This window comes from Aedes albopictus, chromosome 2, assembly GCF_035046485.1.
Source record: "Aedes albopictus strain Foshan chromosome 2, AalbF5, whole genome shotgun sequence".
Lineage (NCBI taxonomy): Eukaryota > Metazoa > Arthropoda > Insecta > Diptera > Culicidae > Aedes > Aedes albopictus.
In genome coordinates, this window is record NC_085137.1 from 70,274,100 (window position 1) to 71,272,857 (window position 998,758).

Consider the following 998,758-nt stretch of genomic DNA (forward strand, 5'->3'; position numbering starts at 1 on the left):
ATCATCCTGGTCTACATCTCTTCCTTTGATAAGAACGTCCAGCCAGGCGGAACAGTCTGTCGCAACGACAGCCAAGGAAGTAAGTAATCAGCTAACATCTCCGGAAAGGGAGAATACCCGCTAAATCTTATTTTTTCAACTTTCAGCAGAACAGCATTACCGTTTCCGATTACGAACGTCGAGAATAACCCGATGTATTCCGGTACAGCGGAATAACCATCCGAAGCAGAAGCGCCTACGAATAAGATCCTACCCCGGTTCGTTCGACGGAACAACCTCCAGTCCAGCGGAACAAAAGCATTCCCATCGACATCCCTTCCTCTGACTAGACGTCTAGCTAAGCGGAACAATCCACCGCGACGATAGCAAAGGAAGTAAGTATTCAGCAAACACCTCCGGAAAGGGAGAATTCCCTCTAAAGCTTTGCTTAAAATGGGTCTCATTACCTTAAATAAACGAGAGACAAAAAATATTTTTTTCATGTTTTCTCCGTGGTTTTTATCCGAAATAATTGGTGTCTGATTTTATTAAACTTCTCCCTAGCAATTCTGAAACAGCGTTTTTTTACCCAAATTTGCGTGAAGTTTACTCAAAATTTAAAAACTCATATATGAGTGAATATTACCTATATCCAGCTTTCCACGCTCGCCATAATGGCGGATGCTATAAAAATATTTGACAGTATCTGTGCCCCAGCTAACGCAACGACTTATTTCATCCATAGCAACCATTGATAAACACATTTTTCAACGGAAAACAAACCAGGCACATGACTCGTTATAATAGGCAAACAAAATTATCTCTTTTTAAACATGTATTTTTTCTTCTAGCCTGAAAACTGAACAATTTAAGGGTTTGGTCAAGAATTTTATAAAATGCAAAATGACGTAGATATCGGTGAGGCGATTTCAACGATGAGGAGGGCCAGCAATGGAAGCCGACGGCGAAGGCTGGCACAAACACAAACCGACAACGGTGCCCAAGGTTGATAAGCGGTGCCGAAGAGAACCATGGTCAGTCAAGGAGATCGTCGCCGGGGACCAAAACGTAGGCCAGCGAGGACTGCCGCCCAAGGAAGTCGGCGAGGGAGGCCGGCGGTAGGAGGCCGAGAACAGTGGTTACCGTAGAAATTTGATGGTAGCGTGGAGACTTGAGCACGAGGGCGGAAAATTCTATCCGGATTGACAGTCCATGGACAGCAAAGAACAGCCCCGGAGCCAAAATGTAAGCCAATGAGGGCGACCGCCGAAGGAGGGCGGCAATGGAAATCCAGCGATTGCCGTAGAATTAGAACGTCTATGGCGGTGCGACGGCACAACTCTCCACGCGGAGACGTGTTCACAAGGGCGGAAGACTGTATCCGTCAGCCAGTACCGGGGTAGTTCTTCGGAAGAACTGGTGAGCTGAAATCACAGATTTATTAAGATGGGTAGCTCCAATCCTACGCTATGGACGTTCGTCTACTGCGTTTCGGTACTTGGCAAACACCGTACACACATTTCTTACTCGCTCACTTGACACGGCGTGTGTATGGGAAAGGTTTATAACAAAAAAATAGTAATCGTCAAATTTGTAATAAATTTCTTCTACCAGACACAGCGTATTGATAATTAAGTTCCAAAAGGGTGAAGTTGGGAATATGCGAAAGTATTGTTTCATATCAAACCTCATTATCATCTAGGGTATGTGTGCCATCAGTAATCTCACGCTCCCATATTCATCCTATTCGAAAACAAGCGATTACGGCACCGATTGATTCCGTTCTTTTTGTTTTCATGGGTGCGCACTTCTAACAAAAAATACAAAAATAAGAAACAAAACAAACAACGCTTCAATCCTTTGTTTTTCGTAGGATGAAAATGGGAGCCACATGCTTAATAAGGGAACCAGTACCCTATTTGATATCTAACCAATGCTTGTTAAGACGTCCCATCTGTTGAGTGTGCAGTGATCGCCTTACATTTAGATAAACTGGCAGCACTGCCATTAGCGAATGAAGACACATCCGAGTGTATGTTGTGATTTGTTTATGTTTAGCTTTTAGTATTAAGAGAACCGTTTCACAAGAAACTTCAATATACAATCTTTCCTATCACTATTTCGTGTAGTATTTCTTTTGCGGTTGAGCGAGAGTTCCTCATTTCGGTGGTCGGCCAACAGGTAATGGGCCCAGTGGCGCGGCGCGAGTGAGAGGAAACTGCAGTGAATCGAAAAGAAAATAGTGATATTCGCGTTGACCGTTGGAGGAATCCCTGTTTAACAACAGAATGGCGGAGGCGAAAATCCAATTCGAACGGTTAAATAACTTCAACTGGGCAAGTTGGAAGTTTCGAATGGAGTTGCTGCTGGTAAAAGATGATTTGTTTGAAGTGGTGACGACGCAAAAGCCAGCTGAGCCCCCCGCCGGATGGACAACGAGAGATGGTAAAGCAAGGGCTACGATCGGTTTGGCGTTGGACAACGATCAGCTGTGCCATGTGATGGGTGCTGCCACGGCATATGATATGTGGAATTCGTTGAAAGGATATCACGAGCGCGGTTCTCTCACGAACAAAATTTACGTTTTCCGGAAGCTCTGTTCGTTGAAGCTGGCGGAAGGCGGAAACATGGCCCAGCATTTGATGGAAGTAGCAGAGTTAGTGCACCGGCTAGTGGCTTTAGGCGAGGGGCTACAGGAGCACTGGATAGTGGCCATCATTCTGTCAAGTCTTCCTGCAAGCTACGATGCTCTCATTACAGCGTTGGAGAGTCGTCCAGTAGAAGAGCTGAAACAGGACTATGTGAAGGGTAAGCTGCTGGACGAGTGGAAACGGAAGAGCGAAAATATGGATTCGGACATGGCCGATGATAAGGCATTGAAAGCAGCTGTTCGTGGCCGGGGAGCTCGTACAAAAGGTGAAAGCTATGATAAAAATGAGAAGCGTTAGAAGAAGTGTTACTGTTGCCAACAATTGGGACATTTTTGGCGGGACTGCCCAAAACTTCATGTGAGCGACGATGAGGACGAAGAAGAAGCAAAAGTGTCGATGGCGCGCAAGATACGGCAGCAGATTCATGATGAGCGGAATATTTGTTTTGCTGCGACTGGAGGACGTGAACAGAGTGCGAATAAGATCAATGAAGAAGAGTGGTGTTTGGACTCTGGATGCACTTTGCACCTGACTGGAAAGGCTGAACTGTTGAAAGGACTAGTAGCTTGTGTGATGGGCGAAATATCTCGGCTACAGCTGTAGGTACAGGAATGCTAAAAGTTACCAAGAAAGACGGAACACAAAATATGGTCAAGATTGAAAAAGTGTTTTTTGTACCCGGTTTGGCTAGAAATTTGTTGTCCGTACGCAGAATTGCGGAAAAGGGCTTTAGTGTGCAATTTAGCTCAAATGTATGTGTTATTAAGAAAGAAGGTAGTATCACAGTGGTAGGCAAGAAACAGAATGGGTTATACGTTATTCAATAAACTGTATCCGTACGTTTTGTCAAGAAGTTATTTAGAAAGATTTCCAGAATAGGAGGAGGCATGTGGAAGCGAGAAATGTGACCAAATTTTAATGAGTATTGTAGAATGCGTTGTATGTGTTGACAACGGAAGAAAATGTAAAAGACAGGGCTCACACTGAGGAGGAGTGTTGAGTGTGCAGTGATCGCCTTACATTTAGATAAACTGGCAGCACTGCCATTAGCGAATGAAGACACATCCGAGTGTATGTTGTGATTTGTTTATGTTTAGCTTTTAGTATTAAGAGAACCGTTTCACAAGAAACTTCAATATACAATCTTTCCTATCACTATTTCGTGTAGTATTTCTTTTGCGGTTGAGCGAGAGTTCCTCATTTCGGTGGTCGGCCAACACCATCATCTCTATCGTATTAATTTTCATTTTGTCAATAATCTTTATAAGACAGTGCCTGAAGTCCAAGTTGAAGTAACTTGTCTTTTAAAACCATTAAAAATCGAATTTAATCCACAATTGCATAAATATTTGAAGAAAAAAAAACATCCATATTCATTTGGTGTAGCATGAATGTAGACTTTGTCTGATGCAATGCCACTAGTAGTTAATTCGAGGAAAGCTTCCCTATCTCCGGGACCCGGCCTACACACACGTGGCTAGCGCCGTGTACTATGAGATGAGACCACTGATACCACTTGTGCGGTCAGGAATTGCTCTGGGACATCGCCTGCCAGCCTTCCGTTGTTGATGCGGTGTTCGCAACTTCGGAATTCATCTCATCCGCTGTCGACTAACATTTCCTCACCATCGAGGAGACTCGCTAACGCTACTTGGAATATCGCAAAGGACAAGAAGAACTCTCCCGCAAAAGACACTTCTGAGCGAAGGCTGATTATATTTCGACGTGCCGACGGAACTGCCCAGCCCAGCCTTAAACAACACACATAGAGTCGTCCATCCAGCATCTGGATTGCTTAAAGCCATTGTCGACGATGTCTTCCGATCGTCCGTCGGCCCGCGCCGCCGCCACTGCTGAACGGGAACTTTAGCTTAATGTGATGATCTACAAAAATACAGCCGAATTTTAGGCATATTCAGAGAACATGGATGATGTCGTCAGTAAATCCATATTTGCTTTACCCAAGGCTTTCCCGGATAAAAAATTACCATTCATTACATGGTAAATATTATTAACATATGACTGGTTTTATTGTTCACAATAAAACACATAGTAGATATATTGTTACTTTTTACAATAGAAATCAAGCCCATATAGTTCGTACAATAAGTGAACATTAGCTTTATTAGTGACTAATTGATTCGATTGTTTTTCAATAGTTCTATAATAATTTAAAGTTACTATCAGTAAAATTCATTTAAGTTGTTTTTATATAGTTGCAAACGTGCCTGCAAAGTTCTCATGGACTTTTTATTAAAAAAGAGTTTATTTCTCAATTACACTTAAAAACAATTCGTAACAAATAAATAACAATAAATATTATTGTTGCTTGGATCATGTTTGTATAATCAAATACAAAATCACTTGACATATTTTTTTTATAGCTTTCGTTTTAAATTTGAGTACAGATGTTTCGGTTATCGAATGTTATTCGCTAAAACTTCAACGACTTGTTGGGCAGAGGTGGACAAAGCACAACGGAAACGAAATAACCGAAGAAAGGGAACCGGACTCGGAATGAAACACTTCGTGTGAATTAAACTAGAAAATACTTTAATGCACGTCTGAACGGGTTTAACGTAGGGGACTGAATGAAATGCCACTCATTGATGCGCGCGTGGCGCGCTCGCTCGGCTATGCTGTGGAGAGTTTTCGCAGGGTTGATCTCGCCTTCAATCTCGCCAAATGCCACACTGAGAGGAAACAGTATTGCATACTCCAACACTCCTCCTCAATGCTGGATCCTTGAACCGCTCGGCGATCTAATCTCCTCCTGACTGCTTGCTCTTCCGCTTCCGAACCTTCTCCGTATTGGCTCTCGCTATGCCAACAACGTAATCCGACAAATGACCGGGTGGAACTCCCCGATTACTCCTCCTGGATCGTTGCACTTCTCCAGAACGTTCTTCCGGACTGACGATCCGATCTTCTTCCTTCACTTCTAGCGGGTCTGTATCTGCACCTGCATCGTCCATGTCGAAATAGTCTTCTTCTTCGCTTCTGCCGCAATCGGATCCTTCTTCGAATTCCTCGGCTCCGGAAGTCCCTGCCTCCGAATACCACTCGACTTCGCTACCTGCTGATCTACCTTCGGCCACCTTCTCCTGAGTTGAACGCTTCGGATCCTGTAGCTCCAAAAACTTCGCTTCTCGGCTTATCGTCACCATATCCGTACCAGTATCCACGAACCGGTAGCCTTCATTCTCCTCCGAATAGCCGATGAACGTTAACTTCTTCGCTCGCTTTACTCCTGGAACTCGAACGTATGCCGGGCACCCGTAAACTTGCAGATGGTCCAGCTCTGGCTTTCGCCCACACCACTTCTCGTACGGTGTCGTATCCACTGACCGGGTTGGAAGCCTGTTCTGCAAGTATGCAGCAGCAACACAAGCCTCTCCCCAGTACCGCTTGTCCAGTCCAGCATCTAACAGCATCGTTGTCGCCATCTCCTGCAGCGACCTGTTCTTCCTCTCGGCAACTCCGTTTTGCTGAGGCGTATAGGCAGTCGTGTATTGCGCTCTGATTCCCTGGTCCGCAAAGAACCGACGCAACTCGTCATTGACGTACTCACCGCCGCTGTCCGACCGGATCACTTTCGGTTTCCGTCCAAATAAGTTCTTCACGTTCCTCACGTATTCCTTTATCCTGCCGGCCGCTTCTGATTTCCTCCTCAGCAGATAGACGACCGTGTATCGACTGAAGTCGTCGATCATTGTCATCAAAAATCGTTTTCCACCAGGCGTAGTCGTCCGCATTGGCCCACAGAGATCTGTATGGACCAAATCCAAAACTTGCTCCGATTTCCTTTCCGCTACTTTCGGAATCGGATTCCTCGACGACATAGCTTTCACTTTTCTCGCGTCCTCCGCCAGCTTCAACTTGTACAACGACCCTGATTGCTCACCGACAACCACTACCTTCCCGCTGGCATCACAAATCGAACACCCATCCTTTCGGAACTTCACTTTGAACCCCTTTGCCGTCAGTTTGTCTACCGACACCAGTCCACTGGTTAGTGACGGAACGTACAGTACATCACACAATTTCACTTTAATTGCTTCTCCGTTCCCATCCACACACATCACTACACCTTCGCCGCGCCCCGCAGTGGCGGCAATCTTTCCATCAGCCAGAATCACATTCGGACCGGCCTTCTCGTCCAACGACACAAAAAAGTTCCTATCACTCGTCATGTGGCTGCTTGCTCCACTGTCTATGAACCAGCATTCGCGCTGTTCACGTCCTGCCACCATGAAGCACACGCTAGCACCACACTTTTCGTCTTCTACTTTCTTAACACTCTGCCGACCACGCCGAGGACCACGCGCCCTGCCGTCTGGCTTTTTCTCATCTTCGTTCTTCTGCTTCGCCAGGTACAGTCGGCAGTTGCGTCGCACGTGACCGGGCTTTTTGCAAAAATAGCACACTCTGTCCGAACCACCGTCGTCACTTTGCACCGCACTTTTCATCGCTTTCATGTCGAACGATTCACCTGATCGTTCCCGCCGCCGCTCGAACTCGTCAAGTAACTTCGATTTGACCAGCTGCATGGTGATGTCAGCATCGGCACGACTCTCCAGGGCCGTGACCAATCCACCGTAGGAATCGGGCAAGCTGCGCAGGATCATCGCAATCCGCAGTGATTCTTCCAGCTCTTGGCCCGCATTCGCCAGACGATCGAACAAATCCTCTAACACTACCAGATGGCCTTCGACGTCACCACCCTCCGCGAGATTCAAACTGCAAAGTTTCTTTAACAACGACACACGCGACGTTACCGTGCTCTTCTCGTGGTACGCTTTGAGCTGATTCCAAAAATCACTCGCACTGTTCGCGGTTTTCACCAACCCAAACTGATTGTCTTCAATGCACAACCCCATTGTAGCACGTGCTTTACTGTCGTCCTTCTTCCACTGCTCGGTGACCGGCTCCGGCTTCGCACCGATGACGACGTACCAGAGCTCCTCCCTGGTCAGGAGCATCTCCATCCGGAACTTCCAGATTTGCCAATTATTGTTCCCCAATCTGGCAAACGCAAACTTGTTCGGCTCCGCCATTTTGTCTCCGCACTGAATCACCACAGTCGAAAACGAAATCAATTAACTCGCGGCGCGAACACCCGAAACAGGAACACAGTTTCTCACAGTTTCTTCCTACACTATCCGGAAGATTTCTTTCGGATTTCCTCTGGGCCCATAACCTGTTGGGCAGAGGTGGACAAAGCACAACGGAAACGAAATAACCGAAGAAAGGGAACCGGACTCGGAATGAAACACTTCGTGTGAATTAAACTAGAAAATACTTTAATGCACGTCTGAACGGGTTTAACGTAGGGGACTGAATGAAATGCCACTCATTGATGCGCGCGTGGCGCGCTCGCTCGGCTATGCTGTGGAGAGTTTTCGCAGGGTTGATCTCGCCTTCAATCTCGCCAAATGCCACACTGAGAGGAAACAGTATTGCATACTCCAACACGACTGACAGACGTCAAGCCGTGTTGGCAGAGGAAGCTCTCAATGAATAACTGAGGAACTAGCTGAAAAGCAGGTTTTAGCCAAGTGAGGACGTTACGACAAAAAAAAGATGAACAATGATTTTTCTAATGTTTTCCAATAAATTAAAGGAATCTAGTAAATAGTAAACGACAATTGATAACAATATAAATACAATTTGTTTAATGGGGTCAATTGAACCGATGGTTAAATAAACATGCAATAATATTTGTTGTTCTGTAAACAGATTTCGCCTTTGAAAAACCAAAGAATTCATATTTCTCGGTAACATTTTTCATCAGCATTTACAGATACTAATGGCCACATGAATTGTGAACGATTTATGGTATGGATCATACGACCTGAGGTCTGACTTGTGATATTTGGCAGTTATTTGAAAAGATTGATGATAGATCTTATCAACAGCTGCCAAGCAACACATACCAGACAGACATCAGAGTGTTTGACTCTTAGGGTTCATTCACAAATGTCATAACGCTAAAATTGGTCGTTTTCAACACCCACCCACCCCTTCGTAACACTGTTTATATGGGGCAAATTTTATTTTGTTCGAGTTGTAACACCATGAAGGACACCCACCCACCCCCTCCAGCGTTATGACATTTGTGAACAAGCCCTTATCATAAAATGTGCATATCATTCTGGCGGCCGTTAGTGCTCGTAAATGCTGGATATAAATGATAGCGGAAAATATAAATTCTATGGATTTTCAAAAGCGGAAACTGCTTACAAATAACAACAAATATTATTGTATTTTTATTGTAAAAACGATTCATTTGACGCCATTCAATTAATTGTAATTGTATTGTAAGAACAATGAAAAAACATTAAGATATATTGTTTTCTTTTGAAAATTGCCCTAAAAATGTCTCATAAAAACACAATACATTCTATTGTTTTTCGCGAAAAAGTGTATGAAAATTTTCTCAAAATTTTATGGTTAAGATACATAACGACCACCATTTTTTATTGTAAAAGTGCCATTTACCATTCGCCGAATGGTATAGAACAATAGGGGTGATGGTGAGTGTGCTGTGAAAATTTCAATACGTTTAATGGTGAATATTTTGCGAAAAAATGGTGTTGTAACAATAAAATTTATCGTATTTTTATGATATTTTTTATCAGGGTTACCTTACGAAGTCGAATTTGTTTTATCGAGATTGTTTTTCGATGACAATGAAAAAATTTGTTTGTTACAGGTTGCTATGTTGCTATGGGCGAAATAAGTCGTCGCGTTAGCTGGGGCACAGATATTGTCAAATTGTTTTATAGCATCCGCCATTATGGCGAGCGTGGAAAGCTGGATTAATCGTAGACGCATCATACCCAAATATGGGTAAAGTGCCTTTCCCCATAAAATGCGAATGTGCACTTTTCCACGATTATGGGTAAACTTTACCCATATTTGGGTAAACTGACCTTAGCGTGTACCTCGCCGTCTACACGCTCGCGTCAGAATACCCATTTTTTCATTGCTATCTCTGTCGCTCTTCAAGAGGCTCCATTTAAAAATACCCATTTTCAAGTTGGGCGGCCCAACTCATAAATGGGTATTTTTAAATGGAGCCTCTTGAAGAGCGACAGAGATAGCAATGAAAAAATGGGTATTCTGACGCGAGCGTGTACATTACGGTCCGTATACAGCGTTATCAGATCTACGGAAATTTCCGTAAATCTACGGAAAGCTACGGGAAATCTACGGATTTTCAACCTGAATCTACGGAATAAAAATTTTGAAATTCTCCCCCCCGCTCATCAATTTTCATCTACGGAAGCACTTGTGAAAAAATCTGACATCACTGTCCGTATATGGTGTTGGTTTATTACGGAGCAAAGTTGGATTTTTCTCAAAATCCATGCGTTGGACCTAACTTCGGGAGTGATGCGCTGTATAGCGGACCAGGTTTACTATACTCCGCACTACTTCCGAAGTTAGGTCCGACGCATGGATTTGGAGAAAAATCCAAGGAAAAATCCAACTTCGCTAGTCGAAAACTTCGATTTTCAACTAAGTTAAGAATAGGGAACGTTCAAAAATTACGTCCAACATTTGGGGGAGGGGGGTCTACAAAAGTGTGACACTACGTGTATTAGGTATAGGCAAAATGCGTGACAGAGGGGGGAGGGGGGTCTAGAAATCCCAAAAATTGATGGACGTTATATTTGAATCTTCCCATACTGCGCAATGCGCATTAATTGAAAATGTTCCATAATTTTTAAAATGACACCCTAACTCTATTATAGCGTGTTACAAAAGGCACTCATTTTGTGTAATTTACACTTACAGTGTAGCACAACTGTCAAACCGGTCGAAACCGCTGTAAAGAAAATCTTATTTCCAAACAAAACAAAACAACATAACCTAAAACTTGTGAGTTCAAAAAATAAATACGTGCGCTGCATCGTAGTCGCGTAAAATTGTGATTTTTCAATAGTTTTCCGAGAAATACTGGTGTAAAATAGTGTGTTGCTATTCAAACCGGTAAGCAGGTATGTTACTGCAGTATTATTAACACTGTGAGGTTGTTAGTTCTATTGTAATCGTAGAATTTCAGCTTCACTTAGGTAAGCCGGAAAACGCGCTCCGGACATTGCTTGTTGACGCCCTGCATTATTATCCTTCGTGAATAAAAAAATATGTTTATTTTTAGTGGAATTTATAGATATTTCTTTTTTGTAATTATTTGAGCATTTATAACTTTTTAATATGCAGGAGGGCAAATTTATAGTTTATGTTCAGTTGCTTAGATACCATTAATCATACGAAACTGTCGCCTTGGTTCCCACCTGTTATCGATTCTAAACGTTCTGGACGGAGAATAACTTTAATCCTTTCTTCTCCCAGGATAATTTCCACCACAAAAAAAAAAACACAATAATGGCTGAGCTTGACAAAATTGAAGTTCGAGACATCACCCGGATCGAGCGGATTGGGGCCCACTCGCACATCCGTGGGCTCGGGTTGGACGATGTGCTGGAAGCTCGTGCCGTGTCCCAGGGCATGGTGGGCCAGAAGGACGCTCGGCGGGCCGCCGGCTTGGTGGTGCAGATTGTCCGCGAAGGCAAAATTGCCGGCCGGTGCATTCTGCTAGCCGGGGAGCCTAGTACGGGAAAGACGGCCATAGCCGTGGGGATGGCACAGGTGAGTTACTTTTCTCATGACTGAAAAATGAGTAAAAATGGGAATGTGTAAACAATAAAGTTTGAAACCCTTCTAGGCTCTTGGCAATGAAACGCCCTTCACGAGCATGTCCGGTTCGGAGATCTACTCGTTGGAAATGAACAAAACGGAAGCGCTGTCGCAAGCACTGCGTAAAAGTATTGGAGTTCGCATCAAGGAAGAGACGGAGATCATCGAGGGTGAAGTTGTAGAAATTCAGATTGATCGTCCGGCTTCCGGCACAGGACAGAAGGTTGGCAAGGTGACGATCAAGACCACGGATATGGAGACGAACTATGATTTGGGAAACAAGATCATCGAGTGCTTCATGAAGGAGAAGATACAAGCTGGAGATGTAATTACAATTGATAAGGCTTCCGGTAAGGTCAGCAAACTGGGTCGGAGCTTTACCCGGGCAAGGGATTACGATGCCACAGGAGCTCAAACGAGATTTGTTCAGTGCCCGGAAGGAGAGCTGCAGAAGCGCAAGGAAGTGGTTCATACGGTCACGCTTCACGAAATCGATGTCATCAACAGCAGGACACACGGATTCTTGGCGCTGTTTGCCGGCGACACCGGTGAGATCAAGCAGGAAGTCCGCGATCAAATCAACAGCAAGGTCATGGAATGGCGCGAAGAAGGCAAAGCGGAAATCAATCCCGGCGTTCTGTTCATCGACGAGGCCCACATGCTGGACATTGAGTGCTTTTCATTCTTGAACAGAGCTTTGGAAAGCGATATGGCCCCAGTCGTAATCATGGCCACCAATCGAGGCATTACCAAAATCCGCGGAACCAACTATCGCAGCCCGCACGGAATCCCCATTGATCTGCTCGACCGAATGATCATCATCCGAACGGTTCCCTACTCGGCGAAAGAAATCAAAGAAATCTTGAAGATTCGCTGCGAAGAAGAGGACTGTCAAATCAACAACGAAGCGCTGATGGTTCTTGGAAGGATCGCCACCGAGACCAGTTTGCGCTACGCTATTCAGTCGATTACGACCGCCAGTTTGGTCAGCAAGCGGCGCAAGGCGGCGGAAATCACGGTTGAGGATATCCGGAAAGTGTATTCCCTGTTCCTGGACGAAAAGCGTTCCAGCAAAATCATGAAGGAGTATCAGGACGAGTATCTCTTCTACGACGACAGCTTGTCCCAGGCGGAACAACAGGCGATGGAAGTGGAGACGAACTAAAACTTATATAAGGTAAGAAACTTTGCAACCATTTGGAAAGATGTGTGTTTTACGTATGGATTCCATTCTAATTATAACGATGCTTACAAGTTACATACATTCATGCGTGCTGATAGTCGTACAAAGCCAATAAACTACGAATAATATAAAAATATTACATTATTTCAACGCTTCGAACGTTCCCCTTTAGTTACGTTATCATTATCAAAATTTCCTACTTCTCACGTGTACATAAATGCATAATAGCGAGTCTGTCGCCTAAATGTTTCCTAGTTTTTCAAAATCGCTGAGATTCACAAAAAATCTGCTAATGCATGCTACATAGGCGAATACCACATGGGGAGACTAGTGTCATCCGCTCCTGCCTGGTAAAGATAAGGTACACCGGGGCAAGTTGAAACGCGATGCTTTGAAACAGAATACAACACTATTTGGAAAATATTTCTTTACTATAAGATGGATTCGATCAAAAACTCCCTTCCCATGGATATTCGATCTTGACGCGATGGGAGGGCTTAACCCATTAGCACTTTGTGCGCCAATTTATTCATTTCTGATTCAGCCTTAAGATAGATGTGAATCTGGTTTATGAGCTGAGCAGAGGTGAAAAAATCGGCCGTAAATGCTAATGGGGACCAGAGGAGTATCCGCAGTGAGCCTATCACAATTTCCAAAGCAATGTCATAGGTCAGCTTGCATAGACCCAATATTTTAGGAATTTGCAGTTAGATTTTGAGGAACGTTACGTAAAATTGGGTGTGGGTGGTATCTGCGTTACACTTACTACTCATCATTATTGCTCTTGGAATCTAGAAGACAATTGACGCTAGAAACTGCACTACCAGTTGAGCCTAGACAATAGTAGCTAGTAATAGGAAACTATGGGCAGGATAACAGTATTAAACATCGATTTCTTTTCATTATTATTTATACATATCTTCCAAACGGGTGCATAGAATTTGGAACCTTTTGAGCAGGAGCTCCTATTTTGAGTGTTAGTAGTACAGGTCGGACTCAAATGTCCGGAGTCGGGTTCTGAAGCTTCGGAAACGTGTGACTGGGGAACGAAATGTTGTATGTATAAAGCTAAAATTTTGACATTTTGTCAAGCTAATTTTGATTAGTAGCCAGTAAATATTTCAGCTTTATACATCATTCCGTTTGCCAGATGTGGTTTTAGGAGGCTTCAGAGTTTGAATCCGGATAGTCGAGTCCGACCTGTACTGTATTTTCAGTAATTTTCAACGTAATAGCCATCCGAAAGACCATACGTGTTTTTGTTTATCTCCTAGTTCTTATTGTGGCATAACCTAACAGGTAGGAATTAGGATATGAAGACGTTAACGACATGCCAGGATTACAACACATTCAATTAAATTGGTATTTGAATTTTCTTGGGTCTAGAAAAGAAGGTTTAGTCTTTGAATTTTCATTTTTTTTTTTATTTTTAAATTTAGACAGCTAAAATGGTTTCATTGTTTTGTTATTTATTTATTTTCAAGTCAAAATTAATTTGCATATTTTTCATCTAAAGATAACCATTCAAACCCTTCCCTTCCCACGACTTTAAACGACTATTTCTATGCCAAAAAAGCGTTTTTTTCGGAATCAATGAACTTTGTTTTGTTGTAAACCAATAGGTCCTTGATTGTTTATCAATAGTTCTACTATTGAAACAAGTAGTTAGTAGTTGGGTTAAACTTATGAGGTTACAGTCATATTCTAAAAAATATTGCAACATACTTATCTAATTCCGTTTGTCCAGATTTCGTCGAAAATCGATGGTGCTCTCTAGCTAGAACAACCATGGGAAGTGGAGAGTTAAACCCATGTTTCATTGAATTTCGCCGTATTATTTACATAATTGTGTCAAGTCCACTCCAATTCCTTCCCCCAACCCATACCATTACCCCTCCGATGGTGTTCATGTGGTCCGCACGGACTATTACGGCCATTATCCCTCCTTGATCTTCAGCTTTGGATTGACTTGCGCTCTTATTGCCCCACCAAATGCTGCAAAATGAAAATGAAAATATAAGATGGATTCGATCAAAAACTATGTGTTATGGTTTACATATTTGTTTATATAGATTAGATATCGTCACGTTAACCCGCTGCACAATGGAAAAATAGGTATAAAACGCGAATAAATTCAATATCTGCTCGGAGTGGATGGATTCGAATGAATTTTTGACACAAACTGCAGAAATCAGTGTGTCGCGGTCGTTTTACCCTACTATATCTCGTTTTTGAGTGCAAAATAAATGATTTATTTAATTCGTGTTTGTGTAAAAACTTCCGTAGTATCGAATGGACCTGGTTTGATTCACCGCACGGCCTGGATCTCCAAATAACCCCGATATCCCCTATTTCTTTAAACTTTCACATGCATCTCCACCCGGAGTGGAACGCAATCAATAAAAGCAGGACCAACCTTATGTCAAATTACGGATACTATGGAAGTTTTTACACAAATCCGAGTTATATAAGTCATTTATTTTGCACACCAGTCGGGAATAGATGAGGATTTTCTCAAAAAAGGTGTGTGAGCACGGGGTAAAACGAGCACAATACACTGATTTCCATTTCGTGCGACGAATGCCACTCTCCTTATCTGAAAGTATAGAGATTTTTGCAGTTTGTGCCAACATTCATTCGAATCCATCCACTTCGAGCAGAGGTATTGAATTTATTCGTGTTTTATAGCTATTTTTCCCACTGTGCGCTGTTTCAACTTGTCCCGGTGTACCAGTATGTACCATATCTAAGGTGAAGCGTTTCCAAACGATGGCGAGCTGGTATGCTTTCTCTACATAACTGCTGGAGTAGGTACATATACAGTTAAAATAGTCATCGAAAAAGCAGTCGAGAATCGATTTTGTATGAGAAGAATGCATAAAACCTGGGTGAACGTGGAACGATACAAAAAGAAGCGGTACCAACTGAGATACCTTCTTTTGCGAGACGAAATGGAACTGCTGTACTGTTCTCAAGAAACACGGAAGTTCTACCAGAAGCTCAACGTTTTCCGCGACGGCTTCGTGCAGCGAGCCGAAATACGATGGGATAACGACGGAAACCTCTTGATGAACGGATTTGAGGTGATTGAAAGGTGGAACCAGTACTTCGATGTGCATCTGAACAACGCGTAGATTGTTGGCATGGGAGAGCAAGGCAACGAAAGAAACGACAATGTAGGTATGTCAGTGCAGCAGAGGACGGAAATGATTCAACTCCCACGCCAACGGATGCTAGAGATGCCATTCCTTAGCTCGGAACCAAAGCAGATGGCATGGATGGAATCGCAGCGAAAGAGACCAATAATAAATCATGTACCCATACCTTAAGGGGGAGGGGGCATGTATCTGGCCAAAGTGACAACATCGATGGCCAATCAAATCGACAAAGAATCAGATCTTCACCGTACGACTACAAATTCTTCAGAAATGCCGCGTGTATCAGGTCCCGTTGCATCACCTGTCATCACCTGGTGGTATACGACTGTTACAGTGCCCACCGTACACAGCTACACACTAAGATTCAGATGTTCCAGCTCAGTAATTTTTTCACTGAGTTCAGTATTTTTTCCATCATTTTACTGAGTTTTCAACAGCAGATTTATTTCGGTACACTCGGTAATCGTATTTACCGTTCACCAGTAACGATATTTACCGTGTTTCAGTAACTTTTGACAGTTTGTGAGCTGAGCTCGGTAACTCATTTACAGAATATCCGCAAAATAAATAACCGAACGTACCGAGTTAAATCTGCTGTTGAGAACTCAGTAAAAAGATGGGGAAAATACCGAGCTGATCTTAGTGTGTATGGCAAAGCATAGACGAAAGCGGTTTTCTGGGAAGCTGACTCAGCAGCGATGGACGGTGTGCAAAACTACGAAGTTCCTTATAAGAAATATGCGGAGAAATATTCAAAGAAATCCAAGTGACATCCAGTGAGAAAGTCCGCAAAATCTTATTGAAGAAATTTTGACAGGAACTTCAAGAAAAACTTAAAAAAAATGAGACATCTCGGAAAAAAGTTCAAAGAGTAATCCCGAGTGGAAATATTAAGGACATCCCAAGAGGAACCCTGAAAATCTCATGGAATCCTGGGAGTAGCTAAGCTACAAGCGAAATTCCGTGCGGAAATCTAAGAGAGATATTGAAAAACTATCCGAAAAAATCCCGAGACTGTTTGAAAGCTATCCTGGAAGAACACTAAGTGACATGCGTGTAGAAACTTTGAATAATTTTGAATGGATCTTCAGAAGGAATCCAGCTGGAAACTCTGGAAGCCTATCGGAATCCTCTGGAAGAAATATCGGGAGGTACTCCAACAGATAGGATAGGGCGGGGCAAGATGGGTCGCATAAGGATGGATCACCATAACTTTGTAAATACAAATCGTATTGGTTTGTATTCGTCCGCTACTCTTTAATACACTAGTTAGCTATGCTAAAAGTCGATAAAAAGTTCATTAAATACAAAATATGATGTTAAACGAGCAGTTTTAAAAAAAGAATCGATTTTGCACCGTGAAAAAAGTGCGGGGCAAGATGGATCACCTTTTAAGTAATTCACATTTTCTCGACGAAAAACGTCAAAATATAAGATTTGTTCCGCATTCATATATGCTCCATATTAAGGTGGCCCACACTTATATGAAAAACAAAAATTTCGAATAATGCCAAGTCTTACCTCCTAAATCAGTTGTTTTGGACTCCCAGAAGCTACGTTCAAAATTTGAGCAAAATCGGCTGAGTTTAAGGGGGCGCTCAAAACGCTTGAAGTTTGTATGGGAAAACTTGGACAAATGTATGCAGAAATTTTAAGTTTTCGAATTTTGCCGCTAGGTGGCGCTGTAAGCGTTCAATAATCAAACCCTTTGGTATTATTGTAGGTGACTATATGCCAGACAACTTTGTCGAAGACCGCAAGGTGATCCAACGTCTGTGAAAAAAGTTATACCCTAGGTAAGGTGAGGTGAAACATTATTGATATTTTTCCAGTACATGTAAAGGAATAACATCAATAATGAAATCTCAATTCTTTGCCTCACTTTGCCTAGGGTATAACTTTTTTCACAGACGTTGGATCACTTTACGGTCTTCGACAAAGTTGTTTGGTATATAGTCACTGTGGTAGTTTAGCACATCAATAAGTAGGCTGAGGTCTTGGAATTATCATTATTAGTCGAGACGTCAACTGGATAAGTACCACATTGGCGACGAACGAACCCCGTTTGCTTTTGAGCCTTCGAAACGATTATCGGAGCGTTTAGCAAAACGACTCAGCGATTTTGGAGATCCAGACCATGAAAAAATCAAGATCCGTTTTCCGTGAAAGGACGTGCATGTGCTGCAAGTGAAGCTGATCATCAAGAAGGAACTCTCCTGCTCTGCCGAAAACATTGGACATCCTGCTGAAAAAAAAAAAATCAAGCCAAACAAGTTGTTGCCTAGGTAACGAACTATGGTTCCCTGAATCGGACAAAAAAATAACAAGTTCCTTTGCAAGGGACTGCCTAAGGATCGGATTCAATCCGTTGTGTTAGGCGAAAAAAAAAAACAATGAAGTTCACCTCAGAGGTGGACTGCCTCAGGAACGGTTTAAATCCGTTGAGTTAGGCGACAACATTCAAGTTCCTATGCAAGGGACTGCCTCAGGAACGGATTCCATCCGTTGAGTTAGGCGAAACAATTTTCAAGTTCACCTTAAAGGTAAACTGCCTCGGGAGCGGATTCAATCCGTTGAGTTAGGCGAAAAATATTGAAGTTCACCGCAAAAGTGGACTGCCTCAGGAACGGATTATATCCGTTGAGTAAGGCGACATCATTACCAAGTTCAGCCCTAGAGGTGAACTGCCTCAGGAACGGCATATGTCCGTTGAGTTAGGCGACAAGAATTCCAAGTTTGCGTCAAAGGTAGACTGCCTCAGGAACGGAGGTTTCCGTTGAGTAAGGCGATTCTCGAAACGAGATAGATCTGCTACGTTTTGCATTCCGGGCATATTTACAATTCTAAATTCAAACGTTTGTAGTCAAAGCACCCATCTCTAAGTACAACTGAGAGGAAGTGACATCGGCAAAGATTGTGGTTAACGGACGATGGTCGGTTTCGAATGCAAAGTCTCTCTCAAGTAAGAATATCGCGCTTATTCAAGTTATATCTATCGGATATCCATGTGATTCTATTAGTGACGGCGTTGCCTTGGAAAGATATTTCTATTATAAACACTACTAAAAACGCAAAAGCATCAAATGTTGAGGCTCTACGTCTCTAATTAACGCCAATGTCTGCTAAACTTTATTTGCTGCTAAAGAAAAGGAGATGTGGTAGTTTAGCACATCAATAAGTAGGCTGAGGTCTTGGAATTATCATTATTAGTCGAGACGTCAACTGGATAAGTACCACAGTCACCTACAAAAATGCCAAAGGGTTTATTTATTGAACGCTTACAGCGCTACCTAGCGGCAAAATTCGAATACTTAAAATTTCTGCATACATTTGACCAAGTTTTCTCATACAAACTTCAAGCGTTTTGAGCGCCCCCTTAGGCTCAACCGATTTTGCTCAAATTTTGAACGTAGCTTCTGGGAGTCCAGCACAACTGATTTAGGAGGTAAGACTTGGTATTTTTCAAAATTTTTGTTTTTCATATAAGTGTGGGCCACCCTACTCCATATCCATACTGAATAAACATTGATAGTCTTGTAATAAAAAATAAATAACTTTTGAATGCTCCAAAAATACGTTCAAAATTGAAGGTGACCCATCTTGCCCCGCGGCCGTTTATATGGAGATTATATGGAATGTATCGCAAAAGAAAAATGGCTAAAAACCATTTTATTTTTTATTTCCAATGAGAGTGAATAATTTTTCAATCAATGCCCCAAACTTTTGTATATTCATGCTGGTCATCTAACAAAATTATAAATCTAAACAAAACATGAGTAATGCGCCCAAAAATGGCACTGACCCATCTTACCCCGCCCCACCCTACCTCGTGAAAAACTTCTGCAGAATCCAGGCAGGAACTTTGATAGAAATCCCAATTTTTTAGAAAATTTGGTTTATTTTTTGAATTATAAACTTTCAAAATTTCCCCTGGAAAAACCTGGAAAACTCAAGGAATTTTATTTTGAGTTATGAGTAGACACCCTGTGAGGCCATCATGCACGAATTTTGTACCACGGTATCTATTGATGAAGCCCTGCAGCCGTTGAGTGTTCTCCACTGATGCACACCAGGTTTCACTGGCGTATGGCAGCACAGATTTTACGTTCGAGTTGAAAATTTGGATTTTGGTGCGTCGACTAATCTGGTCGTTTTTCCATACATTTTTTAACTCGCAAAAGCAGCCCTCGCCTTCTTGATCCGTGCACCTATGTCGATCTTGGTGCCGCCATTTGGCTACTAAGATATTGAAAGCTTTCAACATTCTCCACTGATTGCCCAGCTACCGTACAACTGGAAGGGTTGACCGTGTTTACATTCAACGATTTGGTCTTGTTGACGTTGAGATCTGCCACTGAGGAGCGGTAGACAAGATCATCGAGCTTGCTCTGCATATCAGAGCGCCGTTGAGCTAGGAGAGCAACATCATCAGCCAGTTCTAAGTGATTTAGGTGCTCCATGGTAATAGGTTGCCAGTGCCACAGCAATCCACGATTTGGCTTACGGTCAATCGCACCAACCAGGATCTTGCGATTACGATGAAGAACAGTAGCGATTATAGTATGCATCCTTGCCTCACTCCAGCAACGACCCGGATGGGATCGGACAAAACACCGTTGTGCAGTATTCTGCACGAAAATGCCCTGTACTGTGCTTCAATGAGGCCGATGATTTTCTCAGGGACACCTTTGCGCCTGAGGGCTTCCCACATGTTTCCGTGATTGAGACAATCGAAAGGTTTTACGTAATCAATGGTAGAGAGACTCCAGATTGATACGTAGCGTGACAATATGGTCCACACAGAATCGTCCGGCACGAAATCTTGCTTGCTGCCATCGGAGAGTTGCGTCAATCTTCTTCTGTATCCGGTTTAGGATCACTTTGCAGAGGACTTAGAGAACGATACACAGTAACATGATGCCCCGCCAATTATCGCATACAGTCAGGTCACCCTTTTTGGGCACCTTTACTAAGACGCCTTGCATCCAGCCAGTCGTAAATGCTGCTGTTTCCCATATGTTGCAGAATAGATGCAGTAGTTGTGCGGATACTACGGGGTCAGCTTATTGGGACCTTATTGGTCGAGCCCATAACCTCTTAGGGCGCCGTTATAGTAACGTGAGAGAGTGGGAGTGCGCGGGCTATCTTGATTGCTCAGAATAGACTGTAGTGAAGTTGAGCTGTTTTTTTAGTCACACTGAATAAATATTGGGGTACGTATCGGTCATCTATTCAAGCTCCGAATTTCGGATATCAAACAACAGTGATTTTTTGACATTCTATGTTTATTTAGATCTAATCACTTAAAGTACATATCCTTGGTTTTTCGATACCTGTAGATAGATTCCAGCTACCAGGTCATTCCTCTACTTTCCTTTCGCTATTGCTATGTCGTTCCACTAGCGAAGACTACTATTTCCTTTTTGGAATATTGCGTACAAATCACCTAAACTTGCTTGGACTAACACCGTCGTCGTTCTGTTCTACTTTCTTACTCATTCAATATCCAATCGGCCGGTACACTGAGCTTAGACATACAATTATCCTACGACTACAAGTCTGGTCTGAGGGAGTAACATTCAAAATGTAAATCTACTACATTATTTCAATTACTAATACTTTCCTAATTCGGTGCAAAACTTTAACTATTTTCGTGCGTTTGGATTTTATGGTTGATGTTACGTCTCTTTAAGTTTCAAATTTTCAATGCAAAATGGAAAACAAGTCTTCATTTCAACTCATACCTCTAAGTAGGCCAAGGGCCACATGGCCTACTCTGCAACTTATAAATTACTCGATGTCTTAAACAAAGTCTCTGGTGGAGGGCATCATCGTTGTATGCTGCCGAGTAGTAGGTAATTAAACATGCTGCAATCGGGAGCTAAATCTACTGCAGCAGCAGCAGTATGGAGCGCTGGATGTGCGCTGGAATTTGCCGGAACTCGCCATACATCTCGCGCGTGAACCGATTTATCGAGTAGAGAACCATCTGCTATCATTCGCACTCCGCCGGTTTCGGTCCCCGTCCGGAGGCAATCTTGCACACTTCGCCGAAGAGGTCCTTCAGGATGGAAGCTTGCCGGCCCTGTTGCCCATCCAGGGTGATGGTCGGAATGAAGGTGACCGGTGGCCGCAGCGCATGGGTTGCCTCACCGTGCAGCTTGAGCAGTTCGGCGCCGTGGGGGCTGTCGTAGCATTTTTGGATGGACTCGATTTCCACTCCGTGCTCTTTGGCACAGCGGTAGAATGCGTCCTTCGGAATCATGTTGTCCCGGATCATACAGGCCACCATGTCCAGCCGAGTTTTAGCATCATGTACGGCTTCCACCACGCAGGCGTGGATGATGTTTGCTTCGCACTCGATCGGGCCGTGCTGGCAGTCGAATGATAGTGAGCCGTCGGATAATGTGCTGGTCTGTTAAAAAAGAGAAGGAAAAAAGAATTAAATGTGCATTATATAATGTTTCTGATGACAATGTATAGTTACTGATGACGTAGCAACCCGGAAGTCAGAAGCAATCGTTAAACCAATCACAGCAATCCTGCTTCTTTGACTTTTACTTATTCTTGTCATTCTCAAACCAACTATTCAATAAACCACACGTTGTTAATACAAGCTCTGCGTTTATAAAAGGTTATGGGCACCTCTACGAGAGAAGCTGTGTGTGGTATTCCACAATTCGACGGTGGTGCAGGTTTCCAGCACTGGAGCTTCCGAGTCAAAATGTTTTTGGACTCCGTGGGCGTTTTGAACACGATTACGGAGGATGTACCCGAAGCACCGGCTGAGAAGATCAAGTTTGAGGATCAAGATCGGAAGGCGAAGTCGTTCATCGTCAGTTTCTTGGCAAACGAATGTCTGGCGATTGTCTGTGAGAAGCGTACGGCCAAGGAAATGTGGAAGGCGCTCGAGAACACTTTTGCGAAACGGTCGATCAGCACTCAAAACCTGGTGAGGAAGCAACTGAATCGTTTGAAGCTCAAGGACGGTGATTCCGTGAGGGCGCATCTCCTGGTGTTTGAAGACCTGATCCGGCAATTGAAGACTGCAGGCGCAAGAATCGAGGAAGCCGACCTGGTCATTCTGCTTTTCCAAACCCTTCCGGATACGTTTGACCCCTTGGTGACAGCACTTGAAAACATCCCTGAGGAAGAGCTGAGTTTGGAGGTCGTGAAGCAACGCTTATTGGCGGAGGAGCTCAAGCGAACCGAACGTCACGAAGTCTCGGCCGATGTCAAGTTGGCAGCGTTTTCTGGAGAAAAGAATCGGAAGCCAACGAAGTTTCAAGGCAAGTGTCACAAGTGCGGTAAGCGAGGGCATCTGAAGAAAGATTGTCGACAGAAAGGTGGTGAAGCTAATTCGGCGGATCAACGGAAGGCGGTCAGTTTCGTAGCAAGTCGCAAGACGGAGAAACCACGAACCGGTAAGCTGGTGTTCAAGCTCGATTCGGGTTCAAGCGACCACCTGGTGAATGATGTTGCCGTGTTCTCGGAAAGCCGCCGACTCAAGCAACCAATAGAAATTCAAGTCGCAAAAGACGGAGAAACGTTGGTGTCCAAGTTTGTGGGAACTATCGCTGGAAGCAGTAACAAGAACACCCCGCTGATCATGAAGGATGTACTCTTTGTTCCTGAGTTACGAGACAACCTGATGTCAGTGAAGAAACTGGTGAAGGCGGGCGTTGTGGTCATCTTCTGCGGTTCCGTAGCGGTTCTCAAAAAGGACAACGAGGTCATTGCTACTGCGAATTTGAGAGGAAATCTTTACGAGATCGAGGTGGACATCCCAGTACCTTCGGCGAATATGTGTCAAACTGAAGCGACCGATTTGTGGCACCGCAGGCTCGGACACTTGAGTCAACAAGGAATGAAATCGATTGTAAGTAACAACCTTGCAGATGGTGTTGATTTTAAGGCGGACAAGCTGGAGTTTTGTGACGCGTGCGTAAAGGGGAAACAATGCCGTGAACCTTTCAACGGAACCCGTCCTGTATCATCGAGGCCATTGGAAAGAATCCATTCAGATGTTTGCGGACCAATCGAGCCGACGGCGTGGGATGGATCAAAGTACTTTGTCTCCTTCATAGACGACCATACCCACTTTGCTATGCTGTTCCTGATGAAAAGGAAGTCGGAGGTGTTTGCCCGCTTTCGCGAATACGAGGCGCTGGTGACAGCAAAATTCAATCTGAAGATTTCGAAGCTAACGATTGATCAAGGCCGTGAGTATCTTTCTAACATCCAGAAGCAATTCTATTCGCAGAAAGGCATTCAGATCGAGCCAACGGTTGCTTATACGCCACAGCAAAATGGCGTCGCGGAAAGGTTCAACCGAACCATTGTTGAGAAGGTCCGCACTATGCTGATTGATTCGCATGTTCCGAAAGCGTTGTGGTCAGAAGCTGTACTTACTGCCGTGTACCTGGTGAACCGAAGTCCTACCGTTGCCCTATCGAGAAGCTTAACCCCGGCGGAGTGCTGGTACAACGAGAAGCCAAACTTGGAGAAACTCCGTGTATTCGGATGCAAGGCGTTTTCTTGGATTCCCGGACAGCGAAGGAAGAAACTGGATGCCAAAAGTTGTGAAATGGTCATGCTTGGATATGCCCCGAACGGTTATCGTCTATGGGACAGAACAACGAAGAGAATTTCAATCGCTCGTGACGTCAAGTTTCAAGAAACATGTTACCCCTTTGAACAAAACTGCGAGCAAGATGAAAATGGTCCACTAGTCGTTATACCTTATAGTCACGCGGAGGAAGTCACTCAGGATCTACACGAACCGTTAATCGAAGGACGCCAAGGACCTGATACCGATATCGAAACTGAAGAGCCGTTGATTGAAGCTCGTAATGATGAAATCCTCACTGATGACGAAGACGTTTCCGATGTGGATGATACTGGGGCGCTCCCTTCGCATTCAGAACAACTCGAGTCCGAAGGACAACCGACGTTGAGGCGCAGCGAACGGGAGCGCAAGCTCCCCGGTAAGTTGTTGAATTTTTTCACTGGTTACAGAGCAACTTCTGTTGGCTCGTATTCTTCAGATGTACCCAAGTGCTTCAGCGAAATCGAGAGGCGGAGCGATCGTGATAACTGGCTGGAGGCAATCGATGATGAGCTACGGTCCATGAAGGCAAATAACGTGTGGAAGATGACGTCCTGTCCACGCGGCGTGAAGCCCCTAAAGTCCAAGTGGGTATTTCGAGTGAAGGAAGACGAGAATGGCCAGGCCGTACGTTACAAGGCTCGACTGGTAGCGAAGGGCTTCCTACAACGTCAAGGTGTGGATTTTGAAGAAACGTATGCACCAGTTGCCAAGCTATCAACCATCCGGACTGTGTTGGCGGTAGGCGTCCACAAGCGATTCTATTTTCACCAATTGGACGTCAAAACTGCGTTTTTACATGGAGAACTCAAGGAGGAAATCTACATCGAAGTCCCTGAAGGCGTCCAGGCTCCTCCGAACATGGCATGCAAGCTCCTCAAGTCATTGTACGGGCTGAAGCAGTCACCGCGCTGCTGGAACGAGAAATTCAACAGCCAAATGGTCAAGCTGGGTTTCCACCGATCTCGTCACGATTACTGTTTGTACATCAGAAGCGATGAAGAAGATGAGCTATACGTTGTCCTGTATGTCGACGATTTACTAATCGCGGGGAGGAAATTGAAGTCCATCATTCGTTTGAAGCAGCAACTTTCAACCGTTTTCTGTATGACCGACTGCGGGGAGGCACGCCACTTCCTTGGGATGAAAATTGCATACAATCGTGAAGCTGGAACTCTACAACTCTCGCAGCAGGCGCATGTGGCAAGGATCGTGCAGAATTTCGGATTGGTTGAATGTAATCCAGCAAAGTCACCCATGGAGAAAGGATTGCAACTACAACGAGATGGAACACCTACAAGACAACCGTACAGGGAGCTGCTAGGCAGCCTAATGTACATCATGCTGTGTGTCCGACCGGACATATGCTTTCCAGTCGGGTACCTAGGCCGGTATCAACAAAACCCAATGGAATCGCACTGGCAATGTTTAAAGAGAGTCGTCCGATACCTGAAGGGAAGCGCCAACGCCGTATTGGAGTTTCGACGACAAGACACCGAGCCGCTAATTGGATTTGCTGATGCTGACTGGGCTGCTGATACTGAAGACCGGAAATCGGTAACCGGATATGTATTCAAAGTTTTTGGATCAACGGTTTCATGGTGCAGCAAGAAACAAACTACGGTGGCCATATCTTCAAGTGAATCGGAATACGTCGCCTTGAGTGCAGCCACTGCAGAGGCGCTTTGGTTGGCCGGAGTTCTTGAAGACATGAAGATTAAAGATCCGAAGACACCAGTAACCATTTTTGAGGACAATAGAGGCTGCATCGGCATGGCCAACAATTTGGAAACGAAACGAAGCAAGCACATAGATGTCAAACACCATTTCATCAGGGATCATATTGCTGCAGGGCGAATCCAAGTGAAGGCTGTCGGTACCCAAGAACAATTAGCTGACGTTTTCACCAAGTCCCTGGACCCTGGACGGCTCAACGAGATGCGAAGGAATCTAGGGCTCAACGATTGAGAGGGGGTGATGACGTAGCAACCCGGAAGTCAGAAGCAATCGTTAAACCAATCACAGCAATCCTGCTTCTTTGACTTTTACTTATTCTTGTCATTCTCAAACCAACTATTCAATAAACCACACGTTGTTAATACAAGCTCTGCGTTTATAAAAGTTACATATTTAGCCAATTAGGGCAGACTAAAGTTTTCGACGCTGGGTTTATGACCATAAAGGTTACAGAAAACATATTTATAACACTAATTATAAGTCCGGATTTTTTTTTTTTAGTAATTCTCCCAGAGATTCTTCTCTCTCTCTCTTCTTGGCGTAACGTCCTCGTTGGGACAAAGCCTGCTTCTCAGCTTAGTGTTCTATGAGCACTTCCACAGTTATTAACTGAGAGCTTCCTCTGCCAATGACCATTTTGCATGCGTATATCGTGTGGCAGGCACGAAGATACTCTATGCCCAAGGAAGTCAAGGAAATTTCCTTTACGAAAAGATCCTGGACCGACCGGGAATCGAACCCGTCACCCTCAGCATGGTCATGCTGAATACCCGTGCGTTTACCGCCTCGGCTATACGGGCCCAGAGATTCTTAAGGAAATCTTTTTAAATAGTTACATCTAGTAATTCTTTGAAAACAAAATCCAAGTTTCTTCAGGAATGTTCTCAGCTTCCCTCAGGAAATCCTCGAGGGATTCCTTTAAACATTTATCATGAAATTTCTGCTGGAGATAATTTAGTTAATAGGTACTTTGGATGGAGATACCTCCAGGAGTTTCGATTTTTTTTAAGAACTCCATCGAACATTAATCAAGCGAATCCTTTAGGAATAGGACGCAATCGGTGGTTGTATGGTATGTGGGGGCAAGATGGGTCAGGGGGCAAGATGGGTCAGTACCGTTTTCAACCGTACTATATATTTTTTGAATCTTTCAATAATTTTCCCAGATGAACGAAGTGGATACACAAAAAAGTGATATATTGTTTTAAAAATTCTTTACGTTCCTTGCACAGAAAAAAATAAAATATTTTTTCGTTATATGTACTCCTTATGCTATACATTCCATATAACTACGTGTATTGTGTAGACGGGGCAAGATGGGTCACCCTAATTTTTCGGTATGTTTGCATAGTTTTTGAAAATGTTTTATTCTTCATTGAAAGGCTATTCTGTGACCTACATTATCGAAGCAATTAGAGCACTGAGAGTTTGTGAAACTATTTTTAAATTTTTTCTACAAAAAATATAAGTTTTCAAAGTCCGTTCATGGCTACCTGAACAAAAATCTTCTAGTTCTGAGAATAATCTACCGATATGTTTCAACACTTTTTTCATGTAATCTGTACGTCTGTGAAGCTTAGATGTATAGAGAAAAAATAGAAGATATAGTATTTTTTGTTGGAGAAAAATCGAGTTTTCTGATAGCTGACCCATCTTGCCCCCGTAAAAATGAGGTGGGGCAAGATGGGTCATGTTTTGAAAATTGCTTGTCAAGAAGCAGGTTTCAAACTTTATGACCTTTCTATACTTTTATATCATAGATGACTAGTGTATCTGAGAGTCGTGGTAGAATACAGAGAAATGCGATTTATATTCAGACAGTTATAGGGGTCCATTTCTTAGGTGACCCATCCTGCCCCCACTTACCATACTAGATTGAAAGTAGTGAGCTGGGTTTTTGTATGGTGAGATGATCAGTTCTCCATTTCTGCAATGAAATGGTGCAAAGAGCGTGGGTTATATGATTTCTTGTCTAATTTGATGCTGTTTGAGCACAATTTTGGGTAGCTGTATTTTTGAATTATTTTTTTATTGCAACTGCAACAACACTCGGCTTTCCAAATTGGATTACCGAGTGGGTTTTGTCATACCTATCCGAGCGTACCGCGTATGTAGTGGTTAACTCGACCGAATCTCGCATGTTTCCCATTACGTCCGGAGTCCCACAGGGAAGTGTGCTTGGACCGCTGATTTTTAACATATTTGTTAACGATTTGTGTTTGCTGCTTTCGTCTTTTAAACTTTCGTTTGCTGAAGACCTTAAATTCTTCCGTGTGGTGTGTTCACCGCTAGACTCTGCCGACCTTCAAGAGGACATCAACACCGTGTTGGTTTGGTGTAGCGATAACGGCATGCGTGTAAATAGTCAAAAATGTAAAATCTTATCGTTTACTCGCTCTCACAATCCCCATCACTATCGTTACAATATGGATAAAGAACAATTGGAACGCGTAACGTCAATCTGCGACCTTGGAGTCATCGTGGACGAAAAGCTGAACTTCAACGAACATGTGGGAACTGTAACAGCGAAAGCGTTTTCTGTGCTAGGATTCATACACCGGCATGGTTCGGAATTCACCGACGTGTACGTCCTAAAAACACTTTATTGATCGTTAGTGCGAAACATACTAGAGTATGCATCACAGGTTTGGTCTCCATACTATGTACATCATATCGCCAGCGTAGAACGTGTGCAGAAGAAATTTCTCCGTTTTGCACTGCGGCTACTACCGTGGAACGATCCAGTTAATCTTCCTCCTTATTCGGCAAGATGCAAACTGATAGGGTTGGAACCACTATCGACCAGGCGAGAGAACATGCAGCGTTTATTCGTCTTCGACATAATCACGGGAGCAATCGACTGCTCTTCGCTTCTTGAGCAGATACCGTTTAATATTCCACCTCGGCGGTTCCGGTACTCTTCTCTTTTGGCTGGCCCCTATCACCGAACAAATTACGGATATAATAACCCACTTGACTCTTGCATTCGCTTGTTTAATAATGTTTGTGAAGTGTTCGATTTTAAAACATATGTCCAAATCTGTTTTTAAAACCCGACTGAAGAGAATTGTTTAGATCCTAAGATAATTTAATTGTGTTAGTTTATAAGTACAGTATGTACGATGTATGTCGAAGACGATGTAATAAAATAAATAAAATAAACACAGTTACCCAAACTTTTGCTCGAACAGCATTAAATTAGGCAAGAAATCATATAGCCCACGCTGTTTGCACCATTTCATTGCAAAAATGGAGAACTGATCATCTCAGCATACAAAAATCCAGCTCACTACTTTCAATCTAGTACTTCACTAATTGCGTCCTGTAGGAAGCAAACGATAAAGTACTAGATTGAAAGTAGTGAGCTGGATTTTGGTATAGTGAGATGATCAATTCTCCATTTCTGCAATGAAATAGTGCAAACAGCGTGGGTATTATGATTCATAGACTAATTTGATGCTGTTTAGGCAAAATTTTAGGTAACCGTGTTGTTGTTCTCTCCATTTCTTCAATTTAAACAACACAGTTACCCAGAGTTTTGCTCAAACAGCATCAAATTAGGCAAGGAATCATAATACCCACGCTTTAAGAACCATTTCATTGCAGAAACAGATAATTGATCTTCTCACCATACTAAAATTAAGCTCATTACTTCAACTATAAGACTTCTCCGATTGTGCCCAATTCATTCAGTAACTCTTTCGGAAATCACTTATAAAGCTCCTCTGAGAAAGCTTTTTTGTGTATTATTTTCAGAATTTGACTCTACACCGTGTCCAATAAGTTCTCATACAAAATCATATTGAATTCATTTCACACCTGCAATTAGGATTTTCAAAGTAAATTTATTTATTGAAAGGCCAACTAACACTGGACCAAATACAGCCTATATTAGAGTGGGTCAACGTTGTATGGAGAAAGTTTAAATTTGATCGCATCAACCCGGAACAAAGCTTTTTTAATCTATATTAACGTCCAAAACAACTGTGCAAAATTTGGGAGCGATTGGTTGCGTCCCCGTATTCCGCATTGCGATTGAAATTTGTATGGAAGTTAGTATGGGAAAACGTACTTTTTTGCATTATTGTCATAAATTGAAATTTTTTGTCTGAAACCATCTAACTAATGACGTTAAAGTATAGCCTAGGATATGCCAAAAAAACTTTGCCCAAGACCGCAAAGTGACCCAACGCTTGTGAAAAAAGTTATTCGCTTGGTAACTGAGGCCAAAAATTGAGATTTTATTATTGATGTTATTCCTTTACATGTTAAACTTTAAGCACCACCGGGCAATATGTACGCTATAACCTTTTTCACAAGTGTCGGATCACTTTGCAGTCTTCGGCAAAGTTTTTCGGCATATCCTAGGCTACACTTTAACGTCATTAGTTAGATGGTTTTAGACAAAAAAATCGAATTTATGACAAAAATGCAAAAAAGCACGTTTTCCCATAGTAAATTCCATACAAATTTCAATCGCAATGCGGAATACGGGGATGCAACCAATCGCTCCCAAATTTTGCACAGTTGTTTTGGACGCTAAAGGGAATCGAAAAAGCTTTGTTCCAAAATATCGACTTTGTTGACCCAGTCTAGCCTATATATATATATATATATATTTTTATTATTATTATTATTGCATTATTGAAAGCATTAGGGGGAATTTCGAAATGCGTCTAAAAAAGAATCCCGTACTTCGGGTAAACTGAGCGGTTAAAAACTTGCCTATTGTTGCACACATCATAAGAAAAGCGTGGAGTGTGCATCAATAGATGATTTATCCAACTAGAATTATTCATGAAGGGTACTTTATCACCGTAAACTCTTTTCATAAATTCTCCATAAATTCGTTTTAAAAATGTCGGTTATTTTTTAAACAAATTTAAATTTGCAGTTATTTTAACAGGCTCGGTAGAGAGTCACTGTTTCGTGACTTAGTTACTTCTTTTGGGCCAGTCTGTTTTACGGCGTTTCAACTAAAGCAACTTTTCCGTTATAAAGTCACTACATATTATCTACTATATTGAACTTGTTTCGGAGAGCCAAGATTACTGCTAGCGGATATTTCTATGAGAACTTCCAACTTTTAGCCTAAAATCCAATTTTACTTGTGAAACTTGATAACTACTTAATATTTTTTCAGTCAGGAAAAATAGATTTTCTAAACTCTTGATAAAAACCTTGGGATATTCAGCAAGACCATGCTGAGTAGTTCGATTCCCTGTCGGTCAAGGGACTTCACGTAATGAAATTTTCCTTGACTTCCTTATGGGCATAGAGTACAAGACAATTGGTTTCAAGAATTATATTCCGTATAAATATTTTCGGCTTAGCTATTCTATCCATAAGGGCATCCAGATTAACAAGGACCAACAAATCAATGGAACAATTGTATATTCCTGAACAGGTTCCGATTGGGAGTGAGAAGAACATTTGTTGAACACCTTGTACTGCTATCTTCCTATAGCTCAAAATTCATGATTTTTCAATCAAAATAGATTCTACATCCAGGAGTGGCTTAAACATTTTTGCATTTTGCAAATTTTGCATTTTTTCGTAAATTTATTTTTGGAATTCCTACAGATTCTTCCAGGAATTCTTTTAGAAATTTTGTAAAAATATTATTAAAAAAACTTCTGGGAGTTTACAAAAAATCCTTCAGAGATTTCTACAGATCCTTCTCCAGAGATTCATATAAGAATGTTTCCTTATGATTTCTGCAGGGACTGCTTCAGAATATCCTCCAGGGATTTTTTCCAGAAATGTCTCTAGATCTTCCTTCTGAAATTCTTACAGGAACTCTCCTAGCTATTCCAGTATGTGTTGGATATGTTCCTTTAGAAATTTCTTTAAGAATTCAGGATTTCTATTTAGTTCATCTATGTATTCCTCTACGTATTATTCAAGAAATTCCTAAAGGTTTTTAGCAGAAATTCCTTCAAAGATACCTTTAAAAATTCTTATCCTAACAAGGCTCTAAGCCTAACATCTATAAAAATCAAATTAAAATGGTAATATCTCTCTTTATATGAAATTCCCTGGGCTTGGATTATATATTCCAGGAAGCTTTGATTTCAGGCATGTGGCCGATGTGCTTTGCAGTAATGATTAGAATAGCTGAATATATAATCAATGGCAAACAATTCTGTAAAATCAGATCTTCAAGTCATCTGATATAGTTATACTGATCATGTTGCTGCATAGTATATCGAACATTTGTCGAAGACATTTATGTGCCGGGAAAATATTTTTCCAAGTTGGTGAGAATATTACAAACTGATGGAGGGTAATAGGCCCAGTCAGACCCCTGAATGGGCAATGTGGGTTAGTGTGTGGGAATGCAATTGAAGGTTTTTAATATTCTCCGAGGCCTTCGAAATCCAACAGGGCGCGTCCCCGGGTTGCGGATAGGGGGAAAAGGAAGATTTTTCGCATTTGTACTGTAATCAGCAAATGTGATATTATCTTCTATGGTATTGTAGTGCATTCATTCTCATTCTATGGGAATTCGAACCTTGTAATGTATTGTTTATTAACTTCAATTTTCTATACTAGACAAGGTTTTGAAGACAAACATGAGATGAGAGAATTGCCTAATAGGAAAATCACATCAGTAAAGCTTTTACATATGCAAATGCTATCCATGGGGTCATGTCTAGCATTTAATATGTATGGCAATGACTGGTTCTTACCTAGAAGGGGTACTACAAGACCACGCGGACAATTCGATCAAAGACTTAATTGGGAATAATATATTTTCCAGAACTGAAGGGACATTTTTTCCGGGGTGACTATGGCGAGTCGGAAAGGGTAGCAGTGTCCGTTTGTTATAATTGACAAAATAAACAATCGGGCGCTTTTGATTTCTGTGACTTGCTAGGCATTTTGTGGATTATTGTATTTTTGGTTTTGGAAGGTATACGATTCACTATTGAGCCTAAAAATTATTTTGCATCTGAATAGCATTGATATTGTCAAGTCTATACCAACACCCTAATCCCACACCAAAATACCCTTTTCCTATCCCATGGCGTTTATGTGGTCAGCAAAGACTATTCAGCCATTACCCCTCCTTATCATCGGCTTTGGACTGACTTGCGCTCTCATTGCCCCACCAAATGCTGCAAAATGAAAATGAAAGAATTGCTCCAGGTATTTGTTGTTCGAAATTTAAGCATGAACTTCCGCAGCAGTTTCTTCAGAGATTGCTTCAGAAATTCCTTCATGGATTACATCCGGAATTGCTCCAGCGTTTCATTCGCTTACAAATAAATCCAGGAATTATTTCAGAAGCTCGTCCAGACATATCTCTATAGGAATTTCTACAGTGATTGCTCTTGAAACTTTTGAAACTTGAGATGCTTATAGAAATTTCTTTAGAGATTCTTGGAGGGTTTTTTTCTGTGGTGTTTCTTCACGAATTCCTGTATCAATTTTTCATGGTGTTCTTGTAGGAAATGCGCCTATATCATTCCTACAAAAATTAAAATAGTTTCAAGTATTCTTCAAAAGCTAAACCAGGTTTTCGTCCAGAGATGACTTTATTAATTCTTATATTTCGCCGATTGTTTCCTGCAGCAATTTCTTCAGATATTGCTTCGGAAATCTTTCAAGGATTACATCCACAATTGCTCCAGGGATTGAATAGTTCGTTCATGAATTCATCCGGGGATTCCTTCAGAAGCCCCAGAGATATCTTCTAGAATTCCTTCCTTGAATTTTTACAGAAAATTTCGAGAATTCCTCTAGAGATAATAACAGAAATTTCTTTAGAGAATCTTTCTGGATTTACTTGTACTATTTTCAAATACAACCTATGACAATCATACAAAAAATCTTCGACGGATTTTGCAAGAAATCTAGATTCCTTCAAAAAATCATCTAGAGTTTCTTCTCTCCGTTTTCCTACATATATTTTTCCGTGAATTATTAGATTCCTTCAGGATTTTTTTCCAAAAATTTCAGAAAGAAATTTTTCTAGGATTTACATATTTAGGGATTTTTCAATAGATTCTCTAGGAATTCTTCCAGTGGTTTCTCCAGAAGTTCATCTAGGTAATTTTATAGAAATTCCTTGAAATTTTTTTCCTGGGCTTTATTCAGAAGTTTCTTCAGTAATTTTTACAGAGATTACATTAGAAAATCTCTGGTATTTTCTGAAGAAATTCTTTCGGAAATTCCTCTAAACAGTGTTGGGAATACTCACTTGCGAAAAGTTATACTCACTTGCTTCTATCTCGAGAGAGCTGTGAGCACAAGGTGAGTATGAATTACACGTACTCACAGCTCTCTCACAACTTTGGTATGCGTCTGCGATCTTTACTTTATTCGGCAACTTTTAGATTAAACTACAATCTAAAAGTCCTTCAAAAATCATTTTTTGATAGCATGCTTCTGGACTAAGATAGAAGCAAGTGAGTATTACTCTTGCAAGTGAGTATTCTCAACACTGCCTCTAAATGCTCTTTTTGGAATTCCTCAAAGGATTCCTAGAGTCGATAGATCTTTTCTATGAGTTCCTCTACGAATTAACCCCGTACACATCAGCATCCTCTCCTCTCGCTTTACTAATAAAAAGTTTGTAATTAATAACGATAGGGTAAATGTACCAATAGTGGTGCTATTAGTAGCTCCTTGTAGTAAAATAATTGAAAAAAATTGATAATACCACAAAATAAAAAGTCTGAAAACGTTGATCGGTAGTTTCTCACTTAAATTTGCTAGGAAAAATGTAAAAACTATTGTTTGTTTCTGTTTTTGCCAATAAATCACTTACATCAACTATAGGTACACGGTTCCTATAATGGAGGTAAAATTTAACATTGGTTCCTATAGTGGCGCATCCCATTGAATTCTTATGGGACCCACCACTATAGGAACACTACCACCACTATAGGCGCAAAGGAGCTAAAAAATTAAGGAAAATAATTGTTTAAAATAGGTTTTCCGGCAAATCCTGACTACAAAATTGAATTTATGTTATTAATTAGGTATGATGCATCTATTAAAAATGTCATTTGCAAGCATTTTGGTCGAAATAGTGCTGAATTGCCACTACCACCACTATTGGTACTACCTCCACTAAGGGAGCTTTTACCCTAGTTGGATTGTTCAAGCTTGCATAAGGTATCAACCTTCGATAAACTAAATATCATCACTTGTGCAAATAAAACTTGAAAACAATTCGAATTGAACTCCTTCCGGCGCCCACTTACTTATAGCTTATACAGGTAGGTACATATGCCGAGAGAGAGAGAAAAGTACTCACCGACGCTTTGCCGTACGGCACGAATTGTATTTCCAGCAGATGTGGTGCCCTCACAAATGCCGGCTGCAACTGCTTGATGATGAAATTTTTCGAATCCGGGCAAAGGGCCTCGTAGAAGACCATAGTGTAGATGGGTGCATCAGCCGGTCGGGCCAGGGAGTCATCCTTGAAACAAAAAAGTAAGAATTGATCAAAAAACCGCAAAACTAGTATTTTCCAATCGTTTCTGCCTACTTGGATTGGGCTGGATTCCGGCGCACTGGTGAAGCTCTTGTACAGCAATATCACTACCACCACAAATAGAATCAGGTAGATGATTCGCATCAAGCGTTTTTGGTACATTTTGCCACCCGCTTGCTTTGCTTCTTTTCTTCTGTACGAACGGGACTTATCGGTTTTTGGGAATTTCGATTACGCCAGTCGCCGGGCTCAATAAATCGCGATCAATGTGCAGACTAATCACCTTTTATGCTTACTGATTGTGATTATAGAGCCACATTCGCCACCACCATTGGCATGTTGAAATTTGAGATTGATTTTTATCGTCGCTATACAATAACACCTTGCAGAGTAGGAACTGGAAACGACACTTTATAGCTTTGCGTTGATACGAACGATTTGAATGTATGGATGCGAACAGGAGAAAAATCTTCACTTATCAGTAGCTACGTGAAAAAATTCACTCAAGCATTTAGAATAGGATAAAATTACGTAGATTTATAACAGGTTCAGAAGCACATAAGTACACGCACGCGATTAATCATCGAACCTAAAGCTTATCACTTACAACGCATTATAAAGTAATGTTTTCGCGAACCTGAGCAATTCATTAAACTATACGACGAGTATTGAACAATGGTGTTTCCTGTAGCATAATTGTACTGTAGGATAAAGGAAAAGATGTATACCTATGCACTAAATACGGTATATCTAAAACTACTCGCTTCAGCTATCAAGCTATAGAATTATTGCGCTGCCGAGCCGAGCCGAGAATGTCCTTATCACTGCGAGCGAAGCGAATGTGACAGTCGTAAAGCTGATGGTTTGCTTGGGGGTGGATTGAAATTAGGGTGGGTCATCGTTGTGCAGAAATGTTGAAATTGGCTTTTTTAACGGTGTTGAGATAATTCGATGTTCTAAATCTGCATGTCAAACTGAGCCGAAATCCAAATTTTCATGAATTTTGGAGTCCGGGAACCTATTTTAAAATCAATTTGAAGTTTGTATGGGAGCGATTTGTCGAATCACCCCTCTTCGCAATTTCTACTGGGCGGAGCTGTCAAACAGCTAGCTGTCAAAAGGGGATTTCAAAAAATCTCTTTGAAATAGATTTTAGGTACCAAAACAAAATTTTAAAAATCTTAAAAAAATCATAGTGACATTTTTTAAAATTTTAAAACCCAATTGGTTATATCATGAGGAATTACAACAACATGTTCATACAAAACAAAACAGCATTTAGACCCATATAGCCACGCAGTACAGGCGTGCGTGTTCTGCATGACCATGCTGAGGGTGACGAGTACGATTTCCGGTCTGACCAGGAACTTTTTGTAATGGAAATTGCCTGACTGCCTTGGGCATCGAGTATCTAGGTGCCTGCCACACAATATAAACATGCAAAATAATCATTGGCAGAGGAATCTCTCAGATAATAACTGTGTAAAAGCTCATCAAATACTTAGCTGAAAAAAAAAACGGTCAACAGAAATAATAATAAAATTCAAAATATTTGAATGAATATAGTTGGCAGTGGAGAAAATGTCACGTAAAATGCAGAAAAACACGATACTGAGCATAGATGACCGTACCTCCAAGATTGAGCAGAATAATCGATGTTGCAGAAGTATCCGACAAACGGAGTTCGGAGTAGCATACCGTTTTCCATGTGTGATTGTGATTTGGAGAATTACAAACTCTATCATATCAAGAGCGTAGCATTTTACGGTTAGCAAAGAAGGGAATCAATGTAAGTATGATTGTACGTCGCTCCTAGCAACCGGGATCACCTCAGCGTATCCACGACTGTCACAAAAAGGAATATTTGTCAGTGGAGAGGGAAACAGTCACGTGATCTCGATTCACTTTGGTAAGCGTTCTTGCGACCTTCATGATTTCATTTCGACTTAAATATACAACATGTCGATACCAAAGATGACGAACGTTTCAGTTTTTTGTATGTTAGTGTAAAAATTGACGAATAATTTTGGTTTAAAATAAAAAGTGGCTATCAGCTAAACAAGCAGCATTTTTCGAATTTTTATTGTACAAGAAAATGTATTTCCAAACAACACTGATGCACCCTATGCTTTTTCTATTTGACGTCGTTAGTTTGGTTTTGCTTCTTTCGCAGAACAGCGGACCCGCAGCACAGTGAGCGCGTGAGCAACTGAGTATGAGAAATATGAGAAGTGGCAATGCTAGGCAGACTCGTATTTATTTGAACAGCGGTTGTATGATTGAAATGTGATTGGTTCATATAATAATTTCCTTTTAAAGGATATAATGTCGTAAAGTCTATCGATTAGCGCGTTTGTGTCCTCCTTCATAGTTTTATTCAATGTATTTACTATCAGCAGTGAACTCTTTTCAAAACTTTTGTACAACTAGCGATGGAGAGAAAGATGGGTACACATAAATGGGTGCGCTCGTTCCATGCGTTTCAATGTGAAAATTGAATGAATTGGTTTCAAAAATAATATAATGTATTTGGAAAATATTATTTTTAATCGTAAATAGGGTGACGAAGGGTATTATCGACAGGTTTGTCATAGAGGGTTCTTGTGGGCCAAATTGCCTGAAATTTGGGCATATAACTCAGCTTGGTTGGGAAGGATTTGAGGCCAAATCAGAGATCAATGGGTTTCAAAAAACCCCCCATGACGAAGAGAACAAAACTGTCGAAAATACCTAAGTTCCCCTATATTTCGTTGAATAGGGTAGAAGCTTCAGTTTTGGCCAGTCCGGAGTTTTGGCCATAGTGCGGTATTGAGCCTGTTGCGATCTAAATCGGTGTAAATTTATTTTTTACCAGTAGATCCTAATACAATATGATGATTACAGCTGTGAAAACCACACATTTTGATTAAAAACTGGAAGAAAAAAATATATTTCCTTTAAAAATCTGCTCCCATATATCTATTTTGGCCAGGGTGCTTCTAATTTGGCCACTCCCATAAGAAATACACGTGATTGGCCAAAATAGAAACCAAACATAAGAATATGGCCAAAACTGCGGCAGAGCTTCTATTTTGGCCAGTGCCTCTTGTAATACAAAAATCAAGTATTGGCTTGATTTCTGCATTTTTCCTTCAAAATATAGATTGAAACCTTCCTTTTGACGCATTGGTTGTTTTCATAGGATTATTGGTTATTTTTATAAAAATGATTTCCCTTAGACTGGCCAAAACCGGTGCCCGCACCCTATATGGAAAACATCTTTTGACTCCGTCATATCCAGTGATAGCGATATTCCATTCTGATTGTTCCGATTACATTTTATATTTACGAAAATATTTAAATGGTTTGTCATTACAGATGTCGAGTCGATGTATACATAATTCGATTACCGTGATTTCGGGTGAAATTGATTACTTTTCACAGTTTTTGGCTTCTATTTTGTGAAAAGTTATCAATATGGACAAACTTAATGCTTTAAAACAAATACGACCACGGTTTTCATCAATCTTTTACTACAGGTTGAAACTTTTACTGCTAATCATTTTATTACAATAAATATAATTTTAATAAAAAAAAATTTGTTCCGGGGTGAAATTGATTAGTCAGTGAAATGCCTTCGTAAGTGCTCAAATTATTTTTCCACCTGAATTAATCAACCCAGAATGCGAAAAAACTATGCAAAACTTCTACAAGTTTAGTAAATTTTTAATTATTTAAGTTAAAAGTTTGATAAATCCAAAGAAAACGCCTGATGTAGTATGAAAATTGCGTGCGATATTTTTGTAATCGTAATCATAAAACACGTTTTAAAAATAATTCGACAATAGATCTATACTAAATGATTTTTTCGCCAACAATTGTGATTATTACAATGATTTAGGAAGAAAAAAGTGGTCCTAATATCGATAACCTTTTTTGAACGATCCTGAGAACCGCTGCAAGTCCGTTTTAGTGTTGTTCTCTATATTTTGGTCAACAATTGTGTTATTTTAGGTAAAACTAGAATATTTTTTTGTACGAGGAGCTCCAATGGTATCATCGTTATGTGTGCCGTTCAAAAAATATCCCATAAATTTGAAAAAGAGGTTTCTAGAAGACGAAAATGCGAACAACTTGAGTATAAATATATGGAGCAGCTGCATACTATCTGCATTTTCTCAGCTGTCAAGAACGCTATGAAGCTGATTTTTTCAGCGTAGTTACCTACAAAAAACTACATCGCTGGAATGGAAGATAGCGGAGAAATAACTGGAAGAAGTCGGAAATTCTAATTTGAGCAATGGTATTCTACTAGGGCTGCTCAAACATTTATGAGAAAATTTAAAACTAAAATATCCTAAGTCTGACCACCTCAATTTGCTGTTTTAGACTCCCATAAGCTACAGCACAAATTTGAGCTGAATTGATAAGGTCTTAGGTATCGCTCGACTAGTCTGAAGTTTATATGGTAAAACTGGTACAAATATGTGCAGGAATGGCGTAGTTTTAGTTTTCTGCCACTAGATGGCACTGGAAGCGTTCAATAACCCTTATTTTTAGTATTATTATGGGGAATTCTATGCGGAACATCTTTGTTGAAGACCGCTAAGTGATCCGATGCTTGCTAAAAAAAAGTTGTACCCTAGACTTAGTGTATCGAAAAAACAACCAGTTTTTATTGATGCTTTTCCATAATGTGTTAAAATCACCACGTCAAAATTATTTAAATTATTTTTTTTTATCTGTATTAACGAGATTTTTAGCCCTAGGCTAGTTCATCTCGGGACCCACGCTTTACTTCCCTTCCGAAGGAAGAACTCACATTTTGCAAGTTTGTTGGGAGTGGGATTCGATCCCAGGTCCTCGGCGTGATAGTCAAGTGTTCTAACCATCACACCAGGTCCGCTCCACTATATTTTAAATTTAAATTATAATTTTTGAAGCATATCTGTATCATTACGTCTCGTGTATCATTATCGGGCTTTTACACATTACATTTTACTGATTTCGTCTTATTTACACAACAAATAGTAGAACCCGAAATGTTATTGGGCGCGCTAGTGTAAAACATAGGATCTGAAAATATTCTCATACCACCACGTTTTTGATTATTAATGGTTTTATATTTTTCACAGTTCACTAGAAATATGGTGCATTTGATGATGTGGGATTTATATTTTTATTGCAACCCTTTGATGAAATATTCCTGTTTGAAGGTTAGTGCAAAATTACCGCACGCACCCTGTATACATGTCATAACTTCAGGAATAGTACAGTCTTATGCATTAATTTCAATAGAACTTTTATAGAACTTTTTATGACGAAATCGGGTTTAGCGAATACTGGGCAGCTATAAACATTCATTCGAAATTTCATTACATGTGCTATACAGCTATGGTAACAGAAGTTTAAAAGTGGTTTTGAAGTTCGCCTAACATATGTATATACACTTTCAGAAAATATTGTATTTAATACAGAAATATTTGACTAATCGTCTGTAAAACATGTAAACTCATCATTCAATAACCCTTTAGCCTGATGATGGTCATTTTCCACAAATTGTTTTTAGTTTAAAGCGTTATTTTTAAAAAATAAAAATGACCCTCCGTCGTAATTGTAATCCAGATTATGTAATTTTTCATGAGGCTGTCCCAAAAAAATCGATGTTCGAAAAGCCAAGATGCTCGATACTTAAATGAAAGATATGCATATTCGAAGCATTTTTGTAGAACGTTTAGATTTTCTAAAATACCTGTCGGAGGATTCGCCAGGGCGATTTTTGAAAAATGACCCTTTTGGTTGCTTCCTACTGAATAAAAAGGGCCGCAGTAGTCGGGGAATCCATGAAATAATCTCGAACCTACTGCGTTACTACCAGTAATCACGACACCCGTCATTGTTGTAGCTATTCACAAAAAAAAGCATTTCATGAATATACATACACACAAAAACCAAAGTTTTGTAAATATTTGAAATATTGTTAATTCATTTATTACGCCTCTTCAGCTTCTAGACAAGATATTTTAGTATATTTTTTTTAAGAAATGGCGCGTATGAATAGTACTAAAGAATGGTAAGGTCAAAATTCGGTCAAACAATTTTTTTCATAACTTTGGACTGCGTACACCAAAATAGCTGATTTTTGGACCAGTAAGGGTGCATTATATGTAGCTAATGCCATAAAATTTTCATCAAAATCGGTTTGAATTTTGCGGAGATATTGTTGAATCCTGAGATCTGCAATTTTAAAATTTTGTTCAAAGAGGCTTCAAAAATAAGAACATATTTTTATTGTTTTATTTATAGAGCCAGAAATACTGAACCGAATTCAATGATTTTTTTCTGTACTAGCTGTCCCGGCAAACTTTGTCTTGCCAATCTGTAGTGAGTTTTGTTGCCTCAAAGGGACTTCAAACTCATTTATATATATATATATATATATATATATATATATATATATATATATATATATATATATATATATATATATATATAGATATAAAGAATGCATGTCCAAATGTTGTGTAAAAATTTCATTCAATTTGATTTTGCCGTTTTTCAAAGTTATATTTGTTTAAGTGGCACCCTGTCAGTTTGTTTCATATTAAAACTGCCACAGCTTTGGAAGTATTCATACATAATGGCTCCAAATTTTACTTAGATCATATTTGTATAATAGTATCATACTGTAAAATTTTCAAATAAATCGGAGCAGTATTAGTAGTTTTATAACCAAAAGTGGGCTTTACTGATCTTAAATTGTCAAAGATTTACTATGGAGCGCCTTTGTACAAAATTCTAAAAAGCCAGGTCGTTGGTTTTATCTATATAAATATCAACCAATACTTAATAGATTTTGATGAAAATTTTATGGCATGAGCTACACATAATGTACCATTACTGGTCCGAAAATCAGCTGTTTTAGTGTACTCAGTCTGACGTTATGAAAAAAATTGTGTGACCAAATTTTGACCGTACCACCGTTTATATACCTTACGATAATTCCTGCATCATTTGAAAAACTTTCTTGAATCCTCCCGAAACAAAATGTTCCTTATCAGTAAACACTTAACACACAAACAGAGAAACAGAACGAAAAACTACATCAAATCTTGATCCTGGAAGATTTTGTCAGCCCCATTTTGCGACAAACTTTTTACTCTCATTAGCTAACGGTCAAATATTGATCAATTCATTTAAGATCATCATCAAACTACTGCTGAAAGGCAGAACATAGAGGGATAAAAAGTAAGAATATCTGTTTAAATTTTTGAGGGGAGCAAAAAATGTGTTCCAGAATAAGGGGCTGACAAAATCGGGTCACTTATGTATTCCTACAGGAGCCTGGCTGCATTTGTTAGGAAAATTGCAAGATCAAAGATCAATGTGGTAAATCTTACGCCGTAACGCACCTTTCCAAGGTGATTTACCCACGTTACGGGACAACACATTTTCTATGTTCATCTATATAAATAAAAATGGAATGGTGTTTGTATGTCACGAGTAGGCTCGGGAGCGGGTCAACAGATCAACATGGTTCTTTCACTGTTGCATTCCACCAGACCTCCGACGTGTTCGTACGAAAAAATAATTAGAAAAAGTGACCGAGAAGGCAAGAAAACGGGAACATATGAAATTCCATTTTGATGGGCATTTCTTCAAGGAACCGGATGTCAAAAAACAGAGTAGGCAGGCAGGACGACGTTTGCCGGGACTGCTAGTATGTAATATAAAAAAAGTCTTGAGTGGACTGGTGTACTGGTTAAAGCACGTGACTTGTACACCGATGACCTGGGATCGAATCCCACTCCCGACAAGCATAGCATAGCATAGGCGATAGTACACATCGTGGGTGGCTATACATGTGAAATATGTGAAAAATCTAACACAAACGTTTGGGATTAACGTTTTTCTTCTACGTGTTAGAGTTTGTCGAAACAAGCATCATATGTATTGTATACCTGGCCACGTCCTTACAATCACTAGGAAAGGGTAGAGTCTACTTGAAAAGATACAGCGCACCCAAACTATCTCCATAGACGTTAAGAAAAAAGAATTTGTGTTAGTATGGTAGGTTTGATATGAGGAGAAGAGATCTATTCGTCAGTCAGTCAACATTACAAAAAAACTTTCAATCCATGCTTTGATTTTAGACAAGAAAGGGGGCATCCATTTAGTACGTCACGCAAATTTCTAGAATTTTCGACCCCCCATACCCTTAAAATATACCGTTTTAAGTTGGTCTATCCACGTTACGGGTCAAAGGGATCGAATCGCGGTCCCGACAAACTCGCAAAATGTGAGTTTTTTCTTCGGAAAGGAAGTATAGAGCGTGGGTTTCGAGTTGACCTAGCCCTGGGGTAAAAATCTCGTCAATAAAGATAAAAAATAGAGCAGCAAGTTTGAATTCAATGATCATCACACTAATGATCACTAAGTATAATCAATCCTTCGAGCGTGTTGCCCACCTAGCTGCAGTTTCATTTTCGGATACCTCCAAGTCAAACACCGTGCTTTATAGTTTTTATTAAACGTTATATCGTTTTTCTTTTATTTCTGATATCTTTTCTTCTTCTCCCATATTTCAAAAAGAGTACATTTTCTTTCGCTTATACAATCTGTGTGTGTGTGGATTTTCTGTTTTATACAAATGGATAGCTAATTTTCTGTTTCCGTTTACTCTCATTGCTATACTGTCTCGCAACCATTCGCGCATATATTCTTCTCGGCGTCTCCAGTGATCATCAAATTGCAATGAACTGGTTGATTTTTTTTTCGTATTCACACAGTTTAAGCAGTTGCACAAAAATCACAAAAAATAATCCGTATCGGGTTTTTCTTTTCTAGTTTGTGAGTGTGTGTGTGTATGCGTGTGATTATGGTTATTTTTCTTTACTGAAGACTTGAATTGCTTGTCGGAAAAATATATTCTTGTATTTAATATTCAGGAAGAAACCACTTTCTCTGGTGTGACTCATTCCACATCCACATTTCTTTTTTCCGTGGATGATTCTCATCGTACGAAGAAAAACTAATAGAATCAATTTATCTACTTTACAAATAAATTATTCGGTTATGGGCTGCTTTCCGTTGGATTTGCCTGTTTCTTTTTTAACTAAATTAAATGCTTTACAGTAATTGTATGTGGGTGTGTGTGTGTTTATGGAGGGGTTAAATAATTAGGAATAATGGTGAGAGCTTCGTGTTTACAGCTCTGCTTCTTGACATGTTCGTCATGAACAATAGTCAATTGGGTTTGCGAATGCAAGCTTTTTTTCTATATGTAATAGGAAATGTATACGTTAAAAATAATCCTACAAAAAAAAAAACAATCAAACAAACGATAAAACAGATGGCGTTGTTGCAGTATTGTTGCGTTCCTAAAACTGTAGAGGAAGATAATTTTCCAAACCTATGTTCTATTGCTGTTTAACCTGTTACAATCTGTGGGATGAAAATATAATCATTTTTTATTAGGAATCATTCAGCATCTTCTAGATTTACACAAACTCACTCGCTCCCGCACCTCGCGTTAGAATTAAATTAAGTTAATGGTTGTTTCATTAAGCCTACAATTTATAATAATCTAAGCGGTTCATTGAAAAATTAAATTGTTTTAGTTTTCCTTACACTTGCCGTTTGCTCCCGATGAATCGCCGTTGTTTCGAACTTTTTTTTATAATAAAATTTAAAGACTTATCCGCTAGCGTTTTTAGACCTAGCAATTCATGGGGGTTGCCTTGTGTTTGTGTTCAGAGCTTAAAGAGTAATCATTTCTTACAGTTTAGATAACGAATGCTGCACGCGGCTTTTTTTTTTTAATTTTTTCGATGTTCCAAACGTCTGATCATACTTAATAGGAATTTTGTCTTGATTTTTTTTACTTTAATGATATAGGGGTTTCCTCTCTTATGGTAAAATGAAGTTTTGTTGTTTTTCTCTCTTTATACAAAGTGTTTTTTCAATGAAGTGGTCTTTCTCCTCGTGTTTCCATTTGCAAAATTAGCAAGATTCATGACTGATTAGTTTTGGAATACCTAATGATGTCGAGTGAGATGGAGAAGAAAATGGATTTAAACAAATTTTATATGAATTGATAATTCCTATGCAAGCATTGATTCGCTCTTGCGATGTATTTCCTAGATACTCATGGGCACAAATGTTGCTGAAAATAATAACTTCCAAAGTCTGTTTACAAATTTATAAAAATATCGAAATTGTCTGTAGTTTTTTTTCTGTTTAGGGATCAAGTGAATGTAGGGTACAGAGAAATGTAGAATCTAGACAACGAGGCATATTCTAATAGAACCGGCGAAAAAACACACAAAAACAGAAAGTGTAAAAACAATCAGAAAACCGTACCCCCGAGGGGTACAACCTAAAACCCCTGTTGGTTTTGACATCAGTTGCTGACAGTGTTGCAATCTGAGCATTTTAATTTTGTAGCTGTTTTTAAGTTCATTTGTTATGCAAAATCTAAAAAGTACAGCTGCACAATACCACGTTACTTTCGCTGCATATCCTGTCGCAGCTGTGCTTCTACTAAATATGCATTGTTCACTACTTTATCAAGTCTCTGTATCCCTTTATCAGATCCCTACTCCGAACTGTTGAATGACAAAATCTGTCTGTGACTATTGTATGTAAGCTTTGCTTGGAACTGAACACAATGCGTATTTTTTCAATCCGTCATTTCAAATGTTTACCCTTACTTTTGAACCAAACTTATCTAACAAAAAAAAAACAAATTTACCTGCTTGTTTTCTTCTGGTTCCCAAAAAGACGTTAAAAGGAAAGTCTAACAATTAAAAAACAAATACAATTACAGCTATATAAGTTTCCTCAACTTCGATTTCGCCCCCTCCTCTCTTTTTCTGCTCCCTCCCTGCTTACACTTCTAATAATAGCCTTAAACATCTGTGTTCTTGTTTTTTTTTTTGTTTTGTTTGTTTCAGTTTCGTTGATTTTGATTTTGCTTCTATTTTCTATGAACCTCGAAAAGTCCCGAATGAAATTTCACCAAAAATTGATTTGAAATTAGATTTAGATTTACATTCCCCTTGACCACGCCTCCAAGGGGCTACCAAAAAACAATATTTAAGTCATCGTCGTCCACTTCTCTATAGTTCCCTCTCTCTCTATGTGTGAGTGTGTTGATTGGCAGATCTTTGTCGTTGTTGTTCGTTAGTAGAGAGACGTTATACACGAAAATCACGGCGTTGAGTTGTATGTGTGTGGATGTATGTGTTTAAAAAACAGTGAGATAGAATTGTTCTATATGGTTTGACGAAGGGGACATCTATTGAGCGTGTGTTGGTGTACGAGGGACTTTCCAAATTAGGTCGCCATTTGCTGAAAGTCTCTGGTTTCTTTTTTTGTGCCCAAACGTTAAAGAGAGGTATGAAAAGGATGAAATCCATTATCCTTATCCTGGGATTCAAAGCTCGACAAGCTTGTTTTGGGAAACTTTTCAGGAGAAAATTTATTCTAGCTTTCAACAAATACTCCTGAATTACCAAAAACTGGAATTCACCATATGAAAATCTAAAAAAAGTTAACATTTATGAAATTTCTATTATATTTCCAACGCTGTGAAATCTTCTTCCGCAATATTCAGAGAATTTCAAGAAAATCTTTCGAGAAATTGTAGATTATATTCTAAATATTTCAAGAATATACAAAATGTTTCAAAACTTTTTTGGATACTCAGAAAATGTCCAGAGTTTACCGAAAATCTCTCCAATATCCTGGAAACCCTGAAAACATCATGGGCAGTGGTATCATGGTAAACCCAGAGCTGGATATTCAAGGTTTCCAAATTTCAGCGCCCCCTGACTCCCCTTTAGGGGTTTTCTATTGAAATTCAGATTTTTTTTCCAAAAACTTTATTTTTTAGAAATTATTGCTTGAATTTCAATAGACGTATCCTGGGATTTACTCGTGTCTTTATTTGGAAATTCCTCTAGAAAATTATCAAGAGATTCTCCTGAAAGTTTTTACAAAAGTTTCTCCAATGGCTCTTTCAGGCATTGCTTTGGATTTATTCAGACCGTCCTTCGGAAATTCTCTTAGAATTGTATTCCAAAGAATCTCTAAAAAAATCCTGCATAAGTTACTCCAGAATCTATTCCTTGGCATTTTTCACCAAATTTTCCAAGATTTTTTTCTATGAATACTTACAGAGGTTTTTCCAGTTCTTCCAGGTATTATTTTTAAAATTGTTTCAAAAGTTCATTATTTTATGTCATCAATGATATTCAAAAAAAAAATCCTCCTCGTTATGTTTTATTGTTTATGCAGAATTTCGTTCAGATTTTTTGCAGGTAGTAGGTTAGTGATATCTGTGTACAAATCCCTTCAGAAATGCTTTCAGACATATTTCTAGAAGTTCTTCCAAGGATTCTGTTGTGGACAACCCGATTGCGGTGTACCGCGCCGCTGAGCTCGCACAAGACAGAGAACTACTGTCGTGCGCGATGCAATGGAAGCGCATCAATGTATTTTAATTTGGTTGTCGTTTGTGCTCTATGTCTGTGTATTGTTGTTCATTCAGTTAGTTTGTTTACGTCTCGCGAATAAATATGTTGTACCCCTTTTAACGTGTCGCGAATAAAGCTGTTTTAATTAGTTAAATCGTGCGCGTTATCATTCCCTGATGTAGGGACACCGGTCCGAACACCGTCCGGTTACCGCGGTACAAAAGTGGCGACGAGAATTCGCGAGTGAGTGTTTCCCCGCAGTGCAAAATTCGTTCGCACAATTTCGTCACCGCCGCGAAAGAAACGCAAACGGAGTGCGATGGCTGACGACGAACGTGAACAGATTGGAAGAAATGGTGTCGACCCCCCGGGAGTGAATAATCATCGGCAGTTAATTAATCAGCCGACCAACCCGGCGCCGGCAACGGTCCATCATCAGCAGCAGCAGCAGCATCCAATCTACGTCCCCGTCGTGTCAACACACCAGCAGCAGCCGTTCATTCCCGTTTCTACCGCCCAGCAGCATCAACAGTATGTACCCTTCCCACCCCACCAACCGCAACCGCAAGCCCCCCACTCCGGTAATGAAGCTCTGCTCATTCAAATCGTGCAAATGATGCAGCAGCAGTTGTCGCAGCATAACGAGTTGATGGCCCAGCTCGTCCAGCGGCAAAATCATACCGACGACCAGCAGCAACAGCTCCTTCGTGGCATGACGTCACCAATCAATGTGCAGGTACCACCCAACCCGGAACAAATCCTTGATTCCCTGGCGAGCAACATTAAGGAATTCCGGTACGAGGCCGAAAGCAACGTCACTTTCGCGGCGTGGTACTCGAGATATGACGACCTCTTCGAGAAGGATGCTGCTAGACGCGACGACGAAGCAAAAGTACGCCTACTAGGGTAACCAATATAATTTGGACCCCCATATATTTTGGACCCCCTGGGACGTATTATCACAACTTACACAGGTTTAATGATGAGATGACGGAAAATTTTAGAATCATTCGCTAAATAAGATTGCTCTGCACGGGCTGCAATCATTTCCTCACTGGAAATATCCTTATTTGCCTTGAAATTAAATTTTGCCAATCTCGTCATCCGTGCGAGTGTCGCATCATGTTTACAAAAAGAGATTGCGGTGCTGAGGAAACTTGCAGATGTAAACAATAACGTTTATCATTCTAGCGCACTAAATTCGCAAAGTTCGACTAATCAGCCTTTGTCAATCAAGGAATTAGGATGTGATCCAGCATATTCAAGCGGCATAATCTTCCAAAATAGTTTCTAACGAGTTTAAACACCGGGTGTCCAAAATATATACTGAAGAGGGTCCAAAATATATTGGGGTGTCCAAAACAGTGAAAACTAATGCTTCAAAAATTAGTTATTTTCATCAAATTTTCAGCCAGAAATGACCTTTTGGGTATTTTTAACGCACAGTGGAGGCTTTTGCGAATATACTAACATCATCATTATGTGTAAATACCCTCTGAATCTGTTTGATTTTGACTTAAATTCAAACTAATGTCCTCTAGGGGTCCAAAATTCAACCGTTACCCTAATGCGTAAATTGGGCTTAGCGGAGCACGAAAGGTATGTTAGCTACATTTTACCTAAACTACCGAAGGAATTCACCTTCGAGCAAACGGTGAGTAAGCTCAAGTGCCTTTTCGGTGCGAAAGAATCGGTAATCAGCCGACGATACCGATGCCTGCAAATTGCGAGAAATCCCTCTGAGGATCATGTAGCTTTCGCATGCAGGGTCAACAAAGCTTGCGTCGAGTTCGAGCTAGGCAAGCTCAGCGAAGAGCAATTCAAGTGCTTGATCTATGTGTGCGGCCTGAAGTCGGAGAATGACGTCGAGATTCGAACGCGCCTCCTCACCAAGATTGAGGACAACAACGACGTCACACTAGAGCAACTCTCCGAGGAGTGTCAGCGGCTTTTTAACCTGAAGCATGACAGCGCGATGATCGAATCGGCGACTCCTTACGGCCAAGTCCAAGCAGTGCGCAAGTTTGGTGGGAAGCGGTTCAACAAGCGTGACCGAGAAGTGAAGCGTTCTTCCAGCGACACCGGGAAGAAGCCAAATACTCCGTGCTGGCTTTGTGGTGCGCTCCATTACGTCCGGGACTGCAGTTATAGGAATCACAAGTGCTCCGATTGTGGCCAATTCGGACATCGTGAGGGATACTGCGAGAGTGCCAAGCCCCGGAAACCAGGACACCGACGCTTCAGGAAACCCGACGTGTCGAGCAAGGTGGTCGTCGTCGACGTGTGCAGCGTGCAGCAGCGACGCCGTTTCGTCTCCGTTGGCCTTTCAGGAACGGACATTCGGCTGCAACTCGACACCGCCTCCGACATCACCGTCATCAACCGAGAAACATGGCGGAAACTCGGCAGCCCGGCTCTAACGCCGGCCACAGTGAACCCGAGGACAGCCTCCGGCAACATCCTATCCCTCGATGGAGAATTCGAGTGCGACGTCACCATCGGAGAAAGCACGCGGCGCGAAGTGATCCGCGTCACCGAGAAACAAATTCTTCTGCTCGGTTCCAATCTGGTGGACAGTTTCAACCTCTGGTCCGTTCCCATGGACACCTTCTGTTGTCACGTGTCAGGCTCTCCCACGTCTACCGCTGCACTCAAGTCGACCTTTCCCAAGGTTTTCAGCGACCAGCTCGGCTTGTGCAGTAAAACCAAAGTGAAGTTGGAGCTGAAAGAAAGCGTCCGACCCGTCTTCTGCCCGAAGCGTCCGGTGGCGTACGCAATGTACGATGCCGTCGACCAGAAGCTCGACCGACGGGAGAAACTCGACATCATCACTCCGGTCGACTATTCCGAGTGGGCAGCTCCCATCGTCGTAGTCCGCAAAGCCAACGGGTCGATCCGAATTTGCGGAGACTACTCCACGGGTTTGAACGCCGCTCTCCAACCAAACCAATACCCGCTTCCACTTCCGGACGATATCTTCGCCAAGCTTTCCGGCTGCACGGTCTTCAGCCAAATCGATTTGTCCGACGCCTTCTTGCAAGTGGAAGTCGACGAACAGCACCGCAAGTTGCTCACGATCAACACGCACCGTGGCCTCTACTCCTACAACCGCCTCCCGCCGGGTGTGAAAGTTGCACCTGGTGCCTTCCAGCAGCTCATCGACACCATGCTAGCCGGCCTGGAGTGTACTTCCGGCTATCTCGATGACGTCATTATCGGCGGTAAGACAGAGGAAGAGCACGATCGCAACCTGCGGGCCGCCTTGAAGCGAATCCAAGAGTTCGGCTTCACCATTCGAGAGGACAAGTGCACGTTTCGGAAGCAGCAAGTGCAGTACGTCGGGCATGTCGTGGACAGTCGCGGGCTCCGTCCGGATCCAGCTAAAATCGAGGCGATCACCAAGCTTCCGCCTCCCACCGACGTTTCCGGAGTACGGTCCTTCCTGGGGGCCATCAACTATTACGGCAAGCTCGTCCCCAACATGCGCAAGCTACGATACCCGCTCGACAATCTCCTCAAGGCAGACGCGAAGTTCAAGTGGACTCCGGAGTGCCAGCAAGAGTTCGAGCAGTTCAAGCGAATCCTCTCCTCGGATCTTCTCCTCACGCACTACGATCCGAAGCGGGAGATCATCGTTTCCGCCGACGCTTCTTCCGTTGAACTAGGGGCAACGATCAGCCACAAGTTCCCCGACGGCACCGTCAAGGTCGTCCAACACGCATCCCGAGCACTCACGAAAGCAGAGCAAGGCTACAGTCAGCCCGACCGTGAAGGTTTGGCCATCGTCTTCGCCGTTACGAAGTTCCATAAGATGCTCTTCGGCCGGCATTTCCGGCTCCAAACCGACCATCAGCCTCTGCTCCGGATCTTCGGGTCCAAGAAAGGTATACCAGTCTACACTGCCAACCGCCTTCAACGCTTCGCCCTCCATCTGCTGCTGTACGACTTCGACATCGAATACGTTCGGCAACGCGGACCTGCTTTCCCGGTTGATCAACCAGCACGCGAAGCCCGACGAGGATTACGTTATCGCTAGCGTCAACCTGGAAGAGGATCTCAGGTCAGTTATTTCTAGTTCCCGCAAAATGTTGCCTCTCCATTTCAGAGCCGTCGCGCAAAGCACCCAAGCAGACCCGCTGCTTCGCCAAGTCTACCACCACGTCCAAAACGGTTGGCCCCAGTCCAAACTGGCCGGGCCCGATCTGCAACGGTTCCAATCCAGGCAGGAATCGCTCTCCGTGGTGTCTCATGTTTGCGGAACGGCTCGTCATCCGTCGCTGCATCGTAAGCGCTGCTTGGAACAGTTCCATCGCGGCCATCCCGGAATGCAGCGAATGAAGGCCCTCGCTCGAAGCTACGCCTACTGGCCCAGCATGGACACCGACATCACCGACTTCGTCCGAGCATGCCAGCAGTGTGCGTCCGTAGCAAGATCACCTCCCCACTCTCCGCCGATGCCGTGGCCCAAAGCGACCGCTCCGTGGCAACGCGTCCACGTCGACTACGCCGGTCCGATCGAAGGCGAGTACTACCTCCTCGCAGTCGACTCGTTCTCCAAATGGCCAGAGATCGTCCAGACAACCCGTATCACCTCAGCGGTGACAGTTTCCATTCTTCGTGGGTTGTTCGCTCGGCTGGGTATGCCCGCTACGTTGGTCAGCGACAACGGTACCCAATTCACCAGCGCTGAATTCGCCGAGTTCTGCACCTCCAACGGCATCGAACATCTCACGACGGCCCCGTTCCATCCGCAATCGAACGGCCAGGCGGAACGTTTCGTGGACACTTTCAAGCGGGCCGTGAAGAAAATTCGAGAGGGGAGAGGATCGATGCAAGAGGCACTGGATATTTTCCTCCTGACGTACCGAAGCACGCCCAACCGGGCTCTTCCAGACCAGAAGTCGCCATCCGAGGTCATGTTCGGGCGCAAAATCCGCACGTGCCTCGAGCTTCTGCGTCCTCCGCCGGTACGGACACCGGTGCCCACATCGAACAACAGCAAGCAACCGAGATCCTTCCACCGAGACGACCCCGTTTACGCCAAACTCCACATTCGTAACGGTTGGAAGTGGGTTCCCGGTAAAATCATCGAGAAGATTGGAGACGTGATGTACAACGTGTGGGTCGAGAACCGCCGAATGTTGCGCTCGCACATCAACCAGCTCCGGAGTCGTATGGCCACTGACACGACGCCGAAGCAATCCGCTGGTCAGGTCACCTCTCGCCACCTCTCGACATCCTGTTGGGTGCCTGGAACTTGCCAAGCCATTCGCCAAGCACACCGACGTCAGCCACACCTTCGATCGCGCCAAGATCTGTGTCTGTCTCCAGTCCCGAGCCTACCCTGATAGGTTCCGAGCCGGCTTGTGCCTCGTCTACGCCACGGCACGAGCTCCCGGCAGTCCCGTCAACGTCATTGTCATCGCCAACATCAACATCGACCGATTTCGAGTCCGCTATTGAAGTGGAACCGATGGTAGAGCTACCTAGGCGTTCTTCGCGTACCAGAAGGCCGCCAGTCAGGTTCGACCCCTACCAACTCTATTAAGAGGGGAGATGTTGTGGACAACCCGATTGCGGTGTACCGCGCCGCTGAGCTCGCACAAGACAGAGAACTACTGTCGTGCGCGATGCAATGGAAGCGCATCAATGTATTTTAATTTGGTTGTCGTTTGTGCTCTATGTCTGTGTATTGTTGTTCATTCAGTTAGTTTGTTTACGTCTCGCGAATAAATATGTTGTACCCCTTTTAACGTGTCGCGAATAAAGCTGTTTTAATTAGTTAAATCGTGCGCGTTATCATTCCCTGATGTAGGGACACCGGTCCGAACACCGTCCGGTTACCGCGGTACAAAAGATTCCTTCTGAAAATCCTCCTTGGAACTCTCAGTATTTTATCAAAGGACTTCCTCAAGAATTGTACCAATACCTGCGTTGCGATTTCTGTTGATTCTTTTTTCGAGATATCTTCAGAACGTCCTCTATGGATTTTTTTTCAGGAACCCCTCCAATGGTTTCTCAAGCAATTTTTCTTGGAATTGCTTGCAGAGTTCCTCCATAAGCCTATACTGATTTTTTCAGAGATTATAAGGGGTATCTTAAGGTATTTTATCAGGTATTTCCCTAGGTATTATCCTAGATATTATCCATGGCATTCGACAAGCAATTGCTCACAAGATAACAGAAACTACTTCAGGAATTTTTGTCCAGGAATTCCTTCGAAAAAAATCTAGATTTACATTCAGGAGTTTCCGTAGGTATTTCCAGGAATTTCTTAAGAAATTTCTTGAGGCAAACCGCCAGGAATTTCGGGAAATTCTTCACGGGTTCCTTAAAGACTTGGTTGTTAGATTTCAAAGATACCACAATTGTCGCCTTGCTATTCTTTCCGATTTTCGATAGCAAGCAAATAGGACAGAAAACGCTACTTGTTACATGGAAGAACTTTTGAAGAAATCTCTTGTCGAAATTCTTGAAGAAGTCTCACAGGAATTTCAGATGGAATTCCAGCAGGAATTTCTGAAACAAACTCTGAAGAGTTCCGTGGCCAGGAAGACGGACCCTTCCCTGAAGAGTCAGCTCATTCTATGAACGTATGAGTACACTTAAGCGAAACTTCTGATTCAGATAAAAGGAGTTTTAGTGTAAAGAAATCTTCAGTGAAATCCCTGTAGAAAGCATAGGAAGTACTTTTGAATTAATCTCTGGATGAATATTTGGAGAAATCTCCGGGAAGTTCTTAAAAGAATCCCAGGGGGAATTCCTGTAAACTCCAGGTATTTAGGAGAAACACATAGATAAGCGTCTGCGAAAAATCATAGAAAAGTAACTCTTGAGATATGTCTAAAGCAATGTTCGTAGAAATTACTAGAAAATATTTCTCAATTAATCTCTTACACAATCCGTGGGGAAACTATTGCAGTTATCCTTATTGGAAATGCAGGATAAATTACTGTGATAATACATCGATAAATATCTGGAGGAAATCCTGAAGGAATCTCTGGAGGTATTCCAGCCGGAAACACTGAAAGTACTAATACTGCAAGAATCTCTGGAGGAATTCCTGCAGGATTTCCTGGATGAGTCCGTGAAAAAAAATATGAAATTTTCAATGGAATTCCCGGAACAGTTTCTAAACAAATCTCTGTTGGAATTCCTGATCTGGAAAATTATCTGTTGAAGAATGTTTAAAGAATCTTCGAGAGCATTTACAAAGATTACAGGGATAAACGTTTAAAGAAATCCCTGGAGAAATTTCCGATGGATGGTTTAAGCGAATCCCCAGAAGAATTTCTAAAGTAATTCCTGGTGGAGGTTCACAGTAATCTATGGGTTTGAGGTTTGAGTAATCTACCTACAAGAATTGTTGGAGAGGGAACCAAGCCCTGGACAGGGTGTCTACTACCTGGAAAAACCTGGAAACATGGAAGCCTCAACGAACAGGGAGATTTCCGGGATACTCAGAGAATATCTTGAATACCCAGGGAAATTACTTCGTGATTATACTTAGACACAAAATAAAACATTTTATGGTAAGATTAATAAGTAGTAAACTTTACTGCTTCTAGATCTACTCAGAAGTAGAGTACACAGAGTTTACTACATTATTGATATCAATCTGATTCTTTAAATTAATCTAGAAATACCGCAACTAAGTTTTCCAGAAATTCCGTCAAAGTTTTTCTCTGAAACTTCTTTAAAATACCTCTATGAATGCCTCTCAGGATTTCTCGCAGGATTTCTTCCGTATTTTTTCATGCCATTTTTCTGGGTATTCTTTTTTGCATTTTTCCAAGATTCGAATTCATTCCTGGATTCCTCGGAATCTTCCGAGAATTTTGTATTTATACCGATTTCTGCTAAAGCTTTTCATGGGGATCCTACAAAAAAACCAAAAAAAATCCAGAGGTTTTTTCGGTATTGCATCCAGAGTGCCTCCTTTGATTTTCCCAAAGTTCCTCTTGTTATTTACCCAAAAAAAATCCGCAGGATTTCTTCCACGATTAATTCCGAGACCTCTTAAAGAGTTTCTCTCAAGATATATCGCCGGTGCTTTTTTACAGAATTCATCCTAAGGTTTCTCTCGGGATTCCTGTTGAAAAATCTCCACGATTTCTTCCAGTGATTCTCAAGAGACTTCTCCAGTAGATCTCCGCGGGATTTCTTCCAAAGTTGCAGCAGGAGATATTTTTGGGATTTATACTAGAGCTCCTGCAAAGATTTCTTGAGGAGTTTTTCACGAATTTTCTACAAGAGTTCCTCCAGGAATTTCTTCCGTTCCAGGAATTTCTTTGTCCTACTATTTCTTCAAGAAATTTTAGCGAGCCTTCTTCAGAGTTTCGCTCTGGATTACTACAGAAGTTTCAGTTTTTTCTTTACTTAAGCTGAGATTTCTTTCGGAATTTCTCCCGGTACTTTTCTCAGAAGATTGCTTCCAGTGTGGGTCCTGGGATGTCTCTCAGAATTTTTTTTCGTTCCGATTTTTTCCTAAGTTTTTGTTGATGCCTTTTGAGATTTTTGCTGGACCTATTGCTGATATTTCTCATGAAGTTCTTCTCGTGATTTCTTTAAGTTTCCCATCTCCGAATTGGCGATCCATAGCCTTAACCAATACACTGAAAAACGACTTGCAGTTGAAATTACTATTCTGAGGGTCAATTTAAATACACAACGCCACTAAATTTGTGCAGAATGAATTTCGTTTCAATTCAATAGATTACCCAAGTAACCAGTAAGCATTTAAAATAGCATTCCTTCAGCATTATAGTAGCCTTTACGACAAGGCGTTTAATGCTAATTAGCCGTATATGCGCCTATTGTGCTACCTCACAGCAGGTTTTGGCAAAATAACGGGCTGTCTTAGTGCTATCCCTTCAGGAACGTCGTCACGAAATGTCAAAGAAGCGTAACGCCTCGTCGAGCAAAAAAAAAAACAAAAATAGATTGACGTCTGCTTCTCGTTCTCTCAGCCTGCTTCCGCGCTTCATCGACCTTCCATATTCCAGCCGGTGCGAGGTGGTATTTTTTTGCTGATTTTAGTAGTGATGTAGGTTTGAACTTACGATCCGGAGATTGACTAATCATATCTGCTTCGGATTCTGTTGCTCCTGATCCACGATGCTAAAGCTGTCCCGGTGGCGTGCGTTGATTTAATCGCCAATATATAGAATGACTCGATAACAGCTTCAGATTCAACATCCAAAACTTGTTTTCATTGAGATATTTCATTGTGGTAGAGCATTACGATCCCTTCTTTTAAATATCTGTGGAATAAGATTGTTTCTTCCCTCTTTCAAACAATCCTATGATCCACCAAAGCATCCACCTATTCGGCACATATTTTCCGACGAAATGATAAATAATTGGTGATTTTTTGATGGATAAGTTCCCAATCCAACCCAGCTGCAGTAATGTTTTCTTTGGTGCTTTTGGATGAGTAGGAGAAAATGAAGAAACAAATAAGATACACAAATTTGTAAACAGAAGCATAGGCTCTGTAAGAGAGAGACAAAATGTATTGCCAAATGCGTAACATATCTCCCAACCTTTTTGCTCCTAGCATTTAAAGAGCAGTTGAAAAGCATTCTGTATGCTCCCAAGTGCAACCACTTCAAGCAGTTGAAATGCTAATTAACAGCCGAAAGCTTTTGAGCAGCACAGCTTATGCTAACTCAAGGCAGCTATGCATTCGCACTGCTTATGTAGGGCAGCAAGCAGTTGAAATGCGTGATGCGGGCTGATACACGGCTTATTCAAATGCTTAGTGGTTACCTGGGTAATGTTTTCAATTTTACCATAGACCCGATTTACAAGTTTCCATTTGCAACCGGACTCGAACCAAGAATCTTGAAATCACCAGGCTCACACGCTACCACTCGCTAATCACGTTTTGCCATGGTAAATTTAAAAACATGTTTATGCTGGTCATAACCGCAAGCCGTCTTTCAGTGTAGGCTAACTGAAAACCCCCTTAGAAGGATTAAACATTGAATCTTTAGTTTGATTTTTGAAAACTATCTGAAAATTACACGATTTGAATTGAAAAACTTCTTGAATATTCCGTGGACTTTACTCGTGTGTTTCGATAGATTTCGATAGATTTCAATAACTTCTTGAAAATTCTTTAAACTTTTGAGACAATTTTTGAAACACTACAGACGAGAAGTTTTTGTTTGGATATCTTCTGGGGTTTCCCGGGGATTTCTCCCAGTGTTTGTGGAATTCCATCAGGATTTACTTCTAAGATTCGTCAAGCTTCTGCTTGTAGATTTTTACACGAAAAACCTTCTACGAAATCACACTGCAGACTGTTGCAAAACCCTAAATTTCTCCAATAGTTTCTTATGAATTTACTCCACAGATTTCTACCGGAACCCTTTTTGGAATTCCTGCAAGAGTTCCTTCTAGAACCCATCCATAAATGCGTCATTGAATTCAATTAAGAGAAGCTGGATTACAGGCCCTACAGAATATTTTTTTTTTCAAAATTCTCCAGGATTTCCTACTGAGAGTTCATTTGACAAATTCTCTCGGGAGTTTCTTTTGGAAATCTTCCTAATGTTCCTGGATTGATCCCCAAAAAGAATTCTTGGGGGTATTCAAGACTAAAACTGTTGTAGGAATCACTAAATCAACATCTGATACAATTCCTGGAGAAAACACCAGAAGTAGTTCATAAATATGGAAGAATCTGTAAAAGAAATTCCTGAAAAAAAAAACCCTTTTTGAAAAAAATCCAAGAGGGAGATTCCTCAGAGAATTCCCCAGCAAAAATCTTGAAAGAATGGCATTCTGTAAAAATCCCCAGAACGCATTTGTGGAAGAGTTCACAGATGAAATTACCCATCTTTAATTCTAGTATGACTTTCCAATTTCAAATTAAAGATTCAGTAAAGGTAAGGTAAAGAAAAAAATCAAAGATTTTCAGCAACAGGCGACCTGATTTTCTAGAACCCCCCTAACATTTTAATTTAACAAATAAATTAAAGTTCTCCTAATCGCTGCCGTTTACAAGCTACTATGTATAAATCTCGTGGACGAGGACGCTTCCTTCCCGCAAAACAAAAGATCCCGCTTCGCGCACAGAACACTACTATACTTCTGCTATTTACATTTGTTCATTGAGATAGCCCCCGAAGCCGGCCAGACCACCGGCAGCAGCCGTCGCCGTGACCCCGTGGTGATTCCCATTAGTGATTCCGCCGAGGCCCCCGACAAACCCACCTCCCCCCAACCCTCCGTTACCGAGCCCGCTTGCAGCACCCAGTCCGTTTCCGCTTCCGCCTCCACCGCCGCTGCCGCTCCCGCTGTGGTAGGATGCCGCCGCCGCTGCCGTCTGGTTATAGTTGTTATAACCATAGTACAACAAATTTCATTCGAATGGCGTGTTGAACATGTGGATGTTCAGATCCTCGAACGAGGTGGCCCCGCTCTGGTCCAGCATCTGCAGCATGTCGGACAGTTCGTGCCCCTGGCCGGGGTGGTGCTGGCCCGGATGGTGTCCCGGGTGATGCACCTGGTGTGCCGCCGCTACCGCATGGTGCGGATGATGGGGATGGTGCTGCGGGTGGCCCGGATGGTGCCCGTGGTGCTGCTGAGCGTGGCTATGCTGTAGCGCCGCGTGGTGCTGCTGCATGTGCTGTGCATGCTCCGGCGGAATGTCCTGCTGCGAGAGGTGTGGCGGGGCGGTACTGGCGGAACTATTGCTACTGCTACCGCCTCCGCCGGCCCCACTAGCGCTACTACTGCTGGTTTGCATGGGTTCCGGGGCGGCCGGGTGGTGCGCCTGCCAACCGGTCCAGAGACCTGTGGGTGAGGAAGAAGGTGGCAAAGGAAAATTAGTTCGATGAATACGTACGTGTTTAATTCTCGCGCTTAGTATCATACGGGCGTATCTACATTGATCGATTTCTCTTCATCGATTTTCTCTTTTGTTAATAGCATGGCCGGTAAATCTTTTTCGGTTGTTTGTGTTGTTTTAGATGCTAGTCCTAGTCATCCTTTATTGAAGCACGCCGAGAGATCATCCGAATATTGGTCGTATTTCCCGGAAAAATCCGAAGAGAGAATCGATGAAGAGAAATCGATCATTGTAGATACGCCTGTATGATACTAAACGCGAGAATTTGTCAGGTATGAAATGTAATGAAAGGTTAATAATGATAGAACATAGTTTTCTGGCGAAACTGGCAGGGGTTCCCAAACTTTTTGCTACCGCGGCGCCTTTTGAAATTTTCAAAAATGTTGCGGCGCACCAACAACTTTTTATAAAGAATTTTAACAATTTTAACAACTTCAGTTCAAAATTTCAAATACAAATCGTTAAAAAATCTTTCAATGTCATATTTTCTTATAACTGATTTTTAAAATGCTTCATAAAAAAAATGCTTGAAGATTCACAGAACTTAACACAAATTTTGGGTTTCTGGAGGACTGCATTGCAAAGCTTTTAAAATTGTTAAATATAGCACGTAGATTACCAAATTTTGGGGAAAATATATATAAAAATGTTCAGAAGCTGTCAAGACGGCTGACAGTGACGGTGTGGGTAATTTTTTTGTATGCGGAGGAACACAACACAAAAAGGGCGGTTTTCAGAATCATGGGCAAAATCGACATATAAATTGTCACAGATTTTGTTTACGATAAGTGGTATATGATAGTGATGTAAGTAAAAATATCGTCCCAGTACGTTTGAGACAGCACGAAGACCTGGAGATTGACAGTAATAATAGATGACAATATTATGGAAAGAACTTCAAAAAAGTTTATTGAAATATTAACTTTGAATTACAAATCATTGAAAAAATCGAAAACTAAGCAGAAAAAAATGAAAAGTTTAACAATTTGAGAGTCTTTACAAAAATTTTCGAAATGCCGAAAATTTATTTTTTTTTTGTAAAAATCTAGATGTTTCATGATAATATAAGAAATTCCGGAAAACACGCGTAGGCTATGGAATGTTTACTTTTTAATTGAAAATTTAGAAGAGGGAAAATCACTTTCCAGTTTTCCTCAAAAAGGCAGTACATTGGTATATAATACAAAAAAAGGCTGTGAGGTGACACTAGTTTTACTAAATAAAACATAAACAACAAAAAATATGTTCTGCCTTCAATAATAAGAGTTTATTCTTTGTGTTTTGGCTCAAGAGCCTGCGGCGCACCTGAGAGATGTTCACGGCGCACCAGGGCGCCGCGGCGCACAGTTTGGGAAGCACTGTAGCGGCTAGACTGAATCGTGCATCGCTTGATATGCGCGTCTTAATCACAGTAAAATCCCTTATACTATGAGTAGAAAAAGACCGATATAGCCATAAAATGATTAAGTTATTAATAGAACACGGTCGATAAATCAGAATAGGAAAGTAGAATTAGAGCAGCGCTTTTTAATTTGCAATTCATTATTGCTGATGAAGAGGGCTGTAAAATGGTGACAACCTGAAAAGAGCGTCCAACATTGCTCTGATCGAGGCGGATTTCTACCTTCGTTAACGGAGTCTATAGGGTACCTGGGCACCTCTCACAATAATTTGTCCCTTACCGCGTTAATACAGGGTTCTGGTGTGGCGAACTTATATTCCCGTGCTACTCGGAGGATTCCAATATACAAATCAATAATCAATTAGTATCGGTAGTGAGAAGGATGTCCTTTTCGCGGGTAGCCCGAAGGGTACGCCAGAAGCAATTGCTTACGGCAATCAACCGCAGAAGCGTGCGAGACAGCACTCACATGAGGAGCTAGGCCAGGAGATTGTTAACCCCGAGAGTGGAGGGCAGAAATGCCGGCAGGTCGAACTCCGGCAAGTCATCCTGAAAAGCTGGTATAGGTGGGCCTGAAAAGACCGGCGCGTCCCGGATCGAACGGAGCTGGATGTTGCGACCATTTGTAGGTCCTTAGCCACCACAGGTTAGGGCGCTTCAGGGGGACCATAGCAAGAAAAAGAAAAGAAAATGGAAGAGGAACAGGAGCGCAGGCCAAATCAATGAAACGTAGAAGGGCAGGTGCCAAGCGTGAGAAGGATGATACGCTCGTCACCAAGACGGACGAGTCTAAGTACTTGGAAGTTTGGTAGGCAACGAGGAGAGATACCATGTTCGTAAATATTGAAGCCGACGTATTGGACGTACTCGTACAGGCGATCCTTGAGCTTAAGCGCGATAAAAACACTTAAGGGCGCCGCCTACAAATGTTTGGTAGAACAGGTTCTTGGTGAGGGTACCAAATTCATGGATGACAGTGCTGGTTTCGGAAAGGCCCGACAGGGACACAGATGCATTTGGTTCAGCTGCCTGTAGCGGACGTTAATAAATTCATTAAAATAGAGACGCTCAAGGTAGTCTGGTCGGTATGTTCGCTGGGCATACACGAGCCACTGGGGATTTGCTTGAAGTTTCTTGAACCGGAACACAACTCATGGGATGGTAACGGCCCTGAAAGAAGCAAGCTTTGTGCAGGTGAAGTCCATAAGGCACAAAGCTACACAAATCCTTTGCCGAAGTATTTGATATGTTCCGAGTAATCCGACAACAGCAAGCACAAAGGTGCCCAAGAGCCGCAGTCGACAAGTCACAGTTCAGGCAACGTAGCTTAACCTGAACTACTGTCACGCAGTCCACCAACTGCTGTGTCAGACATACGTTGAATGGTGGCGGATGTTGCCTTCATAGCGAATCCATGCCGAGTACCCCCTAGTAACGACATTGGGTCGTTGATGGGTCCAAAATTAAGGCGATATGGATAATGGAGAAATACCCAGTTCAGGAGTTGGTGTCTATATCCTACGAGGGCTTTGTGGTCGCCAAGGTCAACAGTCTTTTTTGTAGCTGCTATGCGCCTCCATGGTAGTCGATACTGCTAATAGGGCGAAGGCCGGTCGTAATAACAGACGATTTCATTGTCCAGGGCGTGGAATGGGGAAGCCGCTGAACGAATCAGCGGAGTTAGATCCTGCTAAAGGCACTGACCATGCTCGATGTCGATGTGGCTTGTTGGTGCTACACGGTCCTTTTTGTTGTTCTGGCCTAACTAGCAGTTTGAACTGGAGGGTAGATAGTGTCATAACGATTAACTGGCGGTTCGCTACAGCATCTACTACAATAACAGCGGGCGGAGGAAGGGAAGACTAGATCAAGGGCTAGTCTTCGAAGTTGGAAGACATCAGACTTCAACGACGGAGTATATAGCCCCGGACTATTCGAAGGTGCTGCCCGGTGGTCTAAGCGATGGCCAGCTGGCAGCGGTGCCCTTGCGTGTATGCGATACCACTATGCCGAGATAAGGGCAACCAAAAGGGCCTGCTACGAAAGCCTCTGGCAGAGTTTCAATACGACCCCGTGAGGTGATACTCACAGCGCCGTGATGGCTCCCACCAAGCAGTCTCTAGAAATGCAGGATACGATCATCGAGGTGCTCTCCCCGAGTCCTTCTTTCGTAGGTCCCCTGAGTAGTGGAGCTGGTTATGAGGGGAAGGCCATCGACGAGGAATTTGCGAAGATTGCAAAATTCTTTAACGTAGAAAAGGCCTCAGATTCAGACGGAGTTTCAAACCTGGCCTTGAAAGTAGTCATCACAGAGGCTCCCGGGATGTTCTGATCTGCTATGCAGAAATGACTGGACAAAGCAATCTTCTCTGAGGCTTAGAATCGGCAGAACCGGGTCCTTTTAACAAAAGTGGGGAAACCATCCGGTAATCCTTCTTCTTCTTTTTTTCTACTTCTTCTTCTTCTATTTTATTCCTATATCCCCATTAGAACTAGACCTGCTTCTCTTCAACTTAGTGTTCTTTGAGCACTTCCTTAGTTATTAAATGAAGACTGCCTTTGCTTGCCATTGCATGAATTTGTAAATTGTGAGGCAAGTACAATAAAACACTATGCCCAGGGAAGCCTAGAAAAGTTCCCGACTCGAACGAGAATCGGACCCGCCGCCTCCGGATTGGCAACCTAAAGCCTTATCCACAAGGCTAACTGGAGACCCTTCGTAGACCAATATGCTTAATTACTCGATACGGTGTGGTATCTTCCCCGGATGACCCGAGAAGATCATCCTTAGCATACAGGTATGTACAACCGAGGGTGTAGATGGTCTCTCGAGTAACCATTTGGCTTTCGCAAGGGGAGGTCGATGCAGTAGCGGGCCAGTATGTAAGAAATGCATTCAATAGTGCCAGTTGGTTCGAAGAGCTTTGACATAATCTCAGGAGCTCCGCCATCTTGGGTTCGGTGTTATGGAATGTCATATACGACGGGACGTTGAGGTTAAAATTTCCGGTGATCGTGGCAATTGTCCGTTTCGCTGAAGTCTGTGGTGAAGCGATTGAAGAAGTGGAATTGACAGCAGTCCACTCGATCGTTGATGTGAATGAGTAGATGAGCTCCAGGAGTCTGGAATTCTCTATCTACACCGGAGGGACACGACTCCGAACAATTTTGTCCAGAGGATGTGTAAAGACGAGCTTGGCTAGAATGCGGTATCATCAGCTATTGCCCTAATAGTCTCGGAGCTACAGAAGAGGTGGCGTGTCCGTTAGAGGAGTGGCTAGTTCAAGAGTTAGTCCAAGAATTCGAAATCGGTTACGAAGGTCATACCGGTGAACTGCGGTCGAATTCGACCCTTCTATCGAATAAGAGAGCGCGAAGAATATCCTGGTAGTGGTATCGTCGCTGTCGTGGCGTTGGACTTTTGGGTTGGATCCGTGCCAGCGGATAATAGGGGTACCTGGCAAGGTTCGGGACAGGTGAAGGCCATATGTCCGTCAAGTCCTTCAGTGTACTAGCTGATAGGCTCTCACCTTAAGGAAGTCGAATTGCGGTTAACCCGGTATCAGTTCTGAAACTCGCTGGGAAGTAGGTGTGGTGTCGGTCGACCCTTCCTCGCCTTCCGAGGACAAAAAGAGTGGTAAGGCAATTCGGAAAACAAGCAATGCGTTATCACCATACCTTGGTTATAAGATCTACGTAAGTTTTGTCGCTGCAAGGTTGCGCAGCTTGAGGGTCGATGCGCACTAGCCCCTCTCCGAATACCTTCTAGGAGGTCCCGGCGAGACGTAGGGCTTGCCGGCAATGGGTTTAGTGGGTCGTTGGCTGTTGGTGGTGGTCACCAACCCTACACAACCTGATTCTCCCGCTCAGGTGTCTGATGAGTAGATCAAAATCTTATTGTTTAAAGAAGAATAGGGGATGGGCGCATTAGGCGCGGAGTCACAATACGAGATCCTCAGGCATATGGATTGACTCAAACGGAGAACATTATCCATGGGAAACTGAGGTGATAGCTCGAAGAAAGTTTTGAAGAAAGTTTGATGACCGGATGTAACTCAAAGGTCGATAGGTTGGCGGAAAAACAGTGATCCGGATCCGGACAACAGTACGAAAGTGCTCGAAGACGGACGGATCTGGTAGGAGCTCGAAATATTGGTGAAATATTGGGATGAAGAGGATCTTCGAGCTACAGTGCTTGAAATCGAGTGAATATGAATGGTACGATCAGTCATCAGCGCCAACCATCACTACGAACGAACACGCACAGGGAGCAAAGAAAATCCAAACCAACCGCGACCACTATTCCTCATCGGTCGGTTGGCTGGTGAAGCATATTGACTGGTAACGATTATTTCTCACTTGCTGCGGTGAGGCTGAAGATACGTAAATGATTCAGTGGGTTTATTTTTTGCTCAAAACTTGTAAAAACAATCAATTTGTCCATAAGAGCATGATGGACGTGACTATAATAATCGATTTAATTCGAGTTTATGTCATTTGCACTGTAATAACGAGATATAAATCAAATATATTCATTGCCGTATACACCGGCGAAGAGAGAGATTCAGAGAGCCGCACGGCGCTGAATCGTCGTTCCTCACTCTCACTCATATTTTTTATTGCTCCCGCTTCCACTTGCTTCAGAAGCATGTTAGACAATGAAGGCATATTGCTACCGCTTTGGGTTGAAAAGCGCCGGTCAAAGAAGAGCAAATTTTGATTCGTCTGAGGTAAAACGCTTCAATTTTCAAGCGCTGTCGAGCTAAGAGGATATGACCGTATTTCGAAAGTTGCGCCACAAGCCATATGTTGCAAAGCAGTGCACGATTCGGTAAAAGGAAACTCGTTATGGTAGATAATGGTGGTAAGACATGGTATTCAGACGAAACTGATTAGACTAATTCGTACAGCACTGGAGACGTATACGCATTCCGCAACCTTTGACGGATTTAAGCATGGTGATACGCTTTCAAATTAGTTGCATACTGGACATTTTAGGGCTCAGAATTCCAGTTGACGCCTCGTAGTTTGCAGAGGACAAAATTCGCTTCGCATAAGATACTGATCCTTTCTGTTGTTCTATACGGCCAAGCGTTTTTGGCGCTGAAGAAAGTTGTGAGGGGCTACGAACAACATTTGGGTTTGGATATCGAGTGTACCTACAAGTTAATCTCAACCTCCGAATCATCAAACACAATAGTTTGTTATCAATTGCTTGAAAAAGAAATAAAAAATAAATTTACGTACTCCGGTGAGAATCGAACCCACGACTTCCAATTCGCTGAAAGGGCGCCACTGTTCCAGGCTACGGGGAGCTACCACTTGACTATCTCAACCGCTTGGGGGTGTAGAACTGAACTCAATTCCATTACCTCCGATTGTTTTTTGCACGGGTCTGTTTTTTGCTATAACTCAGTCAATTTTGAACCGATTCTCATGAAATTTTATACACTGATAGTACTAATCGTGCCTACTACATGTGTACAAAATTTCATGAGAAACGGTTCATCGGGTGTATAGCACATGGTTTGCTTCTTTTCACAATCCAAATCTCTTTTGGGATGGAATCTGATGAAAACCGTCATCACCTGTTGTGTACAAACTACAAGTATGACAAAGCGGGAGAGAATTTATTTTTAAATTGTTTAAAAGTTTAACGGTAATTACACAGTCTAAACCCGATAAGTCATCTGTAGACAACGCTCGAAGCTAATGAGAGTTGAAAAATAATCAAATGGCTCCTTAAAAGGGAAGGTTACGATGGTGTCCCTCGGGGATTTCAACCGGACTATTTTTGTTGCATTCTACATGTGGAAATATGAATAAATCCAAAGCCTTTCGGGTGATGGGCCAGTGGTGTAGTCAGGAGGGGCCCTCATAGGGGCAAATTAGGCAAAATATAACATTATTGAAACTGCTCAAACGTCATCAAAATGCAAATTTCAAAATGTATTGTTAGAGAATCAGGCAGAGTATGCATGAAAACATGATTTCATATCAAATTTAATTTACCATAGGCATTTCCAGGGTAAGAATCAGTTGAAGTTATTTTAGTAAAAATGTATCACCTTGTTTATCACCCATTTCACCCATTTCAACGCCTATGGGAAATTAAATTTATTACTAAATCATGTATTCATGCATATTCTGTCTGTTTCTACTGAAATACATTTTGAAATTTGTATTTTGATGACGTTTGAGTATTTTTAATAATGTTGTATTTTGCATAATTTGCCCCTTTGAGGGCCCTTCCTGACTACACCACTGGCCCATCACTCGAAAGGCTTTGGATTTATTCATATTTCCACATGTAGAATTCAACAAAAATAGTTCGGTTGAAATCCCCGGGGGACACCATCGTAACCTTCCCTTGTTAGCTTGGAGGAATAGAAGCACCCGTCTGGCGAATTGGAAGTCGTGGGTTCAATTCCCACCGGAGCACGTGGACTTCTCTTCGCAATTATCCCAATTTGTTCATCAAACACGTGTGGCTGTTGTGTACATTAATGTCAACGTACGCATTTCAACATAATAGTGTGTTTTTTAATTAGAGAATATATCATAATGTGTTATTCGTACATACTTACCAGAGGTAACAGTGATTTCAAACGAAGAAGATTCTGCGATGAGTTGCTTTCTGAAATAAAATGTAGGGGTAAGTAGGTGAACCTGACATAATTCCAAGTCACCAAAACTTCCTCTACCAGTTAATAATTGTAATATTTATCACTACTGAGTAGCATACTTTTGTGGGGTTACTGGGTACATTGATTTTAATTTCAAAGATCTTCTGATCAAACTCAGTGATAGGTTCCCTTACTAAACACCCTTAAAATCACCATTAGAAATTTTTATTCTCAAAACCGATACAATAAACACATGCAAACAATGACGATGAACACAATCGCCAACATCATCGGAGTAAAGACATCGCAGTCCCACATTTCTTGTTCTTCAATGCTTCTTCTTCTACCATAGACAGTTGGCACTATCTCCCTGTGGCTAACCACAGGAGAGGCCACCCAACTGGACGCAGGTCCATCCGTTACAATGGTTTCAACGTACGTTGGTGATGTACCATAACCGCCACCACCACCTATCGTATGACAATAGCTACTGCACCCACTGGGGTCGCACTTTCTTGAACAGACCCACGACGCTTGAGAGCTTGATTCTTGATTCACCGAATACAAAGGAGATTTATGAGTGAACTTAAGCGACTAAATATGAACAAAATGGAATGATGATTGAGCGGAAAGTTATATCAAGTTGATTTACCCGAACCAGGCTGGGCGGAGGATGGCGTGTACGTCGACGTTTGCCGGGATCCGGTCGCACTGAGCTGCGTGTACGTGGGCCCCGTCGGCGACCGGTTCGGGCTGAGCTCACTGTACTGGTAACCTTCGGTAACGGGTTGGGGCTAGAGGATGGGGGAAAAGAAACGCAATTAGAATAAGTAATTCTGGGTAACCAGAAGTTCCGCTTCCCATGACACTTTTAAGTTCCACAAAGTTCAGATAAAGTTCCAAACAGAACTTTCTGGCTGCGGGTTTAGTTCAGGGGAGATCTTAAGTAACTTTCAAGCTCATTGCTAGTATCTTCAGTAGCTTGAAACCTTGAAATGCTTTCAAGTTCATCAAAGTTTATTTGGTTGCTTATCCGAACTTCTGGTTACTTATTGGGTCGTGCTTCTGACGATTCTTACCTGTCGTAGTGACCATGCGGTCGCTGCAGGCGTTGGCGAGGTGTTGTTAGTTTTGGAGATGTGTCCCAGCGAACCGGATGCTCCGGGCGTTCCGGGAGAACCGTATCTGCGGAAAAGAGGAAGCAATTGGTATGAGTGATGAAAGATCCTTAGTCTCACCGTCTAAGTACGGCACTCACTGGATAGGAGAAGGCGTTGGATTATAGCTATATTGCACCGGGTTGTGCGCACTGTCGGGCCGTTGGAGCGAGGCGTTCGCTACCACGGCGGCCGCGGCTGTCGCTGCTGATGGCGGTTGTTGTTGTGATGGCAAGTGTGAAATCAAATTGTGAGGATTGTATATACTACTAGAGGGCGTCGTTTCGCGCCGGCTTGGCATCGAGTAGTCCAGCCCGGGGGCCTGGTAGGAGACAGGCGTGTCGGCCGGATCGGCCGCCCCCACGGCGTCGTGCGTCGAATGGAGGGATCTGGAGGGAAGTTTGTAGATTAGAACAGTTTGCATGACCTAGTCTTCTTTTTCAAATTTAATGTATTTGAGCGTAGAAGCGCATGGAATATGATGCCAAGTCCTCTGTATTCCCACTTATCAATTGGTACTCACTTTGCCGAACTGTTGGTACACACTACGTACTCAATGTCGTCCGTGTAAGGATTGAGAAAGGCGTACGCTTGCGTCCTCATCCACACCCATTCTTTGTTTTTCGCCCGGAACCTGTACATCACCGAGAACATCTGTCCCTTCTGCTTCAGCACTGCAATAAGAAGAACCAAAAAGTTAGTTTAATGAACAGTCTCGGAGATTCAGATAACCTACCCTGTTCAAAGTTCTCCTTCATGTGCGCTATGTCGTCCGGGTGGAAAAAGTCGTAGCAGCTCTTGTTGAGCAGATCCACCGGTTGGTAGCCGAGAACGCCGATCACCCGTTGGTCCACAAAAGTGAACTTCCCGCACATGGCGTGCCGCGAGATGAACTCGTTCGGGTTGTTTGCGTTCAGGTCGTTGGCCGTGGTCGAGGAGGTAATCTGAAGCCGCGCTATCGCCACCAGGCAGCAGTGGGTGTTGTGCAGGTCGTCGTCCTGGCCCCGATCGATCGTGACGCCTGGAAACATATCTGAATTGACGCGATCATGGACACAGGTTCCAGGTTTGATTCCGGGGTGTGTGAATGTGTGAAATGATCCTTTTTTTATGATTAGCAGGGTGTCGACGGAAAATTTCTTATTTCATTTTAGTCTAAAAACTGTTTCTTGTCATAACGTTCCCACTGGGATAGCGTCTACTTCTCAAGTTGTTCTATGACTATGAGCCCTTCCTATGAGCTATTATCGAGGAGTTATCAATTCAGGAAGAATTTCATGGAAAACTATGTGATGTTTGTATACATTTTTGAATGAATTTCTACGAATGTGCTTGGGTAATCTACAACAGAATTCCTGGACAAAATTTTTGTGGTGAATTAAATGGAAACTACTAGTGAAACTCCCACATGTAGGATGAACAAAAAAGTTCATATGAAAGCATCAAATGATTTTCTGAATGAGCTGTTGGAAGATGGTCTGGGAAAATTTTCGATACTGGTGGAATTTCAATGAAAAGCTCTTGAAGTTTCCCGATCCCGATCAGCCTAGATAGCTGTGCAGTGTCGGTAGCATTGCTTCAACTGGCTAAGAATATTACTACGGATCGCTTGTTTCAGTAGTAGAAGTCCACTAGTTAGGTGACCCCTAATTCATGGGGTTATGCGGCTTTATGCTTATCGTGCCTGAGAATGAATGGTTAGGGGGATCTAATAAAAACCTAATCGCAAACGAAGCCTGTGGGGTACCAGGCACCCTCCACAGTATTTTTTCGTTACCGCGCAAACCAGAGCAGTCATGCAGTGAGCCTTGTGTTTATCCGAGACAAACAGCTTTTTTTTATTTAGTTTCAAACTTGGGAATGAGGGCGGGTTTATGAAGATATCATTGATGCTATTTATTGGAGGCTTGACTGTACGATTTCAGCTTTTTCTTAGAAAAAGGCTACACATTCTTTTAATGATAAAACGGTGTTTATAAACTGCCCAACGTTTCGACACGGGGTTAGTGTTTTCTTCAGGGGACATTAACTTAGTCGTTCTGGTCTTCTGTTTCAGCCAACTGTAACTGCCCTGGGAATGTTTTGTTGGCACATGACTCAGTGGATTGTTTTGATTGACAATTGGCCTTTTTAATAAATATTGTTTCGATAATGAATGATTGCATAGCAGTTTCTACGAGAAACATATCACTGAAAAATTAGAACACGTTGAAAAAAAAATTCGCTTTTTGTATTTAGCATTTGCGTGGGCCAACCGCGCGAGTTACGGAGGGTTCAATTTTTATCAATATTTCGTATTATGCAATTTACACAGTGTATTCTGTGTATCCTCGTCTTCGGCGTTTTACAATCGATATCGATCTAGTTTTATTACTGCTGTTCTTTGTTCCTGGAGGAATCTCTAGGTAAATTCCTGGAGGAACCCCCGGAGGAATTCTTGGAAGAATCTCCGGAGAAATTCCTGGAGGAATCTCCGGAGGAATTCTTGGAGGAATCTTCGGAGGAATTCCTGGAGAAATCTCTGGAGGAATCTCCGGAGGATTTCCTGGAAGAATCTCCGGAGAAATTCTGGAGGAATCTTCGGAGAAATTCAGGAGGAATTTCTGGAGGATTTCGTGGAGGAATCTCCGGAGGAATCTCTGGAAAGAATACCTGGAGGAAACTCCGAAGGAATCCCTGAAGAAATTCCTGGAGGAATCTCCGAAGAAGTTACTGCAGGAATCCCCAGAGGAATTTCGGAAGAAATCTACGGAGGAATTCCGGGAAGAATTTCTGGAGGAATCTACGGCTTTTTTTTTTGAGTAATCTTCGGAGAAATTTCTTAAGAAATCTCCGAAAGAATTCCTGGAGGAATCTCCGAAGGAATTCCTGGCGGAAACTCCGAAGGATCTCTGGAAGGAATTCCTGGAGGAATCTCCGAAGACGTTACTGCAGGATTCCGCGGAGGAATTCCGGGAGAAATCTACGGAAGAATTCCGGGAGGAATCTCCGGAAGAATTTTTGGAGTAATTTCCGGAAGAATATCTGAAAGAAATCTTTGAAGAAATTATTGGAGAAATTCCAGGAGGAATTTCTAGAGGAATCTCTGGAAGGAATTCCTGGAGGAAACTCCGAAGGAATTCTTGGAGGAATCTCCGAAGAAGTTACTGCAGGAATCCCCGGAGGAGTTCCGGGAGAAATCTACGGAGGAATTCCGGGAGAAATCTACGGAAGAATTCCGGGAGGAATTTCTGGAGGAATCTCCGGAAGAATTTTTGGAGTAATTTCCGGAAGAATATCTGAAAGAAATCTTTGAAGAAATTATTGGAGAAATTCCAGGAGGAATTTCTAGAGGAATCTCTGGAAGGAATTCCTGGAGGAAACTCCGAAGGAATTCCTGGAGGAATCTCCGAAGAAGTTACTGCAGGAATCCCCGGAGGAGTTCCGGGAGAAATCTACGGAGGAATTCCGGGAGAAATCTACGGAGGGATTCCGGGAGGAATTTCTAGAAGAATTTTCGGAAACATTTTTTGAGTAATCTTCGGAGAAATTTCTTGAGGAATCTCTGGAAACTCCGAAGGATCTCTGGAAGGAATTCTTGGAGGAATCTCCGATGGAATTTCTGGATGAATCTCGTGAGGTATTCCTGGAGGAATACCTGAAGGAATTTCTGGAGGAATATCCAGAAGAGTTTGTCGCGGAATCTTTAGAGGAATTATTGTTGAAATCTGTGGAGGAATCTCCGGAAGAATTTTTGGAGGAATCTCCGGAGAAATTCCTGGAGGAGTACCTGGAGGAATCTTCGGAAGAGTTCCTGGAAAAATCAGCAAAGATAATCCGGAGGAATCTCCAAAAGAAATCCTGAAGGAATCCTCTGAGGAATTTCTGGAAGATTTGGCGAAGATAATCCGGGAAAAAACCTTGGAGGAATTCCTGGAGGAATCTCCGGAGGAATTCCTGGAGGAATTTCCAGAGGAATTCCTGGAGGACTCTCTGGAGGAATTCCTGGAGGAATCTCCGGAGGAATTCCGGGAGGAATCTCCAAAGAAACCTCCGGAGGAATTTCTGGAGAAATCTCCGGAGGAATTCCTGGAGGAATTTTTAGAGGAATTTCTGGAGGAATCTCCGGAAGGTTTTTCCCGAGGAATTTCCGAAAAAATCTACTGTAGGAATTTCCGGAGAATATCTGGAGGAATTTCTGAAGGAATTTTCAGAGGATTTTCTGGAGGAATCTTTGGAGGAATTGTTGGAGAAATCTCAGGAAGAATTTCTGGAGGAATCTCCGGAGAAATTTCTGGTGGAATCTTTGGAGGAATCAATTATTAGAGAAATCTCCCTGATGCCACTCCTGGTGTAATCTTAAAAGAAAATCCTGGAATACAAGAAGAAACAATGAAAAGAACCCATAAAGTTACTCGTAGAGGAGACCTAGAAGGAGCTTCTGGAGTAATCCCGGAAGAAATTCCTGGAGGAAGGATTTCCCAGATAAATCTAACAAACAATTCCTGGAGAAATCCCAAAAGGAATTCTTTGAGGATTCACATAAGAAACGCCCAGAGAAAACCTAGAGGAATCCCAAATCATTCTATTTTAGAAAAAAAACTCCTGTAGAAATCCTAGAAGGAACTCTTGGAATGATCCAGGAAGGAATTCCTGCGGGAACCTCCGAATAAATATCTGAGTAAACCCCGAAAAAAAAAAATACTAGGGAACTCCCGGTTGAAATTACTGGAGGATGAAAATCCCTCTGGAGAAAACTCTTGAAGAACTCCTAGAAGATCCTATGCTATAAAATCCTGGAAAAGCATTAGAAGGAACTCATGGATTGATTCTTTATAGAAGTTCTAATGAAAATTTCAGAGACATTTTATGAGATTTCCTGGCAAACTTCTGGTGGATTTTCCGGTGCAACACCTGGAAGAATTTCAAGAAGATTTTCCGCGAAAACCCAAAGAAAATCCTTTGTACGGAATGCCAGAAGATTCATCACTAGGAATTCTTCGTGGATCTTCATTAAATTTCCATTGAATTCCCCGTGAAGCTTTGTCCCAATATTTCTTTAAGAACTCCATAAAGTAACCATCAGAGTCCCAGCAGAATTTCTCCCACCGTGGTCCGAACCCCAATATAGCAGAAATTATAATAAGTATCTAACCATAGTTCTCGTTGTAATACCATTAAAAGTTCCCCCAGAATCCCAGCGTAATGTCTCTCATCAGTTTTTCCCTTGGAACACTGCACAATGGTCCACGAACCAGATTTACGAGGAAAGATGCATGCAGCGCCTTCAAAAGATTTTTTAGACAAATATGGTCTTCTACAAAGTTGTTCCTAAAAATAAGGCCCTCTTCTCAATATAAATGAAAATTAGGGTGGTCCATATTTTCAATTAAATTGGTAAGCAAACTTTTTGATTGGCAAGTATAACTGAATACATCCTTCGGGAAAGTTCAATTCTGAGCAAGTTTGCCGAAGATACTTTTTATGTAGCTTTAAAATCGACCGATCTAGACGTATTTTTCTGAATAAGCTTAGGGTGGTTCAAGAAAAACCGGTTTTCTGGCGTTAACTTTTTCAGTTTCGATTTTTCATCAAAGTCGCCCAAGAGACACTTGTAGAGCATTTGCAGACGCGTCGTTTCGTGCGCTGAGATGATCGTTATCTTTTTTGGTTCAAAAGTTATAGCACAGAACAGATGTGTATCTCCGAACAAATTTGATGGTTTCGAGGTGGAAGTCGTGAAATTGTCACTTGGAGAACTAGATTGGAATAAATTTCCATGGAAAAATAAAAAATCATCAAAGCGTGCTACGCCGTCTCCCTATGCTCGCTGTAGGCAAAAGCTTGCCTTCCACCACCAGGTTCGCTAGTGTTGAGCTATCAAACGAGCAGTGCTTTTCGCGACGAAGATTCACCCCCGTGGTTATAGGCATTTTTCTTGAAAAATCATAGTTTTTTATAAAGGTGTTATGACGGGTTGGGGCAAACATAAAAATATCTTTTGCCCGCATTCAAAAGAAGAAATGTTGTAATAAAACATATCAAAAAATTAGAGGGGTGTTATTTTTGTAACTCAAGTGAAAAATACTTGAAAAGTGCCTATTTTTTCTAGAAAATCATCAATATCTTTTGAACGGAATGACGTAGCAACATTCTCAGCGCACGAAAATGTGCGTTTTTTAAAACTCTAAAACTGGTTCGTAGACAACTTTGATGAGAAATTTGAAACACGCACGAAACGACGCGTCTTCAAATGCTCTACAAGTGGTTCTTGGGCGACTGTGATGAAAAATCGAAACTGAATAAGTTAACGCCAGAAAACCGGTTTTTCTTAAACCACCCTAAGCTTATTCAGAATAATACGTCTAGATCGGTCAATTTTAAAGCTACATAAAAAGTGTCTTCGGCAAGTTTGCTCAGAATTGATAGATCTACAACTTTCCCGAAGAAAGTATACAGTTATTCTTGCCAATAAAAAAGTTTGCTTGCCGATTTCTTTGAAAATATGGACCACCCTAATTTTCATGCCCATTTTAAAGAGGGCCTTATTATTAGGGACAACTTTGTAGAAGACCATATTTGCCTAAAAACTCATTTCAAGGCGTTGGATGCATCTTTCCTCGTAAATCTGGTTCGCGGACCACTGTGCACTGGGGCAGGACTGAAAATGTATGGAAAAAACCTCTAGCTCGTCGAGATGTCGAGATCCTCATTTGGTGTCTTTAGAGAAAATAATTCTTTGAACAAGGTCGATATTCTGAGCGGCAGTCAATTTTTCTTACGTTATTGCTAATTTAGAGGAACTTTCCGTTTTACGGTAGAACGAAAAGCTACCGCATCTGTCAGACTACTGATTTTCACTGAGGTATCATCGATCTACCCTAGCGATGCCTTGGATAGCCTTGGATACGACGCCGATGATCATTGTTTGTAGTTGGTTTTCAGTGCAATTCACCTTGCAAGCATACTTTGATTTGGCCTTCAGTTTCAATGATAGGATGATTTGCTCGCTGTACAAAAAAGCTTGCTTTCCACCACCAGGTTCGCTAGTGTCCAGCAATCAAACGAGCGGTTCTTTTCGCGATGAAGATTCACCCCCGTGATGATTTTCAAGTCTGCGGTAGGACTTTGACAGCTGCTGTAGAACTCGGCGGCTACCGCAGAGTGGAAATTTTTCTAAAAATTCGCAATATTCCCATAGAAGTCCTATAAATCATTTTGGTCAAATTGCATTTCAGCGATATGGTGTCTTCGGCAAAGTTGGTCGGCTATTTATGCTGAAAAAGTTTGCTTGAAATTTCCAAACTCTACTATTTTTGAAATATAGACCGTTGTATAAAATATGTACCTAAAATTGGTTTTGTTCATTAAAATACGTTTTTAAACAAATTCAATGTCGTTTTTAGAGTTTTAATAATGAAAAATACTAAAATGAAGCATATATCGAGGAAATTAGTTGAAAAAAAAAAAACAAAATATGCATTGATTTTATATAGAATGTTCCCTGAAATCATACAAAATGTATATAGGACGTTCTTGCAGTCGGGCATGTTCGGGCAAGTTTTTTTATCGGTAATCACCTAAAAATATATTAGCTCTCATGTAATTTTTTTCACATACGTAAAAGAGTAAAAAATAGTAAAATAGTAGGTATTAAATTTTAGCTGATAAATTACTACGTTGTAAGATGCCAAGTGAACCATGAAAAGTATAGATGCAGAGTCACAGGTTTAGTTAGGGGCCGTCCATATACCACGTGGACAGAAAATTCATGGTTTTTGACACCCTCCCCCCTCCCCGTGGACATGCGTGGACTTTTCATTGACCCCTACCCCCCTCCCCCAATGTCCACGTGGATATCCGAAAAAATGTTTTTTTTTATATATTTATAAAACAAACGGAAAATTCTTCATTGGTTGTTTTTCGTGTTATGTCCATCGCCTAATGTTAGTGATTGTTCAATGTTTAGTCTGTACAGCCTCTGGTGGAAGACGGTGTTAGCTGTTAGAATGTTTCTTTTATCTATGGTTGTCTGATTGTTTTATTGAGATAAGGTAATTTTAAATCTCAGATTTTTGTTGAGATAACATTACATTTCTTAGATTGTTACAAAAAAAAACAAGATTTACAGCAACTAAATTGTATTGCTGAGGTTTAGACTTTATTATCCATTAGAAACATCTTAAATTTTGAGGGAACATAAAAAAAAAAGTTTTTGAGATAAGCCTACATGTATTTTGAAACTTTGAATAGTCTAAAAGTTTTATATGAAACTTCGGAAAATCCATACAGAACTTCAATGAAAATTTTCTGACTGAAACACGAACATTTGCATGATCTACACTCCATTTTAAAATTCCAGAATATTCCTCGATGAACAAAACTAAGTAATTAGAAATTCTGATAATTTAAAACAAATTAGTCTGTGAATCAATACCATGATTTTTTTCCTAACTAACTAACTAACAACTAAAAGACAATGTATAATAAAATAAAATGTATGGAAGAACTGTTGAAGAAAATCTCATCAATAATGCGATATAATTTGTTTCGTTTGTAGATTTTTGTTTCCTAATTTATATGCTAATGTTGTCCACGTGGACATTTGACGAACCCCCACCCCCCTCTCCGTGGACAAGCGTGGACTTTTCGCTAACCCCCTCCCCCCTCCAAGCTGTCCACGTGGTATATGGACGGCCCCTTATTTTTAAGCTTCAAACAAGTGGTAAAAAACATAAAAATGTCCGATATGCCAATAAAAGTACGCTTTGCTTTTACCATTCAGGCATATGCAAGGTACATACGCTTTTGAATTTACAAGAAATCCGATATTTCATCATATTTAGCCTAATAGGTTAACTATAGATTTGATAGCTATTTCATTTAAGGCGAAACTGGAAGCATTTCCTCACTTTTTGGTTTTTGATTTTTTTTAAATAACGAAGCAATATTTTCAAAATCGGTTTTCGTGCACATGTAGAGTATAGATCAAGGTATCTTCTGAATTTTTTGTAGTGGAAAATGTTTTTCGTTCTTGCAGAAACCATTTTTTAACAAAATTTCACAAAAAAATGGTTTCTGCAAAAATGGAAAACATTTTCCAACTCAAAAAAAATACAGAAGATACCTTGATCCATACCCTACATGTGCACGAAAACCGATTTTGAAAATATTGCTTCGTTATTTAATAAAAAATTAAAAACCGAAAAAATGAGAAAATGCTTCCTGTTTCGCCTTAAATATATCCGTGAAAAATACAGTCATTCACATATTTTAATCTTTCAAAGGCCGCAATACAACAATTTGCTCAAAAATTTACTTGTTTAACAAAGCACCAACGTGATACTACCTCAAGAGATCGATTAGGCGACCGTCAACAGGTTAAAACCCCACCCCTATCTATTCTACCTAAGTGGTTTTGCAACATATCAATATACCACAATGAGTTTCGTATTCTGGACATGTATTTTAATAGTTATTTATTTTATGCAATGATTTTTTCATAATGCAACTCATTTGAGTTGCATAATATTCATAATGCAACTCAAATGAGTTGCATTATGAACATTATGCAATTATTTTTCATTATGCAACTCATTTCAGTTGCATAATGAACCGGTACGGAAAAGTTGGTCATTATGATACTGAAATGGGTAGTATTAAATAGAAATTATGATACTGAATTGCATAAAAGATATTTCATATGTTCACGGTAAAAAATAATAATAATAAATTTTCGAATTTTGCGCAACTATGCGTCTCCATAACATTTTTTTTTTCTAAAAACCTTTTTTTTTCGTTCTTAGCGCAGTTTTGCGCAGACAGTGACGTATATTCTCAAAAACTAGACAAGATTTGGGGTGAGATGCAATACACCTGATCATTCCGAACTGTTTCTATAAAAAGTACTAGATCAATTTATGTTATACAGTGCGTCATTGAAATTGTGGTTTGAAATAAAAGTGATAAAAACAAATTACTTTATTTTTCATCTTTGTAAAATGCCCCTGGACACAATTTTTATTCAATTGACTTGAAAATTTGTATTTTTCTTAGTTAAAGTAGGGGAACTTACGTATTTTCGGCCGTTTTGTTCTCTTCGTCATGGGGTGTTTTTTGAAATCTATCGAACTCAAAATTGGCATCAAATCTTTCCCAACCTAGCTGAATGATATGACCAAGTCTCAGGCAATTTGGCCGACAAAACCCCCTCATGACGAAGAGAACGAACCTGCCGATAATACCCTTTGTCACCCTATTTATAGTAAGAGAAAAATATTAAAGCAATGAAATTTTGACATCTATTTTCAAGGTTTTGTCCGGCCTTCAGCCACTGTGCAATGGTTTGACCATATGCAATGAGCTTCAAAGAGTTGTTAAAATATTCTCTATCATTTTTTCACCTTAGTCGACACCCTGCACATGTGAGGATTTATGATGAATTTTGAAAGAACCAAACTTTTATTTGCAAGTAGAAAGGATACCACAATACTTACCAGTTGGAGGCCAGTTCTTGATATAGCCGGTACAGTGCATGACCGCGTAGTTGTGACCGTCGGGGGAGGGACCTAACGAGTTTTTCCGCCGTAACCGATTCAGATGGCCGAGGGCCATCGATTCCGGCGTCAGGGGACCGATTCGCATCCGACAGATAAAGCCTCGCCTCGAACCCATACATAATCTCATTGATGCTGCTTGAGAAGGCGAAAGAAATCAGTGATCGGTGGAAGAGATTCACAGAACGCGTCGAAACTTACATTGGTGTCCTTCCTTCTTGACGGTGCCCGTCTTGAGATCCAATATCCGGCCGCTGTTGGAGGGTTCCTGCGTCGAGAGCTGCTCCCGCACCTTCTCGATGTCGTCCGGGTGGATGTGATCGAAGAAGCTCCCGCTGTACCACTCGTTTTGGGTGTAGTTCAGCACCGGTGTCACCGAGTCGGACACGTAGATTATACGGCCCGTATCACAGCCAGCCTGTGTTGAAGAGACACAAAAAAAAAAACACAAGACAATGAACAAACCATTATAATTTGATTGAACAGGCACGCACGACGGACGGTCGGGAATTATGATTCATTAAAGTGCATTAAGAACCGATAAAACCGCACCGATTTCCGCCTAACGGAATTGTTTGCAAATGCACCGATTATATGCACTCCCGCGAAACAATTGATTCCTCGCGTTATTCAACTGTTTTTTTTTTGGGTACAGAGATAATATCCAATGCAACAGACAGCAAACGGGAAAGCAAGGAATGAGTAGAATTAATTTCTTCGGACAAGGACCACCGAAAAAATCGTTTATCATTCCGCGGCATCCGACCGGACCGACCGGGGGCGAGCGATGTGACAAGGGGACGGCCAAAGGGAGAGGATGGTATGGCGAGAAATTAATTTCACTACTTGATAATAATTTACGACCTATCCGGAATTCAGCTCACGGCGCGATACGAGAAGTGGTTACTAAGAGCTGTTTTAAACCTACAATGCTTTGTACCATTAAATTTTGTATGCTTACTTGCTGTAAGTATGATTTATATGATTGCAATAAATTTTCATTATACATACATTGAAGAAACAAGCTATGACTATACTTCTTCAACCAAAACAATGAAAGTCTTCGAAAAGTGATAAAAGGCATAAAGGCTTTGGTGGTTTTCCCATTATCATCAGGAGATAACTGAAACCGTTGCGGTTTATTATTTTCATGGAATACACTTCATGTATACATGGATAAAAGGAAATTTTCGCAGCTGTCATTCGTAGATTTTCTGGAAGATTAGAGATTTTTGGAAGAATTTTTTTTATTTTTTTTAATCTGTATTAACGAGGTTTTTAGCCCTAGGCTAGTTCATCTCGGGACCCACGCTCTACTTCCCTTCCGAAGGAAGAACTCACATTTTGCGAGTTTGTCGGGAGTGGGATTCGATCCCAGGTCCTCGGCGTGATAGTCAAGTGTTCTAACCATCACACCAGGTCCGCTCCACTTTTTGGAAGAACATATTTCAGATTTTTTCTTTTCAAAACTTATATTCGATGTTTGAAGATCGTCCAATGGATTTTTAGAACATTTTCTTTCAAAACTTTTTAAGAAGCTTCGGGCAAATCTCATTACAATAAATTTACACCGAATCTATGGTGCAATTTCTAGCAAAATTCTTACTAAAATGGATGCTGTAAACATGGTGCAATTAATTCAGAAGGAATTGTTGAATGTTTTCCTAAAAAAAGATTTATGGGATTTTTTATAACACATAGAAAGGAAATCCTAATTTTTTATTTGAATAGGGTTTTTAGGGATGCTTTGAGCACCTCGTTTCTTTCCTTGTTTTTAAACTCCTGATAGATTCTCAGAAAGAACTTCTGGAAAAGTTTTAGAAAAAAAAAACTTCTGGAAGATTTCCATAAAGAATTCTTGAAGGATTCCTACAAGGCACTCGTGAAAAATTTTCAGAAGGAACTTCTTACTAGTAGCACATATATTTTACAAGAGCTAATATAACCCCTATATGACTAAATTTGGCCATGTAAGAGTCACATAAACCAATGTAGAACAAGTGTGTTACTAGGGCAGGAGATTTGGCTTCTTTAACGGTGTTGAGATAATCCCATATTTAAAATCTGCGCGTCAAACTGAGCCGAAATCAAAATATTCATGAATTCTGGGGACCGGGAACCTATTTTAACAGACAAAATAAAATTCCCTGAGTTTTCTAGGTTTTTTCCAGGGAAAAATTTTAAAAGTTGACCAAAATTTTATAAAAATTTATTCTATACAGAAATATCCTGATAAATTTGCTAATTTTCTCATGGGAAAATGCATAGGATTTATTTTCCATAAAAAAATCCACCAAATCGCTGAATGCTTCCAATTTTTTGCAAGACTCCTTTTAAAATAAAACAAAAATCGGTTAAGAAGGAATAACTAGGTTTTTAACAGAGTTCTTTTGAATCAATTGCAGGAAATTGAGTCTATCGTTTCGACCACAAATTTCTTTAAAATACAAAATGACAACCAAACCCTCTAGAAAATCAGGAAAAATTATTTCGTTCATCGGATAATTCTCCACTGGGTGTTTCGTGTGTTGTCTCATGTTAGTTATCTTTCAGTCTGTTTAACCTCTGGTCGAAGACAGTGCAGTATTTTTTTTAAACATTCATGAGTCCAATCAGTAATTCAAAATAAAACATATGAACGTTAATTTCCTTACACAGTTTTGAAACTGGACTTGGATGTTTGTTCTCTGTGCTGTTGGTACATTTTGAGATTTTGTTCAAAATTCTACGTAGCACATAAACAATTTTGAATAAAACCAGGTGGTACCGGGTTTTATTCTTGGCTGTACTTCTCAAGTTTGTTTTTTAAGAATTAGGAATTTCTTCATAGATTTTTTTTAAATTTGATTGGAAATCTATCCAGAATTTCCTAGCTTCTTTGGAGGTTTTCTCTCGATATTCTTTTCATGAAGTCCTTTGGGAATCCTCCTTAAATTTTTTAAATTCTTTCCCAGTTTCTTACAGTTTTTCTTTAAATGTAATAAAGGTTTATTTTCCTGACGGGTTTCCGGAGTTTTCTTTCTAGTTTTTTCTAGTTCTAGCAAGTTTCCATTTTTTCAATGTATTTGGTCCTATAAATAGTTCCTTCCGGCTGTTTTTGTTCGTTCGGGATTTCTACCAGAGATCCCCCCAGGATTTCTACACGAGTTTTTCACGCGGTTTTTGGATTTCCAAAGTTCATTTCGATGTTTGTGCAATAGGTCTTTGCGAAGTTTCTCGCAAGCTTTAAATATTTCTCCAGCAATTTCTTACTAATGATTTTCGTAAGTTATCCCAGGAGATACCCCGAAAAAAAAAACTCCTGAAAAGAACTCCGGGCAACTATTAAAGCAATCCCAAAAGGAACACCCACAATCTCGGGTCAATTTCCTTTAGGGATTCCGGAAAGAGCTCTGGAAGTAATCCCAACAAAATCTGTAAAAAAAAAAGGCTCAGAAGGAACACTGCCATAAACCTGTAAATGACTAAGAGGAAAGCATGAAATCCTATAAACAACTACGAGGAGCCTGGAAAAAGCTCTGAAAGAAATTACAGGAAGAACTCCATGAGGCGCTGTCCATAAACTACGTAGACTCATTTTTGGCAATCTTAGACCACCCTCCCCCCCTCCGTAGACTTTCGTTCATACAAAAATTTGAAAATTTGTATGGACCGTAGACTTTGACCAGAAGCACCCCCCCCCCCCCCCATTAGAGTCTACGTAGTTTGTGGACAGGCCCTGAGAAATATTAGCTATATCTCCTGCAGGAATCCCAAAAGGTACCCTGGAAAAAATCTTCGGAGAAAGTCCAGGATAAATTCAGAAAAAAAATCTGGGATTCCAGGACCAACATCGGAACGAACCTCCTGAGAAAAATTTCAGGTGGAACTTCAAATGAAATCGCCTGAGAACCTTAAGGAAATGTCTCGGCTAAAAACTCCTGTGGAAATCCAAGGAGAAACTCTAGAAGAAAATTCACGGAAATTTCTTGAAGGAATTACAGGAGATAGGGAAGTGGAACCATCTCGGCAGGGGTCCTATTTTGGGCACTTTTCTGCTATACTGCCTATGATCGCATAATTGTCCCATATGAATAGGAAACCCAGCAAAGATGGGACTGATATGCGATCATGGGTAGTATAACTCAGCCAATTGTGAACCAATTGATACAATTTTTGGAACGCGATGAGATACGTATAGTATCAAGCCGTGTACAAAATTTCAAGTCAATTGATTTGAAATTGACTGAGTTATAGCGAAGAGTGTCCAAAATACCGGCCGCTGCCCAAGTGGTTCGCTACCAAACTTCGAAAGAAAAACCCATCGAGGAGCTCTAGTTGAATTCCCGGGAGTAACTCTGAGAGAAATTCCAGGACGATCTCCTGGGGAAGTCCCAAGTGGAACACTGGAAGGAATCAAGGAAAATCTTCACGAGGAATCCCGAGAGAAACTCTAGAGGAAATTCTGAGGAAATTTGAGGAATAGGAAATATGATAAACATCCTGAGAAAATCTTGTGGTCATACGCTTGGTGACACTAACCACACGGCCACCGCTAACCACAAATCTTGTGAGAAATCAATTTGCATTTTGTATGGAAGTGATTTTTACTATATGGAGCTGTCATTGCTTAGCTGTCAAAAGGAGATATCAAAAAATCTACTGGAAATTTATTTTAGGTATGAGAAGTTCTTAACACTTAAAAATATAGTGGCGCCTAGAAGGGTTCCAGAATAAATTCCAGGAGGAATTCCAGATGGAATCCCTGGCGGATTCTTAGATAAAAGTCCTAGAGGATTCGCAAGAGGAACTCCTAAGGGATTCCCAGAAAGAACCCAAGTAACAGAACTATGTAGTTGATTGACAGTTTCGGGGATAAACGAACATCAGGCTGAATTTGAATGGATAATAAAGAGCTAATAATAATAATAATAATAATAATCAACAGTTTCTTAAACTGAAGTTTGCTTAAGATGGGTTTGTTCCACTCTTATACAGGCTTCGTGGCCTGTTAGCGGCGTCAGTCGTTTAGGTGTCTCGTAAGCCTCGGAGTGTGGGTTCGATTCCCGCTCCAGTCGGGGAAAACTTTTCGTCAAACGGAAAGGTCTCCACTGGGCCTGTGGGTGTTATATATGTTGTCCAGTGAAGAGAATTGTCAGACAAAAGGGGCACAACACAAGCAACAAAGAAGACGCGGTGATTACTCTTTATCCCAACTGGTAACAGATAATGACATGATCCCGAAATTTTTTGTTGCAGACAAAACGGAGCCCGAATTTGTTGCGTACTTTTCAACTCGTGAATAATCAATTATTACCAACCCAAAATCGAAACTTTTTGATCATAGGGTAACGGTTGAATTTTGGACCCCTAGAGGACATTGGTTTGAATTTAATTCAAAATCAAACAGATTCAGAGGGTATTTACACATAATGATGATGTTAGTATGTTCGTAAAAGCCTCCACTGTCCGTTAAAAATCCCCACAAGGTCATTTCTGGCTGAAAATTTGATGAAAATAACTGATTTTTGAAGCATCAGTTTTCACTGTTTTGGACACCCCAATATATTTTGGACCCTCTTCAGTATATATTTTGGACACCCGGTGCTTAAACTCGTTTGAAACTATTTTGGAAGAACTTGCCGCTTGAATATGCTGGGTCACATCCTAATTACTTGATTGACAAAGGCTGATTAGACGAACTTTGCGAATTTAATGCGCTAGAATGATAAACGTTTTTGTTTACATCTACAAGTTTCCTCAGCACCGCAATCTCTTTTTGTAAACATGATGCGACACTCGCACGGATGATGAGCTTGGCAAAAAATAATTTCAAGGCAAATAATAATATTTTCAGTGAGGAAATGATTGCTGCCCGTGCAGAGCGATCTTATTTGGCGAATGATTCTAAAAATTTTCGTCATCTCATCATTAAACCTGTGTAAGTTGTGGTAAAAGGACACAGGGGGTCCAAAATATATGGGGGTCCAAATTATATTGGTTACCCTACATCTTCAGCAGCGTTGCAGTGTTTACCAACTCGAAGTTACCGCTCGAAAATCACAATGCGAGCCTTAAAAATCTCTAAACTCAAGCTGCACGATCTTTGTCATATTCTGTTCAACTTGGGACAAACGTATTTATGTCGCATTGGGTAGAATGTCGCAACAAATTCAGGTTGCGACATTGTCGTTATTGTTGCGCGATGGTTGAATTTTGATTCACTGGTGTTGTCCGTTGTCAAATGTTTGTAATGTTCAGTCTGTAGAGGCCGCAAGGTCGAAGACGGTGTAATTGTCTTTTTCATGGTCTTTTTTTTTTTAATGTTTGTTGGGAACTCTTGGAGTGGGCCAAAAGAAACTCCTGAATGATTCGAGGAAAAAAATATTTGAGGATTCACCGAAAAAACTAAACGAGAAAATCTGAATGGATGAAATCTGAATAGAATAGTTCTAGGAATTCTATGTTAGATTCTATTCATATTATAGATGAATTCCAGTTTCTTTGAAAACTTGGACCACCCTAATTTTTAAGTACATTCGAAAGTGGGTCTTATTATTGGATCAATCTTCTAGAAAACCATATTTATCAAAAAAAAAAATCATTTGAAGGTGCTGTATGCATCTTTCCCTAGCGCACGTTGGTCCTGAATCATTGTGCACTTGGAGAAAAAAAAAACTCAGGAAAATTACGTAAATAAAGTCCGAAAACTTTCAACGCCCACAGCAAACGTCTCCTGAGTCCTGTATTCTATCATCTGCCAAAAGCCTGAAAAACTGGGAGGAGTTTCGTTTCCTTCAGTCTAGCCACCGTTGTCTATCGTTCTTGATTGTTTACCGAGGCTGGGGCGACCGGCCTTCTCCTAGATGATTAGTATGCGGTCCGCACCACTGACATTAAAGTATGTAGATACCAGAGAATAAGTAGGTATGTACCGTAAAATGGGGTAACTTTGATAGTTTTTCAGCGAATTTTCTCAATATTTTTACATGTATCAGTATTTTCCTGAGTTTTATATTTTTAAAACAAGTACTGGGGTATCAGTCATCAATTGCAGTTAAAAGATTCGACAATTTGAAATATTTTGGATAACTTTTAGTTTTTCATAAAACCGAAAATCAGATTTTCATTTTGGGGTAACTTTGATAATGCCCTAAAAACACATCAAATCTCAAAAAGTAATCACAGATTGACATCTTAGGAGTATGAACATGATGAGAGAAGGCTTGTGGAATATATTAGATAGAATTTTTATATCAAAACATTGAATTTTTACTAAATTCTACATATAAAAATGAGTTTGTGGAGTATTGAGTGCAAAACACAATAAATTTAGCTACCAAAAATCATTATCTTTGTAATAATAAATGCTTAACGGTACATCAACATATGATTACATGCTATCCATCGTTAGTTTCTTTTTTGGGTAGTTTTGAATGTTTTATTAACAAATTTTGAACAACACGGATTTATCTACATAAAATTACAAGGGCATTGCATACTTTTAGGCGTTTATCGATGTATGTAGATTTTTGTCGCAATTTACAAAATTGGTTCCAGTTCGTAAAAACGCACTTCGTTAAGAGATTTAAGGCCTGATTTGGAATCTACTATGATGGATCTATCGAGAATAAAAGTCCGTTCATTGAAAAAATAGTTGAAACAAAGTCGTATAGCAGATTGTTTGAAGAGGTTGACAAATGACAAAAATATCAACAAGTTTTAATTTTTGTCCAAAAAGTTGTATATAAACTAGGTTTTAATGAAAACACGTCTAAGATGAGCTTTCATATGTATAGTATTGATCTACGTTTGCCTTTTTCTTAACTGGTTGAAGGAATCATAGTTATAAGATAAACTATACGATGCTTGTCGCAGTATCAAAGTTACCCGCATTATCAAAGATACCCCGTTTTACGGTACCTACTGAAGTCGCGGTCTCGACTCCGACTTTCCCAAGAAAGCTGCTGCATTACTTTGGTGTACCATTCTAATTACCATAATGCAATAATTTATTTCGTATTTATTCTTCCTGTCTGGATGTTGAGGAGGGCGGTGGAGGAGTCATGTGGCGACTCTGATTTTGAAAGATTCCAACGGTTAGGACCAGCTGACGGCTCTGAAACAAAAGTTCACCTCAAATGCAAACTCTACTGACTGAATGAATCAATGTCCCACGCAGTAGTGATGATGATCATCGTCGTCTGGTGGGGTTACCAACCACAGCCGCAGCGGTCAAATCCAGTGGCATTGTTCTGTCAATCAAGCGATTGATTGCGGATCAAAATTCGACGAAATTGAGTTGTCCCACAGAGCTGTTCTCTTGAAGCGTGGGGTGGTGACATATGTGACATACGGCAAACGAAACATTAAGATGCTATTCCATGAATCAATTAACATTTTTCAACGGTATCGCGACAGCAAATCAGTTGTTTGAATATAATTTGCGCAGACAATATAACTTTCTCTTACTATTTTCGAGATCTTGTCTTTTACTGGTGAAAAGTACTACTTTGAAAATTTCGTGCTACATTCTGTGTTGAAACTGAAGTTTTCTTTTAAATCATTGGTTGAAACTCTTGGGAATCTGGCAAGATTTTTTGCAGAATATATCGTGGAATTTCATCAAATGTCATACCCAAGTTAAGTTCATTTAAAAGCTCTGACGTAAATGCATCCAGAAGATTCTAAAACATCTTTCGTATTACAAGTTAGAATCAATTATCCAAGAATCCGCCGGAAATACGAGATGTCGTCAATGTTCAGTAACGATTTTTGTTATGCAAATGGAATGATGCGAATTGCACATAACTCAGATGTTTTATTGATCATGATCAGGAATATTTGGTTGGGCCGAAAAAGCAGTACGATTGTAAATTGAGGAGGAAACTACGGGTTAAATTAGTCGGAAGGAATGAAAGTAGATGATTTATCGAAAAAAAAAACTGATATTGATAGAAACGGTTGATAAAAAGTAATGGAATGAACTTCTGGAGGAATCCTGGAAGAAATCACGGATAAAATTCCTGAAATATCTCAGAAGGAACTCTAGGTGTAATCTTAAAAATATATGTATATGGAGGAATCCTAGAAGTATGGGAGGAATCCGTGAAGGAATCATAGAAAAGGATCCTTAAGGAATTCCAGAAGAAATGAAGCAATTCCAGAAAAAGTTGCTAGAGGAATCCGGGAAATAATTCCTGAACGAATCCCAGAAGAAACTTCTAGAGGAATCACAGAAGGAACTCTTGGACGAAATTAAGAAAAACAGTCTGGAGTTTTCGATGCAATTCCAGGATGAAACCAGGAAAGAATTTCTCCTCATAGTAATTGAGTCAATGTCATTATGAGTTCCTGCAAGAATTGCCGAATGCACTCCTGAAACAATCACGGAAAAAACTTCTAGAGAAATGTCGGTTGAAATTTACGCAGGGATGTAAGTACAACTCCTGGATGAATCTCAGAACAGGTACGTGGAGGACAATCTGAAAGAACTTCCGATTTTCTGATAAAATCGTGGAGAAATTTTAGAAGGAGCTACGGAAGGAATCCTGCAAGGAACTTCTACATGAACCCCGGATAACGATCTCAGTAGCAGGAACCCTTAAAAGGATGAATCTCCGAAGGATCTACTTAAGGAATCACAGAGGAAACTCTTGGAAATGTCCCAGAACAAACACTTGGAGCAATCCTAGAAGAAACAAATCTTCTTCAAAGAAATTACCTTTTGAGGAATTACAGGAGAAAAGCCTAGAGGAATCACATAAGGAATCCCAGAAGGAAGAATTTTAAAGAGGCGGAAACTCAAATGAAAGAATTCCTGAAGATATTGCTGGAGGAATCGCTGCATCTGCTCCTGGACAAAACTCTTCAGTATAAGTTTCAAATTCGCACTCTCTTCCACGCTAGTGAACTACACTGCGAGCTCAATAACATTTCCTACTCATGAAAAGCCTACGAAGCTTTTTTAAGGCCAAATCGTAATCAATAAGAGCACAAAAGGTCAAAGATTTTCTCATAGCAACCGCAGCGTGCAGTGCCTTATACTAAATTCAGCAACCAAGTGATATCATTGCCCTTGAATGATGGAAACATCATAAGCTTGGGTACCATGATCCAAACACCGTTGTCCAAATGAAGGAGCGAAAGCTGGTCAACGGATTGAAGATCCGCCAATACAATGTCAACCGAGAATGCTGCTGCAAGAGTAAAAACTGCCGAAGAATCGTAATCCTTTTTGAAGGCGCGTCAGGAAAAAGTGGTACGCTTTGATGAAGGAGGAGAGTGCACAAGCGATCGACCATTTTCAATATACATATGTACCAACGAAAAGGTATCAAGGTGCACTACACGGCAGCCTTCAGTCTGCATCGGAAGGCATAGCAGAGCTACGGAACCGTCGTCAATATGAGCAGTTCGATACCATATCGTTGTCAAGATCCTCCAAATATACGGATCCCGTGCAAAGGTACACATTCCAAAAGAGAAAATGAAAAAGCTGAAAATCGTCCAATATTCTCAAGAACACAAGTGTGTACATCAGCTGGAATGCAAGATTTGTCGGGGGTGAACAGGAAGAACCCATCCAAAACGATAAAAAGGAAAATACGGTTCCAATCGACATCAAATCCCAGCGTAGTGAATACTCTTAAGAATGAGGTCACCGATCTCCCGATCAGAGTGAAGCCGACGACGTTGCGGATACGATACGACTTCCAGTGGATAAGGTGAAGTGTTCACTGAGACTGATGACGAAGCACCCACATGGGACCTGGTTCCACGCCAACCTAATGGAGGACAGTTGGATGCAAGAACACGTTCAAGAAGAAACAGTACGGCATGGACATATCGCGCGGCAAACCTCCCTTCGTACGCTGCTGGCTGACCATTGCCAGCCGAGACGATATACTGGCGCATTATTCAGACATTAAGATCAACCTTCTATATGACAATATCAAGGAAGAATTGTTAATTGTATATGCAACTACCGCCAGACTTAAGACGGTAAGGCGTGCTGGTAGAAACGGACTGAAGCAACCAGCTCATTTCTGAAATCTGGAAATAGACAACACATTCAAGAGAATGGGGTATCATACTTCGTCGTCTAACCACTGGCCGTAAGTAAAGGAGTTGAACGGTAAGCGTCGCTACATACTGATATATCGTCGCGTCGGTTTCCTGCAATAGGGGCACAACTCAAAAAATGTGATTTTCCAGAATGGGTGTTTGAAAATTGAGAATCTTGGAGCACCTTCTACAAGTTCACTTATTTCTCTCATCATGTGACAACACTAAACAAATTTTGATTGTTGTATTATAGAAAGGGACTGAAGGACTATCTGTTTCATGAATTTTGGATTACTATTTTTCAACGACTATTGAAAAAGTTGACTGATTTTGAGTTGTGCCCTTATTGCGGAAAATTGGTGAAAATGCGAAAATCTCGAGTTTCTCAACGAATTTCGGAACGGGTCTTTGTGAGATGAAAGTTTACATAGTTTTACGTCATTTGCCTTCAAAACCTCAAAAATGACTAATTTTGAGTTGTGCCCCTATTGCAGGAAACCGACGATATGTCGACGACATGGTGATGTGTTGCCATTCAAGGCAAAAAGCAATGCACAGGCAGAGCAGTTCATGATTTCAAATATGTGACAGCTAAAACTGTTTCTTGGAATCCGTATCGACTAGTAAGATAGGCACAACATCTTGTATCAAGCCTGGCACATCGACAAGATCGTCAATCGGTTCGGGAACAAAAACGCCAAACTGTCACTCGAACCTACTTTAGAACCAAAGTTCCACTTGAACCTGCTTACGTAAAGTGGAAGGAGAAGGAAAAGCAGCCTTCACTAACAAATCGTACCATAGATTGATGGGAATTTTTCTCTACGTTGCGGTCATTTCACGATCTAACACTCCAACTGAAGTCCAAAAATGAAAACTGAGAGTCAAAGCTGACCGGGCCGGAAATGAAGGGGACCAAAAATTTAGTTCTGAATTCCTGATCGAATTCTAACGACTACAGAAAAAGTTCATTATCAATACCAAACATGTCTCCACCCGGGATCTTCATCAGCAAGGTATCATTGACCTGCAGTATCTATCAACAGACAAAGTGGAAGTCAATTCACTGGAAGTTAGTTAGTTAGTTCATTTATTTTCGACACTTTACACATTAAATCCATTGGAAGGTGTGAACGTAGAGCGACCTCGGGATGCAAATTGGACGCCGAGCGATTGTTCAATCCGTTAAGAACGATATTGATCTCATCAGCTTTAATCCTATGGCAGCAAAGGAAGTTTTTGCTCCTCTGAAGAAGAGACATCACAGATACACAATACACTCGACCAAGATAAAGTATACGAAAGCGGGAAGGCCTAGTTGTGTTGGTTAGAGCAGAGGTAGAGGATGTGCAATATCCCGGGGAGGTGCGGATCGACGACGACGGGCAGGCTGTGGAACCTCGTAGACCAGACGAGATCAAGAAAGCCATAGAAGCCTGAAGAACAACAAGACTGCTGACACGAACTCCCAGTAGAGCTTCTGAAGTACGGTAGTGAGCAGCTGTATCAACTCTTACACTGTATTATATTGAAGATATTAGATAGAGGTTATAGTTGGTTGGATGCTCTCATTTGCCCTCTATACAAGAAAGGACATCCACTGGAGTGTGGGAATTGCAGAGGAATAACACTTCTCAATTCAGCGTACAACATTTTATCCAGAGTTTTATTTAACAGGCTGAGGCCGATTGAGGAGTCTCCGTCAGCGAATATCAGGCAACATTTCGTGACGGCCGATCAACGACAAATCAGATGTTCACGCTGCGGTAGATTCTCGACACATTTAGAAAGTACAGTAATGATTTCAAGCCGGCGTTCGATCCAATGAACATAAACGAGTTATAGCAGATAATCACCGAGCATGGTTTTCCGGAGAAGCTGATTAGACTGATTTGTGCAACGCTTGACGGATCGAAATCAAGTATACGGATGACGAATGAAATTTCGCCGGCGTTTGTAACCCTGCTTAGACGAACTTACTGTTTACTGGAAGAAGCGATAGGGAGCATCCATTTTTTTCATTCCTGTTCGGGTTTGTCACTGCGACCAGCTTTTAGATCTATTGTGACATTACCCGTATCCTTAGTGTAGTGCATGTCGCATTACTCAATTGCAATTGAGGGGCAATAAAGTATCGATTTTGATACAGTTTTTGTTTTGTTTTCTTAGAAAGCAAAACAAGAGTACTGATATTGGCCATGCATCGGAAACCTAGCATCACCCTTGTTTTACTGCTAAATTCTCCCCAGTAGGAAGTTTAGGACCCGGGTTTTAACATTAGCATAGGACGACACTAGATTTCGGTTTGGTAGATCTATCACCGCAACGCAACCCAAAAAGGCGATCTACCCACGTTACGGGCTCCGTTAAAGATCGAGCATCTTTTAAACCCCCTCAACCATTCATCCCTCAGCACGGGTCGCCTGACACCTTGGATTGGGGTTACCTGTTTGGTGGACTTTTACCCCCGGAACAGGTGGTCCGTAGTGCTATTCTAAGCCGGCAGCTACACAGGCGAAGCATCCATTTAGTACGTCACTCTAAAATTTGGATTCTTAAACCCCCCTCCCCCTTTCGTACGGGTTTTCTCTATACTTAATACATTGCTTGTCACACTTTTACAAACCTTTTTGTAAAAGGTTACACCCTCTAAACGTGACGTATTGTTGAGCAAAGGGCGTAACCATTGTCACGCGGTCGCATATGCTGCTGGGCTTCACGAACGAAATCGAAAACATCGAGATTGACCGTCGGGCCGTGGAAGACCTTTTAAAAGAGAGACTGCGAGGATTGGGCCACTAACCAATCCATTGGACGATTAACGTCAATGTGGTCATAGTGCTAGGTTGTGAAAATTTTGACGGTGTATCTTGGTACTTTAGTGACGTACGATAGTGTTACCCGCGAGTACCATAGGCAGCAAAAGAAGACAAAACTCACGTAGTATAAGACTCTGATTCTTCCGATCGCTTTATAATATCATAAATCGTGGACGTTGAGAGAAGTTGATCGGAGAGCTTTTGAAGTGTTCAAAAGTAAAGTGCGGGGGACAATACTTAGCGGTAAACTGGAGGACGGCAACTGGCGGCGTCGCATGAACTACGAGTTGTGCCAAGTATGCAAAGAGATGGATATAGTAAAACAAATAAAACACAGCAGACTGCGGTGGGCTTGGCACTTAGCTTGAATGCCGGAGGAACAACAAGCTAAAACCATATTCAGCAGAAACCCAGGAAGGGGGCCGTTGGCTTCGTGGTAGGCCACGCACACGTTGGCTTTTTGCAGTTGAAGAGGATCCAAGGACTCTATACGTTCAGGGCCACTAGAAGCGATTGGTCCAGGACCGAGACCAGAGAAGACGATTGCTTTTTTTTCGGCGTAGACTCACAACTACGAGTTGTTGTATAAAGTATCATATTCGATGGTGTTGATGAATTCATGACTTATCGAAGGCTTGTACCACATAAACTTTCGCGTGAAATGAAAAAGCGTATTGCAGTTGACAATAATGGCCTTCTATGGACTGCATTTTTCCTGGTGGTCCCCGGTGATTCTTAGCATTTGAGAAAAAAAAACTCCAGAAAAATATCTAGAAGTAGGTATTCAACTTACCACAAACAGAAATCCGTCTGCAGCTTCCAGAATCAGGTGCTTGAGCTCCTGGTCCGTTAGAAACGAAGGCTTGTAGGATCCATCGGTATTGGTATTTCCGGTCCCTGTGGAGGATAAGAAAATAAAACAATGGTTAATATTGCGGTAAATTGATACGTGTCAGTGCCTGTAATAGTTCACTAAATGCAAACAATCATTGAAGAGGAAATCATGGGAATATTGTTCTGTCTCAATTAGGCCCCCCTTTGGATTCAAGACCGCAAACCATGTCATCATCCGATCATCGTTGAAGAAACAATGACAACTCCAGTTGACGAATTTATCGTCGGAGGATGGAGTAACGGATGACTCGACGACGATTCGAAGATGACGACTTAGCGGCCAAAAGAAATGTGGAAACAAAGTGCTGACACATTCCGGCTTATTATATTCCATTCAATTTCATCATTGATTTCGGTCAGTAGCGGTTTGTGTTGTGGAGCGCTGCGCTTGTTGGGCTTGGTGGACCCCCGAAAAGGAAGGTGGTGATTTGGTAAACTACCCGTGGGAACGGACAAATCGGACTCGCATTGGTGCTTTGTCATCCCCCTTCCCCGATGATGGGGAGAGCTATTTTCGTGTTGCAACGAGTAATAATTGATGAATCCGGCAGAGAAGATTTCGGTTTTAGATTGATCAACTCGTGGTGTTGGCGGAACTAACTCAACTGCCGCGGAGTTCGATACTAATCGGTCGTGAAAAGGATATAATAATAAATCTTCAAGCTAATGAAGCGTGAGTAGCTGCCGTTGTTGATTTGTGCGGAAAGATAAGCATATGGGATTAGCAGGGTACAATAACGCCCTTGGTGGTGACATGAAACCCATTGTTAGATAGGCAATCGAATGCAGTCAATATATGACGCTAATTGTTCATAAAGGTGGGTTGTAACACTTGCATTGCGACAGCAATGTTTGCATTGACAGGGTTGATTAAACATTGCTGTAATACCGCTTAGAATGGTCTGAATAAAATGTGCATTATTCGTGTTACATGCTACCACCAGCTATAACAGGATCCGTAGCAGCAAGAACTACTAAATTGGAACTCACTTAAAAAGTAAAAGTAGGTAAATAATTAGGGTTGAAATAAGTAAATTGGCTAGTAACCTAAAATGTGAATGAGAAAAAAATAGTAAGAAAGTAATTGAGTAGGAGTAAATAAGTGTTAGTAAGTAAATACAAGGAAGAAATTAAATAAGTAAGAAAGTAAGTAATTAAGTAAGCAATTAAGTTAGCGATAAGTAATTAACTGGGAATGTTATGTAATTTAATAATTTCTATACCATCCTGTACACATGCACGATAGGAAAGATAAACAACACCGGGTATGATTTGAGCTGCAGAATGCACCTCGATGGCAATAAAAAAAATGGTACAACGCTGCTTTGTTTCCACTGTTGCTTCTGTTGCTGCTGCTGCTGTTTGTTACATAGGTTTTCCTGCTGTGTAATTATGCAGATAAAGCAACCCTTTCTTCCACCCTGGGTGTCCCTTCCACCCAATAATCGTTGCCATCCAACTTGGATGCATGCGGTGACTTCGGACTTGTTTGTGTCCCTTTTCCGAAGGAATGCTTCAATGTATACACCATACCGCGCCACGATAGAAGGCAGCAAAAAGAATAAATCACCACCAACCAACAGACCAACCAGCCCCAGTCGGGCCATGTGCCCTCTGTGAGGGCTGGTTGTCGTTCGTTACTGGAATCGCGTCGCGTTCGTCGCGTTGCGGATGATGAAGGTGGAGTCGCGCTCACGCCAGAGAACTTGGAAATTGTGCTGTACTTTACTGTACAACTGCTTGTTTTTTCCTCTCATCTGTACTTCAACTTTTAAACTTTTGAATTTGCATATTTTCTTATCTTGGGTCATTTTATCGATCACTTGGTTGTAATCGGTTTATGAGAGAGCGAAAAAAGTCGTGTTCGCGGTGCACAGTAGGAGGACACCACAGGGCTGGCTGGGACCAGGTGGCTGGGCTGGAACAGATACAATAATGTCACCAACAACAGGCAGTGTGGTATGGCGGCGTGGTCAGCCAAACAAGATAGTGTTGTATCCATTTTGATTAAATGCAACTCGGTGGTATGACATCATTTTCATTGGTTTTATAGGCAGTTGAAGTTAATTGTTGATAACGATGGTATAACTGGCCATGAAGGCGACTTGATTGCATTCTTTCTACTCTACTGGTATTTAAAGGCTGTTTGAAATGTTATGTAACATTTTTAAAGTTACATATCTTTCTGGATTGTATACAGAGTCCTTCTGGATTGTATCCAGAATCCTTCTGGATTGTATCCAAAATCCTTCTTGATTGTATCCAGAATTCTTCTGGATTGTATCCAGAATTCTTCTGGATTGTATCCAGAATCCTTCTGGATTGTATCCAGAATCCTTCTGGATTGTATCCACAATCCTTCTGGATTGTATCCACAATTCTTCTGGATTGTATCCAGAATCCTTCTGGATTGTATCCAGATTTTTTCTGGATTGTATCCAGAATTCTCTGGATTGTATTCAGAATTCTTCTGGATTGTATCCAGAATTCTTCTGGATGATATCCAGAATTCTTCTGGATTGTATCCAGAATCCTTCTTCATTATATCCCGAATCCTTCTGGATTTTATACACGAAATTTCGAAAGAAATATTGATTCGATAAATAAAAAATGTAGTAAATACTTATCACCTCTTCACCTACATATTGTACGGTATTACTATTTCAGAAATAGTAATAGGTTTGTTCGAATATATGTAAAAAAACTCATCGGCTCACAAATACTCTACAAGCGTTTATCCACAAATCAAAACCCGAAATCATCCCCCAGCCAGGCCCTGAACAATACATCTCATAAACCACGCACTTCGGAGGCCGCGTTGACAAGTAAATAAAACCAAATATACTATATTAACAATATAGGTCACTCTTACGATTTTTTGGCGACACCTTTTTAGTGAATGTGGCGCCACCAAGCGTCAGAAGAGGTACTACTACACACTAAATGCATGCGCTATCCGAATGACGTTTATTCTGTCGAACTGTCATTGCATGATGGGGATGCCCATTTCTTCTGAAATAATCGATTAACATTAATCGATTTTTTTTTCAACTATACTCAAATTAGAACAAATTTAATTCTCTCTTCTTAAACAATTTTAGGCGTATATTATCGTTGCAGCACCAAATCGAAGTCGCGACTCGCGACATGCGAAATAACTTTAAACTGATAAACATACATAACAGACTAAAACCCAGAAGACCCTAAACGAGCTCTCCGTTAGCGAGTTATGAACGATATTTTCTCCGGAAATTACACAAGAATTTTCTTGTGGTATCCCTTTAAGAATTGCACCCTGGATTGTTTTTCTCCAAGATTCCTACAGAAGCTCTTGGGGGATTCCTCCTAGAAATAATTCTGGAATTATTTTAGGAACTCCTTTCGGGATTGCTTGGGGAGAGCGTTCCAGCGTTCCTCCTTAATCCTCCAACATTTTTTTATCAAATTTCTCCAGCAGTTTTGAAAAAAAAAATCCTCCAGATATTCGTTCTGGTTTTTTTTTCCAAAAGTTCCTTCTGGGATTACATATCTCCATGAATAAAACGCAATCAGTGAAGTACTAGATTTGTAGTAATAAGCTGATATTTTGTATAATGAGAAAGTAAATTCTCCGTTACTGCAATAAAATGGTAACTGCAATAATGGTAATGAAAAAGCAAGGGTTTTATGACTGCTAGACTGATTTGATGTTGTTTGAGCAAAAATTTGGGTAACTGTGTTGTTGTATTCTCATTTATTGCAACTTCAACAACATAGTTCCCCAAAGTTTTGCTGAGGCAGCATCACCGTTTCAATGCAGTAACGGAGAGTTTAGCATCTCACCATACAAAAAACCAACTCATTACTACAAATCTAGTATTCACTTATTCCTCCTGGGAATCCCCGATAAAATACTTCTGAAGACATTCCAAATTTATAGAAATCTCGGAAGGAATCACAAAAATAATTCTTGGAGGATTTCTGATACTTCAAAGAGAAAACTTCTGAAGGAATCCTGGAAAGATCCCTCGAAAAATATTAATTAAATTGTTCATATAAAATCGCGTTGGAGATTTACAGAGTCACTTCATCCCAGAAGACCTTGTGGAAATCCTTAAAGGACGGAGTGAATTCCAGAAGGAACTTTTGGAGGAATACTGGTATAAATCCCGGTTGAAATTCCCAGAAGGAGGAATTTTTGAAGGAACTCTTGGATAAATCACTGAAATAACTTTGGAGGAATTCAAGAAGGAACTCCGGGAGGTATTCGTAAAAAAACTCCTGAGGGAATCGTTGAAGGAGCTTCTGCAGGAATCCAAGAAAGACTCCAAGAAACTCCTATAAGGAAATCCTATAAGGAACTTCTTAACGAATCAAAGAAGAGAATTCTTGAGGATTCCTAAAATTAATTGTTAAAGGAACATCAGAAGAAATTGCTGGAGTAATTTCGGTAGGAACTTCTGGGGGTCCCTCGAATGAATCTCTGAAAAAAACACTCTAGGAGGAAACCAAGGGGAATGACATATCCTTTTTCTAATTGGAAAATCCGCATTTATCCGTTCCTAACCGTCGCTAACCGCTGCTAACTGAGCCGCCGGTGCAAGGAAACCGATTAGTCCGGAATGAAACTATCAGTATTCGAATAAACTGACAGTTCACTTCGGAAGAACACGAAATTAATCGAAATTACATATTGTCATTCTCAGGTCCGGTCCCGGAGCTTATTTTTATAAGCGCGAGAAGTGCACCTCAAATTTCTTGTGGCAGAGTGCAAGACATTGCATCCATTCCGTGCTTACAAGTATCATACAGGCGTATCTACAATGATCGATTTCTTTTCATCGACTTTCTCTTTAATCAATAAATTGACCAGCAAATCATTTTCGGCTGTTTTTGTTGTTTTAGATGCTAGTTCTAGTAGTCCTTTACTGAAACACGCCCAGAGATCATCCGAATATAGCTCGTATTTCCCGGAATAATCCGAAGGGAAAATCGATGAAGAGAAATCGATCATTGTAGATACACCTGTATGATACTAAAGCCTGCGCACTTTAGAATCGGTACACTTTCAACAGGCTGCCGCTCAAAAACGGTGTAACTTGGAAAAAAGTGTTGTTAGAAGCAATTGAAGCTTATCTATTGTAGTTTATAGGAAAAAAAAATAAAATTTGCTGTTTTTATATTTCAAGATGAACTATTGATCTAAATTCGTAAATAGTGCCCGTTTTTTTCTGCACACATTGAGCAAAAACCAATCATTGTCAGATTCAAGATTTATATAGGGATATATAATTACCTAATACACCAATTACGCAGTATATAATAGTTGTTGGTATTATGATTGTTGATTAAGGAAGGTAAAACATTCCATGGGTATTTTTAAATTTCAAATATAGCTATGGTAAACCTTTGAAGGGTTTAATGGAAAATCAAAGGCTTGTATAGATATTTAAGGTCAAAAAAGTTGTTTTCGCATAAACTTTAGTTCGACAAATACGCATACGTGACGGATACTAAACGAATGGTATTGGTATACAAGAAATCAATGATTTGATGCAGAACAATATAAATAATCGTGGCTCGAAAGCTGTATGGACTATTGCTGACGAAATTCATTGGATGTGTTTTGATGGCGTGAAATATCTAACGTTTTTTTCAATAAAACTGAATCTACTCAGATTTTTTTTTATTTGTGATTATAGAATCACATCTATAGTTCCATAATCTATATGGTTTTCAGTGTTTTCCCAAGTAACAGAACTAGCTGAACAGCAATTTCTTAAGCAAAAGTTTGCTTAAGAGTGGTTTGTTCCACTCTTATACAGCAAAATAATGTTTGTTGGGTTATCCATGAAAACTATTTTATTTTGGGCTTATTATGAGGAGTTAGCCTTATGACTGTTAATTTCCGACTACTGTGAGGTAAAACTGCTAATAATTCCAAAAATAATCCAGGTTTCGATATGAATTAAGTTGGGCCACTTGAACTGGGGAATTATAGATCCAAAAAACGATCCCAGGAAATATTTTTTCGAAAAAAATTACTTTGAGTAAAATTATGTTTTGAATATAGCGTGAATGAACAATAAGGCTATAACCCAGCCAGCAATTTGGTTGCTATATCGAAATTGCAACTGAAATAATCACACATATATAGCACCAAAGAAATCGTAATCAATGCACGAAACAGGCATATACATACTAAAGTGGAGGCCATATCGAAACATGTATACGATTACTGCGATTCCATCCAACATAATTTACGATTTCTCGAAAAGTTTCTACGATTTTGTCGATTTTATCCGTCTAAATATACGATTATGCAAGATCTTATAGATCTTATTACGATAAAAAAAAATTGGTGTTAAGTGGGAATCGAACTTAGGTCCTTTGATTGAGAGCTGCTCGTTATCTCTACTGGCTATATTGCCAGTTGAAAATAGAGAGTCCAAATTGAATGGCATGAAACGAATAAAAATTAGCATGATACGGTGCGAGACTTGTGGTGGGAGCGTTGTTGTTGTGCATTGAGTGGCACCAATAGTGGTGCCGTGCAAGAGGCCCGGAATTCACATCGTTGTGGGAATCTATACATCACTTATTGTAAGTGATCTGCTAGTATGAAAACCTATCATTTGGTTGAAATTATTGCTACCATGGTTGGAATGTGTCAACAACAACAAAAATACAACTTTGTGATGAATACCATTTTTCTCCATCATGCAAATATGTAAACAAAACCATTTTCGATTTCCGAGATTAAGATTCGACTATTAAAAGTGTAGTAACAATCATATGCGACTGTAAAAATGAATATACGATTTCTACGATTTCATTCACTTCGTATACGACGCAAGTGTAACGTTAACGATCAATATACAACATTGTTATAGTTGTATACGATTTCATCGATTTTCATCATACCTTTAGGTAGCAAGCTCGATTTAGCAGATTCATATACGATGTGAAGCGACGATTTCCACGATTCAAAGAAATCATATTTACGATGCTAGCGAACTTGCAGCTTGACACTAAGCATGTATGTTTTTCTCACGATTTTATTCGTTTCTGTGCGATCGTACCGATAGTATCTCGCACCTTTTATGATCGGAGACGACTATATGAAACAAAATCGCCATTTAAATTAAATTTGGCATGAAATGCGATTTTACGCAATCATTGTCAATAAATATACATATTATCATACAATTCTGATTCAATATATGAAAATATACGATTTTTTCCACACAATGATTTACGATATGTGGTTGGCTGGGAAGTTTATTATGGTCTTGTGAACCATATTTGTCAAGAGTTTAATGTCGTAACTTGTTTTGAGCATATCTTTGATGAATATAATTTTGTCTCTTGTGGAAATATCAGCCCGTAATCTGTGAAATTTGCGAATGTAGACGATCATTGGTTTGTGCAGAATAAAACGGCATGAATTTCACAATCAGGTCTAAATGTTATCTTGAAGAAATAAAAACTGAATTTTTCATATTTTTCCTACAAAAAACAAAAAATAAGCTTCATTTGCTTCTTACAACATTTTTTTCTAGGTTAAACCGTTTTTTCTCTGCGGTCGGTTGAAAGTATACCGATTCTAAAGTGCGCAGGCTTTAAACGCGAGACTTGGTTGGTGATCATCCGGATTTTTTGTAAGCTATCCAATCCGATGTATGTATGTCAGCGTGGACATTAAGAAAGATGACATTAAAAGCCAATGTCAAAGGAAAATAGCAACCACCAGGGCAAAATATAAGTTAATTTTGTTGGAGTAAAGTAGTAACAGCCCCCTTGTACTAGAATTATAATAACGATGAATGATGATGACTGATGAGATCTGTCTGAGTGTGTATGTGTACGAGTATCGACGAAGCATATTGCTGAATAATTGTGTTGATTGTTTTGTTTTTATCATTAGTCCGTACTAGCCCGTTGGCAAATAAACAAATGTAAAAACGCACTCTGAGAGTTAATCAATTTCTTCTTGGTTACGCGAATCCCGGGACGGTAGTGATGTGATAGATCGGTTGGAATTATGTATAACCGTGTCCACTGCGAGGCCAAGTTCAACAAATTTTGAGGGTTAAAATTTTAAATTTCGAAGTTAAACGATTTCGGTGACTTTACAATGAGGGAGCATTCAAATTCTTCTACAGATATTGAGTATTTTAGAGCTAAGTAGACTATTTATATTCGTAGATGTCATCTAATGAAATATTATTTTGTTTGTGTACCTATATTGTAAATCGATTATTTATTAATCGATTATTTGGGAACAAAAAACTTCGACACCCCTAACATCTTTTTCCGAGAAATGTCACCTTGCACGGTAAACTAAAATTGATCAAAATTCAATTATTGACTTTTTCTGACAACAGGTGGTGCTGTAATCATTCGTAAACGGCGTCTCCATGTCGTTGTATGTGAAAACACAAAGTGACCTATATTGTTAATATAGTATATTTGATAAAACGGTTGGTAATTTTATTTCATTTTTTTTATCTCTCCAGAAGCCACTTTACACTTATTCTGGAGGATGCGGCGCGGCCGGTGTCGTTTGGGCTTCTGGGGAACATTTTTATTATTTATGATAATTTGAAAATTATACAACAAGAACTACAAACAACCAACGGCGGGAGCGCTCCTCGGCCACAACAGACAGACACAATCCCGATTTTGAATCTTTCCACTGAAAACACAAATTCAACCCACTCCTGGGCTGAGCTGAGCTTGAGCGAAGATCTGGATTGCATTCAGAATCCGTCTGGATTGTATCAAGAACCCTTCTGAATTGTTTTATGGATAAAACCCAGAATCCTTCTGGATTGCATCCAGAATCATTTTGGATTTCATCCAGAATCCTTCTAGATGGTATCCAGAATCCTCCAAGATGGTATCCAGAATCCTTCTGGGTTGTATCCGGAATCCTTCTGGATTGTATCCAGAATCCTTCTGGATTGTATCCAGAATCCTTCTGGATTGTATCCAGAATCCTTCTGGATTGTATCCAGAATCCTTCTGGATTGTATCCAGAATCCTTCTGGATTGTATCCAGAATCCTTCTGGATTGTATCCAGAATCCTTCTGGATTGTATCCAGAATCCTTCTGGATTGTATCCAGAATCCTTCTGGATTGTATCCAGAATCCTTCTGGACTGTATCCAGAATCCTTCTAGATTGTATCCAGAATCCTTCTGGATTGTATCCAGAATCCTTCTGGATTGTATCCAGAATCCTCCTGGATTGTATTCACGAAATCTCAAAGAAATTTTGATTTGATAAATAAAAAAAACTAGTAAATAATATTAAGATTACTTATCACCTCTTCACCATTGTACGATATTACCTACTTCAGAAATTGCAATCGGTTTGTCCGAATGTATGTAAAAAAAATTAAAAAAAATCATCTGCTCACAGATACTCTACAAGTGTTTATCCACAAATCAAAACCCAAAATCATCCCCCAACCAGGCGCTGAACAATACATCTCATAAACCACGCACTTCGGAGGCCGCGTTGACAAGTAAATAAAACGGTTGGTAATTTTATTTCATTTTTTATATCTCTCCAGAAGCCACTTTACACTTATTCTGGAGGATGCGGCGCGGCCGGTGTCGTTTGGGCTTCTGGGGAACATTTTTATTATTTATGATAATTTGAAAATTATTCAACAAGAACTACAAACAACCAACGGCGGGAGCGCTCCTCGGCTACAACAGACAGACACAATCCCGATTTTGAATCTTTCCACTGAAAACACAAATTCATCCCACTCCCGGTCGCTGCTCGTTCACTTTCTTTCGTCTCATTCATAATCCCGACACACCGCATCATTTGGTTGGACGACCGCCGACAACGACTTGAATTCAGACTCCGAGATTGGGGCGATGATCTCTTCGCGATGGCTGAATCCGCATCCGTCCGTCCGTCGCAACATCTCCATATCTTTATTTCTTATTCAACGCCCGGAACAACGCACGTTCCCGACTGAAGAGAAATGACCATTGGCGTAGCTAGGGGGGTTCCAGGGGTGCCTGGCACCCCCTAGAATGAATTTGGCACCCCCTAGAATTTTTCCTTGATAGTAGCTTAAAATTAAAACTTCACACGATAATTCAAACATTTATTAATGGCGCATTTGAACAAAACTAAAGCTACAAATGAAATGACTTCATTAATTATTTTACGTATTAGCGTTTTGGACTTATATTTTATAATTAAAACACTAAAAAATATGTTTTTGCTGATCTATTACTTCAGGACCCTTCAAATAGGATTATCTTGAGACGCTTAATGAAATGTGTATCAGTTTTTCGGTTCTAACAATGGTCTGGGTGATTTATTTTAACCATTGACCCTAAAACCGCACCGCACTCGCACTGTATAAGACGAGCATGGTTTTTGTATCAGCAATATCATTGGAAATTTGTTCTGAAATTTCAACGGCAACTCATCTGAATTTCCTTCCACATTTTTTTTCGATTTCTTTACAAACTTCTTTGGCAATTTTGTTTTGTAGTTATTAATAATTTCATTGTATTTATAATTATTGCTTCTAAAAATTGCTTCGGCAATATGTCCATATCATATTTTTTCGGCATTGTTTTTTTTTTTATTTATTCGGAAATTTCTTTGGGAATTCCTATGGCTGCATCATCGATGATTTTTTCGGTGATTCCTCTGAGAATTACTTCGGTGTTCAGCACTTTCTTTGAACATTTCTTTTGTTAATTGTGTGGAAAATCTTACAGTAATTCCTGTCAGATCTTCGGCAATTTCATTGGAAGCTTTTTCGGTAATTCCTCTGGAAATTCCCCAGACAGTTAATTTAGAAGTTTCTTAAACGATTATTTTTGAAATTCCATGGGAATTTCTTTCACAATTTCTTTTGTATATTCTTTGGAGATTTTTTCGGCTATTTTTTGTGATTTTCTTCGCCCATTCCTTTGCAAATCCTCTGACAGTTCCTCTGGAAATTCAAAAATTCACAATTTAGAACGGAATTGTGATTTCCAAAACAATAGTCGAAAAATTTTAAAATTGAGATTCCGAATCAATTTACAAAGACATTCTCCAATGGATTCTCAATTAAAAAAAAAACAAAACTAAGAAATTCCCAAAGAAATTGCTGAATACATTTCCATCAAAATATGATAAGAAGTTTCCAAAACATTGGCAACTGTTTTAGAAATTTCTCAGGTAATTTTGATAGGAATTTATTCAGCATTTCTTTTGGGAATATCCCAATAACTCTGAGAAGAACGATTAAAGCCACTCCTGAAGAAATTATGGAAGCTTTTCGAAAAAAATGGGAGCTGAACCAATGCTAAATTAAATTTCCTAAATATATTCCAAAGGAAATTCCGATGGAATTTCCATGAAACTTTCCACAAGTATTATCAAAAACATTTTTTTCTCAAAGGGATTCTCAGAAAATATGCCGCGAAAATTTTGGAATAAATTTTCAAAGAAATTACCGAACAATTTTCCAAATACCATGCCAGCAAAATTCTTAATGGAATTGTTGCCAAAATCATCAAAAGAATTTGTGACGGAATTGCAGAGGGAGCAAATTTTGAAGGGATGTTCGAAATAATTCTGAAAAAATTGCCGAAAATGTTTTCAAAGAAATTCTTGAGCGATATCTATAAAAAACTTGCCGAAGAAATATCCAAAGCATTACCGAAAAAGTTCCCAAAGCAGTAAAAGAGCCGTAGCGTGGTCTCATGGCACCCTTGGCAAGCGTCCAGGTTGGCGCCCCACGACAACTAAACATTGTTAATTTGTCTAAATATGTAGTTTTTTTTATTCAAATTTTCTTCAAAAGTTATATGTTGGTGTTTCGAAAAAACGTATTCCCTTCGATTTTGTATCAATTTTCTTATAGTTTTTTTCATTCGTGTAGTTTCTGTAGGATTTTCAATTGGAGTTACCCAAAAAATATTTGAAATCTTTTTCTCTTATGCAAGTATAAGTACAAACACATTTTGCATTTCAAGAATCTCACTGAGACCAGCTCAATAATTAGAAATAATATTTCAGATTCATAATATAAATAAATTATGCATATTTTTTACTGGAAATCTTACAGTATTTTTTAAATTTTTGTTTGTTTTGTACTCAATTGAGCTTCACTGGTGTTCAGGAAAACTTAAGGACAAGGTATTTGGAGTACATTGTTCAAAATTTCTAGAGCACCGTTTTTTAGAACCGTTGAACGGATTTGGATTAAAATGCATCACGCTGTTGACAAACACTGAACAATTAGCGTGATGCATTTTCATCCAAATCCGTTCAACGGTTCTAAAAAACAGTGCTCTAGAAATTTAGAGCTATGTACTCCAAATACCTTGTCCTTAAACGAACTATTTTACCAATTTTCGGCGATTAGTAAAATTGGTTTTACCTGACTTTTTCCATAAAAATTACCAAAGGTTTCTTCTGAAGTTAAATCAAAATATTTCTCAGAAGATCTGTGAGAAAGATTTCAGTAATCATTGGACAAACCATGGATATGGAAGAATACCAGGAGAAATTCCTGAAGGAATCTCTACAGAGGTTTTTGTTCTCTGGAAGAATTCCTGCTGGAATCATTGGATTAAATTATGCAAGAATTTCTAAAGAAGTTTCAGCAAAAACATCCAGAGGAATACTGGATGAAAATCCTGGAGAAATTTCAGCAAGAATTTCCAATGGGATTCATGGAGAAACTCTTGCATGAATTCGTGGAGCAGTTTATGAAGAAATGCCTGATAGAATGCCTGTAAGAATCTGTAAAGAACATCTGAAAGAATTTAAGAAAGAACACATGTACTTGGAAGAATTTTAAAGGCATCACTAAAAAAGTTTCTTAAGTATTTTTTTGAGAATTAGAAAAAAAAATCCTAAAAGGTTTTATGAGGAAATCCCTGGAGAAAGTTTCGAAGGAATCCAAGAAGGCTTTCAAAAAAAGCATTGAAGACATTTTGGATGGAATCAAAGGCAGATTTTCTTATGGAATATCTGGAGAAATTTCTGAATGAATTCCAAATTTACGGTTTTTTGGAGGAATTTATAAGGAAATTCATGAAGAATCCTTTTCTCGGAATTCTAGCAGAAATATATGGAGCGTTTCTTAGTAAGCATGAAACAATTTCGGAACGGAATAGTTTCTAAGCGATGTGATAGATTTCTTGTTTTTAAAGAAATTTATAGATGACTTTCAGAAGAAAACTTTAGTCGAATTTCTAAAGAAAGTCATAGAAGATTTTCTAGAAAAATCCCTGGAAGAATTTCTAAAGGGATTCTTCGGACACTTGATATACAGGGGATGGCCAAAATGTTTGGGATATGCCACTTTTTTTTCTCCCACAAAAAAAATCAACATGCTGTAACTTTTCATAGAGTACATCAAAAAATCTCTAATTTCGACTGTTTGTCAACCTATTACATGTGCATCATACAAATTTGGGCTCGATTGATCAATTTTTCGCGAAGTTAGAACCGTTCGGGTAAAACACTATTTTTTAGACAACTAATTTTTGAACTGTAATATTTCGGAAACCAGTGAACCGAATTGAATGAATTTTTTAACGTTTATCCACAATATGCTGATACTTAATACGACGTTATAAAATGTATTATTTTCTCACGGCGAATTAAGTTATACCGGGTTGAAATGTTTACCCATATAGAGGAAAATAAGTCAAATTTACAATATCACACAAAAATTATTAAATGTGTTCTTCCTTCAATCTAAATAGGCTCTAATATATCTGATAAGAGGTAATTTGAGAACAGAATTGGAAAATCTTTCGATACTAACACTAAAATTTATTGACATTGATGTAAAAAAATTACATTTTTTCGAGAAAAATCCAAAAAGTGTCAATCTATGATAACTTTTTTCAACGTTTACAAAGTACCTATGTTTTAATAGTTAGTGAAGCATTTACATATTGTTAGTGTACGTTCAAAATTTCATTCAATTCGGTTCAATGGTTTCCGAGATATGACAGCTCAAAAATGGGTTGTCTAGAAAATAGTGTTTTATGCGATCGGTTCTAACTTCGCGAAATATTAATCAATCGAACCCAAATTTGTACCAATGATGCACATATAGTAGGTTGACAAACAGTCAAAATTTGAGATTTTTTGATGCGCTCTATGAAAAGTTATAGCACGTTGAACTTTTTTTGTAGGAGAAAAAAAAGTTGCCTATCCCAAACATTTTGGCCATCCCCTGTATGTTGCCCTTTACTGGCATTTGCCAGATTAGCTGGTATGTCATAAACATACAGAAAAACTTGTAGTTAGAAGACACAGAATGTTGCTAATTGACAAATTGAGGGATGAATTTTTGAAAAAAATCGCGTTCTGGTGGGATTCGAACCCACGACCCCGTATTCGCTAGACCGGTGCTTTAACCATCTAAGCCACAGAACAGGTGATAATTCTGCGGAATAGAAAGCCAAACTGAACCCGAGCCCGATTTTTTTTTCAAAAATTCATCCCTCAATTTGTCAATTAGCAACATTCTGTGTCTTCTAACTACAAGTTTTTCTGTATGGATTCTTCGGATTTCTAACGGAATCTCTGCAAGGGTTTCCTTAGGAATTTATGGCGGAATTATTGAGAAAATCTATTGAAGTGTTCCTAGGCACCTAATCCTTAAAGATACTTTTGCAGGTATCTCTAGGAGAATTCCTAAGAAATATCTGAAAATTCTTGGAAATATTTCGGGACAAATCCTTTGACTAATTTCTGAATAAACTCCTAGATAACTGCCTGAAAGCCTCCCTGGAAGAATTTCTGATATAGTTTAGAAATTCCTTTGAGAAATTTCAAGAAAATCTGCAGAAGATTTTTTTATTGTTTTTTTTTAAGGATCCCTGAATGAGTTTCTGAGATTTTTTTAGAGGAATTCTAGAAAAATTGTTCAAAGAAATCCCAAGAGAAAATTACTGCAATATTTTTTAAAAGATTTTCTGAATTCAACTCAGCAAAACATTCTGGTAAAATTGATGAAATAATTTCTGGAATATAAAATTTTGTTTGGGGGAATAGGAATAGAAAAAAAAATCAATGGTATTTTTTTGGGGTGAAAATGGTGCAAAAAAATCTGCTAGATTTGCAAGAGACTAAGCGCAAACAGACATTTACTGGAAATAACAGTTTTATGAACTGAAAGAGCATCGTCTGATTTGTTTTTCATTTAAAATACTGAAAAATATTCCATTAAATAAATGCGAAGAAAATCCTCGAACGTAACCTCAAGACTACACACGTAACCACAACTCTCTGTGTCAGGACTTTTCCCAGTGCGAATGTTTTGGAATTTACAGAAAGAAGCTTTCACTAATCTGCCGAAAGCTTATTGATTATGTTTTGCTCAATACAAAATACTAAAATAGCTTCTCAAAACAAAAAAGCATTCAAACTCCCATGTAACATAAAAATTCAAAATAATCTAGAGAGATCTGACTTTTTGAAGAATACGGAGGAACATAAAAACATATGATCATTCTAAAATATTGTTAATGATGAAATCTTGATAACAGTCAATAAAACAATAGCATACTCCTGTTTCCTTCAAGCTTTAGGTTCTTTCGGCGCCTCTTTGAGGCTGGTGCCCTTGGCGGGAACAACCTGGCCAACGCAACGGCTCTGAGCAGTAATCGGAAATCGGAAAGGTTTGCCAGATAATTTTTCAAAGGAATTGTTAATGAAATTCCAAAGAGTTTTTCGAAACAAGTAACATTAGAATTGCCGGATGTATTCTGAAAGAATCTGCTGTAGGAATTCCTTACTACAATTACTGAAGAAATCTTGAAGAAAATGCCGAAGTAAACTGAATTCAAACATTAAAAAAATACGACGAATTTCCTAAAAAAAAAATAGATGGAAATTCCGAAGATATTTGCAAAGGAATTTGCGAGGAAGTTGCTAGAATCATTGTCGAATGAATTACCAAAAAAAAAAAAAAAAGCTGACGTAATTGAATAATGCTTGAGAGGTTCTTAAAAATCCGAATGATTTGCTGATGAAATTGGAAAAAAAATCCAAACAAACTTCTCATGGGATTGCCACAAAAGTTTCCATGGTAATTAATTACCAATAAAATTATCACAGGATGTGTCGAAAGGTATGTTGTAAAAAAATCAAACATATTGCCGAAGAAAGTCTCAAAGAAATTGCCGAAGGGAGTTAAAATAAAATGCATAAGAAATTTTCCAATTCCAAAGAATTTACTGAGAAAATTCCAAAATGTATCTAAATTGGCATACAAATGGTAATACAATTTCCAAATAAATTGCCGGGAATATTCCCTGAGGAATTTTCGAGAGAATGTTTTGCCGAAAACAAAAAATAAACTCGATTATCTGGTCGAGTTTTGTAACTTCCCAAAACATGTGTCTTGCTAACAGAATGTTGTTAGAAGCAGAAATTGTGACACTGATTACTAATCAAAGTTTTACAAACGTGAAAATTTCAGCTTCATACAGCATTTCATTTACCAGATACATGTTTGTGAAGCTTAACAACGCGACTCAGGATTGATTTTAAATTGGTGTCTTTTACAAAAAGTTTGTAATTTAGCTCAAGAATAATGCGTTGATGTCACCAACATGATTTGACGCAGTCGCGCACATCTATTTACGATTGCGATTAAATTTACGGGTTATATTATTAAAGAAGGTAATTGAGGGTAGATCGGTATTTCCTTTTACAAAAAAAAACAAAAGCAAACTGGAAGCTTCTGAAACTGGCACTCCCTAGGCACCCCCTAGGAAAAAATCCTAGATACGCCAATGGAAATGACAAAAATATTATTTGAAAAAGTATGTTAAAGTTTGGTACAATGTGTCCAGAAACTTTACAGAATTGTTCTGGACTGTATTCAAAAAGCCTCCGGAATGTATCCACAACTCATTTGGAATGTTTCCCGTATCTTCCAGGCATTTTCCTTAATATCTTCTGTAATGTTTATAAAATTCTTATGGAGGGTTTGCCACATTCGCCTAAAATATTTAGAGAATTCTTGTGGAGTGTTTACGCAGCACTTCATAACTGTTTTCGGAATACTCCTGGAATATATCCAGATTCCTTTGGAAAAAGTAACTGTATCATTCCAGATTGTATACCAAATCATTCTAAAATCATTCAAGAATTATTTCTAAATGTTTCTACAATTATTTTGAAGTGCTTCGAGAAATTATATGGAATCCGTAATGCTTTCGAAATCCCTTCGGAATATTTTCATGATATTTCTGGAATATTGCCACAACTTTACTGGAACATTTCCAAAACCTTCCAGGGTTGTTTACAAAAACATGTTTGAATTTTTCAAGAATTTTTCTAGAATGTTTCCAAAATTCTTCTGTAATATATCCAGATTGTTCTATGAATGACGCCAAAACCCTTTTAAAACTTTGTTGGAATTCTTCCAGAATACTGCTATACCTTTTCTGGAATGTTTTCAGCATCTTTCTGAAATATTTTCAGAAACTATCTGAAATGTTTTCAGTATTCTTTTAAAATGTTTCCAGAGCTTCACTAAAGTTTTCTCGCAATTTTTCTGAAATGTTCCGGGAAATTTCCAGTAATGTTTGCTAAATATTCATGAAATATGTCAAGATTCCTTCTAGAAAGTATACTGCATTTTTCTGGATTATAGTCAAAACACTTCCACATTCCATTTTTTCAGTGTTTCCAGGAATTATTTGGAATCTGAATGTTTTCATAACCTATCTGGAATGTTTCCAGAATCTTCCGGAAATGTTTCAGGGAACATTCCGGAATGTTTCATGAATCATCCCAGAATGTTTCTGGAATCTTTCCAGACTGTTTCTACAATTCTTCTGTGGTAGTCCCAGAATCTTCCTGGAATATTTCGAAATACCTTCTGGAAAGTTTTCAGAATTCTTCACAAACTTTTTTTGGAATGTATGCAGAATCTTCCTGGGATGTTTTCAGAAACCATATGAAGTATCTGTAGAACCTTTCGGGTATGCTTCTAGAATTCTTACGGAATATTAACAGAAGATTGCTGGAATATATCCAATTCCACTGTCGGACATTTTTTCGCGCATTCCATTTTCGAGATTTAACAAATATTAAAAATTTCATACAATTATGATATGTTACCCAAGTCGAGCACTTACGAAGACTCCAACCAACCGGTAGCCCTGATCCAAAATGCTCTGACACTGCGCGCCCGGTCTTCCATATAACCATGTCCGAGCAGCAGCAGCAGCAGTTTGTAGGAGCAGATATCAGATTTTGATTAATATTTAAATAATTCCTACATCTTGTGTTTCTGCTTCTGACCGCGGTTTCTCGCGCGCGCGTTCCCTTTTTTTTCTTCTCTGTATCGTAGCTATATTCAGTCTGGATTCAGTCTGACTCACAGCGAGCGCATCAGAATAACACGGCCGCTCCGCATCAGGAGGTGACTACATGTTGCAAATTCGCCCTTCCCTTGGTTATGGTTTTTAAGGTAGCACCAGTCGAAAGGATTCAAATGGGGGTGAAGGGCTGGCGAGCATCCGAAAGCCAAAGCGATGCAATTTTGTTTTCGCTGCTCGGTTGCTATTTCGAGAATGCTTGTTTACAACCGTCGGAAGAATGTTAATATCTGCCGATAAATCGTCGATTATCGGATCGGATTTTTGTGGCTTGTTTCAGTCTTGGAGATTTGGCAATTTATAGGCCATTGGGTTACATTTGTTTGCCGTTTTGGGACAGGTAACCAGCAGACGGAATTTCTTCCGATCGACTATCGCGGTTTCGAATTTCATCGGTTGAGGGAGGAGGAAAAATGCACATGCTTTTAATGTCCTGAATACACAATCTGATAGCATTTCAATGGGAAATGCACGTTGAGGTTAACTCCTACTGTTTACACTAGGGAAATTTATCAAAACAATTCTGGAAATATACCAAAAAGATTCTGGAAACAATCCCGAAAGGTTCTACTAATAGAACTCTAATAATATTCCAATACGATTCTGGATGCAATCCAGAATGATTTTGATAACCTTGTAAAAATCCAAGAGGGATTCCTGAAGGATTCTGGGAACATTCCCTATGAATTCCACAAACATTTCGAATGAACTTTGACACATTTCAAATGACATTTTTCTCTGAGGATTCTGGACATCATCCAAAAGGATTCTGGATACAATCGAGAAGGATTCTGAATACAATTCATGAATATTTTGGATACAATCCAGAAGGATTCTGAATACAATTCATGAAGATTTTGGATACAATCCAGAAGGATTCTGAATACAAACCAGAAGGATTCTGAGTACAAACTATAAGGATTCTGGATACAATCCAGAAGAATTCTAGATACAAACCAGTCCAGAAGAATTCTGGATACAATCCAGAAGAATTCTGGATACAATCCAGAAGAATTCTGCATACAATCCAGAAGAATTCTGCATACAATCCAGAAGAATTCTGGATACAATCCAGAAGAATTCTGGATACAATCCAGAAGAATTCTGGATACAATCCAGAAGAATTCTGGATACAATCCAGAAGAATTCTGGATACAATCCAGAAGAATTCTGGATACAATCCAGAAGGATTCTGGATACAACCCAGAAGAATTCTGGGTACAATCCAGAAGGATTCTGGATACAAGCCAGAAGGATTCTGGATACAATCCAGAAGAATTCTGGATACAATCCAGAAGAATTCTGGATACAATCCAGAAGAATTCTGGATACAATCCAGAAGAATTCTGAATACAATCCAGAAGAATTCTGGATACAATCCAGAAGGATTCTGGATACAACCCAGAAGAATTCTGGGTACAATCCAGAAGGATTCTGGATACAAGCCAGAAGGATTCTGGATACAAGCCAGAAGGATTCTGGATACAATCCAGAAGGATTCTGGATACAATCCAGAAGGATTCTCGATACAAGCCAGAAGGATTCTCGATACAAGCCAGAAGGATTCTGGATACAATCCAGAAGGATTCTGGATACAATCCAGAAGGATTCTGGATACAATCCAGAAGCATTCTGTATACAATCCAGAAGGATTCTGGATACAAACCAGAGTCCAGAAGAATTCTGGATACAATCCAGAATGGTTCTGGATACAATCCAAAAGAATTCTGGATACAATCCAGAAGAATTCTGGGTACAATCCAGAAGAATTCTGGGTACAATCCAGAAGGATTTTGGGTACAATCCAGAAGGATTCTGGATACAATCCAGAAGGATTCCGGTTACAATCCAGATGGATTCTGGTTACAATCTAGATGGATTCTGGATGCAATCCAGAAGGATTCTGGATACAATCCAAAAGGATTCTGGATACAATCCAGAAGGATTCTGGATACAACTTTACTAGGACTTCTCTTGTGGTATCAGGCGGGGTACAGGGTCATTTAAGAAAGTATCAGTATGCTTGAGGGGCGTTTTAGAGGGAATCAGGGAGTTTCAGGGGGAACGCTCGAAGGGGTTTCAAATACGTTTCAGGGATTTTCAGGAGCGTTTTTGAGGGATACAGGAGGAACTTTAAATTTTTCAAGCAACTAAAAAGGTTTCAGAGGGGTTCAGGAGCTTTTCTGGCAGTTCTAGGAGGTTTCATGGGCCTTGCAATAGTATTTCAGAGCTGTTCAGGATATTCGGGGGTTTTCAAAAACGTTTCATTAAGGTCTCTGGAATTTGTTTTGTGGGGCCTTCATTACAAAGTTTACATGCAACCCCCTAAAGCCCTTGAAGCCCATAACATTCCACCTGAAGCCAGTTTAACTTCTCTGATATCCCTTGGAACCCTCAGAATACCGAAGACCATCCCTAAAACCCTTGAAATCCTTTGAAACGCCCCTGAATTTCCTCTAAAAAAATGTTATGGTTTAATCCTACCAGGTTTCAAAAGTATATGTTTCTATATCAATTAAATGATTTATCAAGCACTAACAAATTTTCCCAAAGTAGCAAATGCTTGACACCACGCAGGTAATCACCGCAAACCCTTTCAGAATCACCATCCCTTAAACCGACGATCGATTAACCAATTAATCACATCGATTACCCAGGCATTCTCAATCACGACTCCATCCATCGTATACAGCCGCAGCAGCCGCCGTCATTTGCGCGCGACGAGATGACGGATCAACTAGAACGTCATGAGCGCGAGCGCCCGCAAAAATACCCGTTCAGTAACGACGTCATAGTGGAAGCGAAGAGCAAAGCATGTGTGCTTTCCGGTTATCTTTTCCAGAAGATCGATAGATAGCCTGAACTTCCTACTTGTTACTTATGACTCTAGGTATCAGTCATCTGAATTGGCGATGAAATCGGTTGAGAAGGATTTCCCGTAAAGCCTTGAACCACAGCACCGTCAGTAGTAGTATAACGGTGATGTCCGGGTGACCGGCACCGAAGTTGTAAGATTAATTTCCCCTTCGTTCGGTTTTGTTATTTTTCGAGAATTGGTATCCAGCATCCTAGCCAATGGAAAAGGTTTCCAACGAGATACAATATTGATTGGTTTCGTCGTATCGCGTGTGTAGTCTCTAACTCGGTTGCTTCCGCTCTCATCCTTACAAGGAGCCATTGCCGGTCGTCACCCCCAGCCACCACCCCTATGGGAAAGGTAATGAAGCCGATTGGTGATGGACGGTTGGAAAAAGTCTTAATTTAATTACCGGTCTGGAGGCGGTGGATCCCCTATCAACAACAATTTCTGTAAATGAGGGTTAATTTTACTGGTCAGTCGTTGTCGTTGGTGCGTCGTTACTAGTTGTCTGGTTCGATTGAAATCGATGAAACTTCGGTTTCCGTGCGAAACTTTTCAGAAACAATTACAGGGCTGGTAGCGAAGTGTTCGGTATGAATAAATGAATACAAGTAGTGTTTACTACATTGAAATAGTTAGCTCCAGAGGTAGCTACTGATGATGTCTCTAGTGAGTTTAGCTTACCCTGCTATAATCATCATCATCATCATCATAAGTCAAACATGTTTATAAAACTTTTCTAGGAATGTCTTTTCTTTTTTTTTCAGAAATCTTTATTAGGGAGATTTTTAGAAATCTTTATTAAGAAAACATTATTAAGAAGATTTTCAGCCTTAGTATGGTTTATTACCGGTTTCCGGTTTTTGGTATTATTGTTCCGGTTCTAATGGTTTTGAATTGTTCTTAGCTTAGCTGCCTGCAAGTATGGTGACTCAGTTACCATATTCGTTTGTATTCGAAAGATTTTTTAAAATGATAAAATGCCAACAACGTCGGTTACCCACCACAATTACGTCGATGACACATCTTCCATGTGTTTCCCAACATTTGTTTGTGTATTTTCTTCGCGAAGCTAGATGGAGAGATACCGAAGTAATCCTTTGTTGAAAGTCCAAGAAAGATACAAAAGAAGTGGTAGAAAATAACACTTGTCACCGTTTTCGACACTTTGTGCGGCACTCCTTTGGCTTAAGTCATAACTTTTTGTGAACTTCAACATTCTGAACCCAGAAAAAAGGCAAAAAGAAAAGAAGTTCTTCCTCAAACTGAGACATCCTCCTAAGAGACAAACCGTCTCCAAAGCCAAACCACATCTCTCCATCTAATCTCCGGAAAACCGACGACGCCACCGAACAACAGAAGCCAACGGAACGTCAACCTCGTCCGTCGTTGCCGGAGACCAACATCGCAAGATAATGGCCATCCCAAAGCATGAAATAATTTATTTCCTTCCTTCTCTTATGATTTCTCACTCCGTTCGTACCCCATTCCGTCGCGTCATCTCAGAAAATTCAATAGGAGGAAACCCAACTCGACACTATCGCTTTATCGTTTTTTAATGAAAATTATGTGTCATATCGTTTTCAGTTTCTCCAATTTCATCTCCGCGCTGCGCTGCTCTGGCTAGGGTCCCTCCGCCGGAACCTTCCAACTCGCGTCGCGATCCTCGCCCCATTTGGTGTCGCACTTCGTTTGCTCAGCAGAGATTTCAACGACCAGCGATAATCATCTTCATCACCTTTTTCAACCGCTCAATACCACCTCGTAGCGAGCGAGCGAGAATAGCGATTGTTGTCTCTGCGCGTCTCTACCGTGTCGACGAGAGCCAACATAATGGACCCCTTTCTTCATTGAGATGTGTGTTGCACCTTTCCTTGTTTTCAGTGATACATCCGAAAATCGCGGAAGAGGTCGAACCACTTATTTTGGGGGTTATGATGAAGATGCTGAAAGGCGACAACGACGGAGACGACACCATCGGCTGAGGTTGATGAGATTGAAATTGATTAAATCGGTTCGGGATGCTGGCAGGCGCATCATCAGGGCGACAACAAAACGAGACAAATTAATCGTGATTCATCGAGTGACATTCGGATTGAGATTCGAATGTCATTTCGGTTGTAACACAATGATATTTTTGTCTGCAGTGAAAAATCAGAATTATGGAACACAAACATAAACGCCAGGACCTATCGTGGGACTAACATCGGCTCTGATGACCACTTGATGATGGTAAAAATGCGCCAAAAATTCTTCGTGAATAACAACATACGGTACCGACGGCCGCCTCGATATAACCTGGAGTGACTGAAGCCAGCCGCGAAGAAGCAGCGTTGCCGGACAAAAACGAGCTCTATAAAGTCCCTCTCGAGGAATGCTGGAGTAGGTACACAAACCGCACAACAAACAGCAACCGTCAACAACGTAGCCGAGACAACGTTGGGTATGTGGAATAAATGACTACGTCAGTACGGCAGGACGTCCAGTCCAAGTAATAAAAATGAAAAAGAGAACCCGCTCTGAGAATCCTCGGCAGGGTATCTCTCAAGAATTTTATTTAGTTCACTTCAACAAAAGTGATCTAAATAACTTGAAATATTTGGAAAAGGCGAAGAAAATGTTTCTTGTCCAAGTGACATGGGAACATTTTCGTAAGCCTGGGGGAAATTTCCAGAACCCAACTCAGTGCCGTCAGTGCCAAGGTTGGGGGCATGGAACGAAACATTGCCACATGGATGCTAAATGCATGATTTGTGGAGGTTCTTCTCACGCCAAGGACGACTGTCCGGTAAGGGAAGATACCAGAAAGTTTAAATGTACGAATTGCGGTGGCAACCATAAGTCAAACTTTTGGGATTGCCCTATCCGCAAAAAAGTTGTCGAATCACGTGCCCGGCAGATGAATGGGAACGCTAGTCGTACCCAAAACTCTGCAGGTAGAATTTCTAACAACACAAATTCTTCCATCAATGATCGGTTGAACAATTTTCATACCGCTCGTACCTATTCGCCGGAGGTAGTTAACCACCAAACAAACTTTCGAGCGAATAATCTACCCTCCAGCAGTGGAGTGAGTAATATTTCTAATTTTGTTCAAACGAATCGAGCTACCTATGCCCATGTGGCTGCGGGTAAGCAAAATTCAAATAATTCCTATCACCAAACATCAAATTCGGAAAATGCACGTGATTCAGGCATGTCTGCTTCCGATTTTGACTTTTTATCTGAACAATTGCAACAAATGATTGATGCAATGTTCAAAACTCAAACTATGGCTGAAGCAGTCCAGGTTGGAGTTAAATTTACAAATAAAATAGTAATTGGATTACGTTTTGGTAATGGATCCAAATAAATTTTTGAACATTTTAAATTGGAATGCTCGTTCTCTAAATGGCAAAGAGGATGAGCTATTCCATTTTTTAACAGTTAATAATGTGCATATTGCAGTTATTACTGAAACTTATCTAAAACCTGGGTATTCAATCAAACGAAACCCAAACTATTTTATTTATAGAAATGATCGCCTAGATGGAGCATGTGGTGGAGTTGCTATTATCGTTGACAGGCGCATCAAGCACCAAATTTTTTCATCATTCGAAACCAAAGTTTTTGAAACTTTGGGTGTTTCTGTTGAAACAAACTTTGGTAAACATACTTTCATTGCGGCCTACTTGCCTTTTCAATGCACTGGCCAGCAAATAGATTTTCTTAAATCTGATTTGCGAAAACTAACTCGCAACAGGACCAAGTTTTTCATAATTGGTGATTTTAATGCGAAACACCGTTCGTGGAACAATCTTCAGTCCAATTCAAACGGCAGGATTTTATTTGATCAGTGCTCTTCAGGATATTTTTCTATTCTATATCCCGATAGCCCCACTTGTTTTTCTTCTGCTAGAAATCCCTCAACAATTGATTTGGTCTTAACTGACTCAAGTCAGCATTGTAGCCAATTGATTACTCATGCTGACTTTGATTCTGACCATCTTCCTGTAACATTTCAAATTTCCCATGAAGCGATTTTTAATCCCATCAGCTCTATTTTCAATTATCACAGAGCTGACTGGGATTCATATAAAACATACATCGATAGCCATTTAGATGTCAATGTTTCATTGGAAACACATTTTGATATTGACAATGCCCTCGTAACTTTGACTAGTACTATAGTCGAAGCTAGAAGCGCATCAATACCAAAGTGTGAAGTCAAATTCGACTCAGTTATTATTGACGACGATCTGAAACTTCTGATCCGTCTTAAAAACGTGAGAAGAAGACAATTCCAACGAACTCGAGATCCTGCTTTGAAAGTAATCTGGCAGGATCTTCAGAAGGAAATTGAAAAACGTTTCACTGAATTGAGAAACAAAAATTTTGCAAATAAAGTTTCTCAATTAAACCCCGGCTCTAAGCCGTTTTGGAAATTGACAAAAATTTTGAAAAAACCTCAGAAGCCTATTCCTGCGCTGAAAGAGGATAACAAAATATTATTAACTAATTCTGAAAAAAGCACAAAAACTTGCCAAACAGTTTGAAAGTGCGCATAATTTCAGTATAGGTCTCACTAGTCCAATAGAACATCAGGTTGCTCGCGAATTCGAAAACATTCTCAATCATGAGAACATTTTCGACAATTCATTGGGCACTGATTTGGACGAAGTGAGATCTATTATAAAGTAGTTTAAGAATATGAAAGCTCCGGGTGATGACGGAATTTTCTATATTCTCATCAAAAAACTTCCAGAAAGTTGCTTATCATTTTTGGTTAATATATTTAACAAATGTTTTCAGTTAGCATATTTTCCTGAAAAATGGAAAAATGCTAAAGTTGTTCCAATTTTGAAGCCTGACAAAAATCCTGCCGAAGCTTCTAGTTATCGTCCAATTAGCTTACTGTCATCTATCAGTAAACTTTTTGAAAAGCTTATTTTAAATAGAATGATGATTCATATTGATGAAAATTCTATTTTTGCCAATGAGCAGTTCGGATTTCGCCATGGACATTCGACTACTCATCAACTTTTACGGGTAACGAATTTCATTCGTGCCAATAAATCTGAAGGTTACTCCACTGGTGTAGCACTTCTTGACATAGAAAAAGCATTCGATAGTGTTTGGCATGAAGGCTTGATCGTAAAATTGAAACATTTTAGATTTTCACTATATATTATTAAAATTATTCAAAACTATTTATCGGATCGAACACTTCAGGTAAACTATCAAAATTCCAAGTCAGATAGATTACCTGTAAGAGCTGGTGTTCCACAAGGCAGCATACTGGGACCAATCTTATACAATATTTTTACCTCCGACTTACCTGATTTGCCACAGGGATGTCAAAAATCGTTATTTGCAGATGACACGGGTATCTCAGCCAAGGGGCGAAGTTTGCGTGTCATTTGTAGTAGATTGCAAAAAAGTTTAGATATTTTTTCTTCTTATTTGCAAAAATGGAAGATTTCTCCAAATGCTTCCAAAACTCAACTTATCATATTCCCACATAAGCCAAGAGCTCTTTATTTGAAACCCTCAAGTAGACATGTTGTCACTATGAGGGGAACTCCAATAAATTGGTCGGAAGAAGTTAAGTATCTAGGGCTCTTACTAGATAAAAACTTAACTTTTAAAAACCACATAGAAAGTATTCAAACAAAGTGCAATAAATACATTAAGTGTATATACCCACTTATTAATAGAAAATCAAAACTTTGTCGCAAAAACAAATTTTTGATTTATAAACAAATTTTCAGACCGGCCATGTTGTACGCTGTCCCAATATGGTCGAGCTGTTGCAATACCAGAAAGAAGCAACTTCAGAGGATTCAAAATAAAATTTTGAAAATGATTCTGAAGTTGCCTCCCTGGTATAGCACTAATGAGTTGCATCAAATTTCTAATATTGAAACATTGGAACAGATGTCAACTAAAATCATTGAAAACTTTCGTCAAAAATCGTTGCAGTCTTCTATTGCTACGATTAGTTCTTTGTATAATTAGTTTAAGTTGGGTTAGGGTTAGGATAAGTTAAAAAAATGTATTTCTGACACGCAGGTGAAAAATAAAGCCTGCAAAAAATCTTAACTGCTACAGCAAATGAAATGTAATATGTTATTAATTGGTATTGATAATAGCTTAAATTTATTTCACCAAATTAGGATGATAGTGTGTTATAATACACAGAACACCTAGATTGAGTTGAAGAATGTAAAAAATGATTGAGATACTAATAAAGATTATTAAAAAAAAAAAAAAAAAAAGTACGGCAGGACGCAACAACGAGCCATAGCTCCCACGTTGAGGATGCTATTCAGTAGCTCATGTTGTGACGATTAATTTGTAATAGCGATGTGAATATTATATTTATATGTGATTCTAAATGAATGAATGATTGAATGTATGGGTGAAGTTCTTACCCGCACTGAATATATATACTATGTTTATGCTGTGCATGTCTTTCGTCCGAATGAACATATTTAGTAACGGACAAGTCTGATAAAAAAGTCTCAATCAAAGATTCTACGTAGGAGAAATATCCATTTATGTCCTACAATATGTTTAAATAATCTCAATGCTTGAGGTGACCTCTTTCTTCTTCGCTGTTTTTTTTTTGGTTAGGCAGCAAACAGAATTTGAGATATTGCTTGTTAAATATCATCTAAGAATAGATTTTTTTCCCTTCCGCCATAATTTTGTTTGCCCTCTGTTTAAGGACAAACTTCTTGAAATCCCGCTTCAACATTGCATCGAAACTTCAGACGCACAAATCTCAAGAAATAAGCTTCAAACAACAATGTATGTCATTATTCTGTTCTTGCTCACTTGTAATTAGCTTAACATAAAAAGCTCAGATGCACTGGTTTTGTTTACGAAGAGATCTGTCCCCTCGAAATCGTGAGTAGGTGCCAAAGTCGGCCATTGTGGCGGCCACTTTGGGATTCTAACAAGTATGTCCTTAAAGGCACTGCGGACCATTACAATGCTCCATACAATATTAATCAAACTTTGTTAGCCCCTCTTTGTGACGAAATTCGTGGTTTCATTCTTCAGGAATGAAGATTCTGAAAATCTGTTTAAAAATTCATTATATTTCGGCTGTTCGAGCCCGTATGAAGTTGATGATCAATATTATCTTCTTTTCACAATCAGCCTAGATAGCTGTGTAGTATAGCGATTGTTGCAATTGAATTCAGAGGGGTTAAATAAAAACCTATTCACTAACGGAGCCTGTGGAGTACCATGGATCCTGCCAGGGAGCCTTCCACAGTATTATGCCCTTACTGCGCTAACCGGAGCAATGGTGCAGTGGACCTTATGTTTCTCCGAAACAATCAGCTGCCCTTCTTTAGTCTCAAACTTAAGATAAATGCACTATGCGATTTACACAGTGTATTCTGTGTATCCTCGCCTTTGGCGTTTACCAAACGACACCGATCTGGTTTTATTGTTGCTGTTCTTTGTTGTGCTGTGATTCGCGAGCAGAGGAAAAAAAACTCAATAAAAGCATATTTTGATATGGAGATCAATAAGTGATATTGATTTGTTTGACATAAGAGGTAGAAGTATCGAAAATTATAGTTAAAATTTACTCCTCGGTCAACTTCAGCATATCATATTTCGCACTTATATAATAGCAGCCAGCAATTTGGTTGATCTTCAAATATCTATTTTTTCTATTGGTCAGAAGTTTCAAGAACAATTTTTTGCTATTATTTTCAATTTTTTTACCTCTTATATCAATCAAACTAATATCACGTTTTGATTGGTAGTACATGACCTCTGCTCGGGTTGTGAAGAGATTAATCTTGCCTGGTTTGGGAAGTTACTACGATGAGGATAGTTCAGATCAATCTTCAGCATAAAAGAACAGCAACGATCAACCTTTGCAGACCTATGCAAAATGGTCCAGCTCAAGTGGCCTTAGTCCATGCTAATGATGATAATGCTCACCATATTATCTGGGGTAGCTCAGACATTAAATTAAGAGTCTCCAGTTTGATGGAGTACTTAAGTAGTACAAATCTTGGATTACTTTAAACGAACTTTGGTCTGGCTTGCAGTTTCATGAATTGGCCTACAGATTTATTTTCTTCGCTTCAACGTTTCGATCCAAATTTGGATCTTCATCAGGGATCTATTTTTATTTGTTTGACAGACAAAAACATAAATTATTAATAGTCGTTTTTACATATAACATAAACTTACAAAGAATTATTCGTAGCTGTCCAAAAACATTCAGCCTGTAGTGTTGTCTAAATTTTGTTGTTGGGAAGTCCTATGAAAAGTCTCTTTTTTAAGTGTCATACTATGTGGTTTGCGTTCGAATTTAAACTTACGGTTTGGTAATCTAGTACTACCATATGTACGCCTCCACTGTCCTATGTTTTTCGCCCACAATTCGATATAACACTCAGGGCCGATTTCTTCACCTCGGCTTAACTCGTAAGCCAGGCTTACCCATATAGTTAAACCTGGCTTAACACCTAAGCCAGGGTAAAGAAATACTAACTATCAAGCTCTTTAACTTTACTCGTCTTTACTGTCTACGCTACGTTATCCGTCATTGTGATTAATTTGTGCTTCTATTGTATTATATTGTCAAGATCGTTTGTTTGTTTCTGTGAGATCATTTATTCAATGTATAATGTATAACATGTGCAGGGATGCCAGATGATTTTTTGAAAAATCTGTATTGCTATTTCCAAAAAACTGTATCCCATACACAATTAGGGTGAAAAACCTGTATCCCATACAAAAATAAAAAAGCTCCTCTAGCTCAAAAATCTTTATTTCATATAAAACAAAATCTGTACGAATGCTCAAGAATTTGTATAATACAGATAAATCTGTATATATGGCATTCCTGAACATGTGTGTAACCCATCTACATCTGTCCGTTTGTTTATATTTTGTGTTGGCGTATCTCTAGTATCGGTAGTCTATTTGTTTTCAAGCTACAATCTAATAAACTGGAGTTCTGCAGATCGAATCTGTGTCCTGTGCTCACACAGTGGTTCATCATTGCTGTCCTTTCCTTGAGACTGCTCAGTTTGTGTAGTTTGTCTGAAGTGTTTTCTAATTTCATTATTTTGTCCAGGAGATTTACATCAGATTTAGGTCCGTTTGTAATGTCATGATGAAGATCCAAATTGGGATCGAAACGTTGGAGCCAAGAAAATAAATTTGTAGCCCAATTTATAAGACTGTAAGCCAGACCAAAGTTCGTTTAAAGTAAGCTTCACAGTCGAAAATCGCAAGATCTTGGATTATTTAACATAGGCAACCAACCTTCATGGTATCTGCCAGAGATGAAGTGTTAGACATAACACGAGTTGACCAATTGGCATGTGTCAAATGAGAATCTTTATCTGATCATCGCTACATATTTTTTGAACATTTAAATGTTACTTCGCAAACTCTGCGTTTCAGGAATCCCCGGTCAACCAACTGGGATCTCTTCACTGATTTAGTTGCGGCCAAATTTCATGGATACTCACCATCCATTGACACTTTAAGTGCTTTAAGTGATGCCGTTGATACTACAACGGGCTTCATCATGGAAGCTTTTGAATAAGCTTGCCCTTTACGGTCTGTGAAGACCACAAGGGAAACCCCTAGGTGGAAATCTGATCTGGCCAAGTTCAGGAAACAATGTAGAAAGAGTTGGAACAGACGACGTTCAGCTGGATCGGAGGCATTCAGGTTGGCTCGCAAGGCCTACCAGAAAGCTCTTCGGTCTGCTGAACGATCCCTGCTAGAAAGACCTTTGTACAAATGTTTCCAGTTTGAGTGAAGTAAGTCGGTTAAATAAAATCCTTGCGAAATCTAAGGATTTCCGAGTGAACGAACTTCGTTTGCCAAATGGCGATCTGACTTCCTCTGATGAGGAAGTTTTGGAGTGTTTATTCAGTACACACTTTCCCGGATGTGTGGATATTTCATCTTCGGATGAACCTGATGTCTTTTCTTGTAATTATGATTCCCTGGGCTCGGCTCGGTGTATCATAACTTTAGAATCGATTGAATGGGCACTAAATAGCTTTGCTCCTTTCAAGTCTCCTGGGGCAGATGGGGTTTATCCTATTCTTCTTCAGAATGGATTTGATTTTTTCAAACATGTTTGCAGCTTTGCTACAGGGTATATTCCCAAATCTTGGCGGGATATTACTGTAAAGTTTATTTCGAAAGTGAGTCGCACGTCGTATGAAGAAGCAAAGAGTTTCAGACCTATCAGTTTGACCTCTTTTCTTCTGAAATGCTTAGAACGCTTTGTCGATCATCACATCCGTGATGTTCAACTTGCCAATGTGCCTCTTCATGTGAACCAATATGCTTACCAATCTGAAAAGTCACTGTGACCCTTTTACACAAAATGGTTTACGATATCGAGAAAGCATTCGCTCAAAAGCAATCCTGCTTGGGTGTTTTCTTAGATATCGAGGGTGCCTTTGACAACGTGCCTTTCGATGCCATATTGGAAGCCGCAGGGGGTCATGGTGTATCTCTAATGTTTTCCAATTGGATTCACCAAATGCTCAAAAACCGACATCTCTTCTCGACATTACGTCAAGCGGCGATTAGGAAATTGAGTGTTTGTGGATGCCCCCAGGGGGGGAGTCTTGTCACCACTTTTGTGGAATCTCGTAGCAGATACGCTATTGAGGCAACTCAACAATAGCGATTTTCCTACTTATGGATTTGCCGACGACTACCTAACATTCATAGTCGGTATGTGCATCAACACCCTTTTCGACCTGGTGCAAAACGCTCTTCGGTAGTTGAGGGTTGGTGTCGCCAATATGGCCTTTCGGTAAATACGAGTAAAACATCTATTGTTCTTTCACGGAAAAGCGAACCCGTAATGGCGTTCGACCTTACCGTTACTTTGATTCGGAAATCAATGTGACTGAACAGGTAAAATACGTTTGAGTTCAGAATCGAGAAAGCTTGTATGGCCTTCGGACAATGCCGGCGAACCTTTGGTACAACTTGATGGTCTAAAACCTAAGTATATCAAATGAATTTACAAAACTGTTGTTCGTCCAATATTGGCCTATGGATGTCTGGTGTGCTGACAAAAGGGTGAATTGAGACGATCCAATCAAAGTAAGGCCATCTCCAAAGGATGTGCTTAATGGCGATGTCTGGAGCGTTCTCTTCGACTCCTACGGCAGCGCTCGAAGTTCTCTTTGACGTTGCCCCACTACATACTCATCTCAAACAAGAAACACTTTCTTGCACTTACCGTCTACGGGTACTCGGTCTACTAGAGGAAACTCGTGTAAACCGCACATCAACACACACCTCGTTGTTTCCACTTTTGGTGAATTGGGACCAAATTGCCCTTGCTCCAAGTGATCTTACAATTGCTTCCACGAAATTCCCTTCCCGGGAAGAGTGGACATCTGGATTTTTTTTAGTCTTACTCACTTGGTAGATACTGCATCGTTTTTCAGGCCGAAATCTTTGCTCTTATGTGCGGAGTGCAATGAGCACTTCAGCAGCACATAATGGGCAAAGTAATATACTTCTGCTCAGATAGCCAGGCTGCAATTCTGCGTCGGCCAACTCCAGTTCGAAGTTAATTATCGCTTGTCGAACTCAAATCGAGGAGCTGAATTTAGCAAACGCTGTTCACCTGGCCATTCTTCCATCGCTCTAAATGAACTGGCTGATAAGTTAGCTCGCAATGGAGCATCACATGACTTCATTGGCCCTGAGCCAGCTATTCCGGTATCGAAGTGTTGGGTAAAGCATCAGATTGACACCTGGGCTGCCACTCAGCACAAACAATACTGGAATAGTTTGGAGTCATGTCGTCAAAGAAAATTGTATTGTACTGAGTCATTTCTAAGGGTGGCGAAGTATCTAACAAATTTGTCAAAACAGAATTGCAGCATGCTGGTCAAAGCATTAACTGGTCATTGCCGACTCAGCTATCACATGGCGAATATTCAGCAAGCTGATTCATTTGCATGTGATACCTGTGAATCCGATTACGAAACTTCGTACTATTAGTTATGTAACTGCGTTTCCGAGAACTCGTCAAATACTTCAGAAACCTGAATCTCCAGGATATTCTGTTGATCTTGACCCGCTGTGGTAAAGAGCTATAGGCTCTCTTTACGCTTGATGCGTTATCACAGTGCCCCTTTTCAGGGCGCTGTTTAAACCCATTGTTGTAGGCTTATGCGTGTATGACGGTCTTCTCCTTTGCCCGTTCTTTTCGCTGTCCCATTTTTTTTCCTTCTCTTCTCCCTCGAGTAAATGATGAATAGGCTCGTGTTCCCGGAATTTTGTGGAGGAGAACATGCCTCTGGAGCCGACCCACTGATACCTGATACATACAGCTGTAAAGTACTGCAGTGGGTAGTTTTACTCACAAGATCACCATTATCTGTAGAAATGCCACAAACCTGAAACAAAAAGGAAAAAGTTGTTGAAATTCCAGTGTTTTTTTTTGTATTGCATGATATAAAATATCATAGGATGTACGAAATGGATTGAATAATGCTGTAAAATGCAAATAACTTCAAGTTTTATACAAAGTGTCATGGCACACACTGTCACCCACATCACACCTATCATAGTTTTTAAGTTGACCTCCAACGAAATTTGATTTTTTTTTTGCTAGAAGTTAGCTTCACTTAACTGAATTGATTGTTTCGATCGTTTCGGATTGAACTGAATTCAACCTAGACGAATTGTTTATTACGCAGCTGTAAGCTGAACCCAATTTCAATACTTATGATATGTTCAATAACTTAAACGGATGGAAAATCATGATATGTATTCATCCGTTGTTCAGAATTTACAATATTAGAAAACTTGGAATAGCGGTATTGCGGAATACTTTAGACAAGATAAATAACAGACTAATTCAATTATTGAACGTTTTAACAACATTCACATTCCATAATTACTGACTACTAAACAACAATCCAATTACACTGAAACCAACCACAAACGAAGATGAGCCAAATCGTTCCGAAGATCGGAGACAACAGATAAAAGGCGACACGTAAAATGGAAACCTACCCATTGAAAGTACACCACAACCGTACAGCACCCAACCAACCAACCAACCGGCTTAATATACATATTGATACATTGATTATTTATGGTTTATTGCTATTATTATACCACTGACTGACTGTGTGATTCGACCTCCCGTACTCCCATGCTCAGAGGTGGCTCCAGGAGAAGACGGAGGGGGAGACTCCCAACCCTAAACGCGTTTGTTGCCGCCGTGTGCTTGCAAGCAAGAGGATCCAAGCCGACTGGCTCGAGCCAAGCCTATGGGCAAGTTGGGGTGACGCTTTTGCTTTATTAAAATTATTTATTAGATAGGTACAGAGTGTGTTTGTGCGCGAGCGCCCGTTGTCGTCGTCGTCGGTATTATTTGCGTTCGTTCAGCACCACCATCGTATCCCTGCAATTATGATGTGGTGCGAGAGGGTGGGATGGGGACGTGTGGCTATGATTATCGTAGGACAGAGTCCGTGTTGTGTTTACTTAGAAATGCATGTCATGTATCGAAATCTCTATTATATTGTTAATTACAGAATGCTGACATCTTTATTTATGCTTGTATTGTGTGTTGTGTTTGATTTTCGTTTCGATTCGCCTCGGTTCGATGGAATCGTATTGGCGAAGGCGACAACGGCGATGAACGGGGAAACAGTATCTAGTCTTTGTCGCCAAGTGCGATCTGTTCGAATGGGGGTTAAACGATTTCGTGGAATAGGGCGCGAGCGCGATGAAAGATTACTGACTGATGACAACGTTGTTGGTGTCGCCTTAGAACAGTTTATTTCAAGAAAAAGTCACTTCATTCCGAATGCAACAGAATTACAAGATCACGTCAAGATTTTTAACCAAACCGTTTTTTCCCAGGAAACATAACTAACCATGCGTCTCCATTCTTTTCACATCGATTGTGCACCGGATTGCCATCACCAGCATCGCCATTATCATCATCATCCGCTCGATCTTAATTCGCTTCATCTGGCTGAGCTGAGCGCGCCCAACATTAATGGGAGCCTGATGGCAGCAGCTTCCCATTAGATAATGGCTTTACTGTTATGGCAAACCATTTTCCGGCACATTTACAATTCCGATTGCCTGCCTAGTCGACGTCGTCGTCGTCGTCGTCGTTGGAACACTTGTTGTCATCGTCAGCGTTGAACAGCTTATAGTTAAAGGCATTCGCATTACCGTCGACACTTTTATCGCCAATATCCATCGCGCCCGGGAAGCGTCAAGATGGTGACACTTTAAAAGCGCGTTGTCGTTTTGCTGGTCTTCCCCGATATGTTTCGATCGATTATTATGCGACTTAGTAGTACTGAGTTATGGAAAATTAAGTTTCGCTCCAGTTTCCCTGTACTGCTTGCAGCAGCAGCAGTGACTATACGGAGGTGGTGCTCCACAAGATCGTTTCTTGGAACGCGGCCCTGGCAGCGAAGTCGGATGAGACGACGATGACAACAAGTTGTAAAATTGAACGACGTTTAGCATTTCTTCGATTTTAATTTGCATAACAATTTGAAAATAGTAATAAAAATAAAGAGAACGCTCGGTGACTGGTTGTTTTGACTTGTGAAGGGATCTTCGCGTCGGGTGAAGCTGGTGTAGCCATTAACAGCACAAAGTCGAGACAGTGTAAGTACAGTGTTATTGCCATCTAGCAAAGTTATTTCTTTACATGGTGGTGAAGTGATTACAGGAAACATTTAAATATTTGAGAATAGGCTTTCAAATTGTTGTAAAAAACCTTGTAAAAAACTGTTTTCAATATAAATGCAAATTATTCACTGAAACAATTTTGAAATGGTTCTCGGAGTAGCATTGTGCAATTATCACGATAATTTGAAAGTAATTCCTTCCTAGTTTTGACATACATGTAGACTAATTAGCAATGACAGGCGCGTAGACAACAGAAATGTGTGTACAGTCGAGTCTCCTATTAAACGCTGCCACCCACTTTACGCCCAACGCAATTTATCAGCTGTCTTGCATCCAATCCGTCTGATTTTTTTAGTGCAGTTAGTACCTACTATAGACTCATCACTTACAATAAAATGAACTAAATTGGTTAGAAAACAGCCTGGAAAACGCGGTGGGCGTAAAATGGATGACAACGTCTAATAGGAGACTGTAGATATTCATCTTATTCCATCCGAAGCAGATTTGTATTGTGAAAAAAAAAACCATGTGCGTTAGTGGTATCCGAGTTCAGTTCTGCGCTTTCAGGGCACGAAGATGGTCAAGTGGTCCCGTAGCTTGGAGGAAAGAAGCGTCTGTCCAGCGAATTGATAGTTGTGGGTTTGATTCCCATCATAGCACAATTTTAAATCTCATTTGTTAATCCAACACGTGTTTCAGTTGTGTACATGGATGTCGAGATATTTAAACATTATGCAACTTCAGTGGGTCGGTCATGTAGTGCAACTGTCGGAAGAAAGAATTAGATTCAGGCCGATGACTTCGTAGACGAACTGGCTGCAGACGGTTGAAGAAGATCTGGAAACTCTTTTAAACGTTCGTAAAAACTGATGGTGTTGGCCGTGTTCTTACGTGGTAATTTTCAGATATTTCAACATGATCAGAATATGATATTATATCACTATGAGTTATTTGTGTGATATTCATTGAATCATTGAATAACACTTCGAATCACATTAAGATATGACGAAAAAACTTGTTCGCTTTGAGATATGATTTAGATATGTTCGTTTATCAGGGAGAGATAGGGATGGAGAGTTACATTCACTTGCTATTCTCTCAGTTCATATGCATGCTATCATTAAACAGTATATGAAGGACTTTTGGCTTATAGTTTCATCTAAAGGTTTTCCGAAAACATTAAGGATCGCACACGTATACCAAAGTCGTGAGAGAACTACGGCATTGTCCATTTAGAATCCGAATATGGAATAACAAACAGAAAAGTAAAAATGGTACATACTATTGTAAATTTTAGCATCAACTCCTTCGACGTATTTATTTCGCAAACGGGTCATCTCTGTAGAGTCCTGAGACTCTCCACCAGTCTGATTATGATTCCAATGAAACTTTATCAAACATTTCTTATGTTGCGAAATTAGAGGAAAGCTCAGTAAATTCAGAAGCGGCGAAATTTGAGTGTTTTTTTGTTAATAAAAACTATTTATCCATCATGATACCATTGAACATCTCCGGCAGTCGTGGCAGCTCACCATAATTCACGCAGATGGCGCTTGTTTAAAACAATAATGGTTGATTTTCAAACTGAGAATTTACATATTCCAAAGTTATATTTAATTGTTTTCATTTAGAGTTTATCGATAAAAATAACCGATTACTATCATTTCATATAATGTCAAAAATTTTATTTGTTTCAACAAAATAAAAACCATAAACATGGTCCGAAAACACTCACACATCTATAAAATGCTTACCCCAACATCGCCACAACGAAGAAGGTGTAGCAAATCCATCACGCCAACTTCCAAGTGCAGCTTTGGCCGTGATGAATAACGCGCAGGTACTCACGACAGCATCCACAAAAAGTTTATCGGTTTCGCCTTTTTTGTCTTTTTTGAGTCGTTCTCCTCCCCATCCGCTTACCAACGCTCTAAAAATAGATTTCCGAACTGCCGCAGCTGCTGCTGTCACCAACACAATCACATTCCGGGTTTGTTAGTGGCAAAAGTGCAGTTGTTTGAATCAATCCATTATTTCATGTTGAAAATACTTTATCTCTGTTTGTTTTAACAAACTGTCAAAAATTTCGACAAATGAAAATATTTGTATTATCAAACAATAGAACAGGTCAGTTTAATAGAAATCAGTTTGTCGCTATAGTAAACTGAAAAATCGGTTGATTTGAACTAGAATTTAATTGTGTTTACTAATTTATTTTTCTGCGTGTAGTTCAAACCTCTACAGATCCCTCGTGTGCATTTTTGAGAAGCAGCATGCGATTCTTGGGGCTATCATCCTTGTATGTACACATTTGGTGTCATCATCGCGATGGGAGAAAACGATGCCTAGAGCTCAAACTGCCAAATCTTGGATTTCCTAGATTTATGCACGAAAGCAAACTTTAATCTTCTGGGGACACTTCCTCATGACATGGCTAACAAAAGCTGAGCACATCACACATAATGGCTTTGAAAATATTAACATTTTTGTGACTGTCGTACTTGACTACGCTAAATTTACAACGTATTTGTGCAAGATTTTTTTCTTTCTCTTGTCTTTAATCTGCAATAACTTTTCACTCGTTGCTAGAAAATCGATGACATTTTTACCATTAACCCTTTGGAGTCAGAGGGGCCATATTTGACCCTAACAAAGAAACGGCTGTATAAATTCACACATTCAATAAAACAGAATACTGTCTTCGGCAAAGTTGTTGCAAATTGAGTACTCTATTAAGGAATAATGGGAATATTTGTATTTCAGACTTCACTGACAACCTAGAACATCCTGAACACCATAAAGTTTGGAGCAACGAAATAATTGACATATTAGTTGTTCTAAAAGATAAATATGAATATGGGTTACGTACATTCATTAAATTTTGTGGGTCTCCAGTTAGTCTAGTGGTTAAGGCTATGGGTTGCCAATCCGGAGACGACGGGTTCAATTCCCGTTCCGGTCGGGAAAATTTTCTCGACTTCCTGGGCATAGTGTATCATTGTGCTTGCCACACAATATACAAAATCATGCAATGGCAGGCAGAGAGCGCCTTTCAATTAATAACTGTGGAAGCGCTCAATAGAACACTAAGTTGAAGCAAGGCAGGCCAAGTCCTAGTGGGGACGTAGAGCCATAAAGAAGAAGAAGATATTCATTCATTCGTCAAGAATATTAAAAGGTGTTTTGTACTCTGGGATGATTTAAGTGATCCAAACTGCCCTGAAGTATAGTCCTTCAAACCTACAAGAATAATTTTGAATGTTTTCGCCATAAATAATAACATTGCATAATCTTCTGGGATCCATGAAGCTATTGAAATCTCAAATGTCATTTATAGACACTATAGGGATATTCCAGGTCAGCCAAACTATCTTGGAGTTAAAAACTTCAGGTCTACACTCGTAACAGCAGCCTTATCTGATATACTGAGTATCGTTGCTTAATCAATTGCGGTTACTGGACCAACCTTAAGTCTACTTTATGTTATTATGAACATTTGGGACATTAAGGACCGCCCAAACTGTCCTGAAGTTTAGCTCTTGTCAGTAACAGTAGATATTCTCAAAATGAACTGAACTGTAATATTACACATCGAACTGTAATCTGTAATCCGCCTGGCATTTCATGAGTCATTCCAATATAGATTAAGAATATTTCAGATCAACCAAACTACTTCGGAGACCATCGCTTCAGGTCTACACTTGTGATAACAGTTTTTGCCAGTATTTTTGTTAGTAGAGTTACATCCACTGTATTTACCAAAGAAGTTCGAGGAACAATAAGCGTTGGTATATACTTTTGGGATTTTATGGGCCATCTTTATAGTTATGGAGCTTAGTTGATAAAAATAACCACCTGTAGCATTGTATAATGAAGGAAATTACAGTTACACTGGTAGACTATAGGAACAGTTTGGATGATCTAGGATATCCCAACTGATCTGATACTTTTTTTTGAACTTTTAAAAATTTTACTATACATGATGGCAGGGGTTTTCAGATCGTGCACCGCGGTGCACTTGGTGCACTGCGAAGTTATGACAAATTCACCACAGCACTTCATAAAAGTTTTGCATATTTAAATTCTTTACCCGTTTAATGAAAAATAATTAGACTTAATTAAAACAAATCAACCTTGCTCCAAGGGATTGAGATTGAAATTCCCATTATTCCAGCAAGCGAGTGAACCTTGAATCCAGTAAAACCATCTCAGATATTCGCGAAGAATCATGGAACAATTCTGCAAAAAATCTCCTCAGAAATATCATACTTTTTCAAAAACCTGAAAAAGTCTCAGTATTGCTAATATTTTTTAGGCTTGGATTAATATCAGAAAAGGAATCAATGATAACGTATTTATGATTTTCAATATGCCTTTTGAAAATAAAGCTTCCAAATTTTTCAAAAATCCAATAAAAGTCTGTGAAAAAAGTCTATCAAAAAAACCATACAAAAAACCACACTTGAAATCTTACAGTAGTCTTTGAAAGACTTTACCGAGCTTCTTGAATTCAAAATACCACTAATTCGGCAAGAATTTTACTACGAATTTGCTCAAGATTTCGCTCAAAATTTGTAACGAAATTTCTGAAAAATTCCAGAAATATTCTCAGCAAGAAATATTCCAAGTTCTTTCCTTGTCAAATATTTGACCCTGTGTACTTCAAGCCTTATGATCAGTGTGGGGAAAATACTGCAGCTTTATTTTAACGAATTTGCAATTGATTTTGTTTAAACAATAATGAACATGTGCACCGCGGAGCGATTTATTTCTGCACCGCAAGCCGAAATGTCTAAAAACCTCTGCATGATGGAATACAAATCGTATCTTTGTATAATGAAAGAAGTTACCGTTACAAACGTAGACTTCAGGATCTTAACTCAAGAACAGTTTGGATGGCCTAGGATATCGTAACTGATCTGATACTGTCTGTTGAACTTTCAGAAGACTTGCTGAACATGATGGAACATAAATGTAGCTTTGTTTAATGAAAGAAGTTACCGTTACACATGTAGACTTCAAGACCTGAACTCAATTTGAATAAAACATTCCAGACTTTATGTTTATGACCAGTGTTGCAAAAATTCAATTCATTCATTTGAACACTAACCAACCAATCTGTTCAGTCATTTTTCCTTCTAGTTATGTTCAAAACGATTTCATTCAATCAGAGCACCTATCAAATGAGAAGCGAATCCTTGTCAATTGAATAAATTGTCACTCGAATGAGTAGCTGAACTCGAAACACGAAAAACCCCGCAAAATTCCGCCAGACGGAAAAAATGTCGAATGTCGGGTCAAAGTCGGGTCAATTTTTATCGAATGTTGGGCCACTGTTGGACCAACATCGATCAACTATTGGGTTCAAGTTGGGTTTGGTGGCCAAAATAAAAATAGGTGAATGATAGGTTGATGTCGGGTTTGACGTCATCAACGATGGTAAAAGCTTTGAACCTACAACACCACACATTTATGCTTCCTAGCTGGGGCTCAATTGAATGATGTGTGCCTTGATTGAGGCTGGAGCTGATGTCAATTGAATGATCAGAGGCTATTCAATTGATATTCCGATAGTAAATGGAAAAATGAGTGGTTACCATTCTCAAGTTCAGCTTTAAATGTCGGTTGATACTGACACTTTGCACCACTGTTTATGACCGCCCAGGCCACATACTGGGCAAGTAACATGTTTACTGGAACAGTTGGTAAAACAATATTAAACAAGAAAAATATTTAAAATGGAAAACTCTCACCAAATGTCAAGCTGGACACCAAACTCTTTGATTTAAACTCTTATATTGCATTCTATTTTAAAAACAACCTTTCCAATGTCAGTTCAATTTGACTGTGTAATTTTAAAGATTCTCATTGACCGAAGCGCGTATGAAACGTTCCAAAATTACATTCTTTCCACAGCCTTCGAATCGCCTCTTGCACTAAAACAATGGCCCTGTCCCCGTTATCGCCGGTTGTGCGTGAATGAAATCATCCATCTCCTCCTCCGCTGTCCATCATCAGGATTCCGCTTTTGGCCATAAGAAACATGTTGTGTTCTGCCACCGCATGGTGCGTAGACACCTCCAGTAGGTATTGTGTGCCCCGCGACATCACACAATAAGATCCCGGCCGAGTAAAACGGACTATTGAAATAACAATAAAAATAAATATAAATGTTATTTACCGGATGCCACCAAATGCACACCTGAGCTGAATGCCTAATGGTGACACTTATTCTTTTCATTCAGTGATGACGATTGGATTGGTAGGAACCAGCAGGGAGAGGCCATTTGAGTATTGGGAAATTAGATAGGCATCATCAGATTTCGGGGGTGTTTTAACTATACTGTGTCGAGAAAACTGTGGTCAGTGACTTTGGAACCCGAATCGATCTGGATCCGGTAATAACGGTTTGGCTATGTCTATCCCAAGAGGTCTTTTCTAAAGCATATCGCTTCTCGCCAAATGCGACCTCCAAGCCGTTATAATGCAGCATAATCATTACATAATTATCACACTGTCTAAATCTCATAGGAACTTTTAACGAGCGCTGCTGGTGCTTAAATAAGATTTGCTCCCCAAAGCCCGACGGTCTCAACATCGCTAAAATTAACACAATCCATTGGAATTAACCCACACCCCCTATCCGATGATACCGCGGAGCAGATCACCCCAACCACCACCCTGTTGTCGCTCGTTGTTGGCTGACTGGTTGGTTGGGTCTGATGGAAGATAAATGATTATAATATACCTTTTTGCGAAAATCCCCTGCCGCGCTCGCCGTCAAATTTGGCCCTCGACAAACGCGTTGATGGGACCGTGCAGTGCCTTTGTTTCCCAGCCAGCCAGCCAACCACCGAGCAAGCTAAACCAGTGAAATTTTCACGTGGATTTTCCCCGGTGCGGTAAACAGACGAACGCTCATCCGAGCAACAACACACAACACAACTTATGAGAATCGCGTGCAGAATCTTTTGCATCTTTGCCTTGGCGTTTTTCCCCGGTACGGTCGGTACCTAGCAGGTCTGGTCTGGCTGGTGGTACCATAACTCTAGGAACATCTAGAGCCCAGGTCTGCCTTCCGAGAGATTCGTTGCAATGTTGTGATAATGCTTCTCATCTATTCTCTATAAATGGAGGTAGTATCACAGCGGAACAGGGGTTCTCAAACTCGTTCTGGTATTGTTGGGAAATTTGTCAGCCATTCAAAAATGTAGTAAAAATGTGAAAATTTTCAGGAGTGTTTCAAAAGATTTCAGGAGGTTTCCTAGATCCTGGATTTAGAGAGGCTACAGGAGTTTTTATGAAATGTCATCTTAAAATGATTCAAGGTGGTGCTGGTAGCGGTGAGCAATTTCTGGAAGATTAGGGATTTTAAGGACTAGAATTTCCTGGTTCCTGTATAAGTCCTTTTTTAATTATCTTCCCATTCTGGAGGAATTCCTTAGAAATTCTTGAAATAATTAAAAATAAATCATCAGGTAAACCTGGAGAAATTTTTGGGTACAACTCTGAAAAGATTATTGAAGGATTTCTTAAATTTCCGAAGGAACTCCTGAATGAATTTTCGAAGAGAACCTGAGAGGAATTTCTGAAGAAATAATTTGAGGAATTCCCGGAGCAGTCCCTGAAAGACTTCTTGGATAAATCACTGGAGCGATTCCTACAGGAATGCTCGGAGGAAGCCCTATAGAATCTCTGGAGGAATTCCCGGAGGAATTCCCAGAGAAATTCCCGAAGAAATTCCCGGAGGAATCCCAGGCAGAATTTCTGAAAGTATACCTGGAGGAATTCCCGTATAAATAATGGGACGAATACCTAGAGAAATATCTGAAGAGATCTCAGGAGGAAATCCTAGGAAGTTCTGGAGAAATTCAAGGAGGAATTCTGGGAGGAATCCCTAGAAAAAAATCAGAATAAATCTCTTGAGGAAATCTTAGAGAAATTAAAAAAAAATCCTTAGGGGAGTTCTTGGAGAAATCCCTGAAGGAATTCCAGGACGGACTGTGCTTATCTTCGTACGGAGCAGTTTAGTGTGATTTTGGAGGCAAAGTGAAAAGCCGCTTCTTTTCATTCGGGCCGGCCGCGTCATCGTCGTCGTCAATTTGAATGTGCACATCGTCGTACCCTTGTATAGTTGTAGCGGTTCAGTGTAATTTCGGAGAAGAGGCCAGTTAGTGAAAGATGCTGCAGCACATACGTACTGGACACTTCGAAGGATGTTTATTGGTGAGCTTGTTCCATTTTATCATAATAATTACTGCTAAAGGATGTATAAAATTCTGCTCTGTTTTTTGTGTATTTATCTAACAAATATTGAAAAGTTCGTCACGTCATGTGTCGGCGCTAGTTTCCAATGCACATTCAGTTGATAATAAATATTTTTCTTTCATTTTTCGTATTTACACAAAAATTTGAATGGTTCGTCATCTTCGGTGTTGACATCTGTAATATTTTAGTCAAAGTGGATAAATGTTTTGATTCAAGTAAAGGTTGCATGAATCACATCACTTACCAAAGTGAATCCAAATCATGTGACTTCCCCCTCCCCACTAACAAAAACTCCTTCCCGTTACCAGTCGTGGAGAAAATGAGGTGATCTCGGTCTCAAGTAGCAACGTACGTCACACTAACATTCTTTTACTTCCTCGATGACCGTAAGGACGTGGCCGGCGCCGTTATTGACTAATAAAGTCTGGAATTCTCAAACTGTGCACATTGAGAGCGGTAGTTACTCCCAAGCTCCGTTTGTTGATTCCTTGTGCAATTTCGAATGTTCTGGTCAATCACGGATTAGCAACTACGAATTGTACGGTCATCTATGCTCATGCTCATGCTCATGCTCAAATCCCTGAAGGAATTCCAGGAGGAATCCCAGAAGCAATTCTTGGAAAAATCTCTAGAGAGAATCCTGGAGAAATGCCTGGAGCAACTTCTAAACAAATTCCTGACGTAATACCTGGAAGAATTATTGGAATCCTGAAGAATTTCCTGGAGAAACTTCTTGGATGAATTCTTGGAGCAATATCTGGAAAAAATAATGGATAAATCTCCAGAGGACTTCTGGGAGAAATTTCTGAAAAAAATCCCTTGAGAAATTCCAGGAGGGTTTCCTGGGAGAACCCTTGGAGAAATTTCTGGTGGATCCCCGGGAGGAATCTCTGGGAATATCCCTGAAGAAATTTCTAGATAAATCTCTGACAGAATTCCTGGAGGAATGTCTGGAGGAATCCCTTGAAAAATTTTGAAAGTATTCCTGAAGAATCTCTGAAGAAATCTCTTAAGGATTTCCTGAATTGCTGACATAGTTTCTGAAGGATGTCCAGGAGCAATTCCTGGAAAATTTCCTGGAGGAGTTTCTAAAGAATTTCCTGGAGAAATACCTGGGGGAATCCCTGAAAAAATCCTGTACGTTTTCCAAGAAGATCTCCTCCTAGAAGAATTTCTGAAGAAATCCTTAGAATCTTTGGAAGAACTTCTGAAGGATTTCCTGGAGGAATCTTCGCAGGATTTTCTGGAGAAATCCATGGGAAAATCCCTGGAGAAATTTGTGCAGAAATCTCGGAGGAATTCCTGAAGCACATTCTGATGGATTCTCAGTAGAAACTCATGTAGAAATTCCTGGAGAAATCCCTAGAGGAATTGCTAACAAAATTTATGAAGGATGTCCTGGATTAATTTCTGGAGGAATTCCTGGAGAAGTTCCTGGAGAAATTCCTGTATTAAATCCTGGAGGAATGCCTGGAGGAATACCTAGAGTTATTCCTGTGGGTATTGCTGGAGGATTCCATGATGAAATTCCTGGAAGAATCTCTAGATGAATTCTTAAAAAAAAAACTGGATAAGTTTCTAGAGGAATCTTCAGAGGAATTCTGGAAGATTTATATTATATTTCAATTCTGGAGGAATTCCCGGAGAAATCCTCCGAGGAATTCCTGAAGGAATCCCTGTGGGAATCCTTGAAGAAAATTGTGAAGAAATCCCTGGAGGAATCTCTAAGCAAATTCCTGGAGGAATCCCTGAAAAATTACTGAAGATATTTCTGGAGAATTTCCTGTAAGAATTTAGAGGAACTTCCTGGAGAAATTCTCGAAAGATTTCCTGGAGGAATCCCAGGGAAAATTACTGGAGAAATTCGTGGAGAAATCCCTGGAGGAATTCCTGAAGCAATTCATGAAGGAATATCAGGAGAAATTCCTGGGAAAATGCCTGGAGGAATCCCTGAAAAATTCCTGAGGGTATTCCTGGAGAATTTCCTGGAAGAACTTCTGAAAAAAATCTCAGAAGATTTTCTGGAAAAAATCCTGGAGAAATTGCTAACATAATTTCTGAAGGATGTGAAGGGGCAACTCCTAGATCAATTCCTTGAGTAATGATGAATCCCTGAAGAAATTCATGGAGTAATTCCTGGAGAATTTCCTGGAGGAGTTCATGGAGAAATTCCGGGATTAAAACCGGAATGCCTGGAGGAATTTCTGGAGGTTTTTCTTTGAAAATTGCTGCAGGAATCCTTGAAGAAATTCCTTTGTAGAAATTCTTGCAACAATTACTGGATGAATTTCTGGGGGAATCTCTAGGGGCACTCTGGGAGGAATTTCTGAAAAAAAATCATATGAGATATTCCTGGAGGAATTTCTAGTGAAATATCTGAAGAAATTCCTGGAAAATCCCTCGAAAGAATTTCTGAAGGAATCCTTGGGGGAATTCTTCGGTAAATTCGTGAAGAAATCCCTGGAAAAATCCCCGAAGATGTTCCTGGAGGAGTTTTCAGTGAAATTCCTAAAGGAATCCATGCCTGGAGGCATTCCTGAAAAAAAAATCTAGAAGCTATTTGTAGAGAAAACCCTGGTAGAATTATTGAAGGAATCCCTGAAGGATTTCCTAGAGAAATTCCTGGATGAATTACTGACATAACTTATGATGTAGTTTTTCGATTATTCCCTGGTGAAATTCCTGGAGGAATCCCTGAAGAAATTCCTGAAGAGGAGACCCTGGAGAAATTCATGGATGAAATCCTGGAGGAATGCCTGCGTGGATTTCTGAAGGAATCCCAATATGAATTCCTGAAACAATCCCAGAAGAAACTCCTCGAACAACTCCTGGGGAATTCCTGGAGGAATTCCTGAAGCAACTCGTGGAGGAATATCTGGTTGAATTGCTGGAGGAATCGCTTAAAAAAATCCTGGAGAAATCTCTGCAAGAATGCCTGGAAAATTTCCTGGAAAAATGCCTAGGAGTATTCCTAGTGGAATTCTTGGAGGATTCCCTGAAGTAATTCCTTCAGAAATTTTTGGATGAATTCCTGTAGGAGTCTCTGGAAATAACCCTTAGAGGAATCCCTTTAAGATTTCCTGGATAATTTTCTGTAGCAATACTTGATGGAATTCTTGGAAGAATCCCGGAAGCAATTATTAGAGGAATCTCTGAAGGAATGCTTTGAGGAAGTCCTCAAGGAATGCATTGAGGAAAACCTGTAGGATTTCTTAGAGGAATCTCTAAAAAAACTCTTGTAGGAATTCTTGGAGGGACCCTGGAGGATATCCTAGAGGCATGTGTGTAGAAATTCTTGAAGGAATCTTCAGAAGAATTCCCGGAGAAATCTCTTAATAGAGGAATTTCTGTCGGAGTTTCTGGAGGAATCTCAAGATGAAATGAAATTCCCAGAGGAATTCCTGAGGAAATTCACCTATCAGGTATCTATTTTGCATTTTCGAAGCAAGTTTACCAGGAAAGTACGAATCCACTCATTATTTTTATTGAAACAAAAGGGCACGGTAAATGGGTACCCTAAAACTCATTGTGACATTCACCGTGACCTATGTTGCCCCATATAAGTAGAAAAAAAAATTAAAATTTGGAAATTAGTTTTTCTAAATAAATCTTGCAAGTTATTACTTAAAATGAATATAAACGATGAGAATTGACTGGTTTTGAACAAAAGAAATAAAAATCTTCTGAAACACTGTGAATGGTGACCTACCACGGAATCAGGCGACCTTTTCATCCTCTACTAAATGTACTACATCATCCATTTTTGTGAAAAATTTTCTTCTCTTGCGGTTATTACTTCAATTCTAACCTATAATGAAGGCAATTAACAACGACAGCCTTTATTCGCCTCAAATTTTCTTAGATCCACGGTGAATGGTGATTTGACGGTATTAAATTTGTAAAAAATCTTTGGTGTAAATTCCGGACGAATTTGGAAATTATCCACAAATTTCTTCTACGATCATTGAAGTAGTTTACCATAAACTCAAGACTCATCAGGAGTTACCATTTGTCATAATGTCAGGAGTTCGCCATATTTTAATTGTTGTCATAACAAACGCGTTCGAGACTTGCGAGGTTGACAATACGGCTCTAAAGGGTTAAGGAAGGGAAATTCTCAAGATTATCAAAAATACGGTCAGAAATTCTTCAAAATAAGTTAACTTAAAATCCCTGCTAGAGTTTTTCTAAAAAAAATGTTTCAACAGTTCTGGGATTTCCGATTTGAATAAGTTGTGAGCTGTCGCTCTGCCCGAGCAGAGTTGCAGTGTTATTGTTAACTTATCCAAATAATTCTTTTTAATAACATGTTTTGTTGACCAATCTTGTTTTTTTATGTTGAAGTATTGTGATATATCCACAAGATAACATTTCAATAATATATTTTGATATAGAACAGGTTTAGTTATTTTTCTGCTATAGAGAATATACAAAAATGTGATGAAGAATAACACAACAGTATATATTAGAGTGGGTCAACGTTGTATGGAGAATTTTTGAATTTAATCGCATCAACCTGGAACAAAGCTTCTTCAATCTATTTTAGCGTCCAAAACAACTGTGCAAAATTTGGTAGCGATTGGTTGCGTCCCCGTATTCCGCATTGCGATTGAAATTTGTATGGAAGTTAGTATGGGAAAACGTACTTTTTTGCATTTTATTCATAAGTTGAATTCGTTTGTCTAATACCACGTAACTAATGACGTTAAAGTATAGCCTAGGATATGCCGAAAAACTTTGCCGAAGACCGCAAAGTGATCCGACGCTTGTGAAATAAGTTATTCGCTTGGTAACTTGGGCCAAAAATTGAGATTTTATTATTGATGTTATTCCTTTACATGTTAAACGTTAAGCACCACCTGGCAATCTGTACGTTATAACTTTTTTCACAAGTGTCGGATCACTTTGCGGTCTTCGGCAAAGTTTTTCGGCATATCCTAAACTATACTTTACCGTCATTAGTTAGATGGTTTCAGACAAAAAATTTCAATTTATGAGAAAAATGCAAAAAAGCAAGTTTTCCCATAGTAAATTCCATACAAATTTCAATCGCAATGCGGAATACGGGGATGCAACCAATCACTCCCAAATTTTGCACAGTTGTTTTGGACGCTAAAAGGAATCGAAAAAGCTTTGTTCCAAAAAATCGACTTTGTTGACCCAGTCTAGTATATATGTTATGATATTTGTTATTTTGCCGCTTATGACAGACAAGTTTATAACATAATATGTTATGCTAATAACATAAAAATTACTGATTCCATTATACAGTTATTAGGCCAAAATAACATATTTTATTATGCTGTTGATATTTTCTTCTGCTCGGGTGTACAAAATTCTTCAAAATGTCCCCATTTTCTACCAAAACTTTCGAAAAATATTGTATCGTTCTTAATCAAAGATCCAGGATTTAATTTTAGGATGTTTAATGTCTAACGACACACACTGAGAAGAAAGGGTTACAGAAAAGAACCATGTCAAAGGAACTGAAACTAACTCATCAACAGCAGCGGTTGACCTTTCAGCTTAAACCACACGATGAAATACGAAGCTCTGACTGCATGATTCTTTATTCTACGCCTCACAGCCATATTCATATGGCGCGCTAAATATTTGTGTTCGTAGCGCTATGCACTAATAATACTAAACCAATTGACCCTCATTCAGACCAAGCTTGATAACGGTCATCTGGTAGTGAGTGTCACTAATTCTGCGTTGGAGCGGCGACAAATTAGCAAAGAATGAGCGGAGTGAGATGTCTCTTCGTATCAATGTGCTGGTCAGCGACATAGACGGTTGGGTGCGGCTAGACCAGTTCGACAAGAAAGTCACGGGAAAAAAACACTCTATTTCCAATATTTTAGGTAAATGTCATCGACTTCCTTCGAAAAATGTCAATTGATATTCATCATGAATATCAATTGACATTTTTCGAAGATAGTCGATGTCATTAAGTTTAAAGCGGTGCTGCCCGTGACTGTCTTATAGAACTAATGGAGCTGTAGGCGATTGAATCTAGATATGTCGAAATGATATTTTCAGCACTGATATTTACTCATGCATTGAGAACCACTGGATTATTTGGCAAGCTCTTCACAATTACGATAAGGTGAAACACACGAAAGTTATAGCCACCACCTCCCCCTATCATCCCGGTACATACACCCAAACAGCATCCTCCTAGACCTAGATGCTGCCACATGCATCACTGGGAAAATTTTAAGGAGACATAAATACGCTCGTAAAATGGAAAATCACCCCGGGGTTTTCCGCTATCTTAAGCTGTGAAAACTTTGCCACTGCACCAACCAACCCACCCACCTTACTTCTGTCCAACAAACTTTCGGTCGCATGGGAAGCCGTTTTCCGTGTTTTGAAACAATTTGATCTCACAGGTTGGTCTATACTACTAGCGGTTGCTGCAACTCTACGTGGTATGTGTTTGAGACACAAACAACCCACCGCCATCATAATACCGTCCAAATTTTCGACTTAAAGACGAAACCGTCAAATCCATTTGATCCGAATGCCTAACAAACGGCTAATCCTCCGCGGAGCCATCATCGCATCCTTGGCTTGGCTTGGCAGTATCACCAGAAAACGTGCACGCAGACGTGTGTGCAACCCTCTTTTTCATACCTGTGCTGTGCAGAGTATGTATAAGCACCGTGATGATAATGCGTGTATGTTAATGTCTTGTCCCGTCCCTCCACGTCCTTTGCCGTCGTCGCAAAAGGTGAGCATCATAAAACTTTTGAATATCTGGCGTGGGAGAGATATTGAACCCCCATATAACATACATCCTCGAAAGCACCGGCGAGGACGGCGATGGTGTCGTCCCAGCAAGAATAAGCGGAGGTACAAAGTTTACCGAGAAGATTTTCGTCATTACCACGCTCCGGAGCAGCAGAAAACACACTCATAAGTAAATTTTCACCTCGTACGTGTTCGACCGATATCGGGTGGGAAATATTTTAAGCTCTGTTGCGTTTCGTTGGCTTTTTGGGGGGAGTCCCGTGCCATTACAGTTATTCAGACGGGAAGTTTTGCAGTACTTAATCGAACTTTGAGTACACGGTATCGGGCGGGGTTGCGTTATCTGCGACAAAAAAGGATTGACTAGCAGATATTTTTTCGGGAAAAAGGTAAACGATTTTCGATGGCAAATAATTCCCTGTAAAAGAAAACTGTCTTATCACCATGAGCTTCGAATTTATTGTGGGAGTATACCCTTTAGCATATTGATGTAACGATTATGATTATGTATACCTAGTTGTAACATGCAATGCATATCTTAAGTATTTATTTATATTTGTCACGTTAGTGCAATCATTTTGGTGAAATATTTGGAGTAGTGTTAGAATAATGCTTATTCACTGTATAAAACTCATTGACTCATCTAAAATTCTTGGACTTAATAGAATGATTGATGATTGCCGTCTTAAAAAAGTATATTTGAATATTAAGAACGCATGGATCAGAATGATATGCAGAGATTTTATGCAACGATAGAGACGTTTTTTTTATCAAAGAGTTCCCAAATCGCATCTCCCGACAACTGATAGCGGCAAACGATAACACCAATTTATAAGTCGTGGTTTCAAATCCCATCAATGCGTGTGACTTAGCAACTCAAATTTTCTTTTTAGAGAAACTTCGAACGTTCTAACGTTCTACACAAGCCAACTGAATGAAATTCTCCAGTAGTTACTTCAGGAATTCCTCCAAGACTTCTTTCGGGAGTTTCTTGGGAAATTCATTTGAAAATCCCCTTCTGGATTTTCTTCGACATTCTTTTTTCAAGCTCCAAGAGTTCATTCGTTAATACCTCTAGGAGTTCTTTATCAAATTTATCTTGAAATTACTGAATTACTATGTTCTTTCAATAATTCATTCGGGAATTCAACCTGTAATTTCTCCTGGACTTACTTCGGGAATTATTCCAAGAGTTCCTTTGAAAACTCCCTCGGGATGTCTTCATTAGACTCGTTTGATAAATCCTCCAGGTATTTTCCAGGCATTTATCCAGGAGTTCCTTTGGGATTTCCTCCAAGAGTTTCTTAGAGAGCTCTTTCGGAATTTCCTCTATAAGTTCTTTGAGAATTCCTCAAGTCATTTACTAAAGTTTCTCCAGCAATCCATCCGAGAATTGCTCCAAGATTTTCATCTTAAACTTTTTTTTTAATTTCTTTATATTTGTGAATTTTAAGTTAATGTTAATTCTTCGCACTTCATCTTAAACTCTTTCAGATGTTCATCCGGGAATTTTCCAGAATTTTTTTAGGAGTTTCCCAAAGCAATTTCTTCGGAAATACAAGTTGCTAAGAAATCCTTAGGGAAGATTCCCAGAAATTGATTCGGAAGATCTACCAGCAGTTTCGACGAGAATTCCTCCTTGAGTTCCTTCAGTAGTTTTCCCCTTTGGAAATTCTTCTAGGAGTGATCTGGGGAATTCCTCCTTGAATTCATTCAGCAATGTATTTGTAAGTTTCTTAAAGAGTTCCTTCGGGAATTTCCCCAGGAGTTGCTTCTTGAACTCCTTCAGGAATTCGGTATTTTGGGAATTCTTTTGGAAATCCTTCTAGAATTCCCGAATGTTTGCAGAAGTTTAATTGGCAGTTCTGCCAGCAGTTTCTTCGGGAATTCCTTCTCCAGGTGTTTCCTCGGAATTCGTCCTATATTTTCTTGTGCAATTCTTTCTGGAGTTTTTTTTTTTGGGAATTTCTCCAGAACGTTCTTAAGAGTTCCATCGTAAATTTCCAAAAAAGTTCTTTATGGAATTCATCCAGAATTCCTCAAAGATTTCCGTCGGGAAATTCTTTGGGAGTTCATCTGGGAATTCATCTAGATTTTTTTCGGAAATGTCTCTAGAAAAGCAAATAGTTGATGGAATTCTCAATGAAATTGCAGAACAGATTTTCGAGGAATTTGCTGATGGGATGTACAAAAGAATTGCCGAAGAATTTAGTAAAAGAATTTCCGAAAAACTCATGTTGTTCTTCAAGAAAAATAAGAAGCTCCCTAAGGAGTTCCAGATGATATAATTTCATATTAATTGCCCAAGAAATTCCCAAACAAAATTGCTGAAGGATTCCCAAAGAAATTATCAGAGAAGTTTTCAGATGAATTGTCGAAGTAGTTTCCAAAAAAGTTGCAGAAAAACCAAAAAGAATTACAGAACTAGTTTCCTTAGAAATTATATGAAATGCCCCAATGTCCCAAAACATTCAAAGGATGTCTGAAACAAATTGTCGAAGAAGGTCAAAAATAAAGAACCGAATCAATTTGCAAAGGAATTCCCGAACGTCTTCCAAAAGAATATCCCAAGAAATTTCTGTGTTACCGATCCAATTCTGAAGAAATTGTTAAATGTTTTTATAAAATTTGCATTAAGAATTTTTAAATTAATTACTTAAAGAAATGCGGAATAAATTTCCAAAGAAATTTTTGAAAATATTTTTCGAAAGGATTTACAAACAAATTTCCGAAGAAAATACTAAGAACTTTCCGATGATATTTCCAAATGCATTCCCTAATGAGATGTGAGGAATGTAACAAATATTTCATAAAAATGACAAAGAAATTCCAAAAACTACATCAGGAATTCTCAGAGAAAATGAAGTTTCCAAACAACTTTCCGAAGTAGTTACATAACAAAGGTTTAAAACATTCCCAAAGATGTTACAGAATAAGTTTCCAAAGAATAAAATCCCTTTACGAATTCACAAACAAATGCTTTTTGCAAACTATTGAGCTTTTTTTGAGTTTCCATAAGAATTAAAAATGGAATTCCCCAAACATTCTTGAAGATTTCTCAAAGATGTTACACGAAGAATTCTAAAAGGAATTTTTGAAGCAATTTGCAAACAATGTGTCTGAAATGTTTTAAAATGAGTTGAGAAAGTAGTTGCCAAAAAAAAATCCAAAGAAATTACCAAAACAGTTTTCCAACAGAAAGCCTGAGATATCCTGAAAGTGAATGCCGAAGAAAATTTTTAACTCAATTTTCCAAAGGATTTTATAAAGAAATTGTTCAAAAAATTGCGGAATGAATTCCAATGGAACTGTTGAGGAAATTTCCAAATACATTACCAAAACAAAAGCCAATGGAATTATCGAAGCAATTACCTGTTCCGTTTCCAAACATATTGCCAAAGCAGTTTTTGAAAGAATTTCCGAGAGAATTTCTTGAAAAATTAACTGAGGAACATATAAATATGTTAAATAAATTTATAAATTTCATGACTTGCCCTGAATAAATGCCGAAAACGCTTGAAAAAAGCAAAGGTTGTCTTGAACAAATTGGCGAAGAAGTTCAAAAATGAAGTACTGAAACTGAAACAATTTACAAAAAATAACCAAACGAACTTTCAAATTAATTTGCTAAAGAACTCTAAATTTGTCGCATAATTTTTTTGAGAAATTCTCAATAGAATTGCCGAAAATATTTTCCAAAAATAAAAGCTGAAATAAAAAATTAGAAGTTGAGGAGCCTGAAAAACAACCAAAGGCATTTCGAAAGGAATTCACAAAGAAATTGATGGAGGAATTCCCAAAAATATTTTTTCAACAAAATAACCTGAAACTTGATATAAAAAAATATCGAAAGAGTTTCAAACGAAATAGCCTAAATAATTTAAAAAGGAAGTGCCTCAGACATTCCAGAGTAATTAACAAAAGGATTCACAAAATAATGCTGAAATACTTCCCAAAGCTATTACATAAAGAATTGATGAAACAAATTTTAAAGGACTTACTTTAACAGTTTTGAAAAGATATGCCGTAGAATTTATCCAAGAAATTACCAAAGAATATTCTAAAGAAAATGCCGAAGGAGTTTCCTAAAAATTGCTTGAGAAATTCCAGAAGTAAATGCCGAAGAAAATTTCAATGAAATTTCCCAAATGATTTCTCAAGAATTTCAATGAACTTCCTCGGGAAGAATTTCAATGAAATTGTGGAAGAAATTACAAAAGTTTATTCCTAATGGAATGGCCAATGCAATAAGTCAGTCTTCAGATGATAAATTCATGTTTCTATGGCAGACGTTTTTTTAGGTTTTCAGGTTTTCAAAATTGAATGAAATCTTTTTCACAGGTAGAGTTCATCTATGTTTTAACAAAAACTAAATTGAAGAAATAAGTGTCGTCTAATTTTTCGGAAAACTCCAGTGGAAAGCAAATATTTCCACAGACACCACCTACATTGAAAAATCATACCTGAAGAACGAAGCATCGTAGACACATTGTTTTTCGTGAAATCATAAGCAAATTTTCTCAGCAAGTGAAAAAAAAAATAATACAAAATGAAAATTGTTTTCCACAAAATTTACCAGGGAAATCGTTTGGAAGAGTATTGAGGAAGTCCAGGAAATTTCTCAAAAAAATATTTTTGGAAGGGAACTACGTAAGCTATATTCTGTGAAAATGTCAAAATGTGGATTTTCTCCGTTCCTGAGTTATGACCAGTTTTGTGGAAATTGTCCAGATGTGCCATATAAGTCGTTTTCTTTGAAAAAAACCCGATTTAATCCACCTATGGTGAACAGAACCCTTCTTACAGTTATTAAAATTATTATTGAATTATTTGTATTTAACATATTTATTTTGTGTAATTGACCAAAAGTTCTAGAAAATATTGTGGATTTGGCATCTAGTGGATTGGTTTCCAAAATAGCAACATGGACCATGGACAAAACTACCAGAAATGCCAGACACCTCCTAGAATCTTGTATGGAATATTTAAAAAATAGCTTACATATTCTGGAATATTGTATCTTTTGTTAACTGCCAGAGATCTTGAATCGATTAACAAATGGGTAAGAAAATCAGCGAGATACACTTTGTCTAATATCTCATAATCAGTCGATTAAATTAGCTCCGAAGTACTTGGTATTCATGGTTATGGTGTAGAAAGGACCAAAATGATATATCTACTAAGTTAATCAGTTTAGGCATTAGCTAGTTATTTTGGCTGTCCGGTTCTTGCATTTTTCCCACAATATATAAATTCAAAGCTTTCATTTAACATATTGTTAGTTTTCATAGAAATCTTGTGTATTTGTAATTTGTTATTTATAATTTCGTTGAAAACAATAACCTGCTAGTATGAGGTCAGGATTACTTATTGAAAAATAATTTCCCTTAGACTGGTCAAAAACTAATGCAAGATAACAAGTGAATATAATAATAAAAAAAGAATTTATTGAAATACTCTTCGTAAGATATCTCAGTAATCAAATGTCGAATCAAAATAAAATTTCAGGGCCTTTTACAAGGATATTGTAGCTTTCATTTGGTGCTAAGAGAACTCAAATCGGTTGACAGACGGCTGAGATATTTATTATGGTACCCTTGGTCAAAAATCTCTAAAAAGTTAACCTGTATTACTCCCAAATACATACTCTTTGAAAGATATCTCGGTAACCAAATGTCCAATCCTAATGAAATTGTATAGCGTTCTACATGAATGTTGTAGCTTTCATTTGGTGCCAGGAGAAACGAAATCGGTTGACAGACGGCTAAGATATTTATTATGATACACTTGGTCAAAAATCTCAAAAGGTTTAGTTGTATAAATCCTAGTACTCTTCGAAAGATATCTCTGTAACCAAATGTCCAATCGAAATAAAATTTCTGGGCGATCTACTAGGATGCTGTAGCTTTCATTTGGTGCCAAGAGAATCCAAATCGGTTGACAAACGGCCGAGATATTTATTATGATACACTTGGTCAAAAATCTTAAAAAGTTTAGATGTATGACTCATAAGTACTCTTCGAGAGATATCTCGGTAACCAAACGTCCAATCGAAAAAAAATTCAATAGCGTTCTACTAGGATGTAGTAGCTTTCATTTGCTTCCAAGAGAACTCAAATCGGTGGACAGACGGCTGAGAAACGTGCGTGACTTTTTTTTGTAACGCACATACACACACACACATACACACATACAGACATTTGCTCAGTTCGTCGAGCTGAGTTCATTGGTATATGAGACTCGGCCCTCCGGGCCTCGGATCGAAAGTCGGTTTTTCGAGCGATATTTATACCCTTCTTATGGGTGTAAGAAGGGTAAAAAGATTTTTTTGAAATACTCTTCGTAAGATATCTCAGTAATGAAATGTCGAATCGAAATAAAATTTCAGGGCCTTATACAAGGATATTGTAGCTTTTATTTGGTGCTTAGAGAACTCAAATCGGTTGACAGATGGCTGAGATATTTATTATGGTACCCTTGGTCCAAAATCTCTCAAAAAGTTAACCTGTATTACTCCCAAGTACTCTTTGAAAGATATCTCGGTAATCAAATGTCCAATCCTAATGAAATTGTATAGGATTCTAATAGAATGTTCTAGCTTTCATATGATGCCAGGATAACCGAAATCGGTTGACAGACGGCTAAGATATTTATTATTATACAATTGGTCAAAAATCTCAACAAGTTTAGTTGTATAAATCCTAAGTACTCTTCGAAAGATATCTCTGCAACCAAATGTCCAATCGAAATAAAATTTCTGGGTGATCTACTAGGATGCTGTAGCTTTCATTTGGTGCCAAGAGAACTTAAATCGATTGACAAACGCCGAAATATTTATTATGATACAATTGGTCAAAAATCTTAAAAAGTTTAGAAATATGACTCATAAGTACTCTTCGAGAGATATCTCGGTAACCAAACGTCCAATCGAAAAAAAATTCAATAGCGTTCTACTAGGATGTAGTAGCTTTCATTTGCTTCCAAGAGAACTCAAATCGGTTGACAGACGGCTGAGAAACGCGCGTGACTTTTTTTTGTAACGCACATACACACACACATACAAACATACACACACACACATACAGACATTTGCTCAGTTCGTCGAGCTGAGTTCATTGGTATATGAGACTCGGCCCTCCGGGCCTCGGATCGAAAGTCGGTTTTTCGAGCGATATTTATACCCTTCTTATGGGTGTAAGAAGGGTAAAAATACAATTCATATTTAAATATTTTATTTACTGATTCATATGCATATATATTCTGTATACCCATGTCCTGCCAAAAAAACTTTGTCGTAGGCACCATCTTTAAAATAATAAGCATCCCGATGCACAACCGATATAAAATGTACATGCTCATAAGCGCAACCAAGTGGCTGAGTTCCGAATCAAATCGCTTATCGACTGTAAATTTTTAACCTACCGAACAACTATGCCGAAGACACTATCGTTATAAGTAATCAAGATCCTGAGATATATGGGATATAAAATTTGTATGCTCTCCAGCTCCACCTAGTGGTGGAATATCAAATCAAACGGGTCATTATCTGTGAGTTCTTGACCAACCAAACAACTTTTCCGAAGACACCAACTCTATAACTTATCAGGATCTTGCGATATGTGAGATGGTTATTCCATCAGCGCTAACCCCCTTGCTCCCCCATAGCATTACGTAATATTTGAACGAAGCTTTTTGGGTCGCCGGACATATATGTATGTTTACTCATCTACAGAAGTGCGATTTACCCTATTGCTTGTACGCCTTCCCCGCTTGCTTAGGTACGTTCCACTGGGTTGATTAGAGGCATTTTGGAATGCTCTCTAGCGCTGCCTAGTGGGAATTTCCCGCACTTAATTTTTCATCACTAAATAGGCATTGACTTATCCAACATCTTTACTGAAAACATAACCCTTTAAAAAAGTAAGGATCACGAGATACGCGAGAATATATGTTGGGGTCCAATGTACCCCAGAGTCCCAAAAGGGACCATTATTTTAGGGATCCTGTTTAGGGTTAAATTTCTTTTTTTAGTTTGAAAGTTTTTGAATTTTAGTATAGATTTATGGAACACGGTTCTAAAGAGATGTAATTTTTAAAGATGTTGTAGGTAATCCAAGAACTTCCGCAAGTAAGGCCTAAAGATCAATAAGTCAATGAATTATTGTTACATTACTGACGCGTTGCAACATCCTACAAATTTATGGAGCATGGTTCTGTAGAGAACTACTTTCCAAAGATGTTCTAGGTCTACAAAGCCTAATCGATGGATTTTTGTTGCATAACTGATAAGGTGCATACCATGCTCCATGGACCTGTGGGTGTTTTACACGGTACGTATCCCCCGAGTAAAAAGACCTTAGTGTACATGATGGTGATAATTGGATTGTTGGCTTCAGTTACATTGCATCAGGCATCTTTTCTAATCCAACCTGCATCTAAATCACACATAATTAAACTTGACTGAGCCATTAATTCACCAACTCCACACAACCCGTTAACGATTCATAAAAAAAAGAATCACCCACAGTCTATAATTTTCCGGCTCACTGATAAGCGCACTGAAACGGTCCACCGCCACCAAATGCCACCCGCCAAGCTTCAGGCCCTCAATCAACCGACCGACCAACCGACCAGCGACGATGGACGTTTCAATGCTCCCCGGAGAATGCACCCTCGCGCTCCAGCTCCAGCTCCATAAACTTGCTAAATTTACGAGGATGTTCAAGCTGATAATTGGATGCGCGTCCTCAGCAGCAGCAGAGAGAGAGGTGGGTACGCCGCTGGCAAGCCCAATCTCAGACAACGCCACCCGCCGCGTGCTCCCACAGCTTCCTCTGTATGGCCGGCCATCGCACCGACTGATCGACTGAGGGAGCATCGGCAGCTAAGGTTTTATTGCACTTTTCCGTTTGCATCTAGCTGTAGAGCTAGAGCCATACCTGATGCGGCGATGGTTTTTATTGAATCTAATTGAGTGTTTATTTCATCAACACATGCTTCCCACCCACCCACGACCGCACTTGCACTGATGGTGGCGGGGCGCCGACCATCTCTGTGAAAAGCGTTTCCGCTCCATCTCATTCTACCAAGTTGGTGATCGGAAATGCAATTGGTTTTTGTCTGGGTGCACTTTGCTGGGTGATTTACACTTGTTGCCGCTGCCGTTTGTTCAGTGTGCCAACAGCCTTCGCCGGCAAAGCCGGCTCAATGATAAAAAATAAATAATTTTCGCTATTACACTCGAACACAGTTATTAATGTTTGTTCGTTTTTGTTTTTTCCGTGCTCCAGGCAGCAAGCACGCATCGCACTTTTTTGCAGCTCATTATCGAGTTGGGTGAGCTTTAATAAAAAAAAAAAATAAAATTGCAAAGTGCTTGCAAAAAATGATAATAGTGGAAAAAGAGTGTGGCGATTCCGGCTGTTGTTGAGCATGCCAATCATCGCCGGCAATCGCAATGCAACTCTCAACGTGCAATTCTACCGTTTGCCTTTTGCTCTTTATTTATGACAATCAATCAGTTCGGTAAACAGTTCGAATCTCCCTGCCTGCTGCCCACCTCACAGCAGCTGACTGACACACAAGCTGTCAGTCACGCCCGCTGTTGCCCCCATCCCTTCTTGTGAGCCAACTACTGAGAGGTGGCTCTCAAATCAATAAATCGAATAAATTGTATTTGACAAATGTCTCGAAGCAGCGAGCTTTGTGTCCCCTTTCTTATGTTCTTCAACTGCCGCGGGAAACCGATGGTACCTGAGCGAAATACGAAACCGTTGCGGTGTCACCTAGTCGGTTCCAGCAGATATACACTCCCGTTCAAAAGTTTGGGGTCACCCCCTTAAAAACATGTCATTTTTTTAGGCCCATATCTCCCCCAATTTGCGTCCAATTTCAAAACCCTAGGTTTCATTCAAAAGATAATAAGTCAAAGAAACTTTGAACATGATTTAAAAGAAACTTTTTCAAAAAATTTTGTATGTAAACTTAACCCAAAGTTGCCAAATTTTCTAAAAAATGAATATAAACTTACGGCAATGTCGCTGGAATTTGCGTCGACCAAATTTTAAGATGAGAGCGGTAATGTGACCCATTTTCTATTAGCTTTCAACTGCTTTTTACAGAACTTAGCTAAAAAATCTAGAAAAAAAGTTATTAAGTAAATTAATCCTTGATGTCATCGACCAAAAGTTTGGGGTCACTATCGTAAAACATGGAAAAGTGATTTGTTGATATCTTTGTCATCTTTCATTCAATTTTAATTCTTCTTGGCTTATTTGAAACAAAATGAATGATACTTACTGCATAGACATTAAACCACACATATTTGTTGAAATTCACATACTAAAACTTAACGTAAGGTTGCCTCATTTTTTGAAGCGTGGTAAAATGTGCTAACTTTACATGACATTTTTATATACAAAAATCGTTAAATACGTTAAGTTGAAGACATCAAACGTAAATTTAGTTAATTATCTTTGAAATGAGCCAAAAATAATTAAAATTGAACTATAGATGACGAAGATATCACCAAATCACTTTTCCATGTTTTACGAAGGAGACCCCAAACTTTTGGCCGATACAGCATATTGAGGGGTGACCCCAAACTTTTGGTCGATGACATCAAGGATTAATTTACTTAATAACTTTTTTTCTAGATTTTTTAGCTAAGTTCTGTAAAAAGCAGTTGAAAGCTAATGGAAAATGAACCATATTGCCGCTCTCATCTTAAAATTTGGTCGACCCAATTTCCAGCGACACTGCCGTAAGTTTATATTCATTTTTTAGAAAATTTGGCAACTTTGGGTTAAGTTTACATACAAAATTTTTTGAAAAAGTTTCTTTTAAATCATGTTCAAAGTTTCTTTGACTTATTATCTTTTGAATGAAACCTAGGGTTTCGAAATCGGACGCAAATTGGCGGAGATATGGGCCTAAAAAAATGACATGTTTTTGAGGGGGTGACCCCAAACTTTTGAACGGGAGTGTATACTGTGCGTCGAGCCAGTGGGGGGTACGCAGCTCGCGAAGACGTCTTAATTCACAAATTTGACACACGTGTGAAAGCTCTCTTTCTCCTGAGTCCCGCTGCCGCTGCTGTCTGTCGCACGGCCAAATTTGATGAACGCATTGGGACGACCGCGCGCGGTCCCCGACAATCCTGCAGAGTTGAGTTATGGTCACAAACGCCCAAGATCATTGGCGTTGGGTTGGAGTACGCATTCAGCATTCATGCTTCATGCTGTGCTCGTTGGAGTTCTTTTCATTGCAATGCTGCGCAGTGGATTTGATAAATTTTCTTGAAGGTGGCTTCGCCCGTCACCGCTTCCACGGCAACGAGGTTATCTGCTCGTCGCGATCGTAACTCTATCAATCTTGTCGAATTTATAAGCTTTTTTTCGCTTTTTGTGGCGATGAAGTATTGAAATGAATCAATAAAGAACTCATTGGATATTTGAGTTTAATGTATTGGCCATGCATGTAGACCTTCAAGATTTAAGCGGCTCGTGAACTAATTTTAAAATGAATTAGAATGTGGCCCGCTATCATTATTATTATATATTATACTATGGTTTAGGTCATGCAGATTTTTTCAACAGAGGCTTGAATAAACTACAAAACTTTTCTTAATGCCTTCAAAAGTTTCATAGTTTATTTTGAGTTTTGTTCACATTAATATGCCTTATATGTATGATCCTCAGAGATCCTCAACATTGAGACGATGTTTGTACGGCCAAGGCAGTAGGAGAACTGCCTTACGTCAGTGTAACAGTGAGCATCAAGGAGCCAACTCCCACGTTGAGGGAAGTAAAGGTTGCTATCAAACAGCACACGAATAATAAGTCAGCTGGAAAGGATGGAATCGGAGCTGGGCATGGAAAAGTTGACCACCTGCCGCCTTTCAAGGATTTATTCAGAAATTCCTACATGGATTTCATCTACAACTTGCTCAGAAATTCCCTCAGAAATATCATTAAAAACTCCTTCAGTAGATTGAGGAATTTTCCCTCAGAAATATCATTAAAAACTCCTTCAGTATTGGAGCGGACCTGGTGTGATGGTTAGAACACTTGAATATCACGCCGAGAAACTGGGATCGAATCCCACTCCCGACAAACTCGCAAAACATGTGAGTTCTTCCTTCGGAAGGGAAGTAAAGCGTGGGTCCCGAGATGAACTAGCCAAGGGCTAAAAATCTCGTTAATACAGATAAAAAAAACTCCTTCAGTAGTTTGGAGAATTTTTAGCGATTTCTTTTGTAAATTCTTCTAAAGGTTTCTTCCGGGAATCGTTTGGAAAATTTCGTCAGGAGCTACCGAAGAAACGTCTAAAAGGATGCTTTTTGGAATTCTTCCTGCGGTACCTTCAGAAATCTAGCGTAACATGTGATAAGGGCCTAAGTCGAAAATGTAAACAAACGATATTTTCCGTTATTCCTTTCAAGTTTCAAGTAATCTATCGATACACTTCCTCACCCACGCCAAAAACCCCTTTTTAACATGACTTTTCTGACGATTTTTAAAAAGGCCTAAGTAAATTCATAGTTTCTTTTGGGCCTAAGTCGAAGTAAAAGGGCTCAAGTTGGACTAGATCTCAATTTTACTTAGACCCTTTGGCACGTTATTTAGATTTTTCATGGTTTTTATTTGAATTTGATTCTTTCTTGCATAATCACGTAAAATATAGGAAAACTTATGTAAACTAATTTCTTTTTACTCAAAATTAGCTCAATTCAAAAGGGCCTAAGTCGATTCATAGTTGCTCACAGGGCCAATGTACTAGGGCCTAAGTCATTTGCTTGTTGTCAAAGGGCCAAAGTATTGGGGCCCAAGTCAATGAAAATTTTCAAAAAGGCCAATATCCATTGCTGTTCGAAAATTTAATTTTTAAACGAATTTCTATGTAGTATGCTATTTTAGCGCTAGGCAGCATGTAGGGAGCAGTCATGCGCATCATTTGCTGCATAAAAGTAACTAATACAGTATTTGATTTCTAAACACGGTTTATGAATATATATGAAAACCTTCTCAAGCAGATTTCTCAATGTTTACATTTTGGACTTAGGCCCTTATCACATGTAACGCTAGAAATGTCTCCTGGGATTCCTTTAGATAGGGTAAAAAAACTAGACTTCGCCCCCCTAAAATTTTGCTCTAGTTTTCGCCACTTCATACATAAAAAATGGAATATGTATAGAGGGGCGAAGACTGAAGCAGTGGCGAAGTCTAGTGCTTTTACCCGATTCCTCCAGATATTCTTCCAGATATTTCTCTTACAGAAGTATTTTATAAAATTACATAAGAAAAAAGTTTTGAAGTATTTTTTTTAGGGTAACCTGAAGGAATTTCCAAAGCAATGTTTGAAAATTTCCTGGATAAATTTCATTGAAGCAATCTAAGAAACAATCGTTGAAGGATTTCTTGAATCCCTGGGTGATGCCTGGAAAAACTTTTTCAGATGGATTTCGACCAATCTCCAAAAAAAAATTTATGAGAAACTTTTGGATAAGGTTTTAGGAAAAATCCTTGAGAAGTTTCTGAAACGATTTTTAAAGGACATTCTTGGGGAATTTCTGAACAAGATATCAAAAAAGTTTCTGAAAAAAATCTTTGTACAAAAATTAAAGGCAAAGGTACTGAAGGAATTCTTGAATAAATGTCTTAATAAATGTCTTTCAGAGAATTTATTGAAAGAATTTCTTGCACAATGTCTGAAAGGTATTCACGGATAAACAACCCTAAAGCAATTTACCTAAAGGAATTTTCGAGCAAATATTACTTAATTGGAAGGAATCACAAAAATTAATTTCATAGTCAAATGTTTTTTTTTTGAACGAAACTCTGAAGCAATGGCTGGAAAACAGGATAATGCTGTGCAGTAATTCAAAGAAGAAATTCTTGAGATATTTCTGGAGAAACGCCAAGAAATAAATTCTGAATGGGCTTATGAAAAAATCCCAAAAGAAGTCCCAAGAGTAGTTTACTTTCCATCCAGAAGAAATTCTTGAAAAATTTCTGGATAAATTCCTGAATCCTAAAGGAATGTATAGAGAAATTAATTAAGGAACCCCTCGAGGAGTTCTAATAATTTCAGAAATCTGAATTTCTCAAGGAATGGAAGAAATTTTATTCTAAAGAATTTTCATACTGATAAGAAAGAAGCATCCATATATTTTTTTTTAAGAATTTCTCAAAATTATCAGAATTCATTATATTTTTTTGAATCTTTCTGGAGCTGAAGCATAACCGTACCGTACCGTAGTAACCGAGCATAACAAACGTGTTCGTAGCTAGCCGTAGGTTGCGGCAGTAGCGGCGAAGGATCCGGCATCAAAAGGTTAAATTAAAGCTTTAATTAACCCTCTTTTTTTGCATTAGGGTCAAAAATGCCCAAACAGTACGCTACGTCAACGAACTGCGTGATGTGATTTTTTTTTCTAATTTAACAATATCAACGGAAACTCAAAAATCTCATCATCAATTTCTTCGACAATTTGTATGTAAATCACATCGACATTATTTCAAAATCTGATCAGCAATTTCATTGAGAATTTCATCGGCAATCGACTTTTTCACGGAATTTCCGAAGAAAAATCGCAAGGAATTTCCGAATAAATTTCAGAAGAAATCTTGAGGAATTACCAACTGGATTTGGAAGAATACCATAGATATCTCTTGTGGTGATTCACGAAGGGGTTCCTAGAGAATGTTCTGGAAAAATTCTGAACGAACTTTAGGAAAAAAGCTTAAGAAAAACTTGAAGGAATTTTCGGACGAATTTCTAAAGAAACTCCTGGAGAAAGTCCTGAAGGAACTCAAGGAAGAAATCCTGAAGAAACTACTAAGAGAACTCGTGCAGGAATTTTCGAACCAATTCCCGAAGAATTAAATGAGGACATTCTGGAAAAAAATCCAAAGATACCTTTTTAGGCATTTCTCGGAGGAATTCCAGAACCAAATCTTCAAGGAGAAACTTTCGATAGAACTCAAGGAGGAATTTCCGGAGAAACTGCTGGGCGAATTTTCTATTAAACTTCTGGAAATGTTCCCTAAGGAACTCGTAGAAGAATTTCCGGAGGAAATCACTGAGGAGAAGTTTCCGAAACAGTTCTTTGATTGATTGATTTAGCTATATTATAGAGACTTTCAGCCCTTGGTTGATTCGTCTCTTTAAAGAGTTCTCTAAGGAACTCCTGGTGGAATTCCCAGCTGAGTTCCCGAGGGAACTCTTGGAAGAATCGCCGTATGAATTCTCGAAAGAACTCTTAAAGAAGGTATTTCCGAATAAATTATTGCAAAAAACTCATATCATGGAGGAATTTCAGGATTAATTTCATGAAGAACGTCTGAAGTGATCCAGAAGATCCCGAATGAAATCCAGAAAAAAATTGCCGAAGAAAATCCGGGAAGAATTTCCGGATGTATTCCCGAAGGAGCTCCAAGAGAAATTTCCGAAAGAGGAGCTCCTTTTTTTCCTATGCCTAAGACCCTGGCTTCCTCAGAAAGTCAAACAAAGGATTCCCATAGGTATTAACAACTCTGTCTCTGAACTGTCCCAAAAAAGTCAAAGTTCGAAATGTACATATATAAAATACATATTTAAAGCATTTCTGTGGAATATTTCGATTTTTCCAAGAATAATTTAGAGATCTCACCAGGGCGGTTTCTAAAAATAACATAAAAAACTCGCAGAGATTTTTATCTTTTTTGTTAACTTCCGATTTTTGTTTTCAATATTTTTTGTATTGTTTGATGGACCTCTGGACTCTGGACCGTTCTTGAAGAGTATGGATTTATTCCAATCACTTTGAACCTGTTTTGAATTACTTAAAACTATTATTTTTGTCATATTAACCCTAGTAGGATGTTGGAGTCAATATGACCCTGACAGGCATGCTGAACGTGCACTACGCCATCGTGGTGCGAGAAACCTAACATTTTAGGAGGGTTTAACAAAATCCGCGAAAAATGGCGTATATTTTAAATCGGGAAAGCTATGTCTGTCAATATTTTTCATGAAAAAAAAGAAGATAAAGATTTGAAATCTTTGTTGGAAAAGGGAAATTACCTATGCTCGGCCGTTTTGTTCTCTTCGTCTTTGGGGGTTTTTTGAAACCTATTGAACTCAGAGTTGGTCTCAAATCCTTCCCAACTAAGCTGAATTATATGACCAAGTTTCAGGCAATTTGGCTGACAAAAACCCCCCTTGACGAAGAGAACAAACCTGCCGATAATACCCATTGTCACCCTATTACCCAATAAAAGGGTATGTTTCAATTTTTTACAAAACTTTGTGTATTGATCTCTAAAGACGACACTCGTGAGTATGAATATTGAAGAGGCTTTTGTTCATGCATACAATCAAGACTGTATTTGGTGAATGGTCAAGGTTGATCACACTTGAAATATATAGTGAGACAGAACAAGATGAGTCACATATGGATCATTATAACTTTCTAAATATAAACCGAATTTCTCTGTTTTCAACCACGACTTTCAGATACGCTTGTCGGCTATGACAAGCGGTTCTTGACAAGCAAATTTGAAAACATGACCTATCTTACCCTACCTAATTTTTATGGGGGCAGGATAGGTCAGGTAACAGAACATTAGATTTTTATCCAACAGAAAATAGTATATCATCATTTTTTCTTTGTACATCTAAGCAAAACACGCTATGTCCAAAGGGAAGTATTATGAAAAGTGAATGTACCTCAAAGTTTATTCGCTAGAACCGTATTTTTGGACCACTAGATTCAGAATATGTGCGATTTAAAATAATCCATCTTGGGTTTTTTTCCCATACATTTTTATATGGGATGAAAATAACCTTAAAATGACTTTTTTCGCCATTTGTATGGGAAAATAGGAAAAAAATAAAAAAAATCGAAAAACCCAAGATGAAATATTTTAAACCGCACAGATTCTGAAACTAGAGGTCCAAACCTACGATCCTATGGAATAACATTTGAGGTACATTCGATTTTTATAATACTTCTCTTTGGACATAGCGTGCAAAACTCTTAGAGTTTTATATTGTTCAACAGGGTGCGGTAGGAAAAAATGCAAACATTTCAAAATAGGTTTATATGGAAATTACTATAAGGAATTTCAGAAAAGGTTCTCCGCGCTGTAGAATATTTATCTATATATATAAAAATGCAGTGGCATACGTGGGACCGCGCATAGCTTGCGAACGGAAAGTCTGATTTTGGTCGTCTCAGTTTTGTTCGGTTAGTTTTCCCCCAAGGAAGGTTTATGAGGCAAAAAACATGGAAAAAATAAGTTTTTTTTTTTAAATCAATCTTCAATTCATTTTGACCGAGGACATGGCCTTGGCTAGAAACTTGAAACGTCAAAAAAGCAGTAGGCAAGACAAAATCTGCCGGGTACAGCTAGTTATTTATACAAGGATGAAGACATAAGGTCAAAGTCGAATTGAATTCTTGAAATCTCATTTATTTAAAAAAAATGGTTGAAAATCAACCGTACATTCCAAATAAGAAACCATGCGTCTCCATAATGTTGATTCCTTTATTATTATTTTTTTTGGAAACGCATGGTTTTATTTAAGTCCATGGAGAAAATTTATTATATTCCTGAAGCACGGTGCTTGAAATCAACTGTCATAACAGTAATGACCTACGGATATAATATAATCAAATAGGATTTATTATGACTAAAATATTAACGCGCACTGAAACGGCAAAAACTAGCAATAGGCAATATCTTACAAAAATATTGATGAAATCTATCTAAGTCTTTTATAATAAAGAGATGTTCCTTCTTTTTATCATTTGCACGAAAAACTATTGAAAAATCTCTATAGGATTTCGAATAATTCAATAAAAACCTGATTTTTTATTGCTTCGTCCATACAAAGTGTTAGGCGAATTTGATCAAGTTTATTGCTAATTTTTAATTTTTAATTGTGCGATAATATAGCTGCCGATTTATGATCCTTTTGGAATCTCAAGAGGCATACTAAAAAACTTCAGGGATTATCCTCGTTAGGTAAACTTTTCATAAGGTCAGAGCTACTACACCACACTTATGAAAACTGGCCTTTTTGTGGTATTGAGTATCGTTACAATGATGACAATGCTCTCAATTGGGGTATTTAACATGAACGTAATACGCTACAAAACACGGTGTACGTCACATATGTAAAACAACTCGCTAGGCTGAAGAAATCGTTTACGACCCTTTGAATGAAAAGAGGCTATGTTCAGTTAGCCTATACACCTGGTCACCAATAATGTATCCATCTCAGTTATTGAGTTATTTAAAAAATCATAATTAATCACATGGATTGGTAAACCGAAGATTTGAACTTCTAGTGAGTCGTTATTTTTAACACTCTAGTATTTTTGATAATGCTTGAATATGGTATACTCTACAGTGATAGACATTCGTTTAGCCGAGGCTAAAACAATTTCAAAAAAGTGCCAAAAAGTTTTTTATCGTAGTGATAGTATATCTAGTACTGTTTTATAAAAATTTGATACATCACACTTACATATACACTGAAACAAAAACGAGGGTAAAAACTCTTCAAATGTCATGTTTTGCCTAGACATTCGTTTAGCCGAATTGTACAATTTTTAGAATTCCATAATAAAAAACTATCAAATTTCGAAAAATATCCAACAAAGTCATTTTGTATGGTGATCTGCATTATAGATCAACTTGTAAATCATGAATTAGATCGTATTTGGAAGTGTTGCCATATTAATTTTGCATGCATCTCATATAAATATGTCATAATATTTTAAATGTTTCTCAGTTGAGATTTGATGTAGTTATTTTTATCGGAAGTGTTTCAAAAGAATCTAATGAAAGTTCCATGACCAAAGCAGGTTGAAATATTGCGAAAAACAACGTTTTTAACAGAAAAAATAACATAAACCATCATAAAATCACGTATTTAAGTACACTGAAGTTTTTTTTTACGACGGTAATGGTCCCGCGTAAAAAAACCGCGTAAAAAAAACCGCGTTATTTCAAGACCCGTCGTAAAAAAAAAACCGCGTTATTTCAAGACCCGTCGTAAAAAAACCGCGTTATTTCAAAAAACGTCGTAAAAAAAGTCAAGTCCCGTTAGATGTGGTGCTGAGTATTTCACGCGTGTTTTTGAAAAAAACGCGGATTTTTTTTACGACGGTTTTTGAAATAACGCGTTTTTTTTACGACGGGTCTTGAAATAACGCGGTTTTTTTAGGACGGACCGCGTAAAAAAACCGCGTAAAAAACTTCAGTGTATTGTTTTGATGAACTATGATGGTTTCACTTGCATAAATCACAGCGTTTACTACTATTACGTCTTCTAATAGCTCCCAATATCTTCTAGACTGTATTTTGGCTGAAATAATATACATTGGACGGCTCATATTTCGAGGAATGGCACCGTAAGTATTCAAATTTCTAGCATGAACTACTTGTTTCATAATTTAGACATTATTTTCAAATAAATCATGTTAAAAATAAATGTCACAACTAAGACTCATTTATAATATATTTCTTCAGATTGAATGAAATAAGCCAATTATTTAACCAAATCTTGCATTTTTGTATGAGCATCTGCTTTTGAATAAACAGGGTACACAAAATCTGACACTTCTTGCAGTTCTTTCACTTTGCAGTCTTCTAACTCATTTAGTAATGGTAGTATCAAACAGGTATACTCCACAGGCATCAGGGCACGTATTTATTTCAATGCAGAACTATTTATTTTAGCTTTTATCAATCACATTTTAAAGTTTAACCAACCAAAACCAATATACATATTTTTTTCATGACATTTTATGCAATAACTTGAACATTTCTGACAATAATTCTGTGCCTAATTTTCAAAACTGCTAATCTAGCTTACGTTTGAGTGTTTACAGAAATCAGTTTTCTTAAATAAATTTATTTATCGTCGCTTCTCCTTATCGGGACATTTTTTTTATAATATTTCTCTGAATTTCACAAATAAATAAACTTTCAAGGTCAAATATCTTGCTAACACGTCATAAACTAAATGCCTTGGAGTATATTCTCGAAATATACTCACGAAATTGCAAAAAAAAAAATCTAATGAAAACCAATTTTTCATTTACCTCGGCTAAACAAATGTCTAGGCAAAAAATGAAATTTGAAGGGTTTTTACCCTCGGTTTTGTTTCAATGTATATGTAAGTTTAATGTATCACATTTTTATAAAACTGTACTAGATATACTATTACTACGATAAAAAAGTTTTATCATAAAATCTTTTGTATGAGTTTCCTGACACTTTTTTTGTTCTCGGCTAAACGAATGTCTATCACTGTAGTATCTTTGGATAAAAATGTTTATGTCCAGCCTACACAACAACTCTGTGGGAATCTGTCCCAGAATTCGCTCAAGTCCTTGTCGCATCCCGGAGCTCACCGGTCTCCAAGTCGCGGAAAGTATTTATCATCATCAACGTTATTATTGCCATTACGTAAGAAAGGGCACAAAAACAGCAGCAAAACAACGCGGATAAGCGAATTCGCTGCCGCCGTACATCGAGCTACTGGTTGGTAGTGGCCCTTTTCCTGCAGCAAAGAGCAGCAAATGACAGCAGCAGTATGAAAACGGCGCAGAAAAGAGTTATTATTTATTTGCCTTCTTAAGGCTTTAGCTGCTGAAGCCGCCGCCGCCGTTGCCGATGTGCCTTGCATTTGCATTGCGGATTTTCAACTTTGCGATTCCGAATGATGGCAACGAGCGCAGCGACGACAGCCAGCGCCGTCGTTGTCGTCGCCGTCCTCTTGGTTGGAGACAAGATTTATGTCTTTTCTCGCATTGCAATAATTTTATGAAATTATTTCTATTTAATTGGAATCTTACCCTTTATCCCTTTTGGTTCTGGGCCGAGCTCTCTCTCTGTCTTTATTATTTTCGCTTCTGCACTTCCGCTGGCTGGCGTTGGAGCGCGCGACGGAGCCCGGCAGCCCGGGTGTGCAATCAAGTTCAACTTTTTCCTTGCAGAGGGCTGGCAGAGGGCTTGGAGGGGATAAATGATGACCGTCATAATGGTTGGAAAATTAAAATTAAACTATTTTATTATGAACAACAATAAATTAGAACAATGCGCTGGAGCATACCGAGATCAGAAGTGGGAATAAATGAACACAACAAACAGATTTTATGGCAATATTGGAAAACGACGATGTGAGCTAGAAAGTAGAAGTTTTAAATTATAGTAATTTTATCCATACTTAATTGAAGTCAACGACAACGAGATTCAATCAATTCCAACGCACAAGACAAGATGATGTGTAAAGTGGCATCAGCGAATGATGAATGTTCTGATTAACATAATGAGAGTATAATAGGTCATTTTGCGCCGGAGTAACATGGTCGCACTGAATGATTTTCCGCACAAGCGAAGGAGAGCAGACTGTGAGATGACAAAGAGCACTGAAGACTATTGAATTTTGCCCACCAGCAGAGCCGTAGCGTGGTCCTATGGCGCCCTTGGCAAGCAACCAGATTGGCGCCCCACGACAATTAAATATTGTTAATTTGCAAAAAAAAAAAAAAAATGTGGTAATTCATTTTTTATTTTCAAAGTATGTTTAATTGGATTTTGATGTTTTGAAAAACAAATTCCCCTCGTTGCCTGAAGGAATGTTGGAAAAAATGTGAAAAACCATTGAAAGTATTTCTGAAAGAAGACTTTTTGAAGAAATCTCTAAAAAAAGCTTCTTAAGGAATCTCTTTCAAAAAAAATCTTTAAAAAGAGAAACCCATGCAAGGATTTCAAAAGGAACCTTTGGAAACATTTTGAAAAGTTTCCTAGAGGAGTTTTAGCAGAAATTTATGGAGCAATCTCCAATGGACATGGGGCAGTTTCGAAATAAATGGAAGATTTTCTAAGCGATATGGAAGATTTATTCTTTCCAAAGGAAGAATTTCTGAAGGAACTCTCGGAGGAATCTATGAAGAATCGCTGGAGGGATTTCTAAAGAAATATCTCTCGCAGAAAATCTCTGAAAGATTTTTTTAAATAATATCTGCGGAAGTTTCTTAAGGAAACTATGTAATATATACATTAAAACCCGGATAATATCCGGCGGAATCCTTCGAATATTTTTTTTAATAAATTCATAGGTAACTTCCTGAAAGCCTCCCTGGAGGAATTTCTAAGAATATCCTTCAAAAAAATTTCAAGAGATAAAAAAGCTCTTCTGGAGGCTTTTGATTTAGTTTTTTTTTTAATCCTGAAGAAGTTTCCGTAAGAATTTTGGGAGAAATTCATCGAGATTTTTTCAAAGACATCCCTAGAAGAATTTCTGAAAGAGTCTTGAAAAAATTTTGTGAAAGAAACTTCGAAGAAAGATCAGGAGAAATTTAGTGAGGACTGCTAGAAGATTTAATTTGTTTTGAGGAAAAAAAATAAATACAAACTCACTGATACGGCTTAAAGGGTTTGTGCTAGATTTACAAAAGTTTAAACCCATAATAAACAAAAAGTTCTTCCCAACAATCGTAAAAACTGAAAGATATTTAAAATAGTTTTTGTCAACTCTGTAAAATACTTTAACCATAAGACATTCCCCAGTGAGAATGTTTAGGAATTCTCAGAAAAAGAACTTTTACTAGAAAGCATATCTATTGTGCTTTATTCATTAAAAAAAATCTAAAATAGTTTCTCAAATAAATATACCTAGTAGACAAATGTCCAGGTAACATCGTTGTAAATATTCGAAACAATCTAGAAATATCTGAATTTTTGAGAAGTCGAAAGAACGTTAATACACACGATCAAACCTAGATGCTTTAAACCGTGAAATTTTGATAGCATTCAATTCCTGTTTGTTTTTAGGCTTAGGCCTTTTCGGCGCCCCTCTGAGGCTGGCGCCCTTGGCGAAGGCCAACCTGGCCAACGGCTCTGCTGATATTGTAGATCTCAAGTGGTTCCGGTAGGCAGGAATTTGGAACGTGTTGGCAGTTCAAGGAAGCAGTAGAATCGACGAAAAGAATACAGATTAGATCAGCTCAGACTCCAGGTTGTCACGAATCGGAAGGACGCAAACGAAATGGCCCTCTGATACTCGCCGTCCTGGGCCTGCACAGTAACAACGCGTATGTTGCCATCTGAACCGGGATGGATCTGAATGACGCAGACCAATTTCCACTTTGGTGGAAGCTTGTCTTCCTTGAGTAGTACTAGAGTCCCAACAGAGGTCATTTGGTCCGGTTAAGGAGATCGGACAGATACTGAGTGGACCACTTGGTCCGGATTTGTTGAACGTAGTCTTGCGCTCGCTGCCACATGGACAGCCGATTCCGCTGCAGATCTTCTAGAGATGGCTTTGGAACTGCTGTCAACGGTCGCTGAACCAAGAAGTGACCTGGCGTCAACGCTTCGAAGTCCGACGGATCGTTACTAACCGGCGTGAGTGGCCGAGAATTGAGGATTGCTTCAACTTGTGGCAACACGGTGATCACCTCGTCGTACTGTAGCACACGGTCGCCGATGGTACGCTTGAGATGACCCTGAAGGACTTCACGGCGGCCTCCCAAAGACCACCAAAGTTGGGAGATCTTGCTGGAATGAAGCGGAATTCTATGCCGTCCTCGATCGATCCATGGACGATAGACTCATGGAACGTTTGGTCGATGAACAGCTGCCGTAATTCATCCAGTTGGCACTTGGCTCCCACGAAGTTTGTGGCGTTGTCGCATATGACGAGAATCGGTTTTCCTCTGCGAGCCACGAACCTTTTGAAGGCGGCAAAGAAGGCTTCGCTAGTGAGATCGCTTGCCAATTCGAGATGGACTGCCTTCGTAACGAGGCAGATGAAAATGGCAACGCAACGTAATGTTTCGTGGGAGTCGCGCGACGAACAGGGTATTTGATCATCAGGAACGGTCTGCAATAATCCACGCCTACTCTAAGGAATGAAGGTGCCGGAGAGACTCGTTCACGAACGGTGGACACGGTGAAGCTGCAATCCGGAATGGAAGTGCTTGCAATGGTAGTGGTGCAGGACCAACCTTGCCAGTGGATGATGATAGCTCAAAATCATTAGATGTTTCCGACTCGCTGACACTGGCGCCTTGGCTAATCGGCATCCCATACAGAGGATTCCACTGACGAGGACTGGGTTCAACCTGCTAATCGAAGATGATGAACTGACTGGATTGTTCTTGTTCAACGCTGCTATCTCAAGCGCTGTTTGCAGATCAGAAGGAATTTCTCAGCCTATCTTGATGCATGGGAAATTCCTTGCCTGAATTGCTCAAGAAACCGGTTTTTCTTCCATCGCAGTACGCAGTTGCGAAGAAATGACAATTTAAATGGCAGTCACCGTAGAAAGTTTCTGCCAGGAATCGCTCAAGAAGTTTCTTGAGCAATTCCTTTTGAACTCGAAACTGCGCTTCAGCTGGAAAAGCTTCTCGTTGCGCCAGCTGAACCAGAAATGTCAAGGCCTGCTCGTGTTCGGGGAACGTCAGAAACCCTGTGCGTCTGTCTTGTCTGTGCTGTGTATTCTAATCTAATCTAATCTAATCTAACACACACGCAGCCAGTACGAGAAAGCATCCTGGAAAATAATTGGGTTAGATTATGCCCAATTATTTTTCTTGTCAATATTGATACTTGCAGCATATCAGAGATATGTTACAAGCATCAAAGCGGCCAGGCCTACTGCGTTGTGTTTGCCGCAAAGATGATTCTTTGAATTGTCTCGAGTTCAAATATATGTACTACTACTAAGTAGAATTAAACTTCGAAACAATTCTTGAATCTACAGGGGAGGAGGGATGCGTGGACATACCGTACCAAACGCTCCGTTTGAGTTTTGAAAAAAGCAATATATAATACATGTAATTAGAACAATAATGCATAAGTTACCTGTTTTGCTCCTGAAAATGAAATCATATATATGTAAAATAGGTACAATATTAATGCCATTACACCCCAAATATGACACAATAGAATAAACTCAATTTACAACAGCTTAAGACTTTAAAATACTCTGTGTAAGTAAAATAAATCTGATTGCGCTGCTGATTTTCTTCTTCCGCTAGAACGATATCGTCTTCTCCATGGTTACGATCACTAAATAGCAGCAAACAACCACGATACCCACAACTCGTCCCTACATAAAGTGTGCATATATGCATTGTATTTTTTAGAAATTTTCACTATGCACTTGATTTTTTTATCCGTGGTCATCAGCGAATCTAATATAAATCACTTCCGATAAAAACGAGACGTCAAACGCCAAAGAAACACGCAAATTATTGATTAAATTTCCACACCGAGTTTACCGTAACTCTTGGTACCCTTCTTAAAGCAAAATTTCAACACTAAACTCCCAATAAGCATATTCAAGGCACTCTTCACTCGAAGAAGTTCGTCCAAATACGAAAGAGCAGCTTCGTCCCGGTATTATTCCTAGAACCGTTAGCCAAAGGTGCCACTAGTGACGATATCACCAATGCTAGTTCACAGAAACTCAAATCACGCTGAAGAACTTCAGAACTATGTTTCAATAATAATGAAGTTCAAAACCAATTCACTAAAAACACACCGAACGCGGAACTTTTTTTCGAATCGAATTTTTTCGGATACGAGAAAAATTGTGACAGGAAAAAATAAAACCGTCCACCCGCACGCGTGGCTAGCTGCGATCCCTGTCTTGTCTGTGCTGTGTATTGTGCACAAAACTAACATCCAACTTCAACAAAGAAACTCTTAAATCGAAGACCTTAAAGTTGGCTCGGCTAGACCTACGACAACAAAAGTGCAACACCGCAACTTAACCTTTCAGGACGCGCGTCATCAAGTAACCGAAACTGCATAGCGCTCGTGCTGTATACGACGAGCGAGGTTTTTAGTAGTGTTGTACTTTTTATAACTACACGAGCAGAGTCTGACAACAAAATGATATAGCAAATCGAAAACTCGATTTGTATTCAACAGCAAATTGATATCACATTTTGATATCATTTGATCTTGACTATACCCACCTCGGAATGTTTCGATACACCAGATTGATGTTTGGGATCTTCTTCAGTGCTTTAGAACATTTCCAACGCATAATCGATTTTAAGCAGCTGCGAAAACTCCTTCAACTTCCAAGACGATATATTCATACACGGAAAGACAGAGGCAGAGCATGACGCTGCTCTTGAGCGTGTTTTGCGTATACTGGAGGCACACAATGTCGTTTTGAACACCAAGAAATGCAAATTCAAGGTCACGGAAACAGAATTCTTGGGTCATGACATTTCTCAGCAAGGCGATAGACCAACGGAGGACAAAGTAATGGTGGTGCAGCAATTTAGATCGCCTACGTCTGCCGAAGAAGTCCGCAGTTTTTTGGGTCTCGTTGGCTATGTTGGAAGATTTATTCCCGATTTAGCTACCAAAACATTCGATCTACGACAATTAACAATTAGCAGTCACAAGTTCGACTGGGCGACGAAACACGAAATAGCGTTCAACAATTTGAAACGAGCAGTATGTTCAGCCCCAACACTCGGATTCTTCGATAACAAACGTCGGACAAGAGTGATTGCGGATGCGTCGCCGGTCGGTTTAGGTGCTGTATTAATACAGTTTGAAGACGAATGTGATGATAAACCAATTGTCATTTCCTACGCCAGTAGAAGCCTTTCATCAACAGAACGTCGATATTGCCAAACAGAAAAAGAAGCGCTGGCGATAGTTTGGAGCGTTGAAAAGTTCAAGTTATTCTTACTTGGGAGAGACTTCGAACTTGAAACCGACCATCGTCCGTTAACCGCAATTTTCAAGCCGACGTCACTACCTCCAGGCTGCATTGAGAGATGGGTGCTTAGACTACAACCTTTCAAATTTAGTATAGAGGCCCGGAAAGCAGAACATAGCAGATCCGCTATCTCGTCTCTCTCTCTGACGGCAGATAACGAAGACGTAGACAAATGCGATGATCAAATGTACATAAGCGCTATCACGGAATCTGTAGCTGTAGATGTTTCGGAGATCAAGAATGCACTGGAAACAGATCCTGAGCTACTTCTCGTCAAGGATGCTTTGTTGACTTCGGGCTGGGCTGATGATGCTGTTAGAAGCGGTGCCAAGAAGTACATACCCTTTCAAAATGACCTAACTCTCCTCGAAGGCAACGTGGTCCGTGGATGCAGAATCGTCATTCCTCAAGATCTACGTGGTAGAATGCTGCAGCTGGCTCATGAAGGTCATCCAGGGGAGACATTGATGATATCGCGACTACGTAACAGGGTTTGGTGGCCAGGCATTGATGAAGACGTAAGAAAGACGGTCAGAAGCTGCGAAGGTTGTCGTTTGGTAAACAGGCCCTCAGCACCCGAACCGATGCGCCGCCGTCTAATGCCAAAAGAACCTTGGGTAGACGTTACGATGGATTTTCTAGGACCTTTACCATCACACGAGTACCTCCTAGTGATCGTAGACTACTACAGTCGGTACAAAGAAGTGTGCATCATGAAGAAAATTACATCTGAAGAGACCATCAGTAAGATAGAGCCAATCTTCGTCCGACTGGGTTATCCGAGGACGATCACTCTTGACAATGGTCGTCAATTTATAAGTACAGAGTTCGAAGAAAATTGTCATTCAAGAAATATAACTCTGAATCACACTGCTCCATACTGGCCGCAAGCGAATGGTGAAGTTGAAAGGCAAAACAGTTCACTTTTGAAGCGGCTCAAAATCAGTCATTCGATGAATCGTGACTGGAAAGTGGATTTGCTCCACTACCTTATGATGAATAACACCACTGCACATTCCGTCACAGGTAAGGCTCCTTCTGTTTTGTTACTGAACCGTGTGAATCGTTCCAAAATTCCATTTAACGATTTTTCCATTTTTTTGTACTGATAGCAAAAACAGTTATCAATTTGCTATCACTGATAGCAGGAATTGTTTTCAACTCTCTGTTACGGGAACATTTTTCTGCTCTCATTTTTGATGTTATAACCGTTAAAACGACCAAAGAGACAACAACCTAAGTTATCGTAATTTGCAATATCAAAACATCAAAATTTGTTTCCAATTTGCTATCAGACTTTGCTCGGGTATGCAACACTGCAACTTAACCTATTCGCAACACTGCAACTGAACTGTATGTAGGCTCCAAAATCGAACAGAGAATCTACCAATATAATTAGACTTTCGATGTTGGCGGAACTAGTACGAAAGCAAACAAATCGTTCAGAGAAATTCCAATTTTGGACCATCGATCTTGGAATAACTGAATAATCACAAAGCAGATGATATCTTTCTTAACAATGGCCTACTGCACGAATTTATGCTGGTCTGCTTACTCTCACAGAAAATTTGACGTTTGAGCCGGTACCGCTCAAACGTCAGATTTACTGTGAGAGTAAGTATGCCAGCATAAATTCGTGCAGTGGACCATGTAGTTGTGCAGATCACTGCTAGTGTTCATGGCCGTAACGTATTTACACTATTTACAATGCCCGCATGGGTTTTGCGGTTGGGTGCCATTTTACGAATTCTTTATTAATTAAACCTTAACATAAGTTTTTTTTATCTGTACTTACGAGATTTTGGCCCTATGCTAGTTCATCTCGGGACCCATCCGGAGGAAAAACTCACATTCTGTGAGTTTGTCGGAAGTAGGATTCGATCCCAGGTCCTCGGCGTCATAGTCAGGTGATTTAACCATCACACCAGATTAAAAGTTCACTTCACTTCGGAAAAAGTTTTCACTTTATTTTGAAGAAGTGTTTTAAATCAAGGATGTTTTTTTTTCAATTTTCTTTCATGCTTCAATCAGTCATATGTTCTTCGTATTTATTACCTTGTAAAAAGTAAATTCACATTGCTAAAAACAATAAACCCTCCTCTCTGTAGAAACGCAACCGTCAAACAAAGCCATCAACTCACGTCCTTTCAACCCACGATATCAAAAGCAACGGCAACGCGAATGACGGTTGTCATTTCGATCTGATAACCAGCTACTGGTGTTCGACCATGGCACTCCAGGCCAGAAGCCTAACCCTCCTGGTGACCACTCTTTTGCTTCTTTCTTCTGATGGTTTCAGTATGCTAAATAAAAGCAGAGGAGTCACGGTGGTGGTGCCGGCGATAAAACGCGTGTGTGTCTCAATATGTCACATGAATTTCCCTCCACCGTCCGACGATGCGATGCGATGGATAGCAACGGTCACACACACGAGACTTTTGCAAAGTGATTCACACATATAATGGGCACAGGGATTCCTCCATATGGGAGGCTTGTTTTGGACAGGAATCACTGAACACTTTTAACTTTTCCATCAAAAATGACGCTTTTACATGAGAACGCAGGACAGTAAGGGAAAACGAAAGAAATGATATTGGTTTGTTGTGAATAAGAGCTAAAAGAACAAAAATAAACTAACTTTGTACCGGAAAATAACTCAATAATAACTTATTGTGTCCTTATAAGAACAAACCAAGGACAAAATATTTCAAAATGAAGAATAACTGAATAAGTTATTATCGAGTTATTGAGAACAAAGTAAGAACAAAATAAGTTATTTCAAATAAGATCTTCATAATTGTAAATTTTGTTCTTATGATTGAAAAAACTGTATTGTAAGTTCTGAAATGTTTTGTCTTTGGTTTGATCTTATAATAACAAAATAAGTTATTATTTACTTTTTTCTGAAACAAAGTGAGTTATTATTTTTTGTGCTTTTAGCTCTTATACCTAACAAACCAAAAACAAAATTTGCTCTTCATCAATATTCTATTTAAAATAAAATAAATACTAAATAACTCATCAATAACAAAACAAGTTATGATTGCAAAATATGCAATTAGGATGTTGTTTCACTTAGGATGCTCAGAATAACTTATTTTGCTATGATAACATATTTTGTTATTACTCAGTTATTTATTGTTATTCAATAACAACTCAGAAATATCAAATTTTGCAATGATAATATTTTTTTGTTCTTAGCAAGTTAGTTAGTGTTATTCATAAATAACATAAGAATGATAAAATGAGATATGATAGCAAAATTTGTTATTTTTTTGTCCTTGGTTTGTTCTTTGCCTCTACCCGGGTTCGCTTGCTCACTACCCGGGTAGAGCTTAATGGCAAAGGAATGGCAAATTTTACTATTAAAACAGAATGTTTGAATGGCAAAATGTGTTATTTGTTTGTTTGAAATAAGAGTTAAAATAACAAAAATAATAACAAAATTTTGGTAGCAGAAAAACTTAAAAATAACCATTGTAATAACAAAGTAATGGTAAGGCATGCGGATTAAATTGAAGAACAAAATAAGTTATTATTGAGATATTGATAACAAAATAAGACCCAAATTAACTGTTATCGGTGAATAACAAAATATGACATTCTTGAGTTATTGGTAACAGAATAAGAACAAATTTATCTGTTTATGTGGCGATCAAAATAATGGTAGGTTTAGTTGCTCAAATTCTATTTTAAAATAATGGTAGATTCAGTTATTATTTCAAAGTAGCAGAAGAAAGGTAAAATGAGCTATTTCTATTAATTGTTTGAGTTCTAAATTAACATAAATTGATGTGCATCAAATAGAATCCATTGCGAATCAAACACACAGCTGAGAATCCGGATTTGTTTACTTTTGCGAGATACGTCGAATTGAAAAGTTATGCTTGAAATATACAACATAATAGTTAATGGTATATTAAGAGTAAAATATGTTATGGTGCTTAATGTTTATAAATAATTTCTCACAATATCAAAATAATGGCAAATTTAGCTAGGAATGTAAATTATGTTATTGTTTTGATATTTTATACAATTCATTATAAAATATGCTAAATTGCAAGTTTTACCATGATAGTAATTTTTGTTATTGTTGTGTTATTTAGCATTATTCATGAATAACATATCAATGACAAGATTTGCTATGATTGTATATTTTCAATTGATTTGTCATTTTAGGTTTTTCATAATAACAGAAGAATGGCAAAACGAGATATGATGGCAAAACCAGTTATTATTTTGTCCTTTGTTTGCCATTAGCCTCTACCCGGGTACAGACCGTGGAATCCACTGCATCTGTGCGGCTTATTTCAATTCAATTTCACAGGTTCGCTTTTGTTAGTGGATTGCCGATTGTAAAGCATCATATGGTGAGAGATTGGTTGAAGTTGCAGAACAGGTTGCCGATGTGTTTGACGCACAAAAGTTTGATTCGTCACCAATATAGATGAGATATTTTTATGGAAATGTGGGCAAGAAAAACCGCGTACACGGAAGGACTACCGTGTACGCACCTTCCTCAAGTGAGCCACCAGCAGTAATCTGCCGGATCGCGCGGCCACTATTTTGCATAAGTCCGCCGGTCACAGAAAGCCTGGTCACAGAAAACCAAAACGGGGGTACATTTAAATCAAATTACACGGACGGTCGAACGGTTCCTCCGACCGTCCATCCGTCCGACCCTCAGAGCCGGAGCCCATCTCACCTAATTTCTTCGGCTTCCTCGGTTTTGCGGTTTTTCAATCTGCCACCACCAGTCAGTGACATGCCCAAAGAAGTAAATACGCATTTTTTTTTCGCCCTCGTCGATGTGTTGTACCACGATTAGACTGCGGCGGCTTCGTCGACGAGTTTTTGGGGAAGCTTCTACTGGTGTGCTCTTGGCGGGCTCTTGTCGTCGGCGTACACACGGACGGGGGAGAACCGTGAAAGTCTTTTTGTCGAGAATCGTATGTAGGAGAAAACTGTTCAGAAATAATTAAAATAATTCATGTTGGGAATATTAAATAAGGCTTTAATTTAATAAAATGACCACTACTGTGGGGAGTGGATGGAGGGATGATTGTCAGCAGCGATGGTTGTAATGTTGGTGAAGAAATGTGCGGTGCGATATTGTGATGTGCCTCTTGATTCTTTTTAAGTCATTGTTTTGTGAATTTTGAAAATTTTATTTTCCGTGTAATTACAAGGAAAATAATTTTAGAGTGTATTCAACTCTTCTAAACTCTTTCACTATAATGGAATGGTTGTGCAAAAATTTAGAATATGTTATTTGTTGCGATTCCATACAAAAGAAACAAATGTCAAAAGGTGACCAGAACATTGATTTTCGATAATTAAAAAAAAATGTAAATATGCTTCAAAAGACACCAAAAACCATTTTGACATATACAGAGCAATCCTAAATATCAACTAAAAATTAAAAAAAAAATCCAGTGAATAAAAAATACAAAACCGCTCAAACTAAATGGTTAAGGAGGGTGAGTGACTACGAAAATTCCAGATGATGCCACAGGGGATTATATCAGGGAGACTTAGAGCTTCAGATGGTTTTAGAGATGTTTCAAGGTCTTTCGGTAGATTTGTGTACACGAAAACCCCCTATTCAAGACGTTTCTGGGGGTTCGATAGGGGTTCCCAGAGGCATCAAGCATCTTCAATAGAGCTTCAGGAAGTTTTCGAGTAATTACAACGCGTTTCAATACGGTTCAGGGCGTTTTGGAAGATAGCAAAGAGCTTTCAAAAGATTTTTGAACTTTCATGAGAGCGCTAGAGAGGAAGACGAGGATGGTGGTCTAATGGCTATCGCTTCTGAATCGTATGCAGAAGGTCCTGGGTTCAATTCCTGCCCAAGTAGCACACATGTTGCAAAGATGTGTCAACAGCGCAGGTTTTTGGTTGGATGCGAGTCTTTTTCAAGTATTTTTTCCTTTGGGTTAGAATTACATGAATGTAACTCCTATATAACCAAAAATTGGCGCTGTCGACACTTCTTCATGACATGTGTGCTGCTTGAGTGGCTCGCCCCTTTCCTCCTCATTTGTATCTTTCTATCTACTGTCTCTATATGTGACGAACTAGCGAAAGTTAAATAAAATAAACTTTCTTAATCTTATGTATAAACGTATGTGATGGCTTATGCACTAGAACTATAAACGAACTTTACGCTTGGCATCCACGCATCAACGCGTGAACCCCTATCAGGTATCAGGTATCAGTAGGTCGGCTCTAGAGGCACGTTCTCCTCCATTTGGGAAATTTGTGCCATCGCCATGAACACGAGCCTATTCATCATTTACCTCAAGGGAAGGAAAAACGATAGGACAGGGGAAAGGACAGGTAAGGGAATATGATCATCATACTCGCAAAAGCGTTCCACAATAGGTTCACATAGCGCCCTGAGAAGGACACTGTGATAACGCATAAAGCGTACAGAAAGCCTATAGCTTTTTACCACAGCGGGTCAAGAACAGCAGAACGTCCTGAAGATTCAGGTTTCTGAAGTCAGTTTCACTTAATAAGTGTTTTCCGAGTACTCGGAAACGCAGTTGCGCAAACACTGGGCAGTTACATATTAAATGATACGAAGTTCCATAATCGGATTCACAGCTATTACAGGCAAATGAATCAGCTTGCTGAATATTCGCCATATGATAGCTGAGTCAGCAGTGGCCAGTCAATGCTTTGACCAGAATGCTGCAATTCTGCTTTGACAGATCTGTAAGATACTTCGCCACCCTTGGAGATGGCTCAGTACAATACAATTTTGTTTGACGACATGACTCCAAACTATTCCAGTATTGTTTGTGCTGAGTGGCAGCCCAGGTGTCAATCTGAAGCTTTACCCAATACATGGATACCGGAATAGCTGGCTCAGGGCCAATGAAGTCATGTGATGCTCCAGTGCGAGCAAACTCATCAGCCAATTCATTTCCAGCGATGGAACAATGGCCAGGTACCCATACAAGGTGAACAGCGTTTGCTGAATTCAGCTCCTCGATTTCAGTTCGACAAGCGATAACTATCTTCGACCTGGAGTTGACCGAAGCAAGTGCTTTAATAGCAGCCTGGCTATCTGAACAGAAGAATATTACTTTGCCCATTACGTGCTGCTGAAGTGCTGATTGCACTCCGCACATAAGAGCAAAGATTTCGGCCTGAAAAACGGTGCAGTGTCTACCAAGTCAGTAAGACTGATACAGCCTTAGCTCACGAGAATAAACACCAGCACCTGCTCGACCTTCGAGAAGGGAGCCATCAGTGTAACATACGATGCCGTCTGAAATATTTCTCTCCAGATAACCAGATGTCCACTCTTCCCGGGAAGGGAAATTCGTGGAAAATGTTCTATATAGAAAATTACAAGCAATTGTTAGATCACTTGGAGCAAGGACAACTTTGTCCCAATTCACCAAAAGTGGAAACAACGAGGTGTGTGTTGAACTGCGGTTCACAGGAGTTTCCTCTAGTAAACCGAGTACCCGTAGACGGTAAGTGCAAGAAAGTGCTTCTTGTTTGAGATGAATGTGTAGTGGGTGTTCGCAACCATTGCGAAGAGTTAGCATTTCTACATAAATCATAGATTTCGACACATTAAATAGACGTAATTATCTGCCTCTTTCCATGCACTAATAGCTTATCAAGTTTAATCAATGAATCATCACAGTAGACTGTCGCCCTGTATAAACGAACCAAAAGAGAATACGCAACCTAACAACTGATAAGGTTAGGACCCTACTGCACCACGCAGTCGTAGGCTGATCACGTGATTCAGAAAGAAAGCATGATAAGGTGTCGATGTGTGATTCCTTTAGGTTTAGAATTAGTATATAAGCACTACTTGAACCAACGAAATACATGATCTTTTGTCAGTCGAAATAGTGCGTTTCACTGTGAAAGAACTCATCCTCGGGAAGTGACTCCTCTACCAAGGTGGATTTCAATCCTCTAAGAAAGCCAGGACTTCTAATGCAAGTAACCAGCTCTTAGGTTTTGAATTTTCATCTCAGAAGTTTCACTTCACCTTTTCGACAATATTTTATCTGAGCCACTTCAGTAACCTTACGCTCTCAAACCATTAGAGCAATCGGCCTGAAGTTTCGCAAGGATACAATATTTCGAAAGGTTCGAGATTCTTCCGCCAAACTGCAAACGTAGCAGTGTGTCCGTCTCAATCAGCCGATTGAGACGATTTCATCGGCCATCCATCAAGGCCACTCATCGAGGCCACCTTCAGCCGAAGGTTCCGCCAGTTTCCACCAATGGTCAAGTAGCGACCATTTTTTGGTCCTTCGAGCCGGATATCTGATCCACAACCGTGTGAGCGGAGACACCCATCCGCTAAAGGTTGCTGCTAGCCACAGGGGTTAGTCCAGTCCAACCACATTCCAGGAGGAATACAAGGATTCCTCTGCACAGCTACATCTATAGTTAGGACATAAATCCACAATTGTAGGTGGATGATCGGTCCACTCCGTTCCCAGACCGTTGCTTCCGGAAACAAGTTGGTGACAATCAGCCGATTGTACCATCAAACCTCTAAACCGTGATAACACCCAAGAAAGGAAAGCATCGTCGTAAAGAAGTACATTATCAGTGAAAGGAAATCAAAGAAATTTCGTGGTAATCTCTGTGTCCAGCTACAAAGCTGTAGCAAATGAACAATATTAGGGAAAGACGTGTCCCCAGAAAACAGTAAAAGTGACCCATTACAAAGTGCAAGAACTATAACCTAACGATCGGAACAAACTTTCTACATTAAGTACATTAAAACCTGAAGTAAAAAAAGTGTTTTACCAATGCCGATTGAACATACTCCAGTGAAAGAAGTAAATACCGCACAGAAGATGTCGGATATGAAAACCTCAGTTCATCTACGTGGCCAAGTCAAGGCCAAAATAACGCGCATTCGTAAAGCGATTGAGGAGGCTAACGCGACAAATGCTCAATATGACTCCGCGCAATTGAAAATGTTTTCCCACAATCTGGAAAATCATTACAAAGAGTTCTTGAACATCCATCATCATGTGGTGGCAGTGTGCCCTCCCGAGAGAATTGATGAGCAAGATCAAGTATACCTGGTGTTCGAAACACAATTCAATGAAACCTATGTGTTGCTGGAACGAGCAATACAGGCAAGCCGTGACCGTTCCGTGGTCCAACCGCAAGTGCAAACCAACGAAAGCCCTCGCATCATTGTTCAGCAGCAGCCATTAAAGGCTCCAATTCCAACTTTCGATGGCAAACCAGAAAATTGGCCTCGCTTTAAAACCATGTTTTCGGATGTGATGCGATCCTCCACCGACTCAGATTGCATCAAGCTGTACCATCTCGAACGCTCTCTAGTAGGAGCAGCTGCTGGCATTATCGACGCACGCACTCTCAATAACAACAATTACGCCCACGCTTGGGAAATTCTCGAAGACCGTTTCGAGAACAAACGGGTAATCGTTGATATCCATATCCAAGGTTTATTAAGTCTCCGTCGTCTGAACCGGGAAAATCAAAAAGAGCTACGAGAACTCATCGATGAAGTGACTCGGCACGTCGATGGGTTAGCACTTATCGACAACGAGTTGGATGGAGTCGGAGAGAGATTTGTAGTTAATCTTGTGTCTGGAGCATTAGATAAGGATACCAGGAAAGAATGGGAAGCATCCATCCCGCATAAGGAAATTCCATCCTACGAAGACACCATTGAATTTCTAAAGAAACGGTGTGCCATCCTCGAACGCTGTGAAGGTTCATCGAAAATTCCATCAATCATGAAGCCATATATCCCTGTAAAGAATGCTGCCAACCAAATGAAGAACGCACAAGCCAAATCATGTGCTATTACCAGAAGTTCCGAGACAATTTGTGATATATGTTCTGGTATGCATTCCAATTTCAAATGTGAGGTTTTCCGTGCCATGTCCATTCCTCAACGCCAAGCAAAGGTTCGAGAGCTGCGAATGTGCTACAATTGTCTACAAAAAGGTCATCCAGTCAGTTCCTGTAGTTCATCCAGAACCTGCCAGAAATGCCAAGGTCAACATAACACACTTTTACATGTTGAGAAAACATCCTTTGTGAATACGAAACCTGTGCCATTCAAACAAGAGCTTGGACAAATCCCAAAAGTTCCTGAAGAAAAACCTATTACAACATCTTGTTCAATAAGTAAGGCTCCTCTTGATAATAGCCTTTTGATGACGGCTGTTGTTAATATTCTGGATAGTAATGGCAAATTTCATCCATGCCGAGCATTTTTGGATTGTGGATCGCAGGCTCACTTGATATCGGCAAGACTTCTGCAAATGCTAAAGCTTCCACACATTCCTGCCAAGGTTGAGATTATTGGGGCCAATGGAAAAAAGACAACTCTCAACAATATGGCCAAAACTGAAATACGTTCCATACATTCCGATTATCATGCAAAAATAGAGTGCCTCGTTACAGATCGGATCACAGGTGTGATGCCATCTCGAAAAATCAACACGCAATTCTGGTCAATTCCTCCCGGATTACCACTTGCAGATCCAACGTTCCACATTCCAGGGGAAATAGATCTCTTGATAGGAATCAAGCTATTTTTCCAATTACTGATGCCAAATCAGCTGAAGATTTCCAACGATCTTCCTATACTTCAAGAAACTCGTCTAGGATGGGTTGTCGCTGGAGCTATGGACGACGAAAACGTGGATTTAATCTACAACCGACAACAGTGCCATGCTGTCATTCTTGAACCACTGAATAAAACCATGGAAAAGTTTTGGTTTCTGGAATCCGTCGGATCATCTCCATTGCTATCTAACGAAGAGCAGCAATGCGAATCCAAATACTGTTCAACAACTACTCGTGATATCAACGGTCGCTACATCGTCCAGCTACCTTTGAAGGACACAGCATCTAACCTAAAGAGCAATCGATCCCTTGCTCTCCGTCGATTTTTTATGCTAGAACAGAGACTTAAGAAAAAATACGAGATGAAGGAGTTATACGGCAAATTTATTGATGAATACAAACAACTTGGTCATTGCCAGCGAGTGAATGAGCTTGACGACACTCCAGGAAAGATAACTTATTATCTACCACATCACGCAGTCCTCAAACCATCAAGTTCCACAACAAAGCTTAGAGTTGTGTTTGATGCCTCAGCGAAATCCTCGGGTGTTTCCCTCAACGAGACATTGATGATTGGTCCAACAGTCCAAGATGACCTCTTTTCAATTCTTTTAAGATTTCGTAGGCATCGCTATGCCTTTACTGCAGACATTTCCAAAATGTATCGCCAAATCCGCATCGACCCAAGCCAGACATCCTTGCAACGAATTTTCTGGCGAAAAGAACCAACCGATCCGCTGGAAGTTCTAGAAATGACAACCGTCACCTACGGGACATCCAGTGCACCATTTCTAGCCACGCGAACTTTGAAGCAATTGGCCATCGATGAAACAAAACGCTATCCCGTAGCGGCGAAAATTGTGGAAGAGGATTTCTACGTTGATGATGTCCTTTCTGGTGCCGATACCGTCGAAGATGCTATTCAATCCCGATTGGAGCTGACCCATCTTTTGCATTCCGGAGGTTTTCCCATACACAAATGGTGTGCTAACGACGAAGCCATCATTGAAACAGTTCCAGAAGGGGAAAGAGAAAAATTCCTTACCTTTGAAGATGCTGATATAAACGAATCCATAAAAACGCTAGGATTACTATGGGATCCAAAAAAGGACATTTTCCTCTTTGTTCCTGATTGTTTTTCATCAAACCAAGAACCTCCGACCAAACGTCGTGTTCTTTCCGAAATTGCAAGGCTTTTCGATCCCCTTGGTTTGGTGTCTCCCGTAATAGTGAACGCCAAGGCTATAATGCAGCAGGTATGGTTAAGCAAGTTAGATTGGGACGATATACTTGAAGGTGATTTATTTACGGAATGGCAAATATTTCGTGATTCACTTCATCAAATCCAACAAATCAGAATTCCAAGATATATGGCACTACATGCAGCTATTCATTACGAAATTCATGGGTTCGCCGACGCGTCCAACCTGGCATACGGTGCGTGTATTTATATTCGTGCAGTATCAAATCAAATCGTGAAAACTACGTTGATATGCAGTAAATCCAAAATAGCGCCAATAAATGGTCTAACCATGCCAAGAATGGAGCTCTGTGCTGCGCTATTGCTATCTCGATTAGCCTCAAAGGTTGTTCCTGCCCTCAAGATGAATTTCAACCAAATCACATATTATTCTGATAGCCAAATCTTCCTTGGGTGGCTAAGAAAGTCTCCCATTCAACTAGAATTATTCGTTCGCAACCGTATCATGGAGATTAACAATCAGACACAAAACGCCCAATGGAGGTATGTACGAACAGATGAGAATCCAGCTGATGTGGTATCCCGCGGCCAACTACCACAACAGCTTGCCGTGAACTATTTGTGGTGGAATGGACCATCATTCCTCCGCAACCATGTGATCCAGAATGAAGAACCTGAACCTATTCCAGATTGCGAGTTACCAGAATGGAAGCCCACTGTGATTGTTACGCCTGTCGTTCGACTCGAGACTCTTCCATTTATGACCAAATTTAGTTCCTTCCGACGACTCCAAAGAATTGTCGGATATATTTTGCGATTTATAAGGAACACTAAATTGCCTAGGTCCCTAAGAAATATTTCAAAATTTCTCACCATTCCTGAGATGAGACAATCATTGGAAGTCATCGTCAGATATATCCAACAAACCGAACTATTTGAAGATATCCATTCCCTGAAATCTGGTCAACCTACTCGTCGACTTGCAAACCTTTGTCCCATCATAGATAACGATCTTCTGCGTGTTGGAGGTCGGTTGCAAAATTCACGATTATCATACAATGCTAAACACCAACTAATTCTTCCAAACAAAAATCCTATAACGGAGTCCCTTGTGAGAGCATTACATGAGGAGAATTTACACGTTGGTCCGTCCGGCTTAATATCCCTCATTAGACAACGGTTTTGGCTCCTCAACGCCAGAAACACAGTACGTAAGGTAACGAGATCCTGTATTATTTGTTTCCGATCCAACCCAAAACTGCTTCAACCACCAATGGGTAACTTGCCCGAAGCCAGAGTGGTTCCTTCCGCTCCATTTTCCAGAACAGGAGTTGATTTTGCAGGGCCGATTTTTATTCGTCGAGGAGGAAGAAAATCAGTACCGGTCAAGGCCTATATCTCGCTATTCATCTGTTTGTCTACAAAGGCAATACATTTCGAAGTCGTATCGGATCTGACTGCAGCAGCATTCATAGCAGCACTCCATCGATTTGTGGCCCGACGCGGTCTTGTCGAAGAAATACATTCAGACAATGGAACTAATTTCGCCGGTGCTAGAACTGAACTACACGATTTATATCTGTTGTTTCAAAAGGATCAAATACAAGGAAAGTTGAATGATTTCTGTCAACCACGGGAGATAATATGGAGATTCATTCCACCTCGCGCTCCAAACTTTGGTGGACTATGGGAAGCCGGAGTGAAGAGCACAAAAACACACTTGAAGAAAATATTACGCAATGCTTCCCTAACATTCGAAGAATACTACACTGTGTTGACCCAGATTGAGGCTATCCTCAATTCACGCCCTCTCTTTTCCCACTCCACTGATCCTACTGAACTCGAGGTGATTACACCAGCGCATTTCCTCATAGGTCGTCAATTAACTGCTATTCCTGAACCTACCTTGGAAGATGTCCCAGAAAATCGGTTGACCCGTTGGCAACATCTACAGAAATTACGGGACCACTTTTGGAAACGCTGGTCAAATGAATATTTGAACACATTGCAAACTCGTCAAAAATGGACCAAACATTCAAAAAACATTACTCCAGGAGTTGTAGTTTTGTTAAAGGAAGAAAATACGCCGCCCCAGTCGTGGAAATTAGGCAAAATTGTGACAGTGTATCCAGGTGCTGACTGCACTATTCGTGTTGCTGATGTCCAGACTGCCGCTGGTCTGTATCGCCGACCAGTATCCAAGTTGGCCCCACTTCCCTTTGAGTCTAATGTCCCACAATCCAATAACGCTTTAGATTTAAGCGCGGGGGGTGAATGTTCGCAACCATTGCGAAGAGTTAGCATTTCTACATAAATCATAGATTTCGACACATTAAATAGACGTAATTATCTGCCTCTTTCCATGCACTAATAGCTTATCAAGTTTAATCAATGAATCATCACAGTAGACTGTCGCCCTGTATAAACGAACCAAAAGAGAATACGCAACCTAACAACTGATAAGGTTAGGACCCTACTGCACCACGCAGTCGTAGGCTGATCACGTGATTCAGAAAGAAAGCATGATAAGGTGTCGATGTGTGATTCCTTTAGGTTTAGAATTAGTATATAAGCACTACTTGAACCAACGAAATACATGATCTTTTGTCAGTCGAAATAGTGCGTTTCACTGTGAAAGAACTCATCCTCGGGAAGTGACTCCTCTACCAAGGTGGATTTCAATCCTCTAAGAAAGCCAGGACTTCTAATGCAAGTAACCAGCTCTTAGGTTTTGAATTTTCATCTCAGAAGTTTCACTTCACCTTTTCGACAATATTTTATCTGAGCCACTTCAGTAACCTTACGCTCTCAAACCATTAGAGCAATCGGCCTGAAGTTTCGCAAGGATACAATATTTCGAAAGGTTCGAGATTCTTCCGCCAAACTGCAAACGTAGCAGTGTGTCCGTCTCAATCAGCCGATTGAGACGATTTCATCGGCCATCCATCAAGGCCACTCATCGAGGCCACCTTCAGCCGAAGGTTCCGCCAGTTTCCACCAATGGTCAAGTAGCGACCAGTGGGGCAACGTCAAAGAGAACTTCGAGCGCTGCCGTGGGAGTTGAAGAGAACGCTCCAGACATCACCATTAAGCACATCCTTTGGAGATGGCCTAACTTTTATTGGATCGTTCTCATTTCGCCCTTTTGCCACCACACAAGATATCCATAGGCCAATATTGTCCGAACAACAGTTGTGTAGATCGATTTGTGGGTTTTAGACCCCAAGTTGTACCAAAGGTTCACCGGCATTGCCCGAAGGCCATACAAGCTTTCTTGATTCTGAACTCAACATGAGGTGTCCAGGAAAGCTTGGAATCAAGAATGACTCCAACGTACTTTACCTGTTCATTCACATTGATTTCAGAATCAAAGAGACGTAAAGGTCGAACACTATTACGGTTTCGCTTTTCCGTGAAAAGAACAATAGATGTTTTACTCGGATTTACCGAAAGGCCATATTGGCGACACCAACCCTCAACAACCTGAAGAGCGTTTTGCATCAGGTCGAAAAGGGTGCTGATGCACATACCGACTAACAATGTTAGGTAGTCGTCGGCAAAACCATAAGTAGGAAAACCGCTATTATTAAGTTGCCTCAATAGCGTATCTGCTACGAGATTCCACAACGAGACTCCCCCTTGGAGGCATCCACAAACACTCAATTTCCTAATCGCCGCTTGACGCAATGTCGTGAAGAGATGTCGGTTTTTGAGCATTTGGTGAATCCAATTGGAAATCATTGGAGATATACCATGACCCCGTGCGGCTTCCAATATGGCATCGAAAGGCACGTTGTCAAAGGCGCCCTCGATATCTAAGAAAACACCCAAGCAGGATTGCTTTTCAGCGAATGCCTTCTCGATATCGTAAACAACTTTGTGTAAAAGAGTCACAGTGGACTTTCCAGATTGGTAAGCATGTTGGTTCACATGAAGAGGCACATTGGCCAGATGAACATCACGGATGTGATGATCGACTATGCGTTCTAAGCATTTCAGAAGAAAAGAGGTCAAACTGATAGATCTGAAGCTCTTTGCTTCTTCATACGACGCACGACCCACTTTCGGAATAAACTTTACAGTAATATCCCGCCAGGATTTGGGAATATACCCTGTAGCAAAACTGCAAACTAGTAGTTGTTTCAAAACATGTTTGAAATGATCAAATCCCTTCTGAAGCAAAATAGGATAAATCCCATCTGCCCCAGGAGATTTGAAAGGAGCAAAGCTATTAAGTGGCCATTCAATCGATTCTAAAGTTATGATACTCCGAGCCAAAGCTGAATCATATGCCAAAAATAAACATTGATCATCAATACTAAAACACTGGCGATACTACATGAGAGCTCTAGAAGGGTTTCAGTAGAGTATGAATCCGTTTTCAAGTGTCTTCAGAAGAGTTAAAGGGAAGACTATGGTTATGGGAGTCTTATGAAAGTTTTCTGATAGTTTTCAAGACTTGCCGAGGCGTTTCAGTGGGTTTCAGATAGTTTTAGGGGGCTTCATGAGCTGTTCAGTTATTTAAGGAAAGTCTACGGGTTTTTTTTTGCGAGATTTCGAGACACTTCGAATGGCTTTTTAGGGTTTCCAGTTTTAGAGTTCTCAGGGAGGTTTTCTGAGGGGTTCAAGACGTTTTAGTGGATTTCAGCAGGTCCATTTAGAATCAAATCAAAAGGGGTCTCATGGGGTTTGTCGGAGCGGTGCCAAGGCGCTTCAAGGAGTTCCTCAATCGAAATACAGCGAGAAATCACCCTTGTAGATTTGATTACCTCTTTCTGTTTTGACTATAGACCTTTGTAATACTCTCTAGCAGAGTGTATGCAAAATGGACACTTTTGGACTGGACAAATTTGTGAAGAAAGCAATTTACCATTTAAAAAAATGTTATTGACAAATAAGCTTAAAAACTTAATTTTTAAATTTTTCTTGCTTTTACAGTCTAGGGGCTCAAAAAGGATATTTTTCGCTGTGCTGATTAAAGTGGTAAATAATTAATACTTAACAGATTATTTTCTACCTTTAATGATAGAAATAATAGTGATAGATATCAAATGCAACTCGACGTTAAAGCTGTCGAAAGTGTGCAGACATGAAGTTTAAAATTAAGTCAAGTATGGGACCAAAGGAGTAAATTGAGGAATAGCTTAATGGAGTAGTTGTACATCTAATGTTCACAGGTTCATAAAGATGAATCTTGGATTTCCCGAGCAGAGTAAAATAGCTCTATAATAGCATATTTTGATACGGAGATCAAAAAGTGACATTTGTTTGTTTGAGATAAGAGGTAAAAGTACTGAAAATAATTTCTCAATTTTACTCCTGGGACATCATCATCATAGCACATCTAGCTCTTGGTAAGATCTAACCAATAGCAGTGAGCTATTTGATTGATCTTCAAATATCAAATTTGGCTATTGGTTAGATGGTTCAAGCACAAATTTTTGTTTTCATTTTCAGTACTTTTACCTCTTATTTCAAACAAACCACTATCACATTTTGATCGTCAGTACTTGACCTTTGCTCGGGTTAAGACGATCATTTTTTTTCCTAAGCAAGTACTACTTACGAAGAGATTGAAACTCGAATGTATGCGATTGTTTACCTGAAAAGAGGAAAACAAAGTTGAAAATTTGTTAGTATTTGTGTAATAAAAGAATCGTCTGAAAAAAAAAATCAAAGCGGTTCTCAGAATACACTACACTCCAGAAAGATCGGTGACAGCGGTGACTCCACTAGAAATCCAGTACATCTATGCAACTTCACGTTTCGCCAGGTTTTAGTTGGGTTTTAAACAGTTTTAGGGAAGAATTTTCTAAAATTTGATGATGTTTCTGATATTCCTAGACAACCCAGAATCCGGCAAAAGAACAAAAAACCTGCTGCTGTTCATAAATAAACTACAACTTAATAACAGAACTTTGACGTTGAGTACAGCCCCAAGAAACCTAGGAGTTTCGCGAACTCACTCGATTGACGGTTTCCTTCCCGGGCAATTGTATTCCGGGCGGAGCCAAAATGTTTCGTGCTTCTTCTATTCGATTCAGTTTCGTTCAGTCAATCGCTCGATTTATGTTCGTTAACTAACAATTAGGCTCAGTGTACCAGTTATGGCTATAGTACCTCAAATTGGCTAAAGTTAATTTCCAATCTTTAACGATGAAAAACAACATGAAACATTGTGTGAATACAAGATTACACTAACAAAAGATGATTGCAATCATTCAAATTTCACAATTTGCTAAAATTGTTATAGAAATAAATCATTTTCCTTATAATTTCGGCTTCCTTGCACCCTATTTCGCAATAGTGTACCAGTTATGGCTAATCCCATAAGGAATGCATGCGAATAGTGCGAAGTAGAACCGAAATAAGAAAATGTGTCCATAACTGGTACAGGGTTCCTATCATTGCCACACGCCGTAATAAATACTAAAAGTAGTTTTGGCTCGGTTTATTTATTTTTCCTGTAAAGTATGGAAACTACAGACTCATATACTATCATACTATTCTTGTGCTTTGTGTATTAGATGTATTAGAGTGGCCCAAACTGAACCAAACTATTTATAAATACTAGGGTGGCCCACACTTCTATGAAAAACTTGAAATTCGAAAAATGCCAAGTCTTACCTTAGTTGTTTTGGATTGTAGAAGCTAGGTACAAAATTTGAGTGGAATCGATTAAGTCTAAGGGGCGCTCAACGAGCTTGAAGTTTGTATGGTAAAGCTTGACCAAATATATTTATTTCGATATTTCGGAGAAAATATGTGTGTGCTGTAAAATCAACGGAGACGAAAGGACGAGCTGAAAAATCTCCAGGATCTGAGGGAACCATCTTTACCAACTCAATGGCACAATTTGATGAGCTTGTTCCATGTTTTATATTTGATTATATTTTATCTGTATTATTTTGCACGCTGTCATAACTATATAACTTATTCAACTCGGAGCGTTTGGTACGGTATGTCCACGCATCCTTCCTTCCCTGTAGATTCTAGAAGTATTTCGATTTTTAGAAATCCTTACGATATCGAAGCATTTCAAAGAATCATCTTTGCGGTAAACACAACGTAGTAGGCCTGGCCGCTTTGATGATTGTGTCATATCTATGATAAGCCACAATCATCAATATTGACAAGAAAAATAATTGGGCGTAATCTAACCCAATTGTTTTCCAGGATGCTTTCTCGTACTGGCTACGTTTGTGTTAGATTAGATTAGATTAAAGTATGGAAACTACAGACTCATTTGACATATTGGAAACATTCGTCGGTCTTCTTCTTATTTTTATAGAATTTCCTTAGGTAGTGCGATAATTGGTACAGGCACCCTAGTTTCGTAAAGTCTTCATGCCCGTTTTCTCTCTCTCAGTGTTATTACATGGTTGGTGAGAAGTTCTGTAAAAACGTTATATACAACCAACGACCGGAAACTAGAACGAAGAGATAAATGATGGGATATAAATTGGTGAGCTCGTTTCAAGTAATTGTTTTGTTGTGAAAACTCAAATATATTTTGCTTACAGTTAATATATTCAGGTTGTATATTTATCAACACCTACTTTGTTGAGTTTGCCACTAAAAAACTGATTTAATAACAAAAATTTCTGATTGAATGGTTCGTCATAAACTATGTCGACATAAACAAATAAATTTAAAAAGAAATAAAAATAATATAATGAAAAACAACCTAAATAAATGCTTGGAGTAGCAAATATGAATTGTGTGGCCATCTATGCTCATGTAAATTACAGACACTGGGAACCCAGACTCATTCGAATATTACTTCATAAATACCAAACTGTCTTCTGGGAACACTTTGAACATTGTGATATCGCTTTCTCCAAACCCCTGGGATAATTTCAAAGTGATATCATTTCTGGATCCATTGCCATCTAATAATCTGCACAACACGCATGCTTAAGCATTTTACAATCGTTTAACCGGGTTCTTATTATTTTATGAATTCATCAGTAATTAAGTGCGTAGTAAATTTTTTAACAAACATGTTAATTAATCCGAGTCTCCAAGTATAACATTAACTGTACAGTGCACACCAATTATATTCACCAACAGAGACATGCATGCTCGTTGGCATATATGCACACACACAATTCCATCTCCCAGAAGTATTAAAATTGCATAAAATTGCCCAAGCCCAACCGTCCGTCGTGGCCATTAAACGCAAACAAGTCGTTTATTTTATTGGCAAAAACATTATCCGCCAGCCAGCGTTTGTCGTTGATCCAGCACACATCTCCGGGAAGAAACTCATTTCCCCACCGTTAATGAAAGTCAATCGATACCTACCACTTTTCATGGTATATGAATGCCTGCTCACTGTCTTGCCCAATTTAGCCTTTTAACCAGCAGTTAATCAGCAGCTCCTAAAAAAAGTTTTTACAACTGACAATTTGAACTCTTACGGGGCAACTTTACAAAAGGGCGATGCCATCTCCTCTGTCTGAACAGTCTGAACAGTTGTTGATGATGCAGGGGTCGAACCTTTTTGCACAAATAAATTAAGATGCAAAAAGCCTCAGCAGACAAACCGCAGCGCAGAGGTCGGTATCGGTTACGAGCTGCATTAAACGCTGAGTTTATGATTTATGGAGCTTTTTAAGGATTCTTTTCTCCTGCACTACTTGTGATGGGGAGTAGAATGCACTCAACCCGTTCGCTTTCGGACCCATTCGGTCTGAGTCTTTCCAGACTGCGAGTGAGACAGCATATGGACACGCAATGGGTCTGGGTTTTATTGCGGCGGCTATTTAAGGGCTAAACTGTTTTATTTGAATGCGTTTGTTCTGTAAATGTTCTTCTTGGTGGAAAGCATAGGTGTAAAAAGGTGTTCTCGTTGAGAAAAATCAATACAATGTTCAGTGCATATAACGACTCCAGAGTAGCTTAAGGCTTTGATAAAACCAAAACCCCTTGTGGCCTTTGTTTGTCATAATAAAACTACAATCAGTTTACTTCTCTAGTTAATGCAATCAATAGTCAGTAACTGATCAAAAATTTATTTTCCAATTTTGTTCAATCTATACTTCACTATATCCGCTTTAAGACAATTTTAGGTTTTATTGTGGTTCTATGTTAGGCTTCAAAACTATGAGATACTTGCCAAACCATGATAAAACCTTTAACATTTACATGTCCAAGAGTCAACTTAAAAAGTGTTGATCAAATGTGACTTTGAATTGTGATGCTGTTTTAGTGAAATACCAAAATGGTTTTATTGTAGTCGCATGAAGGTTCTGAAGAACAAATATGTGTTTTGGGGTGGCATATCTTTTTTTTTGCGACATTTTAAGGAACCTTACATCCGCAAAACCTCCAGTAAGTTCTTCTAGAGCAAAGCAATGCACATCCATCAGAACAGTGTTCCTAAACGGGTGCAAGAACCGGTCAGCTTAAGTGTTGACATGGGCTCGGATGCAAAACTGCCAAGAATGGCCGTCTGCAAATTCAACCCTGACAGAAAAACAAATGATTCCAGAACATTTTCCTTGTCGAACGCCAGACGGCTGAGGATAAAACTGATTTTAATTAGCTCATTATTGCTTAATTTCCAGGTGCTGCTGCTGCAGCAGCAGCAACAGCAGCCATCACTTGATCAGTTAGCTGTAGTGAGTGGAATGATCCCTCTTCGACGAAGTCCAAGTCCAACTCCAATTCATCGTCGTGAGCAGCTTGGTCATTAATATGTAATTTAATTTAATCCATTTATAAGAGCTTTGTTCCAGCCATGGGGCTCGGTTACGGGCTCTTGGCCATCTTCATCTCGAATTGAAATTCATTCTGCAAAACGGACCAATTCCGAACACCTTTGATGGTTTAGCTACAGCTCGGAGTCTTGGTCGGTCTCAGTCAGTCGTTGGTTCGTTCGTTCACTTCTGTCGATCTGAGTCGGTGTTTAATTACCTCTTCTCCTGAAGGAGAGGGTTTTCAACTCTTTTGGTTGTGGCCGTATGATGATGATGTCGTTTTATCGGCGTAGAAGCATCGTATTAATGAGCTGGTTTTACGAGCCGAATGCAACTGGCCTCCGTACGACGTATGATTAGTAAATTAATCGAAAAATTATGTCGGTTTTATGTAGAATTGTTTTACGGTCTTGTAAGAGCAGGAAGGCCTCATGTTACGAAATGTATCTTGTTTTTGAGATATTGCAAACTTCTGGAATTATGTGAATCATGCGTTGTGAAAATGTTGATTCCTCTTCTGGCTTTAATGACGTTTTAAAACTCGATTCAGCCTTGAAGGTTTTTTTGCATGAAGTTTTGGAATTTCCGAAACTATTTATTTTAATATCAGTATATATTATGGTTTGCATTTGAATTGTATTGTATTGGATTTGTAGCAATCAAAGAAACAATTTGCAATCGATACTTAGGTTTGAAAAAAACTTGGTTTTAAGACAGCTTTAAAACCAAGCTCTTTTTGTTTCGATTTATGGTGACCCGAAACATTTTCATTTACATATATGTAAAAAAGGCATTTCAGGATAGGCGTATTAGATTTATAATAGATACATGGCCGTAAGAACGTTTCGTTCAAATTTTTTCTTAGAACCCTAATAAAACCATATTAAATCAATTGGTAAAAAAATGCATAGCTTTTTAAAGGGGTTTATTCTCATGCTTATTGTTTGTATAAAAGTTATGATCGTAAATCAAAACATATTTTATTTAGCTGTACGCTCTATCAATTTTGGTAATGTTCTGGTTTTATGATGGTTTTATAAGCAATACGATTTGTGAGTTAGGAGTCAACATCAACTTCCTTTGGATTCTGTTTTGCAGAACCCTTTCCAGATTATTTTCCGCATTGCCAGCGACCGAATTTCATCCTTACTGTATATTCCACCAAAGCCGCACATCATCAGCCATCCAGAGAAGCCTTTACATACCGGGCTACCACTGCAGCAGTAGCAGCAGCAGTTAAATTATTCAAATTGACCATTTCCAGTGTTAGTTTATCTCCCTGCCACCACCGTTTCTCCCTCAACTCTCTCAATCGTGGCGGACATCGACTCCCAGGCGACCGACGTCGTCGTCCTTGTTGACGGCGTGCGATTGCAATCCGAAAAGGAAACCAATTTCTCCTAATTTAGCTTTCTTTATTACGCTCAACCTTCTTTATGAACAGTACGACCGTTGTATTTTAATCCTCACGATGCGATGGACAGCAGTGCCACCACTGACTGCCGCGTTATATGTCGCCGCCAGGATCGAGGAAGGGAAGAGTTGATTAAGATTATGTAATTCATGCTGCTTTCAACCAGGAGGGGGGATGAATCCTTGCCTGCTTAACAGTAGTGGGGGTACTTTATGCATTTCTCTAGCCCGATTCAACCCGAAGCATGCGTCGAGTTCGCCGACTAGAGAAGATATAATTGAATTTCACTATTTGCATAAATCTGAATTTCTAATTCAGCCATCACTCGCGAGCCGCACCGTCGTCGTCGTCGTCAGTCGCTCATCTCAAGTAGCTCAAGGCAGGATGGGTTGGAAAACTTGTAAGATTTGCGGTGAACAAGCAAGCATCAATAAACAAAGCGAATCTGTCTCGGACGATATTGCTAGAATTGCGGGGTAAACAAATCTTCACAAGTAGTCAAGAGTGTTACAAAACCATGGTAAAACCATGGTAAAACCAACGGTAATTATGCTGATCAAGAACTTTCATGCTCTACTTTCAGAAATGATTTTTGCGGTATAAAACAAACAGCAATGATGGTATTATAACTAATTCTTCAAAAAAAAAAAAAAAACATGTGATTAAACCATGTTAAAACTAAAAAAATGCTCGAGGTTTCCATACACTTTTTTTTTTTTTAATTTTAAGGTAAAAGCAGTAGTTTTGGTTTTACTGCAGTTTTATGACGTAATTTTGAATAAACGATTTCAAAAACTGCTTTATTTAGTATTGAATTTTGTAAGTATGACTTCAATAACCCAGGTCTTGTCTGGTTCTGTTACACTTGTATAATAAAACTAGTTTTAAGTCTCCTTAAAATCTGAAGTTGCAATGAGTTAGTTTATTCGTTTCTAAGTCGACGAGGAATTTACAACTACAATCAATAGTATGAAGTGAGAAATACACTTAAAGCCATCGTAGAATCGAAAACATTTTGTTTTGGTTTAATGGTGGCTCTGAGGAGGAACAAGGGTATTTGATTCAAAACTGTTGATTAGGATGCTAAGCAAGACCGTTTAAGACTTGTTCATAGATGCACATGAGATATGCTTGGCACTTCTGGAAATCTGAGAAATCTGCTCGATTATTCAAATACTGTAAAGATAGCATCTTTAACACCACATGTTTAAATAGCGATTGATTAGGTCATCTGCATCATTAAAGTTCTCTAAACCATCCGTAAGATCAAGTAATCTACCAAAGGGCAACACAAGCCATCACGGTGTTCACAGCAGGGATGCCAGATGATTTTTTGAAAAATCTGTGTCGCACTTTTCAAAAATCTGTATCCCATACAAAATCTGTATACAAAAAAAAAATTGCAACTCTAGCTAGAAAATCTGTATTTCATATAAAACGTAATCTGTACGGATGCTCAAAAATCTGTATAATACAGATAAATCTGTATATATGGCATCCCTGGTTCACAGCAACATCAAATAATGTATTTTTAGTGGAATTACTTCAAGGAGGACCTCAGAACTACTATACAACCAAAATAGGATAGTTTAAGCTTATAGACGATCCAGAACATTCTCCAAACCGTCCGAGATATTAGGCCTAGAGTTTAATTAGTTCAACTAAAACTCTCAAAATGTTCTCGAGAATCCAGACTATCGTATTAAGGCAAACGCATCGAGAAGGATATTAGAAATATAATTCGAGAAGGTTGAAAAATAAAACAAAATATTTTGAAGCACAGAACCTCATCTAAGCTACCTACGCTTTTAAGTTAAAAGTTTTTTAAATCCACCCAAAATCTCAAGGTGTCCTTAGCAGTTCCAAAACAAATTGTGCAATCAATATGACGAGAGAAGAACGTTAGAACCCTCATATCATAAAAAAAACGAAATGGTTTGAAACTGTTCTGAGAACCTCCAACAAACTGTCTTATTCTAATATATCACATCAATACTTATATTAGATCAACCAAAACTCTTCTCAGCAATCCAACATATCGTTTTAATGACAAATAGCTTTGAGAATGTCCTAAAAACTGCTACAAAAATAAATTGAAAAATTGATAATAAAGGCGAAACTGAAAGCATTTCCTTATTTTTTTGGTTTATGATTTTTTATAAAATAACGAAGCAATATTTTCAAAATCGGTTTTCGTGCACATGTAAAGTATGGATCAAGTTATCTCCTGATTTTTTTTGCAGGTGGAAAATGTTTTTCGTTTTTGCAAAAACCATTTTTTTTATTAAGTTTTGTTTAAAAATGGTTTCTTCAAAAACTGACAACATTTTCCATCTGGAAAAAAATCAGAAGATACCTTCCCAGTAAACCACACATCGTAAAAGGATGTGCAAGCGAAATCGCATTTTTATCTAACCAAAATCAAAATCATAAAAAATGGTGAATCTTGCGATAAGAATGATAAATGTAGTAGTATATCAATCAGCCTTGCGATTTATGAACGACAGCCGTATATAGCACAAATCAAAATCATCACTGGTTCTATAAACTAAACAAATCGTAGTCAAGTCAGCAAAGTATGAAATGGAATCGTAAAGTCTTAAATAGGAAACCATTGAAAAGCCGAGATTTTTCTATGAACAATGTTTGTGTCATTTATTCCTGATTTTCACGCCATAGGGATCTTTATTTCGGATCATATAGGAAGAAGGAAACGACTCTTGGAAGTCATCCTTGAAGATGAAATAAATGTTTTATTGCCACTATTTTTCATGCACAGTTTTACACCTTGTCCTTTTTTTACGTCCATGCTTGGCTGAGCGACAAAAAATTCTACCGCTAAGACAATGAGCAAACTCAACAGTTTTATATTTTTTAAAACATCTTCGTGATTAGGAAAAGTGTACAAAAATATAAAAATGTGTATTTTGATCATTATTTTGTCGGTAGAATTTTTTTTCGCTATGCCAATAGTGGACGTAAATCAAGGTTTAGGTGTACTCACTTTTAACATCCCCACATCACAACAGCTTGGTAAAATTTCACACTGTTTTCACGGATACCGTAATGGTCCGGTCCGTCTAGCCACCTCACAGTCATTTGTGATTCCACTCGCACGATTCAAAATTCTAATAGGGTGCGGGCACCGGTTTTGGCCAGTCTAAGGGAAATCATTTTTATAAAAATAACCAATAATCCTATGCAAACAACCAATGCGTCAAATGAAAGGTTTCAATCTGTATTTTGAAGGAAAAATGCAGAAATCAAACCAATACGTGATTTTTGTATTAAAAGTGGCACTGGCCAAAATAGAAGCTCTGCCGCAGTTTTGGCCATATTCTTAAGTTTGGTTTCTATTTTGGCCAATCACGTGTATTTCTTATGGGAGTGGCCAATTTAGAAGCACCCTGGCCAAAATAGATATATGGGAGCTGATTTTTTAAGGAAATATATTTTTTCTTCCAGTTTTTAATCAAAATGTGTGGTTTTCACAGCTGTAATCATCATATTGGATTTGGATCTACCAGTAAAAAATAAATTTACGTCGATTTAGATTGCAACAGGCTCAATACCGCACTATGGCCAAAACTCCGGACTGGCCAAAACTGAAGCTTCTACCCTATCAAATTGCCAACCTATGGCAGCAAACCACGATATTTTCTCCTGACCGTGCCCGGTATTTGATGTGGGAATCTCCTTTCCATCCTTGGTGATACGTTGCTCCAGTTTTCAATCTTCCTATGGCTATTTTCTTCGTTGCAGTGGCCTTGCCCCATGATGCTCCAGATGGTAGTTAATTCAATCAGGTATCAACTATAAAACGAATTTCGCGAGGAACTTTTCGTCGCGACGACGTTGACGACGTGTAGGCGAGACGGAACTGTTGTGATGTAAACAAAATATGCCGAAATACACGAAATCTGAAGTCAGATTAAGTCGTATAGACTGACAGAAATCATTGTGGCATATATCATGTTAGAAAAGTATTGAAAGGAATCGCAATTCTTCATTACACCAACAAAGCTAGCCATGAAAATGTTTGACAATTCTCAGGTCATTTTGACAGACCACACACATGCACGAAAAAGACGGATCATATAATCTACTTTATCGATCATGTTGCCGTGCTTTTCATGCTCATATTAAATCTGTCAAAATGACCTCACAATTGTCAGTCATTTTGAGGTTAGGTTCGTTGGAGTAATGGATCACTGCACGAATTGTTGCTGGCGTACTTACTCTCACACGAAATTTGACGTTTGAGAGGTGTCGGCACCGCTCAAACGTCAAATTTCGGGTGAGAGTAACCAGGCCAGCAAAAATTCGTGCAGTGGACCATAAAGAATGGCTTAGGAAATAAATGCCAACCAATCTTTGTATATTTATGATAAGGCTACTGAAGTGTATTAGTTTTAAATTTATATTGGGCAAAATTCACATCCTGTTCAAGAAAGACAGGTTGGTACAGTGGTAAAGAGTTGGACCAGGAATCGAAGGGTCCCGTGTTCGAGGCTTTTTGGATATCATCAACTTATTATTTTTTTTTCATTTCTTCAGCAATCGTATAAAAATCAGATCTCGTCGTATTTGTTCACTTTTTATCGATGATTTGGGACATCGTATTACTAGTTATGAGGAATCAAGAAAAGCAATCAAGAGTATGTATATGGCCTCCACTTTGGTACGTATATAGCAGTTTTGTGCATTTTATACGATGGATTTGGCTCTTATATGGTTGTGTATATTATAAATTATACAGACCAAAATGTTTACTGGGTTGATTCATACTTTACATGTGCACGAAAAGTGATTTTGAAAATATTGCTTCGCTATTTTATAAAAAAATCAAACACCAAAAAGTGAGGAAATTGATCCAGTTTCGCCTTAAAGCATTATGATGAATCACAAATTGTTCATGCCATAAACCTGGAGGAAAACTAGAGCAAAGTGTTTCTACCGCAAGCAGACAAAAGTATAATGAAACCCATAATAAATCTTGAAGAGAATTTATTGTGAAATTTCTTGGATTTTCAGGAGACTTTTATTATTATTTTGTTTTAAGGACACTTTAACTGAATAGAAGTCATTCGGGCCCGGTTTATGGGAGATTTTTTCATTAGTTAGCTTGTTTTAAAAACGGGTTTCTATAAATCTCTCAGAAATCTTGGAAACATGTTTGCATAAAATCATTGCAGCGGATGAGGTTCAACACAGGGCCTGGTCGAAGGTTTTTTCCAGAAATTCACTGAAATTTGACTTGAAACCAGGCGCTACCCAAGTAATAATGAATGCTGAATAGTGAGAGTATTGGCTGAACATTGACTGGTTAATGGTGTCAGCGGCTGAATACAATGATAGCTGACTATTGATGTGATGTATGGTTTGTTCAACTTCTTCAAACAGCACTACATAGACGGCTGATTATCAAGTTAAATAGAATATTATTCATCTGTGAAACCAGCTTCATATCAGAATTAACCATCTATTGTTCAGCCTTTAATCAAATAACTTTTATCAGCTGTACTCCAGCAAATTTTCGTAGAGTACGCATCGCTTCTTCAGCCTCAGTACAGGCTTAGCTCAATGTTTGTTTTTGATTATTCAGACACAACAAGTAATGCTGTCGTTTTCAAGGATATGTATACAATTGTGTGTGTAGTGTAGGTGCTAAGGTGAGTGGCTATACATCAGGAGAACCGAGTTCAATTACCAGTTTTCCCATAGATTAATTTATACTTTCCTAAATATCTGTTCTGGAAAAAGGAAACTCAGCTTTTGTTCAAACGAAGGTTGCTTTAAAAATGCTGGAAAAATGCATCAAATGGTTACCTGGGTAATTTCACCAGAAACCAGATCATGACTTCGATAAGGATTTAGTCCAAAAGTTTACAAAAGAAATAAAAATCAGTGTCTAAATCATTTCGACGTGCAAAGAACCTTGAAACTGGCATCAAAAAACACATTTACATTTTTAACAAACATCAAATCCCATCTACAATTTTTTGATTTAGTGCACCACGTCGCTGTTTATTCTCAAAAAGTGCACCGTGAGACAATAGGTCTGAAAACCCCTTCGTTAGGCTTACTTAAACTCTTAACGTACCCTCAGCCATCACAGATAATCTTCTGAAGTCCAGCAATTTCAAGAAGGTTCGTGAAATAAGCACAAGACCAAAATACAAAAAAATAGGTGAACAATCCTTGAATGGTCTTTTTAGATATCAGGATGCACAAAAAAAAACTAGAATTGAATTAAATAGGAAAATTAAAAAAAAGAATTATAATATAAAACAAATAGAATGAAATGGAATGGAATTTATCGCAACAAAATCTCTTTTAACGATTTGTAGGACTTCTTCTAAAACGATCAAGCAAATAAATCTAGCTGTTTTTACCAGCACTAATAATTAATGATAGAGTTGCATTAGCTCAATTATAACTTTTAACGAGCACTCTGCCATCTCAAATAGCTTTCTGAAGTAAAAAAGGTCCGAAAAATAATCATGAAACCAAAGTAAAATGATATTGATAAATATTAAATATTGTTTCAGACACTAGATCAAGATTCAGGTGGAAGTCTTGAATAATGTGTTAGGTAAAATAGCTTTGAAAGCGTGATTGAAATCGTCATAAAACTAAAATAAAAAATATATAAAAACGAAATAAATAAAATAAAATAAAACTAAAAAAAAATAAAACAGTAATGTAAAGGAAAGAAAAGGTAAAGAAAGGAAAGGTAAAGAAAGGAAAGGTAAAGAAAGGAAAGGTAAAGAAAGGAATGGAAAGGAAAGGAAAGGAACGGAAAGGAAAAGAAAGGAAAGCAAAGGAAAGGAAAGAAAAAGAAAGGAAAGGAAACCAAAGGGAAATCAAGGAAATGAAAGGACAGGAAAGCACAGGAAAGGAACTCAAGCAGCACACAAGTCACAAAGGAGTATCGACAGCGCAGCTTTTGGATGGACACGAGTCATTTGCGAGTTAATTTGCCTTTGAGTTAGAATTACGTGAATGTAGCTCCTGTACAACTATAAATCTGCGCAGTCGACACTGCTTTGTGACTTGTGTGCTGCTTGGGAAAGGAAAGGTCAGGAAAGGAAATGAAAGGAAAGGAAAAGAATGGAAATGAAAGGGAAGGAAAGGAATGGAAATGAAAGGAAAGGAAAGGAAGGAAAGTAAAAGTAATGTAGGGAAAGGAAAAAAAAGTAAAGTAAAAAGTAAGCAAAATAAGTGACCATCAGATCAGAAGTTCTATGAGATCAAGCAAATTTCTTCAGCTGTCTTTAGCTATCACAAGCCATACTTTCAAGCCCTAAAGTTATTGAGAAGTTTGTTAGAACTATCTACGCCCTGGAAGAAAAAAAGGGCTTGAATTTCAAAAGTGACTTCCGTAAACCTAGTGCATCTTTTAATCATGTGATACTTCTGACGAATTCCAGTTTTTTTCTACAAAGTCTTGAGGCTTTTTTAATCTTGTTTGGTCTGGTAGTCCGATCGATCTGCATTCAAGGATGGTTTGAAGAATCTGAAATGTTTGAAAACTAACAATAAGTTAACAACAGTTTCCACTTTGGCCTGGAAGAACTGTTAACAAACAAAAAAAAAAAAAAGAAAATAAAAAAATGAAAATAAAAAAAAGGAAAATAAAAAAAATAAAAAAAATCCCGTACGCCTGATACATTTTACAGATTACACAATCCAGGGATGAGAGAAGATTTTTTGAAAAATCTGTACGATTCTTTTGGAACATCTGTATCCCATACAAAATTCGTTTAAAAAATCTGTATCCTATATAGAAAATAAACAACTCTTCTAGCTCTGAGTCCGTCCCATCCTATAATGGGTCTATTTGGTCATTTTGTAATGAAAAAGTAAACAGTGTCAATTAATAACAAATGTTAAGCAATTATAAACCGTCACAATAGCGAGACGAATCAACTACGTCCAAGAATTTTAATGTGTCAGTAAGATTTGTGGTCGTGGGAAAATAAGGTAGAGTCGATAGGACCATGTCATTTATAGGCTCAGTAGCTTCGTGGTGAAGAATTTGTCTAACATACAAGGATCGTGAGTTCGAATCTAACCTGAGCACACATTGTTGCCTGTAAGGTTGGAAATTAAAAAAAAATCACTTTATGGAAGTAATGAGAATTTGATTAGGAGTATACATTGCTATTTGTCCTTTTTTGTTGAGCTGGCTTCGGCCACGTCCTTGCAGCTATCTTGATAAAAAAAAGTGAGAGCTTTTGAAAAATATAAAAATGGAAACGTAGAGATCTTTCATTTTTACGAAACTCAAAAATATGCACTAATGCTTTCTTTTACGGTCATCCTTATTCGATAAGAATTGTCGAATTAAAACAAAAAAACTGAATATTTTAATATTCGTTGTTATTATCTTTGATGGAAAAAATTAGTTTTATTTTATTTTTTCATTGTTTTGGCGATAGAAATTGTCTCTGATCAACCAATAATATATGTAAAATGAGGTAAAATGGCATGATTAAGAGTGAAATCTTGTTTAATCAGCGACAAAGCGATTCTTCGGAAAATAATGCTTGCATACTTTGAAATCTTCCCAAATAATTGAGGGTGCTACAAAACCATGATAAAACTAACACTGGTTCCGAAAACCAAAAATTCTCATATTCAGCTTCCTGAACTAATAAGCATGAACATAAATCTAGCAAAACATAATTCCATTACAAACAGAACAAAATATTTCACATAATTATTCTCAATGTGGAAAACTGCAGGTGCTTTTGAAGTGTTTTCTTTTTTGAGTTGTAAAGGAACTATATAAATAAAAATTTAAAAATTATCATCTCAAAAGAAACAAAAAATCTGATTTTTTTTTTGTAGTATCTGAGTTATGTTCCCATTGTGGAAATTAAACAATTAATTTAATTTCAAAAAAACAAAATTCAAGAAAAAACGCATTGAAGAAACAAAGCTTTTTTTGGCAAAAACTAGAAAAAGCTTTCCAACATTTCTTTTATTCTTAAAAAATCAGGAAAAAAACAAAAAAAAATCAGAAAGATGCCAGAAATAGTTAACAATTTGAAAAAAAAAAATTAAAAAGCATAGAAAATTATATAAACATTTAACTATGAATTTTGGGATACACACTTTTTCGCTTCTATGTACACTCCCGTTCAAAAGTTTGGGGTCACCCCCTCAAAAACATGTCATTTTTTTAGGCCCATATCTCCGCCACTTTGTGTCCGATTTCAAAACCCTAGGTTTCATTCAAAAGATAATAAGTCAAAGAAACTTTGAACATGATTTAAAAGAAACTTTTTCAAAAAAATTTGTGTGTAAACTTAACCCAAACTTTCCAAATTTTCTAAAAAATGAATATAAACTTACGGCAGTGTCGCTGGAAGTTGGGTCGACCAAATTTTAAGATGAGAGCGGTAATATGACCCATTTTCTATTAGCTTTCAACTGATTTTTACAGAACTCAGCCAAAAAATCTAGAAAAAAAGTTATTAAGTAAATTAATCCTTGATGTCATCGACCAAAAGTTTGGCGTCACCCCTCAAAATGCTGTATCGGCCAAAAGTTTGGGGTCACTATCGTAAAACATGGAAAAGTGATTTGTTGATATCTTTGTCATCTTTCATTCAATTTTAATTCTTCTTGGCTTATTTGAAACAAAATGAATGATACTTACTGCATAGACATTGAACCACACATATATGTTGAAATTTACATACTAAAACTAACTAAAACTAAAAACGTAAAGTTGCCTCTTTTTTTGAAGCGTGGTAAAATGTGCTAACTTTACATAACATTTTTATATACAAATATCGTGAAATACGTTAAGTTGAAGACATCAAACGTAAATTTAGTTAATTATCTTTGAAATGAGCCAAACATAATTAAAATTGAACTGTAGATGACGAAGATATCACCAAATCACTTTTCCATGTTTTACGAAAGTGACCCTAACCTTTTGGCCGATACATCATATTGAGGGGTGACCCCAAACTTTTGGTCGATGACATCAAGGATTAATTTACTTAATAACTTTTTTTCTAGATTTTTTGGCTGAGTTCTGTAAAAATCAGTTGAAAGCTAATAGAAAATGGGTCATATTACCACTCTCATCTTAAAATTTGGTCGACCCAACTTCCAGCGACACTGCCGTAAGTTTGTATTCATTTTTTAGAACATTTGGCAAGTTTGGGTTAAGTTTACATACAAATTTTTTTGAAAAAGTTTCTTTTAAATCAGTTTCTTTGACTTATTATCTTTTGAATGGAACCTAGGGTTTTGAAATCGGACGCAAATTGGCGGAGACATGGGCCTAAAAAAATGACATGTTTTTGAGGGGGTGACCCCAAACTTTTGAACGGGAGTGTATAATGCCAAAATTTTCCCAAAATATTTTTTTTTCTAAAAAATTGAGCTGAAGCGAAACTGGATGTATTTTCTTTTTTTTAATAACGAAATACTATTGGATTGATGGATCAAGGAATCGACTTTTTTTTCCTTATGTTACAGATACCATTGTTTTCGATATTTCGTTAAAAAATGTGTTAAAACCCGATTTTGATATTTTGTTTAAAAAAAAATAAAAATAAATAATAGAAAAATCAAACCAACAAAAAATATTGAAAATTCATTCAGTTTTGTCTTAAGACGAAACGTTATTTTTTTTGGAAATTATGTGCCATTTTTCCAGATAACTTGGAAATTTTGCGATTCCACCAAATAAAAATGCTTCAAAGATACATAGTTCTTGAGTTATGATATTATCTGGAAAACCGAAAATTTTAACTGGAGTTTCCTGGGAAATAAGTATTCTATTTTAATTTCATTTGTTTATTATCCATAAACTTTTCAGTAGTGGAAAATATATGAAAATGTATTACGTTAACTCAAAGAAAGTTAGGTGGGCATGGAATGTCTTGGCCACGTCCTAGCAGTTTGCCTGAACAAAATAGGTTAATTACTGTGAAAATTTTAAAAATACAAGGAAAATATGGCGATATCAGTATGAGCTATTTGTTAGACCAGTTTTTATTCCAATAAGACGTGAGATTTGAAAGAAATCAAAATATAACAGTATATAACAAGCTCCCCCAAAGTATACTTTATGTATGATGGAACTTTTCACAACTTTTTTATAAAAAAAATAAAAAAAACTTAAACCTAAGAAAATAACGATACTTTTTGGTTAAGCACGCTTCAATAGAAAACCTTTCTATCTCTTATTTGATTGAAATCGTTGTTATTTGCATTTCTATCAACACATCCTGTAAATGCTGCTTCTGCCACTCATTCCGTCTTGTCAATCTCAAAAATTACTTCGTTGAAACAAACGAACAACGACAACATTCAACGACATTGTCGCATCCATTTCCCTCTAGTCCTTCCTCAGTGTGGTTGAAGAAACTCACCCTCTCCCTCCCACCACCGTCCCTCGAAAAGATGATTGTTTATGATCTGATCATTTGTTTTGTGTGACTTTGAGGCGAAATTGGATCAAATTTGCATAACTCATTTGTCTGGGATTTTTATGTCATCATCAAAGGCCCCCGTCCGTTCGTCCGTCCGTTTGACTTCAGTCTTCGAACTTTGTAGAACCGGCGCGCCGGCGGAGATAAGCCAAATGAAAAGGATTCCGGCACCGGAGGACGATTGCGTCTTGCGATCAGAGCTTCTGCTGAGCTGGTGGTACATCATTTTCTCGTCTTGGCCTGGCTACTGACTGAAGGTCCTTCAACGGGAGTAGTGGGGTGTCAGAGATTTTTCCTCGGATGCAAAGATTTCTTTATCCTCTCTCTCGGACGAAGGGATCGAATCGAAAGACGGAAAGTCATGCGTGCATACACAATTGATGAAATGAGATTGAATATTTAAACGTTTCATTTTCACTCAGTTGGGTGCATTTGTGTCCTTTCGAGCTATTCCAGCGGCTAGCTCTTGGCAGAAGGGCCATTGGGATCGTCTCCGTCGTCGAAGAAATCAAACGGAATGCAATGAAATTTACATCAGCTCCATTGAAGCTGGAGAATGCTCAGTTATGCAGCAGTATATCAGCAGTAGCTAGTTCTAGTTGGTCATTCCATTGGGCGTCTTTTTCTTTGCGAATGCAGAAGACAATGTGGAGGAAAGTTCCTGCTTTTTTCTTCTGATTTTCAGTATTGCATGAAGGCATAAATTATCCAGTTGAATGTAGAGCGAGAGCAAAGCAACGGAAAACGATTTCTTATTCGGAAGCTCTCAGTTATCAGCGTATAAGAGTGTTCAAGAACGAAATTTAAAAATAAAGCAACGATGTTGTTTTCTTTATAGAATAGGTTAAATTTGCTCAATTATTATTATTATTCCTTTATTACACAGAATTTCAGCCCCAAACAGGTTTATCTCTTATTCAAACTTTATGAAATCTGATCCCAACACTAAAATAATAAACTCTTTTGTGAACATAATACATGTTTGCTGTATTATTTTTGGAGATTAATAAACTGTGGGCTGAAAATCTCTGTAATGCTTAAAATAATAATAGAGTCTAGAAAACAAGTTATCAACTTTTAAAGATGAATTCACCTTGATAGACAATTACATACTGACACACGTCAAAGTCCTCGTAAGAACATTCAAATCCATCAGCATAAGCAGCTTTAACAGGACGAAGCTGCCTCTCAATTACTGTCTGTAATTCAATCACACAATTCCTAACACGGTTTAACCACTTAATAATGAATATGGGAAAAAATGGCTATGCATCGAGAGAAAAAAAAACAGCAACAACGAGAAAACATGAACACGAAATATTTCCCTCGATCAACAACGCCGCCACCTCGCCATGCTCTCCACACTTACTCGACTCGACTACCAAGAGGCGCCTCCTGCTCGTTAAATTATGCGGAAGCTTTACTTACCTACTAGGTAGGTACTCGCCCATTCTTGACCAGACCCAAAACTCGCCGCCGCCCCGCTCGATTACCCGGACTTTTGCGAAAACCCGTCCCGGAATTAACTACCGAATAAAAAACCGATTTAAATGCAAGTGTAAAGAAATATAATTGTTATTTACAGCAGACAGCAGCCGAAGGAAAGCTCTTAAAAACTATACCTCCCCATCAGCTTAGGCTGGCTTTCCTTCACTCGGAAAATGAATTAAATTATGACTAAAAGTCGTCGCTCTTCGTCAGCCAGTCAGTCAGTCAGTCAATCGATGCGATGGGAGCCCTATATCCCCCCTCTTTATTCCCCGCCATCAGATATGCAATGGGAGCTGTTTGTGATATCTTGATCTATATCTTGGGCACAATTACCGCGCTTGGTTAGTGGAAGCAGTAATAAATTTATCGGGATAGAGAGAGAGAGCAGCAGAGGCGGCGGCAAGAGCTTCTAAGAAGAAGCCGAGGAAAGGTAAAAAAACAGCAACGAGCAACAAATGCACTATTTTGCAGAGTTATTATGCACCTCGTCGCTGGTGTTCATTGACCACCACTTCCCCTGTCGGAAGGGGATTGCAATTGCTTGGATGCCCGAGTAGGGAAACGTACCATGGTTGTATCAGAAATACGATCAATATTAAAAAATATTATAAACATTGATGGTAATCCATCAATTTTTATTTTACTTTTTTGTTTTTTTTTTGTCAATTTATTAGGTAAAAGAAGACATCGAATTGATTTTTTTTAAAGATTAACACTTCCTGTTTTTTTTCAAAATATGTAACAAGATTATTCAAGTTGATGAAACTGAATAATAATGCAAAAAGTAAATCTATCTACATAAAAAGGAATGGAGAATCTGTATAAAATCTATGGAACTTTTTGTAAAAAAAAACGAAGTGGGCGACGTTTGCCGGGACAGCTAGTGAATAAAATAAAAAATATCTCGGCTCCGTAATGTTTAATGACAGTTGAGCCAACCAAATTAATAAATTAAGAAATGCACAAAACGGTGCTACTTTTTGTTCTAAATTTTGTCATTATTCAAAAAAAAAAAATCTAATTTTTACTCAAATAAATATATTTTAAAGTTTTGACACGTATCACCTTAATGACTTGAAGGAAGTGCAGAACACCATTTTTATTTGTTCATGAATCTATGTTTAATCAAAGTTTTAGAAAGTTCAATGATGACCAATAAATGCACAAAGGGAGCGGATTCATTCGCCTCAAAAAAAAAAAAAAACAAAACAAAACAAAACAAAATCTGGTAAACATTGTTTTTAAAATGAGGATATTTTTAAGGGGAAACCTCACTGAATCCAAGGCCACCACGGTACATGACAACTTGAACCTTTATTAAGTTTATCGAATGCACTAGTTTCAAAAACTGATAGACACCTTATCGTGATTTTTGAATGCTTTCTACTTGCCAGCCTATCGGAAAAAACAAATTAACATTTGTACGTCAAATTGACATAGCAAAGGTAATTACAACCAGATATTTTTGGCACCTTCACGGAACGCTGTTAACACAACTAGGGATAACCTTCAAAATGCATGACAAAGTTTTGAAAATTTCCACCTCGAAATTTTGATAACTAGGGTATTTTTTTTAAATACCTCCGAAAAGTGTTTCGACTGCAGTAAGCTTTAAAATTCAGCAAATTTTCAAAAAAATTATCCAGAATTTTGCATCTCAACATCTATCAAAGAAAGCTTCATCTCTAGGTATTCCTAAAGAATTATAGAAATTATATAGAAGTTTTTGCTGGACTTCATTTAGAATTTCTACTTCTAGGAGTTCTTTTACTTATTCCTTCGGAAAGTTTACAAATAATTCTTTCTCAACTTCCATCGGAAGCCCCTCCAAGAGTTCAACTTGGATTTTATTTTCTAGGAGCTATTGCACCTATTTGTCTCTTGAAATTCTTCTGAAAATCCTCTGGAAATTCCTCTGGAATTTGTCTGACAATTAGTCTGGAATTCCTTTGGAAATTCCTATGGAAATCCTCTAAAAATTACTCTGGATATTCCTCTGAAATTTCTCTGGAAAGACCTCTGGAATTCTTCTAAAAATTTCTCTGCAAATTTCTCACGTATTACTCTGGGAATTCCGGCTGAAATTCCGCTGGGAATCACTGCTGAAATTCCTCTGGGAATCCCTTGTAGAATTCCTATGAGAATTCCTATGAGAATTCCTTTTCGAATTCCTCTGGGAATTATTTCTGGAATCCCTCTGGAAATTTCTTCTGAAATTCTTTCTGGAATTTCTTCTGGAATTCCTCTGGAAATTCCTCTGGAAATCCTCCGCAACTTCCTCTGGAATTGCTCTGGAAATTCATCTGGAATTCATCTGGAAATTCCTCTGGAATTCCCCTGGAATTCCTTCTGGAATTCCTGTGGAATGCCTTCTGGAATTCCTCTGGAATTCCTTCTGGAATTCCTCTGGAATTCCCTCTGGAATTCCTCTGGAATTCCCTCTGGAATTCCTCTGGAATTTCCTCTGGAATTCCTCTGGAATTCCCTCTAGAATTCCTCTGGAATTCCCTCTGGGATTCCCTCTGGAATTCCTCTGGAATTCCCTCTGGAATTCCCTCTGGTATTCCTCTGGAATTCCCTCTGGAATTCCCTCTGGAATTCCTCTGGAATTCCCTCTGGAATTCCTCTGGAATTCCCTCTGGAATTCCTCTGGAATTCCCTCTGGAATTCCTCTGGAATTCCCTCTGGAATTCCTCTGGGATTCCCTCTGGAATTCCTCTGGAATTCCCTCTGGAATTCCTCTGGAATTCCCTCTGGAATTCCCTCTGGAATTCCCTCTGGAATTCCCTCTGGAATTCCCTCTGGAATTCCCTCTGGAATTCCCTCTGGAATTCCCTCTGGAATTCCTCTGGAATTCCCTCTGGAATTCCCTCTGGAATTCCCTCTGGAATTCCCTCTGGAATTCCTTCTGGAATGTGTCTGGAATTCCTCCTGGAATTCCTCTGGAATTCCTTCTGGAATTCCTCTGGAATTCCTTCTGGAATTCCTCTGGAATTCCTTCTGGAATTCCTCTGGAATTCCTTCTGGAATTCCTCTGGAATTCCTTCTGGAATTCCTCTGGAATTCCTTCTGGAATTCCTCTGGAATTCCTTCTGGAATTCCTCTGGAATTCCTTCTGGAATTCCTCTGGAATTCCTTCTGGAATTCCTCTGGAATTCCTTCTGGAATTCCTCTGGAATTCCTTCTGGAATTCCTCTGGAATTCCTTCTGGAATTCCTCTGGAATTCCTTCTGGAATTCCTCTGGAATTCCTCCTGGAATTCCTCTGGAATTCCTTCTGGAAATCCTCTGGAATTCCTCTGGAATTCCTTCTGGAATTCCTCTGGAATTCCTTCTGGAATTCCTCTGGAATTCCTTCTGGAATTCCTCTGGAATTCCTTCTGGAATTCCTCTGGAATTCTTTCTGGAATTCCTCTGGAATTCCTTCTGGAATTCCTCTGGAATTCCTTCTGGAATTCCTCTGGAATTCCTTCTGGAATTCCTCTGGAATTCCTTCTGGAATTCCTCTGGAATTCCTTCTGAAATTCCTCTGGAATTCCTTCTGGAATTCCTCTGGAATTCCTTCTGGAATTCCTCTGGAATTCCTTCTGGAATTCCTCTGGAATTCCTTCTGGAATTCCTCTGGAATTCCTTCTGGAATTCCTCTGGAATTCCTTCTGGAATTCCTCTGGAATTCCTTCTGGAATTCCTCTGGAATTCCTTCTGGAATTCCTCTGGAATTCCTTCTGGAATTCCTCTGGAATTCCTTCTGGAATTCCTCTGGAATTCCTCCTGGAATTCCTCTGGAATTCCTTCTGGAAATCCTCTGGAATTCCTCTGGAATTCCTTCTGGAATTCCTCTGGAATTCCTTCTGGAATTCCTCTGGAATTCCTTCTGGAATTCCTCTGGAATTCCTTCTGGAATTCCTCTGGAATTCTTTCTGGAATTCCTCTGGAATTCCTTCTGGAATTCCTCTGGAATTCCTTCTGGAATTCCTCTGGAATTCCTTCTGGAATTCCTCTGGAATTCCTTCTGGAATTCCTCTGGAATTCCTTCTGAAATTCCTCTGGAATTCCTTCTGGAATTCCTCTGGAATTCCTTCTGGAATTCCTCTGGAATTCCTTCTGGAATTCCTCTGGAATTCCTTCTGGAATTCCTCTGGAATTCCTTCTGGAATTCCTCTGGAATTCCTTCTGGAATTCCTCTGGAATTCCTTCTGGAATTCCTCTGGAATTCCTTCTGGAATTCCTCTGGAATTCCTTCTGGAATTCCTCTGGAATTCCTTCTGGAATTCCTCTGGAATTCCTTCTGGAATTCCTCTGGAATTCCTTCTGGAATTCCTCTGAAATTCCTTCTGGAATTCCTCTGGAATTCCTTCTGGAATTCCTCTGGAATTCCTTCTGGAATTCCTCTGGAATTCCTTCTGGAATTCCTCTGGAATTCCTTCTGGAATTCCTCTGGAATTCCTTCTGGAATTCCTCTGGAATTCCTTCTGGAATTCCTCTGGAATTCCTTCTGGAATTCCTCTGGAATTCCTTCTGGAATTCCTCTGGAATTCCTTCTGGAATTCCTCTGGAATTCCTTCTGGAATTCCTCTGGAATTCCTTCTGGAATTCCTCTGGAATTCCTTCTGGAATTCCTCTGGAATTCCTTCTGGAATTCCTCTGGAATTCCTTCTGGAATTCCTCTGGAATTCCTTCTGGAATTCCTCTGGAATTCCTTCTGGAATTCCTCTGGAATTCCTTCTGGAATTCCTCTGGAATTCCTTCTGGAATTCCTCTGGAATTCCTTCTGGAATTCCTCTGGAATTCCTTCTGGAATTCCTCTGGAATTCCTTCTGGAATTCCTCTGGAATTCCCTCTGGAATTCCTCTGGAATTCCTTCTGGAATTCCTCTGGAATTCCTTCTGGAATTCCTCTGGAATTCCTTCTGGAATTCCTCTGGAATTCCTTCTGGAATTCCTCTGGAATTCCTTCTGGAATTCCTCTGGAATTCCTTCTGGAATTCCTCTGGAATTCCTTCTGGAATTCCTCTGGAATTCCTTCTGGAATTCCTCTGGAATTCCTTCTGGAATTCCTCTGGAATTCCTTCTGGAATTCTTCTGGAATTCCTTCTGGAATTCTTCTGGAATTCCTTCTGGAATTCCTCTGGAATTCCTTCTGGAATTCCTCTGGAATTCCTTCTGGAATTCCTCTGGAATTCCTTCTGGAATTCCTCTGGAATTCCTTCTGGAATTCCTCTGGAATTCCTTCTGGAATTCCTCTGGAATTCCTTCTGGAATTCCTCTGGAATTCCTTCTGGAATTCCTCTGGAATTCCTTCTGGAATTCCTCTGGAATTCCTTCTGGAATTTCTCTGAAATCCCTTCTGAAATTACTCTGGAATTCCGTCTGGAATTCCTCTGGAATTCCGACTGGAATGCCTCTGGAATTCCTTCTGGAATTCCTCTGGAATTCCTTCTGGAATTCCTCTGGAATTCCTTCTGGAATTCCTCTGGAATTCCTTCTGGAATTCCTCTGGAATTCCTTCTGGAATTCCTCTGGAATTCCTTCTGTAATTCCTCTGGAATTCCAATGGAATTCCTTCTGGAATTCCTCTGGAATTCCTTCTGGAATTCCTCTGGAATTCCCTCTGGAATTCCTCTGGAATTCCCTCTGGAATTCCCTCTGGAATTCCTCTGGAATTCCTTCTGGAATTCCTCTGGAATTCCTTCTGGAATTCCTCTGGAATTCCTTCTGGAATTCCTCTGGAATTCATTCTGGAATTCCTCTGGAATTCCTTCTGGAATTCCTCTGGAATTCCTTCTGGAATTCCTCTGGAATTCCTTCTGGAATTCCTCTGGAATTCCTTCTGGAATTCCTCTGGAATTCCTTCTGGAATTCCTCTGGAATTCCTTCTGGAATTCCTCTGGAATTCCTTCTGGAATTCCTCTGGAATTCCTTCTGGAATTCCTCTGGAATTCCTTCTGGAATTCCTCTGGAATTCCTTCTGGAATTCCTCTGGAATTCCTTCTGGAATTCCTCTGGAATTCCTTCTGGAATTCCTCTGGAATTCCTTCTGGAATTCCTCTGGAATTCCTTCTGGAATTCCTCTGGAATTCCTTCTGGAATTCCTCTGCAATTCCTTCTGATCCCTCTGGAATTCCTTCTGGAATTCCTCTGGAATTCCTTCTGAAATTCCTCTGGAATTCCTTGTGGAATTCCTCTGGAATTTCTTCTGGAATTCCTCTGGAATTCCTTCTGGAATTCCAATGGAATTCCTTCTGGAATTCCTTCTGGAATTCCTTCTGGAATTCCTCTGGAATTCCTTCTGGAATTCCTCTGGAATTCCTTCTGGAATTCCTCTGGAATTCTTTCTGGAATTCCTCTGGAATTCCTTCTGGAATTGCTCTGGAATCCCACTGGAAATTTATCTGCAATTCAACCGTTAATTCCTCCATATTTCCTCTGGAAATTCCTCTGGAATTCCTCTGGAAATTCCTCTAGAATTCCTCCGGAAATTCCTCTAGAATTCCTCCGGAAATTCCTCTGGAATTCCTCTGGAAATTTCTCTGGAATTCCTCTGGAATTACTCTGGAATTCCACTGGAAATTTATCTGCAATTCAACCGTTAATTCCTCCATATTTCCTCTGGAAATTCCTCTGGAATTCCTCTGGAGATTCCTCTAGAATTCCTCCGGAAATTCCTCTGGAATTCCTCTGGAAATTCCTCTGGAAATTCCTCTGGAAATTCCTCTGGAAATTCCTCTGGAATTCCTCTGGAAATTCCTCTGGAATTCCTCTGGAAATTCCTCTGGAATTCCTCTGGAAATTCCTCTGGAATTCCTCTGGAAATTCCTCTGGAATTCCTCTGGAAATTCCTCTGGAATTCCTCTGGAAATTCCTCTGGAATTCCTCTGGAAATTCCTCTGGAATTCCTCTGGAAATTCCTCTGGAATTCCTCTGGAAATTCCTCTGGAATTCCTCTGGAAATTCCTCTGGAATTCCTCTGGAAATTCCTCTGGAATTCCTCTGGAATTCCTCTGGAATTCTTCTGGAATTTCTCTGGAAATTCCTCTGGAATTTCTCTGGAAATTCCTCTGGAATTTCTCTCGAAATTCCTCTGGAATTTCTCTGGAAATTCCTCTGGAATTTCTCTGTAAATTCCTCTGGAATTCCTCTGGAATTTCTCTGGAATTCCTCTGGAATTCCTCTGGAATTCCTCTGGAAATTCCTCTGGAATTCCTCTGGAAATTCCTCTGGAATTCCTCTGGAAATTCCTCTGGAATTTCTCTGGAAATTCCTCTGGAATTCCTCTGGAAATTCCACTGGAATTCCTCTGGAAATTCCTCTGGAATTCCTCTGGAAATTCCTCTGGAATTCCTCTGGAAATTCCTCTGGAATTCCTCTGGAAATTCCTCTGGAATTCCTTCGGAAATTCCTCTGGAAATTCCTCTGGAATTCCTTCGGAAATTCCTCTGGAATTCCTCTGGAAATTCCTCTGGATTTCCTCTGGAAATTCCTCTGGAATTCCTCTGGAAATTCCTCTGGAATTCCTCTGGAAATTCCTCTGGAATTCCTCTGGAAATTCCTCTGGAATTCCTCTGGAAATTCCTCTGGAATTCCTCTGGAAATTCCTCTGGAATTCCTCTGGTAATGCCTCTGGAATTCCTCTGGTAATTCCTCTGGAATTCCTCTGGTAATTCCTCTGGAATTCCTCTGGTAATTCCTCTGGAATTCCTCTGGTAATTCCTCTGAAATTCCTCTGGTAATTCCTCTGGAATTCCTCAGGTAATTCCTCTGGAATTCCTCTGGTAATTCCTCTGGAATTCCTCTGGAATTCCTCTGGAATACCTCTGGAAATTCCTCTGGAATTCCTCCGGAAATTCCTCTGGAATTCCTCAGGAAATTCCTCTGGAATTCCTCTGGAAATTCCTCTGAAATTTCTCTGGAAATTCCTCTGAAATTTCTCTGGAAATTCCTCTGGAAATTCCGCTGGTATTCCTTCTAAAAAAATCTCTGGAAATTTCTCTGGGGATTCCTTCTGGAACTCCTCTGGGAATACCAACTGGAGTTCCTCTGGGAATTCATTCTGGAATTCCTCTGGAAATTTCTTCTGGAATTCCTCTGGGAATTCCTTCTAGAATTCCTCCGGGAATTTTTCCTGGAATTCCTCCGAAAATTTCTTTGGAATTTCTCTTGTATTTCTTCTAGAATTATACTGGTAATTCCTCTGGAATTTACTAGGAAGTTCCTCCGGAAATTCCTCTGGAAATTCTTTTGGAACTCCTCTGGAATTTCAGAAAATTACGCTGGGATTCATCTGAAAATTTCTCTGAAATTCCTCTGGAAATTCCTCTAAAATTCCTCTGAAAATTTCTCTAGATATTCCTATAGAATTCTTGTAAAAATTCCTCTGGAATTCATCTGGAAATTTCTCAGGCGTTCCTCTGAGAATACCTGCTGGAATTCCTCTGGGAATTTCTTATGGAATTTCTCTGGGAATTCCTTCTGGAACTTCTCTGGGAATTCCTCTGGGAATACATTTTGCAATTCCTCTGAAATTCTTCTGGGAATTTCAATGCAATTCCTCTGGAATCTACTCTAAAGTTTCTCCGTAAATTCTTACGGAATTCCTCTGGAAATTCCTCTGGAATGCCTCTGAAATTCCTCTGGAATACCTCTGTAAATTTCTCTGGAATTCCTCTAGAAATTCCTCTGGAATTCCTCTTGAAACTCCTCTGGAGTTTTGCTGCAATTCCTATGGAATTCTTTTGGAAATTACTCTGGAAACCCTCTGGAAATTCCTTTGTAATTTCTCTGGAAATTACTCTGGGATTACTCTGGAAATTACTCTAGAATTCTTTTGGAAATTCCTTCGGAAATTTCTATGGATTTCATCTGGAAATTCCTCTGGAATTCCTTTAAAAAAATTCAGGAATTCATCTGGAAATTTCTCAGGTATGGGTCTGGCAATTCTTCTGGTATTTCTCTGAGAATTCCTCCTGGAATTCCTCTGGGAACTCCTCCTGGAATTCCACTGAGAATTCCTCCTGGAATTCATTCTGGAATTTCTTCGGGATTTCTTCTGGAATTCATTTAGGAATTCCTACTGGAATTTGTCCATGAATATTTTCGCAAATTACTAAGATTTTTCTGGAAATTTCTCCTGAAACTATAATTCCCACAGGAATCATTCTTGGAATTCCTCCTGGAATCCCTTTAGGAACTCTTTCTGGAATGCATTTGAGAATTCCTCTTAGAATTCCTCCCGAAATTCCTGTGGTAATTCATTCTAGAATTCCTTCCGGAATCACTATGGAAATTGGCACTGGAATCCCTCTGGAAAATCCTCTGGGAATTTCTCCTGACATTCCTCTGTCAATTCCTTTTGAAATCCCTTTGGCAATTAATCCTGCAATTTCTCCTGAAATCCCTGTGGTAAATAATCTCCAAATTCCGCTGGGAATTCCTGTGGGAATTCATTCTGAAATTCCTCTGGAAATTCTTTCTGGAGCTCCTCTGGGAATTTCTTCTGGAATTCGTTTGCAATTTCTCTGGAAATTTGTTCTTGAATTTCACTGAATATTCCTCCGCAAAATCCTTTTGGAGTTCCTCTGGGAATTCCTACTAGTATTCCTCTGAGAATTTCTCTGCGATTTCTCTGAGAATTCCTTCTGGATTAATTTTTGGAATGTCTTCTGGAATTATTCTGGAATTCCTCTGGGAATTCTTTCTAGAATTCCTCCGGGAATTTTTCCTGGAATTTCCTTCGAAATTCTTGCTGGAATTCCCCTGAGAATTTCTTCTGGAATTCGTCTGAGAATTTCTTCTGGAATTCATCTGGAAATGGCTTCTGGAATTTATCTAGGAATTCCTACTTGAATTACTCTGGGAGTTCCTTCTGGAATTCCTCCTGGAATTTCTCTGGAAATTTTTCCTGGAATTTCTCCTGGAATCTTTTTGGGAATTCCTCTTAGATTTTCTCTGGAATTTTTTTCCTGGAATTTCTTCTGGAATTCCTCAGGTAAACCCTCCTCTGGGATTTCCTCTGAGAATTCCTATGGGAATTTATCCTGCAATCACACTGAGAATTCCCGCTGGAATATTTCTAGGAATTCCTCCTAGAATTCCTCTGGGAATTGCTCCTAGAATTCCTTTGGGAATTCATCCTAGAATTTCTCTGGGAAATCCTCCTGGAATTTCTCTGGAAATTGCTCCTGGAACTCCTTCTGGTATTTCCCACGGAATTCTTTCTGGAATTCTTCTGAAAATTCTTTCTGGAATTCTTCTGAGAATTCTTTGTGGAATTCTTCTGAGAATTCCTTCTGGTATTTCCCTGGGAATTCCTCCTGGAGTTCCCATGAGAATTCTTGGTGGAATTCCTATCGGAATTCCTTCTGGCATTCCTCTGCGAATTTATTTTTGAAATCCTCTTGAAATTACTTCTGGAACTCCTCTGGCATTTCTTTTTCTGGAATTCCTCTGGCAATTCCTTCTGGAGTTCCTCTGGAAATTCCTCCGAATACTGCCTCTGAAATTCCTCTGTGAATTTCTTCCAGATTTCTTGTAAGAATTCTTTCTGGAATATCTTCTGAAATTCCTCTGAAAATTTCTTCTAGGGTTCCTCTGGGAATTCCTTAGGAAATATCTCCTATAATTTCTTAAGGAACTTTTCCTGGAATTACTCTGAAAATTTCCTGGGAATTCCTAATGTAATTTCTTCCAAAGTTTCTCTGGGACACTTTCCTGGAGTTCCTCTGGAATTTCTTTTTTTTTTAACTCCTCTGGTTATCCTCTCCCACTCGGGGCGATCCTCATTCGCTGACCAAACACTCCAACAGCAAGCAACCGGGGGAGCCGACACTGGCAACGGTGCAAAAAATTGAATAATTTATTTATGCTCACATCCGTCGAAAATATTTATGTTCGACTCTCCTGACTATCGTGTGTTGATGTGTAGGCAGGTAGGTTTATGCACAAAATGCAGGCGAGGCCCCGCGTGCGCTTTATAAAAGCTACTATTAATTATATGCACTCGGTGCAACCCTTCCCCACTACCATCACCTTATCCGACCACAACAAGGTTCGCTCCAGAAAAAAGCTACACAGAAACTCGGACGGGACGGAGACTCATTCGGCGCTATTATTTATGCATTCTTGCTGGACTTCTGACGCCTCTGCTGCATTTATGTGACCATACCAGCTCGATCACCGAAAAAACGCAAGCTTCGCGGTGCAAAACCGCTATCGCTATCGCTGGGTTAATATTATTGAAACATTAAAATGCCTATAATATCATTAGCATTTATGAATTTGGAACGATGCGGATGGAGCGTGTGCAGATCGATTACTGCCCGTCGTATCCCATAGGTGCGCGCCAATCGAGGTCGAGTGGAGTACCGGTAGCTCAGTTTTCAATTTTCTCCAAACTACCACCGGGAATGTGTGCTAGGATATGGCTGGAAGCACCTGTAGCTGTTTGTTGGTCGGCCAATAACAGCAGGTTACCTATACTCTAGGAACTATCACTCGTCGGTATGACCCACGGAATGTGATAATATCGTGTAAACTAACAATTAGGAAGTCTCCCTTAGAGGAGGGAGGTGGATTTTACACCGTGCGAAACAAAAGCGCAACTATCGGTTAGCCTAGAAGGAGGCCCAGTAAACATTTTAGTTTATATAATTTGTGCTATACATCACCATATGCGAACCAACTCAATCGCATAGAGTGCACAAAACAGCTATATACGTACCAAAGTGGAGGCCATATAGATACCTGTGACGACTTATCTCGATTTCTTTTAGTTGATAATACGATGTTCGAAATTATCGAAGAAAAGAGAGGAAAACCGACTTCTAGTGAATAGTAATATGATGCCCCGTTATATCCATGAAAACAAAAAAAAACAAGTGCACGTCCAGACTCGAACACAGTACCTCGGGATCACGAGTCAGATGCCTTACCACTGTGCTAACTAATCTTTGCTACATAGAGAGTGAATTTTAACCAACATAAATAAAAGTAGAGGGTCTTGTTTCCCGGACTGAAAAAAATCCCGGGATTCGGGATTTTTATTTTCCAAATCCCGGGATTTCCCGGGATCCCGGGAAAAAACTAAATTTTCTAAAAAACGATTTAAAAGCTAATGGAACGATTTCTTAAGCACTTTTAATTAATTTCGATCAACTAATAACCATTATATTCGAAAGAAAATACATATTTCATAGACATATGATTGTGTGAGGGCAGTTGGAGACATTCAAAGGTATTTGAAAATTTTCAAACAAAGTTCATCTTCTTCCGCAATAGGTTAACTTGGGCTATAGGTTAACTTCTGCCTTACTAATCCGAAGGAATTTTTTGACAGAACTTGATGATATTTCTAGAGTAATCCCTTATAATTTACCCTGAGACGTGAATCAATTCTGTGTGAGAATTTTATGACGGAGCTAAAATGGCAGTATTAGAATGATGATTTGAAAATTTCAAACGGCAATTTCTTAAGATATTATTTGTCCGCATTTTGTTTTTTTTTTTTCTTTAAGAAAATGTGTGACTATTTCAATTATAATTGGATATACATTCATGTTAACATTTTAGAATTTCGATTAGTTTTTTTTTTTGGTGAAATACATTGAAGAAACTGTGGAAAAAATCCAGAATAATTCAAGACGGACCCTCTCAACAAACTTCTTGTTAAACTGATATGAATATCTTCAAAAAATCCTTATAAAATTCTTTCAAAAATTTTATTTATGATTTCCCTTTTAACATTTCTATCCCGAAAGTCCATTGATCTTTTTTTTTCTCGATTTATTTGGCAGGATGACAACTTAAACAATTTCTTCAGATGTTTTTTTGTGGTTTTTACAACTTTTCTTTTATATTTCTATTATTCCTATTATATAGTATTAAATTATATTCTTCGATTTTATTGTACGATTCGCTTTATTTCTTATTTTTTTGCAATTCGATATTGCTCTGTTTTTAACCATAAATCATCACAGAAATATCTGCAGAAGATCTAAAAACGGTGTGCTGTTCCTTCTTGTAAATAAATTCCTGATTTCTCTTAGAAATTTCGTCAAAATCATAATTTGTATTATCTCTAGTGATTGTTGAAATGAGCTCCGCAGAAAATTTCGCCTGGACTTAAGAACAAAATGTCTCAACGAATTTTATCGGAAATATCTTTACGAAATCGTCAACAAATATTTCAAAGATTGTCAAAGTCCTGCAGAGGTTAGGGGTTGTTTATCCGTTTTCTTTTGAAAATTCTGCGAATTTTCCTCATAATTTAAACGTAAATGTGCAAGCAATTGATCAGGGCTGTTGAATATTATATAACAACACAGTATTCTTAACGGATAACTCAGGAAACATCTAAAAATATTTGCAACAGTTTACATATTTCACATATTGTAAGAATGTTGAACATTGCCATAAATTCCAAGAATACTACCAGAACAATCTAGCTTAAAATAAATCATTTTATTTTACATTCCGATATTCTGTCTGTTGATTCAGTTTGATAATAATTGTAATGTAACGCCACATAAATGAAAAATGGAAAGGCAGTAATAAATTGTAAAATGTAAAATCAATGTAAAAACAAAAGATTTCGGCTCAGTTATGCCCATGTGGCGCCCGAGCCTTCCAAATAAACGAATAAGTAAAAAAAAATGCAAAATGAATGACATAAATTCAGCCAAAATATCTTTGGTATAATTAGTTGGACTTTCATCTAAACTGGATTTAAGTAGAAATAAACTATACCTGACAGATAGCGTAGAATTGGATGGAAAAAAAGGAAACATTGATAAAGAGAAGATTTCAAAGTGAAAACATTAGTTTTAATATTGCCATTTTTTAATTTTCGGGAAATCCCGGGAATTTTTTAAAAATATCCCGGGAATCGGGATTTCTCAGATCCCGGGATATCCCGGGATTTTTGTCCCGGGAAATCCCGGGCAAGACCCTCTAAATAAAAGGCTTGAAATCCGTGATACTTGACCTTAGTGTGTTTCCATGTCAGCTCTCAAGCGTTAATTGGGTCGCAACTCTTCCTAAGTCATTGCGATTCTGTTCAATGCGTTTGTAACCTGATATACATTACATCCATATGTACGATTCATGGTCTGTCATTTTATACAACTTGTCGCGAGTTTGATTAGCTAAACAATAAAAACGTCGTCGTCGTCGTCGTGGTAGCAACAAATTTGCGGAGCGGACCTGGTGTGGTGGTTAGAACACAAGACTATCACGCCGAGGACCTGGGATCGAATCCCACTCCCGACATACTTACAAAATGTGAGTTCTTCCTTCGGAAGGGAAGTAAAGCGTGGGTCCCGAGATGAACTAGCCTAGGGTTAAAAATCTCGTTAATACAGACAAAAAAAAAAAAAAAAAAAGCAACAAATTTGCTAAGTGTCCATTCTTTAGTGTAAATTCGGTAGTGTATCTTAAATTATTGAATATGCAGTGCGTTGTTTGTCAGCTGCAGTGAAAAATAACAAATCCATACACTGGAACATTTCCCCGAGGAGCGCGTTGTGGATCTGATACTCATGAAGGTAAATATCATGTTCCTACATCAAAATCGGTATGATTCCTACGATTGCGGAAGGCGCAACGCACCAAAGCATCCTGCCAAGACGTTCCTCCCCGTGGTGAACCGATATGGGTATGGAAAAACGGGACTAGCACGAAAAAACGTTTTGTACCACCCACATCAATCAAGGATACGATTATTTCGAAGGATTTCAGCATTCTTACGAATCGGTTTATTGGGGAGTGTTCTTTGGGAATGTGTAGTGTACGACCAGTGAAATGAAGCGATGTGTTTGAATTGTTGCATACGGTTGAGTGGCATAAGTAGTGCAAAATAGTAATACAGTTTAGTTTTCGTGAGGATCAACATAATTAGTCCCTTTTATTTTCGTGAATTGGTCAATGCTCATCGCTTGATACTAGCGTAGAGGAAAGTGTACTCTAAGTCCTTGCGACTGCGGTCAATGATTTTCTGACAAGATATGAGATCTGCCAGTGAATACAACTGGATGTGAATCTAAATAGCTGTATGTACAATTTGTAGTAATAACAGTGCGAGATGTCTTAACTCAATCGCACTGTTGATTTATTTACAATAAATTTTGACAATTCTGCAACAAGATGAATCAATTTATGCGATTTTGATTTTTGATGCATGGATTTGCGATATCATGTGCACATCCTTATGCGATATATGGTTAACTGGGGGGATGGATTGTGTGGATTGAGGACGTGAAGCAACAATTTCCTTAGCGCAAATTTTTCAGTAAAACTGAAACTCAAGCTACAAAATTTAAACGATCATACTCGCTAAAGCTTGCACTACAACTTAATGTATTACTTGGATGTGCTCCAATCTATACAATCAAAGAGAAAAAAACATAGAGAACTTGCTCTGAAAAATCTCAAACATATTCTTAAAACCAATTTAGATTATAAAAAAAGGAAAACGGCGTAGCTAATGTTCCACGTTGAAGTCTGGAGGAACCCTACTAAGTGCTGGTATTGTCAGGGCTGGTTCCATAAAATTAGACATTGCCACATGGATGCTAAATGGAGGATATGTGGTAGTACTTCTCACGTCAAGGGCAGCTGTCTGGTGAAGGAAGATACCAGAAAATGTAAATGATAGAATTATGGAGATAACCACAAGTCAATTAAGAATGAGCAACTATATAGCAAACCTATTTGTGAAAAAGTTGTTGAATTTCGTGCCCGGCAGATGAATGGGAATGCCAATCGTATCCTTGACTCGGCAGGTAAGATTGTAACAACGAACAAGCAACGTATGAAGCATTGATAAATATCCATATCCCATATCCTTCTACTTCTTCATCTTTTGTTGGCGGAACGTCCCAACTGAGACAAAGCTTGCTTCTCAGCTTGTGTTATATGAGCACTTCCACAGTTATTAACTGAGAGCTTCCTCTGCCAATGATCATATGTGCCAATGTGGCAAGAAGTCAAGGAAATTTTCATCACGAAAAGTATCTAAACCTACTAGAAATCAGCTAGCTGAATACCCATATGTATACGGCTTCAGCTATATAAGCCCATGCCTTTCACAATTATACAAACGAATTGATAAACTTCATTTGTCACAGCATAATCGATGACACGGCTCGTTAACACACCCGTTGTTGCAATCCCGAAGGGTCAAGTGATTTCCTATATTATCGCAAACGACATCACATTAGCTGTTCATTACTCGTATCGCTAACTGCGCGCATCAATGTCGCCCGAATCGAACCGTGTAGTAAAATAGTCACAACGTGCACCGCACCACACCACCGCAGGTTAACCGACTCCTCCTGTACTAGGTGTTAATGATCGTCAATCATGCACCGTTTCCCCCAAGGGCCAGAAGTACTTAGCTAGCTAGGAAAAAAAAAATCTCATCGATATTGACAGGCAACCACTTGACGAAATGGTCATTAACCATCCACCACCCGACGACGGCAACCCTAGCAGCATGTACGATACGTAATGTACATCTACACACAGAGGAGAACTAGAATCCCACGGAAGCCAGTCGCAGTCAGTCAGTGACCACCCAAGATCGATGGCCTGACAGAGCGCCATTATGGGGCCCTAAATTTAATTTGTTGCTCTATTAACCCTCACGGATGACGGCGGCGGCGGCTTTGGTCTAGGACGGCACTCGAAGTCTTGCACAAATTAACACATTAGCGCCAACTAATTGAACATCCCGCGCCCGCGCGCGCTTGGAACGAATGTGCGCGAGCTTGTCTAGCCTTCCCCCCCAGCCGTCTGATACCACGGCGTGGCAGTGGAAATAAACGAATTGAGCTAGGCAAGTACCGCCAGTGTCGATTGTCGAATCGTCATCTTTTGTTCCGCTGCTGGTCCCCCAACATTAACTACTAATGAGCACGCGGGAGGATTTGCTTATAACACTTTTAATCGCCCCCAGAAACGAAAGCGAATTTATTAAATGTGGTAATCAAGTCGCGGCTGGTCGATGGCGGGGGCAGTCGAAGCCGCCGACCACAGCTGTTTCTTGAAGGGCATGTCGTCGCGTCGTCGAGGGATATTATGTAACCCTCAGAAAAGCCTCCTCTGACTAAGGATTCGCAATTGCTTTCACCTATTGAACTGTTTATTGGACGCTAATTTTCGCTTCCAAAAGTTAAGGTTAGAACCGGAGCACTAATGGACCTCTGGTAGTGGATTTTCACGGGTAGGGATGTAATCGATACCACATCCCACGTTATTAGCATCTGGAGTTGCTCATCAGAAGGAGAACTTCTGAAGAAACAGTGCCGGATTTTTTTGTTTCGTGTCAGAAACCAATCGACGGATTAGGATTTGTGTATTATACGGTTGAAGGTTGGCATAAATGCTCTGTATGTTACGCTATGAAGCATTCCGTTACATTATAACGCTACAGCAATAGTCCATCGATAATAATAGCATGAAATAGAACTAAGAACAGCTGGATAAGGTCGTCGCAAATTGATCATATTTTCATTGATACAACTCACTTCTCTGCTATTGCATTATCGCGAAACTAATCATCACATACTGGAAAAAGCTTGTAATTAGAAGGGACGAAATGTTGCTTATTTACAAATTTAGGGATGAAATTTGTGAAAAAGATCGCGTTCTGGTGGGATTCGAACCCACGACTCCGTATTCGCTAGACCGGCGCTTTAACTAACTAAGCCACAGAACAGGTTATGTTTCTGCGGAATAGAAAGCAAAACTGACTCCGAAGCCACACCGTGAACACTACTTTTTCACAAATCCATATCTTTTTCGGCTTAGATACCAATCCACAACACACTCGCGGTTGTGTCCACTAAGTATAAGTGAGAGCGAATTGTTTTTATGATGCCGAGACTTACTCTCGTACTCCGCATACCTAGCCACCAAGCAGTTTGTTTTGCTGGTGTCTAATTAGTATACTTCGAGCACTCGGCACGGTCCAGTATGTTTCAGACATACCAGCAAATCTGATGAAATACCAGTAAAGGGCAATATGTATTCACGGTGTGTCTAAAACCGTTATTAACAAAATAAAATAAGTACCCATCTAAGCGGTACCCGCCATTCGAAAGATATGGTATCCAGGTATCATCTCTGAAATTTTGGAAATGTTTCATCGAGGGAATTGATAGTTTAGCGATTTGAAATTTTAGGGTGATTTTCAATGAAATTCTCTTTTGGAATTAAACATTCGAAACGTATAGTATTCGAGTATTCTTACTGAAAATTTGAGAACATTTTATCTACGAAATCAAAAGTTATCGTGAATTGAATTTATAGTCCAAATCCATAGGTTTTTACAGTATTTATGGCAAATAAACGGCTACCATTTACTACAAATAACCAAAATCAGTTCAAATGCCCGCTATTGTAGTCAATCACAGAGTTCTTTAAAACAAATTCGGATGCGATTTCTACAAGGATTTTTATTTCCCTCGGAATCCTTTAAATTCTTCCTGAGATTACCTCAACCATTGCTCTAAGTCTAAGTATTATTTAAGCATTTTTAAATCTTTCTTTCAGACATTGTTTGAAGAAAGCCCAAAGCTATTTTTCCAAGGATTAACGTAGAAGTTCCTTTAAGGTTATCTGTAGGCATTTTTCCAAGACTTTCTGCAGAAGTTTACCCAAAGACTCAATTAGGAATTCCTCCGAGGGTTTCGTCAGGAATTCCTTATCGAATTCTTTAAGCGATTTCTTCAAGGATTCCTATAGAATCCCTCCAATAAAACTTTGAGAGATTCTAGTGAGGCTATCACCTAGTTTTTTTTTTGAAATTATTGCTTCAGGATTTTATCCATGGGTTCTGCTTTAAATACCTCTAGGGGTTTCTCGAAGGATTTTTCAAATTAACGAGAATTCTCTACAATTTCTCAAGAAATTCGTCCAGGAATTTCTTTAAATACTTCCCCTATGTTTCTTTAAAAACTTCTACTATGTTCACTGATGAAATTTTTCTTTAAAAATCCTTCAAAAAAATTCTCAAAAAATTGGCAAATCCTTCCCTTACTTAGAAGAGTCTAAGTTTTCTTTCAGGATTTCCCCAAGTGTTCAACTAACAGTTCAATCAAGCATATCTTAGGAAATTATTGCAAAAATTTAATCAACACTTCCTTTAAGGTTTCTATAAAAATGTTTTAAAGGATTTCTTAAGGAATCTCTCCATGAATTCTTCAAGAATTCCTCCATAGAATCCTCTAGCGTAAGACTGCCTCTAAGTATTCTCTCAGTAATTTTATGTTAGGATGCCTCTAAGTATTCTCTATGAATTCATTGAGAAGTTCCTTGAGAGATTGTTAATGGTCAAAATAAGTCCCACCAAAATTCAATAATTTCTTCACGAATTTCTCAATGATTTCCTTCCAAATATTCCTCTTAAGATTTTTAAAAAGATTCTTAAAGAATTAAGGAATTCCTTCAAGTATTTTCCTAAGTATTCCTGTAGAAAAGTCTTCAATGGTTTCCTCAGGATGAATCATCAAGCATTTCCATGGAATTTGTTCAGGAATTTTTACATGCACTCTTCAGGAATTTCGCCAAGGTTCCTATCTTGGAAATCTCTCATGAATTCCTCAAGGATCTTCTTCTTCTTCTTCTTTATGACTCTACGTCCCCACTGGGATTTGACCTGCCTTGCTTCAACTTAGTGTTCTTTGAGCACTTCCACAGTTATTAATTTAAGGGCTTTCTTTGCCTGCCATTGCATGAATTTGTATATTGTGAGGCAAGTACAATGATACACTATGCCCAGGGAATTGAGAAAATTTTCCCGACCGGAACGGGAATCGAACCCGCCGTCTCCGGATTGGCGATCCATAGCCTTAACCACTAGGCTAACTGGAGACTCATGAATTCCTTCTAAGATTCATTTAAGCGTTCGTTTCAATTCCTCCAAGAAACCCTTCAGAAAGCTCTGCAATGAACCCTCTGGGAATTCTTTCAAAGTTTTATAGAGAAAATGTTCAAAGAATTTCTGAATAAATTCCATATTTTTTTTCGAGAATTCCTCCAAGGATTCCTTTAGCAATTCCTAAATCGGTGTTTTTTCCAATGATTTTCTAGGGACAATTTGAATAGCTTTAAAAATTCCATAAAGTTTGTTTCCAAATATTTCATCGGCAATTTCAGCAAGGACTCTTGCAGAAGGTTTTCTAAGAAAATAACTACAAGAACTTTTTTTAGGAATTCCCCATAAATATGTTTTCAGGATTCTTGCGAGATATCTCTCAAGTTTTCATTCATTGATTTCTCGAAGAAATAATCCAAGAATTCATACATAAACTTCTACAAGGATTTATCCAGGAGCTCCTACAAAGGTATCTTAAAAATCCAAGAATATCTTCAGAAGTTTTTCCAAAGAAGGCCATTAAAAAGTCCTTCAAAGATTTGTTTAGCGATTTCTTCAAGGATAATTTATTCCTTACATAATTTCAAAGCATATCATCAAGTTTTTCTCTAATTAATTATTCAGGATTTTTTTCAAAGAATTCGTCAATATTTGTTCCAATGATTTATCTGGTGTTTCTACAATTTATTTAAGACATTTCTCCATATACCATAATAATGCCTTGAACACATTAAGTAACACACGAAAGCCACTCTACTGGTAAAGTGTCTTTATTAAACTAAAAATAATTACATTAAGTAATGAATGAATGGCTAGGATTTTTTGGGAATTTCTTTTGGGTTTCATACAGGATTTTTTCAAGGGTTTTAAGGCGTTTCTAACAAAAACCAATCGCAATTTATTCAAAGATTTTTTTTTCAGAACTTTTTTAAGAAATCGTTTAGAAAACCCTTCAAAATTTGTTGTAATTGTAATACTACGAGGGTTTCTCCAAGTTCTTCAAGCATTTTTTTTTCCAAATATTCTATAAGAAATACATTTAATGACGTCTTAAGGAATTCAACCAGGAGATGTACCAAAGATTGATATACGGCATTTATCCAGGATTTTGTCAGGAAATCTACCAAGGGTTCCTCCATTAATTTCTTCAAGAATTGTTTCATTTTTTTACAAGAATTGCTTGAGAAGTTCTTCCAATATTTTTTTTTCAAATCCTTTTTTCAGGATTATCTCAAAGAAGTTCTTTTGGAATTGCTTCAAGGATAGATCTTGGAGCAGAATTTTTTCAAGAATTTCTCTAGATGTATATCCAAAGGAATTCCATCAGGAGTATATCCGCAGATTTTCTCAAAGTATTTTGAGTATTTTTTCTTAAGAAACTTCTCAAATAATTGCTCCAGGAACTTTTCCATATTTTACTCTAGGAGTATTCTCAGGGACTCATGTTGGAGTTAATGTAATGGTATCTTCAGAAATTCTTCAATGATTGAATTGCCGAAAAAAACCCTTCTTCCAGGAATAATTGAAAAAATATTTCATGAAATCTTTGCAAGACTTTCTTACAATTCCAAATTCCTGAAAATATTATTTGTTGAATTCCTGAATGGTCTTTGAATGAATCCCTTACGGAATCGTTGAAGGATGTTTCAATGGAATGGAAAATGTAGAAATTTTTAAAGAAATTTTCGAAGAAACTTCTGATTTCTTGAAGGATTTCCTGGAGGAATCCTTGAAGAAATACTTAATGAATGTCTTGAAGGATTTTTTAGAAAAATTCTGAAAGAATCCTTTACGATAACCTTGGGGGGTTTTTAAAGGAATTATTTTTAAAATACTTGGAGGAATCTCTTAGTAAATTTTAGAGAAAATTCTTAAGAAATCATGTGTGGAAGGTCTGGGAACATCTTAAGAAGAAACAGTTCTTCTCGGCGGAGCGAACGAAATTATATCTGCTTGTGAATGGAAATTTCGAGCACCGTCAGCTAGTATTCGTGCTGCAGCAAGATTCGAAGACAGTTTATTAAATTCTTGGTGAAGTAGTTCATCAGAATCGGTATTATGATTTTTAACAGATGTATGTCTCAATATAAGTGTTTATTACGCGCTTTTATTAACATGACTCTTCGAAAGAATTAATTGACTACAGGAACAACGAACGGAAGCCAAAAAACTGGGTCGAATAACACTCGTGAAGTGTGTGTGAAAGTGAAGGATTCATGAAATTGAAAACAGTCAAATTTAGATTTATCACATCATAGGGCTCTGTATTGGCGTCTCCTTCCTTTACGGATCGAACTCCATATCCAGTTCATCAGCAGATAGCCCTTTTTGGTTCTTTTGCAGGGCATCTTTGGAAAGCGCGGCCATTTGGAGACAAAATTTAGTGCAAAAATAAAAACATACCCAAAGGAAATGCCCCCCTTCTACCGTTCCTCAACGACTCCATCGATCGTTCGGGTGCGCAGTAAAAATCAAAAATAAAAGAGCTGCAAGACAGTGGCGATGGGAGCAACCAAACAGCAAAATCCCGTCGTAAATTTACCCCGAACGCTCGAAATCAAAATAAGTAAGAGTTCATGAAACATTCGTAAAAGTGATCCGAAATTGAAATGTCTCATTCGGGAGCTGGAGGGGCATTCCGGCCGGAAAGAAGAAAGTGGCGATGGCGACCATAAATGTATTATTTACAAATGGGATTTTATCTCGACGCAGTGACACTTTAGCGAGAGAGAGAGGGGGGCAAAGGCGAGAGGTCTTTGATGGAACACAAGTGGAGGACCCATCAGGATAAAAGAAAGTGTCGCATTATTTTATTTCCCCCCGAAAACGAATGGGTACGATACAAGCAAGAGTATCGACTGCGTGAGGCTGTGCATATGACACCGACCGACGACGGATTCCGAAAGAAGTCGACTCGGTGGTAATTCGAGAAAGTGAGCCATAAAGTTCGCACTCAAGTACCCGATCTTAAGCCAAATGGAGCCCCCGGCCGTTCGGCCTGCTGCCCGGCTACCGCCGGGCGTTTGATTTGAATAGAGGCAAAAAATGAGTGAAGTGTAAACATTATGTTTATTCGCACTTTTTTGCGGGTTTTATCGCGTGCGCGACAGACCGTTGCGTTCTTTGGCGCAAAGTGTTTGGTTCGGATCGGATCGTATCTGGCTTCTCGAGGTGCGGAAAACCAGTGGCGTTTGGTTTACGCTTATGGTATATGGCAGGCGGCCATGTCTTAAATATTTAAGCGAAAATGTAGCACAGTAATGCACGCATGAGGTAGGCTGGGGTTAGTTGACTTTTTGAGTTTTTTTTTTCGAGTAGAGATTAGAAGTGGTTTTTTATACGAAATAATTTGTATCTCTTTCGAACTGGATTCAAGATGCCGTCATTCGAGATTTAGAAGATCAAGGCAGAACAAGGTTTTTGCTAATAAAGTTGAAAAATATTTCATATTTCATTTACTTTGGTTTTGGTATATTTTAATAGTAAAGATATTCTTAATTTACCAATCCCAAATGGGTACCAACATTTCATAAGGGCGTAGCTGTTTTTTTTATAAACTTGCCTTCTTGTAAAGCTGGGCATCATCCTTTTTTCCCCTCACGTCATTCATCCACACTATCAGAAAGAGAAGGATCTAATCTTTCTATTAGTGCTAATCGATTACCTGGAAAAAATGTATTCCGACCAACAGCTTTATCAGAAGGTATTATTTGCAGAAGCAGTTACGTCCTTTTGAAAAGTGGGTTTGTCATAACAAAATTTAATAACACTGAATAGCCAATCCAGCGTTTCTGAAACTATGAGTCGCGACCATAAATAACTTATGTCGAGTGCTAGCCATTTTCTAATTTTAAAATACTCCCTTGGAGAATCCATTTCTAGAATAGTTATTTCTAGAATTTCTTCACATTTCTCCTAATTCTTAATTCGGTTTCTCTTAAGTTCTATTCAAAATTTTGTATTATACTTCTTGACTGGAGTATATTGAATACTGAAACTACTGTCTGCATTCTGAAATTGATTCTAGAACTATGAGTATTCGATCGGAAGTTTTAAGATGAGGATAAAATTTTAGATTTTATTTGTGTTCGAAAAAAAAAATGAGTTCAAGTTGTTGCTTGCAGTTAGCATTTTCTGTTAAACTTACATGTCAGTTTCAGCAGTGAAAATATATAAAAAAATAGAAATACCAAAAGTTAGCAAAAAATTATCAAACTGCGACAAGAAACCTTACCTTTACCGAACTTCAGTAAAGCTAAACTTCTGTGAAATTCAGATGAATTGCGTTGCGTTGCGTTGCGTGGTAACGGAGTAATTCGTAGATTGCATACTGAAGTTGCCATGTTAAAACTTTAATACTCATATTCTAACTGCTTATAGAATGCTATTTGGGAGGGAATAGCTATCCAATTAGAAGTAAAAAAGACATGAAAACTTCCATTGCCGGCCACGCCCATCTTCTCCGTTACGAGGATAGGAAAGGATGTGATGATATGACACTTACTTTATGATAGGCCAGCGACCCCCATAGATGTCAAGGAGTTGGATATTTGGAATGGGTTGATTTGGGATTCACTATAAAATTAATCTGAGTTTGAACGGAAAAACTGAAAAGTGATTCAAATAAAAATAGAAATAAAATAAGTGTGTATAAAGGATATCATTAAAAATTTCAAGAGGACTCATCTCATCATAATTCTAAAAACTGCTTGATGTTCACTCGTCTTGCTGTGAATATCTACAGGATTTTCATTAGATATTTAATTTCAAAGTAGTTTTCAAAGTTCTGCAGAAGCATGAAATTACCTTTGTATCACTGGAGCCAGACTGGTTTAATATATTAGAAAATTCTGAGAACCCCTGAGCTAATCGATTGAAAAACTACCTTTGCGTGTACTCAGCTGATTGAATTCCAGCATTTGAAGAAAATTCCATGAAAAGTTCATTGTAATGCTTCGGCAGAATACTGAAAAGATGTGTGATAAATTATTTCCAGTGCTGCCATGGTAAAATCAGAGCAAGTTAGTGAAGGTTCCCCGATTTCACTGGTACATTCCCATGAATGAGTTCCTGGAGGAATCTCTAAAGGAACCGCTTGAGCAAAACCCTTAAAGAACTACTGGAACAACTTCTGAAAGAAGTCCTGAAACAACTTTTGAAGAAATCCATGCTGAATTTGCTGAAGTAATTCTAGGAATATTGAAGAAGTCTCTATAGATATTTCTGAAAGTATCACTGAAGAAATTTTAGAAGCAATTTCAAAAATATTCTGCAGAAAATTCTAAATGAAATCCTAAAAGAATTTCTGAAAAAAAACAGGAATATTTTAAGAATCCATAGATGGAATTTCTGAAGAAATTCCAGGAGGAATACCTAAAAAAAACGCCTGGAAGCCTCTGGCGGAATACCTCAAAAAATCTATTGATATTTTTGAAATAAAAAAACCTGTAGAAATTCTCTTATAAAATTCCAAAACAATTTTTGTAATAAACTCCTGGAACAATCCATAGAACAATCCCTAGAGATACGCTTGGTGGAAATCCTGGAGGAATTTCTGATAGAATACATAAAAGAATACCCGTTGAAATTTCTGATGAAATCTCTGTGTGAATTTCTGCAGGAATCTGCAAAATTGTCTTCCAGCCTTTCCGTAAGAACCCTTATAAAAATCTCTGAAAGAATCTGTAGAAAATTTTCAGGAAGAATCCTGGGAGAATTTTCTGAGATTTTTTTAAAGAAATCTTTGGAGCAATTTCTGTAGGAGAAAAATCTTGAAGGAATATCTAGAAGAATGCCAAGAAATTTTGGGAATTTTCCTTATTCAGTAGAATTTCTAAAACAATCCTTGAAGAAAATTCTTTAACCTTCCGTAACTCACGCGGTTAACTACCTGCGTCAGCACCACGCTAATGCTGAGTACAAAAAGCGAGATTTTTTCAACGTGTTGTACAAAATACAACAGCGCGATCGCTCGAGGGTTAAACTACTGAGAAAATTTTAAAGGAGTTTTGAATTTTGGATTCTTAATGAATCAGTGAATAATTTTCTAAAAAAAGATGAAGTGGTCGGGGTTCTGCTAAACCGAACCAAAGACCATTTTTTGAAAAATTGAGTTTTCTTAACCATTAAGTGAAGAAAATGATGATCTTCCTTCCATGTAAAAATCCAGTAAGTCTGCCAGCTCTTCGTGGAGTAAATTCAAATTTTCTGTTTGGCGGAACATACAAAAAATCATTTTGCATCCAACCAGAGTGAACTGTAAACCATTCGATAGAATCAGCGAAATATTTTAGTTTTGATCCAGGCGATGAACATTTCAAGTTCTCCTCATCGCCGTCAGATTTATAACTTCTAACCGACTCATAGAAACAATCTGTGAGAGAAATGAACACGTTATTAGAAATATGGGTGTGGGAGGAACCAATTATGTTTCGATGGCGCTGATTGCCATTTTTCCAAATCACATTCAGCCAGACCGAACCAAGTCCACAATATTTTAGAATCAATTTATTCTCAACAATACAAAAACCAACTGGTTTTTAATACCAGCGTTATATCGATACACCTCATACTGGTAATTTAACACAGGAGCCGTCATTGAACAACAAGCCCAATTAGATTAATAAAGCTTGAAAAAAAATCAAACACTTGGTTCGCTTTGGCTGAACGAAAAATGGCGTTTTCACGAAAACCATCCTTGAGAAGAATGTTTAGAACTTGATTCAGACTTAACGACTGACCTTCAGCAAGGTATTATGACCTAGAGGTAACGCGCTTGGTTATCACTCAGATGATCCAAGTTCGAATCTATTTCATATTTTTGAAAACTTTTTTGTACTTAGTGCACTTTGGCAGAACATTTTCATGGTTTTCTTCGACCGGCGGAGTACACAAATTGCTCCACATTCACATCTCAGGACCTCAGGGTATGCAAGGACATCGTTTGACATAATTACTCTTGGTCTGTGCCTCCACATGCACCGCTTATGAAGAAAAAACATGGGTGGGAAAAGCTGAGCTGGGAGGGCTTCCGCCGTTCATATTTCAAACTATTTTGAGACCTTCGTGCTACCATACTATACGCGTCCTTTTTGATTCATGTAAAGGATTGTGAGTGATATCGATTTCAACTTGATAGACGATGAAAAATCGAGATTTTTTTCTCTGTCCAACTGGTTTTACCTGAAACAAAAAATCACATTCAGCCAAACTGAACTATTAACCATTTTCTGATGTTTTTGATCAGCCAGAGTGAACTGAGTGCAAAGTACCAAGAAATAAAATGTAATTATATCAATGATTCCAAATAATTTACATGTATTCTTAATTTCTGATGGTTAATGAAGGCTTGTAAGTTACATGTGTGCGGAAAAGTTTCAAATAATCTCCGCTCTTGTTTATTTGTGGGTGGTTGAACTTTAAGCTTAATTATCTCGGAATTATCTTTTTGGCGCTTAGTTCGGTTTAGCAGAACCCCGGCCAAGTATTCTCAAGAAAGAATTGAAAAATTCCTGGAGGGATCCTAATGAAAAAAAATATTGAAGAAATACGTAGCTGAATTTCTGGAACAATCTGTGCAAGGTTTTTTGAAAGGAATTCTTTTCTAAATGAATTCATGCAACATGTTTGGAAGTCATTCGTGCAAGACTTTCTTAAGGAGTTCTTGAAGAAATTTTTGGAGGACTCTAAAGTCTAGATGAATCTCTAGAAGAATTTGTGAAAGAATTTCTGACTGAATTTCTTTAGGATTTCTGAGATGATTTTTTTAAAATGTAAATCTACAAGGAGTTTTTAAAGGAGTCCCTGAAATGATTTCTGTAAGAGTCCCTGGAAGGTGTTTTCAGGAAGTCGTGAAAAATGTTTTAAATGAATCCTTGAATGGATTTCAGCAAGGAGCCATGAAAGAATTATCCAAAAATCTGTTGAAGATTTTTCAAACTAATCCTTGAAGAAATTAGTAAAGACATCTTTAGAGGAAAATCTGGAGATATTTCTGGCGAAATTATTAGTCGAATCTATATATATATATATAAATGAGTTTGAAGTTCCTTTGAGGCAACAAAACTCAAGAACGGGTGGACCGATCAGCATAAGTCTTGCATGGTTCGATTCGTATTCGTGGTGGCTGTGTTTATATGTACAAAAAGCTACGAATATTGACTAGAAAGGTAAAAAAATGATAAAGTACTGATTTTGCATAAGCCGGGAAGAAAATCAACACGATCGAAATAAAACCAATCTAGAGTGCGGTGCTGTTCTGAGCCCTACTGTTGTTAAACCACCACAGCTTGGCAAGACAACGTTTGCCGGGACAGCTAGTTTATAATAAAAGCCATGGGAGATTTTCAGGAAGAAACCCTCGAGAAAGTTTTGAAGGGGCAGTTTCTAGAGGAATCGCTGCAGAAAATCCGCGAATGCATCTACTTCTTCTTCTTCTTCTTTTTCTTTATGGCTCTACGCCCCCACTGGGACTTGGCCTGCCTAACTTCAACTTAGTGTTCCGCAGTTATTAATTGGAGGGCTTTCTTTGCCTGCCATTGCATGAATTTGTATATTGTGAGGCAAGTACAATGATACTCTATGCCCAGGGAGTCGAGAAAATTTACCCGACTGGAACGGGAATCGAACCCGCCGTCTCCGGATTGGCGATCCATAGCCTTGACCACTAGGCTAACTGGAGACCCCACAAATGCATCTCACTATTATTTTTTTAAAGGAATTTCTGAAGAAATCCCTTTTAGAAGCAAACCCTGGAGAAAGTTTTGGAATAAATCGTTGAAGGATCGTTTGAGAGAGTGCTCAAAAGAATTTCCGCAGGATGTTTCGGAATAAAATCTAGAGAAAAGTTTCGAAATAAATGAAAGATTTTCTAAAGCAATCCTCAGAGGAATTTCTGCAGAAACTCACACACAACTTTCTTACACAACAGTTTGGTGGAATTTCTAGAGGGATCTTAGTTGAATTTCTGAAGAAATTGGAAGCTGCTTGGAATTTCTGGTGAAATCCTGGGAAGAATTTTCAAAGTAACTCCAGTACAAATTTTTAAAGGAGCTTTTGAAACATTTTCTCAAAAACTCTGGAATAGTTTCTAAGGGGATCACTGAAAGTTTTTTAAAGGAAATTTTTGAGGAATTTCTGTATAAATGTCTAAGAAATAATTTCAGAAGGAATCTCTGAGCGATTTTTTTCAAAGAATACCTGGAGCGATTTCTGCTCAAATTCATGAATAGTTTTTTTTTTGGAGAAAAAAAGATTGAGGAATTTTAGAAGTAAATCATGCAAGACGCTTCGAAAGAATTCTTTGTGGATTTTGTAGAATTGGAGTAATTTATAAACGAATCCCGGAAGAAAACTTCCGAATAAATCCATGGAAGATTTTTTTTAATTTGTGAGGGAATTTTTGGCCGAATACACAAAAAAAATACCAAAAAACTTTTTTAAGAAAATTTTCTAGAAAATTTTCTGAAGAAATTTTTGGTAGATTTCCCAAAGGAATCTCCAATACATTCTCAAAATGAATGCCTTAAGGAATTGCCGAATAAATATCCAGAGGAATTTCTGAAGTAATTTCTAGGCGAATGTCTCAAACAATCTCTGAAATGATTTGTGAAAAATCATGGAGGAATTGGTGAAGCAATTCATGCCAGATTTCGTAAAAGAATTCTTTGTGACACTTCTGGAGGAACACATGGGAGATTTTCTGAAATAATCTTTAACATAATTTGATTTGGGAAGTTATCTTAGGAAACCGTCGTAATAAAGTTGAAAGTTCACTTACTTTTATTTAACACCGCAGAATTGCAACAAAAGGCAACCGAGCAGATATCGGTACGAACCTACACAGAAAGATCATTAGGCAAAAACAGCACAGCCAGTAATCACGCTCTATCAAGTGCTTGTCACAAATCTCTGAATTTCCGAAGGAACACCTTGAGGAATTTCAGAAGGGATCCATGGCATCCGAGCATTTCATTAAAAACTCTGTTTTCATGCAGTTTTTATAAGTTTTGATGCATTTTGGTATACAAATTGAACGGAAAAATTCAAACTTTTAACAACATTTTAAACCTCTCAAATTTTTAATTATTCTCATTACTTATTTCAATTTGTTGCCAGCTATTTTGTTACTGTCAATTAGAACAGATTTATATTCAAGTCATAAGAGGAAATTAAAGTGACCGCACTTTACTGGTGTTTTGACACAATGTTGTAGTTTTCGATAATTTTTGGTTATTAAAAAAAAATCGCTATATGTTATTCCTCGCTCACAAATTTAATGTTAAGTCAAAAGTTTTACAAAGCTTATTGTACAGGGGATAGACAAAATGCTCGGGACGGGCAAAATTTTCAATTCTCAAAAAAGGTCCAATTAGCTGTAACTTTTGGAAAAGTGCATCAAATATTCTCAAATTTTCACTGTAAGTTGATCAACTAGCTGTGTATCAGTTGACAAAATTTGAAAAAGATCGGGCTATTCTGCACGAAGTTAAAAGCATTTTAGAAAAAAAGGTAGAATTATCCGATAGCCAACTTTGTGCTGTTATATCTCCGGATTTAATGAACCGAATACAATGAAATTTTGTCCATTTATGACTTATATAATGAGATTTGAAAAACGTTTGACTCAGCTTCAAATTATTAACTATAGAAAAAGTTATAGCCATTTCATTAATTTTATGATTTTTTAGTAAATTGGTCTACTATTAATATGCATCCCATTACTTTTTCAATAAATTGCCGTCTATGGTGTTACTTTCTTTCAAAACATGTCTGTATTCAAGACAATTAGAGGGAATTTAAATGAACTATAATTGGCGTTTTGAATTTTGAAACGATGTTGAAATTTAAGAAAATTTGGTGTTTTATTAGAGAAATAATCTAATCGTTATAATTTTCTTCCATGTTAAAAATTTCATGTTACGTCAAAAGCTTTTCAAAGCTCATTATATAAGTCATAAATGGTCAAAATTTCATTGCATTCGGTTCATTGAATCCAAATATATAACAGCTCAAATTTTGCGCAATCGGATAATTATACCTTTTCTAGAATCTTTATAACTTCGTGCAGAATTGTCCGATCTTTTCCAAATTTTGTCCACTGTTACACATCTAGTTGATTAACTTACAGTGAAATTTTGAGAATATTTGATGCACTTTTCGAAAAGTTACAGCTATTTGATTTTTTTTTTTGAGAAAGTAAAATTTTGCCTATCCCCTGTATTGGTTATCAATGAATCATTTTTAGTTTTGAACTATTTAAAAGTATAACATTCCAAAAATTTAATATATTCTGTGGTGAGCTTATTTCAAATCTTTTAGTATCAATAAAAAATTGAACATTATATCTTGTGATTATTAGAACATAGTGATGGTGCATCAGATTGATGAATGTCGTGTTATTAACAAGGTCATGGGGACCATTTCCTTATATTTTTTTTTTAGAATTTTCCTTTTTTCCGCTTCATGTTAATATTTCCAAAATCAGATTTATTAAAAGTCACTTTTAAAACTTTTTTCTTAAGTTTTATGAAACAACTTTTAAAGTAAAATTAAAAAAAAATGTTGTTTAATGATAAATTTGATGGTGTGATGGTTAGAACACTTGACTATCACGCCGAGAACCTCGGAACGAATCCCACTCCCGAGAAACTCGCAACATGTGAGTTCTTCCTTCGAAAGGGAAGTAAAAATGTGAGTCCCGTGATGGACTAGCCAAGGGCTAAAAATGTCGTTAATACAGATAAAAATAAAAATAAAAGAAAGAATATTTTTCTACATTACTCCAATATTCTCAGTGTTATAATATCCCAATTTGCTTCAATGTACCCTGCTGGTATTTTGGAAGATTCACTGAAGTGACGTACTTGACGCATTTCTAGGTTATAAATACCAAACGAGACACAATCTGTCGGATCACAATTTACAGCCTATTCCAATAATGCGACGTTTCTTGCCTCGTTTGAGTTACGTTTACGTTGTCGGCGGTGTAGATTTACGACGCAACTATTTTGTCAAATTGACTTGTCCGAATCCGGCAGGGGAGGAGGAATTGAATCCACCACTAGTTTACTGCTCTGCCTACCTACCTAGTGCGCCCGCAATCGCTCCAGTCCGATTCTTATCTGACCATCGGCGATATAAAATTTTTAAATTATAACTTTTATTTCAGAATTTACTGCTTTCGGGCTTGGAATCGGCCAGCCAGCCACTCACAGTCCAGCTGGCTGGTGACTTTTTGTAACGATATTCAGTGCACATACCAAGAGGAGGGTAAGTACCTTCCCCTCTTTCACTCCGTTCAGGAGCCACAACAAGCCCGGGGAGGGCGGCTTCGCCCGACGACTGTAAAAAATTTACAGCGTCACAAAATTTAAATTAACAAGAACAAATAAAACAACGGCGAACCCTTTTAGCCTGCTGCCGCGCTGACCCCGGACCTGATGCTCGTGACGATTGCCATAATGGTCGTTGGTTGGCTGGAGGAAGGATTGCTTTCGTAGACGATGGCGCTTTCGCTTTGGCTCGGCATTGCAACTTAATCTCGCTGATTGCAAGAAGCAATAACACCACGCGGAACAATTGTATCGCCGTGCACACATACATATGTGCCATTCGGTTCATGATTTCTTTGGTTTTATGGTTGGACTTTATAATCACATGCGATGCTTGTTCCCGCCCACCACATATGCGGGGGACGGAACGAGAAAATATGAATCCGTGGAATTGGATTCAATAAAAAAAGAAAATGGAACGTCCAATAATTCTTTAAAAATGTTAATTTAAAAGCATTCAAAGCTTGAAAAAATAAAAAAAAATACATAAAATTGAATAATACATAAACTTTTAAATTTTCGTTAATGCATTTGGATGGACCTTATTTGTAGCAGTTCAAATTACAGTGTTGCCAAAAAGGCCATTTATATGTTTAACGCAACGTGACGTGATAATTTCTGAAAACCTCATTTCGTAAGTTGTAAACATTTAAATTTTAATTTTTCTCAATCACGTGCTTGTTTAAACACAAATGGGTATCAAGATACATTTGTAATAGTGTATCTTTCCTTATTTAATCTAAGGTTTTATCAAAGTCTGAATGATGGAAAGTCAGCTCTAATACCAAGGGTTTACGTTAAACCTAAAAAAAAAATATATATATATAATAAACATCATAAATATTTAAAAATTTGTAATACATCCCGAATTTTTGTGGATTCCTTTTGAACCTCTTAAAGTAACGGTGTTTCCAAATATGGCATTTTTATTTGAATGAAATTCAAATATTGTTTATGTTTGGAAAAATACTTATCATGAATTATGTATAGAATATTTGGTAAATTGCTGTCAAAATTATATTGAAAATTGGTTATAGGGTATTGGTTCCCTTATTAAGCATGTGGCTCCCATTTTCATCCCACGAAAAACAAAGGATTGAAGCGCTGTTTGTTTTGTTTCTTATTTTTGTATTTTTTGTTAGAAGTGAGCACCCATGAAAACAAAAAGAACGGAGTCAATCGGTGCCGTAATCGCTTGTTTTCGAATAGGATGAAAATGGGATCATGAGATTACTGATGGCACACATACCCTAATAAGGTTTGAATATTTGTAATGATTGTATCATCAAAATATTCATGGTAATGGCTCGACTACATTTCTTAAATAATAGTTATTTGATTTTATCGTGAAGTGTGAAGAGTAAGCAGTAAATTAAAATTCACGAATAAAAAAAATTAAAAAAATTTAATTACCGTGAACAAGATAATTGTTGCGAAAAATGGAAGCCGATTTTTGAATGCATGGAAAAAGAATTTGATTCGTGTTCAACACGGATTCCGAAATATTGTATGCTCAAAACTACACACTATTCATTACTTACAAAAACACTACGTTGAACTCTTACCTGTAAAAAAAGAGAAAAAGAAATATGTTAGTTGAAATGTTTTCTAAATGGTGATGACAGAGTTCAAAGTTGACGTGTGATAAATATAAAAAAGATCCCTAATGCTTTCGCGCCCATAAACAACAATTTAAGAAATTTAATTACTCAAATACCGCAGCGATGTTTTCCTCTACCACTTTAAACAAGAACATTAAAATACCGTTGCCGCCCCAGTTTAATTCCATTCCGGTCCACCTACACCAAGCAAATTCCAGTCAACACAGCACAGGTCAGTCTCTTCCGGTGCGATTCCGAAGACGAGTCCATCCACCGATAAAATTAAAAAAAAAAAATACTTGAAATCTTTCCGACGTTCCGACGGTCGGTGGGAGCTCGAGTCGACTGACTTTTCGCACCTTTTCCTTTTGAATTTTAGTGCGGCGAGCAGTTCAACCGGAGAAGGATCGAAAGAATCCTCGTTTTCCTTGCACATTGCTGCTAACTCGTCGCTATCTCACTTTAATGTAAATTATGTTGAATTCGGATTGTGGCATCCTTCGCTTCTTTCTTGGCTCTTGGAGAAGCAGTCCGTCCTGGATTTGGTAGGAACGGAGAAAGAGAGAGGGACCCAGAGAAGGAACTAGACGACGGACACGGTCATTAATCATTTGCGAGGGAATTTTTTATTATTTTCCTATGTGCCCTTTTTTTCTTGCTCTCGAGGTGGATACCTACTACTGACTGTCGGGAAATCTACTGCCAGTGCCACTTAGGGTTCGTTTCTCCATTTCTCAACACACGAAGACGGCGATGGGACGCGACGACGGTTGGGATAGAGCGGGCAGGCGGTGGTTACTTTCTTCAGGAAAAGGATCTTGGTTCCGGTGCAAGGTGGACGGAGTTTTGAAATGGGTGGTCTGGGGGAAGAGACCATAGAATACAAGGTACGCCACGAATTCAGAAAACATGAACAACCAAATGAATTGTCCCAAGCGCATTTTAAACTTGAGAAATTTCAGTATGTTGTTTTGTTTTATTTTATTCTTTACTAAAATTTCATTTGTTTGTTTTCGGTACAATTTCTGCGGTTCATAGCATAATTTTTACAATTCTGTAAAAAAATAAATAATAATAAAAAAAATATAGCAAAACGAAATCAGTTATCAGTGCCTTTTAAATTGCATACATGACGTGCCTTGTATTCAATGAATTCATTTCACAGATCAATATTTCAATACTACTTTCAACAAATTCGGGAAACTGCGCCGTAGAAAATTTGTAACAGTAAAACGCCAAATAACAAATAAATAATAATTAAAAATAAATGTTGAAAAAAACAATAGAGGATTGCAAGTTAAACTCCGTTGTCGATTTTTCCTTGTTAATTTTACGACAAATTGCTGCAAAATCTGGAGGATTTAAGTTTTTGATTTTAAAAAAGAGAAAGACATTTATATATTTTTTTATCTTAATTCAAGAGATTTTCAGCACTAGGCTATACATTTTAATACTAGCTACTCTTAAAGTGTAAATCCTCATAAAACTATGCATTGTATTACATTTTTGAGTGATCCCCGGTTTGAATTTTGTATCCATAGTTGCAAATAAGAGCATTAAGTATAAGCCTTACCACAAAAAATGGAAATGCTTTATCCTGTAACTATTGGGATATAACGTTTTGAAAATTTGTTCAAAAATCGTCTAGGTTGTATTATGAGTTCTATAACTTTTTTAAACTTTTTTCTGATTATACTCAAAGTTTCAGCAAATCACCTCCAATATATAGGTAGCTTACGGTAAACATTTTAGCGGATTTGATCTACGTATAAAAAAGTTGTAAGCATTTGAACAAAACAAAAAATTGACGAAAAAATCGCTGTGCGGACAATTGTTTGATACACCGTATGTCGAAACATTTTTAAATTATTTTTTTCCTAATTTTAAAATAAATATGCATCCTAAAAAAACTTTGAAAATTCTAAGAAAATGTAAAGAGACCGGCCCAATAAACTCGTTAATAATAAGACTTTCATCAATCTGACGCACCATGACTATGTTCTAATGATGGCAAGATATATCTTGTTATTGATGCTATATGATTTGAAATTAGTTTACCACGAAATATCTTCAAATTTAGGAATCTCATATTTTAAAACAGTTTAAAACTAAATTTTTAGTTATTATCCAAAAACGATTAGTTGATTACTAATGTAATGAGTTTTGGAAAACGTTTGACTTAACATTAAAATGTTCTATTTTTCTATTTTTTCGTATCATAAATTGAATCGTTTTTTAAAAACAAATTCAAGTTAGGCTAAAGATTTTAAAAAGTTTGGTCATGATTATTCAAAATTTCATTACATTTGATTCATTGAATAAAATAGTTTAAAAATTGATTTCAGTTAAATTATGCATGTTGCTACAATCGCAAAAAATAATAAAACAATTTTACATTTTTGAGTGATCCCCGGTTTTAATTTTGTATCCATAGTTTTACAACGATTCAATGTATAGTCAAATTTCAAAAAGACGATGCAAGACACGAGAATATTTGGCCTTTTATTTTCATAAAATCGTAACTCAAAAACTAAAAACAACACATATCTTTGATTTTTTTTATATATTACGCCAATTTTTTTTTAATATTCTGATTAAAACATAAAACCAGGGTACCTCTTTGGTCCCGAGACCATGAAAACGTAAAAAAACTAATATATTATTAGAATTCTGCACTTCATTACAATTTCGCACATTCAAAGTACTTTTTTTTCTGAAAACTACGATTCAATATCCTTCAAAAATTAAAAAAAAGAAGTTTAAAATCAGTCAACTGGTTCAAAAGTTGTGATTTTTTGGAAATTTTTAGTTTTGATAAACTTTGATGTTTTGGACTGCCCTTTCTGAAAATGGTGAAATAAAAAAAAATACGGGTCAGGTTTTCAAAAAATTCCGGTTACACTTTTTTGGTAAAATTGCTGAACGCCTTTTTGAAAAATGTCGATCGAAAAGAACTGCCAACAATTTTGGATCGTAGTTTTGATGTAGCTCAAATAGATTTCCAAAAATACAACCGTTCTTTATGGAGGAGTTACCGCCAAGAATTCAGGTGATTTTGGTATAATTTTACTAAAAATGCTTACCAAACTTGGGCAGCATAAACTTCCCTTAAGCCTGTCGGACTGGTTTTTTTTAATGTAAAATCCACAAGAAATGTCTGGATTCGTTTCTAACAAGGTTTCTAAGAAACATGTTGCTCAAATTTCTTGATTTTCTACTGAAACTACTTTGGAAACATCACGGAATTTACTAGAAGTTTCACCTTTTTTAGAAGTCCCAACAAACAATTCTCGGCATTATTAAGGTTTAAGAAAACTCCTACATTTTGTGCCCTATTATATTTGGATGTTTCCGGAAAATCATGCCTAGCCAAAGATGAACCAACCACGGGATGAAAGTTTCTTTTATAAAGATAATAATAAACAAATCTTCCCTATTTTTTCCTCCATTACGTCTATCGAATATTTGTTCAAATCTTCTCATACTTCGACCCGGAATTTGAAAACCTAAAAGCTGAAAAATGTCTCCAATTTTTTCATAAATTGGACACCAAAATTTCAAAATGGCATAACTGCTTTTTAAAGCAAATCCCTTTTGATTGTATAGAAAAATTCATCCAGAATACGTTCACATTATCAAAAAAAAAAAAAGGAAAATAAACCAACTTTCTTTCGTTGCTTTCATTTGAGTACTTTTTTTTTTTTTGAGTACTTGTTTGGACACGATTGAGCTGAAAACTCCCAATGATTATTTTTTACTAATATAATATTGAAGCGAAATTTTCTGAAGTAATATCATGTAAAATATATGAAACAACTGCCTTTGAAGCTTAACCTCTTGTAGATAATGCATAAAACAATGGTAGATATTTTTTTGGTTATTCCAGATGCAGTGCCCAGAGTCATTTCTGATAAATGCAAAAATCCTTCATTATGATAAAATTCAGGATTTTTTTTTTTTAATTTTTCAGGATTCAATTAAAATCTAAGAAAGTTCTGATGAAACTCATTAAGGATTTCTTGTGATTTATTTTGGGAAGCATTTCATGAGTAAATTCTTCAAAAATACTTGCAGCAGTTCTGATTTTTTTTAAATTCAAGAGTGTCTGAACACTATGAAGATTCTTTCAAAAATTGTTTCCAAAATATGTCCTTCCAAAAATGTACAAGGAATTTCAATTTACAGAAATTTTTCCAGAGAAAAGTATATTTGTATTGGCGTCAGAATGTGTTATATGTGCATCATTGGTACAAATTTGAGCTCGATTGGTAAATCTTTCACGAAGTTTGAATCGTTCTCGTAATACACTATTTTTTAGACAACCCATTTTTGAACGGTCATATCTCCGAAACCAGTGAACCAAATTTAATGAAATTTTGAACGTTTATCAATAAAATATTAGTGCATCACAAGTTATTTAAACATAGGTACTTTTCAAATGTTTAAAAAGGATATCATGGATTAACACTTTTTGGATCTTTTTCGAAAAAGTGTAAATTTTTTACATCAATGTCATTAGATTTTAATTTTGATTCCAAAGATTTTCTACTTCTGTTCTCAAGATATCTCTAATTAGATATATTAGAGCCTATTTTGATTGAAGGAAGAACACATTAAGTAATTTTTGTGTGGCATTGTACATTTGACTTATTTTCCTCTATATGGGTGAAAATATCAAACCGGTATAACTTTATTCGTCGTGAGAAAATATTACTTTTTAAAATTTCGCATGATGTATCAATATATTGTTGATAAACGTTCAAAATTTCATTCAATTCGGTTCACTGGTTTCGGAGATATGACCGTTCAAAAATGGGTTGTCTAAAAAATAGTGTTTTACGAGAACGATTCTAGCTTCGCGAAAGATTAATAAATCGAGCCCAAATTTGTACCAATGATGCACATATAATAGGTTGATAAACAGTCAAAATTTGAGATTTTTTTATGCACTCTATGAAAAGTTACAGCTTGTTGAACTTTTTTGCTAGAGAAAAAAAGTTGCCTATCCCAAACATTTTGGCCACTCCCTGTATATATTTTTTTCAATTTTGAAACACGATTCCATACAAACATTTATGAGAGAATTTACACTTTACCGTTCAAAAACTAGTTCTTAGCCAATATAAATAGATATTTGCCAAGAGATTAATCAGCTTTCTTCTTCTTTATGGCTCTACGTCCCCACTGGGACTTGGCCTGCCTCGCTTCAACCTAGTATTCTTTGAGCACTTCTACAGTTTTTAATTGAAGCGCTTTTTTTGCCTGCCATTGCATGAACTTGTATATTGTGAGGCAAGCACAATGATACACTATGCCCAGGGAGTCGAGAAAATTTTCCCGACCGGAACGGGTATCGAACCTGCCGTCTCCGGATTGGCGATCCATAACCTTAACCATTAGGCTAACTGGAGACCCAAATAACATTTTGAAGACTAATAAGTCTTGAAGAGGTTTTGAGAACCGTCATAGAACCTTATACGCTTTTTTTTTTATTTTATGATAATTCTAAGAAACTCCTCTAGTCTATTTGGCTTAAAAATCTTGCTTGGGAGGAATAGTATCAGATTCTCAGCCAGAATAATTATCGAATCACTTCTCAGTCAACATTGATAACGATTTGTACAAATTAAGATACATTACTTATAAGAATTAGTAGAATTTTTCATCATTATTTTTTTCGCGGAACCCGTATAAGGATTTTTGGAAATGAAGCGAAGCAAATAATTCTTCCACAAACGTTCAAGAAATAATACTATTTCTAGTTTCTATTTTCTAAAAAAAACAGCTAAAAACAAAGTTTTTAAAAATTGATGAAAATTCTCGAATTAATGTTAATATTTTTCACACAAATTTTGCTCAAAACTTAGTTCTTCTTAAATTATTCTATATGTATTGTTATTGCCAGAATATCTCTAGAACTGCAAAGAAAAATTTCTATTGAATTTTAGATTTCAATTACATATAATATTGTATCAGTTGCCCTGTACAAAATTCTAGAAAATCTTACCTATATTTCTTCAGAATTTCTCCAGAAAATCCGTGTAAATTTATCTAGAAATCATCAATACTTTATGCTTATATTTACACAAGCCAATGCACTTCTTGATTTCTGTTGTTGTGTTATGGTGTTCTACTAGTCGCATCACATTTTTCCCCGCTTAAAGGTGTTGCCAGACACTCCACGGGGCAACTTCAAACAAACTCTAACGAATCTGGCAACCGCAAAAGTGGAACACAATTTTCCTCAAAATTCAAGCGCAGCCCTGTCCTAAGCGTCAGAGAAAAGGGGAACCTCGGGTGGTGTCCGTGAGCGGAAAAAGATAAAAATAAAATTATGATAAATGAAGGTACTCTAATGGTCACATTAAATGATTTCTCGCTTTCGGGAGACTCTAGTTTGTGCGAATGTGCCTGGGTCCACGCCGCACCGCACCGATGGTCCGACGATCCAGTTCGGTCGTCGTTATTCGTCGTCGGTGATGATGTACTGCTATGAACCCGTCTCTTGTAGGGAAACCCGTCGCCGTCGGTCGTCAGGATGAAGTTACTTTGATCGGGTATGCGTGTGGGTGGCTGTGTGTGTATGTGACGACCGGTTGCAATCAATGTAATGGATTCCCATCCTGGCATGGCAGCGAAAGACACACGGTCCCGGGGTCCAGAAACCCCCAGAAGAAAACAACCCAACGAATTTTCCTATGTTTGTTTTCGTTTCCTGTCGTCACCACCTTTCTTCATCAACAACACCCACATCCGTGTGTTGGATGACCACCGACCGACCAACCGACCGACCGAACACCCCTCTCGTTGTAAGTCACACAGGCAGGCAGCCAGCGAGCCCAGGAGCCAGGAAGATTGATGAAATATTTGCCATTTTCTTAAATTTAGTGCCTTTCGGCCCCTTCCACCAAGCATCCGGTCGTCGGTACCCAGCAACAACACACGAGTGAGAATGTGTGCCATTTCAGTGAAATTGGCTTTATATCTATCCGGGGCGATCATCGGGCGTTGGTGACGACGGGTGGGAAACTTCTGTCGGTGGAAGGGTGGAAAACGGTGATGCTCGGTAGGACACACGACACTCTGGTCACTACTGGAATTGGACTAACGAAAGCACGCTTTTACCGAGAAAATCAATTAACTGTCTTTAATGATGTTTTCGGACGGTGCTGTGTCTTGTCCGGTGTTCCAGTTCCTAGAGTGCGGTTGTGGTACATAGGGCGTCTTTTAATATTATTTTGTTTTAGGATTATGTACTGTTCCAATGAAAGTTTAATCATTCGGTACAGATCTTCTTGAATTTTGTTTCTCTGGCATTACAAGCTTGGAACATTGCTCACCCGCATGGAATTCCTCGTTTCGAATGATTATTTGGGAAAACTTTTTCCAGTGACTAGGACTTTTAAGTAACAAAAACTTAGAGGTAACTCTGCCGAAATCAAGTTACCATTTCAATTATGATCGATTTCGTTAACATGAAACTTAAAATTAATGCATACTAAATCGTTATAAAACGATAAACTTGCTCAGAACAGAGAAACCTTCCCTGGTGTTCCGAACCGATCAACCCCCCCATGATGCCTATCATTCATCCTACCGCGCCAAATGTGTTCATAATTACACCACGCCGTAATCCATCACCGAAAATGCAAGTAAATAAATAAATAAAGCGCTAACCATGACCAGAAAGTAATTACGCAAAACACAGTTTTGATATCTTAATTACCAATTTGGCTGAAGGTAGGAAGAGGTTCAGGTACCCCAATGCCAGTCAGTGTCTGGAAGGTAGGCCATAAATCGGGTCGGGGTCTCACTGCAACTCCAACAGAGACGACGTCGACGACCACTCGACCGCTGGACGAGTAAATTAAAATTTTGTGCTCCTACATACATCCGTCATTAACGTCGCCGAAATGGGCGCATTTCACTTGCAAATTTTTCAAACAGCCCTGCAACCAAGGGAGTAGTTGTTTGCAGAGAGCCAGCAACTATACCTACGAGCCACCCAGCAGTGCAACATTTAACACATTGTGTGTGTTTGAGTTCGGGGTGGTGGCGCCGCGGCGCGGCAGTTGGATGGCTAAGAGAAGCGATGGTACCTAGTACCTATATTTTGTTGTTGGCTGTTAATAACATGTGAGAAAATCGGTTGGGTTTATCGCTGGTGACGCCAGACACGGTGGTGGTAGCCCGATCCGAAAATAACCAATTAATTTTGGTAAAAAAATATGGAATTATTTGACAAAAAATTGCAAACACTAATTTGCAAAGAATAAGTATACAAAACGCCAAGTAGCATTATGTAAAACAAAAACATAAAAATGTGATTTTTGGTAAATTGTTTTATAATTATTTTTGAACTAGCAAACCCAACGTGGCTAGCCACGTTCCTAAAAAAGTACTTTTTTTGCCCATTCAAGAAAATTCCAGAATCTCATGGAAGGAAAATTTCTAGAAGATTCCCTAAAGGCTAATGTATCAATGCATATGTGAAATATATCACTCAGGATGGTGCATCAAGCGCCAGAAGGTATACTATTATGTATCCAACCTTGGTAAGTATATGACTGTTGAAGGGTTCTAATTCATGGAATGAAAGAAACTTCTAGATCTTTCTAAAGGATTGATGCAGCAATGCAAAAATGCAGCGATGCAAGAATACGATACACCAATGCATCAATGCAGCGATGCACCAATGCACGACGGAACAATGCAAAGATAATACTTGTGTAACTGTCATACCGTGTGAAACATTTCAACGAAACATTTCAAAGCGTGACGTAAGAACAGACAACTCTGTGATTTTTATTCACAGAATATTCTAGAAGAAAATCTTTTAAAAGATTTCACGAAAGCTATTGCATCAATGCATATGTGACATATTTCATAGCATTGGGCATCTCATTGATTAGTGCCAGAAGGTATACATCCTTTTGACCTTTTGACTGTAAGTGACTGTTGTAAGGTTCTGATCCATGGAATGGAAAGAAAATTCTAAAAACTGCTGAATTGATTTAGCAAAATATTGCTTTACAAATCCTACGACGCATTGATGTACGACCAATGCACAATGGGGAAAAACTCATGAAAACCAGGAAAAAAATCAATATCTTTTGTCGCAGTGGAGTGAAAATTACAAACAAAATCATTTCTGCTTGGAAAATGTCTGATAAATCGAATGGAACTAGTGTCGTTCACCGCACGAAACTGTATGTCGACCTACAGAGTCGATTTATCATCGGATTCTTGATTTTTCATACCAAAAGATGCGTTTTAACAGTATATCTCATACAATATATTGAAATTATAAGTTTACTCTGTCATACAAATGCTTTAGAATGTACACAAGTAGTATTCGACATAAATAATTTTTTATGTCGACTCAAATTAATTATTTTAGCGAAAATGATCGATTTTCAAACAAAAAATTCATAATTCTGTCGTCGTTAACTAGGAAAACTAAATTATTTCCGCAAAGAAAATGTCTGGTAAATCGACTAGTCGAAACTAGTGTCGTTTACCGGACGAAACTGTATGTCGACCTACAGAGACGATTTATGACCGGATTCTTGATTTTTGGTCATAAAAGATGCGTTTTGTCAGTATTTCTCATACCATTTATGAAATTACTCTGGCATACAAATCCTTTAGAATGTACTCAAGTAGTATTCGGTTTAAATATTGCTTTATGTCGACTCAAGTATTATTTTGGCGAAAATGATCGATTTTCATGCAAAAACTCATAATTCTGTCGTTGTTAACTAGAATATTATGAATTTACTCTGACATATAATTCCATTAGAATGTACACAGGTAGTATTCGTTATAAATATTTTTTTATGTCGACTCAAATTTGTTATTTTGGCGAAAATGATCGGTTTTCATATAAAAATTCATAATTCTGTCGTTGTTAACTAGGAATACTAGATCGTTTCCGCTAAGAAAACGGCTGGTAAATCGACTAGAACTAGTGTCGTTCACCGGACGAAACTGTATGTCGACCAACAGAGTCGATTTATCATCAGATTCTTGATTTTTCGTACTAAAAGATGCGTTTTGTATTAAAATTATGAATTTATTTTGACATACAAATACTTTTGAATGTACATGAGTAGTATTCGGTTCAATTTTCTTTATGTCGACTCAAGTAGGTTGTTTTGGTGAAAATGATGAATTTTCTAACAAATGATTAATTTTCATACAAATTAATACTTGTAATAGTTAACAAAGAAGTAAATTTTTGAATTTTGAACATATGTACACTGTAATTATTTCTGTACTCCAAATTCCTCCATGAATTCCTCCGGAAATTCCTCCAGGAGTTCCTCCGGAAATACCTCCAGGAATTCCTCCGGAAATATCTCCAGGAATACCTCTGGAAATACCTCCAGGAATTCCTCCGGAAATACCTCCAGGAATTCCTCCGGAAATTCCTCCAGGAATTTCTCCGGAAATTCCTCCATGAACTTCTCCGGAAATTCCTCCAGGAATTCCTTCGGAAATACCCATGTCATGCTGGATACCCATGTTGTTACAGCTGTGGCTATATGGGCCTAAATACTGTATTCCAAATTTATTTTTATATCGTAAACAGCTATTTTATAACTCGAGTCGATTAAATCGATTCGCCTGCTATCACAGTAGAGTCGAGCAGAAAAGCTAGTACAGAAATCGACTAGCTCGATAGCCGACAGAAGAAGAGTGGTCGATTCGTGATTTTGACAGTTTAGTGAGAGAAATTCCTCAAGGATTTCCTCCGAAAATTCCTCCAAGAATTCCTCCGCAAATTCCTCCAAGAATTCCTCCGGAAATTCCTCATGGACTCCCTCCGGAAATTCCTCAAGGATTTTCTCCGCAAATTCCTCAAAGATTTCCTCCGGAAATTCCTCTCAAAGATTTCCTCCGGAAATTCTTCAAGGGTTTTCTCCCGAAATTCCTTAAGGATTTACCACCAAATACCTCCAGGAATTCCTCCGGGATTCCTCCGAAATTCCTCCGGAATTCCTCCAAGGATTGCTCTGGTAATTCCTCATGGACTGCCTCCGGAAATTCCTCATGGACTCCCTCCGGGAATTCCTCCAGGAATTCCTTCGGAAATTCCTCCAGGATTTCATCTGGAAAGTCCTCCAGGAAATACTCCGGGAATTTCTCCAGGAATTCCTCCGGAAATTCCTCCAGGAATTCCTCCGAAAAATTCCCCCAGGAGTTCCTCCGGAAATACCTCAAGGAATTCCTCCGGAAATACCTCCAGGAATTCCTCCGCAAACTCCTCCGAGTTAGGCGAAAAACTATCCAAGTTCCTTGACAAGGTACTGCCTCAGGAACGGATTCTGTCCGTTGAGATAGGCGACGATATTACCAAGTTCACCAAGGTGAACTGCCTCAGGAATGGATTTCTTCCGGGAATTCCTGAAAGAATTTCCGAAGGAATTCCTGAAGGAATTCCCGAAGGAATTCCTGGAGGAATTTCCGAAGGAATTGCTGGAGGAATTTCCGAAGGAATTCCTGGAGGAATTTCCGAAGGAATTTCTGGAGGAATTTCCTAAGGAATTCCTGGAGGAATTTCCGAAGGAATTCCTGGAGGAATATCCGAAGGAATTCCTGGAGGAATTTCCGAAGGAATTCCTGGAGGAATTTCCGAAGGAATCTCGGAGGAATTTCCGAAGAAATTCCTGGAGGAATTTCCGAAGGAATTCCTGGAGGAATTTCCGAAGGAATTCCTGGAGGAATTTCCGAAGGAATTCCTGGAGGAATTTCCGGAGAAGTTCATGGAGGAATTTCCGGAGAAATTCCTGGAGGAATTTCCGGAAGAATTCCTGGAGGTATTTCCGGAGGAATTCCTGGAGGTATTTCCGGAGGAATTCCTGGAGGTATTTCCGGAGGAATTCCTGGAGATATTTCCGGAGGAATTCCTGGAGGTATTTCCGGAGGAACTCCTGGAGGAATTTCCGGAGGAATTCATGGAGGAATTTCCGGAGGAATTCATGGAGGAATTTCCGAAGGAAATTCTGGAGGAATTTCCGAAGAAAATCCTGGAGGAATTTCCGGATGGAGTCCATGAGGAATTTCCGGAGGAATTCTTGGAGGAATTCCTGGAGGAAATCCTTGAGGAATTTCTCTCACTAAACTGTCAAAATCACGAATCGACCACTCTTCTTCTGTCGGCTATCGAGGTAGTCGATTTCTGTGCTAGCTTTTCTGCTCGACTCTACTGTGATAGCAGGCGAGCCGATTTAATCGACTCGAGTTGTAAAATAACTGTTTACGATATAAAAATAAATTTGGAATACAGTATTTAGGCCCATATAGCCACAGCTGTAAAGACATGAGTATCCAGCATGACCATGCAGGGGGGAAGGGTTCGATTCCAGATCGCTCCAGGAACTTTCCGTAAAGGAAATGTCCTTGACTTCCTTGGGCATAGAGTATCTTCGTGCCTGCCACACGATATACACATGCAAAAAGGTCATTGGCAGAGGAAGCTCTCAGTTAATAACTGTGGAAATGCTCATATAACACTAAGCTGAGAACAGGCTTCGTCCCAGTGAGGACGTTACGCCAAGAAGATAGTGAGAGAGAGAAATTTGGAGTACAGAAATAATTACAGTGTACATATGTTCAAAATTCAAAAATTTACTTCTTTGTTAACTATTACAAGTATTAATTTGTATGAAAATTAATCATTTGTAAGAAAATTCATCATTTTCACCAAAACAACCTACTTGAATCGACATAAAGAAAATTGTACCGAATACTACTCGTGTACATTCAAAAGTATTTGTATGTCAAAATAAATTCATAATTTTAATACAAAACGCATCTTTTAGTACGAAAAATCAAGAATCTGATGATAAATCGACTCTGTTGGTCGACATACAGTTTCGTCCGGTGAACGACACTAGTTCTAGTCGATTTACCAGTTGCTTTCTTAGCGGAAACGATCTAGTGTTCCTAGTTAACAACGATAGAATTATGAATTTTTATGTGAAACCGATCATTTTCGCCAAAATAACAAATTTGAGTCGACATAAAAAAAAATATTTATATCGAATACTACCTGTGTACATTCTAATGGAATTGTATGGCAGAGTAAATTCATAATATCCTAGTTAACAACGACAGAATTATAAGTTTTTTGTATGAAAATCGATCATTTTCGCCAAAATAATACTTGAGTCGGCATAATGTAATATTTATACCGAATACTACTTGTGAACATTCTAAAGGATTTGTATGCCAGAGTAATTTCATAAATGGTATGAGAAATACTGACAAAACGCATCTTTTATAACAAAAAATCAAGAATCCGGTCATAAATCGTCTCTGTAGGTCGACATACAGTTTCGTCCGGTGAACGACACTAGTTTCAGTCGATTTACCAGACATTTTCTTTGCGGAAATAATTTAGTTTTTCTAGTTAACTACTACAGAATTATGAATTTTTGTTTGAAAATCGATCATTTTCTCCAAAATAATCAATTTGAGTCGACATAAAAAATTATTTATGTCGAATACTACTTGTGTACATTCTAAAGCATTTGTATGACAGAGTAAACTTATAATTTCAATATATTGTATGAGATATACTATTAAAACGCATCTTTTGGTATGAAAAATCAAGAATCCGATGATAAATCGACTCTGTAGGTCGACATACAGTTTCGTGCGGTGAACGACACTAGTTCCATTCGATTTATCAGACATTTTCCAAGCGGAAATGATTTTGTTTGTAATTTTCACTCCACTGCGACAAAAGATATTGATTTTTTTCCTGGTTTTCATGGGTTTTTCCCCATTGTGAATGTAATGATGCTCCAATGCAACGATGTACCTATGCTATGATGCTTCCATTATGTGAAACATTTCAATGAAAAATTTCAAAGCGTGACGGAAGGACAGAAAACTCTGGGATGAAGAACCAAACACTACATGGAGACCGTGAAAAAATAACGTGCCTACCACATTATATACATAAGGAGTGTATCGTAAAGTAGTTGAAAATGTTTACAAAAGCCTCAAAAATAGTTTAATACAACTTTTAAGTAATTTTATTTTTGGAGATACTGTATAAATCCTTGAAAAAAGAAATGGCTTTCATGATTTTCTAAAAATGTTCTTTTAACTGGGTTTTTAACCTAGATTACTAAACGCATGTTTTTAAATTTTTGCACACCTTCTAAAAATTGAAATTGCGAAAAAAGTTCGATAATGTTCGAAAATTGTTAACTTTTTTGTGCAAATATAATAAGCTCCAGAATCCTCATGATATAGGAAATTTATTTTTTTCAAGATAATTCTCCACTGCATTTAAGCGCAATTCTTAAAAATGAAAAAAAGGCCATTTTTGAGCAACCCCTTTTTTATGCTCCTCCAAATCATGTTTACGCAAATAAAAAATACATAAAATGAAAAATTCGCATTTTTTTAAAAAGGGTATGTTTTTTAATTTATGCACGAGTAAGTTAGAGCAAAAAATAGAATTTTATAGCATATTAAATATTAAAAGCAGAACTTCAAAGTTTGACCAAAAAATATACGTTTTTTGGAGTGGACCATTTTGTACATATAGGAGATTTTTCTATCGAAAATATGAATTTTGAAAGTCGGTGTTGAATGATATGTTATGTGTACATAACTGTTAACAAGCATCAATATTTTACAGATTTTTTATCGTACAAATTTTATTCGCTACAGATTTTTGAAATGTTGACAAATATTAACAAAATTGCATTTTGTGCAGATTTTCATTTTATGAGGTGTGTTCATTTCATCATATTTTCAATAATACTAAACATTTTTCAAATTTTTCCAAGCTGTTCTAAACTTAACTATATTGTGAAGATTTCATAGAAGAACCGAAATGAAAAGACCAACCCAGCTTCTAGATAGAGCATCCTGAACATTTTCAACTACTTTCCGATAAACTCCTTATGCAAAATGGTCACAGGCAGAAAAAGCTCTCAGTTAATAACTGTGGAAATGCTCATAGAACAGGCTTTGTCCCGGTAGGGACGTAATAGTAAGAAGAAAAAAAATAAGAAGATAAAGCATCTTCGTGATTCACACATACAATAATGAGGTAGAAATTACAAAGTTGGAAAAGAAATGCAAACGTGGTAGTACTTACGGAACAACTTGAATAAAATAAATTGAATAAAATTTAATAAAAAAAAATCAAGAATAACACGACAAGCCACCTACTTAGGGGAACACTCCAAATGCAAAAATCCCAAAAAAAAATCAACTATTGGAAAATTATAGTTGCCGATTTTTTTTTGTTCGTGAAATTGAACTAGAGCTAATTATTCATACAATTGCCAACCCTGAATGCTCACGTTAAAAAGCCAAACAAGTACTTTATTCATACTTATTCAAACGATAGAAAAAAATAGGTTTCGAAAACATGTCAACATTGTAGATCATGCTTGTACACAAAAACTTGGAGAAAAAATTATAAAAAGGTAATAGTTAATGTGAAACCAAATTTTGTATAACTACAAAATCTGATAAACACTTTCTCACATCTATTTTTCGTAATCGAACTAGAAAAACTTACAAAATTAATATTCTTTGGTAATCATTTTGGCTGATAGTTTGGGTAATATCAAAGATCAGAATTATGTTTTTACCCTTCTTACACCCATAAGAAGGGTATAAATATCGCTCGAAAAACCGACTTTCGATCCGAGGCCCGGAGGGCCGAGTCTCATATACCAATGAACTCAGCTCGACGAACTGAGCAAATGTCTGTATGTGTGTGTGTGTGTGTATGTGTGTATGTGTGTATGTGTGTGTGTGTGTATGTGCGTTACAAAAAAAAGTCACGCACGTTTCTCAGCCGCCTGTCAACCGATTTGAGTTCTCTTGGAAGCAAATGAAAGCTGCTACATCCTAGTAGAACGCTATTGAATTTTTTTTCGATTGGACGTTTGGTTACCGAGATATCTCTCGAAGAGTACTTATGAGTCATATTTCTAAACTTTTTGAGATTTTTGACCAAGTGTATCATAATAAATATTTCAGCCGTTTGTCAATCGATTTAAGTTCTCTTGGCACCAAATGAAAGCTACAGCATCCTAGTAGATCACCCAGAAATTTTATTTCGATTGGACATTTGGTTACAGAGATATCTTTCGAAGAGTACTTAGGATTTATACAACTAAACTTTTTGAGATTTTTGACCAATTGTATAATAATAAATATCTTAGCCGTCTGTCAACCGATTTCGGTTATCCTGGCACCAAATGAAAGCTACAACATTCTAGTATAACCCTATACAATTTCAATAGGATTGGACATTTGATTACCGAGATATCTTTCAAAGAGTACTTGGGAGTAATACAGGTTAACTTTTTGAGAGATTTTGGACCAAGGGTACCATAATAAATATCTCAGCCATCTGTCAACCGATTTGGGTTCTCTAAGCACCAAATGAAAGCTACAATATCCTTGTATAAGGCCCTGAAATTTTATTTCGATTCGACATTTGATTACTGAGATATCTTACGTAGAGTATTTCAATAAATTCTTTTTTATTATTGTTTTCACTTGTTATCTTGCATTAGTTTTGCAACAGTCTATGGGAAATTATTTTTAAATAAATTATGCTGATATCATACAATGTGTATTCTAGCAGGTTATTGTTTTCAACAAAATTATAATTAACAAATTACAAATACATATGAATTTTATGAAAACTAACAATATGTTAAATGAAAGCTTTGAATTTATATATTGTGGGAAAAATGCAAGAACCGGACAGCCAAAATAACTAGCTAATTCCAAAACTGATTAGCATAGTAGATATATTATTTTTGTCCTTTTTACACCATAACCATGAATACCAAGTACTTCGGAGCTAATTAATTCGACTGATTAAGAGATATTAGACAAAGTGTATTTCGCTGATTTTCTTATCCATTTGTTAATTGATTCAAGATTATTTGGCAGTTAACAAAAGATACAATATTCCATAATATGAAAGCTATTTTTTAACATTCCATATCAGATTCTAGGAGGTGTCTGGCATTTCTGGTAAGTCCATGGTCTGATGCTATTTTGGGAACCAATTCGCTAGATGTCAAATCCACAATATTTTCTAGAACTTTTGGTCAATCACACAAAATGAATTTGCTTAATACGCATAATACAACAATATTTTTAATAAGTGTAAGAAGGGTTCTGTTCACCATAGGTGGATTAAATCGGGTTTTTAAAATTGTTATTGTTATTTATTTTTGACCACAAATTTTGAAAGAGAGAAAAACCTCTGAGTAGTTTGCACAATTTCGAAATCTTTCTCAAAAAGGCACAAAACCTCTTTATTTTTTCCCAAAAATACCGTATTAAAATAAACTTAAAGGCTTTTCCGAAAACGTAACCATAGTTAAGCCACGATCTTGATGGGGATTCGTCTAGGGATAAACGAGATGTTTTTGAAAATATCCATATTTTTTGTACTGTTTTCTAATTATAAAAAAGTTTTCAAATCATATCGCAACGCTGCTTACATCATTTAGAGAAAATCAACTTAAAAGCAGTTTTCATGCTGTTTTGAAGTGGCTTCATGTTTTCAAAATACTTTTATGGATTATCGAAAAAATCATGATGTTTATGAAATGACTTTGATTTTTTGTTTTTTTTTAACTACGTCCGCCGAAAAATCATAAACTCTTTTCTATACGTGAAAATATCATCTGATAGTACAATTTTTTGGAAAATTTCTGTACATTTTTGAAATATTTTGTCAGCGTCACTATCTCTTTTTTGGCGGTTTAGGCCTATCTATTCAAGTAATTTGCCTGCTCTTACTACTCTAATGTGTAATGAATTTGTGTATCTTTTAACCTTCCAGGACGCGCGCCATCAAGCAGGTGAAACTGCACCGCGCTCGCGCTGTATACGACGAGCGAGGTTTTTTGGTAGTGTTGTACTTTGGCGCGCGAGCTGAAGGGTTAATTACACTCTCTAAGTCTGTAGAGCGGAATTAAAAGGTACAAAAACACATAATTAAAGAGGGTATTCTGCGCATAAGCTTAAAAAAGTCGGTACAAAATCGACCTGGCTAGTTTTTCCATTTTCTTTTCTTTAATATCTGTTTAACTTTTACTCTTGCAAAATTGAAACAAATTTCTTTTGTTTTTTTTAAACTAGTAATTCGGGTCAATATTTCAAACTTCATAAAAACGATGTATGAGTTAACCTAAGTTTGCACAATGTATCTTTTTCAATCTAAAACAATTTGTGTTTGTGGCTACCAATTTCTTAAAAAAACACGTTTGACAATTGAGCAATGAAGATTTATGGAAACAACTTAATCTTTTAGAAACCAAAATGGCGCTTCTTAAATAGATATTGAGACTAACTATGGAGACGCTCCTTGTCCGTAAATGATGTATAAATTATAAATACAATATTTTTAAAAACATATCTTTCACTTTGAACTTTTGCAATAAAACTTCGTAATATTTTTTTAATGATCACCACAAAATTTCATCACATGTTTTTTACAGGACCAGCAGAAATTACACAGCAACTTCCAAATTAATTTTACAGAGGATTTTATCTAGAAATATTTCTAAGATACCAATAATTCATGATTTTAAATAGATTTTTTAAATTTTTCATATAATTCTTGAACTTAGGATAAAAATGGACGCGTTTTTAATTTTTTCGGTTTTTATTTTTTATTAAATACAAAGCAATATCTTCAATATTGGTTTTAAAAGACAAGACAATTACACCGTCTTCGACCTTGCGGCCTCTACAGACTGAACATTACAAACATTCGACAACGGACAACACATATACTTAACACCCAGTGCACAATGGTCCGAATCCACGTTTTAGCAGGAAAAAAATCCGTATCTCTGTTTTCGTTAATTTTAGGCGTTTGGTGTCTTCAAAGAAGTTGTTTGCATTTGTTTGTTGCATCTTTTTCAAAAATTGTTGATTAGGGTGGTCCTCGTCTTAGCTCATATCTGGAATAGAACTTTTTAATTTTAAGTCATACGCGTTCGAGTTCTTCAGCAAAGTTGTAGGCAATGCTATTTCGAGCAACTTTGCCGAATACGCCGTTGATCTAGCTCTTAATTTGAACATAGTAGGTCAATTTTAAGTTTTGACTTAGGGTGAGCCACCCAAAAACGGTTTTTTTGCAATAACTTTTTTATTTGATTTTTTTCGAAGATGTGAGCTTCGGAGCATTTGAAGAGCAAGTAATGACGCATATTTGTTCTGAACATTGCATGTTGCTAGGTCTTGTCATTCAAATGTTATGGGCAATTTTGATTTAAAAACAACGATGTTTTAAAATGCTTATATCTCATAGAGCTGGTAAAATAAAAAAAGTTCTTTAAGCGGCATTTGGAAGGTCACATATAAAGCCAAATTTGGAGCAAAAATTACAAGAACGTTATTTTTTTAATTGGAATAAATCGACTCCAAAAATCGCCTTAAAAAATCGAAAAACTACATAAAACTCATACAATTTTAAAGATAGAGTTTAACTGTCTTCGGAAAAAATGTGGGGTTTTACCATACCTAAAAGTTTCCCATACACGACATTTTTGTAAAACGTGAAACAAAAGCTTGAAATTGATAATTTGTTTTTAAAGGTTATAATTGTTCTGATTTCCTAGAAAAACATAGCATGTACCCCTAAGAATCAAATTATAAATTTCAAGCTTTTGTTTCAGGTTTTGCAAAAAACTCGTGTATGGAAAACTTGTAGGCATGGTGAAAACCTACATTATTTCCAAAGACAGTTTGATTGTATCTTTGAAATTGTATGAGTTATGTGTACTTTTTTTCGATTTTTAAGGAGATTTTCGGAGTCGATTTATTCCAATTTAAAAATAACGTTCTTGTAATTTTTGCTCCAAATTTGGCTCTATATGTGCCCTTCTAAATGCCGCTTAAAGAACTTTTTTTTATTTTACCAGCTCTATGAGATATAAGCATTTTAAGACATCGTTGTTTTTAAGTCAAAATTGCCCATAACATTTGAATGACAAGACCTAGCAACATGCAATGTTCAGAACAAATGTGCGTCATTACTTGCTTTTCAAATGTTCCGAAGCTCACATCTTCGAAAAAAATCAAATAAAAAAGTTATTGCAAAAAAACCGTTTTTGGGTGGCTCACCCTAAGTCAAAACTTAAAATTGACCTACTTTGTTCAAATTAAGAGCTAGATAAACGGCGTATTCGGCAAAGTTGCTCGAAATAGCATTGCCTACAACTTTGCTGAAGAACTCGATTGCGTATGACTTTAAATTAAAAAGTTCTATTCCAGATTTGAGTTAAGACGCGGACCACCCTAAGTAATCAAAAATTTTTGGATAAGATGCAGCAAACAAATGCAAACAACTTCTCTGAAGACACCAAACGCCTAAAATTAACGAAAACAGAGATACGAATTTTTTTCCTGCTAAAACGTGGATTCGGACCATTGTGCAGTGGCCCAGTGGAGAATTTTCCGTTTGTCGAAAAGTTTTCCCCGACTGGAGCGGGAATCGAACCCACACTCCGAGGCTTACGAGACACCTAAACGACTGACGCCGCTAACCGCTCGGCCACGAAGCCCACAAATACCTTGACCCTTCTTCCTTTTTTTGGAAAATAAATTTAAAAAATATGGCTGCGTTATCTAAGGCTGATACAAATTTATTTTAGACTTTTTGTCTCCCCCCCCTTCAAAAATTTTTGACTGGATTTCGCATGTTGAGGGGGCAGATGAAAAATATTTATCAAAATACTAGCTGACCCGGCAAACTTCGTCTTGCCCGGTTGTGGTGGTTTGACAACTGTTGAAGTCATCGCTGCACCGCACTCTAGATTGGTTTCATTTCGATCGTGTTGATTTTCTCCCAGCTCATGAAAAATCAGCACTTTTTCAATTTTCGTACTTTTTTAGAAGATTTTCGTAACTTTTTGTACATATAAACACAGCCACCATGAATACGAATCGAACCGTGCAAGAATCGAGCTGATCGGTTCATCCGTTCGTGAGTTTTGTTGCCTCAAAGGGAACTCGAACTCATTTTTATATATATAGATCAGGTCTTGCTGGAAATTCTTTAACAAATCCGATGAGATTTTAATATTTTTCAGAATAAATGCTTTATTATTTTTATCCCCCCCCCCCTCGACCAGCCAAAGAGTGGTGGGACAAAAAGTGAAATAAATATTTGTAACGGTCTAATGAAAAAAAAAAAAAAAATAAAACATCTGAATATGAGAAAATGCATCTTGTTTGACCCAAATACATCATTTCATATTGAGGTAAAACTTATGAAGCTGCTTCCTGATGATTTCCAGTATAACTTAAAGACAAAGACCATAGTGTAATTCATAGAAAACATTTAAATGGTGTTTATTAAGATGTTTCTTGAAGGAACTTATATAACACATCCTACAGGAGTTCCAGGAGTTCGGGCGCAGGAAGCTTGAAACGAAATTTTAAGAGTTATTTAGCGGAAAGCTTCTCGATTGAATTCTAAGGCTGTCTAAAATTAGCATTATTCGTATGCTTTTAGCGTGCTTCCGTGTGCACCTACAAAGGATAGACAAAATGATCGGGACCAGTGAAGAGAATTGTCAGACAAAAGAGGCACAAAACAAGCAACAAAGAAGACGCGGCGATTACTCTTTGTCCCAACTGGTAACAGATAATGACATGATCTCGAAAATTTTTGTTGCAGACAAAACGGAGCCTGAATTTGTTTCGTAATTTTCAACTTGTGAATAATCGATTATTACCAACCCAAAATCGAAACTTTTTGATGATACATCTTCAGCAGCGTTGCAGTGGTTACCGATTCAAAGTTACCGCTCGAAAATCACAATGCAAGCCTTAAAAATATCTAAACTCGTGGTGTACGATCTTTGTCCTATTCTGTTCAAGTTGGGACAAACGTATGTCGCATTGGGTAGAATGTCGCAACAAATTCAGGTTGCGACATTGTCGTTATTGTTGCGCGATGCTTGAATTTTGATTCACTGATCGGGACAGCAAAATTTTCACTTTTCAAAAACTTCAGGTAGGTGTTACTTTTCATAATGTGCATTAAAAATTTTCTAATTTTCACTATTAGTAAATATTTTTGTAGTTTATTCATGGTCCAAATTTGAGCAAGACTATTCTTCAGCAAATTACATCAATTCAAGTTAAATAGATATTTATCTGATAACCTTTTTTGATTGTTGTTTCTCCACATTGAATGAACCGAATGTAAAGCAATTTTGAACAATTATGACTCATATAAAAATCTTCACCTGGTTTAGCCAAAAAATTGTAAACAAGGAAATAACTTATAGCGATTGGTTTATTTTTCTAACATAATAAAAATTAAGCTAAAATTTCTTTATCGTGTTAAAATTTAGAATGGCAATTTCAGTTCAATTTCTAACTGATTTGAATATAAATATGTTTTGAACGACAGTAGCAGAACAGCCTGATAAAAATGATGAAATAATTCAACTCATGTGAAAATAAGACAAATTTTTTTTATTTCTTTTTATTTGGGAATTTTAACTAATGCTACTTCTTCACACACAAATTTTTAACAAAATAAATTAAATTGCTATAACTTTTTTCTTCTTACATGCCATTTTAAGTGGTGTCAACGTTTTTCAATGTGCATTATGTGAGTCTTAATTGTTCGAAATTTCATTCCATTCTGTTAATTGAATCCGGAGATATAAAAATTCAAAATTGGCTATCAGAAAATTGGGTCTTTTACTACAATTGCTCATACTTAATGTAGAATAACCCAATCATGTCCAAATTTGCACCATTATTAGACAACTGGTTGGCCCGTTTACCATGAAAGTTTGAGAACTTTTGATGCATACTACGAAAAGTTACTCCTATTTAAACTATCTTTGAAAAATGAAAATAAAACTTCAAGCTTTTGTGTTGTTATTTGGAATGAAATCGCCAACTTGAGCAAAAAAAAAAAAAAAAATACACAAAACACGATCCACATTCAGTATGAATGAGTTTATGTTTAAGGCTACTGTGTACATTTTCAACTAAGGTACACCGCGGCAAGTTGAAACGGATGGTAAGATGAAACAGCGGGTTAACATGATGGATCTAATAATGGTAAACAGTTTGAATGCCATAACGCATAGTTTTTGATTCAAACAATCTTTTGGCGAAGGATACATTTCAAAATTGTTTAGATATCTATTTCAATACTTAGCGTTTCAACTTGCTCCGGTATACCTTACTTTACATGTTACACTCCTTACAATGCAATGGCACAGAAATTCATTCATAGGATTTGGATTTTTTTCTTTTCAACATTAAATATTCAATTTGCTAATGGGGCACAAATTATTATGATTATGAATTAATGCTAAACCATTTCTTTAAAAAAATAATTTTGAGAAACATTTTTTAATTATAAGTTTTCCTCTCAAAGTCGTGTTGTAAAGATTGTGAGCTCAGATTTTATTATTTATCATCCCCCCCTTGACGAGTTAACGAGTAAAGTGACAAAAGAAGAAAATAAAATTTGTTTCGGCCTAAGATATTTTATTAAAATATTGGATTTTGTGAAGAAAGAAGAATGGGTAAATATCAACATGAAAGTTTTAACTCCCCCTTAGAAACATAATAGAAAACAAATTAAAGTATCCAAAGAACTTTCATCAAAATTTGGTTCAGGATTCCCTTTTTACACCCATATTTCTTCTTGAAAAGCATGCAAAACAAAAGAAAAAAATAGCTGTTCAAGTTTTACATTTTTTTTTTTGCAAATTTAAATGATCAAATTTCTGTTTGATGTAAGATGTCTAATTTTGCTGGAGAATTCTAGTAACGTTTCTCGAAAAAATATCAATGAGTTCCCATATTTTTTTAAACATCGCTTCAGAAAATACCCCATGATGGCAGAAGTTGCAAAATTCTGACAGTGTACACCCTTAAATCAAACTAAATTCTAGAAAATGTCTGCCAAAAATCTCACAGGTCGTAAATAAAGTTCATTCAAACATTATAGAGAAATAATTACATTTGTTCATGAATTTCTGTAGAAATAATGCTAAAATTACTGTTTTCCAGATTTTACTTAAAAAATGATGAACAAAGTTCGACTGAAGTCCTTCATGGATCTCCGCCACACAGATAAAAATAATGAGATTTACACGTCATGTAAACTTCAGTTAAGTCTAATATATAATGTAAATTTGTGTTATATGTCATGTAAACACACAGAGTCATGTTGAATTACATGACATATAATGGAAGTTTACATGATATTTTATGACTTTTACATGATATGCCATGTAAACTTCTGTGATATCCCACGCTTCAATCATGTGCATCATATGTCACAGAATTTTACACTCTTTTTTCGATCTGTGCAGTCCTGCTGTTAGATTGCTTTGAAAAACAGTCAACTGCCACCCTGAACATACGTTAAAACTTTTTTCGGAATTTCCCTTAAGGCGAAGCTGGAAGCATTTTCTAACTTTTTGGTTTTTGATTTTTTATTAAATAACGAAGTAATATATTCAAAATCGGTTTTCGTGCACATGTAGAGTATGGATGAAGGTATCTTCTGATTTTTTTTTGTAGTGGAAAATGTTTTTCGTTTTTGCAGAAACCATTTTTGAACAAAATTTCACAAAAAAATGGTTTTTGCAAAAATGGAAAACATTCTCCACCTCAAAAAAATTCAGAAGATACCTTGATCCATACTCTACGTATGCACGAAAACCGATTTTGAAAATATTGCTTCGTTTTTTAATGAAAAATCAAAAACCGAAAAAATGAGAAAATGCTTCCAGTTTCGCCTTAAACTCACGTCTTGAAATATTTGTCAATTGTTCTTAGAGGAATCCACAGAAGAATTGCAGAGGAATTCTCAGAGGAACTCCCAGAGGAATGCCAATCCCAGATGAATTTCCAAAGAAATTCCAGAGAAATTAAAAAACAATTTCCAGAGGAATAACAGAGCAATGCCCAAAGAAATTCCAGAGCAGTCATCAAATAAAATCCCAAAGCAATTCTTGAGAAATAACCAAAGCAATTCAGAGGAATTCGCGAAGGTATTTCAGAGGAAACCCCAATGAAATTTCAGGAAAACTCCCAATTAAATTATAGAGGAATTCCCAAAAAAATTCAAAGCAATTCCGAGAGGGATTCCAGAAGCATTAAAAATCCAGAGGAATTCGCAAAGGAACTCCTGAAGACTTCCCAAAGGCATTCCAGAGGAGTTCCCAAAGAAATATTAAAGAACTTTCCAAAGCAATTTCCAAAGGAATTCTATCCGAATTTGAAAGAAATTACAAAGGAATTTCTAAGGGAAATCCTAAAGGAATTCCGGTACAATTTAAAAAGATATTCTAGAGCCATTCCCAAGGAAACGCAGAGAAATTTTCATAAAAAATCCTGAGCAATCTTCAAAAGAATTCAAAAGCGATTCCCAGAGAAAATCCAGAGGAATTCCTACAAGAATTCCAGGGGAGTTCCCTGAGGAGTCCCTAGAGAAATTAGCAGAGGAATTCGTAGAAAAATTCCAGGGGAATTCACAGAAGATTTTTTTTATTATTTCAGAAATTATTCAACTGGCAGTGTTGCCAAATATTCAATTTCAGTGTTATATAGAAATTGTATATTCAATTTTATTTACTTTTCCAACATTTATTTTCATTAAAGCTTTAACTCTTCTAACAAAATTTTAGTATGCACTAGGGTGGCCCATACTTATGTAGGTGAAAAACATAAAATTTTAATAATACAAATCTTACTAAATTTGAAGCTACTTACAAAATTTAAGCAAAATCGACTAGATCTAAGAGGACGCTCAACGAACTTTAAGTTTGTATGGGAAAGCATGGGAAATAGTCTCATACAAAAATAGGAAAGGTTTTGATTATTGAACGCTTACCTAGCGGTAACAATCGAAAACTACAGATTTTTGCATACATTTGTCCAAGTTTCCCCATACAAACTTCAAGCTCGTTGAGCGCTCCTTTAGACTTAATTAATTTCGCTCAAATTTCGAACGTAGCTTCTGGCATTCCGAAACAACTGAATCAGCAGGTAAGACTAACCATTTTATGTTTTTCATATAAGTGTGTGCCACCCTAGTAGGCATTGTTGCTAAATGTTCAATTTCAGTTTTAGGAAACCTAAATGACAAAAAGTTTATTACAAAATTCATTCAACTGGCAAAAAAGAGACTCAAATTCAACATTAATTTCACAAATTTTTTTAAATCGAAACATCTTCCCGATTTATCTCAAAACTTTTGCTCGGGTCACCAAACTGCACCATGCACCACCGCACCGGTCTGAGAGACTTCCGAGGCGGCGACAAACCGTCGAACGCTGCCATTAAGTAAATAAAGTACTTAAAGCGTGTTACATTGTTTTTGAGTAAGTTGATTATTGTTCACCATAAAACCGAAAAGCTGCACGCTGAGATCCGGCCTACGCTACAACTGCAGGCTGGTAGTCGTCATCAGCCAGCCAGCGCGGCAGCGACTCAATTTTATGACACATTTGTGTGAAATCGATTCAGTGAGGTCCCGAGATCCAGGTCGCGTCAGGTGGAAATTCGTCGAGGGAGTGGAAGGCGGAGCTTGAGCTCGAGCTCAGAGAGTCATTGACGCGCAAAAGGCAAATAATTTGCATAATAGTTCTGGTGCTAGAGCGATCGGTGGTAATTTATCAGCATGGCGAGAAAGCTGCTTTTGGGTTCGGTTGTTTTGCGAGTGGCAGAAAATTGGATTAGAAATTAAGTTAATGCGCTCGGCTTGTTCCGTCTGTAAGGCTGGCTGGACGAGTACAGCGAGAAGTGACCACCTGAAAAGAGGTGGTGCTAGGAGGTGGAGAGCTGGCAGTAAGAACATGGGGGCTGTGGAACATTAGACGTGATCAATCACTGTCTTATTAAGCGACTTCGAGGTTTAACATTCAGAGTGAGAGATGTATTTTCTCATAATATAGATGAATAATGCAAATTGTTGTTTACTTAGTTAATAATGAATTAAACCAACATTTAAAGCTCTTATAGATTTTGAAAAGATTAACAAATTTATAATAAAAACGATAAAAAGACCAACACAAATTTAGACCAAAGCAAATGATGAAGTTCAGGTATTTATTTATAAATCCATCTAATTGATATCTCAATAATAAGTTTCAGTTTAAACCTTCGAACTTAACGGTAATAACTCAAAAACTAGCTTTGCGCAGTGGCGATATCGTAACCAATGAGGTACAACCGAGGTGCGATTATTGCTAGTTGAAACTCAAAAACTGAAAATTTATTCCCATAGCTTCAGTCTCCTATCAAATCACCAAACTCAAAAAGCGAAAACCATTCACTCAATCACAAATCCCTCCTCACTTCCACGGAAATCAAATCAAAGGAAAGAACAGAAATCAATTTCAAAAATCGCTCTTATCAGCCATAAATCCTTCGTCTGAAGCAGATTGAAAAGAAACTAGGTGGAACAGAAAATGCATCCACTTTCCGTCGACTCCCTCCACATGACTGCGAAAAGCTTTCGCCTCCACCAACTGTAAACTATACTTATTGGAAATCATATAGCTACTTCCTATTTATTCCTCGCTCGATTTGATCGGATGTAGTTCAGGTTCGTTCGTTCGATTCGCTTCGAAGCTACCTCTATTACTACAGTCATCGTCATTCCATCATTTGTTCCAAAGGAATTCCTCCTTGCATCGGATGGCACCAACAACAACGCCAAAGGAATCGAAATCCATTCCTCGGCGTCTTGGTTTCCAATTTTGCCACCTTCTCTTGCTTGCTTGGTCTTGGTTCCGATTCCTCCCAACAGCAGCAGAGCGATCGATTGCCCGTACATTTTACTATCGATTCCGATTGGAATCGGTGCTGCTGCTGCTCCGGGAGCGAGAAGGACCGAAGAGTGAGCAGACGGTGCGGTAGCACCCAGCGCCGACCGTAGCGGAAAGATAATTTATTCACTGAATTCTACATTGGAGACGAAGACGACGACGGCGACATGGCAAAATCCTCCTAGGAAGTTGTCCTCGTCGTCCTCGTTGTCGTCGACGACGACGTTTGGATGGCGTTAAAAAATGTACCCTCTTCGGAATGTGTATTTATATTTTTTGTCTTCCTCAGCTTCCTGGCTTCTCTCTTTCCGACCACCATCACCAACGATGCGAGCGATGGCGCATACTTTTATTTGGTGAATGAGAAATTCAAATGCGGAAAAACGTCAATTCGAGGTATGGCATCGATTTTTTTTTTCACTTGGAAATTCGAATTTCCGATACAGCTCACTGGTTTGGAGTGCATGATGTGAAACACAGGATTTCCTGGAGAAAAGTCAGAATAATATCGATAAGGGCTTTCCTGCAAAATTCCAGAAGAATTCTTAAGGGAATTCTCAAGGATATCCTCAAACAAATCCCAGTGAAAGATGCAGAAAAAATTTCAAGTGATATTCCAAGAGAATTTCGAGAAGATTTCTCAAAAGATATCTGAGAAAATTCAAAATTCCCAAAAAAAAAATAACAAAGCAATTTCAAACAAAAAAATACTCGAGAATACTTGTGACGGTTATTGGGACCGCGACGGTACGTCGCCGCCGCACTCTGCATTGGGACTTTATTGCGATGACGTTTAGGTAGCAGATAAGGAGAAAAGAAGAATGGAAATACTGATTGTCATTTTGTGAAAGATAACTACACGTTGAACTGGTGCCACATTTATATTAAAATATTATGATAATTGCAGTCTCTATGCTTAATGTTAATGCTAAGTAGTGCTAGCCCTCGTTGCCTATGATATCTTAGTGTTTTTTCCTGAACAGAACTGTGAGTTAGCTAGCTTCTAAGAATGATTTTCCCATATGTCGCTCATATGCTTTGTTCTATATATTTTAGCTAATACATTCATAGAATCTGCTACTAGCATAGGAGGTGGATTAGGTAGTACGTTTGACTTAGTAGCACGTAGGTATTCTATGAATTTGTCCATGAATTTGCAAAACCCTAAATGAATTATATTGTAGCTAGATCCTAACCTCACACGGCCTTGGTTCGTATGCGAAGCATCGGCAGGGTAATGAGAACTAATTTGTAAGTAGAATTCTATATGTTAGTTGGAATTTCTGGTAATAAATCTATATTTCAGTTGAGTCTCTCTCACACCACACGAAAGGACTACAAAAAGTTTCTCAACAAACTCAAAAATTACGATGAGTAGCAGGAATCCCATTGGCCGTGATGCCCTTTCCACAACGGTGGCTACACACAGCTGTACCGGCTGTAGAAAAACGGATTCCAACCAGACGATAGTGACGTGTAACAAGTGCTGCGCTCTGTGGCACTACATCTGTGCCGGATTACCAGATGGCTTCGACGGTCCTTGGCGATGCAATAATTGCTCAACGTTCTGTGGCTCCGTCGCGGGTTCTGTTTCGTCAGTGAGGTCAACATCTAGTGCGCGACTAAGGCTTAAACAGTTACAAGAGCTAAAGGCATTGGAAGACAAGATTGAGCTCGAGAAAGCTGAGAGGGAACGCCGTTTTTTGATGGAAAAGCATAGCTTGGAAGCCGAAGCGGAAGCTGAGCAGACTGGAGGTGGCAGTATCAAAAGCGGTGTCAGTCGTAGTCACAATCGTCAACGTGATGTTAATGCTTGGGTTGAATCCACGAAAGATGTTAAACAAGGTCTGCAGCATTCAGACGGGTTTGAACGACCACCGGCAGGAGTGCACACGTCAACACCAGTTAGCGGTACTGGAGCTGTGCCCAAGGTGCATCCTCCGGACACAAGAGTAGATAGTCAACAGCAGCAACAGGTGGACCAATGTCAGCAGGAAAAGCTCAACGTTTTCAACACGCCTCTCGGATTGCCAAAGCACATGCTTCCCCCGAAGAAACCATCGGGCATACTGGAGCCAACGCTTTCTGCGATTCCATCATCGGCGCACGCTGGGTTTGAAGCGCCTGCCAATCTAAACATTGGCCACCATGTTCCGCAGTCATCGACGCATGCTGCTTCAGGACTAGCATACCCGCCTGGAATTGCCGCTCACGTCCCTCTAACGGTGCCGACTGCATTCGATAAATCGTCTCACCCGACTGTGCATGGGCTATTGCCGCAACAAACGCAGAACAACGTCGTCATCCAATCATCCGCGCAGCTGTCATATCCGACTACGACAGTCCAATCGCAGTTTAGATACGTACCCCAGCCAATTCCAGTACCGCCCCCCGTGCCAAACGTAACCATGTTCTCGAATTCACGTCCAATCAACCAATCAGAAACTGCGCCATGGAATCAGCAAACCAGCATGTACGGCTACATGCCCCATTCGGTATCGGTACCACTACCGCCTCCAATCGGCGGAATCATCAATGCTCAGCAGCTAGCAGCGAGGCAGGTAGTATCGAAGGAACTACCAAAGTTTGCTGGCGATCCTCTCGAATGGCCAATGTTTTTGAGTGCATTCGAGTCAACGACAGCGATTTGCGGCATTCAACCCGACGAAAATCTGGCCCGGCTTCAGAAAAGCCTGGTTGGAAAAGCCAGAGAGATGGTACAAAGTATTCTCACTCTACCATCTGCGATTCCAGAAATCATCGCCACTCTACGCGATGAGTGCGGCCGTCTGGAACAGTTGGTTCACTGTTTGTTATCAAAGGTCAGGAATGCACCTCTACCTAATGTTAACAAGCTCGAAACGATAGTCACGTTCGGACGAGAAGTTCGCAATCTCGTGACGTACATCGAAGCTGCGAATTTGCAAATGCATCTAGCTAATCCTATGCTGCTCTCGGAACTTGTTGCAAAGCTGCCACCGAGCATTCGTCTGGACTGGGGCTTGCACACACAGCGCATCCAGAGTGTTACAATAAAAGCATTCAGTGATTATGTGTCGTCCCTGAAGACAGCAGCGTGCCAAGTTAGTCTCCCGTCTGACACAAACCGTGCGGAAGATCCAAGAAGGGCAAAGAAGGAGAAGAGCGGGTTTATCAACGCCCACACGTCAGAACAAGAACCTTTGAAGCTCGCCAGTAAGGAGAAGGAAAAGTTTGTGGCCAAACCGTGTCTCGGTTGTAATCGGACTGATCACAAGGTGCGGTACTGCGACAGATTCAAGAACCTCTCCATTCCAGATCGGTGGTCTTTTGTCGAGAAAAACGGTATGTGCCAGCGCTGCCTAATTGCGCATGGCAAATGGCCGTGTCGTACGAAACAGCCTTGCGGGATCGACGGTTGCAATGACTTGCACCACAAGCTGTTGCACCCTGGCAAAATCACACAATCCAACAGCAGCATTCCTGCAACACCTGCATTAGTTACCACGCATAATCAGAAGCAAACTTCTACACTGTTCAAAGTCCTGCCGGTGAAACTCTTCGGAAATGGTAAATCGTTGAATGTTTTCGCGTTTCTAGATGACGGATCCAATAAAACTCTACTGGAAAACCGTATCGCCAACGAGTTGGGACTAGAAGGTATAAACCATTCTCTCGTGCTTCAATGGACCTCTAACGTTACTCGAAGAGAAGCAGCATCAAGAAGGGTAGAAGTGGAAATCTCTGGTATTGGAAGTTCTCGTAAATACCATTTGATGGATGTATGCACCGTTGAAGAACTTGGACTGCCCATACAGAGTTTGGACTATAAAGAGCTAGCCAAACAGTACCCGCATCTACAAGGACTACCAGTTAGTAGCTACCAAGAAGCGAAGCCGCAAATACTCATCGGTCTAGCGGATGCCAGGTTAAAGCTAGCTCTGAAGTCTAGGGAGCGAAGGGATGGAGAACCTATTGCATCGAAGACTCGGCTAGGATGGACTGTGTTCGGCGGCCGCCGGTCTTGCCCAGATGTGCAGGTCATGGTTCATGAAATCAGCGATTCGGATCAAAGCGTTCATGATGCCGTAAAAGAGTACTTCGACAGTGAAGATTTTGGAATCACCGGAGCATGTCCACCAGAATCTCCCGAAGACCAGCGCGCACACAGAATTCTTCGCGAAACAACTGTAAGAACGGAGACTGGCAGGTTCGAAACTGGTCTGCTATGGAGAAGCGACGATGTGGAACTGCCAAATAGCTTCCCAATGGCAGAACGCAGGATGAAGTGTCTGGAGCGTCGTTTGAGAAATGATCCAGGGTTGAAGAAAATTGTGGATGGTCAACTGCAGGAGTACTTGGAACGGGGATATGCGCATATTGCCACGGAAGACGAGTTACGGAACGCAGACCCAAAGCGCGTTTGGTATCTACCGTTAGGAATCGTTCGTAACCCACGCAAGCCTGATAAGGTGCGAGTTGTTTGGGACGCTGCTGCAAAAGTTGGGGACATTTCGCTGAATTCCGCGTTGCTCAAGGGACCAGACCTTCTGGTGTCCCTCCCTGCGGTCATTTGCAGATTCCGGCAGCGAGAATATGCCGTTGCTGGTGACGTCAAGCAAATGTTCCACCAGCTTCAAATAAGGAAGGAAGATCGCCAATCGCAGAGGTTCTTATATCGGGAAGATGCAGCGAGTCCACCAACTACTTATGTAATGGACGTCGCTACCTTTGGAGCCGCGTGCTCCCCATGCTCGGCACAATATGCGAAGAACGTGAACGCAAACGAATATCTGAATACGTTCCCAGAGGCCGCCCAAGCGATTATTGAGAATACGTATGTGGATGACTTTTTGGACAGTCGGGATACAGCGGAACAAGCTGCTCGGTTGGTGATCGATGTTCGCGAGGTCTTCAGCAAAGCATGCTTCGAAATCCGGAACTGGCAATCAAACTCTGTGGATGTCCTGAGATGGATCGGGGAAGGAAATCCCGAATCGGTGAAGAAGTTTTTAGTGGAAAAAACTACAGCGTCAGAACGTGTTTTGGGAATAACGTGGATGCCCGAAGCAGATGTATTCATCTTTAGCCTTCAAGTTCGTGACGATCTCCAGCATTTGTTATATGGCGACATAATACCAACGAAGCGTGACGTACTCCGAGTGGTAATGAGTGTTTTTGATCCACTAGGATTCATTGCCACATACACCATCCACGGCAAACTCTTAATTCAGGATATCTGGCGGTCTGGAGTCGGCTGGGACGATAAAATCATCCCCAGAGACTTCGCCAACTGGCAGCGGTGGATCCAGCTGTCTGCCGAGTTGAATAAAGTGCGCATTACGAGATGCTACTTTCCTGGTTATGCCCCGACGAGTCTTGAATCAATTGAGCTAATAATGTTCACAGATGCAAGCGAGGTAGCTTATTGTTGCGTTGCATATTTTCGTATTAACGACCGAGGAGTTACAAGGTGTACGCTAGTATCTGCGAAATCAAAAGTTACTCCTTTGAAGCCGCATTCCATCCCTCGAAACGAGTTAAACGCTGCTGTTATGGGAGTACGAATGGCAAAAACCATAACCGAAAGTCACACTTTGCCTATTTCGAAACGAACTTTTCTAACCGATTCCAAATGCGTCATATCGTGGCTACGATCAGACCCGAGAAAGTATCGGCAATATGTATCATTCCGGGTTGCAGAAATCCTGGAATCAAGTCAACCTTCGGAGTGGAAGTGGATATCAACCCAGCTTAATGTGGCGGATAAAGGCACGAAATGGGGAAAGTGTGGACCATCACTTGATCCTTGCAGTGAATGGTTCACTGGTCCTGAGTTCCTATTCCATTCAGCAACTTGTTGGTCAACGGAAACCCCGGATGCAAGCGAGACTGAAGAAGAACTGAGGGCAGTATTCTGCTACCACGCGATTGCGGACAGTCCAGTAGTGAAGTTTGAGAACTTTTCTACTTTCCGAGGTCTACTGCGAAGAATAGCGATGCTGTATCATTTTGTCCATCGATGTCAACACCGTGAACGCATTTCGGCACCTGCTAGAATGCTGACTCAGGAGGATTACGTGGCTGCAGAAATCGCCTTGTGGCGAATGGTACAGATGGAATGCCTTTCCGACGAAGTTGTCACTCTTCGAACAAATAGTCAGCGTTCACCTAATAATCAAAATAAGCTTGAGAAATCCAGCCCGATATTCAAGCTTTCACCGTTTTTAGATGACAAAGGAGTCCTTAGGATGGATAGTCGAATTGATCCTGAGGCGGCCTACTTTGCCTATGACTTTCGTAGACCGATCATCGTTCCAAAGGAACATCACGTCACCAATCTGCTAATAAGCCATTTCCACCAACGTTACGGACATGCCAATAGGGGAAAAGCGGGTAACACCGTCAGGGTGGGTAAGCCCGTCACCCCAATGATTTTACCAGAAAACAGTGATTTAGTAGCTTTTTGGCCACACGCCTCATTTGTTTTTACCATTTTTACTCTTTCGAGACAAATGATACCAAAATTGACCTGTCAAACACGAAGAAAATAAACAAAACAAACGCACGCGTCGTTGTACCAACGGCGGATGTAATATTTCCTCGGTGGTATTTAGCTTCTGAAATACAAAAGAAGTGCAAAAAATAACTTTCATCAATCATGTATTCTCATCTGTACTATTCTTTAGTGCCAAGATTCATTGAATAGTCAGTTTCAACAATTATTCAGAAATTTCGGTGTAATTTAAGAAAAGTGGCCTTTTCGGGTAAGCCCGTCACTCATCGGCGGGGGTAACACCGTCATGCTCTTCGGATGACCGGATGTTTGTTGAACTGGCTAGGCATTTCTATTAGATGCCATGCAACTAAAACTGATGACAAACCAGGAAAATTTCTATAGGGGTCGCCCATAAATGACGTAGCATTTTATGGGGGGGATGAGTTGAAGTCTCAAATTATGCTATGTATTATCTAGCTATGTACGTATTGGAAAGTAGACTACGAGGGGTGGAAAGGGGTGTCAAAAATCGTCAAAAATGCTACGTCATTTATGGACGACCCCATATGGGTTTCTCCTGGAATTCCTGCGGGTTTTTTTTTCTAAGGCTTCTTTCAGTATTTCCTACGATTTATCCAACTAGATCTACTAGGAATTCTCCAGGAGTTCCTGCTTGGACTCTTCCTGTTCCTTTCTGGACCTTCTAAGGGCATAATATGTGGATTATTTTTTCAGCGATTGCAAATTCACTAGCGCCGCCTAGTGGCAGAATTCTGAACCACGTGTCCCGTTTTATGTAAGTCTATGTCATACTGATCAACTTTGCGGAAGACACCAAATCATTGGATTCTGAGATATGAGGTTTGGAAAATTTACATGCCCACTAGCGCCGCCTAGTGGAGGAATTTCGAACTTTGTAACTCATCATCTGTAAGTTATTAGCGTATCCAATATTTTTTCCGAAGACGCTATTTCTAATTATCAGGGTCTTGAGCTGTCGCACATCGTAACGTTTGCTTGACAACCTAATGGTTCCTGTAGAGCAATTTAGTATCAAACTGTTGGTGGCGCCTCTGGCGGCCAAGTTACCAAGTAATCATATGAACCTAAGTTCTAAATGGTAGATCTTTTCAAACCCTAAAGCTTTGCCGGAGAAAGTATTGCGCTCTCTGTTAACACACCCGGGATAATTGGCCACACCCCCATAAGCCCAAATCCCATAAGCTTAGTCCCCTATTAGGCGAATTCCAATTGCGCCCCCCGACCAGTGTTTTTACAAGAGTATCGACTGTAGAATGATTGGTAAACCATCACTGCACTTTAAAAATGTATTGAAAATATTTAAAAATTGAAATCTTCAAAAGTATTACTATAAAAATATATATGACGGACTTACCCCATAGGGGTGACGGACTTACCCGCACTGAAATAAAAACATGAATATTTATTATGGTTGTGTTATGTGCATTGTTCGCCAGAATTAACATAATTTGACAATTCCAATGCACAAGTCTTTTAAAAAACTAATGAATCAAATAATCTGCGTACTGAAAATATCAATTTTTGCCCTACATTTATTTTGAAAAATCTAAATGCTTAGGGTGACGGGGTTACCCCTTCCTCCCCTACAGAAACCGTTCTTAACGAATTACGATTGAAGTACCACATCCCCAAGATGCGATCAGCTGTTAAAAAGGCAATCGGCCAATGTCAATGGTGCCGCGTTTATCGTGCTAAACCAGCGGCCCCCAAGATGTCACCTCTACCTTCGCCAAGGGTAAGTCCTTACGTTCGTCCTTTTACGTTTGTGGGCCTTGATTATTTTGGACCTATGATTGTGAAGAGAGGCCGCACCAACATCAAACGGTGGGTCGCACTCCTCACATGTTTGACTGTAAGAGCTGTGCATTTGGAAGTGGTGCACACTTTGACTACGGAGTCATGCAAAATGGCTATTCGGCGCTTCGTGGCGAGGCGTGGTGCACCACAAAGGATATACAGCGACAACGGTACCAACTTTCGAGGAGCTGCCAAGGAGTTGTCGGAAGAGATGAACGCTATCAACCGTGAGATTGCTGGAACATTTACAAATGTCGACACGGAATGGATTTTCAACCCACCGTCAGCCCCCCACATGGGCGGAGTGTGGGAACGGAAAGTTCGGTCAGTGAAGGAAGGATTCAAGGTACTTTCGCATAGAAAGCGGCTGGACGACGAGAGCTTCGTAACGTTATTAGCAGAGGTGGAAATGATGGTTAATTCGCATCCTTTAACCTTCGTACCGTTAGAGTCACCTGAACAACCGGTCCTCACGCCAAATCATTTTTTAATGATGAGTTCCAGTGGAGTGAATGCTGAACCGAGGATCCCAGTTGAAGAGTCTACTGCGTTAAGAACGAATTGGAAATTGATGCTGCACTTAACAGACCAGTTCTGGAAGCAGTGGATTAAGTCGTATCTGCCCACGATCGCCAGGAGGACCAAATGGTTTTCGAATGTACGACCGTTAGAGGAAGGAGATCTTGTGATCATCGTGGATGAGTCGGTACGAAATGGATGGCAACGCGGTCGTATCGTACGAGCATATTCGTCACCGGATGGACAGGTCCGCAAGGTAGATGTGCAAACTGCCTGCGGTGTAGTAAGGCGTCCAGCTATAAAGGTTGCTTTGCTTGACTTATTAGAGGACGGTAAGACCACCTAGCCAGGTGGCATTACGGGTCGGGGTGTGACGGTTATTGGGACCGCGACGGTACGTCGCCGCCGCACTCTGCATTGGGACTTTATTGCGATGACGTTTAGGTAGCAGATAAGGAGAAAAGAAGAATGGAAATACTGATTGTCATTTTGTGAAAGATAACTACACGTTGAACTGGTGCCACATTTATATTAAAATATTATGATAATTGCAGTCTCTATGCTTAATGTTAATGCTAAGTAGTGCTAGCCCTCGTTGCCTATGATATCTTAGTGTTTTTTCCTGAACAGAACTGTGAGTTAGCTAGCTTCTAAGAATGATTTTCCCATATGTCGCTCATATGCTTTGTTCTATATATTTTAGCTAATACATTCATAGAATCTGCTACTAGCATAGGAGGTGGATTAGGTAGTACGTTTGACTTAGTAGCACGTAGGTATTCTATGAATTTGTCCATGAATTTGCAAAACCCTAAATGAATTATATTGTAGCTAGATCCTAACCTCACACGGCCTTGGTTCGTATGCGAAGCATCGGCAGGGTAATGAGAACTAATTTGTAAGTAGAATTCTATATGTTAGTTGGAATTTCTGGTAATAAATCTATATTTCAGTTGAGTCTCTCTCACACCACACGAAAGGACTACAAAAAGTTTCTCAACAATACTCGAAGAATTTTGAAAGGAATTCTCGAGGAATTCCCAAAGGAAACCAAGCCTAATTCTTAAAAAAATGTTCAAAGTAATTACAGAAGGATTTTAAGAGCAATTCCAGAGGAATTTCCAGAGAGATTACAGAGGAATTCCCGAAGGATTTTCCAGAGGAATTCCCAGAGGAATTCCCAGAGGAATTCTCAGAGTAGTTCCAGACGAATTGTGAGTGGAAATCCCAGAAAAATTCCAGAGGAATTCCTAGAAAAATGCTAAAGAAATTCCCGGAAATTTCCAGAGAAATTGTAGAGGAATTCCCAAAGGTATTCCAGAGGAATTTTCTAGGAATCTCCAGAGGAATTCTAGCAAAATTTCCGGTGATATTCCAGAGAAAATTACCGGAGGAATTCCAGAGGACCCGTAGGTATCAACAGTTTTTCTCTCGAGAATTTCTCTGGGATTCCAATTGGTATTCTTCTGGAATGCTTTCGAAAATCCCTCTGGAAACGATGTAAATTTCCTCTGGAATTTCTCCGAGAATTTTCGAAACAATTCCAGCGGAATTCTCAATAGAATTCCAGGAGAATTCTCTATAGAATTCTAGAGGAATTCTAAGAAGAATTCCAAAAGAATTCTAAGAAGAATTCCAGAAGAATTCTCTATAGAATTCCAGAAGAATTCTCGAAAGAATTTCGGAGAATTTCTCGAAAAAAATCCAGAAGAAATCTCGAAAGAATTCCAGAGGCATTCTCGAAAGAATTCCAAAGGAATTCTCGATAGAGTTTCCGAGGAATTCTCAAGGAAATTTCAGAGGAATTCTCAAAGGAATTTCAGTGGAATTCGCGTAAGAATTTCAGAGGAATTCTCGAAAGAATTCCTGAGGAATTCTCGAAAGTATTCCAGAGGAAATCTCTATAGAGTTCCAGAAAAATTCTCTATAGAATTCCAGAAGAATTCTCGAAAGACTTCCAGATAAAATCTCTAAAGAATTCCAGAGGAATTCTCGAAAGAATTCCAGAAGAATTCTCGAAAGAATTCCAGAGGAATTCTCGAAAGAATTCCAGAGAAATTCTCGAACGAATTCCAGAGGAATTCTCGAAAGAATTCCAGGGGAATTGTCAAAAGAATTCCAGAGGAATTCTCGAAAGAATTCTTGAAAGAATTCCAGAGGAATTCTCGAAAGAATATCAGAGGAATTCTCGAAAAAATACCAGAGGAATTCTCGAAAGAATTCCAGAGGAATTCTCGAGAAAGAATTCCAGAGGAATTCTAGAAAGAATTCCAGAGGAATTCTCGAAAGAATTCCAGAGGAATTCTCGAAAGAATTCCAGAGGAATTCTCGAAAGAATTCCAGAGGAATTCTCGAAAGAATTCCAGTAGAATTCTCTAAAGAATTCCAGAGGAATTCTCGAAAGAATTCCAGAGGAACTCTCAAAAGAAATCCAAAGGAATTCTCAAAAGAATTCCAGAGGAGTTTTCGGAAAAAAATCCTGAGCAATTCTCGAAAGAATTCATGAGAAATTCTCGAAAGAATTTCAGCGAAATTCTCGAAAGGATTCCATAAAAATTCTCGAAAGAATTCCAGAGGAATTCTCTAAAGAATCCCAGAGGAATTCTCGAAAAAACTCCAGAGGAGTTCTCGAAAGAATTCCAGATAAATTCTCGAAAGAATTCCAGATGAATTCTCGAAAGAATTCCAGAGGAATTTTCGAAAGAATACCAGAGGAATTCTCGAAAGAATACCACAGGAATTCTCGAAAAAATTCCAGAGGAATTCTCGAAAGAATTCCAGAGGAAATTTCGAAAGAATTCCAGAGGAATTCTTGAAAGAATTCCTGAGGAATTTTCGAATAAATATCAGAGGAATTCTCGAAAGAATACCAGAGGAATTCTCGAAAGAATTCCAGAGGAATTCTCGAAAGAATACCAGAGGAGTTCTCGAAAGAATTCCAGAGGAATTCTCGAAAGAATTCCTTAAGTGTTCTCGAAAGAATTCCAGAGGAATTCTCGAAAGAATTTCAGAGGAATTCTTGAAAGAATTCCAGAGGAATTCTCGAAAGAAATGCAGAGGAATTCTCGAAAGAATTCCAGAGGAATTCTTGAAAGAATTCCAGAGGAATTCTCGAACGAATTCCAGAGGAATTCTCGAAAAAATTCTAGAGGAATTCTCGAAAGAATTCCAGAGAATTCTCGAAAAAATTCCAGAGGAATTCTCTAAATAATTCCAGAGGAATACTCGAAAGAATTTCAGAGGAATTCTCGAAAGAATTTCAGAAGAATTCTCGAGAAATTCCAGAGGAATTCTTTAAAAAAATCCAGAGGAATTCTCGAAAGAATTTCAGAGGAATTCTCGAAAAAATCCAGAGGAATTCTTAAAAAAAATCCAGAGAAATTCTCAAAAGAATTCCAGAGAAATTCCCAAAGAAAATCTACAAAATACCTTTCTGATTTCTTCAGGAGTTTCCAAAGCAATTCCTGAGGATTTCCCAAAAGAATTACAGAGGATTTTCCATAGGAATTTCAGAGGACTGCCTAAAGTAATTCTAGGTAATTAACCTTAAAAGGGATACCTGGGGTCCATTGGACCCCAGGCGTCTTTCAGAGCTCGTCTTTGATGGAACACACTCACCGAGGTGACGAAACTGAAGCCATGAAGGTATCCCTTTTAGGGTTAAAAGAGGAATTACGGAGATAGAAAAACACAAAGGATGGGTCAGGGATTGAACCCAGAACCTTCTGCATACGAATCGAAAGTGGCAGCTACAAGATCACCAAGCCATCATTTTTCCATATCATCTGTACAAAAAATCTACAAACTCCTTACAAAAACCTACTTGTTTCCGTTTAAGCTTCTCCCCTTTTAACACTACCAGAGAAAATAAAAGCGCTTCTGTTCAAAATTACCACACTTTAAGATAATCCTCTCAAGCAAAAAAGAAAACAGCAAAACATCCAGTAGCCATCGGCGGCTACCGCGAACGCGCAGCAGTAACCATCGAGTTACCATCGCAAAACACAGAAGCACCTCGGAGAATACGAATACGAAGACGAAAAAAATGCACCTCATTTAAATTTATATCCCCCTATTAATCTTTAAGCCATAGGAACCACCGATGCCTGAAATATACACCGAACCATTGGCCAGCGGCGGGAACAACAGTAGAAATTAACGATGGCTCGTTAGATAACGACGACGATGAAGACGACGACGAAGGAACGCGCGAACGCCTTCTCGGCCTTCATCGAAGCCGATCCTCCTTGGAGCCACCCTCCCTCCCATCACAAAATCCAATAAAAGGAGTATGGATGGACAACAGTAGTCACCGTCGCCGTCGCCACCACCACCGTCACCAAGGAGCAGATGAGTGGGCGAACGACGACGACGACAACGACTTACTTACTAAAAATGCGTGTTTTTGTTTGAATTATAAACTGCGTTGGATCCAACCAAAATGAAGAAAGGGGTTATCAGCAACAGTAGCCATGAGGATGTGCCAGGCAGCTGGTGGAGCGCTGTCAATTGATTAAATTATTATGATGAGAAATGGTAAAGTTGTTCCACGCTGAGTCGACGATCGTCTTCATCTGAACGAGCGTCGAAAACAAGCGAGCTTCCAGACAAAGTCATTATTTTAACGGGTGTAGAGATAACGATAATAATTAGAAAAAGAGTTTTCTTGTCTCGCAGTGCTAGGCTAGGCGACACGACGAAACCGACTGCCGAATCTCGTTGTGTGGTCCTTGGCCCTTGGGGATGGATGGTGGTATACCATGGTAAGGGGTGGATGCCCGAGTGAGAGAATGTGCCAGAATTGGTGATCGGAATTCAAGGATCTTCATGAATATCTCAAAATCCTGAAGATGAAATCTGGAGATTCTTGCCGAAGGAATCCGGAGATCTTCGCCGAAGGAATCCGGAGATCTTCGCCTAAGGAATCCAGAGATTCCTTTCGCAAGAATCCGGGGATTCCCATCGGAGGAATCCGGGAGATTCCCATCAGAGGAATCCGGGAGATACCCATCGGAGGAATCCGGGAGATTCCTATCGGAGGAATCCGGGAGATTCCTATCGGAGGAATCCGGAGATTCCCATCGGAGGAATCCGGAGATTCCCATCGGAGGAATCCGGTAGATTCCCATCGGAGGAATCCGGGAGATTCTTTTCGGAGGAATCCGGGAGATTCCCATCGGAGGAATCCGGGAGATTCCCATCGGAGGAATCCGGGAGATTCCCATCGGAGGAGTCCGGGAGATTCCCATCGGAGGAATCCGGGAGATTCCCATCGGAGGAATCCGGGAGGTTCCCATCGGAGTAATCCGGGAGATTCCCATCGGAGGAATCCAGAGACTGGGGATTCCTACCGGAGGAATCTGAGGATTCCTACCGGAGAAATCTGTGGATTCCAACCAGAGGAATCTGAGGATTCCTACCAGAGGAATCTGATGATTCCTACCAGAGGAATCTGAGGATTCCAACCAGAGGAATCTGAGGATTCCAACCAGAGGAATCTGAGGATTCCAACCAGAGGAATCTCAGTATTCCTACCGGAGGATTTTGGGGATTCCTACCGGAGGAATCTGAGGATTCCTACCGGAGAAATCTGTGGATTCCAACCAGAGGAATCTGAGGATTCCTACCAGAGGAATCTGAGGATTCCTACCAGAGGAATCTGAGGATTCCAACCAGAGGAATCTGAGGATTCCAACCAGAGGAATCTCAAGATTCCAACCAGAGGAATCTCAGGATTACAACCAGAGGAATCTGAGGATTCCAACCAGATGAATCTCAGGATTCCTATCGGAGGAATCTGGGGATTCCTACCGGAGAAATCTGAGGATTCTTACCGGAGAAATCTGTGGATTCCAACCAGAGGAATCTGAGGATTCCTACCAGAGGAATCTGAGGAATCCAACCAGAGGAATCTGAGGATTCCAACCAGAGGAATCTCAAGATTCCAACCAGAGGAATCTCAGGATTCCAACCAGAGGAATCTCAGGATTCCAACCAGAGGAATCTCAGGATTCCTACCGGAGGATTCTGGGGATTCCTACCGGAGAAATCTGGTGATTTTTACCGGAGGAATCTGGGGATTCCTACCGGATTAATCTGGGGATTCCTACCGAAGGATTCTTACCGGAAAAATCCGAAGATTCCTACCGGAGGAATCCGGAGGTAAGTAGGAGAGGAATCCGGAGATTCCCATCGGAGGAATCCGGAGATTCCCATCGGAGGAATCCGGAGATTCCCATCGGAGGAATCCGGAGATTCCCATCGGAGGAATCCGGAGATTCCCATCGGAGGAATCCGGAGATTCCCATCGGAGGAATCCGGAGATTCCCATCGGAGGAATCCGGAGATTCCCATCGGAGGAATCCGGAGATTCCCATCGGAGGAATCCGGAGATTCCCATCGGAGGAATCCGGAGATTCCAATCGGAGGAATCCGGAGATTCCCATCGGAGGAATCCGGAGATTCCCATCGGAGGAATCCGGAGATTCCCATCGGAGGAATCCGGAGATTCCCATCGGAGGAATCCGGAGATTCCCATCGGAGGAATCCGAAGATTCCCATCGGAGGAATCCGGAGATTCCCATCGGAGGAATCCGAAGATTCCCATCGGAGGGACTGGGGATTCCTTCCGGAGGAATCTGGGGATTCCTACCGGAGGAATCTGGGGATTCCTACCGGAGAAATCTGAGGATTCCTATCAGAGGAATCTGAGGATTCCAACCAAAGAAATCTGAGGATTTTAACCAGAGGAATCTGAGGATTCCTACCGGAGGATTCTGGGGATTCCAACCAGAGGAATCTGGGGATTCGTACCGTAGGAATCTGGGGATTCCTACCGGAGGAATCTGGGGATTCCTACCGGAGGAATTTGGGGATTCCTACCGGAGGAATCTGGGGATTCCTATCGGAGGAATCTGGGGATTCCTACCGGAGGAATCTGGGGATTCCTACCGGAGGAATCTGGGGATTCCTACCGGAGGAATCTGGGGATTCCTACCGGAGGAATCTGGGGATTCCTACCGGAGGAATCTGGGGATTCCTACCGGAGGAATCTGGGGATTCCTACCGGAGGAATCTGGGGATTCCTACCGGAGGAATCTGGGGATTCCTACCGGAGGAATCTGGGGATTCCTACCGGAGGAATCTGGGGATTCCTACCGGAGGAATCTGGGGATTCCTACCGGAGGAATCTGGGGATTCCTACCGGAGGAATTTGGGGATTCCTACCGGAGGAATCTGGGGATTCCTACCGGAGTGATCTGAGGATTCCTACCGGAGTGATCTGGAGATTCCTCTCGGAGGAATCCGGAGATCGGACAATCTAGGGATTCCTACCGGAAGAATCCGGGGATTCCTACTGGAGGAATCTGAGGATTTCTACTGCAGGAATCTGGAGATTCCTAGCGAACGAATCTGGAGATTCCTACCCGAAGAATCTGGGAATTCCTACCGGAGGAATCCCCAGATTTCTATGAAAGTTTTTATAACGCAGAAAGTCAAGGATTCCTTGCAGAGGAGTCTTAGAACTTCTAATACAGAAACTTAAGGTGTTATGACTCGGAAATCTAAGGATAACTATCATAGGTATCTGAGGAACTCCAACATAAGAACCTCAGAACTTCTGACATAGAATTCATAGTACGTTACCAAAGTAACCTTCTCCAATTCGGGATCCCGGAGCCATCCGCCTCGACAGGATCTACGTAGTTATAAATTCTCCGCTAATTATTTGAATAAATTATCCATTTCTTATCCCGGTTCCATTCTTTTCGGAAGTGCTTTCGCGCGTGGGAGGTGTGGCAGCCATTGCGAGGACACAAAAAGTTGGAAAGTACCCTCTCCCCTTCGCTCCAGCCCTCTGCTTTCCTGCTCTCGGAACAAGTTGTCTCCAAGTGGCATCATCGTTTGGCTTAAGTTTAACCCGCTAACCACCCCTTTGGGGGTGAAATGGCATCCGTTGAGGAGTGTCCCATCCAGAGGTAGACGCAGATTTTTCACGTCGAATTTTTATTGAAAAAGCATATAGTTAAATTAAATGAAATTGAAGCGCTATTCGCCGAGGAAGGGGAAAATAAATTATGACAAAATAAATAACAAAAGTTTTTCTCATTTTCACCTCTTGTTTCATAATGCCATGCCCTCCAGAGGAAAACGGAGAAAAACTTGGCGCAGGCTGAAATGTGAAAAGTCAGCACCAGCCGGGCCATACTTTGTGAAGGCAATGATAGTAGTAGGGAAATACTCCAACACACTAAATAAAGGCAAAGAGTATAACTTTGTTTCGCTGCGCGCCACACCGCCGAAGTGGAAAACCGGAGAAAAACTAGAACTCAACTCGCAGCGAAAAAAAACTGCAGCAAAGTCTGTGGCGGACATCGTCGTCACCACATTCGGACCAGCCAGCAGCAGAGACCCCCGAAGTTGGACGACGCCTTCCCCAACCACCGCAGCACCGGTCGCCGCCATCACCACTGACTGCCAAGTACATATTTTTTATTTTAATCACAATAATTTTATTGCAGCATTTCTGTATAATTACAGCGCAGTTTTTTATGCGCCGCATCATCACTCCGGTTGGTAGGGGGGTCGGTCTCGGGCAGAGGAGGGAACGACACAGACAGCAGCAGGGTTGTCCGCTGGATAAAACTTTGTTTGTACAAGGTCGATAAGAATGTTAACAACAACGACTGGCCAACGGGCCAGGCCAGCAAGTCAGTGAAAATGAGACAACGTTTCAACCTTTTTGGTCGCACCAGAATGTGCTATTGCTGGCGCTGGCTGATGTTGTTGGTTTGGTCATTACCTCGTAAAAAAAGTATAACAACAGTAACAACACACACAGTAGTGTGCTTGGTGTGGTGGGGGTAGTGGACTCATTCGGATCACTATCCAGGGCTAACTAACCTTGGATGGAGGGTTGGTTGGGCGCCAGGATGGGTGGCTGCTATTAGCTAATGGATAATTTCACTTAGCGGAAAAGCAGTGAGTAATGATTATTACCCGAAAAAAAAGCTGCGAATAAATTATACACGTTGTTGAGGTACATAAGAGGATTGTACGACATTTCCCCGAAAACCAGTTCCCCGAATGAAGTTTCCCCGAATTTTTTTTCCACGAATGTACCGTTTCCCCGAAAAGATTATTGCATATGCCATTTAACTTCACCCAATGCACTACTAGAGGGATCCGATCTTTAGGTAAAAATACGCTTAGCCAAAGAACGTCAGACCGAAGTATCTTAACCAGAATGGGTTGCTAAGCTGAAGTTTATAGGGTAGAACGGGTCAGTAGGCCGTCTTCCTAATTTTCTTCATTAACGATGTTAAAATTTGTTTTTTTTTATCTGTATTAACGAGATTTTTAGCCCTAGGCTAGTTCATCTCGGGACCCACGCTTTACTTCCCTTCCGAAGGAAGAACTCTCATTTTGCGAGTTTGTCGGGAGTGGGATTCGACTCCAGGTCCTCGGCGTGATAATCAAGTGTTCTAACCATCACACCAGGTCCGCTCCGTTAAAATTTGTTATTGAATTCCTAGAATATATTTGATTCTCTTGAGATTTTCTTTTTTTACATTATTTAAATCTAGGGCATTCTCTGGATACTGGTATATACTTTCATGATTTTACAATATTATTTTATCCTTTTCCCTTTTCTCACATAGATGATTTTTTATGTTTATGTTATACTGCTACTGAAGTACTAATCATTAATTGATCACTCTGCCTACATTCCAACTGAAAATTTCGCTTCTTTTTATAATAGGCAGTTGTTTTTAGTTGTAATATTGCATAGCTTATTGACAGTGGTAATTTAATAAACCACTGACTGTCTCATGACAGATTTTCCTTCTTTGAGATGTCGGCTATACTTTTGAGTATTGGGTTTTATATATGATCAAATTGGGTTTTTCATGGCTTTCAACTCAACCGGACTGCGGCCTAACTTACTTCGGCCTGACATACTTCTGCCAAAAGATCCAGCACCGTCTTTTTGGCTCTATTGATAGACTTTCATTCAATACAAATTTCCCTTCTTTCAAACATAGGCTGTTCTTTTAAGTTGAGCTGCTCAATTAATCATCAGTTATTTGACTGCTGATATATTTGTTTTCTTGTACCGACTTTTCGAACCCTCTAAGCAGAATACCCTCTTCGAATGAGTGTAATCCGTCTTGTACCTGGGCGGAATTAAAAGGTACAAAACTGATTACACTCATTCGAAGAAATTTGTTTTATTTTTTTGGTTTTGTGACCAACTGTTCTAGTATCTATTGACGTTATAGTAGAAATCTCCCTTCTTTCATCATATACTGTTCTTTCAAAATATTGTCGGTAGTCTAACTACTAATATGTTCTGTAGAAATGTCAATCTCAAATGCTACTTCGGTCATGATCCATTCATTTACAACAAAAAATCTGAAGAGTGCTGAGCTTCAAACCTATTTGTCAATCAAATTGAGTTCTATTGACTTTTCGTTTTAAATACCCATTAAAATTATGCTCATTGACTTCCTTCGCAAGCAAGGATAATTTAAGACTTCAAGTTTAAGTTATCTGGATCATGTGTTTTACAATGACAAAGAACTTTAGCAGATTACTACCACAATCTTGATGACTTGTTTTAAAGGGTGTTTTCATCGATTGAATATTCAAAAATAAATAGAAAGAATAGCCTATGAATAAAAGAAGGGAAAATTATGATGAGCGTGTTTTTAGCTGAGTGCCATATAATTTTCAGTCAGTACAACAGAAAAGAACGACCCATATTTAAAAGAAGAGCAAACCTAATTGAAGCATTATGAAGAACATTAATGTTCTTAATAATAAACTAATTAATTAAATTAATTTTAATTATTAATATTAATTAAATTAATATTAAATCTCTAAAAATTAAGAAAAAAAATAAGAGGGAATGCACAATATCAATGAGATGTGAAAGTTCCATGATCTTGATATCTTTCTAAAGACTACATATCGACAGACTTTGTACTAAGGCTAACTTTCCGCTATTTCGTTTCAATGACTAGTTCAGACTATGGAATTAATCAAGAAAATGGTCAGAAACCAGTACTAAAAATAGATTTATAAATATTTCGGGGAAACGGTCCATTCGGGGAAACGCTTCGTTCGGGGAATTGTTTTTCGGGGAAAAAACTCTCGGGGAAACTTCATTCGGGGAACTGGTTTTCGGGGAAATGTCGTACAATCACATAGGAGATACGTAATTCATCTGTAATTTTCGCTACGAATTTCACTGGGAATTCTTTTAAAACTCCACTGGAAAACCCTCTAGAATTCCTCTGAAAACTCCTCTGGAATTCTCCTGAAAATTCTCTGGAATTTTCTCTAGAATTTGGAGTTAAGCAGAAAATGCCTCTGGGAATTCTTCAAAAATTCCTCAGAAATTCTTCAGGGGAATCCTCTGGGAGTTCCTCTGCAATTGCTTTGGAATTATTCAGACATTTCTCTGCGACTTCCTTAGAAATTTATCAGAAAATCCTCTGGAAATTTCTCTGTAGTTCCTGTATGAATTCCACTGATTCTCCTCTTGAGATTCCTCTGGAAAATTTTCTGGAATTCCTCCGGGAGTTTCTCTGGAATTCATATGGAAATTTCTCTGGAAAATTCTAGGAATTCCTTCGGATGTTTTCCAAGAATTCCTCTCAAATACTTAGAGAAATTCCTTTTTGAAAATTTCACTGAATTAGGGAATTTTTCTGGAATTTCATAGAGATTTAGTTTGGAATTCCTTTACTGCTCTTGAAAATCCTCTGGAATTCCTCTTAAAATTCCTCCGGAATTCGTCTGGAAACATCTCTTAAATGCTTCTGGCCTCAAGAAATTCCTCTGGAATTGTTCTAAAAATTCCTCTGGAATTGCTCTGGAAATTCTTCTGAAATTCATCTGGAAATACGTCTAGAATTCCTTTGGAAATTACGCTGTAGTTTCTCTGGTAATTCCTCTGGATTTTCTCTGCAATTCCTATGAAATTTCACTAAAAGTTGCTCTGGAATTTCTCTGTACATTCCTCTGGGAATTCTTCTGAGAATTTCTCTGGAATCCCTCTGGAAATTCATCTGTAATTGCTCTTGGAATACTTCTGGAATAACTTTGAAAATTTCTCTGGAATTTCTTTGGAAATTCTTTTGGTACTCCTCTTGAATTTCTCTGGAAATTCCTCTGGGATTGCTCTGGAAAATCCTCTTGAATTCCTCTGGAAATTTCTCTCGAATTTATCTGGAAATTCTTCTGGAAACTCCTCTGGAATAGCTCTGGAAATTCCTCTGGAATTGCTTTGGAAATTCTTTCGGAATTCCTCTGGACATACCTCTAGAATTTCTTTGTAAATTCCTTTGGAATTCCTCTGGAGTTTCTCTGAAAATTCCTCTGAAATTTCTATGAAATTCCTCTGAAATTTCTATGCATTTCCTCTGGAAATTTCTCTGGAAATTCATCTAGGAATTCCTTTGGAATCCCTCTGAGAATTCCTCAAGAAATTGCTTCGGGAATCCCTCTGGGAATTCCTCTTGGAATTCCTCTGGGAATCCCTCTGGAAATTCATCAGGAATCGCACTTGGAATCCTTCTAGGATAACCTTGAAAATTTCTCTGGAATTTCTTTGGAAATTCTTTTGGTACTCCTCTGGAATTTCTCTGGAAATCTCTCTGAGAATTAATCTGAAAACTGGGGAATACCTCGGAGAATTCCTCTGGAATCGCTCTTGGAATCCTGCTGGGATTCTTTCTGCAAATTTCTCTGGCATTCTTCTGGAAAATCCTCTTGAAATTCCTCTGGAAATTTCTCTGGAATTGTTCTGGAAATTCCTCTGGAAAGTTCCTTTGGAATTCCTCTGGAATTCCTCTGGAAAAGCCTCTGGAATTTCTCTGGAAATTCCTCTGGAATTTTTCTGGAAATTCCTCTGGAATTTCTCTGGAAATTCCTCTGGAATTTCCTCTGGAATTTCTCTGGAAATTCCTCTAGAATTTCTCTGGAAATTCCTCTAGAATTTCTCTGGAAATTCCTCTGGAATTCCTCTGGAAATTCCTCTGGAATTCCTCCGGAAATTCCTCTGCAATTTCTCTGGAAATTCCTCTGCAATTCCTCTGGAAATTTTCTACAATTCCTCTGGCAATTTTCTACAATTCCTCTGGCAATTCCTCTGGAAATTACTCTGGAATTCCTCTGAAAATTCCTCTGCAATTCCTCTGGAAATTCCTCTGGAAATTCTTCTGGAAATTCCTCGAGAATTCCTCTGGAAATTCCTCTGGAATTCCTCTGGAAATTCCTCTGGAATTCCTCTGGAAAATCCTCTGGAATTCCTCTGGAAAATCCTCTGGAATTCCTCTGGAAAATCCTCTGGAATTCCTCTGGAAATTCCTCTGGAATTCCTCTGAAAATTCCTCCGGAATTCCTCTGGAAATTCCTCTGGAATTCCTCTGAAAATTCCTCCGGAATTCCTCTGGAAATTCCCCTGGAATTCCTCTGGAAATTCCTCTGGAAATTCCTCTGGAATTTCCTCTGGAATTCCTCTGGAAATTCCTCTGGAATTCCTCTGGAAATTCCTCTGGAATTCCTCTGGAAATTCCTCTGGAATTCCTCTGGAAATTCCTCTGGAATTCCTCTGGAAATTCCTCTGGAATTCCTCTGGAAATTCCTCTGCAATTCCTCTGGAAATTCCTCTGGAAATTCTTCTGGAAATTCCTCTGGAATTCCTCTGGAAATTCCTCTGGAATTCCTCTGGAAATTCCTCTGCAATTCCTCTGGAAAATCCTCTGGAATTCCTCTGGAAATTCCTCTGGAATTCCTCTGGAAATTCCTCTGGAATTCCTCTGGAAATTCCTCTGGAAATTTCTCTGGAATTCCTCTGGAATTCCTCTGGAAATTCCTCTGGAATTCCTCTGGAAATTCCTCTGGGATTCCTCTGGAAATTCCTCTGGAATTCCTCAAGAAATTCCTCTGGAATTCCTCTGGAATCCCACTGGAAATTCCTCTGGAATTCCTCTGGAAATTCCTCTGGAAATTCCTCTGGAATTCCTCTGGAATTCCTCTGGAAATTCCTCTGGAATTCCTCTGGAAATTCCTCTGGAATTCCTCTGGAAATTCCTCTGGAATTCCTCTGGAAATTCCTCTGGAATTCCTCTGGAAATTCTTCTGGGATTCCTCTAGAAATTCCTCTGGAATTCCTCAAGAAATTCCTCTGGAATTCCTCTGGAATCCCACTGGAAATTCCTCTGGAAATTCCTCTGGAATTTCTCTGGAAATTCCTCTGGAATTCCTCTGGAAATTCCTCTGGAATTCCTCTGGAAATTCCTCTGCAATTCCTCTGGAAATCCCTCTGGAAATTCCTCTGGAAATTCCTCTGGAAATTCCTCTGGAATTCCTCTGGAATTCCTATGGAAATTCCTCTGGAATTCCTCTGGATATTTCTTTGGAATTCCTCTGTAAATTCCTCTGGAATTCCTCTGTACATTCCTCTGGAATTCCTCTGTAAATTCCTCTGGAATACCTCTGGAATTCCTCTGGGAATTCCTCTGGAATTCCTCTGGAATTCCTCTGGAATTCCTCTGGAAATTCCTCTGGGATTCCTCTGGAAATTCCTCTGGAATTCCTCTAGAAATTCCTCTGGAATTCCTCTGGAATTCCTCTGGAATTCCTCTGGAATCCCACTGGAAATTCCTCTGGAATCCCACTGGAAATTCCTCTGGAAATTCCTCTGGAATTTCTCTGGAAATTCCTCTGGAATTCCTCTGGAAATTCCTCTGGAAATTCCTCTGGAATTCCTCTGGAAATTTCTCTGGAATTCCTCTGGAAATTCCTCTGGAATTCCTCTGGAAATTCCTCTGGGATTCCTCTGGAAATTCCTCTGGAATTCCTCTGGAAATTTCTCTGGAAATTCATCTAGGAATTCCTTTGGAATCCCTCTGAGAATTCCTCAAGAAATTGCTTCGGGAATCCCTCTGGGAATTCCTCTTGGAATTCCTCTGGGAATCCCTCTGGAAATTCATCAGGAATCGCACTTGGAATCCTTCTAGGATAACCTTGAAAATTTCTCTGGAATTTCTTTGGAAATTCTTTTGGTACTCCTCTGGAATTTCTCTGGAAATCTCTCTGAGAATTAATCTGAAAACTGGGGAATACCTCGGAGAATTCCTCTGGAATCGCTCTTGGAATCCTGCTGGGATTCTTTCTGCAAATTTCTCTGGCATTCTTCTGGAAAATCCTCTTGAAATTCCTCTGGAAATATCTCTGGAATTGTTCTGGAAATTCCTCTGGAAAGTTCCTTTGGAATTCCTCTGGAATTCCTCTGGAAAAGCCTCTGGAATTTCTCTGGAAATTCCTCAGGAATTTCTCTGGAAATTCCTCAGGAATTTCTCTGGAAATTCCTCTGGAATTTCCTCTGGAATTTCTCTGGAAATTCCTCTAGAATTTCTCTGGAAATTCCTCTAGAATTTCTCTGGAAATTCCTCTGGAATTCCTCTGGAAATTCCTCTGGAATTCCTCCGGAAATTCCTCTGCAATTTCTCTGGAAATTCCTCTGCAATTCCTCTGGAAATTTTCTACAATTCCTCTGGCAATTCCTCTGGAAATTACTCTGGAATTCCTCTGGAAATTCCTCTGCAATTCCTCTGGAAATTCCTCTGGAAATTCTTCTGGAAATTCCTCTTGAATTCCTCTGGAAATTCCTCTGGAATTCCTCTGGAAAATCCTCTGGAATTCCTCTGGAAAATCCTCTGGAATTCCTCTGGAAAATCCTCTGGAATTCCTCTGGAAATTCCTCTGGAATTCCACTGAAAATTCCTCCGGAATTCCTCTGGAAATTCCTCTGGAATTCCTCTGAAAATTCCTCCGGAATTCCTCTGGAAATTCCCCTGGAATTCCTCTGGAAATTCCTCTGGAAATTCCTCTGGAATTTCTTCTGGAATTTCTCTGGAAATTCCTCTGGAATTCCTCTGGAAATTCCTCTGGAATTCCTCTGGAAATTCCTCTGGAATTCCTCTGGAAATTCCTCTGGAATTCCTCTGGAATTCCTCTGGAAATTCCTCTGCAATTCCTCTGGAAATTCCTCTGGAAATTCTTCTGGAAATTCCTCTGGAATTCCTCTGGAAATTCCTCTGGAATTCCTCTGGAAATTCCTCTGGAATTCCTCTGGAAAATCCTCTGGAATTCCTCTGGAAATTCCTCTGGAATTCCTCTGGAAATTCCTCTGGAATTCCTCTGGAAATTCCTCTGGAAATTTCTCTGGAATTCCTCTAGAATTCCTCTGGAAATTCCTCTGGAATTTCCTCTGGAATTCCTCTGGAATTCCTCTAGAATTCCTCTGGAAATTCCTCTGGAATTCCTCTGGAAATTCCTCTGGAATTCCTCTGGAAATTCCTCTGGAATTCCTCTGGAAATTTCTCTGGGATTCCTCTGGAAATTCCTCTGGAATTCCTCAAGAAATTCCTCTGGAATTCCTCTGAAATCCCACTGGAAATTCCTCTGGAATTCCTCTGGAAATTCCTCTGGAAATTCCTCTGGAATTCCTCTGGAATTCCTCTGGAAATTCCTCTGGAATTCCTCTGGAAATTCCTCTGGAATTCCTCTGGAAATTCTTCTGGGATTCCTCTGGAAATTCCTCTGGAATTCCTCAAGAAATTCCTCTGGAATTCCTCTGGAATCCCACTGGAAATTCCTCTGGAAATTCCTCTGGAATTTCTCTGGAAATTCCTCTGGAATTCCTCTGGAAATTCCTCTGGAATTCCTCTGGAAATTCCTCTGCAATTCCTCTGGAAATTCCTCTGGAAATTCCTCTGGAAATTCCCCTGGAATTCCTCTGGAATTCCTATGGAAATTCCTCTGGAATTCCTCTGGATATTTCTTTGGAATTCCTCTGTAAATTCCTCTGGAATTCCTCTGTACATTCCTCTGGAATTCCTCTGTAAATTCCTCTGGAATTCCTCTGGAATTCCTTTGGGAATTCCTCTGGAATTCCTCTGGAATTCCTCTGGAATTCCTCTGGAAATTCCTCTGGGATTCCTCTGGAAATTCCTCTGGAATTCCTCTAGAAATTCCTCTGGAATTCCTCTGGAATTCCTCTGGAATTCCTCTGGAATCCCACTGGAAATTCATCTGGAAATTCCTCTGGAATTTCTCTGGAAATTCCTCTGGAATTCCTCTGGAAATTCCTCTGGAAATTCCTCTGGAATTCCTCTGGAAATTTCTCTGGAATTCCTCTGGAAATTCCTCTGGAATTCCTCTGGAAATTCCTCTGGAATTCCTCTGGAAATTCCTCTGGAATTCCTCTGGAAATTCTTCTGGAATTCCTCTGGAAATTCTTCTGGAATTCCTCTGGAAATTCCTCTTGAATTCCTCTGGAAATTCCTCTGGAATTCCTCTGTAAATTCCTCTGGAATTCCTCTGTACATTCCTCTGGAATTCCTCTGTAAATTTCTCTGGAATTCCTCTGGAAATTCCTCTGGAATTCCTCTGGAAATTCCTCTGGAATTCCTCTGGAAATTCCTCTGCAATTCCTCTGGAAATTCCTCTGGAAATTCCTCTGGAAATTCCTCTGGAATTCCTCTGGAATTCCTATGGAAATTCCTCTGGAATTCCTCTGGATATTTCTTTGGAATTCCTCTGTAAATTCCTCTGGAATTCCTCTGTACATTCCTCTGGAATTCCTCTGTAAATTCCTCTGGAATTCCTCTGGAATTCCTCTGGGAATTCCTCTCGAATTCCTCTGGAATTCCTCTGGAATTCCTCTGGAAATTCCTCTGGGATTCCTCTGGAAATTCCTCTGGAATTCCTCTAGAAATTCCTCTGGAATTCCTCTGGAATTCCTCTGGAATCCCACTGGAAATTCATCTGGAAATTCCTCTGGAATTTCTCTGGAAATTCCTCTGGAATTCCTCTGGAAATTCCTCTGGAAATTCCTCTGGAATTCCTCTGGAAATTTCTCTGGAATTCCTCTGGAAATTCCTCTTGAATTCCTCTGGAAATTCCTCTGGAATTCCTCTGTAAATTCCTCTGGAATTCCTCTGTACATTCCTCTGGAATTCCTCTGTAAATTTCTCTGGAATTCCTCTGGAAATTCCTCTGGAATTCCTCTGGAAATTCTTCTGGAATTCCTCTGGAAATTCCTCTTGAATTCCTCTGGAAATTCCTCTGGAATTCCTCTGTAAATTCCTCTGGAATTCCTCTGTAAATTCCTCTGGAATTCCTCTGTACATTCCTCTGGAATTCCTCTGTAAATTTCTCTGGAATTCCTCTGGAATTCCTCTGGAATTCCTCTGGAAATTCCTCTGGGATTCCTCTGGAAATTCCTCTGGAATTCCTCTGGAAATTCCTCTGGAAATTCCTCTGGAATTCTTCTGGAAATTCCTCTGGAATTCCTCTGGAAATTCCTCTGGAATCCCAATGGAAATTCATCTGGAAATTCCTCTGGAATTTCTCTGGAAATTCCTCTGGAATTCCTCTGGAAATTCCTCTGAAATTCCTCTGGAAATTCCTCTGGAATTCCTCTGGAAATTTCTCTGGAATTCCTCTGGAAATTCCTCTGGAAATTCCTCTGGAATTCTTCTGGAAATTCCTCTGGAATTCTTCTGGAAATTCCTCTGGAATTCCTCTGGAAATTCCTCTGGAATTCCTCTGGAAATTCCTCTGGCATTCCTCCGGAAATTCCTCTGGAAATTCCTCTGGAATTCCTCTGGAAATTCCTCTGGAAATTCCTCTGGCATTCCTCTGGAAATTCCTCTGGAAATTCCTCTGGAATTCCTCTGGAAATTCCTCTGGAATTTCTCTGGAAATTTCTCTGGAATTTCTCTGGAAATTCCTCTGGAATTCCTCTGGAAATTCCTCTGGAATTCCTCTGGAAATTCCTCTGGAATTCCTCTGGAAATTCCTCTGGAATTCCTCTGGAAATTCCTCTGGAATTCCTCTGGAAATTCCTCTGGAATTCCTCTGGAAATTCCTCTGGAATTCCTCTTGAAATTCCTCTGGAATTCCTCTTGTAATTCCTCTGGAATTCCTCTTGAAATTCCTCTGGAATTCTACTGGAAATTCCTCTGGAAATTCCTCTGGAAATCCTCTGGAAATTCCTCTGAAATTCCTCTGGAAATTCCTCTGGAAATTCCTCTGGAAATTCCTCTGGAATTCCTCTGGAAATTCCTCTGGAATTCTTCTGGAAATTCCTCTGGAATTCCTCTGGAAATTCCTCTGGAATTCCTCTGGAAATTCCTTTGGAACTTCTCTGGAAATTCCTCTGGAATTCCTCTGGAAATTCCTCTGGAAATTTCTCTGGAATTCCTCTGGAATTCCTCTGGAAATTCCTCTGGAATTCCTCTGGAAATTCCTCTGGAAATTTCTCTGGAATTCCTCTGGAATTCCTCTGGAAATTCCTCTGGAATTCCTCTGGAAATTCCTCTGCAATTCCTCTGGAAATTCCTCTGGAAATTCTTCTGGAAATTCCTCTGGAATTCCTCTGGAAATTCCTCTGGAATTCCTCTGGAAATTCCTCTGCAATTCCTCTGGAAAATCCTCTGGAATTCCTCTGGAAATTCCTCTGGAATTCCTCTGGAAATTCCTCTGGAATTCCTCTGGAAATTCCTCTGGAATTCCTCTGGAAATTCCTCTGGAAATTTCTCTGGAATTCCTCTGGAATTCCTCTGGAAATTCCTCTGGAATTCCTCTGGAAATTCCTCTGGGATTCCTCTGGAAATTCCTCTGGAATTCCTCAAGAAATTCCTCTGGAATTCCTCTGGAATCCCACTGGAAATTCCTCTGGAATTCCTCTGGAAATTCCTCTGGAAATTCCTCTGGAATTCCTCTGGAATTCCTCTGGAAATTCCTCTGGAATACCTCTGTACATTCCTCTGGAATTCCTCTGTAAATTCCTCTGGAATACCTCTGGAATTCCTCTGGGAATTCCTCTGGAATTCCTCTGGAATTCCTCTGGAATTCCTCTGGAAATTCCTCTGGGATTCCTCTGGAAATTCCTCTGGAATTCCTCTAGAAATTCCTCTGGAATTCCTCTGGAATTCCTCTGGAATTCCTCTGGAATCCCACTGGAAATTCCTCTGGAATCCCACTGGAAATTCCTCTGGAAATTCCTCTGGAATTTCTCTGGAAATTCCTCTGGAATTCCTCTGGAAATTCCTCTGGAAATTCCTCTGGAATTCCTCTGGAAATTTCTCTGGAATTCCTCTGGAAATTCCTCTGGAATTCCTCTGGAAATTCCTCTGGGATTCCTCTGGAAATTCCTCTGGAATTCCTCTGGAAATTTCTCTGGAAATTCATCTAGGAATTCCTTTGGAATCCCTCTGAGAATTCCTCAAGAAATTGCTTCGGGAATCCCTCTGGGAATTCCTCTTGGAATTCCTCTGGGAATCCCTCTGGAAATTCATCAGGAATCGCACTTGGAATCCTTCTAGGATAACCTTGAAAATTTCTCTGGAATTTCTTTGGAAATTCTTTTGGTACTCCTCTGGAATTTCTCTGGAAATCTCTCTGAGAATTAATCTGAAAACTGGGGAATACCTCGGAGAATTCCTCTGGAATCGCTCTTGGAATCCTGCTGGGATTCTTTCTGCAAATTTCTCTGGCATTCTTCTGGAAAATCCTCTTGAAATTCCTCTGGAAATATCTCTGGAATTGTTCTGGAAATTCCTCTGGAAAGTTCCTTTGGAATTCCTCTGGAATTCCTCTGGAAAAGCCTCTGGAATTTCTCTGGAAATTCCTCAGGAATTTCTCTGGAAATTCCTCTGGAATTTCCTCTGGAATTTCTCTGGAAATTCCTCTAGAATTTCTCTGGAAATTCCTCTAGAATTTCTCTGGAAATTCCTCTGGAATTCCTCTGGAAATTCCTCTGGAATTCCTCCGGAAATTCCTCTGCAATTTCTCTGGAAATTCCTCTGCAATTCCTCTGGAAATTTTCTACAATTCCTCTGGCAATTCCTCTGGAAATTACTCTGGAATTCCTCTGGAAATTCCTCTGCAATTCCTCTGGAAATTCCTCTGGAAATTCTTCTGGAAATTCCTCTTGAATTCCTCTGGAAATTCCTCTGGAATTCCTCTGGAAAATCCTCTGGAATTCCTCTGGAAAATCCTCTGGAATTCCTCTGGAAAATCCTCTGGAATTCCTCTGGAAATTCCTCTGGAATTCCACTGAAAATTCCTCCGGAATTCCTCTGGAAATTCCTCTGGAATTCCTCTGAAAATTCCTCCGGAATTCCTCTGGAAATTCCCCTGGAATTCCTCTGGAAATTCCTCTGGAAATTCCTCTGGAATTTCTTCTGGAATTTCTCTGGAAATTCCTCTGGAATTCCTCTGGAAATTCCTCTGGAATTCCTCTGGAAATTCCTCAGGAATTCCTCTGGAAATTCCTCTGGAATTCCTCTGGAATTCCTCTGGAAATTCCTCTGCAATTCCTCTGGAAATTCCTCTGGAAATTCTTCTGGAAATTCCTCTGGAATTCCTCTGGAAATTCCTCTGGAATTCCTCTGGAAATTCCTCTGGAATTCCTCTGGAAAATCCTCTGGAATTCCTCTGGAAATTCCTCTGGAATTCCTCTGGAAATTCCTCTGGAATTCCTCTGGAAATTCCTCTGGAAATTCCTCTGGAATTCCTCTAGAATTCCTCTGGAAATTCCTCTGGAATATCCTCTGGAATTCCTCTGGAATTCCTCTAGAATTCCTCTGGAAATTCCTCTGGAATTCCTCTGGAAATTCCTCTGGAATTCCTTTGGAAATTCCTCTGGAATTCCTCTGGAAATTTCTCTGGGATTCCTCTGGAAATTCCTCTGGAATTCCTCAAGAAATTCCTCTGGAATTCCTCTGAAATCCCACTGGAAATTCCTCTGGAATTCCTCTGGAAATTCCTCTGGAAATTCCTCTGGAATTCCTCTGGAATTCCTCTGGAAATTCCTCTGGAATTCCTCTGGAAATTCCTCTGGAATTCCTCTGGAAATTCTTCTGGGATTCCTCTGGAAATTCCTCTGGAATTCCTCAAGAAATTCCTCTGGAATTCCTCTGGAATCCCACTGGAAATTCCTCTGGAAATTCCTCTGGAATTTCTCTGGAAATTCCTCTGGAATTCCTCTGGAAATTCCTCTGGAATTCCTCTGGAAATTCCTCTGCAATTCCTCTGGAAATTCCTCTGGAAATTCCTCTGGAAATTCCCCTGGAATTCCTCTGGAATTCCTATGGAAATTCCTCTGGAATTCCTCTGGATATTTCTTTGGAATTCCTCTGTAAATTCCTCTGGAATTCCTCTGTACATTCCTCTGGAATTCCTCTGTAAATTCCTCTGGAATTCCTCTGGAATTCCTTTGGGAATTCCTCTGGAATTCCTCTGGAATTCCTCTGGAATTCCTCTGGAAATTCCTCTGGGATTCCTCTGGAAATTCCTCTGGAATTCCTCTAGAAATTCCTCTGGAATTCCTCTGGAATTCCTCTGGAATTCCTCTGGAATCCCACTGGAAATTCATCTGGAAATTCCTCTGGAATTTCTCTGGAAATTCCTCTGGAATTCCTCTGGAAATTCCTCTGGAAATTCCTCTGGAATTCCTCTGGAAATTTCTCTGGAATTCCTCTGGAAATTCCTCTGGAATTCCTCTGGAAATTCCTCTGGAATTCCTCTGGAAATTCCTCTGGAATTCCTCTGGAAATTCTTCTGGAATTCCTCTGGAAATTCTTCTGGAATTCCTCTGGAAATTCCTCTTGAATTCCTCTGGAAATTCCTCTGGAATTCCTCTGTAAATTCCTCTGGAATTCCTCTGTACATTCCTCTGGAATTCCTCTGTAAATTTCTCTGGAATTCCTCTGGAAATTCCTCTGGAATTCCTCTGGAAATTCCTCTGGAATTCCTCTGGAAATTCCTCTGCAATTCCTCTGGAAATTCCTCTGGAAATTCCTCTGGAAATTCCTCTGGAATTCCTCTGGAATTCCTATGGAAATTCCTCTGGAATTCCTCTGGATATTTCTTTGGAATTCCTCTGTAAATTCCTCTGGAATTCCTCTGTACATTCCTCTGGAATTCCTCTGTAAATTCCTCTGGAATTCCTCTGGAATTCCTCTGGGAATTCCTCTCGAATTCCTCTGGAATTCCTCTGGAATTCCTCTGGAAATTCCTCTGGGATTCCTCTGGAAATTCCTCTGGAATTCCTCTAGAAATTCCTCTGGAATTCCTCTGGAATTCCTCTGGAATCCCACTGGAAATTCATCTGGAAATTCCTCTGGAATTTCTCTGGAAATTCCTCTGGAATTCCTCTGGAAATTCCTCTGGAAATTCCTCTGGAATTCCTCTGGAAATTTCTCTGGAATTCCTCTGGAAATTCCTCTGGAATTCCTCTGGATATTCCTCTGGAATTCCTCTGGAAATTCTTCTGGAATTCCTCTGGAAATTCCTCTTGAATTCCTCTGGAAATTCCTCTGGAATTCCTCTGTAAATTCCTCTGGAATTCCTCTGTACATTCCTCTGGAATTCCTCTGTAAATTTCTCTGGAATTCCTCTGGAAATTCCTCTGGAATTCCTCTGGAAATTCTTCTGGAATTCCTCTGGAAATTCCTCTTGAATTCCTCTGGAAATTCCTCTGGAATTCCTCTGTAAATTCCTCTGGAATTCCTCTGTAAATTCCTCTGTACATTCCTCTGGAATTCCTCTGTAAATTTCTCTGGAATTCCTCTGGAATTCCTCTGGAATTCCTCTGGAAATTCCTCTGGGATTCCTCTGGAAATTCCTCTGGAATTCCTCTGGAAATTCCTCTGGAAATTCCTCTGGAATTCTTCTGGAAATTCCTCTGGAATTCCTCTGGAAATTCCTCTGGAATCCCAATGGAAATTCATCTGGAAATTCCTCTGGAATTTCTCTGGAAATTCCTCTGGAATTCCTCTGGAAATTCCTCTGAAATTCCTCTGGAAATTCCTCTGGAATTCCTCTGGAAATTTCTCTGGAATTCCTCTGGAAATTCCTCTGGAAATTCCTCTGGAATTCTTCTGGAAATTCCTCTGGAATTCTTCTGGAAATTCCTCTGGAATTCCTCTGGAAATTCCTCTGGAATTCCTCTGGAAATTCCTCTGGCATTCCTCCGGAAATTCCTCTGGAAATTCCTCTGGAATTCCTCTGGAAATTCCTCTGGAAATTCCTCTGGCATTCCTCTGGAAATTCCTCTGGAAATTCCTCTGGAATTCCTCTGGAAATTCCTCTGGAATTCCTCTGGAAATTCCTCTGGAATTCCTCTGGAAATTCCTCTGGAATTCCTCTGGAAATTCCTCTGGAATTCCTCTTGAAATTCCTCTGGAATTCCTCTTGTAATTCCTCTGGAATTCCTCTTGAAATTCCTCTGGAATTCTACTGGAAATTCCTCTGGAAATTCCTCTGGAAATCCTCTGGAAATTCCTCTGAAATTCCTCTGGAAATTCCTCTGGAAATTCCTCTGGAAATTCCTCTGGAATTCCTCTGGAAATTCCTCTGGAATTCTTCTGGAAATTCCTCTGGAATTCCTCTGGAAATTCCTCTGGAATTCCTCTGGAAATTCCTTTGGAACTTCTCTGGAAATTCCTCTGGAATTCCTCTGGAAATTCCTCTGGAATTCCTCTGGAAATTCCTCTGGAATTCCTCTGGAAATTCCTCTGGAATTCCTCTGGAAATTCCTCTGGCATTCCTCCGGAAATTCCTCTGGAAATTCCTCTGGAATTCCTCTGGAAATTCCTCTGGAAATTCCTCTGGCATTCCTCTGGAAATTCCTCTGGAAATTCCTCTGGAATTCCTCTGGAAATTCCTCTGGAATTCCTCTGGAAATTCCTCTGGAATTCCTCTGGAAATTCCTCTGGAATTCCTCTGGAAATTCCTCTGGAATTCCTCTTGAAATTCCTCTGGAATTCCTCTTGTAATTCCTCTGGAATTCCTCTTGAAATTCCTCTGGAATTCTACTGGAAATTCCTCTGGAAATTCCTCTGGAAATCCTCTGGAAATTCCTCTGAAATTCCTCTGGAAATTCCTCTGGAAATTCCTCTGGAAATTCCTCTGGAATTCCTCTGGAAATTCCTCTGGAATTCTTCTGGAAATTCCTCTGGAATTCCTCTGGAAATTCCTCTGGAATTCCTCTGGAAATTCCTTTGGAACTTCTCTGGAAATTCCTCTGGAATTCCTCTGGAAATTCCTCTGGAATTCCTCTGGAAATTCCTCTGGAATTCCTCTGGAAATTCCACTGGAATTCCTCTGGAAATTCCTCTGGAATTCCTCTGGAAATTCCTCTGGAATTCCTCTGGAAATTCCTCTGAAATTCCTCTGGAAATTCCTCTGAAATTCCTCTGGAAATTCCTCTGAAATTCCTCTGGAAATTCCTCTGGAATTCCTCTGGAAATTCCTCTGGAATTCCTCTGGAAATTTCTCTGGAATTCCTCTGGAAATTCCTCTGGAATTCCTCTGGAAATTCCTCTGGAATTCCTCTGGAAATTCCTCTGGCATTCATCTGCAAATTCCTCTGGAATTCCTCTGGAAATTCCTCTGGAATTCCTTTGGAAATTCCTCTGGAATTCCTTTGGAAATTTCTCTGGAATTCCTTTGGAAATTCCTCTAGAATGCCTCTGGAAATTCCTCTGGAATTCCTTTGGAAATACCTCTGGAATTCCTTTGGAAAGTCCTTTGGAATTCCTCTGGAAATTCCTCTGAAATGCCTCTGGAATTCCTCTGGAAATTCCTCTGGAATTCCTCTGGAAATTCCTCTTGAATTCCTCTGGAAATTCCTCTGGAATTCCTCTGGAAATTCCTCTGAAATTCCTCTGGAAATTCCTCTGGAATTCCTCTGGAAATTCTTCTGGAATTCCTCTGGAATTCCTTTGGAAATTCCTCTGGAATTCCTCTGGAAATTCCTCTGGAAATTTCTCTGGAATTCCTCTGGAAATTCCTGTGGAATTCCTCTGGAAATTCCTCTGGAATTCCTCTGGAAATTCCTCTGGAATTTCTCTAGAAATTCCTCTGGAATTCCTCTGGAAATTCCTCTGGAATTCCTCAGGAAATTCCTCTGGAATTCCTCTAGAAAATCCTCTGGAATTCCTCTGGAAATTCCTCTGGAATTCCTCTGGAAATTCCTCTGGAAATTCCTCTGGAGTTCCTCTGGAAATTCCTCTTGACATTTAGCCGGGAATTTATCTGCGAATATCACCAGTAGAGGAAATGATGATGCAATCGCTCGCCCACTGATTTTAGACCGAATATACCACTGCATCTCGGCCAGAGTTGGAACATTGTGATACGTTTGTCTTAGTTTGCCGATTTGTGGGTGGTAGATTACATGATATGCTGACGGTTTGTATGGTGAAAAAAGGAGAGCGTGGTTTGGCTCCTTAATGACGTTAAATGAAATCGTTTAACGAGATAAAAGAACGAAACGTGGTAGGTTTTGTGATTACTACACTCAGTATTTTGTGATAAATCCGATACCTAGATTATAACAAATCCTTTAGATTTAAGCCGTTGAATGACTGCGAATACTCAGGACTCAAGAAAACTAAGAATCAGCTAGATACCGAACGATCCATTATCATCATCGATGGAATCTAAACAACCGGGGCGTTCTTTCCCTAATTCGTGTACCTTTAATCAGTACAATCAGAACAAAACGGCCACAATTATGATAGGTGCTGCCGCACGATGGCACAAGTAACAGCGTGAATGTCCCCCAACAGCAGCAAATGTTGTCTCAACGCTAGATAGCAAGCTCTCTGATAACTCTCCACGAGATAGTTGCTGTAACAGCCCAGAACATCCCCGACGCTCGTTCCGAGAATCCGCCCACGCCACCGCACCGCCGACGGCCAGTTTAATCTGCTGTAACATGCGATAGGAAATAGCTTTTACATCGATCCACTACTCCCTTGCCTTTCCCCACTTCCAGCCTTGTGGGTAGTGGTTGAACAGCAAACGCAACCCTATCTAATCCTAATAATGGGTGCTCCTGTGGACAGGCGGCAGTGGACACGTGTGGTGAAGGTGATAAAGGCCATTCGGGATCAACCATCCATAACAGGTGGTGCGCTAGCTTCCAACTGCTGCCGGCCTCGCCGCCGGTGTGATGGTCAGCAGACCAGAGGAGAAGAAAGGCTTCATCTCTCTTTTGTATCCTCTTTGTGTGCCTGCTCGGGAGATCCCAAGAAGAATGCGTATAGACACCGACACCATTGCCCACCATCAGCCACTAGTGGAAAGCAAACGATAATCACTGACCACCGACGACGACGTCGCCCATGAAGAAAAGGAAGCAACTTCCAGTTAAAGTTTCCTTCGTCCGCTCTGCTGCCAGTCAGGGTTCAGGATAATAGCGCACCTTCCACACGGCGTGGCGGTGCTGGTGCTGCTGGCCCGAAGGATGAATAGCGCAGCATGAAACTAAAACGGAGACAAAACACATTTTGCTGGGCAAGGATCATTTTTCACCTTCTATTTCTGCTGGCGCGCCGGCTGGCTGCTCCTTTGGATGCCCTCTGCTGGCTCTATCTCTGATTGCTCCTCTCTCGCCAGGAATCCTAGCTTCCTCCATGTTGTAGGACGACACTGAACTGGCAGGATCAACGGATGGGGAATCGCTTTAATAATGGTTTAATAAAAATGGAAAGAAGGTAATCTACTGCGTTACAGCTAAACAGAAGAATGGCGTATAGTCAGCATGGACGACATCTACCAGAAGATTCGCACAACTATCCAACACAAAGTCTGCATACATGTAGGCGTGGGAGGAAAAGTCCAAACCCGCCATCAGCGTCGTCGTCGTCGGTGGGTAGCGAAGATAAGACACGGCGTGTGTATGGGAAAGGTTTATAACAAAAAAATAGGCATCGTCAAATTTTTCGCTATTCAAAAATAGAGGCTTTCAGCTTTCATTTGCACGCTCCCTCAAAAAAATCCACCGAGGGATCTCGAACAACTTTTTCAGAATACTGTTTTTCCCCATACAAAATGAACGGTTCCAAATTAATCCCTATTTCTACTTAACAAACGTAGCCAATTTTTGTATGAAAAAGTTCCCCCGATGGAATATTTCGATGTTGGGCTTGAATGAAAGCTAGAAGCGTCAACTTTCACGTAACGTAAAAATTAGCGATGCCTATTTTTTTGTAATAAATTTCTTCTACCAGACACACCGTGAAGAAGGACTACTTTTTTTCTTCCTTTTCGGTGATGGTAGGTATGTGAATGTGCGCCTCGTTTGGTCGAATAAAAATGGCAATAATACTGCGCTGCCTAATCTTACTCGTTCATTTCTAGCCAGCCAGTAGCTCTGCTCCAGAGTAGTAGTGCTTCCCGAGCAGGAATGAATAACTGCCACATAACTAGAGCATAACAAAGTCAGGTATCATACCAAGACAAGGTATTGGTCGGTTGTCCAGGTATTGAAAATAACTTGTTTTGGTATTTTGTAGGTATTGATACAATACCTCAACGAGTTATTGTTTTGGTGTTGAGGACTGCTTGAGGTATTATTAAATTATGGAAAAATCACTATTTGTATGGAAATATCGCCGATTATTATTTAGGTATTGCCATACCTGATATCATTATTCACGCGTTATGCACAGAATACACACCAGTTATTATTTTAGGTATTTTACCTCTTATGCAGGGCTACTTAATAACTTATTCAGGTTGTAGGTATTCGGTTTTCCATACCTGTGTTAGTTATTCTTCAGCTATTTTCTCCTGCTCGGGTTGCGAGCGAAAGCGGCAGTCTGTGACTTGAGGTTCCAAGCTAAGCTCTCGCCACCGCCGCGCCGCGCCGTTGTTGAAGGTGGATGTGTTTCTTTTGCAGTCAGTACCCTGGCCAGTACCTAGTACACATAGTGGAAGATATCATAAATCTTGCCGCTGTTAGAGCCACATGACACCTATCGGACGGTTTGAGAAATGTTCGGGGTTTGCGCTTCTTCGCTTTCGCGAGCAGAAGCGAATGGTTACATTTCGGCTAAGGTCACACGACTAGCTGTGACCTCGTAGACTAGGGATTGTCTGTTTTCGGAACATCGTTGGCAAGTTAGATTGGCAATTTAAAAAAAAATACAGATATAAAAAATGTATAAAATTATTATTTTGTTGAACTTCTGTTGAATCAGGTACTGAAAATTCGATATATTTTATTTGAGAAGCATCCCCTTAAAAAATGCCTTGTGAAATTGCTTAAGAAGCTTTTAGAGGGAAACCTGGTGAAATTCTGGTATGTTTTTCTCTATTGGTTCATCAATAGATTCAATCGTACAGTTGATTTCCAACAACAGAAATATTTTTTTTGAACATCTAAATTTCTGGGGGAATTTCAAGAAGAATAATCGAATGAACGGTTGAATAGGGCCCTAAATTTAAAATTTGTTTCCTGATTTTTCGTATAACATAATAAAGCATGTTATTCTGATTGCAACAGCAATTTTTCCGAACATAAATTATGGCAGGATAGATAATAAACCCAAACATAGTTCTTGTTTGACATTTGAGGTCAACCTTGACGTTTCGAAAGTGGAACGGCGGGTTGCAAAATACATCACATTGATTCACTTTTGACAACAAGTCTTCTTATTTGACATACACCGTAAAACAAATTTAACCCGAAATTGAGTGCTAAACAAGGAGTGTTGGAATTCCTGGTGAAATCTGTATTTCACTAACTGGTAGAGTTCTCAAAGGAATTCCCAATGGAATTCTCGAAGGTATTCCCAGAGACATTCTTGGAAGAATTCCCGGGCGAGTTCCAGCTGGAATTTCCGGAGGTATTTCTGGTGCAATTTCTAATACTTTGATGAATTTCTTGAAAAAAAAATCGCAGGAAACTCCTGTCGGATTTCAAATAAGGATTCCTAGTGGAATTTCCTGGAGGAATTCGTAGATAAGAAGAAATACCAAAAGGAATTATTGGTGAAATTTTTGGCGGAATTTCCAGAAGAATTCCTAGTGATCCTGAGAAAATCGTGGAAAAGAAAACATTCATGAGGGGCTCTATCCCATTTGGCATAATGACCATTTGGCTAACAAATATTATGCACATTCTTACCAAGAAGGTTGTTCTTCGTATCATGCCAAACGGCATTATGCCAAATGGCCATTACGCCAAATGGCCTTCATGCCAAGTGGTATTATGCCAAACGGCATTATGCCAAATGGGTTAGAGCCGGAGAAATTAGTGGCGAAATTCCATCAAGAATTCCGCTGGAAATTTCCAAGAAATTCATGGTGGAATTCCTTGAAGGCTGAGGCTTACTGAGGAATTAATTTTAATAGTCCTTGTGAAATCATCTGAGCAATTCATATTTGAGTTCCCTAAAGAATTCCTTTTAGAATTTCCTGATAAATTCCTGTTTGAATTAACTGAGAAATTCCTAAAGGAATTCCCTGAGGAATACCATATGGAGATCTATGGGGAACTTGCTTAGGAATTCCCAGAGAAATTTTTTTGATATTCTCAATGTTCCCTGATGATTTTCTTCCCTGAGGAATTCCTGGTGATGATCCCTGTAAAATTCCCTGAAGAATTCTTTGATGAGTTTTTCAAATTCACTGGGGAATTCGGTTTGAAATTCTCTTTGGAATTCCCTGAATAATTCTTTTTGGAATTCCAGAGGAATCGAATTTTGAGTTCCCTTACGTAATCCTTTTGGGATTCCCTGACGAATTCCTGGTGAAATTCTCTGAGGAATTTCTTTCTGTGTTCTCCGACAAATTCCATTCGGAATTACCTGGGGAATTCCTAGAAGAATTCCTGGTGGCAATCCCTGGAGAATTCCTGATGGAATTCTCTGAGGAATTTCTGTTATAGTTGGCTGAGAAATTCCTGGTAGAATTCACAGAGGAACTTGGTGGAAGACCTTTAAGATTTGTGGTAGAATTTTTGAGATCCCTAACAAATTTCTCTTGGAATTCCTTAAGGAATTCCTAATGAAATTCTCTGAGGGATTTCTAGTAAAGTTCACTGAGAAATTCTTGGTGGAATTCCCAAAGGAACACCTTTGGAAATTCCATAACGAATTCATTTTGGAATTCCCAGAGGAAATCCTGGTCGCATTCTCTAAGAAATTTCTGGTAAAGTTCCCTGCGAAATTACTGGTGGAATTCCCAGAGCCTGGTGGAGTTTCTTGAAGAATTTCTGGCGCTATTCTCTGAAGAATTCCTGGTTGAATTCCCTGAGGAATTCTTGGAGGAATTCTCTGAGAAATTCCTGGTAAAATCCCCTGAAAAATTCCTGGTGTAATTCCCTGAGAAAAACCTGGTGAAATTCTCTGAGGAATCTCTGGAAAAGTTCCCTGAGAAATTCCTTGCGAAATTCCAAAGGAACTCCTGATCAATTCCCTTTGGAATGCCTTGAGTGATTCCTTTCAGAGTTTCATGACGAATTCGTTTTGGAATTTTCTGAGAAAATCCTGGTAGAATTCTCTAAGGGATTTCTGGTTAAGTTTCCCGAGAAATTTCTGGTGGAAGTTCCAAAGCAACTCCTTATCAATTTCCTGAGCTATTCCTTTTTGAGCTCCAGCCGAATTCCCTTTGGAATACCCAAAGGAAATCTTGGTGGAATTCTCTGAGTAATTCTTCGTTAAGTTTCCCGAGAAATTACTTATGGAATTCCCAGAGGAATGCATGGTGGAATTTCTTGAGGAATTCTCGGTGGAATTCCTGAGGAAATAATGATGATATTCTTTGAAGCATTCCTAATAAAGTTTCCTGAGAAATTCCTGGTTTAACTCCTAGAGGAATTCCCTGAGGAATTCCTGGTGGAATTCTCTGAGGAAAACTTTTTGGAATTTCCAAAGGAATTCGATTTGGTTTTCCATGGGGAAATCCTTTTGGAGTTCCCTTTGGAATGCTTTGAGTTATTCTATTTTCAGTTCCCTGACGAAGTTCATTTTGAATTCCCAGAGGAAATCCTGGTGGAATCCCCTGAGGAACATCTGCTGGCATCCCTTGAAGAGTTCCTGGTATAATTCCCTAGAAAGTTCCTGATAGAGCACCTACAGAAAGCCCTGGTAGAATTCCAAAAGTTTTTCTTGAACAATGCTAATTCCAGTGGATTGCCTAGAGGAGATAATGGTAGCATCCTTGTGGATTTCAACGAAGAATTCGTGATTGACTTCTCAGAGGAATTTCTGATGGATTCCTTAGAGTTACTGCTGCTGGAATTTTCAGAGAAATTATTGGTGAAATTTGTTAGAGAATTTTCTGATTAAATTCCTGAGTGGATTCCAGAAAAAAATACCGATGTCGTTCTCGAAATAAAATTTGGTGCAATGTCTGCAGGAAAGCCTGATCGGTGTCTCCTCCGGTGAAATTTCGAGTGGAATTTCTGGCCAAATTTTTTTTTTAAATAATTCCAGGATTGGTGCAAATCCTATAACATTTCATCGTTAAATTCTTGAGTAAATTTATTCCTTCCGAATGAACAGCTGACAGAATATGCCATAGTAATTCTAAAAAAAAGTCCTGAAGAAATCATTAGAGGCCCTCCTAACCCGAGCAAAGGAAAATATCAAAATAATAACAACGGAATCACAAAACCTGTTTTTGTATCTCGGTGTGTTATTATTAACTTATTAAGTCATCACCGTTCCATAACATATTCTGTTGGGCAATCTTATTTTGTTATGATCGTGCTCTTGGTATATTTTCTTTAAATTACATTTCAATAACATGTTTTGTTGTAGTACAAGTTCAGTTATTATTGTGTCATTGAGACTGTACAAATATTTGATCATTAATATTACAACATAACTAGCTTTGCAATCAAAACTACACCATTCGAGATTTTCGTTGTACACAGCATTCCGTGAGGAACTGTAAGAGAAAATATTATTTTGTCATCAGTTTCTCTTCTTACTGACATTACGTTTAAACTGTGACAGTGCCAACTTATCAGCCTTTTTGTTTTATAAGCACTTTGAAAAGTATACCTGTTTTTTTGTCCCAGTTTCAATAAGATATGAATACGAAAATAGAAAGTGTAATAGCGTGTTAGGCATTTTATGAAACATTTTGGATCAACTGGTGGAATTCAACGACGAACAACACATTTTCGACAAAATTGTAAAAAAATAAGTCATCAAGAATTCCATTGATTATTTTTTGACATTTTATTTTTATTGATTTCACTGTATCGAGCCCACTTAGATTCACTTGGATAAATGTGTCAATAAATGAGGTAATAATGTAAATAAATCTTATAAACAATGAACCACCTAATAAAGGGTTTCTAAACGACGATAGTTTTTCATCGTAAGTTGTTTAGAAAATAAACGAAAACTATTGTTTCTCTCTGTTTTCGATAATAAACCGTTTGCGACAGCAATAGCGTCCCAATTATGAAAGAAAAATTTAACAATAGATCCTATTGTTGCGTATCCCGTTGAATGCATATGGGACTTTGGAGGAGTTCCTATCCGAATCAGAAAAAAAGCAAATTTTGTTTTCGGATTGTTATCAATAACGTATTCATATCAAAATTTGTTATTGAAATATTTTAAAAATTCGCTATTATTAAGTTGTTATTGAAACTAACAAAACATGTTATTACACAGGTCTTCCAGGAACATTTTTTTGTTATAATTTTTGTTATTTTGCCGCTTATGACATACAAGTGTATAACAGGATGTGTTATGTAAATAACATAAAAATAACTCTTTCCGCTACTCAGTTATTTTTACAAAATAATACATTTTATTATGCTGTTGCTATTCCCTTCTGCTCGGGAATGGAATTCTCACGGGGAAATTCTAGTGACACTCCTTGAGGAATTCCTGAATAGATTTTTTGAAATAATTAAAGAGGAAATACTAGTTGGTGTCCTGGTGATATTCTGTAAAATCTCATTTAAGTGCTTGGAGAAATTTCTAGAAAACTAAAATACCTTTCGTCCAAATTCTGGAAGCAGATATTTTCAAATTTCTGGAAAAAATGCAAGATAATTTCCCTAAAAAATTGATTGACTTATCTTAATAGAGACTTTCAGTCTTTAATTAAAAAGTAGCTTATGCAATCCCAGAAAAAAATTCTTGAACAATCTAGTTATTGTTAATTTAAAAAAAAACACACAAAAAAAACAAGAAATTCGTAAATAAAATTTCTTATTAGTTCTCTCATTTACATCCTGTTTTATTTTTATGTCATGGTCACTGAGATTTAAAAAAAGTTTTTGAATAACTTTCCACATCCTTTCAGGTCAATTTTTTCAACGAGCTTCCGATTCAACTTCTGTAGGACTTTCTGTTCATAAATATAGCTGAGACATTTTGTTAAAAGGAACTGAATCAAAACTGGAACATTTCTTGATAAGTTTGGTGGATCTTTTGGAAATTCTAAAAAAAAAGTATACTCGATGAGAAATGCCACTGATACGTTTTTCCTTATTTCGGACTGGAATGGAAAATTGGTTGGGAAACTTCAGCAAAGGTTTCTTAAATATTTAGTAGCACAACTTTCTTTAAAGTTAAAAAAAAGGTGCGTACAGTAGTTTTCGATCTACATACAAATATTATCTCGAGAATTCATTTTTCCAAGGTAAATCTAACAAATGGTGTAGTGGTATCCCAGCAAACTGTATAAAAATGTTTGTAGAATTCTATGTATTACTCTTTATGTACTTCGAAAAACTTCTATTAAGTTTCATAAACCGTTCTTCAGTAAATCTACACTTATTTTTTCTCACTTTTTCAACATGAATGTTTTGGTTAGAAATTTAATTTTTCCAGAATTCATTTTTTTTCTAAAATATTTCCACCACGAGATCTTCCAGTAATTCAAATTTTGCCAACTTTAAATTAAATTTCACAAATATTTTCCTCAATTGTTTGATACTGTAGAGTTTTTTGCAGCAATTCTTTGAGCACGACTGGTGAGAAGATATCTCGAGACTGGCGTGAAGAGAAATATTTGAAATTTTCAAACAATATTTGTTAGGATGTTTCTTGTAGATAAATGATGACATCTTCGAGGTTTTTTGAAAAATTTTTTGAAGACTTATTTCGTAGTTTTTTGTATAATTAAAAAAAAAGTTTCAAGAAGCACATTTAAATAATTAACAAATTCTTCTTAGTGCATTTGGAAAAAACAATGTACTATTCCTTAAAGGCACGTCTTAGCAGTTTTTTTTTGATAATCTAAAGAAATAAGAAATTCGTAAACACCAAAATAAACGACTTGAAAAGTGTAATAAGTTCCTTACAAATAAGAAACAAATAGGAGTTTTTCAAGGAATTCGAAAGGAACAGAATATTTCTGGAACTATTGAAAAAATGCGCAATACGGATGGCCACACACTTACTGAAATACCGGAAAAATTCTCAAATATTTAGCCGAGAAAATCCGAAGAAATTTTGCAACGAACTTTTCCAAAAAAAAAATGTCTGAAAGGCTCCTGAGAAGCTTTTTTATATCTTTCTGCATAGTCTGGAGAGACAATTGCATTTTGAAAGTTCTTAGAAGAAGCATTTGCAAAATATTTATATAAAGCTCCCATAAAAATAAATGGTAATGATTTTTGTAAAATTTTAGAAAAAAATAAAAATCGCCATTTTTTAAGAATTTTCTCTTACAAGTTTGTGTAGCATTTTGAGTATTTTTTTCCGAACCTTCTGATAACAGAATCGATGAAGTTTTGGAAACACTGTGGACACAAAGTTCCCGTCAAACGCAAGGGAGGATTATTAGGCAAAATTACCAAAAAATAAGACTTCCGAAAAAATCCCCACAACAACCAATTGCCCGTGCGTCAAAGATTAGAAACTAAACTCATCAAACTTGTCTACTTTTATGACGAGACGACTCCTTCCTCGGGCCATCGCGCCGTCACTTTTTTTCCCTACCGCCATGCGTCATTTTTATTTCCCTCGTTAAATTATCCACTCCGGTTTCCAATCCGTGGATTGCAGCGCCAAACAGCCTTCAGCCGAAAAGTTTTATTTTCTCATTTTCCGGAGAAATGACTTCTCCCCTTCCGGTGGTGGTGGTGGCTCCATGTCGAAACCCACCTGCTTTTACCTCTGAAGCAGTAGCAGCGGCAGCAGCAGAACACATAAACAACTTCAACTTCAACCAGAGATTATCATAATTCCTCGGACGCGCAGTGAAACTGCAGTGAAATGATATCCTGCCGGTTGTTGGTGGTGTTTTTGCTGTTCCCGTTGTCAAAGTCGTTAAAAATTTGTCTCACTTTCTCTGGGTTTATGACCGACCACTGCTGACAACTGACGACGGCTGACTTTTTCTAATGGGTAGATGACAAACCATAAAGCTACACGTGCCTTATGAGGGGTCGTTAAAAACATTGCCTGGAATGTGTGACTAATCATCCACATTTTGAAAACCAAACAATCAAAGCTGCAATCATCAGAAGATTACTGAATAGAAATTGTGATTCGCCATAACAATGTTCTGCTATGTTTATGGAAATAAATAGAAAAGACGCAAACAAACAAAAAACTGAAAAAAAAATATGCAAATAAAAGCAGTAAATAATAAAAAGGAAATAAACAGAAGGTAGGTAAGAGAATAACTAAATGTAAACGTAAGTAAATAAGTAAGTATGTAAAAAACTAAAGAAGTTAGTGAGTTAGTAATTAAGAAAATGAGGAATTAAGTTAGTAAAAAAATAAGTAAAAAGGTGGGTAAGAAAACGAATAATGACCAATAAAGTAAGTGAGAATTTTTTTTTAAATTTTTGTCTATTTTTTTTTTAATTGTTGTTTCGTTAGGCCATTTTAAATATTTGTTTCACTTTTTGTCCTACCCTTCCTTGACTGGTCGAGGGAGGGGGATAAAAACCTGGCCTCTAGTTGTCGTTGGGGTGGGAGGGCAGTATCTGACCTCGAGTTGCGTCCTCAATATTCAATAGAAAAATACACCAAAGAAATGGAATGAACTCACCTCGTAATGCCTTCATGTGCGCCACCGCCATCCGCAGGATCGTCAGTTTGTCCGGCTTGCGCGCGAGGGCGCTGCACGTCGGCACCATATCCGACAGCTCGGTGATGTAGGCGGTCATTTTGTTTCGCCTCCGCCGTTCGATCTCGCAGTGGTTTTCCCGGCTGTAAGAGTAGAAGAGAACAAAAAAACGAAACAACGTTATAGAAACAGACAAACAGAGAGTGTACAGGGAAACAAGTGCGATAAAAAGGGAACAAATATTAAATGAAAGGGAGGGTATCTGAAATTGAGCAGTAAATTCGGTATATTTTCATTATGATACTGAGCTGCAATGTATTCTTATACGTGAATTACCATTAGCTTACGATTAAATATGTGCAATGGATTGCAAAAGTATTTTTGGTTTTGAATTGGCTTCGAAATGGTCTTAAATTGGTCTCAGATTAGCTATGAGGTAGCTTTTAGTTAGTTTTGAAGTTGCGATCAACTTCAGTTTGGATGTGAATGGCATTGGAATGGGCTTGGGTTAGCTTTGACGTTTCGAATCGAATTGCTTAGGATTGGCTTTGTAATGATCTTAAATTGGCATTTATTTAGCCTCGAGATTTGTTTTTAGCTGGTTTTGGGTTGAATTGTTATTAGCATTTATTCTATTGGGATTCAGTTTCGGAGTCTTCGATTGGCCTTAGATTATCTTTGCGCAGATCGTTTTCAGTAAGATTAGTCTTGGATAAGCTTTGAGTTTAAAATTTTAATTCAGTTACGATAAACTTTGTACAGAGGTACAGTGGCATTGAAATGGTCTCAAGTTTTGGTTTGAATTGCGATTTACTTCGGCTTTGTTTAAGATTGGCTATGGAAAGGTCTTGGATTGATCTCAAATAAGCTTTAAGATAGCTTTGAACTCAATTAACTCTTGGGATTCTCCACAGAATCCACTTGGGATTCTCCACAGAATCCTCTTGGGATTCTCCACAGAATCCTCTTGGGATTCTCCACAGAATCCTCTAGGGATTCTCCACAGAAACCTCTTGGGATTCTCCACAGAATCCTCTTGGGATTCTCCACAGAATCCTCTTGGGATTCTCCACAGAATCCTCTTGGAATTCTCCACAGAATCCTCTTGGGATTCTCCACAGAATCCTCTTGGGATTCTCCACAGAATCCTCTTGGGATTCTCCACAGAATCCTCATGGGATTCTCCACAGAATCCTCTTGGGATTCTCCACAGAATCCTCTTGGGATTCTCCACAGAATCCTCTTGGGATTCTCCACAGAAACCTCTTGGGATTCTCCACAGAATCCTCTTGGGATTCTCCACAGAATCCTCTTGGGATTCTCCACAGAATCCTTTGGGATTCTCCACAGAATCCTCTTGGGATTCTCCACAGAATCCTCTTGGGATTCTCCACAGAATCCTCTTGGGATTCTCCACAGAATCCTCTTGGGATTCTCCACAGAATCCTCTTGGGATTCTCCACAGAATCCTCTTGGGATTCTCCACAGAATCCTCTTGGGATTCTCCACAGAATCCTCTTGGGATTCTCCACAGAATCCTCTTGGGATTCTCCACAGAATCCTCTTGGGATTCTCCACAGAATCCTCTTAGGATTCTCCACAGAATCCTCTTGGGATTCTCCACAGAATCCTCTTGGGATTCTCCACAGAATCCTCTTGGGATTCTCCACAGAATCCTCTTGGGATTCTCCACAGAATCCTCTTGGGATTCTCCACAGAATCCTCTTGGGATTCTCCACAGAATCCTCTTGGGATTCTCCACAGAATCCTCTTGGGATTCTCCACAGAATCCTCTTGGGATTCTCCACAGAATCCTCTTGGGATTCTCCACAGAATCCTCTTGGGATTCTCCACAGAATCCTCTTGGGATTCTCCACAGAATCCTCTTGGGATTCTCCACAGAATCCTCTTGGGATTCTCCACAGAATCCTCTTGGGATTCTCCACAGAATCCTATTGGGATTCTCCACAGAATCCTCTTGGGATTATCCACAGAATCCTCTTGGGATTCTCCACAGAATCTTCTTGGGATTCTGCACAGAATCCTCTTGGAATTCTCCACAGAATCCTCTTGGGATTCTCCACAGAATCCTCTTGGGATTCTCCACAGAATCCTCTTGGGATTCTCCACAGAATCCTCTTGGGATTCTCCACAGAATCCTCTTGGGATTCTCCACAGAATCCTCTTGGGATTCTCCACAGAATCCTCTTGGGATTCTCCACAGAATCCTCTTGGGATTCTCCACAGAATCCTCTTGGGATTCTCCACAGAATCCTATTGGGATTCTCCACAGAATCCTCTTGGGATTCTCCACAGAATCCTCTTGGGATTCTCCACAGAATCTTCTTGGGATTCTGCACAGAATCCTCTTGGAATTCTCCACAGAATCCTCTTGGGATTGTCCACAGAATCCTCTTGGGATTCTCCACAGAATCCTCTTGGGATTCTCCACAGAATCCTCTTGGGATTCTCCACAGAATCCTCTTGGGATTCTCCACAGAATCCTCTTGGGATTCTCCACAGAATCCTCTTGGGATTCTCCACAGAATCCTCTTGGGATTCTCCACAGAATCCTCTTGGGATTCTCCACAGAATCCTCTTGGGATTCTCCACAGAATCCTCTTGGGATTCTCCACAGAATCCTCTTGGGATTCTCCACAGAATCCTCTTGGGATTCTCCACAGAATCCTCTTGGGATTCTCCACAGAATCCTCTTGGGATTCTCCACAGAATCCTCTTGGGATTCTCCACAGAATCCTCTTGGGATTCTGCACAGAATTCTCTTGGGATTCTGCACAGAATTCTCTTGGGATTCTCCACAGAATCCTCTTGGGATTCTCCACAGAATCCTCTTGGGATTCTCCACAGAATCCTCTTGGGATTCTCCACAGAATCCTCTTGGGATTCTCCACAGAATCCTCTTGGGATTCTCCACAGAATCCTCTTGGGATTCTCCACAGAATCCTCTTGGGATTCTCTACAGAATCCTCTTGGGATTCTCTACAGAATCCTCTTGGGATTCTCCACAGAATCTTCTTAGGATTCTCCACAGAATCCTCGTAGGATTCTCCACAGAATCCTCTTAGGATTCTCCACACAATTCTCTTGGGATTCTCCACAGAATTCTCTTGGGATTCTCCACAGAATCCTCTTGGGATTCTCCACAGAATCCTCTTGGGATTCTCCACAGAATCCTCTTGTGATTCTCTACAGAATGCTCTTGAGGTTCTCCACAGAGTCCTCTTGGGATTCTCCGGTTTTGCATTTTTAAGGCCTTGGATTGAACTTTATCGGCTAGCATTAAAGTTCCAAATTCTTCAATCGATTGGTTTGAAATGGTCTTGAAGTGGCATAGAACGCGCCTCGAGCTGTCTCTTATTATATTGAAGTGTTATTGGCATTCGCCTTGATTTGGATTGACTTTTGAGGGAAGTTTCAGTTGGCTTTGAATTGGTTTTGGAATGGTCTTGAATTTATCTTAGAATAGCTTTGAGTTAGCTTTGCATTTAGTAGCGATTGATCTCGATTGAGATGTGTGATAGTATTGGACAGATCTTGGATAAGCATTGAGTGGACTTTCAGCAGAGCGTTCATGATTAATAAAATTTCTAATCATGATTAATCATTGATGATTAAAATTCTAATTTCGGTGATTATGGATTATGATTAATGATTAATTTGATTTTTAGGATGATTAAAGATTATGATTAATGATTAAAATTGTTTTTATCTGTGATTATTGATTATGATTATTGATTAAAAACGGCTCATTGATTAAAAATCATGATTAATCATGATTAATCAATCACAAAAACTTTAAATGATTTAAAGGTATTTGATGCTAAAAATATTTTTGAAGTTTCAAAAGTAAAAGTTACTTTGTCTGGGAGATTTTTGAAAAAAGAATCACACTTAGAACAGCATTTGGACCAATTCTAGTTGGATCAAATTTTTTATATGATGAATCATTTTTTGGTGATGAATGATTAATGATTGATTAATTATTTTTTCTTATGATTATGATTACTGATTAATGATTAAATTGCGAAATCAGTGTGATTAAGATTAATGATTAATGATTAAATAAGAAATTTTAGTGATTATGATTAATGATTTTTGATTAATCTTAATTATTAATCATTAATCATGATTAAATTTATGATTAATCATTAACGCTCTGACTTTCAGTCGGTTTTGTATTGAATTGTAATTCGCTTTAGTTTAGTTCAGGATTTGCTTTAGTATCATCGTGGATTCGCCTTCAACTAGCTTCTGATTAGTCTTAGGTTGAATTTCATTAGGTGTGATTTAGTTGTTTATGAGCTTTGGTCATGAAAAAGCCTTGAATTAGCTGTGAGTTGACTCTTAAATGAGCTATTTTTGTTTACATATGAATGGTAATGGATTGATCTTAGCTGAGCTTTAAGTAAGTTCTTAGTTGGGTTTAGGTTGAACTGAGAGTAGCTCCGTATTTTTTTCTTGCATCGAAGCTCCACATCCTCTGATCGAATTGGTTCTGGATTGGCTTTGGAATGGTCTTGGATTGGATTAGAATTACCGTCGAGTTGACTTTCAACAGGTTCTGAATTTAATTATAATTAACATTTGTTTTATATCAAACTGACGTTGGAATAGTCTTCGATTGGTTTTCGTTTGGCTTTAAATGGGCTTTCAGTTTTTTTTTGGACTAAATTGCGATGAACTACAGTTTGGTTTCAGATTGGCTTTATAATAGTCTTGAATTGGCCTCAGAATACCGTTAAGTTAATATAGGGTGCAATTTCGTTAGCTTCGGTTTAGTTTTTTTGGGACTATGTGTAGTTCTAGTTTAGCCTTAGTTAAGCGTTTTGAGTTGTCCTTCAGTTAATTTTGGAATTATTGATATTGGATTAATTGCAATAGGATTCGTTTCACATTGGCTACAAAATAGTCTTGAATTGGACTTGGAATCCCAAGTAACATGTTTTAGTTAAATGGATTAGAAGAGGTTCTTAGAACCATCATAAAACCAAAATAAACTGTTCACAAAACCTCTACAAGACTAATTGGTCACCAAGTATTACTTGGGATGGTACTGGATTGGCCATAGATTAGTTTTTGGCTGGTTTCAGTTGATTTTGGATTATATTGCCATAAGCCTTGGTTTAGATTTGGATTGGTTCCGGAATTGCTTTGGATTGGCATTAGATTGCCTTTGAATTGGATTGTAAATTGATTCTTATTTGGCCTAGAATTGAAAATAGAAGGGCTTTGGATTAGTTCAAGGTTGGCTTTGAAAAGTATTCGAAAATAATAAGTTGATTGATTTTGACTTATCATTGCATCGGTTTTTCAATGACATTAGTATAGCGTTTTGTAAGTGATTTTCCAATTGGCTTTATTTTGGATTCGATTTGGTTTTAATTGGTATAGGATTGATCTTGAATAGGCTTTGAGTTGGTTTAAACCAACTTCAGGTCTTGAACTTGCATTTCGTTGACCTAGGATACTCCTTGAAATGGTTTAAGAAAAGATTTGCATAGGCTTCAGATTGGCTTTAAATTGCCTTTGTTTGACCTCACACTAGTCTTAGATAGGCCCCAGATAAGCTTGGATTGATTCAATCCAAACACGGGATTGTTTTTAAAAAGACTTCAACTAGTCAACTTGTTTTAGAGTGGTTTTAAATTGGTTCTGGATTGGCATTGGAATTGAATTCAATTATAGGCCTAGAAGGTTTTATTATGGCATTGTTGCATGGAACATAGAAAATCCCCACTTTTCCAGCTGGTATCACCCGTTCCACCTAGAGAAATCGTTCGAAATCGATGAAGTCGAACTGACACCGCCTGATTGCCATTTCCCACTCACCCTCACGCACACACACACACATCTCCTAATTAACCGGCATAACTCAATAATTTCCGTATCGGAGATTGCGTGTCACACCTTTCCGATGATGGGCGAATCGTAATCGTTTATTAATTCATACGCCCTGGAGCCCTCTCTCTCTTTGGGTACCTAGTGCGGACTGCGGAGTGGCCAACGAGCAATCGACTGCAATCGCTCCACAACAGTACCACATATGAATACTGACTGCAGACTGCAACAACAGCGATTATAAGTTTCACGTTTTGATTGGACGAATGACTGCAAAATCGCTTTTCCCCACTTCACCTCATTTCCCAGTGCCTGTGCTCGAGAAGTGGAAAAACAACTCCGGAGTTTTGCTGCTCGACAGAAAGACAATAAGCATCGATGACGACTATCGGTTTGCCGCACGCGGGAGGTATGCCACATATATTTTTATGTGGAATCAATCCTTTTCGTCGGCGGCGGTGCCGGCATTTTTTTTTTTCGTTCAGGTTTTGATTCGGTTTTATTGACGGTGGTACACATTGTGGGAAGAGTGGTCAAATTTCTGAGGTACTTTTTGCTTAAAACCATGGTAAAACCCCGTTGAGTCTTCAATGCATCTTAATCAAGTTACAGAGATGATGCCCAAGTGACATTTTATAGTCAAATAGACTAGAACCCAACAAACATTTTTGCTGTACAATAGTGAAACAAACCAGTCTTAAGCAAACTTCAGCCTAAGAAACTGTTGTTCAGCTACTTCTGTTCCTTGGGAAGTTCTTAATACCGTCAAAAAATCAAAATAAAAGGTATTAGGTTTTATAACGGTTGTCAAAACCTCTACAAGACTAATTGACTATCAAAATGTGGCTTGGAGGCTATACACGAGTTTGTATGATTCAATCATTCCTAGTTAAAATAATAAACAAAAATCTCTTTGCATATATTGATAACCGATTTAAGATTTATGAAGGTTTTAAGGTAGTCTTAAGGCCTTAATCTGGTCAAAACAACCGAAATAATACTTGATTGTAACAAAGGATGAATTATATGTGTTGAACAAACCCTTTACCATGCAATTCGGACCAACTTCACGCATACTGAGGACTACCACCTCTGAAATTCTACAATTATCATGGGAAGAAATAGCGCAGAACGTATAAGATAAATAATTCTGGTCTTTTTACGTAATTCGGGATTGATTTCCTTGCAAATTATTTTGAGATATCTAAGAAATAAAATCAAATACAAATTTATAGAAATACACCTCTGTATTTCCACAAATATCACAGAAGAAAACAGCACAGTTAAGAAAGGATTCTCCGACAAAATTTTGTCCATCTCATCATCATTCAACACACTGTGCCTCCCCTCCGGCCTGGGCTTCCTTTCAAATCGTTCCGCAATAAAGAAAAATAAAGTAAAATAACAATAATAATAATTGTTATTATTATTATCATTATTATTACCGATACACTGCGGTCTTTTTGATACTGTTTCTTCGAGCGGCCTGGTCGATCCTTGTCCTACTCCTCTTCCTCCTTCTCGGGTCGCGATTACGTCATTCCTGGGGCCCATATTTTTTCCCACATAAGCTCACCAGTCACACAACAACTCCAACTTTTCCCATATTGCTCTCTGAGTCGGTCTGCCAGCTTGCCCGACCAACCCGCCTGTACTTGGTTTCCTCTCTTATTTTTTACGATTATGAATTCCTCTATATTTATGATTCATTTCTTACTCTGTTGGGCGTACCGATCCGACCGTTCCACCACCGATTTGTTGGACGGTATGCCATGAATCGATCCGGGATTCAATTTATCGATGGCTGGCTCCTCTTGGAGGAACCCAGGGAAATAATGATGACGATGACGACGACCAAGATGCCCTTTTGAACCTGGCTCCGCTGCTAGTGAGGTTCTTCCGATTGATCTTCCGGATTGGGCCGATCTGTTGACTGCGGGATCGCGAGACAAGATCCAACGTCGAAGAAATTACGCTCAATTTGGGGGCCCATTATGGGCCCAAAGGGCAGTCAATCGGGCTGAACTTGAGCTGAGTGGGAAATCATGATGTTCACACATTTGCTGGGACCTCCATCGGCGATTGTGAAGTTGGGCGGATTAAAAGTGACGGGAATGAGTGACCTTTGACAGCGGAGAAATTTTCTGCAGGAAGCTTCTGGTGTGAATTTATTGTTAAAACCGATGAAAAAGCTATTCTAAGGCCTATTTAAAACCATTCCAATGCCAAATTTAAATCAAAGCTAATCGAAAACCAAACAAAATTTTGCCAATCTTAAATTAATTCATAAGACAGTGAAAAGCCAGTTTTAAAGCTGATCGAAATCCAATCCGTTACTGAATAATTCTATACAGGGCAACCATAAAACCTTATCAAAGCAAGTCTACAGTCATTCCAAATTCATGTCAAATCAAACCCAAATCCGATCTAAAACTAATTTGGAGTCAATCCATCACTAACCAAACTAGTTTAGAACCAATCTTAAGCCAGTTTAAAACCATTCTAGGTCCAATTCGATGCTAATATATGTACTGTAAAGTACCAATGCAAGGTGATTTAAAGCCACTTCAGGGCTAATTCAATTTGAGTCGGAAGTCAATCCAAAACCACTTTTAACCTCATAAAACAATCTCAATCCTGTTGATCCTTTATCAAACTAAACAATTGTCAACCTTATTAAAACGATTTTAAACCAATGCAAAGCCAATCCAATCCCATGAAATAGTTAAGCTAATGCCAATCCAGGGCCAAACCAAAACCTATTTGAAGCTAAGCAAACCGATTTTAGATTAGCGGTACACAATCAATCCTTAGCTGATTAGTTGCCTATCCAAGAATAAATACACATCCAGTTCATCCCTAACTAAGCTAACTAAGAACCAATATGAAGCCAGTTTAAAACCATTCCAGAGCCAATTCAAAGCAAATCTTTGTACAGTAAATAACCAATACAAGTTAATTAAAAGCCAATCAGGGCTAATCCAATGCCAATCCAAAATCAATTCAAAACCACATTCAACCTTATTAAAACAATCTTGAATCTATATGAAACCAATTCAAAGTTACAACATGGGTAATCTAATGCTAATTCAGGGTCAATTCAAAGCCTTTTTGAAGCTTACAAAACCAATCTTAGCTTGATGGTACACAATCAATTCCAAACTGAACCGTTGCTAATCCAAGAATCAATACAAATCCAGTTCATCCCTAACCAAATAAATTTAGAACTAATATAAACCCAATTTTGAAACCATTCCAAAGCCAGTTTATAGCTTACCTATGTACAACTTTGTGGAGTTTATGTCACCGTCGAACCACACTGGTGGTGATCGATTGATGCAGTAAATATCTGATGATGGCTGAAGTTGAGTAGGCCGAAACGTTATGTATAATCGAGTTTTAGTGTGTGTTTTCACCGAAAATAATCAATAATCGTAATATATATATTACCTATGTACAGTTAAGTACCAATGCAAGTCATTTCATGCCTAATCCAACGCATATCCAAAACTACTTTAAACCATATTAAAACAATCATAAACCAATACGAAGCCAATCAAAAGTAACAACATGGGTAATCTAAAGCCGATTCAGGGCCAAACCAAATCCAATTTATTGCTTAGCAAATCGATACAGCTTCACTACACAATCAATCTCAAGCAAGTCTGTTGCCAATCCAAGATTAAATTGAAAGTCAGCTCAAAGCCATTTTAGAACTAATTCAAAGTCGGTCCGAAGCAAATCAAAACCACTTGGAACCTTTTTGAACGATTCTTAAACGGTAAATCAATTCTTCTTGGTAAATCAAAGCCAATCCAATAGACAACACTATACTAAACCAACCTTATGACACTATACTAATCCAACCTTATAACACAGTCCAATTTTTTTACAGCTATTTCAAGGCTAACTTAGAGCCAATTTAAGGCCAGTTCAAAACAAACGCAAAGCTAGTTCCATATGGCTATTTAGCCAATCATCACCAAATATAGTTCAGATCAAAGCAACATTTTTAAGTCAAATAGACTTGAAGAGGTTCTTAGATCTATCATAAAACCAAAATGAAATGTATTAGGTTTTATAAAGGTTCTCAAAATCCCAACAAGACTAATTGGTCATAGAAATGCTACTTGGGGAGTCATACATACTTAAAAAGAGCAGAAAAACGAAAGTGTGTAGCAATAATAAAACCAGTTCAATGCCTTTTGGTTTTATCACAGAGAAAACCCCACATTTTTCGCCATTGAATGGAATTTTCAGATCCCTACTTTGTTGTAACCATCCCCGACCCGAGAGCCCCAAATAATCGAGTCGCAAGTAATCGCCGACGACGACCCGGGACTCGGTACGGCACCAAGCGCGGCGTGAATTGACTTTACACCACCGTACCGTGTGGAATTTGCCCGCGCAACTCCGCGAAGAAGATGATCCAAATCAAGAACGAAGGAAAATTAACAACAAGCAAGTTCAACGGGTTTCGAAGGGGGTGCACCACTTTTTTCGGCCTTCCTTGCCTTGAAGAAGTTGTAGTAATAACCAATAAGTTTCGCTTCCATCCAGTCAGTGCAATGGCAATGGCCATGTCCAGACGGCGACCCTTGGTGATCACAAATCTGGGAAGAAGAAGCACTGGACGGAGTCGATGCGCCGCCGCGAGTACGTCCTACCTAGTGAGCGGTGCGGGTAAATTTATTGTATTTGCCCGGAGGCAGCTCGTGCTCATAATGCCGTGAGAATTTTGCTGCTTATGTGCAGCAGGCTGTTAAAATACGATAAGAAAATGGAAAGAAGAGTCGGAGAAGTGTATGTGTACTGAACAGGCAGCCAGCGAGCGCACTGATCAGGACAGGGTCAGAGTTCACCTGGGTGACCACGAAGCGATGACCGTGCGTTTAGTGGATTGGTAGGTGGAATAAGATCACTTCATTGTGATGGCTTTCTTCTCTTATTTATAAAGTTAAAACTTTGCATGATTCTTTGTAGTTTTTCTCATTAATTATTATTTTGAAGCTATCTCTCAAATTTTATTTTCAATTTTTAACTTTTTAATTCCTATCTTCAATGTTATAGCTTCTGTCTTTTATTCTTCAAATCTTCTGTCTTTTTTCTTCTACCTTCTAAGTTTTCTCTTCTGTTTCCTCTTTGACACCTTTTCTTCCTCTTCTTACAACTTTTCATCATTCAAAGTTTCTATCTTCTTATCTTCCAGTTATGCTTCGTATCTACATTTCCACTTATTTTTCAATCGCCCTATCCTCTTGTCTTTCTATCTTCCTATCTTCTTACCATCCTGGCTTGCTATCTTCTAATTCGAGTTATTATTACATTCTTGTTTTCCAAACATACTACCCTCCTAATCTTAATGGCTTCCTATCTTCGTTTCATCCCGGCCTTCTATCTCCCTATCCTTCTGTCTTTTTATCATATCATCCTATCTTCTTAAACATCTGTTTTCCTATCTTCCTGTTCCCTATCTATTTATCTTCCTATCCTAATACCTTCATGTCTTCTTGTCTTTCTATCTTCTTATCACCCTTTCATTTTATATTCTGGCCTTCCTATCTTCCTGTCTTAGTATCTTCTTGTTGTACTGTCTCCCTGACTTCCTATCTTATTTTTTTCTAATCTAAATACCATTTGTACTTGCTTCCAGTACTCCTATTTCCCTGCATTATAATCTTCCTTTTTATCATGCTGTCCCATCTTCCTATTTCTAATTTTAATATTTCCTGTCTTCCAACTGAAATGTCTCCCTATCTTCCTATCATCCTATCTTCCTGCCGTTATATCTGCCTATCTTTCTATCATTTTATCTGCCTATCTTCCAGTCTGTTTCCTATCTAGCCTGTTTCTTAGCCTGTTTTCCTATCTTACCACCTTCCTACTTTCTGATCTTTCTACCATCCTGTATTAGGATGTCTTTCTATCTTACTGAGTTCATGACTTAAGTCCATCTCATCATTCTGTTTTTCTATCTTTCTGTCTTTATATCTTCCTATCTTACTGCCTTACTATCTTCCTATCTTTCTATCATTTTATCTGCCTGTCATCTTATCTTCTTGTATTCCTACCTTTCTCTCTTACGATCTTGTTATCATCCAATCTTCTTATCTTCCTGTCCTTATTTCTTATATATCTGCCTATCATCCTACCTTTCTGCCTTCCTATCCTGTCTTCCAGTATTCTATCTGTCTGTATTGTTATCTTCTTACCTTTATCTCTTGCTGTCTTCTTATTCTCCAATCTTCCTATCTTCCTCTCTTTATATCTTACAATCTTTTTGTCTTCTTATCATCCTATTTCCTTGCCTTCTTCAGTTTTTCATTTTCGCTATCCACTTTTTTCTAATTTTCTAAATAAATAAATTTAACACAAAGGATTCAAGCAAGTAAATATATTACACTTTGTTTTTCCACGTATGGAAAAACCACCATCCGTCGTCCCATCAGATTTATTCCGGTCATATATATTGTAATCACCGCCACCACCACTACCGTTGCTCTACTATACCCCTTATTGTTGTTGTTGTCGCGGTGGAGAGGTGGCTAATACGTGTGATTTGCATAAAGCAACATGAAATATCCATTATTCAAAAAAGCACCACAAAACCGCATCTCTCCAGAGCCATCCCCACTCTGCCACACTGCACTTCCTATCCTGCCCAGTGCCCATCCCTAAACCACTTCGGAACACAAGGGAGGAGAGTGAAACCGAGAAAGGAACGAGTGGGTGGAAATAATCAAACACCAAAGCTCGACAATTGCCAACACTGACTGACTGAGTGGGGAAATCTGCTAGCAGTGCACATGCATGCTTGCATGCATGCAACCAGAAGAGGTCGGGCGTCATCATGCAATCGGCTCTGGTTCAAGCCCCGCGAACCGGGGTGTAAACATTCCACCGGCCGGCAGCCGGTCAGCCTGGCTGGTCAGTTCGCACGACATTGTTTGACCATTGAGTCCATTGAGTGGACGAGCGAGCGAGTGTGTTTGTAGGCGCGCAAATGTGTCCGCAATATGTCGTCCATCACGCCAAAGCGTGGTTCACTACGCGGTGAGGTTCGATTCGCTCGGAAATGGCTGGGGAATGTACTTTTTTCGAGCGCTGAGGAGGTATTTCAGCTGATAACGTTGTAGGAATGTTTACTGTATCTTCCTAACCATAAACAAAAAAGTAAAAAAAACTTCCTATCACTGACTTTACTGATCTTAAGTATTTTTAAAATTCTGTCTTATTTTCTACCTATTTCTCCGAATATATTGTTTAATCTTCCTTTATAATCTTCTTATCTTCTTGTTATCCTATCTTCCAATCTATTCTTATTTAATTTTTGTAATATTTTCTTATCTAGCTATTGTCATTCATGTCTGTTTTCCTGTATTCCAATCCTCCTCTTCTAGTTATTCTACCATACCATCTTTCAATCTGTTACAAAAATAACAGAAATTAATTATTACAAAGGATTAACGCATCACGACACGCATAGAACCTTACAAATGCACAAATAAGAGACATCACAAGTTGACGCAAGACAACACAGAACATAAATGTGCCCTGTTATCCAAATGGGTAACTCCTTCCGATCACAGGATGACGAGGTTTCATTTATTGATTTGGGTCCATCAGTCATCCTGGATTTGTATTTTAGTTGGCAGTATGCCTTTTAGTTCACAGAATTTGATGCTGTATTCATAGCTTGGTTTTGTCTAGGAAAACTAATCCTAATCGGGCATCCCGTTTCGGGTTTCGATACTAGAGCTCTATGACTTGAAGTCTGTGTCAGGGAAAGGTTGACGTATCTAGTTCTTAATCGCGGCCCGAAATGGCCTGAATGTTGGCAATCGAAATAGGATTTCACTTCATTGGCCTCTATCCTGCCAGAACCCTATAAATGTTAATTAATACTAGGGTAATATTTACAAGTTAAAATTCAACATGTAGCACAAGGAACGAACGAATATTGAACTTTAAACACATCAAACAATTATTCTGTCTTATTATTGTAACAAATATTTATACCCGTAACACAATCCAACGTTTGAGCAAGAATTTTTCGTGAATCGTTCACCGATTCACGAAAAAATTCAGCTCCCATATGCTTCGTATCCTTTATAACAATAGTGTTAAGGCCATACACTTAACACTACGATAAAGATAAATAACTTAACCTAAACTCAAAACAAAACCAAAATGAGTTGTGCTACCCGAAAGCCACAATGCTTTCCAGAAACGTAGCGGTGAACAGGACTAACAAGTCCCCAGAAAACACCTTTACTCAAAAAAAAAGATTGTTACCCGAAAGCCAAACTGCTCTCCAAATCACGTAACGAATAAATCTAACCTAAACTAAACTTTACTTTTATGGAGGTTAACTGTCCACAAAAATAAAATGGTCTCAAGACTGAAGTTATAATCCTTCCGGCTAGCTGTACGGGGTTTTTCAGTTGGGCGCCATGTTACAAAATCTTCCTTTGTTCCAATCTAATTCAGTTGAAAACACTGTAAGAGTGTTCACTGTATCTTCCTAACCATAAACAAAAAAGCAAAATTAACTTCCTATTACTCTACTGATCTTAAGTATTTGCAACATTCTGTCTTATTTAGAACCTATTTTTCGAAATTTATTGTTTAATCGTCCTTTATAATCTTTTTATCTTCCTGGCATCCTACCTTCCAATCATCTTATTTTACTATTTTTAAATTTTCTTATCTAGCCATCTTCATTCATTCCCATTTTCCTGTCTTCTTCTTGTAGTCTTTCTATCATTTTATTTTTCAAAATTTCTACCTTCCCATCAAATTCAGCTGAAAATACTGAAAAAGTGTTCACTGTATCTTCCTAACCACTAACAAAATAGTTAAAATAACTTCCTGGCACTCTACTGGTCTTAAGTATTTTCATTCTGTCTGTGAAGACTTCCTATTTTTTTCAAATAAATTTTTAATCTTCTTATCTTCCTGTAGTCCTACATTCCAATCATCTTATTTCACCATTTTTTTTTATTTTCATATCTAGCTATCTTCATCAACTCCTGTTTTCCTGTATTCATATCTTCCTCTTCTAGTCCTTCTTTCATTCTATCTTTCAATCCTTCTACCTTTCAATCAAATTCAGCTGAAAATACTTTGTTCACTGTATCTTCCTAACCAAATAGTAAAATTAACTTCCTATCATTCTAATGATCTTAAGTATTTTCAACATTCTGTCTATGTATAGACTTCCTATTTTTTTCGAATTTATTGTTAATCTTCTTTATAATCTTATTATCTTCTTGTAGTACTACCTTCCAATCATCTTATTTTACTATTTTTTTATTGTCATATCTAGCTATCTTCATCAATTCCTGTTTTCCTTCCACTTCTAGTCATTCTATCATTCTATCTTTCAATCTTTCTACCTTGCAATCTAATTAAGCTGAAAATACTATTAGAGTGTTCACTGTATCTTCCTAACTATGAACATAAAAGTATAGTTAACTTCCTATCACTCTACTGATCTCAAGTATTTTAAACATTTTGTCTTTATTACTTTCTTTTTCCGAATATATTGTTCAATTTTATTTTATAATCTTTTTATCTTCCTACTATCGTACCTTCCAATCATCTTATTTAACTATTTTTAAATTATCTTATTTACCCATCTTCATTCATTTCTGTTTTCCTGTATTCCTTTCCTCTATTCCTGTCTTCTTCTTGAAGTCCTTCTATCATTTTATTTATCAATATTTCTACCTTACAATCAAATTCAGCTGAAATACTGTAAAAGTGTTCACTGTATCTTCCTAACCACCAAAACAATAGTAAAATCAACTTTCTATCACTCTACTGATCTTAAGTATTTTTTTGCAATTTCTCATCGTAATAGGCTGTTTTACTTCACGCAAATCTGCCAGGAAAAGGCCTACTTTCCCACACCAAAATAGCAGTGCTGTAATGGTTCATTACCGCACTGATTTGCGTTGCGTAATGAACCATTACAGCACTCTTTTCTGTTTTGATCAACTTCTTGCTGCTTTCTGGACGCAGGCTTGAAAAGTTGTGACAACAGCACAGCATTACCTATGATCAGACTTTCTTAAACATGGCTATAAACACCAGTGTGCAGTTTGACGAAAAAGATTTGTTACAAACTATCCTCAAGTGGTAATTTATGAAATTGCAAAAAACGTTGTACGCAACTCTTTGCAGAACTCGATTTTTACAGCACTCATCGTAAGTATCCAACTCGGCAAGCCTCGTTGGATAAATATACGACTCGTGCTGTAAAAATCCTCATTCTGCACCTTGTTGCGTAAACTACTATTAACATTCCGTCTGTGTATAGACTTCCTATTTCTTTTCAAATAAATTTTTAATCTTCCTTGATAATCTTCTTATCTTCCTGTAGTTCCAATCATCTTATTTTACTATTTTTTTTATATTCATAGCAAGCTATTTTCATTAGTTCCTGTTTTTCTGTATTCCTATCTTACTCTTCTAGTCCTTCTATCATTCCATTTTTCAGTATTTCTACCTTCAAATCAAATTCAGCTGAAAATACTATGAGAGTGCTCATTGTATCTTCTGATCTTCCTATTTTCCAATCTACCAATTATTTTTTTCATTGTATATTCATGGCTCTCTATCTTCGTATAATCCTATGTTTCTATCTTCCAATCTTTTTACCCTATCTTACTATCTTTCTGCCTCTCTCTCTTCCTGTCTTCCTCTTCGGGTAGGATAATAACCTTTCAATCTTTCCAAAGTTCATCTGGCTAAATTTCTGTCATTCTTTCATTCTGACTTTCTGTTATTCTTACCTACTCATCGTCCTATGTTGCTACCATCTAATATTACGTCTTATCTTCCTAACAGTTATGTCTTTTTGACTTCTAATATCCCTCTTCTTTCCCTGTCTTTCCATCTATGTATCTTTCTGTCTTTCTTTTTCTTCTTTTCTTTCCCTCATACTATCATCTAGTGTATCTTCCTTTCTAGATAAACGTTCTATCTTTCTATCGTTGTATCTCCGTATCACTGTATCGTCTGCCTAGCTTCCTACCTTCCTTTCTTTTTTATCGTCTCATGTTCATATCTTCCTTTCTTTCTATCATCCAGTCTTTCTGTATTCCTACCTTCCCCGTCCTATATTGCTATCTTCCTACCTTTTGTTTTATCTTCCCAACTATTATGCCTTCCTTACTTTTTATTTCTCTATCATCTCATTTTGCTTCCCTTTCTTTCCATCATCCAATGTTTCTGTTTCCCCAACTTACTTATTTTATCCTCTTCTTGCCTCCCTCTTTTCCTTCCATCCAATATTTCTATCTATGTTGTTAAACGTTTTATCTTTCTATCGTTCAATCTCCGTAACATTGTATGTTCTACCTTACTTCCTATCTTTCTATCTTTTTATCGCCTCATCTTCATAACTTCCTTTCTTTATATCTTCCTGTATTTCTGTGTTCTTACCATCTCTTCGTCCTATCTTCATATCTACCTATCTTTCGTCTTATCTTCCTATGGATCTGCCTTCATATCTGATTATTTTTCTATCTACCTTTCTTCCTTCCCTGTCTTTCCATCTTTCTATCTTACTGTCTCTCTATATGTTCTTCTCTTCATATCTTCCTACCATCAACATTTATATTTTCTTTTCTAGATAGAATGAAAAACATTCTATGATTCTATCGTAGTATCTCCTATCTTACTTTCTCTGTATCTATCTTTCCCAGTGTTTCTGTGTTTCTATTGTCTTAAAATTGCTTCTCACTACTCACCTGTTTGTATATCTTTCATTTTTCGTATCGACTTGTCTTGTTACGTATCTTTCTGCCGCCCAATATTTATATCATTCGATTATACAATCCATCTATCCACCTAAGTTCTTTTCTTTTAGCTTACTATCCACATATACATATCTTCCTAACTTCATGTCCTATTAGCTTCCCATCTTTCTCTGTTTTCCTTTCTTTTTATTTTTCTATATATTTGCTTTCCTATTTACAATTTTTGAATTTTCTATCTTATATTTTTCCATCTTCCTGTCATCCTATCTTCCGTATACTGTTATTTCAATCTTCCTATATTTCTATCATCTCGTTTAGTCAAATAACTTGCTTTTCAGACTGCCTCTTTTGCTTCTTTTCTATTATTTTTTTTAACTTTTACTCCTGGCCTAACTGCATCGTCCAACCATCAAACTGTTGCAGGGTGAGAAACGACAGGTTCATTGGTTACCGCTTTTGCGTGGAACTTCGTAGCGTTGGGCCAGGAAGCCAAGTGTGCAGAGCAATCCAGGAACCAGGAACTACCGGACATGCAACAAGAACATCGGGGAGCACCGCACCGAGGAGCCCCGAGAAATGTGCATTGCATATCGGGAGCTGATTACCATAATCACCATCCTCACCCAATCGTCCACCACCGCGCACCGTCAGCGAGTGACTGACTGGCTGAGTGGAGTGGCGTGGTGTACCCTGATGGAAAGAGGTTAATGAAAGAACCATACATTGTTTTGTTGCATTGCAGTACAGTTTATTGTGGCTAACATACAATGAACAGTTAAATAACCATATAACTAAAGGTTATAGACCATATGATATATCAGATTTGCATCTCTATATCATATATTTGCGTTTATCTCTAACGAATTGGGAACACAATGTTTTTTTATATATTGTTCGGATTATATATACAATAAAGTTAATGGTTCTATTACCATACAATAAGAATTACATCCATTGTGAGGGCAAAAACTTATTGGGGTATCATAAAATACCATTCGGCGTTTTTGGCATTCAAAATTTTGTTCCACGATTTGTTACTAAACCGTTTTTGGATTTCAATTTCGTTTTTTTGAGGCTATGGGCAATAGAAATAGAATCACAATATAACATATGGTTATGAACCATACGATGTATCATAAATAAACATCTTGAAACTTATATTGTAAGGTTATCGTTATTTTTAAACATGTGCAAAACAACAATACATGTACTTTTTATTATTGTGATTTTGTTTTAACTGCGTATAAAATAGAATGCATTGTTGTATGACCATACAATAACAATAGTATTCACTGTGAATATAAAAAAAATCATTGTCGCTTAATTATTTTGAATTTCATTCATATGCAAATTTTTACCCGGGCAGAACCACCAGATCAACAAAAGTACCATACATTGTTTTGTTACATTGCTTTGCTTTTTATTGTGACTACCATACAAGCCACAATATTAAATACAATTAAATAACAAACATGAGGTAATGGACCATACGATATATCATATATGATTTTTTTTCTGAAACTGATCCGTAATAAAAACAATACATTTTATGTTTTGATACTGTTTGAACTATATATACCACAGAATTTATTGGTGCATTACCATAAAATAACTATAATGTTCATTGTAAGAACAAAATCTAATGATCATAACACTCATAACCACTGTTCTTAAGCCGTTTTGTTGCATTACCATTCAGTTAATTGTTGCTAGTATACCAAGACAATGAAATATCAATATAATTTATGGTATAGCACCATAAGATACATATATCATAAATGAACAATCCATAATCTAAATACATTGTAATATTATCGTTTTTCAAAGCATGTGAACGACAAAATTCATGTTATCGTTTTTATATTATTGTAACTATACATGCAATAGAATGCATTGTAGTTTTACCATATAATAACCATAACGTTACCATTTAGTATTGCAATTTTTACCCGGGCAGTGCCACCGCGGTAAATGGATGGACGACGGTGCACCAGTTGATGTGACCAGTGGCCACTACCGGTTATAATTGATTTGACTACTAGAGCCTAGGTACTGGGCTGGTTTGAGGACCAAACAAACCTCCCTCGATTGCGGTTGATCGACGACGACCACGAAGAAGCAGAAGAACACGAGAGAAAGGGTTGGGTTGAGGGGGTCGGGGGTACCAACATGATTCATATGGTGCAGTGGCTCGGAACCAAAAGTGGCCATAAATTAATGACAACGATTATTGCGGGTTCCTGCATGCAGTTCAGGACGGCGGCAGCGTCACATGCATCAGGTAATATATGTGCTGGCGTGTAGCTGAGGTGTGCAGATTTGGGTCACTACGGAAGAGGACAACAGCGCGGGCAATGCGCATACTAATTTCTTTATTTGTCTTTACTTTCAATTAATCCCGGAGGCAAACTGGAGGAAGGAAGGTACCACTCATCGTTCGTGTTGAAACAGGCTGGAGCTCAAAATTTCCCTTTTCCATTGGAAGAAAGTATCGAAAAGAGGCTTTGCTTGCTCGGACTAATGCTTGAGTATACATTCAGGCGAAATTGCTTGTCGAGCGTTGGAAGCTGGATTCTGTTCTATCGTTGGAATGTTGACTCATTTCAGGAATGTCATCGCCCTTGCTAGCAGTGATGATACTCTAGGTTTTATTACGGCTTCGCGACTCAAGAAAGGTTATTTACAGTTTTAAAACTTTAATCAATCCAAAAACGCGGCTTGAAGAATCATTTTAGTTTTAAAACGGTTTTATCACCCAGCATAAAGATTTTTATTTTATCTAGCCATTAACACAACCAGGAATACTCTGAGAAACATTTCCAGTTTTGTCATGGTTGTAATGGTCAAAATTAGGTTTTAAAACTACCCCAAAACTTTAATAAAACCAGACCCCAAAAACCAGACAAAATCTTGATAAACTACCCCAAAATCTTGATAAACTCAAAGTTGTTTTATTGTTTCAAGTTAAACATACAGTATGCGGCAGGAAAAAATGCGAAAGTGTTTTTCAACTTTAAACCTCATTTTCGTCCATTTGACATTAACCAATCTATGTTTCAACGTTCCATGATCTATAATAGGCTAGTTTTCTGAAAAGTTAAATAAAAAATTCCCCATTTTGGTCACTAACCTTTACAGGGCGGCGCCTGAAGATGAAGACAACCAGAATTTTCAAACCGCAGAAAATCACACAGGTCGCTAAATTTCGCATCTGATAAAACAACATTTTTGATTTTCTCTACAATATCAACAAATATATGTACTTATTTCATCTGGTATGTGAAACTACATGGCTCTGGATCAGTGTGGACTGGTTGTTAATCGAATTTGAGCTAATTTTGTTACTGTTATAGTCATTTTGCTTAATGACCATTGGGCGCGCAGTTTATTGATATCCGCTTATTAGGCCTACATTATCACATGTTAAACATCAAATATGTTCATTTTTATTTTTCAGTGCTAGAATATAGACATTGACTGATACACTGTCATGAAAAAATAGTCATATATATCTCATATTTAGCGTGTAATAGTGCCTTGAACTTTTCGCATTTTTTCCTGCCGCACCCTGTATGTACCAAGAAAATGTGGTGAGCTCGTTCCACCAAATTGTTGTTTTTTTTCTAAATTAAACTTACTCAAGTCGCAGGACATTTAAAATTTTATTACCCTTGTAGCAATCTTAATTTGGTTTTAAAACTTCTTCAATACCTTGATAAAACCTGGAATGCTACTAGTTCATCTATAATACACTCATGGAACAACTACTTTTAGATATTTTGAAGGGCACAACCTCAGAGTTGTTTTACCATTTCAAGTAAAATAGGTGTACCGAGAAAATGTGATGAGCTCGTTCCACATTATTATTGTTTTTTTTAATATAAACTGACTCGAGTCGCTTGCGAAGATGTACCATAGACTTGTGGAAAAGTCAGCTGGTCATCTAAATCCATCATCGCCGATGCAAGATAAAAACGAAACATATCAGAGAATGAAAAAACGCCATTCAAACCAAACAACAAGGCTAATTAGTTTGTTATTACCATTACATTTTTCCCGGTGGTGGCTTCATTCGTCAAACTTAACCAAGGTAGGAAAGTGTTTCGTTGTACTCACACACGTTAGTATGACCGTCAACGACCGCCCCGTCGCCGACCATCACGGAGACTCCAGCAGTTATGGGACCCTTGGATCAACCACCGTCGCCATTAGCCGACTTCCCTGACGATGATGATGATGATGATTATTATTGCGATACTATTAAAAAATAATGAGATTTTAATATTAAATAACTGGTAGCACCCGGCCACCCGACGAATGGATCAACCATGGCAGAATCGGTATAATGGATCCCCTGTATTAGTGTGCAAGTTTTGCATTTGGGCCCGGGAGAAAGCTGAGACCACAGCCCCCGACGAGTAATCAAAGAGTAATTAAAAGCAAAGTTAGAAGCATATAAAGTTTAATTAGAAACTCCTTCCCTCGTTTCCCCTCTTTCGTGCCCAAGCCAAAGTAGCCAGCCGTCCATCCATCGCTGCTTCCCAAAAGTGTCAGAAGGTGCAGGCCGTCGCACCGGTATCCTGATCCCAGGACGCGGGAATAACAGCTGCTCAGTTAGCTGTAAAACTTTTCCCGTTTCCCGAAAATCCTGACAGTTATCCGGAAATTTCTTCCCCTCGCCTCCCACCCCCCGTGCATGGACTGGGCTAAAGCTAAGGGCGACTCCCTCGTCCGTCCGAATCCATCGAACAGAAATAAAAGAAGCAGTATTTAAATTCTCTTCCTGCTGCGAAACATATCGGTACCGTGCAGTGGTGGTGGCATTGAATATGAGACAATTAAAAGCCTTTTTCGTTTTTAGAAGGCTCTAAAAACTGCCATACAACCAAAACGAATAATTTTGGTTTTATGATGGAGTTTATAGCCTCTTAAAGTCTGTTTGGTTTAAAATTGTGCTTTTGAGCCTTTTAAACGATTTGGAGACACAATTTAAATTATCATCGCTATTAGGAGGTTATTAAACCACCGTAAAGCCAAATAAAAATTATGAGGTTTTAGAATAGTTTTGATAGGCTCTTAATGTCTGCCTGACATAAAATTGTTCTTGATGGTTTTATTGTTATTTTTTTAATCCTCTTAAAATCAATCGAGATACAATTTAAAGTTTTCGTTACTTTTAGGATACTTTAAAAACCACCATAAAGCCAAACATGTTCATTTTGGTTTTATTATGGTTTTGATAGTATTTCAAATCTGTTTGATTTAAAATTGTTCCTTTGATATTTTATGGATGTTTCTTAGGCCTCTAACGATGGTCGTTTAAGCATTTTAAGAATATTTGACTTAAAATTGTTTCTTGAAAGCTTTATTAGGGTTTTAAAACTTTCTTGAAAAAAATGGAGACTTTCAAATGGAGCATCACTTTAAATCTACTTTTTCACTACTCCGAAGATATGAAATGATAACGCATCACAGTCACCCCACCCCACGGTATCCATTCGCTCAGTAGACCTCAACGATTAAGCCCAACAACGTGCGCTGGTCATTGACACTCTCCAATCGGTTGTTGTGCAGAGTTGTTGCCCCGTTTTTTTTTTTCGCTGTATTTGGCATCTGACCAACATCATCATCATCATCAGTATGTAGCAACAGCAAGAACAACATCCGTCGACGATGACGACGAGGACGAGTGATACAGTTCCACGCCGAACGCAGCACCGGGCTTCAACCACCAGGACCAGACACATTCATTATGCTGGGTGCCGCTGACTGAACGAGGAGAGCTGCGCGCCTTAATCAAGGATAACTAATCGTGGAAACTGGAGCGTGGTGGTGGTGATGGTGATGGTTGAGCTGCATTTTTATCAGCGCTTAATGGTTTTTGTTTTCAGCATATTGCTATTCTTTGAGGTATCGTCCCGGCGCGGCGGTGAGGACGATGGGCGATGACCGATGACCATTATTGGTCGTGGTTCTGGTTCTGATTGGTTGCGAACTATGGTATGCAATTAGCGTATCACATGTCATTACGGATAAGTTTGAAACTTCAATCCTTCAAAAACATCAGTGTAATTCATATACACTGAAACCTATATTTAAGTAAATTCCATTTGGAAAACCTCCGGGATGGATGGGCTTTAAGATCCATTGAAGTAACGTTACTCAAATAGAAATTGACTGAATTCAGTGCAAAACATATGTTCATAGGTTGGCTGCCTTTTTCAAAAACATCTGTTCTCTGGAAGGCTGTGATGGAAGTCGTTCACTCGAATAGGTCATTTGGCCGAATAGGTCATTAGAGCGAAAAAGCTATAAGGCTGAATAGATCATAAGATCGAATAGGTCATTAGACCGAACAGGTCATTAGGTTGAAAAACCATGGTTTGGTACATCAGTTTCCGGGTTCGACTTCGATAGAATTTACCTTTAAAATATATTTTTCAGTCTTGAGAAAATTCAAATATAGATATTTGATTTTGTCCGACGTTTCGGTCACATTTGGAACCTTCTTCAGGGGACCTGGGATCGAATCCCACTCTCGACAAACTCACAAAATGTGAGTTCTTCCTTCAGAAGGGAAGTAAAGTGTGGGTCCCGAGATGAACTAGCCTAGGTCTAAAAATCTCGTTAATACAGATAAAAAAAACCTTCCTCAAGCACTTAGGAATCCGAAAACTGAAGAGATCATTAGGCCGAGGTTATTAGATCAAATAGGTTATTAGGCTAGACAGCTCATCAGGCCAAAAAGGTCATACGACCGATTCGGCCCAATGACATATTCGTCCTAACTTTTTTTTCTAACCAAACGATATATTAGCCTGGCGATGTTTTCGACCTAACAACATTATCGGCCTAATGACCTCTTCGACCTAAAAATGTTTTCGGCCAAACGAACTACTGGCTTTTTTTAATTTATCTGATATAGGGAAGTGTAACCATCTCGGCAGGGCTCCTATTTTGGGCGTTTTCCTGCTATAACTCAGCCAATTTTGAACGAATTGACACAATTTTTGGAACACGGTGAGACACCTATAGAAACAAAACTTCAAGTCAATTATTAAGTTAGAGTGAATATTGTCCAAAATACCGGCCACCCTATTTCTTTAAGGACTAGAATTCAAAGGCAAAGCAAACTTTCATGTAAGTTTGGTATAAATATAGTTTAAGGAGATTCTGAAGACTTTTCGTTGAATGATCGAAAATATGGTGCCAATTAATGGGTGACGTTGAAAGACAAAACGTCGAATGCCCAAACGTCGAAAGGACAAATTGTCGAAGGACAAAATGTCGTAAGGACAAAACGTTGAACAGTGAAATAATGGATGGCTCTTAAAACAGTAAAGAGCTTACTATTTGCTTATAGTACTCATTTTCGACGTTTTGTCCTTTCGACGTTCTGTCGTTGGACCTTTTGGCATTCGACGCGTTGACATTTGACGTTTTGTTTTTCGACAATTTATGCCTAAGCAGACAAAACGTCAAATGCCAAAATGTCGAATACCTAAACGCCCTGTTGACAAAACGTCGAAAACGAGTAATCTAAGATAACATTGAGTTCATAATTTTTTGAAAGGAAACCCATTCTTTCACTTTTCGACGTTTTGCCCTCTCGACTTTTTGTTCCACCGGCGTTTTGGCATTCATCGTTTTTTCTATCGATGTTTTGTCACCCATTCGCCAATAGCGATGGCTTTGGGCATTTAGATGTGATGCTGATTTTAACAAGTTGAAGGCACAAGACTGAAATTATGGAATTGCTTTATAACAATAAACTTACAAAAAGCAGAGAATTGAAAAGGATGAAAACACACACATTCTAAAGAAACTATTGGGCTCAGGGACAAAACGTCGAAAGACAAAATGGCGAATGCCAAAACGTCGAAAGGGACAAGACGTCCAAAAGCAATTAGTGTATGTTTTTTTTAAAGTAAACCCATTCTTTCCCCTTTCGATGTTTTGGCATTCGACGTTTTGGCATTCAGTCTTTTGATATTTTCATCCTTTCGAAATTTAGCTTTACGTATTTTCAGTAGCGTTGGGCAATTTTGAATCGATGTTCGCAACATCGATGTTTTTGTTCCGCTAAATCGATTTTTTGAATCGATTTTGATGTTGACGCCCCACGAAATCGACCGAATCGATTTTTCTTTCGATTAAAAATTAAAAAAATATTTTTACCATTAAAAAAAGTACATAAAATCGAGGTATACCTGTATATCTCGGGATTCTTGGGCAACCCTTCCCAGGAGTCTAAGTGAATCTTTCTCAGGATTCTGGAGGAATCCTTCTTATGGTCTAGAAAGTCCCTATCAGGGATCAAGCGCATCCTTCTCAGCATTCCGAACAATTTTTTTTTAAGAATCCCTCTCAGGATTCTAGATGAATTTCTCTTAATAATGTGGAAGATCCTTTCTTAGGATGCCTTTCAATAGTACAAGAGAATTTCTCTCAGGATTCTGGAAGAATCCACCAGGGAGTTTTAGGAAATCTGTCTTAGCATTCTGGGAGAGTCACGAGGAAAAACTTCTCTCAGAATTCTAAGGCAATCCATGTTGGTAGAACCACGCGAGACACACATTTCTACACCAATCTCCTGTAAATTTCGTTTGCATCATTCAGGAACGTGTACACTAGCAAACGCCAAAGCGATCGAACTCTAGCACCTCCGATGGAAGGATCGCGGAAATCAAACGAAATTTAAATTCATCGTTCAATCCGTGTTCCAAGGCCTTTCGAAGAGTGTTACGTCTGTTTGTCTGTGATTCTGGGGAATCTCTCTCTAGATTCTAAGGGATTTCATTTCAGGATTTTGGGGTATTCCCTACCAAGGATGATATTCCTTTCAGGATTATAAGTAATTTCCGGATGTTCTGGGTTGATCGCTTTAACCCTCTAATACCCAATCCCGCCTTTAGACGGGGTATAGTTTGAGCATTTTTGTAATTTTTGTTTCGTGGAAAATCAAAATTTTTATATTTTTGGCTGATATTCAGGACTGTTTTGTACATCTCAAAATATTGTTTGGCATATTTTGAAGCATACTTACATTTTTTAAAAATCATTGAAAAATTGATGTTTTAGTCACCTTCTAGAAGTCATTGTTTATTTTGCATTGAATCGCTACAATTAACATATTTTAAATTTTTCCCAAATCATTCTATCCTAGTTTAATAATAGGGAATCGAATACACTCTAAAATTATTTTCCTTAAAGTTACACGGAAAATAAAATTTTCCATGAAAAAAAATTAAAATAAAAATATTTCAACAATAATCATAAAATCTCAAAATGTTTTCATCTCAAAAAATCCGTACCCCAAATAGGCTTCCAGGAAAAATATAAAAGTGTGGGAATGTTCAAAAATAAAAATTAGAAAAATCAAAAACTGAAATTCACGAAATCGAGAATTAAAAAGAATCATCTTCCAAAACATGTTTAAATCGATTTTAGATGACAAAAAACGATATTTAAATCAAAATCAAAAATTTGGGTATTAGAGGGTTAAGGATTCTGGAATACCCTCAGTTAGGATGCTCCTCAGAATTCTGAGGAAATTTTTCTTAGCATTCTCAGAAACTTCTCCCAGAATTCTTGAAGAATCAAACTCAGCATTCTCAGACTTGTGGTGAAATCCCTCTCTGAATTCTGTGGGAATATTTCCTAGGATTCTGAGGGAATCCCACACAGGATTCTAGTGGTATCCCTTCTCAGGATTCTGTGTAAGATCATTTTAAGATTCTGGAGGAATACCACTAAGTACTCTTCCCAAGATTCACTGAAAATTCGGCTGACTAGTGTAATGCCACCAGGATTCAATGAAAATTTCTCTCAAGATTCTGGGGAATTCGTCTCATGATTCTGGAAAAAGCCCTGGGATTCTGGGGCTATATTTTTCAAGATTCTAGGGCACTTTCTCTCAGAATTATCAATTATTGAAGAATATCTCACGAGATTCTGGTCAGAGTTCTCTAGAGAAATAAGGATTTTGAAAAATCCCTCGCATAGATTTTGTGATTCCTCTTAGGGTTCGGAAGAAATCCTTCTCAGCATTTTACGAGAATTCCAATAGAATTCTGTTTTCTATATTCTGGAGCAATTGCTCCCATAAATCCCTTTTAGGATACTGGAAGAATCCCTCTTAGTTATCAGGGAAAATCCCTGACTTGATTATAGGAAGACTCTGTTGAGATACTGGTGTAATAATTTAAAGTATCTTTGAAGATCCCTTTCAGGAGTTTAGGGGAGTCCTTTCAAAGATTCTGGGCAATGTCTTCCAGGATCTGCGGTAATTTTTCTGTTTTATGTGGGAATAGCTCTCATAATTCCGGGAAATTCTTCTCAGGATGCTGGAGAAGTCCATTCTAGAAGTTTTCGTAATCCCTTCCAGGGAGAATCCTCATTAGATTTTCGGAAAAAAATCCTTCTAAGGTTTCTAGATACATATATTTCTCTCAAAAATCTGGAAGAATCCCTCTAATGATCTCTCTCAGAATTCTGGAGGAATCACTCGTAGAATTCTAGAGAATACCTTTCGGGATTATTGCAGACTTTTTCGCAGCATTCTATAGGATTCCACGCAGAATTTTTGGGGAATTCTGGGAGAATACTTGAAAGAATTCTGGAGGAATTCTTCTCCAGTTTCTGGGGGAATCCTATCTTCTAGAATTTCTCAGGTTTCTTTAGCAAACTCGCCCATTATTTCGAGACAACCTTTCTCAGAATTCTGGGATCCTTCTTAGGATTCAAAGCTACGCTTTTTAGGTTTCTGGGTCATTTCTTAGGGAATTCTTCTTAGAATTCCGAAAACCTTTTTTGTTTTGCGGGAATCTCTCTCACAATTCTTGATAAATTTATCTCAAGAATGTGGAAGAAAAGGTCTTGGAATTCCTCTCATGATTTTGGGAGGATTCTTCTAAGGATTCTAGAATAATCCTATTAACGATTCTGGAACATTTCGAGAGAATCCCAAGGGAAATATTCTCTTAGGATTCTTAGACTATCTATCACAGAATTCTGGGAGAATTCCTCTCGGGACTCTGAAACAATCCGTCTCATAGACATGGAGTAATCTCTCTCAGAATTCCAGGAAAATCCTTAATAGAATTCAATTTGAACTCCTTCAAGATACCGAAAGAGTCTTGTTTTCTTTTCTGGATAATGTAGCTCAGGATTCCGGTGTAATCATTTTCAGAATTCTGAAGAAATCTCTCTAATAATTCTAGAGAAACAACTTTCAGAATTCTGGAGGAGTCTCTTTAAATATTCTGGGGGAATTTCTCTTAGCAGTCTGCGGGAATTTTTTTCAATACTATATGGGAATACTTTTCAATGTTCTGGGGATTTTTTCTTTCGATTCAAAAATGTTAAATTTCATTTTTTTCTCTGAATGCACTTTTTTAACGTTACATTCATTTTCAAATCAGAGTCGTGAAGTGTTTTAATAATTTGATATTGAATTTATTAAGACAAATAAACGAATTATTTTATAGTTTTGTAATATTTTATAATATCGAATCGATGTGAAAACATCGATCCAAAGCATTCGATTAAATCGATGAAACGATTCTGCTGATCCGATTCGAATCGATTCACAAAAATCGATGTTTCAGCCAAATTTGCCCAATGCTAATTTTCAGTCATTGTTAGGTAATCCCATTGAGAGGCTAACATAAGGTTCAATCTCGAAAGGCTGAAGGTTGAAATAATAAAAGTCTGAAAGTTAAAAAGGCAAAAATTTAGAAAATTTATGAAAATGGATAATGTTTCAATAACAGATTTTACTTCCTTAAACATAGGATGTTCTTTCAAGTTATGCTGATATTGCGATTATGGACACAATTTCTGCTGGCAATATCATCAGAGATTTTTTGTTTAATTAACTCTGTTGAATAATGAGTGAAGATATGTATATCAGTAGAGCCTAATCCTGTTCGTGAGTGATCTTGAGCATAGAAAATCACTGTCAATTTCAGTGTAACCGGTGTTCAACGTCGTCCATCCACGATACACTGCAATAATTGCAATAAAAAATCAATACTTAAATAACAAATGTTAACATCATGTACCATCCTTTCCCTTTGGATGCGTAAAAGTGTCACCGGCAGCGCACTGCTGGCTGCAGGTGGTCGACAGTTTTGTTTTTTTTTTGTGTGTTCATATCAGCAACGTGCTGGACAAAATTACCCGGCCGGCACAGCAGCCTCTTCTCGTCGATTGGACCTGCGGAGCTGATGATGATCGCAATTTTCTTGGCGCGCGATGATTGCCTTCAAAGGGAAATACTCACAGAGAGCGTAATGTGTTGTTGTCGTTTCGATTCCCACTGTTCCACCGCTTTTGAAAAGTTTGTGAACTTGGTTTCGCATCGCAATACCCTTAGGGTACGATGTCGAACGTCCCTTGAACCATAAGGAACGCCACCTTTTTGCCGGTTGTTGTGACAGCCATCAAGCCATCAGCGCGCTGACATGTTGGACTGATTCCGGGGCCCCGCATTTGATGGATTGATGACGGATCGATGAGCGTCGTCGGACGACGGTGCGGCGCGGCGGTGCCTTGGAAGACCATCAACTATAAAATGACAGTCAGTCAGAGGCAGAGCCATTAGGGACGGCCGGTGGTGGTGGCAACGCGGCCGGATTCCGCAGTGTCCTTGGTCCGTGGGCTCGGGAAAATTGCTTCGAAGAAAGTACTTGACGATTGATGTAATTACATCAATTTTATTAAGCGAGATTTATTTGAATTTAATGGTTGGCCAGTGCAATGCAATTTAAATAGTTTTGGGTCGAAATGGAGCGCGGTTGAATTCGTCCGGTGGAATTTCGATTGGGAAGGCTGGAAGGCAGTTAAGATTGTTGAGCGGGAAAGAGAAACCTCAAATTCTGAAGGCAATTCTCTGTTATTCTGATTAAACTCAATTTAACTGCTATTAAAGATCTTTTCAAAGCTGCTACAATTATACAAGTCTATGTGAGGTATTTTAAAAGTATAGTTTTTCATTATTTTGGAATTTTTATATAGGTTGTGTTAAAAAATGGTTATTTTTCAGATCATTCAGATCGAGTAATAAGAATTTTGAAGACAATTTATGGGTCCAAACCTGGAAACATAATTATAGGTTTACAGTTTTGTTTTAAAACAAAAAAAAATATTGCGACATTTGCACCCATTTAGACTCGGCCGAAATTCATTATCATCACAGTCGAATTTCGCACACGACTTCGCAGCGGCTGGCATGCACAAGTTCGGTTGAGTTCAAAATAGGAGCGTCGGATGCACAACAGGTAAACAAAATAAGCTTGATTAATGTGAAATTTCGCTGGGAAATGATGATTCAGTGGATTCTCTAATTAAAACAGTAGTTTAAACATTAATGAGAAACCCAATAAAAAAAAACATAAAGATAATCCAGTACATAGAGAAAGTTCTCATGGATTCTAAAGTTATTGCACAATTATTAGTAATCCGCAATCATTGATAATTGTTCATTTGCATTTCAATAACATAACGGTTAAAGAATGAGAATATTATGGAACTCTAAGTGGTAATTTATTCGTATATAAAACAGCGAAATATACAGAGAGTGGCCAAAATGTTTGGAATAGGAAACTTTTTTTTTCTCTCACAAAAAAATCAACATGCTGCAACTTTTCATAGAGTGCATAAAAAATTCTCAAATTTTGACTGTTTGTTTGAATAATCTTTCGCGAAGCAAGAACCGTTCTCGTAAACACTATTTTTAGACAACTAATTTTTGAACTGTCATATCTCGGAGACCAGTGAACCGAATTGAATGAAATTTTGAACGATTATCAACAATATATTATTTCTGGGAAATTCTTCAAAACATGTTGAACTTTTTTATGAGAGAAAAAAATGTTGCCTATCCCAAACATTTTGGCCACCCCCTGTAAATTAACTTTTGGTCCGTCTTCAAAAAAAAAAACCTTATGTGTCTCCAACAAATGTTTGGTCGCTGATTTCGAGTCCGGGATCAGATCACATTTATATCAGCGACCCAGAACCTGTCAGAGACCCATAAGTTTGCTATGAAGTTTAAAAAAAATGTTTTGCTGTGTAATTTTGAAACACAGATTTCATGGAGGAAATAAATCAATCCTTCTAAAGTTCAGAGATGAACCAGATGCAGCCTGGGGCAAAAAATCTCAAAAATAAAAAATAAATTATATTTATTGAAAATTCTTCAGATTTTAAACTCTCAGACACTTGCCCTCTGGTAAACGTTGAAAAACAAGCCACCTATATGGGAGGGTCTTGCTCGGATTTTCCCTGGGAATTCCAAGATCTAAAAATATCTTGAAAATCTAAATGCCCGGGATATTCCAAAAATTTTAAAAATGACAAGAGTGTATTCTATTTAAAAATAACTGTTCACTTTAAATTTTGTTTATCAATGTTTCCATTTTTCTTTAGATTCTTAATTGCTTTGGAATACTAGCACCACACATGGAGAAAATCAATCAATCTTTCTACAGTTCTGAAGTGAACCAGGCAGGTGCTAAAAATCTCCATAAGAAAATTATAAAAAAATTATATTTTTTTTCGCATTTTCGGTTTTTAGACACTTGGGCAAACGTTGAAAAACAAGCTAGAGGGATTTCCCAAGAAATTTCGGGATTTAAAAAACCTCAAATTCGAAAAAAAAATCCTGGAATTTTCTAAAAAAAATTAAAAAAAATGGCATAGGTGCAGTTTCTTCCTTTGTTTTCGATTTTTTACTATCTAGCAGGCCCAGTGACAATCTTGTTTTTTTAGAGAAATCATTTTTTTTTATGGAAATTCTTGTAAATTTACTACTGATTTTTCGACAAAATATCAGATTGCGGATGTGGAGCCAATACTGGGTTGATCTGGTAGTATTCCAGGAATTTATGATATTGTTAGCAACTTTTTTGGTATCAGAGTTTGTTACGATTTTTTACGAAATATGTGAAACATTTTCAGGTGAAGATTATTTAGAATTTTCTGAGGATATCTTGTATCCATTTGTAATAGACCTCTTTAAAAAAGCGGGTGTTAGAGAAGACGGCTCTACTGAAGTGCTATTTACACCTTTTTATATGTTTCTGGATGGATCCCATAAAGCGAAACTGGAAGCAATTCCTCATGTTTTGTTTTTTTTTTAATTAAATAACGAAGCAATATTTTTAAAATCGGTTTAAGTATTGATCAAATCGCATTGGGTTGACAACCCACTGCTATCGGGCTTAGCATCGTGCTACAATGAGACCTTGTCACCATCATTATCATCATTATTATCATCATAATTACATGTGGAGTATTGATCAAGGTATCTTCTGATTTGTTTTTCGTGGTGGAAAATGTTTTCCATTTTTGCAGAAACCTTTTTTTGCGAAAATTTGCTTAAAAATGGTTTCTGCAAAAACGAAAATTATTTTCCACCAGGAAAAAAATCAGTAGATATCTTGATCAATACTCTACATGTGTACGAAAACCGATTTTGAAAATATAAAAAAAAAACAAAAAAAAAAATAGAAAATGCTTGCAGTTTCGCCTTAAAGTGATTTTTGTGATATTTTGCTTAAAAATGGTTTCAGCAAAATGGGAAAACAGTTTCCACCAGGAAAAAAAATCAGGAGATAACTTGATCCATACTCTACATGTGTACGAGACCCGGTTTTGAAAAAAATGCTCCGTTAGTTAAAATAGAAAAAAAAAATCAAAAAAATGGGGAATAAGGAGGGATCTCATGGATTTACGTAATGATTTTTCCAGGAACTCTGTTGAGTCTTTTTTTATTATATCCTCTAGGAATGTGAAGTTCATCAGAAGTCAATTCATAAAATGCGACGACAACTTGTCTTGAAATTCCACCTTGCACTGCTGCATGTCCTACATTCTTAAAACGATCACGGTTATTAAGTTTTACCCCTGAAACTTTGTCAACAATTCCTAAAAAGTTCTGTTAAAAACTGGATCTTTTCTAAAAAAATCCAGCTACGCAATGTCTACATCACCCTTTTTTATAGAATTAATATAGGGGGCATGAATACTCATATCTCGAGTAATAATGAAAAACAATATTCACAATTTCTCATGGTGTAGTTTGAGCATCGGTAAATTGGACGTTTTTATTAGCCGAGAAAATGTTTGAGAGTTTGTTTTGATTTTGGATTCCTGAAATCCCAGGATATAAAAAAAAATTTCAGTCCCTGAAACAAGAGCTTCTATAAATTTCACAAAATCGATCATAACTCAGAAAGGAGAAGTAACTTCATCTTCGAAATTCTTCAAAAACATACGATTGTAAGATTCAATAAAATTAATTTACACATTTTTTTCTGAAAGTTTACCTTGAATTATTAAAAAAAAACATTTTTTCACTCTTATTTTTTTTACATCATAATTCAAACCAAACTGCCAAAAATATACTATTCGAAAAAAGTTTGTTGGATTGAAATGATATCTTCGAAGATGTTTGGGGATATTTGGAAAACTTTTGGAAAAAGAAATACACTGAGAGTTATAATCATCGCGGATCTATGTTAGATGTCATATAATTTCAATTTTTCATAAACCTTACCCTTCGTTTTTTTAGGAGAAAACTGACATTCAGGCTCATAATTTGTAAAGTAGTCCAGGATAGTCAAATGCTTCTTACATTTTTTCTAGAATTTATTATTTTTCATCAATTTTTAAAACAAGCAAAAGTTAACTATTTTTGAGGTTTTTTGAATCAAAAATAGATTCTACGTGCAGGTGTGCAGGGATGGGAACACTCACTTCGAAAGAGTTACACTCACTTGCTATTTTCTCAGCTCAGAAGCATGCAATCAAGAAACGTTGTATGGAAGACTTTTGCCTTGTGGTTTTGTCTAAAATTTTGCCGAATAGAGTAGGGGTCGTACACGAATCTCAAAGTCGTGACAGAACCGTGAAAGAAACTCTCCACGAGATGAGTGTAATTTACATTCACCTCGTGGAGAGTTGCCTTCGCAGCTTCCTCACGACATCAGTATGCGTGTGCGACCCCTATTATATTTGGCAAACTTTTAGACAAAACCACAAGGCATAAGTCGTCCATACACCGTTTTTCGATTGCATGCTTCTGAGCTGAGAAAACAGCAAGTGAGTGTAACTTTTTCGAAGTGAGTGTTCCCATCCCTGCAGGTGTGAATGAAAAATCTATGCATATTTTTTTCCACATCTATCCATACTTAGTAACAGCGAATTAAAAAAAAGGAAAATGCATGGGAAGCCATGAAATAGTTTTGGAGATTTTTTTTCTTTTTTACAGTTTTTATCAATAGGGGTCATTCAAAAATAACGTCCATAGTTTAGGGGGGAGGGGGGGGGGGGGGTTTGAGAAAGTGTGACACTCCACGTATAAGGTATACGAAAAAGCGTGACAGAGGGGGGAGGGGGGATCTAAAATTCCCGAGAAATGTGAGTTTTCAGACCGTCTCGAATAACATTGAACAAGATCCTTTTGTTTTTCTTTTTTTCAATTTGCTGCTATCCAACCATATGTGGGAGAAAAAAATGCAAACTTTTTTGATTGTAACTTGTACGTAGAATCTATTTTTAATAAAAAAAAAATCCCAAAACTTGTATCATATTTACCGTTTTGGAAAACGATGGAAAAATAGTTATCATTTTACTATCCTGGAGAACTTGACAAAATTTTGAGGCTGTAAGTTAGCTTTCCACAGAAAAAAAAAAATAAAAAAAATCGTAGGATGAGGTTTATGGAAAATTGAAATTATATGACATCTAACATTGATCTGCGATGAATATGACTCTAAGTGTATTGTTTCTATAAGTCCTTTAAACATAGGGGATAGACCAAAACGTTAAGGATTGGCAACTTTTTTTTTCTATCTCAAAAAAGTTCAACATGCTGTAACTTTTCATAGAGTGCATCAAAAATTCTCAAATTTTGACTGCTTGTTAAATTATAGGTTATGTGCATCATTGGTACATTAACGACGCAAAGGTATATTCGGTCAGATGTGGAAACATATCCTTCCCCATATTGACCTGCAACCTGACGTGGCAGGCGCCATTGTCGCCTAAAAATAGAAGATCACTAACGCTCATACATTAGATAAAGATGCCTGCTAGTCCCCGGCAGATATCTCACTGGTTCCTTGTGTGAGTGTAGCTGGTCTGGCAATACTGGAATAGCATCTACTGGCGGTTAATTAAGCTCAAGTCAATATTTAACCCGGGGGCGGTCGCGACTTGTACTGAGTAAGTACACGCATCATGAAAAATACACGCTTGTGATACACACTGTAAACGTAGGTAGGGCAGTTGCAGGTAGCTGAAGACGCGACTGCTCGAAGATTCACTATTACAGGTCGGACTCGATTATCTGGAGTCTGGTTCCGGCACGTCTCAAAATAATATCTCACAAACGGAATGTTGTAAGAAGCTGGAATTTTGAGTGATCACTAATCAAAATAGGCTTGAGAAAATGTCAAAATTGCAGCTTTATAGAACATACCGTTTGAGAGATATTATTTTGGGAATCATCAGAATCTGACTTCGGATATTCGAGTCCGACCAGCACTCGACCTGTACCTGTCCGAAGAATTTATAAAAGGCAAATATTTTTTAAATACTCTCAAATGATAGTTTAACTGAATTAACTAAAATCGAAATAAAATATTTGGTGAGCTCGTTCCATACTATTTGCACTAGAGAATCTGTACGTTCAAATTCAAATTGTATCAGTTTTATCATAGAAGGCAAAGAACATAACCCCTTTGAAGGCGAATAACCGACATTCTAAACCATTCATTTCGGTTACCTTTTCAATGGAGCCAACCATTGTAACCATTGAAAATTTAGTGGTTTACATTGTTGTTGTGAGTATGCCATACCATCCACCACCGTTTACCAGCACCGTGGTATCGATTTCAATGATACAACAATAGGTTTTCCCCGAAAAGAGCGCGGACCAGTCGCGAGTTTTAGGAAGAGGAAAAAGGGTGGAACCTGAAAAAAAAAAAAATACACGGCTGTTACTGCTGCTGCTGTTGCTGGCTGCCACTCAACAAAACAACAAAACAACACAAAACATCACAAAATTACTAAATTACAGATAATTGTTTGATCCAATTTAATATAAATATGGCCTTTTTTCCCCTCTCGGATCCCTCGGGTCCCCCCGGCCGCTGACCCGCCTAGTGTGTGTGTCATTTCCATTCATTCATTTGAATTCGGTCGGCTCGGCTGTGGCTGGGTCAGCAGCGGCGGGTTGTTCTGATTTTTGTCGTTTTTAGCCCTCCTCCTTCTCATAGCCGTCGTCGACGTCGTCGTCGACAGAAAAAAGGCCCAGCTTTGCGGCATAACTCCGCCAAGAGGCCACGAGGGAAGGACAGGAAAACAATATTTAATAACTAATAATGATATTAGATAGAGAATCCGGAAAGCTTGTTTTGGGCCGCCGGCCGCGGCTGCTGCTGTTTTGTATGCTTGGCTTGGCCCCGAAAAAAGAGGAAAAAATTGAAACGAAAAGAAAAACAAAGAAACACAGAGAGATACCCACTTTAATAAGGGGGTGAAAAATTACTGGACCGAACCCCGAGTGGTTAACTTTGGCGGTTGTCCGGGGGAACTTTGTATCGAGGCGCGGTTCCATACTGGCAAACAATGACCAAATTTTAAGATTCAAAAATAAAATAAAATAATTCAAATATTTGAATGAGCATTATGAGCTGCCAATGTGTTTCTACGATAAAAACCGCTACTCTACGATCCACAATCACTTGTTGCGTGTTTTTCTGGTATTCTCTACGACTACTTTTCTAAAGCTGTTTAAATTTGATCACTAATACGATAGATAATACATGCACTTATATGAGTTAATTTGGGCTTTTCATACACAAATGCATACATGAAGTATGTATATATGTCGTAATACGAATAAATTCGAATATTATTAATATAACTTTATTATTGAAATATTCAGCTCTAGGCTGGTTTATTTCTTCCCAATAAATCCGATTTATAATAAACATAGCTTGACATGTCTCGTACATTTATACGATTTTAAATGTTATTTGTTATTTAAATACAGTATGACATTGAAGTTGCGATTACTGCGATGAAATTGCTACTTTGTTCAATTCTATCAACTACAGATTTAGCAGGTTTAGCTTAAAAATCTAATTATATGAGAAACTGTAGAATGATCCGACAGAATTCTGACCCAACTCTGACGCATCACCGAACTCGGGACTACCACTAGCACTGACTGACTGGTAGCTCCGGAACGAAAATTATGAAAAATTCCAATTCCCAGAAATGTGATCCCCGCCCGGAGGTGTGTATTTAAATGTGTTTTGTTTCCATTCCTCGTCAAAGTGGTTGGTAGTAGTCACCTAGTGATGGCGGCGGTTGTCTTTGCACCGGGTTGTAAATCCATCAGCCGACCGGGGCTACTGTTGGCTGTCTCCGTCGCTGCCCGGTGGATTTGGGATTGGATTTTAGGATTGTTTTATTTGTCTCGGACCAGCTAAACCAATCTCAATTAGCGCCGCACCGCCAGGAGGAAGTCGGTGAGGAATTTGGAGGTTGATTAACCGTTCGTTGCTCCGAAACCGAAACCGTTCCGAGAAGATAATTTATTGTGTTTGTGATAACTGCCAGCAGCGCGAAGCGCGGAAGGGGTGCAGTGGCCAGTTTTAGTGGGACTCATTATTTTTTGACAAAGTTGATAAGAAGAATGTGTGTGATTATAATAATTACGGCGTTTTCTAGGTGGAGCTTCGTTGATTGGCTTTGCCTAACCTATAGTTACAGATGGGGTTTGCAGTCACATGGTTCAGGTCAATCTAGCAAAAACCAGAACCAACTAACCAATTTGTCAGGTATTCATATCCTTAGAGTAGTTCTTCCACATTCTCAGATCATGAAATAAATATGATAAATACGTTGTAATATGAACTAAGTTTTCAAATGTGCGAAATAAGGACTGTTCATTAAAGAAAGTGGACATCTGTTTACCAATAGTTTAGAGTTAAAACTAAACAAAAAATTGTGAATTTTTGCTCAGTGTGTAAAAACATTGTTCACTTCGGCAACACATTCAAATAAAACGAAAAAAGTGAGAAATTTTGAGCGATGGGTTGGATTAGCTTAGCGACTAGCAGATACATTCTGCACAAATGGTGTTCCAAAAAGTTGTCGTTTCGAGCATTGGCATACTAGTACACTTACGGGACCGCAATTTTTCAACGCTGAGCAGGGGACAGATGTGCTGGATGATGTAAGGTACATCAGAACCAAAAAAATTGGGAAAAAGTTTTTGGTGTGGCAAGCCAATTGTTCATGCGGCTTAAACAGTTCTTCGTATTTCACAACAGGAACAATCAACGGTAAAAATTACATAAAGGAATGCATCAAAAAACGACTTCTACCCAGCTATCGAAAACATACGGATCCTCCATTGTTATGGCCGGATCTGACATCCGCTTATTACGTTGCTTCTACACTAGAGATGTTCAAGACGGAAAAAGTCGATTTTGTCGAAAAATGGCAAAATCCACCAAACTTCCCTGAACTGCGTGCTGTGAAAAGATACTGGACAATAATAAGGCGGCATCTCAAAAAAGATGGAAGAGAAGCAAGATCTGTTGATTGTTTCAAGAAAATTTGGTCTACTGCACAACGAAAGGTTACGGAGAAAGTTGTGCAGAATCTAATGGGAGGTATCAAGAGGAAAGTTCAAGCGTTCTCCAAAAATGCGAAGTAAATGTTCAAACTCACGTGAATTCGGCCACATTTATGTTGATTGTCTTATATAAAAAATAAACTTATGAATTTGTTCGAAAATAAATATTTTCTATTGAAAAACAGGTGTCCACTTTCTTTAATGAACAGTCCTTATAGAAAAAAATGAGATAGAACGAGCTCACCAATTGTTGTGATACTATCTATATTCATCATATAGAAACAAGTTCTTTGATATTGAACAAGGAACTTCCAATATTATTGAACATGGACATGTAACGATGACTCTGTGCATTTTGCTACGGCCTTGTCCGTGCAGCCAGACTGAGTGATGACAAAATTATAGTGCGACTATTCAAAAGTATATTCGTAGCGTGTGCAGCTCTCCAGAGTTTCAGTTATCTTTTTAAAGAATCTTTTCTTCACGACGGGCTTGGTGGTCTAGTGGCTACCACTACTGATTCATATGAAGAAGGTCCTGGGTTCAATCCCTGGCCCGTCCCTTTCCTTCTACTTTGTATCTTTCTATTAACTTTCTCTATACTCACCTGACTCTATATATGCAACTCATGTATATTCATATGTTCATAGCCATCGCTAGAACCAGAAACGGTTGAAAAGCCGTTTACCTTCCTTCCAACTTGAGTGAGTGTAGCTGGTCTGGCGATACTGGAGTAGCATCTACGGGCGGTCAATCAAGCTCAAGCGCAAGCTCAAGCTATTTTTTAAAAATGTTTTCTTCAATTTTGCCGTGACATGGCTCTCAGATTTTCTAAACGATACTTCCAGAATTTCCTATAGGCATTCTACATCAATACTATATGGATTGAGCCTCTAAAATGACCGATTAAGCAAAAATACTATATGGAATCTATATATCTATCCGTATGGAGGCCTTCATATAAAATTAATTCAAGATATTATTTAAAAAACATCGACGATGTTATAACATTCCTGAAGAGGTTCCAGAGAATATCCGCGAAGCAGTTCGCAATGACATCTTTGAAAGTATTTTCGGAAAAACCCTCAGAGGACTTGCCGAGGGAATCTCCACAGTAATTTTCAGAGCAATTTATTGATAAATCTCCGAAATGAGTTGTGTCGAAGTTCTGAATAAAATTGCCAGGACAAATGAGAAACTCTTAGAGATGGGTCTGAGGAAATCTCAGAAAAAATTCTGGAAAGATTGTCTAAGGAAATCCAGAAAGAATCCAAAAAAGAATCGTAGAATAATATTCCAGAAAAACCCTTGGGAAGAATTTGTTGACGATAATTTCTAGCGAAGGCTTCTAAGAAATTTCTTCTGGAATTGTTGGGGTAATTTAGGAGTTCTTCTCAGAGATTACTAGATTCCTATAACAAATTTTAAAAGAAATTATTTTGCAAGAATCCTTGCAGATATTTTTAGGGAGGATTCGTGGGATTTTCTGGAGTGATTTCTGGGGGAATACCTTCCACAATTTTTTTTTTCTAAAATTTTTAGTAAATATTTTCCGAAGAACTTGTCGAAGCAATTTCTTGAGAATTTCTCGAAGAAATTTCAGCAGCATGTTTCTGTAAATTTATGGGAAAACTCTCACTAAATTATGAAGAAATCTACGCAGAAGATTTTAAATGAATTCTCGGAGTTATTTCTAGAGGATTGTGTAAAAAAATTCCCGAAAGAATGTATGAGCGAATTTCTGAAAGAAATTACGAAACATTTTTGGAAGAACGCTGGACGCAATTCTAGAGAAAAAAAAAACATAAATTTATTTCTTAGGAGGAATCTTTAAACGAATTTCCGGAAGAATCTTTGATGAATTTCTGAAGGAATCCTTAGAGAGCATCCACTGAGTATGTCACGCTAGAATATGGAATTTTCGATCCCCTTGGATGGATGATCCCTTTGAATCCTTTGGGTAATTTTTCAAGGAATCCTACCATGAATTTCTGAAGGATAAACTGTTAGATGAATCAAAAAGAAAAAGTCTAAAAAACACAGACATTCAGCATTTGTCGAAGAAATTTAAGAAAGAATGAGACTCGCAGATGAAGTCTTGAATTTATAAGAAAAAACCCACTCAAGTTTCCTTGAAGGTGGAACGTCTGCACAAAATTTCCGGGCACATCCACGAAGTAATTTCTATCACTATCATCTGAAAATTTCTGCTGCAATTTACAAAGTCATTTCTTGATGAAACGACGAAGACATTTGTTTATAAATTCTTGGAGAAATCTTCAGCGGACTTGTATAACAAATCTTCGGATGAAAATGTTTCCGTTTCCTGGAAATTTCTTTGAACCAATCTTGAAGAAGAATTTGCAGGGAGAATCTCAAATAAATTGGGCTTGAATCTTTAAAATAATTTTCAAAAAAATATATGGGCAATTTCTTGGAAGAATATCTTGAGAAACTATTAGGGGAATACCTAAAAGTGGTCTCGAAGAAATTCTCAGACAAAAAAAAACCTCGTGATCTTCAAAAAAAAATAATGAAAGAACTCAGACAAATTCTTAAATCCTGTTTTAATGCTATCAACATTATTTAAACTGAAGCGTTTTAATAACCTAATTTCTGACGTTTAGAACCCTTTAATGCGATCATTATCACCTTCATGACTCTACTAATACCCCACTCGTCAATCAACCAGCTACTTATATCTTTCTATTCCCAACAACTCCGATAGAAATGAAATTGATCCACTATAAGCCGTCCCGCAGCCTTTGAAAAGCAAGGAGCAATAAAGTAGCACTCATCTCCTGTCGATTTCCAATTCCCATGTTTTCCCATATTGCCATTACACATCCCGACCACCGCCGCAACACTCAAAACGACGATGATGCCGTCACAAGTAGGTATCCCCACAGATCGAGAAAGTTCAACCTCACACGGTTGCTCCAGTTCCAGCGAGCTTATGGTCAACAACGCACGGTGGCGTTCAACGTGTGCGAGATGTGCGCGAGTTTTGAAGTTCAAGTCCGACTGGCGTATGGACACCGTAAAAAATGTAAAAATCTCTTAGCCACTTTTTTTTACAAAAAATGAAGGAGAACATGTTCTCGAAAGAGACCAGAAAAGTTGAAAAAAGGGAACAGACAAGTGGAAGTGAGATTGAGTTAAAAAAAAACAAAAAATGAGTCTGAAATGAGTCGAAAGTGAGAATGGGTTGAGTGTGAGTCAGGAATGAGAGTCATCAGCTAGTCAAGAAAGAGCCTGCATTCACTTCACTCAAGACTTGACTCCAGAGTTGGCTTCCAAAAAGTTTAGGCGTTTAGGGTAAGTCGACAGTGAGTAAACAATGATTTAAGTGTGAGTTGAGCATGAGTGGAGAAGGAGATGAATGAGTTAGGAATGAGAGTTAGAGTTTGTCGAGGGTGAGTCGAAAGTCCGTAATGAGTCGCGAATGACCGGGCGAGTCGCGAATGACCCTGCATTAAGTTCAAAGTGATTCAAGAGCGAGCTTAAATGAAGACCAGAGTAAGACGACGGTGGCTTGGGAATGAGTTGAGTGTGTGTCGAGAATGAATGTAGAATAAGGTGAGAGTGATTCCGGAATGAGATACAATAGTCGAGAATGAGTGGAGAAGGAGATGAGTGAGTCAAGAATGAGATGAGTATGTGTAGAGTATAAGTGAAAAGTGAGATGAGAGTGAGTCAGGAATGAGTTAAGCATGAGAGTCAACGTCAACATTTAGTTGAGAGTGATACGGAAGTGAGTCGCCAACGAGCCTGTATTGAGTCGAAGTACGTCTAGAGTTAGCTGAGATTGAGTCCAGAGAAAGTCAACATTGAGTCTAGAGTGAATCACAAAGGTGAGCCGGGCTCTTTAAAGACGCATGAGTTAGAATTGTGAGTTGTGTACATATCGGGATCGACAATCACTCCGAGGAACAGTGTTCAAATGTCCATGATATTTGTTTGCCAAATTTTTAAACTTCCAGCTTTTCTTACATCTCAGGTTGGTCTGAATAACAAACTTTGTATTTTTTTTTACTGTGCAATAAAACGCACATATAGGCTTTAACCAATGGTTCAGATACCGCTGCCACCGTCCGAGCGAGAAGTAAGACGCCTTCGCGGGATGGGACGCGGGACACATTGCTTGCTTTTTTCTCATTTTAAACCTCAGTCACGACTAAATTGTAATCAGACCAGGGGGCTTACCGACCACCACCAGTAGAAGGGATCGCGCGCGCAAACGACGAAGACGACGACAACGACCGATATGCGCTCGGCGCGTCGGCGGTCACTGGACTCAGGAATTGGAGCTTCAAGACTGCGAGTCCGCAACAACAATATTGAGATCAACAAGAGTGGATTTGTCTCGAAAAAATAATCGCCCAGCTTGACCTCGCTGACGACCGTGTACACGAGGGTTCCTTTTTGACTGGGGGAGTCAATCGCCGAATGATAATGTTAATTCTAGAACAATAACCATTTAAAGAGAGCAATACATTTTCAAACGTTTTTCTCGGGAAATTTATTGCTTCCCAGTCTGCGGAGAGCCATTGTTGGAACTCCTGAAACAAAGTAAAAAGATTTCATAAAATATTGTACTTAATCTTTTTACAATATTTATACAGCACTCGCTTCGTTCCCATTCGGACGGACGCCAAGGTACATTTCTCCTTCCTTTCGACGAAAAAAAACGAAACGCGATTGCATATATCTCCCTCACCGAGGAGAAAAGAGCAATAAGAACACATAAAACCAGTGAGTGCAATTTACTTTCAAAGCAACATAAATTTTCGCCACCAACCAGTTCAGTACCTCGACACCACCCTGCAACAGAGTGTACAGAAGAACGGAGCAACATTGAAAAGTTTCCCATATTTTTCCAACGATTCTCACCATTTTTCTTCCGGTTTTTTTTCTTGCCCCTCACCTCACAAGATCGCTTTCCCGTGGCCCACCATGTGAGAAAAAGGTACTTACTTCCCACCAACTCAACTGCTGCTGCATGGCACAAGGAAATGGATTTTCCTCATCTCATCTCTCGTGCCACCCACACCCAAGCGCAGATACATTTTGGTTTGGATTTCGTTTCAATTTTTCTTAACCAACCCGACCACCATGCCCGGCCAGATAAAAGGTGCTTACCTCACATTGCTGGTGCGGGGTGGTAGATTTCCTTCACCTACCTATCAGAACTCCGCGCTGGAAAATGGGGACATAAATCACTTTTTCCCTCATCAGAAGGATAGTCACCTTCCGTGGTGTTTGTTGTAATTGAAAACTTTTCAGGGACAATGATCACTGTTTTATCTGAAGGATATAAAGATCATGTGGATAATCTTACGTCTTGTACAAAAAGAATTTCGAATGGACAAATAGATTGGAAAATATTAAAAACATCTTCATATATTTAAAGTCAAAAGCTTATTTATTTTTATTTATTTTTTATTTTTTTTTTATTTGAGGCCAAATTTTGTTGTCATTTAGGTCTCAAAAGTTTTTTGTAAGTTCATTACATAAGTCATAAAAGCTCAAAATATTAAAAACATCTGCATATATCTAAAATCAAAAGTTTATTTATTTTTTTTTATTTTATTTGAGACCTTTTAATTTTGTTGGCATTCAGATCTCAAAAGTTTTTTTTTCTGAAGTTCATTATTATTGAACCCAGAGATATAACAGTTCAAATTTGGCTATCTATTAATTATGCCTTCTACCAGAATCTTCCGTACTTCATCTAGAATAACCCGATCTATCCCAAATTTGAACCATAGATAGACAACTAGTTGATCAACTTGCTGAAAAAATTGAAATTTTACAGCTAGTTGACCATTTTTGGAAAAAAGCAAAATGGAATGTCCCGACCATTTTGTCTATCCTTAAAAATTTGAATATTTGAGATAAGAAAAAATTAAGAAATGTGGGCAAAAATTTTAAAATTGGTGATTTATTGTAGATTTTGGAAAATTGGGATGATTTTGCTTGTAAATCGTCTGTTTTAAATAAACATTCAATGATATTTATATTAATTGGTAAGCAGATTTCAACCTACTTGGTCTACGAATGATGTCATGTCATGTTTGACATATACACATTTGAATATTTAAGATTGAAGATAAAACAAAAACTTAAAATAATTGAATAATAAAAAAATGTGGTGAATCTTTTGTAGAAAAGTTGTTCCGCATTGCATCTTAGTCAAACGAACAATTTAAGAATCAAGAACAGTATCTACTAGATCTACTCATATTCGTTGTGTTGTTAAAATAATCAATTTGATCTTAAGGCTCAATTGAAAAAGGCTAATGTTCCAGAACTAAAAAAGCACTTTTTCTCAAAACGATTCATAAAGCGAAGAAAATAAGAACGTCCGATTGTTTATTCAGTCAATTATGACAATCGGACACGAGGGTTTTGTTCGCTTTTTTGTCAATCTGGAGAAAAGTGCTTTTTCAGTTTTGGATAATGTGGGATTCTCATTTGAGCCTTAAATTGACGTTTATAATTGATTTGTCTTTATTTCAGAGACTTTCAGCCCTTAGCTGGTTCGTCTCTCGTTTATAAGAATATCAAACTAAACAAACATTGAAATAAGTAAAGAGATATATAACTTAAAGCAAAAAAAAAAATATAAAAATTAATTTACTTTTCAGATAAAAAAATTAAAAAAATATTGACAAAAATTTGAAAATTGGTGGTTTAATGTAGATTCTGGGAAACTGAGAAATCTGTTGAAAAAATAATGAGGTAAAATGATCTTTTTTAATCAGGAACCTGTGATCCATAAGGTCTTGCATTTCATTCTGTTCGTAACATTAACCTTACGTAACTCGGGCGGTTGACTACCTGCGTCAGCACCACGCTCATGCTGAGTACAAAAAACGAGATTTTTTCAACGTGTTGTACAAAATACAACAGCGCGATTGTTCGAGGGTTAAAAAAACTCTTGATTATAAATTAAAAAATTGATAAATAATTTAAAATTGCAGGTTAAATTGAGGTTTTAGTTATGTGTGATAATTCTACTTGTAGATGAGCTCTTCCGCATTGCATCTCTAGGTCAAATGTGCTTTTTAACCTTCACATACCCGCTCCTCGACAACTCATTATGAAAATGCTAGCATTTCGTCAGTTTTCATCCGATTTTTTTGAATTCACCCTTAATCGATCATAAATTGGTGCAAGTTTATTACACTCGAGTGGTCATGTAATATCCGGAATCATTCCGGAGATATTCCGGATTGTACTGGGGTCAGGGGGTGGGTGAGGTGTATGTTTAGTCAAAAGGCTGAAAGTGATTATTTCGTGTGTTACTGTGTTCGAGAGGCTCCCGCGGAACCTGTTTCAGGTGTTCCGGAGCGGCCATATTAGTTGCTACACACTTCAGACATTTTTTTCTGTTCTAATCTCTTGAAATCATGAAGTTTGATACGTCGCACGGCATGTTTTGGTTGCAAACCAGAAATGTCCCCAATGTCACCCCCGTGGAACCTATGCTAGATGTTCCGGGGTGGCCATATTAGTTTATACAGACTTCAGGGTATCGTTTCTGACTCAGTCATTCGAAATCATGAAGTTTGATATGTTGCACGACATGTTTTTAATGAAAACCAGAAGTGTCCCCAATGAGACCCCTGCGGAACCTGTCACGGTGATCCGGATGGGTCAACTTATTCAAATCTGATTATCGCAGTTGTGTTTTATTGTTCGCGATGAAAATTCAACTGAAAATCGATGGTTCAAACACAATAACACATGAAATAATCATGTTAAGCCATTTCGGCACCCTCCCTGACCCCAGTACAATCCGGAATATCTCCGAAATGGTTCCGGATATTGCATGACCACTTGGGTGTAATAAACTTGTACCAATTTATGATCGATTGAGGGCGACTTCAAAAAAATTGGATGAAAATTGACGAAATGCCAGCATTTTGAAAATAAAATGTTGGGGGTCGGGTACGTGAAGGTTAATAATCAGGAATAAGACCTTAATTCACGGGGTTTACTGATGTTCAATAAAATCTTAAAATTAGTACAAAATCCGGCATATCCCTTTACCCTTGTACCATCGAGCGTCCACTTTCGCGCTCCACCATTTACCATCCCCCATCGTATGACTTACTTTCCTATAATAGCATCCACCGAAAGCCCGGACCCGAAACCCATTAGCCACAATATGTGATAATTACCGATTCGGTGAACCACACACCAGAGCGGCATCATCGGAGCGAAAAGGCTACCGTTTACCTACTGCTTGTGCCGGATCATTAAAACTTCCTGTACCGTTATTCGTAAGCCACCACCACGGACGGCCACGGTCCACCGATGGGCGACGACTTGGGCTTGGACTTGGCTTGGCCTGGACGCAGGTCTAAACCAACACAAATTATTCTTTTGCCTACCTACCCCCCACTACCTTCCCCTTCTGTGAGGGAGCTCCAGGTGATCAGAACGTACAACTAAACATTAAGCGAAATTATCCGGACACCACCTCGGCCGACGTCCACGTCGTCATCGCGCCACCGTGGAACGAAAGCAAGGAGAAAGTGAAAAGAGTGCAGCGAGAAATTGCGCCCTACCCACTAATTAGTGTTCTTGCAGTTCTGGGTCTGAAACTCGGTTAACAGCTACAACAACATCGACGTTGAGAGCGGAACTGTGCACTCCAACAGAGGGATCCCTTTATGAAAAATTTGAAAATAGTTGTTGTTTGCGCTGGACATGGGTCGATTTCGATTAACGTAATAATTATTGGCGCACCAGTCACTCACTGCGACTGGACTGAATGTAGTGTACAATGTCCGTTCGACCCGGTTACTTTCTTTCTCAATGGTAGCCTCCCAGCTAGTGTTGAAGACTAATGGTTGGAAAGAACTGGGGTCAAGTCTCCGACGCCGTGGAGACGGAGAGAGTACGAGGGAATTGAAACCGACGCTATTTGGCGAGACTTTTAATTTGGTTTCCTTCCCCCAGCCAGTTTTGGTCGAAGCTCTGCGGCGCTAAGCTCGGTTTGGTGAGCAGGGTTATCAATCATTCCGGTCCGTTTCCAATAAACTTGGAGCTTTTGGAGTGGGGAGAATTTTAGACGTGGAACAACATGGGTTAGAATCGGACATTTCATGACAAAATTTGCAACAACTATGAAATTTACGTTTATTGATAGTGTTTCAATAATATTTTTATTATGTCATCATTTTCTAAATTTTTATTTTTTACTAGCTGTCCCGGCAAACTTTGTCTTGCCGTCTTGTGGTGGTTTGACAACTGTTGAACTCAAAATATCACCGCACTCTAGATTGATTTTATTTTGGTCGTGTTGATTTCCTTCCCAGTTCATCAAAAATCAGGTATTTATCAATTTTCTTACTTTTTTAGATGATTTTCTCAACTTTTACTACTTATAAACACAGCCACCATGAACACGAAGCAAACCATGCAAGAGTCAACCCGATCGGTTCGGCCGTTCGTGAGTTTTGTTGCCTCAAAGGGACTTCAAACTCATTTTTATATATATAGATTGACTAGTATGTTGTAAATGAAGATATAAGCTCCAATTGAAATGATCTTTTTGAACTTTACTGACGTTTATAGGAACATCAAGCTGGAAGAGTAAAATAATTGAAATAAGTAAAATAAAATTTAAAAAAATAAAAAATTGAAAAAAATACGTTTAAATTATAAGAGATGAGCAAGCGTGCTGAAAATCTCTCTAGATAAACCCTAACAAATTCAATTTTCAAAACGAAGAAATATAAAAAAAAAATCTTAGCTAAAAATTAAAAAAAAAATCTCAGAGAAATTCCCAGATGAATTCTCAGAAGAATTCTCAGAGGAATTCCCAGAGGAATTCTCAGAGGAATTCCAGAGGGATTCCCAGAGGAATTCCAGAGAAATTTTCAGAGAAATTTCAGAGGAATTTTCAGAAGGAATTCCAGAGGAATTCCCAGAAGGAATTCCAGAGGAATTCTTAGAAGCAATTCCAGAGGAATCCGCAGAGGAATTCCCAGGGAAATTCGCAGAGGAATTCCCAGAGAAATTCGCAGAGGAATTCCTAGAGAAATTCGCGAGAAATTCCCAGAGAAATTCGCAGAGCAATTCCCAGAGGAATTCCAGAAGAGTTCCAGAGGAATTCCAGAAGAGTTCAAAGAGGAATTCCGTAGGGATTCCAAGAGGAATTCCAGAGGAATTCGCGGAGGAATTCCAGAGGAATTCCCAGATGGATTCCCAGAGGAATTCCCAGAAGAATTCCCAGAGAAATTCCCAGAGGAATACCCAGGATAATTCCAGAGGAATTGCAGAGGAATTCCAAAAGGAATTGCAGAGGAATTCCCAAAGGAATTCCAGAGGAATTCCCAAAGGAACTCCAGAGGAATTCCCAGAGTTATTCCAGAGTAATTCGTGAAGAAATTCCAGGAGAATTCCCAGAGGAATTCCCAGAGAAAATCGCAGAGGAATTCCCAGAGAAATTCCCAGAGGAATACCCAGGATAATTCCAGAGGAATTGCAGAGGAATTCCAAAAGGAATTGCAGAGGAATTCCCAAAGGAATTCCAGAGGAATTCCCAAAGGAACTCCAGAGGAATACCCAGGATAATTCCAGAGGAATTGCAGAGGAATTCCAAAAGGAATTGCAGAGGAATTCCCAAAGGAATTCCAGAGGAATTCCCAAAGGAACTCCAGAGGAATTCCCAGAGTTATTCCAGAGTAATTCGTGAAGAAATTCCAGGAGAATTCCCAGAGGAATTCCCAGAGAAAATCGCAGAGGAATTCCCAGAGAAATTCCCAGAGGAATACCCAGGATAATTCCAGAGGAATTGCAGAGGAATTCCAAAAGGAATTGCAGAGGAATTCCCAAAGGAATTCCAGAGGAATTCCCAAAGGAACTCCAGAGGAATACCCAGGATAATTCCAGAGAAATTGCATAGGAATTCCAAAAGGAATTGAAGAGGAATTCCCAAAGGAATTCCAGAGGAATTCCCAAAGGAACTCCAGAGGAATTCCCAGAGTTATTCCAGAGTAATTCGTGAAAAAATTCCAGGAGAATTCCCAGAGGAATTCCCAGAGAAAATCGCAGAGGAATTCCCAGAGAAATTCCCAGAGGAATATCCAGGATAATTCCAGAGGAATTGCAGAGGAATTCCAAAAGGAATTGCAGAGGAATTCCCAAAGGAATTCCAGAGGAATTCCCAAAGGAACTCCAGAGGAATTTCCAGAGTTATTCCAGAGTAATTCGTGAAGAAATTTCAGGAGAATTCCCAGAGGAATTCCCAGAGAAAATCGCAGAGAAATTCCCAGAGAAATTCCACAAGAAATCCAAGAGGACTTCCAGAGAAATTCTTAGAGGAATTTCAGAGGAATTGCCAGAGTAATTCCACAGAAATTGCCAGAGTAATCCCAGAGGAATTCCAACAGGAATTCCAGAGAAATTCTCAGAGGAATTTCAGAGGAATTCCCAGAGTAATTTCAGACGAATTCTCAGAGGAATTCCATAAGAACTCCAAGAGGAATTCCAGAAGAATTCCAAGAGGAATTCCAGAAGAATTCCAAGAGGAATTCCAGAAGAATTCCAAGAGGAATTCCAGAGGAATTCCAAGAGGAATTCCAGAGGAATTCCAAGAGGAATTCCAGAGGAATTCCAAGAGGAATTCCAGAGGAATTCCAAGAGGAATTCCAGAGGAATTCCAAGAGGAATTCCAGAGGAATTCCAAGAGGAATTCCAGACGAATTCCAAGAGGAATTCCAGAGGAATTCCAAGAGGAATTCCAGAGGAATTCCAAGAATAATTCCAGAGGAATTCCAAGAGGAATTCCAGAGGAATTCCCAGAGGGATTCCAGAGGAATTCCAAGAGGAATTCCAGAGGAATTCCAAGAGGAATTCCAGAGGAATTCCAAGAGGAATTCCAGAGGAATTCCAAGAGGAATTCCAGAGGAATTCCAAGAGGAATTCCAGAGGAATTCCAAGAGGAATTCCAGAGGAATTCCAAGAGGAATTCCAGAGGAATTCCAAGAATAATTCCAGAGGAATTCCAAGAGGAATTCCAGAGGAATTCCCAGAGGGATTCCAGAGGAATTCCAAGAGGAATTCCAGAGGAATTCCAAGAGGAATTCCAGAGGAATTCCAAGAGGAATTCCAGAGGAATTCCAAGAGGAATTCCAGAGGAATTCCAAGAGGAATTCCAGAGGAATTCCAAGAGGAATTCCAGAAGAATTCCAAGAGGAATTCCAGAGGAATTCCAAGAGGAATTCCAGAAGAATTCCAAGAGGAATTCCAGAGGAATTCCAAGAGGAATTCCAGAGGAATTCCAAGAGGAATTCCAGAGGAATTCCAAGAGGAATTCCAGAGGAATTCCAAGAGGAATTCCAGAGGAATTCGAAGAGGAATTCCAGAGGAATTCCAAGAGGAATTCCAGAGGAATTCCAAGAGGAATTCCAGAGGAATTCCAAGAGGAATTCCAGAGGAATTCCAAGAGGAATTCCAGAGGAACTCCAAAAAGAATTCCAGAGGAATTCCAAGAGAAATTCCAGAGGAATTCCAAGAGGAATTCCAGAGGAATTCCAATAGGAATTCCAGAGGAATTTCAAGAGGAATTCCAGAGGAATTTTAAAAGGAATTCCAGAGGAATTGCAAGAGGAATTCCAGAGGAGTTCCAAGAATAATTCCAGATGAATTCCCAGAGGTATTCCAGAGAAATTCCCAAAGGAATTCCAGAGGAACTCCCAGAGGAATTCCAGAGGAATTCCAGAGGAATTCCCAGAGGAATTCCAGAGGAATTCTCAGAGGTATTCCAGAGAAATTTCAGAGGAATTTCCAGAGGGATTCCAGAGGAATTCCCTGAGGGATTCCAGAGGAATTCCCTGAGGGATTCCAGAGGAATTCCCAGATGGATTCCAGAGGAACTCCCAGAGGGATTCCAGAGGAATTCCCAGAGGGATTCCAGAGGAATTCCCAGAGGGATTCCAGAAGAATTCCCAGAGGGATTCCAGAAGAATTCCCAGAGGGATTCCAGAAGAATTCCCAGAGGGATTCCAGAAGAATTCCCAGAATTCGGAATTCGCAGAGGAATTCCAGAGGAATTCCCAGAGAAATTCCCAGAGGAATAACAGAGGGATTCCCAGAGGAATTACAGAGGAATTACAGAGGAATTACAGAGGAATTCTCAGAGGAATTTCCAGAGCAATTCCCAGAGGAATTCCAGAGAAATTTCCATAGGAATTCCCAGAGGGATTCCCAGAGGAATTACAGAGGGATTCCCAGAGGAATTACAGAAGAATTCCAGAGAAATTTCCAGAGTAAATCCAGAGGAATTTCCAGAGTAATTCCAGAGGAATTTCCAGAATAATTCCAGAGGAATTTCCAGAAGAATTCCAGAGGAATTCCCAGATGAATTCCAGAGGAATTCCAGAGAAATTTCAGAGGAATTCCCAAAGAAATTGCCAGAGGAATTCCAAGATTAATTTCAGAGGAATTTCCAGAGGAATTCCCAGAGGAATTCCAGAGGAATTCCAGAGGAATTCCAGAGGAATTCCAGAGGAATTCCAGAGGAATTTCCATAGTAAATCCAGAGGAATTTTCAGAGTAATTCCAGAGGAATTTCCAGAAGAATTCCAGAGGAATTCCCAGATGAATTCCAGAGGAATTCCCAGATGAACTCCAGAGGAATTCCCAGATGAATTCCAGAGGAATTCCAGAGAAATTTCAGAGGAATTCCCAAAGAAATTTCCAGACAAATTCCCAGAGGAATTCCAGAGAAATTCCCAGAGGAATTCCCAGGAGAATTACAGAGGAATTCCCAGAGGTATAACAGATGAATTCCCAGATGAATTCCCAGGGGAATCAAAGAGGAATTCCCAGAGGAATTCCAGAGAAATTCCCAGAGGATTTCCCAGGAGAATTACAGAGGAATTCCCAGAGGTATAACAGATGAATTCCCAGAGGAATTCCAGAGGAATTCCAAGAGGAATTCCAAGAGTAATTCCAGATGAATTCCCAGAGGTTTTCCAGGGGAATTCCCAAAGGAATTCCAGAGGAACTCCCAGAGGAATTCCAGAGGAATTCCAGAGGAATTCCAGAAGAATTCGCAGAGGAATTCCAGAGGAATTCCCAGAGGTATTCCAGAAGAATTCGCAGAGGAATTCCAGAGGAATTCCCAGAGGTATTCCAGAGAAATTTCAGAGGAGTTTCCAGAGGAATTCCCAGAGGGATTCCAGAGGAATTTCCAGAGGGATTCCAGAGGAATTCCCAGAGGGATTCCAGAGGAACTCCTAGAGGGATTCCAGAGGAATTCCCAGAGGGATTCAAGAAGAATTCCCAGAGGGATTCCAGAAGAATTCCCAGAATTCGGAATTCGCAGAGGAATTCCAGAGGAATTTCCAGAGGGATTCCAGAGGAATTCCCAGAGGGATTCCAGAGGAATTCCCAGAGGGATTCCAGAGGAATTCCCAGAGGGATTCCAGAGGAATTCCCAGAGGGATTCCAGAGGAATTTCCAGAGGGATTCCAGAGGAATTCCCAGAGGGATTCCAGAGGAATTCCCAGAGGGATTCCAGAGGAATTCCCAGAGGGATTCCAGAGGAATTCCCAGAGGGATTCCAGAGGGATTCCAGAGGAATTCTCAGAGGGATTCCAGAGGAATTCCCCGAGGGATTCCAGACGAATTCCCAGTGGGATTCCAGACGAATTCCCAGTGGGATTCCAGACGAATTCCCAGTGGGATTCCAGACGAATTCCCAGTGGGATTCCAGACGAATTCCCAGTGGGATTACAGACGAATTCCCAGTGGGATTCCAGACGAATTCTCAGTGGGATTCCAGACGAATTCCCAGTGGGATTCCAGACGAATTCCCAGTGGGATTCCAGACGAATTCCCAGTGGGATTCCAGACGAATTCTTAGTGGGATTCCAGACGAATTCCCAGTGAGATTCCAGAGGAATTCCCAGTGGGATTCCAGACGAATTCCCAGTGGGATTCCAGACGAACTCCCAGTGGGATTCCAGACGAATTCCCAGTGGGATTCCAGACGAATTCCCAGTGGGATTCCAGACGAATTCCCAGTGGGATTCCAGACGAATTCCCAGTGGGATTCCAGACGAATTCCCAGTGAGATTCCAGAGGAATTCCCAGTGGGATTCCAGAGGAATTCCCAGTGGGATTCCAGAGGAATTCCCAGTGGGATTTCAGAGGAGTTCCAAGTGGGATTCCAGAGGAATTCCCAGTGGGATTCCAGAGGAATTCCCAGTGGGATTCCAGAGGAATTCCCGGTGGGATTCCAGAGGAATTCCCAGTGGGATTGCAGAGGAATTCCCAGTGGGATTGCAGAGGAATTCCCAGTGGGATTGCAGAGGAATTCCCAGTGGGATTCCAGAGGAATTCCCAGTGGGATTCCAGAGGAATTCCCAGTGGGATTCCAGAGGAATTCCCAGTGGGATTCCAGAGGAATTCCCAGTGGGATTCCTGAGGAATTCCCAGTGGGATTCCAGAGGAATTCCCAGTGGGATTCCAGAGGAATTCCCAGTGGGATTCCAGAGGAATTCCCAGTGGGATTCCAGAGGAATTCCCAGTGGGATTCCAGAGGAATTCCCAGTGGGATTCCAGAGGAATTCCCAGTGGGATTCCAGAGGAATTCCCAGTGGGATTCCAGAGGAATTCCCAGTGGGATTCCAGAGGAATTCCCAGTGGGATTCCAGAGGAATTCCCAATGGGATTCCAGAGGAATTCCCAGTGGGATTCCAGAGGAATTCCCAGTGGGATTCCAGAGGAATTCCCAGTGGGATTCCAGAGGAATTCCCAGTGGGATTCCAGAGGAATTCCCAGTGGGATTCCAGAGGAATTCCCAGTGGGATTCCAGAGGAATTCCCAGTGGGATTCCAGAGGAATTCCCAGTGGGATTCCAGAGGAATTCCCAGTGGGATTCCAGAGGAATTCCCAGATGGATTCCAGAGGAATTCCCAGATGGATTCCAGAGGAATTCCTAGATGGATTCCAGAGGAATTCCCAGATGGATTCCAGAGGAATTCCCAGATGGATTCCAAATTAATTCCCAGATGGATTCCAAATTAATTCCCAGATGGATTCCAGAGGAATTCCCAGAGTTATTCCAGAGGAATTGCCAGAGGGATTACAAAGGTATTTTCAGAGGGATCCTAGAAGAATTCTCAGAGGGATTCCAGAGGAATTCCCAGTGGGACTCCAGAGGAATTGCGAGTGGGATTCCAGAGGAATTTGCAGTGGGATTCCAGAGGAATTCCCAGAGGGATTCCAGAGGAATTCCCAGAGGGATTCCAGAGGAATTCCCAGAGGGATTCCAGAGGAATTCCCAGAGGGATTCCAGAGGAATTCCCAGAGGAATTCCTAGGGGAATTCCAGAGGAATTTCCAGAGGAATTCCAGAGCAATTCCCAGAGGAACTCCCAGAGGGATTCCAGAGGAACTCCCAGAGGGATTCCAGAGGAACTCCCAGAGGGATTCCAGAGAAACTTCCAGAGGGATTCCAAAGGAATTCCCAGAGGAATTCTAAAGGAATTGCCCAGTCAACCAGTCATCGTATAAGATGGTGTATAAGATGTTAAAGTGGAGGCGATATGCGTACATTGTACATGCGCCTAAATGGAGGCATGCACGCATATGGCCTCCACTTTATCATCTTATGCAACATCTTATACGATGACTGGTTGTCTGGGTGATGATTCCAGAGAAATTCCCAGGATGATTCCAGAGGAATTTTCAGAGGGATTTCAAAAGAATTTCCAGAGGGATTCCAGAGGTATTCACAGAAAAATTCTGGAGGAACTCAAAGAGCAATTGCAGTAGAATTTCCAAGCAAATTGATTCAAAAGGAATTATCAAAGGAATTCCAAAGGTATTCCAGAAAAAAATACGATTGAATGTCAGAGGAACTCCAGAGGAATTCTTAAAGAAATTTCCGAGGAATTCTCAAAGGAATTCCAGAAAAGTTCCCAAATGAATTCCAGAGGAATTCTTTAAAGAATTCCAAACAATCCAGAGGAATACACAAAAGGGTTTCAGAAAAAAATCATGAATGGATTCCAGAGAAATTCTCTAAAGGATTACAGCAAGCTCCAGAGAAAATTTCAGATGAATTTCCAAGATAACTTAGAGGAATTCCCAGAGGATTTAAGTAGCTTGTTTATTTCCACAGTCCTCTGCTCGAGTCAATAGTGATGCTTGAAATTTTCGTATCCTGCAACACTTGTCGCACTTTTGAAGCATTTTTGTATCGCGTGACAAATTTGAATGCTACATTTTTGTGTCGTACTACATTGCTCATCTGGTGCAACATCTTTATGATATCCTATGTTGCACCTGCTTGTCGCACAACAATTGTTGCATCATGCACAACAATTGAGATGTTTGGCAGTGTATGTTGCGCAACAAATTTTGTGTTGTGCAACATCAGCAGTCCATCGATGCAACATTTCGTTGTGCGTCAAATTTTCTTGCAACTTTTTTCACAATTCGGGAACGTTGCGAGATCATGTTGGGTCCATTATATGCAACATTTTGTTTTGTTTCGTGCATTGTTTTTTCTTCGAAGAAAAGTTTTATTCGCAAAATCCCAACTCCTAAACCATAGTACAGATAAATTCACCAATCAGGTGACTACCTACCTACCGACCCACCTAGATCGATGGGAATGTGAGGAGGTCCGTGGTGTCTGCCTGCGTCGAGCAACAACCGAAGGAGGGGGGTTGCGTCATTCGATGAAAATTGACTCGACCAAATCCCTTCGGAGCAATTGGTTTGGTTGGAAGTTTACGCTAGTCGGCGGCGCGGTACTATATGGATTAACGCAACGAAAGCCAATAATGATGCGACATGGAACGTTTCGTAGTTCCAAGTCAGCTATAATAGTTTGATTGGTGATGGCGGTAGTCTGTATGAAACAATAACGGGAATCGGGAATGGATTTCGATAATCGCTCCACCGCGTCGGATTAAGGCCTAGAGTTGGGGAAATGAGCTGTCGGAAAAACGTGGATTTCCGTCAAAATCGTTGACGCCTCAGACAGCATAGCGCGAACCATCGCCCGACTTCCACATCAAACGGTTGAGTGACGGCTTCGACAGATTCCCCGATGACGACCACGGAACAGCGCGAACGCGGGAAAACAAAAGTTTAGAGCCATCAGTACTCAAAGCAAAAAACCCGCACAAGGAATTCTTTAATTACAAACATTTCTCGAACAATTATAGGGCATGTGTTTTATCTTTTTCCGTGGTCCCGAGTCCGGACTCTTGGATCCATCATCCTTTTCCCCAGCCTTCGTGGTGGGAAGGCAGCTGAACTGAACGGTTGTGGTTGTTCGTCGGCACTTGGTTCGTCGGTACGGATCGGAACGGGCCACTAACCTGTTCTGCATTTTGTTACTTTTTTGTGGTTCTCGTAACATCTCGGCAGGATCATTGGAATTGTTTTTGTGGGGGAAAATAAGCGGGGAAAATTTGTAAAAATCTACCGAAGGTATGGTCGAACTTCTCTTATTCTTAAAAAAAAGTACCTAATTTCAGATTTTTTCTTAAATTCAAAAATTTTGAAACCGAAAAACCAAAATTCATTTATGTGGTTTTAAAATAGCTTTAGTAATCACTTCGATGAACTTTGACTTAAAATATTCCTTCGATAGTCCAGTATCAAACATGTGTGAATCATTCTAGAAGAGGTCCTTTTAGTCATCATCTGAGCGTGCACCTACATATTATTTGGTTTTAATATAGCTTTTCAAAAGCTGTTTTTCTCTAAGTGCCCATAAAACTTTAAAAGATTGTGAATCATTTTAGCTAAGTGACCAGACGAGAACCCAAGTAACATTTTGATGGCCAACTAGTCTTGTAGAGGTTTTGATAGCCGTCTCAAAGCCTAATACCATTTTGGTTTTATGATGGTTTTAAGAATTTCTTCTGGACCAGAAATATTATGACGGAAGTTGAAGAACTAGAATTATATGTTTGGCTGATGATATTCCGAATTGGTTTTATTGCACTCTTAAAAACAGCCATTTGTAAAGCTCATCAGAAAAACATGTTATAGCTGTTAAAATCTGCACCTAAAACTTTTAGAATCATTTCGAAATCAAAAATAATGCCAAGAAATGCTCATGGCTTTTATAAGACCATATCAAAACTTCAATCAATATTTGATGCCGAGCAATCTTGTTCTTAAGTGATATTAAGTCTTTTCTGCTTTTTGTCTTCAACAGAGACTGAAAAAATCAAAGCATAATGACGACTCCCCGATGCCGGTGTGCCGGCTTGGTTCTTATGCGCCTTTTTGCAGTTGATGAAGACACTCTCGATATTCGCAAAAAAAAAGAAAAAAAATCCTCCAACTTCGAGGAAAGACCGAAGACCGGGGAAGCTGAGAGAAGTTCATCATCATTATCGGCTGCGTTCCTTCGGGGTCTTTGTTGTCGTCGACTGAGCTGAGTTGAGCTGAGCCGTGCCCCGTGAGAGGCTCCAAAGGGGGGGGCATTTCGACCGTTTTCTGAGTATGTGTTTCTGGGAGGAGAGGATTCCGAGTTTTTTGAGGAATTGCAGTGAAAGAAGAAATGTGTTCAACATTAATCACATCGAATTAAATGATGGTTTACGCGGGGTCCGAAGAGAAGGAGCCGGAATTTTCGTGACGAAAGATTTTCGGTTTGGCACAGAGTCGGTACGCTGCTCAACGGTCCGTTTGTGCTCAAGTTATTCGATGATTGTTTTTTTTTTTTTTGTTTCTCCGCGTTCGAAACGATATTGTTAACATTGTTGTAATTGCACCTGTGGAGGGCAAAGGATTTTCGAATGGAGCTGCTGTTGATTTATTGCAAGAGAGGAATGTATCGACACTTATTTTGGTTGTTCTCAGCTTTCGTCAGATTTTTTTTACCTGGGCTTTTATTTGATGACAGAAGAACTTTTATGAAACGCCTGGTATCAATACAATTTACACTTAATTCATAAAGAAAAACAAGCAAGAATTCAACTAAATTTTTTTTATTGCATACAGATTCGACAAAACGTGTTGAAACTATGTTTAAATATGGTTTTATTAAGGTTTTAATAGATTTTTGTCTTCATTAACGAATTGCTTCTTCCCTTTTGGCCTGAACTAAGAGAAGGGCTGGGGCCGTACCCTAGGGCTAAATTCGATCGAAATAGTTCAGGTTACTATTCAAAGCTTTCCTAAAACCTTCATAAAACCTGAAATGCAGTTTAGAGAGAAAGGTTAACTAGAGCATAAAAATGTACCATTTTAACCAAGCAGACATAAGGATGTGCTAACAAATACAATAAACCAAAAAATTATTGGTTTCATGAAAGCATTCAAAACCTCATTAAAACTTGGAGAACTTTAAAGTGTTTCTTCGGAAAAAAATGCACTTTTTCCTGTTATAATTGTTTCGTTATGCTATGATGTTAAGTCTGCAGTGTGAACAAAGAATTATTCGATACCCGTTTTCATAATTAACCACCTCCAAGCACAGGTTCCTCCACTCAGTTCAGTCTCCAACTGGCAGATCTAATCTTCTTTGGTTGGAGTTTAGGCTCTTGGCGGTCTCAAAGTTTCTAGTTTTATTGCTGCTGTATGTAAGTTTTATAATCGCTATTGGCGTATTGATAGTGAAGCAAATAAAAAAATGAAGTTATCATTTTAATATTTGCTTCACTATCAATATGCCAATAGCGATTATAAAACTTACATACAGCAGCAATAAACTTGAAACTTGAAGACCATCAAGAGCCTAAACTCCAAAGGAGATTAGATATGCCAGTCGGAGACCGAACTGAGTGAAGAAACGTGTCCTTGGAGATGTTTAAGGGTTAATTACGGTGGACATGGTAAGCATCATGTTTCAAAACTATCTTAAAACCTTAATAAACCATGAACACTTGATTGTCATGTATTGTTGAATTTACCTACATCATAGATGACAGCATTTTACAACATACATTTTAGCCTAATAGACCTTAGAGTACTCCTTACATCCAACATAAAACCAAAATAAACCAGTTTTTATTTAATGATACGTTTGAAACCTTCTTAAAACTAAATTGGTCTAAAAAGTGTTGCTTTGGTAAGGAAGGCAAATAAAACGTCTCAATTAGTTTGATTTGGTTACTAATTCCCACCTTTAAGTTTAAAGAAAAGTAAAGTCGAGATGAACTAGCCTAGGGTTAAAAATCTTGTTAATGCAGACAAAAAAAAAAAAAAAAGAAAAGTAAAGTTTGATTTTTTTTTGTTTATAAAACAAGCGGACAGGTTTTAAAGTTTTTTTTTCGATACAGGATTTCTTACGAACTTTAAGACTTCAAGAACTTTACATTCAAACCAATTGAGACGTTTTAGTTTTCTTTCTCAATAAGCAGTAATTTGGAGTCAATTTAGTTTTAAAAAGGTTTTTTCAAATGCTTTTTTTTATATTTTTTTAATCAGAACGTAACAATCACCAATCCAAAAAATATTTCAAGAAGCATCGCTAATGTGTGGAAGCCCCACCATATAATTTCCCACAGTTATCGGTTGTCAATCTTCCGAAACGATCCAAATTTTCGAATAACAAGTCATAAAGAGCTTTTTACAAGAAACGAAATTACAACCATATAATTTTCAACTTTATGTCTTGCACCCATTTCCAAAACAAATAATCATTTATCAGTTCCTCAATCCGCCGTACCTGCCGCAATCAAATTACAAAAACAATGCACATTACCACAAAGCCTGTCCATTTTCTCCCTTCAACGACCTTGATAATAACCGTCCCAACTTGCCGCATTTGGGTCCCACTTGGCATCATCGCAGAGTTGAAGACCAACGGCAATTATCGATACTTCTAAGAACTAAGAGAAGGGCTGGGGCCGTACCCTAGGGCTAAATTCGATCGAAATAGTTCAGGTTACTATTCAAAGCTTTCCTAAAACCTTCATAAAACCTGAAATGCAGTTTAGAGAGAAAGGTTAACTAGATCATAAAAATGTACCATTTTAACCAAGCAGACATAAGGATGTGCTAACAAATACAATAAACCAAAAAATTATTGGTTTCATGAAAGCATTCAAAACCTCATTAAAACTTGGAGAACTTTAAAGTGTTTCTTCGGAAAAAAAATGCACTTTTTCCTGTTATAATTGTTTCGTTATGCTATGATGTTAAGTCTGCAGTGTGAACAAAGAATTATTCGATACCCGTTTTCATAATTAACCACCTCCAAGCACAGGTTCCTCCACTCAGTTCAGTCTCCAACTGGCAGATCTAATCTTCTTTGGTTGGAGTTTAGGCTCTTGGCGGTCTCAAAGTTTCTAGTTTTATTGCTGCTGTATGTAAGTTTTATAATCGCTATTGGCGTATTGATAGTGAAGCAAATAAAAAAAATGAAGTTATCGTTTTAATATTTGCTTCACTATCAATATGCCAATAGCGATTATAAAACTTACATACAGCAGCAATAAACTTGAAACTTGAAGACCATCAAGAGCCTAAACTCCAAAGGAGATTAGATATGCCAGTCGGAGACCGAACTGAGTGAAGAAACGTGTCCTTGGAGATGTTTAAGGGTTAATTACGGTGGACATGGTAAGCATCATGTTTCAAAACTATCTTAAAACCTTAATAAACCATGAACACTTGATTGTCATGTATTGTTGAATTTACCTACATCATAGATGACAGCATTTTACAACATACATTTTAGCCTAATAGACCTAAGAGTACTCTTACATCCAACATAAAACCAAAATAAACCAGTTTTTATTTAATGATACGTTTGAAACCTTCTTAAAACTAAATTGGTCTAAAAAGTGTTGCTTTGGTAAGGAAGGCAAATAAAACGTCTCAATTAGTTTGATTTGGTTACTAATCCCCACTTTTAAGTTTAAAGAAAAGTAAAGTCGAGATGAACTAGCCTAGGGTTAAAAATCTTGTTAATGCAGACAAAAAAAAAAGAAAAAAAAAGAAAAGTAAAGTTTGATTTTTTTTTTGTTTATAAAACAAGCGGACAGGTTTTAAAGTTTTTCGATACAGGATTTCTTACGAACTTTAAGACTTCAAGAACTTTACATTCAAACCAATTGAGACGTTTTAGTTTTCTTTCTCAATAAGCAGTAATTTGGAGTCAATTTAGTTTTAAAAAGGTTTTTTCAAATGCTTTTTTTTATATTTTTTTAATCAGAACGTAACAATCACCAATCCAAAAAATATTTCAAGAAGCATCGCTAATGTGTGGAAGCCCCACCATATAATTTCCCACAGTTATCGGTTGTCAATCTTCCGAAACGATCCAAATTTTCGAATAACAAGTCATAAAGAGCTTTTTACAAGAAACGAAATTACAACCATATAATTTTCAACTTTATGTCTTGCACCCATTTCCAAAACAAATAACAATCCGCCGTACCTGCCGCAATCAAATTACAAAAACAATGCACATTACCACAAAACCTGTCCATTTTCTCCCTTCAACGACCTTGATAATAACCGTCCCAACTTGCCGCATTTGGGTCCCACTTGGCATCATCGCAGAGTTGAAGACCAACGGCAATTATCGATACTTCTAAGAACTAAGAGAAGGGCTGGGGCCGTACCCTAGGGCTAAATTCGATCGAAATAGTTCAGGTTACTATTCAAAGCTTTCCTAAAACCTTCATAAAACCTGAAATGCAGTTTAGAGAGAAAGGTTAACTAGATCATAAAAATGTACCATTTTAACCAAGCAGACATAAGGATGTGCTAACAAATACAATAAACCAAAAAATTATTGGTTTCATGAAAGTATTCAAAACCTCATTAAAACTTGGAGAACTTTAAAGTGTTTCTTCGGAAAAAAATGCACTTTTTCCTGTTATAATTGTTTCGTTATGCTATGATGTCAGTGGCGTAGCCAGAAATTGTCTCTGGGAGGGGTTTTCAACGGTCAATGATACCTTTTTTGATTTGACACTTACATTTTGTAAACAGTAACGAGCAATCGTATTCGAAGTTTAAAAATAGCGGCGCAGCCGAAAATTTTTTTCGTCGCAAAGCGTTTTATACTGAAAATTTGTTCCACAAATTTTGGCTCTGGGGGGGGGTTTTAACCCTGAAACCCCCCCGTGGCTACGCCAGTGTATGATGTTAAGTCTGCAGTGTGAACAAAGAATTATTCGATACCCGTTTTCATAATTAACCACCTCCAAGCACAGGTTCCTCCACTCAGTTCAGTCTCCAACTGGCAGATCTAATCTTCTTTGGTTGGAGTTTAGGCTCTTGGCGGTCTCAAAGTTTCTAGTTTTATTGCTGCTGTATGTAAGTTTTATAATCGCTATTGGCGTATTGATAGTGAAGCAAATAAAAAAAAATGAAGTTATCGTTTTAATATTTGCTTCACTATCAATATGCCAATAGCGATTATAAAACTTACATACAGCAGCAATAAACTTGAAACTTGAAGACCATCAAGAGCCTAAACTCCAAAGGAGATTAGATATGCCAGTCGGAGACCGAACTGAGTGAAGAAACGTGTCCTTGGAGATGTTTAAGGGTTAATTACGGTGGACATGGTAAGCATCATGTTTCAAAACTATCTTAAAACCTTAATAAACCATGAACACTTGATTGTCATGTATTGTTGAATTTACCTACATCATAGATGACAGCATTTTACAACATACATTTTAGCCTAATAGACCTAAGAGTACTCTTACATCCAACATAAAACCAAAATAAACCAGTTTTTATTTAATGATACGTTTGAAACCTTCTTAAAACTAAATTGGTCTAAAAAGTGTTGCTTTGGTAAGGAAGGCAAATAAAACGTCTCAATTAGTTTGATTTGATTACTAATCCCCACTTTTAAGTTTAAAGAAAAGTAAAGTCGAGATGAACTAGCCTAGGGTTAAAAATCTTGTTAATGCAGACAAAAAAAAAGAAAAAAAAAGAAAAGTAAAGTTTGATTTTTTTTTTGTTTATAAAACAAGCGGACAGGTTTTAAAGTTTTTCGATACAGGATTTCTTACGAACTTTAAGACTTCAAGAACTTTACATTCAAACCAATTGAGACGTTTTAGTTTTCTTTCTCAATAAGCAGTAATTTGGAGTCAATTTAGTTTTAAAAAGGTTTTTTTAAATGTTTTTTTTTTATATTTTTTTAATCAGAACGTAACAATCACCAATCCAAAAAATATTTCAAGAAGCATCGCTAATGTGTGGAAGCCCCACCATATAATTTCCCACAGTTATCGGTTGTCAATCTTCCGAAACGATCCAAATTTTCGAATAACAAGTCATAAAGAGCTTTTTACAAGAAACGAAATTACAACCATATAATTTTCAACTTTATGTCTTGCACCCATTTCCAAAACAAATAATCATTTATCAGTTCCTCAATCCGCCGTACCTGCCGCAATCAAATTACAAAAACAATGCACATTACCACAAAACCTGTCCATTTTCTCCCTTCAACGACCTTGATAATAACCGTCCCAACTTGCCGCATTTGGGTCCCACTTGGCATCATCGCAGAGTTGAAGACCAACGGCAATTATCGATACTTCAATTATACGCAAGTCGCAACCCGGTGCTGATCGAATTAAATCGGAAATTAGTGCGAGACGCCCCTTGATTGAAAAATTATTGACCCCTCAATCATTCTCCAGTCGTTCAGTCGGTGGATCTACATCTCGTGCCCTCAGGCCCCAGTCAGACAACGTCCAAAACAAATTCTGCTGGGTGGACCCCCATTTTGTCCCGATGTGCCGCACGGGTAATAACATCTATAATTCTTCCCTCCTCATCTTTCTGTACTTGTTCGTAGTAGATTTTTTTCTTCGTTGTCGATCTGAGACGGAGTAGGAATAATTAGCATGAAATCAAGCCTTTTTGTCTCACTGGATTCGATCTCTCGAGACTGCAAAACGGTTTCTGGCCGTTTTCGACGAATAATGTCTTGATACGTCGTCAGCGATACGTCGTCAATTACCTTCGCAGTGTGGCCAGTTGTACAGTTTTTCGAAATTTATAGGACTCAAGTATTAGAAATTTTAAAACCCACATTTTTTCAACATTTTTAAATTATTAGAATTACAAATTAATCAAACGTGGTTTGAAAATCCCGTCGATAAAGTGAATAATAATAAAACCTTTGCAATTTGAAGTTTATTTTAAAAATTTCTGTTTAAAATCTTGCAGCTCATTATCGAAAAGTTCCATATTCCGTTTTTTTTTAATTTTTTTTTCCAATACTAAGTTGTGGGTATAATAACTGCAATAATGCAAATTTTCTTCATAATTCTTCTCCAGCTTCATCGTTAATTATCTCCCCGAAGATGCCAATTGTACATTTTTCGAACTATACAGGGTACGAGTTATTTTGAAAATTTCAAAATATTGGCCACCATGTTTTTAAAACATTTTGTAACTATTTTAATTGAAATTATCCAAAAATTGGCTGAAAATCATGCCAATAATGGTGATAATAATATAAGTTACTGTTATTATACGTTCATTTTTATAATTTCTGCCTAAAGTCGCTCAGTTTAATGAGTCTATCAATCTGATGAAAATTTTTCAAAAATTATTCCAGCATCCGTGATTATTCCCGAACCATCAGCAACAGATTCGACGTCTTTCTACAGCGGTACAGTTTGCCTGCGGGACGAATCAATCAATCAGAGCTGTTCAATCGAGCAGTTTTTGAACAATTTTTGACATTGTTGATCATCACAGTTTTTTTTTGCATCGAAGCTGTTTTCGTTTTTTTTTTTTTTTTGAGAATCGCCTTTACTCGACTGCCGAGATTGCTCCCTCCGGCCACTTCAGTCAGGAAGCAACTGACACCCCTGATCTGCTCCGAACTCCGAGTCAACTCCATCTCCGATAGATGCGATCATGGAATTAAAATATAATGAGATAATCGTCCGGGGGTCGGAGCCACTCCGGTTGCGAAGGGAAATTATTGACAGATTTTTGAGAATACCTATATTTAGACAGATTTTATTTTCTTCTTTTTTTCGGCTAATGCCTGCACCACCTCGTCTTCTGGTGCCCGATTTCTGCAGAAGTAACGGGAGGAAGTGGTTGGAGATGAGTTTTTTTTTGTTTCTTGGCTTGTCTTCTAATCATTTCTCGCCGTCCGTCCTCAGTGTTGTGTCGGATCTGTCGTGCTCGGAAAGGTCGACGATAATTGATCCACAGACAAATGGTTTTGCCGGAAGAGCACAGCAAGAAGACTGCGTCCAGGTTTGTCGGCTGCGGAATTCAGTGAATTGGGAGTAATTATTCTAGATTTGATGTCGGTTGGTAACTACTTGAATTGAAATAGGTTGATTGGCGGAAAAGGGGTCCGCCTGGAAGGACGATTCGAATGTTATTCATTCATAAAGTTAGATTTTCATGGAAACAGTGGGTATTGCATGTTATACAAGATCTTTTTTGGTGATGTTCCGTTGGTTCTACACATATTAGAACATTTTAAAACGATGTTACAAAAATGCTCAAACACAACCATTTTCGTTTGCAAAGCTTTTTTTTTTAACATTTATTGTACATTCCCGAATGTTAAAAAAAAAACTTTTCCAACGAAAATGGTTGGGCATGTTCCTGTGACATTTTTTTTGTCTATATAGAAACGACGGAAGATCATCGAAAGAGATCTTGCATGGTCTTCTGACGAAACTTATTCGGATAAAATTGAAATCAATAATACGAACGTTTCTTGAAAATAGTTCCAAGAGAACCAGCTCCTCGAGAGTTCGTGAAATAATTTAACCATTGATTTCCTAATATGTTTTTGTGGAAGCCATCAAACACTCTCTCTTAAAAAAAAGCAATTTCCAGAAAAAAGAAGTTTTTGTTAAAAATACCCAAAATTTTTGTACATTTTTTGAAGTTCTTGCGAGAGAGAGATTCACAAACTTATCCAGTTCGCCATTCACTTAACCCTTAACCGCCCGGGACGATTCTTTCTGACTTCAAATGGCTCGTTCTCCGAAACTAGGGCACCAAATTGCATTCGGTTTGAAGTATCATCAAGGGGAAGAGTGTAGCTTTACAATGGTTTGGCGGGGATCCCCCTATGACCCTCCCCCCTTTTCTGCGGGGCGGATCTAGGTGTGGCATGATCCGTAATATTACCATATGATCATAATTTCGACTGAAAAACAGCATGATATTGCAGATTATTCTAAACATGTAATTTCGGACCTGATTAGGTCACCCGGTCATCCGGTGACCTCGGAACAGGTTCTGGGGACCTTGGAATCTCCGGTAGAAATGGCCATTTTTCGATTCTAAACGAATCCCATCATGCGACACCTCAAATTTCGCAGAATGCCGCGCGTAATCCAGTAAAACAAAGAAAAACTTTATTGATCGATTCTGGTCACCCGGTGACCTCGGAACAGGTTCTGGGGACCTTGGAATCTTCGATAGAAATGACCATTTTTCGATTCTAAAAGAATGCCATCTGGATGAATTTCTGGATGAATTGATGAGGAATTTCTGAAGATGTTCATGGATGAATCCATGGAGGAATTCCTGAAGAAATTCCTGAAAAATAAATTCTGAAGAAATTCCTGGAGAAATGCCTAGAGCAATTTCTCGAGAAATTCCAAGAGAATTTCCTAGAAGACTTCCGGGATTTTTTTAGGATTTTCTGGAGTAATCCGTAGACAAAATCTTGGAGGAATTTTGGCGAGAATTCCTATAGGATTTTTTATGGAGAATTATCTGGAGGAATTCCTGGAAGTATTTCTAGAGGAATTCCTGAAGGATTTTCAGGAGGAATTTTTGGAGGAATTCCTTGAACAATTTCTGGAGGATTTACTGGAGAAATTTCTAGAGGCATTCCTTGAGAAACTCCTTGAGGAATTTCTGAAGGAATTCCTAAAAGAATATATGTACGATTTTTTTTTTGAGGGATCCTGAAGATATTCTTGAATGAGTTTCGGGAGAAAAGTTTTTAGGGTTTTCTGGAGGAATCCGTGAAGGAATTCCTGGAGGAATCCCTAGGGGAAATCTGGGAGGGATTATTGCAGAAATTTCTAGTGGATTTTCTGGAGAAATACCTGAAAAAATCCCTGAAGGAATTACGGGAGGAACTCCTTGAGGAATTTATTGAGGAATTTCTGGAATAATATTTGAGGCTTCTTGAAGGAGTTTTTGGAAAAAAGAAATTCCTGGAGAAATTTGTGGTGGAATTTCTGAAGAAATTCATGGATAATCCCTGGAGGAATTCCTTTAGAAATTCCTGGAAAAAATCCCTGGAGAAACTCCTGGAGGATTTTATGGAGGAATTCCTGTCAGAGTTCCGGGAGAAGCTCCTTCAGGATTGTCTGTAGGAATCCGTGGAGATATGAAAACAAAGAAAAATAATTTTGATCGATTCTGGTCACCCGGTGACCTCGGCATAGGTTCTGGGGACCTTGGAATCTCCGATAGAAATGATTATTTTTTGAGTCTAAAAGAATCCCTTCTGGATGAATTTCTGGAGGAATTGATGAGGAATTTCTGAATATGTTCATGGATGAATCCATGGAGGAATTCCTGAAGAAATTCCTGAAGAATAAATCCTGGAGAAATGCCTAGAGCAATTTCTCGAGAAATTCCAAGAGAATTTCCTAGAAGACTTCCGGGATTTTTTTAGGATTTTCTAGAGTAATCCGTAGACGAAATTTTGGAGGAATTTTGGCGAAAATTCCTTTAGGATTTTTTATGGAGAATTATCTGGAAGAATTACTGGAGAAATTTCTAGAGGCATTCTTTGAGGAATTTCTGGAGAAATATTTGAGGTTTCCTTGAGGAACTCCTTGAGGAATTTCTGAAGGAATTCCTAGAAGAATATATGTACGATTTTTTTTTTTGAGGAATCCTGAAGATATTCTTGAATGAGTTTCGGGAGAAAAGTCTTTAGGGTTTTCTGGAGGAATCCGTGGAGGAATTCCTAAAGGAATCCCTAGAGGAAATCTGGGAGGAATTCTTGCAGAAATATCTAGTGGATTTTCTGGAGAAATACCTGAAAAATCCCTGGAGAAATTCCTGGTACAATTACGGAAGGAACTCCTTGAGGAATTTATTGAGGAATTTCTGGAATAATATTTGAGGCTTCTTGAAGGAGTTTTTGGAAAAAAAAACTCCAAAAAAGAAATTCCTGGAGAAATTTGTGGTGGAATTTCTGAAGAAATTCATGGATAATCCCTGGAGGAATTCCTTTAGAAATTCCTGGAAAAAATCCTGGAGAAATTCATGGAGGAATTTATGGAGGGATTCCTGTCAGAGTTCCGGAAGAAGTTCCTTCAGGATTTTCTTTAGGAATCCGTGGAGGGGTGGAAATCTTGAAGGAACTCTGGCAGAAATTTCTAGAAAATTTTCTGGATGAATCCCTGGAGGAATTCCTGGAGGTAATTCTGGAGGAATTTATCAAGGAATTTCTCCTGTAACCCTTCCTGGATTTTTTCAGGAATTCCTCGAGGAATTCCCCCAGGAATACCTCCAGTAATTCCTCCAAAACCTCCTTCAGGAATTTATCAAGGAATTTCTCCATAAACTACTCCAAAAGCTGCTTCAGAAATTCCTGCAGAAATACAACCAGGAACTCCTCCAGGGATTCCTCCAGAAATTTTTTCAAAAAAAATCGTCTAGTAATTCCTTCGGGACCCTCCGTAAACCCCTTCAAAAGTTCCTTCAGAAACTCCTCCATAAATTTCTCCAGGAATTCCTCCAAAAAATCCTCTTAAAATTTCTACCAGAATTCCTCCAGAAAGCCTCTGAAGGAATTTTTGGAGGGGTTTATGGAGGGTCCCGAAAATATTATTTACAGTGACCCCACAATTTATAAATCGGCAAAAATGACCACAGTTTATGGATCACTCCATTTGATCAACATGTTGATTCATAAATAGTTGTAGTTAAGCTTGGTGACCAAACAACATATATTTGCACAACATTTGAATTTCATTTTTCAATCATTGTCTTAGTTTTTTTGCCAATTGCTAGGTCATATTTTCCTACTCAAAACAATGCATTGATACCTAAGGTATAGGATATAGAGTAAAGTGGGGCAAAAGTTCGAGTGGGGCAAGAGTTTCTTTTGAAGTTTTTGAGATCAATTCAAATTATTTCTTTCGGGTGTCAAGGTTGTTCGAACCCTTTTTGGAAAAGTCTTTCACTCCAAAAATTATGAAAATTGATCAATATTTCGAAAAGTTATGACAAAATGTTGGTTTTTGATCAAAAAATTGTAACATGAGATGGTCCTTCCAACGCATAGGGTGGAATTGTAATGAAATCGAATCCAATATTTTATTTTGGGGCGTAACCAGGTATATTTTGAAGATGCTTTAGAATGTATAACTTTTTGCAAAAAAGATTTGGAAATCATATTTTACACATAGTGGGGCAAAAGTTCGAGTCATTTGGCAACTTTAGGTATAAACCTAAAATTCTGCAGAATGTACATATCATCTCTAAGAGTGATGGAATTAGTGAGGAAATTCGATTGAAATTGAAAAAAAAGGTTGTTTTATCTGAATTTGGCGGAAAACTACTAATTTTTGATGTAGTAAATTTAACCCTGATGTAAGTAAAATCCAGATCGAATTTTAAAGTGTATTCCAGTTCCAACATCAAATATTAAGTGGTTTCATGTATTCCTATTATCAAAGTATCAAAATAGTTTGCTACGGTTAGCGAAATCCCACAAACACTAGATTCGAACTTTTGCCCCAGTGGTGGGGCAAAAGTTCGAATAAAACACACACATACAAAAAGTGTTGTAACTCAAAATTGAAAAGACATTTGGCGTAACTTTGTTCAGCAAATTTTTAGCTCATGGATGGTAGAATCATCACACGGTATTTATTTATTTTTATCTTCTTCAATTTTTTGAAGTAGGTTGAATTTTCAACTAGGGTCGAACTTTTGCCCCACCTTACTCTACTGTTGATTTCAAGGATTTGACATATGTTTGAAATTTTTCTGATACGAACTCTACTTATTTTGTTGAATTCTAGTAGTATTTATTGCATGGGGCTGGAATGGCTTCATGCATATTTAAGATTTTTGGCGACTTTTTTTGTAGAAACCATTTCAAAACTTTGCCTAGAATTTTTTCTAATATTTTTTTAAGAAATTCCTTCTGTAAATTTCAATATTTTGTGCAGGATATTTGCAGAAGTTTACAATTTCTGCAGAATTTTTATCCAGAGATTTCATGAGGGAGCAAGTATTCACGCAGGCATTCTGTTCAACAGAAATTGGTCAACGATTTCTTAAGATATGTATTGATAAAGTTCGTAAAACTCCAAAAATTATTTTCAAAAAAAAACACAATTTGTAAAAAAAGAATTTAGGATGGGGATTTAGGGCCCATATAGCCGAGGCGGTAAACGCACGGGTATTCAGCATGACCATGCTGAGGGTGACGGGTTCGATTCCCGGTCGGTCCAGGATCTTTTCGTAAAGGAAATTTCCTTGACTTCCTTGGGCATAGAGTATCTTCGTGCCTGCCACACGATATACACATGCAAAATGGTCATTGGCAGAGGAAGCTCTCAGTTAAAAACTGTGGAAGTGCTCATTGAACACTAAGCTGAGAAGCAGGCTTTGTCCCAGTGAGGACGTTACGCCAAGAAGAGGAAAGGAGGATTTAGGGCTTTTTGAAAAATATTTTGAATGAAATTGTGAAGAAAATTAAAAATAATTCCGTGCGAAAAAAATCAGGGAAAGGTATTTTTAAAAATTTTTAAATTATTTCTTCAAGCATTTAAATCAAACCTACAGATACAAAAGATTGCGTCGAGAAAAACATAAATTTTGCGCTCGTTTAAAATGGTTGAATGGTTTTGGAAGAAGTAAGCCCATTCATTAAAGTCTGATTGAAAGAGCTCCTGTAAATTAATCAGAAATTTACAGAAAGAGTTTCTCTTAACATAATATTTGAATGTCCCCCTAAAAATGTTTCTCAAAATTAACTTTGGTGTATCCCCCAAGAAGTGTTTTGAAAACTTTCCTAACGAATTCCTGCATATTTTGGCAACTGGTACAAATCAATCACTCACAAATCAATGATCACTAAGAGGAAGATCTAAGCCACTAAAAATTCTAAGAAATCTTATTGTAACTACCTATTGCAGTAACCTTTCAAAAAAAAAAAAAAATTTCAATATTTTTCCTAAAATTTTTTCTCACATTTTGTGATAATTTTCCCTGTTCCCAAACAAAATTGAGTCCTTGAGAAATTGAACTAGAAGAACTTCTAGAGAAAGCTCAGAAAGATTATCTGAATTAATTCCTGGAGGAATCTATGACGCAATCCCCATAGGATATTTTCGAAGGAATATATGTAACCATTTCTGAAAGAATCCTTGTTGGAATTTTTGCAGGAAACACTTAGGGAATTTCCTGGAGTGATCCTCGGAAGAATTTGTGGAGAAATCTTTGGATGGTTCTTGGAAAAATCCCTAGAGAAACTTCGGAAAATTCCGCGGAAGAGTTTCTGAAAAAAAAATCTCAGCTGAAATTTCTATTGCAAGCTTTGGGATACTGAGGAGTTTCTAGAGATATATCTGAAAGAATACCTGAAGGAATTTCTGAAGCAATCTCTAGCCAAATTGAGGGATTTTCAAAAATAAAAAAAAAATGGCTGGGAAAATACCTTAATGAAATTACAAAAGGATTTCCTAAAGAGTTACCTGCAGGAATCCGTGTACGTATTTCCGAAGGAAACTTAGGAAAGATACCTGGATAACCCTCTGTAAAAAGTCCTCGAAAAAGTTTTTCAAAGAAACTCCTGTAGAAATTCCTAGTAAGTATTATAATGCAATTTGGAAAAATTTTGAATAAATTCCTAACTGAAACCGTGCAGAAATTCTTAGAAAATACTCGACCTAATGACAGGGAGGAATACCCGGAGCTAAACTCGGGGCAATGCCTGATGGAATCTCTATACGATTTTTTGTAGGAATCTTCGAAAGAGTTCCTCCAAAGAAGAGTCCCTGGAGAAATTCCGGGGAACATTCCTGCGAGAATTTCTAAAGGGATCCATGGAAAAACCTTGAAAGGTTTTCCTGGCGGAATCTCTGCAGAACTTTTGAAAGGAATCCCTGTAGAATAAAAAAAATCTCTAGAAGACTTAATGAAGAAAGCCCTGGAGAACATTCTGAGTTCTCAAAGAAATTTTCACAGAAAATAATGAAGCTTTTTTGTATGGAATCAATGAAATATTTTTTAGCGAAATCCTTGCAGAAATTTCTTAAGGAATTCATTATTTATGATTTTCTGAACAACAGATCGCCGGAGGTATTTCTACAGGAATCTATGTGAGAATTTATGAGTAAGTTCATGGAAGATTTCTAGAGAAATTTTTGAGGAAAATTGTGAAGTAATCTCAAGTGAAATTTCTGAAGGACACTCTAATGGAATCTCTGGAAAAAAAATCATTGAGTAATTCCTGAAACAATCCATGCAAGACTTTTGGAAAGAATTCCTATAGAATTTTTTGAAGAACTTCGTCTTAAAATTTCAAAAGGGAACAATTGGAAGATTTTCAGCGCAAGTTCTTGGAAGGACTCCTCAGATATTCTGAAAAAAATCTTGAAGAAAATTTGCAATTTAATTCTTGAAAGATTATTTGAAAGAATCCGTGCTGAAAATTCCTAAGAAAGCTATGTATATTTTTTTTAATAAAATCTAGGCAGAATCCTTAGAGAATTTTCTGAAGAAATCACTAGAAAACTTTCTGAAAGCATTAGCATTACAAATTTCTAAAGGAGCCCATGGAAAATGTTCCGAGAGAATCCTTCGAGAGATGTCAGAAGGGGTCTCTAGGCACTAAAGAACCTTCAACAGAGATTGTACAGACTGAACAACATTAGGCAACAGACAGCACATATAACCCCCAGTGGCCTAATGAAGAATTTTGCGTTTGACGAAAAAAAATTCCACGACTAAAGCAGGAAACACCCTGAGGCTTACGACAAGAGATGCCAGATTATTTTATTAAAAATTCTGTATCAATACAGAATTTTCTGTATCGCAGTATTTGAGCATACAGTAGAAACTGAGAGTCCTAGATTTCAATAGAAACTATTAAAATTGTACTACATTCTGTCGGTTTTTAATTTTTAATGGTATTTTTTTTTTTGCTTAACCTTCCGTAACTCGCGCGGTTGACTACCTGCGTCAGCACCACGCTAATGCTGAGTACAAAAAGCGAGATTTTTTCAACGTGTTGTACAAAATACAACAGCGCGATCGCTCGTGGGTTAAACATGAGTGAAAATGCACACATGTACATAAACTCTTTTAAGGTTAAGCAGCAATTTATAAAGTTTTCATGAAATTTATTGAAAATAACTTCAATTTTCGAGTATTTTATGCTTTCTGGAGAAATTTGTATCGCATTTAAAAACCCTGTATTTTTTCTGTTCTCTGTATCTTGTCGGTATAGAAGGTCAAAATCTGTATAATACAGAAAAATCTGTATATCTGGTATCTTTGCTTACGACTGACGCCCCGACTAGATGCAAAAAAACAAAATTATTACAGGTTGTGTTATTTTGCTACAATGTTTTCTATAACAACGGTTGTTATAAAACATGTACCGTTAGTAGTTAAAATATCAAAAATTCTAACAAAACTCGTTCCAATTTAAACAAATATATAACAAGTTGAGATATAATCATAACAAGATTATATCAAAATTTGTGAGACTGAACATGCGAAATCATAACGAAATCATAACAAGTTTTGTTATATACAGTTTCTTACCGATGTTGGCAACACGAGGTGAATTTTATGTTGCTAAATTGGGGTGTTGCCAAAATCGGTAAATTTTTTTGTGGATTATTTTCAACTTTTATATGTCAATTTGACTTATATTTCAGATATGGACTATTCACAAATTATAAAACGATCCCTGTAGGAGACGTTCATAAATTACGTCATGATTTGTAAAATTGTTGATTTTGGAAATTCAATGAATTTCGTTTTTTTGAAGAAGAGTAAGACTAAAATATAAATACATTTACAAATTTACATTTAAAAATTGTTGGTCAAAATTTTTTGTTGCCAAAATCGATAAAAAATGTTTCCAAAATCGGTAAGAAACTGTATTTCAGTACAAATTTGTTACGAGTATTGTTATAAATCCCTTTATAACCGAATTATATCAACTATTGTTATTTCTAACAGCAGTTGTTATAACTTTGTTATGATATTGCTATGTGCCGTTAGCCTCACGGTCACGAAGCCCACTGAAGATTTTCTGATGAAATCCCTGAGAAAAAAAGGTTTCCGAAGAAATTTAAGAAATTTGTGAAGCAAGCTATGCAAGATTTTCTTAAAGAATCTTATGGGAAACTTCTGGTGGAATCTCAAGCAAAACTTTTGAAGAAAATCTCCAACTTTCTTCGAGCCCAAAAATCTTATCTTTTGGTTCGAGATTTAGATTATGACATGTGCGCGGTTTCATAGCAATCACTGATTTCTCACAATTAACGAGCTCATCTATTCGGTTTTTGGGAATAGCTCAAACAAAAACAAGTCGCCTGACAAAGGGATTAGCGCAAAGCTTTCAATCAAAACACTCTGTAAAAGTGAATGGGGCCACGAAAGTTACTCAACCGTGAGCCAAGCCGCGAGCTTGCTTTGAAAGACGCCGTCAGAGTTCGAAAGACTTAGAAATGGAGCGTTGTTGACTCCCTATATGAAGCTGAAGAAAATGTGCATTAATTAACGATATGAAATTTGCGAAAATCAGCTGAATTCACTTTCATTTTTGACTAGGTTGTGATGGCAACTTCTGGCAACTCCAACTGATGCAATGTGAGATACTTGCCAGCAACAAGGGCTCTCCCCAACCGAGACCGTGCAGTACCTACCGTGTATGAATGAATATTTAATAATCATTATTCATACATGCCTTGCTGGTTTATGTGCACAGCCGCGAGTGCGGGAAGCGCATACTGATGCCAGACCGGAGCCACTCGACTTTCCCATGGCTTACCAAAGTCTGTGGCCAAAAGTGTAACAGATTGTGCGCTTTCGGGACATCGACGAGCAACACAACAACCACCCCCGCGCATATCACTGCACTGTGCTGGAACCACTTTGGAATTTCTTTTGTTTCGCGATGCACATTGCTCTCCTCTTTTACCTACTTATGCATTAAAGGCGAGCTCGTGTCCACCCGCCACACAGGCCTCGCGTTACAGCATCCTGCATAGGCGGCACCACACACATTCTCGCTGACACTGACTACTGGCTACATACTCTGTATCTACCTCCAGTCAGCGCAGCGCAGCGGAGAAGAAATATGCAACCATACACCATTCACAGGACAGGAAGAACAACTCAGCAGCAGCAGCAGCATCATCCCCGCGAGGTTCACCAACTGAACTGGAGCACAAAAAGGGAGCACTTTTAAAAAACAACCACTATGGAAGGAGATACCCCACCAGCTACCATCGCCACCGTCATCACTGTGTTCAGGGATGGTTGGTGTGCATGCGTGGTGGTGGGGGAAGGTTGAAAATTTCCCACGATCAACGACGCGGAAGGACTGACTGCTGGCTGCAACGTGGCTGTTGTTGGCTGGCCGTGTGGTGTCGGCGGCAGACTTGCAAATGCAGTCCATATTGGACGGGCGCGGCGGCGATCGAAACATAATGCCTTACAATAGCAGGCGATTGGGTGTACGGTAGCAGAAACAACAACGTTAATTTTTAAGTATTGGAGTCGAATGAAGTGATTTTTTTGGAACTTATGAGAACTAAGGCAAGAAAGAAACTGTCAGTGAGGTTCTATTACTTCTACTATGCAGCAACATTTCGTGAACAATACCCAAGCAGCAATCAATGCTGAACAGTAAGAGTATTAGCTGAACAATAGCTGATTAATGGTGTCAATGGCTGAACACAATGATAGCTGAATATTGGTCTGAAGCATGGCTTGTTCAACCTATTTAATCAGCATTACCTAGATGGCTAAATACCAAGTTGAATAGAATATTATTCATCTGGGTAAAACATACATCAACATGCAGAATTATTCATCTGTTGTTCAGCCTTTAATCAAATAATTATTGATAGCATACTCAAGCATGGTTTTCGTGAAGTCCACATCGCTTCTTCAGCCTCAACACATAATTAGTTCAACTTATGTCCTTGACTATTTAGACACAACAAGTAATGCTCTAGTTTTCGAGGATATGTAGGGTGGAGCGGGGCAAGATGGGTCACCTAAGGATGGATCATCATGACTTTGTAAATACCAATCGTATTGGTTTGAATTCGTCCGCTACTCTTTAATACACTAGTTAGCTATGCTAAAAGTCGATAAAAAGTTCATTAAAACAAAATGTGATGTTAAACAAGCAGTTTTAAAAAGTGATCGATTTGGCGCCGTGAAAAAAGTTCGGGGCAAGATGGGTCACTTTTTAAGTATGTAATTCACATTTTGTCAACGAAAAACGTCAAAATATAAAATTTGTTCCGCATTCATATTTGCTCCATATCCATACTGAGTAAGCAAGAGCTACTAGTACACATTTTAAAAAAATATTGGGAATATAAAAAACTTTACGATTTGAGTGGTCCTGAGGCGACTTGAAAATCGATGTTTTCACTAAAAAATTTTAGGTTATAGTTTTGAGCGTTCATTCCGCTTGATTGAAGTCGTTTATGAGATAGCCTTGTAATAAAAAAATAAATAACTTTTGAATGCTCCAGAAATACGTTCAAAATTGAAGGTGACCCATCTTGCCCCGCGGCCGTTTATATGGAGATTATATGGAATGTATCGCATAAGAAAAATGGCTAAAAACCATTTAATTTTTTATTTGTAATGAGAGTGAATAATTTTTCAATCAATGCCCCAAACTTTTGCATATTCATGTTGGCCATCCAACAAAATTATTAACATCATCAAAACATGAGTAATGCCCCTGAAAATGGTACTGACCCATCTTGCCCCGCGATCCATCTTGCCCCGCCCCACCCTATACGAGTGTGTGTGGTGCAGATGCTAAGGTGAGTGACTATAAATCAGGAGGTCCTAATTCAATTCCCAGTTTTCCCACAGAATAATTTATACATTCCTAAACATCTCTCTGGAAATAGATGCAGCTAATGGTTGAAAATAGGCTCACGAAAGTGTTTTTATTTTATTTAAACACTACATATTAATAAACTTAATTGATTACTGATTAAGCGTATATTAAGCCTTAAATCAGCCTTCCAATGAACCTCAAATCAGCTAAAGGTTGAATAAAATCACCAAAATTAGATGTTTAGGAGCTGAATAAAGGATTGTACCTTTTGTGCTCAGCTTTTGTTCAAATGAAGGCTGATTTAAAATAGTTGGAGAAACGTTTGTACAGCATCAAATTGTTACCTGGGTATCACATCGTGTAGTCAGAAACAATAATTTAACAACAGAATGAGAAAATGATGTTTTCTTTAATAAAGTACAACGGAAATATGAAAATCCCTCCAGAGATTTCATGGCATTTTTTCCATGGATGTTTGATTAAAATTCATCAATGATTTCCTCTAGAATTCGTCCTGGGATTCCTAAGGACTCATTTGGGACATTTTTCGATTTTTTTTTCGGGAATTCGTCTAGAAATTCCATCGGAAATTGTTGTAAGCATTCCTGTGGAAATTTCTACAACGATTCTATCAAGGTTCCACCGGAATTCTAAAAATTATTCAGGGTATTTTTCCAGACAATTATTTGAGATTTTCTCCAGGACTATTTTTAAGGTATTCTTTGGGGTATATTCGAACTAATTTTTGGGGGATTGCTAAATTTAAATTTTCAAGAGAATTGTTGATTTTTTTTCTGAAGTTGTTTGTGAACTTCGTCATCGGAAATTTCTCAAAGAATTTCAATGATTTTTTTTATCGACGAGATTTTTCCAGAAACTTCTTTGAGGCATTCCTCCAATAATTTCATCTGGAACTTCTTCAACGATTCACTGGGGATTTATTTGCAGGACTGATTGGGCAATTTTTCAAAGGATTTATTACTTCCTATGATACATATTGCCCTTTTACTGGCATTTGCCAGATTTGCTGGAAAAACTTATAATTAGAAGGCACGAAATGTTGCTAATTGACAAATTAAGGCAAAACTGGGTCCATTTCCTCACTTTTTGGTTTTTGATTTTTAATAAGATAACGAAGCAATATTTTCAAAATCGGTTTTCGTACACATGTAGGGTGTGGATCAAGGTATCTCCTGAATTTTTTCCTGGTGGAAAATGTTTTTTGTTTTTTGCAGAAACCATTTTTAATAAAATTTTACAAAAAAAAATTGAAAATATTACTTTGTTATTTTATAAAACACAAAAACCTTGAAAATGAGGAAATGCTTCCAGTTTCGCCTTAAGAGATGAAATTTGTTGAAAACAAAATCGCGTTCTGGTGGGACTCGAACCCACGACTTCGTATTTGCTAGACCGGCGCTTTCATCAACTAAACCACAGAACAAGTAACAATTCTGCGGAATAGAAAGCCAAACTGACTCCGAAGCCACACCGTGAACACTCCTGTTTTTCACAAACCAATCTCTCTTTCGAATTAGTAGCCAATCCACAACACACTCGCATTTGTGCCCACTAACTATAAGTCAGAGGGTTTGTGAAAAAGGAGTGTTCACGGTGTGGCTTCGGAGTCAGTTTGGCTTTCTATTCCGCAGAATGATTACCTGTTCTATGACTTAGTTGGTTAAAGCGCCGGTTTAGCAAATACAGAGTCCTGGGTTCGAATCCCACCAGAACGCGATTTTTTTTTCAGAAATTTCATCTCTCAACTTGTCAATTAGCAACATTTCGTGCCTTTTAATTACAAGTTTTTCCAGTATACTTCCTACATTTTGATGTGTTCAGCGAGTATTCATGAAGAACTCTTTCAGGAATCCTGGAGATTTATTTAAAAAAAAAATCTTGCAGACTTTACTTCAGGAGTTCATTTAGGTTTCTCAAGGTATCCACCGAAATTTCTCCAAAGATTTCATTTAGAGATTTATGATGATTTTTGGAATGGAATGGTTGAGCAAGCTCTAGATATACTTATGAGGATTCTTCTTAGAATGTTTTCGGAAATTTCCTCTAGGCAGTCTTTTGTAAATCCTTTCAGAAAATTATAGGGAAATTCTCCAGAGATTAACTTTATTGAAATTCTCAGCAGTTACTTTGTAGAATTCCCCCAAAGCATCCTCTTAGGGGGATTCCTTCAGAGATGTCCATTACATAGGAATTATTTGGCGAAATTTCTGGAGGAATTTCTTGAAAAACTCGTCCAAGAATTGTTCAAGACACTTCTTCAGGAATTCAGCTGCTGGTTCCATTAGCAAATTCCTACAGGTATTTACACGAGAATTTCTCCTGGAATTCGTTGAGAAATCATGTGTGGGAAGTTCCTTCAATGCCAAGAAGAATTCCTTGAATGGTTCTTCCAGAAATTCTGCGATTAATTCTCCCAGTCTTTCATTGGAAAATTAATTCCATAGGGAATTTTTCCGGGAATTTTATTAAATTTTTAATGTGATTCTTTGAAAATTTTCTCTATAGATCCTTGAAAATGTTTTCAAACATTTTGCAGAACAATTATTTTCAAGATTTGTTCAGGATTTCGTCCAAGAGTTCTTTTGTGAACTTCTCCAGGTTTTCAGCCGATATTTTTTATTATTCTTTGCAGAAGTTTTACAGCAATTACATGTCTTTTTTTAGAGATTCATAGGGGATTTCTTCAGGCATTTTTTTCGGTTTACCCATTGAGAAAATCATTAGAAATTTCTACAGGGACTTTTCATGGAATTTATCCAGATACTTTATTACGGAATTCACCTTATCATATCCATCAGAATTTCCTTAACATATTCTGGAAAAATATTTTTTACATTTTGAACGCCTTGTCACGTCCAGACCATTTATCAAAACGTAAAATTCAGCATATTTATAGCTTCGTCTCAAAAATTGAGCTCAATCCACCAAAGCAAACCATAGTTACAGCATCTCAAAGTTGGCTATTTTGTATGAAAATCAGCGTTTGTCCGATCAATTATGCGCCACAGAGTATTTCTCCAAGAAAACCAAGAAGAACTTCTCAAGGGTGTCGTTGTAAATGTTACCAGAGATTCCATCGGAAGTATTACCAAGTTTTCCAACAAGAATTTCTGTAAGGATTTGTTGAAGCATTTTTAGATATTGCTGGTATTTTTTGAGGAATTTTTGAAGAATTTTCAAAGGGGTTCAAGGGATTCGTTGCTGAGCTGCTCCAGAGATTCCTGGAAAAGTTTATTCAAGAATTATATGGAGAATTATCCGAAGGATTTTATCCCGAATTTCTTCAGCCATTTTTCGAGGAATTTCTCCATATAGCCTAAGAGATTTGCCAAAGGTTTCATTGGAGACTTTTTGCAGAGGCTCCATCAAGAATTCATCCAAGAATTTAATCGGATACCTCTCAATTTATTTTATAGAAAGTTTATGTAGGGATTGCTTTGGGAATTTCTCCTGGAATAACTTAACTCTCTAGGATATATCTCGAAAAATTTCGTCTTAAGTTATTCAAGGGGTCCTTCAGGGGTCTTCCATACCGATTTTTTGCTGAGATGCCATCGAAAATTCTAATAGAAATTTCATCAAGTAACTCTTTGAGAAATTTATCCAAAGATTCCTAGTGGCATTTTGTAAGGGATTGGTTGGAAGATTCTGCCAGTAATTCCTTCAGGAATTCATCCACGGATTTCAAGGGCAATTTTTTTCAACATGATATTCTGTAAGGGTTTTAGTGAGAAACATATTCAAGAATAGTTTTGGGAATTCTTCCTGGACTCCATCGGGAATTTCTTCAAGTATTTCGTGGGAAATTTCTCGAAAAAATCGTTGGAGAATACATTCAGAGAAACAATCGAGAGCTTCTCCAAATGTTTTGACCAAGAATTTCTTCATGAATTCTTTGCGAGATATCTCCAGCGAACCACTCAGGAAACTATTGGAACATCCTAAACGATTCTATTGACAAATTTTCTAGGGATGACTTCCGAAATTTTCACCGGAAATCCTTAGAAATTTTCTCCAGGAAATACTTTTTCCACTAGAAATGCTGTCAGGCGGGAAGTCTACTGGCAATATCAACGAGGATTCCTTTGCTTTGAAAATTCGTTCGTGCGTGCTTTCTAAAATCACTTCACAAACATTTCTCCAAGGATTAATTCACAAATTATCATATAATTTCTCCTAAGACCATAACGAAACTTCCTAAAAGATTTATTAAAGAACCCCGGCCAGAGTATTTTTTATTGTTTTACTGGAACTGTTTTGGATTCGCTTTCTGAAGTTTTCTGAAGATTTCTAGAATTGCTTTGTGTTTTCCTCCAAGAAATCGTCAAAGAAATTCCGGAAACAATGTCCACAGCAAAATAAAAATCCCAGAATGTATTATGTTGAGGATTGATTTGGAGATTCTGAATCAATTTTCAAAACGATTCCTTGAAGAAGCCTTTTTAGCTTCTTCTTCTTCTTCTTCTTCTTCTTCTGCTTCTTCTTTATGGCTCGATGTCCTCACTGGAATTTGGCCTGCCTCGCTTCAACTTAGTGTTCTTTGAGCACTTCCACAGTTATTAATTGAAGGGCTTTCTTTGCCTGCCATTGCATGAATTTGTATATTGTGAGGCAAGTACAATGATACACTATACCCAGGGAGTCGCGAAAATTTTCCCGACCGGAACGGGAATCGAACCCGCCGTCTCCGGATTGGCGATCCATAGCCTTAACCACTAGACTAACTGGAGACCCCTTTAGCTTCTTCTTTATCCCTTCTAAACTCTGAATGGATCCCTGAAGAAATTTTCACTGTGAATAACTTCCAATTCAATATTTGGCGTTTTCAGACTATTCTACGCAAGTTTTTTTAATTATTGCAAATCTCAAGTTAAAAATAAATTATTCTGAAATAATTTTGAAATGTGAATTTTTAGATAAATAGATTCATTTACAAAGTTGTTTATTATGCCTAATATGTACCTTTTCTAAGAAAATCATCCATTTAAGACATGTTTTTTATTATCTGTACTAACGAGATTTTTAGCCCTGGTCTAGTTCATCTCGGGACCCACGCTTTACTTCCCTTCCGAAGGAAGAACTCACATTTTGCGAGTTTGTGGGATTCGATCCCAGGTCCTCGGCGTGATCTTCAAGATAATTTGTTTTCCAAATATTTCAAAACAAAAAAAAAATGGAAATTTCTCACAAATGGGAATTTGAATAAATTTTGACTTTTTTTTGCGTAGTTTTTTCATGTCTGACATTTTCACAGACAACTTTTCATGTTATTATTAATGTCAAACAATTACGATTTAATTTGAGAGCTATCGATGCTTTAGAAGCTGAAATGGAGGCCTGGATCCCATCTCAACTTAAGGAATTTCTATGCAAAAAGGTATATGCACAGTTGATTCTGTCCAGTACTAAATATGAATTAATGATAAAAATGCTTTGACATCCATGTTTTTTTATTTTATTTTTTTATTTCTTTGTATTTGTGAATTTTAACTTAATGCTAATTCTTCACACTGACATCCATGTGCACAACAGAAACTTGAGATCGATGAGCGAATTGTGATTTGGATTATGAAAAAATAATCCACGTACTCCGGTAGGAAACGAACCCACGACTCCGAATTCGCAAGATGGGCGCTTCTATTCCTTCAAGGTATGGAGTCACTTGACTATCTCCATCGCCAGTAGGCGTAGAAATAATAGTTAATAACAAAACTTCCATATTTTTTTTTCGTAGAATGAGTAAATTTTCTGTGTTTAAATTCTGTTTTTCACAAGAAACGCCTGAAGTTAGTCCAAAAGGCAATTTCAACATATGTTTGTGCTTTTAACAGTTAAATTCACTAGTTGTAGAAACTCTGACGTGTCATTCAGTTTGGAAGATCAAAATAAGCAAATGTTGTATTAAAGTGATGAACTTAACCTCGGATTACGAAATCGTTTTTTTAATATTCTTTGCTGTTTTATTGAGTGTTACTTTAAAACTTTGATTTGAGTAATTTTTCGGTAAACCAGGATTTATTTGTAACCACTCAATTTCAGTGCTCACATTTAGATAGACCAAAAGGATATGAATACACGGTGTGAATCCACATAAACATGGTAAACAACATCTGATGACTAACCTGGCGAATCGCTCCTTCTCTTGAACGTTGTCTTCTTCCATTCTGTTGTATTTGTTACCACTAGCACTATCCTCATCAGATCTGCAAAAAAGAGACGAAAAAAAGAAACATTGATTAGCATTGAAACCAAACGCGCTAGATAACAATGTAAACTCAGTCAGTCAGTTGCAGTAACAATTCGGATTATGCACTTTCCGAACAAGTGTCTCTTCTTCATCAGACGGACGAACCAACAACAACCAACGGACGGACAGTTCGGGAACGCGTGAGATCACATCGACCGTCGCGGGACGTGTGCAGACTACCGTAGGAGGATGTACGGGCTAAGCCACGTTCCATCGCCGCTGAAGCTTGCCGGTGTCGTCGTCTGATGGTGGTCTGCTGGTCCTTAATACCGGCGCGGCAGACGGACCATCTACAGCGATGTTTGTTGACACCGGTCGGATAACATCGCTGACCTACATTCATTTCCGAGTCCGTGTCCACGGACACTGACTGGCTCTCATCGTCATCGTCGTAAGGGAGATTTGGTGGAATACGATCGGACAAGTGGGAAATTTGCTTATCTCGATTAAAAAATACTTTTATGATTTTTGTGTGAAGAAAATATGGTTTACAATACGTTTTTGGCGTAATACTCAACATCTCTCTTCAAAACTCTAAAACAGTCGTCCATTGGAATTTGTATTTGAAACATTTCAAATGTTGAAAGTTATATCGACTAAAACGCCTCAGTGTATGCTACACTCAATACAAAAATGAATTAGCAAATCTTTCGATAAATGTAACGCGAAGGAATACATTTAGTCTTTTTATAAAAACTTGTTCTAATCATACGACCGGGAAAACATCATGATTATTTTAAAAACTGTGATTTTTTAGAACATTGATCTGCTCCATTTCACCCCCATCTGCCCTAGTAAACCGATGCATCCAAAACAAGACCCGACGGAAGCGCAGAGCAACCGGCCGGTAAACATTAGGAAAATACAGCCAGCAGCAAACGGAAGAATCCCTCCGCCCGCCCCCATCGAAGAGGAGCAATCGGGAAAGGGTAACAAAAACGCGCCCGTCGCGCGTTCGCCCCGGTCGAGTACGTGGCAGACCTGAGCGGAAAGTCAAAATCGAATCGTCCGGCTCGTCTTTGTCGTCGTCATCATCAATGTGTGGGGGAATGTAATCCATGTGCGGTCGGTCGGTCGGTCTGTCGTCACCGGTATCCTCGTTGGTCTTAGGTCGTGCCCGTGCGAGAGTTTTTACGCCGATTTCCAAAGGCATTCTTAGGGAAACGTCATCGATGAAGTTAACGGATGAAGGCACGCGCGTATTTGCACGAGATTCTTCACTGCCAAGGAGCATCTACAGAACACGCACTGCAGCAGCAGCGCACGACCAACAAACGTTTGAACATGCCATGCATACACAAAGAACAAAACTATGGGGGATGCCCTCCCGGGTAGCACCATTGTATACTTCAATGAACCAAGGTCGGGAATGAGTTACACGTGCTCAATGAATTGCTATACGATTATGAGTTGCTGAACTCTAGTTGACATTTTCATTACACACGCTTAATAACACAAATAATGATGGATAGAAAAAATGTAAAAGAAACCTGGAACGCACTCACCCAATTTGGGTTGCGGAATACAATGAATCATCAACAATTTTAGGGGTCGTTCATAACCACGGACATATTTAGGAGGAGTGGAGGAGTCTGGACGTTGCAAGTACCGAAGGTGGCGTGGTAACAAATCTAGGAGTATGTGCACAGAACGAAAGACTTCCGGCCCCTGACCTTCAAGAGATTGAGGAGGAGGTTGGCCGGTTGAAAAACAACAAAGCCGCTGGAGCAGATCAACTACCAAGCGAGCTTCTAAAATACGGTGGAGAAGCACTGGTGAGAGCACTACACTGGGGCATTACCAAGATTTGGGAGGAGGAAGTATTACCGGAGGAATGGATCGTGTGTCCCATCTACAAAAAGGGCGACAAGTTGGATTGCGGGAACTACCGCGCGATCACACTACTGAGCGCTGCCTACAAGATACTCTCTCAAATTTTATGCCGCCGTCTTTCACCGATTGCAAGAGAGTTCGTGGGGCAATATCAGGCTGGATTTATGGGTGAACGCGCTACAACGGACCAGATGTTCGCCATCCGCCAGGTGTTGCAGAAATGCCGCGAATACAACGTGCCCACACATCACTTGTTCATCGATTTCAAATCGGCGTATGACACAATCGATCGAGAACAGCTATGGCAGATTATGCACGAATACGGATTCCCGGATAAACTGATACGGTTGATCAAGGCGACGATGGATCGAGTGATGTGCGTAGTTCGAGTATCAGGGACACTTTCGAGTCCCTTCGAATCTCGCAGAGGGTTACGGCAAGGTGATGGTCTTTCGTGCTTGCTGTTTAACATTGCTTTGGAGGGTGTAATACGAAGAGCGGGGATAAACACGAGTGGGACGATTTTCACGAAGTCCGTTCAGCTGCTTGGTTTCGCCGATGATATTGATATTATTGCTCGTAAATTTGAGACGATGGCGGAATCGTACATCCGACTAAAGAGTGAAGCCAAGCGAATCGGATTAGTCATTAATGTGTCGAAGACAAAGTACATGATGGCAAAGGGCTCCAGGGAGGAATCACCGCGCCCGCCACCCCGAATTCATATCGACGGTGATGAAATCGAGGCGGTTGAAGAATTCGTGTACTTGGGCTCACTGGTGACCGACGACAACGCACCAGCAGAGAAATTCAGAGGCGCATTGTGGCAGGAAATCGTGCCTACTTTGGACTCCGCAGAACTCTACGATCGAATAAAGTTCGCCGTAACACGAAGTTAACCATCTACAAAACGTTGATTAGACCGGTCGTCCTCTATGGGCACGAAACATGGACCCTACGTGCAGAGGACCAACGCGCCCTTGGAGTTTTCGAATGGAAGGTGCTGCGTACCATCTACGGCCGAGTGCAGATGGAAGACGGGACTTGGAGAAGGCGAATGAACCACGAGCTGCATCAGCTGCTGGGAGAACCAACCATCGTCCATACCGCGAAAATCGGGAGGCTACGGTGGGCGGGTCACGTCATCAGGATGTCGGATAGCAACCCGACTAAAATGGTTCTCGAGAGTCATCCGACCAGTACAAGAAGACGTGGTGCGTTGCGAGCTAGGTTGGTCAACCAAGTGGAAGACGATCTGCGGACCCTACGCAGAGTGCGGAACTGGAGACAAACAGCCATGGACCAAGTGGAATGGAGGCGGCTACTATGTACAGCAGAGGCCACCCGGCCTTAGCCTGACCGGTAAGGTAAGGTAAGGATGAGTCTGGACACAATTTATCCACGAAAAGTCAATCATGCTGTGCGTCGTTGGGTTTGAGAAAAATACTGTTTTTTTCTTCAGGACAACGCCATCGGCAACACGAGTGAATATTTATTGGTGAGCTTGTTCCATATTATGCAATTTGACAAATTTTGAAGATGTCCAATGGTATAGTTCAAGATATATCCCACTCTGGGCTGAATATCTCTCTATAACAGAGAAATGGTTATGAAAATAAATGTTGTCTCTGTGAAGTAGAAATTTACAACTTTCTCAGAAGCTTTGATTCTTAATTGTCATTAAGTGATAATCCTGAGAGCATTTAGAACAAGTACTCAGGCGAAAATCCACGGTTAGTATGTTTTACTGGTACTACACTAGAAGAAGAAACATAATCTGAAACAAAAGCGTAAAGAACAACCCAGTTTACGGCAGTATTCCGCCAGCTCGCAGTTCAATACCGGTCCAGAACGTGTCTGACCTCATTCTCAGTTTTTCTTACACAATATTTAAGCCAAGCCAAGCCAGCCGTCCAATGCGGCCACTACCGGCCGATGACAAATGAGAACGTGCCTATCACCGACACAACATTGTTGTGTTTGGGTGCCCTGGTGTTGTTTTGTTCCAGTTTGCAGATTTCCTAGCGAGCGGGAACGCGACTTTTAAGATGGTCAGCTGCCGCTGACAGCAGCCCCGTTCGGTTCGATGACGATGATGGATTCGGCGCAGCCAACGCCGGTGAGTGGTTGGAGGAAGAAAACCCTCGACGAGTGGCCACCATCGAAAACCACCGAGCCGAGGGTTCGAACGACCGACCGACCGACTGACTGCCTGCACATAAGTCAAAACAAATTAATTGTGGTATAAATAATAACAATCGGCTCAAAATGTAATTACTAACCCTGTACAGACGGTGGAGGGGAGCGGGGTTCCGTTGGATGGTTTGCGCGGGAATCGCGCCAGTGGCCTTCAACTATGTGCAAATAAATTGTTAGTTACCATGAAATTCTGTTGAAGTTTTCATTAAAATACAGTTAAATGTGGCTAACAAACAAAGTACAATAAAGTAACTATAAAATGGTTATGTACCATACGATGTATCTTAAACAGACAATTTTCTACATTAGGTATACACAGTTTGGTATGAACACGCAAAATAAATAGAACAAATAAAATAAATGAAACAAAAGCCATTCATTTTATGGATTTGATATTGTTTGACCAATTTTATTGTAATTCAATCAATTTTATCGTAATTATATGATTATATCATTTATTTTATTGTATATATACAATAAAATAAATTATATTACCATATACAGTGTATCAAACAATTGTCCGTACAGCAATTTTTTGGTCAAAATAATTTTCATTCAAACGTTCATAACTTTTATATACGTCAGTTGAAAACGCTGAAATTTTGACCAATCATGAATCATATATTAAAGCTTCGTTGGTAAAATTTTGAGTGGTATCGAATAAGTTTTCTGAAGGTTATAAAACTTTGAGAAAAACTTATGATATTTTTGAACACATTTTTAAAACATTATATCTCAGTATGTACTCGATGAAGCTTTTTCATTTTTTTTTGTGTGTTACAGCTGATACCTAAGGTTTTCATATGCAGCTACTTTTAATATTTTATATTCACTACAAAAAAAATATGAAAAATGTGCTTATGTAGTTGACGATGTTTAAAAATTTACCTTATTTTGCACATATAATCTGCCAAACGTTTTCCACCAATAAAAGTGCATTGACTGAACAAAAAATACATAGGACCTACTCTTCATATGTAGTTTGGTAGGTCCTGTATAAAAATATTACATTAAGAGAGTTTAAAAACGTTGAAAACACTTGGCACTTTCATTGATCAAAATATGATAAATTTCCAAATGACACTCTGAACGTATACAGATTTTTCATATTTATTGTAGTGAATATAAAACCTCAAACGAGGCTGCATATGAAAGCCTTAGGTATCAGCTGTATCACAAAAAAATGCAAAAAGTTTCATCGAGTGCATATTGAGATATAATGTTTTAAAAATGTGTTCAAAAATCTTATAAGTTTTACTAAAAGTTCTATAACTTTGAGAAAACTTATTCTATCTCGCTTAAAATTTTACCAATGGAGCTTTAATATATAGTTTATGATTGATCAAAATTTCAGTGTATGCGATTGATGTATAAAAAAGTTATGATCATATGAATGAAAAATTATTTTGACCAAAAAATTGCTGTACGGACAATTGTTTGATACACTGTATTTACAATAAAATTGATTTTTGGCAATTTAATTTCTTATAAAAATCCTATAAAATAAATATACTTTTTTCAGTGAATCAAAATTCAACCATCGCGCAACAATAATGACAATGTCGCAACCTGTATTTGTTGCGACAAACAAACCCATGCGACATAAGTTTGTCCCAACTTGAAAATAATGGGATTAACATCGTACACCATGAGTTTAGAGATTTTTAAGCCTTGCATTGCGATTTTCGAACGGTAACTTCGAGTCGGTAAACACTGCAACTCTGGTGAAGCTCTCTCATCAAACAGTTTCGACTTTGGGTTAGCAATAATTGATTATTCACGAGTTGAAAAGTACGCAACAAATTCAGCTTCCGTTTTGTCTGCAACAAAAAATTTCGAGATCATGTCATTATCTGTTACCAGTAGGGATAAAGAGTAATCGTCGCACCTTCTTTGTTGCTTGTTTTGTGCTTCTTTTGTCTGACAATTCTCTTCACTGCTTTTTATTGTAACATGACAATACAGGTTATTGTGGTTACCACACAAATGACAATAAAACTCAATGTTAGTTATGGATATGCATCATACAATGTATAGTAATTTAACGTTTAACACTATTGTTGAATTATCATTTAACAATACCTAGGTATACCTCGATTTAGTAGACCCTCGCTTATGTAGACCCTCGATTTTATGTACATACCTTGATTAAATGTGCATTTTTTAAAAAAGTTTCTTTTTTATGAATAGCCAATCATTTTAAAACTTGCAGTCCGTATTATGATGACTTATGAAGTAGGGATTTTCAGACTTTTGACAGCCCGGGACATACTTAGTTTTATATATTAACCTTAAAGTCATACTTTCCTTTCTGACATTTTTTTATAAATTTTTCGCACATTGTCGATATGCAGTATATGAGTTGCCCATTCGTCAGACTTTTCCTCAAAGCTTTCTAACAAACTTCTTATTCAACATTTCTTATGACTTCCTCACCGAGAATTGTAATGTATTCCCGATATTTTGGTAGATGCCTTATACTATCTTGGCGTGTACACAGCTGATTGAATTCCAAAGTATGTCGCAAACTTTAGAAGAAGGTCATTATTGTAATGCTTCGGCAGATTACTGACAAGATGTGTGCTGAACTGTTTCCAGTGCTGTCAATGTAAAATCAGAGCTAGTTAGTCCAGGTTCCCTGATATCAGGGCCCCTTTACTGGTACATTCCCATGGATGTTTTCATGTAGGAATCTCTGTAGGAACCGCTTGAGCAATTTCTGAAGGAACTGTTGGAACAACTTCTGAAAGAATCCATGGAACAACTTTTGAATAAATCCCCACGGAAATTTCTGAAGCAATTCCAGGAATATTGAAGAAGATATTTTCGAAAGTATCGCTGAAGAAATTTTAGAAGGAATTAAAAAAATTCTAAATGAATTTCTGATAAAACAGGAATATTTTAAGAATTTATAGATTGATTTTCCTAAAAAATTCCAGAAGGAAAACCTTAAGGAAACACCTTGGAACCCCTGGAGGAATACCTATCAAACGCTCTTGAGATATTTTTGGGAAAAAATACCGAGGAAATTCCCTTGATAAAAATCTTAAACATTTTATTTATTGAATTCCTGGAGGAAATTCATATAGGTACGAGGAAATCCTGTAGATTTTTTTAAGAAAATACATAGAGGAATATCCGGCGAAATTTCTGATGAAATCCCTGTGTAAATGTCTGCAGGAATCTCTGCTCTTCAATAATGTCTTCCAGCCATTCCTTAAGAAACCTTGTAAGAATGTCTGAAAATTTCTAGAGAAGTTTCTGGAAGGAATATGTAAAGCTGTATGAAGTAATCTTGAGAATTTCCTTAAGGACAAACGTCTTGAAATCCCGCTTAAAAAATTGCATCAGAAATTCCGGCGCACAAATCTCAAAAAGCAAGCTTCAGGTGCGCTGGGCTTGTTCATGAAGTGATTTGTGTGCTAAAAATCGTGAGTAGGTGCCAAAGTCGGCCATTGTGGCGGCCATGTTGAGATTCTAACAAGTATGTTCTTAACAATCTTTTGAAGAATTTCTAAAGCAATCCTTGGAGAAAATACTTTAGAAAAATTCTGAGAACATTTTGAAGCAGAATGGTTTTCTAAAAAAAATCCATGGAGTATTTTTAAGAAAGCTCATTGAAGGTTTTCTAGCCGAATACTTTGGAAAATTTCTAGAGGAGTCTCTATGAAAAAAAAAATCTGAAAAATTACGTGGATGAATTTCTGGAACAATCTATGCAAGATTTTGAAAGGAATTTTCGAAGGGTTTTCTAAAGGAATCCATGGAACATTTTTGGAAGCTATGCGTGCAAGACTTTCTTAAGGAATTCTTGGAGTTTTGGAGGACATTCTTAAGCCTAAAGAAATCCCTAGAAGATGTTGTGAAAAAAAAATCTGACTGAATTTCTTTAAGTGTTGCTGGATGATCTTTCAAAGTAAACCTACGAAAAATTTTCAAAGGAGTCCATGAAAGAATTTCTTCAAGAATCCCTGGGAGTTTTTTTTTCTTCAGAAACTCGTGACAGATTTTTATTTGAATCCTAGGATGGATTTTAGCAAGCGTTCATGGCAGAACTATCGAAAAATCTGTGGAAGTTTTATCAAAGCAACACTTGGAGAAATTTGTAAAGAAATTCCCGGTGGAACAGCTGGAGATGTTTCTGCACAAATTATTGGTCGACTTTATAATAAAAGCCATGGGAGATTTTATTGAATAATTGTGAAGGAACCCCTTGGGCAGTTTCTATAGGAACTTTTGAAGAAAAATCCTGAATAAATCTCACAATTTTATTAAGAAGAGTTCCTGGAGAAATTTCTAAAGAAATCCCAAGAAGATGTTCTGACAAAAATTCAGATTAAAAAAAACCCTGAAGTAACTTCTAAAGCAAACTCTGGAGAAAATTCTTGAAAAAATCCTTGGAAGATCGTTTGAGAGAAAATTCCTTTCCGAAGACATTTTTCGAAAAAAAAAATAGAAAAGTCCCGCAAATTGAAACATTTTCTGTAAATTTTCTGATTTTTTCTGAAAATTTTTACTTCTGAAACATTTTCTGAAAAACTCTGGAAAAGTATCTGAAGGCATCGCTGAAAGTTTTATTAAAGGAACCGAAATGAATGTCTAAAGAAATTTCTGAAGGAACATTTGAACGAATTCCCTGGAGGAATTTCTGCTCAAATTCATGGATAATTGAATGAAATAAATGGAGGAATTTCAGATGTAAATCATGCAAGTCGCTTTGAAAGAGTTCTTTGTGGAGTTTAAAGAACTTCCATTTCCATTTACTGAAGAAAATTACCATATGAATGGAAGATTTTTAGAAAGAATCCGTGAGGAAATTGTTGGCCAAACACTCGGACAAGTTTCCTAAAGATTTTTTAAGGAAGATTTTTTTGAAGAATTTCTGAAGGAATTTTTGGTAGATTTTCTAAAGGAATCTGCAATAGATTCTCGGTATGAATGCCGAGAGGAATTTCTGAATAAATATCCACAGGAATTTCTCAAGTAATCCCTGGGCAAATTTCCCAAATAATCTCTGAAATGATTTGTGAAAAATCATTGAGGCATTGGTGAAGCAATTCATGCCAGATTTCTTAAAAGAATTCGTTGTGACACTTCTGGAGGATCACATGGAAAATTTTCTGAAATAATCTGTAACATGATGATTTGAATAGGGTAAATAAATACCCGAAGACATTTTCAAAAGAAACCCTGAATGAATTTCAGAACTTAATGATTTTTTTTGGGAATTTTGTCTTTGAACCATACGTATTTTAGGAGATGGAAGGTTTTGATGGTAATAAGCTAGCGACATAGTGGTTTAATCGTTAGTTAGAGAGAAGTACTAATTTATGCCAAAAACTCCGAGCCTTTTATCGAAAACTCAGTTGTAATGCAATTTTTATATGTTTTGTTTTGTTACATTTTGGTATATAATTTAAATTAAAATAAAACAAAAAAATGCCTCAATTAATTAAATAAACTTCGATTTTATGGACATCTCTAAAATAGAAAATCGATGTATTACCTAGTAGTGTTATTGTTTTGCATTGTATTTGTATGAACATTTTTGAAGAGTACTTTTAAGTGATCTAATCAGAGTTCTGGTGTTTAGAGTTCAGAGTCTATCAAGTTTAGCCTGGGCTGTTGATGTGAAAATATTTCACCGAAAAAGATCAACATTCCAAAATTATATGGTAACTGGAAATTTACAGGGTGGAACAAAAATAATATCTGTTTGTGTGAACGTAACAAATAATATCACATAAATTTCTGTTGGCAAATTTAAGCTTTATCTGTTACGAGTCATCAAAATTGTTTATCTGGATTGGATGTATCATTAGAGATACCCTAATGAAATCCAACGAAAATACAATACTTTGTTTTGTAACGTTACCATAAAGTTTATCGTGGGGACTACACAAAAACATTACCATAACAATATAACATATGGTTCTACAACACCACGAATTGTGAACGATCATATGCGATCATTTGCGCCACTCAGATTATTACGTATATCATAATATAAAAACATTTTTTTCTTGAAAAAATCTCATACAAAAATCATATACATATGTTGTATTTGAAGTAATGCTGAATAACCTTACAAAACCGTATAGTTCTTTGTTGGAAATAGAGTACATTGTAGGGTTCTTACTAGGCATCGCATATGTGTGATAATCTTTTTCCGATAATTCTTTTGACATACAAGGAGAATCGTTTCAAATAAAATTAATTTAATACTGGAGCAGAGTTGCACAACAAGAGTTGAGAATCACTGCTCGGCTGCAATATGGGATATGGCAGGGCGCGCAGAAACGAGAGCTAATAAGCGAGGAAATATTTTTCGGCGGATTCTTTTCCCTTCGGTTCGAACTGGCTGCGCGGTCTAATGACGGCCGGCCGCAGCGGTGATGATGAGTTTCGTCTTCGTCTCGGATCGGATCGCTATGAAGGCTTCAGTGCGCTACCCGTTCGCTCCTCGCTCGACTTGACTTAACTGCTGTTGCATCCCCGGCCGCCGCGCCGAATGTGTTTACGAATAAAGGCACGTTCCGCGTACGCTATATTATTCTACCGTATCGGTGAAAATAATAACAATAGCTCTGACTGACTGACTTGGCTTGACTTGAGTGAGCTCTCTTCTGGGGTAATAGCATCCAGGCAAATGGCGACGGGTTTCGGGGTCAGCCTTTGAGTGGCTGGCTGGCCTGATGGTGACCGATCCCGATCTGATCGCGTCATCATCATCATAGGCGGAAGACACATGTGAGTGAACGATTTTGCTTCCTCCTACTCTGGCCTCTTCATCGCCGTTCAGTGTTCGTAGGGTGGAGGTGCAACCCAAGCGGGTTTCCATGTCGAATCCATTTGGCCCAGAAATCACCGTTGAACTCACATCTACAGCATTGATGAATAGTTGTGGAACTTTCTCGATGTGTCATTCAAAATTTTCAGAAAAGCTAAATTTTTAAACATTTTTTTTAAAAAAATTTCATATAATTTGAATAAAATTTAAATGATAGTTTTGAACACAAACATAAATGTTATTACGATAACATCGAGCTGCATAGTTTGTAAACAGTTTAACTTACAACATATCATCTTTGTAGAAGATTTCTGATTTTAAATCTCCGCAATACATATACTGAAAAATCTAAAACTACAAAAAAAAAACAAATACAAAAGTGTGCTGAAAGTATGCTTGGTTTTAACCTTTTAGATGTTTGCATATTTGTTTCTAACTTTTTACCTTGGTAAATCTCCCATAATTTTAAAGTTCCCGTTGATAATTGTAAAAAAACTATTTCGTTTAAATTTTAATCAAATGGACAAAAAAAACTAAAATATGACGATTTTCGTCAAGAATCTAGGATCGAATACCACTCTCGCTAATTTCATTCGAGTTCTTCTTTAAAAAAGGATGTACATAATGCCGTAGGTTCTAAGAAACGATAGGTTGACCATAAAAATATCATTAGGGAAAAAAATGAAAAAAAAATCATACAAAAAGGATAAAGTTACGTATCTTCTGGCCAGCACTGTATACATACTGTATTCGTATTCTTCAGAGATCGGTACCGCACCACTCTCTCATCATCCACCAAGATCGGTGGCGCAGTACCGGTTTCATCGGGTACCCGGCACATTCCGCCGTCATCATCACACTACTGTAGGTACCGAGTGAACCACTAATTTAGAATTCAGGACCACGGTGTGGCGGAACATAGTGTTTTTAAAGCGGAAAGGCACCGCCATCGCCACTTTTGTTACTGCTGCTGCTATTTGCGGTTGATGTTGCGCTTGAATGTTTTATTTTGCGGCGCGATGGACAATAACAAATGCCGCCGGTCGCGCGGTGACCGCGGTAAGATATTAAACAAAAAGTAATTACCTACCTACCCATCAGCCACCAACTTACTACACCGCACCGTGGCGAAATGTCCGTCATATTGTGGTCGTCTTATTCTTCGGAAGGAATGTGAAAGTACCATTCCGTTGGAAAACGCGGTTGGAACTTTTAACTACATTACAGCTGTGGCGGCGATGGAGGATGGTGATTTCCCGGCACGTAATATGAAATCAATGTGCGGGTTGAGCTTGTTCAGAGCACAATTTTGAAGGACATACTGTGTTAGATAAGGCGGATACAAATTTAATTTTGACTTTTTGTCCCCCCCCCCCCTTAAAACATTTTTGGCAGAATTTTGCATTTTGAGGGGGCAGATAAAAAAATATTTATCAAAATATCGAGTCTAGCTAAAAGTTTTATAACAAATCCGATGAGTTTTTAATATTTTTCAGATTAAATGCTCTATTAGTTTTATCCCCCCCCCCCCCCCCCCCCCCGACCAGCCCAAGAGTGGTGGGACAAAAAGTGAAATATGTAAATATTTGTAACGGCCTAACATTAAACTTAACATTAAATTTCGGGGTCTCCAGAGTTTTGTGGATAAGACTAAGGATAGCCAATCCGGAGACGGTGGGTTCGATTCCCGTTCTGGTCGGAAACTTTTCTCGACTTCCCTGGGCACAGTGTCTCATTGTACAAAACGATTGGGACAGGCAAAATTTTCACTTTTTGAAAAATGGTCAAAATGCTGTAAATTCTTGAAAAAAATGCATCAAAAAATCTCAAATTTACTGTAAGTTGATCAACTATGGTTATCAACGCGGCGAACTGGTAAATGTGAAAACTGGGTATTTCGGTTAACTCGCGGAAAACTTGGTTTGAACGGTGACCGGCGTGATTTTATTGATCGTTGTGCGGAGAGTACAGTAAAACGCGACCGACAGAGGCGAGGATCAATTTCTAAAAGTGGTTGTGTAAAAGTGGTCCAAATTTTGAAAAAATAGGGCTATTCTACGCGAAGTGGTAAAGATTCTTAGAAAAAAGTATATTTATCCAGCCATATTAGCCAAATTTGAGCTGTTATAGGGTAAGTGTTCCATTCCAATTATGGTTATAGTATCAATTATTCGCCATTGTTGGTTTTCGCCCTTTAACGATGTTTTTTTATCTGTGTTAACGAGATTTTTAGCCCTAGGCTAGTTCATCCCGGGACCCACGCTTTACTTCCCTTTCGAAGGAGGAAATCACATTTTGTGAGTTTGTCGGTTGTGGGATTGATCCCAGGTTCTCGGCATGATAGTCAAATGTTCTAACAATCACACCAGGTCCGCTCCACATTTAAACGATGTGAATCAACTAGAAAAAAAAATGTGAACAACAGATAACGTTCACAAAAGATAGTTGCACTCATTTAAACTTCATATTTTGCTCAAACTATGGTAGATATAAATCATTTTCCTTAAAATTTCGGCTTCCTTGCACCCTTTTTCGTCATAGTTTTCCATAAGGAATGCATGCGAATAGTGCGAAAAGGAGCCGAAATCATTGGCACACGCTGTAAGGAATACTGAAAGTAGCTTTGTCACCGTTTCTATATTTTTCCTGTAAAGTATGGAAACTAAACTAACTTTTAACATATTGATAGCATTCGTTGGTCTTCTCGTTATTTTTGTACAAATAGTTTTCCTTAGGTAGTGCCATAATTGGTACAGGCACTTTATCTCCGGATTCATTGAACCAAATGCAATGAAATTTTGAGCATTGGGGTAGGTAATCAAAAGTTGAACCAAATTGCGGTTTTCCGAAGTAGCGCAAATTTTGAGAGATTTTTTCTCCCACATGGCAATAATTTACTACGGCAAAAACTTATGTACATGAAAGCCACGAGTATAACCATCGTAATCATAATTTGAACCAATTTTAATCTTAATTTGATCTACTGGCGGCAGCAGCTCGAAAATCTCCCACAACAGCCAATTTCGTGCTGAACAATAGAAAAACACATGGATTTGCTAATTCCCATAACTATTTTTCATTAGGCAGTGGAATTTCAACTAAGAATGTTCTAAACTCTTCAGGAACTTGGAAACTAAATTTGGATTTTTTAATCCCTCAAGAGTAAACAAAACAACCACTAGCGCAGTCTGCTGGCCAACACTGGAAGCTCGCCCCCGTTTACTAGTTCAAATTTAGATTACAAATGGTTCAACTTAAGGTGAAACTGGAAGCATTTCCTAATTTTTTTGGTTTTTGATTTTTTATTAAATAACGAATCAATATATTCAAATTCGGTTTTCGTGCACATGTAGAGTATGGATCAAGGTATCTTCTGATTTTTTTTGAAGTGGAAAATGTTTTCCATTTTTTTGTGAAATTTTGTTCAAAAATGGTTTATGCAAAAACTAAAAACGTTTTCCACTACAAAAAAAATCAGAAGATACCTTGATCAATACTCTACATGTGCACGAAAACCAATTTTGAAAATGTTGCTTCGTTATTTAATAAAAAATCAAAAACCAAAAAGTGAGGAAATGCTTCCAGTTTCGCCTTAAGATAACATTCTCCAAGTAAGAATTACTTAAAATTGATAATTTTATGACAAATAATGAATATTATTCGGTTGGTCGATTCTACGATAAATAAGCTTTCATTTGACGTGTTCACATATTGCATGTGATACAATGCATGAGCTGTACGAGTGCACCGAAAATGTGCTTTCTCTGGGGGGAAACGGGTGAAATCACAGTGATTTTTCAATTGCCTGTTTTCCATGACAAAAACGCTTTTTTCAATGCTTTTAAAGTCCATGTTATCAGGTTATATTACGGAAAGCTGTTTAAAATCTTTATCGGGACAATATTTTCCTAAAAAGTACGTCGTTTTAATGAATTTTGAAATGGTTCAAATTAAGATTACAATTTGACTAGTTCAAAGTTTGATTTCTTACCCTAATGACTGATATAATGAGCTACGTATATGATGTTTTACGTTTTACGGTTTTATGGTAAAACTATTGACTTAACTTAAATTTTTTAACACGGAAGATAATTATGACGATTAGATTATATTTCTAATATAACACCAAATCATCCTAAACTTCAAAATCGTTTCAAAATTGGAGATGGTAATTCAAGTTCATTTGAACTCCCTCTAATTGACTTGAATATAAATATGTTATGATGGAAAGTAACTTAATAACCAGCAAAAAATTTAAAAAAAGTAATGGGATGCATGTTGAAAATAGACCAATTTATTAAAAAGTCATAAAATTAATGAAATCGCTATAACTTTTCTCATTAATTTCTTCAAGTTTTTTAAGCTCATTTTATAAGTCTTAAATTCTCAAAATTCACAGAATCCGGAGCAGTGCAGAGAAATGTCAGACAAAAGAGGCACAAAACTAGCAACAAAGAAGGTGCGACGATTAGTCATTATCCTTACTGGTGACAGATAATGACATGATCTCGAAATTTTTTGTTGCAGACAAAACGGAAGCTGAATTTGTTGCGTACTTTTCAACTCGCGAATAATCAATTATTACTAACCCAAAGTCGAAACTGTTTGATGATAGAGCTTCACCAGAGTTGCAGTGTTTACCGACTCAAAGTTACCGTTCGAAAATCGCAATGCAAGGCTTAAAAATCTCTAAACTCGTGATGTACGATGTTAATCCCATTATTTTCAAGTTGGGACAAACTTATGTCGCATGGGTTGTTTTGTCGCAACAAATACGGGTTGCGACATTGTCATTATTGTTGCGCGATGGTTGAATTTTGATTCACTGATCCGGAGATATAAAAGCTCAGAGTTGGCTATAGGATAATTACACCGTTTTCTAGAATCTTTAATACTTCGTGTAGAATAGCTCGATCTTTTCCAAATTTGGACCACTAATACACAATGGTTGAGTGTTGATTACAGTGAAAATTTGAGAATATTTGATACACTTTTCGAAAAGTTACAGCTAGTTACCCATGTTTTGAAAAGTAAAAAAGGAGGTTCGTAAAAAATAATTTAAAAAAGAGAAATGCTCATGAATGTTAATAACATGAAGGAAGAAGATTCGGCAAGATATTAATTAGTTCAAAATATTTATTAGAAAAATGGTCTATAGAAAACAGCACTTCGGTCCAGCTTTTTTCATGCAGTTCCAAATTAAAAATTAAAATTTAGAATGTGTGTGGGACCTACCAACATGTTTTTCGAGATTTTTCAATTTTTTTTCTGTGAAGTCAAAACATTTATTTTTGTATATTTTCAAGTTATTTGTTCGAAATTTGTGTTACATCGAACGATCTGACGCAGGCAAAAATTGTGTACATTTTTTTCGTTGGAAATTGCTTGTAGAATTTATTTTTAGTATCAAAAGTTGTTTCTTTATAATCGTGTTAAAAATTGATTCAAATTCAAAATTTGAGAAAAAAAAAGTTACAAACATTTGACCATCCTAGGCTACTGGAAAATTTTAAAACTGGAAGTCAGCTATATAGGCAAAAAAACATAAAAAAATCGAAGGTTAAGGTTATTAGAAAATTTAAATTATGACATCTAACATAGATCCGCGACGAATACTAATCTCAGTGCATTTTTTTTTTCAAGAGTCTTTCAAGTATTCTGAAACATTTTTGAAAACCTTCTTTCAATTACATTTTTCGAGTTACATTTGTTTCTTCTTCGGTTTTTTTTCACACGCCCTTTTCAAAAGTCAAATGAAGAATGTTTCAGAATAAATAACAGCGGATCGGACAGAAGTGCATACATGAGCAACATTTTCTTTTTAATTGAAAAAGGTCGCATGTACTTGATTTGTGCATTGAGCTGGAAATGTCTGGAAATTAGGGAACTAATATTTCGAGTAGTATTGCCACTTCTCAGACAAACAAAAACTCAGCAAAACTATGTATTCCAAATTTTTCTAGGAGCGAGCCTTAGAATTTTTTAAAATGAAAGTATACCATGCTCTACAAATTTATTTACTATATCCGCGCTTCCCAAACTCTGTTTTTGCGGCGCACCAGTCTCTTGCAGGCTCGCCGAAACGAGTAGAAAAAGCGAGCCTGTGACGCGTTGGGGCGCCGCGAAAACCGAGTTTGGAAAGCTCTGTACTATATTAATGTAGCATAGCTGACATCAACGAATGTACGGAAAAAATCTAATTGTCCAATGTTTTTCTACGAGTAAATAAAATTCATATACATAAATCAACAAGAATTTTTTACTTTGCAGTTTTCCTAGGATTTCATTTCTTTTAACGAAACCCTTTCAAACGAAAACAGAAATTGTTCAAGGAATATTGCTATATATTACAGTTAGGATAAGAACTACAAATTACTTTGACATTCATACCAAAAATGGAAGAACATGAACATTTTTCTAAAATTCATATTAAATTCTTTCAACACCTTGATTAGTAATAATTTCGCCTACAAATAAAGAAATTGACGAGTTTTTCCTGGGTTTTCCGATGGCTTTCCGCAATCTTCCCCGATTCTGAAGTGCCTCCATTTGAAGTGGAAATTCAATGTAACGTTTTCATGAAAAATTGAAAGAATCAAAATTTCTGATTTTTTTAAAACTTTTTAGGAAAACTGACGAGTTTGACCATAAAGATACAAAATCATACTTACTGCAGGAAGCCTGTAAGCTAATTTCTTCCAGATGAACTGAATTGGTTGAAAGACAACAGAAAAATTGGGGTGGGCGTGAAGTGGGTGGCACCACGTATAACGAATCCTGACTGTAAGTCGTAGATTCTGTCTGCTATTCGTCCAGCATTCTGTCATTTCATCAGCGATTACAATATGATATTTTTAGATTTTTTTTAGAAAATTTCCCATGAATTCCTTTGGGAATTATAATAAGCTTTGTTTTAAGTAAGTACAGTGTCGGACAAACCAATAAGTTCATCAGCCGTTATTCATACAAAATGGCCAAATGAAGCTGAATATTGACAGTGCCATGGAATTGCGTAGTTTTTATATGTACTAAATTGATTGAGCTCTTTTCACGACATCAAAAGTTTCAGATATACGATACGACAAAATAATAGGATCAAGAGCCGGATTTACAAATGTGGGGGCCCTATCTCCAAGTATATTTTTGCTTATAGAGAATATTAATAATTCTTATTCTTTTAATAAAGTACTAATGCCGTTGTGGAGGAATTTGAAGCTAGAATAATAAGCTTAGCTAAAAAACGAGAACACCAAAGAAAATTTCTGGCGGAATACCTAGACCAATCTCTTGAGGAGTTACTGGTCGACTACCACGATTTTTTTGTGAAACTTTAGCAGAAAAAAATCTAACGCAGCTGCCAGAGGGTTCTCTGGCGACTTCCCGGAAAAAATCTAACAAAATTCTGAAATTAACTTATGGAGAAACCTCATCTTGCAATGGAAATTCCGCTATTTTAGAAGGTTTTCAAATAAAAGTCTCTATTTTTGCGAAAATCCAGGAGAAGTTTCTTATGTAATTACTAACTGTATTTCTTGTAGAATGTCCTGTGAAACTTATAGAAAACCTGTGAGGAAACTCGCAGACGAATTTTTTGCCTGATTTTTACAAAAAATATTTTCAGAACTTTTAAAGTTTTCTCAGATTTTTGTTAGGATTTCGCCACAAATTTCTTTTGCTATATCCTCAAGAAATCTATGGATTTCTTGAAAATGAAAATGCTGCAAGAATTCAACCATATCATTCCAATTACCTTTCCGAATGTTTCCGAAAAAAAAAACATAACAAGAATATCCCTGCAATTCTACTAAGAATTCCGTGGCAAATTTTTCCAAAATATTTCTAGAATTTTCAACAGAAATAAACACGAATATAGAGCAGGAGCTTTTTGACTCTACACTACATTCTACAGAGTTTTAGAGTTCCTCTTGAGTTCAAGCGAAGTTTTACTCCAGGATTGCACAAGATTTACTAGTTTGAATAAAAAATTGAGGAGCTATGAAAGCTGCAACCCTTCAAATATATGACATTCCACCAGTAGATAGTACATTGGTGACCCGATTTTCTCAGCCCCTTTGCGGAACACGTGTTTTGCTCTCCTTAAAAATTTAAAAACTATTTCGAACTATCCTCTATCTTCTGTTTTTTGGTGTAATACATATTTTTTTGTTTCACATTTTTATTCGTGAAGTGGGATTTTATGGAGGCCCCTGAGGCCGTGGCCCTCCTCTACATCCGGCCCTTATAGGATCACTTCCAGATTGCCATTGCGAAAGGGTATTCATATATGAATGTCTGATGTTCAATCCTGCAAATGGATTGATATTTAAAAAAAAATCCTTAAATGCCTTACCGGCAGTACACATCTTCATAAAACTAATTATTGGCACGCATAGACAGTTAGGCTAAAGGTCACTGTTCTAGAACTATTTTCAGAACGCGCTTGAAATACAGCATGTAGCTATTACCGACGGAGATTCTCAGAATTAAAAATAATTATGTTTATTCCATTTATCGATTTCGGTAATTTGGTTTTAAAATGTGAGAAGTATTAAAATATCAAGACAGATTTTTATTACACGAAAAGGTTTCAAAATCCTCATAGACATCCTAGACATATGTATTTATCCAGTTAGGTAAATAACATTTGAGTCTAAGCTAAATTACATCTATCTATCTATCTATATATAAATGCAGTGGCATGTGTGGGACCGCGCATAACTTGCGAACAGAACGTCCAATTTGGGTCGTCTTAGTTTTATTCTATTAGTTTTCACCCTTAGAAGGATTATGAAGCCAAAAACAGTGAAAAGTTAAAAAAAATGATTTTCATGCATTTTGAACGGGGAGGCTTCAACTCGAAACATTAAAAACACAGTAGGCAAGACAAAGTTTGCCGGGGACAGCTAGTTACTTGGCTAGTTAAGTACCTAATAGTAAATTATCTTTGAAAGCATATCTCACAGATTCTCGTCACAATGCTTCCAGAGCTTCCTTTTTCAGTTAAAAAGAACTTACCCTACCTTTCTACATCAATACTAATTCAATATGAAGGTTTAAGCATTAAGAGTCGCTGAACGGTTACACTTTGCAAATACCCGGTGACTAACAAGAATTCCTAAGCAATTTCCTACTTACTTCCAGTGATTTCAAATTCCCTAACTTTTCCTGCTTTTCTCAACATTCCCGACCAAAAATTGATTAGAACTACCTCAAGATTTTTTTTTATTATAACGAGAGTTTATCTGGACTTTACATTAGTCATTCCGACACTCTAAGCTCTGGAAATTAGAAAAAGTAAAAAAAAATCAGCACCTAATTCTCTTGTGAAGACTAATTCAAATTTAATCACGAATACTGTTGAACTCTGCAATAAATTTCATGTGATTTTCGATGGCAAGATTTTTTTTGTCACAAAGAGTTCGAAGAAATGCCGCAAAAAAAAAACAGATTTACTGAAAAGAAAAATCACATCTTTCATACATTATTGAGCTGTGCCTCATCATACTATTCCATATCAGTAGTATTATCAGAAATCATCATTCGAAACAACTATTTCCACGGCAAAGGTCAGCATTTGATGCACCTATCCCCATCGAACCGCCTCGCCGGTACACTATCGTGCTAGTCATTCCGTAGAAGAAAACTAATCGCTTGATCCAGCCAGCAGTGAAAGCAGACTGTGTGACGACAGGTTGAACACATATGCCGCCCTGGGTATCTGCTCCCGTTGTTTGTTGAGTATCTTGTTTATGGCTATTATGATATTGTTATTCCTGGACAAATACCCGGTTCCGTTCGTAGTCGTTCGTAGTCGATGACGACGACGGCGTCTCATGGGAAGGCAGGCCGTTACGCATATCAGACCCAGACTGGCGACCGACCGGTGTGGTGTCATAGTCATCCAAGCAAAAAGGTTGCTATCATAAGCTGTGATTCAACCCACATAGAGGCGTTCAACGGGGCAGTCCTATCCAGGCTATTGCATTGTGGCACCTCTTGTATGGGTGAACTGCAACTGCATACGCGGATCGTTGCCGCCTCGGTGTGGATGCGTTTCGGTTCAGACACCACACTGACTGGTCAACGGTGCCTCAGCTCATAGGTTTTATGGTTCAACGCGCGAACGAATGTCAACCGCTTGCTGACACCTTCCCGACTAGAAGATTCTAACAAAAATATAACATAATTATATCAAACCATGATATGTTTAACCCTTTGTGATATAATCATGTTCAACATCTTTGGTGTTTAAAAAAATTATAACTCAATTGTATCATATTATGTTATAAAATTCTTCACAATTCAGTTTCGATTCTATGACATTCAGAAAATCATTTTACACAATTGTATCAAAATATGATAGAAAGTAGTTTTCTTGAAGCTAAAATTAATATCATATTGTTTTATGATTTTGATCTGATTATAACAAAATAGGTTATTAATTTGATTAGACTGGTGTACTTTTTGTTACAGTTTTAGTTATTTTAACATCATCCTGCATCTAGTTTATAACATGACAAGTTATAGAAAAAATTCATAACATCATAACACAATGAGTTATTAAGTTGATATATTTTTCTAGTCGGGTTGTCCGCCGGATTTAATACTTGGTTGCAAACATGTCCAACCTCGTGCGGTCGGCTCTCTTTTCCCGTATGGTTTGACAGTTTTCAACCACGGCAACGCAGCTGTGTGTAGCGACACTGCTGTTAATCAGAAAAGTGAGCTTGACGGTGAAGCTGAATCGGCGAATTCGAATCGACAATTACCGCCCCATACGCCGCCGTATCGGAGCGGGCAGAGTTCGTATCCGTGGCTAATGTGTGGCATTCAACCAGGCTCAAAGGATCATATACAGAACAGACACATGTACAGACAGACAGAGATAATCACTAATAAAAATGATGATATCTCTCGGAATCGATTTCGATTTCAAGCCTTGTACAGTGGGTAAAAAAAAAGATTTTTCAACTTACACAAGAAAATCAATAACAAAAGTAAACTATATGAAACAAGCTCATTAAAGAAACAATTTACAAGCTAAGAAAAAGTTACTCAAAATGAGCAAAATTCGCACAAATCTGATCAAAAATGGGGCAAGTCAAATAATGAGTAAATCGTTTTCCAGTGCTAGTGCTGGACTAGGAGCTGAAATCCAATCCTGCGATTTATTAATTTTTGAGTTATCTTTAGCTCAGAAATGGGTGAAAAATAACAGTTTAAACGAGTTCAATTGCTCAGCCGTATTACCAAGACAATTGTATTGATAGAAACTATATAAAACGAGCTCACCAATTCAATTTTATACTGGATAAAATGAGCTCACCTATTCAGTAACAACATTGTATGGAACGAGCTCACTAGCGTTTTTAATAGAATAAAATTTTTACTTTAAATAAATACTGTTAAACCCACCAATAAACTCAACTGTGGAAAGGTGAAAATAAAAAATTGCAATCATTTTTTGATGAAAAAACTATTTTTAAGTTTTTGTCGCACAGCTCAAGTAAATGACCTATTGTGACCCGCCGCTCTGTCTTCGCCCGAGTCGATCCTGGCGCGGTAATGATGATGACCATGATGAAGTGGAATGAGAGAGACAGTGCCGACGGACGGTTTGCCGAGAAAATAGGTGGAAAAATGTGTACATGTGGCAGACTGGCCCATCCATGGAACCTCGCCAACGACGCAAGAAGAAGCATCATAATTGCATCCCACAGTCAGCCAGCAGCACCACCAGCGTTTGGATTCACCCGTTGCTTATTTCGATTTCGATCCAATTCGATCCGGCATAGTTACGTCCGGGAGAAGGGTGAGAGACAGAGAATCGAGTGGAATTCCATAAGGTCCTTTTCGGATTGGTGTGATTCCCTCTACTCGATGGAATCGCCAGGGTTGGTCCCCGAAATGGGTTGTTATCGTGGAGCCAATTCTACCGAAACAGCAAAAAATCACCCGCAGTTGGGGTTGTGATGCGAGAGGATATCTTGCGGGAAAATGTGCGAGCTAAGTGAAATGGAAGAAATTGGTTACTGTCTGGGCTGGGAGATGATGCTCTCTGTGTCGATACTGTATTGAGTGGGTGGAAAGAGATGATTCGATCTTATCTATTTTCAATTTTCTGTCAGCAATTACCTAAGTTGCCTATTCGGGAAACGGATAGAATTAGTTCGGAAAAATAAGAGGCGCTTCGTTTTGCTGGTTGTCTAACTAATGTCAAAATTGACTCGTGTGTACCCGCCATTGTAGGGTATAAGAGTAAGTTAGAAGAAATGGCACTTTTTGAGCTCTACAAAATCAGTCATTTTTCGTTAAATAGATATCGAATTATGTAGAGTGGATAGATATAATTCATGGGATATTTATGGTATAAATGGTTCTGACAAGTGACAGATAGAATGGTCAAAAGAAAAAAAGCTCGAAATCAAACAGGTGAGCCCGTTCCATGTTATTATGTTTTCAGTTTTGTGCTCTGTCTTTTTCAAAACTCAACCACATGAAAATGTGTAGTAAAACTGGTAACACTGAAGAAGTTGCGTTAGCTAGAGTTGGGATCCATATAGCCGCTGAGCGCATGGATATTCAGCAAGGCCATGCTAAGGGTGACGAGTTCGATTCATGAATTTTTCGTAATGAACATTTCCTTGACTTCGTTGGGCTGATACTCTATCATGGTGCCTGGTGTATACCCATGCAAAATGATCATTGACAGTGGAAGATCTCAGATAATAGCTGTGGAAGTGCTCATCGAACACAAAACTGAGTAATAGGCTCTGTCCCAGTATGGACGTTACGCCAGGAAGAAGCTTTTTTATGTTCCCACAATCCGAATAGTAATTCTACATGTGTGAAATATGATTTTCAAATCCATTTTGTAAATATTGGCACATGCCAAAGCATATTCGAAATAAACCTTCTAGCACCCAACCATTATAGAACGAATTCAAGATAACTCCATTTGTTGAAAGGACTATTGTTTTTTTTGGTCTAAAGCCAACATTATTGTCATACATTTTTGAAAACCTCTATCGATTTGCATGATTTCTGCAGAGAAAGAATCTTATTCAGAAAAGTTGCCGACAACTTTGGCATCCGAAAGAAATTCGAAATTTCCGAAGGAAATTTGACACAGTAATCGTGAAAGTATGTGTCCTTCTGAATTTAAATTAACGGGTCACCTTTAGTTAATGACCCAAGGTGTCTCATAATTGAAATTTTCATAAAAGTTTGTTATCAACAGTCACGTTCCAATAAAATAAACATGATTTCACGAAAAAAATGGAAGTTAATGGCGTGGTTCCCAAAAAAAAATCTTCAGTGTGGATCCTCTACATTTGATAATTTTATCAAGCTCTGTTTTGAACAACTTTTATACTATCAGTGTATTCTGATCGTACTAGAAACAATGCATCTATATTTAGTGATGGAAAGGATAACTATTCAAGAAGAATAAGAAAATGACTGTCAGATGACGTCATGGTTCACTGAAGATATCTAGGTGCATCAAAATGCATATTTCTCTCTTTTTCTCTTATATTCCCACTCTCATTAGCTGTAACTCACGCTGGAGGAAGTTTTCCTGTAGAGATCTCAGGAGAAATCCCTGAAAGTCCCAATATCAGTCCCACTCACTGAAAGAGTAATTGAAGAAACCCCGGGTGAAATCCCTTGAGAAATATCTAAAAACAGCTAAGAAATTTCGAAGGGACCACAGCAAGAATTCTGGCATGAATACCTAAAAGACTCCCGCAAGATTCCCTGATGGAGGAATCCAAGGAGCTATCCTAGCAGATGCAGGGGTTTGGGGATCTTTGAAGGAATTTCAGCAGTATTCCTTGAAGGAATGCCGAGAACATTTGTAAAGCAATCCCGGCAGAAATCCCTAAAGGAATATCGGGAGGATTTTCTAAAGGAATTCTTTCAGTCATATCTGGTAGAATCCCGAGAGGGATCTCACCTGGATGATCGACTGAAAGAATTACAGAAGGAAACTCGGCAGGAATTACTAGAGAAACTCCGGGAGAAGTTCCGAGAGAAATCCCTGAAAAAAGATCCGAGAAGAATCTTTCAAGGAATACCAGTAGGAATCCCGGCGTGTATACCTGAAAGAATCACACAAAAATTCTGTAAATATAAAAAAAAAATCTTTGAAAGAATACCAGGAGGAATCTGTGAAGTAACTTCAGCAGAATCCCAGAAGGAATGCCGGCTAGAATTTATGAAATAATCATTTCAAGATTGTCTAAATCAGGGATTACTTTATTCCTGAAGAAATCCCGTAGAGCATACCCGATGGAATCTTTAGAGTAATCATGGCAGGAATCTCGGATGGAAGCTCACCAGTAATCCCTCAAAGAACCATAGAAGAAATCCCGGAAGGAATTACTGAAGAAATCCTTGAAAAAAAAACTCCCATCAGAAATTCCTGCACGAGTACCTAAAAAATCTAAGGTTGCCTGAAGAAATCTTGGCAGAAATCTATATTCTTTCATATTCTTTTTCGGGGGGAATCCCTCACGGAATAGCAGCAGGAATTCCGGAAATAATCTTTGAAGGAGTTCAGTCTTTGTGGGAATGCCTAATAGAATAACTAATAGAATCCTTCCAGGATTTTTCAACCTTTCAGGATGCGCGCCATCAAGCAACCGAAACTGCACCGCGCTCGCGCTGCATACGACGAGCGAAGTTTTTTGGTAGTGTTGTACTTTTTACAACAGCGCGCGTTCTGAAGGGTTAAAGCAATCCCTGCAGAAATCCCTGAATAGATCTCAGGAACAATCCCTGCAGCAATTCTGGAAAGAACATCAGAAGAAATCCCGGGAGGAATCCTGGGAAGATTCTCGAGAGGAATGCCTGATGAAAGCCCGGAAAAAACTCTGAAGGTATCTTGAGAAAATCTCATTTTATCTAATCCTTACCGTCTTACCATCCACCTAACCGTCTTCACTGCCCTTTATCCTAAACTTCTATCCTACGCTCCTATTGCATAGCATGCGAAGCCGCTTTGTCGATAAATAGCATACATTCAGGAGTTTTGGCAGCCATCTTGGACCCTAAACCACCATCTTGAATTCCATTTTTTCTATAACCACCTCGACAAACCTAAGGGATGTGTATGCAAAGCTTGATTGAAATTGCTTGACGCATTCCAGAGTTCTGCCGGAACATACATACACATTTTCAAATTGATCAGATTAGATCAAGGTTTTTCAGATGCTTATTGAGGTCCCAAACAACTACTGTGCAAAATTTGGACATGATTGGTTAAGTCTTCGGCAAAGTTTTTCAGGACCCTTAGATGTCCTGAAACTCCTATACTTTAAGCTGTTCAAGCATTCTAAAATGTTGCTTAATTCTGGAGATGTTCACATCAAAAGGACAGTTCTATTCAGCGGGGCAGCGCGGACGTCGACCAGGAATAGATGTGCCATAGTCCACATGAATTTGACATGTTTGGGAAATTGACACTTTTGGGCACTCCGACAGGGCCCATATAGCCGAGGCGGTAAACGCACGGGTATTCAGCACGACCATGCTGAGGGTGACGGGTCCGATTCCCGGTCGGTCCAGGATCTTTTCGTAAAGGAAGTTTCCTTGACTTCCTTGGGCATAGAGTATCTTCGTGCCTGCCACACGATATACACATGCAAAATGGTCATGGGCAGAGGAAGCCCTCAGTTAATAACTGTGGAAGTGCTCATAGAACACTAAGCTGAGAAGCAGGCTTTGTCCCAGTGAGGACGTTACGCCATGAAGAGGAGAGGAGGAGGCACTCTGACAGATCTGGGATGCGCACGACGTTTGCGAATTATTCATTACCATAAGTTATTACTTAAGTAAAACGTGTAAAACTAGCAAAAGGTTATCTAAATTTTAGCGTGTAATCGTTCGAAATTACACGACAACGCGGAGATAGCAAATAAATCAGTAAGAAATTGTGTAATGTATTAATTTTCAGCACAAACAATTTTGAACGTGTTTTTGTTGTGAGCTACAGGGATTTTGTTGTTCGCTGGCCCCCTGATTCTACTTGTAGGACGCTGGGCGTTCGGAGCATTTGTCCTATAAATATTAAGGACGCTGGGCGGATATGGGTGAAATACGCTTGATTTATTTAAGCTGTGCGTGTTTGAAGTTTGCCATGTACATACCTACTGGAGTAAAAAACGACTGAGTGTGATTTCCCGCACAGTTTAAGCTACCACTTTCTGGCTAACGCCACCCATATCTTATTATGGCCACGAAAACAGAAATGATGACTTTGTAATCATAATGACAACTGATCACTTTCCGTCCTAGCTTTTTGGCATTGCGTCTGCGCAGTCAAGCAGCAGCTCCCTCATTATTAACACTCGAAGTACTAATAATCATTGCAGTACGTAATAATGTGAATTTATTTGACAATTTTAAATTCGCTCACAAGCTTATGCGAAAAAATTCTGTTCATAGCAATACAACATGGGCCCATATAGCCGAGGCGGTAAACGCACGGGTATTCAGCATGACCATGCTGAGGGTGACGGGTTCGATTCCCGGTCGGTCCAGGATCTTTTCGTAAAGGAAATTTCCTTGACTTCCTTGGGCATAGAGTATCTTCGTGCCTGCCACACGATATACACATGCAAAATGGTCATTGGCAGAGGAAGCTCTCAGTTAAAAACTGTGGAAGTGCTCATAGAACACTAAGCTGAGAAGCAGGCTTTGTCCCAGTGAGGACGTTACGCCAAGAAGAAGAAGAAGAAGCAATACAACATAAGAATATCGTTTATTGCAATATAGTCATGCTGTTTGGGTGTTACATGAACCGCTGTTGAGGAACCCCTAGATGTCGATCTAATAGGGAAATCCGGAACAAATCAAACCACCGATAATAGTTTAAGATTAGGAATAGAAATTTAAGATCAGTGTTCATAACTAGACCGAACAGCTCAGACCGAGCATATTACAATGGAAATTGACAAAATACAGGGGATGGCCAAAAAGTTTGGGATAGGCAACTTTTTTTTCTCTCACAAAAAAGTTCAACAAGCTGTAACTTTTCAAAACGTGCATCAAAAAATCTCAAATTTTGACTATTTGTCAACCTGTGCATCATTGGTACAAATTTGGACTCGGTTTATTAGTATTTCGCGAAGCAAAACCCGTTCTCGTAAAACACTATTTTTTAGACATCTTATTTTTGAGCTGCCATATCTTGGAAACCAATGAACCGAATTGAATGAAATTTTAAACGTTTATTCACAATATATTAATGCTTCAAAAGTTATAAAAACATAGGTACTTTTTGAACGTTGAAAAAAGTTATCATGGGTTGACACTTTTTGGAGTTTTCTCGAAAAAATGTATTTTTTTTCATCAATGTCAATAAATTTTAGTTTTGATATCTAAACATTTTCCACATTTGCTCACAAGATATCTATAGAAAGATAAATTAGAGCCTATTTGAATTGAAGGAAGAACACATTTAGTAATTTTTGTGTGGTATTGTAAATTTGACTTATTTTCCTCTATATGGGTAAAAAATTTAACCTGGTATAACTTAATTTATAGTGAGAAAATATAACATTTTATAACGTTGTATGAAGGACTAATATATTGTTGATAAACGTTGAAAAAAATATTCAATTCGGATCACTAGTTCCTGAGATACGACAGTTCAAAAATTAGTTGTCTAAAAAATAGTGTTTTACCAAATCGATTCTAACTTTGCGAAAGATTAACCATTCAAGCCCCAATTTGTACCAATAATGCACATATAATAGGTGGACAAACATTCAAAATTTGGTATTTTTTGTTGAACTTTTTTGTGAGAGAAAAAAAGTTGCCTATCCCAAACATTTTGGCCATCCCCTGCATATGTAGTTTATTAAGTAGAGTAAATGTAACTTGTGTGTCAATAAATAGTCTGTATGTGAAGCTGTTGTAATGGACTATTGTAAATTAATTGTGAATGGTGTCGCAATTGGCAAATCCCGAGGAAGCTACTGCCCGATCAGAAGAAAATAACAAGTGAATAACATATCAAGGTATTTATCTTGAATACTACTATACCTTGATATGCCCTTCATTAGGTGGTAATAAGTGGCAAAATAACAAAAATGAATACCAAAATTTAGTATAAATAACACCTAGAAAATATCAAGTCTTGTTATTTCAATAATATATGCATACCTAAAATTTCAAGTGCTGTATTTGTTATTCCAAAGTTATTGAATAACAAATTAATAACATTTCTTGTTATTAAATGTTTCATTTGTTCGATAACTTCATGATGTAATAGCAAATCTTGATATTCGATTATTTTCACTGCTAAACCAACAAATACTACATCAATATCAAACTCTGCTCAAATACCTCCAACTGTTATTGTGATGTTCTCATAACATTTCGTAGAATAACGCAGCAATAACAATTTTAGGTATTAGAGCACATGTTGCTCTTCGCATGGTATTTGTAAGGTATGCACTTCTGCTCGGGTGCAAATGCGCTAAGGGAATCCCAAGGAAACGATTGTATCCCCCTCAAATAGAACCAGAGACGAACCAGCCAAGGGCTGAAAGTCTCTCTAATAAAGACAAATCAATCAATCAAATAGAACCCAGGAATCACTATCGTCAACCTCAAGCAAATACAGTCCACATCGGAAGGCACTAGTCCCAGAACACATGCCTTATACAAGTTTATTTGTATTATTTTACGACTCTTCCAGATACATCGCTATATAGTTAAAAAACCACAGCATATGCAATGGAAGTTGTCCCCCCATCCTAACATATATGCGATAGCAACTTAACCCTGGGGTCTATATGACCCAGACAGGCTCGTTGAACGTACACTACGCTATCGTGGTGCGTCTAGCTTAACATCTTAGGAAGGTTAAACTAGTACTTTATACGATGTAATGCGAGCATCATTATGCAACTCCAGGTGGTCTAGAATATAGACTCATTACATCAATTGAGTGTGTAATGGAGTAATTGCATGGACTAGTAAGCGAATGGTAAATGAATACATAAATGAAATAGTGTTGTTGTCTTCACAAAAAAAAACGCTGTTATTTTGTTTTGTTCAACGTTTCGGTTCGTTTGGGATCTTCTTCAGGGTCTCAACAGTTACACACAAAATCAAGTCAAGACTGTTAAGCCACAAAACATGAAGTTCCAAATATAGTCGAGCACACCAACGGTACTAAGTTCTAGACAATAAATTTCTGATTGACTGTTCTCAAACTGAAAAACACATCAGAATTTGTGGGAACGAAGCAGCGAACCCAGCCACGCGGTGGTCAATCCCAATCATTACTTTCCGCCCTTTTTGGGGTGTTATTTTTACCATTTATCCCGGCACCCCGGTACGCTGATTACACGTATGAAATACATATTAATAATCATCATTACGATAAAATTATTCCGCACCATTATTCTCCCATCAGAGAGCGACGACGGCGACGACGCGCGGCCTGACCCAAAATGAACTACGCGTACGCACAAAGGTCCCCGCCGAATCAGAGGGCCCAGAGCCTCCGAGAAGAGCCGTCGTGGTCCCTCATACTAAATAAATATATGCATTACCCGCAAAACTGCCCCAGGCCTCATTCAAGTCCGCCAACCATTTCCCGCGAGGTCTTCCTCGTTCAACCAAACCAAACTGCAAGGTAGTGATTTGGTGAATTCCGCTTTCGGTTCAACCTCAGAGCAAAACAGAAAAAACCTGCGCGACCCAAGAGAATGACGCACTCAAATGTGGGTCCATCACAGGCCCCGGCGCAGGGCCTTGCCCAAGCGATGCGATGGACGACGCGAACGACGGTGATGACGATAATGATGACCACCAACACAATCTGCGGCAGCAGCCGAGGCAGCGGCAGCAGCGCGCGGTGCAATTGCAACGATTATGCATTTACAAAAATTGCACAAAATTACAAATTACAAATGACGTGGTCTCCGGTCGGCTTTCGGCAGCGCAGCGGCGGCATCGGCAGCGACGTGCCTGAGTAGAATGGGACACATCATGTAATGATAATAAATATCGACAAAATGTGAATAATAAACCAATTTGCGATCTGTTAAAGTTAATTGGAATGGTTGGAATTTAATTTGGATGGCACACCGATTTGGCCCCCAGGGCCCCAGGTGGATGCGTCTGTCGTATGGGTCGAGGCTTTTACAGTTCGTTGGATGGAAGTTGCATTACAATGATGTTGAATGTGGGTAAACTGTATGCTATAGGTATTGAGTATCATAGGTTTGCTAAAGTTGCAGCAATCCAAGAGCCAACACTCTTTGGATAACTTATATATTGACAACAGTATCACCTTGTATCCTTGCAGACTCGACCAACGTTACACGGTGTGTTGAAACAGGATTATTATCGCACTTTCATGAACCTAAAATATTTTTTCGTTATAAGTTAGCCTTAGCTGTATATATTAAGATTCAGGAGGTTAAAAAATCTTTCATCGGGGAAAATTAAAATAAATTCGATTTTAGTAGTTTACCACTTTTCTCATATGATATGGTATCACGAAAATCTGATGAACCTAAGCTTCGCTAGAAAGAGACCCCTTTGTAATAATAAATTTGAAATCATTTAGAGAGAAACGAATGCAAAAGTCTTTAAAACGAGTTTAAATGTGTTTGGCGTCCGTTTCATGTGTCCAGCCCACTACAGTCTGCCGAAAGTCATAAATCATAAAAGTCTGCATTCCTTCCGTACATATGTTTGGTACATATATATTTATAATGGAGGAAAACGTATACTTCCCATTAGTGCGACTCATACATTTGAGGAAACACCATACACCTGTGACTCATACCATTTGCAGCACACACTCTTTATGTGCTAATTTGCTTGAAATGACGGGTATTAGTTGCACATGCTTTGCATGTCAAACCATGTAACAATAAACCGAAACGACGATCACACGGCCACGAAAGATGATTCGATTGCGAAATTAACTGTAAATCCCGTGGCGAACTCGCCTAGGGCAAAAAGCCACGTTAATAAAAAAAAAAAGAAAAAAAAAATTGATTTGAGCTAGTTTAGCAGAAATACTGATAGCTCTTCGAATATAGTAATAAGAGTTTTTATGTATATTATGGTCTGATTTTGCAGGGCTCGATGTTTTACTTGTGAAAATTTTGCCTATGAATACTTTTGTTCGCATGTAAAATACATAGGGCCGATTTCTTACCGTGACCTAAGCGTTAAAGCAGGTTTAACCAGGTTTACCTATTAATCCGAGGTGAAGAAATCAGCCCTTAGAGAATAGCTTTTAATTATTCTTTCGGTACACGCTCTTGATACTCGTACTTTAATTAATTTATTTATTTATTTGATCACTATCTTCGTCATGGACGCACAGATTGTTTGATTATCCTATATACCTAATACTATTCTTAAATTCTAAATTTGACATGTAGACATCAGTGAACTCCTATGCATGTCGACGAATGAAGCCTAACGCTAACCATGCTTCAGCAGTGACTATTGAGATGTGGTTCTTCCAGCCAGTTTTTATCAAGACCAAATTGTCTTATAAAATAAAACTACAGATAACTCAGACGAACATAGAAAAAAAATCACTACACGAGACTACTATTGCAAATTGATATGTTTCCAATATAATTTAGGCTTATACTATAAGATGTCATTCACATTGACATATATTAAGCATGCGTTTCATTCGGTAAGGTAAATTCTAAATAAAAATTATGATGTTTTGAAAAAGATTTCAATACCATTTGTATAATTAGATACCCTTGACCAAATGATTGTTTGATGTTATGACATTCAAATTGCTTATCATGATTAGATAATATCATGTTAACCCGCTGTTTCATCTTACTCCACCCGATTCAACTTGCCCCGGTGTACCTTATTTTGTAAGCCCCTCGGCTGCTCCGACGGGAAATAATCTTGTTGTGGGTGGGATTATGTAGAACACTGGGTCGTCTATTCAAAATAGCACCGTTTTAAACACTAGAACACCCTAGTCCACTTACCTGAGCGGGAACTAAATTTGATAATCAACTCACGGTTCGGGTGGAGGGGGGTACAACCAATTTCCGAAACCAAAGCAGAAAATTTATAAGCGGACCGCTAAGAATGAGGCATTAGAACCCCTTTCTGGGTACGAAACAGCGAAATAAGAGTGTATATGACGTAATCAGGGCAATGCGTCTTAAAAGAATACTCTAACTACCATTTCATTTGAACTACATACTATATGGTTTTATTTGCCCTTTTTGGGGCTTTTGAGAGAGACGATACATGTGAGGAGGGTACTTGCGGTTTTGGGGTCCTGATCAGCGATCTGTGGGTGGCTCGGTGACGAAACTACGGCGGGGCGGTGGCCCGGCGGCGACACTGTGGCGAGGCAGTGGCCCAGCGGCGAATGGAAACTGCGGCGGGGCGGTGCACAGTGGCCGGAAGCCGGACAAAACCTCAAAAATCGACTTCAATATTTTATTTTTCTAATATTTTTCTTCCATTATAGATACTTCAACTAAGGAAACCCCAAATTTTCAAGTCATTTGGTCGAAAATTGAGTCTTGCAGATTTTTACAAAGTTGAAGTTTTATGTGGTACAATATTAGTATTTATGGCCTTTATTTTATGAGCTTCCTTCATGAGTTCGTTGTAAAAGTTAGGAAGACTTGAATAATGTGACAATATTTTTTGTGTTTTTGGGTATGAATAACCATTACATTTCAGGGATTGTTTGGAATTTAATCACAAAATTATTATGTTTTTAGAATATGCAAACATATTGGCTTTTATGAAATTTTGGAGAAAAACTTCGTATTAAAGAGATCCAGTACTTGTTTAGGAAACATCAGAAAACGACGCCGTACCCCGGATCTGCCGTGCAATTTTGTCTAGTTTTTGGCTATATAGGTCACTGTTTGCGCATTTTTGCGCTAAGCGCGAAAAATTTTATTTTTTTTTCTATTATGTCACAATGGGGCCGCATGGTTGTGGAGGAAGTGATATTGTTTGAAGTTTAAATTTTATCTTCACATAGTTCAAATTGACTTCAGAATACTAACAATTTAGTGTTATTTTCATTCTTGTAAGAAACTTTCACTAAGTCAGATGGTCATAAGGTGGGGGGGGGGGGGGGTGTTTCTTAAAATTTAATGGCCACAGCTTCAATTTTTTATTATTATTATTTTTTAATATTATTTTATTTTTTGACAGAAAAACACAAGAAGGTGGGTGCTCCAGTTAAAAACAGTAGTAAGCTGGAGAGGAAAGGAGTGATGACTAAGTATGAATAAGCCTTTATTTTCTTAGACTCTAACCACATGTTGCTTCACCAGACCAGATACAACTAACTCTTTCAACCTTCAAAATAAAAAAAAGGCAAAAACAACCGTGAAATACATGTAAAAATAACTACAAACCATTGATTTTCTTAAACTGGTCGTTTCTTCGATTCTTCTTAATCGTTAGAATTGCTCAACAACCTTGGAAGCAATCACTTCACAAACTCCTATCGAAGTTTCAATATATAGTGACACAAATTCGTCGACATCTACGCGTTTCTTTTCCACACGCACATCGCTACAGTTCAAAGCAAGAGACGAACCAGCCAAGGGCTGAAAGTCTCTCTAATAAAGACAAATCAATCAATCAACAGTTCAAAGCAACAATAAGCTATAAAATTCAAAAGGAATTCACTAAATGGCGTTGAACGCTACGTTAAATATTTTTCTGCGTAAACGTCGCGATCACCAAGGCAATCTTTGAATATTTTAATCGTAATTTTATTAAAAAAAGAACATTTTACGCTCTTCAGTAAACCCCTTATATTGGTTTTTTAAACTTGAAGTTTTATTGTATGTTATTCATGCAGTTTCGTTAAACACATTTCTACTGAACGACACACAGAGTGATAAAGATTTTTAAAATATTTGCTGGAACTCTACTGTTCATAAATATGATGACCGATCTCTGATGACCGTTTACCAAAAACTCCCTTCAATATTGCGAATATGAATTGCCAAATCTTTATAGACAGGGTTGTTTCGGTTGCTTCGACAAGTGATAGCAGGGATCGATGTACCTTACAACCCTAACTCGGAAGAGCATGTATGAAGTTGTTGACACGAGATTGATAAAAAGCAGTTCAAATTTTACGCAGCTCACTATATTAGACTATGTGACCCCATAACGATTGAATTACACACCTCCGTGCACCCACCGTAAAATGTCATGGGCAGTCCTTGAGAATAGACCTCGTCTAGTCAGCCAACATTGGTGTGTATCTGAATTGATCCATTGAAAGAAAACGTAGATAAACTATTTTTTTTCTAATGATTTATGTAGTTTTGAAGACTTTGGACCACCCTAACAGCAACAAATACACAATTAAAGTTTATTTCAATACCAATACATGATTTAAGAACCCCCTAATTAAAAAGTTAATCAAAACCAACGTTCAGAAAGCACATCGTGATAGCTTATTGTCGATTATTTTCCATAATCAGCAGATTTCCAAATTTTGAACCATCCTAATACAGTAAAATCAAAATATATGATAAGTTCCATATCAGAAATAGATTTTGGGAACTAAAATGATCATAACCTATGAATTTTAGCAATTTCGGTTAACATTTGAGGTTTTGTCCGACTTTTGTATGGAGGCCCGCCACTGTGCGGTGGCCCGGCGGCGAAGCTGCGACGAAACTGCGACGGGGCAGTGGCCCGGCGGCGAAACTGCGGCGGGGCGCTGGAGATACGTTGGTAAGCCGTATTACAGGGTGGCAGGCTTGGCTACGGTACCGGTTCCCAACCGGTTCTATGTTGGCGGGAATCACTGGCGGCTGACCGGTTCGATTGTTGGCTTCGGGACGGTCAATTGACACAACGGATGGCTTGGCATGCACGGATGATGAATGGCGTCGGAATTCATTGCCGGGTCCGACGATGGCGGGGATCACCGGTTCCTAACCGGTTTGATTGGAGATTTCAGTGGGTGGCTGGACCAGATCGGGAATCACATGCGTTAGTGACCGTTTCCAAAATGGAGGACTTTCGATGGCATGCAGTCGTCCTTCTGTCCGTGGATAGCCTCCAAAATGGCGGAGGGGATGGCTATCGAGTCCCAGCCGGTGAATGGTGGGGGATTCGAGCGTGAATCCGGTTCTTGGCGTCGTGCAATCTGTGGGTAGGAACAACGGCTTCGAGGTTTCCACCCGGAAAGCCCAAAAGAAAAGGCCCGAGCTCGGACCTGATCCCGAAGATTAGTAACCATCACTTCAAATCGTCTCCCCCCCCCCCCCCCTCACTGTCTCTCTTTTATAGTTTAGCACAAATATAGTTACCTTTTCTTACAATAGCTGTTCTTTCTTAACTGGTACAGGTGGTGGATTTTCTTCTATTTAACACATGCGGCTATATAGATAGATTATCAAATTTCACATTAGGCATACACAATTACAAATTAGATATAAGAAACTAACCGTACTATAGTTTTTTTTAAGCACAAACAATTAGCTTTAGGAAAACTTCAATAACTGTAACTGTGAAATAGATCTTTAAGAACGCAAAACTAGAATTACTTATATACACTTTTACCCTAAATCTGGGCTTTTAGATTTACTTTTAAGGTTTCACGACGCGCACTACGATCTTCTTGGCGGTCACGGACAGAAAGAAAGACCTTCTGCAATGGCGTATTATTAAAAGGCATTCAGAAAAGCCGAACTATCCCGAGGCTGGACACCCAGTTCATTTGCAATGGTTGGCATCCCTTCCTAGAACTCTGAGTTGCATGTTTTACCTTAACGTTTCAAACCGCTGTTCATAAATGACAGGTGTGAGCATCCACTACGAGTGCCATAGGAGTAGCCAGCCTGCGCATTCCACCGACAGCTGTGAGTACTACACCAGTAAGGCTGTCAGTTTGTTTGTTCAGGGTCGGATTTGGGTTTAGGGTGCTTACTGGCGTGTGGGGGTTTTGGGGAAAGGATGCTTGTGGAGGAGCCATCAAGCTTATAAATTGGAACCTACGGTTACAATTTTAAACCAAATGTTGAATAATAATTTTTGTATGCATTAACATAATATAATATGACAACGCGAATCTAATGTATTTTGTCCTCAACAGATCAGAGGCTGAACTTTACAAATAAGTCACGCACACTCAGTATAGTCGACTCATACTTTTTGGCTAATATCCATGTGGATGTGGTTTGACATGCAAACTATGTGCAACTAATACCCGCCATTTCAGGCAAATTAGCTCATGAAGGGTATGTGTCACAGGTGTATGGTGCTTTCTCAAACGTATGAGTCGCACTAATGGGAAGTATTTGTTTACTTCCATTACAAATATCTATGTGCCAGATAAATGGAAGGAATGTGGACTTTAATGATTTATGACTTTCGGCAGACTGTAGTGGGCTGGACACATGAAACGAACGTCAAACATATTTAAACTCGTTGTAAAGACTTTTGCATTTGTTTCTCTCTAAATGGTTTCAAATTTATTATTAGAAAGGGGACACTTTCTAACGGAGTTTAGGTTTAACAGATTTTTGTAATACCATATCATATGAGAAAAGTGGTAAACTACTAAAATCGAATTTATTTTAATTTTCCCCGATGAAAGATTTTTTAACCTCCAGAATCTTAATATATACAGCTAAGGCTAACTTATAACGAAAAAATATTTTAGGTTCATGAAAGTGCGATAATAATCCTGTTTCAACACACCGTGCGTTACCTTGATGAAATCAAGCCTAACTTTACCAAACACCGTATGTAACGTATGTAAACAAAGAGATTTTCACATGAGGAGCTGAATTTCGTTAATTTGCGAAAAAAATACCCGGATTTTTCACGTTTCTAAAACGCTCAATGCATAAGTTGCTATAGTAAAAACGATTGCCTAGAGGAATTCCTGCAGGAATTCATGGAGGAATTCCTGGAACAATTCCAGGAGGAAATTTTGGAGAAATGCCTGAACTTCCTGAAGGAAATGATAAATTGCTGTTGGGTTTTTTGAGGGAATACGTGGAAGAATTCCTGGGATAATTCCTACAGGCATTCTTGGAGTAATTCCTGGAGATGTCCCTGGGGGAATCCTTGGATAAGATCCTGGAGAAAAGTCTTGAATAATTTCTGGAGGAGCTCTTCCAAGAGGAATGCCTAGAGGAATTCCTGGAGGGACGAATTCTTAAGGGAATGCCTGGAGGATTTTTGAAGAAATTACTAAAGGAATCTCCAAAGGAATGCCTGCTGGAATCCCTGGAGGAATTCTTGTAATTATTCCTGGAGTAATAGCTGGAGGAATCCCTGGTACAATTCGTGGAGTTTGCAGATGAATCAGCCTCGGGCTGAAAATCTCCCTAATAAAGCTAATAATAATAATTCGTGGAGTATTTTTTTTATTGTTTTTTGTTTTGTTATTTAATGTTAAATGTGGCTGTTCTTCACCCTGGAGAAATTCCTGAAAGTTTTTCTGCAGAAATTCCCGGAGGAATCCCTGGATAATTTTTTGAAGGAATTCCTGGGGAAATCTATGCAGGAATTTCTGGAGGAAGTACTGAAGAAATCGCAAAAAGCATTCTTGGACAATTCCTGATGGAATCCTAAAAAGAGTTCATTGAGGAAATCCTAGAGGAATTGCTGAATGTATTTCTGCAGGCACCTCTGGAGGATTTCTTGGAGAATTTCCTGAAGAAATTTGTTTAGGAATTTAGTAAGGTATGCCTAGAGGAATTCTTGAAGGAATTCTTGTAGGAATTCCTGGAGAAGTTCTTGGAGGTTCTAGAAGTTCTAGATGAATTCCTAGAGGAAATCGTGGAAAAATGCCTGAAGGTATTCCTGAAAGAGTTACTGAAGAAATTTCTTAAGGAATTGCTGTGGTAATTTTGAAGGAATTTTTGGTGTAATTTCTGGAGGGGTTTATGGGGGAATGCCTGGATTAATCTTGGAGGAATGCTTTGAGAAATCCCTAGAGAAATCCTTTGAGGATTTCCTGGAGAAATCTCTGAAAGAACTCCTAAGGAAAACCTAGAGGAATTCCGGTAGGAATTCCTGGAGGAACCCTTGAATAAATTTCTGGAGAAAACTCTGGTGGACTTTTTCGTTAAGGAATCTGATTTTGACTGAAAAATGAGCGTGTCAAAAGCGGAACCTATCAATAAGAATATCTTCCTTGCGATTAAGTTGAACATTACTACTGTAACAAAACCGAATACTTTATAACTTCTCAATAGTGATAAAGTACTACAACATGCACTATACAAAGGACACGGGATAAACCACAATAGATCAAATATTGGTCGCAGTGGTTATGTCCCGAACAGAGAAAAAAAATCTGGTGGAATCCCTGGAGGAATTCATGGAGGAATTCTTTAATCAATTCTGGGAGAGCTCCTCTGTAGGTATCGGTGAAGAGTACTCCGGAGGAATTCTTGAAGGAATCCCTGGACAAATTCCTGAAATTTGTGGAAGGATCCCTCAAAAAATCCATGAAAGAATTCCTGAATAAATGCTGAGAGAAATCCCTAGAAGATTCCCTACAGTAATTTATTAAGGATGTACTGAAGAAGGAACCCCTGGAGAAATGCCTGGAAGAATTCCTGGAGGAATTTTCGAAGGAAGCCCTGGAGAAATCTATGGAGACATGTCTGTAAGCATTCCTAGAGAAATCTCTAAAATAATTTCCCTGCAGGGATCCCTGCAGGAATTCCTGGAGAAATCGAGGAAGGAGTACTTTCAGAAATACCCGGAGGATTTTTTTAGCTATCCTTGGAGCAATTCCTGAAGGAATTTCTGAAGGAAGATTTTCTGGAGGAATCCCAGGAGCAATTTTCTAATTTTCTGAAAAAAACAATCCGGAAGGATGCACTGATGAAATTCCTTGGAAAATCCTGAAGGAATCCGAGGACAAGTTCGAGGAAATAATCCCTGGAGTTGTTCCTAAAAGAATCATAGAAAAAATTTCCGTGTGAATCCCTGGAGGAATTCTTTGAGAAATACCTGGAAGATTTTCTGAGGAAACCCCAGGAGGAATGCCGGAAGAAATCTCATGATGAATTCCTTAGGAAATTCCAGGAGAGCTTTCTAAACGAATTCCTGGAAGAATTTCCGTAGCAATCCCTGAAAGAAATCTGAAGGAATTCATGTGTGCAGTCTCTCAAAGAATTTTTTGTACCAAATTTTGAAGGAATTTTTGGGATAATTTTTGAAGAATCTCTGGTAAAATTTTCGAAGAGAATTCCTGGAAAAAAATCATCAAATAGTTCCAGATGGAATTATTGTAACAATTTATAGCGAAACTCTTGTAGGAATATATGCAGAAATCCCTGAAAATATCTCTGAAACAATATCTGCAGAAATTGAATAAAGGAATGCTGGGAGAAATTCCTGAAGGAACACTAAAAAAAATGGAACAATCACTGGAGAAACCTCGAAAGATATGCCAGGAGAAATGCCCAGAGGATTGTTAGGTAAAATCCCTAGAGGAATTTTTGAAGGAATCTCTTGCAAAATCCGTGATGAAATCACAGATGGAAGCTATGGGAAAATTTCTGGAGGAATTCATTGATGCATCTTTGCTAATGTATCGGGAAATATGTCTGAAGAAATCGTGTAAGGAATTCCTGAAGCGTTTCTGGGAGTAAGCTCTGAAATTATCACTATGGGAACCCCGCAAGTCCTGGAGAAGTTCCTGCAGAAATACCTGAGAGGAATTCATAAAGAAATTCCAGGTTTTTTGAGCTTTTGTTTGAATTAAATACTAGTGAAAATCCTTTAATTTAAAGTTACTACCCGGGTAGAGGTAAAATACTGACGATCAAAACATGATATTGGTTTGATTGATATAAGAGATAAAAGATCTGAAAATAATATCTGAAAAATGTTCCTGGAACATCTGAACAATATCAAAATTTGATATTTCAAGATCATACGAATAGCTCGCTGCTATTGGTTAGATCTTACAAAATCTAAATATGATTTGATGATGATATTGCAGGAGTAAATTTTTGATTTTATTTTTAGATCTTTTATCTCTTATGTCAATCTAACCCATATCACTTTTTGATCTCCATATCCAAATATAATATTATTGAGCTCTTTTCCTCTACTCGGTGTATACACTCTATAGCAGCATGTGGTTCTAAAGAGTATTTCTCTTTCCCTACCGGAACCGGTTCCAGCATATCCGGAAAATTTGTCATGTGGTAAAATTCTATGAAAAGATTGAAGGGGGGCTCTTAGAGAAATACTTGACAAAATTTCTTGTGGATCTCGAGAAAAAAAAGTTTGACAATTTAGGACAAAACCCTAGTTTATTAGAATATATTATATAATATATATTATTGAAATATCTTTTATTAATAATCTCGAGTTGGCTCGAATCTCAAAAAAAAATTCTGTCGGCCAGGGGGGGGGGGGGAGGCAAGCCCCTCCCCCTGCCCCCCTTTGGCTACGCCCATAAGTACAGACTCCCTCCGTGATGATGTTTAGACAATTTCGCAGCCGTCGTATGCACATAGCCATTGCTAGAACACAGTCATCATCCTCGTTGTCATCGTCTGACATACAATTCGTGCAAAAATGCCCCTAGTTTTCCTACACTTCCGGAAGCTGTGCTATGCTGCGCGCGATGCAGGAATTGAACTCAATTGTCTTCCTGAAATTTTGGCTCTGCTGCTGCGACTAAAACTAGTGCATTGCATACAGCTGTAGAACGTACCTCCGATGACCACCAACCGATGCGAATTGTTCGAAACATTGAGTTTCAACTGCGGGAGGGTAGCAGGCAGCAGCATGAGCCCGACATTATATCGAGAAAACATGTGTTCTCTCCGTTGTCGTAGTTTTTGTTGCTACGACGACTCTGACGGGTTCACGTCTCTCCGAAGTCGTTCTAGAAATGGCACGCTACAACGCGTTCGAGTATCCCAGTGCATTCGATGCGCCCGGTTGTCGGGCGGAGTCCGCCTATTAATTCATTAGGTCGTTGTTTTGTCCGATTTCCATGTAGATTTTTTTTCCGCCTTCTGTTGCTAGTCGCGAGATTTTCCCAAGTGTGTGCGATCAGCACACGCCGACTGGCTCGCCGCCGATAGGGGCACACACTCTGGAACTGTGGGGGGTAAGATGCAACTGCGAGTGAGTGTAAGCAAAAAAACTCTCCCCTTCCAATTTTCCGATCGAAGTCCGTCCGTCACTTGGGTCGGTCGGCTGGACGACGCGGTGCGTACCTACCTACACTTATTTGAATGTTCAACAGAGGAGAAAAATGGTGTTATTGTCTGACTGGCTGACTGTGCCTGCCGGTAATTATCCGCGCGCTGCCAGCTCTAGCTAGAGGTACGTGTGGGACTCTTCCGACCTGACTGCCGATGCGGCGACGCATCTAGGAAGTTGCACTTTTGCACATGGGTTCCGACCGGCAAAAACAATTTCCGACGGGGCCCTTGTGTTCCAGGGGTCGAGCTGCTGCTAGTTTTGACATTGATCATTGTGTGCAAATTGTACGATGATTCACTAGTCATCACTTGTCATCGTTGATCGTATGGAAAGCAGCTGTGTTGAACAAGTGTGATGAGCTGGATATCTTTGCGTTAACGGGTTGTAACACATGTTTAACTGTCTTGATCATACCAACAGTTTTCTTTGAATAATGAAATAGGTGTTTCTATGAATAACTTCAAATCTTATTTGAGTATTGTTGCCTATGTTTTTGGATTTGACTGCGATAGAATTCAGCCTCAAAATGGCTTTTCCAGTATTGACAAAATTAAAATGCAGCTATTTGATCCCTGAGGAAGATCCTAAATGTGACCGAAACGTCGGACAAGAATAAATAGCTGGATTTGAATTATATCAAGACTCAAAAAGCAATTTTCAAACAAAAAAACTTCCTGATGGTCACAATTTTTTGTGTAAAACTTCTGAAACAATTGTCATGTATTCTGCTAAATAATGTTTGAATACTTTTCTGTGAGTTCTTCCAGGAGTGTACTCAAGAAATCTATCAGAAATTAATTAAGCGTCTACAAACTTCATTTTGACTATGTGTCTACTCTCCCCCACCCCTCTTTCAAAAATTTTTGGCAAGCTTTTGTATTTTGAAGGAGCAGATAAAAAAAATCAAAATATGGGGTCTTGCTAAAAATTCTTAAACAAATCCATTGAGTATTTAACATTTTTCAGATTAAATGATTTATTATTTTTATCACCCTCTCGACCAGCCGAAGAGTGGTGGGACAAAGAGTAAAATAAAAATAAAAAGCTTTTCCAAAACTTCCATCGTTGAGTTTTTCTCAGAATTTTCTTAAGTTTCGCCTAAAAATCCTCTAAATATTCTGCCCAGAAGATACTTCTCTAGGAATTAAGTTATTCATTCCACAAGAGATTTCTTCTGGTTTTCTGCCAAAGGGATAAGACTTATAAGGGATCAGACAGAAAAACTTAGTGTTCCTCTTAGAAGATCTCAGAATTTCTCCAGGAACTACTATATTGTTTTTGTAATTATCTAATGTCTCGTTTTGACCTTAAGGCGAAACTGGATGCATTGCCTCATTTTTTGGTTTTTGTATTTTTCATTAAATAACGTAGCAACAATTCCAAAATCGGTGTCCATACACATTTGAAGGAAGGATCAAGGTATCCCCTGAAAATTTTCGCTTGTAGAAATGGTTTTCGTTTTTACAAAAACCAATTTTGATCAAAAATTCTATAAAAAGATGTTTTTTCGGTAAAAACGAAAATATTTTCCACCAGGAAAAAATATCAGGAGATACTTTATTTCTTCCTCTGAGTGCGGATGAAAACCAATTTTAGAAATATAGCGCCATTTTTAAATAAAAAATCAAAAACCAGAAAATGAGGAAATACATCCTGTTTCGCCTTAAGTTTTTTTTATAACTTTCTGCACAAACAACTCTGTAAGATTTTACCTAACAAAAACTTAAAAAACTTTTTTGAGAAATCTTCCAGAAATCTGAAAATTCCGTTGAAACAGTATTTAGAATTTTTTAACGTTCTCGAGTTCTGGTCGAGAAAACTGTCAGAAATCCTGTGCATTCCAAAAATAAAATAAAAAACTGAAAAGCGCATGATAATGAATATGTACTATTGAATTTTCAAAAAAAAAAAAAAATCCATATCATCAAAATTTTTCTGATTAATTGAATAATTTTTGAAAATTTTCAGAATTTTTTCAACCGAAATCAAATTGCCTGATAATCTCACCTTTCCTGTTTTTTCGCATTGAAGAAACCCTAACCTAACGCTTTTATAATTTCGAACAACTTTTAATTCAGACCGGCGTTCTTATTATGCAATACCAAAATATATATAATAAATATATATAGAACAAATAAACAATAAAATAGAACACACTATCAATTTGGAAAATGAATTGACATACGCATGGGCAAACAGATGATTGAAATCCGAGAAATATATAGTACACACAGAGAGGTCTTTATCAGTTAGCCTAGTGGTTAAGGCTATGGAATCCGGAGACGGCGGGTTCGATTCTCGTACCGGTCGGGAAAATTTTTCTGGAGTCCCTGAGCTTAGTGTGTCATTGTGCTTGCCTCACAATATACAAATTCATGCAATGGCAGACAATTCAATTAGTAACTGTGGAAGTGCTCGAACAACACTAAGTTGAAGCGAGGAAGGCCAATTCCCAGTAGGGACGTAGAGCCATAAAGAAGAAGAAGAAAACGTCCTAACCCTCCTAAGATGTTAGGATTTTGGCACCACGATGGTATAGTGTACTTTCAGCGTGCCTGTCTGAGTCACATTGACCCCAACATCCTACTAGGGTTAAGACGCTCGAAGGGGTTTCAGGGGGTCTCATGGAGGTTCTAGAGGGACTCAAGGACGCTTCAAGCACTCTTAATGGATAACTGACACTGAGGAAGATTACAAGTGGTAGTCGAAATACGCGTATCTGTCAAAGGATAAGCAACATAGGGCGGAATTAAAAGGTACGAAACTGATTATACTCATTCGAAGAGGGTATTCTGCTTCGAGGGTTCGAAAAGTCGGTACAAGACTCTTAATGGGTTTCAGGGCAGTTCCAGAGGGTTTCAGGGGCGTTTAATGGGGATTTAGAGGTACCACGAGATCTCAGGTGCACTTCAAGAGGGGTTTCAGGAGGTTTCGGGGGATACCGAGTGGTCCTATGGGCGTTTAAAAGAGTCTCAAGGACGTTTCCGGAGGTTCCAAGCAGCTTCAGGGGGATTTCGGAGGATTTCAGGGGCGTCTCAGGGGTCCTCGTAGGCACATCAAGGGGTCACAAGTTGACAATGGTTTTATTACCCTTTTTCCGGCTGTACCAGTGTCGGCCAGTATGTCTGGAATAGACGTAAAATCTTGAAGAATTTATAGGCAAAGTACGTTTAGTTGGCAAATAGAGAGATAAATTTGTGAAAAAAATACCACTTGTTTTGGTGGTATTCGAACCCACGACTCCGTATCGCTAGTCCGGCGCTTCAACCAACTAAGCCAGGGTCAGAAGTTCTCAAGGGGTTCCAGGAAGTTTCTGGGGCGCTTCAATGGGTCTCAGGGGCGTTTAGGGGTTCCAGGGCGATTTTAGGGATCCAAGGGGGTTTTAGGGGATACATGAAGATCCCAGGAGCATTTCAGGGGGCTCAGATGCGTTTTAGGCGGTCTCAGGTGAGTTTATGGGAATCCAAAGAGGGGGTACCTGTAGGTCTTAGGCACGTTTCAGAGGGTTTTAGAAGCGTTTCCATGGCTCCCAGTCATAGTTTATGCTGCATACTGCCTTTACACACTACATTTATGCTACATTCGATGCAGGGATTTGCCTTGATTACAGCATATGGCACCACCATCATTGTAACGCGCATTAATATAATGGGAATTCGTTATGACAGTTTCGCAGTGTAGACTTGAAGTTATCCAGTGATTCCTAAAACTGTGAGAGAGTTACGCGTGTAACTCGAGAACCGGAAGTGTTAAAGTGAGGTGACATTGATTCTCGAAACTGGTTTCAGGGAGGTTTTCAAAGGCATTGCAGAGAGTTTCAGAGGATTTTAAGCGGGTTTTAAAGGCGTTGCAGCTACGTTTTCGGTGGTTTCGGAGGGCCTCAGGTACGTTACATGGAGTCCGAGGGGGTTTGGGGGGATTTTGGAGAATTTTCAGGAAGTTGCAGATGATTTTCGGCGGTTTTAGAGGTGTTACGCAAGCGCTTTTGAGGGTTTCGGTGGGCCTCAGGTGCGTTACATGGGGTTCAAGGATGTTTAAGGGCTTTTTAGGAAGTTTCAGAGGATTTTCCGTGGGTTTCAGAGGCGTTACGCAAGTGTTTTCGGGGGTTTTAGAGGGTGCGTTGCATAGGGTCCGAGGGGGCTTTAGGAGGCATTTCAAGAAGTTTCAGAGGATTTCCAGACACGCTAAACAAACGCCCATGAAATCTGCATAATCTTATTAAAATGAACTTGAAACTATTATAATCAATTTGAAATGCCCCTGAAACCCCTTGGAACGCCCTTTGAAGGCTCTTGAGGCCCCCTCTCTCTGAATTACTCTTAAATCCCCTTGAAACCTTCTGGAATGCTACTTAAAAATCTTTGAAATGTCGCTGCAATGCGGCTTAAACCTCGCGAAGCACCCTTAAAAAGTTCCTAAAATCCCCAGCAACTCTCTGAAATTCCTTGAAATGCCCCTGGAACCTCTCGTATCGCCTTTTGAAGGCTCTTGAGACCCCCTCCCCTGAATCATATGTAAAGATTTTGCAGGAATACCTTCAGGATGTTTGCCCAGGTATTCTTTCAAGTATGTCTCAGAACTCTGCTATGGATTTTTCCAAGAATCCTTGTCGGGAGTTTCCAAGAATTCCTTGAGGGATTTTTTAGGATTTCTTCCAGAGATTTCTTCAAGAATTTCTTTATGAATTTTCTAGGAACTCATCAAGGCATTTCTTCAAGAATTATTCTTGGGATTCGTTGAGGAATTCGTTCAGGTCCATACTCAAAGGTGTAGACAGGGCATTCATCGAGAAATCTTCTAGAGATTCCTTTAGGAATTCCTACATGAAGATCTGGCGGTACTTCTGCTGGGATTCTGCAGATATCCTTTCAGGATTTTTCTTTCAGGAACGTCCCGGAGCTCTGCTAGGGATTCCTTCAAGAATCTTCATTATGACTTTCCATGAATTTCTCAAGAGATTTCTTCACGAATTCCTAAATTAATTTTCCGGAAACTTTTTAAGTGATTCCCCCAAGAATTTCTCTAGAGATTCCTTTGGAAATTCCTCCAGATACATCTCCAGAGATGCATTTGCAGAGATGAGATTTCTTCAGGGAATCTTCTAGAGATTCTGTAAGTATTTTCATCATGGAGGTCTGGGTGTACAGCTCCAGGAATTCCTTAAGGACTATCAAAATATTACTTCAAGGAGTTCTACAGTTCTACAGAGATGCTTTCAGGATTTTTCTCAAGAATTCTTTCAGGGATTTCCAAAAAGTCTGCTAAAGATTCCTCCTAGAATTCCTGTGCGAATTCTTTCAGAAATCTATCTGCGAAATTCTTTAGAAATTCCCCCAGGTACTTCTCTAGATAGGAAGGATTTTTTTGTAGTTTCGTTTTTTGAGATTCATATAGGAGTTCCTTTATGGATTCCTTCAGGAAATCCTTCAAAGATTCTTCCAACGATTCCGTTAGGATTTTTCTTGGTATGCATTGAAGAATTGCTCTCAGGAATTCTTACAGCGCATTCTTCGAGAATTTCTGGAAGGACTTCTCCAGAGTTTTCTTTTTCTAGGGTTTCCTCCATGAATTCCTTGGGGATTCTTCCAGGAATACCTCTAAAAAGCAGCGTAGTAATCCTGCAACAGAACATGCCAGAGCATAGCACTCGACAATAAAAACCCTTCGGAAGACAACGAATTGTTCTTCAATTTAGCCACATTAGTCACCACAAGGGTATCAAATTGAATAATAACCCACCGCAGCGACAACCACTCGCAGTAGTGAGCACGAGTAGTCGAGTAGGCCAGTGACGACGGTTGTTGTTTCGCATAAATGTATGTTGGTATCATTGCGCGACGAAAGTTAGTCGACCACTGGCACCACACCGCCGACAGCATACCATTGATTAATTGGTTAATTCGGGGGCCCCCGGAATCAGAGAATGCAAAAGTAACGAAAAAGGGTGGAGTCACTTGCCGCAAATTTCAGTGCCAGTGCCAGTTCGCCTCTCGGTTGTTTGAATTTCAAATTTCCAAAGTACTGGTAAAGGGGCACCAGGCAGCCGTCCAGCCGATGAATTGCGCAACCGCAAGCATTTTTCTGGACGTAACGCAACGACTACTGTAAGGCCTATTGAGTGCAATTGCATTGTGCTACCGGCGGCGGCGGCGGCCGTCGGTGGTCGACCGATCGTCGAGTCGTGCCAGTGTCGTGGGCTTTGTCGATACGAGAGAGAGAGGTGCCATGCCAGCCATTGTAATGGGTAATTAGTGGCGACGACGACGACGGGCAAATTCAATTATTCACGTATTGATTATCGTTGAACAATGAGCAGTAAAAAAGGGTGACGATCCACTTAACCTGTCAACGCAGAAAGCGAGAAATTCAGTTGATAAGGTTTGCTGTGGGAAGCGTGTTTGGGGTTGCTGAAAGCGTCGGAAGATGCAATCAGTACCTGAATCAAAAAATCTCGGTTTCGTGAAATTTATTTATGACTTTAAATCAGACAAACGATGCGGTGAGCACTCCACATTTTTGCTTTTGATTTCTTTATGTTCAATGAAGAACAGCTTCATTGGCGTCGATATTAGTCTAGCATTTTTAATATTGATAAAAGGTAAATTCGAGACAAGCGTAGAATCATAATTTTTTCTGTGGCTCAGCTGGTCGAAGCGCTGGAATAGTGATACTGAATCATAGGTTCGAAACTCACTTGAACCTTAAAGGTTTTTTTTCCACAAATGTATCTTTCATTTTTTAATTTATCGCACTCCACGCTTTCAAATTTCATATCTCTAATCGTTCGATTTAGAATCTTTCAAAAAAGTCATCAAATCGATATGAGTTTTGGGGTTTAGGTGGCTCTGTGGAACTCATAGAACCTATTTGATTTAAAAATGTTACTTTAGATGTATCCGTGGTGCACCTTGCAGACCAAAATTCGTTCATCTTAGAACCCCCCTGACACATTAATTGCTTTGGGACTATCAACTATATGCCAATTTATGTTCACTACCGTGTCATAACGACCAATTCGGAGAATTAACTGTGGTTCTAGCAGCTCATATAACTGCAGATGACAAATAAGGCACACCCTTACTTGTCCCAATTAATCAAACCGACGTGTTTCCAAAAAAATCGCACGTCTACGTCCAATTTCGGCACTAGGCGCCAACAACTGCTAACTTGTTGGTCCCAACAACGATTGGCGGCGACCTGTCCATGATTGGAACCTAAATCAGAACCTCGCGCGTACCAGTATATCTCGGTCAACATCAGCAAACAAGAGGTGGACGGACACCTTTAAGGTACTCCCTATGCATTCCCTTACATCAAAATGAATATGAATGAACGAACAAACGATGATACCGCTCAACGGAGCACATATGTGGGCTCAAGAAAAAAAAAAGGCGAGAACTCCATCCTTGATTGACGACGACGACGACGATCGCCGTTTCTACGGATGATGATGGTGGTGAAGATGCACCTCTGCTGCCCCCAATATCGTCTTCAAACGACCACCGTCCGTAGTCGTCGTTCGGTCGGAAGCCAATTCGCGAAAGCGCACAAAACACTAAAAGGACAAGCTCAACGCCCAAAAAGGAAGCTGCTAGTTATGGTGATTGATGGCGACGACGACGACAAACGCTTCTTGTCCGTGTGCGCACTCCCGCGGTAGCAAGTTGGTTGATGTGCCGCACTGAGGCCGGCGGTAGTCTGCTTGAGATTTGGTTTGGGAAGAATCGAGCGAACCTTTTGCCGGCGGCGGCGGCGGCCGAGCGATCCGAGTCCGGATACCGGAGCCGCGTCAGAATCGCATTAATTATGAATATAAGCCGCCGCATCGCGGAGTGTGGTGCCACCGGTGCCGCGGATTGTTTACCCGTGCTCTTACTCAGGGATGCCAGATATACCTACCCAGTCAACCAGTGAACGTAAATGATGTTGCATAAGATGTTAAAGTGGAGGCGATATGCGTACATTTTACTTGCACCTAAATGGAGGCATGCACGCATATCGCCTCCACTTTTTCCTCTTATGCAACATTTTATACGATTACTGGTTGTCTGGGTGATTTATAGAAGATAAATAAAATTTACAAAAACAAGTTCGAAGTGGAAAGTATCCACAGCCTCTGCCAAAGTTTACACATTCTTCCATTAAAATCTCTCAAGGGGACCAAAATCCATTAAAAATACTTCAGAAAGAAGACACAGTTGATCAATAGTTATATTGTCCCACACGGATAAAAGCTAACGATAGTATGTTTTGTGAAAACCATTGCTGCACCATACAGTGTACAAACTACAATAAAATGTATTGTAATTGAATGATTTATCAAAAGCTTCACACATTGTACATTTGCATCAGATCTTTATGCAACAACTGTTTTTCTTACGTTTGAACCATTAACATTTCCAAAATAATATTTTCCGTACATTTTTAGTTATTGTTTTTCAATATAAGATTTTTCCGTGCTTTGTTTTAGCTTAAGTTAACTACCATATATTCCGACATTAAAGTCATTCCAAGCTTCAGTCAAACGGGTGTCTCCTAGGTGTCTCAAATATTGCAATAATAGTTAGACGCGCTGTAATGTTACTTATGTACCTCGTCACCAACTTCATGCAACTACATTAATGGTCTAATAGAACATAGCGCACTCGGCATATTTCCATCATGCCGCTCAAAGTGTTGCCACAAATAATGCTTAATTTGCAAATGCAATTATAGATCATTCATACAAATTTCCAAAGCGCATTTTAATAATGTTGAACTTGACAGGTCCGACCTATCAAAGAGAGTTCTATTTATCTTTATTTTTAGGCTCGTTACTCTAGAAAGCCTAATTTGCCATTAACAGGAACAAAATGACAAGATAACATAATATTATATGGTTTATGTAACGTAAAACAATACAACAAAACAAAATGGAATCGTTCGCAAACCATTTAATTTAATGTATACCCAGTACTGAAATAACAGTTCAAAACTATATATTCACTGTACTTTTTATAGTTTGAAACCATACATATACCATACAATGTATGGTTTATTTGAACCCAGGTATCGATTTTAAGAATAATTTATTACAATAAAATGTATAGTTTTGTAAAAAATAAAGATGGGAATATTTTGTTTTTTTTTGTATTGTTACGATACTTAATCTCCCAAGTAACACACATGTTATATATAAGTTACGACAGCGCAAGTTTTGGTTGTATAGAAGTTTATTTTACGTTATTTCAACACAATGTTAGAATTACGTAAAATAAACTTCTATACAACCAAAACTTGCGCTGTCGTAACTCTAATATAACATGTGTGTTGCTTGGGCTATACCTTTCATTGTAAAAATCTCATTCACAATTCAATGTATTGTTGACTGCATATTATCTTATTGTTATTGTATTTTTTATTCTTACTATTGTGTTTATTGTAAATATATGGTTCAAAATAGAATTGTTACAATAAAATATTCGTTTTTTCTATTGTACTGTTTATTTGGGCTCTTTACCACGGAAATTCACCAGAGATACTCTTCTGCACTTTGTCATGGTATTTTCTCAAGTATTTCTTCCTTATGCTGCTTGATAAGGTCTGTATCCGCAATAATCCGGACACAGAAACACGGCTGTAACTCTGCAATGGATCGATGAAATTGGCCAAAATTTTCACTGGAAACTCTTTGGTGTATGTTTATTATTTGAGAAAAAAATGATGAAGATCGGTGCGATACTTTTTGTTGTAGCAATGTAACAGTAAAACGTGCGCAAATGAATGTTGTACAGCACCTGGTTTAGCATGTCAGCGCTGTAACTTTTGAAATTCGCAAAGGAAATGGCTGAAACTTTGAGCACAAACCTTTCAATATACATCTACTGCATCGGCAAAATTTCAAAAAAAAAAACGATGCACTATCAATAATTTATAGTCGAAACACGTATTGGGACTAACCGTGGTTTTAGCCCTTTCGACAGCAATTAGTGAGCACCTCTTATTGTTCCGATTGTACTGTTGAAAGTACTATTCCAATAATCATGAAATTTTGCGGACATAATATATACATGATTAACTAACTTCTGTGAAAATTTCATAAAAATTGGTAGATGTATTCGATAGTTATGAATAGGCATATATAGCATATGAAAAATACGGAAAATATTCGTAAATACATCAGCAGTTATAGCTTTCCAACCAATTGATTAAAATTGATGAAATTTTGCAAGAAAGAGTATGAATGTATATCATAACTGCTCACGAAATTCAATCATTATCCTAACTGTACTTTGGAATGCAGCGGAAAAGAACCATCAGTCATGCAGATGAAAATTGATCATGGTAGTACAAAATGCTTGAATGTACCTCTTTTTGTTTTTGAGCTACAATTAAAAGTATCGCACCGATCTTCATCAAATTTTTCTCAAATAATAAACATACTCCAAAGAGTTTCCAGTGAAAACTTTCACCAATTTTATCGATCCATTGCAGAGTTATAGCCGTGTTTCTGTGTCCGGATTATTGCGGATACAGACCATATTTCAACTTTGAAATCTTTAAATTGTATAATAAACTTTTCAATATAACATTTTTTATAAAAATCTTTCAGTAGAATACATTTTCCATACCTTGTGTAAGTGTGTATTTTCAATTTAAAAAATAGAAACATGGAGAAACCTCTTTGAGCTATTTCTTTTGCAGAAGCTTTCTCAAAGTGTCATTACAAAGAAAAACGTATTGAAAGTTTGAAGAGATATTCGTTAACAGCAAGCATAACCAAGCTTTGGTCAGAAAGTACTTTGAATTCTTAATATACACTAAGAATAGCTGAAACTTTTCGAAAGCATTAGATAACAAAAACCTCAAACGTTTGTGGACCACCAGGAATACATTTTAAACATTAATAAGCCTAGAATGACTCTAAGAAGAAATTTTTGGAAGTATCCCGCCAAATATTTCTAAAACACTTTCTTGAAGAATTTCTGAAAAAAAAGATTTTTGGAAAATTATCTTGATGTATCAAATTTTTTGAAACAGCTGAACTTAAATTAACCGAAAAAAAATCCGGCTAGCAAAGTTTTGTTTTTCTGCGTGTTCAATAAATTCCAAAATTTCCATAGAAAATCATTCGTGGATGGAATCCTCATGATATTTTCACAGAGGTTGTCAAGGAATATAAGAAGGTTTGAACAGAGTTCCTGAAAACTATTTTCAAAATCTTTTGTCTGAATTTGCTACAGTTAGGATGGAAATTGATAGATTTGTTTCGTAACTCTTGATTTTTTTTAATTTCTCAAAAAAATTTCTCAGGATTGCCTCAAAAATAGCTTATGAGTTTAAAATAATGTTTACTTCTGGATAAAATAACATAATTCTGAGGAAAAGAATTCCATGAAAAATACCTTGTGCAAATCTGCCAGAACTTTTATGGGGAGTGTTTCCAAAAAATGTCTAGCCGTATTTTGAAAATCTTTTATAATAATTGAAATAATATGAAAAAATTTAGCAGGAACTTTTAAAGTCTAAATTTAGTGAAGCTTTGGATTAATGAGGAAATTTGTCGTATAGTTTCATAGGAAACCATCCAGAAATAAAAAAAATTGAACTTAAGGACACTTAATTTCTATTTTTACGCCAAACTATGACAGAGTATAAAGGATGATCAGAGAGAACTCTAGTGGAAATGCAGGCCCCGCCGGAAAACAATAGCGGCCAGCAGTGTAAAAAATCATGTAATAAAACCACTTAAAAAGCAATGTGAAAAAGAATTTAATGTAGTAACTTTAATCGAAGTTTAGTACTTCGAGATTTGAAACACAAAAAAAAATAAATAAAAAAAATTGCAAATCGATCAATTAGTTTTAAAGATATCACCGTCACGGAACTTTTTAAAAACAAAATGTCGAGATAATCCCGTATGCAGTGTCGTAATGAAGGGTGCGCGTAACAATGGGCTGTAGCTTTGGTTCTAGTGCTCTAATCTATATGAAATTTGGAATGTATATTATTAAGCTATGTAGTTCAATCTTCTTTTCTCCTCGCAAGGTACGCAACCCCTTCAAACAGAAGCTTTTCATTCAAAAATGATATAAGACACAAAGCATCACCCGAGTTTCCTGTTTTAAACTCCTATAAGCTACAATAAAAATTTGGGCGACATTTATGAGGTCTAATAGGACGCTTGAAGAGTTTGAAGTTTGTATGAAAAAGCTGACAAAAATATATGCATAACTGACTTAATGATGCACATTGCCCTTTACTGGCATTTTACCAGATTTTCGGGTATGTCTGAAATATACTGGAAAACTTGTAATCAATTAGTAGGCACGAAATGTTGCTTATTGACAAATTGAGAGATGAAATTTGTGAAAAAAAAATCGCGTTCTGGTGGGATTCGAACCTACGACTCCGTATTTGCTAGTATGTGGCTTAGTTGTTTTCTGGGATAGCTTTCCAAGAGATTCTCTCGGGACTTTTGGGAGATTCTTGCCGAAGTTCTTCCAGAGAGGTTTCCGATATTTCCCTTGAATTTCCTTGCGAAATTTCGCTCTTAGTTGTTCCCGAGATTTCACTTAGGGGTTTTCAGTTCTTACTTGAATTTCCTTAAAATTTCCACCCGGGTTTACTAACAGAACTTTTTTTTCTGAGGTATTCCAGTTTTTCCCAGGATATCTTCCTCTCGAGATTTCTTCAACAGGTCTGGTAAATTTTCTTGTAGAATTTCACCTGGATTCCTTCCGATATTTCTCTAGGAATTTCTTACAGTAAATTCTGTATGTTTCTGGTATTGGTATTGATCATTGAAAAAAAATCCTGGAAAAAATCCCTACACGAACTTCGGGAGCAACTTTTAAAGAAATCCATGAAGGAATACTCAGAATCTAGGGACAATTTCCATTTGGGAAAAATCCAAGATAAATCTCCAATGAAACTTCAAACGAAATCCCGCGACAAGCTTCACTCATATCGGGTGAAACTCCTGTTGGAATCCTAGGAGAAATACCAAAAGATAGCTAACGGAAATTTCCAGAAGAAATTACAGGAAAAACTTTCGACAAAATCCTGAGAGGAACTCCTGCAGAAAATTCGTTAAAAAAACTCCTTAAGAATTTCCTGGTTTAGTAGAAACTTCTGTTGAAACTCTGGAAAATCCCTGGAAGATCTCCTGGGGAAGTACCAAAAGAAACACCAAAAGGAATTGCGGAAGGGTTTCAAGAGATATCTTGAGAAAAACTCTAGGAGAAATTCCACGACAAATTCTGACTGATATTCTGCGAGCAATTCTTGTGAAGATCTCGAGATAAATCTTGGAAGAAATATCACGAAAATTTCTTTGGGGAAAATGCAGGAAGAACTCCAGGAAACATCCCACGATGGACTCTGGGAGCAACACCGGAAAACTGCCAACCGGAAGGAATTTTGAAAAGAATGTGAAAATCGAATATTTCTGAAGAATAAGTTCTGAAAATTTTAATAAAAATACCTTGGACATTCAATGGGAGTTCCGCCACATTTAAATAACTCAGATTTAACATTTTCTAAGATAGATTCATCAGGAAATATTGAGCTTACTCAAAAAAAAAAAATATTCCAGAATTTCAACAAAAGTTTTTTCGGAAATTATCATAAAATGTCATCTAGACACAAACTGAAAATTCTTGTAGGATTCTTGTTGAAAAGTTTAAGAATTTTTCAAAAAAAAAAACTGCAGACATTTCTCTTTAGCACTAAATTTAGAAATTTCACTGATAAAATAATGCATAATATGTTTACTCATTAATTATTATACCTCAATTACGTTAGAATATTGACCAGAAAAGCCACGAAAAAAGCATCAAATCATTTTTATGCAAATGCAGTATGTATCATAATATCTATATAACTCATTTCGGTATCATAATGGCCCACTTTTCCGTACTGATTCATTATGCAACTGAAATGAGTTGCATAATGAAAAATAGTTGCATAATGTTCATTATGCAACTCATTTGAGCTGCATTATGAACATCATGCAACCCAAATGAGTTGTATAATGAAAAAAAGAAAACAATTTTGTATGTAACTCTTTGCAAAACTCGATTTTTCAGCACTTTTCGTATTTCTCTCTCTCTCGTCTTGGCGTAACGTCCTCATTTGGGACAAAGCCTGCTTCTCAGCTTAGTGTTCTATGAGCACTTCCACAGTTATTAACTGAGAGCTTCCTCTGCCAATGACCATTTTGCATGCGTGTATCGTGTGGCAGGCACGAAGATACTCTATGCCCAAGGAAGTCAAGGAAATTTCCTTTACGAAAAGATCCTGGACCGACCGGGAATCGAACCCGTCACCCTCAGCATGGTCATGCTGAATACTTTTCGTATTTATCCAACTCGAATAACTTTTAAATGTTCGTTTTGGTTTCGAATGCAGTCGAATCATATGCCAACCCGACTATTACTGGACATTACAAAATTATAACAAGCTGTGTTATTTTGTAACATTAAATTTTTATAACAAGGGTTGTTACAAAACATGTACCGTTAGTAGTTAAGTTAACAAAAATTCTAACCATGTTCCCACAAGAAAAGAACAAAAATGTGATAACTTTAGTTATGATCATAACAAAAATATTACAAAACTTGTTCCATGAAATATGATAGAATTTAACAAAATTATAACATATTGTATTATAATTCCTTGGCAACCTTTTAGGATAAAAACTAAATTTTTGTACTCTTATTCTGGGTAAATATTTTAAAGTGTGTTATTCTATTCTAAGAACAAGTAGGTAACATAAAAAAATAGTTTCCAGTAAGTTATAAAATTTTCGGATCCGAACGAGATTTGAACAACGACACCTACCATCGGTAGCAATCTGACGCCATTGCCAATGAGGCCATCACAACTGCGAATGATAGAAGCTTCACTGGTTCTACGTATTTTCAGTTTCCTCATTCAAATCCTTGTTTGTCAGACGCACACAAGCGGGGTAGTATGACGTCACATTGAGCTCGGACTCGGATGTATAATAGACTTGATTTGTCGTTAGTGATTTTGTTTAAATCTATCACAATTATATCATATGCAGATATGATAACAGCTGTAGATTTAATTTAGTCATATTCCACATTTTTTTTATTTTAAGGAATGAAATGGAATCTATCGCATAAGGGGTCATCCACTTTATCATAGAATAAACAAATTCCTTGTTATAATTCTCGCGCTTAGTATCATACAGGCGTATCTACAATGATCGCTTTCTCTTCATCGATTATCTCTTTGGTTAATAACTTGGACGGCAAATAATTTTCGGTTGTTTTTGTTGTTGTAGATGCTGGCCTTAGTCGTCCTTCATCCAAATACACCGAGAGATCATCCGAATATTGAACGTATTTCCCGTAATAATCCGAAGAGAAAATCGATGAAGAGAAGATCATTGTAGATACGCCCGTATGATACTAAGCGCGAGAATTATTTAGTTCCACTTTCGCTTTCTCCATGTTCAATAACATTCACTACTTGGTATACTTTTTGGCGAAATTAGAACAGTAGTACTGTTTTGGTATTTATTGTAATCGACCTAATGTTTTCGCGTGAAAAGATACGTAATTTGTGTAAAACTCAACTCAAAAGTAAAGGCATACAAAACGTAGTTCCATGTAACGGAAACGTCCGGTCGCAAATTGCAGCACATGCAATATCCATCGTTTTAGATAGGATGACTTTGGGTATTATCGACAGGATTGTTCTATTTGTCTTGAGGATTTTATCGGCCAAATTGCCTGAAACATCCCGGTCAACCAGTGAGAGATTTTCGATATCGATGGATATCGATTTGTATTGAATCGATGCCCAACTAAAAGATTCTAACAAAAATATAACATTATTATAACAAACCTTGATATTTATAACTCATTGTGATATAATCAAGTTTTAATATGTTAGGGGTTTAAAAATATTATATCTCAATTATATCATATTATGTTATAAATGTTGTTTAATAACTCATTGTGAAATAATTAAGTTTCAATTACTTGAAATTCAGAAAATCATTTTGTACAATTGTATCAAAATATGATAGGAACTAGTTTTCTTGAAGCTAAAACTTATATCATATTTTGTTATAATATTGATCAGATCATAACAAAATAGGTTATTATTTTGATTAGACCGGTGTACTTTTTGTTACAATTTTAGTTATTTTAACATCATCCTGCACCTAGTTTATAACATAATAAGTTATAGATTTTTTTTATAATATCATAACACAATGTATTATAAACTTGATAGATTTTTCTAGTCGGGTGGCGAACACTATCGTCAGATAAAGCACTATAAAGGAAATCCGAATCTGGATGATGGGGATGCTCACGCAGAAATGACACTTGTTTAAAACAATAAAACGCATGATTGATTTACAAACTGAGAATTCACATATTCCAAAGTTGTATTTCTTTGTTCTTACTTAGAGTTTCTCGATAAAAACAGCCCATTATCATCATTTCACGTTAGAAACTTCATTTGTTTCTACATAATGAAGTTCACAATAAGTTCCTATAACTTTCGAACTGTTCATCCAATCAAGTGAGTGATTGTTTTTGGGGTATACAAATGTGGTGGAAATAACACATAATGTTGTTGATGGAGCATCGAATAACTTATGAAAATGTAATCTCATGAAGTTCAATTCCGAATATCTCGGAAACGGTTACTTTCAGAAAGGTTATTACAGTAGACGTTCGGTCGGGGCAAGTGGTTTAACTGCAGTGCTTTTTAACTGCAAGCACCTGCAAATGTCAAAATGGTGCGCCATGTTAGCCCAAATGAACAGACGGATGAAGTTCACGTTCATTTAACGTCAGTTGATGGTTTGTTGATACTGTCAGGCGTTCCATTTATGGGTTTTTGTTCGCTAAGTGAAACGTAAACATGTTGCAGTTATCGAACGTCTACTGTATCTTTGATATTCTACTAAAATTTGAAAACGGTCTGATAAAAAGTTCCAAACCTTTATTCACGTTGTTTACTCAACTACCTATCGCGTAAGAATACAAAACTAAGGTTAACAGAGAAGAAAGATAAGCTAATGATCTGATGAAGGGGAAGATTGTCAATGTTTACCTACTTGTTTTGTTTCACACCAAACAAGACTTAACAATTGTGCCACAAAACTAACCCAACATCATCTATATTCTAGAAAATACTGTGCTGTAGTGTTGCGTCAACAGGTTCTTCGCCACAGCTTTCAGCAAAAAGTATGTTCTTTAAAACGCTACAAAGCACTGCTGGTTTGGGAAGAATTTGGCAGATTATAACTAAATGATAACTCTGTTGCAGTTTTTTTTAAACAAAAATGACGCTGTCCCCAAATTACGCGTCGCTAAAGGGAGAGGGAAAAGTACAACCGAACGTTACGGTCCATACAAAAATTTTAGGACTTTCATACAAAAAAGCGTAACGGAAAAGGGTGGGTTGTTAAAACATGACGATTTTAGCGTTGCGTTCTAAATGAATGCTATAAGTTTTGTTTTATGGCTTTTGACTCAAGTGGTCAGTATTACAAAAATGATCAAACTATTTCGCGTCAATATAAAAAACCGAACACATTTTGAAATTATTTTTTTACAAACAATGTTGCAAATACTACAATAAATGTGTTACGATATTTTATTATAGGCAAGTATTTTGATATGCATAATGTAACTAATGCTGTTATATATCTGTTTAAATAAATAATACAAGTTTTGTTACAGTTTTGTTTCAAAAATAATAACATTTTGTTACAATTTTGTTATAGTTATTCACATATACGAATCCTTCGAACAAAATTATATCAAATTGTGTTATTTCTAACAACGGTTGTAATAATTTTGTTATAATCTTGTTAGGAGCTTCTGGTCGGGAATACAGACAGCAGTAGGTATACATCACAGCCATTCTGGAAACTCAATTGGTGGATTTGCTAACGCACCTAGTAGAAAAGTTTGTCTGTTCAGAAAAATGAATCGTGATTTACACTATTCACCTCATCTAAACGCATTTTACTCATTAACTAGATTATCAATCGGCGAAAAATTGAGCCAATGTAATGTAATAGTGATCAAGGTCTTAAATTGTAACCTGCTATCAAGCCATTTACCCAGAGTAAATTGTACAAAACAAAAATGACACAAAACCTTCAAATAATCTTAAAACGTTTGAAATCCTAAAATTCTGGCATCCCTGCCACTTGTTTACAAGCTTTCCCTGAAAAGTGCATCTTCCGACTTTGTGTTAAGCTTTTGCGCCGTCGTACGTACGTTCGTACGTACGTAATGATGAAAACAGTGGCGGCACTTATGATGATGATCTTCTCCCAAAGTGGCGATGGCGCGGCGGTAGCTTCTTTTCCCCGGCGTAAACGAGCCGGTTGCTGTTTGGTTGGTGATGGTGCTGCTGCACAGAATGTGCTAATTTAAAGAGCGAAAATAAAAACTGGCGCGCGCACTTTGAGTAAACGAGCCCCTCCATAACAGTAGGTAACTCCGACGAACACACACCGGAATTAATGATGACAATTTACAGGTAATTAATCATCGTGGCGGTGGCGATGTGAGAATCGGATTGGCATCCTTTAAGACTTCTCGTAGCTAACTCCATCGTTGCGTTGCTCCAAATTTATTCTCACACATCGTTTGTTTGCGTCTTCAATGACTCGCCACTTCGCGCTGCTCCCCAAAAAGCTTAAAAGAGTAGATCGTTATCGGCTCAAAAATGATGGCCCATTCGTCAGCTCCAAATTGAATTAAATCTAGCATAATATAACAGAAATTGATTCTTTATAAGCCTCGGTGCAAGAGGGAGTCCATTCGCTCCAAAGACGACTTCCCTCACGGGTAGATCCCAGCTGGTGGTCCCGTCTCCGCCGCGCCCCGAAACCGTCGTCGTCCGGTCGCGACCTACTGAATTATTAATTCTAAGGTTTTACAACCAGAAGAAAGGAAACGCGCCGTGAAAACGGCCCAATTAAAACATGTCTACTCATCACATCGTCCATCATCCGATCCGACGCGATCCGTGTGCGTCTGCCAGCCGGTTGGATCGTTGGTTGGACTTCGCGAGCTCTCCACGCCGCGCTCTTCTACCGGCTGATGGCAGGCTGAAGCGAAACCATCAAATTAAATCCAGAACCAGAGAGAGAGCGCGCCGCGCGGCGAGGTTCTGTTTTGTTGTGTCCGGCAATTTGCTACGCCATCATCATCATCATCATGATCCTCATCGGCATCAACATCATACGAACCGGGTGGAGGTCTATTCTAGTGGTCGCCAGTCACCTCTATAGACGCATAGGTATAATAGGAACAAACGGTCGAGAAAACGGACCGACGACGACGGCGAGGAGATAGAGCCCATAATGATGATGAGCCAAATTTGAGTCTCCCACCGAAACAAGCTGCGAACTGCTAATGCTAGTGGAGTGGACGGGTAGGTATCATACGGAATTGCGTCGGTCGTCGTCGTTGTCAGTGACCAACAGTCCGTTAAATTCGTTTACGCAAGACTGGGCGCAAAAGTGGCTTAAAGTGTTTCAAACGGAATAGCTGAGATAAGAGTAGTTTAAGGGGTTTTGGAAAGGGGATGAACTTCGAACTGGGTTGGGATCTTTGAAAATCTACAATGGTTCACAATTGGGATTTAACCCCTAATTTAACACATTTATTTATCATAATGATGAAATTGAAATGCTGGTACAAGATCATGATAGAATTCTCTGTGGAATTCGTGATGCAGTTTCCAAAGGAATTTCAGATGCAATTCCTAGAGGAATTCCTGGTGCTATTACCAGAGAAATTGCTGGTGGATTTCCGAGAGGAATTTCTGGTAAAATTCCGAAAGAAATTGCTGGTGGTATTCCTGTTGGAATTGCTGGTGGAATTCCTAAAGGAATTTCCAGAGGAATTCTTGGTGGAATTCCCAGAAGAATTCCTGGTGGAATTCTCAGAGTATTTCCTAGTGGAATCACCACAGGAGTTGCTGGTGAAATTTCCAGAGGAATTTCTACTGCAATTTCCAGAGGAATTGTAAGAGAAAATTCTAGAGGAATTCCTAGTGGAATTTTCAGAGGAATTCCTAGTGGAATTTCGAGTGGAATTGCTAGTGGAATTCCCAGAGGAATTCCTAGTGGAATTTCCAGAGGAATTCCTAGTGGAATTTAGAGAAGAATTCCTGTTGGAATTCCTACGGGAATTCCTAGTGGAATTTCCGGATGACTTCCTAGTGGAATTTACAGAAGAATTCCTAGTGGAATTCCCAGAGGAATTCCCACAGGATTTCTTAGTGAAAATCCTACAGACATTCCTAGTGAAACTCTCAGAGAAATTCCTAGTGGAATACCCAGAGAAATTCCTAGTGGAATTCCCACGGAAACTCTTAGTGGAATTTCCGGAGAAATGCAAAGTGGAATTTACAGAAGAATTCCTGGTGAAATTCCCTAAGTGTAATTTCCGGAGGAATTCCTAGTAGAATTTACATAATTCCTAGTGGAATTTCCAGAGGAATCCCTAGTGGAACTTTCAAAGGAATTCCTATTGGAATTCCCACGGGAATTCCTAGTGAAATTTTCAGAGGAATTCCTAGTGGAATTTACAGAAGAACTCCTTGTGAAATTCCCACAGGATTTGCTAGTGGAATTCGCACAGGAATTCCTAGTGGAATATACAGAAGAATTTCTGGTTAAATTCCCGGAAGAATTCCGAGTGGAATTCCAAGTGGAATTTCTAATGAAATTTAGAGAGAAATATCTAGTGGAATTCCCAGAGGTATTTCTAGTAGTGATTGCAGATGAATTTCTAGTAGAATTCCTAGAGAAACTGCTGGTGGAATTCTCATGGGAACCCTTTGTGGAATTCTCAGAGGAATTCCTAGAAAAATTCTCTGAGGAAATTCAAGTGGAATTCCATGACGAATTCCTAATAGATTTTGAGAGAAATATCTAGTGGAACTCTCAGAAGTATTTCTAGTTGAGATGCCAGAGGAATATCCAGAGGAATTACTAGTGGAGTTCCCAGAGCAATTTCTAGTGGAATTCCAAAAGGAATTCCTAGTAAAATTGTCAGAGCAATTCCAAGAAAAATTCTTAATGGAATTTCGAAAAAAATATCCAAATGAAATTCCCAGAGAAAACTCCCAGAGCAATTCCTTATTCCTGGAGGCATTTATAGTGGAATGCTTGGGATCATTCCAAGACAGATCTCTGGTAGGATTGCCAGAGAATTTACTGGTGAAATTCTCAGGGAAATTCCTAGTGGAATTCCCGAAGGAATTCCTGGCAGAATTCCCAGAGGAATTCCTAGTGGAATTCCAAGAGGGATTTGCAGTGGAACTCCCGGAAGAATTCCAAGTGGAATTCCTAGTGGAATTCCTAGTGTAATTCCTAGTGGAATTCCTAGTGGAATTCCCAAAGGAATTCCTAGTGGAATTCCCAAAGGAATTCGTAGTGGATCTCCCAAAGGAATTCCTAGTGTAATTCCCAAAGGAATTTCTAGTGGAATTCCCAAAGGAATTCATAGTGGAATTCTCAAAGGAATTCCTAGTGGAATTCCCAAAGGAATTCCTAGTGGAATTCCCAAAGGAATTCCTAGTGGAATTCCCAAAGGAATTCCTAGTGGAAGTCCCAAAGAAATTGATAGTGGAATTCCCAAAGGATTTCCTAGTGGAATTTCCAAAGGAATTCCTAGTGGAATTTCCAAGGACGGGCTTGGTGGTCTAGTGGCTACCGCTTCTGATTCATATGCAGAAGGTCATGGGTTCAATCCCTGGCCCGTCCTTTTCATCCTACTTTGTATCTTTCTATCCACTTTCTCTCGCTCTCTTTTCTCTACATATACAACTCATGTATATTCATATGTTCATAGCCATCGCTAGAACCAGAAACGAATTGGAAAAAAAAAACGTTTCCCTCCCTTCCATCTTCCACTCACAGCACAGTGTATATAACGCCTGCAAGTTATGCAACCAAAGCGTGCTGTGCTGCTTGACCTTATTCACCTTATTCACCATACAATCTATCACCTTACGAACACTATAAATAACCCCCAATCCATGGATCGCATCTTCGACCCAACGGTGACTCCCAGAACTCCCATCCTTTCCATCTAACAAATACCCCAGTCCGTGCTGATTGTGGGGATGCAGAGGTGATCTCGGTCTTTAGTAGCAACAACCAGTACTTACACTCTAACATTCCTTTCCTTTCCCAACTGACTATAAGGACGTGGCCAGCGCCGTTATTGATCCAAAATGTATGAGCTGCTTAAATTGCACTTTGAGAATAAGTGGAGTGTCCCAGCCCTTATTCATTTGGATCTCAGTGCAATTGGAACGAGCTCAGATCAATCACGGAGTAGCAACCATTGACATGTATAGTCAGATTTGATCGATTTTAATCGAATTCCTAGTGGGATTTCCAAAGGAATTCCTAGTGTAATTTTCAAAGGAACTCCTAACGCAATTTCCAAAGCAATTCATAGTTTAATTTCCAAAGCAATTTCTAGTGGAATTTCCAAAGGAATTCCTAGTGGAATTTCCAAAGGAATTCCTAGTGGAAATTCTCAAAGGAATTCCTAGTGGAATTCCCAAAGGAATTCCTAGTGGAATTCCCAAAGGAATTCCCAAAGGAATTCCTAGTGGAATTCCCAAAGGAATTCCTAGTGGAATTTCCAAAGGAATTCCTAGTGGAATTTCCAAAGAAATTCCTAATGTAATTCCCAAAGAAATTCCTAACGGAATTCCCAAAGAAATTCCTAATGGAATTCCCAAAGGAATTCCGGGTGGAATTCCCAAAGGAATTCCGGGTGGAATTCCCAAAGGAATTTCTAGTGAATTTCCCAAAGGAATTCCTTGTGGAATTCCCAAAGGAATTCCTAGTGGAATTCCAAAAGCAATTCCTGGTGGAATTCCCAAAGGAATTCCTAGTGAAATTCCGAGAGGAATTCCTAGTGGAATTCCGAGAGGAATTTCTAGAGGAATTCTCAAAGGAATTCCTAGTAGAATTCCCAAAGGAATTCCTTGTGGAATTCCCAAAGGTATTCCTTGTGGAATTCCCAGTGGAATTCCTAGTGGAATTTGCAGTAAAATGCCTAGAAAAATGTCCAAAGGAATTCGTGGTGGAATTCCTAGAGGATGTCTTGGTGGAATTCCCAGAGAAATTCCAAGAGAAATTTGCTAGTGGAGTTTCCAGAGGAATCCCTAGTGGAATTTCCATGGGGATTCCTATGGAAATTCTCTAGGAATTCCTCTGGAAACTCTACTAGAATTCCAAGCGGAATTTTCATAGGAATTCCTGGTAAAATTTCCAGAGGATTTCCTATAGGAATTCCCAGAGGATTTCCTAGTGAAATTCAAAGAGGATTTCCTATTGGTATTCAAAGAAGTTATCCTATTGGAATTCCCAGAGGAATTTCTGGTAGGTGTCACAGATGAATTTCTGGTAGATGTCCCAGAGGAATTTCTGGTGGAATTCCTAGAGGAATTCCTAGTGGAACTCCCTGAGGAATTCCTACTGCAATTCCTAGTGGAACTCCCAGAGGAATTCCTAGTGGAATTTCAAGAAGAATTACTAGTGAAATTCCCAGACGAATTCCTAGTGGAATTTCCATTTTTATTAATCCTAGTGGAATTTTCAGAGGAATTCCTAGAGGAATTTTCAGAGGAATTCCTAGTGGAATTTCCATTAGAATTCCTAGTGGAATTCCCAGAGGAGGAATTCCTAGAGGAATTCAAAGAGGAATTCCTAGAGGAATTCAAAGAGGAATTCCTAGAGGAATTCAAAGAGGAATTCCTAGTGAAATTCCCAGAGGAATTCCTAGTGGAATTTCCATTTTTATTAATCCTAGTGGAATTTTCAGAGGAATTCCTAGAGGAATTTTCAGAGGAATTCCTAGTGGAATTTTCATTAGAATTCCTAGTGGAATTCCCAGAGGATTTCCTAGTGGAATTCAAAGAGGATTTCCTATTGGAATTCAAAGAGTATTTCGTATTGGGATTTCCAGAGGAATTTTTGGTGGATGTCCTAGAGGAATTTCTGGTGGAGTTCTCAGAGGAATTCCTAGAGGAATTCATAGGGGAACTCCCAGAGGAATTCCATGTGGAACTCCCAGAGGAATTCCAAGTGGAATTCCCAGAGGAATTCCTAGTGGAATTCCCAGAGGAATTCCTAGTGGAATTCCCAGAGGAATTCCTAGTGGAATTCCCAGAGAAATTCCTAGTGGAATTACCAGAGGAATTCCTAGTGGATTTCCTAGTGGAATTCCAAGGGGAATTACTAGTGAAATTCCCAGAGGAAATCCTAGTGGAATTCTAAGAGGAATTCCTAGTGGAATTCCCAGAGGAATTCCTAGTGGAATTCCCAGAGGAATTCCTAGTGGAATTCCCAGAGGAATTCCTTGTGGAATTCCATGGGGAATTCCTTGTGGAATTCCCAGAGGAATTCCTTGTGGAATTCCCAGAGGAATTCCTTGTGGAATTTCCAGAGGAATTCCTTGTGGAATTCCCAGAGGAATTCCTTGTGGAATTCCCAGAGGAATTCCTTGTGGAATTCCTAGTGGAATTCCAAGGAGAATTACTAGTGAAATTCCCAGAGGAATTCCTAGTGGAATTCTAAGAGGAATTCCTAGTGGAAATCCTAGTGGAATTTCCAGAGGAATTCCTATTGGAATTCCCAGAGGAATTCCTATTGGAATTACCAGAGGAATTCCTAGTGGAATTCCTAGTGGAATTCCAAGGGAAATTACTAGTGAAATTCCCAGAGGAATTCCTAGTGGAATTCTAAGAGGAATTCCTATTGGAATTCCTAGTGGAATTCCCAGAGGAATTCCAAGTGGAATTCCCAGAGGAATTCCAAGTGGAATTCCCAGAGGAATTCCTAGTGGAATTCCCAGAGGAATTCCTAGTGAAATTCCCAGAGGAATTCCTAGTGGAATTCCCAGAGGAATTCCTAGTGGAATTCCCAGAGGAATTCCTTGTGGAATTCCAAGGGGAATTACTAGTGAAATTCCCAGAGGAATTCCTAGTGGAATTCTAAGAGGAATTCCTAGTGGCAATCCTAGTGGAACTCCCAGAGGAATTCCTAGTGGAATTCCCAGAGGAATTCCTAGTGGAATTATCAGAGGAATTCCTAGTGGAATTCCAAGGGGAATTACTAGTGAAATTCCCAGAGGAATTTCTAGTGGAATTCTAGGAGGAATTCCTAGTGGAATTCCCAGAGGAATTCCCAAGTGATTTTCTAGTAGAATTCCTGGTGGATTTTAAAAATTTTAAATTTTTACTGAAATTGCCGGAAAAGTTTCTGATGGAATTCTTTGTGTAATTCTGTGTGGGTTTCCTGAAGGATTTCCTGGTAAAATACTTAGCAAAATTTTGAAGATATAATTCTGATTTAATTCTCAGAAGAATGTTCAGTGTATTTTTGTTGAAAATCTCAATGAGTTCAATCATAACATGTTGCTTAGTGTTATAATATCGAAAACAGCTTTTTGTCTAACCTGACATGATACTGAAACTGAACCAAACTGGTGGAAACACAACACACCGGTACGGATTGATCCCAAACACACACATTAGATATTTGATTGTCAACCAGAGTGTATCCATAGAACAAACAGTAGCAACAGCAACCTGGCTCTTCATATTGATGCCATCGTCATATGACAGACAGAAGGTATCTGCAGTCCGTTCCAGAATGACCACCAAGCCCGACACAGGCCCCCAACGTTCATCAGCAGGTGAGGGCATCAAACAGCTCTGCAAATCCTCTCGACGTGATAATAGCGCTGATTGAGGACTCATTAATAAATACACCCAACACAACACACAGAGATCGGGATCAAATTGAATCAATAGGTACCAGGACCACACCAAGAGCAGCCAACGTCTGCTGGTCTTTCTACCTGCCGGTCAGTCGGCTTCAAGCGCAGCTGTATGGTTATGCCAGAGGAGAGTTTATAGAGCGATTAGGGCTTCAGCCGTTTCCCTTGATACTGGGTACTGAACTTGTTGGGCAGATATGTACAATGTTGTCGATATAAGTGAGGTACTGTCCTTGTGGGCTACTGGCGACAGACAAACTGGAACTGACCGAAAGCTATTGGTATAGCATGGACTGCGAACCAGCGGTTTTCAACCGGTTTCAAGCGGCACACTTGACAAGCGTGCAAACTGCTTCTATACTTCAAATTTGCTGTCGTGAAATGATAATACCAGATCGGTATCCATTGAAAGACTCCAAAGACGAAGAAGCACAGAATACACTCTGGAGGACGTTTGATGCAGTCTGACCGACATATCGCCATAACAGGCATTAACTTAGTTTGTAAACCGCTCGACTCGACTTTCAACATTGAACAGTAGGTATGTATTCGTCGCCATGAATCGTAGTGCTTGATGTTCACTCTGAAACAACAAAAAAACAACAACAGGTGCTGGATTGGTCAACTCCTGAGGCGAAAAAAAAGAAATCTCTGATAGAAAAGCACTCCTGCTCCGACCGAACCCTGACTCATCAATATTTATCTATTTACATACCATCAAAGACTGACAAATTGGATGAATTTAAATGATTAAAGAGCAACTTTCCTTGGCCTCGACTACATGGAACGTCGACGATGACAAGGTAGAAACCGTAGACGCGCCAGAACGCAGGATACAGACTGGATCTACGCTTCGAAGGGCTGCTGCCCGTAAAAGAAGTGACTCGAGAGAAAATCCAATAAATATTAGCATAATTTCACAAAATCCCTCTCCTCCGGCTAAGACAAGAACCAACTCACACACACAGACCATCACACGTCACAAAAGGACCAACGCAACAACAGACGGATAGGTAAAAGGTAACAGCAGACGACGGACGGGACCCGAACTCCTCGTCAATGTCGAGTTCTTTTCTTGTTTCGTTCTTATTTTTCATCTCAGCCTGGCGGCTGACGTCGACGGTGCAGTTTCTCTGCTTGTCTTGTCCTCTGGTGGTATAGTGCGCGATGCCTTTTTATGTTGTGGATTTCCAAGCAGTAAATATGATTTATGGTGCCGTCCCTTTGCCCGCCTTCTTTTCGCACCTTTGCAAGGGATGGGACACAGGCACAGGAGGGCGGATGGACGGGTGCTTCCCAGAGTTAGTAAAGCTCTGTGCACCCAGCCCTAGCTCAAGCTTCGGGGTGCAGTGTGAGTGCGAGTAAGCCTTTGAGCGATGGTTGGGCACTTGCTTATATTATGGACGTTGTACTTAGAGAATGGTCTCTGTCTCTGACGGTGGCGGAGATTCGTTGACAAAATATGTGAAATAAAGGAGTAACAAAGACGACGGGAAAGGTTTTAGAACAAATTTTTCACCTCGACAACAGGACATATTCGATATTAAATAACGAAAACTTCTCTGAAATTCTGATAACTCACGCACTTTGTATGAGTAAACGTATTAAATGAGAGGTTACCATTCATGCATGAGTTTGAACGTCAATTAGTTTTGGAGTGATCCTGAGAACCATAATTCACTATTGACTTTGTTTTTTTATAGTTTAAGGTAAAAATTTTTTGACAATCTTTTTCAACTTAGAATGAACAACAGTGTCAGGGTTAAAGTGGTCCGAAAATTCAAACTTGGAAATGCTTGAGTGATTTTTTCTAGATTTGTTTTTTTTTGTCACCCAGAAACTTTAGCAATTTTGGTTTAAATTAATCAAGTCAAAGGTTAAGATTTTTTAGGTATAAGGTCGGTGCACTTTCGAAATTTTGTTGCCCATTTCATCCTGGGACATTTTCACTGAAAATGACGATTGATTTTAAGAATTAAATATTTATATTTTTTTATTGCTGTCTTTTGAAGACAACATTGTAGACAATGCATTGGGCTATATAAAGAACATAAACACTGTATAAAATTTTTATTTTATTCGAAAAATAAAATAAAAAAATATTTATCTCAAAAAAGGCTTTTTTTTACTTTTTTATGTTGTAGAGAACATATCAGTGACAAATGCTACACCATTGATTATACGTCGTTTTCAAAATTTGTTACTGATATAATGCAATTTATTGCACTATGTGTCAACATAGAGTCATATGAACGGCAAGAAAGTTGTTTTGTTAAAAAAGAAAATGAACTTATAAACATTGTTGAAGTGATCTCCAACTTTTTGTTCGATTCGATTTTATGAAAGGAGGCATATTTTGCAATAACAGGCGACACCAACCAAATATCTAAATTTCCCGTTGATCTTTCGTAAGGTTTCGGGACTCGTTGAACTCCTCTGCTGCTGTAATTTTTATGTTTGATTGATGTCCTAGTTCCATATATTAAATTGATTTACATACAGTTCGTAAATTGTTTGCTTTTTATTAGTGCGTCAATTATATTGTACTCTTTTAAAATATTGTCCATATTTTTAAATGTTTTACCCACAGTGCAATAACTAGTATTGGATCTTCCCGAAATAAATTAAAAACATTCGAAAACATCCAAAAGCTGGATATTTTCAGTAAATTATATAGTCAACTTGATGTATCTCGGATATGGTAGCATTTAGGTAAATTGTGCCAAAAAACAAACTGTTTGAATTTGCTCAAAAAAAAAAATGCGTAGTTTTTTAATATCGGACAGAAAATATTGTTAAAATCGCATTTCAACTTTTCAAACAAAAATAAATTTTTGTCCATCATTTCTTCAAAGTGCATTACATAAACTGCATAATATGTCCGCTGTTACGTATAAAAAAAAAATACTGGTTTTTGAGATGATTGATTTTTAAATTTTATTTTCTCAAACACAACTTTTTCACAGTGCATACACATTCCATATACCCAGGTAGAGGCGAAGAACAAACCAAGGATAAAATAATAACAAATTTTGCCATCATATCTCATTTTATCATTCTTATGTTATTTATAGATAACACTAAATAACTCGCTAAGAACAAAAATACATATTATCATTGCAAAATTGGTTATTTCTTAATTATTTTTGAATAACAATAAATAACTGAATAATAACAAAATATGCAATCATAGCAAAATAAATTATTCTGAGCATCCTAAGTAAAATAACATCCTAATTGCATATTTTGCAGTCATAACTTGTTTTGTTATTGATGAGTTATTTAGTATTTATTTTATTTCAAATAGAATATTGATGAAGAGCAAATTTTGTCATTGGTTTGTTAGGAATAAAGAGCTAAAGGAACAAAAAATAATAACTCGCTTTGTTTCAGAAAAAAGTAAATAATAACTTATTTTGTTATTATAAGATCAAACCAACGACAAAACATTTCAGAACTTACAATACAGTTTTTTTTTTCAATCATAGGAACAAAATTTACAATTATGATGATCTTATTTGAAATAACTTATTGTGTTCTTATCTTGCTCTCAACAACTCGCTAATAACTTATTCAGTTATTCTTCATTTAAAAATATTTTGTCCTTGGTTTGTTCGTATAAGGACAAAATTAGTTATTATTGAGTTATTTTCCGGTACAAAGTCAGTTATTATTTTTGTTGTTTTAGCTCTTATTTCCAGTTAATGCTCAGCTTCTGAGTCGCGCGGACGTGTTTTTCGACTACGCGCTTTGAAAGTCAAGCTTTTAGTTTCGGTGGTTCTACCTTCTTTTTCGCCGTGCCGCGTCGCGCGCTGAAGTGTTTCGCGATGAGGCGAGAAAACACCTTTCGTATAGACTACTCGTGCTTCCCGGTGAAGCCATCTTTCGAAAAGGTGCACGGCTTCTGCCGTTCAGTGCTTGGGCTGAAGAAAGAAGACGTCGAAAGACTACAGTGTCACAAGGGTGAACAATGTGCGTTCGTCAAGGTCAGTAACCTGGCGATCGCACAAAAAATTGTGGACGAACACGACGGCCGTCATGAGGTAGACATAAATGGGAAGAAGCACAAGCTTCGTATTACCATGGAAGATGGAAGTGTGGAAGTGAAAGTGTACGACCTGCCCGAAAACGTGTCCGAAGAGAGGATCGTCGAGTTTCTGTGCGGGTTCGGTGATGTGATCTCGATTCGTGAGTTGACATGGGGAGAAGGCTACGACTTCGCCGGCGTACCACTCGGTATATGGTCGGCTCGTATGCTGATCCGACGTAACATCGACTCGTGGGTCACCATCGACGGACAGCAGGCTTTTGTTGTTTACAAAGGCCAGTTGCAGTCATGTAAACACTGCAAAGAGCAGGCACATACTGGCATTTCTTGTGTCCAAAACAAGAAACTGCTAGTTCAGAAAAGCTACGCAAATGTAGCGAAGCAAGGTGGAACAACACGCCATCAACCGCAAAAATCAGCCGCTGAGAAGCCACCGAGCAAGAAACCGGTCGGGAAAAAAAACTCCGCTCCGCCACCACCTTCCTTGCACGAGTTTCCCGAGCTTGCGAAGCCGTCGAGCCAGACCGAACCAGCTGTTTCGACCTCCGAAAATCAACCGGTAAGAGTTGATCTCACGTCGTCCCCCCACTCACAAACTCAACGAGCGCATGCTTCGTCGTCGTCGCTGCGACCACCACAAAACGACGAGTCCGCCACAGCCACCGTTCTCCTGGTGGACTGTTTCAAAAAGCCGAGTGTCGCAACACGATCGCAGAGCAAGAGCGGCAATGGCAACGAAACCGACGATTCATCTACATCCACGAGTAGCAAACGAAGCATGCGAGGTCGACCTCCAGGCAAAAAACCCCGCCGGGAAGATAACGACGACGATCAGGGTGAGGACTACCGCTTATAAATGGCTCTCATGTCCTACAATATCGCGTCGATCAACATCGGCACAATCACCAGCCCCACAAAACTGAATGCGCTTCGTAATTTTATCAACAGTCAGAGCCTCGACATCGTGTGTCTGCAAGAAGTGGAAAACGACCAGCTCTCCTTGCCTGGCTTCGCCGTATACACTAATGTAGACCACACGAGACGAGGTACAGCCACTGCAGTGAAGGAGTACATACAGGTCTCTCACGTCGAGAAGAGCCTGGATAGCCGTCTACTTGCGCTGAGAGTGAACGACACGACAATTTGCAACGTTTACGCTCCCTCCGGTACCGCACAGCGAGCCACTCGTGAGGAGTTTTTCAACGGAACTCTCGCGTACTACCTACGTCACCGTACCGCACACGTCATTCTCGTTGGCGACTTCAACTGCGTGCTGCGCGCATGCGATTCCTCCAGCCCAAACACAAGTCCTGCTCTTAAAACGGCTGTGCAGCAGCTGCAATTGCATGATGCATGGGAAAAGCTGTGTCCCCGAGATGCCGGTTACACGTACGTTTGCCGGAATGCACGGTCGCGTCTTGACCGTATGTACGTCAGCGGTGGTTTGCGAGAAAATCTGCGTACTGCACACACTCACGTCTGCTCGTTCACGGACCACAAAGCATTGACCGTTCGGCTCTGTCTCCCCCAGCTGGGACATGAGCCCGGGCGTGGTTTTTGGTCACTGCGGCCTCATCTTCTGACCATCGAGAACATTGCGGAGTTCCAGTATAAGTGGCAATATTGGACCCGCCAGCGCAGACACTACAACTCATGGATCGAATGGTGGATCTCATACGTTAAGCCGAAGATCAAAAGTTTCTTCAAGTGGAAGTCTCGAGCCGTTTTCGACGAGTTTCACCACCAACACCAGCGTCTTTATGCTGAACTACGGCTGGCGTATGATGATTACTACCAACATCCAGAGTTGTTACCTACAATAAACCGCCTAAAAGGGGAAATGCTGGCGCTACAGAGAAATTTCTCCCAAATGTTCATACGCGCCAATGAAACACATGTAGCGGGCGAGCCCATGTCAATTTTTCACCTTGGGGAAAGACGGCGGAAGAAAACCATCATCACGCAGCTACGGACAGGGGAGAACGAAACCATCGACGAGCCACAAGCGATCGAGACAAGCTTGCTAAACTTCTTCTCGAGCCTCTACTCGGAAGAGGGTGCACAAAATAATGAGAACGATTTTGCCTGCGATCGCGTCATCCCGCCGAACGATCCGTTGAATGAAAGCTGTATGGACGAGATCACCACGGCAGAAATTTTGTCTGCTATCAGAGCAAGCGCACCGAAGAGATCCCCAGGCTGCGATGGCATACCACGTGAGTTTTATCTTCGCGTGTTCGACGTCATCCACCGGGAGTTAAATCTGATTCTCAACGAAGCACTCACCGGCAATCTTCCCCCTGCGTTTGTGGAAGGCATCATCGTTCTGGTGAGGAAGAAAGGGGGCGACAACACACCACGGTCGTTTAGGCCCATCTCGCTGCTAAATAGCGACTACAAGTTGCTCTCCCGCATTCTGAAAAACAGGCTGGAGGGTGTGATGAGAGCCCACGGTGTTTTGAGCGACGGACAGAAATGTTCGAACTCAGAGCGCAACATCTTCCAAGCCACTCTTGCTCTCAAAGATCGGATTGCCAGCCTTCGTCGTCACCGGCGTGCGGGTAAGCTCATTAGCTTCGATTTGGAAAATGCCTTCGATCGGGTTCGGCATTCTTTTCTCTTCGAGACCATGCGTTCGCTCGGGTTTAAGCAGGATCTCATTGCTCTGCTTTCTCGAATCGCCAGCCGATCAATCTCGCGGCTGTTAATCAATGGGCACCTTTCTCGCTCGTTGGAAATACAACGCTCGGTCCGGCAGGGGGACCCGTTGTCTATGCACCTCTTTGTGCTATACCTCCATCCGCTGGTGCGCAGGCTTGAGCAGACGTGCGGAGAGGACCTCTTGGTTGCGTATGCTGATGACATCAGCGTGATAGTGACGTCAACGGCGCAAATCGAGGCGATGCAGGAAATATTTACTCGCTTTGGAACTGCCTCCGGAGCGAAATTAAATCTGCAAAAGACGGTTTCGACAAACGTTGGCTTTTGCGAGGGCAACGTGATTGATGCCCCCTGGCTACGAACAGCCAATACCGTCAAAATCTTGGGTGTTGTCTTCGCAAATTCAGTACGGTTGATGACGACTCTCAACTGGAATGCGATGATAGGAAAGTTCACGCAACAATTGTGGCTGCAGTCTTTGCGTACGCTGACGTTGCAGCAAAAAGTTGTCATGCTGAACACATTCGGCACGTCAAAATTGTGGTATCTGTCGTCTGTTCTGCCACCCCTTGGAGTACACACGGCGAAAATTACTTCGACGATGGGGGCTTTTCTGTGGCGAGGTATAGTTGCACGCATCCCGATAATGCAGCTTGCTCGTCGCAAAGAGTATGGGGGTCTAAATCTGCATCTACCAGCTTTGAAAGGGAAGTCCCTCGCCATCAACCGTTTCATTCGAGAGATCGATTCCACTCCTTTTTATAGTTCCTTTCTTCACCACGTTAATCCTCGCCCAGCAATTCCAATAGATCATCCCGACATCAAAATTATCCTCTCAAATTATTCCCAAATCCCAAACCAAATCCAAGAAAACCCCTCCGCCGATCAAATCCATCAGCACTTCGTTCAGCAAACGGAGCCGCCAAAAGTGGAACGGAATAGCCCAGCTGTAAACTGGAAACGTGTCTGGCGAAACATAGGTGATAAACGACTAACATCTACGCAACGCACCCAGCTGTACCTGCTAGTAAACGGCAAAACCGAACATCGCAAGCTGCTCTTCGTGATGCAGAGAGTGGAGGACGAGTACTGCACACACTGTGGGAACCAGACGATAGAAACACTCCAACACAAATTCTCTACCTGTGCTCGTGTCGCGCCGGCCTGGACGGTCCTACAGCAGAAGCTTGCAGTGATTTTGAATGGATGGAGACGACTCTCTTACGAAGATCTCGTGAGACCTGCTCTGGAAGGAATAGGGCGAACTAGAAGAGTGCAAATTTTGCGAATTTTCATAAATTACATCTGCTTTGTTAACTCGTGTAACGCTAGAATTGATGTAGGTGCTTTGAATTTTCATCTAAACGTAGAATTTTAATTTGTAACTAAGGAATTGACCAAAATAAACCAAATTTTAAAACCAAAAAAAAAAAAACAAACCAATAACAAATTTTGCCATTCAGCTATTCAATTTTAACGGCAAAATTTGATCTTCGTTAGTTATTTTCCTCTACCCGGGTATGTAGTTCCATAAATTGGCTAAAATATTGCCAAAGGCAGCTCATCAATCGAACAATCCATTTCTCAGATTTTTTTTTCAAAAATTTTGGCTTTTTAAAATTGAAGCTAGTGTCAATTTTGTAGGCTTTAAGTGATAATTCTAGATAGATTTAGCAAATTGAATGAAAGTCAAACATGAACATAAACAACATGTTGGAAGAAACTTTTTTTTAATTCGTGACGGCAATCCAAGAGAAATTTTCGGCTGAACTTGTGAACAAATAAAATAGCTTCTGAAACAAATTTCAGAAGTAGTTCCTAGATGAAATATGCTAGAACTTCAAACAAAATTAGGTCTAATAAAGTGCAGTTAAAATTCATTGAAACTTCGAGAAGTTTTGTTACAAATTTGAAAAATTTGAGATGGCAAATGTGGAAAAGTTATTGGAGAAACTAACTGTAAAATCTTTTCTCGTCAAAAAGAAAAACGCACAGAGAAAATAAAACGATTTTTTTTTGCATGAACCACTAACATGGGCATTCTTACTTTTTTGCTGTCGACATCCTTAAAAAAATCTTTACTAATTCCATCTTCTTCAAAAAATTGTTCAGAAATTTCCCAAAACATATGATTCTAAATTTCACCATCTTATATTTTAGCAAGTTATCCTCAAAAAAAAAACTATAAATTATTATTAAAAACTACATTTTAGTTTTTAATTACTTCTAGAGAATCTTCTATTTTTTCCACCACCTATAAGTAAAGTTTCCTTTTACGAAGTGGTTGTGGATTTTTGATTTTTTTTTCATGAAATTTTTTTGAAAGTGTGCTCAGGTATTCTGGTACATAATTCTGTATGAATTCTGTTAGGAGTTTAGCAAGACGTTTTCCTGGACTTCTGCTGAAAATTATTCTATAGTAGAGGTTCTCAAACTTCTCCATCGTGACTCACCTGCATCTTATTGTCAAAAAATAGACAATGGGAGACTTTTAGGATAACATATTGAAGCAAACAAGTATTTTTTTTATCTGTATTAACGAGATTTTTAGCCATAGGCTAGTTCATCTCGGGACCCACGCTTTACTTCCCTTCCGAAGGAAGAACTCACATTTTGTGAGTTTGTCGGGAGTGGGATTCGATCCCAGGTCCTCGGCGTGATAGTCAAGTGTTCTAACCATCACACCAGATCCGCTCCACCAGCAAACAAGTAAGCTAAAAGATGTTATGAAGCAAATGCGAGCCTAAGTCTAAATAAAGATTATTTTATCTTCATTAACGAGATTTTTATGGCCCCCTAAACGCTCCTAAGGCCTCCTGAAACCCCCCTGAGGCCCCATGAGACCCCCTGAGCATCCTGGAATTCCCTGAAACACCCTCAAGACCACCTAAAACGCCTCTAAAACTCACTTGAGTCTCCCATCTAAACCCTCTCAGATGACCAGAAGTCTCCCCAAAAGCCCCTCAAACCGCCCTGATAGTGCGTGAGATCCTTTGAAATGCCCTTGAGATCCCATGGAGCCTACTGCAAACCCCCCACCCCCCTGGAACTCCTAGACACGCTTATGAGAATCTCAGAAACGACCCTGAAGCCTCCTGCGATCCTCTGACACTCCTCTTAGATCTCCTAAAACACTATGAGACCCCCTGAAACGGCTCTAAAACCTTCTGGTACTCCTGAAACAGCCCCGGAAACGAGATTCTCTGGGGCACCTTGAGTCTCCCTAAAACGGCCCTGAAATCTTCTGATACCCCCTGTAGTGCCCCAAATACCCCTGAAAAGCGCATGAGCCCCCTGAAACTCCCCTGGAGCCTTCTGGTACCCCTTCTATGACCTACTGGAACGCCCCTGAAATCATCTGGGATCCTCTAAAACTCCTCTCAGATTTCCTTAAACACTCATAAGACCCCTAAAACACCCCTGAGGCCCCTTGGAGCTGAAGAAGAAGAAAAAAGGCTCATTTCAGTTATTCAATCAGATCCAGATCGTTCAATCTAGTGAACCGGATCTTTTGAACAAATTTGATGCTCAGTCATGATTGACCGAACCGCACCGAACGAATAACATTGCTTGCAGTTCATTCTCCCAGACACAGCATGTGACACTCACTCTCTTGATGTGTTGTAGCACGGCCGCGTACCCCTTTCATAACACATTGCTGATGAACCGATAGAGAGAAGTAATAATGTGTGAGTAGTAGCAGCATTATTCGAATAACGTCTGAGACTGCCTGGACTGCTTGATTTGCTTCCCCAGTTGAACATTGCATCGTGTGCGTTGTTTGAGAACTGTATGTATGAAGCCCTGATTAGAAGGCAGAAAGCGGTTGATAAGAGATCATTCTGAAACGCCTCTGAAACGCCCCTGACGTTTTCTCGTACCCTCCTGAAACCCCCTCAGACCTCCTGAAACGTTCCTGAGACGCCCTGGAATCTCCTAGAAACTCCATGAGTCCCTCTGAAACGCCCCCAGAGTTCTCCCGAAATACTCCTGAGGCGTCCTCAGATCTGTCTGAGACCCCCTGAGACGCCCTGAAACGCCCCTGAAACCTCTTGAGATCTTCTGAAACGCTTCGAAGACTCCCAGAAATCTCCTTGAAAACTGCCCAAAACCCCTTGAGACACCCTAAATCGCCCATGAAACCCCCTGAAATGTCCCTAAGACCACTTAAAACTTTCTATGCTTGAGAAAATTGCGTAGCCCGTGACACCATATTGGGAACCACTGAGATATATTTTAGTATGTGCTCCCTGAGATTAGAAACCGAATAAATTTTCACTACGTCCTAACACTTTCAGTTCTTAAGAAAATCCCGTAGCACGAATATTGATTGGGAATAACAGAACTTTGCAGAACTGAAAAATTATTGGCTGTAACTGAGTAAATGTTATAATCCCTTTTACGCCCCAAACCCCGAATATTTCTCACCCAATTTGAGCTTAAACTCATATCACGCTAACGATCAGTTCGACAAATTGAGATGATGTCTGTATGTGTGTATGTCTGTGCGCAAAAGCAGATTACTCACTTTTAAAATACTTCCCATCGGACGATTTCACGGATTTTAGCACGAATCAAGCCATAATTAAACCGCATTGTATGCTATTGAAAATGGTCCGGATTGGTCAAGGCATTCGGGAGTTATGGCCATTTTAGTGATCCGGACCAGCACCGGTGGTCATAAATAAAACTGAACCAAACACATCACACATCAAATTGCTACGATTTTTGTAACCTTCAGCTTACAGGTTAACGAAGACGGCGGCTGTTTTGAGAAATTCGAGACTCTAAAACCATATGATATTCGGAATGGGACGATATCTGGCATTCAGAAAATGACACCAGAATATTCAAGACGGCAGCCCAATATCCAAGATAACGGCCCACAATTCAAAATGGCGGCTGTTTAAAAGAGTATTAGGCTCTAAAACTATGTCATATGGATATATATGATATGGAGACCGTATCGAGTATATTCGTATGGAGAAGAGGATCTGAGTTGCAAAAATGGCGACAAGAATATACAAGGTGGCGGCTCAAATTCCAAGACGGTGGCTGAAAATTCTGTTTTAATGAGTTTTAAGCTCTGAAATAACGCAATATGGGTACATTCTCCTAAATAATACACTAGGTTGAAGGCGGTGTCAACCAGAGGTTGCACAGACTGAACGAGCACAAACATGAGACAATACACGAAATACCCAGTGGTTCGGAGAATGTTCCGTTAAACTAAAAGTTTTCACCAAAGGTTTTAATCGACTGAAGCGGGAATCGAACTCACACACCGAGGCTTACAAAACGCGTAGACGGCTGGCACCGCCAACCGCACGGCCACAAAGCCCACAATTTCAGGTTATGATGATTCTGTTAACCTGCTCGAATTTCATTTTGGCTTTAACATGTTTTTTTTTAATCTTTGTTAGTATTTTGATAGCTCTGTAAACCATCATAAAACCTTAAGCGGTAGTTTTGAGTTTTCATTTGGCTATTATGATTCTAAAAAGCTCTTCAAACCAGTTTGACAGGAAAACGCATTTACATACATACATGTCTAGCGACATTTTAAACTAAATAGATTTGAAGAGGTATTCAGAATCATCATAAAACTAAAATTAAATCAATTAGGTTTTATAACGGTTCTTGAAACATTTCCCAATCTGTAAGGTCATTGTAATATTGCTTTGGATGAACAAAACTAGTTATTCATTATCAAAATATTTAAGACACGAATGCCACTTAAGTGGTAAAGTGTCTTAAATATATAGTAATAATAATAATAATAAAAATTATCAAAATTTGTCCATAATGAAGTTGGTAATATCGTGAGTGACCTGCATCTAATGAAAATTCTCAGCTCAGTGCTCACATGAAAAGCAGCCATCCGGATTCTTCTGACGGAGAGATGAGTTTCGCGCGCGCAGTAACACACGTCTTCGACTAATGGCAAGTCGTGAACTATATTCACCGCGAAGACGACCAATGACCCATGTTAGAAGAAAGGAACAGACAGAGCATTCCCAGCGGGTGAGATTTATTATAAGGTGCTTTAAATTGAACGATACATACGTTGTCTTTCTTATAAACTGAGGACCGCGCGCGTTAGCTTGCTCACGTGTTACCCGCTGTTCGATGGTTTAATGTACGAGAAACTGCATGGAGCGTTTAAAATTTTGAATTGCAACATGTTGTAGTCAACCAGCGTACATGGCAACATGTTAGCAAGATGTTTGGCATTCTGGGTTCGTTGTCTGTTCTATCTAAATCTGAGGGGGTCTCCGGATAAGCCTTGAGACTTTTACCCGTATCCTAGTATTATGATACAATTATTAGGGTAAATCGCCAATTGTTGCACACCTTATCAGAAAAGCATAAAGTGTGTTACAATTGGCGAGTTTTTAAGGTGTGCAATAATTGGCGACATACCCTATTGTTAAGGTACACCGGGGCAGGTTGAAACGGGTGGGGTAAGATGAAACGCGAAGTTTTAAGATAGGTTTTAATACAATTTGGAAATTTATCCTTCCCTAAAAGATTGATTGAATCAAAAACAACATGTTATGGCAATCAAACTGTTTATCATCATTAGTAAACATCATGTTAACCCGCTGTTTCATCTTGCCCCACCCGTTTCAACTTGCCCCGGTGTACCTTAATAGTTTTATAACGGTTATCGAGAGCAGAATCTTGGATTAAAATTTATCCAAATCTATGATAAACCAAGAATGGCAGTTGACGGCAGAATGGTCAGATGCACAAAAGCGCAAATGGCAATTTGAATTGATGTTTTATTTATTGGTTTGATGATAGTTCTGTAGACCTGATCGAGCCTATTTAACTTACAAATGTTGGGTGTTAAACCCTGTAAGGCTGGGTAAACACTGATAAACTCAGAAACAAAACAACGCCATCGCACCCTCTGCGGGACAACAATGGCGATAACCACGATTATCACCTCCCAGATCATCAACATTATTAACGAACAACAACAACTTACTTCCCATGCTGCCATCGCCCTTAACTCTGCGACCATTCCCTTACTCTCCTCTGCCACCGTCAAACAACAGACACATTCATTATTTATGTATGAACTGTGCTCTCCTTCGATCCATCCTCCTGCCCAGTCCTCAAACCGGCCAGCATCCCACCCCCACAGGACTTGAGTAGCTGACCAACGGAGAAACCGGACCGAATGAAGCGACCACAATGTATAAGGAAAATAATGCCCCAACCTGTGGACCTGTGACGGTTTCCTCATGTTCCACGGGATGACCCCCGAAGGCCTCCTCACTAAACATCACCGCCGGCCGTGTCAGGTCATACAACATGTACATAAAAAATGTGTGTTTGTTCCTCTCATCTTGTCCCGCACGTTTCCCCATTATTTCAGGCCAAACATTTCAATAGGTCCTATCTGCATTTGAGAGGCTCTCTTTGTTTACTTTCTCTTTCAATTATTGCAATGTAATGGTACACTTTTCAACTATTTTTGCAGTAAAATCAAAAGACGATTGTTTTGACCATCGTTCAATGCAAGGAGATAATCATAATACAAATAAACAGCTGAGATATTAACGAAAGAGAGGGAAACCAAAGAGAGCCTCTCTTCTGCAGATTGGACCTTTAGACATGTTTGGCCTGATTTGCCTTCTCGGTTAGAACTCTCAGTATGCGTCGTTCCTCCTCGAAGTGCAGCACGAATTATTTTTGGGATAATCTCATTACACACACGTCGCCGTCGTCCCTGTCCCGGCAGGATGCGGCGGCTACAATCAGATAAGGACGTCACTTTCCGAAGTCTGCTGCGAGGAAGATGCACTTCCCTGATGCCCGTTGGTTGCTTACCTGAAACGAGAACAAAAAACCGAGCAAACGAAAATCCCAATTAGAACCTTTTATTTTACAGAAAAGAAGTCTTTGATGTAAATAAGTGATTAGCACCGCGCGCAACTACCGAAGCTTAGTAAACAATCTTTCCTCGCTGCCCGCCACCAAAGGAGGCACCAAGAGTCTTCCACCACTGTTTCTGGTCTCTTCTCTGGTGTGTACACAAGTGGGATGTGTGTGCAGGTCGACGGAGCGGAAGCCGAATCCAACTTAAACTGGATCAAGCTCGGTCCACTGGACAGTGGGATATTAGGGGGGAGAAGATTCCAAAATCTACAGAATTGAGTATAAACTTTGTCAAAAACTTGGTTTTTTTTTGCTCAACAGAATCTTGAGACATAGAGGTAAAAAAAACTATCGATCTTGTCGTCATAACCGAGGTTATTTCGACCAGCACTAAGAAACTCTCCTGGGGTCTCCAGTTAGCCTAGTGGTAAGGCTATGGATCGCCAATCCGGAGACGGCGGGTTCGATTCCCGTTCCGGTCGGGAAAATTTTCTCGACTCCCTGGGCATAGTGTATCATTGTACGGGTTACGTACAAAAGGCTGAATCACATAAGGCTGAATGATCAAAAGGCTGAAACACATAAGGCTGAATGATCAAAAGGCTGAAAGCATCAAAAGGCTGAAAGATATCAAAAGGCTGAAAGATATCAACATGTTGAAAAGTTTTGAAAGTTGTGGAGAATCGAATGAAATGACATTTTTGAAATTTATGGCTAATCTATTGGTCTTTGATAAACATTTGACTCGACTTGAAAATTATCATAGGAAACAAAAGAATCTTTGCTCGAAAGTACATTTGGTCAAACGGTCATTTGGTCAAAACCCATTTTACGGAAGAGGAAGTATATGACATTCAATCGATTTGACTATTCATCGAATGGACATCTGGTCACGTGAGCTAACTCTAACTGATGAAAAGACATTCAAGTGGAACATCATCTTATGGATTTCGGTATCATAATGTCTATGTTATTGTACATACTTTCTTCAGACTATATCGGCCAATACCCCGCTAATACTAAACTATTTTAGCTCAAATTGACAAAGGATTTCGCCAACAATTTATTTCCACTCGTTTGAAGTATTATGTGTGTCAACTCGGAAACTAGGTTGAATGAGTCTTAGATGTAAACAATTGTTCGGGTAATTCGGGTAATAATCGGTAGTGGAGGCAAAAACTATTGTGTCTAACTGTTGCTCAAAAATAATTGAACTTTGTTCAGTTCTAAATTTATAACACGTGCGAGCTCTAAATTGAACACTAGCGAAATCCGCGAAACTGAACTGGCCATACCTCCACCATGTTTCCACAGATTTCAAACATTTTGAGCTTATTCGATTCAGAAATTCTTCTGCTATTGAAATCATATCTGAGCGTACCAGTCCAGTCAACAAGGGTTTTGGAAAATCCGGATTTCCAATCATATGATTTAATACAATACAGTAACGGAGTTATTGGCATGAATTATCGAAAATCATAAAATTGCCTAAAACAATAGAGTCTGATCGTCGGTCCATCAGTTGGCCATTCCTGATTAAGTTTCTCAAGGAACTCCGGGTGACTAAACAGGTTTATTAGCATCACATATCGACAGAAACTATTTCCCCCAATGTTGTGCGCATAATAATTCAGAACCGAATTGCAGCACTGCAGTGTGAACACGTTAAAGTTTGCATTGAAGTTCATACTCGGCACACTGCGATCAAATATATTTGAACATGCAAATTGAACGCGGCATTAACTGGAAAGTACTGAACCCGTAGCATGCTGATTAACATGTTACCCTGGTATCTGTGATACTAAAATGGTCATATTTGCGCCATTTAACCCTTCAATTTTGGCAATTTTTTGGGCTAATTCAATCTCCTTTTATTGAATAGTGAACCAGTCCGACCATCGTGTGTTTTGAAAAATCTAAATTCCTGGAGCTGTATTTCAATATCCGAGACCACAATGTCGTACCAAAGGATCTATGATGCATTTCCCTGTGACATAACATAATAACGTCCAAACATGTAGACGAGGCACAAGGTTCTAGTCCTAGGAAAGAAGACACATAGGATTTAATGATGAAGATAAGCGCATGTAAACTCAGAGTCGAATGGGAACCGAGCGGGCGCTCTTAAGCAGCAAAAGCTCAGACAGGCAAGCTCAATGCTTTGTCGACCAAAACATTTAAAGTGTTCAGTTCATTTTTGGCTCACGTTCTGTTCGAATACAATACTGCTTGAAAGAATAGCCTATTTTATAAGAAGGAGAAACATCTGGTAAAAAGTAAGCAGCTTCAACACCAGAACTTCAGTTATGATTCTTTCAACATTTTAAAAGAAGGAAAACCTTTGATAAAAAAAAAGATGCAGCTATAACATTCAAACACAGTAAGAACAGCCTATGTTCAAAAGAAGGGGAAATCTCCGATGAATCGTTTTTAAGAAATATGCGCACGCATAAGCTCGCTGCATTTTACACATTTAATAAGAATGCCAACACTGAATATATGCAAATACCTCTAAAGAACAGCCTATTTTTAATAGAAGGAAAAATCACTCACGGGAGAGTTATTAGTATGCAGATATTATCATCAAACCTTTCCGCTTGGTCGTTATACTGTACTATTTGCGGCCACAATACTTACTCTTCCATCAGAGATTTTTCCCGCTTTTTTAGAAAGGCTGTTCTTTCGAGGTAAATGCATAGATCATAATTTAACCATTCAACTACCTTAGCATTAAAATCATTATAACCCATTCGCCTTAGTGGCATTTGAGCATTTGAGGCATGATATCCTTCGGCATAATGACACAGCACCAACGGGAACGACATTTCGGCAAATGCCACTTCGGGGAATAGCATTCCGGAAAATATAATACCTTGTGTAATACCATCTTTTAAATCATTAAACCCTCAACTCAGTTTCTATAGAGTTCATTATTATGCATATTTTAAGTTTTGGAATTTGCCATGTTTTCAGCCTTTTGTTATTTCAGCCTTTTGTAATTTCACCCTTTTGTTACATACCCATAGTTTCAGCCTTTTGTATTCAGCCTTATGTGTATTCAGCCTTATGTGTATTCAGCCTTTTGAAATTCAGCCTTATGTTACCATCCCGTGTAAACATACAGTAGTGGGATGTGTGCGCAGGTCGATGGAGCAGGAGCCGGAGCCGAATCCAACTTAAACTGGATCAAGCTCGGTCCAGTGGACAGTGGGATATTGGGGTGAAAAAGCGTCAAAAAATATAGTTGTTTGTTGAAAACTTCATAAAACTCGGTTTTGCTCAACAAAATCTGTAGAAATTGAGGTCAACAAAATTATTGACTCTACCGTCATAACCGAGGTGATTCAGATCACCAGTAAAGAAAATATTGCCTGCATAAACAGCTATAGGAAGCCTTCCTGTGACTTGGCATACGTGGGACCGCCCAACTATTACAAAAATTATAGCTGAATAACAGCTTATTCAGCCAAACTTCTAGAAATTAAGCTTAAGAGCGGCTGTAAGTTGAGAACGAAACGTCAAATTTGAGCCTTTTTTGTTTTGTTCCATTAGTTTTCACCCAAGGATGGCTGAAATACAGAAATTCATATTTCAAAATACACCTAGCAGTTAAAATCTAAAAAAAAAGTTTTTTGAATCTCTTTGAAATTAATATCCAAATTAATTTGTAGAACATAGAACATTTTTCAAAATCACACAAAATATTAGTTTTTTATGATAGTCTATTATTTTTTCTAGTTTTTACTCAAAATTAAATTAAATTAAAGCCCGATAACCTTTCAACTGCTCGACCAATTTTTGTTGAATAAAAATATAATGAATAAACATTGATGGAAAACTGAAACTGAAAAAGATACAGCCAGAAAACCGTTTTTTCTTGAACCATCCTAAACTAATTCATAAAAATATCTCTATATCAGTCATTTTCAAAGCTACATAAAAACTATCTTGAGCAAACTTGCTCAAAAATGATAGGTCTACAACTTTGCCGAAGAATGTATATAGATACTCTTGCAAATAAAAAAGTTCTGTTTCCTATTTATTTGAAAATATGGAACATCCCAATTTTCATGTACATTGAAAAGACGGCCAAGTACATAGGAGCAACTTTATAGAAGACCATGTTTGTCCACAAAATCATTGGAAAGCGCTGAATGCGTCTTTCCTCGTAAATCTGGGTTCTGGCCCACTGTGCAATGGCTACTTTAAATGACAAAAATATCTTTTGAGTTAAATGTCTATCAGACTCAAATCAATATTTTTATCTTTATTTTCAAGATTTTTATGCTGGTTCATATCAAAGGTTGAAAATATACTTAAAAAAATACATCGACTGGAAATTAGATTTTTTTGGGAAAAATTTTATTTAAAAAAATAAATAAATACTCCAAAATCTGCAAATGTTCTTTGAAATGATAAGTATTTAAAAAAATCGGATTTTGAAATAGTTTTTTGACTTGTTTTGATACAACTTGTTTTTTTTTTTCACAAATTAAAAGTAAATAAGGCAACTTTTGGTATTATCATTTTAGAGGATTTTGAATAACCTAAACAAAAATTCATCAGCTGGAAATTTATTTTTATAATAGGGGCTCTTTTTTTCCAATATTTCAATCAAAAAAAATAAATAAATAAACATTCCGAAGTCTACGTATGTTCTTCGAAATTTCTAGTATTTTCATGAAGCTTTTCAATTTTTACCGAATATCAAAATTTTTGCGCCAATTCAGAAAAAAATCGGATTTTAAAATTGTTTTTTTTTATCTTTTTTCATTACTTCTTATGATTCACTTGGTTTTTGATTTCACCAATTTAAAGCAAATAAGGTGACTTTGGGTGTTATCGGCAGGTTTGTTCTCTTCGGCAGGAGGGTTTTTTTATCGGTCAGGTTGCCTGAAACTTGGTCGTATAATTCAGCTATGTTGGGGAAGATTTGAGACCAAAATTGAGTTCAATAATGCATTTCATTTATTTATTTTATTTTATTATATTTTATTTCAAAGTCAAATTGAAATTTGTATCAGCCTAACTTTAAAACAAAAAAAAAACCATGACGAAGAGAACACAACGACCGAAAATACGTAAGTTTTCCTAGTTCAATAGTCAAATGAAAGTTTCTTTTAGGTTAGTTGTCTAAATAAGCGAGATTTTCAGTCAAAGGCTGGTTCGCCTTTTAGAACAACAAAAAAAAACCAGAAGGGTACCTTCCAGCGATATAGAGTTAAAAAAATCAAAACAAAATATCTTAAAGCTGCGCTGTCAGTCAAGCAAGACCACGAAAGTCCTTACTTCAAGGTCTTTTTTTCTCTTAAGAATGGTAGCTGTCAAACTCCTGGTCTTCAAGCTGTCTCAATCGTTTCAAAACGCCGTTTTTTTCTGAACATTATCAAATCATCGGTTTCTTAGAAGATTCTGAAATTTGTTTTAGTTCCTCTTGCACGAAAATGACGAAATGATCAATAACTAACCGTCAAGATAGATTCTAAACAATTTAATTTTATAACTATTCTTTTCTGAAATTTGTTACTTGATATTTCTAATATTTTCAATCCTAAAATTTTAAAATTTTGTAAAGTTCTGTAAATCTCATAGCGTTTTTTACTTCAGGATGATAAGATATGACGAAGCCACCTCCCGAATATTTCAAAAGTTTGGAAACCCCTGGTTTAAACAACGATCAATTCTCAGTTTTCGACATGAAGACTTCAAAGAGCTTCTTCAATAGCTTACCATTTTAGAACTTTTCACTAAAACCTCCACTCCTGAGTATTTAAATTTTTTTTTCATGAGATTTCCTTTAGAATCCTTTCTGAGAAATTTAATTGAAAATTATCCGGATATTCCGCACGACCTTTATTCAGATAGATTTCTTATGCTTGTTTCGCATTTCCTGTATGAAAATACTCGAAGTATTTTAAATTAATTTGTATAGAAAACAAGATTTTTTTCAAAAGTTAATTAGATTTTTGTTAGCAACCTGTTTACATTTCATGTTTTGATTCTACATGAAACTTTTTCAACTCCTTCGAGAGGTGGCAGCTGTTTTCAAAGAGAATACTTGTAACAAATTTCATCAAAAATCGGTTTTATAGTTCGAGAACTTACGTATTTTCGGCAGTTTTGTTCTCTTCGGTATGGGAAGTTTTTTGAAACTTCCTGAACCCAGAGATGGTCTGAAATCCTTCCCAACCAAGGTTAATTATATGGCCAAGTTTCAGGAAATTTGGCCGACAAAAACTTCCCATGACGAAGATAATAATCCTGCCGATAATACCCTAGGTACCACTATTTTAGGTTTTTATTTTTAGCATATTATGTACCTTAATTCAACCAAATTTCTTGTTTTGTTGCTACTTCAACGACTTTTGCAGAATTTCTCTCAGTGCTTCAGTAGTTGTTTTAGCATTTTCATGATCTCCTAAATATTGTATTAAACTTCAAAATTTAATTTTATTTTCTTCGATTTCTATTTCGTTGATTTACCCTTGTCAGAGATTTTCTTCAGAACATTACCATGGAGCTGCTCTATTCCCGGAAATTCGGAAAATGATAATAGCTGATGCTTTTCAAATACTGCATGCTTTAAGACGATAAAAAGTTAGTATAAAAAGTCAGTAGTAAATAGAAGAGTTCTGAAGATACTTCTGATGCACACGGTATGTCTTGGATAGACTCAATCGTCTTTCGGCCCAAGCAGAAGGGAATAACAGAAGCATAAGAAAATGTGTTAATTTGGCAAAACAACTGAGTAACAATATCAGATATTTTTGTGTTATTAACATAACAGAACATAATATGTAATGTTATAAACTTGACTGTCATAAGCGGCAAAATGTTCCTGGAAGATCAATTCAATAACATGTTTTGTTAGTTTCAATAACAACTTAATAACTGTTAACTTGGAAAATATTAAAAAACAAATTTTGAACTTAAAAAGTTATTGATAATAATCCAAAGGCAAATTTAGTTATAATATCAAACTCATAACAAAGTAAGTAACAAAGTAATAAGTCTAAAACATGTAACATAAAAAGTAAGGTAAGAACGAGTGCTTGAAGTACCCTATATGTGTCGCTCAATACGAGGGACTTAAAATCTGGTCATAATTGCCCAAATACTAAAATTCCCAAGCTGAGAAGTTGGCTCTGTATCAGCTTTTAAATGTAACGCCAGACAGAAGAAAAGAGGTACTGATAAGAGAATACGCACACGCTCCTCATCACGCAATGCTCTAAACAACGGAGTTCTCGAATGATGTAAATTTCAAAATATGTCATTGTTGTGCTATTGTTGATAAACTATTTGTACACTGCCAATAATACAATAATAACTGAGCTTGGCCTGCAATTAAACATATTACTGGAATGTCATTAAACGGATGTACACCAATAGCTTGATCATAACAAAATAAGATTGTCAAACAAAATATGTTATGGAAAGGTAATGTCTTTTTCGGAAAATAATAACAAAAACAGATATAGAAAAACAAGTTGTGTGATTCCGTAGTTATCAATTTGATATTCTCCTCTGCTCGGGGGAGCCTCACGGATCCGAAATTTGTAGTTACAATTTAATAAAATTAAAAACTCTAAAATATTAAAAAAATAAAATAAAATAAAAGCAATTTAGTAATCCATATGAATAAGAAAATCTCTCACTGTTCAGCGTTCGTCGTCATTGTCGTCGTCGTCGAACATGCTAATTGATGAGCACATGAGTAAACAATACACACCGAACCTCGCCTGCACCTCTCCGACGAACAATCGAGAAGCCGGGAAACAGTTTCGATGTTTGTTTAAAAAATCCCACCTAAAGACTCACAAATAAACAGAAGCCGAACCAACCTACTCCGAAACCACTTCATTCATCCCGTCTATATAGCTCGGTTAGGTATGTATATTTGAACGACTTGATTACCCTCTGCGCCGGTTTTAACAGTCGCAGTTCTCCTCAGACGACGCAAGTTCCCTTAGTCCTAGGTAGGTACACAACAAAACTAGTGTGGGCCCCAGAGTCGCAACGCATAAGATTAATGCTGAGTAAATATTATTGTTTACCCATCACCTCGCCGCCGCGACCGTCGGCAGCTACCGATAGGAACTATCGCCACAGTTTTGTGATCGTCGTTGTCATAGTCTTTTGGGTGACAAGTTTATAGCTGCTGGCAGCTACTACTATACACGGAGCTGCCGCGCCGCTGCGAGACAACAATGCGCATCAATAAAATCACCGAGTGCCCTTCATTTCGTGAAATAAAATCGTCATAATATAGCGACACGGCGGCGTGAGATATTTTCCTGGTTGTGATTACCCGAGCTCTAAGTTTTACTTCTGATAAACTCAAAATGTAAGTTCTGCCTTCGTCAGAGAAAAACTTCTTAGCCAGAAGGTCTAAACAAGTCGATAATAAAGATATATTAATAATAATAGTGGAGCGGGCTTGATGAGTTGGTTAGAACACGTGACTATCAATCCGAGAACCTCGGATCGAATCTCACACCCGACAAGCTCACAAAATGTGAGTTCTTCCTTCGGAAGGAAAGTAAAGCGTGGTTCCCGAGATGAACTAGCCTAGGGCTAAAAATCTCGTTAATAAAGATAAAAAACATAATAATAATAAGCTGAAAATTTTAAAAAGAGGGTTTTGCTACTTCTTGGCGTAACGTCCCCACTGAAACTGAGTATGCTTCTCAGCATTGAGGTTCTATGAGCACTCCCACAGTTATTAATTGAGAGACTTATATGATATTTATGTGTCAGCTAATAAATCGTGACGAAAATTGACCCGTTCACATTTGGATTTCAATTTGTTCTTGACTTCCACACGGGATCGTTGTTTCCGGGAGGAGGGTTGAACCAGGGTGGTAAACATCGCCGACGACAGCGTCGAGCAAACAGGGAATATAACCAAACGCCACCAGCAGATCAAATATTGATTTTGACAATTGCTGTTTGCATAAGTCCAATCATTTTGTCTCGTTTCTCGTTTGTTTTATTTTTTTGCTGTATTTTTCCCTCGATGTTCTTTTACCGATTCCAGTGCACTTTCGAGCCACGCATTAAGTCATCAACCAGTAGTGTCACTACTGGTACTACTGACTGGTGGCAATAAAACAACGCACAAATGAATAATGGAATGCATACAAAGGAGGACACAAATGGATGAGAAGAGCGATGACAAACAATGTAGTTAAAATCGAGAATTTATTTCCGACAAAGTTCCAACACGAAGGAAAGCATGAATAATTATAGATTGATTTTGAACATGTAAAACGATTGAAACAATGTAAAGTGCACCATCCCAAGTATTTTTTTAGTGAACTGTACTAGAAGAGGTTGTTATAACCATCATAAAACAAAATAAAAGGTGTTAGGTTTTATGACGGTTGTCAAAACTTCCACAAGACTAATTGGTCATCAAAATGTTACTTAGGCAGTCAGTTCTATTTATTTTTTATAAAAAAAAAACTTATGTAAAGAGTAAAAAGGCCTACTAGTCTTTGCGGAACATTTAAAGAATCTCTTAGAATGCTATTCCACTAGAGGTGCCTCAGGATTCTCGACAACGACACCACAAAAAGGGCAACCAGGGAAAAAGGCCAACACACATGCAACAGTATAAATTATCTCATAATTTCGAAAGAAATATTTGCTTCGCGCCATTCTGTAGCAGAACGGAACCGCGTTCGTTAGTGTAGTTTCTTGGTTTCATCTGCTGCCCAAACGGCTGCCGGCCGCACAGCATCCCACACTGGCACTGGTCATGGGAGCAACAGCAGCATCAGCAGCCTCCATTCTGCCCTTGTCTATATATCATCGTCATCTTTGGGGTTGATTTTCCGCTGTTGTGGAGCGTACACACAGACTGGCGAAGAAAAGCCCCAGAACATAATTTGCTCCCAGCGAGAGGGCGCTTGCTCCTCCTTTGCTTGGACCCATCCTTCCAGCATGTCTACCGAGTACACCGACCAACCGACAGTACCGAAGATGGCCCGGCCCGGGCTGACACCCTATTAAGACCGTGTAGCGGCGCGGCTGTTTATCATCGATTTTGACAATCATTATTTGTTTCTCTCGAGGAAATAATCTTGTTACCCGGCGACCCTGCACTCACTGGCACTAGTGGCTTCGACGGACGGGCTGGTTATGGTGCGTACGTACATTTCTCGGAGGCACATATGATGCGGCAGATTGGCAGTGGGAGGCTGTGAAGTAGGAGGGTAAACGAATCACTTTGTACGCGTCGGGTACCGGAGACAAGAACGAAAGGAAGACTGCGAGCATACGGAAGGTGCGACGAACCCTCGATACGCAACGACCTCCGTCGCACAGTGGGATATTTACAAATGAGCTGGTGATCAAAAGTATTTTTTATAATTTCACTAACGCCTGCCAGAATCCACACAAATTGGAAATGGAAATTGATTGACCGTCCGGTATATGGTACTACGGTATCGCCAGACCAGCTACACTATTGTATTTTGACAGACAGACAGACAGACAGACAGACAGACAGACAGACAGACAGACAGACAGACAGACAGACAGACAGACAGACAGACAGACAGACAGACAGACAGACAGACAGACAGACAGACAGACAGACAGACAGACAGACAGACAGACAGACAGACAGACAGACAGACAGACAGACAGACAGACAGACAGACAGACAGACAGACAGACAGACAGACAGACAGACAGACAGACAGACAGACAGACAGACAGACAGACAGACAGACAGACAGACAGACAGACAGACAGACAGACAGACAGACAGACAGACAGACAGACAGACAGACAGACAGACAGACAGACAGACAGACAGACAGACAGACAGACAGACAGACAGACAGACAGACAGACAGACAGACAGACAGACAGACAGACAGACAGACAGACAGACAGACAGACAGACAGACAGACAGACAGACAGACAGACAGACAGACAGACAGACAGACAGACAGACAGACAGACAGACAGACAGACAGACAGACAGACAGACAGACAGACAGACAGACAGACAGACAGACAGACAGACAGACAGACAGACAGACAGACAGACAGACAGACAGACAGACAGACAGACAGACAGACAGACAGACAGACAGACAGACAGACAGACAGACAGACAGACAGACAGACAGACAGACAGACAGACAGACAGACAGACAGACAGACAGACAGACAGACAGACAGACAGACAGACAGACAGACAGACAGACAGACAGACAGACAGACAGACAGACAGACAGACAGACAGACAGACAGACAGACAGACAGACAGACAGACAGACAGACAGACAGACAGACAGACAGACAGACAGACAGACAGACAGACAGACAGACAGACAGACAGACAGACAAATGCCACAAAGGTATCAGCTGGGAGTTACAGGAAATCCAAAAAAATGCTTCTAGAAGTCAGAACTTGTTTCTTAAAGCGGTTCATTTATGAATATTGTTTTTTTTTTAAATAAAAATACACTGTCTATCCTCAAATTTAATTGAGAATATCTGTTTTTTTTTCTAATTCAAGTAAAAGACGACCTGTTCCTAAAAGGATTCTTGATGAAATACCGTCAAGGCGCCATTCACCGTGGGGGCTCCATTCACCGTGTGCCTTCGAATATTTTTTCATTATTTCCATATTATGATTGAATGATATGACAATTTCCCTTCAATTTCACCAATACATCACTAATGTATTGTTACCATGTCAAAATGCTCATTAAAAACATTTAAAAGTATCATTTTGACACTAAAGTGTGTTTACATGAAGCGGGTTTCTGCTCGATCACTGCATTCATAGTGAAAAAACGAAAACTGCGCTAAGGTGATTTAAGCGATAAACTAAATGCAGTAACGTTTTTATTCCATCAAGAAGCGATTAAATTCACATATCAGGTATGTATTTTGCATTACCGAAGTAAGTTTAACAAGAAAGTACGATTACTCGTACTTTTTAATTGAAACAAAAAGGCACGGTAAATGGGTACCCTAAAAATCAATGGTCTCCATTCACCGTGCCCCATATTGTCCCATATATCTATAAAAATCGAAAATTTGAACATTCGTTTTTCTAATGAAATCTTGCAAGTTATTATTTGAAATGAATTTAAACTAAGAAAATTCCCTTGGCTGGGTTGGTTTGATCATTTTTAAACAAAGTAGAATATTTTTTTTCATACACGGTGAATGGGTCCCTACTACCACGGTGAATGGTGACCTACCACGGAATTAGGCGACCCTACTATTCTTTACTAATTGTACTATATCACCAAATTTTGCGAAAAATTTTCTACTTCTGTGGATATTACTTTAATTTTAACCTATAATGAAGGCAATTAAAAGCGGCACCAACAATGTTTATAAGACTGGTGTCAAATGACAGACCTTATTTGCCCCGAATCATCTTAGATCCACGGTGAATGGTGCCTTGACGGTACCTGAAAGTTATTTTGAAGGATTGCTAGTACTGGATAGATTTCTAAAGTATATTTGGAGAGATTCCGGAAAAATAACAAATAACTGAAGAAATGATTACTAATGTAGTTATTTTAGCAAAATATATGTAAATGAAGATGAAACAGTAAATGAGAGAGACTAATAAGTGACTCTGGACAAGGAAAAAATAAAAAAGAACTAAATTTTCGCATGGAAAGAATTATTTGAATGAAAGTACAAACTTTTGCATCTTTTAATTCCACCTTCTAATGCATACCCTTTGACAGATATGCGTATTTTGACTACCTTGATTACATACCACTTACAGTCTTCCCCAATGTCAGTTATCCAAGTGAATGTTGATGACGTCCTTGATTTTTTGCAGAAATTCAGAAAAAAAAATCTTAACCCACTAATACCCAAATTTTAAATTTTTTTATCATAATATCATTTTTCTTTATCTAAAATCGATTTAAACATCTTAGTACCGACTTTTCGAACCCTCTAAGCAGAATACCCGCCTTATTAAAAGGTACGAAACTGATTACACTCATTCGAAGATTTAAACATGTTTTGGAAGGTGATTCTTTTTAAGTCTTGATTTGTGAATTTCGGTTTTTGATTTTTCCAATTTTTATTTTTGAACATCCAAACACTTTTATATTTTTCCTGAAAGCATATTCGGTTTTTGAAAAATTTTATTTTCCGTCTTATTTTAAGGAAAATATTTTAAGGGTGTATTTAACTCCCTTAAACTATTTTACTATGATAGAATGATTTGGGATAAATTAAAATGTGTAAATTGTAGCTATTCAATGTAAAATAAACAATGCCTTCTGAGAGGTGCCCTAAACATACATTTTTAAAATGATTTAAAAAAATGTAAATACGTTATAAAATACACTGAAAACTATTTGGAATAAACAGAATAGTCCTAAATATCAGCCAAAAATATAAAAAAAATTGATTGTTCATGAAACAAACATTATAAAAAGGCACAAACCATACCCGTCTAAAGGCGGGGTTGGGTATTAGAGGATTAAATGTGTATAAACGAAATACAGAATATTATCTTAAATCTTTTAAATATTTAGTTCCTTAATAATTTCGAATGGAAAAAAAAACATGTTTTAGGTTTTTTGGCGTTATTTTAAACAGTTTTCCGCTAAGCTCATGGAAAAACTCTTAGATTCGAATTTCATCAAAATTATTAGAAGAAAATATGGAAAAGTTTCCAAAAAGGGGATTGCGATATACTTACAAAATCTTCTCAAACTGTTTTTATATTTTTTTGCTTTCGATCATGTTGTGATAAGATTGATTGAAATAATTAAAAATAATACCCGCAGACCTTCGAGAAATGATTTTGGGAGCCTTATGGCACTTTTTTTTTATAGCTACAGGTAATTTAGGAGAAAAATCACGTTAAAATAGAAAAAAAGTAATTGATAATTATGTTTGTAGAGAGAATGTTATTGAATTTTTGTTTTTTTTTTTTACGATATTCTTTTAGTAGTTTGCTGTTTAACACTAGTTCACTGTAATATTGAGCTCGGTACACTGATGATTATTTTAAGTGTAGAATGATGTCCTTGTTCCAAACTTCGAACACGTCAAGGAAAACAGGCTGATGTTTTGAAATCGATGTTCGTTCTCTTTTTAAGCAAGGTTGTTCACTTCGTTTATATCAGTCTCTGAAACTAATGCTCCGAATAAGCTGAATTTTTACTGTAATTCGCTAACGTCTTATATAACAAATGATAGTTGAGAAAAAAATCTCAATTGTTGTTTTCTTGTTGAAAAAAAAAATCTCCAATTGTTTTTAAAATTAAAAAAAATAATAAAAAGAGTTGTCTCATATTCTCGATAATAACACGACTTTATAAATTTGAGGAAAAAATTGTGGTCAGATGAACGAAAAATAGTATATTCAGCTTTCAAATCAAGCCAAAGGATTAAAAACTGGATCAGTACAACGCAAAATATTTGAATTTAGAAAAAAAAAAAAAAAAAACAAAATTTTAAATAGGTATATCGTGTAAAACTCGAATTTTAGCTATATGTAATTCGAAAACCGTTCTACCTAAAATTAGAGCACGATTCTAAAGCTAGGACAAGGTTACGCAATAAAAAATGTGATCATTGGTAGAAGTTTTTGATTTTCGTTTCATATTGTAAACTATTGTTATTTATGGAAATCCTTTTTTTTTTCTTTTTTATCTGTATTAACGAGATTTTCAGCCATAAGCTAGTTCATCTCGGGACCCACACTTTACTTCCCTTTCGAAGGAAGAACCCACATTTTGTGAGTTTGTCGGGAGTGGGGATCGATCCCAGGTCCTCGGCGTGATAGTCAAGTGTCCTAACCATCACAGAAGGTTCACTCCACACGATTTTAGTTATTTTAACATCATCATCCTACAACTAGATTGTAGCACAATAAGATATGAAAAATTATTATTACATCATAACACAATATGATACAAACTTGATATAATTCTCTAGTCTTGAATGCTGTACAAAGCTGATTTTTTTTTCATTGTGTTAAACCAATATAAATTATTAATCAGTCAAAATTTCAGTATTCTAGAGTCTTATACCATTTGGGCACTTGCCGTTATATAACTAAGTTAATGTTAAACCTAATAACTTAATTTTTGGCTCGCGTTTAGATACAAAAGATTAACCGAATTAGTTATAGTGGCAAGTGCCCTAATGGTGCCTAATTATTATAGCATTCCATTTGAAAAATATATGCTTGGGAAGTACCGAAACCCGACTCCGCATAACCGTGTTCGACATGTACTTAAGTATCCTAGGTCAACCGAGAATCGATTCCAGACAACCTCAGCCTGGTGTTGCTGCTATATGCTAAAGCAGGGGTTTTCAGAGTTTCAGACCCTTTGCCTCGCGATGCACTTATTCGGAAAATGATTTGCTTAACGGTGCACCTGTCCAAGACCTGTCATTCTCAAACAATGCATTATAAAGCATAACAAGAACTCTGTTATTCCTTCTTGAAAAAACCGACATGATTATGACACTGGCTTATTTTTTTTTAGATACTTGTAGATACCAATTTTCTCATATTTTTCTAGTTTCTTGTTGGGGATATTCTTTAAAATCTAGGACAGCATCCACCGAAATGCTAGAAGAGATCATAAGCCAATTACTAGGACGAGTTTCCTAGCTAGCTTATAAGTTGCTTGCGAGTTCTATACTTATTCAACTAAAGGGGCCCTAAAGCATAAGAAATTTTTTGAAATGGGTGCCCAAATTTTCTAGAATCTCATTTTATGATATCGACAATATCTGCGCCAATACTCAACCGATTTTATTGAAAATTTTATGGTATTAGCTACACATGATACACTACCCAAGTAACAATTTCAATTCCTTTTAGATTTGACTATTTTTATGGAAGCTTTATCACAGCATGACCAATTCATGGAACATTTGTAGTTGTTTTTATCAAGAGAAAACAATCTTCGTTCGTTTGCGGTTTTTAAGTTGTCTTCAAGTTAATGTTGAAATTCGCGCATAAAACAACTGAATTTACAAGAGCATTGAATCTTATAATAAGTTTTAAGGCGTATTTGAAGTTATTTTCAACACATAACATCAACATATTTTATTAAAAGTTTATGCTTCGTTAATTCAAGTGCATTTTATCTGACTAATCCTCCTTTAAAAACTTCTTGAAGCCTTCTGTTCTTGAGCTAGAGCCATTACTCTGGAACAAGAACTATGCGAAATAATGATAAGACAACGAACTATTTTTCAATCCAAATAATGAATGTAACAAATTGGTTGAAAAACCGCGTTCTCATGCAAATATAAACACATAAACATGTTTGCTCACTGATAATTTAGCCATTCTTGTGCTAAAAAGTAATCATGTCAACGAAATAATGATTTTACGGCCAATCAAAAATGCGAGTAGCTGGCTGCTGTCGTCCTGCCTTCAACCAGTTCCTCACACAGGCCACAGCTATGCGAATCGAAAATGGAATGGGTACTTACTGTGACTCTGCTGAAGCTCATGCCAAATAGTGTAGTTTTAGTAAGTTGCACTTCATTATTAATTGTAAAAATACAGGGAAACAAAATAGAAATAGCACACCTTGACGCGAAATATACAGAGACAACTTTCTAGCATCGAAAACGTAAACAAACATTTGTCAAAGGCTGTTACTCTTGAATAAAATGAATAAGTTTCATTTAAGACGAACAAATCTGCCTTAAGATCATAACTAGTAAAAACAATCTTCAATAAAGGCTGTAGCTTTCATGCAAGGTGACTCGGTTCCATCATTGTTTTGAGGGGGTTTGGATTAAAGGTAATAACAATTGATGGCGGCTGCATGAGATTTGTTCGCTTGGAACGGCAGCCATGTTTAGATAGAATTGAAAAAGTGGCGTAGCCTTTTGTTTTTATAGGAAATTTATGTCTTCGTATATTAATGATTGATATTATTTTTGGGGCGCTTTGTTATTTTCGTATGTTTTGGGCGGCATATCAACGAAAAAATGGGTATGGCACGGAATATTTTGATTCCCTGTCATCAATGACCTGTCAGGCAATTTTAATGCATTAGCCATTTCAATTTGATAAAAATTAATTTGCAGTTCAATTAACATTTCATCCATGAAACAAAATTTGTTTGCATCTGCATAATGCTTGGGTAAAAAATTTCATTTATTATGCACTGTTGACACTTTTGAGAAAGACAGCTATAAGATCAACATGCTTTAAGCTATTCTTGTTAAAGTTTCATGAAGTTCTTATAATCAATCATCAGTGCAAGTACATAAATACAACTAGTTTCAAAGCAGTCTTCGAAAGCAGCTTTGAAGATCTCCTGAAGAGTGGGCCAGATTAGTCTGCAGAACAAAGATTAGATTGCAGAACAAAGAGCTTTATTGCTAAGTTTTATTATTCTATCTTAAAAATTACTTCAGGATTGCCACAAAAGTATAATTGTTACTTGGGTATTCACAGTCAAAAAATTCGCTATTTTGGCGAACGCAATCAAAAATAATACAATATTTTCTGTGTGCCAATTTCATCGCGGACACCCTTTAATTTTCAGCCAAAGTTTTTGAAAATTAATTGACGATTTCTTTTAGGATTTCTTTAGTTCCGGATGTTCTGGAAAATTTTTAAGCAGATCGTTCCAAAAAATACTGACAAGATTTTTAGAAAATTTCTTTCAATATTCTTTGCGATTATCTGGGAGAGCCCCGCAGTATTCCTTTTTAACTCAAAGTTGCTTCTTGATGAAAACAAGATAATTGATAAAAAAGATGATATGATATTAGTTATTTATGCAACGAGTTGCAAAATGATGATTTTTACAGCACGAGTCGTACATTTATCCAACGAGGCTTGCCGAGTTGGATAAATACGAAGAGTGCTGTAAAAATCGAGTTTTGCAACGAGTTGCATACAACATTTTTTGCAATGATCAAAATTATTCACTAGAATATGATCATTTCCAATCAATATCATTGTGCTTCTCGGTGGTTGAATGGGAACGACCACGTGCTCCCATACGAAATCTGAATCAAGCAAGCCGTGCTATAACCATCACAGTTTTTCAAGTTTTTACTGTGGTAACACAGGTTGTCAATCAAACAAATGCATTATGATTCATAATGTTACCCAAATGAGATGCATTATGAACCATAATGCATTTGTTTGGATAGTACGGGAAAGTAGGCCGTTAGGATATTGAAACGGCAAGTATAAAATGAGTTTTATAGTGCCAAATTGCAAAAAATTTGTTTTATTAACCCACCCGAGGGTTGCGGTCGAATTCTACACTAGAATCGAGGTGATTTTTTATACCAGTTTTACCGTGCACTTCTCTGGTTTTTATTTGTAATTCATTGGACTTAATGATTTAATATTTTTCAGCATTCATGAAGCTTATTGAATACGAAACCATAGAGAAGGTAGAATTTTGAAGTGTCACGGCGCACTTGTCGAGGCTTTGTGGTGCACCAAGCGCACTGCGGTGAACGATTTGAAAACCCCAGCACTAAAGATTCTTGCTGGTTCTAAATAATGAACCCGTCGATTCCTTGCATCAGATCAGCTGATCTTACGATACTCGAATAGCAACTATCAAACTTATACCCAGCTTCTTATAAAATGACTGCCTTGAACTCTACTGAAACTTTCGAACCTTGAAACCTTTTTAGTTTTCCGACGATTGTCAACACAACTTCGAATGTAGCGTTCGATATTTCACGAAATTTCAGCAGAAGTTTTCTTGGAAATTTTCTAAACTATACATTTTATCTATACTATTCGTTTAAACTCTCATAGGGATTTCTCAAGGTACAGGGGTTTCTCATGAAATTCTGAAATAAATTCACCTTTCATCAAAAACCACCGATTCGAGCAACCCTGGTAAATATTTCAACAAAAATGCTTGAAATCTTTACTGATATTATCACAACACAATGAAAGAAGAGAAGACTTAAAAGTAACGTTCTACAAAAAAAAAGGAAAAAAAAAATAAAAAAAAACTTAATTTGTTCGATTGAGTGTAATAAGTTTTTGTACCTCCCAAGTAACATTTTTAGTTAAATAAGTGAAAACATCATTAAAACAAATTAAAATGTATAAGGTTTTATGACGGTTCTCAACACCTCTACAAGACTAACTGGTCATTAAAATGTTACTAGGGTTTTAATCCGGCCTTAAATGCCAAACTTTTAACAGATACGCTTATTTCGATTACCATTTGCAGTCTTCCTCAGTATCAATCATTCAGATGGACGTAAATTTAAGAGTTATCCTAGATTTTTGCGGAATTTTAGTTAAAAAAAGTAGAAATAATGTCGAAAGAATGTGAAATATTTTTAAACGAAATTCGGTAACATTATCTTTGATACCTGAAATAGTAAAGAAACCTAGTCTCTGTAGACTTTTAAGGACAAACGTCTTAAAATCCCGCTTCAACAGTGCATCAGAACTTTAGACGCACAAATCTCAAGAAGCAAGCTTCAAACAACTGTGCATTTTATTATTCTGTTCATGTTCACTTGTAATAAGCCCAAAATAAGAAGATCAGGTACGCTGGTTTTGTTTACAAAGAGATTTGTGCGCTCGAAATCGTGAGTAGGTGCCAAAGTCGGCCATATTGGGATTCTAACAAGTCTGTCCTTAAGAAGAAGTTTTAAAAGCCTTTGAAAAGTTTTGAAAAGAATTAGTAAAATTTACCGTTACACTTCTGTTTTTTCTCTGGCGAAATTGTTTTGGTACTCGTCAGTTAAGTTTATGGAGAATATCTGTGTAAAATTGATAGAAAAAAAGGATAATTGTTCAAGAAGTGGCTTGTACAATTTTCATACGAACTTCCCAAGCTTTTTCGATAATTTCTCGCAAAATATCATTCATATCTAGATAATAAATAAAACGGTTTGAGGATATCCTGCCTGGAGCATTCCCTCGAAATAAACTCTGAAGATTTTCAGGAAAATATTTGATAAGTATTTCACAATTTATTTTCTATTTTTATTTTGACTATTTATGGCAAGATCTTGTAAAAAATTTCGCGTGAACACCTTATGAAGTGCCGACTAAAACCCCGTTCTTATTCCACTCCGTCATTTCGTCTGTATTTCCGAAAAATAGTTAACAAATTACTGATTAGAGAAAATCAGTAGATGTCCTTAAATATTTTGGCGACAACATAGATTTGTAGAATTCCTTAAACAAACTTTCAATATGATGGAAAAGTTTAAAATACATGTCGTTTATTTGAATGGAATACTTGAATATTGTTTACGGAAGTTATTAAGAAAAATACCCGCAGACCTTTGAGAAATAATTTTGGGAGTCTTCGGGCACTATTATTAAAATAACTTCTGTTAAATAATTTTAGAAAAAGGTAAAATTGCAAAAAAAAAATGTTTTGGATGTTGCTGCTTGTGGTGAGAATTCTGTTAACCATCAGTCTACTTTTCCGAAAATATTCTCTTGGATTGCTTATAATTCATAAAGCAAAACAATAAATTCACCAAAAAAACTAAGATGAACTTTTGGTGAAATTATTGCAGAAAATATGGATCAGTTGTCCAAGAAAATTACGTAAAACTTCCCAAAAACTTATTTGTTTATATTTTTGAAAATATGAAACAGAAGTAAGAAATCGTGACTAGAACAATTCTTTTGGAAAAATCTAGGAAAAATATTGAATAAGTCTTGTTTTTTTTATATCTTATTCTCCTTTCGACTATTGTATGGTAAAATAGTGAAACGCTGTTCTTTTTTCAATCGCAATTTCTTATGTTTGTGTATGAATAAAAGAACTAATGCTTTTGGGTTTATTTGGAATGAAAAAAAAATTAAAATTTCCAAACGAACTCAAGTTTTCTTCAGCTTTGGAAGATTTTTTTTTGTAGAATTTATAAAAATCCACGGTAAACATATTTCTGAAGTTCATAATCAATCTCCTCAAAATTTCCAGAATTTTTTTTAGGAAATTCGTGAAGTTAGCAAATAGTGATCCCAGATATTCCAATATGTGTGTTAGGCTTTCAATTTACACAAATAACATTTTTTAGTCAAATAAACAAAAGGTTATTAGAAACATAAAAAAACAAAATAAAAGGTATTGGGCTGTATGACGGTTCTAAAAACCTTTACAAGACAAATTGGTCATCAAAATTTTATCTGGAAATGCTAATGCAGCAAAAAAAAATCCAAAATTCCTTGAAGATTTATATCAGGAGATGGAATATTTTTGGAAAAAGTTAAAATTGCAAAAAAAATATGTTCTGGATGTTGCTGCTTGTGGTGAGAATTCCGTTAGCCATCAGTCTACTTTTCAGAAAATATTCTCTTGGATAAGTTATAAATCAAGTTAGGGACAACTTTCTCGGAAACGAGGATACCGCTCGATAGCAGCTTTCTATTGCAGCAGCTTTGAGACTGCAAGAAATCAACATTTATTTCAAGAATTCATCACTATTATCAAAATAACTAGAGTAACTTACATTATACACTGCAAAATATTTTTGCTGGTAATCAGCAAACTTTGCTGATTTTAGGCGTGCTGATTGCATTCAGCAATACAAATTACTGAGTATCAGCAATTATTTTTCAACTTGCTGAACCATCCAGAAATTTTGACAGTTGATCAGCAAAGTTGTGCTGAAATTCAGCAAAAATGTTGCTGAAATTCAGCAATTTCTTTTGCTGATTTTTGGCGTGCTGGAAGTATTTCAAAAATTTTGGTGTGTAGTATCATCACTTAGTTTATTATTAGGTTTATTTGGAATGAAAAAAAAAATTAAAATTTCCAAACGAACTCGAGTTTACTTCAGCTTTAGAAGAATTTTTTACTGTAGAATTCCTAAAAATCCACGGTAAACATATTTCTGAAGTTCATTATCAATCTCATCAAAATTTCCAGAAAGATTTCTTTTTTCATTATTAGTGAGGCTTTCAGCCACAGGCTGGTTCACCTCCTAAAAGATTTTTAGGAAATCCGTGAAGTTAGCAAATAGTGATCCCAGATATTTCAATATTTGTGATTGGCTATAAAATTTAGAAAAATTGTACATTAAATTTTCCCAAATAACAAGAGGTTATTAGAATCATCAAAAACAACCAAAATAAAAGGTATTAGGTTCTATAACGGTTCCAAAAACCTTTACAAGACTAATTGGTCATCAAAATGTTATCTGGGAATGCTAATGCAGTAAAAAAATCCAAAATTCTTTGAAGATTTTTATCAGGAGATGCTTCTGAAAATGTTTTGTTGATGTTTTGAACTCTTAAAAAATTTACGCAAGGAACTTTCCTACTTACTTCATGTGATAGTAAGGAACACAGTAAGTAAATTGTTAACAAAAACAGCACTTCTCTAACAATGTAATGGTAAATAACTAAAAATATTGTATTTGTTCAAAGCATAAACAGTGACTTTTTCTCAACTATCACCTTTAAGCTGCTCAGTAGAACTTGTTAGATTTAGAACATTAGTTAATGCTGTCAGAAACAACACTTCACTTTTTTCAGTCAGTGCCAAAAAAAATCAAATTAATTAATTTAAAAATGGAAAACTAGTAATGACGAGTAAATTTCATTTAATTACACTTCCACTTGTACTTGTACTAAATTACATAAATTTACTTCTTGAAATCTTTTTGAAATTGATTTTAGATAGGTATCGAAATAAAGTTAGAAGAATCTGGAAAAATCAAAACGTCAAAAAGGTCAAAATTTTGAAAATAATGTGTTTTTTATTAAAAAAAAAAATTGCGGTTCTGAGGCTGAGGAAGACCGTAAAATAGTTACTAGGAAAACATGATTTTAGCCGTTGTCAGTACCACTGTGCATCATCCCGCGATGCTCTCGTTTCGTTCGCGCTTCTCGTACCACAAAAGAAAAGATCGCAGCCAAAAGAAAAGCTTTACAAATATTATTTTTATGATAATGAAACATTTGTCATATGTATCACCCATGTGTGTACAAACCCAAACGCGGGTAGGCCATCGGATGGAGCGTTCCGGGGCCCAACGCGCTCATCGCGAAACGCACAAATCGGCGTTATTTTGATGAAGTTGTATGTTGCGACGAGAGGAGGAAAAAAAGCAGTTCGTCCAAAAGTGGAACGAATTCCGGATACCTACATTGGGAGTACGGCGGCGGAAAAGGAACCAGAGGGGTGTCGTTCTTGGCGTACCTACAGACTGACTTGAGGCCGACAGACACGATGGGCCATTGGGCCAAGCTGCTGTCCTCGGGGCGTGTGCCGATGAATGAGCGACACATGAAGTGTCCGTAATGGGATGGCATTAATCTTGATTTGATCGTTTATCTGCGGCTGTATTGTGTGAATAATTTGGGGCATTTTTCAAAAATGTTAAGTGCCAGACTTGATGCCGTTGATGATAAGATGAATTTGAGAGAGAATCTACGGATTTCTGGGAGACTTTTAAGGCGAAGACTTAGAAAAAGAAAAGTTGCTTTAAAATAAATAGATTGCTCAAGATTGAAAAGTTCCCTGCCCACATTTTTACATGAATTATTTTATTTTTTTGTTTGTTTTAAGATTTTTACAGTTGCATCAGCTTGCCAGCGTGTTTTATCAGCATTTTCATCTCTCTCATGTAGTTTGTCTGTGACTGTGAGTTTTAGCAACAGGCCACATTTTTAAATACATAATCTTTCTTTTTTTTTTCTTTTCTTTTTTTTTTAATTTTGAACATATATCCATATTTTTTTTATCTCGTCAGCGTGGTTTTACCAAAAATTTCATTCCTTCTACACTATTTGTCGGAGAATAAGATTTCTTTGCAACAGCTCATATATATTTTAAACATATCATTCTTAAAACTCAAATTTTAAATTATTTTTTTTTATTTTGCATTTTTTGTTTTTTTTTTTAATTTTTATTTTTTTGGGAAATGTTATGTTTAATAAACAGTACTCCTTGATGAAGGTCTTCAAAGTGATCAGGGGGTAGATTAAACAAGAATGCAAATTTCCATTTTTCAATTATTTTTTAGGAAATCCGTACAAGGTTAGAAAAGATTCCTACATTTTGAAATTATCCAATCGACGTGTTGTTTTTTTTTTATTTTTATCATATTTATCCAGATTGTCAGCTCTTTATTATTGGTTGATCTCGCCGGAATGTTGTTATCTGCATTCTTATTTCTCTCACGCGATTTGTCTGCATATACTTCTTTACAATAACTCACATTAAAGTTTTATGTTTTTATTTTTATTTTTTTGACCATTTTCAAATTATTACTGAAAAACCCGTTAGTAAGAAAATAAAAGATGCTAAAGCATATCAGAAAGAACACATCCCAAAAAGAGTCTCATTTGTTCCCGAAACAATTTACACAGCCAGTCATTATTTTTCATCTGTCGTGTTGTTCTACCTCCTGGATGCGAAGATACCGTGGTTTGCCCAGCAGCTCCCACGGCAAATCCTTTCGTTCCCATTGATTCACTCCCAACATCTGCAACTGTTCTCACTGTTTCAGGACCAGAAACTAAGAGCTTCGCCAAGCGTTCCTGAGCATCAACAGAGAACCTTGTAGAGGATAGTGCCACGGCTGAAACTGGATGAATCGCTCTTGTCAGATGCGATGACGACGGTACGATGCCTGAACAGGCAAGAGAGGTGCAAAATACCAAATACCAGCGCGCAAAAGTTCCAGATCTAGTCGTCGCTACACACGGTCGGTCGGTGCTGAATCCTTCTTGTCTTGAAATATCTGGTAGAGAAAAAGCGAACGTTGCTCTCGAGATACACGTTAAGGTACTGCCGCTACTACGCCGTACCATCATAGGAATAGAAAAAGAAAGACCGGAGTTGCCGCACCAAGCGCGCGCGAGCACGAGTGAGGGTGGAATTGATTTATGCTTTTTTATTGTAGATATATATGCTTCGCTCATAATGTATATCATTTGGATGTTCGTTTCAGTATGTTTTTTTTTTCTTAGCTTGGTCTTTCTTGGTTCATTCATATGTTGCCTACCGACGGCGCTGGCGGGGGCTGGAAGAAAAGTAGCATCTCAGCGTCAGCAGACTGTGCTTTGTGCTTGGCTGCAGAACGGTCTTGGTGTTTATTGGAAGACAGGAGGCGCTACGGCCACCTTAAATATTTTGGGAAGGGGAACCTTGGTAGAAGAAGAGTTCTTCTGAAGCTATGGAGTAGAAGGGACCTAGGGGAGAACCGATGCGAGCTGATAACGATCGATAGCGACAGCGGTGAAGTGGGAAATACTCTTCTTGTGAAATAATATTGGAAAGATGTTTTTCGACATATCTGATGATGGGTGATGATGATGCCGACGCTGAGAAGGATTTCTTCTAAATGGGGACGTTTTGGCATGAAGATGATAAATTTTGGCTTCAATAAAGAAGATGGCATGATTCTAATATATGGAACAATGTTCTAAAAGTTTTGAAAACCCTTTTTTTTGAATTGGAAAGATACTTATTATTTCGAATGACAATCAAAGGTCATAATTTCTTGCCCAATGTTTTTTTTTTAATTTTGAAACTTTCATTAAATTTGCAATAAAACTTGTGAAAAAAGGCTTAACGTTTTCCAAAATTTGGAAGTCTTACTCATAACTTGAAGAAGTCATGCACTTTACCATCTATGCTTTGCCAGATGGTAGTCAATTCATACAAGAAAAAAAAAAGAAAAAGAAAAAAAAAACAATCTAGAACAAGCTCACCACTTTCGTCCGCTCCCAAATGGAGACTCATACTTTATAGCTCTGAGATTCAAACACGTGTGTAACATAATGTGTCTTGAGATCGTTGAATAACCCATACGATGACCAGGTCTATCTACGTTCTCCGTACATGTAACTGCTGGCAAGCAACTTACAAATTCAACCGATCATCAAAATAAAAAATTTCAAAAATAGCACCAAATAGTTGATACACTGTCAAAACTCAAACTATGTCTGAAGCAGAGGGTTGAAATTTACAATAAAACTGTTATTGGGTAACGAACTCAAGATCCTACATTGAAAATCAGAGAAAAAAAATAAAAATGTTTCACAGAACTTAAAAATGCCGATTTTTTGCAAATGAAATTATTCTAGGGTATGTGTTCCATCAGTAATCTCACGCTCCCATGTTCATCCTATTCGAAAACAAGCGATTACGGCACCGATTGATTCCGTTCTTTTTGTTTTCATGGGTGCTCACTTCTAACAAAAAATACAAAAATAAGAAACAAAACAAACAGCGCCTCAATCCTTCGTTTTACGTAGGATGAAAATGGGAGCCACATGCTTAAGAAGGGAACCAATACCCTATATCCCCGGCTATGGGCCCTCTTAAAAACTGAAAAAATAATGGGAAAGCCTTAGATGTTTAATCTGGCAATGAAACGGGATTCCAAAATAAATATATATATATATATATATATATATATATATATATATATATATATATATATATATATATATATATATATATATATATATATATATATATATATATATATATATATATATATATATATATATATATATATATATATATATATATATATATATATATATATATATATATATATATATATATATAAAACAAAACAAAATATTATTCACTAGTCCTATGAAACAGCAGGTTTCTCTCCTATTCTAAAACATTTCTCATCAATACATAACAACAACAAAAAATCTAACGAACATCTTGCAGGAAAAATGTAGCAATATGATATGAAAAATCGGAAGTTACACTTAAGATTTCAAGAAAACACATCAAAGTTTTTTTTTCGGTAGTCTTCGAATTCCGTTGAAGATTCTGTCCACAACAGTATGGTCAAGTTGTTCAGAAGAATCAACTATATTGACAGCAACACTCGACGATTCCAAAAGGAAATAAATCTACCTGAAAGGTATCTTACTCTACTCTTCTAGAAAGAAAGTACCAGAAAAAAATCTAAATTTTCTAAAATTGGTAATGTTAGCAACACTTTTCGGACTTTGGCACAAACATCTCGGGAGTTACCCTTAAGGCGAAACTGGGAGCATTTCCTCATTTTTTGTTTTTTGTTTCATTTATTAAATAAGGGAGCAATATTTTCAAAATCGGTTTTCATACACATGTATTAGTTTTTGTTTCCTGGTAGTTTTTTTTTTATTTTTGCACACACCATTTTTTTATTTTATTAAAAAAAAAATTTGAAAAACTGAAAAACATTTGTCTATCAAGAAGCAAATTCAGATGAAAGCTTGCTCCTTTCTCTACAACCGATTTTTTTTAAATTTGATAGAATAAAAAAATAAAAAAAAAACAAAAATTGGAAATGCTTCCAGTTTTGCCTTGATGTTATCATGTTTATGTTTCATAATTCCAAAAAAGTCATCCAAAAGACAGGATACTTTGATATGTTGATATCAGAAAGAAGACAAAAAAATGTATAAGGTTCTTGCCAACAACAACTAGCAAACCCTCCGATTTCAACAAAATTCTGATTAACAATAAACAAATCTGTTTGAAACAAATCTATCAAAGTCGTCGAGTATGATTGAAGGTTTTAAAAATATACTTTCAATAGTGTCTGTAGGAAATCGTCAATTGCGACATTGATGTTCTACTTTTTCTAAGAGTTTTGTCCTAACTGCGACAATGAACTTTTTACATTTTCATATGAGCATTTTCTTATTATCGTACAAATTGAGCCAAAGGGTCTCAGATTTTCATGAAACTTTTTCCACAGGCAGGGTTCATGGATATATGAACAAAAAAAAAATTGAGGAAAATTCAGGGTCGCCTATTTTCCCGGAAAACACGTGGAAATCTTTTTTTTTTGTTTTCCCCTGACACTTTGAAAAACCATAACTCAAGAACGAAGCATCGTAGAAACAAAGTTTTTTTCAGAAAATGAAAGCAAATTTTCTCAAAAAAAAATAAGAACTAAAAAAAGTTTCCCACAAAATTTTCCACAGTTGAGTAAATTCGTAAAGAAAAGCCGGAAAAACTATGCCCGAACTCGTGGAAAATTTTCGAAAAAATATTTTCAGGAAGGTTTTTTCATAAGCTTTTATCGCTGAAATTCACTTTTTTTTCGTTTTTGAGTTATGGCCAATTTTGTGAAAAATGTCCAAATGTATCATATAAGCCTTTTCTTTGAAAAAATATAACTCAAAACAAAGCATCGTAGAAACAAAGTTTTTAAATGAAAATGAAAACAAGTTTTCTCAGGAATAAAAAAAAATATGAAGTGGAAAAAGTTTTCCACAATATTTTCCACCGTTGAGAAAATTCGTAAAGAAAAGCCGGAAAACTATGTCCGAACTCGTGGAAAATTTTCAAAAAAATATTTTTGGGAATGTTATTTTATAGCTTTTGATCGCTGAAATTTTTGGAATGTACTTTTTTCTCGTTTCTGAGTTATGGTCAATTATGTGAAAATGACCATGTAAGCCTATATTATATGGCCATTTTTCACAAAATTTGCCATAACAAAGGAACGAAAATTAAGTGCATTCCAAAAATTTCAGCAATCAAAGCTTATGAAATTACTTTCCCAAAAATATTTTTTTTTAATTTTCCACGAGTTCGGATATAGTTTTTCCGGCTTTTTTCTATGAATTTTCTCAACGGTGAAAAATTGTGTGGAAAACTTTTTCCATTTCATATTAGAAGATTTGCTTTCATTATCATTAAAAAAAAACTTTGTTTCTACGATTATTCGTTCTTGAGTTATGATTTTTCAAAGAAAAGACTTTTATGGCACATTTGGACATTTTTCAACAAAATTGGCTATAACTCAAAAACGAAAAAAAAAGCATTCCAAAAATTTCAGCAATAAAAGCTTTTAAAATAACCTTCTCAAAAATATTTTTTCGAAAATTTTCCACGAGTTCGGGCATAGTTTTTCCTGCTTTTCTTTTGTGGAAACTTTTTTCCAGTTCATATTTTTTTTTTTGGATTTCTGAGAAAATTTGCTTTCGTTTTCTCTGAAATTATTCGGGGAAAAATCTATTGAAAAATCTCGAGAGAAATCCCTGAAGAAAGCCGGCGAAGAATTCCAGAAGGAATAGCTGAACGACTTAAAAAAAAATAAGGAAAAATCCATGTACAAATCCCAGAAAAAATATCATTTGAAATCCCGTAAGGAGAATGATCCCAGGAAACCTATCTGAGAGAATACCAGGAACTATTCCTGAAATCTAATCCATAAAGGAAACCCAAAAGGAATCCGTGAACTAATCCCAAAAGGAATCGCAGAAATAATTTTGGGAGAAATCCTGGGTGAAAACTAGGAAGAATACAGAAATTCGTGAAGGAATCCCGGTTGGAATCCGAGATGAAATTGAGGAAGAAATTCAAGAGAAATCTTGAGAAAAAAATTCTGATGATTCCTTGGGGGAGTATTGGGAGGAATCCCTGAAGGAATCCGGATAGAAATTTCTAAAGATATTCAAGAAGGAATCCATAAAAGCATCTCGGAAGAAATCTCTGAGGAAATCTCGAGAAGAATCCCGGGAGGAATCTCTGCAGGCCTTTATGATGAAATTTTGAGAGAAAACTGTGCACGAAACCCGGAAGAATCCTTATTTGGGATCCCAGAAGGAACCTTGAACAAATCCAGAAGGAATCGCAGGAGGAATCCTGAGGTCAATCTCTGGAATCCACATAGGAATCCCGAAAGGCATCCGTGAAGTAATTCCGAGAAGAAAATCTGAAGAAATTTTCGATAGCATCCTGTGTAGTAATCTCGGGAATAGAACCAGAAGAAACCTCGTTTGGACTTCTGGAAGGAATCCCTGAAGCAGCTTCAAAACAAATCCGTGAAGGAATCCTGGGAAGAACCCCTGAAGAAATTTCGGGAGAAATCCTGGGCGAAACCATTAAAGAATTCTGAAGAATCTTTGGTAAAATTCTGGATGAAATTCGAAACGGAATCCCGATAAGAATCAGTAGAGAAATCTCAAAAAAAAAACTTAAGACAAATCAGTAGAGAAATTTCATAAGGATCCTTGGATAAATGCCTGAACGAATCCATGAAGGAATCCAGAGAAATATCTGAAATTATTCCGGAAGGAATCCAAAACGGCTTCTTCGAAGAAATCCCTGAAGAAATCTCGAGAATCCCGGGAGGAACCCCTGATGGGCTTTCTAAAGCAATTTTCAGAGAAAACTGTCCACGAATTCCAGAAGGAATCTCTTTGGAAGTCCCGAAAGGAATCCTTGAAGCAAATCCGAGTAGAATCCGTGGAGAAATGCCTGAAAGATTTCTGGAGGAATCTCTGAAGAAATTATGGGCGGAATCCCGGAAGGAATCTGTGAAGTAATCCCAAGAAAAAAAATCGAAAATAAATGAATTTCGAAAAAAACGAAAAGAATCTCTGAAGGAATCCCAAGAGAAATAAAAAAAAATCGAAAGGATCCTTTGGAGTAGTCCAAGAAGAAATCTCATTTTTATTCCCGAAAGAAATCCCGGGAAGAATCTCTGAAAAATATTCAGAAAAATTCTGGGAAATCTGTACAAAAAAAAAATCAAAAGATATTTCAGAAGAATTTACAAATTCTTCTCTGGATTCCTCTAGAGTCCCGAGAAGAATTCCTAAAAGAATCTCAAGAGGATTATCTGGAGAAATTTTGGAAGAATCCCTGGGGCAGCTCCGGGAGGAATCCCTGAAGGAATCCTGTGAGATATCTCAGAAGTTATTCCGGGAGAAATCCCTAAAGGAATCTCGGAAGAAATCCCTGAAGAAATCTCGAGAAGAATCCCGGGAGAAATCCCGGAAGGACTTTGTCCAGTTAGAATCCGGACGCAGATAATCACTTATATCTCAGAGGTGGAATAACAAACATAAAAGGTTAAGCCCTCAAAACAAAGATAATTTACTGTAGCTTCATGGTAAAATATCATTAAAATTATTAAATTTGATTTTTAATACATTTTCTCATTTTTTCCGTGTTAACTTCCTTAAAAATCTGCACAATGGTAGTAAATTTTAACATCAACCCCTTCGGCGTATTTGTTTAACAATCGGGTCATCTCTGTAGTGTCCTGAGACCCTCTACCAGTCTGATTAGGAATCCAAAGAAACTTTACCAAATATTTCTCTTCTTGCGAAATTACGGGCTTATCAGTGAATTCAGAAGCGAAATTTGAGTGTTTTTTCGTTAATAAACACTATCCAACAGTGATGACACCACTGCACATCTCAAGCTGTCGTGATAGCTCACCAAAGTAGCTCAAACCTCTTCAGATCCCTTGTGGGTATTTTTGAAAAGCAGCACGCGATTCTTGAGGTTATCATCTTTGTACACATTTGGTGTCAAAATCGTGATGTGAGAAAACGATGTCCAGAGCTCGAACTTCCTGCCAAATCTTGGAATTCCAAGCAGATTTATCCATGAACATAAACTTTAATCTTCCTTGGACACTTCCTCATGGCATGGTTAACAACATCTGAGCACATCACACATAATGGTTTAGGAGATATTAACATTTTTCGCGACTGTCGTACCTGACCACCCTAAATTTTCAGCGTGTTAGTGCAACATTTTTTTCCTTCGCATGTCTTCAATCTGAAATAACTTTTCACTCGTAGCAAGAAAATCGATGAAATTTTCACCGTCAATAGAGGACTTGTTTATGATCAGACTGCAGTGAAAAAAATATGATTATGATCATTTAGAGCGTCACAATAAATTATCCTTTGCCTCCGGATTCTAACTGGACAATGCTTTACACGAACATCAGAAAGGTTCTCATTTGGAATTCTGGAAGGAATCCTTGCAACAATCCCAGGAAGAAACCCTGAAGGAATACCGGGAGCATACCTTGGAATCTCGGAAGGTATCCGTGAGGTAAATAATACCGAGAGAAATCTCAGAAGAAATTTTAAGAAGATCCCGAAATGAACCCCGAAAGTTATCTCTAAAGAAATCACAAAAAGAATCCCGGAAGAAATTTCAGAGAGATCTTCTGGAAAAACTCCGGGAAGAGTCCCTGAAGACTTCAATTCTTGTGATTTGCCCTAACGTAAGAACCCTGACAACACTAATAAGACGGGACGCGACGTGAGGCAGGGCACAACACTTATTATACTTACAACGTTAAAAGGGAGATAAAACTACTTTTTTGAGTCGACCGGTGTTGGGCTTATTACCCATCGACCTGGGTCGGACATCGTCCTGTCGATGGGCAATAACGAGCCCGAAACCGGTCGACTCAAACAGGTAATTTTAACGTTTTTTTTTAACGTTGTAAGAATAATAAGTGTTGTGTCCTGTCTCGCGTTACGTCTTGTTAGAGGAGTCCTCAAAGAACTTTCTTTAAAAATATTGTGAGGAATTCTTTGAGAAATCTCAGAAGAAATCTCGTTTGGAAGTCCAGAAAAAAATCCCTGAAGCAGTTCCTGGAGGAATCCTGAGAATTCCTGAAAATTTTCCGGGAGAAATCTCTGAAAGAATTTTGAAGACAGCTCTGGAGAAATTACAGAAGAAATTTCGGAAGGATCCCTTATTGAATCCCGAGAGCATTCCTGAAAGAATCCCAAAAGTGATTTCGGAAGGATCGCTAGAGGAGTCCCGAGAAAAATCCCAGATATAATCCCCGGAGGATTTCCTTAAGAAATTTCGTGAAGAATCCGGGGAAGAATCACAGAATAATCCCGTTTAGAATCCCTGAAGCAGTCTTGGGTGGAACCCGAGATGGAATTTCGAGAATAAACTCTGAAGAAGTCCGTGAAAAATTCTGTGAGTAACCTCGGGTAAAATCTCTGAAGGAATCCCTGAAGTAATCGGAAGGTCAAGAGGATAGGAGTAACTTGTTGCACTTGTTCCATTCAAAACCGTTGAGCCATTACCAAACCAATCGCCCTCCCTGTAAATTTGTTGCACAAGGCAGCCAGCCCTTCCAAACATAGCCACCGAACCCTTCAGAGCTGCTGGCTGCTGTACCAAACGTGCATGCCACCAAACAATGAATAAGTAATTAATTAACTATTTGATTAGCCGAAAATAACGCGAGTTCAATTGCCGTCCCTTTTGTCGTTGTGGTCGTCGTCGTCGTCATCGTCTTAGTGGTCGACCGACATTACTCGACGTTGTAATCCTCCTCCATAAGCCATAAGGTAGGTATGTGCGTGAAACTACCTAGATTAAGCTCGAAGAAAACGGTTGTTACCGGTGGGTCGTGACTAATCTTCCACGCACATTTCGGGAACTATGGCGGGTTGAAATCATGAATATCCATGAATCATCGATGAGCTATCGGTTGTGGCGAGTGGCGACGGTGAAGCCGGGGAGGTTGCGGGTTCCTTTCGGGGTCCCAATGCTTGGTGTACCGAAACTGAATACTAATTTGCTTATTGGATTGGATTTGGTTGCTCGCGCTTCGCATTACCTCCACATGTTCCATGGAGTGGTGTGACCTGTGGCGACGAATGGGTGGTAGTGGAGGTACCTACCTCTCTAGTCGCATAGTTAGTGCGCGCTGTTTCCACGTCCACACGGTGATTGTTGTAGGTGCGTACGAGCGCGCTCGGTTCGGTCAAACTGATTACAATAAAATGCTTGCCTCAACCCATCAAAATACTAATTACCAATGGGTGCCCAGCCCCTGATGGTCACAGCGAAATGCAGCAGTTAATGGGGAACTGGGGGGAGAAATGCGTCACAGGAGAAGAAACAACTCACGCTGCTCACTCCTGCTTTTGCTCATGCTTTTTTTCTGCATTTGCTCCTGTTTTACTCCTGCTTTTGCTCTTGCTTTTGCTCCTGACAGACCCGTACATAGAAAAGGTATCAAGGGAGGGGTTTTTCGTAATTTAGGCAAAGGGCGGAGGGGCGCCTAGTATATGAATCAGCAATGGGAGGGGTTTAACCCCCAGAACCCCTCCCTTGTGCACGGGTTTGGCTCCTGCTTTTGCTTCTGCTTTTGCTCCTGCTGTAGCTGCTGCTTTTGCTCCTGCTTTAGCTCCTGCTTTTGCTTCTGCTTTTTCTCTGCTTTAACTCCTGATTTTGCTCCTGCTTTTGCTCCTGCTTTTGCTCCTGCTTTTGCTTCTGCTTTTTCTCTGCTTCTACTCTGCTTTTGCTCCTGTTTTTTGCTCCTACTTTTGCTCCTACTTTTGCTCATGCTTTTGCTCCTGCATTTGCTCTAGCTTTTGCTCCTGTGTTTGCTCATGCTTTTGTTTCTGCTTTTGCTCCTGCTTTTACTCCTGCTTTGATTCCTGCGTTTGCTTCTGCTTTTGCTTCTGCTTTTGCTCTACTTTTCTCTGCTTTTGCTCCTGCTTTTACTCCTGCTTTTGCTTCTGCGTTTGCTCCTGCTTTTGCTCCTGCTTTAGGTCCTGCTTTTGTTCCTGCTTGAGCTCCTGCTTTTGCTCCTGCTTTCGCTTCTGCTTTTTCTCTGTTTCTACTCTGCCTTCACTCCTGCTTTTGCTCTGCTTTTGCTCCTGCTTGAGCTCCTGCTTTTGCTTCTCCTTTTTCTCTGCTTCTACTCTGCTTTTGCTCCTGTTTATGCTCCTGCTTTTGGACCTGCTTTAGCTCCTGCTTTTGCTCCTGCTTTTTCTCTGCTTCTACTCTGCTTTTGCTCCTGTGGTTGCTCCTGCTTTTGCTCCTGCTTTAGCTCCTGCTTTTGCTTCTGCTTTTTCTCTGCTTCTACTCTGCTTTTGCTCCAGCTTTTGCTCTGCTTTTGCTCCTGATTTTGCTCCTGCTTTTGCTTCAGTTTTTGCTCCTGCTTTTGCTCCTGCTTTTGCTTCTGCTTTTTCTCTGCTTCTACTCTGCTTTTGCTCCTGTTTTTTGCTCCTACTTTTGCTCATGCTTTTGCTCCTGCGTTTGCTGATGCTTTTGCTTCTGCTTTTGCTCCTGCTTTGATTCCTGCGTTTGCTTCTGCTTTTGATCTATTTTTCTTTGCTTTTGCTCCTGCTTTTACTCCTGCTTTTGCTCCTGCTTTTACTCCTGCTTTTGCTCCTGCTATTGCTCCTGCTTGAGCTCCTGCTTTTGCTCCTGCTTTTGCTCCTGCTTGAGCTCCTGCTTTTGCTCCTGCTTTTGCTTCTGCTTTTGCTCTGCTTTTGCTCCTGCTTGAGCTCCTGCTTTTGCTCTGCTTTTGCTCCTGCTTGAGCTCCTGCTTTTGCTCCTGCTTGAGCTCCTGCTTTTGCTCCTGCTTGAGCTCCTGCTTTTGCTCCTGCTTGAGCTCCTGCTTTTGCTCCTGCTTTCTACTCTGCTTTTGCTCCTGTTTATGCTCCTGCTTTTGGTCCTGCTTTAGCTCCTGCTTTTTCTCTGCTTCTACTCTGCTTTTGCTCCTGCTTTAGCTCCTGCTTTTGCTTCTGCTTTTTCTCTGCTTCTACTCTGCTTTTGCTCCAGCTTTTGCACTGCTTTTGCTCCTGATTTTGCTCCTGCTTTTGCTCCAGTTTTTGCTCCTGCTTTTGCTCCTGCTTTTGCTTCTGCTTTTTCTCTGCTTCTACTCTGCTTTTGCTCCTGTTTTTGCTCCTACTTTTGCTCATGCTTTTGCTCCTGCGTTTGCTCATGCTTTTGCTTCTGCTTTTGCTCCTGCTTTGATTCCTGCGTTTGCTTCTGCTTTTGATCTATTTTTCTTTGCTTTTGCTCCTGCTTTTGCTCTGCTTTTGCTTTGCTTTAGCTCCTGCTTTTGCTCCTGCTTGAGCTCCTGCTTTTGCTCCTGCTTGAACTCCTGCTTTTGCTCCTGCTTTTGCTTCTGATTTTTCTCTGCTTCTACTCTGCTTTTACTCCTGCTTTTGCTCTGCTTTTGCTCTGCTTTAGCTCCTGCTTTTGCTCCTGCTTTTGCAACTGCTTGAGCTCCTGCTTTTGCTCCAGCTTTTGCTTCTGATTTATCTCTGCTTCTACTCTGCTTTTGCTCCTGTTTATGCTCCTGCTTTTGCTCCTGCTTTAGCTCCTGCTTTTGCTTCTGCCTTTTCTCTGTTTCTATTCTGCTTTTTCTCCTGTTGTTGCTCCTGCTTTCGCTCCTGCTTTAGCTTATGCTTTTGCTCCTGCGTTTGCTCATGCTTTTGCTTCTGCTTTGCTCCTGCTTTTACTCCTGCTTTTGCACTTTTGCCAACTAAGTTACACAGGAAGCTGTATTAGTTTTCCTAGGAAACAGCCTTTTGTAACTTCTTCGTGGAAATTCATAATAGTGACGGAAAAATCCATATGGATAAAGTGCTAGCGCAGATTTTCTGGAAATTAGCAGATGTTTTTTTTTGACAAAGTCTCTAAAGGAAGGGTGTTTTTACTTATTGCAGCAATTGACGTGGTGGAACTCTTTTGGTTGGAATTTGTGATAGACTTGCTTAAGCAAACCATATAATTATGTCAAGAATTCCTTTGGAAAACATCAAGCGAAAGTTCTGATGGAATAGTATGTGCAGAAATCGGACATAAATTTTTAATTACATTACTGCGGAAATTTTTGGCAAAATCTGTCGAAAACTTCTAACGAAATGCCAGAGAACATTTTTAGCCATGATTGTGGAGAAAAATCAGTACACAAAGAATAACCTCCAAAGGAGTTTCAGAAACAATTAGACCACGTGCACAGATGTTTTTTTTAGGGAAACGCGGAAAATTATTTACAGGATTACTCAGGATTTGGTTCCGTCACGAGCCTGTTGGCCTACAGTTTATCTAGGTTTTTCACACACTGGATCAGAACGATCGCTAGGTATTCAGATATTTTTTTTGACGTTTGTTTCAAAACTTTTACATGTTCTTTTACTTTTGGTTCCGGCATTTTTCAATAAAACCCATCAGGAATGTTTCAAAAATGTTTTAACAAACAAGACATTCCAAAACAAACTTCTCGGAATCAAATCTCAAAAATTTCCGCATCACCTCATGTAAACTATGAATTTCTCTTTAAGAATATTTTTCATGAATCCCATCAGAAACAAATCCGCGAATTCCACTAGAAATAACTTTACAAATCCTACCATGAATAATATCAGAAGCATCAAAACTTCCATCACAATTTTCCACAAAAATATCTCATGAATTTCCCGAGAAATTCTTTCGGACCCACCCAGACGATCTTCCTGGGATGAATTCAGAAAATGTTCCGAAAATTTCAGATTGGTTATGATTTTTTCAATAAATTCCGAAATGAGAAATATTCTGGATTTTTCGTAACACCAGCAGACATTTTCATAAAATCCACTGGATTTTTTTCCATTAATTTCTCTTACAATTTCCCAAAAAAAATACCAAAGAGAATGTTCAACATTTTCGGGACTATTGGAAATTTCTTCGTAAGTTTTCAATAAAAAAAATTTCTAAAAACTTTTACCAAAACATAAGTTTTCGTAAAATTTTTAAAGTAATTCTTGAAGTAAACTGAAAAAAACATGTTCTCGAAAAGCACCCGAGCACCAGAAATTTCACTATAATATTCCACAAAAAATTCCCATGAGTTTCTCCTGAGATTCTTTTGGATGTTTATGAAATCTGAATGCATCTTGGAATTATCCGACATAATGTTTCAAAAATTCTACTTAATATATTAGAAATCGCTCTTTAATGTTGACACAGAACTATTTCCAGAAAATTCCACATTAAATTTTAAGAATTTCTAATTCTAAGAATTCCTTCCTGAGGTCCTCCCTACAATTCAAACAGGTCTAGGTGAACTAGACAATTTTCCAGGGATAAATTTAGCAGATCTACTACGAAAATTTCTCCAAGAGATTTATTGGTAAATATACCTGGAATTCTCTCAGGTCTATCGCCAGACATTTTCTTCAAATTTCACTAGATTTCCAGAATGTTGTTTTATGTATTTAAAACTTTTTTTTCATAGGGATCCCACTAGAAGTTCACCCAGATAATTTTCTTGGGATGTATTCAAAAAATCTACTATGAGATAATATAAAATTTTTCACATACGATCTTTGTGGGAATATTCAGGATTTTTTTTTCAAGAACACCGCCAGACATTTATTTTCAATTCCAATAAGTTCTAGTTATTCCATGAATTTCTCTCGCTATTCGCCAAAATATTTACCGTAGAGAATTTACAGCACTTTCTGAATTATTGAGTGATTTAAAAATGTGTCTATTGGGATACTTTTCAGAAATTTCTTCACAAGTTTTCCTAAAAATGTCTAAAAATGTTCACAAAAACTTTTTTTTTTAATTTGTATAGTAGTTCTTGAAATTGACTGAAATTTAATGCTCTCAGATATAATAAGAGCATAAAAAAATTAATCATATCATCAAAAACTTTTCGTTAGCTTCAAGTTTCTGTAGAAATTATTTCGGAACTTTTTGAATTCTGAATGCATTTAAAGATTTTCCGACAAAATCTTCCACAAATTCTGCCCGCTTTAAATGCACGTAAAACTATCTTTCACAACTTCTAATTGAAATTTTTTCTCAAATTTTATTCCCGAAATGCTCCCTGTAATCCAAACACGTCGAAGTGAACTTGAAAAACTTCCAAAAATAAATTCAGAAAATCTGCTACGGGATTATTATTATTACATTACTATAGAGATTTTCAGCCCTAGACTCGTTCATCTCTTTTGCTCCGAGATGATTCCGGCATTTCGCCATGAGATCTGTTGGTAAATAGGCCGAGAATTTTTAAGGGACACCACCAGACTTATACTGTAAATTCCACTAGCAATTTTTCCATGAATTTCCCTTCTCCAAAGAATTTTATATTCTTCAGCGAATATATCCAAGAATTAATTAATAATTTCTGAATACTTGAATAATTATGTTATACATTATTGAGGAAACATTTTTAAGAAATTTCAAGAAAAAAATCTTGATAAACTCAAAAAAATATGTTCACGGATCTAGAAATAAAGTAATGTTTTTTCTTCACAAATACTTCAAGAAATTCTCCAGCTAATATTTTAACAATTAGCAGATTGCTCTAGAAGTACAGCAGTATTTTTTAAAATAAATAAAAAACGATCTGAAATTTCACTCAAAAACTTTCAAAGAATTGTACCAGAAATTTAAAAAAAAACTTACGACAATTTTTCAATGAATGCTACCAAAGAAAATCTGTTCAACAAAAATTTAAAAAAATCTCTAATAGTTCTAAGGAAAATTAGTCTCGGGGACCAAAACTACTCCAGAAATTCCGACTATATTTTCTCAAGAAATTTACCAATAAATCTTTTAAAAGGATTTCATCCAGCATTGCGACATGGATTACTACATGAAATTTCACGAATTATTTTATCCGGCGAACCGAGAAAACATTTTCAGAAATTCCATGAATATACCAAACTTTTATTACGAACTCTTTCAGAAACTTTGACAGAATTATCGTCAGGATTTTTACCGAAATTTTGTCTAGAATTTTTCCGAAATATTCTCTTGAAATTTAAGCCGGAAAATTTCTCACATTTTTTTAAGAACCAAAGAAATTTCAACGCGAAATTTTCTATAAAAATTCTTTCAGCATGCCTTCTACACACTTTTGGAATATAAGTAGGGAGTGTATCGTAAAGTAGTCGAAAATGTTCACAACAGCCCAATAAATAATCTCATTAGATATTCAAGTAATTTTATCAATGAAGATACTGTATACATCTTTGAAAATAGAAATGCCAGGGTTGACTTTTTAATAATATTCATTTAACCAGGACTACAACCAAGAATATTGAATACATGTTTTTAAAATTTTGCACACCTTCAAAAAAATTAAATTTGAAAAACATGTGCGAAAATGTTCGAAAGTCAACAAGATATACCTTGAGTACTTGTCTTTGTTAAATTTGGTTCTTCAAAATAATCTCTGCAAGCGCCAACACTGCATAATGTCAAACATCTATCAACACGATTTTGAGATAATAAATCGAATTCGATTGTTCAGTTAAGATTATGTAGAAGTCAAGTGGCATCTTTGGCGTAATTTTAAAATACAGAAATTTTTGACGTCATTTAATAACACATATTGTTTTAAACTAGCTGGCAACACTGGTCATGTAGATTTAAATATACATAGCTCAATATCACAGATCCGATGTGAGATAGGCCATTCGCATGTTCAACAATGTTATAATACACCTCAAGTGCAGAACATTGTTTTACGTTTGGATACAAAAAATATTATTGCTGGCAACACTGGTCATACAGACTCAAAAATAGCTCAATATCTTTGATATGGTGCGCGATAGGGAAATCGAATGTTCTACAATGTTATAGTGCACCTCAAGTGCAAGACATTGTTTCATGTTGGGACAAAAAATAATAATATTATTGCTGGCAACACTGGTCATACAGATTCAAATATAGCTCTATATATTTGAAATGGTGTGAGATAGGCATTCGAATGTTCTACAATGTAATAGTGCACCTCAAGTGCAGTACATTGTTTCACGTTGAGACAAAAAATAAGATTATTGCTGGCAACACTGATCATACAGATTCAAATATAGCTCAATATCTCTGATATGTTGTGAGATAGACAATTCGAATGTTCGACAATGTTATAATGCACCTCAAGTGCAGTACGTTATTTCTCGTTGGGATACAAAAAAAATATTATTGCTGGTAACACTGATCAAACAAAATTCAAATGTAACTCAATATCTTTGATATGGTGTGAGATAGGCAATTCGAATGTTCTACAATGTTATACTGCACCTCAAGTGCAGTACATTGCTTCACGTTGGGACAGAAAAAAATAATATTATTGCTGGCAACACTGGTCATACAGATTCAAATATAGCTCTATATATTTGAAATGTTGTGAGATAGGCAATTCGAATGTTCGGCAATATTATAGTGCACCTCAAGTGCAGTACATTGTTTCACGTTGAGACAAAAAATAACAATTATCGCTGGCAAACACTGGGCATACAGATTCAAATGTAGCACAATATCTCTGATATGATGTGAGATAGGCAACTCGAATGTTCTACAATGTTGTAGTGCACCTCAAGTGCAGTACATTGTTTCCCGTTGGGACACAAAAATAATATTGCTGGCAACACTGGTCATGCAGGTTTAAATAAAGCTCCGACTTGATCATCTAGATGACTCCCAAAAAAAACTTTTTTTTTCTTTTATTGTTGATGTTCTTCAATCAAAATAGTTCAATAAAAATAGAAAACAAATAGTGTGATGTTAAAGTACTTAAATTCAATGGCTGACAACATTGTTATCATATATTTTGAGAATAGAGTTTTAGCAGAAAAATTTGCATAATATAAATAATTCTTGTTGTTTTTGAAATTCCTATATCTTTTGACATGTTGCCATCTCAAATTGTGCATACAAAGCAAACAATTATTAGATCGCCGGATAAGAATAATTTAGTCATTTTTGCCAGATAATTGAATCACGGATAATCGAGCTCCCGGGTAATCGAATCTGATCCGTATGTCAGATCCGGTATTAGATAGGCAAATCGAATGTACGACAAAGCTATAGTACATTGTTTCACACTGTGACACAAAAAATGTGTTATATCAGGCAAATAATATTAGAACATCTCTGGAGGGAATCCCAGATTCCTCAGAAAAAATTGAAAGGCATCCCGGAAATAATCCTGAAATCCCCTGAAGGCATGAAACACTGGACAAATTAGCAGAAAATCATGATGGAAGAATACCTGAATGTTTACCAGAAGAAGAATAATGAAAAATTCCTGAGTAACGTTTACATAAATCCTGAAAAAAAAACCCCGGAGAATGTTTAGGATGAAGCTTTGAAAAAAAAATGGAAATAATCCTAGGAAGTGGATTTCAGCTTGAATCACGTGAATCCCTTGGAGGCACAAAAGAAGCAAACCTTGGAGAAACTCTGAAAAACATTCCTGGTGGATTCCCGAAAAAAAATCTGTCAAGAATTCTTAAGAGAGTTACTAATTCTTGGAAGGAATATATATTTTTTTAACGAAATCTGAAGTGAAACAGAGAAATACCTCTAAGAATTAGGGAAAATTAATGAAAATATCGTGATTCCCTGGAAAAATCCTCTTAGTTTAATAGTGTGGAAGTACTCACGAAACACTAAACAAAAAGCAGGATTTGTACAACTGGGTATGTTACGCCAAGAAGAAGAAGAAACATCCTGAAGAATCCCAGAAGGAATCCATGGAAAAATCACTTAGAAAATCCCTACAGAAATTCCAAGAGAAATCTGTGGAGGAGCATCTGCAGAATAAACAATATTATGGAGAATACCCGTAAATTACAAGAAAATAATGAGTGCGTTACGATCCTTGGAAATCCTGTGAAGCACTTATAAAAAAGTGTGACAATTTATATATTTTCGTGATATAATTTATGGACGTCCCCCTGTCAGACAGTCCGTTAAGCATACTACTTTGAATATTGAGCCAAAAACTGCTTTAAATTAATGATAAAGTTCAAATGTAAAAATAAAAATATTTTCCGATTTTATAACTATTCCTGTCCTATCATCCCAAAATTGACAAGGGGGGTGATAAATCGGGGCATTACTGTATTGCCGGAAATGTCCGATGAAAATTCCGTAAAATCTCTGATGAAAATACTTTCAGTAATTTTTTTGCTGATAGCCTGGAATTGTCAATGGTTTAGAATTTCCGTTTAATCATAAGCACCAGCACATTTGACCTGATGGCATTTGGGAAAATGGCATTCGGCCAAACACGTGAACGATTCCTTAAGGTGAAACATCAAATAATACAAATACGGCTGCCACACTGGTCGGCTTGAACCTTTACTGACGTTTTCATGAGCACTAATCTTGAAAATTCGTAAACAAATGCGTCTGATTTGGATTATCTGCCTCTTTTTACAAGTGAGCAGAACAAGAATAAACAAATGCAGCGTGGTCCAATGCTTCGTTCATCAGATATGTGCCTCTTAAATTGAAATAAGATTTCTCGATTTTTTTCCGTTAATGGGCTTGGTGGTCTAGTGGCTGCGGATTCTGACTCATATGCAGAAGGTCATGGGTTCAATCCCTGGCCCGTCGCTTTCATCCTACTTTGTATCTTTCTATCCACTTTCTCTCTCTCTCTCTCTTCTCTACATATACAACTCATGTATATTTATATGTTCATAGCCATCGCTAGAACCAGAAACGAATTGGAAAAAAGTCGTTTCCCTCCCTTCCATCTTCCACTCACAGCACAGTGTATATAACGCCTACAAGTTGCAACCAAAGCGTGCTGTGCCGCTTGACCTTATTCACCTTATTCACCACACAATCTATCACCTTACGAACACTATAAATAACCCCCAATCCATGGATCGCATCACCGACCCAGCGGTGGTGACTCCCAGATCTCCCATCCTTTCCATCTAACAAATACCCCAGTCCGTGCTGATTGTGGGGATGCAGAGGTGATCTCGGTCTCCAGAAGCAACAACCAGCACACTCTAACATTCCTTTCCCTTCCCAACTGACTATAAGGACGTGGCCGGCGCCGTTATTGATCCAAAATGTATGAGCTGCTTAAATTGCACTTTCAGAATAAGTGGAGTGTCCCAGCCCTTATTCATTTGGATCTCAGTGCAATTGGAACCAGCTCAGATCAATCACGGAGTAGCAACCATTGACATGTATAGTCAGATTTGATCGTTGATCGTTGATTGATAAGATTTCTTGATTTTTCTCCTTAAGTGATTTCAGAGAGGAGTTTTCAAGATTGTTGAGGAATTTATTACATTCGAGAGAATGTTACATTGGGGTTAATGATTTTCGGATGTTTGTTACTTTCGGGCATTTGTCATTCGGGCGCTTGGAATTCGGGAGAATGCGACATAACCCGGGTAGACGAGAATATCTAAATCATATCTCAAATCGAACACTTTTTGCTGTCATAGCACAGAGAACAGACATTTAAGCTCGAACAAAAATACGTCGAAATCGTGTGTAAACGATTTCAGTGTATCTCAACGCCACCAACGGAGACTGCCCCACTTATAAAGTCGATTTGACCCAACGATGGCAGTGTTCATCGTTGAAATACACTAGCCCACAAAGCGACACGAGCGCCAAACGGCCAAAAACGGTGAGCACTGGAGACAAAAATGACAACACAACAATGTAAGTGATGGGACGCTGGCGCCACGCAACGGGAGCATAACCACATACTCTGAAGTGACCGTTACAAAGTTTTACACAAGGCAGAAAGCAAAGATAGACGTCTGTTCTCTGTGGTCATAGCTCGATGTGATTTTGATGAGTTATTCAAAAACCTAATGAATATCGCACGAATAGCTAAAAGTGATATGATATCAGTTTTTATTCTTGTCGAAATAGCTGAAAATTTCTACATAAGAATAAGTTTAGCTCTTCTGCACGAAATGGAACACATACACCCATAGAGATGGCTCAATGTTAGTGAAATGCTATGTGCCCCTTTCTGAGCTGTGGAAACGAAGATCAACATGCTCTTATTCCCATCTTATTTACAACAGCGAGCCACAGTTGAGTGGTGAGCATCGCCGCCTGTGAATCCTAAGGTCGTAGGTTCGATGCTGAATGCTGACATTTTTTTATTTTTTTTTTCTAGAAAAAAGTGACAAATCTTGTCTGCTATTGTTTTGATCTTGTAATATCTTAACGAGCTATTATTGAGTAGTTCACCATATAAGATTTTGCTATCATTTCTGTTCTTTTACCTCTTATATCAATCAAATGAATATCAGTTTTTGCCCTTCAGTTATTCAATCAATCATATCTGAATATGCTATTCATCAGATTTTTTCACCTACTCGGGAACCAATCGGTGAATCACCAGAATATTCTCGTGCTTCTGAACAACTTTGCCGAAGACGACACATCTCTATCTGCTTTGGTATCCAAGATAGAGAAGTCTAAAATTTTACTTTATGATTAGCGCCACCTAGCGGCGAAATCACCAACTAATTGGTGAATCACCAAAATATTCTTGTCCTTATAAACAACTTTGCCGAAGACGACACATTTCTATCTGCTTTGGTTTCCAAGATAGAGAAGTAATGGTATTAACTATAGAATCAAAAACATATCTATTGGTGGATCGACTGAGAAGTTTATCCTGGAATATAAACGCCTACGCAGTCTTTACTGTGGGAAAATCAGGCTTATTATTTGCCCGACGTTTCGACATGACATATTGCGTCTTCTTCAGGTATACCAAGGAGGAAAAAATAGTTACTTCTGAAGAAGACACAAAGCTTCGGTAGCAAAACATCTGTCAAAAAATGAACCTCGTAACCACATTAAAGACTTCGTAGCCGTTCATAACCCAGATTAACCCCACGTCTCCACTAGATAGAAATGTCTTGCCATTTTGCTGCCAGAAAGAGAAAACGTAACAGAAATGATCAACACCGCTGCTTTCCATGCAAATAGCGAGAGAACATTCTGTCATGACGGGATTGTAACATAAGGCTGAATTTCAAAAGGCTGAATGCACAAAAGGCTGAATACGAAAGGCTGAAATCAAGAAAGTGTAACATAAGGCTGAAATTACAAAAGGCTGAAATTTGAAAAGGTTGAAAATACGAAAATTCATATATAAGTTATATCACTTCTTTCTTTGCATGGAGTAACGCCCGAACTGAGATCGAGCCTGCTTCTCAGAGTTGTCATATCGTGTATCAGGCACAAAGATATTCAATGCCAAAGGGAGTCAAGAAAATTCTCATGATGAAAAGTTCTTGGTCTGATTGCTATTCGTACGCGTAATCCTCAAAATGGGCCTTAGTTTCGAACCTGAGCTTATAGTGAAAAAGCTAATGGTGCATACCAACGAACGCAAGAAGGAACTGATTATGTTCATATCGTTAATTTATCCTTCTATTCTATCGCGTCATGTTGTTTTGGAGATTGTTATCATTGCGGCTTCTAAAACAATATCATAAGGAATTTTCCCTTCTTTGAAATGTATGCTATTCTTTGGAAATACTGTTTTAATAATGTAGGCTTTCAATAGTCCATAGCATTATGGCCAGCCGTAAAATTTTCCGATTCAGAACATAGTAACTGAAGCATGTTCCTCCAAAATGGCTTAGTTTGGTCAACCATGAACTAGGGACGGTAGGACGGCCAATCGTCAAGCTCAAGTAAAATCAATGCGAGTGCCACGGCTGGGTAATCGACCAACAAGCAAATTTTCAAATAGATCGTAAAATCAATGAACGTATGTAATCTTTTCCAATTGGAGTGATCTGTTTATCTGAGTTGTTAGTGTTGAGGATAGCCTATAGACTGGTGCGTTTGAAACATTGTCGAATCACTGTTTCAGCCTTATGTTAATTCAGCCTTTTGATGCATTTTAGCCTTCTGTATTTTCAGCCTTACGTGTTTCAGCCTTTTGTTATTTCAGCCTTTCGAAATTCAGCCTTTGGCACGTAACCCGTCATGACACATCTGTCCAGCAAAATGGCAAGACATTTCTGTCTAGTGGAGACGTCGGGTAATATAACGTAAGGAAAGTAAAGAGTCTCAAAGACTTTCCTGAGGCAACGTATTTTACCCATGCTACCCCACATTGTAAAAGGGTCCACCCTCACGATCCGCGGCAGAAATTGTGCAGTCACAAACCTATTTGGTCCACAACAACCGCCGTCGTCGCGATATTCAATCGCGTAATTGTTGCTGCTGGTGAACGTCAACGCACGACGACAACAACGACGACGACGCCGACGTGGACCGTTGTCAGCGAGGCGCACAGTTTGCCGAATGTGGGACGTGTTTACAAATAAATTCATTTAAATCATTGCCAATTTACATGGCCGCGCCGGATTTGGTCGACCACGGGCCCGGTCCGGTCCAACTATCTAGGTAGGTACCTAGATAACGTGGAAGTCATGGCGATGCGGTGGCGCATTGAGGCGGGTAGCGCAGCAGTTAGTTGGTCAGTCAGTCGATGCTGATGAAATGGATGTTTTCGGGTGATTGGTGGTTCCTCGCTTGGATGGAAATGTATTTTACGGCGCGGGCGTTTGCAAACGTGTGTATGTGTGTGTGTGTGTGTGTTCAGGATGATCATCGATGTGCGGCTGGCGTACCACCGATGAATTCCGCCAGATTTGACAATCAACACACCGCACCGGTTGACGGAATTGTGGGATGGAAAAGACTGGCACTGTGGGAAATTTCAGGCGTGGAAGGTATTTGTTCAGCTGAACCTGTACTACAACATCGATTATTCTGGACCATCTTGCACCACATTGTGCCTAGCAATCAGTAATCCATGAATCAAAGTGAACCAGTGTTGCAGTGTTACAGCATGAATAAACACTGGTAAATACGATCTACAGCGGGCGAGCGAATGCATCATCAATTCCTTTCTTTCCCCTCATTGGCCTGCACCCTAACGTAGCATGTGTCCTTGCTGACTTGCTGACTAGAAGAGAAGGAACCAGTTCCTTTCAAACGTGTTGGTAGGTGCTGGTAAGCAAGACTCAAACTCTACCTATCATCAAACTGAAAACTTTCCAAAATGCACGAGATTGGGGTGACATGTAGGCTTCAATTTATGAATTTTTGACTTGAGAAATGTTGTTGGATTATGCTTTTATAATCGAGCCTAATAAAATTTCGAACAATTTTGATTGTTCTGTTATTTGTAAAGAGGACGAGATATTCATTTTGTTTTTCAAATAATGGTACATGATGGTGCAGATCATCATTTACGGGTGCATTCAACAGATTTTTTTTTATGTTATGAAACCAAAATTTTGGAAGTAATGTGTCATGTGTTGCTGTTGAAATACACTTACATTTCTATTTTCACGGTACCATTCAGTGTTCCACAATTACGTCAATGAATCACATTGCTGTCCCATCTAACACTTCTTCCGTCCTCAAACCGCCATCCACCCTTACCGTCTTATCAAAGCTAAGTAGCGACCAACCAAACCAATCCGTATTATGTTACAAATTGTAGCCAGGAGATTAGGAAATCGGTGCTAGCGGATTTGCTAATTTCCACTCGCACAGACCGACTGGCTGGTTGGTTTGCTGGTTGAGCACCAAATGGGTTGAGCAGCCGGAAAATTACCCCTTGGCACTTAGGTATAAGTGGATTACAAGTGAAACCACACCAGGTCGACGGTGTTGGTGACCGACCGACCAACCGACCTAACGCGACGACTGCTGCAGCCGTCAAAGTCTTGTGGTGCCAATGGACGATGTTGGTAAGTGATTATAGCGGATTTGCAAAGGTGCTTCTGTTGTGGGTGGTCCGGGCAATCGCTACTGTGCTTGCCCTTGTTCACTCAGTCGTAATCAGATGAAATTTAAAACCAGAACCCGCTGGCGCTGGCTGGAGAATCACGGGAAAGGTTGAAAGAAAAGGGTTGAACGTTGGATGTGGGCGCCTACCAGTAGGAAAAGTAATGTCCTTGGGAAGAATCATCACATTCAGGAAGAATGCTAAAATTAGAACATCTGCAGTAGGGAAGAAGTTTACTTCGTCATATGAGCTAATTCCCGTCATATCAAATGGAAAATAAGGAATAATTAGAGATATTCCAACTTACATTTGCCAATGACTCATTAGATCACGGGTTCCCAACCGGTGGTCCGCGGCCCCCTAGGGAGTCAACCTAGGGGGGCCGCGATGTTACCAAAAAATTGTTAAATTTTAATTCTATTTTGTGCAAATTTAACAAATTTTTAATTTTGTATACCGCCACCCCCAGAAACCACAATTTGAGGAACAAATTTTCAGTATAAAAAGCCTTTAGAAGAAAATTTTTTTCGGTTGCGCCGCTATTTTTCAGCTATGGCTTAAATTTAAAGTTCATAACGTCAATGTTTACGAAATGTGAGCGTCCAATAAAAAAAGTAACATTGATCGTGGAAAATCGCTCCCACAGTCGATTTCTGGCTACGTCACTGTACTTAAAAAATCGGTTTCGTACACTTAATTCATATATTTTTCTAAAAATTTTTATTGGGCCCCAGATGTTTTGACAATTCTTAAAGAGGGTCGCCACCTGAAAAAGGTTGGGAACCCCTGCATTAGATGGAAGCAAAAAGATGTAAACTATCAATGATCAGCCTCTATAGCACAGGAAATCGAATAATTACGTAAAAGTTCACGTTTCAATTTCACTTGTTATGACTTCACATTTTTCTCGTTTTTCGTATGCCGAAGGCAACCACACCAAAGCAGCAGCTAGCCGAATTTTTCTTCATCATCATTTAATTTTCACTTCGCCAGATTCACTTATAGAACTGTTCTTCAATTCACACCCCCACAAAAGCAGCAAAAGCTGCTCAATTATTGAAATAAATTGTTTTTTCCCCGTTGGTAATTTGTAAACAAACAGTTCTCTTCATCCTAGGGAAGAGGCAGACAAATTTGTGCCTGGATTTTCTGCATACGAAACGTCGTATTTCACAACCACAAAGGAAGATTTCGTCGTTGCACTGTGATGGCATTTTATGATCTGGTGGGCAAAAATATTAACTGAAATATTTTGGTCGAAATTCTAAAGCTACATCCTTCTCAATCTGAGAGCATTCTGCTCAATAGTATTTTGAACACATTTAATTTGGATTGCGAAGAGTTAGATCGACTTCTCGAATACACAACTACGGTCAAATCATAATTTTTGACCAACCTTTGTACCATAGTGTCACGTAGAATGTGTGACGGGAATTAAACTCATGTGGTGCCCAAAATAGACGTTGACTAGACGAAAATAGAGTTCGAGGGAAAATTATGCAATCTTATTATTTTTAGAAGTTTTGTAATCATTTTTAACATGATTAGAAAACTAATTTATGAATTAGTCATTAAAACCAAACTGGTCCTTAGGCATTAGGCGAGGTGCAAGAATAAGCTCGATCATTATTGATCGGTGCTTAGCTAGACGGGAATTGGTTAAAAACCCTAATTGAAAGAATTTGTACTTTGAAATGTAAAACAACTAAGCTGGAAGATCGAAATCTTCGTGTGGCCGTTGATCGTCACTTGCTACCGTCCGGTACAGAGGCACATAACTCACCGTTCCCGCACTCCCGTAATCATTATCTCCGGAGCTCCGCCGGAGTCCGGACCCAGCAGCAGCAGCAGCAGCAGTGCTTTCAACTCTTTCCCCGTGCTCGCGCTTTCTAGGTTTATTCCGAATAATTTGAATTTCAAATACAAAATTGTAAAATACCTAAAAAAAACTTTTTATTGCCAATGTGTGAGCTGCATAATAAATATCCACAGCGAGAGCAGAAATGAGCAACAGTGACTTTCATTACCTACTGTTGTGTGTGTCGTCGTCATCGTCCCATTCGACCCAGTGTCCCGCGCGCTACTTTCCCTGTTGCATTACGTACGCCCCCACTGACTGGCACTGACTGACTGCTAGCGACATCGCGTCAGGCCATTACTTTGGCTGACCAACAACAACACGCCGACCGTGCCGAGTCCTCATTCCCGTTTTCCACGAACTGGCCGGAACGGTTATGGAGCTGTAATCGGAGGCACAGTGCGCTGCTGCTGGGTCTAATTTGAATATTTGGATTCTCTCCCGGGTCGACCCGGTTCGGAGGAGGCGCAGGCAAATGCGTTAAACTCCCGAGTAGAGGAAAATAATAATTTAACCATTACAATTTATTAATCGCACAAGCAACGTTGCCAACTTTCCAGATTCATCGGGATTTCCCAGATTTTTTAGTTACGATTTTACAAAAATCTGGAAGATCCAATCCATTTTATCCGGAATTTGTAGGGTATCGCATAGCATTTGTAAGGTTTCACCCAGAATTTGTAAGGCGTGTAAGAATTTGATCTAAAGAATTTCCGAAAAATCTGGATGATTTGAGAAGTTTTGTCTAGAAAAGTCTGGATCGTGTGGAAAAAAACTTGCAAATTGTGGCCGACGGCATACTAATTAGACACCAGCAAAACAAACTGCCTGGTGGCTAGGTATGCGGAGTGCGAGAGTAAGTCTCGGCTTCATATAAATAATTCGCTCGCACTTGTAGTTAGTGGGCACAAATAGGAGTGTGTTGTGGATTGGCATTTAAGCCGAAAAGAGAGATGAGTTTGTGAAATAGGAGTGTTCATGGTGCGGCTTCGGAGTCAGTTTGGCTTTCTATTCCGCAGAACCATTACCTGTTCTGTGGCTTAGTTGGTTAAAGCGCCGGTCTAGCGAATACGGAGTCGTGGGTTCGAATCCCACCAGAACGCGATTTTTTCACAAATTTCATCTCCCAATTTGCCAATTAGCAACATTTCGTGCCTTCTTAATTACAAGTTTTTCCAGTAGCAGGTTATTGTTTCCAATAAAATTATAAATAACAAATTACAAACAAACAGGAAATCTATGAAAACTAACAATATGTGAAATGAAAGCTTTGAATTTATGTATTGTTGGAAAAATGCAAGAACTGGACAGCCAAAATAACTAGCTAATTCAAAAACTGATTAGCATAGTAGATATATTATTTTTGTCCTCTTTACACCATAACCATGAATACCAAGTACTTCGGAGCTAATTTATTCGACTGATTAAGAGATATTAGACAAAGTGTATCTCGCTGATTTTCTTATCCATTTGTTAATCGATTCAAGATCTTTTGCCAGTTAACAAAAGATACAATATTCCAGAATATGTAAGCTATTTTTTTTAAAATTTCACACAAGATTCTAGAAGGTATCTGACATTTCTGGTAGTTTAGTCCATGGTCCATGATGCTATTGGAAACCAATCCACTAGATGCCAAATCCACAATATTTTCTAGAACTTTTGGTCCATCAGACAAAATAAATATGTTAAATACAATTAATAATACAACAATAGTTTTAATAAGTGTAGGAAGGGTTCTGTTCACCATAGGTGGATTAAATCGGGTTTTTCTTGTAAATCTTTGGCATATAAATCTAGAGATCTTTTACGAATCTTTTGCAATATTCTTTATGACTTCTGTAAATGATTTCTTACAGCAATACTTTGAAGATCCTCGTTTATTTATTTTTTTCAGAAGTCCTAAGCGAGTTTGTTTTGTAAACCTAAACAGATTATCAACAAAATTATTGACGGTTTCTCAAAAGGTCCATAAGGCCCACATTTTCCTACAAGTGTTTGACATACTTATCTCTTCGAAGATTTCTATGGCAACATACATATGACATAAAAGATGTAAGCCGTCAATATTTTTGGAAACTTCTTTACAAATCCCTCGACAAATACCCGGTTAAATTTCTGTTAGCCTAATAGTTGAGGTGTTGGATCACCTATGCGATCGCCTATTCTCGATCCTACGGAATATTTAATATCATTCAGGGTTTTTTTTTCGGGAAGTTTTCTAGAGATTCTTCCAGAAATTCCATTCAGAAAATTTCCCATGGGTTCTCTCAAAAATTCCTTCGGAAATTCCTCTAGAGGAATCTCCCAAAATTTCACCAACAATTCTTCTAAAAAACCTGTAATTTATATGTTTCATTTCCAGGAAATCTAGAGTTAACCTTGTATTTCGTCTGAAATGGCTTAGAAAGTCCAAAAATTTCATCACGAAAAAAGTGTCTATTTTAAAACCCACCCCTCACCCTTCATACGGCATAATCTTTGTTTGTTTTTTTTTTTTTTTTTTTTTGGTAAGGGACCACTTAAATATTGGTATGGGTTGTCACACTTTGCTGCCCCCTCCTTTAGAATAACCAACCAACCCACCCACCCCCTCCCCGTCACAAATAATTCCAGGAATTCCTTTATAAAGTTATCCAGGCTTTCCTCCATCGGCTCCTATAAAAATTCTATCAGGAGCAATAACAATAATATGAACTTAATAATAATAAATAAAAATTTCGTTAAGGCTATCTTCATATACCCAAGAATTTATTCAGATTTTTTTTTCAAGAATTCCTTCAGGTGTCTTCAATGCCATCCATTAGAAACTCGGCCAGAGATTACTTCAGAATTTTTTTTTTTTTTTTTCAAGAAACCCTGCAGAGGTTCCTTCAAAAGTTTCTCCAGCGATGACTTCAGATGTATCTCTAGGGATTCCTTCAGTATTTCTTTCAGATATTCCTTCAACAGTCTCTTAAGAAAATGTTCGTAGAATTCCTTCAGAAACGTGTACGTGAAATTCAACGAACTTCTCCAGAGGTTTCCTAAGGAATATCTTCAGGGATTTTATATTATTATGGGATTCTTCTCGAAATTAATTCGTGATTATTCCAGCAGGTATTCCTCCAGGGATTCCTTCAGGAGTTCTTCCGATTTTTTCCACTGATACATCTAGGAATTTCCACTCGGATTTTTAAAGAAATTCTAAAATTTTTTTGAAAAATTTTGTCAGAGTTAACTGAAGAAATTTCAAGAAGGTTTTTTTTTGGATCGCTGTTCCTTCAGAACTATATCCTGGGATTCCGTCAGTGATTCCTCCAGGAATTTATATTTTATTCCTTCACGGATTCTTGCAGAAGTAATTTATGTAAATAACACAAACACTTACTGGAGAAATTCTTCAAGGGTTCCCTGAAGGAATATCTAAAGGAATCCCTGGAGATACCTCTGGAGACTCCAAGAAAAAAAAATGCTTGAAATTTTCCTAAATTTTCCTTGCTACCTGAAGAAATTACTATAAAAAAATGAATAAATTCAAAGAAAAATTCCTGCAGCAGTTACTGAAAACATCTCTGAAGGAATTTCTAGAGCACACCTCTGAGGAATTTTTTAACCAAACCTCGTAGAAGTTTCTGAGAATATCTATGAAAAACATTCTGCAAGAATCTGTGCTAAAATTGCAGACAAAGTTACTGGAGAAGTGCTTGAATAAATCTCAAAATAAATTTCTGAAGGGAATCCAGGAGGAGGCTCTGAAGCAAGCCCTGGAGGCACTCCTGGAGATACCTCTGGAGGAATTCTTTAAAAGAATTCATGGATGTTTTTTAGAAAATTCCTGGAGGGACATTTGGATGAATTCTTGATGAACTAAAAAAAAAGAATGCCTGCAAAAAATCCAGAAATCCGGTCTATAACTATGCTTATTTGTTTTTAAGGAAACTAAAAAGTTTATGAAATACAATATGGTTGTCATATCAACGATGGATGAGAAGTTTAGGTCAGAGTTGTAAAAATGTACATGATCAATATTAAAAATATAGCTACAGGAGTTTTTCTTTGGGAATTCTTCTAAAATTTTTCGGGAATTTTTCAGGGATTCCTCCAACGATTTTTTCAAAAGTGCATTTTTTTCACAGAGACTCGGAGACTTTTTCAGAGATTCCTCTAGAGTTTTTATTTCGAAATAAATAATTTTCTCACACTCTTTCAGAAATTATTGTTAGAATGTCTCCTGGTATATTCAGGGATCTCTCAGGTATTTGTTTTGAAATTCCTTTCGAAAACTCACAAGAGATTCTTGTGGAAGCTCCTCCAGGAGTTTCTCCAGAAGTTCCTCCAGATATTCCGCCAAAGCTTGCTTCGGATTTTTTTCAAACCACTCTTCTGGAATTCTTTCAGAAATTTTACTGATAATGCATCAGGAATTTCACCGAAGAACCTCTCAGCAACGCCCGCAGAAATTACAACAGAATCTATCCCTTGGCCTTTCTCAAAGTATTTGTCTAAAAATTATTTTATGATTACCATGCAGAGGGTTCTCCAGTTCTTTTCTCTTCAGAAATGTCTTCAGAGGATCCAGATTTGTTGTTTTTTGTTTCTGCAGGATTTCTTTCAAAAATTTCTTCCTACAGTGATTGTTTGTATACAACTCGATTCAGAAATTGTTTAAAAATTGTATAAGAGGGACATTGTCCCATATATGGGCTAGATCACGCCCGAAACCGGTCGACGTGAAGGTAATTTTTAATCTTTACTTGACGATTGTAAGAACGAAAAGTGTTTTCTTGTCTAGCGACGCGTGTTATGTGTGTTGTATAAGATATTCTTCTAAGAATTCCTCCAGAGATATCTCTAGGAGTTCTTCCAAGGAATCAATCAGAAAATCCGCCAGGCAATCAAAAATTTCTTGCAGAATTTCCTCCATCATCTGCTGGGATTTCAGCAGACATTTTATGCAAGATTCTTTAAGAAATTCCTTTACGAATTTCTCCAAGAATCTCTCCAAAACTTTCTCAAGCAATTTTTCCTTGGAATTACTTCCAGAGTTCCTCCGAAAGTTTCTCATGACTTGAGTACAAGGAGATCACTTAAAGAGAGTTTTTTCAGGTTTACTCGCAGACATTCATCCTTAAAATATTGCAGAAATTGTTTCAAGATTTCGTCTAGAAAATAGTCAAGAATATACCAGAAATTCTGAAAAAAAAAACCTTCGAAGAATATCTGAAGCGATTTTCTGAAAGAATTCATGGGTCAATCTGTGAACGTCTTTCTGAAGAAATTCCTTTAGCCATTCGTGCACAAGCTTCTGTAAAGATTCCTAGAAAAAACCCGGATTAATCCACCTAGTGGTGATAGTGCCTTTCTCGTCGAATATGTACTCATGATCTTTCCGTCGACGTAAGCATCCTGAAACCCATGAATACTTTATTTATAAAAGCAAGAATTTTATCCAAGCCATCATCGAGTTGGGAAACTTATTGATGGCACAAATTTCCGACGTTATGTTCAATGTATAGGCAGAGCTGAAAAATATCAGACCTCTTAGTTGACTGAGTGACCACCTTTACTGTTACTGGAGGCCGACCAATACCTAGACGATAATAACAAGCTAAAATTTAATTTATTTCACAATCAAAAATCACTTTACAGTCTTCGATAAACTTTTTCCTGCACACTTTACTGATTACGAGATTCATAAAATTTTTTTTTTTTTTTTTTGCTAGGTTTCTAGCTGCACTCTGAATAGAGTTGAAACCTCTACACTAGACCTGAAGATAGGAAAGAGTACGTAATCTTTCAGAAGCAGTTTACCAGCCGTACGCGGAAAATGATATCCATTAAGACACTGTTGCAAACTGACTCAGAAAGTTACGGTAGAAGATTGGAAAGTTTTCAATTGGTCAGTCAGTCAGGATTTTCCTATGTAGTGTTATGGTCACACGGTTAGTATTTGCCTTCTTGTTTGGATTTATGGTATGGTTCAATATGTTTTTCTCCTCGTTAAGTCAGTTATCGTATGTTTGTTTTTTTATCGAATCAGTCTAACCCCGTATGTTTAAATATAGTCAATCCTGCGTCAAATTGTTTTCCTAATTGATTTCGCTCTTCGTTTCCTACTTCTCTGTGTTCATCTCTTGTGTCCTTAAATTGTCATCGGTCCAAAACCCACAGAAACATGTAACTGAACTTCTGATATTTTTCTGTTAGTGTCATGATACCATCTAAGAGGTAAACAAAAATGCGCCAAGTTGGTCAGTTGATTGCACTAAATTTTTAAATAATAAAGATTGCTTGTCAACTATTATGTATTCATCCCCCTACAAATACTATGAAAAATATTCAAATTCGTTCAATTATCCTATCGGTCTTACCTCGATAAACCATGTCATTTTCTCAAGCGTGGCCACATAAAAAGCAGTCAGTTTTTGTCCAAAATGTCACGTCGAACGCATTGACGTCAACAATGCGTTTAAGTGTTCGCACGTTAGCTTCGAATCTATCAGCACAATTAAGTACTGCAAATCTCCTTCCCACTATTAATTCTTCGGTCGATTTTAATTGCTTTATTTAAAGAAAATATGACCAACTAACATTGTAAAAAATCGAAAAAGCAACTATGACATCAATAAATTACTAATCAAAATCAACCGAGAAACGTGGGAAATAGAGCCCAAACAACATTTTGAAGTCAGCTGGCTGTAAAAGGTTCCAAAACCTGTCACAAATCCTATAATGCTTTTATTAGGATTTGTAACGATCATCAAAACCTTCTCAAATCCAACTGACTTGGAATTGTTGCTTGGGAATAGACTCTACTAAGCCCCAGCGGATCCTCCGTGTTTATCGAGCATGTCTGATGCATATGATCAGCCATACTCCATCTGCAGCAGCCGGTTCGTGATGAACCGTTGGAGGCGCATTAAAGTGTTAAAAAGGTGATATGTTTCACTAAAGAACACTACATTCCAATAATCAAAATGAAACTCCTTCACTTTAATACCGTCAACCCCTGCGAACTTGGCCAGGGATTACGAGATTCATAAAATTTGGAAAGAAATATGGAAGCAAGTGAAAATTTTCATACTGAATCCAATTTCAATTTGAACCATATCACAGAGCGCGAGGAGCAACCAGTCGGATCAAAATTTTGCGCAGTGATTTTAGGCGCAAAAGGGGATTGAAAAATTTTGTTTGAGGTTGATGCAATTAAATTTCAATTTTCCCATGCAACCTCCATTCTACTGTATATTTACACCTCAGGAATTTGAAAAGGAGTGATTTGATGAGCCTGCTTCAGTTTTGTCAAGATTTTGTTCTTTTACACGTATTTATCGCTTGCATTGATTATTTTCACTGTTTTCACCACTTCCTATGAGATAGCCGGAATCGGTTCCAAGATTGTACCTATTGTCTCAAATATGGTCTGAGACTAGTTTCTTGCTAACTGTTCAACAGGTTTTCTGAAATGCTGAAAATTGATGTGCATGCATGAATTTGATTCATTTTAAATTTTGGTCATTCTGGCGGGACATACAAAACGGGATCTGGAACACTACCGGTAGTCTGTAATGTGATCTGTGACTATTTTCTTGTTAACCGTTCATCAGGTTATCGAAAAAGCCGTGGTTTGATGTGAACTGGTTCTGGAACACTACCGGTAGTCTCTGATGTGATCAAAGGCTGTGTTGTTGAAAACCGTTCATCAGGTTATCAAAAAAAGTCGCGATTTAATGTGTCGCATGCATGGATTTGGCTCCCATATGGATTTGACTACTTCCAACGGGACACCCGGAACCGGTTCCGGAATACTGCTGGTTGTACTAAATATAGGCTGAAACCATTTTCTTGGGTTCACTTTTATATTTGACCACTTCCGGCGGGACATCCGGAACCGTTTCCAGAGCACTACTAGTAGTCTCTGCTGTGATCTTAGGCTATTTTCCTGCTTACCGTTCACCAGGTTATCGAAAAAGCCGCTATTTGATGTGTCGCATGCATATGGGTTTGGTTCACTTTTATATTTGACCATTTCCGGCGGGGCACCCGGAATTGGTTCCGGAATACTACCGGTGGTCTCTGCTGTGATCTAAGGCTATTTTGTTGCTTACCGTTCACCAGGTTATCGGAAAAGCTGCTATTTAATGTGTCGCATGCATGGGTTTGGTTCACATCTACATTTGACCACTTCCGGCGGAACACACGGAACTGGTTCCGGAATACTACTGGTTTTCCTAAATATAGTCTGATTCAATTTTATTGCTAACCGTTCATCAGGTCATCTAAAGAGCCGTGAATTGATGTGTCGCATGCATAGGTTTGGTTCAATTTTATATTTTACCACTTCCGACGGGGCACCCGGAACCGGTTCCGGAACACTACCGGTAGTATCTGCTGGATCAAAGGCTATTTTCCTGTTCACTATTCATCAGGTTATCGGAAAAGCCGCTATTTGATGTGTCGCATGCATGGATTTGGCTCACTTTTACATTTGGCCACTTCCGGCGGGACATCCGGAACCGATTCTGGAACATTACCGGTTCAGAGATGCCCTGAGATTATTTTCCTGCTTTCCGTTCGTCAGGTTATAGAAAAAGCCGCTGTCTGATGTGTCGCATGCATGGTTTTGTAGCATTTTCATATCTGGCCCCTTCCTGGGGTACCGGTCCGGAACACCTAAATGGCCATAACTCCGGAACGGCTGAACCGATTCGAACCCTTTTCAATAGGAAACAATGGGACCAGATTCCGCGTCGAATGAACCGTCGGTCATTAAAATCGGTTGAGGTTTACTGCCAAAAAGTGATGTGAGTTTTTTTGTACACACTCACACATACACACACACACGCACACACATACACACGCACACACATACACACACACATACATCACCTCAATTCGTCGAGCTGAGTCGATTGGTATATGTGACTCGACCCTCCGAGCCTTCTATCAAAAAGTCATTTTTGGAGTGAACACATAGCCTTTCCAGTACACTTAGTGTACGAGAAAGGCAAAACGCTTGAGATATTTCTAAAGGAATACCTGTAGAAATGCACAGGGAATATATATCTGAATGAATTCCTTAAAGTATAGAATTAGCTCATAAGTTAAAATACAGATTAATAAAAATTAAATACAAAAACACAGGATGACTTAGAAGACATGCAGGAGAAATTTACGGGGAAAAAGGGAAATCTCTGGAGGAATTCCTGCTGGATTTTCTGGATTAATGTCATCAATCCATAGAGCCATTCTGAACTAATCTCTGATGGCCTTCTCTAACATTTTTTTTTTAAACTTTTTTTCTAACAGGTGTCGTTAAACATTTCACTAGAATTTGTTTATTAAATTCTTAAAATAAATTAGAAAAAAAGTTGTGAATTTCTCTACCAATTATTTCGCAAGGAAATAGGGTTTTTTTCAAGAGTGCATTAGAAAATTCTTAACAAGTGAGTAATTTGTTTAATGGTCTTGAAAGAATATTTTCGGGGAATTTATCAATTTCCAACAGCTATCGCCCCAAATTTAACTAGAAGTTGTTGCAGAAATTGTTGTAGAAATTCTTGAAAGGGACAGTAAAAAAGTTCCCTGTTCTGGAAACAAAGTTATGCATTTACCTATGTAATCTTTGAGATTTTTTTTTATCTGCATTAACGAGATTTTTAGCCCTAGGCTAGTTCATCTCGGGACCCACGCTTTACTTCCCTTCCGAAGGAAGAACTCACATTTTGTGAGTTTGTCGGGAGTGGGATTCGATCCCAGGTCCTCGGCGTGATAGTCAAGTGTTCTAACCATCACACCAGGTCCGCTCCACATTGAGAAATTTATTTGGTAGTTTTACAGGATATTGGCTGGAATAGCATCGCAGGTGTCTTCAGTAATTCTACAATATTTCACAATATAAATAAGTAAAAAAAATTCTGATATTTCACCAAAAAATGCTGAAATAATTGTAGCAGTATTGTGTTTATTCTTCATCTTCAACAGTTTTGAAAAAGAACTACTCTCGGGAATCAACCAAAAACGACTCCATTAGTGATTCCGACTTGATTTTCTCCAAAAATTTGTTAATACATGTTTTCTGAGGACTTATTGTTTTTGCGATTTCTGCTGTAATATTTCTAATTATTTCCCGTCCGGCGATTTTTTTTTAAATATGGGAATGAATTCCAAGAACACACCAAACTACTTTGTTTGGAGTTTTAACCGATTTCTTCTCTTGAAAATGTAGCCAAAATTCTCTCGGTTTTTATCATCAGAAAAAAACCCTGTTGATTGTTTGTCGTCACTTTAACTAACTTCCAGATTTTATTGTACAACAAAAGCAGTGAAGCAAATAACGCAAGACTTCGCCTGACAATGCACCCTTAACCGCCTTTGATTTTGTCTGTTCAGAGTGTGCTTCGTCAGAATACAATCTTTTTTTTTTAAGAATAACATATAGGGAGTTAATATCGGTAAAATGTGATTGATATCTTAAACCAAAGCTTACTAGAATCTGGTATCACTGGTCGTTCCATTACGATACAATGTTGCGTATTGCAGTTAAATGATTCTTACCTGAAATTGAAAAAAAAAGAATATGAAGAAAATTAGTTTTACTTAATTTGCTTATGCATTATTAATATGAAATTAGACAAGTACTGTCGAGCAGTACTTGACAGAAGTATCTGTTGAACATGATGAACGAGCTTAGGCTTGCACTCTTGAAGCATTCTGCTCAGAATACAGATGCTGTAGTCATCGGATTTCATCCATTTTCCAAATTTAAAAATAAAGTTTGATAGTTTCTTGACTTCAATAAAAGAAACAAAAAACTTTGACAGCCCTTGAGGGCGTAGAACTCACAATTTGAATTGAAACTATAAGATGAGAACACATTATTACTACATAGGTGGGTCTCGAAGTCTTGAGAGCAGTGCCGAGAACCATCAACATCCTAGTCACATCGACGTTGATAAAAACTAGAGTATCATCTGGTCTAGTCTGTCGGTAACAACTTGTCTTTCCGCTGTTTGATTCATTCTCTCCACAATCGCAAACACCAGAAAAGGCAGAATCCCTCGCACGTTGACCTTCATCCTCATGTTGTGACCATGATATGGATATGACTGTCATGAGACCATCGATATGAATATGACTGTGAGAAGCCCTCACAACGGTATGCGAAACGACGCATACTGATGAGCACAGGTACATACGACTACGACATGATGTCACAAATCCCCGTTTGTTGCTTACAGCGTCGTTGGAACGCATACATGAAGCGCACACAGTCTACGGTAAACTCTCTCACTTTGCCCGTTTTATGTAAATCAATGCTCAGAGAGATTGACTATCCCGCAATGCGTCTGAAGCATACTCAGCAACTGCATCTCAGCAAGAAGGCGAATTCCACAAAATGAGTGTCATATCTGGCAATCCATGCATGATATACAAGCTGGTTTGTATCACTTAAGAAGTGTAACATTAGAAATCAGATCTAACGATGGGATCTCGTGATGGTCGTGATAAATCTCAGCACTGCTGAGGATTACTTTCACACAATGAGGGGATGATCTTCGAATATTGAATATTTGTAAGCGTTTTGAAGAGTGTAATTTGATCGATAATATTTTACATGTTTTTGTCGCACAAAAATATTTTCTGTGATTCTATAATGACAAATGAAAAACTAAGTAGGTGAAGAGGGGATAATTTCACTTTTCTTTGGAATATTCAGAGCAGCGTTATTCAGAGTCATATTCGAACTGATTTGTTTCAATGACAGTAAATATTTTGTGCCTTGAATACAATATTGACGTCAAGTGCAGCACCACCACAAAGTTAATGCAAAATTCTCAACGAAATATTCAATAATATTTTACGACACCATTAGAACTGCTGCTGCAACTGCCGTTGCGCGAATTGCACAGCAGCAGATGCTTCTAATTGCATTCCACGCTCCGGCTGCCACCAACTTCGGCATGGCGGCAGTAGGTAGGTACAAAGTTACGAAGGTGATGGTGACAAGGGCGGCTGCTGTAGCGGCGCCTGTCAATGTTCTCGTAAAATAACATTTGCAAGAAATCAAAGTTTCAGTACACCAACGGAGGAAAATTCCCTGCTACTGTGCAAATAAATGTAAGTCTAGGTGTAGTCGATGTTCCTTTGTTCTCGCGAAATTCCTGAATCTCGTTAGCACCCGCCGATTTAGCTATGCTATGCAGAGTTCTCCACTTCATATGAAGGGGAGCGACGACATTAGACGAGGATGAGCTCCGCGTTGTGGTTGCGCTTCTACCGCGCGACCGTCATGACATGACAGCAACAACAACAACGATGGAATATGACAGCCACCAGTACCCCTGTCATCGTAGTCCTCGTCGACGCGCGGTTGTCATGGCAAGTAATCAATGCTAATGTATGCATGCATACACAAATTGTTATGATGATAACGCTTGGCACGCATTTGTGTAGCTCTAGGTAGGGTACTATTGGAGCGATACGATGGATAATCCTTGTAGCCAGGATTGGGCCTTTCCTACGTGTTGTTAATACAGTCAAATCTTCGAAAGTCGACATTGAGGAGAGCAATGAGTTGTGTGGAGTGTCGAATTTTCTTGATAAAAATAGCCACAATATTAAAAAATGGTAAAATTTTGAAGAATTTAAATCAAGTTTTCAAAATATCGGATTGTGGAGAGTTACCTGTAAATTCATTCAATTGATAATTAAACAGGGTATTTCAAGATTTTACAACCAAGTTTACATTAGATTTGCATTTTTATACAGACAACTCACGGTAGCATGAAATGAAAAGCTTTATAAATAGATGAACTTTAAAATGTTCTTATCTACTGATTGGTGAGCTCGTTTTATACTATTTTTTTTTCAACAAAATCCCAGGGCAACTCAATTTGTAATGCCGAGCTACACATAACTAACCCTGCTGGGAATTTTCCTTGCAAAAGCTTATGCCAGAAAAAAAGGTTTTGAATTACCCGATTTATGATAGCGCGGACGCCTCTAAAAGGCAAGTAACGCCGATAAGTTAACTCTCTGTTGACCGGATGACACTCTCAGCATTCACCTCTCACTAACATGCGTACAGAAAGATAAAGATTATGGTCATACATAAATATTTTATTGTTTCGGCCAAAGATGCTGCCTGGTGCACGGCAGTGGATCATCGGGATGTTTGGAATGACCTATTAGACGAGCTTTTATATCTATTGCCTTCGGGACGGAGGCTTCAATGTATTTGGGTCGCGGGTAAATCCAAGGGAAGAGAGGAATCGTAGATTAATGTGTTGGACTGGTGTTGCCCCGTGGTGTTGCCCATAAACACTTCGTCATCTTTCGCCTCCCAAAAGGATCGTCATCAACTTGGCAGTAAAATTTCTAAACCAGGGCGCGCTCGCTGGCTGGGCTCGACTGGGCGGTCGACATCAAAAGTGCGCGGGTCGTTTTATGGTGTCGCAGAGGAAGTATTTTGTATGACATATGAGGCAATGCAGCTAAACACTGAGGGACGGCTGGGGATTTCGATTATTGAATATAAATATCTTGACAAATTATCGATATCCTGGTGTCAAGAGTACTGTCTGTGTCCATTTGCCGAATATGAAGCTTTTAACAGTGATACCACATTATTTTCAAACAAGATGATCGAGTCTAGAAATGACTTGAGTCAAAACAGTTTCATAAATACGATAAGCTGGCATCGATAGGTTAACTGTTTTCCGCGAGCATCTCCACATCTCTAATTAGAGCTGCCATTTTTTTTCCGCGAATCCGCATCAAATCAGCACAACTTCTAATGAGCACCGGCGGCGCGCCCGTCATCATCTGCGACATCAACGACATCGTCGGCGGCCGCAGACGTCGTCGTTGTCGCCGTCATCAACCTATTAAGATTCATTAGCACTATGTAAACATCGACACAACGACACACGCCGTGCGACGCCCAACCTCTTCAGAGTGTTCCCCCTTCTTATAGAGCTGCCTATCCCTGGTGAACAATTTTGTGCATATTGTATAATACAGCATCCGATATCGTCAGACAAGCTATGTAGGGGAGATTCCGATCCGACATTTCCTTGCGAATAACAAACCTCCGACGATGACAACCGAGGATGACGACGACGACAGCGACGGCGGAGAATGTCAATTTGACAATGATTTTAATTTATAATTTCAACGACAATCAACAACGATGGGAATGGCGTATCTTCATAGGTCGTACAACGGCGGCGGTTGACTGAAAAAGAGATACTCTAGGATACTCGAGGAGCTGCTGGAACTGAAGGCATCAACCTTTATGTCGCCACTACATACATACAAAAGAGGTCATATGAAATCATAAGTGACAGTGACATTAAATTTGCAGCATTTTCTTACGTTTTGCCTTTTTACTAATAAGTTTATCAGTAAATAGGAAAAGGATTCTTGTACACAAAAAAGAAATAAATAGCAGTAGCATAAAGACAGGTAAACTATGTTTAATAGCTGCATATGGAGATGGAAAATGTCGCGAAATTTCATGAAAAAAAAATGTCATGACATTTTTCTATTTACACCACTTTAGATGTAAATTTCTGTTCGTACACATCACCAGTTCATTATGCATGACATTTTAGCAGCTTAGTTGTCCCATGTTTTATGGAAATCCCTATTAACATGGGACAACTATGCTGCTGGATGTGATAATTATTACTTCTAGAAACCGTGAGAACCTCTGTACATCCAAAAGGTATTATTATCGAAGAAGGATGGGTGATCAACAGATATGCTTTTTGTATTAATTTTCAGGTGCCGGTGCTTAACATTTGAGATACATTATTTTTTTCGAAACATCATATATTCTTCGTATTGTATTCATATAAAAACTTTGTGTACTTCGCCAAACATATAAAATAATAAATCGTGATGTAACAAATCATGGTTTTCTTTCACGGATAAAATGCTCAGGTGAGGTATTTCTAAGAAGAATTACAAACCATGGCCGGAACTAGGTAAAGCAGTAATAAGGGGCAATTCTTTGAATTTTTTTTTTTTTTTTTTTTCATAGTGATTACGGCGGTAGCACACTGTGCTTATGTTCTAACACCGCACCCTTTCCCTACGTTTGCTTCTATGAGCCTCTATTTTTGTTTCAACACACAGAAGTACGTAGGCATATCGTGGCCCAAGTCGACACTGTTTTGGCCTGCGTTGAACAAAAATAGCTTTAATAAAAGTTTCCCCTTTTTTCTTTTTGTCAATTGTTTTTTTTTTGTAGTATGGTCCATGTAATTAGTTAGGTTCTTGTCAGTTTGTCAGTTATTCGAAGTAGATCTCCAATATGTAGTTAATAAGTCAATTAAGTCATTCTGATCTGTTCTATCATAGCAGCTTTAGTCTTTGCTTTATTGTAGTGTAGTTTTATTGGAAATATGCTGAATGTCGTTATTGAAAAGATACGTCTAGAACTGTGTCCTGCTAGTTGTTCCGTCATGCACATACGTCATGTCTTAATAATGCCTAGGAGATTAACGAAAACACGTGTGCTCAGTCAGCTGTCCACAGCGTAGAAAGTCAAGGAAAATAGGTTTCTTTATTGTCAGTTGTTATGTAAGCCTCGCTTGAAGCACTGCCCGTGAGAACCCTGTCATCTGTACACCAACCGATCCGTATCTTCGTACACAGCTAAATACTGTACTGTCAACCGGCGAAAAGCCTACGGGTAAATTAAAAAAAATGAATAATAATGCTGTCTAGCGCATTGTTTCCTATCGGCCATTATTGTAGTCTAGTCCCAACTGCAAGCTTTTTTCCAATCTTAGCGTCAATTGTCTTCTAGATACTTCTAGACAGATTCATCGAATCAGTCGAACCCGTATGTTAAAATATAGTCGATTCTGTGTCAAATCGTTTTCTTGATTTTTACTTCTCTGTGTTCATCTCTTGTGTCCTTAAAATGTCATCGGTCCAAAACCTACAGAAACATGTAACTGAACTTCTGATATTTTTTTCTGTTGGTGGCATAACATCATCTAAGAGATAAACAAAAATTGCTTGTCAACTATTATGTATTCATCCCCCTACAAATACTATGAAAAATATTCAAATTCGTTCTGTCCTATCGGTCCTATCAAAATAAACCATGTCATTTTCTCATGCGTGGCCTAGAAATGTCAACCTAGTCATACAAAAGTAATGTTGTTCAATTAATAAAAAGCAGTCAGTTTTTTGTCCAGTCCAAACTGTCACGTCAAGTGTTCGCACGTTAGCTTCGAATCTATCAGCACAATTAAGTGCTGCAAATCTCCTTCCCACTATTAATTTTGTCGGTTGATTTTAATTGCTTTATTTAAATAAAATATAATAAAGTATAACATTGTAGAAATTCGAAAAAGCGACTATGACATTAATAAATTACTAATCAAAATCAACCGAGAAACGTGGGAAATAGAGCCCAAACAACATTTTGAAGTCAGCTGGCTGTAAAAGGTTCCAAAACCAGTCACAAATCCTATAAAACTTTTATTAGGATATGTAACGATCATCAAAACCTTCTCAAATCCAACCGAATTGGAACTATTGCTTGGGAATAGACTCTACTGAGCCCTGGCGGTTCCTCCGTGTTTATCGAGCATGTCTGATGCATACGATCAGCCATACTCCATCTGCAGCAGCCGGTTCGTGATGAACCGTTGGAGGCGCATTAAAGTGTTAAAAAGGTGATATGTTTCACTAAAGAACACTACATTACAATAATCAAAATGAAACTCCTTCACTTTAATACCGTCAACCCCTGCGAACTTGGCCAGGGAATAAGGGGCAATTCTTTGAAAATTGCCCAAAAATTTCAAAAAATCATAATTTTACCATAAATTAACAAAAAAAAAAACAATTTGCTCACACTCATAAGAAACGAATTATCTTACCGTATTGAGAAAAATATCACACATAGTTGTAATGGAACAGCTCCAGAAATTCTCATGGAAAGTCTGCTAGGAATTCCCTAAGGGATTGCAGACGTTCCTTCATAAATATTTTTTATAAATTTCATCAAAATATTGATATAAATTTCATCAAACCATCGCATAAGCGAAATTCCATCAAAGATTTCCACCTATTACGAGGGGGTCTTTGGAGATATTTCTGCAGAGATTTTTTGAAGAACTTCTCAAGGGAACCGTGGGAAATTTCTAATAGAGATTTCCTTTTATCGTTTCCTTTTTCCTTCGATGATTCCTTGCGGAATTTCTTGATTAATTCTTTCAGGAATTCAGTGATTAATTGTTCCAGCAATTTATTGGGGAATTAATCCACGAATTCCATCGGGAATTCCACCAGAAATTTCACCGGAGTTTCCTTGAGGATTCTTTGGGAAATTTCTCTATTGATCCTTGGAGTATTCCTTGGGTAACTAGTAGAATAATTCTTCTAGAGAGTTGTTCAGAAATTCGTACTGAGCTTCTTTTGCTATTTCACCGATATTTTTTAAGGTATTCTCTACAGAAATGTTACAGCGATTCCTTGTAAACGTTAATTTAGAGATTTTTTAGCGAATATTTAGAGAGATCTTCTTTGGGAATTTATCCAAGCATTTTTACGATAAACCATTTGGAAAATCAGGAAATTTCTAAAGGGATTCTTTGGAAAAACTCATCTAGTCAATTTTTTGTGCAATTTATGCGAGGGCTCCGTCAGGATTGCCGTTGCATATTCTATCATCAATTTCGCAAGAATTTCTACAGGGATTTGTTGAAGCATTTTTTATAGATACTTTTCTGGGATTTCTCCAGGAATCTTTGAAGAATTACCGCAGGGGGTTATTTGGGGTTTTTCCAAGAGACTTCATTTAGGAATTCCAGCAGGAATTCTTCGGGAATCTTGATTTTTTTTTCAGAGATTCGTCGAGGAATTTCTCCACATATCATTAAGGAATTTGTTTTAAGGAATTTTTCAAAGGATTTCAAAGATTTTGCTCAAGATTTCTTCAGGAATTCGTCCAACCGAAAATTCTCCATTAATTTTGTTCAAAAGTTTCTATGGGGATCAGTTGGGAATTTCTCTTGGAAATCCTTGGTGATTCTTTTTAGAGTTTTCGCCTCGGTAAATTTCTCCAGGAATCCAGAGAAAACACCAAAGACTCCTTGAGGAATTCGTCCAGATAGGCTTTGAGGAAGTTCATCATAAAATACACTCCATCATAAAATTTCTCAAAAAAAAAATCCATAAAAAATTGCCCAAACGATTCTTTAGGGAATTCTCCTTACAAAAATATCATTCGGGAACTTCGTCAAGGATTTCTTGAGGGGATCCGGAGATTCCATTTGGACATGTTCTAAATGTTTTAAATCACATTGATTTCATTGATTCTTTGGGGGATTTCTTCAGGGATTTTCCATTAAAAAAAATGTATTATACACTGGTGATTGGGTGAATGATTGTATCATTCCGTGCATGATCAAGATGATTGCCCGAAAGGGTTGCTAAGGATGGTAATTTCGCCAATGCAGTTCATAAAGGGATTTCATTGGGTATTTCTTCAAGAAACCCTTGGAGATTTTCTCCAGGAAATCCCTGAAAAAATACTCCAGGGATTTCATTGGAAATCTCTAGAAATTATATCGGAAAGTCATTTGGGTATTTCTTAAAGTATTTCTTTGGGAAGCTCTTCATACGCACTTTCTGGGGTACCTTCGAAAAAGTTTCCCCTAAAATTTATTTAAAAAAAAATCAAAAAGTTCCTCGAAAAAATTCTTCGTAAACTACTACCGAAGTTGCTACGGGAACTTCCTGAGTGATTTATTCAAAAATTCTGCTCAGGATTTTTTTTATTTTACAGGAACGGTTCAGGATATGCTTTGGACATTTTCAAGAAATATCTAGAATTACTTTGATTTTTCCCTAAGAAATCCAAAAATTTATTCGGGGTAATGGCTTTCAGTCTGTTGCAATTAAAAACGGATTCTGATGCTTTCATCCTACGTTTCGGACACATTTATGGTGCCTTCTTCTTAGGAATTAACAATGTACAACAATTCACCAACTTTGTTCTAGCCGAGAGCTGGATGGGCTGATTTTTCGAAATCGATCCGGCTCACAGAAATGAGGTACTACGACGGTGTCTAATTCTTGCAAGGTGTGTTCAGTGCGAATGGTTTTGCTGAAGATTCCCTCCAAAATAATTCTAGCTGACCCTCCATTCGAAGAACCTGGTTTTACATATAATGACAATCGAGGCAAAGTTCTACTTCGACGTGCTGCCGACCGAAAGAAGAAAGTTATTTGATAGTGGTCCGCCGCTGTAGGTAATTTGGACACACGACAACACGACTTGGACGTGGCTGGTAATCTAGAAATACATGAGTTCAACAGTGAAACTACAAGAATAGAACGCCACTTGTGCAATTTTATCTAATCCATCAAAACAGAATCGAACCACGCCAAAGCTAATTCAAGCTAACGTATCTTCTTTTTGAAACACACGATGAAACACGAAGCTCTGCCTGCTTGATTTTTTTCTCTATGGTTTTCACTCATATTCATACGATGAGCTCTGTGTATGTGTGTTGCTCAATGGCAGTCATCTAGCAGTGAGCGACAAATTTCCGCGTCGGAGTGACTGCACAGATCGAACAAACAGTGTAAATTTCTGTCACATATAATGCACATAATTAGAGCGTGGGATTTCACAGAAGTTTACATGACATGACATCGTGAAGTATCATGTGAACTTCCATTGTATGTCATGTAATTCAGCATGACTCAGAGTATGTTCATGACATATAACATACAGTGGCGTAGCTAGGAATTTGGGGGCCCGGTGCGGTACCAAATTTGTGGGCCCCATGATAATTACAGATATACATATTTTACAATGTTAAATCTATTCTTCTAACTCTCAAATAATCACGCCGTTGTATTTTGTACAAAGCGTTAAAAATATATTGACTTCTCAGCATTAGCGTGATGCTGGCAGTGGTGGCCAACTGACTGACTGAAGGTTAAAAAATATTTTCTGTATTCCTTTAAGAATTTCTTCGAAGATTTTTGCAAGGATACATCCCGGAGTTCCATCAATGAACGTAAAATTTTTTCTAAGAATAATGACGATTTTTTAACAATTTATTTATGAATTGCATCAAGTAATCCTTCATGAATTCTTTCAAAGATTGCTTTATCATTTTCTTTGAAAAAATCTTTCTTGAATAATAATTTGTCTTCAAGAATGTTTCAAGTAATTCATGAATGGGTGTCATTCAATATTTCTCTAAACACTCTTTCATGTATTCTTACAGTGTTGTCTCCGAGGATGTTTTCAAAAGTACTTCAGAGTGTTTCAAAACATTCTTGCAAAGGCTTCAAAGTCCTTTTAGAATTTTAGTATTATTAGCTTTATTGGGGAGATTTTCAGCCCGAGGCAGGTTCATCTCCATTTTAGATTTTTTTCAAACATTTCTCCATAGTTTCTATCAGGAGTTTCTCCAAATATCCCCTAAATGATTTTTCCACGGATGTAAATCATTTCTCCATTGATTTATCCAAGAAGTTATCTTGACATTTCCTCAAGTATTCATTACTTATCTTGGCGTTCCTTTGAAGATTTCTTATGATTTTTTTCCAAAGATTCTTTTAGAAATTTCTCCAAGAATTCCATCAAAAATTACTGCAACGCTTTTTTTTTTTAATCTGCAAGGGCTCTTCAAGGAGTTTCTCTATAGTTTTATTATTTGATTCATCCTAGAAATCCTCCAAGAAATTTCAAAAGAATCCATTGGATAATAATTTTTAAAAAATCTACCAAGGATCCCTACAGAAGTTCCTCTAAGAAAATTCTGATAAAATTCTTTCCAAAAATCCTTCTGGATTTCTTCCACAGAATTCTTTAGAATTCATCTACTCCCCAATGATTCCTTCAGGAATTTTTGCTAGCATTCCTCTAAGAACTCTTCTAAAAATTTCTATTGTGACTTTTGATCAGACTCCTTAGAAATTCTTTCGAAAAACTCTCATTCTCATTCCGAAAAAAAAACATTCAAAGCTACCTTCAACATCTCAGTCAACCATTTCTCCAGGATTTATTATTGATTCCTCCAGAAGTTCCTCTGAAATTTCGTCCAAAAAAATCTTCGAGGATTCCTGGTAGGGTCAACGTGTCTTAGTAATCCTACAATCCCAAATTCATCCTATTCGAAAACAAAGCAATTACCGCGCCGATTGATTACGTAATTTTTGTTATCATTCGTGCTCACTTTTAACAAAAATATAAAAAAAGCGCTTCATTCCTTTGTTTTCAGTAGGATGAAAATAGGAGCGTGTATTCTTACATAATAAATGATTTGATGAGATAAAATCAAATGATTTCTTCAGAAGTTTCTACGTGGATTCCTCCTAAGACTGTTTTGCCACTTTCTTCGAGACTTCTTTAAGAATGCCTAGAAGCATCTTTTAAGTGATTAATGCAAGTTTAAGATTTCATATAGGGTACCCATCGAGAATTCTTCAGGAATCGCTTCAAAAATTCCTACGGGATTTTTTCCAAGAATTTCTTAAATTTTTCTTCAAACAAATCTTTTGGAATTTCTTCAAATATTTTATTAGGGACCTCTGCGAAGGTTTTATCAATCGGATAAAGCATTCTTTGCTTAATTTATTCAATAATTTCTCCAAGAGCTCTATAAAAGATTACTTTTGGGCTTTTTACAGGGATTGCTTTAGGAATTCAACCTAGGATTTATTGAAAATTCTAAAAGAATTCCTTCAAAGATGCTTCAGAAACTCCTCCCAAACTTTCTTCAGGAGTTTTTCCAAAGATTTATTTATTAGTTCATCCAATAAATTCTCTTGTGATTTCTTCAAAGATTCAACTGATTCAAATAAAAAAAATGAAAGAATTCTTTCAAGAATTCTCACAGAAACTCCCAAAAGAACAGTGACAAATAAAAAAAATCTACTGGTATTCCTTCAAGCAATTTTTGTGTTTTTTTAGGAAACTGTTTGTGAACTTCCTTAGATTTTCGGAAATTCCTTAGATAATTCGTTTAGATTTTCTTCGGCCGTTCCATTGTAAATGCTTGTTTTTTTTTTAATTCGCAAGATTGTATCTCATTAAATCTCAAAACTAATAATAGACGGAAATCCGTAAGGAATTATCAAATGAAATTTCCACAGGAATTACCAAAGAAATTTTTTGAGAAATTAATAAAGGAATTTTCTAAAATTGCCGCCTCAATTTACGGATCAACTAAGGAATTTTCAAAGCAGGTACTAATGAATTTCGAAAGGAACTATTGAAAGAATTACAAAAGTCAAGTATATTAGCAAACGGACTGCCAGTGAAACTTCCAAAGAAATTGCTGAGGGAATATCGTAGGGTTTGCCTGATAAATTTCTAGAGCTATTGCCCAAAGAATTTCGAAAAGTTATGTCGTAGATATCTTGAAAAATTGAAAACCTTAATTAATTTCGAATATTATTGCCCAGAAACTTTCGAATGAGTTACTGAACCAAATTTCAAACGAACTGCCGATAAAGTTTTCAAAAAAAATCAAAAAAAAAAAAACAAAAATAATCTTATAGCAATTTTAGGAACAAATCCAATAAAAATGGCTAGAAGGATTTCCAAAAGCTTTGACAAAAAAAATTCACCAAAGGTAATATGAAAGTTTTCCACGGGGTAGCTCACAGGAAATTCACCGAATGCATTGCCAAAGTAAGTTATTCCCAAAGTAATTCAACCAGAAGATTTTTCAAACGAATTGTCAAAAAAAAAAAACGAGAAGTTGTAAATGGAATTTCCAAAGAAATTTCTGTAGAAAAAATATTCTGGAGAAGTTCGTAAAGCCATTTCTGAAGCATTGCCGAGAACTGATCAAAGAAGTTTCCAAAGGAATTGCCTAACAATTTCTCAAAAGAATTGCCGTAGGAATTTTCAATGAAACTTGTAACAGAGTTCCTAAAAAAATCTCGATAGTTTTTACCAAAGGATTTGCGTACACAATAGCTGAGACAATTGCCAAAGAATTTGTTTAAAAATAATGAAGGATGTCGAAGGAGTTTCCAAATAAATTTTAAAAGATATTCCCTAACGAATGGGCCTTTTCATTTGACGTCTTGAATCAGCTGATTCCTCGGGCCTTTGACATTTTTCCAATGAGAATGACAGTTTAGCGTTTGCGCCTTTGTTCAGCAGTTGTGACATACACATACTTGTCAGCTGAAAAGGCCTATTGCTGCACGGATTTCCAAAGCAATTACTGAAATAGATCCAAAAGAAATTTTCAAAGGAAAATTCTAATAAAAAATGTAAGAGTTCTTTCAGGAATTATCAATAAAATTCGTCCAAGAAATTTTATTGGAATTTTTTTTTATGAATTCTTAAGGCATTCTTCCGAGGTTTCCATCTATTGAGACCATTAAAGATTAACTTAGCGATAACACCAATTTCGTTCGAATTTTCTCAATGAAGCTTCTAAGATTTGTTTCTAAGGATTTCATCTAGCATTTGTTCCAAATGAGGAACTCCAAGAACTTTTTCTTAGATATCTTTTACGATTCATCTAGGAATAACTTCAAGGACTTCTTTACAAATTCCTCCAAGATTTGTTTCGAAAGTTGCTACAGCTTTTCTGAAGGAATTTATGTATTCCCTAGAATTCCCAAGAATTCCATAAAGAGTTTCTCAAATATTTCAACAAACGATTGCTTTGAGGCTACCCCACATGATCCCTCGAGCAAATTTCCCAGAGAAATTATTGAGGAATTCTTTTAACATTTGTTTTTAGAAATTTCTGCAAGAATTCTTTATGCAATGCCACAAATGGTTTTCTTGAAGTCCTTTCAAGGATTTCTGACGAAGCATTGTTCAAGCATTTCAAAGATTTCTTCAGAAGTTCTTCCAATAATTGCTGTATGAAATCGTCCAAAAATTCCTTAGGCATTTTTTTCAATTGCCTTTAAGAAATTCCAGAGAAGACTTCTTTTTCTCCAAGGATTTTTTCAAGCTACGTTAAAAAGATTCCTTCAGGGATTTCTCAACGTTTTCCTTCAGATAACCCTGCAAGGGTGAACACATTCATCTCCAAAGGATTCTTGCACAAATTCCCTCAGGGGGTCTTAAAGAGAATCCACCAAGGCTTCCATCAGAAATTTCTCCACGGAAATCTATAGAAATTGTTTTGAAAATCAACATTAACGAATTTGAGAGGAATTCTTTGGGGTTTATGCCACTGATTTCTTTGAAAAATAATCTAGGCATTCTTCCAAACATTCCTTTGCCTACAATTTTTTTTCAGGAATCCTTTACGTGATTCCTCATAGTACTTCTAGTAGTTCAACTACTACTTCACAGTACTGTAGTAATCCGTCGAGAATGTCATCAAAGATATCTCCAAAATCAACCCAATGATTCTTTCCGAATACATCTTAGAATTCATCTAGAAGATTCTTCGAGGATTCCTTAAAAAATTCCCACAAAACTTCCTGCAAGCATTTTTACAAGGATTCTTTCGGGAATTCTTCCAAAATTCCTTCAGAAAATCTCACAAGAATCCATTGAAGAGCCATACCTGATAAAGCGTGATCTCAGAAATTCATCAAAGGTATTTTCCATGAGGAACTTCTGCAAGATTCCTTCTTGGAGAAGTCTCTAAAAGAATCTTGGAAATCCCTTAAGGTTCATCTGCAGAATTCGTTGAAGGACTTCATGACATAATCCTCGAAGGACTTTATGAAGGGATCCAAAGAGGTATTCCCGAAGGAATTCTTGGAGGTGTTCCTGAAGGAATCAATTCAAGTATTCCAAAATCAATACTAAGAAGAATTCCTGAAGCAATCCATGAAAAAGTTCTGAAGTAAATCTTACAGGAATTTTTGTAGAAGTCTTTGAAGTAACTGCTAGATAAATCGTAATACATATTCCCGAAGGCAATCTCGCAGAACCCTTCAAGGAATACTTGGGAAGAAATACTTCATGAAATCGTTGGATACATTGATTTCACTTATTTTTCATACGAAAGCAAAAAAATCGACAAACTATTGTTATTACGGTTTTGACCTGACATGTGTTCAGATCTTAATTTCCATAACTGCGGCCCCTGAATTTCAGCTGCTACCTTAAGCTAAGTCAACAACTATGTTTGGTCCTGTACAGGGACGTTTTCACAATGCTCATGAATTTTACTTCCATATCGATACTGAATTTCGTAAAATTCAATTTAAATTCTAACACATATTTCCTTTAATTTTGGGGCCATCTGTGTGCCCCATTCCAAAAAACTCTTGATAATCACGAAGGGGCTCCCACATACCTATTAAAAGTTCTGCGAGGTGTTGAACTTATAGGAATCTTTCGCTATTTAAAGTACTTTATTCAAACTAATGCAGCTGTAACTTTCAATTTTATACTCCTATCCTTATGAAATTTGGAATTTTAATTGTCTTGTAGTATTCTCCGGTGCATTTTCATTTGTGTATAATAATAGTTCCTAACACGATTCAAACCAATTTGTCAAGCTAAATTCCCCTAAAGATTCGTTAGTAGAGTTGACTACCGTCCTTACCTTAACGCTCAAAACAAACCACCAAGCTGTGTAAAGGTAGAGCAAGCAACAGTCTTTCTATTCTACAGTTTCAACTACCTCTCTCCATCCTTTTAGATGGAATGTTATCACCCACATATCCCACCACCCATAACATCCATTTTCACCGAGTCAAGTAACAAGTGCCTAAACAGGAGGCAACCAGCAGCAAGCTCCAACCATAGGCCACCTCCAAGGAGTCCCAGCGAACCAATTTGCCATGTTTGCAGGACTCGTTTCGGCCTATCGCCGCCGACGTGTACAACAAGTAGCCCCCAGCAGCAGCAGCGAGCACAAAAGGCGATTCAAATGAACCGCACCCCTATGACCAATATACAAATTCGTTTCCTGATCCCATTCATTTTCCTAATACCCAGAATCGCTTTTCGGCCGTCCAGGTTCCGTCGTCCTGGTTCTGCCGTGCCATGGTCGGCAGCAGGAGCCAGATCTAGCAGTCGTCTGCTTCCATGCCTGTGCCGTGCTGCCGTGATGGTGGTGGACACCACCAGCAGCAAATATACCCAGGAGTATCGGGTTAAATGAAAAAGGATAAACTCCCCCTCCGTCCGTCCGAGTTGCTTGCTCGGGTTAGTGCTGCCGTGTGTATGCTTGCTTACATGCCGGCTCGACACAAGTTCTGCTAGCTGTTGTTGTAGGTATGTACCTACCTACAGCGCGTTATAGTCCTTTGGTGGTGGCCCGTGAAGTACAACGCAACGCAACAACAACGAACGGTGAGTAACAAAGCCCCGGGGACGACGGTCGGTCGGCGGCGGTATGTAATAACACACCGGTCGTCGTCGTTGGCGTAGTCGGGGTCGTACCGCACTGACTGGGTGATGGTGGTGGGGGGAGTTCAAGGCTACCCCGAAGAACGCGCTGATATGGGAGATTCTTCGGTTGCCGGGTCCGGCGGGTGGCGGCAATGAGGGCGGTGGGACAACAATAGCTTCGGAAGTGAACGAAAAAGTTCCCATAAAAACCGGAATAGAAATCAATTTCTCATGCCTTGACGCCACCGCCACCATCGTCGTCGTCGTTGTCGACAACGGAGTAGTCGTCGATGAGAGCGGGAGAGTTAGGACAGTCAGTCAGTGGGCTCTCGGTTGATCCGTGGCCGTGGGACGGGACGGAACGGGACGGTGAAGGCTCGTTTGGTGCGTTGTTTTATTTCCTTCCGGTTGTTTGGGCAAACACTTTAGCGGCGCATAAATTCGAGCTCCCGTTAATCCGTGGGATCGTCGTCGTCGGGCTCGGTACCACTGCCGCCGTCGAGAAGGCCGCCGCTTTTGGGATGTCTTTATTGCTTCTTGCTCGGAGGTTGGAAGGTGGGTGAGGGTAGACCGATGATAGCCGTTTTTCGGAACAGCCCATCGAACCTTGACAAATGACCCGTATTTCAATATTTTAATCCAATCGAACGGCCGGGTTGGTGTCGAGAATGAAAGATGAAAGGTTCAGTCAATATTTGCTTTGTTGTGGGAAAGTGGGAGCGGTACCATGGGTAGATCATCCATTAATAAGGTTGCGTTGCTGAGCATTACCATTTCGGGCTCCCTGGAGATTTACGGGAATATTCTCACGAGCGAGCGTGAGGTGGTCGAGAAGTGGCGGCAGCATTACGATGAGCACCTCAATGGCGACGTTGCAAGTACCGAAGGTGGCGTGGTAACAGATCTAGGAGTATGTGCACAGGACGAAAGACTTCCGGCCCCTAACCTCCAAGAGATTGAGGAGGAGGTTGGCCGTTTGAAAAACAACAAAGCCGCTGGAGCAGATCAACTACCAAGCGAGCTTCTAAAATACGGTGGAGAAGCACTGGTGAGAGCACTACACTGGGTCATTACCAAGATTTGGGAGGAGGAAGTATTACCGGAGGAATGGATGGAAGGTATCGTGTGTCCCATCTACAAAAAGGGCGACAAGTTGGATTGCGGGAACTACCGCGCGATCACACTACTGAGCGCTGCCTACAAGATACTCTCTCAAATTTTATGCCGCCGTCTATCACCGATTGCAAGAGAGTTCGTGGGGCAATATCAGGCTGGATTTATGGGTGAACGCGCTACAACGGACCAGATGTTCGCCATCCGCCAGGTGTTGCAGAAATGCCGCGAATACAACGTGCCCACACATCACTTGTTCATCGATTTCAAATCGGCGTATGATACAATCGATCGAGAACAGCTATGGCAGATTATGCACGAATACGGATTCCCGGATAAACTGAAACGGTTGATCAAGGCGACGATGGATCGAGTGATGTGCGTAGTTCGAGTATCAGGGACACTCTCGAGTCCCTTCGAATCTCGCAGATGGTTACGGCAAGGTGATGGTCTATCGTGCTTGCTGTTCAACATTGCTTTGGAGGGTGTAATAAGAAGAGCGGGGATAAACACGAATGGGACGATTTTCACGAAGTCCGTTCAGCTGCTTGGTTTCGCCGATGATATTGAAATTATTGCTCGTAAATTTGAGACGATGGCGGTACATCCGACTAAAGAGTGAAGCCAGGCGAATCGGATTAGTCATTAATGTGTCGAAGACAAAGTACATGATGGCAAAGGGCTCCAGGGAGGAATCACCGCGCCCGCCACCCCGAATTCATATCGACGGTGATGAAATCGAGGCGGTTGAAGAATTCGTGTACTTGGGCTCACTGGTGACCGACGACAACGACACCAGCAGAGAAATTCAGAGGCGCATTGTGGCAGGAAATCGTGCCTACTTTGGACTCCGCAGAACTCTACGATCGAATAAAGTTCGCCGTAACACGAAGTTAACCATCTACAAAACGTTGATTAGACCGGTCGTCCTCTATGGGCACGAAACATGGACCCTACGTGCAGAGGACCAACGCGCCCTTGGAGTTTTCGAACGGAAGGTGTTGCGTACCATCTACGGCGGAGTGCAGATGAAAGACGGGACTTGGAGAAGGCGAATGAACCACGAGCTGCATCAGCTGCTGGGAGTACCAACCATCGTCCATACCGCGAAAATCGGGAGGCTACGGTGGGCGGGTCACGTCATCAGGATGTCGGATAGCAACCCGACTAAAATGGTTCTCGAGAGTCATCCGACCGGTATAAGAAGACGTGGAGCGCAGCGAGCTAGGTGGGTCGACCAAGTGGAGGACGATCTGCGGACCCTACGCAGAGTGCGGAACTGGAGACAAACAGCCATGGACCGAGTGGAATGGAGGCGGCTACTATGTACAGCAGAGGCCACCCCGGCCTTAGCCTGACCGGTATGGTATGGTATGGAGATTTACTTGAAGGAATTTGTACAGAAATCCCTGAAAGAACCCCTAAAAATGCAAAGAATTTTCCGGGAGAGATCTCCAAAAGAAACCTGGAAGAACCCCTGAAGGAGTCCTATGAGAAATCCCTGAAACAATAGGGTATCGCGCCACTTGGACGGTGGCTTCTATATTCGTCTGTTTTCCACTATAACTCAGTCAATTTTGAACCAATTGACTTGAAATGTTGTACACGGGTAGATACTATACCTATCTCACTGCATTCCAAAAATTGTGTAAATTGGTTCAAATTTGACTGAGTTATAGCGGAAACAGATGATAATAGAAGCCACCGCCCAAGTGGCGCGATTCTCTAATTGAAGAAAGAATGTTAGAACCCCAGGAGAAACCTTTGATGGGATTCCGGAAAAAAATCTCTGAATCAGAAGGCGAACCAGCTCTCAAGCTGAAAACCTCTGAAATTAAGATAAAAAAAATCTCTGAATATTTCCTGGAGGAATCCTTGTCGGAAAATCAGGGGAAATTTGGGGTAATTTGCCAATTGTTGAACGGTTAGTACAGAAATTTTTGTTTTCATTTGTTTTTGCAATCATTATTCCACTTTAGTTGAAAAGTATTCAGTGAACTTATAGTTCCACTTATTTCTTATACTTCTCATTGAATTTGATTTCCCTTAAATTTCATTTTTTAGAGGAAATAGAACATTTGTATTGGAATTCTGTAACCTAAATGTTGAACGCTTACATTAACTAGCTCATCCTAATATTGGACGATTCTCGGTAATTGTTAATCGGGTTAGGCTTTGTTCGTGACTGATGAGGTATAACTCGACATAAACCTATCATTGGCCTGCTTTTATTTTGGCCACCAACCCCAACATAGACCCAAAAGTAATCCGATGTTGGTCAAACAGTAGTCACACATTCGATAAAACACCCCTGGAATGCCCATGAAACCCATTGGGATCCCCTTGGAACGCCACTGAAACCTCATGAAACCCCCTGAAACATCCTGGGACCCACTGAAAGCTCCTGAAGCCCATTGAAACCCCCCTAGAACCCAAGGGGATCCCAATGGGTTTCCTGAACCCCATGAAACGCTTCAGAAAGGCCCTAGAACATCCATGGGAACCCCTTAACCTCCTAAAACAACCCTGAAAACGCCTCTAAAACCTATTGAAAACTCCTGAATCGCTCTTGAAACACCCCTGGGTCTCCTTTAACCCTCTGAACCCCACTGTAGCACCCCTGAAACACCATTAAAAACCCCTTGAAAACCTCTGGAACGTTTATTACGCCCTCTGGAACACTCCTGGAACATCCCTGAAATGCACGTGAATCCAATAGTTAAAGATTGAGTAACACTTTGTTGGGAGGGTCTGGGTTCAGAGTCTCTGATAACACCAGGAGATATCCGGGAAGAAAGGAATCCTGGGCGCATTCCATGGAGGAAGTTTGAAAGGATTGCCTGAGAAATTATTTAAAGAATCGCAGGATTATCTAAAAAAAAAATCTCGGGTGAAGTCTATGAAAGCATTCTGAGTGAAATGCCTACAAGAAAATCGCGAATGTTTGTGGAGTTTATGAAGAAATCCTGTAAGAACTCCCTAAAGAAGGAATTCCTAATAAAAAAAAAACCTGATAGTGATCCCTGAAAGAATCTAAAAAAAAAACGTCCTTTTGAATATCCTAGAGGAATCTCTGATGGAATTTTGGGAGATACCTTCAAAAGAAACCTGGAAGAACCTCTGAAGAAGCTCCAGGAGAAACCCCTGAAATAATCATTGAATCCCAATGAAAAATTATGCAGGAACTCCAGGAGAAATTCTGGAACGGTTCCTAAAGAAATCAGTGAAGAAATCTCGGGAGGAATCACAGGAGAAATCCCAGGAGGAATCCGAGGAATCTGTTATGAAATCCAGCGTGGAATCCTTGAAGAAGCTATCCTCAAAAGAGTCATATGAAAAATCAATGAATAAAATCCCTGAATACATCCAGAAATCTCTAGAGGAAAGAATCCCTGAATGAATCTTGGGGGGAATTTCTAATGGAATCATTGAGAAAATCCCTGAAGGAATCCCAGAAGAAAACCCAGGGAGAATCCTGGAACAATCGCTGATGCAGTTTCACACATAACTCGTGGAAAAATCCCGGTGGAAATCCCGAGAGATATCAGTGAAAGAACCCCAGGAGAATTCCCAGAAGGCATTCCAAGAGGAATCCCAGGAAGAATATGTAAAGGAGTTTTGGGAAAAAATACCTACAGGAATGTCAGAATAATCCCGGGCGAAATTAACCAAAGAACCCCGGGAACAAATCCTTAAAATTAATTTCGAGAGGAATCTCTAGAGGAAACCTTGGAGAAAACAAATAAGGAATTAAAGAAGCAATCAATGAAGAAAGCCTGGCAGAAATACTTTGATAAATTACTGAAGGAATCCCAAATGCAGTTTTGGTAATAATTAGTAAAAACCGCAATGAATCCCGGAAAAATCCTAAGGAATTCCTGGAACGAATACAAGAATAAATCCCGAGAGAAACCTCTGATAGAATGTTGAAAAATATTCCAGAAGGAATCCCGGGGGAACTCCAAAAAACTGAAAAGAATAGATGAAAAAATATAGAAAAAGATCCCGGGTTGTCCACTGAAGGAATCTCGGGAAAAATGCCAAAAGAAATCTATACAAGAATGTCTAGAGAAATTCAGAAAAAAAAAACTCTTAAGAAATCCCGGGAGGGTCTGGAGGAATTTCTGACAATGTCTAAGAGGAATTCCCAAATAAAGCTCAGGTGGAATTACTGGATTAAATGCCGGAAGGAATCCCGGGAAAATCTCTTAAAGGAATCCCGTTAGAAATCTATGAAGAAATGATGTAAGAAATTTTTAACGGAATCCCCTGAAGATCCCTGGAGTCCCTAAATGAACCTTGGGAGACATTTTTTAAGGTAGCCCGGAATTAATACCTGGAGAAAGCCCAGAAGCATTCTGGAGTAATCCCTGATGCAGTCTTGGAAAAAAATGCGTAAAAAAATCTCCGAAGAAATCAGTAAATGAATCCCGGGAAGAATCCTTGAAAAATCTTTTATGGAATGCCGTACAATATCCTTGAAGGAATCCCGGGAAGAGTCATTAAAGAAATCCCAGGAGAAGTTCAGGAAGGAAGTCCGGGAGAAATACCTAAAGGAATCCCTGGAGTAGACCCAGGAAAAATCCTGATGCAGTTTCGGAAATAATCTGTGAAAGAATCCTGGAAGAAATGCGCAAACGAATCCCGGGAGAAAACAATGAAGAAATCCCCGGAGATAACCCTATTAGAATCACGGGAGAAGATCCAGGAAGAACCACAAAAGAACCACTGATGCAGTCTCGTCTTGATCTGTGAGAGAATCCCGGAAGAAACCCGTAAAGGAATCCCGGGAGAAATTAATGGTAAAATCCCGGTTAAAATGCCGAAAGAAATTCCGGAAGTAATGTTAGAAGAAATTCCGTGAGAAATCCCTGATAAAAACCCAGCAATGAGTAAGTAACATATATTTTAAAACAATATTTAAAAAATTAAAAAAAAAATCAAAAATTTTGGAAAAACGTTTAGAAGATTTTTTTAAATTTTTTTTCCACAAAGAGGATGCTATGCTGAATTTCTGAAGATTATTTGATAGATTCCTGGGAGAATTTTTTCAATTATTAGAAGGACTAGTGAGAAAATTTCGGATAAGAAACATGTTATATACATTGTGAGAGTTTTGAAAGAGTTAAAAAATGTTATTGATTGTTGCAAGAATAAAAAAAAAAACACGGTGACCCTTCCCTTTCTCAAAGTTGTATACAAGGCACGGCATTTGAGCTTATCGGTTCTAAAACATGATGCGACGTACGGGCGTGCAACTCATGGTTGATGTTGTTTGCTCATAATTTTCCTATAATGGATTACCGCGCCGCGCCAGTTACAGTCCATGCTGAGCTGGCTACGCAAATGCGCATGCGCAAATGCGCGAAGTAATATTAACAACTTCAGCTTCGGCGTGGTGGCGGCAACTACTATATGGTAGACTTACTGACTGACTGACTGACTTAGTGAGTGAGTGCGAACCACCAGCCGGCATTGACTGGCGCAGACTGGCAGGCAGCAAGTGTAAATCATTAGTTACAACAATCTATTTTCCTGCAGCCGGCGAGACGACGCGACGATGGTTTAGTCTTAGTGTTTTGGGGTGCCGCTGGCTGGGAAGTTCTCAAGAAACCGGAAAATTATTCGAGACGGTGGGATAGTGCCGTTGGAGATGTATGTGAGGGAGGTGAAGGTGTGGATATGATGTTAACTCGAACCTTGTAGACTGTGTAATTTCTCAGGTTAAAAAGTGTTTAATTATCAGCAGTAGGGTATCGGCGTAGTGCGATAGAAAAATATGTGGAACACGATGGATGTGATCCGGTGATTGCTACGAATTTGTGGAAAACACTTGATTGTGATGTGCTTTTTTTTTAACTTACATGGAATGAGCTCACCAAATTGTACACACTCGGTCGTCGAGATTAGTTTCCATTATTTTTGCCAAATAGGGTAGTGGACGTATTTTGGCCAAGGGCAGGTATTTTGGCCCAACTTGGAAATTTCATTACATTTGTCATTAATCTCTACAAAATCTAGGCAGATTATTATTGGAACTTCCAAAAAAAAATCCAAGATTTTGTGGAGATTATATGGTAATATAATAAAATTACCAAGGTGGGCCATAATACCCCCGGGCCAAAATACGTCCACTACCCTACATGGAACAGTCGAGCATCTATAAATGCTCTTCTACCGAATGTAATGGTAAAGTACTAATTTATTTATTTTTTATTCTGCAATCACTTAACCTAATTTACAGCTCATTTGTCCACTACGGCACTGCGTAAGCGATTTCAATTCGCAGCTGCACTTAAACTTTGTACAGCGCCTAAATGTATTCTATTCTAATTCTACTATATCGAACTGGATGCCTTTGCGCAGCTGTCACTTTTTACCCTGTCCATGGTAGAATGATGAGCACGAGCATGTTGATGTGTGGCTCTAGTTCCTTTTCCAGTCCAATTGGGGGTCCATTATGAGATGCCATTTCGCCGATATCCAATTATCCGGATCCATTAGAGCTATGAGAGCTCAGAAGAGGGTCAAGTGCCAGCCACTCTCGAGGGGAAAGAGCAACTGACAAAGTACCGGGGCTGGGATCGAACCCATGACCATCCACTTATGAAGTGAACGTGTAGCCACTACGCCATGGGCCCCGGCCAACTACTAATTTATTGGTGAGGTCGTTTCATGCTATTCTATTTTTTAAAACATAATTTTAGCATTGCTAATATTTTTGTTATTACAGGAAGCGCGTTTATGTATATTGGTGAGCTCGTTCCATATTATTTAATTTTAACAAATATGTTATTAATGCTGGTGGCATATTTTCAGAACCTGGAGCACTACATAATGTTCATCAGATCACGAAAATGTAGATTACAACTTAACTTCGTTTCTCACAATTTCAAGTGATGAAATTAGTTTGGTATTTTCCTAGCATGACAGAAAAAAAAACTAGTTTACAACGTTTCTTGCACCATTACATTATTATGAAATATACAATGACTTTTTGTTTTTACACTACCTGTTCTGAATCCCCATTCGAACATTATTAAATAAAAAAAGAACAACAACAGGCCATTCTGCCAATTCAACACCATTGCAAACAAGGGTTTAATTAGTTATAATTACTGACAGACGACGCGCCGCAGCACCAGCAAAGCAAAAAATACAATCATTCAGATATGCGAACCTCGAAGGGCTAGGATTGTTAAAAGTGAGGGTAGCGAAATAAAAAAAAAAAAAAAAACAACAACAACGCCATACCTGAGTGCGTAACGTAAACAAATATCCCCGGGAGAAGATCCAAAGGGCAGAGGGGGTACTGCGGGGTACCAACCAGTCAGCAGTCAGACACCCAGACCCAGACCTAGACCGGTTGTCGTCGTCGTCATCCATATCGTGGACGTCATTTGGCTTCGGTCGACCAAGGGATCGAGGGAAAAAGTCGGAAAATGTAATTAACATTCCCACCTTCGTCGTCGTCCTAACTAACTGAAGCTCGCGCGAAGCATATGGAACGCGCGCGAACCCTGCACCGTTTTTTTTCTGCATCCCCTGGTGCCGCGGTACGCTGTCAAATAGGCGAAACGGACTTTGTAGTTACAAAGTTGCGTCGCTGGTTTTGTTTGTGATGCCGCGTGAGGGAAAATTAAGCAGAAAAAAGTGTGAGCGTTCGCTAGAAGAAATGGGTACCCGGGAAATAAAGAATGTATTACTTCAGACATTTCCGAACTAATTCTTCCAGAAATTTTGTCAGAATTTCTCAAGGAGTTTTTTTTGTAATTTCTTCTAGAATTTTCTGAAGAAGTTCTTCAAAGAATCTTTCCAGGGGTTTCTCCAGGGATTCCTCCAAACGTTGCTTTAAAAGATGCGATTTCGGGAGGAAGATTTTCAAAAAGATTCAGAGATTCTCCCATAAATTTCTCTAGGGTTTTCCTTTAGAAATCAAGATTTTTTCCAGAAACTTTTTCAGAAATTACTGCTTGAATATAGAATTTATGTTTTGAACATCCTTCGGGGATTTTCTCGGACATTCCTCTAGCAAATTATTGAAAGATTCTTCTGGATGTTGTTCCATGAATTTCTCCAATAGATCCTTCAGGTATTCCTCCAATGGCTCTCTCAACAATTCCGGCAGAGATTACACCAGAGTCTATTCTTTAGCATTTTTCAAAGTATTTTTTTAGTGAAATCCTGCAGTGTTTCGTTGATGTTTAAATATACTAAAACCTTTACACTCACACCAACACACATACATGATCTACTCAAATACATACACTTACACAATCTGAATATTGTCGCATCACTTGCTTATAGTGAATCCCAAATCAACCCATTCCAAATATCCAAATCCTTGACACCTACAGGGTGCGGCAGGAAAAAATGCGAAAAGTTCAAGGCACTATTACACGCTAAATATGGGATATATATGACTATTTTTTCATGACAGTGTATCAGTCAATGTCTATATTCTAGCACTGAAAAATAAAAATGAACACATTTGATGTTTAACATGTGATAATGTAGGCCTAATAAGCGGATATCAATAAACTGCGCGCCCAATGGTCATTAAACAAAATGACTATAACAGTAACAAAATTAGCTCAAATTCGATGAACAACCAGACCACACTGATCCAGAGCCATGTAGTTTCACATACCAGATGAAATAAGTACATATATTTGATGATATTGTAGAGAAAATCAAAAATTTTGTTTTATCAGATGCGAAATTTAGCCACCTGTGCGATTTTCTGCGGTTTTAAAATTCTGTTTGTCTTCATCTTCAGGCGCCGCCCTGTAAAGGTTAGTGACCAAAATGGGAAATTTTTTAATTAACTTTTCAGAAAACTAGCCTATTATAGATCATGGAACGTTGAAACATAGATTGGTTAATGTCAAATGGACGAAAATAAGGTTTGAAGTTGAAAAACACTTTCGCATTTTTTCCTGCCGCATACTGTATGGGGCGGTGAGTCGCTGACCTTTCATAAAGTAGGTGTCATATCATCATATCCTTTCCTATCCTCGTAACGGAGAAGATGGGCGTGGCCGGCAATGGAAGTTTTCATGTCTTTTTTACTTCAACCTCTGATTGGATAGCTTTTAGATTAGATAGATAGATAGCAATTAGAATAGAAGTATTAAAGTTTCAACATGACAACTTTCAGTATGCAATCTACGAATTACTCCGTTACCACGCAACGCAACGCAACGCAATGCATGATTTTTAAATAACTGCTGGCATGATTTTGCAAAGGAATTTGGCAAAGAATTTTCCACTCACTATGGACATCACACTGCAGACTCAACTCAATTGCCAACTCATTCGCGATTAATGTTCAACTTATTCTTGTCTCACTTTCCACTCACTATTCATTTGTACTCCATACAGTTGCCACTTATCCTGATTATAGTTAATTCTCGGTGCTCATTCTTATCTCATCCTCGACTATTTATCAATTCACTATTGTCTAATATTCAACGCAGCTCAGGCTTTATTTTTGACTCACTTTCGATACCTCTCTGACCTATCTCTCGACACACTTTCCATTCACTCTTGACTGTCTCTTCAACACATTTATGACAAAGTTTTGACGTATTCTCATTCTTTATTTCTCTCTCTCTTTTTTTCTATTTATTATCTACTCATTTTCCACTCATCCATTTTTTACTCACACTTATCTCATATGGACTCACTTCCAATTCATTCTTGACTCACTTTTGGATCATTATTGAACAGGGTCATAAAAAAATGTCATTTCGTTATTTACACATTTCACTGCCACTGATAAAAAAAAATGTATCGACGATGTCGTTATTTTACCATTTCTAACTAGCATTATTGAAGGATTGTATTAACGGGCAGAAATTTGCACTGGAATTGGTTCGTTCCGATGCACTTTATAAACGCACTGGAAATGGTAGAACTGGAAAATGTCATGACATTTTTTTTCCATGACATTTCCGTGACATTTCACAACCCAGGTATTGAATTCGTTTTAAGGCAAGTGCATTCAAAAAGATCACAACCATGTTTGCAGGGAGTCGGTTGAAAAGAATTGATTAGTGGGACACGTGATCGTGACATACGAATATTGGTGAGCTCGTTTTATACTATTTTCTTCCATGACCAGGCTTAAAATGTAGGTGCGACATAAAGATCTGTATTTTTTTTAGTTTCATTTGTATAAGAATGAAAAATGAATTCGTTGTTTTTAATGGATCAAAATTCGTAATGAGCGAATATACATTACGATTACACAGTCTAGACGTTTCGTGTAGGATATCCCATAGATGACGCAACTTTAATAATATCACCATACAGTATATGGTTTTACTATAACACAATTTTCCCAGGGAACCCCATTCATAAACGAACGCGATGAGCGAAAGGTCGGAACGTCAATGACCCAATTATCATCGGAGACGCAGCCAGAGCAAAATTCTGCATGGGGAGGAAAACATGTTTGTGCTCCTTTGGGCCGCTCTCGATGCAGTGAAGCATGTTACACACAACATAAAGTATGCACCCGCCTCAGACAACCAAACGGACAGACAGACAGACAGACAGGATGACATGTGAATTGTCGGATTAATTAGTGAAATGCTGACAGTCAGTGTCAGTGCTACAAGGTCTCCAGTCGGGCTAAACTGTAACTTTTGTGTTTTAATGATGACGCTCCGTGTTCCAATCTAAATAGCAAATTCGTTCTTTTTGACAAGAAAGTTGGTCCCGAGATGAACTAGCCTAGAGCTAAAAATCTCGTTAATACAGATAAAAAAAAAAAAAAGAAAGTTGGTCCTGTGAAATCGATACCCCAAGAGGTCAGTTGTCTAATTCTCGTTCAGGTGCTAACCAAGTCATCATCGAGGAAGCACGCCAGCTTTCGACACTACGACGGTGCTAACATACAGTGCAAACAGACATGCCTTTCGTTTAAACCCTTCCAGTACATCCCCACGTCAAAGTCAGAGTCAGAACGCAAAGACGGCTTCCTATAGGAAATTGTGTCTTCAACTCTACCAACACCGAAACGGTTGTTCCGAAATATCAAGCAATAATTACCGGTGATGTATAATCTACTTTCTTATTTCATGTTTACTCTTTCCCCACTCGACTTCAGCAGGAGTTACCGTACGGACAGGAAAGTAAGCCTTTCTCTACAGTCACAAAGTCATCGGAACGATAATTAGCTATGCATATGAGGAAATTTTGCGCCACTCGTAAATGAAGCAATTTAATATTCTATGTTCACAAAGATATAAATTCGTACTGGAGAGAGGTTCATAGGTGGCGGGAATGGGGAACGAACGTTCAACGTCCTCTCATATTGATACCAGTTGAAGGGTGAACGGAAAGAAGCTAACTTTAGAGCTCCAATGTTAATAGCTAAAAGGATAAGTTTTGCTTGATTTGGCTTGAATTAAGACCCAGCTTTTGGAATAGACAAAATCCTTTGTTGAAACCTTGGGGTAACATGTATTTATAATAATAAGTTTACTTGTCGTTTTGTGCGAACATTCGAGGGTATGGCCTTAAGTAAGTAAATGATAATCAATTTTGTACAATATCCACATATTTTTGCCTTTCTCGTACACTAAGTGTACTGGAAAGGTGAGCCGTTCATGAACCACGAAGACTTTTTGGGGTGAGGGGGGGGGGGGTCTGACCAAAGTCTACGCTCCATACAAATCTCAAAATTTTTGTATGGACAAAAGTCGACGAAGGGGGGGGGGGGTTTGGGTCTACGTGGTTTATGAACAGCCCCAAGGCTATATGTTCACTCCAAAAATGACTTATTGATAGAAGGCCCGGAGGGTCGAGTCATATATACCAATCAATTCAGCTCGACGAGTTGAGGTGATGTCTGTGTGTGCGTATGTGTGTATGTGTGTGTACAAAATAAACTCACATCACTTTTAGGCAGTAAACCTCAACCGATTTTATTGACCGATAGTTCATTCGACGCGGAATCTGGTCTCATTGTTTCCTATTGAAAATGGTACGGATCGGTCCAGCGGTTCCGAAGTTATGGCCATTTAGGTGTTCCGGACCGGTACCCCAGGAAGGAACCAGTTATGAAAACGCTACAAACCCATTCATGCGACACATCAAATCGCGGATTTTTAGGTATCTTGATTTGGCAAAAAACAAAGCTTCCGGCGTTATTTGGGACATAAATCAAATCGTGTTTTTAGGTAACCATATGAATTAAGGCAATAAAAGAGTCACATACTATATTTGGGAGACCTGGTAGTGCTCTGGAACCTGTTCCGTGTTCCGGTACCGCATCGAAAATAACCGAAATGTATCATTCGACACATCACATTTCGGCTTTTTTGATAACCTGAGGAACGGTTAACTAGAACCTAGGCTCATACTCCACATTAGAGACTATCGGTAGGGTTGCACAGCCAGCGTTTGGTGCTTCGCCAGAAGCGATAAAAGCGATAAAAATGAGTAAGAGAACAAAACCTTGACAAATTAAATCAACATACATACAGACTAGGGTGTCCCAAAATAGAAAAAGTGTCAAAAAGTTAACTTGCTCACCCTTAGAATGATAGATTAGGGTCTTAGAAACAATAGTTCCATGCATGAAAACTCAATCAAAAAATATTTAGAGGTTGCACGCATCGATTCTATGAAAAATGGACGATTTTTGGTGTTTTTACCAAAAAAATGCTAATATGAGTTGAAAAATAAAAGAAATAAAAGTCATCAATCAAAGTAAATCATAGTTCTGGGTCCCGCAAACAAAGTTTGGAGGGAGTTTAGGTCGAAAAAGCTGATTTTCTATATTTGGTATAGGTTAAAATATCAAGAATTCGCGATTTTTTTCACCAAATTTTTCAAAAATGCTCATTTTATAAGGATTTTGAATTTTTTCCTGTGACTCGCAATTCCCTTATTTTATAGCAAATTTTGTGTAGATTATTTCGGCTGAAAACAGTTTTGAGCTATCTCCTTCATGAGTTGAGATATCGGCATAATAATGATAACACAATCAATGAAAAAATCGGATTTTCTTATGTTATTTGTTTTTGTTCATTAGTTTCTATGGCTACCATGCATAAAAAAGCAAATAACAAGTGTTTGACATGTTATGTTATGCACGTACACATTTTTGAAGATTTTCAGAAAAAAAAATTAGGTTACTTTGATAATTTTACATTGATTGTCCTTACTGATTCAAACAAAGACTCAAGAAGTGACTCGTTGCGAAATTTTAATAATATAAGTGATCGCAAGTCAGACAATCAAATCCCATGTGTGCAGTTCTATGATATATTTTGAGTGATGTGTAGATCGCTCAACAATGTTTACCTTTTTAAATAGGTGTTGATACTCTTGTTAAGCTAACATATAGGTTCTTTCTAGTTATACCAGAACTACTGCTCCAACATTGAAAACCACTAAAATTCAAGGGTGTTTTCGATCACCTGGTAATCATTTGACTCATTTATCCATAACTCAGTTCAGAAGCATAATAGTGAAATGAGATGTAAATGCAGGAGTTTTTACGAATACTAGGATATTTTTTCTTCTTTTTTTTCGCGAATTGTAACTAAAGCAGATTCTTTACATAATATTGAGATCTATTATATAATTTGATTTTGAAAACAAACCATTAGCGCACATACTTGCAGCAAGGGTTGGATTTTAGAAAGCATCAGGATGTTTACATTCTACTATTATTTAAAAATAAATAAATATAACTTAGTGACTGGTCTAATATGTTACAAGAGGTGTTAACCTAAGAAATGTCAATGCTAAAATCTTTCTGCTGCGCAGCTTACTTGTTAAAACATAATTTGCAACCAAAATTACAAGTTTTGAATCGGTAGCTTACTACTGTTTTCTGATCAATAGATGAAATCTAAGAAAAAAAATTCTTCTCGTGTTCACAAAGCGGGTGTGAAAAGTTATGTTCAGCATATGTATAACAATGATTAACTCTCAAAGCCTTTACATATTGTTGCTGTCATGCAGTATAAATCAGTAATGATCAAAGCAACCCAATAGTTCCTGACATTCTTCAAAAATGTACACTTGCACGTACTATTATGTCAAACATTTGTCGTGTGTTGTTTTAATTGCATGGTAGCCATGGAAACTAGTGAACAAAATCGATTAACTTAAGAAAACACGATTTTTTCATTGATTGTGTAATCATTATCATACCGATAGCTCAGCTCATGAAAGAGATAGCTCAAAACTGTCTTCAGCCGAAATAATCTACACAAAATTTGCTATAAAATAAGGGAAACGCAAATCACAGGAAAATTTTCAAAATCCTTATAACTTGAGCATTTTTGAAAAATTTGGTGAAAAAAATCGCGATTTCTTGATATTTTAACCTTTGCCAAACATATAAAATCAGCTTTGTCGACCTAAACTCCCTCCAAACTTTGTTTGCGGGACCCAGAACTATGATTTACTTTGATTGATGACTTTTATTTCTTTTATTTTTCAACTCATATTAGCATTTTTTTGGTAAAAATACCAAAAATCGTCCATTTTTCATAAAATCGATGCGTGCAACCTCTAAATATTTTTTGATTGAGTTTTCATGTATGGAACTATTGTTTCAAAGACCCTAATCTACCATTCTAAGGGTGAGCAAGTTAACTTTTTCTATTTTGGGACACCCTAACACAGACGTCTCACTATACTCACTACCTATCGTTCTTGTTTTCAACTGTCATTTAAATATAGCCTAAAATGTGCAGAAAAAACTTTGTCCAAAACCGCAAAGTGATCTGTGATTGTGTAAAAAGTTATACTTTAGCTTGTTAGTATCGTCTTGCTATTGATCAGTCTCCAGTGCTAGTGAAGGTGCTCAAGCAGTCAAATGAGAAGTCTGATATTATTCAGCTCTGCTTATACGTTGTGCCATCATAAGTTATACGGACTATGTGCCATCATAAGTTTTCAATTCAATGATGGCGATAAAATACTTGCTTTTCTTAAAAAAAAATATCAGCATTCAGGAATACTTTGACTTACTTCGACGGAAAGATCGTGAGAACATATTCGACGAGAAAGGCACTATCACCACTAGGTGGATTAATTTGGGTTTTTTTAAGTTTTTAAAAATGTTTTACTTTCATATGACGCACGTGATTTCTTTGCGTCCTGCATCTTATACGGTAACGTTTAAAATGCTTGGAAATTAGTATTCACAGCAGAAACACGTGTTTGATGAAAACAATTAAGATTTAAATTGCGTGCTCCAGTGAGAATCGAACCTACGACTTCCAGTCCCTGGTATATTTGTGAAATAATCCATGTGCTGTTTTAAAATTGCATTAAACAAGTTAAAAAAATACCAGATGCAGTAACTTTTAAAAATTCCACGATCTCCGTTAGGAATCTCTTGAAATGTTTTTGTTTTTTTGTATGTGAACAAATTATTTTGAAAAGCACAACATAAACACAATATATGGCTGTCTAAAATAGCCCAAGAAACAATCCATCGGTGAAACGTTTTGAATATTCATTGCCGGCGTAGCCGCCGGCTGAGCTGCTGCCCTAACAAGATCGCACTTTTCCGCACTTGTTGGCAAATAATGTGTACTAACTTCGGCGGAACCGGCAATTTTCGTCGTCATCGTAAAGAACGCTGCCAGTACTGTAGCTCAGCAGCATTGCAATGCCTCCTAGTGTGGAGATTGCCGGGCTCGGCTGGCGTTTGTGTAAAGTGCATCGAAACGAACCAATTAGCTTGCTGAGGCTAAGGCTAGGCAGTCAGTTGTACACACCTCCAAGAATTACTCACATGTGGCTGCTATGGAGGTTGTCTTAATCAGTTCCGTTCGCCGGGATTTACGTGGCGGCTTCGTCGCGACTTCAAGATTTACAATGTTGTGAACTTTTTCGTCAAGATTGCAGGTTTTCTTTTTTCGCTGGCGACGAGGTTCTCATAAAATGTGAGAAAAGGTGGATCAGCAAGAGCCGTTAAAGTGTTCGGTTGATGGAGTTAAACGATCACTGCCACGGGTCGTACCGCTACGGCGGAGAATGGGTTGAGGTGATAACTCAATAACGATTATGTTCTTGGTGGTGTGGGAAATCTCCGGAGGTTTTGCTGATTATGTCGATTACCTGACATGATGATTTTTTTATATGACTTTCCGCAAGATATAGAATTAGAATTATGAGGTACATGATTCTTCTTCTTGGCCTAACGTCCCAACTGAGACAAAGGCTGATTCTTAGCTTAGTATTCTATGAGCATTTCCAAAATTATTAGCTAAGGGCTTTTTAAGGTAAGTATGCAACATGATCAGTGGCCATTTTGCATACTTACCTTACCGATCAGGCTAAGGCCGGGGTGGCCTCTGCTGTACATAGTAGACGCCTCCATTCCACTCGGTCCATGGCTGTTTGTCTCCAGTTCCGCACTCTGCGTAGGGTCCGCAGATCGTCCTCCACTTGGTCGACCCACCTAGCTCGCTGCGCTCCACGTCTTCTTGTACCGGTTGGATGACTCTCGAGAACCATTTTGGTCGGGTTGCTATCCGACATCCTGATGACGTGACCCGTCCACCGTAGCCTCCCGATTTTCGCGGTATGAACGATGGTTGGTTCTCTCAGCAGCTGATGCAGTTTGTGGTTCATTCACCTTCTCTAAGTCCCGTCTTCCATCTGCACTCCGCCGTAGATGGTACGCAACACCTTCCGTTCGAAAACTGAATTTCTCTGCTGGTGTCGTTGTCGGCGATCACCAGTGAGCCCAAGTACACGAATTCTTCAACCGCCTCGATTTCATCACCGTCGATATAAATTCGGGGTGGCGGGCGCGGTGATTCCTCCCTGGAGCCCTTTGCCATCATGTACTTTGTCTTCGACACATTAATGACTAATCCGATTCGCCTGGCTTCACTCTTTAGTCTGATGTACGTTTCCGCCATCGTCTCAAATTTACGAGCAATAATATCAATATCATCAGCGAAACCAAGCAGCTAAACGGACTTCGTGAAAATCGTTCAACTCGTGTTTATCCCCGCTCTCCTAATTACACCCTCTAAAGCAATGTTGAACAGCAAGCACGAAAGACCATCACCTTGCCGTAACGCTCTGCGAGAATCGAAGGGACTCGAGAGTGTCCCTGATACTCGAACTACGCACATCACTCGATCCATCGTCGCCTTGATCAATCGTATCAGCTTATTCGGGAATCCGTATTCGTGCATAATCTGCCATAGCTGTTCTCGATCGATTGTATCATACGCCGATTTCAAATCGATGAACAAGTGATGTGTGGGCACGTTGTATTCGCGGCACTTCTGCAACACCTGGCGGATGGCGAACATCTGGTCCGTTGTAGCACGTTCACCCATGCATTCAGCCTGATATTGCCCCACGAACTCTCTTGCAATCGGTGATAGACGGCGGCATAGATCATTTTGCATGTGTATGTCGTATGGCAAGCACGAGATACTCTATACCCAAAGAAGTCAAGGAAATTTCGTTCAGAATATTTAAAACTAACCTGACAGTTGAACTCCAAGCTACCTTTAGGGTTCTGAAGTTGACCTCACATGACGTCTGGCCTTCTTGTTAGTGTCTTCTGTTCCCATTGCTCTATTCCCATTACTCAATGACAACAACGACGCAATGCAAAGACAATGACACAAAAATGTCAGCGATGATGATGGGCGCTGATAAACTCACTTATAATTAAATTTTATTTGCTCTTGTCCCGAAATAAGGGGTCTTCGTACACCCTCACCAGCGACTTTTGAGAGCAAACAACATTCCAAGCCGTCGTCTGCATTCAAAACCGAAAGGGTATGAGTAACGACGACGACGCGACAACAACACTCCAACTGGCGACGACGACCCGGCTAAATTGTATCAATCTATTTATTAGGTACAGGTCCGTCCATGTCGCAATTGGATTGGATTGTCGTAGTCGTTGAACCCCACCTCCCTGCGGCCTCCCCGCCCGCCCAGTAGAGAACGGAAGTGTCACTGTGTACAATCAAACGGGATCTGATGCTAACAAGTGCAAAGAACAATCCGTATACCCGAAAGGGGTAAGGAGGGTTCCGGGGGGAATGGTGTGTATGTGTGTAAATTATACATCTGGTCTGGAAGAGTAACACACCGAGTGTAATTAGCGCACAGCCAACTCGTCAGCGTTCAACTCAGCAGCACTATGATTCCACCTGATAGCAGCACACTCGGGGTAATTATCCCTTCGGTTGGTTACGCTCATCTACCTACTATACTCGCATTCGCCACACCACGTGTGTAACTGTGTAGTGTGATATTGAGCCCAAGCCTGAGTGCTGGTGTAATGGTAGTTTCATGTATCTTGATTGGCACAGCGCTACACTGTGATGGGCAAATCTGATTTTTGAGCTTGGCGAGTCGCCAATTGGCAGTCAATTAATTCAAAATGTTTGCACTATCTCACGAACAATTGTGTCGAAAGTTCTAGCTTTTAAAAAAAATTAACAACTTATCATACCAGTCCAACGGTGTAACTACAAACGATACAACTCGCACATCGAGTGACCACCACTCGAGACGAAACACCTTTTGGCGAAAATTGGCGGGTCCGGGCTGTATAATCATCCGGAACGAAAATTTCAACAAGCTGCACCCAGCAGAGCTCAGCTCATCCGATCAACGCGAATCAATATCATTTAGAAACGTGTGCACTTGACTCAACTAGTAGGAACAACAACAACATCGACCCTGCATCGTCGTTGGTCGAATTTGCATACCGTAATTATTCCACAAAATTGAAACATTTACATAGAAATCCAATAATTGAATATCCACACAATTTACATATCGACGACGGCTATATCATCCACACTGACTGGGTCGGGACTGGCTGATCTTTCCTCTCAAAACTCATCGAAAGTCGGTCATAATGACTGGCGAAATATGCGCGTATTGGCCGTAAGGGTTCGCGAGGCATACCTTCAATTAACTAAATACGCATTTGTTTGCTCGCCTTTTATCAATATCATAAAACTAAACTGAGCGGACGGGTGAGAAAGATCGGAAGGAGCTGCTGAACTGTTGGATGAGTGGAAAATTTTGCATCAGCTGAATATCCGGGTTGTTGCAAACTTTAGCTGCTTTTACGTTATGAAAAATACTCTGGAAAACAGTCGGATGATAATTATTTATCAGTGTGTTTTATGGTTAGAGCAGGGATGCCAGATGATTTTTTGAAAAATCTGTATCACTCTTTTCCAAAATCTGTATCCCATACAAAATTTGGGAGAAAAATCTGTATCCCATACAAAAATAAAATGGCTCCTCTAGCTCAAAAATCTGTGTTTCACATAAAACGAAATCTGTATGGAAGCTCAAAAATCTGTGTAATACAGATAAATCTGTATATACGGCATCCGTAGTTAGCAGTAACATTGGTGAGCTCGTTTCTATTTTTTTTTTATTAATTAAATAAAATTTCATGGAATGTCTGCATATCTCATGTTCTATTATCAATAAGCTCACTGGTGAGTTCGTTTCATTTGTTTTTTTTTTATCTGTATGGTCCGGATTTTCAGCCCTAGGCTTGCTCATCTCCGAAACCACTCTTAACTACCCTTTCGAAAGAAAAACTCACATCTGGTGAGATTTTCGGGATTGGGATTCGATCCCAGGTCCTCGGTGTGATAGTCACGTGCTTTAACCAGCACCCTAAGTCCGCTTCACAGTTTGATTTTTTATAAATTCAGTTCTTTTCCATGGAATAGTATTTTTGGTACTTTAGGCATAGTAGAAAGATACTTAGAGAAACGAAAGAGGTCATTAAGAAAGATAAGGCGTTAAAGGCTGGTTACTCCCAGTTACTCCCTAAGTAATCTGCTTTTGAGATAAAACAATAACTCCCAATCCTAAAACCCCCCACATATTTCTTTAAAAAAAAATCCTCCAGCAGTTCCTTCAGAAAATCTGCCAGGGATTTTTTAAGAACTTCTTCCATGAATAACTTCGAATATTTTTTTTGATCCTTCAGGAATACATACTTCTATTGATATCTAGTAAAAAATCTTGGTTTCCTGTAGAATTTTCTCTTAAGTTTTCTACAGGTAATTCCAGAAAATAATTGAGGAACTTTTTTTTAAACCTTGCCTGGATTCTTTCCGGATTTCTCCATAGAATCTTTTATAAAATCCTCCAGCAATTCCTCACGTAAAGCCTTCCAAAGATTTCTTACGGAAGTTCTTTAGAACGTCTTCCATGGATTGCGTCCAAATTGCCTCTAGAATTTCCTTCGAAATATTCGTTAGAAAATTCTCCATAAATTTATTCGAAAATTCTTCTAGAAAAACTTCTATGTATAGGATTCTTTAAAAACTACTCAATATATTTTTTCAGTAAACAGTATGAGAAATCTTTCAGGAAAGCATCCACGGATTATTTTAGAAATGCTTTCGACGATTCTTTATGAAAATCAAAGGTTCCTCCAGAAATTTCTCCAAAGATGTATTAAGAAAATCTTTCACAGACTTCTTCAGAAAGGCATTCAAAGATTCTCTCAGAAACTCTTCCATGGATTTATTGCATAAATTTTCCTGAAGACTCCTTCACAAATTCCTAATGAATTTGTCTAAGGATTCCAAGGAAATCTTCATTCATTCAGAAATCACTCCAGGAATTCGGTCTAAAAATCTACAAAAGTTCCTTTCAGAGGGTCTTCCGGTGTGTGTGTGTTTTTTTTAGAAATTCTTGCAGGGAGTATTTAAAAAAAAACTCCAGTAAAATAAATAGATTTCTATGGATTTCGTCTAAAACTCCACCAGGAATCACTTCGCCAGGTTTTTTTTTCAGAATTTATTTCATAGATTCTTTAAAATTTTTCTCCAGTGGTTTCTTCAGCAAATGTTCCAGATATTCCTTCAGAAATACTGGTATTTTTTTTTTTCAGGCATTCCACAAGAAATTTTTTCAGGAATTATTCTAGGTAATTGCATTTCAAATTCTCGTATTCTGAGAATTCATTCAGGGTTTCATCCAGAAAATCCTGCATAAATTCTTGTAGACCTTCTGGCATTATTACTTTCGGTGATTCAGGAACCCCGGTGGAAGGAACCCCTCCACAGATTCTTGTAGGAGTTCATACTGAGATTCTTTCAGGATATCCTTCAGATATTCCACAATGTATAAGCCCAGAAATTTATCCGGTATTTTCTCGAAGGATGACATTAATAAGTTCTTCACGAATTCTTCAGGATATTTGTTTCAAAATATTTCCAAGTAGTTTCTACACAAATTTCTTCAGAAATATCACAAGAGCTTTTTCTATGGAACTTTCTCTAGCATTTGTTTCAGAAATTCGTCACCAATATTTTTTTCTAGGAACTTCATCAAGGGTTTCCTGCGTGTCTCTAGGAAGTTCTTGAGAAATACCTCCTTAAATTTTATCAAGAATTTCTTTGGGGTTTCATCGAATATTCCTCCTGAGATTCACTCAAAAGTACTTCCTATGTTTTCTACAGTGATTCAACTGAAGATTTCTTAAGGAGATCTTTCAGAAATCCTTGTTGGGGAACCTTCTAAAATTTCTTTGAGAATGTATTTTTATCTCCAGAGACTTATTTATAGAATTCTAGGAATTTCTTCAGGGATTTCAGCAAGGGATTTGTTTTGAAGTTCTTTCATGCGATACAATATGCAAAACTAGTTTATAGACTGCTTCAGAAATTATAAATACACTTTGTTTATTCAATTGAATGAACTGTTCTAATGATTTTTACCAACTTGTTCCAGAGTATAGCATATTGTACTCCATATTTTAATATTTCCTTTCAATTGTCTTGATATTCTCAAATAACTTAATTTTTCAAATTTATATTTGCACAAAGGTGTTTTCAATGATTTCTACATTATTTATCACTAAATATCAAAAAATATCTAAATTTTTATCACATCCGCTTTCTCAACAAGTTGTCTAAATAATGCCTTGATCAAAATTCGAGAAAAATCGATAAAGGCATTCCCACAACATTTTTTCGGAGATCAAGTTTCTTATTTTTTAAGGATTTCTACGGAACATAAGAACTACCACACAGTTTCTTAGCTTTCCTGAACGCATTTAATCTAAACAAACTTATTTTCTCAGCTCATTCGATCCTTCAGATGGCAAAGCTTGTCATACAATAAAAACGAATGCAGTAAGCAGTAAGCAGTAATTAAGACATTCATTTGCTTAACGTTTGTTGCTACTGGTGTTGTTGAGAAATTTGAAACAAAAAATTTTGTATTGAGAAGGCCCGTAATGGTGGTTCTTGATGAAATATTCCAGTAAAAATTACTCTTACCAATCGAGAAATATCTTTTATTATCGATACAGCCATTTTTATTGTGTTTGGAAATAAAATATTTTATCTGTGAGATTTTTTTCTTTTCTACTATGCTACATTTTTTGACCACTTTGTGCAACTTCAAATTTTAATCATCTAGTTTACAGAACCCTATTTTTTAACTTTTACCAGAAACATCAACAAAATTGGTATTATTTGCTTCGTTAGCATGTTTACTATAAGAGCTAGAAGAAACGTTTTTTGGATATTATGCTCAAATTGAAATGGCAGTTAATCGTTAGTGTATTTATAATTTCTGAAACAGTCTATATTACTTGCCAAAAGTGTCCGCACGGAGTTAGTGTCTACACATAAGACAAAATAAAAATCCCTGTGTTTTCCAGGGGATAATTTTGAAAGTTCATAATTAAAAAATTGATGAAAATTTTTAAAAATGTATGTATTTTTCAAAACTATTGAGAAATATCCTTAAAAATGAGAAGTGGCTTAATTTTTCCAAGACTTTTTTTGCTCAACTACTTCGAAAATAAAATAAAAATCGATCAAGGAATACTTCTGGATTCTATTCAATATTCTTTTGGGTCAATTGCAAAAAATATCTTTGAATGACATTCAAATACTCTAAATATGAAGAAAAAAAAAAACAATCAAAAGTTCAATCCGTAATAATTCCATAGACCATATATGACGTCGTCAAACTCTTTACACAGTTTTGAAACTGTGAAGATGAAAACTCAATGGAAGACGTTAAATAAACGATAGTATATCAACAATTTCGAATGAAAACTGTTGATTCCGATTATCTAAGCCATTGCGATGAATACTTCTAAAGAACTGTTTCAAAATTCTGAATTCCATCAAAGATTTGTTTAGAAATTTGATTAGAAATCTGTCCAGGGCTCGTTCCGAAAATCTTTCGAGGATTTTTCTCAAAATTCTTTCCATGATTCTTCCTTGAAATCCTTCCAAGGTTTCTTCTTCGTTTTATACCTATCATTTTTCGGCTTTCTTCTTCAGTCCTTCCAAGTTTCTATCCAGAGGTTTTTATGCATTTGCTTACAAAATTTCTGCAGGAGTCTGCCACGGCGTCTCAGCTGAAATACCTCCTGGAATTTATTCCAAAGATTTTTCCTATATGGTTTCAGAATTTCTCTCCGAATTCCTCCCAGAGATGCTTCGGAAATGTATTCAAAATTCTTTCAGGAATGTCTCTTATTGGTTTTCCGAGATAGCTTTCCAACAGTTTCTCTCAAGATTTTCAGGAGGCTCCTGCAGAAGTTCTTCTAGAAATCTAGAGGTTCAACTGCAATTGGACATCAGAGATAGTTTCAGCTTTGCAGTCTTGTCCGACGTTTCGATACCGGGTTCGGTGTCCTCTTCAGGGAAACTGTAGTATCCATGTATTATTTAGTGTGGTTACAATTTTTTTATTTTATTACTGGTTGTTCTTTGTTTTAGGGACTGTAGCAGAACAACTACTCCCTAAGACAAAAAATAACCAGTAATTTTTAAGTAAAATAAGATTAAAAATAATACATTCACACTAAATAATACATCAATACTACAGCTCAGTTTCCCTGAAGAAGGCGGCGAACCCGGATTCGAAACGTCGGAAAAAAATAAATAGTTTGCTCAACAAAAACAAGGCTGCAAAGCCAAAACTATCTTTGTTCTTCTAGAGATTTCTTCCAAAATGTTTTCGGACATTTCTCTTGGATTTCCTCGAAGGATTCCGCCCGTTGATTCTCCCGGGATTTCTTTTAGAGTGTCCCACGCTTCGAGATTTAGATTTTCCAATGATTCATTGCGGGGGTTCTCGCAAATTTTCAACCGAATTTCTTTCAGTATCTTTCAGTATCTCCGGGAAATTCTTAAAACGAATTTTGTAAGTTACCCCAGGAGACATTCCGAAAAAAACTGCTGGAAAATCCCTGCAAAACCTCCGGAAGCAACTATTAAAGAAATCTTAAAAAGAGCATCCAGAATCTCTGGACGCGATCTCCGGTAGGGATTCCGGGTTGAGCTCAAGGATGGTAACACTCACTTGAAGTTGTCTCAGCTCAGAAGCGTGCAATCAAAAAACGATGTATAAACGACTTTTGCCTTGTGATTTTGTCCAAAAGTTTACCGAATAGAGTAGGGGTCGCACACGCATACCAAATTCGTAAGTGAGCTGCGAAGGCAACTCTCCACGAGGTGAATGTAATTTACACTCACCTCGTGGAGAGTCGCTTTCACAGGTCTGTCATGACTTTGGGATTCGTGAGCGACCCCTACTCTATTCGACAAAGTTTAAGACAAAATCACAAGGCAAAAGTCGTCCATACAACGTTTCTTGATTGCACGCTTCTGAACTGAGAAAATAGCAAGTGAGCGTAATTCTTTGCAAGTGAGTGTTCCCATCCTTGGTTGAGCCACGGAAACAATCCAGAGAAAATCTGGAAAACTCAGGATGATCACTGTAAGAAATGTTGTAAACAACTACGAGGAAAAGTCTGGGAAAAGCTCTGGAAGAAATCACGAATGAATTCCATGCGAAATTAAATAGCTGAAAAGGCTCCTGTAGAAATCGTAAAAGGCACTCTGGAACAAATCTTAGGAGAAAAATGGATGAATTCAGATAAATTTTGAGAGACATCCTAGAACCAACAATGCAACGGAAGGAATCTCCTGAGAGAAGTTTCGTGGGAGCCAGAAATCTAAAGCGAAACTTCAAAAACAGTTCCAGCGAGAGAATGTCTAAGAAATATCTTCGCTGAAATTCCTGTAGAAAACCAGAGAGAAACTCTGGAAAAAGCTTCCTGAAATCCCTAAAAAATCTACCGGAGAAACTACAAAACAAATCCCGGGAGCAACTCCTGAACTTCGAAAAAACGTCTCAATATTTTTTGGAGGAGCTCTAACTAGTAGAAATCCCAGAAACAACTCCAGTAGCAACTCTGGAAGAATTTCCTGGATGATCTTACAGGGAACACCATAAGAAACACAGTCGAATGAATCGCGGAAAATTTTGTTCAAATCTTGGAAGGAGTACTACGAAAATTTCTTTGGGCACAACGCAGAATGAACTCCGGAAGAAATCACACGAGGGACTCAGGAATTCTTGAGAAAAAAAATCTTTAGCACCTCCGTGAAAAACTTCAAGAGAAATCGGTCGAAATTAAGAAATCCTTGAAGAATCTCAATGAAAAAAGAATTGTTTGAATCTAGGAAATATGCCGGTAGGAATCCGGAAGAATCTTCAGACTTTATCAGGTTCTTATGTTAAAAACCTACTATTTGAACAGAGTTTAAAAGTAAATATGTAGAAAGGAGAATTACAGCCCCTAACCTCCAAGAGATTGAGGAGGAGGTTGGCCGATTGAACAACAACAAAGCCCCTGGAGCAGATCAACTACCAAGCGGGCTTCTAAAATACGGTGATGAAGCACTACATTGGGTCATTACCAAGATTTGGAAGGAGGACGTATTACCAGAGGAGCGGATGGAAGGTATCGTGTGTCCCATCTACAAAAAGGGCGACAAGTTGGATTGCGGAAACTATCGCGCGATCACATTACTGAGCAATGCCTATAAGATACTCTGTCAAATTTTATGCCACCGTCTATCACCGATTGCAAGAGAGTTCATGGGGCAATATCAGGCTGTATTCATGGGTGAACGCGCTACAACGAACATGTTCGCCATCCGCCAGGTGTTGCAGAAATGCCACGAATACAACGTGACTACACATCACTTGTTCATCAATTTCAAATCGGACTATGATACAGTCGATCAAGAACAGTTATGGCAGATTATGCACGATTACGGATTCCCGGATAAACTGATACGATTGATCAAGGCTACAATGGATCGAGTGATGTGCGTAGTTCGAGTACCAGGGACACTCTCGAGTCCCTTCGAATCTCGTAGAGGGTCACGGCAAAATGATGGTCTTTCGTGCTAGCTGTTTAATATCGAATATATTTAGAATACTTCTTTAAATCATAACTCTGTAGTCTAGTAAAACCTTGATATCTCAATACAACCTATTTTTTTTTCAATTAACTCCAGCATAAATTGTTTTAAATTGCATCTGACATCTTACGAAAAGCACCAATCGGTTTTAGCTGTCATTTCCGTTATCAACATCATAGGATCGCTAAACGTCGCTTCGTCGTTATCCTTCCAACATTTAATTACCACCTACAACAGGGCACAACAACAGCAGGTTGCTTCTGGCATTGTTGTTGTGTCAATGGAAATCGTCGTAATCATCCCTCATTATGGTGGACACCATGTACCAAGGAGGACGAGCGCAATGGTCGATCACAATCGCTGCTGTCCGTCGACCGTTCATCGTTTGTGTGTAACATTACTTTCATCCATTGACATTGTTCAACCTGAACTCAGTAACAAATTTTGAAAACGACGTATAATCAATGCTACACCATTGATTATACGTCGTTTTCAAAATTTGTTACTGAACTAAAAATTGCACCACCGACGTCTCCCATATCCCTCCTAAGGGCCATTGCAGTACTGGACGCCTCTCCGTTACATTCCAGTCAACCGAGTGAGGATTTACATCGAACTCATACACGTTCCGATGAAATTGTTCGCATAAATAATGACGACGAGCCTCAATTGTCCGTTGTTGCTGCACAGTTGCATGTCACCCGCGTGTCGCGTCATCGCTTGGGATGGGATTGGGATTGTGTAAAAATCGCAGCACCACAATCCAGACACCAGGCAGAAGGAGACCCGCGCTGCGCGCGTCGCGTTACAACAATATGGGATGTGATTGGTGAAATTAATTGTGTTTGTACTGTTGATGGCGTGGCGTTGGTATTGCATTGTATTGGCGACCAGCAGCGACTCGACGTGATTTCCAACAAAGTGTAGGTATGCGCGGCGCATTACTGCAATTGTTATTAGTCTGCACGGAAAGTTCGCACGCATGCACGCAGGGCCAAAGCGTCATCGATGTGGCTGCTACAAAAACGGAGAATTGAAGTGTTCTGGAGGAATCGTCCACGTTCCCATGATTTAGCTGTTCGTGTGTCATGTGGTATGTCAAGAATTAGACTATTTGTTTCAAACCAGGTGCGCTCGTTTGTCGGCAATTGCGAAATATTTGAAAGTTGGAGCACAACAAGAACGTCGTTGTTTGTCAGTCCAGCATTATGATACTACATCATTAGTTTCCGATGTCTTGAAAACAGAAATGAACCGGTGATGCAGCTGGATATGTAAATGTAATGATTACTGCTGGCTGCTAGTCATGCAAAAGGTCTTGGTGGCAGAAGTATACAACGATGGCAACCAACCGATAAAATCGAACTTGTGTCGCCACCAACCTCTCTTTCGTAGTAGTATACCATGCAGTGCTGAAAATGTTATTTGAACATATCTAGATTCAATCACTTACATTTCAGAAGCTGAACCGGAAAATACGGTATATGAAAATCGTGTGCGGCTAAACCAGTTCTAAAAGAAGATCACGGAAAACCACTTTATTTCCAACATTTAAGCATCATCGACTACCTTCGAAAAATTACCTTGGTTCTTCCCTTGACATACACGCATCAAGATCCCGGCTCGATAATGGATACCTTTCTGGAGGAGCCTTTAGTTATAAATTTATATTATAACGATTTTTTGAAAAGATAAAAAGGTTTTGTGCCTTTGAGAAAGATTTCATAGTTAGGGAAATCACTTAAAGGAGCTTTTCCCACTTTCAAAATGTTTAATCAAAAATAAAGAACAAATAATAAATAACCTTCGGAAAATGCCAATTCATCATGAATATCAATTGACATTTTTCGAAGATAATCGATGACATTGGCCTTAAAGAGGGTTGGAAAATGTCACAGAATTTCAAAATGTAAAGACATTTTTTAATCTCTCACATTTCCGTTGTAAATTTGCATCCGTTGACAGCACCAATCCATAATGGTGATTAGTTATGGAAAATTAATGTTATCGTCAATAAAAATTTTTGACTAGGGACAGAGAAATGACAAAATAACAAAATTACATTTTTGTTATTACGTTGTGAAAACGTCAACTTTTCACTGAACAAAAGAGCGCTAAAACGGCCTACTTTTTTTCATCAAAACAAAATTGCCCAAAAGTACTTGTTGACACTTGTGCTGAAAAGTAGCTTTTTCGGCACTTTTGCCAACATACATTTTTCATTCATTTTCGTGTGTGTAATCAACAGTAGGATGAACTGCATGTTAAATAAGGTTGATTGACCATGATAGTCAGTCGTAGATCATTCTGCAGAAGTATGTAACCTAAACAAATCCAGTTGAAACCTCATTTTTCGTAAAAACAAAAAATATTGTATGCAATTTGTTGTAATACTCTATTTTTTCAGCACTCATCGTATCCAACTAGGCAAACCTCGTTGTACAATGTACGACTCGTGCTGAAAAAATCATCATTTTAAAACTTGTCGCATAAATAACTATTTAATGGCATTTCCCATCCCTGGCCTTAAATATTAAAGTGAGGGCGGTTTTCTCGTGACTTTCTTGTAAAACTGGTCTAGCCGCATATACATATCATAGTTTCAAGTTCAGCTTCTGAAATGAACTGTAGGTGATTGAATCTAAATATGTCGAAATGACATTTTCACCATGTATCGTGCTACGCCAGTACCATATCTGTAAACCGCTAATCAAAGCGCATCTGTAGTTCAGCCAGCCGTTTCGCCTATACTCTCATGCAGATGCAGTTAAAGTACGTGCATTCGAGAATGCAATATGCAATGTTTTTCGAAATTTCATCGACAATGGCTAATCCATTGGAAATTTCTTAGGAAATTTATTTGAGAATTCCTTTGGCAATTGATGTATAGGCGAATAAAATATTGCTGTTTTGTTATAGCTCATCAAAGAGACACATTTTTGCTGAGTAATTAAACCATTTATTTGCATTTCAATATCTTTGTTTTGTTAGTCAAATAAATAAAACAGATTGAATTTCCGTGAACAAAATGACATTCCAAACGATGACAGCTCATCATTTTGCTTATATAAATTCAAATAGATTTCTGATCAAATTGTATGTATTCTTTGGAAGTTGATTTATGAATACTTTAGGAATTTATTTTGTAAATTCCTCCACGCATTTATTTGGAAATTATTTGACAATTCTTTGGAAGTTCGTAAGGTAAATTCTTAGGCCTGATATTCATCTGTAATTTTTTTTTCGAAATTTTTCGCTATTTGTTTGAGAGTATATTCAAGAAACACATCGTCAATTTCATTGCGAATTCCTTCAGCAATATCTGTGGAAATCCTATCTTCAAATACATTTCAAAAATAGTTCCAGAATATCAAAAAAGATAAAATTTCGGGTTTCGATTCTTTTTCAATTAAGGTTAAGATTATGAAATAACCCAGATATCATTAAAGAACCTCATTCCATTAGAACGAAAACCGAAAGGATTTTTTTTTGGTATTTCCTTCAAAAAAATCTTTTGGAAATTCATCCGTTTTTTTTTTAACCCTCAAAAGGATACCTTAAATAAAGGTCCGTTTCGGGACCCTGGGGTCTATTGGACCCCAACATATATTCTCGCGTATCTCGTGATCCTTACATTTTGAAAGGGTGATGTTTTCAGCAAATATGTTAGGTAAATCAAGGCCTATCTAGTGATGAACTATTTAGTTCGGGAAATTCCCGATAGGTCGCGCTAGGAAGCATTCCAAAATGCCATTAATCAATAGCATGAAACGTACCTAAAAAGCGTACAAGTTGCACATAACTATAATGTAAATCGAACTTCTGTAGATGGGTAGTCATTGCATGTCCGGCATCTCAAAAGGGTTCCTTCAAATATTACGTTACGCTAGGGGGAGCAAGGAAGTCTAGCGCTGTGTTACGGTTTATACAAAAATCAAAATTTCCCATACAAAAGTGGTTACGTGAAGTAGGGAGGGAATCTAAAATTGTAAATTTTTGCGTCACGTATTATTTGAATGAACTCAAAGAGAAAACACAGACCATGAGACATAAGATTGATGAAATTAACATCTCATATACCGCAAGATCCTGATTACTTATAGAGTTGGTGTCTTCGGCAAAGATGTTTGGTTGGTAAAGGACTTACAAATGATGAACCGTTTGTTTTGATATTCCACCACCAGGCGGCGCTAGTGAGCATACACATTTTATATCTTATATATTGCAGGATATAGTTCTTGATGTATTGAACACGTTTGCCGAAGACACAAACAATCTATACATTCAGATAATCAAGATATTCAAGTTAAATATAGCTTCTAATCCGTTATTTGAAAACACACTAGCGCCATCTACTGGGCTAATTTTGATTCAATTTATCTATCATAAGATTACCCTTGGATTATTGAACAATTTTGTCGAAGACAGCATTATCCTAGGAAGTCATGATCAAAAATACAATCATTCATGCCGTGGGGTCCAATGGACCCCAGGGGTACAAAATCGCTCGGTTCAACTTTGACTTCGAAAATAATCCATAGTACGCCATGAAACTATTAGTATTTTTGCACAAATGACTTACCGTGGTGTAGTTTGAAGGTACCGTAAAAATGGGGCCGATATGTCAATCCAAACTTTTCTGCCACCACTTCAAAGTGGCTCTGGGGTCCAATGGACCCCAGGTATCCATTAGAGGGTTAAATATTTCTTTGCTCGTTGATTTGAAAATTCCTTTAGGCATTTATTCGGAATAATTCTTTAGAAATTCGCTTAATCCACCCTTCTGGTCCTTGCCTTGTACTTTCCTTTTGAAGACTTCTTCAGGTAAATTTCATTGCTATTTCCTTCAGCAATATTTTTGAAAATTCCATCGGCAATTCTTAGGCAACAATTTTTGGAATTTCATGAGTTTTAAATTTTTAAAGTTATTTTCAAATTCCTTTGGCTGTAATACAGATCGATTTTTTTTTTCTCAAAAGTAAACGTATTAAATATTACAGATAGAATTTGCAAGTATTGTTTTGAGGAGGAATAATAAAGTGAATGAAACTCATACAGTAATATTTTATGGAAATTCCTTCAATAGTTTTTGAGATAGAATACATCAGTACCAGGCAAAAAAGAGGAAAATTTCAGAGGAACCTATTGTTAAAACGTTAAGTTTTGTTTTTTAACAGAATTCCAAAAACAAATATATTGAAGAAATATTGGAAGCAAATCCCCAAAGAATGTCACCCAGATTTTGACTAAGAAAATGTTACAAAAAATATATAAATACTTCAAATGAAAAATATTTGAAAAAATCAAAATAATAACAGAATGAAATGCCGACAGGATTACAAAGAAAAAAATCCAAAATCGATTTTCTAAAAATATTACAGCTCTCTACAGGAACTTTTGACGACATCCTTGATATTCTATGATAAAATTGAAAAAGAAAAGTTCGGATTTCAAACATAAAAACTTAAAAAAATAGAAATAATTGATCAGTTTTTTTATGAAATTATTTGCAAAAATCTTAAACTTAGAGAGCTTTACAGGAAATCATAGAACAAATCTCTGACGAAATTCGCTTGCATTGGAATTCAGTATAATACCTCACAAAAATTCATGAGAATATTTTGTTTCTAACGAAATTCTTGAAGAAATTCCTAACGAAAACTGGTGCACAATGGAACCATTCTAAAAAAGACTATCAAAACCTTTAAGGGCCGTAAGGTGAGCGTAGGTATTTTTGGAAGATATGTACAGAAAAACCTTCTCTTTTTTAAACCAAAAATCAAAACATTTTTTTTAATTTTTTAGAAGGTAAATTTTTTCAGCAGAACATAGTTATAAGTCACTTTGCTGAAGAAACCATATAGGGCGCCATCCACAAATTACGTAACGCTCTAGGGGAGGGGGGGGGAATCCGGCCTAGCGTTACAGTTTATACAAAAAATTTAAAATTTTCATACAAAAAGCGTTACGGAGGGGGAAGGAGGAGTAAAAAAATGCCGATTTTAGCGTTACGTAATAAATGGATGCTGCCTGGCTAGGACTTCGTTTTTGGGAAAAAATATAGTTATATGAAACAACCTTAAATTAGGTTTCCGAACTCTTACTTTTACTTGACTCGTAAAGTTTAAACCTGGTATGTTCATCAAGTTTGTAAGTACTACTAAAATTCACTATTTTGACACCAACTCTGAGAAATTCAACATTGCAACAGTAAAGTCAAAATCATTTTTCTCACTATTGAATATTTTTAATGGTCACTTTACGGCAGCCTTGCTATCAATATATAAGTGCTTATGTCCGGAATAGATCAAAAGTGGACTCAACAATCAATGCTCATAAGACACTTTGATTTCTGATGTTTCTTTGTTAGTCATTTTTCCTTTACTTTTTTTTTAAGATTTTTGTTAGGATGAACTGAAAATAACATCGTGAGGTTTTCGTAAGCCTTCCATTTTTGTATGGAATGATTTATATGAGAGTTATAAACATTTTCTTAAAGAAATACACATGAATAAAATAAATAGCATCAGAATAAATAAATTTCGATATAAAAACCATCCAAAATTAAGTCTCTTTTGGTGTATTCTGAAGCACTAAAATTTTGAAGGCAAAAATGAAAATAGTGAAAAATAAAAAAAAAAAAAACTCTATTAACTAATGCAATATTCGATTTGACAGAGTTAGTGTCTTCGAAAAAATAGTGTATTTTAGTGGTACATACAAACTTGTGGAACATGTCAGGTTAAAATTTTATAATGGAAAAGTTCAAAAAACTGATAAGATAAGATAAGATTGTTTTATAAAACATACATATTTTCTCCCAAAAAACAACAAGGCTCTTAAATGTTTTGCCTTTCCCTGAATGACCCCACTGTGCGACGTTTTTAAATTCATCCAAAAAATATTCAGGCTATTTCAGTAAAATTTTCTTCCTAAGTTTCGATCAAAGTATTCTAAATTTTATCTTCTTTTAATATTTTCAAAGTTAAAAAATATCTAGTTCTTTCTTCAAAAACACTTGTTATAAATCATTTATAATTTTTTGTCACAAAAAAAAACAGAAAAATTTCCGGTGAGAATTGTTTTATGTAAAATTACAAGAGTGTGCTAAAGTAACAAATCTGGAACATTTTACAAAAAAAAAATCGAAATCCTTCAAATGCATAAATGGTTTTTAATTTGGTTTCTTTCGGAAACCCCGCTATATTTTCTTTGTAGTTCTCGCTGTTGAGGAATTTTCCTGAATTTCAATGTCAATTTTATATTACCGCTTTTGAAAGCAAACTGTTACGAAGACGGTTACGTATTACATTAAGATTTTCAGAAATAAGTTTAAGATTTTAAGATTTCTTCAACTTTGTTATGAAGGTGTTTGCGAACATTTAAAGAATATTCACTATAAATACAGTCGAAAATTCCCTAAAAGGATTGCATACGAATACTCTCTGAAGATGTTGTAAGAGCTCTTCTAAAAATAATAAAAACGCTTTTAAATTTTAAGAATTCGAATGAAATTTCAGTAAACAACTCAGTTTAATATTTCAGGACGCGTGCCTCTTCGAGGCTTCTTCACCGCGCTCGCGTTGTATACGACGAGCGAGGTGTTTCGGTTGTGTTGTACTTTTTACAACGACGCGCATCCTGAAGGTTGAAAAATTCAAATTTAAAGACTAAAAAGCTTTAAGAAGCTCGACCTTCTGCGAAGTTTTAGCAAGAAGCCCATCCCGAGGATTTTTACAGGTGAAATGAAATTCCTAGTTTTCAAAGTTTTCCCCAAGTAATAGTCAACCTCAAAAATATTTTCAGATATTAAAATTGGGGAAAATTCTGTTCCTAGGTTTTTTTCGTGTACTATCAATTGGGTAATTTTATGATACTTGGATAAAACTTTGGATCAGTATTTCTGAAATTATGACTGTCAGCGTGTATAGAAAACCGTTTTGCATAGTTGATTAAAACATCTCAAATCAAATTTCTCATAAAAGTTTTGAGAAAAAATCTGAGAAATTTCTGTTCAGTTAAAAATAAACAAAAAATTCTTGTAAAATGTGTAGAGATTTACAAGCACTCAAGGAGATTGCTAGATTCTTACTAAAAATTACTACACGATTTCATATTTCAAAATTTATTTATTTATTTATTCCAATAATCCAACTGATTTCATATTTCAAAATTTATTTATTTATTTATTTATTTATTCCAATAATCCAACTGACTTTGTTAGTCTTATTGAATATCTTAAAAAAATACAACAATCAACTGATAAAAAAAAATTACACAACATTATCAGCACAGATTTTACAAGCATCAACACATTAGAAATAAAAAACCAGCATACATCAACTCACATAAACGCGCACATTGAAAAACAATCAATTTTAGCATATTACAGGTCTCCAAGTATCGTTATGTCTATTGATGAATTCTCTAATTTTAACATTGATTGGCTAAGTACAAGGATCTAACGCACGAGATTTCCATTTATTGTCTAGTACTATCCTAAACGATGCGAAATCCACAGTCCTACGATTATACCATTTTGGAGCTAACTTTGTTACATCGATGCGTTTGGGTTCATGTATACAAAGAGAATGAGAAACCAATCCATGGATGTCTTGCAAGTTATTGCAAATGTGCTGAACGGTGGATCTTAATGAACGTAGAACACTTTGTTCGATTATCACTGCATGTGAACTGCGAAAACTACCAATCAAATACGAGGCGAAAACAGAACGTTGTTCATCACACGATACACAAATGGAAAACTCCGTGTAAATCATGATGAAAATGCATTGATAATTTCTGCTCAAAGTTCTTGTAGGGGAATTTTAGGTGTAATATAAAAAGCATCCTTTGGAAAACTAATAAAACGAAATATTCGAATAATTCCTCTGACAAACTCAAAAGAGAAATTGTTGAAATAAATTCTGGAAGAACTTTTCTTTTTTTTTTTTTGAAATTCGGTATAAAAAACGGAATCTTTTGTAAAACTGGATTGAGGTATGACAGAGATGCTTAGAAATGCTAACAAACGCCAGAAAGTCAACCTTTAGGAAAGTTGGGCAAAGTATTACAAACACTTTACTCAATAAAACCTCCTTTTTAATAGCTCTACAAACACCCTCTCGACCCAGTCGATTCAGTTGGACTTCATCCCAAAAAAAAGGACGCGTCCGCCTAATTGAGATTGATGTCTCTAAATGAGCAACGACCTCGGCAGAAAGAGCTCCTTCAGTGCCACAATAGCAGCTTGTCGGGCTAATTTGACCAATGACGACAACTGCAACAGCAGCACCAGCAGCACCAGCCACAACAACAACAACCCAACTCTTTTCCAAGGGTTGAACAGAGAAATTATTTTCCATTTACCGCTTCTTGCCATTCCAAATAACAATGATTAATGAGTTTGATCGTCCCGCCGCCGGCCGGTGACGTTGGCCGTTGGCCATTTTTCCGCCGAAGGACGGGGGGTTCCTTATCGTAATCCGACTTCAAAGTAATACTTTGTGGGCACAAATTAAATTTATTGCGACGGACTTACGGTCTGGCAGCCCACACTCTCTGTGAAGAAATTGATCGACGCTTACCTGGAAAGAGAAGAAAACATAAAATTGGAATTAATTCACCGATTTGAATGCGCAACTAATTAAAGTTCAGTCCAGCAATGGACACGGGTTCCGGACGTCGCCGACCACGCCACCGGGACCAACAACAACGGTTCATGAGTACGGAGTACACCGAGGCTCCTCCTTCTTTTTCCCAGGCCGCGACGGGAGGAACCTCTCTAACTAGAGGAAGGTATCACCGCACCAGTCAGTAGTAGGTACTAGCAAACTTCGTAATGTATTCATTCATTTGCACAAACTCATCTAATTTGCATATCAATCGTCCAGTAAGTAAGTGCATGCAATGGCTCTTTCGCCCACAAATCCCGAGAATCGAGGCCTAAACTTTGTACCTTCCGGGGAAGGGTCTATGCAGTGCGAGAGGAGGCAGCTGTCACACACATGCGGACAGGGTTGCCAGATTCATGGGAATTTCGGTGCAATGCTTGTACAATGCCGCATTACAAGGTCCAACCCAACTAACATTTTTGCTGGATAAGAGCTTAAATAGCTTCCTTTCGAATTCGTTTGCTGCATAAGCTCTTATGCAGCTACTTTTGTTAATAGGGAAGTGACGGACGAATTTTACAGAATCCTTTTGGAATTGCCCTACTCGTAAACAAGTTGTTGAATAACGTGCCCGGCAGATGAATGGCAACGTCAATCAATGCTGGTAGTGAACATTTCAAAAATTTGACTGCGAAACTGGCACCAGAACTAGAGATCATCTGGCATCGCTGCGACACAACCTGTTGTTGCCAGACGATCCAACTGAGCTCCACCGCTTGAGGTAGGAGGGTGTCAAGTTCCGGAAAAGTCTCATTTCTCTGTTACGGAACATGCACATGCCTACCAACCACACAACTGGGACATTCGAGGGCGCACAATTCTCCGGGAGCTTTCCGTGATAAGCGGCGGCGGCACAAACAGCGCGCAAACTAGACCGCCCGCCGTCGCCGACGCCGCCACCAATTCTGCACGAAAAGGGGGTCAGGCTACCTTTCTGCCAGGCGTTACGTGATCCAACGACGGCGGCGGACTCCATGACTCGCAGCCGAGGTTACAACAAGTGGTCAATTATTATCCACCGCCACGCCACGCCGAAACCGAAACCGAACAGCCAAACGCGCGCGTCATCATCATCATAGGGACGCTGCTGCGCTTCAACCTGCCCGAAAGACGGAAGAGGTGCCACTCATGAATTCACGCGACGACTTCAGAACAACACCTTCACCACGCTTCCCCCCTTCCGAGGGGAAAACCTTTCCCTTCCGACGACGCGGCGTGGTGAATGCATGCATTTCGTACACAAACCCCCCGTCTCCACCCTCGTTGGTCGCCGAAAGAGGCGGGTTCCGCATTCTTGAAAAGAATCTTGCAGGACTGTGCGCCTCCGTTGTAGTCGTCGTCCGTGATTCCGTTTGTGCCCACGTACCAGGTTAATGGTATCGACTGTGGTGGAATATTAAAATCGCCGGATCACACGCATCCCTCCGACCGACCGACCGACCGACGGGTAGGTATTGGACGGGACTCGGTGACGTTGTTTCTGCTGCTAGCTGCTACTGCTCAGCAACTGCTTTCATCCTAACACAAACACATACTCCAACCAAGTTCGTGTTCAGAAAGGAAAACGTCCTCGTCTTCGATGGACGTTGTTGGTTGAAGAGATGAAGGAATTGAGGGAGAACAGTGGCGTAGCTAGAAACTTGATGGCCCAGATGTACATAACCAAGGGCGTAGCCAGCTTTTTGGTTATTGAAATTATACCTGAAGAAATTCCTGGAGCAATCCCTGGAAGAAAACCTGAAGGAATCCCTGGATGAACTCTGGGAGAAATTTCTAAAGAAATCTTTTGAAGAGTTTCTAGAGGAATCCTTGAAAGAATTTCTGCAGGAATTGTTGGAGAAATCTCTGTAGGACTTCCTGCAGGAATCCCTGAAGCAATTTCTGTAAGAATCTCAAAAAGAAGTCCCAGAACAATACCTGGAAGAACTTCTGGACAAATTCCTGGCAAAAATCCCTGACGCTGCCCATGGAGGACTCGTTAAAAGAATTCCTTGAGAAATCCCTAGAGGAGTTCTTGGAGAAATCTCTAGAGAAGGAATCTCTGGAGGAATTCCTCAATGAATTTCTGGAGGAATGCCTGGAGAAATTCTTAGAGGAATCCTTAGGAGAAATTCCCGAAAACATGCCTTGAGAAATACCTAAAGGAATTCCTAGAAGAATACCTGGAGGAATTCTTGGCGAAATCCTAGGGGGAATCCCTAGAAGAATTTCCAGAGGAATCCCTGGCGAGAGATTTTTGTAAAAAAATATGGTGGAATTGTCGGAGAAATCCCTGAAAAAAACCTGGAGAAATTCCTGAACAAATAGAGTATATCCTAGAGGAATTACTGTAGGAATTTCTGAAGCAATTCCTGAAGAAAATCCTGGAGTAATTCCTGGAAGATTTCAAGAAGGAATTCTGGAGGAGTCCCTGGAATTCCTGAATGAAATCTTGGAGGAATGCCTGAATAAATTCCTGGAGGAATGCCTAGAGGAATTCTTGGAGGAATCCCCGTAGGAATCCCCAGAGGAATCCATAGAGAAATCCCTTGAGGCATTTCTAGAAGAGCTCATGGAAGATCTCCTTAGAGGAATGCCTAGAGGAATACCTGGAGGAATTCCTGTAGGTATGACTGCAAGAGTTCCTGTAGGAATTTCTGGACGAATTTCTGAAGAAACCTCCAAAGGAATTTCAAGAGGAATCTGTGGAGGAATTCTTGCAAAAATCTCAGGAGGAAATTTTGGAAGAATTCCTGGATAACTTCCTGGTGAAATTCCTGGGAAATTTTCTGAATGAATCCTTGGAGCGTATCCTGGAGAAATTGCCGTAGAAATTTCTGGAGGAATGCCTTGATCAATTCCTGAAGAAATTCCTTGATCAAATCCTGGAGGAATTAATGGAGGAATGCCTAGAGGAATCCCTATAGAAATCTCTGGATAAATTCCTGGAAAAATCCAAGAAGGAATCCGTAGACGAATGCCTGGAGGAATCTCTAGAAGAACTCCTGCAGGAATCACTAGAATTCCCGGAGTTCCATCAATAAGCTTAACCTTTCAGGACGCGCGCCATCAATCAACCGAAACTACACCGCGCTCGCGCTGTATACGACGAGCGAGGTTTTTTGGTAGTGTTGTACTTTTTACAACAGCGCGCGCGCTGAAGGGTTAAGATTTGTTCTAAGAATTATGTAGATTTTTTAAACAATTTATTTGAGAATTCCACCTTGTAATCCTTTAGGAAATCTTTCGATGATTGCCTTACTGTTTCCTTCAACCTCTTAGGACGCGCGCCTATTTGATCCTGCATACGACTGGCGAGGTTTTTTGATAGTGTTGTACATTTTACAACGGCGCGCGTTCTGAATGGTTAAAAAATCTTCATGAAGAATATTTGTCTTCAAGATTATGTTAACTAATTAATGCAAGGATATCATTCAGTATTTCGCTAAGCACTCCATCAGGAATTCCTAGAGTGTTGTCTCCCCGAGGATGTTTTCTAAAGCCCTTCAGAGTACTTCAAAAGCTTCTAGCAAAGGCTTCAACAAGTTGTTGACACTTCAACAAGTGTTTCTCGAAATATTTGTTCAGAAAGCCCACCAAGGATTCTACCAATAATAGCTCTATAAGATCCTCCAAAGAACTCTTAAGAAATTCCAGAAAGAATACCAACAAAAAATTCTCCAATGTGTTTTTTTTTTTTGGAACCAGATATTATTCCAATAAATAGCATCGGAATTTTGCTAATTATTTAAACATTCCTCGATTATTACTATTACTAATATTTATTAAAGACACTTTATCACTTATGTGGCATTCGTATCTATTCCTCGATAGTTTCTGGAAGATCTTCCAAATATTTCTTAAATGGTTATTCACGGAAGCCAAGTATTTCTCCAAAGACTCTTCAAGGATTTCTCAACTAATCCCTCACATAACTCTTTCAGAGATTTCCAGAAGGATTTATCTTGGTATTTTCCCAAGCATTCATCACTCATTTTGGCGTCCTCTGGATGATTTCTTAATTTTTTTCTAGGAATTCCTTAAGAAATTCCTCCAAGGATTCCTTCAAGAATTACTGCAAAGATTTCTTCGACAAATTTCTGCAAGGATCCTTGAGCATTCTTTAAGGTTTTACTATGAAATCCATGCTATAATTCCTCTAGCAAATTTCCAAAGAATCCATTGGATAATAATTCAAGAATTTCTTCAAGAATTCCTACAGCCTCTAATGGGGAATCTTTCGAAAAATCCTTCTGAAATCCCTGTAAAGAATTCTTTAATATCCATCAACTCTTGGAGTTCCCCCAAGGATTCCTTCAGGAATTTTTGTTAGTATTCCTCTAGTCCAAGAGCTGGAAGAGTCTTTAAAAAGACAAATCAATCAATCAATCAATCATTCCTCTAGTAAATCCTCTAAAAATTTCTATAGCGATTTTTGTTAACACTTGGTCTGTGCAACGGGCCTGCTCTACATGCTTGTGTAAATTGAAAATAAGAAGGCAAGGAATGTTGATTAATTGGCAAATTAAGATAGGAAATTGTGAAAAAATCTCAGAATTGTTAACTGTTCTGTGGCTTAGTAGGTCAAAGCGCCGGTCTAACGAATACGGAGCAGTATGTTCGAATCCCACCACAACGCGATTTTTTTTTTCATAACTTCATCTCTCAATTTGCCAATTAATCAACACTTGTTTCAAGTTTTTTCCAGTACGTTTCAACGTATCAGCAAACAGGATGACGAGGTTTTATTTATTGGTTTTGGTACATTAGTCATCCTGGAATTGCAATTTGTTTGGCTGTGCGCCTTAACCCTATGAAGCCGAATTGTTTCGCCGCTGCTGTCGCAACCTTGCTGGTCTCGAACATGGTTGTTATACTCGGTTTCATCGCCGGGGTCATATATGACCCCTCCGGCTTCAAAGGGTTAAAGCTCGCAGCATATGTTGCTGCTATCATTCTTCATTACACCAACAAAGCTAGCCATGAAAATGTTTGACACTTCTCAGGTCATTTTGACAGACCATACACAATACATGCATGAATCAGACGGATCATATATTTTACTTTATCAATCTAGTTGCCGTCCTTTTCATGCTCATGTTACATCTGTCATAATGACCTGAGAATTGCCAGTCATTTTGAGGTTAGGTTCATTGGTGTAATAAAGAATAGCTTGTTTTTGTTTAGGAATTCTAATCCTATTTGGGCCCTCGATTCGAGATCTCATATGAGCGGTCTACATTTTAACGTCCCTGTTAAGGAACGGTCTGCATGTCTGTAGATTAGTCATTGCCCGAAAATGCCTGAAAATATGCAATCAGATTGTGACTACATTTCATGAGCCCACATACATCTACTAAAACATGTAAAACAAGATATTTTCGTTCATTTCACTTATAACACATAAAATCAAATAAACAAAATAAAATCCGTAACATTGTTACCTGTTCTGTGGCTTAGTTGGTCTAGCGAATACGGAGTCGAAGGTTCGAATCCCACCAAAACGGGATTTTTTTTACAATTCATCTCTCAATTTTCCAATTGTTCAACATTTTGTGTCTGTTAGTTTTCTCAGGGCAGATACCCTATTATAAACAAGATCAAATAATGGTGTCAGAGATCTTCCCAAGGATTCCTTCAGGAATTCCTCCTAAGGCTGCTTTGCCACTTCCTTCAGGAATTCTTTAAGAATGCCTAGGAGCGTCTTTTAAGTGGTTAATGCAAGTCTTCAGGAATCGCTTCAAGAATTCCTCCGGGAATTTTCCCCAGGGATTCTTAAGTATTTCTTCCAAAAAATCTCTTTGAACTTACCCAAAGATTCTTTCCGAATTTCTTCAAAAATCCTGTGAAAAACTCCTGCGAAGGTTTCATCAATTGGCAAAAATATTCCTTGCTTTTTTATTTAAAAATTTCTCCAAGGATTCTTTCGATGATTACTTTTGGGTTTTTTTTTTCAGGAATTGCTTTAAGAATTCTTCTAAGGTTTCATTCAAATTTCTAAGATACCTGTAGAAATTCCTCCCAAACTTCCTTCAGGATTTCCAAAGATTTCTTTAGTAGTTTATCAAAAAAATCCTATTGCGATTTCTCCATGGATTTGTTCAAAATTTATTCAAGTATTCTCTTAGAACATCTTAAAATGATTTGATCAAACAGTTTCCAAGTATTCCACTAGAAATTTCATACATGATTTCCCCTACGTATTTTAGAAATAATTTTGTACAAGAAATCCTCCGGGAATTCTTTCATGCAAGGATTTTTTCATGTATTTCTATAACTACTCCAGCAAGATTCTTTCGAAGATTCTTACACAAATTACACAGCGCAACATTTTTTTGTCTCAAGAGCAAACTTATGTGTCTCCGAAGGATTTTGGGCCGCTGAATCCGAATCCGGGCTCAGATTTGCTCTAACACGTCACAATTTTGAGCTATACCTCAATTTATAGGGCAAAATATGCGATTTTGGGCTTTTTTGACTGCAAGCCATTAAGCTTGGAAATACTTTTTTTAAGCAATCAAAATGTTAATTGGTCAATTAACATCTAAATTAACGACTTATGCAAAATATTTCGTTTTACATAATCAAATTTGATAGATTTAAGCATTTTATGTTAGTATGAAAACTTGCATGCAACTTTTGGAGGATGACTTGTATGGGAAATGTCGTACCTAACATAAATCGTTTAAAACTATCAAATTCGATTTGGTAAAACGAAATATTTTGCATGAGTCGTTAATTTAGATGTTAATTGACTAATTAACCTTTTGATTGCTTAAAAAAAATATTTCCTTACTTTATGACTTGCAGTTAAAAAAGCCCAAAATCGCATATTATGCCCCATAAATTGAGGTATAGCTCAAAATTGTGACGTGTTAGAGCAAATCTGAGCCCGAATTCGGATTCAGCGGCCCAAAATGCTTCGGAGACACATAAGTTTGCTCTTGAGACAGACAAAAAGTTAATTTTTGTTACGCTGTGTTATTTCAATTCTATAGGAATTCCTACAGAAGATCCTTTTTTTTGTCAAAAAAGCTTTAGAAATTCATCCAATAAGCCTTTCAATACTTCAGGAATTCCTTTTATTAAATACATTAGAAATACAAAAAAAAATATTTTGTTTTATCTGTATTAACGAGATTTTTAGCCCTAGGCTAGTTCATCTCGGACCCACGCTTTACTTCTTTTCCGAAGGAAGATCCCACATTTAGCGAGTTTGTCGGGAGTGGGATTCGATCCCAGGTTCTCCCAACTCTCACAGAAACTCCTCCAAGAAATTCTACTGGAATTCCTTCAATGAATCCTTTAGATATTCTTCAAAGATTTGTTTAGCAATAACACCTTCTAATTTCGCCTGGATTTCATTCACGAATCTTCGAAGAAATTTTTCTAACGATTTCATCAAGCATTTATTCCAAGTGAGGAAGTGTAAGAACTCTTTTTTGGATATCTTTTACGATTCATCTAGGAATAACTTCAAGGACTTACACAATCCTCCAAAATTTCCTTCAATAGTTGCTCCAGTGATTGCCTCGGGAACTCCTCCAAGTGTTTCTGAAGGAATTTTTTCAGTAATATTCTCAAAAATTCCATAAAGACAATGATTTCAAACCGTCAAAGTTTTATAAAAATCGGGATAGTATTGCCAGTTCTACAGTCAAAATAATGCACACAAATTTGAAAATGGTAAAAAATGCCCAAAACAAAAAAAACGTTTTTTTACGTTTGAATTGTGAAAAAAGTACTGAATCGATTATGGTAAAACTTTCACCACTTATTATGCCTTACTTGGAGAATTTACAGTCAAATTTTCAGATGTTTTGTTGAACCAACATCAAAGTTATAGCCTAAACCATTTTTAAATGAATGCCCCATTTTAATCACATTTTATTGTATCAATATATGCGCCAATACTTAACCGATTTTGATGTAATTTTTATGGTATTAACTACACATAATATGCTATTCCTGGATAAAAATCAGATATTTTTGTGCACGCCATCAAAAGATATACATTATTTTGTGTATCTCACTTTTCCGTGTCAAGTTTTTAGAAGTACACAACTTTCGCTTTATTATGTAAACTACTGTTATTGTAAGGACAACTTTTCTAACTTATAAAACAGGCAGATTAAGGCGAAACTGGAAGCATTTCCTCATTTTTTTTTGGTTTTTGAATTTTCATTAAATAACGAAGCAATATTTTCAAAATCGGTTTTCGTACACATGTAGAGTATGGATCAAGGTATCTTCTGATTTTTTTTAAGGTGGAAAATGTTTTCCATTTTTGCAAAAAATATTTTTTTTGTGAAATTTTGTTCAAAAATGGCGAAAACGAAAAACATTTTCCACCACAAAAAAAAAATCAGAAGATACCTTGATCCATACTCTACATGTACACGAAAACCGATTTGGAAAATATTGCTTCGTTATTTAATAAAAAATCAAAAACCAAAAAGTGAGGAAATGCTTCCAGTTTTGCCTTAAATTCGGGACTTATTACATCTTCAATTCCGTTAATACTGGTAATCCCAAAACTGTTCAGTGGGTTGCATTTCATAGCACAAAACATCATATTTTTCGTTTGATATTAGGCTCAGTGTACCAGTTATGGCTATAGTACCTCAAATTGGCTATAGTTGATTTTCAACTTTTAACGATGAAAAACAACATGAAATATTTTGTGAATACAAGGTCACACTCAATAAAGATGATTGCAATCATTGAAACTTCACAATTTGCAAAAATTGGTATAGAAATAAATAATTTTCCTTATAATTTCGGCTCCCTTGCACCCTATTTCGCCATAGTGTACCAGTTATGGCTAATCCCATAAGGAATGCATGCAAATAGTGCGAAGTGGAACCGAAATAAGAAAATGTGTCCATAACTGGTACAGGGTTCCTATCATTGCTACACTCCGTAATAAATACTAAAAGTAGTTTTGGCTCAGTTTGTTTATTTTTCCTGTAAAGTATGGAAACTACACTATCATTTGACATATTGGAAACATTCGTCGGTCTTCTTCTTATTTTTGTAGAAATAGTTTTCCTTAGGTAGTGCGATAACTGGTACACGCACCCTAGATAAATTAGTCGCATTTGCATTGCATTTGCCAGATGCAACCTTCAATCAGAATCGGAGCGATTTCCGAGTTGAAAATTTACCGTCGTGATCCAAGAATTAGAGCGGAAAATTTATGACTTGTTCAAGATTTATTTCTCCATTAACGGATTTCGTTGTCCGGGTTTTGGAATGCCGGTTGCGAAGTGAAGATTGATGTGGCTTTTTGGAAAATGATTTGCATTTCTGGCTAAATTGAGGATTTGGTCATGGAGGAGTCTTCAACATTTTACTGGAATGTTGATCTGATCTTGATGGTTCTTGTAAGCGTTAATATAATTGTTTTTATTTATTTTTTTTATTTATGAACTTTCTAAATCTGCGATTGCGTGGATTTAGAGAATGTATCCCTGAGACAAACCAACCAACAGCTAAAAGTCCTTATAAAGCGATTGAAATTGAATTGAATGTTTTCTAACCAAACAGTAAATAGACCAAACTGGAAATTTTACCCGTTGTTTCCGGATTGGCAATTCGAATCCTTGTTCTCTAGGCTAACTAATAATCGCACCTTATAATCTTTGAGGGCCCATATAGCCGAGGCGGTAAACGCACGGGTATTCAGCATGACCATGCTGAGGGTGACGGGTTCGATTCCCGGTCGGTCCAGGATCTTTTCGTAAAGGAAATTTCCTTGACTTCCTTGGGCATAGAGTATCTTCGTGCCTGCCACACGATATACACATGCAAAATGGTCATTGGCAGAGGAAGCTCTCAGTTAATAACCGTGGAAGTGCTCATAGAACACTAAGCTGAGAAGCAGGCTTTGTCCCAGTGAGGACGTTACGCCAAGAAGAAGAAGAAGAAGAATCTTTGAAATCTCGCTGGATCCAGTCGAATCTTAGGTAAAACCAGGTCAAACCTGTTCTCTTCCACACGTGATTAAACATTTGGAAAACATCTGAGGATCTTGAACACCGAAGTGCCAATCATTTCAGCTCTTCTACGTTACATAAGCAGTAATAATTGAGCTTAACTGTTCCGGCCTCCGTGTCTGTTATTGGCAACGGTCCACTGCGCGTGCGATAATTACCACCGAGAAATCCTACTAAACATCCGCTTTTCGCCACTTTCAACCGCTCAGCATCCTTCTCTCCGACGGTCGGTCGTTGAAGATGGCCACCGGCGGCGCCTTTCTAGAGGTTGGGGAAAGCCCAACGTGCGTGCCTCCGCCAACCAGCTAGCCAGCCAGGTCACCTGTTCGTTTAACACCTGTTGGCGAAAATTGCCACCTGATGGAGTGGAGACATGAGCGAAAAATCACTCATTAGCAAACGCCAGCTAGCCAGACAGTCCCGGCCAATTGCGGGTCATTTTTTCGCAGATTTTCTGCACGTGAACTCCCCATCAATTGCGCACGCTGCCTGCGACTGCTAGTCATGTGTACTGTGTAGTGTAGTCGCGCGACCAACACGACATGCAACTGTCTCTCGACCCCTCCCTCTACCCTTTATCCAGTCCACAGTGCAACCACCCCGGCATGAATGACTCTCGTCGTTCGCTAGTTAGTGTACCCGTTGTTGGGTTCGGTCGTACTAAGCCCCCGGACGGAGTTCCCAGACGTTCTCGGGACGTTTCGGATGTGACTCCGCTGAAAGCAAGGCAGACAACGAACGGCGGCCGGCGGTGCGGAGACACGCCGAAGTCGTGCGTTCCGTGGACGTGTGCCATTGCCGGCCGCGTGCGGCCCCCAATCAGCTGATATAGGTAAAAGCAACCCGTAGCACGAAGGAAGCAGAGCAAAAAAAAACTCATCGGAACACACCTCCATGTCCGTGTCGTCCGTGCAGCGGTTGGCTGATGATGATGATGTCCGCCGCGCCGTCCATTGTGTATGCCAGAAGAAACGCCAATTCGGCACGCCACCCTACTACACTCGATGATGACGCCCGGCCGGCGTCGTCGTCCGTGGCGTGGACTAGTACCACGCCGCCGGAGAATGCGAAAAACTCGGCGAATTCATTCATGGAGGTGTGCAGTTTATTTTCTTCTGCGAAAACGCGTCCGCCATGAAAACTTACTCGTTCGCACACTTGTTCGCACATAGATACCGACTGGTACAGGTACGAGCCGGTTATCGGTAGCAACAGGATCAGGAAGAAAGTGCTAAGTCAGAGACGTAGCAAGGAGTTGATATTATATGAGTATATGAGTTCCAGGAAACATAATAGGTTCAATTACGGTTTTTAATCGTTTTGGGAGGTCTATTTAGAATCCAAATTTTACTCTTAAAGGCGTCATAAAACTTCAAATGCTGCAGCTACGTATACAACTTTTCGCGTCTCCAGTTTCATACCTCTGAACCAATAGAAATCAGATTAGGGGGCATCCATTAAGTACGTCACGGTCCTAGGAGGGAGGGGGGGGGGGTTTGTGAAAGTGTGACAAGCAATGTATTAAGTATAGGAAAAACCCGTACGAAGGGGGGAGGGGGGGTTGAAAATTCCCAATTTTAGCGTGACGTACTTAATGGATGCTCCCTTAGTTTCTTGGACAAAAAGTTGAAAAAAATGAGAAATAAAAATAAAATTTGGGAAATTTAAACGCAGAAGTCGCTTACAAGCTCTTAGACAGAATTTTAGATGGGACTGGAAAGCCAGAACGAGTTTTGTGGAGATATTCTTGGCAAGACAACGTTGCTATCTTCCGATTAAGAAAATGTAGTTTACTGAACTTTAAAAAAATTTAAGGACAAGGTATTTGGCTCACATTTTCTAGAGCACCCTTTTAAAGAACCGTTCAACGGAATTGACACGAAATGCAGTATGATGGTTGTTCAGTCCAGGTTATCAACATCGGGATACATTTCCAGCAAAATCAGTTTAACAGTTCTTTAAAACGAAATTTGGACACTGTATACCAGCTTTAGAAAAAAGTTTTTGTGTAAGTCTCGAGTGATTCCCTTAAAAATAACTTCGGAAAAAAAAACAAGAAATAAACAATGGTAATTTTTGAAAAAAAAGGCTAGGAAAATTTAAGCAAATGGAGATATACGTATAATATTTGAAAGGAGAGATCCCTGAACAACTACCTGCCAGATGTTCTCTTCTTTGACGATATATCAGTAATACATACATGAAGAAATTTTAGATAAATTTTCGGATGGTTTGCTGGGGTCATAATCAGAAGATATTCTAAAAAAAAATAATCCACCTAGCGGAGATGGCACCTTTTTCGTGCTTTCAAAAACCAATTTCAACAAAACTCAAGTGATATGTTGATGAATATCGCACTTTCATACATTAAACACAAATCCATTTCATGACACCAAAAATCATATAGTTTATCTGGATTTTTATTCTCTTTTTTTAATCTTTTTTTATGTGTATTTCAACGTTATTGCTAATTTAACTCTCCTGGATTTCTATGTTTGAGCCTCAAAATCTTAAGAAAAAGCCGGTATATTGAATTTTGAGTAGACATTTTGGATTTAAGTAATCTTTTATCGAAATCTCGACCGTTAAGTTTGTTTTACAGGAAAAAAATCGGTAAAAGCATCCACTTTTACCGAATTTCGTTAGAATTTGACAGATAAACGATCACATTTTACCGGAATTTGTTTTTTTTTTTGCAGAACTTCGTTAAAAACTCGTTACCGAACGCTCAGCAGTTGAGATTCTGGCTTCCAATGTGGATTTCCGTACAAAATTCGTCAACCATGCTAAAGGTTACAAAAATCGTCGCAGTTCGATGTGTCTCATAATGGGGCTTGGTTCAGTTTTATATACGGGCAGTTCTACCGATGCTGATCCAGATCACTGAAATGGCCATAACTCCGGAACACCTTGACCGATCCGAACCATTTTTGATAGCAAACTTATGCGGTACAATTCCGGTTCGATTCGAGCTATAATTCGAAAAATCAGCCAGTGGGAAGTGCCTTAAAAGTTAGTGACTAGGTTAGTGAACTTTTTTGCGCACAGACATACATACATACACACATACACACATTCAGACATCATCTCAATTCTTCGAACTGAGTTGATTGGTCTGATCCTCCGAGCCTTCTATCGAAAATTCGTTTTTTGAGTGAATATTGTGTATAATAGCCTTTCAGTACACTTTGGTGTACGAGAAAGGCAAAAATCTGGGAGTTCCATACTGTCCAATAGTGAAGTCATTCAAATCTACTATATTTTTTCGCCATAAATAATAATATTGCATAATCTACTGGAATCCGCGAAGTTCTTGAAATCTTTAATGTCTTTTATAGACAATATAGCGATATTCCAAATCAGCCAAACTATCTTGGAATTCAGAACTTCAGGGCTACACTCGTAACAGTAGCCATATCTGATATACTGAGTAACGGTGCATAGTCAATCGCGTTTACTGGACCAACTTGAAGTCCACTAAATATTATTATAAATCTTTGGGAGTAAATCTTAAATCTTGACTGTAGCAGTTGTTATTCTCACAATGAACTGCAACATTACACATCCAACTGTAATATGTAATCCCCCTGGCATTTTATGAGTCATTCCAAGATACTTTTGAGATATTCCAGATCAACCAAACTACTCCGGAGATCATAACTTCAGTACATTTGTGATAATAGCATTTGTCACTACGTTAAGTAGTGTTACATAACAATCAGCTGTATTTACTAAAGTAGTTCGGGAAACAATAAGCGTTGTTATATGTTTTTGGGATATTATCGGTCATCCTTTCTGTTATGGAGCTTAGTTGATAAAAACAACCATTGTAAAATGAGGTGATTTTGTTTTAGATGGTAACGTTAAACATCCAAATAGGATCCATGAACTTCTTAACACTTAAGGGTCACTCCATTACAGTTCTGCGATATTTAGGTTATCAAATCTTTTATGAAGTACACAACTTTATATCTAAACTTACAATAGTAGGCCGCTAGACTCAAAAATAATACATAATGAACAATATTTATGTACTAATATTCTTCAAATACTAGTAGGAATTCTTCCATACCTTCGAAATATCTAAAGTTTTTCAAACTTTTTTGAAACTTATATTTTGAAATCTGCATTCGTTGTAGTCATTGTGAAGAATTGCTGATTCAGTTTTACTATAAATGAATTAGATACAATCATTACGGTTGGTACTGTTGTGTAACTCAAAACAGCAAAACTATTATTACGACTGTAGACTCCATGTTATATATTGCAGGGCAGTGTGTACGCTTCTTCTGAATATCACGAAGCTACGTTATAGTCTCTGATAATATTTTGTGAGCTCCAGCCCTTTAGATTATGCTACATAGCCAAAACAGAAACATTAATTGCTGTAGATGATAGATTTTAAACAACATAATCGTTTGGATGACCCCAGCTGATCTGATAATATCCATTGAACAGTCAGAAGATTTACTGAGCATGATATCGATACATATCGTAGCTTTGTATAATGAAAAAAAGTTACAATCGTAGACTTTAGGATCTAAGCTCAAGAATGGTTTGGATGACCTAGGATATTCCTAGGTCATCTGATACCGTCTATTGAACTTTAAGAAAAGTTACTGGACACGATAGATTACAAATCGTAGCTTTGTATATTGACCATTTTATTAAAAGTAAAACAAGAAAGAAAACAGGACTAATCTATGTTGAAAATGACAGCGATTACTTCAACGCAACATTGGTTGAGGGCAAAGAGTTTAGTCAAATGGCGCAGCACCCTACACAGTCTTATGGCTATGATCAGTTAAGTTTGAGGAAAGTTTTTAAGTGTTGGGTTTGGCTCATTTTTCCCATACTCTTACTTTATAGATCGTATAACACTTTTGAAGAAAATTGTGTAATTTACATACAAAACATAACAAATGCTTGGCGAGTGCACACTTTCGCCGTTCAGACATTATAACCGAATGAGCAATAAAAACCCTCGAACAATGTTCCATAGAACAGTCAGAATAAACTCCATCATTATTGACTCGACCCAATCAATCAAGATTCCTACCATAAACGATCACATGTATCTTCCTTACTAAGCAACAACCCTTTCCCGGTCTCTTACCGTAATGATCCAGCAGCAAACAACTCAAGTTGCTCCCCAAAGCGCGAAAAACCCCTCGAAACAAGCGAAGCAAACCAAAACAAAACCCAAACTACAAAAAAAATCCCGAAAAACTGCCAAATGGGCGGAGCGTTCGCAATAAACAGCACAGCTTTCGCGGCTGATTGAACTTCCCGCGCTGCTCGGTGCTCCTCGCTCCATCACACTAACCGGTGGCGTTCGATGAGTGAGTGCACCATTCTCGCTCTCACTCATTCACTTTGGCTGGGCCCGGTCACTACCGACCGGCTCCGATAATGCAGCACGCCATTGCCATATCTCAGCAGCAGAGGCAGCAGCACCAGTCAGCCCCGCGGGCCCAACAGCAGCGACCAGCAGCGAGGCGAGCCGGTTTGTTAGTAGTCGCACTTCGCGCGCGTCGTCGAGTGTTCCATTCGAATTCGAAGCCGGACGGCGCGCGCGGTCGGTGGGTGGAGCTTATACACTATGCTTGTACACACTAATATCACAATCGCGGCGTCTCCACCGCGGCACGGCGCCGCCCGGCCCAGCAACTTGATAATAATCAGTCGAACTCGCTCCTCTCACTCGAGTCCGATCCTAGTGGCTAGGCTAGAGTTTTTATTGTATTTCATTATTTGCTATTGCTGGTAGTTATTAATAATGGGCCAGGTTTGGTTGCGAATAGTGGTGGGGCATCGCGCATTTCATTACGCGAAGATGGGGGCTGAGTGCAATTAAAATCACGTCTATTGTTGGGGCTTTCAGAGAGTGAGAGTAGTGTGATTGCTGGGCGACTGAGCTTTTGAGAAGAGTATCGTTGTGCGAGTGCGCTTAGCCTGGAATAGTTGGTTCATATTTATGTTTTTTTTTCTGTGTAGCCTACGGCAATATTGTACGAACCAACTTTTTACACACTATTTTAGAAACTATAAATATGTACCTCCGGAATGCAGCACGACATAAGTCGTCTAGGAATTAATGTCACGATGGATGAGAATACTTTAGAGGTATTGAAGAGAATTGTTTACCTTGAACTCTTACAGGAAACTGCGGACTAAAAAGATTCATTCCGCACCACCTAAAACATTCACAAAACACTCATAAGACCGCTGGTCCTTTAAGGACACGAACCCATGGACGAACACGAGCTACGGATGATCTACGGTGCAGTTCCAGAGAACGGAGTGGCGGGGAAGGATGAACCACGAGCTCGCGGCACTCTACGATGAACCCAGCATCCAGAAGGTGGCCAACGCCGGAAGGATACGGTGGGCAGGGCATGTTGCAAGAATGCCGGACAACAACCTTGTAAAGTTGGTGTTCGCTACTGATTCGGTTGGCACAAGAAGGCTTGGAGCGCAGAGACCGCAGATGGGGGGACCAGGTGGAGCGCGATCGTGCGAGCTTTGGACGTGACAGAGGATGGAGAGCGCCAGTCACGAACCAAGTATTTTGGCGTATTTGATAATGATTGCTTTTGAAAGCTTCCTTTCAAGTATCGTTTTGTTGGAATCAGATATTAAATTAAACAAAATTTGTAAAGAAACTATTAAAGGATGCTTAATCTAACGGAAATTCGTCTGATCAATTTAGACCCGGAGATCACCCCGCTTTACGGCATTATATAAATGTTATGTTGAGCAAATCAATGTATTCACCGATTTATGTAAGTATGTATGTGTAAAGGCATTTTCAGCAATATTGTTCAAAATAATATTGGAAATTTATCCATCGCTAAAAGATTGTTTGAATCAAAAACTATGTGTTATGGCGATCAAACTGTTTATCATTATTAGAAAACATCATGTAAACCCGCTGTTTCATCTTGCCCCACCCGTTTCAACTTACCCCGGTGTACCTTAAGGACAAACGTCATTAAATCCCGCTTCAAAAGTGCATAAGAACTTCCACCGCACAAATCTCAAGAAGCCAGCTTCATACAACAGTGCATTTGATTATTCTGTCCTTGCTCACTTGTAATAAGCTTAAAATAAGAAGATCAGGTGCGCTGGTTTTGATTACGAAGAGATTTGTGCGCTCGAAATCGTGATCAGGTGACAAAGTGTAGCGGCTATTTTGGGATTCTAACAAGTCTGTCCTTGATAGCATATTGTAAAACAAGTAGGGTATCGCGACACTTGGGCGGTGGCTTCTATATTCGTCTGTTTCCCACTATAACTCAGTCAATGAACCAATAGGGTCCTAAAATGAAAAATATTTCCCCGGTTTTGCTGCATAACACGAAAGAGCATGGTTTTCTGATCTCAATGGTAATTTTTCCGAACTTAAACAATAACAGAATAGTTAATAAACTTGAAAATAAAATAATGATGAGCAGTTCTTGTTTGACATTCGAGGTCAACCTTGACGTAACGAAAATGAAACGGCGGGTTGCAAAAGACACCACATTGGCTCACTTTTGACAATAAATGTTCCTGTTTGACATACACGGTAAACAAAATTTACCCAAAATTTAGTGCTAAACAAGGAGTGTTGCAAAAATTATTAAAATTTTTGAAAATATATTTTATGGGCTTTACCTAATAGGAATACTTAAAAAATGAGTAAACATGTCGTTTTAATCAATGCCTGATCGAATTATGCAGAAATTGAGATAGGCCTTTAGATAGCCTATTGACTTGAAATGTTGTACACGGGTAGATACTATACCTATCTCACCGCATTCCAAAACTTGTGTCAATTGGTTCAAATTTGACTGAGTTATAGCGGAAAACAGACGAAAATAGAAGCCACCGCCCAAGTGGCGCGATTCCCTACCATTTCGTTGGACAAAAAAGATTGAAAAACTGTCCCTCGAATTATATTTCCATCTAGTCCACGTCTATTTCAGGTACAACCTGAATTTAATTCCCGGCACACCTTCTACGTGATACTATGGTACAAAAGATGGTCAAACATCATGATTTGACTGTAGTTGTACATTCCAAAAGTCGGTGAGATTCTTCACATTCCAAATCAAATCATGTGTTACTACGAAGGAAACTCGTTCGTTTACAATTTACCTATGGGAAAAAGCAGTATATTTCAATAACTGAGCAGCTTTTACTGCATTCTGCAGCAGTAAAACCCAACTTTGTAGTGCCACAGAGCTTTTCGTGGGGTGTGGATTGAAGGACAGCTCAATAAGTGAATCTGGCGAAGTGAAAATTGAACGGTGATGCAGAACAATTCGGCTAGCTGCTACTTTGGTGCGGATGCCTTTGTCAGAGTGGAGTGAAATTGAAACGTAATTGTTGAAATTTTGCGTAATTGTTCGATTTCAAGTGCTATAAAGCTATTCTACAACGTATTGTTTCCATCTAATGAGTCATTATAAGGGTATGTTGGAATATCGTTAATTATTGGCTATTTGCCATCTGATATGACGGAAACTAGCGCTTAAGACTAAGTCAATTTCTACCATATCAATATTTTTATTCATATTTGAGCCGAACGAGGACCATCCTAATCAACAGAAAAAATGCAACAATGAATCGCAAACAACTTCCCTAAAGATATTAAGTATCTCAAATTAACTAGAACTGAGGAAGAAAGGTTTTTCTCGCTAAATTAAAGATTTGGACCATTATTGAACAGTGAGCGACAACATTCAGAAGATTTCTTACCGGGAGTATAACTGCAAGTTAACATTTGCATGAACACGGCTAATTTTAGTGGCTGGATTCCTTAACAAAAATGTTTGAAAATATATCCATAATTCTGTTCCTGGAATTTTCCGGGATTTCTCCTTAGATTTCTCCGGATGTATTTCCGGCTCCCAGAGTTCCTTCCAAGAGAGGGGTTTTGAGAGTTGTTGCTGGCAGTTTCGCGAGAGTTCCACTCAGGATATCTGTCAAGAATTTTTCACTTGGTTTGCATTGCAAAAGTAATACCTGAGATTTCTTTTACATGTTTTTTTCCGATATGCTCCGCAGATCCTTCAAAACCTTTATCTGTTTTAACAAGATTTTTAGCCCAGAGCTTAATTATCTCGGGATGCACGGCTTTACTTCCCTTCAGAAATTCAGAAGTGGGTCTTCACGGAGATTTCAGTAGGATTGTTGTCGATATTTATTCGGAAATTCCTTACAAGGAATTTTGTAGGTCATCCCTCGAGGTATGCCACAAAATTTCAACTGATTCGACGCAGTGGCTTAATTTCCCCAACAGGGGAGGAAAACAAATTCCGAAAAAATATCTCCTGGCAAAATCCCTGAAAAAGCTTCGGGAGCAGCCAACACTCATTTTTAATGTGAAACCAGTAGGCATTCCGAATAGAATTCTGGAGTAGTCCAGGGACAAACAAAAATATCTGGGGAGAATTATTTATTGCAGTAAAGAACTACTACGAAGAAAAACCTAGAAAAGCCTGTAAAAGAAATCGCGAGAAAAGCTCCATGAGAAACATCAGTAACTCACCTGGAGAAATCCCAACAGGAACTCTGGAATAAACCCCGAAAAAAAAGGAGGCGGGAGTTCAGAAAAAATCTGAGAGACTGGAAACACTGGAGACACTGGAAAGAATCTTCAAGAATTTCCGAAAAAAAAGTTCGTGAGAAATCTCTGGTAAAGCTTCAATAAAAAAAAAAACTGCGAGAACCTATAAAAATATCTCAGCAGTAACTACAGTCTAGTCTACACATACACAGCCATCTCTTGGGAGAGTTCGGAAAAATGATAAAACTGACTATTTTTATCATATTTCTTTTCATTATTAATATTTGCAAGGTAGCAGAGATGCATCACAAGTATTGAAGTGACTAAGCCTGCTGTATCATTGAGCGAAATCATAGAACGGCGACATCTCAAACAAACATTGGAAGTGACGTTGCTGAGAAAGTTACATGTCATTCCATATAAGCGTTTCTTCCTGGGATCGGACATAGGAATTTCCACCTAATGTCCTGGCGCGAGAGTCTGGGCTTATACACTATTTCCCGCTCTCTGAAATAAGAAAAAGTGTTGCTTCTATCCGCTTTTACACGTCTGCTTCCTGACTAAATCTCTCGGTACTACGTAGACCCGGCGCACAAAAACTAATACGGGCTCCGCTGTTGTTCCGAGTTATTATCAGCAACGAAGTGCAGCGGCACCACCCAGCTGTACTTCTTTTCTTTCACCGAAACCAAATACATTTGTACACCACTGCACACACACTCTAGATGAAATCTGTTAACAGAAATGCTGCTGCCATTATAGGCTCTTCCATACGTTTGGGCCCAACAAGAAAATCGATAAATATCATCACTGTTTTTACTGTAGTTTTCACAGAAATATCACGGGAGAAACTCTAAAAGAAAGCTTAGGGAAATTTCTTGAACAAATTATGTACAAGAGGAACTACGGGAAAACTCTGGGAGAAATCGCGAAAAGAGCTCCGGTGAAATTCCCAAGAGGAACTCCAATATAAGTCGCGGAAAATTATTCAAGAGGAATCCCAAGAGCGACTTTAAGAGAAATTCCGCGAAAAATTCCAAGAAATATCCTGAGAGAAACTCTTAAAGAGATGCCAGAATAAATCCTAGCAGACTTTGGGTAAAACGCTGGATGAGCTGCTAGAGATGAACCAGCCAAAGTCTCTATAATAAAGAAAAATCAAAAATGGATGAGCTTCTTGCACGGTTATCCAGATTCATTGCTTTACGAATAATCATCCGCAGAAATGTTATGTTTCTTCACAGCGCCACACGCTTTTAGTGATAACATTTAACCTGAGTATGTAGGTGCTAAAAGTAGTACTGTTTGCTACTTTTCATTCATATGATCCAATGCCTCCTGAACCATAAGATATAGAAATATTACTTCTTCGGCAAAGTAATTTTAAATGAGGGCCCCAGATGCAATGGGGCACGTTCGGTGAAGTACTAGATTTGTAGTAATGAGCTGAATTTTAGTTTGGTGAGAAGGTCAATAGGAGGCAATCAATGAAGTACTAGATTGAAAGTAGTGAGCTGGATTTTTGTATGGTGAGATGTTCAATTCTCCATTTCTGCAATGAAATGATTCAAACAGCGTGGGTATTATGATTCCTTGCCTAATTTGATGCTGTTTGAGCAAAAGTTTGGGTAACTGTGTTGTTGAAGTTGCATGAAATAAATAATACAACAACAAAGTAACCCAAACTTTTGCTCAAACAGCATCAAATTAGCCAAGAAATCATATAACCCACACTGTTTTCACCAATTCATTGCAAAAATAGAGAATTGAACATCTCACCATACAAAAATCCAGCTCACTACTTTCATTCTAGTACTTCACTGATTGCCTCCTATTCTCCGTTTATGCAGTGAAATGGTGCAAAAAGCGTGGGTATAATGATTCCTTGCCTAATTTGATGCTGTTTGAGCAAAACTTTGGGCAACGGTGTTATTGTTTTCTTCATTTCTTGCAACATAAATAACATAGTTATCCAAAGTTTTGCTCAAGCAGCATCAAATTAGGCAAGGAATCATTATACCCACGCGTTTTGTACCATTTCATTGCAGAAACAGACAACTGACCTTCTCAGCATACTAAAATTCAGCTCATTACTACAAATCTAGTACTACACCGATCTGTCCTATTGGGGGTAAGTGAACATTTTGTTGATTTGGAGCTGAGCATATCAAATAGTTGTATATAAACACTCCTGTCAAAATCAACACAATTTGACGAAATATCTTAACCCACCTTATTTCGATGTCTTTCCGAAGGTAATTAATTTTACAAATCGCGAGAGCAAGCCGGCTAATTGAATTTCGCTCTTGCTGATCCTCAATCGTGACTTGGAATGGAACATCTCAAGGCCTTATCATCTTATATTAAACAACTGAACCCAGCGCAACACATCGCCACATATCTGCCATATCTCATCTTCTTTCCCAGCACCCTTCCTCGTAATATCCCCGTACCCTCGTAGATGTTGGCCTCCATTGCACCATGTCGTGAATTGTCATTTTTTCTGTTTTAAATTAAACGTTGATATATTGCAAAAATTATTAAAAATTTACAAGTCCTGCTTGCGCGGCTGGCGGCATCATTGTCGCTGCCAGGGCTGCTGACGCACAGACACACACATCCCTTGGTTGCGTTGCGTTGTTACGTTGTAGGGCTGCAAGCAGAGCCCATCAGCGAGGTTTTCATCGACACGCCGGGGCCATCCCGGCAGGATACGCGCTCAATCGTGCCCTCTGTGAGCTGCGACGAAGACGCGCTCTTGGGCGCACGCCCCAATCATGTGGCGTTTGTGCGGTTTTGCCTTGCTGCGCTGGCTGCGGTTGCTGCCCGGACCCGGTCCAAGATAACATAACATTAAATTTAATTTATTACAGATTTAAGAGCGGAGCAGTAGGTGAGCGCAAGTGCGCGAGCAAGAGCACTCGACTCACGTTCGTCCTGCGTTTTCTTATTTTTGTTCTTTTGGAGGACCCGGAGAAAGGAAGGATTCAGCTTCAGGCAAGTTCAGGCTTGATTTTGAACATTTATTGAAATACTGAATATTTTTTAGATGATTTTTTAGAGTTTTGTTCTAGAATAACACAGTGTTATAAATTAAAAAAAAATATACAAAAAATCTAATAATAGGAATAGCCTTTTTGCGTTGTGACCATCGTGTAATAAGTTCACGTCGCTTTGCCCATTGTGCCCCATTCTCCCCGCCACCAAAATGGCTAGTGAAGGATTAAGTTACGCACTGGCGCAGATGATCCGGTGACCCGGCGGTCAGCCGGTTGCATAGCGCCAAAGATCTTTCACGTCCTATAAATCGATCGATCGCGAAAAAGTTATAGCTATGTAAAGCTTGTAGAAATTGGTGCGCACCGCCTCTGGAACCCCGCTGCGCGTCCAAACTTTGCGCGGCCCTCGCTCGAACTGATGGGTGCTCATAAATTAGTGTCACGTGGGGGTAATTGATACCGCGTCTTGTTGTTTTGTCTTGATCGCTTGGCTTGGCTTGGATGCCCATGTGCAAGTGAACGCTTAACCTCGATCGCAATTGCGAGCGATGATCGCGTCGTGGATAAGTGAGCATGAGCATTGGTCCACTCATTGCAATGGTACGTAAACGCTTAAGTTACGTGAAATGAAAGGCTTTCGCATCCTCGCTCTATCGCAGCGAGTGATTGATGGCTTTATTCTGGAGGAGGGCGATTAACCTCCTGGTTGGCAGGTGGATAAGTTCGGTGCGAAAAATACCGTTTGCTGCTGTCGGGATAAAATTGAGTTATTTTGCTGTCCATGTGAAATTAATGGTTAGCGCGGAAAATGTATCGATTGTGAGTGTGATAAATTTGAACGATTCAGGGGGAAATGCGTGCAAAACGCGTAACATTTGGATGCCCTTCGTTTTCTTTTTATTTAGTATTACATTCCCAAAGAGTCAGTGCCTGCTTCTTTATACAAATTCTACAAAAGGTATCAGAAGGCCGGCTCCAGAGGCACGTTATCCTCCATTTGGGACATTTGTGCCATCGCCAAAATAACAGCCTATTTCATCATCTACCTGAGGGAAAAGGAAGGAAAAAGGATTTGGATGAGGATAGGGACAGGTAGGGAAATAGGAAAAATACCCTGGAAGAGGGTACTAACGCACAAGCGTACCACAATGGGTTCAAACAGCGCCCTGAAAAGGGCACTGTAATAACGCATAAAGCGAAAGAGAGCCTATAGCTCTTTCCACAGCAGCGGGCTAAGAACAACAGAATATCCTGAATATTCAGGTTTCTGAAGTCAGTTTCACTTAATAAGTGTTTACCGAATACTCGGAAACGCAGTTGCGCGAAAACTGGACAGTTACATATCAAATGATACGAAGTTCCATAATCGTATTCACAGCTATCACATACAAATGAATCAGCTTGCTGAATATTCGCCATGTGATAGCTGAGTCGGCAGTGGCCAGTCAATGCTTTGACCAGCATGCTGCAATTCTGCTTAGACAGATTAGTTAGATACTTCGCCACCCGTACGACATGACTCCAAACTATTCCAATATTGTCTGTGTTGAGTGACAGCCCAGGTGTGAATCTGAAGCTTTATCCAACACTTCGATACCGGAATAGCTGGCTCAAGGCCAATGAAGTCATGTGATGCTCCAGAGCGAGCTAACTCATCAGCCAATTCATTTCCAGCGATGGAAGAATGGCCAGGCACCCATACAAGGTGAACATCGTTTGCTGAATTCAGCTCCTCGAGTTGAGTTCGACAAGCGATAACTATCTTCGACCTGGAGTTGATCGACGCAAGTGCCTGGCTATCTGAATAGAAGTATATTACTTTACCCATTACGTGCTGCTGAAGTACTGATTGCACTCCGTACATAAGAGCAAAGATTTTGGCCTAAAAAACGGTGCAGTATCTACCAAGTGAGTAAGATTGATACAGCCTTAGCTCACGAGAATAAACACCAGCACCTACTCGATCTTGACGTTGCAAGCACCGAAAGTGGCGCGGTAACAGATCTAGGAGTACGTGCGCAGGACGAAAGATTTCCAGCCCCTAACCTCCAAGAGATTGAAGAGGAAATTAGCCGGTTGAAAAACAACAAAGCCGCTGGAGCAGATCAACTACCATGCGAGTTACTAAAACACGGTGGAGAAGTGCTGGTGAGAGCACTACACTGGGTCATTACCAAGATCTGGGAGGAAGAAATATTACCAGAGGAGTGGATGGAAGGTATCGTGTGTCCCATCTACAAAAAGAGCGATAAGTTAGATTGCGGGAACTATCGCGCGATCACACTACTGAGCGCTGCCTACAAGGTACTCTCTCAAAGTTTATGCCGCCGTCTATCACCGATTGCAAGAGAGTTCGTGGGGCAATATCAGGCTGTATTCATGGGTGAACGCGCTACAACGGACCAGATGTTCGCCATCCGCCAGGTGTTGCAGAAATGCCCCGAATACAACGTGCCCACACATCACTTGTTCATCGATTTCAAATCGACATATGATACAATCGATCAAGAACAGCTATGGCAGATTATGCACGAATACGGATTCCCGGATAAACTGATACGATTAATCAAGGCGACGATGGATCGAGTGATGTGCGTAGTTCGAGTTCGAGTTCGAGTATCAGGGACACTCTCGAGTCCCTTCGAATCTCGCAGAGGGTTACGGCAAGGTGATGATTGCTGTTCAACATTGCGTCAGAAGGTGTAATAAGGAGAGCGGGGATAAATACGAGTGGAACGATTTTTACGAAGTCCGTTCAGCTGCTTGGTTTTGCTGATGATATTGAGACTCGTAAATTTGAGACGATGACGGAAACGTACATCCGACTGAAGAGTGAAGTCAGGTGAATCGGATAAGTCATTAATGTGTCGAAGACAAAGTACATGATGGCAAAGGGCTCCAGAGAGGAATCACTGCGCCACCCCGAATTTATATCGACGGTGATGAAATCGAGGCGGTTGAAGAATTTGTGTACTTGGGCTCACTGGCGACCGCCGACAACGACACCAGCAGAGAAATTCAGAGGCGCATTGTGGCAGGAAATCGTGCTTACTTTGGACTCCGCAGAACTCAACGATTGAATAAAGTTCGCCGTAACCCGAAGTTAAATATCTACAAAACGCTAAGTAGAACGGTAGTCCTTTATGGGCACGAAACATGGACCCTACGTGCAGAAGACCAACACGCCCTTGAAGTTTCCGAACGGAAGGTGCTGCGTACCATCTACGGCGGGGTGCAGATGGAAGACGGGACTTGGAGAAAGCGAATGAACCACGAGCTGCATCAACTGCTGAGAGAACCAACCATCGTCCATACCGCGGAAATCGGGAGGCTACGGTGGGCGGGATGCAAATGCGCAGATCGGCAGAGAAAGTTTCTTTCGGCCTGTCATTGTAACAAAAAGCCTTCATTCTGTTACCAACGATAATGGTCTTCGCCTTGTGACATTCGCTGTTGCTAGAGGGATGGCAATCAGCAGTATGTACCTACTTCGCACGTGAGAATATCCGAAAACACACCTGGCGACACCCGAGTGGTGACACTTGCTCCCAGATAGACCATGTGGTGGTCGAGGGGATACATTTTCGGACGTCATAGATGTGAGGTCCTACAGAGGCCCGAACATCGACTCGGATCGTTATCTTGTAGCCGCTAAAATTCGTGCGCGATTATCCAGCGTGACGAGTTCAAAAAACAACAGGACGATGCGTTTCAATATCCAGCGCTTGTCAGCCGAAGGGGTTGCTGCACAGTACCATCAGAAGCAAGACGAGAGGATAGGAGAGACCAACGGATCTGGAGATGTCAACAGCTTACGGGGAATTATTCACGAAGCAGTGACAACAACAGCGCAAGAGGTGATTTGTACCGCTCAGCGACGCCAACGCACACTGGGCCAGGAACAGAGATCAGCAAGACAAAACCTCTAGCACATTGGGGTTACGTCCTATCAAGTTAGTGTCTTCGGCAAAGTTGTTGGGTTTTATCTGCGCCTCAAATTGCGCTTGGAATTTAGTTCGCAAAATCGCCGCATAGATGGCACTGCGGTGCTAACTTTTTTATTTCACATCCTAGAGCTTTGGCGTCTTCGTCAAAGTTGTTGAACAGGCAAAAATATGAAAAGTTGTCGAAGACACCAAAACTGTAGCTCTCGAAATAACAAAGTTACATTGAATTTTATAAACGAACAACTTAAATTTTCTGGTTTTATGTCATTCCCTTGTTTTTCAGCCTACATGTTGCCATGGTAACAGAAAACAATAATCGCAGTAGTCGGACAAGATCGTACATTTGAAATTGTATTTCACTCTTCCAACAATCATGCATTTTGAGGAATAATACATACATTTGTCTAGGTATTAGTAGAAGAAATTCCTGTTTTAGTGTATATGAGAGATATAGTATTTGATAAGTCTAAAGAGGAGCCTAATTTGAGCCCAAACAAATTTAAAAAATAAAATGAATCGGATATAAGGTAGCTCCCAAGCAACACACATGTTATAATAGAGTTACGACAGCGCAAGTTTTGGTTGTATAGAAGTTTATTTTACGTCATTCTAGCATTGTGTTGAAATAACGTAAAATAAACTTCTATACAACCAAAACTTGCGCTGTCGTTACTTTTATATAACATGTGTGTTACTTGGGCTGAGATATTGTGGTTGGCGTAAAGTGGTTGACAGCGTCTTATAGGAGTCCCAACTTTACCTTTGTTTTATCCGTTTTCACGTCAAATCTGAAACAATATCAACTGCAACAGAAAATCTAAAAGATTTGTCAGAGAAAAGTTTCCGTATTGTAAAAGTTTAATTTTACAGTTTTTGTGTGATTTCAAAATAGCAGAATGGCTAAAGGTAGATTTTGTTATTTCACTAATAAAGTATTCGTACCCTTTTTAAGCATATGGCACCCTTTTTATCTTACAAAGATCACGGGTTTGAAGCGTTGTTTGTTCCTTATTTTTGTATTTTAGTTAGAAGTGAGCACACAAAAAAAAAGAACGGAATCAAACAGTGCCGTAATCGCTTGTTTTCAAATAGGATGAATTTGGATGCGTGAGATTACTTATGACACTCACACCCTAATTATTATATCAAGCGTAATGCGTTTGCTGAGAAATTTCATGAGTATCTTTTAAAACATTTCACCATCGAGGCAATTGATTTTAATTTTCATTTAAGATTCCACCTACTTCATCGATAGTTTTATGTTCAACAAAATCGCGCACTATTCCGCATGCTAATGTTGCTTATTTCAATCATACTTAAGTCGAAACTGGAAGCATTTCCTCATTTTTTCAGTTTTCGATTTTTTTGAAAATAACGAAGCAATCTTTTCAAAAACGGGTTTCGTACACATGTAGAGTATGGATCAGTGTATCTTCTGATTTTTTTTTCGTGTTGAAAAAGTTTTTCATTTTTTCAAAAACCATTTTTTTGTGAAATTTTGTTCAAAAATGGTTTCTGCAAAAACGAAAAACATTTTCCACTATGAAAAAAATCAGAAGATGCCTTGAAAATATTGCTTCGCTACTTAATAAAAAATCAAAAACCAAAAAGTGAGGAAATGCTTCCAGTTTCGCCTTAATATAATAAATATTTTAGTGAATTAAAATTATATACCTTTTGTGCGCTATCTTGACAACCCACAAAGGCTGATAAATTCTTCAGTTTTGCTGTTGATATTGCTGACGATTTGATGTTAAAATGCATGAAACAAAAGTATAAAAGTATACTAGAAGTGAATTCACCTACGAAAAATGCGTTTGATTCGGGCAAAATCAGGAAAGTGCACATCGACAGCTAGCGATATAACATTCATAGGGTGGGGCAAGATGGGTCACCTAAGGATGGATCACCATAACTTTGTAAATACAAATCGTATTGGTTTGTATTCGCCCGCTACTCTTTAATACACTAGTTAGCTATGCTAAAAGTCGATAAAAAGTTTATTAAATACAACATATGATGTTAAACAAGCAGTTTTAAAAAGTGATCGATTTTGCGCCGTGAAAAAAGTGCGGGGCAAGATGGGTCACCTTTTAAGAAATTCACATTTTCTCAACGAAAAACGTCAAAATATAAGATTTGTTCCGTATTCATATATGCTTCATATCCATACTGAGTAAACAAGAGCTACTAGTAAACATTTTATAAATTTATTTGGAATATAAAAGACTTAACAATTTGAGTGGTCCTAAGGCGACTTGAAAATCGATGTTTTTACTAAAAAATTATCATAATTTTATGTTTTGATTTTGAGCATTCATTCCGTTTGATTGAAGTCATTTATGAGATAGTCTTGTAATAAAAAATAATTATCATTTGAATGCTCTAAAAATACGCTCAAAATTGAAGGTGACCCATCTTGCCCCGCGGCCGTTTATATGGAGATTATATGGAATGTATCGCTTAAGGAAAATGGCTAAAAACCATTTTATTTTTTATTTCCAATGAGAGTGAATAATTTTTCAATCAATGCCCCAAGCTTTTGTATATTCATGCTGGTCATCTAACAAAATTATTAACATAATCAAAACAAGTGTAATGCGCCCGAAAATGGCACTGACCCATCTTGCCCCGCGACCCATCTTGCCCCGCCCCACCCTATACATTAAACAGGAATTTCTACTAGTAATACGAATGTAAAGATTATTCCTAAAAACGCATGATTGTTGCAAGAGTGAAATACAATTTGAAATGTACGATTTTGTTCGACTACTGCGATTGTTGTTTTCTGTTGCCATGGCAACATGTAGGCTGAAAACAAGGGAATGACATAAAACCGAAAATTTAAGTCGTTCGTGTATAAAATTCTATGTAACTTTGTTATTTTGAGAGCTACAGTTTTGGTGTCTTCCACAACTTTTCATATTTTTGCCTGTTCTACAACTTTGCCGAAGACGCCGAAGCTCTAGGATGTAAAATAAAAAAGTTAGCACCGCAGCGCCACCTATGCGGCGGTTTTACGAACTAAATTCCAAGCGCAATTTGAGGCGCAGATAAAACCCAACAACTTTGCCGAAGACACTAACTTGATAGGACGTAACCTCAATGTGCTAGAGGTTTTGTCTTGCTAATTTCTGTTCCTGGCCCAGTGTGCAACGTAATGGTTGGTTTCACGAGGACTGCCAACGAGTGACGAACGAAAAGAATGCCGCCAGAAGTCGAATGCTAGTGGCCGGTACCCGGCAGAACAGAGAGCGGTTACAGGGTTGCAAGAGCAGAAGAGAAACGAATCCACCGCAGGAAAAAACGGCAACACGAAGAGAGTGTTATTGCTGAAGCGCAGGAAAGTATGGACAGGAACGATATGCGGAGGTTTTATGCAACTGTCAATGGCGCGTGGCACAAGACTGCGCCAGTGCCCACCATGTGCAATGACCGGGAAGGAAATTTGCTGACAGACAAAACAATGGTGGCAGCCAGGTGGAAGGAGCACTTCGAAGATTTGGTGAATGGTAGCAGCGAAGGAGCACCCAGGAACAGGATTAACATAATGGATGACAGTCAAGCAGTGGAACCATCAACACTGGATGAGGTTAAAAAGGCCCTTAAGGAGCTGAAAAACAGCAAGGCTGCTGGGAAGGACGAGATCCCGGTCGAACTTCTTAAGCACGGAAGAAAGCAGCTACATCAATCAATCCACCAGATTATTATAAAGATTTGGGAGGATGAAAAATTGCCCACCAGTTGGTTGGATGGCCTCATATGCCCAATCTACAAGAAGAGGCACAGACTGGAGTATGCCAATTACAGAGGGATTACCCTTTTAAATTCGGCGTATAAGATACTGTCGCGTGTCCTGTTCAACAGACTGCGACCTCTTGAGGAGTCCTTCGTCGGCGAATATAACTTGCAAACTCACCATCTGTTCATTGATTTTAAAGCAGCGTACGATTCAGTGAAAAGAAATGAGCTTTGGCAGATAATGTCAGAACATGGTTTTCCGGCGAAACTAATTAGGCTGATACGCGCAACGCTGGATGGATCAAAATCAAGTATTCGGATCGCGGACGAAGTGTCTACGTCGTTTGTGACCTTGGATGGATTGAAGCAGGGGGATGCTCTTTCAAATTTATTGTTCAACATTGCACTCGAAGGAGCGATTAGGAGGTCAGGCGTGCAGAGGAATGGCTCTATCATCACACGGTCGCACATGCTCCTCGGTTTTGCGGACGATTGATTGATTTGTCTTTATTAGAGAGACTTTCAGCCCTTGGCTGGTTCGTCTCTAACTTTGCGGACGATATTGATCTCATCGGCATCGATTTTATGCTCCTCTGAAGAGAGAGACAGCGAGGATAGGCTTGACGATTAACTCTACCAAGACGAAGTATATGATAGCGGGTAGATACAGAAGCAGGCCTAGTGGTGTTAGTGCTGAGGTAGTAATTGACGGGGAAATGTTTGAAGTTGTTGAAGAATTTGTTTATCTTGGAACATTTGTGACATGTGTCAATGACGTTTCCCGTGAAGTGAAAAGGCGTATTACAGCTGCGAATAGGGCCTTTTACGGATTGCGTAGCCAGCTTAGGTTCCGTAACTTGCAAACGCAAACAAAATTCGCTCTGTATAATACGCTGATCCTTCCGGTTGCCCTCTACGGTCACGAAGCGTGGACGTTAAAGGAGGTAGACCGAAAAGCTTTTGGAGTTTTTGAGCGCAAAGTGCTGCGGACAATTCTCGGTGGGAATCAAAAAAATGGAGTGTGGCGCAGACGGATGAATCACGAGTTGTACCAAGTGTACGAAGATGCGAATATTGTGAAACGTATAAAATACGGCAGACTTCAGTGGGCTGGACACGTAGTGCGAATGTCGGAAAAAAGAATAGCGAAAACAATATTCAGCAGAGAACCCGGTAGAGGTGAGCGACTTCGTGGGCGGCTGCACGCGGTTGAAGAAGATCTACGATCCCTACACGGTCGGGGAAACTGAAGGAACATCGCCCAAGACCGACGAAGATGGTGCTCTACTATACGCTCGGCGTTGGAGTAAAGTTACTTTGTATCAAGGTAGGTACGGTGGGCGGGTCATCCGACCGGTACAAGAAGACGTGGAGTACAGCGAGCTAGGTGGGTCGACCAAGTGGAGGACGATCTGCGGACCCTACGCAGAGTGCGGAACTGGAGACAAACAGTCTTGGACCGAGTGGAATGGAGACGGCTACTATGTTCAACAAAGGCCACCCAGGTTTTAGCCTGATCGGTAAGGTAAGTATGTCATGAGGTACGCTTTGGTGCTATTATGGGTGCTCCACAAAACTATTTATTGATATGAAGTGCTCCGTGTGTCAAAAGGCTGAAAACCCCTGCATTATAAGTCATCATAATACAAACTGCGTTTTAAACTGATCGGATGTTGAAAATTTTACCATTAAAAAATGTACATAAAATCGAAGTACATAAAATCGAGGGTCTATATATAATCTATGGTCCACTAAATCGAGGTATACCATGACAATTCAGGCAACAATGCATCAAAATCTTACCTTCTCCGTTTAGGTATCCCCAGCTGCGCGTTCAGCTCCGTCAGTTGCGCGTCCGTCTGCATCGGGCTGACACCGGCCGCCGCGGCTGCTGCGGCGGCTGCTGCTGCTGCCGCGGCCGCTGCCGCCGCCGACGAACCATGCGCCGTCGATCCTATGGGCGGCGGTGGCGGTGGCATGTGATGCGGCGAAGCGTAATGGTGCCCCAGCAGGGACGATGGACCGGCCACATTGTTGTACGAGGTGATGGTCGCCGGCGGTGTCGACGGACCCGGATGATACGGCGGGTACGCCGGGTGGTGACTGGCCGGCAGGTACGCTTGACTAGGCGTAGCGTAGTGTGGCGGACCTTGCGACCCACCCTGCGCGTACGCGTACATCGTGCTTACGTCATATGGTTCCAGTTTGCAGAATTTTTGTGGAACCGTGCGGGCGTCGAGTAGGGCGGAAATTTTCGCGGTTTTTTGCTCCTGGCGGTTCTGGGTTCGAAAGTGTTCCGTTGCGGGTGATGGGTGCCGGTGCCGCCTTCGACTGCGTTCGTGTGGCTTATTGGATAATTACACGATACCGGCACGCCGCACTGCAAAAGCCCTCTCTTCGTTTCGCACTAATCAGATTCTAGCCAAGCACTCGATAATTAATCTGTTTAATTCGTTATTTGCTTTATGGCCTTTTTGCTCTTTCTTCTCTCTCTCACCGCGTCGTTATGGGTTCACACAATTACGCACCAGCAAGCGAACAGTCATAAAGCTCCTCCACGAGTGCTTCAATTATGCGATCTGAATTTGATTACAATACAATATTTCTCAATAAAAATTTATTATCAAAAATTATACACATGGAATCATAACCTCGCACAATTTATTTCTGCACCTATTTTCGCTCGCTCTTCGGCACTTCTTTACGCCAATCCTCTCCCACACTCATTTAACCCGAATGTTCACTTGTTCTGCGTCGGAGGGGCTCTTTATTAATATTTAATTTTATGATAACTATTTTTATACAAACAATACAGCCCAGTCCGTGGTGCACTTTTATTACTTGGCTGCGCTACGAACTTCACCACTCTCGGGAAATCTGCGTCCAGATCCAGATAAGGGACCAAGGGTTCAGCCGACGACGAAGCCCTTGACGCACACACAAATGATCGTAAAATTATTTATTTTCGCTTCACTGTGCCTTCCTTTGCCGTTAGTTTAGTCAGTCTCAGCCAGCAGCCGTCCGTCTGCTGCACTGATAGCGTGCTTAGAACCTCCGGTGGTTGATCACAAACCCCTTGCTCCGAACTCAACTCTCCTGGAGCGGCCCCCGCGCGATGCACTGCACACTCGCTCTCTCTCCCTAATAGGATTTTAAGCTGCGTTCTCCTCGATGCTCCTGCACCTCGTCAACTGCACAAATCTGCACCACTCTTGCACACCTTGCTCATCGCACCACAGACACTTGGCTCACTCGGTGTTTCTTTCGTTTGTATTTTTTCGTCAGCCTTAACTTCCCTAACAACGCTCTCTTCACCTCACACTCTTCCGAACCATTATCATAATTTCATTTTATTTTAATTTTTCCATCATTATTATAATCTCTTTCTTCGTCTGATCTGCACAGATCCACTGACTCGAAAAAAAAGAGCGCGGCGAATATTATTCGCTCATTCGGTTCGGGTTTCTTCCTCGCGCGGGCGTCTTCGTCGTAGTCGCTGTTTTCCACACTTCACTACCACTGCTAATGCTCCTGATGCTGCTGCTGCTGCTACTTCTGCAAGTTGCAAGAGTTATTTCACTTCACTTCTGAATCAGTTTTTCCTCTGATGATCTCGACATCGGCTCCGAAATCCGCACACACTCACTGGCACTGGACCAGAAACGAGAAAACGAAAACTTATTTTTTTGCTTGTTTTTGCGCTAGTGGAAGAAATCGACACATTATTTTTCAGTTTGGAAGCACCCTTCGGTCCTCCCTAATCACTATCCACAACGTGTCCTTCCAAGTGGTACAAGTGATCACTTTGGTGAAGCTGTTCATAGGGAAGCACGGTGAGCGGAAAATGATGAAAACCTTGGGAAGATTTTGTAACTTTTGACGTTGTTCAATGCGACTGACGAGAACGACTATTTCCTCTAGTAAATGCGGCACATTTTGCGAAAGTATAATTAAAAATTGAAAGTGGTGTACTTTTCTAGAATTTCAATAACATAAAAAAGGTAAATCTCCGAGTTGGGACCTAAAATGTTATAATTTGTAGATGGAGCAAGCAATAAATTCCCTAAACTTTTGACCAATTCCTTGCATAATTGCCTTTAAAAAAGATTTCTGCTGCAAGCATCGTTTTTTTTTTACCGGTACAAACTTTGGGCTTTGAGCATTTCCACCGACAATTTTTTTTTTTTTATCTCCAATTTTTCATAATCATTTTTCATGACCAAAGAGAACAATTTGCATCATCAGTTTGCCATTTTGACTTCTGAGTTGAGTTACTTCTGGCTTCTATATTCGTCTGTTTTCCACTATAACTTAGTAAATTTTGTACCAATTGACTTGAAATGTTGTACACGGGTAGATACTATACCTATCTCACCACATTCCAAAAGTTGTATCAATTGGTTTAAATTTGACTGAGTTATAGTGGAAAACAGACGAATATAGAAGCCACCGCCCAAGTAGCGCGATTCCCTATATCATAAAAACGCTTTATCAGATTGATAAGCTGTCTTCAGAAATATTTCGGGCCAGTGCTTCCCAAACTGTCTTAAGCCAAAACAAAAATAACAAGCTCTTATTATTCAAAGCGTCTTGTCTTTTTTAATTATTTTTTTGTTTCTTCTTCTTCTTTATGGCTCTACGTCCCCACTGGGACTTGGCCTACCTCGCTTCAACTTAGTGTTCTTCGAGCACTACCGCAGCTGTTAATTGAAGGGCTTCCTTTGCCTGCCATTGCATGAATTTGTATATTGTGAGGCAAGTACAATGATACACTATGCCCAGGGAGTCAAGAAAATTTCACCGACTGCAACGGGAATCGAACCCGCCGTCTCCGGATTGGCGATCCATAGCCTTAACCACTAGGCTAACTGGAGACCCCATTTTTTTGATTATATAACTTTTTTTCTCTGTCTTACCTTAAAAAAAACACTTCGAAAGGGGTTTTTCCTCTTTCTTATTTTGAGTTAAAAAACCAAATAAATAAACCAAAGTTTTCGAATATTTTATGAAAATTCTAGTATCCTCACGAAACTTTTCGACTTTTACCGATTTTTTTTAAATTTACGAAGCTATGAACAGCTTACTTCTTGACATTACCGAAACCTTGTCATTCAAAGTAAAAATTTCAAGAATCTTTTGAAAGAACAACTATGTACTGATGGTCTTCATACTGTCTCAAACGTTTCGGGGCAATATTTCTACAGACATCAATCGTAAAATAATTCTGCGATCAACAAATTTTCGGTTTCATGGAGGATTCTGAAAAAAATCAAATTTTTGGTTTGGGCTCTTCTTGCATCTAACGACGAAATGACCCAACACCAACCGTCCAACGGGTTGGATTTTCCACCTTTTTTTAAATACAACTTTAAAATCACCTGCCTCAAAAAAGGTATTTTTGATTTTTTTTTTTAATTTTTTGATATGTTATAGCAAGCATATTGGGCAATTAATTGCCACAAAGTCTTGCTAAATGCTACCGTATCCGAGATGTAACGATTTTACAACTTTCGGTCGTTTCGATTTTTTTTTCCAAGTCATGACAATTGTTTTCTGGAAGATCCAATATTATTTATTGCTGCATGAGCAAAAACGTCAAAAATATGGTAAAAACTATTATAAGTTTGCAAAATTATGTTGCCGAAGACAGCTTATCCATCGGGCAAGTCGCTTCTCAGACATATATGTTTTTTTTAAATTTTCATTGATTTTTTGCTTTGGCCCTTCTTAAAAGTAAGGCTAGAGGCAAATTTATCCAACTGAATATTCAAATTGTTCTTTTTGGTAGTTAAAAATGCTTAGGTAAAATTTGTAAAAAATACAAAAAAGTTGATCACCGAATGTTGTTTAATGTTTTTTTTTCTACTTTAAATTAAATTTTAAACTTAAGGGTGTTTTGAACGTAAGGGCGTTATAACCACGTTATGGCCACGGAAGAAAACAAAAACCTTATTCCATATTTTTAACAAAGATTTCTATTTTTTTTTTTGTTTTGATTCTCCAGATATAGTTTCATTTTGGTGTCAAAGAATAATATTTTTACTTTCTAGACCAGGGGTTCTCAGGCTTTCCCCTCTTGCGACCCACTTTTTATTTTCACCAAATTTGGCGATCCAAGCAAATTTTTGAAACATATAAGTCATTTCAGAAAATCGAACGAAAATCGACGAATCTTTTGAATTTTACAGCGTTTTTTCGTTTTCTGAAAAATGTCAATCAATCAGTCTTAGCTAACTTTTTGTCTCAAGAATTTTAGATAAGTGGACATGTTACATATTTAATTATTTCATACAATACTGAACCACAGATAATAAAAAATATGTCAAATATTTTACGATTAAATAAAAAATAAGAAACTACAAGAGCATCAGATATTTAATTAATGTCAATTTAATATTTCAAAAATATAGACTGTTTCAGAAATTATAAATACACTAACGATTAACTGCCATTTCAATTTGAGCACAATATCCAAAAAAAGTTTCTTTTAGCTCTTATAGTAAACATACTAACGAAGCAAATAATACTAATTTCGTTGATGTTTCTGGTAAAAGTTAAAAAATAGGGCTCTGTAAACTAGATGATTAAAATTTCAAGTTGCACAAAGTGGTCAAAAAATGTAGCATAGTAGAAAAGAAAAACATTTCACAGATAAAATATTTAATTCCGAAACACAAAATTTTTATTGTATCGATAATAAAATATATTTCTCGAGTGGTAAGAGTAATTTTTACTGGAATATTTGATCAAGAACCACCATTACGGGCCTTCTCAATACAAAATGTTTTGTTTCAAATTTCTCAACAACACCAGTAGCAACAAACGTTAAGCAAACCAATGTCTTAATTACATTCGTTGCATTGCATTCGTTTTTATGGTATGACAAGCTTTGCCATCTGAAGGATCGAATGAACTGAAAAAATAAGTTTCTAAGAAACTGTGTGGTAGTTCTTATGTTCCGTAGAAAACCTTAAAACGCCTTTAGCGATTATTTCCAAATTTTGATCAAGGCATTCCAACTTGTTAAGAAAGCGAATGTGATAAATATTTAGATAATTTCTAGTATTTAATGAAAATAATGTTGAAATCATTAAAAAACACCTTTGTGCAAATTCAAATTTGAAAAATTAAGTTATTTGTTAGAGAACTCTACTGATCTTTAAAATATCAAGACAATTGAAAGGAAATATAAAAATAAGGAGTACAATATGCTATACTCTGAAAAAAGTTGGTAAAAATCATCAGAACAGTTCATTTAATTGAATAAACAAAGTGTATTTATAATTTCTGAAACAGTCTATAAGAATTTCCATCCAAATGTAGGCGCATAAACATCAGTACAATTTTTGATATTCTAGTACTGATGAATGTTTAGATAAGCCCTCCTCAAAATGTGATCCACTCCTGGATACACACCTATTATACCGGTATTTTATTTAGGTCACTTTTTAAATGTTCTAATTTTGATAAAGGTTCACCGAAACTCAGCATCGATGTTAAGCTTTACCGAAGTTTGATAAAATGCACAAATAATTTTGTGGAGACTACTGGGCGCTAGTTTCTGGTGAAAATGAACTCATCTTTTGCAAAACAAAAGACAAAATTTTAAATTTTGCAAGAAACCCTTTTGAAATTTCCAGAACCAATATCAGAACGCAGACAGAAGCTCCAATATATACCAAAATAAGACTCGTAATATAGAATAGAATAGAATTAAGGTCGTCTCAATTCCGAGATCAACTTAGATTGGAACATGCTCGTACACTGAATGGAAGTTTTCTTTAAAAACATACTAAAAAAAAGCACTTTTCTTTCCTCATTTTTTAGAACATTTTTTTTTTATTTTATTTTTTTCAAATTTCTAAGCATGACCTCAACCATGATTCAAACACATCTTTTGAATTCCATATACTGATGTTCCAACAGAGCCAGATTTACAAAAGTGGCTGCCTCGAAAGCACAAAGAAACAAACGTCACACTTTACTCTTTGTGACAAGTTTTCACTGTAATTTGCTGCAAGTATTCCATCAGCTTTATTGTGAAAAAGTGTTAGTTTTGTCGTAGAATCTTTTAGCACATTCGCTGGGGTCGTTTCTGCGAAATCTCCAAAGAGCATTTCTAGTGAAATCCACGGTGTAGTTGCTGGGCAACTGATTGGTGAGCTTCTAGTTCCGACCTCCCAAAAGAAAACAAAATTATGACATCAACTTCTAGTGAAAGTTCTTGGAGGAATGAAAATTTTCCAGTGCAATTTCTAGCGATAATGGTTAGCTATGAGATTTTTATGTTCTACGGAAATCCATGATGAGTTCTAATTGAATTTCAAGCTTTATTTCTGACAGGTTTTCTTGTGATGTTTCGAGAAAATGTTTGACGTAAATCACGAACGAATTAAGGCTTTTTTGGTGAAACTCTCAAATTGCCTCAAGATTTATTGGAGTTTATTCACAAAGTTCTACTAGAATAAACTGGTGATCTAACGACTGTATGGTTTAATCTTAAGATTTTCGGCTACGCAGTCTTTATAAAGTTGAACGATAATTAAGTTATTTTCTCGACTTTTCGACGCTGGTTCTAAGTCATTTCCAGGGAATAAATATTCGTTTCACTAGCATTGAACAAATAACGAAACGTAAATATTCGTTCCCCCTGAGCATGACACAAAACCAGTGTCGGGCAAATAGCTTTTATATCATTTCATTTACTATAAAAGACTACGTAGCCGAAAATCATAAGCTCTTACAGATTTTATTTTTCATGGAAAATATGAATTTTATCGGGAATTTTTCAATAAATAAAATCTATTATTCAGGCAGAAAAACAATATTTTTTTAAATCATTTTTAAAGAATTCTTAAAAAAATTGTCCAATCTTTCCTAAGACTCCCTTTATGCCACAAAAGTTCAGCTTATTGGACGCAGTGGCTAAATTTTCTCAACAGCGGGGAGGAAAATAAAATCTCTTTAGCAAGTGCTCCAACAATTCTTGGATTCTTTGATTTGAATAGGTCAAGTACCAAACTTCCAAAAGAACTATATTCCGCTAAAAAATCCTCAATTTCATTTCAAAATATTTGAAAGATTCTAAAAGCATAACAAGTTCCACAAAGAATTCAACTTCCCTTTATTTCTGGTAAAATTTCTAAATAATTTCCAATTCTTATTTTTTAAAGAATTTTGCCAGCAAATTCTGTGAAACTTTTTTCTATATTTGTGAACTTTAATGTAAAACTTAATGCATTTCCTAATTTTTTTGGTTTTATTTTATTTTTTTCAAATAGCGGAGCAATATTTTCAAATTCAGTTTTAATACACATGCAGAGAAAGATCTAGGTTTCTCCTAATTGATTTACTAGTGGAAAATGTATTTCGTTTTTACAAAAATATTTTTTTAACAAAATTTCGTAAAAAAATGATTTTTACAAAAACGAAAAATGTTTTCTATTAGGAAAAAAAATCAGAAGGTAGTTTGATTCTTTCCTCTTCATGTGTATAAAATCCGATTAAAAAAATATCGCACCGTTATTTAAAAAAAAATATTAAACAATGAGGAAATCAGGCCAAACATGTCCAAAGGTCCTATCTGCAGAAGAGAGGCTCTCTTTGGTTTCCCGCCCTTTCGTTAATATCTCAGCTATTTATTTGTATTATGATTGTCTACTTGCATTGAACGATGGTCAAAACAATCGTCTTTTAATTTGTACTGCAAAAATTGTTGAAAAGTGTATCATTACATTGCAATAATTGAAAGAGAAAGTGAACAAAGAGAGCCTCCCAAATGCAGATAGGACCTATTGAAATGTTTGGCCTGAAATGCTTCCAGTTTTGCCTTAAGGGCTTTTCACAAAAATTCTGTTAAACAAAAAATTGAAAGTTCTTGAGGATTTCTTCTGAGAGTTTATGTTTGAGAAAAGGCGTTATCATTAATAGAGATAAATGATACAGATTGTCCTTGAGTTTTCATTAATTTGAGCTCACTGTGCGCCGATTTGATTTATTGCCCGCTTCGCCGATTTATAGTTGCTGCTGCTGCTGCTGATACTGCTACTAATGCTGTTTGATACCATGTGTCGGTCGATACAGTTGGTTAGGTGGCGAGAACTGAGTACATTCGGCGTTTATCACTGCACAAACCCACCCTAAAAGTGTCATTATTGGTTCGTTCTGTTCACATGATCTAGCATTGCACCGAGCGCAATGTCAGCAAAGGAATGTTCCATTCCATAGTTTACAGCAAACTTAACCTTCACAACAACGACGGCGACGGCGACGATGGGTGGATTTTAGATTTCAGTTAAGCCACTGCACTGAATGAAACAGAAAGGGTTAGACAACTACACGGTACGGTGCGGTGGTGGCTGCTGGTGACAAAGACTACAGCGACAAGACAAAACAAATGTTACTAACAAACAAACAGACAAAGCTGAGTGGCGAAAATTTCATGTCCGCGGTAAATATGGAAGCTTACTTCTCCACCTGTGAGTCAACTGAACGTTTAACGATTTGTGTTTGAGGTAGTAATAACCTACTAGCAGATATTCCTTCGAATGAGTGTAATCAGTTTCGTACCTTTTGATTCCGCCCTACTTTGCTTATCCTTTGACAGATACGCGTATTTCAACTACCACTTGTAATCTTCCTCAGTGTCAGTTATCCACTGACTATCCACTGCGTATCAGTGGATAACTGACACTGAGGAAGATTACAAGTGGTAGTCGAAATTCGCGTATCTGTCAAAGGAGAAGTAAAATAGGGCGGAATTAAAAAGTACGAAACTGATTACACTCATTCGAAGAGGGTATTCTGCTTAGAGGGCCCATATAGCCGAGGCGGTAAACGCACGGGTATTCAGCATGACCATGCTGAGGGTGACGGGTTCGATTCCCGGTCGGTCCAGGATCTTTTCGTAAAGGAAATTTCCTTGACTTCCTTGGGCATAGAGTATCTTCGTGCCTGCCACACGATATACGCATGCAAAATGGTCATTGGCAGAGGAAGCTCTCAGTTAATAACTGTGGAAGTGCTCATAGAACACTAAGCTGAGAAGCAGGCTTTGTCCCAATGAGGACGTTACGCCAAGAAGAGAGAGAGAGAGATTCTGCTTAGAGGGATCGAAAAGTCGGTACAAGATACTAGCAGGTAGATTGGTACCGTGAAATATCCGGAACAATTTCCCCGTTCCGGCTTTCATCCCAAAACTGAAATGCAGGTAGGACGTTTGTGTCATATTCTGTCATCCTTTCATTGAAAACTGAAGCAAATGGAATGTGCAGGTCAAAGAAAGAGAAAAAAATGCTTTCTGCTAAGGGGATTCCCTGTAACGCTAGAAACCGACAGTGAATAGAAATTTAGCTGAGCGATAGCAGTACAGTTTGTTAGGCATTCAATTAAACCTTACTTATATTGTCAAAGTGGGGCTGTGACGTAGTTGAGGGGCGAAGCTCTTCAAATTTGGACAATATTCAACTTTTTTCTGCTCAATGTACTAGGTTTCTCGTGAATGTGACTAAATAATATAAACTGCGTCGATATTTTCCGAATTTCTTTGATTTTGAGAGGCCTACGTCACAAATTGGCACGTATACTGAATTAACTAAAAAAAATTGTGCGATTTATATACAACCATTAACCAGAAGTTGTTTACTTGAAACGTACTGAAGTTCCAACACTTAAGCATTGAATTGTAAACACTTAATAAACAATTAGTAAAAAACGAGCTCACCAATTCGTTGACTGATCAATAATGTTTATAAAATCTCCAACTACACCCCTGTGCTATTTCCAGAGAAGAGGAATGCCGGACAAAAAAGACACAAAAAAGCAACAAATAAAGCGCAAAAATTACTCTTCATCCCAAATGATAACAGATAATGACATGATCTCGAAAATTTTGGTGACAAAACAGAAGCTAAATTTGTTGCATACTTTTCAACTCGTAAACAATCGACAGCGTTCCAGTGTTTACCGACTCGCAGTTACCCCTCAATAATCGCAATTCAATCTCCAAACTCGTGGTGCACGATCTTTATCCTATTCTGTTCAAGTTGGGTCAAACCAATGCAACATTGGGTGGATTGTCACAACAAATGCAGGTTGCAACATTGTCATTATTGTTGTGCGATGGTTGAAATTTGATTCAGTAGTTATTTTCATTAAAATTTCGAACATTTTCTTGCATATGTAAAACCAGAAAGATTTGAAAATTTATGAAAATCAAGTATTTCAGAGCTACGAGTATGCGTAAGTTGTCATTGTGTATTATCTTCCAAAAATGAAACAATAAATATATTTTGTGTATTATTTTTCGAAACGTTTTTTAACGTGCGTATTTACGTTACTGTTGTTTATGAAGTGGTTCTCCCTTTGCACATTTCAACCAGAAAATCCTTCAGGAAGAACATCAAAAAGTTATGTAAACAAAGATAAAAAGTATTATTATTATTATTATTACTCATCAACAGACTATACAAAGTCCCAATGATGTCTAACTTAAAATTATAACAAAACAGTACAATTTGAAACTATCAACCTTATCACAAACAATTAGAATAAAATCGACACGTATCTTACAAATCAAGTATTATTTGAAAAAAAAAGTTCTAAAATGGCGACGAAGCGCCTCTCTTGGTAGATGATAATCAAATACAGCCGCTACACTATTGAACAAACGCTGAAGTCCGGTAATGACGTTACCATAATTGTTTCGACGAAAAGGAATCCTAAACATAGCATTATTGCCCAGCAGTCGATGTTGAACATTGATGTCTAGTTGCTCCAACAAAGCCTGGCACTCAATTCTCCCTTGAAAAATATCTGCGACGGTCAGTGCTCTACATACGTCCCGTCGAATCTGCAGAGGTCCAGGTCGATCAATCTGCAGCGATCTTCGTATCTTGGTAGACGAATTAGATCCCTCCAAGGCAACCTACGCAACGCGAAACGGAGAAAGCGCCGTTGTATTTTCTCAATGCGGTCGCTCCCATTGTTGTAGTCCGGGCTCCAGACTGCAGAACAGTATTCTAGTGTTGATCGCACCAAAGCACAATACAGCGACTTGAGGCAATAGACATCGGTAAACTTCTTCGCAGCCTTGAAAACAAAGCCGAGAGCTCGTGACGCTTTGTCAAGTATGCATAAATTAAATCAAATTACTTTGAAAATTCCTCCAAAACATTGTTAGCATGTTTGCCAAAAAAATGAACTCCATGAGAATGATTATAAGAATAATTTACAAGAATTACACCAAGACCTTCTTTGGATATTCCGTTGAAAATTCTGACAGGAAGCTTCAACAATTCAATAAATAATTCAGCCATAATAGGTGCCAACAGTATCATGATTTTTAACGAAAATTCTTCCAAAAATTTCTCAAAATTCCTCAAGGAGTTTCGCAAGAAATATTTCACAACACACTTCGATACTGTCCGACAGTATCGATAATCACTAAAGTCATTCTGCAAAAAAAACTCCAAAAGAAGTCTATAAAACTACCAATACCGGATCAATCAAGAAGCATTTCAAAAATTGTATCGAGAACAATTTCAAGATTTGATTTTCAAGTATTGCCATAAAATTGTGGACTGAATCCGGCAGAAATTCTGTCTAGTCCATTGGAATAAGCTACTGAATACAATCAAATTATATCAGAAATATCTGCAAGATGCCTCCCAGAATTCTGTCCAGTCCGCATGAAAGCCCACTGACATTTTTTCTTGATATTTCACCAGAATTATTTCTTAAAATTCCAGAAGTTTTCAGAAAATCTTATAGAAGTGTCAAAACAACACATTTTCATTTAGCTGTAAATTGTGCACAATTCAAGCTTTCTTTCCGACATGATTTTACTTCTTTATCCCTTTGGAGCCGGATTGTATCTCCACAGCTGCCGCAACCTCGCTCGCCTCGAACACGTTTGTGATGCTCTATTTCATCGCCGGGGTCATATTGACCCCTCCGGCTCCAAAGGGTTATTGTATCTTAGGAAAATTGAACCAGTTTAGTTTTCAAGTGTAAAACAAGCTGCTAGTCATAAGAGATCAATAAAAGGTAGGATATGCATTAAAACCATCAAGATTTGGACTCAATTATCCAGGACTTGGAAAAAATCACCCCGGATAATCGATTTCAAATTAATTTCATTATCTTTTTGTACTAGTGTACCTTCGTTGGTGTTCCTTCCGGGGATTTCTTCTGTGTATTCCTCTAGAAACTTCATTCTCAAGATTCTTAGAATGTTTTTATCTGTGATTTCATCATTCGATTGCTGCTCCAGTACCTCCTGCTAGACATTTTACCTTGTATGTCTCCTGTGCTTTTTTCAAAATCTCTAATGATTTTTTTCAAGGGGTTTAACCAGGAAACAATTCAGAGATTCTTTTAGGGAATTTAGGAGTTGGTCTGGCATCGAGAATTTCGATCTAGAGAACCTCCAGGAACACCTAAAGGATTCCCAGGTGAACTCCTGAGAAAATCCTATGAATCCTACATTTTTCCCTCAAAGAACACTTGGAGTAAGAACTCCTGCAGGATTTTAGGACGAAACTTCTTCAGAATTCCCATAAGGAGCTCAAGGGTGCACACAAGGAACTCCTTGAGAATTTTCAGGAGAAACTTCTGCAAGATTTCCAGAAATAAATCTCGAAGGATTTCTGTAAGAAACACCAGGAGGGCTTTCAGAAGGAAATCCTGGATGATTTGCAGCGGGAACGTCTGGAGAATTCCCAAAAGCATCTCTCGTCCTTCCCAGACGGAACTCTTGGAGCAAACTCACTAAGAAACCCTGGAAAAATCCAAAGACGAATAAAGATAAAACCCAGTATAATCTCTTGGAAGTATTCAAAATCAAAGTTCCCGAAAGAACTCCTGTTGCACAAATGCCATAAAGAACTCGTACAGGAATTTTACAAGAAACTCGTAGATAGTTTTTGAATGAACCCTAGAAGGATTTCCTGAAAAAATACCAGAACAAACTATTTGAAGAATCCTATCATAGGAACTCCAAAAGAGATCCTAGAAAACCATTAAAAGGAATCCAAGAATGAAATTTTGGGGGAAGCCCAGAAGTGATTCTGGAGGAATATAGGAAAAAAATCTGTAGGAATTTCAGTAAATAATCTTGAAAGAATTCCCATAGGAAATTCTGAAGAATTGGAGGAACGACTGCAAAAATTTCAGAAGAAAAAATATTGGTGAATCTCAACAGGAGCCGTTCATAAACCAAGTAGACTTGTTGGGGAGAGGGGGGGGGGGGTGTCTGACCAAGTCTACGCTCCATACAAATGTCTAAATTTTTGTATGGACGAAAGTCTACGAGGGCGAGGGGGGTCTGAGATGGCCAAAATTTGGTCCCCCAAGAAACTTCAACAGGAATTTGAAAAGGGGCATCTGGATTATTACGAGCAGAAACTCCTAAAGAAATCCCAGGGGTCAGAAACTCTTTCGAAAAATTCGCATCAAATTCTGAGAGATAATCAAGGGAAATGATTCAATATAACCTAGCAAAACCTCAGAAAAAGCTTCTTGGGGAAACTAAACAGAAGTTCTGTAGAATCTAGAACACTTTCTAGAACAATTATCTATATTTCCGCTCTCGAAAAATAACTGTCTAGAATGGATTTCGAATATTTCCAGAAACCTACCATGCATTGTAGCCATTCATATATATTTTTCTTTATTTTTGGAAGACTCCTAATATTTCGAATATATTCATTTTCATCAAACTAAATTTCCCTGAGTTCTCTAGAAATTCCTCGAGTAGTATTCCAAGTTTCTTCCTGGTAAATAAAATTCCCTGAGGATTCCAGATTATTCCAGATAGAAGACACGCTGGATTAAACAAATATGAGAATACAGAATTAACCCTCTAATACCCAGCCCCGCCTTTAGACGGGTTATAGTTTGGGCATTTTTGTAATTTTTGTTTCGTGAACAATCATTTTTTTTTAATTTTTGGCTGATATTTAGGACTATTCTGTATATCTCAAAGTGGTTTTTGGTGTCTTTTAAAGCGTATTTACACTTTTTAAGATCGTTGAAATATTGATGTTTTAGTCACCTTTCAGAAGTCATTGTTTATTTTGTATTGAATCGCTAGAATTATCATATTTTAATTTTTTTTCCCAAATCTGATTGGGCAAACGTATCGTCTCTATTTGCTACCTTAGATGTGGATGTCAGCAGTGTGATATTTGTACATGTATTTATCCCATACTTTGAGACCAATATAAAAATAAATCAGTTGCTTTACCTCCGCCATGGCAGGATGGTCGTAATTCGGTGTTCTTAATTTATTACATAAAAAACGACACAACGTAAAGTCCACTGTTGCACAAACACATTCTATCATAGAAGAATAGTTTAAGGGAGTCGAATACACTCTAAAATTATTTTCCTTAAAATTACACGGAAAATAAAATATTCCATGAAAAAAAAAATAAAAATAAAAATATTTTAACAATAATAATAAAATCTCAAAATGTTTTCATCTCAGAAAATCCGTATCCCGAATAGGCTTCCAGGAAAAAATGGGGATGTTCAAACATAGCATTACAAAAATTAGAAAAATCAAAAACCGAAATTCACAAAATCGAGAATTAAAAACAATTCCAAAACATGTTTAAATCGATTTTAGATGACGAAAAATGATAATCAGATCAAACTCAAAAATTTGGGTATTAGAGGGTAATTTGTAAAATATGTGTATGTTCTGAGTATCAGAACAATTCCATGGAAGCAGTCCAAAATGCTGTCTTACACGACCTTGTTCGCATATTAGCCGAAGAACTTCACACCCTAACTAATCTTCCAATCCACCCACAATCCGACCGATTACCCACCGCCCTCAACCTTCAAGCCAGAGATAAAAGCAAAATTGTCATGGATGAAAGTCAAACAAAACAGAGTGCGAATCGAAGTGCCGGGGCACTTGGAAACGAAGACTAATGGCCATTTGAATATTTCTGTTGTCTTTTGTTCTTGGCCTCCGCTTTTTGTGTCCGCACTGACTGACTTCGTCGTCGTTGTGAAATTGCGCCTGAATCCCCGGATTGCCCCCGGTCCTACCCATGCATACAATGTAGCACACAGTGCACTACAATCACTATTTAAGGACAAGCGCGCGCGAGCGGTCAATTGTCCGTCCTTGCAAAGAAGCAACATAAGGGAAGAAAAATCCGTAACACGGGGACCATCAGAAGCGAGAGCTGTATCAGGAGTGACATCCGCTAGCTCGTGTGCACGAGTGGGACCGGGGTGCTGACACGTGTGCGACGTCGTCGTTCGTAGATCGTCTTCCTCGTTGATGTTTTCTTGTGTTCCGCACCGCACCCGTTTTGCTTGGGTAGGTGAAGTCAAAGTTTAAAGTGAAAAGTCTCCGTGTGGTAAACTTTTTCTCTTTCCTAGGTAGTGTCAAAACAGCCGTAGGTTGTCGGTTGAGGGAGAACAAAGCTAGGAGCTGGATACCTTTTCGAGCATTGTTCCAGCTCCCGGTATGTTGAAAGGATTAATTTTTCAAGACAACTGGACCCTGAACTGTTCGCTAGCGTAGCTGCCCGTCGACAACTGCTCTTTCGACTCTGACACTGGGTCCAGTTGTTTGCTGTAGTTTGTCGGAAGAATCACTCGCCGGAAAGGGAAAATCCTTCAGCTGTTGTGCTTTGTGAAGATTGAGGCTCCAAAAAGTGGCGCATCGTCACTTCGCCTTCATCGCCACTACTGGCTGGCAGCAGCTGTTTTCCTTCACATCTATAAATGTTGCAACTTGTACCACGACGACGGCGATCCGTACGGGCGGCGTTTGAACCAACTGGTGATGGTGACTAGCCCTGTGTACATATGCGGCGGATAAAAGTTCCACCGTTTCCTTGAACAATTTGCGCAGTTGTTGATGGGCGGCCGAAGCCGAAGAAAGCGAACTTATCTTCGCCAAAAGAAATAACTTTTTTACGAAATTACTTTTTTTTCGGCAAGTTCTAATTGCTAAAATGTCAAAAAGCTTATCAGCACACGGAACGGCTCCGCCGTCGAAGGTCCGTCTTTCGTTCGTTCATCGGTCGACGTTCTCGTATGCCAAGTTTAATTGGGCTGACTTTTTCGGTGTTGCGGAGATCCATCCACCCCGCCGCCCATCATCGTCACCGGGTCTGGTGTGTCGTCGTATGTTTTGACGTTCCCTTGAGATATTATTGAACCCGGTCGACGAATGCAGCTGGCCTTCTCGAAGACGACGACGACGACGGCCAAAGTCGAAGGTTTGAGCGACGATAATTGTAAGCGACTTGGACTTGGCGGGTGTCGTCTTCGTTTGATCTGAGCTGGGGCTGGTCTGTTCTCAGGTTGTTTTAGACTTAGAGTCAAGATCACCAAGCAACATAGAAGAACAGAGTACCGTTACAGTGTGAGTTAGATGCCGACTTTTGGCAGCAAGAGATTAGCATCGTTTACCAGTTCTAATGGCTCACGTGATGGGGTTTCAGTGTTTAGATGAAAATTGGGTTTGCCGTAAACTTTTTTGAACCAATTTCGAAAAAGCAATTGGGAAAATATGCGCATATAACGATTTCTACGTATTTATATTCTTTCTAATGCTTTTTGTTTGACAGATACACGTATTTTAAGTACCACTTGTAGTCGGTGTCCGGTCATTTGACCAAATGCTATTTGGCCGAATGCCATCTGGCCGAATCGATCGTTTAGACGAATTATTATGAAAAGAATTGATAGTAAGTTTTTGGCATTTGGCAGTTGGACAATATTTTCTTCTTTCAATCATATTCTTTCTAGTTTACCCGACTTCAGGTTCTAACAAAAATATAACATAATTATAACAAACCATGATATTTATAACTCATTGTGATATAATCATGTTCAACATCCTTAGTGTATTTCAAAATCAACTCAATTATAACACATTATGTTATAAATGTTGTTTGACAACTCATTGTAATATAATTTAGTTTTGATTCTTTGACATTTGGACAATAATGATACAAAATTTTATCACATTTTGATAGGAACTAGAAATCCTGAAGCTAATATTCATATCAGATTCTGTTATAATGTTGATCTGATTACAAAATAGGTTATTATCTTGATAAGACCAGTGTGGTTTTAGTTACAACTTTAGTTATTTTAACCTCATCCTGCATTTAGTTTATGACACAATAAGTTATTGAAAAATATTATAACATCATAACACAATATGATATTATCTTGATATAATTTTCTAGTCGGGTAGCCATTTAGGGATTAGTTGGCGCTGAAACTGCAAAGATTTTATCAAAGATTGTTTTGTCTTTGAGTCATAGGCTGTTCTTTCGAGCTATATGATGAAGAGGGGCATGGTAACTTAAGTTCATTTTTGGCCCTAACGGCATTAGTCCAAATGACCCAGAACCGTCGCAATGTACTCTAATGAACTTTTATTGGGAAATTTGATACGTCACAGACTGGATTTCAGAATCAATTGAGTAGGTGCCACTTCCCCGGGAGAACCAGGTTTCCGGAACATCCTTGAAAGTGGCCAACGTCACCAAAGAAATTCTAGAAGTCATCCTATCAACTAATTCTTTGAAATTAAAAAAAAAATACGATCTTCTGTTAATTTTGTCAAAATTCAACCCGAAAAAAAGAGAAGAGGGTCAAGGAGGTTCCCCATACATCATCTGTTGGTAGAACTTTTCCTCTTGAAGTAACTTCAAACAGATTGTAATTCCATGCAGGAATTCCTCCTGGGATTTCTTAGAGTTTCTCCTGGAATTTCTCCACCACTTCCTTCTAAGATTCCTGGAGAAGTTCTCTGTGAGACTCCTACTGGAATTCCAACAATTTATTCTTCCGGTAATTTCTTGTGGCTTTTCTTCTAGATTTTCTAGGATTTTTTCCAGGAATTCGCTCTGGGAAGTTTCTTCTGAGAGTCTTTAAGGAGTTCGTTCTTGAATTTCATTTTGAATTATTCTGGTCATTCTCATAGAGTTGATAAATTCCTCCAAGAACTCAACAAGACAATTCATGCAGACAATCGAGGATTGATTCTTAAAGGCCATTCTGATCAGGAAATTCTTCACAAAGTTCTCCAGATATATCACCTGGGATTCCTACCGCAGTTTCGCAAGGAATGCCGTCTGGGCTTTCTCCTGGAGAACTGATCCCTCCTGGAATTTCTTCTGAGACTTTTGTTTTTCAAACCATCTATCAAAGATTTATCAAGGATTATTTTTCTGGAATTCTGGAATTTCTGTTTTGGGGGCTGTTCGGGCTCGTTTGGAAGTTAACCATTAATGTTAACTTCTTTTCCCGATCAGCCAAGATAGCTGTGTAGTGTCGGTAGCGGTTGCCTTCAATTTGCTAAGAATAACGCTACGAAACGCCTGATCAAGTGGTAAGAGTCCACTAAACAGGTGGCCCCTAATTCATGGTATTATGCGACTTTATGCTTACCGTGCCAAGGAATAAATGGTTAGGGGGGTCTAATAAAAACCTAACCACAAACGGAGCCTGTGGAGGGGGTCCTGCACAGTATTACGCCCTTACTGCGCTAACCGGAGCAATGGTGCAGTGGAAATTGCGTCTCTCCGAGATAATCAGTTGCCCTTCGTAAGTCTCAAATTTGAGGCTTAGGGGCGAGATTATTCAAATGATGTAAATTAGCTTACATTACTACCTATATGGTTTCGCTTAATGCGTTTTCGCCATTGGCGTTTTTTAATTGACACCGATTTGGTTTGTCGTTGATGTTCCCTTTTTGTGCTGTGATTGTGAAGAGTGTAATCCTGTCTAGTTTGGGTAGTGGCTACGGCTAGGAAACCTCAGATCAATTTTCAGCAAGCGTGTGCAGCCCAAGTGGCTCTTCTTCAAAAAGTTCATTTTTCTAGGGTGACTTTTGTATAAGTTACCTTGAGAACCCAGTTATGCTTCTTTCATTATAAATGAAGTGTCGTGCCTCGAGCATGCTATATTTCAGAATAACGTTGACAGTATGTTTCAACCTTTTCTTATAGATGCCTTCAAGCAAGCTCTTGTTTTCAGCATCTTTTCGCTGATATTTGGCAGTATGTATTGCTACGATGATTATATCATCTGAAGTAGCTCAAACATTAATTTGAGATGCTTCAGTTTGATGGAATACTTATGTAGTACAGTTCATTAATAACTTAGTATAGAATTGCACCTAACCCAACGCTGCATGAGCAGAATTTGTCATGAGTTGACTGATTGGCATGTGTCAGATGAAGAGCCTCCATTCGATCTTCTTTGCACTTTTGAGTGTTCATTCGCAAACTGTGAGTATTCAGGCGTCACTGCTCAGCAAACTAGGGAACCTGTACTAATTGGTTGCGACCACATTTTATGGATAACTCGCTTCCATTGCTACTCGAAAAGAGTTTCATTGTGGTTTTGTTACTACAACGCCCTCCATTGTGGTATACCATACCTATTGCTTTGAAAGAAGCTTGTCCTCTGCGGTCTGTACGGACCGCAAGAAGTATTTCTGAATAGAACTCTGATTTGTTCAAGTTCAAAATATCTTCAGATAAACCAATCTTTTGTATACCTACAAATCTATCACTTCTGCCCGAGGATTGAAGCTATACAATCGATTTAGTTGGCACTGAAAAGCTCTGCCTACTTCAAATCTCCAGGAGAAAATGGGGTTTTGTCCTATTTTTCTCCAGAGGGATTTGAGCATATCAAACATGTTTTGAGCTCTTGTAGTTTTCTATTGGGTATTTTCATGGCGTGAAATTACTCTATAGTTTTATCCCGAAAGGGTGCGTGCGTTGTATGAAGAAGGAATGAGTTCCAGATTTATCTGGTTAACTCGTTCTTTCTGAAATGCTTGAAACGCATTGTCGATTATCACATTTTGATGTTCGTCTGGCTAACATGCCTATTCATGTGAACTCACATGCCTCCCAATTTGGGATGTCCACAGTGACTCTTTTCCCGAGCAGAGCAAAATATCAAATTCATAACAATCGAATCAATTAGCCTGTTTTTTATATCATAATTTGTTATTATTAAATTATCAAAGTATTACTTTTGTATAACATGTTTTGTTGGGCAATCTTATTTTGTAATGATCAAGTTATTGAGATTTATCCACTAGATAACATTTCAATAATATATTGTGTTGTAGACCATGTTTTGTTATTATTCTACTATTGAAAATGTGAACATATTATTCAAACGTAGTTTTGCTTGGGTGATTTCTTGAATATTGAGAATGCTTTCGATGACGTGCCTTTCAATGTCATATTGAAAGTCGCATGACGTCACAAGCTACCTCCAATGAGCCATAGGCTCTCTTTCTGCTTATGCGTTTTACAGTGTCCTTTTCAGGGCACTGATTAAACCCGTTGTGGTATGGGCTATGAGCTCTCGTTGCGCTTATGCGTTCATTCCCTCTTCTAGGGCACCCCTTCCTATTTCATCACCTTTCCCTTTCCTAATTCCCATCCCTTGTCCCATTCTCCCTCAGGTAAATGATGAAATAGGCTTATATGTATGGCGATGGCATAAATGTCCCAAATGTAGGATAACGTGCCTATGGAGCCGGCCTTCTGATACCTGATACCGAAGGAATGCCGTCTGGGCTTTCTTCTGGAGAACTGATCCCTCCTGGAATTTCTTCTGAGGTTTTTGTTTCTCAAAAGATCTATCAAAGATTTATCAAGGATTATTTTTCTGGAATTTCTTTTCGACTATCTTTAGGTATTAAGTATTTAGGTCCTGCAGTTTATTTTATGATATTTGCAGAGATTTTTTCTGAGGTTCCTTCAGAACTAGTCTAGAAAGTCCTTCCGGGATTTCACAAGGATTAACTTCTGGTATTTCTCCTGCTGGAGTTGTTTTTGCGATTTAATCAGGAATGCCTTGTGTGATTCCTCCCAATCGTTTCTTCTGGAATACCTACAGAAGGTCATTCTGAGATTCCACAAAGAGATTTCTCTGGAATTTCCGCTGAACTTTCTTCTGGTATAACTCTTGGAGATTCGTTTTAACAGTTTCTCCTGAGATTTTTCCTGATTTTTTTTCTAAGATTCTTCCAGAAAGCCGTTCTGAGATCCCTCAAGGAGTTCTTTCTGAGTTTTTTTCTGAGATTTTTTTAGTTTTTTTTTTTCAGAGATATATGCTAGAGTTCCCATATAGCCGAGGTGATAAACGCACGGGTATTCAGCATGACCATGCTGAGGGTGACGGGTTCGATTCCCGGTCGGTCCAGGATCTTTTCGTAAAGGAAATTTCCTTGACTTCCTTGGGCATAGAGTATCTTCGTGCCTGCCACACGATATACGCATGCAAAATGGTCATTGGCAGAGGAAGCTCTCAGTTAATAACTGTGGAAGTGCTCATAGAACACTAAGCTGAGAAGCAGGCTTTGTCCCAATGAGGACGTTACGCCAAGAAGAGAGAGAGAGATGCTAGAGTTCCTTTTGGGATTTTTTAGGGTTACTCCAGAAGATCATTTTGAGAGTCCTTAACGAATTTTTATTCTAACACTATCTATGGACTGTGGACTATCTCCTGGCTTTCCAAAAAAATCGTTTTGTTTTTTTTTTCACAAAGTGATTTCTCCGAGATTCTACAAGATCTTTTTCTGGGATTTCTTCTGGAGTTCCTCCTGCTATCTTTTCAGAAATTCCATTGAAATTCCTTCAGAGGTCATTTAGAACTTCCTTCTGCAATTCCAGAAAGACCTCCAGGTGACATACCAAAAGAAAACCCAGGAGACCATGGATTCCATAAGGAACTCCAGGAGAAGTTTAAGAAGGAAATTTGGGAAGAATCCCAAAAACAATATCAGGAAAAATCCAAAAAATATGTTCGTCTTGGAAGATTCCAGCAGGAACTTCTTGAAGATAGTAAGAATATAGCTTTGTTTGATGTGAAATCTAAGGGAATCAAATGAGGAAATCTAAGGCTACTCAAGAGCCCATATGTATAAATAAATAAAAGATATATACAGAATGAACATTTTTGTTTCACGGACACTTCAAATTATTCTAGATGTAAATGCCCTTAATATAGTAACATAAGATAATTGGGGCACTGTATTAAGCTTCGCTTTTCGGAACAATGATGGAGCTGATATTTTGTTTCTTCGTAAGACAAAATCGAGGCTTAAACAGATGGTTCGCATTATGCGTTTTACACAGTATACACACTTAATTCAGATTGCCGGTATTTCAGCACTTGTTCAAACTTTTGCTGAGATTCCCCGCGCAATCAACAAACAATCATGTTTCCGAGTTCTCAGCAATTTTGACAGCTTATTGCTGAGATTCTGCAATCGTTTTGCTGAAAGTCAACTAACAAACGTCACTTTTTTTTTTGCTGAGGTACCAGATGAAGATTTTGCTGAACATACGGTTGTGCGCGACTTTTCCGAGAGCGCGATTCTGTTTTGAGTGTGTATTTACTCGATAATAAAAAAAAGGCTGATTTGCAGTTTTGCTTCTGGGTACATTTCAAAACCTATCAGTTTGACATTTCTTATGTAATGCATTGGACGCGTTGGCGATCATTACATTCGTGATGTTCATATGGCTAACATGCCTCTTCATGTGAACCAACGGGCTTACAAAAAAACTGTAGAAAGTCCACAGTGCCTTTTGAACACAAAATTGTTAACGGAGTTGCTCAAAAGCAATCTTGCTTGGGTCTGGATGCATTCTAAGATAACGATTGAGCTTATGACAATGTACCTTTCTTACTTTATAAGGCTACGAAATGCAGCAAAGTTCCGTAATCAACTTTTTATAGTTTGATAGTAAGAAATAACTTATAAATTGTTTAACTCCACAATTATGTGCTAATTTATCTAGAAGGTTTTCTCAGCATGCAAAAATACTTATAAATGAATGATAGTTCTAACAAATATTTTAAAAAGCTCGGCTGAACGATTGTCTACCCCGGTATGTAAGTTCAAATCTTACTCCTCCCAGCCATGTTCAGCGCACGCCATTCACACCGTTCTGATTTGCATGAAATTGACAATTTCGATTCGTTTGGTTCTCGTTCACTTTGTTCATTCCAGTTCCAGTGCTAGCTGGTCGGTCGCGTCGGCCGTCTGCCATCATCCGGAGAAACACTCACCGAGGCGCGTCTGTGCGACACTTTTTCGCTTCAATGACTAGTAGAATGCACTCCAAAACAACGTTCCTTCCCCCGACCCGATTCTGATCCCACTCCCAACCGAACCGATACCGACACCCGGTTCATCGCAAGTGGCGATCATCGTCGTCGTCGTTGTCTCTCCTTCGACGAACGAGCCATAGAAAAAAAAACGTAATCCGTTTTTCCTCAAGAGCAGTAAAATCCCATGCTTCACTTCGTCACTTTTGTGTGCATATCTGCATACACCCGGCTTGGAACGGCGGGCGCGTTTGCGTTCGCTCGTTCATGTGGTATGTGCAGCAGTGCACTGACTGTGTCCCAACATGACTACGATGCGCTGGTCGCTCGCGTACCACCTTCTGGAAGAATTCAATCACAGACTGGCCCGCTCGCTCGCTCGCTCGCTCCCACACGTGTCCCCATCCAGACCAGAAGGGAAGATTCATTCAGTCTGCTGGCTGGCTGGTGTCTTTGGCGGAGTCACCACCGTCACCAACGCCGCCAAGAACGCGCACGGGGTACAAACTTGCATTGCGCTGCACTTTTTTTTTGCTCTCGCCAGATTTTGTGTTTTTTTTTCTGCTACATTCTTGCTCAGTAGGGAAAAATCCTTTATGTATGCACTGACTGACTGGAGCACTCGCACACATACTTGGGTTCGAATGGCCAGCTTTGCTGGGGGAAATCGGTGTGGAATGCACAGTTGAAGGAAACAATTTTCTACTAGCGTCATACCCCCTTTTCCATCCATTGATTATACAGTGCAAAGTCGTAGACGTTTCTGTACGTACACAACTTGAAACATCGATGATGTATAAATCAAAGAAAATAGTTTACCATGTGCTCCGGTGGGAATCGAACTCACGGTTCAATTCACTCTAGACTGTCGCTTCTACCCTCCAAGCTACGAAGACGCCGTGGAAGACTCCGTCACCTGAAGAGACAAAACACTGACTTTTTTCGAGATTTTTAGCCCTGGGCTAGTTCCTCTCGGGACCCACGTTTTACTTCCCTTCCGAAGGAAGAACTCACATTTTGTGAGTATGTCGGGAGTGGGATTCAATCCCCGGTCGTGGGCGTGGTAGTCACGTGCTTAAACCATCACACCAGATCCGCTCCGCAAATAATCTAGAAATTATTAACTGTTCAATTATTCATTTGTTTCAAAAATAGTAAAAAAATAACCAACAGTGTCATCAGCTCACCAATTTTGAATTTGAAAGGTAGAAAGGTTTCATGCGTACGAACACATATGGGCATGTGAAATTGTCGCATAATCGTTGAAAAAAAATTAAAAAAAAATAAACAAAAAAAAAAGGAAAAAAAATACATATTCAATTCAGTAGTGGTTCTTTCTGGTACAACCTTGTGTACCAGTGTTGCCAAAAATGCTTTTTCCATTTCCTAGTGTGACTCTCAACACTGTTTAATGGTTAAAACGATTCCTATAGCCATCAGACACTACCAACCAGAAGCGCTTTATATTTTATTACAACTTTGTGCTTCCCACGCCAGTCTTCCCACACATTGAATTGCACATTAGGGAGAGAGCAGGCGGATCATGCGGGGGTAGGTGGACGGCGGTTAGGACACCAGGACTTGCGAAGCAAATCAGAGCGCGTTACGCTGACATTTTGATAAGAATTTGAGATTTGAATTCGAATCCTGCCCTTGGAGGAGTCTGTCCGCGTGTTTTAGTGTGAATTCTTCAAATCAATATCAACTTGACAGTGTAATGGAAATGAATAAAAAAAAATGTGTGGGAGAATCTAATCGACCAATAGAATGGTTAAAAAGAGAAAAAGGGCTACGCTACAAAAAAAACATCTAGTACCAACTGCAGGTAGCCCATCAAGTTCAAGAGCAAGCTAAGGAATGATTAACCCTTTAATAACCCATTTTTGATTTTGATCTTACTATTTTTCGTCATCTAAAATCGACATAAACATGTTTTGGAAGGTGATTCTTTTCAATTCGCGATTTTGTAAATTTTGTTTTTTTTTTTTTAATTTATAAAATTTTTATTTGGAACATCCCTACACTTTTATATTTTTCTTGGAAGCCTATTGAGGATATAGATTTATTTTTCAAGATTGTAATATTTTGAGATTTTATGATTATTGTTGAAATATTTATTTTATTTAATTCAGGAAAATTTTATTTTCCGTGTAACTTAAGGGAAAATAATGTTGAATGCTCAATTTCACTATTTTTTTACTTTATAGAATAATTGGTGAGCATTTAAAATATGTAAATTGTTACGATTCAATACAAAACAAACAATGACATCTAAATGGTTGCCAAAACATCATTTTTTTTTATTGATTTAAAAATGTTAATGTAAAATTTTTGAGATATGCCGAATAATCCTAAATATCAATAATATAAAAGTGTTTATGGCTCAGGAATGAAAAAAAATACAAAAATACTCCCTTGAAAACTATAGATAGAGTCCTTTTCCGTAGCAATCTCTTTAGATTGCCGTCCAAGGCTTTATTCAGGCAGTTCCCTATTCCCTGTACCCTCTATTCCCCTCAAGTCAATAACCTTTGTCCAATCGAAAAGGATTGAATTTGTAGGAGTGTGAACTTTGATCTAAATCTAAGTAAATTCACTTAGATTGTAAACGGTCTCTCAGAGAGACGTGGCGTCTTGCTCTAAAGACACAAAACTTAAACTTGAAAATTAACGATATTTCTAGATTTTTTTTATTTTACAATTAAAATCAGCTTAGAGAAATAAATAAAGTTCAAGTTCGGTCTCTTGGTCACGAAGTGTGCTCTAAAACCCGTTGAATGTAAATGTTTCGCAGAAATTTCGTGGTAAAAACCAGGAAATCTATGGAGTGACATTTCCCGGAATTAAAAAAAAAAAGAAAACTACTGCCGAAAGTGTTTCCGAAAACTTCGTCTACCATTAATTCTCCAATGAATTTTACTAGCAAATTCTACATAAAAATTTGAAATTTCGTCAGATAACAATACTTCATAGAAATTTTGTTGGGTTTTATGCAAGACTTTTACAGTTCTTATAAAACTATTTCAGAAAAGTTTTGGAAAACTAAGAAACTGTGTTTGGGACTAGCTTACTATTCTCAATGTACACTGTTCGAGAGCTCTTAACTTTAGTAAGGTCAAAAACGGCGCTGGCCACGTCCTTGTGGTCACCGAAGATGGGAGGGAATGTTAGTAAGACAAACGTTGTTATAAAGACCGCGAATCGCTGCATCTCCACGTTTGTCTCAGGAAGGATTTTTTGCTTGATTAGAGAAGGGTACATTGTCATTCTGGGAGTCATCTATGGTTGGTGCTGTGATTTGACAATGGATCAATAAACACTAACTTTCGCGCACAATCGTCCACTTTTCTATACGAAAACATATCTAATAAAAGAAATCCTGTCGCGTGTTTTTATTAATTTCAAAGTAGAAGACTCAAATTTAAGTGAATGTGGAGATTTTTAAGAACATATTGATCACATCGTGTTTTCTTGCTCAAAATTTGTTCATACCAGAAGTAAATTTGTCAGTGCTTTAAAAAATTCGAATCCATCTATTCCTGAATCTGTTCGAGATATTCTTGGTAACAAATGTTCTCCTATTTTAAAAATATTGTACAACTTTTTGCGAGAAATCTCCTTTTCTTTTTGATTCTGCTCTTGTTTTTTTTTTCAGGCTCCAAAATTTGGATTCTTTGATGATTACTATTCTGGATAACTCGGACGTTCCAGGATTCTGGGTCAGATATGGAGCACTTCCGCAAGAGGATTTAGTATTAAATAATTTATTACATATAACGTTTTTGGAAAAGATGAAGAGATTTTGTGCCTTTTTGAGAAAGATTTCGAAAGGAAATCACTCAAAGGTTTTTTTATTTCTAGTTCAAAATAAATAAATAATAACAATAACATCCCTAAAATTTCATATTTTTCTTAGGAGCCTATTAGGGATTTGTTAAGATTAAAACATTTGGAGATTTTATGATTATCGTTTTTTTTTTTCAGAAAAATTCAATTTTCCGTGTAACTTTGAGAAACATCATTTTTGATTGTATTCAACTCCACTACACTCTTTTACTCTAATACAATGATCAGCCAGTGTTATAAAAGTTTTGATGGCTTAGGAATGAAAAATATACAAAAATGCTCAAATTATACCAATTCATAAGGCGGGGTTGGGTTTTAAAGGGTTAAGGTCAAATAGATTTGAGGAGGTTCTCAAACCCAACATAAATACTTATGGTAATATGGGGCCCCTTGAAAACTTTGGATAAAGTCTTTATCCATAGCAATCTCTTTAGACTGCCCTCCAAGGCTTTATTCAGGCAGTGCAATATTCAGAAAAGCTTTCGAAATTCGTGGTGTTAAAAGATGGTGTTTCGTGGGATGTTTACAAACCACCACGTTGTTTAACGGGTGGCCACTAAATAACGGGAATGCTTTTGGCAGCTGATTAAAAACAATAGAAGCGTCCATAGAGTAAACATTTTTTAGACAAAACCATCGTCTATCTATCCACAAAGTCAGCGTATTTTTTATTTTGTGTCAACTTATTCTGTTCTGCAGAAAACGACATTGAAACAGGAAGCACTACCAAAACGCCTTGGACGGCTCTACTGATTGCTCAAAACAACCGTAAAAAAAAGTTAATAGTAAACCATTATAAAACTAGAACCCGCCCGGTTTTGAATGAATTCCACATTTTGGCATCCCAAGAAACAGATCCTGAAGGAAATAGAGGAAAACTAGCAAAACCAATAAGCATGATATCATTTCACATAATAAAATCTTCTTTTGTGACATGGGCTGGATAAATCAATAGAATGCCTTGTTAAATAACAAATATTTACATCAAATCACATTTACACATTGAACAACATGTAAATGGTTCGTTATAAAAAAAATAGCACAAAAAAAGTTCAACAATGAACCGCAGTGCACAAATTACATCGACACGTTTCGGTGATACAGAAAAATAGCATTTTTTGGAAATTTCTATAAATGTCATTTACAGGAAAAGGCTGCAACCGAAGCAAAAAAAAAAACAAGTCAGTATCCCCATTTTTTCTTATTACTGTTTGAGTGTGTAGATGCTAAAGGTAGCTGAGAAACCATTGATTTCAACCAACGATTTCACAGACGCGGAAAATGCGTGAAAGTAAACTCTGAAAAGTCGTACAAAGCAGTTGCTCCAACATCACTGCAAAAAAATACTGTACAAATTACTACGTTCAATTTTCTTAAATTTTATATTTTCCATGAAAGTACATTATTAAACCTTTATGATAGTTAAATTCAGATTGCCATTTTTAAAGATCATATATTTTTAAGAGCACATTCAAAGCATTCCCGTTATTTAGTGGCCACCCGTTACATTGTAGATTTCACATATCTCTTTCTATTCCCTTCAAAAATCTTTGTCCATTCAGAAATTACTGAATTTGTGGAAACGTGGACTTTGATCTAAGTGTATTCACTTAGATTATGAACGGCCTCTTAAAGAAATTCAGAGACGTTGCGCCTTTTTCCAAAGACACAAAAAATACCCTTGAAGGTTAAAGATTTTTCCGCAGAGTTTTGAAATTTTCTAATTGATCGTGCTCTTTGTCACGGAGTATTTTCTAAAACCGAACAAAAATGTAAGAACAAATCATGACGAAGAAACTGCAAAGAATTCCCAAAGCCATCCTTGTTTTTTTTTTATTTTTTTTCCACTTTCTAATTTTTTTGAACAGCTTCGATGTAAAAAATATTAGATGACTATTTTTTTTTTCCAATAAATTAAATGAATATTCTAATCGTCTGTCTTTTATTCTTGACAAACATATTTTGCTATACAAAAAATTTCCAATAAAAACCGGTGTTCTTTTCTGACTAATTGATTTAGGGCTTGAGTAGTTTTCAAAATTTATGTTTTTTTTTTAGAAAATGTGTTTGTGAATTTTCGATGAACTCCCGGAATATTTTCCAGGTGTAATTCTGTTATTAATAAAATAACAAGTTCCATGCAGGTGTCAAGAAATTCGTAAAGGTTTTAGAAATAAAAACCTAACACATTGAAATTCCCAAAATATTTGCTGATGACGTTTTTTATTCAAAAAAAAAATGAAGAGGAAATTTTAAAATAAATGCACTAGTTAACAAATAAAACGAAAGCCATAAGCTTCTATCAACGAACAAAATTTTTAATGAATATGTGATTCAAAAAATTTAAGTGGAACAGTAGAATATTGAATTTACTAAAATTTAAATATCTTGCGATGCAGTAAACAAGTTCTAATCTTCTTGTACAAATATGAAACTGATACGTGCTTCGATCATCTGAACACCATTTTTACGACAGATTGATGGAAGTCAAGATATTGGTGAGTATATGGGGCAATCTCCATAAATTTTAGCAAAATTTTTGAAATTTTATGAAGATTTGTATTTTTTTGTCAGTACGAAAAAAAAAACATTTGAGATTTTTTTTTTCCAAAGTACATTTGAAGTATAAGAGTTTGTGCGAGTTACACAGTAAAAATTTATGCTCAATTAGAAAAATATTTGAGAAAAAAATATAATAAAAAATAAGTTTGGACGAAACTGGATGCATTTCCTCATTTTTTGGTTTATGATTTTTTTTTTAATAACGTAGCAGTATTTTCAAAATATCTCCTGAAGGTTTTTCCTGGTGGAAAATGATTTTCGCTTTGCAAAAACTATTTTTAAGCAAAACTTTGCAAAAAAATGGTCTCTGCAAAAATGGAAAACGTTTTAAACCACGAAAAAAAAATCAGAAGATACCTCGATCTATACTCTACATGAGTACGAAAACCGATTTTGAGTATACATGCATTGATATTTAATGAAAAATCAAAAACCAAAAAAATTAGGAAATGCTTCCAGTTTCGCCTTAATATTAAAATATCCAGAATTATTTCAGTAACCATATTTCAAATATTTTCCGCAGAAATTTCGCAGTTAAATACCAGGAAATCCATGGAACAACATTTACCGGAATTTTTAATAAGAAAAATCCTGTCGAAAATGTTTCCAAAAACTTCATCTTTCAGGAATTTCCCAAAGAATTTCACCAGCAAATTCTACGGGGAATCTGTACGGACAATCTGTTAGAAATTTCTTCAGAAATCAAATAGCAATGTTTTATAGAAACTTTGTTAGGTTTCTTGCAAGAAGTTGCAAGTTTTTAGAAAACTATTTCAGGACAGGTATAGGCATTCTCTCGGCTTTTGCAGCCGGGAGAATCCCTATACCCATTCATACCTACAGTCGATAAGCAACCAGATTATTTCAGGACAGTTCTAGGAATTTCATAAGAAACAATTTAATAAATTGTTTAACAGATATTTTGACTCGCCAAGTATCAATTCGATGGTCAGTTGGTTTGAGAAGTTTATTAGATTGAACTTGAAAAATTTAATTATGGTCCAACAATGACTTTAAGGACCTCTTCAAATCTCTTTGGCGACGTGTAGTTTGAGCAATTTTGTATGTTTTATTTCCTGAACAATTGAAATTTAGTTTGCTGATATTTTTAAGTCTATTGAGCATATCTTAAAATGGTGTTTGATGTCTTCAAAAATTGCGTTTTGGACACCTTGAAGATATGATTGTTTCTATTTCATTCATAAATCACCACAATTTACACATTAAAAAATCCCAATTATTCTATTACAGTTGAAAAGTTTGGGCCATCCAATAATCAGGTGAATATTTCTAAGGAAAAATGGCGGGAATTGAGAGGTCTGCATGTCGTCATTTTTTGGTTTTTGATATTTAATTAAGCTACGGATCAGTCTCCATGCACATTTAGGGGAAGGTTCAAGGTATCTTCTGAGTTTTTCCCGGGTGAAAATGTTTTTCAGTTATACAAAAACCATTTTTAAACGAAATTTTGAAAAACCAGGGCAAAATAAATTCCTTCCTCTAATTGTGTATGGAAACCGAATTAAATAAAATTAGGAAATGCATTCACAAACCTGAAGAGGAATTCCTGGATGCATTCTGGTAGTATTATTTATTCAAGTTTTCGAGAGAAAAAAAAACTCCAGTAAACGATTTTTCAAGCCATTTCAACTAATTCAAAACCGTTGAAATAAAATTAAAAAAAAGGAAAGTATCAAGAAAGTTTGTGGAGATTTTTAAGATTCCACCACAGCAAGTTAAAACATAAATAATTTAAAAAAATCCGAAAAATTTCATGAGCAAATTCCAATGAAAACATACGAGAATTCTATAAAACAAATTTTGAAAATGTTTGAAAAGCACTCAGCTTCAATTTTTTCCAAAGTTTCTACAGATGTTTATAAAAATAATGGTGACATTCATTAAGAAATTGTCTGAAACCAACATCGAAAAAGGGCATCTGTTGAATTTATAATGAAAAATTGAGTTTTTGGCGAATCCTTTAAATAAATTTTAAATGGCGTTCTACAGGAATCAGTGGAATGATTTTAAAAAATTCTACTTTCTGGTTGAATTCTAAAGCCCTATCAATTCGAACTTATCGTTTGAACTCCGCCGATTTCTTCTGGGCAGGGAGGGTGTCTTGCAGGAGTTGAAATCAAATGTTGTTCAAATTTTAAGAAATTTATAAAATTTTCCCGAATTTTTCCTCTTAAGTTCAAAAATGTGTTCTTTCATCAAAAATTCAAAAATTAACCTGGATTTTCATGAAATTATTTGATAAACTCAAACAAAGCTTCACAGAAAAAAATATGTAATTAAAATTCAGCGAGATATCATGCACATAAAGGGAATGCTAGAGTAAGCGCACTTTTACATTACATATAATGTAAAATTACATTACCATCGTGTAAATTTCCGCCAACCATCGCGTAAACCATCATGGACACCAACCAGTCACGCGACTATTAGCAGAAATTTGCACGAACGTAACGTAATTTTACATGATATCTCATGTAAATATGCACTAACTCTAGCATTCCCTTTTATGTGCATGATTTTTCGCTGAATTTTACATGAATATTTTTTTTTCTGTGTTTCTACAGATTTATTTCAAGGAATGTCTACAATGTCTATTCCATTCTACTCAGATACTTCGCAAACCTAAAATTTTGCCATAAATTTCTGCAGACAATCTATCTATATATATAAAAATGCAGTGGCATACGTGGGACCGCGCATAACTTGCGAACGGATGGTCCGATTCGGGTCGTTTGAGTTTTGTTCTGTTAGTTTTCACCCAAGGAAGGTTTATGAGACAAAGAACATGGAAAAATAGAGAGTTTTTTAAAAATCGGGTTTTCGTGCATTTTGAACGGGGACTTGGACTTGACTAGGGACTTGAAACGTCAAAAAACGCAGTAGGCAAGACAAAGTTTGCCGGGTACAGCTAGTATATATATAAAAATGTAGGGGCATACGTGGGACCGCGCATAACTTGCGAACGGAAGGTCCGATTTTGATCGTCTTAGTTTTGTTTTGTTAGTTTTCACCCAAGGAAGGTTTATGAGGCAAAAAACATGGAAAATTTGAGAGTTTTTGATAATCGATTTTCCATACATTTTGACCGGGGACTTGGTTCTTGGCTAGAAACTTAAAACGTCAAAAACGCTGTAGGCAAGACAAAGTTTGCCGGGTACAGCTAGTATCTTATAAATTTCTACAGATAGGGTCTTCTACCACTCCGACAGGTGTACCTAATTTGGGCACTTGCGGCTGTAAATAAGTCAATTTCATACCAATAGGGTTAGATGCTGTACGTATCTCACCGTGTACCAAAAATTAGGTTGTTAGGTGTAAAATTGACTTAGTTATAACGGCAAGTGCCCAAAATAGATGAACCTGCCCAAATAGTACAAGACCCTATTAGAACGAATTTCCTACGTTTAATTATTCGGGCATTTTGAAAGAAAGATTTGTCATTAGGTGTGTGACATGCGATGTATTAGTAAAACACTGCAAGATATCTGACGGATAGCTTAAACCAAAACAGGTATCACTAAAAGCGTTACTCTCTGTAGTCATAATTAAGCACAACAGTATTTTTTGGAAAAAAAATCTATTCAATTTGTTGTTTGTCTACATTTAACCATCCACAGCTTTCAGAATCTAAATATACTCTGAGATTTGTTAATGAATTCAATAGTTTTGAAATGATTTCTAAAATCTGAAGGATGAATATATTATAACATAGAACGAGCTCACCAATTAATAGTTCCATATCGTTTCACTCGTTGAAATTGCAACATTTTTTTACCAATCTCGGCGACGATAGTTCATTTGGTGACTCCATGCAATCTGGTAGGCAGTGTCGGTATTTTGCTCACTTGAGCTTTGTTCAAAGCAAGTTTTACACTCGGACATAAATCTACAAACACAGTGAAAATGTTTGCATTACGATTGTGCATTTATTTCCACCACAATCAAAATCAATTCATTCACATTTTCAAAATTCGCCGGGTATGACACCATCATGCAGCAACAGCTCACGCAATGCCCTTTACACTGCACTGGCACTGGACAGTCGCAATTAATTCCCTGCTTATCGCAAAAAGAGACCAAATTTATCACAGCACACTATCCTCGCACAATCTATGCATATAGGTAGTAGAGAATGATCGCAATAAGAGGCTATTCCATCAAACAAACGACGAACAAATGCCCGTACTTTCACACAAATGCACCCCGTTCGGTAGGTTGGATCAAAAAGGTGGAAGAGAGGCGACAGAGAGACACTCGCTGTTGCTGTTGCAGTGTAAAGGGTAATGCAATTTATTTAATTTTTAATTTAAATTTCATTAAGCCTCTTCCACTTCCGTTTCATGCCGCAACCCCGCTCAAAAAGAGTCCCCCCGAATGCATTGGACACCTTGATGGGTGACTTAAAATGCAAAAATAAATTAAAATTAAAGCAGATAAAAATTGGACGTTTTTATTTTCTGCGGGGTTCTTTTGCGACTGGATGGGATCATAGTAGGCTGCGAGTGGATTGCTGGTTACACACTTGCAGTACTACCAATCATTATGGCAAAAGCACATGGCCGACCTAGATACTACGATTCACTAGATGGCGACCGATGCTAGAGCCGTCGGAGAAACGATCAACTTCGAAGAGATAAAAATTTCTTAGGCCTTTTTGTCACTACGATTGTTGAAAATTTTTAAAATAGTAATTCTTTTTTCTCCATTGCAAGCAGAACCGCAGAGTATCGCGAAAAAACACAGCACTGAATGATTATTCGTAAGCGTAGATAATACAAAAAACACTGTTGATTTTGTAGAAATCCAAGCACGGAATTTCATGAACTCAGCGTTTTGACACATAGTATTTGAATGTAAGCATTGATGCAAGTCTCAAATATTCATCGACATCACTGTATGATTTACGGAAGGTTTGTTCTGCTTTTATGCCGGAAAATTTTGATGTGTCAACTAATTATCACTTCATTTGATTTCTGTGTTTTCCATCAAACTATATTATAACTTTCACTACATAATGTACCACACGAATGAAATAATTTGGGTCTGAGAGCAGTTTTTCAAAAAAACAAGTTTTATAAGAGTTTTATCGAGTATTTGCAGGCTAACAAAAGGAAGGGTGATTTCAGAAAGGCTTCTCATCGCAAACCTGTGACCAGATTGACTATGGATCCTTTAACATCGTTCAGAACTAATTTAATGAAGTCCCAAATTACAAAGGTTTGCAATGATGGTTTTAACAATGGCCTAATGAAGCTATTATACAGCCCTAACTCCTTAACATGAAATTGTTCTCATGTTGAGTTGTGATGAATCAAGTGGCTCGAGAACTAACACATAAACGCAAAACATAAACGAGTTTCACATGATTATGTAGATGCCATTATTAGTTTGAAGAACAATAATTTAAATTTCTTAAAGCTTTGATAAAACCTAGCATGTTAATCCACATTTTTTAAAGCTTCAAAATTCCTTTCATGTCCGCATTGAACAACCATAGTATGAAACAAGGATAATACGTAGGTTCCGCAAGTCTCCAGTCTAGGACGGCGAAACGTATTTCGCTCGATGAAAGGCGCAGAAAATATTTACGAGAATGTCTATTTACTCTAATGTTAAGGTTACTTCCACCCACCCAGACAACGGAGCGAAGGAAACGACGACGAAAAAAATAACAGAATATCCGGCACTGACTGACTGCTTCAATACCAAACCAGCACAACAACCACGACCACCGCCATCACGTCACCGGCCACCACCGACGACAGACACGTGTTCCACGTGAAAACTTCTCCAAAATATAACCGCTGGCTGTTGGCTGCCACAACACCATATTCCACCAAATAAAAAAAAACACCGAAAAAAAAACTATATTCACTCTTGTTGGTCGCCACCACCAACACACACATTAGTTCACCTCCTGTCAAGGACCTCGTTCTTCGGTAAGCCGTAGCATTGTAGCATAGCAGTAGCAGTAGCAGCAGCAGCAACGTAGAACACCAGAAAAAAAAAAATAACACAGTGAGATATGAAAAATCGACACCGCGATTTTTCCACTTCATCCAAATCCAGACAGCTCCGTTCTTTTTTATTTCGATCCTGCTTCACTCCCCAACAGAAAAAAAAAAACTGCACACAAACCATCAATCGAGTTACCGGAGCAGATTTTCCACACTCTACGTCAAACACCGTAGATACTATGTGTCACACACTTGGGATCAACAACTGACCGGAAAAAAGTCGGAAAACAACCGATACGCGAATTAAAAACTATCAATCGCGCGTTTCAGCTCCTCCACGGAGCAAAAAATCTGCTCCCCTTTTGACGCCGAACGCACACTAGCACCTCCACATACACGTAGTAGGTATTCCTGCGGCTCTGACAATCCTGTGTGAGGATTTTCACGATTTTTCCGATTACCGACCGACTCGACTCCACTATTTCAACAACTGTGCTAGTGCGAGAGTTTTCCTAACAACCGATCACACATCAAAAATCAGAAAGAAAAAAAAAACTTTCGCTCACTCTCGAGACAGAATTCTCCACTGCGCCACAACACACACGAACTCTCGGTCTAAGATAACGTCCGTTCACGACGAATGCTTCTTACTCACTGAAAAACCGAACGCCCCCCGATGGCCGTCAAACGCCCGCTCACTCACCGCCCGCGCACTCGAGAGAGAGAGCGAACGCTCCTCGCTCTCCACCTCCGATGATCGACCGAGAGCTCGCGGTGCAACCGTTTTTTATCCCTCGCTCTGAACAGCACTCACTGTGCATCGCTCTCGCGCTCTCTCTCGCGAGATAACAAACTGCATCCATCCTGGTCTGACCGTTTGTTTGCTGCATTTCGGCGGCGCATCCTCACGCGACCAACCACCATAATGGATTATCATCACTCATTCTCTCGCAACAAACGGAAAACGTCAAAAACACTGCTATTCAACCCCTCGTTTGGACTTGGAACTTGGACGGACCGATGCAAACTCTCACTGCTTTGTGGCTCTCTCACGGCGAACCAAACGATGAGTGAAGAAAACACCAGGTAAGCAAATCCACTCTAGGCTAGCGAGAAGCGAGAACGAACAATCAAGCTGAAGCGAAGAATGTAAAGGAAGGTTTTTCCATAAGTAACAACCCTTTGCGAGGAGGCATCAGGGGCGGCGCCAGGTTTGCGTTTGAGGGGTTGGAGAAACTGTGCTTCGAAAGTTTACTTGCCGAAAAATTAGCAATACATCTGATGTAATTAACCTTGGGTTCTTGACAGAATTCCTTAACATTATAATTATTTATCAAATTCATTAAAGATTTTCCAGAAATTATGGAAGAATTCCTGAAAAAAAAATCAGTTGTATAAGTGAAAATTCTCAGTAGAAAAAAAAATACGATAAAATCATAGTATGTATACAATCAGTGCTAAAAAATGTCAATTCGACATATCTATATACAATAACCTACAGCTCATTTCAGAAGCGGATCCTGAAAATATGGCATATGAAACACTTGTGCGGCTAGACTACTTGTAGAAGTCATGGAACACCCGCACTATTTCCAAATTTCAAAATATTAAAGTGAGTGCGGTTTTAAATGACATTCTTGGTCAGGGTCAGCTTCTGAAATAAGTTGTTGAAAGTTATTGAATCTAGATATGTCGAAATGACATTTGAGCACTGAACACTGGGCCAGATCATGAGTTTATGAGGTTATTAATTAATTTGACCATTAAGGTGATGTTTTAGAGGTTAAGTGTCTTCACTCATCAGCAATATTGTTACTATTAATTGTAAATATTTGATCTATATTGAAATTCGAGTGGTCCCGAAAAATATCAAAAGATTTTTTTTAACATTTTCAGTTTTCATGCAATATTCCAGAAAGTTTATCATCATTCTATTAGAAACTTTGCCGAAGACACCGACTTCGACAAAAATACGATTTTTTCAAAATAACTTTTTTTGTTTTAAACACTACCCAGGTAACCACTAAGCATTTGAATAAGCCGCAGTTCGAATGCATAGCTGCTTTGAATTAGCATAAGCTATGCTGCTTAGAAGCGTTGAGCTTTTAATTAGCATTTCGACTGCCTGAGATGTTTTCGCTCGGAAGCAATAAAAATGCTTTTTAAAGGCTCTGTAAATGCTACGAGCAAAGAGCATGGAAGATATGTTATGCATTTGACAGCTCATGCCGTCTCTTTTACATGGTATTAACCTTTGTTGACAAATTTGGACCTGAGTTGCATATTTGTTTTTCCCTCCCATCAGAAATCACCGGCGGAAACATTGCTGTAGCTAGTTTTAATTGAGAGCACGGACATCCAAAAGTTACCGTTTCACATTGCTTCGGAAGTGCGCGGAAGGATCCAGTTTCTTGGGCGTATAATAAGTTATAGATCGAAAGAGGGAAGGGGAATATGATGTAGATCGAAAAGGGAAGGAAAATGCTTTATGCGAAAGAAAATATCTCTTCGAAAACAATTTGTTTTTATGTTTGGAATTGGAGCCGCATTCAAGTCATTCATTATATTGGGGATATATTTAGCACACCACATTGCTACATATGTAGCGTTCCCTGCAGCGTGAAAGCAGCACAAATTTAATTAGTCATCTCTGGATCATAAGTTCAAATCCCAAATGCTACTAAACAAGCAAAAAAGTGTACAACAAGCAGGAGCAGGAGCTGGAGTGGGAAGGGAGGAAGAAACGGAAACGCTAAGAGAGCAAGAAGAAACAAGTGTAAATCTATTTTTATTTTGTTTTGTTCGACGACGAGGCGTTACGATTTTTTTGACATTTTAAAGCGACGTTCCTGAAGGGGTAGCACTAAGACAGCCCGTTATTTCGCCAAAACCTGCTGTTGAGCAGCACTAAAAGCGTATATACGGCTAATAAGCATTAAAAGCGTTGTCGTAAATACTACTATAATGCTGAAGGAATGCTATTTTAAATGCTTGTTGGTTACTTGGGTACGCAACATGCGTATTCTACAAAGTTTTAGATTTAAAAACTACGATTATTTTCAGGCAAAAATTTTAAAATCCATAAATTCTGATGAGTTATGCTTGTTTTTCTACAAAAAAGGAAGATTTTTTTTAATACCGTCAAGGCGCCATTCACCGTGGGGGCTCCATTCACCGTGTGCCTTCGAATATTTTTTCATTATTTCCATATTATGATTTAATGATATGACAATTTCCTTTCAATTTCACCAATACAACACTAATGTATTGTTACCATCTCAAAACGCTCATTAGAAACATTTAAGGTGAAGATATGACGAAGCCACAGCTCAAATGTTTAAGAGCACAAATCTGAAGAACCGAATATCGTATTACGCTGAAAAGATCGATTAGTCACCACCAGCGGGTAACCAATCGATCAAATTTTCAGCGCAATCCGACATACGGTTTTCTAGATTTGTGCTCTTGAAAATTCGAGCTGTGGCTTCGTAATATCTTCACCTTAAAAGTATCATTTTGACACTAAAGTGTGTTTACATGAAGCAGGTTTTTGCTCGTTCACTGCATTTTTAGTGAAAAAACGAAAACTGCACTAAGGTGATTTAAGCGATAAACTAAATGTAGTAACGCTTTTATTTCACCAAGAAGCAATTAAATTCACATATCAGGTATGTATTTTGCATTACCGAAGTAAGTTTAACAAGAAAGTACGATTACTCGTACTTTTTAATTGAAACAAAAAGGCACGGTAAATGGGTACTCTAAAAATCAATGGTCTCCATTCACCGTGCCCCATATTGTCCCATATATCTAGAAAAAATCAAAAATTTGAACATTCGTTTTTCTAATAAAATCTTGCAAGTTATTACTTGAAATGAATTTAAACGAAGAAAATTCCCTTGGCTGGGTTGTTGTGATCATTTTTAAACAAAGTAGAATAAAATTCCTCATACACGGTGAATGGGTCCCTACTACCACGGTGAATGGTGACCTACCACGGAATTAGGCGTCCCTACTACCCTTTACTAATTGTACTATATCACCAAATTTTGTGAAAATTTTTCTACTTCTGTGGATATTGCTTTAATTTTAACCTATAATGAAGGCAATTAAAAGCGGCACCAACAATGTTTATAAGACTGGTGTCAAATGACAGCCCTTTTTTGCCCTGAATCCTCTTAGATCCACGGTGAATGGTGCCTTGACGGTACCGTTGTTTTTAATACGGGGAAAACAGCGATAACTCCTATAGAGTTTGAAAGATGAATCATGAGGCTTACACTGCAACTATTTTTAGTGGATCTTGATGGTAACCTTGTGCAATATTGCATTAAAAATACGATTTTTGTATGGAAAATAAAAATTTTATTAAGTAATTCGCTGTTTAATGTGCACTGTTTACAATATTTCAGAAAAAAACATATAACAGCATTTTTAATAAAAGTTTTTTATCGATAAATCGCCTAGTTTTGGTAAAAATTCCAAAGTTAATTGATAGCAATTCTTATTATAAATTATTTGTGACGAAGTTACTTCAATTCATGCAGAATTATTTTTGGAACGCTTCCACAAGTTTGCCCGGAAATATCAGGGTTGTTTTAAGAATTTCTCCAGAATTCCGAGAAAGATGTATGCATGAATTCTGATAAAGAACTCGGAAAAAGTTTTCCAGCAAATTCTGTAACAATTCCTAAAAGAAATCTCAGTAGTAGGAAATGATGGTAAAATCATAGAATGTTTACAACATTTCAGAGAAAAAAATTGAAAAACATAACGTATAACAACAACTTTGGTGATCGTTTTTGTTTTTTTACGGCTCGTTTTGCTGTGGCGAAAATTCAGAGAAAATTACCAGCAATCTTGTTGATGACGAAACTACTTTAATTCTTGCAGAATTATTTTTGAAACGCTTACAGAAGTTTTTCCGAAAATGTTAGGGATGTTTTAGGAATTTCTTCAAAATTATGTGAAAGATTTCTTTAAGTGTTGCGATAAAAAATTTTCCAGGATTCTACAAATGAACTCGTTACATATTTTCTAGAAAAAATAAAAAAAACAGTAGAAAGACAAGGCGGTAAAATTAAAGAACGTTTACGATATATCAAAAAAAAAAAAATACAATATTTTTGATGATTAGGTAAATTAAGTTTCCCCTAAAATACCAGGAATGTTCTAGGATTTTTCCCAGAATTTTGTGAAAGATTTCTTCGAGAAGTCTTATGAAAACATGTAAGAAACTCCTGGAAACCAGCAAATATGGCAAGTATCCACTCCGAACATATCCGTTTTTTCCTAATTGAATCGCAAAAACGGGCTTCGAATGAACAGTTAAAAACTGTGGAAAACGGTATTGGAGTAAGAATATTTAGAGGTTAAGAAAAAAAGAGAATGAGACGAAGAATGCTTTTAAAAACTCTCTGTAAAAAAATCTCACAAAAATCGTAAAGATTTTTTTTTTTGAAAGTTTTACCTGAACCTAATGTCAAAAAAAAAAAAATCTACCAGAAACCATTTTTTCAACTGTTTAAGATACTTCCCGAGGAGTTGCACACAGTTAACACCAACAGTACCTGAAAATGTAGGATTTTTAATAGGAGAAATGCGACTTCTTCCTAATTTTGGATTGTTCTAAAAAGTTGACAGCCTTATTTCTGAGGCTTACCGTAATCTGGAGCGAGAGAATGATCACTTTTTCTCTATTCTCTTCAATAAAATCAGTTGAAATACATATGATTCTAAACAAATATTATTAAAACATGTACTGAGTGGACCTATATCAAGTTGTTTAGACAAAATTCTTACAAGAAAAAGCAACATTTTGTAAAAAAATGTTCAAATGACCAAATTTGAAAATTGTCAATCCGGACTGAAGTTGATCAACCAATGACATAACTTTTTTTTTTTGTTTTTTTTTATGACATAACATTCTACACTCAGTAGCAAAAAAAAAGCCGAGCTGATTTTTTCTCCAAAAAACCGTTATGTTCAATCTGCTGTAACTTTGGCAATTATCAATATTTTTTGCAGAAAATTTTACCACTTTATCATCAATATATTTGTAATGTATGGTCAAAATTTCAAATTGATAGAAATTATACATTTTGAGTTATTATAACTTATATGAAAAAAAAAAACATTTCTGGACATAATTTTTTTTAAACCCATATTTCAGTGAAAAATTTAAGTAGCTTCATGAAAATTTCACTGCAGCGTCAGAAAATATAGGGAATGTTGTGGTCAAAATTTAAAACGTTTTCATCCAGTGGTTTGGGCCACAGAAATCATCAAAGTTGAAGTACTAATGTGGGTGCCTACAGTTTTTACTCCATGTTGACCATGCTGAAACACCGGTGCAGAAAAAAAGCCGAGGTCAATTCGTTCCATTATTAGATTGATAATTTATTATTAGATTTGATCTAAGTTTTAATAAACAATCCATATTATGACATATTTGTTTTAAATTTTCGTGTGTTATGCTAGTTATTTATGACATCCTACACGTAACACATAGTGTGTTATGCGTTACGCGTATGCGTAATGATAATTGCCAAAGTTACAGCAGATTAAACGTGACGGTTTTTGGAGAAAAAATCAGCTCGGCTTTTTTTTGATACTGAGTGTAAAATTGGAAAAATATATTGAACAAACTAAATTTGATGGCATACACAAAAAAATCTTCAAATTTCAAGCTTCCGGAACTTTTTAATTTCAATTTGTAGTGTCGATTAGAACTGAAAAGTTCGCTTATTTTTGAAAATTCATACACTTTGCATGAAATAAAACCCAAAAAAAATGGTTGAAAATTTTGTACCTGATTTACTTGAAAGCAGGATTTTGTCGCTTAGGGGTCGTCCATAAATGACGTAGCTTTTTTGAGGGAAAAGGGGTCTTTATGATTTTGTGACAAAGTGTGACGATAGGGGGTAGGAGTTTATAATATGCTACGTAGCATTGTAAACTCATTGAAAAAAAAAGTATTTCGTAATTAGCAAAATTTATACTTGCTTAAGTATTGCATGATCTCTTTTTTCCATCACATTAATGTAAATAACAAATAATGGACATAAATGCCGGCTTCCTTTCATAAGACATGCAGCTATTGGACGCAATAACTGTATCTGGGAGAATGGTTTTGAAATCCTGCGTAAAAAAATAATGAATAATGAAAGAATAACGTGTATGAAAATCAATTTCGCTCAAATGCTTCTCACGACAAATAGTGTGCTGCTTGCTTTAAGGCACTGCACGCCTGTTTCCCTAACAGGAGAAGGATAACATTTGCATAGGAATTCCTATTAGGAATCCTAGAAAAAGCTTTTAAAACATCCCAATAGGATTTGTAGGAATCTCAAAAGGAATCCCTCAAGGAACTTCCTGAAGAATTTCAGAAGAAACTCCTAGAGGAATCTTGAAAGGAAATCATTGAGGAGTTCCAAAAGAAATCCCCTGGGGAGTTGCTGGAGCAAATCTAGATGGAACGTATGGAGAAATCTTGGATTGATTCCTAGAAGAATCTCAGAAGGAGCTATTTGTAGAGTCCCTGGTTCAATTTCTGAAGAAAACACGGAAGAAATTATTGAAGGAATCCCGGAAGGAATTTCTAAAGGAATCTCTAAAATAACTTTCGGGGAATCTCGAAAGATATCTAGATAGAACTCCTGGTGAAATATAAGAATCAATCAAAGATCCTGGAGGAATTCCAGATGGAGTAAATGGATGGATGCCGGAAAAACTTCCAGGAGGAGACTTTAAAAACCTGGATAAACCCTAAAAGAAAATCCTCCATGAGTCCCAGAAGAAACTCTCAGAAAAATCTTGGAAAGTATTCCTGAAGGAATCCGAAAAAGAACTCCTGGAGGAATCCCAGAAGCAACTCCTGGAGGGGTCTTGAAAGAATGTCGCGTCGATGGGCTTCCCTGCAGAGATCTATGAATGAATATTTGAGTGAATTCCTGAAGGAAACCAAGAAGGAACTCCTGGAGGAATCCCGATAGGGGCTTCTTTAGGAAACCCAGAAAGAATTTCTGATGGAATCTCAAAATAAATTCTGGTCAAACTCCCTGAAGAGATGTTCGAAGAAACTGCTGGTGGAACAAAGGAGAAGAAAACCTCTAAAGAACTCCAGAAGAAAATCATGGATGAACTTGAAGAAAAACCTTAGAAAAAAACTCCCGGAGAAATCTCAAAAGGAACTTTTGGTGGAATCTAAGCAGGACTACCCGAGCAGGAGAAAATAGCTGAAGAATAACTAACTGAGGTAAGGAAAACCGAATACCTACAACCTGAATGAGGTATTAAGTAGCCCTGCATAAGAGGTAAAATACCTATAATAATAACTGGTGTGTATTCTGTGCATAACGCGTGAATAATGACATCAGGTATGGCAATACCTAAGTAATAATCGGCGATTTTCCCATATAAATAGCGCTTTTTCCATAATTGAATAATACCTCAAGCAGTCCTCAACACCAAACCAATAACTCGTTGAGGTATTGTATCAATACCTACAAAATACCAAAATAAGTTATTTTCAATACCTGGACAACCGACCAATACCTTGTCTTGGAATGATACCTGACTTTGGTATGCTTTAGTTATGTGGCAGTTATCCATTCCTGCTCGGGTACGGAAGAAGTTCTTGGAGCGATCTCTGAAGGAACCCTTAAAGGAATACAAAAAAAGGAGGAAATCTCAAATGGAATCCTAAAGGAAATACTTGGAGAAATCCTAGAAGCAAGTGCTGGAGAAATTAAAAAGGAAGGATGAAACCAAATTGATCCCACGCCCAACGATCCCAGGTCCTCGGCGTGATATTCACGTGCTTTAACCAAATGAGTGACAAAATGCTACGAGGGGGGTGGGGGGAATTAAAAATCGGTTAAAAAAAGCTACGTTATTACGCAGTGAAAAATATGATTTGTTGTACATGTATTTTTAAAAGCTCGGTTTTCCAAACCACAATCATATATTGTTGACCAAACTATGTATTTCTTGCCAAACTTCGATTATTTCTTGGTCTAAAATTAATCAGCATCCTTTCCACGTTGTAATGATGTACAGAACCAAATACTTGAAAGCTAACTAAAGCCTGTTGAAACGTTCGTTTTATCGTACATTTTCAGATCTTCAGCACGTTTATGCAAAAACTTTTCGAGGACTTCTTGTTCCTTTGACTCTATTTCAAACACTATGTCAAAATATCATCCGAAGTAAACATTTTTCGATTCCTTACACAATACGCTTTCATTTTTTCCACGATTGAATATAAATTGTAATTTATATTCAATATGCGGTGGCTAGATTTTGCTATGCGTATACCTTAGTTCAGCGTTTCTCAAACCATGGGTCACGGAGCGGACCTGGTGTGATGGTTAGAACACTTGACTACCACGCCGAGGACCTGGGATCGAATCCCACTCCCGACAAGCTCGCAATGTGAGTTCTTCCTTCGGAAGGGAAGTACAATGTGGGTCCCGAGATGAACTAGCCTAGGGCTAAAAATCTCGTTAATACAGATAAAAAAAAAAAAACTATGGGTCACGACCCACTGCACAATGGGTCCAGAGCCGTGTTTACGAAGACAAAAATGTTTGTGCCTAAACCATAAGTTTTAGATACATGGTGTCTTTGGGAAACTTTCTTCCTATTTTTCGACCTTTTTTTTTCATTATTGTGAAATTAGGGTGGTCCCTCTAGTATCGCTGATCTAAACATCTGCTTTTTAATAGTTTTATGTACGTTCACAAAATGTTCTACAAAGTTGTAAAAGAAATTATTTGGAGCAAATTTGCCGAAGAAACCATTATTCTATCTCTTATGGTTCCTAACTTATATTTTTTTTAAAAGATTCATGTTAGGGTGATCCATGAATTTCAGTTTTCCTGAAATAACTTTTAATTCGTTCGTTTCTCGTAAACACTTTGTTCCGAGCACTTTTAGAACTATCAACGACGCATATTTTTTTCCAAAGAGCTCAAAGTTCTAACTCTCATAGTTAAAAAGATATTGGCATTTTTCTTCGAAAAATCACTTTTTTTTAAAATGTCATATCTCAAAAAGGAGCAAACGGATTTTCAATCTCCCGGTTGCATTGGAAAGATCGTTTTCTGTTCTATTTATGGTGAAAAAACTGTAGGTACCTTTTTTGTTTAAAGCATTTTATTGAATTTTGAAAATACGATTTTTTTCATGGAAAAGCAGTTGTAACTTTGAAAATCGATGAGATACAAACTTGGCGTCTTCGACAAAATTGTGAGTTTTTGGCTGCTATAAAAGTGCCCAGAAAAAAGTATTGCGAAAAAATCAACACATAAAATTATATTGAGTAAAAACAGATTTTCATATGGAAAGCGGAACAATTTCAGCAAACTCGACTAGTCTTTGTTAGATAGATCGAAGTAACCATGTCGAAAATGTTTAAATTTGCATATAATCCATAATTCGTCAATGAACTCAACTTAAAATGTAATTTTGAGCTGATTTCCATCAATTTAATTTCAATTTCATCACTTCAATGTATGGATAGTGAAAATGTCAATCACTAGTATATGTTTAGGTTAACGTAAAAGCCTATCAAAGTTACATGATTTACAATATCTTATCAACATTGTGCCTAAATGGTAATGACAGTATAAATAAACATTGGTTCTACAATGAAATGGATGACCATTTACCAAGCTACTTTGATCTATCCAACAAAGTCGAGTTGAATTTGCTTGAAATGTGTCATTTTTCATATGAAAATCTGTTTTTACTAAATATAATTTTATGTGTTGATTTTTTCGCAATACTTTGTTCTGGGCACTTTTATAGCAGCCAAAAACTCACAATTTTGTCGAAGACGCCAAGTTTGTATCTCATCGATTTTCAAAGTTACAACTGCTTTTCCATGAAAAAAATCGTATTTTCAAAATTCAATAAAAAGCTTTAAACAAAAAAGGTACCTACAGTTTTTTCACCATAAATAGAACAGAGCACGATCTTTCTAATGCAACCGGCAGATTGAAAATCCATTTGCTCCTTTTTGAGATATGACATTTTGAAAAAAAGTGATTTTTCGAAGAAAAATGCCAATATCTTTTTAACTATGAGAGTTAGAACTTTGAGCTCTTTGGAAAAAAATATGCGTCGTTGATAGTTCTAAAAGTGCTTGGAACAAAGTATTTACTAAAAACGAACGAATTAAAAAATATTTCAGGAAAACTGAAATTCATGGATCACCCTAACATGAATCTTTAAAAAAATTATAAGTTAGGAACCATAAGAGATAGAATAGTGGTTTCTTCGGCAAACTTGCTCCAAATAAGTTCTTTTACAACTTTGTAGAACATTTTGTGAACGTACATAAAACTATTAAAAAGCAGATGTTTGGATCAGCGAAACTAGAGGGACCACCCTAATTTCACAATGATGAGAAAAAAGGTCGAAAAATAAGAAGAAACTATCCCAAAGACACCATGTATCTAAAACTTATGGTTTAGGCACAAACATTTTTGTCTTCGTAAATACAGCTCTGGACCCATTGTGCACTGGTGGATCGTGGGATGATTTTTGATGGGTCGCAATACCATACTGAACTTCGTCAAATTATTCTCTCATAGTGGGATTATTTCTAGAAATATGGTTTCTCCTTATTTCTATCAAAACTTTTGGATTAGTAATCGTATTCCCAAATATATTAAAGATACTGTCCGTGTTCTGATATAGATTATAGAACTATGAGGCTACTGCAAAAAGGTTTAAGGATCTGATATTTTTTTATTTTTCCCCTCTGAAAGACATGAGTTTACATTTTTTTGCATTTGTCGTTAGATTTAAGTTGACGAAATTCAGTAATGGCGCCACAGCTGTTGCCCTTTATTGAGCCCAAATTTTCAAAAACTCTACATCAGTACTACACTTTTGAGCACACTTCTTAATGCGGACCTCAGGAGCTCTGGAGTATTGTATGACGATGGAATGGTTATATTTGTATTGGAAACCTAGCAAATTTAAAATTCTAAAGACTGAGAGTTCACTGAAACTGATAGCATGGCAATTTCACATCTCGAAAAAAAAATTAAAAACTTTTTAGCATAAGTGTTACGTAATGCAAGCATTTCACAACTCTTATTCGCTCAATTTTGCCATAATTAAACTTAAACTTATCACAATCAAAATGATGAATTGTTTTCAATTTAAAAACCAGTACATTTTTTTCAAACGACTTATGTTAAGAAAATGCGTACTGGTGGGTCGCCAAACTTTATTACAATCAAAAGTGGGTCGCCAGCTGGAAACGTTTGAGAACCCCTGCCTTAGTTGAAAATGTTCAGATGCTCTACTTCGAAGCAGATTTGGTCATTTCATTTTGATTTTTCTGCCAAATCTTCATTACATAGTTAATTTTAAAATAGCCTGATGCAATAAGGAAAAAGCACGGAGAAACAGACGTAACACTTAGAACAAATTTCATTAAAAAAGATCGTCACGAAAACGCCATCGCCCAATGCTAAACATACTGTGCTTGGCCGGATCACCACTAGGTGGCGGTAGTGAACGAATGTCAAACAGGAACAAAAATGATGCCAGCGCCGTGAGTGGCCAATCAACCTACTTTTTATTTTTGTATCAACCGTTAAAAAGGTGATCGATGGGTAGCGAGCAGAGTGTGACGTCTGTTTATCTGTGGAAAAAGGTTAGTATTTTTTAAACTATGGTTGAATGAACACACCTCAGAAATTATCTGTACGATATGGAATTTCTAGCGTTTCAATAAATTGTGTCGAACAAAATTTGTACAGTAGAAAATCTGGAAATAATGTAGATTTTTGATACCAATTGATAGGGTTAGAAGCAAAAGGGTGTAAGTGAAAATCCCCGCTTTCGAGTAAATGAGGCTTAAAGTTATTCATCAAATTTTCATCCCATAAGTTGCGGGCACCGGTTTTAGCCAGTTTAATAGAAATCATTTTCATGTCAAATGAAAGGTATCAATCTATATTTTGAAGGAAAAATGCAGAAATCAAGTTAATACTTGATTTTTGTATTAAAAGTGGCACTGGCCAAAATAGAAGAACTGCATCAGTTTAGGACATATTCTTAACTTCGATTTCTATTTTGGCCAATCACGTGTATTTCTTATGGGAGTGGCCAAAATAGAAGTACCCTGGCCAAAAAAAAAATATTATTATTATTACTATTTATTAACGACACTTTACCATTATTGTGGCATGCGTGTCATAAAATAGATATATGAAAGCTGACTTTTTAAGGAAAATTATGTTTTCTACCATTTTTTAATCAATATCTATAGTTTTCACAGCTGTAATCATCATACTATTTTAGAATCTACTTAGAATTTTAGAAGTACCAAAACTATGCAAACTATCATAGAACAGCTCAGTTGGTAAAGTGTCATTAGTAGTGCAAAATAAGCTACGAAAAAATTGAAGAATTTAGAAGTGGAGCGGACCTGGTTCTAACCATCACAGAACACTTGACTATCATGCCGAGGACCTGGGATCGAATCCCACTCCCAACAAACTCACACAATGTGAGTTCTTCCTTCGGAAGGGAAGTAAAGCGTGGCTCCTGAGATGAACCAGCCTACGGCTAAAACTCTCGTTAATACAGATAAAAAAAAGAATTTAGACAAATAGAAAACTGCAAAACCAATGAATACTCCTGTGAAATTCTCACGCCTCTGAAAACACTAAGTTTAAAAGTAGTATTAGTGAAGCGCTCGTTTCTCATCCAGCAAGCTCCACTGCCTAGCCCTCTAACGAGCTTAAACCACCCCCACCCACATCGAGTTTTATCATTATCCTTCGTTCTTAAGTACAACAGTAGTCAGTAAGTTCTCGGAATCTCGCGGAAAACAACATTGGACTATTTTCTTCGGAACAGTAGTAGCCGTACCATTGCATTGCTCCCTGTGTTTCTTGTGACGTCTAAGGATGGACGAACCAAACAACCAAGTGATAATGTCATTTCCGCTCTGTTCTTGTCTTCGTGCCGTCAGTAGAGAATGAGACTAAGGGGAAAATAGGAAACCCCCCGCGCACGCTGACAGGTTGCTCGAATATGTAAGGAATGCGGTATCCTGGTTCCTCCATTCCTGTGCGAAGGAACTGTCTGTGTAGAAAGGACGCAAGGACGCAAGGGATGGATTTCGAGTGTCGGTCGACGGATGGATGCGATGGCAGCAAAAGTTTTTCCGAGCTTTTCTTTTATTTTTCCGTCGAAAAAGCAAAAGAGTGGGAGTTTAACTAGTTTTCAAAGGAAAGCACCACCACCCCGCCGTAATGAGATGTGCATTTTGGATGGTGGATGAGCGAGGTAGGCGCACTTGACACACGAGAAAGTTGAAAGTGAGGCGGGGTGCGGCGGTGATGGAACGGAATGATAGTAATTTGAGGATGACCTACTAAAAGGTGAGTGTAGTTTCGGTGTGGAAAATGTTTGGCATTGAAGAGGTAAAGGGTGACTTTGGTAGGTATACACATTCATTAGAATATCATAAAAGAACTTTTGGTCAAAACTCCAAGAGAATTTGAGGAATGGCTCCAGGGATTCCTCCAGTAATTCCTTCAGAAATTCCCCAGAGATTCCTTCAGGAATTTCTCCAGGTATTTCTTCAGGAATTTCTCCAGGGATTCCTTCAGGAATTCCTACAGGGATTCCTTCAGGAATTTCTCCAAAGATTCCTTCAGGAATTCCTCCAGAGATTCCTTCTGGAATTCCTCCAGAGATTCCTTCAGGAATTCCTCCAGGGATTCCTTCAGGAATTTCTCTAGGGATTCCTTTAAGAATTTCTCCAGGGATTCCTTCAGGAATTCCTCCAGGGATTCCTTCAGGAATTCCTCCAGGGATTCCTTCAGGAATTCCTACAGGGATTCCTTCAGGAATTTCTCCAAAGATTCCTTCAGGAATTCCTCCAGAGATTCCTTCAGAAATTCATTCAGAAATTCCTCCAGAGATTCCATCTGGAATTCCTCCAGAGATTCCTTCAGGAATTCCTCCAGGGATTCCTTCAGGAATTTCTCTAGGGATTCCTTTAAGAATTTCTCTAGGGATTCCTTCAGGAATTCCTTCAGGAATTCCTCCAGGGATTCCTTCAGGAATTCCTCCAGGGATTGCTTCAGGAATTCCTCCAGGGATTGCTTCAGGAATTCCTCCAGGGATTGCTTCAGGAATTCCTCCAGCGATTCCTTCAGGAATTCCTCCAGGGATTCTTTCAGGGATTTTTTTTTCAAGTATTCCTCCAGGGATTCTTTCAGGAATACTTTTAGCAATTCCTTCAGGGTTTCCTTCAAGAATTTCTCCAGGGATTCCTTCAGGAATTCATCCAGGGATTCCTTCAGGAATTCCTCCAGGGATTCCTTCAGGAATTCCTCCAGGGATTCCTTCAGGAATTCCTCCAGGGATTGCTTCAGAAATTCCTCCATGGATTCCTTCAGGAATTCCTCCAGGGATTCCTTCAGGAATTCCTCCAGGGATTCCTTCAGGAATTCCTCCAGGGATTCCTTCAGGAATTCCTCCAGGGATTCCTTCAGGAATTCCTCCAGGGATTCCTTCAGGAATTCCTCCAGGGATTCCTTCAGGAATTCCTCCAGGGATTCCTTCAGAAATTCCTCCAGGGATTCCTTCAGGAATTCCTCCAGGGATTCCTTCAGGAATTCCTCCAGGGATTCCTTCAGGAAATCCTCCAGGGATTCCTTCAGGAATTCCTCCAAGGATTCCTTCAGGAATTCCTCCAGCGATTCCTTCAGGAATTCCTCCAGGGATTGCTTCAGGAATTCCTCCAGGGATTCCTTCAGGAATTCCTCCAGCGATTCCTTCAGGAATTCCTCCAGGGATTCCTTCAGGGATTTTTTTTTCAGGTATTCCTCCAGGGATTCTTTCAGGAATACTTTCAGCAATTCCTTCAGGGATTCCTTCAGGGTTTCCTTCAGGAATTTCTCCAGGGATTGCTTCAGAAATTCCTTCATGGATTCCTTCAGGAATTCCTTCAGGGATTCCTTCAGGAATTCCTCCAGGGATTCCTTCAGGAATTCCTCCAGGGATTCCTTCAGTAATTCCTCCAGGGATTGCTTCAGAAATTCCTCCATGGATTCCTTCAGGAATTCCTCCAGGGATTCATTCAGGAATTCCTCCAGGGATTCCTTCAGGAATTCCTCTAGGGATTCCTTCAGGAATTCCTCCAGGGATTCCTTCAGGAATTCTTCCAGGGATTCCTCCAGGGTTTCCATTAGGAACTGCTCCAGTGATTTTATGCAGGAATTTCTCCAGGGATTCTTTCAGGATTTTTTTCAGGAATTCCTCTATGGATTCCTTCAGGAATTCCCTCAGGGATTCCCTCAGCGATTCCTTCAGGAACTTCTTTACGAGTTTCTTTAGGATTCATTCAAGAATTCCTTTAGGATTCTTCCAGGGATTCCTACAGGAATTCCTCCAGGGATTCCTTCAGGAATACCTCCAGGTATTCCTTCAGGAATAAAATCTTCCAGGAATTACTCCAGAAATTTTCCAAAGGCTTTCTTCAGAGAAATATCAGTAAAATTCACAGGAAAATTTCAGCAGATTCTTCAGGGAAAATAAATGTAAGGACTGTGAAACTCCAAAGGGAAGTTCTAGAACAAATTCTAGAAAAAGAAGATTCCTTTGTCTCTTTCTGCATTCAAAGAAATTCCTTTGGCCAACATCGCTCTCCCAGCTGCAGCTGGTACCATTCTTTTCCTAATGTGTGCAAATTTCATCTATTTTCTTCAATGGAGGAAAATTGTTTTCTTCGCATTTACCATCCCTACCAAGAGGAGGAAACAGCACGGTGGATTTGAGAACGGACGAGAAGAACACGGAACAACTAGTGCAAATGGATGAACTTTGCCATTGCTGTACGTCCGTCCGTCCGCCGCTGTGGCAATTCCACAACTGCCATCACCATTAACTTAGTTTGAGAAGTGTTCTCGCTCTTTTTCTTTGTGCTTTGACGATTTTCAGTTTTTGGGAAAAAAACTTTTTGAAACTTTCTATCGGGTAAAACTTTTAGAAAATAAAGAATCGTTAAATACTTGATGATTTTCACCATACTAAGAACGAAATTTTCTAAATAAAGTGAATAAAGCCATGAACTGGCACATCTTCCTATTGACACCGAAATAGAATTACTCTTAAAACAGCAGAAGAACAAACGTCTAAGAAAAGGATAACCAACCATTTTAACGATTCACTGGGGACTGCAGAAGAAGCGAAGTGACTTCTGCACTACGACCACCTCACAGCCAGTTAGGGAGGGGGTGCGTAAAGTCAAACATCCAGCCAGAAGAAAAAGAAGCACTTGGTAGGAATCGAAAGAAATGCGCTCCTTCGTCCATCCTCTTCAACCAAACATAGTTCCAGGACGAAAGGACCTTGGGTGATTGTGTTCGACTGCGTCGCCGTCTATTGCGCTCCACTTTCCATGTTTGGCGACCCGGGTAGAAGATGATTACTTAAGAAGATCAAGTTTTGTTATTACGTGAAAAAGGTGAATATCAAGGCTTGATATTGATTCGCTACTGAAAAATGACTTCAGTTATATCTAATTTTGGTACCTTGAAACCAAATTTAAAAAAAATCAAAACAAGCAGACCTGAAAAAGGGATAACAACATTTTAATTCGAAGATCAAAGCAAGAACAACATTTGGTACAGCCTATCAAAGTTTGCCTTAATAGCCTTTTTCTTTTCAGTAACTAGTTTGCTATTAGGTATTTAGGAATTCATAAGACATAACAAATTCTTTGATAATATCTAGTTTTGTTATCGTTATGATATGTCGGGTCTTAATACGAGGTAAGACTACAGAACTTGTTCACGGTTTGTTTTAGACCGGCCATCACTATTAACTCGGACTAAGAAGCTCTTGCTCTTTATCCAGTTTCACTTCGTCTTGATGGGTTTCCTTCCTTTTTGCGGTCCAGTGGGTGGGAGTAAAAGATAAAGAGAGAGATATTCGGACAGACAGACAGTCAGCCAGCGCACTTGCCACTACTTGGTGAAAGAACATAAAATATTTTGACATGACATAACTCTTACTTCGGGTTGTTCAGAGAAACAGGGACGACGAGCTCACGCGTACGGCAGGCACCGAAAACGGAAAATGCTTTGCTCTCTAATGATACCAACCACTTTGTTCGGTCTTTTGGGAATAGCTCCCACCAAGCGGAACCCTTATATCCAGTGCCAAATTGCACAAACGGGAATCGATCTGTATCCGTCCATCCGAGTGCCTGGCGGCTGGCAGTAAGATTGAATTACTCACCTGTAAAGAAAAAAAAAGAGAGGGAAAACGGCATTAACACAAAAGTATCGCACATCATAAAAATACAATTATTGCTTATTTATAGAAAATCATTAGCGGACGAGATGCTCGAACCCGTGTTGCCATAAAATATGACGATAACGTATACCTTTCGACAGCAGCTGCCCAACCGACAAACGTTGAATCCCTCATCGTCCGTAAAGGGCGAATGGCTCCCAAACTGACCCCAGCTCCCCACGTTCCCCACCACCATCAACCACCATTCCTTCAACAAGAGTGTTATCATTAATTTTACATCGGTCATACATCAGCGGGGCTGGCTGCCGGATTCCTCTACAACTCTGTATCTATAGGAAGAGCATTAACACCTGAAAAGTGCTTTCTTTCAACAGACCTAGAAGAAGAAGATACTTTACAGAAGAGCCAGTGCCTAATAAAATAATAAAATTAACAACTTTACAAAACTCGTAAAGTAGTGCATTAACTTATGGGGATGGGCCGAGATTTGCCACTCCGCTAAGTGTGGAATGAGTGAGTCTTTGATAGTTTATTTATATATTAAGAAAGATAACTTGTTGCTTCATTATCGGAGTTTTTAAGATTTTGAAAATTTCTATTGGAATGCACTTTGGGCTACAGCTGAAAATTGACCTCTTAAAATGTTTGCAACATTTGTAAAAAAAAACAAAAATATTAAGTCAATTTCTCGATTCAATTTAGGCTAATCAAGACAAATGGAAATCACAACGTCTAAATGCTTTTCCATTCATGTACATAACAGAAAAAGATGTTTGATAAACAAATTGAAATTTAAATACAAAAAAAAAAGATCAACGCGCTGCGATGGGAGTCGAACCCATGACTCCCAATTCGGTAGACGGGCGCTTTATTCCTCCAAGCTACCGAGCCACTTGACCATTACCGTTGTGTTCACTTGTATGCCTCCCGTGGACGGAGATAGTTAAGTGGTTTAGTAGCTTGGTGGAAAAAATTGAAAATCGTGGGTGTGATTCCCATCGGAGCAAGTAGATTTTTTTTTCGTAATTTAAATCTAATTTCGTGATAAGCACGTGTTTATGTAATGTCTATGGATGTCAAAGCATTTAAACATAGAAATGTGAATTTTGTTTTTCGGTGTGAAAAATACAATAAGATTTTTTTTTCTCAACGTACTTTTAAAATATGAGAGGTAAGCGAGTTAAAGAAAAAAAAATACAACTCAATCGGAACATTGATAACGCGGAAATAAATGTATAAAGTAAGCAATTTTACTTAAAAATAGAACGAAAATTGCACGATTTGCAATCGTCAGCGTTGTATGAGAAGTCGGCAAAGTTCTCGTCCTATTGTATTTTTTCTTCCCCGTTTAAGAACTCAGAGTATAATTCTACACTGAAAATTCTTCCGGGTAAAAAGTGTCTTTATGCAAAATACTTTAAAAAGTGTATACAACTTTTTATTTTACATAATTCAGAAAAGAACTTCGAAGTTACTGTAGAATGCAGAAGAATGTCAACCAGAAATCCTTGACAACACCTTGACGAAACCCCTTGAAATTCCCGAATTCTTAGCACAATTTTTGAAGAGTTTTTGAGTGATATCGTTAAAGGATTATTTTTTTTTGCAAACACGAAGTAAGATTAGATACCTGTTAAAAGTGTCGAAAAAAATATCGGCACCAAGATTTCAAAAGTGTGTAATTGCAATTTAAAACAACAACTGTGGATCGTATTCCTTTGCTCTCACGCAATTCACCGCCAGTATCGGAAAGAGGAGTAATTTCTCTGTCTAGTAATGTTTGTGAATGACGTGGGAAATATAAAAAACGATCCACAACTTTGAAAGAAGTTGATATATCCAAAAGCAGTTACGGCTTTTTCAAATATTGGTACCGATTCATGCATTTAATTGAGAAGCATGTAATCTGCTACTTGAAGACCTAAAAAACGTGGAATTGTCAAAGATTTCAATTTCACAAAAAAAAAACTTGAACTTTCAGGAAATTCAGAAAAAAAATCAGTAACTTGCAACGATTGGGAAAAACTTTAAAATTAGAAGACACAGACAATTGTGAAAAAAATCCTGTTCTGGTGGGATTCGAACCCACGTCTACGTATTCGCTAGACCGGCACTTAAACCAACTAAGCCACAGAACAGGTCACAATTCTGCGGAATAAAAAGCCAAACTGATTCCGAGCCCACACCATGAACACTATTTTCACAATTATATCTCTCTTTCGGCGTAGATTCCAACCTCTCAACACAACACGCTCGCGATTGTGCCTTCCAAGTATACAAGTGAGAACGAATTGTTTTTATAGTACCGAGACTTACTCTCGCACTCCGCCTACCTAGGCACCGAACCGTATGTGTTGCCGGTGTCTATTTGTCTAATTAGTATGCAACAATTCTTGGGATTCCATTATATCTTCTGTAGTTTTTTTTTTAGTTTAGATTGTTTCTGTAGTAAAAGTTTAGTTAAGTGTGTGTGTGTCTGTTTCTGTAGTTCTTTTTAGTTTTGATTTGTTGTTATAATATTAATGGAAGATCCAAATAAAAACAATGGGAATATTTTATTTAATTTTATAAAAAAACATTTCATTTCAATTCCTGGAGAATTTTGTTTTGTAAAATTTTGATTTTTGAATGCAACTTGAAGAAACTCTAGTCAGGATTTAACTAGGGGCTTCCACCTGTAATTGGGAGTTACTGAAAAATCTGCATTAAAAATATAACCGAAATCAAAATTTTCATGATTTTTAGTGCCCTGAAACTGGTATGTTTATGATTAGTTTTAAGTTTGCATGTTTGTTTGTTAATGTTGTAAAATATTGTAAGTTACGCAATGCAGTAAAAATAAATAATTGTGGGCTTATGAATTATTATATTTCTTGTATTACAGGCAAAATTTATAAGTTTTTGCCTTGTATTTAAACCACCTTTCCCACTATTGCCCACGAGGGTTTCTACCTAGTGATAGTGAAAAGTCTAATCTTTCAACTGCCGAAGGAGACATCTGCGTCATTTTGCGCCAGTAATAGTTACTTGAGACGAAAGTTTACCTAAAAATAAAGATACATTTTCTCATAACTTTTTTTTTATTTTTAGCCATTCCATAGAAAATCGATATAGTGCATCTCCGATTGTCGTGAAACTTGGTGGGCTTGTAGTTCTTTGGAAATAATTAGACCCGTATTATTTATTTCGTCATTAGGGTGACCAATTTTCATATAGGATGGTCCAAAAAATCAAGGTTTTTCAAAACTAAAAATTTTCAAAAAACCGTAACTTTTGAACCATTTGACAGATTTTAAACTTCTTTTCTTTTTTGTTTGAAAGCTATTGAATTGTAGTTTTCAGGAAAAATACGTTAAAGGGGCTAAAATGTAAAGAGTACTATAAAATATGCAAATATATTGGTTTTTTTAACGTTTTCATGGACTCGGGACCAAAGAGGTACCCTGGTGTTATATTTTTATCAGAAAACTCTGGAAATTTGGCGTAACATTTAAAAAAATCAGAAATGTATGTTGTTTTGTTTTTGAGATATGATTTTTTTAATATAGAGAGTCATATATTTTAGTACTAGCTACTCTAAAATTGCATAGTATTGCTTTTTAAAGTGATTCCTGGTGGTTTTGGTATCCATAATATTATAAGGAATCAAAATATAATCAAATTTAAAAAAGTGTCTTGTATGGGAAAATTTTGCCTTTTATTTTCAAAAAATCATATCTCAAAAACTAAAAAACATAAATTTCTGATTTTTTGATATGTTACGCCTAATTTCCTGAATTTATTGATAAAAATATAAAACCAGGGTACCTCTTTGGTCCCGAGACCATCAAAACGTGAAAAAACTAATATATTTGCATATTTTATAGTACTCTTTACATTTTAGCCCCTTTAACGTATTTTTCCTGAAAACTACAATTCAATAGCTTTCAAACAAAAAAAAGAAGTTTAAAATCGGTCAAATGGTTCAAAACCTTGATTTTTTGGACCACCTTCTATGAAAATTGATCACCCTAATGACGAAATAAAAAATACGGGTCTAATTATTTCCGAAGAACTACAAGCCCACCAAGTTTCACGACAATCGGAGATGCACTATATCGTTTTTCTATGGAATGGCTGAGAAAATCTTGCATGAATGGGGCACGTTCGGTGTAGTACTAGATTTGTAGTAATGAGCTGAATTTTAGTATGGTGAGAAGGTCAATTCTCCGTTTCTGCAGAGATGGTGCAAAAAGCGTGGATATTATGATTCCTTGCCTAATTTGATGCTGTTTGAGCAAAACTTTGGATAACTGTGTTGTTTATGTTGCAAGAAATGGAGAAAACAACAACACTGTTGCCCAAAGTTTTGCTCAAACAGCATCAAATTATTGCACCATTTTATTGCAAAAACGGAGAATTGACCTTCTCACCATACTAAAATTCAGCTCATTACTACAAATCTAGTACTTCACCGATCTGTCCTATTGGGTCAGAAATTCTTCCATGAATAGCAACCTAAATTCCTTCAATGGATCTTGCAGGTTTTTTTTTCTTAAAATTCCTCCAGATATTTATTGGGAAATTTCTCCAGAAGGGGTTTTTTAAAATCTTCCAAAAACTATTTCAAAAATTCCTTTAGGGATTTCTTTGGAAATTTTTCCAAAGAATCCTGCCGAAATTTCCACAAAAACTCTTTTATGGATGTTTTCAAAATATCCTACTTTGATTCATATGGAAATTTTCTTCACGGACTATTGCAGAAATTCCCCCAGGGGTTCCGTCGATAATATCACAAAGAATTTTGTAAGTAATTTTGCCTGGGTTATTTCATTAGTTCTTGTATGAAATTCATCAGATATCCAAGGATTTAGAAATTTCACCAGGGTTATTTTGCGAACAGAAATCAAAAGATTTCTTCAGAAATTTACACCTGTTATTTTAGAAAACTTTACAACAAATAATTAAAAAAAACAAGCGATTCCTTTTATAAATGTCCAAGGATTTATCGAAAAATTTCTTCAGGGATTGCTTTGGAAATTACTCCAGTGACTCCTTAGGAAATTCAAATAGACATTACTCCAAAAATATCACAAATTCCTCCAGGGATTCCACAAGAAATTCTTCAACAGATTCATTAAAAAATCCTTCGCGATCATCTTTTAGAAAATCTCACAAGGATTTTTCACAAATTCCACCAGAGTTGTTTCCAGGAAATTTATTCAGAAATAAGTCTAAATATTTCTCAAAAAATGGCTACAAGTATTCCACTAGAAAATCTTCCATGGATGCCTTAGGAATTTTCTCCATCTTCCTGAAATTTCTTCAGAAATCTACAACACCCCCCACCTCCCCTCCCCCCCCCCCATGCTTCTTTCACAACATTTTTTTTTAGAAATTCCACGAAAGTTTCCTCTAGAAAATCATGCACACCAACTTTAAACATCATTCCTCATTAATTACTTTTGTGAAATCTTCAACGGATGTCTTCAGAACTCCTTTAAAAAATCTTCCTTGGTTTGCTTCCACAATTGCGACAAGAATTCCTTAAAAAATTTTAGCATAACCTTGAGGAGGGTAACGATTTCGATTCCCGGTCAGTTTTTGTAATGGAAATTTCCTTGGCTTGCTTAGGCATAGAGTATCTTCGTACCTACCACACAAAATACGCATGCAAAATGGTCCTTGGTAAAGGAAGCTCTCAGTTAATAGGTGCTCTAAGAACACATAACTGCAAAAAGCAGGCTTTGCCCCAGTTGGGACGTTACACCAAGAGTAAAAGAAGAAGAAAATACTGAGGCTAGCTCCAATCTCAAGCATCTCAAGCAAAAACAGAGGTGCAACCACGGGCGGTTAAAAATGCTCATGCTCAAAATGATGAGCTCATTCCATGTTACTTTAAACAATAATCTAAATCATAAGTCCCAGCCATCATCATATAATTTGAGAAGATTTACCTTGTATTTCGTTTGTAAATTGAGACTGTATGTAGGGTAGAAGTCATAGTTTTGGCCAGTTGTCTATTTTGGTCATATTCATGTAACATTTTTAGTCGAATAGGCTAGGAAAGGTTCATAAAACCATTATAAACCAAAATGAAAGGTATTAGGTTTCATGACGGTTCTGAAAACCTCTATAGACTAATTGGTCATGAAAATGCTACGTGGGTAGTGCGTTATACAGTCTATGAAGATCTCAATCGCCATAATTGTTTTTTTAAACTCGTTGACTTAATTGTAACAATATATTATTACTGCTGTAAAAATCAACAAATTTGATCGAAAAATAGTAGACAAAAAATCGCTTGAGAAATCAGTTCATAAGAAATGTTTATCGACGACATTATTAATTTTTCATAACTGATCATCATTATGGATTGGTGATGTTTGGGAACGGATTTTACACCGAAAATGATGAAAATTGATAATGTCATGACATTTTTTATGACAATTATCATGCTTAACTCTAGCAGTTTGATGGAAAGTCAAACCTAAGTAAAATCGTTCTACCCAAAGTCCACATAATCTAAGAATCCCTACAATCTTAAACTATGTGTGCTTTGTTTGCCTAAGTACACATGTATGTTGAACCGAAATAGCCTTCCTCTCAAATTAGTAGCACTGCAGATATCCTTTCTAATAGGCTTTCTAGTCCTCATTTTTACGACACTTCACTCGCCATGAATATGTAATTTCAGCTTCCTCATTTGATGCCCCCAGCCAGAAGCACCATTTCCTCTGCATTCATTTACGTTGCTCAATTCGGCATAATATTCACTCTATTTGTGGCAGTTCTGCAGTGTCGAAGGACGTCAACTTTCTCCAGCTGCCTCCACGACGTTGGCTGCCAAACGCCCTGCCTAGCAAACTCAAATCGCTTTATTTATTGACATCTTCGCGGCATAATTTGGTTCTTGTATTCAGCCAAACAGAGGAGAAAAGTCGACATGCTATGCTACAGCCTTGTCTCTTCGGTCGAAATCTATATTTTTCCGACTAGGAAAGCACCGACAAGACACAACTGCCGCCCGGACGCCCAAGCCGACCTGGCAAATTTATCCGAACATCCATCTGAATTGTTTATTGCGTAAATATTTAGCTAAAACATTTTGATCAAATTTACCTTCTTCGACGACGATGAACAGCCGTCCGTCGTTGGCTTCGGGGAATCCTTCGACAACAGATAGAACCATACGAAAAAAAAGCCACCATTCTGATTATGACGCTTGTCTCACTTTCTTCGTCTGGCTATATGTGTTATAGCAGGTACCTTGTATAGGACCGTATGATGACGACAACGGCGGCGGGTGAGGACGTAAATATTTGCCCATCAGCTACTACAACAACAGCTATGGAGTACCTGGCACTTCCTGCCACCACCACCTTCGCCTACGCGACGTTGACGACGCCAATATGTCCTAAGAGACTGGTATGATGACGGTGAAAAACAGGGAAAATCAAAAACTAACCCAGACAGAAAAAATGTAGTCTTACCGCAATCGTCTTCGTCATTTTTTTTTTCTTTTGCTTTTTGTTGGTAGTCATTCACCACCATTTTTGACTCGCAAAACAGCCATCGCAGAAAAGACGGATGGACCCTTAGTTTTGTGTATGTACCTATTGGCGGGGCTTTGCGCCCCGAAAGCGAGGAAACCCCGGAGGAAAATTTCTTTATTCCGAAGCGTCGTCGTAAAACTGAGAGGAAAACCGAACGAATAAAAATTGTAGCACGCACGTCGTAAAGTATTTTGGGTGGTAGTTCACCTTTTTGGCTGGGATTTTTTCTGTGGTAGTCTTTTTTTCTCTTCTGTCTAGAATGATAGTTGGGAAATATTTGAAAACTTAGTGGCGATTTTCTTTTACTATCGTACAAATTGGTGCCAAGGTTCTCAAAATTCAATTAATTTTTTTTTCACAGGTAGAGTCCATATATATGAACAAAACAAAATTTAAAAAAATCAGGGTCGCCTAATTTTCCGGAAAACCAACATTTGCCACAGACACCACCTACTTTGAAAAATCATAACTCAAGAACGAAGCATCGTAGACACAATGTATTTTTTTTTTTGTGAAATCAAAAGCAATTTTTTTCAGCAATTGAAAACAAATACAAAATGAAATTGATTTTCACAAAATTATCCACTGTTGGAAAAGTCAGAAAATCTATTTTCGCACTCCAGGAAAATTCGAAAAAAAAATATATTTTTGAAAGGTATATTCTGTGAAATTTTCAGGATGTGGTTTTTCTCGGTTCCTGAGTTATGACCAATTTTGTGTAAATTTTCCAGATATTCTATATGAGCCTTTTTCTTTTGAAAAATCATAACTTAAGAACGAAGCATCGTAGACACAATGTTTTTTTTGTGAAATCGTAAGCAAATTTTCTCAGCAATTAAAAAAAGATACAAATTGCGAATTGTATTCCACAAAATTTTCCACTGTTGAGGGACGTCGGTTGGAAAAGTCGGAAAAACTATTTTTGAAGTTTGGAAAAATTCCCAAAAAAAATATTTTTAAAAGGAAATTTTATAAGCAATATCCTGTAAAATTTTCAAGATAAACCACCCGTTCCTGAGTTATGACAAACTTTGTGCAAATTAATAATAGAGACGGTCGAAAATCAAACAACATTTGGACAATTCCCCCAAGATTTTAGAAACGAAACTAGAGAGCTTTTAAAGGAGGTTACATGTGAGGGGGTTCGAAGCAAAAGGGTGTAAGTGACAGAAACTTACTTTCGAGTTAATGAGGTTTAAAAATTTTCATCCCATACAAAATGTATGGAGTTTTAAAATGAACCCAATTTTCTCCGATATATTGTAATTTTTCTAATCACCGTGAAAATTATCTTAAGAAAGTTCCTGAAAGCTTGAAATCTGAAGTATTTTTCGTTATGCTCAGCTCAAAACCGACAAAATGGTCACTTATACCCCTTTGAATCTAGGCCCCTCATGTATGCTTCAGAGACGTACCAAGTAATTCCAGGATGGTTCCGAAGAGATTCCCCTTTTATAGAGAGAATGTCCTGAAATCCGTCGAAATTCTCTGGAACGCCCCTGACACTCACATAGACCACTAGAACATCTCTGGACGACTCTTGAAACCTTTCGGAACCTCCTGAAACGCCCCTGGAACTTGTCTGACCCATTGTAAGTTTCCTATAAAATATTCCTGGAAACTCCCAGAAATTCTGAAACTCATCGAAAACCCAAAAAACGCCTTTGAATCTTCTTGAAAAACCTGCAACGACCCTGAACCCCCCCCCCCCTGTAACGCCCCTGAAACTCCCTGAAACGTTGTGGAACACCTCTGAAACCCCTTGAAACCCTATAAAACACTGCTTAAACCTCCTGGAACGTCACTGAAACCCTCTGGAACACCTCGGAAGCCTCTAGAACGTCCTTACATCCCTTGAAACCCACTGTAACGCCCCGGGAATGCAACTGAAACTCTCTGGAACACCCCTGAAGACCCTAGACTGCCGCTTAAATCCCCTGAAACGCTCTGATTTACTCCTGAGACCCGTGAAATCTCCTGGAACGCTGCGGAAACCCCTTGAGAGCCTCCAAAACCCTCTAGAACACCCCCGACGTCGCAGGAACGCCACTACAATTCCCTGGAACGCCCCTGAAACACTTGAAATTCTATTAAAATCCCAGTAACGTTTCTAAAACCCCCTGAAAAAAAACTAGAAAACATCTGGAACAACACTGGACTGTCCCTAAAATCCATTTAAAACTCCAATCCCTGAAACGCCCCTGAAACACCATGGAACGCATCTGAAACTCCCTGAAACAAACAGCATCCTGAGAACATCTGGAATGCTCATGGAACTGTAACCCCTCTGAAACACCCGTGAAATTAAAAGCAGTCAGGTTAGGTGATGCCAGTGTTCAACAAATGGATTATAGATGCATATTTAAATTATGACGAAAAAAAAGCTTATTCAATAAAATCATGCAAGAATCTCTGGAAAGATCCCAGAAGGAATTTCTGGATATAATCCTGAAAAATGTAAAAAGAAATCCATTCAAGATTTCCTCACCAGAATTCATAGGAAAATTTCTTAAGGAATCTGTGAAGCACTTTTGTAAGCAATCCAAAAATGTTTTTTCTAAGGATTTATTTTAAAAATCTCTAAAGGAATCCATAAGAGGTTTCGTAAAAAAGAGCACGTGTGAAATTTTTCAAATAATCTCTGTAGAGGCCTCTCTGAAAGTTTTTCTAAAAGAAACTTTCAATGAATTAAAAAAGAAAAGATTTCATGAAAGAAAATCGGTGGAATTTCTGAAGGAGTCCGAGGTATATTTTCTGAAAGGAATTCCTAGAGAAAATTCCTAATAAATCTATGGAAGAGTTCTCAATGGAATACTTGAACAAGCTTTTGGAGGATAAATATTATAATTTTTGAATAAAATTCTTAGAAAATTTCCTGAAAACCACTATGGAAGAGTTTCTAAAACAATCCCAGTAGTACCGTAATCCGGGGTCAAGTTGATCACTTCAAAACAACTTTTGCGGATAACATTAGTGGTTATTGAAACATTGCCAAAATAATTTCTGCTAAATCAGTGGATCTCCATGAAGCCATGTGACAGAATTTTGATCAACAAATTTAAATTATAAGTTTAATAACTTCAAAAATCAAAAAATGGAAAAGCCAGTTTGGGGCGAAATTGATTAGCATACAATTAAGCAGCGGTTAGAAAGGAAATTTTCCTTCTCCGCTTAATTTTGCTCTTCTAAAACCGAAAAACACGTTTAAACTCTTACAACTAGTGAATTTGATACTTAAAATGGAAAATTAAATAATGAAATTTCCCCCTTGAACGCCTAAAGGTAGGCAATTTCATTTGAAATAAGTGATTTATATAACAATTAATGACTATTTCATCATAAAATGAACTTTTTTTAACCAATTCATGTTCAGAATAGCAACATAACTTCCCAACAAAGGCTCCACAAAAATGATAAAACAGAAAATTTACGGAAAGTCCTATTGGCAATCGATTGTGTAGTAGCAATGATTTCAGCTCAATGAGAAATACAGAGCAAAATCCTAAAAAATAAGGCAAAATTAACTTTTTTCTAAAAAATTAAAAGCCAACACTCATCTCTAGACATCTATGAACTAGATGGCTTAAAAAGTTTAAGATCATTACGACGCTTAAGAGTTCATAGTAATGGAATTACAACGTAGTACTCGAATGATCAATTTCACCCCGCTGATCAATTCGACAGCGGTTTACGGTATTTACGTAAGGAGTTGAGATGAGCCTCCTTACAGAATTCTTTGTGAAATTTTCAAAGGAATCTCTGCAAGAACTTCTTCAGTAGTCCCTGAAGAAAATGTCGAAATGAATCATTGAACGATATTTTGAAAGAATTTATAAAAGAGTTCCTGTGAAAATTTCTAAAGAATTCATAAAGAAAAGCCGGAAAAACTTTGCACGAACTCGCGGAAAATATTCAAAAAAATATTTTTGAGAAGGTAATTTCATAAGCTTTGATCGCTGAAATTTTTGGAATGCACATTTTTTTCGTTCCTTAATTATGGCCAATTTTGTGAAAAATTACCATATAACACATATAGGCTTACATGGTCATTTTCACAAAATTGGCCATAACTCAGGAAAGAAAAAAAGTGTATTCCAAAAGTTTCAGCGATCAAAGCTTATGAAATCACCTTCTCAAAAATATTTTTTTTGAAAATTTTCCGCGAATTCGGGCATAGTTTTTACGACTTTTCTTAATGAATTTCATCAATTGTGGAAAATTTTGTGGAAAACTTTTTTCAGTTCATTTTTTTTTTGGATTTCTGAGAAAATAAGCTTTCATTTTCATTACAAAACTTTGTTTCTACGATGCTTCATTCTTGAGTTATGATTTTTCAAAAAAGGCTTATATGGCACATTTGGACATTTTTCAACAAAATTGGCCATAACTCAAAAACGAAAAAAGTGCATTCCGAAAATTCAGCGATCAAAGCTTATGAAATCACCTTCTCAAAAAATTTGTTTTGAAAATTTTCCGCGAATTCGGGCATAATTTTTTCCGGCTTTTCCTAATGAATTTTATCAACTGTGGAAAATTTTGTGAATAACTTGTTACAGTTCATTTTTTTTTTGGATTTCTGAGATGTTTCTACGATGCTTTGTTCTTGAGTTATGATTTTTCAAAATAAGAAGTGTCAGGGGAAAACGAAAAATTTCCACCTAAGTTTTCCGGGAAAATAGGCGACCCTGAATTTTTCTCATTTTTTGTTTGTTCATATATCCATGAGCCCTGCCTGTAAAAAAGTTTCATGAAAATCTGAGACCCTTCGGCGTAATTTGTACGATTATAAAAAAAATCCCCATTAGTTCCTGGAGAAAATTTCGAAATGAATCATTGCAGGATAGTTTGAAAGAATCCATAAAAGAGTTCCTGTGGAAATTTATAAGGAATTCTTAGGAAAAAAAATGAAAAGAATATCTTGAGGAATTTCTGAAAGAATTTTTAGACGATTTTCTATAAAACCCTCCGGAAAATTTCTCAATGAACCTTTGAAGTATATTCTAAAGGAGTCTCTGGAGAAGATTTTGAATAAATATCCGGAGGAATATTTAAACATTCAGAAGGCGAAACTGGATGCATTTCCTCATTTTTTGGTTTTTACAACTTAGAGGAAGGATCAAGGTATCTCCTTTTATTTTTCTAGTAAAAATAACTTAATACTTCATAGAAAATAAGATTTTTACAGATCCATGCTCCATGAACCTGTAGGATGTTACAGCACATCAGTAATGTAACAATAGCCTCTTGAATGCACTTGTAGATCTTTAGGCCTTAACTCGTGGAAGCTCTTGGATATCCTGAAAATTTTTTGAACATTACTTCTTTACAGAACAATGCTCCATGCACCTTCAGGATGGTACAACAATCCTTTTATTACGCTTATAGTGCCGTTTTACGCATAGTTGTCCAGTGTTATATTGGATTCCCATATAACATGGGATAATTATGCGTAGTATAGATCTTAAGGGGCTGACACGCTAAAGTTCTTGGATAACCTAGAACATCTTTGAAAAACTAGTTCGCTACAGAATTATGCTTGTAGATTTTCAGGTCTTTACTCGCGAGAAACTGGAAGCTAGTTCTTTACAGAACCATACTCTAGGAACCCCAGACACCATCTCCTGTTTTTTTTTTCTGGTGGAAAATGTTTATCAGTTTTTCAGAAACCATTTTTTTAGAAATTTTCTTTTAGAATGGTGTCAGTGTGGCCATAAGATAACTTGGTTTGGTGAGGTCGTTCCATTATTGTTATCTGTTTTTTTTCCTAATTTTGACTACCAGGAAAAAACAGGAGATACCTTGGTCCTTTCTCTAACATTGACCCGTCATTTAGTTATTAACAAAAAATCGAACAATAAGGAAATGCATCCAGTTTTACCAAAAATTTAAATTTATTATAATTAAAATAGATAAACACAATCTTTTCCTCTGTTGAATGACTTACTTTGTGTTCAATTGTTGTGATTGTGCCTTATTGACCCGTCTCCCGTAACGAAAATTTCATTGCCTACAAACGTTGAACCTAAATTATCAAATCACGAAATTTTGGCAAACAATCCACAGATTAATGAAGGTTTAATGTTTTCTCCGACGGAGCGCTGTCGCATTTGCGCGGAAAAGGCTCCAAAAGAGCCCAACCATACGCACGTGTGGTCCTAAAACCGACTCCACTGCAGTGCACTGTATGCCAAATTTTACTACATGACGACTTATCTCCTTAGCAGCGTCATCCATTCTGGAGTGCCCTCGAGGAAAATCAATTTCGACTTTCATCAAACAACATCCAGCAGCAAAGTAAGTAGCGCTAGCTGTTCGCGCCCTGGCATACACTGCTCTCCAAGTCAAAAAGTCGTAGAATAATAAATTAGCCAAGCTGATGAACCGGAGTGCTGTATAGTCTGTCCAGAGGCTAGAGTCTGCTTATTTAGAGCAGGGGGGAAGCCAACGCCGATTTAGCAACTGTTGTTGTCGTAGCTCGTTGTCCGTTTCCCTCTGGCCACCGGCCAACAACGCAACAACGGTTGATGCCATTCTTGTTTGTTTTTACGACCGAAAACTACACTAATAAAAATCCCTATAACTAATGAATATTTAAGTATATCAATTTGTGCGCGTCGTTTTAAAGCGATGGTTTTATGCGAGTGCTGTATTCTGCTTTCTTCGGTTTCTACTGGATGAGAGTAAAATCGCTGTACTGAGAATAAACTAATGACGAACAAAAACCGATATCAGGGTGATTGGTTTGGAAGTTGAATGAGATTCAGCACACGTGTGGTGTTAATGTTGCTTCCATTTGTCGTTTTTCTAAACAAAGGACAACAAATTATTTAAACAGCTCGTTTATGAAAAATTTAATGGACTTCTTCAATTTTATATAATGCTTACCTAAGGCATAGAATCAAATTAGCAGGGTTGCACAAAATATTCCATGAAATGAGTTCACCAATTCCTGATCAATTCTCCGAATCACTGAAATATCAACTTCTGTTTTCGTCTCACCGCCACGACTGATATTCAGTGAAAAAATGGCATAAGGTGTTCAAAATCAAAATAAATTTAAAGAAATAATAAATACTATGGAACCAAAATCGCACCAAAATCAAGCTCAACTAAATCGATGAACAAGAAATATACGGATATCTGACTGAAGTTTAACAGCGTTCCTAAGCAGTAAGCAAAAATACATACTCTTCTGTTCTTGGCGTGACGTCCCAAATTGGACACAGGTTGTTTCTCAGCTTTTCCATCATTCCAGAAATTCCCATTTATGCAGAGTTCCTGGATCAACAGAACACCCGTGCTTTTACCCTTCCAAAGGACGTTCATATTCTTCCCGAACTGCCACGGGATTTCCAAAATACCATGTGATTGATGGCAGTTGTACTCGATGAACCGCTCCGTAGCTCAGCCACAGCCGTCCCAATCCCTAGTGTTCTCAACCGACCCCATCAGGTCCATTCGTCCATCACCTCGCACTGCCATCGCACAAAGACCAAAGGGAACATCACTTCGATAAACGCACTTTGGTTCACTTCTTCCACCTCCCACAAGAACGACGACGAGGCGACGAGTACGACCGCATACAAACGATGCGATGTAGGTACATATAGGTATCAAATCAACTGAAATGGGGAAAATGTGCGTATCGAATAGAGTAGAAAGCATCCTCCTGATGGATTCAGGCGGTCGGTCGGTGGTGAGAGACCTCAACTAGGGTAAGTGTACCAATTATGGCTATAGTACCAAACATTCGCCATAGTTGATTTTCACCATTTAACGATGTAAATCAACAAGAAAAATTTTGTGAACAACAGATCACGTTCACAAAAGATGGTCGCACTCATTTAAATTCCACATTTTGCTCAAATCATGGTAGAAATAAATCAGTTTCCTTAAAATTTCAGCTTCCTTGCACCCTATTTCGCCATAGTGTACCAATTATGGCTAATCCCATAAGGAATGCATACGAATAGAGCGAAAACGAACCGAAGTTAACAAATGTAGCCATAACTGGTACAGGGTTCCTATCATTGGCACACGCTTTATTAAATTCTGAAAGTAGTTTTGGCTCCGTTTCTATATTTTTCCTGTAAAGTATGCTAGCTCAGCTATCTTTTAACATATTGGTGACATTCGTTGATCCTCTCGTTATTTTTGTATAAATAGCTTTCCTTAGGTAGTGCCATAATTGGTACACGCACCCTAGCTGCCAACATTTGGGAAATAACTGCATAATTAAGTTGCGTATAAACTGCGTTATTTAGAACGGTCGAATAGTGCGTAAAGGACCGAGAACCTATATGTAGCTGAAGTGCGTAGAGCTCACGTATAGCTAGTACTTCACCGTCACTCCATCCAATCCAGAGAGGGTCTTCGTCGGGGCGAGCGAGCGCGAACCCGAAATGATTGATCTATTCGAAATGGGCTAGTTATAATTCTGACAATAAATTAGGTTAGCAACATATGGTTTACTTCGGTCCGTGCCATCGCATCGGTCGTCGTTGCGTTAGATTGGTGTTGGTACCCAGTCCCAAACGGGATGGTGATGATGAAGTGCGGCCTGGTCTAGGTTGTTTACCAAGTGAGAACAGTCAGTAGTGCAGTGGCGAAGGGGATATGGATGGATGTAATTTTTCCTCCCGTGCAAATTTATCGACAATCCCACGGGATCAACATCAACGAGAATGTGGAGTGCTTTCTTCCTGTGCTTCCTGTCGATTAAAACGTATGGGTTGTATACCCATGTAGGAGGAAGAATATTTGTGGCAAGGACTAAAGCAAGAATATGAAAGTACTGTGGGTGGCAAACAGGAAATTTGAAACTCCGATCCTTGTTTTTGTTCCGTTATCGATGAAAAACATTAGCAAAGCATGATCAGATTCTCACGGTTTAGATTAACTTTAGCATTCTTCGTTTAAATCCTGGGTAGGAAAATGTCATGAAAATGTCATTTCACTTCCCCTTTTCTTTATCGACGACATCATTATTTAGATAGACAATTTTAGACATAGATATTTACAGATTCCATTCACATCTTCGAGTAATCCCAAGGAATAAGTAAGTAACGTTTTCGAGGAGATTTTTAAGAGTCTCATAAAACATCGTAAGGGGGTCTCCAGTTAGCCTAGTGGTTAAGGCTACGGATCGCCAATCCAGAGACGGCGGGTTCGATTCCCGATCCAGTCGGGAAAATTTTCTCGACTCCCTGGGCATAGTGTATCATTGTACTTGCCTCACAATATACAAATTCATGCATTGACAGGCAAAGAAAGCCCTTCAATTAATAACTGTGGAAGTGCTCAAACAACACTAAGTTGAAGCGAGGCAAGCCAAGTCCCAGTGGGGACGTAGAGCCATAAAGAAGGAGAAGGAAACATCGTAAGGAAGACATTGGAAACTATTATTGCAGAAATTCTTGAAAGGCATTTTTGCACAAATCCAGAAGTCACTCTTAAAGGAGTTTCAGGAGAACTCGACCGGGTAGTCTACTGTAAATATTTTTTTAGACATCCGTCAACAATATCATAAATGATTTTTGATTTTTGGTGAATATCCGGCAAAAACTACTTAGTTAACCTTTGGTATAAAAAAAAACTTGTATTTATGAAAAAAAAATCTCTGAAAAAAATGTGGAGAAACTATAAAAAATTTCTGGCTTCCTGTAGAAAAAGCCTTGAGAAAATTCCAGGGAGTAAATTTTGAATTGTTTCTGCATTCAAATATTGCGTCAAGGAATTCTTTGACACTTGTTATCAGAGCTACCGTAGAGATTCCAAGCAAAGGAAAATGCGAGGAGCGCGAAGTGTATTAATATTACTATCAGGAAAGGGGTATAACTAAAGACCCCTAGTGTTATACCTAAAATACTTTCCTTGAGCAAGGGCATATGCAATGTACAGATTATAATGTATAAAAATAGTGTAAAATATCAAAATATAAGAGAAGTATGGAAAACCATTAATTTTAATTAGAGCCGAGTGGCACTTGGCATGTATATAAGAAGTTTCATCAATGCATGTGATAGGTTCTACAATAATAATCATTGCTGCATTGCTGTACCAAAAGAATTGTGTGGACCCTAGGTAGACCAAAAGACAATACTTTTATCTAATAGCAAGCTATTTTTCTTGGCATGTTGGGTCCCAGGGACAGCCATGTAATCCCGAAAACACTAAATGTACTCAATGGGAATATTCTAAAAATAAAATGGGAATTCAGCAAAAGCTCATTGAAGAAGCTGACGAATTGAGCAAAAAGCTCATTGCTCTAGCAGGACGTGTAAGATTATGGGAAGCAGCTGATGAATTCTAGAGATGTAGAGAAGAATCTGTAGGATCTTTAAGAAAACTGAAATGCTGTTGATTTGAGCAGAAACTGATGATTTCTGGGAAATTAGGGAAAATATGGGCTAAAAAAACAATCTGTGGATTCCAGCAGTAAGCTTATGATATCTGCAAGAATAAGTTATTAAAAAGACTGATGAGAACAAGAAGCTGGGGTTCCTGTGGGCAAGCTGTAAACTATGTGAAGAAACTAACGACTCCTATTGATGTCGATAGACATAATAAGGATATTTAAAGAACCTTTGGGCTGTTGTAACGTGACACTGATTCTTGTATTTCGTTTAGAGATACCTTCAAGATTTTTTTCAAAGATTCTTCCAGAAACCCTCTAAATATTTCTTCTAGAATCCCTCATATGGCGCATTGAGGAAATCTTTCTAGATTTCTTCAGGATTACCTCTATAGATTACTGCAAGAACACTTCTAGAAATTTCTCCGACAACTTATTCTGAGACTTAAAAAAAATACAGTCGCTTAGGGAATTCTCCCATAAATTCCCTTTCAGAAATTTCTTTAGGAATTTCTTTAGAAATTTTATTACAAAGGATTTTTTTAGAGATATTTTTTGCATAGATTCTTCTAGAAACTTATTCTTAGATCCTGTCTAAAATATGAAAAAAAAAATCTCTAAGTAGGTATTGCTCAAAGAATTCCTCCAGCGTTTTCTCTAAAAAATGCTTCAGAAAGTCTTTCACATGTTACTCCAGATAAGCTTCCAGAAATTCTTTCAGATATCCGTTAAGGAATTTTCCAGAGGCTTACAGGAATTCAATTCGAGATGCTTCCACGAATTCTTCCATCAACTCCTCTAGAGATCTTATCACGTAGTAATACAGGAGTTCCTGGAAAGATTTTACCAGGAATTCTCCAAGGAGTTCTTCCAGAGATGCACTCAGGAATTACTTCAGATATTCTTCTGGAAACTCATACAGAGAATCTTCCAAAAATTCTACAACAATTCCTCTAGAAAATCATCCAGACTTTTCTCTAAAAGTGGCTTCAAGAATTGTTCAAGGTTGGAATAACACCTTCTTTTGGATTTCTTGGACTACCCAGCCAACACTCGATCGCATATGCTGTTGAATATGTTGTGGAGCCTCGTAGCCGTGCGGTTAGGGTCACCAAGCTTATAATCGCACCACGCTATGGGGTGAGGGTTCGATTCCCGCTTCGGACGTTGAAACTTTTCGTGAGAATAGTTTCTTCCCCGTTTCCACTGGTGCATGCTCCGTTGTCCGTTGTCTAATGTTAAGTCTGTACAGCCGAAAGCTGAAGACGTTGTCCGTGTTTTTTTTTTTAATAGGATGCTACATGGAGGCGATATGCGTACATTTTACAGGCGGTTAAATGAAAGCATGTTCGCATATGGCCTCCATTTTAGCATCCTATTCTACATTATATACGACTTCGTGTTGGCCGGGTAGCATAACATGTGAAAAGGGCGTAAGTGTTTCTTTGTAAACATCTTGCTTTCATATATCGCTCATATCTGTATTGTATTAAAAAGACCATTTAAAAAGGTTGTGATGAAAATAAGGTTATAATGACCATGCATACAGTTTTACTGAAATTTTTGTCTTAAGAACTTAACTTTGTTTTAAAAGCTTAGCCTGAATTCAAATGATAAGCGATCCATGCAATAGGAGAAAACTCCACAGATTTTAGGGTTTGACGAGTTTGTAATCATCAAATAGTAGAACTGTTGCAGTATCAGAAGGAAGAAATTCCAGAAGAAAAAAAGAATCTGGTTAAGTACTTTTTTCTTATAATTCTACTTAACAATTTGCATCCTTTGACAGATATGTATTTCGACCTCAACTGTAAGGTCGTCTTCAGCGTCTCGTACTTAGCTCGACTAGTCGAGTCGAGTTACAGTTGAGATCGAAATACGTATCTGTCAAAGGATGCAAATTCTTAAGTGAAAATTAAAGATACAATACTTAACCCGATATTTTTTTATTTACAGGTATTCCATTAACACGACCAGGATCATGATCAACTTCAGAGGATTCACAATAAAATTTTGAAAATAATTTTGATGTTGACTCTCTGGTATATTACTGATAAGTTGCATCAAATTTTAAATATGTCAACGAAAATCATTGCAAATTGTCGTCAAAAATCGTTGAAATCGTTCAAGCAAATGAATATTACATCTATTAATTTATCTATATAAAAATGAGTTTGAAGTCACTTTGAGGCAACAAAACTCACGAACGGTTGAACCGATCACCATGACTTCAGAATGGTTTGATTCGTATTTATAGTGGCTGTGTTGTAAACGAAAGTAAAGACGAGTAAATATCCTGCCGAACCCCAAGAGATAATTTTCGACGGAATCCTCAGAGGGAACTCCTGGGGAAATCCCATAAGGGAATTTCTATCAGAATCCCCCGAAAGGCCAAATTACCAGAAAGAACTCTTGACGGATAGCATCCAGGAAACATCCAAATCTTTAAGGTTGACTTTCCTGTTTTTCAGAACATTAAATTCAAAAATGGGTTATCTTGATTTTTCGTGCAATAATCATGCATCCAAGGAAAAACGAATTTTATTTAACGATGTCGCTGGTGGTTTGGCCGGTTTTACGCTCCCTGTCAGTTTTCCGCGTGTGAAAGTGTAATTCTTCAGCGTTTCGTTGTGATGCCAGTAATCGCTGACTCGGTTAATCGCTCCACGTCGTTTAAAGTGTACACGGTAATGAAATCAATCTAATTTCGGTCGTTGCTGCACCGGTGAGGAAATACAACTACATGACTGCCGGTGGTGAGATCTTTCTAATTAAAAAACGTCATTTTATTCATACATGGGATATTTACCATACCAAATACACGCCAGAAACAAAAATGCAAATTTTTGATTCAGTAAGTGTTAATGCATTTCAGATGTCCAATTGATATCCGGATGCATTAATGCGGGGCTTACTGTTTCAGAAAACGACCTCAAGATGTACGTGGAAGTCCTGTCATACTTGAAATGGGTCGCTGGACGTGCAGTAGAGCTATCACCTTCCATCTCCAGGACTAAAACAGTTTGCGTCTATGGATAAAAGTTAAAAAAAAAAAAAAAAGACGCAGACATTTTTCTTCCATAACAGCACTGTCGGTCAGTGAGAGATGCATTGTACATACATACATACATACAATAATTATGTATCCAAGCATGCAATATTCGAATGATTCACGGGCAACAAAAACTGGCAGCGCAACCCATCAAAACTACTCATTAAAGGCGTTTTATAAATTAAGCAACACTAAAATATTAATAATAGCTTAAATTAAGTTCACCTTATTAGGATGATAGTGTGATAATACATACACAGAACACCTAATTTAAGTGCCAATGAATGTAATTAATAATTAATTGAAATACCAATAAAAAAAAGAAAAAAACTTTAGGAAGTATTTTCTAAAAAAGAAATGTTGTTGAAGCCAGGGTTGGTAACCATCTGTTTCGTCACTGACCAATGAGAGTCTAATGAAGGTGGGGAAGAAGATACTTCGTGTGCGTGAGATCCGTATCTGGAGCAAAACATGTCACTACTACAAGCAAAGCGAGCTCCCATAAGAACGCGTGTCAAATAGTGACATCACTATTTGTGTTTACATTTTTCTTTCCTTACTAATACATAGCCATCTCTTCTTCTTCCCCACCTGTAATATACTCTCATTGGTCACTGACCATTGACGAAAAACTAAAAAAGTTCGTCACCAAATAAAACTCCGTCACTTCCATCATCATCAGCGACCGACAAAGAAACCACGACGAGAATGAACCGAAAATAAAACAGAGAGCTATAGTGGTAATCACCTTCAAATGTATTAGCGTGCATTTGCGAATTAGCGTGCAATTTTGTGTCTAGTCTAGTCTACACATACACAGCCATTCATTGAAAGAATCCTGAAAAATGATAGAACCGACTAATTCTACCATTTTTCTTGTCATTATTAATGATTGCAGTACATCATAGATGCATTACAAGCATTAAAGCGGCCAGGCCTACTGTGCAACATTATTGATTCAACAAAGAAGCCATTGAGTGGGGACATCTCGTATCAACCTCTCAGCTTGAAATAAAAAATAAACGTTAAAAACGGTGGGGAGACGATGCTAAGAAGGTTAATGTCTCCCCTTGGTCCTTCGTCCTTGGTCCTGGGATGGAACACAGGTATTTACTCCGTGTCCTGGCCCTAGTGCCTAGGCTTAAGCGCCTTTACTCGCTCTCTGGAAAGAAACTAAATATTATGTCCCCGCTTAATAAATATCAATTAGTGTCAATCAATCACGCAACATGAATGTAAAACGTTCTCACATATTTTCATTTTTCACTATTAGTTCGATAAGATTCCACTGAAAAGCTCATCAGCCGGATTTCAATTTCGGCTTATTAACCAAAAATCCATGCAAAAAATGAGATAGACCAATTTGCACATGGATATACGATCAGATCGCTTGCTAAAGCAGATCATTTTCATTTCAGAAACATATGATTAATAGTAATATTAGATAGATCTCACCATGTAAATGTCTTGCTCCAGCTAATCCAGCAATCTCAAATAGTAAATAAGAGCCATGAATTGCTGTCATATTTCCGCAGCGTAGCGGTTGCAGCGGCAAGCAAAACGGTCCTTCTCAGAAACATTTCATGCCGCGGCATACACAATAAGATCCAAAAGCAGCGAATTTCACCAAACAGAGCGAACGCAATGTTGTCTATAGGCTGGCTGACCACTGTTATCCTGCTTTTCTTTAATGAATCCGGAGGCCTCATCCGGCCTTAGAAGTGGGAGTCACTCACAGGCAATCTTCAGGCTCTAATTCATCTTCCTTTTTTTTCGCCTCCCGGAACAAACACACTTTCATACACGCGAAAATTACTTGGTTGTTGTAGTTCCAGTGGAATCACGAAAAAAATAAACTGATTTGGGGACAACAAAGTTACCCGAAGTAAGGGATCTTTCACATCGAACTCAAATTAAGAGGAAACTTCCAAATTTATCAGAAACAAATAGTCCAAATGGCGTAGCGCTATCATCCGATTAGCGATTAGACCGTCGGAATTGAATTGAACGCGGAAACGACCACCCGCGGAGCAGCCACCCGCGCGCAAAGCCTACTCTTAAAAATACGGGTCTAACTATTTTCAATAAACTACAAAACCACCAAGTATTTTCTATGGAATGGCTGAATATTACTTTAAGAGAAAAATAGTGAAAAATATCAAAATATAACAGAAAAATGGGATTTTTTTCAATTAGGGTCAAGTGACACTTGGCATGCTTATGAGAAGTTTCATCAATATATACAGTGTATCAAACAATTGTCCGTACAGTAATTTTTTGGTCAAAATAATGTATTATTCAAATGTTCATAACATCAATCAAAAACGCTGAAAATTTGACCAATCATGAATCATATATTGAAGCTCCGTTGGTAAAATTTTGAGCGAGATCAAATAAGTTTTCTGAAAGTTTTAGAACTTTTAGAAAAAAATTTTTTGAACACATTTTTAAAACATTATATCTCAGTATGTACTCGATGAAACTTTTTCAATTTTTTTTGTGTTACAACTGATACCTAAGGCTTCCATATGCAGCTACTTTTGAGGTTTTATAATCAATACAAAAAATATGAAAAATTTGCTTATGTAGTTGACGATGTTTAAAAAATTACCATATTTTGCACATATAATATGCCACACGATTTCCACCCATAAACGTACATTAAGTAAACAAAAATACATAGGACCTACTCTTCATATGTAGTTTAGTAGGTCGCTCAAAATTTTACCAATGGAGCTTCAATGTATGCTTCATGATTGATCAAAATTTCAGCGTATTTAATTGATGATTTTTTGAAATGGACACCCAAATTTTCTAAAATAAAATGATGATATCGACAATATCTGCGCCAATACTCTATCGATTTTAATGAATTAGCTGATATTAGCTACAGATAATATACTATTCATAATCAAAAAATGAGCTATTTTGGCGAACGCAATCAAAAGTTATACAATATTTTCTGTGTGCCAATTTCATCGTGAACACCCTTTAAGGTGCACCATGAATTCCGAAATAAGTTTCTACATGAACACCTGGAAAATATCGCCTGCATTTCTGTGAGAATTCCAAAAGAAACAAGCCAAAGACTGGAGAGATTTCTAAAAAAATCAAGAAAAATTCTAGATGGCATTAAAAAAAAACATTTAAAAAATAATATGCAAGGATCTTCTGGATACGGTGTCAGGCCATTCGGCCGAAGGTCATTAGGCCGAAGGCCATTCGGCCGAAGGTCATTAGGCCGAATGGTCATTAGGCCGAATGGTCATCAGGCCGAATGGTCATTGGGTCTTCTTCTTGCCGTTACGTCCCCACTGAGACAAAGCCTGCTGCTCAGCTTATTAACTGAGAGCTTCCTCTGCAAATGACCATTTTGCATGTGTGTATCGTGTGACAGGCACGAAGATACTTTATTGATGCTGAATCTACTGATATTTTACCCATGAATTTTTCCTTCTTTTAAATATAGGCTGTTCTTTCTAGTATCATTGCTGAAATAGTTTTTGGCGCTGAAACTGCTGATATTCAATTCATAAATTTTTCCTTCTTTAAAACATAGGCTATTCTTTCTAGTTCCATTGTTAAACTAGTTGTTGTCAAAAATTGTTGGAAAAGGTAAAAACAACGGCTAACTTTCAATTCGTCCTGATGACCATTCGGCCTAATGACCATTCGGCCTAATGACCATTCGGCCTAATGACCTTCGGCCTAATGGCCTTCGGCCTAATGACCTTCGGCCTAATGACCCAGCATCAAATAAATCTAGAATTGCTTGCTTGAGATGCATGAAGAGATTCTGCGACAAATTTCTGAATATATTTTTTGTGGATTACTAAGACGAATTTCTGTGACAAAACCTGGATGAATTGTTGGAGTAATATTTACATACACCATCACAACTCTGTTCCCTTGGGGCACCTAAAAAAAACTAATGGTATTCAGATAGATTTCTCCACATATTCTCCTAGTTATACTTTCAGGCGCCTCGTGGCCGTCAATGTGGCCGGTTAAAGCCATCAAGCTTTTAATCGCACCATGCTGTGGCATGAGGATTCGTTTCCCACTCCGGGCGATGAAACTTTTCGCAACAATAGTTTTTTCTCTACATTCATTATTACATTTTATGTATATCCGTTATCAATTGTTAAGATTCATTGTCTTTACAGCCTCTTGCTGAAGACGTAGTCCGTGTCTTTTTTGGATTCCCTCAGAATTTTCTCCAAGGAAAACTCCATGAATTTCTCCAGGAATACCTTCAATATGTATTCTTAAGATTCGAACATTGGGGATTTTCCTTCAAAAGTTCTGATTTTCTGATGAATTCTCATTTTCCTTTGAATTGCTCTACGTTATTACTTCAGAGATTTGGGAACTTGTAGATGATGTACCGACTTTTCGAACCCTCTAAAAAGAAAACCCTTTTCAATTGATAATCTTTAAAGATCTGTATGCACAAAACAAAGTTTAGTTTAGTATACAAACTCTTAAATATCACGCAAAACACCTAACACTCGTGTCTCTTAATTTTGTTGTGACAAAAATACATATTTTACGTTCCATATTGTCATCATTACACGTATATCTAGCACTGTTCTTTGCTTCCTCTCCACAAAACCCCCAACTTCCTTCCACATAAATTGAATTTCCCATCTTTGCCTTCGTCGTCGTCGTCGTCGCCGCACCGTGTTCCATTTCACCTCGAACTTTTTTCGCACCTCATCCACGATGCAGCTACTTCTGGTTTCTTCATTAGAAATACTTCAAAACAAATAATAGACTTGTCAAACCAGAGAGGAAAATGTAGTACTGCGCTCCTGCCTTGGGTACACTACCACCGTAAATCCCCGAGGACTCGAGGAGACAGCAAACCAGCCAGCCCAGCGCCAGCGGCGGAGAAGGATTCCACGAGACGGAAAACAAATAGACTCGCGCGTCCCATATCCAACTACTGCCTTTGGAGTTTATCTTTGGGGGTGTTTGGGTGTGTCCTAGAAGGAGCATCGGCGGAGGAACAACATTGGAACAAAGTCAATTATTCTACGCCATAGCTCTGGCGGTGTAGTCAGACTAGGCACAGCAGGCAACAGCGGCGATGGTGACGGTGGAGGCGGCAATAAGTGTGACTTCCCAGCGCTCAGCTTCTTCCACGATGGTTCCTTCTCGCCCACCCATGTAGGTACTAGCAAGCAGGTGGATAAAAGTTTGCGCTCCCATGGCGGAATGGTGCAATGCTGGTTCAGAAACTGTTGGGAAACTCTCGCTCGACGGAAAAAAAGTTTTCCCCCGCGGAGTCCTAAGACGCCTGACGGTGACTTTGGTGCCGTCCTGGTCTCCAGCTTTGAAACAACGAAAGAAATGGCAAAGGACATCTTCTACAAGATCGGAAGAAAATATCACACCAATATCAAGTTGTGTTATTGATACCAAAATATGCTATAAACTTGGCATCAGAGACAGAATAACAAAAATAAATAACAAATTGTACACCCATAACAACAAATTCATAACAAAAGAGAATATTACCAGAGAAGAGAATAGAACCAATAACAAACTTGTTTTTTATTTGTTATTAAAACTGAAGTTGTTTTAAGCTCAGTATTGCGTGCAAATTTTTGGTATAAGGTTTTTGTATTTCATCTCTCCGCTCCGAGTAGCATGTTCGTTGAAGTACATTTGAGGAGCTCTTTAGAACCGTCATAAAATTAAAACTAAAACAATGAAGTTTTATGATGATCCTGAAAGCCTCCTTGAAACTAACTGGAAATAAAATTGTTATTCGGGCTGATTTCTATATAACTCCCAACAGCTTTTGGTATCCTTCTCTGATCGGGTCAGCCGGCAAATATCAACAACTTTGTCTGTGTAATGGCCTGTCGTCCTTCGTAGGAGAATCCTACAAACAGGAGACTGTAACACATTTAAATTCCATACCAATAAGGCATTACAGTTCAATTTTTTGTTCCACCGTCGCATTCAAGTTCTTGCTGCAGATTCGTCCAGAATTCGCCAGGAAGCGTGCCCTATCGCCGTTTCCGAGGACCTTGATCACTAGCAACATCGCATTAATGCACAAAAAAGAATGCCTTGATCACCCTCCCTAAAAACCTAGTGTCAATCCTGGAACCGAGGAGTTCAGAGCCAAGTGACAGCTCAACAGCCTGTGTCCGGGTTTAAATTATTAACGACGAACCCCCGCCGCCGCCACCACCGCAAAAGCCAGGTGGAGTCACAGTTTGTGTGCAGTAACAAACCGAGTGATTCGATGACGACGACAATGCGGGGACGGACGATGATTTTCAACCCCCAATGCCACCACCGGCACCGCACCGCCATCCGACCGACCAGACTCAAAAGCCCGGGAGAAAGAGGGTGGCTGAAGTTTGTGAGGAATTTGCATGAACCCATGGGTGGAGAATTTATGCAAATTTATGAGTTCGTTTTCGGAATTCTTTTCGCGAGTTTGGTGATTGCGCTGGGACCCGGGGCGGCAGGGTGGTAGACTTTCGCTAATTCGAGGTAAGGCTATGTCCGGAGTGCGCGCAGTTGAAGGTTCGCTGATGTATTTTTTTTAGCTTTAGTACTTTCGAATGTTACCGGCCTTGCCTCTCTATCCGTCGTCGCTGGTTGTTTTCTTTATTAGGTCTCGCAGTTCTTGTTGGTGTATTTTTTTTCTCCTGTTTTATTCCGATAGGAATTTGAAACGTTGCTTTTGCTAGTATTTTGATGGCAATTACTCCAAAAGGGTATATTTATGGGCCGTGGTTGTATTTATTGTTATACGCTGCTGCTGGTTTGCCTACGTCCCTCCTCGGCTATCAAAGTCAAAATGCTGCCCTGCGGGGAGGTCAAGCAAGGAATGGCCTGAAAAGCTGCGCGTCGGTTGAGCGATTTATAAATTGGGCCGCTAATGTTATGCTTGTTGGGTTTGTAAATATGGTCCCGCACCGAGCCTGAGTGGCGTCCGAGATAGATTGTAGGACAGCAGGTATACAAAAGGAGAATACCTACATGTTTCTTACTTGGTTTGGCAAGTAACTAACATCAAACATTTTAGAAATATAATGTGGACTCGAAAAATGAGAAACAAACAATGAGAAATAGCAAAAAAATGTATAAATTTTGATTGCGCGCATAAAATAGCGGTCGCGTCGTATACTGAGTACACGCACCATGAAAAATGCACGCTTGTGTTACACAGCGTGAGCACGGCGTCGCTGCAGGTAGTCAAAGACGCGACTGCTCGAGGGTTAACCAAGAATCAGTAGTCCAAATTTGGAAAAGATCGATGATAGAAATACTCTAAGAAAAGGTATAATTATCCGATAGCCAACTTTGAGCTGTTATATCTCCGGATTCAATGAACAGAATGTAATGAAATTTTGAGCATTTATGACTTGTACAATGAGCTATGAAAAACTTTTAACTAAACTTAAAATTGTCAACGCGGAAGAAAAATATAACAATTAGATTATGTTTTTCTAATATAATACCAAATTATCCAAAACTTCAACATCGTTTTAAAATTCAAGATGGCAATTATAGTTCATTCAAATCCCCTATATTTGGCTTGAATATAAACACCTGGGATGATTTTCGGCATGGCAGTCGCAATTGCAATCAAACAATCAGATTTTCTCCTTCATGCGACGTTTCGATGTGCATTACATCTTCTTCAGGGAATTAGAAGTGTTAATCGCTTTCGCCACAAAGCCTTTCAAAACGAAAGCGACTAACACTTCTAATTCCCTGAAGAAGATGTAATGCACATCGAAACGTCGGATGAAGGAGAATATCTGATCGTTTGATTGCAATAGGAAGCAATCAGTGAAGTACTAGATTGAAAGTAGTGAGCTGGATTTTTGTATGGTGAGATGATCAATTCTCCGTTTCTGCAATGAAATGGTGCAAATAGCGTGGGTTATATGATTTCTTGCCTAATTTAATGCTATTTGAGCAAAACTTTGGGTAAATTAGGCAAGAAATCATATAACCCACGCTGTTTGCACCATTTCATTGCAGAAACGGAGAATTGATCATCTCACCATACAAAAATCCAGCTCACTACTTTCAATCTAGTACTTCACTGATTGCTTCCTATTGCGACTGCCACGTCGAAAATCATCCCAGGTATCCAGATACCTCAGACGAAAGCCCCTCCAAATAGACGTGTGCGCCGCCGCGCCACGCCACCGTCGCCGACGTTTTTTCCACGCCGCCGCCACCAGTTAATTTGACCCGGCGCGCCGCTGCTCATATTTTTCCACGCCGCCGAACAATATTTCCCACGCCGATGAGAAAATGACGAAAAAAGTTTTTTTCGCCAGCACTTTACGAACTACCTGTTCAGGCCTAATAGTAAAGTTCAACGCATTTTGAGATCTTTTAAGAATCGTTTACAATATTTTTCATGATTTCTGGTAATGTTGTTGTTGTTGTTTGTTTGTTTATTACCAGGGACTTTAACCTTTTATGGGTCATTCATCCCGCTTTTTGGTAATGATTTCTCACTGTAACTTTTCAAAGATCTGGAGGAAAATTCTTCGCTTCATTTTATTTTTCTTTAGAAGTACTACGCGAGTTTTTTTTTGTAATTCTTACGGGTTGTCAACAAAATTCTTGACGGTATTCTCATGAGATCTACAAGCGCATTCCCCTACATATTATTGGCATATCTCTTGGGAGGGTGTTCGGTCTTTTGGCCTATTGCCGGTTGGCCGAATGTCATTTAGCCGAACGCTATTTGGCCGGATGCCATCTGGTCAAATACGGTTTGGCCGAATTATGAACCGAAGATTTTTTTTTCAGAAATAATTTTTAGGGATTCCTTAACTCCCTCCTTAAATTCTCTTAAGTATTTCTAAAGCGAGCCTTCTATGGATTCCTTCCTAAATGGATCCATTGATTTATAAAAAAAAATCCCTCAATTTCGTCACGCAAAAAATTGTCCAATTTCATTCCCACTTCCCCAATGATTCACTTTTTGTATGGGACCTCTAAAATACTTGTATGGGGTTGTCACATTTTGCTGAACCCCTCCTCCCTTCCCGAAGCGTTGCGCATTTTATGGAAATAACTCCAGAAATTCCTGTATAAAGTAATCCAAGCTTTTTTATTCAATAATTCTTCCTTCATAAATTTTTTCAGCGATTCTTCAATAAATTTCTTCAAGGCTTCCTGCGATTTTATTTCCAATAATTTCGTCAGATTTTTAAGAGTTTTTTTCTTATATGATACTATCAAAAATTCGACCAGAGATTTTTTTCTAGCATATTTAGAATAGGGACTTTTTAAAGAAAATTCCCCAAAGGTTCCTTCAAAAAAATTTTCCTGGGTTTTCTTCAGATGTAACTCTAGCGATTCTAGAAATTCCTCCAGCGGTTTCTTGAAATAATCTTCCACGGATTCCTTCAGTAATGCATACTAATATTTTTTTCAGGAACTCCTCCAGAGATATCTTCAAGACTTTCTCCAAGGATATTATTAAAAATTATTAAAGGACTCCAGAAATTCCTTCAGAAGTTCATTTGTGTTTTTTTGTTTCAGTCATTCCACCAGGTTTCTCTAGAGATTTCTGCAGAAAGATTCCTTTAGAAGTTGGTCCAGGTATTTATTCAGAAATTCCAACAGGATTTAAACCAAGTATACCTTTAGGATTTTTACTTGGATTTGTTAATAAATTCTGAAATTTATTCAGAAGTAATTCCTCGTTATTTTTACAGCAAATTCCTTTGGAAAATTCTCATGAGATTTTCTAGATTTTTTTTGTAGAGTTAAAGTGTTTTCCTTCCAAAAGGAATTCACGAGTTCCTCCGGGAATAGTTTCAGAATATTCCCCAGGAATTTTGATAAAGGATTTTCTTCAGGACTTATTCCTAATATTTATTATAAATTCTTATAAAAATTCCACCATGCGTGTTTCCAGGTATTCCTCCAGGAATTTCTTCAGCAACTTAAGTTATTTCTTCAATGATTAAAAAAAATATCTCCGAAAAATTTCAACAGAATAACCTCTACAATATTTCTGAGGAGATTCCTGAAACAGTTATAGAAGAAATCAAACTGCTTCAGGAATTTCCTCAGAATTATCTCCTGAGACTCCATTAGTAGCTTAAGAAATTCTTCATGAATGTCAGCAAGGGATTTCTTAAGGAAATTTTCCATAGTTTTATTTTTTACAGAAATTCATCTAAAAAATTTTTTTGATTTTAGCGTTTCTTTTGTAAATTTTTCCAGGGGTTCTTCCAGGAATCCCATGAAGATTTCATCAGGCCTAACTGAAGAAATCTCTAGAAGATTTTTTAAAATTTCTTTTGCGGTTCCTTTATAATTATCTCCTGAGGTTCCTTCGGAAATGCCTCTGAAAATTCTTTCAGATTTTTGCGGAAGTATGTTATGAATTTTCATAAAGAATACTGGAAAAATTTTGCAAGGATTTCCAGAAAGAATTTCCAAAGAATTCCCTGGAAAGATTAGAATTTCATGAAAAAATCTTTGAAAAACAAATCTAAAGCAATTCGTGCAGAAATTGCAGTCAAAGCTATGGATGGAATTCATGAATACATTTCATTTCTCAATAAATTTCTAGGAAGATGCCTGGAGGAAGCTCTGATGCAAACCCTTGCAGAGTTTCTGGAGATTTTTTTGAAGAATTTCTTGCAAAGGCTGAAAGGTATTGGTGGACAAAAATCCCAGTTTCTGAAGCAATCCTTAGAGCTCAGAGGAATTTTAGAAGAAATATTTAGCAGCAGGAATTTAACCCTCGAGCAGTCGCGTCTTCGGGCACCCTCAGCGACACCACGCAGACGCTGTGTACCACGAGCGAGCTTTTTTCATGATGCGTATACTCAGTACACGACGCGTCCGCTCCCGGGTTAAACATATGTGGAAGAATTCTTGAAAGATTTACCAAAATTAATTTCTTAAGAAATTGAATTTTATGATAGAAACTCTGAAGCAATGCCTGAGAAACTGAAGAATGCACTGTAATTAAATAAAATCTTGAGGTATTCCTGGAATAGCACCAAGAAAAAAATCCTAAAGGGACTTCAGAAAGAATATATTGAAGAATCTCTGAAAGGATTCCTAAAGAATCTCGAGATAATTTCTGAAATAATCCCTGAAGAAAGGATTAAATAACTCCCAAGAGAAGTATATGATGTAACCCCAGGATAATCTTCTGAATACAATCTCTTGAGGAATTACTGAAATAATAAATGGAGCAATCTCTGATGAAGCATGTGAAGTAATCGCTAGAACTCCTCTTCAATCTATTTTCTACATGAATTGATTTTTAAAGGAAAATCTGGAGGAATATCTGAACAATTGCAGGGATATCTTGAGGATTTCTAGATGAATTCCTGAAAAAAATCTTGAAGGAAATTCTTTAGGAGTTTCTGGAAGAATATTTGAAGGTACTCATAAAAAATGTTCCTGCAATAATTTCACAAAAGTCGTAAAAATATTCCACTCAGGAATGATGTCCTCATTACTTTTAACAGTATTTTTGAGGAATTTTTAGAGGAATTTAAGAAGTCATGTCTAAGCAGCTCCTTGGTCCCTTGGTCCTAGATCCACAAACTTACTGGTCCATGGATTGATGTTTTCCTCTATCTAGAATGAAAACTACAAAATATTTAAGAGCAGCCAAATTTTCACATACATGATTTTTAAATTATGGTAACCACGGTTTCATCCAAAGAATCTTTCAAAATTCTGTAGCGGAAATTCTCGTAAGGATTATTTTCATTGAAATCCTTGATTTCCTTTCGTTCAAACCTTACGCACAAGGTAAGGCAATAATTATACTTTGGGTATAGAAAACAAATAATTCTGTTTTGACAGATGCAATTCACGAAAATAAATATTAAAAAAAATAAATCACGCCGATTACGCCACGAGTGCCGCCGCATCGTCGCCGAGGGCATCGAGAATACTTTCCGGAATCCCGTACAGCTGCGGCCGTGGGTCCCCGTATGCTGGGCAGGCACAGACGATGTGCTCAGCAGAGTTGTTAACTCCGCAAATTTCACAGGTCCGGTGGAATGGACCACCTCCGAAGTCATGGGACATCCTGGTGTGCCTAGTTCGCAGTCTAGAAATGATGATCTGATTCTTCATGGACTTGAGGTCAGTCCACGTCCACGGATCCACGCTTCTCTTTATTTTCTTCAAATACGCTCTGCTAGGCTGAATCCATTCCCTCTGTCCAGCATCATGTAATATTGAGCGAATCCAGCGTTTGGCGTCGATTGATGGTACTGTACGAGTGTAGCGACAGTCGGAGGCGCAGTGCCCTGGGACCCAGAGAAATATCACACCAGGTGGGGCGCATTGCGCATTTAATTATTCGCTGAATCCATGAATTTAAACTTGGACCCACGCCAGTTGCGATTTCCGGACCAGTGGGACTTGGCGATTGGTGGTAGTGTGACACCGGAAATGTTCTGGAGTAGACTGTTAGCCATTTCTAGTAGGTAGGCTCTGGCATTTCCTGCGGTATTCTCTGCTATAGCGACAGCCTTACAGCAGAGGGCCGCAACTATTCGATAGCGGGAGAGCAGAAGGCCTGCTTCGACACAAGCGGTGTCCGCCGGCATGGAAGGTAGAAGACCAGAGATTATTCTTTAGTACCAGTTGTACATCGGCGAGAATGTTCTGATCAAGGTATCAATGGACAAGCTGGTAATCTCCAGACCATACAGTAAACGGCTGTCGACGGTGGCGGCGGCTACGCGGAAACGAAGTTTCCGTCCGATTGTTGCTCCGGTGGGAACTGGAAAGCGGTTTTATTATATTAAGGCGGCTCTGGCAGCTAGTCTTGACGCCGTCGAAGTGTGGTTTGAAGGTTAGACTGCGATCGATAGTAATCCCTAGGATCCTAACAGTTTGGTGTAACGGAATCGGCAGGTTGTTTATACTGCTGGGTGGTCATTTTACCCGATGACCGAAGTTGCAAATGTGGCAGCGAACCTAGCAGCGAACACTCTTTGCAGCGAACACTCTTTGCAGCGAACACTCTTTGCAGCTAACATAGTAAAACCTACAGACGCAGCCCATTTGGCTACCCTGGTAACGGCTGTCTGTGCCTTCCTGCGAGCGGCGAGGATGATGGGGCCAGACACGACAATGACGATGTCATCGGCGTACACGAAGATTTGGAAGCTATTTGGAAGGTCCTCGAAGACACCATTCATCAAGATGAGAAATAACGAGATTACAGATCCTTGTGGAAAGCCAGTTTCCTATCTGAAGGACTCCGATTTGCTGCCCCCTATTATGACTCTAAAGGTACGATCATTTAAATAGTTTTTAATGAATTGGAGAATGCAACCAGCGAGGCCCCAGCGTACTAATTTACAGATAATTGAAGGCGTCCAAGTTCTGTTGAACGCCTTCGAGATATCCAAGGAAATGATCTCGTTATGGTGGCAAAAGCTTATAGCTTTCTGTAAAGTTTTCCCTAGGGCAGCAAAATACGTGTTGATTCCGTACCCTGATCTGAAGGAGTGTTGACGATGATCGAGGAACCTATGTGCTTGCAGATAATGTGTTAACCGCCTATTGAACATGCGTTCGGCTACCTTCAAAAGGCAACACGTGAGGGAGATGGGCCGAAAACCGGATGGGCAACGTCGCCGCGTAGAGTAGTAAATTCGACCATGTATTTCGGACTGGAGGTTTGTAACGAAGCACAGACTATTTTGTTGTACTCTGTCTAATTAGCAAGATCGTATACCCAGCCAGGACGCCTCGTCGTGGCAGGTGCTTCAGTTGCCACCGAGATTTGTAACGGGTGGTGGTTGCTACCGTGTAGATCCGAGTTACGAATCCAAAAAAAAGGGTTGGGTTTCGGACCGACTGACGACGGAAACATCAATCGCGGTTGAGTGAGGTCCGCTGAAATACGTTGGCGATCCATCGTTGAAGATGGTTAGATCACCAGCCTCGAAGGCCTCAAAAAGTGTCGTCCCCTTGTGGTCAGAATGCTTTCCGTCCCAAGCTGGGTTGCGTGAGTTGAAATCACCAAGGATCATTCTCGGCTCTGGGATTTGATTGAGTAAACTTTCTAGCTCACTATGAAGATTCGGTATAGCCCCGCATGGCTATACCGTTATGCTTGAACTACTAATGCTGCAAACTATGTACTTGACTGTTTTTGTAGAGCGAAAATCTTATTATAAGTGGGATGTTAAATATGCATTGAAACTGTATTTGAAAACTATCACATTAGCCTCGCAACTTCATAAGTAGCATAAAATTACAAAAAAAAAGATGTTTTTGAAAAATATGATTTTTTTTTCTTTTTTCTGTAGTGCGATTAGAGTCTTCTATGGATAGTGTAACCATCCAAGGACTCGTTTCCGGTGACCGTAATTGGTTACGAAGCGTGAATGCTTGGAGGCGCAGACTGGACATCTTTCGGAGATTATAGGAAATTTTGTGTGACAAGGCGCTTGAATCACGAAGAGTGTCAATGGTAGAGTTTCTTTTTACAAAAAGCTCAGTATCCAATGACAGACATGCATTTCGACCTTAACATATTTTTCTTGACGTAGCGTTCCAACGGGAGCAAAGTCTACTTTTCAGCTTATAGACTGTTTCAGAAATTATAAATACACTAACGATTAACTGCCATTTCAATTTGAGCATAATATCCAAAAAAGTTTCTTCTAGCTCTTATAGTAAACATGCTAACGAAGCAAATAATACCAATTTTGTTGATGTTTCTGGTAAAAGTTAAAAAATAGGGCTCTGTAAACTAAATGATTAAAATTTAAAGTTGCACAAAGTGGTAAAAAAATGTAGCATAGTAGAAAAAAAAAATCTCACAGATAAAATATTTAATTTCCAAACACAATAAAAATGGCTGTATCTTTTATTATCGATATTTCTCGATTGGTAAGAGTAATTTTTACTGGAATATTTGATCAAGAACCACCATTACGGGCCTTCTCAATACAATTTTTTTTTGTTTCAAATTTCTCAACAACACCAGTAGCAACAAACGTTAAGCAAACGAATGTCTTAATTACTGCTTACTGCATTCGTTTTTATGGTATGACAAGCTTTGCCATCTGAAGGATCGGATGAGCTGAAAAAATAAGTTTGTTTAGATTAAATGCGTTCAGGAAAGCTAAGAAACTGTGTGGTAGTTCTTATGTTCCGTAGAAAACCTTAAAAAATAAGAAACTTGATCTCCGAAAAAATGTTGTGGGAATGCCTTTATCGATTTTTCCCAAATTTTAATCAAGGCATTACTTAGACAACTTGTTGCGAAAGCGAATGTGATAAAAATTTAGATAATTTTTGGTATTTAGTTATAAATAATGTTGAAATCATTAAAAAACACCTTTGTGCAAATGCAAATATGAAAAATTAAGTTATTTGTTAGAAAACTCGACTGTTCTTTAAAATATCAAGACAATTGAAAGGAAATATAAAAATATGGAGTGCAATATGCTATACTCTGAAACAAGTTGGTAAAACAGTTCATTTAATTGAATAAACAAAGTGTATTTATAATTTCTGAAACAGTCTATAGTGTATCATGAGCACTCCCATTCTCTTTGAAACCATCATAACCCTGCGCTCTGTGTCTCGATGACATTCAAGTAAACGTCAACACTCAGAGAAATGTTTTTGATAAATCCAGCAAGTTTGTAGGTTTCCCTTAATGTTTGATACCAAAGTCTAAAATCGATTGGAAACAATGGAATCTAACATTTTCACTGTTTTCACGAATAAAAAGAAATTTAAGAAAAATGTTTTCATCACACCAACGAACGTCAGCACAGTGTCCTTGAAATTCTCCGTTTTTCTTCTTCTTGGCTAATGTTCCAAAATGCCTGCTTCTCCGCTTAGTGTTTTACAACACTTCCATAATTATTTATAGAGAGCTTCATAGGAAGAATGACCACTTTGCATGCGTATATCATGTGACAAGCACGAAGATACTCTTTCCCCAAGGAAGTCAAGAAAATTTCCATTATGAAAAGTTCCTGGACCATCCGGAAATCGAAACCGTCATCCTCACCATGGTATTGTTGAATCCCTGCGCGATTACCGCCTCGGCTATGTGGCCCCTTAGAAATACTCCGTTACTTTGTACGAATTCTTTATCTACTTTCCCGTGTAATAAAGATTGAATTCCTTCAGAGCTTACTGCTGCTGCATAATGGGGTATCATCATTCAGTTTCCCTTCTTCCTGTGAACAAAAGAAACCCAAGAAAGCATAAAACGCTTACAGAGTACTCAACCGCCACCACCCGGTTCCATCCATCCACCCATTTCACACCAAAACCACCATCCATCTGAATCCTTTTTCGAAGACAATGACGACGACGAGGACTCGGAAAGCGACGAGAACTTCTACGGCGACGGTGTAAAGTAGAACACACTCTCGAGTGAAGTGAACCACCCCCGCCAGCCGTCGGTCCCAAACTGACTAGACTGCTGGCAGTCAGTGTCCTGCTCCGAAATCCTTCCCCGAAAACAACACACCTGGAAGCGGCGATCATCCGTCGTCGTCGTTGTCTGTTGGAGCGAGCTCTCGCCGCTCGAACTCCCGTCCAACACCACCCACGCGCATCCGACGACAAACAACAAATTCGCTTCGTTACTCCACTGCTGGAACTGCCGTCGCCGCGACACAAGGACGGAGACCGGGGTCTCAAGCAACAAAATATGTATTTTTTGTTTGCAATTCCAATAATAATAATCGCACATTTTCTCCTCCACTGAAGAAGGGACGGGAGAGTTCTCACCGTGAGAGTGCGAATTTCGAAAGGGGGAGTAAGAGTTACTTCGATTCTTGTAAACGGAACCATCGCGAGCAGCAAGCGATCTAAAAAGGACATGCGCCGTGAGTTGATGGTGAGGTTATAACTCGAGTGTCCTTAGCGCGGGATTTTGAGTGTTTCTGCAACCCCCGAAGGGGTGTAACTTGTTGTCACCGATGACGCGACGGTGGTGGCGAGCCGGTTCAGTAACTGAGGCACCAACACTGCGACATCAAGTGGGATTGTCTGTGTGCGGAAGTGACAACGCATGCCGCCGTGTCCACCCCGTACCAACCACATACCAACAATAGGTAATGTACCGCTGGCACCGCTGAACTGAGTTATCCTTCTTGGTGCGTGAATGGAACGAAACGAAAAGACACAATGCGCCATATGGTTATCATTTCGCTTTGATCGTCATCATCATCAACGTTGATGTCGGAGGGTTTACATTTCGTGAGAGGAAGAAACGTCAGATATGAGAAAGGATAAATGTACACACACATTAATGTGGGTGTTGTGAGGTGCCATGGACGTATTTAGGAATTAATAAATTAGATCTCCACCAAAATTATTAGGACCTCGTAACCGATTGATGCTGAAATGTAGATCGATCAGTTACAAACTGCAAAACAACCAATGGACGCCAAAGCACAGGAAATCATGGATCGAACGGATATGCGGAGGTTGTATGCTGCCGTTAGTAGTACACGACACACAAAACTGCGCCGGTGTCCGCCATGTGCAATCATTGCACTGCAATGATCGGACAGAAAATTTGTTGACAGACAAAATAGTGTTAGCAGCAAGATTGAAGGAGCACTTCTAAGATTGTTCTTAAGATAACAACGAACACCGAGAAAAATTTCTACTCAGTGGCTGAGTTGGTTTTACTTAGAAATCGAAAAATCCTTGTTTTCTTACGCAGTTTCAGCTAAAATTTTAATAGAAACTGAGTAAGAAATCAAAGGATTTTTCGATTTCTGAGTAAGGCTAACTCAGTCACTGAGCAGAAATATTTTTCGGTGAAGGCCTGGGTGTTCACAGGAACATGATGAGAGTCATGCAGTGGAACCATCAACACTGTAGGAGGTTGAGAAGTAACTATTGACTATCTAACGCGCAATTAATAAGCGCAAGTAGTGCTTTTCTTAAATAGTAGTTTTACGCACCCTAGACTAGTGAATCATAAAGGAATTTCATCAGAGATTCCTCCAGCAGTTCCTGCAAGGATTCATACAGGAATTTGTCTAACAATTCCTTTGAGGATTTTCTCTTGAAGTTCTTTGAGGTATTTCTGCTGGTGCTCCTTGGGGATTTCTACAGGAACTCCTCAGAGATTCCTGCAGGTGCTCCGTGGGGAATTTCTCCAAGAATTCTTTGTGCGATTTTTCCCGGAGTTCCTAGAAGGATTTATTCATTCACTTCTTCGTGCATCCGATTCCAGAAATTCCTTCAGTGATTCTTCGGGGATTCCTTTGAGAATTTCTTCTTAAATTCCTCCAGAAAATGCTTCTAAAAAGACAATTACACCGTCTTCGGCCAGAGGTTGCACAGACTGAACATTACTAACATTAGACAACGGACAACACATATAACACCCTGTGTCAGAAATATCCGTTTGAAGAACAGTTTTCCCCGACTGGAGTAGGAATCGAACCCACACTCCCGAGGCTTACGAGACACCTAAACGACTGACGCCACTAACCGCTCGGTCACGAAGCCCAGGGATTGTCCTGAAAATTTCTGAGAAATTTCTCTTGGACTTGCTGGAGAGATTTATCCTGGAACTCCTGCAGGAATTTATTCTCAAATTCCTTCAGGGATTTCTCCAAAAACTACATTGGGGATCTGCTGGAGCTTAATGGATTTACGAAGGAAATGTTCCATGATTTTTAGAAAGAGCTAGGAACTCTTTCAGAGATTTCTCCAGAAACTTCTCTAGATATTTCTGCAGGAACTCATCAGAGATTCCTGCAGGATTTTTTCCTAGATTTCTTTGTATGATATTTCCTAAAATTCTTTGCGGAATTTCTTCGTGAGCTTCTTCAGGGATTACTCCAGGAACTCTTTTTTGATTCCTCTACGAATTTATTCTAAGATTTTCCTAAAAAACTTTGAAAGACTTGTCCAGGAATTGATAGAGATATTCCTCCAGAAACTCGATCAAGAATTTCTCCATGAGCTCTTTCAGAGATTTCTCAAGGCTCTTCTTCCGGGAATTCTACAGGAACTCGTCTATGATTTTTTCAGGAACTATTTTAGGGATACTTCAAGGAATACCTTCAGAAATTTCTCAAAGAACTCCTTAATGAATTTCAGAAGGAACTAGGAATAACTTCAGAGATTTCTCCAGGAACTCTTCCAGGAAGGGTTCCTGCATTTCTTTTTATTTGTGAATTATACCTATGGTTAATTCTTCACAAGGTATTCCTGCAGGAACTTCTCCTAGAATTCATTGGTAGATATTTTCATAGAATACTATGAGCTTCTTCATAAACTCCTCCAGGATTTCCTTCGGTGATTTCTCTAGGGGTTTCTTCGGATATCCCTCAAGGAACTATTTTTTTATATACTCTTCGAATTTATTCAATGATTTTCCTGGAAATATTTGAAGGACTTCTCATGCAGTTGATGGGTAAATTTCTCAAGGAACTCCAAGATCTCCTTCAGGGATTTCTCTTCAGGGATTCCTACAGGAACATCTCCTAGAATTCTTTGTGAGATTTTTTCTAGAATTCTTTGAGGGATTTCTTCACAAAGTTCTTCAGGTATTGCTTCAGGAAATCCTCCAGTGATTTCTCCAGGGTATCTTCGGGGATCCCTCTAGGAACTTCTTCTTGATATCTTCCACAAAATTATTCAATGCTTTTCTTGAAAATCTTTGAGCGACTTTTTCTGGAATTGATGGAGATATTTCTCCGGAAACTTTATCAAGGATATCTCCATTTACTCCTTCTGGGGTTAGTCCAAGAACTCCTTTATGGAGAAGAGTTCCTGGTCTTCTGGGGATTCTTCAAGGAGTTTCTTCAGAAATTTCTCCAGGAACTCCTCCAATAATTTCTTTTCAAATTCCTTCAGTAATTTCTCCAAGAACTACTTCAGAGAATTTCTCCAGGAGTTCCTTCATGGATATCTAAAGGAACCAGGCACTCCTTCAGAGATTTCTCCAGCGATTCCTCCAGAAACTCCTTCAGGGGATTCTACAGGATCTCCTTTATGGATTTCTCCAGGAACTCTTTTAAGGATTCTTCAAGGAGTTCCTTCAGAAACTCTATCAGGAATTTCTTCTCGAATTTCTTCAGGTATTTCTCCAAAAACTTCTTTGAGAGAGTTCCCCAGGAGCTACTTCATGGATTTCTGAAGGAATTTTATGATTTTTTGAAGGAACTAGGATCTCCTTCAGAGATTTCTCCAGAAACATCTCCAGGAACTCCTCGGGGCTTCCTGCAAGAATTACACCTAGAATTCTTTGTGGGATTTTTCCCAAAAAAAAAAAATGCAGGATTTCTTCATAAACTCCTCAAGGGGTTGCTACGGGAGCTCCTTCAGTGATTTTTCCAGGGATCTTTCGGGGATTCCTCTAGGAACTCCTTGAATTCCTGCACAAATTAATTCAACGATTCTCCTGGAAATCTTTGACGGACTTCTTCTGGAATTGATGGAGATATTTCTCCAGAAACTCCATCAAGGATTTCTCTGTGATCTCCTTCAGGGAATTGTCCAGGAACTTTTTTAATGAATTCTACAGGATCTCTTCCATGGATTTTTCCAGGAACTCTTCTAGGGATTTCTCAAATCATTCCTTCAGATATTTATCCAGGAACTCTTCCAGGAATTTCTCCATGAACTATTCAGGAATTCCTCTCAGAATTCCTTCAGGAATTTCTCCGTGATTTTAATGAGAATTTTGAAGAATATCTTGGGGAATTTCTTCTTAAACTCTTTCAGCGATACCTACAGAACCTCCTTCAGTGATTTATCCAGAAATTATTTCAGGGATTCCTCCAGGAATTTCACCTTAAATTCCTCTAGGAATTTCTACAGATTTTTTCCTGGTATTCCTAGAGAAAATTTTCCTTCAAGGGTTCCTTTAAGATAAGAACTGCTTCATGTAATTGTTTTCTAATTTCCTCGGGGACTTTTTCAAGAGACCGTTGAGGGACTCCTTCCACGACTTCTTAACTTGGTTTTTACCAGGTTTTTATTTTCAAGAATTCCTCATGAAGTTTCTACCTGGATTTTTTCGTAATTTTTTTTCAGGAGTTCTTCCAGGAATTTCTTCAGAGTTTTCTCCAGGACTACTTTCAAGGATTTTTTTCAAAAATTCCTCTAAAAGTTTCATTAGGAATTCCTCCAGCAGTTCTTTCATGAATTCCTCCAGGACTTTCTGCAAAAATTCCTTAAGAGATTTCTCCCGGGAATTCATCTTGGGATTTCTCCTGGGACGCCAATAGGGATTTTCCCCAGAATGCATAGCAGAGTTTTTTTTCCTGGAATTCCTTGATAGTTTGTTTCATAAACTTGTTCAGGGAATCCTCTAGGAACCTTTTTCGGTGATTTCTGTAGGAATTCATTCAGAAATTTTGCCTGGATTCCTCCAGGAATTTCTTCAGGATTTTTCCTGGAATACATTGAGGGATTTCTCCTGGAATTGTGGGCGTGATTTCTTCAGGAATTTCTTCAAGAGTTTCTTCGATGATTCGTGGATTTCTGCATGAAGTTTTTCGGGGACTTCTCCAGGAATTTCTCCTTGAAATCTCTCAGTAATGTCAGATTTCCCTTGGCGTTCGTTCAAGGGTTCCTATCACTAGCGTGCACAGGGGGGGGCAAGGGGGGGGCACTTGCCCCCCCTTCTATAAAAAAATCTATGCACCATTTTTTGCAATTCTTGCACCTTACCACGCAATGTTAAGAATCATTGAGCTATGGTGCACCATTGACACATACAATTTCTTAGTATCTCATGCACAACCATGATGTTCTCAAAATCATCTAGGCTAAACTCACGCACCATCTTCTAACTAACTAACTAATGCCGACATCACCACATTTGAAAAACATGCACCATTTTGGCATTTTGTATTCCAAAACTGTATTCCATGTACGTGAACCATGGTGACTTCGGCACCACATTGAATTCTGAGCACCATTTTTGCAATTCGTGCACCTAGCCATACAAAATAACGAGTATCACTGAATAACAGTGACGATTAATACAGCACACTAACATCATGCACCTTCTTCAAAACTTTCAATGCACCATCATGATGTCCACAGAATGATCTAGATATCCACGCATTATGATGATCGCATGAAATGTCTTTTTATCAGTTAGATATCTAATACCTCATACTGATATGCACCATCATGAAATTTCATGCACCATTACAGCTCTTCAAGCACCATTTCAGCGCTTATCATATTATCTAGGCATCTAAAGCATCACACAAAATACATTTTTTGTATGCTATGCACCATTTTTCCAATTCGTGCACCTAAGCATAAGCTTTGAAAAACGGTGACAACTAATGCATCATCTAGTATCATGCACCTTCTTCAAAGCTTTCCAACCACCATTTTGGCATTCACTATATCATCTAGGCATCTTATGCACCATTATGATGTGGTTCACAAGTGAATTTGATACACCATTTTGGCATTTCGCATACAAAATAGCATTCCTTGTACCTGGACTATGTTGATTTCTGTGCCGCATTGAGTTTCCCGCACCATGTTTGCAATTCGTGCTAGGTGGAATTTGTTGAGTATAATTGAATCATGGTAAAACTAATGCACCATACAAACATCATGTAGCTCCTTTGCATTCCATGTACCACCACGCTGATCACATAAATATCTAAGCACCATCTCACGCGTCATCTAAGCATTTAATTCACATTTGAATTTAATAAGCTCCATTTTGCCATATCATGCACCCAATTGTATTCCATGTACCTGTTGACTTCCGCACCACATTAAATTCTATGCATCATTTTTGCAATTCTTAATTTTAGATCTAACCACCCAATGTTGAGAATCATTAAATCATGGTGGCAACAAATGCACCCCTGATACATACAATTTCTTAGTGTCTCATGCACAACCGTGATGTTCTCACAATCATTTTTAGGCTAATCTCACGCACCATCTTTTAACTAATCAGTGATGTGAGCACCATATTCGAATAACATGCACCATTTTGGCATTTCGTTTTCCAAAACTGTAATCCATGTACGTGAACCATGGTGACTTTGGCACTACATTGAATTCCAAGCACCATTTTTGCAATTCGTGCACCTAGCCATACACAATGTCGAGTGTCGCTGAATAACGGTGACAACTAATACAGCACACTAACATCATGTACCTTGTTCAAAGCATCCACAGAATGATCTAGGTATCCACGCATTATGCTGATCTCATGCACTATCTTTGAATCAACTAGGAATCTAATGCATCATACTGATATGCACCATCATTAAATTTCATGCACCATCAAAGCTTTCCAAGCACCATTTCAGCGTTTATTATATCATCTAGGCATCTGATGCACCATTATGTTGTAAGCATCACATAAAAAACTTTTATTTTGTATTCTATGCACCATTTTTGCAATTCGTGCACCTAACCATGCAACATGTTGATAATCTTTGAATAACGGAGACAACTAATGTAGCTCACAAGCATCATACGCCTTCTTCCAAGCCTTCCATGCACCATTTTGGCATTCATTATACCATCTAGGTATCTTATGTACCATTATGATGTGGTTTACATTTGAATTTGATGCACCATTTTGGCATTCATTATACCATCTAGGTATCTTATGCACCATTATGATGTGGTTTGCATTTGAATTTGATGCACCATTTTGCTATTTCGCATACAAAATAGTATTCCACGTACCTGGAACATGTTGATTTCTGTGCCACATTGAGTTTCCTGCACCTTTGCACGAATTGCAAGTGCACCTTAATATGAAACATGACGAGTATAACAGAATCATGGTGAAGCTAATGCACCATACAGACATCATGCACCACCATGATGTTCACAGAATCATCTAGGCAACATTTCACGCACCATCTTTGAATCAAATATGTATCTAATTGCGAAATAAGGCACCATCGTTAAATTTCATGCATTACTAAAGCATTTAATGCGTAATCGCGGCGTTCACTATATCATCTAAGCATCTATTGCACCATTATTATTGTATGTAGCTTCGTACATCGAAATAGCATTTCTTGTACGATGTCAACTCTAATGCATCATACTGACATCAAGCACCATCTTTGAATGACATGCTCCATATCAGCATTCAATGCACCATACCAATGAACTCAGTGTTATCAGAAGATCCTATACACTACGGTGGCATCATGCACCTTTATTGCCGCACGCAATTTAATGTTCACGCAGCACCAACATTTTTATGTTTACACCATCTCCAAATCTCATGTTTTATCTTAGCATTCTATAAATCAAATTGCAATTACTTGCCACGCATGCATTATCTCGACGTTCCCTTGACCATTAAGGTATGTAATGAACCATACTCACATCACACACCTTTTTAAAATTCTATACACCTTCTTGGTATTCATTGTATCATCCACAATTGAATTTATTCATGGAGGCATTCTAGGAGAAATCCCTGGAGAAATTTCAGGGGGAATCCTTGAAGGACTTTCTGGAGGAATCCCTGAAGACATTACAAAAGAAGTACTTGAAAAAATTCTTGAAAAAAGCTCTCAAAAACTGGAAGAGGAGTAGAATTTGCAGGAGGAGCTACTAAAGGAATTACTGGAAAAATTATTGAAAGGAATTCTCTGGAGGCATTCCTAAAGGAATCCTTGAAGAATTTGCTGGGGGAATCCGTAGAGGAATTCGTGAAACAATTCATATAGGAATTTGTGGAGAAATATTTCGAAAAACTCTTGGACAAATTTCTCGAAGAGTTCCAGCAAGGGCTCATTGACGAACCCCTGGAAGATTTCTGGAGGCGTTCCTGGAAGAAACCCTGGAGGAATTCCTGGAAGAATTTCTGGAGGAATCTCTGAAGGCATTCCTGAAGGAACCCTTGGAAGAATGCCTGGAGGAACTTCTGGAAGAATGTCCGGAGGAATTTCTGCAGGAATCCCTGAGGAAATTTCTGGAGAGACATTTAGAGGAGTTTCTAAGAATTCCTGGAGGAAGCTATGAGAAATTCCTGGTGAAATCCCTGATGAAATACCTGGAGGAATTTCTGAAGGAATACGTGAAGGAATTACAGGATGAAACACCGGAGGGGTAACAGAAGGAATCCATGAAGGAATCCATGAAAAAATCCATGGAGGAATTCCAGGATGATTTCCTGAAGGATTTTTTGGAAAATTTCCTGCATGAATTTGTGGAAGAATTACTCGAGGAATTCAATGACGAATCCTTGCAGAAATTACTGGAGAAATCTCTGGAGGAATTTGTGGAGCAATTTCTGGAGGAATCAGTGGAAGCATTCCTGAAGGAATTTTTGGAAGAATCCGTGAAAAATTTCTTGGAGGAATTTCTGGAGGCATTCTTTCAAGAATTATTGGAAGAATTTCTGGAGGATTTTCAGGAGGAGTACTTGGCTGAATCCCTGGAGACATTCATAGAGGAAATCATAGAGAAAGCTTTGGAAAATTCCTGGAAAAATCCCTGCTGTAATCCTAGGAGGAATTCCTGAAGGAATCCGTAAAGGAATTCAAGGATGAATCCCTGGAGAATTACTACTTCTGCAAGAATCCCTAGAGGTTTTTCTGGAGAAATCCTTTAAAAATGTAGGAATTCCTGGAAGAATTTCTGGAGAATTTCCTGAAGGAATTCTTTGAAAAATTTCTGGAAAAATATTTGCGGCTTCCTGGAAGGATTACCCAACTAACATTTTTGATGATTAAGAGTTTAAGCGAGCTGTCTTCCAAGAGCGTTTGTAGGGTAACGAACTCCTCGAGCAAAAGAATTCCTAGAGGGATTTTTGAGGAATATCTGAAGAAATTCATTGAAGAATCCCTGGAGGAATTCCTGATGAAATTCCTGGAGAAATTCCTGGCAAAATCTATGGAGGAATACCTGAAGAAGTTTTTCGAGGAATTCCTGGAACAGTTCCAGGAGAAGTTTTTTTCTGGAGAAATTCATGTCATGTACTGATTTATCGACCGTATTCTATAATTAACTTGATGATTTTGTGGCTATATCGGTCTCTTTCTACTCATAAGTATAAGGGAGTAGAGATCAAAGTGGATAATGAAATGATAGATATGATAGAACTCGCTAGGTAGCGAACTAGTGTGAAAATTGTATAGAAGGTGAAATTAGGCAAGTAGGCCATGTATTGAACGAATACATCGAATGCGTGAAACTTCTGCCGTGCGACCTGTGCTTTTAAACAGATCGGCTTGGTTGGCAGTCGGGTGCCTGAAACTTTTGCCAGTCTAGGTAAGGTGGTATGAACTACCAACCAAGCCGATCTGTTTAAAAGCACAGGTCGCACGGCAGAAGTTTCACGCATTCGATGTATTCGTTCAATACATGGCCTACTTGCCTAATTTCACCTTCTATCCAATTTTCACACTTGTTCGCTACCTAGCGAAATCTATCATATCTATCATTTCATTATCCACTTTGATCTCTACTCCCTTATACTTATGAGTAGAAAGAGACCGATATAGCCACAAAATCATCAAGTTGAGAAATTCATGGATAAATTCTTGTAGGAATACCTAGAGGAATTCTTGCAGGAATCCATGAAGAATTTTTTAGATGATTTTCTGGAGCAATTAAAAGAGAAATATTTATAGTTGTCCCAGGAGAAATTTCTGGAGATTCCTTGAAAAATTCCAGGAAAAAAATCCTGAAAAAAATGTCTGTAGAAATCCCTGGAGAAATTTGTCGAGGAATTCCTGGAAGAGTTCCGGGAGAAATTTCTTCAGGATTTTCTGGAGAAATCCGAGCAGGAATTCCTATAGGAGTCCTTGCAGAAATCCCTGGAGGAATCTCTGTAGAAATTCCCGGAGGTATTCAAGATGAAATTAACGAATGAATTTTAGAAGTAATAATGGAGGAATTCCTGGAGCAATTTCCGAAAGAATTCTTTGAGGTATTTTTTGCGAAACATTCCTGGAGAAATTCCTGGAAGATTTTATTGAGGAATCTTTGGAGAAATTCCTGGAGGAATCCATGTTTGCATTCCGGGAGGTATTTCTGGATAAATTCCTGAAGATTTTTTTGGTGGAATATCTAGAGAAATTCCTGGATGAATTCTTTAAGGAATTTCTGGACAAATATTTAAGGCTTCCTGGAGGAATTTCTAGAGGAACTCTTCGAGGAATTGTGAAGGATTTTTTTAAGTAATTTCTGAAGAAACTCGTGGATAGACTCCTGGATGAATTCCCGAAGAAATTCCTGGAGGAATCCATGGAGAAATCCCTAAAGAAATTCCTTGAGAAATACCCAGAAAAGTTCCGGGAAAAATCCCTGCTGTAATCCTAGGAGGGATTCCTAAAGGAATCTGTGAAGGAATTCAAGGATGAATCCCTGGAGAATTCATAGAGAAATTTCTGGAAGAATCCTTAAATTCTTGAAAAATGAAGGAATCCCTGGAAAAATTTCTGCAGGATTTCCTGAAGGAATTTTTTGAAAAAAAATCTGGAAAAATATTTGCGGCTTCCTGGAGGAATAAGGAACTCCTCGAGCAATTTCTGAAAGATTTCCTAGAGAGATTTTTGAGGAATATCTGAAGAAATTCATTGATGGAATTCCTGGCGAAATTCATGGAGGAATCCCTGGAGAAATTCTTCGAAGAATTCCTAGAGGAATTCCTGGAACAGTTCCAGGAGATTTTTTTTTCTGGAGAAATCCGTGGATAAACTCTTGGAGGAATACCTAGAGGAATTCTTGGGGGTATCCATGAAGATTTTTTTTTGAGAATTTTCTGGAGCAAAAACTAAGGAATTTATTTTATAGTTGTCACAGGACAAATTTCTGGAGAGATTCATGGAAAAATTCCAGATATGAAAATTCTGCAGAAATCCCTGGAAAAAATTCTCGAGGAATTCCTGGAAGAGTTCCGGGAGAAATTTTTTCAGGATTTTCTGGAGAAATCCGAGCAGGAATTCCTTAAGGTATCCTTGATGAAAATCATGGAGGAATCCCTGTAGAAATTCAAGATGGAATTACTGAAGAAATTTTTGAAGGAATGAATGGAGGAATTCCCGAAGGAATTCTTTGAGGTATTTTTTTGCGAAACATTCCTGGAGGAATTCCCGGAGAAGTTCCTGGATGATTTTCTTCAGGAATCTCTGGAGAAATTTCTGGAAGAATCCATGTTTGCATTCCGGGAGGTATTTCTGTATAAATTCCTTCAGAATTTTTTGGAGGAATTCATTTATGAATTCTTAGAGGAATAACTAGAAATTCCTGGATGAATTCTTTAAGGCATTTCTGGACAAATATTTAAAGCTTCCTGGAGGAATGTCTAGAGTAGCTCCTCAAGTAATTAATAAAGGATTTTTTTAGCAATTTCTGAAGAAACTCATGGATGAATTCCCGAAGAAATTTCGGAGGAATCCATGGAGAAATCTCTGGAGAAATTCCTAGAGAAATTCCCGGAAAAGATCCGGGAAATATTCTTTTAGGATTTTCTGGAGGAATTAGTCGAGGAATTGCTGAAAGAACCCCTGGAGACAATATTGGAGGAATTCTGGCAGAAATTCTTAGAGAATTTTCTGTAGGAATTCCGGCAGCAATCCCTGGGGGTATTTCATGAGGATTCCATGGAAGTATCCCCGGAGGAATTCTTAGAAGAGTTCTGGGAGAAATTGATTGAGGATTATGTGGAGGATTCCGTGAAGGATTTCCTGGAAAAACCCCTGGGTGAATGTCTTGAGAAATTTCTGGTGGAATCCATGGAGGAAGGAATTTCTGAAGGAGTTCCTGAAAAAAATCCTTGAGAAATTCCTGGAGGAATCCATGGAGGTATCCCTGACGGAATTCTTGGAAGGGTTCCGGGAGACATTCCTTTAAGATTCTCTGGAGGAATTCTAACAGAAATTCCTAGAGGATTTTCTGGAGAAATTCCTGGAGGTATTTCTGGATGAATTTTTGAAGAAATTCATGAATAAATCGTTGAAGGAATGAATCCCTGAAGAAGTCCTTGAGAATTTCCTGTAGAATTTCCTGGAGGAATCCATTGAAGAATTGCTCGAGAAATTCCAGGAGGAAATCCTGGAAGAGTTCCGGTAGAAATTCCTTTAGGATTTTCTGGAGGAATCTGTAGAGCAATTCCTTGAAGAATCCCTGGAGGAAATATTGAAGAAATTCTGGCAGACATTCCTAGAGGATTTTCTCTACAAGAAATTTCATGAGGAATCTCTGGAGGAATTCCTGGGGGTTATTCTGGACGAATTCCTGAAGGTAATTCTGAAGAAATTTCTGGAGTATTTACTGGAGGAATTCCTGGAGGAATTATTTGGGGAAATTCTGGAGAAATATATGAGGCTTCATGGAGAAATTTCTGAAGGAACTCCTCGAGAAATTTCTGAAGGAATTTCTGGAGGAATTTCTGCAGGATTTTTTAAAATAATTTCTGAAGAGATTTTTTAACGACCCTGCAGGAACTCCTTGAGAAACTCCAAGAAAAAGTTCTGGAGGAATTCTTTGAGGAATGCAAGGAGAAATCCCTGTAGTTTTGGTGAAAATTCCCGGAGGATTTTTTTGGAGGAATCCCTGGAGGAGTTCCTGGTAGAATTCCTGGCGCTCTTCCTTAAGAAATTTCTGAAAGAATTCCCGGAGGAATTTTTGCGGAATTTCTGAAGAAATTCATGGATGAATCCTCGGAGGAATTTCTGAAGAAATGCTTTGAGAATTTCCTGGAGGAATCCATGGGGGAATTTTACGAGGAACTCTAGGAGGAATTCCTGGAAGAGTTCCGTTAAAAATTCATCTAGGATTATCTGGAGGAATGATCAGGATCGAGGATCAATTCTTAGAGAAATCCCTAGGAGAAAAATTGTAGGAATTCTGACAGTCATTCCTAAAAGAAAATTTCAAGAGTATTCTCTGGAGAAATTATTGGAGTATTTACCAGAGGAATTATTTGAGGAATTTCTGGTGAAATATATGAGGCTTCCTGGAAAATTAATGGAGGAATGTCTGAAGAAACTTCTCGAGGAATTTCTGAAGGAATATCTGGAGGAATTTCTGAAGACATTCATTATTGCATCCCTGGAGGAATTCCGGAAGAAATTTCAGGAAAAAATCCTGGAGAAATTCCTAGGGGATTCCGTGGAGGATTCCCTCGTGGAATTTCTCGCGGAATCATTCGAGGAACTCCTGGAGGAATTCCTGGAAGAGTTTCGGGTGAAATTACTTTAGGATTTTCTGGTGGAGTTCACGGATGAATTTCGGGGAGAAATCCCTGGAGGCATCTCGGAGAAATTTCTGGATGAATGTCTGAAAGAACTACTCGAGCAAATTCTGAAGGAATACCTGGAGGAATTTTTTGAGGAATTTCTGAAGAAATTTATGAATGAAATCCTGCATGAATTCTTGGATAAATTGCTGGAAAAAATCCTGAAGAAATTCCTGAAGGAATCCGTGGAGGATTTCCTGGACAAATTTCTTGTGGAATTCCCCGAGAAATTCTTGGAAGGGTTCCGGGAGACATTCTTGGGGAACTCAGGCAGAAATTCCTAGAGGAGTTGCTTAAGGAATTTCAGGAGTTCTTCCTCGACAAATTTCTGAAAGGATTCCTGGTGGAATTTCTGGAGGATTTTTTGTGGAATTTCTGAAAAAAAAATCATGGGTGGATCCCTGGAGGAATTCCTGATGAAATTGTTTGATAATTTCCTGGAGGAATCCATGGAAGAATCCTTGGAGAAATTTCTTGAGGAATACCTGGAAGAATTCCGTGAGAAATTCCTTTAGCATGTTATGGAGGCATCCGTGGAGGAAATATTGGGGAAATTCTGACAGGCAGACATTCAGGATTTTTCCTAGAAAAATGTCAGGAGGGATCTTTGGAGGAATTTTAGGAGTATTTACTGGAGGAATTCCTGGAGGATTTCTTTAAGTAATTTCTGGAGAAATATATGAGGCTTCCTGAGGAAATGTCTGAAAGAACTCCTCGAGGAATTCCTAAAGGAAACTACTGAAGAAATTTCTGAAAAAAAAATCTAAAGAAATTCCTGGAAGAGTTTTGGAAGAAATTACTTTAAGATTTTCTGCAGGAATCCGTGGAGGAATTCCTGGAAGAAATCACTAGTTGCAACTCCAATTATAGCATCACTAATTGTCCAGGATCAAAATTCTTTCACAACGATAATATTTTTTTTCTATAATTGATAATTTTCTCGATATTCTCCATTTTATTTGAAACGTTTATAAAATTTTATAAGAGTCGAGATAATGACTTCATATCAAAGTTTCGTAATGCCTTGAAATCATCACCATCCGAAGCTTTCTCCAGAATCTCATTATGAAGTACTTGGCGATGTTAGCACCACCACCATATTGCGTGTAACACCATAATTCTATTTTGCACCATGATCATACATATATTGCACCATTATTATGGTGCCCCCCCCTAAGCAAGAACCCTGCGCACGCTAGTGGTTCCTATAAATGTTTTGTTTTCAGCGATTCCTCCATGAATACCTTCAGGGATTTTTCCTGATATTCTTCGAGGAATTTTTCCTGAAATTGGTGGAGTTTTCTTACAGGAACTCCAGTAAGGATTCCATTCAGGGATATTCTTCCAAGAATTTATTTTTGAAATTCATCAGCAATTTCCTCTGGAATTCATTCAGTGTTTCTTCAATGATACCTTCAGAAAATCCGACAGAGGTTTCTCCAGAATTCACTCAGGGATTCCTGTAGATGTTTCTTCAGGGATTTCTACGGTTTCAGGAACTCCTCCGGGAATTCTTTCAACCTTCCGACAGTCGCAACGTTAGCTACTACCTGCAGCACCACGCTAATGCGGAGTACTAAAAGCGAGATTTTTTCAACGTGTTGTACAAAATACAACAGCGCGATCGCTCGAGGGTTAAATATTCCTTCAGGAATTCATTCTGGGCTTCCTTATAAAGCTGATTCAGCCATTCCTCCTGAAATTTATTTTGTGACTTCATCCAGGAATTCTAACGTGGTTACTCCTGAAGTTCCTTCAGTGATTCCTCCATAAGTTTTTCCAGGGTTTCTTTTCTTCAGGGATTCTCCCAGGAGTTCCATTGATGATTCCTCCAAGAGTTTTTCCAAAACTTCCCTCCAGTACTCCTTTAGAGATGGCTTCAGCTTCTTCGGAATGTTCTACGATATTTACTTCGGGACTTCCCAGCATGACTATAACATTCAACCTTTGACAGATCCATCTCGTTTGCATTGCGCAGAAACAAACTCCAACGCATACGAAAACGCTTTTCGATTTTCTTCAAAAGATTATTGTACAGCTTCTCTACAAGCGTTCGTCATGAAATTTGTTCAGTGATTCCACCTGAAGTATCGTGAAGTTTGCGATTCCTCCAGGAGTTCCTCATCTGGTTTCTCCTGAAATTCCGTCAGTGAGATTCCTCCAGGAATTCCTTCAAGGAGTCTTCCAGGAGTCCCTTGCAGAAATTCATACAGAAGCATTTTTTACAGGAGATTCTTCAGAGATTTCTTCAGGAGTTCCTTCAAGGATCATGTCTCACGGTGTCAACATTTTGATTATTATCGAACATTCATGTACCTCGGATTTTTCTTCGAAAATGATTAGTATTTGGGCTATACATTCATAATCGGAAAACTAGAAAATATTTCACCGGCGAAAATTTTTCCATACATTTTGTATGGGACGTTTTTTGAACTTAAATAGTAATTATTGATTTTTAGTATGGAAAATAGCTAAAAACTCATCTAACTCAAATTTTCCCCGATAGAATATTTTCAAATTTCGCATTTATAAATTATAGCCGAAATTCTAACATTCTTTGAAGAAAAATTCGAGGTACATGAAAGTTCGATTATAATCAAAATTTTGACACCGTGTGTCTCCTGGAGTACACTCAGGGATTCCTCAAGGAGTCTCTTCAGGAGAGACGAACCAGCCAAGGGCTGAAAGTCTCTTAAATAAAGACAAATCAATCAATCAATGTCTTCAAGGATTCCTGCAGCAGTTTTTGCAATGCGCAGAAACAAACTTCGACGCAAACGGAAACTATATATCCGTGTAAACAGATTTTTTTTTGCACAATATTATCATCCAGCTACACAGCTTCCTCTTCCGTAAATAGCATTTGTTCAGAATTATCTAGAGCATGCGTCAGTACCTCCCAGATAACCCCTTCGTACGTATAATGAAGTATATGTCCATGTTGTACGTACTTTTATGCAGTAAAGTTACATCGCATAAGATGCAGTAAAAGTGCCTTATGCGTAAAAAGGTGGAGACGCTATTCGTTCATTGACGAAACAATAATAACGCTATATGACTTGAAGCGATATCTTCTGTGATGCACGATGTGTACTATTGCGACGTAATATAGCATCTTATGCGACTTTATAGTGGCACATTCTACAGTGACGTTACAACGTTTTTACGCCTTTTCTGTCATATTTTCCACTATAGCTCGTAAATTCGACCGTAAACCCTCAACTATTTTTACATATTCAGATTCCTTGTAAAATTTCCAAAAAGTATGATCAGTTCAACAGCTAGTTTTCATTGGGGATTAGTAGTGTGACGTTACAGCGTTGCAACGTCACACTATTCATTCTCATTTTTAACATACAGGGGATGGCCAAAATGTTTGGGATAGGCAACTTTTTTTTCTCTCACAAAAAAGTTCAACATGCTATAACTTTTCATGGAGCGCATCAAAAAACCTCAAATTTTGACTGTTTGTCAACCTATTATATGTGCATCATTGGTACAAATTTGGGCTCGATTGATTAATCTTTCGCAAAGTTAGAACCGCTCGGGTAAAACACTATTTTTCAGACAACTCATTTTTGAGCTGTCATATCTCGGAAACCAGTGAACCGAATTGAATGAAATTTTGAACGTACACTAACAATATCTCAATGCTTCACAAACTATCAAAACATAGGTACTTTTCAAAGGCGGAAAAAAGTGATCATGGATTGACACTTTTTGGATTTTTCTCGAAAAAATGTAATTTTTTCACATCAATGTCAATAAATTTTAGTGTTGATATCCAAAGATTTTCCACTTCTGTTCTCAAATTATCTCTAAACAGATACAGTGTCGGACAAAACAATAAGACCACCAGCCATTTTTCATACAAAATAGCCAAGTTCGACGATGTGATGCTCGGTTTCTAGTGGATCGATTTGGCTAAAATTTTGGCAGTCGCCATGGAGTTACGTGAATTTCGATATGTATTTAGTTGATTCAGTTCTGTTCACTGCATCAAAAGTTACTGATATACGAAACGACAAAATAATAGGACCATTTTCAGATTGCCATGATCAAAGGATATATGAGATTATCTGATACTTTATGATTGATAAACAAGTACTAACATTAAGGATGCCATTTAAATTTGGGGACATTTTTATTTATTTGACCACAAATAACCATCATGAAAATCTGGTGTTAGAATTTTGTCGCACCGTATATCTGTAACTTTGGAAGTAGTGAACAGAACTTAATCAATTTGATACAAATCAAAATTTCAGTAATTTAAAGTCGGCTGTCAAAATTTCAGCCAAATCGGTTTACTAGAAACCGAGTACCACATCGTCAAACTTGGCCATTTTGTATGAAATAGGACCGGTGGTCTTATTGTTTTGTCCGACACTGTATATTAGAGCCTATTTAGATTGAAGGAAGAGCACTTTGAATAATTTTTGTGTGGTATTGTAAATTTGACTTATTTTCCTCTATATGGGTAAAAATTTCAACCCGGTATAACTTAATTCGCCGTGAGAAAATATAACATTTTATAACGTCGTATTAAGTATCAATATATTGTTGATAAACGATTGAAAATTTATTCAATTCGGTTCACTGGTTTCCGAGATATGACAGTTCAAAAATGAGTTGTCTAAAAAATAGTGTTTTACCGGAACGGTTCTAACTTTGCGAAATAATAATCAATCGAGCTCAAATTTGTACCAATGATGCACATATAATAGGTTGAGAAACAGTCAAAATTTGAGACTTTTTGATGTACTCTATGAAAAGTTACTGCATGTTGAATTTTTTGTGGGAGAAAAAAAAGTTGCCTATCCCAAACATTTTGGCCATCCCCTGTACTTTCCCAATGAAAACTAACTGTTTAACTGAGCATACTTATTGGAAATTTTACAAGAAATCCGAATATGTAAAAATAGTTGAGGGTTTACGGTCGAATTTACGAGCTATAGTGGAAAATATGACAGAAAAGGCGTCAAAACGTTGTAACGTCACGGTAGAATGTGTTTTATATTTAAAAAAAACAGTTTTTGTCACCATGATGTCAACATAAACGATATTAGCTTATGCGCACACTATAGTATATGCACACTATAGCGAGTTTAGGTATTTTACTTTTATGCGATATCATTCGTACACCAATGCGAGTTAATCCGACATAACAAGAAAAGTTCCAAGCGAAGTCGTATAAGCATCGCAGTACGCAATTATGCGAATTCAATTAACACATTGCGAGTTTTGTCCAGGGAAAACAATTTTCGCGCTGAACTTATAAATATATTCACCTAGAAATTACATAAAAAAAAGGTCACAAAGCAATAAATCTAAAACTTATTTGCTTTAAAGACGCGGCCATAAAACTCAAACCTTTAACATACGTTTGCAAAGACCTTCTTGAAATTTCCTATTTTTCTCTGTTTGCCCCATAGTTAAACCAACCCCTTCCTAGAAAAGGTTAAATAAACGCACGTGTTCCGTCACTGTATTTCAAGAATACCAGTTCCAGCAATAGCCAACCGATAGTTGTGGTCACCAGAAAGAAAGCAGAAGCTCTCACGCTGAATAAATTAATTAACTTATAATCAAAATAGCAGACACTGACGTCTGCATATGTATAATGACGTAGCAGTAAGTAACATCATGGTCGGTAGGCGAAATGAAAATACACTAATACAAATAATAGCCTCGAACAACGAAGAAACGAAACAAGCCTAAATGAGAAACGCACTCCAACGCTTGGACGTTCCACTACATACCGTTTTCGTCGTCGTCGTCCGTAAGGATATCACACTCGGCAGCCGGTTGTTGGCCACAGTCAGTGAATGAAATGAAACCAACCGAAAGGAAGGATATAATCAAACCGAAAGGAAAACATATATCACCGCGTCGGTAATGAAACCGAGCGAGTGGCCGAAACAGCATTCAGTGAAGAAAGCCTTCCCATGACGACAACCACGGTCTCCGCGCGTAGTTCACACATAGCCCACAGAAGAAAAGCATAAGGTACCAAGCAACCGTCCAACCAACGGAGAAGATGTTCTTGATTTTCGATAGAGTTAAACAAAGAAAACGAAACAAGTGAAGCAAACACGTTTCTTAGATCGACCGGAGCTTTAATTTGTCTTCATATATGTATGTACGTTGCGGGCGGGGGACATTGGCTTCTTTCCGAAGAAAACGGAACAAAGAAAAGCTGGGGTTCTACGAATTGTTCCATTATTGTGCCGTGAAAAAGATGTCGAAGATATTCAAATTGAATTACCTAACGTAATGGCCCGGAGTCCAGCCAGAGTACGCTCCATTTAAATCACACGCACTCGGAGTCGACCCGGAGTGTAAAAGAGTACTAGATTTTTATTGTCACACAGTAATTCATGTTTATTCAACTCCCACCACCGCCGGACCAACCGAGTCCACTAGTCCGTCCAGACACATCGCACCCAAAACTACCGTTAGTGCCGCTACGACTTTGACGACTTCGACGCGGGTTTCGACCAAGCCGAGAGAGACCTAACCAGGTGAATACGTGATTAAAATAAAGTGGCAAACTGTTGCCCATCGTTTGCCCTTGCCGTTGTGTGATTACTCCCGCTTCAGCGCACAGTGGTTGTTCTAGTGGTCATAACTTATGAGATGTCTGAGAATTTGTTGTTTGAGTTGTTCTTTTGCCGTTTTCCCGACCAGAAGCAGCTAACAAGATAATAACAAAATTATAGCAACCATTGTTAGAAATAACAGAAGTTGATATAAAATTGTTCTAAGGATTTAGGCCGTTACAAATATTTATTTCACTTTTTGTCCCACCACTCTTTGACTGATCGAGGGGGGGATAAAAATAATAAAGCATTTAATTTGAAAAATATTAAAAACTCGTCGGATTTGTTAAAGAATTTTGAGCAAGACCCAAAATTTTGATAAATATTTTTTTATCTGCCCCCTCAAAATGCAAAATCCAGCCAAAAATTTTTGAAGGGGGGGGAGACAAAAAGTCAAAATAAAATTTGTATCAGCCTTATATAGGTGAATAATCATAACAAAATTGTATCAAAATTTGTTATTATTTTAGAAACAGAATTATAACAAAACTCGATATATTTAATCAAACAGATGTATAACAACATTTGTTATATTATGCATTATAATATTATTGCCTCTAACATAATTTCGCAACACGTTTATTGTAATTCTTGATATATATTTTGTAACAAAAATATTTCAGAATTTGTAAGATTTTTTGTGTTGTTCCGATAGAGGTTAATATTTTTTGTTATTTTGGTCACCTAAGCCAAGAGATTTATAACAAAACTTGTAACAAATTTGGTCTGAAATATATAACAGAACTTGTTATAATTTTGTTCTGATTTCGCATGTTATGTCTAACAAAATTTGATATAATCTTGTTATGATTATATCTCAACTTATTCTATCTTTGTCTAAATCGGAACAAGTTTTGTTAATTTTTTTGTTATTTTAACTACTGACGGTACATGTTTTATAACAACCGTTGTTACACAAACCATTGTAACAAAATAACACAACCTGTAATGATTTTGTTTTTCCCATCTAGTCGGGTCTAATCACGTATGACCAATAGGGTCCTGACCAGAAGTACATAACAAGATCATAACAAATTTATAACAACTGTTGTTAGGAATAACTATAGATGATATAATTCTGTTATAAAGATTTCCATGTGAATTTCCATAACAAAATTATATTAACATTTGTAATAATTTTAGTAACTAAATTATAACAATACAAGTTTCATTTATTCATTCAGATGTATAACAACATTTGTCATATTATGCATAATTAATTGCCTCTAACATAATTTCGTAACACGTATAATGCAATTTTTGTTATAGTTTTTGTAACAAAATTATTTCAAAATGTATGAGATGTCGCGAAAAAGATTAATATTTTTTGTTATTTTGGTCACTCGTGCCAAGAGATTTATAACAAAATTTGTAACAGATTTGTACTGAAAAATATAACAGAACTTGTTATAATTTTGTTACGATTTCGCAAGTTCAGTCAAAAAAAAATCTGATATAATCTTGTTATGATTATATCTCAACTTGTTATAGGAGAACATTTTCGGCAGTTTTGTTCTTTTCGTTATGGTTTTTTTTTTAAACCTGTTGAACTCGGAATTGGCCCCAAATCCTTCCCAACCAAGCTGAGTTATATGCCCAAATTTCAGGCAATTCGGCCCACAAAAACCCCCCTTGACGAAGAAAACAAACCTGTCGATAATACCCTTCGTCACCCTATTTTTGTTTTAATTGAAACGAGTTTTGTTAGAATTTTTGTTATTTTAACTACTAACGGTACTTGTTTTATAACAACCGTTGCTATTATAAAAATCATTGTAACAAAATAACACAACCTGTAATGATTTTGTTTTTCCCATCTAGTCGGGGAGACTTTGGGTATTATCGACAGTATTGTTCTCTTCTCTTTTTGTCGGCCAAATTTCATAAAACTTGGTCGTATAACTCAGTTTGGTTGGGAAAAATTTGAGGCCTACTTTAAATTCAATAGGCTTTAAAAAAAAAACATGAGGGGGCGTCCATAAATGACGTAGCTTGGGGGGGGGGGTGTTTGTGATTTTGTGACGATATATCGTCATATAGGGGGGTAGGGGTTTATGATATCCTATGTAGCTTTCTAGTAAGTCTATTGAAAAAAGTACTTCTTAATTGATATTTTTACTTGTATTAAGTATCATTATCCAGTAAATCCGATAAAAAATATATTTCGCATGAATTATTTTTTTCATTCACATTAATGTAAATAACAAATAATGGACATAAATGCCGGCCTTCTTTCATAAAACATGCAGCTACCGAACGCAACAACTGTATCTGAGAAAATTGGTTTTGAAATCCTACGGGAAGAATGAAGAATAATGAAAGAATAATGGGTATGCAGAAAAAAAATAAATTTCGCTCAAATGCTTCTCACGACCAATAGCATGTTGCTTGCTATAGGGCACTGCAAGCCGCTAAGGTTACAAAGGAAAAAAAATTGTAAGCTTTTAGCATTACGGCATTATTCCAGGAGTTCTTTATATAGTTTCTACAGGACTTCGAAAAATTCCTCCAACAATTTCTTAAGGGGCTCCTCTAGCAGCTTTATAAGGAACTTCTCATGGTGTTCGTTTCCCCACCAGGAGAAGAATAACATTTCCACAGGAATTCCTACTGGGAATCCAAAAAAAAAAACTTCTTAAAACATTCCAAAAGGATTTAGAGGAACCTCAAAAGGAATCCCTGGAGGAACTTCCAGAAGAATTTCAGAAGGAACTCCAGGAGCAATTTTATATGGAACTTTTGGAGAAATCTTGAATAAACTTCTTGAAGAATCTCAGAAGGAGCTACTTGTATAGTCTCAGAAGAAACTCCTGGTTCAATTTGTGAAGAAAACACGGAAGAAATTTTTTAAGGAATCCTGGATAGAATTTTTGAAATTAACTTCTGTGGAATCCCGGAAGATATCCAAATAGAACTCCTGGTGAAATCTAAGAAAGAAAATCCTGGAGTTATTCCAGAACGAATTAATGGGAGGAATCCATGAAGGGATTCCTCGCGGAATTCTTAGAGATTCTGGAAGGAGCAAATGGAGGGATGCCGGAAAAACTTCCTGGAGGAGTCCCGAGAAAAAAATCCTGGATAAATCCTAGAAGGAAGTCTTCGAGGAATCCCAGAAGAAACTTCTTGAAGAATCCAGGAAAAAAAAAGAAAAAGAACTCCTGAAGGAATCCCTGATGCAATTCCTGGAGGGGTTTCCTGCAGAGATCTCGGAATGAATATCTGAGTAAATTCCTAAAGGAAACCAAGAAGGAACTTCGGGAGGAATCCCGAAGAAACTTCTTTGGGAAACCCTGAAATCTACAAAAAAAATCCGGATGTCCGAAGAAACTGCTAGTGGAAGAGAGGTGAATAATACCAGGAAAGAACTTCTAAAAGAAACCATGGATAAACTTTTAGAAAAACCTTAGAAAAAAAAACTCCCGGAGAAATCTCAGAAGTATATCTTTGTGGAATCTAAGAAGGAGTTCCGGAAGTAATTTTTGGAGGGATCTCTGAAGGAACCCCTGAAGGAAAACAAGAAGGAGGAGTTCTCAAATGGAATCCCTAGGGAATTTTTTGGGAAATCCCAGAAGGAAGTGCTTGAGGAATTGAAAAGGGAAGAATTCTCAAAAATAAGAATCTCAATAGAAACTCCTTGAGGAATTCCAGAATGAACTTCTGAAAGAATTTTAGAAGAAACTCCTTTAGGGTCCTTCAAATATCGTGGTGAATTTTATTCAAATAATATCAATTTCATATTATTAACAGATTTATTAGTGAGCAAACTAATATCTTCAAAAGAGCTATTAGGCTAATATGGCATTTAACTGTATTGGGAGCATCAACTTCCTGTTCTTCGAAATTTGGATTAACTTCTGGAGAATTCCCTAGGGTCCATTACAAATGCAAATAATTACCACTTTCTTTAGCAAAAACTCCCACTGTCACATCGGAGGCATTGTTGCCGGTTAGTTAAACTTATCCAAAGTAGTCGTTGACGGTCTGTAGATGGCTTCTAGCGAAACCATCAAACTCATTGACGATGGCGTATTCGTCGTCGTTGTAAAGGTGCTGCGCGACGGCGCGGTCACATCAAACCCGGGGCCGAAAATTTGTATCCGTTACCAACTTTCTCTGCAAGACGAGTGCGCGCTGAGCGCGCAAGCAAACTCACTCAACAAAAATCACGGTTCACTCATTTGGTTCGAGCTGGGGTACTTGACACCAGCAGACCCTTCCGATGCACCTTCCCGCCCGGCTCTGTATAAAGTTCACACTCGGTTGTAATCACAGACGGGCACAAACGGTGCCGGGGCGTGCAACAGCCGGAGCAACATTAAGTAGCATGTATGTTGGTTGGCTTCTGGAACCGCTCCGTGTCTGGTGTTGCAGAGGTACACATTTTTGCTTTATAATTGAATCAGATAACATTTTTCTGTCGCGCGGTTTGGCATGGTAAATTGCTACCGAGTTTAATTTGACCAGCCATTCTCACCGTTGGTGCCGCCAACACACACCGTCTCGTAGGCAGTGCCAGGTAGACCGTCCCGTCCCACGTTGTACCCAGGGCAGAAGAAGGAAAGCGCATTTGCGCCAGAATGTGGAGCACGAGTGTTTGTAGAATTGTGTGAGCACTTATCTGGATAAAGGTGACACCTCTTTACCAAGGAAATCACTGAAGTTACGCGTCAGGATAGTCTGGCTGAATACTCGCATCATTTTGGTTATATGGGCATTCTGTGGAACAGTAATCCGAAATCCGAACAGCAATATCTGGCCCAGTTGGGACGTAATGCCAGAAATAACAAAACGAAGAGGCTTCGTACCTTTTAATTCCGCCCTAATTGCTTATCCTTTGACAGATAAAAAAAAACAAGAAATTTCCAGAAAGCTGGCTTTCTCAGTCTTGGGTAAATCAAAACGGCTAATTTTGCACTGCCCGACGTTTTGGGCCTTTTTCGGTCTATCCTGAAAAAGGCCCAATAAAAGAGTCGAAACGTCGGGCAAAGCAAAACTAGTTGTTTTGATTCCGGCTGTTCGAGCCCGTATGAAGTTGATCATCAATATTAACTTCTTTTCTCCATTAGCCTAGATAGCTGTGTAGTGTCGGTAGCGATTGTCTGTATTGGCTAAGAATAACACTACGGACCGCCTGACCCAGTGCACAATGGTCCACGAAACAGATTTACGAGGGAAGATGCATTTAGCACCTTCAAATGATTTTCTAGATTAACATGGTCTTCTACAAAGTTGTTCCTAAAAATAAGGCCCTCTTTTCAATATACATGAAAATTAGGGTGGTCCATATTTTCAAAGAAATTGGAAATCAAACTTTTTTATTTGCAAGAATAACTATAAACATTATTCGGGAAAGTTGTAGATCTATCAATTTTGAGCAAGTTTGCTGAAGACACTTTTTATGTAGCTTTAGAATTGACCAATCAGGAGGTATTTTTCTGAATAAGCTTACGGTGGTTCCAGAAAAACCGGTTTCTGGCGTTAACTTTTTCAGTTTCGGTTTTTCATCAAAGTCGCCCAAGAAACACTTGTAGAGCATTTGAAGACGCGCCAGAAACCGGTTTTTCTGGAACCACCCTAAGCTTATTCAGATAAATACCTCCTGATTGGTCAATTTTAAAGCTACATAAAAAGAGTCTTCAGCAAACTTGCTCAAAATTGATAGATCTACAACTTTCCCGAAGAGTGTATACAGTTTTTCTTGCAAATAAAAAAGTTTGATTTCCAATTTCTTTGAAAATATGGACCACCCGCAGCCTTTACTGCGCTAACCGGAGCAATGGTGCAGTGGATCTTGGCAAAAGTGCTACTTTTCAGCACAAGTGTCGAAAAGTAGTACTTATGAAAAAAGTAGGCCGTTTTAGCGCTCTTTTGCTTAGTAAAAAGTTGACGTTTTCAAAACGTAGTGGAAAAAAACTCAAATTCCTCTAATAACTTTTCAAAAAATACTGTAAAAAAGAAATGCGGATAAAACTCCTGACTGTAATATTTTCACGATTTCTTCTGAAAAAAATTGCAAGTACTTTTTTATATTTCCTCTAAAGACACCTCCAAGAATTCCTAAAGAATTTCCTTCAACATTTTTTCAGGAATTCATCTAGAACTTTCTCTGGAAACTCTTCAAGATATTCCTCCAGCTCTTTGTTCAGCTATTCATCCAGATTTTCCTTCAAAAAATCAATTCGCGCAGAAAACAGATTGAAGAGGAGTTTTTCTAGCGATTACTTCAGATGTTTCATCAAAGATTGCTCCAATCAATATTTCAGCAACTCAAGAGATTCATGCAGGAAAATCTTTAGTGGTTCCTCCGGGCGTTTATTCCAAAAATTCCTCTATCGATTCCTTCAGAAATTCATGTTCTTGTAGAACGGCTTTCTGAAATATTGTTGGAGTTTCTAGAAAGATTACTTCAGGAATTCCTCCAGGGTTCTTTTCAGAAATTTTCCAGAAGTTTGTCGGATATTCCTCCTGAGGTTACATCACATTCTTTCAAAAAATATTTCGGGGATTCTTCAGGAGATTCCATCAATTCTTTCAAAAATCTCTTTAAGATTTTTTTTCTTAGTGTTTCTCCAGGAATGCCTAAACATTTTCTTAAAATTACTGCAGAGCATTCTTCAGTTTTACAGTTCAGAGTGTCCATAAAAAAATCAATTTCTTTAGAAATTAATTTTGACAATTCCGTCAAGAATTCTTCCAGATTTGTTTAAATTTCTGCTGTTAAATTTTCTTCCGAAAATTCTTCTAGGCTCTAAGGATTGCTTCAGAAACCGCTTCAGGCATTTTTGTCCACTAATACTTTTCAGCCATTTTGCAAGAAATTCTTTCAAGAAATATCCTGGAATTCTTCCAGGGTTTGCTTCAGAACTGCCATGTGTAAAAACCTGAAAGAATTTCTAAAGGCATTTCCGAAGGAATCTTAGGAGATATTTCCGAAGGAACCACAAAAGAAATTTCAAAAAGAAACCTATTAGAGATATCTTCGGTTAGCCCCGACGAAATTTAGGGTGATCTCTGGGGTTCCTTGGAAGAATTTCCAAAAGAAACGCTGATATTAAAATATATTCTAGAATATTCTCGGAAAAAAACCCATGGAAAATTTTACAAATTTTCTGCTGACATTCATGCAATATATCTTAAACTACTGAAGAAGTTTCATGAGATTTTTCTGAAGAGATTCCTGAAGCAGTTTTAGACGGAATCCATGGAGGAGTTTCTGAGGGAATCCTTTGGAGATATTTTTTTTAATCCTTGGAGGGATATTTGAAAGAATCCCAGGAAAATCCCTGAAGAAGGAATTCCGGAAGAAGTTGCTAAAGAAATTTCTGGAGGAATACCTGGAAACACCCCTGGTGTAATTACTATAAAAATTTATGATAAATATTAAGAAAAGGTCCTGAAGCAATCCTATACCAAACATCATGGAGGATATTCTGAAACATTTCCCGGAAAAAATCGTGAACGTGTTTTTAAAGAAATTCCTAGAAGAATGTCTGTGTAAACACTAGAGTCCTTGGAGAATCCCAGAAAAAAAAAATCAATAAAAAAAATCAATAAATATTCCAAATACACTAGAGAAAATCGGTTTTATAAGTAATCACTGGCCGAGTTTTTAGAAGAATTGATTGATTGATTTGTCTTTATTTCTAAAAGTCTCGCCCTTGGCTTTTAGAAGAAGAAACTCTTAAAAAACAATCTGAAAATCTATGATTTGAGATTTGATCGAAGGTAGCCTTGAAGCAATTTATTGAAGAATCGTTGAAATAAATATCGGAAAACTTCTTACAGGAATTCGTGGAGTTATTTCTGAAAGAAAATTACGTTACGCTCTGGGAAGGGAGGGGGTTCAGCATAGTGTGACAAGCCCATACAAAATTTGAGAGGTCCCATACAAAAAGTGTACCATTGGGGGAGTGGGGTTGAAAACGCACTATTTTTGAGAAATTTATGGAAATTCTAATGAATCATTGTAGCCCTTTAGGGAGGAATACTTAGGCGGTTCGCTATACAAAAATATTTTAGAAAATTTTAGGAGGAACTTAAGGCATTCATTAAAATAACTCTGAAGCAATATTTGGAAGATTTTTTTAGGGAAATATTTGGAGAAATTTCACAAATATTTCTACAGTTTTTATTTTCTGAAAAAAAATGCTGTCAGAATGTCTAGAATTCATGGATGGTTTTCTGGAAGAAACCCCGGGGAAATTTCCAAAATAATCCTTCGTGGATTTTCTCAAGCATGAATGGTTTTCTTGAAAAATTCTTGTTGAAATTTATGGAGATACCTCTAGAGGAATTTCTGAAGAAAATACAGGAAAGTTTCTTTAAAATAATGGAAATTTTTTGAATGAATGCGTGCAAAATGTTTTGAAAGGAATCTTTGGATGAATCTCTAGAAGAATTCCTGAAAAATTGCTACATTAAGTTGAGCGTTTTCTTCTTTATGGCTCTACGATCCCTCTGGAACTTGGCCCGTCTCTCTCCAACTTAGTGTTCTTTGAGCACTTCCACATTTATTAATTGAAGGGCATTCTTTGCCTGCCATAACATGAATTTGTACATTGTGTGGCAAGCACCTAGGGAGTCGAGGAAATTTTCCCGACCGGAACGGGAATCGCACCCGCCGTCTCCGGATTGCCGATCCAAAGCTAGGCTAATTGGAGACCCCCACAACTATAAATGCTCATGCTCAATAGCGCCACCTACGTGTGGAGTTCTGAATTTATCATCCCATCATCTGTAAATCCTTGACCTACTCAATAACTTTGCGCAAAACTCCATTGATCTTTTAGTGGTTGATAGGAATCCTATATGTTTGAAATTTTCAATCAAATGGTTCATCATTAGCGAACACTTATTATAAACAATTTTGCCGAAGACACCACATTTCTATGTAGTCAGGATCTAGATATATACAGTGATAGACATTCGTTTAGCCGAGGCCAAAAAAAAATCAAAAAAGTGTCAGGAAACTCATACAAAAGATTTTATGATAAAACTTTTTTATCGTAGTGATAGTATATCTAGTACTGTTTTATAAAAATGTGATACATCACACTTACATACACACTGAAACAAGAAACGAGGGTAAAAACCTTCAAATGTCATTTTTTGCCTAGACATTCGTTTAGCCGAGGTAAATAAAAAATTGGTTTTCAATAGATTTTTTGCAATTCCATGACTATATTTCGAGGGTATACCCCAATGCATTTAGTTTATGACGTGTTGGCAAGATAATTGACCTTAAAAGTTTATTTATTTGTGAAATTCAGAGAAATATTACAAAAAAATGTCCCGATAAAGAGAAGCGATGATAAACAAATTTATTTAAGAAAAATGATTTCTGTAAACACTCAAACGTAAGCTAGATTAGCAGTTTTGAAAATATGGCACAGAATTATTGTTAGAAATGTTCAAATTATTGCATAAAATGTCATGAAAAAATTAAGTATATTGGTTTTTGAATAGTTTAACCTTAAATTGGGATTGATAAAAGCTAAAATAAATAGTTTTGCGTTGAAATAAAGACGTGTTCTAATGCCTGTGGAGTACACCTGTTTGATACTAGCGTAACTAAATGAGTTAGAAGACTGTTAAGTGAAAGAACTGCATGTAATGTCAGTATTTTTGTACCCTGTTTATTTAAAAGCAGATGCTCATACAAAACTGCAAGATATGGTCAAACAATCGGCTTATTTCATTCAATCTGAAGAAATATATTATAAATGAGTATTAATCTTGAACCACATTCATTTTTAACATAATTTATTTGAAAAGAATATCTAAACTATGAAACAAGTAGTTCATGCTAGAAATTTGAATACTTTTGGTGCCATTTCTCGAAATGTGAGCCGTCCAATGTATGTTATTTCAGCCAGAACACAGTCTAGAAGATATTGGGCGCTATTAGAAAACGTAATGGTAGTAAACACTGTGATTTATGCAAGTGAAACCATCATATTTCATCAAAACAATACCTAAATACGTGATTTTTTGATGGTTTGCGTTATATTTTTCTGATAAAAACATTGTTTTTCGTAAATTTTCAACCTGCACTCGTCATGAAACTTTCATTAGATTCTTTTGAAACACTTTCGATAAAAATAACTACATCAAATCTCAATTTGGAAACATTTATAATATTGCGACATATTTTTATGAGATGCATGTAAAATGATTATGGCAACACTTCCGAATACGATCAAATTCATGATTTACATGCCGATCTATAATGCAGGTCACCATACAAAATGATTTTGTTGGATATTTTTCGAAATTTGTTACTTTTTTATTATGGAGTTCTAAAAATTGTACGATTCGGCTAAACGAATGTCTAGGCAAAAAATGACATTTGAAAGGTTTTTACCTTCGTTTTTGTTTCAGTGTATATGTAAGTGTAATATATCACATTTTTATAAAACAGTACCAGATATACTATCACTACGATAAAAAAGTTTTATCATAAAATCTTTTGTATGAGTTTCCTGACACTTTTTTGAAAATTTTTTGGCCTCGGCTAAACGAATGTCTATCACTGTATGTGATGAAATACTTAATATTTACATGAAACTAGTTCCACCTATATGTGAAGGTCCGAATTAAACTGTCCACCCTCTGTAAGTCCTTGACCTTCCCAACAACTTTGCTGAAGACACCGATCTTCCAACAACTCAGGATCATGAAATATAGAAGATCAAATTTGGGGTCCAAACGGACCGCAGATATCCGAAATGAACCATCATCAGGCTGCCTGTAGAAGGTTAAACAACTCAGCCTCAGAACAGGTAACGACTCTGCGCAGTAGAAAGCCAACCTGAATCCAACGTCCAAATCACCCCACGTTCTTCTTCGCCGGAAATCTGTAATTTACTTGTTTTTCGCCGGTAAGAGGATCAATCGTATTCTTCCCGAGAGTCACCGTACCAGGAAAAACCAAATAAATGACACAATTAAATTTGCAATATTATTCAAGTGCACGCAGATATAATATCAATAAAAAAAATCAATGTTGCTCGACAATGGGGAAGTATAACTACCGACGCGACGACAATGGCAGTTCCAGCGTCACGATAATGTGTTTGACAACCGTGTAGGTTATAAACGTTACAACATTGTAGCTAATGTTTTGAAGGTTTAGTACACAGTGAAAAAAATGTGTTTTATTTATATTTATGTAAATTTTAATTTGATGAAATTTCTTCACTCGGCATTAACAAAAATGAAAAGCACACTTACAACTTTGGCGTAACATCACAACTGGAGCAAAGACTGCTTCTCAGCTTAGTGCCCTTGGAGCATTCCCTCTCACAGATATTGACTGAGAGCTCTCTTTGTCAATTAAGCAGTTTGCATTCATCATCGTGTGGTACTGTTAGCCAGATAGATATTTATTGCTCATGAAAGTAGAGGAATTTCCTTATGGCTAAACACTAGCTCAGAAGTAACAAGTAACATTCAGTCATTAAAACATTGCTAAAATTCAAGATTCAAAGATTTCCGTAATATATTTCTTACTGTGAGGAAGACAATTGCCTGCGGCAATTCGCTGCGATCACCATGGACTTAGCAGCATTAGAAGAGGGAGTCGCATCAACATCACCCAACCCAGAGTTCCCGAATGGCATGCGTCTCCCATCTCGGTGCTCGTCATTTCCCAACAGCACCGCTGCGGAATGGAAATGTGATCCCGTCATGTTGTTGGCTGGGTGAGAGCGGGCGATTTTGTCGAAAATAACGGTGATTGAATTCTTGATAACGAAAATTTTGCAATTTGCGAAACATGGAATATGTAAGCGTATTGTTCAATCGTTGCAGCGATCCAGCTTGGCGGCTGGCACAGACTAGGTATTGAAAAGACGATTTTCTTTGACAGCTGTTTTTTTTTTCTTAGCTGTAGTTCGATGGTTGGTTTTTATTTTTGCAATTCAAATTGTGCCCGCGTGTGCTGATGATGATTAGCTAATGGAGGAGACGTCCAGCAATCCAGCCAGCGATGCCCGGAGTGCAGCAGCGCCCAGCCAGTAATGTGTTGTTGTGCTGGAGTGCATACAAGCGCAAGGCGGTTGGGCCAAGAAAGATTATAATTAAGGCATAAAAATTTAACTTGATAATGATGTGAGCGTAGCCGATCCAATCTCACCGTAAATAGGTAATTGAAAATTCTGACAGCTGAGTTAAGCAGGCAAACAACATTGCCCGGAGGGAAATCGATTAGTTTGATATCAGGGTTCCGGAGGGAAAATTGTCGACAAGAATCGTCGGACGGTAACGACTGCCTGACTGGCTGGGTGCCGTACGATATGCAATCTTCAATATCAAGCCATTAAATGGAATTTGCGAAACCACACTTGCTGCGTTTGGTTGCGGAAAATTGGGCAAAATTTAGACATATTTTGCTACATTGTTGAGTGGAAGTCTGTGTACAACGAAATCTTGATCGTAACGCCAAAAATTATCAAAATCTATCTCGATAGCCTGTCATCTAATTAGCCGGAAATGTGTATTCACTTACCCTAAACCAGGAACACGACGCTTTTGCTGCGCAACTACCACTTGATTTGGGTCAGATACTGGAATAAATGGAGAAGAAAGATATGATTGAAATTAGAAACATTTGTGTTTTTCAAATAATTACTGTACATGTGCCCAAATCTCTATGATATGAAAATGAGTAGCCAAACCACCACAACTTCAAAGGGCAATACAACGTCCCGACTAGGAAATTGTAACAAAAATATAACATAATTAAAACATATCATGATATTTATAACTCATTGTGATATAATCATGTTCAACATCCACATACTATAACTCAATTATATCACATTATGTTATAAATGTTGTTTAATAACTTAGGTTTGAGTCTTCGACATTTGGAAAAAAATGTAACAAAATTATATCATGCTTTGATAGAAACTGGTAATCTTGAGGCTAAAATATATAACACATTTTGTTAAAATTTTGATCTTATTATAACAAAGTAGGTTATTATCTTGATTAGACCGATGTACTTTATGTTACAATTTTAGTTATTTTAACATCATCCTGCATCTAGTTTATAACATAATAAGAAATAAAAAAATATTATAACATCATAACACAATATGATATGAACTTGATATAATTTTCTAGTCGGGGTGTAACAGAATAAAAAAAATGTGGGAAACAGCAGATTAAAGCAAAAAGAGAAAAAAACAAAAAAAAGATACAAGACATGATACAGATAGAAAAGAAAAGATGGAAGAAAAGAGAAAAGAATAGACGACAGAATATAAAAACAAGGAAATAGGAGCCCAAAAATAAACTTATCAGATTAATAACACAAAATTCAACGTAGCAGACAAAAAATGAGAAACAGAAGACAAAAGATATAGAGTTTACAAGATACAAGAAATAAAATAACAAATCAAACTATCGATCAGCTCATTTCTACCACGATTCATTTCATTACTGTATATTGATAATTTAATCTATTCAAAGCCTCCTTATAACATCTCAAATCTAAATTTAAATCAGTATTTATATATCACATAGTCCTTACAGGCGCACATATCAAATCCATAGAATCCGTAATTCCACATGGTCATATGGCAACCGTTGCAGCTGTTTCAACTTTTCACTAAACTGGATCGAAGAGGAAGAAACCTCTCCTATAATGGCTCTTTTTATAGCTCCAATATAACATCCACAACAACACTATTCTATCCTTCTGAAAACACCTTTCCCACTCCCGTTTCAGAACCGCAACAAAGCACCGTAGAATTGCGGGCGTAGGAAACGAAGCAAACTTATCACAATCGAAGTGTTATCCTTTTGCACACTGTATCCAAAAACAGTTCAAACTATCGTTTCCGAACGGAGGCAATGGCACACAATTGAAAACGATTTTTTTCTTCGCCTCTGTTTGGGACTAATTAAAAGTGACTCGACTTAAATCCCGGAGTAATCGTCACCTTTCCGTAGTAGGTAGGACCGAAAGAAAAAAGCACCCCCGTAGCACACCTCAACAGCTCTGAGCGCGACGACCAGCGACGAAGCCAAAAGATAAGACGGAGATGAATCCTTGCAAAATACTGAGGCTGCGGTTGCTGCCTGCCTGCTGACCGAGAGCTCCTCAAACAACCCAAAAAGCGCTACACACACCCAACCAGAGTGGAGTGCGGAGATAAAATTGAACGCGATAAGACTCTTCTCGGGCGATGATGGAGCCACTCACACTCGCAGCTGAGCTGAGATGGTGTCCCGTTGGCGTTCGTTGGATGCTGCTGTTCGATGAAAGCTGTACTCTCGAGGATCATACATACCTACACACTCGTCATTCATCCTTCGCTGACCGCTTCCTAGAAGAAGTTGCTATTGCATTTGCTTTTGGCCTCAACGGATCACAGTGGTCTTTTATTTATTTACTTCGTGCCGCGAGTCGAAATCTGTAGGAATAAGGACGCAAGGTAATTGACAGGTAATTGAAAGGTGGAAGCAGTAGTTTGATAAACAAGGGAGACCAAGACAGCGGCGAAAATTAAACTTCAGTGCAGCAGAGGAGAAAATGATCTTACTCCTACTTTGAAGGATGTTTTGGATACCATCCACGCGCTCCAAACCCACAAACCAACTGGTGAAGACGGTATTGCAGATTCAGTTCAGTCAGGTTCTGAGGCTGTAAGACTTACTCACTCACTAATTTACTCACCAGTTTACTTACTTATCAACTCACTCTTTCATTTACCTTTTGACTCAACTCACCACAAGACTCACTGCATCATCCACATACTCAATAGCACACTTATTTACTCATATGTTCACTCAGTAACTACCTCTCTCACTCACCAATTCATTAACTCATTACCAGACCTCCACCTAACTTACTTACTAAATCAGTTATTATGTACCTCCCTACATCACTCACTAATCCACTGAATCATTCATTTATTCATTGAAACACTCCATAATTCACTAAATCACTAATTGACTGGCTCACTCACTAACTCACGCACTTAACAACTCACTCACTCTTTAAATTACCAACTCACTATGCCACTCACTGACACACTCATTTACCCATGCGTTCACTCACTTATTCACTGTCTTGTTAGCTCAATAGGTAACTCACTCGCTCTCTGACTCATTAACTCATTACCTCACTACATCACTCCCGAATTCACAATAGCACTGACCAATTCACTAACTCACTATATCACTCACTAGCTGGCTCTTTTATTTGATGACATAACGACCGTCTTTGATAATTAATTAGCGATTGCTGGCGCGTTTTCGGTTCTCGAGTTGCTTATAAAACAACGTTTATTTACTCATCTTCAGCGCAAACTACAATTTACATACAAAGTACTCAAGCTTTGTGATACAAAAAAAGATACTCACATCAAAAGTTGTTTTAGGTCAAGTGAGTTTGGACATAGGCCGGTGGAACGGCTAACAACATTACGCTGTAATTATACATAAAAAATCGAACATAGTTTTAGTTAAAAAGAAAACAAGTTATTATTTCCGAAATTAGTAAGTATAATTACATTGTAATGTTGTTAGCCGTTCCTACAGTTCATGTCTAAACGCACTTGAAAAACTTTAGATGTATTTTTTTTAATAACAAATGACTTGACTTCTCAAACTTTGTGTGTAAATTGTAGTTTACCCTGAAGATGAGTAAATAAACGCTCGCAACGTCGGCTTCAACCCAAATAGTTGTTTTATAAGCAACCCGAGAACCGAAAACGCGCCAGCACTCGCTAATAAATCTCTCTTTTACTTATTAGCAGGCTCACTCACTTGCTCACTAACAAACAGGTTCACTCACTCACTAAATTCGTAGCTCTCTCACTCACTTATTAGCTATCTTCGTAATTCACTACCCTACTACATCAGTCACTAAATTTCTCACTCACTTGCTAATAAACTAACTTACTAGCTCACTCCTTCACTCACTGAATCATTAACTTGCTTTTTAACTCACTAACTTACCAACTAACTTACTCACTAGCTCTCAAACTCACTATCTCATTTTACAAGCTCACTCATTTTCTCCCATTCACTCACTCATTTCCTCATCAACTCACTCATTAGCGAATATACTCACTTGCTAATTAACTATCTCATTTACCAACCTTCTCATTTGGATGAGCGAAATACCTCCGAAAACTGTTGCCCAAAAATTGCTCCCGATATTCCTCAAGAAACTCATTTGGGAATTACTCCAGGAATTCCTCTAGGAACTCTTTAAGGCATTGCTTAATAAATTCTTCTTGGAACTTCACCAGGAACTGCTCCAAGAATTCCCCAAGAATTCATAGAGGAATTCCTCCAGACATCTGCCTAGAATTATTTCAAGAATCCCTCCAGGAATCACTCTAAAAAATCCTACAGAGCCTTCCTCAAGAATTTCCCCAGGGGTCCATTTAAGACTACTGCCAAGAATCCCTTCAGGTATTTCGCCAGGAATCTTCTTCTTCTTCTTCTTTATGGCTCTACGTCCCCATTGGAACTTGGCCTGCCTCACTTTAACTTAGTGTTCTTTGAGCACTTCCACAATTATTAATCGAAGGGCTTTCTTTGCCTGCCATTGCATGGATTTGTACATTGTGTGGCAAGTACAATGATACACTATGCCCAGGGAGTCGAGAAAATTTTTCCGACTGGAACGGGAATCGAACCCACCGTCTCTGGATTGGCGATCCATAGCCTTAACCACTATGCTAACAGGAGACCCCTTTGGCTATTTCGCCAGGAATATAGCCAAAGATTTTTTCAACCCCAGGGATTCCTCCGATAATTCTTTCAGGTAATTCTCCAGGAACTGCTCCGAGGCTTCTTCCCAGAATTCCTCCAAGAATCCCATCAGGAATTTCTCCAAGAATTTCTTCAAAAATTCTTCCAGCAAATTTCTCCAGGTATTCCTCTAAAACTTCTGCTAAGAATTTCTCCAAGAGTCCGTCCAGGAATACCTCCAGGATATATTCCAGAAATTTGTCCAGCAAGTACTCTAGTAATTCCATCAGGAATTCCTCCAGGAATTACTCTACGAATTCCTCCTGGAATTACTACAAGAATTCCTACAAGAAATATTCCAGGAATTTTCTCCAGGATTTCCTCCAAGATATAATCCAGGAAGTACTCCAGGAATTCCTACAAGGAATATTCCAGGAATTTCTCCTGGAAATACTCCAGGAAATAAAAATTACAAAAAAATAACTTCGAAAATTCCCCTAGAAGTTCCTTCAGGACTTCTTCAAGTAACTCCTTCAGGAATTCATCTAAGAGTTCCCCCAGGATGTTCTATTAAAATTCCTTCACACTACATGAATTCTTCCAGAAAGTACTCCAGGAATTCCTGCAGGATTTTATTCAGAAATTTCATCGAGAAATTCTTGGACAAATTCCTGGTAGAATTCTTGGAGGAATTTTTTCAAAGAATTCCTGTAGAAATTCCAAGAGAAAATCTTGGTGGAATTCTCAAAACAAGTCTTGAAGGTATTCCTGAAATGATTCATGGAAGGGAATTCTGGCAGGAATTTTGGATTGTTGGAGGAATTCCTGGAGGAGTTCTTGGATGATTTCCTGATGGAATTTCCTGCAGGCATTTCTGGAGGAATTTCACAAGGATTTCCTGGAAGAATTCCTGAAAGTATTTATTGAAAAATTCCTAGAGGTATTCCTAGAGTATTTTTTAAAGAAATCCCTGCCCAAATTTCTGAAGGGATTCTTGGAGGCATTTTTGACAGAAGCATTGGAGCAGATTTTGGAGAAATTCTTAACAGAGTTACTGTCGGCATTCTTGAAAGAATTTCTGGAGGAATTCCTGGACGGATTCTTGAAGAAATTCTTGGCAGAAGTTTTTTTAGGAATAACTGAAGCAATTCTTGGAAAAGTTCCTGGAGGAATTTTTGGAGAAATTTCTGGAGAAGTCTCGGAGCAGTTCCTCGGAGGAATGCCTGGAGTTGTCCCAGGAGTATTTTCTTAAAGAATTTCTGAAGGTTTCCTGAAGAATCTTGGTGGTATTCATGAAGAAATTGATGGTAGATTTTTTGGATGAGTTCTTGAAGGAATTTCTTGGAAAAATCTTTGGAGGTATTTGTGGAGAAATTGCTGAAGGGATTCCAGCGCGTCGTCGGTCTCAGTGTTAGTGTGAGATTTAATGATTTTTTCAACGGGATTCCGAACCGAATTAGTGGCTAGTTCCAGCCAGTACTCGTCGTTCCTCCACCGCGCGTCGTCGGTTTTAGTGTTAGTGTGGGATTAGGTGATTTTTCAGCGGGAAGCCGAACCGAATTAGTGGCTAGTTCCAGCCAGTATTCGTCGTCCCTCCACCGCGCGTCATCGGTCCCAGTATTAGTGTGGAATTAAATGTGATTTTTTCAGCGGGAATCCGAACTGAGTGTGTTTTGGGAGGCAAAGTGGAAGTGCCGCTTTTTACATTCGGGTTGGCCGCGTCGTCGTCGATTTGGCTGAGCGCAGCGTCGTTTCTCGGGTGTAATCGGAGCGGTTGCGTGTTATTTCGGAGACGGAGCCAGTTAGTTGAAGATGCTGCAGTGGACACTTGGATGGATATTTATCGGTGAGCTCGTTCCATTTGAATTTTATTTTTATTATAATAGTTAATGCTGATGATAAAATTCACCATTATAATATAAAATTATGCTGTTTTTTGTGTATTTAATTAGCTAATTTTGGAAAGTTCGTGACGTCATGTTTCGGCGCTAGTTCCCAGAGCACTTTTTGTTGATAATAAATATTTTTATTTTATTTAATTTTTTTTTTTTGCACTCACATAATAATTTGAATGGTTCGTCATCTTCGGTGTCGACATTTGTAATATTTTAGTCAAAATGAATAAATGGTTTAATTCGAATAAAGGTTGCATGAATCACATCACTTACCAAAGTGAATCCAAATCATGTGACTCTCCCCTCCCCACTAACAAAAACTCCTTCCCGTGACAGTCGTGGAGAAGATGAGGTGATCTCGGTCTCTAGTAGCAACGTACGTCACACTACCATTCCTTCCCTTCGTCGATGACCGTAAGGACGTGGCCGGCGCCGTTATTGACCTAAAAAAGTCTGGAATTCTCGAACTGTGCACACTGAGAGCGGTAGATACTCCCAAGCTCCGTTTGTTGGTTCCTTGTGCAATTTCGATTGTTCCGGTCAATCACGGAGTAGCAACTACGAATTGTACGGTCATCTATGCTCATGCTCATGCTCATGCTCAAATTGCTGAAGGGATTCTTGGCAGAAGTCATAGAAGGACCCTTGTTAAATTCTTGGGAAAGGTCCTGTTAGGGTTTTTGGAAGAATTCCTGGAAGAATTCTTGGAAGAATTCCAGGAAGATGTCCTGGAGGAATTCCTGGATGAATTCTTGGAAAAATGTCTTGAGGAATTATTGGTGGAATTCCTGGAGGAATTCTTCTTCTTCTTCTTGGCGTAACGTCCTCACTGGAACAAAGCCTGCTTCTCAGCTTAGTGTTCTATGAGCACTTCCACAGTTATTAACTGAGAGCTTCCTCTGCCAATGACCATTTTGCATGCGTATATCGTGTGGCAGGCAAGAAGATACTCTATGCCCAAGGAAGTTAAGGAAATTTTCTTTACGAAAAGATCCTGGACCGACCGGGAATCGAACCCGTCACCCTCAGCATGGTCATGCTGAAAACCCGTGCGTTTACCGCCTCGGCTATATGGGCCCTGGAGGAATTCTTGGGAGAATTCCTGAAGATATTATAAGAGGAATTCCTGAAGAACTTCCTACTGGAATTCCAGGAAGAATTTATCAAAGAATTCCACAGAGTTTCTGGAGTAATTCCTGAAGGAGTTCCTTGAGTAATTTTGGGAGGAATTTTTCCGTAATTCCTTAAGAACTTCTGGAGAAATTTCTGAGGATATCTCTGAAGGAATTCTCGTACGAATTCTTAGAGTAATCTCAGGAGCATTTTCTTGTGGAATTACTAAAGGTTTCCTGAACAATCCTGGAGGTATTCCTGAAGGAATTTCTGGAGGAACATTTGAAATTTCCTAAAAAATCCATGGAGGATTTCCTAAAGTAATTTTTGTTGGAATTCCTTAAAAAATTTCTTCACGAATTCCAGGTGGAATTTCTGGAGAAATGCCCGAAAGTAATCTCGGATGAATCTCTGAAGTAAATTTTGGAAGAATTTCTGGAGGTTTACCTGCGGATTACTAGATAATTTCTTTGAAGAATTCCTGGAGAAACTCTTGGAGTTTCCTGTAGGAATGTTTGGAGAATTTCTTGGCCGAAGTCTATGAGGAATTCCTAGAGAAATTGTTGGAAGAATACCTAGAGGTATTCTTTGAGGAATTCTTGGCATAATTTTTAGAGAGAAATTCGGAAAAATTCTTGCAGAAATTCGTGGTGGAATTCTTGATTTCTTGAGGGAATCTTGTAGGAATTTCTGTTAGAATACTTGGAGGAACTCCTGGAAGAATTTTCGAAGAATTTCTTGAAAAAATCCTGTAAGAATTCTTCCTGAAATACCTGGAGGAACCGATAAAGTAAAGAGATTCAGTAGAGCTTGTGGAGCTTGAAGGTCTTAATTCAAGAATAATTTGAATAACCTATACTACCAAGTGAATATTGTTTGTTTGTTAATGTATTTACGACACTTTACACCTGAAGGGTGCATTCGTGTCGCAAGTGAATATTGCTAAGTTATCAGAATTGCACTCCGAGGCTCTAAGAGGAGTGAAGATTATATTCGGCGAACATTCGCTACAATAAAAATATCATAAGATTTACAGATATTACGACCCATCTTCAAAATACATTGGGTATATTTGAATACCAGTGGACACCCAAAAAGCAACACATAGAGATACTCGCAATATTATGAGGTGCAATAGACACAATCGTGAAAGAATTATGCTGATAGAGTGAACAGAAACAAGAATATAGCCTGTAGAACTTAAAGGTCCTAATTCCAAATAGTTTGGAAAGCCTGGAATACCCCATGAAAAGAATGTGCACTGAGGCTCCATCAGCAGTATGGACTACATCCCACGATTTATTTTTACAATTAAAGCATGATACAGTATGTAGATATCGTAACCCAAACTTCAAAGTGTGTTGGAGGCCATTTGTATTTCACGGAATGTCCAACTACCACAATATCGAGTTGCTCGTAGCATTGCGAGGTCTAATGGACATCAACGTGACTAAATTTCATGAATAGAGTGAACACAAATGATGGTAGATGTTGTAGATCTTAAGAAAATAAATTCCAGATTAGTTTGGATGACCTAGATCACCCAATTCATGTACCATGAATATTCTAGTAGTGCTTTGAGGCTTTCTGAGTACTGTAGACTATGTTCTGTGATGATTCATCGTGTATAAAATTTGATATAGGATGTTTTTTTTTTCCTCCCCTGTTGGGGAAATTAAGCCACTGCGTCCAATAGGCTGAACTTTTGTGGCATGTCCCGTTTTGATATTCGCATCTAGCCAGCTAATTACCATGTGTCAAGTAATCAGCTACTGCCACGACGCGTCGTCGTGATAAACTCCAAGACCTTCCCAGGTTTTGCAGACCAGATCTCACTGGGTTGCAAGCAACCACTATTTAGAAATCTTTGCCTGCGCGTGTATAAAGCACCACAACTGCAAAGCAGATGTTCCGAGGTTTCACGTTCCGTATTACAGAAACGACAGATATCACTCTGAATATGGCCAATATTTTTCAAGTGATACTTGATCGGGCAGTGTCCAGTTACTAGGCCAGTGTATGGACATAGAGCTCTCTTGTTGAGCTCTAAGAGCTTTTTGGTTTTATAAGCATTTGGTGTTATAAATCGTTTTGACTACAGTACAGTTTGATATACCACAGAATGGTTCTGGGCCAGCAAACTGTAAATTGGAACCACTTTTAGCAAGCTCGTCTGCCATTTCATTCCCTTCAATGCCACAGTGACCTGGAACCCAGTATAAGTTTACTGAATTCCCTTGGCACAGCCTGCGCAGTGAAAGAATGCATTCCCAGACAAGCTTTGAAGTACATTTGTAAGCGCACAATGCTTTTAGTGCAGCTTGACTATCTGAGAAAATACAAATATTTGCATATCTGTATTTTCTCTCAAGGCAGATATTTGTGCATTTCAAAATAGCAAGAATCTCTGCTTGAAACACCGTAGGATAGTGTCCCATCGCCACTGAAATTTGTATTCCAGGGCCGTAGATTCCTGCTCCTGTTTTTATTCCAACTTTTGAGCCATCTATATAGAATTTGATTGATCCTTGACGAACAGTGGGACCTCGGACTTCCCAATCTGCACGAGTTGTTAGGATGTTAGATTTGTGGCACAAACTTCGGAGTACTTTGGAGGCCTTAGAATAGCTCTGGGATCAAAACTTCATAGTCTGTTGATGGGGGGTAATACATTGCATGTCAAGGATCAGTGAAAACTATTGATGATTAGCAAAAAGGTGAAATTTGAGTAAAAAAATGTAGAATTTATAAAAAATACAAAAAAGCCACAAATTTTGCTACCAGCTAAAGGGGGAGGGTGTAAAAGGGGGAGGTACCATGTATTTCTTAGCACAACTATTCCTCTTGACTATAAAAAAGTTCCAGGGTAAAATGTTTAAAAACAAAGAAGATATTGCATTTCTGCCAAAAGTAGATCGTCCCGAGTGTTTACGGGTTAACTATCTCATTTACCAACCTTCTCATTCGCTCATCTATTGATTCACTCATTCATTCATTCAACCAGTAACATCCACTAACTCACTCATTAACTCCCTCGGTAACTCACTTCACTTACTAACTTACTTATTCACTCACTAATACACATACTCCCCCAGAAAAGAGCTCTTATACTCATTAAACCACCAACTCACTTACTCATTAACTCATTTACTCAGTAACTCATGTATACTTACTCATCAATTTAATAATTATCTTACTAACACACTAAAATTAACAGCATAGCTCTCTGCCCTACGCCAGCTTTCTTAGTCTGCGACTAACTCACTCGGTTTTGAGGCAGCTAACACTCTACTAATGCCGGGGCCCGTGGCGTAGTTGGTCGCACGTTCGCTTCATATGCGGATGGTCATGGGTTTGATTCCCAGCCCCGGCACTTGCAATTTTTCGTCAGTTGCTTTTCCCCCGAGAGCAACTGGCACTGACCCTCTTCTGAGCCCCATGGCTCAAACGGACCCGGATACCTGGACATCGGCGAACTGCTACTCATAATGGACCCCCAATCGGACTGGAAAGGAACAACGGCCATCCATCATCATCCTTGTGCTCATCATTCTACTAGGCATAAAGTAGAAAAAGTGAAAGCAGCAGAAAGGCACCAGTTCGATAAAATAGAATAAGAATCTAGGCGCTGTACAAAATGTAAGTGCAGTTGTCAATTGAAATTGCTCACGTAGTGCCCCAGTGGACAATAGAGCTGTAAATTAGGTTAAGTGATTAAGAATAAAAAACACTCTACTACTCATCAACCTACTAGCTCATTCACCAACTTACTCACTCACCAGTTTTCTACTAAGTCGATTATTAGGAATGTGTTGAAGTGTGAAGCCACTGGAAGCCATATGTCATGTTTCGGCTCCGTTTTGGCTCAAGACATTCGAGTGCATTTATTTGAGACATCGAATGCTTAATTGACCAACACTTCTACTCCCTCGAACCACTGTGTCACCCGTTGTTACAACACATTGCACATTTCAGCAGCTTACGGTGGAATGCGCATGACTTGCCTCTCGTGGTGGTTGGGAAGCATCGGTCGGTACGAACCTTCTCTTCCCAATCTTCCAAAAACATCTCGCAACACATCCTTCATCATCGGAACGAACAACGTCGTCGTCGTCCTCGTCCTCGTCGCCCATAGACGTTGGAGGAGCACAATGTGGAGCAACACTGAAACTTCTCTTCGGCAACAACAACGGGCCAAGGCGACGAGGACAACGACGACTACGACGACGGTTGATTAGATTAGGTCCATTAGTATGCAAACGTTGTGCACTTGAATCCCCGTCCCACTCCTTAACACCACAGAAGCAGAAGCACCAGCAGTATCACCATCGCCGGTCGGAGAGCATACCTACCCGGTAGCACAGCGTCCATCCGCGCGCGCTACCTTACATCAAAAACCTTAGAAGCACAGCTATAGTAGGACTCGTCGTCGTCGTTGGGGCTGCTGCTGCTATGCTGCTCCTCGGCAGTTTTGCATGCACATTGCAAGATCGATACGTATACATAGGTAGGCAGGTAGGTTGGTGGGTAGTAAGGTACATACAGCAAGCAACAACGGTCGGACAAATGCAAATTTGCCGTGTTGTGCACACTGAACTGGCGAATGAGGCGAATTCTCGCGTTACATTTGAAAAGGGCCTATCCCTAAAATGTAAACAAATCGATTTTGATACCTTTCCATAGCATCCCCCAACAGTAACATACTGTGCAAACATCACCCGCCTAACCGTTAATCTAATCAGAATAAACCCCACCTTCAAAACGGCCGATCATTGCTTTTTTTCCCAATCATTCATAAGCCCGTGCTCCAAATGGGCCAGTAACGGTAAAATTTTGTTTTCATTTGTTGGTCCTCTCGTTTAAAGGGCCGACACCCGAAAATTTTACGAACGGCTCTCGGCCCGAGCACCGAGAGAGAAAATTCTCTCTCTCAAAAACGGCCAAGCCTTGATACGATGTCAACAACGGACTCACTCGGGGGACCAACCCACGCTAAGAAAATTTTAGAAAGGCTCACAATTAGGCTTACACCGGGTGAAATTTTTCAAATTAGCTTAACATGTTTATCTATAATTTTTCATACTTTTTTGATAATTTTTGATGCAAACTTGATTATTGAAGCATAGATACATCTATTCTTGTGTCATTAAAACGAAAAGCATGTTAAAAAATCCGAAAACTTTGAAATACGAATAGGAAATGTGATGGAAAATGTTTGCATCGATTTTTCTCAATGTTTACGTTCTGGGGATAGGCCCTTTTCAAATGTAACGCGAGAATTGGGACCACAAGGGGAGCAATCACAAGACTCTGGGCCGCGGGGAGTTGGGCTGCACAATTTGGATAGATTCTGCTGCAGATGCTAGGCTATTGTTTTGGGATTCTTTTTTTTTTCTCGCATAGAGCACCGTTTCAATTACATTGTTGTGTACATCTTCGTTGTAGAACAAGTGGTGTTGACGGAATCCATGATTTGGAGGGTTTTTATTGACCAGTTTTCCGATTTATTGCTAAAATTTCTGAACAGCACAATCACAACAACTATACAACGAACATTTGTAATGTCGGAACTTCCAAGCGATCATCATTTTGAATGCTGTCTACAAAGAGCTTTCCCAGATCATCTTTCATCGTCTACTTCCTAAAACAAAATATTTCGTGGGGAGTTATCAAATCAGCTTCATCGACGGTCGGTCGACAATAGATCTGATCTTCTCTGTACGGCAAATCCTCCAGAAATGCCGTGAATACCAGGCCCAAACACATAACCCGTTCATCGACTTCAAGGCGGCATACGACAGTATCCACCGCCTCGTACAAAACGCTAATTAAACCGGACTCGAAACATAGACCATGGTCGAGGAAGACCTGCAAGCATTTCAAGCGAAGCGTGGCGAGCTTACGGTGATATCACGGATATATATTATATACTCCCTGGAATACTCCTCAAACCCCTTGAAACCCTTGGAACGCTTCTGAAACACCCTGACACCCGCTGAAATACCCTGGAACGCTCTTGAAACTCTCTGAAACCCGCTGGAACATCCTGGAAGACCCTTGAAATTCGCTGAAACGCCATTGAAACCCTCTGAACACCTCCAACATCCTTGGAGCATCTCCCCTTGAAAACCTCTGAAACGCTCATGAAAACAGGGGAGCATCGTGGAAGCTCCCGCAATCCCCCAGGAACATCCCTGAATCTCTCAAGAACGCCATGGATCGCCTCTGAAACCCATAAAGCCCCATGAAACAACAACTCTGGAACGCCTCTAAAACCTCATAAACCTCATGGAACGCACACGAAACCCACTGAAACCCTTGAGCACTTCAGGAACACCCCTGGGACCCCTGTAACCCCCCCGAAATACCCATAAAAACCTCGAGAACCTCCTGAAATTCGCTAACACATCCCTGGGACGTCTCAAAAATCTCATGGAACACCCATGGAACTCCGTGGAGCATCCTTGATACTCCTTAAGAACCTGGGGAACGTCCCTAGGATCTTAAATTCTTGGATTTTCGGCTTAGTCTAAAAAAAATGCGTTGACTGATTTCAGATCATCGCTGACGTTTCGGTCCAGGTATGTGACCTTCCTCAGAGCTCGATACAACAATCAATCTGTCACAGAACTTTTATCAAAGCAAAAACCACAGACAAACAGACGTAACACTCTCACATTTCCCATCGTACACCGATTTAACGGTCCATTCAAAAATTTGATAGTTGGCCAACTGCCCACCCGTGGCGCTCGCATCATTTTTGTTCGAGTTTGACGTTTGCTCACTACCGCCACCTAGATGATGGTCGGCCAAACTCAGTCCTTTTAGTATTGGGCGAACAGGTTTCCGGTACTATGATTTGAACCGAAAAATGCTCGAAGTGTTACGTCTGTTTGTCTGTGCAAAAACTGTCGGGTCGTAATGTTTCACGCTGTCTGCTACACTTGTGGGCCATCCGTTATGATTCGGTCCAGGGAGATCGCAGCTCGGTCTTATATGAAAAACTAGAATTTCAAAAAGTACCAAGTGTTACCTCCTGAATCAGCTGTTTTGGACTCCCAGAAGCTACGTTAAAAATTTTCAATTTTAGCAGCCGTGCCACCTGGCTGTTCAACAATTAAACCCTTGGTATTATTGTAGGTACCTATATACCAAACAACTTCCAAACAAATCTCCAGAAAGAACTTTTGAAGGAATCCCCCAAGAGAGAACTCCTACACTCTGGAGGAATCCCCAGAGGAAACTCCTGGATGCTTCTCTGGAGGATTTCCCAGAAGGAACTCCCGAATGAAGTCCATGAGGAATCCCCAGAAGGAACTCCTGCAGACATTCCTAGAAGAAACCCTAAAGCAAACACCTGGATGAATACCCCAAGAAAGCTCCCGCAATCTCCAAGAGAGAATTGCAAGAGAAATTCCCACAGGGAACTCCTGGAGGAATCCCCAGAGGGAACTTTTGGAAAAATTCCCAAAAAAGAATCTCTGGTGGGATTCGCAGAGAGAACTCTTGGAGGAATCCCCAGACTGAACTTCTGGTGAAATCCCTAGAGAGAACTCCTGGACTCTAGAAGAATCTTCGGAGTAAACTCCTGGAGGAATCATCACAACAAAATCCTTGAGAATCCCCAGAAGGAACTCCTGTAGAAATTACTGGAGGAATCCCCAGAGAGAAGTCCTGAAGGAATATCCAGAGGAAACTCCTGGATGAAACCCAGGAGAGAACTCCTAGAGTAATTCCCAAAGAGAATTGCTGTAGGAAATTCTCAGAAGAAACTTTTGGAGGAATCCCAAGGGGGGACTTCTGGTGGAACTTGCAGAGAGAACTCCTGGAGGGAACTGCTGGAGGAATCCTCAGAGAAAACTTTTGAAGGAATCTTAAGAGGAATCTTTTAGTGGAATTCGCAGAGTGAATTCCTGGAGAAATACCCAGATGGAACTCCTGGGGGAATCCCCTGAGAGAAATCCTGGAGGAAGCCCTAGAAGGAATGCTAGAGAAAACTTTTGGAGAAATCCCCAGTTATTTCCTGCAGAAACTTCAATTGAAATCTTCAGAGTCTAAAGATGTCATAGAAGTCATAGTAGAATTCCTTGAGAAACATTTGCTGTAAAAAGGATGCATTTGGTCCCAGATACACTTAAGAAACTCTTCTAGATTACTGTTAACGGAATAGCTTTCTCCAAAAATTCTAACAGAGGTTTTTTTTAATACAATCTGGAACTCTTCGAGCCAAGCGGTCTATAGAGAGATTCTCCTTAGAATTTCACCACATTTACTCTAGAAATCCCTCCATGCATTCTTCTAGTGTTCCTTTCACAAATGCTTCAGAAAATCCTCCAATCTGTCAAAGAATTCCAAGAAGTATCCCCAGAAGTAATTCTGAAGGAATTCTCTGATAAATTCATGAGAGAATTCTGAAAAAAATCTACTATTTCTTGAGTAATTCTTGGAGAAATCTTTTTTGAGTAATTTCTGAACGAGTTTTTGAAGGAAGCTTTGAAGAATTACTGGATGAATCTCTGGAGAAGAATTCCTAGAGGAATCTCTAAACGTTTCTTGGAGGCATTTATAACGCTTTCCTGGAGGAATCTTTGAGAAGATCGTTTTAGATTCTTTGGAGTAATTCCTGAAAAAATTCTGGAGGAAGTTCTGGCAAAAACCCGCTGGAGGAAATCTTGCACAAAGCTTTAAAAAATCCTGAAGGTATCTCTGCATAAGTAAACCTTGGAGGAAGCTTAGAAAAAAAAAACTTCTGGATCATATTTTGTAGTAACTATTGGAGGATTGCTACTTTCAGTAAAATAGAAATGGCAATCTCGCATGTCATGCCTCGAGCCCCAAAATGTTTTGATAAAACTACTTGTTTGCAGCCTTGCTATTCCCAAATCTTGGTGGGATTATACTGTCAAGTTCATTCCGTAAGTGGATAATGCATCGTATGAAGATCAGACCTATCCATTTGACCTCTTTCTTCTGAAATTATTAGAACGCTTTGTTGAGCATCACACCCGTGATGTTTTTCTGGCAAACATGCCTCTCCATGAGAACCAACATACTTACCAAAATGGAAAATCCACTGTGATTTGTTTATACAATGTTGTTTACGATATCGGAAAAGCATTCATTCAAAAACAATTTTGTTTGGGTGTTTTCTTGGATTTCCAGAATACTTTTGAACACGCACCTTTCGAATCCATATTGGAAGCCGCACGGATTGTCCTATTTATCTTTCAATGATTTCCAATTGGATTTACCAAATGCTCAAAAACTAACATCTCTTCTCGGCATGACGTCAAGCAGCGATTAGGAAATTGAGTGTTTGTGGATGTCCCCATGCGGGAGTCTTGTCACCACTTTTGAGGAATCTTGTAGCAGAAACGCAATTGAGATAACTCAATGTGGTTTTCCTACTTATGATTTGGTCCATCACAAGCCTCAACAGGCTGCTTCATTTGTATATTTAGCTGAGAATCCGACTGTGAAACTTTGAATCTTTTGATATGTAACTACCCAGTTTTTACGCAACTGCATTTCCGAGTATTCGGTAAACACTTGATTAAGTGAAAATGACCTAAGACGCCTGAATCTTCAGGATGTTCTGTTGTTCTGAACCCGTTGTGGCAAGTAGCTATAGGCTTACTTTACGCTTTATGCGTTTTTTACAGTGCCCTTTTCAGGGCGCGTTTTGAACCCGTTGTGGTACGCTTATGCGATTATGTCGACCCTATCCCCTTACCTTCCCTTTCCCTATCCCATCCCTTATTCCTCCCTTCCCTCTCCCTCAGGTAAATGATGAATAGGCTCGTATTCATGGCGATGGCACAAATTTCCCAAATGGAGCAGAAGGTGCCTCTGGAGTCGACCTACTGATACCTGATACCTAGTCCAGGAGTTCCTTAGAAGATTTTTCGAGAAGTTCCTTTAGGGTTTCTCCAGGGATCGCTCCTGGATTTCTTTCGGAAATTTTTCCAAGAGGTTTCACGGATGCCTCCAGGAGATACATCACAGATTTCTCCAGAAGCTCCTTCAAAAATTCTTACAGGAATTCCGTCAGGAATTCTTCTAGGAGTTCCTTGAAGAATTTCCTTAGGACATATCTCCAGGGTTATCTTGAAGGATCTCTCATGAAGCTCCTAGAAGAATTTCTCCAGGATTTCTATTAAAGAATATTCAACGATATTCTTTTGAAATTCCTCCTTGAATTCATTCGGAAATACCTCCTGAAAATCCTTCTCTTTTCTTGAAAAGATTCTCACTGGAAATCTTTCAATGATTTCTTCAAATATTCCTCTTGAAAAAATCCTTCGGAGATTCCTCCTGGACTTCCTCCGAGAATTTCTCCTGGAATTTCTTCGGGGAATGTTTCTGGGCTTCCTCCGAGAGTTTCTCCTGGAATTCCTTCAGGAATTCCTCATGAAATTCATTCGGCGATTTTTCTTAAATTCCAGTCAGGGATTTCTTCATAAGTTTCTGCAGGGATTTCTCTAAGAGAGATTCTTGAACCACCAGGGATTCCTGCAGAAGTTCCTGCAGGGATTTCTCCACAAGTTCTTGCAGATATTCCTCCAGGAGTTTCTTCAGGAATTCCTCTTGAAGTTCCTTGAAGGTTCCCCTTAGAATTCCTTCGAGGATTCCTCCTGGAAATCCTTCGGGACTTTCTAAGTGTAAATAGTGCGATCATAATTTGATAGGTTCTGAAGCTTCTAAGAAAACAAAGCAAAAACTGTATCCAAATCAATACTGCCCTATTTCTTAAAAATAGTAAAAATATTGAACTCACTGCAATCATTTGAAGTATTCATAACTATCTCAGAACAAATGCTAATGACTTGGAAATGGAAATGTGCAAACCCTCCATAAATATGAAAGGTTTTGAAAACTATTCATGATACAACAATTCTAAACCAACTTTGAATGTCTGGTTGAAATAGGAATTATACAATGCTTCAGCAGTGATCACTTATGACCCTACAATCTGTAGTGAATCGTTTGCAAAATATGTATATTGTTCATTAATTTCAATAACATTGTTACTGAAATATAATAAAAATAAATAAAATTAGAAGCTTTAATCAATGAAAACTCTAACGACACAATATCCAAGGTTAATATTTGAAACGCTCAAATCAGCTGATAGAACAGATTCTTTTAACCCCTACCATTACCCAGAAACCAGTTGCTATTCTTTGGAGCTACTCAACACAAAACGACCATGCCAACAGCCAACAGCGAGCAGCGTTCCGAGACACGGCAAACCCGGGAGCAACCTAATTTTTATTATAATTCCAATCATGTGTTCCGCGTACCGAAACGTAACATGGGACGGGCGGACGTGGACATCTAGCAAAGCAGGTAGGTAGCTCTAGCTAGCAGCCTAACACTGCTGTTTCGGGTTCGGTTGGTCGCCACGTCGTCGGTCGGTTGGTGGGGCGGGCGATTTGGTGATGTCACGCGCCGTTTCGAGACACACGTAACAGCCTCCTGCCAAAACGGGACCCGTGGAAGGATAGGGGGTGGGGGATGGGCAGTGGCAGTTGGAGGAGACCAAGCACTAGAGTAGGTAAGAAAAAGTGTACATAACCAAATGTTAAAACCGTAAAACACGCCCAATCAACAGCTTTATATCGAACCGCCTGCACATATGAAATCATATTTCCGGCTGTGCTATCCAAACAACCCGGAAAGAAGTGAATGGAAAATTAGGAATAAAATTGTTACAAATTTCCTGATCTTAAAACATACAAACATCAAAGTAACAAGTAAAGTATTTTCGAAGCAAATCTTTTAATCTCTTAATAAATAATTAGCAGTTTTAACTTTTGTTCGATTCCTTAGTAGTACTTTGTGAAAACAATATTTTTTCTCAATTCTTCTAAGGATCAATTCGTTATCTCTGAACCTTGAGGTCTAAGCGGAGAAGAAGAAATCAGGGTTAAACCCAGAAAATTCTTCCGGTCGGAAATTATCACCCAATAATGTCCCCCTCAGTTTGGGGTTTCATTCAGCAACAAAAAGGTTTAGCTGGTACATGACTTTTCTGGCCGTTGCTCGGTCTCGGTGCAACCGAACGCGCAAACACGGGATTCACATATCAATTTGGCCACGTTTTTGTCGCAGGTCGTGAAAGTGAATTGAGGAGGTGTCATCTAGGTATATAGACACCGAAAGCAGCGAACAAATGTGTATGCGTTTTGGAGAGTGAAAACAAGTGCCAGCAACAGCAGCACAGTCAATTTGCCTCGCCACCACCAGAAAACCAAATGACACACACCCAAGGTGCCCAGCGATATAGCTGGGGAGGTTCGGTTTTGCGTGTTCGATCCAAGGATGGATTAAATTAATCGAGTTTGTTGCAGCCGGTCTTGCGCGCTTGGTCCTAAATTCGATTTAAATTAAACTGTTGATTCACACTAGGTAGGTACATACTGTGTACACCGCTGCCGCCGCCGCCACTGCGCTGAAGCCGGCTTATCTGAGGGGCAGTGGATTTCGATGCAAGCAATGTGCAACGGAAGCAATAATTAGGGCTTTGTTACGACGAAGCTTCGAACTCGGTTCGGTTTGCATTGGTTGAATATTAAATTGTGAAACAAGCGCGGTTGGACAGGTGAACTCTAGATGATGAAATGATTATTCATATTTATATATGTAATTAAACTAATTAAAACAAGAAAGTAAACTTAGAAATAACAAATGATGGATTATACACGTTTTAGTGGATTCGATTAGTAAGGTTTAAGCAATGTGATTCAATGTTGTTAAGTGTAGCTCAAAATAACAACTGTTCCAGGAGCCCACTTAGATTTATTTGGCACTTCTAAAACCAATTACTTTTCATTATACGCCGCCTAGTGACTTTTGTACCTAGTTACGATTTTGAGCGCACAAATCTCAAAATAAACTGAACTAACCGGATCTTCGTATTTTAGTATTATTTATCACAAGTGAACAAGAGCAAAATAAAACTTACAGTGCCGTTAGAAGTTTATTTCCTGAGATTTGTGCATTTGAAATTCTGGGAAATATTGAATTGGGATTCTATGATGTTTGTCCTTAACTCGTCGACACCCAAGGTGTCTCACAATTCAAATCTTAAAATAAATAGATTTGTAATCAATAATCAAGTTCCACGAAAAGGAAGAAAGTCTATGGCACAGATAAGATATAAGATATAGATCTTTCATAAGGGCGAATCCATTAATGATGTTGTATTTTTATCAATTTTTTACATTCTCCTGCCACTTTTATCATATTTTGCATTGCAATTTATATCTCGTTGCACTTATATCCCCCACCACTCCCAATCTTTGTAGTAGTCCCGGGAACACTATCTGGAGAAATCTGGTCTCAGGAAAAATCCCGAGAGAAATCCTAAAAGAAATATAAGAAAATCAACGAATTACGGTAAAATCTCTGATGGAAAAAAAATCTGAAAAAATCCCATGCCATTTGAATAGCCGAATGGAACCCTAGAGGAATTCCAGCACAAATCCTTGAAAGAATCCTACGAGCAATACACGAAATAATTGTTGAGTAATCCGTGAAAAAAACTCAAGGCGAGTCCTTAAGAGAATCCAGAAGAAATCCCTAGAAAAAAGTCAGTAGAAATTCCTGAAAAAACACTGAGGGAACCTCTGGGAATACTCACAGGAACTAAAATCCCAAGGAATCCCAGAAGAAATCCTCAAAAGAATCCCAAAAAAAACAAGAATCCTGGAGGAGCTCCTGATGCAATCCCGAGAATAATCCGTGAGAAATTCACGAAATAATCCTGGGCAAAATAATGGAGGAATGATTCTTAACAGAATTTCAGAAAGAATTTCTTGAGAGATCCTTGACCGAATTTTGGAATTATCCCTGAAAGAATTAAAGGAGCGAGATCTAAGGAAAACTCGAGAAGCATGAATAACGGAATCCCGATAAAAATCAAGAAGAAATCCCTTAAAAAATGAGGTAAATAAATAAATAAACCTCGGTAGGGGAGAATTAGCTGAAGAAATCTTGGAAAGAGTCCTGATGAACTCTGTAGAGGAATCTCTGAAAAAAAAAATCTGAAGGAATATCCCTAACCAAATTCTCTGATGAAACCCGGGAGAAATGTCGGAAGGAATCCCGGTAGAAATCCCAAAAGGATTCCCGGAGGAATGTAAAAAGCAATATCGGAAGGAATCTCGGGGTATATCACTAATGAATATTGAGAGAAGTCCCTAAAAAAATCCGGTTAAATCAACGAAAAAAGGAATATTATTGTAGAAATTCTGGAAGGATTTTTTGCATGAATGTCCGAGAATATCCTCAAAGAAATCCCGAGAGCAATTCCTGATCTCTGGAATAATTCGTGGAAAAACCCGGAAGGAATCCAGGAAAAAATCCCCAAGAAAATCCCGGGAGGAATCAATGGAAACATCCTAAAAGGAATTTATAATGAAGTTCCAGAAAAAATCCTGGACGAATCCTTGATAGAATCTTGAAAGAATCGCTGAAGGAATAACGGAAGCCAGGGGAAATCAGGACTTCAGGAAAAATGCCGGAAAAATCCCTGAAATAATTCCGGAAGAAACAATTGAAGAAATCCCGGGAAGACTCTTGGAAGGAATCCCGCGGCAAATTCTTGATGGAAACTGAAATAAAAAAAAATAAAAAAAAAACGGGTGGAATTCCTGGGAGGAGCCCGGTAGGAATCATGGAAGGAATTCCTGAAAGATTTCCTTGAAAGAAGAACCCATGAAATCCCACGACCTTGAGTGGAATATCGGAAGGAATTCCAGGAGAAATCCTGGAACTAATTCTCGGGAGAAATTACAAGATGATTTTGTGTTGAAAATAGTGGAAAAATTGGAATGGAGAAATTACGAAAAAAAAATTCACGTAGTTATCACAAGATTTGAACACAAGACTCCCAAAATCGGTAGGAATGACGTATTAACCAACTACACCACAGAACAGGTAACTTTTCCTTGTGCAGAGTAGAAGGCCAATCTTTAAATCAATACCCACCACACCCTACACTCTTCTCAACGCTTATGAACAACTGCAGGCTTTACTCATACTAGAAACATCCGAATTCGGCCGTGCGTATGTTCATAGCACCGTCATTCCCCCGAAAACAACACCATTCGAGTCTAAAATGATTATAGATAGAACGTTTGTTGAAATTCTCCAAAAACTAGCATCGGAGCTCATGTGAGCATTTTTGGTAAATTTCTTAAACAATTCAATAGAGAAAATATAGATCTATCATCACCGGATGCTATTTCAACAGAATAAAGAAAGACATTTGTTAGGATATTGTCGCCTCCGGAACTGAAACAACCTATCGATAGCAGCTTTCGTTTTACGCAGCTTCAATGCTGTAAATTTATTGCTTATTACTAACTAAATATGTACAAAAATGATAATCTTACATTGCAGTATCGGTTCCTATTTTCGAGTAGACAATACTCCTAACCGTCTTGCTTAACTCACTGTTAACCACTGCCGAAGCTTTTCAAAACAATCTACTTCTTCGGTCCTACTACACATTTGATTCAGGGTTGCCAGTTCCACTAATGACTAGCGTATTGCAATCGTACGCAACAACATTTGTAATGCGTCAGTTTCCCAAATTCTTGAGGATTTTTTTGGAGAAAAGTTCATAGCAAATAGTAGTACTACTTCCGATGGAATTTGTAGAAGATCGTTTTTTTACGCTCCACGAGTTTCTGGAGAATTTCAAACACATTCCTCATCGCCAGAGTTCTAAGAGAACTGATTTTGGATTTTCTTTAAATTCCATTTGGCATGTCCTAGATGCCATGAACAAATCTGACAGGATAAACATTGAAATTTCTAAAAAAAAAAAAAACAGATGATCAAAATCGCGTGCTGAAAGCCAGAAGAAATTTCAGTAGGAATTATAAATACTAAAAATTCTTTCATCCCACAGACAATTCTTTCAGGAATTGAAATCTTAAGTCAAATAGGCCTGCACTGAAACTCTATCCATCAATTCCGTCATGGATGGAAATATACAACAAGTACCACCAAGCATTAAAGAACCTTCTATGTGTTTTGGAAGATTCACAAGTAAATTCTTCAGGCTTTTGGGAACTTTATTTGGATCATTCTTTGTTTCTAAAGGAGCCGCTGATACTCTCTCTAAGAACTAACTTTAGAGATAACTCAAGAGATTTTACCTCCTGTTTTTCAAGAAATTCTTATATAAGCCGTGAAGAAAAACATGAATGCTACTTACAGGGGATAGACAAAATCATCGGGACAGGCAAAATTTTCATTTTTCAAAAAATGTTCCACTAGCTGTAACTTTTCGAAAAGTGCATCAAATATTCTTATTATTTTTACTGTAAGTTCATCAACTAGTTGTGTATCAGTGGTTGAAGAAGATCGGGTCATTCTTCACGAATTTACAAAGATTCTTGAAAAAGGTAAGATTATCCGATAGCCAACTTTGAGCTGTTGTATCTCCGGATTCAATAAATCGATTGCAATGAAATTTTGATCATTCATGACTTATATAATGAGCTCTGGAAAACATTTGACTTAACTTGAAATTTTAAGCAAGAGAAAAAGTTATAGCGATTTTTTTTCACGGTTTTTTAGTAAATTGGTCTATTTTTAATATGCATTCCATTATTTTTTTCAATTTATTGGCAACTATGTTGTTACTTTCCCTCAAAACACATTTATATATAAGTCAATAAGAGGGAAATTAAATGAACTATAATTTGCATCTTGAATTTTGAAACGATGTTGAAGTTTTGGATAATTTGGCTAAAACGCCAGAAAAATAATCTAATCGTTATAATTTTCTTCTGTGTTAAGAATTTTAAGTTAAGTCAAAGGTTTTTCATAGCTCATTATACAAGTCATAAATGGTCAAAATTTCATTGCATTCGGTTCATTGAATCCGGAGATATAACAGCTCAAAGTTGACTATCGGATAATTTTACCATTTTTAAGAATCTTTATAACTCCGTAGAGAATAGCCCGATCTTTTCCAAAATTGGACCACTGATACACAACTAGTTGTTGCACTTGCAGTAAAAATTTGAGAATATTTGATGCACTTTTCGAAAAGATACAGCTAGTTGAACATTTTTTGAAAAGTGAAAATTTTGCCTGTCCCGATCATTTTGTCTATCCCCTGTAATAGAAAAAAAAATCCCCTTGAATTTCATTAGATGTTAACTCTCTTATATGTACCAATTTTTTTTATTTTGATATATAATTTTTCATAATCTAAAATCGATTTAAATATGTTTTAGGGACGAACCAGATGAACGGGATGAACCTGCCTACGGCAGAAAATCCCTAAAAAAAGAAAAAAAAAGGACGAACCAGCCAAGGACTGAATGTCTCTATAATGAAGACAAATCAATCAATCTATCAAATATGATTTCTTTTCAATTCGCTATTTTTTGAATTTTGGTTTTTGATGTTTCTAATTGTTATTACCGATTTTTTAAGGCAAAACATTTTGAGATTTTATGATTATTGTGAAAATATTTTTATTTTAAATTTTTTTCACGGTCAATTTTATTTTCCGTGTAAATTTAAGGAAAATAATTTTGGAGTGTATTTAACTTCTCAAACCATTTTTACTATCAAAGAATAATTGTGGAAAATTGTTTATTGTTGCGAATAAATACAATAGAAACATTTACATCTGAAAGGTGACCAAAACATCAATTTTTCAATGATTAAAAAAAATGCAACAGTCCTAAATATCAGCCAAAAACATGAATGTTTTGATTACCACGGAGAGAAAAAAAAATAAAAATTAAATGCTCGAGCTATATTCTGTCTAAAGACGGCAATGAGTATTAGAGGGTTAAACATTCAAAATTTTACATCAGGCAGACGCTTCGAGACTGCTATACCAATTTTAAGAAAAAATAGAAACTAAAATATCAGAAAAATTTAAATTTTTAAACCAGTTAGGCTGATATAAATTTCATTTTGACTTTTCGACCAACCAACCAGAAAAATACAAAAATCTAATTGCAGCTTTCAATGGCAACTGCTCAATAGATTTTTTTCTCAAACGTATTCCAAAAGAATTCGCTCTGGAATGTCGTCAAAAAGTTTGTCGAAAATCGCTCTGTCTCATTCGCCCGAATGTTACAAATTTCTTAGACTATTCCTTATGCTATTCTATTGGCAATTTGTTGGACAATTTATTTAAAAATTGCATGCAATTCTTCTGGAAAATCCATTGGCAATGCCTTTCGAAATTCATTCAAAAATGCCTTTGTAAATTCGTTCGGAATTGTCTTTAGAGTTCTTCAACAACTTTTATCGAGAATTTCTTAGACATTTTCCAAATAAATCCCTCAATTCCATTGGGAATAACTTGAGTGTTTCCTTTGAGGAGTCTTCTGCAAATTTATTTGAAAAGTCCTTCAACAGAGTCTCAGGAAAGAGACGAACCAGCCAAGGGCTAAAAGTCTCTCTAATAAAGACAAATCAATCAATCAAAATCCTTCAACAGAGCTTTTATAAATTCTCTCTGTAGTAAATCCAATGAGGATTCCCAAGACAATTTCTTCGTAAATATTTCAGCATAGCTTCTAGGCGTTCCTTCCGCATTTATTTGAAGATGTCTTTGAAAACTTCTTTAGGAATCTTCCACCTCTAATATTGAGGACTATTATATACAGGGGAGAGACAAAATGATCAAGAACATGTAAAATTTTCACTTTCAGAAAATGGTCAACTAGCTGCAACTTTTAGGAAAGTGCATCAAATATTCTCAAATTTTTACTGACAGTTGATCAACTAGTTGTCTATCAATGGTGTAAATTTGGTAAAGATCAGAATAGTCAAATCTCAATGTAGCTATCCTGATTTTTGGGTGAAATTAATAGCACCATGAACATTAACCTTCCAGGACGCGCGCCATCAAGCAACCGAAACTGCACCGCGCTAGTGCTGTGTACGGTTTTTTGGTAGTGTTGTACTTTTTACAACAGCGCGCGCTGAAGGGTTGAACAAAATGTCAAAATAATTGTTTTTATGATCTGATAAATGGTTGTCGTGATACTCATGTGTCCACTCCACACGAATGGTCTTATTTTGTTATGATTTAAAGATCTTGTATTGACCCCTTAGAACTTGAAGTATTGATTTTACTGATATTTTGGATGACGTACAATATCTAATGACTTAGGAACACATGGAAGGGTATCATGCGAGATTCAGGGTCAAGTGGTCATGATATTCTGGAAGGATTTGTTTTTATGCTCCATGCTTCAATTGTGATTTGAATTACTTGTTTACAATTCGAGTCTTTTTTCTTATTTTTGATGTAATATCCTAAGTAAGTAGGATGAAGCCTGCTGCTCAGCTTAGTGTTTCATTAAAACTAACAGATATTAACCTCCAAACCTCGGGTAATTTTGGATTTCATTCCGTAGTCAACTTTTTTAAAAGTCATTCGCGCAGAGTTATAGATACACCCGAACTTCCATTTAGGTAATGGATTTTAAGGTTGTAAAGAAGTTTAAGAAGGGCAAGTGCAAAAAAGGACATTAAAGCTTTCTGATGTAAAGGAAGAGGATCAGAGGGATTTCAAGCGAGTTTTAAGGGGAGGGGCACAGCGGCGTTCTCAGGCGATTCAGGAGGTTTCAGAGGGTTTTGCGGGGGCTTCACAGGTTCCCAGGTGAGCTTTACGATGATTTCAATGGGGTTTCAGAAACGTTTTAAAACGTTTCAGGGCGTTTCAGGACGTTTGAGAGGTGTATTAGGGTAGGTTTTCATACTAGTTTCGTGGTGGTTGCAGAAGAGTTCCAAAGCGTTTCTATGCGTTTGCTTGCGGGCATTATAAGAAGTTTTATATGGATTTTAGGGTGCTTCAGAGATTCTCAGGTGGATTTCACGGAGATTTCATGGAGGTTTAAGAAGAGCTTCAAAGCGTTAGTGGAGAAAATGGCCTACATTCCAGGTGATTCTTGGATACTCTTATACTACAACAGAACTTGATAGAACATAGATGCCTGATGCAGTGTGAGCAGGGTGCAAAATGTGCATAGTCATTGACTGAAAACAGCACGAATTTGAATGGTTCTGCACTGAATATTCAAAACAAATTCATTATCGCTCTCAATCTTCACACAGTTAGTCAATTCGTAGTCATTGAATACGAAGCCGATCGAGAAACATCTTTACCTATGTTTATGACTACGATTCCTTCCAAAAACACTCCACAACAATCAAATGGGAAAAGATCTGTGTAAAGCACCGTTAAATGTAATCGAAACGTTAATGTTTTATCAGCAATTTAACACTTTGTAAAATGTTTACAAATATCCATTGACTATCATTCAGTTGACATCAAGCAGCTGAAGATGAATATGAATGAAAACTGCCGCACGGCGAACTTCAGTTCGTCTGCTCGAAAATTTTGCTCCCAGAGTGTGAGTATGACCCTTAGTCATAAAACTCTTCGAGACAACAAATTACGTTGGTTGATCCGATGACCTGTACTCAAGGCAGCTCTTGGAATTAATAAATTTCATTCATAATGCTCCAATAGATCACTGATTACACTTGTAGATCAGATGACTCAAACTCCAGGGAGTTCTCGGATACTCTTATACAACCATAGTACTTTAGACTTGATAGAACATATATACCAGAGGCTCTGTTAGTGTGAACCTTATTCATAATCCTAATAGGTACAATTAGTAGCTCTCGCGGATAAGATGCGCATTATTCAAGGGAGGCCCTTTAAGATTCATTGAACTCACCACTTGATAGATACTTGGTACCTGAGTATGTACCTTGGTCATAAAGTTCTTAGAGACAACCAAATACGTTGGTACATCCGATGTCCTATACTCGAGGGAGTTCTTGAGGTCCTCAAGCAGAAAATAAACTCACCACTTGACATGCTCTAGTAGATCACTGATTACTCAAGTAGATCAGATGACCGAAACATCAGGGAGTTCTCTGATACTCTAAAACTTTAACTAGTTTAACTGGATTTATTAATGTTCCACCTTAAACTAAAACGGAGAGATTCACGACTTTGTATCAACCGCGGTAGTACCGCAGCTGCATCAAAAGTACGACGACTCACGTACCCAGATTCCAATCACCAATTCACCCGTGCCTGAGCAGAGTCGATTAGGAGAAAACTTCCTCCTTATAGAGCAGCCAAAGTGGAGTCCTCCGGTTCATTCATCGCATCGCTTCATTTCGGAACTGGCTCACACACGCCAACGACCTGTTGTTTCACTCCGGGCCGGGCCGGGCCGGGGCCTGCACTTGATTCGTCCCGTCCCGCACACTTACCCGCGGTGAGCATCGGGGGGCGGCGGACGTGGACCAATCAACCCCGGCCCGGCCGCGTGCTGAATGTGAATGTGAGTGAAGCATGACAGCGAAATAAAAATTGACTTCCAACAACTAACTATCGGGTTCCATACACCCGTGTCCGTCCGTCCGCTCCTGGTCCCGCATAGCAATTGCAAGGGGTGTCGTACCTGACCTTGAACCACATTCCGACGTTTCCATTGGCCGTGTCGTCGTCGGTCGGTTGGTTAGGATTCACGTCCGCCACGCCGCGAGTAACACAGAGTAGCTTCCCCCGGGTTGGTCGGTCCTAGTCGTCATCGTCGTCGTCGTCGTCGTCGACGACGGTGTGTGTTTGGTTGCAATTCAGGTCGGGATCAGAACGTGCGGTCGTCGTTGAGCATACCTATAGCCGCTCCGGTTCTTTTTCCCGTTCCAAGCTTTGATCGTCGTCGGCAGACGGGACGTGTGTTCTACGCCGTGATGATTTTGTCCCGTTCCTGTCTGGAAATTTAATGAAATCGATAATTTTCTTGTGTTGTGCCCGGTTAGCTCATGTTTGCTTACACTCCGTAGAGCGTGCGATTTGGACGCCGGCAACTCTATAAGGTGGGGAAACTCATATTTTTGGGAAGGTTCCGTGCTGGGGTCAGATTAGCAATTGTATGTATAAAATACGCAGCTGTTCATTGATGGAAGTAAGACTTGGTTACAGCGGGGTAACTGTAACAAGAGCAAAGCATGCCTCACATGAAGGAGAATAAGTTGAATTTCATCGAGTAGTTAAACCGTTTAACGACTTATGAGTCGCATAAAAAAGCTTGTGGCGTAACCACGGACGCCACATAGTATTACATATATTACATAGTATGTAAAAGTAGGTACCGTCGTTGGGGGTGAGAATGGGTCAAAAAAGGATACTCAAAGATTGTTTGTTAAATAACAAATGCAATTGAAGTCGGAATAACTTTTTATTTGGTATGTATACTCTCCTATGTGGTAATGATAGTTTAGCAAGAAAGTATCACGTTATATGAATTGCTTAGTAACCTACAAATGATTGAAAATTGACCCAATCTCACCCCTTAGAGGGGGTGAGAATGGGTCAAAGTATTCGAAATTACCTTTCTAAGAATATAAATTAATTTTATTGATCATATCTACCTAAAACACAATGTTATCATGACGAATGAAAGCTTTGGTAATTTTAAAAGATGATTAATCCACCTAAAAGGGCTAATACAGCCGAAAAAATGGTTGAAATTTGATAAAATAACGTTTATATACTGTATCACCATTTTTAGCCATCATAATCATCCTCATTAAGAGTTTCAACCTCCATGAGAGGAGGGGAGATTATAATGAGGGAGGGGCGAAGAAAGAATGAATGATTGATTGTAAAAAAACATGCTAGTTTTTGTATACTGCATAAGAAATGTTTAACCAAACCCTCCGTTATAAACTCTTATGTACATGATCATTGGCCTCTATATTGCCAAAGCAAATCACTCCATCTCAAGATAGAGGGTCGTTCAAATATTATGTTAAGTCTATTTTGTGAGCTTACGATATTGCAGTACACTAAAGATTAGCTGATTATTAGAGGAGCTGTTCACACGCATGGGTGTAAATGATTTTAGGCACTAAACGTATTAACACACTCGTTTGACGCTTCTCGACATATTTTTGAAAGAAAGCGTATTTTAGTGAAAATACGGTGAACATGGCACCACTCTAACGTCAAATGGGGACTGGATAACAAATTGAATTTTTAGTTAAGGTTATGTGCACTCGATAACTTGCTTGACCCAATCTCACCCCCATTCTTAATATTTAGACATAGGGTCGAAAATATTGAATTTTTTAATAAAAAGTGCATTGACAGTCCGCTTTTTTCGTTGCATCAACCAGATAATACCTACAGCTAACCACTTATAAGAAAATTTATAGTTAGGTACTTGTGTGAAACATTACAAAGGAGAAATTTTTTCAGAGTGATTTACTAGTAGTTTCATCTAAGTTTGGCCACAAATTTAACAAAAAAACGATTATTGCTAAACATCTTTTTCTGCATCATGATGTGTAAAAACAACTTCTCTTTGAAATAAGGACTGTTCAATTTATAGAACGGACAACTTGCTTAAGCGATATCTTTTTTATTGTTCAGTAAAATAATTATCGTTTTTTCGCATAACTTTCTAAAGCTATTTTCAAATGTAGGAAAAATATAACATAAAGCAAAATGTTCTTTATTGTGTAACTGAAACGGTTTTCATAAAACATCAATAAAAACCCATTTCTCAAAATTCGACATAACTTTCCACATACTTAACATGCCCATTTTCATAAAGTTTTTAATGTATTGGAATCTTATACTATTCTACTAAAGGTAAAGCTCAAAAGTTGGTCAGTGATAATGCACCAAGCATTCTCTAGCTTGATATAGTGAGTTGTCTTGTTTTCATAGAAATTATTAAAAAATGTTCACTCAAGTCCTGTGTTGCAATACTATTACGGATTCGGCGAAAAATTTGTCCAGAGTAGTAGAATATTGCTCTCTGAATGATACAGAAGAAAAAATCACTTTTAATTGCATTTTTTATCAAAAATTTAATCCATAAAGATGGTCATATTAAAAAACATCATTCTTTTTGCTCCATTTATGCAGATTTTCGACTCTAGCGAATCTTGTTATTATTTATTTTCAACAAAGTTGGTCCTATGTTTTTTGTATACCTTATTTATTAATAATCGGATGCAAAGTTTTTATTTTCAACATCATTGTTATGCAAAATTTGCATTAGGTTGCATTGTTATTTGAAAGAACCTTCAAAAAACGAAACTGTTTTGATTACTGTGCCTGTAATGGCGTTCAGTAACCAAACCAGCAATGCTATTAAGAAGTAGTATTCTGCATTGAAAACCACATTATTCCTACTTTCGACTGCATGCATACAAAAATTGTTTATTTAATATTTTCATGCCCTTCTTGTTTTACAATTGAATTTTATTCAAAAAATCGAATCTCACTTGAGACTTTAATATCTCAACAACTAATTATCTAATTGAGTTTAAATTTCGCCAGAATGTTTATTACTCATGCTGCTGCAGCATAGCACACACTTTTCTGATATTCAAAATGATATACCATATGTGAACAGTAATTTTATACATATTTTCAATTTTCAGCAATCGAAAAATTTACCTCATTTAACACCTGGGCGATTTTCTATAAAATAAAACTATTTTTATTCGATTCAAAAATTAGTACTGTAATGAATGATGATGTACTGAACTACGAAGCAAGGGTGGTTAAATTTGAAGTACACGTTTTGTTTTGTTTTTTTTTTAAATAATTTTTATTAGTATCTCAATCAATTTTTACATTCTTCAACTTAATCTAGGTGTTCTGTGTATTAAAACACACTATCATCCTAATTTGGTGAAACAAATTTAAGCTATTATCAATACTAATTAATGACATATTACATTTAATTTGCTGTAGCAGTTAAGATTTTTTGCAGGCTTTATTTATATACGCGTTTTGTTTTTATAGCCTTGTAAAGTTGTCCGTTTTATAAATTGAACAGTCCTTAATATAAAGTTTTCAATATAAATTAGTGATAGTTGATGAACTATTTCAAATTTTATGTTTCTCCGTTTTGACCCAATCTCACCCCCCAGACCCATTGTCACCCCCATCACTTCACGGTACTTTTACCTCTTATTTCAAACAAACGAATATCACTTTTTGATCTCCATATGAAAATATGCTATTATTGAGCTAGTTTCCTCTGCTCGGGTACTGATACGAGTGTGTCCTGAATTTCTGAACTCCAAGGTAGTTTGGCTGACCTGGAATATGCCTTGCCTATAGTGTCTCTAAATTACATTTTAGATTTCCAGAGCTTCGCGAATCCCAGCAGATTATGCAATGCTATTATTTATGGCGAAAACATGAAACATTATTCTTGTAGATTTGAAGGACTTGACTATATGACATTTGATATGTCGTCCTAGGACATCCCAGACTACAAAACACCTGTTGACATTTTTACGAAGGTTAAATGAATGCACATGTACGTAATCGATATCCAAATTCAGCATTTAGAACAACTGATATGTCAATTATTTTGTTTCTACACATTTTATGGTGTTCAGGATGTTCTAGGTTGTCAATAAAATATCAAATACAAATATTCCCATTTTTACTTAATAGAGGACTCAATTTGCAACAACTTTGCCGAAGACAGTGTTCTGTTTTATTAAATGTGTGAACACATACAGCCGTTTCTATGTTGCAGTTATATATGACCACTCCGGCTCCAAAGGGTTAAAATCCCTCAGGAAACCCCTCTGAAGCCCCGTAAACTTCCCTTAAACTTTACTGAAGTCGTCTGAATCCTTATGAAACTTCTAAAATCGTCTTAAACACCCTGTGAAACCCTTCGAGACCCCTGCAGACTTTGCTTTTTTTTATCTTTAATAACGGAATTTTTAACTCGGAGCTAGTTCATCTCTGTTATAGTTTGCTTAAACTGCACTAAAATTTCCTGAGACCCATTAAAAGCCTTAAAATCCCTTAGAAGACTTCATGAGACTCTCGTAGACTTCCCTCAAAATCTACTGAAACCCTCGAAACCCCCCTGAAATCTCTCAAATCACCTTGTTACATCTTAAAACCCTTCTGATACTTTTGTAGTCTTCCCTTAATGTCCTTGAACCCCCCCGAATCAGGCTTGTAATAAAACCCTAAAATCCGTTGGAACGCTTTGAAATACCTACCTGAAAAGTTCCTGCCGTCCCTTGAAATCCCCTGAAACCTTTTTAAGTCTTAAAATGCATTGAAACCCCTCAGAAAGCTCCCATCATACCCACGTAGTCTTTCATTGAACTCTACTGAAGCCCCCTGAAACCCCCGGATGTTCCCTGAAATCCCCGGATGCCCCTTAAAACTCCCGGAAGTCTCGTGAAACCACTGGAATCCACAGAAATACTTTGAAACCCCTTTGAGACCCCTGTTGACTTCCCTCAAACTCTACTAAAGCCCCCTGAATCTCTATTTAACCTCCTGAGACCTCTTAAATACAATACGATTACGCTTACAAGATGTGGACGTTTGAGGCAGACCAAAAAGCTTTCGGAGATTTGAGTGCCACGGATCTAAAAACTGTATCAAGTGTTAAACGAAACGAAGACTTTTAGATCTTTGATGCTGAACCGTTTCACCAACAAATGCCAATCCTTTTGACCACCGGAGAATAAAATCGAGAGGAACTGTGCAACATCTCATACTGCCTGACAATCGATAAAACAGGGTGATTTAAGTCTCCTAATGACTCGAATCTACAGTCTCCCATCCACCAATCCACAGGTTTTGCTAAATTAAAAACCTTCCCATAAATTACCAGAATCTACAATTTTAATGCAATTTCTTTTCGATCGATATCAACACATCATCAGTCGGATTCACCTGGCTACAAGAGGTCGACTGGCCAACGCTAGCGGCAGATCTTGCATCCATCCAACCTCACCCAGTGCCATCGCAGCCGACATTAATGACGGCAAATTTGTCAGCGCTTATCACCTTTAGTTCGCGCGCATAGCCAATAAATAATTTTTGGATCGAAAAAATATGTGCAATTTATCAACGACCGCATCTTTTTGTTTCGTTTTTTTTTTTTCGCGGAACGCTCACACACATTTCCTCCTGGGTGCTCTCCTAAATTCTTATAATCGCTTTATTATTTTACACTTAAAGCCCGGCGAGTGCGTTCGGGCAAAAACTGAATTACAAATTTCTACCACTTCCTCACACAACAACAAAAAAAAACTGCCTCCCATATGACAAACCGATCGAGCTCCTCCACTTTGGCGGCATCAGCCGGCTCGGTTCTTTGACTTATGGGATTCCTTCTGGTCGGTCGTCACCAACCGAACCAGGGAGCATCAAGATCGCGCGACTTTTGGCGCGGCGGCACTGCGCTGGCTGCTCCGGCTGGCTGTGGGCAGATAAATTAAAAACTACTCCCATTACCTGGTATCATCGTGCACCTCATAAATAATAAAAATTGCGTTTTTGCAATTCACAATCATAATTCGCAAGTTAACTCAATAGGAATGAGTGGCGTAACGGCCTACTTTTCCTAGTGTATAGAAGTGTTGCATAATGAAGCACATTATGCAACAGAAAAGTGTTGCATAATAATGTATATTATGCAACACTTTTCAATGCCCAAATATAAATCGTGAAAAGGAGCAGTTATTGACCTGCACACGTCTTTCGTCGATTCTCACGCCGCCTCTATGTCTATTGCGCAGTTCAAATCTAAATTGTATGCAATCGAAGGATTTGTATCGATGAAAAGAATTCGTAACAGCAACTGAAGCTACTCTTGATTACGCGACGAGACCGCGAAAACTTTTGACAACTCTGCTGTGCCTGCTATGCCACAGCCTACCTGATCATAAAAAGCGCAGGTGGATGCTCACACGTGGTTTCCCTTGAAACATGTTTGTGCTACATACTAGACAATATCATTCTCAGTGAATATTTTTGTCATTGCAAAAAATGTTGTATGCAACTCGTTGCAAAACTCGATTTTTACAGCACTCGTCATATTTATCCAACTCGGCAAGCCTCGTTGGATAAATGTATGACTCGTGCTGTAAAAATCTTCATTCTGCAACTTGTTGCATAAATAACTATTTTGCGCGCTCTCCTCCCCGGTAGCACGCGCTCTACCTCGGCGGCGACGGCGGGAATGGTTTGTGGGTCCCGAAAGCCGAAAGCAACAGTCCAGAACAGAGCCCAACAGTGGACTGAGCTGGGCTGTTGTTCCAAGTGAATACCAATAAAGGAATTTTGGAGCGATTCACTTAGCAGGGCGGACTTGGAGCTCAAATTTCATTCATTTCCAAAAAGTCGTTTCCAAATAGGAAACAATTTATTGTCAAATGAATTGATAATCAATCAAGCAGAGCAAGGACTACGAGAAGTGTGCAAAGAAAATAGATCATCCTATTGAATGCCAGTGCACTGCTCAGTTTAGTTATAAAATACCAAATGTTAGGTCAAAGCCCAGTAAATGTACGAGAGTTACAAATTCATTCACTGGAAAATAGGCTTAAAGTTTACTTCGTCATAGGCGCTAGTTCCCGTCACATCAGACGGCAAATAGTCAATCATTACAGATATTCCGACTTACTTTTGTCAACGCCTAATGAGATGGAAGCAATAAAATGTAGACTATCGATAACCAGCACAGGAAATCGAATGATTCCACTAAACTTCACGTTTTAAATTCACTCCATTTACGAGTTGACTGTTTTTCCGGTTTTGCGTACGACGAAGGTAACCGTACCAAAGGAGCAGCTAGTCGAATTGTTCTTTATCACTGCTCGCCACTTCGCCAGACTTCCTTGTTGTACCAACCTTCAATTTTGCACAAAGGCTCTTTCCAAATTTGGATTTCGCTGCCGCAGAATGCAGCAAAAGCTGCTCAATTTTTTAAAATAAATGGTTTTTTCCCGTCGGTAAATTGTAAACAAACCGTTGTCTTCGTGCCAGAGAAAATGCAGGCAAATGTGTGCGTGGATTTTCTACATACAAAACATCATATTTCACAACCACAGAAAAAGATTTCTTCGTTGCACTGATTATGGTGGCGTTTTACGATCTGGTGGGCAAAAATATTTTGGACATTATTCTACAGCTATATCTGATCTCAATTTAAAATCTGACTACTCAATAGTACTTCGAACACATGATTTGATTTAGATTGCGAAGAATTTGACCGACTTTTCGAATCCACAACCATGGCCAAATTTTGTGACGGAAATAAAGTTCATGTTGTGCCCGAAATAGACGTGGGCTTGATGGAAATAGAATTAAGGACTGTTCATTAAAGAAAGTGGACATCTGTTTACCAATAGTTTAGAATTAAAACTAAACAAAAAATTGTGAATTCTTTCTCAGTGTGTAAAAACATTGTTCACTTTGGCAACACACTCAAAGAAAACGGAAAAAGTAAGAAATTTCGAGCGATAGGTCGTATTAGCTTTGCGACTAGCAGATTAATTCTGCACAAATGGTGTTCCAAAAAGTTGTCGTTTTGAGAATTAGCTTACTAATACACTTCCGGGACCGCAATTTTTTAACGCTAAGCAGGGGACAGATGGGCCAGATGATGTAGGGTACATCAGAACTAAAAAAAATTGGGAAAAAGTTTTTGGTGTGGCAAGCCAATTGTTCATGTGGCTTGAAGAGTTCTTCGTATTTCACAACGGGAACAATCAACGGTAAAAATAACAGAAAGGAATGCATCAAAAACGACTTCTACCCATCTACCGAAAACATACGGATCCCCTTTTGTTTTAGGCGGATCTGTCATGCGCTTATTACGCTTCTTCTACACTAGAGATGCTCAAGACGGAAAAAGTCGATTTTGTCGAAAAATGGCAAAATCCACAAAACTACTCTGAACAGCGTCCTGTGGAAAGATACTGGACAATAATTAAGCGGCATCTCAAGAAAGATGAAAGAGAAGCAAGTTCTGTTGATTGCTTCAAAAAAATTGGTCTGTGGCACAACGAAAAATTACAGAGAAAGTTGTGCAGAATCTAATGGGAGGTATCAAGAGGAAAGTCCGAGCGTTCTTCCGAAAAGCGAAGCAAATGTTCAAACTCACGTGAATTCGGCCACATGTATGTTGATTGTCATTTATAAAACATAAACTTTTGAATTTGTTCGAAAATACATATTTTCTATTGAAAAACAGGTGTCCACTTTCTGTAATGAACAGTCCTTAGAGGGACAACTATTCAATCTTATTATTTTAAGGAAATTGCAGTTCTTTTACAATATGTTTTTACATTATATGAAAGCTAATTTATGAATTAGTCATTGAAATCAAACTGGTCATAAAGCATTGAGTGCAAGAATGACTATTATTGGTCGGTGCTTAGTATGATGGGAATTAGATAAAACACTAATAGTGTTTTATTTTTATCAATGAACTATTCCAAGAATATTAGAAAAAAATTCTTTCGAAAGTAGACCCATGACGTCAAGCACTTCTGTTAGAATATCACCACAGAAATTCCATTAGCATCTTCAAGAGACTCATACAAAATTTTAAATATCGTAAGTTCTACCGCAAATTATGGAAACTCCTGCTTGAAAATTTAATGAATAGTTTGCAAACTTAGGTTACACTAGTTTACAAAATAAAACAAAAGTCTTGAACTTCTTTCAACGACCAACATTTTTTATGCATAATTAAGTGCTGATTTCGAGACCGTGCTGCATAAAAATTTAAGCGGAACAATTTTTATGTTTTACCTAAAAATAGAGTTTTACAGTTTTCAAAAATATGGATTTTACTAAAATACAAATATCTTGCATTGCAGTCAACCAATTATCAATCTATTTTTATGAATAGAAAGCTAATTATAATATGTTTTGATCGTATGAACACAGTTTTTGCGTCAGATTGGTAGACGTCGAGATATTGGAGATTATATGGGACAATCTACTTAAATTATGTCAAAATTTTCAAAAAAATATGAAGATTTGTTTTTCTTTTAATAAGAAAAAACAACTTGACAACTTTCTCAACTTACTATTGAAAATATAAGATGTGTAAGCAAGTTACATAAAAAATCAGCTCAATCGGTGCATTGGTTACGGAGCATGAGGTGTATGAAGAAAGCAACTTTGCTTAAAAATAGAACAAAAATCGATTTCAAATCGTCAGCCTTGTATGGAAAATCGAAAAAAAAATCCGCTCTACTGTATTTTTTTACTTCACGTTTTCGAACTCAGGGCATGATTCTACACTAAAACTATCATCAGCTTACCGAGTTCAAAAATGCTGTGTTATCTTGTAACGACTTTTCGAACACTCTAAACAGAATACCCTCATCGAATGAGGGTGTGATAAGTTTTGTACCTTCCACTCTCTAATGCTTATCTTTTGACAGATACTATTGCTACCTAAAAGCGTTAGACCCCCCATTGGTTCGTCTCAAAAGGGTTTCAACGGGTTCCATAAAGCTCCACTGGTCTCAGGGGCGCTTCGGAGGTCTCAGAGGGGTTTTAAGGGCCACCGAGGCGCTTCAAGACGTCGAAGCAGGTTCCAGGGGAGTTCCATAGGGTCTCAAAGGCGTTTCAGGGGTCTCAGGGGGTTTCAAGGGGTACCAAGAGATCTCAGGGGCGTTTTAGGGAGTCAAGGTGGTTTTTCTGAAATTTAGCAGAACTGAAAAATCTTGTCATTCACTTTCACTTTCGCCGTGAGATACTTGAAAATAAACGCAGAAATATTCAACTACCTCGCGGAGGTAATGACTGTACCATCATCACGCGCACTCTACGCTGATGCATGCTTCATTTCGAGGAACTAAGTCCAAAATGCCAGGGTGGACTACAATGATCCAACTCATTCCTGAAAGTGATTTTTCATTTCTATAGGTTGACACGAAAGCAGTCTTAGTGTAAAGGCGGGTAAAAATTCCTTTTGGCTTTTTTCTCCCACCCTTCAAATTATTTTAGTAGGACGTGGAATTTTGAGCGGGCAGATAAAAAAAATATTTTTTTAAATATTGGGTCTTGCCAAAAATTCTTTACCAAATGCGATGAGTTTTTAATAGTTTTCAGATTAAATGCTTTACTATGTTAATCCAGATAGAGGCAAAGAACGAACCAAGGACAAAATAATAACAAATTTTGCCATCATATCTTATTTTATCATTCATATGTTATTTATGAATAACATTAAATTACTCGCTAAGAACAAAAATATTATCATTGCAAAATTTGTTATTTCAGTAAATAATTGAATATGCAATCATAGCAAAATAAGTTCTCCTGCGCATCCTAAGTGAAGCAACATCCCAATAGCATATTTTGTAATCATAACTTGTTTTGTTATTGATCAGATATTTATTATTTATTTAATTTTAAATAAAATATTGATGAAGTGCAAATTTTGTTATTGGTCTGTTAGAAATAAGAGCTAAAAGAACAGAAAATAATAACTCACTTTGTTCCAGAAAAAGGTAAGTAATAACTAATTTTGTTATTATAAGATCAAACTAAGGACAAAACATTTCTGAGCTTACAATACAGTTTTTTTCAATCAGAAGAACAAAATTTACAATTATGATGATTTTTTCAAATAACTTATTTTGTACTTACTTTGTTCTCAATAACTCGATAATAACCTATTCAGTTATTCTCCATTTTGAAACAGTTTGCCCTTGGTTTGTTCTTATAAGGATAAAATTAGTTATTATTGATTTATTTTCCGGTAAAAAGTCAGTTATTAATTTTGTTCTTTTAGCTCTTATCTCCAACAAACCAATAACAAATGATGCCATTCAGCAGTTCATTTTTAATGGCGAAATTTGATCTTCGTTAGTTATTTTCTTCTACCCAAATATGCCCCATCGACCAGCCAAAGAATGGTGGAACAAGAAATGAAATAAATATTTGTAATGGCCTAAATAAAAAAATACTATAGGTGAATAGTGTCAAGATATGTTTGCATAAAACATCCTTCTAGAAATCAGGCAAGCAACCTAACGAAAAATCTTTCGATTTAGCAATGAATATGGACAGCTTCCGGTTTTTCTTGCTTGTAATTAACCGTTATGTGTCCGACAATTTTATTTTTTTTTTTTTGCTTTTTTCTACACCTCCTCTCCTCCTCCTCTTCTTGGCGTAACGTCCTCACTAGGACAAAGCCTGCTTCTCAGCTTAGTGTTCTATGAGCACTTCCACAGTTATTAACTGAGAGCTTCCTCTGCCAATGACCATTTTGCATGTGTATATCGTGTGGCAGGCACGAAGATACTCTATGCCCAAGGAAGTCAAGGAAATCTCCTTTACGAAAAGATTCTGGACCGACCGGGAATCGAACCCGTCACCCTCAACATGGTCATGCTGAAAACCCGTGCGTTTACCGCCTCGGCTATATGGGCCCCAATTTCTACACCGTGCTTTTTAAATGGGCGCTGGGTACCCGGGTACCCTGTCGGCCACATAAGGGTTAAGGTTTTCTGGCGATTCTATCAGCTATGTGTTTCCAAGGAAATTCAGAAACACATGGAGGAGCATGGTTGATAATGCCTACGCTATCCAAATATGACGACCATCGTTTAAGGGGAGAGGGTCTTTAAAAATTTGACACTCTATATATTGAGTATACGAAAGAGTTAGACAGAGTGGGGGAATGGACTGAAATGCCCGAAAAATGATGGACGTGATTTTTTAATGTTTTCATTAAGTGTCATCTTACCCCATGGCAGATGACCTTTTTGCACCACTTTCGTTTTACGAACCCGTTTTAAAATCGCTAAAAATCGATGAAAATGCATTAGTTTTGAGAATATCTCTGCTGAAGTATCAAGCAAATATTATTTAGTTGCTGATACCACTATGAATGCCTAACAATTGAGGCTATTTATCATTGAAAACGATGAAAGTTTGAAAAAAATGGCATCTTATCCTACCTTACCCAAAAAACCGGCCGCATGAATATTTTTTTGTTCTAACCGCTTCAATGTAAAAACCGGTACGGTGATAAAACAAAAACTCACGTTCGTGGAGTGCTTCGGATTTTTTATTATCGTGATCCCGAGGTTTCGGGAGCGTTTTCTGGGGGTATCCGGAGGTAACTGGAGGTCTTAGGGGCACTTCAGGGAGTCTCAGGGGATTTCAAGGTGTCTCAGGAGAGCTCCATGTTGCTTCAGAGGGTCTCAGGAGCGTTCCAGGTGGTCACAAGGGAGTTTTCTCCGAGGTACCTGGGGGGTTTTTCAGCGTGTCCCAGGGGAGTTCAGGGGGTTACGAGGATTTTTCAGGAGGGTACCTGCCAGCGTACCTGGAAGGCTCAGGAGCCTTTCAGAAGGTCTCGAAGAATACCTAGAGGTCTCAAGTGCGTTTCAAGAGGTCTCAGGTGGTTTCAGCGGCTCTCATGGAATTTCATTTCAGCGTGGTTCCATGGGTTCTCAAGGGTGCTTCAGAGGTTCTCAGGGGTGTACCAGAGAGTCTCAGGAGACTTCAGGGGGTGTCTGGAAATCTTAGGGGCGTTTCAGATTGTTTTAGGAGATTCAGTGGCGCTTCAAAGTTTTGAAACGCACCCAAAACCCATTGAAACTACCTCAAAAGGTTTCAGAGATTCCTCCAGAAAAAAAAAACTTGAATCCACTTATCGCCTCTAGAATGCCTTGAAGCGCCCTTGAAACCTGCTCCATAATTCTATTGAAATGCCCTTTAAATCCCCGCAATCCATGTGGAATCCCTCTGAAAACCCATGGAACGCCTTAAAAAGCTCCTGAAACCTCCTAAAACGCTCCTGGAAACCCTCGTAACGCTCTGAAATGCTATCAAACGCACCTAAAACTTCTCGGAATGCCCTCAAAACGTTTCTGAAGCCCCCTAAAACTCTTGACTTGAAACGCCACTGTATTGCCCTTTAAAAGTTTCTGAGACCCCTCTTGAATCGCCCTTCAAACCCCTTGAAACGTCCGTACTACTGTTGAATCGCCCTTGAAATCTCCGTAATCCCATTGAAACGCTAACGAAACCCATGGGAACGAATCCCCTTTTTTTGGGCTCTATGGGAACTTTCTGGAAACCCCCTTGGGCCCATCTTGAATGGCCAGGAGAAAAACCTGTTCTCATGAACAAAGTTTTCTTGATTGTTTCTGACATAATTTATGCAGAAAATTTCCTCTTTAATTCCCTTTTTAATTTATGCACATTTTTAATGTATGCTCCATGACATAAAAAGAGTTTCCAGTGCATCGTCTTTTAAATAAGGATTTCCTACTGCGATTACTCAAATGCTTTCTTTAAATTATTTTTGAAATTACAAATATTTTTCAGACATTTATTAAAGTACAACTCCAAATTTAAATTGTTGCCATTCTTAATCTTGTATTGATTTTTTCAACCCTCTAAGCAGAATACCCTCTTTCAATGAGAGTAATCAGTTTTGTACCTTTTAATTCCGCCCATATTTGCTTATGCTTTGACAGATACGCGAATTTTGACTACCACTTGTAATCTTCCTCAGTGTCTGTTATCCACTTCAATACAAATTTTCATTATAAATTTTTTGTGGCATTCAGTGGCGTCTTGTAACCGCATTTTTCACCTGTTCAACCCATAAACTAGCCTGTTTCACCCATAAACTAGTAACTACAAAGAATTTACAATTAAAAAAATCGGAAAAGGGGAAAATCAATATTATACTCAAAACTTATCTTAAGAATTTTCTCCAAGTAATTCACTTATCACTTCGTCTTAAGGCTTTACCAAAAATTATGTTAAAGATTCATGGAATTTGTTCTAAAATTCCGTGGCTATTTGTTGTTGAAACGTTTTATATATATTTTATGTTCATTGGGTTTTCAGCTTAAAAAATAGTATTCAAGTCCATAAATCTAAATGCAGCTTACTTGAGCTTGAGCTTGATTGATTGCCCGCGGATGCTACTCCAGAATCGCCAGATCAGCTACACTCACACAAGGAACCAATGAGATTATCTGCTGGGGACTAAGCAGGCATCTTCAGTGTGTGTGTGGGTGTTGGTGGTCTTCTATTTTAGGCGACAATGGCGCCTGTCACGTCAGGTTGTAGGTCAATGTGGGGAAGGAGAAGGAAGTGATGTGGATATTGATGTGGGATATGGTTTTCAGAGGGGTCACACATTGGTGCGTGGATGCCAAGCGTAAGGTGAAAGATTAGTGTGTTTATAACTTTGATGATAATGCGGCAAGGTTCGCTTGATTGCATAACTCGTAGGCGTTATATGACAGGTTGGCACTGTGTTGTGAAAATTGGAAGGAAGGGAAACGGCTTTTTCAACCCGTTTCTGTTCTAGCGATGGCTATGAACATGAGAATTATACATGAGTTAAGTATGTAGAGAGGAGGGAGAAGGTATATAGAGAGATTAAAATTATGATGAAATGGACGGGCCAGGGATTGAACCCAGGATCTTCTACATACGTATCAAAAGCGGTAGTCACTTGACCAACATGCCCGTCCCATAAATCTACATGCAGCTTACCACATGAAACATATCTTCAAAAATTACTTTCAGATGATTCTGAAATTTACGAAATGGTACCAAAAGTACTCAGCTTAATGTATAGAAAGAGCTCACTGACAGCTGTCAGCTTAAATGAAGTAATGCACAAATTTCTTATATAGCGCAAAACTTTTGAGTTTTTTTTAACATTCTAAAAATCCAAATACTTTCCGTCATTCAAGAAGAAAAGTAAAAGCGTAAGCACTATTTTCTGCCAAAAATTGCGCGACCACTACGATGGGTACCAACACTTCCACAAAGCCAAGCAGGGAACGATGTAGAAGCCAGTCCGCAAAACCGACAACGTTTGTCCATAGAGTAGGTATTGTACAATGCTGTTGGCCACGCAGCAGTCGCAGTAGTGCCGCTTGTATCAAGATCAATTATTTTGATAAAAACAAAGTCTGACACTTTTTTAATTTATTGCCTCCCTCGTTTATCGGGGCATGATGGGGTTGGTTGGGGTTTCAGTATGTGCATGCCAAAAACATTACGGCAACGCTACAGCGGTGGTGGTGGTGGTGGTGGTGGACACAATGGAAAGTGTTTAAGCTTTGGGAGTTGGTGGTACAATAACGCCGCGTTTGCCTACTAAGCAACACAATAATGGCTTTATCTGGAGAATAATACGTAGTGCCAATGCTCACTATACCCCAACCCCACCTCACCAATCACACTTTACTGTTGTTTGAATCAATAAAAAATCATTCCTGATAATCCAGCGTTCGTTGCCAGGGTAAAATCTATATAACTGCATTCTTCGTGTTACAACCAACATGACAGCTATGACGTCAAAGTAGTAGGTATCCTAAACAACTTCGTCATCACTGCCGCCACAACCGCAACAACCTTCGTGTCGTCAACTCATGCAAGTAGTATGGCCGGTATAAACAAAATCCATTGAATTGGATTGGAATGTCCGCGTTGTCGTCGTCGTCGCTGTAGTCGCGTGCAAAAGTGAATTTCACAACGAGGACCGGACGCCAAGGCGCAAACCATTCAGAAATTGAAGGAGGACTGAATGGGTTGATGGCAAGGGTGGGCGGAGTAGAAGGGACCGAATGCGTGATCTTTGCAACAACAACCCGAAGCCGAGCTTGAGCACAAATGAAAACAAGATTCCATTTCACTCGCAGCTTTGGGCCGCTTTAGTGGACAAAAGTCATGCAATTTTTGTTTTTGTGCTGCAAACAAGTTGGTGGGTAAGTGATGATTTGCCTACTGGCTGAATGGTGGCATAGCGTCCGATCCGGCAGTATTTATCCATAACGAAGAAATATACAGTGCATGCATCAACCTTGACTTAGAAGCGAGTAACTACGTCATATGTAGCGGTGGTGGTGGTGGATAAGCGCTGTCGGAAGGAGTAACAGTGGAACAGTCAAGGTGAGACTGCCTTGCTCAGTTGCATACCTACTGCAGCGCGCCTTCGGCGAAAAATGTGACAGACTAATAGCATCAGTGTTGCCAGTAGTAAGCGGTTTCTTCAAATGAGGATATTTTATTTACAGTATCTAAAGTTGATTACACAAAACAAAATAGGGTTTCCGTGCTACACTGCAACTCAAGCATAATTTTTCAAATCGACGTATCTAACTTTTTCACTGATCTGAGTAAATTCATGGTCAATGTTGACGACCATTTCACTAAAATAGTTTTTTTATAAAAAAGACTTCATAAGTTTTTTCGTGCTTAACATCACCAGGGCCCATATAGCCGAGGCGGTAAACGCACGGGTATTCAGCATGACCATGCTGAGGGCGACGGGTTCGATTCCCGGTCGGTCCAGGATCTTTTCGTAAAGGAAATTTCCTTGACTTCCTTGGGCATTGAGTATCTTCGTGCCTGCCACGCGATATACGTATGCAAAATGGTCATTGGCAGAGGAAGCTCTCAGTTAATAACTGTGGAAGTGCTCATAGAAGCAGGCTTTGTCCCAATGAGGACGTTACGCCAAAAAGAGAGAGAGAGATCACCAGGGATATAGCACGCACTAGGTAAGAAACAAAACCTACTCATTCCATATCATTTTCACAATGAATTTTGATAAAAATACACATACACCGGGTTGGTTAGAGATGCATGCCAGATACGTCGCTTTTGTATGGTGCCAGTTTGGTGTATCTGTTACTTTTGATTTTGGCTAGATACGTCGTTGGGTTTTCTCATATATCAAAACGGTGTATCTATCAGTAAAGTTGTAAACATCAAAATAGTTAGATACGTCGTTTCGAAAAATATGCTTAGTTAGCCATGCCTCCCGAACAGTGGGAACGGTAATTTTAACTTGGCCATATTTTATCCGATTTTCAAAATGTTGGAAACACTCAATCTTCCCTAGAGGGCTGAATATAGAATGTTTGAAATATAGATATCGGACCAAAGTTGTATTTTTTTAATTTTCTTTTTTTCTGGAGTAATTCCAAACGAACTCTAAAGACTGTAAAATCTTACGTAAAAATACGTATAATACTGGAAGTTTGTATTTACGGTTCGAACTCATGAATGAATACATCGAGACAACTTTTATGTTTTATTTTCTGAAAATTCTTAGAGAAATAGAGAAATTTTTCTATAACCTACAAAATTTCCACAAAATTACGTATAATACAGGAAATTTGTATTTTCAGTTTGAGCTTCACGTTCATTACGATAACCCCTACATTTTATTATTTAAAAACAACCATCAATATATAAGAATACTTTTCCAGAGCGATTGTGCGAAGCATAATGTTTAGAAATTATAACACAAACTATAGCTTAACTAAAACTTTACAATATGCACACTTAATTTTGTATATCGTATTCGGTAAATTTTTGACGAAACTAAAACAGCTGAATACAGTAATAATGAATTGTTTACCTTTTGCACCCATATTTGATAGTTGGTGTACTGAGCCTCAGTAAAATCGATTACCGAAACTACCGAAATAATTCTACTGTTATATTTTCGTCAAAAAAAAGTACCGAACAGGCAATAGGCTCCTGATGGCCTATCTCAGTTTTTGCATAAATCTGTCAAGCATTGATTAATATGACATATTTACTCAATTTTCATGTAGGTATCAGGTAAAGCCCATAAAATAACCTTGTTGAAAAATTTAATCATTTTTAACTTTCCTTGTTTAGCACTCAATTTTGAATAAATTTTGTTTACCGTGTATGTCAGATGAGTTCATAATAGCATGCTTCTTCGTGTTATACAACAAAATCGGGAAAATATTTTTCATTTTAGAAGCCTATTCAGGATTGAGTGTGTGGGTGTATTTGGTATGGAGAAGATGTTCGTAGTCCAAAAATAATGACCAGAAAACTGGCCTCCTAAGGATGAGAGATTATGTATTGTTAAATCCCATTTCGTATTTTACTGATGGAGTCGTTCCAGATAATCTTTTTTTTTTGTGAAAACCGGGTAGTAAATATTGATTCACCGGTAAATTTATCAAAAAATTGATGATTAAGCTGATACAGAACTAGTATCTACCTTTCAAACTTCCAAATTTTCATAACATAACCTCTACTTTTAATCGCCAATCCTAGATGGCGGTCCTAAATCCAAGATGGTCGACAAAAAATCAATATGGTGGCTGTTTGTGAAGTTTTGAGTTCCAAAACTCTACTATAGGGTATATTTGGTATGGTGAAAATGCTCGGAGCTAATTGATTATGACCAGGAAATCCAAGATGGTGATCTATAATTCAAGATGGCAAACAACAATTCGAGATGGCGGCTGTTTTGTGGATTTTTGAGCTTAAAATATTCAATAGGGGTATATTTGGTGGGCAAGATGTTCGGAGTACAAAAATGATGACCAAAGAATCTAATGCAGAGGTTCGAAATACAAGATAGCGACTGTTTTATACAGGTTTGAGTTTCAAAAATTAAAACTATGCTAGATGAGTGTATTTGGTATGGAGAAGATGTTCTTAGTACAAAAATTGTCACCGGAGAATCCAAAATGGCGGTCCAAAATCCAAGATAATAACTCGTCTCTCAAGTTAGATCCTATTCAGTAGGGTTTCCAAACCTTGCAATTTATTTTTTCCATCAACCAGCGTAGACTAGTGCATATATATGGAACGACTTTTCAATTATGCGAAGTGAAACTAACTTTTCTACTAAACCAATTTCACTTATATATAAATAAGCTGCGATTTCGTAGTTGCCTTGAAGGAGCGTAGAAATTTAATTTTGACAAAATAGCAGTAGAATCAACATCGTTTATAAACGAAACCTTTGCGATTTCACGTCACGCTTTCAAAGTTTTTATGTCGATGACCATGTAGCGTGCTTCATATGGTGGAAAGTTGAATTGATGATGCCCAACCTAATTTACGAAGAGCAAATAATAGAAATTGTATACAATATGGGCAAAGTGCCTGGTAACTAAAAAATCCTGGACGGCGTTCCAAATTCAATACGGCGACTATTTTATGTAATTTAAGGTGCTAAAACCAAGCAATATGGGTATATTTAGCATGAGAAATACGTCCGGAGTCCAAGAATAAGTATCAGAAAATCCGAGATGGCGATTGTTATCAAGAGTTTATGCTCTGAAACCATGAAATATGGATCTTTTTAATAGTTGGGAAAGATATTTTATGTCCAGAAATAATTACCTGAAAATCCTAAATGACTTGAGTATTGTAGAAAGGACATTTTAAGGCACGACAAAGGCATCATCACCTATGTGAATTAATTAGGGTTTTATAGCTTCAGTAGTTTTCTATGCAATCGTTTTTGCCATACTATTTATGGAATTCAATCAGCAACCTTTTTGAGAATTCCTTCGGTAATGCCTTCAGTAATACATTCGGCAATGCTTTTGGGATTTTTTTTTCGTAAATTTGTTTGTTTTTTTTTCGGCAATTTCTTTGGAGCTCCATAAGCAATTATTCCGGGCATATATTTTTTTGTAAATTCTTTGGGAATTTTCACATTAATGCCTTTTGAAAATCCGTCGGCAATTAATATGAGGAACCTTTCACATTCTTTGATAAATTCTTTCTGCAATTCCTACGAATTCTTTAGACAATTTGTGCGTGAACTCTTCAGAGATGCTTTAGCAAATTTTTACGGAAGTTTCTATGAGAATGGCCTCGGCAATTTCATTCGTACTTACTTTAAAACTTTCTTTGGGAATTTCATTAATTAAGCTAAGTTTCCTGTTGCCCGGTAGAGCACTTAAGTAAAATTCCGCAAGTAATTTTGGCAACTGATCCAATATGGGGAGAAACGTTACTTTTCCTTCCACGAACTCTTTTTCCGCACGAAAAAGTGACAGCTCCATTTGATTCACATGGGAGGTGTTACGAGTGTTACATTTTTTTCCTTACTTGCCATCTGCGAACTGCTCAAGTAATTTTGAAGCGGAATCATTACTTGACCATTACTTGTCCTATCTTTATGCACAGTACGTACGAACGGAAACTTTCACATCAATGCCTTTCGGAAATTCATCGGAAATATATTTAAGGAATCTTTTGGTAATTTATTTAAAAAAAATACAGAAGGAATTTACTAAATACGTTTGCGAATTCCTTCTGCAAGTCCTACGAACTCTTTAGATAAATTCTTCGTTGATTCTTCAGAGATGCTTTCGGACATGTCCTCGGTCATTCTTTTCGACCTTGCTTTAAAACTTTCTATAGAAATTTCAGCGGTAAATTCTCACGAGTTTTTGTCGGGAATTTCTTTAGAAATTCTTCGTCTATTCTTTCCGGATTCCTGCCATCAAATGCTAGGAGAAATTATTTGGAAAAATTCCAATGGGGCACGTTTGGTGTAGTACTAGATTTGTAGTAATGATCTGAATTTTAGTATGGTGAGAAGGTCAATTCTCTGATTCTACAATAAAATGGTGCATAAAGCGTGGGTATTATGATTCCTTGCTTAATTTGATGCTGTTTGAGCAAAACTTTGGATAACTATGTTGTTTATGTTGCAAGATATGGAGAAAACAACAACACTGTTGCCCAAAGTTTTGCTCAAACAGCATCAAATTATGCAAGGAATCATAATACCCACGCTTTCTACACCATTTCACTGCAGAAACGGAGAATTGACCTTCTCACCATACTAAAATTCAGCTCATTACTACAAATCTAGTACTTCACCGATCTGTCCTATCATTGTAATAATTCACTGTTTGCAAGATTCCTGGATATAATTTGAGGATTTTATGGTCATTCTTGTCTGAATTTTTAAGGGATTTCAGATGGACTACCTTCTACTTATTGGCTTCTCTGAATCTATACATGAATGGATTCTCTACTTAACGATCTCCCTTTGATATACTTGGTAAATTTTCCATGAAATTACTGATGCAGTCTACTCTCTGGAGAAATTCGCGGCGATGTTTTTGAGGGTATATTTCCTTATTAAATCGTTATAGAGCCATTGGAGGAATTTTTTCATGCATATCTACGAAAATGCGGATTTGCTAGAAAACAAAACATATATAGAAATAATTACAATCCCATGAATAAAAAAATACCTGGCGAAACCTGTGGGCGCATTTATGGATAAATACTTGGAGCGTATTCTTAGAAGAGCCCACTGTGGCATCCCTTAATAGATTCTTCGTGAAATCTTCAAACAACGATTTTTATTTTCATGTTGAAAAATCACTAGCAGGACGCCGTTTTTCGGTATTTTTTAGGATTTTTAGGAATCTTTCTGCTGATATCTACAGGAATACCTCCCTAACTACTCTTTCGACAATTCTCTTAGGAGTCGCAATACAAACTTCGTCTGCATTTGCCCTTTTTTTTGCAGTAATACCCCCAAAAAGTACACGCTTTAAGTTTTTCCAATAATTCTACCAATAATTTCCAATAGGATATCTATCTGAGAGTTTTTATTAGAAAACTACTTCGAGAGTTCACCTAGGAATTCATTTGAAAGTTCCTTCAGATGTTCCTCTGGGACTTTCCTAATAATTCCTGCGGGGGTTCGCTATGAATGCCTTCGATAGGTATTCAATGAATGCATACTATTCACAGAGAATCTCAAGAAGAAATCCCTGTCGAGACTCCCAATTCCACAGGAACTCCCAAAGGAATTCCTAGAACTCCCAGACAAATTTCTAGAAAATCTCCTGAAGGAATATCCAATGAACTACCACCGAAATGTGAAAAGATACTGACGGATAATTTCCTAGAGAAACTGTCGGAGAAATTTTAAGAGGAATTCTTACGCCTAGAGTTACTCCCCAATAAATTCTTAGAGGAACTTCCGAATGATTTCCTAAAGTAACTCGCACAGGAATTCCAAAGTAAGTACCAGAAGAAGTTTCGCTTGAACTCCGCAACTCTGGGAAGAATTCCTATAAATATTCGCAGAGTACATGCTAGAGAAACTACTTGAAGAATTCTTTGTACTAATCTCGAAAAAAAAACATACAGAAAATCCTGGATGAGTTTCAATGAAACTCCCGGACAAAGCCCTAGATGAACTTCTGAGGAATTCCTTGAGAAACTCCCTGAGGGATTCCTTGTACAAATCTCGGAAAAAATCATACATATACTTCTAGAAATTCCTAGACGAACTCCTGATGAACTCCTTGAGAAACCAGAAGGAGTTTTCAAAGTAACTCCCGGAGATCATTAATAAACAACCGGAGGTATTCTGCAGGGAAGAATTTCTAGACAAAATTCTAGAGGATTTTCTGGAACAACTCTTGGAGGAATGCCTCAAAGAACTCCCGGAGGAACTCCTGGAGAGCCTCCCGGAGCTATTCGCAGAAAAACTGCCGGATGATTTCCTAGAGAAACTCCAGGAACAATTCTTTGAAATATTCCCGAAGAAATTTCTAGAAAAACCACCGAAGGAGTTCCTAGAAGGACTCTTCTACGAATTACTCCGGGAATTTCTGAGGAAAATTCTGTTGGAAAGTTTCGGCAGGAATTCCTTTAGAAATTTTCCAGGGAGCTTATATTTCGGGAATCTGTAGGTATTTCTGAAGATTTTTTTGAATCATACCCTGGGTTCGAAGGAATTACTTCTGCTGATGGGCTGATGGAGCCCTCTGAGGAATTCCTGTAGGAAGCACTGAAAAATACTTGGTTGAACCTCTGGATGTGATCCTGGAGGAAATTTCTAAAGGAGTTAGAAACAATTGAAAGAACTTTTGGAAGACCCCTAGAGACACGTCCGAAGAATTTGCTGAAGGAACTCCCACACGAACTCCTGCAGAAGCCTCTCTCTAAAGGAATTTCTGGAAGATCCGACTGAGAAATCCCTTGGGGCACCCTGGAGCAACTTTTTGAGAAATTCATGGAAAAACTCTCGGGATTATTCCTGGAGTAGAGTTCTATACAGATCCCTTGAAATAGAATTTAAAAGGGAACTACTGGAAAATTATTTTATCAACTACTGAAAAGTACTGAGGGGTTGGAGTAACTAATGGAGAAGGATTTCCTGAATAGGTTTTGAAGAGTGTTCCCTGAGGAAGCATTAAAAAAGTTTTCGTCAAGGTATTCGTTAAGAAAGTATTGAAGAATAATCCTAAAGGAGAATACTTTGAGGAATTTTTGAAAGTCAATTCCTAGGGATCGTCCAGGACAAGTATTTCTTAAGAGCATCTAAAGTATTTTTTTAGAAAAACTCATAAAAAAGATTTTTTTGAGAATTTACGAAATTTACGAAAGAATTTCTTCTGTTTCAAAACGCAATTCATTGAGGCACTGGTGAAGCAAAATTCCAAGGGGTGCTCCTATAGAAATACATAAAATTTCCAGAGCAGAATTTTACAATCAGATTTTTGCGCGATTTTTATTTACGCGGCCGCGTAGATGAAAACTCCATACAAAAAAAAACTTCCATCATCTTATTTTTGCATGATTTGTCGAGAAATGGTGAGACTTTCTTTACGCGGTTTTTTTTTTGTTTGAACTGAGTTTTTTTACGCGGTACGTATCCCCCGCGTAAAAAAAACTTGACTGTACTATAGTATACATACTATTGCATGGATTTATGACCTTTTTTTACTAACTTTAGCAGTATGAATTTATTGTTTTCAAAAATTACAAAGTGCACTGACTGGCAACACTGCCTTCCTTGCAGCAATTATGGAGTGGGAGGACAAGAAACTACAAACAACATTGTTCGACAAGCTGTGTTGGTACTCAAATGAAAATAATTTCAACAAAAATATTATTGCAGGAAATCTGGCTATTGCTTTCAAATTTCATTACGCCAACAGCAGCAACTAAGCGTCACCTCAAAACAGCCGGGTCTGCTACGGGGTGAAGCATTTATTGTTTACATAACAAAAACCACCCAGCAATGCACCGAAAATGCAATCTCAGCAAACCGGAAAGCAGTTCGCGTTTCCAAATTTCATGGCTTGCTAAATAGGAATTCACGGAATGTTTCTTTGTCGTTTACCATGGATAATCCACCGTCGTCTTCGACAAATCAAAGCACCCATTGAGGATGACATTTTCCATACAGCACTCTCGTCGTCGCCGCGGACCGCGGTCACCACCGCCAACTGCGTTCGCACATTCTTACACCCCCTTAATCCAAAAGTTTGCGTAAAAACGTTCGCCTGTGTGCGTGTTTCTCCACTACCACCACGCCACTTCAAGGAGAAACATGAACAAAAAAAAGTGTTTCTGGATCCTCTCCGCGCTTACCTGGATCTAGATGCGACGATAAATAATCCACTGTCCGACACGAGCCACAAAACCAAAACACCACCGTTCACTCGCCTGTCCACTGGCACTCCACGGTCCACTAGGGCCACTGCCGAAATCACGAGTTTTCACTGAGAAATTCAAGCCACAAAAACAACACTCGAAAAACACCACCGCGAACTAGGAATGAGACGAACCGAGATTCACGTCCGAATCGATTTTCACGACCGCCCGACGACACACGGACAAAAGCTAATACAAGTGTTGTTATACATCATCACGGCTCAGATAGATGGCATATAAAAACGCTGGTGTAGGTACGGTTCACCGAAGAATATGCGGGTCGGGTCGCTTCCACACCGCGAACGGATAATATTTCGCGTTGTTAGCCTCGCGACGTACACCACACGAACAAAGCCTCTTCAGCACACCGAGAAGAACGTGCAAGTTGGACGAGCGACCGCTACCACCGGAGAGCATCACCACTACTACCGCATCCGACGGGCTGGCTGTCACTTTCGAACGGGACTGTTTGTTGTTTACATCCGCCGTCGCTGCCGCCGCATGAATGCTGCTGCTGCAGTAGTAGCGCCATCTTGAATGGTACCGTTGTGGTAGTAGGCCGCCCTAGCGGTGGTGGTTGTGTTTCGCATACTGTTGCGAAGCGGTTGAATGGTGTGTCGCCCACCATTCATGAAGCGCATGACGTCAGGGGTTCTCACTGCTCACGTGTTTTGTGGCGCAACCTGATGCGTAAATGCCAACTTCTCTCACATGCACGCTGTTTGAATTGGATGTTGATATGCAAATTATTCATTGATTAAGGAGGAGGATGAAGCCACACATCGAATTTCTAAGAGCACTAATAGGTATCGTCAAATCGCTATAGTACCGTATAGATACAATGCATCTCTAATTAGTGGAAGAGAGGACAACTATTAAAAACAAATTAGAAAAATGACTGTCAGATGACATCATGGTTTACTAATGATATCAAAAAGCCTATTTCTCCCTGTTACCCTATTTTTCTCTTACTCTCCCACTCTGTAACTCACGCTCGGAAGGAATCCATGAAAGTCACAAAAGAAATCCCGTACAGAATCCCTGATATGATCCTTAAAGAAATCGCGGCTGGAAGCTCGGCGGGACTTCCTGAAAGAATAATTGAAGATGTCCCGGGAGGAATGTAAAAACAGGAAGAATCTTTGGAGGAACCCCGGCCCCGGCAGGAATCCTGGCACGAATACCTAAAAGAATCCCGCAAGATTCTCAAGATTAACATAAATCTTTGAAAGAATACAAGTTGGAGCCCCTGGCAAGATCCCTGGAGCAATTGAACCTCTAAAGGAATCCTTTACGCATTCCCAGAAGGGATCTTTGAAGGAACTTCAGCAGCAATCCCTGAAAGAATGCTGACTAGAACAATTGAAAGAAACCTTTCAAGATCTTCCAAAACAATCCCGATAAATTTCTGAAGAAAATCTGGAAAGATTTATAGAAGGAATCCCGGGAGGCATACCTGGTAGAATCCTGAGAGGAATCTCAGCTGATAGCTTGGTAGGAATCCCTAAAATAATCACAGAAGAATTGCTGTATAAATCCCGAGAGGAATGCCTGAAACACTCCCGAGAAGCCAACAAGGCACGTATACCTGAAAGAATCCCACTAGGATTCTCTGAACATATTCCGACAGAACATTTCAAAAGTATACTAGGGTGAATCTGTGAAGTAATTCCAGCAGAAATCCATGAAAGAATTTTGGCTACAATTTCTGACAGAGTCCCTTCGTAATTTTCTAAGCAATTCTGGCAGAAATCCCTGAAGTTATTCCTGACGAAATCTCGTAAAAAATACCTAATGGAATACTTAGAGGGATCATGACAGGAATGTCGACTGGAAGCTGAGCAGGAATTCCTGCAAGAACCATAGAAGATGTCTCTATGATCTAGGATTGCCTGAAAAAAAATCTCGGCAGAAATCAATATTTTTCATAGTTTTTTTTTCCGGGAGGAATCCCTTAAGGAATCACAGCAGTAATCCCGGAAGAAATCTTTGAAGGAATTCCAGCCCGCATCCCTGAAGGAATACAGAAAAGAATAACTAAAAGAATCCTTCCATGATTTTCTAAAACAACCCCTGCAAAACCCTGAAGAGAAACCCGGAGCAATCCGTACAGCAATTCCGGAGGCAATATCTGAAGGAATCCCGGGAGACAACCTGGGAAGATTCTCGAAAGGAATGCCTGAAGATATCCTTACTGCGATGTATCTGGTAAAATCATATAAGAGTGCAAATTAACTTTAATGATGTATGACTACATCGTAGTAGACGATATTCCTATGTTTTGTTGCGACGAACTTGCGACACTCGACGCAAAAGCGTTCGAGTGAACTCATTTCTATAGTCATACCCGAGAATCTGCTAGAGGAATTCCCGAGAAACTCTCTGAGGAATTTCCGAGCGACTCCTAGAAGAATTCCCGTGGAGCTCCTAGAAGGATTCCCGAGGAACTCCTGGAGAAATTCCAGAGGAACTTCAAGAGACATTCTGAATGAACTTCTGGAGAAATGCCCGGATAATTTTTTTTTTAACTCGTGGAAATAAACACGAGAAGCTTCTTTATAAAATTTTGGGAAGCCTGGAAATATCCTGGAGAGAATCATGCATTATCGCTGGAGGATTTTTTGGCGAATTTTGTGGAAATCCAGGAGGGAGTTTTCGAATAATTTATGTAGTCATTTCCAGGGAAATCCTGGAGGGATTATACCACAAACGCTACTGGAATTGTTGGGACGCTTCTAAAGGAATTCCCGTGGTATTCATGGGGAAGCCATGGAGGGATTTCCGGGGAATTCCTGGAGGAATTCTCGGGAAAAATTCCCCGTGGAACTCGTAGAAGAATTCTCGGGAAACCCTGGAGGAATGTCTGAAGAGCTCCAAGATAGATTCTTTGGGAACTCCAGGAGGACTTCTCGGTGAACAGAGGAAATTCTAGGGAAGCTCCTGGAGGAATTCCGGAAATTTTTTCAGAGTTATTTTAGTAGTATTTCCGGAGTATACTTGTGGAACTACTGGAGAAAGTTTAAGAAGTAATTCCCACATGTATCACAGATGGAATTCTGAGAGAATTCCAGGAAGAAACCCTGACTGAGCTCCTTGAGAAATCTCAGAAAGAACTCTTGGAAGAAACTCAAATAGAACTCTTCAATATATACCTCAAGAACCGATTTGAGGAGGAACTCCTGGCTGTGACGAATTAGGGTAGTTAGTTAAAATTCACAAATCAAAAAAAAAATAAAAAATAAACAAAAAGAAACTCCTAAAAGAATCCCAGATGGCACTCCAAGAGTAATCCCAGAGGAAACTACTGAAGGAATTCCAGACTCCTGGAGGAATTATATAATAAACTATTGGTGGAATTCAAACAGGAATGACGATATTACAAGAATGATTTAGCATTTTCACCAAAGTTTACCTGAAATCCAACAAACATCCGAATTGAACAATAATTGAGGGGCCCAGAATCAATAAAGGGGTGTAAGTGACCATTTTTGTCGATTTTGAGCTGAGCATATCATAAAATTCTTCAGATTTTAAGCTTTCAGGAACTTTTTTAAGATTGTTTTTACGATTATTAGAAAAGTTACAATAAATCAGAGAAAATTGGTTGATTTTGAAACTCCATACATTTTGTATGGGATGAAAAATTGGTCAAAAACTTTAAACCACATTTACTCGAAAGTGGGTTTTTGTCACTTACACCCCTTTGCTGCTAACCCCCTCAATTACCACAATTCTCACCAGAACCTTACTAAAGCTTTTCTAAAATACAGTTATTTTTTCCTGAGGATCCATGAAAATTTCTAGAAAATCATTGCAAGAATTCCCAGTTTTTAAACAGAATGTAATAAGCCAAAATTTCTAGGAATGCCGTCATAGTTTCTTTAGTAATCTGTTGACGTTGGCACCGGGGCGCAATCTTCCAATTGGCAGCACGATCGGGGTGTGGTGTTCCTCTTGTGGTGGGACTAGACCAAATACTTACTGAATCCAGCAGCACTCTTGTCCACAGCTATCGCGATGATGAATCGACGATGATCAGGATGACGAAACCCACAATCGTTTCACGGTACCGTTGCGAAGGGATACGGTATTACATTCCGTGCGTGCCAACCAACAGACTAGACGGAACGCGTTACTTTCGAACACCGATACTACTCACTCAGGGTAGGAGATTCAAGAAGGAGAATAGTTAAAATCGAACGTCCAAATCGTGTGTGATAGGATTTAGGCCTTTCTAGACTCATGCCAACGTTACTCGCATTCGGAACCTTGGCGTACCAGAGTGAGAAATAAATGCCTTCACACTTGAATCTAAATCGAACTGGCCTTTTCTAGACTCATGCCAACGTTTCTCGCATTCGGAACCTTGGCTTACCAGAGTGAGAAAAAGTTCGATAGATTCAATGATTGGGGACTCGTCTAAAATCGTGTGTAGAGCACTTAGGCCTTTCTAGACTCATGCCAACGTTACTCGCATTCGGAACCTTGGCTTACCAGAGTGAGAAATAAGTGCCTCTACACTTGGATCAAAATCAAACTGGCCTTTTCTAGACTCATGCCAACGTTTCTCGCATTCGGAACCTTGGCTTACCAGAGTGAGAAAAAGTTTGACCGATCCAATGATTTAGACTTCCACGATTCTAAGTATCAACACTTTTGAAGGATTGAATTATCCAATCAAGTGATCAGAATAATTTAAGCTTCGCAAGTGCAAGTTCAGGATCAAAGGAATTTGAGTAGCAAAATACTTATCCGGGAGGTATCCAGTGTGGAGTCCAAAAACAAAACTGACTGTCGTCTTCAAGGATGTTTTCGATCACCTGGCATTCATTTCACTCATTTGTCTATAACTTAATTCACAAGCCTAATATTAAAATGTGATGTTCGGCAAACTTATAGCTTAGTGTTTTTCCTACAATTATCACCAAGGACGTCATATTCTAACTCTAATATTTACGGCGTGAGAGTGCTAGTACCATCTTCTCATACTAAACGATCGGATTTTTCGATCGTTTAGTATGAGTAGGTGGTACTAGCACTCTCACGCCGTAAATATTAGAGTTAGAATATGACGTCCTTGGTGATAATTGTAGGAAAAACACTAAGCTACAAGTTTGCCGAACATCACATTTTAATATCATGCTTCTGAATTGAGTTAGATTCAAATGAGTGAAACGATTGCCAGATGATCGAAAACATCCTTGGTCGTCTTTATTGATCTTCCTCTTTTATAGCCGCAGGGCCTACCAAAAATTACACATGATCTTTCCTGAAAGGATGATGAAATAGCGGCTCTCGTTACGATCTATACATTTACACTTTCAGTACGTGTTTTACCATGAATATATGAGCGGCCAGATTTCTAGAATGATCTTTCGCGGGTACATGGTTTTTCGTGTTTTCACAGGAGAAATATTTTCTTCTCCGAAGAGAGAATTTTCCTGAATTTGAGCAATCTCTCTAGCTACATGATTTGATTGTATTTGTACAGAATTAGATCTACCATTCATATTTTGCACGATCCCGATGCTCAGCTGGCCTAATTTTCAAGATCAAGTTCAATGATGGATTTTGATTACATTTAGAATGCTGCCGATCTGCTAGGCTATTGGTATGGTTTCCATCGGGCGTCGCTTCAGATTGTTTATTTTATCATGCTGCTCAAAGTCAGTCGAGTCCCTCAGCCGCATAGCTTTTGCTTTGTTATGCTGATAAACATTGCCGCTCTGCTATACGTTTATAATCGCGGGCCCTATTATATTGTGGTAGGTCATGATTGTTCGAATTTGATTGGGGTTTTATGATGCGGCTCGCTTGGTTAGTTGTAGGAAATGGTTGGAAAGGATTTCGTTCCGAATTGTGTGAATTCAAATGTACTTCACGCTTCGCGTTCGTAACAGTAATCTGATAAAAAATTTTGTGGAAACTTTGATTTGCCTCGTTCTTTCATTGAAATCTTCACCATATCGACAAAAAAAATAATTCATCATAAACATAAACGTCATGCTATATCTGTTTATTTATGTTATGAGTCATATCCGTCCTCTGCTGCACTGGCGTAGTCATTTCCTCCGTTCACGTGGTCTTCCATGCCTACATTCTCGACGTCATTCAAGTGCTCATCGAAGTGCTGCGTCCACCTTTCGCCCGTGCTCCTCGTCGAACTATTCGTTTCGTCGACTCCTTTCCGCGTATCCGGTGATGCTCTCGGCTACGCCGTTGATGGCTGCTTTTACTGTACTCCATCAGTCCTCTGGAGGAGTCTAGCAAGGTTGCCTTGAGATTTCCAGGAATGTCGTCCTCGTCCAAGGTTTTCCATAGCTCCGAGGTTGGTCCATTGTCGACCGGCCGTCGACGAAGCTGGCTTGATAACTCCCCACGAACTCATTTGCCTTACGTGACAGGACGATGGAAGATAAACTGGGATACTGTTTTGGAGAAGGCAACATTAACTTGTAATCTTTCCCGTGAACAGCGGCTTTTAAACTAATTCAACCACAACTAAAAAATGTACATCAGATAAAAAAAGGTCTTTTACTCTGTAATAAACATAGCTAGGCTTCGGGTGTCTATCGTTAATGGCTTTCTCAATAAGTAATTAAAATCACAATAATAAACGGACGGTTGAATTAAAAAATGAAGACATATTCCTTTATTCACTTCGGTTCGATTCAAGTTTGAGGACGGGAAATACTTTTACGGTTTCACATGCTGGACATTATTGGACTGGATTTTAAGACATATTTTTTTCACCGACAAGGATCGTTTAGTTTAGTTTTAGTTTTCTTTGTTAAGGAGGGACAATTTCTAATTAATGTCTAAATTTTCGATAATTTGTTAAAAAATCTACCCAACAAAACAAATCCACTAGCGTTTTTTTTTTCCTTTTTGGTATCATTAGTTTATGTTTTACAGTTTACTTGTTCCGTATTGGTTGTTACAACTTTAAACTCGAATAAATTCTTTTTTCTGTAGTGTATTGCAGTTTAACAATTGGTACCATCTGCTTTTGTTTGTTTCATGATTAGCTTCGGAGTTTTTAAATTTTCTAGTTAACTGTCATCTCCGCAATCGATTGAACAATAGAAACTTGTTGCTTGATTTAAAACGTGTGTTTGCGTGAATGCTTGTGTTCGTCTCTATTAGTACAGTTGCTTTTGCTTGGTGCTGTTGATTTGAATGAATTTCAAAAAATGTCTATCCTACACTCACTTTGATTGGTAAAAGCATTTGAAAATGTTTTAAAATTTTAAAAGAGACATTTAAAAGCGACTCTAATTGTCCAAGGATACCGACGATAGCTGCTGTCTCAGATTGTTGACCACGTTCAGACTAGAAAAGCAACTGCATAGCTCATGATTATTATTTTTTTCTAAAAGTTGTTTGAATTTAACTAATTCAAAAATGTCTTTTGATTTTGACTAATTATACTTTTGCTCTCCGTCGTGCGTTTCCCAAACACCCGGATCGACTCAGAAGGTGTCTTTTCCAGCCACCGTCCAGCGGTAGAAGAACGTCATCGTGGCATAAGGGACATCGAGCTGCCCCATTTGTAAGCTCTAGAGATCATATGAATTTTGTTAAATCAGATAAGCGTATGCTAGCAATACATAATGGTGGAAATCGCAAAAACACAACCGGCGGAACTTTCAGTTAACAAAAAATAAATAAAGGAAAAAATTAGATAAAATACCAATTTTTTAAAACAAAAAGTCAATATACCTAACTATAGAGGGTGTTCAGCAAAGTTTTAGTTATTGTCATAGGAAATTAGTTTATTTCAGAATCCTGAAAAAGTTTCTGGCACATTTGAAGCAGCGGAAACATCATCAGAATTAGATACATATACTGAATTTGGTAATAATTTAATGTTACGAAATTTAAAAAAAATAAAAATTTTCTTTAATTTTTGCGTGTTTTGCGCATTTTTAACCACTGTGCAATATGTAATACGTACCTCGGCAGAAATCTTCCATCATGTGATACTCGTAGAGGTCCTTATGCACCGACTCCGTACATCGTTCACAGCTTACGTAACTTGCTTTCGCCTCACATTCATCTATAAAGGAAATAACATGTAGTTTTCAAAAATATAGCTTTCATACAAGTTTGCCCTACTTATAAGATGTGGCGACAGTGCTGCCACCTCCAGAATTTGGCTACACTGTGGACATTTGGTCAACACGGGACACGCCTTCCAGTAGTGCTTATCAAGCTGGGCAGGATCCCCATGACAAATCCAATCACAGAACGGACAGCGTCTGGAATGTTCAAAACACCAACTTTAGAGGTCCCAACTAGCCAAGACACCCACCACAGAGTCCATCTTACATCTCATTGTCGATCCCTTCGAACGAATCCGAGTTCGAACTCTTCCTGGAGCCGCCTCCATTTTCCGACGACCCCAGGAACCCAACCGTGCTGTCGTAGATCATCGTTTTGGGTTGACTCAACTTCTGATCCTTTCCGTTACAGCTCGGCTTCTCATAGTAGGATCTTTCGCATTTATCCTCACTGGCCCAATGGTGGTGACCGATCGCATGGCCGCTCTTGCTCTTGATGATCCCTGCCGAATCGGGTCGCCTCACCGGACTCAAGTGGGAATCCTGCAATTTCAGTGAATTGAAATTTGACTGCCAACTTGCGTTCTTGTCGTCGGAGAAACTGACGATCGCGCGCCCTGCACTTCCGGCACTGTCGTATCGCATCGCCCGACTGCGAATCTCAACCGGTGGGGAGTTCTTCGAACTGTTCGAATTCGGCGGAGAACAAATCCCACCAAAGGCGTTCGGACCACTGTATTGCTTGCATTCCAACATTTCCTTTTTACGCTGAAACAAATACATCGTTAAAATCATACTCGCGATCATCCACGATCACACATACTTGCAAATCAATCTTATCGAACTCGGTAAACAACTGTCGGTATAGAAGATTCCGTCTCGTAATATCGTCATCCGGAGGCAGCTGTTTTCTTACCAACCTAGGATTTACCTTGTACACCAAAAGCAAAACCCGTTCTGCGACCTTACGTACGGACTCCGCCGGATGGTGGATCCCAGAGCAGCCTGCTTCAGACAATGTTCGACACGCCAATCCACTCTGTTTGTCGTTAGATATTCCTTGACTCAGTACCAACTGTTCCAGCATCTGCATTCTGCTCAGTGCTAACCGTGGATGAGTTCCGTTACCGACCGGCCTCGACAGGGCCGGTGCGATCAGGTGTTGATCTCGCACCTCCTGACACGCTGCAATACTAAGGATCGTATGCTGAGCTAGGGTGTGAACCCTTGCTGAAGGATCTCCAGTTTTGGACAGTAGCTCCGGTAGAAGGCGATCAACCGATCGCGACACTTCACTCGGTGATACCCTGTTGGAAAAACTCGGAGTTACTCTTCCTAATGAAGCATCATAACTAACCTGAAACTCACCGATTTGGCACAAACTCCATGAACAACGACCGGACCGTTTCCGTAGCCTGGCTGAACACCGAAAACACCGCGTCGCGAACTCCTCGATGCAACAACAGCGTTGCGCTTCGGCAGATCTTATTCGGTCCAGCCGACTGATCTTCTTCGCCTTCCCGTTTCAGAATACTCCTCAGTCGTGCCAGGCCTTCTTCCCGGTCGGTAAACTGGCGAGAGTAGATCAGTTCCACCAGCTCCATGCCGTAGATTAGTATTGGCAGCGCAGCCTGGCGCCTTTCACGATCGTTCAGCTTGCAGCGAACCTTGCCTGAATCGTTCTCGAGCATGGCCGTACCCTGACACTCCCGGAAGAAATCGTGCGTGTGGGAGCTGTAAGATTTTGGATTGTAATCAAATCATCCCAACTCTGTACATCAATTCTTACCTCAACGTATTTATCGCCCGTTCATCGTAGTCTTCGTAGCTGTTGCGCGGTGCACTCTTGTTCCTTCGCCGTAGCGAACCCGTATTCGTTGGCGATCGCATCGGACTTCGGCCCTTGTGACTCAGCAGCGGCGAGTTCGGAATATCATCGGGCCTGGACAGACTACTGTGCGGATGTTTGCTAGGAGTGGCTTCGTGGGGTTTTCCAGCGCTGGTGGCCCCTCCACTGGAAGCCGAAGTCGTTGAATTGGTGGTAGTTGTTGCGGTAGAATCAGTCGTATCGTGTAGGATTTGCTGCTTGGAGACAGCTTCCGCCACAGTCGGCAGACAGGTTTCCGATAAAGCACTTGCTACGTCCTGCAGGCTAGGCGGTGAAGGCAACGTCGGTTTGGATGCGTACAGCTCCGAGCAGCTGTCGTTACTGGTTATGGTCTTGTCGCTCTGGAGAAGCGTGTTCACCCGGAGCTGATCGAACACGGCCTTCCGGTACATTTCTATTTGTTCCTTGCGCAGCCGAGCCGTGTTGAAGTCTTCCTGTTGAACGGCTTGTCTTTTCGCCAGCGCGTAACGACCTAGGCGTTCCCCAGCTGTACGCAGTGCGGTCATGCACAGCTTCAGCTTCCGAGCGTATTCAAAGCGTTCGTCTACAAAGAATACAAATGCTAGGTATTCTACGTCAACCAATTGTTAAAACTTACCTTGAACAGCCTGCACCTTCAACAGCTCCATCTTGCGAACCACATCGCAAATACCCTCCTCAACGTACATGGAATAGGACAGATCGTCGCACGCCGACGCCAGCGAGCAATTCAACGCCTCAATGTTGGCCGGCGTGGCATTCAGTAGCGCCGCATTGGACTGTATGGAAGCCAACTCCTCGGAAGTCAACTCTTCCCCCAGAATGTTGATGGCCAGCAGGGCTACCTGATTGTCCGGATTGTACTTGTTGGCATACGGTGGGCCGAGGCGTAGCTTCAGGTGCGAGCCAACCTTGGGCGTAACGGTTACGCTTTGGAGCTCGCGGGACGTGAAGTTGGTGCCGGAATTGTCCGACAGGGCCACAAAGCCCATGTACTCAAAGCTCTGGCTGGACGGGGTGCTGGGGGCGCTTCTGCTCGAGTAGTGCAGCCACAGCTCGATGCGCTCCGCTGGAATGGAGGATAATTTCTGAGTAAAATTTCTGGCAGCAGTCCAGGCGAAATTTTAGCTTATGGTTTTTATAATTTTTATTTCTGAATATCCCAACACTTTTATATTTTTCCTTGAACCCTATTTGGGCTACCGATTTTGTTGGACGATAAAAATTTGTGATTAGTGCCGAAACATTTTGATTTCCATTAATTTTAAAGAATTTTTTTTAATGTTTTATAGGATTTTTTAGAGTGTTGTTAAATTCACTAAAATCTTTTATTTTTATTGAACGATTGGAAGTTGTAGAGATTTTATATGAAAGGTTCAATTATGACTAACTGATGACCAAAACATAAATTTTAAGATGATTTTTTGAAAAAATATACATAAAACGTAAAAATGCGCAAACTATAGTTGTAAAACAGAGTTGAATACTTCTTGAGAAAAAATAACGAACTTATAGAGAAATTTCTGTTGAAATAGGAAAGTGGAACCTTTTCGGAAGGGCTCCTATTTTGGGCACTTTTCTGCTTAAACTCAGCCAATTTTGAACAAATTGACACAATTTTAGGAAAGCGGTGAGATACATATAGTATCTACAGTGTACAAAATTTCAAGTCAATTAATTTATAATTGACTGAGTTATAACGAAAAGTGCTCAAAATACCGGTCACTGCCCAAGTGGCTTGCTACCCTATTTAGACGAATTTCTGTATGACCTACAACAAAACCCTTAAAAAAATCGTAGTGGAATAAATCAGATTTATCACAATAAATCATTGTAAACTCATATAGATATTTTTCGCAGTGTGTATGATTTCTGACAGAATTTCTTGATTTTTTGTATAGTTTTCGTAAGAAACAATGATAATTATTTTAAGCATTCTTGTTTGAGACCTTTGCACTTAAGATTTTCATAAATGCTTATAGATACTATTCCATTCATTCATTATATATTCATTATAAGAAACTCTCAAATTCTTGTCAATAATGTTCAATCTGATTTTTTATTTATTTCCTGATTTGTTAAGCTTTTTTCTCAGAAGTTATTGCATTGCACCGAATGTTATTCTTTCCAATCACTTCAGAAACGAGTGATCGTGAGTGATATTGCCAAAAGTATCTTCAAAACTCTTTCAAGCAGTGCTGAAAATGTCATTTTGACCTATCTATATTTAAACACCTAGAAGCTAAACCTGAAAATATGGTAGGGGAGACTGGGTAGACTTGATCCATTTTTCTTAATTTTCAGGTAAATTCTATTGCAAGTTTGTATACAACAAAACGACTTTTAATTATTATAAAAGTTCTCTTGTATTTTTGATAAATATAGTGTATTTTAAATTGTAATATTTCTATAAAATTTGATGAATCGTATTTCGAAAATGGGGAGACTTGATCCCTCTTTCCATGGTGTGTACTAAAATAATAATTATCTGACACATTTTGTCATTGAATATACTAGAACTTCAAGTCAACAGGCTTCAGAATAGAATTTCATTTTTTTTTTCGCACATATAATGTGTGTGTGTGATCCTCGAGGGATCAAGTCTCCCCATGTCACTGTGGTGTATACTTAGCGGCAATCATTAAAATAGTTTTATAAATACTTTATTTCGATAAATATGTTTGATAGTGATGATTAACCTGAGCTTGTTAGGGGAATGTCTGTAAATAAAAGAAAATCGCGTTAAGTACTGTTCCTTTGAATTCCACTAAGAATTTGCATCCTTTGACAGATACGTATTTCGACCTCAACTGTAAGGTCGTCTTCAGTGTCTTGTACTTGACTCGAGTCAAGTACAAGACACTGAAGACGACCTTAAAGTTGAGGTCGAAATACGTATCTGTCAAAGGATGCAAATTCTTAGTGGAATTCAAAGGAACAGTACTTAACGCGATTTTCTTTTATTTATGTTTGATAGTGTTTTCTTCAAACTATGAGCTGTGAATTTTTTTATGAAAGATTTCTGAAGGACTGAAAATCAATGCAATGCACAATCGAAATCACTTGTAGCATAAAAATAGTCTTTTCAGATGTTTGGGAAAAACATGCTAGAAGAAATCTGTTTTTGTTTCCGAGAAAACATGGGGGGAACAAGCCTCCCCAGGAATCAAGTCTCCTCAGTCTCCCCTATATGAAAAACTTGGCAGCTAGACCAGTTTAACAAGCAAGTCACAAAAAACCCGGTCTAACTTCAATCATGTCATCGACTGTCTTCAAAAAATGTCATTTGATATTCATGATAAATATCAATTGGCATTTTTCGAGGATGACATTTACTCTACATATTGAAGATAGAACAGGTTTTCTTGTAGATCTGGTCTAGCTGCACAAGTTAATCATATACCATATTTTCAGGTTCACCTACTGAAATGAGCTGTAGGTGATTGAATCTAAATATATTGAAATTACATTTTCAGCACTGCTTTCATGAAATATTCAACAATTCTTCCAGATAGCTTAGAAAAAAACATTTTTTGAATCTTTTCAAGAGTATATCGTTTATAATTTTCAAAAATCTTAACACACTCTTCTCAAATCTGGTTTCTAATCATTTTTTTCTCAAATTTTAAAACAACTTAGTCACGAAATCTATTCAGATATAAGTGCCAATTCCAATAGATTTTTTTTATTTTATAGAAATTCGTCAAATAGTTCTAACATCATAAGAAAGAAAATCATGAGAACCTTCACCCTACAGGAATTATTTATTGAAATGATTAAACTTTTTCTTTCAGTTTTGAAGAATTTTGAAAAGGCTACTGGCGAACATCGCACTGCCTGTCGATAGATTGTTTTTACATGCAGAACCGTAGAAAAATGCGCCGAAAACCAAGGGGAACGACATATCCTTTTCTAACCGGAATATCCGCATTTATCCTTTTCTAACCGTCGCTAACCGCGTCTAACTTCTGCTCACTTAACAGCTCGCTTAGCAACGGTTAGCGACGGTTAGAAGCGGATATTCCGGTTAGAAAAGGATATGTCATTCCCCTTGCCGAAAACATTGTTTTCAAAATTGTTCGTTTTCCTTGGAATTTCGTTAATTCGTGCTGGCACCTCTGGATCTCTTCTGAAGGTCTCCTGAAAGCCTTTGAAACCTACGGCAACGCTCTGAAACGTCTTGATGCCCTTCTGAAACACCGTGAACTGCTGTGAAACACTCCTGGAGCTCACCTAAAAGCCAGTGAAGCCAACTCCCGACAACTATTCTGAAATTCCTTTAACGCTTCTGAAACCATCTTTGAAGTTCACCTGAAAGGCTGTAAAATCCCCCAAACCTTCTGGGAATCCCTTTAAAATCCACTGAAACACACCGAACCTCCTTGAAATGCATAATAAATTACCCTGAAACTTTTCTGAAACTCACCTGAGAGCCTGTGAAGTCCCCTAAACCCCCAGGAACCGCTCTGAACTCTCTTAAGCCTCCTGAAATTCCCTTGAAACGCCTTGAAGCCACTGTGAAGCACTTCTGGATCTCTTCTGATGATCACCGGAAAGCCTGTGAACCCCTTAACATACATGGATATGCCAAAAACGTCTTGAAACCCGTATGAAACACCGTGAAACACCCTTGAAATGTCTTGAAATCCTCTTGGAGCTCACCCAATAGCCTGTGAAGTCCCCGCTCTGAAACTCCTTTGCAACACCCTGAAGCCTCGTGAAACTCTTAGAAAACCATTCCCAACAGATCGAATGAACAAAAGGACTGATAGGGCAATAGGTTGAAAAAACTGAACACATTTGGAAGACATGAAAAAGTGATCAGATTTTGACAGAAAAATGACAATTTAAATTCCGATAAAAATAATTGAAACAGTTTGTGAAAATTATTCAACAACTTCAAAAAAATCATTATTGAAATATATAAAAATGTCTACTTAAACTTGCAATATTGTCATTTGAATCTTCAATCATTACAGCTAAACTGTCTATGAATTAGACAAGGACAAATCTCTGGGTATTATATGAGCAAACAAAACGAAATTTTTTACTTATTCAGTATAATTTGTAGGAACTACCTATCAATCAAAGAGGAGATGACCACTAGACACAAGTAGTCAATGAATATTTTCTCAGTATTGTGATTGAAATGTAAGTACCAGAGAGTCAATAATCATTTCAGTAACAGAAGTTAAAAGAACAACCCAAAAAAATGAGAAGGAAACATCCTTGAACAAAAAATCAAACTGAATTGACATTAAATACTACATTAATACAACTTGGAAGATACACCAGCTGGTAACTTGGTCAACTAAAATTATTGTTCATTCGATCTTTTGTCCCATTCGGCCTTTTGTCCCATATGACCTTTTGTTTCTTCGACCTTTTGTTCATTCGACCAATCGTGCTACCAATTGAAAGATTGTGCAGACTCCAATATTTGGTGGCTCCAAGGAGGAGCTACTGCCACCAAAAAAATCATGGTTGGATTTATTTATAAAAAAATGGATGGATTCCTTGAGCAAATCCTTGTAATTGACTAGCCTCTGATCATTCGATTGATATCAGCTCCAGCATCAGTCAAGTGACATGCATTCAATTGAGCCCCGGCTAGGAAGCATAATTCGCAGTGTTGTGGCCCAACATACGGTAAAAATTGACCCGCCATTCGAAAATAATCTCAGTCTGGCGGAATTTTACAGGATTTTTCGTGTTTCGTGCCCAGCTATAGGAAACCCTCTGAAAAGCTAATGAAACTTTTTAAAATGCCTCCAAAAACTCCTTGAATCCCCCTCGGACCCCATGTAACGTACCTGAGACCCTCCAAACCTCCCAAAAATGCCTCTAAAGCCCCTACCCACCTGAAACTCCCTAGAAAGCCCACTGAAGCTTCGTACGACTCCCTATAATTCTCCTAGTTACCCCCCCTCCCCCCCTACTTAAACTTCCTGCAACCTTGTACTCCATTTAGATAACAAACTGAATCCATTTAGGTTATGAAAACGTTTAGATAAAAATTCCCTCATTACTTATATGGAGGTTTGGGTGTAACATTTTTCAAAATAAAAAAAAACTGAAAACATTATAGCTTTGATTTTTGAAAAGCACCTGGAAGGACCGATGAATATTTCATGGTAGGAATCATTCAGGGGCACTTGGAAGGTTTTTTGTAAATATTTTTGGAGATATTAAAAAATATAAAAGTATCACTCGTTTCTGGAATGCAATAACTTCTGGAAAAATGCTTTAAAAAAAGAAAACTTCGTTGAAGATTATAAGGATTCAAAAGTTTCTGTCACAAATTCTGGTAGAAAAATATTGAGATGAATAAATGGAATAGTTTGTATAAGCGTTTATTGAAAAAAAATTGTTTTCATGCGTATTCACTTCCAACAAAAAAATCCAAAAATAAGAAACATTTTTCATAGGATGAAAATGGGAGCCACATGCTCAATAAGGGAATAAAAACCCTTTTTTTCAGAAGCCTACAGCTACCAGCCATCAGCCAGGATCGGCCAAATAGTCAAAGAAATTATGGCTCGGATTTCACACATTCCTGGAAGATTTTAATCAATGTATCTTACGAAAACTCGGGAGAAAATGTTTCGTACGACTCATGGCTGCAAGAATTCTTGGAAACATATTTGAGACAATCCTAGGAATTGATGGCTTCCAGGGAAATTCATTACGTATTGCGTGTTGAAACCTATCAAGTTAAAATCTTAAACTTTTTTGACACAACTTTATGAAAATATTCTAATTTTTAAAGATTTTTTTTTCAATCTCTAAATTCCTTGACGTAAATTTCTAGAGAATAAAAACGTTTTTTTAGGAAAAGGTTCTGCTATATCTGCAAGCACCCTTGGCAAATTTGTTCCTACTAGCTTTAATAACTAAACGCAATACGATGAAATAATAACATTATATTCGAATATATTCCTGGAAAAAAATCTTGGATGAATTATTGAAGCAGTCCCTGGAAAAAATCCTTGAGGAATTCCTGGAGAAATCTCCAGAGGAATTCTGGAAGGAATTGCTGGTGAAATATCTGAACAAAAAAAATCCCTAGATAAATTCCAGGAGAAATTCCTGAAAGAACCCTTGAAGGAATTTCTGGAGGATTCCCTGGAAGAATCCCTGGGAAAATCCCTGGAGAAATTCGAGGAGAAACCCCTGGAGGGAACATTGAAGCAATTCATGAAGGAATCTTAGGTAATATTCCTGGAGAAATGCCTGATAAATTCCTGAAAGTATTCCTAGAAAATTTCCTGCAAGCATCCATAAATTATGAAAAAATCCCCAGAAGACTTTTTGGAAAAAAATCTGGAGAAATTGCTGACATAGTTTCTGAAGGATGTCCAGGAGCAATTCCTGGATAAATTTCTAGGGAAATTGCTGGAGGAATTCCTGAAGAAATGTGGTAATAACTGGAGAATTTCTTGGAGGAGTTCCTTTGTGAATTGCTGGAGGAATCTTTGGAGGAATGCTTACAACAATTACTGGATGAATTTCTGGAGGAATCTCTAGAGAAACTCTGTGAGAAACTTAAAAATAAAACCCTGAGAAATTCCTGAAGGAATTTCTAGAGAAATTTTTGGTGGAATTCCTGGAGAAATCCTCAAATGAATATCTGAAGGAATCCCTTCCTTGGGTAAATTTGTGGAGAAATCCCTGAAGGAGTTTCTTAAAGAATTTTAGCGGAATTCCTAGAGGAATCCCTGAAGCAGTTCCTGGAGGAAAATCTGGAAGAATTCTGTGAGGAATTCCTGAAAAAAAATCTAGGAGGTATTCCTAGAGATAATCCTGGAAGAACTTTTGAAGAGTTTCCTGGAGTAATTCCTAGATGAATTGCTGACATAATTTAGATGGAATTTTTTGATTAATTCCCGGTGAAATTCCTGGAGAAATCCCTGAAGAAATTCCTGAAGGAATTCCTCGACGAGACCCTGGAGAAATTCTTGGATGAAATCCTGAAGGAATTCCTGCATTAATTTCTGAAGGTATTCCAAGAAGAACTCCTGAAGCAATCCCAGGTGAAACTCTCCGAAGGGGTCCCTGAAGCAATTCCTGGAGGAATCCCTGCAAGAATCCATAGAGGAGTCCCTGGAAGAATGACTGAAAATTTTCCTCGAAGAATGCCTACGAGAATACCTGGTGGAATTTTTGGAGGATTCCCTGAAGTAATTCCTGGAGAAATCTTTGGAGGAATTTCCGTAGGAGTCTCTGAAAAAATCCCTTCGACATTTCCTGGATAAATTTCTGTAGGAATTCCTAGTGGAATTCTTGGAAGAATCCTGGAAGCAATTACAATTAAATCTCTGGAGGAGATTGAGAAAACCCTGGAAAATTTCTTTGAGGAATCTCTGAAACAATTATTGTAGGAATTCTTGGAGGGATCCCTGGAAGATATACTAGAGGAATGCCTGTAGAAATTACTAAAGGAATCTCCAGAGGAACTCCTAGAGAAATTCGTAGAGGAACTTCTGGCGGAATTTCTAGAGGAATCTCTAGATGAATCCCTGGAGGAATTTTCAGAGAAATTCCTAGGGAAATCAACAGTCCCTGGAGGAAGCACTGAAGGAGTTCCTTAAAGAATACAAGGAGGAATTGCTGAAGGAATCCTAAGAAGAGTTCCTGGGAGGCTCTTTGGAGGAATTTTTAAAATATAAGTTGTTTCAGAAAGAAACTCCCGAGTTATGCCCTGCAGAAATTCTTGGAGGAATCCATGGAGGAATCCCTGGAGGACATCCTAGAGGAATGCCTGTAGGGATTAATGGAGGAAATTCTAGAAACACTCCTGGAGGAGTCTCTAGATGAACTCCTGGAGGAATATCTGAAGGATTATCTAGAGGCATTTCTGAAGAAAGTCCTGCAATCATTCCTGGAACAATCTCAGAAGAAACTCGTGAAGTAATCCCTTGAGAAACTCCTGGAGGAATCCCAGGAAAAAATCCAGAGGATATTGCAGATGGAATCTTTGGAAAAATTCTGAAAGAATTCTAAAAAGAGTTCGTGGAGGAACTCTTTGAGGAATCCCTGTAGCAGTTCCTGAAGAAATCCCGGAAACAGTTCCTAGAGACACTCCTTAGGAAATCCTTAAACAGTCCCTGGAGGAAGAACTGGATTAAATTCTGGAGGAATTCCTGAAAGAATTCCAAGAAAAACTCCTGAAGGAATTTTAAAAAGTGTTCCTGGGAGAGTCCTTGTCAGAATTTTTAAAATAATCTCTAGAGTTATTCCTGAAAGAAACACAGAAGAAATTCCCGGGTGAAACCCTGGAGGAATTCCTGAAGGAAAACCTAGAGGAATTCCTAAAGAAATCCCTTGATGAATTTCGGAAGCAACCCTATGAGGAATTTCTTTGGAAATCCCAGGAAAGCGTTCTTAACAAATTCCTGGGATTGTTTCTGTAGGAAAAAATTGTGAAGGAATCCATTTTTGGACGAATTTTTGTTGGAATCTTTGTATGGACTCCCAAAAGAAGGTATTGTACAATGTTTTAATGAACTCCTGGATTTATTTTTTAGTCAATCTCTGGTAAAATTTCCTGTAAGGGTTTCTGGACGATATTCCTACTGAAATACTTCAGATTCCAGATTGAATTATTGGAGCAATCTCTAGTGGAATTCTTGAATGAATATATGGAGTAATCCCTGAAGAAATCTCTGAAGGAACACTTGCAAACATACCTGAAAGAATTTCTGTTGACATTCCTTTGGGAATCCCTGGAGAAATGCCTGGAGGAACACTCGGAAAAAGCACCGGAGTAATCACAGGAGGAACCTCTACAAATATCCCAGGAGAAATTCCCGGAGGAATGTCTTGTGAAACCCATAGAGGAATTCTTGAAAAATTCTCTGGGGCAGTCCATGACGGAATGACTGAAGAAAGCTATGGACAAATTACAGGAGGAGTTCGTAGATGCATCCTTGCAGAAATATCTGCGAAATTTTCTGAAGAAATCATGGGAGGAATTCTTGAAGCATTTCTTGTAACAAAGCCCGAAACAATCACTATCGGAACCATGCAAGATGCCCATGAGAGAATTCACGAAGGAGAAACTTCTGGAGAAGTCCCTTGTGGAATTTCTGAAAGAATCCCTGAAAAAGTTCCTGGATAAATGCGTAAAGGGATTTCTAAAGGTGTCCTTGAAAGGAATCCCAGATATTTTGCCCGAGATCCGCACAGCCGAGCATGACTAACAACAACATTGTTTTGTTGTTGTTAGCATGACTAATTTGCTTTCAAGAGGTTTTAAGAACCATCATAAACATTTGACTTTAAAATGTATTGCCTATAATAAAAGTGTGATTTACTTAAAACTAGTTTTATGCTGGCTTCGAATAACGCCCTAGATTGGCTTTGAAAAGGTTTTAACTTGGTTGTGACTATAATTTGATGCATATTGAAATGTCCACTGAGAATTGGTTTCAAATAGAATAATTATTCATGCGGATCACGGTTTGTATCGAAGCAAAACAAACTCAGGGTCTCATAAAAAGCAACGTGGACACGATGTATACTAGGCGATAGACAAAACACTAGTACATAACAGCCACGTGTTACTCTCAAAGTACATAGACCTTTCCGGATCAAAACAAAAACCAACAAAATTCCGGTACAGAGATTCACGCATGAACCGTGAACCACTTTTTCAATCCACGCAAACTCCTCATAATGAACTAGTTCATTCATAAGAGTTCATTCGTCAGATAAACCAAATCACCTAGAATCGTTCATTTTCAAACGCAAACATGCCAAAAACTCACGTATATAGTACTGATGGGCCAGAACTTGTATCCGGACGATCCGGGCCGGGTTAAAAAACCGCAGGACTATCTCCTTCGGCGTCACGGGACTGCTCGGGTTCGAACGCCATCCGTGTACCGTGGGACTGTGACTGTTCAGTTCACTGGCCGGGTAGTCCGTGTCCTCATCTAAAAATCGAAAAGTTGTTTGCAAACGAAACGAAGTTTTGCTTTGCATGATTGATGAACTTACCTGAAGCGAAGACTACCTTGAAAGGAATCTTCTTAGCCATACCGTTGAGGCGCTCCCAAGTAAGTTGATGAATAATTTACTGACGCCTCTGATTAGAATACGGGCTGCCCTCGTTGAGAATGTAATCTATACCTCGTTATATAACTAACAATAACCCCCGAAAGTATGTTCACACCGGTGCCAAAAACGTACATACAACGCGGTGCCTTTCCCAAAACTCACGAGGCAATGATTGTGCAATAACTTGTCCCTTTATGAACTCTTCTTTCGCCTCATTCCGACATGATTTGTATCACACTTTGATCGGCCTTGCGCCTAACCGTAGCCTCCGCACTCGAACGCTCGCCTTTATCTCTGCAAAGCCCGGCTGCGCCTGTAGGTATGTAGCTATGCAGCAACAGCGACAGCAGCAGCAGCAGTATCAGAGCTCCATGCGAAGAAAAACAAGAACAAGAATCCGGAAAACGGGCAATTTTCCACGCAAAGGAAAATCAAGTTTTTCACCCCTATCGATGATATAATGCAGCATATCACATTTTGATGGCTTTGCGGCCAACCATAATTAGGCCAAATTGACGTAAATGTTTGTAGAAATCCTTGAAAGTTATCAGACTCGATGGTTCTATCTCCGTATGCAAATTGCTGATTACCAGACGATTTTCCCTTTGGCACTCGCTATTTCGTGATTGGAAAAAATATAAAACGCTCTGTCTTTTCACCTGAACTAAATCGAACCGTACAAATGCACCTGCGAATCCACCCACCGCCTAGAATTATGCAAAAATCAATCAAACTAATCAGCTAGAAACGCGTGAAAAATCACTTTTCCCAAAATTTTCTTCGCGATGGCACTGGTAATTTTCGCTCCAGCCAAGTGCAATGACAGTCAGTGTCCTCTTTGGATGGTGGTTTGCTGGATCCTGAAAATTGACGATGTCAAGTGAAAAAATGTCTGTCAAAATGGGTGAAGCATTCGTTCATGGCTGGCGCTTGCGCACCTCAAGGTAGGCAACTGGCGGGACTGGTATTCATGATTTTGTTTACGTTCATTTGAAAATAATGTATGGTTCATTGAGTGGTACCGCGTGGTGGCGCATGAATGGAATTTACGAGTGTTTTTGTTCATTTTAGGCGTCCTCGTAATTAAATTGCACCCGTTGCGATGGCAATGAGAAACCTTTCTGTTGTGTCTGATTCGAGAGTAGTGATAGTGCAATGAGAGTATATTACAGGTGGGGAAGACGATGCTTCGTGTGCGTGAGATCCGTGTCTGGTGCAAAACATGTCACTACTACAAGCAAAGCGAGCTCCCATAAGAACGCGTGTCAAATAGTGACGTCACTATTTGTGTTTACATTTTTCTTTCCTTACTAATACATAGCCATCTCTTCTTCTTCCCCACCTGTAATATACTCTCATTGGTGATAGTGAAAAGGGTTAATCACTTGTTGAAAGTTTCATTCATAAAAGAATGAATAGAATGAGGCAATATGTTATGATGACGGATGGGTCATATTTGCCAAGATGATAAACAACCGAAAAATGAAAGGAAATGACCAAATAAGAAGAAAACCAACTAACTTTTACTAGAATACCGAGCCACTTGGGCTGTGGCTTCTATTTTGATCACTTTTTCGCTATAACTCAATCAATTTTGAAGCATTGACTTTAAATTTTGTACACGGCTAGATACCATTCCCATGTCACCGCGTTCCAAAAATTGTGTCAATTGGTTCAAAATTGTCTGGGTTAAAGCGGGAAGTGCCCAAAATAGAAGCCACTGCTCATGTGGCTCTTTTTCTTACTTGGTATTAAGAATTGGAAAACAGAAACTATGTTAGAATTCTAAACGAAAGACAAATTGTATAAATCATCAGAAATTTCTCACTAGTCTCACCGGGTCAGCAAACAATGATTTTTTTATTCTTTTATCTTAAGGATAGACTTCTTACAATCCCAAAATGGCCGCCACAATGGCCGACTTTGGCACCTACTCACGATTTCGAGGGCACACATCTCTTCGTAAACAAAACCAGCGCACCTGATCTTCTTATTTTAAGCTCATTACAAGTGAGCCAGAACAGAATAATAAAATGCTTTGTTGTGTAAAGCTTGCTTCTTGAGATTTGTGCGTTTGAAGTTTTGATGCACTGTTGCAGCGGGATGTCAAGACGTTTGTCCTTAAAGTATGGGTTTTTGTGTCAAATTTTCATAGTTATCCAAGAAGGACAAGCAAAGATAAAGCGTTTCGCCCCTCGCTCCCTTACGGGCGCCAATTCATGTAGATGATGGAGTGTTGATGAAATGTGGTTGGCAATGGGTTCACACATTGGTGCGCGGATGCCAGACGTAAGGTGAGAGATTAGTGTTTACTATTCTGAAGATAATGCGACATAGTTCGCTTGATTGCATAACTCGTAGGCGTTATTTCATAGATTGACGCTGTGCTGTGAAAGTTGAAAGGATTTTTTCAACGGATTTTCAACCCGTTTCTGTTCTAACGATGGCTATGAACATATAAATAAACATGAGTTGTATATGTAGAGATAATGGAGAAAGTATATAGAAAGATACAAAGTGGGAAGAAAGGGAAGGCCAAGGATTGAACCCAGGACCTTCTGCATACGAATCAGAAGCGGTAGTCAAGACCACAAAGCCCGGCAGTCCGTTAAGGCGAAACTGGAAGCATTTCCTCATTTTTTTGGGTTTTTGATTTTTTATGAAATATCGAAGCAATATTTTTAAAATCGGTTTTCGTGCACATGTAGAGCATGGATTTGGAATGGAAGGTATTTTCTGATTTTTTTTTGTGGTGGAAAAAGTTTTCCATTTTTGCAGAAACCATTTTTTTGTGAAATTAAATTCAAAAATGGTTTCTGCAAAAACGCAAAACATTTTCCACCACAAAAAAAATCAGGTTATACCTTGATCCATACTCTACATGTGCACGAAAACCGATTTTGATAATATTGCGTCGTTATTTAATAAAAAATCAAAAACCAAAAAGTGTGGAAATGAATTCAGTTTCCCCTTAGGGCGCGTAGTGTATATTTGAAACTTTAAACGCGACTATTTCGAAATCACGTTTTTTTTTATTATTTATTTTTTATATTTTTTTAAGAGAAATCGTTCCCGTTTGCAAAATATTTTTTTGTTTCCGATCGTTCAAGGACACAAAATTTTCTAGTAACGGTTTTGTTTTGGGTTTGCCTTTTAGTTGAGCTACCCCTTAAGGAAATTATTACTAGAACTATTCAAAATTCCAGCAAAAGATTGTTTATTTTTCAATAGTTCAGAGCTTTTATAAGAATTTTTCCATTTTTTTAAATCATATCCCATAAACTAAAAAAAACATGCGTTGCCGATTTTGTGATATGTAAGGTCAAATATTCTGAATTTTCTGACAAAAAAAATAAAAACAAGCTGTTATTCCTTCGGTCTTGACACCAGGGAAACATGAAAAAACTTTTTAAATTGCACTTAAACACACTCTTTCAACGTATTTTTCTTGAAAATTTGATGTAAGACTTTTGAAATTTGAAAAAAAAAATAATAATAAAAAATTCAAAATTTTTACATTTTCCGAGAGTAAGATCTTGTACTTTATTGAATAAAACTTGTCACAAACATGTACATCGACTTAGAACATAGGCAGTGATTCAAAAGTTATGATTCTTTGAAAATTTTAAGTTCGGAAAAGCCTCGATTGTTCGAACCACCATACTTATCATAATTTAAGTTATCCTAATGACAAAATGAAAAAAAAATATGTATAAAAACATAGGACGACGAATATTCTGAGATTCACTCTATTGATTTTCTATGGAATTGCTATTGCTAGTATTGTTGATTGTACTGGCAGTATTCCTGGAATATTTTGAAGCCATATTCCTGATAGGTGTGTTTGGAAACGCTTGATGAAACTTTTGAATTCTGAAAACCTCGTTGCAATTCCAGTAATTAAGGTAAATTTGCCTTCAGACATTTCTGATAGAATTCCTAAATAATAAACAGTTCTCTAAGAGTTACCAGCAGAACTCTAGCGAAATTGTTTTCTCTCAATAATCTTAGCTGAAGAATTAGCAGAAAATTTATTTTTATTTTTTTCTTATCAGAAATCATTACGTATTTTATTTCCAACGATATCGTAATAGTTTTTCTGACGACATGCATTCCTTGAGTCATTTTTTTTCTGAAGTCCAAGCCACAAATGAGAATTTGGAAAACTAGTTGAATTTTCAAAGAAACAAACAAAGACAAATTTTAAAGATGAAATGTGCAATTTGCTTCTTCCTTCCAAAATCCCCAGAAATAAAATAAATATTTTGGATTTCAGAAATTGGTTCCGATACTTCTTCTGAAATATGTTCAAGGATTACAACATAAGTTTCTCCTGAAATTTCTTCCAAAAATCCTCTAAAAAGTTTTCATGAATTTCCTTTAAAAAACAATTCCATAGATTTTTTCAAGAATCCGTACGAGAATTATTTCAGGAAATCTGCTTTCTGCGATTCTTTAATAAAATCCATGGATTTCTTTCAAAATTAATCCATGGGTTTCATTAGATATTACTCTAGGAATTCGGTCACAAAATCTATCGAGGTTTGTTTCAGAAACTCGTCCGGTGATTTTTTTCCAGAAATTCTCCCAATAATTATTTAAGAAATTGTTTTAGGTAGATTCGATAGGGATCTTTCTGAAACTCCACCAGGAATTACTTTGCAAATTATTCTAGGGATTCGTTTGAAAAATTCATCGAAAATTTATCCAGGGATATCTTTACAATTTCCTGCAGGGATTTCTTTAGAAGTTCTTTCAAAGATTTTCCAGATATTTCATAAGAGATTGGTTCAGGTATTTCTTCTGTCCACCAGAGATTTGTCCAGGAATTACACTAGAGATACCATTAAAAATGTATACATAAATGCGTCCAGAAATTTCTTCTGGCATTCATCCAGAAAAACCTGCAAGAATTCCTCCAGAAATTCTTGCGTCACTACTATCGTTGAACCAAGCAGGAGTTCATACACCTGCTCAAAAATCTGCAAGAATTCCTCCAGAAATTCTTGCATCACTACTATCGTTGAATCAAGCAGGAGTTCATACAGAGATTCCTTGAGGATTTCCTCCAGATATTATTTAAAGCATTACCCCAGAAATTTATCTGGCATTTTCTCTAGGAATAACTCTAATAATTCCTCAACAGATTATTTTAGAAAATTATTCAAAAATATTCCCAAGGAATTTCTCGGGAAATTCTTGCAGATATATCTCAAGAGTTGTTTTTTTTTCCTATTTGCAGACCCATATCTATGCGTATTCTTTCAAGATATTTTTCAGAACTTCGTCAACATTTTTTTTTCAGGAATACTTTCAGAAAATCCTCCAGAGAATTTTATTGAAGGATTTCTCCAGGAATTTTCCAATGAAGCCCTATATTTTTTTCTAGGAATTCCCCCAAAGATTTCCCGAGATGTATCTCCAGGTACTTCTGCAAGAAGTGCTTAAGAAATTCCTCCTATGATTCCTTCAATAATTTCCCTGGTATTTCTTCGAGTATCCTTCCAGAAATTCTGTCAAAAGTACTTTCGAAGATTTCGTCAGAAATTTCTTTCCTGTCGGTATTTTTCTGAAATTTTTATGAGAAACATTTTCATCGCCAAAAATTTCTTAAACATGTTTTTGTTTTTTTTTTGTTTAGTTTGAATTTTACAATCTGTGCGACTATGTCGAAGATGGAGTAAACAAATAAATAAATAGAATGTTATTCCTACCAGGATTATGTTAGAAATCGCTCTTGCAGTTCCATCAGAAATATCTCCTAGAATGCCTCTAGAGATACCTGTAGAATTTGTTCAGATATTTTTCCTGAGATTTTTCAGAAGTCGAAGGGTCTAGAGCAATTTTTACGTTTTTTCGAGATTGCTAGAACAAATTTCTGAGAAATTCTCATTTTTAGGGTACTTTTCATACAAAATTTGTATGGGAAAATAGCACGCGGTAGAGCATTTCGCTCTCAGCACCAAATGAAAGTATAGACCCTTATCTTTCATTTGTTAAGTGACTTAGCGATCAAGACCGTGCAGAAATTGCACAAACATTACCGAAGAATTGTTTAAAGAATTCCTGAAGGAATTTCTGAGAAATCCCCTAAAACACTCCTGGAGATGGCTTTGGAACTAGTAGAGAAACCTCGGGAGGAACTTGCGGAAGAATATCTTGCAAATTTCTAGAGGAATTTCCAAATAAATGCCCGCGAAAATCCCTGAATAAATGGAGTAATACCCGAAAGAACCTATGGAGAAATTCAAGCTGATTTCAGGAAAGTTTCAGGAAAATGTTCTGAATTTCTATAAGTAGGTTGAGGAGTTTCTGGATAAATCTCCGAATCTTTGGTGAAAATAAATCTCCTGGAATTGCATCTTTTGAAGAAGTATTTGGAGGAAATCTCGAAGACATTCCTAAAAGAGTTTTTGTAAAAATTGGAAAGATTTCTTGAAAAAAAATCGGTTAATATTTGTTCATAATTGTTGGAAGAAATAGCTGAAGCAACTCCCGGGGAATTCCCGGGGAAAAATCCTCGGGGAATTCCTGAAAGAATCTCTGGAGGAATGGCTGGAGAAATTTTCAAAGAAATACATGCCCAGCATTCTGAAGGGATACTAAGAGGAATCTTCAGATGAGTTCTTGCTAAAATCATAAAATAATCCCCAAAGGGATGTCTGGTGGTGCCCAGCTCTGATTTTACCATGGCAGCGCAAGTATCAGGTGGGATTCAGGAACACCCTAAATTCAAAAGGGATTCAGGGGAATTTCTATAAGATTATGGAGGTTTCCACACTTGTTTGATACACCGATAATTAGCACTGAGTGAGTGGGTTTCGAGGGTTTTTGTAAAAGCATCTCTGAAAATTCTCTGAAACTTCCTGGGATGCTTCCGATATCCCCCTAAAACCTCAACTGATCCCATGTAACGCACCTGAGACCCTCCGAAATAAGCAAAAAACGCAGCTGAAATGTCTCCAAACCTCGTCGAAAACCCTTCAAAACACTCAACAGTGCTTTCGAAAACCCCCAAGGCCTCCAAAATGCCCCTGAGACCCCCTGAAGCGCCCTGAACTCCCAGAGATCACCTGAAACGCCATTGAGACTCTTAGACGTCCCCGAAACGCCATTGAAACCTTCTTAAATACCTCAGAGACCTTCTGGTACTCCTTGAGCTGAGACCCGCTGGAACTCCCTAAGACCTCTTCAAGCGCCCCTGAGAACAACTGGGCCCCTCTGCGGTCCCATGAAACACCCCTGTGACCACCTGGAAACCCCTGAAGCCCCTTGGGAGGACTCTCCCAAGTAGAACAAAGTTAAGATAAGAGGGTACTTTATAAGCTGAGCAGCTTGTTAGAGGTTGCTCTTTAGCCTTCAGCTTCATTTTTAAGTAATTTCGGAACTTGAAAGTTCACTTAAGGAAGTCGGATAGCCTTCTAAGCAGCTTCTAACGGAACTTCCTCAAAATGAATGTGAAAGCAAAAATGTACTTTTCAAATGCATCACAACTTGTTGTTGCTTGTATTATTATTGAGAAACATGCTCAAACTTGCTCTACATACTATTTACTTATGCACGGCACTCCTATGTAGATTTGCACTTCATATTCACTGATTTGGTGAATTTAATGTAGTTGTCTATAAAAATTTGCTTATAATGATGTTCTTGTTAAAATGACAAAAAAATCCTGAGAACATCAAGCTACTGAAATGAACTTCAAGGAACTACAAAGTTCCAACAAAGTTTCGAGTAGCATCTTAAGCAGCTTGCAAGTTCCACGAAATTCAGATAAAGTTCCAAATGGAACTTTCTGGCTGCTTAAGAGTCTAACAACGAGCCTTGCTGGAACTTCACACATAAGGGTACTTGAAAGTGCATTTTGTCATGGGAAACGGAACTTTTGTTTACTTGGGTATGCTCCTTAAGAGCCAAAATCCGATTTCGAAAAAAAAAATCTCACCCTCTCCGAGAACTTTCGGTTCTTGAGAAGTTCACGTGGCCCGTCACCCAAGATTAAGAACCACTAAATTTTGCAACATTACTTTCGGTAATGTCCTTGTTACGGTCAATTTGAGAAATAACTTAAAATTTCTATTATATCATATGTTAGTTGACCCCAAATACCTAGAATCTTATTTACCAATACCCTAATTGAGTAAAATCGTTCCATAATTCAATTTATAGCTTTCTTATTTATTTTTCAACAACGAGTAATCCAATTTTGTAGAAAACACACATAACAAAGTAAGTTTCACGTGATCGTCACGTGAAGACAATAACGAAAAGCATGATGAAAATGAAATCATGCCTCACAGTTGTACTGCATGACATACTTGTCCCGGTTCAGCACGTAGAGATCTTCCTTGACCGACGCAATTGTTCCATCGATCATCCAGTTGCGGAAAATGAGGTAAACTGTATCGAACAAAGAATCAATCAGAGCAATGTTATATCATATCATCGGAAGCATATTCCTATAGAAACTCACGTGTAGTCATCAGAATACCAATCGCAATCAGTGCATAGGCAAATTCAACCGAGACGGCTTCCTTGTCCGAAACGTAATGCCGTCGACGGTAGAGTTCGTAGGCACGCTCCATCATTATGATCGTCACCAGCTGGACGAAGATGATCACCGATTTCTCCACGATGTTGTACACCTTGCAAATGCGAAGCATTTGGAGGTTTTTCTGATGGATGGGAACAAGTTTGTGAACATCTTTCCTGAATAACTAGAACACGCCACTCACCTTCAAGATCCCGGCGATCATCAGAGAAGGGAATATCATCAACAGGAGGATCACGAAGATAACGGGCACCGTACCTACGGAATTGCAGTACATGATAGCTCGTCATTATCACATTATCAGAGTTGCACATGGCGATACTCACGTTCATCGTAGCATTGTGAATCTGTACAGAATGCCAGCTGACCTAGAGCTAACGTCAGATACAACAATTTCAGACCAGCGTATATCAAACTGCACAGCTGGAAAGAATTGCAAGGTGTTTGATTGAAGAGACACATTTTCAGAGTCGATTTGAAAATTCGTTCACAATTTGCTGGCTGTTTACTGAAAAACAGTGGAGACGCTGACTGCATTCAACACACTCCACAACAATGGCTGTCTATAATGTGGTATAAAGTAGGGGTAGAGCCAACTGTTAAAAAACAATAAAACAAAAATCAATAGATGATGGATTTTAAAACGATCAAATCGATAATTAGCAATACTTGTAGCACTTTGCCACGTCGCTATAAACAAAGCTTTTTGATATAGGATGATGAATATTTGTTTCACCTATTTCTACTTAACAAATTCAGAAAACTAAGAACTTTTCAGGAAAATTATACAATTTTGATCTAGATTTTGATATAATCTCAAATTGATCTCAATATCCTATGCATTTTATGATTTAAAAATGTTTGCAAATTTATCCAAATCAAGTTTGAAGAGCATTGTTGGTATTATGCCGACCAAAGAACTAAAAAACAATCAGCATGCTATGAATATTTTCGGAAAAAAAATAAATAAAATTTTGTAATAACTTCAAAATGATCTCAATATTCCATACATTTTACAAGTTTGCAGTACATCGTTTTCTTTTGCCAAAAACTACGAAGAATCAGAAAACTACGATTTTTTCAGTTTACAAGTTTACAAGTTTGTGGCGCAAACGATCCAAACCGTAGTATTCGGTACGCACAATAATAACGCTTACAAAAATTCAGATCCCAAAGGGTTAACTCTTATGTGACCGACAGGGTACCCGGGTACCCAGCGCCCATTTGAAAAGCACGGTTTAGAAAAAACAAAAAAAATTGTCGGACACCTAACGGTTAAAAATGTCAATGTATGTAACTAAGATAGTATCATTTATAGCACTTTTGCCGAATATATCAGGCAACTTATCGATCAATTGCGTATGATCGTTTATCAATCATCAACCTTGCCACTCAAATTATAACTCAAATTGAGTTCTCAACAGTTGGCTTCACCTGTTGCCAGCATATGGTACCTAGATATTAGTACGACGAAAATTGTATCTATGCAACGTGCTCTCCGTTGAAGTTCGTCCGGCTACCTGAGCGTTTTCGTGAAGTTGTGAGTTTATCATTATTTAATTACGTGTTTTTTTCCGGGCCGATAATTTGTTAACGATTCTTGGTAAGTTTCCATAATTTCAGTATAAGTAGAGTAGAATGAAAATTATATGAAAATTGGTGTTTTCTCATATACCTCATATACCTAAACTTAGTTGTTTTGATTATGATGTGTCTATTCATTAGTGAAAATAAAATTCCCCGAGTTTTCTAGGGAAGAATTTTAAAAGTTAATAATTAAAAAATAGCGCTAATTTTATAAAAATATCGCTGATTTCTTCCAAGCGCTTTTTTACTCTGGAAAAATTAAAACAAAAATCAGTTAAGGAATAAATATTTCTATTTTAAGGCGAGTTTTTTGGGTCAATTTCAAGAAATTGATTTGACATTTCTAACGAAAATTTCTCTCCCTTATACTATGAACTTCTGCTGAAGTTTTGATCCCAGAGCTATTCTAAGGCTTCCAAAGTGATCCGAAGTTTGTGACACAAATCCAACATTCTCAACCAAATTTTATACACGATGAATGATCATAGAACATAGTCTACGGTACTCAAAAAGCCTCAAAGCACCTCTAAAAAATTCATGGTACATAAATTGGGTGATCTAGGTCATCGAAACTACTTGAGAATTTATATTCTTAAGATCTACAACCTCTACCGTTGCTTGTGTTCACTCTGTTCAAGAAATTAAGTCACGTTGATGTTCAACAGACCTCGCAATGCTACGAGCAACTTGATATTGTGGTAGTCAGACATTCCGTGAAATACAAATGGCCTCCAATACACTTTGAAGTTTGGTTTACGATATCTACATACTGTATCATGCTTTAGTTGTAAAACATATTCGTGGAATGTAGTCCATACTGCTGATGGAGCCTCAGTACTCAACTAAAATGCTTTTGGTACATTCATGGGATATTCCAGGCTTTCCAAGTTATTCTGGAATTAGGACCTTCACGGTCTAAAGGCTCTACTCTTGTTTCTCTTCACTCTATCGGCATAATTCTTTCACGATGGTGTCTGTTGCACCTCATTATATTACGAGTATCTCTATGTGTTGCTATTTGGATGTCCAGTGGCATACAAATGGACCCAATGTGTTCTGAAGTATGGGTCACAATATCTGTAAATCTTAGGATGTTTTTTTTGTAGCGAATGCTCGCGGAATATAATCTACGCTAGTCTTAGAGCCCCAGTGTGCAACTCTGATAACTTACCAACATTCCCTTGGTGATCTAGGTCATCCAAACTATTCTGGAACTTAGACCTTCAAGCTCTACAAGCTCAACTCTTGTATCTTGTATCTTTACTTTATCGATGTAGTTCCTCCAAAAAATCCTTAAGAAATTCCTCCAAGACTTTTGCCAAGAATTCCTCAAAGAATCTTTCCAGGTATGCTTCCAATAAATTCTGCCAATAATTCCTTCAAGAATCCTTCCAGGAATTAATCAAGAAAATTCTTCAAAAAATCTTCCATGAGCTCCTCCAAGAATTCTACCAAAAAATTTGTTTAACAATACCTCCAGGAATTTCTACAAGAATTCCTTTGAGAATTCCACAAGAATTTCTACTGATATTTCTCAGAAAATTCTGTCAAGCATTCCTCAAAGAATCTCTCTTGGTATTCCTTGGAACTTCTACAGAAAATTCCCCAAGACTTCTGCCAAGGAATTCTGCATGCATTCCTCCAGGAATTAACCCAAGCATTTCTCCAGGAATGCCTCTAGGAATTTCTCCAAGAATCCCTGCAGAAAATCCTCAAATCATTTTTTTCCAAAAATTACTCCAGGGTTACTTTCAGGCATTTCTCAAGGGTTTCGTGAAGAAGTTTTTTAAGGAATTCCTACAGAAATTACTTCGGGAAATCCTCCAGGAACTTCTTCCGGAATTCCACGAAGAATTCTTTCAAGATTTTTTTTTAAGAATTCCTCCAGAAATTCTTCCATGAATACTTTCAGGAAACCCTTGGAAATTGCGCAAGAAAATATACCTGGGATTACTCTAAGAATTTTTACGAGAATTCCTTCAGAGGTTTCATCAGAAATTCCTTAATTTTTTTTAAAGGAATTACGCTAAAAATTCCTCCCTAAATAACTTCCATATTTTCAAGAATTCTTCCAAAAATGTTTCCACGAATACTTCCAGGATCATCCAGAAAACCTTTAGAAATCCCTCAAGAAAATACACCTGGAATTGCTCGTCCGAGAATTTCTACAGATTTCATCAGAAATACCTTTAAATTTTTTTCAAGGGATTACGACAAAAATTCCTCCCGAAATAACTTCAGGAACTCCTATAGGAATCCTTCATAAATTCTTCTCGGAATTCCACCAGAAATTCCCCCAGAAATTACTCCGGATATTCTTTCAGAAAGTCCTTCAGGAATTCATCTTAGAATATCTTCAGGAATTATCCCAAAAATTTCTTCAGGAATTCTACCGAAAATTGCTCAAGGAGTTACACTAAGAATTCATCCAGAAATTCCTCCAAGACATCTACCCAGAACTCTTCTAAGAATCCCTCCAGAAATTCCAAAACTTTCTACAGGACCTTCCCCAAGAGTTTCACCAGAGATCTCTCTAAAGCTTCTGCACAAGAATCCCTTCAGGAATTTCGCCAAAAATACCTCCAGAGATTTTTTCAAAAAAAAAATCCTTCAAGTATTCATCCAAAAAATCTTCCAGAAATTCCTCCAACATTTCACAGGAAACCTCCAGAAATTCCACAAGAAAATACTCCTGGGAAAACTCCAGGGATCCCTCCGAAAATTTCTCTAACAATTTCTTAAGGAATTACTCTATGAATTCCTCAAAAAATTCCTCCAGGAATTTTTTCAAGAATTTCTCCAGGAATTTTCCAGAAAATCTTTCGAGAATTCTGACAGGACCTATCCCCCAAAATTCTTCGAATTTCTCCATGACCAGCTCCAATTATTCTGTCAAAAAATCCTCCAAGAATCCCTCCAAAATTTGGCCAGAGATTCCTTTATAAATATTCTAGGAATACCTCCAGGGATTTTCAATAGATACCTTAAGGAACTCCTTATGAAAATCCTCCAAAAATTCCTCCAGGAATGCTTCCAAGATATCCGCCAAGAAATCTCCCAACAATCCCTTCTGGAAATCCCTCCCATGAATTCCTAGGAAGAATTTCCCCTAGGATTTCCTTGAGGAATTCCTGGAGGAAATGTTATTTTTTTTCTATAGGTCCTGGAGGATTTCCTGGAGTATTTCCTGTAAGAATTCATAGAGTAATTCCTGGAGGATTTTTTTTATTAATTTTTATTTTTGTTCGCGTGAGGTATTTCTGAAGTATTTCTCACAATAATTGGAATTGGAGGAATTTCTGGAGAAATTTCTGCAGTATTTCCTACAGCAATTTTTGTAGAAATTTCTGCAGTTATTCCTGGAGGGATTCCTGGAGAAATTCCTGGAATATTTTGAATAGGAATTGCTGGGGTGTTTCCCGGAACAATTCCTAGAGAAATTGCTGTAGCAATTCCAGGATGAATTCGTAGAGCAATTCCCGAAGAAATTCCTGAAGAAATTTTTGGAATATATGCTGGAGTATACCTAGGAAGAATTCCTGGAAGAATTCCTTGAGGAATGACCGATGGAACTCTTAGAAGAACCCCTGTTGGAGTTGCTGGAGGAACTCATGGAAGAATTTCCGGAGGACACCGGGGAGAATTTTCTGAAGGAATCCCTTGACGAATTCCTAGATGAAATTACAGTCGTTCATGGAGAAATTTCTGGAGATATTCGTGGAGAAAGTCCTGGAGGAATCTTTAGAGAATTACCCAGAGAATTTGCCTGGAAGAATTCCTGGGGGAAACTTTGAGGGAATCCCTGGAGCAAGTTCTGGAAGAACCGCTTGAGGAATTCGTGAAGAAATCCCTGGATTAGTTGTCGGACTGGTGCCGTATTATATCGTCCGAGGCCATAATGTCCCAGGACTTTATGGCGCATTTTTACGGGGTATAACGTCCAAACATGTAGATATGTCACGCAGTCCAAGGAAAGAAGGCACATAGGATATTATGACGCATCCAAACTTTCGGATGTTGTTTCGCAAAAAAAACGCGACTCAACGACCGGAACAATAGGGCAACGGACGTTGTGATCCGGCCCCGCGGAAATCTTGGATGAATTCCTGAAGGAGCTCTAGAGGAATCCATGGAGGAATTCGCGAAGGAATCCCTGGAAGGGTTTGCTGGAGAAGTCCCTGGGAAAATTCCTGAAAAAAATCCCTGGAAAACTAACTCCTGAAGGAAATCCCGCATAGTTCCAGGAAAAATTTCCGAGAAACTTCCGAGAAACTCGTGGAGAATTTGGAGGCATTTCCTAGGAACCCGTAGAGGTTTTCTCAGAGACCCCTGGAAGAATTTCCGAGGAAAGCCTGGAGGAATTCTTGGGAAATTTCCGACACTTCGAAATACCATAAAATCATTTGTATGTCAGTGAATGTACAAATAGCACAAAGAAATACTCTAAATATTGTGATATACAACAGAGGTAATTACAAGATAAAGAATTACATCGATAAAGTAAAGAGATACAAGAGTAGAGCTTGTAGAGCTTGAAAGTCTTAATTTCAGAATAGTTTGGATGACCCAGATCACCAAGTGAATGTTGCTATGTTATCAGAATTGCACTCTGAGGCTCTAAGAGTAGCGTAGATTATATTCCGCGAGCATTCGCTACAATAAAAATATTCTAAGATTTACAGATATTGCGACCCATACTTCAAAATACATTGGGTCCATTTGTATGCCGCTGGACACCCAAATAGCAACACATAGAGATACTCGTAATATAATGAGGTGCAACAGACACCATCGTGAAAGAATTATGCCGATAGAGTGAACAGAAACAAGAGTAGAGCCTGCAGACCTTGAAGGTCCCAATTCCAGAATAGTTTGGAAAGCCTGGAATATCCCATGAATGTACCAAATGCATTTGAGCTGAGTACTGAGGCTCCATCAGCAGTATGGACTACATTCCACGAATATTTTTTACAACTAAAGCATGATACAATATATAGATATCGTAACCCAAACTTCAAAGTGTATTGGAGGCCACTTGTATTTCACGGAATGTCCAACTACCACAATATCAAGTTGCTCGTAGCATTACGAGGTCTAATGAACATCAACGTGACTAGATTGCTTTAACAGAGTGAACACAAACGATGGTAGGTGTTGTAGATCTCAAGAAAATATATTCCCGATTAGTTTGGATGACCTAGATCACCCAATTTATGTACCATGAATTTTTTAGGGGTGCTTTGAGGCTTTTTGAGTACCGTAGACTATTCTCCGTCGAGTCAAGTACAAGAAACTGAAGACGACCTTACAGTTGAGGTCGAAATACATATCTGCAAATTCTTAGTGGAATTCAAAGGAACATTACTTATTTAACACGGTGTTCTTTTTATTTACAGATATTCCACTAACAAGCCCAGATATATCATCATCTTTCTCAACGTTTATTTAATATGTACCATATGTAGGCGAGCTACAGTAAAAAATTTAGCTGAATCGGATCATTGGTTACTGAGAATGAGATGTATAAAGCAAGCTATTATCTTAACCCGTTAAATTCCTGCTGAAAATAACAGAACAGTGACAACTGTTGATGAACTGTAATCACATGTTTTACCTGTGTGGAATTTTGTGTGGAACCTCTGTGGATTACATAAGCTCATATTCCATCATGTATCAATAAAAAGTCGAACAGATACTTCAGATAATTCCTTCAGGAATTCCTCCAAAGCTTGCTTCAGTGATTCCAGCATGGATTCCTCCAAAGATTCTTCCAAGAATTTTTCTAGAGATTTCACCAGATATTTCTCCGGGATTTTCTCATGTGCTATTTTTAAAAGATTTATCCAGTGATTGTTCCAGTGCTTTATTTTTCGAGAATTTCTTCAGGGATTTCTCCACACATTGCTTCAAGAGCTCCGCTAGACATTTCTCCAATAATTCCATCTGGTATCGTTCGAAGTATTTCTGTAGGAATTTCTTCCAGAAATTTCTCAGAAAATTCTACCAGAGGTTATTCAAAAATTAATCTAGACGTTCCTTAAATTTTTTCTACAAACTTTGGGAGTTCATCCAATAATAGGTCCAGAAATAACTGCAGACATGGATTACTGCACACATGGAAGGAATCTCTTCTGAGATTTCCTAAAATATTCCTCATGGGATTGCTTCTGGGAATCCTGGTTCTTTTTAGGAATTCTTCCAGATATTCCCCCAAGAATTCCTTCATTGATTCCCTCAGGAATTCCTCCTGGGATTACTTCAGGAATTGTTACTTGGATTCCTCCAGGGGTTTCTCAACAGATTCCTCCGAGAATTCAGGGATTCTCTCGGGATTTTTTTTTTTCAAGCATCCCTTCTGCGATTTCTTCAGTACCACTTCCTGGGACTTCTTCAGGAACTTCTCCAGGAATTTTTCCAGAGTTCCTATAGGATTTTGTCCAGGAATTCCAGGAATGCCTCCTAGAATTTTTCCAGTAATTCTTCCAGCCATTCCTCCAGGCCTTTCTTCGGAGATTCCTCTAGGAATTCCTCTAGAGATTTCTCCAGAAATTCCCCCAAGGATTTTTCTATAGAGATTCATTTGAGGATTCCTCCAAAAACTTCTCCTGGTATTCCTCCAGGAATTTCTCTAGGCATTCCTACATAAACTCTTATAGGCATTTCTTCATGCATTCCTCCTGGAATTCATCCAGGAATTTCTATAGGGACCCCAGGATTTCCTTCAGGGATTCTACCAGGAATTGATTCAGGGGTTCCTCCAGAATTTCCTCCAGCAATTACTGCAGAAATTTCTACAGGAATTCCTCAAGGGATTTTTTTAGAGAAATTTCTCTTCCCAGGATTCCTCTAGGGGTTGCTCCAAGAAGTCCCCCAGGTATTCCACCAGAATTTCATCCAGGCATTCTATAGGAATTCTTCAAGGCATTTCTCCTAGATTTCATGCAGGTTTTTTTGGGGACTTCTTCAAGAATTCCTCAAAAAAAAATCCTGTGGGAATTACACCAGGGATTCCTTTAGAAATTCCTATAGGAATTTCTCCTGTTCCGCCAGGAGTTCCTCAAGGGATCTTTTACCAGAAATTTTTCCAGGGACTCCCAGAATTCCTCTAGGGGTTCCTCCAAGAACTATTCCAGGAATTCATCCAGGGATTCCTTCAGGTATTCTTTCCGGGACTCCTCTAGGCATTCCACCAGAACTTTGTGCAGGGACTTCTGCAGGCATGTGCCGATCAGGCTAAGGCCGGGGTGGCCTCTGCTGTACATAGTAGCCGTCTGCAGGATTCCTGCTGGAATTCCCTCAGGAGTTAATCCAAGGATTCCTCCAGGAGTTCATTTAGAAATTCTTCCAGGGATTCCTCTTGTGATTTCTTCAAGAATTTCAATCAGGATCTCTTCGAAAGTTCCTTTAGAAATCTTTCACCTTTCGCCATTATGATTATGATGTTTTATGCCTGTGTAGACTCATACTGAACCCATTTTCATTGCAGGTGTTCCGCTCGAATGGAGTGTTCTTCCTGTGAGAAATTCGCAGAAGTCTACGGTTTCCAGGTATAATCGGCCTAACCGGGGTCCAGAGTTCCCAACTAATAGGAAAACTTTTCCATCTTACCGTAGCCATTGATCATAGCTCCCACCATGTCCAAAATAACCGCAGACAGTTCCTCGGAAGACGAAGTCGGTGCCGTCAAGCGTTTACCAGTGGCCAACTCCAGCACTCCGTTGATCATCGACACAAGCGCCAACAACAGCAACAGCAACGGCAAAAAAGGTGGCGCCACCACAGTGGGCAACGATGACCCCAAAGATGAAGTCTCCGAAATGCTAGATAAGGTCATGGAAGCAGTGCGTTCATCGCCCACCAATGACGCCAAGAAAGGGGTATCGATCATCGCAATCAAAAAATACCTAAAGTTGCAGTACCGAGTGCGGAAGGCGCAAATCACCCAACAGCTCAAGCCGGCCATGGAGGCGGCCCTGAACCGGAAACTGCTGGTCAAGGTTTCCGGCAATCGTGGCGTGCTGATGGGCTCGGTCAAGTTGAATCCGGCCAACAGCCGGAAGTCGGAGAGCGGATCAGGCGAGTCGGATGAGAGGGAAGAAAGCGATGAGGAGGAACCCGCAGCTGCGGTGAAGGAGGACACCGGAAGCAGGAAGCGCAAGGTCGGCGGGGATGAAATCGCGAAGAGTGCCAGGGTGGCCAAGCGATTGAAGGCCTAGGGTTGGGGGAATTTTGTTACATACTTATTTATTTTTGTTACTGTTGCTCTAATCGCTTCCACGAGAAGCTTTTGGGAGGACTTTTGGAAAATGTTGGTTATTATGTGTTACAAATTTGATTTTTCCGTAAGAAAATCAATATTGAAATAACTCATACAGAAATACTCTTTGTAAATTGTAATGACACAATTTGTTGGAAGTTGTGTAATAGTTTGATATATAATAAATAATTGTTGTTGTATAATTCTGTAATATCAACGCATCCTCTGGCCCCTAGCCGATCTGCGCTTTTCTTTCCGCTGAGCGATACGTCTACCGGACGGGTTACGACGATGTAACAAACTCTGGACTTAATAAAAAGTGTTACCGTTGTTGGTCTAGCCTTCTAGAACCTTCAGCTACGGTGCAAATGTCCGATCCGTAGGGGGCGCTGTGTACTTTGTTGATAAAACGATTGGTCAATAACCCGCTGTTGTTTCTAGATCAATGGCGTTGTGCAATGGTACCATTATTTCAAAATCTACTTATTATTTGTTTTGAGAGCCTTATTACAAGGCGAGCAGTCGGCACTGAAAAAGTCACAGATAGAAAGGTGAGCTTGTCTAGTGTAGTCTAGTCTAGTCTACACATACACAGCCATTCATTGAAAGAATCCTGGAAAAATCCTGTGGGCTTCGTGGCCGTGCGGTTAGCGGCGGCAGTCGTCTAGGCGTATCGTAAGCCTCGGAGTGTGGGTTCGATTCCCGCTCCAGTCGGTGGAAACTTTTCGTCAAACGAAAAATTCATCACTGGGCCACTGGGTGTTCTGTATGTTGTCCGTTGTCTAGTGTAAGTAATGTGTTCAGTCTGTGCAGCCTCTGGCTGAAGACGGTGTAAATTGTCTTTTTTAAAATGATAGAATCGACTACTTCCATCATTTTTCTTGTCATTATTAATGATTGCAGTACATCGGAGATGCATTACAAGCATTAAAGCGGCCAGGCCTACTGTGTAGCGTTTTTAATTCAACAATAAAGACAACGAGTAGTGGGTACATCTCGTACCAACCGCTCAGTTGTGAAAAAGAAAATACGGTGAAAATCGGTTGGGGTGACGGTGCTAAGAAGATTTATGTCACCCCTTGGTCCTTCCTGGGATGGAACACAGGTACAGTATCGGACAATAAAAATGCACCAAGACAAAAAAATGTATAGCAAAAATATGCTGAATGCAAATTTATTCACCATCACACAACAAATATATTTGCCGAAAATACCAAAATTTTTTGCTAAACCATTTTTGTCTTGGTATTGGTGCATTTTTATTGTCAAAATTCAACCTATCTGTAACCGTTGTATCAATAGTTATCATCAGTTGGAAACGGATAAATGCGGATTTTTCCGATTAGCAAAAGAAGTGTCATTCCCCCTGTTCGGAAGATCGTGGACATCATAATGGCAAGCAGTTTGGTTCGCAATTCTGCTGCTAGATGACGTGGTGAGCATGGAAAAAGAGCATTTACCATTGACAAGCAGTTTATGAAGTGAGTCAAACCTGAATCACTTGAATATTAAGTGCATCAGACCTGAATCACTTGAATATCAAGTGAATCAGGTCTGAATCACTTGAATATCAAGGGAATCAGCCCTGACTCCCTCGAACATGAAGTGAACCAGAGCTGAATTACTTGAATATCAAGTGAATCATACCTGAATCACTCGAATATTAAGTAAATCAGACCTAAATCACTTCAATATGAAGTGAATCAGACCTGCATCACTTAGATTAAAATGACTCAGACCTGAGTCATTAGAACATGAAATGAAACAGACTGAAACACTTGAATATGCAGTGAATCAGACCTCAATCACTTAAATATTAAGTGAATGGAACCTGAAACACTTGAACATGAAGTGAATCAGACCTGAATCACTAGAATATGAAGTGAATCAGCCCTGAATCACTTGAACATTTTAAGTGAATCAGACCTGAATTATTTGAATATCAAGTGAATCAGGGCTGAATAAAACCTCAATCACTTGAATATGAAGTGAATGGAACCTGAATCACTTGAACATGAAGTGAATCCGACCTGAATCACTTGAATATCAAATGAGTCAGACCTAATTCACTTGGATTAAAATGACACAAACCTGAATCACTAGAACATGAAGTGAATCATTCCTGAATCTCTTGAATATGAAGTGAATCAGACATAAACCTGCAAATCAAGTGGATCAGGCTTTAATCTTTTGGATTGAAATGTCTCAGACCTCAATCACTTGAACATAAAGTGAATCAGACCTGAACCTATTGAATATTAAGTGAATCAGACCTGAACCTCTTAAATATAAAGTGAATCAGAACTGAATCACTTGAATATGAAGTGAATCCGACCTGAATCACTTGAACATGAAATGAATTTGACCTGAACCTCTTGAATAACAAGTGAATCAGACCCGAATCACTCGGGTCCAAATGACATACACCTGAATCATATGACCATTAAGCGAATCAGACCTAAACCAATAGAATATATAAAGTGGATGAACTGCTTGTCATCATGATGTCCATGACCTTCCGAATAACTTCGCCCAAGATTTGAACTTTCTATCTCTTCAGGATCACGAGTTAGAACTATGAGCCTCTGTACGAATTTGCCCTGTCCTGCTCACTCCCACAGAAAATTTGAAAACAGCGCGCACAGTAAAAGTCACATTTGACTTTTACTGTGCGCGCTGTTATCAAATTTTCTGTGGGAGTGAGCAGTACACCAGATTCGTGCAGAGGCTCATGTAGTTAAAAATGCTCATTTTTCCAAGCTCACTAGCGTCACCTAGCGGCGAATCAAACTGCTTGCCATTGCGACGCCGACGAACTTCCGTACAACTTTGCATACCGTCGTGCGGGGCTACTTTTGAAGTGCGGGGCTACTTTGGACACTTTTGAATATGAATTTTTTGAATTCAAAATATGGTTCAAATCTGTTTGATGTCTTTGGGACTATTATTTTTTTTTTTTTTTCATAGTGATTACGGCGGTAGCACACTGTGCTTATGTTCTAACACCGCACCCTTTCCCTACGTTTGCTTCTATGAGCCTCTATTTTTGTTTCAACACACAGAAGTACGTAGGCATATCGTGGCCCAAGTCGACACTGTTTTGGCCTGCGTTGAACAAAAATAGGGTTTGTGTGCCATCAGTAATCTCATGCTCCCAATTTCATCCTATTCGAAAACAAGCGATTACGGCACCGATTGACTCCGTTCTTTTTGTTTTCATGCGTGCTCACTTCTAACAAAAAATACAAAAATAATAAACAAAACAAACGGCGCTTCAATCCTTTGTTTTTCGTAGGATGAAAATGGGAGCCACATGCTTAATAAGGGAACCAATACCCTAGTTTTAATAAAAGTTTCCCATTGTTGCCGTTTCACTATGTGTTTTTGTATGTCGAACCGCGTTGAAAAGCTAATCAAGAGTATTGTGTTATTCGATACTGTGCATGCATTGCTCCTGTATTTGATGAGTATCGCAGCATTATCGATCGCGTTCGCCACTGGCTCGCGCGGGAGCAAAAGCAATAGATACGCGGGTGTTTAGTGTTTAGTATTGTGTTGTTCCTGTGTCTGTAAGTGGTGAGCATCGCAGCATAATCGATCGCGTCCGCCATTATCTCGCGCGGAAAAAAAAATATAATTTTTTTGCTAGGTTTCTAGCTGCACTCTGAATAGAGTTGAAACCTCTACATTAGACCTGAAGATACGAAAAGAGTACGTAATCTTTCAGAAGCAGTTTGCCAGACGTACGCAGAAAATGACATTCATTAAGACACGGTTGTAAACTGTCTCAGAAAGTTACGGTAGAAGATTGGAAAGTTTTCAATTGGTCAGTCAGTCAGGAATTGCCTATGTAGTGTAATGGTCACACGGTTTGTATTTGTCTTCTTGTTTGGTTTTGTGGTAAGGTTCAATATGTTTTTCTCCTCGTTAAGTCAGTTGTCGTATGTTTGTTTTTTATTTCATCGAATCAGTCGAACCCCGTATGTTAAAATATAGTCGATCCTGTGTGTTTTCTTGATTTCGCTAATCGATCCAAAACCCACAGAAACATGTAACTGAATTTCTGAAATTTTTCTGTTGTGTCATAATACCATCTAAGAGATAAACATACGCCAAATTGGTCAGTTGATTGCAATAAAATTTTAAAATAATAAAGATTGCTTGTCTATTATGTATTCATCCCACTACAAATACTATGAAAAATATTCAAATTCGTTAAATTGTCCTATCGGTCCTACCTAGATAAACCATGTAATTTTCTCAAGTGTAGCCTAGAAATGTCAACCTGGTCATACACAAGTAACGTTGTTCACACCAGGGTGCGAGGACGCCATCTTTTAGAATCGAACATGTTGTATGTAAACATTTGTGTATCCACAAAGGATTCCATTGTGGATACACGATAGATGTTGGCTCCTGTCAGATGCATTAGGTGGGATTAGGGTTGCCACATACGTGGTTGTTCAGTTATTAAAAGCAGTCAGTTTTTGTCCAAAATGTCACGTCGAACGCATTGACGTCAACAATGCGTTTAAGTGTTCGCACGTTAGCTTCGAATCTATCAGCACAATTAAGTGCTGCAAATCTCCTTCCCACTACTGATTCTTCGGTCGATTTTTATTGCTTTATTTAAAGAAAATATGACCAACTAACATTGTAAAAATTCGAAAAAGCGACTAGGGAATCGCGCTACTTGGGCGGTGGCTTCTATATTCGTCTGTTTTCCACTATAACTCAGTCAATCTTGAACCAATTGACACAATTCTTGGAATGCGGTGAGATAGGTATAGTATCTACCCGTGTACAAAATTTCAAGTCAATCGGTTCAAAATTGACCGAGTTACAGTGGAAAACAGACGAAAATAACAGACGAAGAAAACCACCGCCCAAGTAGCGCGATACCCTATGACATTAATAAATTGATATGTAATAAAAATCAACCGAGAAACGTGGGAAATAGAGCCCAAACATTTTGAAGTCAGATGGCTGTTAAAGGTTCCAAAACCTGTCACAAATCCTATAATACTTTTATTAGGATTTGTAACGATCATCAAAACCTTCTCAAATCCAACCGACTTGGAACTATTGGTTGGGAATAGACTCTACTAAGCCCCGGCGGTTCCTCCGTGTTTATCGAGCATGTCTGATGCATATGATCAGCCATACTCCATCTGCAGCAGCCGGTTCGTGATGAACCGTTGGAGGCGCATTAAAGTGTTAAAAAGGTGATATATTTCACTAAAGAACACTACATTACAATAATCAAAATGAAACTCCTTCACTTTAATACCGTCAACCCCTGCGAACTTGGCCAGGGCAATGTCTTTGGGACTATTATGAAACAATAGTTTCCCCTTCATTTGGTTGAAATTATTTTTCAAACAGACCGTTTATTGCTTGTCAGGACACGAAAAAACATCGAATAAACCAATAAAATAAACATAACGTATCAGAACATTTGGTCTGTAAGCATTGTTTCTACAGTTCATAAATTTCAAAGGGTTGATCAATTCATTCAAAATGTATCAACGTAGCATATTCAATCGAATATTTGTATCGTTATACATTATAAATGACCGTTTCACCTAAATTAAGGATGGATGGTCCCTTTTTTCAGGTTATCTAAATAGCAAAATCACGCTGCTCATAATACCAAAGGTAGCACAGAACCATCTTAAAACGCATATTTTTATTGAAATAATGTCTGATATAGTATACTATAGTAATGGTACAAAGCTGTTTTTTAAATAACCCTGGAATTTGAAATGCAGATTTGTTACAAGTAACAATGTCCAAAGTAGCCCCCATCCAGTTCTATATGAGATGTGTCCGATTGGTGTATGAACAACTTTTTTGTTTATTGATGGATTTAGTTCAAATTTTGCATACATCCTACATACATACTCACAATGATTGTGTGTAAAAATTGTGGAAATCCATTCACTACTCTGGGAGTAATAATGTTATAAAGTTGAAAAACCATGAAAAAGTGTATAAAGAAGCCCCGCACGACGGTATTTTCAGAAATTTGCACATATGAAGTTGTTTTGAGGTGATGCCAAACTTTTCAAGGTGAGCCAATATTCAACTGAGTGTTGCAATACTTTTTTAAGTGAGTCCATACTTATGTACGACGGGTAGTGTATACCTGGAGGAATTTCTGGATAAATTCTAAGAGGAATCCCTAGATAGATTTCTGTAAAAATCTCTTGAGAAATTCCTAGAAGAAATACCAGATAAATTTCTGGATAAACTCCTGAATGAATTCTGGAAAGAATCCCTGGAAAAAATTCTGAAGAAATCCTTGGAGGAATTCTTGGGGAACCTTCTGAATTCCTGGTGTAATCCCAAGAGGAATTCCTGGAGTAATCCTTGGATGAGACCCAGCAGGAATTCCTGGATGAATTCCTGGAGAAATCTCTAGAAGAATTCTGGGAGGAATTCCTGCAGACATTTCTGAATTTCTGGAGGATTTCCTGGAGGAATCTCTGGGAAAATCCCTGGAGTAATTCCTGGGGGAATGCCTGGAGGAGTATCTGAAAAATTCCTGAAGATTTTTTGAAGAAATCCCTGAAGAAATTGCTGACATAATTTCTGAAGGATGTCCAGAAGTAATTCTTGGAGGAATTCCCGGAGGAGTTCTTAGAGGTATTCCTGTGGAAATTGCAAGAGAAATCTCTGAAGGAATTCCTGGAGGAATCTCTAGAGAAATTCTTGAAAGAATTACTGGATGATTTTTTGGAGGAATCTCTAGATCACTTCTGGGAAATTTCTAGAAGAATTTCTGGAGGAATTCCTGGAGAAATTCTCGAAGGAGAAGTCCCTGGAGGAATTCCTGGAGAAATTCCTAAAAAAAATCCTGAAGGTGTTCCTGGAGAATTTGCTGAAAGAATTGCAGAAGAAATCTCCAGATCATTTTCTGGAAGAATCCTTGGAGGACTTCTTGGAGTTATCTTTGAAGGATTTCCTGGAGAAATGCCTGAAGCAATTCCTGAAATTTCTGAAGTTATTCTTGGAGAATTTCCTAGAAGAATTTCTGAAGAAATCGATGTTTACCTGGAGAATTTCCAGGAGAAAACACTGACATAATTTCTGAAGGACGTCCAGAAGCAATTCCTGGAGAAATTCAGTTCCTCGAGGAATTCCTGGAGGTATTCCTGAAGGAATTCCTGGAGGAATCTTTAGAGGAGTTCTTGAAACAATTACTGGATCAATTTCTGGAGGATTTCTGGAAGAAATTTCTGAAAAAAATCGCTTGAGAAATTCCTGGAGGAATTTCTGGTGGAATTCTTGGAGCAATCTTCGAAGGAATTTCTTAAGGAATCCTTGGAGAAATTTCTGGAAAAATCCTGAGGCAGTTCCTGGAAGAAAATCTGGAAGAATTCTTGGAGAAATCCCTGGAAAAATCCAAAAAGGTATTCCAAGAGAAAATACTGAATGAATTTCTGAAGGAAACCCTGAAGGATTTCCTGGGGAAATTCCTGGATGAATTGCTAACAGATTTTTTGAAAGAATTCCTTGATGAATTCGTGGTGAAGTTCCTAGAGGAATCCCTAAGAAATTCCAAGGGTTATTTCTGAAAGAAATCCTCGATAAGATCCCGAAGAAAATCCCTGGAGAAATTTTTGGAGAAACTCGTGAAGGCCTGAAACAATTCCTGGGGGACTGCCTGGAGGAATCTCTGAAAAAATTCTAAAGAATCTCTGAAGAAATCCCTGGAGAAATTGCTGACATAATTTCTGACGGATGTCCAGAAGCAATTCTTAGAGAAATTCCTGGAGGAATTCGTGGAGTAATTCTTGGAGGAATTCCTGGAGGTATTCCTGTGGAAATTGCTAGAGGAATCTCTGAAGGAATTCCTGGAGGAATTTCTAGAGAAATTCTTGAAAGAATTACTGGAGGAAGTTTTGGAGGAATCTCTAGAGGAGTTCTAGGAAATTTCTAGAAGATATTCTGGATGAATTCCTTAAGAAATCCTCGAAGAAAAAGTCCCTGGAGGAATTCCTGGAGAATTCCATTACAAAACATCCTGGACAATTTCCTGAAAGAATTTCAGAAGAAATCTCCAGAGGGTTTTCTGGCAGAATCCTTGGAGGAATTTCTGGAGGATTTCTTAGAGTAATCTTCCAAGGATTTCCTGGAGGTAATTTCGTGGAGAAATCCCTGAAGCGATTCCTGAAGGAATCTCTGAAGAAATTCCTGGAGAAATTCCCGAAGTTATTCTTGGAGAATTTTCTGGAAGAATTTCTGAAGAAATCGGGGATTACCTGGAGAATTTCCTGGAAAAAATGCTGACTTAATTCCTGAAGCACGTCCAAGAGCAATTCTTGGAGAAATACATTGGGGAGTTCCTGGAGAAATTCCTGGATAAAATCCTGGAGTAATGCCAGGAGGAATTCCTGGAGGTGTTTCTGTGGGAATTGCTGGAGGAATTTCTGGAGAATCTTTCGAGGAATTCTTGATACAACTTCTGGATCAATTTGTGGAGGAATCTGTGGAAATTTCGAGAAATCTTCGAAGAAATTTCTGAAGGAATCCCTGGGGGAATCCTTGGAGAAATACATGGAAAAATCCCTGAAGAAGTTCATGGGGGAATTCTTAACGGAATTTCTGGGGAAATTCCTAAAGCAATTCCTGGAAGAAAATCTGGAACAATTCCTGTAGAAATCCCTGGAAAAATTCCAGAAAGTTATTCCAAGAGAAAATCCTGAAAGAATTTCTGAAGGAATTTCTGAAGGATTTCCTGTTGAAAATCCTGGATAAATTGCTGACAGAATTTTTGAAAGAATTCCTTGATTAATTCCTGGTGAAATTCCTGGAGGAATCCCTAAGAAATTCCAGGGGTAATTTCTGAAAGAATTCCACAAGGAGACCCTAGAAAAATTCCTGGATGACATCATGGAGGAATGCCCACATGAATTCCTGGAGGAATCCCAGGAAAAAAAATCCTGAAGGAGAAACTCCTGGAAGAACGCCTGGGGAATTCCTGGAGGAGACCTTAGTAGTTCCAGGAGGAATATCTGGAGGAATCGCTGAAAAAAAAAACCTGAAGAAATCTCTGCAAGAATCCAGGGAGGAATCCCTGATGGACTTCTTGGAGGAATCCCTGAAGTAATTTATAGGAGAAATCTTTAGTGGAATTCCTGTAGGAGTCTCTGGACAAATACTTGGAGGAATCCCTTGACGCATTCCTGGATAAATTTCTGAAGGAATTCAAAGGGGAATTCGTGGTGGAATTCTTGGAGAAATCATTGAAGCATTTTCTGGAGAAATCTCCGGAGGAATTCCTGAAGAAATGCATGAAGGAAATCCTGGAGGAATTCTTGGAGGGATCCCTGGAGGATATTCTAAGTGAATGGCTGTAGGAATTCCAGGAGAATCTCTAGAAGAACTTTTGGGGAAATCCTAGAGGAATCTCTGGAGGAATTCAGGGAGCAATTTTTAGAGAAATCCCTGCAGGAATTGCCAGAGCAATTCATGGAAGAATTCTTGGATGATTTCCTGAAGAAATTTCTCGAGGAACCTCCTAAGGGATTCGTAGGGGAATGCCAGTAATAATTCCTGAAGAAATCGCAGATGAAATTCTTGGAGAAATTGTGAAAGAATCCTTAGAAGAGTTCGTGGAGGAATCGCTGTACTGCCCATAGAGCGATTCCAAGCAACAGCATCAAAATTAAGGAAATTTTTTAATTCTTGATTTTCTATTGAACTGAAACTTTGCACAGTTTTTCAGTTCCATCTAAATCGCCATTTTTCGATATCAAATTTTTATTTTGAATCACGACTAACTTTTCAAAAGGGTGTATGTGAAAATGGTTCAAAAATATTCAAAAATCTGCGCAGCCAAAATGATTCGTTCGATTGCTATGAATTTTTCAGCAAAGTTAGATAACTAAATGGTGATTCCTAAGAAAATATACACTGTGAAAAAACATCGTTTTTAACATTAAAAAATATCATTTTTGTCACAAAAACTCAAATATCTCAAAACCCTATCTTTTTACCAACGTAATTTTTTTAGGAAAGACGGTCCATTGTATTAGCAATCTACCATAAAAATTTGGTGATGGTAAACTAATAAACAAAAAAGTTATAACATTTCAAACATTTCACAATTTTCACATTTGGTAAATATTTTTTTCTGTGTAAATTATTTGGTCAGAAATCGCAGTTTGATGCTGATTTTATTGTTCAGCAAAGTTAGATAACTAAATGATGATTTCTAAGAAAATATACACTGTGAAAAAAAATCTTTTTTTAACATTAAAAAATATCATTTTTGTCACAAAAACTCAAATATCTCAAAACCCTATCTTTTTACCAACGTAATTTTTTAGGGAAAACGGTCCATTGTATTAGCAATCTACTATAAAAATTTGGTGATGATAAACTAATAAACAAAAAAGTTATGACAATTCAAACATTTCACAATTTTCACATTTTTGTAATAATTTTTTTTTTCTGTGTAAATTATTTCGGCCGGAAATCGCAGTTTGATGCTGATTTTATTGTTAATGGCCTTGCGTGAGTAAAACAAGCTGTTTTTATTATGTATTATGTATATTATATGTACAGTAATGTTCCGATTTTATCACGCCCTCCGCGCATTAGTCGTTTATTCATTAATTTGCTGTTACATTTGAGGACAAGTGTTTTCCCTCTTCTTCAAGATGAATGTTGAAAGCGTGTTTTGCAACCTTTAAAAATATTGAAATGGGTATAGATGTTGAAGTATATTTCAAAGCATTTTTGAAAAGGGGCATGATTAAATTGTTTAAACAGATGTCGCTGATGGTATGGTGGCATTGAAGGAAATGAAATGGCAGACGAGCTTGCTAAAAGTGGTTCCAATTTACAGTTTGCTGGCCCAGAACCATTCTGTGGTATATCAAACTGTACAATTAAAATGGACCTGAAACGCTGGGCTGAGCAGAGGGTGATATCCAATTGGATGGATGTCAAAAATTGCAATCAGTCAAAACGATTTATAACACCAAATGCTTATAAAACCAAAAAGCTCTTAGAGCTCAACAAGAGAGCTCTATGTACATACACTGGCCCGAGCAGGTATCACTTGAAAAATATTGGCCATATTCAGAGTGATATCTGTCGTTTCTGTAATACGGAACGTGAAACCTCGGAACATCTGCTTTGCAGTTGTGGTGCTTTATACACGCGCAGGCAAAGATTTCTAAATAGTGGTTGCTTGCAACCCAGTGAGATCTGGTCTGCAAAACCTGGAAAGGTCTTGGAGTTTATCAATTCCATTGCACCTGACTGGGAGACGACGCGTCGTGGCAGTAGCTGATTACTTGACACATGGTAATTAGCTGGCTAGATGCGAATATCAAAACGGGACATGCCACAAAAGTTCAGCCTATTGGACGCGGTGGCTTAATTTCCTTAACAGGGGAGGAAAAAAAATGGTGGCATGACTCTCTGCACTTAGCACTTCTGGCAGTTTCTCAGTTGTTGTCGTTTTCGAACTTCCTGCGCCCTGCTTTACCGATGATGGCTCGTTTGTCAAAGTCTAGACGGCAGGACGTGCAAATGCGTAAATTTGTATTCAATTTGGGCATAACCAGTCTCTTTCAGTTTCTCTATGGTGCTTTCGGTGAGATTTCGTAACTCTTTTGAACATTTTTTTTTCATCAAACGGTCTCAAATCAAATATCCATAGCGGTAGTATTTTTTTGCATTTTCGTGAGCATTGTCATGGTATGTATACAGACAAACAAACGTAACACTGACGAAATTTTCATTGACCACGCCTTTAACGATCATTTTGAATCTTGGTTGTGGCTTTCATAACCAGAAGAGTGCCCATCGTTTTTCTTTGCGTTTGACGTTTCACACTAGCGCCTTCTGATGAAGATATTGCACAACGCAGTGTTTCGTGAAACATTTCCACCAGGTGGTGGTAGTGTAAAATGGGCGATGGATTTTCACGAAAATTGTTCTAGGCATTTCGTCTGTTTGTCTGTGGTATGTACCTCTCATGCATTTGTTGTTGTTGAAGTTACTCGCATTCTTCCGATCATAAAGTCTGTTCTCTAAGAGGTATTTTTTTTTTGCAGATCAACTAGACGTATACGCGTATATATAAAACTTTTATTATGCAGCTTTCGTCTTAAAAATAAGTTTAATTCCATTTTTCTTATGATCAACAGTTTTTCAACACTATCAAGGGATTTTTCCACCAGTCACGCACAATAAAAAGTATGACACTCTCATTATTTTTGATCACAACACTGGATCGCGTCTAAGTTTCAAATAGATACTATAGTAATTATGAATAATTTTTTTTTTTTTTTTTTTTTTTCAAAGTGATTACGGCGGTAGCACACTGTGCTTATGTTCTACACCGCACCCTTTCCCTACATTTGCTTCTAGGAGCCTCTATTTTTGTTTCAACACACAGAAGTACGTAGGCATATCGTGGCCCAAGTCGACACTGTTTTGGCCTGCGTTGAACAAAAATAGTTTTAATAAAAGTTTCCCCTTTTTTTCTTTTTGTCAATTGGTTTTTTGTAGTATGGTTCATGTATTTAGTTAGGTTCTTGTCAATTTGTCAGTTATTCGAATTAGATCTCCAAGGTCATTTAAGTTAAGTCATTCTGATCTGTTCTATCATAGCAGCTTTAGTCTTTATTGAAGTGTAGTTTTATTGGAAATATGCTGAATCTCGTTATTAAAAAGAGACGTCTGAAACTGTGTCCTGCTAGTTGTTCCGTCATGCACATACATCATGTCGTAATAATGCCTAGGAGATTAACAAAAACACGTGTGTTCGGTCAGATGTTCATTGCGTAGAAAGTCAAGGAAAATAGGTTTCTGTACTGTCAACCGGCGAAAAGCCTACGGGTGAATATTAAAAAATGAATAATAATTCTGTCTAGTGCATTGTTTCCTATCGGCCACTATTTTAGTCTAGTCCCAACTGCAAGCTTTTTTTTCAATCTTAGCGTTAATTGTCTTCTAGGTACTTCTAGATAAATTCATCGAATCAGTCGAACCCTATGTTAAAATATAGTCGATTCTGTGTCAAATTGTTTTCTTGATTTCGCTAATCGTTTTCTACTTCTCTGTGTTCATCTCCTGTGTTCTTAAATTGTCATCGGTCCAAAACCCACAGAAACATGTAACTGAACTTCTGATATTTTTCTGTTGGTGTCTTAACACCATCTAACCATGTCAACCTAGTCATATACAAGTAACGTTATTCAGTTAATAAAAAGCAGTCAGTATTTGTCAAAAATGTCACGTCGAACGCATTGACGTCAACAATGCGTTTAAGTGTTCGCACGTTAGCTTCGAATCTATCAGCACAATTAAGTGCTGCAAATCTCCTTCCCACTATTAATTCTTCGGTCGATTTTAATTGCTTTATTTAAAGAAAAATTGTAAATGTAAAAATTCGAAAAAGCGACTATGACATTAATAAATTACTAATCAAAATCAACCGAGAAACGTGGGAAATAGAGCCCAAACAACATTTTGAAGTCAGCTGGCTGTTAAAGGTTCCAAAACCTGTCACTAATCCTATAATACTTTTATTAGGATTTGTAACGATCATCGAAACCTTCTCAAATCCAACCGACTTGGAACTATTGCTTGGGAATAGACTCTACTGAGCCCTGGCGGTTCCTCCGTGTTTATCGAGCATGTCTGATGCATATGATCAGCCATACTCCATCTGCAGCAGCCGGTTCGTGATGAACCGTTGGAGGCGCATTAAAGTGTTAAAAAGGTGATATGTTTCACTAAAGAACACTACATTACAATAATCAAAATGAAACTCCTTCACTTTAATACCGTCAACCCCTGCGAACTTGGCCAGGGAGATACTATAGTAATTATGAATAATCAAACAAAAATATCATGAAAACAACTTGTTTAATTCAGACGGTAGCCTTTACAATGAAATCAGCATCAAAATATAATTCTCGAAATAATTTACACAGAAAAAATTTTTTTTTGTTACTAAATGTAAAAATTGTAAAATGTTTGAAATGTCATAACTTTTTTGTTTATCAGTTTACCATCACCAAAATTTTATGGTAGATAGCTGATATAATGGGCCATTTTCCCTAAAAAATTGACGTTGGTAAAAAGATAGGGTTTTTGAGATATTTGAGTTTTTGTGACAAAGATCATATTTTTTTAAGGTAAAAAAAGATTTTTTTTTGCAGTGTATATTTTCTAAGGAATCATCATTTAGTTATCTAACTTTGCTGAAAAATTCATAACAATCGAACAATCCGTTTTTGCTGTACAGCTTTTAGAATATTTTTGAACTATTTTCGCATGCACCCTTTTGAAAAGTTAGTCGTGAGTGAATATGAAGGTTTGATATCGAAAAATGGCGATTTAGATGAAATTGAAAAACTGTGCAAAGTTTCAGATATTTTTGAAATGGTCGCTCAGGATCGACTGACATGACTCCGTGGAATTCCTCAACTGCATAACAGTCACATTCGACAAAAGTAGGCATTGAAGAAAATGGAGCTGAAAGTTTGCAACTTGTGTTAGTATGGAAAAGGATTGAAATTTCAAAAATTTGCCAAAAATTCAAAATTATTCCTTTTGCAATGAAATCTTCTACAGCACTTCTTCTATGCTGGGCAAAGATTTGTAAAAATAATTCGACCAAAATATGATTGGCGGTACGCTATGAAGCCAGTGTGTATTCCCAGTGTGACTGTTATGCGGTTACATTCGTGAATATTTGATAATGAGACAAAATGACTTGGTATTTATTTCACATTTTGTAGAACAAACTTGCCAAGTTCATTTGGGTAGATCAAAGTACTGATAATTTGGAGATGATCCCCGGTAATAACTCAATATTGACAAAAACTGCAAATGTTACAAATATGCAGTTATGGGCAGTGTAGCAATTCTTGAAGAAACATCAAAAGGAATACCGGAAGCAATTTCAAGAGGAATTCCTAAGGGAATCCCAAAACAGTTCCTGGAGGATTTCCTCTAAGCCTTGCATTGGAATTCCTGAAGGATTGCTAAGCAAAGTTTCTGGGGGAACCTTTGAAGAAATTTTAGAACAAGCTGTTCCAGAAAGAATTTACAGAAGGACTTCCCTAGTGAAGCACTGGAGAAATTCTTGGAGGAATCCCCGGTGGATTTTCTGGAGGAGTTCCTAGAGATATCCCTGGAGGATAAATAAATAGATTGTTGTTGTAAAAATTCACAAATTCATCATTTTAAGAATATGTTCATTTACCTACCGATGCTTCCAAAAAGAGCCTCGATCGAATCCAAAATTTAGCCCAAACGCCTAACTTGTGATGCCTTCGAAAGTTCGGATCCAACTGAAACCACTCACTTCATAACTCTAAATCAACGTTATCCTTCTATTTAAGCTGACCAGTAGACGACACGCTGGTTCGATTTGCAAAAGGAAAAGCATAATTTTCAATGTTCGAATAGTTTGCGACGGTCGCCCTCCTCCTCTCCAAGATTTCAGTGGTGGTGCGAACCTTCCGAGGCGGACGTCTTGCCGTACTGCTTCTCCCACCAGGCCACGTACTCCTCCTTGCGTTTCTCGCGACGGGCAAAGTACTCCGGGAACTGTGCCTTCTCCAGCGGGTGCCAATAGTCCAGCACCCAGTCCGGGGGAATGACCTCTCGCTCGAACGCAACACCACCGGGCGACATTGGGACTGGAATATGGGGGGAAATAAACGATGATAAAATTGAAGATTCTGAACATTCGCCAGAAACAGTGCATAAACTTACATTTCTTTGGCTGGAAGTGTTGAGTTTCGAACAGTTCGCGTTCGCCATCGGCCAGCAGCTGAGCGATTTTGGCCGGATCGCGTTCATTTTTGTGCTTGTCGAAACGCTCCCGCATTATCACGGCCTGGTAGCGGAAAATGTGTCTGAAATGAAACAAAACACCATCACAGTCCCGAATCATCAGATTCTCAATCTTCCGGTCGTCCGGTGTTTATTTTGATGAACACTCGTCCGTCTTGCTTCGTTCGGCAAAATTACATAAGCAAAGGATTCTCCACTTACCTGCGATCATACCAGGATTCCAGATTACGCAGGGATTTTTTGTACAGCGAACACACCCGCCGGGTGTGGGCAATCATCGCGGCCGTCTTGGCGGACATTTCGGTGGTTCTTCCCGATTAGAACGTGATGGGAAGTGAATTTTGTACCACTAGCTCGCAGCACTTTTTCGGATGCACAGTCCGTCCGTCGTCGTTTCGCTGAAAATCATCAGCACACAGCACCAGCCGTCAGACTTCGGAGATTTTGACGTTTCGGCACAATTCGGTGAGACGGCGGGCTACACTGAGCTAAATGATCGAGTTCGGTTCAGCGTAGCACCCAGGTGGCAAATTTCACACCGATTCCTATCCCTCGCTGCGTTCAGCTTTGTTGTTTATTTTGACGTGGACCCGTTTTGCGTCGGCTTTCCGAAAACAAAACCGGATTGCGACTAAACGGAAGCGCTTGTGATCAAAGTGAAGTTCTCCAGTAGAAATCGTGATACGATCCCACCATGACTGCCAATAAATATTCCATACTGCTTCCAACGTACAATGAAAGGGAAAATCTTCCCATCATCATCTGGTTGATTGTGAAGTACATGCAAGAAGCGTAAGTATTCTCGCGATAGAATCCGTCTAACTGCCACGTCCTAATGTTCTCTATTGATCCCTCCCACAGGAACATCGATTACGAAGTAATCGTCATCGACGACGGTAGCCCAGATGGAACTCTGGATGTCGCGAAAGAGCTTCAAAAGATATACGGAGAAAATCGAATCCTACTGCGACCGCGAGCGGCCAAACTGGGTCTCGGAACGGCCTACATCCACGGAATTGAACATGCAAACGGGAATTTCATCATCATTATGGATGCTGACCTGAGCCATCACGTAAGTTGGCACCCTCCGCTCGCTAACAGTAATCTAATTAAACTACCCTCCGCTCGCTAACAGTAATCTAATTAAACTACCCTCCGCACCAATTTCAGCCCAAATTCATTCCGCAGTTCATTGCCCTCCAGCAGTCGGGCAAGTACGACGTCGTTTCCGGGACTCGCTACCAGGGAGACGGTGGTGTCTACGGGTGGGACTTCAAGCGGAAGCTCATCTCCCGGGGAGCAAACTTCCTGTCGCAGCTGTTGCTCCGGCCGAACGCCTCGGATTTGACCGGATCATTCCGGTTGTACAAGAAGGATGTGCTCAAAGAGCTCATCTCCCGCTGCAAGTCCAAGGGCTACGTCTTCCAGATGGAGATGATTGTTCGGGCCCGGCAGTTGAACTACACCGTTGGCGAGGTGCCGATTTCCTTCGTGGATCGTGTCTACGGTCAGTCCAAGCTGGGAGGGTCGGAGATCGTTCAGTTCGCCAAGAATTTGCTGTATCTGTTTGCTACCACATAATATATTGAACAAATATGTGGGCTATATTTTGCATGCCATTAGCTGTAAATATTAATATTTTTCGATAACTGCAGTTTTATGAATTTCAACGTTATTTCAGTATGTATTTCCTTACTTGTTTCGTAACATTAAGTATCTTTCGGTCAAGCTCTCGGTCAAGATTGTGGTATCCCTATTCCCACTAATACGATGCTGAATTAGGCAGCAACGACGCCTGGAAGAAACGGAGTGCGAAGATACAGAATTGCTGTACCGTTCCCAAGAAGCACGGAAGTTCTACCAGAAGCTCAACGCATCCCGCAACGGCTTCGTGCCGCGAGCCGAAATGTGCAGGGAGAAGGATGGAGGCCTTTTGACGGATGGGCGTGAGGTGATCGAAAGATGCACGTCGATCAGCATCTGAATGGCGTGGAGAACGTAGGCATGGGAGACCACGGAAACGGAGGAAACGACGACGCCAGTGCAGCGGAGGACGGAAATAAACCAACTCGCACGCTGAGGAAGTTAAGGATGCCATTCACCAGCTCAAAACCAACAAAGCAGCTGGTTAGGATGGTATCGCAGCTGACCTCATCAAGAGGGGCCCAGAAAAGTTGGCCACCACTCTGCACCGGCTGATAGTCAGGATCTGGAAAACCGAACAGCTACCGGAGGAGTGGAAGGAAGGGGTAATCTGCCCCATTCACAAGAAAGTCGACCATTTGTAATGTGAGAACTTCAGAGCGATCACTATTTTGACAGCTGCCTACAAAATGAATGAGTTCGTGGGAAGTTATCAAGCTGGCTACATCGACGGCCGGTCAACAACGGACCAGATCTTAACCGTACGGGCAAATCCTCCAGAAATGCCGTGAATGCCAGATTCCAACGCATCACCTGTTCAAAGCGGCATACGACAGTATCGACCGAGCAGAGCTGTGGAAAATCATGGACGAAAACGGCTTTCCTGGGAAGCTGATTAGACTGATTAAAGCAACAACGCTAGACGGTGTGCAAAACTTCGTAAGGGTTTCGGGTGAACTATCCAGTTCAATCGAATGTCGCCGGGAATTGCGACAAGATGATGGACTCTCATGCCTACTCTTCAACATCGCTCTGGAAGGTGTGATGCGACGAGCCGGGCTCAACAGCCGGGGAACGATTTTCACAAAATCCGGTCAATTTGTGTGCTTTGCGGACGACATGGACATTATCCCCAGAACATTTGCAACGGTGGCAGAGCCCGCCTGAAACGCGAAGCAGCAAAGGTCGGACTGGTGGCGAATGCCTCAAAAACAAAGTACATGCTAGTAGGTGCAGGTGGATCCGAACAAGACCGGATTCGTCTGGGTAGCAGCGGTGGAAAGCATCATGCTCTTTACGGAAATTAACCAAAAACAAAGCCAAATTATTGCACTATTGCACACACACTCGCGATCCAACAGCGAACGGCTCTCGCTTCGTCCAATCGAAAACCAGAGCAAAACAAAATGTAAAATATGCGTAGACACAGCTTGGTTCGTGAACCAAGTCAAAGTTTGCTCACGTTTGGTTCATTGTAATTTTTCTGCCCGAAGAGGAACATAATTGGACAAATTATGATTATACTAGATAGGAATCATTACAACGAACGATATTGATAAAGCTTTCCGAAATATTATTTCATTAGAGAAATATTTGTCGTGATCTACTTGTTGCGTACAGTTTTAGTACGCTTTGATGTTGGTTGGAACTGGTAACCCTGATGCACGAGTGGAATGTATAAACGGCCGCACGAAGGCCGACGGTAGCGATAATTTTATGACTCGGCAGTGTCGTTTGGTTCGTCAGGAAGATAGGAACTGCACTCCGGTTAGGAGATACGTCTGTCCCGTGAACATTTACTACATTGTAAGTTTAATTAAGTGATATGTATGAATAAAATAACAATTAAATAAATTTGCAGTATTGGAGCTGCCTGAAGTAGAAGCTGCTACCGATGTGTGGTTTTTGTTCCGCGACAAGTCGTCCTGACACTACTGAAACACAAAAGCATCGGTGATGCGAACCACACGCTCGTGTTCCTGTCGGGCGATCGCGATCTTGCATCCGTGAAGAAGAGTTCGCGCCGCAGTGGATAGCGATGCGATAGCATTTTTTTGTGACTGCTAACTCGATACTCACGGTTTTCTAGCACTGCTGTGTAGTAACGTTACGATAGACGAAGATAAATTCGAGGTGGTGGAGGAATTCGTCTATCTTAGATCCTTACTGACGGCTGACAACATCGAAAGTCGTGAAATTCGAAGGCGCATCATGAGCCGGAGTCGAGCCTACTACGGGCTCCAGAAGAAGCTGTGGTCTAAAAGGATTGACACACACACACACACACACACACACACACACACACACACACACACACACACACACACACACACACACACACACACACACACACACACACACACACACACACACACACACACACAAGCTCCCGGTCCAGATGGGATCTCGAACGTAGCAGTTAGAACGGCGATATTCCGGACATGATCAGGATGGTGCTCCAAAAATGCCTGGATGAAAGCTACTTCCCAGACGGTTGGAAGGTTCAAAAGTTGGTGTATCTACCGAAACCAGGAAAGCCGCCGGGGGACCCAGGATCGTATAGACCGATCTGCCTGCTGGATACCCTAGGAAAACAGTTAGAGAAGGTCATCCTTAACAGGTTGACTTGACAGAATACGCCGAAAGTGAGAGGGGACTGTCAGCGATGCAATTCGGATTCCGTAAGGGAAAATCGACGGTGGATGCGATTCGGGTAGTCATCGAGAATGTCCAGAAGGCGTCCAAGAAAAAACGGAGAGGTGATCGATTCTGCGCTGTGGTAATGATAGACGTCAAAAATGCGTTTAACAGTGCCAGCTGGGAGGCTATCGCCGTAGCGCTACACAGTATGCGGGTTCCAGATTATCTGTGCCACATTTTACGGAGCTACTTCCAGAACAGGGTACTGGTGTATGAGACCAACGAAGGGCAGAGGTCTATAGAAGTAACGGTAGGTGTTCCACAAGGGTCCATACTAGGCCCAACGGTCTGGAATGCCATGTACAACGGCGTACTGTCGTTAAAACTTCCAAAAGGAGTCGTCATTGTGGGCTTCACAGACGACGTCGTGTTGACGGTAATGGGAGAGACTCTTGAAGAAGTTGAAATGCTGGCGACGGAATCAATGTCCACTGTTGAAAGAAGGATGACTGGGGTCAAGCTACAGATTGCCCATGACAAAACGGAGGTGCTTCTGGTCAGCAACTGTAAAGCAGCCCAAACGATGGAGATCGTAGTCGGAGAGCACGTAATCACATCGAAACGAGCTTTGAAGCATCTAGGAGTGATGGTCGATGATCGCTTAACTTCAAGGAGCATGTCGACTACGCCTGCGGAAAGGCGGCGAAGGCTGTCAATGCTATAGCGACGATCATGCCGAATGTCGGGGGACCACGAAGTAGTAAGAGGCGTCTTCTGGCGAGTGTAGCAGGCTCAATACTCAGGTATGGTGCCCCAGCATGGGCTGAAGCACTGAGTACGAAGCGGAATCGAAGAGCGCTAGACAGCGCATTCCGACTCATGGCCACTCGGGTCGCCAGCGCGTACAGAACCATTTCGACGGAGGCAGTATGTGTTATCGCGGGAATGATGCGCATTTGCATCACCATCGCCGAAGACGTGGAATGCTACCAACGCAGAAGTACCAGGAGCGTAAGAGATATCGTCAGAGCGAACTCGTTGGCTAATTGGCAGCAAGAGTGGGACAATTCGGCGAATGGCAGGTGGACTCTCCGGCTTATCCCTAGCGTGTCAGCGTGGGTGAATAGGAAGCATGGGGAGGTGAACTTCCATCTGACGCAGTTCCTGTCCGGCCATGGCTGCTTCAGGAAGTACCTGCACCGGTTTGGGCACGCTCTTTCGCCCTTTTGCCCGGAGTGTGTTAACGTGGAGGAGACACCGGAACATGTCGTTTTCGAATGCCCCTGGTTCGAAGAAATTCGCGTCTTGCTGCGCGGAGTGACAGTCGACAACATTGTCGAAGAGATGTGTCGCGATAATAGTACAGTCCCGATTCGTTCGTTGGCGGCTCGTTAGATGGGCTGTCTCGATGGTTGGATGTTCGCTGGTTAGGGCAAAACCCAACTAAAAAGCACTGTCAATGTCAAAATCGATGTCAAAATGAGTTTGACGTCTGACCGTCGTCGTATCGCAGCTCCTGTATACAGACCGTTTGCGCAAGTATGTGAGTATTTCTTGACGTATTTCTCGTCACTTGCGTGTGTCGAGAGCATTTTGAGCAGTTGTCAGTTGCCCCAACAAACGAACACGATTCGCTAATCGGGGCGCAGTCGTGACCCAACGAGCGAATCCTCACTGTACAAGATAAAGATTGTCGCTAGTGTAACCATTGTTCCGGCGCCGCAACATGTCAGGTACATATCTATCAAAGCTGAATGTGGATGTCTCGAAATCACTACACCGATTATGCAATAGAGTTAATAAACTATAGAGGACGAATGTCGCTGCTGTTCCCTTTGTTCTCGCTCGCAAACATGTCGGGTATCTATCTGTCAAACTGCATACTTTTTCGCTTTGACACTTATAGCCCGGCCTATCTCCGCCAGCAAGAGATGTTTCGGCAGCGACGCCAGCGACATTCTTCCTCTATAGTTTATTACCTCTATTGATTATGCTGATCATCGACGACAATCAGCGCGATTTGCATTGGGATCCCTAGTGTATCTCATTTGCCTCTCAATGTTTCTATCCCAACATTTGATTACATCCTAACATACTTTTTCGCACAAGCGGATATCAAGTTTCATTAAACTAAATGAACTATTTTTTCATTAATAGTTGTTAAACAATCAAATAAAAAAAATTAATTAATACTCGGTTCAGATTACTTGCAGCATCTACTTTAAGTGTAGTACGCACCTGAAAAGTACTGTGGAAAAGGATAGGACAAGAAACGGTCAAGAAATGATTTCGTTGTCAAAATTTCTTGAGCGGTCCGCAGCTGAAAAGAAATGAAAATTGTGTAACGCTCGTAACGCCTGCCGGGCAAATCAAATGGAGCTGTCACTTTTCCTTGCGGAAAAATGTTCCGCTCAATTATTCCCCAAGGAAAACGGACATTTCCTCCCATACTAATCAGTTGTCAAAATTCCTTTGGTAATTAGAGGGATTTTGTCTTGAGTGCTTTTCTTACCAGGTGCATACTAGGTTTTAGTATTGAAAATTCATAAGATTTTGTCAATATTGAAATCTAGAGCTCGATTTGAATAGGTCGTATGTGCTTTCGTCGATTTAAAAAACGATCAGTTTATTTTAGTTACTGTAGCAATATTAATTATTTTTCGTGTTTAGTAAGAAATCGGCTGTATGTATAAGTTTTGTTTAATTTCAACAGCTTTCGCTTCAATAAGCGAATCCAACAGATCGAGTTTAATATCGACGAAAGCACATACGACCTATTCAAATCGAGCTCCAGAAATATTCTATTTCAGTCGCTTTCACATGTTAGCCTTCCATCGCCAGCAGCTGATCGTGTAAACAAACCGTTTGACAGACGTGGTCCCGGGATGTTGCGGACAGCGACGAGAGCGACAATCTGTATCTTGTACTATAATATCTTTTGTCGCGATGAAAACACGTGGAACGCTGTCGACAGAGCAGCAACGAGGGTGCTGTCCGCGCTGCAGAGGAAGTGGCGCGAAGACCAGAGAGCGGCGGAACGCGATCCGGGTAGGCATGATCCACCGCCGGGGACATGTCTGAGTCGTCCGTAACGTGGCACCGGCTTTTGGTCGTCGGAGCGCCGGTGAACCGGAAGTCCACCACCAACCGGAATCGCCGGACCGACTTCGGCACCTTACTAGTCGGGATAGAAACATCGGTATCGGGAGAACTTCCACCGCCGGGGTTTTTCTCCGTCGGAGTATAGGCTAGGTCCACCGCCGGGGACTAGACCGAGTCTATCGCGAAGAAGCACCGGAATTTGGTCGTCGGGGCGCATGTGAACCGGAAGCCAGTCTCCAACCGGAATCACAGGAGAGACCTCGGCACCTGTCTGAAAAGAAACGGTTTCGGAAGATGTTTAACTGCCGGGGAACTCTTTGTCGGCGTAGGGTAGATCCACCGTCGGGGACTAGCGCGAAAAGCTGGAGTGCTACAACGGCACCGTTATTCTTCGGAGAAAGTTAGTATGATCCGAAGTACTTGCTGGTGGTTTTAGAATAACAAATTTGGTGTATGTTTGTACTAACTGTGTCGCTGAATGGCGATAGGTTAGGTACGAACACGAGAACGACTAGAATAACAAATTTAGAAGCGACAAAAAGTGGCGCATGGCCCTCCCCCCCCCCCCCCTGAAGAAGTCGCATATCAGTGGTACCAGGGGGATCGAGGCGTCAAGGTGTAGCAGAGTTTTTCCAATCGGTTTTCTCTGCTAGGGAGAACACACACACACACACACACACACACACACACACACACACACACACATGGGCGTGACCGTGGATGGAGAACGGCAGCCACGAATTATGTACCTATTATGAAGAATAATATTGATTCAGTTTTATTTGAATTTGATGTTATAGGGTCAAGTGGGGTAAGATGTAATTTTTCAAACTTTCATCGTTTTCAATGATAATTAGCCTCATTTGTTAGACTTTCATTAGTGGTAACAGCAACTAGACAATATTTTCTCGATACTTCAGCAAAACAATTCACTAAACTATTGCATTTTTATCGATTTTTAGCGATTTTAAAAACTGATTCGTAAAACGGAAGTGGTACAAAAAGAGCATCTGCCATGGGGTAAGATGCCATTTCATGAAAACATTCAAAAATTACGTCCATTAGTTTTTGGGCATTTCCGACTCCTGTGTTACTCTCCCCCCCTCCCTGCAAAACGATGATCGTAATATTTGAATGACCCCTAAAATGGAAAGCGTAGACATCAACAACCATGCGTCTCCATGTGTGCCTCAATCTCGTTGGAAACACTTGGCTGGTAATGAAATCACCAGAAAACCTTAATTACAAGCATGAAAAACCGGAAATTGCCAATTTTCATTGAGAAATCAAAAGATTTTCCGAGGGTTTGGCGGCTTAGCTTTTAGAAGAATGTTTAATGCAAACATATCTTACACCATTCACCTATAGTAATGATCAAGCCCCTAATCCTGGAGTGATTTCATGAGTTGGACCATTTTACCCCATTTTGGTATTTTGGGCTCTGCTCCCTGTAGGAATGATGAATGAATAAATTGATTATAAAAAAAATCGTTGAAACGTAACTGGGAGTTTGCATCAGTGTAGAGCCAGGAGTTGGATTCTAGAAAATCGTTTGACATGGCGTGGCGCCGACGGACGTGCTGGCCAGGCGAGAAAGGGATGGTGACGTATCTGAATGAAGAGGAAAAGAGAAAGATGCGTGCCCGAATGGAAAGAAGATCAGAGAAGAGAATGGGCTTGGATTTCAGATTTGAAAAGGAATTTGTGAAAGAAAGAAGTGCTTGTGAAGTGTTCAAAAAATAAAGTGAAGTAAGTTGATTTAAATTCAGTGTTTTGTTTATTTTCTACTGCGAAATCCTACACTCCCCTACATACTAAATAAATGAATAAAAGAGATCGTGCAGGGCTGGATTCAAGGGGCATGCAACTCTAATTTTTCAATACATACACGATTGGTATCCAGTTATCCGCGAGCGGTAATGGCGGCGGCGGGCACAAATAACCGATTCGAATTTTGACGTTTCATGGGGATCGCAATCGGTTGGCGCCACCAAACGGTGGGTGAAGGGGTGAGGAGGAGAATGAAACTGTTTTGACTTTCCCCCAAGAAACGTCAAAATCCGAACCGGTTGGATATGCCCGCCGCCGCCATGACCGCTCGCGGATAAGTGGATATTAACTGAATTTAAATTTTGAGTGTATCGATTGATAATTCACATCACTACAGTAACTGAAAAAATGGTGGAGCAAGAAAAACGACTCTTGGCGTTGACCGAGTTAACGGTCGATATTTTAAGTGTCCCGGTCGGATTGCTGCAGTTTTTTAAGGTAACTTACTTTAATCTTTTTCCTTTGCATTTTAACAACCGATATATCTCCACAGATAGAGTTTACGACGCATCAAAGCTGGTCAGCTTTTGTGACGCTCGCGTCCCGTGATCTTCCGGGGAAAAAGCTCCAGCACGCAGAAGTCCGACGTACCAGTAAACGGCACCTCGTTTGCACCACGGAAACGCTAGGAGCAAAAGCGAGGGGCGGATCACTTCCAAAACAACTGAATCGAAAATGCGTTTTGATGAAAATGCGTTACAAAATGCTCCAATGCGTTGAAAAATGCGTTTGAAAATGTAATGCGTTGAAAAATGCGCCAAAATATCCAATGCGTTGAAAAATGCACAGGAATGCATGGCGATTTTTTGGAGTTTTAACACAAAATTCGTTGAAAAATACGCCAATGCGTAGGAAAATGCGGGTAATTTATCAATGCGTATAAAAATGCGAGCATTCCACCAATGCGCATGAAAATGCGTGTTTTCTATCAATGCGTAGAAAAATGCGTGTTTTCTATCAATGCGTTAAAAAATGCAAGTTTTTTTTGTCAATGCGTGTAAAAATACGAACAATTTCATCAATGCGTTGAAAAGTGCATGCTGTAAAATTTTGACAGGTGTTGTTCAATTTTAGAAATGCGTACCTTAATACGCCAATGCGTAACAAAATGCGCCAATGCGTATGTCAATACGCAAGGCTGAATCGAAAATGCGCTAGTGATTCGCCCCTCGAGCAAAAGTTTACCAAATTTAACCAGAGGCAGGCCCCCACTCTTCTGGATCCACCGTATTTGAAGATCTCGCCCATTCGCCCGCCAAAGTTGCTGTTTCGCTTGGCCCGGATATGCTAACTCTGTCGGAAACCCGGAAAATTGCTTTTGGAATGATCCAAGCAATATCGATAGTTTCCGTTTAAAATATATACATACTCTTTTTTTAGCATGAAAATTAATCCTGAATTATTACCCCCACGTAACAACTTTTGTATGGGAAATTTTAAAATTTTGTATGAAGCGTAACACAGCGCTAGACACCCTCCCTCCCCCTTAGCGTTACGTAATATTTGAACGAACCCTTATCCGCGAGCGGTAATGGCGGCGGCGGGCACAAATAACCGATTCGAATTTTGACATTTCTTGGGGATCGCAATCGGTTGGCGCCACCGAACGGTGGGTGAAGGGGTGAGGAGGAGAATGGCACTGTTTTGACTTTCCCCCAATAAACGTCAAAATCCGAACCGGTTGGATATGCCCGCCGCCGCTCGCCGCTCGCGGATAAGTGGATTTATTTGTGAACACACATAATATGTAAGTGGTTGGCCAATAAAATGAAAAAGTAGAGACCTTCAATATTTATCTGCATTGCATATAGAAACTAAGAGGGGCTCGAAATCTGGTTCTATGTGCAGAGCCAATGAAATTTATGGGCGAAGCTTGATTGCAAAAATCTATGTGCGCTGCATATACAAAATAGATGCGGATTATTTTTAGTGTAATCCTGGAGTGATTCCATGAGTTGGACCATTTTACCCCATTTTGGTATTTTGGGCTCTGCTCCCCTACATACTAAATACATAAATGAGGGTTCGTTCAAATATTACGTAACGCTATGGGGGGAGGGAGGGGGTCCAGCCCTGCGTTACGCTTCATACAAAATCTTAAAATTTCCCATACAAAAGTTGTTACGTAGGGGAGGGAGGGGGTCTAAAATTGGCAAATTTTGCGTTACGTAATATTTGAATGAACCCTGAATGAAAGAGATCGTGCAGGGCTGGATTCAAGGGGCATGCAACTCTAATTTTTCAATACATATTGGCACGATTGGTATCCAATTATCCGCGAGCGGTAATGGCGGCGGCGGGCACAAATAACCGATTCGAATTTTGACTTTTCTTGGGGATCGCAAACGGTTGGCGCCACCAAACGGTGGATGAAGGGGTGAGGAATGAAACTGTTTTGACTTTCCCCCAAGAAACGTCAAAATTCGAACCGGTTGGATTTGCACGCCGCCGCCATTACTGCTCGCGGATAACTGGATACTCACAGAAAACATTGTTGTGTAATATTACCTCTGAACTGCTGCAACCCGATCAATACGTCGGTTGCATGAATATTACATCGGACGATGTACACATGGTCGGGGTTCTGCTAAACCGAACCAAAGACCATTTTTTGAAAAAATGAATTTTCTTTACCATTGGATGAAGAAATTGATGATCCTCCTTCCATGTAAAAATCCAGTAATTCTGACTGCTCTTCGTGGAGTAAATTCAAAATTTCTGTTTGGCAGAACATACAAAAAATAAAACTGCATCCAACCAGAGTGAACTGTAAACCATTTCATAGAATCAGCGAAATGTTTTAGTGTTGGTCCAGATGAAGAACATTTCAAGTTATGCTCATCGCTGTCAAATTTCTAACTTCCAACCGACTCATAGTAATAATCTGTGGGAGAATTGAACACGTTATTAGAAATACGGATGTTGGAGGATACAATTATGTTTCGATGGTGCTGATCGCCATGTTTCCAAATCACATTCAGCCAGACCGAACCAAGTCCACTGCATTTTTGAATCTATTTATTCTCAACAATACAAAAATCAACTGGTTTTAAATACCTGCGTTATGTCGACACACCTCATACTGATAATTTAACACAGAAGCCGTCATTGAACAACAAGGCTAATAAGAATATTAAAGCTTGAAAAAAAAAATCAAACACTTGGTTCGCTTTGGCTGATCGAAAAATGGCGTTTTCACGAAAATCATGCTAGAGAAGAATGTTTAGAACTTGATTCAGACTTAACGACTGACCTTCAGCTAAGTAAAATGACCTAGAGGTAACGTGCTTGGTTATCACTTAAAGGACCCAAGTTCGAATCTTTTTAATATTTTCGATTTTTTTTGTCTTAGTTCACTTTGGCAGATCATTTTCATGGTTTTCTTCGACCAGTATAAATTTGAAGTACACAAATTGCTCCATTTTCACATCTCAGGACCTCAGGACATGCAAAGACATCATTTTACATAATCACTCTTGCTCTGTGCCTGCACACGAGCCTGCACATGCACCGCCTATAAAAACATAGGTGGGAAGGGCTGAGCTGGGAGGGCTTCCGCCGTCATATTTCAAACAATTTTAAGACCTCCATGCTATTATAATATACGCGTCCTCTCTGATTCATGTAAAGAATTGTGAATGATATCGATTTCAACTTCATGGACAATGAAAAATCGAGTTTTTTTTTCACAATCCGAATGGTTTTCTATGAAACAAAGAAACACAGTCAGCCACACTGAACTATAAACCATATTCCAATGTTTTTGTTCAGCCAGAGTGAACTGAGTGCGAAGTACTGAAAAATTAAATGTAATTATATCAATGATTTGAAATAATTTACATGTATTCTTCGTCTCTGATGATTAATAAAGGCTTGTAAGCTACATGTGTGCGGAAAAGTTTCAAATTATCTTAGCTGTTGTTTATTTGTGAGTTGTTGAACTTTAAACTTAATTATCTCGGAATAAACTTTTTGGCGCTTAGTTCGGTTTAGCAGAACCCCGGCCACATAATAACAAAAGTTTTTACGTCAAAACGATGTAATCGTACATAGGAATCGTGATTACATTGATTATTTAGTACATCGGAATGAATTACATCGGGCGGGTTGCATTTATTTTTTGCTGTGGCTGTATTGATACAAATTTTGTTTTGTCGGTACAACGTCCTCATGCCGAACCCATTTCATCACACTTTTTTCATTCCTATCCCTCCAGCTTTAACGAAAAAAGTTTTCATGCTTTTTGACGTTTCCACCGCGTCCGCTTTCGCGGGGTTTGTTGTTTTTCTTCCTTTTGCTTGCTCGATCCGTCCCGCAACGACGTTACCTGTTCGCGTCCTGCCCGCCAAACACACCGTCTCACCTGGACGACCTGCTGAAGCAAACGCTCTGTCTATCGTTTTCGTCGTCAGCAAAAGCGCGATCGTTGCTTCCCGTCCCGTCCGTCCGTCCGTCACCGACAAGCAGCTAGTGTCCATCTCTCTATCGTTTGTTCCGCTTGCGTTTTCAAAACCTCGGCGCGGTGGCGATCGCGCGGATGCGTCATTTTTCGACATTTTTATTTTGATTTCCCATCATCATCGTCGTCGTCGTCATTCGCAGTGGAAACGTTCGTTCGATCGGTCGATCACAGTAGTGTAGTGTAGTGCAGTGGCCATCACCAGTCGGTAGTGCGTGTTCGTTTGTGGGAAAGTAGCAGCAGCAGCAGCAATCGCTGTTCGTTGCGGCCTGCCTTTTGGAATTATTGGGATTTGCCGTCGTGGAACTGCAGCAGCGAAAAGTGCCTCTGTCGCGAAACCTGAAACGATGTGAAATTTAGTGCCACGGTTGCAGTTCCAGAACCGAAAAAAGTATACCTGCCTGGATGCGGTGCGATTTTGGATGCGATTGGGTGCATTTAGAAGTGGATCGGAACATTCCCGATCTTGGAAGTGGATGTTTTGTGTTCGTACGTGCTTGTGAGTGTGTGTCGTGTATCGGGGGAAAAGGAGAGTCCTGTGAAAGGCAGGTGCATCCAGTCGTTGGCAACAACAGCAGCAGCACCCTGGAAACCCGATGATATCGAGTACCCTGTGATACGTGAAATTTCCGGGATCGCCATCGGCTACAGTGGAAGAAAAGTGGTGCACCCGTTACCGTTAGAAAGGTGAAAAATTGAAAACCGAAATCACTTTCGATACTTTGGTGGTTATTTACCAATAAGCAGCCGCCGGATTTTCCCTCGCGAATGAAATTACTTGGGGTAGAAACTCATCACAACACGGTGTCTTTGATCGGGGGGACATTGTTTGGGTATTGAGTTTAATTTCGATCGAAAGTTATGCTTTTCTGTTGCTTTCGCTTGTTTTCCCTTGTACACAGAGTTTCCCTTCGATTTCCTTCGAAAACCAACATCTTATGGACATATGGGAATAGTTTATTATTTGCTGTAATTTAACTGTTATTTGAATGTTTGTTTTTGAAACTTACACCTTCAGTCTCAGTTCCGAGTGGGATTATTTTGAAGTTTGTTCCAACATATATTTCGGATATATTTGAAAGAGTTTCTCCCGAAACATCGACAACAATTTATCCCGGAATCTCCAAAAGTTCCTCCAAGAATTTCTCCCATAGTTTTTATACCAAAATTTCTGCTGGTTTCTTATGGGATTTCTTACAATATTTTACACTCAGAGAGAAGAAACTCTCTGGAACTTCTGTTTTTTTTTGCGAGATTCTTCAAAAGTTAGTCCTGGGATTTCTTCAATTATTCCTCTATTTTTTCCTTGAAGATTTCTGAGCGCTTATGCTGAAGTATCTCTCGAGACTGGGCAGCAACATTTCGAGAGGATATAACTTCTTTTGGAAACATCAGCTTCTTTCGAAACTGAGGATCGTATTTTCTTCTTCTAGGAATAAATCGAGAGGAATTCTGGTAGAAATTACCGGACTAACTACAGAAGTTTCTTATGAAATTTCTCCAGCGACTCTTTCAACAGAATCTCGTGGGATTTCTCTTCGATAACCACCCTGATTTTTCTGGGATTGCCTCTGGTCTTACATACGATATTACTCTCAAAACTTTTCATCAGCATATTACAAAATTTCCCCTAGGGATTTCAGCATGAGTTCCTTCTGAGATTTCCTAGAATTTATCACATAGTTCTTCTGGAATTGGTCTCGGAGATCCGTCCGCAAATTCTCCCAACATTCCTCAGCGGACATCTTAGAATGAATCCACTAATTCCCCACAAGGAATTACTGAAGTTTCCTCTGTAAGTATCAGCAGGAAAAATTCGAACTCAGTGCAGTGAGAACTTTCGGGGAAACTCGGTTATTTTAGGAAAAACTCCTACATAAACCTCTGGACGGACTTTGGTGGAGATACTAGGAGAAATTCTAGAAAGAATCTGGAAAAATCTCTAATGTGAACCCCAGAAGAACTGTCGTAAGGAATCCCGAAAAAACTCAGGCGAAAATCCTGGGAAATTTGTAAGCTACCCCGACAGGGACTTCATAAGAATTCAGGCCAAACATTTCAATAGGTCCTATCTGCATTTGAGAGGCTCTCTTTGTTCACTTTCTCTTTCAATTATTGCAATGTAATGGTACACTTTTCAACTATTTTTGCAGTACCAATCAAAAGACGATTGTTTTGGCCATCGTTCAATGCAAGGAGACAATCATAATACAAATATTTGGCTTCTCATCGCGACGCTGAAGTTGTCATCGATTCCCTCCAAGAAGCGCAGAAATCTATTCAAGAGTATCAAAGAAAATGGAAAGTTAAGGTTAATCCTGCGAAGTCCCAAGCTATTTTCTTCACCCGCCGTAGAAGCCCTAGATTTCTACCTCAGAGTCTTGTCTCTTGCAATGGTGTGGACATTCCGTGGTCGCCAAATGTCGACTATCTAGGTGTAACGCTGGACCAGAAGCTGAAATTCGACTGCCATGTGACCAACTGCCTTAAAAAATGCGACAAACTCACTAGAATGTTGTATCCGCTGGTCAGAAGGGGCTCTCGCTTGGATTCCAACATCAAAATCCTGCTGTACAAAACCGTTTTTCGGCCTACGGTTTCGTATGGGTTTCCAGCTTGGTACGACTGCGCCAACGCTCACCGGAAGAAAGTACAAGTTAAGCAGAACCGCTTGCTCAAAATGATTCTGGATCTGAGCACCTTCCATCCAACTACAGATGTACATCGTCTTGCTGGAGTGGAGTTAATCGATGATTGGTTCCGGAGACTCATTCCCAAATTCCAACAGAGCTGCGCCTCATCTTTAAATCCTCTGTTACAAGAGTTGGCCGTATGAAAGACATGTGATATTAGAATTGAGCTTTTCTCTTCTATAATGTTTCCTACGCTATTTCAAAGGTTTTTTTGTCTGAAATTTTTCCTTTTTTGTCAAAATTGTTGCTAGTCGTTTGTTAGTTCTCATCAAAGAAGTGCTTGTTCTATGGCATTGTTGTAAGGAATCCCAAATCTCAATGTTCAACTCCTAAAAACTCATTGTATTCGTTAAGGTAGAAATAAATATTGAATTGAATTGAAAATAATACAAATAAACAGCTGAGATATTAACGAAAGAGAGGGAAACCAAAGAGAGGCTCTCTTCTGCATATATGACCTTTAGACATGTTTGGCCTGAATTATCATCAGAAACGCCTGCAATTCTGAGCAATTCTGGAAGAAATATTGAGAGAGAAAATGCTGTGCTGAAGAAACTCAGAAAAGCGCTTCTCTCTGGATGACCCCATGGTGAGAACTCCAGCAGAAATTTTGGGGTACTCCAGGATAACCTCCTGGAAAAATCCAGCAAAAATCTCTGAAGGTTTAGAGGATCATAGATCAAAATGAAATCCAGAAGACATGGATTTTTTTTTTGTATTTTCAATCTTGTGTTCAGACAGTCTTAAAATTGTTGCAATACCATCAAGAAGTTCATCATTTTCTCTAAAAAAATCTACATGAACTCCTACAGCGATGTATCCAGGGGTTTTACTAAAAAATTCTTCAATAATTCCGCCTAGAATTACAAGGTGGATTTATCCAGAAAATTTTCGACTGTTTTCCTAGGGATTTTTTTTTTTTTTGAGAAATCCTGCTAGGATTTCTCCATATATGTATACCTGCTTTGATTATTCCAGGAATTTCTGCTGGAGTTCCTCCAATTTTTTTTTCAGGAAATTTCTATAAGAACCCTATCAGATATTGCCCCTAAGAATGTTTCATGCATTCTTCCTGTGATACCCCAGTGATGCCTGCAGGAACTCCTGCTGGGATTCCACTAGAAATTTTTGTTTGTACTCCTGCAGGACTCTATCCAGTAATTTCTGCAGTAGTTCCAGTGATTTCTGTAGATATTTCTGCAATAATTCCTTTAGAATATACTCCGTGCATTCATCCATGAATAAATCTACGGAAGGTACAAATTAGCCAAATGGAATAGAACCTGCCTCTGGAGTCGATCTACTGAGGAATAAATCTGAGATTTTTTCTAAACATTTTTTTCAGAAATTCCTCTTAGGACTCCTATAGGAATCCTTCTATGAATTTCTTAAAATGATCCTTTATAAATGCCTTTATATAGAAATGCCTCTATTTCACTAGGGTTCCTCAATTGGATTTCCCAATTGGGTTTTTAAATAAAGAAAAAAAATCAATGATTTTCTATTTTTAAACGAAAGAGCACCTTTTTCTGAGCCACTATGATTTTTTTCAGATTTTTAGAACTTTATTTTGGTATCTAAAATCAATTTCAAAGAGATTTTTTGAAATCACCTTTTGACAGCTGCGCAACTGCTTGACAGATCCGCTCAGTACAAAATGCGACGAGGGGTGATTCGACAAATCGCTCCCATACAATTTTCAAATTGATTTTTAAATAGGTTCCCGGGTGTCGTGTCCGGACGGACACTGTGGCTTTCCGGGCCATTCCGCCGGCCGCAATTCTACTCAGACGAGGAAGGATGCAATGATGCAACCTACTCGTGTGAAATACTTTACAAGACTGACGTTTCATTTCATGCTGATCGCTTGCTTTGTTTTTTCGGTGGTGCATCACGGTTGCTGATGCTATATGCCCTACGTATCATTTTCTCAGTATCTCTCTCAACCCCTACATTCTCCCTCTGTTCTACTCTCCAGTGGATTAAGAAGTAAAAGAAAATGAAATAAATACAAAAGTTTTATATAACTCTCTTACAACAATATAAACCACATATACACTGAACATTATTGAACCACAACTTATAATTATCCTTATTAAAAAAACAATACAATCAATCATCACTATTGAAATCCTCTTAGTTTTTTTTGACACCTTTTTTAAATCTTTATTTTTTTAACCTTAGCTAAATTGTCATGCAAATATCTTTGTTTGTTTTTTTTTTATTTGCATGCTAAAATCCCATTTGGTGGTTAGATCCTTCTAAGGAAGCTTATGATCATCATCTTTATTATCATCCTTTCTTCTTCATAATCATAACTTATTTCACATTCTACATACTTCTTCCTAAATCTTATAGACGTATACATCTTTCATCCCATTTTTCATCATCACCATTATCATCATCATTCATTCTTTCATCCTGCATCCTACATCCAACCTCCTGCATCCTATATCCTTCATAATTCATCCTTCATCATCATTATTCTTCCTTTATATTTCATCATCATCATTGTCATTATTATCATTTTCACCCTTAACTTTTCATTCATCTTCCCTAACTCTTATTCATCCTTCGTCCCACATCCTACATTACAACACCCTTCATCCTTCATTATTCATCATTTATAATTTATCCATTTTTATTGTAACCATCATCATCATCATCATTCCTCCATTCATTCTTCATCCTGCATTAAACCTCCTACATCCTACATCCTCTATCATTCATCTTACACCTTACTTCAATAATCCTTAATCTTTCATACTTCATCCTACATCTTTCATCTATCATTCTCCATCATTAATTGTATTGCATTTATTTTACGAAACACTAATAATCTTTTATGAAGAAGATCATCATCACCTTTCATTGAAATCATCATAATCATTATCATCATCATCTTCAAACCATCATCTTTCATTCTACATCGTCATCCCACGTTCTACATCTTTCATCCTACACCTTTAATCCTACATTCTACTTCTTTCATTCTCCATCCTTCTTCCTAATTCCTTCATCTTTTATCTTTCATATTTCCTCCTACATCTTTCATCTTGCATTCTCCATCCTGCATTCTTTATTTTTTCATGCTTCATATTGTGAGTTTCTTTGGCTATTGGATTTGAAGGTCGATTCAACACCCTATTTCAAACACACTGTTTGAAGTGCCTCATCAATTGGGTTCTCCATGTTGTCTCTTTTGATCTATTTACCTATTTTTTTATGCGACCTTCTGCTGTCATCGTGGCAAAGCAAAAGGAGAGCGAAAAAAACAGTAAGCGAACCAGCACATGCTGCTCTGTCACTTTCGACAAATTCGACTGTAAAGCTAGGTGTGAAGGCAAAAACGGACGATTTTTTTGGAACTGTTCGTGGCACGAACGTTCCAAACCTTCGTGTTCGATAAGGAAATGCACGCACAATACTTCATCCTACATTTTTCGTTCATCCTCCGTCCTTCATCCTTCATCATCATCTAATCATCATCATTATCATAATCTCCATCATCATCATCCGTAATTCTTTATCCTTCATCCTACAGTCTTCATCATTCATCCTACATTCTACATTCTTCTTCCTTTGTCTTTCACCCTTCATCTTTCATCCTACATCTTACATCGTGCATCGTAAATCATAATCATCATCATCCTCGTCTCACATCCTACATCTGTCATGCAACATCCTACTTCTTTCATCCTCCATCCTTCTTCCTGCTTCGTTTATCCTTTATCTTTCATACTTCCTCCTACATCTTTCATCTTGCATCTTCCATCCTGCATCATTTATTTTTTATACCTCATACTACATTCTACATATTTTTTCGTTCATCCTCCATCCTTCATCATCATAATTATCATCCTTCATCATCATCATAATCATAACCATCATCATCATCATCATCATCATAATCTTTTAATTTTTTTTATCCTTCATCCTACAAACATTATCATTCATCCTACATTCTACATATTTCATCCTTTATCTTTCATCCTACATCCTTAATCATAATCGTCATCGTCATCATCATCCTCACCCTTCATCATACGTCCTACATCCTACATCCTAAATCCTTCATTACACATCCTACTTCCTTCATCCTCGATCCTTCTCCTTACTTCCTTCATTTTTCACCTTTCATACTTCCTCCTACATCTTTTATCCTCAATCATAGATCCTTCAATCCTTTATCCTTAATACTTCAACCTACATCTTCCATCCTCCATCCTTTATACTTAATTCTTCATCTACAAATTTGCGTTGACTGATTTCAGATCATCGCCGACGTTTCGGACAATAATCAAGAAAACACAAAACTTTTTAAGGGAAAACTATCGTGTCCCAAAATGTTCTTCTGTCTGCTACACTTCTGGGCTATCCATTTTGACCTGGTCCAGGAAATCCCCTTCTAGCATAGAGAAATACCTGCCAGTATTGACAACTTCTTCAACTGATTCATTCTTCATCCTTATTCATCATAATCATCTTTATCATCATCCTTCATAATCATCATCATCATTATAATCTTCATCATTATCTTCGATCCTTAATTCAATATTTTACTTCCTTCATCCTCCATTCTTAATTCTACATCATACATCATTCATGCTTCATACATTTTTTCGTAATCCTTCATATTTTATATATTATCCTACATTCTGTTGCAGCTTGCCCTCTCGGGGGAATTCGCTGCTAGCTTAGCCTTTCAGGGAAATCCTAGGGGAAATCACCATATCTGTTGCTGCTTGCCCTCTCAGGGGAATTCGCTGTTAACTTACCCTCTCGGGGGAATTCGCTTACCCTCTCAGGGGAATTCCCAAATCTGTTGCAGCTTATACTCTCGGGGGAATTCACTTACCCTCTCAGGGGAATTACTAAATTTGTTGCAGCTTACCCTCTCGGGGGAATTCGCTGTTAGCTTACCCTCTCGGAGGAATTCGCTGTTAGCTTACCCTCTCGGGGGAATTCGCTTACCCTCTCAGGGGAATTACCAAATCTGTTGCAGCTTACCCTCTCGGGGGAATTCGCTGTTAGCTTATCCTCTCGGGGGAATTCGCTAACCCTCTCAGGGGAATTACTAAATCTGTTGCAGCTTACCCACTCGGGGAAAATCGCTGTTAGCTTACCCTCTCGGGGGAATTCGCTAACCCTCTCAGGGGAATTACTAAATCTGTTGCAGCTTACCCACTCGGGGGAAATCGCTGTTAGCTTACCCTCTCGGGGGAACTCGCTTACCCTCTCAGGGGAATTACCAAATCTGTTGCAGCTTACCCTCTCGGGGGAATTCGCTGTTAGCTTACCCTCTCGGGGGAATTCGCTATCCCTCTCAGGGGAATTACTAAATCTGTTGCAGCTTACCCACTCGGGGAAAATCGCTGTTAGCTTACCCTCTCGGGGGAATTCGCTTACCCTCTCAGGGGAATTACCAAATCGGTTGCAGCTTACCCTCTCGGGGGAATTCACTGTTAGCTTACCCTCTCGGGGGAATTCGCTAACCCTCTCAGGGGAATTACTAAATCTGTTGCAGCTTACCCACTCGGGGAAAATCGCTGTTAGCTTACCCTCTCGGGGGAATTCGCTAACCCTCTCAGGGGAATTACTAAATCTGTTGCAGCTTACCCACTCGGGGAAAATCGCTGTTAGCTTACCCTCTCGGGGGAACTCGCTTACCCTCTCAGGGGAATTACCAAATCTGTTGCAGCTTACCCTCTCGGGGGAATTCGCTGTTAGCTTACCCTCTCGGGGGAATTCGCTATCCCTCTCAGGGGAATTACTAAATCTGTTGCAGCTTACCCACTCGGGGAAAATCGCTGTTAGCTTACCCTCTCGGGGGAATTCGCTTACCCTCTCAGGGGAATTACCAAATCGGTTGCAGCTTACCCTCTCGGGGGAATTCACTGTTAGCTTACCCTCTCAGGGGAATTACTAAATCTGTTGCAGCTTACCCACTCGGGGAAAATCGCTGTTAGCTTACCCTCTCGGGGGAATTCGCTAACCCTCTCAGGGGAATTACTAAATCTGTTGCAGCTTACCCACTCGGGGAAAATCGCTGTTAGCTTACCCTCTCGGGGGAATTCACTAACCCTCTCAGGGGAATTACTAAATCTGTTGCAGCTTACCCTCTCGGGGGCATTAATGTGACACAAAATTGTATTACCGCAGTACAAGTATTTAATGCACATAGACATGTTAATTTCATAGTTTATTTACGACTCCATCCGATGCACTCTATACAATCTATCCCTGAGACAAACAATATCTCACCATTACCTTATTACTTTTGATTGAGCAAATATCCAAGCAAATATCTTAACAGTATAGCGGGCCTCTCAACAAGGTTCAAAAACCCTGAACGAGACAAAATAAAAACCACAGTCGCAAGCGACAACTCAAACAACTAATTGATAAATATTGGAAAAATCAAAAGTCAAACCCAACAATCAAAACCAAAACATAATAAACAACCACCTATTTTTTTGCCTTTGCTATCAAAATAAAGTTCACAAAACATTTTCGTATCCCGTTCCAAAAAGCAACCTGGAACAAACAATCCTGCCAGAAGAACAACAGCGATTGCCAAATTGTTTCTCCAATAAAAATACGTCATCATAACTCTGCCTCTTGTTGCAAAAACATAAACAAAATCACAATCACAATCCAAACTCATCGTTCCACTACTCTCCGCACTCCTCCAACCAACAAATGAAACTACAAAGCTAACCTTTTCATAAACCAAGTCGCGCGATTCGTTTTGCGACGAAAAGAAAATCGACGTGCTTCTGGTATCCTGCTGCCACACAATAATGGAAAACCCTTGGGAAAAACACTTATTTTTACAGTTTATTTACTGGGAGCTTACCTACCGGCTGTGCCATTGTCGTGTCCGGACGGACACTGTGGCTTTCCGGGCCATTCCGCCGGCCGCAATTCTACTCAGACGAGGAAGGATGCAATGATGCAACCTACTCGTGTGAAATACTTTACAAGACTGACGTTTCATTTCATGCTGATCGCTTGCTTTGTTTTTTCGGTGGTGCATCACGGTTGCTGATGCTATATGCCCTACGTATCATTTTCTCAGTATCTCTCTCAACCCCTACAAAATTGATGAAAATTTGGATTTCGGCTCAGTTTGGCATGCAGATTCAGAATATGGAATTATCTCAACACCACTAGAGAAGCCAATTGGGAATCCTCATTGGGTTTTTACCTGGTTTACCTCTAATCGGAAAATCTCTTGATATTGTTTCTGAAATCCGTTTAGAATTTTTAATTTAATTTAAAAAATTCTTAATGGAAATTCTCCTGGAATTTATCAACCTATGTTTGCTGTGGTTCCTCCTGGAACTGCTCCAAATATTTCAGGAATTCTTCCATGGATTTCTCAAGGATTTTATCTGATATCCTGATTCAAAGATTACGATAGTAATTTCTTCAATGATTTTTGAGGAATTGCTCCAGGATTACTTCCAGGGATACATCTAGTGATTTCTTCTGAGATTGCATGTAGTAGGAATTCTTTCAGAAATAACTTAAGAGATTTTTTTTATTCTTCAATCGCTAAATCTAATTTACAGCTCTATTGTCCACTAGGGCACTGCGTGAGCGATTCCAATTGGAAGCTGTACATACACTTTGTACAGCGCCTAAATGTATTCTATTTTAATTGTACTATATCGAACTGGTTGCCGTTGCGCTGCTTTCACTATCTACCCTATCATGGTAGAATGATGAGCACGAGGATGTTGATGTGTGACTTGTTGGAAGGCAAGTGTGAATTTGAATCGGGCAAGTAAAACTGAGACTATAACAATATAACGTCTTTATTAGTTGAAGGTTTGAATCAGAATGAAGAACTTATTGAACACTACAAATGTCTTCAAAAACAAATGATTGCTATGATTGAACAATCTCAAGTTGTTTATACGATGGCGCTATCCAACACTCCTCCTCAACGTGAGTTGTTCCTCCATAATCAGGCCACACATCTTCCTGAGCAGTTCCAATCGGTTCTTGGATAACGGTTTTGTAAATAAATCTGCTAACATTGTTTCTGTTGGGTAGTACTTGAAACATACAATATCGCTTTGTTTGAGGTGCTTGGCAAAATGAAATCTTGTTGCAATATGTTTGGTTCTGTTGCTAAATTTTTCGTTGTTCAGCATTTGAAGGCAGCTCTGGTTGTCTTCGTTAATTGTGATGGATACATTTTCTCCTAAGTCTCTCAGCAAACGTTGCAGCCATAGTGCTTCTTGTGATGCCTCCGACAATGCAACAAGCTTTGTGTGGCTTCGTGGCCGTGCGGCTAGTGTCACCAAGCATTTAGTCGCATCGTGCTGAGGAGCGCGGGTTCGATTCCCGCCGCAGCTGTCAGGAAAAGTTTTCGGCATGCTAGTCCGTTGTCTAGTGTCGTACTTCCTTCAAAGAGCGAATTGCTCACTGGAAGCATTGAACGTGTCCGTGTCTTTTTTAAAAACAAACTCCGCCTCTGCAGTAGAAAGAGTTACGCACGTCTGCTTGCGGCACGCCCAAGATACAGTTCCACCGTTGTACTGGAAAATGTACCCGCTGTTGGACTTCCTATCCTCACGACATTCTGCCCAGTCAGTATCGGCATATCCTACAAGTCCGGAAGGTTCTTCAACATTGCTTAGGCGCAGCTTCATGTCGCAGGTCCCTTTCAAATAGCATACAACTCTCTTCAGTTCATTCCAGTTCTGCTGCGATGGATTTGCTGTCTTCCGGCTCAGTATTGATATTGATGCTGAAATATCCGGTCTTGATTTCACTGCCAAATAAAGAAGCTTTCCAACGATCTGTTGATACAGCTGATTGTCCGGGAGTGGATTTCCTTGATCAGCATGTTTCTCGTAACCAGGATCCAGCGGAATACTTGATGGCTTTGCTTCTTGGAGGCTGGCACATTGAACAACATCAGCTATGCACTTGCGTTGACTGATGAAGTAATCGCCGGTATCGTTACCACATCCAGTCCCAAATAACATTGAATATCTCCAAGGCTTTTAATTTCGAACTCGCTCTTCAAGGTTCTTTCCACGTAACTCCACTTGCCATTCACGCATTTCCGGTACAAGCATGGGTCAGCTTTGCCTTGTTGGTAACCAATGGACAGCAATACTTCGTGAAGCCGTTGATTCCAGGCACGGGCCGCCTGTTTCAATCCGTATAAGCTTTTCTTCAAGCAGCAAACCTTGTTTTCGGCTTTCTTGACTGAAAACCCAGGAGGTTGTTTCATGAATATCTCCTCCTCAAGTTGCCCATGGAGAAAAGCGGTCTTCACATCCAATTGTTTCACCATCATTTTTCTCTTGGCAGCCACGTCACACTCATCAGCGTCCGGAAAGTTGTTTGTCGAACGACGGGAGCAAAAACTTCATAGTAGTCTGTGCCATAACGTTGACTAAATGCTTGGGCCACTAATCCCGCCTTGTATCGTTGAACTTGTCCGTTCGAGTTGCGTTTCCGTGTGAAAACCCATTTGCAGCCAATAGCACGTTTCTCTGGGGGAAGGTCAACCAGTTCCCAAGTTTCATTCGACTCGATAGACTGCAATTCTTCCATTATTGCTTCTCGCCACTGTACCTTCTGCGGGCATGACAGTGCTTCACGGACGTTTCGTGGCTCCTCCTGAACTTCAGTTTCTACACTACAAGCATACTTATTAGTGTGGGACACCAAAATACATTTTACTCCTGTACACTTTTAGAGTTCCATTTTGGCCCCATATCAACTGTGCAAAATTTCAGCTCGATCGGAGAAACTATATTTTAGCGCCAGCCGTTTTAATTTTTCATACGATTTACTATGGGGAAAATCACTTTTTTAAAGAAAAATCACCACAGGTTGCCCCTTAACCCCTAAAAATATATCGATGAATGATTTCTGTTGGAAATTTTACGGGGAACAAACCCTCTGAAGACCGCAAAGCGATCGAAGGCATGTGGAAAAAGTTATTGACTGAAAACCGAATGACATGCCCACGCTGTTTAACACGTAAGGAATAACAATAAATAATAAAATCTCGTCATTTTATCGATCGGGTAAGGCTTAATAACTTTTTCCACGAATATCGCATCGCTTTGCGGTCTTCGGTGGTCTGATTCCTCGTGAAGTTTTCTACATAAATCATTCATCGACTTATTTTTAGGGATCAATGGTTGACCTCAAGCGATTTTTCTTTGAAGAGGTAAATTTTCCCCATAGTAAATCGTATGAAAAACTAAGAATGGCGGGCGCTAAAATATAGTTTCTTCGATCGATCTGAAATTTTGCACAGTTGATATGGGACCAAAATGGAGCTCAAAAAGTATACAGGAGTTGGAGTTTTTCCATTTTTTATATTTTCCCATATAAGCCGTGTACCAGGCTAATACTTATTTGGCATCTTACCTCTGGTAGATCGGGCTGATCGTCGCAACTGCTCGGTTTTATTATCCGCTTGAAGCTCCACAAAGGTGTCTTCACTGGATGTACTTGTGTTCGCATCATCAGAGAATTAGTATTCATCGTCAGAATCATTCGCAGCTCCACAGCCAAGTTGACGATCACCTTTAGGATCAGCATCAGGACTAGCTTCCAATGGCGCAAAATATAAACCGTTGTATACTTGCTATGATCGTCTATCAGTGTTAGGAAAACCCTCCTTCCTCCTGGAGTAGCAGTTCGCATGGGACCACAAACGTCACTGTGTACTAATTCCAGAATTTCGCTTGACTTGCTCTGGGATTCCTTCGGAAACGGGAGACGGTGCATTTTTCCTTGTATCAGTGGCATCTCGTAACCTCACTTTTTACCTGTTCAATGACCCTAAAACTTGTATTTGCGAAGAGTACAGGACCAGGATCAAATTGAAAATGGACGGAAACTACTATTCTCGCCATTTTCTACAAATTACAAGCCAATTTGTTAAGAAAATTCAAGAATTTACATTCGTTGAACAGGTAGATTTGAGGTTAGGGAATCGCCACTGCCTTGTATGCAAACTTCATATTCACTGCTGCAGTCGCAACTCTTGTACTTCACGCCGATCGCTAAATCGCACAACTTCTTCACAGCTTCACAATCACGGTGGCCGAAACGCTGATGCCACCCAGGTAACCACTAAGCATTTGAATAAGCCGTACAGCAGCCCGTATAATGCATTCAAACTGCTTGCTGTCCTACATAAGCAGTTAGAATGCATAACTGCCCAAGGGGAATGACATATCCTTTTCTAACCGGAATATCCGCATTTATCCTTTTCTAACCGTCGCTAACCGCGTCTAACTTCTGCTCACTTAGCAGCTCGCTTAGCAACGGTTAGCGACGGTTAGAAGCGGATAAATGCGGATATTCCGGTTAGAAAAGGATATGTCATTCCCCTTGTAACTGCCTTCAAATAGCATTGGCTGTGCTACGCAAAAGACATGTTTCACGCGTTACGTTTCGTGCGAGAATCAAACTTTTGCATCCAAAAATCGTTATGTAGTTAAATACATGCAAACATGCATATCAAACGATCAGATTTAAATAGAAGATTCATTTTATGCTTTCTGATTGGGAATTGGAACTTTGTACTTCGAATGAAATCAAGAAATACAGCGTAACGGGACACCATCGCAAAAAATGACGAATTTTGACCTAACGCTAAGAAAATTGCTACTTTATAGTAGCGGTTTTCAAAGTTTCAGGTACTATTTGAAGAATATAAGCAATTCTGTTCATTTCGATGCAAAAAGAATCATAATCGACAGCAGGTGCCCGGAAATATCATTCAAAACCCGCGGTGTAGAAGTGCGTGGAATGTGTCAAAAGCTTTTGATTGTTAATAAGCATTTCAACTGCTTGAGGGGTTTCCGATTGGGAGCTATCAGAATGCTTCAAAACTGCTCTTTAAGTGCCAAGAGCAAAGAGGATGGATGATATGTTATGCATTTCACAGCACATGTTGTCTTTCTGTTACAGGGCCAACGCTTCTGTTTACAAAGTTGTGCATCAGATTTGTTTCTTCGTTTTCCCTCACTCATTCATCAGCTCAGAAGCAAATATTGCTGGTTTGAATTGACTTCTTTAGCGTTGTTGAGATAATTCCATATTCGGAATCTTCATGCCAAACTGAGCCGAAATCCAAATTTTCATGAATTTTGGTGCCCGGGAACCTGTTTAAAAATCAATTTGAAGTTTGTATGGGAGCGATTTGTCGAATCACCCCTCGTCACATTTTGTACTGGGTGGTGCTGTCAAACAGTTACCCAGCTGTCAAAAGGTGATTTTGGAAAATCTCTTTGAAATTGATTTAAGGTACCAACATAACGTTCTAAAAATCTGCAAAAAAATCATAGTGGCTCAGAAAAAGGTGCTCTTTCGTATAAAATCAAAAAATCGTTACATTTTGCTTGATTTAAAAACCCAATTGGGGACTTGGTCATCAGAAAATTACTAATTTCCATTTCATCGGAAAATTCGTCCTGAAGAAATGGATGCTGTGGTGGATCATAAGATTATTCAAAAGAGGAATGCTCAACACACAATGAAATACTTCTTTGAAAACAAGTTTTGTGAAATGACTCTGCTGCTGCTGCTGCTGCTGCTGAGTCAAGATGCTACAGCTGTTCCGATGGCGTGCGTTAATTTTATCCCCAATATAAAGAATGCTTGGAAAACTATTCTTTATATTGGGGATAAAATCAACGCACGCCATTGGAACAGCTGTAGCATCGTGGATCAGCAGCAGAAGCAGATTGATAAGTGAATATGATTGAGTAATCTTCGGATCGTAAGTTCAAACACAAATCACTACTAAATCAACCAAAAAAATAACACCTAGCACCAGCTGGAGTCGGAGTGTTGTGGGAGGGCGAGGGAGCGGAGAAGCGGGCTGAGAGAACGACGCAAATCTATTTTTATTTTGTTTTGCCCGATGAGGCGTTACGCTTCTTTGACATTTTGTCACGACGTTCCTGAAGGTGTAGCACTAAGACAGCCCGTTATTTTGCCAAAACCTGCAGTGAGGTAGCACTATAGGCGTATATACGGCTAATTAGCATTAAACGCCTTGTCGAAAAGGCAACTATAATGCTGAAGGAGTGCTATTTTAAATGCTTACTGATTACTTGGGCATTCATGGATACAATGTTCTTCAGACGTAACCAATGATACGGATTGCTTCAACGTTTCCAAAACAAACAAGTTGTTTCCCTGTTTCGCTATGGCTCCAACGACTCCGTTTCATGGAATTTCCGAACCGTTTCGATCAAAGCTCACCGTGTAATCCTTCTGTACTAAACGCTTCACTGACATCAGGTTTGATTTCATTTCTGGTACAAACAACACCGCATCCATCGTAACCGTTCGCTTCTTACCAGCATGGTTCAGCAATTCAAGCTTTCCAGATCCACGGTCAGAGGACTTCACTTTGGTTTCGTTTGCTACCCAAATGTCTTCACGTACACCTTCATCAATTGAAACGGAAAAATTCCGGTAGTTTGCGATGTGGCACGTAGCACCTGAGTCCAGGATCCAACGTTCATCTTGAGCACCTGAATCTTCAACGCAGAATCCCCAATGCTCGTCATCGTCGACTTGATGCACATTGTTTTTCTCTGCTGAATATTGTTTTCGCTATTCTTTCTTCCGACATTCGCACTACGTGTCCAGCCCACTGAAGTCTGCCGTATTTTATACGTTTCACAATATTCGCATCTTCGTACACTTGGTACAACGCGTGATTCATGCGTCTGCGCCACACTTAATTTTCTTGTCTCCCACCGAGAATTGGCCGCAGCACTTTGCGCTCAAAAACTCCAAAAGCTTTTCGGTCTACCTCCTTTAACGTCCACGCTTCGTGACCGTAGAGGGCAACCGGAAGAATCAGCGTCTTATACAGAGCGAATTTTGTTTGCGTTTGCAAGTTACGGGACCTAAGCTGGCTATGCAATCCGTTAAAGGCCCTATTCGCAGCTGCATTCCCCTCACGCCTGACCTCCTAATCGCTTCTTCGAGTGCAATGTTGAACAATAAATTTGAAAGACCATCTCCCTGCTTCAATCCATCCAAGATCACAAACGACGTAGACACTTCGTCCGCAGACCGAATACTTGATTTTGATCCATGCAACGTTGCGCGTATCAGCCTAATTAGTTTCGCCGGAAAACCATGTTCTGACATTATCTGCCAAAGCTCGTTTCTTTTCACTAAATCGTACGCTGCTTCAAAATCAAAGAACAGATGGTGAGACTGCAAGTTATATTCCCGAAATTTATCTAGGATCATCCGCAGGATAAACATTTCATCCGTCGTTGATCGGATCCACGAAAACCAGCCTGGTATTCGCCGACGAAAGACTCCTCAAGAGGTCGCAGTCTGTTGAACAGGACACGCGACAGTATCTTATACGCCGAATTTAAAAGGGTAATCCCTCTATAATTGGCACACTCCAGTCTGTGTCCTTTCTTGTAGATTGGGCATATGAGGCCAACCAACCAACTGGTGGGCAATTCTTCATCCTCCCAAATCTTTATAATTATCTGGTGGATTGATTGATGTAGCTGCTCGGTCCGTTTAAGAAGTTCGACCGGGATCTCGTCCTTCCTAGCAGCCTTGCCGTTTTTCAGTTCCTTAAGGGCCTTTTTAACCTCATCCAGTGTTGGTGGTTCTACTGCTTAACCGTCATCCATTATGTTAATCCTGTTCCTGGCTGCTCATTTGCTGCTACCATTCAACAAATCGTCGAAGTGCTCCTTCCACCTAGCTGCCACCATTGTTTTGTCTGTCAGCAAATTTCCTTCCAGGTCATTGCACATGGCGGGCACTGGCGCAGTCTTGTGCCGCGTGCCATTGACAGTTACATAAAACCTCCGCACTTCGTTCCTGTCCATGCTTTCCTGCGCTTCAGCAATAACACTCTCTTCGTGTTACCGCTTTTTTCTGCGGTGGATTCGTTTCTCTTCTGCTCCATCTCCAGATCCGTTGGTCTCTCCTATCCTCTCGCTCTCGCTTCTGATGGTACTGTGCAGCAACCCCTTCGGCTGACAAGCGCTTGATATTAAAACGCATCGTCCTGTTGTTTCTTGAACTCGTGACGCTGGATAATCACGCCCGAATTTTTGCGGCTACAAGATAATGATCCGAGTCAATGTTCGGGCCTCTGTAGGACCTCACATCTATGACGTCCGAAAAATGTCGCCCGTCGATCAGCACGAGGTCTATCTGGGAGCAAGTGTCACCACTCGGGTGTCACCAGGTGTGTTTTCGGATATTCTTACGTGTAGGTACTGCTGATTGCCATCCCCCTAGCAGCAGTGAATGTCACAAGGCGAAGACCATTATCGTTGGCAACAGAATGATGGCTTTCCGTTCCAATGACAGGTCAAAAGAAACTTTCTCTGCCGATCTGCGCATTTGCATCTCCGATGACTATTTTGACATCTTGTTTTGGGCACTCTCCGTAGGCCTTATCAAGGCTCTTATAGAACTCATCCTTCATGTCATCGGGTTTGTCGTTCGTTGGCGCATAGATGCTGATCAGGCTGTATATTAAAAATTTGCCCTTCATCCTCAACACACAGATTTGGTCGTTTATCGGCTTCCCGATCACTATAAAGCCAACTCCGCGTTCTGCCTTATCGCCGCCGCTGTAGTAGATGTGGTACTTGAATGAAGTGTTAGCGATTGGATCCACCGCTCGGAATTCGCGTTCTCCAGTTTTGGGCCAGCGTATTTCCTGGATAGCAGCCACATTAACGCCGACATTCTGCAGTTCACCATTCAAAGTTCTCACGTTCCAAGATCCGACTTTCCAATCGTTGTCCTTTATTCGTTGCTGGGTCTGGGTATGTTGCCGTTGAATCAACCGTTTACTCTACTATTGATTTTCTGGGTGTTTGAAGGTTTTCAGCAGGCTACCTTACCGGGTCCGCGCTGCCTACATTGCGTTGAAGGGGCTGCCTTCTTAGGTATAGCTGACGCGATACAGCATTTCATACTCAGCCGCTGGATGCCAGAACAGACGCTGTTTGAGCCGCACTTCCTTGGTGAACAGACGCTCGGGTTGTACGTCCTCAATCTAGCTGAATTCAGAAGGACAACAGTGTCCTCCAGGCTGCACTACCAGCTGAGCACACAACTCTTAGCTGGCGGTCTTTGTCATCGCTTGACCCGTGGAAGCATAAGGTAGGAACTTGTGAGGACCACAGCTATGCTGGACGCTCTCCTTTTCGACTCACCGTTTTGCAGCGACAGCCGGCTGCCGAAAGACTAAATCATATCAAGGGATGCATAGCTCGCATCACTTACCAATGTGAAACCAGATCTTTGTAACTATCTATGCATTCCGACTAACAAACTTCCTTCCTGTGACAACCGTAGAAATGCGGACACACGGTCTCTAGTAACAACGGGTGTCACACTATCAGGTATCAGAAGGCCGGCTCCAGAGGCACGTTACCCTCCATTTGGGACATTTGTGCCATCGCCATATATATATATATATATATATATATATATATATATATATATATATATATATATATATATATATATATATATATATATATATATATATATATATATCGCCTATTTCATCATTTACTGAGGGAGAATGGGACAAGGGATTAGGAATGGGATTAGGAAAGGGAAAGGTGATGAAATAGGAAGGGGTGCCCTAGAAGAGAGAATGAACGCATAAGCGCATCGAGAGCTCATAGTCCGTACCACAACGGGTTTAATCAGTGTCCTGAAAAGGACATTGTTAAACGTATAAAGAGAGCCTATAACTCATTATTGGAGGTAGCTTATGACGTCATGCAACTTTCAATATGACATTGAAAGGCACGTCATCGAAAGCATCCTCAATATTCAAGAAATCAGGCAAGCAAAAACTACGTTTGAGCGAGTACTTTCTTGAAAACGTATACAACTTGTGTAAAAAAGTCATTGTGGACATCCCAAATTGGGAGGCATGTGAGTTCACATGAATAGGCATGTCAGCCAGACGAAAATCACAGATGTGATAAACGACAATGCATTTCAAGCATTTCAGAAAGAACGACGTAACCAGGAACTCATTCTCTCTTTACACAACGCACGCACCCTTTCGGGATAAAACTATGGAGTAATTTCACGCCATGAAAATACCCAATAGAAAACTACAAGAGTTCAAAACATGTTTGAAATACTCGAATCCCTATGAAGAAAAATAGGACAAATCCCCATTTGATCCTGGAGATTTGAAGTAAGCAGAGCTTTTTAGGGCTCACTAAATCGATTATATAGCTATAATTCTCGGGCGGAAGCTAGAGATTCGTAACTATACAACAGAATGGTTTATCCGAAGATATTTTGAACTAACTGATCAGAGTTCCATTCAGGAATACCTCTTGTGATCCGCACAGACCGCAGAAAACAACTTTCTTTCAAAGCAATGGTTATGGTATACCACAATGGAGGGCTTTGTAATAACAAAACCACAATGAAACTCTCTTGGAGTAGCAATAGAAGCGAGTTATCCATAAAATGTGGTTGCAGCCAATTAGTACAGGTTCCCCCATTTTTGAGCAGGGACGCCTGAATACGCAAAGTATGCGAAGGAACACTCAAAAGTGCAAAGAAGGTCGAATGAAGACTCCTCATCTGACACATGCCAATCAGTAAACTCATGACAAATTCTGCTCATGCAGAGTTGGGTTAGGCGCAATTCTATGTTAAGTTATTCATGAACTGTACTACCTAAGTAATCCATCAAACTGAAGCATCTCAAATTAATGTTTGAGCTACTTCAGATGATGTAATCATCGTAGCAATACTGCCAAATATCAGCGAAAAGATGCTGAATACAAGAGCTTGCTTGAAGGCATCCATACGGAAAGGTTGAAACATACTGTTAACGTTATTCTAAGATATAGCATGCGCGAGGCACGACACTTCATTTATAATGAAAGAGGCAAAACTGGGTTCACAAGGTAACCTATATAGAAGTTACCCTACGAAAATTAACTTTTTGAAGTAAAGGCACTTGGGCGCTGTGCACGCTTTTTACACTGAAAATTGATCTGAGGTTTCCTAGCCGTAGCCACTACCCAAACTAGACAGGATTACACTCTTCACAATCACAGCACAAAAAGGAAACATCAACGACAAACCAAATCGGTGTCAATTGAAAAACGCCAATGGCGAAAACTCTAATTCAGTAACAAATTTTGGAAACGACGTATAATCAATGCTGTAGCATTGATTATACGTCGTTTTCAAAATTTGTTAGTGAATTCGCCACGGGCTCCGTTTGTGGTTAGGATTTTATTAAACCCCCGTAACCATTCATTCCTTGGCACGGTAAGCATAAAGTCGCATAATACCATGAATTAGGGGTCACCTGTTTAGTGGACCATTACCACTAGATCAGGCGATCCGTAGTGTTATTCTTAGCCAATTGAGACAACCGCTACCGACACTACACAGCTAAGGTGATCTACCCACGTTACGGGTTAGATATAATAACCCAGAATGTCCCATAAATGTATAAAAATACTACACCTCATTAGTACAGAAGTAACCAGTCAATACCGAATTTACCTAATTCAATGTTCTACCATCAGAAACACCGTGTATATTAAATGTGAAATACAAAATATCTTCCCCAGGCAGTGTTCGTTCCGTGATGATTACCCTGTACAAATAGTGCTTCGTCGGAAACTACATGCACCAACCAACCAACAGCATTATCATACGCAGTGCGGGTTTTCGCTCACCTAACAACAAATGCATGTTAGGTGGCGAATTTTCGAGTGATTTGCGTGCAGTGTCGGTCGGTCGATAACCATATCGGCGGGCATAGCAAATGCAAAAAAAAAGAGCACAAAAAAGCACTATTGCAGCACCAGCGCAGCAACGAACGGTACGCGATCGAATGTCAATTCGCGGTTGTGTGGCAGTCGAAGTGCAATTACCGCCGTTCAATTAATGCCGATTCGGCCGAAAACCGTCCGCTGCTCGAGTCTGTCAGTGTCCGAAATCCAAATGTTCAAAGAGTGACCGCGTGCTTTGTCGTTGTCGTTTCCAGAGAGGTGCAACGTGAAAATAGGCAAAAGAAGAGCCAAGCCGAAAAAAGAAGAAGAAGTCTAATGGTTTGAAACTGGGGGAAGCAGCGTCGAGCAGCAGCAGCAGCAAAGCGGAAGTAGCTGTAGCGCCACCACCAACAAGCCGACAAGATGCCGTTCAAACTGAAGCTGAAAAAATCCCGGCACTACAATGTCATGTCGAAAAGTTTGTTCGTGATTTCCGTCGACCATCTAGGTGGGTAAATTAAAATAGGCTTTTTATAACAGTACCACTCACGACGACCATATTCCAGCCGGTCTCTGAGCAGAGACTCTGGTGCGCTATCATTGTGTGTAAAACTTCCACCACGAGCAAGCAATATGGGGGGCTTGCTCTTTGCCGCTCTTTGCACCGTAGAATATACCTTTAAGATATAAGTAGCAATTAGCATCTCTTTAAATTATACAGTTTTTTGGTCTACTCTGTTATCATTGCGTTGTGTGCTGATTTCGGATATGCAAGCATTCAAGAGGAGCTATGGCGTGGCCAAGCCAACCAGGGTGAGAGTTTTAAGCTGAGCTATAGACCTCTTTTTGATTTGCTTTTCCGTCTGCTTTTTAACCCAAAATCTTTTGATATCTAGGATTTTTTCGTTAAGATCTCTATTGCGTCATCGTTTGAAATGTTTTCATTTGGAGACCAAACGAAAAAATCGTTATTGATGCCTTTAATTTCATGTTTAAAATTTAAAATTACTCATAAGATCTTGATTCTACCATGGCCTGAAGTACAGAGATTTATGGATCTATAATCGATCTATCCATTTGAATTTCTTTCAGAAATTCCGCCTTGAAATATGAGAATATTACTTAAGAAACTTTAAAGAGTTGTACGATGCATTAAAAAAGGAATATCTACCTATTACCAAACTGTTTGCATAAAACTACAAAAAATAGTTTAGAAAATGTCCAGATACTCCTGAATTTTGTTAGTTCCCCTATCCTTTCAAAAATAAACAGGAATATAAGTGCTAATTAATTTATTTGGTATTTGTATTTCTCTTTAGTCGTGAGCAAACATTGTGGGCATGACATATAGCTGAGTCCGTTGGAGTTATTTGTTTCCAGCAAAACAACAGAGGAACCCCAATTTCAAGCTCTTCTTCTCTTCTTCTTTCTGGAAATCTTCACTGGGACAGAAACTGCATCCGAGCTCAGTATTCTACGTGTATTTCCTAGAAGTATCCAACCCAGAAACCTTTAGCATGAATTTGCTCTATAGTTGCGCATTATTTATTCGTGTGAAGAAAGGCTATTTTTAAGTACATTTTCAATTGATCGTTAAATATGAACTTTTTTCTAATCATTGATGGTATTTTAATGATTAAGTTAGCATGTATCACTACTAGATACTAGATGATTGTTCTTTCTATCCGCTTATTGTTGGGATTAATTCTGAAAAATATAATTTCACTAAATAGTTCCAACGAGAACACAAGTGGAACAACAAAACAATTATTGGATCGGATCGCTCATAACAACAATATCGGTGAGGGACAACCGACTGAAGCAGGCATTCGAATTCGTGTTCACGTATGTAGGCATTAGCCGTCACAATTTACCGAATACCATCGCAACGCTGGTCGTCGCTGTTGTCATCGTTGCTAATTTTGCATTCGTGCCGGCTTCCCTTTAGCCGGCCTGATACTCTGAACCAGTACCATAAATGAAATACTTGTTAGCTCGATACTGTGAGTTGGGGAGACATTGATTTGTCTTCTTCCTGGAATTGTGTCACAACTAAAAGACAATAACAACATCTTCGGCCAGAGGCCGCACAAACTGAACATTAATACTAACATTAGACAATGGACAACACATATAACACACCCAGTGACCCAGTGGAGAATTTAGCGTTTGACGACTGGTGCGGGAATCGAACCCACACTCCGAGGCTTACGAGACACCTAAACGACTGACGCCACTAACCGCTCGGTCACGAAACCCACTGGGGGTGAGCTTGGTGGTATAGTGGTTTTCTTCTCCATATTTCAGAGGGTTCTAATAGCCCTTTGTCGAAGAACCAAATGATAATATTGAAAATTGCCGGAAGGTTGTACCGTGGGTACACAGTCATGGATCACTTAGTGGTATTTTCGACCTTCAATATTCAATTAATAATAAAAGAAAACAAAAACTACGACTTTGAAAGCACCGTTGGCTATGTTTTGATTCGAACTTTTCATTACCGATCCATTTGAAGTATAATCGCAAGTCATTTCCGCGTAAAAAAGGAATATTTCACTGTTTACAAAATGCCCTATTATGGATCAGCTTCACAGAGTCCCACATATTATGGATCAATTTTTGCCATATTATGGATCAGTACAAAATTACTCAAAATTCCAACTCTAATAATAAATTTGCGTTTGCAAGGCTAAACTACGCAGTGTATTCATTATTTTACTGATGGAGTACCCGATTTTACAACAGGAATAAAGAGAAAACAATAAAAAGTCCCGAATCCATTTACTTCGATAGAGGTGCGCCACTAGGGTTCTGTGATGCTCCCCATTTTAAGTGTTATTATTACCACTCTGTGTTTCATGACACCTGGGTTTCAAGCTAACATGTTTTTTAATGATACTTTTGAGACTTTAAGGTAAGAATATTGTATCAAGAGCATTGAGTGGAACAAAAATCTATATTTGTTTAAAGTGATCCATAATAGCGTCAAACGATCAGTTTTTGGGTCACATTATGGATCACTGTTGAAAGTCACATTATTTTAGTATTTGAATCCCAGAATGAAACAAAACTTCATTTAATAGATACATACATATCTTATCCAACGTGTACGAGCGATTTTTATATCAAAATTGATGGATTTCGACACTTTTAGAGCTTACCGCTGCAGGAGTAGCTTCTTATGGAATTCGGCTGTTTACTGGCAGATGTCAGAGGACAACACTATCGTTGCATTAAAATACATTTGATTTTTAGATTGAACTCTTGTAAATGACTTTTTATCTCAGAAAACAAATAGGATCATGCTACAAAAATGAATTTCGTGCCGAAATATATGTTTTGAGCAAGATATTCGACTTTAAACATCAAAGTGATCCATAACTGTGTAGGGACGGTATAAGTGTTTCGAATCTTCTTTCTGTGCTCCACAGAATCATTTGAAGTTTTTCAATCAGCTTCAAGTGATATCGGCTACGAGTCATTTTAACAATCGGAGCGATGAAACGTTTTGCCTGTCTTGCTATAGAAGTGTTTTTTTTTTTCAATTGCCATCCACTTTTAAAGTATCCCAAGCTTTCAGTTCCATTCTAAGAGATGCAGCAGATTGTCCACGAAAGTGTTGTGACCCGTTAAAATGACGGGCCGATTCAAGTGTTGCTAGCATATCGACTTTTTCGTTACCATCAATTCCACAATGGCCAAGAACCCAGTATAAATTGTCTTGATTAAGACAAGACAGTTTTTGAAGTGATTGAATAAATACATTCCCAAACATGTTTAGAGGTACATGTCGCAGACTCCAAAGCATTCAGCGCTGCTTGAAATACAGTGAACCATTAGCCCATAGATATCGATCAGCTTACCCCAGGACCAGTCTCTTCTGCTCCTACATGATCATTCAGTCTTGAACATTTAATAGAATGCTTTCAATGGCGAAAAAGCAGAAGTTAAGATTTATACAGATATACCTAAATGTAAATTCAAACAATTATTTACCTGATTGATTACACCTTAATTGTGCCTTAAAGAGTTTTTTGGTGACACAAATAGTGAATACGTGTCGGAGGGGTATGACGCTGAGTAAAAGGTAAAATGAAACCATCTTTTAAAAGTAAATCGTATTTATTTCTGGAAGTTCTGCTATCGCTGCAAGAATCTTCTTCGAGAACAGTAGCTTGAGTACAGACGCAGTTACTTCAATAATAACTCAAACTGAAATCTCTTGATCCTCATGTATTTTAATTTAACTCGTATCGCAGTTTGTCAGATCGTACATCATCCTCCGGAAAACTATCTTCAGCCCAAATTCCAATAAAATAACAAGGCACACACCACTACTACTAATTATGATAATAAATAGAAAAGAAACCTTCTTCGGGCATTAATAAAAGTTCCGAAGTTCTTTTGGAATTCTTTCGAAAGTGCCTTCGATAATTTATTCGGTATTCTTTTTGAAAATTTCTTCTTCAACCGAAATTACTTTAAAAATCCCTTAACTAATTTTGGTTGCAATTCATTGGAAATTCCTTGGGTCATTCCTTTTGGATGACTTCTGCTCTTTACGTATTTTGGAATTACTTTTTGAAAAATTTCGGCATTTTTTTGGAACTTTTTTGGTGATCACAATGATTTGTGGAAATTCCTTAGGTAATTCCTTTGACATTTTCTCCGGTCGTTCCATCCATTGATTTTTTTTAATTCATAAGAGAGTACCTAATAGAACTTCCAAAGTAATAACAGACGGAACTCTGTAAGGAATTACCGGGGGTTCCATAGGATTTACCGAAGGAATTTTCAAAAGTGCCTGAGAAATTTATCAACGAATTGACTATTTTCAAAGTACTTTGGCAATTTTCACAGGGTAACTTTTAGAAAATTCGTCGAATCAATTTCCAATTCATAATGAAATTTCCAATCAATTCCAGTAGGAATTAGCAAAGTTGTTTCCAGAAGAATGTTGAAGAATTTCCTAAATAATTAACCATAGGATTTACTAAACGAATTGTAAAAAAACAAAAGAAGTTGCAGACGGGATTTCCTTAGAGTAATTTCCTTAGAAGAAATTTCTATAGGAGTTCATAAAGCCATTGCTGATGCATTTAGTACAAGAATTGAAGTTTTCAAAGGAATTGACTTAAAATCTTAATAAAATTGTCACAGAAATGCGAAGTTCTTGAAAACATCTTGAAAGCTTTCACCAAATGAATAGTGAACTTAATTTTAGATACAATAGCTAAGATAGTTCCCAAAAATTTGCCAACAAAAAACATAAAAATAAGATAGAATTTAGGAGGAATTCCCAAACGAGTTACCGAAGAAACTTTCAGAGTATATTTCGAACTGATTTTCAAAAAAACTCCTTAAGGATTTGGTGCATCAATTTTCAAAGTAATTATTGAAAAAAAATCGATGGAACTACTGGTCAGAACATACTTGACGCTTAGATAAAACCGAAATCTGTAAATAACATAAGTGCCACGAATTTCGAATTAAACTGTTCTTTCAATGTGGAACCTTCTTTTCTTTTGAGAATTTTTTATAAACAAGTAACATATGGTATAGCGCACTTGCTGGCTCTGTTTAGTGTGCCCAACAGCCCCTTTGGTTTTGCTGGTCACGCTTTGTAATGAGAATCGCGTTACGAAACGTTTCACAGCAAAATCAAATGGGTCTGTTGGGCGCACTAAACAAAGAAAAAAAAGAACGCTCCTAAGGCCAGTAGCATCATATAGTGGAAGAATTTCTAACTAAATTGTTTTTTGTGTTCAGGCTTTTGTTCTCTGAACCACATTGTTGAAAACAGAACAGGTTGGACTTGGGTCGGACGCAATCATCCTGGGGTTCAATAAACCGGGTACCTGATTATCCGAGGCTCAATTATTTTGCAAAAATGATGACTGATTCTCGAACTAAATTGTTTTCTATGAATGCTATGAGCAACTTTGCCGAAGACAATATCCTTCTAAAAGTGTAGAATTAGCAATAAGTTAAAATACACAAAAATAAAAACTAAACAAAAAGTATCCTTCTAAGCGGTCCAGAAGGCGAGGTATACGATGTTTACACTAAACTAGTAGCTCATAAAAACACCAGCGCCATGCAGTGAGTGATTCTCGAACTAAATTGTTTTCTACGTGAATGCTCTTAGTATTCTGATCAACTTTGCCGAAGACAGTATCCTTCTAAGTGGAGCAGAACGCGAGATATTCCTCAAGTACTGGCAAAATATAAATACTGCAGTTGTTATGCCCCTCCCAGGTGACCGATAAACTAGTTCTCGTCTATGCTGTATTCGCTACCAAGCGCACTAGTGGGATTGAGTCCCGTGGTCATTGGTGGAGACTTCAACGCCTGGGCGATTAGGTGTGGTAGCCGCTTGACTAACGCGAGAGTCTGGGATCTATCCGAAGCTATGGCTAGACTGAACGTGTATGTCGCGAACGTAGGTGACAGGAAAACAAACTGTAGGAACGGTGCAGAGTCCATCATTGATGTAAACCTTAGCTCGGACGGACTGGAGGGTCGACGATGGGTACACGCACAGTGACCATTTAGCGATTCGATACAGGGTGAAACACGAAGGAAGACGGTCACAGCCGAAAGTCATCGACCGTCATCGAGCATGGCTGACCTCCGCTTCGATGAGCCGGCATTTGTGGAGCGATTGCTTATGGAGGGTAACACCGACGATCTATCCAGTGATGATCTAGTCGGAACCCTAAGTGACGCCAGTGACGCCGCAATATCAAGGCGATCCCTACCCAGAAATGGACGCAAACCAGTATACTGGTGGTGTCCAGAAATCGCAGAACTACGCTGATCCTGCCTGAGAGCGCGCACCGATGAGGGTAGAATGGAGCGAAGTAAGGTGGCTAAACTGACACTGAAAAAGATATTAAGGCAATAGAGAAGTCTCTGAAGTTGAACAAGACTCCGGGTCCGGACGGTATCCCGACAGTAGCCATCAAGACGGTCATCGAGGCTAGCCCTGACATGTTCAGAATGGCTATGCAGTACAGATGTACCTAGATAGAGGCGAATTTCCGGAGAGGTGGAAAAGGCAAATATTGGTTCTACTGTCTAAACCCGGGAAGCCACCAGGCGACCCGTCGACAGACACAAATCCTAGGGCTAACGGCCGAGGAACGGGAATCCGCTATTTTGCGGTCGTCACGATGGACGTAAAGAATGCGTTCAACAGCATCATCTGGGCCTCCATCGAGTGCGCCATACACAACTTAGGAGTCCCGGTTAGCTGATGCCGGACACTGGAGAGCTACTTTCAGAATAGGTTACTAATCGGTGACACCGAGGAAGGCGAGAGAAGCAACAATATCACCGCGGGGTACTTCAGAGACTGGCATTATGGAACGCGGCAATGGTGTATTGAAGCTCAAACTTCCACCGAGCGTAAAGCTGATCGGTTTTGCCGATGATATTACCCTCGTGGTATACGGCGAGTCGATAGAGGAAGTGGAACTGTAAGGAACGCCCGCAATTGGCATAGTGGAAGACTCGATGAGGTCGCAACAGTTGGCACTCGCGCACCACAAAACTAAAGTGGTAGTGGTAAACAACCGTATGTGAACAACAGACAGTAGTGGTCACCACAGGCGGGTGAACAATCAACTCTAAGCGCTCACAGAAGCAACAGATCGACGAAAAGCTAAAATTTGGAGGCCACGTGGAATATGTCTGCAAAAGGGCAAGCATTTGCATTAAAATTCGTAGGTGGTACAGTTCTAGACCGCTGTTATGAGGGTTGCCTTCTTTCCATCCGAACCAAAGCACAAAGATTTGGGACTAATCTCTGACTCTTAGACACTGTCCTGGCCACGTCCTTGCGACTGCTGAGGGATGGATGGTTAGTTGGACACCTAAGAAAGATGTAGACAGCTCTACGATCTCTCAGGCCCTTGGTATCATGGGAAATTAGGTGTAAACCCCGAAGAATACATTTGGTAAACGTTAAGGCGCATTAAATATTATTTAATTATGTTGAGACAACTGCCTGAATAATTCATCTGGTTTGTTTTTCCATCTTGATCGCTCCAGAATAGAGTGGCCGAAAAGCTGGAATAGAAAACGGTATTAACATCTTCCATTGATCTTGTATCGACTTTTCGAACCCTCTAAGCAGAATTGAGGCTAAAACTTCAACCGGGCGTAAAGCTGATCGGCTGTGCCGATGATTTTATCTTCGTGGTATACGGCGAGTCGATAGAGAAAGTGGAACTGTAAGTAACGCACGTATTTGGCATAGTGAAGGACTGGATGAGGTCGAGACAGTTGGACTCGCGCACCACAATACTATCGACGATAAGCTAAAATTCGGAAGCCAGAAGGGTGTGTGCATTGCGAAAATGTCAATTCCTCGGAAATAGTCTCGAGTAAGCGTAAGCTGCTCACGACAGTAGCGGTCTCCATACTACGGTATGGCGCCGCTGCATGGTCGAATGCGCTAGTGGTCAATCGAAACGTGAAGCGACTCGAGAGTACCCACAGGTTGATGTGCCTCAGGGAGGTCAGCGAATACCGCACGGTCTCAAAGGACGCGGTGGTGCCAGAGGACGAAGAGTGCATCGAGCGACGCGGCATAAGAGGCGCGAGACCAGAACATCGTCTATGTTTAAGTGGCAAAGGGAATGGGATTTATCCGGCAAGGGTAGATGGACGAAGAGAATCCACGGCGAGGTGAACTTTCACTTGACACAATTGCTGTCAGGCCATGGGTGCTTTAGGTGGTATCAGCTCAGAATCGGACATGCACGCTCCACCGCATGTCCAGAATGCGCATACTGCGACGAGACTACGGAGCATGTGCTCTTTGAATGCCCACGCTTCGTGGATGCAAAGGTCGAGTATGCAGGAGATAGGGAAGTGGAACCATCTCGGCAGGGGTGCTATTTTGAGCACTTTTCTGCTATAACTCAGCCAATTCAGAACCAATTGACACAATTTTTGGAACGCGATGAGATACATATAGTATCTAGCCGTGCACAAAAGTTCAAGTCAATTGGTTTGGAATTGACTGAGTTATAGCGAAGAGTGCCCAAAATACCGGCCGCTGCCCAAGTGGTTCGCTACCCTATGCGGTAGAGATATTTCTCAGTAGAACATTCTTGGAAGGATGTGGACGGAGTGGACAAGTGGGAATTCGTTACTTCTACGGTCTCCCAATTCGTAGAAAAAACAGCAAGTTGAGCCCCATCCGGGAGCTTGAGTCCAACGGGTAGTCTATAGTACTAGTCAGAACCCAAGATTCCAACTTAAGGCGGTAGCTGGTGGAATACTAACCAATATAGAGTACTCATGTACGGTCCCAGCTTCTCAAAGTTATCCCTAACGTGCGTACCGCGAACCCGAGGAACCACCTGACCTTCTTCACAAACCCATCTCTCTTTCGGCTTATGCAGATGCCAATCCATAACACACTCGCGTTTGTGCCCACTAACTACAAGTGAGAGCGAATTTTTTTATGGCTATTTTTTGGCTTTCTACTCCGCAGAATCAGTACCTGTTCTGTGGCTTAGTTGATTAAAGCGCCGGTCTAGCGAATACGGAGTCGTGGGTTCGAATTCCACCAGAACGCGATTTTTTTTTCACAAATTTCATCTCTCAATTGTCAATTACCAACATTTCGTGCCTACTAATTACAAGTTTTTCCAGTATTTTCCCTAGATATTACTCCAAAAATGCAACACTGGCGAAAAATCCATTCGGAAATTCCGTTTTTGTATGTCGTATAGTACTTAGACGACAGCATGCACATGGGCTTTCGATGTTACTCTTCTCCTCGGTAATGCACACCTTTGCCATTGTATAGATCGAGAACAGATGACACATGCAAAACCCGTGCAGTGTGCTTCCCTTCCATATATTTCCATCAACTCAGCGTCAGGTTGGTGCGTGTGTGCGTTTGATAGGCTTACCAATGTATATAGGTTGATTTAATTTGATTCAATTTGCGCGTTGGATTTATGTATTCATCGGCGAGGCGTGGAATGTCGCATTCGCTGTTTGCTGGCAACAAGCTCGCGACTATTCCGGCAACATCATCGTCGGTCGTCCCATCCACGTACCGAGGTATTCAGTTATATTGCCTCTTGCGCGTCTGTTTCTCACTACTGCTGCCACATCCCACCAGCAGCAAGCAACAATGTTTTCAGATTGACCCCTAGACGTAACTTCGGTGCGCGGCGAAAGTCGTCATCAAACAGAATGCGAATAAAACATGGGAAAATAGAAACAGTTACCTATCACACGAAATTCCAGGGAGTGGTGCAAAGTGTAGTCGTTGGACTGCGAATATTAGACTCTTGATAGAACCTGCAGACTGGGTTTTTGTTTTGATGATAGCTTTCGTCACACTTAAACGCAGATGTATTTGAACAACCTTAAGTCCGATCCATGGGGGCAGTATACCCACTGGTGCGTACTCACGCTGGGTGAGCTCATCAATAAAAGATTACCTTTCGAGCCGGGGTGTGCCTGCCTGCTGCTCGCTCGTCCGGCGTAGAAAGTGCGTTCCGATCGAATCGGCGAAAAACAGGTCTTCATCAGGGTGTAAATCTACCACCAACAGAAATGATGCAATCCGATACTATTACATTGGTCCTGTCGGCTACGATTCAGTGCGTATCGGAACCTCGTCGCCGCCGTCGTGCCGGTGCATCGTGCCGCACCGACCGCTGAAAGCCAATTGAAACAGAAGAGAGTGAAATGGTGCTCAATGACACTTCTGGTTATGGGAGGCGCGTAAGTACTCTTCCGCACAACAACCTTCAAGACAGAATCATTATGAGATCGACCGATCAGCTTGCGATGCTGATGCGAAGATGGTGGCACGGCCAAGTCGAGGTGAACGAAACTGGAATCGGATCTTGGATCTCATCGTTCGTTGGCAATGCAATGGCGATGGGAAAGCAGTCGGTAGTGGTTTCGCTTTTATCTGGTTCTGTTAGATGACGCGGTGCGTCTAAAACGGACAGATGACTGAACTGTGGTCACTTGATGGTTTGCTGTCCCGTCCGCCACTAGACGCAGTAGTGTTTATTCGATGTCTGAAGACTGGTCTCACAACATAGCACAAACTGCGACTGGTTTGGATTCACACGATTCGCGAGCGGGAAATTTCTCTCCAGCTGATATGAATGAACACTGAACAGGCATGTTTAACATGCACACAATGTCGTCGAATGGGGTAGGCATCTTGTAAAAGCCAAATATATTATAGTCAATAGTTGAATAGGAGGCATGCAATGAGTTGCAATTTTGATTAAATTCAATTCACAAGAAGTGGTGTGTTTAATTTTGTGGATAAAAATATAATTGAAATGCAATGAGAAGAAAACTATCAACGACATAATTTTCTTGTACCATTTTTTCGAACCCTCTAAGCAGAATACCCAAGTCTTTGACGTTTCGTGGCCTTGTTGTTTACGATTCGGACTAGAGAAATTGTATCAGCTTACGGACTTAGAAGAATTTTTCATGCTTTTCATGGTTGGTTTGGTTTGGATCAAGTGGAAGACGATTTGTGGGCTCTTAGCAGAATGTGGACCTGGAGCCACACATCCATGGACCGAGCAAAATGGTGACAATTCCTATGTACAGCAGAGGTCACTCAGGCCTTAGTCTGATCGATAAGTAAGTTGATTTATTTCAAAATATGGGGTTTGCAAGCGTGGGATAGTGTGCTGATTTATGACTTGATGACGGCACGGTGGCACCCCTTCTGGAGGTGCTTCTTGGATTCCACAGGAATTGCAACCGAGATTCATGAAATCCTTTGCGGTTTTTCTACAAATTTATTACAGATCTCCTCCAGGAGTTTTACATATGTTGGATTCCCAGGGAGTTCTTGATGGTTCTCTGGGGTTCCTCAAGAAGTTTCTTGAGATTCCTAAAGTGATTCCTTCATCCTCCAGGAATTTCGTCCTAGATTCTCCTGAAAATTTATTTTGGAATGTCTTCAGAAGCTTTTTTTACTTCCAGAAGGTATTCCTAGAAATTCCAGCAATTTAACCCGGGATTTTTTCTCGGAGATTGCTTCAGTAATTCAAGATTTCTTCAGAATCTCCTGGTAAAAATTCTGTCGAAGATTCCTTCCAGGAATTCTATGCGAGATTCCTCCCCGCTTCCCTTCTGAAGTTTCTTCAGGAATTATTTATGAGATCCTTTCAGGAATCCTACAAGAACTTCTTTCAGTATTCCTCCCAAAACTACTTCTGGGATTGCTTCAAAAACTCCTTTCAGGATTCCCACGGCAATTCCAGTGGCAACTTCTTCCGGGATTTCTTCAAAAACTACTTCCACGATTTTTTCGGGAACTCATTCCGGGAGATCTTCTGGAACGCCATTAGGGATTACTCCGGGATTTTTTTTTTCTGGGCTTCAATCACGAACTGCTTCTGGAATTTCTTCAGGAACTCCTTCTTGGTTTTTTTTCGGAAACTTATTCTTGAATTCCTTTTGGAACTTTTTCTGCGAATCCTCTCGGAACTTATTCCGGAAGGTTCTTCTGGAATTATTTCAGATACTGCTTCAAGGATTTCTTTAGGCACTTTTTCCAGGATTCATCTAGGAACTCTTTTGTGGTTTCCTCCAAAAGTTCAGTTGGGAATTCTTTTAGATTAAACTTCTGTGATATCCCACGCTCCAATCATGTCCATCATATGTCACACAATTTTACATTCTTTTTTCGATCTGTGTACGATTACTTCAGGAGTTCCGTCCGGAATTGCTCGAAGATTCTGAGATCAACCAGGAGTTCCTTCTGGGATCTCTTCATATCATAACTTTTCTTTAACATCCCTAATATACCAACACCATACACAGACCGTAATGTAGGCAATACCGCATACTATTCGAATTGTATCCAGAATGGATGGTTAAGCGCGTCTTATGGTTATCGTTTATGCGGGATTTGCTTCCAAGATTTTCTTCTGAGATAGCATTAACAGTTCCTTCGAAATATACGGAATTATTCCATGAGTTCGTTCTAAAATTACTCCAGTATTTTGTTGTGAGATTCATCCAGGAAATCATTCCAGAATTCATTCAAGAAATTTTGAAGTTCTTGAATTCCAGATCCTCCAGAAATTTCTTCTGCAATGTTTGCAGATTTGTCTGCAATTCCTCTGGAAGTTGGTACTGGAATTCTTTCAGATATTCCTTATTCTATAGATTAACGGCTACGCAGTCGTAGTGTTCAAAAAACGAGTTTTAATATTCACCCGACGTTTCGACACGGGGATAGTGTCTTCCTCAGGGGGGAACTGTAATTAGTACTTGGCTTTAAACAGAGTTGTCTTTACAATATTTGTCTGATTACTTACATAAATATTAACGTTTTTGGTCAAATGTTTTGTCTAACTTTAACTGTCTCGTTTTGTGTCGTTTTTGGTACATGCTGTAAAGTGGGTGTGTACGACATACTCAGGTGTACTACACAGTATAAAGAATATTGACAGACACAACAAAATTAGAAGCGAAGACAATTTAGACGAAAGTTATATTATTCCGATAGGGCATTACAGCTACCAAAATGAAAGTTCCGAATAAGGGGGTATGCTAAAGAGGTAAAATTTGCGCCATTGCCAAAAAACCGTTAAACTGTTTCAGTGATTCCGAAGTGTAAGGTATTTTAAAGTTAGGTTTTTAAATGACTAAATTAATTTAAAAACACACCCACTTTACAGCATGTACCAAAAACGACACAAAACAAGACAGTTAAAGTTAGACAAAACATTTGACCAAAATCGTTAATATTTATGTAAGTAATCAGACAAATTTTGTAAAGACAACTCTGTTTAATGCCAACATCCTACTAGGGTTAAGAATTACAGAAGAATCTCCTCGAACAATGCCAGTGGGCGCTTTCGAAGGTGTAACCGTTGTTACAAGGTTCATAGCTGTTTTTAAATTCGTTACCGAACCTTAGCGATTACAGAACCATTGGGCTGCAACCTAGAGATAGAGCTAAACATGGCGTGCATCAAGTCACAGAGATGATGACGTCATAAAACTTAGCAGATGGCTGAAGGGTTCAAAAGACGTTTGGTGGTCGGCAATCGCGCACTTTAAAACAGGCGAGCGTGTAGATAAGACGTGCAAAGTATACTAGTAAAGTGTCCCAGTGATAAGGGCAATAATGAGGTGTACAACAATTATCCCGAATTTAGAACCATTTTTGTCTGTTTGTCATGTCGAAGGACCGCCACTGTTCCGCTGGCTTCAGGCCGTAAATACAAAGGAGGTTCGGACCCTGATAGTTCGAGACTTCGCCGATCAACGCCAGCTGTTCCGCCATTTTTCCGGTGGAGACACCGGACTCTCAACTTTCATTTTGGTAGTTGACTTAGCGATACTGTTTATTTTTTCGATAATATTTTTTGTCACTGACACCGTGATTTGGCCATGTTTCCCATGCAAACTTCAAGCTCGAGAGTACTCTTCGACTTAATCGATTTCGCCCAAATTTGAACGTAGCTTCTGGGAGTTAAAAACAACCGATTCAGAACGTAAGATTTCGATTTTTTTTGTCTGTTTTATAGGTGTGAGCCACCCTAGTGCAGACAGGGGGGCCAACTTTTCTGGGTCGATATTGATGAGTTTCGCTGCAATATCATTCTTCCCAGCTGCTTTGTTGATTCAGATCTGTTGAATAGCATCCTAAACTAAATGGCGGATTTAATATTATGTTTGCATCGTGCAACGTTCTGTCGGGTTCCATGCTGCAGCATTACCGCGTTGTTTTTCTTTGTTCCATTCATCCCGCCGTTCTTTCTCCAGGGCATTTTCTCCTTAACTCCCAAGGGGTATCCACAAGAAATTCAGACAAAGATTCAGAGGCGTCTCGTGATCAGCAGACTGACCTGTTCTACACTGAGAAAAAAATCCATTTAGATGTTATGTGTCAGCCTATATAGATTTTTGCAATTAGATTTCACAAATATACCATATATGCTAGACACATACATGAGGATGAACTCTTGGGTTATTGAAAATATGTGTGGCTCTTTTGAATATCATATATCCACGATTATACATTAGAGTGGGTCATCGTTTATATGGAAAAATGAAAAATTCAATGGTGTCCCATCAAATCAAAGCTTTTTTGCTCCCATTTCAGGACCCAAATAAGTGTGCAAAATTTGAGCACGATCGGTTATGTCTACGTTTTGCGCATCGCGTTTGAAGTTTGTATGGGGTTTTACATGGGAAAACACACTTTTTTGCATTTCTCTCATAACAAGCTTGAATTTTTCTAAAACCATGTAACGGATAAAGTAAAAACATAGTCTAGGGTGTCCTGAAAAACTTTGTCGAAGACCGCGAAGTGATCTGATGCTTATGAAAAAAGTTATAGCGTTGACATTGCTTGGCAAAACAGTATGATTTTGTTGCTATTGTTATTCCTTTACATGTTAAATCATAAACACATGCATGCGGCTCGTTGGTTATAACTATTTTTACAAGCATCGGATCGCTTTGCGGTCTTCAACAAAGTTTTTCAGAACATCATAGGCTTTCATTTTATAGTATCGGTTAAAAAGTTTCAGACAAACTTTTTCAACTTATGACAAAAATGCAAAAAAGTATGTTTTCCCATACAAAATCCCATACAAATTTCAATTGCAATGCGCAAAGTGTAGACGCAACCGATCGTTCTCAAATTTTGCACAGATACTCAGGACCCGAAACGGAACCAAAAAAGCTTTGATCTGAGGAAACGGTTCCGATGACCCACACTATTATACATCTCATATTGTGGGTCCGTTACGATTTATTTGTTTGATTTAATGTTTTCTAATTATTTATTGTTTCGTATTTCATGTAATCAAAAATTGTTGTATTTTTCAAAATTTATTCATTTCTGGCTTGATACATATTATCAATCACATAGAACACATCAATGAAAAACATGGTGGTAAATATCCACAGCGCACTGCCTCCACTGCGCTGTGGAGAGCGTTTTTGTCCGATTTGTCCACATCACTACTGTACTGCGTTCGGTGACTTCCGCCGTATCGTTTAGCTGCGAGGAGCCACCTGGATGATTTCACACCTGCTCGCTATAGTTTTGATCTCGGATTCAATGGTGTTCCAGTGAAATTCTCTAAGATTCAGGTTAAGATTCTGCAAATCCGAAGAGCTATATGCGTGGTGGCGGTTCCAACCGAATACAGGATCAATTGTGCTGTACAGCCGTTACACAGTTTGCAGTGGAGCTTTCGCCTATGTCCATCCGCTTTCAGCTTTGTCTATAATAGAAAGATTAGCATTGATAGCTTTTTGTTACAGTTATTCAATAGCATTTTAACTTACCATTCTCTGAAGACATAAAACTTTGCTTTGAATACCGCGCCACGTTTTCAGTTCGTTTGATCTTTTGTCTGATAAAATCAAAACAAAGTTCATTCTCAACAGAAATTCATCCCAGTTGCTCACACAATAAATTTATGTGTGAACTGTTATAGATTTCAACTATTGGATTTTAAACATAATTCAAAATGGAACAACTTTTCAATATTATGTGTGGGTTATATTAAGGATATATGTCATCCTAATAGTGTTTTTTTTTCCTCCCCTGTTGGGGAAATTAAGCCACTGCGTCCAATAGGCTAATCCTAATAGTGTACTGAATGAACTATTCCACAAGAGTATGTGTCGTAACATATAAAGAAAATCATTGGAATTCTTTGCGTGTACAGATTACAATTGTACTATAGAAAACACGTTTAGAGTTATTTGATACTACACTGCTAGTTTTTTGTTTGTTTTAGTAATATGATTTTTAACCTAAGCTTATTTTTACCTTCTTGTTTGTTTACCATTTTCTGAAAAATATCTTTCACATTTTCAACTTAAATAATTATGTAGAGAGCGTCGTTTACCTTTGCTTGTTTATGTATATACATATACACAAAGTCTTCAATTTATTCATTAACTTAGACATAATGATTACATCTTCGAAATAATCTTTTGAAGATCATGCCGAATCTGATGTTTTTTCTTGATATAAATCGAATTTAAGCAAAGTTCTGTGTATTTCAACAGATATTTGGGCGCTCTAATGCACATCTGAATGCGAATCAAATGCACCACTTCCGAAGTTAGGTATCTCGGACTTCCATTCCATTCCATTCCATTCCAAGAAAAAGCTATTTTCGGTGAAAGCCATTTTTTATATCATGGCCTCGAAGTTAAAGTTCAGAAACCGTTGCCAACGAACTATAGAGCACATTTGGCACCCCAAATTCCAAAATCGCGCGCGCTGGATGTAATGCATAACAAGCGCGCACTGCATTGCCTGAATGTCTCTGGCTGCGCAAGTTGTTCTCAGCCTACGTAGGACGAAAACCGAGACGCCCCAGATCAAGCTTTCATTCATTTCTGGTTTTGTTACACACATGTAAACTTTTCATTGGAGAAGCTCTTCGCGTTTAGATGTGTGACTTTTGGCTCTAGAGCATGCTAACAATCATTAACACACATTTGAGAACCTGATCGGCAAGCATAGTTAACAAAGAATTTTTATACTATGAAATCAATGTTCGGTATTCCATATTTTTGTTGTAGTTATTGTTAAATAATCCTGTATTTCCCAACAACGATACAGCATACAATTTTTAGCACTCTAAAACAGAAAATTTTTAACATGATTTTTAAGACTTTAGTCGATTGCGCTTAGCGTGCGTGTACGCGTGAGAAGTAGGCGGGAAGTGAAAAATGGAAAGAAACGTTGACAACGCTGCTGCTGGTTCAAGACGACTAGAGAACGTATGAGCGACAGAGTGGAGTGAAATGAATTCGCATGAACACTGCCAGTCGGAGGCAAAAAAGCGAGGAAACTGTTGGTCTGGCAACAACATTCTACGTTCGCATGAATCGGGGAACTGGTGGCCTGTGGTTTCGAAGAGTCAAGCAAGAGAGAGAGCTGTGCAAGGTTGGCTCTCGCATGCTCTTGCTGTATGGTTTTTGCCGGTGGATGGCTTGGAGTCGTCTTTCGTTCTCCATAAGCCGGGAACGATGTTTGCACCTTGTGTGCAAGTTGTTATGGGGTATGTGCGGTGGGGGTTTTAAATTTAATTTACTCTTTTGCTAAAGGTATCTACTTGAAGATTATTTTACAAGTTTTATTCTCAGCCTATACCCGTTCCAAGAACAGGTCGAACATGTGGACGAGGCGCCTCTGCAAAGATTCTACAAGGAGCATTAGAAATTCCCCATAGATTACAATATGATGCTCTGCAGGTATTTTACTATACATTTCGTTAGAAATTTCAACATTTAAGAAGCACGTTTCAAAAAGTATCATTTCAAAGAAGTAGCAAGTTGTTTGTGTTTTCCTTAAAAATAATCAAAAAAGGAAAAAAAAATTGAATAATTTGAAGAATAACCTCGATGGGATCAATCCATTTGTCTTGTGATCTTGCTTTGCAATCTAGACTTTCGAAATTACGAGACGCTATAGTCATTCATTTCAACATTACTGTTCTCGTTTGTCAGGACAAACAAGGTAATAACCAAACCATAGAACTGTCAACGCGCTTAGTAGTCTAAGCCCATCTTAGTCACGTGGTACACAATGTCTCATCTTAGTCAACACTTAAGCACAATCGCCTGTTTCCAACACACATTTCAACATCCGTGTCCAATACCGTACCCTCCGGGGGGCTTTTCAGAGCAACAACAGCAGTAGTTCTAATTAGTAGTCACAAGCATCATCAGCCACTTTATCCCCCGGTGCGGGGGCTGGGTGCCATATTCGGACGGTTTGAGCGTTTATTCGATAACAGGCGGCACCAACGCTGCCCGTCGGAACTCTGTAATGCTCCTTACATGGCTCTGAGTCATCATCGCCGCTGTCAGCCTTCAGGTGAAGGGGGAATTCCTTCCCACACGACCACCACAGCTAAGCTTCTCGCGGAATGATGGGCATGGGGAATCTTGAACGCCCCTGTCGGATTCCTCTCGCTCGCGCCATTGAAAGATGATCAATCCCCTGCCTAGACGTTTGTTCTATCCCACAACACCGCCCGCGGTCAGTTTGATCGCGACTATCACAACGACGACGACAACGGATGGCGCGCGGTTGTATCGTAGTGCTTGTGCGTGATATCTCCGCGCCGTGAACTCACTGTAATCGACAACGAAGACCCTGCAAACATTCCTCACCAGTAAATGAACTGATAAGCGCCATCAGTGGTATCTACGCTGAATAACCTCCGACAAGCCTAGACTGGTCTGAGAAGCATTCCAGCGGGCTGAGGTTGTGAATGAGAACGAAACTTGCCTCAGCACTTTACAGGGTGCCCAGAGTTAAAAGTCTGCTCGAGCACCGTGTGGTGGAAAGCTATATTTTGTACCTACACTTGAGGTTGAGACGCATCTTAAACAACACTTACTAGAACACCAACAATCAACACTGGTAACCCTATCAACGGTATCAACCTTGTACGGAATGTGTAACTGTTGTCGTTGCCGCTGTTGCGTTGTCTTGCTGTTGCCGACGACACTCTCGCGTTAGTCCAGTCATTCTTCGACGGGTAGGGGGCGTAGTGTTTGGGCTGTAGTTCGTCTCTAAGTACCCAGCCTAAGCCTTTATCGATGCCGAGCAGCTTATCTCTTCCAAGAGCGGCATTGCGTAGCATCATAAAAAAACGTGGGTGTTTACCCAGACAAAACTGTAAAATATTCCCCGGAATGCGTACGACGACGTCCACCCTCGTTCCAGACTTAGTCTAATTCGGGCGCTCGGTGCAGTACTAGCTGATAAGGCCGAACCTCGGTTATTGCGCGTCTTGTGTGCGATTTAAAACACCTTAAAAAACAGGTTCTTCAATCAGGTCGGTACCTGCGACGGAAACGCGGTCTTTTGTGCATTTTTCGGTGTCCTCATATGCAGACAAAACAGTGTCAAGTTAACCCGATGATTGGCAATGGAAACGCAGTGTGACTTCGAAGGCGAAAGGAAGAAATGTGATACAGTGGAAAAGCCAGGCGCTAAAAGTATGAGGCTGGACCTAACGGTGATACCTTTGAGTAAGTTATACACCAGTGCAAAATCGGATATTGAGCCGGATTAACGTCGTTTGGAATTGTATCCGTGTCGGTGTCTGACTGTCTGCTGTTGTTTCGTTGACGCGTAAAAGTTCACACAGGATTAAGGTGTCAGTTTTATTCCTGTCCCTTTCAAAGACAGTTTACCTCTATAACGCCGTAAGTTGTGTGTCATATGAGAAAAACTCTGATGCCAATTGTGATCGTAAGAAGCCTTTGAAAATCTCTCGTTAAGAATTCAAATACAAATACTGATCCGCACGTTCCATTGAGTATCGGATTATAGTTATTGTACTTCGTGCAAGTAGGATTGTCTTTACTTGGAGTCGATTGATGGAATGGTAATTGGTGGTGTAAGAATCAGCAAGTCAAATTATAACTCACGTCGATATTTTTCACCCGCTCACGTGATGATGCATACTAAAATTCTTTACGATTGAATCACGGCGTGAAACATTGATTTGATTAGATTTGTTTTATTGGTGAGCGAATCCTGGAATAAATTTTGTTTCATTTACAACAAGTTGTGAAAGTGAAATCCGTTATCAATAATGTTCGGCATTTGTTTATTGTTTATGAATGCCACTGGTTCGATAAGTAATACCCATCAGCATACGCGTTTCCGCACATCAATCTTCAGGTTGGGCTTTGAGTACAATATCACCATAGCAAGGGGCTCCAGTTAGCCCCGCTATTTTTTCTTTATATTGATTCAGTCGATAACATATTCGGATGTGATTTTTTCAACTTTTTTTGGATTGTGTATCATTGTGATTGCTGCATAAAATTGCGTTAACCTTCATAAGGCAGTGGAAACCATATTGCCACCTAGGTATCAGTAGGTCGGCTCCAGAGATACGTTCTCTTCCATTTGGGAAATTTGTGCCATCGCCATGAATTCAATATCTACCTGAGGGAGAAGGGAAGGAAAAAAGGAAGGGCCAGGGAAGAGGATAGGTAGGGGAATAGGATCGTCATACAAGCATAAGTGTACTACAATAAATTAACACAGCGTCCTGTAAAGAGCACTGTTACGGCAGTTCGCACCGATCCCTCATAACTACGCCAACGTCGGAGCGCCCCTCGGAAGATTGTCACAGTGACAACTGAAGTTGTCATCGATGGCATATGAGAATGGGAGAGAAACAATATGAACAGGGAAGAATGATCTATGCATGGTAGTGAAGTGGACCACATTTGTGAATTTGGCGAAGTTTGATAATTATTTTTCACGTAATTTGCTTATTTTAAATATTGAAAAATCGTAAGTTTAATATGAATTAATTGAATTTAATGAAACTTATCCTAATGTTATTGCTTAGGTGGCAAACCGCCAAATCGTATTCTATACATATATCCTATCACTGGAAGATTGATTCTGAGTTGAGGTTAAAAAACCGTGAGTTGCTGAATTGGAACTAAAATCATGAATTATATTTAATAGATGCATTATGAACTTTTTGTAGCTCACTGTACAATCGGACTCAGCTAGGATATTTATGATAACTTGTTGGGATTGAAAGGGATCTAGAGATACCGATGTAAGTAGTTGCGTAAGAAACAATATCAAGATTCTAATAAATTTTAATAGCTTTTAGCTCTACACCCACAAATCAAGGTGTTTGATCAAAGGACTTCTCAAACCCTACCTCCCAACAAGCACTGTAATAACGCATAAAGCGTAAAGAGAGCCTATAGCTTTTTACCACAGCGGGTGAAGAACAACAGAACATCCTGAAGATTCAGGTGTCTGAAGTCAATTTCACTTAATAAGTGCTTACCGAGAGTACTCGGAAACGTAGTTACGCAAAACAGGACAGTTACATATCAAATGATACGAAGTTCCATAATCGGATTCACAGCTATCACATACAAATGGACCAGCTTGCTGAATATTCGCCATGTGATAACTGAGTCGGTAGCGGCCAGTCAATACTTTGACCAGCATGCTGCATTTCTGCTTTGACAGATATGTTAGATACTACGCCACCAATTTTGTTTGACGACATGACTCAAAACTATTCCAATATTGTTTGTGCTGAGTGGCAGCGCAGGTGTCAAGCTGAAGCTCAACCCAACACTTCGCTATCGCAATAGCTGGCTCAGACCCAATGAAGTCATGTGATACTCCAGTGTGAGCTAACTCATCAGCCGTTTCATTTCCAGCGATGGAATAATGGCTAGGCACCCATACAAAGTGAACAGCATTTGCTGAATTCAGCTCCTCGATTTGAGTTCGACAAGCGAAACTTCGACCTAGAGTTGGCCGAAGCGAGTGCTTTAATAGCAGCCTGGCTGCTATCTGAACAGTCATATACTTTGCCCACGTGTTGCTGAAGTGCTGATTGCACTTCGCACATAAGAGCAAAGATTTCAGCCTGAAAACGTTGCAGTGTCTGGTAGACAGTGTCTACCAGTGATGTAGCCTTAGCTGACGAGAGTGGACACCAGCACTTGCTCGACCTTCGAAAAGGGAGCTATCAGTGCAATATACGATGCCGTCTGAAATACTTCCCTTCAGATAACCAGATGTCCATTCTTCCCTGGAAGGGAATTTCGTGGAAAATGTCTTATATGGAAAATAAAATTACAAGCAATGGGACGTAATCATTGAAGTACTAGATTGAAAGTAGTGAGCTGGATTTTTGTATGGTGAGATGATCAATTCTCCATTCCTGCAATGAAATGGTGCAAACAGCGTGGGTATTATGATTTCTTGTCTATATTGATGCCGTTTGAGGAAAAGTTTGGGTAACTGTGTTGTTACATTATTTATTTCTTGCAACTTTAATCACACAGTTACCCAAACTTTTGCTCAAACGGCATCAAATTAGACAAGAAATCATAACACCCACGCTGTTTGCACCATTTCATTGCAGAAATGGAGAAATGATCATCTCACCATACGAAAATCGAGCTCACTACTTTCAATCTAGTACTTCACTGATTGCGTCCTATTGTAAGATCACTTGGAGCAAGGAAAACATTGTCCCAATCCACCAAAAGTGGAATCAACGAGATGTGTGTTGATCTGCGATTTACAGGAGTTTTCTCAAACCGAGTACCGATAGGTGGTAAGTGCAAGAAAGTGCTTCTTGTTTAAAATGAATGTGTAGTGGGGAAACGTCAAAGAGAACTTCGAGCGCTGCCGTGGGAGTTGAAGAGAATGCTCCAGACATCGCCATCAACCACGTCCTTTGAAAATAGCCTTTTCATTGGATTCTTCTCACTTCGCCCTTTTGTCACCACACAAGACATCCACAAGTTAATGTTGGCCGAACAACAGTTGTGTAAATTTATTTGATATACTTGGGTTCGAGGGCATTACTCGAAGGTCATACAAGCTTTCTTCATTTTGAACTCAATGTGAGGTGTCCAGGAAAGCTTGAAATCAAGAATAACTCCAACGTACTTTACCTGTTCAGTGTTCACTTCATATTGACTTCAGAATCGAAGAGACGCAAAGGTCGAACGCCATTATGGTTTTGCCTTTCCGTCAAAAGAACAATAGATGTTTTACTCGGGTTTACCGAAAGGCCATATTGGCGACACCACCCCTCAACTACCTGAAGGGCGCTTTGCATCAGGTGGAAAAGGATGCTGATGCACATTACGACTAACATTGTACGTAGTCGTCGGCATAACCATTGAGTTGCCTCAACAGCGTATCTGATACGAGAATTCAAAAAAAGCGTTGATAAGACTCCCCCTTGGGACCACCCACAAACACTCAATTTCCTAATCGCTGCTTGACGCAGAGATGTCGGTTTTTGAGCATTTAAAAAGACACGGACACGTTCAATGCTTCCAGTGAGCTATACGCTCATTGAAGGAGGCACGACACTAGACAACGGACTAGCATGCAACGCCCAGTAGCACAGCCGAAAACTTTTCTTGGCAGCTGTGGCGGGAATCGAACCCGCGCTCCCTAGCACGATGCGACTAAATGCTTGGTGACACTAGCCGCACGACCACGAAGCCACAAATTTGATAAATCCAATTGGAAATCATTGAAGATATACCATGACTCCGTGCGGCTTCCAATGTGGCATCGCAAGGCACGTTGTAAAAAGCACCCTCGATATCTAAGAAAACACCCAAAACAAGATTGCTTTTGAGTGAATGCTTTCTCAATATCGTAAACAACCTTGTGTAAAAGAGTCACGGTGGACTTTCCAGATTGGTAAGCATGTTGGTTCACATGAAGAGGCACGTTAGCCAGATGAACATCACGGATGTGATAATCGACAATGCGTTCTAAGCATTTCAGAAGAAACGAGGTCAAACTGATAGGTCTGAAACTCTTTGCTTCTTCATACGACGCACGACCCACTTTCGGAATAAACTTCACAGTAATATCCCGCCAGGATTTGGGAATATACCCTGTAGCAAAACTGCAAACAAGTATTTTTTTTTTTCAAAACATGTTTGAAATGATCAAATCCCTTCTGAAGCAAAATAGGATAAATCCCATCTGCCCCAGGAGATTTGAAAGGACCAAAGCTATGAAGTGCCCACTCAATCGATTCTATAGTTACGATACTCCGAGCCGAAGCCAGGGAATCGTAACTGTTCAACCGACTGGCTAAAAATCTCGTTAATACAGATAAAAAAAAAAAGGATTTGGGAATATACCCTATAGCAAAACTGCGAACAAGTAGTTTTTTTTTTTTCAAAACATGTTTGATATAAATAAATCCCTTCTGAAGCAGAATAGGATATATCCCATCTGCATCAGGAGATTTGAAAGGAGTAAAGCTATTTAGTGTCCACTCAATCGATTCTATAGTTATGATACTCCGAGCCGAAGCTAAAGAATCATAACTGCAAGAAATGATGAAGACGGATGAACCTGATATCCGATGGTGTAATATCCACACATCCAGGGAAGTGTGTACTGAATAAACATTCCAAAACTGATGATGATTAACCTGGGCTTGTTAGAGGGATATCTGTAAGTAAAAAGAAAATTGGGTTAAGTACTGTTCTTTTGAATTCCACTAAGAGTTTGCATCCTTTGACAGATACGTATTTCGACCTCAACTGTAAGGTCGTCTTCAGTGTCTTGTACTTGTCGAGTCAAGTCAAGATGCAAATTCTTAGTGGAATTCAAAGGAACAGTACTTAACCCGATTTTATTTTTACTTATTCCAAAACTTCCTCATCAGAGGAAGTGAAGTCGCCATTTGGCAAACGTAGTTCGTTCACTTGGAAATCCTTAGATTTGGCAAGGATTTCGTTCAACTGACTGACTTTACTCAAACTGGAAACATTTGTACAAAGGTTTTTCCAGCCGAATGATTCAGCAGACCGAAGTGCTTTCTGGTAGGCCTTGCGAGCTGTCCTGAAAGCCTCCGATCTAGCCGAACGTCGTCTGTTCCAACTCTTTCTACATTGTTTCCTGAGCTTGGCCAGAACAGAGTTCCACCAAGGTGAACCACCTTGTGGTCTTCACAGACCGTAGAGGGCAAGCATCTTCAAAAGCTTCCATGATGAAGGCCGTGGTAGTATCAACGGCATCATCTAAATCACATGGAGTGTCAATGGATGGTAAGTATCCATGAAATTTGGCCGCAACCAAATCGGTGAAGACCGATTCCCCGGTTGACCGGGAATTCCTGAAACGCAAAAACGGGTGTCCCACCAGTAGTGGTCAATGTAGAAGAGAACCAAACTCATGCATGCGGCACATCAGATAGCGGCTTCTTCAATAATGTGAAGAGTAGTCAGCAAGAAAATAGTATCAGACCACTATACTATACTATACAATACTAAATGTCGAATTCGTATATTCGCACCGCCTGCACCACTTTACCACCGGGTGTAGCAAACTTGCACCGAAACCGTTCGTTTATTCGCAGGTACTGTTCTGTTTTGACACCCGATCGCCACCGGTGCAAGAAAATGCTGCACCGTGTTTGAGCTCGGTGTAGTAGGTAGCAAACTAGATTTACCAATACTTGCTTATCGCTGTACCGTAAACCGGGGTCAAATTGATCTCCGGGTTGAAATTGATCAGACGTTTTTCTGTTAGATAAAGTATGTTTTAAATAGTTTCCATATATGTATCGTTTAGTATAGGATTCCTACATCACAATACTTGGAAGGAAACTATATAGAGTATGCTTAAACTAACTGAAAAACGTCTGATCAATTTCGACCCGGAGATCAATTTGACCCCGGTTTACGGTACTTGTCGCGTGGTTTTGTTTTGGTAGGAATGTTGATTTTTCTTCGGTAATGCGTAAACATTCCTCTTGGATATTTATTTATTTTGAGATGTTTTGATTTTTATTGCATTATTTCTTTACGTTTTAATATTATTGACAAATAATATATTTAAACCATATCGATGACAATTGCGGCTTGCAATTATTGGGTAATACTAAAATTTAAAATTCAATTAATACTCAATGTTGCTAAATGAGAGCAAATGTGTCGAGGTTTATGAATAATCATTGTTCTTATAATGGTTTTCTTCCAGACTGATTGATCTCTTGAGTTTGAGAAAGTTAGAGTCAACCTGTAAAGTGTTTGTCCAAAATAAAAAGTAGTTAATGAAAACTTCTAAAGTTTTTTTTATATAAAGACGTAAAGAAGATTTCGTGTCTTCTACAATAAGTGTGCGGAAATAAAATAAGGATTGATCGCGCAGAAGATATCGAAACGATTAAATGCAACCGCGCACATCTAATAAGCGTTTTTGCATCACTTTGTGCGATATTTTTTCTTGCAAAATGTAATACCTTCTATAATTAAAAATATTGATTTTTTGTAGTACCGTAAAATGGGGTGTTAAGGGACGGAAAATTTTTTCGTCCCCATTAATTCATGAGTTCTACTTCTTAAAACTTTCAGGAAAAGCAGTCCGACCATTGTCTTGCTGCCTGCTACGCATATAGATTACAAAATTTGACGATTTTTGGAGAAATTGAAGATATTTAACAAAATGTGCGAATTTTGAAAAAACATGAAAATGGGGTGTTAAGGAACTTGAGGGGATAAATGTAAAAGTTCTTATATTTCAAAGAAAGATAAACTTTGATTATTTGTAAACATTGACTGAAATATTTCTTGTACATCGCCGAAAAAGATTATCATAGTCCTGAAGGTGCGGGAACAGTTTCATTGTCATCTACCTTTGCATATGATTTTTTTTTGTTAAAGCCTCGAAATCTGAAAAAAATACCGCCAATTGTACCTGATTGGCTTCAATTTTCAACAAACACATTATTCACAGTTACTATTTAGAGTAACCAAATTGAATAGTTCAGACTGACCAACAGATTGTAAACTAAGGATGAGTATTGACAGTTTTTTGTTCACTTAAAATCTCTTTTATATTGAAATGTTTTATATGCAAGCAACATTAGATGGTCCAATGTGTAAACTGTGTATTCGATGCTGATATTCGACTCTGGAGCAACGCTGATAGGACATATTTTAGATGATGAGATATTTTAACAGCCATGCGTCATCTTCACAAATACTTGCTTTTGCAAGAGTTACTGACAGTCTGGTTTACATAATACATATATGGAACAAGTGAGCATATTCCACATTTTCAAAAAGCTGTCACGTTTTAACGCCAATAATTAATAATATTTCGAAAAGAAAACAGATAGAAAATCTATTTTGAAAAATACGCCTTCGTTAAAACATAACATAACACCTAAAGAGCACAAACTTCTGTAAAGAGGGGACTACAGTGGCATTGAGTATAAACATTTGATCAATTTTCTTATTATATGTATCAATCTAACACTTGTTTTTAAAGATCTATATTGTATTAGTTGAATTTATCATCCATAGCAACTGTTGGGACGCTTATGACCCAAAATGAAATCCGTAATATGTCATTCAGGAAAGTTACTGTTATACAATGAATCAATTTCCTCAAAACTTAGTGATACAAATAAAAAAATTCAACCCCTAACACCCCACCAGTTTACAAAATTAGACTTTTTCCTCAAAAATTGTCCGTGTTCGAAAACCACCTTTGTAACATCAAATATTTTACCCTAGTTTCGTTTGAAATTAGTTGTAGAACACCTTACGATTGCTCACATATTTTTCCTAATAATATTTCCGTCCTTACAAATGAATGTTTCAATGATAGCGAAATTGAGAAAAACCAATGCCGTTATATTTTTGATGTCTAGTGTCCAGTAAAATGCGTATTTTTATGAGTGATAACCCTTATAGTATACCTTAATTTCCAACACACATTTGAAGCGAATTTGGAAATAGTGAATCAATTTTTAAACGGTTTGGCGATTTTTCAAAGTAGTATGTAAAGATGAATCCCTTAACACCCCTTGAGTTCTTAACACCCCATTTTACGGTACATTGAAAACTATAGATATGATGCATATTCAATAACATTAGTTTTTAATATGTGATCAATATTTTTCTTTTAATGTTATAGTTTGCCGTTTGTATTCCAATTCCGTATCAAATATGGAAAACGCCCAAGAAGCCTCCATATTCAATGAAACTGAAAAATGCTTTTTTTTATCTAAATTTAGTGCTAAAACGGAAAATAATTATTTACACCCTAGTGCAGATTTTTTATGTAGGTAAATATGTTTAAACCTGTTTAAACCATTTTATAAACGAAAATTGTTTGATAAACGTTTAGTTTAGTGCTTTTTATTATCAGTACATAAGGTCGATACACATATTGATTTCTTTATTTGTCTCATCGCTCTTTGGCTGGTCGAGGGAAGTGATAAAAATAAAATTAATCAGAAAAATATTATAAACTCATCGGATTTGTTCAAGGATGTTTAGAAGAACCCGATATTTTAATAAATATATTTTATCCAAATGATTGTAAAGTATCAACATTTTCAATATTTTTTCCCAAGATTGATCCTAACTTTTGATTTATCTTTTCATGTTCACATTGATTATTAAACTTTTGAAACTGTTATTTTTTTAACTTGAGATAAATAGCCACAATTTTTTGTGCAACGCGCGGAAGTCATGAAATGTTTTGTTTTTTTTTATCCGCCATTGTTTTGGTTGGCGCTCTCACTAACACCATCATAAGCTGTCAAAAACTTGCACCGAAACCGTTGGTTTATCCGGTGTCAATTGCTACACCGGTGCAGTGCACCGTCGGGAATAAACGAATTCGACATAAATTTACATGCGATTTGTGCAGTAGTGTGCGTGTTAGACAAACGTCAAATCAAAATCCATCATGGCCGAGAGTGTCGCGCGCGGTTCTACCAACAGGTGGCAGTGTGCTCATGAAAAAGACACCGGGCAAAAGTTGTTGATTAATTTCCTTCAAGAGTTATATCAATTCGCAGCTTCTTTTGGAAAACTGATTAACAGTAAGCAAGTAATTAGTCTCATTAAGGACAATCGGTATAGTCCAGAACTGGTTCGGGGTGTCCATCGACAATTATTGCTGGTGAATTACTGGGGTAATCTTTCAATTCGACAAATTGGACACCCTACACAATCTTCAGGGTGTCAAGTGCCTGAAAAACCAGGAATATTCAGGAAATTTTATTTAACAAACCTGGAACACTCAGGGAATAGCGTGAAAGTAAAACATTGGGTCGTATGAATAAAAAGTAGCGAATTTTTCAACCTGTAGGACCTACTCAGAAATAGAGTCACAGAGTTTACTTTATCGTGGGAATGAATAAAAAAGTCCATCTAGAAAATCGGCTACAACGATTTTTCCAGAAATTCCGTCAGGGTTTCTTTCTGGAAATTATTTGGAAATAATATACCTCTTGAAATTCCTCCCAGAGTTTTTTTTTTACAAGATTTCTTCCGTATTTTTTCACTTCAATTGTCCTGGTATTCCTTTTTGAATTTCTTGCGAAGATTCTTCTACGGATTCCTACTAGCATTTTCCAAAATTCGAATATTTCTTTCCGGGATTTTTTTCTTGAGAATCTTCCAGGATCCCGGAATTTCGATCGATTTCTTCTGGATTTTTTTTATATACAGAATTTCTTCAGAAGTTCCCCAGTATTGCTCCCACAGTACCCGTGGGTTTCTTCCAGAGATCCCGAGATCTCCACAAGAATTTATCTCAAGATATACCGCAGATGTTGTCGAGGAATTTCTGTTAGAGTTTCTCTAGGTATTCCTCTTGACAAAGTTATGCCTGGGATTTCTACTAAAGCTCCTCCATCCAAGGGTTCTAAGGAGTTTTTTCACAAATTTTCTGCTGGAAGTACTTCCGAAGTTTTTTCTGAGACTTCTTCAAGAAATTTCCGCTGGTATATTTTCCAAAGGTTCTCGCAGTGTTTCTTTTAAGATTTCTTTCGGAGTATCTCCCGGGACCTCTCTCTGAAGATTCCTTCCTGTCCTGGGATGTCTCTCAGAGTTTTTCAGAATTTATCTTGGACTTTCTCCTAAATTTTTTTGGAGAGTTTTCTGGGATTTCTGCAGGACCTACTGCTGCTATTTCTCATGGAGTTCGTCCCGTGATTTTTCGTTAGAATAGTTTTCAAAGCTTTACCTTGCAATTGATTATCTAATCTCTTGCTGTGATTAACCTAACATTATTTTTTTTTTACAGATTTTGTCGTGATTATTCCAGAGTTTTTCCCGGAATCTCTACCAGAAATTATTCCGAGATTCTGGATGCTCCTTTTTGGGATTTCATTAAAAATTACTCCCGGAATTGTTGCAGGATTTTTTCAGAGTTTTTTTTTTCGGAATGTCTCCTGGGATAATTTACGAGATTTGTTGTAAGAAATTTCCAGAGAAATATCTGGAGAAATCCCGGTCAACTTTTGCGAAAATCTTCGCAAATATTGGAATATTGGAGCAATCTCAAGAGGCACTTCGAGTCCTGAGAGAAGTTGGGACACCTCGGAAAAAAATCTGGGACTAATCCCAACTCTGAAAACCTCCCTAGAAGAACTTCTGCTGAAATCCCGAGAGATAGTGATGGAAAACAATCCCGAAACAACTAAAAGACAATCCTGGATGAACTTAGGAAAATTGTTAGAAAGATGTCTGGGAGGAATCTAGCTAGAAACTTTTGAAGAAAGCCTGGGGATACATACTCTAACAGAGAGCTCGTGAAAAACCTCGAAAAAGTTGAAATCGTAAAAAAAACGGAAGGAGCTATTGATGGAACCTCTGGATATACTTGGGAAAACTAGAGAAAGCCTGAATAGAAAAAAATCTTCAATTTCAAGCAAAAACTCGGCGAGAAACTGGAAATTAATTTGAAAGAGGTATTCCGGAATTTAAGGGAGATTTTATGGGAGAATTCAAGAACTCAATTCCAAGTTTATATTCAAAATTGTGTATGGAATTTAACGGACATATAGTTTGTGGAATTACAGATTGAACTCTTGTTTTTTTTCCTGTTTTTTAGAATATTTGGATGTTATTGTAGGTGGAAATGTCAAAACAATTTCTTACAATTAACCCTCTGGGGAAAAAAATAAAAATATTTCTTAACCTATTTTCTATTATATTCGCAAATGTTTTGTGGAACAACAGTTCTTGAAAGAATTCATCGATTTGGTGGACTCTATTGAATAATAAATGCGCATTTTTCCATAAAATTTTAATAAAGTACAAAAATTTTACAAAATTTGGGACAATTTTTGAATTACACCAGTGTCCCGATTTGGTCAGCTCATGTTCAGAATAGCCCCATCTTTCCCAAATTTTGGCCATTGATACACAACCAAATAATCTATTTACAGTAAAAATTGAGAATTTGATTTGATACTTTTTTACCAAAAAGTTAGAGTTAGTTGTTCACTTTTTGAAAAGTGAACATTTTACCTGTCCCGATCATTTTGTCTATACCCTATATTTTTCGGACACCTCTCCAGTTGTGGTTTTTCTGAAATTTCGCCAAAAATATGACCTGGAACCTTAGCAGGATTTCAATTCACCTGAAGTCCTCAGGGAATTCTGTAGTCAATAAGAGAACTTTTATTTAGTGATAGAGTCACTACATGTAGCATAATACAGGTTGAAACTTTTCGAAGATTTTTTGGTGAATTCCTGTTGATTCTCAGAAAATAATCTGAAGAAATTAATAAAAAAAACTCCAAATGCTAGACTTTACAAATAGTGAATATCTGATAGATTGACACTGTGCTGCGAAAGTTGAACAAAAGGGAAAGGAATTTTTCTACGCGTTTCTGTTCTAGCGATGAACATGTGAATAGATAGGAGAGATAGGTCGGTCCATTTTACCTAAACGGGTTTTTACCCATCCAACACTCCCCTTACTCGTATCGATCAGCTGATTGATTTGCTGCGTTATCGAGTGAGCATCACGCATCACCTTTTGCTACTCCCTTCTTATCTGTAAGGCCATTGGTCTCTTCCACATTATTATACGCGCAGTTTTGTCTTAATCAATCATAGCGATGACTGCTTGCCGCGCTGAGTTGTTATCAAGCATAAACAAACGAAACCTCCTATGCATATACTCTTCTATACGACGGTCTCTACAATAAAGCGGATTGCCATGTGTCATTGCTGCCACGGTGTTGAATATGAATGCCTATAAAGTAATTAAGCTTAGGAATGTTATCTCATTTCCATTTCATATATAGTAAAGCAAGTGTCCCGGCTCAGCAGGTGTGACAACCGTATTTGAATAGTTCCTTCGTTTTCTCCCTCTTTTTTGCAGATTCGTCCACCAAGATAGACTGCACCCTCAGTTCTGAAAGCACCGGTCAGGAGTGCCTGGAGAATGTCTGCCAACGGATATCGATCAACCAGCCGGAGTTCTTCGGTTTGCGGTATGAAGTCAAAGGCAGCACTACCGGCGAAATGCGGTGGGTGGATCTGGATCGACCGATTAGCCGGCAACTGGAAAAGTTTTCCGCCAACATGAAGGTGCTATATCTGAGGGTCATGTACTACGTTCTGTCCGGTGTTAGTTTGGTCCAGGACGAATGTACCCGGAACTACTACTTTCTGCAGCTGAAGCATGATGTGATCGAAGGTAGGATAAACTGTGATCCAAAGCAGGCAGTAATTTTGGCGAACTATAGTCGACAAGCTGAGTATGGGAATCATCAGGACCGACAGACGGTAGATTATCTAAAACCGTTATTGTCCTTTCCGAAAGAGATGATTGAAGCGGATTTATTGGAAAAATTGACTGAGGAGGTGATACGACAAGCTTATGACCTGCATAATGTGACGCATGGAGCGGCGGAAAGTTTGTACATTACCGCTTGCCAACAGTTAGATGGGTATGGTCAGGAAACGTTTGCTGCCAAAGACGACCATGGGAGGGATGTCACGTTGGGAATCTCAGTTTCGGGAATTATTGTGGCCAGCGATTCGAATAAGTTCTATCCATGGCGAGATATTAAGAATGTACTCAACCACAAAAAGTATTTCAACATAGAATGTTCGGATGCTAGCGAGAATGTTAGATTTACGGTAGCGGACTCAACGACTGGGTCGTACATCTGGAGGCTGTGCGCAATGCAACATCGGTTCTTTGCTCGGTTCGAAAAGAACCAGACGCAAGCGAGTCAGCTGAATTTGAATCTGTTTCAAAACGAAAATTTGAACGACAGTAGAGACGACTTGCTGAGTGAAAGTCAGTATCATATATCCTCCTCAGCAATGAATCATATAATGGGTTCAGCAAACTGGCAAAGCAATAACGAACTTGCTGCGCAATCGGCTGCGAACGTATGGAACAATTCCGGACCATCGATGGGGATGGTAGTTGAATCGCAACCTTCCCCTCTAGTTGCTTCCAGCACAAATATCGGTAGCATAGGTAACCTAAATAACAATAGTCTTATAAATTCCAATGCCAACGTAATGCAGTCTCGATCGTCACTGCAAACATCCACTCTGGATATAAATCTTAACTCCTCATCTTCAGTGCCATTGGAATATTCGAATCACAGTTCAAACTGGGCAATAAACCCGGCCGGTTCGAACGCATCACTGATCAATCGTGCACAAAGCTCATCCTGTCTAGATTTAAGCAATAACAACGTTAGTCAAGATCGAGAGCGGCTTAAAGCGCTACTACCAACTTACCGACCTGCTCCGGACTACGAAACTGCTATGCAGCAAAAGATGCGAAACAGCACCAACGACGTCCGTTTAAGTAACGGTAATTTGTTGCATTTATCTGCCTCACAAATGTTGGCTCAGGATCATAATAATCTAGAATACAACATCACCGGAAGCCAACCGGATGTGTCTTACTTCAACCAGACGATTCAGCATCAACCCACAATTCATCAGCAGCCATACCCGGATGTAACTCATCACACAACGACCCACATGATTGGCCCTCACTACTCGGATGCTTCCGATTACGGGCTCACTCAGCGATTCAAAATGATGAGATTAGTCAAACCACCTCCACCTTATCCCGCCAATCGCCTGAGTTCTACATCCACTCCGGATCTGGCATCTCATAGAGCTCTTCTAGGATACCGCGGTGCTCACGTTTCTGGATCTAGTCCTGATCTTGTATCAACTCGTCCACTCATGAATCATGCTCAACTCGTGCAAATGTCCCAAAACAATCAGATCTTCTACCCCGGCAACGCCCATCAACTACGACACTCGCAAAACATTGTCCCGCATGGAACGTACGAAAACCTAAACTTTGTTGAACCGACAAAGCGCGGAATGCATTCTAGTACTCAAGGCGTTATCTATTATATGCCACAGGAACCAATGTTTATGCCGGAAGGTGCGCAATTCCACAATGGCGCCATTGGCGTCAATCCCAAAGCTCACCTAAATCGTTCATCCCAGCATATCAACGGATCCATTGAGCCGATCTATGAAAATGTTCCCCTGCCTTGGAAAAACGAAAACGAATCCATTGAAATTCGAAATCGAACATCCAGTGTACAATCCGCCCCGGGAGTATCCCGTCTCAGTCAGGAACCCCAAATTGCTGTCGCTCAACAACCCGCCTTCTTCGTTCCGGAGAAGCATCCTCCACCCCGCCATTCAAAACCCGCTCCGGAAACATCGGAACCCGCGATAGTCCACCAGGACCACTTCACAATCCCGTCCAACCAACCTCCCCCGCCTCAAACCGTTCAACAAGTCACCCAAAAGCCCCCCACTCCAACTCCCCCACATCCGGAAGTTATAAACCGATCCCATTCCACGAACGTACTCGACTCTTCCGCGTATTCCACCTTCGGACCGGACTCCACCAACACCGCAACGCACAACTCCACCGCCATCATTGCCATCGCGAACAATTCCACCAGTCAGCAAAACCATCACTCGCACGGAGGCAGCAGCAGTCACAACGATTCCGGGATCAGCTCCGTGGCCACATACTCGTCGCACGTGACCACCAACAACTCGCTGACATCCACCTCAACCACTTCGGCCAGCAGTTCGGTCAAGGAAACCAAGCGGCGAAAGATCTGGGCCATCCTTGGCGGTCGCTCGAAAAAATCATCCGACCAGCAGAAAAGTGCCACCCTCGGGCGGGAGAAAGACCGCAAGAACAAGGCAGCGGCGGCGGCAGCAAGCGGCTCGGCCAGCGGCGGAGGCAGTGCCAACAGTTCCCTGAGCGAAGGCCAGATCAAACACCGTTGGTCGACGGGGACGCCCCGACAGCAACCGCTACCGGCCAACATCAGCAAGGAGAAGTTGGTGAGTGTTTGTTTAGGTGGAAATTTCAAAAATGTACAGGGGGTGGCCAAAATGTTTGGGATAGGCAACTTTTTTTTCTTACAAAACATTTAACATGCTGTAACTTAACTTTTCATAGAGCATTTTCATCCATATAAAGGAAAATGAGTCAAATTTACAATACCGCACAAAAAATACTAAATGTGCTCTTCCTTTAATCTAAATGGGCTCTAATATATCTTATTAGAGATATCTTGAGTACAGTAGTAGAAAATCTTTGGATATCAAAAATATTATTTAATGACATAGATGTGAAAAAAATACATTTTTTCGAGAAAAATCCTAAAAGTGACAATCCATCATAACTTTTTTCAACGTTTGAAAAGTACCTATGTTTTAAAGAATTTTCAAGCATAAATATATTGTTGATAAACGTTCAAAAGTTCATCCTATTCGGTTCACTGGCCTCCGAAATCAGACAGCTCAAAAATTAGTTGTCTAAAAAATTGTGTTTTACGAAAACGGTTCTAGCTTCGCGAAAGATTAACTAATCGAGCTCAAATTTGTACCAATGATGCACATATAATAGGTTGACAAACAGTCAAAACTTAAGAATTTTTGATGCACTATATGAAAAGTTACAGCATTTGAACTTTTTTGTGAGCGAAAAAAAAGTTGCCTATCCCAAACAATTTGGCCACTCCCTGTATATTTAGATTAAGATAAAATTGAGTGTATCTCTTAGTAGCTAAATAGGCATATTGAAACCAGAACATATATTGGCATGTAGCATGTATGTACATTGCAACACTGGGTGCTATATTTTTCTTAGGATACTCCATATTTTGACGTTCCACTACCATCAAAAATGAATCATGCAGTAAATTGCAGAATTATTTACTGCTTCAGTCATAGTTTAAGTCTGGAACATTGCATAAATAACTTGTTGCTACCACAATCACATGCATTTTCTAAGTTATCATGTGCCGGGCACGTAATTCAATAACTTTTTTTACTGTTAGAGCAATTGTCAATTGAACTTATTATGGACTGGAGCAAATTCAAGTACTACATTATAAGTTCATTTCTGATCTATTCAGCTGATTTATATTCACTTGAAAGACCTTTTAAAAATACTTTGAACGAACATTCAGGCCTGTAGTCGCAGTTGAGAAAATTTATGATTCTTCTCAGTAATGTTCTGGACAAAAAGATCACTTATTTATCATATCATGTGGTGCCTTATTTCGTATTTAAAATCATAAACTTCCCATCCACCACTCTTCATCCCGCAGTGTTCACTGCTAGAAACGAAACTCGCCGATCCTCAGCTTTACTGCGAATTCGAGCGGATACCGAAGCGAGTGGATAATGCCAAATATGATTGTGCTCTGGCGGAGGAAAACAAGAGCCGAAACTTCGATCCCAACTTCCTGCCGTACGACAATAACCGCGTTCGGTTAACTCCAACCCGGGACAATCGAATGGGATACGTGAACGCTTCGCACATTACTGTGAGTCGGTTTAATAGATGGGACATAACTCAAATGAATCCTAACATTTTTGATCGTTTTTCTCCACAGAGCACTGTGGGTAATAAGCAGAGGTTCTACATCGTAGCTGAGAGTCCGAACGATACGTCAACGACGAATACCTTCTGGCAGTGTGTCTGGGAGGCGGATGTGTACCTCCTGATACAGCTATCAAGTGAACTGAACTATATTCCACAGACTAGTGAGCGTTGTTTAGAGTATGGGCAGGTATGGGACTATAAGTTTTTAAATGTGGTCATTGCACGTTAACTAATATCTGATTTTTCCAATTTCAGTACCAAGTTTGGCGGGAGTTCTCGCAGGAATCGGATCGCTGTACCACCTCCAAGTTGCGTGTGTATCATACGCAAAGTCGACGCTATAGATCTGTGTGGCACATTTCGTACAACGAGTGGGGCGATCAAAACTGTCCCAGCAGCGTGGGACACTTTTTAGGTGAGTTATTTCTTTCAACTTTAAAATTAAACTATGTTGTTCAATTTTCTTGAGAAGATCTTTGGTGGATTCAGGTACATATCATGAAAGTATCATAGACATGCCTTCATGAAAACACAGCTTTGAAAACTTTATCAATAATTTAAAGTTCTTCTTTTAAGTACAAACCTGCAATAGATGTTTAACTGACATTATGTGCAAACATTGGATCTCATTATATAAGTCATAAATGGTCAAAATTTCATTGCATTTGGTTCATTGATTCCGGACTTCCGGAAATATATCAGCTCAAAGTTAGCTATCGGTAATTATATCTTTTTCTAGATTGTTTATAACTTCGTTCCAAATTTCAACCAATGATACACAACTAATCAAGTTACATTGAAAATTTGAGAATATTTGATGTAATTTTAGATAAGTTAGAGTTGCTTGATAATTTTTGAAAAATGAAAATGTTCCCCTGTTCCTCATGACATACTTTTGTCGAATTCGTTTTTGAACCTGGGTTGGAACTGGATTGGCGGAAAATGTGTAAACAAGCAAACAAGCAAACGTCAAACAAAATTCAACACAAGTGAATCTGAGTCGGGTTGATGTTGTAACTGTGATCTGATCCATTAGTTATATATATATATATATATATATATATATATATATATATATATATATATATATATATATATATATATATATATATATATATATATATATATATATATATATATATATATATATATATATATATATATATCTTAATCTCATACTTCCCGTTCTGACTTCATTTTTTATAACTATATTTCGCTTTGTCGATGATCACGATGAGCAAAATATATGTTTTTTTTTTTTTTTTTTTTTGTCTGTATTAACGAGATTTTTAACCCTAGGCTAGTTCATCTCGGGACCCACGTTTTACTTCCCTTCCGAAGGAAGAACCCACATTTTGTGAGTATGTCGGGAGTGGGATTCGATCCCAGGTCCTCGGCGTGATAGTCAAGTGTTCTAACCACCACACCAGGTCCGCTCCCATATATGTTTTTTTTTTCTTCTATTATTTACAGATCCCTTATTGCAATGACCTAATTTTTGGTGGATGCATGCAAACTCCATTCGCCAGACTTTTTTTCAAAGCTTTTTAACAAACTTCTTCCAAGATTTTTTATGACTTCCTCACCGAGAATTGTAATATATTTCTGATATTTTTGGTTGATGCCTTATACTTTCTTGGTGTATAGTCAGCTGGTTGAATTCCAAACTTTGTAGCAAAATCCATAAAAAAGGTCATTGTAATGCTTTGGCAGATTACTGTCAAGATTATATCCGTGCTGTCATATTAAAATCAGAGCTAGTTAGTCAAGGTTCCTCGATTTCAGCGCCCCTTCATTGGTACATTCTCATGAATGGATTCCTGGAGGAACCTTTGAAGGAATGACTTGAGCAATTCCTGAGGAAACTGCTGGAACAACTTCTGAAGGAGTCCATGAAAAACTTTTGAAGAAATCCCTGCTAAAATGTCTGAACTAATTCTAGGAATATTGAAAAAGTCCATAAAGATATTTCCGAAAGTATCTCTGAAGAAATTTCAGAAGGAAATTAAAAAAAAACTGAAAAAAAATCCTAAATGAATTCATGAAAGAACTTCTGAAAAGCACGAGTATTTTCAGAATCCATATATGGATTTTCTTAAGAAATTTCAAGAGGAATAGCTGAACAAAAACACCTGGAAACCTCTGCTGAAATACCTAAACTTGAGATATTTTTGAAAAACAAAAACCCTGTAGAAATCCTCCATAAAAATCCAAAACATTTTTTTAAGGAATTCCTGGAGAAATCGATAGAGAAATTCCTAGAAGTATGCTTGAAGAAAATCCTGGATAAATTTCTGAGAATACACATGGAGGAATATCCGGCGGAATTTCTGATGAATTCTCTGTGTGATTTTCTGCAGAAATCTCCGCACGAATGTCTTCCAGCATTTGCGTAAAAATCTCTGAAAGAATTTGTGGAAAAAAAATCTGAAGGAATCCTTGGACAATTTTCTAAGACTTTCTTAAGGAATCTTTGGGACAATGTCTGGAAAAGAAATGTCTTGAAGAAATATCTAAAGGATTGTGAAGAAATCTTGGAAATTTTCTTAACCCTCTAATACCCAAATTTTTGATTTTGATTTAAATATCATTTTCGGTCATCTAATATCGATTTAAACATGTTCTGGAAGATGATTCTTTTTAATTCTCGATTTTGTGAATTTTGGTATGAAAATTGTTAAAATATTTTTATTTTTATTTTTTTTCTTGGAAAAAAAATATTTTCCGTGTAATTTTAGGAAAAAAAAATTTTAGAATGTATTCTACTCCCTTAAACTATTTTACTATGATAGAATGATTTAGGAAAAAAAATCAAATATGTTAATTGTAGCGATTCACTACAAAATAAACAATGACTTCTGAATGATGACTAAAACATTATTTTTCAACGATTTTTAAAAAATGTAAATACGCTTTAAAATACACCAAAAACCATTTTGAGATATACAGAACAGTTCTAAATATCAGCCAAAAATATAAAAAATTTGATTGTCCACGAAACAGAAATTACAAAATTGCTCAAACAATACCCCGTCTAAAGGCGGGGTTGGGTATTAGAGGGTTAATAATCTCTTGTAGAGTTTCTAAAACAATCCTTAGAGTAAATTCTTGAGAAAGCTTATGAGTAAATATTGAAGGAGTTCTAAATTTCTGATGTATCCGTGAGTAATTAAAAAAAATCCAGTGAGTATTTTTGAGAATGTTCATCGAAGGAAAAATCCATATGAAAAAAATCTCAAGAAATTCGTGAATGAACTTCTGGAACAATCTATACAAGGTTTTTTTGAAAGGAATTGTTATAGTATTTCCTAAAGGAATCCATGCAACATTTTTAGAAGCTACCCGTGCAAGAGTTCTTGGAGAAAACTCTAAAATCTAAAGGAATCCCTAGAATATTTTGTAAAAGAATTTCTGACTGAATTTCTTCATGATTTTCTGGATGATTTTCAAAGTAAATCTATGAGGAGTTTCTAAAGGAGTCCTTGGTTTTTTTTTTTCAAAAATCCCTGGAAGATTTTTTCAGGAACTCGTGAAAGCTTGTTTGACTGAATCCTAGGATAGATTTTAGCAAGGGTTTATGAAAAAATAATCGGAAAATCTATCGAAGTTTTTTCGAATTAATCCTTGGAGAAATTTGTAAAGAAATCTCTGGAAAAAAAATCTGGAGATATATCTGAAGAAATTATTAGTCGCATTTATAATTAAAGTCATGGGAAATTTTCTGAAAAAAAATCCTTCGAAAAACTTGTGAAGGAACCCCTAGGACAGTTTCTATAGGAATCCCTGCAGAAAATTTCCGATTGGATTTCACATTTTTTAAGAGTTCCTGGATGAAGTTTTAAATAAATCCCAGGAAGAATTTCTGACGGAAATTCAGATTTTTGAAAAAAAAATCCTTGAACCAATTTATAAAGCAAACCCTGGAGAACGTTTTGGGATAAATCCTTGGAAGTTTGTTTGAGAGAAGCTCAAAAGAATTTCTGAAGAATTTTCCTGGAAAAATCTAGAAAAGTCCAGGAAAAAAAACATAAATTTTTGGAGAAACTCATACACTACTTTTTGTGAAACTTCTCGAGGAATCCGTAGTGAAATTTCTGGAGAAAGTGGAAGTTGCTGTGGAAATTTCTGATGAAATCATTGGAAAAAAACCCAAAAAACCCCATTAATAATTGTTTAAACAACTTTTGAAACATTTTCTGAAAAACTGGAATAGTTTCTGAAAGCATCGCTGAAAGTTTTGTAAAAGGAATCTCTGGAGAAATTTCTGAACAAATGTCTAAAGAAATTTCTGAACGAATTTTTGAAAGAATTCCTGGAGGACTTTCTACTCAAATTTATGAATATTTCTTGTTCTAAAAAATGGAGGAATTTTAGAAGTCAATTATGCAAGATGCTTTGACAAAAAATCTTTATGGAATTCGTAGAATAGGAGGAATTTTTAAGCAAATCACTTAAGGAAATTTTCGAATCCATGGCAGATTTTTGTAAAGAATCCGTGAAGGAATTTTAGGCCGAATAGGGTCTGGGACCATTTCGGCAGGGGGACCTATTTTGGGCACTTGCTGCTGTAAGCCAGTCAATTTTCAACCAATTGACTTCAATTTTTGTACATGGCTAGATAATCTATCTCGCTGTGTCTCAAAAATCAAGTCAATTGGTTAAAAATTGACTGAGTTACAGCAGCAAGTGCCCAAAATAGGTCCCCCTGCCCAAATGGTCCCAGACCCTACTCGAACAAATTTCCGAATGAGTTTTTTTAGAAAGATTTTTTAGAAGAATTTCTGAAGACATGTATGGTAGATTTTCTAAATGAATCTCCAATAGATTCTCCAAACAAATGCCTAGAGAATTAATCTCTGATCGAATATCTCAAACAATCTCTGAAATGATTTGTGAAAAATTATTGGCGAACGATTCATGCCAAATTTCATAAAAGAATTCTTTGTGACACTTCTGGAGGAACACATGGAAGATTTTCTGAAATAATCTGTAACATGATGATCTTGATTTGGGAAGTTTTCTTCAGAGACCGTCGTAATAAATTTGAAAATTCTGAGTTCACTTACTTTTATTTATCAGAGCAGAATTGCAACAACAGGCGACCGAGTATATAGCGGTACAAACCTACACGTTCGGCAAAAACAGCACAACCAGTAACCACGCTCTATTAAGTGCTTGTCGCGAACCTCTAAATTTCCGAAGGAACCCCTTAAGGAATTTTAGAAGGGATCCCTGGAAGAGTTTCTGAAGCAATTTGTGAAGGATTTTTTTTGAACAGTCTTCTCTACTTGAAAAAATTGATAAAATAAGACACCTTTTTTTCATTTGCAGGCTTTCTAGAGGAACTCAACTCCGTTCGGTTGGCTTCGGTGGCCGAGGTGCCACCATCGCACAATACCAACCCACCGGTTTTGATTCACTGCAACGAAGGTGGCGGCCGGACGGGCGTAACCCTGGTAGCTGACCTACTGATGTACACCCTGGATCACAATCAGGTAGGTTTTGCGTTTTTTGTCCACCGTATTAAATGCTCGATATATTAACACGTAATTTCCAGGATCTGGACATCCCACGGCTGATCGGCCAGATACGCCAACAGCGGGACAACATCATACCATCGCTAGCACAATACAAATTCATTCACGCCCTGTTGATTCACTATCTGAAACAGACGCGGCTCATTTAAACAGGCGCGGAAGGTACGAACTGGCCTCCTCCGTATCCGTAAGCAAGTATCGTTATTTATTTCACTTCACCTTTCCCCCGCAAACCCAAGTATTTCTACTGTTTAGTATATTTCCGATTATTATTTTTTCTTTTGATAGAGTAGTTATTTTATGTTTTATTCTATCGTCTGGTATTATTGCAAAGTAAAAAGTATTTTTCTAGCCAATACGTTATTTTATCAAACGACTTTGGATCGAGCAAAGACCTGTAAAAAACGACACAGATTGAGCTTGTGCCTTAACATTTTACCCCGGTTTAGGGGATTGTAAAATCCGAGAAAAAGCTGAACATGTGGCGATCATACACTTTTGTACATAGGACGTTGACGATAGTTATGCCATTTTTTTACACAAATGTGAAAGAACGAGAAAAGTGTTACAGTTACAACAAAAGAGTATTTTAATGAATAATTACATTTTTACTGTAAAACAAATCTAGTACTAACAAATTTTAAGTGATTTAGTTTCAAAAATACATTTATATGTAAGCGAAAACAAACTTATGAAAAGAAGAACACAAAGATGGCTCAATTTATATCGAAACGAAGCAAACGTCCAATAAAGCTTCCTAGTTGGAAGAGTCTACCGATACCAGCGAGATATGTGTTAGCGTATGATCCGAAACTCCGTATGATCCATGGATCCGCCAGATTATTGCACTAGCAAAATATTGGAACACAACCTAATTGTTCGGCCAGAATCTTGAAGTCTGACCAAAAGTGTCAGAGAAGGCTCAGAACTGGAATTTCAATGATATTGAACAATAGGAAGAAAATCACGGCGTTTGCACGATTATGAAATAAGTACAACACATCTGGTTTACAAATTGTGTATAATTTGCACTTCGTTTTGTTTGCATTCATAATATGACTGGGAGACGAAGAAAACTATAAAAGATCACCAATCAATGCAAACCCATTAGCAGTTTTCGATCATACCCAAGGAAGTTATAAAGATGAAAGCGTTATTCGCTTTGATTTCCGCGGTGGTGCTCCTCGTGATCTGTACCACCATGGTTGTAGCATTCCCAGTTGCCCAAAACGAGGGTGGAGTTGCAGATATTTCAAAAATGACCGTGAACGTTGGCGATTTGGCTGATCCTAATAAGATGAGAGAAGCCGTCGAAGACATCCTTAAGAAGATTAAAGACGGCGTTTCCAAGGGAGTGGAAGCGGTCAGTACTGGCTGATAAAATATGTGAATATATAATTTTAATCCTGTTTTTCAGTTGCCGAAGGTGCCCAGCTAGGAATTAGCTTTGGAAACAATAAATATGAATGCACAACACATTCGTGCGAATTAACATAATTAGCTCACAATTGTTCTGTTAGCTTGGTGTTGTAAAAATAAAGTTAAACTTAACAGAATGGGCAGTCAAGAAATGTTTTATTTCTTTCCTACTTTTCAAAAATCATCTTCCCGTGATAACAGCATTAATCCAGGTATTATAGACGGGCTTGGTGGTCTGGGGGCTACCGCTTCTGATTCAGCAGAAGATCCTACTGTGTTCAATCCCTGGCTCGTCCCTTTCCTCCTACGGATGTTCACAGCCTTCGTTACAACCAGAAACGGATTGAAAAAGCCGTTCCTCCTTCCTTTCAACCAGGCTTGATAATCCTCCTCGAAATCAAAAGAGTTTTGCAACATGCTCTAGAGCGGTGTTTTGCTTTTGCCTCGTCGCGAGGGAGCGAACGAACCCCAAACAGAGAGTCAATAAAAACTGAGCGAGGAAGAGGGGAACGAAAAAAGAGCCGATGATTATTTTGGGTTTTTGAGTGCGATTTTCGCCTCGAGAGTCTATCTTAGTACGGGAGTGGAACTCGCGAGAGCTTTTTGAGTGTGAGTGGACGTGAGAAACGCAACAAGCAATTATGAGTGTTGGATGAACTCCTCGCTGTGCGGCAAGCTCGCGCTCGGGGCTGTTGAGGATTTGCGTTTTGATTTCTGAGTTTTATTTTCACTCCTCAGAAAATCGCCAAAATCGCTTCCTCATTTTCTCGCGAGGGAGTTTCTGTCAAGCCTGCTTTCAACTTCCACAGGACAGTGTCAAGTCAATCTATATTCAGCTACAATCTATAATTCAGCAGTTTTGCAAAGTTAAGTGGTTCCCAACCTACGGTCATGGGGCAAGCTAATTTCTCAAGAATCGATGGTGTGAGGATGAAGTGAGAAGGTTTTCCGGATTCTACACCTCAGAAAGCACTCATTACAATGTACACTATAGTTGTGTTGCAATGATCAGTGGTTTTCAATCTGGGGTCACGGAGCTCAAGAATTTCTCAAGAACTGACAGTGCTAGGAAGTCCAAATGTTTTTCGGGTTGATCTTCTCAAGGATCAGTATCTCTGATATAGATATCAGTGGTTTCCAATCCATGATCACGGGCCATGTGCTCCAGCTCCAGAACCGTAAGTGTGACGACGAAATGGAGATGTTTTTCGCATTCCATGCATTCGAGAGCACTTGCCAAAATATAGCTCAGTGGTTCCCAATTCCCCAGGACATGGGCTACGGGAATTTCTGAAGCACCGAATGTGGTAGAAAGCAGCACAAAACATGTATAACGGATTATTCATCTCAAGGAGCAGTATCTTCAATACAGATGCATTGCAAAGATCAGTTGTTCCCAATCTATGGTCACGGGCTACGCAAATTTTGAAGAACCATACATTTGAGGATGACATGAAAATGTTTTTCCGACTCTGCGCTGCACGGAGCAATAACAAGATAGTTGTGTTGTAAAACTCAGTGGTTCTCAATCTGTGATAACGGGCTACGGGCCCAAGAACCGAAGGTGCTAGGTTTTTCAGATTGCTCATCTCAACGAAAAGTAGTTTCTATACAGGTGTATTGCAAATATAAGCGGTGGAGGACCACGCGAATCGACAATGTGAGAACGGAATGAATTGGTTTTTTAGATTTGTAGCATCAGGGATCACTTATATTACACTAAGGTCTTTTTTTACACGGGGGATACGTCCCGTGTAAAAAAAAACCGTGTAAAAAAAAACGTGTTAATTCGCGAATCCGTGTAAAAAAAAACCGTGTTAATTCGCGAATCCGTGTAAAAAAAAACCGTGTTAATTCGCGAAACCGTGTAAAAAATACCGTGCTAATTCGGGAATCCGTGTAAAAAAAACTGAGCGAAATCTGAAAATATTTGAAATGTCCTCACCTTCAGATATCCGAGGTTTGTTTTAGAGAGTAATAAGAAAAGGGGGGGGGGGGGGTAATAGTAAGGGTTGAATCTAGGGGTTAGTGGGGAAGGGGACAAGGGATGGGCTATGGGGAGCAGAGTGCATACTGTTTCCAAGAAAGATCGTAGAGGATATTTTGGGATGATAAGGACTGTCTAGACGGACGAAACGAAGGATCAAGGAGACTGTCAACACTCTACAGGTCCACGGAGCTAGGTGGTGTAGAGAAAGATGTTCCAGGACACTCAGGAACTTTCGCGAGTAAAGGCTTTGATATCTACGAGCGTAATCGATTGATTGTTGTTACATCGCTGATACTGTTCTACATCCTACAGGTATACGGAGCATTGTTCTGTAAATAAATCATTTTCAAACATGACCTCCAATTTTGATCTCCAAGAACTTCCGCGAGTAAAGGCCAGAAGATCCACAAACATAGCCAATAATTTCTTGCTACATGCGTTGTAACATCCCAGAGGTCCATTGAGCGTTGTACTGAAGAGTATTCATTTCTAAAGACATACTAGGTCTTCCTTGAACTTCCGCGAGTTAAGGCCTTGAGATCTACAAGCGTACTCAATTAATTGTTGTTACATTTCTAATACGTTGTTACATGCTACAGGTCCAAGAACAATTTTTCTGTAAGGAACTAATTGTCATAGATGTTCTAGGTCCTCCAAGAACTTCCACGAGTAAAGTCCTGAAGATCTACAAGCGTTGTCAATGGTTTGTTGTCACATTACTGATACAGTGTAGCGTCCTACAGGTCCAGGGAGCATAGTTGTGTAGAGAAATAATTTCCACAGATGATCTAGGACCTCCAAGAACTTCCGCGAGTAAAGGCCTTAAGATCTACAAGCGTTATCAATGGTTTGTTGCCACATTACTGATATAGTGTAGCGTCCTACAGGTCCAGGGAGCATAGTTCTGTAGAGAAATAATTTCCACAGATGATCTAGGACCTCCAAGAACTTCCGCGAGTGAAGGCCTTAAGATCTACAAGCGTAATCAATGGATTGTTGTTACATTTCTAATACGTTGTAACATGCTACAAGTCCATGAACCATTTTTCTGTATAGAAATAATTTCCACAGATGTTCTAGGTCCTCCAAGAACTTCCATGAGTAAAGACCTGAATATCTACAAGCGTTATTAATGGTTTGTTGTCACAATACTAATACATTGTAGCGTCCTACAGGTCCAGGGAGCCTAGTTCTGTAGAGAAATAATTTCTAATGATAATCTAGGACCTCCAAGAACTTCCGCGAGTAAAGGCCTTAAGATCTACAAACGTTATCAATGGTGTGTTGCCACATTACTGTTACAGTGTAGCGTCCTACAGGTCCAGGGAGCATAGTTCTGTAGAGAAAAAAATTCCAAAGATAATCTAGAAGCTCCAAGAACTTCCGCGAGTAAAGGCCTTAAGATCTACAAGCGTAATCAATGGATTGTTGTTACATTTCTTATACGTTGTAACATGCTACAGGTCCATGAACCATTTTTCTGTATAGAAATAATTTCCACAGATGTTCTAGGTCCTCCAAGAACTTCCATGAGTAAAGACCTAAGATTTATAAGTTCAATCAATACAAGTTCCCAAGAACTTCCGCGAGTTTAGACCTGAAGATCTACAAGCGTTATCAATGGTTTGTTGTCACATTACTGATACAGTATAGCGTCCTTAAGGTCCAGGGAGCATAGTTCTGTTGAGAAATAATTGCCAAACATCTTCTAGGTACTCCAAGAACTTCCATGAGCCGCAAGAGTACTTGGAAGACATAAAGCATTCTTGGAAATCAAGACTCTACAGAACCTGTAGGATGTTGCACCGCATCAGTAATGCAACAGAAGTCCATTGATAATGCTTATTGATCTTAAGGCCTTAACTCGCGAAAGATCTTGGATTAACTAGAACATCTTTGAAAATAACTTCTCTATAGAACCGTGATCCATAAATCTGTATAACATCATATAAGTAATGTAAAAGCAATTGATTAATTACGCTAGTAGATTAAGGCCTTTACTTGCGGAAGTTCTGGATGACCTAGAACACGTTAACGGAATCTTGCGCCAAGGACCTGTAGTAGACGTGTGCGCCGAAGCAATTTTCACCGGCGGCGGCGTGTATAGTAATTCGAGGCAGCGGCGGCGCACGCCGTTCGTCCTATACGGCGGCGTAATCGGCGTGACCAAAATTTTAAATTATTTTTTTATTGAAGAGCAAATTCTAGTCATTAAAAAACGTCAATACAGAACAATTTCTTTGTTGTATCTAAATTACAATTTTCATCTATTTTGTGTAAACGGTTTAAACGTATGTCAATCAGAGGTTTCAATAAAAGCTATCCTCATAAAAACTATGCTATAAATTTCAGAGAGTACCCTTGAGGACGTTTACCAGGAAATTTATAAAGGATTCCTCTAGATAGAATTTCACAACGTCGCACGTCTCGTCTAAGGATATTCTTTAATAAAACTCATTTTAGACCAGTATAGTCATGGTAAAATTCGAAATGTTTGTAGGTGTTCTGTTAGGGTGCTTTTCAGGAATTACTCCAGGGATTCTATCAGGAGTTTCTCCAAAAAATTCTGAATAGGGTTCCTCTAAGGGGCTTCCTAGAAGATCCTTAGATATTCCTCCACAAGTGGGATCGTAAACTTCTCTAGAGATTTTTAGAAACCTTTCTTCAGGGATTCTTTAGAATTCACTTCATGATTTATTTCTTAACGTTTCTCCAAGAATATCTTCAGAAATTCTTTTCGGAATTATTGCACAGCATTCTCCAAATTTCAGAGACTCCTTGAAAAAAAAATAACAATTTTAGAAAATTCTTTGGTGATTCCCTTACGAATACTTCACAAGCTCCTCTATTTAGAAGTATGTCCATGAGTTCTTTCAGGGTTTGTTCCAAATCACCCTTCAAAAAATCATTAGGAGATTTATTTAAGAATTCTTCTAGTATTTTTGTCTGTAATTCCTTTATGGCTTTCCGAAGATTTTTTTCAAGGATTCTTTCAGAAACTTATCAGAGGTGTCCTTTAGAAATGCCTTCAAAGATTTTTAGAAACTTCTTCAGTATTTTTTCCTTGATTTTTCCCAAAAATTTCTCTATTGGGGAAATTAAGCCACTTCGTCCAATTAACCGAACTTTTGTGTCGAATCTCAGGAGTTCCTCCAGGTATTCCCCAAGGACTTCTCCAGGAGCTATAAACGATTGTTTCTAAAATAGTTTCAATAAAATTTAATCTCATCAGAAATTTATTTAAATATTTCCTTCAGGTAACCCTCGAAGAGTAACTCCAACATGATTTACGTTATTTCATAAAATAATCTTGTAAAACTCTGTGGAGGAATATCTCAAACCGCTGAGAATTCTTCGAAAATTCTGAAAATGAAAATAACAAAAAAATCCATGGAAAAAGTTAACCTTTTACTGAAAATTATGGGAAACGCTTAAACTACTGAAGGAGTCTCAAGTAATATTTCAAAAGGAATTCCTTAGTAAGATTTAAATGGAGTTCATGGAAGAATTTCTGAAAAAACCCTTGGAGGAATAAATTGTCTTTCTAATTCTTGAAGAAATTCCAGAAAATATTCTTGAACGAAGCCCTTCAAGATTATGTGAAACTATCTTAGGGATTTTTCTGAAATGGTTCTAGAAAGAGTTGCTAAAGAAAATGCTGAAAACTCTCCCTCGGAAACCCATGATTGAACTCCTACAAGGATTTATTAAAAAATATTTAGAAACATTCCAAGAGAAATGTCTTACCAAAATTCATGGAGGATGTTCTGAAAGAATTCCAGGAGGAGTTCATGAACATATTTTTAAAGGGATTCCTAAAATACTGTCTGAAAAAAACTTTAACAGTAAAGGAAATTTCCAAAGAAATTACCTATGTAACAACAATTGATTGAATACGCTAGAAAATGTAACAACAATTGATTGAATGCGCTAGTAGATGTTCAGGCCTATACTCGCGGAAGTTCTTGGAGGTCCTAGAATATCTTGGAAAAGTACGTCTCTACAGAACTATGCTCTAAAGACCTGTAGGATGTTGCACCGTATCAGTAATGTAACTACAATCCATCGATTACGCTTGTAGATCTTAAAGGGCTGTCCATTAATTACGTAAGGTTTTATAGGGGGAGGGGGGGGGTTTGAAAAATCTTACGAGCCATATAAAAAATTTTGGGCTCTCATACAAAAAATCTTACAAGGGGGAGTGGGGGTGTCGGAAAATCGTTAAAAATCCCTTACGTAATTAATGGACAGCCCCTAAGGCCACTACTCGCGGAAGTTCTTGGGTGCCCTAAGATATCCTTGAAAATTACTTATCTTCATAACTATGTTCCATGGACCTGTAGGATGTTACACCGCATCAGTAATGTAACTACAATTCATCGATTACGCTTGTAGATCTTAAGGCCACTACTCGCGAAAGTTCTTGGTTTACCTAGAATATCCTTGAAAATAACTACTCTTCAGAACTATGCTCCATGGACCTGTAGGATGTTACACCGTATCAGTAATTTAACAAAAATCCATTTATTAGATCTTGAATTCTTTATTCGCGGAAATTGCTTGGATGACCTAGAGCATATTTGGGGAGTTTTTTTTTCTACAGAATTATGCTCCATGGATCTGTAGGATAAAACACCGCATCAATAATATAGCAAAAATAATTGATTACGCTCGTAGATTTTCAGGCCTGTATTCTCGGAAGTTCTTGGAGGTCCTAGAATATCTTTGAAAACTACGTCTCTACAGAACTATACTCTAAGGACCTGTAGAATGTTGCACCGTATTAGTAATATGACTACAATCCATCGATTACGCTTGTAGATCTTTAAGTCTTTATTCGCGGAAGATCTTGGATGCCCTAGAATATCCTTGAAAACAACATCTCTTCAGAACTATGCTGCATAGACATGTAGGATGTTACACCGTATCAGTAATGTAACTGCAATCAATAGATTACGCTTGTAGATCTTAAGGCCACTACTCGCGGAAGTTCTTAGATGCCCTAAGATATCCTTGGAAATAACTTCTCTTCAGAACTATGCTCCATCGACCTGTAGGATGTTACACCGTATCAGTAATTTAACAAAAATCCATTCATTTCGGTTGTAGATCTTGAATTCTTTATTCGTTGAAATTCTTGGATGACCTAGAGCATATTTGGGAAGTTTCTTTTCCACAGAACTATGCTCCGTGGATCAGTAGGATATTACACCGCATCAATAATATAGCAAAAATAATTGATTACGCTCGTAGATTTTCAGGCCTGAACTTTCGGAAGTTCTTGGAGGTCCTAGAATATCTTTGAAAACTACGTCTCTACAGAACTATGCTCTAAGGACCTGTAAGATGTTGCACCGTATTAGTAATGTGACTACAGTTCAACGATTACGCTTGTAGATCTTAAGGTATTTATTCGCGGAAGTTCTTGGATGCCCTAGAATATCCTTGAAAACAACATCTCTTCAGAACTATGCTGCATGGACATGTAGGATGTTACACCGTATCAGTAATGTAACTACAATCCATCGATTACGCTTGTAGATCTTAAGGCCACTACTCGCGGAAGCTCTTAGATGCCCTAAGATATCCTTAGAAATGACTTCTCTTCAGAACTATGCTCCATGGACCTGTAGGATGTTACACCCTATCAATAATATAGCAAAAATTAATTGATAACGCTCGTAGATTTTCAGGCCTGAACTCTCGAAAGTTCTTGGAGGTCCTAGAATATCTTTAAAAACTACGTCTCTACAGAACTAGACTCTAAAGACCTGTATGATGTTGCACCGTATCAGTAATGTAACTAATTACGCTTGTAGATCTGAAGGCCTTTATTCGCGGAAGTTCTTGGATGCCCTAGAATATCCTTGAAAACAATATCTCTTCAGAACTATGCTCCATGGACATGTAGGATGTTGCACCGTATCAGTAATGTGACTACAACCCATCCATTACGCTTATAGATCTTAAGGCCTTTATTCGCGGAAGTTCTTGGATGCCCTAGAATATCCTTGAATAAAATTACTTCTCTTCAGAACTATGCTCCATGGACCTGTAGGACGCTGAACCATACTCCAAAAATCACCTTTAGGAAACCCCCCATTTAACTCCTTTTAGCCCCCCATATATTAACCCCCCTCCCTCCTTCAAGAAACAGACCCCCCACACATCCCTTTCCTGCAGACCTCTTACATCATCATCCGCCTTCACCTCATACCACTTTTCAACTCCCTTGCAACCCTTTCCCATAAATCCCATTTCTTCCTTTTAGTAAAAGTTCCCTTCTAGACACTTAGCGCGAGAAAGTTGAAAAAACCGTGTTAATTCGCGAATCCGTGTAAAAAAAACCGTGTTAATTCGCGAAACCGTGTAAAAAAAGCCGAGTAAAAAAAAACCGTGTAAAAAAAGACCTTAGTGTATATAGTTGTGTGTCAAAGTTCAGTGGAGTTACGGGTCACGTGAATTTCTGAAGAATTGAAAGTGCCAGGAAGATGTGCAAATGTTTTAGAGATTCTTCGTCACAAGTAACACTGAAAATAATATAACAATCCTAAGATACTTGCACTTCCTGCAACACTATCGATTCTTGGAAGATTTGCGTGGCATTTGAACATAAACTCGCAATCACTGAATTTTGCCACACAACTATATGGATAGTTGTACCACTTGAGATATACAATGCGACAAACATTTTCACATTTTAAAGTGATCCTGTATTGGGAAACATTAAGCTTTGCAACACCACTATATGTACTGTAATGTGCACTCCATACGACGCAGATTTTGAAAAACGTTTTCATTGTGCGCTCACTTTTGGGTTCTTTAGAAATTATCATGGGTTTGCAAGACCATTATTTTGTAATAAGTGATCCTTGAGACGCAGAATCTAAAAAAACATTCACACATTCTCCTTTGATTTTTAACTCTTGCGAAATTAGCATGGTCCGTGACCCAGCTTAGGAATTACTGAGCTTTGCAACGCCACAATACTACAATAAATGCTTGCAGCATAATCGATCGCGTTCGCCATTGTCTCGCGCGAAAAAGAAAACAATAGATGCGCGGGTGCTTAGTTCTGTGTTGTTTCTTGTTGTAAATGCATATGGTTTGGATCATTGGTTTGTCCTTTGTCGCGTTCAGTTCATTCCTGTGTGGAATGGGCTTAAGGCTTCCTAATGAAGTGGAGACGCGCGTCAGGATTTCTTTAATTAGACATGTTTTCGTATAGAAAAGCGGTCGGTTATGAGCGAAAGTTAGTGTTTATTGATCCATTGTCAGATCACATCACCAACCATAGGTGACTCCTGGACCTGACAATGTACCCTACCATAGTAACAAAAATTCCTTCTCAAGACAATCGTGGAGACACTGGGATTTCCGGTCTCTATAAACAATGGTTGTCTTACTAACAATCCCTTCCCTCCTCGATGACCGTAAGGACGTGGCCAGCGCCGTCATTGACATTACTTGTGAGTTCTCGAACTGTGCTCATTGAGAATAGTAACCTAGTCCCAAGCCCTATCAATGGTTCCTTGTGCAATTTCGATGGCTCTGTTCAATCACGGAGTAGCAACTACGAATTGTGCGGTCATCTATGCTCATGCTCATGCTCCTGATCATGCCACAATACTACAATAAATACTTCTTGAGACGCATAATCTGAAAACTATTTTCACTTTCTTACAGCACTTCTAAAAACAATAACACCATCTTCTAGGACTTTCGGTTCTTTCAAAATCATTGCATTGCCCGTGATCGTAACTTAGGAACGTACCTACTAGCTACTTTATTATAATTAGTGCTCCTTAAGATGCAGAATTCCAGAAACATTCGCAACCTAGGGCTTTCAGTTAGGGGCTGTCCATAAACCACGTGGTCATTTTTTTGGGACTTTTCAACCCCCCCCCCCCCGCGTGCTCATTAGTCCATACAAAAAATTTTATTTGTCCATACAAAATGGTCATAGGCCGAACCCCCCCCCCCCCCCCCATATGACCATATGAGGCCCGTGGCCTCTGCTTGCATACCACTGATCTGTGCCACACCACTATATTGTAATACATGCAGGACAGCTGGCGTGGATTTCGAGGTTTTTGCGTTTCGCACGTTTTTACTAATCAACGGAGCGGATTTTGCAGAAATAATTTTCAAAAGAATAAAATTTATTATCGAATTCATCATGAACTTCTGCCAAAAATTGCACGTTTACTTTTCCATCTCAATCTTCTTGTCACGCACCGTATCATCTTGGAGTAAATCAATGAATTCCAAGAAACTCTCTACCTTTTGTTCATTGATTACCAAAAAGCATTCGACAGTCTCAATCACCAAAACATGTAGGGTGCCCTCAGTTGCAAGGATGCCCCTGAGAAAATCATTGGCCACATTGAAGCACAGTACAGGGCATTTTCGTGCAGAGTAAGCTCGATGATCTCGGTGGCAGATCTTACCATCAACGTCAACAAGACCAAATCATTGGATGTAAACACGGTCAACCCTTCTGGCTTTACGGTAGATGGGCAGTGAAACCTGGTGTGTATCAGTGGAGAACATTCAACGTTTGCAGGCCTTCATCAATAGATGCCTAAAGGATAATGGGTAATTCTCGCTGAGACCGGCCCACTATTAACACCTTGTCTTCAAAAATATTTTTAGTGGCGATTTTCCGAAAGTCCTTGCCAAAAAAGTAGTAAAATGCGTTTGGTTGCTCAAATTGATGGACCCCCCGTTAGTTAGAGCCACAACATTTTTAGTAGATCCCTCGATTTTGGTCAAATGGTGACTCATTCGAACCGTTATAACTCGAAAGTTTCTCCAAAAACCACCTCAAAACGAATTGTTGTTGAAAAGAGGAAAGATGCAGCTACTACTTATAATTATAAAAACTTGGGTCGGTCATATTCATTTTGGCCGCCATCTAGAATTTTTATACCAAAACATTTTTGTCACCATGATGGCAACCACTGCAAAATTTTTGCATCAATTGAAAGCTGAGACATTTATACGCAACACATCAAAAAATTAGAAATGTCTTTTTCTTCTATCAAAAGTTATCTGCCGTTTTGTAAACCAAGCCACTTTTGTGTACTGGGCCCGGTGCCGGCCGTTTACATAAATGCAGCGTTATTTCGCAGTGTTTACGAACACGAATTTAAAATCTAAACCCACTAATGGAAAGCTGAAGGTTTAAGCGTTTCAAAACACTAAAAAAGTTATAAAAGCAATGCCCGCATCATTGAGAAACAGTCAAAAACGGAAACGAACCTCCGATTTACCCAAATTTTGCGGCAAGTGCCATTGTGTATATTGTCGTCGCGGTTGAAATCCGAAGTTTCCCCACACCCGACAATCTCATTTTCTCGAAATCCATACGTGAAACCCAACGTCGGACGTAGTGCGCTGGACAGCGGACCTGGCCCTCTATCCAGCGCACTGTACCCGACACACGGTTTAGGAGAAAAATCGATTTTCGCGTGTCAAAAATTCCGATTTTCAACTACACGAACAATACATACAGGCGTAAACTCGGATGCTGTTGGATGCCGTTGCCGGTGCGCATGAAAATGTATGGAGAAAACGTGGCTTAATTTACAAAACTGCAGATAACTTTTGATAGGAAAAAAAGACATCTCTAATTTTTTTATATGTTATGTATAAATGTCTCAGCTTTCAGTTGATGCAAAAATTTTGAAAATCGGTGGTTGCCATCATGTTGAAAAAAATGTTTTGGTATAAAAATCCAAGATGGCAGCCAAAATCAATATGGCCGACCCAAGTTTTTATAATTATAAGTAGTAGCTGCATCTTTCCTCTTTTCAACAACAATTCGTTTTGAGGTGGTTTTTGGAGATACTTTTGAGTTATAACGGTTTAAATGAGTCACCATTTGACCAAAATCGAGGGGTTTGCAAATATTGTTGTGGCTCTAACTAACGAGGGGTCCATCAATTTGAGTAACCAAATGCATTTTCCTTACTTTTTTACCGAGGTCTTTCAGAAAATCGCCACCTTAAACATTTCTTAAGACAAGGTGTAAATAGTGGGCCGGTCTCAGCGAGAATTACCCTAATAAAGAAAGTCTACAGAAATTTGTCCTGGCCACAGGCAATCGCTCATGATGGAGATCTTTCAATTCGGCCCTCTGCAAAGTGGTGAACAGCAGTCTCTATCTAGTATCAAATGTGTGGTTTCGTGATCGTGCGGCTAAGGTCACCAAACATATAGTCGCATCGTGCTAAGTAGCGCGGTTTCGATTCCCGCCGCAGCTGTCAGGAAAAGTTTTCGGCTGTACCACTGGGCGTTGCATGCTAGTCCGTTGTCTAGTGTCGTGCTTCCTTCACAGAGAAAATAGCTCACTGGAAGCATTAGACGTGTTCGTGTCTTAAAAAAAATGTAAAAACCTCTGTAATGGTAATTCAAGTAAATATATTTGCTTGTTCCAAAGATCATGCCCTATTAGAAACAACACACGAATTGATCGTAGAACTTATTTTGGCGATTTTTCCCTGCACTGTGCTGTGATTTTTAGAACATTGATATTCATCGCTGTCCTTTTTGTCGGTACATTCTTTGAACGCTTTCAATTCCTCTTCGATCGCCTTCTTCGTTTCGTCCCCCATGGATTTGAAACAGTCCGCAATCTGTGGCGTTAAGAATTCAAATGTATTAAATTAATATGCGAACTTAAACGTTTAGGGATACAAACCTTCGAAAAGTCACCAACCGTTCCGATTGCGTCCACTATCGGATTACGTAGATAGGTTTGCAAGTCTGATGTCAGCTCGGATCGCTCATATCCATTCTCTACGTTATCCACCTTGATTTGATCCAGCAGCTCGATGACTTTGTTATACGTTTCCTGAGGATCGTTTTTGGCTTCACCCTCGGTTTTTGGTGATTCTTTGCCGTCTCCTTCTCCTTCTACGTCCTTCGGTTGATCGTTAGCTGAAGCATCATCGCTTGGCTTTTCGTCGTCGTTTTTCTCTCCGTCACTTCCTCCGGCATCCTCAGCCGTCGTTTGTTCTGCCGCATCTTCGGCTTTTGGTTCTTCTGTTGTGGCTTCTGTATCATCTTCAGGGATAGGCTTTGCGAGCACGAATCCGACTAGGCACAAGGCCGCAAATAATACCAAAAGAGATCTCATATTATCGGAGAAACGCCTGAAGTTGCTTACGACAGTGATGCACTATCGTTGCTGTTTCTTACTTTATATTGAGCTTGCGGTAGATGCTCGATTGTTACTGCTCGGTACAGTTGTACAAACACCGAGAATCTGTTCTGCATTACAATGTACTCAGGCGTGATAGATTTGCATATGGCCACATTAGATCCCATGATTGATAGTTAATGCAAATCGAGATTGACAAATATTGATCTCATGAGCTTTGTTGGTTTATGTTTGCTCTGCGATCTTCCTGTGGCAATCTAGGCAACTGTGCTAACAAGGCCCGCGCGCAAGCACTTGTAACAGCGGTAATTAGTATAAATACGATACCACATATTCACACAAATTATTCAGATCTTCGTGCTCTACGATCATCTCATCCCGTCTTGCGCTAAAATGAAACCCTTGGTAAAATTGTTCATGGTGTTCTGCCTGATAGGCATTGTGCTATCCAGGCCCAGGCCCGAAGGCGAGGAAGGAGAAGGTGAGGAGGAAAGTCCTGATGATGCAAGCGGCGATGAGACCGAGGGCGGAGAAGAAAAGACAGATGACGGCGCAAGTGAAGATGGCGGCGAAGAAGAAGGTAAGGCAGATGAAGAGGATGGCGGAGAAAATGCTGATGGTGAAGACGCCGGTGGTGAGAATGCCGGTGGTGAGAATGCTGATGGTGAGAATACCGATGGTGAGAATACCGATGGTGAAAATACCGATGGTGAGAATGCCGATGGTGAGGATGCCGAAGGATCGAAAGATGAAGGAGATGACTCAGAAGGTGATGGTGGCAAGGAAGAAAGTACAGGTGGTGACGAAGGAGGCGATAACGCTGGAGGAGGCGAAGGTGGTGGCGAAAATGATCCTGTCAATACCTACCACAAGGTGGTGGCAATCCTGGACAAGGATACCAAAGTGGACAACATTCAAAGTGAATATCTTCGATCAGCTTTGAATAATGATCTTCAGTCGGAAGTAAGGAATCCGGTGGTTGAAGCTATCAGTAGACTCGGAAGTTTTTCCAAGGTTTGTGATAATTCCTGTAATTCGAACATCAAATATAATGACCGAGCTGACAATTTTCTTTCAGATTGAAGGGTGTTTCAAATCGATGGGCAGCGACGTGAAGAAAGTCATTGACGAAGAGCAGAAAGCGTTCAAGGACTGCATGACGAAAAAGAAAAGCGAATATGAATGCTCCGAGGATAGTTTCGCGTCAGCTAAGGGTAAACTCTCCCCAATAACCTCTAAGATTAAGTCCTGTGTATCTTCCAAAGGACAGTAAGAAAACATGCTCTGATGTTTGAATAAATGCAATAAGAGTTAGTCCGTCACAATTTTTGGTGTTCCTCTTTTCTTTGTGTGTTCGCAATCGGATCCCGTTGAGATCACTAGCCTCTGTCCAGCAACTTCTATACCTACATCCGCGTGGCAACGGCCAGGCTGCGAGCAACCTTAGAGAAGATCGGGTAACCAACTCTGGTCTGAACTTTGGTCGCAGGCTGACAGTGAGTTGCTTCTGCAAACCTGTAGTGAGGAGTGGCTCACAACAGCGTCTGTTGCCCATGTTAGGGGCGGCTGATGGACGTCCGAATGTCAGGGAAGAAATCTTAGGAAGAAACTGTGCCCTTTAGTCAAAAAATTTTCATAAGTAATCATAGCTGAACTTTTTTGGAAAATACGAACTCTTTTTAGGACTAACTTAGAATTTTCTTAATGATTTCGTTCAACATTTTCTCCAGTAGAACATGTCCAAAGATTTTTTAAATTGTCTACATAATGTCGTTCATGACTAACTGGAGTTCTTTCTGTAATCATCAAGTTTATCTATGCTCGTTAGCAATCTTGGTATGTTCTGGACCTCTATTCCTCTAAGAATAAACCTTCAGTTGAACCGTTCCGAGTACATCCTTGCCGGAATTTTCCTAAAGAAGATTTTAAATACACTTACACTGGATATGCTCATCTCAGAACATAATTCCATTTTTACAGGATCTATAGGATCATTCATCCTCTCTCCTCTTCTTGGCGTAACGTCCTCATTGGGACAAAGCCTGCTTCTCAGCTTAGTGTTCAATGAGCACTTCCACAGTTTTTAACTGAGAGCTTCCTCTGCCAATGACCATTTTACATGTGTAATATCGTGTGGCAGGCACGAAGATACTCTATGCCCAAGGAAGTCAAGGAAATTTCCTTTACGAAAAGATCCTGGACCGACCGGGAATCGAACCCGTCACCCTCAGCATGGTCATGCTGAATACCCGTGCGTTTACCGCCTTGGCTATATGGGCCCTTAGGATCATTCATATATTCCTGGAATGATCCTATTAATAATTCTTGAAGTTGTTCTCGTAATGACTTGAAACTTTCACTAAAGTAAACCCTCGAGGTATGCCTGTAAGAATCCCCGAAGTGAATCCCTGAAGAAATTCTTGAAGAATTTTATTGAGGTACTTCCGAAGAATTCTCAAATAATGGAATTCATGGAAAAATCCTGGAATTCACCTGAAGGAATTTCTTGACCAATCGCTGCAATGAGAAAGAAAAATCTGGATGGATTTGTGTTGGCGTAGTAGGCAATCGGTCGTCGCCTTCCCCCTGGATCACGTTGTTAGGAGCCCCTAGCAACACCCTTGTTAGTGAAAATAACAAGCCTGGTCAAGAGCCCGGCTCATTCCTCAACTAGACCCCGCGTAACATAGACGTTTCAAATATAGTTCCTTTTTGTTCACTGTTGAACCACCGAGTACGTTTTTCTCCCTGGAGTTCCCCGATCACACCTTCAAGAATTTGAGAAGGAATTTCTACAGGAATTCCTGGCACATTGTAGTGCCTATTCCTTTAAAGTAAGTCATTGTAACTTTTGCACAACCCGAACCTGCGCTACCTTGACCCTTCTGTGACATGTGAGTGACTTGGAAGAATCCCTGGAGGACTATTGTAAAAGTTCCTGCTGGAATCCCTGAGTAAATTCTGCAGATACTGATGGAGGGATTACTGAACGAATCCCTGGAAAATTTCTTTAAGAAATTCTAAGAGAAGTTTCTGGCGAAATCCCTACACAAAACTCGGAAAAAGATCCCTAGTGCAATAATTGAAGAGATTCTAGGATAAGTCCTAAAACAATCGATGGAGAAAACCCTTTACGCATTCCCGGGGGAATTTATGAAACAGTCTATTGACATTTTTTTTTTTGAATAATATCTGAAGGACTTTCTCAAGAAACACCCTCAAAGCATCCCTGGAAAAACTTCCATAGGAAGGAGGAGTTCTTGAAAAAATCAATGGATAATTTATTGAAGGATTTCTTGGAGAAAAAAATAACCTCAGGATATATTCCTGAAAGAATCGCAGGATGAGTTTCTGAAGGAATTCCTTTACAGGAGCTACAGGAAATTTTCTTGAATGAATTTATCGATGCGTTCCTGAACAAATCCGTAGATGAACTCCTAACATATTTCGCGAAAGAATTCCTGGGTGACTTTTTGAAGAATTTGTTTGGCTCCTGTATGCATCACTCCAAAATTATCTCAAACAATTCTAATACGAATCGCTGGAGGAATTTCTTTAGAAATCCTTTAAGGTATTGAAAAAAAAAACTTCATGTAATGCTGAAGAAATTCATGGCTGTTCCCCTGAATGGTGGAAGAATCTAAAAAGTGTCTAAAGGAACCTCTGTGTAAATTATCAAAGAAATCCCGAAATAAATTTCTGGAGCACTAGAGGAATTCCATCCTGGAGGAATCCCTTGAGGAACTTCTGGACCAATTCTTGGTGACCTCCCTGGAGTAATTCTTGAAGAAATCCCTCGGGGTATTCTTGGAGCATTTCTGGAGAAATTTGTGGAGGAATCCCTGAATCTTGATGAATTCTAGGAGGAATCTGCAGGAGTTCTTGGTAAAATTCCTGGAGGAATCCCTAGCGAAATTTCTGAAGAAATTCCAGCAGGAACTCCGATAGGTGTTTTTGGAGCAGTTCTTTGAGGAATCCTTGGTGGAATTTCCGGAGGAATTTCTGGAGGAATCCTAGGAGAAATTCCTGGAGGAATCCTTGGCTATATTTCTGAAAAATCTCTTGAGGAATCCCTGGTAGGATTCTTGGAGAAATCGATTCAGGATATTCTGGAGGAATCCCCAAAGCAATTTCTGGAGGAAATTCTAGAGAAATGCCTGCAGAAACTTCAGGACAATTTCCTGGTGAGTGTAGAATTAGCTTAAGTTAAAGTACACATGAATTAAAATAAAACAAAAAATCCTAGAGAAATCCCTAGAGGTATTCTTGAAGGAATCCCTGGCGGATTTTCTGAAGAAATACCAGGAGGAATGCCTGAAGGAAACCCTGGAGAAATTCCTGGATGAATCGTTGAAGAAATTCCTGAAGGAACCCCCAGAGGGTTTTTTTTAGAAATCCCAGGATAAATTTCTGAAGCAATTCCTTGAAAAAGTCCTGGAGGAATTCCTAGCATAATTTTTTGAGAAATCCTTGGAGAAAAACCTGGAAGAGTTCATGATGAAATCCGCGGAAAAATCTCTAAAGAAATTGCTGGAGGAATTCTTGAAGCAATTTCTGAAGGAATCTCTTGAAGAAATTCTGTGGGAGTTTCTGGAGGGCAGCCTGGAGAAATGTCTGGAGGAATTCCTGAAAGAATGCATGAAGGAATCCTAGGTGAAATCCCATAGAAGAATTCATGGATAATTTCTGGGAGAATTTCTGAAGCAATTCCAGGAAGAATTTCTGGAATGATCCGTGGAGGAATTATCGGAAGATTTCCCAAGCAATCCATCCATCCTTAAAGTAATTTTTAAAAGAATCTCTGAAGGAATTTCTGGAAGAATGCTTGGAGAAATGCCTGGAGGAATTCATGGGTGAACTCCAGGGAGAGTTCCTGGGACTATGTCTTGAGGAATTCGCGGAAGAATGTAAGGAGAAATTCCTGGTGGAATGCTGGGAGGAAATTCATTCCTAGAGGAGAAATTCCTTGATAAATTCCTGGAGGAATACCTGGAAAAAATTCTGAAGGAAATCCTGAAGAAATTCGTGGAAGAATTTCTGAAGGAATCCCTCAAGGATTTCTGGAGAATTTGCTGGAGGAATTGTTGTAGACGTTTCTGAAGTTATCCCTGGAGGAATTCCTAAATTACTTTGCAGTTTTATCTAAAAGTTCGCTAAATAGAGTAAAGGTCGCAAACGCATATTGAAGCCGTAAGAGATGATGAATGCAAATTATGCTCATTCCATGGAGAGTCGCATTCATAGCTCTGCCACGGTTTTGGTATACGTGTGCGACCCTTACTTTGTTTGACAAACTTTAGCTAAACCTCCAATGTAAAACGCCTCCATACACTGTTTTTTTGTTTGCAGGCTTCTGAGATGAGAGAATAGCAAATGAGTGTATCTGAATACAAGTGAGTGCAAGGATCTGTATATTCGCCTCACTCCATTCATATTCACTTCTCTTTGCTGAAGCGAATCGAGAAAGATGCAGCAAATGGACTGTCGTGATCAAACACGCAGCCCCATCACCAATGGGTGGACAAGCACCCTTAGCAAATTTGTATCTATGTATTAGCTTCTTACTAAGCGCAACACGATGAATATGATAACATTATATCCTAAAAGCATTATTTAACCCTTCAGCAGTCATGCTGATGTTTTTTGTACAATACGTTGAAAACAGCTCACCTGTTCTACACAAATCTACGTAGTGCTGGTAGCGGTTGCCAATTTCTGCAAGATTAAAGTTTTTTCTCACTCACGCATCATTTCTTCTGGAGCTTATTTTTTTTTGTTTATATCTTTTGAGGACCTTCTCAGAATTTTCTTCATGATTTTCTTCAATATTTTTTCCAGGAATTCCTACAGGAATGCCTAGAGGAAACCCTGTAGAATCCCTGGAGGAATTTCTGGAAGTATACCTGGAGGAATCCCTGGATAAGTTCTGGGAGGAATAACTACAGAAATTTCTGCAAAAATATTTTGAGGGATTTCTAGAAGAAACCCCAAACAAATTTCAGGAGTATTCTGCAAAAATTCCCAGAGGAATTCTGGGAGGAATCGCTAGAAAAATTTCTGAAGAAATCTCTTGAGGAATTGTTGAGAAACTTCTAATGACATTTGAGGAGAAATCCCTGAAATAATTCCTGGAAAAATCTAGAGAAAATGCTGGAGGAATGCCTGGAGAAATCCTTGAACAAATTCGTGACGTAATCCCTGGAGGGATTCTCGGATGAGACCCAGCAAGAATTCATGGTGAAATTCCTGGATGATTTTTTGGAGGATTTCCTGGAGGAATCTTTGGGAAAATCCCTGGAGAAATTAATGGAATCTCTGAAGCAACTCCTGGAGAAATTCCAGGAGGAATTGCTGAAAAAATAGCCTGGAAGAATCTCTGAAGAAATCCCTAGAGGGCATCCTGCAGAAATTTCTAGAGAAATCGCTGACATAATTTCAGAAGGATGTCCAGGAGCAATTCCTAGAGATATTCCTGGATGAGTTCTCGGAGAAATTTCTGGATAAAATCCTGGATGAATGCCTGGAAGAATTCCTAGAGATATTCCTGTGGGAATTGCTAGACGAATCCTTGATAGAATTACTGGATGATTTTCTGGAGAAATCTCTAGTAGGTTTCCTGGAGAAATTACTGACATAATTTCCTTCACAGCTCACAAACCCTGGAGAAAATCCTGAAGGGACTCCTGGGGTAATTTTTGGAGAATTTCCTGGCGAAGTTCCTGCAAAAATACCTGGATAAAATTCTTGAGGAATCTGGAGGTATTCCTGTGGGATTTACTGAAGGAATCGCTGAAGGAATTCCTGGAGGAATCTCTAAAGCAATTTTTGAAACAATTCTTCTTCTTCTTCTCAATGGCTCTACGTTCCCACTGGGACTGCTTCGCTTCAACTTAGTGTTCTTTCAGCACTTCTACAGTTATAAATTGAAGGGCTTTCTTTGCCTGCCATTGCATGAATTTGTATATTGTGAGGCAAGTACTATGATACACTATGCCCAGGGAGTCGAGAAAATTTACCCGACAAGAGAGGGAATCAAACCCGCCGTATTCGGATTGGCGATCCATAGCCTTAACCACTAGACTCACTGGAGACCTCTTGTAACTTGAAACAATTACTGGATGTATTTCTGGAGGAATCTTTAGAGGAAGTGTGGGAGAAATTTCTGAAAATATCCCTTGAGAAATTCCTGGAAGAATTTCTAGAGGAATTGCTGGAGAAATCCTTGAAGGAATTTTGAAGGAATCTCTCGGGGAATTCGTGCAGAAATCCCTAGAAAAATCCCTGAAGAAATGCCTGGAAGAATTCTTAGTGGAATTCCTGCTAAAAGTCCTAGGAATCCCTGCAGCAATTCGTGGAGGAAAATCTGGAAGAATTCCTGGAGGAATCCCTGGAAAAAAAAATCAGAAGGTATTCCTAGAGAAAATCATGGAAGAGTTGCTGACAGATTTATGGAGAAATTCCTGGTGTAAATCCTGAAGGAAACCATTTCAGGATGAATTCCTCGAGGAGACCTGTTGAAATTCCTGGATGAAGTCTTGGAGGACCGCCTACATGAATTCCTGGAGGAATCTCAGGAAGAATTCCTGAAACAATCCCAGGAGAAACTACTGGAAGAACTCCTGGTGAATTCCTGGAGGACTTCCTAGAGAAGTCCCTGGCGCAATTCCTGGAGGAATCGCTGAAACAATTCCTGGATAAATCTGCTAGAACTCAAGGAGGAATCCTGGAATATCTGGATAAATTCCTGGAAGAATGCCTAGGAGAATTCCTGTAGGAATTCGTGAAGGAATTTCTGAAGTAATTCCTGGAGAAATCTTGGGAGAAATTCCTGGAGGAATCCTGGAATCTCTGGGAAAATTTTTGGAGGTATTCCTTGAAGAATTTCTGGATAAATTTCCTAGGGGAATTCCTGGTAGAATTCTTGGTGATTCCTTGAAGCAACTTCTGGAAGAATTTCTGGAGGAAGGAAAAGGAAGGAAGGAAAAAACCCTGGAGGAATTCTTGGAGTAATCCATGAAAAAATCATGTAGGAATTCTTGGAGGGATCCCTGGAGGATATCCTAGAGGAATGCCTGAAGGAATCTCCAGAGGAAGTTCTGGAGAAATCTCTAGCGGAATTCCTAGAGAAATTTCTAGAGGAATCCCTGGAAGAATTGCTGGAGGAATTCGTAGAGCAATACCAGGAATAATTCGTAGAGAAATCGCAGATGGAATTCTTGGAGAAATTCTGAAGGGATCCCTAGAAGAGTTCGTGGAGGAATCCCTATAGCAGTTCCTGAAGAAATCCCTGGAGGAATTCCTGCAGAAACTCCAGAAGGTATCCCAGAAATAATTTTCAGAGGAAGGGAATGCCGAAACAGTTCCTGGAGCGGAGGAAGTACTGAATAATTTCATGGAGGTGCTTCTTAAAGAATACAAGAAGGAATTCCTGAAGCAATCCTAAGAAGAGTTCCTGGGGGAATCTTTGGAGGAATTTTCAAAATAAGTTGTTCTAGAAAGAATCACAGAACGAATTGACGAGTGAAGCCCGGGAGAAATTCTTAGAGGAATCCCTGGAGGATATCCTAGAGGAATGAATGTAGGGATTCCCGGAGGAATCTAGAGAAACTCAAGGAGGAACCTCTAAAAGAATTCCTGGAGGAATTCCTAGAGGAATCTCTAAAGGCATTTCTGAAGGAATCCCAGGAGAAATTATTAGAGGAATCCCTGCATCAATTTCCAGAGGAATCTCTGAAAGAATTCCTGGAGGAATCCCTGAAGATATTCCTGGTGGAATTCCTAAGCGAATCCCTAAGCAGTACCTGGAGGAAGTACTGGATTAATTCCCGGAGGATTTATTGAAAAATTTCAAGAGGAACTCTTCAATGGATTATAAAAAGAGTTCCTGGAAGCATCCTTGAAGGATTTTTTTTTTTTGATAATTCCTGGAGTTGTTCCTGAAGAAATCGCATGAGGATCCCAGAAACAATCCTATGTGGAATTCCATAGGAAATCCCTCGAAAACTTTAACAAATTCCTGGAAAAATTTCTGTAGGAATACCTAGAAAAAGATATTAAGGAATTCAATGTCTGCAATACACTGATAGGCAAAATAAAGTGCCCACCTCATCGTTTATTCAATTTCTCTCATTTACTTGGTTCAAAATAAAGTAAACACACTGTAGTTTTTTTATTATCTATTTTTATATATTCTTTTTAAGTTTCACTTATGGAATACCGAATAAAAGGAGTTTTACTTAAAGATAAAAAAATCAATTTGTGTTGAAAAAAAAACAGTGACAAAAAAAAGTGCCCACTTCATTTACCCAACTAACAATTGCAAGTCACAAACAAGCAAGCTTGCTGAATTGTTGCTTAATAATGGTAATGATAGCTGAACTAAAATTATGCTCTACACATTACTGTTTAAATGATTTTTAAATTGAAAAAGTAGTCAATGTTCGATTTTCATCATCGGTATCAACAATGATAAATTAAAACACTTTTCAAAAGTTTAACAAGAAATTTATTCGACAAGCATTGTGTCCTTAACAAAAGAGTTTAACAAAACATTTGTCTGCATCTTATTAAGCTGGTGTATCGATAAGCATATACTCCTGAACAATGTGCTTTTCACTTGTCAAATAAACGCCTTCAGCCCGTCATAGTTTGACTCGGAACTTTGTTCGGATAACGGGATAAATCATGGCTAAAAATATTTAGACAACCAAGTTATTATAGAACCAATATTTTAAACGAATCACAAAACATAAAACAGAATAGCTTAACATCGAGTGCCATGAGACGTAATCAACGTAAAAATGAGGCATTTATTTATTATTATTGGTCTGTAACAAGATTTCTTGTACCTTGATTATTTTATTTTTAATCTTCCGCAGCAGTTCGATTGTACGAGACGCTTGGATCGATGCATTTGACATTTCAGTGCTGTCGTGTTTACTGAATATTGTTCCCACAGTCACCTAGATTAGAAATCGACACATTTCAAGTACCCCTAAACATCCTTATGCACTATTTATTGAACATAATATCAAGATTCCATGACAAAAGCATAATTTAAAAAAAAAATTGCTTAACGGATCTTCGACTGAGCATGAGTAGATAACCTGAACAGATGTTGTGAGTGCATCATGTCCAAGACCATATCGCACCACATGTTGTCATATATGACATGTATACATTTTTAAATATCGATATTTAATAATAAAATAAAATATTTATATCGCAATTGGTACGTCTGGAAACAATATCTTCAATAAGGACCAACACTTTTTGGCCGCATTCGATTCACGTTTTCTCACCGTGCGATAAAAATACTGACAGCGAAATCAGAATGAAAAACACGTGTTTTGGGCTGAACAGCTGTTGAGTATAAGGCGTTGTTCAGTTGATTACCTCGTGCAGTGCTAATTCACCACTGCTGAACACAAGTTCAGGAATGATCATTATTTAGTCATGGGAAGATTATGTTTTGCTTTGGGTACTGCATTTCACCATCTCTAGGATGGCGCAGATAGGAAGGCATGCAGCTGGCAATCGACAGGTCTCGAGTTCTAATCTGGATTAATGCAATTTTATATGTAATTCTTATTTCATAATAGGTGTTCTCAACAGAGCAAATAATTACTCTCGTGAGAGTTTAATATTTTTGCATTTTATTTATTTTCTGTCATTTTTGTCAAAGTCCAATAACAACTTTCCTGTACATTTGTAAAACGTTTTTCACAGCAAAAAATGAAGTTGGTGCACAACATGATGCTTTATAACTTCTCCAAATTTGTGTGAACAAAACCCGAACATAGGTTGTGCGTGAAAATAATTCAAATGTTATTCAACATTATGCTGAATTAATTCGTCATAATGGTGCCTGTTAAATGAGTGATTGTTAGTTGGGTAGGCTGCAGAAAACATAAATTAAAGTAAAACAAAAGCTTTTCAATAATTGATGTGTCCTCCTTTGGCCTTCAGGACCTCCTGCAGGCGCTTCGGCATGCTCTCGACCAGGTTTTTTAGGTGCTGTGGATCTAGCTCTTCCCAGGCGCGCTCCAGGGCTTCAAAATAGTTATTTTTATTGGTAACACCAGTTTTGCCAACCCTGGCATCGAGAATCGCCCACAAATTCTCGATGGGATTGAGGTTCGGGCTTTGTGGAGGCCATTCCAGCGGTTTGATCCGACAAGACCGGAAGAAAGACTTGGTCTTCTTGGCAGTATGCTTCGGGTCGTTGTCCTGCTGGAATACGAACTTCTCTTCAAGGCCCGTCTGGAGCAGCGAAACCTCCAGATTTTCTCGCAGGATGTTGATGTAGGAATCCGCCGTCATTATCCCGTCGATTTTCACGAGACTACCCACTCCACGAAAAACATCCCCACACCATTACATTTCCTCCTCCATGCTTCACCGTGCCTTGGATGTGGCGCTCCTGAAGCTCCTCTCCCGATCTGCACCAAACACGAACCCGCCGCTTTCGGTTAAACAGCTCGAATTTTGATTCGTCCGTGCAGAGAACCGTTTTCCAGAACTCTAGGGGCTTATCAGCATGCTCCTTAGCAAACTTAAGCTGTTTGGCTTTGTTTGCCTTGCTGATAAATGGGCGCTTCCGGGCTAGTTTGCTATTCAACCCCTGTGCTACAAGACGGCGACGAACAGTTCGACCGGAAACTGATAACTGAAGGGTTTCCTGAATCTCGCGGACAGTTACCTTCGGGTTCTTCTTGACTTCGCGCATGATCTTGGTGTCCGTTCTCGCATCCGTTTTCCGCTTCCTGCCTCTGCCAGGGCGATCCACCACTGATCCAAACGTTTTAAGCTTCAGAAGAATTTTGCCAACCGCTGCCTTACTGATACTGTACTTCCTAGCGACAGCCCGGTGCGATTAACCGTTTTGCACATCACGAACTACCAGTTTTCGGATACACAACGGAATTGCTTTCGAAACCACTACGTTCTCCATTTTTTTCAACTTAATCAAACGCGATCACGTAAACAAATGCACCAGGTCAAGCCGTTTGCTTCAAAACATGTCAAAATATCAAAACATAAACAATCGAGAGGTCTTCCAATGGAAACTTATCGAAAAAATATCGATTTTTGAAGTGGGCACTTTTTTTGTCACTGTTTTTTTTTTCAACACAAATTGTTTTTTTTTTAAGTAAAACTCCTTTTTTTCAGTATTCCATAAGTGAAACTTAAAAAGAATATAAAAAATAAGATAATAAAAAAACTACAGTGTGTTTACTTTAATTTGAACCAAGTAAATGAGAGAAATTGAAAAAACTAAAAGGTGGGCACTTTATTTTGCCTATCAGTGTAATTTCTGGACGAATTATTGTTGGAATCTTTAGATAGACTCCCAAAAGAATGTTTTGTATATTGTATTAAGGAATTCCTGGATTTGTTTAGATAATTTCCGGTAAAAGTTTTTGAAAGGTTTTCAGGAAGATATTCCTGCAGAAATTCTCCGAATTATTCCAGATTGAATTATCGGAGCAATCTCTAGTGGAACTCTTGAAGGAATACATGAAGAAATCCCTGAAGAAATGTCTGGAGGATCACATGTAGAAATATCTAAAAGGAACTCTGTTGACATTTTTTTTTATCTGTATTAACGAGATTTTTAGCCCTAGGCTAGTTCATCTCGGGACCCACGTTTTACTTCCCTTCCGAAGGAAGAACTCACATTTTGCGAGTTTGTCGGGAGTGGGACTCGATCCCAGGTCCTCGGCGTGATAGTCACATGTTCTAACCATCCAACCAGGACCGCTCCACTTGACATTCTTTTGGGAGTCCCTGGAGGAATCCTCAAAAAAGCACTGCAAACAATAACTGGAGGAACCTCTAAAGATATCCGTGGAGAAATTTCCGGAGGAATGTCTGGTGTAATCCCCAGAGGAATTCTTGAAAAAATCTCTAGAGCAGTCCATGATGGAAACACTGGAAGAAGCTATGACAAAATTCCTGGAGGAATTCAGTGATGCATCTTGCAGAAGTATATGTAAAGGTTTCTGAAGGAATCGTGGGAAGAATTTCTTGAAACAATCACTCTATCGGAACCCAGCAAGATACCCATGAAAGAATATGCTGATTCATTCTGCCTTCTTTGCAAATATTTATATGCAGGTATCTCACGGCGGCTTTCAACCACGTGCAACGTTTTTTTAAATCCGTCTACCTATTTGTGCAGCTGTATTGATCCATTGAGAAGGCACTAAGCACATGCTGATCTATGACTACCTACTTGGCAAAGCAACTATAAATAGTAATCCATTCCATGATTATTGCAGCTTTTTGATAATCCACAAGATGCAGCTCTTTCCGATATCGTTGGTAGTAAGCTGCCTGGTATTTAGCTTTGTTCTTTCTTTGCCGCTTCCTGAAGAAGAAGCCAGTACCAGCGAAGAGACTGAGGCCACAACAGAAGCAGAATCCGCAGCAGCAGACGAAACAACTGCGACAGGCGCAGATGATGCGGAGAGCGGCGGCAGTGAGAAGAATAACGAAGGAGGAGAAACGAGTGCCCCGGAAGCGAAGGAGGAGGGTTCCGGTAAGGACGACCGCCTGGACACGTACAACAAGGTCAACGAACTGCTGGATAAGGGCACCGGAGTGAACAATGTGGAAAATGGATTCCTGCGGGCCTTCCTGGACAACAATCTTCAGTCGCATCTGAGGGTTCCCGTCATCGATGCGATAGGGTTGGTTGGTGATTTCAGCAAGATTGCCGGGTGCTTCACGTCGATGGGCGCCGACGTGAAGAAGATCGTCGACGATAAGCTGAAATCCTTCACGACTTGCAAATCTGGAAAGGAGGCGGGTGATGCCAAGTGCTCCGAGGATGGATCTTCGGTGGGAGGTCAATTCGATCAGATAACTTCGAAAATCAAGGAATGCGTTTCGTCCAAAGGGAAGGGGAAATGAATTAGACATGAATTGATCAACTAACATGTTTTGTAATTTTTATTCAATTTTTCTGGAATAGTTCTCGCTTTCAGCTCTTTTGGTAGTGCTCTGGCAATTATACAGTCGAAACATCTTATAAGTAGACTTTTTTTTTAGTTTTATTTGTTTGTTTCCCGGTGCAATTCTAAAGCTGTTTATCAGTTGATTTATTTTGTTTTTCATAGTATATAGTTCAAAGTGGTTATTTTTTAGCGTTTAATTCAACTTTTTTACTTTACCTACTCAACTATTTTACAACAAGTCTGCCTCGTGAAAAAGTGTTTCTTTCATTCAAAATTTTATCCCCTGATCCACCGTCGGCAGCATGTTCTATTAGAGTAGCACACTTCGGCCATCATGGAAGTGCTGTGCTGCACACAAAATTTTCAATCATAAATCGATGATCGTCAAGACTTTTTACAGTTTTTTGAGTATTTTGCATCATTGTTATGACAGGCGACAAAAAAAAAAACAATTGAAACTAACCATTTCTATACAGTGCATGGAGAAAACTGTAAGGAGTGTAGTATTCTTAGTAAAATAGACGTTTAACTAAACAAGAAGAGAAGATTTCTATTTTGCCAAATGCCAGATGACTTAATGCCAACTGTCCTGCTCCATACCTGGCGATATTTGTGAAGGAATTCGTTAAGAAATCTGATAGAAGCTCCTCTCAGAAATACACCAGAAATTAGTTCAGAAGTTCCTTGGACTAGGTACAATGACTGTAAGTAGAATATTTTTCTGAAGACCTGTCAAAAACGATGTAAATAATCAAAAAACTAGAACATGATGGCGATTTATTCGTTTTTTAGGTGTTGGCGGCGCTGCGGTTGAGTCGACAAGGAAGAAAGAGCTATGATTAAATAATAATCTTTTCAATATGTATATCTAAAACCACACAGCAGAACGGTGTCCACCGATGGTGAGTGTATGTGTTTGGGTGTTGGTTCTTGCCAATTTACTTTTGAATTTTGAGATGCGTTTGAAAGGCTGAAAAACATAAGGCTGAATTTGTGAAGCGATGCATTCTAATCGAAAAAGCACCTAATGCCTGAACATCGAATTGAAACATTTAAAACTCAAAATGGTTCAACTAGCACATTAGTTTTGCCGCTAAAAACTTAGTGTTGAACTTACAACGCATTCCACCTTCGAAGAGCTCTGCCATTTATCTTTCAGCCTTTCGACGCAAAATCCATTTTTCTGTTGTCCTTAAACCTTGTTGCATTTTACTTGTACGTACGAATCAATATTTTAAATATATTTTCTACTCAGCATCAATTCTCCGCTGTTCTCGATCGTCTCAGTGTTCTTCCACCGGCATTTTTTCGCCCCCCAGGATGGCCTTGATGTCTTCGGCGTCCAGCGTTTCGTACTTGAGGAGCGCCTCCGCCAGTGCCTTGTGCTCCTTGGCGTGCTGCTTGAGGATGGCCTTGGCACGCTCGTAGCTGTCGTTCAGGATTTTCTTGATTTCGTTATCGACGCCCTCGACGGTCGATGGGGACAGAACCTCCGGGGCGGCGCCGAAACCCTTGGACGATTCGATCGTACGTAGACCCACCTTCTCGGACATGCCCCAGTCGCGTACCATGTGCGACGCGATGGAGGTGGCCTGCTTCAGATCGCTGCTGGCACCTGTGTTGAATTACGAAGAATAAATTAAAACAGTTTATGGTGGAAGAAGATACCCAGACATACCGGATGTGATTTTGTCGGCTCCGAAAATAAGTTCTTCCGCCGCTCGGCCACCCATCATCGTGTCCATCATGGCCAACAGTTGCTGCTTGGTGACGTGGTAGCGTTCCTTCTCCGGGATGTAAGCGGTGTGGCCAAGCGATGGACCACGCGGCATGATTGTCACTTTATGAAGGGGATGGGACTCCTAAAAAAAAATGAGGATAAAGTATTTCATGTAGTTGCTGTACTTATTCTACGTATTAACCACGATGTAATGAAACGCTTACCTTCGTATAATAGGCAACAATAGCATGTCCGCCCTCGTGATACGCCGTAATTTTGTTGGCTTCTTCGTCCGGCAGTCGAGATTTTCGCTCTGGACCCATAAGTACCTTATCTCTGGCATTTTCCAGATGCTTCATCGTTACCGTTTCTGCCCCATCGATGGCGGCCCTAGAATAAGACACACCAAGTTACATTCTCTTCTACTAGATCTAGACATCTGATACCAACCTCAAGGCGGCTTGGTTGACCATATTTTCAATATCGGCACCCGTGAAACCGGTCGTTCCCCTCGCCAGCTGATCGATGTTGATCTCCTTGCTCAAGATCTTGCTCAAATAGTGCGTGAGGATCTCCTTCCGCCCGGTGAAATCCGGCGTCGGAACAACCACCTCTACATCGAAGCGGCCCGGTCGCAGCAGCGCCTGATCCAGATCGTCCCTCCGGTTCGTTGCTCCCAGCACAATTACTCCCTCGTTCTGCTGGAAACCGTCCATTTCCGACAGCAGTTGATTTATGGTTTGATTCGCGTACGGATGCAGCACGGAGTTGGTACGCTTGGCACCAACCGAGTCAATTTCGTCGATGAAGATTACGCATGGAGCCCGTTCCTTGGCCGCCTCTGGTCGAAGGGAAATTCTCTAATCAATCTACTGCCCGTTATGACCCAATACGAGTAAACCACTTACTGAACAAATCTCGCACACGACGTGCTCCCTGTCCGACGAGAACCTCGTCGAACTCCGGTCCGGCCGCGTGGAAGAACGGTACTCCAGCTTCGCCTGCCACAGCCCGTGCCAGCAAGGTCTTACCGGTACCAGGTGGACCAACCAGTAGGACACCCTTCGGCAACTTTCCGCCGAGGTTGCTGAACTTGTCCGGGTTCTTCAGAAACTCGACCACCTCCTTCAGTTCCTGCTTGGCCTCGTCGCAACCCTTGACATCCTCGAACGTCACCGAGATGTCCTCCGGGTCCACCTCGACCTGGTTGCCGATTTGTATTCTACTGAAAATAGGGAACCATGATGGGGACACATTCCGGGAAGTGAGGAAAAGAGAAGGGAAAAAATGCAACCGAAAGGAAACGAGGATCAGTTTAGAATATTGTTCCGAATTGTATAACAAGAGAGGCGTTTGAATGCGGCTTAGTTTCTAAAACTGCCAAGAATCAAAGTTTTCGTCAGGAAACTAAGCCGCACCCCAATGGACAAGCGTGTGTAATAAAAAAAAGCAAACTTGACTGCAGACCTAAAAACAGACCCGTTGGTCGAGACGAACAGGCTGATGAAGATTCCGATGAACACGACAATTATCAGTAGCTGCTGCAAGACTTTGAGATAGCGCATTGCCTTGCCGGAACGGTTTGCATGGTCCGGATGGGTCGCCGTTAGGTAACCCTCGGCAAAGGCAATCTTGAGCCGTTGCTTCTGTTCGTCCGGTATCGTCGGGTCGTTGACTTCGCTGAGCAGCTTGTTGAACGGTTCACTGTACTGCTGGGGGTTGATTGTTTGCGCGTTGAACGGAACCGGTTCGTACTTGTGGGATATCTGAGGGGCCGGTGCAGCTGGAATAGACGAATCGGAGTCTGAATTAGCGATACGCGTGTTGGCAAATGTCCTAGGCCATTTGGGTGTAACACGGTATGATGTTGTAGAAACGATTAGCTTATTGTATAAGTAACACGAGGAAGGGGTCGTCTATCTATCACGTTGTCCTGTAGGGGAGGAGGGATTAATTAGGCAACAATGTACAGATCACTAAAGCCCTGGGCTTGGATTATATCTTCCAGGAAGCTTTGATTTTAGGCATGTGGTCGATGGCCTTTGCAGTAATGATTAGAATAGCTGAATGTATAATCAATGGCAAACAATTCTGTAAGAATCAGATCTCCAAGTCATCTGATATAGTTATACTGATCATAACGCTGCATAGTATATCGAACATTTGTCGAAGTCATTTATGTGCCGGGAAAATATAATTCCAAGTTGGAGAGAATATTACAAACTGAGGGAGGGTAATTGGCCCAGTCAGACCCCTGAATGGGCAATGTGGGTTAGTTTATGGGAATGCCATTGAAGGTTTGTAATATTCTCCGAGGCTTTCGAAATCCAACAGGGCGCGTCCCCGGGTTGCGGATAGGGGGAAAAGGGAGATTTTTCACATTTGTACTGTAATCAGCCAATGTGGTATTATCTCCTATGGTGTTGTAGTGCGAATGAATGATCTCATTCTATGGGAATTCGAACCTTGTAATGTATTGTTTATCAACTTCAATTTTCTAAGCTTGATAAGGTTTTGAAGACAAACATGAGATGAGAGAATTGCCTAATAGGAAAGTCACATCAGCAAAGCTTTTACATATGCAAATGCTATCCATGGGGTCATGTCTAGCATTTAATATGTATGGCAATGACTGATTCTTACCTAGCAGGGGTACTACAAGACCACGCGGACAATTCGATTAAAGGCTTAATTGGGGATAATATATTTTCCAGAACTGAAGGGACATTTTTTCCGGGGTGACTGGCGAGTCGGAGAGGGTAGAAGTTTCCGTTTGTTATAATTGACAAAATAAACAATCGGGCGCTTTTTCTTTCTATGACTTGCTTGGTATTTTGTGAATTATTGTTTTTTGGTTTTGGAAGGTATGCGATTCACTATTGAGCCTTAAAATTATTTTGCATCTGAATAGCATTGATATCGTCAAGTCTGCACCAACACCCTAATCCCACACCAAAATACCCTTTTCCTATCCCATGGCGTTTATGTGGTCAGCAAAGACTATTCAGCCATTACCCCTCCTTATCATCGGCTTTGGACTGACTTGCGCTCTCATTGCCCCACCAAATGCTGCAAAATGAAAATGAAAAAATGAAAATGAAACAATGTACAGATCACTAAAGGAGAGGACGCCAAAAGTAAATCACATTAAAGGTTATCGGTTTTCATATTAGGCTACTTAGCTTAGCTTAGACAAACTGTGATTGGTTCAAACTTGTATTATTGGAAACTTGGAACATCGAATTACAAGTTACTAGGTTTCGCAGGATGTGATAGGATAATTTACGACGAACTACATCCCCGCAACTTCGACATCGTGGCGTTGCAGGAACATTGTTGGACTGGACAGAAAGTGTGGAAAAGCGGGCATCGAGCGGCTACCTTCTACCAAAGCTGTGGCACCACCAATGAACTGGGAACAGTATTTAGGAGTGTTGGGCAAGATGCGACAACGTGTGGTCGGGTGGCAGCCGATCAACGCAAGGATGTGCATGTTGAGAGTTAAGGGCCGTTTCTTCAACTACAGCATCATCAACGTCCACTGCCCACAAGAAGGGAGACCCGATGACGAGAAAGAAGCGTTCTACGCGCAGTTAGAGCAAACATACGATGGTTGCTCGCCGCGTGACGTGAAAATCGTTGCCGGCGACATGAACGCGCAGGTAGGAAGGGAGGAAATGGACCACGTTCTAAGGGAACGTTCAAAAATTACGTCCAACATTTGGGGGAGGGGAGGGGGGTCTAGAAAAGTGTGGCAGTACGTGTTTTGGGTATAGGAAAATTGCGTGATAGAGGGTTGAGGGGGGGGGGGGGGGTCTGAAAAACCCGAAAAACGATGGACGTAATATTTGAATCTTCCCTAATCGACGGTAAATTCTTCTCGGATATAATCAATGTCCGCACTTTACCGCAGTGCGAATATAGATTCGGATCACTACTTAGTCGCTGTATGCATGCGCTCAAAACTTTCGACAGTTATCACCACGCGTCGAAGTCGAACGCCGAGGCTCAACATCGAGCAGCTGCGTAACGTAGAAGTGGCTCAAGACTACGCGCAGCAGTTAGCAGTGGCCCTACCAACGGAAGAGCAGCTTGGCGCAGCTACACTTGAAGATGGCTGGAGGGACATCCGATCCGCCATAGGTAGTACCTCGGCTACAGCACTAGGCTTCGCGACTCCGAATCACAGAAACGACTGGTAAGACGGCGAATGTAAACAGTTGAAAAACGAGAAGAATGCAACATGGGCGAGAATGCTGCAACACCGTACGAGAGCGAATGAGGCACGTTACAGACAGGCGCGGAACAGGCAGAACTCAGTCTTCCGGATGAAGAAGCGCCAGCAGGAAGAACGAGATCGCGTAGCGATGGAAGAGCTGTACCGCGCTAAGGACACACGAAAGTTCTACGAGAAGCTGAACCGCTCGCGCAGAGGCTTTGTTCCGCAAGCCGACATGTGCCGAGATAATCATGGGAATATTGTCACGAGCGAGCGTGAGGTGGTCGAGAGGTGGCGGCAGCATTACGATGAGCACCTCAATGGCGAAGTTGCAAGTACCGAAGGTGGCGTGGTAACAGATCTAGGAGTATGTGCACAGGACGAAAGATTTCCAGCCTCTAACCTCCAAGAGATTGAAGAGGAGGTTAGCCGGTTGAAAAACAACAAAGCCGCTGGAGCAGATCAACTACCGAGCGAGTTACTAAAACACGGAGGAGAAGCACTGGTGAGAGCACTACACTGGGTCATTACCAAGATTTGGGAGGAGGAAGTATTACCGGAGGTATTATCTACAAAAAGGGCGACAAGTTGGATTGCGGGAACTATCGCGCGATCACACTACTGAGCGCTGCCTACAAGATACTCTCTCAAATTTTAAGCCGCTGTCTATCACCGATTGCAAGAAAGTTAGTGGGACAATATCAGGCTGGATTCATGGGTGAACGCGCTACAACGGACCAGATGTTCGCCATCCGCCAGGTGTTGCAGAAATGCTGCGAATACAACGTGCCCACACATCACTTGTTCATCGATTTCAAATCGGCGTATAATACAATCGATCAAGAACAGCTATGGCAGATTATGCAAGAATACGGATTCCCGGATAAACTGATACGATAGATCAAGGCGACGATGGATCGAGTGATGTGCGTAGTTCGAGTATCAGGGACACTCTCGAGTCCCTTCGAATCTCGCAGAGGGTTACGGCAAGGTGATGGTCTTTCGTGCTAGCTGTTCAACATTGCGTTAGAAGGTGTAATAAGGAGAGCAGGGAGAAACACGAGTGGGATGATTTTCACAAAGTCCGTTCAGCTGCTTGGTTTCGCTGATGATATTGATATTATTGCTCGTAAATTTGAGACGATGGCGGAAACGTACATCCGACTAAAGAGTGAAGCCAGACGAATCGGACTAGTTATTAATGTGTCGAAAACAAAGTACATGATGGCAAAGGGCTCCAGAGAGGAATCACCGCGCCCGCCACCCCGATTTCATATCGACGGGAGGGATGATCCACCCAAGGGCTGAAAGTAAAGACAAATCAAATCAATATCGACGGTGATGAAATCGAAACGGTTGACGAATTCGTGTACTTGGGCTCACTGGTGACCGCCGACGATACCAGCAGAGAAATTCAGAGGCGCATTGTGGCAGGAAATCGTGCTTACTTTGGACTCCGCAGAACTCTATGGTCGAACAAAGTTCGCCGTAACACGAAGTTAACCATCTACAGAACGCTGATTAGACCGGTCGTCCTCTATGGGCACGAAACATGGACCCTACATGCAGAGGACCAACGCGCTCTAGCAGTTTTCGAACGGAAGGTGTTGCGTACCATCTTCGGCGGAGTGCAGATGGAAGACGGGACTTGGAGAAGGCGAATGAACCACGAGCTGCATCAGCTGCTGAGAAAACCAACCATCGTCCACACAGCGATAATCGGGAGGCTACATTGGGCGGGTCACGTCATCAGGATGTCGGATCGCAACCCGACTAAAATGATTCTCGAGAGTCATCCGACCGGAACAAGAAGACGTGGAACGCAGCGAGCTAGGTGGGTCGACCAAGTGAAGAACGATCTGCGGACCCTACGCAGAGTGCGGAACTGGAGACAAACAGCCATGGACCGAGTGGAATGGAGACGGCTACTATGTACAGCAAAGGCCACCCCGACCTTAGTCTGATCGATAAGGTATGGTTACAATCATTCTAAAAACTATTACATCATATTTATCTAATCCCGTTTGTCGCGAGTTCGCCGAAAATCAATAGTGCTCTTGAGCAACCATTGAAGGTAGCGGATTCCCTTAAACTTAAGGATATTTCAGATAGCCTCTGTAATGTATGGATTACCAGCGGTTTTTTTTTTCAATATGAATACCCTTCCCCCATTACAAGGACCATGGACTCTGGTCCAGTCCAGATACTCACCCAACGTATCCTTGACACGCGTGAACAGTCCCGGATTCCGCTTCTGCTCGGCGCTGACGGAGCGAACCGTTTTGAACCCTCGTTGCTGCACCCATGCTAAGTTACTGTAAGCCCCACTCCTCTGGGTGTTCAATAGCAGATTCCGCACAATCTGCTGTACCGCGTAACCATTGAAAAAGACCGTTTCCCGCTGCTGCTGCTGTGGTTCTTTGCCTTTACGCGCCTTGGGCGTAAGACTCATGCTCCAGGGAACGTCCTCGCGACTACTGGTAATCACCTGGATGTTACTGAAGTGCTTCAGCAAGCTTCGCTCAATCCTTCGAGGTAGTTTCAGTTCGAACATTTCTGAGGCAGCGGGTCGAGGCGCACTGGCAACACTGGCCATGGGTTGTTGAGGCTCTTCGAGCGTCTGCCGAAAACTGTCGGTGTAGAACTGGACCAGCGATTGCTTCAACCGCGGCAGGAGGGGATCCTGCTGAGCCAGATAGGAAGCTTCCTTTCCCTGCTGTTTGGGGCCATGGTGCCTTTGTTGCTTGCTGAAAGCGATATTACTATGGCGTGGAGTGATTTGCGAGAGATGAAAGAGCAGTTGCTGCAAATAAAACGGGAAACAATAGATAAAGAAAAACCACTTGCCTCGGGTAAATAGTGCCCTCTCAATGACAGCAGAAAATAATGACGAAATTCTCCGTCGTCTGCCATTGCTTCAACTTTCTGACTCGGTCCGATCGAACTTACGTGTTGATGTGTGTTGACGGTAAACATTATGGGGCTGCTTTATTCCGGCGGCACTGCGTGCTCCTGCGGTTCCGGACGGTACACTTTCACGATCTATCACCCGCTGGCGTCGAAATGCGCGATATTTTGTGTGTTTTTACCTATTTTTCCTAGATGTTCCTCTCGCAAAATCCACTATCGCACTCTTATGTACGTCTTCTTCGTCGTCGTCTTATCTTGATCGGTGTCTCGCCTCCGTCGTCAAGCTGATGCGGTTGTGTAATTTGACGTTTGCTGTGACGTTTCTCCGTTGTGGAACGTAAAGTGTGCTCCAAATAATGCGAGTTTTCCATGAGCAGCTCTTTGTGCTGGTTAAGGTGAAACGGCACCAAATTGGGTTTTTATATTTAGATTTAAGTTTTAATTTTTTGATTTTATACGAAAGAGCATTTTTTTCTGAACCACTGTTTTTTTTCCAATTTTTAGAACCTTATTTTGATACCTAAAATCAATTACGAAGAGATTTTTTTAAATCACCTTTTGACAGCTGAGCAACTGCTTGACAGCTCCGCCCAGTAACGCGACGAGGGGTGATTCGGCAAAACTCTCCCATACAAACTTTAAATTGATTTTTAAATAGGTTCCCGGGCACCAACATTCATGAAAATTTGGATTTCGGCTCAGTTTGGCATGCAGATTCAGAATATGGAATTATCTCAACACCGTTAAAGAAGCCAATTACCCTCTTGAGTTCTTTCAACTGGACATCAATATACCTTATGAATTTTTGCTATAATTAAAAATTATGGATGCAATAAGAATATTTTATGAACATTGATCGGGTTTGTCATGACCAATTTCATAATATGTACAAAAAAAATCCGCACATATTTATTGCAAAAATCTATTCCACTCCACCATTACAATCTACATGCGCGCACATAAACGTTCTCCACGCAAGGTTGCTCATAAAATCTAATAGTCGAGGGCTGTTTGCAGATCAGAACAAATTTTCTAGCCTATCTTGATGATTGGGAAATTCTGCCAGAAATCGGCCAAGTAGTTTCTTGGACGATTACGTTTGAACAGGAAAATATGAGCAGCGGCATTTATATTCTAAATGCGTGATTTGAATATATCAGGCCAAACATTTCAATAGGTCCTATCTGCATTTGAGAGGCTCTCTTTGCTCACTTTCTCTTTTCATTATTGCAATGTAATGGTACACTTTTCAACTATTTTTGCAGTACAAATCAAAAGACGATTGTTTTGACCATCGTTCAATGCAAGGGGACAATCATAATATAAATAAACAGTTGAGATATTAACGAAAGAGAGGGAAACCAAAGAGAGCCTCTCTTCTGCAGATAGGACCTTTAGACATGTTTGGCCTGATATGCGCGATGCATTTATTTTTCGAGTGCAAAGCATGATTGCAAAATTCTAGACGAACATTTGAAAAGGGCCTATCTGCTATTTGTAAACAAACATGTTTCTGTCTCTGCAGGACCCATCTGCATCCACCCACGCACATCAACACCCTTAAGAGATAGCTTGAAGAACACTCTTTCTGATAAGGGTGTTGATGTGCGTGGGTGGATGCAGATAGGCCCTACAGAGTCAAAAACATGTTTGTTTACGCAAAGCAGATAGGCCCTTTTCAAATGTTCGTCCAGAATTCTATGTGTGGGGACATGGAAACTAGATTCGGATTTTTCTTAGTGTGTAGGCTTCTAGAAGGAGCAAAAATCTTAAGACGATGCAGACTGGAATCTATCCATGAACGTCGGGATCACTGAGCTCGAGTTTAATCCACACTTTTACCGACGCTTGGTGATGCCATGTTGCTAAACATATATTCTCCGCACAGTTGAAAGCCAGAATTTTCGACTAGCGAAGTTGGGTTTTTCTCCAAATCCGTGCGTCGGACCTAGGGGCGGGACAGCTCTAATATTGATTAGTGGTATTAGGCAGTATTAAGGAATATTAATCCCAGAGGAAATCCTTTTTGAACGAAGTAAGCCATGCTTATTGAACTGGATTTCAGCTGTCAAAATGTTTTCAATGAAAGTTGCGCTTTCAGATTTCAGGTAGTATTATAACGGCAACATAAAGCTCCTTTATGTACTTCTCACTCCTAGAGCAATGATTTTGGACATATCGCTCCTAGAGCAATGATTTCGGACATATCGCTGGCGAACCCGATCAACGAACTGTGGTACCTCGAATTAACACCTACGTCCCGATTTGTATTCTACGATCATGGAAAGCTCACAGATCATAACTGATACACAACCGAGAGTCCACCTGCAGATCGAGATTACAAATAATCAATTAGCTAGGCCCAACAATCTCAAACTAGCAGTGGCACCATAGAATTTGGTGACACTCAAACCAAAGAGACATTGGAGTACACAATGCCATTAGGATTAAAAATTTCCGCAGTTCTGTTAATGCCAATTCTGTCTCATTCTTTGAAATAAAAGTTTAAAAACGTAGTCAAGTATTCAATACAGTTTTGCATTTTCGTATTTATTGGATATTCAAACAACTTTTTTCTACCATGCCGACTCGTATTGAAAGTACATTCAATTATATCTCGGGTTATATCTGATGAAGCCACCTTCTTGCTTTTTACTCCAGCGACACAAGTTTCCGAAATCCATTTCCCAGAGTTCAGCTTAGCTCACGTAATTTTCAGAACTAAAATACATAATCAAAAGAAATTATAAAATTTGATTGAATAAATTGATGAAAATCTCTAGGGGCAGGACAGATCTAACGAGAGCAAATCTGTGTTCGAGGTGTTGTTCAGAATTCCTCACAGTTCCTCAGAATTTCTCCCATTTATGCCAAAGTGTGATCTGGCACCAATGTCAAACTGCAAAGTGTTGCGTGTGCTGAATGAAAATTGCAGTTTTGGGGATGTCTTTCAACAAATTTCGTCGATCATCGACAAAGAGAGTTACTCAGAAATTCTCAGAGTTGCTCTCGTTTGCACAGTGTCTTGCCCCTAGGAAAATCTACAGACCAATTGTATTTTCAGCTCTTGTTTTCGTGACAGTTTGTTGTTGTATGAAAAGTCATGACATACTACACAAAAAATGTTTCGGTGAAGCATGAAGATTAGGAAACTAATATTTATTAGGCGGTATTAGCATCGGTATTAGGATGTGTCCCGCCCCTAGCGTCGGACCTAACTTCGGAAGTGGTGCGCTGTATAGTGGACCAGGTTTACTTCCGACGCATGGATTTGGAGAAAAAACCAACTTCGTTAGTCGAAAACTCCGATTTTCAACTAAATTGAGAATATAAAAGCCAAGCTGTAAGACCAAGGAGAATGACATTTCCTTTGCTAAATGCGGATTTTCCGGTTAGAAAAGGAGATGTTAATCCCCCTGTGAAAGACGATTCTAGCGATTCTACGTCATAGAGTAATCTTAATGTAATTCCTTCTAATCTCATCTAGATTGAGTTTAAATATGGGCGAAAGTAACATGATCAATTTCTCTTCATTGTCTCTCTCTTCTGCAAATTAAAGTGACAAAATGCAACTTCAATCTAACTTTTTTACACTTAGATGCTAGATTGCATCGCAACCTGGCGATTTATGACCAAAAAGTGCAACCATGCTTGTATCTTGTCACTTTAATTTGAAGAAGAGAGAGAGTCGGTGAAGCGAACTTGCTCATGTTATTTACTTTCGCCCTTATTTAAACTCAATCTAGAATTTATGTTCCGGTCGGGATTAGAGTCCCTATAATTAGAGTCTGGCGGACTGTCACTTTCGACTGGAGCCAATCGAGCATAAACGTCATACCGTCTACCCCCGTTGGTTTGACCTCATCTAATCTGAACATTTTTTAATTTGACCCTCTCTAATCTGCACATCGTTCAAACTAAAAATAGTTCAAACGTCATTCTGCTCATGGAACGGAGTGAAACGGAACGCAGAATCGAAACAAAACAGTAAAAAGGGTTACCATCAGTGTTTTTTTCGATGCCTACAGGATCACTAGAAGTTCAAATTAATAAATGAACCCCGTTGGTTTGCATGAGGTGTCGTTCAAACCAACGGGGGTAGACGGTACCCTAATAGAAAAATATGATACAACGTGCTTAACAACCCTTTCGGGCTATCATTCTGATTTTTTTTTATAACAGTTCATTTATTTGTCGTTCTGGTTTATCTAAAATTATACACATAACTTCTTAAACTACGACATCAAGATTGAAATTTAACTCATTTACATCTACTCTACCATTGCACTCTTGAATGAAAGTGATGTAATTAATTAAAATCTTCATAATCATTGTTCTGCTTGGTGCTGCAATCCGTTCGAGAGATGGTCGCATCAAATCAGCATACTGGAATGTACGCTGACCGCCAAATAACGTTGAAAGTTTCTGTTGAAGACTTCTATATGCATCGATCACTCTAGGGCATTCGAAGAACTTGTGCTGAAGTGTTTCGAGAGCCGCATTACAATGAATACAGTGTTCTCCGTCCGTACGATTCATGGTGTATAACAGCCGACGATGTGGAGTCTTTTGGTTTACCCACAAGAACAAATCACTACGCTGTTGTGGTAGAAGATTGCGATTCGAAACATTTCTCCATATACGTTTCCAATTGGCGTTATTGTTTGCTACTTCCACTTTTGGTCTATCTGTCCCTTTAACAAAAAAAGCGATAGACAAGGTCTGCAGACGGGTTCTGGCGGATTTGAAAAGGCAGGATTGGAATATTGTCCAGCATTTGTTTCAAACATGACAGCTCGGAGATGTTGGCGCGGGGAAAGGTTAGCTTGGTTCAGGTAGGACTCGTAGAATGGTAGGGAGTCAATATCACGTATATGACGATTGATTAGCAAAGCTTTACACTTCATCGCAGGTAAGTGCAAATTTAGCCCACCGTCCTCTATTCGACGTGCTAGCTGTGCCATAGGAACTGTCGCAATTACGCCTCGGAAGAGGTACCGTCGCATGGTGGCTGTCACTTTGGCTATGTGCGCCGTTGTCGGTGCTAAATTTGCGGCAATGTACCAGATTTTGGAGAGCAGAAAGACGTTTAGCAGAATCACCTTTTGATGCAGAGATAACATGCGCATGGAGTGTAACCACACTTGTTGGGAAAACTTGGTGGTGAGCGAATCCCAGTTTAGTGACACCATTTCGCGCACCGAGTTAGAAAAATCACGCCAATTATTTTTACCTGGTTTTCCGTACGAAGCCATGGAATAGCCATATCTGGGTTGATGACTCCAACGTCGATCGCCGTCGTTTTTTCCTCATTCAAGCGTGCCCCTGATACTCGCCCAAAATCTCTAAATAGAGCACGCATCTCGTTCAGTTTGTTGACATCGGTGACGATGGCACTGACGTCATCTGCATACCCGAATAAAAAATACAGTAGAAAAACCGAACGTTGTATTGTAACAGTACTATTTAAAACCATATTTTTACAATAGACACCACTGTAAAAATAAAAATACAAAAACAATAAAATGTAATGTAGAACCCAATACAGTATATTGTAAATAAGATTTTTACAATATACTATACGGGTGGTTAAGTATCGTAACAATATAAAAAAATATTTTTCTCCATATATATTTTTTTGCAAAACCATACATTGTATTGTAAATGAATTGTTATAAATACTGATACGTGGGTTTTAATAAACCGTACATTGTATGGTACACATATGGTTTCAAACAATAAAATGTACCGTAAATATATTGTTTTCAATTGTAGTTTCACTACTGGTTATACATTTAATTAAATGGTTTTGGAATGGTTCTCTTTTGTTATGTTGTATTGGTTTACATTACATAATCCATATAATGTTATATTATCTTGTCATTTTCCTCCTGTTAATGGCATCTTAGGCTTCCTAGCATTATGAGAATGCGCTTTGGGAATTCTCCAGAGCGTTTTGGATAACCCTTCATATTGGATCGCCCACGTCTAAGTCTGAGTCGAGGTCTGAGTAGTCTCTGATTGCATTAACAGTTGAAGCTTAGGCTCCCATGCCCCACCAGCCAGATAACTGGGTTTCGCAAACTAAGCATTATTTGTGGCAACACTTTGAGCGGCATGATGGAACTATGCCGAGCGCGCTAAGTATTATTAGACCACTAATGTAGTTGCATGAAGTGGGTGACGAGGTACATAAGTATCATTACAGCGTGCTTAACCGTTATTGCAATATTGAGGCTCCAGTTTGACTAAAGTTTGAAATACACGGAAATACATAACAACTCATGAGAAAACTGTCAAGTTCGATTCAAGTATAAGTTAGGTTAAAAAGCGAACCCGCAGACGAACCTATATTAAAAGTCATTTCAGTGTTCAGTCCAGTCTAATGTGTTAAAGATGGCTCTAGGTCAAAGATAAAGTTTGTCAATCGCATTTGATTCGATTGTGGTCGAAGGCAAGTTCACATGAGAGAAGAGGAGAAAATTCCCCTAAATGCAAATACAGAAATAATAGTGTTGAACTCATCCACTGATTTACGGTAATCTGACCTGCATCATTCCGGGTTGGCCTACATTCGTATTTCTCTCATCGCACTCTACACACCTAGCCCGCCATATCTCTTGGACCCCTGCTTGGACCTGCAGTTCTTAGAATAGGACATTTGGTTTACCACTGATTTAAACATGTTATTGATTTTCAATTGATGTTTCAACTTATTCACTTTTTTCTCTTTCCTTTGAAAGCTTTCCTTTGCATCAAAAAAGTCACAAACATCAACAAAACAAAGCACGGAAAAAATGTTAAACTAAATAAATCTGGTGTTCGATTTGAATAGGTCGAATCTGCATATGAATCACAGCAAACATACGACCTATTCAAATCGAACACCAGAAATAATTAAAAATTCACGGAAAAATAATGTTTCGGAAAAGTGAATGGTTCAAACGTAAGAAAAACAGTATAATATATTGTTACATAAAAATCCAATGTAAATGTATAGTATAGCGAACCATTTCATCACAATACACTTTATTGTAGCTGGTACACTGTATGGTGCAGAAATGGTTTTCACCATACACCCTATGGTTAGTTTTTATCCGGGTAGGCAACGATGATATCTGCACCACACACTTGTTCCAACCGTTGTAGGAGAGGGTGAAGATAGAGCACAAAAAGGTGCATCGAGAGTGGATCTCCCTGACGCACCGAACGCTGGATAGGGAATGGTGGGGAGAGATGCCCATTTACTAGTAGACGGGACGACGATCCTGCTGCTATGCTTGCCAATAAGGTCACCATATCTGTATTGAAGCCGAGGTCTGTCAGTGTGTTGAACAGAAAGCGATGATCAACACGATCGAAGGCACTGTCCAAATCAAATGATACCAGTTTACCACTGCGTCTGCTGTCCTTTAACTGCGCTATTCTGTCCTTAAGGGAAAGTGTGGCTTGGAATATGTTGTGCCCCGAGTTTGAGCACTTCTGATGCAATCATTCACCCAATCGCCAGTGTATAATACATTTTTATTAGGGTAGTGTCCTCACCGATAAATGCTACACCGTGACGTCATGCTCGATTGGCTCCGATCGAAAGTGACAGTCCGCCAGACTCTAACTAGACTGACTCTACTCGGGATTAGAGATCTGCTAAAATCTCTGGCATCACTGGATTTTTATTTTGTGGATAATGTGGAACGAGTTTGCTTGCTTTTTGTTTACTGCGTTTACTGAGTTCTTCTTACAAAGTTTTTACAAAATTAGTTTTATTCACTCCAAGTTGTTGATTGATAACTTATTTTTCTGCTTTCGTATACTATAATGATTTGTTTAATTGTCGTTGAAAGTTTATAAACTCGAAGCAAAGTGGCTGACCCAAATCAACGTACGAAACTTGAGTTGACTGGGGATCACCCGCCTCTCGGACGATGGCGTGTTGTATTTTCAAAAACTGCTTCAACCGACCGACGCCGTTCTCGAAGGTAACATTCTTTAACATTCCCAAGGACAGCCGACGCCAGCTTTGGTTGGAACGTTCCGGCAACGAACAGGTACGCAATCTGCCCTTGTCGGCGCGACGGCTGGTTTGTGAGGCCCACTTCGATGAGTGCCACATCCGGAGACAGTTCCACCGGACGACACTCAGCCGGGATGCGGTTCCGGTCAGTTATGAGAACGTTTTCAAATATGTAGATGATCGGGTGGACGAAGATGGACAGCAGGATGAACAGGTCGGTGGCGATGCGTATATTGAGACTGCAGAAATCGACTTACAGGAAGTTCCTAGCGGAGCTGGAACGGAACTGGTGGAGGAGTACCTAGGTGAAAATGAAACAGACGTGTATCAGGTTGAATACATGGAAGAAATAGAAAAACCACAAGAAGTTGAACAGACTCGAGAACTTCATTCACCACCGAAAGCAGTGTTTGAAACGGTTGCAACGCAAACGGATGATCTCCCAAAAACTTTACCTCAGCCCAGTCCTCCACGTAAGAAACGAAAACTTAGCGAATCGCTCAAAGAAACCACAGACCAAGCGGCAAATACCGAACCGATGGAAGTTGAACCAAAACGCGCGCCAACTCCTCCTGTTGTCAGCACAGCTGAGCAGTCCACCCAAACGGACACTCCCCAGAAACCACCTGAAAACCCCGTTCAAAAAACCGAAGAAGAGTATTTCCTGCTTTCCTTGGCGGAACCACTTCAACGGCTTCCACCGGAGAAAAGGGCCATGGCCAAGGTGAAAATGCTGACCTATCTGGTGCAGCTTGGGTGCGGCATGGAGAATGTTCAGTTGTGAGCAGGTGCGTATAAGGACTTTTGTAAGTTAACAGAATAAAGATGAACTTTTACCAAAGGGCACTAAGTGGTGCGAATTATTTCGAAAGAAATGCATCCTAGAATCAATATACCTATTAGTAGCCTGAAGCTTGAGCTTGATGACTCTGTGCATTCATTTATGCTTACTGAGCAGGCGATCATGAGCTCGATATGGTGCTCTTGTCATTTCATGTGGCTGTTGATCATATTGTGGCTAGGAAATTTTAGTAAACAGTTCCTCTTGGCCAATCGCATCTCACTCTAAAGAATTTTCACGTCCGATTTACGTGAAATATCACGTAGCTCATCCTTGTTCACAAAATCTCATAAGTTACGTGACGTTAGTAACTATCACCCGATAATCACGGCGTGTGCACCGCCCTGTTTGGTAAAATCCACTCAATTTTCACGTAAATCGTTTGAATGCGTTTGTGTTAGTGAAATTCTGACTTGGAAGTTTCCGCGAAACGAAAGTTACGTGAAGTTCAGGTGTGCAAAAATAAATTCAATATGGCGTCGAAAAAGTTGATACCACAACTGCTTGGTGATGTAGTTTCCGAGCAAGTTGCTGCAAGTATCGAACGGTAATTTAATTATTTAAAGCAATAGATTGTGAATAATTACATAAGTAGTGAACTTTTCTTCATTTACAATATTTTCAGCTGTCTCCTGACGGTGACGAAGGACCAGTTCAGCGAGTGTTTTTGAAAGCTGGAGTACGAAGATTTTGCACCAAGACTTTTTCACGCCATCCGTATTGGAAATTTGTACGTGTTTAGTGTTAACAATAGTTATAATGATTTATCAATGCGTATGTGATACAGTTGTAAGTATAGATTTATTAAATATTCAAAAATAAAAGATTGATAAATATTTTTGTTTAATTGTTGTACCAGATTGTAGCGTATTTGAGGAGGCAAGAGTTTTTAAATCCCTATATGATGCATTGAGATATTTTACGGTCGGGTAAAAGTTATGCTTTTTTATTGCATTTTATAAGAATTTAAACTCTCTTGCCTCTTCAAATACGTTGCAAGCTGGTGCTGCTGCTTTATTTTCATTCAAAAATTATGTTCAAATTACGTGAAATTCATGTAGAGCTAATCATGTTTTCACGTAAAAGTTACCTGTGATTCCGGTAGCACTCACCCACATTTCACGTAAACGATACGTACAATACATGTCAAATTTACGTGACTTACCACGTCGATGAGCAAAGCTCACATTTATCCAGCTACCCGAAGTTCCGGTGAAGGCGACGTGAAAAATATGGTGGACGAAAACTACCCATCTTTTCACGTAAATCGGACGTGAAAATTCTTCAGAGTGTGTTGTTTCTATGGCGGGCATGGGGACCGTTCATAAACCACATGCACTTTTTGGGGGAGAGGGGCTCCATACGAATCTCAACTTTTTGTATGGACAAAAGAGGGGGGGGGGGGGGGTGTCTGAGATGTCCAAATTATGGTCTACGTGGTTTATTAACAGCCCCTTGGTTGTCTGAGGGTGCCGCTTCTGATTCGTATGCAGAAGGTCCTCGGTTTCAATCCCTTCCCTTCCCTTCTACATTGTACCTTTATATCTACTTTCTCTCTTTCTCTTATCTACAATCTACATATACAACTCTTGTATATTCTTTAAACTGTTCATTCGTGGCGCTCGTATAGTTTTTGTTCGAGTTCGATGTTTGTTCACTACCGCCACCTAGTTAATGGTTGGCAAAACTCAGTCCTTTTAGTATTGGGCAAACATTTTCCGTGACTATGATTTGAATCGAAAAATGATCTAAGTGTTACGTCTGTTTGTATGTGATCACACTCCTCTAACATTCCTTTCCCTTCCAAACTGATTGTAAGGTCTTGGCCGGTGTCGGTATTGATCCAAAACGTATGAGCTGCTTAAATTGCACTTCAAAAATCAGTGTAGTGCCCCAGCCCCTTGTGAAAAATGTGAATTTCTAACAATATTATGGGAATTTTTATTTAAATTGCAGAAAGTTTCAGGTTGGCACTACAATGATGGTGCAATATAAATATGATCATGGTGCAAAATAGAATCATGGTGTTTCACGCAATACGAATTACCAAGAAGGGGTTTCAACATGATGTGGTGCTAACATCGCCAAGTACTTCATATTGGGATTCTGGAGAAGGCTTGGTGATGATTTCAAGGCAATACGAAATTTTTATATATCGACTCTTATGAAATTTTATAAACGTATTAAGGTGAATATATAACGAAGCCACCCCTAGAATTTTCAAGAGCACAAATCTAAAGAACCAAATGATGGATTGGGATGAAAAGTTGATCGATTGGTCACCACCAGCGGGTGATCAATCGATCAACTTTTCAGCGTGGTCAGACATTGGGTTCTTCAGATTTGTGCTCTTGAAAATTCTAGGGGTGGCTTCGTTATATATTCACCTTAAATACAATGGAAAATATCGACAAAATTAACATTAAAAATAAAATGTTGTGAAAGAATTTCAATCAAAAACAATTAGTGATGCTAGAATTGGAGAAGACTCCATAGATTCAGTCAAAATTCCTAGATTGAAAATTTCGATCGGAATCCTTGTTGCAATCTACAGAGACTCCTCCAAAGATTCGTGCATGAGTTCCTCCAAGATGCCTCCAGGGATTTCTTACAGGAATCCCTCCAGAAAATCCTAAAGGAATTTCTCCCGGGACTCTTCCAGGAATTGCTCCTTAAATTCCTCGAGATATTCCTCTAAGGATTCCTCCATGGATTCCTCCAGAAAATTCTCCAGGAAAATTTCAAGGAATTTCTCCCGGAACTCTTCCAAGAATACCTTCACGGTTACCTCCATGGATTCCTTCAGGAATTTCAACAGGATTTTTTCCAGGAATCCCTTTAGAAATTTCTCCTGGAATTTCTCAAGAGATTTCTCCAGGGTTTCATCCAGAAAATTTCAAGGGAATTCCACCCAGAACTTTTCCGGGAATTTTTCTAGGAATTCCTCCAGGGATTCCTCTATAACTTCTTCCAGACCTTCCTCCAGGAATTCCTCAAGGAATTCCTCCAGGAAGCCTTAAATATTTTTCCCGAAATTCCTTAAATAATTCTTCCAGGAATTCCTCTAGTTATTCCTCCAAGAATTCATCAATACATTTCTCCCTGGGCTTGGATTATATCTTCCAGGAAGCTTTGATTTCAGGCATGTGGTCGATGGCCTTTGCAGTAATGATTAGAATAGCTGAATGTATAATCAATGGCAAACAATTCTGTAAGAATCAGATCTCCAAGTCATCTGATATAGTTATACTGATCATGACGCTGCATAGTATATCGAACATTTGTCGAAGTCATTTATGTGCCGGGAAAATATAATTCCAAGTTGGAGAGAATATTACAAACTGAGGGAGGGTGCAATAGGCCCAGTCAGACCCCTGAATGGGCAATGTGGGTTAGTTTATGGGAATGCCATTGAAGGTTTGTAATATTCTCCGAGGCTTTCGAAATCCAACAGGGCGCGTCCCCGGGTTGCGGATAGGGGGAAAAGGGAGATTTTTCACATTTGTACTGTAATCAGCCAATGCGGTATTATCTCCTATGGTGTTGTAGTGCGAATGAATGATCTCATTCTATGGGAATTCGAACCTTGTAATGTATTGTTTATCAACTTCAATTTTCTAAGCTTGATAAGGTTTTGAAGACAAACATGAAATGAGAGAATTGCCTAATAGGAAAGTCACATCAGCAAAGCTTTTACATATGCAAATGCTATCCATGGGGTCATGTCTAGCATTTAATATGTATGGCAATGACTGATTCTTACCTAGCAGGGGTACTACAAGACCACGTGGACAATTCGATTAAAGGCTTAAGGTGAAGATATGACGAAGCCACACCTCGAATTTTCAAGAGCACAAATCTGAAGAACCAACTGGCGGAGTGCACTGAAAAGTTAATCGATTGGTCGCTACCAGCGGCTGATCAATCGATCAACTTTTCAGAGCTTTGTGAAATTTGGTTCTTCAGATTTGTGCTTTTGAAAATTCAAGGTGTGGCTTCATTCTATGTTCACCTTAATTGGGGATAATATATTTTCCAGAACTGAAGGGACATTTTTGCCGGGGTGACTGGCGAGTCGGAGAGGGTAGAAGTTTCCGTTTGTTATAATTAACAAAATAAACAATCGGGCGCTTTTTCTTTCTATGACTTGCTTGGTATTTTGTGGATTATTGTTTTTTGGTTTTGGAAGGTATGCGATTCACTATTGAGCCTTAAAATTATTTTGCATCTGAATAGCATTGATATCGTCAAGTCTGCACCAACACCCTAATCCCACACCAAAATACCCTTTTCCTATCCCATGGCGTTTATGTGGTCAGCAAAGACTATTCAGCCATTACCCCTCCTTATCATCGGCTTTGGACTGACTTGCGCTCTCATTGCCCCACCAAATGCTGCAAAATGAAAATGAAAATGAAAATGAAGAATTCATCAATACATTTCTTCATGATTTTCTCTAAAAATTTCTTCAGGAATTTCTCCAGAAATAAAGGGTGAGTCGTTAATTATTGTGCCACCCTACCTTCAACTGATTCACAAATTGTCTACAGTTAACGAAATGAAACCAAATTTTTACAGTAGTTTAGTATATGTATGTATTTCAACTTTTTGGTATAGGTTCAAATTTAGGATGCGTTTTAGTGAAATTCACGACATTTTCAATTAACGCCCTCCATGTGGACATGTTCAGGCTCCACTTGAAACAAATAATTAAAGCTCTCTGGTTTGTTTATGTGCATCGAGCCTGGTTTTCACCCAACTCCAAGCTTATGTTTCACTGACAACCGTTCCTGAAACCTATTGATGAGCATTAAGATGATCCGATAATGTATACTCATTAATTGTTCCAAGGCGCGATACCATGATTTTTGATTTTAGCATGTGATTGTACAACATCTATTTTAGAACTGTTAACTAAATTTATTCTATATCGACCGAAATCTCACTGATAACTGCTCAATTCATTATATGTAAACAATAAAGCCTGTATCCGCAATAATCGGGACACAAAAGCACGGCAGTAACTCTGTACTGAATCAATAAAAATTGCCCAAAAATTAACTGAGAACTCTTTGATGTATGTTTATTATTTGTGCAAAATTTCATAAAAATCGATGCATTACTTTTAACTGTGGATGAGAAACAAACAGGCGTGGTTTTTAAGATTTTGTACAACCAACACCAATTTTCATTCGCATACTAGATGGTTCTTCTCCGCTACAATTTAATGTTCTGTGAGGATAACTATGAAACTTCGTGAGCAGTTATGATACTTAAAGAGACACTTTCTTGCAAAATTTCATCAACTTTTATCAATTGGATTGAAAGTTACTGGTGTTAACAGGGGATAGTGTTAGTGAAAATGTTTCATGTTTTTTTCTGTGCGATGTTTGCCCATTCATAACTTTTTAATGTCTCTGCCAATTTTCATGAAATTTTCACAGAAGGTAGTTGATTATGCTTATATTATGCCTGCAAAATTTGATGATTATTGGTGTAGTACTTTCAACAATACAATCAAAACAATAAGGGGTACTCACTAACTGTTGTCTGAGGGGCTAAAATCACGTTCAGTCCCAAAACATGTTTCGACTATAACATTGTTGATAGTGCATCGATTTTTTTGAAATTTTGCCTATGCAAGTAAAGTAGATTGAGAGGTTTGTGTTCAAAATTTCAGTCATTTTCTTTATCAAATTCAAAAGTTACAGCGCTGACAAGCTAAACCAGGGGCTGTACAAAATTCAATTGTTCGCGTTCTACTATTTCATTGCTACAACAAAAGGTACTTCACCGATTCACATGAAATTTTGCAGGTGAAATGAACACATCTTGAGATATTATCAGGCAAAATTTGAGCAATTTTAATGTATGTATTGCAGAGTTACAGTCATATTTCTGTGTCCCGATTATTGCGGATACAGGCTTTAGACTTTAAGAAGAAACTGTGCAAAATTTGGTTGATTTTGGTGAAGTAGGAAAAAAGTTACGTTAGTTTGAAAATGGCACATTAATTATCGACTCACCCTTTACCTCCCGAAATGCAAACAGGGATTCCTCCAGGAATTTCTCTAGGGATTCCTCCGTGAGTTCTTCAGGTATTCCTCCAGAAAATCCTCCGGGAATTTCTCCAGGAAGCCGCAAATATTTCTCCAAAAATACCGCAAAAAATTCCTTCGGGAATTCCTCTGAAAAATCCTTCAGAAATTCCAGGGATTTTTACAGCGAATCCTCCAGAAATTTCTGCAGAGATTCCTCGAGGACTCCTTCCTCGGATTTCTCCAGAAAATCCTAAAGAAATTTCTCCCGGAACTCTTCCAGGAATTCCTAGAGAAATTCCTCCAGTGATTCCTCCATGGATTTCCGTAGGATTTTTTCAGGATTTTTTTCTGGAATTTCTCCAGAAATTTGTCCTGAGATAACTTCAGGAATTCCTCTAGTTATTACTCCAGGAAACCCTCTTAAGACTTCTCCAGATATTCCTCCAGGAATACCCCTAGGTATTCCTCCAAGAATTCCTCCACGGATTTCTACAGAAAAAATAAATCTCCCGGAACTCTTCCAGGAATTCCTCGAGAAATTTATCCAGGGATTCCTCCATGGATTTCGCCAGGAATATCTCCAGGATTTCCTTCAGGGATTCATCAATGATTTTTTTTTCAGATATTCCTTAAAAATCCCTCCAAGAATTCCTTCAATCATTCCTCCAGGAAGCCGCAAATATTTTTCCAGAAATTTCCCAAAGAATTCGTCCAGGAATTCCTACAGAAATTCTGCCAGGAATTCCTACATTTTTTTTCAGCGATTTCTCTAGAAGAAACCTCTAGGAAATTCAAGAGGGTTTTTTCTAGGGATTTCTTCTGAAATTCCTCCTTGGATTTATCCTGGGGATCCTCCAGAGATTCCTCCAGCGATTAATTCTGGCTGCAAAACGGTGAGTCGATAAGGAGAGCGTTCCATCAGGAATTTCTCAGGGGATTCTTTTAGAAATTTCTCTAGGAATTCTTCAGGGATTTCTCCTTAAATTTCTCCAGGCAATTCCTTCATGGATTCCTTCACGAATTCCTCCTATGATTACAGCAGAGATTTCTCCAGGAATTTTCCAAAGCTATCTCCGGGATTTTCAAGGATTCCTTAAGGAATGCCTCCAGAGATTCCTCCAAGTATTAATTCTGAAAATCCTCCAGGAATTCCTTCTGGAAATTTCCTTCCAGAAATTTATCCGGAAATTCGTCCAGGAACTTCTTCAGAAATTCGTCCCGGAGTTTCTCCAGACTCTCCTCCAGAAATTTCTCCACGGACTCCTCCAGAAATTCTTCCAATGATTCTTTCAAGGACGCCTCCAGAAATTCCAGAGATTTCTCCAGGAATTCCTGCAAGTGTTCGTCCATGAATTCGAGTTCGAATAATTCTTCCAGAAATTCATGCAGGAATTCTTCCAAAAACTCCTTTAAAAATTCCTCCAGCAATTCATTCAGAAATTATTTCACGGATTCCTCCATGGATTCCTTCTGTAATCTCTCAAGGGATTGATCCTGTAATTCCTTCACGTATTCCTTCAGGAATTCCTTTAGGGTTACATCAGGGATTTTTCCAGAAATTTTCCATAGCTTCCTCCAGCATTTTTTCCATGGAGTTCGTGGATTCCTTCACGAATTCTACCAGAAATCCCTCCACGGAATTCCTGCAAGATTTTTTCTCATAATTCGTCCAAGGATTCCTCAAGAGACGGGCTTTGTGGTCTAGTGGCTACCGCTTCTGATTTGTATGCAGAAGGTCCTGGGTTCAATCCCTGGCCCGTCCCTTTCCTCCTACTTTATATCTTTCCATATACTTTCTCTCTGCTTTCTACATATACAACTCATGTATATTCACATGTTCGTTCATAGCCATCGCTAGAACAGAAACGGGTTAAAAAGCCGTTTCCCTTCCTTCCAAACTTTCACAGCACAGTGTCTCAATCCTATTAGATAACGCCTACAAGTTATGCAATCAAGCGAACTGTGCCGAACATCTTCAGAATGGTGCATAAGATGCCTAGAAGATATAGTGAATGCCAAAATGATGAAAAAGTTTAAAGGAAGGTGCATGGTGCTAGGTGATGCATTATAGTTGTCACCGTTATTCAAAGATTATCAACATGCTGCATGGTGCACGAATTTACAAAAATGGTGCATAGAAAACAGAAAAAAAGATTTTAAATGATGCTCACGCCATAATGATGGATTTGATGCCTAGATGATATGATAAACGCTGAAATGCTGGTACAAGTCGGACTCGATTATCCGGAGACTCGATTATCCGAAATTCGATTATCCGGAATTTTAGACTCGATTATCCGGAGTATTTTTATTGCGATATTTTTTTTTTATTTCAATGATAAAATTTGACATAATTAAGTATTATAACATAGTGTTGACATGATTTTAAATGCCCCCGATTCCGTTTTCCTCCGATTTTGTTGGCTTTTTGACCCGATTATGTTAGCCTCTTATTACGAGAAAATTAAAATGTTTTAAACTCAGCATTAACATTTTACATTTCCAGTATTTTACAGTGTTTCTCAAATTTAGTACAGTTGATAATTTTTGGCGTCATATACAAATTACGTAACAAAAAAATCTCGCGTAATATATGAAAAGAGTCAAACAATTTTAAATCTTCTCAGCTAGAAAAAGCTGAATGTTGCATCTGTTTTCAAAACATGACGTGAATCATCCAAGAAAATTTTCCAAGAATGATAGATTGCATTTCTTCAGATAGTATTTCTGGGATTTCTCCAAATTTTGCTTCAAAGGGAAATTTTTCAGAGATTTATTTCCTTTTGCTTGGTATTCCTCCAAGAATTTCTCCTGAGACTCCTTTGAGAATTTCTGCTGAGATTCCTCAAGCAATCTGTGCTGGAATTCCGCCAGATATTTTACGAGGAGATTTTACGAAAAAAATTCCGGGCAATTCTTGTTGGGATTCCATCAGTTTCTTTCTAGGAATTATGTATGGGATTCTTATGGAGATTTCTCTTGATATTTCTTAAAGTTTCCTCTGGAATATTCTGTTGATAATCTACCAAAAGTCCTAGAGGATTTCTTTAGGTATTCATGAAGAAATTTTTAGTGGGATTCTTCCAGGAACTCCTCCAGATATTTTTCTTCATTATTTTCTACAGGTTTTTTTTTTTTTTTTGCGGGGGTGGAAGCTCAGGTAAAATATTATCTCCTGGGCGCCCATTAAAAACACCACCCCCGGCGAAGACTGGCGCTCGAGCCTAGCTATTTAGCACTGTAGTTGGAGGAAATGCCAATGCAGAACCCGTAGCTTCCGGGAAGGTAAGCCCAGCTCCCTGGGTTAGTGGGTTGGTGTCAGGCCCTGCGAGCCAGCCGTAAAAAAGACTAGCACCGGAAAATCAACAAGAGAAGAATGCGAACCGATACCAATGGCGACGACCACAGCGACGAAAAGGGATTTGCGATTGGAAGCTCGGTACGTGGAACTGCAGATCTCTCAACTTCATCGGGAGCACCCGCATACTCGCCGATATACTGAAGGACCGCGGGTTCGGAATCGTAGCGCTGCAGGAGGTGTGTTGGACAGGATCTATGGTGCGAACGTTTAGAGGTAACCATACCATCTACCAGAGTTGCGGCAACACACGTGAGCTGGGAACAGCTTTTATAGTGATGGGCGACATGCAGAGGCGCGTGATCGGTTGGTGGCCGATCGACGAAAGAATGTGCAGGTTGAGGATCAAGGGCCGATTCTTCAACATTAGCATAATAAACGTGCACAGCCCTCACTCCGGAAGCACTGATGATGACAAAGACGCATTTTACGCGCAGCTCGAACGCGAGTACGACCGCTGCCCAAACCACGACGTCAAGATCATCATAGGGGACCTAAACGCTCAGGTAGGCCAGGAGGAGGAATTCAGACCGACGATTGGAAAGTTCAGCGCCCACCAGCTGACGAACGAAAATGGCCTACGCCTCATCGATTTCGCCGCCTCCAAGAACATGGCCATTCGTAGCACCTTCTTCCAGCACAGCCTCCCGTATCGTTACACCTGGAGATCACCACAACAAACGGAATCGCAAATCGACCACGTTCTGATTGATGGACGGCACTTCTCCGACATTATCGACGTCAGGACCTATCGTGGCGCTAATATCGACTCCGATCACTACCTGGTGATGGTTAAACTGCGCCCAAAACTCTCCGTTATTAACAATGTACATTACCGGCGGCCGCCCCGGTACGATCTAGAGCGACTGAAGCAACCGGATGTCGCCACCGCATACGCGCAGAATCTCGAGGCAGCGTTGCCGGACGAGGGTGTGCTCGATGTGGCCCCTCTAGAGGACTGCTGGAGTACAGTGAAAGCAGCCATCAACAACGCAGCCGAGAGCACTATCGGGTACGCAGAACGGAGTCGACGAAACGATTGGTTCGACGAGGAGTGCAGAGCGGTTCTGGAGGAGAAGGATGCAGCGCGGGCGGTAATGCTGCAGCATGGAACCCGACAGAATGTGGAGCGATACAGACAGAAGCGGAAGCAGCAGACCCGTCTCTTCCGGGAGAAAAAGCGCCGCCTGGAAGAAGTGGAGTGCGAGGAAATGGAACTGCTGTGCCGTTCACAGGAAACACGCAAGTTCTACCAGAAGCTCAACGCATCCCGCAAAGGCTACGTGCCGCAAGCCGAAATATGCAGGGATAAGGAAGGGAGCCTCCTGACGGACAAACGTGAGGTGATCGAAAGGTGGAAGCAGCACTTCGACGAGCACCTGAATGGCGAAGAGAATGTAGGCACGGAGGACCAAGGCAGCGGAGGAAATGACTATGTTGGTGCAGCAGAGGACGGGAACGAACCAACTCCCACGCTGAGGGAAGTTAAGGATGCCATCCACCAGCTCAAAAACAACAAAGCGGCTGGTAAGGACGGTATCGCAGCAGAACTCATCAAGATGGGCCCGGAACGGATAGACGGATAGACGGGGATAGACAAAATGATCGGGACAGGCAAAATTTTCCCTTCTCAAAAAATATTCAAATAGCTGTAACTTTTCGAAAATTGCATCAAATATTCTCAAATTTTTAATGTAAGTGGATCAACTAGTTGTGTATCAGTGGACAAAATTTGGAAAGAACCGGACTATTCTGCACGAAGTTATAAAGATTCTAGAAAAAGGTATATTTATCCGATAGCCAACTTTAAGCTGTTATATTTCCGGATTCAATAAACCGAATGCAATGGAATTTTAACCATTTATGACTTATATAATGAGCTTTGAAAAACTTTTAAATCAACTTAAAATTCTTAACACGGAAGAAAATTATTACGATTGGATTATTTTTCTAATAAAACACCAAATTTACTTAAATTTTAACATCGTTTCAAAATTCAAGATGCAAATTAAAATTCATTTATATTAACTCCAATTGTCTGGAATATAAATATGTTTTGAAAGAAAGTATCAACATAGCCGGCAATTCATTGAAAAAGTAGTGGGATGCATATTAGAAATAGACCAAATTACTAAAAAATCATAAAATAAATGAAATCGCTATAACTTTTTCTTTCGTCAACAATTTCAAGTTGAGTAAAACGTTTTTCAGAGCTCATTATATTAGTCGTAACTGGTAAAAATTACATTGCATTCGGTTCATTGAATCCGGAGATATAACAGCTCAAAGTTGGGTATCGGATAAATATACCTTTTTCTAGAATCTTTATAACTTCGTGCAGAATAGTCCGATTCTTTCCAAATTTTGTCCACTGATACACAACCAGTTGATCCACTTACAGTAAAAATTTAGGAATATTTGACGCACTTTTCGACAAATTACAGCGACATGAATATTTTTTGAAGAGGGAAAATTTTGCCTGTCCCGATCATTTTGTCTATCCCCTGTATATTCGATACCTAATTGACTAAAAGACATTGCATGAGATTGCCGGGGCCCGTGGCGTAGTAGCTACACGTTTGCTTCATACGCAGATGGTCATGGGTTAGATCCCAGCTCCGGCACCTTTCGTCAGTTGCTCTTTCCCCCTGAGAGCAGCTGACACTGATGAGCCCCATGGCTCAAACGAACCCGGACACTCACTGCAAAATATTTTTGCTGGTAATCAGCAAACTTTGCTGGTTTTTGGCGTGCTGATTGCATTCAGCAATACAAATTACTGAGTATCAACAATTATTTTTCAACTTGCTGAACCATCCAGCAATTTTGACAGTTGATCAGCAAAGTTGTGCTGAAATTCAGCAAAAATGTTGCTGAAATTCAGCAATTTATTTTGCTGATTTTTGGCGTGCTGGAAGCATTACAAAAATTTCGCTTTATCTTTTTTGTTTCAAATTTCTCATCAAAGTTGTCTAAGAACCATTTTTAGAGCTTTAAAAAACGTACATTTTCGTGTGCTGAGAATGTTGCTACGTCATTCCGTTCAAAAGATATTGATGATTTTCTAGAAAATATAGGCACTTTTCAAGTATTTTTCACTTGAGTTACAAAAATACCACTCCTCTAATTTTTTGATATGTTTTATAACAACATTTCTTCTTTTGAATGCGGGCAAAAGATATTTTTTATGTTTGCCCCAACCCGTCATAACGCCGTTTTAAAAAACTATGATTTTTTAAGAAAAATGCCTGTAACTTTTGAACCTCTAGATCGGTCAATTTTAAAGCTACATAAAAAGTGTCCTCGACAAACTTGCTCAAAATTGATAGATCTACAACTATTCCGAAGAATGTATATAGTTATTCTTGCAAATAAAAAAGTTTGGTTCACAATTTATTTGAAAATATGGACCACCCTAATTTTCATGTATATTGAAAAGAGGGCCTCTATTTTAGAAACAACTTTGTAGAAGACCATATTAATCTAAAAAATAATTTGAAGGCGCTGAATGCATCTTTCCTCGTAAATCTGTTTCGTGGACCATTGTGCAATGGTGTAGCATTGATTATACGTCGTTTTCAAAATTTGTTACTGATATATGAGATGTTCAGATGGTGCATGGAACGTAAGCTGCATGATGTCTGTATACTGCATTTTATGGCAATATGATACAATTACTCTCAATATGGTGCATGAGATGCTATTAACCCTCGAGGAGTCGCATCTTTCAACGTTCGCACCATATTTCTTAGATATATTTTTTTTTTATAAAAGAGTTTCGTAAGTGGATAACTGACACTGAGGAAGATTACAAGTGGTAGTCGAAATATGCGTATCTATCAAAGGATAAGCAAAATAGGGCGAAATTAAAAGGTACGAAACTGATTACACTCATTCGAAGGAAAGTGAAACAACAATATTTTGGAGTTTTATATTTGGAACTGATCCATGATGACTGAAATAATATCTAGAAGTAGACTCAAAACGATTCCCAAAAAAAAAAATCAATCATCTTCTAATCTGTTCAAGAGAACCTGAAGAAGCTTACAAAATATTGCTTCTTGACCAAATTCGTTTGAGAAGCGGAAACAATAAATATTCTCCAAAAATATCTGGAAAGTCCATGCAGATGTTGAGGCTCTCTAAGAATATAAATAGAAGACTTCTTAAACGTATTTATGAAACAAATTCTTGGGGAAAATCTTTGAGAGACGAAGTTCGTTATTCCTCGAAAGTTTGTTCAATTGAAATTTACGAACGATTTTTTCTCGGATTTTTTTGGTAAATTTACTAGTAGAACCTACATACGAATTACTACGGGTACTTGTTGAAGATTTATTCAAAAATATTGATGCAAGAATTCTTGAAAAATACTTAATTTTACAAAGTTTAGTATTCCATGTTAAATTTGTTCAATTTATTCACGAGTTCCTACAGGATTCATGCGAGGGTTCAGTATTTTCGTTTAAATATCTTTAGCATTTATTTAGCAAACTAAAAAAAATGTTCTCAGTTTCAGCATGAAGTTAAAAAACATATAATGGACAGATATGCACTTGCAGGCTTGATAAAGAACCAAAATTTAGTTTATAATATCACTAACATTCTGCCAGTAGACACTTTTTATGATACAAATTAAGCCCATAGATGTCTCTTAAACTATTATTTTTTATTATTGTCTCACAATTTTTTGTAAAGTGACGTTTCGTGGAGGTCCTTGAAATGTTGACCTGAAGCCATAAACTCACCACTATCGCTGTTTGACGCAAATTCGATTACCTAATTCCATGGAAGACCGAGAATGCGTCAAAACAACTTAAAATTGGGTTAATTTGTAGATCCGTGTAGATCATGGCCTGTGCTAATATGTATATCACTTG

General features: G+C 38.9%; 17 protein-coding genes, 1 long non-coding RNA gene, 1 other non-coding gene and 1 pseudogene across 38 annotated transcripts; 11 read left to right on the plus strand and 9 right to left on the minus strand.

Moving 5' to 3' along the window:
• Positions 1 to 10,496: 10,496 nt before the first annotated feature.
• LOC109416259 (ruvB-like helicase 2) lies at positions 10,497 to 12,639 on the plus strand. 2 transcript variants are annotated; one of them, XM_062849851.1, is made up of 3 exons: positions 10,497 to 10,636; positions 10,992 to 11,288; positions 11,365 to 12,639. In XM_062849851.1, the coding sequence occupies exons 2-3, from the start codon at positions 11,025 to 11,027 to the stop codon at positions 12,499 to 12,501; spliced, it is 1,401 nt and encodes a 466-aa protein (XP_062705835.1). In that variant the 5' UTR covers positions 10,497 to 10,636; positions 10,992 to 11,024; the 3' UTR covers positions 12,502 to 12,639. The 2 variants fall into 2 exon arrangements, with proteins under 2 accessions (XP_062705835.1, XP_062705836.1); XM_062849852.1 differs by having other exon boundaries at positions 10,521 to 10,628.
• Positions 12,640 to 20,941: 8,302 nt separating this feature from the next.
• Positions 20,942 to 36,314, minus strand: LOC109423957 (GILT-like protein 1). The gene is made up of 3 exons (XM_019699026.3): positions 35,525 to 36,314; positions 35,291 to 35,455; positions 20,942 to 22,092 (listed from the first exon to the last, which is right to left on the minus strand). The coding sequence occupies exons 1-3, from the start codon at positions 35,630 to 35,632 to the stop codon at positions 21,673 to 21,675; spliced, it is 693 nt and encodes a 230-aa protein (XP_019554571.1). The 5' UTR covers positions 35,633 to 36,314; the 3' UTR covers positions 20,942 to 21,672.
• An 11,933-nt stretch (positions 36,315 to 48,247) lies between these two features.
• On the plus strand, positions 48,248 to 57,707 carry LOC134286070 (uncharacterized protein K02A2.6-like). The gene is made up of 3 exons (XM_062847637.1): positions 48,248 to 48,834; positions 49,696 to 51,729; positions 51,782 to 57,707. Exons 1-3 carry the CDS (start codon positions 48,248 to 48,250, stop codon positions 53,274 to 53,276), a joined length of 4,116 nt encoding a protein of 1,371 aa, XP_062703621.1. The 3' UTR covers positions 53,277 to 57,707.
• Positions 57,708 to 58,262: 555 nt separating this feature from the next.
• Positions 58,263 to 805,511, minus strand: LOC109423958 (aryl hydrocarbon receptor nuclear translocator homolog). 9 transcript variants are annotated; one of them, XM_062849869.1, is made up of 13 exons: positions 663,781 to 663,869; positions 627,498 to 629,395; positions 399,646 to 399,726; positions 315,182 to 315,342; positions 94,167 to 94,270; positions 79,710 to 79,926; positions 79,449 to 79,643; positions 69,710 to 70,006; positions 69,497 to 69,647; positions 69,075 to 69,362; positions 68,896 to 69,001; positions 68,469 to 68,610; positions 58,263 to 59,733 (listed from the first exon to the last, which is right to left on the minus strand). In XM_062849869.1, the coding sequence occupies exons 2-13, from the start codon at positions 627,872 to 627,874 to the stop codon at positions 59,300 to 59,302; spliced, it is 2,553 nt and encodes an 850-aa protein (XP_062705853.1). In that variant the 5' UTR covers positions 627,875 to 629,395; positions 663,781 to 663,869; the 3' UTR covers positions 58,263 to 59,299. The 9 variants fall into 9 exon arrangements, with proteins under 9 accessions (XP_062705853.1, XP_062705851.1, XP_062705852.1 ...); XM_062849867.1 differs by having other exon boundaries at positions 663,411 to 663,869; XM_062849868.1 differs by having other exon boundaries at positions 627,498 to 629,345; positions 663,396 to 663,869.
• On the plus strand, positions 268,846 to 268,929 carry LOC115265906 (U4 spliceosomal RNA). The gene has a single exon (XR_009998472.1). It is a non-coding gene; the product is annotated as a U4 spliceosomal RNA (small nuclear RNA).
• LOC134288947 (uncharacterized) lies at positions 277,670 to 279,321 on the plus strand. Its single transcript, XM_062854878.1, has 2 exons — positions 277,670 to 278,954; positions 279,024 to 279,321. The coding sequence occupies exon 1, from the start codon at positions 277,716 to 277,718 to the stop codon at positions 278,664 to 278,666; it is 951 nt and encodes a 316-aa protein (XP_062710862.1). The 5' UTR covers positions 277,670 to 277,715; the 3' UTR covers positions 278,667 to 278,954; positions 279,024 to 279,321.
• On the minus strand, positions 492,306 to 517,758 carry LOC134288678 (serine/arginine-rich splicing factor 6-like; annotated as a pseudogene).
• LOC134287629 (uncharacterized) lies at positions 630,283 to 717,893 on the minus strand. Its single transcript, XR_009997418.1, has 2 exons — positions 717,632 to 717,893; positions 630,283 to 632,663 (listed from the first exon to the last, which is right to left on the minus strand). It is a non-coding gene; the product is annotated as an uncharacterized LOC134287629 (long non-coding RNA).
• A 6,196-nt stretch (positions 805,512 to 811,707) lies between the features above and the next one.
• On the minus strand, positions 811,708 to 826,957 carry LOC134287627 (centrosomal protein of 104 kDa). Of its 2 annotated transcripts, XM_062849855.1 has the most exons (11): positions 826,020 to 826,957; positions 825,788 to 825,955; positions 815,638 to 816,087; positions 814,941 to 815,583; positions 814,520 to 814,885; positions 813,975 to 814,458; positions 813,758 to 813,919; positions 813,420 to 813,694; positions 813,207 to 813,349; positions 813,046 to 813,147; positions 811,708 to 812,647 (listed from the first exon to the last, which is right to left on the minus strand). In XM_062849855.1, the coding sequence occupies exons 1-11, from the start codon at positions 826,057 to 826,059 to the stop codon at positions 812,514 to 812,516; spliced, it is 2,967 nt and encodes a 988-aa protein (XP_062705839.1). In that variant the 5' UTR covers positions 826,060 to 826,957; the 3' UTR covers positions 811,708 to 812,513. The 2 variants fall into 2 exon arrangements, with proteins under 2 accessions (XP_062705839.1, XP_062705838.1); XM_062849854.1 differs by having other exon boundaries at positions 813,420 to 813,919.
• A 7,279-nt stretch (positions 826,958 to 834,236) lies between these two features.
• Positions 834,237 to 835,104, minus strand: LOC134288948 (uncharacterized). The gene is made up of 4 exons (XM_062854879.1): positions 834,957 to 835,104; positions 834,815 to 834,888; positions 834,553 to 834,754; positions 834,237 to 834,479 (listed from the first exon to the last, which is right to left on the minus strand). Exons 1-4 carry the CDS (start codon positions 835,090 to 835,092, stop codon positions 834,367 to 834,369), a joined length of 525 nt encoding a protein of 174 aa, XP_062710863.1. The 5' UTR covers positions 835,093 to 835,104; the 3' UTR covers positions 834,237 to 834,366.
• An 8,612-nt stretch (positions 835,105 to 843,716) lies between these two features.
• Positions 843,717 to 844,562, plus strand: LOC134286071 (uncharacterized). The gene is made up of 2 exons (XM_062847638.1): positions 843,717 to 843,764; positions 843,831 to 844,562. The coding sequence occupies exons 1-2, from the start codon at positions 843,717 to 843,719 to the stop codon at positions 844,431 to 844,433; spliced, it is 651 nt and encodes a 216-aa protein (XP_062703622.1). The 3' UTR covers positions 844,434 to 844,562.
• A 15,263-nt stretch (positions 844,563 to 859,825) lies between these two features.
• On the minus strand, positions 859,826 to 860,739 carry LOC109423962 (NADH dehydrogenase [ubiquinone] 1 beta subcomplex subunit 9). The gene is made up of 3 exons (XM_019699032.3): positions 860,513 to 860,739; positions 860,231 to 860,373; positions 859,826 to 860,154 (listed from the first exon to the last, which is right to left on the minus strand). Exons 1-3 carry the CDS (start codon positions 860,608 to 860,610, stop codon positions 859,955 to 859,957), a joined length of 441 nt encoding a protein of 146 aa, XP_019554577.3. The 5' UTR covers positions 860,611 to 860,739; the 3' UTR covers positions 859,826 to 859,954.
• Positions 860,740 to 860,894: 155 nt separating this feature from the next.
• On the plus strand, positions 860,895 to 861,909 carry LOC109416254 (dolichol-phosphate mannosyltransferase subunit 1). Its single transcript, XM_019690272.3, has 3 exons — positions 860,895 to 861,103; positions 861,173 to 861,383; positions 861,482 to 861,909. The coding sequence occupies exons 1-3, from the start codon at positions 861,006 to 861,008 to the stop codon at positions 861,890 to 861,892; spliced, it is 720 nt and encodes a 239-aa protein (XP_019545817.3). The 5' UTR covers positions 860,895 to 861,005; the 3' UTR covers positions 861,893 to 861,909.
• Positions 861,910 to 873,735: 11,826 nt separating this feature from the next.
• On the plus strand, positions 873,736 to 939,022 carry LOC109416253 (tyrosine-protein phosphatase non-receptor type 21). Of its 8 annotated transcripts, none has more exons than XM_062849856.1 (8): positions 873,736 to 874,673; positions 895,315 to 895,966; positions 928,172 to 931,149; positions 932,424 to 932,642; positions 932,712 to 932,888; positions 932,957 to 933,116; positions 938,033 to 938,196; positions 938,259 to 939,022. In XM_062849856.1, the coding sequence occupies exons 2-8, from the start codon at positions 895,882 to 895,884 to the stop codon at positions 938,385 to 938,387; spliced, it is 3,912 nt and encodes a 1,303-aa protein (XP_062705840.1). In that variant the 5' UTR covers positions 873,736 to 874,673; positions 895,315 to 895,881; the 3' UTR covers positions 938,388 to 939,022. The 8 variants fall into 8 exon arrangements, with proteins under 8 accessions (XP_062705840.1, XP_062705841.1, XP_062705843.1 ...); XM_062849857.1 differs by having other exon boundaries at positions 895,353 to 895,966; XM_062849859.1 differs by having other exon boundaries at positions 895,549 to 895,966.
• Positions 939,023 to 939,353: 331 nt separating this feature from the next.
• LOC109423902 (uncharacterized) lies at positions 939,354 to 939,794 on the plus strand. The gene is made up of 2 exons (XM_019698957.3): positions 939,354 to 939,601; positions 939,656 to 939,794. Exons 1-2 carry the CDS (start codon positions 939,383 to 939,385, stop codon positions 939,674 to 939,676), a joined length of 240 nt encoding a protein of 79 aa, XP_019554502.3. The 5' UTR covers positions 939,354 to 939,382; the 3' UTR covers positions 939,677 to 939,794.
• A 12,263-nt stretch (positions 939,795 to 952,057) lies between these two features.
• On the minus strand, positions 952,058 to 952,849 carry LOC109423903 (30 kDa salivary gland allergen Aed a 3-like). Its single transcript, XM_062849864.1, has 2 exons — positions 952,353 to 952,849; positions 952,058 to 952,287 (listed from the first exon to the last, which is right to left on the minus strand). The coding sequence occupies exons 1-2, from the start codon at positions 952,788 to 952,790 to the stop codon at positions 952,093 to 952,095; spliced, it is 633 nt and encodes a 210-aa protein (XP_062705848.1). The 5' UTR covers positions 952,791 to 952,849; the 3' UTR covers positions 952,058 to 952,092.
• Positions 952,850 to 953,146: 297 nt separating this feature from the next.
• LOC109416267 (30 kDa salivary gland allergen Aed a 3) lies at positions 953,147 to 954,139 on the plus strand. The gene is made up of 2 exons (XM_062849863.1): positions 953,147 to 953,828; positions 953,893 to 954,139. The coding sequence occupies exons 1-2, from the start codon at positions 953,208 to 953,210 to the stop codon at positions 954,085 to 954,087; spliced, it is 816 nt and encodes a 271-aa protein (XP_062705847.1). The 5' UTR covers positions 953,147 to 953,207; the 3' UTR covers positions 954,088 to 954,139.
• An 11,894-nt stretch (positions 954,140 to 966,033) lies between these two features.
• On the plus strand, positions 966,034 to 966,755 carry LOC134287628 (30 kDa salivary gland allergen Aed a 3-like). The gene has a single exon (XM_062849865.1). The coding sequence runs from the start codon at positions 966,117 to 966,119 to the stop codon at positions 966,729 to 966,731; it is 615 nt and encodes a 204-aa protein (XP_062705849.1). The 5' UTR covers positions 966,034 to 966,116; the 3' UTR covers positions 966,732 to 966,755.
• Positions 966,744 to 975,919, minus strand: LOC109423965 (ATP-dependent zinc metalloprotease YME1L). Of its 3 annotated transcripts, none has more exons than XM_019699037.3 (8): positions 975,664 to 975,919; positions 974,926 to 975,517; positions 969,963 to 970,299; positions 969,404 to 969,717; positions 968,946 to 969,336; positions 968,720 to 968,885; positions 968,454 to 968,637; positions 966,744 to 968,390 (listed from the first exon to the last, which is right to left on the minus strand). In XM_019699037.3, the coding sequence occupies exons 1-8, from the start codon at positions 975,688 to 975,690 to the stop codon at positions 968,059 to 968,061; spliced, it is 2,343 nt and encodes a 780-aa protein (XP_019554582.3). In that variant the 5' UTR covers positions 975,691 to 975,919; the 3' UTR covers positions 966,744 to 968,058. The 3 variants fall into 3 exon arrangements, with proteins under 3 accessions (XP_019554582.3, XP_019554581.3, XP_019554583.3); XM_019699036.3 differs by having other exon boundaries at positions 969,404 to 969,720; positions 975,664 to 975,918; XM_019699038.3 differs by having other exon boundaries at positions 969,404 to 969,720; positions 969,963 to 970,278; positions 975,664 to 975,917.
• Positions 975,920 to 983,312: 7,393 nt separating this feature from the next.
• LOC109423967 (uncharacterized) lies at positions 983,313 to 984,484 on the plus strand. Its single transcript, XM_062854880.1, has one exon. It carries the CDS (start codon positions 983,550 to 983,552, stop codon positions 984,420 to 984,422), a length of 873 nt encoding a protein of 290 aa, XP_062710864.1. The 5' UTR covers positions 983,313 to 983,549; the 3' UTR covers positions 984,423 to 984,484.
• Positions 984,485 to 998,758: the final 14,274 nt, after the last annotated feature.

Bases quoted from the DNA above. Each gene is read 5' to 3' on its own strand.
- LOC134287628 (XM_062849865.1), top strand. From the start codon at position 966,117: ATGCAGCTCTTTCCGATATCGTTGGTAGTAAGCTGCCTGGTATTTAGC.
- LOC109423902 (XM_019698957.3), top strand. From the start codon at position 939,383: ATGAAAGCGTTATTCGCTTTGATTTCCGCGGTGGTGCTCCTCGTGATC. The intron at 939,602-939,655 runs GTCAGTACTGGC...CCTGTTTTTCAG, and splicing joins TTTCCAAGGGAGTGGAAGCG to TTGCCGAAGGTGCCCAGCTA.
- LOC109416253 (XM_019690267.3), top strand. From the start codon at position 915,408: ATGGAAACGCAGTGTGACTTCGAAGGCGAAAGGAAGAAATGTGATACA. The intron at 932,643-932,711 runs GTGAGTCGGTTT...TTTTCTCCACAG, and splicing joins TGAACGCTTCGCACATTACT to AGCACTGTGGGTAATAAGCA. The intron at 938,197-938,258 runs GTAGGTTTTGCG...CGTAATTTCCAG, and splicing joins ACACCCTGGATCACAATCAG to GATCTGGACATCCCACGGCT.
- LOC134287627 (XM_062849854.1), bottom strand. From the start codon at position 826,059: ATGGCTAAGAAGATTCCTTTCAAGGTAGTCTTCGCTTCAG. The intron at 815,584-815,637 runs GTAAGTTTTAAC...TATTCTTTGTAG, and splicing joins GAAGGTGCAGGCTGTTCAAG to ACGAACGCTTTGAATACGCT. The intron at 814,459-814,519 runs GTGAGTTTCAGG...TTTTTCCAACAG, and splicing joins ATGGAGTTTGTGCCAAATCG to GGTATCACCGAGTGAAGTGT.
- LOC134288948 (XM_062854879.1), bottom strand. From the start codon at position 835,092: ATGTGTCTCTTCAATCAAACACCTTGCAATTCTTTCCAGCTGTGCAGT. The intron at 834,889-834,956 runs GTGAGTATCGCC...GCAATTCCGTAG, and splicing joins TTCACAATGCTACGATGAAC to GTACGGTGCCCGTTATCTTC. The intron at 834,755-834,814 runs GTGAGTGGCGTG...CCCATCCATCAG, and splicing joins TGATCGCCGGGATCTTGAAG to AAAAACCTCCAAATGCTTCG.
- LOC134286070 (XM_062847637.1), top strand. From the start codon at position 48,248: ATGGCTGACGACGAACGTGAACAGATTGGAAGAAATGGTGTCGACCCC. The intron at 48,835-49,695 runs GTAACCAATATA...TTTCGCATGCAG, and splicing joins GCAAAAGTACGCCTACTAGG to GGTCAACAAAGCTTGCGTCG. The intron at 51,730-51,781 runs GTTCCATAAGAT...ACCGACCATCAG, and splicing joins ATCGTCTTCGCCGTTACGAA to CCTCTGCTCCGGATCTTCGG.
- LOC109423962 (XM_019699032.3), bottom strand. From the start codon at position 860,610: ATGTCCGCCAAGACGGCCGCGATGATTGCCCACACCCGGCGGGTGTGT. The intron at 860,374-860,512 runs GTAAGTGGAGAA...GTTTCATTTCAG, and splicing joins GAATCCTGGTATGATCGCAG to ACACATTTTCCGCTACCAGG. The intron at 860,155-860,230 runs GTAAGTTTATGC...CCCATATTCCAG, and splicing joins ACACTTCCAGCCAAAGAAAT to TCCCAATGTCGCCCGGTGGT.
- LOC109423965 (XM_019699036.3), bottom strand. From the start codon at position 975,690: ATGTTTACCGTCAACACACATCAACAC. The intron at 969,721-969,962 runs GTCTGCAGTCAA...CCCTATTTTCAG, and splicing joins ACCAACGGGTCTGTTTTTAG to TAGAATACAAATCGGCAACC. The intron at 969,337-969,403 runs GTAAGTGGTTTA...CCCTTCGACCAG, and splicing joins TCGTGTGCGAGATTTGTTCA to AGGCGGCCAAGGAACGGGCT.
- LOC109416267 (XM_062849863.1), top strand. From the start codon at position 953,208: ATGAAACCCTTGGTAAAATTGTTCATGGTGTTCTGCCTGATAGGCATT. The intron at 953,829-953,892 runs GTTTGTGATAAT...ATTTTCTTTCAG, and splicing joins GACTCGGAAGTTTTTCCAAG to ATTGAAGGGTGTTTCAAATC.
- LOC109416259 (XM_062849851.1), top strand. From the start codon at position 11,025: ATGGCTGAGCTTGACAAAATTGAAGTTCGAGACATCACCCGGATCGAG. The intron at 11,289-11,364 runs GTGAGTTACTTT...AAACCCTTCTAG, and splicing joins TAGCCGTGGGGATGGCACAG to GCTCTTGGCAATGAAACGCC.
- LOC134288947 (XM_062854878.1), top strand. From the start codon at position 277,716: ATGTCACCTCTACCTTCGCCAAGGGTAAGTCCTTACGTTCGTCCTTTT.
- LOC109423958 (XM_062849869.1), bottom strand. From the start codon at position 627,874: ATGTACGCGTACGCGCAGGGTGGGTCGCAAGGTCCGCCACACTACGCT. The intron at 70,007-79,448 runs GTAAGTATTGTG...GCGTCAATTCAG, and splicing joins CAAGAACTGGCCTCCAACTG to ATATGTTTCCAGGCGTCACG. The intron at 69,363-69,496 runs GTGAGTACCAAT...ACTTCCCTCCAG, and splicing joins TGTACCAACAGTTCGGCAAA to ATCCCTCCATTCGACGCACG.
- LOC109423967 (XM_062854880.1), top strand. From the start codon at position 983,550: ATGGCGTGTTGTATTTTCAAAAACTGCTTCAACCGACCGACGCCGTTC.
- LOC109423957 (XM_019699026.3), bottom strand. From the start codon at position 35,632: ATGTACCAAAAACGCTTGATGCGAATCATCTACCTGATTCTATTTGTG. The intron at 35,456-35,524 runs GTAGGCAGAAAC...TTTTGTTTCAAG, and splicing joins CGGAATCCAGCCCAATCCAA to GATGACTCCCTGGCCCGACC. The intron at 22,093-35,290 runs GTGAGTACTTTT...CTTTTTTAACAG, and splicing joins TGCCGTACGGCAAAGCGTCG to ACCAGCACATTATCCGACGG.
- LOC109423903 (XM_062849864.1), bottom strand. From the start codon at position 952,790: ATGAGATCTCTTTTGGTATTATTTGCGGCCTTGTGCCTAGTCGGATTC. The intron at 952,288-952,352 runs GTTTGTATCCCT...TTAACGCCACAG, and splicing joins CGGTTGGTGACTTTTCGAAG to ATTGCGGACTGTTTCAAATC.
- LOC134286071 (XM_062847638.1), top strand. From the start codon at position 843,717: ATGGAGTGTTCTTCCTGTGAGAAATTCGCAGAAGTCTACGGTTTCCAG. The intron at 843,765-843,830 runs GTATAATCGGCC...ATCTTACCGTAG, and splicing joins CAGAAGTCTACGGTTTCCAG to CCATTGATCATAGCTCCCAC.
- LOC109416254 (XM_019690272.3), top strand. From the start codon at position 861,006: ATGACTGCCAATAAATATTCCATACTGCTTCCAACGTACAATGAAAGG. The intron at 861,104-861,172 runs GTAAGTATTCTC...TCCCTCCCACAG, and splicing joins GTGAAGTACATGCAAGAAGC to GAACATCGATTACGAAGTAA. The intron at 861,384-861,481 runs GTAAGTTGGCAC...CACCAATTTCAG, and splicing joins ATGCTGACCTGAGCCATCAC to CCCAAATTCATTCCGCAGTT.